Raw genomic sequence first — 1,153,433 nt, forward strand, 5'->3', positions numbered from 1 at the left:
GCCCAGGTTAAGCATGACTTCTGAAACAGCCCAGGATTTCATGGTCACTATAGTAACCATGGGATTATCTCAGTCCTCATTCACACTTTGGATTTAGTTTTGGGATTGGAATTGAAGGTGAGAAAGTTGTAAATTAGACACTTGTCATGGCCTTCTATTTAAGATAGACGATCACCTCTCCTGATGGGCCTCTAAATGGCATTTTTCTAGTTTAATTTCATAGGTCACCTTGGATTACAGATTAACTGTGACAAATAAATTGAGAGCAAAGACAGTTAGAACAACAGTAGAAGTCTCAGACCTAAATTGTCCAATTGATTATAAAGATTTTTAATGTCTTTTGCTGTGTCTCTGCAGTAAACAAAGAAGACAACTGCAAAGAGTGAGTTAATTTTTTTTTTATGGTGGGCAACACGTTTAATCCAGGTTTCCTCTGCTTAGCTATTGAGGTGAGTACATCCTGTTGTCAGGAATTTTATTCTTACTTTGCAGATAAAATTACTCAAAGTTAGTCATGGCTGTATGCCTCCATGGGAGCAGGGCAAATTTTCTAGGGGACAAATGCCAATCTTCTCTGCTTGAGTTATGGCCAGTGTCTCACTCTGGGGAAGTTGAGAGAACTTTATACAATAACTTGTGATTGGGATCCATATCATTCCTGTCTGGCCTGTGGGGAAGTGCTGGACCCACTGTTAGTAGAGATGGTTAATGCCTCCTTGCAGGAGAGCAGATAATCTGCTTCACTTAAAGAGGAGGCATCTGTGTGGCTTGCTCAAGAAATCTTCATTTCACATTGACATTCTAACCAATTATCACCATGTTCCATCTTCCATTTTTGGTTATGATTATTGAAAATGTTGTGGCAAGACAACTCTCACAGTATCTAGTATCAAATCTAGGCCTTTGTAAAACGAGATACTGATCTGGGTACAGAACAGGGACCCTGTTGGTTGCATTGGCAGATACTCTATTTCTGACAATGGATGATGATCAGGTGTCTATGCTGATATTTAATCTATCAGTTGCCTGTTGATTATGAGATGTTGACTCAACTGTGAGTCACAGAGGGGCTCGTGTGTCTTAGAGTAGCTCCATTTCTTCCTTGTGAAGCATTCTCAAAAGGTAATGGTGAGAAACTGTTCCTGCTCTGTGAGGGAGCTTGCTTGTGAAGTTGCATAGGGTTTTGTTTTATTCTCTTCATCAATTTTTACAAAAGGGAGCTGTTGGGAGGGTTTCTAAGAAGATATGGGCTGTAGTGTTTTCTCTAAACTGCTGATCCACAATTTTAGGTCACCATTTCATCTCACCCACTCAGCCAGAGCCTATGGCTACGCTACATGCCACTGGTGGCAGCATGTATCATACATATAGCTACATACTGCAGTGAAAAGCACTTATGTCTGAGGACACTGAGTCATGCCACTCACAGTTGGAATGCATTTATGTCTCTTCATTTAACAACTTGCAGGCCCACTTCTCCAGCCTCAGACTGGTCCCATTCTCGGACCACCACCTGATGGTGGTGATGACACCTGAGCAGCTGGGGCTGGCCTATGGAGGGAGGGCAAAAGGCATATCACGTGTTATGCATCCGCAGCCAGCTCCACACCTTCCACCGTTAGGCCCTGCAGAGACTCCTTTACATTGCACATAGTCCGACATGGAGCATACTGGTGTGCTTCTCCCTCCGATGCCTCCAATATGACTGGCGGCACTTTTATCATAACCCAAGAGGTCACCCTCAAGACTTCTCTGAGCCGTCAGTCTTTTACCAGGATGTCCTTAGGACCTGGAAGCTAGTTTCAGTAACTAAGTCTGTAGCCACTGAGGGGGACAATCTTCTCACAGAAGCCCTGCCACACAACCCTCACCTTTGTGTGCAGGTGGTGGAGTCCACTTTGGTGCATCAGAGGATGATCCTGGCTGGTGTCACCAGAATTGGAGATCTCCTGGACTACAATCATAGAGACTGGGTGGACCCCATGGTGCTCAGCCAGCGCATGGGACTGCCCACACTGTGTGTTCCCTGTTGCGTGCTCCGGAAGGTGAAGGCAGCCTTGCGTCCCGATTTTCTTGATCAGGTCATCTGGGAGGGTGCTCCCTGCCCACCCCTTAACCCTGGCCCCCTAAAACTCGTCAATGAGCTCCGTCCTGCAAGCCTCCCCCAACATGCCACCTGAGTCAGCTGAATGACATCCAGCCAGTCTGTCTTTGAGCCACGCCCAGAAAACATCTGTAGAAGCTGGTACTTCATATCATCCACTTCCTGGCCTTCATGTCCTGCCCCAACTGAGGAGGGTGGGGAACCCTGGTGGGCCAGTCTGTACTCCACTCTGGTGTTCCACAGCCTATTGGGGATATTAGTTGGCAGCTCCTCCATGGAGCTGTAAGCACAGGAGTGTACCTGGCACAGTTCACAAACTCCCGTTGTAAGGATTTTTAGGGAGCCTATCTGACCAGAAGACTTTGTGGAGCCTTACAGTATACCTCCAGCTGGATCCCCCCTTAAGCCCATCTATCGGAGCTGGAAAAAAAGAAAGCACCACATGGATATGAACTCACAACAACACTTTATTTACCAAAGGAGAAGGAAGGAAGGGGAGGGAAATGGATTAAGGACACTGGAGATTTGGAATATAAGCATACACATGCACACACACACGCTCAATAAAGCAAAGATGTTTTTCTACCTCATTCAGGTACTGATGGTGGCGAGGCTGCAGAATTCGGTCTGCTGAGATCTCCAACGGTGGATCACAGGTGCCGAAGCCAGGTAAGTAACCCTATCTCAGACCCACCCTATCCCTCTTTGCGTCGCCTATGGGTGAGTGTCAGATCTGACTAACTGGATCTAGTCTGAGAGTGCACGTCTGCTTCCCAAAAGAAAATAACTAATAAACCCCAAGATGAAAACTTCATTCAGTGAGTGGCTACTGCAGACCAGTAACCAATGTGGAAGGTGTACCACCCCACAGAGAGAGAGCTTTTGGACACCTGAGCACCAAAGATTCCAGCGCTCAAGAGCCCTTGACCCTGCCCTTCATTTGTTTATATAGAAACCAGTTACTTAGCAACAACTGATTCACGCTCTTTTCACTTTCACGCCTTTTGCCCAGATTAGGGGAACAAGAAACTGTCACAACATGGAGGTCACCTTGTTCTTATCCAGACCAAGATGGCCACCTAATAAACAATGCCCTAAAATCCAACTGGGTGTGTGCCTTCCCCAAGAATTTGGCAGATTTTTGGATGGGAGGCGCTGGGGGAAGGGAGGGGAGCGTGGTTGCGGGTGGGTGCTAAGCACCCACTAATTCTCCTGTCCCTGTTTATTTCATTTATTGTCCCCAGTACTGACTTGTGGCCTGGGTCCAATGACTCCTCCCTCTCAGCTGAGGGGTGGGCCTCTGGCTTTGGTCAGGCCTAGACCTGCCTGTCCCACTACACACAAATAGTACACACATCTCAATTCTGCAACAAATGAGGCAGGGGTTCTACAGACAACAGCCTCCTTATCTATACAACCACAGTTCATCCCCAGGTTGGATAGAAGGGAAACCTAGCAACTGGAGAGTCTATCAGCCTGCAGGTTCCTTTCAGCAGTACTGTTAACCTTGGAACAAGATCAAGCTTCCAGTGGAAGCCTGCCTATGTTTTGGCAAAAATTTTGTCAAATCTGCAATAGATTAGTTGAAGCATTTTACCCCAGTGAATTTGCATTTCTGAATAAACTAAGTGGAGATGGAAAATTTCCAACCAGTTCTAATTCATACCCACCATTCCAGATAAATTATACAGTACTGAATCCATTGCCTTTTGATAAGTCTCAGGAGCACTGAAAAATCAAAGGGGAACTTTACACAATGTGTAATAGCAATGGTGAGTAACAATTTATGAATTTAAGGCAGAAGGGACCATTACATCTTCTAGTCTAAGCTCCTGCACAATACCCAGGACATTAAAGGACCTATAGAATTTAACTGCAGAATAAGGCATCCCTGAGATCTGAATGGATTCAGGGAAGACTATTTGCCACAAATCTTTCCTAGCCTATAGTTTAATGTAATCTTTTGAGCCTTATGTGGCCTGGAGCATACTATTATTATTAAGCATAGGGTACAGGTGCTCTATACCCATAACTTTATTTACTTCTTATATCTACACCATCTATTTTTTTCAATCTACCTTTTGGCACTTGTTGTCTTTTTTTGCACTTCTTCATTAATTCCATCACTTAACATCTTATTCCATTCCTGGCTCACAGCTTCTATCATTGCATACAGAATATATCAAAGTCTTTGGGCTCCTGATATAAATTTGTCAGCTACTATAACCCTGTGATATCCAAAATCATCCAACTTGAACAAGGAGTCATAGTCCTGGACAAATCTATCAAATTGTTATCTTGAATTTAGTATTCGAGTCACCTATATCTGCACAGGAGTTTCCTCAGAGCTGTTTTTTCATTATAATAGGGCTTTGATGGTCCCTTCAATACAGTCATCCCACACACCATTTTCCAATGAAACTGTGATTTTATTGTAATGGTTTTCGTTGGCTAACATTTAGTGACAGGGAAGGTTGCATCAGAACACACCCCATTCACGCAAAACCTTAAAAGAACAGAAATAAGAGGAAAGATTTGTACATTCCTTTCCACCTTCGTGCTGCCTACACCACTGTAGAGAACTCACTCCAACGCTCCATAAGGTTTTCACTTACATCTCCAACAGATACCAAAAAACAATATGTATCCTAACTTCATCAAACTTGCATGCTAATGCAAAACCATAACAATGATCTCATATTCTTTTTTATTAACAGATCAGCATATCTGACTGCTGCCCATTTCATGTATTTGCAAAGATATTCTGTCTTAACACTACTAAGGAAACCGCAGCACTCTGCAAGTAAGGGAAGCAGAGAGCTGGGGGAGCCAGAGCTGGAGTCCAGCAGCAACAAGGGATCACCGAGAGCCAGAAGTGCAGGTTGGTAAGCTGGGCTAGCTATAGTACAATGCAGCAATTGAAGCCAGGGGAACCCAAAAGATGAGCTGCTGAAACTGGTTGCAAGCTCTCTCCCTCACTTTACTTGAAGCAATGAGATTCTGAGCCAGGCCACCTGGACTGCCAAGGCCTATGGATCCTAGAGAATCTACAGAGAAAACCTCTACTCAGAAATAATATTGCTGCATGGTAAATGTCATGTCAAATATTTTCAGCTATTGGCCACATTTTGTGCGTTTGGGGACAGCAAGGCTTTAAGGCGCTCTAAAGAAACATGGGGAGTGGTGGGTAAGGGAAGAGCTCCAGTGTATCCATTTTTATGCCATGGCTCTGCCCCCACTTGGAGTGACAGTGGCAGAGTGTCCTTTTCCACTCCCAGAGAGTCAGGGACAGTAACGGGGTCCTCTTCTTTTGCCAGTAACGGCAGCAGGGGCCTCCCAGTGCCACTTGTCCCAGTAGTCAGGGTGTGTCTGAGTGGGTGGGCAAAGCCTCTAGAGCTTTTCTTTTACAGAGTCCTCTGCTGGGGTGGTCTTGGCAAGTCCCCCACCTCTTGAGCAGGGAATCTTGCAATTAACACTCTGCCCTGCACATGGGGGTGTTTCACACATCAGCGCTGTTGTTCTAGGCTGTTCACAGACACAGGCAGATATCAGTCACATTTTTAAGCTTTCCTTTGCACCCATGAGAGTTAGAAAAATGTTTTAAAATGAAAGCTAAGATACTGATGTAATCACATGACTTCAGGAGCTGGGACCCTAGGCACAGGCCTACACTGCCTATGCCTTCATCCAGTGCTGTCTGGGGATGAAAGGGATGAGAATTAAAGTCAGGTCTACACTAAAAAGCTAAATTGGCCCAGCTACATCACTCAGGGGTGTGAGAAATGCACACCTCTGAGCAATGTAGTAAAACTGACCTAACCCCTAACCCTAGTGGTTTAGGCAGCACTAGGTTAATGGAAGGCCTACTGCCTCTCAGGAAAGTGGATTAACTAGTGAGTGGCTACACTGACATGTTAGTTATGCCATTGTAGCGGTAGAAGTGTAGACATAGCCTTAGGGTTTTTCATGGATACAAATGATTAGCATTGTTGTGAAATTTTAGGGGATCTTGTGAAATTTGGCCCTACTGTGCCATAGAATGAGTATTGCTAACCCTAAACATTCAAAAACCACTAAATGACATGGGTTTTTTCTTTTGCTTTGAGCCATTATGTAAGCGGGGGAATGGTCCCGCTATTGTGGGAAACAATTCCCAGGTGAAATGGGCTAGCAAAAGGATCTGAGTCCTCGCTCCCACTTCCTTTACCCAGAAGCCTGCCTGACCTCAAGGGCTCCCCGCCACTCTCCTGTGTGGCAGAGTCCTCATAACCCCAACAAGGCTGGGCCCAGGATTCCTGAGGGGCTCAACCCCTCAACCTTGTCGTGGTCACTTAGGGCAGGGGCTAGGGTGTCCCCCTCCGGAGTGCTCTCTCTGCACTGGATGCTTCCCTGACCCACTGATCATTATATGCAGTTAAAAGAAAATACGATTAAACAGCAATCAATTTTTTTTTAAAAAAAAGGAAAAAATGGGAAAGGTTAAAGGAAAACATGTAACCCCACTCAGTGGCACAGGGACATCACAACCAGCAGTCTCTGGAATGTAAGGGAAGTTCAGTCTGTTCCTCACAAGACCCAGACCTCCTTCTCAGGCCCTGGCTGTGCTGCAGGGATGCTGCAGGTTGGACACTTGCTCTGGGGATGGCCACATGCCCTCAGGCTTTAGGTGACAGGACCCTTCATCCTAGCATTGCCCCCACCCCATCGGGCCCCTCCAAGTCTGGCCTGCAAGGCCTCTTGGCTGAGGGAGTCTCCCTGTGCTGGGCCCGCTGCCCAGGGTCCCCCTCGCTCTCCCCAGCTGCTCACCGCACTCAGCTCCAGACTGCTCCAGCCCTAGCCCCAGCTCCACTCTGCCTCAGCACAGCTGCTGCTTTTCTGCCTCCAGCTCCCTGGGCTGCTTCTCTGGCCCCTCTGGCTCTCCTTGCTACAGCCCTCCTCCCAGTGCAGGTCTGCTCTCTGGGCTGCTTCTGTGACTCTCCTCCCAGCACTGACCTGCTTCCTGGGCTGATTTTCTGGCCCCTCTGGCTGGCAAGGCTTTCCTCCCCAGCTCAGCTCGGGCCCCTGCTCTCTCCTTAGCTCGACCCCACTCTGTCTGACCCAGGCAATTCCAGCTCAACATAGAGGACGAGACCTCCCTGGCCTCCTGACTCCCTGATTAGCCTGCCTGCCCTGTCAATCACTGGCCTTTCCCCATTGTTCCTGGGGACTGTCAGTCTCAGAGTCCCGATTTCCCATTGACCCTTCCCCTTGCTTCTGGTACTGGGAGCTAGCCGACCACCCACTCCCCGCCCCACTGAATTTTAGTAAGGGGCCAACAGTCCCCTTACATTTAGGGTCCACTTGGGTCACGCTTTCCAGGTTTTCTCTGCAATCAGAAGTGTTGGAAATAAAGAGGTTCTTAATCCCATGACTCCAAGTGCTAGGTTTTTAAGAAAAACACCAAATACCATGAAGCTCGCAATAAAACTATGCATCACTGAGTGCAATGCAGTTTTAACGATTAGTATTGTTAGGAGCTCTTCCTGTTACTATGAAACTCTGTCAAGGGCAGATGCTTCAGGCGTTGAGCTTCTTCCCGCCTGACATTTACACTTCTGGGGACGCTTTCCTGTCAATGAGCAGTGATGCGTTTGTGTTTGGGGAGAGGAGGCTTCTTCAGCCCTGGGTGCAGGAGCATGGCCAGGACCTCTGGAGCAGTCGGTACAAGCTGAGCAGGGCAGCAACACTCAGCTCCGCTTTGAAAGAGTTCAGGACGAGCTCTGAGCCTATTAAATGTAGGCTGCGGAGGCTGGGTTTCTTTTGCTGGGCTGAGGCTTCCCTTGGCTACTCCGTCCGGTTCTGCCCTCCAGGTCTTGCTGGCAGTGGGGCGGGGAGAAGGGAGGAGCCGCTGGCGGAGGATCCGGCCGGGTTTCCTGGAGGGGGAGCTTTAGCGCCCGCTCTCGGGTAGTTGTGTTGCTCTCAGGTTTGTGAAACTTTGCAAAGTTCCCAGGCCGCCCGCGGGCAGGAGCGCCCCCAGCGCGGTCATGCTGGGGCTGGCCGGCCGCGGCAAGTGGTGGGGCAGGCGGGGCCGGGCGCCGCGGGGAGCGGGGGCGCTGCTGGCCCTGGGGCTGCTGGCGACAGTGGGTTTCCTGGTGTGGCGGCGCGTCCCCCTGGAGAGCGATGCTGCGCGTCCTGCCCGCGGAGCCCCCCAGCCGCCACTGCCCGGAGACCCCGAGCGCCTGCGGAGACCCGTGTACGAGAAGCCGCCCCTGGAGCCTGGGGCGCTGGGCGAGTTGGGCCGGGCTGTGCGGCTGGAGCGGAGTCCGGCCGAGAAGAACCTCCAGGAGGAGAGTATCCGGCATCACCAGATCAACATCTACCTGAGCGACCGCATCTCCCTGCACCGCCGCCTGCCCGAGCGCTGGAACCCGCTGTGAGTACCCGGCGCCCCCGCTGCGCCCTGCCCGGCACTCGCTCCCCGCGCCCAGGTGCCACCTGCTTCCCCGCCGCCCTCAGGGGGCGGGTTCCCTCTGCCTGGGCGCGGCCGCGCTCCGCACGCGCAGGCTCCCAGGCGCCGCAGCCAGCCACTCCTGCTCCGCGCCCCCAGATCCCGCAGAAGTGCCGCTGAGCTCCCTGGGCCTGCCGGGGATCTTGGCCCCGCGAACTGTTTAGTCGCCTCATTCGCCCTTGGTGACTGACTGAACTGGGCATGACCTGCCCTTTTGTGGTTTAAAAGATGTACTGCCAACACAGACTTATAGAATCATAGAAAATTGGGACCTCAGGAGGTCCCTCAGGAGGTCATCTAGGCCAACCCTCTGCTCAAAGCAGGACCAACGCCAACTAAATCACCCCAGCCAGGGTTTTGGCAAGCCGGGCCTTAAAAACCTCTAAGGTTAGAGATCCCATCACCTCCCTAGGTAACGCGTTCCAGTGCTTCACCACGCTCCTAGTGAAATAATGTTTCTTAATATCCAACCTAGACCTCCCCCACTGCAACTTGAGACCATTACTCCTCATTCTGTCATCTGCTACCACTGAGAACAGTCTAGATCCATCCTCTTTGATAGCAGCCTTTGACCACTGGAAGGGGGGGTTCCAAATCCCCCCCTCACTCTTCTCTTCTGCTGACTAAACAAGCCCAGTTCCCTCAGCCTTTCCTCCTAAGTCATGTGTCCCCGATCACTTTTGTTGCCCTCCGCTGGACTCTCTCCAATTTGTCCACATCCTTTCTGTAGTGGGGAAGCCTAAAACTGTATCCAATATTCCAGATATGGCCTCACCAGTGCCAAATAGAGGGGAATAATCACTTCCCTTGATCTGCAGGCAATGCTTCTACTAATACAGCCAAAAATGCCGTTAGCCTTCTTGGCAACAAGGGCACACTGTTGACTCATATCCAGATTCTCATCCACTGTAATCCCCAGGTCCTTTTTTGCAGAACTGCTGCTTAACCAGTCGGTCCCCAACCTATAGCAGTGCATAGGATTCTTCCGTCCTAAGTGCAGGACTCTGCACTTGTCCTTGTTGAACCTCAGATTTCTTTTGGCCCAATCCTCCAATTTGTCTAGGTCACTCTGGACCAGGGGTTCCCATACTTGGTTCATGGCTTGTTCAGGGTAAGCTCCTGGTGGGCTGCCAGATGCTTCGTTTACCTGAGTGTACGCAGGTACAGCCGCTTGCAGCTCCCAGTGGCCGCGGTTCGTGGGCCAGGCCACCACTTCCCGCAACTCCCATTGGCCTGGGAGCCCCCAGCCCCACCCCCACCCCTGCTCTCCCCCTCCCCCACAGTCCAGCTCACCTCACAGCCAGCACTCTGGCCCGCTGCTCCTGTTGGGCAGTGTAGTGGCGTGGCTGGCTCCAGCCGGGCAGCAAGTGCCTGCTGCTCTGAGTGGCATGGTAAGGGGGCAGGGAAAATAGCAAATAGAATAGCTGATAGAAATAGCAAATAGAAGAAAGGGGAAGTGTATAGTAGTAAATATAAATCAGAACCTGGGAATTGTAGAAAAATTAGAAGGGAAGCAAAGAAACACAAAGAGAAATCTGTGGCCTGCAAAGTTAAGGACAGTAAGGATTTTTTAAAGTACATTAGGAACAAAATGAATCTTAATGGTAGTCATCCAATACTAGCTGGAAATGATAGAATTGTCAATAACACAGAAAAGTGAGAAGCCTTCAATAAATATTTCTCTTCTGTATTTGGGGAGAAATATATGATATAGTCTCATCATATTAAAATGATACTTTTTCCATACTATTAGGCTCTCTGGAGGATGTTAAACAAAAACTACTCGAAGTCAGCACATTAACTCAGCAAGTCCAGATAACTTTTATCCAAGAGTTTTAAAATAGCTGGCTGGACTGTTAATGTTGATTTCAATAAGCCTTGGAACTTCTGGAGAAAAACCTATAGTTGTGCAATATTTAAAAAGAGTAAATGGGATGACATGGGCAATTATAGGTCTGTCAGCCTGACATTGATTCCATGCAAGATAATGGAGTGGTTGATGTGGGACTCAGTTATTAAAGATAGTTAATGTAATGCCAATCAACATGTTTTTTTGGAAACTAACTTGATATCTTTTCTTGATGAGATTGAGTTTAACTGATAAAGATAATAGTGTTGATGTAATATATTTAAACTTCTATAAGGAGTTTTCCTTGGTACCACATATCATTCTATTTTTTTTTAAATCAAAATGTTATGAAATGAACATAGTACACATTAAATGGATTAAAAATTGGCTAGCTGATAGGTCTCAATGTAATTGTAAATGAGAAATAAGCATCAAGTATGTTTGTTTTTAGTGCAGTCCCACAGGGATTGGTTCTTGGCCTATACTATTTAATGGTTTTATCATTTACCTGGAATTATACATAAGATCACTGATAAAGTTTGCAGGTAACATACAAATTGGTGAAGTGGTAAATAATGGAGACTGGTCATTGATACAGAGTGATCTGGATTGCTTGGTAAACTGGGCACAAGCAAATACATGTTTTAATACTGATAAATGCAAAAAGTATATACACAAAGAATGTAGGCCATACTTCGAGGACAGGGAGCTCTGTGCTGGGAAGCCGGGATTCTGAAAAAGATTGGGGGTCATGATAGATTATCAGCAGAAAGTGAACTCCCAGTGCAGTGTTGTGGCCAAAAGGGCCATTGTGATCCTTGGATGCATAAACAGGTAATCTTGAGTGGGAGCAGAGAGAATATTTTACCTCTGTTTTTGGCACTGGTGCAACTGCTGCTGGAATATTGTGTTCAGTTCTGGTGTCCACAGTTCAAGGATGCTGATAAATTGGAGAGGGTTGAGAGAAGAGTCACAGGAATGATTAAAGGATTAGAAAATATGCCATATGGTGATAAATTAAATAGATTGAGCTCCTTGAGTCTAACAAAAAGAAGGTTAAGGGGTGTCTTGATTACAGTCTGTAACGGGGCGGGCAAACTTTTTGGCCTGAGGGCTGCATCGGGTTTCTGAAATTGTATGGAGGGCCGATTAGGGGAGGCTGTGCCTCCCCTAGCAGCCAGGCATGGCCTGGCCCCCTCCCCTTACCTGACCCCTGCCCTGCTTCTTACCCCACCAGCCCCCCCCCCCCCGAACTCCTGCTCCATCCAACCCCCCCTGTTCCCTGATGGCCCCTCAGGGACCCCTGCTCCATCTACCCCCCCGCTCTGTCCCCTGACCGCCTCCAGACCTCCCGCCCCTAACTGCCCCCTGCTGCCCCATCCAACCCCTCCTCTCCTTCCTGACTGTCCCTGTTCCCCCCCGCCCCCAACCCTTGCCCCCATTCAACCCCCCTGTTCCTCACCCTCTGCCCACCCCAACCCCTATCCACACCCCTGGGCCCTGACCACCCCCCAAACTCCACTGCCCTCTATCCAATCCCCCCTGCTCCCTGACTGCGCTGCCTGGAGCGCTGGTGATGCGGCTGCACCAGGACAGGCAGCCGTGCAGCACAGAGCACCGGGTCAGGCCACGGCTCTGCAGCGCCCAGGAGCTTGCAGCCCTGCTGCCCAGAGCGTTGCGCCGGCGGTGCAGTGAGCTGAGGCTGCAGGGGAGGGGGGAAAATAGCAGGGGAGGGGCCGGAGGTGAGCCTCCTGAGCCAGGAGCTCAGGGGCTGGGCAGGAGGGTCCCAGGGGGCAGATGTGGCCCACGGGCCGTAGTTTGCCTACCTCTGGTCTATAAATTCCTGCATGGGCTCTTCAGTCTAGCAGAGAAATATTTAACAAGGGGCACTTCAGTGTAGCAGAGAAGGGTAACATAACCCAAAGCTACACAGATTCAGACTAGAATTAATATGTAAATTTTTAGTAGTGAGGGTAATATTAGACCCAGGGTTGTGGTGAATTCTGTTTTCCTGGCAATTTTTAAAATCAAGATTGGATGTTTTGTCTAAAACAGAAGTTCTCAACTGGGGGTTTGCAGCCCTCTGGGGGGGGCACAAGCTGGTTTCAGGGGGTCTGTGAGCCCTGGTCCCCCATGGGGCAAAAGCCCGGAGCCCATGGGTGGAGTTGGGGGGGAGGAACATCAATCTTAATCAGAGTGGGGCAGTCCTGGGGGGCAGCTCCACACTCCCTGCACCACCTCCTCTTCTCCCCCCACCAAGGCCCTGGCCAGGTCAGAGACAGGAAGCCGGAGCTTGGCAGTGTGAGGTGCCTGCTGCTCTGACTGGTGCCATCCAGTGTACAACTGTGGTACTCCCACCTCCTTCTCCTGCTGTGGTGCCAGGGGCTGTGGCTGCTCTTCAGCTCCCACCCCCCTTTGAGTGCTGCATAACTGGTAAAAGCTGCCTGGGCATGGGGACCTGGCTCCAGGGCCAGCAGAGCCCTCAGGGAGCAGCAGGGGTTCCTCCTGGCACCCAGCCCCTAGCTACCTCTGCCTGCACCTGAGCTGTTTTCAAACTTTGAGCTGAGCCTCCCCCCTCCCTTTGGTTTGAGCTCTGCTGGGCCCTGCTGCCCCAAAATAAAAGTCAGACTATGCCTATGCCCAAGAACTGCCCCCACCCAGCGACCGAAGCCCAGAGCCCCAGCGCCCAATGGGGCAGAAGCCCAGGCGCCCCACAGGGCTAAAGCTCCAAAGCTCCCCCCATCCCAGCCCAGCAGCTGAAGCTCTGTAGCCTCTCCCCCACACAAGGCCATGGAGTTTTTAATAGCATGTTGCAGGAGGCGGAGGGACAATTGGGCTGAAGTAAGGCAATTGAGGGCCTCTACACCCCCTTACACATCTTGCCTTTAAAAGGATGTCACTCATTTTTAGTCCCAAGTTATCTACTTTGCACACAGTGTCCCTTTACTCTTGTTCAAAATTATTTACAAGAGAAATAAAAGTAATGTAGCTGAGGTTATAGAAAGTTATTTGCACTAAATGAAAGAATTTCCTGGTGTGTTTGAATATTTTTTTGTGTTCCTCATTGTGGATCTTTATCACACATTGTGTCCCAGATTTGACCCTTAGCTGGTTGAAAGGTATGCTTCCCACATGCAGCAGTCTTGTTCCTACTTGGGAGGATAGTGGCAGGGTACACTCATATTAGAGTGCGAAACAGTATTCTTTGGGCCTCTCTCCTGCCTAGGCCACCACTTTCTGGCTTCAGGCAGACTGGCTTCTAGTCAGGAGAAGGGAGGACTCAGCCTGCATTCACCTGAGCAAAGGACTCTGTTCTAGAGGGCTGGAGTTTCTACCATCACCTCAGAGAAGCAGTAGCATCCCTTATACCACTCAAGCTGTAGGCTCTGTAAGTGTTGGCCTCCCACCCCCACCACCATTCCAGCAGAACTCTGAAGGGCAGAAGCAAGGGGACAATTCTCACAGAGACCTTTGCTGGAGTAGTGTTGGCAGGGAGCCATCTATGTGTGGGAACCTCTGCTCAAAGGGGTCAGGCTACTCATGTTAATTTTAAATATATTCCTCTATGTGGACTGCTCAAGTATAAAACTCATGGTCTGAATTCTCTGCTGTTGTAAACTGGCTCAGCTCTACTGAGACAATGCACATTCATCACTGGAGAATTCAGCCCTGTGAACATAGTCTCTCCACTCTGACCTCCTTTTCCTCTCTCCCAACCCCCATTTTTATTACCTCTTTATTCATTCCCCATGCTTCCGCCTTTATTTCACAACTCATCTACATGAGAAAGTTGCACCAGCTGTGATTTTTAAATCTGTTTAGTTAAACCAGTGCAAACCCTTGTGTTGACACTTAATTCAGTTTGGGTGGCTTATTTAGGTTTACCTTTAAACCAGTTCCTAATTGACTGAAGTTAAACTGAAATAAGATACTTTAAAAAAAAAATGTATTCAGGGGTTTGCACCAGTTTAACTTAAGTCAGTTCAGGAAAGAAAAACAAAACAAAAATGCTATTCATGTAAATGCTGAGAAATGCGAGTAGGAATTCAGGCAGAACATGTTGGTCTGAGGAACATAAAGTGAGGGTCACCATTAAAAATCTGGACAAGACTGTAGAAAGACTTTGGCACGATGGACACATTACTACAGGTAGACAAGAAAATGATTCAGGGATATAAGAAAGGAGAGAGTACAGTGAGGTAAATGAATATTTGAAAGGGTAAGAGAAATAGACTGTTGCTCTAGCCCAACATCTGGTCTCTGCTCTGCCTGAGCAGTACTACACCCTCAGTCTGGACAACAGTCCATTTTAACTACTTCTATCCTTCTGTTCTCTCACAATCATAACTTTTCCCTAGAGATTCCACTTCTCAGCAAGTGGATGAAAAAGAAATAGCTTACCTTAAAAAGTTGCATTGGTATGTGAATATTAATATTTGCACTGCTTCTATACTTAGAGGGGCATGTAAGCTTGATTGTATGTATTAAAGTTTTTTTTTTTTTTAAAGCAAATGATCCACATATTTCTAGGATACTGATCTTACAGCATCAGTTCACTTCCCCAAAAAATACAATTTAGTTCCATAGTTACAATCCAGCCACCTGAAAAACAGAATATATTAATTACAGCATAACCCTCCACAACCTTCCTCATCACATTGTTTTCTCTATTCATGATTAATATAGAGACATTTTAATAACATAAGAACTAGGTGCATTATAGGATGTGAAGAGTCATGTTACTGCTCTGTATGATCGATGAAGGACATAACACAGTCAAAGAACTTCAGGCCTATATCAATACTATGCCACCTCTACAAATTATATGAGCATCTGTAGCAAAGCGACGACTCACCAGTGTGGCACCTCCTACTGGTCATCTGGGAATTAGCTCTTTCCAGCTCCAGAGTGCCCTCTGCAGGCCAGTGTCTCGCCTGCCACTGGCCCTGTGTCCCTCCCAGACTCGAATGCTCTTTACCCTGGGGTTCTGTGCCAGCACTTTCCCCACACTCTGGGTCTCCCCTCCCTGGGGAACCCTCAACCCTCTAAATCCACCTTGCCTCAGTGGCTACTGCCAGTCATCTAGCCCCCACTCACTGGGGCAGACTGCAGTCTGTCATGGCCACTCATCACAAGCAAGGAGGTAGGACCTGTTGCCTTTGCATATTCCCAGGCTGCCCCTCTGCAGCCCCAGTACCTCTGTAGGCCTTCCTCAAAGCCTGCAGCCTGTGAGTTTACCAGGCTGGAGCTCCCCAGCTCCCTTTGCCCTTCCCCAGCACTGCTCCACTTAAGGGCCCTCACTCTCAGGCAACTAGCCCTTCCCACTCCAGGGCTAGAGTGAGACTCTTTTACTTCTGGCCCACAGCCCTCTTATAAGGGCCAGCTGTGGCCCTGTTTGAGCTGGCCACAGCTGTGGCTGTTACTCCAATCAGCTTAGCTTGGCTGTTCTAACTCCCTTTTCCCCAGCTGCAGCTCTCTCCAGGGCTGCTTTAACCCCTTCAGAGCCGGAGCAGGATGACCACCCTGCTACAGCATCTCATCTTAAATTGCCTATCACCATTCATTGAAAAGCACCTGATCCCAGAGCAAACTGGATTCCACCCAGGCAAGTAATGCACTGGTCATGTGCTGAATATCACTCAATGCATTGAAGATGGTTTTGAAAAAGGTATGGTAGTAGATGTTTTGTTTGTTGACCTATCAGCAGCATATGACATAATGACTCACCAATGGCTCCTCACTAAAATATACAACATGATGAAAGATCATCACCTCATATGGCGGATATAATCTCTATTAGAGAACTGATGTTTTTATGTTGAACTATGCAAGAAGCGGAGCCAATGGCAGCACCAGAAAAACGGCCTAGCACAAGGGAGCATACTCTCCCCAATACTTTTCAGCATCTACACAAATGATTACCCGATCCGTCTCAGCACAAGAAATTTTATCAAAGCTGATGACCTACATGTCAGTGCCCAAGCCAAGGATTTTGCCTAGATTGAAGCTATGCTAACATCAGTGCTGTCTAGGCTTTCATTTTATTATACCAAGAACCATTTGCATGCCAGTCCAGACAAAATACAAGTGAATGTCTTCTTCTCTTCGTAACTGTGAGGCCAATAGACAACTCAACATCATCTGGAATGGGGTATCACTTCCCCACTGCTGGAATCCTGTCTAACTTAGAGTGACACTAGACCATGTTCTCTTCTTCAGTGAATGCATGGAGAAGATAAAAGGCAAAGTTAGCCGCAGAATAGCATACTCAAAAAGCTTGCAAATTCAAAATGGAGAGTCAACCCAGCAACACTAAGAGCCACTGCACTTGCACTTTGCTGTCCAGTGGCCTAATATGCGTATCCAGTGTGGGAAAGATCGTTTCATGTAGAAAAGTCGGATCATGTTCTGAATGCGGGGTGCTGCTATATCACAGAGTGTTAAACCCAACAAATGTGAACAACCTTTATGTGCTTGCTGGAATTGATCCACCAGATATCAGTAGATTGGTCAAAAGCAAAATGGAACGATTATGACAAGCCAAAGATACCAGACATCTGTTGGATGGCTGCATGCTGGCAGTGAGATGCCTGAAATTGTAGAAAAGGTTCCTCGCTGCAATGGAAACGCTTACAAAAAAATTACTGACGGCTGCCCAGCTGGAAATGTGATGCGAACGGCTAGAATTACTTGATGTGGACCTCACAATGCACATTGGCATTGCCGAATTCCTTCCTGCAGACACAGAAGAGGATTGGTCAACCTGGAGATGTTTAAATTGCCTCTGAACAAGAGTTTTCAGGTCAAAGTTCCATACAGGGAAGTGGGGCTATTCCAGTGACCCAGACACATGTGACTGCGGTGAAACACAGATGAAGGAACTTCTGTTGGTCTGCTGGCTTCTGGAGGAGTGATACACCATGAAAGACCTCACCAGAGCCACAGACTGGGCCCTATCATCTGCCTAACCCTGGAAAAACCTATGACTGCAATGGAAGGACAGGAGAAGAACTGTTTTGTATACAATTTTCAATCCCCAGTTTTGGAAGTGTGTGTACAGAATACTTCTAATCTGTGCCACGTACTTACCAGACAATTCATGCAGCCCTAGCTGCAACTGCTTGTCTGTCCAATATTGTGTAGGCTGAGGCCGGTTCAGTAGCTTCAGCACTGTTCATTGAAAACTTCACCTTGCTTTTCACAAACATTATACAAAATGGATTAGGATGATATGAACCTCCCACAATATCCACAAAGTCCTGCATCACCATTAAGTAGCAATACTTTTTCTTAATGTACTCTTGGGATGGAAGGGGACTATTATTCATCTTGAAGAAAAATATCATTGCTTGTACTAAAGGACTGCATTGTTGGTATTTGCATACGAATTCATGTAGTGGATCACACCATGCTGTATTCAATTCCATATCCTGTTTCTGACAGGAGCCAGCACTATATGCTTCAGAGGAATATGCAAGAAAGCTCTCGCTTTCTAGTAGTTAGGGACCAATTTCAGCCCTGAAACGTGAAGTTTAATATTTCTTCCAAAATTTGTTAGCATGAACTGTTATAACTGTGGATATTCTTGTTATCCTGTTCTTTAAGTTACCTTGTTCTTAAATATTCAATCCCATATTGAATATCGCTGTGTTTTTGTCCTCAATTGCATCTTATAGCAATGAGTTCCACAGTGTAATTACATGTTGTATTAAAAAAACTGAAGGACAACTTTGAGAACTTCCGGAAAGAAAAGCTCCTCAAAACAGCTGAATCACACAAGAGCCTCAGGACATGCAAGCAGGGATTGACACAGTATAGACTGAGTGTAACAGCATTGAAGAACAAGGATGGAGAGACAGTAATTGACAGAGCAGGGATTGAGGAGGTCTGCAAGGGCTTCTATACAGAATTGTTCAAATCAAGAATCAATGTCCCTCTCCCAACGCTCCAAGAGTCAGAAGAATGCGTCCCCCCAATAATCATCAGCAAAGTCCGAAGCGCACTGCACCAGATGAAGAAGGGAAAAGCTCCAGGCAAAGATGGAATTATGTCAGAAATGATTTCTGCAGGAGGCAAAAAACTTTGGAAGGCCCTCGCTTTAAGATTTAGTCGATATCTTGAACAAGGAAAAATACCATCAAGCTGGAAGGAGTCGAATACCATCTTGCTGCACAAGAAGGGCGATGGAGAAAATCTTAAGAATTACTGCCCTATATGCCTGCTCTCTCACATCTACAAGCTCTTTACAAAGGTGATAACGAACCGACACTCTCAGAGTCTGGATGAACAACAGCCAAGAGAACAGGCAGGGTTTCAAAGAAATTTCAGCACGATCGACCATATATTTACCCTTAGCCAGCTCCTAGAAAGAAATGCATTACTCACAGATGCTGCTATGAGAACTTAGCATCAACAATTCTTATTTGATCATCTGAGGAGACTCCATCCCATCCTGGCAGATGAGGACCTGGCATCAGTTATTTGCACCTTCAGTTCTCAGCTGGACTACAGCAATGCATTATACCTAGGCATGAAGTCTTTGGCACTTACAAAATTGCAGCTGGTACAGAATTCTGAAGTACATCTCTTCAGCCATACAGGCTACCATGAGTACATCAAACCTGCCCTTAACTCTCCCATAGAATATTGAATCAAGTTTAAGGTCTCAGTCCATGGCCTGGGTCCTGGATATTTAAAAGACTGCCTGAAGCTCTGGGATGCAGACCGTGGTTGACAACTACACTCCTTTGTCACAGTGGAATTCTGCAATAAAATAAATAAATGAAAATAAATAAACTCTGCAGTGTTTTGTGTAGGGAACAGACCTCCTTGGGAACTGGTCCACCATTGTGGATAGAACTTTCTGAGGAACTAAGGAACATCACAAACTTCACCACCATCTCCTCCAAGTGTGAGGTGCGTTACTTTGATTTTTGCCTTCTCTAACATAAAAACAAAGCAACATGTACTGTTAAAAAAAAACCAATCAAACCCACAACTTGCAAAAACAAGATACCATTGCACACATGTCCCTCCTCAGGGAGCAGATGAGAGAACAAATGCCATGACAGATGTGTAGTCATGTTGCTTAATGCACTACTGGAAGGCTCTCAGATACCACAGTGATGAGCATGGTATAAGAATCCATATAGAATGGAATACCCATTTAATTCATGTAGTTACCCCTACATGGATTGCTTAATATAGTAACACACTGAAATAAACTGTACTACTGTAAGCCTCATTTTACATCTATGCAATATATCTACATTAGGCATTTGTATCAGTGTAATTACAATCAATGTAGTTAGACCTTTGCAAGTTGCTCTGTCAAGTTGACAAGGCTTCAGACAGACTATGGAAAGAGCTGTAGTCCTACTTGAGTGAGCACTAATCCTTGCAGGTATGGGAACTTAAACTACGTTGTAACAAGTTTCCATACATGATCTTCTCCGTTTTTTGACGGTTCTGGGTAGATATTGCATCTCCTTTGCTGTTTTCTCCAAAAACTACAGAGTCTAGTGGACTTCACAAACAGCTTTGTTCTGTCCAGATAAAAGTAGAGCCCTCTTCACATCTAGAGTGTATAGATGGGTCTCCCAAGTGAGGGTGTGGATCTTGGGGTGGTAAGTCAGGAGCAGAGTGTGACATGCATGTAGAAATCTGTGATCACCTTAGGAATAAAGTTTAAGTGTGGTCTAAGAATCACTTTGTCCTTATGAACATTAGCGTAAGGCAGGTCAGCCATCAGGGCTTGTAGTTTCGGCTGAAGTGATGGCTGTTAAGATGATGTTTCAGATGAGAGGTGTGAAACAGCATTCTCCTAGGGGAAATGAGTGGTGCTTCTATCAACTTTGTTAGCACCAAATTAAAGTCCTAAAAAGTGGCAATTCTTTCAGAGAAGGAAAGGTGTGGTGGGGTCCTTCAGGAATTTTGAGATTATTCAATAGGAGTATACATTAACTCTCTGTATTAGCTTGTGATATGGCAATGAAATGGATCTGGATAGGTAGTAGAGACAGTCCTAGTTTCTTTAGATGTAACAGTCTAAGATGGAGGAGACTAATCACTTGGTAGCCTTTCTTCCTGGCCCATGTTGAAAATCTCTTCCAGTTTTGGGTGTAGAAGTTCAGAGTTGAAGGTTCCCAAGTCGGTAGCAGAATTGCTTGAACTTGAGAGAACCAGTTTCGGTCTGTGAAAGTCAAATGCCTAGAATCTGTGCTTTCCAGATGCAGAGACTCAGGATTGGGGTAGAGAACCCAACTGTCCTTCTGGGACTAGAGATCCTCAGACATAGGCAGATAGTCAGGATATTCGTAAGACAGCTCTAGAAGGTGAGTATCAGTGCTGCTTTGGTCATGCTGGAGGAATGACAGCCAAGAGTATTTTTTTCTGTCACAATGAATATTTTGAATTATCAGAAGGATTAGAGGAACTGGAGAAAAGGTGTATTGCAGGTTTTTGCTCCAGCCCAAGAAGAATGTCTGTCTCCTGTTTTGTCCTTGCCGACCTGAAGATTGTAAGGAGGCTCTTCACATTTGATCTGAGGCAAAGAGGTATATGTTTGGAAATGCCTATCTCCTTGATGAGACTTCACCAACAACAACTTCAAGAAACATTCTTGGGGGTCTCGAGTCTTTTTCTGCTGATATAAGCTGTCTGCATGTTTCTAAGCTGCAGAGACATTGGGTATATTGTGGGCCTCATATCAATTCCAAAGACCCACAGCTTTGTTGCAAAATGTTCAACAATGAGCTCTGCTCTGATTGTTTAATTAGTTCTTTGATATGGCAGTGTCTTTCAGTGGCTGAATAATCTACCTTGAAGAAATTGCTGAAATAACTTCAGGGCCCAGTGAATGGCTCTAAGATCTAGAATATTTATATGTATCTTCTTGCTTGTTACTGATACCTTGATCTTCTAGTTCTTTTAAGTGTGTTTCCCAATCCAGATGGAAGAATGAAAACAATGGCAAAGGGAACTAGTGGACTGCAATAAATTCCTTTTAGCATGCAGTCCCTGCATTCCCACCAACGGAGCTGTGTTAGGGTTTTTGTTGAACTGAAGAGAAGAAAGTCCAAACTGTCCATATAGGAGGGTGTAGTTTGGGGATGTTCAGTGTTATACAGACCCTACGTGTGACTGAGTATATGATGTTATGTATGTGAATGAAGTTCCATCAGTGTGAGAGAAAATTGTTGTCTGATGTGGTTTAGTCGTTAAGGTAGACAGGGCTTGTAGTGTGTTTAGATATGTGACCTGGCAGAAAGATTCTTCCTAACGCTGAATCCAGAACTGCACCTATGCAACATATCAGGGACAGGGAACAAGGATGGATTTTCCCCAGTTTATTTGCATACCAGAGTCTGAAAATCCACATCCATGTCTTTCTGTTTGTGCCTGGCTGGATCTTCCTCATATGATCTGGTGGTCTAGGTAGGAGAAGGTAGATGAATCCCCTGATGTCTCAGCTGTGCACCTGCCACAACTAGAACTCATGTCAAGTGTGATAGGACAATTAGGCAGGCCAAAAAAGAATTTGAAGAGCAAATAACAAAAAACACAAAAACTAACAGCAAAAACTTTTTAAAGTACATCGGAAGCAGGAAGCCTGCCAGACAAACAATGGGGCCACTGGATGATCGAGGTGCTAAAGGAGCACTCAAGGAAGACAGTGCTGTTGTAGAGAAGCAGTATACATTCTTTGCATTGGTCTTCACTGCAGAGGACATGAGGGAGATTCTCACATTTGAGTCATTCTTTTTAGATGACAAATCTGAGGAACTATCCCAGATTAAGGTGTCGGTAGAGGTAATTTTGGAACAAATTGATAAATTAAACAGTAATAAGTCACCAGGCTCAGCTCGTATTCACCCAAGAGTTCTGAAGGAACTCAAATATGAAATTGCAGAACTACTAACTGTGGTGTGTAACCTATCTCTTAAATCAGTCCCTGTACCAGATGACTGGAGGATAGCTAGCGTAACACCGATTTATTTTTAATGTCTCCATAGGCGATCCTGGCAATTACAGGCCGGTGAGCCTAACTTCGGTACCAGACAAATTGGTTGAAACTATAGTAAAGAACAGAATTCTCATACACACAAATTAACAAAATATGTTGGGGAAGAGTCAACATGGCTTTTGTAAAGGGAATTCATGCTTCACCAATCTATTAGAATTCTTTGAGGGGGTCAGCAAACGTGGACAAGGGTGATCCAATGGATATATAGTGTAATTGGACTTTCAGGAAGCCTTTGACAAAGTCCCTCACCAAAGGCTCTTAAGCAAAGTAAGCAGTCATAGGATAAGATGGAAAGTCCTCTCATGGATCAGTAACTAGTTAAAAGATAGGAAACAAAGGGTAGGAATAAATGGCTAGTTTTTACAGTGGAGGGGTGGGATCATTGTGAGTCATCTTGGATATTTCTCTGAAAATATCTGCTCAATGTGTACCAACAGTCAAAAAGCTAACAACAGCATGTTAGGAACTATTAGGAAAGGGACAGATAATAAGATAGAAAATATTATAATGCCATTATATAAATCTATGGTACACCCTCATCTTGAATACTGCATGCAGTTCTGTTTGCCCCAAAAGATATATTAGAATTGGAAAAAATACAGATAAGGGTAACAAAATGATTGAGGGTATGGAACAGCTTCCAGGTGGAGAGAGATTAAAAAGACTGGGACTGTTCAGTTTAGAAAAGAGATGATTAAAAGGAGATATGTAGAGGTCTATAAAATCTGAATGGTGTGGAAATGAATAACGCAGTGTTATTTATCCCTTCACATAACACAAGAACCAGGGATAACCCAAAGAATTGATTAGGCAAAACGTTTAAAACAAACATAAGGAAGTACTTCTTCACACAATGCATAGTCAACCTCTGTAACTCATTGCCAGGGAATGTTGTGAAGGCCAAAAGTATAACTGGGTTCAAAAAAGAATTAGATAAGTTCATGGAGGATAGGTCCATTAATAGCTAGTAGCCAAGATGGTCAGAGACACAATCCCATGCTCTGGGAGTCCCTAAGCCTCTGACTGCCAGAAGGTGGGTCTGTTCTATTCATTCCGTCTGGGTCTGTAACCAATCACTGTTGAAAGAAAGGATATTCAGCTAGATAGACCATTGGTCTGAGTCAGTATAGCCATTCTTATGTTCTTCATTTGGCGTATCCTTTCAGTGCCATAGATAGACTGAAAAGTAGCACTCCATAGTGATAGTGCTTCTTTTCCACACATAACCTCAGATATTTGTAATGTGTTTCTGGTGGCTATGAGGAAGTAGATGTATTTGGGACTGAGAACCACAAACCAATCGTATTAGGAGAGAGAAAAGATGATGATGATTCCCATAGTCATAAGCTTGAACATAAAAGCTGTGATGAATCTGTGTAGCCTTCTCAGAGCCATGCTAGGACCATGCATAACATGCATGTGCCTGTACCCCCTTCTTTACTTGATGGATGTGGTTCCTTTTCTGATGAGTCACATTCCTCCTAAAGTACTGTCTTGTGAGAAGGATGCTTGAAGGAGCGAGGGAAGGGGATGGTGGTTTTACAGGGAGTGTGATGTAAAACTGAATGGTGTATGAATTGTAGAGGATATCCAAAGCTCTGAAGTAAAATGTCATTTAAAAATGAAGAGAATTTCAGAAAGGAAGGGGTGCAGAAGTATCAGAATAGGTGTCACGTTCTGGGGGTGCAATTCAGACCAGTGAGGGGTTGTGTCACTGCCTGCCCTGTAACTCTAGGTGCCTCAAATGCCCTGTTGCGGTGGCTCACACACCAGGATGCCAGCAGACGTGCATCCAGGTCACGCCTTGAGTGTCTGTGTGCTGTACAGCCCTGGATCAGCAACTCTCACTCCAGCAGCCTGCCTACAGCACAAGAGCCCCATCCTGGCTTCCATTAGCCTTGGTTACTCTTGCAGGGTGACCCCCAGCACACCGCAAGTCCTGATGTTTCCCAAAACCATCTGCCCTGAAGTGTCCAGTCACCTCCTGGACCACTCAGAGAAATAATAAGGTTGGTCTGGTTAAAGAGACAAACCACATTAGAGCTTATTAATTTAACTGGGGTAAACTGGTTCCCTTCAAGCACAGCACGGAGTTTTTTTACAGTAAAAAATAAAACAAATTTATTAATAATAGGACCTAGTAAAAAGAATAAAGTTAGAAAGGGTTACAAACAAATAAAAGTGCAAACAGACATCTAAAAGCCTAACCCTTAATCTAGCAAGGTACAGGCTGAAGATGGTTCTCTCTCCAATTATTCTTCTTCCCAGCCGTGGCTGACTTTCCCTCGGTCAGGACCTTCTACAGAAGTACAAGATGCTGGCTTCCCTTGGCTTCTTAGGTGAAAAGTCTTAGCCTAAGCACATTTCTCACCTCAGTTCACAGAGACGTCAACCCCTCTCCCCCAACTGGTTGAAGGACCCTTCTTTCTCTGCTTTGCAAGAACTCTGGCCCCTTGTGTCTGTGTAGTGATAAATGCCAAAATGGCTTTCTGCCTCTGTTCCTTATATCTCTCAAAGTTCACTTACCTTGTTTCGAGAGGCAGGATGACATCATGCTGTTCTTCGCTTCCTGTGATCTTTGCAGCCTGTTGCTTATTGGAATGTAAATTGGGCATCCATTGGTTTTGGTCGCACCTTGCTTAATTTCATTGGAGACGGGTAGAGAGCTGTGATGTTCCCTCCTGTCTGGGAGAGACCTGTCTCTCCCTTTCTTTGGTCACAAACTGTAAAGCACGCTATTAATTAGTATCCATCATTCCTTATTTAGCATTAATACATACGATTCACAATTATATTAATCATCAGTGTGTCATAGGCTTTCATAAAACACTTTACTCATCATATGTTTATAATACAGAAGTACTGTACAATCAGTTGATTCAGTTGCTTATCACTTGAGGTTCAGACCCCCTGTCTTTATAGCCCAGATAAAGTTTCTCTTCCCAGCTGAGGTGTAGACCCCATGCTGTATCCTTCCCCACTTGTTAGCTTGATAGGGTTTTTTTATCTCATATGTAAATGTACCTTCATTCTCTCTGCCTGACGACCAGGCTAGTCAGAAAAATAAGCATATTCCTTTGTCTAGGGCAGGCTTGTTTGCCAACATACCTCACACAAGAATATTAATGATCAGTGAGTTATTAGTTTTCCAATGATTTCTTACATGCCACGTATTATATACAGATTAAGACATCAGTAAATTGGGGTACACTGAACTGGTCAGGCCAGCTGAAACTCATTACATGATACCAGTGAGCCCTTTGCCCCTGAAGAAATTCTTCTTCTAAAAATCATGGAATGAGTAGAGACACTGGATTTATGGCTTATTACAACACTCTATAACCCACTTAAGCCATCCCCCCAGCTTTTCCCCCCCCTATGACTAGAGAGGAGGCCACCTCATCTGGAAATATGTGTTAATTACTTATGTGCCCTTTGAAATATGTGTTAACTCCTTATGCTAAGCAATCTGTTTCATCTTATATTTATCTGTGACACCTCTGAGTACATTTCACAGACCTGAAGAAGAGCTCTGTGTAAGCTCAAAAGCTTGTCTTTCTCACCAACAGAAGTTGGTGCAATAAAAGATATTACCTCACCCACCTTCTCTTTTTCATAAATGTGTTGTGTTGTGTTGAATACCCCAGGGGTAGGTGAAATGGTTCAAACTAAAAACCTATTTAACAGAGTTAAATACAAAAAAAAAGAGAGAGAGAGAGCGCGAGAGAGAGGGGATGTAATGTTGTGGTAGTATAGTTAAATACACAAGTCAGGAAATGCAAAAAGGTGAGGTATAACTGCTAGCTTTTAAATTAGAGTAGTTCCCTGGGGGTTAGACTAGATGACCCATGTGATCCCTTCTAATCCTATGATTCTATATATGTTGTATTTTCTATTCATGTTTTTATGGTTAAATAGTAGAAGGCGCAAACATCAACATTTATACTTATGGTATACATTCCATTCTAAAGGGCTAGGAGGGTCTTAAGTTTGCAGTCTAGTCATCTGGTAGATTTGGAAGTTTCTTGAGACAGTGCTTCTACTGGTGTAGAAAAATAGCATTTTTGTAGTAAATCATTTTTGAGGATGGGTAAGCCACAGCAAATTCAATCTATTTGACATGGAACTGTTGCCAGGCAGCGGCATGGTATATTCTGCCCTCTATTTCTATATTGCAAGTAAAAATGCTGAAAAATATAAATTCTGTTCTCAGATTCCTTGATCTTACTCTCTGATCACAAAGCTGTAAAAACCTTATTGATCACCGTATGTTTGGAATTGTACAACTCTAGTCTTGGGTCTATTGTTGTAGATCAGCCCAGGAATTCTGTGTGAACTTTTTAATCAAGAGATACTAATATTTTTGGTGCCTGATGGCCATTTTTCAAAATATTTAGCAGGATTGTGAATTTGTTCTCCTTCTGCAAAGCCAATTATGTGTGTAGTTTTATGCCTTTCTCTGGTCTTGAGGTTTTTAGTATCATGTTCCAGCATTTTTATGGTCTTCTCAGAATTATGGCACTTTGTTGCACAAATTCCATTGTCTTTATCTGTCACTGAATTTTCTTTAAATATATTTTGGCTTTTTCTGTAGTAGCAATTTTGCTGTTGAGCACTTCCACTTTGTTCTCTAGCTTTGCAAAGTTAGCCTCCAGGACAAAAATTAAGTTATCGGTAACTTAGGTGAAAAATAATAGCAGATCTTAGTTGCTGCAGTTTCCTCATTGGGTGTGTCTTCCTGTGGTGAGCTGGAGGCTCCAGCATTTTCCCCATTATAGCATTCTTCTTTAATGTGAAGTCATCTTCTGATGGGACAAAGATTGCATGTGAATGAGCCAGAGACATCTTCCCTTGTCTTTTTAGATGTTTGGATATTTTCGAAATATAAATGTAAAACTGAAGAAGTTACACTCCCCCTGAATAATAGCTACCTCACTAAGCACATTACATGATCTCCCTCATTGTTCCTTTATATCTTTGATGTGTTCTTGCTAAAAAAAAAAATTAGTAAGCACTATATGCAGTCTTCATTTGAAAACTGTTTTCTGAAAATTTACAGATAATTTCACACTTTTACTAATTTGGGTCCCCTTATTTACAGGTGCAAAGAGAAGAAATACGATTATCATAACCTGCCAAAAACCTCAGTTGTAATAGCTTTTTATAACGAGGCTTGGTCAACACTTCTGCGAACAGTTCATAGTGTTCTTGAGACATCCCCAGATATTCTGCTGGAAGAAGTTATCCTGGTGGATGATTATAGTGACAAAGGTAGGTATTTCATTGTATAAATAACTGTACTCTTCTCAGACAGACAAGGTGGGTGAAGTAAAAGTCTGCAGGAGTAGAAAGTATACTGATATGGTAACGGCTCACTAACATTTTGCAGTTGTTATGTTTAGCCATGCTGTAGCTTGAAATCGCTTTTACTTTGCCATGCTGGTGGGACTGTCAGATTCAGTGTCTTGTTCAGCAAGTTGAGAGGAGGAACAGTCTAATGTCTATAGTGCTAACCTGAGACTTCAGAGATCTGGATTCAATTCCCTGGTCCACTGCAGGCTTCCTATGTGACTGTGGGCAAGTCCCTTTAATCTCTGTAGGCCTCAGTTCCCCATCTGTACCTAACAAAGTAGTTATGATGATAAAGACATTGAAGATTGTGAGGCACTCACATGCTACAGTAGTGGGGACCCAGGTAAGATAGATAGCAGCTAGAAATATGTGTCATAAAAATATTAGGTGTAGTTTTGTCTGCCACTCATAATGTAAGATCCTTATACTCTGGCTATTTGCAAATATTGTTATATGAAAGAAATGGCTTACTGGCCGGGGATATCTTTTTTTTTTTAATTGCTACTTATTTTTTAAAAGCTTTCAGGATTTTGAGAGATACTGCTTATATATATATAATGCATGTTTACAGTTCTTTCATTCTAAAATATCACTTCAAATGTATGTGGAAGAATTAGGTATATTTTTCATACTCCTGTGGAATAGTTTATTAAAAGTAAGGGTTGTATTTGTAGAGTACAAGGAAGATAGTGGATGGCAATACTTCTGTCCAAAGTCCACATGAGGGGGGAAGTATGGAAAATTCTGAAAAATTAATTATCAAGAACATTCTTCTACTAACATAACTTGTTCGAAATTCTTACTTTTCCCTTTTTTAAACCTCTACTTCATTTCCCTGCACTGTTAATTGATATGGCCTACAGTGAAGGATTGTAGAATGGATGTAAAATTTTATACACAAATGAGTGATGCATTTAAGCCACTGGTCTTTTCAGTTTCTACAAAGTTCTGCTCTTTTCTGCCACAACTTATTTCTGAATATTTTTCTATTATATTAGCGCATCTAGATTCAGAAGTATTACTCAACGATTTTTTTAATTGTGATGTACTTAATAAAAAAGGATATCTATCACAGTTTGTGTATCTTAAAACAACTCTTAAAAAACTACTTTAAATGTATATATTTTGAAATATACATTTTATGTTTCAACATATGCAATATAGTAAGCTATTGTCCACAACTTACTGGTATTTATTTTTGAATGTGTAATAAAAATACTGTAAATATCTTAAATGACCACACTAATGCAACATAAAGATTGGAAAATATAAATATGTACTTCAGGGAATGGTTCCCTGCATGATCAGTCACCGCACAGCTCCTAATCATAGGTGCTGGAACTAGGGGTTCTGGGGGTGCTGGCTTGAAGTGATTTCCATTATACACATGGTTTACAGTTTGGTTCAATGGCTCTTAGCACCGCAATATAAAAATTGTTCCAGAACCCCTGCTCCTAATTGCTGAACTGACTGTGATGGTCCATTCTCGTGGAGCATTTGAGCATACTCCATCCCAGGGATGCAGAGCCTGAGCAAGAATTCTCCTGCAATTGATCCTCCTAGCGGTCATGTGGCCAGGCAGTAGAAGTGAGAGCCAGGAGACTCTTTTCTGGACTCTCAGTGGGCTCCCCCAGCAGCCAGGCAATGTGGAAGAGGAGGAGGAAGAAGCTAACTGATTCAAATGTAAAGGAGAGGCAAAGAGGGGGACAGGAACAGGAGCTGTGTGAGAGGGACAGAGACAGGACATGGCAACAGGAGCAGAGGGGGAAAGGGACGGGGCAGAGGGGTGGAGATTTAAAATTAAGCCTATCTCACTGTTGGAGCAAAATGATTAAATCAATACAAACCTAATATTCTTTTTTAGGACAGTCTCCTTTTCACAGATAAATTGGTCTGCTTTTCAGCCCCTTCCTAAACTTTCACCAAAATGTTTACAGATAGAAGACTGATTACTGAAATATTGTACTATTATTCATGCAAATGGGACGATTTCTGCCATTGTACTTTTTTTAAAAGAAAAACATATCTCCAAGTCCAGTCACTTCCAGATTGCATTTTCAGCAGCTAAAATTATTTAAGGGACTGCTAAGAGTATGTACAGGAATTATGCCCTTTTAGTTGGGTTTTCCAAAATGCCTGCTCTGATTTTTGTTTGTCATCTCTCTAAAAAACCCAGAAAGTCCACTTTGAATATGTATGGAGCAGTAACCATTTGCTGGTTATAGTGTCCTGATGACACACAGGCATTGTACCTAGTCAGGCATATTGCACACAAACACTGGAATAAAAGTGTAATTGCATTTTTACAGTTTCAACTGATAATCTTGATATTGCAGTGGATTGCAACTTTCAACTCATTCCAAATGAACATCAGGGAGGGAGCCTGGATTTTTATGCATATTAGTCTGCCTGAAACGACTTTCAGCCTCTTGATCAAGACCTTCCAACACAACCCCATGAAGAATTGGAGAGCTCCGCTGTATACCACGTGAATTTTGTTTTCGCAGTTCAAAAACCTGCTATCAGAAGCAAGTCACTCAGAGTGCTCAGCAGCTCAGGATCACCCCGCGTAATTCTGAGTGTTTTCTACATTGAGTTCTGGTCTGTGCCTGCTTTAGTGTTTTATACAGAGCTCCTCTTTTACACTGCAAAAACAGCAGCCCCTGGGCACATTTAATTTACACCTGAGGGTTATAGTTGTAAAGACATTTCCAACCCTCAGCATTGCAGAGTAAAGATTTTTTAGTGCACACCCTCTTTCTTTTCTAAAATAATATCCTTTCTTGCCTCTCCAAATAAATGTTTTCGCCTTGCTCTTATAAGGCTACTTAAAATGAATTTACATTGTCTCAGAATTCTCTCAACATAAACTTTTAGGTGCAAATGAGATGTACATTCTCTGAGCATTTCTTTACAATAGTGCCTGGACGTCCCCCAGAGTATTGGGGCCTTATTGTGCTAGGCAAAATGTATACTCCATAAAAATACGTAGTCTGTGACCTGAAGAACTCAGTCTCACCTGGAGTAGATATGTTAGGTACCTTTTTTTAAATAGGCACTCTTCAGAGTAGAACCACACTTGAAAAGAGTGCATTTTTCAAAAAATGGTATATACCAACTACACACGTACACCTTTCAATTGGAAATACGGGGTCAGGATCTTTGGTCCTGTCAAAGTCCCCTTTGCGCCATGGGAGCAGTGCAACCAGCTCCCTCAAACTTGCAGCTGAGCCTTTCCCAAGACGTAGAGAAATCTTTGACTGGTGTAAAACTGGTACAGCTGCTTTAACACAAGATGGAACAATTTTAAATAATAATTTCAATCATTTGGTGGTTTTGGTTGGTTGGTTGGTTTTAAATAATTGATTTAGATCAAGTTGAGGCTTGTAAAAACCAAAAATATTGAAAATTAAGGCCCTCACCCTCCAAACGCTTCAATAGGTACTCATGTGAGTATTCCCCCTTGATTTCAGTCGGACAGCTTGTCCATAAGTTAAGCAAGTGCTAACTTCGCAGCATCAGGATCTAAATTGTATTTTATTAAAAAACATTACTATTAGTAGCATAAAATCTTTATCACTTCAAAAGAAAATTGTTTCAGAGTTAATAAAGAAAAGCTGTTTAAACTTTCAATACAAGAACATAGTTATTGTGAATTTTTTGTACACACAGGTCAAAATGTTCAAAATAGGATTAGGCTCCTAAAAAGTGGTATTTTAAGAGCACACATCCTGAGTTCAGACTGCAAACCCTAATGAAGGAGAACAGCACAGGGAAAGCATTTCAGTTTTCTTGACTTGTGGAAGTTCAATATGTTGGAAGGTGTTGGTTGCAAATATAATATGGGCTGTTTATTTATCAATTTTGTATTTGAGTTTGTGGTGGTCTCACAATAAGGATGTTACTGTATTGGGCCCATAACTTGTTTTTTATAGCATAAATGGCCATTTTAAGTGTGAAACTTCTTAGTAAAAAAATCTATATAAAATTGAAAATGCTGCTAACAATTAGAAAACTAATTTAAAGAAACAAGTATAAATCATCCAAGTCAGCAATTAAAGGCTGTTAGAAAGGAAGAAAGCTAAGAACTAGCAACATGTAATTTAAATAAAATCTATTTTTAACAAGATATCATGATTTTTGTCCACCCTAGTTTTATATCGCCGGTTCCCTTGCCCTGTCCAGGTATAGGGGACATGCCAGGATTGGGAGAAGGGCTACAGGCCAAATCGCACAGCACTGTTATCAGTGTATTACAACAGTGCTTTAAATACTATTTTTATAACCTACTATGTACAATAATTTTACAATGATCTGTTCAACTTCTTTGTAACAGACCATTTAAAGAAACCTTTGGAAAACTATGTGGCTGATTTACGCAAGGTGCGTCTTATTCGCGCAAATAAAAGAGAGGGACTGGTTCGAGCTCGACTTCTGGGAGCTTCTCTTGCGAAAGGAGATGTTTTGACATTTCTTGATTGCCACTGTGAGTGTCATGAAGGGTGGCTTGAACCATTACTGGAAAGGTAAAGTTATACCAAATGTGCGTGTTTTTTTATTATAAACTTGAGAAAAAAGAGTCATCTGTTAAATTCCTGTGTTTTGTAGAGGTATTGAAAATATCATCGTTAACCACATCATCGTTAACCATAGTTGCCACAATGTGATTTCTGAGAGAATTCAAGTATTTGCTATTTGAAGTGCAAGAGAATGGTAAATATTCAATTTATTTAACAGCAAATTTTGTTTCTCTCAAGAACAGATTAATAGCCTATTGGAATTAGAGATTCGAAGATCCAATTTCCTTCTTCCTAAAGGGATGAAGGATTGTTGCCAGGAAGAGGGAACAATGTTTTATGTGGAACCCCGAACTTTTCGCCTAATTTGGTGTCTGTGATTAGAACTGGGTAACGTTTTTTGGCCACAGCTTTTTTCACTGAAAAATGCATATTCGGGTTGGCCAAACATATTGCAAATTTGTGTCGATTTTGGCAGCTTATTTCTGTTGGGGAAAAAAAGGGATAAAATTCAGAAATGTCAAAATGGTGAGTTTCAATGTTTTCACAGTGAACAGTTTCAGTCTTTCCGGCTAGATTCACAAGGGGACTTGCATTCACAAATTGGAGGAGCTGGCAGTGGTGTTACCTCTTGCACACTATAGAGCAGTGGTGGGCAACCTGCGGCCGTGAGGCCGCACATGGCCTATCAGGGTAATCCACTGGCGGGTCAACAGACAGTTTGTTTACATTTGCATGGCCACCCGCAGCTCCCAGTGGCTGCGGTTCACCACTCCCAGCCAATGGGAGCTGCGGGAAGCGGCAGCCAGCATGCCCCTGTGCCCCGCGCTGCTTCCCTCAGCTCCCATTGGCCGGGACTAGCGAACCGCAGTCACTGGGAGCTGCAGGCGACTGTGCAAATGTAAACAAATTGTCTGGCGGCCCGCCAATGGATTACCTGACAGGCCGCAGGTTGCCCACCAGTGCTATAGACCAAGGATTAGGGCATTCACCTGGGAGGGACAGACTGGGCTCAAGTCCCTGCTCCAGATCAGGGAATCAAACCTTGGTCTCCCACATCCCAGGTGAGTGCCCTAACCACTAGGCTATGAAATATAGGAGGGGGCACTACCACTGTGACTTCTCCTCCTCCATTCTGTGAATGCTACTGGCATTGAAGTTGCCTGGTGAATCTAACCCTTTGCTATTAATAGAAAAGTCTAGAAGTGTCCAACCTGAAATGATTTTTTTTCCAATTGTTTGGACCTGCCAATGAATCAAAAAATCATTTATTTTCACAGCTCTGTTGGTGACCACATTGTCAGCCTGGTAAGGGACCAAGGAACAGTTCTAGAGATATTCAGTTCTAGACAGAGGTTCACTAATCTCAGTGCAAGATACACATAAGCAAGTTGGAAATAAGGGCAAAGAAGACCTTGCCTTCCTAGTTTTCAAGCAATCTATCCTTTCCATATACGTATGGAATAAAAAGGGCTGGGTCAGGCACTATGCAGAAGAGTTTCCAAAGGGACTGAATTAAGGTTGTGTGTACCCACACTATGATTTGAGTCCTGTATACTCAGTGATGCTTTGATTTACAGCTGTCATTTGACACATATGCCACTTCCATCACAGAATGATGCAGAATCCAAGCCTTCATTTAACAGAACAAATCACGGAATACGCATCTACATTACATTAAACCATTTGTAATACTATTGCAGCTGCATCCATACACTACACAATCTACCTTTTTTAATACATTTTTCCTAATGCGAATGGAGCCATAGATGTGCCCATAGCAGAGGTTAGCTTCTCTCAGGATCTGTAAACAATGCCATACCTTTTTTCTTTTTTCTGCTCTCAAAGCCACATCCAGACCCCTTCTAATGCCAGAGCTACACTTGCAAATATTTACAATGCCTACAACAGACTTTACGAAGATTGTATTGAAGATAGGAGACTATATTAAACCCTTCCCAAAGGCACCAGCTCTTGCTGAGGCTAAAGGACATGATCCTCACCCATTTAAAGTCACTAGAAAGACTCCCATTGAGTACAGTGGACTTTGAAGAAGGGGCCAAAAAGTACAACTTTACAAAAAACACAAGTGATATTTCCAAAACTGCCTTACCCGAAGGGGTGTGGGAGCATGCATCACATTGACTTTCAATGGAAACATGCTCCTAAATTCCTTAGGCATGTTTAACGGCTTCCCACAGACTCACTGATTTTTTTTTAATTGACCCGTTACAAACAACCTGTCTGATTTGTTTCCCCTAAATTTAACCTCTGGGACAGGACCACGTATGGTAAATTCCAGATATATTAGATTAATTGTACCAGATTAAATGGGAAACAGCAAGAAAAGGTGATTAAAAGAATCAGGATTTTAATACCAAGCAATTGAAGAAACAACCTGACCTAGGAAGAGGTATTCTGTAAGTAGTTTAGGTAGGCCAGAAGGTGGCAGTCTTAGGAAGGACTTTGGATGAATAGTCTGATTTTCTTTACTGAAAATGTAGTGAATTGCCTTCCATATAGCTCTATACAAATCAGCCTAATCAGGTGATCTCAGAATCTGGATCCCTTTTGTTGAGGATGGAACATAAATTAACTGTTTCTTACTTGTGTACTGAATATACTTTGGGTGATCTGGTTCAGTCTTAGTTTGCAGAAAAAGCAGATTTTTTTTATTTTTTGTTTGTTTGTTTGTTTATCTGCTTTCCTTTGTAATTACACCTGTGTGACAGGTACCTTTTTTTTTTTAAATATACAGCAAAATATTTCTATGATTGGATGGAAAAATGTTCAGTGTTTCTTCAAGTTATGTGTGGATCCCACTGTAAGTGCACATGCCCCTCATCATGTACATGAAAACAGAGCTGTTTTGATAAGCAGTGTCCATCAGGGCTGTGCATGCATCCTGTGCTTCCTCATATCCCATATGAGCATGTGTCCATATAAAGGGCTGGGTGGCTTCATCCCTCTGTTCTGCCTGCTAGTTCTTCACTCAGGCTAAACTTCAAAACTTTCTAAAGTTTTTGGAGCCACTTCTGATCTACTGTATTGGACCACCATGAACTGATGCAACCCATTAGGACTCAAGTCTATTATTCAGACTCTGCCTCCCATACATACATCTTTGTACAGGGCTCCTTTTCATGGCAGACTCAAAACCTTCAGGCTTCAAACCCTGTGCATCCAGCGATGGACTAATCCCTCTGAAGGATGGGCACAGTAGGTGTCTCTATTTGCCTGGGGGAATTGCACATTCAGAGAAGATGATTGGTGTGCTTGTCTTCCTCTGCTAGAATGCGTAAGTCACGAAACACAAGGCTTAATCACCATCTGCTGGAACAGTCCATGAAGGTCTCCTCAGACCCTAAGGAAATGAGCTCTGGAATCCTGCTGGTGGACAAGCCAGCATGATCCAGCACCACACTGAGCAAGCAGGTGATGCCTAAGACTAGCATGGAGAAGATGGTGCTGAGAAAAGATCCAGCAGGTGTCAATAGCAGCTGAAGTCAGGTACTGAGAGGGCCACTCCAAACATGGAGGCAGAAGCTCAAGAAGGAGTGCAGTGTCCTCCCATAAGGACAAACACTGCTAAGTCTCCGGAGAGGAATCCACCAAGCCATGCAGGGTGTCAAGGCCTGGGGAGAAGCAGCAACCTACAATGCAGCAACTCCTTCAGCACCAACCCCAGCTCTAGTGATGCACCCCTTAGATTTGACCCTGGCCTGAGGAAATGGGACACATCGAAAGACCAAGCTGTCTCACCTCAGAGAATAAAAATCTGCTATAATGGTCAGGCTCTCTCACTGAACGTCAAGGCACTCTCCTTCAGGGATGTGAACGGTGTTAGACTCGCTGGAGCCCAGGGCAGAAGCTAAGCAGTGGGCCCCCACCCTGTCTTCTTTATCTGCTCACACACTGAATTTCTGCAACGTTTCTGAAGCCCAAGCCCCGCTGCATGGAGCCCCCTGTGGTGTGCGGTGCTGGGCAATTGCCCTGCTTGCTGTACCCCTAATGCTGGCCCTTTGTACCATCTCTGAGATCTGCAAAGCAGCTAAGTGAAGCAACCCACTAACTTTTGGTAGACATTCTGCGCTTGACATGGCAGCCAGGTTGGATGCCAAATTCAGGAGAGCAGTGCTTCAGTCACTTGTTGACAGATACAGCTGAAATCCCTCACTTCCACAATTCAGGGAGGATACAGCTTGTCTGTCACCTACAGAGGGATTGTCCACACTGACACATATTCAAGGAAGCAACAGTTACCCTACAGTAACTATTTTTCTTGTGATGTTGTAGTCTGTGTGTGTCACACAGCACACCCTCCATTCCTGCTTTTAGGAATCTTCGGTGACATGGGCTTTGGGTTGTGAGGGAACTGAGGGAGGGTCACAGCCACCCCGCCTTTTATGCTCTCATATACATAGGGCCCTACCAGTTTCACAGCCGTGATAAACACATCATGGACCATGAAATAAGCCCTTTCCCATGAAATCTGATTCCCCTGCTGCGCTGCTCCAAGGAGTGCCCCAGCCAGGGGGCTCCTAGCTCCAGCTGGGCTGGGGAGGGACAGGACTTGTCCATACCCTGCACAGCCGTTCTTGGGCGTGGGGAGCTCAGACCCACCTCCGGGAACCTCCTGCAGCTGCTGGAAGCAGGAGTCCAGCTCTGAAGGCAGCACAGAAGTGAGGGTGGCAATCCTGTGGACCCCCTCCCACAACAGGTTTGCGACCCCGGACAATCCCCTTTTGGGTTGGGACCCCCACAGTTACAACACTGTGTGAAATTTACCAGTTTTCAAATCCTATAGCCATGAGATTGACCATAATGGACCCTGAATTTGGTAGGGCACTATATATAGAAGTACTAGGAGACACAGGGCCCAAGTGCAGCCCCGATGGACACGGTTAACAAAAAAACCTCTGGTCTTGTGTGCATGAGGCACAGGTGCACCTACAGTGGGATCCACACTGACTACAATATCTCAAAGAACCACACCTACGGTAAGTAACTGTTCATTACTTGTATCCCAATATATGTAAAATGGGAGTAAAAACTTTACTTTTGTATTAATAAACCCTTTCTTTAAACCTGCCATTTCTAGTTTCTGCTAGTATCAACAAAAATAACTTTTTTTCTTTCTAAAATAATTTAGAATTGGGGAAGATGAGTCAGCAGTTGTGTGTCCTGTGATTGATGTGATTGAATGGAATACATTCGAGTACTTGGGAAATGCTGGGGAACCACAGATTGGAGGGTTTGACTGGAGACTGGTCTTCACTTGGCATGTTATCCCAGAGAGGGAGCAAAAAAAAAGAAGATCCAAAACTGATGTAATCAGGTGAATATTATTTTGATGTATCTTCATTTTAAATGTCAAATTTTATAAAATTTACAAATTTTAACTTCAGCTGAAGGTAAATAAAATAATTTGTATAACTAAGCACTTAGCATTCAACACTGAAACTGAAAATATAGAGTTTTAAAAAATTTGTTCTTTCTTTTTTTAATGTAGTTCCAGTCACCATGCTTTTGGCAACATTTTGCTTTTAAAAAAGAAATCTGCATTACTTTTGCTATGTAAATTGTCATGAATGCTTTTACTCAGGAAGCCTTTCTTGCCATATAAAATAGGTTTAATGCTAAATCTAATGGAATAACAGAAGAACACTTGAAAAAGATAAGGAAAGGAGACTTGGAGAGAATAGCACGTGACGATTTATGCACACAAATAAGAAGCCTGGCAAACAGGCAAGAGGCAATAGTTAAAATGAAATCATAAGATTTGATAGTACTGAAACAGGCAGCCTTACTCATATATTAGCAGCTTATTGGCCTATTAAGAGAGCTGGAAAAATCCATTAATCAAGAGTGAGTAGGAATTTTTCCTGGGTGAGTGTCATCAGTTTGTTCAGAATCTCAGCTTTTGATGATATTTAAAATAAAATTAAAAAAAAATCCCAAATATGAAAAATGTAAACCAATGCAGTGTTGTCTTTCTGTGTTTTCAGAGACACAGCTCTGGAGGAGACAGAGCAAGAGGGTGCATGCTGCTTAGGGCACTGGTGTATTATGGCCTGACAAGCAGTCTTGGTCCTTGGGCTAGTAGGTTTCGTATACATTTTTTAGGCCTTGCCTATCAACACCGGTGGGTTTAGTCAGAGTAGCTACGACTCCACATGAGTGATGGTGGCAGAATCAGGGCCTACGGGCTGATGAGTGCAACTATTCATTAGTGAGTCCTTACTCCATCAAGTAGTCTCATTTAACTAAATGGGACATACTCACATAGGTATGCATAAGGGTTATAATAATGGGTCCTAAATAAGAAGCTAAAATGGGAAGGATACTGTCCTTAGGAGGAGACAGCAAAAGCAGTGAGGAGTAATGACACTGTGTATGAAATGTATCACAGGCAACGGAAGATGTAAGAGGAAGAGGTTATGATAATCTATTAAGTAAAGCTGGGGAGTGTTGGCAGAAATAAATGATTAATTGTACGTGGTTAGCATAGGCCTACAAACATTGAGCTACTGGAGAAGGCTTTTCTTGAGGAAAGCTACGTCAGCTCATATGGAAAGAAGTAATTCTGCAAGATCAGGCCATATCTACAGGTTCAAATCTAGATAGTGATGGTTCTCTCTTTATTCTCAAGCTAAATTGGACCAGATCCTCAGTTGATGTAAACTAGCATAGCTCCACGAACTTCAGTTAGCTACAGTGTTTTACACCAGCTGAGGATCTGGCCCATAGAATTCTGTATGGAAGTTTTAGATAAGACTTTAAACAAACATCCCACACAACAAACATATATTCAGTTTGAGCTCATGATGCATTTTTTGGAAGAGATAGGGTTTGCCCAGTATAATTGTACTGAATGGCTACTGATCCCTGCAGTTGTATAACATCCTGTGTGTTGCTGGGTGGATGCTGGCCTCCACCTTGGAGGCGTCTCCAGTTCAGCAGTGGATAGTATGCTCCAGGAACAGTATTTGTATTCTCATAATTTAATTAGTGGCCCCTGCCTTTATTTACAACCTATCCTCCAAAGCCTTCATCAAATACAGAATTATTCATTTCTTCATAGGCTTTTTAGGGCTCTTGTCACCAGAATATCTGAGTGACTCACAAACATTAAAGAATTTATCTCCTCTGAGAGATGAGACCATTATTGTTTAAAGATGGAGAAACTAAGACAGTAGTGCAGTACTTCTCAACGTATTTTGGCTCACAACCCCCCAAAATAGTTTAAACATACATATTCCACAGCTCACTAAGTCACAGGATCCTTTGGCCACAAAAGTTTGTAGGATTATTTTTTATTGTGGTAAAAAATGGGTAGTTTTGGGGTGCTGGGTAGGAAATGTTTGGGCTTGTGGGGCTGCTGCTAAGAGATAATACAAGGCTCTGGGGATTATGGATCTTGGATAAGGGTGTATATAGTTAGCTGAGGGAGCAATAGTGTTGGGTGGGGGAACTGGCTTCTGTTTGTGGGGGGACAAGTGCTGGAGTGAGGCAGGAGAGTTGGCTGCTGGTGGAGGTTCTTCTGTCTTTTCTGCCTCACCTTGCTCCACCGGAACAGCATGCAGCTACAGGGCAGAGAACGTGCTGCTGCAATGCGTTGCCTGTTCGACCTCATTTTGACTTAGTAATGTGAATTGATCACTCAGCTAAAAATGTAGTAGTAGCCTAGGTGTAGTGATCACAACCTAATTAAATTTGTTATGTGCAAGAAGAATATAGTCCTGACAGCAATATATGTATTTGCTGCTTTAAAAGGGCCCACTCTTCCCACAGCTGAAAACAATTTATAGACAAAATTATATACATTCTATGTAGATAGCATTGCTCCACTGGAAACGACAGACTTGGATTTCCCTGGCAGACTTCTTGACTCAGAATCTGTCAAAATGGCTATTTATGTCACATTTTGGCCTCTCCAATTACATTAGTTAGGCACTGTCAACAAATTTAAAAAAAAACACTTGAGAGCATATCCTTTCAAGGGTTATACCCACTTTAGGGGCTTAATCCATTGAAGTCTGAGAGTTTTGTCATTGACTTAAGTGAGAGCAAGATTAAGCCCTTATTTTGTTGAAGGCAAGAGGCATGTATTTTCATTCATTACAAAGCAACTGTGTCCTGTGGTGACACTAAAATATACCTTGCTTTATCTTAATGTTATATTTACTTTCCCAGAATTTTTTTTGCAAGTCCATTCTTAATGCTTAAGTATTATATCACTAGGATACTTACCTGATGTGTTGTCTATTGTTGCTTTGTAATTAGAGAACAATTAAGAAAATAGTAGATGTACGTGTAGATTCCTCCCCCTTCGCCACACCCAATCCAGAATGATTTTTCTCTTGCATAGGTCTCCAACCATGGCTGGTGGATTGTTTGCTGTCAGCAAGAAATATTTTGACTATCTTGGCTCTTATGACACAGGAATGGAAGTATGGGGAGGAGAAAACCTTGAATTCTCATTTAGGGTAAGTGACACAATCAGCAATTTTGTTGGAGGGTAAAAACTGGCTTTATCTTACACTTGCTTCTTTACATCTTCTGCACAGGGAGGTAGGCTTAACATAGAGCTCTGTAAACGTGGCAGTATTTGCACAGAGATTTCCAAGAGTTTGTTTACATCATTCTTATGCTCCAGAAATTATACTTACCCCCACAGTGGTCATTTTGGAAGCAAAATGTGCAGAAATGTACTTTTATTCAGAAAGTCAGTGTGAAATTTTGAGAAGTGGGATGATGGCCATCTTTGAAAATTGCCTTTGGTGGACTGTGAAGTAAGGAGAGAGGATGGGAGGAAAGAGAGAAGTTTATAGCTATATTGACCCATACCTGGAACTTCTGTAGTGGTTGGAGTGAGAGGGAAGGTGGGAGGAGAGAAAGATATAGCAGCTATTGATAGAGCAGAGGCCAGACCGTGCTCCTTCAAAGCTTTACCCAGTTTGACTTTAGGAATAGACTGGGGGCATGAACAGCAAACCCCTTGCGAAGATGGTGAAAAGGGATGATCTACATACCTCCATCGCAATAAATTGGGATCACTGCCAAGAGGGCTCTCTTAAAGAGCACCCACAAAGCAGTGTACTGTGCAACAGGATGATGGTTGTGCAGTTCAGAGGTGGGAGAACTGCCATGCATGAAGTAGTAGCATCTCACGGGTGAGTGGGTCTGGCTAGTCTCTCCAGGGATAGCATTCGGAGAACAATCGAGGTAGGTGGCTATGCTAGAGTGGGAAGGGTTCTTGGTACAGAAGGAGGGAGGAGATAGAGGCCAACACATTTTGATGGCAAAAGGGCTTCTTGTCCTCTACTTTTTCTGTGATTACTGGTACTGCTGCAGTTTTCCAAGTGAGTACTGGCTGTTCATGCTTTACCCCATGTGGTTCTCCTCTTGCTAGAGGTGCATTGTTAACTTGTAGTCCAACTTAAGGTCACATTATCAGCTTGTGTGGGCTTCAGAACTGGGTACTTGGGATTTTATTGTTTTTGCTCATCACCAGAAAAGACTTTTGGCAATATTGGTATCTCTGTGGTAAATTACTCTTTTTTGTTGCACAGCTTGTCTCAGAATTGATTACTCATGGGTTAATGCCCGCCGCCTGTGGAATCTGGAGGTGGTCCATTATTGTTGCTGGAGCCTCCAGGACTAAGCTCCACCCTTCAGTTTAGGCCACCAGATATTCTGCTTCTGGTGGTGGAACAAGTTGGTGGTGCAGTTTCTCCTATTTTCTTTGAAAACCTTTTTATTTTTATTCATTTTTGTGCAGTGGTGACTTAGTCTTCCTCTTCGGTTTCCTCCACCCCAGATTAGGTTTCAACCACCTGGATTCGTCACTGCAGCACCCTCCTGCCAGCCTCCTCTGGCCCCACTCAGGCATGGCTGAGCTGTCCTGCAAACACCTGGCTTAAATATAATGTGAGGCAGCACTTGCAGGCTCTGCCAGCGGTGAAATATGCCCTGCCTGTTCCCAGAGCCAGGGGCTCGGAGTCAGACTGGCATGCTAGGTCCCCACCCTGCCCTGTGAAGTCACGACTTCAAAGCACAAAAGCCCACTTGGGGTTTCTGAGCTTTGGGAAGAGAACCTAAGGACAAGGAGAAAGCTATCTGGCCAGCTTAGTGGGCAAGTCCTACAAAAGAGCTGGGCTGGAGGTGGAAAAACCCTGATCCAGATACTGAAGAGGGTCCTCCGCTCCTTGGGGAAAGTAGCAGGGCTCCTACCCAGCTCCCCTTCCTCCCACTACGAATTGGGGGAGTTTCATGACACTCAGGGTAAGTGCTGCAAACCCTGGAGATTCCCAAAAGGCAAAAGCAAGTGTGTCCTTCGCAAGGCAATAATAAATATTGTTGGGGTGTGTCAAGGTTCCTCCCCCACTCTGAACTCTAGGGTACAGATGTGGGGACCTGCATGAAAAACCTCCTAAGCTTATCTTTACCAGCTTAGGTCAAAAATTCCCCAAGGTACAAAATATTCCACCCTTTTGTCCTTGGATTGGCCGCTACCACCACCAAACAAATACTGGTTACTGGGGAAGAGCTGTTTGGACACGTCTTTCCCCCCAAAATACTTCCCCAAACCTTGCACCCCACTTCCTGGACAAGGTTTGGTAAAAAGCCTCACCAATTTGCCTAGGTGACTACAGACCCAGACCCTTGGATCTTAAGAACAATGAACAATCCTCCCAACACTTGCACCCCCCCTTTCCAGGGAAATCTTGGATAAAAAGCCTCACCAATTTGCATAGGTGACCACAGACCCAAACCCTTGGATCTGAGAACAATGAAAAAGCATTCAGTTTTCCTACAAAAAGACTTTTAATAGAAATAGAAGTAAATAGAAATAAAAAAAAATCCCCCCTGTAAAGTCAGGATGGTAGATACCTTACAGGGTAATTAGATTCAAAACATAGAGAACCCCTCTAGGCAAAAACCTTAAGTTACAAAAAAGATACACAGACAGAAATAGTTATTCTATTCAGCACAATTCTTTTCTCAGCCATTTAAAGAAATCATAATCTAACACGTACCTAGCTAGATTACTTACTAAAAGTTCTAAGGCTTCATTCCTGGTCTATCCCCGGCAAAGACAGAATATAGACAGACACACATACCCTTTGTTTCTCTCCCTCCTCCCAGCTTTTGAAAGTATCTTGTCTCCTCATTGGTCATTTTGGTCAGGTGCCAGCGAGGTTACCTTTAGCTTCTTAACCCTTTACAGGTGAGAGGAGATTTCCTCTGGCCAGGAGGGATTTTAAAGGGGTTTACCCTTCCCTTTATATTTATGACAGGGTGATAATCAGAAGTTTAACCCCTTCTCCTTTACCTTCTCCCACTGAGAGTGTGTTTGCTGGGGCTTTTCTCTTACACAGATGCCGTCTCACAAGGCTCTGTACCATGCTCACTGCTCCCCACCCCCTTGCAGCATGTCTGGGCATGTGAAGAAGCCTGTCCCCACTGTGCAGCCCTGCTTCAGGCTGCAGCCTACTGGGAATTGTGCCTGGCTGGCTCCCAGCCCAGGGACCCTCACTCTGCCGGGGACGGGGCTAAGAGTCAGGCAGCAGTGGAATGGGATTTGTGCCTTGTGATCATCAGCCAGCCCTCGCTCTGCCAGGGACAGGGGCCTCCCTTTCTCCACCTCTCCCCTGCTCCAAGGCTGGCTCTGCACACTGGCCTTATGAGCAGTAGGCAGTCTGTGCCCAGACCAGAGGTACTTGCCAATTCCACTCCCCACAAAGTTGCACCTTCATGGGATTACAGGGAGGCAAGTGAGAATTCCCTTCTCATGATCAGATGATCCTGACTGACTGAGGAAAGCCCTGAGTGGTACTAGGTTGCTCCTACAGCACTCACCGGGGTGCTAACCACCCTGGGGGAGCAGGCAGACAGCCTTTCAGCTCCCACGGACATTTTCACAACTGAGGTATGTGTATCAGCACCCTCCTCTGTTATGTGGTCCCCAGGCCATGGTGAACGTTGTACTACCGTCCTCCTGTAAACAGTCAGGAGAAGAAATACCACACATGCATCACAAAAAAACAAACATCTACTGGAATTTTCCAGCACAGTACACCAGTGTCTTTCAAGTAACTCATTAATATTAATAAAAGATCTTCCCTTTCAAGCTTTATTAGATACATGGTTTCCCATTGATGCCTCCTTTGAGGACATCATAAGATCCAAATGGGGACATCTGATTAAACCAAATGTTAAACTAACACATTTGTACATAAACAAAGAAATTTCATACATTTTGGGAGTCTAAAGGTGCGGCAGTAGCTGTACCAGTGAAAGACATAATCACACCATCTGAAGGGGACTTTCTTCCAAAAGACCTCATAGACTACAGTAGTGATGGCACACAGCACAGCAATTTCAAAACCTCAGCAATAGCCTTTCAAACCAAAGGTTTTTCATACATTTAGTAAGGAAAGCCTACTGTGCAGCAAATAAGTGGCTCATTGTCTAAAGGAATGATCCTTGCTTGGATTGGGACATCTTGGGTTCTGTCTTGGTGAAGATGTGATTTGTGACAAGCAATGGTTCTAACTTGGCGGTTGCAAGGAAGCCATGTTATACCCACAAATAGCCATTGTTCATCCTAAATGGATATCCTGTGCAAACTTGCAGGTGAGGAGCCATTGGGGGAAAATCAGAGAAATTAGTAGCTGGGCTTGCAAAGAGGCCTCAGCCCTCACGGTCGAAGCCAGCATATCAATCTATTGTTGGCTACAAACACCAGTGGTATCCAAGAAGGGACTATTACCCGCACAGAGAGAAAAATCTGGAGCAGAAGCTTGTAAAGCAACCTAGAAGAACTGTCTTCCAACCACCAAAATCCTCATTATGGAAAGACAAAGAGCATTTGCGTACAAGCGTTCACATTTCCTGTACAAGATTCTTCCTTCTGATCCACCCTCATAACCTAGAGCTTTAAGTGGCTGGTTGTAGTCACAGCAAGGCACAGGTTGCATGTTATGCACCTGTACCCATGCATGGACAACATGCCAATCAGTACTCTGTCCAGAGAAAAAGACCCATTCTGAAATGAACAGCTGCTGGAAAGGATTCATAGCCACCAGTTCTTCAAAATCCAGAGGAGCTTTTGATCACAATGCAGAGAATTGCTCATCCAGGGCTCAAAACAGACATGGCTCTGGCTGTAATTTTACCACAATGATAAAGATGTGCAAAGATCCAAAATTTCATCACATCAAACATTTCCTGAGGCTCCTCAGTAGCCAATTATCTCCAATGGTTGGGATTCCTAGTGCCATGCATCCGCTTTGGCCCCTGAGTGGATTTCTCAAAATACACCTGCAAAAATTATTTCTAAGGACATAGAATCATGCACTCGATGCAACGTAAAATTAGGAGTCATTCTCAGATCACAGCTGAATGCCTCTTTGTGGGGAGGTAAGGTAAGTACATACAACATGCTGAAAGCCAGCCCAACTTTCACTCTAGACCTTTGCATACTCTCTGTGGCAGCAAGCATACTTGGAAAACAAATTTCCAAAATCTCACAGTATATGTCCTTTTAGTTTATTTCAACACCTTTATCAGGGTGTGTCTTTAAAAACAAAAAGAAGAAAAACCCACAAACATATGGATCGGGTTCTGTCTGTGACAGTGACTAGTACCAGCTGCATCAGTAAAAGGTGCAAGAAACCATATAGTGAGCAATTATGGTAGTTGCAGAGGAAGTCTCCTCCTACTTCCTGGTTGAGATTGGCTTATGATTGGGCATGAGTGTTGATATCCTTTCTGAAACCAGGAAGTAAACATGCCATGCCAATGGAAATAATTCCTGGGTAAAGAAGAATCTGCTACTTTTCAAGACAGTTTACATAAAGGATACAGAAAAGAGGAAAAGGGAGAGTTGTGGTCCTCCTCCTAGTCCTCTACTGGCCCAGAAGGAACTTTGAACTTGCTAGATAGTCAAGGACTCCACATTGTACCTGTGGAAAACATAAGAGCTCTTGAAGCAGAGATTCCTTCATTCAGACTGTGAACACCTAGAGCTAACAGCCTGGGTATCAGAAGAGAAGTGTAGGTCAGCATGGATCTTCCATTCTCCCTTGGAAATTCTGGAGTAGGCTTCCAAGGCAGGGGTATGGAATCCCCGTTACTGGAGGCTTTTAAGAACAGATTGGGCAAACACCTGTTAGGGATGGTCTAAGTTTACATGGTCCTGCCTCAGGGCAGGGGGCTGGACTTGACAACCTCTTCAGGTCCTTCCAACTTTATATTTCTATGATTCTGTGGCTAACCTCTCATACAGTTTGGTATCCAGACAGAACTCAACCAGGATATTTCATTCCTTGATCTGGTCAAAATAACATTTCTAGTGTGAGGGGAAACAAAGCTCTTTGGGGGCAGCAGCTGCAGCTGTGTTTGTTTAATACCCAGCCTAATGGGGCCCTAACCTCTCATAGCTTATTGTAATACAAGTATTATAATAATCCCAAAGCTTTGGTGATCTCAGCTACACTAGTGTTTTTCCAGGCGGGTTGGTGTGCATCCTGTAACCAGGCACTGTAGAAACATAAGTACCAGCCATAGTGGCATTTTATAGCCAGGCACATCAGATCTTCCATTTGGGAATCAGATGCCAAGTTTAATCATAGTGACAAATTATACAAGTTTGTGGCTGGTCTTTCTAGTGCCCATTACCTCTGAAAGGCAAGTTTGAGAATTTGTTCCCACATCCCTACAAGAATCACACTGCCTTGAGGAAGGGGTTATCCTTATAGCTCCAGAAATCTTTCTCTTCAAAGTAAGTTCCTCTTTTTCACAATTCCTGGGAAACAGTTCTCCCATCACTGTGTTCTAACACCTGGAAGGTTGTGGCATAAATGGACTAGAGCTCTAAAGATATATTTCAAGCATATGGAGTACATATGCCAACTGCACCCTGTTCATCTCATTCTGTCCAAAATGCCAAGGCTGACGGCCTGCAGGTTGCTGCAGGCAAGACGTAAAAATTTTGCACCAGTTGGCATGCTAGGCATGTGGGAAACAATTCACAGCAGTCCCTTTAGGCACAGAGGGAAAAGAGTCTCCTCTGTGGAAGATTTGCAAAGTAAGTTTCCATTCCTCTGCAGAGGCATCCTTTGGTAAGAAGGGGCTACTGGGTTGGTTCCCACATAATTCCATAGTTTGTACTACTCTTGCTTTATATGGGGAGAACTTCCATTCCTGCCTGTTACTGTACAATAATAATTAAACTCTGCTTATCCTTTCCCTCCTATGTCTGGTATTTACTGATCGCTACATCCCCTGAGTAATGAATGAGGAGAGAAGCTGTGCAGCCAAATGAGAATTTTCATACCTGATAAGTTTATTTTATTTCTGTCAGCACCTTCTCTCCAAATTCAACCCAACCTGGTGGTCTGGTAAATGAACAGAATATAAATTGAAAATTTTCTCTAAAGGGAGGCTTAGACATATATTGGGTTAAGGTTAATTTAATACATTAGCGGTTTGGCAACTTGGTATAAGGTAAGGCTGGAGTGTTTCTACAACTGTGGAAGAGCTCTTCTCCTGGCCCAGTTTGAGGGTGGAGCTTAGTCCTGAAGGTGATATTGGATCACCTCCGAATTCCATAGCTGGTGGGGGCATTTACCCATTCGTAATGAATTCAGAGAGACGCTGCTAAGAGAAAGAAAAAGGATCAAGTACAAAATTTCTCATTTTTCCCCCTCTTACCCTGTGACAGTGGATTTAAGTAATAGACAGTTTTATGGTGACATCTACTGAAGCAAGGAGGCAGAGAGTTCCATTAGTCTCCTGAAGCCTGGAGTGTCTTTCTACAGTTTGCTTTTCCTCCTAACTTTGGAAAAAAGGAATCTTCACTACTGCTCTCTCCTGCCTGATTCTGTAGTGCAGGGACCAAGAAGACAGGATAAAAATGAAGAAGGGGGTTAAAAAGAAAAGGACAGAAGAAGTCTGATGGCTTTGTTTCAAATTGGACGGAGAGGATGAAAGGCAATCTTCCAAACCCTGAGGCCAAGTACCCCACCTTCTCAGTCAGGGCCAGCCATTGTCTGATGTCACAACTCCTTCCTCTGCATAAAGATGGAGTGAGGAAGGGGTCACCTGCAGGCAGAAATTGCATTTTTCACATGGGGAATACAAGAGTTGTCTAACTGGATGGTTAGAATTGCATGAAGGCAGGGAAACACCAGAGGGCCCTTTGCTAGGTTGTACCTCAAGGGAGCCCCTTTTGAATGAGGTTGGGTTCCTCTCTCATCCCCAGATATCTTTTCCTGGATATTGGTATCTCTGTAGAGCCAGTTTGGAGTTTGAGGTGTGGTCCTCTGGCTGTTTGTCTCAAGGAGGACGTCCTATTCTGGGGAGGCATAAAGCAGATCAAACAAAAATAGCCCTGCACCCCATAACATGGTCTAGGCTCACCCTGTGGTTTCCTGCAAGGCAAAATATAAGTAGTCTCTGCGAAGGGGGCCTGGACTCCTAATCCCATGTGTCCAAAGGACCCTGAAGTTCCTAAAAAGGAAAACAAAACAAAAATGGTCGCTCTACTCTTCAGCATCTTCCCTGACAAGCAGCCCCTGCTCTGTGGAGTCTGGGAGCCCTGTGTTCTAGCTCTGCTCATCTCAGATTGCCACCCTGGACTGGACTTGGATCCTCCCTTTTAAGGACCCACTGCTCTCCAGGTGCAACAGGCCTCACAGATGCACCAGGTTGAGGCTGATTGTGTCCGAAGAATGTCTTTAACATCTTCCTGACTGGAGTGCAGGAATCTGCCCACCACAGTCTCCAACAGGCTGAATCTAGAGCAGCAGAAATTCCTGCAGGACCTGAAAGAACAGGAGCAGAAGGGGGATCTCCCAGGGTGGAGCACAGAAGGCAGCTGGGGACAGAAGAAATACCCCTCAGAGAAGGATTTATCAGAATTGGGAGCAGAAGGAGACCTCCAGTTCTGGAACTCATGGCTCTACAGAGGCAGAGAAAGGTAAAGACATGGAGCAGGGCTGCAAGCTTGGATCCCTGCCCTCTTTTGTGATACGTCACATGGAGTTGGAGCCAGGGAACAGGGATGCTGCTTTACTCTGCTTTCCCTGCTGCTCAAGGTGCTGAGGAAGATCAGGCAGATAAAGCAATTGTGATTTTGCTGTTTCTGTGGCTGCTCCTAGGTTTTCAGGCCTGAAAATCTAGAAATGAGTCCTCCCATGGCTGGTCCCAAGATCATCTTGGGGATTGGTATTTTACATTGTTTCAGGCTGGCTGTGTATGAGTTCAGCAGATCAATTTCCTTAAAGAAGGTTTCTCCACTGAGTTGACAGACTGGTGAGCAGCAGAAAATTCTCTGCCTTTTGTACTTTTTTATATGGAAGATATTTGTGGCTTGATGTGGCACCCTAAGCATTACTCCTCTGTCTTGCTCATGGCAGAATGTCATGGACTTCTTTCTGTTGGGATTCAAAAAGGAACTCAAAGAACAGTTAAGATTTTCATCAAGTGATTCACCCATAGGACTTGACCCTCATTTTGCACATTCTGATGGGGGACCCCAGTCAAGCCTTAGGGAAGATTCCTTTGATTTCTTTCCTTTCAGAGGGCTGTCCTTATTGCAGTACCTTCAGCCAGATGAGTGAGTAAATTGAGTGCCCATCATCTCTTCACCGTATCTCCAACTGGTTTTGGAAAGAGTTTTTTCAGTGTTCTCTAGAATTCATGCCCATGATGAAAAGTGATTTCCACCTGAACAAACCCATTGTTCTTCTCATCTTGGTCCAAACCGAATATACCTCCTAGGTCAAGAAAATCTGCCTGTGTTGGATGTTAAGACTTGAGAACATGTCTGTCTGTCTGTCTGTCTCTTTTCTCGTGCTTTAATTTTCTAAACTGAAGAAAGTATTTCTTTGGTTTTGGGAGTTGCACCAAGGACAAGGGTCCAGCTAAAGACAACATTGCTAGACGGGACCGAAGCTGCATTGTGAGTGTAGAATCATAGAATATCAGGGTTGGAAGGGACCTCAGGAGGTCATCTAGTCCAACCCCCTGCTCAAAGCAGGACCAATCCCCAACTAAATCATCCCAGACAGGGCTTTGTCAAGCCTGACCTTAAAAACCTCTAAAGGAAGACGATTCCAGCACCTCCCTAGGTAACCCATTCCAGTGCTTCACCACCCTTCTGGTGAAAAAGTTTTTCCTAATATCCAACCTAAACCTCCCCCACTGCAACTTGAGACCATTGCTCCTTGTTCTGTCATCTGGTACCACTGAGAACAGTCTGGATCCATCCACTTTGAAACCCACTGTCAGATAGTTGAAAGCAGCTATCAAATCCCCCCCCCATTCTTCTCTTCTGCAGACTAAACAATCCCAGTTCCCTCAGCCTCTCCTCATAAGTCATGTGCTCCAGCCCCCTAATCATTTTTGTTGCCCTCCGCTGGACTCTTTCCAATTTTTCTGCATCCTTCTTGTAGTGCAGGGCCCAAAACTGGACACAGTACTCCAGATGAGGCCTCACCAATGTTGAATAGAGGGGAATGATCACGTCCCTTGATCTGCTGGCAATGTCCCTTGATCTGCTGGCAGATCGAGTTGATAAGTCTTGTGCAGAGCTTGACAGATGCCATTTGGCTAGAGGAATCTCCACTTCATAGTCAGTGAGCACTGAGGCATAAGTTTCCAAGGTGTGTAAGACAAGTGACCTGTTATCTCCTTACTCCTTTTACATGTCATTATCAACTGGACCTCTCCGCTCTCTGAAAGCCTCCTTTGGCAACAAGTCTTGCTAGTGGCACTAAAAAGTAAATTCACCTCCTGGTGTTAGTACTTGCTATATCCACTTTCTGTCCCTTAATGCACTGTCATAGGATGGGAGAAAAGAGAGATATTGGAGAAGGTAAAATTACTTATAGGTAATTTTATCATAGTCTCATTTTCTCCTCTCCTGAATTCCACCTTCCATCTTGCTGTGTGGTATGCCATTGTGAGCTTGTTTCATTATTTATCTAGTGTACTGCTTCTCCTGTTTCTCCCACTGGAGGGAAGAGTCTAGATGAGGCGTATATCATCCAGGACAAAGTTTCAGAATGCTTTGCCTCTCTGCTTCCCAATAGGTGGCATCATAACATTGCCTATCCCTTAATCCACTAATGAAAAATGGGAGAAGAGACAACAACAAACAGATTAGCCAGAAAGTGATTTTCCCCTCTCCTTTGTTTAATATATTTGATAGTTTCCCTCATTATATAAAAATCCATTTTTTAATGAAAAATGTTTACTGTATAGATGATTTTTTTACATATGGTCAAAGTGAAGGAAAAAAGTCTGTCATTCTAGTGTTTTTAGTGGAAAATTCCAGTGCTTTCTAACTGAAAGCCTTGTGCTAACCAGAACTAGAACAGACAGACAGACACATACATTCCATATTATAGTGAAATTTTTCAGCTGAAACTTTTTTTGGCAAAAAATGCACATTTGGCAATACCAAAATATTTCTCAAATTCATGTCAGTTTCACTGAATTGTACATGTCAAGGGAAAAAGCAAACAAAATTCTTGAAAGTTGAAGTGGTTTGTTTTGATCTGATTTTTTTATTCAAAATGACTTTTTGTTTTTTTAATAATTTCCTTCCTTTTTATTTAAAAAATCATAAAAATCAAAAATTACAGTTCAAGTCAAATGTAGCATTTTGTTTAACCAAAATATGTCTTTTTAAAATGTTTTGAAAGTGCCTACAAACCAAAAAATCAATGCGCACAGCTCTACATTAGCTACACATTATGTATTAAGTACTCTTATGTTCTGCTGGATGGATGTGGTTTGGTGGGAAAGGAGAACTTTCTCCAGTTCTACCCATTAATACCACATTTACCATTTAGTAGCTGGGTTTTTGTTATGCTGAATTCTTTACTTAGTTTTTACAGTTGTTCATTTTGTATCTCAGTTTATATAGAGATATATGTCTTCAGTATTAAAAAAATAAAAATCTGGCCTTGTAATGTAAGTGTAATCTCTTTAAAAGGGTGACCGATTTTGTACAATTATGCCTTAATGAAGAAGATAGAATTGAATGGTACTACTTAGTAACTTTAGGGTTTCTTTTTAGGGGCATTTAAAATTACAACTGTAGAGGGGATTTCTGTCATTTTAAAAGCTGTTATCATGGAATACTTTTCTCAGTGATTTTGAGGAGAGACTTTGCCGTCTTTTGAGGAGTGGGGGATGGCATTTAGGATCCAGTGGAATGGGACTTCCTCAGAGAAGGACAGAAGGACGTTCCACTCTCCTATGTACTTTATTTGATTCAGTAGAGTTTAGGGTCCATTGCTTGTAATCTTATTGTATAATATTTTAGTGGTACACATTAATACATAAAGGTAGGCAGTTGCAGGACTGAACCTTTAGAGGCCACTTTGTTTCATTTGTTGTCAACTTATCACAGTTAAACATGTACCCGACAGTACCCAGGTACCTGTCTATTAAAAAGTTTGGTCAAAACACAAATGATAACAAATACTACTTTCCTTAGTGAAATAGTGGAACAAGAATGTTTAAGTTTCTAATGAAAAGAAAAGGAGGAATTGGGGCACCTTAGAGACTAACACGGCTGCTACTCTGAAACCTAATTTCTAATATAAATATACTTGTTGAAAAAATGTCAATCAGACTCTGATTAAAAACAATATTGGACATAGAGAGTGCAGTAAATGTAATAACATACAGAGAATAATATTTCAAAATATTTACTCCATGGGGGAGAAGATGAAACTTAAACAGTTAAGCCAAAAGACTTTGGAGTGAAATTGGACAGCAAATTTGATGAGAATTTTCAGTGCAAAAGCTTTCTTTGCGTCAAGTGATAAAAAATTAAATATGTTTTTTTTAATCTGGAATTATGGCTGATTCCAAGTACTCTCCAAATATTGTCCAACATTTGTCTGTCCTTAATGAATGCAGTTTGATCTGGGTTTATATAAATGGAGGCAACGGACTCCAGTTGACTGGCTAGTATTTTTGCTAAAATATTTGTCATTTTTCAGTAGTGATATGGGTCTGTGAGAGCGGCATAAGGGAAGGTCTTTTCCAACTTTAGGGAAAACAACGTATAGGAAAAAGGAAAATAGAGCAAAACTAGAGAAATAGTTCAAAAAGATGGGAGTTTATTGTTACCGAAAATTAATTCACCAGTTACGTATCCAGAAAAATAGACAGAGAACAAATAAATACTTAGATATTTGGCTATTTGTTCAATAGTGAGAGAAAGTACATTGTCCTGCAAAAAAAAAGAGATACCTATCACACCTATCCAATATTTTTAATATTATTTTTTGATGGAAAAGCCTGGTTTGATAAATATGTGTAATCAGAAGTTTCACCCAGTTTGATAAAATCACCAGAAACAATATGTCCTGCATAGTATAAACAGACTCACTCTGGAATATGGTAACCCCCTGGTTAAATAGAGAGATCTGACAGCTTGTATTAATGTAGAACGTTTCTCTAAACGAAAGCTCAGTGTTGTAATGATTATAATTTTGTCTCTATTGTTTACATAGTGATGACTTGTAAACCTGTTAAAACTTCCTAAATAAAATTCAGTGTTCCTGGTAAGGTAGTTCGGAAGACAACTTATAACAGGAAGATGTTTTTCCACATAATATCCCCCATAGGATATTCTTATACTGAGCTTTCCAAAACTGAAAGCCCCACTTCCTGAAATAAAGAACAGGAGTACTTGTGGCACCTTAGAGACTAACAAATTTATTAGAGTATAAGCTTCCTGAAATGTAGTTACTAGCATTTGCCACCTTTAAATATAGTTTTAAAGCCCTCAATACATGAGAGAGCCTAATGGCTTGTGTGCACAGCCACATGCTGCCGACTACAGGGGTGTGAGTTGCAGTGTGCACTAAACTGGACTATGTTAATGCTGACTAACCCTTTAGTTTGTGCTAGGGCGGGTCTACACAGGACAGTTACAAAACAACTCTTTACTATGCGCTGGAACTCACACCCCCATAGCCCGCACCATGGGGCTGTGCAGACAAGCCCTGATATGGTGTGCCTTTACAGTGCAAATTTTTAGGCATCTTTCTCCCTTTTACTCACCAGTTGACATATACTGAGCCTTAGACCCTTCCCAATTATGCTTAAAAGAACACCAGCCATGCCTTCTCTATTACTCTATTAACCCTGTGGAAAATGAAGAACAAAAACAAATAGAATTAAAACCTGAGGACATGCTATCCCTAATTCTCCTTCTAGAACTGCATGAGTTATGTTTCTTTTCACTAAATTGTATTTGTAATTCCACAATCAATGAAAGACTAAATCATTCTTGTGAATTGTTTTCTCAGATGATGGATGCACAGAAGTTAAATAATTACAAATGGGTAGCAAGTGCTTTTTGAACAATTGCATCCTGTTCCCCAGTTATCAGGCTCCAGTTGTTCTACTTCACAGTCTGGTGCTGACAAAGCAGTTATCTTTTTCTGCTAAGTTAGTACTGCTGGGGAAGCCTGACTGAAAGGGACCTCTAGGTATCAGCAATGCTGGGAGGGGCTGGGTGGGTCTTTCAGTGTCTGATTTCTCTTTGATAGAGCAAAAGAGACTTCCTTAATCCCCAAGAGATTGCTGTGCTCTAGTCCATATTCCTGGACTAGCTCCTGCTACTGCTGAATACAGGTCAACTGTGGAAAAATGGGCCTGCTCTCCTCTCTAGTGCCTACCAGAACCATATTCTCATCCAAATGAACAAACATTTTCATTGCTTCCCTGCTACTTTCCCAACCACTATGTCCCCTTATACCGCTTTTAACAGTGGATTAAAAATATATTTGATATAATGGAGCTCACAGGACAACCCTACCTCACCTTTGAGCATATCCTAATAGCTTCCTCCTGCTCTCCATTCAAAGAGGGTTACCTGCTTGCATAATAACTAAAACAAAACAATAAATTGGCTCACTGTAGTATATTTTGCAAAAGGCATCTACAGATAGTCCAGGTTAACCGTTATTGAAAGCCTTAACTTGTTCCAGTGCACTGACAGAACTTTCCTGCCCTCCCCTCTGACTAACTTCAGAAACCTTTGTAAAAAAGAAAAGGAGTACTTGTGGCACCTTAGAGACTAACACATTTATTTGAGCATAGCTCACAAAAGCTTATGTTCAAATAAATTGGTTAGTCTCTAAGGTGCCACAAGTACTCCTTTTCTTTTTGCGGATACAGACTAACACGGCTGCTACTCAGAAACCTTTATGAGGCTGCAAAGAATGTCTGCCACATGGTACCTCTGCACAACACTGAATTCAGAAGCATGCAGTAATTTTTTCAGCAGTAATTCCCAACCACGATACCAAAATTTGTAGCCAGTGTCTTATGATTGGCATTCAGTAATGCAGTGGGTCTCCAGTTCTGAATATTTCTGAAGTCACCAGTAACAAGAGCACTCAGGGGACAGTATAAAGTGCACCAAAGTGCAAAAGCTTTAGGACTGCAGGCTGGGGAGGCAAGAGTTAACAAACACAGCTCAGAGATGGCTTGGGCTCATTAGCCTCAGTGAAAGCCAGCCAAGAGCATTTCTAAGTGAGAGAGCTGCAGCCAGAAAGGGACTGCTCAGACTAGGGAAATGAGTGTGTGGCCAGAGTGGGAAAGTTTTGTTCCTTACATGGGAAGTGATGCTAAGAGCTTGGCCAAAATTTCCCCAAGAGACGGACTATAATGATGAAGGTCTGCTCAATCTACTGAAAACAGTAGATTGTGAATGCCAGTAAAAATGAGGTAGGATTAGAGTCTAAAATAGGGAAAGAACAAGTCAAAAATTACTTAGACAGGTTAGATGTCTTCAAATCACCAGGGCCTGATGAAATGCATCCTAGAATACTCAAGGAGCTGACTGACAAGATATCTGAGCCATTAGCAATTATCTTTGAAAAGTCATGGAAGACTGGAAACCTCCCAGAAGACTGGAAAAGGGCAAATATAATTCCCATCTATAAAGAGGGAAATAAGGATAACCTGGGGAATTACAGACCAGTCAGCTTTTCTGTACACGGAAAGATAATGGAGTAAATAATTAAGCAATCAATTTGCAAACAGCTAGAGGATAATAAGGTGATAAGAAACAGTCAGCATGGATTTGTCAAGAACAAATTGTGTCAAACCAACCTGATAGCTTTCTTTGACAGTGTAACAAGCCTTGTGGATGGGGGGAAGTGGTAGATGTGGTACATCTTGACTTTAGTAAGGATTTTGATACTGTCTCACATGACCTTCTCATAAACAAACTAGGGAAATACAACCTAGATGGAGCTACCATAAGGTGGGTGCATAACTGGTTGGAAAATCGTTCCCAGAGAATAGTTATCAGTGGTTCACAGTCATGTTGGAAGGGCATAATGAGTGGGGTCCCACAGGGATAGGTTCTGGGTTCAGTTCTGTTCAATATCTTCATTAATGATTTAGATAATGGCATAGAGAGTACACTTAAAAAGTTTGTGGATGATACCAAGCTGGGAGGGGTTGCAAGTGCTTTGGAGGATAGGATTACAATTCAAAATGATCTGGACAAACTAGAGAAATGGTCTGAAGTAAATAGGATGAAATTCAATAAGGACAAATGCAAAGTACTCCACTTAGGAAGGAACAATCAGTTGCACAAATACAAAATGGGAAATGACTGCCTAGGAAGGAGTACTGTGGAAAGGGATGTGGGGGTCATAGTGGATTACAAGCTAAATATGAGTCAACAGTGTAACGCTGTTGCAAAAAAAGCAAACATCATTCTGGGATGTATTAGCGGGAGTATTGTAAGCAAGAGACGAGAAGTAATTCTTCCGCTCTACTACGCACTGATTAGGCCTCATCTGGAGTATTGTGTCCAGTGCTGGGCACCACACTGCAGGAAAGATGTGGACAAATTGGAGAAAGTCCAGAGAAGAGCAACAAAAATGATTAAAGGTCTAGAAAACATGACCTATTAGGGAAGATTGAAAAAATTGGGTTTGTTTAGTCTGGAGAAGAGAAGACTGAGAGGGGACATGATAACAGTTTTGAAGTATATAAAAGGTTGTTACAAGGAGGAAGGAGAAAAATTGTTCCTCTTAACCTCTGAGGATAGGACAAGAAGCAATGAGCTTAAATTGCAGCAAGCGTGATTTAGGTTGGACATTAGGAAAATCTTCGTAACTGTCAGCGTGGTTAAGCACTGGAATAAATTGTCTAGGGAGGTTGTGGAATCGCCATCATTGGGGATTTTTAAGAGCAGGTTAGACAAACACCTGTCAGGAATGGTCTAGATAATACTTAGTCCTGCCCTGAGTGTAGGGGACTGGACTAGATGACCTCTCGAGGTCCCTTCCAGTTCTATGATTCTTGGTTCCATGAGTGAGTGCCACTTTGAAGAATCCACACACCTGACCTGTGGAGCCAGAAAGTGGATGAGAGCAGAGCCCGGGGCAGCTGAGCCCTACCAATGGGAAACCAATCCTGCAGCGCCCAGCATGCCATACAAGTTCTCCCCATGAATAGCAGGTGAGGCTTGATCTGCTCTAGCGGTAGATGCAGAGTTTCATCTTCTCCCCATACAGGCCACCAAAATACAGTTAAAAGATTATTTTGATTTTACTTTGCACGCCACAGCCAGCACTACATCTTTGGGTGCTTTTTAACGGTCTTGGGTCCAATTTTCTGTTCTGATGGCATGTGGGGTGTAATTGCCATCAGCTTCAGGTTGAAGTTGTGGCTCCTTTTTTGTGGGGGCAGAGTCTCTGGTCCATCTGAGGTCAGGTTAGGAAGGCTGGACTGGAAGTGCAGTCCCACAGAATCTCCCCCTCCCCCACCCTAATGGCAGGAACCAGCAAAATCAAATTTAGGACTGCCAGTGGACCTAGGAAAAATCAGGAAGCATCATGGCCTGAAGTTCTAAAGGCTTCATACTAATTAATTGGGACAAAAAATAAACGTTTAGAATAAGACAGTAAAATATCGGCAGAAGCAAAGATAAAGACCAACCAAGTTGAGCAGAGACCCTTCACTCTGGATTTTATACTTGCTCTATGGAATAATGATAGATGGTTCACAGCATTTTGAATTGAATTTTCCCAGGAGCTCTTCTAACTTAAAGAGTCTCAGCTCATAAACAAGAAAAACATATCCATAAGATTCCAGTTGTTGAAACAAAGTTTAGACAAGGTTCCTGCATGCATTGTGTAGACCTTAGCATGACTTTGGCTAAATGGTTTTAGGTCTTTTACAAAGGTTGTTTTGATATTAATCTCTACCACTCTAACCTTAGATCTGTTAGTTTTTCCTGGAGATAGGCCACACCAGCTGTTCATCTTGGCCACTGTCAGAACAGGTGGCTTCCTCCCTGCTTCTAGCAGATGCTGCTTCTCCCTCTGCTGAAGGCTGTCTGCAGACTCTGGCAGACATCACTTCTTCACAACCAGGAGGGCTAGAAATATATTTAAATGAAAGTGTAGGTTCACATGTTTAAGAGCTAGGGCCGTAGGCACTTCCCTATTGTATATATTACTTACACCATGGGGGAGAGCTGGATTATCTGAACCCCAGAGAGGAGGAAGGAAGCCCGAGTTGCCCAGTGCAGCTCAGCATAGCACAAGTGATCATGCTTTAAACATCTGTAGTATCTCATCTTTGCCAACCAGAACTCCAGTGAAAGTACCACGGTGTCCCTGACTCCATCGTTATCTTAGTGATTCTCCCATTGACGTGCTTTGACACCTTTGTTTATTTACCTGTAAATTGAGGATCATATTTGCCTCCCTCCTGAGATTATGATATTTATAGTTTATAAGGTGCATTTGAGATTTTGGGAAAAGTGCTATAAATACGAAGTATTGTAAAGTATTATTATTCTGCATATCCTACTGTTTACGTGGTTTCAGATTGACAACGTATAACGTACATTCTTTGTTTAGATCTGGCAGTGCGGAGGAAGTCTTGAGATCCACCCATGTTCTCATGTAGGTCACGTTTTCCCCAAACAAGCTCCCTACTCACGCGCCAAGGCTCTGGCTAACAGTGTACGCGCAGCAGAAGTTTGGATGGATGAATACAAAGAGCTTTATTACCACCGAAATCCACATGCACGTATGGTGAGTTTGACATCTATTGCGTTTAGAACTAAACTTGTATTTCTTTTCAATTTAACAGAAAAATTATTTATGGTGGTTTTGTTTTTTGTTTATTTTTAGTAGCTAAATTCAGGTTTTTTGCAAATTAATGTCTTTCACTGACATAAAAATGAACATTATCGACAGGGTTAATTTTTAATATCTCTTGGAAAACTGGGGAAACTCCAGAGGACTGGAAGAAAGCAATAGTTGTGCCTGTATTTAAAAAGGATAAGCTGCATGACCCAGGTAATGACAGGCTGGTTAGCTTGGCATTGATGCATATTGGAATAATGCAACAGCTGATGCAGGACTCTGTCAGTACAGGATAGAAATACAATTAATGCTTCCAACTAGTTTAATGGAAGATAGGTCTTATCTAACCAACTTGGCAATGTTCTTCAACAAGATTACAAGTCTGGTTGATAAAGGTAGCTGTTCTATACAGTGTTTTTGTAGCTGTGTTGGTCCCAGGATATTAGAGAGACAAGGTGGGTGAGATAATATCTTTTATTGGACTGACTTCTGTTGGTGAGAGAGACAAGCTTTCGAGATACACAGCGCTGTCTCGCTCACCAACAGAAGCTGGTCCACTAAAAGATATTATCTTACCCACCTTTCTCTCTAAAAGTAGCTGTTGACATAATAGATTTGTTGTTTGTAAGTTTGGTATAGGGCTGTAGAACGTTCTGATTTTAAAATATTAATGTGATACAAAATTAATATGTTGCAAATTAATTTGATTAAAATACAGATCTGAAAACATAATTGTTAATGGAGAATTATAAATGAGAGAGAATGTTGCTGGTGGGGTGTTCCAGGGATTGGTATTTTTTTTTCCAAAACTTATTTGTAGGAATAATATGGAAAAAAGTATGAAATCATTCGTGCTAAAAGTTAGCAGGTAACACAAAGATTGGCAGGAGGGTTAATAATGAGGACAGGTCATTGATATAGAATGATCTGATCACCTGATAAGCTGGGCACAGGGCATTTTGATACAGCCAAATGAGAGGTCATACTCTAGGATATCCTTATAGGCTGGTATCTATCCTGGACAGCAATAATTCTGAAAGATCATTGTAGTGAGCTTCGAGAGTGATGCTATGGCAAAGAGTTAACATGCTCCTTGGATGTATAAACGAGAATATGAAGTAGGATTAGAGAGATTGTGTCACCTCTGCATATAGCACTAGTAAGACCATTGCATGAATATTGTGTCCATTTCTGATGGCCGCACTTTTTTTTAAAACAAAGTGATGGAAAAATTGGAGAGGGATGAGAGAATTGATAGAGAAATGATTCAGGGTCTGAAAAATATTCTTTACAATGAAAGATTTAAGGAGTCCAATTTATTTTGCTTGTCAAAGAGAAGGTTATATTATCACTATAAGTATCTACATAAACTGAAGATATCTAATATTGCAGGAATAGGGGGAAGGAGATTAATTTAGATGTCTTTCTAATAGGGCTGTCAATTAATCGCAGTTAACTCACGCGATTAACTCAAAATAATTAATTGTGATAAAAAAATTAATCATGATTAATAACAGATTTAATTGCACTGTTAAATAATAGAATACCAATTGAAATTTATTAAATATTTTGCATGTTTTTCTGCATTTTCATATATAATGTATTCTGTATTGTGATTGAAATCAGTGTATATTATTTTTGCTTACAAATATTTGCACTGTAATAATGATAAAATAAATAGTATTTTTCAATTCACCTCATACAGGTACTGTAGTGCATTCTCTTTGTTGTGAAAGTGCAACTTACAAATGTACATTTTTTTTTTTTTTGTTATATGACTGCACTCAACAACAAAACAATGTAAAACTTCAGCGCCTACAAGTCCACTCAATCCTATTTCTTGTTCAGTCAATCGCTAAGACAAACAAGTTAGTTTACATTTAAGGGGGATAATGCTGCTCTCTTCTTATTTACAATGTCACCAGAAAGTGAGAACAGGCATTTGCATGGCATTTTTGTAGCTGGCATTGCAACGTATTTATGTGCCAGATATGCTAAACATTCGTATTCCCCTTCATGCTTCGGCCACCATTCCAGAGGACACGCTTCCATGCTGAGGACGCTCATTAAAAAAATAAGCATTAATTAAATTTCTGACTGAACTCCTTGGGGCAGTATTGTATGTCCCCTGCTCTGTTTTACCCACATTCCTGTTATAGCAATCTTGGATGATGACCCAGCACATGTTGTTCATTTTAAGAACACTTTCATGCAGATTTGACAAAACGCAAAGGTACCAATTTGAGATTTCTAAAGGTAGCTACAGCACTGGAACCAAGGTTTAAGATCTGAAGTGCCTTCCAAAATCTGAGAGGGACGAGGTGTGGAGCTTGCTTTCAGAAGTCTTAAAAGAGCAACACTCCGATGCAGAAACTACAGAACCCAAACGACCAAAAAAGAAAATCAACCTTCTGATGAAAATCAACCATCTGACTCAGATGATGAAAATGAACATGCGTTGGTCCGCACTGCTTTGGATTGTTATTGAGCAGAACCCATCATCAGCATGGACACGTCTTCTGGAATGGTGGTTGAAGCATGAAGGGACATGTGAATCTTTAACACATCTGGCATGTAAATATCTTACTACAACAGTGGCACGAGAACACCTTTTCTCACTTTCAGGTGACATTGTAAACAAGAAGTGGGCAGCATTATCTCCTGCAAATGTAAACAAACTTGTTTGTCTGAATGATTAGCTGAACAAGAAGTAGGACTGAGTGGACTTGCAGGCTCTAAAGTTTTACATGTTTTATTTTTGAATGCAGGTTTTTTGTATATAATTCTACGTTTGTAAGTTCAATTTTCATGATAAAGAGATTGTACTACAGTACTTGTATTAGGTGAATTGAAAAATACTATTTCTTTTGTTTTTTTACAGTGTAAATACTTGTAATCAAAAATAAATATGAAGTGAGCACTGTACACTTTATATTCTGTGTTGTAACTGAAATCAATATATTTGAAAATGTAGAAAACATCCAAAAATATTTAAATAAATGGTATTCTATTATTGTTTAACAGTACAATTAATTGCATGACTAATCACGATTAATTTTTTTAATTGCTTGACAGCCCTACTTTCTAAACAAGATGCTTTAGCTCAACAACATGTCACTAGAGCTTCTCAATGAAATGGTTGTAAGAATTTTTTTAATATGGGAAAACAACATTTTCCCCTTATCTCTCTCTTGGAAGTGACTGAATCATTTTTACCTGATACTTTCCTAAAATTTTCAACATGAAGCAGACACCTGGCATGGAGAATTACAACCTGTATGGTTAATGTTTGGCAAAGTTATAAACCACTGAAAACAGGGCCTTATAATAGGAAAGTGTTAGGTAATCTTAACCACAGGGAGCAATACTTTTGCTTGGTTTTCAATGGTTGTCAGTGGTTTATGCTACTGTGCTACCTAAAATTATAATACTGAAATAGTGTGGTCTTGTGGCAGAGCTAGAAGTAGAACTCAAATCTTCCATCTAGAGCCCTATGTAGGATTATTTTTAACCCCGCTCCTGTGCTGTTCCCACTATTACGGCAGCAGGTCCTACAGGAACCTCAGGATCCTGGTCCAGCTGTAGGGCTCTACACTAGTCCTGTACAGGATTCTACTTCCATCTTCAAATCCCATGCTTTAGCAATGAGACCCGACCATCTCATATAGACCTTTATTTTAAAAATTTATCATGAAGTGGAAACAGATTGTTATAAATTATAGGAAGCAGAATCTCCATGAATTGATCCGATTGCTGGAGGGATTGAAATTTAATCTGTAGTGGAGTAATGGGATTTAAAAAAAAATCAGCCACTTACATATAGCTCATGAAAAAGTACAGAACACTTCAAACCTGTACTTATATGGATAAGCTGACATGACAGCTTGAAGCACACAGTAGACATATTTGCTGAGCCTGTCAACACAGCATATTCAGTCCTGTGTCCCGTTAGATTTCACAGGCTAAGCATGGCTAGACTGGGTCAGTAATTGAATGGGAGACATACAAGGAATATATAAACCGTACGTGCTGCAGGATGTGGTAGTGTTGATTCGCTAGTTAACACTCTTCTGTTTTAGCTGAAACTTAACCAGTGCACGTATACGGTTTCAGGCAATGTCTGTGCTACAGACTTCAACATAGCTATGCCGCTGGGTCAGGGGTGTGAAGAGATGTGATCCCTGACTGACACCGCTGTCCTGGCAAAAGTCCCTACGTAGACTCAGTTATACTGGCATAAAAGTGCTTTACTGGAATAGATGTTTTTCATTCATAGGGTGGGTGGAATCACCTATATCAGTAAAAACACAGTTTTGCTGGTATAACTACATCTAGTGCTGGAGCACTTTGCTGATACACTATACTAGTATTCCTATACTGGTAAAGGGCTCCTAGTGTACATGTCACCTTTGAGGATGGGGCAGTTTTGGCAAAGGTACCCTCTTTCAGAAGAGACATAACTTGGATATCCTTGACTGCTTGTGGTCGAAGACCTCACTGCACTTTTCATAAGAGTAGAGATATTAATGCCAGTAATGGCCAAACTCCATTCCATTCTCCATATTTATTGTACTGTATTAAAACAAAAAAAACCCATTAACTTCAACCCCATGCTCTCTTGTTTCACGATATTGGCACATCTGATTATCACAATCCACATATGTGTAGTGTTGTTCTACTTTAACATTACAGAAGTTATCCATTAAAGTTTTGTGTTAGAACACAAGTTTGATGAAACAGGGATGTGCATTGTTTTTCCGTATCTGTTGGAGATGGAATTGAATGCCATCCAGAGTGTGAGAATGTTATTGATGGCATCATGCATGATGGGAAGGTGGCAATAAATGCTGGGGAATTTTCCCTTTATTTTTTAATTCCATAATTTTAAGGTGCTGGGTAGCTGCGGGATGTTGTGCTGAATCTTTAACTGTCATTAAATAAAGTTTTTCTGTTAGTAGCCTAGATTTTTTTTTTTAGTTGAGTTGCTGTAGCTCAGTGTGTTTAGGCTGTGGGGTTTGCTTTTTGTTTTTCCAAAAATTGTGCTGACTGAATTGTGGTTCCCATAACAATGTGATGCAACACAGGGCTCCTGGGTCCTGATACAGTATATTCCTTACTCTGCCCGCCCTTGGTAGTTTGACAGCCTCCCTACGCGGCAGGGCTCTCTGTGGTAATGGGGTACAGAAGCATTCCTGAGGAAAGGGGGATCTCCAAGGAATCAATACTGAGATCATAAACCCAGTGGAGGACATAGTCATGCAGTAGGAAATAGTGGGCCTTGCTTGGGAGAGAAAGGGGGCATTGGGTGATGGGGCACCCTCGCTGTCCCCATCTACACGTGCTAGCCATTTGGAATTTGGGAACAGATACATCTAAGCTCATATTAGCCATGTTTTTTTCAACTTGGACATGAAAATTCAAACACTTCACAAAATACTATTGGCATTTTAAAGTTATCTTAATCAAAACAGTTTTGGTGAAAGTTGAACACTTCCACTGAAACTAAATCTTTGGGAGAATCTTAACTATGGATAGTGCTATGGCTCGACCGGTATTAACATCACATTGTTCTATCTGTTAGAGTCAGTCTGTCTGTATCTCGGGTCTTCCTCCCATTTAGCAGTGGGGACGAGAGGGTGGTTGTGACCCCTGACACCTGTTTGCTACCTTCCTGGGAGTCTCAGACTCTAGGATGACAACTCATATTGTGATCTGACCAGGGAGAAAAGTATTCAGAGTAAGCCATTGCTAATCAGTGAAGTATTCAGCAAGGGAAAAGTCACATGCAGCAAGTAAAATCCTTGCATCTTATCAGATCTCAGACAAGTGGTTCAGAACTTTTCCACATGAAACCAACAAACCTGAGTATGGAAGAGGGAGGAGCTGCCAATGTAGAGTGCCTATTTCTTCTCAGAAAATAGTGAAGAGATGTGCATTTGTGGGCTTACCTTTTAATAAAGTTCTCAACTTTTACAACCTTATCAAGTACATCCTGTTTGCTTTTTGTGTTTGTTTGTTTGATTTTTTTTCCCAGTCTGCTGGCACCTCGGCTTCCCAGTGAATTGAACGATGTGTCAGAATGGCTTGGAATGCAGTGGTGGTTCTTCAAGTGCTGGTCCCTAGGTGTAGTGCACTTCAGGTTTACGCATTTGCGCCATGCATCAAGGACTGCAGAAATTTTCCTAGCAGGGTCTATCTGGTCTGAGTATGTGCCCCTGCTCTTCTTGTGCTCTGCACCGAAGTTATAAATAAAGGGGGCTGCCAGACAGCTGCCATTTTAGTTCCTTCTTACCACTTGTGGTTTCAGATGGAGCTGCAGTGTTCACACTGGCTTCTTCAACTTTTTCCTGTAAATAATTTGTAATAGTTTAGCTATTTAGTATAGTTAGGATGGATATTTGGGGTTCTGTCCCTTAAGATTTGGGATCCTCCTCTGGGTCGGAGAGGGATTCCTGTATTTCCCCACCATACCCCCGTTCTTTGACAGTAGTGGGGAGAGTCCCCCAAGGAAGAATTCCTGGCTTCAAAAACTTTATCAACTGCCACAAACCCTTCCTGATCACAGACTACCACGATGCCAGTCTGTACTGCCTGGAGGAAACTCATGTCTCATCCAGGTGCAGTATCTGCAAGTCGTCTCCAAGAAGGACAAAACAGATGAGGAAGTTCCTGCTCCAAAGATACTTCATGGAGAGGTCCTTGAGACCAGGGAAAACTTCTGATTGTGAGGACCTGTATGTTGGCCTGAAGAAGGTAGGAGCAGCCCCTTGAGTTTGACTCTGTCAAGCTCCAAGGCCTCCACCCCACCCCCACTGGCTGCTGCTCTTCTCTGAAGAGGTGGTGACTCCAGCCATATCCTGATGATCCTAAGGCTTTCCAGAACTTGCTTAAAAGGGTGGCAGAGACACCACAGATTTCCCTGGAAGAAATCCAGGAAGCCCTGCACAGACTGCAGAACATCGTATGTAGCTCGAGTTCAAGAAGAGTTGAGCTTTCTATTAACAAGGCTATCCTTGAACCCACTAGGACACTTTGGCAGATGGTTCCACCAGTATCCAAGCAGGCTGAAAAGAGGTATTTCATATCTAAAAAAGGCACGGACTAACTATTCTCATATTGGCCTCCCAACTCTCTGGTATTATCAGCTGCCACTTAGCGTAGTAGGCAGAGATAAGCCAGGTTTGTGCCTCATGAAAAGGAAGTTTTTACCCCATCTCGCTTCCTGAAAGGCTTGGTTAGAGTCTTCCCTCCAAATCTTGTACCAGCTAAATCTTGAACCTGGTTTTATCAACTCAGACAAGGGCAGTATTTGAGCCTCTGGCATCTTGCTTTTTGATACACCTTTCCATAAAGGTAACCGTTCTAGTTTTAATCATGTCTGCAAGAAGAATAGGGGAGTTAGGAGGGTTCCTGGCTGACACCTCTCACCATACAGTTTTCCAGAAGGATAAAATATTCATGAGACTTCACCCAGTATTTATTCTTAAGGTACTGTCTTACTTTCACATCAATCAAGTATCCACTTAACTGTATTTCATGCATGAATAGGCAAGAGGTGATGTGGTAGTCCTTGGATGTGCGTAGGGCCCTTGCCTTTTGTCTGCAGAGGACAAAGTAATTTCATAAGCCTCCAAGACTCTGTCTTATTTGTGGAAATGATGGAACGAGAGGATAGAAACTTACTTTTGTTTTAATGAAAGGATAAGAAAGGGGCAGAGGAAAAGGAAGGTGGCCTCTGGGAAACCTGGGGATTGCAAATGAGTTTGTGACCACAGGTTGAGAACCCTTGGACTATGGAAGGAAGTGGATTTTGAAGACAGATTTGAAGAAATGATGTGCGCTCTATTTGAATCTGTAGCAAGTGAAAAGTTTGAGTGGTGCTTTCTTTAGCAGATTTAAGGTTCCATTTTTAAACTTAGTTTTCTTTTATTCAGTTTACTAATTCACAAGATATACATTCAAAGGCAACCTTAACTGAGACTTTCCAAACTTTTAAACACATTTAAGTTTAATGATGTCTTTAGAGAGGATTTTGCAAATGGATGGTGAGAATAATTTAGCACTCTTAACTTAAATTCATGCACTGTTATCAAGACATTCAAATATCCAGTCAAAGAGCCTTAACTGTGAATTTGCTAATATGTTCTCACTTTAAATAGATTTTTTTAAAAAAGAATTCAATTTGCACTGTGTTTGAAAGAACTGTTGTTGTTAAAATATTAATAAATTTAATAATAATGAAACCAAATCCAGGGCCCAGCAATGGGAGTTTTTTTTTCCTGGGAAAGCACTGCAGGATCAGTTTCCTAATAGTCTATATTGCTAATCTAACAGAAAGCACCTGTTCTTATTCTTCTGTTGTATTTTATTTTATTGTAGGAGCCCTATGGAGATGTGACAGAAAGGAGGCTGCTTCGAGAGAAGCTCAAATGTAAAGACTTTAAATGGTTCTTGGAGAATATTTACCCTGAACTTCATGTACCTGAAGACAGAGCTGGCTTCTTTGGAATGGTAAGCAACATGCTTCACTGGTCTCTGGAAAGTGTCTCCCTAAGTCACTCCCTCCTCTCTTTTATTAGTTAAATATGGAAGATAAAGATGTCCCTGATATTTTTATTCCAGAAAACATTGATTTTGGTAGAATTTAATTAGACTTGGTAGACACTAAAATTTGGGGGTATTAGAAATTTAATATAAAGTAAAATAGTATGGTTAAGACCAAAACCTGCCATAAATTGCAGCTCAAAATTAAGTCTTACGTGGGCTAATGGGGTTATTGAGTATGGCTTTCAACATTTCTTAAAAGATTACAGATAAGGAAAAAAAGCATTTGTTGGGGCTTGGGGCTATGTTTTTAGTTTTGAACTTGAAAAGAGGAATAAAGTGCTTTTAAACGTATATGAACACATAACAGATTAGACTAATAGTCAAGAAATAAAACTCTTCTTTTTCTATTAATGATTTTTTTTTAGAATTTTATTTTTATTTGTAGCAATAAAAAGCACCCACACCAATCAGCTGAGCATTTTGTTGATTATCAGTAATACACATCTCAGTTAGTATCACTCCTTCTACCAAGCAGCAATCCTTAATGTAAAAAATACTAATAATCCAGTATGCCAAATAGCAGCTCAATTTCTGAACTTCCCTCAAAAGGGCTCCAAAGCATGCCATTAAAGCTGACAAATCTGAACTGTTTTGGGCCAGTTTTAGGAAGATATTCCAGAGCCCTGGGGGCCTTATGGAGAATACTCAGCCAGCTGTCCCCTCTCTGTTATGTCGAGCATGAGCACCTCTAGTGATCACAACTGTAGTGCTCTGTCATGGGGAGCGGTGGGCAGTAGTCATCCTTCAGATATCTGGTCCCAGACCCTTTGGGACTTTATATGTCAAAACTAACACTTGAGCACAGGTGTCATGTGCTGTTTAAGACACTCAGGGGTACATCTACGCTGCAAAAAATCTGAAAGATAAGGCTGTACCCTTCTGGCCAGGCATGGACAAGTAAATGATCCTAAATGACACCTGGTCTTCTAAGTGGTAGCTGTGGTTACCCCAAGTTTATAATCTCGGGCCCTTCCTAGAGCAAGTTCTGACACTGCTGGTTTTTAATTTCAGGCAACCAACATCACCTAAGTCTTGTCCTGACTGAGCCAGACTGACCTAAAATGCTTTAATACTGCCAAGTGCTGGATTAGTCACTTAACTGCATCTACTGGATTTTTCTCAGTGGAGAAATAAAGCTGTGTGTTGTCAGTGTACTGAAAACACCATAGCCCAAGTCTCCTCATTCACTCCCCTAACAGACTGTGACATTCCCCTGGTGTTATCTGGACCGGTGATCTGCTAGGTCACTCCAATCCTCAGCTCTGGGAGCCAGCCTTACCCTGCTCTGCTGTGAGAACCCCCACTCCCAGGATGTTCACACACAGCCTCTGGCATGTAAGCTGCTCCCAGCTATGTGAGTGAGAACTTTTGGCCAGCCGCTGCTTGGGTTGTGCAACCGAATATCTCCGGTCCCAGCCACAACCCTAGGAATCTCCATCTTGCAGTGTCCAGTTATGCCCACTGGACGCTGCGAGCTTATATGAGTTCGTCAATTTAACAAACAAATTGATATGCACCAGGCTTGTTATCCCAAGGGGAGTCTGACACACTTCAAACCAAACGCACTGATTCAGGTAGAATAAACTAATTTATTAGCTACAAAAGATAGATTTTAAGTGATTATAAGTCAAACCACAACAAGTCAGATTTGGTCAAATGAAATAAAAGCAAAACGCATTCTAAACTGATCTTTACACTTTCAGTGCCCTTATAAACTTAGACGCTTTTCACCACAGGCTGGCTGGTTGCCCTTCAGCCAGGCTCTCCCCTTTGATCAGCGCTTCAGTCGCTTGGTGGTGATGTCTGTAGATGGAGGTGGGAGAGAGAGGAAGAGCATGGCAAACGTCTCTCCCTTTTATCATGTTCTTTCTTCCCTCTTGGCTATGCCCTCCCCTTCAGAGTCGGGTGAGCATTACCTCATTGTAGTCCCAAACTGACCACAGGAAGGGGGGTGATTCACTCGAGATTCCAACAGATCCTTTGTTGCTGCCTAGGCCAGCCTCCTTTGTTCCTGTGAGGCTGGGCAGGGTTTGTCCCATACATGCCCTGATGAGCTGTGAACTGCCCCTCTGTTCCTGGAGAGTTTTGCCTGGTCTTGTTTTAAGACATAAGGATACATTTTCAGCCTCATAACTATATACATGAAATTACAACCTATAACATTACTATAACAACAATGCTCAGTGCATCATGAGCCTTCCGAAGACACCCAACATGACAAACTTTGCATTGGATACAACACAATCATATTATAAGGATGAACATGGGGGTGCACGGTGTTCCCGTGTGATACAGAGTGTCACACAGACCCATTACATACTGAACAAAAGAGGTGATATGTTGGAACTTTACAGTACCCCATATGAAAGAGCACTTGGAGTTGATCAGCAATTGTCCAATACAATCCTTTGGGACCTCTGAACAAGGAAAGAATACAGCCAGTCCAAAGCAGTCTCATCCATTCCTTCTAGACTCATGCAGAACTACTGAGGAGCACAAGTTTGAGTTGCAGAACTGGAAAAAAATAGCTTTTTTTCTGGTAAAATGAGCATAGTTGATCAAAAGCATTGAGACAGTAACTGTTAAATCCTGCAACTCCAGTCCCTTTTCAAAACAGAACCTCACTTTCAGAGTCTGTACTATCTCTATTGCTATTATCCTCTTTCATACAAAACTCCCATTGACTTCAGAGTTCTGCAGGATCAAGACTGTAGACTGATGATAAAAATGTTAAAGAACAAATAACCACATATACAAAGATAATAAATTCTTTAAATATTTCAGAAGAAGAAAATCTTGTTCTGCTAGATTAGAAAAAAGTGAAAGGATCAGTCAAAGGTTAAAGAGCTTGCAAAGAAGCCAAATCATTTGTTTGCATTGATCTACATGACAGAAGATGTGCCAGTCTCTCTCATTAAAAGGTGAAGGTGAAACAAAATCAGAGAAAAAAGTATAACCAAAAACATAATAGGCAATTTGAAAAGGAAATTTTTATAATGAGATTGCATTCAGTAAAATTCTGATGGAACTAACGAATGAAGAAATTCAGCTGCTAACAAAAATGGTATTAATTATTGCGAACGGTTGCTACGTGCCTGACTCCAGTAAATGCTGTGTTTTAGGGTTCTTTTTAATGATCTCAGGCATAATTTTTCAGTAAATGTATGTGATGGTAACCTTCCCATGCTGTTAAACTAAGCATGCAGGAAAAACTGCAAGTTACAAAAATGAGCTTTGTTTTTTAATCATGTTTCTTACATGAGGTAAATGCTAGTAATCTTACAACCAAAGCTTTCTCAATTTATTTACAAGCAAAGTTTTCTCTGTTTACTGACAAAACTGACTGCTTTGTAAGGACAGTTTCCGCAAACAAATGTGTGCACACATATAAAATAGAAGATAGGAAAAGGAAAGGGGGAGGGGAGACTAGGAGCGTTCTTTTAAGGATAAGTTGATAGTAATTATTTTCAGTTTGAGACGAAAGTCATAATTCTTTCTGTAGTAAGCCTAGTTCCTGGTCCATCCAGAAAGACTGGAATGGAGGCTAGGTCCTGTTAGTGGATTAAGTCTCTTCCCTCACATCCCCCAATGACAGTAACTGGTATAAAAAGCATCAGATGAGCAGGCAAAACCAAACCTATGATTGGCTAGGGTTCCTGGTTGAAAACCAAGACTTTTTAACTTGGAATGGAAAATAAAACAAGACAAAGAAATCAAACCATACTAAATAAAAGAAACCTGACAAAAATGAAGAAAAGCACTAGTTTCTCTTTTTCCAGGTTTATCTGGGTTTTATACTGTAATTCATGGAAAATTTACAGACTGTATGTAGCAGTTCTTCCAGAGCGTTCCAGTTGGGTATATCATCCCAAACAATCTTAACTCAAAAGCAAGGCAATCTTGGTCAAATTCAAAACAGTCTAAATCAAATCCACGAAAGGTCAGTTTTCAAAATTAAGTTCAACAAGATTTCCAGCCAATGTCAGGCTTTGTTTAGCGTGACTTTGATTATATGATCTTCAGGATTTTGCTCAAAGTTCTATCTACAGTAATAATCCAGAGAATTTAAATTTGTCAGGTTTTCCTCCTCAAACCATATTCCTTGCTAGGAGAAGTCAGGGAACACATCGTACACACTAAGAGTTTGTTCTGTCAAGATAGTAACTAAGTGATTTTGTAAATCATCCAGATAATTCGTAGTTTGTGGTGACAGGCTTATAGAATGAGATCCTCTCCCAACGTGGAAATAAGTGAATTAAGATATATAATATTTTTGAATATGAGTTAGCAAGCACACAAGTCCTTGAAGGTCTCAGGGTGCCTTTTACAAGCCCCAAGTCTGCTTCTAAGGTACTGTGATTGTTCTCGAGGCACCCAGACTGAGAGTTACCTTGTTACCCCTTGCCTCCAGCAAGAGGGAGCCTTTCTTGTGGTAGCTGGGTGTTAGCTACCTGACACCATCAGCCTTTCAGCCGCTCAAGAACTCTTCCCAGGGCTATGCCAGCCCTGACTTTGCCTTGCAAGTTAACAATAAGTGCACCCCAATCTCCAAGTCCTTTTGAATCATTCCCTTGTGCTATCCAGCCCCTGAAACTGGCTACTCACATAAATTCAACATCTTTTCTGTACCCAAAGGTGCAGGATACCCCATTTTACCTTTTTTACTTTACATCACCACTCCAGGAAGTCACATCGCTTGTGAGCACTTATAAAACAAAAGTAGGTTTATTTAAGAAAAGATAAAGATCTAACTCAGGGCAGGGCAAACTACAGCCCACGTGCTGGATCCGGCTCGTCAGGGCTTTCAGTCCAGCCCACGGGATTGCCAGCCCCATGGCGCAGCAGGGCTAAAGCCAGCTCCTCGCCCCGCTCCCGGAAGTGGTCAGCACCACGTCCCTGTGGCCTCTGGGTGCGGGGGAGGGGGCAGAGGGCTCTGTGTGCTGCCCTCACCTGCAGGCACGACCCCTCGCAGCTCCCATTGACTGGGAATGGGGAACCATGGCCAATGGGAGCTTCAGGGGTGGTACCCACAGGTGAGGGCAGAGCACGGCGGAGCCGCCTGCCCCACCCCACCCCCAGGAGCCACTGCCAGACATGCTGGCCACTTCCGGAAGCGGAGCAGGGCCAGGACAATCAGGGAGCCTGCCTTAGCCCCACTGCCACCCCGGAGCTCCGGGCCAGGGCCTGCACCCTGAACCCGTCCTGCACCCCAACCCCCTGCCCTGAGCCCCCTCCAGCACCGCGCACCCTTCCCGCACCCAAGCCCTTTGCTCCGAGCCCCTTCCTGCACAACATACCCGCTCCCACACCCCACAACCCCTCCTGCACCCCAACCCCCTGCCCCAGCCCTACATACAATTTTCCAACCCAGATGTGGCCCTTGGGACAAAAAGTTTGCCCACCCCGATTTAAATGGAGAAAGTGATGGAAACAACTGGGCACAACACAAAACAAAATCATACAATGTGATATGGGTCTACACCTAAGTTCCCTGTCAGCTGCGCAGCCATGCAGCAGGCTCTTTAGGGATGCACAGGTCCCCTGGCCCGGCCCAGCGCCTCCAGAGCTGCCAGGGAGAGGAGCCCCTCCCTCGGCCCGGCCCAGGCACGCTGGAGCTGCCGTGGCTGGCGAGAGGCACCTCTCACCCGGCCCCGAGCTGCTGCGGCGAGAGAGGGCTGGGGGGAGTCCTCTCTCCCCGCTGCAGCCCCAGGGCAGCCTGCACCCCAGCCAGAGCCCTCAGACCCTCACACCCCAATCCTCTGTCCCAGCCCTGAACTCCCTCCCACACTCCGAACCCCTCGGCTCCACCCGCACCTCACATTACCTCCATATTGGTGCACATAACAAAATTCATTCTGCACATTGACATACAAAATTAAAGGGAACACTGGTCTACACTTAGCCTATTTGTTAGATAGAAAAGGTAACTATTGATTTCACCACAAAATTCATTTGTTTGCGGAGCCGTCTGGTTTCACAAGAACCAGAATACAAACGTTCATTAAAACCCCCCACTCCTTAAGGGGTTTCCTCAGTGAATGGACCCAGAGTACCTTTCTCTACATTCTGTTATACTGAAACAGTCTTTTGTCTTTCTTCATAGCCAGGATGATCTCCTGCCTGCTATAATGTCCCTTTTCGTGTCCAAATGGTTTCAGTGTTTGCTGTTGTCTTAGATGGTTTTCATTGCTTGCTCTGGGATATGGCAAGGGTAGACAACAGAACCTTGCCTTACCTCACCAGCTGACTAGGCAGGGGTGACAACTCCCTCTTGCTGGAGTGGGCCATCACTGAGACATATTGACTAATGGTGACTAATTTTTACTCCAAGTCCATAAAACATACTTTCAGTATAAATACATTATTTCTTAAATATTACTCATACACAACTCTCTCAATGATAATGAATCTTGACAAGTTACAAGCTTTCTGTAGATACTTCACATGTTGCCCTTTATGGATAAATATCCTGTAATATGTGTTTGGTGTAGTTAGTTTGTCAGATCTAAGGTGAGAGATGTTTGCAAAGAACAGGGGACCCTTTGCCCAGGGGTCTCTGTGTCACAGGTATGCCTTCAGAAAATCGCTATTGTAGAGATTTGCAGAGCCGATGCGTGGTGCTCAGTCCATACCTTAGCCCAGCATTACTGTTGATCTCACCTTGAGGTCTGATGTCCAGTTCAGGAAAGCAGACTTCCAGTCATTCTTTAGGTAAGAGAGCTGCGTCTGTCCTACCTCCTTGGTGTTTATCACTGCTTTTATCACTGTGGGGATCTGTAGTGATAATATCAAAAGGCAACAAACAGGTTATAGGTTGTTAATACAGATCCAGACAAGAGACCCCGCTCTCCATCCCTACTTCTTTGAAATCTGTTAGGCTTTGTGGAAGTTGAAGGGCACAAACACAGTTAGCCTATGATTTTCGGAGGGAGATTTTCAAAAGCAATAGGTGTCAGAAGTCTAACTCCTCTCCAAGTGACAGTGAGCCAATGTTGAGCACTTTTTGAAAATTCTGTCCTGTCTTTCTGTCAGAAATGGTCCCTAATATTTCAGAATATTTTAACAACTGCAGTTTATTACCTATCCCCAACCTCCAAAGGGAATGGTGACTGACTGTGGTTACAGAATACACAGCATGGAAGACAAAAAATTATGTAGGCAAAGAAACAATCAGAAATCCTGCATGGACAGAATTATTGACAACTTTTATGAGCTGAACTAAACACTTCATAAGGAGAACAAATATTTTCTTGTTTTTATTTTCTTTAATGCAGCATTCTACTAAAATATTAAGGTAAGTCACAGACAAATTTAAAATCCCATACTAAGTTTCTGTTTATACTCTTACTTTAACTCTTCTTGCATGATTCAAGCTTGTTTGATACGTGTTGGAAAAAAATATTACGAGAGATTACATGAATGAATGGATATTATTATGGTACTATTTTTGTCAGCACAAAGCAAACTGTCTTCTTCAGTTAATGGGAGAATATAGTGTTTTCACAAACCCTCTCTCATCTGTTCCAGCCTTGGAACAAGAGACTGGTGAATTCATGCATAAATGGTTTTTAAACTTTTATTTTTGTGTCTGCAGTTTATGGGTGCAAATATCTGCAGGTGCACCTTGCATCATTTAGGTGCTTAGCACCTGGTTGTACCCATATATCAGGTTCTTAGATCTCTAAAAGGCCTACTTTATGGCTGTAAAATGACATTAGAAAATTCCTGAGTTCACAAAATAAGAGATCCAGTTATAGTCAGGCTTAAGTACTGGCACTATATGTTAGAAGTTTGTCTGCACAACAAAAGTATGTGTGCAGGGGACACAAAGATGAGATGACACAACGATGGAGCATAAATACTACATAAAAAGTTGTTCTGAATTGAAATTTGAGGTAATTAGGCATCTTTTATACAGTGTTTTTTCTTTTGAGTTTGCAGTTTCAGAACCCTGTTTAAATTTTCCTCTCCTTTATGTCTATTTTGTCTACAGCATACAAAGAAGGAGTTGTATGTATGTGCAGTAATTTGGTTTGTAGTTAACTTATGCACACAGACACAAAATAGTGTTGTGCCTAAAAGTCAATAATATTGTAGAATACACATGGCTAACTTAAATTGGGAGATAATCATTGTGATGTTTAATGGAGTATAGGCAGGAGAATATTTATGCTGGTCTGATGCAGTCTTGGTGACGTCTTTGCTTGGAGCGGTCATCTGGGGAGTGACAGCTGGGGTGAATATTTGACTCAGTTATCTTCCCATTGGAATAAGTGGCCAGTGTGGCAACACAACTAGATTTCTGAGTAGTACCTCCAACTCTGAAGTCAGTTATTGAGGGCAAGAGAAACCCATTTATTATTTTAGTTTATGTAAGAAAATTATCATAATTTATAATTCAGCATAACTTCAATCTGATATTCTTTCATATCAGATATTATAAGTATTGGGTGCAAGTGTTGGTGGGAGGGTTGTAATTTTTATAGTTGTTTCAAGCTTTGCTCAATTTTACTTTTCTATTTTTGTATGTAGCCCTTTACTAGTGTTAAATGTAAATCAAAATTTCTCTTGATCAAACCATAATAATTTACAAAAGGGATAGAATAGGTTCTAATGCAACTGCCTTCAAACCAAGCCACTCTACAATAAAAAGGAAGCCAGGGAGACTTCCTTTAGCTCTGGAATGCACCACTAAACTGCAAGGTTTACAGCTGCTCATATAGAGATCTATCATAAATCAAAATCACACTTATTGTTTAGTCACATGTTGATTAATGGTGTTAATGCACTCACCAGAATGGTGAGAAACATCTGGAGAAGGGTGTGCAAGGAGTGTTCTTGTGGCTAAAAGTATTACAGTGCAAATGGATACAAAAAAAGTGGAAAGAGGAAATTGGTAGTAGGTAAAAGTGGAGGAAAACAAAAGTAAAGAAAAATATTTGTTGAATACCCTTTCACTTGTTTTACTTTGATTTGTCCTAATTTATTCATGTCTATTCATTCTCTGCACCGGAAACTATGGATATAATTATCACCTAGTACTTGAGAACAAGCAAAATTACACCTTCAGTAGTCATAGGGACACTAAACCTGCCTGTTTTATTCTTTTATATGCGACATAATAGGATTCAGGTAAAAGACATTTAGCTTTAATGTTTATTTACAGACGTTGTTTTGTTTCAACATTCGTTTCAGTGGGAAATATGTGACTGTGCAAAACGTATACATTTTAAAATTATTATTATGCCCTGGTTCAACTAATTTTCAAGTAACTTGATATTTTTATTAATTGGAAGTCCTTATTGATTTGCCTGTGGAATATTTTTTAATTAAAAAAACACATAATGTAATCTTTCTGCAAGTGTCAATAGCAGTAAGAAAGGCCGGGTTCAACACGATGACTAGTCATCCCTTTAAAAATAAATAAAACATTGGTTCAAGTCGCCATTGAAATTGTATCCACATGCAGATTTTAGGAACTTAAATCCTAAATACTAGTTGCCTTCACAGGGTTTTTCTCCATTCTGAAAGCACGTGAGAGTCCTTTTATTTTTTGAAAAATGAAATAAATCTCTGTTTAAAGAACCAAAAAAAAAAAATGAAATGACCAAAAAGAGAAAAAGAACTATGGAGGTATGGCAGACTTCCCGGGCTCAGTGGTTAATTGGCTAGTTTGCTGGGGGCAAAGGGGACACAGTCCCCACTTACCTAAACCTGACTCAGGAATCCAGTTAGTTTATGTGAGAATCCAAGTGAGTGCCTCCCATACACTTCTGCCAGGCATGGCCCAGTCCAATCAAGTCAGCAATAGCAGGTCTGCTCCAATCCAATCTGTCAAAGTTGCTGCCACCAGGTCTGCTGCTGCCAGGTTCTGGTTCAGCAAAGCCAGCTGCATGACGTCTACTCTGGTCCACTATTATCAGGTTCAGTTTTACAAAGTCACCTCTATCAGGTCTATTGTTGCCAGGCCCTGATTCAGTGAAGCCATCTCTACCAGGGTTCAGAACTGCAAGTGGGAAGCCTATAATACAACATGGGGTATGAAGTGACACAAATGTATCTACTTCAGGCTGATGCATTAATATGTTCTTTTGTCTCATTTAGCTGCAAAATAGAGGAATGGCAAATTACTGCTTTGATTATAACCCTCCAAATGAACATGAAGTAACAGGGCACAGAATCATATTATACCCATGCCATGGTATGGGACAAAATCAGGTAAGATTTGTTTTTTACTTTAGTTATGACGAATGTTATGATTAACTGTCTTAGGATGTAGGATACAAAGTAAAAATGCTCCACAGTATTTCTGAGGGGACGTGTGGCCACTGCAATGTGATCTTAGCCATTCCTCTCGGCTAAGCACCGTTCCTCTTTTTGGTTCCTCCATGAGATTCTGTTAACTTTCTTGTGTCCAACAGAAAACTGAAGTCAGGTTTTCACAGTTCTAAGTTACATTTGGAAGATAACTAGGCCATGTCAACCCATCTAAGTCTCTCCACATCTGTCAAGCAGTTGTACCTTTTAAAATGTGTTCTCATCTGAATACTTGTCTAACTTTAATATATACATATTAATTGCCCTCCTGGGTAAAGGTGTTTCTTCTAAACTCCCTGAGAACCTGATCCTTTCTCAGCTTTGGTTTTTGCTTTCTAGGTTTGAAGCCTGTTAGCCTCACCATACATCTCATAGTTTGAAATACCAAGTACAAAAATTGCTTTAGTTTTGTGTACAGTTTTGGTCTGTCTACATACAGTCATGAGACCTTAACCTTCTGAAAGTGTTGCAGGGCTCCAGGACTGCAATAACTTAAGATATTTGAGTAAGTAGTCTTTTAATGCTGGGGTTTCGCATAGCTCTAATGAGGACTGATTGGTGCCTCCACATGCCAGCACTCTTTCTGATGTATTGGTGTATCAGCCATCCTGGTATGTTTTCTGGTTCCTTCCAGGACTGAGGAGGTATGGCGTGCCCATTGTGGAAGGGGTGGTAAAATATCTAGGTGTATGATTGAGAGGTAGATGAGTGTAAGTGTATGGCAGGAGGGACTAGAAAACTTGGGCAGGTGGCTGGGTTTGGGGAGGTGAACAGGGACACATTATTCCAAGAAGGATAAATATTTTCAGAGGAGCACCAGAGTTGAGGAAGGTCATGCAGTTTACCAGTAACCTTTGTAAACTTCTGGAAACTGTCTGACTGTGAAGAAAATTAAAATATAAAGGAGTATGAGCAAAGCTATCTTCAAGGGGAAACTTTCAATACAGAATTCATTTTACCTTCGTTTGGGGGGGAGGAAGCATCCCAAACTTCCATTGAATTTAATTGAGAACAGAGTTATTCCTGCCATGATTTATCATGTGGCAGTAAGATTTATTACAAGTAGCTATATTATCAGTGTTAGTATTTAATAGTATTGGTTGTTTAGGCTGCAGCAGAGGCCAAAATGTGTGGGTACTTTCTAAAGACAGGAAACAGTCCCTGCCCTGAAGACAAAGACAGATGAAGGGTGGGGGTATAGTCATACATCATAAAGCCAAGGGATTTGGGTGAGGTTAGGCACATCTTAGATTTTAAGCACATTAAATATCATCCCTTTCCTTGTTCCACAACTCAATCTCCTCCTGCAACACACTGTCTCAAATGAGTCGTTCAGTGAGATGATTAATGAAATAGATAAACAGATAATTTAGTCAGCTAGTTTCTTGTTAGGAAGAAGTGACTACTTCCATGGATTGACATCAGAGATAATCACATCCATAGGAATGGATGAACTCCAAAAGGCACTCATCCAGTAATTTTATAGTCAGGGGTTTCTGTTCCTTTTTAGTATATTTTCATATTCTAGTGAAAGTTTTTCAACAAAAACATATTAATTTCAGCTTTGTTCCAATAGAAAAAAAATGCCAGTGTAAAAGGGCAAAACCAATAGAGAGAACTATTATTTTCATGCTTTTAAAAGGTTATTGTGACAGGATGACATTTTGCAATTATTCTTTTTCTTGATTAGAAATAAAAGAAAATTAACTCTCATTCTGTTGTGAAGGTATCACAATATAATGCCCCCTGCTGGCTCCCAGTCTTCCTATGCAGTCAACAGGAACTGTAAAAGGCACATCCCCAACAGACAGGCCAGCCCCTGCCAAATTTCAACTCCCTGCTCCAAAACATGGGGGCACTCACAGAAGAGGTCACCAGAATTTGTTAATGTTGCACAATGGGGTGGGACTCCCAAGTTCAAGTCCTTGCTCCAATGACTACTTAATTATTTATAAAAATGGAACAGCATTAACATAAGAGGTTAGGAGTCCTCTCCAGAATATCCCATAGACCTGTGTCTAGGATACTCTTCTGCAACATGGGAGTTCCAAGTTCAAATCTCTTTTCCACGCAGGCAGGAGGGGAAATTGAAACCAGATCTCCCACATCCCAGGTAATTACCCTAACCACTGGGCTAAAAGTTATAAGGAGGGTGGCATCAGTCTGAGTGGGGTATAGAATGAAGATATTTGGATTCATTGGGGAAAGGAGGTGAGGCTAGTGTTGACTGCAGTAGCTAATCCATTATTGTTTGGAGTTGTAGGAGCCAAATCTGCTTGGATGCAAGTCTGAAAGCATTCTGAACACCACTTCCAGTCTGGGAAGTTTTGTCACAGTGACGGGTTGTAGCTGGCCTTTGGGTTCGAACCCTCAAGAGTCCAGTGCCTTTCTCAGTATGGTTAAGAACCAGTGGTGAGAGATAGCACTGATTAGGCTCAGCTGGACATTACTGTTTCACAACTGATCAGTTTTAGACAAATGGGGAGTGGAAGGGTGGAATGTAAAAGCCTTCTGGTTTTGTGAGCAGATCCCTGAGAAGGGAACAGAAGGCAGCTTATATCGACCTAATTATGTCAGTGTACACACAACTGCCGTATCCCACCAGTGTAAGTGCCCTACTACACTGACATCATAACTCCACCTCCACGAGAGGCATATTGCTTATGTCAGTGTAGTTGGGGTGATGCAGTGTCAGTGTAGACAGCTGTGTTACTTACATCATCTGTTGACTGTCTTGTCAGTTTCACGGCTCCAGAAGCCATGAAATTGACAAGAAAGCCAGGTAGCTAGAGCCGGGATCCCCACTCCCAGCTGGGCTGCTGACAGGAGGCTCCCCGCTCAGGGAGTTGAGAAGCCCGGGTGGCTGACCCCCACTCCCGACTAGGAGCCGACAGCCAAGGGGACTGCTGGGCTCCTGGCAGGGAGCTGAGAGCCCTGGCTCTCAGCCCATGGAAGTGCTCCTGGTGAGGGTGCACACCACCGACAGAAGGAGGATAGTATGGACATCAGCCATCCCAGGAACTACCCCAGTAGTTCCACACTGATAGGGAGTGTTTGCTGAATGTTTCAGTAATGGAGGAGTGGAGGCTGGAAGTCTATGAGAAAGAAGTAGGGAAAGATATAAGTTAAGGACCAGCAGTCCACATCTCTATCTCACACACACACACACACACACACATCCCCAACTTTATTATATATCCAAGCCTAGTGAGCCCTGCCACATCCTAGAGAAAGCCTTTCCTTCTTTGCCCCCATCACCCAAACTAAAATACCTCATGTATTTCCCTTGCCTAATCGCCTAACTTGCACAACCCTCTTTCATTGTTCAGTTTCATAGAATCATAGAATCATAGAATATCAGAGTTGGAAGGGACCTCAGGAGGTCATCTAGTCCAACCCCCTGCTCAAAGCAGGACCAATCCCCAATTTTTGCCCCAGATCCCTAAATGGCCCCCTCAAGGATTGAATTCACAACCCTGAGTTTAGCAGGCCAATGCTCAAACCACTTCCTGTAACATGCTGTTGGGGGCACCCAGAGCTGTGAGCCACTGTGTTACCTCTGCCTCAGCAAGAGTGAACTTTGCTGGAGATTAGATTGTGTGTCAGCTCCTCTCCCCACTGGTCTGTCTTCTTCACCAGCAAACTCCTCAAGGCTCTGCCAGCCCAAACCGTGCCTGAACAATCAGTGAACTTCAGCCCCTGAGCTCCTCAGAGACGTCTCTCTGCAATGCACAGCCCCTACCACTGTACATTCATGGAAGATATTAAGTTAATTTCTCTTTTAAAGAGTCAGTGCATTACAGTTTATCAACTTAACTGGGGTAAACACACCCCTCCCTTGAAACATAGCACTGTGTTGGTTTACAGTAAAAAATAAAACAAGTTTCTTAACAGAAGGACATAGGGTAGGTGGTACCAAGTAGAAGGAATAAAGGATGAAATGGTTACAAACAAACAAAAGTAAAAATACGCTTTCTAATGGCTAAGACCTAACTTAAGCTACAGTCTTTGTTCTAGATAGTTTCCTCACCACTCTTCCTTTCCCAGCGATATCTGATTAAGGCTTTGTCTACACTGGCACTTTTGTCACTAAAACTTTTGTCACTCAGGGTGTGAAAAAACACCTCCCTGAATGACAAAAGTTTCAGTGACAAAAAGCACCAGTGTGGACAGCGCTTTGTCAGTGGGAGCCATGCTCTTGGCGACAAAGCTACCAACCCTCGTTGTGCGTGGTTAGAGGCCACACAGCGTACCTTAAAACCCGAAGTCTTTCTGTGTACTCTTATATCTCAAAATCTGCCTTTGTTTCCAGGTTCAAATTGATCTCCTGGGGTTCAGTGTCCTCAACATGAGGGAATAAAAAATAAAATCAAGAAATATAACTTGACTCTCCTGCATGGGAATGTGTGGTGTGCTAATCATGACTATTGATATTTCCATTATTCATATATTTGAGATGATTGGTACCTTCTTTAAAAAGTGGTGTAAACCATGTTGCAAGTAGAGCTGGCTGAAAATTTTTCAGTGGAACAGTTTAGCATCAGAAAATGCAGTTTTATAAAAATTCAGACATTTCATTGGAAAACATGTCAATTTCAACAAAGTGTTATGGGAGGGTGAGTCAAAATGTAGTTTCTACTTTCTCATTTCAATAATGTCAAAATGTTTTGTTTTAATATTATTGTTTCAATTCATCTTGTTTACATTAATTTTAAAATTATATATTTAATATTTTATATTATAATGTTTCAGCATTATCAAAATGAAATGTTTCTATTGTTTCAAATAAAAAGTTTTCATTCCATAAGAAAATTCGACATTTTGTTCCAATTCTTTTTTTTTTTTTTAGTCAGCATTTCCCACAGAACAGAAATTTCATTTTCCGGCAAGTTCTAGTTTTCAGTTACAAAGTGTTAGGCTCTTGCAATGTGGCTTCTGGAAGTTTATGTGATTGATAAAATGTGGTCCTCCAGCAGTTCTCTTCTGTGACTTTTTAAAAGTATTTTTAAATTACTTTCCCTGGGGCTTTCTACACTAGAATATTTTATACATATTAACACTGGGTGCTGTTTTCAATTGTTTCAGGTATGTTTGCTTCCATAAAGCCTCAGTCATACTTCCTAAAACTGTTTTGTAAATGGTTTTCTCTTCTATGCTGTCAGTTAAACTGTTTTTAACACTGGGGCAGCTGCACTGATAACAATGTGTATGATATTTTCTGGGGTGGATAAGTCTCTTATCTTACCATAGTAAGTATAACTTAGTCCCCCTAAAACAATTTAAACATCCCTCACATCCATGCACAATAGTGCTCAAGATGATTTACAAGCATGCTAAATACAAATAATTATTTAAACTTCCCCAGTCCCCTTTGATGAAGTCCAAATTTTGGCAAAAATCCGTGATAAATATCACTGTAGCTCCAGGAAAAGCAGGAAAAAAGTTTTTTGGTTTTTTTTTAGAATTCCTAGCAAATTTCTATTACCCCAATTATTACCATTACAGTGTTTTCAGCCTTATTGGCACAAGAAGTGAGTTGCTCAGGAATGCAATCAAAACTGGATTGTAGAGTATCATACAATAACCAACGCCACACAACTTCCTTAAAATCCTATTTATGTTTAAAAGAAACTGTACCTAATTTTGCTTAGAATATCATCCTGAAAATTGACGTGGTGAAATGCACTTCATCTTGGATACTGTAAACTGTAATTGGAAACAAGTTTTTGATCAAACTGAACATTTTAATGTTTCAATGAGCAACCAACTCTTTAATTAAAAATGGCATTATTTGTGACACTAAAATTATGGAGGCCTAATCTCAATCTATAAACTAGTCTCCATCCCACTGTAGTGATGATATAGGTTAAAAACTATTGCATTACAATCAAACTTTTAAATCAACCTGTAAGATTTGTAACTTTTGCAGTGTAGGGAACTCTGCTTTCCTTCATGTTTGTACAGCATTTAGCACATTGTGGGTGCAACCAGAAACAATATGTGGTGATAATACTGCTGCAGGATTGATTTCCCATAGAAAGTAAAGTAAGTACTAGTAGTCAAGACTCCTGGAATGAAAACTCTCAACAGAATTTCTCTCCAACTCTAAATGAACAGACAATTCTAAGTGACCTTTTTAGCACATTGATAGATGGAAATTGTTACCTTTACTGCATCCTTTTTTCTAATAAAATGCTTTTTGTTTGCACATGTAAAATTAATATCCTTTGTTTCCTCTCTGGGGTTGGCAGTTTTTCGAATATACATCTCATAATGAAATACGTTACAACACCCGGCAGCCTGAAGCCTGTGCAGCAGTTGATTCCGAGACTGACTATTTGACAATGTACTTGTGTCAAGACAGTGTTCAAAATATTCCTGAAAATCAGAAATTTGTTTTCAGAGAGGTAAGCGTGTCAGTTTTTTAACTTTGTGGTCATCATGCAAGCAGCACAAACCCAGTATATGGATTGGGGTATTACATCCAGAGCTCTTAGATAGAAACCATTCTGATGAATTGTCTATCAATCCAAAATTATGTTATTAATTGTTTGTAAAAGTAGCCTACCTCTTATGTGGTGCTAACATCTGGAAGTGAATCCATTTTCAAATCACAAAAATTCATAATTTTCTTACTATCTGAATACAAAACAGGTGAGACTCGGAAAAAAATTCTTAAATGGCCCATTTTTGGCTGAAGAGTCTTGGTATGGCCATGGGGGAGGGAGCAGGGTGAGTGATGATATGTTTGGGGGAAAGAGTCTTGGGAAAACGGGCTGTGGGATGAGCCCAGTCCCTCTGTGCCGATGGTGCCTGATTGCAGGGTCACTTGGCACCTCTGGCACTCTTGTCTTAGTACCTCCAACTGTATTATGTTGGCATTGTGACGCACCAGTTCTGGGAGAGTATTTCAGGTGCTTGTTCCACCTGACCCTCACTCATCTATCCCCCACATAGTCTTTTTGCTCCTATTCCCCCCAACACACAGCAGCTTGTCTCCACATACCCCTTGTCTCCCTGTCTTCCTTTCACCATACCACTGTCTCCCAACCCCATCGCCCACCACAGAAATTCCTCTGCCTCCACCCACATCACTGCCTGTTGCTGTTCCTGCCATTCTGTCCCTATCTTTCTGTGTCCCAAGACTTCCTTGCCAATTCCCTGCTCCCTGCTGCCTCCATAGACCTTATGCCTCACTCATTGAAGTCCCCACTATCCCTGCCCACTCACTTGCCCACCATTTTTCTCTGCCCTCCCCTGTCCAAAATCCCCTTCCCCTTACATTCAAATACATACGTCCCCCTATACATCACTTGTATTACCCTCTCTTTGCCCATATCGACAGCATCTCCTGCTGCCATACCTACTTCCTCCAACCTCTGGGTATCCCAAGGCTGCCCTGCCGCCCCATGGTCCCTGTTACCCCCGCAATCCTTTTATCCACCAATATATACCTCCCACATCCTGCTGTCCAGGAAGCATACCTGCTACCCCAGCCGTCACACATACCCCATAGCTCACAGTCCCTTGATTATCCTGCCCCCCCCCCAGCCCCCGATCTACAATGCCCCAGAACCTCCTTCTTCACCCAAGCCCTCAGCACCCTCCCCATACAGTCCCTGCTGCCTTCCCCACCACATCACATCAAAATGTGCCCTGCATCAAAATGTGCCTGTTCACCATCTTCACCTCTGGCAGTGTAATGTATGGAGTTTTTGACAAGTATTGGGAGTCCATCAAAATGGTGCCACCAGCCCACTTTTCACTTTCAGCCCAGAGGAGGGCACATTTTGATGTGCTGCTGTCCCCACTGCCAGAGCCTTTCCGTGCAGCGGGAAAAGACTCCCACCGGGACACTACATTGCTAAAAATCGTAATGTAGATGGGGAAGGGACTGCTTGGCCATATAGAGAGCTGTGTTGGGTACATACCCACAGGGTTCAGGTGTTTTTACTTATCTAAGCAATGCCTTACTGTCTACACTGCTATTTATACCCATGCTAGAGGTTTGTATAGTGTATGTACTCTATGTGCTGCCATAAGGAGTGTGCAGTGTAGACCTATCCTAAGATGACACATATTTAATGGATCCCAGACACTTCAGAAAAAGCAAGATTTGAAAAAAATGTGATTTGAAATACTTCCAAGTTCAGTGCATTCAGAAGCATTTATTTTTAAAACTAATGTATTAATTTTGAGCCAATAAAATCCTCTCCCATGGCTGTTGACTTCATCACATCATTCCCTTTGAATCCCTACCCTAGCTCCCCATCTTCTGTTGCATTACATTTAAGCTACCAGTCACCACCTTCAAGGCTTTCTTTGAATCTCTCCCTTCCTACCCAGGGGTGAAAGTAGGTCGAGTAACTTAACGGCATGCTGGGGCCAGCTCTGGCCCCTGGAAGGGGCAGGGCCTAGGGTGGAAGGGGCGGGGCTGAGGGGGTCAGAGCCAGCCCCAGCCCACCCTGTAAGGTAAGTGCCCCCCCCATCCCCCACCAAGGTAGCAGCAGCAGCCCAGGGCTCTGGGGGCTATTTAAAGGGCCTGGGGCTCCCCTGCTTCTACTGCCCCCATCCATTAATTAGCTGCCGGAGCCCTGGGGAAGCGGCAGGGCTCCAGCGGCTATTTAAAGGACTGGGGCAGCAGAGGCAGCTGGAGCCCTGGCCCTTTAAATAGCCCCCGGAGCCCTCGCTACCCCAGGGCTCTGGGGGCTATGTAAAGGGCCTGCAGCTCCCCTGCTTCTACCGCCCCGGTCCTTTAAATAGCCCCCAGAGCCCTGGAGTAGCGACACCAGGGCTCTGGCAGCTATTTAAAGGGCCAGGGCGGTAGAAGCAGGGGAGCCCTGGGCCCTTTAAATAGCCATTGGAGCCCTGCAGCCACTACCCCAGGGCTCCAGCAGCGGGGCTCTGGAGGAAATTTAAAGGGACTGGGGCTCCAACCACTGCTGGGAGCCCCAGGCCCTTTAAATTGCCCCCTGGGGAAGCCAGGCTGACCCAGTACGGTGCACTGACTCTTGCCAGTACGCCGTACCGGGGCATACCAGCTTACTTTCACCTCTGTCCCTACCTAACTTCCCTTTTTGAGCTTCAGGTGACCTCCTACCACAAATACTGATAATAAGACATTTGTACTGGGAATTGTTACTGAAAAAATAACTCAGCTGAATAATGTAGTGTGACAGGGCAGCAATGATGCTATAATTAAGGTTGGGTTCTTTTTTGCATTTAAAATAGGAGCTCAGACTCTTTTGTGGGGTCTGCAGTTAGCTGATGGAAAATATGATTTACATTGTTTCTTCCATTCTCCAGTGCAGCATGCACAAGCCTTTTTGAGCAGGTTAGGAGAGGAATTAGAACACTGCCATTTGTCATATGCCCCCATGTGATGTTTTGTGCATCCAAAACTGAGAATCTCCAGCTGTAGAATGGAAAGTTCTTACACTCTTTTAGGGGAAAAGGTAGGACAGAGGTAAAATTGGAGAATAGAATTGATATGAAACTGTAAAATTGCACTAATTTATCAGAGATTGATAACAAAGGTCATAGCCTGTCATTAAAAAGCATTTAGGAAAAGCTTATATAAAGAGGGGGGAAATGCATTTTGCTATGTAGAGGCATAATTATGGGAATCCTTAATGATGTGAATCAGAGTTTGAAGAATCATTCTCTAGAAAAATGAAAGGAACAGAATGAAGAAGAGATGAGGCTGCAGTCACTACAGGAGCAGAATTGGTTGTTTGTTGCATTTTTGTTTATGATGTTTGTTACATGTGTTGGCTAAAGATGATGCATTTCATAAGCGGCTGTGAAGTAGCAGTATTGTTTTTCAAAAGAACTTAAATGTTGTTTCCCTAGATATTTATGTTTGTGATGTTGGTTGTTCATCGTGAGAAACTTTAGCCATTAGACAACATAATGGTTTTGTGTGTGGATGTTATTAGGTTCAGTATTATGTTCTGACATGTATACTCTAGATGTTGGTAATAATGTACAATAATACCGTTAATATTGTGACATGTATTGAAAGCGATGGTAATTGCCTGATTTAAAGACATGAGGCCTGATCCAAAACTCATTGAAGTCAGTGGGAAGTTTTCCATGGACGCCGATGGATTTTAAATCAGGTCCTAAGTAAATAATGAATAAAAACTAAAAAAAGGACCTCTGGATTTGGCCCACAAATTTTATGCTGTCAATGATAATTACATTTTTCTTGTGCTAAAATTTATACAAGATGGTAATGTTTTACCAGAATTATTTCCAAATCAGAAAATTTTTGCATTTTGCAATAGACAACTGTTAATAGTTCATCCCTGGCCTTGTCTACATGGTGGGGTAACATACATTTACATGACAGTGATTTCTAAAGCGCACTAGCATGTTGTTCATTAAGTGCTCTGTGTAGATGCTGTTGGTGCATGCCAAGGTAATTTACTGCCGTTGAAACGGTACTACATTAAAGTGCAGTAGGGAACCTTTAATGCACACCAGCAGGGTCTATACAGAGCAAATCAGTGTTCAACATGTTTGTGTGCATTACCCCACTGTGTAGACAAGCCCTCTGTGAGACCTTGTTCATTATATGTATGAAAAATTCCACCGAGAACCCAATCTGCTTGCAGAAACTCTTACTGAAGTCAGTGGGAGCGCCAAACACAGGCTTGCAGGATCAGGCTGTTTGTAAGAGGAAACTAGGTAGTAATGGGAACAATTATATAGATTTTTTTTTCTTTAATTCCCTTTCTAAAGATATCTGTTTAAGGGGCATGTATTTTAAGTTGTATAATATATGCTGTAATGATATCTGATAAGTGGTGCATTATAAATTTGCTTTTTTTATTTTCAAAATAGTGTGATCTGTAATATAGGAAACAAAAGAGGCATCTTTCGACCGATTATTAGGAGAACTCCAATTTTATAGGCAGTAAATATTCTCACTTTCAAATCTCCCTGTTTTAGTTACGTCATAGCTAATGAAGAAAGTCTTGCCCAGATTCCAGCATATCCAAACAAGTGGATGTCTAACAACTGAAAACAGGCACAATTTCACTAACTCGATGGTGTAATGTCCCAACGTGTTTATCTGAAGGATTTGGTTGTATATATCTTGGCCAACTTTCAAGACACCTATGGGGAATGGTGAACATTTGGATGTGTTCTTTGGGGTACATGGAGTTGTGTCTCGGGGTCAGTAATCTCTTTGGGCTCTTATACCATGCTCATCTAAACCTAAATTCACAGCTGTTGAAATAAGTTTCTTTAAGACAAACTCGGCCTTCAAATTACACATAACTACCATGGAAATCCATGGTAGTTGTGCATGTGATCATAGTGCAGGATTTGGTCCATTCTTTTAATTGAACTAGCATACCTTAGAAAGGGGGTATTTACCAGTAATTATGGTTCTTTGAGGAATGCCTCTGCATGTTCACACTCATGAGATTGGAGGTGCCTGCTCTGCAGTCTTCCATGTACAAGCATCGCTTCAAGGCATCAGATGTTTGGGGACTTAAAGCTAGATAAGGGAAGTAAGTGTAAGTCTCAGTTCTTTTCTTCTGAACCCCAGAATCTAGAGATGTGTAAGAATTCTGAGGGAGGGGGGAGATAGATAGAGAGTATGAATATGCAGAAGCACCCCTTAAAGATACACAGTAACTCGTAAGTAACTTGTCTTCTTTTGAGGACCTCTTCGTATACTCATGAGAGACTAGCAAGCAGTGCAACCCAGACAGAAGATGGGCAGAAGAGTGGCATAAGTACTGTAAATCCTGTCTGCTCAACCTAACATCATAGAGGAACTCTGACACCACATTTGGGAGGAATTTAGGATAATCTTTTAGTACTGCTTTGTTTTTGTAAAACAGTAAGTGGTGGGTCAAGCCATCAAAGCATGCAATTCACTCACTTTGTGTTCTGAAATAATGGCCACTAGAAAGGCCATTATAGATAAGTGGCACAGTGAACACTCATACAAAAGTTCAAATGGCCTTCCCAGCAGCCTGATCCGAATGAAGTTTAAGTCCTGTGTTGGCACTGGGACTTAAACTAGTAGATATTGGTCAGCCCTTTCAGGAACCTGGATTCCATGGGCTGAAGATGGAAAAACCTTCAACAGGAGGGGGATGGGCCAACATTGCAGATTTGTTGACACTGATGGATGTCAGAATCCTTGATTTTTAAAATGTAACAAGTAGTCCACTACGGGTGGCAAAGAAGCAGAGCGCCAGCAAAAACCTGTTTTCCCCTCAGAACCAGTGCATCTGCACCAGCATCTGAGGTATTTGTTGCCTTTTGGAGCTAAGAGAGGTTGTGGCATAACCTGGAAACAGCTGGGTCCGTGTTAGCCGATGGCCAAGGATGTTTGGTGAGGTGCCAGCTATGCCCGTTTTATACCATCCGTGACTTTAACCACTAGGACGCACTGTCCCTTCGCGGCGGGCAGCCCGGGCTAGGCTGACGGATGCCCCAAGGTCCTAAACACCCGTGACTTTAACTGCTAGAGCTCAGAGCTCCTTCGCAGTGGGCAGTCAACACTGACTGACAGGTGCCCCAATGGCAGCACTAAGAGCCTCTCCACACCCGTGACTTTAACTGCTAGAGCTCAGAGCTCCTTCGCAGTGGGCAGTCAGGATTGACTGACAGGCGCCCCAAGAGTTTGCCCCGTGGAGGCGGCACAACTCAACGCTAGGCTCTTAGTACTCTCACCTAATGGCCAGGCTTTATAGCCAAAACGGCTGAGGTTCTTTAATTGTGTTGGCTGCTTTACAGTAAACCAGAGAAACAAGTCAGGCTTATGCACAAATGGTTACCAAAATTTATTAAACTAGATTCTAATCATGTGGTTACAAAATTGCTAGTGCCTACTTATTTAAATGTAGAGATGTTACACACACAAACAAGTTACAAAACTGAAGCCACAATCCCAAAGAAAGAAAACAAAGTATAGAGCTCTATTTCAAAATATGTGTACACTAAAGATAGGAGATCAGGTGTGGGTGCTTCTTACCCTCCTTGCATCTCTCGATTCCAGCGGTGCCAAGCCAGGATCGGTCACTCAATTCCGCGGAAAGACGAATAAGGGACAAAGCTTAGGGACCCTCTTAGCTGCAGAAGCCTTGGGAGGCTGTCACTTATCTGACCAGCAGATAGATAGTGAAAAGCACTCAAAAATCATGGTGCTGTAGGTCCCATACTTATACCTCTGTATTCCTTTATTCTCTTTCTCCTTTCTTATGCCAAATTGGGGCTGGTCTGTCTGGGCGACGCCAGCTCTTGCAAGAGTAGTTTACACTTGCAAGGGAGAGAAACAATAAGTTTCGACTACTGGACATTCCTTTTATTAGGGTAAATATTTTCCCACCTAGGATGTTGGGGTGTGTGCATCACGCTATTTAGTATGGGCTAAGAGCCATGTCTGTCACAGCTTCTCTATCTGCTGTGAGCCTAATCGTTGTATATGTTCCCAGAGGCACATTGTAGCAGCACACCTGTGCTTCTCACAGCTTCAAAGGCTGTGCTGGAATTTATGTTAAGTGCCCTGTTGTTGTGGCTCCCTTGTGTTCCCAGCAATGCTGGTCTGAGGGGGGCGGGGGGGGCTGGCTGTCTGGCTACAGTCTGGGAACCTCCTCCTGGACTGGGAAAGGGGACTTTGATTTCTCCACAGTTGGATATGTAGCTTCCTAGGAACCTAATTTCTTGGCAGGCATTGCTGATGGAGTTGAGGTTCGCTTGGATGAACTCGAGACTCCTGTAATCAGAAGGCCTTAAGCGTCAGCTTGAAGTTCCTTGGGGACTCTGTGTATGAAGAGTTGGCAGACCTTGCATCCATCCAAGGCTTGCATTACCCTGAAGCAAAATAGGCATCTAACTTCTCAAAGATTCTGGGCAAGAGACACACCTGGAATAGAGGTACAACTAGAAGTATGGCCACCTAAACAAGATGAGTAAATTACCTTAAAAATTATACAGAATTCCTAAAACTACCAACAGAAATAAAAACTATTTACAAAATAAACAAAAAGCTAAGGATTTTTGTCAAACAAGGTCATACGAGGCGGAAACCCATAGGTTCCTTTATCCACAGCTTGTGCCAGTAAGAAAGGAATTGAGGTTCTTGGGCCCCAGTGCTGCAAAGCAACATTCATGTAAATCCAAAAGACACAGTTTTTGACCTTGGCATCAGGCTCCTTGGATTCAATGCAGTGCTCTTAAGGAAAAGTATAAGTTTAGATATAGATGTTTCCTGTTACATTTAAAATATGGTAAAATTTAATTAATAACTCTAATTTTACGACTGTGCTGTAAATCATAATTTTCCATCATCTTTTGTAGGATGGTACTTTGTTCCATGTACAAACCCAGAAGTGCCTACAAGCCGAATCTAACTCTTACAATGGAAATCCAGCACCATTATTGCGACCATGTAGCAATTCAGAATACCAAAAATGGTTCTTCAAAGAAAGAAGTTGATCCAGATGTCATCAACTGTATGGCTGAATATGAAAATGTTAACTTTCTAGTCAGAGCTAGGAAATCTGTGGAAAAATTACATAGCTGATCTATTTTTGTATGAAAAGAGTTGTAACTTGTTTACAAGTTGTAAACCTTGTTTTCTGGAGCACTAAAAGGCATTAAGGGTTGAACTCTATTGAACGGGCACTGTGAATAAACTGTGCTGCAGAAATCTCCTCTTCCACTGTTCTCTTTACTTGGCAGCTATACTGTTTCTAAAATGTTTTATGCTTTTCCACACGTGACTATATTTTTTTAACCTACTGTGTGCAAGTAAGGAAGTGAAAGTAATTGCACTAATGCTATCTGCCAGTAACTTTAAAATGTTTATTTTTCTAAAACATTCTACAGTGGTGGCTTTTGAACAGATATTAGTTAAGGATTCTTCTTTTAAATTCCAAAAATGTAAATTTAGGTCAAATTCTGCCCTGAGATGTGAAAGTCGAGCAGAGATCTCATTGAAATCAACGTGGAGTTGCACGTCTACATCTCAAGCCAGACTAGGTCCTAATAATTTTGCACAAACACTCCAGATTGCACATATTTGACTGAATGTCATAACATTTTAAATGTTCATGGTACTTGACAGATTCCTAATAAAGCTGCTTAAGGTTATCTTTGGAGTAAAATTAGTGATTAATTACTGATCTTTCATTAGTCTAAGAAGTAAAGCACCAATATTAAAAATGACTTTTTGGGAAAAATTAAATTCATATGGGGCCCAGTTTTAGAAGTGTGTGCTATGTACTTTAAATGGAAGTTCTGCATGCACAAATCGTTCAAGATCAGACTCATAGTAATAATTACTCACACTAAAGCTTTAATTCAAAGTTCAGTTTTTAAGCAAATACATTTAAAAATGGATAACTTCAGTTTCATTGATACTGTTAATGCACTCCTTTTCTACAAAAATCATTAAAACAAATTATTTTGTAGTACATTTAAGTGATAATTTTTGTAATTGATGCTAATCTAAACATTTGTCTTTGTGATTGTAATTGTTTTCTAAGAATTTTGATTATGAATAACAAGCTGTTCAATTCATCATGTACATTCCTGCTGAAAGTCTGGATATTTAATTAGCATCTGTACAAGATGCTGTCTGCTTAGTGCATAGGAATTGCCATATTAAATCAGACAAGTTATCATAGTCCAGTAGTTTGTCTTTGACAGTGGTAAGGAACAGATGCTTCAGCCCATAAAGCAAGTTTCTTCCTTATCTCTGTCAGAGGTCCACTTATGTGCTAAAGCATGAGTGTTTATATCTCTTCCAAAATACTTAAATTTATTCTTTTATCCTTACTTTTGTAATTATGGATGTTCTTGTTATCCATATAAACATCCATACCTTTTCTGAATCCTGGTGAACTCATGTCATATTTGCATACTTATTTTATGATTGTTGGGGACTCTGTGCCTTTAGAGGATATGTATGTAGGTTCTTCCAAGATTGTAGCAAAACTAATGTTTTTATAAGCACCTTTACAATTCTGCCTCTATGGATTTGGATGATGAAACTGATATTGGATCTAATAAAATAGTTTGTGAATTAATAGTTTAGAAACTCTTTTGTAAGTAATTCTTTCTTGCGGTCTCAATACTTTTCTCTTAGAATTTCTCTGATCTTTTGGCCCTGATCCTTCCAACATTTAAGCACATAGGAAAAGACAACTGTTCTATCTTACACTCTTGTTAGTTCTTTTTTCCTTATAACCTCTCTCCTTGCTCTCCCTGTTTGTATACAAATTGCACTAGTTTTAGTCACCTGCTGGATCCCAAATTAGTGTAAATTACACTACTTTATACTAACCATTTACAACTGTTTCCTTACCCACTTACATTGCCATTAGGCTCACTATTGAATTTGTCCCTTGATACCTAAAAATCTACAAAGAAATAGGGTAGTGGCTTCAGTCCAGTATATATAGTACAGGAACAAATAAAGGAACTGACTGTGTTTGTGTGCGTGAGAGAGAAAGAGAGGAAGAGACAATAAAATAAAAGTGTGAGGTAGCATTGCAGTAGTTGTGAAGGGACTAAATAGAGGCTCAAACTCATTAGCACTTTTGTTCACTGGCTAGTAGCACCTGTGTTCAGTTTAAAAAAAAGCCATTCTGTTGGATCCACAAATAAAAAACAGATGTTGGCACAAGAGAGAGGTGTTAAAATTAAAGCAAGATTATCTGGTCACTTTTGTTTCCTTCTGGTACTTTTAAAAATTGTATGATATCAATCAGTTAAAGAGCGATATACTGTATTACAGTCCATACACGCACAGATCTCCCATTGAAGTCTTTGAGTTTTCATGGAGTCAGGACTTTAGGATTTCACCTGTAGGTGGTGATATGCAAAGATGAAGGAAAAACAGACTTCACAACAGAATTGTACAGGGAGAAATCCTACTGCCTCATCTGAACCATCTGTTAAGAAAAGCAGTGAGGTTTAGGTTTCCAGTAACATAAAATTGCATAAAACTTCTGTTTATTCACACAGTGCATCCTCTGGTTTGAGGAAACGACGAGGTAACTATATATAAATTCACCACAGAAGCAACCATGGGATAAAAATTTGATGCACTCCAGGCTCTTCACTTAGAAGTCGGGGCACTCTCACAGAACCAGTTTGCTGCTTCTATAGCTATGGCATGCAGTCTGCTCTCTGATGGGGATTTTCAACTGGTGACTCTAGGGTTTGTGTGTGCCAGGCCCCCTGCTGCTTCTCTTCTCCCTCTCTTACCCCAGTAGCCTAGTAATGTGCCTGGCTATAGGATCAGTACACAATCCAGCATCTGCCTGGACAGAGTGTGCCTTTAACCAAATGGTAAGATTCTGTTCCCTTTGAGGGAGATCATGGCTAGCTGGGAGTCAGTCCTTCAGTGGACTTCAGTCCTAAGTGGGATGGGTTGAGAACTCTTGGCTTCACCTCATTGGTGGAGAAACGATTGATGTGTCAAGGGGAGGGTGGAGCTACGACCAAGACTAACGCCAGCCAGGGAGCAAGGTGGGGCCTTGTGGTGCATGTGGCCAGATCATGGCCGAAGGAGATCCACTCTACGTGTGCAGTAGCTGTCGTGTAAGGAAGTAAATATGCCTACAGAAATCAAAGGTCATCCCCCATTTTGAAACACAGGGTTCTGGATAGCTGGGATCAGACCAGGCTTTGGCTGGCTGAAGCTTAGAGCAACTTCTCGTTGCTGTGCTTTGTAATATATAAATATATAGTTGTTTAAATAGAAGCTGTCCATGTATTGATAAGCACACCACAGCCTGCATGTGTACTGTGGCAGGGCCATTTAACATTTTACCCTTATCCTCTCACATATGGATATCACCCGGGTCATGCCACAGATTACTCCAGCCACCCTGGGACCTTCTTTCATGGGATGCTTGTCAATCATGAGACCTTTATGATCCTGAATAAAATGTTGCTTATTTGACCTCAACACTATCCATCCCTGGCCTTTGTTCCAATCATCCTGAATCTGGCTATGCCACACTAGCTTCTGTTAACTTCTGTGTCTGTTTGGCCTCATCAGAGAATTCTAGTCCCCCTGGGGTCTCATGTTTCCATGAGAGGCTGCTTTCATAGTCACAGTACAGTCTCTGGACTGTTCCTTAACAACTCTATGGTAAATACTTGGAGGGAGATTGCTGTCTCAGCTCTGCCTGCCACACTGGGGAACTTACAGAACAAGCCTGTGTCACAGTCATAAGGTTAACCTTTGAAGGGATTCCTTTAAAAAAACTTTCAAAGGGACCAAGACAACCTCTTCAAACAGAATAAAACAAATAAACTGACACACACACACCACGAGGTGTCCCGTTTCCTCCTGGGTTGGAGTGACCTCTTTTCTTCTACTGCCATGTAGCTTGTGAGAAGGACTTAGAACTTGCAACTCTGGATATATTGATAACATTATCCTGAAAGTGAACAGGGTGCTGGCAGTTCAAGAAGGGAAATCTCTGTGTTATTTTTCCTTTTCTAAGGCTTCCCTTAAGAACACACAAAACAAGAAAGATATTCTTTCCTGCTGTTTAATTTTTTTGGAATAGGCAGTGACTGCACGTTGCTCAGTAGAAGACTGGATATGTACTCGCAGGCCTATATTAATCTGCATAAAATCCTAAGGAAAAGCAGAAGAATAAATTTGGCTCTAAGGTAGGTTCTAATTCCCTTTACTGGGTCAATAGGACTATGTCTTCTGTGATTGCCACTTCCCTCAAAGACCTAATGGATAACAAAATTAGAGCTTTTCTTTAAGGGATTATCATAACACAACCAGAGCGGTTCTTTGTTCTGCTAGGTCCTTTACCTCCACTCCTAAAAAGTCTTGCTCTAGGCTCTACGCATGTAGCCATGATCTAGGCTTGCAAGGGTAAACCAGGAGGAGAATTTCTCAAAGCTGCATTTCTCAAATGCATGCAGTTTTTCCTGATTTTCCCTACCACTAAGTTTCCTTTTGCTGCTAAACATATCCTGCAACAGAAGTCTTAATGATGCCTTATGCAGAAGTAGCTAACCCTCAATTAAGTCCTTACCTATGCAGACAGACCCTTACTAAACTGAGCTCCATCAGTTTAATCATTCAAAGCCTCCACACCTTACCTGGAACATCACATCTCTAGGGTATTCGGCTCCAGTATTTGTTGCAATCTTACTTCCTGTTAGAGTCTGCATTAAAGAGAAGTTTTGCTGTAATTGAGATTTGTAAAAGTCAACACCCTAGACCACTCCTCATCTAAGCTAGCCAAGAGGAGATGCCAAATTGAGAAGTTTGTGCTATGTCCAATCCCTCTCTTAAAGATTGGCATCTAAATGCAGGCTACAGGGAGACACCTATTTCTTCTCAGGCATCTCAGCTGCAAACCTTTGCTGTTTTAGCAAGAAGCTGATGGGGAGGTTCTCCTGCAACTTTTAGCCCATGGATTAGGATACTCACCTGGGATGTGAGAGACCTCCTAGTTCAAGCCCTCCCTTTGCCTGAAGGGGAAAGAAGGCATCTGAACAGAGTCTTTCCACCTCTCACTCAAGTGCCCTAGCTACTGAGCTACGGCATATTCTGGTATGAAGGGCTCCCTCGGTCTCTCCTGCTAAAGCTGTTCCAGTGTGGACAATAAATAAAAAAGTGACTGAAGCAGGAGAATTGGATCCTGTGTCTCCCACATCCCAGGGCCATGCACTAAACCACAGGCTACTGAGTCATTATGAAGCTTTCTTTCTGGCCCAACGATTCTTTCATTATTTAGTCCAAAGTGCAGATACGGTACAAAGGATATTTTGGGGGTGGGAAATAAGATTACGGATTTCTAAAAATTCTTTAAAACTCAAGTCAATCTTTCCACAGAAGAATACTGTTCTTCAAATAAACTTATGAAGAGTTGCCCTCTTTCAAAATGGCCACCATCTCACATTGTTGTCACTGCTACTGAGGTTGCAGGTTGCCTTAGCAAAGATAACTACCATCACAATTCCTCGTCTCCTCCCAGTGTTCTGCTCTGACTCATGACAGCATAGGGGCCAGCATCTTTGCTATGGGCAGCTGAGTTTCACTCACTTTAGGAACAGTGGAAGGCAGATACTAGATTTGCTAAGGACAGCCTGTGGCATCAGCCCCATTGAGTAAAATGAGAGACAGCAGCCATTTTAAGAAGACCCACTAAACTGAGGGCAGCTTTTGACCTCAGTGGGACTGCCCTTCACCCAGAGCTCACAGGAAATCTACACAAAGCCAGCACCATCACGTGGAGGTTCTGTATCTGCATTTTGGCTCTGGGACCCCCTAAGCCTAATAACTTAGGAAGCACTTTTCAACTGGAGACACTTTTGTTTTGGTAGTTGCCTCCAGAACTCTTAAAGGAGGGTTCCCAGGTGCTGGGAGGCTGCGGAAGAGTTAATGAAAAAACTACATTACTGTAGCATTAAGGTTGAAAAGTGAAGCCCAGAAATCAGCATATAAAAAATTAATGTTTCCATAGCATGTTAACTTGATTATATTCCATGTACAGTACAGTGTATATAGTCCATAAAGCTGCACAGTTGAAGCAATAAAAATCTTATATATTGGTAATGTTGGCAAATGAACTTCAGTATGATAACCTTAACTTTGTATCAATATAGTTTCTGTATGCCTCCCAAGTTAACTTCGGGTAGCAGTAGAGGGAATGTTGTCAGAATCCACAGAGTAACAATATCTAAATCATAACAAACTAAAATGACTACAAACTGATTTTCGTTCGGACACTGATCTGGTAAGTCATTACTACTGGATGTAATGCTTACAAACATGAGTTGTCCAAATGAGTTCTATGAGACTATGCATGGTAGTCAGTAGCATACTAGCAACAAAATATTTCAGGACTGGACCCATTGTGTGGGAAGTAAACCATAATTAGATGTGGAAATGGAGAGACTACCAAAATTATGGACATCTCTATACTAATTCTTTATATTAGTACATATCCCTACATCAAGTACATCAGAAAACTTATAACTTAAAAAGTAGTGTATGCCAGAATGTTACTTTCAAACATTAATAATGGTTTTAAAATTTGAAGATAGTTGGTTTTGAATTATCAGTACATTTTCCTTTATGTTTTAGAATTCATCCATTTCTGAGTTGAGTGCGAAAGACAGCATACTTTTCTAAAGTAGAAAAAGTGTCTCCTTCTACCTGCCTGAACTCAGAAATGGCAGAACAGATTTTCCTCATGTTTTCAGGGGGAAAATGCCTTGGATTGATACAGGGCATGAGAATTTTCAGCTCAGCTTTGAGGAACATTTACAATCCAGTGAAAATAGAGGTTTTAGAATGGATAGGCCAGCCTCTGCTTTAATTACAGTCTCTGTTCTCTCTGTACACATAATGAAGAAAAGCATCTCTATAGTGAGGTAAGGTGGTTTACTCACACACACACCCCAGAAGACCCTGAATTTTTTCTGGTTGCTTTTATCCATGAGTGGAAAAATGTACTCTTGGGTGAGGAAAAGGGAGAAAGTCACCTTTTGAAGGATTTGTTTACTGCAACCAGTGGTTTTCAACCTTATTTTATTTTTCGACTCCTAAAAATTTTTGAATGAAGGTGCAGATCCCTTTGGATATCTTAGCCATAGTCTGCGGCTTCCAGGTTGAAAACCACTGTTCTATGGTAATAACTACTTTTTGCGGACCCCTTGCCATAGTCTGTGGACCCCCAGAGGTCTGCGGATCACATGTTGAAAACCACTGGCATAGATAATGAAAAGCTTCTAACAGAGGAGTGCCATTTAAAAAGAGGCAGAAGACAGCATCTGTCTTTACCACTTCCACTTAAGGTGATGAAGCGGGGGAGTAGCTGACTGTTAGGCAGGTGGGTTCCCTTCTCTGGGAGCTACTAATTAGAAATCCATAAGCAGGTAAGGGTTAATTGCTCAAGACCAGGATATACCTATGGATCCTGAGTCTGCTTATCCTACATTCTTGAAGTCATTGGCCAATTTATTTTATTCTATATTTTTCTATGTTCTCTTTCCTCTGTTTTCCCTGAACAGAAGCTAACCCATTATAGAGTTGTGGGCCTTGGATACACTGGGGCACGGGCTGGTTGGACTCTCTGTGCATCAAAAAATGGGAAATAATCCCATTATTAAAAACAAAACACGAGAAATGACTACTGTCTCCACACAAGCACCCTGAGCGACCCTCCATGGTGGAGGAATGTTGAATTTTCTATGAGAGCACTGGGACTACAAAAGGGTTTGTTGTACCTATATAGGTCAGCAATGAACTGGAAGCAATGTCTCCCACTTGCTGTGCTAACACAAAGATTGTGTAAACTGTTGGTTTTTACTGTTGTTTTTATATATATTGAGTAAATATTTCTGAAGAAGGGGAAATATATGTTGGTTTCCTAACAAAGACTGATGGAATTGTGTTCCTTTACTTTATTTTATTATGTAATTATTATTTTATTGTTTTGTGCAATCGTGCTTAAAAACAACTGATGCTATTAGCTTGGTAATTCAAATGCAAGTATGCACCTTTTAATTTTATTTTATTGTATTTGGATGCTCTAAAAACTTTTAAATTGGAGATTTTTTGTAGTTTAATTTGATTTATTTTGTTGTAATACACACAGTTTGGAAGGGGTGTGAAGAAATAAAGATACACTTATCAAGACGTCTAAGGAGAGATTTTTAAAGTTAGGAGCATGCAGTTGTATGCACACATTTATGAATACAATAGTATGGTACATACTGGCATGAATTACATGGCTCCACTGATACTTCACGGATTATTAAAAACCTCAGGGATTTCAAAAGGGAGCTGAAGGAGTAGAAAGTACAGGTTATCTTCTGAGAGATACTTCATATTTCACAAAGCAAGAACAGACAGCAGAAGGTACTGGAGGTGAATCATTGTCTTGGTAAGTTGTGTAACATAGGACTATTTCATTTTGCAGAGTATTGGGCCATCTCCCATTGTATGCTCAGACATATAATTCACGCTCAAGATATCATGAATGTAATAAAGGTGTCAAGAAATGTAAAGAGAATAAATTCTTTAACTGCCTGTATACCAGTGCCAGAAGACTAGGTAACAAATGAGAGAAATTGGAAATAATTTATCAGAAGATATTTGGCAAAATTGTTATTACTTTGAATCCGGGTGGGAGGATTCACATGACTAGAATGCTAAAATGCTAGATATACCCTCTTTAGGAAGGAAAGAGCAGGCAGCAGGGGTTGGGGGTAGCATTCTACATCAAAGATGCCATTACCTATTTTAGACTTATTGACAACTCAGAAGCATAGGACCTGCTGTGCTTATGAATCAATATGCTAACTAAGAAAGCATAAGAAGGAGGTACTGGTATAGACCTGTTGTTGACCACCACATAAGAAAACAGATGAGCCTAAGCACCTCCTTAAGCATCAACCAGTAATGTGTAGAAAGAAGACCTGTGTTATTCTGGGGAATTACATTCTGGGGGACATATGCTGCAGGTCTCATCCTGCTACTAGTAAAACATTCTTGTAGTTTCTAATAAAATAATAGATGATAATTTTCTAGCAAAAAAACTATTAATTCAATTTAAGGTAATTCTATATTAGACCTCATTTCTCATAGATATATATGAATTGATCACTGAACTATAAATTGATGGTTTTGTGTAACTGATTATGACCTGATTACATTAATTATGTGCACACAGAATATACCCTAGCAATTATATATATTTAAAATGAGCATTTTCCCAAGGCTAAAACAATTATGACCAAACTGATTGAGAGGGGAAAATTAAACAGAAAAATAAAAATAATTGTGACAGGTTTCAGAGTGGTAGCCGTGTTAGTCTGAATCAGCAAAAAGAACGAGGAGTACTTGTGGCACCTTAGAGACTAACAAATTTATTTGAGCATAAGCTTTCGTGGGCTAAAACCCACTTCATCAGATGCATGCAGTGGAAAATACAGTAGGAAGATATATATATATAGACATACACACACACAGAGAACATGAAAAAATGGGTGTTCCCATACACACTATAATGAGAGTGGTGAATTAAGGTGAGCTATTATCAGCAGGAGAAAAAGCCTTTTGTAGTGATAATCAGGATGGCCCATTTCCAACAGTTGACAAGAAGGTGAGAGTAACAGTAGAGGGGGGTGGGAAATAAGCATGGGGAAATAGTTTTACTTTGTGTAATGACCCACCCACTCCGAGTCTTTATTCAAGCCTAATTTAATGGTGTCCCATTTGCAAATTAATTCCAATTCAACAGTCTCTCGTTGGAGTCTGTTTCTGAAGTTTTTTTGTTGTAATATTGCGACTTTTAGGTCTGTAATCAAGTGACCAGAGAGATTGAAGTGTTCTCCGACTGGTTTTTGAATGTTATAATTCTTGATGTCTGATTTGTGTCCATTTATTCTTTTACGTAGAGACTGTCCGGTTTGGCCAATGTACATGGCAGAGGGGCATTGCTGGCACATGATGGCATATATCACATTGGTAGATGTGCAGGTGAATGAGCCTCTGATAGTGTGGCTGATGTGATTCAGTCCTGTGATGGTGTCCCCTGAATAGATATGTGGACAGAGTTGGCAGCGGGCCTGGACCGTCCACACAAGAGATCCACTTCCTGGACACTACAGTGCTAATAAGCGATGGTCACATAAACACCACCCTATACCGGAAACCTACTGACTGCTATACTTACCTACATGCCTCCAGCTTTCATCCAGACCACACCACATGATCCATTGTCAACAGCCAAGCTCTAAGATACAACCGCATTTGCTCCAACCCCTCAGACAAAGACAAACACCTACAAGATCTCTATCAAGCGTTCTTACAACTACAATACCCACCTGCTGAAGTGGAGAAACAGATTTTCAGAGCCAGAAGAGTACCCAGAAGTCACCTACTTCAGGACAGGCCCAACAAAGAAAGTAACAGAACGCCACTAGCTGTCACCTTCAGCCCCCAACTAAAACCTCTCCAGCACAAATCAAGGATTTACAACCTATCCTGAAGGACGATCCTTCACTCTCACAGATCTTGGGAGACAGGCCAGTCCTTGCTTACAGACAGCCTTCTAACCTGAAGCAAATACTCACCAGCAACCACACACCACGCAACAAAAACACTAACCTAGGAACCTATCCTTGCAACAAAGCCCGCTTGAATAAAGACTGGGAGTGGATGGGTCATTACACAAAGTAAAACTATTTCCCCATGTTTATTTCCCACCCCCCCTACTGTTACTCTCACCTTCTTGTCAACTGTTGGAAATGGGCCATCCTGATTATCACTACAAGAGGGTTTTTTTTCCTGCTAATAATAGCTCACCTTAATTGACCACTCTCATTATAGTGTGTATGGGAACACCCATTTTTTCATGTTCTCTGTGTGTGTGTATGTGTGTATATATATATCTTCCTACTGTATTTTCCACTGCATGCATCCGATGAAGTGGGTTTTAGCCCACGAAAGCTTATGCTCAAATAAATTAGTTAGTCTCTAAGGTGCCACAAGTACTCCTCGTTCTTTTTGAAAATAATTGTGTAAGACTATTTTACTAGAAGTCCAAAAATACAATTCTACAATCATAAAAGAAGGCTACTTTGGTTAAAAAAACATCCTGGTTAAGAAAGGAAGTGAAATCAGCAATATAGCAGACACTTGAAGTCAGATGAGTGCCCTCACCATCAGGCCCTCCTGGGGTCTCTCCTAGTGAAGCTGTTCCACTTTGAATAACTGATTAACTGTTCACCTAGAGAAGGGATTGGAAGCCTGGAGTCCCCTGTCCTAGGTAAATGCCTTAGTCATCAGGTTTTAGAGTCACTGAGCAGGGGATTGGACTAGATGCCTCCTGAGGTCTCTTCCAACCCTAACATTCTCTGATTCTTTCTCTGTGGCCCAATGAATATTTATTATTTCATCCAAAGCGGAACAGCTCAACAGCAGAGACTGAAAAAGACCTATCCCAGAATACCTGGATATTAGGGAATTTTCCTGGGATGTAGGAGACCCAGATTCAAATCCCTGCTCTAAAGTGGGGGGTTTGAATCTGGTCTCCCACATCCCAGGTGAATGCTCTTGGTGCCAGGCTTTTGGGATTAAGGGGTCAACAGCATCTCCTTTTCCTCTGGGGTTTATGTACACCTAGCCCAACATTTCAAAAAAGAACGTATTTAAGATTTCAAAGTAAAACACTCAAATGTTAGGAAATGCCAAGATTAAGGTTGCTTGTGCACTGAGGATGACTCTGTAGTCCAGTGGCTAGGACACCTACCTGGGACGTGGGAGACCCCAGGTCTAGTCCCCCTACTCTAACCACTCTTTCATTATGCATCCACAATGGAACAGCTTCAACAGGAGAGGCTAAGAAAGCCACTTATCAGAATATCCCATAGCTCAGGGGTGTGCTCACTTTCCTGACAGGTGGGAGATTTCTATTCAAATTCTTTCTCCCACTTTGGCAAAGAAGGCAGGGTGGGGGGAAAGTGAACCTTGGTTTACCAAATCCCAGGTGAGTGCTTGAAACACTGAGCTCTAAGGTGGGCACCTCCCCTACTTAGCTTTTTGCTAAAATGGTTGTAGGTGTCTAACTCCAGGAGAGCATTCACAGCTGAGAAACCCAAGCAGAGATTGATGCCTCCCCACAGCCTGGACTTATTGCCTAGCTCAGCAAGAGGAACAGGGCTTAGCATACATCCCCTCTGGTCAACATCACCGAATGGCTAGTTTAGGCAGTTCCCCGCCTAGAGCACTGGGTTTTTTGAATCACAGTCTGAGGTGCATATCTGTCACCATTCATTATATAAGGAGCCTAGGTGCCTAACTCAGGTTTTGTGAATCGCAACTTCTAGGCATCTACAAGTTAGGCCTTGTGACGCTCAGTGTCAAAACACCTAACATCTTTTTTTCATCCAGCTCAAAGAGTATAGGTCACACTTACAGGACAGGGAATTGCATTCTGGAAAGCAGTGACTCTGAATAGGATTTGGGAGTCATGGTGGATAATCTAGTGGTCATGAGATCCCAGGCAATACTGTGGCTAAGAGGGCTAAGACTATTCTTGAAGTACAGAGGGGAATATTAATTAGGAGTAGGAGGTGGTATTACCTCTGTAAACAGCACTGCAATATCCAGTTCTGGTGCCAACACTTCTAAAAGGATGTTGAAGAACTGGAAAGGTTTGACTCGGGGACCCATTGGTGCCATCTGGATCTGTCATATCTGCATAATAGTTCACCAAAGGGTGGCATATGGGGTTTTTACTGAAAGCCAGTAATCCACTGGTGTATTTGTTAAATAAACTGAAAATTATGCTCTTAAGTTCTTGGATTTGAGGCAGTTCAGCAAGAGGTGATGCATCTCAGAAATGGTCCTCTCAAGCAGAAGGTATCCCCCTGTCTGGTCATATATCTAATGTATATTGTATGCCTCACAATGCATGCCTATTTTCATACTGAGCCAGGTGTAACTTGAGCGAGAGTGAAATCCACAAGAGAGGAAATCTACAGGGTGAAACAAACATCAGGAGGGTGTCCTATTTATGAATAAAGAGAAAGGATTGGTCTGACATATCTTGGAGTGCAAAGGGACACACTGAGGCAAACTGACAATATACTTGCCTCATGCAAGAACGGTCACAGCCAGCCTGACTATAAAGCACTGCAAGGATTTTGAGTGAACAATACTCTAAGGGACATGAGACTATTTTGTTAATTACATCCAGGCTCTAGAATACATCATGATTTTATTTTGTATCTAGCCCAGGGGTCGGCAACCTTCGGCATGTGGCCCATCAGGGTAATCTGCTGGCAGGTTGCGAGACATTTTGTTTATGTTGACCATCCGCAGGCACGTCCCCCCGCAGCTCACAGTGGCCGTGGTTCATTGTTCCCAGACAATGGGAGCTGCAGGTAGCAGCGGCCAGCAAGTCCCTGCGGCCTGCGCTGCTTCTCACAGCTCCCATTGGCCGGGAATGGTGAACCGTGGCCACTGGGAGCTGCGGGCAGCCGTGCCTTCTGACGGTCAATGTAAACAAAATGTCTCGCAGCCCGCCAGCGGATTTCCCTGATGGGCTGCGTGCCGAAGGTTGCCGACCCCTGATCTAGCCATTTGTTTCAAACTTACTTCTTGCTACTTTACTTTGAATCTCAATGCTTCGTTAAATAAATGTATATTTGATTTCACTACAAACAAATATAAGTGCTGTGAGTTAAGTGGAGTGGTGATCAAGGTTCCCTCTAATTTTTGACAGGCCGTATGCACAAAAAATGTCTTCTGTGCAAATTTTTGTGCTTCTGTGCAAAATTTTGTGTCCGTGGTGTTTCGCCTTGTGTGCAGGGTTTAGGATCTGTGTGCGCACGCACACGCGCACAGCTTAGAGGGAACAGTGGTAGTGATATGAGGTGAAACTGGTAAACTGGGATGTGCTGCTTCTTTGGCAGCAGCAGACTGAATACTGAGAGTGTCCAGAGGGTCAGGGGCTGGACACTTGAGGGAGACACTCGGAGGGCTTGAGGTTTGGAGCGTGCTTCTCGCTAACCTCTACACTGACAGCTGGGCCTGCGAGGCCTAGAGAGGAGTGTTTGTATTGTCTGTGGTTGGTACAGTTGGGAAGCTCACCCACAGCAGGCATAGACAAGGCTTCCTCGTGCTAAGGGCAGGTAATAGCGAGGTGCCTCACAACCTTGGGTACCCCTAGGAAGCATCACAAGGGGTCCAGAAAAAGGCCTCCAAGAATGATTCAAAGTCAGAAAAACCTGCCTTACAGTGACATTCTCAAGAAGCTCAATCAATTTTGTTTATCAGACAGGTTACAAAGTGCATAATGATGTGATCAAGTATCTAGATGGGGAAGATTTCTGACAGCAAGAGCTCCTTTATTTAGCAGACAAAGGCAGTGACTGGAAACTGAAGCTAGAGAAATTCTAACTGAAAATAAGATGCACATTTTTAAACCACTGGAACAACTAATTAATAAACCACTGGAAAAACTTTCCAAGAGATGGGATGGAATCTCCATTATTTGAAGTCTTCAAATTAAGATCAGATATCTTTCTAAAAGATATACTTGTGCCACAAGTACTCCTCATTCTTTCTGCTGATACAGACTAACACGGCTACCACTCTGAAAAGATATACTGTTTCTCAACCAGAAGTTATAGGCTGGATGCAGGAATTACTGGGCAAAATTATACAGCCTGTGTTATGCAGGAGGTCAGGCTAGATGATTATAAGGCTCCCTTCGGCTTTAAAATTATTAATCTATCAATGTAATTTCCTGTTATTCGAATTTATCAGAACAATAGCACCAGTACATATGTGATATATGTAAGATTTATTGGCCAATGCTAACATCTTGCTTAAGAGAAATGATGTGGAACCTGTAATGAGATCCCTGGTGATTTTAGGAAAAGAATTAGTATTTATAAAAAGGGAGAAGTCTGAAGCATTTAGTTGTACATAGCTCCATGTTCTTTGATCACTCCCTGTGTGGTTAACCTCCAGTGCTAAAGAAACAAAGACAGACCTACATTGCTGCCTGGACTCTCTTTGTGGTTTGAGTTAAAGCCTCCCTGTTGAGGGACTTTGCAATATATAGTCAGGGGAGGAGACTGTGTACAGTGTCCCTCTGTTCCACAGGGGAAAATGTGCCTGTGTGAGAGTGGTATGGGATAGTGTGTACAGGTGTGATCAAGTGTGCAGTATGTGTGCAGGTGGGAGATATGTGGAGGTGAGTGTGGGCTGGGGAGTGTTTGCATGGTGTGAATGAATGTCTACAATATGTACAGGGCCCATATTCTCTGAGGCACAATGGGACCAAATTCTATGGCAACAACCTCTAAACTCCACCGAGACAACGCTAAATTCTGCTGAAACATTCATTTATTTAGTTGCAGCTGCAAGCAGGGAGACAAAAGGGAATTTGTAGGGCATCAGACTGCAGAAAAATGGTGAATTCCATGGCCTCTTGAAAAATACCAAATTCTACAGGGGCAGAATACATATGGCCCGGAGTATTGCGTGGGCGGGCACTCCAGGTGTTAGGCAGGGGGCTGGTTGCATATTTGTGTGGGATGGAGGGAACTCTGCGAGGTGGGGTGTGTTTGAGGCTGTGTGCTTAGTGTGTCTGTGGATTTTTTGTGGGCTAGTGTGTGTGGGGAGGGGTGTATGGGGTGGAGTATGCTGGTAGGATGGGCTTGCATAGTGACTGTAAGGGTGTGGAGAGTGTTTTGATCGTAGAATGGGGCAATGGGAAGGGTAGTTCTTGCCAGCTGATTACAAACATTTTTCCGTGGAGGGGGCTAATATATGCGGAGCTGTATTAATCACCCAGGCAGACAACATACCAGTCATGACATGTAATGACCTGTTTGTGCTTCCACAGATCTCCTTCTAATCCAAAAGTCGGACTGAAAATGGAGCCCTTCCATGGAAAAGCCTCGACACACCAAACACCCCCGCGTTTCCAGATGTCCCTCTATGGTCGCAGCGCAGCCTTCTACCTGAAGACATCTCGGATTCACAGGCACTGAGTACAGCTGCCAGGAGCGAGCCCCCCGCCCCCAAGCACTCGCTCGCTCGCTCTCTCTCCTATAGGCTGGTGGAGGTGCCCAAACCCGCATCTCCTGACTCCGCTGTCTCCTCCTCAGCAGCGATTCCGTGCGGCGGGAAGAAGCCCGGTGACAACAATCCCAAGCAGCGGCGGCGGCGGGCGGCGGCGTGGATGCAGCGGCGGGGCCGCCTGGCTGGGATTCCCGGAGGAAAGGGGGAGCCTGTCCCTTCCCGCCTCTCCCGTCCGGCGAGCCGCGGGGCGCGTGCCGCGGGGGGGCGAGCGGCTGCCGGCTGCTTCAGGGGAATGCGGCACTAGCGTCTCCCCCAGACCTCGCAGGCACAGCCGCGGCACCGCGTCCCTCCTCCGCCGCCCGGCCGCCGGAGGGGGCTTCTCTCCTCAGCCTTCCCTTTCGCCGTGCCTCGGCTCCGCTATGGTGGCTGCCGCCCCCCGCGCGCCGGAGCGGGGCTGCGCGGGCCGGCTGCGGCGCTGAGTGCAAGGGGAGGCAGGTCCCCTCTGGCCGCTGCGGGCGGGGGGGCTCTCTCCGCGCCTTGCCGCGGCCGGCTACGGCGGGCGGACCTGGGGAGGAGGAGGCGCCATTGCCAGGAGGATTATTGCCGGGGGTGCCGGTGCAGAGCGGGCAGCAGACCCCGGCGTCGCCCGCGCCCATCCCCGCCGCCCTTTGCCTGGCCGGGGGAAGCGGCCACCCAGCGATGCGCCCGGCGTGAGGGAGCCCGCGCCCTCGCCGCCGCCCGCAGCATGCCGCCCTCCCCGAAGAGACCCCGCGCGGCCGCGGCCGCCGCCTGCCCTGCTATGCTGCTGCTGCTCCTGTGCTTGGGCTGGGCGCGGGGACACTCCCGGGGGGCGGCCGGGCTGCCCCCCAACGCCACCACGCCGATCTCCATCATGGGCTTGATGCCGCTCAGCCAGTCGGAGGAGGACCAGAAGAGCAAGATCGGCCGGGGCGTGCTGCCCGCCGTGCAGCTGGCCATGGATCAGATCCGCAACGAGTCCCTGCTCAACCCCTACTCGCTGGACCTCCGGCTCTATGACACCGAGGTAGGGATGCTGTTCTCCGGCGGCAGCCTCTCAGTGCCAGCCCGCTGCCCCCTCCCCCGCGCCTGCCTGGGGTGTGCAGGGGAGGTGCCCCGGGAAGTCCGGGGGATGCGGCAGGCGCTGGGAGCGGGAAGGGCATTCCCCCTCCCCCACACCTCCCAGAGCCCCGGACCTTGGGGCATCCGGACAGGTTGATGCGCAGCTGATTGCTCTCCCCACTTGGCCTGACCCGCGAGCTCTGCTCCGGGCATCAGCCTTGTGTGTCAACATGGAGTGCAAACACCCGACAGATGCTGAGGGCTGCAAATGGTGTTTTGCCATGGAGCGAGACTCCGGCGAGATAGCCCAGGGTGCAGTGGTGGAGAGGCAGGCAGCAGGGCGGACGGGCCATATTGTGCTCTCAGTGACACCGGGGCACGGCCGGACTAGCTCAGCGGGCATCAATGGGCTTGCTCCGCGTTTTGTAGCGGTGTCGCTGAGAGCAGAATGCGGCCGATACCACCTCTGCTGGCTTGTTGGGGAAGACAGGGGGCACGGTGACTAGGTGGGAGCTGGGCCGGGCAGGTGTCTGGGTTGCTAGGTTGTCTGGTAGCTTGGGTTTGCTTCCCTTCTTCTTGACATAAGCTTGTAGAAGGATGAGTTTAGTTGATGATTTCTACGTTAAGAACCGCAGGCTGTATCTCTTTCCCAGCGCCGTTTCGATTTATTAAGCAACAGATGCACGTCAATGACCTTCTTTCTTTCTTTTCTCCCTCCCCCCCCTCCCCCAATGAGCCTGCCCTGCGATCCGGATTTATAAAATGCAGCATTTGGATTTGAGTGGCAATTGATGTAGCTGAAGGAAGCTCTGTGAGGAGGTGGGAAAAGGAGCTTGTGGGTTTTGTCACATTTCAGCTTTAGCTTCCATGGCCTGAGCAGGCAGGGACGTCCTTCCAGAGGTGTGTTTGGAGGGTGAATGCAAAGTAAGGATGTGAATACATCTTCGTCTTCTAGTTCTCGCAGATTTATTCAGCGTAAGCATTATCCTGTTTGATGTAGAGATCTATGTCTCCTTGTCCTCACTACCCCATTTGTTACGATTAATATGTTATGTAGTGGTATCAATTGCGTGTGGTGCGCGCTCTCACACACACACATACCACCGTTAAGGAATGCAGGCGAATTTCAGGGGTGACAGCATGAATACAGTGTTGTGAAATCAAAGCAGCGGATGTTCACAAAGAGTTAAATTTGCAGTTTCTCTGTGTTGTGTGTATGCCACATATAATTCCTGTAAAGCCCTATGTTTCAGATCTGTTTCTTTGAGGCTGGAGGAGGGCATTGGGCCGGAAACGATGTCAGATTTGGTACAAAGAAAAGGAGGACTTGTGGCACCTTAGAGACTAACAAATTTATTTGAGCATGTAGCTTATGCTCAAATAAATTTGTTAGTCTCTAAGGTGCCACAAGTCCTCCCTTTCTTTTTGCGGATACAGACTCACACGGCTGCTACTCTGAAACCTGAGATTTGGTACAGGAATTTCTCATTCTCTTTAATTGTATAGAGGGATATGGGGTTTGGAAAAGTATTTTTTGCTGAATTACACTTGCTTTTCGTCACAACTTTAATAAACGTGTGTTTGCAGTGAATAAATGCTGATTCAATGTTGAACCTTTCCTGAAGATGGCAGTCATTTCTTGTGTAATTCTAGTGTCTGATATCCATTTCCAAGACAAACCTGGTAAAGCAATTGACTATTGAACATCTTCCCTGTCCTAATTTGTTTTAAGAAAAAACCCTTCTTTTCTCCTACTCTGTCCCCAAAATCTGATGGAAATAAACCGAGATCATCAAGGAGAGGCTGTTTTCATTGTCATATGTCTATTTAGGGAATCTCTTATTCTGTAGCTCCTGCTTTTTATTTACATAAAACTATATTATCTTTAGCATAGTAATTTTTCAAATCTCTTCAAGGGGAAATGCATATAATTGAAGACACAAATGCTAAGCAAACATTCTAAGGCAGCATTTTTTGTATTAATGCAATATGTTGAAATAGAATACAGACATGATGAGCCAAAGGTAGTCATTAGTTGTCCTTAGAAAATGAATGCCAGTGAACTGTGAAATGATAATGAAAGGGATTATGTTTTTTTTTCTCAATGACAATACCTGATTTTATATAAGCACAGTATTTGTCAGAAATACTCACAATTTTACTAATTCATTCTTCTCTACATTATCCTATTTAAACTGATAACTCCTAAAGATGGGATTATTACAAAAAATGTGTAAAGAAAAGAAAATAGGCAAACTTGGACAAGATTTCCCCTTTACATATAAGGATCCAATAATATTCAATAAGCAGCTACACTTTTAATTAAACCTCAGAACATTTGTCTAGTATATGTATGTTATTTATTAGCACAGAATTTTCTTTCTGAACTAGAAAGCTAACACTGAAAGTATTTAGAAAACCGGTTCTATTTCTCAGTGGGTTGAATAACAGTCTTGTTAAAAAACTCCACTTTTACTATTTAACGCTCCAGAGAAATTAAGAAATAGGGTCCTGTCATAAACCTGGTATCTAGCTTTGAATTCCCCTTCATTGTTAATAGCAATGACCGGGGGAACTACTGGATATCAGCTAGCCCTCAATGATCATAGGATGTTAATTCATCTTAATGTATAGGAGAGTTCATACACAGTCCTCTAATGGCTACAGTATAAAAAAAGTGCAGATTTGATTTTGAGAATGGCTGTGCTTGTTTTAATTGATACACTTTTCTTAGGTCCTTCAATTAGTGAAGATAGAATGAGGTTATCTATAGAATTAATTGGGAATGTAATAAATTGACACATGTACCATGTGAACAGGTTAACATTATTTTCATTTTATTAAAATATAAATTGTCTTTTCCGTGTTTAGAAAATGCTTAGCATATTTTGATCAGTATTGTATGCTTAACAGTAACAATTAAATAACTTAGCACTTGTGAAAGGTACCAGAATGACAGCACCTGAAAAAAAGTTGTCGGTCTATCCTCTAAATTTTAGTTATGCCAATGCAGGCTTCTTGATACTACTCAGCTGCTGTCTTAACTCTAATGTGGAGAAAACGTGGGTAATAGAGTAGTTAAATTACCAGGCCCACTCAGTCTTTGCCCAACTGCTGAGATTGACAAAAATATGTGGCCTGTTGGTTAGAGCAGAAGACCTACATTCTATTCATGACATAATCACTGACCAGGGAGTGTGCATCTCTTTTAGGACATTACAGTTGCATTCTTACAGATACAGAGCCATCATCATCTCCTAAAGGGGAAACAGAACATTGAATTCAGGGCTTGATAGCAAGTGAAAGAATTTGTTTTTTTTTTAATATATTGAGATATACTATAAGTGCATTTATAATATTGAAGTCTACATATGGTAATGCTTTGGAATCTTAAACATTTTTTATTGTTTTTTTTACAAAATCCCCCTTGAGACAACTTTGTTTAAGTATCGAAATATATTGTATTTTTTTACAAAGTTGTAATGAAAAGCCCATGAAAAATAATTAAATTAATTCAAGTTGGATTGACTTATACAGTTTAAAGCATTTATATATTGAGATATTTTTATGGCAAATTAAATGAGTATTGTTAATTTACTGCTTGTGATTTCTGTAATATATAAGAATATATTTACTGTAAATCCAATTATTTATATTCAAGTCATTGCCAGGCACTTTCTCAATTAGGCCACAGTTCAGGAAAGCAGTGAGTAGTTTCATGTTTTAACTTTAGGCATATGATTAACCCCAATCCTCTTAAGCAAAGCACTTAAATATGTTAAAGGTAAGCATATGCGTAAGTCCTTTGCCGAATTGGGGCACAGGCTAGATGGGGCTGTGTACTATATTTTCTCAGGAAAATGTGATGAAGCAAATTTATGAAAATGCAAAGGTTGTTTCAAGGGAAATCAAAAGCCTGATCCTGCTCCAATTTAATGCTCCAATTCTGCAAACACTTATGCATGTGTTTAACTTTATGCACATGAGTACTACTACAACTGCTCATGTGAATAACATTAAGTACAAGTGTAAGTGTTTGTAGGATTGAGGATTAAGTCAGTGACCAAACTCTCATTGAGTTTTCAATACACTTTGAATAAGACCCTTCTTGACCATGCTAGATTTTGTTGTTTATGTTGTTTTAGAAATGTAGGACCAAGTAAAGTGAGCTACTGAGTATCTTCTGCTCTCTAGGAGCCTGTCTACTGATCCAAAGTCTACTGACTTTAAAGGGCTTTGGATCTGGTTTTAGGAGTTGAGGAAACTTGACAAGTCTCAGTATTGGACCAATAACTAAGGTGTATTTCTTCTTTTTTTCTCCCTTTGGTTGTACATTCATTCAGGTACTAGAGTAGAACTTAATTTTGTAGGAAATAAACAACCCTAACATAAAGGAACTGAGCAGTGTGACAGAGAATGTGGTATGTCACTAATATTTGTTCCATAGCAAGTGAAAGTTGGTAAGAGGGATTACAGGGAGAGATTTTTCAAAGTCACAGATGGGAGTCAGGCACCCAACTTCCACTGATTTTTCAATGGGAGTTGGGTGCCTACCTGCCCTTTGTGCTTTTGAACATAGCCCCTTAATGAGGAATATACTTTCTGTCTCTTGGAACCCAGTACACAAAATGGCACAGACAGACTGCAAGTTTATGAAGCCTCAACACCTATAGCCAAGAATAATGGAAGTACAAATCAGAATTCAATCATCTTGTCTTTTGAAGATCAAAATTACTTAAAACAGGATTTGGAGCCAAGAAGGTGGGGGATTGTTTCAGAACTAGGGGGGATTATTATCAGAAAGAGGGAACAATAACATTGTACAGAGGTCTGAGATAATTTCACTTTCTCCAGATACTACACTTAATCTACCAGTACTTTGTAGAACTTCTGATGTAACTCACCCTGTTATGATAGTGTTCTTTAACACGAATTGAATCACCAATCAAAGATTTGGAAAAGAGCTCTTGGCACAGCAGGCAGATCATTGCAACACAGAAAGGAGAATGTCTCATGCTGTTGGTCCAAGAGTATCTAAGAGAATAGCTGAATTTCTAAGAATATAATGCATTTTCCCTCTCTTATTCTGTAACTAAGCAGAGAGTACCTTATCTAAACTATTTTATGAACAATTAAAATCTAGATATTTTCTGCAAATATCTTTCTGTTTTATTAAAATTTTCTTTCTATTTTCAATACATTGTTTAATTTTAAGAAGCCTATATCAGTCATAGATTGGTTTTGGTAACTTCTCACAGGCCAGTCCAAACAGAGCAAATCCTTTTAACCTCAAAAGAGAGGTAGTTAAAAAGGAAAAGGTGTCTGGATCCTTATCTCCATTCAGGAGTCTCAATCAAAAGGGGACAGACAAAAGTGTTCTCTCCCATCATGTTTCATAAAGGGCTGCAGTCAGGAGAATACAAGGGAGAAGCCTAAGGACAAGAAAGGAGATGTGAGCTGAAGGTGAAATTGACAAGCATTTTTTCTATGTCCTCATACTAGCATAGATTACACTCAGCACTAAAGATGGGGTGTTATTGGGTACACATCACACCTAGGAGAGCACAACCATTACATTGTAATTGTTAAATAGCAGTTTACACTTTCTGATATAGGTATTTACTGCAGAGTCCTATATATTAAACTACAGTTACACTTAAGTTGCAGTGTGCATGAATAATTGTGAATAGCAGTGTTATTTTGGCAATAATTAGAGCACATTTTTGGCGCTTAGCAGTAATAATAAATATACTTTGATTTTGAAAAGTAGTCTGTGGCCTATTCGGCTATCTTTTGATGTCACTCCAATAGAGACATAATGCTAAGGCTTCTCCTAGCTACCACACTACCTCTGGGATGTCTCTCTCTGTCTTTCTCCCTCAGGATTTTCCAAACATAAGATCACTTAATAGTTAATTGGCTGCTCTAATTTTCTACTTGCTTTTCCACTGGTGTTCAGGTGAGGGAGAGGAAAGGAGAGAGATGGGCAGCACTCCTTATTTAGGTATAAATCCCTGACTTACAGAAGGTGCATCCCCAAGTTTCTCTGCCAACATGCACACAGACAGCATAACATTCTCTGGCACATGCCTGTTAGATTTCATATGAGCCTCAGAGCTCATCATTCCATGTAAGGTGACATCGCAGGCTTGTGCAGAGAACTCTGCTTCAAACTGTAAATTGACTTCTTCTGTAGTATAAAGTTATTCTATCTTATGAATACATCAAGAAAGGAGATTCAAATAATGATGAAGGGGGGAGGAATTGCTATTTCTGGGCTTGATAAACAAAAGCAGAATTCCTCCATGTGTGAACAAAAAAATGGGGTGAAATCCTGCGGATAACAGAATATTCACTATAAAAAGGGTAGGGTGGGGAGCTGCAATGGAAATATTTTATTAAATCTCCTAGGGCTTGTCTGCCTGCAGAAGTTGCACTGATACAACTTAAATTGATTTAAAGGAATAGACACAAACAGCATCACATTTCAAGACTTGTAACCACACAGCACCACCAATGATTTTAGCATGATGGAGAGTTTGGGAAGGTATTCCAGAGTCCCTTGCATTACTTCCAAGATCACTGCATTGTGGCCAATTTTTAGGGCATATTATGGAATTTCTATTGGCATTTGAGGGAATTCTGAGAGCATCCATCATTTGTTGGAATTCAGTCGGTGCCAATGCAATTCTGAACTGCAGAACTCCTCTTTATTACTATGGAGAAGCTGCAGCACTGTTTTTGAAGTGCTGACTACAGGAATCTGTAGGTGGAGGGAGTTGCCAGAGGAGAACCCATCCTTTGATACCACTTAGCCATTCCTGTTGAATTTATTCGTGGAGCAGCTGCACTCAGTAGAGTGGCATGTTTGGGGCCACCCAATAAGCACTTCATTATGGGACTGGATCTTTGTGAAACCTGGAATGACCAGCAGTGGCTTCTGAACTTCAGAATGTGGAATACCACATTCCTGGAGCTGTGTGTCAAGCTTACCTTAACCCGGCAGTGCCAGAACAACAGAATGAGAGGGCAAAATCTGATTTTTTTGAGTTTTTGGAATTTACTGCTACGTGCAATGAATACCTTTCATGTACTAAGAGTACTTGTGGCACCCTAGAGACTAACAAAGTACTCCTTTTCTTTTTGCAGGCTGCTACTCTGAAAACTTTCATGTACTAGTAATCCTACAAAATAGCAAAATATTCTGAAAATCTAAGAAGCCAGATATGCTGTGGGCCTGATTCTTGGACCCAGCAAAGCTGCACATAACTTGAGGTGAGGTTGATGTTTGCATCACCTTTGTGGTTCCTCAGTTCTGGGTCTGGCAGAGCACTAGATTGGCTCCTGGAGTAAGTTAGAGCAGCCTCAGGGTTGCTCTTATTTATGCCCCTCTGCCTGTGTCCCAAAGGGCTCTTCTGGCAATCTGGGATGTCTGGAATATAGCTTCAGTCATATTTCTGTGCTCCTTGCCATTTCCCCTATGTTGTCTGCAAGGGGGATGTTACAGAGCCTCTTTGCCACCCAGAGACTCCTTCCATGCAAAGGGAATTTCCAGTTGGTAAGATCTGCTGGGTTTGCAGCCCCTTTGCACCACTAGAGTAATGCAAAGGGACCACAGTGGAATGCAGAATTGGGCCCTGTGGGAGACTTGGTCTCCACCTTCAAGTGATGTAATAAGCGCCAATCCACAATCCCAAATCTGGGGTTGATAGGGAGGGGCTTCGGGCATATGAATATCTGTCATTTTGACTTTAAGATATTAGTTTTGGGCTGTTTTTAAGCTTTCCCATCTGTCAGGTTTGATTACTATTTGGTAAAGAACTATTACCAAATGCTAGAAATGAAATCTAACAAAATTTGAAGGTAATGTCCTCTCCCCCAGCCAAATGTAATTTTAACAAAAATCTTATGATGTCAGGGTTAGATCACATAGACTGTTAAAATTGTTGTCGGGCTGGTACTGCAAATTTTAGATTCTTCTGCAAAGACTCTGTACCATTCCTAACTTATTAATAGATTTTAAGGTCAGAAGGTATTATTATGATTATCTAACCAGATCTCGTGCACAACACAGGACATACATTTTACTCAGAGATTCCTGCACCTAGCCCTAAGTGTGAACTACACCAGCGGTTCTCAAACTTTAGCAACCCGAGAACCCCCATTTTGATTTAAAACTTTTTGCGGTTCCCCAAGCTGGCTTCCAATTTTCCCCAGGGGTGTCCTGCCCCCACTCCACCCCTTCCCTCAAGGCCCCACCCCACCTCTTTCCACCTGCACTTCTCTCCTGCCCCTCCTCTTCCCCACCTCTTTCTGCCCCCTCCCCCAAGCGCGCCCCATCCCCGCTCCTCCTCCTCCCTCCCAGCGCCTCCTGCCTGCTGCTGAACAGCTGTTCTGCAACATGCAGGAAGCACTGGGAGGGAGGGGGAGGAGTTGATCAGAGGGGCCGGCGGCCCCAGACATGACTCGCGGACCCCCTGGAGTACCCTCGTGGATCCCCAAGAACCTCGGACCCCAGTTGGAGAACTGCTGAACGAGACCACTGATTAATTATCACCACTGTTAAGAATTTGTATTTTATTTCCATTTTGAACTTCGCTGGCTTTAGCTTCTAGCCACTGGATCTTATAGTGACTTTATGTGGTAGATCAATGTTTGTCAACTTTTCCATACTGAGATCTCTCTAGAACTCCCTCCCATCTAGCTGGGATGTAGTTACCTCATTCCACCCAAGTATCATGTTACATCTTTTAGACACAGCGTCAAATTGAAAGCTCATGTTAACCCAGTTATCTACCATGATACCCCAACTCCTTTTCAGAATCTCTGCTTTCCAGAAGACAGTCCCTCCATCATGTAAATCTGGCCTCCATTCTTTGGGACGCTGCGTGGGGCTACCCTGAGAACTCCCCATCCCCCGTGTGGGGCTGGTCCAAGCCACTTGCCGGAGCCCAGCCCCCCACTCCCCGTGCAGGGCTGATGTCGCTTCTCACCTGAGCCCTGCCTGCCCCCCACTTGAGCCCTGCCTCCCCACCGCACAGGGCTGGCGTTGCCGCTCATCCACATTCCGCCGCACACCACCTTTTTTTTGGACAGAAGTGGGCATTTGTCCCATTTGCTCTTGCCAACTGATCAAGTTGGGAAGAGCAAACAGGACAAATGCCCACTTTTGCCAAAAAAGTCGAGATGGCCAGGACAGGGCTTAAAAAAGGGACTGTCTCGGTCAAAACAGGCGTACGGTTACCCTACCTTGCATTTGGCTGTATTAAAACATATTGTTGATTGTGCTGAGTTGACAAGCAATCCATATCACTCTGTATTAGTGAGCTATATCCATGTCCTTATTTACCACTTCACCAAGCTTTGCATCATCTGTCACTTTTATCAACAACAATTTTGTATTTTCTTAAAGATTATTGATAAAAATATTGAATAGTGTTGGGCCAAGAACCAGGACCGCACTAGAAACACCCCCACGCATAGTAGAGTCACCATTAACATTTCCAATATATCAATTAGCTACTTTTAATCAATTTAAAGTGTGTCATATTGATCTTGAATAGTGCCAGTTTTTCAGTCAGAATGCCATGTAGTACTAGATAGAATGTTTTACAAAAGCCCAAGTATATTATATCAGCACATTTATCCAGACTTGTGATATCAGGTTCACTTGAGAAGACCTATTTTTCATGAAACCATGTGGATTGTTGTTAATTAATAGACTCACTGCTTGCGGCAGTCCCCTGCATTTTTACCAGGTTGGCTAAAGCACCAGACACTGTGAGCCTAATTCATCATTGCCCTGCAGCACCTTTTTAATATCATAGCTTTACTTATCATACCATTTCCCTCACAAAATGGTATCCCTCCAGTATCTTTAGCCAGGGGATATTGGTCTGAGTCTTTTCTGTTTTCTCCCAAATCATTTCCCATTATAGTTCCTGTGTTGGTTACACAAGGCAGGTTCCAATTTCCTCTACAGTTTCACTGATCTACAAAATTCCTGTAAAGGAATGTATACACAATAAGCCTCTTTGAAACCAGGTTGCATCCTTCTCCCTCAGGGAAATGTAGTAAAAGGCTGCTTTTGGGATGTTAATTAACTTCCTTTCCAGTGTTTACTGTACCTGCCCTAGCAGACAATTTAGTGTTTGCCTAATAAAGAGCTAATACTCAGTAGATATTTTTCTTTACAATTTCAACTCTATATGAAATGTGACTCTTTGACAGATTAAAACTCAAGTTACACAACATGGAAGTAATTTGTATATTTTTCAAACATTATCAGTTTCAGGTATATTTACTCACATGTACTTTCAATGTTATCAGTGGAAAATGTATTAAATACACACAATAATATTACTACTCTGCACTCGTATATGGCCTTCCTCATAGGATCATACAATGCTTTAGAAACACTAATGATTTCAATCTCACAAGAGCTCTGTGAGTCTGGGGAAGTGTGGGTATCGTTACATACAGAAGGCAGAGGGCCCAACTCTCTCTCTTTCTCTTCCCCATCCAGAGAATTTTAAATGAGAATCAGTTGCATGGTCCAGAGGCAGGGGAGGGAGGGCCAAAGCTGACCCACAGAGGATAAGTACTTACCCCAAATCACACAGCAAGTCAATAGCACATCCAGGGATAATATTCAAAATGCCTGACTCCCAGTCCTGCGCTTTAACAACCACTATCATACATTCCTTCTCCACCACTTAGATGCTGCATTTTACTGCTTTACCAACAGAAATACCAGTAGAAATCAGGGAGTTAGCAAGAGACAGAAAGGACCTATGGAATATAGCAAAACATGCAGGATAGCGACTGATACAGGTCCAAACATCTAGTTTAGTCACTTCAGTCTGACTTGTTACATGATTTAGGGTTTGTGTACATGGGGAAATTGACCAGAATAGCTATTGCAGAATGAACTATTCCACAATAGCTATTTTAGAAAAGCTGCCATGTGGACATTGTTATTCTGCCTTTTTCTGATTTAGTTTACTCCACTTTGGAAGTCTCTTATAATAAACCAGAAAAAGAGGGAGTTATTCCAGAATGGCTATTGCACTTTGCATTCACACTCTACTGTGCCTTATTCCAGAGAATCTTTCTTGTGTAGACAATTCCTTAGGCTGCTAAATAAATGGTCAGATTTTCAAAAGTGCTAAGTAATATACAGCTCCTCTTGACATCAGTGGGAGCTGCTGGGTAATCAACATTTGTAAAAGTCAGTAAAGTTATTTAGGAGCAAGATGGCACTATGAGCAGGAGACAGAAATGCAATTTATAATTAAGAACAAATGCATTCACAGTTTCTTACCTTAAATTTTTAAATTGCTTGACTTAACTAAATCAGTATAGTATCTTTCTAAATCAAAGTCCTTCAAATAAAAAGTCCTTTGAAACTATTGTACATTATTTTACTTTCACAAGATACTAGATGCAGGGATCTTTATAGATCAGGCATACTTTAATTTCATAATTAACATATACGTTTTAGGCATAGTATTATTAGGTAATTATTTCCATAGCCTATGCTGATAGAAGTGACTTTTGTGACTGTAGCAAAAATATTGTTTTGTAAGAGTCTTATGTCCCTAGAGCCTTATTACTCAGTATACAAACCACAGGCCACTGGTGACTTGCAGTCATGTTTTCTGCAGCTTTCACTTTGATCCCGCTCTACTCCACTGATTGCATCCTAGAGATGAAAAAGTCTATGGCCAATCATTCATAGATTTTAGAACCAGAAGGGGCATCGAGTTTGACCTTCTGCGTAACACAGGATAAATGAAATAGATTGAGTTTCCTTAGTATCTCATTCTATGGCAGGTTTTCCAGACCTTGAATCATTCTTGTAGATCTTTTTGGAAGACTTTCTAGTTTGTCAACATCCTTTTCAAAGTGTGGATACCAGAACTGGATACACTATGTTAGTAATGGTCTCACTAATGCCATTTACAATGGTAATATCACCTTTCTACTTCAATCCTGTTGCTCAGCAGGGAGGAGATGAGATAGACCCTTGTGCCACCTGTTAGGAGGCAACAGAAGCTGTGTGTGCAGCAAAAACAGATTCTGCTGCTTTCTTCAGATGAAGCTCTCTTACTACAAGCAGGCCAAATTGCTCTGGGTAGTAGTGTGGAAAGTAAATCCTTCCAGGAGCATTGCACCAGCTGTCAGCTGCTTCTCAGTTGAACAGCTGGCTCCTGAAAAGCTGAGGCACACACAGAACAGAGCTGTGCAGGAGTGGTTTAATCTTGGTAGTGTCTCCTCTCCTGTCATGGGAGGAAGATGTATCTTGGTGTGACAATCGGAGTTACCATCAAAAATAAATCATATTAGAGTCAAATAGATAATAAGGGCTTCAAAGAACCTGTGAGTATGCCATACCCTGATTAAAATAAGCAATTAAACATGGAACTCAGAGATACAAAGGGGGTGAATGATAATCAGAGCAGAGTGAATAACTGATTTTTCGGTTTAGTGGCCAAACCGGAAAAACAAATAATTTCAGATCAACCCAAATGAACACTCTTTTGTTTTTTCTCACTGAAAGAAACAAAACATTGTTTCAGTTTGAAAGACTCATTTAATTTGATCCAAAATGGAATGTTTCATTTTGGTTTTGTGTGGGGTTTTTTTAACCTTTTTTGGGTATTTTTATTTTGGTTAAATCTAGCTAAATTACTAAATGAAATGTCTTGTGGAAGTGAAAAGTCCAAATGTTTTATTTAGAAAAATATTGAAACATTTTGACTTTTTTGGATTTTTCCCCCCATTTTTTCAGATGAAACTTTTTGCTGACTTTGACCCAAATTCCCAAACAATTTCAATTGATCGAAAACTGCAATTTTTGGCAAATAAATTATTTTCCAAAACATTTCTCCCAGTTTTAATGATAATCTGCTTTGAAAAAAGCCAGTGCATCAGTGTGGGATAGGAACATGCCTCTAAATGTTAATGGACTGTCCTCAAGAGGGGAGAAACTATTCTGTGGGAGGCATGAAATGACACATAGCTGCAGTTTAAGTATATAGTCAAACTTTAACATGAGCTAATAACTTCTAAACTGGACCGTGTCTCAGAAATACAGATGAAGGAGTCCGGAACTCAATTTAAAATGCTATAAATACAAGGGAACAATAAACGTATCTCCCTTTGCCTTTGGAATGCACCAAACAACAACAAATTACCAAAAAAACCTCCCCAAAGCCCCTCACAGAAGGTCTTTCTGTAAGTGCTTTATCCATCCCTTTTCTGAAAATGATCCTGTTCTGAGACTGAAGTAGGAAAAGAGGAATACATGTGTGCACGTGACATCACACACAAGAAATGCTAACAGTGACTAACATGGTCGTCCATTCTTCCTTAAGGCTGGAAATTAGCTTCAACAACAATTTATTGATTATCACTAAAGAAAAATAAGCAAATTGTTTGCTCAAAACAGCTAAAAAATTTGAGGAATATTGGTTCAAAACTGAATAGCCTAATTGGTCTTTAGTTTAAATTTCTTTGAAAATTAGCACAATTCAAAAAATTAACAAATTTAACTTTAAAATTGGAGAAGTAGATTTAGGAAGCACATACAGTGAATCATTTGTTGGATTTGGATTTGAGAGTTGCTCATGACTGTGGAAAAAAATTCTGTGTGTATAGCAAATTCAGTTGAGAAAATTCTCTTGAGAGATGTGACTAAGGTAAAACATATGCTTTACAGGTGTTTTATGTAGTATGAGCAAATTTCCCTTCTCCTGATGGGCAAATCTGTGTGTTCAACTACATGAATGGCACCTATGGCTAGTTAATTCAGCAAAGTGAAAAGTTGTGGACATCTGTTTTGATATACAGATAATAGGATTAATTTTAGCAGGAAAAATCTTTGAAGATCTGAAACAGGAAAGTAAATTCTGGTTAGGTGTCTAACTCTTCCTGGCAGGAAACAGATTTTATGGAAGTTGACAACTATGTCAAAATAAAACCAGTATAACCAGTCAATTCTGGAAAAGAAAAATAATTTAAGTTAAATTATGGCCAGAAAGGTGGCTATGTGACCATGATACCTCTGAATCCCCATATTTTCCCCCACTGCATATTCAGTCATATATACTTACTTTAATGAAAACAGAAATGTTACTACCTTTTATTCCTTTTAGCAACTGCAGAGATTAATTCTTTTCTGACTAATGCATTATCAACAGAATGTTAACTAAGATCCAATTGTAGAATCTTCATTCATGGTAATGATGAATGAGATGGAAAGAACATAGTTTGCAGGGCTGGGGTTGGGGGGAATACACCATCATCTTTTTCTTGCAAAATGATCAAATGTGATGTAGAGTAATGGAGAGACAGTAAATATGGGAATTCCATGATTCTATTTTTATAGGCACTTATCAGAGCAGAACTTCTCTTTAAGAAAAAAGGGGCAAGTGAAGGTGACCTCCCAGAGTGTTTATTGGATTTGTTTCAATACAGTGCTACTTGGTGGAAGTCTCAGTTACACTTGCTGAAACAGTTTTCAGTACCAGAACCCACTGCTGAAAACCATTTTCTGAAAAGGATTTCTGAGTGTTGATATATTTTTTAATGCAGAGCAACAAAGATTTGAAAAAAATAATTGTAAAGAATCATGATTTGTTCTCCCAGTTCAACAAAGCTATAGGTTGTAATACATAGGTACAACACAAGATTGACACCGGGCAATTTTAATCTATTAAACAGACACATCACCTGCTACAAATTTCAAATGTTATGTGCTGAAGTCAAAACAGCAGCACTTCTCTTTAAGCCCTAAATGTTTGGGAACAAGGTGCCTCCATGTCATTGTATATTTCTTTCTTAAACAGAACGTGTTTATTAAAGCAAACAACTAAGCCCACAGGCACAGACTTCCACACAGCTCAAATTCCAGCATTATCTTCCTTGTTTACCAGGCATCATACCACATCACTAGGACAAGAGTGTGAGTTTAGGTATAGCCCTGAGCAAGTTGTGGTGCATACAGTGCACCAAATGAGAAGTAGCCCTGAGAGGCATTGTGAGTCAGATACACAGATGAGTCACAATTTCTCTGTTGCTTTCCCCTTACTTATGGGGGTAGTAGTTTTTACTACTGGCTTATGCCGGAAGTAAATTGCTACCTATTTCACATTGTTGCAGTTATTCTGGTCAGCCAGTAGCTTCGTTTACTCCAAAATACTTGGACCTAAGATCTGAGTAGCCTATGTACAGATGGATGTGTGTGTGTGTGTGTGTTCTTACTGATTCTTACTTTCTTGCACAGGAGCATAATATGAGTTGCAATGTAGCTGTTCGAATGCTACTGTGGCAGTGCAGGAATATTCAGTTTTCTGCAAAATTTAGTGCTAATGAGCTGGTTCTTCTGAAATCAGGTCTGATATGTTGCAGAAAACAAGAGGTCATATTGGTGAATCATTTTGTCCCTCTTTCTGCCAATAGTGGTGTAGTAGGAAGAGAGCCTGAGACATAAGCCCTTGTATCAGAGGCCTGACATAGGTTTAAGAGCTGGAAAATACTGATTGCGTCATTATATCTTTTCCCCTGCTAATGCAGAATTGATCTATCCTTGCATACTCTGTAGTGTTCTGACCAGATAATGTTCTAAATTACTCAGTGAGGGGGTTCCAATAATTTTGTGCTGGATTTGGGCCTAGCTCTATGCAGTCTGGCAAGGACATAAACAGGAGTAAATCCCTTCTTCTCCCTGCCCTGCATGCTCCGCAATACTGCCTCACTGCATCAGGGCTGTAGACAAGCCTGGTGGGGAAGAGCGGGGGCTGAGCACTCAGCATTCTCCATTCACCCTGTGCTTGAGCCTGGGAGAGGGGAGAGAGGAATAAAAAATAGGTGGGCTCTGCTCTTCCCAGCACAGGTCAGGACTAGGGCTGCCAACTTTCTACTCGCAACTTTCTACTCTGAGGCCCCACCCATGCCCCGGCCCTCCTTTGAGGCCCCACCCCTGCTCACTTCATCCACACACCCCCCCCAGCCCCCCCCCCCCGTCGCTTGCTCTTTCCACCCTCACTCACTCGCTTATTTTCACCAGGCTGGCTCAGGGGGCTGGGGTGTGGGAGGGGGTGAGGGCTCCGGCTGGAGGTGCGGGCTCTGGAGTGGGGCCAGGGATGAGGGATGTGGGGTGCAGGAGGAGGCTCTGGGCTGGGGGCTGAGGGGTTTGGAGTGCTGGAGGGGGCTCTAGGCTGGGGCAGAGGGTTGTGGTGTTGGGGGAGTGTGAAGGCTCCGGCTGGGGGTGTGGGCTCCAGGGTGGGGATGGGATGAGGGGTTTGGGGTGCAGGAGGGTGCTCTGGGCTGGGATTGAGAGGTTCAGAGGATGGGAGGGGGATCAGGGCTAGGGCAGGGGGTTGGGGCACGGGGCGGGCGCTCAGGGGTGCAGGCTCCAGGCGGCGCTTACCTCAAAAAGCTCCCAGAAGCAGCCGGCATGTCCCCCCTTCAGCTCCTACAGGGAGGAGCGGCCAGGCAGCTCTGTGCACTGCCCTGTCTGCAGGCACCACGCCCACAAGGGGTGGTGCTTGGGGCGAGGGCAGCGCTCGGAGCCTCCTGGCTGCCCCTACATGTAGGAGGCGGAGCGGGGACGTGCTGGCTGCTTCATGGGAGCCATGTGGTGCAGAGGCTAGCAGGGAGCCTGCCAGTCCCACTGCATGGCGCCACCAACCGGATAGTCAATGGCCCGGTCAGCTGTACTGACCAGAGCTGCCAGGATCCCTTTTCGACTGGGTGTTCCTGTCGAAACCAGACACTAACCAGGACAAGAGAGTTGGTACAAGGGTCAGTATGAAGTAACTGGCTATTGGTCAGCTCCAGCAGTAGACTGAAACACAGTTCCTTCCCTGGGCTCCTCCTGGGTCAGTGCAGCTATGCCTTACCCCTTTACTCAGGGATAGCTGTTAAAATGCTATCTAGCCCTTTATCACTTCCAGCTGAGATATTTAGAAGTTTTAACATAATTTTATTTAAATCATATTCTGTACATTGGGTCATCCAATGTACAGAATGCAATTACCAAAAATTAGGAAGTTTACAATAAGAGATGGCTGGGAATTTTTTGATGAATGTTTTGTTTTGGGTTTTTTTTGGTCAAAAAATGCCAGTTCATTCAAACCAAAACTTTTTGTGGGAAAGGGCTGATTTAGAGAGATTTCTTGAAAAAAGTTTTGAAATTGTCAAAATGTTTTGTCTCAACATTTTCAAAACGAAAAATTCTGTTTTTCCATGCAAAATTACTTTTTGTTTAGAAATTGCATCTAATTATAGTAATTTTTTAACAATTAAAAATGGTTGAAATCAAAATTAAATGTTTTTGAAGTTATCCAAATGAAACATTTTGATTGAGCCAACCTGAATTTTTAAATTTTTTTTATTTTTGGTTCATGCACATTTTCAAGATTTAGATTTTTTTGTCTCAACTTGGAATGGGATTTTTTTTTTGCAATCTCCAAAAAATTTTGCAGGATGGCAAAAGTCTTTTCCTCACAGATCTATTTATAATTATAGTGATTGCCCTGAAAATCTGCCAAGTTTTTCTTTAGATAAATAGGTATGATTACGTCAGGGTTTATAACTTCTTTATACTTATTATGGGTGTTCCTTAAGACTACTGCAAATACTGAGGTAAAATTAATTAGATATCTAAGATATTATCCAAAGCAATCCTCACTATAGGAGAGAAGGTCAAACCTGCATTCCTTGTACGTGCAAAATTCCCATTGACTTTAATAGAAGTTTTGGGTGTGCAGGGAGAATAGAATTAGGTCCAAGGTGTGCAACTGTGATTGAGCTATTTTATTTCTTTCTGGAAGCATACAAGATATTATCAATGTACAACACTACGTATTCTCTGTTTGGTTCATATAATGTAATCTGAAACAACGATTGACAGCTAAATAATACAAAATAAGACAAACTGAAGCAATATTGCATATGTGAGAGCATGAAGAGGCACTGAAAATAATATTTCAATATACTAGCATTTTGATCAACTAATAGAATATCAGATTTTAAAAGAATGACTATACTTATTTGTTTATAGATTTGTCAACTTTGGATGATTATTTCTGCTAAAGAAATGTCTGAAATGACACATGTTTAAAATTAGACTTGGCAGAGCAATTTGCCTAGAGATTATTCTTGTGAAATATTGATTCACAGCACTGCTGTGAGCAGGATTACTATCCAAATTGGAAAAGCCAGCCTTGGAGAGCTCTTTATCCTTTAATAACAATTAGCTCCTTTCTCAGAGGGACATAACTGACCAAGGCAAAAGAAAGCTGCAAAATGTCTGGCAGAGAGAGAAGCTGAGTCCTGCTCTCTCTAGGGATTAATGCTCCAAAAGGAGACAGGAAGACAGAGAGAGACACTATGAAAGATGGTTTTCTGGAGATGGAGGAGGGAGATTCTGGTAATTTACGTGCTGCTAATAATCAGATGTTCTGAAGAACGGGATCGTACTCGCCTATCTATTCTTGGGCTTTTACCGGTCAGTTGCATAACAGGCCAGAGAAATCTAACAGCAGGAGTGTTACCTGCTATTCATTTAGCCTTGGAACATTTATACAGGCATTCATGGATTTTGAAGAACTATGAACTCCAGGTAACAGTAAAGGATACTCAGGTAAATGAAATGGATGTGGTAATGTTTACAGGCTTTTATGTTAAATAGTATGTGATCACACACTTTTAAGCTCTCCACTGCATTTTCAGTTGCCCATGTGTTGGGAATTCTCCCCTCATAGCAAGGCAGCTTCGGTCCTTGATAAATGTGTTTGTTGTGTTGTGTTTTGTTTTGATTTTCTTTTCTCCACTATCATTTGGCTCTCTGCCTGAGCTTGGCCTGTTGGATGGAGGCTTGAGGCTCTGCCTCTCCTCACAGGAACTAGCAGCATTACATTAGTGAGTTGGGGGAAGTCGTACATCCAGTGCTGCACTCAGTACTCTGGAGGCAACTTGGCGGCAGTACTTCTCCTATTTGCTATGGTACTTGGAGGGTGTTCCCTCCCCATATCAATCATTGAGCCTTGCCGAATAATTCTTTTTCTCTGGACTATCTGTGTATCTCTGTGCTTTTTCTTCCTGCTTCCTCTGGAGGTAGCTCCACAGATCAACTCTCTGTTGCCTGTGTGTTACCATAGGGAAAGTCATTGTTAGAAAAGGAAGAAGAGGAGGATGTGCTGGGTATCTGTCACAAGGGGAGGCAGTCAGTGCATGAGGCCTTGTTGGGTAAAGGCAGCTTGCTAGACCAAATGACCAGAGGTGGAGGGATGTACAAGAGCTGGAGGTTCTGAGGAGTTAGATGTAAAGACATTTGAAGAGACACTTGTAGTTGTAATACTTTAAAATTTTATTCATCCCAAATATTTGAATCTCCTCTCTCATTTGCAAGATCATGAAGGTGGCATGGGAGAGAGCCAACTAAGCAGACAAAAGTGAAATTAAAGCACTGATTTACATTGGAAGTAAAATATTACATTCCGATTCAAGAGAGAGCATTTTTAATCAAATGAAAGAAAGACTCTCTCACACTCTGTAGCCTGGTGGTTTAGGGCACTGTGGTGGGAGATCAGGTTCAAATCTCTGCTCTGCCTGATGCAGAGTACTATGGGATGAAAAACTCTGCTCCAAATCAGGGAAACAGGGACTTGAAATCGAATCGCCCACACCAGTGCCCTAGCCACACATATCCCTTTCCTGAATCAAAAAGCTCTACTTTCAATCTGAAAATGAACATTTTGACACAAGTCCGTTTTTGCAAAAATATTCAAAAGGTTTTGGTTTCATTCCAATGTAGCAGGAAACCAAATTTCTAATGTTGTTGCAAAACAGAATTATCATCATCTGACCAGCTCTACCTAACTCTAAGACCCACGTTCTGTGGTGCTGTGTGGCCATTTTGCACCACCCTGCCAAATGATTCTAGCTCTACAGCTCGTGTAGCCAGCCACAGGAGGATCATCCTACCTAGTGTAAAGGGATTCCTTCCATGGAACAGAGATAGTGCAGAATCTCTTACACCCCCATTTCTTCTCCCTCTCTTCCTGCTGCCCGCGAAGGGGGAGAGGATAGCTGGAAAAGGGAGGCTGATACAGTTTCTGTATTGCTTACTGATCCCCAGGTGCTGTACTGCTTCTGGGGTTTGTTGGCACTCAGCTGATCTAAGAGTAATTCTTGGGCTCTTCTGATTTATGCTGGTAGTCCAGACGGAGGACTGCCCCTCACACAGTCAGCCCAGGACTGGGGAAGTGCAAAGGTCACCTGAACTATGTTGTGTGATCCTGGGCTATAGCTGAGGATCTTGGTCTATATGTCAAGTTATTGTAGTATGTAAGGTACACAGCATTACATACAAATAAAAAATGTTAATTGATCAATCAAATATTTTCTATTTGTCAGCTTCTGTTTCTGTCCACACATATCAGCTTACACAGTGAAACAATAATAGTAGGAAAAAAACAGGAGTACTTGTGGCACCTTAGAGACTAACAAATTTATTTGAGCATAAGCTTTCGTGGGCTACAGCCCACTTCATCGGATGCATACAGTGAAAAATACAGTAGGATGATTTTATATACACAGAGAACATGAAACAATGGGTGTTACCATGCACACTATAATGAGAGTTCTCGTTATAGTGTGCATAGTAACACCCATTGTTTCATGTTCTCTGTGCATATAAAATCGTCCTACTGTATTTTCCACTGCATGCATCCGATGAAGTGGGCTGTAGCGCACGAAACCTTATGCTCAAATAAATTTGTTAGTCTCTAAGGTGCCACAAGTACTCCTGTTCTTTTTGCGGATACAGACTAACACGGCTGCTACTCTGAAACCTGTCAGTAGAAGAAAAATTCTTCATATTAGTCAAACCAGAACCTAGCAATGAAAGAGATGCTGAAAAGTTTTGAAGTTAACACTAAGGCCCTGAGCCTGAAAATGACTGCATGGGGGTGAATTGCTGTGCCTATGTGGAACCCCCATTAAGTCAGTTTAGCACCAGTTCAACAGTGCAAGCAGTGCAACAGTCCACTAATATGCAATCACTTTCCAAATTGGGACATAACTGATTTAATATTTTCTAACCTACCAGTCATAGGCTGAAAATGTAATAGAAACATGTTAAAGTATATTTTTACCCCTCAATATATTGTTTATTTTCTGAGAAGTCTACCAAATATCAAATCAAACAAATATTTGCTTATTTATAGCTTTCCATATATATATATATAGATAGATAGACAGGCAGAGCATGTCATACCAGTAATGATCATAGTGTACTTGTGATGAAAGGTATTCTGTTATCCTTTGTCAAGGTTCCAAAAGATTATTACTGAAAGAATTTCTCATGTAACAGCAACTGTCTATTTGATTCACCAGCACTGTAGTGTAATTTTCAAGTGCTTAATTTAAAACTAACATGAGTCCTTATACTAGAAAATTGCCTTATATTTTGGCTATGTGTTTAAATAGTAACAGAACTTTATCAATTCTGTACACAAAAATTTCCATTGCTAAAATTAAACAGGGCAAATGTATTTAACTGTGTTCTAGTTATTCATTTTCCTCAACCTTAACTGGAAATGAAATTGGCAGAATGTGACCTTGATAAACTAATATATTTTAGTATATTAGAGTAACAGGATGAGGATAGAATTTTTTAAGCTGGTGTCTGAATTAAGTATGTGAATTCAGTGCTGGTGACAGGCAATGGCATAAGAGCCCTGGTAAGTGAAGTCCTCTGTGTACCTGTAGGGCAGCAGGGAGGTAAGCTTTCCATATACACTGCCTCATCAGCAGGCTTCAACTCTAATCTGGAGGGGAGGAACTTCCTCTAGGAATAACAGGCACAGTTCAGCCTCCATGATCATGGAAATTCTTGGCCTCTCTAATGAGTCTGCCAAAGTGTGGTCATGAGTTTGTGATGTGGGAGTGGAACGGAAAGCCACCAAACACTTCTCATATAAGGCAAACTTAATTGTCATTCCTTGTGTTTGCATTATGTTAGTCTCTAATTTCATGAATTCATGCTATTTTTTCCCACATGGATGGTCAGCAGGTTTTGAATTGGGTAACTCCAGATCCACAGCATAGACCTCTACTATTTGAGTGAAAGGAGCAACTGGTAACACAGTTAGGCTGCTGTTCTCTAGGTGAATTAATCTCTAGAGGAGGACATAAAACACAGTGAGTTACATAATTAATTGTGAGGCAGCAGCGGAATGTGGGGCATCAGGATTTCTGGTTTCTATTCCTGTCTCTGTGAGTAGAGTATGGTCTAGTGGTTAGAGCAGTGGTTATCCACATGGTAGCTAGGCACATAGATTTGGTACAGTCTGAAAGACAGTATGATTGAGTGAATGAGAGTTGACTGTGTCATATTAGTGTTCTGGGCTCTGTTCCCAGCTCTGCCTGGAGAGACCTTGTGCAACCTGTCAGTTACTCAGCTACCTCTCTCCTGGGGTGGAGGTGTCAGACCTTGATCAGTCATTAGTACTGTGAGCTGCACAATTCACAGACTTCATCAGAAGAGGTGAGACCACAACCCATTATTTCTTGGTTCCCAGCCCAGCACATCTTTCTCTAGACCAAAGGGGTATTTTGGGGCAAAATGTCTCTTGAGATTTTAACTGAGAGGATGGCAGATGTAATCAGACTGTCAAATGTGTGAGTGTCTCTGGAGGCTTTCTTCTACATTAGTAGCGTTTGCAGGTTCTCTCACAAACCTTCTCTGAAGCTTTCAGAGTTAGTTGGTAGATAGATTCTTACATGCCTGGCCCCAAATCATTATATTCTACTGGTGGAAGGGAGATATTATTTCGGCTCCTCAAGTTCCTACTTTGTTCTCATCTAGGCTTCCATGATGGGAGTTAAAAACTATTATTCTTTGGACATAGACTGTGAACTCAATCACCTTGCGTCTTGTGTTATGCTTTGGTTAGCAGAGATATTGGCAGCAGACATTTATATGGTACAACTGGGAGGGTGGTTTAAACATACGGTATACTCAGTGTTATTGTTGGGTAGTTCCTATGCCATTCCAAGGTACCACTTTTTCCTTTGATTGTATAGGGATGTTTGAGTCTATCATTATGCATACATGCTCTGCCTGTGGCAAGTTGCTGCCCTAACACACAACCTCCTGGCTAGATGTGGCATTGCAGCACTAATGTCTCAGTTTCCTCCACAATGCTTTGGCCTAATCCAGCTGTAGGAGTGTCCTGGCCCTCCAACTAGACCACATGATAGAGTCCAGCCCCTTTTGGAACCACAGAGTCCTTTACCAAAATCCACTAGAACCACACACACACAAACTCTCAGCCCAGCTGGGTTCAGTAGGTTGCTTCTTCCTCACAGGTGTGCCTCAACTGCTATAGTCTTTTCCCCACACTTCTTCCCAGACTCCTGTGCCTCCCACAGCCCCACTGTCCAAGAACTGGCAGACTCCTGCCCTTACTTGTGGCTTCAAGCAGGCCGCAGCTCCTCAGGGTTCCCACCTCCCATCAGGCTTCAGCTCACCCTGGGAATAGCCTTGCTTGGGTTGCTTCCCAGGGAGAGGATATTTTTCTACTCTCCTCCCTCTCATTTGAATCTTCCTCCTTGACCTTCCTGGTCCCTCTACACTCTCACTCCAGAGGGTGACTGCAGAGTCTCTCCCTGCGTGCAGCCCTCTTCCGCTCTGGACATCCTCCATTCATAGTAACCACCCAGCTCCTTCCCCAACTGGGGTTTGTGTTCAGTTAAGCCTGACCCAAAACACAAAATGCAGCTAGATAGCTCATCTTAACCCATTTACACGGCCTCAGAAGCAAACCAAGATGCCCTGGTCTGGATTAGGTCTTCTTATCGGTCTGTTCTTTAGTAAAAAATAGTTTGCTTTGTAATAAGGGCATGACATCAAGAATCTAAAGGAATGCTATCTGTGTGTAACAGAGCTTGTCTAATGCATGATTTTGTATGCTTATACCTTTTAAGAAGGCACAATGAAACCGTCACATAAAGTGACACTGATAAGCAAATTATTTCCACAGTGAAAATTTCTAAAGTCCTCTTCTTCTTATACTACCTAAATAAGAAAGCTTTTCTGCTTGAGGCTTAAACTTCAGTAAACTGAATGGCTACATCAAGCTTGTTTAAATTATTTAACATTGGCTTCCTTTTCATGCAGGAGGACAGGTGTACAGGGATTTCTACTTAAAAGCAACTTAAACAAATTAGACAATTGGTATTGACTTTATCATGTAATTCTTATTTATTAATTAGAGTGGAATTTCATAAATTAGAAACTGCAAATTGTTGGATTTTCCTATGTGCAACTCTTAAGATAGAATTTGCAGCTCCATCTGCATAAATAAAATTGCATTTTTGACTTCTTTTGAAATGCTGTATGAAACCATCTGCCCAGAAAAGTACAGAAAACAAAAGGGTCTTGTGATTCAGAAAGCCTATGTTCCAAAACACTTAAAGTGTAGTTAGAAGTATTATTATCTTTGCACTGTGAAAAGCTTTGACAAGATGCTTTGGGGACTTATGTGAATTAGTACTCTCTGAAAGTTACTAAAAGACCATGAATTTGGAAAGTCAGTTCACACCTTCCAGCAATTGAGATGAGCAGAATATCAGACTTTACCTTTTAGAAGAACTGAATTATGCCATAGACATTTACACTGTGAACCACAAAGTACTTGTCAAATGCTAATTTTAGCCTTCCCAAACTGTCATATTACTGTCCCCATTATTAGAACTAACTAGAAATACCAAAGAAAAAATGCTCTGTTCTGTAACGAACATTACAGAAAATCTTTCTCTGCTGTGATTATTGGCAATTGTTCTTTTTATGAATTACACATTTTAAAAAAGTAGGACGATGGGGCCGGCCTCATTGCCTGTTGTCTAATGCTCTGTACTGCCACGGAAGGGCAGTTTTATTCCAAAATTTTATTCAGTTTTATTCCAAAATTTCACTCTTCAGTGCAGCAGAAGATGGGAGAGCTGTGGATGCACACAGTGTATGCAACCATTGCCCTGAGTAAGGAGGTATGGTAAGGGAGTTCTAGCTAGTTTTCTTAGAACACAAAGACTTTATTACATGTATGTCTTGTGGGGAAGCCCAAGATGTTTTCCTTCACTCACTGATATTATTCTGTTTCTTCAGCTCTATCTTTGCTGTGTCTCCCTTTATTTTCTCCCTCATTTTAGAATCTACAGGGGTGGGGGTTTTGTTTTTTTATTTTTGCTTTTTGGACTGTTGCTGCACATTAAGCCAAGATCTCCATTGAACTGTCCACAGTGATGTCCAATGTCTTTTTTCCTGATTTGGTTCCTCCTCCCCTTGTGTGACATCTTCCCCCAGTGTTAGTTCCCCTTCTTTAGCTTCAAGCTAAAGCATGGCCTCAAGCATCTCCAGTGTAGACCTGATGACTGGGTGGGGGTTGCTAGGAGCAGATATGTCAGCTTAGCAATTACCTCCAACTTTGGGTAAGGGCTACACAGGAGCAGCACAGTGACGCAGCAGAAGAAGTTGGGGCAAAGCACTGGTGCTTTCATCCTTTCTCCACCCAGTGAAAATGCTCTAGTTTGCCGCACTGGGATTGATGAACCACAGAATATTAGGAGGGTGGAAAAGGCAGGACAGTGTTAATGCTTCCTTTCCACCTCCCAGCTCCCCCTGCAAATCTGAGCTGCTCCTGAATAGGCCCTCCCCATTGGCCCCCTCTGCTTCTGGCAGCACCCTGCATGTGCCCTTCCTGGGCACTCCTGTGGAAGGAAGACATGTTCCTTGGCCCTTCCCTTCCCCCACATTGAGATGTATTTGTGGCAAGTCTCCTCATGTCAGAGTGCTCACTGTAGCCCATGACCCCCTTGACCCCACATTAGTAGGTTTCTTTGAGCTTCTTGAGGAGTGGGGTTGCATTGTGAAGGAACATGAGGAAGATGAGGGTGTTGGTTTGGGAAGAGCACGGTAGATTGAGAAGGCATGGGGTTGTAGGAACCCATGGGTGATATGTGGAGCTTTAGGGGGCATGGTGGTTATACGGGACTGTGGGGGCACAGGGAAATTTGGGCTGTGTGTAAGGGGATGGAGGAGAAGTGAGGATTGAACTGGGCATGGATCTGAGGGAGGGAATGCGTAGAAGAGAGGTGCTGTGCTCTAATGGACCACCTATGTCTTGATAGAGAGGAAGTCTGCTTTGATGATCCACCAATGATCTGTGAGATAAGAGCTGCACTCTGAGAAATCACAGTTGAAAAAGTTGAAGCCAAAACAAAATGTTTCAATTTTGTCTACATTAAAATTTGGGGGGGGGAGGGGGATTTTCTTTTGCAGAGAATTTAACTTTCATGTTTTGTCCCTAATAGGAACAAAATTGAATGTCAGAATCTTGAAAAGCCTCCATGAAATGGAGTTTCCCTTCTCCACACAGTTCTACTCTTGTCTTCTCACAAAAGTTTTTCCTATGGGATACTCCCCTTAGATGCTTTTTAATAGTGGAAGCTTTATGAATTGCCAGCCCTATAATTTGAGAATGAAAATGGACGGCGGAAACAATAATCAGATTCTGGGAAAGATTATCTTCAATTAATGCAACTGATAAGGTCCTAGTACTGCTGTTCATTTTTCTGTTTGAATGAATCCAAGCCTCTGGTGAGTGCTGTTACTCTTGGAGCAATTTACATTGTTGTGATTTGTGACTAGTGCAGAATTGTCAACTTCTACAATAAATACTACCCGTGATGTTTTCATTTTGCTGTCATTCCCAGACAAGTCTTGCATTGTTCTTTAGCTTCCACTCTAAAGAAGTGATAGAAAAAAATGCAGAACCTGGTTTTGCTGTACAAGGCAAGATCATTTTCCTTAAGTATAACAGCCTTCAGCTGAGAAAATGCACTGGCAAAACAATGGAGTCCTTGATAACTAATACAGTTTTTAGATGAGTTCTTTTGGATAAAGAAAATGTTAGAATTCAGGTCTATTTGTTTTCTGCAGGAGATCAAATAACAAAGAAAACAAAGACCACTGTGCATGGAAAGTTTTTGTCCTTTTCAAACTCCTTTTTTCTAGCTCGTTCTTGTCTCGCCTCAGATCCCTTTTCTTTCCGGCCCCCTTATTTTGATCCCAGGCAGGACCAGCTCTCATCCCACAGTATGTCCGTTTGTTTTTTTGAATTTGTTGCACTATATATCATTGACTATGAGGAATCCCAGATTGTGGGTCAGTGCATTGTCTCATACTGGCATGCACGTTGGTGCTGCTTAGCCATTTTTTTCGACAGTAGCCACCATCCAAGCTTCTCCACCATGCCAGTGTCACCTGCTTCAGGCTCTTCCCTGATCGGCACTTGTAGGAACAAGTCCATATTTCTAGATGGGGTCAACTTGTGAACTTGGCTGACCACTTATAGTACATAGTTTTGCCAGGGTTTCAGATATGTCCATTCAGTCTTACTATGGAGGTGCAGGTCACAGCTCCCTAGTTAAGGCTGTATTGTGCAGTACGCTTATAGCAATACTACACACTCTCAACTAGTTTAGATACTATTAGTTTTCACCCAAAATTGAGGCATAGTGTTCTTCTTAGGCTAAAATGTCTTTTCTAGATTTTTTGATCAGCCACTTATTTTTACACAAAATTTCTTAAATACACCTATTTTGAAATTCAGTATGTGTGGCAGCTGGCTTGAATGTCTTTATAAGTTTCAGTGATCTCAATAAATAAAAAATGCCGACAGTTCAGGTTTTGTATAATAATTAAAGCATGTCAAATGTACTGCATAGGCAGTTATTCAAAACTGAATTAGCTTTCATTATTAAATCATTTGCATTATCTATTATAACTATTGTATTTTGTGACAATGTGTGCCAACAAGTAACATTCTTGGTCGACATCAAGTGATTCCGACACAACATCTTCCCTTTTGGTAAAGAAAAGGAACAAAAGCACATCTCTCGGAGGCTGCGCCTGCCCAATTTTCCGACTGCTTCCAGATTCTCCAGAAGCCCTGTTCAGTCAGGGTCCCCAGCTCCGCTTTCTTCCTTCTCACTCTTAGGCTCTTATCCCGGCTCCCAACCATAGAAGCCACTGTACAAGCAGGTAAGTTCCCGTCCTACTCCTGCTCTTCTCCCAGTACACTCTCTCTGTAGGTGTGCTTATCTTATGCTGATGTCTCTCAAGTCTCTCAAATCTACTTCTCTCTAGTTGCCTAACTCCCTTCCTCCAATCTAGTATCTTGGCCTGTCTTTCTGACATCTTTGTGGATTCACTATGTTAACTCAGCATGGCCAAAACTGAGCTGTTGAGCTTCCCCCCAGTGCTCCCCTGTCCCCATTTCTGCATCACTGTGGAGAACACCACCACTGTCTCAGTCACTCAGGCCTGTAACCTGGATGTCAGCTTTGATTTGGCCCTCTTAGGCTATGCCTATGCTTTCAGCTGGGGATGTGATTCCCAGCTCAAAGAGACATACCTGTACTAGCTCTCATTGAGCTAGCACGCTAAAAGTAGAGTACGGGTGCCATGGCGTGAGCAACAGGAGAGGGTAGTCGTAGTTAGTGACTCAGATGGCATTGTATTTGGGGCAGCTAGCTCCTCCTACCGCTTGCACTCATGCGGCTACACTCTATTTTTACCATGCTAGCACGATTAGAGCTAGTGTGGGTACATTTCCTTGAGCTGGTAAGTACACAAAGCTCAAAGCTCAAACCCTTACTGTACCCACATTCAGGCCATTTCTAAATCTCAACACTTTTTCCTTACACAGTAACTGTAAATTCCAGCCTTTCCTCCGGGCACTGCCAAAGCACTCATCCAAGCCCTCATCATTTCATGTTTTGACTATTGTAACCTCCTCTGGTCTGACATTGACTATTGCAACCTTGATCCTCACTAGTCTATTCAAAATGTTGCTGCTAAAATAATGTTGGCTACTCACTCACATCATTTTCCCCATTGTCTTTCCCCCCTGGGTCCCCTTTTACCTGAGCATCAAATACAAGCCTCTTGTCTTTACCTCAAACCTTTTATACCTTAGTCCCACTGTAACTAGCTGACCTTATAACCTCTCATGATGTTGACCCCCAGCATCACTCTGCCAGGATTCACCGTCTTTAATACCCACCAGTCAGCCTCTCCCTTAAACACCTTCATGCTTTCTCTGCCATTTTTATAAATGAGAAAAGCTCCCTGAAAAAATCCAAAGTCATTACCTTGTCCTCCTTCAAATCTCTCCTTAAGACCTACCTCTGCAATGATTCCCGCAAAACCCTGCCTGATAATCATGGTTAGACAGGTGACAAGCTGAACTGTTGCTCTTCTGTTTCTTTCTTTTTTTTTCTGCTCCCTTTCTTCCTATCTCTAACCCCCTAATTTTAAAAAAATATAATACCTGTAACAAAGCTGGTCCAAATTAATTTGATTACTCGAGCGTTCATCTATTTGTGTCCTGGAATGCAAGCCCCTCAGGGCAGGGATTGTCTCTTTTCTGTTTGTACAATGCCCAACAAGTCCGAAGCAGGACACTATCAGAGCATAAAAACCTGTGACATTAATTTTATGATTCTTGTAACTTTTTTTTTAACCGCCTAAGGCTCAAACTATGGCTTTGATCCTCCCAAACTGATATCATCTGCTCAGGTTTGATCTCGGCAATGTCCACTGACCTTTGGGAAAGCAATATTTTAGAAGTTATTTAGGAAAAAAGTTGGATGTACAGTGTAAATCAAGCCCAGGTGACAAGCCAGAAAGACATTTGTGCATGTGCGGCAGGACTGGTGCTCTGTGTTGGCAGATAACCTGATGTCTGAATATATGGGTGGATCAAAGTGATGTATTGTGGTGATTGAACCTGCAGAGCACATATGTACTGCCAATTCAAGTCCTGATGTTGGCAGTGTTATGAGCATGTGTGTTGTGAATGTTCGTTATTTTTGGTTTACATTCTGCAGGAACTTCTTTGGGAAGCTTTGGCCTGAGAGCAAACCTTCTGTTTTAAGAGCTGATATTTAACACAGCGTTCTAAAATTCACATGCATACTCAGATTTTTACTTTAAAAATTATCAAAGAAGATAGCATGAATTAAATGGAGGGGAGAAGAAAGACTCTACTAAGCAGCAGTACTATGGTAGTGTATCCTGCTGTGTGCTCCTCACCCATTTCCTGAATAATGGAATTGAGTGTGAGCAAAGAAAAGCAAGTAGCTGTTACTCTCTTCAATGTCTGCATGCTCAAAGGGGTTGCTGAGTAGGGCTGGCTGAGAATTTTTCTTTGAAATGATTTTCTGATGGAAAATACAGATTCTGCCAAATCAAAATTTTCTATGGGAAAACCATTATTTTGCCATTATGAAAATCAAAATAAAATAGTTCATTACAGGTTGATTCAACCCAAATTGGAATATTTCATTCTATTCAACAGTCCTGTAATGTTTCATTTTGAGTCAATTCAATAAAACATAAACTGCATTTCCCTATCAGTGGATTGCCTGATGGGAGTTGTAGTTTGGCCTTCAATCTCTCCTAATGGCTGAGATCCCTGGAGGACTACAACTTTTGTAATGCAATGCACTGAGCAAGCTCTGTGTGGCACATCATAAGAGTCACATGTTTGGATGCATCATGGGAGAGGTAGTCTGCCCAGGAAACCTGGCCCATAGGAGCATAAGGTTTTTGAACTTCCATAAGGCAATATGCCACAGTAGGAAATGCTTTTAATATTGAAATGGCTTAAAATGAAGACATTTATTTCATTTCAACAAACTGAAACCAAACATTTCAATTTTTGGGATGTCAAAATGTTTCATTTTGATCAAAAATGCAAAAAGTGTTTTGACATTTCTAAATCAATTTTGTTTTGGAATTTCCATTCCAGGAAGAATTTTCAATATTTCAACTTTTCATCCTGACTGGGGACAAAAACAAATGCTGAAATATTGGAATTTCCTGCAAGATGGAAATTCAAATTTTGCTTATCTCTGTTGCTGGCCTTCAGGAAAAGCACCCATAGTAGAGAGCTCTGTACTAAAAACTGGCAGGAGATCCACATTAACTAATGCAGTACCCGGATAGTATCATCAGTTAAAACAATAAGTTATGTTTATCATGAAAAACAAACATAAAAAACAAATTTCAACTTTCTATTATAGTGCATCCAATCTACATAAGCAGAGACTCACACCTATTGGTTTTGCTCATTGGTACAAATTACATTATCTTTACATTTCTATTATAATATTGAAAAAAAGATAATTGGTCTAATTCTCATTTATACTAAAACTCTTTTACCAAATTCTGCAATGTAAAGGAGCGTTAAAGTGGATGCAGATTACGTGTGGACACTGCCACAGCTGGGTAAGAGAGCTTTAATATAAAAGAGAATGAAGCCATTCATGTTTTTCCATAGAACATATAAAACAGAGTATATAGTAAAGGTTAAACCAGTTAATCCATGGACTGGGTACAATCTGACTGATAAAATATATGGGTCAATTGCCCATTATTCTTAAATTTGGCCTGACACCAGCAGCAGTGGAAACAGTGCTCTAGTACAGAAGAGCTTTCAAGATCGCATAATCCCAAGCATTTATCATTGGGCACTCTGATTCATGTGTTAAGAGGTTGACAGAGAGAGGAACTGACTCTAAATTGCAGAAGTGCTTTGTACATGGAAAGGCTACAAGAGGGAAACTGATGGAATGCTGGAGAGCTTCCTTGTGCAGCCCATGCATCTAGTAAACACAATGGCTACTCCTGCAAAGACAGACAAACAAAAAACAAGAGGCAAAGGAAGGGAACCTCTAAAATAATGTAGTCTGACCTCCTATATAACACAGAGCTATAGATTTTACCCAGTTATTCCTGCATCTAGCCCATCAGCTTCCGGTTGAACGACAGCATATCTTTTAGAAAGATACGCAATTCTGATTTAAAAAGTTGAAGTAATGGAGAATTGGCCACATACCTTACAAAGGTGTTCCAATGATTAATTATTCTGATTGTTAAAAATGTGCTTCCTATTTCCAGTTGAACTTCATTTTCCAGTCACTGCATCTTGCCTTTATCTGCTAGATTAAAGATCCTTCTAATACCTGATATCTTCTCTCCATGCAGCTAATTGTAGACCTGTGATCAAATCACCACTTAACTTTCTCTTTGATAGACTAAAGTTTAGTCTCTCGCTGTAAAGTAGGTTTTCCAGGACTCAAATCCTTCTTATGGTTCTCTGAACAGAGCATGGCAGTATACCTCTACTTTATTTTTTCCCATTTGATCTCTGACTCACCTAGAAGCCTCAGCAGCATGGTTCCAAAGGGTACTTGGCCCTGTGACTTCTACCAATATGCTGAGATCTGAAAAACGATACAGATGAAAATATGACATAGTGAGGGAGTTATTGATGTTAAAAAAGATGTAGTGGAATGGAAGAGTGCCCATGGAAACTCTTAGATATGTCCATGAACTGTTGGTGTTCAGAATATATTTCTTCCAACTCTTTTGTAAATTCCTGGGTGAATAGTATGGACATACAGGTTATATTTATACAGTTGTAAAGGGGTTGAACTATTATAGTTTGTTTGAATATTCTGATAGCGTCTAGCTCAGTATGAGTTTTTTACCAGGAAAGAAAATCACAATCCATCTCCTTGACAACAAAAAATTGTTACTAGTGTGTAGAAGGTGGACTCTAATAATACAGTATGCAATTAACATATTGTTAAAATTCTGCAACAGAAAAGCTGCTGTTTGATTCTGAAATTAAAAATATTACTGAAAATGTTTTAAAATGTATTTGTTGAATATTGTGTCAAAGATTTTCATGATTGCATAATGATGGCACATAAATGTTCTATTGTAGTAGAGCAAGTACAAAAGCGTACTTTGTCCTCTACAGTTAAAATGAACCATACGCAGGGGCAGGCCCTTAGACATAGCTAAACAGGCAGCACATCAAAGGGGTAATGTAATAGTACGGGGCAATGCATGGGACAATGTAATAGCATATCAACAAGCAATACTGGTTTCTGACCTCTGGTTTCACTGTTCCTGAAGTCTTGTTCCGTCACAGATAGGGGAAAGAACAGACCATTAAGGTCATCTAATCCACCTTTCAACCTCTGCAAGATTATTCCCTTTAGTAAATTTTCTAGGCATTGCTCTGTCTAATTTGACATGTCTCAACTGAGAACTGAAGGAGCTTAATCCATCATTTCCCATGTTGCATGTTTTGTCTAATTTAGGCATTTCTATAACTGCTGTTATCATTTTATTTCAACAATGAGAGGGAGTTTCTTGATAGTCATCCTATATTTCTTCTCTCTTAATTTTAACCAATTATATTTTTAAATAGGTGCCCATCGACCTAGTTTCTGAGCACTAGACACAATGCTAGAAATGCAGTTGCGCCAGAAATATATAGAGAGGGATTACTACCTGTCTGCTCCATGATGTGATGCTTCTGCATGTATACCTTAAAATGTGTCATTTGTTGCCATATCACACTGCAAATTGTGCCTGATTTGCTATTCCCTATCAGCTATTACAGTCTCTTCTAGGTTTCAGAGTACCAGCCATGTTAGTCTGTATTCGCAAAAAGAAAAGGAGCACTTGTGGCACTCTAAGGTGCCACAAGTACTCCAGTCTCTTCTAGATTTGTTTAGGGTTGTCAACTTTCTACTTGCACAAAACCAAACACCCTTGCCCCATCCCCTGCCCTGCCCTGCCCCTCCTTCAAAGCCCCGCCAACACCCTGCCCCTTCTCCGAGGCCCCGCCCCTGCTCACTCCATCCCCCTTCCCTCTGTCACTCTCTCTCCCCACCCTAACTCACTCACTCATTATCACTGGGCTGGCTCAGGGGGATGGTGTGCAGGAGGGGATGAGGGCTCCATCTGGGGGTGTGGGCTTCAGAGTGGGCCCAGAAATGAGGGGTTTGGGGTGCAGGAGGCCTTGCCATGCCGAATGGAGAAACTCCTGAATACCTGTAAAAATCTGGGCCCAAGCATTCAGCAGGACTCACAAAAAGATGAGAATAAGAACATACAAAGTTACATTAGACAGGATTTTATAAAACATTTGGCAGGGAGAGAACACTTTATGCTTCAAGATATAAACAAATCTCTTACTGGGGATCTTAGGAAAAATCTTATGGCAGTTTATTCCATATTGCCCCTTTGGGATTTCTTGCATCTTCCTCTGAAGCATTTGGTATTGGCCACTCCCAGAGACAGATACCGGACTAGATAGACCTTAGGTCCGATCTGATATAGAAATTCCTATGTTCATTTCTGTTTTGGTATACTTGATAATTTTGTAATTTCTTTAAAGCACTGTGCTTTATGGATACCCTTCATGGATACCTTCACGGATACCAGCCCTAGTAAGAGACAGGGACTTCACAGGGAGAAGTAGCTTCTCATGAGCTCTCAAAGAGGCTCAGAAGAAGAGGAGAGTACCAATTGTCCAAATACATTCTCCAGTAGATAGATCAGAGTCCTTAATATGGAGATATTGCCTAAATATGATATCCTTATAAAGAAACCTCAAAAACCATCCCCACCAGCATCAAGGCTGCTATGGGCCCACAGAAAGTTAATGGTGTAGAGACAGTCATATATTGCTAGGAGGGGATCCAGAGGGAATGGAGGGATCTTCAAAATCAGGCACAGATGAACCATATGTCTGGCCCTATTAAAGGATCCCTGACACCAAATGGATGAAACACCATCCTTAGATGATACAAGAGGCCTGTGTGGGTGGCCATTAATGTAGAGACTCCCGCTTGCAAAATTTTGTATGAGTATTTCCCTATGCTATGAACTATAGGGCACAGCAAAGGGGAGCACAAAGGAGAGCCTCCAGATACCTTGTACAGTCTCTTCATGTGCAGCTGACACACTGCTAATGGGGATTCTCCACCACAATTTTTGTCAACCTGAGTAAAAGTGAGGGGGCCCTGGCACAGACTGAGGTCATGTGTAACAGGGCAGCCTCTTATTTGGAGAGGAGCCTGGCAGACAGGTGCTGGACATCATAGGACCCATCTGGACAGCAGCAAGTGATTGGGTCTGTGTCACAGGATCCACTCACCACAGCGGTGCCTCCTGCTGCCTGTCATGGGGATTAGCCCTGCCACGTGGTGCACCCTCTTCTGGTGGTGCCTCTCTTATCATCCTTTATGCCTGCAGACCCACCTCAGTCCAAGTACTGAAGCATCATGACTTGGCCCTCTGGCCGTGTCACCATCCATGTTGCCTCCTTCTGCGGGGGTTCGGTATCTTCATCAATAGGCCAACCATTTCCCCAGGGGTGAGTGGGGGTGGTGGAGACCAGGGCCCATCCAGTACTTCAGGTCCCAGCCCAGGGACTCTGTAGGTAGCAACCTCCTGCTGCCTTTCCTTAACTTCCCTACCAGTGCTGCTTCAGTTCCCTGGGCCACTTCCCCATGGCTCCAGCACCTTCTTTGCACTCTTCCCAGGGCCTCCAGCCCACAAGTCCCAGCAGCTAGCCAGGAGTTCCGTCCTGCTCCTTGCAAGCAACTGCTCTGTCCAAGGTGCTACCTTTCTGCAGCCTGCTAGGCACACAGTCCTCTCTTCTTGGGCTCCCTGGAGCAACACAACACACCTGCCCACCCTGCCCTACAGCCCCTTTTATGTGAGCTTGCTGGGCCCTGATTGGCTGGTCCGTACAGCCCCCCTGCCCCAGTTGGCTGCTTCCTGCACAGTGTCCCTAGGCTGCTTAGAGGACTCTCCTCCACTGCTCCTTTCTGGGATAGGGTGTGGCAGGCCCATGAGGCCTCCATTAATCCCTTCCACTCCAGTGTGGGGTGAACATCCCATCACAATCGGATTACCACTAAGGTATATGAGAACCCAACAGGACCAGGAGGTGTCTGGGAGGACACTTTCCTGCTATTACAGCAGAAGACTACAAGTAGTAGGCCCTGTGGACTATCCCCTAGCCTGGGTAAAGTCCTGACTATTAAGCTGTTGGAGGCCAGAGGACCCTACAGTCTAGGTTGGGAAAAGGCCTAGTATTTTTTGTTATCGAGCCACATTTTGTGCGTGTGTATGTGTGCTGGAGAATAAACAGAGCCCAGAGGTAAGGGTTAGAAGGTGAGCTGGGTGTGGCTAATTGTTTTCCCAGGTTGGTACTGGATCTGCCATCCTACACAATGCTTTTAGTCAGATCTATAAGCTGCTAGGGTCTTGTGCCAGGGCAGTCCTCCCCATATTTAGGATGACTTATAAATGGTGCGTGTGCACTTAGAACTAGTCAAATATCCTCCTGGGTATGGTTAGGTGCAGAGCTGGAAAAACAAACACATACAAACAAGGACACTTCTCCTCTCCCTCATAATTTCTTTTGTTGAATTTCAAAAAATTGATATTTGACATTTTTAATTGTAATTTTAAAATTCGAAAAATAAACTGGCTCCAGTTTAGGAACTTGGCATAAAAGGTGTTGCCTGTTCGCCTCAGAAAGGGCAGGATTGGTCTCCAGGTCCTGTTTTTCCGCCTCTCCCCCTGCCATCTGTGTGGTGCCAGGATGTTGCTCCCAAGGCACTGCATCTATTCTTCCACCTTCCCCTTCCCTCCTCTCCTAGTGCTGTGTCCTTTCCTCCTGGCTGGAGGCCTACAGAAATGCAAACTGATCCAATGAAATAACATGACCGGGTCTCCATATATTCCTTGGACACAGAACTTGCTTCCTACTACAAAACCGTGCTGTAGAATCTTGGCTCTTATTTTATGTAAAATTAAGCTTCTAGGTTTTATGGTTGCTGAAAAGAAGAATGGAGCATAAATTGATGTCAAATTGATGTCTGCAGAGTGCTTGGAACAATAGGTCTGAAGGCATGGGAGTAATTTCGGGGGGGCATTGCCCCCTAAACTGAGGCTTGGTTTGGGAAGGGCACATGGGGTCATGTGCCACTGCCCCTCCCCCATTTCTGTGAGTGCTGAGCTGCCCAGGGCTTGGTCTGCTCAGCCTGCTGGGGGGCTTTGTCATTTGCACGCTGCGCCTCCCCCGCCCACACGTTTCCAGCTTGCTCAGCCCCTCTCCCCGAAAGCCAGGCCTGGGTGGGGAGTGGAGGGGGTGTAATGAAGCAGCTTCTCTCCTGCAGGGTGAGGGAGGGTGTATGCTTCAGCTTTCTGCCTTTGCAGCTGGACACTGCCTCCTGGGTCCTAGTGCTGGTCGTTTTCTCCTTCTGTGTTTGCTGGGTGCTCTGCATGGCCACCATTCTGTTTCCTGTACAATAGTGAGTGTCCACGGGGTGGAGTGAGCAGAGCAAGGCAAGGGGTTCAGGGAATATGGGGGAAGGTGGGTGGGGTGGGGGAAGAGGCACTGGGGAAGGAAGGCGTTTAGGATAGGGAAGGGGGAAGAAAAGGGGATGGGGGAATTGGAGAGAGGGATGGAAGACTGGGGGCAGGGGGATAGGGGCAAGGGACAGTGGGAAGAGGAAAGGAGATGGGGTGGGGAGAGGAAGGGGGAGGAGATGGAGCAAGAAGCAGTGGAGAGGAGAAGGGGGATAGAATGGGGAAGAGAAGGGGATAGCAGAATGGGGTGGGGGAGCGGGACCCTGGCATGTGATGTCCCCTTGGCAGCAGCAGAAGCTGAGGCTCCCCCATTAAGCCGGCACTTTGCCCTGCCCCCCTCCCCCCACTGGCAGCCCAGGTACCACTCCAGACAGCGGGAGAGAGCCAGTGGAATTGGCTTCAGTGCACACATGCGTGCGTGCTGCCCCCCAAATATAGCAATCTAACTGCGCCTATGTCTGAAGGGTGCGACCAGTAATGGTCCTGTGCACTCTGCAGTTCTGTGGCTGTACAATCTGGCATTTTGCCAACTTGTCACAGAATTTAGCATTTTTGAAATGGAATTCACTATTTTGTCACAGCTGGGTACCTATTGAGTTTCTGGCTCAAGCCTAAGGGGAGAAGCCACTGGACCCAGGATCCAAGTGAATGTGGGGCACAACAATTGATAAAATAGGGATGGGAGTGAGTGTTACAGGGTCAAAATCAAGGAGCCAGAGGGGGACTCCAAGCAGAGAACCCCAGACAGCCCCCACTGCTCCTCAAAGGCATCCAGGGAGCCAGTGGACATGGCCCAGAGGAACTCTGCCAGGAGACATGACCTAAGAGAGAAACAGAAATAAACCCCACACTCACAGAGAACTCCCTGTCCAGCATCCTCCTCCTAGTATGGTGGATGGCCATCTTGGCCAGCGCCAGGAGGAGGTTGATGAGGAGGTCTCGCGATTTTCTGGGGCCATAGATGGGGTGTGTGAACATTAGGAGGGGGGGGGAGAGCAGCCAGGACTTGAGGAGAAGGTTCTGGAAGAGCTGGAAAAGGGGCTGCAACCTGGCACATTTGAGGTAGATGTGCCAGGGTCTCCCTCACACTGCAAGTGTCAAGGAGGAGGGTGAATTGTGCCAAGTGCTCACGGCTCTGTGAAGGAGCCCCCAACCAATATCCCCAGTGGGCTGGGGGACCAGGGTAGAACACAGACTGGCCCACGGAAGCTCACAGCTCTGTGAAGGAGGTCCTGCCACTTGGTGTTGGGGCAGGACATGAGGGTCAGGAAATGAAGGGTATGGAGCATGATACAGCTGGGTACCTGACATTTCTGAGATATCTCGTGTATTCTTTCTCTCCTACCCTGGTGGACCAGCCTCTAACTTTCCCCAGAAGTAACAATGTGATGGGGTAGGTACCCCATACAGGTAAAGAGAGAATTTATTGGAGACAGAGCAGTTAGTACACCTGGTTGCACCTGGAGGGTGGACCAGGCCCAATTAAAGATGAAGAGCATCTAGGGGAGGAACTGAATGGATAAGGAGGAGATTGCAGGAAGAATGGGGCAGAACTCTGGGTTCTTCTCTCTCTCTGCTGGAGAGCAGAGGACATGCCTGTAGAGATGCAAATGTACAAGTCCAGGGAAGGGCTGTGGAAAAACGTCTGAAAGAAGGTCAAGGTAAGAAGAAAGGGATGCAGTGAAGAATCTGAGGGAACAGACCATGGCTGCTTCCTATAGCGGCCCTGGACTGGAATCCAGAGGAGAAGAAGGGTCTGCGTTCCCTTTCTGGTCCACTGAAAAAGGGGGTGCAGAAACACCCTGAAACAAGGGGGTGAAGCACTACTGAGTTTGGAACTGGGCCTCTAGGGATAACACTCTGGGAGGAGTCACCCCACACCAGAGTGGGAGGAGAACCCTGCAGAGCCCAGGAAGGGATAAAGAGTCTGTGGAGGAGTAAACTTGAGTAGGGGTAAAGCGTTTTATGTTTGAGTTCAGTTTATTGGACTTTGTTTACCCAAAGGGGTTAGCAGTAAATGTTGCCTGGCTGGAGGGCTGAGTCATGATGAAAAAAGGGCCAGAGCAGCTGTCTGTAGGGGATGCAAGATGAGAACCTGCTATGCCATGCCCAGGCATGAAGGGGAGTGCTCATCTACAGGCAGGTAATTGAATTACAAGGCATGTTCTCCACACTGTTCCGTGGAGCCAGGTAGCAGGGACTCCCAGAGCCAGAAGGGCAGGAAAGTTAGATGACCTGACTGAAGTTTTGGGACGCCATCAGTATAATTTCTGCAGCCCTTAAGATGAATAGCAATTTAGTGGGCAGGTCAGTTACTTTGTTTGAACTGGTTTTTCTGTATATTACCCAAGGTGAGTAAAGATTGCAAGATTAGTCACTTTGTGTTAACTACTAAAATAACATTTTTTTGGAAGTGTTGGCATGATATTATACCCTGGTGCATAACTGTTGATAGAGTTCAAACTAATGAACTTCCAGTTAATAACTGGCAATCCTGGCTCATAAATGTGCAGCAAGAGACTCATGTTCAGAAAGCTATACAAATAGTAGCAGTTTTTGTGCTCCTGGGAAATTCTGACTTTGCACAGGTTTGTATTCACAGCTGTTGTGATTTGCTTTTATTTTATTTTGTAAGTTTTAGGCGCTCGAGAACTAAATTACAATGATTTTGTTGTAATCATAACTTCAGTGGTAACGATAAACTGCCCAACACTAGCTTTATAATTTATAAAAGGAAATGCAATATTAAGGGGCTTCTGTCATCTTAGAAATCACATATTAGATACAAGTGTTTTACCTGTTTTCCTAATAACCTTCTTAGATTATTAAAAAGGAAAGAATCATAGAATCATAGAAGATTAGGGTTGGAGGAGACCTCAGGAGGTCATCTAGTCCAACCCCCTCCTCAAAGCAGGACCAACCCCAACTAATGTTATAAATCCATTTCATTTAACACTTGTTTGCTTCCTTTTTTGGATTTTTTTCAAGAGGAACAATAAAAATCAAAGAATCAATTTAATTTTATTAGGATAAATTTCATATTCAGGTTCCCAGAGCTATGGACAAAGAATACCTAAATATGGACGTAATAGCCTAACTTTAGACATTATTTTTTAAAACCTTGGTTTTATTGTTTGGGTTTCAAACATTCAAAAAAAAATCTGTTTTAAGAACAGTGGTTTTAAATTTCAAGAAAAAATATCTTTTATTAAGGTGACTGTTTCTTTAACCAAGTCAATTTCTCAAAATGGTCTTCACTTTGACTTCCTGTTAAATGTAGAAGTCAGTTTTGAAACTTTGCATGTACTGCAGTATAGCCAGATCTTATAATTGATGTTTTTATTTAAAGTCCTACCTCCTGAAGACAAGTGATTACATGAGTATCTCAGTTTCATTTAAAAAAGCAAGTTTCTAGTTCTCATGATTTCAGAGAAAAGCTTGAAAACATGATCCCTGTGTACCATACAGGCTCAAACCAGCAGGCAAAGAACCCACAACTCATGTCATGATTTTTCGGGCCTGACATACGATTTATACAGCTAGGAATGGCAGTGATGATACTGATGGTTAAGAACAAGTGTAGCTGTTGTTGGGTCACAATGTATAGTATCAAGATAACTGTATGGCTGTAACTGAAAGCAGCATTTAGTCTATAGTAAACAGATTGGAATGGACTCATTTTTGTACGTAGTATTGCCCTTTTCATTAGGCTGCTCTGTACAGTCTGTACCCAAGCTTTTCCTGTAGCTCTGTACTTCCATACAATGGAAGTGTTTTTCAGATTCGCATACATATATATATATATATATATTTTTTTTTTTGAAATGTTAGGTACCCCCTGAAATCCCCTCTTCAGTACTGAGACCCTAATGACACTATATGAAATTCCCCCCTGTGCAGAGGGCCAGCTCAAAAGAGCTATGTCCAGTTTCAATGGCTTAAATGGTGCATAGGCCTTGTACTGAGCTGCAGCCCAGGGCATAGCTGCTGAATCTCTTTTGATCTGTATGACTCGCATATACCCATAAACGTAAGTTTATTGTTCACCTATGGCTCAGGGCGGGGTTTGCTATGGGCCTGTTACAAGAGTGGGTGGGGGAGGTTCTGTGGCCCGCGATGTACAGGTCAGACGATGATCATGATAATCCCTTCCGGTGTTAAGGTCTAGGAGTGCAAAGGTAGATTGGGGAGCAACATAAAGCTGGGTACCTGTAAGAATGCTAGAGGATGTCTGGGGGTGGGGAGCAGGGTAGCTGGGGTTGCTGGTACTGACAGGTGTTAGATGATGTGTAGGGTGCTGGGGGGAAGTGGGTGTTGGGGCTTCTTAAGGTTAGGGGCCTGGTAAGGAGCAGTGGATGCCGGGATTACTAGGGGCTAGTGGGCTCCTGTCCTGCAGCTCAGTTGAAGGTAGGAATACAGAGTTGCCAACTTTTACAGTTTTATAGCAAGCCTTGTGGTGGTTGATCTCTTACTCAAAGAACCAGTGCATCAAGACAGGTAGTTGTGTGAGCTTTTATTTTTAAAGTAAGCTTTTAGCCTTCATCGTTGCAGAGAAAATTTTGAAGATGTGACCTGAGTGCCCTCTAAAGGTTCAAAAAGCAAAGAAAAAACATCTTTAAATTAGAGTTATTAAACCAGTCTCCTCATTTTGGGGGCGCAACTTTTGAATGTCTGGGGTTGGCAGTACTAAAAATATAACAAGGCTGCCAAAAGTGATTGTCACATGAGATGGAGTATACTTTGTCATCCCTGTCGGTTGAACGTTACCCACCAAGTTTTTTACTGTCATATGTACAAAGTAAATATTTAGCCTCTAGTGTTCTATTTGACTTAGTGGAAATATGCCTTGTAAGCAAGCGTTCAACCTTGTCTAAGTAATAGTTTATATTCAACTCTTTCTTAGACCTCACCACCTTAATTTGAAAAGATAGCCTCTTAGAAAGATTAAATCGATCTTATTCAGCCTTGCTTGTAACAACTTACAGAATACCTACATTTGATTGTTTTAGCAGAAACAGTTAATATAATGCGCATGATAGAACTGATATCTCCTGCACCTGGTATGGAAATCTTTCAACAGATTTGGATTTACTATCCTTAAAAAGAACTCAAGTGATGCCTGATTTCTAGGCAATAAAAGAAAAGTCCACAAAGAAAATTATGCTGGATGGATAAGATTCCTAAGTGTTTCTAAAACCAGAAATGTAGGATAGTGAGCTCCATATTTACCTTCAGGTAGCCAACGTGGTGTATCTTTTATTATATAGGGTATTGGGATGTGGCTGAAAAGATCAGTTATCCCATCCTATTGGAATATAAAGGTTGGTGCTTGCTCAGACTAGAGTGCCCCAGGCTACAGCTAAGAGCAGGCATTGGTTTACATGGTGCTAAGTGTATACAAAGTGAGAATAAAACAGGTGATTTGATGAATACAAGGTCTTCTTGCTTTGAAAAGAAAACATGCCAATGTTGCCAACTCTCAACTTTATCACAAGGATAATTTATGATATTTGGTTTCTATCTTAGAGCCCCACATCCTGGCATCAGGAGATTAAAATGAAAGCTGAGATTCTCATGTAAAGTTTCTAGCCCTTGTAGTTGTAGAGAAGTTTTAAAACATGAAACCTAAAGGCTCTAACTAGAGAACAAATTAAAAAACCTTAATCTTATAATTTAAGCCAGTGTTACAATTTTGGGGGGCCTGACCCATGATCACCAAGATACTATGGTACCAGTAGTGGATGAATTTGAGAGCAGCCAATAAACATGAAGACCTTGAAATAATCACTGGAATTAAGGTTTAGGAGCAGTATGGAGAAGTCATGGAAGTATTTTTGTGCTGTGGACAACTGCAATAGATGGGCAATGAGTTTCGCTAGGAATGGTCTTATTACTAACTGTAGCTGATGCAAAGGCCCCTGGAGATATTTAGAAGCTTCCAGCACTCAACTGCTGGAGTGTTTGCTGAAAGGTTGGGCAGCAGATGGGAGAGGCTGTGCCTCCCCAAACAGCCAGCCTGGGGCAGGGGCCTGTGGCCACCGGGGCGGGGGGAGGGAGGGGGGGAGGTGCGGCTGGGGGCTAGCCTTCCCCAGCCAGTGGTTCACACGCCACCCACAACTGTTGAGAGAGAGTTCACACGCCACCTACAACTTCCAATTGTAGGTTTTAAGTAAGTCAAAAAACTTCTCACAGCAGGACATGAAGCATTTGTAGGAAAGGGAAACAAAGGAAAGAACACAAGGATGGGCACCAAAAACTTGTTCCTATACCGTCAAGACTTTCAGGTACAAGACTGAACATGGATATAGATACTGTCCAGCATTTAGGTAGAAGTAGAGTCTACCATAGGTATAGGTATTGTGCCAGCCAATGCAAGCAAGAGAACCATAAATACATAAGTACAGTGAAGAGGCATCATGCATTCATTGTATACATCAACAATTGCTAGCAGACAAACAAACACCAATGGCATGCAAATTACATAAAGGTAGACATGGGTGTGGTACTCAGTGTTACCTGCACTTCTATGATGAAACCTGGCAAACAGACCTCCATGATGAACAATATACTGTTTCAGCAGTAGGAAGACACTGTTTGACCTGGACACAACGAACAGATGTAATTCCTTTGCAACTCTTACAGGTTACTGGAGAACTATTTTAGGCCTTGAACCAAGCCAGCAATTGGGATTAATACACAATTTTCTTATTAATGTATAGAAGAACTGACTCAGATACAGACTTGTATAAAAGGATTAGTTAACCAGTAACATATAAAATAACCTTAAAAACCAATACATACATGCAGCCAGGGATTTTCCTGAGGATTTCAGGGACAAACTGCAGAAACACTTCATCTTAGTAGACTTTATAGAAAAATGGGTGTTTTTCCTGACTGTTGTGGGAATGAAAAAAAGTGAAACTATGAACTTGTGTTTATACCCCAAAGATGGAATGCCAGGATAAAGTGAGAGCACTATTGCATACTCAACAGCTGTGAAATCCTGGGGAAATGGCAGATGACAGATCTCTTCCACCATTTTGGATAAATCAAATGAGTATTGACAAATACCCTTTACCTGAGTTCAAAATTTTTCACATGCCTTTGTAGGCAGTGTTGAAAATGCCTGCCTTTTGGTGTTTTTGCACCAGCCAAAATATTCCAGAGCTAATCAGCATCTCCTGATGGTGTCAGGTACAAGCTAAATATAGAACAAGAATTTGATAACGGGCTTGTATGGGCTCTGTACATTACAAGGGACAATGGCCTAAAATTGAAAGGAAAGTGCTAATTAGGGAAATTCCCTCAGAAAATGAGGTGAGGCCAGATCCTGCAAAAAATAAACTGTCCTATGAATGCCCTAGCCCAGGGGGTCTCAAACTTCATTGTGCCACGCCACCCTTCTGACAAAAAAAATTACTACACAACCCCAGGAGTGGGGATGGAAGCCTGAGTCCACCCGAGTCTCACCACCCCAGGTGAGGGGCCAAAGCTGAAGCCCCAGGGCTTTGGTTTCATCCCTGGGCGGTGAGGCTTCAGCTTTGGCCCTAGGCCCCAGCAAGTTTAAGCCAGCCCTGGAGACCCCACAGTTTGAGAACTCCTGTGGCCTATCCAAAACAAATAAGGAACTTATAAAGAGTTTTAGGAATAGTGACTTTCTTGGGAAAATTCACACTTAATCTGGCCAAATACAGCATACAAGAACACCTCTGGTCCAGGCTGTGGAATGGAATTGGAATAGAGTGTACCCAGATGGCAATATTTTCTTCCCTAGTGCAGTTCAAACAAAAACACTTTGTCAAAACCAGTTAAGGCTAAGGGACAATAATACAAAAGCCCAAATCCCAGAAAATACATTACAGTATGAAGTAATTCCCCTGACTAAATCCTCTTATCACCCCCTGCCCTGAACCCCAGTCACTCATAGCACAAATATCTGGAGGTGACTAAACAAAATGAAGCTACATCAAAGCAAATTATCTTAAAACTGGTAAAAATAGATTCCAAGTGTTATCAGATTTTAGATAATGCACCTCAGGACCTTGGGGGGGGGGGGTCTCTGTTCTGGAGCTCTGCGCAATTGGAACCATGTTACCTTTTAAGTAGTGGTAGCTAGAAACAGTATGCTTGAAATCATACACTATCCCAAAAGTATGGAATTCAAAGCTGGCAAACTGGCCCACTATCTCTTTCCTCCGGAACTCTAAATGAAACAACTTTTAAGTGCAGAAAGTTTTGTCCTGATCTGAGATCTAAGCAGAAGGTCAGTAGGTGACTTGCAGTTTTCCATTGGTGTTGCCCTGTGGTATAGCAAAGCAATAATGAGATCTTCTAATGTACAGCCATCTAATAATTTCTTAATTTATTTTTCAAAAATAATGGAGAACAGAAAAAACCCACAAGGGGGGCAGGGAAGGGGAAAGGAATGCAATATCTGCTTCCATCCTCTAGGAATTAATCAAAGATTTGAATCCCTTCTCATACATTGATGCTGTACTGTGGGGCAATTGATTGTGGGAAATCCACAATAATCAGATAATGTGGAGAGAGTGGATGGATAAAGAAATAATTTGGGTCTCACTTGATATCAGAGGATCAGTTTCTGCCACTCCAACAATATAATCTACCTGGTCCAGCTGAATGGTGTTACCTTCAGGTTAAGCATCTCTTGAAGGACCTATTTTGTCATGATGCCCTTTGGTGCTCCCATGTGCATGTCTATACTGCATCCCCCAAAAAACCTGTGGCAGCAAGTATCAGAGTCCAGGTCAACTGACTTGGGCTCATACAATGGGGCTAAAATTAGCAGTGTAGACATTGCCACTTGTGCAGGAGCCTGGGCTCTGAGATCCTTAGTCTCCCCACAACAGCAACCTGTCTGGGGTAAAAATAAATAAGATTTAGCTAATAGAAAAAGTACAGATTCAAAGATAAAATGAGAGCAAATGTATACAAGTTTTATAGAAAATAAACAGATGCAAACTCAGGCTTTATACTTGCATATTAGATAAAAATCCATTTTCTAATGCAAGTTATCTATTGCCTCTGAACAGCTTCATTGCATACCCCCAGCTACAGAGGATCCAGCATTTATGGACAGCTTTCAGCCTAGATACTGTCCCTAAGTTTTTGGATGCCTTTCACTTCAAATCCCTTCCATTTGAAAAGGCCGGTTTTCCCCCCTACTATCACTATAGATATTCCAATTGTGGAAATCCCCAGTAGTCTCAATGTCTTGCCATTAACTCTAATGGACCATCTTTGTCTTTTCCTGGAGTTGTGCAATGGATTGTTAGATGTGGCCAGTTTTGTGAAAACAGCTGGCTTAGGAGGTGCCTCTCCCTGTGTGTTCACGCACAGACCTGCTATGAGGTGGAACAGAAGCTTTTGAGCACAGTTCTCTATATACATACATTCATAACCATAGCCTGTATATATCTCATGACAAAGTTCAGAATACTACAAGCTTTCATAAGATTTTACTCAACATTTGTATACAGTGCTGTGCTATAAAAATCAGTTGATTCAGCTGCTGATTCTGTGGGGTTAAAACTCTCCATGATGCCAGAGGGATGTCTAAGCCCTGAGTCACAGGCACTAAATCAAAGGCACATACAGTCACAGGGAAGTAGACTATTAACATTTTGGCCTAACTTTAGTTGTTGGGGTTAGTGTGCAGGTGCTGGGTGGCATTGGTTGCCTGCAACTTAGAATCATAGGGTTAGAAGTAGGGTGACCATATTTTCCCAAAGGGAAAACAGGACACCTGTGGGGCCAGTCCAAGCCCTCCCTGTCTCCCACCCGTGCAGGGTCAGCCTTCTTTTGAAAACCTCCTGTGAAGGAGCTTCCACAACCTCCCGAGGCAGTCTGTTCCATTGCCCTACTGTTCTTACAGTTAGGAAGTTTTTCCTGAGATTTAATCTAAATCTGCTATGCTGTAGTTTGAACCCATTGCCTCTTCTCCTGTCCTCTGTCGCAAGAGATAACAACTCTTCTCCATCTTTTTATGGTAGTGTAATAGCATGGCACCCACCTCTTATAAGCATCCCCTTCTGGTCAGGTGTGCCTGCAGCCTTTAAACAATCCCAGCCCTAGTATCAGGCCACACACCCAGGACTCCCTGGAAGCAATGGCTTTGTCCTCTCTCAGCCCTTCTGGGGGTTTATTGCCATCCAATTGTAGGCTATTTCCCTAGTGGTCTATGCAGGGGGGCAGGAATTCAGGTCCACCCACTAATGCAGGTCCCAGCTCAGCGACCCTAACAATAGCAGCCACATGGCACCATGTCTCTTTAACTAAACTGCTTTCAATTCCCTGAGCCACTTCCCCACAGCTCCAGCCTTTACCCATGCTTCACCCTTACCTCAGGTTCTTCCATGTTCAAGCCCAGCAGCCAGCCAGGAGCTCTTCCTCTCTCCCCAAGCCCCTGCCAGTACTGAGCTGTCTGTGGTGCTGCAGCTCCCTTTGGCCAGCCAGGAATACCACCTATAGCTCCAACAAAGACCTACCTGTCTGTGGTGCTGCAGCTTCTTCTTATATGGCCCTCCTGGGCCCTGATTGGCTGCTTCTTGCAGCCTCTCTGATTTGCTGCCTCCTGCACAGTCTCTCTGGGCCACTCAGAGGACTTAGATCCACTGCTCCTTTCTTGGGATGGGTGTGCAGGACCCTGTGCCCTCCAGCAGGGGGCCTCGGGGCATAGACCACCCCACCGCAGGCAACCTGTCAAGTATTTGAAGACCATTATCATGTCTCCCCTTAATCTCTTTTCCAAACTAATCATACCCAGTTCCTTCAGCCTTTGCTCATATGGTTTGCACTCCATCACTTTGATCATCTTTGTCCCTCACCTCTGGATCTTCTCCAGTTTCTCCACATTCTTTCTATATATTGGTGATCAAAATTGGCACAGTACTCCAGCTGAGGCCTACCCAGCACCGAGTAGAGCAGTACTATCACCTCCTGTGACTTGCATACTATGCCTCTGTTAAGGCAACCCAAAATTGCATTTGATTTTTTTGCTCCAGCTTCACATTGCTGACTCATGTTGAGGTTGTGCTCCACCATGTTAGGGGCTTTCCCTTCACCCCTCCCCTGGTTCTTGTCGCACAGACAGAAAGCAGAAGACCAGAAGTCCGAAGTGCACGCAATAAAATGTTTATTGGGGTTAATTCAAGCAAGCATATCCATAGCTCTGCATGCTGGTAGAGCCTTTTTCCCAGTGTGCTTGTTCCCCTCCCTTAGCAGGCATAATTATACCTGTAGTGCATGCCCTTGGTCCTTTATAACTTATGGTCATATTCCATTTTGGAGGGTCTTGGGTCTGGGGGCTTTGGTACCACCTCTTTTCTACCCCATGGGAGGGGTAAGGAGTGAGGTTGTATACTAGCCAAAGCCAGGCTTTTCTTTTGCTTTTAGTGTTTCTTATACTGTTCCCCCCACATCCCCGTCATCCCTCCTGACTGGTTGCTTGACCGTATCTCTAGAGAGGAGTTGAGGCAGGGCTAACCTTCAAGTGTATGCTTATATGTTACATTCCCAGTATACCCAGAAACACTTTAGGTCTATTCCTTATCTTTTCTCATTGTACTAAAAGCCCCATATGGTTGTGGGAAATACAAGACACAGTGTCTTTGTTCTTTGTTCACACATATTAGGATATAAGAGTATCAAAAGTCAAACCCAAAATTCTATCTCAGGCTAATAAACAGGCCTATATATTAACACACCACAACTCCCCGATCCTTTTCAGTAGTGCTGCTGCCAAGCCAGTTTTTCCCCATTCTGTATTTGTGCATTTGTTTCCCCTTAAGTGTAGCACCTTACATTTGTCTTTGTTGAATTTCATTTTGTTGTCTATAGTCCAGTTCTCCAATTTATCAAGAGCCTCTGAATTTTAGTTCTATCCTCCAAACTATTGGCTATCCCCCTTAGCTTTTGTGTCATCTGCAAACTTTATCAGTATGCTCTCTATACCTACATCCAGGTCATTAATAAAGATGTTAAACAACACTGGACCCAGAACAGATCCCAGTGGAACCCCACTTGAGACCTCTCTCCAATCCAACATCATTCCATTAATAGTTACTCTTTGTTTGCAGTTGTTTAGCAAATTATGTATCCACGTAATGGTAGTTCTGCCGAGCCAGCATTTCTCCAACTTACTTATCAGAATGTCATGTGGGACTATGTCAAAGGCCCTGCTGAAGTCCATGTATATTATGTCCATTGCATTTGCCCTACCCACCAAACCAGGTACCCTTTCAAAGAAGGAAATCAAGCTGATTTTGCATAATTTGTTCATGGTAAATCCATGCTAGCTGCTATGATTCACTCCTTCATCCTCCCGGCGTTCACAAATTGAATATTTTATACATTGCTCTAGAAGCTTCACAGGTATCTAAGTCAGGCTGACTGGTCTATAGTTTCCCAGCTCCTCCTTCCCCCCCTTTTTAAATATGGGCACTACATTAGCCCTTCTCCAGTTTTCCACGACCTCTCCTGTCATCCATCAGTTTGCAAATATGGCCAGTGGTGCCGAGATTTCTTCAGTTAATTCCTTCAGTACCCTCAGGTGACTAGCATGAGGCTCTGCTGATTTGAATGTATTCAAATTGGTCATAAGATCTCTGACGTGTTCTTTACTTTCCCCGATCCGCATCCCTATCCCTTTATTGTCTATGGTAACTTCGCCAGTCATCCAGTCACATGTTATTTTTTGTGAGAAACAAAGTAGGCATTGAGCAGCTCTGCCTTCCTATCATCTTCCGTTAACAGCTCACCACCTCCATTAAGCAACAGACCCACACCGTCCTTGGTCTTTCTTTTTTATTTGACACAGTTGAAGAGGCCAGAGTAGATGATCTGGTGGCCTCTTCTTGCCTTAAACTCTGACTCTGTGGATTGCTATGTCTCATCCTGAGCTACAGTGGCTTGTAACTTTTCCCACACATAATCACCCACTTGAAGTTTTCTAGCTTTTACAGTGTCAGAATGAGCCCCTAATGGTTTTTACCAATGGGGACTATAGCTGTAATGGCTACGAAAGCACTCTGACACAAGTTCCCACCCTGACTCTAACCATGCTGGGAACACAATGGACTAGAAACTCCTGCTGAGTCCAGTAGGGAGGCTTCTGCATGGGATAATCTGGACAAGCAGTTTGCTGAGCCGATGAGAAGCCAGGGCTACTCAGCCCCTCTGTGGGAGCGGACAGCCTAACAAAGACTAGTGTTAGTTTCCATTTTGAGCTTTGAGTTTTGGATGGGAGCTCCAAGAGAGAATGAAGCAGAGCAGCTCAGGGAGTCTTTGATTAACTCCCACTCCTCAGAAACGGAGTCTTTGAACTGCTGTGGGAAAGTTTCATGGGTCAGGCAGTCCCAGCCCTGCAGGGACCTGACCCAGGACTAGCTGCTGAGATCTCCACAGGACTCCAGATCAGGGAGCCTAGTAGGAGTCAGGAGATGGCCCTGAATCACCTAGGGGTGAAGACACAGTAAGGGGTCCCATTTTGTTTAAGCTGGCCAATGTTCACAGTATTGCAACACTTGTTTCTGGACTCATCCTATGCATACCATCTGCCTGAGAAGGTGCTCAGTGGAGAGTTGAGGTTGGGAAGAGGTTGAGTGTTGACAAGTGGGGGTGTATCATTCCTTGGCTGGGGTTTGTGTTGATGTACTTTGTTTCTTGTAAATTGGGTTTTAAACTCCTTGCATAGAATCATAGAATCATAGAATATCAGGGTTGGAAGGGACCTCAGGAGGTCATCTAGTCCAACCCCCTGCTCAAAGCAGGACCGATCCCCAATCAAATCATCCCAGCCAAGGCTTTGTCAAGCCTGACCTTAAAAACTTCCAAGGAAGGAGATTCTACCACCTCCCTAGGTAACGCATTCCAGTGTTTCACCACCCTCCTAGTGAAAAAGTTTTTCCTAATATCCAACCTAAACCTCCCCCACTGCAACTTGAGACCATTACTCCTTGTCCTGTCCTCTTCTACCACTGAGAATAGTCTAGAACCATCCTCTCTGGAACCACCTCTCAGGTAGTTGAAAGCAGCTATCAAATCCCCCCTCATTCTTCTCTTCCGCACACTAAACAATCCCAGTTCCCTCAGCCTCTCCTCATAAGTCATGTGTTCCAGACCCCTAATCATTTTTGTTGCCCTTTGCTGGACTCTCTCCAATTTATCCACATCCTTCTTGTAGTGTGGGGCCCAAAACTGGACACAGTACTCCAGATGAGGCCTCACCAATGTCAAATAGAGGGGAACGATCACGTCCCTCGATCTGCTCGCTATGCCCCTACTTATACATCCCAAAATGCCATTGGCCTTCTTGGCAACAAGGGCACACTGCTGACTCATATCCAGCTTCTTGTCCACTGTAACCCCTAGGTCCTTTTCCGCAGAACTGCTGCCTAGCCATTCGGTCCCTAGTCTGTAGCTGTGCATTGGGTTCTTCCGTCCTAAGTGCAGGACCCTGCACTTATCCTTATTGAACCTCATCAGGTTTCTTTTGGCCCAATCCTCCAATTTGTCTAGGTCCCTCTGTATCCTATCTCTGCCCTCCAGCGTATCTACCACTCCTCCCAGTTTAGTATCATCCGCAAATTTGCTGAGAGTGCAATCCACACCATCCTCCAGATCATTTATGAAGATATTGAACAAAACTGGCCCCAGGACCGACCCCTGGGGCACTCCACTTGACACCGGCTGCCAACTAGACATGGAGCCATTGATCACTACCCGTTGAGCCCGACAATCTAGCCAACTTTCTACCCACCTTATAGTGCATTCATCCAGCCCATACTTCTTTAACTTGCTGACAAGAATACTGTGGGAGACCGTGTCAAAAGCTTTGCTAAAGTCAAGAAACAATACATCCACTGCTTTCCCTTCATCCACAGAATCAGTAATCTCATCATAGAAGGCGATTAGATTAGTCAGGCATGACCTTCCCTTGGTGAATCCATGCTGACTGTTCCTGATCACTTTCCTCTCGTGTAAGTGCTTCAGGATTGATTCCTTGAGGACCTGCTCCGTGATTTTTCCGGGGACTGAGGTGAGGCTGACTGGCCTGTAGTTCCCAGGATCCTCCTTCTTCCCTTTTTTAAAGATTGGCACTACATTAGCCTTTTTCCAGTCATCCGGGACTTCCCCCGTTCGCCACGAGTTTTCAAAGATAATGGCCAATGGCTCTGCAATCACATCCGCCAATTCCTTTAGCACTCTCGGATGCAACTCGTCCGGCCCCATGGACTTGTGCACGTCCAGCTTTTCTAAATAGTCCCTAACCACCTCTTTCTCCACAGAGGGCTGGCCATCTACTCCCCATGTTGCGATGCCCAGCGCAGCAGTCTGGGAGCTGTCCTTGTTAGTGAAGACAGAGGCAAAAAAAGCATTGAGCACATTAGCTTTTTCCAGATCCTCTGTCACTAGGTTGCCTCCCTCATTCAGTAAGGGGCCCACACTTTCCTTGGCTTTCTTCTTGTTGCCAACATACCTGAAAAAACCCTTCTTGTTACTCTTGACATCTCTTGCTAGCTGCAGCTCCAGATGCGATTTGGCCCTCCTGATTTCATTCCTACATGCCCGAGCAATAGTTTTATACTCTTCCCTGGTCATATGTCCAACCTTCCACTTCTTGTAAGCATGTTAGTAGCATTATTCATTTTCCCAAGGGATGGTACCTGTTGTGTCAGACAGTGAGTGCTCCCCTTGGGTGGGGGCACCAGGAGTCAGGAAAAGAACTTGGGACCCAATCCATGTGAGGAGAGTGGAGAAGTCACTTCAAGTAGCAAGCATCAGTGAGGAAGCTTGAGCATCACCTTGAGGGGAGGCTACATACACACAAGATGACCTGGTACCTGAATACTTTCACATGTTGATGTGGGTATCAATGTCAGAATAATTTCTGGATCCTAGTCTTGATGCATCTTGTGCCAGGTTCTAGACAAAGTGTCACATACAACTAAATAACTTCCTGGAGTGAATGTAAGTGTGTTTATTTTCAGAATTATGAGGTAACAGGACATTTGTGCCCTTTCTGGTCTCTGAGTGCACCCCCTCAGGTGTTAGGCTTCTTGCCCTTACCTGGCTTAGGGTGGAATCTTGCTATTGTCCCACTCTTAGACCAGGACCTGTCAGGATAGAGCAGAGTTTGCCAGAATCATAGAATTGTAGGACTGGAAGAGACCTCAAGTCATTTAGTCCAGTCCCCTGCACTCACGGCATCTACCTGTACCCAGTGACTAGAGTATTGTTACACCAGTTAAGTTGGAAACTATACTGTCTGCTAGGAAAAGAATATTCCTGTCCCTCCTTACTACTTTAGTCCCCTTTAGATCTACTGAGATATGGGAAATGTTCATATTTTAAAAACATACATATGCTGTTACATATTTAAAGGAATAGTGTACATATCACCATAATGCCTAGAGCTAATACTAAGGGGCAGACTTCTGAAGTTGCAGCCCCAAACTACTGACATAAATCTTGTTACAATGAAATAGTCACCCAAATTGTTTTCTTTTTTTAAAAGAAACTAAACAATACCTTACCTTAAGGATCCTTGTGAATGAATTGAAATTTCTACAGCTCAGGGTTTTCTGCTGTTTTTAGACTGTCTTCTCCTTCCTGTGATTTGTACTCAGTAGAAATATGCTCCAGCAGGACTGTATGTATATTGTCCTTATGGGATCTTCATCAAATGTGGACTACATCGGAGCAAATTTTTAAATAAAACTAAATGCACTATACCAGAGCTACCATTACATCTGATCATTCCAAAGCCTCAGTGTGACAAACATCACCTTCAGTGCTAGTCTCTTGCTTCAGCCTTCATCTTCACCTGTGGTGTTCACCCACCACAGCCTAACAGCAACACAGTTTCCTGAGAGAGGACACCTTTGGCCTTTCTCACTTAATAGAGGCTAAGTGAGTGGGCGAGGCATGTACGTTCCAGAAATGTTTTACCCTTTAGTACCTCAGATATTATGGGGTTCTCCTCTCTTGGGATACCTCTATAGGAAATACTCCATACAACAGTAACCTTACTAAAACAAGACTTATTTTAAAGACAGATCAAATTGGATTAAAACAAACTGCTTAACGTATCTGGAATTATACTTTTTCAAAAGCTAAATTAGATAAGACATTGCTAGCTAATTAGAGAAACAAAGTGAGTAGTTTGCATCCCTTGAAAGCTATATTCTCTAATGGCTCTGGGCAGCCTGGCTGTCAGCATTGCTTGCTGTCTGGAGACCAACAACCCCTTGCCATGCCTAGAGATTTCTCTTATCAAGTAGCCCCTGATCCAGGGCTGCTACCCATACTTTCAAAACTAGTTTTCTTGTTATCTACTCACACAAAGTGAATCCAAACTCCAGACTTCTATAGGAAACGAACCAATGAAGATCCTTTTAACAATGACTAATACTATCTTCTAAAAGCTTTATGTGTTACCTCAATGCCACCTTTCAGAGTACTCTGGCTGTATAGTCTCAGGCATCTTGTTAATCACCTAAGCAAATATTACTTTAAATATGAATTATGGGTAGGTCATCAGGCCATCTATCATAGTCACTATTCCAAATGTGGTTAGCAAAAGTTCATTGGGGGCCCACATATTTGGCACCCTGCAGTGACTGCAGTATAACTTGAATCTCTTATTCAAACTGTATGAGGATATTACAGTTAGCTGGTGTGGTAGATGTTGAGTTTTTAATAATGCCCATTATAGCCCAGGAAAGTGGAAGAAATGAAGGGGGCGGAGGTTGGGGACAGCACAGCCAAAATGGAACAGTGTCATAGAACTGATCTTTGCAGCATTTGGGCTTTGCACGAGGGTTCTCTGCAGGAGCTAAAGGAGGACAGAATCTTCACCCACTGGATCACAAACACCACTTAGCAGCCTCTGCTCTGCCACGCCATAGTGGATTTGGGCTACTGGATCCATGCAGTCACAAATACACCTGTCACAACTCATCCCTAACTTCCCAAGCTCCTGCACAGTGGCACATAGAGAGAGCCTACATAGTAAAGCTGTGCAGCACCCATGGGAGAAGGTTGGAATTTCCACAGTTGGAACTCTCCTCTCCACACTGCCTCCCTATTAGAAGATTTTTGTGGAGTTGGGAGATTGAATTTTTTAAATATTAACAGTGTGGACTTCAGAGACACTGACAAACTAATTTGTGGGAAGTAAAAAAAAATAGAGAAATAGAAGTACTATTTCAGTATATAATTTACATTCTTGGATTTCTATAACTTCCATTTGTGAGTGCCTGCACTCATTCTTTACTGAGCTTTTATATCTTATATCATCTTCCATATCTAATTTCTTGCCATCTTTTCCTTCACATTGTTATCTTTCATCTTGCTTCTTAATTACCCACATTTATCATCCATTGTGCACAATATATCAGTGATACCAGAAAATCTTTTAGCTATTTGAATGATCCCACACACTCCAGCTGTAACAATCTTCTATGTAGGCTACTCCAAAAAACATTACTGGAAACACTGGTTGCTAGTGTATAAGTGATAAGCTCTAACTTACTTCATCTGCCCATACCAAAATGAAGGAGCATGGCATTCTTGTACACAGTATTCTCAAAACAGAAGATTTAAACAACCCCGATGTCTGTATGTGGCCCTCGCTTATGAATCGTGGGATCACTGCTCCATACAACCTAGTTGGGAGGCAGAAGTTGGACAGAAGGTGGTAGGGTGTCAGACTTGGTATCACAGAAATTAGAGATGGAAAAGAACTTTATGCCATCTGATTCAGTGCTATTTTTTTTTAAAGATTAATCAGTTGAGTATAATTACACAACAGTATTAACTAGTGCAACAAAACTGAATAATCATTTATCTGAATTTCTGTGGTGCTTTCCATCCAACTACCTGAAAACACTTTACAAACAGAATTTATTAATATTATCTCCCCCTGTGAAGCAGGTAGGTATTATGACCCTAATTTTACAGATGAGGAAACAATTTAAATGCCTTGCCTAAAGTCAAACAGGAAGCTTTTGTTACAGCCAGAAACAAGCACCAATTTTCTTACTCCCAACCTGTGTTTCTATTAATGCTACAGGAGTCTATCAGAATAGCATAATATAGAATATAAAGCTCTGCATCAGTTGAAATCGAAACATATTTAATACTTTGACATAAAAGTAGTCAGAGTTTATACAGAATGTAGTGTTCACCGCCACCAGTTTGTTTTAATTTGACAGGGCTTCATGGATTTGAGAGGCAGACCAATGATAGCAACAATCTGACCAACAAAATTCTCTCTTTTCAATTGTATCCCTATTATCAAATTTTTTAACTTGCTTTATGTTTACTGTGTTCCAGAAAGGCTGTCTGTCATAATAGACTACCTCTTCTTCACTGTGCTTCCAAACAGGAGAAGTTCCCCATGGTGTGTTACCTTTTTGGGCCTTCTGCAATGCTTTGCTGGGAATGGACTCTACTGTCCATACCCTTTAGACTGAGATGAGAGTAGGGTGTCTAGGTTTCAGAACTCTTACCCTATAGGCCCCTTTCAGCAAGGTTACCTGACTGCTTTTCTCTTCAGAGACAGGACTGAATGAAATTTACACATATGCAGCAGTTCTCTTAATAAAACAAGGCTTATTAAACAGAGGATTTAAAAGAGAGTAAGTGGTTTTCTTAACATACCTAGACTTACACTCGATAAAGGCAAAACTAGATAAGACATACTCAGATTAAGTTACAGAAAAGACACAACAGGTAAATTGCGTACATGTTCCAGGAAGCCAAACTTAGCTTGTCATCTCCTTGCCATCACTGCATATCCTCCTCTTCTCCTACAGTAGAGTATGTAGGCTAAACTTTTCTGCTGTCCAAGGGCCTAACATGTGTTAGTCTATTCATAGTCTCATAAATTACCTCTTTGTGCAGTCATACACTGAGAGATCATCTCCTTCTCTTCAAAACCAGTCTGTCCAGAGTCCTGGGCTATAAGTCTGCAACTTCACACATGTGTACCTGCCAAAATCTCCTCCATAGATACTAACTAAACAAAGTTGCAAGAATGTCCAAACACTGGCACATTGTTCATTTGTCTGACTTACACCTATGAAATGCACTCAGTAGTAACCTTGTAATTCTCATTCATCCAAGCCACTTTCACTCTACTCCCAATCTTTCCTCTCATACTTTCTGCACCTACCCTAGATCATTCTACACTGGGGGTTCCAAAACTTGGTTCACAGCTTGTTCAGGGTAAGCCCCTGGCAGGCCGCGAGATGCTTTGTTGACCTGAGTGTTTACCTGAGCGTCCACAGGTATGGCCACTTGCAGCTCCCAGTGGCCATGGTTTGGCGTTCCTGGCCAATGGGAGCTGCAGGAAGCAGCGGCCTGGTCCGCGCCGCTTCCCGTAGCTCCCATTGGCTAGGAATGGCGAACCATGGCCACTGGGAGCTGCAAGTGGCCATACCTGTGGACGCTCAGGTAAACAAAGCATCTCATGGCCTGCGAGGGGCTTACCTTGAACAAGCCACAAACCAAGTTTGGGAACCCCTGTTCTACACTTACCCACTCACTCATTCTGCATGCACACACCCCATTTTGAATACATATAGCCATTCATTCTGTACACCCATACCTGCACCTCACATCCACTCATTTCACATGCACCTCTACCCACTCCTAAAACTACCTTCTCTGTGGATTTTTTCCATAGACCATACACTTTCAGACCCTCATAGGGACTGTGGGGAAAATCTCTAGTCTACAGCAAAACTCTTACCTGAATGGCTGCTTCTCCCCCACCTTCTCATTCTCCTGCTAGCTGGGGAAGGGCAACCAATCAGAACTCTACACATGCCAGAAAGTCTGGTCTCTCAGTATGTGTAGCAGGCAGAACTCCCATCCCGCCACTTCCCAGCTGGTCCTGCCAGTGAAGGAAACCCCCTCCCCACTCTCCCCACTGTGGAGAGCTCTGGCTAGTCAAGTTCAGGCAAGGTGGGAGACAGTAGAGATGTCTGCCTACTGGCAGGGGCCCGGGGGGAGGTGTCCCTTCTCCTGAAGAACCCCTTGTACCTCTGAATTGGGGTGGAAGTGGTTGCTCGTGGCAGTCACCCTGATGATGGGGGAGGGACAACAGGCAAATCCCTGAAAACCAAACATGTCTATAGTAATGGAGGTGCTAAGACTTGGGACTGCTGGGGTCTGGGCTCAGGACAGAGGAAAGCTTACTGGGGGGGATGGACAGCAGCTCATAGGGTCGGGGCACAGGGGAGCAGGTGGAAACTGGGCTGCAGCCGCCTACATCAGGGGTTTGGGGTGGGGATATTGGGATCTTTATCCCCATGACCTGGACCTCACTAGCCACTACTAGAGTTCTGAGGAGGTGGGGAAAGAGCCAGCCCTCCCTGGCCTGCCTTTGCTGCCCTTCCTGGCCTGCAGGGGGGTGCGAAGGAGAGCTAGAGCCAGGGTGTGTCTGGGAACAGCAGGAACTGCTGAGCTAGCTGGGAGCAGCTGCTGTCCAGCTGGCTGGGAGACCACAGTACTGAGTGCACTGCCTCCCAGCAACTTGCTTATACAACTGGGAGGCTGGGGATGGTAGCTCTACCTGCTCCTTGTATTGAGGGACCAGGCTGTCACTCTGCATATAGAGCAGCTCTGACTGGTTGCTGTCCCTCAGGAGGCAGGGGAATGGAAATGGAGATGTAGCAGGGTCTGAAAACGCTGATATTGATTACAAACCCACGTGGAAACAGATCAATATTTAAAAAGTGAAGGTGGTAGGGAAGACAGAGCCATGACAAGGAAGAGGGGTAGAGGAGGAATGAGCTCTGGAGTGAGCTTGTGGGAGAGGTCAGGGTAGAGCAGAACTGTGTGGGAGGAGGCGCATGGGGTATTCTGGGTATGGAGGAGTAGAGTTTTAATGGAATCATGAAGGAGGAATATTGCTCTAAAAGAAACCAGAAGGGGAAACAGGATTGAGTGTGGGGATAGGGGAGTAGCATGGGAGACATGAGGGCTGCACAGGGGCCATAAGTGGAAAATACATATCAGTACTGTTAGCCTCCATCCGAATGCTCTATGAAGAGAGATCAGTGCTGTTACTTTCTTATTCAAAAACTGGGAAATACTCCCACAGACAATCTTGTTAACTTGGAGTTAAGGTTGCTATACTGCATATCCCACCAACTGAAATACTGGGGGTCTGCGTTCTTGTGAAACCTTGATTCATAGGTGCTGACTTCATGGGTGCTCCAGGGCTGAAGCACCCACGGAAAAAAAATCGGGCCCCGCTGATCAGCTCCTACCCCGCCCCCAGCGCTTCCTGCCTGCTGGTGATCAGCTGTTCAGCAGCGTGCAGGAGGTGCTGGGACGAAGAGGGGCAGGAAGAGGCAGGGAAGAGGTGGAGCGGGGGTGGGAAGAAGAAGAGTGCGGGTTTGGGGGAAGGAGTGGAGTGGTGGTGGGGTCTGGGGTGGAGCAGGAGGCGAGCACCCCCATGGAACTCAGGAAGTTGGTGCCTCTACCTTGATCAATAAGGATAGTGAATAGCACAGAAATGCTAGCGCCAGGCCTAGAAGAAGTGGCTCTAGAACTCATGATCTCCTAGGCTCCAATCCTCAAAGGCATGTAGGCACTGAACTCCCATGGTAGTTAGGTGCCCAAGTGCCTATATCTTTGAGGATCTGGGCTCTGGTTCTCAGTGTAATGCCAAAAGGTATTTTGATGGGGGGAGAGAGGAGCAGAAGCAGCAACAGGAGGAAGAGGAGGAGGAAAAGTGTCTGTCTCCCATCAGTAAGTTCTGCTCTGTGTGTGAACTGATGAAGTGAGATGTGGGCACAATGCATATGCAGTGCTAATGGAAGAGTGAGGTGTTTTGGCAGCAAGCCCAAAACAAGCTTTGCTGTTTGAAACATAGATGGGAAGTGGTAACATTCTGTAGTGCATGGATTTACATGAGGTTGGATTTACATGAGGCAAAGACCCAAGGACTATCTCCTGGTCAAATTTGTAAGACCTCCAATAAATCATGGAAGCACTAAGCTCTTCAAAAATAAGATTTTCTAAATAATGGAAAGTGTTAGCAACTGCTATGTTTATTAAGTTGCTTGCCTTTCCCCAAATAAATGCGTGCTGTTTTGAAGCTGTTCAGTTTTGGGATGTGAGAAGTAGTCCCAGTGAGATGGATTAGTGCGCTGAACACAAGTGAAGCAGTCCAACGTGCATGATGAATGCAATTTATGTGGAGGTCAGAGCCATGTGATATGTGAAACTGCAGAAGCACATGACAAACTAATTTATCACGCACTTTTGAATGCATTATCTGTTGTTTGCCCACCAAGATATAATAGTGTTATCAGTAATCCATCTTCCTGTGGTGACTTCACATATTCCAAATCTCTGAGATACATCAAGTAATTGTCTTCTATTTTAACAAAAGTCCTAGAGAAGCATTTCCATGTTCATCCTCAAAATTGGACAAAACACCTCTCTGAGGCCTGGGATAGGCAAAATTGAGTTCTGGACCAAGACCTTTATGCACATTCGAAGGCCAGTAATTCTCATCCCAGTAGGGCTCAAAACAGGAGCTTAATGTCACTAGAGGGAGGACTCCCGGCTTCCCAGTTGGACTGCAGAGGTACAACAGGATAAAACTGAAGTAGAAAAAATGGGAGGGCTCTCCAGCAATTAGCTAGTCATCAGAGGGAAAAGACTGTAGGCCAAAAACTATAGAATTATAAAAATCTGATGATCACATCTGACAGTGTCTGCTGCTGAAATTGCTTCTGCTGCATCATCTGCTTACTTGAGTCTGTGGCCCTGAGCTGGCCTTCTGTGGAGTTCTTCTCTCCTCCAGACACACATGGCTGGGGAAGAGTGATGGATGCCACATGAGGTCTTAGGCCCACCACTTGCACATTTCTGTCTTCAGTGGGGATAGAATCGGGGACTCAGCATGAAAAGTACCAACTGAGCAAAAGAGCAATTCTACCAGCAGGTAGCAGTGGTAGGCTTTTGAGCCAACTTGTGTGCCAGTGCAAATTCTTCCTGCAGAGAACTTGACAATTATCCTCTGTCAGTGGTGTCCAAACTGGGGTCCTCAAGGATCTTTAAGAAGAAAATATGTTTGAGAACTGAAAAGTGTTCCCTATGCTGTGTCATGTGGCTCTTTTATTTTTATTGAAGTGTTTTAAATCAGCCCTGTTTCTACAGGGAAGGGACATTGTGTATTACCTTCCCAACTTCCCTTGCAGTCCCAGAAGTAGCTTTGATGGGAGCCAAGATTGCTCTGAGTATATGCCGTCCCCTCACTGCTACAGTTACTCAGTAGTTTCCTACTGTCTGCTTGCTTCATCTCAAGGATAAGAGGATCTGATCCCAAGTCTAAACACTCAGGGATACTTGGATCTGGGGTATGTTTCAATCCACCTCTACCATTCCTCTCATCTTTCATACTTAACAGTACCTTAGTTCTTATGAATATCAGAGAAGGGACATCTCATTTATAAAGTAGAAGTTAAAATAAGTTATTACTTAGATCAAAGTTTTTTATGAAGAAAGAATGGTCCTGGTAGACTGATTGTAAGATAATGAAACTTTGCTTATTCATTACATTGTATGCTCTATTCTCAAGGCTATAAATTATGCAACAACAATAAAAAAATTACGATACTGATTTTAAAAATGAGCAACAACTGAGCCTTTGGTAAGAATTTCATAGTAGGTTAGTGGATTAGTGCATAATTATGTGATTGCACAGTCTATTAGAGTACATGTTCTCTTTTACTGACAAAATGGATGGTTTAAAATATTTTAAGTTTAAATTAGTTCTCTAGGGTGATGAGAAATGTAAAGTGCCATGGAATTTTTTGGATGATTAAGATTTTTTTTATATAATTAAATTATAACCACTTTAAGTGCAATAGGAAACCTGATGTTCCAAAACACATTATGTGCCTCTTACTGAAAGAGTGATGATCCTTGGTAGGAAGTTATACAACGATTCTATAGGATTTGCTCATCATAACGATTTTATTTTTCCCTTGGAAACCTTTTTAAGATGCAGATTTTAAAATTCATATTAACTTAAGAATTTTTTTAAAGTTCTCTTATCAGTAGCGTCCAATTTAACTCTTTTGTAATATAGCAGAATTTTATGCATAACCTTATTTCCTGAAAGCATCTTATTTATTAAGATGACAAAGACATATTTTTCCTGTTTCTTCAACATAATGGTGTGTATGTGCAAAGAGAATACTGAATAAAAGTAAGAGGATTGGATGTCATGGCATGCTGCTCCTCAAAGACTGCACTTGAATAAATAAAGAACTGCAGCAATTCTGATACATTTTTTTAAAGCACACAACTATCCAAAGCAGATTTTTCTGGCTGCTAGCGGCATGAATATATATTGTCACATTACAAGATTTATCATACAAACTGCCTGCGCAACTCTTGGGATGATATTCTTAAATTCTTCATTTATCCTTCACAGGAAAAAGATTTACATCAAATCTGTGTACACATATGTGCATCACAAACATCCTGCATACAAGGCAATAGAATTGACATTAAATGCCTTATTTGCTAGCCATAGACTGTGCAGAATAAATTCATTTCTTTAGGTCTCTTCATAAATGAATGAATAGGGAGCCAAACTTCCTTTTTTATTGGTCCAACTACTCTATATGTAGTTGACTGGTCACTTTATGATGGAAATTAATTTGCAACAGCAAAGCTAGCATAATACGGTTGGGCTCTTCTTTGGGCTATATTATATATCTACAACCTTAAACAAAGGACTGTTTATAAGGTATGCTGAAGGTCACAGATTTAGTCCAAGAGTGGCAAGAATAGAAGCCTAAAATTAGGTTCCTAAATCCATGTCCATTGTCCTCCCTGGAAACAGTTGTGTATTCAGCACTTTTGATTATCATTCTACTTACTATAGCTTTAGGAGTCTAACTTGAGGCTTCTGTTTTCTAAAATTTTGGTTTTAGGCTCTATTGTTGGTCTGAGCAACAGAGTACAACTGTCTAGATTTACTTTTATAAGAACTTCCTGAAAGATAAGGCTTAGGGTGTCCCAATGAGTTCCGATAGCAATGTCTTGGTGAGAAGCCCGCTACCCATCTCACCTAACTGCTGAGAAGAGAAGGTTTCTGGAATTCTACCAGGGTGCTGTCCCAAAACCCTGACTAAGGTCTCCTCTTTAAGACCAGTCTCTTAGGTGGTGCTGTTACACATAATCTTCCAAGTTTTGTTTCTTGGCCTTTGAACAAGTTTAGTCTTATATATTTGTTCGCTTTTAGTTGTATAATGTTCTGGGTAGAGGGAGTCCTTCAGGAGAGTTTGTCTATGCTTTGGTTTTTCAATTCATTCTTGAGGTAGAGATGCTCTCTTGCAAATAGGAATTTGGTCTTGGGCTGAGTTTCCTGAAACACCACGATTTCAATAGCTTCCACCCCACCATCAACCTCAGCCTGGACCAATCTACATGGGAGGTCCACTTCCTAGACACCACGGTGCAAATAAGTGACAGTCACATTAACACCACCCTATACCAAAAACCCACCGACCGCTATGCCTACCTTCATGCCTCCAGCTTCCATCCCGGACACACCACATGATCCATTGTCTACAGCCAAGCTCTGAGGTACAACCGCATTCACTCCAACCCCTCAGACAGAGACCAACACCTACAAGATCTTCACCAAGCATTCTCAAAACTACGATACCCAAACGAGGAAATAAGGAAACAGATCAACAGAGCCAGACATGTACCCAGAAGCCTCTTGCTGCAAGACAAGACCAAGAAAGAAACCAACAGAACTCCACTGGCCATCACATACAGTCCTCAGCTAAAACCTCTCCAATGCATCATCAGTGATCTACAACCCATCCTGGACAATGATCCCTCACTTTCGCTGGCCTTGGGAGGCAGGCCAGTCCTCACCCACAGACAACCCGCCAACCTGAAGCATATTCTCACCAGTAACTACACACCGCACCATAGTAACTCTAACTCAGGAACCAATCCATGCAATAAACCTCGATGCCAACTCTGCCCACATATCTACACCAGCGAGACCATCACAAGACCTAACCAGATGAGCCGCACCATCAGCGGTTCATTCACCTGCATGTCCACCAATGTAATATATGCCATCATGTGCCAGCAATGCCCCTGTGCTATGTACATCGGCCAAACTGGACAGTCCCTATGTAAAAGGATAAATGGACACAAATCAGATATTAGGAATGGCAATATACAAAAACCTGTAGGAGAACACTTCAACCTACCTGGACACACAATAGCAGATTTAAAGGTAGCCATCCTGCAGCAAAAAAAAAAAAAAAATTCAGGAGCAGACTTCAAAGAGAAACTGCTGAGCTTCAGTTCATTTGCAAATTTGACACCATCAGCTCAGGATTAAACAAAGACTGTAAATGGCTAGCCAACTACAAAAGCAGTTTCTCCTCCCTTGGTGTTCAAACTTCAACTGCTAGAAGAGGGCCTCATCCTCCCTGATTGAACTAACCTCATTATCCCTAGCCTGATTTTTGCTTGCATATTTATACCTGCCTCTGGAAATTTCCACTACATGCATCCGACGAAGTGGGTATTCACCCATGAAAGCTTAAGCTCCAATACGTCGGTTAATCTATAAGGTGCCAGAGGACTCTCTGCCACTGAAATAATGGATTCCCTGAATCTTGTTTCAAGACTAGTGTATGTGTGTAAATGAAATAAGTTACACTTAGATACACACACACACACAGACTCCATTTCACTGCTTTCTCCTCCATTGGGAAGCCAACTTGGGAAGACATCTGCTAGTGCTTGGCTGAGGGGCAATGCTGGTCTTGGAACAAGACACTGTTGTTCGAAGAAGGGCAGCACTAGTTTCAGTTGCTCCAAAATTACTTTGTCAAAAGGTTCAGTTACATGAATATATTTCAGAACCCTGACAATTAATTGAGTTTTCTCCTCTCTTTATAGAATATTGCACAGTTGCCATATGTAATGACTTGCTTCATTATTTATAGGATGATAGAGCTAGGATAATTTACAGCATTATTTTTCAAATCTATATTACAACTGTAAAGCAGACTAGCCTGGAAATAACCCAATTATGTTGAGATCAATATTTCACAATTTAAGAGTTACTTCAAATCTTCTGTTACACAGAAGAATGCATTTTTCTTTGTCCTTCAAAGTGTTACTTGTGTTAGAATGATTATGCATATATTAGTAAAGCTTACACTGATGTTTTTAATAAATATACTCATAGAATAAGATGTATACTTAATTCAGAAAGGTTGTTTCTTTTGCTCGTACAAAACTTTCATATTGTGTGTTACTCATGAGATTTGACATTCATGAAAAGAAACACTGCATCTCTCACCTGCAACTGTATGTCCCATATAGTATTGGAAGTGCAGCCATTTTATTTTAAAAATGAAGTGCTCACATAGTATAATGCAGAAGGTTAATGGTCTCAGTGCAGTATTCTGAAGCTGAAGTAACTGAAGTTAGTTAACAACTTTAATTAGTATATTTTACAATAAATAAGGTGCAGTGAAGGTGGATAAAGAGGTTGCTTTGGTTGAAGGAATTCTGCTTTCATTGAAGTCGTTTCTCAAACTCTGAGGTCTCTACATAAAAATAGGCTGAAATTGTGAAAAGAGATTGCAAAGGACTGTATGTGTACACACACACTACTCTTGCAGCTCAACCGTCTCCCCAGCACACATTTGCAAATGCACGAGCAGTTATATGTAGAACTACACTTTTTTTTCTTGCATGTTGCTACCTTGATAGCTTCTGCATGAGAGAGTCCTTCATAATGGGACACCTGATCTGCAATATGGCTTCAAAACTTTCCATGACTTCACCATCAACACTATAGAAGCCAGCACGGCTCAGTTATAGATCCAGTACTGGCCAAAATTAGCAGAAAAAAGCCCTGAATTTGGTTGCTTCTATGCCCATGGTAGTGACCCAGCCAGTACTGAAGGATGCTTCCATTCGACTTTCACTACTGACAAATAGCAGAGTTTTCAAGCATTTTGATATGCTCAGGATCAGCTTCATCCTAATAGTAGTTCTCTTGCACCATGTCTTTCTTCTACCCTGAAACAGTCAATGCAGTACAACTTCCTCAATGGCCATTTCCTACAGTACAATGGTGATGGATCTAGAAAGACTAAGAATGACCTGTAAAGAAAAAAAATGCCTGTCATGTCAGGCATCAGTTCAGCCTATGCTTGTGGATTTGACCTGTCTCATACTACTAAGTGGTGATCTTGGTAGATCTCATAAAATAAGCGGAAACTCTCCACCACAGTAGATTCCTGAGGAAAGCCCAGCTGCCGCTGGAAATGGGTTAGTCATGATTCAGCCTGTGTCACTGTTCCTTTTATCTCATTAACCTCAAACACTCCCAGAAGAATTATCCTTTTTTTCCTATGTGTATACATGAGAATTTAAATAAAAAGTACCTTTTCTCTGAGTTAGATCGAGATAAAAATCAGGGTTTTTAATGAAAACGATGTCACACAACTTTAACTGTGGGCCCCTCTTTTGAAAGGAAACTTGGAGTTGATCTGATTTAGTATAACCAGATAACGGAAACAAGATCATTTTATGGACTGGAACTTGGATTATCACAGTTGATTAGATATAATTATTGAAGTATTTCCATTATAAGACCCGGTTTTCAGTCATTCTTACTCTCTCAAAAAGTTCGCCTTTTTGGCTGAAATTTTCCAGGCTGCTTAAAGATGAGTAGATGTGGAAAAGCTAAACACAAGCAGTTCAGCCTTTTCTGAGTAGCAGGAGAATGAATACATATTTATTTCCCTTATTCAATTATTTTAACTTTTTTAAAAGTTGTAGTGCTGAAACACCTCACCTCAGTCCCTAGAAAAATCATGGAGTAGGTCCTCAAGGAAACCATTTTAAAGCACTTGGAGGAGAGGAAGGTGATCAGGAACAGTTAACGTGGATTCACCAAGGGCAAGTCATGGCTGCCCACCTGATTGCCTTCTATGATGAGATAATTGGCTCTGTGGATATGGGGAAAGCAGTAGATGTGATATATCTTGATTTAGCAAAGCTTTTGATACGGTCTCCCACAGCATTCTTGCCAACAAGTTAAAAAGGTATGATAAAAAAGTATGATGGATAGAGTAGTTCCCCAGGTTCTCCTTCTTTCCTTTTTTAAAGATGGGCACTATATTTGCCTCTTTCCAATCATCTGGGTCCTCCCCCGATCGCCACGAGTTTTCAAAGATAATGGCCAATGTCTCTGCAATCACATCAGCCAATTTTCTCAGCACCCTTGGATGCATTAGATCTGGACCCATGGACTGTGCATGCCCAGGACAGCAGTGTGGGAGCTGACCTTGTGTGTGAAGACCGAGGCAAAAAAAAGCATTGAGTACTTCAGCTTTTTCCACATCATCTGTCACTAGGTTGCCTCCCCTGACTTTTTTCTTGTCGCTAACATACCTGTAGAAACCCTTCTTGTTACCCTTCACATCCCTTGCTAACTGCAACTCCAATTGTGTTTTGGCCTTCCTAATTACACCCCTGCATGCTCAAGCAATATTTTTATACTCCTCCCTAGTCATCTGACCAAGTTTCCACTTCTTGTAAACTTCCTTTTTGTGTTTAAGATCACGGAAGGTTTCACTGTTAAGCCAAGCTGGTTGCCTGTCATATTTGCTATTCTTCCTGCACATTGGGATGGTTTGTTCCTGCACCCTCAATAAGGCTTCTTTAAAATGCAGCCAGCTTTCCTGGACTCCTTTCCCCCTCATATTAGGCTTCCAGGGGATCCTGCCCATCAGTTCCCTAAGGGAGTCAAAGTCTGCTTTTCTGAAGTCCAGGGTCCGTATTTTGCTACTCTCCTTTCTTCCTTTTGTGAGGATCCTGAACTCAACCATCTCATGGTCACTGCTGCCCAGGTTGCCACCCAGTTTTAATTCCCCTACCAATTCTTCCCTGTTTGTAAGCAGCAGGTCAAGAGGAGAATGGCCCCTGATTGATTCCTCCAGTAGTTGCACCAGGAAGTTGTTCTTCAATAACAGATTGACAGAGCCAGAAGAGTACCCAGAAGTCACCTACTACAGGACAGGCCCAACAAAGAAAATAACAGAACACCACTAGCCATCACCTTCAGCCCCCAACTAAAACCTCTCCAACGCATCATCAAGGATCTACAACCTATCCTGAATGATGACCCATCACTCTCCCAGATCTTGGGAGACAGGCCAGTCCTTGCTTACAGACAGCCCCCCAACCTGAAGCAAATATTCACCAGCAAGCGCACACCACACAACAGAACCACTAACCCAGGAACCTATCCTTGCAACAAAGCCCGTTGCCAACTGTGTCCACATATCTATTCAGGGGACACCATCATAGGGCCTAATCACATCAGCCACACTATCAGAGGCTCGTTCACCTGCACATCTACAAATGTGATATATGCCATCATGTGCCAGCAATGCCCCTTTGCCATGTACATAGGCCAAACCAGACAGTCTCTACGCAAAAGAATAAATGGACACAAATCAGACGTCAAGAATTATAACATTCAAAAACCAGTTGGAGAACACTTCAATCTCTTTGGTCACTCGATTACAGACCTAAATGTTGCAATTCTTCAACAAAAAAACTTCAAAAACAGACTCCAGTGAGAGACTGCTGAATTGGAATTAATTTGCATACTGGATACAATTAACTTAGGTTTGAATAAAGACTGGGAGTGGATGTGTCATTACACAAAGTAAAACTATTTCCCCATGTTTATTCCACCCTCCCCACCCCCCCCACTGTTCCTCAGACGTTCTTGTCAACTGCTGGAAATGGCCCACCTTGATTATCACTACAAAAGGTTCCCCCTCCCCCCGCTCTCCTGCTGGTAATAGCTCACCTTAAGTGATCACTCTTGTTACAGTGTGTATGGTAACACCCATTGTTTCATGTTCTCTATGTATATAAATCTCCCCACTGTATTTTCCACTGAATGCATCCGATGAAGTGAGCTGTAGCTCACAAAAGCTTATGCTCAAATAAATTTGTTAGTCTCTAAGGTGCCACAAGTACCCCTTGTCTTTTTGCTGGGGCAATGCCACCATTACTAAAATGTTAGATTGCCTACACTTGAATGATGTGTAGCTGATGCAAACTCAAATGAAACAAGACTAAAAGACTAAGATCAGAAGGGGAAAATGGATTAAAGAACTACTCAGGATGCTGTTCCCTCTTCCACTGACAGCATATAGACCCCATTTGTTAAAATGGTACAAAGCCTTGGGGTCCTGTTTAACTCCTCACTAAGTTTGGATAACCAGATAGTGTCAGTGTGTAAGCAGAGTCAGGATGAGCTCCACCCTGACATCTGGTGGTGAGTTGTGGAAAAGAACTTCAGGGGCTGATCTCATTTGCATAGGCACTTCTATGCAGTGGAACTGTACCTGGCCTTTTGTTATGATGGAGGGACTCACCATCTACTAAGTAGCACTCGCTAGGCAAGGGACATGGGTTCCAAAACTCAGTGAATTGAGAGAGACTGGGGATAGGTATTAATGCCTGGTGGTATGGGTCCCTGGTGAGGGCTCTACTTGCTGCTGCTGCTGCTCTCCACTGTGGAATATCAGAGCTAATATTCATTCCATTAGGAGTCTAGAGTAGCAGCTGTGTTAGTCTGTATTCGCAAAAAGAAAAGGAGGACTTGTGGCACCTTAGAGAGTAACAAATTTATTTGAGCATAAGCTTTCGTGAGCTACAGCTCACTTCATCGGATGCTGAGCTGTAGCTCATGAAAGCTTATGCTCAAATAAATTGGTTAGTCTCTAAGGTGCCACAAGTACTCCTTTTCTTTTTATTAGGAGTCTAGTTACAGGCTGCTGCGCTGAATTCACTTTGGGCCAATAGTGCACCAGCACTGAGGCTCCCCTACTACAAGCTGAAATCATGACAGAGCTAAAATTACTAAGAGCTGAAATCACTGAGTGTTGTGTTAAGTGGTGGGGGGGCTTGAAGATATATTGCAGAGCAGTTCGCGGGATGGCTGGAGCGGCTCATGGGACAGCTGGTAGAGTGGAGCAGAGCGGAGAGGTGGGGCAATCGGCTTTGGACCATGTAAGGTGCCCCTTAACCCTCCCATTTCCACCCAGGTTGGGAGGTAAAACTCTGCAGATAAACTTTCGAACTCTGCGGCTGCACCGACCAGGGACAGAGACTTTTGGGTTGTCAGACTTTTGGGACTTTGGGTGACTTTTGGGTTGCTGGACTCAAGAACCAAAGGGAAAGAACACAGCCCAATTTGCTTGGGATGGGTTTGTGTTATGAATCCTGTTGGTGGTGTTTCCCCAACATAATGCCACATTGTTTCTCTCTGTTATTAAAAGGCTTTTGCTACACTCAGACTCTGTGCTTGCGAGAGGGGAAGTATTGCCTCTTAGAGGCGCCCAGCAGGGGTGGTATATATTTGTCCCAGGTCACAGGGTGGGGGCTCGAGCCAGTTTTGCATTGTGTTATTGGAATGGAACCCCTAGATACTGAACCCAGCCCTTGTTGCTGCCAACTCTGACGGGCAGAAGGGTTACAAGTGTATAAAAATGTCTTAATTCACCTCCAACTTGACAGGAACCTTGCCCATTCATGCTGGAGGAGGACCTGGCCACAATGATCCAAACATTTGTCACATCAAGACAGAATATTTCATTGTATCTGAAGCTGACTGGGAAAATGATGCACAGGATCCAGCTGGTACAATATGTGGCTGTCCTCTTCCTCCATGGTTTATTCCATTGTGAACACATCAAGTCCATGCTCCAGTCCCTCCATTGGCTCCCAGTCAGCTTCCAATACCAGCTGAAGGCCTTGATCCTTATCTTCTAGTCTAAACAATGAACGGATCAAGCCTAAACTGCATGAAAGACTCCATTCTAAACTTAGGTAATTGTGCTTCTCTGTGCCAAAGCATGGCACTAAGCCCAAAGCTCATGAGAGATGGGCTCAAAGGATGTTTAGTTTAGAGGATGAGGCTATAGAACAAAGTTTCTAAGGAAATGTGTCAAATCCAGAGTCTGAACATCTTTAGGAAATGCTGCAAAACCTTCCACTTTGATAAAGCCTGTTCACCACATCAGGAATGACATGCACAACACTTAACCCCCTCACTTCGTCTTTCTCCTTTAAAAATAGAGCACACACAAACTGGAAACAAAGAGGTTTCTATATACTGAAAGAAGAGAAAATACATGAAGCTCACCAGGGACCTTCCTATTGCTAGTTTATTATACATAAAAGGTGCTCAGGTACCATGGTGTTGGGTGGCGGTATAAAACCCTTACATAGACTGTGGAAGAATAAACAGGGCAAATATCAAGGGGACAATGTCAGAATGCTTAGTGCCATAAAATAAATTACATAGCAAAACCATGCAAATAGATGCAGAAATGGCCATATAATGTATGCCAAGTGGGGAGTGACAATTCTGCAGAGGAGTTTGTCTTTATCACCACGCATGAGGTTAGGGCTGTGAAAAGCAAAGAGAAAAAGTGGTTTACACAACTAAAACTTCAAGCATCACCAGGGCAACCATCTCAGACATTCAAATGTCAAATTAACAGTGGCTCTATCTGCAACATAATGAGTTTAATTATTATTGCAAAATTGTATAAAATAAATAATCCAAGATGTTGGAAAGCAACTCCAGGCTAAAATTCCACAATAGCCCTTTAATGTACTCCCTGAGATACTGCACATTAAAATGTTCATAGATGGGCAAGTTCCACAAACTAGATTTTGAAATAATTGAAATGGCACCAATGATTCTGCTTTTAGAAGAAATGAGTTAAAAATTGAATGAGGGCTGCAAGTAATTGGTGACGTACTGATATGTAAAGCTATAGACAGTTCTCACACAACTTCCACCTTCCTGGGTCTGACCTCGGAGCATTCAGCATCCTCTGCTCCTCTGTGCACTTCCCACAGTGAGTCCACCCAGGCGGGCTCCTGGGGAAGCCAGAGGGTCCTGCACCCCAGCTTCAGATGTGACTCTCAGCCAGCCAGTAAAACAGAAGGTTTATTAGACAACAGGAACACGATCTAAAATAGAGCTTATAGGTGCAGAGAACAGGACCCCTCAGCTGGGTCCATTTTGGGGGGCAGTGAGCCAGACAACCACGTCTGCACTTCACTACATGTCCCCAGCCAGCCCCAAACTGAAACTCTCTCCAGCCCCTCCTCCTCTGGGCTTTGTCCCTTTCCTGGGCCAGGAGGTCACCTGATTCTTTTGTTCTCCAACTTAGGTCACATCCAGTTAGTGTCTATGTAAAATTCCAAGGCCATAGACTCCGTCAGCCAGATGGGTGGAGAAACCTATATAGATTAGCCAGAGAGCTTGGATGATTTCCTAGAGAATATCACTTGGAAATCAACCCTGAGGTGAAATCACTACCACGACCACCACCACACAAAGAAGCAGTTTCTTTGTAAAATGAACTAAAAAAAATTAATAACCTTGTGGAGATGGAAGACTTAAAAGAAAATCATACATCCAACAGACTGGATTGGCAATATGTCAATTATAATTAAAAACAGGCAAACACACACACACACATATATATATATAGAGAGAGAGAGAGAGACTTCTCACTCCTGAATGAAGCTCTAAAACGCTCCCATGATCCCTTACTAAAAACTGAAGAGATACTACTCAGAATCACAAAGGCAAAAGTATTTTCAGTTTTAGATGTCCAAAAGCAGTGGTACGTGGCTATCAATGACATTTGGCATTTTTCAGGTGCCAGAACAGTGCCAGTGACAGCAACATGATATTCTAGAAGGATTTGGGGGGAGGCTAATGATATCTTAGTGTTTAACTGTGGAGGTGTTTTCCAAGATATGAAAAATTATTGTGATTGTAATATCGTAGTACAATGAACAATAAGGCATCTCAAGTGATTCATGGAATCATAGACTTTAAGGTCAGAAGGGACCATTATGATTGTCTAGTCTGACCTCTTGCACAACGCAGGCCACAGAATCTCGCCCACCCACTCCTGTAACAAACCCCTAACCTATGTCTGAGCTATGGAAGTCCTCAAATCGTGGTTTAAAGTCTTCAAGGTGCAGAGAATCCTCCAACAAGTGACCTGTGCCCCACACTGCAGAGGAAGGCGAAAAACCCCCAAGGACCTCTGCCAATATGCCCTGGAGGAAAATTCCTTCCCAACCCCAAATATGGCGATCAGCTAGACCCTGAGCATGTGGGCAAGACTCACCAGCCAGACACCCAGGAAAGAATTCTCTGTAGTAACTCAGATCCCACCCCATCTAACATCCCATCAGGCCATTGGGCATATCTACCGCTAATAGTTGAAGATCAATGAATTGCCAAAATTAGGCTATCCCATCACATTATCCCTTCCATAAACTTATCAAGCTTAGGCTTGAAGCCAGATATGTCTTTTGCCCCCACTGCTTCCCTTGGAAGGCGGTTCCAGAACTTCACTCCTCTGATGGTTAGAAACCTTTGTCTAATATTGATCCCCATCTTTTCCAATTTAGCTAATAATTGCCCATGTGGAATCGTATCAAATGCCTTACTGAAATCAAGGTAAATTAGATCCACTGTGTGTCCTTTGTCTAAAAAATCTGTTACCTTCTCAAAGAAGGAGATCGGGTTGGTGTAACACGATCTACCTTTTGTAAAACCATGTTGTATTTTGTCCCAATTACCATTGATCTCAATATCCTTAACTACTTTCTCCTTCAAAATTTTTTCCAAGACTTTGCATACTACAGATGTCAAACTAACAGGCCTGTAGTTACCCAGATCATTTTTTTCCCTTTCTTAAAAATAGGAACTATGTTAGCAATTCTCCAGTCATAAGGTACAACCCCTGAGTTTACAGATTCATTAAATTTTTTTGCTAATGGGCTTGCAATTTCATGTGCCAGTTCCTTTAATATTCTTGGATGAAGATTATCTGGGCCCCCTGATTTAGTCCCATTAAGCTGTTCAAGTTTGGCTTCTACCTTGGATGTGGTAATATCTACCTCCATATCCTCATTCCCATCTGTCGTCCTACCATTATTCCTAAGCTCCTCATTAGCCTCATTAAAGACTGAGGCAAAGTATTTGTTTAGATATTGGGCCATGTCTAGATTATCCTTAACCTCTACTCCATCCTCAGTGTTTAGCGGTCCCACTTCTTCTTTCTTTGTTTTCTTCTTATTTATATGGTTATCGAACCTTTTACTATTGGTTTTAATTCTCTTTGCAAGCTCCAACTCTACATGGCTTTTGGCCTTTCTCACTTTATCCCTACATGTTCTGACCTCAATAAGGTAGCTTTCCTTGCTAATCCCTCCCATCTTCCACTCCTTGTAGGCTTTCTGTTTTTTCTTAATCACCTCTCCGAGATGCTTACTCATCCAGCTTGGTCTACAACTCCTGCCTATGAATTTTTTCCCCTTTCTTGGGATGCAAGATTCTGATAGTTTCTGCAACTTTGACTTGAAGTAATTCCAGTTCTCCTCCGCCTTTAGATCCACAAGTTCTTCAGTCCAATCCACTTCCCTAACTAATTTCCTTAATTTTTTAAAGTTAGCTCTTTTGAAATCAAAAACCCTAGTCACAGATATATTTTTGTTTATCCTTTCATTTAGTTTGAACTGAATTAGCTCATGATCGCTCGAACCAAGGTCATCCCCTACAACCATTTCTTCTATGAGGTCCTCACTACTCACCAAAACTAAATCTAAAATGGCATCCCCTCTTGTTGGTTCAGCAACTACTTGGTGAAGGAACCCATCAGCTATGGCAGCCAGGAAAATCTGAGCCCTATTATTATTAAAGCACTTGTCCTCCAGTCTATATCTGGGAAGTTAAAGTCTCCCATGATCACACAATTCCCATTAGTATGTACTTCATTAAAAACATTAAAGAGGTTTCTATCTATATCCAGATTGGGTTCCAGCGGTCTATAGCACACCCCAAGCACTATCCCAGGGGAGGCTCTAGTAGCTTTCTTCCCCAATGTGATTTTTGCCCAGACAGACTCTGTCTTATCCATTCCATCACTTCTTATTTCTTTACAGTCTACCTCATCATTGATATACAATGCTACTCCACCACCTTTGCCTTTATTTCTGTCTTTTCTAAACAGCACATATCCTTCAATACCTGTAGTCCAGTCATGACTACTATTCCACCATGTTTCTGTTATCCCTATAATATCTGGTTTAACTTCCTGCAGCAGTAGCTCTAGTTCCTCCATTTTGTTACCTAGGTTCCTCGCGTTACTGTACAAACATCTTAATTTTTGCTGTTTGGCCTCATTCACATTCTTTACCCAATTAGGCACAGACATTCTACCGCCAGTATCACCTATTAGACTGGTATGTTCTTAAATTGAATATATATGGGACTGTTCTGGGACCTGGATATATTGAGATATACATACATACATCTTGGACACTTTTTAATAGCAGAGGATTAAAACCAAAGGTTTGAGGAATTTTTGACATGCTCCATTGGAAAAATGTGCAAGATGTACAGTACTTTTTTAGGGATTGTTAATTATGTGCTCCTGCCTGATCTCTCCCCACTTGGTGAACCTTTTAGGAGATTGGCCAGTACAGATGCTTGAGGATGCTGAGACTCTCAGCTGCATGATACTTTCAAGCAGATCCAAAAGATAGTGAATAACCATCCACTCTTGAAATATTATTTTGTGAAGCAACTTATAGTGACTGTAGACTGAGATCAAGTGTTGTAATAAAATAGTCAGCTAGTAGTTCTGGAACACTATCTCAGAGTAAAGCTATGCTTACTGGAAGAAAGAATGCCTAGCTCTTGTTTTTGCATGCACCATTTGACCAGTATTATGTAGAACATGACCATGTCCATGTAGAACATAAACCTTTGGAATCAATCTTGAGTAAGTCTTTGTATCAGCTTCAAGGTATCTTCAAGAATGATAATGAAAATTCAAATTATTGTTTGGATATACAATACAAAAAGGGGCATCTGATGTTTATTTCAGACTTCTCCTTCAAAGCAGAGATGCAACAAAAGACAGTGACTACCAAGACCCTTGATCATAAAATCTTCAGCATAAATCTAGAAGACAAGTTTCATCAGGAACTTGAACACATCAGTTGAGCAGAATTTCTTTGTGTGATTATGTAAATAGTTTCTGCAGCTGTAGAGACATACTCAGAACAGACACTGTACTTCAAGCACTCAAAACAGTCATCAGGAAGGAAGTGATGCCACTCAGTATTTGTAAATACTGGAGATACTATACAGAGAACTGGCAATCCAAAATGGTGTTCTCTGGAAAGCAGTAGAGTCATAACACCTAAAGAAAGACACATGACCTCAAATACTAGCCTGTGTACGCTCTAGGCACATGGATTCTGAAGCATATCTATACATGACCTAAGATATTCTCTAGTTCAGTGGTTCTGAACCAGAGGTCCAGGGCCAGCTGCGGGACCGCGAGCAGACTTCAGGGGGTCCACTAAGCAGGGCCAGCATTAGACTCGCTGGGGCCCAGGACAGAAAGCCAAGCTCCATGGCATGGGGCTGACGTTGGGGGCCCTGAGCCCTGCCACCTGGGGCTAAAGCTGAAGCCCGAGTAATATAGCTTTGCGGGGGCCCCTGTGGAATGGGGCCCCAGGCAATTGCCCAGCTTGCTACCCCCTAACACCAGACCTGGCTTTTATATTCAGAAAACCAGTTATGGTGGCACAGCTGGGCTGTGGAGTTTTTATAGCATGCTTGGGGGTAGCCTCAGAAAGAAAAAGGTTGAGAACCCCTGCTCTAGTGGCCTAATCATTAGCAGTTATTTCAAAGACTTCACGTCAGTGCAGTATTTGCAATAAACTCATAGCAAATTAACAAAGGGAGCCACTCATGTTGCATGAAATACCCAATCAACAATGGAGCAAGCGAGGCATGGATGTCTGTACAATGGGAAATTGAGAATACTTTTTAATGATTGATTATTCAGAAATATATCCCTTATGCACAACACCAGAATCCTCTATCACTGAATGTTACAAATCTCAGTTTGTGCACCATCGAATTCAAGTCTGTTATTACACATAATGGACCTTGGCTTGCCTGTCGGCAGTTTGCACAATTTATAGCACCTGCAGAATTTAAACATATCATGTCTTCTGCACAGTGTAATGGCAAAGCAGAAGTACCTGTCAAGAAACTTAAAAAAAAGGACATTCCAGAATATTAAAGAACCAAAGAAAGCATTACTAGATTGGAGAAAAACACCAATAGTAGACAACACCAGCAGTCCAGTATAGCTCATGTCACACAGATTCTTCTGCTTACAGCAAATAAACATTAAAGCCAGCAGTACTTGTAAAAGTGACAGAACAAAGTAATCAGGAGAAACAGCAAGTCAAATGCTACTATGATATAAGTAATAAAGAGTTCATAGAAGTTCAGATAAGACAATTAGTAAGAATACAACCTGCATCTAATGACAAAGATAAGAGATGGAGGACAGGAAGTGGATATTTATGCAAAGAGTAGCACAACTGGTTCCTAATGGTACCAAGGAACTGCCTTAAGTGCAGATCCAAATGAGTCCTAACATGCAGCTACAGACACAGAAGCTTAATGTGAAAATGGTGACGACTGAAAAAATATTCTCTTACAGGTGATCAAGATAAAGTGATCTTTAAAGGAATGGGAGAATATCTATCAGCAAGGAAGTCTCCTTTTAATGAATATTATCAGAAATAAGAAACACATAATAAAGCCACATGAAGTGCAAGAGTAGTAAAATTGCGTAGTAATTTCAAAATTTTATGGCTTATTAAAATAATTTAATTGCATTATAAGGAGAGATAGTGAGAGCTCTGCTTTATGTGTGTTCTGTATGTAGATAGATAGTTAATATAACGAGCACAGTCTACTAGTATAAAATGTGTAATTGTTCATAAGTTTGTAGGCTTGGTAAAGTTGTTACATATATCTAGATATATATAAATAGTTGATACATAGAATGCCAGTAGATGGGACTCAAGATTATGTAGCATAACTCCTGAGTTTTTTTAGGACCAGTATAACTTCTTGTTTTGTACTGCAGATGGCTTTCCCTACCAGTTGTTTGCATCTTCTTTTAACATGTTGTGAGAAGTAAAATAGTTTTTACTGCTCTAATTCCTTGTTGGTGACCAGAGGCACTGACCAGCACCTAGGGACAGAGACAAGAGACATAGGGCAGGGACATATATATATGCAAGGATACCACCAAGGTCATACATGATAGAAATACAAGGACAGCTCTACCTCCCACAACTATCATTTCCTAAGAACAATAAAGTAGCAATTGTCCTCAAGCTATGACCCAAGTATGTCCCCTCACATGGATACCAATGGAGGGGGGAGTGGCAGTTACTATATGGGGAGTTCTCTTACTGGTAACCATCAGGAGTTGACAAAGGTGATGTGAGAAAATCTAGCCACAGATAAATCTCTTGAGGGCAAACTGTTTGTGAAGGAAGGGACTCAAAATAAAACTACATGAAACAGAAGAGATGTAAAGTTGCCTAGTAATTTCAAAAACTATATGCTTATGCTCAAATAAATTTGTTAGTCTCTAAGGTGCCACAAGTACTCCTGTTCTTTTTGCGAATACAGACTAACATGGCTGCTACTGTAAAAACTATATAGTTCATTGAAATTACTCAATTTCTATTACAGGAAGAAAGTGTGCACTCTCGTTCTCTTTGTCATTAATTGACAATTTGCCAGTAGATGGTACTCGAGAATATGTAGCATAATTCCTGGGTTTTGTAGGACCAATAATACTTCTTGTTGTCCAACGCAAATGACTTCCTTTGAGCAGCTCTTCACATCACCTTCTAACGGCAGGAGCTAAAGGAGATAATGCTCTTGCACTAATGGTAGCAACATTGTATGAAGGGACAGACAAGAAGCCAAAGGTAGATGAGTGGGGGGATGAGGGAGAGAGGATGGACAAAGCCTGTGAGGTAAGATGCAGGAAACCGACGGACAGCAGTTTTGAAGTGTTTAGTGAAATGAAGCATGTGTCAGTGGAGATTCTGAAGACTGGAGTGATGGGAATCTGCTTTTGTATGTGTTAGAAGGCAGGGAACATCATTCTGCGTGTATTACGTCTGGAGTAAGCTGTTTGGAAAGTGGAGCTTTTTCAGTAGAAATTTTTGACTTTTCATTGAAAAACCAAAAACTGAAAATTTTAAGACAAAACAGAATAAGTGGATGTAACAAAGAATTAGAAAGAACCAGGGAGAAAGGACAGGGAAAAAAGTGGCAGGAAGCACACAGTGGCACAGACTAGCCATGTGCATATTCTACATTCATCCTTTGTCAGTCTCTTTTCCATCTCTGGGTATGTCTACATAGCAAAGAAAAACTCACGGCTGGACTTGGGCTCGCGGAGCTTGGGCTGCAGGGCTGTTTCATTGCTATGTAGACATCTGGTCTCATCCTGGAGCCCGACTCTAGGACTCTGCTTGAGCCTGGAAGTCTACACAGCAATGAAACAGCCCTGTGAGCCCAAGCAGACTGGCACGGGCCAGCTGCTGGTTTTTCTTTACTGTGTAGACACATCCTCTGTTTTTATTCATCTTTCACTTTTTGTTTTACTGCTTTCTTTTTCCAATTTGCTCACCCCTGGACTGAAGCCTGATTGCTCCTTTTGGAGAGGATTCAGCAGCCAGACCCATTGGTGGAAAGGAGGGAAGAATTGTCAAAATTCAGACCATTTTCCCTTTTTCATTTGCATACAAAGTATGACGTCTGACACCAAGGAATTTGCCAAGGCGGATCAGCCATTGTTGTTAGCAGTGGAGCTGTAGAGTCTTCTCACAGTAAGGATGGGCATGGAAGGAACACAGGATGACTTTAAAATATAGCAAAAGGTTGGACTTTTACTGTAATTCTTTTACTGTGTGAAGGTAACTGGATACAACCACACAAAAAATATAAATGTCTGACCTTTAGAAATTGTAATTGATATCTGCAACATATACTGTGACTAAATGGGAAAGACCATGAAAGTTCTGGGCATGAGTGAAGAGAAGTGAGAGAGAGAGCAGAGAAGCAGAGGAATTGTGCAGAAGCATATCTGAGGTCAGAGTTTCAATGGACACCATATCAAGAATACAGAATTCAGAACCTAGTGTTGGTCCAGGGGGCATTATATAGAAAGGAACCGCAGGAGGGCAGCATGTGTTTTGTGTTAAAAAAAACCCCAAATTGAGGTTAGAACAAATTAAAGTTTTGTGTATTCATTCTGCTGCTGACTTGCATGCAGTCTGAATTTCAAGACATGCAATACAATTATCTGCTACAGATGTGTTTACATTTTTAGTCAATGTTATCTCGTGTTGGTTATCCCTAAGCACCCTCACAGCCTTAGTAATATTGACTTCAAAATAAAAAAAGGATAGCAGAAAAATACAAAAGAAATAGAAGCATTTTGAAAGTACTTTGAGAGTAGAAATCTAACTCTGCATGTGGTTGTTGCACTTGTCCTCAGATAAAAGACACAAACAACAGCCAAATGCAATTGGCAAACAAAGTAGTTGTTTTGAGCTGCATTATGCTTCCCATTATGGGCGTTGTAAGTGAATATTCTGCATTAAGCCACTGGCTGAAGCTTTGATTTTAAATATAGCATTCCCTTGTTTGATGGAATCTTAAAATTATATTGATTGAAATATCATTATTCAGTATTTGAGCCAAGTCCGGCTCACTTTATGGGTGGTAGCACTGCCTATTGTTTTGGTTGCCTAACTCTTCCCTTTATGAGACCCTGTTTTCCATTGTTTATAACTTTGCCAAACTTTAAGTGCTCAAACTGAAATTTTCCATGGTGGGTGCCTGTCTCAAGTTTCCCTTTTTTTAAAAAAAAATTTCAGCCAAAATATTTCCTTCAGTTCTGAGAAGGTGGCTAGGGAAAATACATTGTTTTGCCCATGTTAATAAATTCTGGCAGCCTTATCTTTGAAACTGAAATTTGGCAGAGAGGTAGCCTTTGTGTCAGGTGTGTGCCTTTTGCCAAACCTGTGAAAATTCACTAAATTTGGCCAAGTTAGAAGCCTTTGAAAAATCGTAATTCACCCATGCTTAGTAGAGACTTTTTAGATTTTAGCAGCTGAATTCCCTAAAGATTCTGCCCACACTGGGCATGCTTCCACCTGGGGTTGATCAGGACTTTCCTGGCAAGTGCAGCTTTGGGCTGTTGTGGGCTGTGCTGGGTACAGTCATCTGAACTAAGAGCAGGGAGCCTGTTTCTTCTGTGCCCTCAGTGACCCCTCTTAGGCCCAGACAACATGGAGGAGGAAGCTATCTGATTCAAATGCAGACAGGATAAGAGCCAGACCTACATGGAATAAGGAGAAATAGATTGGGACACAGAGCCAGGGAGATGGGGTGTGTGTGTGAAACTGGACTGGGAGCGTTTGGGCAAGGAGTCTGGCACTGGGAGCTAAGGAGGGAAATGTGGATGGGGAAAGATTAGGGTAAGGGGGTGGCAGAAGACTGAGATTGGACAAGGAGCCTGGATGGAGTTCAGAACTATCTGGACAAGGAGACTGAGACTAGGAGCCTGTGGGATGGGGGAAGAGAGATGAATGGAGAAGGGAGATTGGTGTCCCTAGCCTCTGTTTGCCAGGAGCTGGGAATGAGCGACAGGGGATGGATCACTTGATGATTACCTGTTCTGTTCATTCCCTCTGGGGCACCTGGCACTGACCACTGTCGAAAGACAGGATACTGGGCTAGATGGACCTTTGGTCTGACCCAGTAGGGCCATTCTTATGTTCTTATGATGAGGGTGCAGGGGAAGAATTAGGACTGACTGGGCAAAGAGATTGAGACAATGAGTTTGGGAGGACATTTAACAAATGGCATATACTGAGGCTGGGGAACATGGATCAGGAGTACTAGAGACTAGAGTGGGGGAGGGAGAGAGATTGGACAAGGACTGAAGAGAGGGGGATCTGGGACTGTCTGGGGCAAGGAACTAGGAAGTGAGAAGGGGGGAACTGGAAATGGCTGGACAAGGAGCTGGGGAGTGGGGTACACTGAGACTAGGATGGGGACCCTAGGAGTGAGACTAGGTTTTGTTGGGCAAGGAGACTGGGATTGGGATGAAAAGACTAAGGAGTGGAGACTGGGGTTGGCTGGGTGAGGAGTATGGAATTTGGGACTAGGAACCAGGGGTGAGAAGGAGATGGGAAAGGGACAGGTGTTCAGAAGGGGTCAGGCTTTGGGAGAATGAGCAAAAAGAGATTGTGCCCACTAGAGCACACTCCCTGTGGGAGCCTGGATTGGAACCCAAGACTCCTTGGTGTCTCACCATTCCTCTGCTGTCACCATATATCTGTGATGCCCACTAGCAAACTGTTTGTCTCTGTCCCCTCTGGTGCTGGTCCACATTGATGATGATAACCTACTATTGCTATAAGTTACTCCATTAGCTCAAGCAGAAGAAGTCTGTGTGGTGGATTTAAAGGTTCCAACCCTGCTGGTGACCCACATGGGTGTCAGTGTGATGCCACATGATGGATTTTCTGGGGGGGGTTCAGTTTGCTTTTTTAAAAACCTAGACAATTACACACAGAAATCTGTGTTAAAATAATGTTATTAAGGTTCCAAAGAAAAGCACTCAAAAGTTAGAAAATGCCAGAAGTAAGCTTATCTGTGCAATCTTAGTTCAGCCCCCTTGTGTGTATGCATTATGATATAGTCTTTAATTATATGATCACACAATACTGGCCCTTCCACATTTTTCATTCTTTGCATAGTCACATTTAAAACCTTTGTTAAATACAGAGGGTTCAGTTCTAGTCTCACTTACACCGCTGCAATGTTAGAAAACTAGAAAAGATTATCTTCAAGATCATTTGCACGATCAGGGCCTGAGAAACCAGCTTCGGGATTTGGCTATAATTTATAAATTTGACCAGTTGTATTATAGATGATGTAGCAGAGGACCCTCCATTTTCCATCAAAATCTTATTAGTTGGATACTATAGGGATTGGGATACATACTCAAAAGAGTCAAGAGTTCTGATGTAGCTGTTGTGGCAGGAAAGGTAACTAGGTAATTGAGAAGATTTTCTCTCATGGAAAATGACCTGGAAAAGAGAAGGGGTTTTTAAACTACACCTGACAAGTGATTAGTACTATAGTTAATTTCTGACTAGTAGATAAGTATGTAATAGTCCATATATTTTTTGTTGTCAGTTTGTGATTAGATGCTCCAAGGCAGTATTGTTATTATTGTTGTGTTAGCCTAGGCACTTAACTCACAAACACTTGTGTTGGTACCCAAACTTCAGACTCCAGACTGATTTTTACAGCCATCCCAAGTCTCCCTGCTGCAGCGACAGTGTTATCCCACTAATTAGATACACTGCCTTTGTTCACTATTCAACCAAATAATAGTATTCAGCCTGTGCTGAATGAAAATGCATGGATACTTCTGATACAGTAAGACAACAGGAAAGTGATATTTTAAAAACTGAATAATTTTGTACTATTACTGACTCTTCATATACTATACATCTCAAATATTGCAAAATTCTGCTCATGTTAAATCTGATAGAATACAATAGAGTTCAATAGAGGTGGAATAAATCAATATATTATCTGATACATAGCAGAAAATACAAAATGAGTCCTTGTGACAAATATAATGGATACAGACACATCTTGAGATTATTGTATCCACTTTATAAATGTTATCTGTATCTCTCTGAGCCACGGATTGTATGTTGGCTTGTTGAGGAGGATTACTGAGCTCTGTCCAGGAACTAAATCATTCTGGGCTAATTACTGAAGAGCCTGGGATTGGTAAGCAACTCCAGAAAAGTATCACCCCATCAGATTGCATATACTGATTCAGACAATGTTCAAGAAACCCAGGAGACAAAGAAATAACTTGTGCTATAAAGAGTCAGCCAGATCTGACTGGATGTCTATGTGGAATTTTGATCCAACAAACTGGCATGAAGCTTTAACCAGGAGGGCAAACCCTGCTGAAGGGTTTGAAGGACTGGAACCTGACAGGGCCTCCATAGAAAAGATGAGGGACTTCTGGTAAGTGTAAGTCAGGGCCGGCCCACAACATTTTGGCACCTGAAGCGGGGAGCTCAAATGACGCCCCCATGTCCACCACTTGGGCCAAAACTTTGAAAGGTCTCAATTCTGCCTTCTTCCTGTTCTACTCCTCTCCTGGTACTGCTCTGCTACCTACCCCAATAAAGGAGAACTAACAACTTAAATGCCTTGTTCAAAAGTTTTAAGTAACACTTAACTTTCAAACACCTGAACAGCAAATGTAACTTTTCTTGTCTGCATAGCAAACACTGGCATTTTTATCTGTTTGAATAATCAAAGTGGTGCTTTCCGTGCCTTCTTGGTTGCAAAGGTTTGAACTGCTTCCTGGAGGTCCACAGTCTGGGCCAGCTCATGCTCTGTTGAGATGGTTGCAAGGCCGACCAGCCTCTCCTGTGTCATTGTGGAGCATAGATGTGTTTTTATTAACTTCAGCTTGGAGAAGCTGTGTTCTCCACTGGCAACTGTTACAGGAAGTGTTAGAAGTACACCTCTACCCCGATATAATGCAACCCGATATAATGCGGGTTCGCATACAACGCGGTAAATCTCCGACACGCTGCTCTGAGCAGTGTGTTAAGGGTGCCGGGTGGGGGCTGAGGGGTTGGATAAGGGGCAGAGGGCCTCGGGGGCGGTCAGGGGCTCCCCCACCAGGGTCTGGGAGGCAGGAGCTGTGGGGGGGGCACTTTTGGGGCCCTGCAGTCCCAGAGTGGCCTGGGGGATTAGCGGGGGGGTCGGGAGCTTCCCTCGCCCCCAGCCATGTCGCTCGGAGGAGGGGGCTTGGGGGAAGGGATCTCCCTGCACTCAGCGGTGGAAGCGGAGCAGCCCGGCTCCAGCCCGCTCTACTCCGCCAGCTTCCAGCCACGGCGCTCCGCTTCCCGCTGTAGGTGAGTGCAGGACCTTTCCCCAACCCTCCCCCCCAGTGACACAGTTGGGGCTGGGGCAAGGAAAGCAGAGCGGGCTCGGGCCGCGTCACTCCATTTCCTGCCGCCGGTGAGTGCGAAGGGCGTCCTTTCCCCAACCTCCCCGCACTCACCGGCAGCGGGAAGCGGAGCGCCGCAGCTGGGAGCTGGCAGAGTGGAGTAGGCTGGGGCCGCATTGCTCCGCTTCCTGCCACTGCCTGTCAGGGGTCAGGGTGTGTGGATAGGGGTTGGAGCAGTCAGGGGACAGGGGCTTGGGTAGGGGGTGGTGTCCTTGGGGTGATTAGGGATGGGGGGTCTCTGGAGGGGGAACAAGGAATGGGGGGGCAAACCAAGTTCGATATAACGTGGTCTCACTTATAATGCAGTGAGATTTTTTGTCTCCCGAGGACTGCATTATATCGGGGTAGAGGTGTATGTGCAGAGCAAAAAAAGCATTTGGAAAGAGGATGGTCATCTTATTTGTGCACACATATTCCAGAAGAGCCTTTGGAGTTGATCCTGCTGAAATGTATCTTGAAAGGGCTTTCAGTTCATCACCTGAATCACTCGCATCAATATTGCGCATGTCATCATGTGCCTCTCTAGTGCCCTGCATTGCTGGTGTAGGTCTTCTTCTGTCTCTAGTGCCCTGCATTGCTGGTGTAGGTCTTCTTCAGGTATAGTGAGGAGTTTTGGAATATCATACAACATCCCAAATATACTCCTGTGTTCCTTGAGCTGCATGAAACATTCTTCAACTGACTGTATTGCACAATCTAGCACCCAGTTAAAGAATTCAACTTTGAATTGTTGTGTGGGGTCCCTTATGGGATTATCCTGTGCCTCGTAATCAAAATGTCTTCTTCTTCAGTGACTCTTGTATTCTTGAATGGGTGGGAAAATAGCTTCAGTGTGAAGTTCCTCTGCCAACTTCTGTGCACTCTTCAGAATGTTTTGAAATCCCTCATCTGACTGGTAAGACTGTAGGTATGACTTTGCTTTGTCCAGTTGTTCCATTGCTCCAGATATATCAAGGTCAACACCTTGGAGTCTCTTGCTTACAACATTTATTTCAAACAGTGTGTCATGCCACAACACTAAGCCACACAGATATTTGAAGTTATGTATGTTTCCAGTGATTCCATTTCCCTCTGCCACTGTTCTCCCATGAACAGTTTCTGTCATAGCATTATCCTCCATAATGGCAACTATGGCATCATCTATTTTACGAATTTGGTGTTTGATAGGCTTTATTGCCTCCACTCGACTTTCCCATCGTGTGGCACTCAGTGGTTTCAGTGTCAGGGAGGATGTTCCCAGATGTTGCTTCAAAATTTGCCATCAATGAGTTTATGCAGAGAAAAATACATAGATGCTTTGAATTACATTAAAAAATTCAGCAGCCTCACTAGAAGCTGATGTTGCATCACTGCCCGCCAAGTTCAATGAATGAGAACTGCATGGGACAAAAAAAGCTTGAGGATTTAACTCTCAAATCTGTGTCTCGACTCCTCTGTTCTTTCCTCTCATGTTGGCACCATTATCGTAGCCCTGACCTCTCATGTCAGCTATTGCAATTCCTGTATCTTCCAGCTTTTTAAGAAGCACATTTGTCATACCAGCTCCTGTAGTATCATCAATGTCAATTCTAGAAAATGCTCTCTGACAGTCACCATTGCAGGGACATTTTCACTAGGTTCTGTTGTTGTTACAAAACGCACCATTAAAGTCATTTGTTCCGTATGGCTGATGTTAGGTGTGCAGTCCAGAATAACAGAGTAATATCTTGCTGACTTGAGATCTGCCACAATCTTCTGTTTGACTTTTGTTGACAGTAACGGTATGATCTCATTTTGAATTGTTTTTCCAAGGAAGTGGTGTGTGTACATTTCTTGGGTGGTGATTCTTCTTAGATGTTCCTGGAGTTCAGCATCAAACTCAGCCATCAGCTCCACAATTTTAAGGAAGTTTCCATTGTTTGGCAAATACAGCTGATCTGAAGTGCCACACAGTGCTAGGTTTTGGGTCACAAGCATTCTCACAATGGTAGTGAGCCTTTTCAGAACATTTTGCCAGTAAAGAGACTCTGATGCAATCTTCTCTTGATGCTGATCATCTATGGTGGCCTTTAAGCTTAGTCTCATCTCAAGCTCTTTCCACCTATGGAATGCTCTCTGGTGATTTGCTGCCTTCTCATGGCATGCCAGATTTCTAGCCATATTTTTCCAGTTCTTTATTCCTGTAGAACCCAATGTGACTGGAACATTAAACTGGAAGAGTTGGCAACAAAACCAGTATGCAGCATTCTGGGTTTTTGAATACATAAGCCATGGCCTCTCCACTTTGTCACCATTGGGGATTTCATGCCAGTAATGCGTTGGATGGAAACTTCTATTTTCCTTGTCTTTGGGGAAGATGAAGTTTTTCATTTGCTGTGGCCCATGCAGTACAAGGAAGTCCCTCAGGCTACTGCTGAAGTGGGTCCACAGTCCTGGATCATCTAGACTTAAGGAACTAAACTCAGCAGCAGCTGTTTCTTGCACCTCCACCACACTCTTCTCTGATCTACACTTTTCTTCAGGAATGTGCATGGCTTACATCCATTTGAGATGGAGATATGGATGCTGCAGTAGCTGCCAGGTCACATGCACTCTGACTAACTGGAAGATCAGGCATCTCCTCACCACTCACATCCTCACTGGGGCCGGAAGGCTCACCATGAACATTTGTCTATGTATTTCAGGAGAGCTCCTTCCTGCTTGGATAGAAAAGCTTCCTTTGCTTTTTCTTTCTTTTCCTGAATGCTGCCCCAGAGGGGCATTTTCTTCTTTCACTCATGACTGCTGTTCTGTGCCAGCTATAGTGGCTCTCAACACTCAATTGAAGGGGACAAATAAGCAGGGCCTGAGTGAGGGAAGATATCAGCATCTTAAGGGCCTAAAAAAAGAACAGGAGTACTTGTGGCACCTTACAGACTAACAAATTTATTTGAGCATAAGCGTTTGTGGGTTAAAATCCACTTCATTGGATGTATGCAGTGGAAAATACAGTAGGAAGATATATATATATATATACACAGAGAACATGAAACAATGGTTGTTATCATACAGACTATAAGGAGAGTGATCAGTTAAGGTGAGCTATTACCAGCAGGAGAGAAAAAAAACCTTTTGTAGTGATAATCAAGATGGGCCATTTCCAGCAGTTGACAAGAACGTGTAGGAACAGTAGGGGGGAAAAATAAACATAGGGAAATAGTTTTACTTTGTGTAATGACCCATCCACTCCCAGTCTTTATTCAAGCCTAATTTAATGGTGTTCCGTTTGCAAATTAATTCCAATTCAGCAGTCTCTCGTTGGCGTCTGTTTTTGAAGTTTTTTTGTTGTAATATTGTGACTTTTAGCTCTGTAATCGAGTGATCAGGTAGGTTGAAGTGTTCTCCGACTGGTTTTTGAATGTTATAATTCTTGACGTCTGATTTGTGTCCATTTATTCTTTTGCGTAGAGACTGTCCAGTTTGGCCAATGTACATGACAGAAGGACATTGTTGGCACATGATGGCATATATCACATTGGTAGATATGCAGGTGAACGAACCTCTTATAGTGTGGCTGATGTGATTAGGCCCTATGATGGTGACCTCTGAATAGATATGTGGACACAGCTGGCAACGGGCTTTGTTGCAAGGCTAGGTTCCTGGGTTAGTGTTTTTGTTGTGTGGCGTGTGGTTGCTGGTGAGCATTTGCTTCAGGTTGGGGGGCTGTCTGTAAGCAAGGACTGGCCTGACTCCCAAGATCTGTGAGAGTGATGGATCGTCCTTCCGGATAGGTTGTAGATCCTTGATGATGCGCTGGAGAGGTTTTAGTTGGGGGCTGAAGGTGACGGCTAGTGGCGTTTTGTTACTTTCTTTGTTGGGCCTGTCCTGTAGTAGGTGACTTCTGGGTAGTCTTCTGGCTCTGTCAATCTGTTTCTTCACTTCAGCAGGTGGGTATTGTAGTTGTAAGAACACTTGATAGAGATCTTGTAGGTGTTTGTTTCTGTCTGCGGGTTTGGAGCAAATGCAGTTGTATGGCTCCTACTACTTTAGTTGACTACCTGTTCTCCTCAAGTGGGTTCAGGGAAGCAGCAGGAAACAGGAAGCTCCTTGAGAAGCTGGTGTTAATCAGTCTAGGCTCCTGGGGGTGCTAGAGAGGTACGTAAGAGGCTCCTCCTCCTCTCTCTCCCCGCAGTTCCTGCTGCTTTCTGTTATTCCCTCTCACCTTTTCTCCTGCCTGCCAGTTATGTCGCCTATGCCTTCCTTCCTCCAGCACAGCACTCCACCATCTCTGTGCATCTAGAGCAGAGAGAATACATATGCACCAGCAGCAGACACAATTTTCTACACTCTGGGGCCTAGTGGTGCCCCCCCCACAGTCTGGCACCTGAGGTTGCCGCCTCAGTTTACCTCATGGTGAGGCCTGCCCTGGCTTTTTAGTCTCTGGAGTGGAACACCCATAGGGACATCTCTCTCTAAGAAAAGGAGGTTACTCACCTGTGCAGTAACTGATGTTCTTCAAGATGAGTGACTCTGTGGGTGCTCCACTACCTGCCCTCCTCTGCTCTACTTTCCAGTTGGAGCGGGCTCCACTGTAAAGAAGGAACTGAGGAGCCCGGCTGTGCACGCACACTGTTGAGACACAGCGGGCATGCGAGGCAGGCACGGCACGTGTGTGACCTGTGAGGGTACTGCTGTAGAAGTCTCCGAGTGAAGGCGTAGGGGCACACCAACACCTGGACTGGAACACCCACAGGGACACTCATCTTGAAGACCATCAGTTGCTGCACAGGTGAGTAACCTCCTCTTCCTACCGGGGACTACATTGACTTAACTATATCAGTTTCTGAACCAGCATAGTTAAATCAGTAAAAGAACTTTGTGAAACTTATATCAAAAGGGGGTCCAGCTCTATTACCTCTGCTTAACTGGCAGTAAGTCACCAGACTGTGTGTTTAGCAGGTGCCAAGCCATCAAGAGGTTCATAAGTTAAAAACAACTTGAAACCCACCCAGCAGGAAGCCAGTGTGATCTTGAATCACTGTTCACTGTGCTCCCAATATGCAACTCTACTTAGCTCAGAATGCTATGGCCTATTAGCTTCAGCTTCTGAAATGGTTTAGCCCTATAGGTGTAGCCCAATACAATGCATTACAGCAATATAATCTTGAGATGACAGGCACTGATAACTGTTACAAGGTCAGTATTGGAAAGGTTCCACACTTCTTGGCTGATGCAAATGGAGGGTGGGGGGAAATGGCCATGACCAAGCATGCTTATTACCTAGCCATGTAGGACCAACATAAAATCTAAGAACCCCAGGCTACATGCCTATTTTACAAACTGTGGTCATGCTCCTTCAATTGGAGAGCGCACATAAATTCAACTTTTCTGGCTACTTTCCCTGCCCATTGTTATCTCTCTTCTCTGGATTAAATCATTGCCGGCTGGCTCGAATTCAAACCAATTGAAGTTAATGTAGACCCTGTTCTGCCTTGTCCTGGTCAGGTGCCATGGAAACATTCAGCTCGGTGTTGTCTATGAAAGCTGCACTCAGGAGGCTCTTTGCAGTACTTAACAACAATAGCTTTATCGAACCTGCACGTTGGTATGAGAAACTGTGTGGTAGGAGTCATTTGGATCTTCATTTGAGAATGATTGTTCCTTGATTATTCTTAGGAAATGAAAGTTGTCGCAATGCTTTTGTACTGTTACTGTGTCTTTAGTGCTACTGTTGCATACACTGGCCCCACCATCCCTTGTCTGTGTCATTAGTAGAGCTGGTCAGGAAATTTTCACCAAATTGTGGGGGGAGGGATTGGAGGGGTGAGGGGGGTTTGGTCAAAAATTGCTAGGTTGTCAAAACCAAAACTATTGAAAAAACCAGGTCAGGGTCGATGAATTTCCAGATTCAAAAAATATCAAAGAAAAGTTTCAAAATTACTGAAATCATAGAATCATAGAATATCAGGGTTGGAAGGGAGCTCAGGAGGTTATCTAGTCCAACCCCCTGCTCAAAGCAGGATCAATCCCCAACTAAATCATCCCAGCCAGGGCTTTGTCAAGCCTGACCTTAAAAACCTCTCAGGAAGGAGATTCCACCACCTCCCTAGGTAATGCATTCCAGTGCTTCACCACCCTCCTAGTGAAAAAGTTTTTCCTAATATCCAACCTAAATCTCCCCCACTGCAACTTGAGACCATTACTCCTTGTTCTGTCATCTGCTACCACTGAGAACAGTCTAGATCCATCCTCTTTGGAACCCCCTTTCAGGTAGTTGAAAGCAGCTATCAAATCACCCCTCATTCTTCTCTTCTGCAGACTAAACAATCCCAGTTCCCTCAGCCTCTCCTCATAAGTCATGTGTTCCAGTCCCCTAATCATTTTTGTTGCCCTCCGCTGGATGCTTTCCAATTTTTCCACATCCTTCTTGTAGTGTAGGGCCCAAAACTGGACATTGTACTCCAGATGAGGCCTCACCAATGTCGAATAGAGGGGAATGATCACGTCCCTCGATCTGCTGGCAATGCTCCAAAATGCCATTAGCCTTCTTGGCAACAAGGGCACACTGTTGACTCATATCCAGCTTCTTGTCCACTGTAACCCCAGGTCCTTTTCTGCAGAACTGCTGCCTAGCCATTCGGTCCCTAGTCTGTAGCGGTGCATGGGATTCTTCCTTCCTAAGTGCAGGACTCTGCACTTGTCCTTGTTGAACAGCATCAGATTTCTTTTTTGCCCAATCCTCTCATTTGTCTAGGTCCCTCTGTATCCTATCCCTACCCTCCAGCGTACCTAACACTCCTCCCAGTTTAGTGTCATCTGCACACTTGCTGAGGGTGCAGTCCACGCCATCCTCCAGATCATTAATGAAGATATTGAACAAAACCGGCCCCAGGACCGACCCTTGGGGCACTCCACTTGATACCAGCTGCCAACTAGACATGGAGCTATTGATCACTATCCTTTGAGCCCAGTGATCTAGCCAACTTTCTATCCACCTTATAGTCCATTCATCCAACCCATCCTACTTTAACTTGCTGGCAAGAATACTGTGGGAGACCGTGTCAAAAGCTTTGCTAAAGTCAAGGAATAACACATCCACTGCTTTCCCCTCATCCACAGAGCGAGTTATCTCGTCATAGAAGACAATTAAATTAGTCAGGCATGACTTGCCCTTGGTGAATCCTTGCTGACTGTTCCTGATCACTTTCCTCTCCTCTAAGTGCTTCAGAATTGATTCCTTGAGGACCTGCTCCATGATTTTTCCAGGGACTGAGGTGAGACTGACTGACCTGTAGTTCCCCGGATCCTCCTTCTTACCGTTTTTAAAGATGGGCACTACATTAGCCTTTTTTCAGTCATCCGGGACCTCCCCCGATCACCATGAGTTTTCAAAGATAATGGCCAATGGCTCTGCAATCACATCCACCAACTCCTTTAGCACTCGGATGCAGCGCATCCGGCCCCATGGACTTGTGCTCATCCAGCTTTTCTAAATAGTCCCGAAGCACTTCTTTCTCCACAGAGGGCTGGTCACCTCCTCCCCATGCTGTGCTGCCCAGTGCAGTAGTCTGGTAGCTGACCTTGTTCGTGAAGACAGACGCAAAAAAAGCATTGAGTACATTAGCTTTTTCCACATCCTCTGTCACTAGGTTGCCTTCCTGATTCAGTAAGGGGCCCACACTTTCCTTGACTTTCTTCTTGTTGCTAACATACCTGAAGAAACCCTTCTTGTTACTCTTAACATCTCTTGCTAGCTGTAACTCCAAGTGTGATTTGGCCTTCCTGATTTCACTCCTGCATGCCTGAGCAATATTTTTATACTCCTCCCTGGTCATTTGTCCAATCTTGCACTTCTTGTAGGCTTCTTTTTTTGTGTTTAAGATCAGCAAGGATTTCACTGTTAAGCTAAGCTGGTCGCCTGCCATATTTACTATTCTTTATACACATTGGGATGGTTTGTTCCTGTAACCTCAATAAGGATTCTTTAAAATACAGCCAGCTCTCCTGGACTCCTTTCTCCCTCATGTTATTCTCCCAGGACATCCTGCCCATCAGTTCCCTGAGGGAGTCAAAGTCTGCTTTTCTGAAGTCCAGGGTCCGTATTCTGCAGCTCTGCTTTCTTCCTTGTGTCAGGATCCTGAACTTAACCATCTCATGGTTACTGCCTCCCAGGTTCCCATCCACTTTTGCTTCCCCTACTAATTCTTCCCAGTTTGTGAGCAGCAGGTCAAAAAGAGCTCTTCCTCTAGTTGGTTCCATCAGCATTTGCACCAGGAAATTGTCCCCTACACTTCCCAAAAACTTCCTGGATTGTCTGTGCACCGCTATATTGCTGTCCCAGCATTTATCAGGGTGATTGAAGTCTCCCATGAAAACTGGGGCCTGCGATCTAGTAACTTCCATTAGTTGCCGGAAGAAAGCCTCGTCCACCTCATCCCCCTTGTCCGATGGTCTATAGCAGACTCCCACCATGACATCACCCTTGTTGCTCACACTTCTAAACTGAATCCAGAGATTCTCAGGTTTTTCTGCAGTTTCATACTGGAGCTCTGAGCAATCATACTGCTCTCTTACATACAGTGCAACTCCCCCACCTTTTCTGCCCTGCCTGTCCTTCCTGAACAGTTCATATCCAGCCATGACAGTACTCCAGTCATGTGAGTATCCCACCAAGTCTCTGTTATTCCAATCACATAATAATTCCTTGACTGTGCCAGGACTTCCAGTTCTCCCTGCTTGTTTCCCAGACTTGTTGCATTTGTGTATAGGCACTTAAGATAACTCGCTGATCGTCCTGCTTTCTCAGTATGACACAGGAGCCCTCCCCTCTTGCGCTCTCCTGCTCATGCTTCCTCCCGGTATCCCACTTCCCCCCAGACTTCCCCCACTTACCTCAGGGCTTTGGTCTCCTTCTCCCAGTGAACCTAGTTTAAAGCCCTCCTCACTAGGCAACCTGCTTGCGAAGATGCTGTTCCCTCTCTTCGTTAGCTCTTCCCTCCATCTCTGCCTAGCACTCCTCCTTCTTGGAACACCATCCCATGGTCAAAGAATACAAAGCTTTCTCTCCGACACCACCTGTGTAGCCATTCGTTGACTTCCACGATTCGACGGTCTCTACCCGGGCCTTTTCCTTCCACAGGGAGGATGGACGAGAACACCACTTGTGCCTCAAACTCCTTTATCCTTCTTCCCAGAGCCACATAGTCTGCAGTGATCTGCTCAAGGTCATTCTTGGCAGTATCATTGGTGCTCACATGGAGAAGCAGGAAGGGGTAGCGATCTGAGGGCTTGATGAGTCTCGGCAGTCTCTCCGTCACATTGTGAATCCTAGCTCCTGGCAAGCAGCAGATTTCTCGGTTTTCCCGGTCGGGGCGGTAGATAGATGATTCAGTCCCCCTGAGAAGGGAGTCCCCGACCACCACCACCTGCCTCCTTCTCTTGGGAGTGGTGGTCGTGGAACCCCCATCCCTAGGACAGTGCATCTTACGCCTTCCAATCGGCGGAGTCTCCTTCTGCTCTCTTCCCTCAGATGTATCATCTAGTCCACTCTCTGCATTAGTACTTGTGGAGAGAACATGAAAATGGTTGCTTACCTGTATCTGCTGGTACATGGACGCTGGTACATGGACGCTCCCCTTTCTTCTTCTGGAGGTCACATGTTGCCAGATTTCTTCACCGTCCTTCTGTCCCTGCTGTGCAGCCTGCTCTGAATCTTCAGAATGTTGTGCCCGTAGAAGCATATCCTGACGTCTGTCCAGGAAATCTTCAGTTTCTCTTATGCAACACAGGGTCGATACTTGTTTCTCCAGATCTCGAACCTTCTCTTCCAATATGGAGACCAGCTTGCATTTTGTACAAAGTCGCTTCTGTCCTGTGGAAGAAAGACAAACATGGCACATCCTGTGCTGAACGTTCACCATCCATATTACCTTCCTTCTAAGAGCTACCTCAGGTGTTGTAGTAACTACTCAGAGAAGCCTGCAAGATGAAAGCTTCAGTGGGCTCTCCCCAGGCGAACTCCCAGGCAAACTCCCTCTGTTCACCATTCAGCTGGTTCGCAGCTGACTGTCTTTTTATAACAGTCAGGCGCACTCAAGGCTCACCTGGAACAAAGCACTCCCAATTCACACTTTTCAAACAACCAAGCACACGGTCAAACTGACAAACTGTCCCTGCAACAATGTCTCATTTTGACATTTTTGAAACAAAAAATTCCAGTTTTCCAATTCAAAATGAATTTTCACTTTGAAATTTAAGCTAAATTGACTGAAAAAGGTTAAAAAATGTTAAAATCTAAATGAAACAATTCAAAATTATAAAAATGCAACATTTTGATTGACCCCCCCAAAATCAGGGTTTTGGTTTGAGAATGTTTTTTAGATTTCGAGTTTTTACCCTGTTTTGAGACAGGTAAATATTTCAAATTCTCAGAAATCTTCATTGGATAAAAAAACTGTTTTGTGCCTGGCTCTAGACTAGCATTTCTCAAATGCGGCCATCCTGGCCACATGCTGCCACCAGGGGCTTTTCTTGCGGCCACAGCCTCCTGAGCTGTGATGCACCTTCTTAGTGTTGGCTGCTGGTGCTGCAAGCAGGGGTTGGGACCTGCCCCCCCTCTGGAGACAGCTGGGCACAATGCTGGAGGAGCAGGCAGCTGGTGAGTTCCCCACCTTCCCAGGGGTGTTGGGGCTCATGCTTTGGGCTTCACCCCTGGGGTGGTGGGGCGGCAAGCTCTGGCTGCAGATCTTCTGGCTCCTGCAGCATGGCAGAGGGCACCAGGCTCTGACCATGCGGCGTCGGGCTCTGTCCCCATCCCCCAGCCACAGGGCTTCAGGCTCTGGCCCCCCACTGCCTCCCTCAGCCCCCACAATTCCATCGCCCCGGCCCCTGCTGCCTACCCGACCCCCCATCCAGGGCTTAATTTCTCCCTAGGCTTGCAGGGGCTGAGTAAATCTTGTATGTTTGTTTACTGCTAGCTAGTAAGTCTGCTGTGAAAAGTGATATTAACAAACATACAAGTATCACTTTTCACAGCAGACTTGCTAGCTAGCAATAAATAAATTATAATGATTTGGATGTGTAAATGTGCACATTTATTTGTTTTTCCTAAAACTAATTAAGTATTTTAGGGAAAAGTGTGAGAGCAGCCACCAGCAAGAGTTGTTGGCTGCACTCTGAGGCCACCAAAAATGTTGTCCCAAGATCCCCTACTCTAGACATTAGATGTTGGTTGTACTCTGACTGGCTGTCATATCTGGAGTTCAGGGAGTTCTTTAGTACCTCTGTCATAGTAGTATTTGGCATGCTTTTGCCAGTGTTTAATTTTTTCTATCACCTTTTCCATTACTGTGGGTTTAAAATTTGTATTTGCTGTACTCTGTGTGAGGTATGACATGGTGCTACACTGGACTGTTAACTGTGCCTTTTGTTGGTAGATTTCTCCAGTACAGTTCATTGAATCGCTGATCCCAGTTTGCCTTTGTAGTAGTTTCTTGACAGCTGCATATGCTTTATTAACATTAGACTGGCTGTAATGTGGGCAGGATGTAATATGTTCACTAGATGTGGGCAAAATTTTTCAGCCAAAACTTTTCTTCACTAGAAGAAAAAAAAATGCAGATTTGGGTCAACCAAAACATTTCAGTTTTTTGTTAAATTTACCAAATTGTTTTGGTTTAAAAAACATATCCAAAAAGTCAAAATGTTTCATCCCAGCATTTTTGAAATGAAACATTTTGATTTTTTGATTCAAAACAACTTTTCATTTCAAAATTTACTTCACTTTTATTTTTAAAAAATTTAAAAGGTGTAAAATACCTCAAAACCAAAACATTTCACCAGGAAAATCTGAAAAAAAATTGTTTCAGGGTGAACAAAACATTTTGTTCAACTCAAAACAATTTTTTCCTGACTTTGCTGAAACAAATTGATTTGGATCAACCTCAAACAAGTTTTAAAATATATATTTCAGAATGGCCAGCAAACTAAATTCACACAGTTCATAGAATATCAGGGTTGGAAGGGACCTCATGTAGTCCAACCCCCTGCTCAAAGCAGGACCAATCCCCAGTTTTTGCCCCAGATCCCTAAATGGCCCCCTCAAGGATTGAACTCATAAACCTAGGTTTAGCAGTGCAATGCTCAAACCACTGAGCTATCCCTCCCCCTGTTCTAATGTTTCCATTCTGCTGAAACTGGGCAAATTTCTAACAGGCAAACTGAGGGCCATTATCTGTAATGATAGTGCCTGAAATTCCATTCTTGGGAAATGGAACTCTGCAGTATTCAATGTTCTTGTTCGTTTAAGATCTATTTTCCGATTATTGAAATAGAGACAGTCCTAGTCCTATATACTATTTCCACCCTCTAAATATTGCTGTGTCACAAGACTGCGACAGCACAGTTGTCTCCCAGTATGGTTAAAGGATGGTTCCCTTTTGTAATGTAGGTGAAACTCTAGTTGAATCCTTGAACTCTGCTGAACCTTAATGGTTCCATAATGGGGTGTGTGTATGTATTTCTTAGAAATTAAGAGGGAAAAGCACAGCGGTGAGTCACCTGCTGTATTTACTGTCTTGTGAATAAGACAGGGAACAGACTGTTCAGTTCTTCATGGACAACCCTTTGAAATTAGATTGTGTCCTTACTCATAAAACAGGCTTTAATTACTTCTGTCCATCTGCTACTTAAAATATTTTAAATATGTGGTATGTAGCAGCGCCTCCTGCTGGTCATCCGGGAATTAGCTCTCTCAGCCCTGGAGCGCTCTCTATGGGCTAATGTCTCGCCCTCTGTTACCTATCCCTCTGCAGTCCCTTTATTCCCACTACGTATAGGTCCCACATCCCTCCCATACCACGGTGTCCCTTATCTTGGGGTGCTGCCCCTCACCCTAGGAACCCCACTCCCTTGAGCTCACCTTGCTTCAGTGACCCACTACCAGTCTTCATCTAGCCCTTTTACTCAGGGGCAAACTGCAGTCTGGAATGGCCACTCATCATTGGCTAGGGGGTTGGACCTGCTGCCTTTTCCTGCAGCCCCAATACCTCCTTGGGCCTTCCTGTCAGGCCTCAGCCTGGGAGGTCACCAGGCCTGAGCTCCCCAGCACTGCTCTATCGAAGGTGCCCTATGCTCCCTGGCAGCCAGGTCCTTCCCATCCCAAGGCTGGAGTGAGACTGCCTGCCTCCTAGCTCACAGCCCTTTTTATACCCGCCCTACTGGGCCTGGATTGGCTGCTACCTGTCTTCCCCTGATTGGCTCCTCAGGGCAGCCCTTTCCCAGAGCTGGTTTTAACCCCTTTCCCTCTGGAGTGGGGTGCTCACCCCGCTACAGGTATTTGAAAATTTGTCAGGTATATGTTTACTTCAAGCCTTGGAACTTATTTTCCTTTGTTGAACTTAGTACTCATACTGATTAAATTGCTGGGGATTTTGTTTGGTTTCAAAGCTTGAAAGAAAAGTCCTGTCTCAGTGTGCCCAAAAGCATCACTATATTCACACCCTACACACTATTGTAATAATCTTTGTACACAGTTTGCTTGTGAGGTATCATTTGAAAATGAATACCTCGCTGGTCAATAATGTCATGATGAAAAAGATCTAGTAACTTTTATGTAACGTTTATGAATTCCCCCTGTATTATGTTGTTAGCACATGTTCAAACCCACACAGCCATAGGCAAAAGTTGTTAAACAGGTCTTTCCTAAACAAAGGGAAGTGTGTTTTTATCTCAATTTACATATAAGTAGTAAACAGGGTCCTTGAGACAGCAAGAGGGGGAAATGGCAGGCGACAAAGAAAGTCTGCATTTCAGCAAATACAGGGGAGAAGAAAGATAATGGAGTCTTCTTCGCCAGACTTCATGTTACCTCCTTTACTGTTTGAATAAACTTTGATTTGAGGAGTAATCCTCAGAAGAATCCACTTCAAAGGGTGACTGGACTATAAAAAGAAAAAAGAAAAGGAGTACTTGTGGCACCTTAGAGACTAACCAGTTTATTTGAGCATGAGCTTTCGTGAGCTACAGCTCACTTCATCGGATGCATAGCATATCGTGGAAACTGCAGAAGACATTATATACACACAGAGACCATGAAACAAAACTTCCTCCCACCCCACTGTCCTGCTGCTAACAGCTTATCTAAAGTGATCATCAAGGAAGGCCATTTCCAGCACAAATCCAGGTTTTCTCACCCTTCTCCCCCCCCCCCACAGACACACATACAAACTCATTCTCCTGCTGGTAATAGCCCATCCCTCTTTGAAACCTCTCTTTATAATGACAGGTTTCAGAGTAACAGCCGTGTTAGTCTGTATTCGTAAAAAGAAAAAAGAAAAGGAGCACTTGTGGCACCCCAGAGACCAACCAGTCCACCTGAGCATGAGCCTTCGCGAGCCACAGCTCACCCCATCGGATGCTATGCATCCGATGAAGTGAGCTGTAGCCCACGAAAGCCCACGCTCAAACAAACTGGCCAGTCTCTAAGGTGCCACAAGCACTCCCTCTCTTTTTTCTCTTTATAATGCGCATGATAATCAAGGTGGGTCATTTCCAGCACTAATCCAGGTTTTCTCACCACCACCACCCCCCCCCCCACACACACCCCCCTCCGAAAACCACACACACAAACTCACTCTCCTGCTGGCAATAGCTCATCTTACAATGTGCACAGCAATAATCCAAGTTTAACCAGAACGTCTTGGGGGGGGGGGGTTTGTAGGAAAAAAACAAGGGGAGATAGGCTACCTTGCATAATGACTTAGCCACTCCCAGTCTCTATTCAAGCCCAAATTAATAGTATCCAATTTGCAAATGAATTCCAATTCAGCAGTTTCTCGCTGGAGTCTGGATTTGAAGTTTTTTTGCTTTAAGATAGCGACCCTCATGTCTGTGATTGCGTGACCAGAGAGATTGAAGTGTTCTCCGACTGGTTTATGAATGTTATAATTCTTAACATCTGATTTGTGTCCATTTATTCTTTTACGTAGAGACTGTCCAGTTTGACCAATGTACATGGCAGAGGGGCATTGCTGGCACATGATGGCATATATCACATTGGTGGATGTGCAGGTGAACGAGCCTCTGATAGTGTGGCTGATGTTGTTAGGCCCTGTGATGGTGTTCCCTGAATAGATATGTGGGCACAGTTGGCAACGGGCTTTGTTGCAAGGATAGGTTCCTGGGTTAGTGGTTCTGTTGTGTGGTATGTGGTTGTTGGTAAGTATTCGCTTCAGGTTGGGGGGCTGTCTGTAGGCAAGGACTGGCCTTTCTCCCAAGATTTGTGAGAGTGTTGGGTCATCCTTCAGGATAGGTTGTAGATCCTTAATAATGCGTTGGAGGGGTTTTAGTTGGGGGCTGAAGGTGACGGCTAGTGGCGTTCTGTTATTTTCTTTGTTAGGCCTGTCCTGTAGTAGGTGACTTCTGGGAACTCTTCTGGCTCTATCAATCTGTTTCTTCACTTCCGCAGGTGGGTATTGTAGTTGTAAGAATGCTTGATAGAGATCTTGTAGGTGTTTGTCTCTGTCTGAGGGGTTGGAGCAAATGCGGTTGTATCGCAGAGCTTGGCTGTAGACGATGGATCGTGTGGTGTGGTCAGGGTGAAAGCTGGAGGCATGTAGGTAGGAATAGCGGTCAGTAGGTTTCCGGTATAGGGTGGTGTTGATGTGACCATCGTTTATTAGCACTGTAGTGTCCAGGAAGTGGATCTCATGTGTGGACTGGACCAGGCTGAGGTTGATGGTGGGATGGAAATTGTTGAAATCATGGTGGAATTCCTCAAGGGCTTCTTTTCCATGGGTCCAGATGATGAAGATGTCATCAATATAGCGCAAGTAAAGTAGGGGCGTTAGGGGACGAGAGCTGAGGAAGCGTTGTTCTAAATCAGCCATAAAAATGTTGGCATACTGTGGGGCCATGCGGGTACCCATAGCAGTGCCGCTGATCTGAAGGTATACATTGTCCCCAAATGTAAAATAGTTATGGGTAAGGACAAAGTCTGTTACTCTGAAACCTGGACTATAAAAGTGAGGGGCAAAAACACCGCAAGGCCTCTGTCCCTTTCTCCGTTATACCTAAGAAGACAAAGGAACCAGCCCTTTGACTTTGTCGGGGGAGGGAGATCCTGACCTGCAAATTTGGATAGCGCTGTTGCTGGGAACATGTGGTAAGGATTTTATCTTGAACCAAGTCTGGATTGTTAAGTTTTAGCTATGAGAAAGTGTTTTAGCTTTATTTCTCTTGTAACCTTTTCTGACTTTAATACCTTATGCTTGTACTCACTTAAAATCTATACCTTGGTAGTTAAATAAACTTGTTTAATTTTTTAATCAAAACTAATCCAGTTCTGTCTTTAAACTGAACTATTTGGTAACTCTAGTTAAAGTTGCAAACTGGTGAATATTGATGCCATACAGGGGCAATGGACCGCTAATATCTGAACTGCCCAGGATAGGGCTGGACATTGCAGAACATACATTTTGGGGAAAACTTGGGACTGGGAGTGTGTTCGGGTCACCCTGCAAGTTGTAACTAAGGGTGGTGGAAGCCAGAGTGTGACTGGAGTGATGCTGGCAGGCTGCTGGGGTCGACCAGGGCTGTAGCTCTGCAGAGACACTCAGGGTGTTACTTGCATGCTGATAGGCTGGTTGTGAGTGGCTCGGGTTGGGACCTACAGCAGCAAAGCATTGTGAGGCACCCAGAGTTACAGGGCAGGTTGTGACGCAACCCCTCACTGGTCTGGATTGCTCACTGGAATGTGATACTCAGTAAATCAATACATATTAATAGTTTGTTATTGAGTGACAGTCAACATCATTAGTTCAGGCTAGCAATAGAAGGAATGCACTAGAAAACTATTTGTTAGCCTGTCTTTGAAATGGAAATATCTTGCAGGCATACCTTTATGCATGTAGGGGGCATATAATACAAACTAGTATCAGGAGTTTTTTTACAGTTTTGGTTTACGAGTATCTAGAAAATGTGCTAAAATTAGCTATTGACAGCTTTATTGAAGGACTTTAAAACTCATTCAACCACTTATGTGAGCAAAGAAAGAAGGAAAATAAAACAAAAACAAAAGCTGAAGATTTTTCTGTATGATTAATCTGATATATTGTGTGAGATTCTTCGATTGTTTCCAGCTAGCATGTAAAATTCCTTAGTATTCCAAATAAAATAATTAAAGTCATATGCAGACAGGAAATAATGCACTATATTTTTAGTTGTCTCTGCTGATCATAACAAACATCCTCAAAGGAATACTCTCTTATATTCAAATGAATGGCTGCATTTGCAGTATTTTTCCTTTGCTAACTGGGGAACAAGCACCTATTGCAACCATTAAAATATTCAGAGTCTTCCAAGGCACTCTTCTGAACTTGAAATGGACAGAGTGCAGGGGGTTAAGAGAAGCTTCCAAACATGCTTGTTCCTTCTAGCTTGTTAATGATAGAATGGTATGTCTGGCAGCCTCCCTGCTCATTGCTCTTTACCATTTTATATATCCTGTAAGGAGCAGACCAGAGCACTCTGAAGTTCATAGTTCTAGAGTATGCAGAGGTCTGGGGCGAATTGTACCCCCTTGACTTTCCTTGCAGATGGGTTTCTCCATGGATGTTGTTATCAAATTCTGTGCAAAATGGGACATACCTATCTCTGTAGCACCATCCTTTTCCTATGGACCCTGCAGAATGCTCCCCATGGTTCTGAAGTCTCCATGAGAAAAGGAGACAGGATGGGCTGGGGCAAGCATTATCCTCTCTCCTTTACTGATCCTGTAGAGCAGGGGTTCTCAAACTGTGGATTGGGACCCCAAAGTGGGTTGCAACCCCATTTTAATGGGGTTGCCGTGGCTGGTGTTGGCCCTCAGTCCCAGCAAGTCTGAAGGCCAAGCCCCTCTGCCCAGGGCTGAAGCCAAAGCCTAAGGTTACATGCCCCCCACCCAGGGTAGAAGCCCTTGGGCTTCAGCTTTCGCCCTCCTACCCGAGTTGGTGGGGCTCAAGCGGGCTTAGTCTTCGGTCCCCCCTCCTGGGGTCATGTAGTAATTTTTGTTGTCAGAAGGGGGTCATGGTGTAATGGAGTTTGAGAACCACTGCTGTAGAGAGTCCCTTGCAAAAGTAATAGATTCATCCTGATCCTCCTCTCCCCTCTGTAGTGGCAGGTGTGATCTGGCTCCCTGAATAGAACATGTGGGCCCAGAATGCATATCCAAGTGACATAGCTAAGGAACAAGAGAGTGAGGGTGGCTGGCCAGTATGTAGTGACAGTTCAGAATTTTCTCTACCAAATCTGTATTAACTAGTTCACATTGCAAACCAGAATTTCAAATAGAAACCAAAAAAGTGTCTGCAAACTTTATTCTTGGACTCACTGTCCAGTCTACACGAGGCTGCTGTGAGGACCGAGAAATAAAGGAACCTAAGTAGGAAATAACAAATGAGCATTCACCTTGAAACAACACACACTAATACATGTGGTGAAAAATAATCTGTGTAGCTAGTCTGACTGTTCAGAACAGAGGATACTTGGGAAGCAGCAATACCAAGAGACAGCAAGGGGTGCTAGCAGACATTTATGGAGGGGTAGGTTAAGTCAACACTATAATTTTGAGTAATCGGTAATGTTTAGCTGTGCCACCCCAGGAAGAGCCCTGAGAGAGTGGCTGTGTAGCTGATTTCTGTACAGTTCTTATGGGGAAATAATCTACAACAATCCATTATCAGGTACAGATTACTTCCCTCCCAATCCCCCATCTTGGCACAGCTCTGTTGACAAATGCATGAGGGAGCTAAGGCTCTGTTGCCACTGTTCCAGCTCTGTGCTAAGGAGAAAAGGGGAGTACTGTACCAGGTAGGCAGTCCCTGCATTGCCCCCTTCTGTCCAAGGCAAGTACAGAGGTCTGGGAGAGCTCTAATCTCCTTGTCTGGATGCGTTAGGGCCAGGCACGATCTGGCACCGTCCAGCCAAATGGTCCCAAATAATTTTACCAATTGATCATAATACTGCATTTGATTTATATTAGTGCAGGGAGAGTGGGGCTAGTAGGTAGAAATATAATTACTCAAATTGGAATTTAGACAGGATTTTTAAATCACTGAGTAAAGATCTTGGTGCATCAACACAATAGTGTATGCAACCCTGTAATCCACTTTTAATTCAATAATTGGATTAAATTGAGTAAAGGAAAATTTAGACTGAATTTCAGGGGAAACTTTTAACAGTGAGGTGTGTTAGACTGTGTAACAGTCTCCTAAGGGAAAATATGGATGCAGTCAGTTCACACTGTCACAGGCTGGCACTTTGTACCTATATTAGATTCAGTGGAAATACACCTGTGGAAGTGAGGAGACTCAAGCTTTGTCATTTGTTGTAGAAAAGTATTGTATCTTAGATTCTATGATGATGACCTCTATACAAAAGCTTAAAATAGCTGGATGTGACAGAGGAGAAATTCCTATTCACTTTCTTTTTTTAGATATTGCATAGGAAAGAATAAATTTAGTTGAGAAAACAAAAAATGTGATGTTTTCAGTGGATTGCTGCTTCCACTTTCTCTCTAATTGTCACTGTATGTGTGTTTTCGTGACATGGTATGTGGCGTGAAAGATCAAAGAGCAATTTCTGCCCAATATGGTTGGGGTGTTTTCACTTTTGCTTGTTGTTAGCACTCTCTACAGCTACAACTATAAAAGTATAGTTTAATTTCAATGTAGATGGGCACATGATCTTAATAACTAACTTGATAATTCAACCTAGATAGAAATTGTTAAAGATAGCAATCGAACCCGGAAAGTCCTGCTCAACTTTTGCTCAAGCAAATCTGCATTTGTACTTCATACTATTTTGCCTTCAGGAACTGGCGCATTATGATTAATTCCAGATGGGTTTTTTTTGTATTTTTCATAGAATGTCTTCAACTTGCTCTTCAAAACTTTCTCTCACATCTGGCTTCTGAATCCTGCATATTTTAAAGGACTAGTTGTGAACACATTCACCCTTTTTTCCTTTGAGGAGTCCGGTGGCACCTTAAAGACTAACAGATTTATTTGGACATAAGCTTTCGTGGATAAAAGTGGGTTTTATGCCCAAATAAATCTGTTAGTCCTTGAGGTGCCACTGGACTCCTCATTGCTTTTGTGGATACAGACTAACACGGCTACCCCTCTGATACTTTTTTCCTTCATTACAGAAAAATTAAATTGCCCTTATATAAAGATCTGGGTAAAATTTTCAAACTTGCTTAAGTATCTTGGGAATGTTGTCCCAATTTCAAAGGAGATTTAGACATTTAGGGCACTTCGGTGCTTTTGAAATTTTTTTTATCCCTGATCTTCCTCCTTCATCTTGTAATTTTAAGAGATCAAAGATTAAGGCATATCCCTGCATTATGAGGGAAGGGAGCTGCACCAGATTTTAGTTGACATCTAGGTGTCTCTCTAAAGGAGACTTCTGAAAGTGCTCAAAAATCTACATGCACAGTTAGAGCAGCCTGAAAATTGATATACAAGTAGATGGACCTAGGCAAAGTTAGGGCAAACTTGGAGCTCCACAATGCAATATTTGGCATGATAATCTTTCTCGTTGGATTTACAGAGTGGTGTGTAAGGTTGCTACAAGAATTTCCTGTCAGCACAGGGCTAGCAGCAGCTGCTAAGACAGGCTGCAACAGCACTTCTATTTAAAGGCAAACTTCCAAAGTCTCCTAAAACTAAGAGGAATAATTAGGTTCACTTGAAAACTGGCAGGTCAGCAGAGAGGCTGGGTTAGAGTTTGAGGTAGAAATTTGAGTTTACTTGGTCCAAGGGTTCCTCCTTCACCAAATGACTTGTGTTTACAATGTATAAAGCTAGTCATGCAGTGCAAGCACAGTGCTAGCTAGATGCACACCGCGCTGAAACAAGGCTGGGGAGCTGAAAATGTTTGGTGTACAGCACAGGCACACAATGCTAAGACCAGGGAATGAGTTAACAAAAGACACTACTCAATGTGGGCCTGGAAGGAGCTGTGAAGAATACACAGGCTCTCTGCATGCTACAGGCACTCAGCACTGAGTGAACTGGTGGCAGAAGATGAGCACACCTTGTTAAAATGAACAGGGGAGTTCACACCTCTAAACTTCCTGTGGTGTTCAGCTGCTACTCTCCTGAGATTTCCAAGCCATTGGGAGAGCATTCTGGAGTACCCTTTTCCCCTGCTTCTGGGGAGTAAAGGAGTCCTGAGCCCCTTCACCATCCACTTCTCCCTAGCCAAGGGAAAGAGTCTCTAGGATTCCAAGTGATTCTCTCTGGTTGCAAGGCATGTGTAGAGCTCCTTCTCCTGCTCCCAACACAAACCCACCAGTTTCACACACATTGCCTGTTCTTTGCCTCACCCTCTAGGGCACTGAATCAGTGTAGGTAGCATAACACAGTAGTCTAGGGTATGTGGATGCAACATGTATTATATAGTCATTCACATCTGTTCATAGTGAGTATAAAATACTTACATCCTAATTTGTTAGCATTTTGCACCCACTTTGCATAAGTGACTGCACAAGGTGCAAGAAAATGGTGAGTCAGGACAGTACTGTAGTGTGCAAATTTGTTAGGCCCAGAAATACACAGCAAATATGGCATTTGCTTACTGAAAGACACAATGTCACAGTAATTCCTCAGTGCTCCACTGGACATGAGATCCAGAGGCCAATTATTGCTAGCCATATAATTTGCATTGCAATAAATAACTGCAGCAGCTACTGTTTGCATCAAAATATTCACATTTGGTATCCAAAGTTAAGCACCTGAATATGACTTGATTTTCAGAGATATTCAGAGATATATTTTAAAGTGCCTTATTGGACTTGTAGTCTTTCCATTATTAGGGTATACTTTACTCCTGCTCTCTTTTGGTTTTCGGACTTAATTGTAGGTTTGGAGATAAGCACAGTCAGTTATGAAATGAGATACAGGTCTGTTATAGTACATTAAACACCAAATACATAAAGTGGTGGCAGCTATAGTCACATACATTGTGTCCCTGGTGCCAGTCTCCCAGTGTAGTCTACCTCAGTTCTTGTAGAGTGTCCCATCTGTCCACTCCTTCTATGGCTTTCCTATGAATGACCACTGTCCTTGTTGTCCTGCCATCCTCCTGACTCAGTGATAGTCCTCCATCCATTTCCTCCTGCTACAGCCTTGCAACCTTCTTGCTTTGATATTTGTGTGAGTCCCTGCCTGTTCGGTCACACTGGACTCTGACTCTTCCAACCTTCCCAAATGTAATGGCTCTGTTTCTGTTTGGTTCTGTTTCTCTTGAATCTAGATCCTGATTGCCATCACATAAAGAGCAACTATTTGGTATGTGGCAAATCCACAAATAGTGGCTGCATCTGCGCCCTACTTTTATTTACATTCTCCTGTAGGTGGAGACCGGATATGGTAAAAGAATTTTACAGTGGCAATATGTAACTGCATTGGTTCAGGTTAATTTTATTCAGTTATGACTACCTATGAAGTTTTGTAAAACAAAACTATTCTGACTGTGTTTTTGCATTAGAGCAGAAGGTTTACTGAGTAGCAGGAATATTTTGTACTGAAAACAATGTTGGCTTTAGCTGACGTTTTGAAATTCCTGTTCTGTAATTTGTAATATGAAAATGAAGTCACAGAACATCAACATTTAACACCAACTATTCCAATTGTCATGTATTGCATGTAGGGCATTATAGATTTACATCTTCTGCCAAAAAGACTTATTCTTCTGAGTATTTCCATGTTTGCAATAGATATACCATACAGTACCTACTGAAAGAGCCCAGAACTTACACGGAAAGAGGAGTGTAACCAAACATACAATACTCAGGGAGGGCAGCAGAATATTACCCAGCATATGTAGAAAGGATTAGATGGACAATCCTGAGGCTAGAAATGTTGGACATGAGGTGATATTTTCTGGTATATTTCCAATTAGCTATCAGCAATTTTGAAGGTTGAAATTAAACCATTGTGTTGGCAGATGTGAGCAAGACCATTCAAACCGCTTAGGTTTTACAGCACAGATGAGGAGACCTGCTAGGGACCTCCACATACCCTGCCTACTCTGTTTCTGTCAGTTTCAAGTCAGACAGTGTACATAGGAGATTTAGGACAGGTCATGGATCTATGACTATGCATAGACTTTTAAGGCCAGAAGAAATCATTTTGATCTTCTATAATCTGATCTCCTGCATAACACAGGCCATAGAATTTCAGCCAGAAATTCTTGTTGAACTAGAGCATATCTCTTAGAATGACATCCAGTCTTGTCTGAAACTGTTAGTATTGGAGAATCTATCACATCCCTAATTAAACTAGTCTGGTGATCAGTTCTCCTCACAGTTTAAAAAAAATTGGTACCTTATTTCCAGTCTGACTTTGGCTTTGTCTATACTATATCATTTTATCGACTTGTTTTGACTTGGTTTTGCATGTGTCCACACCTAAATGTGTCTCCCATTGGCATACCCCATTACATCAGCACAATAATATGACCTCTGAAAATGGAACCAAAGTCAACCTACTTCTGTCGATGCAGTGCTAGTGCAGACACTGTCACCTCTGTCGACCCTACCAGCCCTCCAGGAGCTGTCCCACAATGCCCATGTCCTGGCGACAGTCACAAGTTTGAATTCCATTGCCCAGGAGTCACAGATACCAGAAGCCTGCCCCAGTTACAAGTTCCAGCGTGATTTTTTAAACTGTCTTTTCCTAGTTGCCCACCCTTGTGAGCATCCAACCATTCCAGCTCAATGCAGACAGAGTTACACCTAGACCTTGTACTCCTCCCTGGAGCAGGACTGAAGTCCTGGATCTCCTTGTCCTGTGGGGAGAAGAGGCTGTGCAAGCCAAAGTAAGGAGCAACAAAAGGAATATAGATATCTACATGCAGATTGCACAGGGGATGCTAAGCCTGGGCCACAACAAGGATGAGCAGCAATGCTGGGTGAAAGCCAAAGAACTTTGGCAGGCATATCAGAAGGTGAGGGAGGACAACAAGAAATCTGGGTCTGCCCCACAGATCTGCCACTTCTACAATGAACTGCATGCTATACATGGCGGGGAGTCTACCACCATGCCCTAATGTGACTGGATACTTCGTGAGAGTCAGGTGCAGAAACCACTGCTGTGCACAGCAAGGAGGAAGAGAATGTGGGGGGATACAGAGTGGGACACAAACCATGCAGCAAGCCAGGAGCTCTTCAAAATTTTGGTGAAATCAAGCCAGTCTCATCAGGCGAGCACAGATGAGCCTAGTGATGAAGGAGAAGGGAGTTCAGGTAATTATTATTACTTAAGCATGTTTGTTTGCCTGTTTGATACCTGGAACTTCCCTTCCCTCCCTTGCCCTTCTTCCCTATTTAAAAATGGCACCCATCCCATCTACCTGTTTACAGAAAGAAGGAATCAACTTTGGATTCCTCATTTTTACTTTTAGGACTGCACTGAGAATAGAATACAAATTAATGCTTTAGAATGCACATATAGTTGTCAGTTCTGTCAAGTACTACATGTTATGATATGAGTTCAAACAGATTAGTATAGCAGTCTGAATTACACAATCCACAACTGATCACTGACCTGTGCTAGAAGAAAGAGGTAGCGGTGGAGTTCGCTTTTCCTTTCTTTGGCTCGTTGGGTTAGGCGGGAGGGGTAAAATTCTCAGATGGGCATATCCCCTTTATCCTCTTGAACAATCTTGGTGAAACTTTCATGGAGATACTGTGCAATCCCCTCCCAAGCATAACAGCGATGGCGGTCTTGTTTCTTCTCCCAGGATAGGAGATATTCCCACGCCCTTCTGTGAATGACTTCCACTGGCACCATTGCAGTAAATAGGCTAGCAGCATTTAGACCAGGGCAACTTTGGGACTCCAGTAGCAGCTGCATTCTCTGGGCCTTTGTCACTCTCATGAGTGAAATATCAGCCAAAATTACCACTGCCTGTGAAACTATTTACAGTATCCACTGCACTTTCCCTATACCCATATCCAGGGTTGTCTAGCATCTAATCACCCAATGTAACCATTCCACACCATGCTACTCAGCACTGATTATGACTTGAGCTGCAAAGTGATTCTGTAATAAGCTGTTCCAAAGCTATAGTGACAATTTTTATTTTTTACTAAAAGTCTTTTAGGGAATAATTAAGGGATTTTGGAGATTTATCTTTACCTTTCCACTCCAACTGTAAATTTAATGGTATATCTGTCTGTTTTTATCAGCAGCCTTTTAAGATGTCCCCCACCACACTTGCTGAATGCCTGACCTGAATCAGGCGAAGGAAGAAGCAGACCAAGCAGGATATGTACTATGAGATTGTGCAGTCCAGTGCTGCTGACTACAAACACAGCAGCTGGAGGGGCCATATGACTGAGAGCATGGCGAAGGACCAGGAATGGAGAGATTGCATGCTGGAAGAAGGGCAAAGGGACTCAGAGGTGCAGTGGGAAATGCACTAGCACATTATGGCTTTGGTTGGGTAACAAACACAGATGGTGCAGAACATCATTGAGCTAAATGCCCAAAGACACCTGACACAGCAGCCTTTCTAATCCATGTAAAATTCCATGGTCTCTGCTCCCTATGCCCCCAGCATAACATGTGGCAGCATGGCATGAACACTTCCCTACCACTCCATGTCAGGGGAAAACAAGGAGAACTACATCTACCCTGACCTGTGATATCTACAGGATCAGCCAGCAAGCACAGTGACTATTTGTTTTAACCCTGAATGAAACATATGTGTGTGTGTGTGTGTGTGTCTGTATGTGTATATACAGTATATGCATATGCATATGTTTGTTTTACTTGTTTTTTAAGTATGGGTCACCCCTTGAGTGTGCTGCTAACATGTTTTTAAATCATTTATTTACACTTCAGGTTTGTTGTTTATTCAGTTACACACAATAAAGCTTTAGTGTTTCAAAACTAGAGTATATTTTTATTAATGTGCAAAAAAAGACATGGCATGTACTAAACTATGGGCATGCCCAGTTAATAATGGGAGTCAATACCCCAACCATATGTAATGTGTAAATACATGAAATCACATAGGTGCAGAAAAGCATTACACAACACTACTGGCTGTTAAAATGATCTTTTAAGGCCTCCCTCAGTCTTATAGCTCTATGGTTGGCTCTTATAATACCCCTTTTGTCTGGCTGTTCAAATTCAGCAGAGAGCTGGTGGCACCTGACCCTTCCACTCTGCTGGTAGCCTTTCCCCCTTTGTTTTACAACTCTTATGTAATACACAAAATGCAGTAATAACAATGGGAAGGTTTGCCTTGCTGAGAACCAATCTAGTCATTAAACATTGCAAGCAAGTTTTGAGTCCACTAAGTACACATTCACCAGTCATTCTGCAGCTTGTCAGCTGGTAGTTGAATCTTTCCTTAGTTCTGTTGAGGTAGCGAGTGTACAGTTTAATGAGTATGGGGAACAAGGGTTAGACTGGGTCCCCCAGAATCACAATTGGTATTTTAACATCACCAATATGAATGCGCTGGTCAGGGGAAAATGTCCCTGCTTGTTGCTTTTGGAAGTCCTGTATTCTTAAAAATGTGAACTTCATGCACCTTCCCTGACAAGCCCATATTAATATCAGTGACACATTGCTGGTCACCCACTAGCACTTGCACAACCATGGAAAAGCACCCTTTTTGGTTTACACATTCACTGGCAAGGTGGGGTAGTGCCATAATAGGATATGTGTTCTGTCTACCAAACCACGGAAGTTTGGGAACCCCATTGCTGCAAATCCATTTAGTATTTCCTGCGCATTGCTGAGAGTCATACTCTTGTGCAGAAAGCAACACCTAATGGCCATGCACACTTGGATGATGACAGCCCCCACTGTGGATTTTCCAGCTCTCTGTTTATTGCTGACTGACCAATAGCAATCCGGTACTGCGAGCTTCCACAGTGTGATGGCACTCACTTTTCCACTGTCAGTGGAGACCTCCTTCTGGTGTCCCTGTGCTGGAGGACTGGGGCAGGCTTGGCACTCAGATCCAGGAATGTAGCCTTTGCATCCAAAAGTTTTGCATCCACTGCTCGTCACCCCAAATCTGCATTATAATGTGATCCCACCACTCAGTGCTTGTTTCTTTGGTCCAGGAGTGCTTATCCACCATGTGGAGTTGCTTCATGAATGCCAGCAACAACTTAATATTTTAATTTGTTGGGTCAATCATCCATCCCTCATCCTTGGGCATCTCATCTTCATCACCGCAACACCAGTTGTAGCAGTAATCATTGATAGGGCTCCATGTCTCTCACGGAGCTTGTGGAAGTCATGGATTCCATGACTTTCCATGACCTCTGTGACTTCTGCAGGGGCTGGTGTGGCTGACCCCTGGGCCACCCAAGTAGCTGGCTCTGGGGCCAGCTGCTCAGGTGGCCCCTGGGACATCCACACCAGCCACTGCTGGAGTGGCCTCGGGGATAGCCACAGCAGCTGCTGCTCCGGCGGCCCCCGGCAGCGGTCCTGGGGCAACCGGAGCAGTTGCGGTCCACTGGCCCCAGCAGCAATCCCCGGGCAGCTGGCCATAGCAGTTGTGGTCCACGGCCCCCAGCAGCAGTTCCCAGCCATGTGGCCGGAGCAGCTGTAGTCTGTGGCCCCGGGCAGTGGTCCCCAGCTGGTTGGCTGAAGCAGCCGCGGTCCGCTGGCCCTGGCAGCGGTCCCCGGGCAGCCAGCCAGAGCAGCCATGGTCCGCGGCCCCTGACAGCTGGTGCCCTTGGCCACAGGTGCCTCCCCCCAGCAGCAGTCCTCCCGGATGCCATGCAAGCAGCAGTCCCCAGCGCTCTCTCCCCCAAGATTTAATCACAGGTATTTTTAGTATAAGTCATGGACAGGTCACGGGCCGTGAATTTTTGTTTATTACCCGTGACCTGTCCACGACTTTTACTAAAAATATTCATGACTAAATTGTAGCCTTAGTCATTGAAATTCTTCAGATACAGGAGAGTCGTGCATCTTGTATTAGCAATGAACACGAGAATTGTGCTGAGCTCTGCGAGGTCTATGCTTCTGCCAGAGAAATGGTGGAGACAAAAATGCTGTATGTGAAATGGTGGGAATATTAAAAACAGGGTGAAAATTATGGGATGGAAAAGTCATTATGGGATGGAGAAAGTGGCACTGTGGGAACCTGACCTGTAGTCTCCAGAAATCCCTGGGAAAATTGCTGGTATCCCACAAAGCACTGTGAATATATCCACAAGGCATTGCGTCAGATGGTGGTGCAGGTCAAACTGGGATACCCAAGGTGCACTGCTTCTTCTGTTGATGCAACCACTCCTGGTGAGGACATGCATCACCAATGCATGCAGTTCAGTGTGCACACACTCAAGAGGCTGTAAGCTGACAAAAGTTGACCAAACTTTGCAGTGAGACACAGCCTCTGTCTAGCTTCAACTTTCAGCCACTGGATCTCATTATACCTTTGGCTGGTAGATTAAAGAGTCCTCAATAATTGGTTACTTTCCCCTTATAAACTGTGACCAAGTTATCTCTTTACCTCTAGATAAGTGAAATAGACGGAGCTCCTTAAACATGCAATGCACATCCACTGGCTGGAATCTCTAAGGGCTATAGCAGGGGTCTGCAACCTTTTAGAAGTGGTGTGCCGAGTCTTCATTTATTCACTTTAATTTAAGGTTTTGCGTGCCAATAATACATTTTAACGTTTTTTAGAAGGTCTCTCTCTATAAGTCTATATATTATATAACTAAACTATTGTTGTATGTAAACAAGGTTTTCAAAATGTTTAAGAAGCTTCATTTAAAATTAAATTAAAATGCTGATCTTACACCGCCAGCCTGCTCAGCCCGCTGCCCGCCTGGGGTTCCGTTCACCTAGGCCGGCAGCGGGCTGAGCGGGGCCTGCGGCCGGGACCCCGGCTGGAAAGGGGCCGGCAGCCAGAACCCCAGACCAGCAGTGGGCTGAGTGGGGCCGGCGGCCGGGAGCAACTCAGCCCGCTGCCACTCAGCTTGCTGCCAGTCTGGGGGTCCATCCGCCGGCTCCTGCCAGCCAGGGTCCTGGCTGCCGGCCCCGCTCAGCCCTGCTGCTGGTTTGGGGTCCCGGCCCTGTCCACATAGACTGGGTACCTTCCTTCTCCCTGGTTCTAGCCATTCTCTTCCTTTCTCTGCACTGAGATGAGGGTGGGAGAGTGCTGAGCACAGGGCTGGGGGTGAAGGAGCAGGCTGGGGGTTGGGGTGCAGGGTCTGGCCAAGAGCTAGAATGAGGGAGGGGGCTCAGGACGTTTGGGTGTGGAGCGCTTACCTGGGCAGCTCCCACTTGGTGCGAGGGGTGCAGGTGGAAATGTGGGTGTGGGTGTGTGCAGGAGCTCCCGTTTGGTGCTCAGGGTGGGGGTGGGGATGTGGGAGGGTGCAAGAGTCAGGGCATGGGGTATGGGGGGGCTGGGTATGTGGGGGGGGTGCAGGAGTCAGGGCTGGGATTGTGGGGGGATGCAGGGGTCAGGGCACGGGGCTGGGGTGTGTGGGGGGTGCAGGGGTCAGGGCAGAGGGCTGGGGGTGTGGGCTGGGGTCGTGGGGGTGCTCCCAGCCCCCTGCCATGAGCAGCTCACGACAGGGGGCTGGAGGGGATGTGCCGATTCCAACCCCTTCCCCAAGGTCCCCGGAGCAGAGAGCGCGAGCGCGCTGCGGCTCTGCTTTTCCCTCTCCTGCTCCGTAGCAAGAGCCGTCAGCTGATCGGCCGCATGGAGGGAGCGGAGGAGGGGCAGGAACCCAGCAAGGAGATTGCGGTGGGCGGGGGGCGGAGAAGAGCGGGCCGGGCTGGGCAGGATTTTTAATGGCACACTGCTGGCTGCCATCCCCGGCATATTTTCTAGCTGCCTGAAAGATCCCCCAACAGCATGTGCTCAATTGGCATCCCAGACCACAGAATTTACCTGAGGATATCAGCCATTCTGCTGACCCTTTCATTAAACAGTAAATCCTTGACTGGCCACTCCAACATCGATGATGCATACATCAATGTCAACCTTGGACATTGCCTTTTTTCTGTTGTCTCCTCTTGGGGTTATCTTACCCACAGCTAGAACAATACCCACAATCATCCCCATGGCAAGCTCTGTCAAGCACCTCGTGTCTGAGGCATGAACATGCATTATGGTGTGTGTTCAAGGATGCAGAGTGCCTATCTGACCTTTTCCAAATTCAATGCTCCATGCACAGATCTCATTAGCATATGCTAATAAGTATTGCACATATGCTAATAAACAAAGGCATGTGGATGAGGTAAGGCTTCACAAATTCCATGGTGGTGCCCACACTGAAAAGGAGAGAAGGAACCTTGTCACATTTGAGTGACCAAAGTACTGGCTTTCATCCCATCAATACAACAACGTGTGTGTAATCACCACTCATGCAGTGTAAGAACTGTAAATGTAGACAGACTGGTAAGTTAGAAAGTGCGCTTTACTGAACATAGCCTGTCAGTAAATGTGAGGGACTCCCAATGATGCCAATGATGTGAGGAACATAAATGAAGAATAGTGCAAAAAGTGCCCTCTATGGCAATGCAAACCTCTCTCAAGCCAGTCCATGGTTTCCATGGTGACCATGCCATCATACAGTTCCCTAGGTAACAGGCGGAGGAAGTGGAGTGCTCAGAGAGTGCCATAGTGTATAAAATAGCTTATCTCACTACAAAGAGAGATTGCTTTGTGCCAAACACCACTGAATCCATATAATGTCCAAAAAGCAAGTGGGTAAGTGTAGCTTGAGAGAACAGTCTCTGTGTCTGTGTAGTTCTGTCTGCTTCACAATATCTTTCCATTCCATAGCTGTCCATTGATGGGGGCGTCTCCTGTCAGGCAAGTCATATATGTGGAGGTCACCCTCTGAACAATCCCCATGACTTTACAAAGAATTAAAACAATATTCAATAGAAAACAATATAAAACAATAGTTTCTTGTATTCAAAATACAATAAACACTGCCCCCTCATGGGGTCCTGGAGCACTGTCATAGAATCATAGAATCATAGAATATCAGGGTTGGAAGGGACCCCAGAAGGTCATCTAGTCCAACCCCCTGCTCGAAGCAGGACCAATTCCCAGTTAAATCATCCCAGCCAGGGCTGTGTCAAGCCTGACCTTAAAAACCTCTAAGGAAGGAGATTCTACCACCTCCCTAGGTAACGCATTCCAGTGTTTCACCACCCTCTTAGTGAAAAAGTTTTTCCTAATATCCAATCTAAACCTCCCCCATTGCAACTTGAGACCATTACTCCTCGTTCTGTCATCTGCTACCATTGAGAACAGTCTAGAGCCATCCTCTTTGGAACCCCCTTTCAGGTAGTTGAAAGCAGCTATCAAATCCCCCCTCATTCTTCTCTTCTGCAGACTAAACAATCCCAGCTCCCTCAGCCTCTCTTCATAAGTCATGTGCTCTAGACCCCTAATCATTTTTGTTGCCCTTCGCTGGACTCTCTCCAATTTATCCACATCCTTCTTGTAGTGTGGGGCCCAAAACTGGACACAGTACTCCAGATGAGGCCTCACCAGTGTCGAATAGAGGGGAACGATCACATCCCTCGATCTGCTCGCTATGCCCCTACTTATACATCCCAAAATGCCATTGGCCTTCTTGGCAACAAGGGCACGCTGTTGACTCATATCCAGCTTCTCGTCCACTGTCACCCCTAGGTCCTTTTCCGCAGAACTGCTTCCTAGCCATTCGGTCCCTAGTCTGTAGCGGTGCATTGGGTTCTTCCGTCCTAAGTGCAGGACCCTGCACTTATCCTTATTGAACCTCATCAGATTTCTTTTGGCCCAATCCTCCAATTTGTCTAGGTCCTTCTGTATCCTATCCCTCCCCTCCAGCGTATCTACCACTCCTCCCAGTTTAGTATCATCTGCAAATTTGACAGTCATGACAGTCCTTGTCTTGATACTGCCCATGGTAGTGTGTCATCTATACACCAGGAAGGCAAGTGCCGTAGGCACTTCAGCTGCCAAGGGCCCTGACACCTGTTGATTCTTAATGCTCATTCCCAGTTGCCTTTAATCCCCATGTTTCTTAGGGTCCCAGACACCTTTCCTCTGTGACTCACTCCCCTCTACCATCCCCCTCACTGCCATGGAATCTCCTGCTGGTGGCCACTTATTTGCCCCCCTGAGCAGGAGGAAAAGACCACCAGCAGAATCACTCGTAGCAGATTAACCACATTGCCCCTTCTGAAAAGGACACATCATTGCATTTACACTTAACCCAGCTAAGGATCCCTGAGTCAGAGGCACAGAGTCCTGTGACAGTCAGGAAAAAGTCTGTTGTCTGCACATTACATAATGCAGAGTCTGAGTGTAAAACAATGATTGTTCCTAGTGCACCAACCACTTTACAAGGGTCACTGGCAGAGCAGGACTTGCTCCAGTTCTTGAAGGACTTGGGTCAGCCAGCCAGTGGTAGCTGCTATGGACTATCATCATGAGTTCTCCATTTTCTCTATGCTCTCTAGTTGTGTAGCACACTAGTGACTCCCATACCTACAACACCCCTGCATGTAATAGGCCTTGTCTTTATTTGTCCTTAGCCTCCCTACCACGAATCCTTGTTTTAAGGCTGGCTAAGGCCAGACATTGATGCATTGCTTTATCTTGAGGTCTTCTTGGTTTCCATGTTTGTATCATATTGATTTCCACAGTTTATAAATTAAAAAGCTGAGTGGTTTTGGTTTATTTTATTTTTTCTGATTGCTATCCCTGAAAAATCTACCTGGTACATCAAAGTCAAGGTGGTTTTTTTTTGTTTTGTTTTGTTTTTTTTCTGGCTGGTGTATCATGATTCAAGGATAACATGAGTAAAAAGTAGTAAGAATGTTATTTTGGTCAGTAATGATATGACTCCAATATGTTTCTGAATATACACAGAGTGGAAGGTTCCTATTTAAAGTAGCATTCACACTATTTTCTGTTGTACACTGCTGCTGAATTCTGAAGCAGACGTAGGTTTCCATAGCATGAAAATAATTATAGATGGGGAAAAGATTTTTTTTAACAGAAGTTGAGGGACTAGCTCTGACATTTCTAAGTTGTTCACAGAATATAAAAGCTGGATCAGTTGATCAACATCCATATAAAAGCTGGATCTGCTCTTCATCCATGCATTTATAGTCCTACACTATTGTGTAGTGTTATTACAATAACTGCTATAGAACTTGCATTACATAACATCCTGACAAACATTAGCAACCTAGAAATGGGGCACTTGTTTGAGAAGGCTAAATGCATTGATAAGATTGTAATGGATATAGAAAATGCTAGTATCTCTGTGGCTGGAATAGAAGATTTTACGTGAATCTTGCTTCAAAAATAATGCTAAAATTGTGATGCCATCCATGTGTGACTAGAGCGTGCCAAATGATTCATGTTAATTTGCATTTATTTACCAAAGAGAGATATACAAGGAAAACTGGTATTTACTTTTTAATTATTTCAAGTGAAACTATTTATTATAGCAGAAGCCTGCTATTACCCACAAAGGCTAGGGTTATAAAACAGTTTCTCTGTGCATTATGACCCTATTTTGACATACTCATAATCTTCTGCAACATTCACCCTTTATGCTGATATTTCTATAATTGGTTGCTACTTGATTTTTTGTTTTCAATTTAAGCAAAATCCCTTGCAACATTAATATTGTTCTAAAATAACTTTTTGCATTTTAGAATTTCTATTTTAGTTTCTGTTTTGGCTAAACATCCTAATGTGGAAGCTACTATAGAAGATACTTTGAAAAAGCTGGTTTTTTTGGACTACTAGTATCCATGCTGGCATAATGGCCTATCACATTTCCAGAACATTAGTGTGTACTCTGAGATATGGTGGCTCCTGAGAGTTACATGGCTCTAGGAGTGTTGGCTTTTTAATATAAAAATAAAAAATTTAGTGTGAGGTACCTGTACTTAGGAATCCCAGAAGGGTCTCACAGGGGGACTGTTCAGCTGATTAATGATTATATCATTGTAACAACATACAGTTAGTACCTGTAAAATAAATTAATGTATTATACCATGAAGCTTTTAAAATGGAGTTTATTTATTATTATTATGGATATAAAAGGAGATAGAACAATCTCTGATCAGTTTCAGTTGGCGGTCCAATATAAACTCCTCTCAGTGTTATTTCTTAATTGAAAAAATATTAGGAGTAAACCATTTTAGATGAACAATAAGTGAGCTAAATTTGTAGAATTAATATAGGTAACACTAGTATATAGTCCTTTAAAAAAATCACTTATCACTATTTCTTAATTTCAGCTGCATCCAGGAGCATTTCTGTAGCATGAATAGTCTTTCATATCCTATTTCCTTGTTTCTTATGTAACATTATAACTGTGTAGTACAGTGCCTTAGGTTTCAGAGTAGCAGCCGTGTTAGTTTGTATTCGCAAAAAGAAAAGGAGTACTTGTGGCACCTTAGAGACTAACAAATTTATTTGAGCATAAGCTTTCGTGAGCTACAGCTCACTTCATCAGATGCATTCAGTTGAAAATACAGTGGGGAGATTTATATACACAGAGAACATGTTTATTCCCCCCCCCCCGTTCCTTAGATGTTCTTGTCAACTGCTGGAAATGGCCCACCTTGATTATCACGACAAAAAGTTTTCTCCCCCCCCACCCCCCCGCTCTCCTGCTGGTATTAGCTCATCTTAAGTGATCACTCTCCTTACAGTGTGTATGATAACACCCGTTGTTTCATGTTCTCTGTGTATATAAATCTCCCCATTGTATTTTCCACTGAATGCATCCGATGAAGTGAGCTGTAGCTCATGAAAGCTTATGCTCAAATAAATTTGTTAGTCTCTAACGTGCCACAAGTACTCCTTTTCTTTTTACAGTGCCTTAGTTATTAATGCTTGTGCCACTTCACTAACATCACCTCAATGTGTTGTTGTGGCTGGACAGCAGTTTTTAAAATATGTTCCGTGAGCTTAGAAATAAAGGAGAGAAGGGAGTTAGCTGGAGATGCAAGGGGGGTTGGGTTTTTTATGGTAGGGGAGAAACCAAAGCTTGTATTGGGAGGGGAAGGAACCAGAAGAAAGCTAAGGAGAGGATGAGAGTAAGGGCAAGTGATATCACAAAGTAGAATGGGATGGGATTACTGGAGGATTTAGAAGAGCCCAAACTAAAAACTTGGTGTTGGTGATTGGGGTAGTTGGCTGGCATGGGGGAGAGGAGAAGGAGGGTGACAGAGGGAGGGTCTTATTGGGACTTGCCAAATTTTCCATCATTAAAAGTCAACGAGACCCAGAGCGGTGAGGGAGACAAAGGGAGTAGAAGAGGGTTCAAAGAGGGAGTCAAAGATAGTAAAACAGTAGAATGGGTTGCAGGTGTATGTTTGGATGGGAATTTCTGAAGTAGTGCTGCTTGACGAGGAGGTGGCAGAATTGTAGAAGGAGAGAGGGAATTTACAGGAGAAGTCTGCTTGGCAGTGCAAAAGCAGGAGTGCGGGAAGTGAGTGGTAGGGGTAAGCCAAGACTAGATTTTGAATAGGAGGACTTTATGAAAGGAAAGAGGCAAAGGAGTTAAAGCTGCATAGTGGAAAGAGTCAATGACTGAGTCATGGGACATTGATGAACTAGAAAATAATAGAAGGACTAAGAAATAGGAGGAAAGGAGGGTGCATCTTTTTGATCACCTTAATTAAAACAGAAGTTTGAGATTGGACAGGGCCTCTGTGTAAAGTGATGTTTGTTTGAGCAAAGGTTGATGGTAAGACCAAGACATATTCATTACCCAAAACTTCATTGATGCTGAGGTAAGGTTGCTTAGCAGTGCTGCATGTCCTTCCAGAATGCACAAGTTGGTAGTTGAAAACAGAAATCCTCTAAGAAGCAGGAAATATACCCAACAAAAATTCTCCACAATCAGTGGAGAGTCATTCAACTAGCTGAACAGGAGAGAGCAAGACAGGGATCTTCTCCCAGTTTCAGAGTTCAGTTCATTTGGGTTAATGAGACCTCAAATGCTGCAGCAAAGATATTGTGTGTTATACCATTAAAACAAACTGGACCTGGCTATTGATTCTGTTACACTAGTTTTACCCCAGAGTAACTCATAATGTAGTGGAGAATCAAGGCCACTGTCACAGGCTCATTAGTGATCTTGAGGGTAGGACACTCACCTAGGAACATCTGAGGGTTGATTGACCCTTTCTAGGTTTCATTTTCAGCCCAGCACAAAAGCAGAGTGTGTTAATGGAACCCAAAGCAGGTAAGAGAAGTGTGAAAAGCTTTACTAAACACATAGCGGTGGGGTAGGGGACAGATAGTACTAGAAAGAAAGTTAGACCCCATTAGTAAATGAAGAAGTGTTCATAATCTACAGTGACTTTAAAATAGCTGAACTACTTTTTGAAATGTGTCTTCAAGAAGAATAAGGAAAAGAGGTATAATCAACAAGTCAGGATAACTGTTGATAAAAAGCTGACAGTGTAGGGTAGTACACTTAGTCTTAGCATATGTGCAACATGCCTCAGGTGGCATGTAACCAGGATTCATCACCAAATTTGGTCCCCTGGTTGGATCATTAGCTTCCCGGGCCTGGGATGGGTACTGACGGGGAGTGCAATGTGAACACTGATTCATGCCCCCTCAGGGCAGTACTTAGAAAAACTGAATATGAAAACTGGTTCATCCAAATTATCTTACTAAAAATACATCATGCAGAACTAATATGTTGATGGAGCTGCAGGTGTTTTTACCAGGGCTGAATTTATTTAACATCATTTGATTTTTACAAGTGCACCGTGGCTGTGTTGTCTTTGTAGTAATCTTAACTTCTGAAATTTCTTACTTCTGCGTACTTATTTCATAACCGTAACATTACCATAATGTGCATTTTTGTGTTCAGTTTCCTGTGTTTGATTTTTAACAGAAAGAAAACAAGGGGTTAGAGTAAAGAACTACATATTTAAATGATAGCCTGTTTTTGATTTTTTAATGTTTTTTTTTTCAAAATGTGAATTCCCTAGACTATGTTTTAACTGCAGTAATATTTTTGCTTAACTGTCTAGGTTGGCAAAGTTGTAGCTATGTTGGTCCCAGGATATTAGAGAGACAAGGTAGGTGAGGTAATATAATTTATTGGACCAACTTCTGTTTTTGAAAGAGACAAGAAGACCTGAAGAAGAGCTTGAAAGCTTGTCTGTTTCATCAACACAAATTGGTCCAATAAAAGATATTACCCCACCCACATTATCTCTCTAGGCTGGCAAAAGCAATTTCAGAAGAATTAATTGCTCCAGGAATAAAAAGTTAATATTTGTGCACCAGGTAATACTGAATTTAAATCAGTATATGGGCCTGATTCTGCAAACACTTATGCACATGCGTAACTTTTCTTTAAAACTACATGCATAAAGTAACTTTACTGTACAACCACTCACATGCATAAGTGATTTTAGGATTAGATCAGTTGCGTGTCTAGCCTGGACCCTGTCTCTTATACTAGTAGGTGCTTCAGCCGTAAGTTCTAGAATTCATATAATAGGCAATTATGAAATAACCTACCAACAAGGAAGCGTCTTTCTATTTAGACATTTTAGTGTGCAGGATTTTGTGGAACATTCCTCAATGAAGTAGGAGAGATTCTCCACATGTGCTTAATTGCTTTGCTGAAGTGGGGCCTCTGTGAAAGTATCTAGGAGGCCTAACAGCCTTCTGGCACCTCACTGTATGCCTCCTTTTCCAGATAATTGATAAATATAATAAATCAATATATTAAACAATATCAGGCCACCACATATGAGGGAGAAAAATGTTCCACTTGGTTAAATAGAATGAAACTGTGCCATTGAAACTGATATTTCAGAAATTTGTTTTAACATTAACATTTAATAGACACAAGAAAAATGTTCCTAGAGAAGTTCTGGAAGCCCCAACACTTGAATAATTTAAAACTAAACTGCACAAAGCACTTTCTACTTAAGGAACAATCTTTCATAGCCAAGGGGATGAACTATAAGAACATAAGAATGGCCATACTGGGTCATATCAAAGGTCCATCCAGCCCAGTATCCTGTCTTCCAACAGTGGCCAATGCCAGGTGCCCCAGAGGAAGTGAACCTAACAGCTAATGAGCAAGTGATCTCTCTCCTACTATCCATCTCCCCCCTTTGACAAACAGAGGCTAGGGACACCATTCCTTACCCATCCTGGCTAATAGCCATTAATGGACTTAACCTCCATGAATTTATCCAGATCTCTTTTAAACCCTGTTATAGTCCTAGCCTTCACAACCTCCTCAGGCAAGGAATTCCACAGGTTGACTGTGCGCTGTGTGAAGAAGAACTTCCTTTTATTTGTTTTAAACCTGCTGCCCATTAATTTCATTTGGTGGCCCCTAGTTCTTATATTATGGGAACAAGTAAAGAACTTTTCCTTATTCACTTTCTCCACACCACTCATGATTTTATATACCTCTGTCATATCCCTCCTTAGTCTCCTCTTTTCCAAGCTGAAAAGTCCTAACCTCTTTAATCTCTCCTCATATGAAACCCATTCCAAACCCCTAATCATTTTAATTGCCCTTCTCTGAACCTTTTCCAATGCCAGTATATCTTTTTTGAGATGAGGGGACCACATCTGTACACAGTATTCAAGATGTGGGCGTACCATAGATTTATATAAGGGGAATAAGATATTCTCCCTCTTATTCTCTATCCCTTATTTAATGATTCCTAACATCCCGTTTGCTTTTTTGACTGCCGCTGCACACTGCGTGGACGTCTTCAGAAAACTATCCACAACGACTCCAAGATCTTCCTCCTGATTAGTTGTAGCTAAATTAGCCCCCATCATATTGTATGTATAGTTGGGGTTATTTTTTCCAATGTGCATTACTTTACATTTATCCACATTAAATTTCATTTGCCATTTTGTTGCCCAAACACTTAGTTTTGTGAGATCTTTTTGAAGTTCTTCACAGTCTGCTTTGGTCTTAACTATCTTGAGCAGTTTAGTATCATCTGCAAACTTTGCCACCTCACTGTTTATCCCTTCCTCCAGATCATTTATGAATAAGTTGAATAGGATTGGTCCCAGGACTGACCCTTGGGGAACACCACTAGTTACCCCTCTACATTCTGAAAATTTACCATTTATTCCTACCCTTTGATCCCTGTCTTTTAACCAGTTCTCAATCCGTGAAAGAATCTTCCCTCTTATCCCATGACAACTTAATTTACGTAAGAACCTTTGGTGAGGGACATTGTCAAAGGCTTTCTGGAAATCTAAGTACACTATGTCCACTGGATCCCCCTTGTCCACATGTTTGTTAACCCCCTCAAAGAACTCTAATAGATTAGTAAGACATGATCTCCCTTTACAGAAACCATGTTGACTTTTGCGCAACAATTTATGTTCTTCTATGTGTCTGACAATTTTATTCTTTACTATTGTTTCAACTAATTTGCCCGGTACTGACATTAGACTTACCGGTCTGCAATTGCCAGGATCACCTCTAGAGCCCTTTTTAAATATTGGTGTTACATTAACTATCTTCCAGTCATTGGGTACAGAAGCTGATTTAAAGGACAGGTTACAAACCATAGTTAATAGTTCCGCAATTTCACATTTGAGTTCTTTCAGAACTCTTGGGTGAATGCCATCTGGTCCCGGTGACTTGTTACTGTTAAGTTTATCAATTAATTCCAAAACCTCCTCTAATGACACTTCAATCTGTGACAATTCCTCAGATTTGTCACCTACAAAAGACAGCTCAGGTTTGGGAATCTCCCTAACATCCTCAGCCGTGAAGACTGAAGCAAAGAATTAATTTAGTTTCTCTACAATGACTTTATCATCTTTAAGTGCTCCTTTTGTATGTCGATCATCCAGGGGCCCCACTAGTTGTTTAGCAGGCTTCCTGCTTCTGATGTACTTAAAAATCATTTTGTTATTACCTTTTGAGTTTTTGGCTAGCTGTTCTTCAAACTCCTTTTTGGCTTTTCTTATTACATTTTTACATTTAATTTGGCAGTGTTTATGCTCCTTTCTATTTAGCTCACTAGGATTTGACTTCCACTTTTTAAAAGATGCCTCTTTATCTCTCACTGCTTCTTTTACATGGTTATTAAGCCACGGTGGCTCTTTTTTAGTTCTTTTACTGTGTTTTTTAATTTGGGGTATAAATTTAAGTTGAGCCTCTATTTTGGTGTCTTTGAAAAGTGTCCACGCAGCTTGCAGGGATTTCACTCTAGTCACTGTACCTTTTAATTTCTGTTTAACTAACCTCCTCATTTTTGCGTAGTTCCCCTTTCTGAAATTAAATGCCACAGTGTTGGGCTGTTGAGGTGTTTTTCCCACCACAGGAATGTTAAATGTCATTATATTATGGTCACTATTACCAAGCGGTCCTGTTATAGTTACCTCTTGGACCAGATCCTGTGCTCCACTCAGGACTAGATCGAAAGTTGCCTCTCCCCTTGTGGGTTCCTGTTCCAGCTGCTCCAAGAAGCAGTCATTTAAAGTATTGACAAAAAGAAAAGGTGTACTTGTGGCACCTTAGAGACTAATAAATTTATTTGAGTATAAACTTTCGTGAGCTACAGCTCACTTCATCGGATGCATGGTTAGTCTCTAAGGTGCCACAAGTACTCCTTTTCTTTTTGTGGATACAGACTAACATGGCTACTACTCTGAAGCCTGTCATTAAAGTATTGAGAAATTTTCTCTGCATTTCATCCTGAGGTGACATGTGCCCAGTCAATATGGGGATAATTGAAATCCCCCACTATTATTGAGTTTTTTATTTTGATATCCTCTCTAATCTCCCTTAGCATTTCATCGTCACTATCACTGTCCTGGTTAGGTGGTCGATAATAGATCCCTTCTGTTATATTCTTATTAGAGCATGGAATTACTATCGATAGAAATTCTATAGAACATGTGGATTCATTTAAGATTTTTATTTCATTTGATTCCAACTATAGGATATGGTAGATCTTTTCAACCTCTATTATCTAACATTCTGTGGTTGATTAATACGACCCCAGTACTGTTTATCAGACATTCTCCAGATGTAGAATATTATTGGCACAGAAAACAAGGGAACTATACGTTTTTCAATATATTAATTGGACAGTGATTATTTTCATGTATTGTGTACATTTAACGGAAACATTTCAATGACAATTGTAACAGGTGAAAAAATGAAATCTCTGGTAACTCCATTCATGTATACCTCATGTATATGATCTTCGCAAGAAAAATGTCAACAATTTCTCAGTGAAAAAAATGCCAATAAAGTTGGGTAGCAGTAGTCATGGCAGAAATGACTGTGAGTATACAGTGGAGTTTTCTGCTTAAACTACATCGTGTCTCTTCCCCAAGAGAACGTACTATTTTATTTATTTTTTTAAAGAAAAAGGCCCAAAATGATATACCTGAATTGATAAATGGCCAGAGAATGCCATAATTCTATTTGATTCCAAGGACCTTACTGTCATTCTGATCCTCTTTTTGTCTTCTTAAAGATACAGTGTATAGTGAATTAATTTTGTATGAATCACTGATGAAATGATTACCAGCCTAAATCATTTAATGCAGGGAGATAAATTTGCACTTCTTTTGGGGGTTCTCTGCCCCTACAGAGCACTATTAAGCTAAAACATGAGGCCACACTGCATTGCCTAAACCATATGTGGCTTTTGTTAAAAGGTGTTATAGTTGTACTTGATTTCACATGTTTCAAATTTAATTATACAAATCACTTAAGCATGTCTTTGTTGACTGATAGGCAGGATGTTCTGGTATTCAAGGGAACAAAAAATGCATCTCTTTGCAGTGGTAGCAAAGTTCCAGAACTCTTTCATTCGGGGTAGGAGTTGGCTGGTCCAAGAGCAAAGCATTTTAAATTGAGAATTCTTTATTGGGGGAAAGGAAGTTGCTATCAAACCTCTAGCTCCCTGATTCCACAGTCTGTGCCTGTGAACTGTATGAAAGTAATGAAAAGGAAATCAATCATGTATTGCAAAAATGTGCCCAAAGGCTGACTCATGAAAATAATCTCATTGAGGTGGATCAAACTACACAAGTAAAATGAGCAAAATATAGCCCATTATCTTCTGTAACATTGTTACATTTAACTGGCAAGTTTCTATTGTCAACAGAACAACCTCGGACAGTTTTGTTCTCTCTAATCGTAGGATTGATCAGAGACTTGTAGGTATCGTACTGAAACTACTGGTGTTACTACATCACTGTTTGGTGCCATCTCGAAAGATATAAATCTCAAAAGTTTACATATTTTAAGGCCATCTGTTCTGAATTCCTGAATAACACAGGCCATAGATTTCACTCAATGTTCTCTTTGACTGTTCTAATAATTTGTGGGAAGTTCCTTCCCCCTAGCACCAACTGTAGTTTTGGAATTTTAAAAGGAGCATGGTGAGGGAGCTGTAAAGATTTGATATCTGACTACCCATTCAATTAATTCCCCATTTACACTATGATCTGGGAACTCAGTTCCAGCTTAACCAATTTTAAACATGGCTTGGTTGGGCAGTGTCTTCTTTCAAAGACAGTATGTGTCATTTTAATTTCTGCTTGAATCTGAAAAGAAAAATCATAGCTAATCCTGTTTAACCAGGTTTAGAATGCCTACTTACTAGATTCAGCATATGTTGTAATGAGCCTACTCTTACCTTATGGAGTAAAGTGATTGCTCCAGATCCCAGCTGTTCAGCATGCTAACTTTGGCATAAAAGAAATTGTACCTATTTGGAAATATTACATTTGCAATTTCAGTGCTTGGTTCAGTGGTATAATATTTAAGAGGAGATTAACCTTATTTCCTTGTGGTAATGTGCAGAGCATTGTCTAAAATTTCTGTAACTCTTGACAGCTTATGTAGAAATTCAAAATAACCAATAATGTGATTAGAAGAAATAGGACTTTGAAGCATTAAAGCATAACATTTTCAAAGAAGCCCTCTACTTTTGAGTATCTCTGTTTTTGAGCTCCCAACCTAAGACATCAGGGCCCAGGCTTTTAAAGTATTCAGCAAACAAAAGAGCTCAGCTCCCACTTAGGCACCCAAATGTGGAGGGCAGATGTTCAAATGTGGTTGGCAACCCACAGCTCCCATGAAGAACAATAGTACTGAGCAGTGTTGGGAAATCTGGCCTCTTCATTTAGGTGTCAAAATAGTTGCTGAGCTCGTCTTAAAATCTGGCCCATGTGTCTCCAGGTTTGGCATCAACACACTCAAAAATTAGTGGGGTCTTTTGAGACTTTTGGCTTTAATATTCCAAATGGAATTCTGTAGTACAAAAAATAACTGCAAATGAATTGTCTCACCTAAATTTTTAATATTAAAAATATGAATGTAGATTTTCAGAAACTAAACACTGATTTCTATGTTGTATTTTCTGTTTGGCTAAGGTGTGTTCAATAAGATGAGCATGTGTAAAAATCAAATTTATTAGAGCATCAGTTTTATATTTTATTTGGTATTTTAGCATTGTAAATATTGAAAAATGGTATTTCAGTCTTCTCTCTCCTTCTTCATACTTCTATTTCACTCTATCTGTTCATGTCAGGGCTATGGTACGAGAAGCTCTCCTTGTCTTGGCATGATGGGACTGTTGCTTACACACACACTCATGCTTGCTTAATTACACACACACACACACACACATTTCCTTGGGCTCTATGTAAATTTTTCCCCTGGGCTGAAGATGAAGGGAGCAAACAGAGGTTACATGTTATACTTAAACATTCTTAATAGCAGGATTATATCCAAGAGTTTAAATTATGCCTAAAAATGCAAAAGGGAGACCCATTTTTATCAATGAAAGAAAGGGGCATGGAAGAAGATTGGGGGGAAAAGGTCAGTGAAGGGAGAAGAGCAAAAAACTCATGAAGTTCTCTTGGGAGCTTACTGTGCAAATCGAATTTGAGAGCTGGCTGAGAGTTTCTCAATTAAACATTTTTGGACAGAAAACGTGGTTTTGTCAAAACTGCAATTGTTTGCAGAAATGTATTGGGTCAATAAAGCCTTTAGCAGGAAGGTTTCTCAGCTCCAAGAGAGAAAGAGATGTAGGTTCAGGTCCCTACTTTGGCTGATTTGGAACAAAGACTTGAACTTGTGTTTCCTCGATCCCAGCGGAGTGCCCCCACAGTGTGCTATTGGTAAGTAGGGGGAAATGGAGGGGAAGGTCTCTCATGACAAATTTCAAAAAGTCTCATTATGATGTGGAACAAAAACAAATTCCAACGTCTCAAAAATGTTTGTGCATCAGAATTTTTGGTTTCTGATTTATTTAGAAAGTATACAGGAGTGTATGGAGGCAGCCCTCAGGACATACTTAGCTTGTCCTGAGTCTAAACTTGTTGTGTGCAATGTTGTAGCTGTGTCAGTCCCAGGATATTAGAGAGACAAGGCAGGTGAAGTCATATCTTTTCTTGAACCTTCTGTTGGTGAGAGAGACAAGCTTTTGAGTTTACCTCTCTCACCAACAGAAGTAGGTCCAATGAGAGATATCACATCACCCACCTTGTCTCTTAGAGTGTAAAGTGTCATTTAAAAAATGAAAGTGAGTATCTAGCCATCAGGTTTTCAAGGAACCTTTCAACTGTTAGCTGAGTGTAGTCAATGTAGTGAAGACTCTCTGAGTCTGCAGAGTAGACAGCTTCAAAAACACCTCAGATATGAACTCCCCTAGGACTCTGTGGAGAAGTGTACTACCTGTTTAAGGGAGAAGATGTATCATCGAAAGGACTTGTTTGCGAGTATAAGGCGTTTGCTCTAGCTATGTGGGTCAGGGTGGGTGGCAAATCACACCCCAGAGCAACATAGCTAAATCAGCAAAACTTTTAAGTGTAGACTATGCTATAGTCTTAGTTTCTCAACAGTATAAAAGCACCAGATGCAACTAAATTTATAAGCACCATTTAGCCACAATGCCTAATGAGGCCTCTTTTTATGACTATTTAGGTGGAGAGGTGCTAACAAACAAGAGAAATACTGTGGTTGGAAATATGGGAATCACATTTTATATGATTTTTTGTGTTGTCCAGAACAGAGATACAATGATCCCTTTCCAGTTTTGCCTTAGAGAAAAAGATATGGTTATCTTGGTATTTGTAGTTGTAGCTACATTTCCTGCATTATATGGGGTTGCCTAAAATATTGAAAATAGTGAGGTAAAAAATTATTCTGTTCTCTAAGGTAGCTGATAAGTTTTTAAAGGTGACAGCTGTAGATTACTGAGTCTGGCTCAAGATCAGCCAGAAGTCCACTATCACAGAAAAAGAATTTTTCTGTCCCCTTATTTAAGCCCTATTATCTAGAACAGATATAAATCTCTAGCACAAATCAGAATCTTTTGTGCATGAGAAAATGGATATTGTAGTACTGTGTCCTGCCAAGTTGAGGCTCCTATCCAAGATATGCTAATTTATATGTTCACTGGATGACAAGAAAACTTGAATTTCAGAATTTGATCATTTCTATCACTTATGCAATTCAAATACCACTGCAGGGACTGCCAGGTAGCTGCAGTAACCTCTCTGTCTTCCAATGCTTAACATAAAAGATACCATGGAAACTATAAACCAAAACTGGTTCACTCAGGACACTCTTCAACAATCTAGGTTTTGAATTTGCACCAGGAGAGCAGGCTGCTTAACTACAAGGCCAAGACACTGATACATCACTTGATATATACTATCATTGACATCTTGTCCCCAAGCCACCCACTCTCCCAACATCAACTGAGAAGGTCACCATGGTTCACAGATGAACTCTGGCTGACAAAGCACGTAGTAGATTAATAGCCAATGACATAAAAATGATCTGAACCATTCACCAACAAACACAAACTCTGACATAACTACACCAGCAGAATACAGAATGCAACACAATTATGGCCCTCAGAGCTATTCCATTTAGTAAATCAGATTGCATAATCCAGGCATTGGACCCAAGTACTGCTAGCTATAGAGAGAGCTGTCATAATAATTTGCTAGTGTGGGGGTGGGCAAACTTTTTGGCCTGAGGGCCACATCAGGGTTCTGAAACTGTATGGAGGGCTGGGTAGGGAAGGCTGTGCCTCCCCAAACAGCCTGGCCCCCGTCCTCACTGGTGGGACGTGGATGAGGCCCGCGGGCCATAGTTTGCCCACCTCTGTGCTAGTGAGATCAATTGGTTATGAATGAAACTGACAGAAATTATATTCCTGACCAGATCATGTTACCCAACCCCTTCCGATCCATTCCACTTCTCACCCTGCCTCTACCATTTTTGTCAAAGCTTAAAAATCACTGAAAGATATGAAAACAACCACCATGCACCTCCTGGAAGGTGAAAGCTAGCAAAGACCAGATATGCCTACTACTACTGGAAATGATCGGTGTCTTCTTCTGAGAAGTGAACCTGCCAACCATATTGGAAACTGTAACAGTCGAGTCTTCAAGAAGCTGTAATTTGACCTAGAAGACATTTCAAAGTACTGTCTCATCTCCACGGGTGCCACTTGAGGTCTCAAATGGTTGGGGGATAGTAGTGAAGTCTAAAAAAATTACCAAATGTTGCCTGAAATTTTATCAAGTAATACCAGACTTGCGAGCTAATTAATTCTGCAGCCTATGCAGAAGTGACAAAACAAGCAAATAATAATTACTTTAAATGTCTTGACTAACAAACTGCTAATCAAGGGAATTTTCCCACAATTTCACTGTGCTCCACTTTTCAGTTATTGTCTCAGTGTCTAGGGAGTCAACTATGTCCATTTCAAAAGCAAGAAGGCACAAAATATCCAACTGGTAATCACCCATGGTAGATCTCAGCACTAGTCTGATCAGTTTCATCTTGCTAAAGACTCATTCTTCTTTTGAAGTTACGGGGATTGTTTTTGCCAATTTAAAGACAGTCTGCAATTTTGGGAACCCCTTTTTGACTGCAGATAAAAGCCTGATTAATTAATCAAAACTAGTATCTAAACTTATACCAAAATACTTCTTGAGATCAGCTTTGAACAATATCATTCTATCACCAACTGTTCAGCTTGCACTTTGCAAACAGGAAATGCCTGATTAAAACATTCACATTTTGTTGTGCCAAGGTCTTTCAGGCATGTGATAACCAGAATGACCTTTTCTTTCATCTCCTTATAAGCCAGATCCATCTCCTGCACCATAACTGTGAGCATTTTCTGGACTTTGGATCTGTAGAACTCTTCAAATGATGGCTGTGTCACAAGTGTATTGGTAGTCTTGAAACCAAGGAGGGTCTATCTTGATCTATAGCTCATTTTGTACTCTTGCTCAGAATTATATCCCTCAGAACTGTCATCTTGCAAATAATCAAATATTTTATTTTCCAGTAACACTGCTGCCTTAATTTGGGAATCGATATCTGCATCAGTCATCTGGTTCAGATACTGCAATGTGGCATATCAGTTGAGAAGATGTAACAGTGTCCAAGTCTTCAGCTTGCAAAGATATGATTAAAGCATTTGATTTTTCAAGCAAAGTTGTGAAACTCAGAGTGAAAATAAAATGGAAGCAATGAATGGAAGCAAAGAGGCTTCCAGCTTTAGCTCTCATTTCTGAATTAAGCTGTGAATCTTGAGGAATATCACTGAGAAGCTTGACCACATCTGGTAGAATGCTCCAGTGGGCTTGCACTGATTCTTTCCTAGCACGGCAGCAAGTTTCTGAAAGTCTTTTAACATGAAGCTTCTCCTCTACCATTTCCAGTGCCTCTTCATAAAGGACATAATCCATTGTTCCTCTGGTAAAGAACTTAAAAGCTTTGTAGAGTCCCAAACATATTCCTTACTATGATGTTAGCTTCGCACACATGCTCTATTATATTATTTTCTTGATTGCCCAAGCATCAGAAATATGGAGTCTCCCAACCTATCATTGAGCCCACATGAGTTTGCATTCCTTCAAACTGTCTGGACATGTTGCATACAAAATCATATGATGGAAAGGCAATTTTGTTTATATCCAGTCTTAAGACATAGATACATTTCACAATTTCATCTGCTAAGTTTTTACCTTTCTTTGACTTTGCGTCAACAATGGATATCATCTTTCTTTTTCAATGCCTTCACCGGTGTATCTCACATCCCACAACTAACCTTTCTGATGGCTGACATCATGTGTTGTGTCATCAAAAATGCCAAGGAACTTGGATTTTGTTCAGGTCTTCACAAATTGTGTTCTTGGCACCATATGCAAGAACCTGACTAATTCATTTTGGGACGTCAGCTCATATATGTCACTTAATGAATGTGTCCATGACGATTTTCCAGCCATGTCCTGAGATCAAGATTGTACTTGGAGATCAGTTTGGCTGTTTGATGAAAATTCCCTTCCATCTCAACTTTGGAACACCAAAAAGCAAGTTGTTGTCAAGCTAGTACTTTTGTTATGTTGAGGAATATCAGTATTATTTTACATTTTTTCTCAGCCTCAACTTCTCTTGATATCAAAAGGTTCATGTCTTGGTGATTCAACAGCATCTCAACAGAAGAATTGACATTCATGAAGTTTAGGTGGTCCATGAGCACTGCCTTGGGTGATTCACTGTTAAAATGTTTTGCCAAATGTCCAGGCTTGTCTTTTTCCTGGCTTTTCATCCCATCCCATGATCTCAATCTTGTTACAAAAAGCATCACTGGCATTTGTTCTACATGGCTTGACAGGAAACAGTGAACACACCAAACAAAATGCAACATCTTTTGCTACACTATACTAGAGGTGGGGATACTCATCAGACCAACTCTTCACAGACTTGTAAAACTTCTTTGAAATCTGTGGGTCTGAGAGTAGTTTTGAAGTTAGGGCTGGCCCTAAACTTTGTAAGTATCTCTTCTGTTTCTCAGATTAATTTCTAGGCTGCCTGCCAGGATCATGTTCAACTCTAAACTTGTGAGGCAACAAAAGGGAAATTTCACTAGTTGATGTGATTTATGATGTGAATTTCTTTGTGCTGTTAAGAAACATAGGCCCTTTGTTACTAGTCTCTTTGGAGATATCGAGTATTTCATAAGATACAGATCTAGGATCCAAACTGCTTGCTTCTTTCACAGCAATGAAAATATGTTCACAAGCTTTCAAGATCTCTTTTAAATCAGAAAGGAATGCAAGCAGAGTGAAGATGGAAAGTGGCGCCTTGTTGAATTCCTCAGGGAATACTTCAGTATTGTTATTAGCCTGATTACTTTCAACAGGTAGAATATCGTCAACCAGAAGCTTGGTATCACTGCCATCCTGAATTAACAGCATCATCTCAGATTCATACTGGGTGTTGGTATCAGAAGCACCTGAAAAAGATGAAAATCTTGCAACACTTTTTCAATATTGATTAAGCTATTAGCTTCTCATTTTTATAGACAGTAAGAATTTTGAATATTTATAATTTCATATTAATAATTTGTCTTTATGAAATGCTATGAAACTTACTAACCTGCTTACACAAATGTTGTATCTACTTCCATTGTAATATCTGTTGAAAATCCACAAGGAGTTGGTGTATCCACAGGCAAAAGGGCCTCCTAAGAGGTCTGATCTGGACGTGACATTGCTGCTTTCAATATGTTCAGAAGCTTGACTTAACTTCTGTCTTTTCTCACTGGCTGCAGCTTTAGCTGCTGCAAATGGATTGGCAAACTGAGGATTGTCTTATAGAATCTGAAAATTTTGAGGCTCTTCGAGATCAGCGTATCATCGCCTCATATGCTCCTTAAAATAGTCTTTCGGAAAAGTATTCATTCACTTGGAACAACACACTAGCACTTGGAACAATGCAGTACCACAGCTCATTGTTCCCTCCTCAGAACCAGCTCCTTGGCATACCCCCTCCCCATGGCAGCCCCAGAGCCAGTTCCTGGGCATTCCCCCTCCCCCACACGCAGTGTGCAAGGAGCCCTGGAGAGGCAGTGCAGCCTCTGTCAGCTGGCAGCAGTAGCAGTCCAAGCTCCTCTACCACTGCCATTCTCTGTGGGCAGGAGGAGGAGACTCACCAGCTCAGCACCTCTCTGCCTCTGAGGCTGGAGCAGCACTACCAGCTGGGTGACAAAATTTTAATGAATGTGGCAGGTAGGAGACTTCGCTCCTTTCCCTCCCCCCACCCCCGCCCCGGCTCATCTCCAATTTCCCCTATCTGAGCAAAATTATCAAGGAAGTAGCCACTACCAAGCTATAGTATGTGATATCTGGGGCACCCTGCCTCATGATCAGGCTTAATGCCAGGAAACAGCACAGAGGCAACCTTGGCAACACTAAAAGATCACCTCTCATGGCCTGATACGGGTAATATCTCCATATCCATACTGTTGGATATCTCTACATATTTCAGCACAATAGACCACAAGGTACTGCTAAAACCTCATGTGTGACATAACTGGAATACATGCCACAATCCTATATTTGCTTGAGACTCAAAATTAATGTAATCTGGGGCTCTGGTCACACTGTGACATAAGGAGCCTCCCTCTGGCTATGTGCTTGGAGTCCTGCCTTCATGCTATGACTCCCACCCAAACCCCTTCTTGAAGTGATAGTGGAAGGGGTGGCCTTCACTCCAAGATCAGCAGGGGCAGCAGCTGGTCCTCCCTCCCCCACCCATGGGACAGCAGTAGGGTCCATTCTTCCCACTGGAGAAATAGTGGTGGAGGGAAGAGTCAGGAGGGCCCTTCAGCACTTTACACCAGTAGGTGTAGTTTATGTGCTTGGGTGGTAAACTAGGCCTTCTGCATTCTTCTCCTCCTGCTACACAGTGTCTGGGTTTGCAGATATAGTAAAGTGGCCATGATAGGGTAAATTGGGTTACCCAGAGTATTATGCTCTACTCTACCCTTATTTCTTGTTTTGTCAGTAGGAGTCTCCCCATAGCAGGGAGGTGTGGCCTCCCTCGGAGATTGACAGTGAGGGAGGGCTAGATGCCCTCTGCCCTCACGCCTACCATGCTGGAAGCAGAGGGGCGGGATAGGAACTGGAAGTATAAAAGGCAGACTGTAGCTCAGCTTGGGGGAAGCCACTGAGGGAGGCAGATGCTTTCACCCTGCTGATGGGGCCTGAGCCTGCTGAGGACTTCTGCTGCCCCAAGGATTCATCCGAACTGCCTGAGCTACCAGACATGCCCGATGCTGAGGGGAGGCTGGGATTACCACTTGCAGTGTACCCAGGGGAGATGGAGGACAACCCAGAGATCCAGTTACACCCTGAGGGAAGGGTAGGAAGTGGCCCAGGGACAGTCAGCTGCGGTCCGGCTGGGTTGCTGTCTGAATCCGGTTCAGCATGTTGCAGCTGGATCCCTGCTGACCCAGTGGCAGACCTCTCTGCCACTGTAGGGCCCTGGGCTGGGTTGCAATGGAGTCGGGTGGGCCTGTGTCCCCTTAGCCCCTGCCGTCCCACCCCGGGATGGCAGCCACCTCACCTTCAGCCAGGAGGCCTGTGGGAGTCTACCATCTGCCTGAGCCTCCTAGACTGCGTTGGGTGCTCACCCCTTGCCTGAGCCTCCTACACTGCATTGGGTGCTGCTCACCCCTGCTTGAGGGCTTGGGCCCCTGGACCACTTACGGCTCAACCCTGCCGGAGGGATTGATCCCTGAGACTGGTAACTTCCCTCTTGTCTAAAACTGTTATTCCAGGGGTGTGACAGCCAAAAGGCATATCCTCCCTCGGAGATTGACAGAGAGGGAGGGCCACACACACCTACATGTTTACACCCCCACACTCTCTGTTGTGGTGCAGTTAGATGAAGCAGCAACTTCCAAGCCTGCAGTCCTGTAAATAGACTTAATTTTGTTGCATTGAATAGTCTCCTTCACAAAAGTAGGGCTCACTGGAGCAAGTAAGGCCCATTGTGTCTTTGAATAGACATACCCTATAGAGATTAATGTGGCAGTTCATACATCTCAGACATCTCTTACTGCAAGCTTTCTGTGGACTCAGTTTGCATATTTTCAAGGTTTCTTTACAACTGTGAAGACTAGATGGTATGTTTGGCGACTGTAGGAGCAAGCCTCTAACACACTCAGCTCAGCTTGTCAAATGGTGATTTTCAGAGGCTAATAACTTGGCCCAGTCTGGCTAGATTTTTACAGGAACAGTGAAAAGCACCTCTCTAAGCCCACTAGCGTACTCCTGCCAGTTTTCAGGCCCCTGCTCAAAAGCATTGAGATGCTACAGCTCTTCTAAGAAACAACTGGACATTTTTTTTAACATTGGCAAAATTGCCTATTCTTCACTTGTCCTCATTTTAGAAATATTTGAACTGTTTTTAATAAAACTTTACAAAATATTCAGCCTGTTAGGGCAAGACAGCGTGGAAATTGGCACAGTTTATAAGCCACTAAAAACAAGGGTTTGTAATGCCAAGAATTAGGCAACCTTAATTGTGGGTATCACTGCCATTTCCACCTCTAATAAAACAATATTTATAAATATGTAAATTTTTAAGCCCTCACTATACCATGCAAGTACAGGCACCAAGGGATTTACACAAGGCAGCAGAAAGAAGGTGAGGTGTTGTATAGAAACAGTTAAATTCTAAGAGTTGGTCAATGGTTATGCTAGTGCTTATGCATACTGCAGGGGTATTAAGAAATAGTCTGGTTTCTTTCACCTTAGAGACTTTTGCATGGACTATTTTCTTTGTATTTTTTTTTAAGAAGATTCTTGGGGGAAAACTTCTTCCCTGAGAATTTTCCTTTTAAATCCATATAATGGCTCACTCAGATTCTCTGGCTATTTTGTGATATTAGTAAGAATTCTTATCAAATATTGAATTCCCAGAGACAAATACAACCCTGCTTCACCACTAACATCATTGGGCCAAAATCTCAATTAGTGTAACTTGGCATAGGCCCACTGAAGTCAATTGAGCTACACCAACTTTATTAGCTGAGAATCTGGCCCATTGAATTTCACCCTTAATCTTAATTTTTGTTATACCACTATATCTACTAATGGCAGTCTAACCACTAGTGTGAGTAGTATTTCACCTCCAGAAAATCCCTAACCCTCATAATAAACCTAGCTGTTTGATATACTTTACCAAACTATTTTTTAATAATTCACCAACGTCAGTGGCAAGCACATGACATTTCTCAGCACTACAAAGCCTCTGGGCCAAAAGTCTATGAGAGTGCAGAAATTTCAACTGTTTAAAAACAGACGCATACACTACATCCCCCTAAGCAGTACAATGAGCATTTCATGAAACTTTTGTTAGCATTATTTTGCTTGCTGCATTGGGGTGTTGCTCTCAGATGACAGTACTATCCTGAATGCTATATCCATCAGTACAGCAAATTCTTCTCTCAGTTACACCAGCAGAAAACTGAATTAAGAATCAGTTGAGCCTATTATTATTTATTTATACTGGAGAGCTACTGTGCCATTCAGGATTGGGGTCCCATTGTGCTAGGACCTGTTTGAATGCATATAGACACAGTGCCTGTCTTGAAGAGTTTACTAAGATAGGACCTGACAAAGGAGTACACACACAAGAAGAGGGAAAGGAGAGGGAGGATAAGATCAATGCCCATTATATTTTTTAAAAAGCAGCACTTTTTTCTAGTTGCAAACAAGTAATCCTCTAATACATATTAATTTACAGTGTTTGCACAATAAAAGAGATTCTGATAGACACTGGCAAGGAACTCCAAACTCCCAATGATATGGGTGTGTGGTGGGGGAGAAGAGAATACAACGCATTAATGCCATTATCCCTTTATCTGATAAATCAGTTATTTTTCACTGACTTTTAGTGATAACACAGAGAATACTCATACCTGACACCAATTTTATAGGCTTGGTTCTGGCCTTCTGTTAAAATATAACTTCAATATTACTTTCTGTGTGTAAACTCAAGAACTTTCTCTCTCAGCTTCAGTTTCATTAATCAAGATATTGTCATCCAAATGAGTAATGAGCTGTTCTGTATCTTACTGGGAAGAAATTTTAAAAAAATAAATTCTGAGCTGTTTCATTACTTTATCTTGTATCATAAAGTGAAGCATTAATAAAACAGTGACAGCTGGACCTAATTTTAGTTTAAATATTAATATCAATGGTTAGGATAATTTTTCAGTGGAAAGGTGCTTTAACACATCTAATTCCCTCTTTGCTCCCTCTATTATTGAGCATCCCAGGGCTGGTCCAGCTTCAGGGATGTGGCCAGCTGTCTATGGCCCCCAGGGTTGTTTCCCCACCTGCAAATAGCCAGAGCTTCTATTAATACCAAATTTATGACCCACGGGCCAAATTTAGATTGATTGATGTATTTATGTGGCCTGCAGGACCAATTAAGATTGACCAGCTTGCCAAGTCCACACTGTCATTTTAAAAGGAAAAGCAAGTTCCCAGCCGTCATGGGTGCAAAGAAAACCTTCCTACTGACCTTAGGGCTTGGCTACACTTACATTTTATAGCGCTCTAACTTGCTGGCTCAGCGGGGTGAAAAATCACCCCCGTGAGTGCAGCAAGTCAGAGAGCTTTAAAGCGCTAGTGTAAACAGGCTCCAAGCGTACTGGGAGCACTCGGAGCCAATCCCCTCGTGGAGGTGGATTATCAGGAGCGCTGGGAGAGCTTTCTCCCAGCGCTCACGCACGACCACACTCGCACTTCAAAGCGCTGCTGTGGGAGCACTCCCTCGACAGCGCTTTGAGGTTTCCAGTGTAGCCATGCCCTACACTGCCCTAGTGTAATCAGTTCAGGGATGTCTCTCTACATCTGAAGACAGAATTAGAATGACTTTGTGTCCATCAGTTATTACAAATAAGTCTTATTTTGACAGAAATAAGGGTTGTCACAAATATGCATATATGTGTGACATTTGGTGTTGATTCTATGAAGTTTCAATGAAAAGGACCTTTATTTCTCTATAGAGCTTGGCAAATCACTCTGTGCCAGAGTTTGACTTTGGTCTAAACCCTACTAAATGCACAGCCTCAAATTTTGTTTCCTTTCTTTCGATAAGGAGGGATAAGTAATGACCAAATAGCAAGACCATCTTGAAAGGTGAATGCAAAAGGGAAATTGAATACAATCCAATAGCAATTGAGTACAATCCAGTACAACTTCAGGACTAATTCTGCAAAGTTCTGAGTACCTCCTATTGACTTCAGCACTTTGCTGGACTGCTTAGTGTTGCAACATCTAACGTTTAGGTGCCCTGCTGCCTTGTGGAATTTACAGCCCTGAGTTAGGTGCTCAGGTTCCCTATACAATGCATGGGAAGAGTTGGGCACTTAAAAATGAGATTCACAAAAGACAGCATGTTGGGTAGGGATCTAGCCAATAGGATATGCTGAGGAGATGGGAGGCCTAAGCCTTGCCCCTCAAGGGAAGTTAGGTGCCTAACTCCAGGACAGAGGGAGGTGCCTCCCTCCATTTAGGATTCACAGCCATGAACCTTCTCCTGGAGTTGGTACCTAAACGCATGTTCTCTCAGAAAACAAGAAGGAGATCTCTTATAATCTTTACCGCAGAGGTTAGAGCATTCACTCAGGATGTGGGCAACCTAGACCAGGTTCACATCCCCACAATGTGTGACGTGGAGCAGGCACCTGAAGTTAAGTCTGCCCCCTTCCAGGAAATTGTCCTAACCACTGGTCTATCAGGTAAGTTTCTCTCTGTCTCTCCCATTGGAGCTGTACCACTTCATATAAATAATTAATCACTGGAGCATGGTGACTGGAATCTGGGTCTCCCACCTGCGTGCCCTAACCAGTGGACTATAGAGTCACTCTCACACTGTCTTTGGCTCCATGAATATTTTGTTATTTTTACACAATGGAACACTTGCAGTAGGAGAGATTTGAGCCCTGCCCGAGAATACCCTATAGCCCAGTGATTAGGGCACTGTCCTGGCAGGTAGAAGACAGAACTTCAAGTCCCTGCTCCATATCAGGCAATGTGTGGATTCAAATGTAGGGTCTCCCACATCCTGGCTGATGCTCTAACCACTGGCGGAATGCCTAGTTTCTGACTCCTGCTGGGGCTTAAGTAGTGTTCAGTGTTTTCAGTTTTTATTTGTAAAGAAAAAAATATCCAGGAATTTTTCAGTTTTTATTTTTCAGATATTAAAACTGTAATGAAATCAGGTTAAAAATTAAAAATTAGGAAAAATTTTGGGGAACCCCCCCCAAACATACACATAATATCTTTCATAGTATACACATTTTACTACAGTATAACTGAAACTTTTTTTTAATGTACAAAGGTATATTTTGTCTCTCTCAGAGCTAGTACTTTTCCCAGAAATCCTGGTTTGCATATGCACGCATAATTTTCTTGAAAGTATCCTCACTCTTTTTGAGCCTCTTGCTGTCTTGGAGGTAGTCCAACTTTGAAAATGTGCACTCTGCATCAACAGGTCCAGGGGGTACACTCAAAGCTCAACATGACATTTTGCTGAAGTTGGGAAGTGTGTCTTGATGACTGTTCCAAAAAGCCAGCACATCCAGTTTCACATTGTCAGGATTAGGCAAATTTGTGTAAGCAGTAAATTCCCCTTTCAGATTTGAAATTTCATCTTTAGTGGAAAATGGTTGAAACACTCTGGCATAATGGTCATAGTCTGCTGCAAAATTCACCTTAAGGAAGGGGTGAAACACCTGGATGACATTCCAAAAAGAATCTTTGGCACCAAATACTTTGGGGTTCAGATTATGGGCTAAGGTCTTCTCCCATTTCTCGCTGAGCATTTTGTTGAAGGTTCTGAATGCTTTTTAGATGTCAGAGTAACAGCTGTATTAGTCTGTATTCGCAAAAAGAAAAGGCGTACTTGTGGCACCTTAGAGACTAACCAATTTATTTGAGCATAAGCTTTCGTGAGCCACAGCTCACTTCATCGGATGCATTCAGTGGAAAATACAGTGAGGAGATTTATATACACACAGAACATGAAAAAATGGGTGTTATCATACACACTGTAAGGAGAGTGATCATGTAAGATGAGCTATTACCAGCAGCAGAGCGGAGGAGTTGGGGGGAAGAAAACCTTTTGTAGTGATAATCAAGGTGGGCCATTTCCAGCAGTTAACAGGAACATCTGAGGGAGTTTGGGTGCTGGCTCTGGGCTGGGGCAGGGAGTTGGGGTGTGGGAGGGGGTGAGGGGTGCAGGCTCTGGGAGGAGTTTTGGGTGTGGGGTGCCGGCTTTGACCTGGGGTAGGGAGTTGGGGTACGGGAGGGGGGCAGCGGGGCAGCGCTTACCTCAGGTGGCGCAGCTCCCAAAGCACACCCCCCCCGGCAGCAGCTCCCGGGGGGGGGGGGGGGTCAGGGGGTCTCCGCATGCTGCTGCGTCGGTGCTCGGGGCGGGGGCAGTGTGCGGAGACACACACACCCCCAGGGGCCACAGGGACATGCCGGCTGCCTCTGGGAGCGTGGCAGCGTGGAAGGAGGGCGGTAGAGTGGGCAGGGAGCCGCCTTAGCCCTGCTGCTGGCATGTCTCTGCGTGCCCCTTGTGGGGAGGGGGCAGCAAGTCTCCGTGCGCTGCCCGGGCAGGAGGCAGCATGTGGCGCCACCTCCCCCACCACCAGGGGCACGTGGAGACGTGCCAGCAGCCGTCCGCTTCTGGGAGCAGCGTGGGGCCACCGGCCACAGCATGCAGGCAGCCTGCCTGCCTGAGCCCTGCTGCGCCGCCGGATGGGACTCGGGGGCAGGTTGTCAGATCGGATTTGTTCTGCATTTTTGGCCCCCCCATCACTGTTTCATGGTAAATCCACTCCTGGTCATGGTGGATTCTCAGTCATTGAAAATTTTTAAATCAAGAGTGGATGGTTTTCTAAATGATATGCTCTAGGAATTATTTTGGGGAAGTTCTATGGCTTGTGTTATACAAGAAGCAAGCCTAGATGATCACAATGGTGCCTCCTGGCCTTGCAATCTTTGCATCTATGAAAAAGGTACTGACTTTTTTCATTGCATCTTTCTGTGTGTAAAGCCAGCCTCCAACTGTATAGCCTCTGAGGGAGACAAAGTTTAGCTATTACACAGAATCATAGAAAGGTAGGACACTCGATAGGCCATCTAATCCAGTCCCCAGCACTGAGTCAGGACTAAGTATTATCTAGACCATCCCTGACAGGTGTTTGTCTAACCTGTTCTTTAAAACCTCCAGTGACAGAAATTCCAGAACCTTCCTAGGTACCTAGTGCTTATGTATTTTTAGCACCCTTGTGGCCAAGATGGAGTCTGCTCTGCAGGCAGTTCTAGCCAAGAAAAGTGTATGTGAAGGAACGCAGCAGGGAAACCCCCTTCCACCTCCAAGGGCACTTGTTCTAACCCCCACCTGCCCCGAGTAAACAGACACACACAATGGAATATAGGAAATGGAGAAAAACAACAGGGGGGAACATAAGGGGAGCAGTAGAACAGGATTACATCCAACACAAGGCCCCAGTGGTACCACAGTATGAAAAGGCAGACATCGAGCAATGCGTCTACATTCAGAGTTCTGGAATCCGGGGCAGAGTTCCAGTCCGGTGGTGAATCTTGGATTCACCTGGCCGTTTTCAGCACCGATCAAATTTCTCCAACAAACCCTCTGATGCCCTCTTCTATCACTCTCTGCAAACCCACACAAAGCGACAACCTTCCTTCTTAACTCGCTACTTATTCCCAATGCAAGGTCACAAGCCCCAGTACTTATGGCCCCATACAGCTCTGGGTTTATGGTGATGCCGGGTTCAGCTCTGTTTTTTTCTTCTTGGGTGATTCCTCCCTGGCACGGTGCTCCTCCTGGCTCCTGTTCTGGGGCATTCCTTGTCGGCCACTCTGTCCCTCCCGTGGTTTGGGTAGGTTCTCGGCTGCTTCACTATATTGTTGCCTTCTTGCTGCAGGCTCTTGTCTAGAGCTGCATACACATACGGCCTGTCACTCTCCCTGTCTCCATGCCATTGGCACTTCCTCTTCCTGGAACAATCAGCATTGTCTTTGCCTCAGGACAAAGATTTAAAGGGGCCATATTGTCTAAAGCCCGAGGGGGTTACAGTTAACTACCTCTGCAGTTAGGAATACATGTTACAAACCAATCAAACTATTGTAATCAACACCACTGCAGGGTGTCACTGTGAATTCTGAAGTACACTGTTACTCTCTAGTTTCAGAGTAGCAGCTGTGTTAGTCTGTATCTGCAAAAAGAAAAGGAGTACTTGTGGCACCTTAGAGACTAACAAATTTATTTGAGCATAAACTTTCGTGAGCTACAGCTCACTTCATTGGATGCATGTGACCGGGCCAGTTTGTTTACCTGCAGCTTCTGCAGGTTCGGCCTATCATAGGTCCCACTGGCCACGGTTCGCCGCTCCAGGCCAATGGAGGCTGCGGGAAGCAGCAGCCAGCACATCCCTCAGCCCATGCCACTTCCCACAGCCCCCATTGGCCTGGAGCGGTGAACTGCGGCCAGTGGGAGCTGTGATCGGCCGAACCTGCGGATGCAGCAGGTAAACAAACTGGTCCGGCCAGGGGGCTTACCCTGTCGGGCCGCATGCCAAAGGTTGCTGATCCCTGGTCTATGTAGTGGGTCTGTCTGTCTGTCTACACACCCTATATATATTCCCAGGCAGAAAATTACATTAAGATAGAGTTAAGGTTGAGAGTACATCAGTAACTTAGGGATATAAAACATTACAAAAATGTTGTAATTATGAAAAAACCTGATCTAATTAAAATAATTTGACATAATAATATATCAAACTGCTTTTAAAGACATTTGTTTTTTCATAAATTTACCTTATGGTATGTTGATAGGATTCCAGTCTCTCTCTCATCAATGACTCATTAAGAGTCAGCCTCTGGCAAACTCCACAGCAAATCAGTCGTGGGACATGGTGATTTTTTCTCAGCTCCTAACGCAGCCCAATCTAAATAATTTTCATGGCGACAGCAGAAATGTGCCTCCCATACCGTGTCATATTTAGAAGTCTACTGCAACGCATGGAGATGTTAATGTTAAAAAAAAAGCCAGAATTTTTTTTATAATGGAAGGTGTTAAGCAATCTAAATATAGGCATTGTTACTGCTCTTCTTATAGTATGCATTTCTAAAGAGTCTAACATAAGTAACTAAGTGCTGTAACATAGAATAGTAATAATTCAAAACATGATCTGCGCAACTAGGACTGCCTGTCTGAATGTTCTAACATGCTGTGTCTGCTATCTGGATGCCAACAGTTGGTTCTTCATCCTACTCACTGATTTAATTGTTGTTTATGTGACTTTGTGGTCGACTGAGTAACATTAAATATGATTATCCCACAAGGCGCAGTCTTTACACTCATTTCATGGTTGTATGACATACAATGATTTCCTGAGCCCCTTTGTTTGCTTCTAGGATTATAAAATCCCTCTTCATGACATACATTATTGTGTTCTTCTCCATCATTTTGAGGGGGAAAATATTAATTTACTGGTTGATTTTGATGCTTGTGGTCAATGTGCACCAAATTTAGACCTGGCATAACAAGGTGTAATTGCCTGGGAAGTTGTATCCTCTTACACTAGGTCTTAATATGGTCCACTGTACCTACTCTCCAAATTATCGGAGGGAAAACAGATACCCTTTAATTTCTTGTAGTGTATTGTCTTCCCCCAGCAGTTAATTCAGAATGAAACTTCAATTAACTCCTCAGTACTGGGAAACACAGGCAGATGAATATGTGAGAAAGCATGAGAAAACTGTTATGGGCTGGGATGTAGGCCGTCCGGCCTAGTAGTCAGAGCAGAGTCAGGTCTAGTGGGCAGAGCAGGTGCCCAGGTTGGGGAATGAAGCCAAAGTCAGCACCCAAGCCAGGGGTCAAGCCAGAGTCAGAACCAGGAATCGAAGCTGAGGGTCAGATACCAAATGCCAGAGCCAAGGGTCAAGCCAGAGTCAGAAGTCAGAGACCAGGGTCGGAGCATGGTTGGAAGTGAGGCATAAGGTAAGGAAGTGGAGGAGAGGCAAGGATCAAGCATGGATCCATACAGGGTTGCCAGGTGTCCATTTTTTTACCAGAACATCTGGTTGGAAAGGGACACTGGTGGTTCCAGTCAGCATTGCTGACTGGGCCATTCAAAGTACAGTCGGTGGCGCAGCAGGACTGCTCGGCTCCGCGTGGCTTCTGGAAGCAGCGGCATGTCCTCCTCTGGCTCCTAGGCATAGGGGCAGCCGGGGGCACCGCATGCTGCCCCCGCCCCAGGCGCCAGCTCTGCAGCTCCCACTGGCTGGGTACTGCGGCCAATGGGAGCTGCAGGGATGGTGCCTGCAGACAGGGCAGCTCAAAGAGCCACCTGGCTGCACCTCCACATAGGAACCAGAGGAGGGACATGTCACTGCTTCTGGGAGCTTCTTGAGGTAAGCACTGCCTGCAGCCTGTACCCCTGAACCCCTCCTGCACCCCAGCCCCCTGCCCCAGCTCTGATCCCCCTCCCGCCCTCTAAACCCCTCGATCCCAGCCCAGAGCACCCTCCTGCACCCCAAACCCCTCATCCCCAGCCCCACCATAGAGCCCACACCCCCAGACAGAACCTTCACCCCCCCCACCATGCTCCAACCCCCTGCCCCAGCCCTGATCTCCTTTCTGCCCTCCAACCCCCTCCATCCCAGCCCGGAGCACCCTCCTGCACCCGAAACCCCTCATCCCCAGTCCCACCCGGAGTCTGAACCACCAGCCAGAGCCCTCACACCTCCTGCACCCCAACCCCCTGCCCCAGCCCTGATCTCCTTTCTGCCCTCCAACCTCCTCCATCCCAGCCCAGAGCCTCCTCCCACATCCCAAACCCATAATTTCTACGCCCAGCCTGGAACCCGCAGCCCCAGCCCTGAGCTCGTACCCCCTCCCACACCCCAACCCCCTCCCTGAGCCTGGAGCCTCCTCCCATACTCATCCCTCAGCTCCACTGCCCAGCCTGGAGCCCCCTCATGCACCCAAAACCCCTCATCCTTGACCCCACCCCAGAGCCTGCACTCCCAGCCAGAGCCCTCACCCCCTCATGCACCCCAGGGTGGGGTGAGTGAGCAACAGAGGGAGGGGGGATGGAGTGAGCGGGAGTGGGTTTCAGAGAAGGGGTGGGGCAGGGGCAGGGCCTTGGAAGAGGGGTGGGGCAGGGGGCGGGGCAAAGGTGTTTGGTTTTGTGCGAGTAGAAAGTTGGCAATCCTAGAGCCAGAGCACAGTGTCAACAGGTGCGAAGGCCAGGGTGAGGCAGAAGCCAAGCAGGAATCAGAAACGGGGTTGGGAACAGGAAGCTGGCACAAGCAGGAAATCCTAGTGCAGTAGGAACAGGAAATCACCTTGTTGGCTCAGACAAATTTCCTTTGCCTCCTTCTTACTTTAATAGCATGGTTGGATCATTAGTGGTGCCAGGTGATCCTAAAGTTAGGTGTGGTTATATGTTGATAGATGTTTGGCTGTGTGTGTGCGTGTGTTCCCTCTGTGTGCCGCCCCAGCGCTGTGCAGACAGCTGGCACAGCAGACCTCGAGCGAACCGCCCAATGATGACAAGATATGTTAAGAGATGAAGGCACCCAGCCAGGTTTATTATCAATGAAGCATGGTACTAGTATCCCGCAGTTTCTACCAGACCACCAATACAAGTATGCATGTAACAATGGACCAGCTCAGTGAACGGCGGGACTTTCCATTCCTTCCTAGATCAGACAAAGATACTCCCTTTGAGGTACATCTTTATAGCCCGATACAAACAAGTTAGTACTGTCCCTTTGACATAGTTCGTTACTGCTCCCTGACGTGGCTAGTTATCACCCATCACCTTTTACATGTTGGTTCGATCAAAACACATCTCTATTACGTACTGTTATCCTGACCTTATCTTTTAGGAGGGGTCAGTTTTTAAACCCACAACACAAAACTCTAGTACTTGAGCTAAACAAGTAACTGTTAGCAGTAGTAGACTGTTAAACTCCATGTGCGACAGCAACTCGAAGGGAATAAGAAATACACTTTGTCAGTAGGTTACACAGCTATTTCTTAAACAGTAAACACCTGTTGGGAATCACAGAAACTTGATTGTATTCCTGGGTCTGAAGGTGAATGTGGCCTAGTGGTTACAGATAGCTACACTGGGTCTAAGGATGTGCCAAATCTATATACTGTCTGTGCCAAGTAAATGAAACTTGAATCTACTTTATTAGAGACTCAGGGCTAGATTCTAGCCCCTGCTTTAGCTCCTTTATGTTGCTCTAGTGGAGTCCATGTGTTTTAAAGGGAGCAGAGCAGCTCCTGGGGTAATTCTCCCAGTGTAGGCATTGTAAAACTGGTGAAAAGACTCCTATACTGCTGCCTGCACAGCCAAAGGGTGTGAGAAGGTGTGAACAGGCTGGAGGGGGGTGTCCAGAGCAGCCCAAATTCTGGAAAACATAAAGATGGCTTAATGCCATCGTTGCTCCCCTCCCTAGCCTGTGCCCTCTGTGCTGCAGCTCCTGAGACAAACAGCACAAAATATTGCACCTAGGTTCTATTCCTAGTTCTGACAGTAGTGATTATATGCATCCTCTTCATTATCCTATATGTAAAATTGGGAAATGATACTTGTCTGCCACCTAAAATATCTGCGTGAGGCATTGCTCCAAAATAAAGAATGTCAAGTGCACAGAATTATTAACACCAGTCAGTGGGAGAACTGAGATAATTAATATGAATTAATATGCAAACTAGATACCATTAACTTGGGTTTGAATTGAGACTGGGAGTGGCTGGGTCATTACACATATTGAATCTATTTCCACATGTTAAGTATCCTCACACCTTCTTGTCAACTGTCTAAACGGGCCATCTTGATTATCACTACAAAAGTTTTTTTCTTCTGCTGATAATAGCGCATCTTAATTAATTAGCCTCTTACAGTTTGTATGGCAACTTCCACCTTCTCTGTATGTATATATATATCTTCTTACTATATGCTCCATTCTATGCATCCGATGAAGTGGGCTGTAGCCCACGAAAGCTTATGCTCTAATCAATTTGTTAGTCTCTAAGGTGCCACAAGTACTCCTGTTCTTTTTGCGGATGCAGACTAACACGGCTGCTACTCTAAACCTGAGATAAGAAGTAGTGATCTCTTTGGCTTTGTCGACGCTTATGGCAGCATGTAGAATACAGACACTGCATGCCCTCCCAGAATGGGTATAAATAGCAATGTAAATAGTGAGGCACTGCTTAGGTGAGCAGAGTAAAGACATGCCAGAACCTGAGGGTGTATACCCTACATAGCTCTCTACATGCCCGAACTGTACTTTCCCTCCTCTTCACTGCTATTTTTAGCAGTGTAGTGTCCTGGATGTGAGAGACTCAAGTTTAAATCCCTCCTCTGTTTGATGTGGTACACGGATCTGAACCCAGGTCTCTGCAGTGAGGCTTTTTGAAACTCTGCTATTGAAGAGGGTCCACCTTTTAATAAAATAATTAAGTAGTCATTGGGCCAAAAAGAGTTATGAGATGGTGGTTATGGCATTCACATGGCAGGGAGGAGACCTGGGTTCAAATCCCTGTTCTAATGATTATTTAATTATTTTATAAAAAATGGAACAGCCTCAGAAGCTGTAATTCAGAGAACCTCCCCCCAGCTCATTGGTTGTAAACACTCTCCTTGGCAGTAGGGGACCTGAGTTCAAATCCTTCCTCTGCTTCAGGCAGAGGATGGATTTGAATCTCGCTGTGCAAAATCCTGGGTGAGTTCTCTTACCAGTGGGTTATTGGGTAAAAAGGAGTGCCAGTCCTTCTCTTTGCAAGAAAGAACAGACTTGGCTTAATTGAGGAGAGGATTCACACCTGTAGATCCCAAGCAGAGGGAGGCACCTCATTCTGTTGGCAGGATGGTGCTTAGGCCACGCCCCTCTTCTCAATATTTCCTACTGGCTAGCTTAGGCAGCACTCTGCTTAGCATGCTGGTTTTTGTGAATCCCAATCTTAGGGACTTATTCTCCCCATGCATTTTATAGTGAGCCTGGGTACCTAACTCAGGGCTGTGGTTTCCACTGGACTGCGGGCCACTTACAAATTAGGTGCTGCAACACTGAATCTAAGGCCCCATTGTGTATTGAGCCCTCTTTTTCCCAGGCCACACACTGTATGCTACCCACGGGGAAGAGATATGGCATAAAAGCCTTTATGGCTGCTGTATGCCACTTGAGGATCCTCCTGCATTGAGTCCCTTATTTTGTGGCAGTCTCCATTGGCTGTAGGTCCACTTTGCACTAGCAGATTGACGCAAACAGCCAAGGTCAGGGTCACAGTGCTTAGTTCAATGTCAAAATAAATATAGCAAGGGATTCCACACTGTATTAGCTAGATCAATGGATCTGCATTACATTCAGGAGAGTATATCAATCCAGGTGTTATGACCTACCTAGGGACTCGCTGACCATTTTCTCATCCACTTCTTTTGAAAAAGGGATGGACTAGACAAATTAAAACGACCTAACATGGGTAGTGTTTGCCTTTTTTTATCTGCTTGTACTTATTATTTAAGAAGTATAATGAAATGCAGATATTTAAAGTGTACATGTTCCTTAATTGCTTTACAGTGTACTGCAGTGATTTCATGTCATTCAGACTCCAACAATTTGTTTAGTTGGTGGAGCTGAAAATGGCCATTTGTAAAGTACACTAGATAACAAAGCATCTAGGAACTAACGTCATCATCAATAAATAAATGGTGATTGCATATTAGATTCCCACAGAAAAAGTGTTAAGATTATTTTTATTTATATACAAGTAGTGCCCAAAAGTCCCCATCAGGATTGGGATCCCTGTTGAGTGCCAGTTGTTGTACATACACATTGTAAAAGACAATAGTCTTTCCATAAGTGCAAATTCAGATATTCCTTAATCTTACTCCTGATGCAATAGTTTGATTGATCAGCTGTTCTGAGCATAATTTATATCACACGTGGAGGTTCTCTTTGAGTTAAAAAAATCAACAACTTTGGTTCAGAACAGCAAGTACTGTAAAAGAACCCAACAACTATTTTCATTTAAAGCTGAAATTTGACAGTTACTATAGTGTTGATATACTACATAAAGAAAATAGGACCCTTTTTTTTTTAAATAAAGAGTTTGTGCTCACAGTTTGTACTGGCAAATAAGTGCATGTACAGGTTTTCAGGTGCAGTTATTTACAGTCACAAATGAGAAAACGTAGACATCTAATTAACTTATTGTACATGCAGATGAGGTGCTTAGACATCTACATGCCTTCATTTATACCAACCAACAGTTGCATCCCTATTTATTTGCAGACATAGAAATGGATGTGTGGGGTAGGAAGGGGTGTTTTAAGTTGGAGCCCCAAGTAATGGTATCCCCCAAGTTACTAAAAATTTGTAGTGCAGCAAAACAAGAAATGGTAGACCAAGGTTTAATAATTGCCCTTCTTACTGTGAATTCAGGGATGTGACTCCCACTTTTTAAGTTGCATTCGGGTCCTTTCCATGCCACAGGACACACAACCATTATAAGCAAAGTAGTCACCATTATTAACTATGACCTTTTAATAAAAAAAGAGTGGGGGAACCAAACAAAAAATAAACAATAAATTTCAGTTACAATCTCTTCCATATGTCTCTCTGTGGAGAGCTTTCAACAGATTATACTTTAAGAGTGGGTCTTCCCTGGTCAGGATGCTATTCTCTAGGTAAGTTAAGACCAAAGTATATTATTTCCAGAATCAGTAGTAATATCATCACTAGCATCACAGATAACTAAAACAGTTTATAAATGGGCAAAGGAATTTCATTTAAGGGTAGGAGAATCCTGTTTTATTGACCTGGGACAACCTAGACAGTATATAAATGGGAAAAGGTGAGTAATCTCAACTAAGTCCTGTGAAACTGAAGAAAGCTTAATTAAATTACTTAAAAGAAGCCATGTAAGGAATGGTCTTGAAGCAAGCAATTTATGAATATTAAAAAGTCCTAAATCCAAATACAATCCCACTATTTATCTTTGTTTACCAAGGTTAGCTGTTGTCTAAACAATCTTGTACTTGTCAGGAGAAGTTAATACCTTAAATTACTAAGCATTTTAAGATCCCATTTAATCATTAAGAGAAAAAAAATAAATCTAATCCATTGGCAGTTCTTTTGCAAACTCCATCTCACCAGTGATGTAGGAAAAAAGCTGCATGATCATGGGGGACTTCAATTTTAGTGATGTATGCTGGAGGTCTCCAGCTGCCAGAACTAAAACATCCTTGGAATTTCTGAACATAATAGATTACAGTTCTTAACTCAAAAAGTGTTGCAGCCAACATGGGCAAATTCTATATTAGAAAAAGAGGTACTGATCTCAGAAATAAAAATGAATGGCAGCTTAGGTTATAACAAATGGAAGGAAGGGGAAGTTGATAATGAGTATATAGAAGTTTGGAATTGTAGAAAATTGATAGGGGAAGCCAAGAGACACAAGAAGAAATCTACAGTCAGCAGAGTTAAGGACAATAAGAAGGAGTTTTTTTTAATGCACTAGGAAAAAAAGAATCCTGACAATGATATTGGTTCATTACTAGATGGAAATGGTAGAATTATCAATAACAATGCAGAAAAGTTAGAGGTGGCCAATAAATGTTTCTTCTGTATTTGGAAAAAAACAAATGATACAGTCTCATCATATAGTGATAATAGTCTTTCCATTCCCCTAGTATCTCTGGAGGATTTTAAAAAGAAGCTTTTAAAGTTAGACATTTTAAAATCAGCAGGTCCAGTTAACATGCAACGAAGGACTATAAAAGAGCTGGCTGATGAGCTTACTGTACCATTAATGTGCAACAAGTCTTGGAGCACTTGGGAAGTTACAGAAGGCTGGAAGAAAGCTAATATTGTGCCAAGTTTTAAAAAGGATAAATGGGATGACCTGAGTAATTATAGATCTATCAGCCTGACATCGATCCCAGACAAGATAATGGAGCAGCTAATATAGGACTTGATGAATAAAGAACTAAAGGAGGGAAATGTAATTAATGCAGATCAACAAGGATTTATGGAAAATAGATCCTGTCAAACTAACTTTATCTTTTTTGTTATAGGATTACAAGTTTGGTCAATAAAGGTGATAGTGTTGATGTAATATACTTATACTTCTGTAAGGCATTTGACTTGGTACTGCACAACATTTTGATTAAAAAACTAGAATTATGTATAAATAACATGGGACACATTAAAGGGATTAAAAACTGGCTAACTGACAGGTCTCAAAATGTAACTGTAAATGGGGAATTGTCATCGAGCAGGTGTGTTTCCAATGGGGTCCCACAGTAATCAATTTTTGACCCTATGCTATTTAACATTTTTATCAATGATGTGAAAGAAAACATAAAATCATCACTGATAAAGTTTGCAGATGACACAAAAATGGGGGAGTGGTAAATAATGAAGAGAACAGGTCACAGATTCGAAGCGATCTGGATCACTTGGTGAACTGGGTGCAAGAAAACAAAATGTGTTTTAATATGGCTAAATGTAAATCTACACATCTAGGAACAAAGAATGTACACCATACTTCGAGGGCTGGGGACTCTATCCTGGGAAGCAGTGACTCTTAAAAAAGATTTGGGGTCATGATGTATAATCAGCTGAACATCAGCTCCCAGTATTATTCTGTGGCCAAAACAGTTAATGTGATCTTGAAATCCATAAACAGGGCAATCTCGAGTAGGAGTAGAGAGGTTATTTTACCTCTGTGTTTGGCACTGGTGTGACCTCTGCTGGAATGCTGTGTCCAGTTCTGGTGTCCACAATTCAAGGAGGATGTTGGCAAATTGGAGAAGGTTCAGAAAAGAGCCACAAGAATGATGAGAGGATTAGAAAAAATGCCTTATAGTGATAGACTTAAGGAGCTCAGTCTATGTAATTTAACAAACAGAATGTTAAGGAGTGACTTGGTTACAGTCTATGAGTATCTACATGGGGAGCAAATATTTAATAATGGACTCTTCAGTCTATCAGACAAAGGTATAACACGATTCAGTGGATGGAAGTTGAAGCTAGACAAATTCAGACAGGAAATGAAACAAATTTTTAATGGTGAGAGGAATTAACCATTGGAACAATTTACTATGGGATCATGATGGATTCTCTATCACTGACCATTTTCAAATCAATATGGAATGTTTTTCTCAAAGCTATGCTCTAGGAATTATTTTGGGGGGTTCTGCGGCCTGTGTTATACCAAAGGTCAGACTAGATGATCATAATGTTCCCTTCTGGCCATAGTATCTGTGAATGTTACTAAGTCTTGGTGGTGTCGTCAGATTGGAGACTCAGTGCAGGGCTATACGTTGCTGCTTAATTCTGTAGTGTGTCTTCTTTCTTCTTCTTGGCTGTGTGTTGCAGCTTCTGTTTGCTTCTCGAGATGTCAGCTTGAACAGGCAAGCACGGGCATGGGTTGTAATGAGTGTGTTGCCATTACCTCTTTAAATTTAGAGAGATTGATTCCCTCCTCTTTCCATAATCTCATGGAAGGAGGAAGGCACACCTCTTTCAGGGGTTTTCTAGATTCAGACACTAGCCACTATCATCCTTTCACTGATTCAGAACCTTCATGGGATTGTCTTGGCTGCATATTCATGAACTGAAGATGTTTTCTGCTAATGCAGAATGATTATAATTGCCTTTCTCCTTTTGGTGTAAACTTTTAGAACGTCTCTAAAGTTAGAGTTATAACTCTTGTATTCAGTCCACTTTCTGAGAAATCTCTTTATCTCCATTAGAGTTTAACAGGAGTTGAAATTCTGTTTCAAATGAGTCCACATATTCTTATTTGCTATATAAAATTTGTTCACCTCTCAAAATAGTCTGTTTAGACTTTAAGATTAATTTAACCATCTTAAACCCTAGTAATCAAAGATGTTATTGTCCTATTATCTTACTAATCTTGGAGAGGTGACTCTTGTCTTTGAGTTCAGTAAGGAGTTGCTTAAGCATAGCCAAATAACTAACTAATTTCCCCAGTTAATATTTTTATGCTCAAATGGCTTCTTACGTTAGTAACCAGTTATAGCATCTAATGATTCCATAGGGGTATATAAAATATTTCACTGTTCACATACCAGTATGTATCAGGAAGTTATAACATTAGATCTTTGTATTTAGATACAGAGTTAGCTCCACAAAGTGATTTAGGTGCCTAACTCCCATTGACCTCAGGCACTAGGGCCCCTAATGAATGGGCTGAAGGGAGGCATCTATTGCTGCTCATGATTCTTAGCCATACATCCTTTCCTGGAGTTAGGCACTTAAGCCAAGTCAGTACTTTCTTGCAAAAAAGAAAACAAAATAAAATCCTACAACCAGACCCACTCCATTATAGCCAATATTTCAGTTGTTAGAGCACTCACATGGAATGTATGAATCCATCTCCCAGTAAGTGGTCTGACTAATTTGGAGTATGGGCTTGAACCCAGCTCTTGCATGTAAGTGGCCTGCTCACCAAGCTATTGGGTATTCAGTGGAGGAGAAGGAATCTTTCAATCTCCTGTTGGAACTGTTTCACTTTGTATAAAAATTAATAAAAAAATATTAATTTGCGTAGGGACTTGAACCTGACTCTGACATCCCTGCTGATGTCCCAGTGAACCACAGAACAACTAGGTATTCTGGGGACACAGCCAGCCAGCCACAAGCACTCCTGACCTGCTTGCCCTGGCTGTCTTTGGTGCATATTAGGCATCCTGTAGGCATGTCTTATGTATCAGGCCCTGCAGGCAAAATAGATGGGGGAACGCCAAGTTTGAGAATTGTGCTGGGGGTTAGCTGTGAGCGAGGGCTTCAAGCCGTTTGTTATGTTTGAGACTGCATCAAGACTTAGGTGGCATTGCACATGCTGACTAGGGTTGCCAGGCATCCGGTTTTTGACCAGAACGTCCGGTCGAAAAGGGGTCTCGGCGGCACTGGTCAGCACCACTGACTGGGACGCTAAAGTCTGGTAGGTGGTGCAGCGGGGCTAAGGCAGGCTCCGTGCCATCCCTGGCTTTGCGCAGCTCCCAGAAGCTGTGGCATGTCTCCCCTCTGGCTCCTAGGCTCAGGGGAAGCCAGGAAGTTCCATGCACTGCCCCACCCCAAGGGCTGGCTCCCCAGCTCCTATTGGTTGGGAATCGCGGCCAATGGGAGCTGAGGGGGCGGCGCCTGTGGATGTGGCAGTGCGTGGAGCTGCCTGGCTGCAACTCTGCCTAGCAGCTGCTGCTTCTGAGAGCTGCCTGAAATAAGCGCCACCTGGAGCCCACACCCCACACTCCTCCTGCACCCCAACCCCTTGCCCGAGCCCTGAGCCCCCTCCCACACTCCAAACCCCTCAGCCCCAGCCCGGAGCCCGCACCCCCAGCTGAAGCCCTCACCCCTTTCAGCATCTTAACCTCCTGCCTCACACTCCAAATCCCTTGGCCCCAGCCCAGAGCCCCCTCCTGCACCATAATTCCCTCATCCCTGGCCCCACCCCAGAGCCCACACCCCCAGCCAGAGTCCTAACCCCCTCTGGTACCCCAACCTTCTGCCCCAGCCTGGTGAAAATGAGCGAGTGAGCGAGGTTGGGGGAGAGCGAGCGAGGGACGGAGGGGGTATGAAGTGAGTGGGGTGGGACCTCAGAGAAAGGGCAGAGCAGAGGCGGGGCCTCGGGGAATGGGCAGGACAGGGGCTGGGCAAATGTGCTTAGTTTTCTGCAATGAGAAAGTTGGCAACTCGAATGCTGACTGGCAGAAACTTAGGTATCTACGACTTTAGGTGTCTACAGGGTCACGCAGCAACTGAGCGCTCATTTTAAGAACGTCAGTGTCTCCTAAATGGTGGCCTTATGTGCCTAAATCGTGGCCTTTGTGGCTCCAGCCCAAAATTTAAGGAATAAATATAGATTTTTATGTTTAAGTGGAAATATACATTAGAAGTAATTAATATCTTTTGAAAATGCTTCTCAACCATAAGTGTTTTCCTTAAAGTTTCAAGAATGAAGACTTTCAAGTGTTCATAAAATAAATTAATTTTAACAGGAACCATTCTAAAGTTTGCCCACCCCTGTCCTAGCCCCAGTCAGGCTTCTCTCATAGAGTGAGGGTTGGGGGTGTGCTCTACCTCCCAAATAACCTCTTTTAACTCCTCCCTCTGAGTCTTACATCCATTGCAGGGGTAGTGGGGTGGGGCTGATTGAGCCCACAACAGCTGATTAACTTTTTCCTGGCTAGTGTGGGGTTTGTCTACCCCATCCCAACCACCTACAGAGGTCAGATTTAAAAAAATTAAAATCATGCCCATAATGTCCAGAGTTCTTTAAATCAGTTGTCATCAATTCTGTTGCTTTTAAACAAGCTCAGGGTACTGAACTTTCATAAATTGTATATGAAGGCTTAACATAGTCACTGTGGCATGCCAGCCCCTTAAAATCTGATGAGCATGCTTCCTGATACAGACTATTTGAGGCTGGGCTGCATATAAAGCATGAGCAAGAGTTGCAGATGGAAGTAATTGGGGCAATAGTGCTGGAGGAACAAAGGGATGGTTTGGATATAGTTGCATGTTTTATATTTGGTGGGAGCATGAACCAAGAAAGAATCAAAAATGAATCCAGTCTCCTTTAAAGGGTTAGATTTTGAAGAGGAGATGAGCACTAACACTTTGATTGCTGAAAGTTAACCCCTATTTTCCCTACTTTGGGGTATAATATAAATGAACAGAACTTTAAAATTTCATATGGACCATTGACAGTTAAACATTAATAAGTAAAAACCCACACAACCCTAAAATACAGGCTTTAGAAATTATTACTCTCTGAATAAATTATTTCTGTTGTACAACCTTCCTAGATTCATCAGTTTTCTGTTATGACATGCTTACTTAGTTAACTTTATCTTTTAATCCGTTCTTAGTGTGTTTTATAGATTTGAACACACTTTGTTAAGTAGTTTCAGTAAATACACACAGGCAGTTAAAATAACATGTATAAAATAATGTAATGGTTGTGGACACAGATTTTTAATACCATTTTCTGATTAGCTAGGTAGGGGTCTTTGTTGCTGTACTTGTGTTTTAAATTTGCCCTGGGCAGTGCTCACATTTGGATGTATAGGTGTTTGTTATAACTCACTTCTGATTCCTGTTGAAAAATGATTTGAAAATTGAGTTTTTAAAAAGAAAAAGAGCATGGTTTTTTGTGGGCAACATATCACTTTTTTTCCAATTCATGCACTGACGTTTGGGCTGAAGTATAATAGAGCATCCAAGGCACACACTCATGCCCTCTGAAGAACACTGAGCTGTGTGTTCTGTGATTAATTAATACATACCTCTGCTTGTCTCTTTTTTTGTTCAAATAGCTGTCATGCAGTTTGTGTAGTTAATTTAAATTTGTACAAAATGGATATAAAATACTGTTATATCAGAATACTCTACTCATTCACACCAGTGGGAGCACTTTATACCCATTTTGTGTAAATGACTACATAAGGTCCAGGGCAGTAGGGAGTCAGGCCCAGTGCTTACTTTGTAATGAGAGAGGAGCAGGGCTCAAGCAATTAGGTGCTGGGGCTCAAGCAAATTTTTTTACTTTCATAACTGCCATGACAAGCCCAGAGGTGCCGGGGCTACGAACTGCCAAGCCTAGAGGTCCTGGGGCTCAACACTGGCAAGCCCTGGCACAAATAAAGCTCTGGTCAGGCCTATTAAGTTTTGTATAATTCAGGCATTTATGGATCCATTCCACTTAGGGCTTGGTTAAGGCAATCTAGTTTACCCCAAAAGGGGCAAGACCAAAGGTGACTTGGCTGGAAGGCCAAGTCACAAGGCAAACAGGGACCACCAGTGGACCAGGTTGGCAGGATTACAGGTGATGAAAGCATGCAAAACCACTCCTATCCACCAGGTGGCACACCAGATGGTGAGTCACTTTGCCACACCCAGTAAATATGTCCTAATAAGAGTGCTCTTTGACAATGACCTCCAAATGCTCAACTCTTCTTTTGGCCCCAAGGCATTCTACCCACCTCATCAATCAACTGTCCTTCCTGCTGGCCTATCACCTTCAGTGAAGAAGACAAAAGAGCAGCAGATTCACTACCACAAAAATAATGTAACACTGAATAAATGACTTCAGTAGCATAAGTACAATAGCGCTAGCCCCAAAACCACTTGGTCTCCTGTTCTATTTAACTGCAGAGCTTCTGCCTAGAAACTTTCCCTAACCCACCCTGCCTGACTCCCTGATACAGATTTAAGGGAATAGTACACATCACCACAATTGGTTCTGAAGTAGGGTCCTAGAGCAAAAAATGCACAAAAAAGAAGGAGGGGAAGAGAGGGAATAAGAGGTGAAAGACAAGGACAAAAAGAGGAAGGAGGCATCTGTGCTGTGTACAACATAAGAGGATACACGAGGATGTGGAGAGGTGCCCAGGTTTCATTGCCAGGTGGTGCGCCCAGCCAAAGAATCAGTAATCACGAGTTTACAGGGTAAGATAAATGTACTGCTCCTTTACTGTTCCAGGTGGACCTACAATCTTGTAAACAAGAGTGACAAGTTCTGTTTCCTGTATTGCTGTATGTGACTAGCTGGTGATGGAAGTATCTAACATTTATGTACGCTGTCATGTACTATAAGATTTTCCAGTCCTAGGTGTCTTGTACTGTCATAGGCTGGTAGTATGAATTAACTTAAACTAAATTAAAAAATACATGCAGAACTTAAATTTGCCTCTTAGAGGCTAACCTAAGTGGCAGCATCATCAAATCATCACATATTATTCTTTAAATATATTACCTTAGTAAAGTTTAATTCATTATGGTCAGAGCTCAACTGTTTTACATCCTAGAGGGATTTTAATTTAAAAATTTAATGTGTGATGGAGAAGGTGGGAGAAGTCCATGACAAAATTTCTTGACTTCTTAGGTTGCATTGTAAATTACAGTTTTTGGTTGGTTTTTTGACTGCTTTAAGATTTCCCCCTGCTCCAATATCATTTCATCTGTACTTAGAAGACCCTTTAATAATGCTTTAGGATGTTAGTTTAGGGCAGTGCATAATGGAGGCTAGGGGAGGCTAAGCCTCCCCAAATCTCACGCTGATGGGGAGCGGGGGGGTGGGAGTGGTGGATTACTGCATGGGGCCCTTTGGAAAAATCTCCCCCTGCCATGGCCCTGGGGCTGGAAGAGCTCTCGCTCCCTGCCACAAAACTTTTCTGGTCTCAGGGCAGCAGCGAGGATGGGGGCCAAAGGAGAGAGCAGGGGGCGGGCCCTCCGAGGGAACAGGTGGAATTGGGGCAGGGCCGGGGGGAGAAGGGGCAGCATGGGGCTGGGGCCATGGGAGGAACAGGACAGGGCCACAGGGAAAGGGGCCCGGGCTAAGAGCTCCAGCAAGGGCAGAAAGTTTGACCCTGGATGCGGCCAAGCTCTCAGCCCCCCACCTGTATGGCCCCAATCGAGCTGTCAGCCACCCCACCCTGGGGCCATGGGGTGGGGGGGGAAGAGGGCTGAGAGCAGCGAGTGGGAGCAGAGCCTCATCTGGAAGAGGCGAGGCCTCGACTAGAAGAGGCTGTGCAGGGGTTAGCCTCCCCAAGGGGAAGCATCTCCGATCGCCATACACAGCCCCAGGTTTGGCACCCAGGCTCTTTCTACAATGCATGGGGAGAGTTAGGTGCCTAAGAAAGGAATCCACAAAAGCCAACACACTGAGCAGGGAGTTGCCTAAGCTAGCCAATAAGAAATGGTGAATAGAGGAGTATAGCCTAAGCCCCATTGCTGAAAGGGAGTTAGGCTCCTAACTCCATGCCAGAGAGAGGCACCTTTCTTCACTTGGAATTCACAGCCATGAACTGTTTCCTGGAGTTAGGCACCTAAGTCAGCTCAACCCTTTCTTGTGAAAAACAGCCAGAGGAGGTGGTGGTGGTGCCCCCATATAACTTTTAGCCCAGTGGTTAAAGCTGTCACCTGGGAGGCCTGGGTTCAAGCCCCACCCTGCTGGAGGTGGAGCAGAGACTTGAGCACAGGGCTCCTTCATCCTACATGAGTGCCCTAACCACTGAGCTGTGGGATATTTTGGGGCATGGTTTTCCCAGTGTCTCCTGATGAAGATGTTCTGCTTTTTATAAAATACTTAAATAGTCAGTAGGGGTTGAGGGGAGACTGTATCCCAGTAGCTAGGGGCCTTCCCTAACATGAGAGTAACAAGCTCAAGTCCCCATCACACTCTCTGGAGTGGTTCAAGACCATGAGTGCTAGTCTCAGAGCATCAGAGGGGTAGCTGTGTTAGTCTGTATCTGTAAAAGCAGCAAAGAGTCCTGTGGCACCTTATAGACGAACAGACGTATTGCTGATGAAGTGGGTATTCACCCACGAAAGCGTATGTTCCAATACGTCTGTTCGTCTATAAGGTGCCACAGGACTCTGCCGCAGTCTCAGAGCAGACTGTTAAGAAGCAGGGAGACACCCCACACTGGTGGTATGTTCTATAATTAGATTTCACCAAGCCAGTAACAAATGTGAATTCGTGAAGCACTATAACAGTCCTACCACAGAGTCACAGACAGTCTGCTTGGGCACTCCAGTCTATCTTGCCACCCTCACAAGCTGGACTTAGTGACACTTACACTAAAGATCATGAAAAATTCAGGTTACTCCCAGTCCCAAGAGACCATTCACTTACCCCAGGTCAATTTAGACCTCAGATCTCACACCAAAGACAAAGCTGGTAGCCAATCCTATAGCAAACTAACTAAAGATTATTAACTAGGGAAAAAACGAGAGAGTTATTCACAGGTTAAAAGCAGGCAACATATGCACACAAATGAGTTACAGTCTATGGCTCCAAAGGTGACAGAGATGTAGTAATCTAACAGCATTGAACATATTTTAGGGCTAACCCGGGTTGATCCTGAGGATTTCTGCTTTTCTTTCCTAGCTCCAGCACTGTGGGAGTTCACTCAGCAAAGAGATGAAGAATTTTCATGTCAGTTAGCTTTATTTCTTTCTTCTAGAATTCACTTTGATAAGATGAACTTCCTTGCAGGTAGCATCTGCATGGGTGTGAGAGAGCCATTAGCCCAGTCTTTCTATTGTGATGTCTCACTATGGCCCACTTAGACTTGACAGTCCTTCTTGATGAGCAGGGGAATCACTTTTCCTGCCTGGGCTCACAAGTTCAGAGCAGGCATTTTTACAGTTTTCTAAAGCAAAACTTACATATTACTTTATAGCATGGGATACAGACATTACAAGTAAGATTAATGTTTTGTAACCCACACACCTTCTGGGTGTGGTGTTCTGTCCCATCTAATGGCACAGAGACCACTTAAAGAGAGAGCGTTAAATGAGTCTGCTCTACAGCCTTAGCTAACAGCCCGTTGGCTTTTAACTCATGCGGTAGAGACTAATGCACTAAGCTTCAGAAGACCCCAGTTTGATCCTGCCCACTGAGGTCTGTTGGTGTTACACATGCAGCAACTTATAAGCATCTTATATAGAGTCTAAACACTAAGCACTTCTTTACAAGTCTAACACTTACCTTGAACAATATTAACATACAGGTGAGCTGGTCTGTTTTCCACTTTGAAATAGTCAGTGCTCAGCTTACTCCTACAGCCTTTGGCAAGAGCTGGCACCAGGTCTACCAGCATCACACACCCCTACTCCAGTGAATAATTATTTATACAGTAGAATAGCTGCAACTGGAGAGATTGGGAAAGACCTGCCTTGTAACACCCCATTGCCTAGTGGCTAGGCCGCTCTCCTGGAATACAGAAGACTTGTATTCAAGTCCCTGCTCCAAATCAAAGTGGGGATTGAACCCAGTTCTCCAGCAAACTGAGTAAATGCTCTAACTACTGGGGTAAAAACTTATAAGGGGAAAAGCTGCTGCTGCCAGCACCATCAAACGCACACTCTGATCAGGCCTGCAGGTAAGATAGGCAAGGGACCAACTCATTTGAGGATCCCATTGGGCTTAGATGTGAGTTAAGTGCCAAGCAGCTCAGCAGCATCAGAAATTGTTAGCTGTGTCCATACCCGCCAACCCAAATTTTGATGCTGAGGGGACTTTACCAGTGAAAACATAGGCACCTAGCGAATTTAAGCATCTATAGGGTTAGGCAACGGTTTTGAAGAGGGTTTCTAAATTTTGGATTTGGGCACCTAAATCCCTTTGTGAATCTAGCATGGGCTCTTTCCACTGACTTCCATAGGAGCTTTTTTGCTCCCTGCAGCTGTGCCAAACCTCAGAGCTCTTGCTAGTTTTTATGAGGACCACGTGATCTTCAAGCTGTCACCTGATCCCTGACCTCACAGTCTCAGTTGGGAGGCAGCTGATTAGTCACATATGGGGGACCAGCCACCCTGTGACATATACTGTAGTCAATCATCCCAGGAATGTTACAAGACAGTACACTTTTACCTTTTTCAGTCTACAACTGTTGTCTGATTGTTGTTATTTATTAATTTAGATTTTCTGTTTTTTACATTCATCTTAATTCACTCCTTCCTTTTATTTACTGAACAGCTGTCTTGAGCATGTACTCAGATGGGTGTCAGTCTGTGCATCTCAATTTTAAATGTACTAAAAGAAGTAAGATTGAAATAGTGGTCAATAGAATTCAGCAATGACATTTCTGGCGTGCCTCAACTACAAAATTATCTGGAAGATATTACTTCTTTTATTAAAACTGAATGTGGAGAACATTAATGAATCAGATAGTACAACAATATAGCTTAGGTGTATAAAATATACATCATTCCAAAGCATCATTAAGGGCATGCATTTAACATACTAATATACATCCTTATTGGATTTAGTGACCCTCAGGTACTGGTCACAGTTCTCAACAATGGATCACCATCTTGTGCAGAGAGAAACAAACATTTACTAATCAATAACAGAATAAAAATGAAAATGAAAATAAAATAAAAATGAAAGAATAATTGTTATAATAAACCTTTAAAAATACAGTTCCACAAAATAATTCACTCATAAAGTTCAAGAATAAAAAAATTAAATACTTTAAAGTAATTCTGCATTAGGGAAAAATAATTTTGATTATGCATATATTATTTTTGAAAATTTAAAGATTAAAGTTTAAATGTATCACCTCCTATTTATGCAGTGTAGTTGTAGCTTGTCTCTCTCACCAACAGAAGTTGGTCCAATAAATTACGTTACCGTACCCACTTTGTCACCTCCTATATAGCAATCTCACTCTAGATGAAGAAAAGAAAAAGCAGCATATTAAATGAGCTAAAATATGAAAACCTCTCAGCTGAATTTGAAACTTCTTTTTGTGGCTTTTTGGCTAATATTCTAAAATGGTATCAATACAGGAATGAAGAAAGATAGATTTCATGTAGTCTGTAGGGGTTCATGCAACATGACAAGATCGGTTATGCTATTTGAAAGGAAGTGTTATTTATGGAAATTAAACATAAACAATGAGACTGAAGAGCATGAAAAGAAATATGAAAGCACTAGAAGAGCCACGTACCAAGCTGACACTAGTGATTGAGTTGAACCTGCCAAAATTATTTTCCTTCGCACCTCAATTTGTACTTGAGTCATAATAATCCAATACCCTGCAAGTCTACTACATTCTATCACTTTCTCTGAGAATGAAAGAAGCAGCAAAACAGTACCTCACCTGCATCATTTTATTTAAATGAAGGTGATCACGGTGTTCAAGTGTGTGAAACAATGCCTTTTGATGCTGATTAAATGCCAAAGCACAATTGATGTGCGGGAGGAATCTCAAAAGCCTTTATTACTAGTAAAGAATACCACAGATATTATCATTATCTTATTGAATAATAATGACTAATTCAATGTTTTATTAGAAATAAATTATTTCTAACAATTTCATGGTAGAAATGCTCTATTTATTTTAGCATAAGCATAATGGTTAATATGTACCTTGTACTCAGCTGGACGCTGTGAGCTGTCAGGTTGGAAGGCAAGGGCCTTCTTCTAAGAATAATCCCACCGAAGCAGGAAACAGCTGGAAGCAATCAACGAGAGCAGCTATGTAGGGAGAACCTGGGTTTAGTAAGAGTTTGTATTGTGATTTAAGGGAATGGTTTTGCTTTCATTCTAATGAAAATACACTGGTTGTTTGTCATTTTGGGGAACAGTTGAACCCTTTACTTGCTCAACATACTGAGGAAATGTGAAACTGCCTATTTTAATCCTTTTAAAAAGGTAACATGGGGTATGTCTACACTGCAATTAAAAACCCACAGCTGTTCCATGCCAGCTGACTCATGCTCCCAGAGCTCAGGCTAAGGGGCTGTTTAATTGTAGTGTCAAGCTTCAGGCTCTGGCTGGAGCCTGGATGCTCCGAGGTGGGAAAGTCCCAGTGTTTGTGAACATTTACACTGCAGTTAAACGGCCCCTTAACCCAAGCTCCGTGAGCCCAAGTCAGCTCGCACAGGTCAGCCACAGGTGTCTAATTGCAGGGTAGACATACCTATGGACTTTTAAAAAAGCTGAGTGTGGCTGGTGAGTGACTGTTTCTTTGGCTGTGGCTGCTTGTACTTGATGTAGCTTGAAACTTCCAGACAATAAACTATTCTGCTGAAAGCCCTATTTTTGTTTCTCTTTTAATCTTTGTAAATGGGGATATGGGGCACCTTTGGACTGTAATCAAGCAAGACATTTTAAGTTTAAAGAAATTCAGGCACTCTGTTTTCAGTAATAGGGCTTTGAAAAAATGAAATGTTTTCTTTGTTTTTTAAATAGCTCTGAGAGGGTTTTTGGTTCTGAAATATTTTCCTCTTTTAAAAATTCAACCTTGTCACATAAATAAACCTATTCTTCATGAGGTCTAGTGAACAGTGTAGCAACCTGGAAGAATTTGGAGGCGATACCAGGAAGTCCATCTTTGTGCAGATGGCTAGGAACGTTAATCTGCAATTAGAACAGCTCCATAAATAGTTCTTTTAATAAAAAGCCTATTTTTAGTTTAATAAGAATGGAGTCCTCTCATGGTGGCAGTGGTCAGTCTGAGATGTGTAAAAAAGAAGGGGGTGTGACTAGCATGAAGAAAAGGCAGCACCTATAAACGGATGAAACACATCGTATGGAGGTACTCAGGCCATGAGTAAAGTTGGAATACCAGACCAATAAAACAAAACCAAAAAACCTTGCACAGTCATGGAATCAGTAGAAGAAAGAAATTAGGCTGTATATAGAGCTGACCGGGGGATAAAGATGAGAAAATTAATTTAAAGTGGTTTTCTATTTAATTTGGGGAAAAGAGACGAGAAGAGAGTGAGACACTTTGCCATGGATAATACCTGAAATATTTGAACATCTGATAAAAAGCGTCTGAGTAGTGCGACCCCAAGAAGAGTAAGACAGTAGTGAGATTTTTTTTTTTACCTAAAATCAAGAAGCAGAAGAGAGAATAGATACTAGTGTTACTGAGCTGAGAACTCCGGCATCCACATGTAATTTTAAAAATATAAAATATTCCTTAATCAGAGGTAGGATTTTTTGTGGGACATATGATTTAAATCTAAAGGTGTGATTACTGAGAGAAATCAATCTAACTCTGGAGTAATGCCTCCAAATAGCATGGGCAGCTAAACTATCTGGGGAAAAGATCAAAACAATGTCAGCCACAATGTCAGTTTTGGGAGGGAGCTTAGAGAGGGAGCATGCGAGCCAGATACACATAACAAACATTTCCTAGACTTAGGCCAATTTAAAAAACCCTGAACAAAAACCACCACTACCACCACCACCAAAACAAACAAACAAACAAACAAACAAACCCTACAAGAGTAACAATAATGCAGGCAGATGTCTAGCAGCAGGGTGGGGGGATATCCAATTTATTGCACTAAATGCAGCATGTAGGATTACCTGCCTTGTGGGCATATGTGTGTATTCAGTGCAAGCAGCTCATGGCCATCAGAGACTGAGTATGGGCTCTTGAGACTAGAGTGGCTAAACTGGAGGAGCTAAGGGTGATAGAGAGGTACATAAATGAGACTTTCCAGGATATGATAGAGCAATCCCACCCCCAGTCTGACAGCCTCTGTGCTATTCAGGAGGACAAAAGTCTTCAGAAAGGAGAACATCAACCTGGAGCAGAGGGAAATGATCCCATCGTTAGGACCCTCCTTTCGGATGATGTCATGGTATAGTCCTGCACTGAGGATACTGCTCTGGAGGAGGGAACCCAGTTATTAGGAAGAGACAGGTAATAGTAATGAGGAGTGCAATTATTAGACATATAGATAGTTGAGTTTGTGATGACTGGGAGAACAGTATGGAGAACTGCCTGCTGGGTGTGAAGGCTGAAGACATCTTGAGACATCTAGACAGGCTTATATGCAGGGCTGGGAAGGAGCAAGTGGTTGTATCATGTAGGTACCAATGACATGGGGAAAGTAGGAGAAGTGTCCTGGAGGCCAAATTTAGGATGCTAGGTAAGAGATTAGAGTCCAGGACCTCCATGGTAGCATTCTCTAAAATGTTCTCAGTTCCATGTGAAAGGCCAGTTAGACAGGCAAAACTGTAGGGTCTCAATGCCTGGATGAGACGATGGTGCTCAGAGGAGGGATTTAGGTTTATTAGGAACTGGAGAACCTTTTGGGAAAGCAGGAGCCTATACAGGAAGGATGGGCTCCACCTACATCAAAATGAAACCAGGTTGCTGGCATGTAAAATTAAAAAAGTCATAGAGGAGTTTTTGAACTAAGGACTGGGGAAAAGCCAACAGGTGCAGAGGAGCACACGGTTTGGACAGACATATCCCTTAGGGGAGGAGGTAATAAAGGGGATACTCTATACCCTAGTAAAGAGACAAGGATAAAAGCTAATAAAGTACAGGTGGGAACTGAAGAGAAACAGTCAAATGAAAACAAGTCCCATTCAATTACATCCCATGCAGACAGACAACTAAATATTGACAAATTTTATAAGTTCTTGTATTCAAATTCAAGAAGTGTAAATACTCGGAAGAACTTGAATGCCTGGTATTAAATAAGGCTATTGATATAATAGGTATTGCAGGACCTTGGTGGAACAATGACAACCAATGGGACACGGTAATGCCAGAGTACAAAATATATAGGAATGACAGAGTTAGGTTGCACTGTGGTAGTGGAGGGGGCAGTATATTTGAAAGAAAACATAGAATGAAATACAGTAAAAATCTTAATGAATCAAGCAGCACCATAGACTATCTACGGATGGAAATTCCATGCTTGAATAATAAGAGTAAATCAGTAGGGATATAATACTGACCACCTGACCGGGACAGTGATGATGACTGTGAAATGCTCTGGGAGATTTGAGAGGTCACAAAAACAGAAAACCCAATAATAATGGGGGATTTCAGTTATCCCCATATTAACTAGCAACATGTCACCTCAGGATGGAACGCAGAAGTAAAATTTCTAGACATCATTAATGACTGCTTCTTGGAGCATCTAATCCTGGAATCCACAAGGGGAATGGCGATTCTTGATTTAGTCCTAAGTGGCTCACAGGATCTGGTCCAAGAGATGAATATAGTTTAACTGCTTGGTAATAGCAACCATAAAGTAACTAAATTGAACATCCTCATGCAGGGGGAAATACCAAAGAAACCCAGCATGCTAGCATTTACTTCAAAAAGGAGAACTACACAAAAATGCAGAGGCTAGTTAAATGGAAATTAAAAGGAGTGAAATGAGAGCAAGAGTGAAATGCCTGCAAACTGCATGGAAACTTTAAAAACACCATAATAGAGGCTCAAACTATATGTCCACCCAAATTAAAAATGAAAACGAAACAATACGAGGACCAAAAAAATGCTACCATGTGTAAAAAACAAAGTAAAAGAGGTAGTTAGAGCTAAAAAGCCATACTGTAAAAAAATGGAAGTCAAATTCTACTGAGCAAAATAGAAAATAATATAAACTCTGACAAATTAAGTATACAAATGTAATTAGGCAGAGCAACTAGCAAAAGATAAAAACTAATAGCAAAAAAGTTTTAAAGTACATCAGAAGCAGGAAACCTGCCGAACAGTCAGTGGGGCCACTGAACGATTATGGTGCTAAAGGAGCACTCAAGGAACACAAGGCCATTGCTGAGAAGCTAAATGAATTCTTTTGCATCAATCATCACTGCAGAGGATGTGAGGGAGATTCCCACACCTGAGCCATTCTTTTTAGATGACAAATCTGAGGAACTGTCTCATATTGAGGTGTCATTAGATTTGTTTTTGAACAAATTGATAAATTTGACATTAATAAATCTCCAGGACCAACTGGTATTCACCCAAGAGTTTTGACAGAACACAGATATGAAATTGCAGAACTACTAATTTTGGTAAGTAACCTATCGCTTAAATCAGCTTCAGTACCAGATGACTGGCAGAGAGCTAATGCAATGCCGATTTTCAAAAAAGGCACCAGTGGCAATTGCAGGCAGTTAGCCTAAGTTTAGTATCAGGCACATAGGTTAAAACTATAGTAAAGAATAGAATGATCAGACACATAGATGAACACAATAGGTTGGGGAAGAGTCAACACAGCTTTTGGGAAATCATGCCTCACCAGTATAGTAGAATTCTTTGAGGGTGTCAGCAAACATGGAGGGGGTGATCCAGTGGAGGTAATATACTTGGACTTTCAGAAAGCCTTTGACAATGTCCCTCACTAAAGGCTCTTAAACAAAGTAAGGAGTTATGGGATAAGAGAGAAAGTCCTTTGATGGATCAGTAACTGATTAAAAGATAGGAAACAAAGGGTAGGAATTAATGATCACTTTTCATTATGGAGAGAGGTAAATATTGGGGTCCCCTAAGGATCTCTAGTGGAACCAGTGCTGTTCAAGATATTGAAAAGTGATCTGGAAAAAGGGGCAAACAATGAGGTGGCAAAGTTTGTAGATAATACAAAATTATTTAAGATAGTTAAGTCCAAAGCAGACTATGACGAATTACAAAGGGAACACATAAAACTGGGTGACTAGGCAAGAAAATGGCAGATGAAATTCAGTGTTGATAAATGCAAAGTAATGCATATTACAAAACATAATCCCAACTATACATACAAAAGAATAAGATCTAAGTTAGCTGTTACCACTCAAGAAAGAGATCATTGTGGAATCATCATGTATAGTTTTCTGAAAACATCTGCTCAGTGTGCAGCAGCAGTAAAAAAAACCTCACAGAAGCTAAGATATCATTAGGAAAGGGATAGATAATAAGACAGAAAATATCATAATGTCATTATATATATCCATGGTATGTCCACACCTTGAATACTGCATGCAATTCTGGTTGCTCCATCTCAAAACGATATATTAGAATTGGAAAAAAATATAGAGAAGAGCAACAAAAATGATTAAGGGTATGGAACAGCTTCCATATGAGGAGAGATTAAAAAGACGGGGACTGTTCACATAGAAAAGTGATGGCTAAGAGGGGGTATGATAGAGGTCGATAAAACCACAAATGGTGTGGAGAAAGTGAATAAGGAAGAATTATTTATCCCTTCACATAACACAAGAACCCGGGGTCGCCCAGTGAAATTAATAGGCAGCAGGTTTAAAACAAACATAAGGAAATACTTGTTCACATCATGCATAGTCAACCTGTAGAACTCATTGACAGGGGTTGTTGTTAAGATCAAAAGTATGAGTGGGTTCAGAAAATAATAAGATAAGTTAATGGAAGATAGATCCATCAGTGATGGTCAGGGATGTAACCTCATGCTCTGGGTGTTTCAAAACCTCTGACTGACAGAAGCTGGGACTGGAAGACAGGAGATGGATCATTCAGTAAATTGCCATTAAGTTCATTCCCTCTGAAGCAATTGTCGGAAGACAGGACGCTGGCTTAGATGGACAGTTGGTCAGACCCACTACGTCCATTCTTATTTTATGGCCTTATGTCAACATTTCACAAATTCATGTCAATTTTGGTGAATTTCTTCTTGATCAAAGCAAAAAGAAATAATTTCAGAAATTTCTGTACAAATGATTGACATTATCAAAAGGCAACATTTTGATTTGTTTGGACTAGATTAACAAGGGGATATAGGGACCAGTTAGAAAACTGAGGTGGTGGTGCCCAACACCCAGTAGCCCAGTGGTAAGGGCTTTCACTTGTGACACCGGAAACCCAGGGACTAGAACATGTGACTTACTGCTTTTAGGTGAGTGACATAACCACTAGGCAAAAGGGTACTCTGTGGTAGGTCTCTCTCAGTTTCTTCTGTCAAAGCTGTTCCATTTTGTGTAAGTAATTACATATTAATTGGAGCATAAATTCAAGAGGATTGATTGAGAGAGACCCACCCTAGACCAGACAATAGCCTAGTGATTAGGTCACTCACTTGGAAAGGAGGAGTCTAGATATGACCCGAAACAAAATTGTTCAATTTTTTTTTATTTGCCAACAAATCCAGAAAATGTTTTTTGGTTCAACCTGAAACAATTTTTTAAAATTATTTTGTTTTATTGGGGGAGGGGGCAAGAGGCTCTTCATAGTTATTTGATTTCTATGGGAGCTAGGCACCCCACTAGGTGCCTAGCTACATCTTTAGGTGGATAAACACCTGTAAATATCATCCTCTAAGAGACTGAGATGCCTTGGTTCCATTTTCAAAAGTGACTTGAGTGTTTAGGAGCTTAAATATCACTGAGAGTCAATGGGTTTAGCAATGCTAAGTCAAATAACTCTAAATACCTCTAAAAATCTGGACTTCAGACAAGAAGTGACAAAAGTGATGAATCATGATAGCAATCTTCAGATCCAGGAGGAAGGATCCCAGTCAGATGCAGATGGGGGCGGGGTGGGGTCACTTTTACTCTTTGTTTAATCTAGTAGCAGTGGGAAATTAATCAGACTGAGGTGTGGTTATGGCTGAGCATCCCGTTAGGGAAACTGAAATAAGAAATGTTAAACAAAAAATTTTCCAGGACACAAGTTATTCTGTCCTTCTGTGAGAAGAAAGTGGAAACTTTATCTAACATGCTGAGTGGCCTCTAGTTCTGGATGCTAATGTGTTATAACCAGAAAGTGAAACTGATTAGAAACAAACTGTAAACAAATGTGATATTGACTTCTGTTTTCATCACCTGTACAGCGTGAGAGGGAAAAAAAGATAACAAAAAGTAAAAATGGTGGAAAAACATTTAAGTTTTAGAACTTCTTTCCATTTGTATAATCCACAGTTATTAACAATGCAAGATTATTTTATTCTATTTATTTATTTTGTAAAATGTATGAGGCTTGATTTCAAAGGTGCCAAGCATTGTCATTTAAGACTGATTAGAAAGGGAGCTTCAGATGATCAGTACCTCTGAAATTCATCAGTGTGAATTTTAACCTGATAATGTTCCATAATTTATTATTAATAAGGGCATCTTAGATACTTTATAAGCAGTAAAAATTGGGCCTGTTGTTGCTTAGTATCACACCTTCCCTTCCGGAGTAAGATTGTGGTGAGACTACTGTCACAATATCTAAATGCCTCTGATTTCCTTAACTCTTGTCTTACTGGATGTAGACCTGGCTTTGGCATTGAAACTACATTGGTTGTGTTGGTTGATGATCAGGCAATAGATGAGAATTATGTGTTCTTGCAGGTATTATTAGTCTGTCCCCTGCCTTTGATCACAAAGTGATGTTGACTTGTCTACAGGACCTGGCAGGAGTGGACAGACCTGCTTTTTCTTGGCTTTGTTCTTTTCTCTTGAAGAGATCTCACTGGTAGCTGTTCTTCTTTCCATAGAGCTCTCAAGTGCCAGGGGCATCATTCTGTCTCCTCTCCTGTGCGATGTGTATATGGGGCTGTTACGAGGGGGGGGACATGGAGTCTAGTGTTTTTAGTATGCTGATGACACCCAGCTTTGTGTCTCTCATATAACTCACATAGTCTCATTCAATGCCTCAGTCAATGTCTAGTTGCAGTATGGAGCTGGCTCAAGCTCAAACCAGCAATACTGAGATGGTGATGAGTGGTTGGGTGAGGTAACTAGAGGAGATAGAAGAAATAACATCAGTTCCTTTAATTGAGGAAGTGCTTCTGTCACTGGGCTTTGTAATTTAGATGTGATTCTGTCCCTCCAGCTGTTGTTGGATGATCATAACACAGAAGTAAACTAGTCAGTTTTCTGCTGTCTGTATCTAGCCTGGAGTTTGCAGCCTCCTTTGTGATATGTGGATCTTGCTACTAGTATCCAAACTGTTGGCAGCTCATGAATAGATTATTGTAATGTGCTCTACATTGGACCACTTATTATAATCAGGGCAACTGAAATGGTGCAGAAAGCACCAATTCACTTATTGACTGGGCATCTCGCTGGGTGGATGTACCATTAGTACTCTGGGATCTGCACTGGGTGCATATCGGTCTCCAAATGGAGCTTAAGTTGTTGGTTATGACTTGGAAAGCATTAAATAACCTGGGAAGTGACTACTGGGAGAGTACACTTCTCTCCCTGTGACATATTGCCCCAGGTGTGGACACTGGAGATGCTCAAATTAAATCTCCTTTCAGAGATGGAGCTGCTGGGAGTTCACATGGGAGTTCCAGGACTCACCAGTGCCACCACCATCTTGATCCAAAATATCCCATATTTGGGGAACCTCTAGAAATTCTGAAAGAGCCATCCATTTGATAGGGTTCTGGGAGAGGACTGGGTGAGAAGGAGCCTTTTGTAGTTTTTTGGCTAAGTGCTCAAGTAAAGTTGGTCCTCTGTGAATGTTTGTTTTTTAATGCTGCTGGGAATATTATATTGATAATTGAATTGTCAGGATGCCTAGATCTTTTGGGTAGGTTTATTTTTGTTTTTTTAAATATAAAAGTATAAAATAAATAAAACACAGTTCCTGCCATGAAGAACTTACAATATAAACTCCTGAACCTTCTAAAGGATCTCCCCACTTGGACCCTCAAGTCTGAGTGGAGTCCCATCCATTTTACTGAGGCTCTATGCGGGCGGATTCATTAGCAGGATCAGGCTGTAGATAGTTAATATTTAAGGAAAGGATGAGAAATAAGATGCAAGAAAATGTGAGGTAACTGAGTGGTGAACGTCAGCATGAGTCATGGTACTTTGAAGATTTTATTTTTAAACATGCCTGTAGATCTTACATTTGTGGAGTAAGGTTTTTTTGTTCCTCTGTTCCTTTTATATGTACTATATTTTATTGGCCACACCTCCCAAGTATTTATTTAAAATTGACTTTTCTCCTTCTTCCACATTCTGGTTCGCACTTTCCATAAACACCGTTATTCTGTGAAATACCAAATACCACTAAATATCCACAAAAATCAGCAGTTGCATCAAATAACTTGAAGTTGGTATCATGGGAAATGGATAATTGGACCTACAACCTGGACTGGTGAGGTATAAATCTTTCATGCCAAGAGTAGAGTACGTTGAAATATTTTAGAACTTGACCTAGTTGTAGAGTGTCATTGAAGTTCTGCTCAGGATAAACTGCTACTTCAATTTGGAGACATTCCTCAATCCAGTAATCGCATAGTTAACTCCTACATTGTTTGAGTTTATCAGCAGTCCATCAAATTGATAAGTCTGTGCCAAGCTGAACAAGTTTTATGGAAAACATCTGACATAATGGGGAGAGAGAAGAGTCCATTTGTACTGTATCATGCAATAAAAATGCATTAAGTGCAAAATTGTATCCTTTGATAAGAGTAAGAAGAATAATTCTGCCCCAAATGGAAATAGAACCATATTTTTCTTTTAAAATATGAAATCTGTAAGAAGATTAATATATGCTTGCAAACGTCTTAGTAGAAATCTGTTTTCTTTTAACAAAGAGCAACACAATACTCTATTTAAAATAGGATGACAGTAAATGTTATATCAACAATATATGAATACATGTGAACAAATGAATTGTTATAATTAAATATTGGAGGCTGTTGTACCATGGTTTTGTAAGGATTATATTTAAAGAGGACTTCCTAGGAAAAAAAGGGGAGAACTAGAAAAAAGAATCTGTTGGCCCCATTAGCCACCATATAGCCTGACAGAAATCTAATCTGTATCTGCTCCTATTAATGTCTGGAAACAGAATTCTTGATTTCAGGCATATGTTCTACTAACATTCTTCTACAACATGAAATATCAAGCTGCTACTATATGAGATATTATAGAGAAGTTGAGGCTGTTCCAGCATAAGTCTGATAGTCACATCCCTTGCAACTTCGACTAGAATTGTTCTTCAGACTTCATTTTTTGAGCTTACTTTCAAACTACAGTAGAGCTCTTTATAATTTAAAAGAAGGAAGTAATCCAATTGTTTATAGTCATAGGATTTTAAAATTACACTTTCTTGATGTTTTGACCAATTTGTGTCCCTGTTACTTAAAAGTATTGTTTTATTATATATTATATGTATATATGCATAAAATATAGAGGTTTTATATTTTTTTCATACAAAACAATGTTATTTGCATGCTTTGACATGGATGTAACTTTCACAACAGATGCCAGTGCATAAAATATATTCTTTGGCAAATCTGTCATGTCAAGTATTAACATACTAGAGAAAATCTAGCTATGAGTAGCAAAATGATTCTATTAACATTTTTAAACATCAGTACTTGTTCTTTGTCACTGCTGCTTCGTTCTCCATCACAGATGTTAATGGCTAATATTTTAGCTGTCGAAACTCTGGCAGAGTGGGCACAAGGGAGTTAAATGATGCATGAAGCTTCTTCCTATAAGCTTTTGCCTCCAGTACAGAGGCTGGGTACATTGAGAATCCTTGTGTTCAGGAAGTCCAAAGCTCAGGGTGCACAGCACTTTGCAAGTTTGGGTACTAAGAAATCAAACCCAGTCAATTCAATGTCTGAATATTTTGTCTGTTCAATAGTTTGTTGCTAAGTCAGTATTGTTATCTGTGATGGTCCATATTGTCAGCGATTTCTATTCAAGAAATAATTCTTTTTTTCCAGTGTGACAATGCAAAAGGACTCAAAGCCTTCTATGATGCAATAAAATATGGACCTAATCATCTGATGGTTTTTGGTGGAGTATGTGCAACAGTCACTTCTATCATTGCTGAATCCCTAAAAGGATGGAATTTAGTTCAGGTAAGTCATGACATATAATATATTTGACTACTGACTATCTTCAAATTCTTTAAAGAAATTTTTGGAAAATTAATACCTGTTAAAAGTTTTGATTAATGCTTTGCAAAATGTTAAATGTGAATAACTATACAATAACTTTGAAGATCAATGAGGTTATATATAAAAAGGACAATCATTTCAAATACTAATTTAAAACTTTAATTTAACACTTTCAGGGATTGGTATGTTGAGGCTTCAAAAATATATTAAAGCTGTTCAGAACATTTGTGATTAGAAATTAAAAGTATTTTGTTTACTTGGTTTGCCTTGGCAGATAGTTATTTACATTTTATGGGATATATGCCTGAAATTGTGAGATTAATGGAATACAGAGATCATTCAAGCAACCTGGTGTGCTAATCCAGTGCCTGATCTAAAAGCCCAATAAAGTGAATAGAAAGACTCCCTTTGACTTCAGCAGGCTTTGAATCAACATATCCTGATGTCTTCACTCAGTTTTTTTCATAGTCATTATTCAAGCAAACTCACACTGACTTCAAAAGAAATTGAAATTAATACCTTTTTAGTAAAAACTAAATAAGGACCTCAGTATTTGGCCCATACATCACGTCTATGCCCAGCTGTTCCCTTCTCTGTCATTCTCAAAGGTCCCACTTTGTGGGAATTTTCCCTCCCCTGAGGAATCATAGGATTTATTAATACTGATCTTTAAAACAGTCATCCAGATAAGACCAGTAAAGAGCAGCATGAGATGCCTCATGGCCCCAAGGCCTAATGAGGAAATCCTTGTCTTCTGGCTCAGAATCTCCATATTTACAGTGGACCATGCAAACTAGCCAACCAACCTGGGGATGTCATTTGGGATCCTCCCTGGCTTATCCCTCAAATGTGAATGATTTGGAACTGGTTGTAGGAAGGCTTCTGAGTTCTACATACCGCGTATATGACCAGTGTGTAACCAATAAGCTATCAGTGATGGGAGAAGCTCAAAGAGGTCATTTTCAAGTTTGGTTTGGAAGTGGATAAATGACTGAATAGTGATCGATAAAATATGCCTTTCATGCTATCCCAGGGCAAGTGTATAAAAATTGCATGTTATAAATGTATAACAATTACTTAAGTTCTGTAAGTAATTTTTTTTACACAGGAACCTTACCTAATTCAGTGCACAGGATGGAGACACAAGGGGCAGAATTAAGGTAGTGAAGGGGACATAGTGGGGGTGAAGGTGCAGAGAAGGGAGACTTAGCTTCATATTACTCAGCGTGAGGCAGCACTATGAAGATTCAAGGGCAAACTTTACACCAACTAAATGCACTCTGTTCCTTCCCTGTAACTCTTCAGAGTTGAAAGTTGTTTTTTCACTTGAGTTGTCCTACCAGTATTAGTCTAAAATTTTATCCCTCCCCACAAATCATTCAGTTTCTCTTTAAATGTCCCCTAAACAGTTTCATTTTCTCTGTATTTTAAGAGTGACTCTTTGCAAAGGATTTTCTGATACTTTTTACGAAGGATCTTTCACAGAACCCCCCAGAAGGTATGGTTGTCAAGAAAAGATTTTATTTTTATTCCTCCACTATACCTTGGCTGGAGTTGTGTTCTTCTAAGCTTAGGTAGCTTGTATGATGACGAAAATAGTAGGGTATCCTGGGGGAAGAGGGCATAGCAGTGGAAAATGTGACATTCCCAATGACTAAATGATGAAAGAACATAAATGAGAGCAGGGTTGGGTGGGGATTTCATGAAGTATAATGGGTGGTGTGGGAGTAATGAATACAAATTTAGATATGGCTTGCAAAAAAGTAATAATGTTTGCTAGACTGTACTGCCATACAGTGGGTATTATTGGTGAATAAGTCTGATGGGTGGATAAACGCAAATCCTTCTGTTCACAAGGTTGCAATTTGTTTAACTAGTATCCTTGATTTAAAACTTAACTTCAGCAGCAACAATTATACAGATCTTGTGGGGGAGGGATAGCTCAGTGGTTTGAGCATTGGCCGCTAAACACAGGGTTGTGAGCTCAATCCTTGAGGGGGCCATTTAGGGATCTGGGGCAAAAATTGGGGATTGGTCCTGCTTTGAGCAGGGGGTTGGACTAGATGACCTCCTGAGGTCCCTTCCAACCCTGATATTCTATTATATGAATAGCATACAGCATCACTGAAGACTCAAAACTACCATCCCAAAAAATGTCAGCGGTTTCACTTAAAGGTGTGACAATGGACACTAACAGAGAATCATAGAAAGTAATGTGGATGATGTAGTAGTAGTAATTTAGATGAAGCCAAGAAGAGGAAGAGGAGGGAAAACAATTTCTATACATATAACTACTGGCAGTAGGCAGACCTGGCATTACACTGCAAGGAAAAGAATCTGAATTTGGCTCCCTAACCCCCATCAGTCTTTTCCTGTGAAAGCCACAGAGGCAGCATATTTAGGCCACAGTACGTACTGATTTGATTTACACTGACCCCCTCTGGCTGGCTGAAGTGATGGCTTTTCTCCATAAAAGAGATGCTTTAGTGCAGGACACTCCTGAAGCAGTGGGTGGAGTAGAGAAGAAGAAAATAGAGATCAGAGAAGTAGAGTAGTTGCTTAAACATCCTTCCATTTGTTATCAAAGATAGGGATAGCTCTCCTACTCTCAGCTTGATATTTTCCCCAAAGCTTTCTAGACCAAGTGAAAAATACTTCTGCCACCATGCTTCCAAAGCTGTCCCTCTCTTCCCCTCCCGCCAAAACATCCTCCAAATCACCCACACCCATGAAATATAAGGGAATAAAACAGTCACACAATGTTTATTATTTATTGAGTTGCAGCATTATTAATGAACTTTCTAAATAATGAATTTTAAGAAAATGGATTGTACCCTGCCTTCCGTGAATTTATTATTAATTCTTTCCACATCCTGACTTCTTCACTCCACTCTTGCTTTCTTATTTTAGGTCATATTTTTCACACCGTTTTGAAACTGTTGTTGCATTTTTTCTTCTCAAGAAGGCAGACTTTAGCAAAGTCAGAGAGATGGTAGGTAAGATCCCTTGGGAAGCAATTCTAAGGGGAAAAACAGTTCAAGAGAGTTGGCAGTTTTTCAAAGAAACATTAAAGGCACAAGAGCAAACAATCCCACTGCTTAGGAAAGATAGGAAGTATGGCAAGAGACCACTCTGGCTTAACCAGGAGATCTCCAATGATCTGGAACTGAAATAAGAGTCCTACAAAAAGTGGAAACTAGGTCAAATTGCTCTCTTTAACCTTTGAGGATAGGACCAAAAGCAATGGGCTTCAATTGCAGCAAGGATGGTTTAGGCTGGACATTAGGAAAAACTTCCTAACTGTCAGGGTGGTTAAGCACTGGAATAAATTGCCTAGGGAGGTTGTGAAATCTCTGTCTCCAGAGATTTTTAAAAGCAAATGAGACAAATACCTATCAGGGACTGTCTAAATCAGAGGTGGGCAAACTACGGCCCGCAGGCCACATCCGGCCCACGGGACCGTCCTGCCTGGCCCTTGAGCTCCTGGCTGGGGAGGCTAGCCCCCGGCCACTCTCCTGCTGTCCCTCCTCCCTCACAGCGCTCTGGGAAGTGGGGCTGCGAGGTCCTGCCACGCAGCGTGGTGGCGTGTCTGGCTCCAGCCATGTGGCACGGCTGCTAGTCCTGCTGCTCTGAGCAGCATGGTAAGGGGGTCGGGAGTGGGGGGAAGTCAGGGGACAGGGAGCAGGGGGCAGTTGGATGGGACAGAGGTTCTGAGGGGGACGGTCAGGGGATGGGGAATGGGGGGTTGGATAGGAGTGGGAGTCCCAGGGGGCCTGTCAGGGTGGTGGTATGAATAGGGGTCGGGGCAGTGAGGAGACAAGGAGCGGGGGGGAGAGGGAGGTTGGATAGGAGGTGGGGTCCAGGAGGGGCAGTTAGGGGCAAGCGTTCCGGGAAGGGGCGGTCAAGGGACAAGGAGCTGGGGGGGGGGAGATTGGATGGGTTGGGAGTTGCGAGGGGGGCAGTCACGGGGCGGGAAGTGGGAGGGGGCGGATGGGGGCAGGGGCCAGGCTGTTTGGGGAGGCACCGCCTTCCCTACCCAGCCCTCCATACAGTTTTGGAACCCCTGTGTGGCCCTCAGGCCAAAAAGTTTGCCCACCCCGGTCCAGATAATGCATGGTCCTGCCTTGAGTTCAGGGGCCTGGACTAGAAGATGCTTGAGGTCCCTTCCAGTCCTACGATTCTATGATTCTCCCTCCCTCTGCCCCTTTATGTCCTTTTCTTTCTTACTGTTCTTCTTTTCCCCTTACTTGCTGGCTCTTCTCCTTCCCGTACCCATGATCTTTCTTTCTCTCTCTTACTATCTTTTTAAAAATTATCCCCAGAAACATCCAGTGACATATCCATTTTAGATAGTACCTTTTACAAATCTCAAAATAGGCTGCAGAATTACAAACTATATAATAATAATTTCACCCACCACCAAAATGCAGCCAAATCTTGGTAGAACATACTGCAAAAGGCATATATTTCATAGATAAATTGAGAGGTAAACAACAATAAAAATACATTGGAAAATATTATGTTGCATTTTATCAGTTGCATTTTATCCATTATTTAAAAGGACTTGAATTTTTGCACGACTGAAAATTCAAGTGTGCTCATTCCTGACCACTTAAAAAGAGACAACTTCCTGCGCTTCTGCCTCACAACTCATGCGGGTTTAAAGATGGCCTGCAACAACTGAAATGGGAGGGAAGACTGCTAGAGCCTTGGTAGATAAAGTGTCAGGATGATTGACTGAATATGTCTTAAAGCTATTTAATCACTCATATGCTGTAGCTGTGCAGACGAAAGAGGTTTTTTGCCTCTACCATAGCATCTGCCAAATCTTGATCAGTAGATTTATTTCTGGTCCTGTATTGGTTGGTGAATGGTCTGATTTGAATACCTCCTGTTACAAGCATATTGCTGGTTATCTTGTGGAGAAAATCACCCAGATTCAGACTAAGCTTTCGGGATCTGTGGAAACACTGTGTTGTCTAGAGGAGACAAATGCTACATTATCTCTATTTGAGTTTCAGCCAGTGATGCTCTCTAAGTGGTCGGGTGAACTTCATCATGCAGTCTGTGCTCTGGACACATGTTCTTCCTGATTGGTAAAGGTCATGAGTCTTTATTTTCCTTTGGGCTCACGATGTTTGAAAAGGTTTGCAGTCATATAACTTACAGTGTTTGGATGCCTGAGATTTTCTTAGTCTTTGTCAATCTAGGTAATGACTTGGATATGGCACAGAAACTGCTCTTGTGGCTCTGATCTTCTAATGATGAATGAAGAGAAAATATTCCTATTAGTAGTATGAGATCTATTAGTTGCCTTTGATACATTAGTCATGAAGTGTTAAAGATATACCTAAGTGCCTTCATTCTTATCTCTCTGAGAGGTTTAAGAGGGTAATGTTGGGCAAGTCTTCTCTACACTGGACAGCTTTTTCATTTATATATGATTGCAACCTTTTCCTTCCACTGTAGACTTTGCCATCATGATTTATGTCTTCTCAATGACTTTAGGAACCACCTTGAAATGGACCATTTCACTCTTATTTTTTGGACCCTAAATTTAGGACTGTGATATGCAGAATCCCCATAGTGCAAGCCACTGTAGTCAATATATATTGATCTATGTGAAAGCTTGCCTGCAAAATAGTAATTATTAGACACTGAACATAATAAAGATTTTACTGTTATGTTTGAATTTAATTTTGCAAAGAACTCAGCTTTTTGGTAAAAATAAGTTTGTCAGAATAACTTTTGTTCAAAATTATTATTTTGCAAAACAATTTGTCAACCATGGTTTAAACAAATAAATGTGGCATCAGGTTATTTGGAAAGATAACTCTGGTTCCAGCTGCTTTGTACATCAGAGGCCGCACAAAACAACTGACAACTTTCCCAGTACAAACAGCTGAGGATTCTCCTCTTATAGGGCCCTATGAAATCTGCCCCTGCTGTATAGGGGTGTAGGAGGAAGAGGAGTGGGTGTGATGAAGGAGAGTCAGAGTGCTGAATATTCTAGCCAATCCCTTGTCTTCTCCAAACTGTGTCAGAGCTGTTTTGGTCCCCAGTGTTCTGAGCATTGGAGGAGCTAAAACATGACTTCGTCTCTCTCTTACCCCAATGTCTCAACTTGTTCCCTTCATGAGCTCTGCCCAACATTATTTACTTACATCATGAATAACTCGCTTGCAGTCACTGGAGTTATACCACTGTAAAGCCAGTGTAATTGAGAGGAAAATCAAGCTCAGTACATCAGGGTATGGTATAAGACCAACTGACCCTTACATGTGTAGGGCAATTTCTATTCCTGACTATACTCCAGTTGTTCTAATTACAATATCATTATTGTGTCTGGAACTTGAAAAAGACTAACGTATTTCTACAGTTACATAGGCAACTCCCATTAATTTAGGGTAGCAACTAGCATGATCAAACTCTTAGACCTGAAAAGTTATTAATTGGATACCCACCCTTAAAATTCTTAAGTTTAGAGAGATGATCATACACAATAAAATCAATACATACAATACAGTAAAGTGAAGAGCATTCCAAAGAACAGTAAAATTAGGGTATAAGACAACGTTATCTAGCAGACAAAGGTATAACACAATCCAATGGCTGGAAATTGAAGCTTAAAGTGAGAGTAATTAACCAATTTACCAAGGGTTGTGATGGATTCTCCATCACTAATAATTTTTAACTCAAGACTGGATTTTTTTCCAAAAGATATGCTCTAGGAATTATTTTGGGGAAGTTCTACAGTCTGTGTTATAGAGGCGTTCAGTCTAGACGATTACGTTGTCTTTTCTGGCCTTGGAATATATGCATTGGTGAAAAAAGTTGAAAGGTCTTTTTTCAACAATAAAAGCACAGATCCTGATTCACCACTGCATTACTCCTGGTTTACCCCAGTATAAACTACAAATACACAAGCATTAATATCAGGGAGAATCAGACCATTATGTTTAAATTAGCTAGAATAATATTTATTCTAGGACCACTGTGCTTAAATTAGATAGAATAATGTTATCCCAAGACTCCAGGATGAAGTACAGTAAACATTATACATCCTACCCAGAGTATGAAGTGAAACATTTAGCCGAAGGGAGCTTTACTTTCCTTCCATCTTCCGCTCATATGTAGACAACTAATTTAGTTTAACAAGATGAGCTGGCTTAATCTGACTTCCTATCAGTTGAAGACTGGCTTCTATTCAGTTTTCATTTTATTTACGTATGATTATCTATTCCATTTCATCTCAACCAACTTGTATCTATGTTGTTGAAACAAACAATAAGCTAGCATCACCAATACAGCTTTTGTCTTTGATCTAATGTCAGCAAGTCCAATTCATTATAAACGGAGTAAAGAGGCTTATTTCAATCACTTCTTAAAATAAAGCACGATACCGTCATAAATTGGGTCAAAACTATCAAACACTAATGCTGAATCTGTGATCTATATAATCAAAAACAGAAAACATACCCTATAGAAGAATCCTTAATTAACTCATTTGTCCAAAACATTCATTCCTTTCTATTTAGTCTTTGATCAATATGGGGACTGAATGGAGGTCCAGATACCAGACAAATGATCTTCTGCAACTTAATGACAGAAGAATAAAAAAAGCTTCAGTTCAGTTCAAAGGCTACTTATAAGCATATTACCAAATAAATCCTTTTGTTTCCATTCAGATCCTCTGAGAAGCTGAGAATGTAAGATTTAAACTTTGGGCTACAGTCACACATTACTGGGGTTATTTTTCACATTACTCAGTCTAGCAAATTACATGCCAACATATTAATGGACGCAGTTTTTCATTTATCATGGTCCCGATTAAAACAGTATCAGGAACGTGACCAAAATAATTAACACATTTTTCGCTGACTTAAGTGGACTCTATCATGTGGTGTGCATCTAAGAGTTTGGCTCAATAATTTGTTTAATTCCCAGTCAGGTCTCAGGGCTTTATTTGCCTTTTGTGGGTTTTCCCCCTCAGTTCTGTTGTCTCCTCCAGAGGCATTTGCAGTGGCTGGTGTCCCTCAGAGAGAGAGAACGAGGCTAAGAAAGCCAAAGGCAAAAGGGAAAGGTCTATGTTCCCTGCTCCATCCCCCTTGCTGAGTTTTTCACTGGGGTGCTTGTGGGCAGAGTGCAGTTTCCCCACACACACAGAGCAGTCTTGGCATGGTTGCCTTCACACTGCTACTGTGGGCAGCAAGGGAGGAGCCAGTTTTGCTGTACACAGACTACCTCTGACCAAGTCACCTGTTAAACTTCCCTTGGATAAACTAAATAGATTAAACTTGACAAGATGGACGATGTGATATCTTTCATTGAAACAATTTCTGTTGGTAGAAGAGACAAACTTTGGAGCTCCCCAGAGCTCTTCTTCAAGTCTGGAAAAGGTAACCAGAGTGTCACAGCTAAATACATGGTGGGACAAATGTCTTAATGAATTGATAACAAATGTGTTAATTAATCCATCCTGCCAAGCATCCTGTGCAAATATGAACATGGGACAGATTGTTAAGCATAAGAGGTTAAGATGTTGCAAGAAACCACTTAAAATTAAATGGAAAATTAATATCTCTGCAGTAATGGGATAAATGAAGGTTAATAAGTTACCAATTGTTTTAATGAGTTGTAAAACCAGTGTCTCTGTTTAGACCATGATTTTTGGTGTCTAGCAGACTTGTGAATTTAAATTCCCATGCATGTCTTTTGAAGGTGTTGTGCAAGTTTTCTTTGAGGACAAGGACAGATGAGTCAGATAGAGAGTGATTGCTTTGTGAAAAGTGATAGAATATACTCTGAATACCACAAAACATGCTCTGAAGAGAAAGTCCTGGACACATGTTAACAGACTTAAAACTGCCTTCACCAAACAAGGACACTCCATCACAGAAATAGATTGTATTATGAAACAGATCACCCTGAGGGAACCTTCAGTACAGAAAAAAAAACCTCCACTGACCGCACACCCCAGGTTATTATCTACTACCCCACACCAGAACCCATATGGGATATCGTCAAACAGTTAGAACCCATACTTGATGGGTACCAAATCCTTAAAGAAATTTTTTCCAACCCCTCTTTTCTGGCCTTCAAACAACCCCTCCAACTTTACAATGTCATTATCAGAAACAACTTCCCCACAAACTCGGACGCACCAATTCAAAATGGCACCAGACCCTGCCAGAACAACAGATACAAAACCTGCAGAAATACCTCCACTGCTATGATGATCAATACTCCCATAACACACCTTTCAAGATCCATGGGTTTTACACATGCCTATCACAACATGTCATACCTCATCCAATGCATCAAATGCTCCAGCAATAATTATCTGGGTGAAACCAATCACTGCACTCTTGAATGAATGCACACAGAAAAGTGATAAAAGACAAAAACACCACATCACCTGTTGGTGAACACTTTCCACAAAACAATCACTTCAAATCTGTCCTCTCAGTCCTAATCCTCAAAGGAAACCTGCACAACAGCTTCAAAAGAAGAATTGGAACTTAAATTCATAACTCTGCTGGACACTAAAAATCATGGACTGAACAGAGACATGGCTTATTACTACAATCTGTAATTTACTAACTCTCCTTTGTACTATGACTCCAGAGGTGATAACTGCCCACTTCATTTTAAGTGGTTTCTTGCAACATCTTAACTTCTTATGCTTAAAAATCTGTCCCACCTTGTATTTAGCAGTAACACTCTGGTTACCTTTTCCAGACCTGAAGAAGAGCTCTGTGAAGCTTGAAAGCTTGTTTCTTCCTCCAACAGAAATTGGTCCAATAAAAGATATCACCTCATCCACCTTGTTTCTCTCACATCCTGGGATCAATACGGCTACAAAAACTCTGCAACAAACATTAGATTAAGCTTGTTTAGACTCTCTATAAGACAGATTTCCAGACCTTACATCATTCTTCTTGCACTTTTCTCAGCTATTTCCGTTTTTTCAATTTCCTTTTTTAAGTGTGTGTAGCAGCATGGTCTGCCCCTTTAAGGGCCGGAGGCCATTAGTCAGATGTAGATGAGGAGGGGACAAGTATGCCCTATAAAGACCCAGCCTTTCATTAAGGAGGGGGAAGCAGGAGCAGCAGAGAGGTCCTGGGTATGGATACTGTGGGAACCTGCTGGGGAAAAAGGGCCTCCAGGAAGAAAGCCCTGGGAGGTGGTGTTCAGGTAAACAAGCAAGAAAGAGCTCTGCAGAGCAGAGGAGCAGACGCAAATTATATGCAGAAGGGGTGCCCAGGGAGGGTGCCAAATGTATGTTTTCTTATGTTTTGTAAGGACATGATTTAGTTGGGGATTGGTCCTGCTTTGAGCAGGGGGTTGGACTAGATGAAGTCCTGAGGTCCCTTCCAACCCTGATATTCTATGACATGGTGAGACCATTGCTGAAGGTCAGCAGGAAAGAGGAGCTTTGGTGGTGGCCAAAGATTCTGTTTATGATTTCTAGTCTATTGGGCATTATCAGGTGTGGACTATGAAGATTTGTTTGTTTTTAATATGTGAGCACAAACAATGGTGTTGTAAAAGGGAGTTTGTGAAGCCATTATTTAAGAGCCTGAGGAGGAGAAAACAGAGGTTGAGCACCACAACATTGAGTTTTGCCACCAGGGGGCACTATGAGACACTGTTCATGACTGTGTGGAAACCAGACTTGACATGGTATTGACATAATGGTCTCACTAATGTATATAGAGGCAATAACCTTTCCTTTCTTCTACTCTGTATTCTCCCGATTAAGCATCCAAGGATTGTGTTTGCCCTGTAAGACTCAACATCACACTGGGAGCTCATGTTCAGCTGGCTATCTACCATCACCCCTAAATCCCTTTCAGAGTCTCTGCTTTCCAAAATATAGTTCCCCATTCTGTAAGTGTGACCTACATTCTTGTCAGCCAAACTTGTGCTTTCATCAAAAACCAATACCAAGTTTGTTTGACAAGATCTTCTATAAAACCACAATGATTGCTATTAATTATACTGTCATCATTTACGTGATTACATCCCATATTGGCCTTCCTGTGATTTTGCCCAGGATTGATATCAGGCTGGCAGGTTATCATGGTCATCTCATTTACTCTTTTTAAATACTGGTACAACATTGGCCTTTTCCCAGTCCTCTGAAACTTCTAAGATTTGTAAGACATCAACTTAAATGGCCTAGAGATCTCTGCAGGCAGTGCATCTACTGTTGAAAGAACAGCTGTTTTACCTTCTGCTGTGCACTGACGATATTTGGCTGATAACAAATGTGTTAATTAATCCATCCTGCCAAGCATCCTGTGCAAATTTGAACACCCATCATATTCAGCTTGATACATTATCTCCACAAATTCCAGATCTACTCTTCCCACTATTTACAGAGAGAAGTTATCTAGAAAAGAAGATATTATTACTAGGGTGTTGAATAGGTCTGAATTTAGTTTAGAAACCAAAATCCAGCATAAATTTCTATTTAGCTAAGGAGAAAGATGCTGGGAAGTTGTGTAAAGTCCCAAAGCTAAAGAGAAAAGGCTATTGTACCTGCCCTTTCACAGTGTGGTTTGTGAAGAAGGTACAAAATGACTTTTCTCCCATGCCTGCTCAGGTGAAGAAAGCTGAGACTCTGGAGAACAATTGAGTCCTCTGTGCCTCCCCTTATGGGCATACCTTACACTTTGGGAAACATTGCCCTCCGCAATATGGTGGAAGTAGCTTCTGTGAGAGACTGACAATATCTTGCAATAAACTGGACAAACCTGATGGAAGTAATATAAAGTTACTGAATTAAGTTAAACTTCATTGAACTAGGTTTAATATCTTTGGGATCTATCGTATTACAAATGCAATTGGGTATGTGTTATTGTGGCACTGTATGTACTTTCTCTAATGGGGAGATACTAATGTAACTCCTCTGTGATCAGCCTTTTCAAAGGAGAGGTTCGCGTATACTAGTTCAAACTGAATTCTCTGGGAACCAACAGGGTATTTTAGGTAAATAGCCTGGTTTTAAGCTGCCTCAGGGCCCTCTTCCTTATCCAGCAAACACACAGGACCCCAGTCCATGGAGGGCCCCAATCCTTAGAGATGGGTTGGAAGTACTGAGCCTACTGAGGCCCCATAAGACTTGTGTTAGTTCTGATCTGAGGCTGTTACGAACTTATAACCACAGAAGAGACCCCTTTGTGTGGTTTTGAAGGATTCACCTGCCAGAGTACATGTTAGAGTTGGGGTGTCTCTGGTAAGCTTATTAGCATGTGTGTAGGTTCTTCTGTTGTTTTTAATGTTTTCCCTGCAGTGCTTTTGCCTTAAGAATAAAATAGGCTTGCATAGAAAGATCTATGGTCTCTATAACTGTGGGAAGTCACACTGTTAATTGTCTCTGAAGAGAAAGCAGTCAGGTGTGCTTGGGCATCTTGTCTCTGCTAGGAATAACACAGTGAAGACAGTGCAGCCTGGAGCTACTCTGGTCAGGAGGGAACCTGAGTAGCTAGAAGCCTGAGAGTGGGTGCCCTTGTTGGATCACTGTGGGGAAATACAGGTGCATTTGCCCTGAGCTGTGACAGACCCTTGGCCCCAAACATCTCCACGGGTCTGGCCAGTTACTTGGACTACATTTGAGATTATGGGCCAATTTAAAGGTATGATTAAATTACTGAGGACCAAATACTGCCCTGACTTAAACACTGTGCAATCATATTGATTTGCCTGAGGTTCTGAATCCTTCTCCTGCTGTCAAACATCACTTGGGGCACAATAAAGGGTTCACCATCCCTGTCTATTTTGGGATGCTCTTACCAAGTCTTTTGTGTTGTTAAATCACATATGTTTCCCCTCTGTTCTGTTTGGGATTATTTTGGGTGGCCCCTTTTCACGTTCCTCCTGCTGCCCAAGGCGTGTCTACTATCGCAGATGCTCTGGCTTCATTCTTAGCACATCTACCAGATATTTCCATCTTCTTTTCTCGATAACTTTGGAGATAAGGAGTTGTTGAACTCTGTGATGAATCTCAGTATTAATTACAAATTAATTCTGTTACAAATTACAAATTAATTTCTAGTATTTTCCTGAGGCATTTTCTTTTGAAGGCATTTAGATGGCTGTCTGTCTGCTTTTAGAGGATTGCCATCATCAGCACCCTTATATTAAGGTGGAAATAACATTTGAGTTGAAAATTCATAATTTGGTCTAAAATGTAGATTGGTTTTGATCACCAAATCTTGTTTAAGATGTTAAATGCCAGTTTGTTACATAATTTCCTTCTGGATATTCCTAAAATCTTACCCATTACTGCCAAGATATGTATATTGACTCACCTTTTGTATTCCTTTACCTATATTAATGTAATGCTTGAGTTGGGAGCTGCTGGTATTCTCATTAGACTCACTTTTTAATTAACAAATTATTAAACCCATCTTTTGCAATGCTGGACAGTCTCTGCTTGCATGTTGGTTGAGCTGTCACACAGGAGAGCTATGTTCTCAGCAAAACCTAGCTATTCGAGTGTACTGTGGCTAAGCTGTGAGATTCCTGTGTTGTATCAGTCTACACTTTTTCTCGTGATTAAGTCAATGGCCATGCCAAAAAGGAGAAGTGAGAGATTGCACCTTGATTTAAAGCTTGGCTGATGTTAATTATTGTTATTGGCATCTATAATATTTCAAGATGTTCCAGAGCGAACCACAATGAAGGCTGACAAATACTTAAATGAAATATGTGAAGTTTATGATAAGTGCTCTTTGCCATTTGATGCTCTTCAATGATTATTCTTAGGGTGAAAAATCTTGTTGACATATGATCTTCCAAGTTGAAATGTAGTCTGCTCTTCCCTTATCTGCTTTCTTTATTTTGTTTAAAATACTGTGGAAGACTTTGCCTATCACTAAAAGGAGTATAATATCTTGTCAGTTATTGCAGCTGCTTAGGTCACTGTTATTTGGTATTTTGAGTATGTCATTTTCCCATTGTTATGGAAGTATTTTCTTGTCCCATACTTTATTGAAAGTTCAGTGACTTTATCGGTGGTCCCATCATCACAAGCTTTTAACATTTCCCCTGTGACTTGGTCTTCAACTGTAGCTATCCCAGATTTTAACTCTGTTATCATGCCTTTCATATCTTAGTTTGTGATGTCAGATGTTACAATATCTAGTTTAGAACAGTGAGAATCACTAATTTTTTGGTTTCCTAGCCAAACTAAATAAGAAATATATCATTTTGGATTGACCACATTAGAAAAACATTCTAATTTTTCAGAAAAGTGAAAAAGTTGGAAAAATTGTTTTGGGTTGAACAAAATGTTTTATTTCATTTGGGGAGGTTTTAAACCCTTTTAAAAATAAAATTAAAGTAAAATTTAAAACAAAAAATCTTCTTGATTTTTTTTCAACCAGAACAATTCAGCAAATTCTACACAAATTCACAAAGTGTTTTTGGTTGACCCAAATCTGCATTTTTCATTCCCCCCCCCCCCAAAAGTTTAATCCAAAAACACTTGCTCAGCTCTAGTCATTTAATTTCTTCATCAAAGTCAGTTTCTTCTGGTGTTGCTCTGCGTACCACCTCTTGAGAGTTCTCTGCCCATTGCGCTCTTTATTCTTGTTTTGTTGTCAAAGACTTTCCTTGACAGGCCCTCTGGCTGGTGTAAATTTCTCAGTTAGGAACTTACTGAGATGATAAAGTATTTTACTATCATCTCTTTCAGGAGATGCTTCAACTTCTTTGGCAATCTTATCCATGCCCTAGCCTCTGTTTGCCGGAAGTTGGGAATGGGTGACAGGGGATGGATCACTTGATGATTACCTGTTCTGTTCATTCCCTCTTGGGGCACGTGGCATTGGCCACTGTCGGAAGACAGGATACTGGGCTAGATGGACCTTTCGTCTGACCCATTTTGGCCATTCTTATGTCCTTATGCATTTCCCTTCTCTGTTCTCGAACTGCTTTTTACTGCTTTATCCTTGTTTCATACAGATTTTTTGCTGTTTCTTTTTTCTGGAGGTGTAATGTTTGCTTTGGGTTGTTTCCTTTCTTTGACACAGATCCACTTATCCTCATTTATCCAGACTATAGATTTGCTTGTCAGGAAACCAACTACAATTATTGTGACATCTATGATACTGTCATGCAGAAAGGAGCATTGCATGTCAATATTGACTTTTGTGGTGGATCTAAGTCTTATTGTGCCTGAAATCTGTTCTTCAGTTCAATTTGATATTGCTGCTGTAAGATCTTGCTTATTAGCCGTTTGTTGTCAGTTTTCTTGGTGGTTTTTGCAATTTTGTTTTTCTTCAGTTTCATTTTCGCCACACATAAGTTATGGTCATGCCTAATGTCAGTTCCTCTCTATGCTCTCATACCCTAAAGAGTTGATTTAAATTTCCTTCCAATACATACATGGTCAGTCTAGTTCCTGGTGACTCCACGTGGGGAATTCCAATATACTTTATGGATATTTTTGTATGAGAATAGTGTTCCAACAATTATGACCACTGATTCAGTCACAGTTCTACCTGTCTTTCACTAATCTGATTTTGGGAACTGAGGCCATACTGCTAAGTGCTTTGTCCACTCCATTGCTGTCATCCCAAACCTTGTCTTTAGTTCCCCATTACAAAGCAAATGTCACGCTTTGGAATATGTTCAGTCTGAATTTGTAGGCAATGACAGAACTGATCTTACACATCATTGTGCACAGAAATAATCCACAGTGCCATACGGAGGGGTAAGAAAGGGCTGGGATGCTCCTTGGGTTACTTTGGGGGCAAGCACTTATTTTACATTAATTCCATGTGGCTCAAGCTACTCTGTCTTGAGCACAGACCCAGCACAGGAGTCTTCTTTCCCAGCCCAAAGCAGCATATGGCCTTCCTCAAGACAGGATAGCCTCATGTTTGTGTAGCCCTTAACTTGAATCATAATTTGACTATTTTTCTACCACATTATTTCCAAGCTTGTATTATTAACCAAATTTATTTATCTGTGTGCTATCTTAATTTCCAGCCATGACTCAAATCAGAGAGAATTGATTCTCTAAGTTTTGGTATCATTCCTTTTTTTAATGAGTCTACAGTAGCTTGAAGTTTCAATACTATACTAAGCCATCACACATTCCAATGTTTCATTTTCAAGTCTCAACGTCATAGGAAGTGAAAGTATTCATTGTCATGAATTGAGTCGATATCCTCCCTAAGCTATTCTGTAAAGCCAATTAAACTGTATGTTATCCAATATGCAGCATATCATGTGCACTATTTAATAGGCTTAATGGAATAAATAGTATAACTATTATAGACTTCATATATTTTACCGCACAGCACTGATGTTAGGAAGTATTGTACAAGTGTGGTGCTAACTGTTTATATTCACATTAATGTGAGAGTACACTATATATCAAGGAGATGAATTAAATTATGTGGATTTGCTTCCTAAAATTGAAAGTGGAACTGACAAATCGTTCTTGAAAGACTCACTAGCTGTGATATAACTATTTATTTTAGAGAACAAGAAATATTTACCCAAATACCACAATATCCAAACCTGGATCTGATGTGTGTGTGTGTGTGTGTGTGTGTGTGTAAGTGGAAGAAGTCTCCAAACACACACTTTGAAGAGGGAAGTGCATTAAAAAGTATCCAACAAACCTTGTACTTTAGAAATAGAACATGAAGAATATCTTTGCTGTAACCATTTAGAAATCAAGAGTGCATATGAAAAGCAGAGATTGAGCCAGTCTGCAAAGTCCAAATAGAAATCTAGATACAGATTTTGACCCACGTACCTCATCTCTACCATTTGGATCCAGTGTTCTGGTTTGAGCCAATCTCTAGATATTTCAATGGCTCTGTCAAGAGTTTATTTTATTTTTTAAACAAAAGAAACCATTGAGCAGTTTGTTCTCCTCTTTTAACAGAATCATAGAAGATCAGGGTTGGAAGGGACCTTAGGAGGTCATCTAGTCCAACCCCCACTCAAAGCAGGACCAACCGCAACTAGTCTCTTGTTTAATTTTATTTAAACCACCAACCTGTAGACTTGTTTAGATGGACAGATTCTGATCTGAAGACCCTGACTCTATTGAGAAAAGGAGAATGATTGACCCAGTAATAAAGAAGGGGGAGTATTAATGTCTAGTTATTACATTATTATATTAATTGGATTACAAGAAAGTGAAAGGTGGGAGATCCAAGGGTAGTGCTTGTTTCCAGTGTTCAAGACTTGTAAACCATTTGGGTCATTCACTAGGTATGATATTTCAACATTTCAAATAATTTCAATATAAGTATTATTTTGTGGCATTAGTTGCTACTCAGTTAAATCAGAATTCTAGCTGACACTCCTGTACACCGTACTGCATAATGCATTTGGCTCTGGTTGAAAGCTTTCTCCTGCAGTTTGTTGCCCTCCAGGTTTTCTCCTTTGCCTTAACTGTATCATTGTACTCTGTTCATGCCACAAAGTAAAATATACCTGCTTATTGATTTTTTTCACTTTGTAATCCTTTGCTGTGAAACATAAAGAAAGGTGTGGATCAGAGACACAGATAGCTTAGCTGCAAAGTGACAGAAACATCCTTTGCATTCTTTGTGGAAATGAGCCTGGAAATTAACTTACAGCAATACCTCTGCAGAGGAAGTTCATCTATGAACGTGCATTAAAAAGATGCCATTTTAATTGGCAAGTTCCTTGTCCCTTTTCTCAACTATCCTGTTTCTCAATCATTAAAATTCAGTAGTTTTGGAGGTGCCAATCCTAATAGTGCTCAGTGACTTCATCATTCATGTGGATGACAAATCCTTAAAGTTGGCTGTGTTGCAAACTCCCATGAATTTGTCATAAGCAGTGCAATTTTGGTTTGTGCTGTAGGAGCTCATGTGAAAGTAAGATAATCTCCTACCTTCATATTATTTTGGATTGAGGATAGGGGACAAGAAGAGAGAAATCCCTATACTCTTGGAGAAAATGTATTAAAGTGCAACCAGGAGACCATGAATTCTAGCTTCAGTTCTTCCAGTGACTGCAGTTTTTTGTGGTCTTCACACACCTTATTATGAACCAAGACATTTAACTGCTACTTTTGGGGAAGTAGCCATTATTCAATCATTTTACAGAAAGGACAACTGAGATCTTGTGGAAGGTCACATCAAGCAGAGCTCATAATAGAGCTCAACTCTTCTCCACTGAGCCACAGTGCATTTCAGAAGGAACATGACAGATGTTTGTGACCCACACAAATTTGATGTGGCTCTGTCACTTTCTAGTGGTGAGAGCATATAAAGAGTTTTATGACTTTACTACTATCACCATGATAACAGACCTGATTCTCTAGTTAAGGAGTCATGCTCTTACATCCAGAGGTTCTGTGTTCAGCCACTTCAGATAATCCCTGCAGGGGGTGATATTATACTTGGCTAGGTTATCTGTAATCCCTAGCCAACACTCTGCTCCCTGTGCCAGGAATAGATATGAGGAACTCTGATATCTATTATTACACTGCTGTCTCACAAATAGTTGTGTAATCTCCTAGCAATGTGTGTGATGTGTCTTCATCCATGAGCTGGCCCATGTAGAAGACAACATGCTTGCCACTCATCATTCTGATCCCCTTCCCCCACAATAACTCCTGTCTGTGCTATGGCTCTCAAGATTGTGGGTTCCAGCTCTGCAGCTGAACTAGGGGAAAGAAATATAATATTTGTAAAATAAAAAGACCCTGTAGTAGTTGCTGGAATTATTTTATGTACCAAAAATAATATTTAGACGTGAATTTGGATGTCGTGTTATGTTTTTTTGTTGCACTTCTAGTGTTTGTGTTAACAAACCCCTTTAAGAACTGGATGGGTCACTTTATTGTAGAATGTGTTTTAACTGAAAGTAGTGTGTTGGAGTTCTTGCCTGCATATTCAGAGAGTGGAAAAGCCTTAACTTTGTAAGCTTCAAAAAAGTCAGAATTTGATTTAATAAATTTACCTTTCCAGAGAACAAGCCTCATTCTCAAACATGTATTATAGTGCTTTTAGAGGACTCGATACCTCAGCTCATTGCTAATGAGCTGTAGAGCCTTGTCGCCACAAGCCACAAGTTAGCTCAGTAGAGATTCCAATATAATGGATGTTTGGTAGCCCTTATACATGAGGAGTTTAGTGAGTTCATAGGAACGTAAGAATGGCCACACTGGGTCAGATCAAAGGTCCATCCAGCCCAGTATCCTGTCTACCGACAGTGGCCAATGCCAGGTGCCCCAGAGGAAGTGAACCTAACAGGTAATGATCAAGTGATCTCTCTCCTGCCATCCATCTCCACCCTCGGACAAACAGAGGCTAAGGACACCATTCCTTACCCATCCTGGTTAATATCCATTAATGGACTTAACCTCCATGAATTTATCCAGATCTCTTTTAAACCCTGTTATAGTCCTAGCCTTCACAATCTCCTCAGGCAAGGAATTCCACAGGTTGACTGTGTACTGAGTGAAGAAGAACTTCCTTTTATTTGTTTTAAACCTGCTGCCCATTAATTTCATTTGGTGGCCCCTAGTTCTTATATTATGGGAACAAGTAAAGAACTTTTCCTTATTCACTTTCTCCACACCACTCATGATTTTATATACCTCTATCATATCCCCCCCTTAGTGTCCTCTTTTCCAGGCTGAAAAGTCCTAACGTCTTTAATCTCTCCTCATATGGAACCCATTCCAAACCCCTAATCATTTTAGTTACCCTTCTCTGAACCTTTTCCAATGCCAGTATATCTTTTTTGAGATGAGGGGACCACATCTGTACGCAGTATTCAAGATGTGGGCGTACCATAGATTTATATAAGGGCAATAAGATATTCTCCCTCTTATTCTCTATCCCTTATTTAATTATTCCTAACATCCCGTTTGCTTTTTTGACTGCTGCTGCACACTGCATGGACGTCTTCAGGGAACTATCCACAACGACTCCAAGATCTTCCTCCTGATTAGTTGTAGCTAAATTAGCTCTCATCATACTGTATGTATAGTTGGGGTTATTTTTTCCAATGTGCATTACTTTACATTTATCCACATTAAATTTCATTTGCCATTTTGTTGCCCAAACACTTAGTTTTGTGAGATCTTCTTGAAGTTCTTCACAGTCTGCTTTGGTCTTAACTATCTTGAGCAGTTTAGTATCATCAGTACAAACAGATTTCAAGGGATATTTTATTCTGGGGGAGGGGAATGAAGATGAGAGAAAAAGGAGCAGCTGTGAAACTCTGCTCAAAACACTATGATGTGCACTTTACCACTAGTTCAGTATTACCAATCTCACACATTCAACAATCATAATTCAGCCTACAAAAAATCATGAGATTAAAAAAATCTAACAAGCCTACACTTCATTTTTAATCATCTGATTTCTAAGCTTTTGGAAGGAAGCTGCCTGCCTAAACTTGTGTGTGCTCACTTCAGGATCAAAATTCAACCGTAAATACAGACGAAAGTGGGCCTCTGGTGGCTATGCAAAGGTGGATTCTATTTACCATCTCCTAAATCTTGCCAATGGAGAGCTGCCATTATAATTTCTCTCCATCCATCTCCACTCTCAGATTACTAATATCCATGTTCAGAACTCTTCCCCCTCTTGGTGGTCCTCTCCACTTCCCCCTCCCCCACTACTATGATCAGAACCTCCTTTATATTTTTTTAGTGAGCAAACAAATTACAGTCCAGAACTCCCACCAAATAGATATTTATGTAGTCCTGTTTGTTGTTTGGTCTGGAAAAGCGGGAGCAGAGGCAGCAGGGATCAAGTGAATGTCATCTGTAACACCTATTAAGAATGATTCTTTTATTTGCTGCTCCATGCCATCTACACCCAGGCCCTCTCAGAGGTCCAGAGAGGCCCGGACCACTTCCAGCTTTTGAGGCCCCTAGCCATAATAAAAATAAAAAATGATGACACATGGTCTAATCTTGTGCTCTCAGAACCGATATATTTTTATTAATATTTATGAACATTTTTAACTCTTTAATATGACAATCTAGATCAGTTAACAAAAAAATTGTGTTTTTTACCAAATCACATCTCTTATTTGCTTAAATTTGCAGCTCTAAACTGAGAGTGTGTGTCACATTTTGGTACAATAGGGAAGCGCATAAAAACAAATGGCAAAACTTATCAAATGCCAAAAAATTAACAAGTGTCTAAATTTAAGGCCCTCTTTGAGCTTGAGGCCCAGGCCAAATGGCCTTCCTGACCCCCTCTCTGATTGGCCCTGACTACACCTGGAAGCATGAGGAAGGGTGGCTGCCCCAGGAGAGGACTGAGTCTTCTAAGCGTATGTGTAACCCATATCATGGATTTTCCACACCCCTGAGCGACACAGTTATACTGACATAAATTTGTAATGTAGACTAGCGCTTAGATTTTAATACCAGAAGCGACCATTATGATCGTCTGGTCTGATGTGTTGCCTAACACAGACCAAACTATTTCCCTCAGGAATTCCTGCACCAAGCCCAATAACTTCTGGTTGTGAAGGAGCATATCTTTTAAAAAGATGTCCAATTTTGATTGAAAGATTTCAATTCATAGTGAATCCACCATATCCCTAGGTCAGTTATTGCAATGATTGATTACCTTTACCATTCAATTTGCACTCCATTTCCAGTCTGAATTTACTAAGCTTCAATTTCCAGCCATTGGATATTGTCATACCCTTGTATACTGGATAAAAGGGACCCCTTCCATCAGAAATCTTCTTTTCAAGTAGGTACTTATAGACTGTGAATCTGGAGCTCTCAGGGGGAAAAGAAAATCTTAGCCCAATGTATGCCAATTGTGAAATCTCCAATGTCATTCTCCTTTTAAAAAAATTACCAAAATAAAAACAAAGTACTGCTTTGAAATGAACTCCTTCACAGTTCGTGAAGGATGAACGGGACAAAGAAAGAGAGGTACTCTGTCCCTCTATGTAGCTGTCTGCCATTATGTAAGCGGGGGCATAGTCCCGCTATTGTGGGGAACTTTCCTGGCTTCTGCACTACCCTGGTGAAGTGGGCTAGCAAAAGGATCTGAGTCCTCGCTCCCACTTCCTTTACCCAGTGGCCTCCCTGCCCTTGAGGACTCCCCTTCCACTCTCCTCTCTGGCAGAGTTCTTGTAACCCCAACATGGCTGGGCCCAGGATTCCTGGGGGGCTCGACCCCCAACCCTGCTATGGTCACCTAGGACAGGGGCTAGGGTGTCCCCACTCTGGGGTACTCTCTCTGCACTGGGAACTTCTCTGACCCACTGACCATTACATACAAGTTAAAGCAAATGCAAGTTATTTAATCAACAATTAATTTAAAAAAGAATAAGGAAAAATGGGGAAGGTTAAAGGAAACACACCACTCCGCTCTGTGGCAGGGAACATCACAAACAGCATCTCTGGAATGCCAGGGCAGTTCACAGTCTGTTCCTTTTAAGTCCCAGGCCGCCTTCTCAGGCCCTGGCTGTGCTGCAGGGATGCTGTGGGTTGGACACTTGCTCTGGTGGCAGCCACATGCTCTCAGGCTCTAAGTGGTAGGACCCTTCTTCCCAGTGTCTTCCCCACCCTGTCGGGGTTACGATCCAAGCCTGGCCTGCAGAGCCTCTTGGCTGAGGCGTCTCCCTATGCTGGGCCTGCTGCCCAGGGTCCCCCTCGCTCTCCCCAGCTGCTCACCGCACCCAGCTCCGGACTGCTCCAGCCCCAGCTCCACCACTCTGTCTCTGCTGCTCTGCCTCCAGCTCCCTGGGCTGCTTCTTTAGCCCCTCTGCCTCTGGTTGCTGCAGCTCTGCTCCCAGGACAGGTCTGCTCTGCAGGCTGCTTCTGTGACTCTTCTCCCAGCACTGACCTGCTTCGTGGGCTGCTTTTCTGGCCCCTCTGGCTCTGGTTGCTGCAGCTCTCCTCCCAGGGCAAGTCTGCTCTCTCTGGGCTGTGCCTCTGGCTTTGGGGCTGCAGCTCTGCTCCCAGGACAGGGTCTGCTCTCTCTCGATCTGGCACAGCTCTGCACCCCAGCTCAGCTTGGCCCCTGCTTTCTCCTTAGCTCCGCCCCATTCTGTCTGACCCAGACAATTCCAGCTCACAGGGGGGACGGGACGTCCCTGGCATCCTGACTCCCTGATTAGCCTGCCTGCCTGTCATTCAGACTGACCTGGAGCATTGGCCTCTCCCCCTTGTTCCTGGGGGCTGTCAGTCTCAGGGTGCTGATTCCCCATCGACCCTTCCCTCTTCTTAGTACTGGGAGCTAGCAACTAAAACACCCCCATTGAATGTTAGTAAGGGTGCAACAGTCCCCTTACATTGAGATCATGGCTAGAGTGGGAGAGAGTAACGGAGATTTAGGCAAGAAACCAGACTGAAAACAGCTCAGAACAGGAGTTTGTGCACTCATCACTGCTTACAGACGGATACCACATGGCTTTTTGTAAGTCAAGGCTTAGCAGCTGGCTGCTATGGTGGCTGCTGTTATCTTAGGTTTTTAGCTTTCAATATAATGAAAAAAAATTAATCTATTAAAGCCCTGGTTCAGCACAGCACTTAAGCATATACAGTACATGCACGTGCTTCTGTGCTTTGTTGAATTGAGGCCTAAAGCAGCCAACCACAGTGACACACTACAGAAATGTATTGTAACTATGCCTTGGTCTTGGACTACGGGTGTAGATGGCACACTTAGGTCATGTCTAAATTTACAAGCTTACAGCAGCACAGCTGCACTGCTGTAAAAGTGCTCATGCAGCCACTCTATGCTGACAGGAGAGAGCTCTCCCATCGACATAATAAAACCAGCTCAGTAAGTTGCAGTAGCTATGTCGGTGGGAGAGTGTCTCCCGCCAACATAGCGCTATGCACACAAGTGCTTATGCTGGTAAAACTTATGTCACTCAGGGGTCTGTTTTTTTTTTCTTACCCGTAAGCGACAAAAGTTTTGCTGACATAAGTGCTCGTGTAGACAAGGCCTTAGTCGGAACCATCTAGATTGCTTAGTAAACTGGACGCAAATAATGTGTTGGGTTTTTTCTCCTTTTTTATATGGCCAAATTAAAGTTTATACATCTAGGAACTGAGACTGGTCTAGTACAACCACAAGTTATTGGGCTTGACACAGGAATTAGTGAGTGAACTTCTATAGTCTGCAGGAGGACAGATGCATAGATGATAGAGTAAATGATTATAATGGTTTCTTCTGGCCTCCAACTCTATGAATATTTAGTAATATGTGCTTTAACATTTATCTGCTAGAGTGAACTCATGGGTAAACATGGCACTTCGGCATAAAACAGGTTCTTTTTCTCCCTGTAAGTGCAGCAACTCTTGCAGGGTGGGAGACCGCATTATTCCTTGTGCTTTCAGTTAATGAAGTTTTTTTAAAAAAAATCTAAATGATTATCCACTATACTTCTCTCACACACAGCTATATTATTTACATGAAGAAAATTAACCATCTAGGTCAGGTTGTCAAATTGTTGATAGTTGGGTGCTTCACAGTAGTGAATTATTTATTTTCCAAAGGTTTCTTTCTTTGTGTCAATGTCCCACACAAACTGTTCAGTACAGACAGGAAGTAATTACTATAGTAGCAGGGCCGCCCCTAGGATTTTTGCCACCCCAAGCAAAAAAATTTTTGGCCGCCCCTGCTTTTTTTTCATGCCCCCCACTGTCCCCAGCTCCGCCCCAAATCCCCAGCCCCGCCTCCTCCCCCAAGCATGCCGCATTCCCCCCCCATTGCTTCCTGCTGCTCCCCCCCCCCGCAACCTCCTGCCCTAGCTCACCTCCGCTCTGCCTGCTCCCCTGAACACGCCGCCGCTCCGCTTCTCCCCCCTCCCTCTCAGGCGAGGGAGAGGCAGCGTATTCAGGGGAGCAGGCAGAGCGGAGGTAAGCGAGGGTTGGGGGGAGCGCAGGAAGTAATGGGGGGGGGGTGTAGAGGAACCGCTCTCTGCCCCAGCTCACCTCCGCTCCACCACCGCCACCTCCCCGGCCCGCGCCGCTGCTCGGCTTCTCCTCCCTCCCAAGCTTGCCGCGCGAAGCCTGGGAGGGATGGGGGAGAAGCGGAGCCGTGGCGGCAAGCTCAGGGGAGCAGGCAGAGGCGGAGTGGGGGCGAGCTGGGGCACATTTCTAGGGCTGGTACGTGCCGGAATGCCAACCCTAGAAATGTGTCGCCCCAAGCACCTGCTTGTTTTGCTGGTGCCTAGAGCCGGCCCTGTATAGTAGTATCACTGAACAGTAAAAAAAAATTTCTGACTGGAGATTCACAGAAAAACAGCATCCCTTTCATCAGTATCTGTCTGTTAACAAAAATAAAACTGAGTAAAAGGAGGTAAATGCAGTTTCCTCGGAAATGTACTAGAAAAGATCAAAACTAAAGGCTCTGCTCAGTGAGTTATTCTTGTAGCCGTAAGTGCAAAATTCTGGAATTTGACATAGGTTTACATAATTAAGCTGTTTTATTGTTCTTGATCATCTTCTGCAAGCTAATTGCTGTACCAGCTGTAAGCAAATAAATTTAAACAAACCCAAATAAAGTTTATAACTGATGAAATTATTGTTTAATGTTTGTGCATGTCTTTGTTTTGAATTTAGTTTTTAATTATTTAATTAAACAAATCAGTTTCAAGTGTCCTGCTAATAGATACTCACTTTCTTCTTTAAGCCTCCCCCCAAGAAAATTCTCCCCCCAAAACTTGAAACTTAAGAGTTTTGTTTTTATATATCTATCACTGCAGGTTTAATGTCCTGTAGCATGGATTTCCCAAAGATATTCATTATCTTCCTCACCTGTTTTACCCTTCATTCTGGGAGGTTCTGTGTATTTGCTTTTTTTGAGGAGAACAAAGCAACATATATTTAAACATGTATATTGCTTATTTGCTTTGTTGATTTTTAGAATGGGTCTTGAGGAATAAAATATGTAACCAAAAAGCCATTTTGATGATTAGGTAGAGTGTATTTGAGTGACATTTTACTGTAAATTACCATTTCATCAAAGGATTCACTAAAAAAAGCTTTTCAGGAAATTCCACATACATCTGTAGGATATTTTAAAAACCTTTCATTGTTTCTTTATTGCAACAATTGACTGCGATGAGTTTCTTATGGATTTTTAATCTACTCTGCCTTTCTGGAGGTACTGTATAGAGATATAGCTCTGTGGCTCGTACTTCTTAAACATCTTTCTCGGAGAGTAGCTTGAAATATTTACTATTTGAATTCATTTTCCTCCCTTCAGTGTTGCCTCATAAGGGTCTTATTCAGCTCCCATGGAACTGAATGGTAAAACTCTCATTGACTTAAAGCAGGTAGGACTGAGCCCTAAATACATAAGAACCTATTTATGAGACGATCCTAATCAAAAAAGGAAATTATATTTGGCAGTTTAAATCATATAGTGTTTCCTTTACAGTGAATTCAGGAAAATAAAATATTATGCTTGTGATTACCTTTTACTTTAAAAGTGCTCAGCCTGTTCTGAAAGAGCTCACTCTATGTGCCTAGTAGGTTTAGTGTACTTTTTTAAAGATAAAGTGAGTATAAAGGTTACCTATAAAGAAGTCTTGGATTTAAATAACTGAGCGCCTTTAAATAAAATTGTGCTAATATAAAAACAAAAGTACAAAAGGGTTATTATCATGGAGATAAAGTGATGCTGATAGCCTTTGCCTAAGCCAAAGGCTGGAATTTAAACCTATTAGTTTTCTAAAAAATATCAAGCAAAGATACACTGTATTGCTAGAGAAACCTCTATATTTTCTACTGAGATGTTAACAAAATTAAATGCTGTTCCTTTTTTATTTAAAAATCTCATTTCTATAATCTATTTCATTATTTTCCCCCTTTGCTGATAGAAACCCAATTTTCCCCTCAGTAATGCACATTTTATCGTTTTTGTCAGATAGCTTGTTCCTGATAGGACATGTAGCCTATTCTAAAGACCGATTTGCTGTGAGTGCTATTGTTTCATATTTCAGATGTAAAGTTCCCATTTCGTATATCAAAAGCTGATATCCCTTGGACAGTCGACACTTTTCTTATGCACAGGATGAGCCTCTGCCTTTGCTGTTATTCATTCTGATAAGCTGCAAAACTTTCAAGTCAGGAATATTTTTAACTGAAACTCAGGCAAGGAATGTTCGATTTATCCTCACTTCTTGTAAATATATGGTTAGTGGCATGGGGCCAGTACACCCCATCACCCTGGGGTTGGGGCAAGGGCGTGATAGTCCCGCGGTGAAGCCAAGAGGCTTACGCCGAGACTCAGGGTTGCGTAACCCAATGACCAGAATCAATAGGGCTCCCTGTCTCTGCAGCGGAGCGCGGCCCAATGACCAGAGTCAATATAACCACCCTCAAATGCAGGGTAGCGTGGCCAATTGGCCAGTACTTTGGGGCCATCACCATGGGGGTGGCGTGGGGGACCCAGTCCCACCCAACTCCACTGGGCCCCGACGCAGGGCCCTAACAGCAGCAGAGTGGTCCGCCACTGGGTTAGCAGGGAGTCCCAGTGAAACATGCTGACCTCATGAGGGTGGAAGGTACCACTCCCTCACAGGGTCACTTCCTACTGGCTTTCCTGCAACAGCAGTCTATAGGGTATCAGGACCTCCAGGCTCCTCAACACAGGATGCTCCCTGGAGTTCTGATGGTGGCAGGACTCTTATCTGGGTCTCAGGCTCTTCAGCTCCCATAGGTAAGGGCTGTAACAGCTCCTAGGCTGGAGCCTCTACTAAGCATCCCTCTTCCTTGGCAGTCAGCCCACACTGAGCTATGCTGCTCCTTTTTATATTACAGCAACAGTTGGAGCATGCCCAGCAGGGTTGTGGGGGCATGGCTTCTGCTGCTAAGAGCGCTACCTTAACCCCTTCCGCTCCAGTGCGGGGCCAGTCCACCCCATCACAGTTAGCATTTGCTTTCAGAAATACTTTTTAATTTTCATTTCTGGATCATCCTTGTCACTTTTCTGTTCTTATATAGTGCCCATCACTCAGTGAGTGAGAATATAGGGATTTAAAACATGGCAAACCCAATATGAACCTCATAAAACACAGCATAATTGAAGAATGATTGCTACTTAATCATTCTGAAATACTTAACTATAGATAGCTGGTTGATTTATTACTTAGCCTGGTCCCTTTTTATTATGCACTGAACAGTTGTCTGTGGAATTAGCTATATATTGGATTATGTTGTGATTTCTAAATTCATTTTTATATTGACAACAGCATAATTAGCATTTATTTATATTACCATAACAATCAGGACCCCATTGTGCTTGGCACTGTACAATGAAGAAAAAGGTAATCTCAGCCCCAAGGAGTTATTTAAATCTAAGTACTGTTTTCACAATATAAGTATTAATTACTGTTTTCTAATCTATAGTGCATGTCTTCTCATTGCTTTCAGCATGGCAACTGATAGGGTAAGCTTTATTCAGTTGCTTTTGGATGGGATTATCAGTATTTGTTTTTGATTGCTTAGCCCCTCTGGAGAGGTCTTTCAGACTGAAAGATAAATCTTTATCATGCCTTTTCTGCCCTTCTGTCATTCTCTGGAGAGGTCCAAATTCTAACTTTAATTCTGGTCCATGGGTCAGTATATAGATGTAGTATTGTCTAGTCCCTTCAATTGCCAGTGAATTTAAAATGAAGGGAATAATAGGGCCTGTATTTACCAACTATACTTTTAGCTTACTTTGTTTTTCAATCTTTTTGGGCAGGTCTTCACTGCAAATAAAAACTGTATTCTGAACTTGGGTTAACTAACCGACATTAGCTAACAGGGGTTAGAAGTTAAACTGCCATTTCTTCACTGTTATTTTAACTCAGATTAGCATCTTGATTTTATCCCTAGGCTGTCCTATAGACTTTATTACATATGGTTACATCAAGCAGGCTTGGTGTTTGACACTTCTGCTGGAAGAGATGAATCCCCTCTCCTAAGGCTTTGGTTATGAGGAGACAGAGGGTGTGGGAGAAAAAAATCGCTGCCCCTCAAAAATCAGTTGAACATTCCATACTGCCTAGACCCATTGTCTCCACCAAAGTAGCCAGCCTTAATGTGCCCACGTTGTATCCATACACCCAGAACTTCTTAGAATGTTTTCTGACTTATAAAGAGGTTCTGAACAGAACATCACATCTGTGGTTGCCCTTACTTTGCATCACTAGAACAGTGTACCTGGAAAACTGGAATTACTGGAGGATTCCCCTTATCTAAGGGGAATCTTCAAATAATGGAGAACTAGTACAGAGAGCACATTCATGGCATGCAAAAGATCTTGGCCAAAGCATCACTGTACTCCTGTAACACCAGACTGTCAGAACTCCTTGGTGGCAGTTACAAAGGTGGGAACACCTTTATAGCCACCCTTGTGCTCAACTCCACAGTTCTGCCAGCGTGTGGGTGTGATGTCACAGGGGTCTTCATCTCCAGCATGCACCCACTGTAAGCCATCTGTCTCTGTGCACAATTCAGCTTTCCAGCTGAGAAGCCTCTAAGTCAGATCCCTTCTGGGGCAACAAATGCTCAAACTAATTTCCAAACTCTCACAACAGATCAGTCCTTCCTCTGGGCTCTGTCTTAAATCTCCTTTATCAGCAACTCCAACGTCTTCCCCTCAGCTCCTGCATTGAGCTCTGGTCCATGAGGCTGAGTTTTCCTGAGCTGTCTGTTCTCCTATGGGCTCAAGGCCCTTCACATGAGTCCCTCTGTTCCCTTTGATTCCTCCCTCATACTGAGCTCTCTCCCTTTTTATGATGCCTAGGTGTCCATTAAGTTATCACCTGATGCCTTAGTCCTATCCCTCTCACTAAGAAGTAACTCATTACTTAGTTACTTAGCACAGGTACAACAGATGTAAGTAACTGGCTCTTAATCCTTTCTATCCCAGGATGGGGTTCCACTGCATCACAGGCCCATTGTGTTCATATTGATGAAGCTGCCATACTATCTGCATTTTTGCATGACAAGGACCTTTGATTTTTGCTCAAGGAATGAAAGTTTTATATGAAAGATATTAGGAGTCTCACAGGCTTAATCATCCTAAGCTTCCAATCTCAATAAGTTTACATACTATTTAAGTCTTGCTGAAGAATAGTAACAATCATCACCCCTATACTGTGAAAGTTCAAAAATTCTTCCATAGCTGTGATCAGCCTCATGACGGATTAAGGATTCATGCCCAGTTTTTGAGTAACACCCAGGGGAACTCCCTGTGAGAGTCTTTCTACATTAGAATCCAACTACCATATGTTGACTTTTTCACTGATTAAAAGGAAGACATTGATCAAATCATAGCACACATATTATACAATAAGAACCGGTACAGAAAGGCACTGAATTTACATAAGCAAAGGAAGGTGGTTTTGAAGGCATTTAACAGATTACAGGCTGATAACATGACTTCCATAGTCTTAGTGGAAAACCTAGCAACCAACTGACTACCAACACCACGGTGAAATGACAAACAGACAAAAATAAAAAAAATGATTAAGTGAAGCTTAATGCCTTTCCTTATTTAGCCAATGTGACTGCCCAAATCAAAGTGATGTTGAGCCCAGAACTGGAAGAAGGGGCTGAAATGTGGCCATCAGAATGTTATCTTGATTAGGTTCCTTTTCTTCGATTATTAAAGTTTGAAGAACCAGATTCCTATGTTTCTGAAGGAGGTTATATCAGAATGGTGGAGGATAGTTTAGTGTGCCATATTATGGTCTTAAAAGATACATTTTATTTGAGAATTTTAATAAAAAGTTATATTACAGGAGTGCTGGTAAGGAAGTTAGTTTTTATTTCCTGGCCCATGTTTCATAATCTTAGTCTAGGTAATGAAGGTCAATTCTGCTGTCCCAGAACAGGGGTCAGTATCCACAGCCTCCTGTGGCTGTTACATCTTCCCTTTAACTGTTTTTGTTTTTAAATCAAATGAAAATAAGCCTCACTATCAGTCCCAAATAACCACAATCTAATCTGTCAATTAGTCTCTGAACCTAAATGACTTTCTGATCACATGGCCACTTCTTGTTCTCAGAAGATTTCCTTCTACAGTGGCCTGTTAAACTGCTGAAGTGAATGCTCCACCTAGACCTTGTATCTGTTGCTGGTGTGCATTTGAGGTTTTTTCCCCTCATTGAACAGGAGGGCATGTGTTACCCCTGTCAGCATAAGAGTACTGTTGTAGCATTCTGGAAGTCCTCAAGAAACACAGTCAGTGTATTAACTTGGTTTTGTTTAGATGTACTTTGTTCCTCCTATAGAGCTGAACCTCAGGGCTAGGTATGACATACTATATTAGTGCAGTTTGCTCCGTTGGCAGGTTGCCAACCATTTTGTTTGACATGTATTCTCTCCCACTTGCAATGGGAGGTTCTGACCGAGGAGAGCCTCTCAATGTCAATTGTCAGAGGGAACACCATACCGTAACTCTGATCAGGCATGGCACACTCATTGTCCCAACTCACTGTTGTAATCTGTATCTAAAAGGTGTCATGTAAGGTATTATATGCAAACCGGTAACATGCTGGTCATTAATATTATTGTGTGATGTACATATGGGCAATGTATAAAGAATTATATGTGTAGGCTGGAAATACATTCCTCAAATGCGTTTGGCGGGCAGTGTCCTAGACAAAGGAAAGTTGTTTTGCAGGCTTGACTGTGTCTCCAACATAACTTAAGCATGGTGCAACCTAAGACAATGAAAAGCATATTTACATGCGAGGTAAACAAAGCACTGGGTGAGCAAGTGCGGGAAGATGATCACTTATTCTTGATGGCGGACGGAAGCTGTACCCCCAGGAAGCCTTCTTGCCTTTTGAAACAGGGTCAATGAGTGTTGGGAAGATATAAGCAGAGGCAAAAAGCCATTTTGGGATCCATCACTGAGCAGATATTAAGATATAGCACCCTTCGAGCCTATGAAAGTTGGATCCCCTAGTCTGGAGGGTAGGGCTGCTGCTAACTTGATGTAAGTAAGGAAGCTGCTTAGGCAAAGATTGTACCTTTCTAGAATCAAATTTTAGTCACTAGAAAGTGTGTTTTGTTCGTTTTATTTGTAACCTTGCCTATCTCTTTCACCCTTATTTTAAAGCATGTAAACCTATGTTTTTTTGTTAATAAACTTATTCTTATTTTATTACAAAGCCATCTCAGTGCTGTGTATTAAACTCAAGTGTGACTCTTCAGCCAAACTAACAAGCTTGCTGAATGTGCTGTCTCTTGGAGGCAACAAACTTGACATCTTCTGTGAAGTAAGAGGGACTGGAGACTGCAGGGGACATGGTTTTGGCCAGGCTCAGGACTGGAAGGGCTGTTGGTGTCACCCTGCAAGGAGTAACCAGGCTGGTGGAAGTCAGGGTGAGGCCATTGCGCTGTGAGTAGGCTGCTGGTGTCAGGGCTCTGAGCCAAAGCAGCACAGCACAGAAGCACCCAGGGTTATAGGGCAGGTTGTGACACAACCCCTTACTGGTCTGGGTGAACCCCCAGAGCTTCACAGCAGTATGTGGTATTCTTATGGTACTTTTTCTGTTCTATTTTTCTGGCATACAGCTCCTAAGCAATTACTTCAGGGTGAACTTGTTTGGTTCAAGAAACTAGTTAGATATTGGCACCACTGTTTTTAATCTTCCTCCAATTAGTCTCTGAACTAGTTATCCTAACAAAGAATTGTGAAATGCATTGTGATATTTTATCAATGCTATATATGGTGTCCATGGTTCCTTTGCATTTTCTTTCCTATATTGATTGTAGATTTTAAACTTCAATATGCTATCTGTGATGGGAGCATTTATTTTGGGCTCTGTTCTTACACTTTTCTAAACCCAATTGGGCACTGAAGATTATCTTTAGCATTTCTGACTTCATGCTGTATTGTATTATGACATGACATCCCTTGTACAGAATCCCATTTATATATAGCAATTTCATCTCTGTAGTTCCAAGAGGGTTTTGTACTTGGACATGACTGGGTTTTTTCTGCTGGACAGCCGTTTAGAATTACTCACTGTTGTAAACTGTTGGGTCATTTTGGGTCAGTTACTTCAGACTTTGCTTCACACAGCTCCTTGCTTTCACGATTGACAGGTGTCCTGGAAAGTATGTTCACTATAAGAAGCTCTTTACTGAGCCTGTATGTCACATTTAATTAGTATTTTTTGCAATTTCATGCTATTTTCTGAAGTCTAGGCAGTGCTTTGCCCAATGTCTTCTGATGACTAATGATTTTTCTATTTCAACCAATTTATGACCATAGAATCATAGAATATCAGGGTTGGAAGACACCTCAGGAGGTCATTTAGTCCAACCCCCTGCTCAAAGCTGGACCTAATCCCCAACTAAATCATCCCAGCCAGGGCTTTGTCAAGCCTGACCTTAAAAACCTCTGAGGAAGGAGATTCCACCACCTCCCTAGGTAACCCATTCCAGTGCTTCACCACCCTCCTAGTGAAAAAGTTTTTCCAAATATCCAACCTAAACCTCCCCCAGTGCAACTTGAGACCAACTTGTTCTGTCATCTGGTACCACTGAGAACAGTCTAGTTCCATCCTCTTTGGATCCCCCTTTCAGGTAGTTGAAAGCAGTTATCAAATCCCCCCTAAAGTTGCCAATATTTCTTTTTTGGTCTGAGAATACTATGGTTGAGTTCTAGTCACAGCTTTGCAAAGTATGTCATTGGATAATCATCTTGAAAAAAGAAAAGATATTAGGTTCTTTGCTAATCTCAGAATAATTCAATACACAGAAACCCGGGACAACGTATTTTAATTCCCAAAAGTGTTTCTTTTGCCAATCATCCCCGTGCCATTCTGCACTGTCCACAAGGAGCATTCTTTGTGTAGCACTGAATTGTGACAAATTAAGGATGAATTTGCTTATCTGTGTTAACATGTCTGTGAATCTCTGTAAGAATCCCTTTGTGCTGGGGTCTTTCCATTTGTAGAATTGCTTCTGCTTTTTTGGTGTCCTTTCAAAATTCATTCTCGCTGAGGCGGCATCCTGCATAGCTTGCTACTCTCATTTAACCTAATAAGAAATTTGTTTCTGGAAAATTTAAGGTTCTTTGCTTTGCTTTGATAAATTGCCAAACACTGCATCATCTCTGAATATGTTTTGTTCATTTTAGGCTGAAAGCCTGCAAGGTGCTGAGCACTCTGGCCCTGAGCTAGCAAACACTTAAGCATATACAATTATTATTTACATTACAATGGCATCTAGAGATCCCACCTGAAATCAGGGCTCCATTGTGTTAGGTACTGTACAAACACATTGTAAGAGACAGTCCCTGCCCTGAAGAGTTTACAGTCTAATTAAAGGAGTGTGATGGACTGTGCTCATGGGGATCATTACCTAGTGGTCAGGGTTTAGGCCCTTCAACAGGCATATTGGGGTTTTGGTAGGGGAGCCCAGGTCCTCCCACTCCATGAGGCTCTGGTCCAGAGCCCTGGGAGGGCTACCAAAGGGTCTGACACCTAGGGGCATCTCAAGGTTGCACTCCCTGAGTCACTTCCTACCACCCCACTATTGTCCCTCCAGCCAAGTCAGTTCCAAGTCTCTCCCCTTTGGGGGTAGTCCATAAAAAACACAGGGAATCAACACAAATAAACTGGGTTCATAGGCATGAGGGGGAAATGCCTCTCTCTCTGGGATAACAGAAGCAGGTCCTCCCTTGCGTCAAGGAGGGGCCTTCAGGTAGCTGCTGAGGGAGAGATCCTGTGTTCCCTCAGCCCTTTCCTGAGGAGCAGAAAGTTAAAGATTTGTTCTCTTCCTCGTCTGCCCACAAGTGAGCTGTTCTGCTCACTTTTAACTCCTCCTCCTGTCTATGCATCTCTTGCAGGTGTGGTGGGATGGGGCTGGCTGAGCCCTTAGCAGCTCCTTAACCCCTTGCTGCCCAGTGTGGGGTTTGTATACCGCATCACAAGGAGACAGCCAAATGGAGGCCTCATCCATTCTCAAGGGATAGTTCTCAGCTGTGATGGTTTTATTCAAATCCTTTTGTTAAATCAAATAAGTTAAGGGTTTGTATAGATCCAGTGACCAAATTGTTATTCCAGTTAGTTGTTGTGTGTATGCACTCCATAACATCTAATTTCACCATCTGGTCAAGTTCAGTTTGTCTCTTATTTCTCAGTACTAATGGGACTTTGTGGTGCATGTACTTTCAATGATATAATTCATCACAGAGATCCCAGTATATCATTAATGCATCTCACCAAATTCTTTGCATCCTGGTCAAAAGAAAATGACGGTTATCTGCATTTAGCTTCAACTCAAGCAAATATGGGACTTACCATTCAGAGTTTGACTCAGTGGAATAGGATCTATGCTTTTAAAGGTGGTCTAATTTAACTTTGCCACATGGGTTCATTTTGTTCATTGAGCAGTCACTAATTGTTTTATAGGTTACCTCTTCTCATATTGCACTCAACTCCAGTAACTGTTAGAGAATCTTGTTTTCTAAATTTATTAAGAGACACACAAAAACTGTTTGGGTATGATCAATATCAGAGCTTTACTTGCCAGCTGTATGTTCATTAATTTATTTTGCTTTTGTATTTCTTTGCAATTTGTGCTTAGACACACACACTTGCAAAATAGTTGCATTTATTACAAGCATGACATTACACATCAGTTGGTGCTTGATGCATCTGTATTTTATTGCAATGGCTTGCACGTTCATTGAAAACAGACCTGACTTCTGCCATTTGTTTATACTTGCAGTCTGTCCTTATACCTTGGTGTGAAGAGGAAAATCATTTCTTGCCTGCTTGTTAACACTTTAGTTAGGGAAGCTGTTTTCATTTGAACTATAAACCTCCACTATTCTTTGCAAAATCAAGTCCGCTTTAAATTTTTTTTTGCTTTGTTCTGATTTATTTATATAAATACATTCTGTCTCCAATTAGTCCATGTTCACATGGTTTAGCTTTATTACATAGGTCTATAATGTATTTCAGTGGTCTCACAGTTCAGTTTGTTTGCGTAAAGAAAAGAGAGCCTTCCCGAAGTGATGTTCTTGTGAGTATCATAATATAATTGGAATTTCTAACGGACTTAGTCTATTGATTTTCAGTAGAAATGATTGGAAAAACTTTGACGGAATTATATTCTGTTGGAATATGCAGTTCCATTGACATCAACACACTTCAAAATTGGGTTGATTTCTCAAGAATTTCATTTTGGAAGAATCCTGGAAGTAGGTGTAGGTGGAGCCATGGCTCTAGTTCACTTATCTGCTAGCTAGCATACTTGATAGGCCATGATGGGGGAACCATGCATCACTCCTCAAAAGGATAAAACAGACTGTGGTTTCCCCAGTGCAAATGGAAAGCTGTTTGAGGCAGAATGCCTCAAAGGCTGCTTTTCTCTCCAAGATTCCTCCTGGGGAACTACTTCTTCTCTATTGGCTGTGGCTAAATGCCACAGTCTTGTCCATAAAATATTCACAGAATTTCTTAAAGTTTACATTTAAAAAGTAATTTCAAAACACTGAAGCAATAATTCAAAATATTTGTAACTGCTCCTGTTCTCTGGTCAGAAGCTGACACACGTACAACCTAAGACTAAAAGCCAACATTTTAAATTTCCTATCCTAAAGTGGATTTAGGTACCTAGCTTTAGGCAACCACATTTTGAAAATGTTGACCTAAATTCAGCTCTCAGATGTGTGACATGCACAGATTCACTGCATGAAAATTTTATGCCCATTACCTTCATATGGTTTGCAAAGCAACAAAATACCAGTATTTCACATACATACAGAAAACAAAGGGCATTTTCCATTACCCAATATATAAGAGCAAAAATTAACAAAATGAGCTAAAAGAGAAGTAGATATAAAGTTTACAGCATAGCTAAGATAAATGTCTGACTTACCTAGTAAGAGGAAACAGCAAACTGTACCAATGTGTCCTCAATTTTCTCTCTCTCTTTTTTTTAAATGGAATTAATAGGCGCGTGAGCACTGAATGTTGAAAAACCGAAGAGCACAGTTCACATGAGTCTCTGTAGCCCTCCTGGAGGCTGGGCGTTGGATACCTGACTAAAGTTGTGTGAATAGGTGATTGTTGACTCACTAGTCAAACAAAAAAATTAATTTCAGGTCAAACGAAGCATTTAATTCAACTCATAACAAAATGTTTAATTTAATTTTTGACTTTTTTTATCCTTTAAATTTTTTAAAAAATGAAACAAGTAAATTTCAAAACAAAAAGTCATTTAGATTAAAAAAAATCAAAACATTTGTTTTTTTCAGATTATTTTTCCCAGCTGAAGCAATTTGGCAAATTTGACACAAATTTGCAAAATGTTTTGGTCAACATTGATCTGCATTCTTCAGCAAAACAGAATGTAAATTGAAAAAATGTTGCCCAGTTCTATTCTTCACTATTCAGCGTCCTGGCTTGTATGAGAAACAGGCCTTCTCTCTTCTGTAATTTATAGGGTTTCTTGAAAAGAAAAATGTTATTCCAATTTGTTTTTTAAGTACATACCCCAGTCTGTTTCTTATTCTTAACCATTCAGGGAATTAATTTAATAGAGATTGGGAATTGGGAAGGAACAGCTGTTTTGTTATTTAAAACATCCCGCTGGCCAGTCTACGATTGTTCCCTTCGCTACAGGTATTCTTTTGTGTTTTGTCCAGTTTATTAATGTATCTTATCCTATATTGAAAACACATACTTAAAAACCAATATACCATAAATGTACTATTTCCTCACAATGCAATAGCTGTAGACTATACAGTTCCTAAAATATTTGCAAACTGTTGACAGCACTGTCTTTTATCTCTTCTGTTTTTAAGAGTTCATTTATGAGGAACTCTTTGTCACATCTGTCTGCAATGGAGTATAAATATTGATGGCAGAAGCCTGATGCAATAGGCATCTTCTCATCTTATTAAATCATTCATGGACACTACACTAGTTTTAGTCTCTTTACTCTGTCAAGTGACTTGATGTGTGTAAAAATAGAAATGGAGCTTTTGATGTCAGTGAGTTGCTAGACTTGTAGTTGATGCAAATCAAGAGCTCTTTTTAATACCTAAATTATACAGTCCTATCTTATTTTTACACTGGTTGGGTTTTGAACTAATTATTTTATTTTGCAAGTGTTTACTCTTTGTTTTTTGTTTTGTTTTCAAAATAACTTTTCTTTAATCCACTATGATTTTATATAAAGGATTAAATATTTTATTCACCATTTGGCAGGAATAATAATATTTTGGTCTCTGTACTGTAAAATAAATCTGAATTAGAGAGGATCTGAAATAAAAATTATAGTCACTTAAAAAAAACTATGAACTGTTTATAAAAGACTACTATTGTGCAACCTAGTGAAAAAACTGACTTAGGAATAATATCATCGGATACCTATCTGTAAGAACCTGTAAAGAATAAAAAAATAAGAGTTTTTCCATGCCCAGTTTTGGTACAAAAAGTGGCCTAAAATTAATATAAGGAAAGTTCAGAATATCAATTAGCAATAAGCACTAATAAGGAATAATAGAATATTTTACCAAAGTAATTAGCCTTTAGTGACCATAAGCACAACAACACTAAATAGAAAATTAGTGGAATTTAGTACAAATACAGGTGGTTTAAGAGTTGTATTGAATCATAAAAATGGAGATAAAGAAAAAGATTACTGTGTAGTTAAGATACACAGATTCACTGAACTAAAGAAACAGTGCAAAAAAGTTCAATTGAATTAGATTTGGCAGTCAAAATAATCCTATTTATGATTAAAGATGTTGCAGTTTACCTAGCAAAGAGGGAAGAAACAACTGAAACCACTATGATAGAGGTTGTAATGAATGCAGATTACAAGGAGATGATTCTGATTCCAGCTAGCGAGGGGTTGGAGAAGGAGACTTTGAAGCTAATAAAGAGGAAGTAGTGATCCTTCAAGACCTCAATCTGGCCAAACTTTGAAAGGAAATACAAGCCATTCTATCAAACAAGCCGTTCTGACAGATTCAAATCAAATAGTTCTCTTGGGTCCTGAAAGTTTCCAGGTCAAATAGGAAAACAAAGCCTTTGCTTTTTTGGGACTGAGGGCTTGTCTACATTAGAGGTTTCTGAAAACAAGGTAAGCCTCACAGAAGGCATCTGTACAAGGTAGTGGTATTAGTAAATCTATATCAGAATAACACCACCCATGCAAAATTCCCTAAGCCGCTAGATACTGCCTTGAAGTTATAAGACAAAATTTAAAAATGACATGGTAACTGATCAAAACCACAAAGAAAATCACTGAGGAATGAGAACAGTATCAAAAATTTAGTTTGAAATGAAGTGGCTATAGTTAGTTCTTGTGAAAATTATTTTGTCTTATTCTTCTAGTGAGCAGCCTATTTATCATGGCAATATTTGTATGAAAAACAGCATAAACTATCCTTTTCTTTTGTCAGGTATATATGATTTAGTTTAAAATTTGAGCCAATAGGTGACAATGCCAATAATGGTAAGTCAACCTGCCAAGAAATGGATCAGTTAAGCTTTATTTCAAGTCTGTTTCATTTTAACAATTCTATGGTAAATTCTATCCAAGGGCTAGATTGGAGAGGGCAGTTAAAATCTGACTTGTATAAGGGACAGCAAGTAGTTACACCACTTCAGGAGCAGCACAGGGAGAAAAAATTGTGGTACCCAGTCCGGTGCTTTCTTACCTAGGCCAAAGCATGAAGGGAAGAGTGATTAATTTTGCCATGTTCACTTTAGATATAAGTGTTTCCCTTCCATTTCACCTCGCATAACAGGGGGCCTGGAGGATTCATCAATAATGTTAGTCACTAATTTTTAAGTGAAACATCTTTTCATTAGAAAATGCTGGTTTGATGGAACTGAAACTTTTTGTGAGACTAATGAGTTTAACAAAACTTTCACTGGTAAAGGTGTCTCAGGGACAGAATGGAATTTGGAGGGGTGAGGGTCGGGGCGGGGCAAGAGAGAGATCTCTCCTAAAATAGGTTGGTGATTAGGGCACTCAGCTGGGCTGTAGGAGAACTGAGTTCTGGTCCCTGCTCCAAATCAGGCAGAGCCTTCATGAGAATTTGGAAACATGAAGCAAGTGAAACCATAAAGGCTAAAAAATCAGAAGGTCAATAGAAAGAACCCATTTAAAAAAATGAATCTCATTATTTGTGACCAATGATGCTTTTGGGGGCCTGACCTATGATTGTTGAACACCTGGCAATACTGTATTAGCAATAAATGAAGTGGCTGGTAGGTAAAGTTGTAGGAAAGATCTTTATTAAGTATGCTGAGTGGCCAGTGTTATATGCTGGTACTCTAGAGTTTGGAGACCTAGCAAAATGGATTTAGCTTGTATCCCTGAACCCACTTTCTTCAGTTCCACTTATCATGCTACACTCAGCTAAGAAGCAATGAGTGCCAGTAGTTTTCTTAGTGTACTGATTTGAAAATGGCCTGTGGGAACTGATATTCCAGGATGGTGTTCCAGAAACTAATCCCAAAATGTCTTCTCCTGTTCTTGTTTCTAAAAAGGATGAAATGGGCTAAGGCTGGCACTGAGGAATATCTCGATGTTTGTTTCATCTCAGTTCCTTTTATGTTTGAGGTATGAGTAAGTAAAAGAATTAAGAATTTTCAGATTGATCTTCCACTGGATTTTGAGGGGACTATAACTCCAGAACACTATTTGCTATGCATGAAGCTTGGTAGAAAAAAAAATGTATCTCTCGCCAAGAGCTACCTTGCCAATGCTCAGCTTGAGAGACCATTTTAGTGGATTTTTTAGTTGGAGGGTATGAAATACAGGGTTTAGACTGGGAATTGGGTTACATCCTTCCCTACTGAGGAGCTGCTTCATACTAATTTGTCTGCAGAGGTAAGAGAGAGATATTTTGAGGCTATTAAACATTAACATTACAAAAATAAAAACAGAAAACATTAACTTGAATATTGAATGTTGAGAGCATCTTTCACAGTAGAGGAAATGCTAACACTTAAACTATTTGTAAATTGCTTACTCTTTTTTGTCATTTGACAGTAACATTTTTCAATATTTTCCCCTCATTTGAAATTCTGTAAAGCATTAATGGTGTAACTTAAATCTTCTGGAAAGGGCATAAAGTCATAAATCTATCTATTTATTGTCTATAGGCCTGATACAAAGTCCATTTAAGTACATGGAAAGACTCCAATTGACTTCAGTGGGACAATAAATGGAAAAGTAGTTCCATGTTACAAAGTGCTCTTAAAATTAAATTTGGTAACCTTGTGGTTGTGTTGTGGTTGTAAGCTAAGTGCATCGCTACATTCTGGAAACTTCCCTCCTTCAGCATTGTTTGTTCTGCATTAAGAGGCTGTATTTTACATTTTTCATATTATGCCAGGTATATTGATGTCTATCTTGTATGACAAATTATTGTATTCCATTCATTTGGCTTGTAATGTTTGCTAAGTATGTACAGTGGATGTTTGCTAATGAAGCCTGTAATCTAACTTGTTTTTATTCCAGGGGAATGGCAGACAGGAAGGCTCCCACAAGCACTGTAAAAATGTTTACATTTAATGAATTCTGCACATTTGAAATGATCAGCTGTATAAATACACAGCAGAAGAATTGATCTTTGCATATGTGCATTTAGAGAACTATCGACTTTTTTTTTTACTCCTAATTGATTGAGACACTTTTGATAAATTGGGCTTTAATACCTCTGCACAGATAACTGATGAGCTTGAATATTATTCTGTGCTTTAATCGGGTTCACTGAGTTTCCTGAAGTTCTGTTTAATATCTATTAACTCTAACTATGGTCGATTAGAGTTGAGCAAAAAAAATCAAAATTTATTAAAAAGTTGTCCACATAAGAATTGATTTACATTGTAATATGGGCTTTCCTTAAGTGGATGAAATAAAATCTCTTATTTAGCCAGCAGACATTGTAAAAAGCCATTTTAAGATAGTCTGGGCCTTTTTGTGACATTACACTCAAGTCCTGCGTGGAACATAGATATGACATTACCACACTGCTCACAAAATTTTCTCATAACATAATTAAGAAGTAGCCTGGCCAATGAGCCACACAGTTAGATATGAGTAGCTCAGAAGTTCTGATCCTGACTCTGCCATCATAGTGATGCAGGAAGTGCCCAAGGTCCCGGCTGCCGGTAAAAAGTTTGGGGACTACTGCTTTACAGTTTCCTTAGATGGCTTTCAGCACCCCCACTACAACAAAAAGTGTTCCAGTGCCACTGTCCGCCATTGCCTCACTGTCCAACCTTTGAGTCATTCCACCTCCCTGCTGCCATTTCTATATCTGTAAAATGGGGTTGATATGCCCGTTATACTTCACACAGCTGTCAATAACATTGTAAATGTTTAGTACTTTGAATATCGTAAAGTGCAATGTAAGTGCTATATATAGGTACATAATAGGTACCAAGCCACTTATTGTGGAAGTGAGAAATAAAGGGAAGGAGAGTCTTAATTAGAGGGCTGCTTAGGCCTAATTTCTAGGCCTGAACCAGACTCCAGCCCACCTGACCGGAACCCAAAAAGACTGAGTTGTTTTTCCAACCTGACCCTTACCCCCTGCACCTGAGTCAGTGCCACTCCCTTCTGCCCATGGGGTTGGTAGGATGTTAGCTGCATGCCCTACTCCTGCTGTCTGCTTCCCCTCTGCTGTGCTGTGTTTTGAGAGATGCTATGACTCCTTGGTACACTCATTCTGCAGCATGACTCATACTGACTCCTGCTTTGCCCACTACGTCTGACTGCACATGTGCTTGTCATGACAGAGTCCCTTCAGGTTGGGTTGCAGGGCTCTAGTCTTAATGATATTTGAAAGAATGCTACGAGACTTAGCACTTAATGGTTGTTCACTTCCCCCTCATTTCCCTATCCATTAGACTTCTCTCCCTCCCCAACTTCTTTACTTAGCAGGTGGGTGGACATTTTCAAGTCTTGCAATAATTTAAGATGCTAAATTGGAAGTTTCTATATGTGATCCTTAACTGAAAGTAAAACATGAAAGTAGGCTAACAAATCCTGAAGCAATATTGCACACAACAGCCAGCCTGAAGGAAAAATATGACATTTCCCCACACTCTACAATAGTTCGCTGACAACTTAAACTTCAGTATAAAATAATGTGTTCTGGCCATCATGTTCAACAACAACTGCAAGGTATATGGGCTGTTTTCAAGGGAAGCTTATATTTAAAATACTGCAACCCCCACAGACTTGTTTGTAATTCTCTACATTGTATGAAAATCATGAGCTGGGGCTCAAGTGCAAGTTTTCAAATTGGAGCTGGGGAGGAGCACAGAGGGATTTCTTTTCCGCTCTGGCATTCTAGTATTGTACTCAGATGGGGCCAGAGATGATGAATCTGGAAAGACGCTCTGTTTGACAGATCAGCTGTGTGTTTGTGGTTTGAAACTACCAATGGGGATCCTAGAAATATGGTTGACACAGCCACTTTGCAGGAGTGGGTGAGGTTCTTCAGCCTGCAGCATGCAGGAGGTCAGAGTAAATGATTATGATGGTCCCTTCTGACCTTAAAGTCTGAGTGGCGATGAAAGGAAAGTTTGTGCACAAGCAACTATTTGTCACGTCCTCAACTCAGGTTCACAATTTACTTATTCAGACTAAATTGTATCTGAGTACTATTGTCTCTCATGAGCTTAGTTGCCAACTCTTGAGAGAGTTATACAAGGACAACATACTTTATCATCTACCTAAGCAAGGACAATAGAAATCAACAGTGACAATCTTCTCCAAATCATCATATTCTACACAAACTGTAAAGATAGATGAAGACTTTGAAGTTTATAACTTAGAAGAATATTAGAGTTGGAAGAATGCTCAGGTTGGTTGGTCATCTAGTCCAACTCCTGCTCAAAGCAGGACCAACCCCAACTAAATCATCCCAGCCAGGGCTTTGTCAATCTGGGCCTTAAATCCTCTAAGGATGGAGGTTCCGCCACCTCCCTAGGTAACCCATTCCAGTGCTTCACCACCCTCCTAGTGAAATAGTTTTTCCTAATAGCCAAGCTAGACCTCCCCTAGGGTAACTTGAGACCACTGCTCCATGTTCTGTCATCTACCACCACCGAGAACAGCAAAGCTCCATCCTCTTTGGAACCCCCCTTTAGGTAGTTGAAGGCTGCTATCAAATCCCCCCTCACTCTTCTCTTCTGCAGACTGAAAAGCCCAGCTCTCTCAGCCTCTCCTCGTAAGTCATGCGCCCCAGCCCCCTAATCATTTTTGTTGCCCTCCGCTGGACTCTCTCCAATTTGTTCACATCCTTTCTGTAGTGGGGCCCCCAAAACTGGATGCAGTACTCCTGATGTGGCCTCACCAGTGCTGAATAGAGGGCAATAACCACTTCTCTCAATCTGCTGGAAATGCTCCTAATAATGGAGCCCAATATGCCTTTAGTCTTGTTGGCAACAAGGGCACACTATTGACTTATATCCAGCTTCTCGTCCACTGTAATCCCCAGCTCCTTTTCTGCAGAACTGCCGCTTAGCCAGTCGGTCCCCAGCCTGTAGCAGTGCATGGGATTCTTTTGTCCTAAGTGCAGGACTCTGCACTTGTCCTTGATGAACCTCATCAGATTTCTTTTGGCGCAATCCTCCAATTTGTCTAGGTCACTCTGGACCCTATCCCTACCCTCCAGCATGTCTACCTCCCTCCAGCTTAGTGTCATCTGCAAACTTGCTGAGAGTGCAATCCATCCCATCATCCAGAACATTAATGAAGATGTTGAACAAAACTGGCCCCATGACTGATCCCTGGGGCACTCCGCTTGATACTGGCTGCAAACTAGATATCGACCCATTGATCACTACCTGTTGAGCCCGATAATCCAGCCAGCTTTCTATCACCGTATAGTCCATTCATCCAATCCATACCTCTTTAACTTGTTGGCAAGAATACTGTGGGAGACCATATCAAAAGCTTTGCTAAAGTCAAGGTATATCACATCCACCGCTTTCCCCATATTTACAGAGCCAGTTATCTCATCATAGAAGGCAATCAGGTTGGTCAGGCATGACTTGCCCTTGGTGAATCCATGCGGACTGTTTCTGATCACCTTCCTCTCCTCCAAGTGCTTCAAAATGGATTCCTTGCGGACCTGCTCCATGATTTTTCCAGGAACTGTAGTGAGGCTGACCAGTCTGTAGTTTCCCGGATTCTCCTTCTTCCCTTTTTTAAAGATGGGCACTATATTTGCCTTTTTCCAATTGTCTAGGACCTCCCCCGATTTCCATAAGTTTTCAAAGATAATGGCCAATGCCTCTGCCATCACATCAGCCAACTCCCTCAGCACCCTCGGGTGCATGAGATCCGACACCATGGACTTGTGCATATCCAGCTTTTGTAAATAGTCCTTAACCTGTTCTTTTACTACTGAGGGCTGCTCACCTCCTCCCCATACTGTGTTGCCCAGGACAGCATTGTGGTAGCTGACCTCGTCTGTGAAGACTGAGGCAAAAAAGGCATTGAGTACTTCAGCTTTTTCCACATCATCTATCACTAGGTTGCCTCCCCCATTCAGTAAATGTCCCACACTTTCCTTGACCTTCTTGTTGCTAACATACCTGTAGAAACCCTTTATGTTACCTTTCACATTCCTTGCTAGCTGCAACTAGGGTGCCCAGACAGCAAATGTGAAAAATCGGGATGGGGGTGGGGTGTAATAGGAGCCCTATATAAGAAAAACACCCAAAAATTGGGACTGTCCCGATAAAATCAGGACATCTGGTCACCCTAGCTGCAACTCCAATTGTGCTTTGGCCTTCCTGATTACACCCCTGCATGCTCGAGCAATATTTTTATATTCCTCCCTAGTCATCTGTCCAAGTTTCCACTTCTGGTAAGCTTCGTTTTTGTGTTTAAGATCACCGAAGATTGCTCTGTTAAGCCACACTGGTTGTCTGCTATATTTGCTATTCTTTCTGCACATTGGGATGGTTTGTTCCTGCTCCCTCAATAAGGCTTCTTTAAAATACAGCCAGTTCTCCTGGATTCCTTTCCCCCTCATATTAGCCTCCCAGGGGATCCTGCCCATCAGTTCCCTAAGGGAGTCAAAGTCTGCTTAATCAATATACAACTATTTTATATGCAGCATATACTGTGTTATATGAAATATAAAGTTAAATCAACCAGCGGCTCGCATGTATTTTCTAACTCTAATTTGTCATTGGGATAGGTAGGAAAAAATCAGAGTAATGTTAAAAAACAAAAACAAAAAACCACTAACATGACAACCCATTTCTGACACATTGTAATATAAAAGGCAGCTACTGTCACAGCTGTTTTCACATTTGCCGTTTCACCTCTGAAGACAGCATCTGAAAGCCATGTGTAACATTAAATATGAATGTTAATAACAACTGAGAAAGCAAAAGGTGTTTCAAGTGTAATTAGTGCATTTTCTTAAGTAATCATTGCACAGCTGTGAGGTGCAGACTTCCTATTTTCCCACAGTCAATTATAAGGAGATATAAGTGTCAGTGTAATACTAAGCAATTAAAGAGCAAACTTAAATCAATATAATTGAAATAGCTGTTGCAAAAACAGCCTAATTTAAGAATATCAAGGACAGATTTCTCAAGATCCTGTATTACAAAACTTACCAGTTTGGGTGGCTCAAAAGGAGTTATTTAGGCCTGTATAACAGTTTTGTAAAAGGAATGCAAGTGGCCACAAAGGGCACTTGGCTAGATTCACAAAAATACTTAGATGTTGCAATACCTAACTCCTAGGTGCCCTGCTATTTGGTGGAATTCCCAGCCCCCAAGTTAGTTGTCCAGTTAGTTGCATTGTATGGAGAGAGTTAAGCACACAAGGAGGCGTTTCTGAGAAGCCAGTAAGATGAGTGGGAAGCCATGTAAGAGTAGTATAAGGGCCCTACTGTCAATCAAACCCTAACCCCGCCCCTTGACCTCTTAAGCCCCATCCCTTGACCCCTGCCCCCTCTCACCGGAAGTCCCGCCCGATGGGGGTATTACTTCCGGGGTCAAGGCTGCCACATGACCGGAAGCAAGGTGTGTCATGTGACCCCTCGAACAACTCCTCCCACTTCCCTCTACCAATTAGGAGGGGTTTCACCCCTCTAGGACTGCCCCGAGAGGAGATTTGACCAATCGGGGCAAGTTCCGGGGCGGGGTGTCCTCTCCGGAAGTGGATTGTGTGACCCCTCTAACAACTCCTCCCCCCACCCTCTACTAATCAGGATGGGGTTCACTCCTGTAGGACCGCCCAGAGAGGAGATTTGACCAATCAGGGCGAGTTCTGGGGCGGTCTATCCTCTCCGGAAGTGGGTCATTTGACCCCTCTAACAACTCCTCCCCCCACCTCTACCAATCAGGATGGGTTTTGTCCTGATAGAACTGGCCCCAAGAGGTGATTTGACCAATCAGGGCGAGTTCTGGGGCAGGGTGACACATCCGGAAATGATTCGTGTGACCCCTCTAACAACTCCTCCCACCAACCTCTACCAATCAGGCTACCCCGATAGCAGATTTGACCAAAATAGGGCAGGTTCTGGGATGGGGTGAACCGCCCAGAAGAGGGGCATGTGACCCCTCTGCCAATCAGAGCGCAGCACCATCACCCCATAAGTCCCAGCATCGGGCAGAAGAGGCCATCTTTTATCAAGAGCGCGTGTTTTAGAAATCATGGAAACATGGACTCCTTCACCACCCCCATGAGAACTTCGGACTTTGTTTTAGCCCCAAGCACCTTTGGACTTGTGTGGAGAAAGCGCTATATCAGTGAGAGTTCCGAGGAGGACCCTTTGGCCCAACCGTTGGTGGATACGGCGGAAACCAACCCCGAAACCCAGCTGCTTGTGAGGCACCGCGATGAGCGTGATGGCCTCTTGTTGTCCACCCACCTACAGGTGGAAGGTGATCATGGCTTGGGGGAGTTACTGGCGGACAAGGTGAATGGAAAAGACGTGCCCTATTTTGGTCAAATCTGCTCTCGGGGCAGCCTGATTGGTAGAAGTTGGTGGGAGGAGTTGTTAGAGGGGTCACACGCATCATTTCCGGACAGGTCACCCTGCCCCAGAACTTGCCCTGATTGGTCAAATCTCCTCTCTGGGCGGCCCTACAGGGGCGAAACCCATCCTGATTGGTAGAGAGTGGTGGGTGGAGTTGTTAGAGGGGTCACACGACCCACTTCCAGAGAGGACACCCCTCCCCGGAACTTGCCCTGATTGGTCAAATCTCCTCTCAGGGCAGCCCTAGAGGGGTGAAACCCCTCCTGATTGGTAGAGGGAAGTGGGAGGAGTTGTTCAAGGGGTCACATGACACACCTTGCTTCCGGTCATGTGGCAGCCTTGACCCCGGAAGTAATACCCCCATGGGGCGGGACTTCTGGTGCAAGGGGGCAGGGGTCAAGGGATGGGGCTTAAGGGGTCAAGGGGCGGGATTAGGGTTTGATTGACAGTAGGGCCCTTATACTCCTTGTAAGGTAGCCAGAAATGAAATTAAAAGGAAAGGGGCAGAGCTTAGGACCTAGATTCAAAAAGTCATTTAAGCACCTGACTCTCATTGATCTGGGCCTTAGACACATATCTACCCGTGGGAATTGCAGCCAGGAACCCTCTCGTAGTGTTAGGCAGCTAAGCCAGGTTTTCCCTTTACCACGTAGAGAGAGAGATACCCCTTCCCCCTCAAAACCACTGGGCTATTGGCTATAGCATTCACCTGCAGTGTAGGGAGAGGCAGGTTCCAGTCCCTGCTCCTAATCAGGCAGAGTGCACATTCAAACCTTGGTTTCCTATGTCCCAGCTAAATGACCTGACCAGTGGGCTATTGACTAGTCTAGGGACACATGCTGTGTCTCTTGCTCAGAACATGCCAGGCTCCACTGGTGAGTTAGAGTCATAGATTCCAAGGCCAGAAGGGACCATTGTGGTCATCTTGTCTGACTTCCTGTATAACACATCTTGCCCTAAAAAATTACTTTTGAACTAGAGAATATCTTCCTTTAAAATATATCCAATCCTGATTTTAAAAGTCCCAGTGATGGAGAATGCACCATGATCCTTGGTAAGTTGTTCCAAGGTTAATTGCCCTCACTTTTAAAATTTTACACATTATTTCCAATCTGAGTTTGCTAGCTTCATCTTCCAGCCATTGGATTGTGTTATAGCTTTCTATAGACTGCTAGACTGAAGAGCCCATTATCTAATATTTGTTCCTCGGGGTACTTATAGACTTTATTCAAGTTACTGCCTTAATTTTCTCTTAGTTAAACTAAATACATAGACTCAAGGCACTCAATCAATGTAAGGTATGTTTTCTAATTCTTTCATCATTCTCGTGTCTCTTCTCTGAACCCTCTCTAATTTATCAACATACTTCTTGAATTGTGGGCACCAGAACTGGACACAGTATTCCAGCAGCAGTTTCACCAGTGCAAATACAGAGGTAAAATAACCTCTGCCCTTCCTCAAGATCTGCCTATTTATGCAGCCAAGGATAACATTGGCCAAAAAAATCTCAGAGCATTGCTATGGTAGCTCATGTTCAGCTGATTGTCCACCACTCTCGATTATTTTTCAGCATCAGTGCTTCCTAGGGAAGAATCCCCCCTCCTGTAGGTATGGTTGACATTTTTTGTTCCTAGATGTATGCATTTACATTTAGCCATATTAAAATGCACATTGTTTGCTTGTGCTCAGCTACCAAGCAATCTAGATAGCTCTGTATCAGTGACCTGTCTTCTTCATTATTTATCACTCCCCCAACCTTTGTGTCATCTGTGACATTTATCAATGATGGATTTTGTTTTCTTCCAGGTTATTGATAAAAATGTTAAATAGTGTAGGGCCAAGAACCAAACATTGAATCACAAGGGCTATTTCAAAAAAGGGATTTAAAATTGCTTAGATTTCTCAAACTGTAGTTAAGTATAGTATGAGAACCAACTGGAAATTTTGAGTATGTCAGCCTTGTTGAAACAGGAGAAGATTGTTTAAAGCAGGGTTTAATTAGCTTAACTTTAACTTTATTATTGATAGAAATTCATAGATTTTTATGGCTAGAAGAGACCATTATGATCATCTAGTCTGACTTCCTGTGTAATACAAGACATATAATTGCATCCAATAATTCCAGCATTAAACCCATAAATTCTGGAATATATATTTGGTACATATATTTCGAGAGACATTAATCTGGACTTAAAACTTCCAATGACAGGCAATGCACAACATCCTGTTAAATTGTTGTAATGGCCAATTACCCTCACTGTTAAAAATGTGTGCCTTATTTCTAGTCTAAACTAATCTAGCTTTGTGCTCCATCCACTGGATCTTATTTTGCCTTTGTCTGCGAGATGAATGAGCCCTCTGGTATCATAAACACCTCCCCATCTAACTACTTATAAACCATGATCAATTCACCTCTTAAGCCATGTCTTTGATAAGCTTCTTAAGTCCCACTGTCAGATAAGGTTTCCAGACCTCAATGCATTCTTGTAGCTCTTTTCTGAACCCTATACAAATTTTCAACATCCTATTTGAAGTTTGGACACCTTATGCTAGTAATGTATCACTAAGACTTTTAATGGACAATGCAAACTAAACATTTGGGTTGGTTGGGTGTCACCATAAAAGAGAATGGTGCATGGAAAAAGTAGACTCGACTCTCTTTTTTTCCATTTTTGATAATGCAAGAACAAAAGGACATCAAAAAAAGGTGAAAGATAACAGTTATAAAACTGATAAAATATATATATTTATTTTACACACAATGTGTATTCAGAGTGTGGAACTTATTGCCACAAAATATCACTGACATGAGCTGCTTAGCAGGGTTTGGAAGAGGATTAGATATTTATATAGAAGATACGGACATTCACACTTGCTTTAGAGAAATAATAAACGTAGAAGGGATATAAACCCTTATGCTTCAGGGCATAGGGTCATCACTAACTGATGGGGATTTGGAAGAAAATTCCCTAGAGACTAGTGATTTAATAATTGTCCATTAGGGGATTTGCCTACTAGGGCTCGGCAAATAACTGCTTATTTGGTTTACTGGCAATTCCCGTGCAGCCCCTCCACCACCTCCCTCCCCCCCCCCCCAAAAAAAAATCAGTTCAGGCCAAACTGAAACCTCCGTTTTTTTGAAATTTTCAGCAAACCGTAAAAGTAGAAGGGGAAATTCATTTGGGGTTGATTGAAAGACTTTTCATTTGCAGGCATTTTTATTCTTTGTTTAATGAAAGCAAAGAAAATGAAGGGCTAGGTCTGAAGAGGTGGTGGGAGTACCACACTATTTTCAAGTGGTTACAGCATTCACCTGGCATGGGGAAGATTTAACTTCACACGTCTCTGCTCTGAATGAGGAACTTAGAGCCGCCCCCTTCCCCCAGATAAGTGCCCTAACCACCACACTGTTGAATATTCTGGGGTGGATCTCTCTCACTCTCCTGTCTGAAGCTGTTCCACTTTGTATAACTAAATCTGTATTTGAGCAAGGACGGGGACTTGAATCTTCTGCATCCCAGAGGAGTGTCCTAACCATTCCCACGACCACCTCCTCTGTTTAGTTTGTGAATGGTGCCTAAGTTCCCTTTGGAACCTGGCCAAAAATTTGTTGACTTTGTGTCAAATTTGTGATTAGTTTTGGTCAACCTGAAACTGCATGTTTTCAGCAAATAAACTGTTCATCCAAATTTTTTTGCCCAGCTCTATTTTGTACGCCTTCCTCTGAAGCATCTGATGCTGGCCACTTTCAGAGAAAGGCATGCCAGGTTAGACAGACTACTGGTCTGCCCTGGCAAGGCAGTTCATATGTTTTTCTTTCTCCCTAGTACTAAAATGAATTCTCTATAGTATTTTGTTCAAAAACTATTCCAGGAGTGTGGTCCCTGGTAAGGAAAAATCTTACATTTAGTTAGTATCAGTTACCATGGTTAGAGGTCATCAGTGATTTCTGGAACTGCCTGTCTATAACTGTATCTAAGAATGTTGGATCTTGATCAAAAATATTAGAGGAAAAATAGATGAATTAGACAAAAGCAGGAATATGCAAATGAATATAGTAAATCAACAAGGAACTTTGGGTGCAAATTCATTTTTCTTAAACTGTTCAACATTATGGAAATAGATATATTAGACTCACTTTAAAGTGAATGCTATAATTATTAAAAGAACTATTACAAAGGAATAAAGTGTTGGAAGCATTGGATAAATTTAATAGAGTAAAATGCTAAACTAATGCAACCTTTTGAACCAGCCCTTATAAGATCTGTAAATGAGCATCTGTCTGAATAGTAGCAAAACGAATCAATCAATCAGTCAATCAATCAATGAATCATAGAAGAGATGGATTTGAAAGGTATTTTTCCTAATTCCTTATTTTGGATCCTTTGCCTTTATTTTAATTTAATTGTTAGTGGGTTCAGACCTCTCATGAATATAATGGCAATACACATTGAAAAGTTAGCCTTTCAAAAAAAGAAATCTTGTTCTCTGATAGAACTATTATGCTGTCCAATCTAATTCACATTAAGCCTGGTTACTGAAAGATTTGGGGGAGGGTAGCTTTTGAATATGTAGTAATATTTAAGGTTTGAAACAAATTTGTCAGTTCATATTTAAACTCAGTGTTATAAAGGAAAAAACTTGTTACATCAAATAGCTCTACCAATCAGGCAATATTGACAAGATTAGGCAGTGCACCTACTCTAGTGGAAATGTTCACAATGCAATCTAGCAACCTTTTTTTAGTTTGAGTATGTGATGGGGGGTGTCTACCCCACACAAGGTCTGAAGGGGTTAAGATGGCTAGGTGCACCAGTTAACTGCCCTGGCTGCACCTGGAGGAGGAGCCAGGGATCAAGGACCGGTGTCAAGTGGCGTGCCCCAGGGGTCGGTCCTGGGGCCGGTTTTGTTCAATATCTTCATAAATGATCTGGAGGATGGTGTGGATTGCACTCTCAGCAAATTTGCAGATGATACTAAACTGGGAGGAGTGGCAGATACGCTGGAGGGGAGGGATAGGATACAGAAGGAACTAGACAAATTGGAGGATTGGGCCAAAAGAAATCTGATGAGGTTCAATAAGGATAAGTGTAGGGTCCTGCACTTAGGATGGAAGAATCCAATGCACCGCTACAGACTAGGGACCGAATGGCTAGGAAGCAGTTCTGCGGAAAAGGACCTAGGGGTGACAGTGGACGAGAAGCTGGATATGAGTCAACAGTGTGCCCTTGTTGCCAAGAAGGCCAATGGCATTTTGGGATGTATAAGTAGGGGCATAGCGAGCAGATCGAGGGATGTGATCGTTCCCCTCTATTCGACACTGGTGAGGCCTCATCTGGAGTACTGTGTCCAGTTTTGGGCCCCACACTACAAGAAGGATGTGGATAAATTGGAGAGAGTCCAGCGAAGGGCAACAAAAATGATTAGGGGTCTAGAGCACATGACTTATGAAGAGAGGCTGAGGGAGCTGGGATTGTTTAGTCTGCAGAAGAGAAGAATGAGGGGGGATTTGATAGCTGCTTTCAACTACCTGAAAGGGGGTTCCAAAGAGGATGGCTCTAGACTGTTCTCAATGGTAGCAGATGACAGAACGAGGAGTAATGGTCTCAAGTTGCAATGGGGGAGGTTTAGATTGGATATTAGGAAAAACTTTTTCACTAAGAGGGTGGTGAAACACTGGAATGCGTTACCTAGGGAGGTGGTAGAATCTCCTTCCTTAGAGGTTTTTAAGGTCAGGCTTGACAAAGCCCTGGCTGGGATGATTTAACTGGGAATTGGTCCTGCTTCGAGCAGGGGGTTGGACTAGATGACCTTCTGGGGTCCCTTCCAACCCTGATATTCTATGATTCTATGATTCTATGACTAATTAAAGGTGAGGCTCAGCTGGATAGGCACAGGAGGGGCCTGTATTAAGACCAGGAGCTGAATGCAGAAAGGAGCTGCAGGGAACTAGTCTGCAGCCACTCTGTAGGTGAAGGGAGGTGTGTTTGGGATTAAGGAATGTCATCTACAGTTACTTCCCTGGGAGGAGGGAGTTTGGGCTTGCAAACCCAGAGAAAAGGGAGCCAGAAACATCGGAAACACTCAGGGGAAAAGCAGCAAGGTGTATGACAGTGCAGACCTTGGCTGCTGATCAGAGGGTCCCTGAGCTGGAACCTGATGTAGCGCATGGGTCTGAGTTCCCCTACCAACCACTGAGGAAGTGGCACAGATCAGGCAGTGGAGAGTGGACTGCCTGGGACAGTTTGTCCTGGAAGACTTTGATACCCTAGAAAGAGAGAATCATAGTGACCTGGCTGGAGGGCCAAGTCACAAAGAGGAAGCTGCAGCTCTTGGACTGAGATGGGCTGCAAAGTGAGAGAGGATGATGGGTAGAGAGAGAAACTGTCAGAGGAGGGTGCAGCGCCTGGAAGGCACTAATCCTCAGAGTGGCCAGGAGGAGGTACCCTTAGCCATGAGTAGACGCCATGATAGAGTAATTTTAAGGATAGCTTTTATTTAAAGCTAATGGACTGAGAGTAGATAAGCAGTTTATATTACAGTTTCTAGAAGTACCACATTACATGTTTAAATATCAAAATGTAAAAATACTGTTGCCCCTTTTTGACCTGAGTGGCTACTCTCAGTTTGCTGCCCATGGACCCTGGGTCTCAAAACAGGCTTCCCATCTTCCCCTTGCAGAAAAGCTTCCACAGCATATAGCTTTTATAATGGTTTCTGCCCTCAAAGACAGAACTGACCATTCACTGCAAACTCATTGCCTTCAAACCATATCTCTTAAAGGGGATTTCCTCAAACTGAATTTATCCACGTAATAATCCTTTCATAGCACTGATTACGCAGTTATTAGCCAAACTATCCACATAATAGTTCTTTTCATAGCATTGATTATACAGTTATTAGCCATACTCCCATTGTTGTTTAACTGCCCAGATCTAAACAAAAACTGTAGGGCTGTTCTTTGTACCTCCACCAAGCTTTGTCCCTTCAGCTTGGTGTGTCCCCCATTTCTTGAACTGGGAGAGAAGCTTTCAGTAGTCACCTGCAACAGTCTGTCTTTGCTTGCCTTAAATTTATTAGGGTCTTTTTGGTGGGGGGAGGCATTTTTGTCACAGTTCCAGCATTTAACTGAACTGTTTCCTTTAATTTTTTGCATTATTGCCGATTCCCCTTGTTTTACAAATAAAATTGATTAGTTTTTCTCAGTGTTCAATAAGGTCATGCACCAGAATAGAATCCCTTCTTGCATCATACAGCTGTACTTACAGGGGTCAGGGAGATAAGTTTCTATTTTCCCACTAGTGGCTGCTGTTGCTTTCTGGTATACTGCTGCACGATTCAAGTTCCACGGCAAATTGCACAGCTCTTCATAGTGTCTTTGGCCTCCTTTTGCTGATCTGGATCTGCATGTCCAAGTTCAGCTGATCTATAAAGTGGTCCATTGCCAGTCTATGCTAGAATGCCTTGGTGGTATATGGGTATGCAAGAACATAAGTCTCCACATGTCCTCTGCCAGTTCAGGTGGGGTTTCTTCTTAGCTGTGCCCTGGCCAGCTCCAAACCACATGTCAAGAGCTTGTATCAGGTCTGGATAACTCATTCCCTTTTCTGTGGGTAAATTTGCAGCACCATCAGTGCTGGGCTATCCAAGTTGGCTGCTAGTAGCTCTCCTTTTTGTCCCTCCTCTCAGCCATCCATGTGCGCTATAATGTGGAATTGAGCCAAATAAACCTCCCAGGGAGATTTTCCCTCAGATTGTGGGCTTTTGCATCATTTGAGCTGGGTCAACCCAACCTCTTCTCTCTGAGCCTCTGAGTTACAAACAGAGCAGAAAAGTGTTCTAAATGTCCAGTCTGACTCAGGTGCTCAGGCTGGCTCAATTCCTATTTCAGTTGATTGACTGCATTCCACTGTGGCCAGGGACTATTTTATTTCCTTCTGTTGATGAGCATTTATCTCTATATAAATCCTTGCTACTTGTCCACTCAGTTGGCAAGTTCCAGGTTAGCGTAGTCAAAGCAAGCTTTAGCCAGTGTGTGGAAAAACACCTGGTCTGTTGCAGTCAGATTGCTGGTCACCTCATCAATCCATTTTACCATTTCAGCCTGTATGTGCTTATGTGCTACAGCTGAGTTTCCCAATCTGTCCAGGTATGTTGTAGTTGCTGTTCCAAGAGGGGTCTCATTTGAGCCTGAAAGTCCTATCTGACCCCTTTCTGGGAAACCTCCAGGTCTTGTTTTAGACCTTGTTTTGTTTTAAACCCTTTTGTGAAGTCTGTTTCATATCTTGTTTTAAATGCCACTGGCCATTTTTATTTCTGCAAGTATTTTCATTATTCGTTGCATCTTGATTCAACAGGAATATTAACTCACAATCTCTCTCCTTGGAAACTGGATCCCACTCCTGACATCAGTCCTCCTTGATCCAAGCAGCTAGTCAAAGTTTGGGGGCCTGTGGGTGTTCCAGCTGGGAGTAGAAATTGGTGGTAGTCAAGCATTTCTTTGTAAATAAACAAAATTGCATCAAAGAACATACAAAGTCCTGTGTGTAAACGCAGAAGGACTCATATAGCAGTGATATATGATTTTAGCATCAAGAACACTCATTTGCGTTTGCTACTAGCAACAAGAACACTCATTTCAGACTGCAGCCTTGGCCCAAAAATCTCTCCTCAAGTTTCTTCCAGGGTCAGCCACATGATGATGCTTTAGCTGCTCCTGAAGGCTGTCTCTCTCATCCCATCTAATTTCATCTGACCTCAGTTCCTGTGAGATGACTCTTTCCACATACACAGACCAATACCCAAAACAGTACTCAGTCAAAAGCTTCTGGGTGGATTTATGGATGCCTTTTGTCTTAGGTGCTTACAGTATGTTAATTGAAGGGTAAGTTAACACCTACCAATATCAGTGGGGTTTTAAATCAACCCACAAGGTTTCATGCAGCTCAAAACAATGTTATATTAAGTGTTTGAAGACTTAAGTGATAATGCACTTCAGTTTATTCTCCCACTTGATTATAGGTGAAGATATCTGTGAGCTGAGAAGCTAATTCAGTCAGTGGAAGTCTTAGGTTGTGCAAAGACTACAGGATCAGGGCCTAAAAGTAACTAACTTGCCTTCTGTGGCCTGCCTGGGTTCCTCTTTATATGGATTGGATATGGGTGGGTAAATATTTCAAGAACAGTTTTTCAAAAAATGGATAGTTTGTTATCAAGCTTCTCTGTAGCTTGTATATCAAACTGCTTTGTATTAAAAGGTTTTAGAGTTTATCTACTAAAAGGAACTATCCATGGTCTAGGCACCTGTGCAAATATTAATGCAACCTAAAGAATAAGTATCCTTACCAACCAACCATTACCACCAAGACTGCTTTACAGTCTAGATTATGTAACAACGAGGTGGCTACTATATTCACCAACTAAGACCCCAGCATAAATACTCCACAACCAGCCACTTCAAGCTTCTCAACTCAACTCTCCCAGAAGACCTTTTGGAAAAAAGATGAATCTGAAGCATGCACAAAAAGTTACATAACCTGGACTTTGGATAAACAAAATGGGAAGTCCAGCATACAAAATTCCTCACAGAAATTACCTTTTCAGCAGTCCACTCCATTTTAGTGTTAATTCAGCCTCTCTGTTGATTGTAACTGCCAATATGTCACTCAGAGCTTTTCAGGTGGCGAGGACCCATACCATTTAGGGATTTATAGAGCAACAACCAAGACCTGAGTTCCTCTCATAACAATGGTGTAATGTGCTCTCTGCATGAAATGCTGCTCTTAGTAAGTGAGCAACTCCATTCTGAACCAATCTCAGGCCAGGTCTACACTACCACCACTGGTCGATATAAGCTGTGCAATTTGAGTTATGTTAGTAGCGTAACTCAAATCGATGTAGCTTAGATCTACTTACTGCGGGATCCACACTATGGTATGTCGACAGGAGATGCTCTCCCGCCGACATTGCTTCCGCTTCTCATTGAGGTGGAGTACAGAAATTGATGGGAGACCGCTGTCCCATTGATTGAGCCTGTCTTCACTAGACCTGCTAAATCGATGTTGCGATTTAGCTCTGTAGTGAAGACAAGCCCTTAAATTTCCAAATGATCTGAAAGGGTAGCTAATCTTGAGTTGACACAGGCATGGATAATTGCAGCACAGACTATGTCCAAAGAAAAGGTCAGGTTTGTGGATGCTCAGACATTAGCTTCCCTTGAGCAGAAATGGTTAAAGAAAAATTTGTAGATGAGATTAGCTAAATGAAGCATTGGAGACTGAATCAAGATTACCAGTCCATTTTTTAAAATGTCATCATAGAAACAATGCGTGGGGAGAGTTCAGTCATAGCTGCTTTGTCTGTACCTTTTATTATTTGTATCTGGACCATTCTGTAATATGCTGCTTGTGCTTTGTCTTCACACTTATGTGAAGGGTCCTTCTTCTGTATGACAGCAACATTCTATACTACCTGAGCCTCAGTCTCGTGCAAAGTCAATAATATCAACCATTCTCCTTTTACCCTACATTCCCTTTCCTCTCTCCTCTCCACACTTCCTATTAACTTTATCTACTCCTCTTCCCATTTCCAGCTTGATCTCACTCTTCCCGCATGCACACATCTTCTCCTTGCCTCCAGTGAAAGCTATTCTAACCCTGACTCTTTCTCCCACCACAGTCTCTGTCACCCGACCATGCTCATGCCACTCTTCCTAACCTCATACGCACTCCCCTTCTCTTACTGTCTCTGGAGCACCCACTCCATCTTTAAAAAGATCAGCCATCCACAGTCTATTCAGACTTGTTCCCTCCAGTTCCTGGCTCTCAGAAACCTGGAACTAGAGCTGGTCCAAGATTTTCTCACAAAACTGTTTTTTCAACAGAAAATGTTGATTTCTTGAAACAGACTTTTCACAGGAATGTATGCGTGTTCACAAGACCTTCAGGTCCAGAATGGAATTTCTGATTCAAAACAGGAGTGAGACCCACTCCTGAATAGCCAGTTGATTAAGGCACTTAGTGAGGACGTTGGAGGCCCAGGTTCAAGTCCCAGTGCTGATTCAGGCATAGAAGGAACTTGAACCTGGGTCATCCATATTCCAACAGCATGCTCTCAGCACTGGGATGCCCATCCCTACTGGAAGTCCTATGACCATATTGACTTCCTCCATCATAAATTCACTTTCTGCTTCATCTCTATCATCTTTCTGGTCAAGCAGCAGTACTTTCCCACTCTGACTCACATAGATCACAATCCCAGCCATCTGGTCACTTTTTTTTTTTTTTAGTCTGAGACCACCTTCCCTCCTATCTCATCCTCCCTTTCTATGTAGGATTTTGCCACCTTCAAAGAGAAAACCCAATCAACAAAATTCAACACTGACTTCCCCCGTCAACTCCCTCCATTCTCTCATTATCCCCCACCCCTCCCTACACCATTGTATCATTCTCTGTTCCTTCTCCCCTGTCACAAACAATTTCTCCACTTTTCTTCTCAAATACCTCTCCCTGCCCTAACAACCCCATCCAACTGGTCTCTTGACCTCCCTCACCTCTGCCCTCACTCTTCTCTGGTTCCTTCTGCTCACAATGCAGATATGCACTGGTCTCTCCCACCATTAAAATCTCCAGCTTTTACCCCACCTCTGCTTCTTCAAATCATTGCCCCATCTCCATTCTCTCATTCACTTCATTGCACGTGCTGTCTATTGGATTGTGAGCAGTGGAACTGGAGTCAGAAGGCCCATGTTCCCTTGAGGGACAGTTATTGACAGAACACCAGTGGAACAGGGAACATGGGGAGTTAGGCTGGAAGCAACTCATCCACATGGACAGAGCAGTCTGCAAGGTTTAAAGTTCCACTTGTGCATCTTCACTCTTTGCAAATGAAATATCTATAAGCACTGTCTTAAATTCCTCACCTCTAATATCATTCCATACCCCCTCAATCTGGCTTCTGGCCCCCCAGCTCTCCACTCCAGTGAAACAGCTCTCAGCAAAGTCTTCAATAACCTCCTCCTCTTGGCCAAACATCAGGGCCTGTATTTCTAGAAATGCTGGGCTTACATGACCCTTTGCCCCCACCAGGATAGACCCCACTCAGACCTATAATCTTATCCTAAAGTCAGCTCTTGCCTTCACTCCACCGATGATGCCATCCTTGATTGCTTGAGTCTCCACTTCTCAACATGCACCTTTGAGCTTTCTCCCCTGCTGCCCTTCACAAATGAGAGAAGGTCCCAGTCAAAATCAGTAGAGCTACCACATTTTCCTCTGTCAAGTCACTCCTCAAAACTCATCTCAGCCATAATGTATACAGCCTGATAAAGGCTAGACAGGTAGAGAGATGTTATCTCTGCTATTGAATGGCTAAGTATTGTTCACATTGCATTAGATTTGTTATTCTGCCCTGCACCCACACACAAGCCCCAGCCCACTTCTTTGTTTCCACCATTTGTTATGTCTTGTATTTTTAAACTGTAAGCTCCTTGCAGCAGGGACTGAGTTACAACTGGGGGCTAACCTGATTGTTCCTTTTATGTGCTACCTCAACATAAGTTAGGTTATGTTGAGGTAGCACATAAACTCACATTATTAGGTTTCAGAGTAGCAGCCATGTTAGTCTGTATCTGTAAAAAGAAAAGGAGTACTTGTGGCACCTTAGAGACTAACAAATTTATTGGAGCATAAGCTTTCGTGAGCTACAGCTCACTTCATCTGATGAAGTGAGCTGTAGCTCGCGAAAGCTTATGCTCTAATAAATTTGTTAGTCTCTAAGGTGCCACAAGTACTCCTTTTCTTTTCACATTATTAGACAAGTGCTCCACAGAGCTAATCCCCAAAATAAACTGGGTTTGAATTAGGGCTTGGCCTATTCTCATCACACCATCCAAGTGTTCATCATAGGCTACCCTCCCCCCCCCCCACACTCCATTCTAAGTATGCCCAAAATCCAACAGACACATGTTCAAGAAAAGATTCTCCCCAACCCTCCATGAGAAGCAAGGTAACTCTTCATCCAGGCAAAAAAATTTCCAGCCTAACAAAGTTAAAATGTTAATTAGAAATTAATTGTACCCTGGGTAATGTCACAATTACTATCTGCACTGCTGAATAGCTGTATCTCCTCAATTCTCCAATCTGGGTTGCCTTTTACACGGCTTTACTGGTGAATAGCTCTTCCTGGCCGGTTAACATGCAGCCTTCAGCATGTAACTTGCTCCCACCTGCACAGTATTAAGTGCTGCTAGCTAGCCACCCATGAATTACATGGCAGAAGAACACCAGCAGATTCCCTAGTCCAGACTTTCCCCCAGGAATGTGCATCTTGTATTGCCCAGCACCTTACTAAATAGCGCAAGCTCATACAAAGTCCATCATTTCATCAATGGAAAATGATATGCACCAGCTTTGTTATCCCAAATTACATTTCCCGCACATTTTAATTCAAACACACTGGTTAGATTAAACAATAAAACAAGTTTATTAACTACAGAAAGAAAAGAGATTTTAAGAGATGACAAGTAATGAGGCATAAAAATCAGGATTGGTTATAAAAGAAATAAAAAGATAAAATACAAGCTAAATGCCTAACTTAACAAGCTTAAGTTTTTTCTCACCATAAGCTTACAGCAGTCTGTACTGGCCAGGAACCTTCCTCCTGCCTCCCAAGGTCAGTTTTTTAAGAGTTGTTGATCTCATGAGCTGAGATGAAGGAGGAGAGTGAGATCAAGTGTTTTTCTCCCCTCTTTATAACTAAATTCCTTGTGCTAGAAACATTCTTGCTGAGTCATGGTGACAAACAGCTTCTTCTGCGCATTAGGTTTGAACTGTCCTTTTGATGAAATATAAATTTCTTGTTCACACCTTCCCCATCAGAAAATGGTCACTTAACTGATAGCCTACTTGACTTTGGTACGGTGTCTGGGGCATCTGTGGGTATTTGTCTCTGAAAAACTGGTTTGGACCTGCCTTTCTAACTCTGGAACACATTACAGCAATGTTATACAATAGAAAATTATAATTTTATGTACAAGGTTGATGCATATATTATACCAAGATCATAATGTTCAGCAGATTATGAGTTTTCAAAGGATACCTCACAAGGCCTACTTTGTACAAAATGTATTATAGTCTTATAAAAAAGATGAACATGGGGTACAGACTGTCACAGTAATATTTTTCACTAGCTTGCAATGGCACTCTGCTATAGCTTCCAGTATGGCAAAAATAAACAAGTCATAGGAAAAGGGCAATTACCGGTATTTATATTTATAAAAAAAGATTTCTGTTCTTATTGATAAATACTCATTCTAATGGGTCTAGAAATCTAGAAAATATTCATTTTAGGGTGTCAAGGGAATAACAAAGACTAATTGAAACATGATTGCATGAAATGTTATGAAGTACTTGGGTGGCATCAGAGTAATAGAAGAAAATAATTAATGTGAACCTCAATTGACTCCTGTATGCTCTGCTTATCTTTCTAAAAATATTCCTTGATATATGCAGAGATTAGGCTCCTAGAGGATTACCAAAATAAAACAGTGCACATCAGATTTTTGTAGTGATTTGCTATGGAGTATCAGAACAATATTTGTTCCATCTCATGGCTGTGGCATGTTGCTCTTGCTATTACGTAGTAATAACTGGCACTTCAATGCCATCATCATTCATGTTCAAAGCACTATGAAAATATTGGGTCAAATTTACCACTAGTATAAGAAGGTGCAGCTCCACTGACTTCAGTGACATTTCATCCACTTACACTAGCAATGAATTTGGCCAATTATTTCCACTTCAGAACATTTGACCTTTTTTTTTTTTTTAAAAAAAGTGTCTCTTCAGCCAAACTTCAATGGAAACTGCTGGTCGTGTGAATTAACCATCATGTACCTCACATATTATAGAGCTGTCCCAAATGATGATATTTTTGGCGGGGGGAGTGTGGAAAGGGTAAGCAATTTAAAATATTATCCATTAATTTGGTTTAATACATTTTCCATGAGGGTTCAGCTTCCATATCCTATTTAAGGAAGTACCAAAAGGTGAATATGCTGTGAAATTAGTGCATTTACTTTAAATGTAAACACTGAACCATCCAATAGAAAGTTGAAAGTCCTCTGTGATGCGGTGTACAAAGGGTTAAGGAACAGCTCTGGGCCCACGTGATCCCACCCAGACATACCTCCAAAGCCTGCACGAGCTAAAGGCAGGGCTTAAAAAAGGAAGCAGAGCAGCTTAGAGGCAGACAGGCAGTGGAAGGGAGCAGGTGGCTGCTTTGAGTGGGAAGCGCTGCCCAGGAGCTCATTGCCTGAGACCTGATGATGCAGACCTGCTCAAACCTGCAAAAGAGTGTGCAGGTCAGAGACTTGATTGAAGATATTTTTGAAGATATTTTAATTTACTTTGTGAAGCTAAAGGAGACTGGGGTAGGAAGTGGTCCAAGGGGGCAGCTGCGTAGCACCCTAAGGTCATCTTCAAGTTTTATTAAGGTTTACTTTCTTCCTTCTTCCAAACATTACTGAAGATGTTTAATCAGACTTAACATAGACATATCCATGCAACAATGCACTAGACACCCTTCCTATGACTTAATATGTCATTATTTATTTTTTGTTGTTTAGATACTAGTAAAAAGATGCCTCTACAAGAGCTTTAGAATCTTACAACTACGAAATACCCCCAGCAGCATTTAACACCCCTCCCCTCAAATTCAAACAGAAATAACTCCACTCTGCTAAGCCATCCATCCATCCATGAGAAAAAATCCCTTACACCTCACATTCTGGGGCTGTAGTCTCACCCTTCTCTAAAAACTCTACTGAATAGTGGCTTTGACATTTGTGCCTGGAGACTTACCAGATTTGGACTATTTTGGACAAAGGGGGAGAAGCAAATTCCATAGTCCTTCATAGAAAGCACCTTGCCAACTTCCCCCTCCTTAATAAGCAAGAGATTCAGCTCAAGTGCTGGCTACATATGTCACAGGAAGAGGTGGTCTCACATAGGCATTTGATTTACAAGTTGTAGCCAACAACTTAAATTCCAACTGGAGACAGTGTAGATCCAAGAGCACTAGTATCAATAAGCAAGCTGTTGCATTCTGGATCAGCTTCAGTCTCCAAATTTTTCTAATGAAGTAACCCTGTGTAGAGTACATTTCAATCGTCTAGTTCCACACTTGAGTTCTTTGGGAAGAGAAACAATTTCTCAAATACCTGTGGAGATGAGATTAAAGAATGAAGCAACTGAAGAGCAGGAATGTTCTTGCCTGTAAGTGAGTCAACACCTTATGATCAATTGAATAAAATGCAGAGACCTAATATTAACAGTATGGATACCTGATCTTCTTCCTTTATGGGAGGAGATTAGACCATCTCATCAGTTCATTCCCAGTAATATTTTCAGATCCATCTAGGTCCTATTTTCAGAAAGTGATTTTAGTTGGCAATATCAAAATAATGGCTTCTGAGCAAAGGCCTCACTGATGTTTTCTTCAGAGCAGTAGGCGGCGCACACTCTAAGAAGCACTGAATTTCCACTCTGAGAGGATCCAGTACTTTCCCACTCGTCTTCAGCCAGGAAGGACATAGAACAGAAACCCAGGTTGTGTAATGAAGTTCGTCCATCATCCTCAGTGGGCTGGAACTGTGGCAGAGAAAATAAGCCTCCTATTCCCTCAAGACTTTGCTCTGCCACCACAAAAGCAGACAGTTCACCCCTAAACTGATCAGTTTTGTCCACAATGAGACATTTGTGACAAAACAAATGTTGGAATGTCCTCTGGGATGGAAATTTCAAATTTTGTTCTGCTCTAATTTAAAAACGATGTCGATCTTAATCCTCTCCAGGGGCTTGCATACTAGAGGAACACCATTAGACCCAACTTTAGGAAGGGAGATGTTCTATGCTTTGGGCTTGATATGCCTTCACAGTGATCTTACCCGTGGTTCATGATACACTAATAGCTAATTTGTGATAACTGTGCCAGAACTGGCCTGGTAATATTCTCCAACCAGACTTTGATAATACACAAAGTCAAGGAGTCTTATCTTTTATTAAATCATGGATAATTGATTTAGTCACCACTGATACTATTAATCATCTTCAAGAACTGAAGGCCAGGATCCTTAACACGGCCTCCTCAAACATAAGTGGAGAAACAAATGGAACTGAGTAAAGCATCTTTTTCTTGGTTTACATGTCTCCGTACAAATTTCTTGTTGTAGCCTTGTTTTTCCCAGCCAACTACCACAGGATAAAGGAATCAAGCTCCTGTGGCAAGGGACAGATCTATTGCTCTTGAATCCCCTACCAAAACCCAAAAGATACCAGTTAGTTTGTGTTGGTAGTTTAGTGTAGTTTCTTCAGCATTTAAGGTGTTATTCCTCACAAAAGCATCCCCTAACACTCCACGATAAACACTGTATTTCCTCCCGCTGTAGTCACACTGCCACTGTGACAAGAGGAAGAGGGATATCAGCCAGCAAACTCCCATAGTCTCAGATAACATTCTGATCCTATCAGTCCCATAGCCCTGGAAGTAGCAGAGGAATTAAAGATCGTCTTCTTCTTTCCCCAAGGGCCTTTCACACCTATGATCAAACCATTTCAGTCCCCCCATCTCCCACATTCCATAAATCAAGGCACTGCCCTTAATAAAACACAGAGAGAAAAGGCTGTATTCAATGCCACAAATTGAGTACAGTCCTGCAAAGGGCTGAGCATTCTGACATGATCCAGGAAAGCCCATAAGCACGCATGTCGTCCTTTTGAACACATAAAATGGTCAAGCAAATTTCCAAGTATTTTGATTATTGGTCCCTAAGTGTGCCAACTATATACAAATATTTTTTCAGGCATTTATTATGCTGCTGCAGTAGCTATTGATAGCACACTCTTAAGGCTTGGACTTCCATCACTAATAAATACTGAAGAGCAATATATACATCAACTGCATCCAACTTGCACTCCTACACAAAATCTTAACTGATCTTGAAGTGTTAAGGCAGAATAACTTCCCAAATGCATTAAATGTGTGACAATCAGATAAGCGGATTTGTTGATATAATTTAAATTAAGGTATATCTAGACTTTACAGAATTAGTTTTTTATATAATTTTGATCATTTTAATATTTATTTTAAAGAATTATTATTTTTAACTTATTTTTAAGTTCTCTGCAGTTCCAAAAAAAAAATCAAAGAAAAATTGTTTTGGGTCAAACCAATGCTGAAGTTTTTCAGAATTTTTGGTGAATCAAAAAGTCAGAAATAGATTTTGGCTCAAACAAAAGGTTTTGTTCCACCTGAAATGAAATGCTTTGTTTTGATTTTGGGCATCTTTACCTTTTTTTTTTTAATTTTAAAAAAATGAAATGAAGGACTAGATTCACCAAACCACAAAGAGGATAGTGGTACTACCCGTTTTGCCCTGCAATTAGGGCAACCACCTGCAAGAACCAGATTTAAATTACCATTTAGTCAGAGGGTCTTGAATCAGCATCTCCTTTATTCTAAGTGACTGCCCTAACCATTAGGCTATAAAATCCGTGTTCCTCTTAGGTTCTTTTTCTCCCTTTGAATTTTTAATAACTGGATACAGAGTAGAACAGCTTCTGTAGGAGAGATGGAAACAATCTCGTCCTAGAATACCCAGTAGCCAGGTAGTTAGGGCCCTCATCCAGGCTATAGGGGAGCTGAGTTCAAATATCTGCTCTAAAGGGTTAAACCTGGGTCTCCCATATCTCAGGTGAGTGCCTAACCAGTGGGCTATTTGGTATAAGGGGCACTGACACCACCACCTCCTCCATTTTGTGAATGGTGTCTGAGTCCCCTTATGAACCTAGCTCCCTCAAAATGAAAACATATGATGATGAAACAGTTCATTTTGACACTTCCCAATTTTTTTACCAAAATACTTTTCATGAATGTGTCAATTGCAGCTAAGTTTGACATGAATCTGCATTTTTATTTATTTATTTATATTTGGGAAAAAAAGTTTAATCTGAAACATTTCAGCTTGCTCTAATTGATGGCTCTATAGGCAGTATGAAGGGAGAAAGGAATGCAAAAGTCTTCTCTGAAAAGAATGGAAATAAGGTTTTGGGTGGAACTGAGTGTGTCCTGCCTCAGCTTCACTGCCACTAAACAGATTTTGTTTGCTAATTTTAGTGTGAATGAATTTGTAAAAAAAAAAAAAAAGTAACTTTGTAGAAAGGCAGCCCTACTGCTGGCAATTATAAAACTGTAACACAACAGTTCATTCTTGAATCATTTTGTTTTTTATTTTTGCAGTTTTTCATTGAAATCTTTGTTCCATTTACTCTTGGCCTCGGTTGACATTAAATCCTATGCAGCCCTTATGGCAACTCAGTGGGATATTACAGATACTGTAATGTAGCAAATGCCAACCTCTAGCTGCAGGCACATAGAGTAAACTATGCATGTTAATTCTAAATCATTTGAAATTTCCCTTACACAAAAATAAAATTTAAAGAAAAAACACTTTGTAGTATTTTCAGAAACTTATTGTGTATGCCCAGTTATGTAAGGTAATTTCTTCTGTAAATAAGCAGAAACTTGGTTGTTTTGATGAAAAAACCTGAGCAGGCTTGCTGTGACTACATAAAAGCATTACTAAAATATTGATATGAATATTTCTTGTTTCTTTGATTAAAAAGAAACTAGGGCAGGAAAACTGAAGCTAACCAAAAAAACACCAACAAAAAAGCCTCCGCAGAACTTTGACATAACAATTCCTTTTTCAATATCTCCATTATTTATGTTCACTTAAAAAGGAAAAATCATTTATTAGTCATTAGGGACCCTTGAACTGAAGAGTTAGCATCTGCTCACAGCACTGTCCTCGTATGCTGCTCCAAATGGGGTATACAGACTGTCTTTTTTCAATTTTTAAATCTACAAACATTACTTTGCTGATCTGCTGCTGACCAAACTAAGGCTTTTCTACATTACCACTTTTGCTGGTAACATTTTTGTTGTTCAGGAGTGTGAAAAAAACCCGCTGCCAGGCGTAAGTTTTACCGGAAAAAGTGCTGGTGTGGACAGCTAACACCGCTTGTTGAGGGTTGGTTTAATTATACCAATGGGAGAGCTCTCTCCTGTTGGCAAAGAGCAGCTGCACGGGAGACCTTAAAGCAGCACAGCGGTAGCAATACAGCAGTGCTGCTGTAAGATCCATAGTACAGACATAGCCTAAGAGAGATGCCCTTGCCTTGCTAAAATACAAAAGTGCCTTCTAATTAATCATATAATATCAGTCTGTCATCGGAATAACTTTGTGACATTGTGTATCACAACAGTTTTTCAGCCAGTGTTTTTACGATGATGTGGCTTAGTGTCTAAGCCTCTTATGTTCAGCATGCTTCTTTGTATATGTTTTATCAATGGCTAAAAAGGCTATTCTTTTACAAGTAGCTTGAAATATTCAATTACACAGGAAGAAAAAATAGATACTGAAGAGTTCAATTGTTGAATGCCTGGGAAAGGCAATAAATGTATATAGACAAATTAAAGCTACCACATAAATATTCTAGCCCCTGTATGTACCCAGTGTAGAACTCCAGATTTGAAGAAAAAAATTCATAGAAGCCAAAAGATTCTATAAATCTTCCTTCACACAGAAATGAAAGAACTAAGGTCATAGTGGCAACTATAAACTCTGTTTCCTGACATTGGTGTCATTTAAATCTCAAAACTTAACATTTGGCAAGTTATTTGCGTATTTCTTATTTTGAAAAAGGAAAAATTCAAATTTTTAAGTACAAGAAATGTATAAAGTGGAAAAGGAATTGTAAAAAGAGCAAGGAGGACAATGGAAAATATTCTTAAACTTTCATATAGCATCAATTACAGAATGCAGTTATTTGACAAAACTTAAGTATTCACTTAGTGTATTGTCCAGTTTTATCCGGCAGTTACATTTGTCTTTACATAGTTTATTTTAATTTAACCATTACACATTAATAAAGACAGTAAGAAGTTTTCTCCTCACATACACAAAGACAGGTAACTAGAGTTAATGTCTAGCATTAAGGAGGGGTTGGAGTGGGGGCTGGAACACAGTTCATAGGTTGCAATAGCAATCACCCTTCACTTTCTTCCTGAATGTTAGGGCTGGCCACTGGATCCATTAGTCATGGAAAATAGAATTTCTTTCAATGTTTCAGCGCTTATATTTGTGGCTGACTGTTACAACAATCTTTAAAAAACTTTACCAAGCTTTTAGACCTAAGAGTAGTTTGATGTTTAGTTTGAGATAAAACACTTGTATAACAGCCAAACTTTCTCTACAAGATCAACCAGTTCACTGAACCTGAGCAAGACCATATAAAAACTGTAAAATCTGTGTGGAAGATACAGAGGAGATTAAGCAAATCAAAATCATATGATGACCAGTCTTGTTAATGAGGGGGTTTCAGTTCATCTTTATGCCATACATCTTAAAATTTAAGATTGTATTAGTTGTATAGTGGTTCAGCAGTGCCACTATAGTTAAGATTATGTCACAACTTCTATTTAAAGGTTGACCTTTTAAAATTCTCTAAAATTGATGTGCTTAATCAGATTTCTTTTGAAATTAGTCAGGAGGGTGCAGGATTTGGTTAGTGACACAAACTTGGGGTCATTTGAGCTAGTGGTTGTGGAGATATAAGCCCTGGAAAAAATAGCAATTTTTCAAAAAGTTGGTTGGTTGTTCAAACAAACAAACAAACCAGAGCTAGAGCTCAAACTATTGATGTGATGCAATGCCAAAATAGTCTCAATTTGTTGAGCTTTATCAAAGCTAATGTGTGGCACCCTGATAAACTTTGGGGGGTAAAAATATGTTCACTTCTTTGCTTGTGTAGCTGTGTAGTCTGAAAGGACTACAGCGCATATGCAGCAGTAATGAAAAAAAATGAGAGGGCTTCTGAGCAATCACTTTATGCTTGCCTGGGTTGTCTGAGCGAATGTGCCAACACCACGGCCACTGAGTACCCGCCTGATGAGGTTTCTAGTCCAAACCTTTGGACTAAAAATAGCAGTGCAGATGTGGGAGGGACTGCATGGGTGTTTAGAGAGCCCAGGTAGGGTATGTACCCTGAGGTTATGGTTTGTCTCTACTCCAGTCACCTAAGCAGTGTCTCACTATCTACACTGCTATTTATACCTATGCCAGGCATGTGTGTAGTGTATATACTCTACATGCCACCATAAATGGAGGCATAACCTTAACCAACTCTCCTGAAAGAATACCATATACAATTTAATAACCCACTTCACAATCTTTTACAATTCCCTTATACTTATTCACAGGATACCATCTTAACCTATAGTGTCACTTAACCATAACAATCCTCTCATATGCCACTTCATTGCTGACAATATCCTTTGTAATACATACTCTATGCCCTGCACCTGACAGAACTTAGACGATTTTGTATAGAAATGATGCAACTGCAGTCTTAAGGTACACACGCACGTCTTCCCTTCCCTCACCCATGAGGATGGAAAACATAATGTCGTCCTATTACAATCATAGCTCGCATCATGCAACAGGCCACCCAAATACCCCGAGAGAACCTGCTTCAGTATAGAAATAAAATCCCCTCCAACCGCACACCTCTAGTTGTCACCCACCACCCCACACGGGAACCCGTACCACAACCCATACTCGATGGGACCCCATCCTGAAAGAAATCTTTCCTGAATCCCGTGTTCCGGCCTTCAAACAAATCCTCCCTCCCCACACCTCTGCAAGCTCAGCATCAGAAGCAAGCTCCCCACAGACTAGGACACAGCAACTCAAAGCAACACCAAACCCTGCCAGAACAACAGAAGCAAAATCTGCAGACATACCTCCACTTCTATAATGATCAACACCCCCCCACAACACAACTTTCAAGATCCATGGATCCTACACATGCCTATCACAACATGTGTTGTACCTCATCCAGTGCACTATGTGGGTGAAACCAGACAATCACTATGCTCTCGAACAAACTCACAAATGATAAAGACAAAAACGCCCTATCACCTGTGGGTGAACACTTTTCACAAATGATCACTCTATACCTGACCTATCAGTCCTCATCCTCAAAGGAAACCTGCACAACACTTTCAAAAGATGAGCCTGGGAACTTAAATTCATAACTTTGCTGGACACTAACAATCATAGACTGAATGGAGACACTGGATTTATGGCTTATTACAACAATCTGTACCCCACTAACAACCCACCTAACTGCCTTTACCCCTCTCTTCCCTTCCCCCTTATGAGTGGAGAGGTGTTAACAGGCCACTTCACCTTAAATGGTCCCTTGAAATGTGTTAACTACTTATGCTAAACATTGTGTTTCACCCTTTTTTTTAGCTGTGATACTCTAAATACATTTCCCAGACCTGAAGAAGAGCTCTCCGTAGCTCAAGATCTTGTATCTCTCTCCAACAGAAGTTTGTCCAATAAAGATATTATTATCACACACCTTGTCTCTCCAGTTCCTTGGGACCAACACAGCTACAACAACACTGCATAGTCAAAGCTTTGTCACAAACCTCTACCAAGCAGAGCTAACTACTGTCTCCACCATTTTATTCAGCTACATGTGACACTGACCACACCAGGCTAGCTCTTAACCAGACTGTTGTCTAGTTTCCCTGGGCTTCTTCCTACTCTCGCCCTTGGGGTACCTGCAATCAGAGGTCATTTTCAGTCTCCCCAGGATACATGGCCAAGGGTAGTGGTAGCAGCTCCTCAGCATCAGTAGTTGCAGGGCTTTCTGGAGGCTTGTTCAGGCCCTTCAGGGCAGTCGCTGTTCTCCTTGGCATCCTGCTCCAGCAGCAGGGAAGATGCATCTCTCTCAGTAGCTCCCTCCCAACTGAGCTGCTGGACTGGCCTTTTATACTTCCCCTTCCTGTCCTGCCCTTTTGCTTCTGGCATGCAGGGCGTGGTCCTCCTGGCTCCGCCCACCAGACAGCTTGCGGCATTCCCTCTGCGTCCGCCTATGAGGGAGGCCACGCTTCCTTGCTACAACCATCCTTTGTTATATCAGCCCCTGAGTACATTGTGAGGAATCAAACCTGGGCCCTCAGGATCTTAGAGCATAAGCCTCTATGCCTGAGCTGAAAGGATAATCTAGTAACAACCTCTTTAACCTCTATATGTGGTGCATTTACCGCTAGAGGGGGACAGAGCACTACATCAAATGTGTGTGGGCTATACAGATAGCTTGAAATAGCTCTCAAAGGTGGAAACTGCCCTATTTATAGTGGCAAGCACTCATCTGCTGAGTGATGATGATATAGGGTGTGGTGACAGAGTCAAAGAAGAGATGCACAAATTTTATGTTTAATGACCCAGCTACAGGAGTCATACAATTATACAAGACTCTCGTCTTTCATTACAAAAATTAAGTTTCTAGCTCTTACGGTTGAAGAGAACAACTTACAAATATGAACCCTAAATGCTAAAAAATGGAAGGCAAGCAAAAGGAACCCCAAATATGTTTTTACAAATCTTCATATTTTGGAGGGAAGTGTAGTCATGATTTCTGAATGCTTAAAGTTGGCAATACTGTAAACAGTGGTGAGGTTGTTTTTTTTTTTTTGCCAGTATCACCACCAGACTCCTTTGCTGGATTGAAAGCTAATTATGCTTACTATAGGCAAGATTTCTGATGTTGCTCTCTCTGGGTCCTGCTAAATGTCCAGTCTTTCAATACCAATCAGTCTTCACTCCAGGTGTTTTGGTTCAAAGGAAGCATTTTGCAGAAGCCATGCTGAGATTTTGATCTGCCTTCAAAACATAGTTCTCTTACTGAGTGTCCTTTTGAGCTGTAATCTGAGATGATTCAGTGGCATTTCCTCAGTTCCAGTGTCACATCCCATTAACCCAATGAGAAGGAGCACATTGACATGATAGGTTTCAGAGTAGCAGCCATGTTAGTCTGTATCCACAAAAAGAACAGGAGTACTTGTGTCACCTTAGAGACTAACAAATTTATTTGAGCATAAGCTTTCATGGGCTAAAACCCACTTCATCGGATGCATGCAGTGGAAAATGCAGTAGGACGATATATATGTATACATAGAGAACATGAAACAATGGGTGTTTTCATACATACTAGAATGAGAATGATCAGATAAGGTGAGCTATTACCAGCAGGAGAGGAAAAAAAAAACTTTTGTAGTGATAATCAAGGTGGGCCATTTCCAGCAGTTGCCAAGAAAGTGTGAGGAACAGTAGGGGGGAAAATAAACATGGGAAAATAGTTTTACTTTGTGTAATGACACATCCACTCCCAGTCTTTATTCAAGCCTAATTTAATGGTGTCCAGTTTGAAAATTAATTCCAATTCAGCAGTCTCTCATTGGAGTCTGTTTTTGAAGTCTTTTTGTTGTAATATTGCGACTTTTAGGTCTGTAATCAAGTGACCAGGGAGACTGAAGTGTTCTCCGAGTGGTTTCTGAATGTTATAATTCTTGACGTCTGATTTGTGTCCATTTATTCTGTCCCGTTTGGCCAATGTATATGGAAGCGGGACATTGTTGGCACATGATGGCTTATATGACGTTGGTAGATGTGCAGGTGAATGAGCCTCTGATAGTGTGGCTGAGGTGATTAGGTCCTATGATGGCGTCTCTTGAATAGATATGTGGACACAGTTGGCAATGGGCTTTGTTGCAAGGATAAGTTCCTGGATTAGTGTTTTTGTTCTGTGGTGTGTGGTTGCTGGTGAGTATTTGCTTCAGGTTGGGGGGCTGTCTGTAAGCAAGGACTGGCCTGTCTCCCAAGATCTGTGAGAGTGATGGGTCGCCCTTCAGGATAGGTTGTAGATCCTTGATGATGAACTGGAGAGGTTTTAGTTGGGGGCTGAAGGTGATGGCTAGTGGCTTTCTGTTACTTTCTTTGTTGGGCCTGTCCTGTAGTAGGTGACTTCTGGGTACTCTTCTGGCTCTGTCAATCTGTTTCTTCACTTCAGCAGATGGGTATTGTACTTGTAAGAACGCTTGATAGAGATCTTGTAGGTGTTTGTCTCTGTCTGAGGGGTTGGAGGAAATGCGGTTGTATCTTAGAGCTTGGCTGTAGACAAATGGATCGTGTGGTGCGGTCTAGATGAAAGCTGAAGGCATGTAGGTAAGTATAGCGGTCAGTGGGTTTCCCGTATAAGGTGGTGTTTATGTGACCATCGCTTATTAGCACTGTAGTGTCCAGGAAGTGGATCTGTTGTGTGGACTGGTCCAGGTTGAGGTTGATGGTGGGATGGAAATTGTTGAAATCCTGGTGAAATTCCTCAAGGGCTTCTTTACCATGGGTCCAGATGATGAAGTTGTCATCAATGTAGCGCAAGTAGAGTAGGGGTGTTAGGGGACGAGAGCTGAGGAAGCGTTGTTCTAAGTCAACCATAAAAATGTTGGCATACTGTGGGGGCATGCGGGTACCCATAGCAGTGCCGCTGATTTGAATAGGTATACATTGTCCCCAAATGTGAAATAGTTATGGGTGAGGCTAATCTGCTTCTGAAACTGCAGTCAGTTTTTGTCCAGATCCCCCAAATAGCATCTAAAATAAGAGTAATCACATGTTCCTTTTTTAGAAGAGTCTTAGTAGCAGGCTTGGTTATATTTCCTCCAATGGTAGGGATCTCAGTAATTCACATATGGCCCTTTGGTTCAGAGAACACCAAACCTCTGCTGTAAAAGCTAATTTAAAATGTAGTTTTAAGATTTATATTACCTATAAAACTAGATTGTGATAAAGTTACTGACTGCAAGATATTTCAGATAACCTCAGAACAGCTTAAGTTATTCTAACATTATTTTCCTGTAATACATGTATCAGGTGTGGGTACTATTATCTTTAAATATAGCACCACTCGCTTCTCTGATTAGTATTATTCCTATTCCTATTTTGCATTGCCTTTGTGTTCCCTATCACTGTATTATCTAAGTACCCCTCTGGTATTTAAAAATAGGATCATTAGCCATCTTCCTTCCTTCTCAGCCTTTTATTTTACAACTACAATAGCAGCTGAATCTGCTGTTATTAAGCTACTGATTGCTTCTTAGTTGCACTTAAAAGGCAATTTGAAAAACTTGGGGCATATCTTGCCTTTCGCTTCAGTGGGATGTATACAGAATGCTAACAGATTGTAGCCTAAGGCCTTGTGCTGTTCTTTCCTTCATGAGAGTAACTCTTGTATTTTACACATAGACCATTTGATTTGGTCCGACAAAAAAAATAATCAAATAACTGGGTCCTCTAATTGGGTATTGTAATTTATTAGCATTAAAGTCCTTAATTTTTTGCTCATAATTTCTGCTGTCTTCACTGACCACTATTGAAATATACAAGGAAGCCATTAAGAGTCACACTTAAATTTGAGTATTGCAATTAAAACTGAATATTTGGATGACTTGGGGAAAGTATAACCACTTGGGGGGCGGGGTTGGCTTTTGTTTTGTTTTGTCAGACCTAGTCAAAGTAGCTTTCTTAGCATAATTGTAAAGCAAGTATTGACAAAACTAGGATATAGTATTTATTATTTATTTAGATTTACATAAAAATAAGAAGGGGACACCTATCCATGGCTCTGGGTGCCCCTGGTGTAAGTTACAAAAACAAACAGCTCACAGAACACAAAACTACCCTTCACCCAACAAATCTTACTTCCTGCCCTGAAGGTCAATAGACTTGTACTGTTTTGGACCTGGAGAGGAGCTTGTTCTGGAGCTGAAGGCCTCTCACAACAAACACTACTGCCAGCCCCCTAATCCCACCCCGTTTCAAATCAATGAGGATCCAGCAATCGGTTGTTGATCACAATAATGGCAGCATGAATTGGGCGAAGAGGAGGATTTTCTGGTAGGAAGGTCCCAGTTCACTGAGGGCTTAAAGACCAAAACCAACACTTTAAATTCAATATATAAACCCATAGGCAGCCAGTACAGATCAGTACAGAACTCCAGCTTAAATTTTTGGGTTGATCTTGTGTACAGCACATTGTCACCTCATTACTGGATTGCTGCAAAGGCATGGATCATGGTAGCAAGATCTGCACCTGAAACATTTTAATCATGACTAAACCGCTTTTTTGAGAGAAAACTATTCAATTTTCGACCAGCCATAGTTAAGGCTGAGTTTTGCATTTAAAGCAGGGAGTCACCCTTTTTGTTATGTATGAAAAATACAGTGTATCCTATCCCAATATTACAGTACTTACTCTTTGAGTACAAAGATGGCAAGTTACAGATCCACATGAGGGGCTCCATATTTAGGATTCAGAGTGGTAGCCATGTTAGTCTGTATCAGCAAAAAAACCGAGGAGTACTTGTGGCACCTTCGAGACTAACACATTTATTTGGGCATAAGCTTTCATGGGCTAAAACCCACTTCATCGGATGTATGCCCAAATAAATGTGTTAGTCTCTAAGGTGCCACAAGTACTCCTCGGGTTTTTTTATAATTACGGTAGCTACTCTGTTTTCATTATAAGTCTGATTTTGAGCTTCACCCCACCCTATCTTCTTTACTTTAACAATAAAAAGGTTTAAGACTTATTTCCCATGAGTACTCTCAAGGCAGAATTTTGTTTTTGAAAGTTTGGAACAAATCTGACATTGTTTTATTAATTTTAGGTATTAGAAAATTAGCGGTGTGTAACGACGCTGCCCGTGGGAGCCAGCTGAGGGTACTCAATCAGGGTGAACTGCAAACAAAACAAGGCAGACAAACCCCAAAAGCTGATGGATATTCTAATACTTAGATTTACCAAGCCAGCACAAAACAGCTTCTATATTACCTCACTGGTTACTCAGAAGTCCAAATAATGCAGTTCCCTTAAAGTGCCAAGCCTCAGGCCTCCAATCCCAAAGGATCAGCCACATACCCAGGTCCTATTATAACTTAGATCTTACCCCCAATCCACACTTAGAGTCAATTCTTGTTAACTAAACTAAAATTTATTAAAAAAGAAAAGAGATAGAGAGTTGGTTAAAAGATCAATATACATACAGACGTGGGGTTCAGATACATAGCAGAGATGAGTTTGTAGTTGTCAAAAGTCCTTTTAGAAATCCTTTTAGAAATCCTTTTAGAAATAGTCCACAGGTTATAGTCCAATGTCCATCTTCAGGGTGACTTCAGTCAGTGACTAGGGATCTCAATTCTTATGGATTAGGGTTTTCCCTTCTTGAAACCCAAAGCAGATCTGAGATGAAGAAGGATCCTGTCCCAGGGTTTTTATACATTTCAAGCAGCCTCTTGGCCTGAGAAAACAATAGGCTTAACTTTCCATCTCCCAAACATCATGGCAATTAGCATAGGGTAATTTATCCATTAAACAGTTCAGATATAGGCTACCACAACCTTCAAAAGAGACGTATAGGCAATAATACCATTTCACTCAAGTGTCTTTCTAAATGTTAATACTCCTTTTTTGATCTTTGAATCAAAGCCATAATAATAGACAAGACTTGTTTGCTTCAATCACAAGACCTGAGCAAACATCTACACTTCTGTCTCTAACAATGCAGGCTTGCATTTCGAAGCTCTATTCATTTACTTATCTTCCTAACAAGTCTTTAAAGTTCGGCCATGGGTCATGTCAGTCTGTGAGTTAATTAACTCTTTCTGGGCCTGTGTCACCTTTCAATGAGATATTATATTACATGCATCCGATGAAGTAAGCTGTAGCTCATGGAAGCTTATGCTCAAATAAATTTGTTAGTCTCTAAGGTGCCACAAGTACTCCTTTTCTTTTTGCGGATACAGACTAACACGGCTGCTACTCTGCAACTTCACACAGTGTTTCACTTTTTTTAAAGGTTCAAAAATATTTGTTAACTCATAATTCAAAAAACTTAATCAATCATTTTCAAAATACAGTCATCTTATTAGCAGAATCTTAAAGAGAGTTTGTGCATATAAATAGTTTTATTTATTTGGGTTTACACTAAATGATTACAAAGTCAATCAGAGACCAATTCTTTAATGACAGGTTTCAGAGTAGCAGCCGTGTTAGTCTGTATTCGCAAAAAGAAAAGGAGGACTTGTGGCACCTTAGAGACTAACAAATTTATTTGAGCATAAGCTTTCGTGAGCTACAGCTCACTTCTTCGGATGCAACAATTCTTTAATGTTCTCTAATGTCTTCAGACATTAGAAGTGTCACTTATCAGACTTTATAAACATAATTGATATAGAGGCAGTGTTTCTAAGCATTGACTAATGTTTTAACAGCTGCAGGAATTATCAGGCACCTGACTATTATTATGAATCTTACCAGCATATCAGCAATGTTTGCACGCACTGTTATCATAGTCAAAGGTACTCTCTGTTGTTAGGCACCACAGATAGCTTCGGGTTACTAAGTGTCATGAATCCCTCCTTGACTTCCAGATGACTGTAAACAACAGAACCATTGGCAAAAGGATCCTTGATAATGATAAGCAATGCACATATGCCAGCATTTGTTTCTAAGTGGAATAAATTGTTACCAGCTCCATCAACTTGCTATCACATTTTATAACATCTGTGAACCCCAAAGTCTGTGATTAATGTCAGTTAGGAGCATGGTCTGCTGACTGACAGAGCTGTAACAGCCCTGAGCCCTGAACCAAAGGACTTGTCTGCAAGCATTAATGGCTTTCTAGCAATGTATGTAACAGCTGTAAACCCTGAAATACATGATTCATGACATCTTCTCTTTTGTGTGAGAATGTCTGTGGTTGGTTTTTGGAGAAATCCAATTTACTGAGATAAATGCTTAACTTGAGGAATTTTTGGTTGTAACACAGCTAATATTTTCCATCCTGTAACAAAAGGCTTAACACAATTTTTGTAACTTACAATTTCTCCTGTACTTTAAAGTAAATAAAGAAAGGTCTGGACTCACATTTGCCTCTAGTTTCCACTTGATGCTGTGGAATATAAGCCTGTAAGGGAGTTACTTACAATATTCTGATTCTGGCACCAGTTCTGTATTGGCCTGCACCTCAGCATAGATTAAGGTTGCCTGAGGAGTATGGGATGAACCGACAAGAGTGCAGCAGGTTCCAGCTATGGCCTTTTCCCACCCCTAGCATGCCCTATGCTGGGAACTGCAGGGCAGAATGGAGGAGTTGGCTGTCAACTCTGTATCCTCAGGGAGATGTGGCCTATTTCTGGCAGTGTAAAGGGGATAGCACAGGCCAGAGAATGTGACCCAAAATATTTAATATCAGGTGTTGTTATTAAAGGGTTAAGCTTGAAACCATGCTAAAATGCAGAAATTTTTAGTACTAACTCTGGATTGCACTAAACAACAACTGATTAATCCATATACTGTTACAGACCCCAGCCTCAAAACAACACCCATCCTCCCACATCTTTCTTACCAGTAATAGCTACAGAACTCCCAAAACAGTATACACTGTCCTAGAGGATGATGAGCAACCACATACAAGAAACACTCAGATCAGTACCCATCCATCCTCCTTATAAAAACCAAATAAGAACATATATGGGTCAGATAAACCACTCTCCTGTCTTCTGTTTAGGCCAGTGGTCCACAAACTGTGGGGCACCGCCCCCCCCCCCAGAGGGCCCGGACGAATGTTCAGGGGCATGAACAGTGGGAGGGATGCCACACAGTTCCACTCTACCCCCAGCTGCGGCTCCACTCTGCCCCCTGCTTTGCCCCCAGCCCAGCTCTGCCCCTAGCTGCAGCTTTGCTCTACCCCCTGCTCAGCTCTGCCCCCATCTCAGCTTTGCCCTCATTCCCTCTCCCCCACCAGGCCTGTTCCACCTGTAGCCCTCGCTCCTCTCCCATCCCCAGTTCTGCCCCCAGCTCCACTTTCAGCCCAAGCTCCTCTGCTGAGGAAGCCTTGGCTGTGCAGTAATGGAGGGGGGACATGGACAGATTCCATTACTGGTAATGGGGGCGCAACAGGAAAAGTTTGGGCTCCACTGGTCTAGGAGTTTATACCACGCTCAGCATGAAATCAGGCTAACATTTAGTGTCCCAGGAAATATCCAGTACAGAACTTCATCCCTTGACTTTTGTTCCTCATTTAAACAAGATACAAACCTTCACCCCTTTGGCAGCACTGTCTCTGGACAACCTGAAACAATAGTTTTGAAAGCAGCGTGAATTTCTCCCACTCATCTCACTAGAGTGTCAACCCTGAAGCCTAACCAAGATAACTCAAATGACGACCAATTCCATCATTGATCATTTCAGCTGAAATCGAAAGTTATTGTGCTTATCTATTTGGATGTTACTTCCTCCTAACACATCGGGCTCCCAATTTTCAAAAAAAAAAAAAAAGTGACTGTATTTGTGTGGACATGTACTAAAATTGTGTGTGAATCAGGTACTTTTCCATTAAAGAAAACCCAAAATGAATAGCTATCTAAATAACAACATCTAATTGGCTGTTTGATCATGCAAATACAATAAAGTAATTGCAAAAGCTAATTAAGTTTTGGAAGGTAAACCTGCCCACTCTCTTTGGAGATTAAGATCTCTGTCAAGCATTCTTACAAATACATACCCGCCTGCTGAAGTGAAGAAACAGATTGACAGAGCCAGAAGAGTACCCAGAAGTCACCTACTACAGGACAGGCCCAACAAAGAAAATAACAGAAAGCCACTAGCCATCCCCTTCAGCCCCCAACTAAAACCTCTCCAGCGCATCATCAAGGATCTACAACCTATCCTGAAGGACGACCCATCACTCTCACAGATCTTGAGAGACAGGCCAGTCCTTGCCTACAGACAGCCCCCCAACCTGAAGCAAATACTCAGCGCAACCACACACCACACAACAGAACCACTAACCCAGGAACCTATCCTTGCAACAAAGCCCGTTGCCAACTGTGTCCACATATCTATTCAGGGGACACCATCATAGGGCCTAATCACATCAGCCACACCATCAGAGGCTCGTTCACCTGCACATCTACCAATGTGATATGTGCCAGCAATGCCCCTCTGCCATGTACATTGGCCAAACTGGGCAGTCTCTACGTAAAAGAATAAATGGACACAAATCAGACGTCAGGAATTATAACATTCAAAAATCAGTCGGAGAACACTTCAATCTCTCTGGTCACTCAATTACAGACCTAAAAGTTGCAATTCTTCGACAAAAAAACTTCAAAAACAGACTCCAATGAGAGACTGCTGAATTGAATTAATTTGCAAACTGGATACAATTAACTTAGGCTTGAATAAAGACTGGGAGTGGATGTGTCATTATACAAAGTAAAACTATTTCCTCATGTTTATTTTCCCCCTCTAGTGTTCCTCACATGTTTTTGTCAACTGCTGGAAATGGCCCACCTTGATTATCAATACAAAAGGTTTTTCTTTTTTCTCTCCTGCTGGTAATAGCTCACCTTACCTGATCACTCTCGTTACAGTGTGTATGGTAACACCCATTGTTTCATGTTTTCTGTGTATATAAAATCATCCTACTGTATTTTCCACTGCATGCATCCGATGAAGTGAGCTGTAGCTCATGAAAGCTTATGCTCAAATAAATTGGTTAGTCTCTAAGGTGCCACAAGTACTCCTTTTCTTTTTGGGGATACAGACTAACACGGCTGCTACTCTGATACTCATCCAGAAACTTGTTTTTATGGGGCCAGAGTTTGATGTGATAATGAATTGCTCTGTGCCCTATTCATTCAGTCAAGAAGCAGAACAGAATGAATTAAGGATATGTATTACTCTGTATTTTTAGCCTTAAGTCTGATTATTTTAATATATTTACAAGTGACCTTTACTGGGGTTTTTTTAGGTGTAACTTTCTCTTAATCCCTCCTAGAAAATGGCAAACATATAATTTAAATACATATTCAGGGCATTAAAAAGATAAGCAATTAATTGATAGACTGCTTTCTTCTTTGGAGATGTCACAGTGTATTGTATAAGTATGTATTACTTAGTACAGGGGTGGGCAAACTTCGGCCCGCAAGCCGGATCCAGCCCTTCAGGGCTTTGGATCCGGCCCATGGATTTGCCACCCCCGCACCTGCAGCCCAACCCCCTGCCCTGAGCCCCCTGCCTCACCGACACCCCTTCTGCAACCCAACCCCCTGCCCTGAGCCCCCTCCTGCACTCTGCACACCTCCCTGCACCACTGCCCTGAACCCCCTCCTGCACCCTAACCCCCTTCCCTGAGCCCCCTGGTACACCCTGCACCGCTCCTGTCCCCCACCCCTTGCCCTAGCCCCTTCCTGCACACCGCACCCCCCCACACACCCTGCACTCCCTCCCGCACCCCAACCCCCTATCCCAGCCCTACATTCATGGCCCTGCAAGCAATTTCCCCACCCACATGTGGCCCTTGGGCCAAAAAGTTTGCCCACTCCTGACTTAGTAACAGAGAATAAGAGTTGGTTCAGAGATTTTTTTTCAAACTATCATCTAAAAAGATATAAAGACAGTATATGATTCCCAGAAGATGTAACTTCAGAAACGTGCACAAATCATGCGCTCACCACAGGCTGTATCTATACATACAAATCAGGTAATTGCATGTGCAGATGGTTATTTATGGACACAATTAAGCTAAAAGCATATGCAAATGTGGGAATTTGTTGGGGCACTAGGTGCAAGACCTAGGCATTGAAAATGTAGCCCATATATATTTACAGCTTATATGTACTCAGATGGTAAATACAATAAGTAATTACAGAAAGCTGTCACAATATCCAAATTGATATGTACTCTTTGCGAACGTGGAAAAATACTGTTCATGAGTAATTAGGCAATTATAATTTTATGAAGACCAAATTGGCTGTTCAATATTTTGGACTAACTAATTGTGTCCTGAAAATGTACATTAAAAAGATCAAGACATTAGAGTTACAGCAAAAATAAAAGTACAGGTATGTGTAGAGTTTAAATGACCCACCACTTCCACCCTCTTCTGGCCAAAATGGATATGGAGGGTGCAATATCACCTAGTACTCCTTTTCGTGGACCCAAGCAGGGTAGTGAGGGGCAGAGGAAAGAATTATTTGTTTTGTAGATCCTGGCACCTCCAGTACTCCTCCCCCATATACCTTGAGTTATCTTCCAGTGAAAATGGCTACGTAGCTTTTTACCTGCCTCTATACTCCTCTGCCTCTTTACCTAGCTGCCTCTGGGCTGTTCTAAATTATGTCCAGCTGCCAAAAACCAAAGGGACCATTATGGAAGTTGGGGTTAGCTGAGTGTCACAGTATACTGTCAATAGCCTCTATTCCTCAACTATGGCACCTGCACCACCTCTAGGCCAACCAAAGGATGCTCAGTATGCCACATCTGTAGGATTTCTGGCTGCTTTGTACTGGCAAAGAAGCCTAAAACAGCCAGAAGGGGGTTGGAGATGTAGCCCCTTGCCTTTATTTTAGATACCTTAGGACTGGGCAAAGCGAAGCATCTGGGATGCCAAATTCTGTGAATTTTGAGCACTTACTTGCAGCATACCTCCTTTTCATTCTATTACCCGTGCCCATCTTTGGTGAGCTTCTATGTTGTATCAAGTCTTCTCTCCTTAAGGCTACATGGAGGTGTGTTAACACAACCTGGAAATTGAACTGCACAACAAAAAGCGTCAAAGTATATGGTCGTACCCTGAGTGTTCTCTGAGGCTACCCTGGACTGCTGGCTACAGAATTGAAGGGAAAAAACATCATATAATAGGAAACTTTAAAATTATGTAAAATAACAGTTGGAGCGCTACTATACTAAAATTTAAATAAAAATCTTGAAAAGTATGAAATAAATATTCACAATTAAGGTAACTCAGATGACCTTAACTATGCCCCTGTGTAACACTAGTGTCAACTCCATAATGTGTACTTTCTGTCTGGTAGATGTCTCTGATGGGTATTAGTCTTATACCTACTGTGGTTGATTGATATCTTCAAATATTGGTGCTGGTACAGCCACAAACTCTGTTGTTTTGGCTATGGACTCTAAATATCCTAAACACCATGGGCCAGATTTGCTGGTACAATCCGGCTGCTTTGCACCAAACTCATGAAGCAAAGCAACCATAAAGCTGGCATAGCTGAGTAGTTAGCTGGATTATGGCATTGCACATAGCAACCAAACTGTACTGGTAAGTGTGGTCTGGTAAATTTACTCTAATTGTGAGCTCAACTGTAGAAAGTATATGAAAATTCCAAAGATGTCACAATAACATTAATAACAAATATTGATGGGAAAGGTATGAAAAGAGAGAAGGGGGAGATTTGAATCCAGGGTCTCCCACATTTTTGGTCAGTCCTCTTGGCTACTGAGTATAAAGTGTGCATGTTTGTGGGGCAGGGGACCATCACCTCTGCCCTTTCCCTGCCCTTTGTGTGGGTTAGGTGTGCTCTGAACACACACACTGACCAGATTGAGCCCCAAAGGCAAGATAGGTGGGAAAATGCCGAGTTTGTGAATCCTGCCAGAGCTTCAACACGAGCTTAAGCAAAATAAAACTTGCCAAAAAGGTATTTTAACCAAAGAAATCTCACCAAATTAAGAGTTCCAGACTCATTTCTTTACAATATTGTTACTGCTAATATATTGAGTTACAGAGCCAGTCCAACCTGTCATTCATGGTTTACCTCCTCTTCTCTCACCAAGTGGCCAGATAAATCAGGAGTCACAAATTTTAAGATGTATGCTCCTTTTACCAACAACACTTTGTATAAATAAAATACCCCATTCTATTTTCTCTTTTAGTCAGTACACTAAATAATGTAATTTCAAAGGATCTCATTGAATAAACTTCTGATTATCAAACAGACAATGACTCTCATTAATCACATTACATTTGTCACACAGATCCATAATATTTGTCATACAGATCCAATGAGCATAACAACTAGGGGTTTGATGGTGACACCACTGTAATCATACATTGTAATTTGACACACACAACCATTTGATGACATCTTCATCATCTAGACCCATGGGAAGGAAGCCCTTGAGGAATTCCACCAGGATTTCAACAATGTCCACCCCACCATCAACCTTAGTCTGGGCCAGTCCACACAAGAGACCCACTTCCTGGACATTACAGTGCAAATAAGCGATGGTCACATAAACACCACCCAATATCGGAAACCTATTGACCGCTATACTTACCTACATGCCTCCAGTTTTCATCCAAACCACATCACATGATCCATTGTCTACAGCCAAGCTCTAAGATACAACCGCATTTCCTCCAATCCCTCAAACAGAGACAAACACCTACAGGATCTCTATCGAGTGTTCTTAAAACTACAATACCCACCTGGTGAAGTGAAGAAACAGATTGACAGAGCCAGAAGAGTACCTAGAAGTCACCTACTACAGGACAGGCCCAACAAAGAAAGTAACAGAACGCCACTAGCCATCACCTTCAGCCCCAAACTAAAACCTCTCCAACGCATCATCAAGGATCTACAACCTATGCTGAAGGACAATCCCTCACTCTCACAGATCTTGGGAGACAGGCCAGTCCTTGCTTACAGACATCCCCCCAACCTGAAGCAAATACTCACCAGCAACTACAGACCACACAACAAAAACACTAACCCAGGAAACAATCCCTGCAACAAACTCCGTTGCCAACTCTGTCTGCATATCTATTCAAGGGACACCATCATAGGATCTAACCACATCAGCTACATCATCAGGGGCTCATTCACCTGCACATCTGCCAATGTGATATATGCCATCATGTGCCAGCAGTGCCCCTCTGCCATGTACATTGGCCAAATCGGACAGTTTCTACGCAAAAGAATAAATGGACACAAATCAGACATCAAGAATTGTAACATTCAAAAACCAGTAGGAGAGCACTTTAGTCTCCCTGGACACTCAATAACATACTTAAAAGTGCCAATTCTTCAACAAAAAAACTTCAAAAACAGACTTCAATGAGAAACTGCAGAACTGGAATTAATTTGCAAACTGGACACCTTCAAATTAGGCCTGAATAAAGACTGGGAGTAGCTGGGTCACTACAAAAAGTAATTTTCCCTCTGTTGATACTCAGACCTTCTTGTCAACTGTTGGGAATGGGCGACGTCCAGCTTGATTGAATTGGCCTCATTAGTACTGACCCCCAGCTTGGTAAGGCAACTCCCATCTTTTCATGTGCTGTAATATATATACTGCTTACTGTATTTTTCACTCCAGGCATCTGATGAAGTGGGTTTTAACCCACAAAAGCTAATGCCCAAATAAATGTGTTAGTCTTTAAGGTGCCACAAGGACTCCTCATTGTTTTTACAACCATTTAAGGGGGTATCCCTCCATTGATTTATGGGATTTGTGCCAACAGAAATGGAAGCAAAAATGTGAGCAGTCTTTGGGGCATAACTGACATATCCACACTTCACTCCAATTTCCACAATATTGGGTATACATAATATGCTCAGGCATGAGTAAAATGTTGACAGGCAGTTGGGACACCAGTGCCTTTTTTTTTGGTCATACCTCTGATCAGAGAGCAGATGGACCAACTGCTCTGAGTGGTAGAAACCAAGATAATGGCTGAAGTGCATAAACTGTCAGTACAAAAGATGAAACAGTATTGTAATGAAATCTCTATTGTCCATACTCTAGGTTTGGAAGATGTAAGTTAAAAACTTGGAGAGAATATTTCAGTAAGAATTATAGTATAAAAATAAAGGACAGTTCATAAAAGCTTTTGGGTCAGACAAGGAGGAAGATGGAGAAAGGGCAAGTGATTTCAGCTGGTAACCACTTTAGAGAAAAGTTACACATGGGATTGAATTGGAAAAGATTGTGTTTGAAAATAACCTTGCAAAAGTAATTGGCCATACTAACCTCTTATACATGTTCTTAATTTTAAGCATGTGAGTAATTCCTTTCAAGTCAATGTAACTCTCATGTGCTTAAAGTTAAGCATATGCTGAAGCACTTTCCTTTATCAGCACCAAGGAGTAAGGACTAATACACACACTGTACATAACAGAACAAACTACAGTTATGTTATTACATATGAAAACAGTGTTCCAATTCAATGTTTAACCTAAATTCAGTTTCAAATTTTAGAAAATATGATGCATACCTGCTCAAAACTATTGGCCAGATCAGCAGATGAACAGGGAATGTTTAGAGTACAGACATGATCAGGGTGAACAGTATTGTGAATTTAGTGACAAATTAAAAAGGTAACAGGGTCTGGAGTCAGCATATATCAGCCCTTAGGAAGCAGGATGATGGCAACAACTGGAAACAATGGTTGAGAGATCTAATTGAAGTGTACATAATCTTAAATGGTGTAAAGAATATCAATGCAAGTTAATGCTTTCTACCCAACATGCATTCAAAGACCAGGGGCAAATATTGTACTTAAAATAAAATACAGACATAAAGGAACACTTATTCGTTTAATAGTAACCTCTGAAATGACCTTCCAGGCATGCATATTGAGCAAAACACACTGAGAGTTACTCAGGCAACAATTAGCTACTGTCCTGGGGGAAAATGACACAGTGAGAAACAGCATAAGCTGTATTCTGCCTTGTCAATCACATTAGAGAGTTTGTATTTTTAAGATGTACGGTTATTTCCCATTTTATAATTTTTTTTGCTGGATGAGATTTTCTATACCACTTCAAATCTGTGAATTATAAACCATATAGTTTACTTACAATATTTTGACACTTGATAAATAACTTTGTTTTGGATCTTCTGAACATACCTGTCTGATCCATAACTGTTACTAGTTATTTTAATAGGAGTATAAAATAAGTGTAGTTTTCTTGCTTGTGTATTTTGTTAACGCTACAGTCTCCAACACAGATGAAAGCAAAACCAAGTTGTGCTAGTTCTGGGTATTTCTGCTGCATCACAATATCATAGCAGAAATGTTTGTAATGATGATAGTCACTGGCATATCTGCTGAAGATTTTTAGTGGCAATTTAACCTAGACAAACCTTGCTTTTAGGCATTGGTATAGTACTTTTCCTTCCCCAAATTCGTATACCTTTATTTTTTAATTCCTGAGTAAATATTGTATTTAATTGCCCACAAGTAGCCTGTTGCTTTATATCAGGCCAGCTCAGCACACATAAAATCACCTCTGACCATCCATTCTCAATAATCATTCAGAAAAGGATATATATATTTTTTTTAGTAGATGCAGCCATGTATTCCACTTGGGTATTCGAGCGCCCAGCACACTGGAGTCAGATCATTTTACCTAGCAGTACCCGTAGAGGGGCGGCACTCATGCCTCTTATCCATAGCCCCTCCCCTGACTATATATGGCAGCACCATCCCAACCAGCCTTAGTTCCTTCTTTACTGCCTGTAGCTGGAGTCGGAACTCTGTGTAGTCTTAACCTCAGAACCTCTCACTAGTTTAGTGTCTTTTTTCTAGTTGTATATAGTTAATAGTATCCTTAGTGATAGTTAGATTAGTAAAAAGAAAAGGAGTACTAGTGGCACCTTAGAGACTAACCAATTTATTTGAGCATATGCTTTCGTGAGCTACAGCTCACTTCATCGGATGCATTCAGTGGAAAATACAGTGAGGAGATTTATATACACACAGAACATGAAAAAATGGGTGTTATCATACACACTGTAAGGAGAGTGATCACGTAAGATGAGCTATTACCAGCAGCAGAGCGGGGGAGGGTTGGGGGGAAGAAAACCTTTTGTAGTGATAATCAAGGTGGGCCATTTCCAGCAGTTAACAGGAACATCTGAGGAACAGTGGGGGGGGGAAGGGACTGAACATGGGGAAATATTTTTACTTTGTGTAATGACACATCCACTCCCAGTCTCTATTCAAACCTAAGTTAATTGTATCCAGTTTGCAAATTAATTCCAATTCAGCAGTCTCTCATTGGAGTCTGTTTTTAAGTCTTTTTGTTGTAATATTGCGACCTTTAGGTCTGTAATCGAGTGACCAGAGAGATTGAAGTGTTCTCCGACTGGTTTCTGAATGTTATAATTCTTGACATCTGATTTGTGTCCATTTACTCTTTTACGTAGAGACTGTCCAGTTTGACCAATGTACATGGAAGAGGGGCATTGCTGCATACATCACATTGGTAGATGTGCAGGTGAACGAGCCTCTGATGGTGTGGCTGATGTGATTAGGCCCTATGATGGTGTCCCCTGAATAGATATGTGGACACAGTTGGCAACGAGCTTTGTTGCAAGGATTGATTCCTGGGTTAGTGGTTCTGTTGTGTGGTGTGTGCTTGCTGGTGAGTATTTGCTTCAGGTTAGGGGGATGTCTGTAGGCAAGGACTGACCTGTCTCCCAAGATTTGTGAGAGTGGTGGGTCGTCCTTCAGGATAGGTTGTAGATCCTTGATGATGCGTTGGAGAGGTTTTAGTTGGGGGCTGAAGGTGATGGGTAGTGGCGTTCTGTTATTATTTCTGTTGGGCCTGTCGTGTAGCAGGTGACTTCTAGATACTCTTCTGGCTCTGTCAATTTGTTTCTTAACTTCAGCAGGTGGGTATTGTAGTTGTAAGAATGCTTGATAGAGATCTTGTAGGTGTTTGTCTCTGTCTGAGGGGTTGGAGCAAATGCGGTTGTATTGTAGAGCTTGGCTGTAGACGATAGACCATCGCTTATTAGCACCGTAGTGTCCAGGAAGTGGATCTCTTGTGTGGACTGGACCAGGCTGAGGTTGATGGTGGGATGGAAATTGTTGAAATCATGGTGGAATTCCTCAAGGGCTTCTTTTCCATGGGTCCAGATGATGAAGATGTCATCAGTGTAGCACAAGTAGAGTAGGTGCATTAGGGGACGAGAGCTGAGGAAGCGTTGTTCAGAGTCAGCCAGAAAAATGTTGGCATACTGTGGGGCCATGCGGGTACCCATAGCAGTGCCGCTGATTTGAAGGTATACATTCTCCCCAAATGTGAAATAGTTATGGGTGAGGACAAAGTCACAAAGTTCAGCCACCAGCTTTGCCGTGACATTATCGGGGATACTGTTCCTGATGGCTTGTAGTCCATCTTTGTGTGGAATGTTGGTGTAGAGGGCTTCTACAGCCATAGTGGCCAGGATGGTGTTTTCAGGAAGATCACCGATGGATTGTAGCTTCCTCAGGAAGTCAGTGGTATCTCGAAGATAGCTGGGAGTGCTGGTAGCGTAGGGCCTGAGGAGGGAGTCTATATAGGGAGATAATCCTGCTGTCAGGGTGCCAATGCCTGAGATGATGGGGCATCCAGGATTTCCAGGTTTATGGATCTTGGGTAGCAGATAGAATACCCCTGGTCGGGGTTCCAGGGGTGTGTCTGTGCGGATTTGTTCTTATGCTTTTTCAGGGAGTTTCTTGAGCAAATGCTGTAGTTTCTTTTGGTAACTCTCAGTGGGATCAGAGGGTAATGGCTTGTAGAAAGTGGTATTGGAGAGCTGCCTAGCAGCCTCTTGTTCATATTCTGACTTATTCATGATGACGACAGCACCTTCTTTGTCAGCCTTTTTGATTATGATGTCAGAGTTGTTTCTGAGGCTGTGGATGGCATTGTGTTCTACACGGCTGAGGTTATGGGGCAAGTGATGCTGCTTTTCCACAATTTCAGCCTGTGCACGTTGGCGGAAGCACTCTATGTAGAAGTCCAGTCTGTTGTTTCGACCTTCAGGAGGAGTCCACTTAAATCCTTCTTTTTGTAGTGTTGGTAGGAAGGTCTCTGTGGGTTAGTATGTTGTTCAGAGGTGTGTTGGAAATATTCCTTGAGTCGGAGACATCGAAAATAGGATTCTAGGTCACCACAGAACTGTATCATGTTCGTAGGGGTGGAGGGGCAGAAGGAGAGGCCCCGAGATAGGACAGATTCTTCTGCTGGGCTAAGAGTATAGTTGGATAGATTGACAATATTGCTGGGTGGGTTAAGGGAACCATTGCTGTGGCCTCTTGTGGCATGTAGTAGTTTAGATAGTTTAGTGTCCTTACAAAAATAATAACAGAACGCCACTAGCCATCACCTTCAGCCCCCAACTAAAACCTCTCCAACGCATCATCAAGGATCTACAACCTATCCTGAAGGACGACCCATCACTCTCACAGATCTTGAGAGACAGGCCAGTCCTTGCCTACAGACAGCCCCCCAACCTGAAGCAAATACTCATCAGCAAGCACACACCACACAACAGAACCACTAACCCAGGAACCTATCCTTGCAACAAAGCTCGTTGCCAACTGTGTCCACATATCTATTCAGGGGACACCATCATAGGGCCTAATCACATCAGCCACACTATCAGAGGCTCGTTCACCTGCACATCTACCAATGTGATATATGCCATCATGTGCCAGCAATGCCCCTCTTCCATGTACATTGGTCAAACTGGACAGTCTCTACGTAAAAGAATAAATGGACACAAATCAGATGTCAAGAATTATAACATTCAGAAACCAGTCGGAGAACACTTCAATCTCTCTGGTCACTCGATTACAGACCTAAAGGTCGCAATATTACAACAAAAAGACTTAAAAACAGACTCCAATGAGAGACTGCTGAATTGGAATTAATTTGCAAACTGCATACAATTAACTTAGGTTTGAATAGAGACTGGGAGTGGATGTGTCATTACACAAAGTAAAACTATTTCCCCATGTTTATGTCCCCCCTCTCCACTGTTCCTCAGACGTTCCTGTTAACTGCTGGAAATGGCCCACCTTGATTATCACTACAAAAGGTTTTCTTCCCCCCAACCCCCCCGCTCTGCTGCTGGTAATAGCTCATCTTAAGTGATCACTCTCCTTACAGTATGTATGATAACTCCCATTTTTTCATGTTCTGTGTGTATATAAATCTCCTCGCTGTATTTTCCACTGAATGCATCCGATGAAGTGAGCTGTAGCTCACGAAAGCTTATGCTCAAATAAATTGGTTAGTCTCTAAGGTGCCACTAGTACTTTTCTTTTTGTGAATACAGACTAACACGGCTGCTACTCTGAAACCAGTTAGATTAGTGTTAGTTGTTGTTAGTTAAGTATTCCCCTGTGATGCCCTCACTGGAGTTTAACCATCATCCATCGTGTGGGGGAGGGTTCTCCACAAGCACTGCTTGCTGTGCTTGGGTGAGGCCCATATCAAGGAGTGGTATTCAGTGTGTAGATCGTTCATGAAACAGACACAGGTGGCTAGGTACCTTTACCTAAAGCAGCACTTGTTTGAACAGGCCATGTGGCCTGCTTTGGCACCAAGGCACTCATTGGATCAGAGGTCGCCCTCGGGTTCCAAGAGTGTTGTTGCTTCACACTCTGGAGCAGACGCCTCTCTGAAGAGATAGAGGAGCCTTAGCTTGTTGAGTGCGCCAAGGAAAAGATTGCATAAGACTAATTGAGACCACTCCAGGTCTTGTGAGGACTAGCCCAGAAAGAGCATGGACTGGCACAGCGTTAGTGTTGGGCCACAGGATAGTGTAAGTACCTCTAACTGCTTCCTGGTACAGAATAGGGACCCTGTACAGTTGACTCCAGTTGTGGCCCTGGGGTATCCATTGAGTGCGATGGTGATGAGGGAAATGCTGGCACCAACTATTTCCATGTTGCAGCTACAGACCTCCTCTGTCTTTCTATCTCAGTGTCTCCCTTGAACCATGACTTTGCCAGCGCTGTGTTGTTTATAGTCCCATTGGCAGGATGGGCAGCTGAAGCCTTGGGGCTGTTGGCACTGCACCCCAATGTTCCCTTTCCATAGTCTGTGGAAGCAGGGCTGGTATTGGGCTCAGTGCAAGGGACCTCCTTGGCACTGGGAAACTTCTTGGCACCATTCCATTCAGCACCAATGATGTTACTATGGAGGCTCTCACTGCCCTCCACTTTGGCACCATCAGCTGCTTTGGTACTGCCACTGACTTCAGGGTCGACACTGCTTCCACAACCAATGTACTCAGTGCCAGCGGTACCACTTTCATCATCAGCGCCTGTCTCTGCCTCATTCTGGGCGATGTCTGAGTCACACCAGTTACTCGCTCCCTCAGCGCTGACTCCACCTTTATTGCTGGAATCCCCAAGTTCCTCGACATCGAGGTTGGAATCTTCCTCCTCCCACTCTCTATTGCCTGACCCACATCAAGGACTGTTTATGGAGCACTCCGGGCACCAGGATTGGCATTCATCCCACAGTTGGGACGGGGACTCATGGCCCGACACCTACTGGCCACAGATGCCCTATCCTTATCAGTGGCCTCCATGGAATCTGTGGGATGCTCCTTGGTCACAGAGGTTGCATTCCTCAGCTCACTCTAAGGCAATGTCACGGGACAGATTGGTGGTGGGAACTGTGGATCTAGTGAGCCTTTACTTGTGCGGAGCCCATGGAGCTGCTCCTTCCACCTTCACCAGTCCTGGAAAAAAAAAGCCAGCCTTGGCGTAGTTAACTGTCTCTTCTTCTTCCCCGGACGATTTAGCAGTGCTTGGCTCTTCCTCTCCTCCCATACCAGAGGATTTCAAGGCCTATTAGGACCTTTTACAGTGCATGGCTGCTTCCCTGGGCATTCAGGCAGAGTCCATGCAGGAGAACACCCATAAGTCAGTGGCTATCTTGCAACCACCTGCTCCTGGGAGAGTAGCTCTCAATATCATCAATGCACTTCTAGAGGCTGCAGAGGTTCTTTGGAGCTTGCTAGCTTCAGTACCAACTATGGCAAAGTGTAATTTTGTCCCAGTGCAGGGATTTGGGGGTTTTTACTCCAATCTGGCCCCAGATTCCCTAGGTGTAACTGCAGTGAATGATGAGCCTGGAAGAGCTGGGTGAAGTCCACTCCTAAGGACTGAAGAGGGCTCCAGGGACTGGCTCTGAAGGACATGGGGTGGGGAGGCCAGAAAGCCAGGGTGGGTTCCGGGTGCTGCTCAGGAACAGGGGGCACGAGGGCAGGGAGGCCTCCAGGGACCTCTCAGAGGCACGGGGCTGGAGGCTGGGGTGGGAGGGGGCTCTGAAGACTGCTAGAGGGCAGAGGGCATGAGGCCGGGGGGGGTTCTAATTAGGACATATGCTCCACAAGAACACAAGAGCATAGGGAGTCTCATACTGGATTGGACTAGTGGTTTATTGTGATGCTTCCCAGGGTACACAGGGTTGTAAGACACCTTGCAACCACCTGCCTTTAGCATGAGGAAGCCTTGTCTGTGTCTGGTGTGCATCAGCTCCCCACCCCCAACAGCCACATGCAATGCATACACTCCCCTCTCGGCCTATTTAGGCCCTGCAGTCACTCTGCAGGTTAGCCATTGGTGCACCTCAACCCTCAAGCCCTCCAAACATCTCCCTGGAGTTCCCAGCCCTTGGTCCACTGGACACTCGCCGTATTCACAGATTACACCCAATTTACCAGTTCCACCTCAGATCACCACTCTGCTTGACACACAGCACTTACATATGTTTATAGTGATATCATGTGTAAGTTCATTTAACAAACCATAGGGGACAATTTCCTGGTGCAAGTGCTGGAGGAACCAACTAGGGGGTGGAGCTCTTCTTGACCTGCTGCTCACAAATGGGGAAGAATTAATAAGGGAAGCAAAAGTGGATGGGGACCTGGGAGGCAGTGACCATGAGATGGTCGAGTTCAGGATCCTGACACAAGGAAGAAAGGAAAGCAGCAGAATACGGACCCTGGACTTCAGAAAAGCAGACTTTGACTCCCTCAGGGAACTGATGGGCAGGATGTCCTAGGAGAATAACATGAGGGGGAAAGGAGTCCAGGAGAGCTGGCTGTATTTTAAAGAATCCTTATTGAGGTTACAGGGACAAACCATCCCGATGTGTAGAAAGAATAGTAAATATGGCAGGCGACCAGCTTGGCTTAACAGTGAAATCCTTGCTGATCTTAAACACAAAAAAGAGGCTTACAAGAAGTGGAAGATTGGACAAATGACCAGGGATGAGTATATAAATATTGCTCGGGCATGTAGGAATGGAATCAGGAAGGCTAAATCACACCTGGAGTTGCAGCTAGCGAGGGATGTTAAGAGTAACAAGAAGGGTTTCTTCAGGTATGCTGGCAATAGGAAGAAAGCCAAGGAAAGTGTGGGCCCCTTACTAAATGAGGGAGGCAACCTAGTGACAGAGGATGTGGAAAAAGCTAACGTACTCAATGCCTTTTTTGCCTCTGTCTTCACGAACAAGGTCAGCTCCCAGACTACTGCACTGGGAGGAGGTGGCCAGCCCTCTGTGAAGGAAGAAGTGGTTCGGGACTATTTAGAAAAACTAGACGTGCACAAGTCCATGGGGCCGGATGCGTTGCATCCGAGAGCGCTAAAGGAATTGGCGGATGTGATTGCAGAGCCATTGGCCATTATCTTTGAAAACTCATGGCGATCGGGGGAAGTCCCGGAAGATTGGAAAAAGGCTAATGTAGTGCCCATCTTTAAAAAAGGGAAGAAGGATGATCCTGGGAACTACAGGCTGGTCAGCCTCATCTCAGTCCCCGGAAAAATCATTCCTCAAGGAATCAATTCTGAAGCACTTAGAGTAGAGGAAAGTGATCAGGAACAGTCAGCATGGATTCACCAAGGGAAAGTCATGCCTGACTAATCTAATTGCCTTCTATGATGAGATAACTGGTTCTGTGGATGAAGGGAAAGCAGTGGACATGTTATTCCTCGACTTTAGCAAAGCTTTTGACACGGTCTCCCACAGTATTCTTGTCAGCAAGTTAAAGAAGTATGGGCTGGATGGATGCACTACAAGGTGGGTAGAAAGTTGGCTAGATTGTCGGGCTCAACGGGTAGTGATCAATGGCTCCATGTCTAGTTGGCAGCCAGTATCTAGCGGAGTGCCCCAAGGGTCGGTCCTGGGGCCGGTTTTGTTCAATATCTTCATAAATGATCTGGAGGATGGTGTGGATTGCACCCTCAGCAAGTTTGTGGATGACACTAAACTGGGAGGAGTGGTAGATATGCTGGAGGGTAGGGATAGGATACAGAGGGACCTAGACAAATTGGAGAATTGGGCCAAAAGAAATCTGATGAGGTTCAACAAGGACAAGTGCAGAGTCCTGCACTTAGGACGGAAGAATCCAATGCACCGCTACAGACTAGGGACCGAATGGCTAGGCAGCAGTTCTGCAGAAAAGGACCTAAGGGTGACAGTGGACGAGAAGCTGGATATGAGTCAACAGTGTGCCCTTGTTGCCAAGAAGGCCAATGGCATTTTGGGCTGTATAAGTAGGGGCATTGCCAGCAGATCGAGGGACGTGATCGTTCCCCTCTATTCGACACTGGTGAGGCCTCATCTGGAGTACTGTGTCCAGTTTTTGGGCCCCATACTACAAGAAGGATGTGGAGAAATTGGAGAGAGTCCAGCGAAGGGCAACAAAAATGATTAGGGGTCTGGAACACATGAGTTATGAGGAGAGGCTGAGGGAACTGGGATTGTTTAGTCTACGGAAGAGAAGAATGAGGAGGGATTTGATAGCTGCTTTTAACTACCTGAAAGGTGGATCCAAAGAGGATGGATCTAGACTATTCTCAGTGATAGCAGATGACAGGACAAGGAATAATGGTCTCAAGTTGCAGTGGGGGAGGTTTAGGTTGGATATTAGGAAAAACTTTTTCACTAGGAGGGTGGTGAAACACTGGAATACGTTACCTAGGGAGGTGGTGGAATCCCCTTCCTTAGAAATTTTTAAGGTCAGGCTTGACAAAGCCCTGGCTGGGATGATTTAGTTGGGATTGGTCCTGCTCTGGGCAGGGGGTTGGACTAGATGGCCTCCAGAGGTCCCTTCCAACTCTGTTATTCTACGATTCTATGATTCTATGAAATTCAAGTAGTAAGAAGTAGAAGTTCTGGAAACCAATGGTTACATATACAGTAAATCATAATATGCATTCTAAAGCCTAGACTTAATTAACAAGATAGTCTCATGTCCAGTAGAGTATTGTTCATCCAAAATCCTTGCAGCGCTGTACAGCCATGATGGCTGTGACCCTTCTTTCATGACACAAGTAGGGTGTCTATTTGCCTGCTTCATGAAAGATTTAGCGGGTCCCTTCTTACTCCAAGATATACCAGAAACATCTTTTGTCTTTATTCATAATCAGGACACCTTCCTGCTGTTTGCTCCTTTCTGTAGATTTTGTAGTCTCTGGAGTGGCACCTGGCTCAGTATGCAAATTGACATACATTGTGAGGCATGCAATACATAACACCCAAATGGCCAGATGGGGAGATAGGTGTCTGCTACCTCCTGCCTGAAAGGAACATTTCCGAGGTACATCATCTCCCGTTGAGCTGCCTTAATGCCAAGATCTTAAGAACATAATTTTCAGTATAAATACATAATTCCTTAATTATCATCCGTACACACATTTCACAATGATTAGAATGACCAGTAGGCTACTGGCACTCCATAGAATCCTGACATGCCACTCTTCAGTGAACTATTATGCATATAACAGACCCAGGGGATCCCTATACAATCCCATGAGCCCATCTGCCGATTGACCCCAAAGGGTCCCTGGGTCACATTTATCTCGTTTAGCATCCTGCCTCTGACAATGGCCAGTAACAAAGGAAGTGCAAGAAATCCTGTAGTGCACAATTATGAAACAACCTGCCAATTGGGAGACATTTCTTTCTAGCCCTCATCAGTCAGAAGGGGCTTATCCACACTAAGAAAAATGCTGTGTGCTTTTTTTCTTTTAAATGTGCGAGCTAACACAGCAAGGCACAGCAAGCTGTAGTTTTAACATGTGTTAGCTGGATGAGCGGTGCTGAACGAGCCGTGCTAATGGAATGCTGACAGATTTTGACAGTAAGCCAGGAACAATCTGTAGTAAGTGGAGTTGGTCAGAACATTTCTGTTGAAATTTCATTGCAGCAACATTATGCTGTTTCATTGAAATTGAAACATTTTGCTGATATGTAGCTGTTTCCATGCAACTTTCAGCAGGAAGGCTTTGGATCAGTCAGTGAGACAGGCTGGGTGGCATGGGTACTGGCCTATGACGGGGGGACTCACATTCAAGTCCTTACCCTACCTAATAAGGGTAGAAAAACTCTGGTCTGAATCAGGTAGAGCAGGGACTTAAATTGGCTTACCTACATGCGGGGGAGGGGGAGCCCAGAATAGCTCCTCATATGAACACTGATATTTTGCTGTAGACAGCCTTCTTGTAGTTTAGGTTAATTTTCACTTTAGCTTAATCCACTTCCAAAATGGAATAATTGTTGCACTTTAAAGTTGCACCTAGCTATTTCTCACTGAATTCCCCAGATAGCCATGCTCTGGGTCTCCTACGTCTCAGCCCAATAACCTAACCATGAAGCTATGGGGTGTGTCAGACACAGATATACAAAACCTCTCTCCCCTGAGACAATTCAGTTTTCACAAAAACATAAGAAAGGTTTTATTTTCATTCCAATGTGGAACAACAGCAAATTTGAAAGTTCCTCTTCTTTTGCTTTCACAGTTAAGGTACCTGAACTCACTTCATAGGTGACAGGTCATTTTTACATGCTGAGACCTTCAGCTTTATTTTGTTCCATCCCTGGATTTTACCTAGTCCCATGAAAGCCTCTGAATATATTTTCTTGAAATATGGTTGAGTTTCCATAATTAATTTGACTTGTTTCAGTATAACAAGAGCACTTACAGCTGGCAGAAAGAACAGCAGTTTTATTAATCCTGGAAACACATTTATTTTATTTTCTTATATTTATCGAGTCCTACAAGTCTTTTGTCACAGTGGCACCAGTGATCTGCTGTGCATTTCTTTTTGGGCTTTTATGTGGAACCTTTTAACATCTAAATTTGCTTCTTCGGGTTCCCCTTTGACATTTTCCTGGGATAGATGTTGCTGCTTTCTTATATTTCATGCTGACATACTCATGTAATCATTTTAGCAAGGTCAGGTTCTAAAAGTAGACATTTCCAGAAGTGATTGTCTTCCACAGTTCTCTCCCTTACTGTTTCTTCTGAGAGTGTTCTGCTTGTACAATGCTTTGCCAGTCTATGAACATCTGTTCAGAAGCTATCTGAAATTTCACCTGGTTCTTGGAAGCATTTATTACATTTTGCATGTTCATAAAAAACATTATGTTCCTCAACAAAATGTACCTCAAACCTTTTTTTCTACCTATCCATATTCCTTTTTCTGGCCAGGGGAAAGGGTAATTACTGTGAGGGAATTTACTTAGTACTTCTCACTCTTGTTAACAAGCACTGATGTCAGAGGTATAGCCCCAGGCTGAAGGGGAAGTAAATGCGGGTTAAAAAAAATACCTGTCAACTCTACAGATTTTCTTCAGACAAGGGGTTTTCAAATGGTCTGCAGGAAAAACCCCAGTCTATAGAGCAATCCCATCTGATTGGATGATGTTGCCCATTCCTTTGCCTCCTGGAGAAGTGCAGTCACTCAGAGCTGCTCCACTTGGTGAGGGACAGCTTGGTCTCCAAATATGTGGAGCAGGCATATTTTGGGAAGCCACTCCAGTGTTGAGGGTGAAGGAAAAGAAACCCCCACCCACTCTAGAGGAGTTTCACTTATTCTGGATGTTTTTACACTTTTCCTTTGTTTTCTCCTCCTGCTGGAGGCAAGATCCATACAGTTGGGACACCATATTTTCTTGTGGGCCGGCAAGAGCAGTTGCAAGAGAGAGAAGTGCTTTATTAGTGGTAACTTGGAAGTGATACAGTAAAGTGTGGGGACTGATTGTTGTCTTATGCAGAGTCTCGTGTTATGCAATCCTGAACATCCAGTGTTGGAGCTCTAAGTGAAGCAGACCTCTGTCAGACTTCTTGGCTTGAGTGATTACTAAACACCACAGAGAGCAGTCAGCACTGTATTCAGATCTAGTGTGACCCACAATATTAACTCTTCAGTGCCTTCCACACAACCATAACATTTTGTTTGCTTTTTAAAAACACTGCTGTTGTGCGTAAGTAGAACAGACACTTAGATCAAAGGACCAGTTGTTTTATCCTAATTGTTCAACGTGTGGCCCGAGGCATTATTTATTGCACACTATACAAACCCTGCTCTAAAGACAGAATTATTAATTTTCCCAACGGCTTTTCTATACTGCTCATCAGTAGAGTATCTGAGTGTCTCAAAAATTAATTTATTTTCAAAAAACCCTAATGAGGTGAGGGGGTGGTTTTGTCTTCATTTTGCAGGCATCGAAAGGTTACAATCAGGAGGATTTGTTAAATTTTGATGCCCAGCTGGTGACGGCTGGGACTTCTTTTATTAGAGTACTTACTTAGCATTATATAACACTTTACAGGTTCCTACAGGCAGTGTGCAGGCAGTCCCGGAGAGGCAGCACCATTGACATTAGGTGCTGCCATTGACTTCAGGTACAGCTGTGAGTATTCAAGACTTCTGCAAATCAGACCTCAGAGTCTTAAGTCAGGCTGCCAGAAAATGAGAAACACAGTTAGTGACCACCTGTGAAATGTTTGGTTTAAGTGACTTGACTAGCATCATACAGGATCTCTGTGGTACCGACAAGGATAGAATCTGGTTCTCCAGGGCATCATTTAACTGCCTTAACCATGAGACCCTCCTTTCTCTTCCTGCAGTCCCCAGCCTCCAACACATCTTCCAACTTCTGCAACAAATGAGACATAGGTTCTGCAGACAAGACTTCTTCCCTCCACAACCCTGATTCAGGGTCCAGGTTTATCCTGTGCACTGAATGGGGCAGGGTTCCTGTGGACAAAATAATATGTGACCATGTAATTAAAGACTATCATAATGCACAGGAAACCTCAGTTCTGTCATTTCCTAACTTTTGAGGGTTTGACGAAAGATATCTCTTTGGTTCAAATAAACTCTGGAGCTTCCTGTTTAACCATACTTTGCCCCATTGCCTATGTGCTTCCTGTTTTGTTGAGGGATATGACTCTTATGGTGTGTTCAAGTTAATGCTGCATTTTAATGTAAGCATTTTAAGTTCCTTAGTTTTGACTTCCGGATCTTTAGGATTAAGTTCCTTAGGTTTTTTTTTAATTCTTTTTTCTAAAGGTTAGTGTCATACTGCTAGTTTTTGCTCCCATCCCACACTCATGCCAGTGCACATTTTTCTTTTCTACTCTTCCTTGTTGCTACATTCTTTCATCTTATTGTATCTAGGGTTGAAATTTTTCCATCAAAACTCTTTTTTGACAGAAAATTGGGTTTTAAACAATTTTTTGATAGAAATGTATGCTTTCTGCTGAACACTTCAATCTTTTGATCAAACTTTGAGGCCAAAAAATCCACCAATTCTAACTGCATCCACATGTATATCCATCCCAACTGTAGTCTCAATCTGTCTTGTTCTCATACTCTCTCACTTTGTTACGATTGATTTTACTTCTCTGGTTTCTCTCAGTGGGTCAAAGTCTGCTGTTGCTTACACAATGTAAGTCCCTAGTGACACCACTGCCTTCAGTGGAATAACATTGGATTAACACTATTTATTCACACGAGGTTCACAAATTGTAACTTTGTATTTCTTCACACTGGAGTGCTCCAGATCCTTCAGAATCCATTCTGCTTCACCCTTTCTTTTTTTATTTAATTTTTTCCTTCACGTGATGTTTCTTGACTTGTTGGATCCTGTCTGTTCTTCTTCCTCTTTGAATTCAGTCTGGAACTTCTGTTTGTTACTCACTTCCAGTTCCTGGGGCAAGATGAAACTCTTAAAACTTGCCTCAGTTTTACCCCCTTATTATTAGCAATGAGGCACAACTGTTCAGCTGCTCATTGGAACCAGGTCCTCGCATAGCTTCCAAACAAAGGAAGTTGCATTAGTGAAAAGCTGTTGCAATGTCTAACTCCTAGGTGCTCTGCTGCCAAGTGAAACTGACAGACCCAAATTAGGCACTCAAGCTTCCCAGGCATCCTATGGAGAGAGGTAGGCAAAAATGGATTCTCAGAAGCCAGCAAGCTAAGTGGGGAGCTGCCTAAACTAAGAAGAGTGAAATGCTGAGGAGAAGAGTGAGACTCAGGGCCCAGCGCCACAAAGGGACTTAGGTATCTAACCTGATTGGGCCATAGGCACTTGACTGACAGACCAGAGAAAGGCACCGATCTTCACACAGGATTCTTAGCCATAAGCCCTCTCCTGGTGTTAGGCCCTTAAGCCAGGCCAGTCCTTTCTTGTGATAAATGAGAGAGGGACCCGCACTCCCCATGATAGCCAAATGGTTAGGCAGTCACCTGGGAGGTGGGAGACATGTTCTCACCTCCCTGCTCTGCTGAGGTTGGGGCGTGGACTTGAACACAGTCTCCCACAGCCCAGGTGAGCAGCAACCACTTGGGTTCTCAACCAGGAGGGGTGAGGTCTAAAAACCATACCAAATGTTTCCCAAAATTTTACTGAATAGTATCAACTCTGATGGCAGAGATCAGGCTCCTGTGGGACACAGGCTGCACAGTAGAACAGGCCTGGCAGCAGCAGTGCCTTTCCCCAGGCCACCACCGCCCCCTCCCCTGTGGCACCCCCAGAGCCAGCTCCTTGGCATGCCACCACAAGGCACACCCAGAACCAGATCTGACTCATCGGCATCCCCACTTTCTACCAGCCAGCAGCAGTAGCAGGTTGAGTGCCTCCTCTGCTCCTGTTCTCAATGGGCTGGGAGAGGAGACCCATCAACGCCGCACCACACTGCCTCTGAGGCTGCAACACAGCACCACTATCAGCCGGGGGACAAAATCCTACTGATGCAAGAAACATGACAGGTCCAAGCTTCTTTGTACTCTACTCCTTCTAGGCAAGCACATCTCACTGGGTATGAAACCTGCCTCAGCTCCTCGCCTCATTTGTGTTGCTGTAAAATCTCAACAACTTTTATTTCTGAAACAACCACCATATTATTTTCTTTGATCCAAAGTTAGTTTTTTATATTGCATTAATTTCCAAATTAAGTCTTTTCCAGTCACCAGGCTTTGTACAGCATAGCTGTCAGCTGCCTTTTCATGCTGGACTGTTTACTTGAAGAGCTTTTCTCTCTCAACTTGATGTAGAGGTCTTCGTTTACAGCTATAGCACTCTTTTGTACAGTACCTTAAAGAGAGTTCAACTTTACTTGGCAAACCAGAGAAGCTGGACACTTCTTTTCACAGGCTTTCCTTTCTTTGCTCTCTGAATTAATTACTTGCAGACACATGGCAGAATATAAAATTTTATGAATTAACAAGTAAGCCAATCAATGCCATGAAAGAAAATCAAGGCTACGTGATCATAAAATGTACTTTGCTCATAAATTCTGATAAGTGAAGCTTTGCTTTAATTAGAATATTGTGCAGTGCAGTGTTAAATGGATAGTAGTGTAGGGCTTGAAAAATCCAATCAGCTGCTGGCCAGTGAGCAGCAGGAAACTTTCCTTGATGAGCCATGGAGGGTAAACCAACCATTTCTGCAAACATTAACCTTGGTTTTTTTTTTTAAAATAGTTTGTAGCCCTTCTGTTTGTGAAAAAAATCTCCCAAATATGACCAAATTCAAACCAATGCACCATTATTTTCCTGAGTTTAGGATCAGGCTCCTATCTCTTCCAAGCTACATCCAACCTTTGTCAACATGCAGGAGTATTTAGATCTGATGTTTTGGTTTAGACCCATCTCTTTTTTGAATATCAATATAATGTTTCTTGAATGAATTTAAAGAATGCATGGTCAGAAAAATGCAAATATACTTAATAGTGCGCTTGGATACATTTATATACTGCACCTGTGCTCTATCACTCTTCTACTGAGCCTGAAAGATCAGTTTTATTATGCTCTCATTAGACAACTTCTGTTGCTTTTTTCAGCATCAACCAAAAATCCTTCTGGCATAAGAACAGTGAATTTTGTATGGATTCTTCTGCAAATAAATCACTGTGAGCCATATGTTCCCTTCTGTTATATGATATGGAGAGCACCAATTTTTTATCAAATTGTTACAATAAAGAGATTCAAAAGCCATGCATGGGTGGCAGCAGCCTGAGAGGCATGTTCTTGGCAGAAGATTTGGAGTATTAAACTTGTCGCAGAAAATAACCACAAGTATCCCATGGATGTCAGAAATGGGGGCATTTTCAGGAAGTAGGTGGGAAGGCCCGGGGCAAACACAGGTACCACATATGCTACCGCCTAAGCAGCTGCATATGGATTGTCTGAAAGTCATTCACGAAACTGCTGCCTTTCAGCACCAGTAGTTTTGTACATCCGACAATTCAGCAGGGTTCTTTTGACTTTCTCAGTTCTGCTGTTTCCAGATGCATGGAGGTAGAAACTGGCATCCTTAAATGTGTACCTGAGTGCGCTGCCCCCACAACAGTGCCAATGTGCAGTAAGTGGCTCGGGATTGGTTTGAGGGTTGATAGAGACATCAAGGGGACAGAGGAAAAACCCCTTAAGTGAGGAAGGAAAAGAAAGAGAAAGTTGGAATATTAGGTTGAAAGTTGAGCAGAAGAAAAGCAGATAGAATGTAACTTGTGGGAGAGATAGAAAGGACGTTAGGGGCACTAAGGAGTCCCAGGGAAGGAGGAGAGTAATTAGAATCCAGGGATATGGTGATGCAGGAGGAGGATTGGGGAGGTACAGGGAAAGGTAGAGGAGGACTGAGAAAAAGAAATGAGGGCATCATAGGTATTGATGGATAAGGCACCCAATTGGATATCCACAAATGTAGCACACAAATATGAATGGTTGGGAGGCAAGGGGCATTTGGACAACCCTGCAGAGGGTAAATGAAGTCTCTGTATGTGGAATAACCCGAACCTTTTATAGGTGCAAGAGGAAGCTAAGAGGCCTTCTTAATCCAGGATGCCTGTTCAGTTCTTAAGATGGGTATATAATGTGTCACTCTTGAAGTAATATACAGTCAGAAAGGTCGCCTTTCATTTCTTTCCTCCTTCTCCTCCTCCTCTTTTTTTTTACCCCTGTCATCCCTGATGAGAGTTGGTGGATCAATGGGCTACTTCAGCACTCAGATGGTAAGGAGCTGGCCTGTACAGGTCTGAAGTAATTGGAAGGCTTGTTTGAACTTGTCTCCTCTCACTTCTGACATGCTGATATGTGGACATTTTTATTTTAAATTTCCCACTGTATCGAACAGAAGTTTAACTGCATTTAGAGTACACTTCTAAAGTTTGCAGATGATACCAACCTGGGAGGGGTTGCAAGTGCTTTGGAGGATAGGATTAAAATTCAAAATGATCTGGCCAAGCTGCAGAAATGATCTGAAGAAAATAGGATGAAATTCAATAAAGACAAATGCAAAGTACTCCACTTAGGAAGGAACAATCAGTTGCACACGTACAAAATCGGAAATGACTGCCTAGGAAGGAGTACTGCGGAAAAGGATCTGGGGGCCATAGCGGACCTCAAGCTAAATATGAGTCAACAGTGTAACACTGTTCCAAAAAAAGCAAACATCATTCTGGGATGTATTAGCAGAAGTGCTGTAAGCAAGACATGAGAAGTAATTCTTCCACTATACTCCACTCCGATTAGGCCTCAACTGGAGTGTTCTGTCCAGTTCTGGGTAACACATTTCAGGAAGGATGTGGACAAATTGGAGAGAGTCCAGAGAACAGCAACAAAAATGATTAAAGGTCTAGAAAACATGGTCTCTGAGGGAAGATTGAAAAAATTGTCCTTGTTTAGTCTGGAGAAGAGAAGACTGGGAGGGGACATGACAACAGTTTTCAAGTACATAAAAGGTTGTTACAAGGAGGAGGGAGAAAAATTGTTCTCTTTAATCTCTGAGGGGTAGAACAAGAAGCAATAGGCTTAAATTGCAGCAAGGGTGGTTTAGGTTGAACGTTAGGAAAAATTTCCTAACTGTCAGGGTGGTTAAGCACTGGAATAAATTGCCTAGGAAGGTTGTTGAGTCTCCATCATTGCAGATTTTTAAGAACAGGTTAGACAAACACCTGTCAGGGATGGTCTAGATAATATTTAGTCCTGCCATGAGTTCAGGGGACTGGACTAGAAGACTCTCGAGGTCCCTTCCAGTCCTACAGTACTATGATTGGTGTTGACAACGTTGGAAACGTAGACTCCAACTGCCATTTTCAGCACTGTCAGTTAGAATTGCTCTGAGCCACTGCCTTAGTTTTCAAAGCACTTTAAAAAACATTTACTCATTACTGCTCAAAAACCCCACTGAAATGTGAGTCTGTATCAGCTCCAATTTACAGAGGAGAAACTTAGTCAGAGAGGTAGTCAACGTTTCCAGACATGTATACCGGGTGTTAGTCATCTAACTCCACATTTAGGCACCCAAGAGGCCTAATTTTAAAAGTTGTGCAAGAGTCAGGGACAATCTGTCCCTGTCCTAATACAACAGTCCAGAGAGAGCCATTGTCTAACTAACACACTTGGAGAATCGGAGCCAGGGACTTCTGAGTGCTTATCTTGGCTGCCTTCTGATTTCTTCCATGGCTTTAGACACCTGAATTCACATAGAGACAAGTAAATGGCTCTATTTTTAAATGTTCTGCACACCCACATCTTCCACTGAAGCCACAAAGTGGTGTCCAGGATTGGCAGTGGGCTCTGGACCCTTTCTTGTGGAGGGAAGTTGGAGGGATTTCCACAGGGGATTCTTCAGAGGTTTTCTCCCCAAAAGCTTCTTGCCCCTGGTTTTTAATATGGATGGGGTTAATCTGACCCAGGGAATTTTGTAGTGCTACCCTCTCAAAACTTTAATGAATCATGTACTTAAATTTGTAGCAGATGGGCTATAATGTTGTGAGGTTTAATAGGATATATGGTGTTGTTGTTTAAAAGATAGATAAGGTTGAAAAGGTTTATTTCTGAAAAGTAAAAGACTGTAGCAAGATTTCAAATAGGTTTGTTATTTCTTTAACGTAAGATAGTCAAAAACTCTCCAAATGTCCATAATTCATCACCTCATGTACTTTACCTTGCATTGAGTAGGGTAAGCTTCTTATGGGGCCAGCAATTTGATTTCACTCATTGAGATTTCCATTTCTTTGTTTTTCAGCTTTCATTTGCAGCAACAACCCCAGAGTTGGCTGATAAGAAAAAATATCCTTATTTCTTCCGGACAGTGCCATCTGATAATGCAGTGAATCCTGCGATTTTGAAGTTACTCAAATATTATCAATGGAAGAGGGTGGGAACTCTAACCCAGGATGTACAAAGATTCTCTGAGGTAAGAGCTGCTTAACTATTAGTATAAGAAGGTGATTTCTAATTTTTAATGCTAAGGGACCTACTTCCATCATTAATGGGAAAAAATGCATCCATTGTTTAAATCTCATTGGTTTTTATTGCCAGATGGCATTTACTGCACTTAAAGCCTGCTTCTGTTAGGGATTTTGGTATTTGTATAACTATGCTGATACAGTGTAGATGTGATGCACTGTTGTAAAGTGAGGCTCAGACCGGTTCAAGTTATTCTACTTTGCACAGGTGCAGCATATCTCTGCTGGGGATTTGTACTCTGTTGTAACAACACTCTTGCAAAAAAAAAAAACTTTATGTAGACAAGCCATCAGTGTTTGGAAACCTTAACTAATCTTTTCAATGTGGATCCCACAGCTCCTGCAGAACCCGCTGCCATAATAGTGGGATTAAAGAATAGTCCTGCACGGGGCTCTACCCAACGTCTAGTGTTCTACCTTTCAAGATATTAGGCTATTTCTTCACTGCAAGAAAGGTGTATTTTGTACTTCAAGGTAAAATCACCTGGGGTTTACCTCTTAACTAGCTACATGAGGTAAAGACTACCTAGAATTTTACATCAATATAGCTCTCTTGTACTACAAACTACACCTTTTTGCAATAAAAAATGCCTTAGAGTTCTAATTACATCCTCCTTTGCATCTTTTGATTTGTAAAATATATATACTTTTGAAGGAATTTTATCATTATGTAAGCGGGGGAATAGTCCCGCTATTGTGGGGAACTTTCCTGGCTTCTGCACTACCCCGATGAAGTGGGCTAGTGAAAGGATCTGAGTCCTCGCTCCCACTTCCTTTACCCAGTGGCCTCCCTGCCCTTGAGGACTTCCCTTCCACTCTCCTCTCTGGCAGAGTCCTCGTAACTCCAACAAGGCTGGGCCCAGGATTCCTGGGGGGCTCGACCCCCAACCGTGCTGTGGTCACCTAGGACAGGGGCTAGGGTGTCCCCACTCCGGGGTACTCTCTCTGCACTGGGCACTTCTCTGACCCACTGACCATTACATACAAGTTAAAGCAAATGCAATTTATTTAATCAACAATTAATTTTAAAAAGAATAAGGAAAAATGGGAAAGGTTAAAGGAAACACATCCACCGCTCTGTGGCAGGGAACATCACAAACAGCGTCTCTGGAATGCCAGGGCAGTTCACAGTCTGTTACTTGTAAGTCCCAGGCCGCCTTCTCAGGCCCTGGCTTTGCTGCAGGGATGCTGTGGGTTGGACACTTGCTCTGGTGGTGGCCACATGCTCTCAGGCTCTAAGTGGTAGGACCCTTCTTCCCAGTGTCTTCCCCACCCTGTCGGGGTTACGATCCAAGCCTGGCCTGCAGAGCCTCTTGGCTGAGATGTCTCCCTGTGCTGGGCCCGCTGCCCAGGGTGCCCCTCACTCTCCCCAGCTGCTCACCGCACCCAGCTCCGGACTGCTCCAGCCCCAGCTCCACCACTCGGTCTCTGCACTACTGCTGCTCTGCCTCCAGCTCCCTGGGCTGCTTCTTTGGCCCCTCTGGCTCTGGTTGCTACAGCTCTGCTCCCAGGACAGCTCTGCTCTGCAGGCTGCTTCTGTGACTCTTCTCCCAGCACTGACCTGCTTCATGGGCTGCTTTTCTGGCCCCTCTGGCTCTGGTTGCTGCAGCTCTGCTCCCAGGGCAAGTCTGCTCTCTCTGGGCTGTGCCTCTGGCTTTGGGGCTGCAGCTCTGCTCCCAGGACAGGGTCTGCTCTCTCTGGATCTGGCCCAGCTCTGCTTCCCAACTTAGCTCGGGCCCCTGCTTTCTCCTTAGCTGGGCCTCACTCTGTCTGACCCAGGCAAATCCAGCTCACACGGGGGACGGGACCTCCCTGACCTCCTGACTCCCTGATTAGTCTGCCCGCTCTGTCATGCAGGCTGACCTGGAGCATTGGCCTCTCCCCCTTGTTCCTGGGGGCTGTCAGTCTCAGGGTCCTGATTCCCCGTCGACCCTTCCCCTTTTTAGTACTGGGAGCTAGCAACTAAAACACCCCCACTGAATGTTAGTAAGGAGGCAACAGTCCCCTTACATTTGTTTGGTTATTGGTTTAGCTAGTACACAGGCCAAATCTAGGCTCAGCCTGTTCCTACATTTAAGCCTCTAGCATCAGTTTGCGCACTTGCAAATCTAGTGTCCAAACCTGCTTTTGTGCTAAGTGTATGCTTGAGAAGCTGTGGTCTAGGGGAATGAGGAGGTAGAACTAGTTGCACCCTCTTATTTTCACTCCCCTTATTTATACTTCACTTCTTATGATCCTGGAGTGAGTTAACCCTCTGCCCTGTCTTTCTCTCTCTCTGCTCTTGTCATCATTATGAAAAAAAGTGCTAGCTAACACATGTTAAAATTCTAGTGTAGGCAAAGAAAGTGTTGGTTTTAACACATTATCTGGTTCAGATAAACTGTCACCCTCCACATCTGCCTTTTCTATGCTAGGATTTTAACATGTATTAGGTAGCACATGACAAAACCACCCTTTTTTCCTAGTGTACACATGCTGTTTCTCCCTCTTCCTCTGCTGAGATCATATGCAAAAGGAATGTTATACATAACTGAATTAAATAAATGTTCATTCTTCTTGAGAGTTAAGTGTCACCCTTCTGTGTGCAGATGGCCAATTTAATTGCCGAACACTATATGAAACTTGAGGTAGTGAAAGATCCTGTCAACACCTCACTTGCATCCAAGTGGCTTATGTATAACACACTGAGCCATGATTCCTTGGGACCATTAAAACTTAACCCTTTTCTCTTACAGTTTAACATGGAGCTTCCCCCTTTTGTTCCAATTTCATGCAAATAATAAAATTATAGCATATAGAAAAACCCAGAAATGTCTATTATGTCCATTTGGAACATCTTTCCTCTGGAGGCACACCAAGTAATTCTGATGCTTCTTGTGTAATTCCAGTTTATTTAAATAAACCGCTGGATTTTTTTTAAAGTGAAAAGAATATTTAGTCAAAGTATATTTTAAACTTACAATCTCTGTGTAAAACTCTGATACACACAGGTTGTAAATCTGTTTCTTCTAAGGAATGTCCATGAAAATGCCAGATGACAGGAAATGACAGCTATATTATCTCAGTGTGGGCAGCCACGAGTATTGGAGAAGTGGTGAAGAAATAAGATTAGGAGTGCATCTGAATATGGTTTTGAAGTAGGCTACTAGATACCAGTATATATATCACACATCAATCCCTCCACGACTCTAATTGTTTTTGCTGGAGCTTCCTGCATTTCCTCCAATTGACCTATATATACACCTTTGTGGCTTCAGAATACTTAGAACTGAAAGCTGAGTACTAAGCGTACTCTAAGATGAGCACTTAGAACTGAGGCAGGTTCGGGGCCCTAGGCTGCTGGGCTTCTTCTCACCTCTGTCTACTTTAAGGAAGGTGGGGGCCCCCCTAATTTTCATAGTAGACAGGGCCCCAAAATTCTTTAATCCAACCAGGTCACAGAGGCCAAGAGACTCTGGGATAAGAGGGGAAGTACAGAGAGAAAATGCTACTTCTCCTTTCCAGCAGTTAGAGGGGTCTAGAGAGCTTCAAATTTATCAGACACCAATTGACACAAAGCTCATATACTTGATAGAGGCCCCAAACAGCACCCAGGGACTGCATCCTGATAGGAGTCCCCACCCCTTCTCCAGCAGGCGGGCAGAAGTATGAGTAGAAAGATAGGCAGAATGTAGTGGAGGAGAGGCAGAGAACAGTGTAGAAAGGGGTGGAGGGAGAAAGAAAGAAAATAATTAAGAAACACCGAAGGTGACTATCGATCATCAACCATTATCATAACATCTTTTACATTTTTTTAACTCCTCAGTTCCATATATATCCTGTCTGTTTTTCTCGCTTGTATTTCTCACTCCCATTTTCTGTTCCCTTCTCTTTTCCATTCATTCTTCCTCCAAAACCTTTCAAATCCCCTTTTTCTATGTGTGTTAATATTTCCAATTCTCCAGAAAAGCACTTTGTAAGGCTGGTTGAACTTTTTTGCAAAAGTATTAATAATAATCATTTTTGTTTATTCGTTTCAATAAAAAAATTCAAAATAAAAGTTTTGGAAAAAAGCTTCTCTTTCTCTTAGTTTTTATTTCCCTCCCCAAATAAAAGTAAGAGAAAGAAAAAAAATTCACACCAGAAAAGTATCCAAAAAAAGAGGATTTTTTAAAAGTTAAAAATGAAAGTAAAACTCTCTCTTACTTTTTTTACTTTTTGCCTTTTTTCTTGAAACAAAAACTGTTCATTTTATTGGGAAAATTTTCACCAAAAAATTGCCAGACCTTTAATTCAGTTTTCCACTATCTCCCCAAACAAGACCCATGCTTGCTTTCCCCCACCTATTGCATCGCCTCTCCCAAAGACACACTTCCAAAGGTAGCATTGAAAAGGGGCGGGGAGAAGGCCCTGTGCTGCCTTTTGTTTCTTTTTTATGGGTTTCAGAGTAACAGCCGTGTTAGTTTGTATTCGCAAAAAGAAAAGGAGTACTTGTGGCACCTTAGAGACTAACCAATTTATTTGAGCATAAGCTTTCGTGAGCTACAGCTCACTTCATCGGATGCATCCGATGAAGTGAGCTGTAGCTCACGAAAGCTTATGCTCAAATAAATTGGTTAGTCTCTAAGGTGCCACAAGTACTCCTTTTCTTTTTTCTTTTTTATGTGTATGTTGTAGTAGGAAGAGAGCCTGAAATATAAGCCCTTGTAGTAGAGGCCTGGTATGAGGCCTGAGCTAAAGTAGTGGGCAAGCCTTGCTAATATAAAGCAAAGTTAGCAAGAGTCAGGCTGTGAGCAAACATTAGGCTCTGCCTGCTTGCAAGTTCACAGAACCTGGCTCAAGAGCAGGTCTGATATTGCAGAAACACACATTCCTAAAAAGGGCTAGGCACAGAGCACTCAAGCAAACACATTTCAGAAGAGTGGTACCAGAACATCCCCATATCAAGGACGGTACAAAAACATTTCCCCAAAATAACAGAAACACACTGACCCCTCCTAAAAGATAAGGTCAGGATGACAGTACGTAATAGAGATGTTTTGATCAAACCAACATGTACAAGGTGATGGGTGATAACTAGCCATGTCAGGGGGCAGTAACTAACTATGTCAGAAGGGCAGTATGTAACTTGTTTGTATCAGGGTATAAAGAGGTATTTCAAAAGGAAGTATCTTTGGCCAGCCGAGGGGGGAATGACAAATTCCGCCATTCACTGAGCTGCATCCGTTGTCATGGGCATACATGTCTTAGTATCCTTGTAGAGTCTGGCAGGTGCTATTACCATGCTTTGTTGATGATAAACCTGGCCTGGTGCCTTTGTACCTTAATGGATCTTATGGTTGTTGGGTGGGTTGCTCGAGGTCTGCTGTGCCAGCTGTCTGCGCAGAGCTGGGGCAGCACCCAGGGAGAACACACACACACACAGCCGAACATCTAACAACACTGGTGACCCCCGACTACTGATCTGGTAAGTAAGCGAGCTGTCCTATGTAGGAATCGCAATCTAACATGACAGAAAACCATGAGCTAAGGAATCCCCTTAGCCCCTCTCTGCAAATCCCCACAGAGTGTAATACAGTATGGACTTGCTGGGTTGCTAGCAAAAAAGGTCCATATGAATTTTAAAAATATAGTGGGAAAGGAACATGGAATGCAATCTATAAGGCTAGGGCAAAAACTGTAGCCTTAAAATGTAGAATATTGCAAACTATAACCATGGCTATTAAAAGGTTAAAACAACACACCACAAAATTGGCAGGGCAAGTAACGAAAACTCATTCTTCAGGCCTTCTTATACAAACACTTTTTTTTTTGCTTTGTGGGGTCATCTTAAACGCCTCACCTCAGAAAGCCTTCTACTCTCTCTCTTCCCCTTCCTGAACCCCATCTCCCCCAAAACTTTACTCTCTCATGACTCTCCCCTTATCAGAAACTGTCCAGTTTAAATTTTGTCTCACTTTCCTTTCCTCTCTCCATGCTGTCACCTCATTCTCTTCCTCTCCCACACAAATCCTTACTCTTCCCTTTCTCCAAAAGTATCCCATCCTTTGCTTTTTCCTCTGCCACAAAAAGCATCACTCTCCCTCCTCTCTGAAAGCCTCTCTCCCATCCCTTTTCCCTAAAAAAAGCATATCACTCGTTCATCCCTTTCACACCTTTCCCCCCACCTTTCACATTTTTGCTTCTCTGTCCCCTCAACTCATCCCAAACAATGAATTGCATGTTTCATCCGAATCTTTTTTGGTGAAAAAGCAGACTCGGCAACCCCAAAATGGTTTGTGCCAGTGTCACCCAATCATTTCAAGAATTTCAGTTTAATCAAAATGTTAATTTTGAAAAAAAAATTCTGAAAAATTTTAAATGTTTTGTTTTTACATTCTGTAAATTAAATATTTTGATTTTTTTGGTTTGAAATTACTTTTAGTTTCTTTTAGATTTTCTTTAATTTTATTTTTAAATAAAAATGTTTTAAAATGGTCAAAATCTAAACATTTCATTTCAATTGTGTTGGAACAAAATGTTTCATTTGACCCCAAACAAATATTTTTCACCTTTTTAAAACTACCATGAACCGAAAAATCTGTTATTCTCCCAGCTTTACTCACCACATATGCCTCTGGTTCCATTTTGTTCCTGCAGTTCTCTAGTCTCTGCCCTCCCCTTTTGTCCTCTGTCCTTTCCTATGACTGCCCAACACACTCTCACTAAACTTTGTGTCCTCTGGATCCCTTCCAAGAACTACAGCCCCACCATACATGCCACAAGAGACAGTTTCTTACATGCAGAAGGCTTTAAGCCTCCAGATTACTCTAGTCTCTGCCAGAAGACTTTCTCAATCTTCAGTTGCCCCTCCGAAGAACCTCAGCCTTCCCAAGATATTCCCCCTTCAGCCTCAGTCCTCTCACCAAATCGTCTGTTCCACACAGAAACTTCCTGTAATCCATAGTCCCCTCCACAGACATCCCCCAGGTGGCAGTCCCTATCCATGACAGTCATTGCAAGGCCTCAGCCCCTCCATAGTACCAGTTCCCAATAAGAATTCCATGCCCTGCATATGCCTCCCAAAAGCCACAGTTTCTCCATATAGCCCCAGAAACCCTTGTAGCTTAAGCAGGGAGTGGAGAAACCAGTCTGTTTTTCCTTCACTCTCTCCTGCCAGTGCCTTTAGAGTGATGTATCTGGCATTTCTCCTCATTTTACCTGCAAAGATTGTAGGGCACTAGTTTTATGTGCTCATGATGAGATACCCTTCTTTGCAAGTGAAAAGCTGCATTCTCTCGCCAGCTTCAGTTTCTAACTGGATTTGAGCTGTAGAGTGCATTGCAGTAGTCTAGTCGTGAAGAGACCGAGACATGGAATATAATAAGAGTATTCACATCCAAAAGAAAGAAGATTGTGGTGAGACCATTCTAGAGGCCTCTGATCTCAATATTTGGCAGTCTGTGTATGGACTTGGCTTTGGCACAGAGGATAAAATGTTCAAAATCACCAAAGTGCCAGAATTTTTAAAGGTATTTTGGCACCTAAAGATGCACATTGGCCCATAGGGCTAGATTCACAAAGGCACTTAGGCACTGCAGGTTTCATAATCAGTGGAGCTGGAGTCAGTGGGCCCATGATTCCTGGAGGGACTGTTATTCTAGTGACAACAATAGAATTAGTGGAGGGTTGGCAACCCTAGTAGGCAATCTCTCGTTAGACAGATGCTAAGACATGCAGAATGTGGCAAAAGATTCAAGAGAAAGGATGAAAGCCCTTGGGGGCACAACACCCTCAGAAGTACATGTAGTGTACCTGTAGACAACAGCAAAGCAGAGCAGGTGGCCAGGTTCCATACTCAGGGTAAGATTCCTTTACCGTGGGAGACAGCATGACCAGGTGTGATGGGGTATATAAACCCCGCACTAGCATGAAGAGGGTTAAGAAGCTGCTTTAGGCTGAAATGGCCCTGTCCTGCCACACCTGCCAATCATGCCAGGACTGGAGGAGGAGTTAAAAAGAGGGAACTCCACTCAGCTGGGGGGCAACCTTGGGAAGGGAACAGACTGAGTTTCTCCAGCCCCGAAGAGAGGACATCTGGTCTCAAGAGCCCCTGCCCTCACAGAAGGAGGGTGCAGAACCCCCGAGTTGAATAGGAAAAAGGATTGAGACTTACGCTGGAGCCCCAGTGGATTCTGAAGCAGGCATGGATTATCCCAAGGCCCTTCTGAAGCAAGAGAGGCCCATATTTTAGAGGGAGCTGCTTACAGATTTTTCCTTACCTTTTTTTGTTTAACCCTGTTTGCTGACTGCGAGCGGTTTTGTGGTTTGACCTGGGATCCTGAGAGGGGACCAGAGAGTCGAGAGGCCTTGGCAGGAGGGTTGAGAGCCAGCCCACTAGAACAACACACAGCAATATCTGCTGAGTTGAGGGAATAATTGGACTCATCTGCACACACTTCCCACATAGCCTATAGGGGGCGATGTGACTTGAACAGATTTGTGACAGCAGGTAAAGGAGAAATGCTCATAACTAGGACAGCAGTGCAGGAACGTGGCAAATGGAACCATTTTAGTAGTGTGTGTGAGAGCAGAGGAAAATCTCAAAGATTTAGTCAGAGTTGTACAAGAGGGGATGGCACATCAGACAGCAGCAATGATATCATGACTCTCTCTTTGAGTCTGAAAGCATAGGTTCATGCTGTCAGGAAAGCAACAAGGGACAATTACAACCTCCATGCATGCCACAATATTAATGTATGATATATGATTTCAGCTGGCTAGTAAGGTCTTCTGCTGTGAGATTTTTTTCAGGGTGATTTGGATTCAAACTCTTTGCCATTGCAAAGAGCAGGCACCATCTAATAATGTACTATGGGAGCATAATGCAGCCCATAGGAAAATGTAACCTCATAGTAATTAACCCAAAAAATAACAGATGGTTCCAACTGAAGTTTGTGATGGTGGATAGTAAGGACTGCAGACCCTTCTTGGGGAATACAGTCATAAAAGCCATAGATCTGATCATGATGCAGCATCAAAACTTTATAGCTGTAGTTGAAGAAGAAGAAGGGGACAATGGAGAGAATTTTAAAAACATATGGGGATGTTTTCAAAGGCAGCGGGTGCCTCAAAGGAAAGCAGCAACTGGTAGTAGATTCCACAGTGGGACCTGTCTGCTTATCATGAAGGAAAATTGCAGTGGCATTGTGTAAATCTAGTATGCAAGGAACTGGAACATCTGCAGAGCAGGAGTATCCTAGCTAGGCTTGGCTTTGGAGGATTTGACTTTAATTGATGAAGGTTGGGAAAAGTGATTTCACCTGACATGCTGAAATTGATGGGGGAAAAAATCAATAATTGGCGTAAGTGCAGCCTCTCCCCTTCCACAACCTTGCACCTGCTGGGGCTGGGTGTCATTGTCATGGACCTGCTCTCTCACTCACCAGCTGGGAGTGCCAGAGGTCTCTGCCCCACGAGGACTTTCTCACTCATTCCTGTGACAGTGGAGAGCTGCAGAGGGCTCCCTGCACAGCAGACAGGGCAGCTGACACCTGATCCCTGCAGATGCAAGGTGCAGGAGGGAGGGCTGGTGGGGCAGAAACCCTCAGCCAGGACTGCAAGAAGGAGGAGGAGGAGCTCCCCAGCAGGAGCCATTAAGCAGCAAGGTGGCCTGCCCCCACTATTGGGAGCTCGTCCAGGCTGCTGACACTCTGCAGAAACGTAAATAAAAACAGATAAAAATTTAGGAAAAAAAATAATTAAAAACCAAAATTGATTTTTCCACTGAAATTTTAAAAAATATTGAATTCTGCCAAGTGTAGTTGTAGCACATGCAGAGGCCTGTATAGTCTGGGTAAGCAGCATGGTGGTGGTAGAGAAGCCATCAGACAAATTACACATCTGCATAGATCCAAAGCCACTGATCTGGACAATGTAAAGATGCCACTGTCTACAGCCCACCATTGATGGCATATTGCCAGAACTTTCCAAAGCCAGAATCCTTGCAGTCTGGTGTGAGGAGCGAGTTTTGGTGCATAAACCTAGATTAAGAGTCCAGTAGGCTGATAACCTTTGCAACTCCATTGAGTCATTATAGATGGCTGCACATGCTGTTGGGCATAAGCCAAGCACCCGAGTCGTTCCAGAGAAGCCTCACGTAAAGCACTGGAAGGACTGCCTGGGGGTGGGGGAAGAGAGAAGGGAATAATTGCAGATAGCATCCTCATTATAGGTGAAGGCAGCAATGAGAGAAAGGTGGACGAGACCATGACAGAAAATGACAAGCTTTTCTACAGCAATGCAGGGACAAGAACTCAATCCAAAATTTTTTGACTCAAACAGATTGAGGTGACTTACATTGACCATCTGCTCACAGCAGAGAGATTGAAAGCAGATCCCACCAAGATCAAAGCAGTCAGAGACATGCCAGATCCAGTGGATGCTTCATAGGAATGATACATTTTATGTCCAAGTTCTACCTACACCTTGCTTCAGTAGCAGAACCCCTATGTCATGTCACAAGGCCAGATGTTGAGTGGGACTGGACAGGTCCCAGACAGGAAGCATTTGATCTGCTGAAATAAATTATAATGGGTGCCCCAGTCTCGAAGTACTACCAGACAGCCACAGACATTGCGTCACAGAAGGGACTGGGTGTATCTCTTTTGCAGGAGCAGCCAATCACTTATGCTAGCAGAGCTCTGCCCAAATAGAAACACAGCTTCTGGCTGTGGCATAGAGCGATTCCATCAGCACACCTGCGGCCACCCAGTGATAGTGCAATCAGACAGTCATCGTAGACCCTTCTTAGTGCTCCAGAGAGCGGCATATGTTGATGTGCCTCTAGCACTACTAGATAGAGATTAGACATTGTCCAGGACGATTATTGGTGTTAGCTGACACCCTGAGCAGGGCATATATCTCCAGCATCAGTGAGTTGAGGGAAGGGGATCAGGAAACTGAATCCATTAATATGCTGCACTGTCATCCAATTTCAACAGCAAAGCTGATGGAAATCAGAGGCTACAGAAAAGGACATTGAACTACACACAGTCCAGAGAGTGATATTAGCAGGGTGTCCAGGAGACAAAAGCCAAGTGCTGGTGGTAGCAGAACTATATTTTCAAATGAAAGATGAGCTGAGTGTGCAGGATGGTACTAACTCCCATTGCTCTCAGCTCCTACTAATTTCAATAGGACTTAGGCACCTAACCTGTTTAGGCCCTTTGAAAATCCCACAAGGCACTTACCTGCATCTTTAGATGCTTAAATGCTCTGAAAATCTGGCCCATGGTGACCAAAAACTATCCATCAGTTTACTAACTACAAAAGCTAATACTGCTTTGTGAAATAAATCAGTTTTGAATGCAAAACATGTTTTGATACATTTTTCTTATGTATCAAGCACATCTGAGGTAGTTTTATTTTGCTAATACACAAAACCAGTTTTTTTATTATTTGTAATTGAATTACTGTTCCCATTCAAATGCAGTTCAAGATAAATCATGAGTAAAACACGGTCATCTAATAAATAAGAAATGCATTATTTCTAACAAAACAAAAATGTAAAAATTAAGAATCTGAATTTTTTTGAGCTATATTGTGACGCACTCTGTATGATTTTATAAAAATATGTTAATGAGTGTGAATATATTGTAACTGGAATATGCTTCATACAGAAGGTGTCTTGTAAGGTATCATTACAAAGCTTATAATCTACTGAATGTGGTCATCCTATTTGTATAAATGTATCACTCTTGTATCTGAAACTAGAAATATAAAATATAACTCTGAGGGCCTATTGTAATTATGCAAAGTGTGGGCCATTAATGGTGGTTTGGAATCTTGATGGTTCCCTTTAACCAGGACAATTGCCTGTAGATGGCTCTGTTTCACTTGTAAGTCTTCCTGTATAGTGTGTGATGGCAAGTGGGTAATGAATCATGTCACCTGAACTGGAATCCATCTTTAACCTGGTGCTTTCCATTGAGAAGGAGGGGGTGGGAATGCAGAGAGGGGCAAAGGATTCCTGCCTTATGCAAAAGATATATAAGTGGGTGGAACAGAACAAAGTGAGGCAGCCATCATGAGAAATCCCCTAGCTACCACCTGAGCTGGAACAAGGGCTGTACCAGGGGAAAGGATTGTGCCCAGACAAGAAGGGTGTCTGGTCTGTGAAAGAAACTTATTGAAACATCTTGAAGGGTGAGATTTTATCTGTATTCAGTTTTTATTACTGTACTAGACTTAGACTTGCACGTTTTATTTTTTTTTCCTTGGTAATTCACTTTGTTCTGTCTGTTACTACTTGGAACCACTTAAATCCTACTTTCTGTATTTAATAAAATCACGTTTTACTTATTAATTAACCCAGAGTATGCATTAATACCAGGGCGGGGGGACACCTGTGCATACCTCTCTATCAGTGTTATAGAGGGCGAACAATTTATGAGTTTACCCTGTATAAACTTTATAAAGGGTAAAATTGATTTATTTAGGGTTTGGACCCCATTGGGAGTTGGGCATCTGAGTGTTAAAGACAGGAACACTCCTGTAAGCTGCTTTCAGTTAAGCCTACAGCTTTTAGGGGATGTGGTTCAGACCTGGGTCTGGGTTTGCAGCAGGCTAGCGGGTCTGGCTCAAACCAGGCAAGGTACTGAAGTCCTAAGCTGACAGGGCAGGAAAGCAGGAGCAGAAGTAGTCTTGGCACATCAGGTGGCAATCCCAAGGGGATTTCTGTGATCCAACCCGTCACATATATAATTGCTTAATAAATGGTGTATAGATATAACATATCCTTCTGAGTAGCAAAAAGAAGTACCAAATTTAGTATAAAGGCTATATTTAGTTGCAAATCAACATGTTTTATTGGTTATATGAACCAATGAGAATGAACCTTTCTTTAGAAAGATAACTTAGAATTATAAATGCAAAAGAAGATTCAAATTATTTAAATCAAGGTTTCCTGCTTGCTGATTTAAATCATAATTAAAATCTGTGATTTAAATCACTTTGATTTAAATCAATCCATCATGCCCTTCACAGATAGATTCTGAGCAGTTTGCACTGCCCCAAAGATGCAAAAGGAAAACTCTGATTGAGAATCTGGTGCAGTATCTGTTCTAGGAATAAATGAAGGACTTTAATAAAAAGTCTAGAACAAAAAAGTGTATAAATCTACAACTTTACAATAAAGTGTTAAGCACTCAGAATCTCAACAGCAACTTCATTTAAGAAAGAGTGGACACAAACTACTTTCAATTAAGATGTGTTTTTGATATTTATTACACTGTATAGCTTACAACCATTCTGTTGTTTTCCCATCGTTTCCTTCACTCTCGTTTTATTTGGTTAATTTTAGTTTGTATGATGCCCTGATGTGGTATCAAACGAACACTAATTTGCCTGCAGCTTAGCAAAGTCTCATCTTTCCACCTCTGTCAGGTCTAATGAGTTCCAAAAAAGTGTTTGCTCTGGTACTGGTAGATCAGAAGAGCGATCTGTGTTATCCTTGTCAGTCTTCCTTGATCAGTCCGGAAGCTAGCCTCCAAACCATTTTGGCCTTTTTTGTCCTGCATAGTATAATGGAAAAATAGAAGTCTTTGTTAGCTAGTTTCCTCCAGTGAATTCCATCACCCTTGATTTTTTATTTTGTTTGGTTTTGTTCTCCCAACACTTCAGGACAAATGCCTGTCACAAGGGAATAAACAGTCAAATGCAGTCATCTCAGCCCCAGGTAAATAGTGAGGAGGCTAAGGTGGGACTGATTTTCTGAAAGGAGAGGGATTGGGTTTGAGAATGTTTGCCCTCTCACTTGAAAACTAGTGACTTTTATCTCCCTGTTCTCTAATACAGTAACACCTTTTGGGATTACCTCTTTCCACCACTTTGTAACACACACACACACACACAGACACACACACACACACAGAGACACACACACACACACACACACAGAGACAGTGCTGGTTTTGTTTTTTTGGAGTTGAATCTTAAATTGAAAACAGAACGTGGGGATATCTGTTCATACTTTTGTTTTGTTAGTTCAGAGAAACCCATTCTTTACCAACACTAAATGACTCAATTATGGAGGCACCTGGTAATGACTAAATAGTTGTGCAAAATTGGGCCTTAAATGGGGTGTAAATTCCTGTGTTTTTCTAAAAGTGGATGGCCAATCAGCAAGGAACTTTACCCAGGGTTCATTTTTATGCCCTTTGAGTTCTCTGAGGCTTGTGGTGGTTTTTCCGCATAATACTTTAATGGGAAGTATTTTAAATTTAGCTCTGGCTGAAACCTTTCCTTGGCAGCCCTCCTGCCTACTGTTGACCAATATCTCTGTAAAAACAAACAAAACAAAGAAACTGATAGGGTCTATCAGAGAGACAAAGTGGATGAGGTACTATCTTTTATTAGCCCAACTTCAGAAGTTGGTCCAATAAATGAATACCTTGCCCACATTCTCCCTAATATTCTGGGACCAATCTGGGTTCAACAACACTGCAGACAGAGTGTATCAGGCATTTTCTGCCCTCTGCTGGAGGCAATGGCTTAAAAAAACGCCGTTCAAAAAGACCTGGTCCTCTAGAGGCCTAGAAGGGCCAGGAGGAGACAATATTCAATCAGGAACCAGCCAGCCAGTTAAGATCGCTTGCCTGCTGGTTCTCTGGGGCAGAGCTGGGTGAGGCTGGGACAGGAGAAGTGCTCCTCAGTTATAGCCCAGAACCTCAGGGCTGGGTCAGGGTCTTACAGTGCTTAATTTAGGCCAGAACTTAGCAGGGTGAGCCCTGGCACCTCTAGGTTTGGCAGTTCATAACCCTGGCACCTCTTGGGCTTGCTGCATCAGTTATGAATGTGCAAAATTATTTGAGCCCTGGCACCCAGTTGCATGAGCCTTGGCACCTCTTTTGTTACAAATTAAGCACTGGGGCCTTAGCCACAAGTGCTGTGATCAAGCAGTTACCTTTTATGTTTATTTGCTAGATAGTGTCTCAGAATGAGTGTGCAAAATATCTGTCTTGGGGTTATCTCCTTAGGTCTACACTACTTAGCTAACTCCCAGTGTTCAGCATAACTACTCCCACAAAGCCTCATACTAATACCACAGACCTTTAATCATAGCAAGCATAATAAGCAATTTATTTATGTTTACCTATTTGCACCCCCCCATGCATGTTCCAAATAATAACCAATACACCCTGTCAATCTTATGGTCTATAATGTCATTCTGCCTTTAGCAAGCATAAAATCACTAATGAGGTATGATGCATGGTCACAGTCAGTTCAGGAGTCAACAGAAAATATCACTGTACCCCATTTTATTCACACGGGAACTGAAGCACAAGGAGGCAATTGGAATAAGGAAGCACAAGGAGGGGAACTGGAATAAGGGAAGCTCAGCTGCAGCCTTAACTATGGAAAATGCACCATAATTCCAAGATCATAAGATAGGTCTATTCCAGGGTATTTTAAGGAAAAAGTTATGGGAGCTGGGACATAGATGTCACTGGATTTTTTCTGAATATATTTAGACTTTAGGTCAGAAAGGACCATTATGATCATCTAGTCTGACCTCCTGAATAGCACAGGGCAGAGGCCAGAAAATTTCATCCATTAATTTCTGCATCTAGATCAATAGCTTCTAGTTCAACTACAGTATGTGTTTTAAAAAGACATCTAATTTTGACTTGATGTCTCCAAGTGATGGGGAATTTACCACATCCCTTGGTTATTTGTTCTAATGGCTAAAAAATTTCTTATTTCCAGTTCAAACTTTGGCTTCAACTTCCATAAGAACATAAGAATGGTCCTACTGGGTCAGACCAAAAGTCCATCTAGCCCAGTATCCTGTCTTCCAACAGTGGCCAGTGCCAGGTGCCCCAGAAGGAATGAACAGAACAGGTAATCATCAAGTGATCCATCCCCAGTCACTCATTCCCAGCTTCTGGCACCCAGAGGCTAGGGACACCATTCCTGCCCATCCTGGCTAATAGCCCTTAGTGGACCTATCTTCCATGAATGTATCTAGTTCTTTTTTGAACCCTGTTATTGTCTTGGCCTTCACAACATCCTCTGGCAATGAGTTCCACAGGTTGACTGTGCGTTGTGTGAAGAAATGCTTCCTTTTATTTGTTTTAAACCTGCTGCCTATTAAGTTCATTTGGTGACCCCTAGTTCTTGTGTTATGAGAAGTAGTAAACAACACTTCCTTATCTACTTTCTCTACACCAGTCATGAATTTATAGACATCAATCATATCTCCCCTTAGCTGTTTCTTTTCCAAGCTGAAAAGTCCCAGTCTTATTAATCTCTCCTCAGACGCAAGCCGTTCCATACCCCTAATCATTTTTGTTGCCCTTTTGTGAACCTTTTCCAATTCCAATATATCTTTTTTGAGATGGGGCGACCACATCTGCACACAGTATTCAAGATGTGGGTGTACCATGGATTTATATAGAGGCAACATGATATTTTCTGTCCTATTATCTATCCCTTTCTTAATGATTCCCAGCATTCTGTTCGCTTTTTTGACTGCCGCTGCACATTGAGTGGATGTTTTCAGAGAACTATCCACAGTGACTCCAAGATCTCTTTCTTGAGTGGTAACAGCTAATTTAGACCCCATCATTTTATATGTATAGTTGGGATTATGTTTTCCAATGTGCATTACTTTGCATTTATCAACATTAAATTTCATCTGCCATTTTGTTACCCAGTCACCTAGTTTTGAGAGATCCTTTTGTAGCCCTTTGCAGTCTGCCTGGGTCTTAACTATCTTTAGTAATTTTGTATCATCTGCAAATTTTGCCGCCTCACTGTTTACCCCTTTTCCCAGATCATTTATGAATATGTTGAATAGGACTGGTCCCAGAACAGACCCCTGGGGGACACCACTATTTACCTTTCTCCATTCTGAAAACTGACCATTTATACCTACCCTTTGTTTCCTATCTTTTAACCAGTTACCAATCCATGAGAGCACCTTCCCTCTTATCCCATGGCAGCTTATTTTGCGTAAGAGCCTTTGCTGAAGGATCTTGTCAAAGGCTTTCTGAAAATCTAAGTACACTATATCCACTGAATCCCCTTTAATCATATCTGGTTATATCTTTGTCTGTTAGATTAAAGAACCATGATCTAACAAGTCATCTCCCTGTGTAGGTATTTATAAACCATGATTAAATCCCCCCATAACTCTTCTTCAAGCTACTTTTAGATGTAAGGTGTATTTTCCAGACTACAAGTCATTGCTGTGGCTTTTCTCTATATCCTACAATTTTTTCAGTATCCTTTTTAGCATGGAAACCAGAATTAGACCCAGTGGGCTTGATTCATAGGAGTTCTCCACGGAAAAGCCTCCAGCTGCTTTAGTCATGTAGTAAACCAGAGAATCCAGCACAGTATTCCAGTAGTGTTCTTCCAATGCTATATATTTTGGTTATAATCTCCTTACTCCTGCTCAATGTTCCCCTGTTAATAAATCCAAGAATTATTAGCCCTTTTTTGAGACATTTGCACTGAGTCCTCATGTTCAGTTGATTATCCACAATACTTCTGAACACCTTTCTGAATCACTGTTTTCCAAAACACAGTCCCTTATCCTGTAAGTAAGATTTACATTCTTTATTCTTAGATGATTGTGCGTATGGCTGCATTAAAACTGAGATTGTTTGTTTGTTTGTTTGTTTGTACCCAATTTTCCAAGTGGTCCAGATTGCTCCTGTCCTCATTGTTATCTACTGCCCCACTAATCTGTGTGTCATATGCAAACTTTATCAGAAATGCTTTTATATTTTCTTCCACATCATTCATTAAAAATATCGAATAGCATTGGGCTGAGAATCAAATCTCTGCAGGGCCCCCAATAGAAAAGCTCCTTTTAGTTGATATTTGCCCACTAACTATGTTTTGAGATCTATCCAATAGCCAGATTTTAAGACAGTTAACATGTGCTGTACAGATTTTGTACAGTGATTGATCTACCAAAAAACCTAGACCAAATACCCACCACGGCCACCACAACTCTTTGGTACCTAGTCAAATGTCTTACACAGTATACTAAGTATATATTACATGAAAACTTCACTTAACTTTTATCAACTAAAATTTTCATCCTGCCAATGAATAACATTAAGTATATTTGAGAAGACTTATCTTCCATGAAACCATGTGTATTGCTATTAATTGTATTACATTCCTATAGCTTTAATGATAAAGTCCTGTATCAGCAGTTAAATTTTTTTTCCTGGGATCAATATCAGGCTAACCAGCTTACAGTTACCCAGGTCATTCAGTTTACACTTTGTAAATTTTGGTATGTCATTGGATTTATGAAAACAAACTTCTCCAAAGATTATCCACAAATCTCTGGGTGCAAAAGTTTGGATACTCAAATTAATGTAGATACAAAACCCACATTAACAAATAATTATTTAGGTTGCAAAGTCAAGCACTGGAAAATTAGGAAATGGTTGGATTTATGGCTTGCCATTTACCCTTCATTGTGTCCCTGGATGTTCATCCTGTTCATTGAATGAGATAAGAGTCCTGCGAGGAATGGGGGAGGGGGAAAAGAAGGAAGTATGTGATGATGTAATTAAAGACTGTATTGTAATATATGCGCACAAGGGGGCTGAATTAAAGTTGCAAGGACAACTATATATCTGAGATTTCCTAACTTTTGAGTACTTGACTTTGAAGCCTTAATGATGGTTTTAAAAAAAATGTGTTTTGTAGATTTTTTTTAAGAGAAGGGTAAAAATAAATTCTCTTACATGCAACAGCCCCCATCATGTGCTAACAGCAGTGTTTGAACCCTGAATCTTTAGCACTGTAATACAGACAGCTACCACTTGAGCTATAGGACTGAATTAGCTAGCAATAGGGGAAGTCTTGTCTCCCAGAAGAAGAAAGGGCAGCTAGGGCTAGGGATTTAGTCAGAGGGAAGCCCTCACCGGGCCTGCTCTGGTACACTCTCTTCTTCTAACCTCAGGGAGTTGGGAGTTATAGCCCATGAGGTGTCCCCAGAGCTCTGGCAGCTCCCAAGTATTGCCAGTAGAGTGATTGCTGCTGTTTTGGCATGACCTTAGAATATTTGTGTTTCAGTTATTTTTGCTTGCTGCCAAAATTTTCTTGTGGATTATAAGCAAGAGAAAGGAAATAGTAGTTTTTAAACAGTTATATCTCAGCAAAAGCTCAACAGAATGTAATGGGACAAAGCAAAGGTGCTTCTCTAGGCTGCGGGAATTCCCATCCCCACTGGATATCAACAGTCTGCTGCAAACAATAGAGGTGTTAGAGCTTCTCAAAGAAAAAGTTATTGTAGTGGTGTGGAGTGGTTCCTCCCCCTCTATGTCAGAGAGAGGCCACTCCACCTCACTACAGTTACAATGGAAATGAAAAATGTTAGGCAACTTAAATATGAAGGCCACTATCAGTAGCCGATTTTATATGGGCAGAAACACCTGGGATACTAATCGATCTCCCCTACTGATCTGAAAAGAATCTATATACACAGTATTTAGTTCTGTGTAACCCCTTTCTTTGGTTTGGTTTTATTCTGAACACATTTTTTTAAAGTGAGCTTTCTGCCCAAGGTTGACTGTTCCTAAAGTTTCTCTCCATCATAGATCACAGGTCCCTGAGCTGAGAGGCAGAGTGGAATTAACAAGCAACACTGGTCACACTGAGACAGCAGAATTCTCTTAATATCGCCCAGTAGGGGGTCTAATACTGGCTACTTATGTGGGTCAAAGGAAGAACCTCCATCTTGTTTTATACCTCTTAGCAGTTGGCTGCTCACCAGCCAAAACTGGTGAATTGATGAGGTAGGGATCAAGATCGCAAGAGATGCAGAGGAGAAGGCTCTTGCACCCATGCTGGTGAGATGCTTTGTATTTGTGAGACAGTAGCCAGCAACCTTCTGCAAATGTTGAAGCTGTGAGAGTTGGGATTTGGAGAGGCCATAGGGAAGAGAACTGCAATAGTCAAAACAAGAGGTGATGAAGGCATGGATGAATGTTTCAGCATTCAGAGAATGGAGGCAGTGGTGTGTATGGGTAATGTTGCTGAGGTTGTGATGGCAGACACAAGAAATGTGTGAAGAGAATGAAAGGAAGTTCTGGGGTAAGGGTGAATGATGACAAGTCTGCAGGCAATCTGAATCAAGGTATCTAAGAAGATAGCTGGTACCATGGTGGAAAGCACAGAGAAATCATACTTTTACACACAATGGCAATGTGAAATTCAAACAAAGATACTGTTATGAAGCTCTAAGGCAATGGAGGAAGACATGATAACATTTTTAACAGGGTTTTCTGTATGTTTAAGTTTACAAAGTCAGGTATTGAAAAGTTAGGAAGTGCCAGAAATATGGCCTTTGTTCGCTTTGGATGTATGCATTGTTGGACTTATCCAGTATCAGAAGACAACTATGGCTGAGCCAGGATGAGTAGGCACTCCTGGACCTTAACCAGAAGTGCTTTAAAGACAAGAGAATATTTTTCATCTTACAAGCCTCTGCCTCATTTACTGTCCATTCAGTGCACTGAATGAGCCAGGGCTGCTCTGGAACAAGTGATATATGGTCATATAATTAGATTGTACTATCATGCATACACATAATGGAGACAAATTTTGGATTTGCTAGCAACCTGAATTCTAGTAGTTCATAATCTTCCAATGTTTGACTTTCTAACTGTAACATTTAAAATTGATTTTATATATAATTTGCTAGGTTTCTTAAAGAAATCTGGGGATTTCCTTCTTCCCCCTCCAGAAATTCTGTCATGTAGAAACATACTTAAATTTCTATGGGGTACCAGCAGGGTTGGAATGGAAAACTTTAGTTCCATGCTATAGACCTCTACAGCTTGAGCTAAAGGATCATGTGGTAGCAGGAGTTGGCTGTTATCCTCTATGTCAGTGATGGGCAACCTGCAGCCAACTACTAATTTGAAATTTTTACCCCAAAATCTTCAAAGCACCTGTCTTTCCAATGTATTGAGGTATCTGAAGAAACAGATAGGCTTTAGATGCCTAGGAGATTTTGAAAATCCCAGGAGACAGCTATCTGCTTCTTTAGGTACCTAAGGTGCCTAAATTACTTAGGCACTTCTAAAAAATGAATCCCTGATGCTTTGTTGGACTGCCAGTAACCAGTACAACTAACAGGGCTGTGACTCTCCTGTATTGGTTTGTACTGCTTGCTTTGTTGACTTCCTATACGGGCCAATTTTGTTTTCTCTTGGGTGTGGGCAGTGGTGAGCTGCCAAAATCTTAACAACCGGTTCCCTATAAAAAGTTCTGATTTAAGGGATGTGCCCCATTATGTATTTTTTGTACCAACAGGATTACCATACATCCATATTTTCCCGGGAGGAATTTTTAAAATTTAAAAATTCCTCCCGGACAGAGATTTAAGAACCAAAAAGCCTGACCTGTCTGGAAAAATATGGATGTATGTTAACCCTGCCTAAAGTTCTTTTTTAAAAAGATGGGCCTGAACTAGAAATGAGCTCCGTTTCATATGTGTGGGTCCCCGCCACTCCCTGGGGGTGTGCTAGGGTGACCAGATGTCCCGATTTTATAGGGACAGTCCCGATTTTGGGGTCTTTTTCTTATATAGGCTCCTATTATCCTCCACCCCCTGTCCAGATTTTTCACACTTGCTGTCTGGTCACCCTAGGGTGTGCACACGTGTGGGTCCCAGCTGCTCCCTGTCCCCCTCATTGAAGCAGGTGTGAAGGGTTACTGCCCTGGGAACTGCAGGGCACCAGTGGACGTGGGGCCAGCTGCAGACAGGGGCGTGGGGCAGGGCTAGCTGGAGGCAGGGAGTGCAGGGCTGGCTGCGGGCAGGGCAGGGGGTGCGGAGCTGGCTGGAGACAGGAGGGTGCGGGGTTGGCTGGAGGCAAGGGGGTGTGGGGCTGGCTGGAGACAGGGCAGGGGCTGACTGGAGGTAGGGGCTGACTGCAGGCAGGGCAGAGGGATGCAGGGCTGGCTGGAGACGGGTTGGCTGCGGGCAGGGCAGGGGGTGCGGCAGGGGCTGGCTGCAGGCAGGGCAGGATGTGCGGGGGTGGCTGGAGACAGGGGCTGGCTGTGGGCAGGGCAAGGGGTGCGTGCTGCAGCGGTTGGCTGGATACAGGGCAGGGGGTGCGGCAGGGGCTGGCTGCAGGCGGGGGTGCAGGGCTGGCTGGAGACAGGGCAGGAGGTGCGAGCGGCAGGGGCTGGCTGCGGGCAGGGCAAGGGGTGCAGGGGTGGCTGGAGACAGGGGCTGGCTGCAGGCAGGGGGTGCGGCAGGGGCTGGCTGCAGGCAGGGGGTGCGGGGGTGGCTGGAGACAGGGGCTGGCTGCAGGCAGGGAGTGCGGGGGTGGCTGGAGGCAGGGCAGGGGGTGCGGCAGGGGCTGGCTGTGGGCAGGGGGTATGGGGGTGGCTGGAGGCAGAGGCTGGCTGCGGGCAGGGTGGGGGGTACTCACGGGGAGAGCAGCAGGACACAGCCCGGGCCCAGCAGAGCAGCCGGGGACCCACCAGGCAGCACTGGGAGCCCCAGGGCCAGGGGAGCAGCAGCAGCAACAGGGCTCGTGCCCAGGGCCAGGCGGCAGCCCACATGGCTCCCGCAGCGCAGCGCCCCCAGCGGCCGGAGGAGGAATTACATCACTTCCCAGCCGAAGCCCATCAAAGCCTCAGCACCCCCTGCAGGGAAGCGGGTTAACGACCGGTTCTAAAACTGCTTCAAAATTTAACAACCGGTTCGCGCGAAGCAGTGCGAACCGGCTCCAGCTCACCCACGGGGTGTGGGTGTACTAAGTTAGAGCAAAGACACCACTGACAATGTTACCAAATAATCCCTGCGTACCATAGGGACTCAGAATGTGGCTTGTTAAGAACCTCCATCACAAAGTAGAGTTTCCATAATACTACCCTGTGGGGTTTTTTTGTTTTAAGTTTTAATTACTGAGCCTGGGAATTACTCGAATGAGATTTGTTCACCTCTATTATATATGAAATTGCTAAAGCATCTTTGCAAAGAATGTTTGCTTTTTAAATAAGTGATCATCTATTTTGTAAATAATTGAGAACCTGAAATTTTGGCTCATGTGGGCATGATTACCTTAGACTGGCACCTAAATCAAATTTATTCCAAATCCTGGAATACTCTGAAACATTCCTGTCTAATTCACTTTCTAGGAATAACATTTCCAGTCTAGTTTATCTGAGCATAAGCTTTCGTGAGCTACAGCTCACTTCATTGGATGCAGCCGATGAAGTGAGCTGTAGCACACGAAAGCTTATGCTCAAATAAATGTGTTAGTCTCTAAGGTGCCACAAGTACTCCTTTTCTTTTTGCGGATACAGACTAACACGGCTGCTACTCTGAAACATTTCCAATCTAATTCAGGGAGGCCTAATTTTCCTGGTTTTGGATATATGTTGAAATAGTACATCCTTCCATGGCGGAAAATGAATAGGTAGATATGATGATTGTTCCAGCAGGTCTAAAATCTAGGACCAGGATATAATCACTAGTATCACTGATGTATTCTCTTGTCTCATGTGTCTTGGGGTTCTAGATACTAGCAGAAAAGTAATAAAGTCATACAGATGTCCAGTTGTCCAGGGTTAAAACAGTACATCTTTTCCCCCTTGATTACTGTGTTTGGAGAAGAAAGAGTGTCTTGCTATTCTGTTTGGTTGTAAAGAGCTCCCCCATCAGCATTCCAATTTTCCATGTCAGTTAATGGATTATAGACTAAAGGAAACCCAATTCTCCATGGTTCCCCAATTGGCTGCTCAACAAGTCTTACTCTGTATTGAGCTTGTCTTTGATATTATTATGATTTTTATTTGTATTACCATAACCTAGGAGCCCTATTCATGGACCAGGACCTCATTGTGCTAGACACAGACAAACAAAAGACAGTACCGGCTCCAAAGAGCTTACCGTCTAAATATTATAAGAGACAGATTGAATACAGACAGAAAGATGAGGGGGTACGAGGAAACAATAAGTACTATATTGGTAACCATGGCAGGCAGTCCTATCAGCACACCAGTAGTTTAACCTCTGTCAAATTTACTATAGGCAAAGGAGAGTTTTAAGGAGGGATTTGAAGGAGGATAATGAGGTAGGTGTTTACAGGTAGCTTCTCACAAGTGAGCGGGGCAGCATGGGAGACAGTAGGAAGGCGCTTGTTTGAAAATTTAACAAGTGGACAATGGAGGCTGACATGATCTGCAGGGGGCCTGCCTGCGGATGGTCAAGTCAGCAAAATGTCTCATGGCCCGCAATCAGATTAATCGCACTGTTAAACAATATTTGAATACCATTTATTTAAATATTTTTTGATGTTTTCTACATTTGCAAATAGATTAATTTCAATTACAATACAAAATACAGTGTACAGTGATCACTATATTTATTTTTGATAACCAATATTTGTGCTGTAAAAATGATAAACGAAAGAAATAGTATTTTTCAATTCACCTAATACAAGTACTATAATGCAACCTCTTTATCATGACAGTTGAACTTACAAATGTAGAATTATGTACAAAAAATTACTGCATTCAAAAATAAAACAATGTAAAACTTTAGAGCCTACAAGTCAACTCAGTCCTACTTCTTGTTCAGCCAATTGCTCAGACAAAAAAGTTTTTTTTACATTTGCAGGAGATAATGCTGCCCGCTTCTTGTTTACAATGTCACCTGCAAGTGAGAACAGATGTTCGCATGTCACTGTTGTAGCTGGTATTGCACGATATTTACGTGCCAGATGCGCTAAAGATTCATAAGTCCCTTCATCTTCAACCACCATTCCAGGGGACATGCATCCATGCTGATGATGGGTTCTGCTCGATAACGATCCAAAGCAGTGCAGCCTGACGCTTGTTCACTTTCACCATCTGAGTCAGATGCCACCAGCAGAAGGTTGATTTTCTTTTTTGATGGTTCAGGTGCGGTAGTTTCCACATCGGAGTGTTGCTCTTTTCATGCTCCACACCTCATCCCTCTCAGATTTTGAAAGTCACTTCAGATTCTTAAACCTCGAGTCGAGTGCTGTAGCTGTCTTTAGAAATTTCACATTGGTACCTTCTTTGCGTTTTGTGAAATCTACAGTGAAAGTGTTCTTAAAACGAACAACATGTGCTGGGTCATCATTCGAGACTGCTATAACATGAAATGCATGGCAGAATGTGGGTAAAACAGAGCAGGAGACATACTATTTTCCCCAAAGGAGTTCAGCCAAAATTTAAGTAACGCATTATTTTTTAAACTAGAGTCATCAGCATGGAAGCATCTCCTCTGGAATGGTGGCCGAAGGGGCATATGAATGTTTAGCATATCTGGCATATAAATACCTTGCAATGCCAGCTACAAAAATGCCATGCGAACGCCTGTTCTCACTTTCAGGTGACATTGTAAATAAGAAGCCGGCAGCATTATCTCCTGTAAATGTAAACAAACTTGTTTCTCTTAGCGATTCGTTGAACAAGAAGTAGGACTAAGTTGACATGTAGGCTCTAAAGTTTTACATGTTTTGTTTTTTGATTACAGTTATATCACAAAAAAAATCTACATTTGTAAGGTGCACTTTCACGATAAAGAGATTGCACTACAGTACTTGTATGAGGTGAATTGAAAAATACTATTTCTTTCGTTTATCATTTTTACAGTGCCAATATTTGTAATAAAAAATAATATAAAGTAAGCACTGTACACTTGGTATTCTGTGTTGCAATAGAAATCAATATATTTGAAAATGTAGAAAAACATCCAGAAATATTTAATAAATTTCAATTGGTATTCTATTGTTTAACAGTGTGATTAAAACTGCGATTAATTGTGATTCATTTTTTTAATAGCGATTAATTTTTGAGTTAATAGCATGAGTTAACTGTGATTAATTGACAGCCCTAGTTTCTGCACCACCCTTTTTTACACAACAATAGCAGCTGCCCCATGAGACTTGCTGCAGATACCAAAATTGTGTTACTCATGACAAAGAGCTGGCAGGACTGCACATGGTTCATAGAATCATAGAATCATAGAATCATAGAATATCAGGGTTGGAAGGGACCCCAGAAGGTCATCTAGTCCAACCCCCTGCTCGAAGCAGGACCAATTCCCAGTTAAATCATGTTCTATTATAAAAGATTTTATATTCAAAATATAGGTTACAACAGAAAATCCCCTTTAGTTTAACCCACAGTTTACTTCTCCACACACTCCATAACATAGGCAGCAAAGATTGCAGCTCACCCATTCTAACACACACCAAGTTCAAAAGTAGGTCCGAACCCACCCCCACCCCACTAATAGCATTTCTCTTTCTCACTTAGAATCCTCTCAGCAGCCTCATTCTCAGACCCAACACTAGATGTGGAGAAGTGGAAGATAATTGCTTAAGCTTTCCTGAAAGCCACAGTCTCCATTTTACCTCATGGAAGAACATATGACTACATAAAAAAAGATTTATAATTAACGTAACAGTGGCTTTGTTGGTGATTATACAATGACTCATGGATTTGACATGTTGTCTAGAAATTTTGATCCAGTTTTTAATTTGTCTAGTTTCCTTTTTGATCCATTTCCTAGAGGCAATGGGTGGAACTATCCTTGATAATTGTATTTTAGATATTATTCAGGTTGGACACATTATCCAGTTCCACTCCATGCCATTACCCAACCTGTTTCAGTGATCCTCTTAATCTTTACCCTCTGAAAGTTGAATAATAACATCAGGAAGTTTATGGTCCCAGGGCCAGTGGTATGTGTAGGTCTCATATGTGGCTGCCTAGGTCAATGAATTTTTAGGCACATAAATTTACATAGAACCGCTCTCTCAATTTGACATCTAGATCTAAGAGCATGTCGACACTGCCCTGGAGTTTGTAGGAGATGTGAATAGCAGTGTGCACCAAAGTGCTGTGCTGTAACTCCTCCATGTGGGCACTGCAGGCATGAACTTAAACAGCCTGAGTTTGTGTAGTGCAAACTTGGGATCTTTAAGTTCACACCCACAGCATCCACACGAGGGAGTTACTTTGGTACGCTCTGCTATTCACACCCCCTTAGTCCAAACTGTGGGACAGCATAGACATGCCCTAATACTTGCTTTCAGAGGGCAATCTTGTAATCTATGTTCAGTGAGAACTCCTCAGCTCACTTATCTGGGTGTTGTACTGCTTGTTAAACTCCCACAAGTGCAGTTCATGAAGGTGGAGGAAAGTTTACTCATTAGGAATTATAGTTCTTAGGGTGTATTTTTTCTCCACGTTTGCACTGGTTGCCATCTTCCCCTCTCCCTTGGATTATTACCTCTCTAGGAGTGCAAACTTTAGAGCAAAGAGATTATATACCTCCTGGTAGGTTAATTGTCAAGGTAAGAAGGGCAACTGCATAAGCAAACTCAAGTTCTTAACCTCCGTTGGTCCTTGATATGTTTCTGCAGTAATTACAGGAATAGTGGGTTTTATTTCCAGGAACCATCTTGGAGCAGGGGCTTTACATTGAGGTATGTTTCCCCTTAAATCTCAGAAAGCCAATGCTCCCCCATCACAAATACCGTATAATCTGATAGTCAAATTGGCACAGATTCTCTAAGCGAATACTGTCTTTAAGAGTAGGGATACTAACAGGTTATAAATATTTTCACAGGAGGAATTCTTTCTTAAAATTTAGAAGCTGGCTCAACCACATCACAAAATGTTTTTACTTTTAATGTTTCTTAATGACATCAGACCTTCAGGACAGGAGCCTTTCAATAAGACACAGAAAACCGGTTCTATCCACATGCATACCACAGGAGGGTGTGTGAATATTCATGAAGATTGTATTCTGAAATGACTGTTTCTTAGTAGTTATTGCACTGAATAATATCCTGGGTAGCTCGAATATGCCTGAATGGCCATTTGAGCATTTTTACAACATCAGTGACAAGAAAACTGAACTTATAAAGTGCCCTTATCGGAAATATCTCAGAGCACTGAACAAAGTGACAATATAAAACCTCAGTTCTTAACAGCTAAATGAAGCAGCAAATATTTGGGTTTTTTTCCTACTTTTCATTACTAATACCAGCTGGGCATATAGATAGTATAAGGAAACGTATTCTACAGATGGTCATAGAGAGGAAAAAGCCATTACTCCCACTTTCTCAAGGTAATACTCAAACGAAATATCCTGGTAACTTGGAATATACTACTATTAATATTTATTTTTTGTACTGCAATAGCACCTAGAAGACCCAGTCAGAGATTTTGGGGCCCCACTATGCTAGCCACTGTACAGTTGAGTAAAACAAAGACTGTCTGTGGCTCATGGAGCCCATAATGTAGATTATAACAAGAAGCAACATGTGGATGAACAGACAAACAATAGTTGGGTGGTATACTGTAGTAAATATGGATGCTTAGTTGTCTTGGAAATCACAGTAATGAATAGCTGGGAATATAGGAAAAAAGAAGGCCTGTCAGTATGCTAGAGCTGCTCCCATAAGGACCTAAAAAGTAATTAAAAGAATTTTTAAATCAGTATGAAACTTAACACAAATTAAATGTAAAAAATGAACAATCAAATTACTGTACTGTGATCCGAGTATGGTCATAAGAATATGTGATCCTGCATTCTAAATATAACACAATCTTCAATTTAATGGAACTGCAAATATTACATCTATAGCATCCTCACAAATGTTGGGTAAGGCAGACTGTACGTATACATATTAGACATGCTAGTGTTGCTGCAACAAGAACAATGTAGTCTGTAGAAAAAAAATTGCCCTCGGTGCAAAGTTTATGTATAAAGTAGATACAAAAATCATTACAAGTACCATATCAGCTGAAGTTTCTAGAACACAAACTAGTGCTCTCTGAATGTGACCAATTTTATTCTTACTATTGATGGTGATCTGCAAAGAAAACAAATGGGGCTTATGCACTTTTTTGTTTCTTTATTACATATAAAGACAGCCAGAAGGTAGAGGTGGTCAGAAAAATTCCGAGTAACCTTTTTTGTGTGGCAATTTGCCAATTAACTGAAATTAAAACATTTCACGGAAGTGGGTTTTAGCCCACGAAAGCTTATGCCCAAATAAATTTGTTAGTCTCTAAAGTGCCACAAGGACTCCTCGTTATTATTAGTTATGGAGACTATTTGATCATGACCAAGTTCTGCCTAGTTTTCTGCAAGCTCACCTGCCTGACAGATGGACTAATTTGGAGTTGTCGACAGTGCTTTCATGTTCTGTGGCTCTGAGGCAGCTCACCAGGCAGATCGTCTCAGAGGTGGCAACCCCAGGGATTCTAGGATTTGCAGCTCTGCGACAGCCCACCAGGCAGACTGCCTTGGAACTGGGGCACCATTTCCTTTCATGACGAACTTAAGAAATTTTTTATTTTCATTCCAAATAGAAACAAAACCAAATTTCAAAATATCAAAATCCTCAATTACCTTTCTCCGCCCAGCTCTACCCAAAAGGTTTTTATTTTGGAAAAAAAATCGTATTGTTTTTACATTAGAAATGTAGTCTCTGTCTAGGCCAGAAGACTTATGGCCTTGTGTGCAATGAGGAAATTTACAAAAATATTCTCACCAATTCTAACAGTTTAACTTATCGTCTAGATCCACTTCCTTCCATTTTCCCAACATTGTTCATTATGCAATGCTCAACTCAGAAATCAACGTTAGATGTCACTGTCCCTGTATGTGCTAGGGTAGTCATTAACTGGTAACATGTTACAGGAAACCTTTCATTTCTGTGCTGCCAGTTCAAATCTAAGCCAGACTGATAGTGACCAAAAGGTTTTACCATCTCTTGGGTGTCCAGTTATCTATGTGACATGAGTTGGTGATCACAGTCATTTTCCAGTACAGCAGTATCACAATGACCCGCACTACGATCTGGCACAAATTGGTACTTTTGTTGACTGACCTATCAAAAAGGACTGAGACTGGGCAGGATGCAGGCTAAACTACCCTCTAATTCAGCGGAGAATAGCTTTCCAGTTCAAACTTGAAGCACAGTGGTGGGGTAGTAGGCTATTGTAAGGATCTGGGGACTAGAACCTGGCTCTGCAGAATCTGCAACAGCCAATATTCCCACATTACCACCAGGAGGCCATTCAGAGGCACAACCAGGGAGTATTATGGGGAATAGGTGCAGTAGGAAGTACCACCCGAGAGAGACCCAGAGTGATGTTACTCTGTGTCCCTCTGATTGGCCAAGCGCCCTGTTTAGCCTGAGTTGCCCCAAGAAGTTGTCTTGGCAACCACACAGACTTTGGCATGCTGCAATGCCAGGCTTTGCTTGTTGTCCTGTCCAACTCAAGCATGAATCTGACCCGGATTGTTGCTTATTACAGGACCTGGCTCCTTCGATTCCTTTAACTCCTGCTCAGCAACTACTGTCCCTGGTAGGCAGATCTCAGCTCCGCTGTGACTGCTAGCCCAGACCACCTATGACCCAGTCCCTTACAGGCATTTGCACTGCTATTGCCCAGGCTATACCAGGTGAAACAGCTACTAGTTTGGCTATAAGAATCTCCCTGGTAAACCTGCTGTCTGCAGATCACAAGAGAAGCATTTTGAGTCTCAGCTATGGTTATGTACAGGAAAATTTGGGTACACCCAAATGTTTTGCCATCCCTCCCTCCCTCCACTAAAGAAGTGTCTCCACTAATGGGTTATTCTAATTTTAACACCTGGCTACCAGCTGACAGTTACAACAAAGTTATTGCTGAATTATTTCTCTATCAGCGTGAAGCTTACTAGTCACATGCTCACATACAATCGTGTTCATTCTTACACTGGGTAACTGCGGAAACTGTTATAACATTTTGGAGGGAAACTCCTAAGGTATCTTATTCTCAATAACATTTAGTAAACATTGTTGCTTTTCATCTACTGTGGTTCAAAGATCAGAAGGCACCCAAACCAAGAAGTACCTGACAGTAGGTTAATTAGTTTTCAGGCCTTTTAGGAAAAGATCAAAAAAGTGACTAGAAATAAGCGTGAAGGGGGTATTTAAGGACGTTCTCCAAACTAACATATGTAACAGACCACCTTTCTCACCAAAGCATCCCCCTATGTACTGTCTGAGCGGTGGACTGTTCCTTCACTGCAAATCTGGCCATATTTCTCACATGCCCACTACGGGTAAGTAGTGAACAAGCATCTGGTATTTGTTAATATTCCTGGTTCAGATGGCCTCTTCAAGGTGATGCATGCTGTAGTCCATGTCACTGATATGAAGAGGCACTGTCTGGGATGATATATACCTCACCTCAGACCAAGTTTTCTCTTTTAGGTCTCTTAAGTGCGGGGAGAGAGATGCACTTGACGTTTACTATAACACCATCTGTGCTTCTGTATCAGTAAATTCACAATTGCCTTCTCTCTGCATACATTCAGCTCATGATTCCCACTTCATGCTTCTTTTTTTCCCTCAGAGCCCTAACTTGCAACCACTTAAATCCTATACTTTATTTATTCATTGAGATAGAGAGCAAAATGATGCCCATCTCATACTCTGAACGCTCCTTGAAGTTATTTTAAAATACAATCAATTTAAACAAAAAATCATCAGCAGCTCCACAAAACATAACAAGTAAATAAATAAATCTTGCAGTACAGATAAAATTCCTAGCCCACCCTAAACATCACACCTCAGTCAATATCTCTTCACCAAAAGCTCCCTTAAAAATTAGCCTTGTAGAGCTCATTGAGATTCATCAGATTTCAGACAAAAGAGACCTTCACAAGGAACATCCTGCCAGCCGCCCCTTCTCTTTTATACCAAGAGGGGCTCCAGCTCAAGGGACTTCACTGATTTTTACCATGCTCTACCAGTATGGCACCACAAGAGATGCATTATCTCACATAGGCAGGTTCAAGGCCATTTAAAGCTTTACAGTTCAATGCCAACACCTTAAACTCTTCCTGGAAACCCACATGAAGTCAGTGCAGATTATGAAGCAGTGGTGTAACATGCTTTCAGGTGTAACATGCTTTCAGTGGGGTACTCATAATAAGAGGGATGTCACATTCTATACTAGTTTTATTTCCAAACAGAGTTAAGGTGCAGCCCCTAGTATAGTACAGTACAAAAACTTAGGCTTGAGGTAACAAAGAAATGATTGTGATAGCAAGGTCTGCCTCAGAAAGAAGAGGTCTAGATTAATACTAGACAAATGCAAATGAAATAAGCTGTTTTAGGCCCTGAACACATTTTACACACAGAAAAAGTGACAGACAGAGAGAGAGAGAGATTTTTCCTATATCTTCTGATTGCTTTCCCTAGTGCACCAACATCACCTTTCTTTTTATCTGCCTTGAACCTCAGTGAGCCAGTCTCCTCCAGAAAGGTGCTCAACTATACTATCTGGATGGGAAAAGATGAAAACTATATCTGCATGTCATCAACACACTGAGATAGGAACAAAACCACTAAAAATGTCAGGGAACTCCCACTGAGGTCTACTGTAGTACAACAATACCTCCACTCTGGGAAGATTTCCAGTGCAGCAGGAGCAGTCTCTGTATCATCCCTTGGTGGGTACCCAAATTGAAAAGAGTCATGGAAGTATTTGGTGTTTAGGTACTGTGAGAATTGTCTCATCAAAAACTCTTGGTCATAGAGAGAAGCTTCCACACAGGTTGACAGTTGATCATATTATCAATAAAATAATGGTTACTTGAGCTTACGCTATACCAAAGCTTTCCATCTTTAATAGTCTTCATTGGCATTTGATCTCAGAATCTCCCCACGGGCCTTCTCCATCCAGAAAAGATTGTGGGACAAAGATTTCATTGATAGTTATAGTATTATTGGATACTGCAGGCTATGCACCTCACCTCTTGCCCATGATGAGCATTTGGGGATTGTACAAATGATACAGTGATGCCAGGACATTGTGTGTAGCCCAAGAAAAGAAGGGAGAAAATTATCAATTAAGACATTTCTCAATCTTCCTGGTAGCAGCTTCTCTCTAAATTCATTGCTAACGGGTTAATGGCCCCACCTATGGAATACAGAGGTGTTGTGGGATGCTCCAGGACTAAGCTCCACCCTTCAGCTCAGGCCAGCAAAAGAATGGGAGGAGTTTAAGTTACTATAAAAAGTTTTTTCCCAGGTGTCTGGCTAGTAGGTCTTGCCCAAACGCTCAGGGTCCAACTGACCACCATTTTTGGGACATGAAGGAATTTTCCCGCAGGTCAAATTGGCAGGGACCCTGGGATTTTTTTGCCTTCCTCTGCAACCTGAGGCACAGGGCACTTGCAGGTTAAAACTACATAAATGGTACATTCTCTGTAACTTGAAGTCTTTAAATCATGATTTGAGTGTCTCTGGAATGCGCGGGCAGTTCACAGTCTGTTCCTTGTAAGTCCCAGGCCTTCTTCTCAGGCCCTGGCTGTGCTGCAGGGATGCTGTGGGTTGGACACTTGCTCTGGTGGTGGCCACACGCTCTCAGGCTCTAAGTGGTAGGACCCTTCTTCCCAGTGTCGCCCCCACCCTGTCGGGGTTACGATCCATGCCTGGCCTGCAGAGCCTCTTGGCTGAGGCGTCTCCCTGTGCTGGGCCCGCTGCCCAGGGTCCCCCTCGCTCTCCCCAGCTGCTCACCGCACCCAGCTCCGGACTGCTCCAGCCCCAGCTCCACCACTCTGTCTCTGCTGCTCTGCCTCCAGCTCCCTGGGCTGCTTCTTTGGCCCCTCTGGCTCTGGTTGCTACAGCTCTGCTCCCAGGACAGGTCTGCTCTGCAGGCTGCTTCTGTGACTCTTCTCCCAGCACTGACCTGCTTCGTGGGCTGCTTTTCTGGCCCCTCTGGCTCTGGTTGCTGCAGCTCTCCTCCCAGGGCAAGTCTGCTCTCTCTGGGCTGTGCCTCTGGCTTTGGGGCTGCAGCTCTGCTCCCAGGACAGGGTCTGCTCTCTCTGGATCTGGCCCAGCTCTGGCTCCCCAACTTAGCTCGGGCCCCTGCTTTCTCCTTAGCTCCGCCCCACTCTGTCTGACCCAGGCAAATCCAGCTCACACCGGGGACGGGACCTCCCTGGCCTCCTGACTCTCTGATTAGCCTGCCTGCCTGTCATTCAGGCTGACCTGGAGCATTGGCCTCTCCCCCTTGTTCCTGGGGGCTATCAGTCTCAGGGTCCTGATTCCCCATCGACCGTTCCTCCTTTTTAGTACTGGGAGCTAGCAACTAAAACACCCCCACTGAATGTTAGTAAGGGGGCAACAGTCCCCTTACACCTGGCTATGGCTCTGCATGCCCTGCTGGGGGCAATGTGGGATGTCAACCATCCCAGGCTCTGCAGAAGTGAGTTATAATCTCATGAATCATTGTCCCTAATTGATTTCTGGTTCCCCTTACACTGCCAGGTACAAAGTTAGAGTCAGGCAGGCACATCGGGTCCACTCCCCGTGTGTGTGGGGGGGGTGAGATGGGTCCTGCCACCAGTGAGTGGAGGTTGCAGAGTGAACTTGCCCTGCACTCACTCCACATGGGTGGCTCCGGTCCTACAGGGCTGAGTCCGATTCCTTGCTCTGAGAGTTGTGACTTGACTCACAGGTTGCAGCATTCATCAGGTTTGGCTCAGCCGCCCCCATCATGATGATGGAGGGGCAGCTGGGCCAAATTTAAGTGTGTGGCACTGGCACCCAGCATCCCAGGTTGTCTCCCTGACATGATGGAGGAATGTCTGAGTCAAGCAGCACTGTGACCCTATGTAACAGTCATAATGCCTCCCACTCAAATTTGGCCAAACTGCCCCCCGTCTTCCTCCTCCCCCTGTCATGATGGAGGGGTGGCTGGGCCAAACCTGAGCAGAGCTGTGACTCTGTGCACTATGTTACAATGCCCAGAGTGGGGAGCTGGGCCCAGTCCGGTGTAAAGGAGCCACTTCTGGGGGGTGAGTTTTTCATTTAATCGTTTAATAAAAATCCAATTCTGTTCTTTAAAAAAGGTAAATTTAATTAATAAAAAAGAGAAAGAAAATACATCTGGGAACTCAGGCTATTGCTAGATTTTAAAAGAGCAACTACAAGAATTAAGCACCAAGAATAGCTTTCTTGAGGTCAGGCTTAAAGGTTACAAGCAAAACAAAACCACCCGGGATTAGCACAGAGGAATCCACAAGCCATAACGAAATAAGAGTGATAAACCTAATTGCATCTTTCTAGATGTTTCCTGATCTACTTACATATCTGGGGTTTTAAATGAGTAGTTTCTAGGTATGATACTGATGATTTTTCATACCTGGCCCAAGCTTCTTACAGCATAGCTCTGCCCTGTCCGCCTCTCCCCGAGAGAACAACAACAGACAGACAAAAGGGAAATCTTTTTTTCAATTTTAAAAAGTTCTAGCCTTCCCATTGGCTCTTTTAGCCAGGTGCCCATTCACTTCCTTTTACCTGTGCATATTAGGGAAACTTTTTAACCCTTTACAGGTAGAGCAATTAGAGAACAGCTACTAAGAGGGATTTTATAGCTACTGGCTGGCTGGGTGTTCATAAAAGGGAGTTATTCCCCCCCCCCTTCATTTATCACAGCATGTTATAGAAAAGTGCATCTCAGGGACACAGGCAGGTCATTTCTCTTCTTCCATTCTACCGCAAGAAGAAAACAGACTTCAATATTTATTGATGCAGTTTTTGAAACACTCATTTCTATACAGCTGGTCAAAACAAAACCACTTGGAACTGCATATATAGCCACGTGGAAAGTAAATCAATGACAGTTTCAGTGTTATTGAGCTGTCTTCAAAGTTTAAATTAAAAAGAGCAAGCAGTATACATAAATCAGGATGTACAGTCACTGGACAATATTGCTAAATTTGTAAAGTTTAGTAATGATGAACCATCTGCAGTTGGGAAATCTAAGAAGTTTGGACTGTGATCTGGGAGGAGGGCTGATATATTAAGAATTTTAGATTACTTTTGAATGCTCTCAGGTGTGTGTTCTGTAATCTGCCCCTTCATCAAAATATCACTTAATTTTTCTATAAAATAAACACTTAATTTCTCCAATTTCCCACAGAGATTTGTATTCATAGTTTTCAGCTTCTAATCACTGTCTCCTGGATACACAGAGGTTTTCATAAATATTAGTGCAGTCCCCTGAGTCTGTTGCAATTAAACCATTAGGCTTCTATCAAAAGTGTTAATAGCCAACTTCACTTTCCTATGTTACAGTACAGCAACATGCCTTAATAAACAGTTTGACAGTGTGAAACCAGACATTAGGGAGGTAGAAAAAACAATGTTTGGGGAGTGGGAAGCGGGTTTGCTATATATACATTTAAGATTCATTTTAGTTTTAAGCACTTAGGGCAGAATCCTGTAAAGTAATCCTGGGAGGTACTGATTCCCTTCACTCCCAGAAGGATTCAGCTTCATGCAGGATCGGGCCCTTAATATTCAGACAGTACAGACACTGGCTGAAGAGTCTTTTACTGCTTTTTGCAAGGAGTAGAACAGAACATTCCATTATAATTAACACACATGTCTATTAAAGGTTTTCAAACTTAATACAAACTCTATTACTAGTAATACATTAAACAAAGTTACAAACAGGTATTTAAACATTGCACAATACAAACAGAATAAGACAGTACCTAACAACTTGAAATACATTTTCCCCTCTCCCTCACTTCAATGAAGACCTGAATTAGACACTTCTTTTATGTGTATTCTTTCATAAATATAGCAAATTAACTTATGACAAAACTATGAATAATTTAACAGCCTCTTTAACATTAATTCTTTCTACCAGGTGCTCTTAGAAATCAACTTCAGCAATTTCTGTAAATCAATCTTAAACAACCAGATAATAAATCTGTTACTGCATGCAACCACAATGACCACTTATCTGAAGATTTTAGTTGTGAGAAATTATTTAACAATAATGAATATGTTAAGAATGGTAATTGTAATTCCACATCTAAGCATGATCCTGCTCCTGCTGAAGTATTTTGATTGGGCCTTTTATTTAATTAACTTGGGCTAAACTCTGTTAATTCTCAAACATGGTAGGGCAAGGATGAGTCTGGGGGCTTTTTGGCTTGCAGTTAATGGTGCCTTTAAGAGGGATCTTTTTCAGGGCCACCCCTTTCTTTGTTACAGATGATTCATAACATGTGAGGGGGCTGTCTTCTGGCTGACTTTACACGGGGAGCCCCAGTCGACTAGGTTTGTGGGAATTAGGGTTGCCACCTGTCCATTTTTTACCCGAACAGTCTGTTTTTTGGCTTCTGTGTCTGAGTGCCATTTAGTGTTGCCAGGTGCCTGGTTTTTGGGGATCTGGCAACCCTAAATGGCACCCGAATCAAAAGTCTGGTTACTGCAAGGCAGGGGAAGGTGCGGGTCATTAACCTGCACAAGCCCCTGCTCAGTTGGGGCCACCTTCTACCTGCAGACTGGGTCCTTGAGACAATCCAGTGAGTGATGGGGCGGTCGGGGGCAAAGGAGCTAGAAATGGGGGCAGGGCCTTGGGGGGAAGAGGCAGATAAGTGGGTGGAGCCTGGGGGAAGATGTGGGGAAGGGGGTAGGGCCTCGGGGGTCTGGTGACCAGGAATTAGAAAGGTGGCAGTCCTAGTAGGAACACCCTGATGTTACTGAATTTGCACTGGCTGGTACTCTGACAGCACTCCTTAAGCTCATTTGAGATGGGGAGATCCTGTGGCAGAAGTGGGCACTAGTGGTGGAGGGTATTGCCTCACATGATTTACTGTGACATGGGCATGGAGTGATTTTATTATTTCCCACTGATTAAAATATCACCATGCAGAGTGTCACAGAGAAAGAGAGAGAGTGATTGTTTTGTGCTCCTGTCTGAAGTGACTGGGTGGTGGAATTACAGACATGTATTGACTTCATTAGAATTGTTGTTACATTTAACTTTGTTATTAGTTTTTCAGGGGTTGGATGGGTACTAATGATCCTCTCCTCCACCATAAAAAGGTGGGGGGTGCTCCAAAAACCACAGATTGCCTTAATTCAGCCTGGTCTCATATGCTGAGGCTGGACTTTGTCTCTGGTGTTCCAGATGTCAATTGATGTTCTTGCTACAGTCCCACAACAAGGTTTTCCTGCTGTCTAAATCAGTTGATACGCTTGTAGATCATATTGCTTATTTCCTACTATCCTTGTATCTTTAAATAGATAATTAATACATACGTAGGGACAGTTATGTTTTATGTTTTGAATCTTTAGGTACAGAGGAATCAGTCACTGTTGCTACTTATTTTGTATTTCATTTCACATGCCGTTACTCCCCAGAAAATAGGTAAATTTTTCAAACAGGAATTTCTTTCTTTCTTTTCTCCTGATTAAATAAAATTTTGAGGAGATTGTCTTCTTTTGATGTACATAGTGTGACATGTTGCTTTTCCTGTGGAAGGACTGATATGAGTAACAGAGGTTTACTGAGAAAATAACAACTGAGGCCCAGACAGTCTTTTCAGGAATTTTATAGCTGGTGTGGATGTGGTGTTCAGTCACCACAAATCTCTGTAAATGAATATTTCCTCACTGATGCCGCTGCAGAGTTCACGGAAGGAGATCATCCCTATATATACATATATATAAAAACAGTTGAGCTGATATTTTGGATCCCATCCAAGTGTGTTTTCCCACGAGGGTATGTGATTTTATTCTGAGACACATCATGGAATAAAGATAGGGACACATATGTTTTATGAAATTTTACCAGAATTAAATAAGACAAAATACAGATTTTTAAAACAAATTCCTTATATTTACACCAATGTAAACCAGTGACATTGATAAAGTTCCATGTTGCACTTATGCAAAATAGTCGAGTAGAGTTGAAATCTTTATTGCCTGCATGACCCTTCTGCTGGAGGGGGACAGACAGCCCAGTTTTCTTCACAAAGTTTCCTAATAACCATGCACACAGGAGGAGACCTGACCCCTGAGGAGTTTTCAGCACAAGACCTCCCAAATATAGAAATTCCCAGAGCTTGTGGGAAAGTAGCCTCCCTTCCCCCTAGTCAATCTACCATTAGTTGGGTCCCTCGGAAGCTGCTCAAACACAAAAGCTTTGGATATACCATGTGCACTGTAGATCAACCCCTAAATGAGTAGTTCAGCAATGCATAACAGGTTTCCCACTCATATATTTGTAATCATATTTTTCTTCATTAACGACCAATATCTCTGGCAAAAGTCCTCACCCTCTTTGCAATGTGTTCCTTTGTGTCTCATGGATAAATTATTTTTCTGAGTAATTGTCATGTTTCTATTGTTATTCATGGAACAATATAGAATCCCTTCTCTGAATAATTTAAAACCTATATATATCAAATCTTTAGTATAATTATAACTAAGTAATGAAACTGAATATCAGGTGAACCAATTCTGGAACCTAATGCTTGGCCCAGGTTTACTAAAAGGTTTGCCCAGTTTGACAAACCTAAGCTGCGTTTTGCTGTAACCTCCTTCACAGGCCAAAAGACTACACTCTCTCCTTCAGTGTTCGTGTAGGGTGGGGAAGGGTGGAGCAAGTAACCTACTTCTCTTCCTTTTTCTAAGGAAGATCTTGTCGAGGTAGAAGGCCTGCGTTATCCAAAAGTGTTACTGTTGCTCTACCACCAGCTACTCCATTTTGAGATATCACCCCGAATGCACCAGGGAATAACAGTCTTCTTCTCAATCATGTTCTCATATTTACAAACCCAGAAATTCTTCCCTTATTTGTCACTTAATTCTTTTCGTGTTTAATTTTCAAAGTAGATAGTAATGATATCTGACATAAAAGTAGGCAAAGAGGAGATAATGGGTAGGATTTTCAAAAACACGAAAGTGACTTAAGAACACAAGTCCTAATGACTTTCAATGACTTTTGAACCTTTGTAGGAACTTACAGACCATGATCAAGTCACCTCTTATCCTTCTCTTGGATAAACTAAATAGATTGATCTTCCTCAATATCTCCCTGTAAGGCAGCTTTTCCAAACTTGGAATATTCTTGTAGCTCTTTTCTGAACCTTTTCCAATTTGTCAACATCCTTTTTGAAGTATGGACACCAGAACCAGACACAGTAGTCCACTAATGGTTTCAATGATGCAATGGTCTCATTGTATACAGGAGACAATAATACCTCCCTACTTCTGTTTGATATTCGCCAGTTGATACATCCAAGGATCACATTTGCTTTCTTAGCTAGCACATTGCACATATATATCCATTGACACCTTGTTCTTTTACATTTATGATAACAGATGTCTGAGTTATATGTCTGTTTATTGTGATTGTGTTTACTCTCTTTCCCTTCCTCTTTTGTTGCTAGTTTAATGCTCTCCTGCCTAAACTCACAAGTCTATCATCCAGAATACTGGTTCCCCTTCTAATGAGATGGAGGTTGTCCAGACCATACAGTCTCCTCTCCTGTTAAAAGATGGCCCAATCTTCCATGAAACCAAAACCTTCCACTTTATACCACTTACCTAGGCAATAGTTCACCTCTAGTATCTTCTGTCTTCTCTTGCTCATGAGACAAGAATACTAGAGATCACTACTTGTATTTTCCTCCTTTTCAGCTTTTCTTTAAAGTTCTTGAAATCTTCAATGATCTGTGAGGTATCAGCCAAAGCACTGACGTTCATGTTGATATGTATTATATGGAGTGAATCCTTGCCTGCCCTCTTCAGGATCCCATCCAATCTTGCAGTGACATATCTCCACACCAGGAAGACAAGCACACCATTCTGCTGTCTTTTTTGTTCCTTACAGAATAGTCTGTCAACTCTTCTTAGCATCCACTCCCCAGCGAGGATAGACTGTTTTCTTTGGACAGTAAGAGACCTTCTGTTGGGCATATTTGACATCCTTGTGGATTAGGTTGAACATCCATCCTCAGCGTGTTCCTTTCCTCCAATTGCATTTTCATTCAACCCTGACATTCCCAGCAGGTACTTGATAGCTGCTAGGTACTTGATAGCAATTGGGTACAAGTAGATCAGAAGAATTTTTCTTGTTTTTTTTTCTGGTGGTCACAGAATGACCATCTTCTGCTTCTAGCTATGTACAGTACCTCCTGGTTCTCTTACAAGTAACACCTTGGATTATTTTCACCAAAACAGATTAGAGAAAAAAATTCTCCATTTTTTCAGTATGTTTACTTTGTAGGAGCAGGGATAAAATTCTGTCAAGATACTTAAAGACTTACATGCATGAATTATATTCAGTGGAACAACTCATGTGCGTAAAGTTAAGCATGTGTAAGTCTTTGAAGGATTGGGGCCTTTTGTGTAATTGTATTCACCCCGCTGTTTTTGTGGTTCTTCCACATAGCAAGGAGGGAAGAAAAAGCATGTTAAAAACAGGAAACTGTGATTATAAAACCACAACAATTGCCAAGGGTGACAAGCACATTCCCTGGAATTATTTTTAACTCTTGTTTGAAACTAACTGGATTTCAATTTCCTGGTCTTCAAACACACATATGTATTTCCTGTAAGATAACCCCCCACTCCTCCAAAACCCACACACACATTAAAATCTTCATATCACAGGCTGGCTGGCCCTTGAAGGGGAATCAGGCTGAGTCTCACCTGTGATTTAGCAGTTATCCCCAGTTGATCCTGATCTGGTGACCTAATTACAACTAGTGATCCCAGCTGTGAAAGGGTCAGAAAGAACTACACAGGGAGAGAGAACTAAGCTTGGGGCAAGTGTCTCCTGCTGGAGAGAACCTACAGGGAGATAGTTAGGATCCTGTGGGAGGCCCTGAGATAAGGTCTGTAAGAAATGGGGAGGCCCCTGGGAGAAGCTGGGAGTCTCTGGGGGAGGAGAAGCAGTGGGAATCAAAGTGAAGAAAATGGCTAATACATGCAGTACTAAACAGAATCTTTTTTCCAGTAGTTTTTAAAAATCAGTTGCATTTAATTCACTTGAGCCTATAAATATGAGTGAGTAATGTATCCGGTTTACTGGAATGGAAATACGGATGATTGCATTTGATTGCTACAGTTTTAACTTTAAAGCAACCTGTGTGCTGAGGTTCCTCTATCTTTAATAATCCCAGAAGCTGTAATCCCTCCCTCGCAATACCCCATGATGCATATTTTCTCATGTACCAAAGCAGTTCTTTTACAATTTATTTCTTTTATTCAAGTTTGATAATTTTTTGTTTATTTCCTTGTCTTTATGTTTACCCTGGAAATCTAATAGAACAAAAGTTAAAAAAAATACAATATAAATCTCTGCAGCAGGAAATCTCTGTAAAATATTTGGTTGTATAAACCATCTGCTCTGACCAGTTCTCATTCATTAGGAGTCTCTTATGATCAACATCTGGTGGGATTAGAAATTTCCCTGAACAACAAAGGATTTATCCTCCAGTATGTACATAGAACTTTAGTACACACACACACAAATGGAAATATTTGTTAAAAGCTAAGTGGTATTATTAATCTAGAAGTTGTGTTTTTAGTTTATAGCTAGGAAATTTAGGATTGGGTGTTGAGCAAACTGTACACTTTTACTTGTTACAGGAATGCCGAACTATTAGTCAAAATACATTGGCAGGTGAACCCAGGATTTACACTCCTTATATTTATGTGTTTTCATCGGAAAAGAAGAGAGATTCTTTTTCCTGAAGAAAAAGGGATCAAATCAGGCTGATAAAGGAGAGGTATCACTGTACCCTGGGTCAGATGGTGACTCCCTTACTCACATTGGTGAGTGGCTACACACATGAATACATCAGTAGAATCTGTGCACCTCAAAAAAAAAAAATCAATCGATTTGTCCTCACAATAACCCAGTGAGATAGGGAAATACGATATCCACACTTTACAAATAAGGACCTGAGGCACAGAGATCAGAGAGGAAGTCTGTGGCAGACCGACAACTGTGGCCTGATCTGCTGTGTTTTTGTCCAGTACCATAACCACAAGGACACCCTTCCACCTAGAGATCACTAGACTGGAGAAGGGCAGACCTGGCCCTTACCCCAGCTTGCTTTTTCCACAGCCCCTTGGTCACTCTGGCCCCTGCTTGCCCAACCCTACAGAGCAGAGATGCAGCGGCCCTATACTTATCCCTACCCAAAGGCCCTGTTTCTGTGCTCCCACTATTACCTGACCCCCCAACACAGCTCTAGCTCTTCCACACCTCTCCCATCACTGAACATTCTGCCCCCACAATATCTTACCATTTCTCCCTTCACAGCTCCAGGTTTTGGTTTTTGCTTCCCAAATATTATGGAATTTACACTCAACACCTCTGTGAAGTGGGGAAGCAGTATTATCCCCATTTTATAGAGGGGGAAATCAAGACCCAGAGATTAAGGCCACCTCCAAAAATTATGGTTTAAATTACTTGTGGGAAGTGACAAAGGATGTCTGGCAGAGCCAGGGATAAAAACCAAGTTCTTCTGGGTCTTTGTCTATTATCTTAACCCCAGGACCATACTTTCCTTCTTTCAGCTCCCTTCCTCATTCATGACACAGAAACTTCATAATGTGCAAGTATTTGCTAGGCAAATTAATTTGTATGTCACCCACTGCTTTAGAGTTGAGCATGCAGGAAAAGCCCCAGACAGACAGCATACTCTAATGCACCAATTTAGTCTAATTGTTCTGAAAGGCAATTAATAAGACTTGGTTCTGCTATGTGTGTGGGACAAGATTTTATGCTTTATTATGGCTCTTCCAGTATTCACTTTGTGGAACTTTTTTCCAGTCAACCAATGTTCGTGTTGATCTGGCTTTTTTGTTGTAGTAGTACTTAGAGAGGATGCAAAATTTGGTTTTAAACAAATGTATAGCTACCTTTTCATCACATGGAACCAAAATCCTTTTCCTGCATCCCATGTGTCAGCAGCAGGGTTTGACCATCAAAGCATCAGAGCCCTACCAAAGCTCTGTTCTTCCAGAACTAATGCACTTTGAAATCCATTTCTAGAAAGCAGCTGAATGTTGGGGTTCCAGAGTGTGTCTTAGAGTGGAATATACATGTGAAATCACTCAAGGTGTGAGCATGTCCTGCATACAGTGACTGGCAATTTTTCCCTCAGTGGTACCCATCAGGGCAGCTCGAGCACCCTCTGCTATTGCATGCTGTTTGCACCAGTATAAAGCACCAAGCTGAGCCAAAACCCCTCAGTTCCTTCTTACTGCCTGGGATGGCTGTTGGAACTGCCCTCCTTGCATTCACAAGTTCTCAGTGGACTTTCTCTGTTTATTGTACATAGTTATTCTTAGTCAAATTTAGTAAGTTAGTTATCGTACTTATTAGGGTTTTGTCCCAACCCCGGTGCATAGGGATGCCTCAGTCACCAGGCTTCAGGCTTCAAGCCCTGCGCCTCCTGCAACAAGGCTGTGCCCCTGAGGAACCCACACTCAAGCTGCTTGAAGTGCCTGGGGAAAGCTCATATTGGGGACTGTTGCCAGATCTGCAAGGACCGTAAGCCCTGACATGAAGGACGATCAGGAGGCCAGGCTGATGTTCCTGCTCATGCTGGCAGCACTGACACCTCCATCTGAGCCAGGCCATCAGACTCATACCGAGTGCCTCGACGTTGGTAAGGAGTGCTCCTCCGACCGTACCAGAGTCCTTTCAGTGTTCAATACCGTGCCCTTCGGTACTGTCAAAAGGGAAACATGCAATACTTGCTACGGTGCGGACCTCTCCACCATGTCATCAATCTCCAGAACCGTTAGGAACAGCACCCCCGTGATCACCGCAGAGAGACTTGTCCTCTTTGGAATCAGAGATTGGGTCTTACTCTTTCCATCCTAGAAACTACTCTCGCTGTTCCTCCAGGCACTTCCACCTTTCCATGGGTCCAGAGACAGGAATACCATTAAATGGTTGGCCAAGAGGTCCTTGGGGACCTACACTAGTCCTGTGGCCCTTTTGGAATCTGGGGGGTTTCCTCCAGTTTCCAGGCGCTCCTGTTCGATGGCCTCGGAAAGACATGTGGTACCTTCCCACCAGGCGGCACCCAGTCTGGACTCCAGTACCAAGCCCAGTACCAAATTCCAAGAGCCAGCACAGTGGGGTCCTGCTGATGCAGAAAGGGAGGAAGAGTAGCCACAGCCTGTGCTGGCCTCCTCTTCCTCCTCCCCTAATGAGGCAGTCTCAGGAGGGAGAATGTCGCCTCCTCTGGATGTCTACAAGGCATACAAGAGTTGTTAAAAAGAGTGGCCTTAAATGTGGATGTACAGATGGAGGTAGTGAAAGAGTCCTCCCATAGTCTGGTTGGCATTTTAGCCACTGTGGGTCCTTCAAAAGTGACCCTGTCTCTCAGTGAGGCCATTATGAACCCAGTTAAAATTCTGTGGCAGACCCTTGCATCCCTTCCTTCCACTTCAAAATGGGCTGAACGGAAATATTATGTTCTCACTCAAGATTATGAGTTCCTTTACACCCATTCTCCCCTGAGATCCCTTTTGGTAGGAAAATTTACTCTACCAGGGGGCTACAACTCAGAACTGCAAACGAGCAGGTGCTGCCGGGCAGGTATGATTTTAACATTTGGGACTCCATGCAAAAATTCAATGGCTTGCTCCCACAAGAGGCCAGGCAAGAGTTCTTCTCACTGGTGGACGAGGGAAAATCAGTGGTGCGGGCCTCTTTACAAGTTGCTCTGGATGTGGTGGCTTGGGTGTCAGGTCCAGGGTTTCAGCAGTGACAATGCACAGGAGTTCATGGCTACAGTCCTCTGGGCTCCCTCAGGAGGTCCAACAGACTGTTCAGGACCTGCCTTTTGAAGGAGCTTTGCTCTTTTTGGAGCAGACAGACACAAAGCTTCATGGACTAAAAGACTCGAGAGCGACCCTCAAGACCCTTGGGTTGTACACCTCAGCTCCCTCAAGGAAGTACTACAAGCCTTAACAGCCCCTTTAGTAATCTGCCCCAAATGCCCGTCAGGACCAGCAAAGGAAGAGAAATAGGGGTTACAGGTGCAGGCCACCACCCCCTTCTACCTTGACTTCAACACCTGCCCCACCTAAACATCCAGGGGGTTCTAAGCAGGCATATTGATGGGACACTCAAGGACGCCATATCAGGTCCTGTGATCCGAGACTTTGTTTCTCCTTTATTTGTGAACTGCCTTTCCCACTTCCTCAGAGCTTTGACCGTGGGGTGCTGAGCACTGTTAAAGTGTGATACACCCGCCAGTTTATTTCTACCCCTCCTTTCCACCCTTCCTCTCCATTGCTCTTCAGGGACCCCTCTCATGAAGAACTTCTGATCCAGGATGTTCAATCTCTCCTTCGAGTGAAAGCCGTGGAAGACGTTCTGCAGAATTTAAGAGGGAAGGGGTTCTACTCCTGTTATTTTCTAATCTCAAAAGCCAAGGGAGGTCTCAGACCTATTTTAGACCTGCGTTAATTCAACAATTACCTTAAAAAGATAAAGTTCCACCTGGTCACCTTGGCATCCATTGTTCCTTCTCTGGATCCCAGAGACTGGTACTCCGCTCTCAATTTAAGTTATTTTTCATGTATCAATATACCATGTGTCAATATACCAAGGACACAGAAGATTCCTCATATTCGTAGTGAATGACTCACGCTACCAATTCATGGTACTCCCATTCAGCCTATCTGCACCTCCGTGGGTGTTCACAGAATGTATGGCTGTAGTGACTGCTTTCCTGAGGAGGTTACCCAAGCACACAGATTTGATATAGATTTCAAAAGGCAGGTTTTTTACATTATTGTAACACCTAGGAGCCTGAGTCATGCCAGAGCCCCATTGTGCTAGGCGCTGCACAAACAGAACAAAAAGACAGTTCTGTGCTTTGGGTTTTTATATTAGCTCCGCCAGTAGTGACCTTGTGCAACCTTTCAAGTATCTTATCTGCAAAATAGGAGAATGACAATTGCCTCCCCCTAAGATAAAAATATGGGGACTTAATTATGATGGTTGTGAGGTATACAGAGATACTAACAGCAGTCAGTGGAAGAGGAGACTTGAACTCATGTTCCTTCAGGTTACTACTCACTGCACCTTCTGCTGCAAAAGATATTTACCCCACATCTGCCCCTCCCTCCTCTCCAGTAGGGAAGCTTCTCAGCAGTACTGGTAAATACAAGAACAACAAATACAGCTAAACATTTTATACTAATTAGGTTTCAGAGCTTGTTTTTGTTGCTGGGCTCTACATCTCAGCAGAAACATTCAGACAGTCATTATTTCTGCACAAGCATAAGAATATGGACATCTTAAAAACAGATCATTTGAAGGAGTGGGACTGTATCTCATGAACCTCTTGACCAAATAAACTCAAATGTGCACCCCAGTCTCTGAACTAGCATACCAATTCTCAAGTTGATCTGACTACTTGTGGGATTTTGAGAAGATGCAAAATTCAGCTTAACTATGGTCCATCTATCACTGCCCCATAATTAAGTGGGTAGCTTTGTAGAGAACTGGCCTGCAAGCCAAAAGAAGAGCAGTTTTAGTAAAGAGACACAGATTCCCTTAAAATAGAAAAAGAGGAGGACATCTTCACAGGAGCACCAAGAGAAAAACAATCTGCTTTAAAGCTAGGGAAACAGCAGGATGAAGTTAGATTCCTGTGCAGTGAGAATTGAGGGCTTGACTTCCTCACCCTCAGGAACTGCAGTAACTCCCAGATCAGGCATTCCAGGGGGAGACAGAGCAGCCAAAGCTCCAAGAAGGGCTGTGAGGGCAGGAAAAGTCTCAGAGTGAAAGAGAGAGAGAGTGTAAAGCAGGCAGGGCTAGAAAATAAAATGTAAACAAAAGTGTAATCTGCAGAGAAACGGCTGCAGGCTAAAAACAGAGCAACTACAGCAAGGAGGCCCAGACTCCATTGAAACAAAGAGCAAGGGGGCCATCGCCACATAAGCAGGGAGAGAGAAAACAAAATAAGCTGCCTAAATGGTACAGAAACAGAAATTAAAGGAAAGAGTTTGCCCAGGTTTTAACTCTCTGTACAAGGTGGTGGTGGCTAAGGAGGCTATTGCTGATGAGTTTGGAGGGGAGGCTGGCTGTGGTGTTCCTCTCTAGAACTGGGAGAATAACTAATTTTCTGGTTCAGTAGCTGAACTAAAAATTTGAAAAAAAAATAATCATTTTGGTGAATCCAAAGTGAAAATTTTGCAATTTTTTTTGGCAAAATGAAAAAGTGAAAAAAAATGTAGTTTCAGGTCAATTAAACATTTTGTTTAACCCAGAACAAAACATAAGGAGCCTGCCTTAGCCCCGCTGCACCAGCGCCTGGGAGCCACCCGAGATAAGTGCCCCCTGCCTGCACCTGAACCCCCAGCCCTGAGCCCCCTCCCAGAGTCAGCATCCCAAACCCCTTCCCCATCCCTGATACCCCTCCTGGAGCCAGCACCCCATATCCCCTCCTGCACCCCAACACTCTGCACAGAGCCCCCTCCTGCACCCAAATTCCCTCTGTCCCAGGCTTAGCCCCATCCCACCGCCCACATCCCCTCCCAAACCCCAATCCCCTGCCCCAGTCTGGTGAAAGTGAGTGAGGGTGGGGGAGAGCGACCGACGGAGGGAGGGGGATGAAGTGAGCGGGGTGGGGTTTGGGGGAAGGGCCGGGGTAGATCCTGGGTTGCATTTAAATTCAAAAAGTGATCTTGTGAGTAAAAAGGTTGAAGACTACTGATGTACATGCTCATATAAGTGTGGGCTATTGCTATAGTATTAAGTGTGTGTTTTACGTATATCTGGTTGGAATGCTGGAGTTCTTTTATTCCCTGCTCAGACTCTTTAAGGTTTATACTGCGCTGAGAGGTCAGTAGCATGAAGTTCTGATAAGCAGGCTGTGTTCACGGCAGTGGTTTGGGCTTCCTTGAGCTACATAAACCATGTTTTTGAATTATCACACAAGTTGTAATAAAAATGCACATTTTAACATTGCCCTGGTGTAACATTTGGTGAGCCAGCAAGGAGAAACTGAGCTGTGATGATTTTACCGCTCAAAAGATTAACCCATTACAGAAGTTGTGTTAAATGAGAGAGGAAGGGCAATATGGGATAGAAGTGAATGACCACAGGGCATGCTGAATGCCACCAGTACATAACTTCAGAAAGCTGAGTAGTATTAGCAAGGGAAAATTTTATTCTTTGCAAGCACTATGGCTAGTAGAAGAAAGTTAAAGAATCTTCTCATGAAGGTGGAAGGAATTTTATATCAGTTAAAGGATGATCAAGAGAGCTCTATGATTGTCTGGGCATCACCATGGTGCACCCCAGAAAAACTGTAGCCCAAAGCAAATTTTCTTTAATCAAGTATACAAAGAATCACTTAATTAGTGATGAACAGGAAGAGTCAGAAGACCAGGCAACATCTATGTTGCTAGAGCTAAAAGATCATATTGTACATCTCACCAGTACATCAAAAAAGAAGCCAATTGAATCAAGTAAAGAGACTAAATTATCTTTATACAGAATTCAGAAAAAGTATGCTAAAAAACTAACGTTACTTCAATTACCACTTCAAAAAAGGATGAAGGAAATTAAAAGTCAAAGCCCAGTGAAAAAACATGTCAACCAGACCCCATAAAAGAGAACTAGTTTTGAATAAAGACTTTAAAATAACAGGTGAGATTGAAAGTCCTTACAAAAAGGACAGGTTAAACTTTAGCTGTTTGGCTCATCAAATTGAAAGTAGGATTAGAAAAGGATACAATGAGGCAGAGGTCATGAAAGCAGTAATCAGTGGAAGAGGCCCAGGACTGATCCTCATGAGATACTTCACGGGGAAAACTGATAAGCCTGCCAAAACCCAACCAACAGGGAAATGGGACAGGGGACCAGGTATGACCAGTGGAACTTCACATGTTGCAAAGACAGAATTCCCCTCCAGGAACAAGTCATGCAATTGTTGCATATGTGGATTGGGATTATACAGAACCTCCATATCATGCAGGAATGTCACAAAAATGCAAAGACAAAAATGAGAGCACTGTGTTTCATTCAATAGGACCAACATGTATTTGTCATCTGCCACCCAAGCAGCATGCCAGAATAGCTATCTTTGTTGGAAAGAATAAAATAAAAACTCAAGCTTTATGGGACATATGACCGCAGGTGTGATGGTCTCAGGTCAATGATTGGTGGATCATCTCTCTGAGACACATTTTAAAAAGCTTATTAAAAGCTTTGGTTATTGAAAATAGAAGTTTGTCTTGAATTTAAAGTTGCTAACAGGACTCAAATTCATTACAAAAGATGAACTGAAGTCCCGTTTCAGTTAACTGAAGAGATAATATCTTCATTCTTCCTATACTGGTCAGTCCACATGAATTAGAAATTTAGATAATAGGCTACAGTGTTGCTGAGGAGACAGTCAAACACCACTGACACAATTAATGCAGTGGGGAACCAGTACCTAGTCCTCATAACAACGTGGAGTGTACATTTCCTCATGTTGGAATGACAAAAGTGAAGGTTCTTTTGAACTTCATCAGAAATAACTAATCAGATGATTTGTGCATGCTTGAAGTATGAAAATGGGATGCAGTTATCCCCAAAGGGAAAACCACTAATGTAATATGTTGGGCCTATGCAGGTCTTGATACTGAAAGTTTAACAGCAGTGCTTGAGCCAAGATGCTGCTCCTCAGGGCTTAAGAACTTGGATATCAAAGAGACATTATTCAAAATACCCAGAGGATTATCTTGCTGTATAAATATCCCTGTCAGTCATCCATCAAAACATATTATTTTGAAGGGATGAACTGTGCGGGAAATCGTACAGCAGACCAAATCTGAAATTGTATTGGACGTTCAGCAGATAAGACCTTTGTAGGTGGAAGCAGCGTTACAAGAAAGAGATGGTAGTACCAAAGTTCATGGGCTAAGCCAACAAAGAAAGAACAGCCTCTAAGCAGAGGTGATGATCAAGATTCGTTTGAACTAGCAGTTAATCTGAGTCATTTATCGGAGGCACAGAGGCAAGTTGCTCAACAAATGCTGAAAAAATCCAAAGTTTTTTTCCAGAGGTGATGGAAACAAGGAACAGATCCCTGATCTAGAGATACATATCCAGTTATGCAGTTAGCAAACCATTCAGAAGACTTTTATCTGGGTGCCACATCCACTACGTAACAAGATAAAGGAATACCTGCAAAATCTCCTAAAAAAAATTAAATTCATCCTATTCCCCACCATTGGTATGTATACAGAAAAGAGAAGGTAGTTTAAGACTTTGCATAGATTACAGAGTTGAGCAGAAAAACATATGATGCACACAACCCCACCCTAATCCAAAATATTGTAAAGGAGCTTGGAGGTAAATCCTGTTTCTGTCTTAGATCAAGGGGACACATATCAATAATATGTCACAGCTTGTGATGGAGTTCACTCACAAAAGCAAGCAGCACCTCCTGCTGGCTGTTTCGGGGATTAGCTCTTTCAGCCCACACATACTCTCCTGATGGTGCCTCTCCCATTGCCTTCTCCTCCTGCAGACTTACTTCAGTCCAGGAACCACAGTGTCCTCTTCATGACTCTGCCCTCTGGCCTTGTCACCATCTGTGTTTGCCCCTTCTGGGGAGGGAGTATCTGCCAGTTCTATAGTCCAACCACTTCCCCAGTAGTGACTGGGGGGAACCTGGGCCTGTCCACTACTCCAGGTTGCAACCCAGGGACCCTGTCAATAGCAGCCTCCTCCTGCCTCTTCTTAACGTCTCCACCAGAGCTGCTTCAATTCCCTGGGCCACTTCCCTGTGCCCTCAGCATATTCTTCATCCTCCTGTCAGGGCCTCCAGCCAGCACATCCCAGCAGCCAGCCAGGAGCTCCCTCTTACTCCCCTCATCCCTGCCAGCAACCACTCTGTCCAAGGTGATACCTTCAGCCTGCTAGGAACACAGTCCTCTCTCCTTGGGCTTCCTGCAGCAACTGACCCTGCTCTGCCCTGGAGCCCTTTTATGTGAGACCATTGGGCCCTGATTGGCTGCTCTTTGCACTCTCTCTCTGACTGGCTGCTCCCTGCACTGCCTCCCCAGGTCTGATTTTAACCCCTTCCTTTCTGGTGTGGGGCAAACACCCCATCACATGGCTAAACAAAGTTATTACCTCACAGCCTTCATTAGACCTTAAAGTCTGTATGAACTGGTAGCATTCCGGTTGGCTTAACAAAACTATCTGCTGACTTCCAGAGGTGTAGGAAAGAGAACCTTACCAAGATTAGGACTGTCAAGGTTCCTTCCCCACTCTGAACTCTAGGGTACAGATGTGGGGACCTGCATGAAAACCTCCTAAGTTTACTTTTACCAGCTTAGGTTAAAACTTCCCTAAGGTACAAACTATTTTACCCTTTGCCCTTGGACTTCCACTGCCACCACCAAACGTTTTATCCGGGTTTATTTTATTAGGAAAGAGCCCATTTGGAAACGTCTTCCCCCGCAAAGTCCTCCCAACCCTTGCACCCCACTTCCTGGGGAAGGTTTGGTAAAAATCCTCACCAATTTGCATAGGTGACCACAGACCCAAACCCTTGGATCTTAAGAACAATGAAAAAAGCATTCAGTTCTTGAAAAGAAGAATTTTAATAGAAGTAACAATAAAAAGAATCACCTCTGTAAAATCAGGATGGTAAATACCTTACAGGGTAATTAGATTCAAAACATAGAGAATCCCTCTAGGCAAAACGTTAAGTTACAAAAAGACACACAGACAGGAATATCCATTCTATTCAGCACAACTTATTTTCTCAACCATTTAAAGAAATCATAATCTAACGCATATCTAGTTAGATTACTTACCAAGTTCTAAGACTCCATTCCTGTTCTGTCCGTGGCAAAAGCATCACACAGACAGACACAGGTCCTTTGTTTTTCTCCCTCCTCCCAGCTATTGAAAGTATCTTGTCTCCTCATTGGTCATTTTGGTCAGGTGCCAGCGAGGTTATCCTAGCTTCTTAACCCTTTACAGGTGAAAGGATTTTTCCTCTGGCCAGGGGGGATTTTAAAGGTGTTTACCCTTCCCTTTATATTTATTACAAGGGGTGCGGCGCGTATTTCGTATCTGAAGAATATCCTTGTCTGCAGTGGCACATTTGAAAAACAGGAAAAATGTACAGAGCACAATGGTTACAAAACCATGGAATGAAGCTGAAGGCTTCTAAATCTAACCTCTTTAAGAGTAAGGTACATTATATGGGAATGGTGGTGTACACTGAAAGTTATAAGATGGATTCAATGGACAAAGTAGTTGTACATGCCGTACCATAGGGGAACTTCCTAAGCATCTGTGGTTTTGTACCTACTATCAGAGGTATATTCAAGACATTTCTAGAACAAACCCAGTGTATGACTTTTTGTCTGTTCCATTGGGATCTGACAAAAAGCACCCTGAAAAGTGTACACATAAGCAGAAGAAGAAGACAAAAAGGAAAAGGAAAGGTGTCTGGACAAATACCCTCCAACTATCTGATTAAATGGACTGAGCAACATTAAATATTTTAAACCAGCTGATTGGCTGCCTGGTACAGCAATCAATAATAGCATACCCTGATTTTACCTTACCCTTTGACTCCTGTGGATGCTTCCAATAAGGACATAGGTGCAGTCCTATACCAATATCAAGAAAATAAACTATGAGTCATTGGATATGTGTCAAGAACATTACAGCCAAGAAGAATTATCACCTTCACTCACAGAACCTGGAGCTTCTAGTTATGAAACAGTCGGAAACCAACATATTTTGTGACTACTGAAGGTTTATAGTAATAACCTGTAAACCAATGTTTTTACCTCTTCAAGATTCAATACTACAGCAGACCAATGTGTTGCAAAATTAGCTAACTTGAACTCCAGAGTTACATATTGTCTGGAAAACTCTAACATGCAGGTAAATGCTTTGACCAGAATGTCACTTGATATGAAAAGATATATAACTAAATACACTGAAGAGACCATCAAAGATGTTATAAATGCTTAAACAAAGTCAACAAAGATCTTGTCTGCCACAGTCTTGCTTGATTTGGTAGTGGTAGGATAGATGTAGACAAACGTAGCAAAGTGACCCACTATGACAGTATTACTGCTCTCTTTTTGCTTGTTTCCAGATGCAAGAACTCAACTAATACTAGTTCAGCTGGTTCTGTTTGACTACATTAGTTAGGTTAGTGAGATTTGTTTTGCTTTACATTCATTCAGTCTTTGGTGACATGGTGTTTAATATCCCTTTTCATTTATGGTCAATATAAATGATCTCTCACAAAATTCAGTATTTGTTCTGCTCCTAGATGTTCCATCTATTCTTGATATTCTTGCATTTTTCAGGTGATGCCAGTAGTTTTGTTTTTGTTTTTTTCTTGACTTTTCAATAAAGTATTCCATCTTTACCTAAATGGAAGCAATGCCGTTCAACCATGAGGGCTGATTTCTTACCACATCCTCCTGGTTTTGCTCTTTTATTAGGCTTCAGCCCCAAGAACTTATAATGTAAAAAGGTTAATAAGAGGTGGATCTTCCTTCTGGGCTGCTAAAACATCTTCTAATAAAATAGGCTTTATGGTGGATTTAATGCCCAGGGAGAAGAAGTCTACTGCCGAAGGGTTGTTACTAATTCCCACTAACCAGAATGTGTTGCCAGCTCTTTTTAGACCCAGTTTTTTGTTTGTTCACAGTTTGTTGTCTGCTTTTCTTTTCAAGAAGTGAAGTTAATTAAAAAGAAAATTAAACATTTTAATTAACTGTAATAAGTATGCAGAAAATGCTAATATAAGATACAGATTTGTAACACTGTTAAGTGAGGTACAATATACATTTATTTCTGATCTGTCACAGCTTGAGTGTGAGAGACTTCTGATAGGTGACCATGCGTATAAGATTTGTCACTTATAACAATGAATTGTTCCTACTATTTCTGACACATTGTTGCAAGTGAATGAAGACAGACAGTCATCAGGGCAATGATTTTATCACAGTTTTATTAAAGTAAAATCATGGGTGAGTCACAATTTACTTCAGACTGCAACCATATTATGTCCAGCTAGATTCTTCAGTGTGTTCCATAAATTGTAACTTGAAGCACCATTCTTTGCAATGGGCTGGCAAGAGGTGAAAAAACAAAAACAAGCACTCTCAGAGTAGTTATTTTGGTAGAAAAGAATCCTAAATGTTATGGGCCAGATTCTCAGTTGTGATCCAGACCCTTTGCACTCCTTAGGCAGCACAAAGGGGCCAGAATCTGTCCATAACTGGACAGCAGAGAGTTCTCCTGATCAGAGAACTCTCAACTGGTAGGTGTAAAGCTGGTAGACCCAGCTTCTGTGCTAACCACTTCATCTTCTTTCCCAGCATAGGAGGTATACTGCAGGACACCCGGTCCCTTTCGTGCCCTGCAGAACTCCAGTATGCTATGCCTATCCTCCACTAGCATAAATTAGGGTGCTTTAACTCATGCTGGGGCTGAGGCTAGTGTAGACCAACTCTTAGAGTCAAGGAGCCATAACTCGTTCGCTGATGTTACTGCCACTCACCACTCTCTGGCATCAAGTGAATCTTTGGCTGCAGGAGACGATGTAGCCCTATGAATTCTTGTTGAATTTCACTGCTGTTAATAATCAGTCAGCTATCGTTATGCAAAGTAGGAAGTTGACCATGATTATTTTATTGCTCAAAATAAAGCTATGGATCTGCAGTGCATAGACAGACAGACAGATAGATAGTCATGGTGAAGGAACAGTCCTTTGGTCACTGTGACAGATATGGCAATTTCCTGTAACAGCCTGGACAAACCTCATTGAATTAAATTAAACCTTATTGAATTATGTTTCAGCATTTTAGGAGTTCACTGTATTAAAATGCAAATTTTTATGCATTATTGTGGGGTTGTATGAAATGTCACTAGGGAGGAGACAAGGCTAATGTAAATGCTGGGAAGTTTTCTGAGCTTCAAAAGACTCTTTTAAACAATGTCCAGATAAGAACGAACTTTTAGTTGACTGGGTTTCCCAGGAAATACTTGAGAGGAGGGGATGGGAACTTCTCACCTTCCGAACCAACCTTTGTAGCTACATTCTGAGGAGAAACCCATTGTCTGCTGATCACCTGTTATAAGAGGACAAGATCCAAGGCCCAAACTAGAGAATGGAGTGGCTCACAAATTCATGGGGGTGCTTGTTCTGAATGAAAGCTCTTTTGAACTTGTGATCACAGAAAAACCTCTTGGTGGGGTTTGAAGGACTGATCTCCTGCCAGAGCCCTTCCTGGGGTTGAGGTGATCTCTGGTAAGTTTTTAGTGTAAGTATAGGTTCTTGTATTGTTTCTGATATGCTTTCTGTGCAATGCTTTCACCTTAAGAATAAATGTGCTTGCTTAGAAAAAGCTGTGTGCTACCTTCATTGTGGCAATGACATGGTTTATAGTCTTTGAGGAGAAGATAAAGCAGTCCTGTTTAGAAAGTCTGTCTTGCTGGGGAATTCACAGTGTAGGCTGGCATCTGTGCAGTATGGACAAGCCCCATTCAGGAGGGAAAGAGGCACAGGTGTCTGCCAATACAGGTGATGGCAGGGAATCTAGAGGCCTGAGAGTGGGTGCCCTTGCTGGACTATGATGAGGGAAATAACAGGTGCAGTTGCCCTGAACTATGTCAGTCTCATTCTAGAGGGAAAAAGAAAATTGGTACATATATCATCCTTTATGTGTTTGAATCTTCTTATGGTTATTCAAGAGAGTCCATCTGCTTCCTCCTCTGGGGGTTCCTTTATTCCTTTTACCTTTTTCTCATTCTGTGACAGGTGAGGAATGATCTAACCGGTGTTCTGTATGGTGAAGACATCGAGATTTCAGATACTGAGAGTTTCTCCAATGATCCCTGCACCAATGTCAAAAAGCTCAAGGTATGTGCAATCGCTGTAATATAGACCGAGTAATCAGGAAGAAGAATGAAAAGGTATCAGCAATGCATCTGTCATCACATTTGATTGGTTTATTTAAATTTTTTTCCTTCAAGAAAACTGATAAAGCAGGATTCATTTAAAAGTTATATTTGCCAAAAGACCTAAGAGTACTAACAAGTGGCATTTTGAGGCCTAGTCATGCTCCCAGTCAGTGAAGTCTGTTACATACTTAATGTTCATGTTGTGCCTAATTTAAACACAGAAATAAGTAAGTAGGCTTATAGAAGTTGCTGCCTATTAAACCATGCAAATATATCCTTTAATACTAAATATTTACACTGGGAACCTAAATCTAGATGAGGTATATATACCTGTACCCAATAGTGGTTTATTTTAAAAGGACTCTATGTCCAAATCATTCAGTGAATATAGTCTAAACGTTTCTATTCATTTCAGTCTTGGTTTTGGATTGAGTTCTTTGTTAGTAATTATCTTTTCTGTTTCCTAGAAGGCAAATTATTCAAGGATAAATTTGATATTGAAATTATTTATCATTCTGATTTATTTTATTACAATGATTTCTTAGATACAGGGTAACTGAGTGTCAATAAATAATTAAAAGCCAGCAGAGTATTACCATGAATATGTAATAGAAACTGTTTTGCTTGTTTTTACTTCCCTTTACATTTTGTTACAAAATTAAAAGACAATCACATAAATGCAGAGCCAACAATGATAAACACCCATTTTTTCCACTGTGCCCACATATCTATTGAGGGGACACCATCACAGGGCCTAATAACATCAGCCACACTATCAGAGGGTCGTTCACCTGCACATCCACCAATGTGATATATGCCATCATATGCAAGCAATGCCCCTCTGCCATGTACATTGGTCAAACTGGACAGTCTCTACGTAAAAGAATAAATGGACACAAATCAGATGTCAAGAATTATAACATTCATAAACCAGTCGGAGAACACTTCAGTCTCTCTGGTCATGCGATTACAGACATGAAAGTTGCGATATTACAACAGAAAAACTTCAAAACCAGACTCCAGCAAGAGACTGCTGAATTGGAATTCATTTGCAAATTGGATACAATTAACTTAGGCTTGAATAGAGACTGGGAGTGGCTAAGTCATTATGCAAGGTAACCTATTTCCCCTTGTTTTTTCCTACCCCCTTTCCCCCCCTGTTCCTCAGACGTTCTTGTTAAACCCTGGATTTGTGCTGGAAATGGCCCTCCTTGATTATCATACACATTGTAAGGAGAGTGATCACTTTAGATAACCCCACAGCAGGAGAGTGGGGTGGGGGGAGAAAACCTTTTGAAGTGATAAACACCCATTTTTTCATGGTCTGTGTGTATAAAAACATCCTCACTGCATTTTCCACTTTTATGCATCCGATGAAGTGAGCTGTAGCTCACAAAAGCTTATGCTCAAATAAATTGGTTAGTCTCTAAGGTGCCACAAGTACTCCTTTTCTTTTTGCGAATACAGACTAACACAGCTGCTACTCTGAAACCTAACAATACCATAGTCATAGAAAACACAAATACCCAAGAACAAGGACTGCAAGGAGCTATTCCCTCCTCTCCCGCCGCTTACACTTATCTGCTACTGTTAAATAGCATGGATTAAGCTGTAATTCATGCCAAACACATATGCTTCAGGAAATGGAAATCCAGGCCTAGGGTCCAGTCTTGCAAACACTTAAACACATCCTTTTTAGCATATAAGTAGTCCCAACAAACTCAACAAGACTGTTCATGTGCTTAAAGTTAAGTATATATGCAAGTCTTTGCAGGAATGAGGCCTGCTGAAGCCAATAGAAAAGGGGCTAGGGAGGACCAAGAGGTAAGACTCAGTCCCACTCCCATTTAAGTCTGTCGAAGAACCCCCATTGATTTCATTGGTGCAGGATCAAGCCCTTAAACAGCAAATAGCCAAAGATCATATAATTAAAGGCTTTACTGTAAGATAGGCATGAGGGGGCAGAGGTTTTCTGGGTTTTTTTTGCAACCCTAACTTTGTCATTTGTTGACTTTTGAGTGCATAACTATACAATGTCAGTGTTCTCTTGACATCTTGTTTTTATCCCATTAACAAACAATATTTAATTATACATATATTTACTGATGAAAATGGTTTATCTGTATTTAAAATCTCATAGAATTAGACTGTCAGGAGATTTCTGGTTCTGTCTGCTTCCAGGTGGATCCAAAAGGTCCTAACAACTATTTTACTAGTGCTTTGATGCTTGGATTAGTTAAACTGCATAAACTCCCTCGTGGATGCTCATGGAATTTAAGTGGTCTTAATTAGGGTTAGTTTAATTCATTTTAATGTGGTTAAACTAATCCACTTCAAATTCTCACTTTTAGTTAATTCGGATTAATTTCCCTAGATGTCTCCATGTAGACAAACCGTGAGATCAGAATTAAGTTTGTGATTTAAAAAAAAAAAAAAAGTTACGTAAAGCACTGCAGGTGTTGTGCACATTGCTGTTTATGAAATCCACCATGATTGTAGATTTAAACACATAAAATAATGTGCTCTCTAGTGCACGTGAACAGGCCAAGTTTGAACACACAGCACATGCACATGCAGGGTCAGCATCCAAACCTTATCTTTTTTCAGGGGTTTTCCTTTATTCTTAGCAACAAAACATAAATCACGAAGCGCTAAGCTTCCTCCTGAATTTAGCTGTTCCTATGGATCTCCAAGATAGCTTTCTATGTCTTTGTCTTGAATTTCATCTCCCTCGGATAGAGTCCAGCCCCTTTTAAATTCCTTTTTTGGAGCTAAGATGACTGGCTAGGGACCGTTGTCAAAATAGGTCTGCATTTCTAGACAGGGTTCTAGTACCTGACACTGTGGGTCTGTCTACACAGCAAGCCTTCAAGCCTGGCTTCAGAGCCTGAGTTCCAGCCCCAGCCACAACATCTGTGCAGCTACTTTTAGTGCAGGAGTGCAAGTCCCATATGCTTTATGCTGTTAACCTGGGTACTGAGACTTGCTGCCATGGGCTGCCTCACTTTGCGTAGAAGTATCCTGATTATGACGATCCAGCTGCAGGAGTTCCAAAAGGAAATACTACAGCAGATAGTACTGGCCCTATGCCTGCAGGGAGGAATGGAGTGGGGTCATGATTCCACTTAAGGGGGCCGTCTGCCTGTACCAGTGAAGCTCACCAAGATGGGATCGGAAGATGACCCTAAAGCCTTTTTAGTCACATTTGAGAGGGTAGCACTGACACCCCAGTCACTCCCAGAACAATGGGCTCTTATCCTAACCCCATACCTGATGGGTCAGGCACAGGCTGCCTACCATAATCTGGACACAGAGCAGGCAAGGGATTACAAACAAGTGAAAAGTCCACTATCTTGACCTATTTGGATACTTTGGAAGAGACCCACCACCAATGATTTAGGGCCAAGAGATACCCCATTGGGGGATGACCCTCAATGTTACCACTTTGATGGGTTGGACCCCTTGGGAAACCACCTGATGTGCTGAGATACCACTAAGTCTACCTGTTCTGCCAGCATGGCCCCCCTTTAACCTGTCTTGCTGAGCCAGGCTCTTAAAGCCTCCTCTAACACACACACACAGGCAGGGCAACACCCGGCTGCAGATCAGCTCTGGGAAGACTCAGCTTTGGGGACTTGCTCTAGCACTCAGATGTCCACCTCCCTTGGAGTGCAGACCCAAAGATATATTATGAAATTCGCCCCCTCCCTCAATGTGGAGAGAGGTGTGCACACTTCATGCCCCCCCAGTTAGAAATTCCAGAACGTGTGTTCAATGATAAACAAAACTATGAAAGGCAGATTTTAAGTGGTAAAAGGGGTAATAAACAGAAGAAGGCAGATTACTAAGCAAATTAAATCAAACATGCAAACTAAGCTAGTTTCACTAAAGAAATTGGTTACAAATAGTATTTCTCACCCTAGATACTGTTGCAGGCAGTTTTCAAAGTTTCTGTGGTTTAGAGTTCCAGTTATATTCCTTTTCAAGCTGGACCCCATCTTAGTCTGGACTCCCCTCTTGACTTTCCTTTTGCAGTCTTTCTTCTTGGGCAGACAGGCCATGGAGAGGAGGAGTCCTGTTTGCCTTCCTCCCCACCCTTAAATAGGGTTTACATAAGGTGGGAATCCTTTGTTTTCCAAACGTGACACCCCCCCCCGCATTCACTTACAGTGGAAACTTACAAGAAGTCCCAGGTAATGTTTTAGTATCAGGTGACAAGACTACCTGACTCTGTAGGATCATAGTGTCCATGAGTCAGTGGTAGTATGGAGCATCCACAGGAAGGCCAATCTTTTCACAATCCATTGTCCTCGCTGATGGGCCATCCACCCTGTCTGGCTTTTCTATTCTTGTACCTGAAGTATTAGTAGTGGGCATCACCCAAAGTATCATAACTGAAATCCAGATACATAGTCAATATTCCTAACTTCAGATACAGAAATGATACAGGCATACAAATTGGATAATCAAATTCAGTAAATCATAACCTTTCCAATGATATCTCACATGAGTCATCTTGCATAAAGTACATCTCAGTTATGCCATATTCATATCATAAGCATATTTTCATAAAGAATATGGAATGACACGTCACAACCATAATGACTGAAAGAACTCAAGTGGCCGAGGCAGGGAGTGGGTACTATGGCATTGCCCTGGGATGCTATGAGAAGCAGTCAAGTTAATGGAGAATTATGTAGAAGCTGAAGGGTCATTAAAGGCAGAATCACCCCGGTCATCAGCAGGGCAAGGGACACCGGGGTGGGGGGGGTGAGCCAAATCAATAGCAGTCTCTTCGAGGGGGTCAGCCATTCCTCAGATCCAAGGCAGCCCTAGGGGGACAAGGATGCTGAGCATCAATGCAACACCACCACTGGGACCACCAGGCACCCCAGACAACTGAAGTGGGGCTCACAGTCCAAGGTCTGGCCAGCAGCCCACAGACAGGTTTCCCCCAACCGAAGACAGAGGCCATCAGCCCCAGCCCATTAACATGCTATTCTTGTGGGGAGACAGGGCACATAAAGAGGGAGGCCCACTGATGGAATATGAGCACACCCAGGGCTGGATGTCAGAAACCTGGGTACGACCTCCCCCCCCCCCCCAAGTTGATGGCACTGGTGATGGTCCACGGGAACCTGGTTCAAGGACTCTTGGACTCCGGCTGCAGCCAGATGGTGGTCCAGCCCTCCATGGTGGGAAATGACACCACTCCCAAAATTCTACCTTCAGTTTATCCATAGTGATGTCAAGACTTATCCCAGCCAGAGGTTACAACTGACGGTGGGAGCCCATACAGAAAAGTTGGCCTACCTTGTGATCATAGGCTGGGACTGGCCTTTTTTTTGGTGAGTCATTAATATTCAGGCTCAGGCCGCAAGTGAGAACAGGGGCCAAGTGGTGACACCAACTCCCGAGAGCTTGGTAAGCCTTGAGAAAGCCAACCACTCCAGGGAAGGACATCCCATTCAACCCACCGTAGATCCATACAGAGGAAGAAGAGGCAGACTGTCAGGACCTGGAAGCCCTCCTATGGGGAGGGAATTTCATGCTAGGAGAGAAGAATGACCCTTTGTTAAGCTATGCATCTGAGCAACTGGCCCCCATAGATGGAGAAGTAACAGAGTCTCAGGGAGGCAAATGGTACCTGCACTTTGAACTCAGGGATGAGTGCTTATAACAGATTGAGAAGAATCAGCAAGCTGCAGTGGTGATGGCCCAGCTGCTGATACCATGCCAATACTGCTAGGCTGTATTGCAGCTGGTGCATGATATCCCAGGTGTGGGACACCTGGGGAGAGAAAAGACATTGGCTCAGTTATTAGCCCGATTCTGTTGGTCAGGCGTACACCATGAAGTGAGAGAACAGTTCCTCCTGCCCAGAATGTCAACTAGCCAGTGCCCTTGGTCCCTCTGCCCTTGATTGAGACCCCCTGTGACAAAGTGCAGGGTGTGAACAGGTGAGCCTGCACTCTGATCACTCAGATTTTAATTAGTTCCCCTTGAGAAAGCTGATGGAAGTAATCAGACAATCAGGCTGGCTGGTTGGATGGAATAAGAAGCCAATTAGCCCATCAGCCCAAGGCGGATAAAAAGGCAGGAAGGAAGTCCCAAGGAGGAGGGAGAGGGGACCATGCTAGTTGAGCCCAGTTACATGGAGGCCTCAAGGGGTGGAGATCTCTGTGCCCCTCAGGTCCTGGGGAGAGGGCCAAAAGGCACTGTTGGTGCTGTAAATAGACTGCTGAATGGGGTTTGTTGTAGAAATGGTGGAGGGAACTTAAAATAAAAGGAAAAGGTGAAGGCACAACCACAGGAGTCCATGCAGCTTCTTCAGGGATAAGGGGGAGAGAAGCCACGCCCTGTGACACTCCATTTGAAAGGATGGGGTGGACATGGTGGGACACCTAGAAAAGACTGCAGTGGGGCATCAGTACATGCGAGTGATTATTGACTATGCAACCAGGTATCCATAGGCTGTTCCTCTTTGCTCCCTGAAAGTGACAGCTATAGCTCCAGAGCTCTTGAAGCTCTTCTCGTGCATAGGGTTTCCCTGCAAAATATTAACAGACCAAGGTAATAACTTCGCTTCCCAACTGACATGGGAATTATGCTTCCTTTTGAAGGTCAAGTCCCTAAAGACCTCAGTGTAGCACCCACAGACCGACAGTCTGTCAGAGAGGTTTAATAAGACCCTGAAGGGGATGTTGAAGCGCTTTGTCAGTGACAACCCCAAGCAGTGGGACTGGCTATTTCCACTACTCCTATTTGCTATAAGGGAGGTCCCACAAGCCTCTACAGGGTTCTCTTCATTTGAGTTTCTCTTTGGTCACCAACCGCAGGGCATCCTGGACTTGCTACGAGAAGGGTGGAAAGAACAAGATGTCAGGTTCTTAAGCATGACTCAGTATATCTTACAGTTTAAGGGAGCAACTCAAAAACATAGGAGTGTTCATTAGGGAGAATTTGAGGAAGGCCCAACACACCCAGGAACAAAATTATGATAAAGGGACATGACTACAGACTGTTCAGCCAAGTGACAGTGTTCTTCTACTACTGCCTTCACCTGATGGCAGGATCTCTTCAAAGTGGTGTCAGGCAGGTAGGGCCTGTGGACTATGAGATAAGGCTACCCAGGAAGAGAAAGGAAACTGAAGTCTAACATGTGAACTTTCTCAAACCTTGGATGGTGCGGGAAGCCCTGCTGATAACTCCTTTTCCAGCAGAACCAGAATTGGGGTCCCAGTTCCCCAGCAGCAGAGCTCCAGCAACCATACTGGGGCGGGGAAGGACTCTCCTCTGCACAAAGGAATCAACTCCTCCAACTAATTGGGGACTTTGCAGTGGTGTTTTCCAACTGCTCAGGGAGAGGTCCAACATCATCTGGAGACTACCCTAAATCAGGTAGTCTGAGAGAACCCTAGACCATTGCCACAAAGGATGTGGGATATGGTCCGAGAGGAAGTACGAGCAATACTGGAGATGGGGGTGATTATGGAATCCAAAAGTGAATGGAGGAGCCCATAGTTCTTATTCCCAAACCAGATGGTATGGTTCGGTTCTCCATTGACTTCAGAAAAGTCAATGTCATCACAAAATTGACATCTACCCAATGACAAGGGTGGACGAGTTACTAGAACAGGTAGGACTGATGAAGCATTTAAGCACAGTAGATCTGAAAAAGGTTATTGGCAGATCCCCTTATCCCCTTCCTCGCAAGAGAAAACTGCTTTCTCCACCCCTTTTGGGCACTTCCAATTTAAGACCATGCCTTTTGGCCTCCAGGGGGCTGCCACTACCTTCCAATGGCTTATGAATACGCTCCTCAACCCCCATCATCAATACGCACCAGCCTACACTGATGACATCATCATCTACAGTCCCACCTGGGAGGACCACCTGCAGCATTTAAGGGTGGTGTTAAAAGCCCTACAGGTGGCAGGACTTAAGGCCAACCTGGAGAAATGTTAGTTGGCTGTGGGTGAAGTAACTTATTTGGGGTACTCTGTAGGAGATAGCTTTATGAAGCTGGTGGTCGACAAGATGCAGGCCCTCCCGGGTGCCCCATCCCCCCGATGAAGAAGCAAGTGAGACTTTTTCTTGAACTGTCAGGATATTACTGGAGGTTTATCCACAGCTTCACTTCAGTCAAGGCCCCCCCTTACAAATTTCATAGAAGTCAACAACCCTAAGAAGATCTATTGGGATGGAAAGCGTGAGGAAGCATTCAGAAACTGAAAACACAACTATGCCTGGTACCTGTGCCATTCTGCTCTGATTTCTTGGGAATTCACACTACACATAGATGCCTTGGATGTCAGTCTCAGCGCTGTCCTCTCACAAAAATTCAGAGGAGAACAACACTTGGTCGTATACCTAAGTAGGTAGGTATTCCCTAGGGAAAACTCATACTCAGTTATTGAAAAGGAGGCATTAACTATCAAATAGACACCCTCAGGTATTACCTGTTGTGTAGCCCCTTCTCGCCTATCACCGATCACACACCCTTACACTGGATCCAGACCATGGGGGATACGAACCCCCAGATAAGATGGTATCTTGCACTACAAGTAGTTACCGAGTACAACCCGGGGCGGGAAAGGACCATGCTAATTTCTTTTCATGAGAGATCAGGAATGGAGACAACCCAACCTGAATGGCCTTCCCATCTTAAGGGGTGGGGTATGTGAAGGGACATGCCCTCACACTGGTATGGAAGAGACTAATGAACTCTTCTGTGTTCCAATGAGGAACACTTGCAAGGCTTGTTCACCCTGGAGAAGCAGCAGCTTAAAAGAGGAAACTTACCACAGGAAGGGAGGTGAACGGGAAGAAGGCTGCTCCACCCAGAGACTGCTGGTAACAGAGGTAGGCCAGCCAAGGAGGAGACAGCCAAGAGATGTACCACTCCTGAAGTCACCCTGACTGACAGCAAAGCAATACACCAAAGGAATTGGGGTAGAAGTTAAACCCACTGAAGGGGCAATAGACTTTGAGAGACTAAGCCCATAAAGCTGAATATCCAGTGGCTGTCTTGTTCCAGCCAGATCTTCCTTCCTTGCAAGGGGAAGGGAAGAGGAGGAGCTGGAGCTTTATCTGTGGGTGGTTGCCTCACAATGGACAGTGGGACCTGGGAGGAGGTCCCCACCCTCTTACACATGGGCCAGCCATGGGTTTTTAACTGCAGTGTAGATATACCCTTAGAAAATCAGCAGAAGAACTCTGCATCTCCATAGGGTCCTAACACCTGATTATCTCCAGCTGCTTATGACCAAATGAGGCCTTCCTCACTTTATCAACCTATGCTTTGTTTTGCGCTCTCACTAACTAATCTATTGTTAGAATGGACACATGTATTCCAAGGAAGTGATTCCCGTAGCAATTTCAACTATGAGACAGGTCCTCCACTAATATGAATTGTAAAGTTGGGATGAGAAGTATATTAGTCGATGTGTTTGCTGTGGATACTATACGTATGTCATTTATTAACTGGCAGATCAAAATGATTAAACAGTTCTTTAATGTTAACAACAGAATCCACATCTGTCCTTATTTCACCTTCTGTCCTTCCTCCTCCTATTTCTGCTTCTCTTGTTCACATTGCAAAAAAATGATGAAAAAGTAAAAAGTTCAAAACTAGGGGCCTCCAGTACTGGCCCTTCAAAATTCCTCCTGTGTTGCAGAAGATATCCTGCCTTCCATGGTGAATTCCACTGAATAACATTGAGATCTCCCTTCTGGGAGAACCGGAAGAATTTTAGAGGGTCAGGACTTTACATGCTAATTACAGATATTCACCTGTTAATTGCACAAAACCCATGTTTACATCTACTTGAATAAATGGGTGCTTGTCAAGGCAATCATCTATTCTGCATGTGGGGAATATAAGGTTTTCATGCACTTCTGGTGCATGCATATATTTTGTGTGTGCCACTTAAGCATTGACTTCTGAAAATAGAAATCTTTTCTTCAATGAGGTGTAATTGTAGTATAGGTAAATTGGCACCCAGTTACTATCAAACTGTCTGTAACGGCAATCAGAATAGAAAGTAAAAACCTCTTTCTTTGTAACAGACATGTTAATGTATGCTCTGAAAGAACATCATTTAAATTTACAATTATGGGATATGCAGAGGAAGATAAAATACTTATTAAGGTTTACAGAAATACAATGTGATCTATGGATTCCTTGAAACACCAGCAAGTTTTGTTATGTTATATGAATTGCCTGTGAGTTGGCATCTTAAAATAGCTCATTTGCGAGCTGTTGTTTAGGAGACAGCAGTTGAGTTTGAGAGAGAGGAGTCTGTGAGATTTTAAATTTTTTTCCTACCCCCAAAACCACAGCTGTCCTGTGCCTCCTTTCCAGGGTCTCTTACACAGCCAGACCTCTAGCTCTTCACAGAGCATGGATTCCCAGGAGTGGAGTCCTCTTTCGTTCCAATTTTACTCTAGAGTCCTTCTCTATTTAGGTCCTGTGACAAAGTTCCTCCTCTGCCTTGGTGGGTCCTGCGCTTATTGGCAGATTTGCTTGCCTCAGAGGTTCACGGCAGCCCTCAGTTTGGCCACTTCTGCTAGAGGCTCAAACCTGCCGTTCACTCAGCTAACCTCATCATTGGCCAGCATGGGGGAAATGGAGACCAATCCCCACAGTCTCTCTGTCCCACCTCATAGGTCAGGGACAGGCCAGATCCCTTTCCAAATTAGACCTTCCCTTCTTGTGTTTCTCACAGACCAGGTCAACTCCTCCTGTGTCCAATAAGGAGTTGGGGGGATGGGGAGAACCCAGGCCCACCCTCTACACCGGGTTCCAGCCCAGGACCCTGTGGATAGCAGCTGTCTACAATGTCCCCTGTATCAGCTGCATGACAGCTACAACTCCCTGGGGTACTTCCCCATGGCCTCCCCCCAGCACCTTCTTTATCATCACTGCAGGATCTTCCTCCTGAAGCCTGATCACGCTTGTACTCTTCAGTCATCCAGCAGCATGCCTTCTCACTCCTTGCACACCCCTCCCACTAACTGATGGGAGGTCCTTTTTAAACCAGCTGTCCTGAATAGCTTGCCTGCCATAATTGATTCTAGTAAGTTCTTAATTGGCTCCAGGTGTCTTAATTAGCTTGCCTGTCTTAATTGGTTCTAGCAGGTTCCTGATTGCTCTAGCGCAGACCCTGCTCTGGTCACTCAGGGAACAGAAAACTATTCATCCGGTGGCCAGTATATTTGCCTTCCACCAGACTCCTGTAGCGTCCACCGACTCCCTTGACGCCTTTGAGGAGCGGTGGGCGCTGTTCGGGGTCCTCTGCTCGGTGTCCCCGTCCGGTTCCCTTCTTTTGACCCTTTGACCGCACTCCCGTCCCTGTTCTTCATTAGTTGTCCCCCGTAATTACTTGGTTTCCAGGTCTTGTGGATCTCCCCCTTAGGCTGCGGGGGGGATCCTTTAGCAGTGGGTGAGCTTTGCCCGCCCACTTCCTGGATCCCAATAGACCAGACTCCTGTAGCGTCCACCGACTCCCTTGACGCCTTTGAGGAGCAGTGGGCGCTGTTCGGGGTCCTCTGCTCGGTGTCCCCGTCCGGTTCCCTTCTTTTGACCCTTTGACCGCACTCCCGTCCCTGTTCTTCATTAGTTGTCCCCCGTAATTACTTGGTTTCCAGGTCTTGTGGATCTCCCCCTTAGGCTGCGGAGGGGATCCTTTAGCAGTGGGTGAGCTTTGCCCGCCCACTTCCTGGATCCCAATAGACCAGACTCCTGTAGCGTCCACCGACTCCCTTGACGCCTTTGAGGAGCGGTGGGCGCTGTTCGGGGTCCTCTGCTCGGTGTCCCCGTCCGGTTCCCTTCTTTTGACCCTTTGACCGCACTCCCGTCCCTGTTCTTCATTAGTTGTCCCCCGTAATTACTTGGTTTCCAGGTCTTGTGGATCTCCCCCTTAGGCTGCGGAGGGGATCCTTTAGCAGTGGGTGAGTTTTGCCCGCCCACTTCCTGGATCCCAATAGACCAGACTCCTGTACCCCACTGGTCTGGGTCTGTCACAGTCCCTGCAGGTTGCTCTTATCCCCTCACCCCATTAGATGTTGTTTAAACACATGCTCACCATCACATGACTTATCTCATTTCCTCCACCTATAGAGGTGGGCTTAGTCTGGTACAGCTGCAGTTGAGCCCCAGATTTCTTAAAGGACCAGCTCACTCTGGGACAGAGAAGTGGTTCCTTTTCTGTCAAATGCTTACATCTGGAATGGTCTCCCCCTAAAAATAGAGTATACCACAGCACAACATACTTCTGGCATTTAGGCAAAGCTCAGTAATGTTTTATTTCTATTTTAGTTTCATTGTTTCAAGTTTTATGTTTTATATGTTAATGAATAGGATGTAGAAGAGATTATTTACTAGCTCGGGTATTGCATTTTTGATAGCTTTGTTGTCTTAATGATATGATTTTGGCTTTACTTATTTTTTGTAAAGTGTCCAGAGGACTTCAATGACAGTGTCAAATTCAAATGCATTTTTAGTTATAATTACCATTTTTATATTTCTAGTCGAGTCTTGGGACACTAAGACCCCTCAATCTTGCAAACACTTATACACATGCTTAAATTTACACACAGGAATAAACCCACTTAACTCAAAAAAGCATGTACATAATCATTTGCAGTATCAGAGCCTAAAAGGGCTTTTCAGCCCAGTCATTCATTTGATTGAATTGCCAGTGTTCTGAATTTTTAGGTACACTTTTCTGTGGATTTCAGTAAATAGGATTTCACAGAATTGTGAATTATATATAACTAAAATATAGTATCCCTTGTGGAACAACTTGTAGTTGAATAGTAATTCCTAGCATTTTTTAGAATGTGAAGACTATAATTTCATGACAAGTATAGGCTGCTGAAGTGGGAATAGTCTACTTTTCTACTGATATCTAGACTACTACTAGTGCATGGAATACATATCTGTCACTAGCAGCTCACTGACTTTCATTTAGTTGTGAATAAATTATGTCTTCTCCAGATTACTGCAGAAAGCAACAGCAAAAATACATTGCATTAGAAGAGGGTGAACATAGAACCAAAACCATTCTGGCCAACGTAAATAACATGCCAAATAAGTGGATGTATGTCAAAAATCTGCAAGATGACTTTTACACACTTTGTAGCTCACATTATATGTGTCATAATGAATGGTAGCTATAGTATGTACACATACATGGCTTACATTCTCAGCTGCTCCTAGTTTCCCCTTGATACAGCTAAAAAGGGAAGCAGCAAGAGATCTGCCTGTGGCTCCCCTAATTGTGGGGTAGGTTCAATGGAGGCCCTGATTCTAGCATATTTTAGACAAGCCTGCACAGCCCTGTAAAGCATACCAGTTTCTGACAAGCTGTCCATAAGCCCAGGATTACTAGAATGCAATAGTTCTTCAGCCATGCACAGTCTTGCCTCTAACACATTCCCATTGCCAAACGCTGATGGGGTGGAAGGCATACGAGCCAATTTGTGGCTCTGCCATAGTAGAGGAATCCCTAGTTGTAGAGAGCTGGCTGATTTCTAGGTCCTTTTGGACCAATCAACATCGTTGTAAAAAGGCATACAGATTTAGTCAGTCAATAAGAGCAACTGAACTTCTGAAACACACTAAACAAAAGGTTATTCTAGATCAAAATTTGTTGGTACTCTATTTTTTACATGTTAGGGATCTGGTTACACCACTTAAGGAGAAGGAGGCATTGCTTGCTATGCAATCTGAGTATGAAATCCTGGGATTGATGTTACAGATGGAACAGAGACTAGCAGAAAGTCATGGGAATACCCTGAGGCAATTCGATCAAGTTAGTAGAGAGCTATCTTACATAGTAGAACAGCTTGTCTTCACCAGCTTATATCCACAGTTTCCATTTTATTAATTAATGGACAGCTTCCAGCAAATGGAAGAGAACCTAAAAGAAATATCTTCTGTATCTTAGTGTCTGAGGAAGACATAAGATTTATCTCATCTGCCAAGATCAGAAACCTAGTTTGGCCTTATTGCTGAAAAAAATGGCAGCTTAAAGTAGAGCTGGACAGTGTTTTGTTCCTGTTTGCCTAGTACATGGCAGCAGTCTAGTGGTCTTCACAAAGACCTGCAAGTCAGGAGATCCTGAGTTATAAATTCCAGCTATGCCACTGTTTTGCTATGATCCCACAAGGCACTGATCATCCTCAATTCCTACTGAAATCCACTCCTTCCAGGCTCTTGCCCTCTATCTGTGATTGATTTCCAAAACTGACAATCAATCATGTAAAAGGCTTTATAAAGACTACAATTTATGCATGGGACACCATTACTACAATGTTGTTAAAGGCCTTGAAGCCTAGTGGCTGATTGGATCAGCCATTTTGAGCAGGCTTCAAAAATAAATGGCTGGGATTAGATCAACGAGCTGGATTTCAGGGTCTGCTACTCTAAGGTAAACCTCAGGAGCTGACTGAAGGATTTATACATGAAATCAAAGAAGACTATGTCTATCAAGGCAGCTCTACAGCAATCCCTGGACTGAACCATAGATCCTGAGTGGAACCAGCAGCCTTCAGCAACTGGAGACAAGAAAAATGCAGATTGTGTACTGGTAACTGGAGTTCTTTAAGGTGAGCCCCTGCATATTCCTGCTTGTGTAATCAAGGTGCCTGTGCTGGGAGCCACTGAAATCTTCTGTTCAGCAGCATCTGCTGGAACTGCTTGTCCATCCTACCTCCCCTCTCTGCCTGAGAACTCCAAGGGTATAAAAGTGAGGATGGCCTCAACCACCTTTCATTTCACTTCACTAATTTGGGAAGTCTTAAGATTCCAAAAAAGTGTGGAAGGTGGGCAGGGTGTGTGAATATGCAGATGCTCATTTCAAATAACTCAGTTATTGGTAAGTAACTTTCTTCTTCTTCGTCATCAGTTCTCCTTTGCATATTTCCACCTGTTTAGTGAGCAGTACAACCCAGTGGTGCTGTAACTAGGGGGGCTGAAGTAGTTCTTTCTTGAAGTAGTAATAACAAACACCAAACAAATGGTTTCCATCATCAACACCCCCACTATAAAAATTGTTCCAGCACCCCTGGTACAGCCCTCAGGAAGCTAGGCTGAGGAGTTCTAGGTGAATAAGGTCAGAAGAACTGCCAAAATGAGCATTAATTCTATATGCTTTGTCCAGAGTGTATTAGAAGTGACTGCACCTCTTGCTCTCCTGAGTCACTGAGCAAAAGTGTTACTGAAGTCACATCTAGAGATTAAATAGAACCATTCAGCATTCTAAGAAGAAGAAAGTGTGAAAGCTTGCCATGGAAACTATATCAGGCTTAATTGAGAGCACTTTGACATCTCCAGGTGGCTGAACACCTACAAATTCACAACAATCATGCAACAGTCTGATTCATTCTGACAACTGTACAGCTGTGATGGACTGACTCCTAATTTTAGCCTCATAGGTTTCAAAGGTCTGGAAAACTTGTGGATAGGTTTGTCTCATGCAGAGACATTGTGGTCATCTAAAACATGGTGCCTACTTCAGTAGATGTGAATGAGTCTTGTGGAAATACAGACGAGCAAGTGCTCTGAAAGAGATGGAAATCTGACACCTCTTTAAACAGGGTGTAGGATGAAGATTCAGATGGGAGGCCAAACTTAGGCTACTAGCTAAGAGATTAAAGTCCAGGACCTCCATCATATTATTCTCTGAAATACTTCCAGTTCCACATGCAGGGTCAGGTAGACAGGCAGAACTGCAAGGTCTCTATGTGTGGATGAGACGATGGTGTAGGGAGGAGTGTTTTAGATTTATTAGGAACTGGGGAACCTTTTGGAAAAGGAGGAGCCTATACAGGAAGGATGGGCTCCACCTAAACGAAAACAGAATGGAACGGAACTGGTATGTAACATTGAAAATGTCATAGATGATTTTTTAAACTAAGAGCTGGGGGAAAGTCAACAGGTGCAGAGAAGCACATGGTTTGAACAGTGGTATCCCTTTGTGGAGGATCTACTAACAGGAATTCTCTATATCCTAGTAAAGAGGAAAGGATAGACATTGATAAAGTACAGGTAGGAGCTGAAAAGACACAGTCAAAGGAAAGTCCCATTCAATTACAACACAGGAAGGTAGACAACTACGTGCTGACAAATTTTATAATTGCTTGTATACAAATGCAGTAAGTCTAAATACTAAGATGGATGAACTTGAGTGCCTGGTATTAAATAAGGATATTGATATAATAGGCATGAAAGAAACTTGGTGGAATAAGGATAATCAATGGGACATGGTAATACCAGGGTATAAAATATATAGGAATGACAGAGGTAGGTCAGGCTGGTGGGGGAATGGCACTATATGTGAACGAAAGCATAGAGTTAAATATAGTAAAAATCTTAAATGAATCAAACTGTACTATATAATCTCTATGGATAGAAATTCCATTCTTGAATAATAAGAGTATAGTGGTAGGAGTATGCTACTGACCACCTGACCAGGATAGTGATGGTGATTATGAAATGCTCTGGGAGATTAGAGAGGCTATACAAATAGAAAACTCAACAATAATGGGAGATTTCAATTATCCCCTTATTGACTGGCAACACGTCCTCTCAGGATGGAATACAGAGATAAAATTTCTAGACTCCATTAATGGCTTGGAGCAGCTAGTCCTGGAACCCACAAGGGGAGAGGCAATTCTTGATTTAGACCTAGCTGGCACACAGGATCTGGTCCAAGAGGAGAATATAGCTGAACTGCTCAGTAATAGCGACCATAATGTAATTAAATTGAACATCCTCGTGCAGGGGAAAATACCAAAGAAGCCCACCAGAGAAGCATTTCACTTCAGAAAGGGGAACTATACAAAAATGAGGAAGCTAGTTAAACAGAAATTAAAAGGAACAGTTACAAGAGTGAAATGCCAGCAAGCTCCATGAAAACTTTTTAAAAACACCTTTTTAAAAACACCCTAGAGGCTCAAATTAAATGTATACCCCAAATACAAAAAATAGTGAGAGAACCAAAAAATGCCACCATGGCTAACAGTGCCATTGCTAGCCCATTGGAGGCACTAAGCAGAAGTATTTTCCCCCACCCCTGCACACAACACATACTAATAATTAATAAGGGGGCCCCTTGAGCTGCTCAGGGTCCTAAGCAATTGCTTAGTCTGCTTATGCCTATCACCAGCTCTGATGGCTAAACAACAAAGTAAGAGATTGTTTGAGGCAAAAAGGCATCCTTTAAAAATTGGAAGTCAAATCCTCAAAAGGAAAATAGAAAGGAGAATAAACTCTGGCAAGTGAAATGTAAAAGTATAATTAGGCAGGCTAAAACAGAATTTGAAGAGCAACTAGCAAAAGACACAAAACTAACAGCAAGGAACACAAGACCATTGCGGAGAAGCTAAATTAATTCTTTATATCAATCTTCACTCCAGAGGATGTGAGGGAGATTCCCCCACCTGAGCCATTCTTTTTAGATGACAAATCTGAGGAACTGTCCCAGACTAAGGTGTCGATAAAGGAGGTTTTGGAACAAATTGATAAATTACACAATAATAAGTCACCAAAACCAGCTGGTATTCACCCAAGATTTCTGAAGGAACTCAAACATGAAACTGCAGAACTACTAACTGTGTTATGTAACCTATCACTTAAATCAGCCTCTGTACTAGATGACTGGAGGATAGCTAAAGTAATGCCATTTTTTTAAAAAAAGGCTCCAGAGGCAATGATGGCAATTACTGGCTGGTAAAGCCTAACTTCAGTACCAGGCAAATCGGTTGAAACTACAGTAAAGGATGGAATTATCAAACACATAGATGAACGTGATTTGCTGGGAAAGAGTCATCATGGCTTTTGTAAAGGGAAATGATGCCTCACCAATCTATTAGAATTCTTTGAGGGGGTCAACAAACCAGGGGCACTATTTCAGATTTTGGTAGGGAGGTCAACCTTAGCTGTGATTCCAGGAGCTATTTAGGCACTCGAAAACTCTAGTTTTTTGGCACATGACTTAGTAATTAGCTGACAGGAGCATTGTATCCAATTCCTATATAAAAGAAAGAAAATTAAATAAATATTAGACCCACTCAGCTCTAATAATAACATGTTCTGACATCTTGTGGCAAGTCACTTAAGGGACACTGGTTAGGTTTCAAATTTTAATGTATATTCTTACTTTGTTATTAACTCTGCAGAGAGAGAAGAGACCCTATGAGGACTCCTGGGTTCTATCTCAGCTCTGGGAGGTGCAGGGGGTCTAGTGCTTTACAGTGGGGGACAGATACATCTGGGTTATATATAAGAACATCAGAATGGCCATACTGGGTAAGACCGATGGTCCATCTAGCCCACTATCCTGTCTTGCAACAGTGGCCAATACCAGATGCTTCAGAGGAAATTAACAGAACAGACAATCATCAGGTGATCCATCCTCCATCACCCACTCCCAGTTTCTGGCAGACAGTGGACTAGGGATTCACAGAACATGGTGTTCCATCCGTGCCCATCTTGGCTAATAGCCATTGATGGACCTATCCTCCATGAACTTATCAAGTTTTTTTTTTTGAACCATGTTATAGTTTTGGCCTTCACAATATCCCCTGGCAAAGAGTTCCACAGGTTGACTGTGGGAAAAAAGACCTTTTGTTTGTTTTAAATCTGCTTGCTGCCTATTAATTTCATTGGGTGACCCCTAGTTCTTGTGTTATGTGGAGGAGTAAATAACATTTCCCTATTCAATTTTTCTACACCATTCATTATTTTTTAGACCTCTGTCATGTTCCCCCACTTAGTCATCTCTTTTCCAAGCTGAAAAGTCCTAGTCTTTTTAATCTCTCCTCATACAGAAGCTGTTCCATATCCATAATCATTTCTGTTGCTGTTCTCTGTACCTTTTCCAAATCCAATATATCTTTTTTGAGATGGGGTAACCAGATCGGCACACAATATTCAATATGTTTGTGTACCATGGATTAATATAGAGGCAATATATATATATATTGCTGTTGTTTTCAAAGAACTATCCACAATGACTCAAAAATCTCTTTCTTGACAGGTAGCAGCTAATTTAGATCCCATCGTTTTGTATGTATAGTTGGGATTGTATTTTGCCATGTGCATTACTCTGCATTTATCAACATTGAATTTCATCTGCCATTTTGTTGCCCAGTCACCCAGTTCTGTGAGATCCCTTTTGTAACTCTTTGCAGTCAGCTTTGGACTTAATTACCTTGAGTAGTCTTGTATTGTCTGCAAATTTTGCCACCTCATTCTTTATCCCTCTTTCCAGATCATTTATGAATATGCTGAATAGCACTAGTCCGAATACAGACCCCTGGGGGACACCACTATTTACCCCTCTCCATTCTGAAAACTGACCATTTATTCCTATCCTTTGTTTTGTATCTGTTCACTAGAGTGCCTGGCAATGCTTTCAGGACCATCTAACAATCCTTAATTTAATTTAATGACAAGCCTTTTGCTATCTTAATCACCCTGCTTTCCTCTATAAACAAACTCCCTGCCCCAAGCTCGGAAGCTGGGAGCAGCACAGAATTCATCACATATCACACTCAAGCTACGGTGTAGTTAAGAGCTCTGTCTGGGGCTATGGCATGTGCTGTGAGCAGACCTCTGGTATGAAACTCGAGGAGAGGGTAAGAGCCCCTCCTTACCCTCGTTAAATGGTGCCCCTGCAACAAACACTTGAACAACGATGATCCAGTGCATATAATATATTTGGGACTTTCAGAAAGCCTTTGATGAGGTCCCTTGCCAAAGGCTCTTAAGCAAAGTAAGAGGTCATGGAATAAGAGGGAAGGTCTTCTCATGCATCAGTAACTGGTTAAAAGATAGGAAACAAAGGGTAGGAATAAATGGTCAGTTTTCAGAATAGAGGGAGGTAAATACAGGCGTGAAAGTAACTTAAATAACTTACTTTTACGCAGGGCGGCCAGGGTCCTGGGCAAGGTCAGGGGGGTGGCTCTGGATCCCCGGAAGGGGCAGGGCCTCAGGCAGAAGGGTCGGGGCTGAGGCCAGACTCCCCCAGCCCCAGGGTAGCTGCGGCCACTGCTGGGAGTCCCGGGCCCTTTTAAATTGCCAGGCCCTGGGGCAGCTGCCCCCCACCCCGCATCAGCGGCCCTGCCGAACCGGCTTACTTTCACCTCTGGGTAAATAGTGGTGCCCCCCAGGGGTCTGTACTGGGCCCACTCCTATTTAACATATTCATAAATGATCTGGGAAAAGGGGAAAACAGTGAGGTGGCAAAATTTGCAGATGATACAAAACTACTCAAGATAGTTAAGTCCCAGGCAGATTGGGAAGAGCTACAAAAGGATCTCTCAAAACTGGGTGACTGGGCAACAGCATGGCAGATGAAATTCAATGTTGATAAATGCAAAGTAATGCACATTGGAAAACATAATCCCAACTATACATATAAAATGATGGGGTCTAAATTAGCTGTTACCACTCATGAAAGAGATCTTGGAGTCATTGTGGATACTCTCTGAAAGCACCTGCTCAATGTGTTGAGGCAGTCAAAAAAGCGAACAGAATGTCAGAAACTATTAGGAAAGGGATAAATAATACGACAGAAAATATAATGCCACTATATAAAGCCATGGTACACCCACACCTTGAATACTGTGTGTAGTTGTGGTTGCCCCATCTCAAAAAAGATATAGCAAAACTAGAAAAGGGACAGAGAAGGGGGAAAAATTATCAGGGGTACGGAACAGCTTCCATATGAGGAGAGACTAAAAAGGCCGGGACTGTTCAGTTTAGAAAAGAGGTGACAAAAGAAGTGACAAAAAGAGGGGGTACGATAGAGGTGTATAAAATCATGACTGGTGTGGAGAAAGCGAATAGGGAAGTGTTATCTATCCCTTCACACAACACAAAAACCAGGGGTCACCCAATGAAATTAATAGGGAGGCGGTTTAAAACAAACAGAAGGAATTACTTCTTCACACAACGCACAGTCAACCTGTGGAACTCGTTGCTGGGGATGTTGTGAAGGTCAAAAGTATAATTGGGTTCAAAAAAGAATTTGATAACTTCAGGGAAAATAGGTCCATCAATGGCTATTAGCCAAGGTGGTCAGTGATGCCACCCCATGCTCTGGGTGTCCCTAAGCCTCTGACTGCCAGATGCTGAGATTGGATGACAGGGGATGGATCACTCAATAATTGCCCTGCTCTGTTCATTCCTTCTGAAGTATCTGGCTCTGCCACTGTTGGAAGACAAGATACTGGGCTAAATGCACCATTGGTCTGATCCTGTATGGCCATTCTTATGTTCTTATGACCACATTTTATTGTATTGAATATGGTGTTGGGAGGATTCGCCATAGGCCCGTATCTCGCTTACTATCAGGGCTGAAGTTATGACTGTAATGAATATCATCTTCACAGAGATATAGAGCAGAAAGCAATCTAATCAGTTTTTGTCCAGAGGCATAGTCAGTTTCATGGAGACAAGATTATAATCCCAGGGCAGAGGAGATTTACTCACCAAAGGAATATTCCCTGTGTCCGCAGAACCTGCCCTGTTATAATAACCATAGCACACTCCATGCATTGCAATGGAGAATCCAGTCTCTTTTTTTCCCATTGCTATCATAGCACAGCAACTACCCAAGCAGCCCTAAAGCAATTATTTTAAAAACTTTGCAACTGCAAGGTAAGCAAAGACTGTCATCCTGTGCATCAGAGGATGAAAATTTGCAACCAAACGCACCCTGACAGAACACAAAGACAGTTTTACCTGTTCCAAGTATAATAAATAGTCCAAGTTTAAAGCAAAGGAAGACCCTCTTGTTTACTCCTGTGAAGCTTCCAATGGTGGTACAAGAGCACGAGTACCAACCTCAGGGTGGACTGTAAAAAACCAAGGCACAAATCCTAAATTGGTTGTGAGTTGTAAACTTAGTTTTCACCAACCAACTGCACCAAGTTCAAACTACACAGGCACTTTGACAGCCTTAACACAGAGTCACAGACAGTCTCCACGGGGTACTCTGGTTTGTCTTGCTGCCCAGCTGAGCATATCTTTGTGATAGATGGCCCCTTATACCAAGAATCATGGCAATATTCAGGTTACTGCTAAACCCGAAGTACCAATCACTTACCCCAAGTCAAGTATGCTTTGGTCTCACACCAAACACAACACATGTAGCCAATACTGTAGTAAACTATATGAAGATTTATTAAACAGGAAAAGGAAATTAGTGTTATTTTCAAGGTTAAAGCAAGCAAGAGAAATGTTCAAATATTACATTGCAATATGTAACACAGATATTATAAATAAGGCTAAGATTGTGTTGTGGAAGTCATGGAATCCATGACTTCCAGTGACCTCCATGACATTGGGCGCCCCAGCAGCTGACCAGCTGTGGCCAGCAGCGGGGGCCCTGCAGCAGCCCAGCCTCCACTGACTGACCAGCTGCCTCCATCGATGGTGACCCCTGAGCTGCCCAGCTGCCGCCGCCGGCAGGCGTCCCCCCTGCAATGGCTCAGCGGCCAGAAGCAGCCAGTGCCCAACTTCAGCTCCCAGTCACCAGCAGCGGCGACAGAGGGACCCCGGAGTTGCTCAGCGGCCACGGATCACCTTTTTTCCCCCTTTCTTAAACATATATTTGCATTTCTCCGATCATAGGGCATGACCCCCAAGTTTACATATTCTTTAAAAATCCTTGCTATTAGGTTTACAATGTCATGTGCCAGTTCCTTTAACATTCTTGGATGGAGATTATCCTGGCCCCATGATTTGGTCCCAATAAGCTGTTTGAGTATGGCTTCTACCTCAGATGTGGTCATTTCTATTTCCATATCCTTGTTCCCATTAGCCACCCTGCCACTGCCCACAAGCTCCTCTTCACTCTTATTAAAAATTGAAGTGTTGGGCCATATCTAGATTATCTTTAATCTCTACCCTGTCCTCAGTGTTTAGTGGTCCCACTTCTTCTTTCCTGTTTTCTTTTTATTTATATGGCTATAGAACCAATTACAATTGGTTTTAAATTCCTTTGTAAGGTTCAACTCTGCTTGGTTCTCACTTTTCCCCTACACTTTCTGACCTCTAAAAAGGTAGATTTCCTTGCTGATCCATCACATCTTCAATTCTGCATATGCTTTCTGCTTCCCTTAATAACCTCTTTGAGATGCTTGTTCATTCATTTTGGTCTGCAACCCTTCCCTAAGAATTTTTTCCACTTGCTTAGGATGCAGATTTCAGATAGTTCTGCAATTTTGATTTAAAGTAATTGCAAGCCTCCTCCACATTCAGATCCTGAAGTTCTTTAAACCAGTCAACTTCCCTAACTAATTTCCTTATTTTTTTTTAAGTTTGCCCTTTTGAAATCAAGACCCCTAGTTGCAGGACTTGTTTTGTTTATCCTTCCATTTAGTTTAAACTGAATTAACTCAAATCAAGGTTATCCTCTACAACCATTTCTTTCTCAATACTTACCAGTACTAAATCTAAAATGACATTACCTCTTGTTGGTTCAGTGACTATTCTGTGAAGAAATCTGTCATCTATCACATCCAGGAATATCTGGGCCATACCATTATTATTACCACAATGTCTTAGGTGTTCCTAGTGTTCAGATGATGGTGGTATATCTAAAAGCAATCCCACAGAAGTTTCACATGTAGCCTATAACAGGTATCACCCAGCTGAATGAGTCCTTTGGCAGGAAAGTCTTGCAGTTTTGAGGACTCCAGTGACTTCCGCTCTTGTGTGGGGATGAAAATAAACCATTCCTTGTTTACACAAAGTTCCTAGGATAACAACAATATGCACACTTTACTGATGGCCAGAGTTTTAATACAGACATAGATGATCTGACCTCTGAGAAAAATAGTTATCACAGCCAACCATTTGGTGAAAATCTTTGGTGCTATAAAAAGGAGAGAGTGCAGAATGTGTTATTTGATAGATGTCTCTCTCTACACAAACCAAGGATGTATTCAATTAGACCACAGATCAGTATATGAAAGTATGTGAAGGCCATCCTGTCAAGTAGGCTGCTTTTTAGCTCAGTGTAACAGTGAGCTGTTCTCACAGGGAGATGGAATATTCCTGCCTGTTGGAAATCAGCAAGAGTTGTTCTAGATCCCATGGGGAGTGCTATAAATTTTGTATCAACCCCCTGAAAGACCACTAGTGCCAGGGCAATAGTGAGGTCTCTGCAAGGAAATCATATTGCCAACGGTGGTTGATAGCTGGCAGTTTTTACTTTGAGTGTAGCCAAGGAATAAACCTTGCACATCGATTATCCCAGGTGATTGGTGTCTTTATCCTTAGAATCCATGGGTTCTAGCCTAATGCTTTTTCCTACTAGCAGATGTTACTATCCCTGAGCCTTTGTTTTGGCTGAGTTTAAAAATACTCAGCTGTAGGAAACAGACTGTCTACCACCTCCAAGATGGCAGGGATTAAAGCTGCAGTTGTTGAGGGCCCCTCAACGGCCAAGCCTGACTGCAGGTTTTCCCTATTCTCTTCCTCAGAAACATCTCAATAGTTTTGGCTGAAATTCCCTCCTCCTTTCCTCGCCTTCCAAAACAACAACAACAATATTAATAATACCTACCGTAGACACCTGGCCCAAATGATTAAAGTCTGGCAAAGTTGTAAGCAACTGAAAACAGGGCCTAAAACGTGAGGCAATCTTAATAACAGGCATTACTACTAGCCCTGCCTATAACAAAAATAATAACCTACGTCTTATACAGCACTTTTCATCTAGACATCTCAAAATGCTTTACGAAAGAGGTCAGTTTCATTTTCCCCATATTTCAGATGGGGAAACAGAAGCACAGAGAGGTGAAGTGACTTGCTCAAGCAAGGTCAGCCAGCAGCAGGTCACAATGAGTGGATTAAAGTGGAAGAGCATGAATGAAGAATGTGGATGGGGCACCTACTTATCCCATGTAGGTAGGAAAGGGATAGAGATAGAAAGAATGGCAGTTCCCAGGGAACACCAAATTGATGAACTTGACTTTACTCTCATGTATCTCACACTGCTTTTGACATCACCACTGGATTTGGCCCTCTGTTTTCTATAGCACTGTGACATGGGGATTTTCCCATCTCCTGATCTGATATTTCAGTGAACTGCCTCAGTAAATGAAAAGGAGAGTGATTGCCTTGGCTTGATTTGAAAATGTGTTTCTCACAATGGTTAATAAATGATTCACAAGCTATGTTGCTGGGGTAACAGTAATATAAAGCAAGTTTGCAAAGCTGGGCAACTGCCAGTTTACTCATGAAAGTCGCATTTTCTCTGGAGATTTATACATAATTAAGGTTGAAAGCATTAAAAAATACAGTATTCTGGGTGAGCCTAGTTCCTGAATAATAGAGATATGTATTGTTCTAATTTGTGGGACCAGTCATCCATTTCTTCAGGAATGGGGACTACTGTTAAATTAGTATGTTATGTTCATCCTTTGCAGGGATCAAATGCCTTGTGTCACACACTGATGATTCCTCTGGTTGATTTAAAGCAGAATTTTCTGGCTCTGAAGTTAGTTCTGTCTTAATCTTTGAGTCCAAAAGGAGGGGCTGTGAGAGCGGTGCGGGGTAAAGGGAAGATTAAGGGGATTATCCTTAAGGCTAGAACCCAAGGCAAAAATTAAGTTTGCCGTTCTGGGAAATCAGTCATATAAACATTATGTGGGCATTATATTATTTTTATTGCATCAGTATTTTTTACATGCAGTAATTGCCTTTGAGCACTGGGAGGTAATTAATCTTGGACCAGATCTTTGGCTATGTCAAAATGGCAGAGTGCAAGGCAGAGGTTTACAGCTCACATTTGCACTCCAGTGTTTCTGCTGCAGGCCGTAATGGCCACGGGGGAACAAAAATGCCCCATCCCCTTTTCTACAGCTATGCCCCTTTTTCCCGGCCACACCAGCAACAGGCAGAGTGTGTGACATAAGAGCCCTGCATTGGCTCTATCCCACGGGATGGTCATCCTTACTCTGGGGTGATCCTTCTTCAGATTGTCAAAGAACTAGAAGAACTAGATAAGTTCATGGAGGATAGGTCCATCAATGGCTATTAGCCAGGATGAGCAGGAATAGTGTGCCTAGCCTCTGTTTGCCAGAAACTGAGAATGGGCGACAAGGGATGGATCACTTGATGATTACCTGTTCTGTTCATTCCCTCTGGGGCACCTGGCGTTGGCCACTGTCAGAAGACAGGATACTGGGCTAGATGGACCTTTGGTCTGACCCAGTATGGCCGTTCTTAAGTTCTTGTGTTCTTATTTTACAGCAAGATTATGGAGGCTGTGCAGTGTGAATTGGCTGCACAGCACCAAAAGATCTGTCTGTCTCTCTTTCTCTCCTCTTTTTTCCTCTATGTAGATTACATCCAAAAATCCTACATTAAAAGAATGTTCAGGTCGCAAAGTCAAGCCCTTCAAAGTTAGGAAATGCTGGAATTAAGGTTACCCATGCAACTTTAATTCAGCCTCCTTATGATACAGTCTTTAATGACATGATAACATCCTATTTTTCCCTCACAGGATTCCTGACTCATTTATGAATAGGCAATTATTTTATATTTCTTTTTATTTTCCTCATTCAATGTGTGTCCCTAGATCTTATTAATTACCATCCGAACTTGCACTGTATACAAAATTATTAATTTCCTCCTGGACATTTCTGCTGTCATCATGGCATCTGAGTGCTTCCCAAACACTAATGAGAGAGAAACACTAATGCACAACACCCCTGTGAGAACAGATGGTATTATTATCATAGAATCATAGAATCATAGAATATCAGGGTTAGAAGGGACCTCAGGAGGTCATCTAGTCCAACCCCCTGCTCAAAGCAGGACCAATCCCCAATCAAATCATCCCAGCCAAGGCTTTGTCAAACCTGACCTTAAAAACTTCCAAGGAAGGAGATTCTACCACCTCCCTAGGTAACGCATTCCAGTGTTTCACCACCCTCCTAGTGAAAAAGTTTTTCCTAATATCCAACCTAAACCTCCCCCACTGCAACTTGAGACCATTACTCCTTGTCCTGTCCTCTTCTACCACTGAGAATAGTCTAGAACCATCCTCTCTGGAACCACCTCTCAGGTAGTTGAAAGCAGCTATCAAATCCCCCCTCATTCTTCTCTTCTGCAGACTAAACAATCCCAGTTCCCTCAGCCTCTCCTCATAAGTCATGTGTTCCAGACCCCTAATCATTTTTGTTGCCCTTTGCTGGACTCTCTCCAATTTCTCCACATCCTTCTTGTAGTGTGGGGCCCAAAACTGGACACAGTACTCCAGATGAGGCCTCACCAATGTCGAATAGAGGGGAACGATCACGTCCCTCGATCTGCTCGCTATGCCCCTACTTATACTTATCCTCCTTTTACAACTGGGGAACTGAGGCACAGAGAGATTAATACCAGAATTGTCTACTAATGTTAGGTGCCCCCTTTTGGCCTGATTTTTCAGAGTACTTAGTATTTTAAAGCACTTCAGTATTTTCAAAGCACAGCTCTAATTGACTTGGCAGCTGTGAGTGCTCAGAACTTAAATTAAATTCATGCTTCTTGTCCTTAGACATCCTCCCTAGCCCTGCCCCTCTCTATTTATGTACTCTTGTATGTTCAGTAGCTTCTCTCCCTGATTCTGGTTTGCTGGTGGTACCATCCATTTCTCCACTTCTCCTGCAAGTGCTTTAGTGCCTTCTTCTTTGCTGTCTCTTATGCTAGCAACACCTTCCTCATAAAGCCTCTTCTGCTTTAAATCCCTTAGGCAACCATATGGAACCAAAGCTCCCACAACAGTTGTTCAAGGGAGGGGTAGAAAGTGAGAGAACATAACCCCACAACCATCCCACAGAGATAACACATAGCCCCAGTAGCTTATTCCCCAACCCTCTCTGAGAGCACGACATGAAACAGGAGCTTCCCTAACTCTGGAGGGAGGCAGGAGAAGAGACAGCTGGGCTCACCTCTGGACACCACACTTGATTCCTAAATGGGAGCTGTGCTCTTTTGAAAAATCATGTCACTTTTTTTAGGTGCCTAAATAACAGCGGTTGGATGCTGAGCTATTTTAAGAATCTGGCCTCATTTCATAAACATTTAATAAAGGAATTTCTTGAATGTTTGTTTCTTTCCTTGCAAAAACAGCAAACATAGAACACACACTCGTGTTCAAAGTAGAAAGATTTCAGGCTATATGTTGTTTGCCAAACTAATTACACAGTGATATCAGTATAATGAGAACCCCTGTAGGCAACGAGGATATTTAGAAAGGACAAGGGTATTACTGAAGAGGACATAATGTGCATTGCAATTTGCATAATATTTTGCAATAAAATAATTATAGAGTCACTATGGTAAAGAATAAGATTCTCAAACTTGTCTTCTCAGTGACTAACAACTTAATATTTGGGGCTGAAATTTCCTATGATTGTTCTCAGTCCAAAGGTGATATATATATATATATAAAAAGATATTGACTCAAATACTTTCTGTTTTATGAAACAACAAGAAAACACATTTTAAAAATGTGTTCTTGTTGCTGTGGGAACTATAATGTAATTACTGTATTTTTATGGGTCTAAAATTTCAACTTTAACAGGTTTTGTTTCATTTTTTGTTTTCAGCAAATTTTTTTATTGATTTTATTTTAGTTCAGTTTAGTTTTTAGATACTATAATGTTTAAGCTGAGATTTTATGTGCACAGAAGTCTGACAATTCAGTTAAGGGTCTCAAAACAATCAGGATAGTTTTATAATTTTTTTAAAGTACAGAACTTGGTTGAGGTGTGTGTTTGTTTCATTGTCATATATATTTTTTCCCTTTTGTCTTTAACAAACATTTTTGGGCTCATATGAATAAGACTCCTTTTAATAAAAATAACTTACTTTTCTTGATTTTATGTGAGCTAATTGGATTTAGATTTTAAATGTATCTGTTTCAGATACAGTATTTTATTACTGTGTGACTAAGTAAACAAAATAAATAAGCTTAGTGAAACTGCACAGGTTAAGAATATCCAAAGAAAATCATGTACTGTAAAACTTGCAAATGTTAAAAACTATTTAGCTTCAGATAATTTTAAGAGTAAAATAGTTCTTTACAGACCATACCTCTTGATGAGATATATTATCTATAAAATCTATAAAAAGCTAAATAATTTCCACCATTTAAACTCAAATTGATATTTTGTTTCACAAAAAAAAGTGGCACTAGCAAGCTAACAAACCATTTTGTACTACCCATAAAAAAAAAAAGCAAGTTGTTCAAACCCTGTCTGATCACCCATCTGTTGTGTGAAAATAATTGCAGTATTAAGTTACAGAGAGTTGTAATGGACTGCTCTGTGTTTAATGTTTATCTGTACTATTTTTTCACACATGAACAGAAAGTTAGCTCCAGTTTCTGAAGTCATCTGAAAATTTCATTAACATATTCTGGGCATGAAGGCAAAATGGCCTTCATTGACTATTTACTTCAATTGTGGATTCCCAAAGAAATCCCCCCCCCCCCCCCAGGCACTGATGTGTTCTACCGTCTATGGAAAGAGTAGCAATATGAATAAAACTTCTAGGAGCTATCGAAGTTGGTGAATGTGTATTCTCATTTACAAGTGTCCATTGTCTATGTTGACTGATAAGGTGAAATCATTGACTGTGTACTGTAAAATATATATCCATAGATATTTGCAATTGCTTTTTAAGTGCAAAATTAAGACAAAGCAAATCATCCTTTTGATCTGTGCTGTTTCTTAGTATTATTGAATAGTAATATGTAGCTATACAAAATAAGTTACTATTCTCTTCTCAATGTTGTTATTTCTCAATTATTTGTTTGAAATGCAGTTCTGCCACCTTTATTCATAATGAGCGAGATCTTCAGCTGGTGTAAATTAGCATAGCTCCAAAATGGCTTTTACCAGCAGCTGAGGATCTTACCTGTTATGTTCTACCTTACTCTGCAAGTTGTCACAGTGATTTCAAAGGGCCTACTCAAAAATACAATATTCCTCAGTCTGAGTAAGTGTGGCAAACTTGGGCGCTTAGAAGAAGTAATTCTGAATATAGTTTATTCCAGGCCTGTGACTGCATTAAACTTAGATACGTTATTTTGTCCACAGGGTAATGATGTTCGGATAATCCTTGGCCAGTTTGATGAGCAAATGGCAGCAAAAGTGTTCTGTTGTGTAAGTAAAGATGTTTAATTGCATATTTGGGGAAAGAATGAATTACCTTTCAATAAACGTACATCTGAAAACTCGAATTGCTATCCTGTGGGCCACCCCTGCAAACCTATAAGGCCTCACTTCCAGGAAGCTCTTCAGCACATGTTTAAATCCATCCCTATTCAGAAAAACATGTAAGCACTTGATTTCAGTGGGACTTAAGTATGGATTTATAGTTAGGGCCCTACCAAATTCATGGTGCATTTTGGTCAATTTCACTGCCATAGGATTTTAAAAATAATAAATTTAACGATTTCAGATATTTCCTATTTCCTTTTCCTTTATGCCGCTTTTCCTAGTGAGGGTCATGGCAGCAAGGAGAGTAGGGAGGACCAGACCTCCTTGTCCTCCGCAACAGGTTCCAGTTCCTCCTGGGGGATTCCCCATTGTTCCCAGGCCAGTCGGGAGATATAATCCCTCCAGCATGTCCTGGGTCAGCCTGAGGGCCTCCTCCCAGTGGGATGTGCCCAGTATAGTTCCAATGGAGGCCTCCCAGGGGGCATCCTTATCAGATGCCCAACCCACCTCAGCTGGCACCTCTCGATCTGGAGGAGTAGCAGCTGTACTCCAGTGCTCTCCCAAATAGCCAAGCTCCTCACCCTGTCTCAAAGAGCAAGCCCAGCCACCCTGTGGAGAAACCTCATTTCCACCACTTGTACCCGCAATCTCATCCTTTTGGTCATTACCCAAAGTTCATGACCGTAAGTGAGGATGGGGACATAGTATGACCTGTAAACCAAGAGCTTCGTCCAAGAACTCAGCTCCCACTTCACCATCACGGATCAGTACAGCGCCCGCATCACTGCCACTACCACACCAAATCCACTGATTGATCTCACACTCCCACTTGCCATCACTCATGAACAAGATCCCTAGATACTTGAACTCATCCACTTAGGGCAGCTGCTCCCCCCTCACCTGCAGAGAGCAGTCCACTTTCTTCTCGGAGAGGACCATGACCTCCAAACTGGAGGTGCCAATTCTCATCCCAGCCACTTCACACTCCGCAGCGAAATGTTCGAGTGTGCACCAGAGATCACAGTCTGAAGAAGCAAGGGCAACATAATCTGCAAACAGCATAGATGTCACCTCCGAGTCCCTGTACCAGATGCACTGATGTCCATGAAAACCATAAACAGGAGTGTGGACAAGACGCATCCTTGGCAGAGTCCTACGTCCATCTTGAATGAACTCAACTTAATGCCAAGAATGTGAATGCAACTCTCACTCCAAAAATAGAGGGACCAAATAGCATGAAAAAGTGGTACAGGCACCTCATAGTCCACAGCACTTCCCTCAAGACATCTCGGGGAACACGGTCATATGCCTTCTCTAGGTCTACAAAGCAAAGGTAGACCAGATTAGCAAACTCCCATGAGCCCTTGAGTATCTGTGAGAGAACAAAGAGCTGGTTCATTGTTCCACTGCCAGGAAGGAATCCTCATTGTTCCTCTTGAATCTGAGGTTCAACTTATGGGTGCAACCTCCTTTCCAGCACCCTGGCATAGGTTTTGCCGGGGAGGCTGAGGAGTATGATCCCCCCCCCATAGTTGGAACACATTCTCTGGTCTCCTTTCTTAAAGACTGGGACCACCATCTCGGTTTACCAGGCCAGAGGTACTGCACCTGTCTTCCATGCAACACTGAAGAGGCACATTAACCATGACCCCCCAGCATTGTCCAGTGCTTTCAACATCTCCGGGGCAAATCTCGCCCACCACTGCTGCATTACCACTACGAAGGCACTTTACCGCCGTATCGACCTCAGCATCAGAAATAGATCCGATCTCACTGGAGGTTTCTGGTGCTGCCTCCTGGAAGGGGGGCGTGTACATTGGGTTGATTTGTTCCTCAAAGTGCTCCTTCCACCTCTCTATGATCTTCTTACTCAAGGTCAGTGTTTCACCACCCTTGCCGAGTACAGCCTGGACAACATCTTGCTGACCCCTCCTAAGGTAATGAATGGTTTGCCAGAACACCTTTGAGGCCATCTGGAAGTCATTCTTCATGGTCTCTCCAAATTCCTCCCAAGCCTGGGCTTCAACAACTGCCACAGCTGCAGCCAGTACCTCTCAACTGTATCAGGAGTCCATTCCATGAGCATTTCTCTGAAGGCTTCCTTCTTTGACTTGACAGCTTCCCTCACCACTGGAGTCCACCAGTGGGTCGTAGGGTGCCACCATGACAGATACTAACTGCCTTCAGGTCACAGCTTTTCGTGGCTGCCTCAATAGTCCACTCAGACTCAATGTCCAAGACCTCACCCAGAATGCAGGAGAAGTTCTTCCGGAGGAGGGAATTGAAGTCTTTCTGCACAGGGTCCTCCATGAGGCATTCCTAGCTAATGTGCACTGATCATATGGGCCTCCTGTGTCTATCCGGTCAGCATCTCATGCATCAGATCCAACTCACCACCAAGTGGTGATCAGTTGCCAGCTCTGCCCCTCTCTTCACCAGAGTGTTCAGAACATATGGCTTTAGGTCTGACAAAACGACTGTAAAGCTGATCATCGATCTTCAGCCCAAGGTGTTCTGGTACCAAGTACATTTACAAATAACCTTGTGTTTGAACATGGTATTCATTATGGACAATCCATGACTAGCACAGAAGTCCAATAAAAATTCACCTATTCACAATTCAGATATTTTAAATCTGAAATTTCATGGTGTAGGGGTCCTGACCCAAAACGGGGTTGTGGAAGGGTCACAAAGTTATTGTAAGGGTTACAATAACAAAGTTATTGTAAGTTATTGTATTGCAGTATTCTGCACTGCTGCTGGTGGCAGCACTGCCTTCAGAGCTGGGTGGCCGGAGAGTGGCGGCTCCTGGCCAGAAGCCCAGCTCTGAAGGCAGAGCTGCCACCAGCAGCAATGCAGAAATAAGGATGGCATGATATGGTATTTCCACCCTTACTTCTGTGCTATTGCCTTCAGAGCTGGGCCCTCAGCCAGCAGCCACCACTCTCCGGCCGCCCAGCTCTGAAGGCAGCAGCACAGAAATAAGGGTGGCATAGTATGGTATTGATCCAATCCCTCAAACAGAGACAAACACCTACAAGATCTCTATCAAGCATTCTTAAAACTACAATACCCACCTGGGGAAGTGAGGAAACAGATTGACAGAGTGATATGGGTACCCAGAAATCACCTACTACAGGACAGGCCCAACAAGGAAAATAACAGAACATCACTGGCCATCATGTACAGCCCCAGCTAAAACCTCTCCAGCACATTATCAACCTATCCTGGAAAACAATCCCTCACTCTCACAGACCTTGGGAGGCAGGCCAGTCCTCGCTTACAGACGGCCCCGCAACCTGAAGCAAATACTCACCAGCAACTACACACCACACCACAGAAACACTAACCCAGGAACTAATCCCTGTAGCAAACCTCATTTCCTACTCTGTCCCCATATCTACTCTAGCGACACCATCAGAGGACCCAGTCACATCAGCCACACCATCAGAGGCTCATTCACCTGCACGTCTACTAATGTTATATATACTATCATGTATATGGTATATATAACAGCAATGCCCCTCTGCCATGTACATTGGCCAAACCGGACAGTCCCTACATAAAAGAATAAATGGACACAAATTGGACATCAGGAATGGTAACATACAAAAGCCAGTAGGAGAACACATCAATCTTCCTGAACATTATATAACAGACTTAAAAGTAGCTATACTTGAACAAAAAAACTTCAGAAACAGACTTCAAAGAGAAACAGCAGAACTAAAATTCATTTGTAAATTTAACACCATTAATTTGGGCTTGAATAGAATCATAGAACCATAGAATATCAGGGTTGTAAGGGACCTCAGGAGGTCATCTTGTCCAACTCCCTGCTCAAAGCAGGACCAATCCCCAACTAAATCATCCCAGCCAAGGCTTTGTCAAGCCTGACCTTAAAAACCTCAAAGGAAGGAGATTCCACCTCCCTAGGTAATGCATTCCAGTGCTTCACCAGCCTCCTTGTGAAAAAGTTTTTCCTAATATCCAACCTAAATCTCCCCCACTGCAATTTGAGGCCATTACTCCTTGTTCTGTCATCTGCTACCACTGAGAACAGTCTAGATCCATCCTCTTTGGAACCCCCTTTCAGGTAGCTGAAAGCAGCTATTAAATCCCCCCTCATTCTTCTCTTCTGCAGACTAAACAATCCCAGTTCCCTCAACCTCTCCTGATAAGTCATGTGTTCCAGTCCCCTAATCATCTTTGTTGTCCTCTTCTGGATGCTTTCCAATTTTCCACATCACTCCTGTAGTGTGGGGCCCAAAACCGGACATAGTACTCCGGATGAGGCCTCACCAATGTCGAATAGAGGGGAATGATCACGTCCCTCGATCTGCTGGCAATGACCCTACTTATACAGCCCAAAATGCCATTAGCCTTCTTGGCAACAAAGGCACACTGTTGACTCCTATCCAGCTTCTTGTCCACTGTAACCCCTCGGTCCTTTTCTGCAGAACTCAATCCCTAGTCTGTGGCGGTGCATGGAATTCTTCCGTCCTAAGTGCAGGACTCTGCACTTGTCCTTGTTGAACCTCATCAGATTTCTTTTGGCCCCAATCCTCATGCTGGACCTTATTTCTACCCTCCAGCGTGTCTACCTCTCCCCACATCTTAGTGTCATCCATGAACTTGCTGAAGGTGCAATCTATCCCATCATCCAGATCATTAATAAAGATATTGAACAAAACCGGCCCCACGACTGACCCCTGGGGCACTCTGCTTGATACTGGCTGCCAACTAGACATCGAGCTGTCGATCACCACCCATTGAGCCCAACAATTTAGCCAGCTTTCTGTCCTCCTTATTGTCCATTCATCCAATCCATTCTTTTTTAACTTGCTGGCAAGCATACTGTGGCAGACCGTATCGAAAGCTTTGCTAAAGTCAAGGAATAACATGTCCACTGCTTTCCCCTCATCCACAGAGCCAGTTATCTCATCATAGAAGGCAATTAGATTAGTCAGGCATGACTTGCCCTTGGTGAATCCATGCTGACTGTTACCGCTCACTTTCTTCTCCTCTAAGTGCTTCAGAATTGATTCCTTGAGGACCTGCTCCATGATTTTTCCAGGGAGTGAGGTGAGGCTGACTGGTGTGTAGTTCCCCAGATCCTCCTTCTGCCCTTTTTAAAAGATGGGCAGTACATTAGCCTTTTTCCAGTCATCCGGGACTTCCCCCGGTCGCCATGAGTTTTCAAAGGTAATGGCCAATGGCTCTGCAATCACATCCGCCAACTCCTTTAGCACTCTCGGATGCAGCGCATGCGGCCCCATGGACTAGTGCTTGTCCAGATTTTCTAAATAGTCCTGAAGCACTTCTTTCTCCACAGAGGGCTGGTCGCCTCCTCCCCATGCTGTGCTGCCCAGTGCAGCAGTCTGGGAGCTGACCTTGTTCATGAAGACAGAGGCAAAAAAAATCATTGAGTACATTAGCTTTTTCCACATCCTCTGTCACTAGGTTGCCTCCCTCATTCAGTAAGGGGTCCACACTTTCCTTGACTTTCTTCTTGTTGCTAACATACCTGAAGAAACCCTTCTTGTTACTCTTAACATCTCTTGCTAGCTGCAACTGCAAGTGTGATTTGGCCTTCCTGATTTCACTCCTGCATGCCTGAGCAATATTTTTATACTTCTCCCTGGTCATCTGTCCAATCTTCCACTTCTTGTAGGCTTCTTTTTTATGTTTAAGATCAGCAAGGATTTCACTTAAGCCATGCTGGTCGCCTGCCATATTTACTATTCTTTATACACATCGGGATGGTTTGTTCCTGTAACCTCAATAAAATAAATAATATAGGGACTGGGAGTGGCTGGCTCATTACGAAAGCAGCTTTGCCTCTCCTGGAATTGACACTTCCTCACCTGTTACTGGGAGTGGACTACATCCACCCTGATCGAATTGGCCCTGTCAACACTGGTTCTCCACTTGTGAGGTAACTCCCTTCCCTTCATGTGTCATTATATAATGCCTGCATCTGTAATTTTCACTCCATGCATCTGAAGAAGTGGTGTTTTATCCATGAAAGCTTATGCCCAAATAAATCTGTTAGTCTTTAAGGTGCCACCCCTACTTCTGTGCTGCTGCTGGCGGGGCATTGCCTTCAGAGCTGGGCATTGCCTTCAGAGCAGCTGCTGCTCTCCTGCCACCAAGATCTGAAGGCAGTGCAGAAGTAAAGGTGGCAATACTGTGACCCCCCACTTCAATAACTTTGTGATGTCTCCACAACCCCCTTTTGGGTTGGGAGCCCCAGTTTGAGAAACACTGGTCTCCCCCGTGAAATCTGTATAGTATAGGATAAAAGTACACAAAAGTTTTCACAAGGGAGACCAGATTTCACAGTTTGTGATGCATTTTTCACGGCCGTGAATTTGGTAGGGCCATATTTATAGTTAAGGATCTACTCAAGTGCTTTCCTGAATTGGGGCCTAAGCAAGTAGCCCTTAGTCATGTGAATAGTACCATTGAAATGGGTATTTTTACTAAAAAGAGTAAGGGCTTGCTGTATCTGGCTGTGATCCAGGAATTCTTCTGTGGTGCCAGAGTATGTTTTTTGCTGTTGGGTTTTTTTTTTCCCCTTTTCCAAAGAATAAGAAATCTGTGGCCAAAAATAAGAGAGAATTCCAGTATTACTAACTACAGAAGCTATCCTCATTACATTTACTTCTCAAAATGGTGCTATTCATATAATTAAAACTGAAGAGTCAAAACAATCTCTTCTTCTGAATATTGTAGTTGTATGACACATTCATAACAAAACCAAGTATTAATATGTAAAATCAAAGATTTCTGAAATTAAGAGAAGTATGTATAAATTAAAGACTGGTACAAAATCATCATGTAATTAAATCATTTACCGCAAATTTACACTTTATATCCATATTCAGAGCATACACACATGATCCTGTTGAAATTACAAGGAACAGGATTTGGACCTTTATTAATATCTGACTGAAATGAATAAACTAAATTTTAAGGGCCCAAAATTTGTATTCATATTGAATTAATCTAAAGAAATCTAAGTGAATCAGAGTTGGTCCTATGTGAATGCTGCAAATAAAAAATGCAGGCAAAACAAAAATGGCAAAATCTGACTTTAGACTCTTTTTATAAAAAAGCAAAAATTGTTTTTTCCTCCCAAGGCAGTCTTGCAGTGCTTGCATAGAGAAACAGAAATGTATACATCACAGCAAAAGGAATAAAAACCTAAAGTTCAAAATTAGATTGCTATATGTCACTTGGAAATATTTTGACTCTTACTCAGCAGCTGTCACTGTTGCAATAGTGGTAAGACAGGGATGTATCATGGTACTTTTTAGGGAAGCAGAAGAAAAGTCTGTTTGCCTCCTAATGTCAATGAAAGAGGTTTCATCTTTCTCTCTTCTCATATCTGATTGTACAGGTGGTAGCATTATCTCTGAGACACTCCCTGCAGTGCTCTGTGTTGCCCATATTCCACATCAAGAAAAATGTGTGCTTTTCTTAAACTAGGAATGAAAAAAAAAACCATCACAAATACTATTCTTTCCCTGTTCATTTGTGTGTTATGGGACTGTCCTCTGTGGCCTACCCTACTACTCCCTACATGCTCTTCAACATAATCCACAGTAACTTCAAACTGTCTTTACATGCAAGGCACTTTGTTCTAGCATTTAAATCACAGAGAGATGTTTAGAATCTCCCCTGTTTTGTGTCTGCTTGGCTCAAGGGAGGGCATTTGGGAGCTGGTAATGGTTTCCTGACCTCAGCACTGACATAAGTTGGAGTAGCCTAGGGACTGCTCTAACTTATGTAACTGTCCTTAGGGTTCCTAGGCTAATGGAGGCTCAGTGGAGAGGAGCTCAGCCATGTTCCCTGCCTGTACCTCTCTAAAATCCCTCTCACCCCCATCCCTGTAGGTGAGGTAAAGGGAGGGGCATTTGCAGCTGCAACAGAGGGATTTACACCAGGAGAGAGAAAATATATAGCCACATTTAAAAAAGAATTATGAGACCTGTGGAAAGATGTATGTGTTGTATCTGTGATTGTTCTGTTCTCAAAACACAGACTAGTTTCCTAACAGCTTTCAATAATGGACAAATAGTCGCATCCAAGAATACAGAAACACAAGCAATCAATTCTACACATGAATTACCTGCTTTCCTAAACATAAGGATGTTTTCTCTGCTCACTGCTGCAGTGAGCATACTCTGGCATAGAACATAGTAGCTCTACGAGTTGGGGTATAGAGTGTCAAGTCCCTAGCTCATTAGGTGTTCATCACATACTGACTTATCAGTAAATAAGTTCAGTATCATGGCTGATGTTTAATAACTAGTAAATAGTTATTGATAACAGATAAAGGTTTTTGGGTTAATACTCGTTTATTTATGTATCATGCTTATTACAGTAGTGCCTAAGGGCTAGCCAAGAACAGGGCCACATAGCACTAGTTACTGTACAAACAGAATAAGAGACAGTCCCTGCTTAGAGTCTAAATAGACAGGACAGAGACAGGGTGGGGGGAAATGGATAGAACAAATAGGCAGAGTGAACAATGCGATGGCTACAAAAATCATGTTAGTACCATGAGTTTTGCTTTTGTTTTGTTTAAATTCTTCTACTGACTTTAGGTCAGAAAGGCATAGCTAGAGGGAAAGCCAATGGACTGAAGGGGTGTATAGGACTTAAAGCACATAGGCACTCAGCAATGGGGATGGACTGCTGAGCAAAAACCAGTTGATTACTAGAGCTGGCCAGAATGTGGGATTTATGGTTTGCTGGAAATTTTGCCGTTTTGAAAATTGATTTTGTTCTGAATTGGAATGAACCCAGTTATTTATTTAAATTTCCCAAAAACTGGAAATTCTGGATCTAGAAGATGCTGGTCTAGAAGGCTCCTGTCTCATGACTGCGGACTCTGGCTCTGACTACTAGGTCTGGCTGCCCATGACTCGGCTGTGACATATTTAGGGTGACAGAAGGGGGCAGTTCTGAGTGGATCATTTATATAAAAATGAGTGTCAATATGTCATGTAGGCTCATTGTTAATCATGAAATATATTCTTGATTCAAGTTCTCCAACAACTTATGCTGAGGTATTTTGACTGGGAGTGCAATTATGTAATTAGCAAAATAAAGGTATGCTGCCAGATATTTGATTTCCTAGGTGTACCTTCAGGTAGGTGCACTAGAGGGTAGTACTGATCTCTTCCAGAGATGTAATTTGGGATTATAAAAGTAAGATGCTATTGTATTAGGACAGATTTTCATACTGGAAGTTATAACTTGAATGCTTGGTGGATAAGCCAGAAATATACCAAAAGGCAACCTCAGGATCTGCATAATTGTCTGTGTACGGGTACAAAGCACATTAGTCCTACTCTACACCACCCCAAGATTGGAACAGAAGTCACCTGAACATTGGCTAGCATCCTGGAAAACATTTAAACAAATTAAAGGGCTGATTCAACCCCCAGTGAAGCCAGTCAGAGTTTCCACAGTGACTTCATTGAGCTTTGCATCAGGCCCTGTCTGCTGAGGAGAACATAAGAAGGTATACGTTGCACCAATTTCAGTTCACAGTCTTTAATGGCCCTTTATATAAACTTCTATTAAATAATCAGAGCAAGATTTATGCGGCACTCTTGATACCATACCACAAATTCCCAGGACTTGATTTGCTCCTTTTTAAATCAATGTGAGTTTTGTATTGACTCCATTGGCAGTAGAATCCAGTCCTTAATCTCTTCTTTTATTTTCCCATTTTCTCTTTCACTTTTCCTTTTGGGGCTATACAACAGCATTGACTTTTAATGGAAAATGTTTTTACTAGAGTAGCATACATACTAAAATGCCTCCGCAATGCAGTATGTGTAAACATTTCCAAAACACCTTCTTGCTAGTGCCATGGAGCGTTGCTAGTGCTGCAAAGTTGTTACTGCTGCTAGAACTGTTGTTCTTGGAGCTCAGACGTTGGCTGCACTAGCAGAGAATGCATTGTTGCACTCTGCACTAGCAGAGAGTGTGTTGATTCAGCAGACCTCAATGTTATTCATAAAGAAAGACCATAGGCTCAGTTTAGTGGTGAAGGCATTTGGCCAATTTTGTTGTCAGCAAAGCAAGGTACTAGCGCTCTGTCCAACAGGTCATAGGGACGCTAACCCATGTATGCCTGTGATAAGGTAGAGGCTCAGTCAACATAACAAGATGGTGTCCCCTAGGCCAGTGGCTCTCAACGTTTCCAGACTACTGTACCCCTTTCAGGAGTCTGATTTCTCTTGCATGTCCTTAAGTTTCACCTCACTTAAAAACTATTTGTTTACAAAATCAGACGTAAAAATACAAAAGTGTCACAGCACACTATTACTGAAAAATTGTTTACTTTTCTCATATTTACCATCTAATTATAAAATAAATCAATTGGAATATAAATATTGTACTTACATTTCAATGTATAGTATATAGAGCAGTATAAACAAGTCATTGTATGAAATTTTAGTTTGTACTGAATTTTCTAGTGCTTTTTATGTAGCCTGTTGTAAAACTAGGCAAATATCTAGATGAGTTGATGTACACGCTGGAAGACCTCTGCGTATCACCAGGGGTACATATACCCCTGGTTGAGAACCACTGCCCTGTGCCAATACAAAGATGCCCTTCCTATGACTTCTCCATTTATACGTTGATACAAGCAAGTTACATATTACACTCCAGATGTTATTAGTTACCACCCTTGCACCTTGTACCTGCTAGTTTGAACAAAACCTCCTCATCCATTATCCTGTCATCCCATCCTTATCTTTAGGAGGGGTCAGTGTGTTCTTGTACCATCTCGTATTAATGTGTTTATGTAGTCACTTGAGAGATTTGTATTTTTGTACCATCCTCTCCAGTCAGGAATGTGCTTACATGGTTAGCTGATACTTAGTGTGTTACTATTGTGCAAAGGCCAACTCTGGATCATAGTCTTAGTTATGCCCAGGGCTCAGCAAGGCCTATATACCTAAGTCCACTTTCAAAAGTTATGTAAGCACTTAAAAACCTACATTTTATGGGAAGTCAATGGGACTTAGGCTCCAAAGTCACTTATTGGTCCCTATATGTATTTTAATTACCTTTTGAGGTTGTTTTAAGTTTGCTTAGTCCGGATGAGGTGATTCAGTTCATTATTGCTTTTACACTCCCCAGTGCTCAAATCTGTTTTTCTGAAAGCAGTACACTCTGTGACTGGTAACAGGCAGTCTCTTGTTGGCTTGCATTTCCCTTTCATTCTTCCATGGTGTCTCAGTTTCTTCTGCTGTTTTCATAGTGTGCTGTATGGTTGTTGTAAAGGAGCCATTAAAGTGAATGTTGTTTGTGGACTGTGCGGTATATTCTCATTCTGCCTTGGTTAAACCATCAAGGACAACTGAAATAAGGCAGTATGCAAAATGAAGCTTTCAGACAAAGTCCTAGTGGTATTTGATATAGTTGTCCCTGTCACTAGCTTCTGGTATGGTCTTTTGAGTGGTCTGACTGGCCCTCCTTAATTTGCCCACAGTCAGGGCAATTCTTGGACCCTCGTCTCTAATTAAGTCTAGCAGTCTGTTTCAGCCTCTTGGCTGTGTTCATAGAGGCAGCATGGTGCAGGGGTGTTGCCTGTTTACTCTCCTAGACCCTTGTGCTTCCCTGTCTTTGTCTGTTCTCTTCTATATAACAGGCCTTGTTTCCTCTCTTGGCTGCAGCTGTGGGTACCTGCCTCCATGACTGGCAGCTCTGGCAGCTGTATGGGGGTGTGGTCAAGCTGCTAGCCTATAAACAGGAGAGGATCTCCTTCCCCTTCTGTCTATGTTCACTATGAGATTTGTAGACCCCATTACAGCCCCATTATCTGAGGCAACAAACCCAAGAGAACAAAGGTAAATCAGATGACAGTTTTATCATGCAGCAACTAGTGGCATTCGAACATTTTGTATAGTGGGGATACTGAAAGCCATTGAAGAAAAGTGTAAACCCCAGAACCCCTAGTTCCAGAACCCCTGGCAGCAATTTAACAATGCTCCCCCTCATGCAAAGTAAGATTTTTTTTTGTTATATCTGGAACACACTTTCATTGGATGGATGAAGATGGATACAGGATTATCAGTGCAAATGTGACCTTAACTTTATGGGTTTTATGGATTTATATTTTCATTGTTTTGACTAATTATTAAACACATTACACAAACAAGAGAAAACAAGGTAAACTTCAAAACACACATTATATTTCCGTAGTTAAGGTTGAGGTTCCATTTTGCATTTAGAGCATAGATTCAAGCTCTTTGTAATGTAAGAAAAATATAACATTTTCTCCCCAAACATGCCACACTTGCTCTATGACTATCTAATACATTTTCTGAGAATTTACAAGTAAATCTCCTAATAGGTTTGAGTTAAAATTAATTAAAAGCTGGTCCTTTTAAGAAATTTAATATCTGTGTCTGTCATTCCTGTGTCCCAATGATCCTAATAATGGAATAACCAACTCTTCAAACTTTCCCTATAGTTAAAATTAATCCAAAAGTTATGCATACCCTATATTGCAGTGGTTCCCAAACTTGTTCCACCGCTTGTGCAGGGAAAGCCCCTGGTGGGCCAGGCCAGTTTGTTTACCTGCCACATCCGCAGGTTCAGCCGATCGCGGCTCCCTGTGGCCGGGGTTCGCTGCTCCAAGCCAATGGAAGCTGCTGGAAGCGGCGCAGGCAGAAGGACGTACTGGCTGCCGCTTCCAGCAGTTCCCATTGGCCTGGAGCAGCGAACCGTGGCCACTGGGAGCCACGATCGGCCGAACCTGCAGAAGTGGCAGGTAAACAAACCGGCCCGGCCCAGCAGGGGCTTTCCCTGCACAAGCGGCGGAATAAGTTTGAGAACCACTGCTATATTGGAAGAAATTAGTAATTATGCCAAGACATTAAAAACTATTGTATCTAATTGTTATGAGGCAAAATTGTTATATAGACTCTAGACAGGGCCAGTTCAATGGCCATTACAATATCAGAGTGAACTCAACCAGTCATTCCCCTTCTTCTGTAGCCAATTTGTATGCAATGATTCTGTTGGTTAAAATGAGTCTGCAGTGTGAGGGAGCCTGACTGGAATATGTGTCAAGAGTAGAGCTGTGTGGAAACCAGCATTTCCATCCCATGGAAAATTTTATATTTCAAAAAAAAAAATCATTCCACAAGTGAAATTTTTCACAGAATCAACATTTTTGAAAAATTCTGATTTGGAAGAACTGAAACAGAATTTTTCAAAATTTTCATGCTGTGTCTCTGGCTCCTAGCCAGTTGCCCAGGAGCCCACCAACTTCCCCACTAGGTGAGTAGCCTGGGAGCTGGCCAACTGGGAACTTGGTCAGCCCAGAGAGCTGGCCAGATAGGAAGATTCATGATTACACACTGGCTCCTTTGTATTGCTCTGGTGATGCAAAGCAGCAGTAAACTTACTTTATCTGAGCAGTGCACTCTGTTAAGTGCTACTCTAGTGTACTGATGGAAGAAAAACCCCTAGATCTGCCCTTCTCCAAGTCTTGGAGGGCTGCGGTCAAGAGCTCTTGGAGCTGCCTCTGTCACAGGTTTGGGGAGAGGACGATGAACCTCTTCAGCTGTGGGAGGAGCAGAGGTGTGCAGTGGAGCAAGGTGCATATGTGTGGTGGAGGGGCAGAATTTCTGTTGGGCTGGGGGCACAAAATTAATTGCAGTGGGGCTGGGGAAGCATAGAATTGATGTGGGACTGTGGGGGTGCACAATTTAATTAAGATATAGCTGTGGGGCACACTCAGGTAATTAATCGGTATTTTGGCGTTCTGGGAGAAGCTGAAGGCCCTCCACTCCATCAAGCAGCACATTATATACATAATTTGTGTAACTTGATCTCAACTGAGTTCCTGCAGCTGGGGCAAACAAAATTGCCTTGCTCGCTGTAAATTTGTGAGAGTTGGCTGCAGTGTAATAGTCCAGGCAGGCATAAAACCCAACTCTAACATTCCTCCTACACCTGGTCATTAACCTCATTTGGGAGTTGTCCATGTTTCTATTTCTTGCTTTAACATTTCCATCTCATCTTCAAGTATCCCCAGGGCCTTCCTCAGATCCTCTTAGGAGTATTTTTCACAAGGATTGTATTCTGAGTAAGCAGTATGTCTCATATTCATATCCTGGCTAATTCTCTCTTCTGCTCCTAGTCTGTTCTCTATAAGGCTGATGCAGATGAAAAAATGAATATTTGTAAGAGTCTCTTCCTTTTTCAGATTTTATGAAAGTCTGTTACATTTAAGGGTTTTAGGGTTCTATCATATACTTCTAAAAGACTTGGGCATCTGTTTTAGCTCCATTACATGCCTTGCATCTCTAATATCCCACATATTTGTGAAGAAGCAAAGAAACATGAAAATTATTATTTGAAAGAAACTGAAATGTCTACAGGAAGACATCCAGCAGCGACAAGGAGAGAGGACCTTCAGGAAAGATTTGCAGATTTTATGCTAGATAAAAGAGACTTTCCTTCACAATACAAAAGTTCAGGATTCCTTTATCATCCCTAATAAATTCCTCTTCTGCATGGAGAACACATTTTTATGCATGTTACCATATATGTCTGAAAAATAAAGTATTGTGAATACATCTGTTCTGTGTGTTTTGTGTAGTTAAAGTAAGACTTCCTGTCTCTGTGGGTTTAATGGGCTGTGCTCAATGTTTTGAAAAGTAGATTTCAATATTAAATAGTTTATTATTTAAAAGAGAAATTCTGCAAAATTTGTTTGCTATGCCACAAACTTTACCATTGCTTCATGCTTCTCAAAAAACAAATATCTAGTTAATGTTTCTCTTCTACTTATTTTATCAGATCACAACATGAACATTTGAAACATTGCGAATTTTTGTCTTTTGGGTTACAGGCTGATGATTTTCTGATTATATTCTTTCCCTAATTTTTGTTTCAATTTTGGATGATTCTTTATCAGTTGATAAGACTTTAATGTCAATGTTGCAGCAGAAGATTACATTCTGCTCTGATACTATGTCATTAATTGAAATCAAGTGTGCTTTACCTAAAGAAAAATAATATAATGATGGTGTTTAATGTGGCTGTTTCACACTAACAATGCATGTTTGTGCATATGCACACATACTCATCTATTTCCACTCTTCTCAGACTGAGGTTGAAAGCCACCTTATAGAGGATTTCTTATGGAATTGCTCTACTTCCCTCAATCGTGTTTACTCCCCCCCCCTTTAGATACCAAGTACTTTTTTGTTCTTCTACTTCTAATTAAACTGGTTTTGAACAGCTTTTGAGTTATTATTTTGTAAAATGCTGTCTTCATGTACATAAATTTGGAAACAAAAAAGAAATCTGCACTGTTAGAAAATAAGTTATTTAAAATATTTTTGCATTCTTTAATTATGCAGTAAATTCATTATGTAAAAACTTAAACAGGAGAGCTTTTATTTCTGATGTTTGCTGTAAGTGTTTTGACCAGTAAACTACTCATTGTCTACTGATTTTTTTATTATTATTTTTGTAGGCTTATGATGAGGAGATGTATGGCAGTAAATATCAGTGGATCATTCCTGGGTGGTATGAAAGTTCATGGTGGGAATCTTGGATTAATTCTTCACACTGTCTCAGCAAAAACCTTCTTACTGCTATGGAAGGTTACATTGGAGTGGATTTTGAACCTCTCAGTTCAAAAGTGATAAAGACCATATCAGGACGGGTTAGTATCTTTCTTTCAACTAGTTTTTAACATTCAAAAATATTCCCCTAATGTACATATTACTTCACCTGTCAATTTTTAAAAATTTGATAACTACGGAAAGAGACATTGTAGGGTAGCTTTTGAAATATTTTGTGTCTCTGGGTGAATTTAGTGATCAGGAAAGAGAGGGACTAATAACTACCAGCAGAAATAGTCATAGTACAGCAAGCATTAAGCAGTCCCTCATCTCTCACCCTAGAGTCTCCACAACAATCCTCTATTTCTGCCATGTTTTTATGTAACCCTCATTCTCTTTTCTCCTCCTGCCCTCATTTTATCTCCCTCTGTCTATGAGTGGATCCCTAAACACTGTCTCTTTTCCCTCAAGCCCCCAGCCCTTTCCTCATCATCTTGCAGACCTTTCCTAAGGGCCTGCTGCTTCATTTCCCTTGGAAAAGACTCTAAACAGCGCTGGGAACTTTGGAGCAGGCCCACCCCTCCAGCCCCACAATGTTGGGGATGAATGTCTAGGAAGCACAGGGATCCTCAGGGCTCTTAGAACCAATCTCTGGGTGCTCCACATCCTTCCCTAGGTTTCCCCAAGTTTCACCTACTATTCCCAGTCTCCTTTGTCACCAATTTATGTCCATCTCTCTGCCTCCCTCCTCTGATCCACTTCCTCCTACGTTATCCTCTCACTTTCCTGCCCCTTTCCCAGGTCTCTCTCTACCTCTTCCATGACTCATTTCGTTTCCACCTCCCCACTCCCCATCTTCTGGCCAAAGATTTTATAGGGCCCCAAATGAGGAGGAAATCGCTGCTGCTGCTGCTAGCACAGCTAAGAGGCAGGTAGCCTGCCTCAGAAGAGAAGTGCTGCTATTGAGTAGCCGTCCTCAGAAGGCGATGCTGAGCGTAGAGCACAGCATTATTACTACAGGCAACTGCAAGGCACAGAGAGCAACCAGATCCTATGTTTTTGGTGCCCCTTACAATGGGGTGCCCTAGGAAGAACCTATTATTAGACCTAGAACTAAGGCTGCCATTGCAATTGACAAGGGATTTCCAAACAATTTTTTAATCAGAGGTGCTCATGTTTTTCCATGAGTCACTTTTTGACATCAATGCTTACTGGAAAAATGTTAAGTACATTAACATTCTGATCAAACAATGTCAGTTCATTTCTTTTTAATTATCATCCTTATTATTTACTTATTTGTACTTGTATAGCAGCTAATATGATTATCCTCCCCCTCCAGTATGCTATTTTAAAACACATAAGATATCATTTCTTCTCTTCTGCAGGGTGATATACAGATAAAATCCCTTTCCCTGTTGTCTTTGTTCTTGGATTTTCCCTGCAGTCAGTTACACATACATGCCCTTAAGGCAGTAATGCACAAGCCTTATACAAAATCCCCAAATTACAATCCACAGTACTAGATACTATGCGGGGCAGACAGATCATTAGAAACCTTTTTTTGCTATCTACTTCCTTAGCTGTATACATTATTTATACTCGGTAAAGCCTGATCCTGCAAATTGTTAACCTCACTAGCTCTCTGTGACTCACAGGATTGGATATGCTCCAGATTTTAGATAGATAAATATGCAGCATGCCAGCTTATCATATAACCACGTGTATGATTTCTGAAGGTTCTTTGTCTTTTTGAGATGTTCTTTTTAACACTTTGAATGTGTTGTGTGTATTTGTTCCTGTATAAAATATAATGCATAAAGTCCCAGCCCATGAAAAAATGGCCTGATTCTCCACTGCTTTGCCCTCATATAGTCATTCACACCTGTGCAGATTGAGTGCAAAATGCTACCATTCTGGAACTCATTGCAACAAGCCATTACTGAGGTCAAGAGCTTTGCAAGATTCTGAAACAAAACAATAACAACAACAAAACCTAGACAAGTTTGTGATTTTTTTTAAAAAATCACTTACATAGGAAAAAATTATAAGGTTTTAAAACCTCACTTCAGGGCAAACCCAAACCTCTGTGACAGAGATCTGGAAAAATCTTCCCCTTTGGTAATTCTATGGCTCACCAGTTTGCAACCCAAGATGCTGGATGCATTGGAATGGAAGACTGATGGATGAAAGTAAAATTACTTAAAATGGGTGCTTATTACATACACAGTCTGTGCAATACATATTCATCTCTTTCCAGGCTCTTTTTCTCCATCTCCCACCATCACTCTTGAAATTAATAAGACTGCATGATCTCATGGGATTTTAACTCTTTCCTAGCCCTTTCTTTAAAAATCTTTTCTATATCAGTGGGACACTTCTAATGAAGATTCAGGACCCCAAATCTGTGAAGTCCTGAGCTATGTCATGAAGTTTTATTTCCTTCTCCACAGACTCCACAGCAGTATGAAAAGGAGTATAATGACAAACGGGGAGATGGACAGTCCAGTAAATTTCATGGTTATGCCTACGATGGAATATGGGTGATTGCCAAAACACTGCAGCGGGCAATGAAATATCTCAACACTACAAACAAACACCAAAAAATCGAGGATTTTAACTACACAAACCACAAACTTGGCAAAATATTTCTGGATGCTATGAATGAAACCAACTTCTTTGGTGTAACGGTAAGGCCCAACCTGCTCTTATTCACTATATTTTTAAATCAGTATCTAAAGTATTCAGATTATATTTTTTAAATAGTTTGAAAAATAAAGGGAGGTGTGTATATGCAATTCCTGTGTTTTGGGAGGTTTCTGTCCTCCTTACTTGCTGAATGGTACATGGGCCAGATCTTCTTTGTACAACTTCAGCAGAGCACGGAAGCAATGTGCTTAGCTGAATTGGGCTCCTGGTGCACTGTGGCAGCTTTGTGCTGCACTGCTGTCAGATAGAGGCTGTAGAGTTAGCACTCTGGCCCCAGGAGGACTGCTCCAAAGAAAGATGAAGCATCTGGCACTGCGAATCTGATCCATGATGCATTATCTATGTTTGATATGTAACTAGATAAGCATTTAAGTGCTTCTGGTTTTGTGCCAATTTCTTCTGATAGAAAATATGGTGTTGTGTCTTAGAGTGGTACAGAGTGTGATTCATATATGATACCTCTGTTTCCCTTCCTAGTCAAAGGTGAAATAGGTGTTGATAAAGAGCAGATATATCAATGTTTTGGAAAATTCAAACATATACACATCAGTATGTTAGGATATGCATCATGAGGTATTAAGGGAAGTAGCAAAGAACTTAGGCCCAAGTCCAGCAAGCTGCTTCATTTGTGAATAGTGGTACCCTGGCACTGAGTAGTTTGTAGCTTATGGACTTAATTGATCTGTTGACCATATTGGAAACCTAATGAAAACCAGGGAGCTTGTGGAAGATTAGAGAAAAGAACATGTAGTGTCGATCTTGGTGGGGGAAATGGGAAAGCAGCAAGAGAAGTACTCGAGTTGCATCTCTGCGTCTGTGCGCAGTGTTACTACCAAAAGCTAACTTTCATGTCTTGTCTTATAATGAAACAACTATTAAGAGAAAGATTCCTAAATTTCTAGGGGATAACAAAAGCATTAATCTGTAAAATCAGTCCCACACAAATATTATATATTTGTTTTAGAATTACAGAATTAGTGAGTGTAACGAGCAAAATGCTCAATACTAGCCATTTGATGTTAGATGATTCCACCTTATGGCTCCTTGATCCTTGGGCTGCTAGACACCAATATAGTCTTGAGGAACAACTCAGAGTGTCCCCAAGGGTGTGTAAATTGTACACGCTGTAATAGACCCTAGATGGCCATTTTAGCAGCTAGAGATTGATGAAATTCTGGGGTGTTCTTGTAACACTTTCTTTTCCCCACTACATGCTTTACAGTGGATAGTTGAGAGGTAGGGGTAAGGGGCAGGAGACAGTGGTGTGGTGCTAGCTACACCAATCCTTCACCACCCAGGAGTTTCCCCAGCTAGCCATTTCAACCAGCTTTAAGGCTGCTTTACATTACTGGAGCAGCACAAAAGCATCTTTGGTGGGACCAAGGATCTAGCCCAATATATCTACAGCCGAATTCTGTTCTCAGTTATTCCCCTTTAAATCTGTAGTAACTCTTTTGATTTCATTGAAGTGGCTTCAGGCTTTTAGGAGTGTAAATCAAATCAGAATATGGACTTTACATTTTGAGAAGTCATTTGATAGCGTGTCTTGCAAACTGTCGGATGTACATTAAAAGTACAGCTCCGTTTAGAGTTGATACAGAGCTGTACTGTCCAGGGGGATCTCTGGGAGATACTCTGATTCAGGATGAATGCCTTCCAGAGCTCCGCAACATGCATGGGGAGAGAGCCTGCCACTACACTCGCCTGGGCAAGCAGCATGCTTGCTGCTTAGCACCTGGAACGCTAAGTGAGTAGATATGGAATGGGGACTTTTAGGACAATATGGGTTGCTGGTGTGGCATGGAGGTAGCAGTCCCTGCTCTTATCTGAACACAGGGACTTCAAGTTTCACGTGGCTTTGAGTAGAGCACATAGAAGCTGGGAAGGCTCCTTGGCTGGTCCCTGGTTACCTGGAAAACTGCGTAACAACCTGTCACAGCCTGGGCACAAGTTCATTTTGATCACCTTAGATATTAACCTGTCACTTGAATTCAAAACATGTTGAAGTAAAGTAAACCAAGGGTAATTACATACGGCAAAAAATGATGTTGGGGGAAGTGTCTAGTTGCCCACACCAGCAATCAGTGGCAGGACTGGTTTTATTTAATATCATCATTAAGTATTGTAGCATTACCATTTTGGAAATACTTATGTTACAATAAAACTGTTAAAGGAATATTGTTTAGGCTGCAGTATAAAAGAAAAATACTCATGTTAGGATATGATACAATTTACAATTGCCCATGCAAATTTAATTCTGACGCTTACGCATTCTTGTTCACTGAGTGAGGCAGGGGTCTGATGGAAAAAAATTTGTGATAATTTAATTAAAGATTGTATCATAATACATGTGCAGAAAAGGGCTGAGTTAATGTTGTACAGAAAACTGTAAACTGGATTTCTTAACTTTCCAGTATTTGATTTTGAAATGTAAATAGTGCTTTTTAACAAAGGTTTTTGTACATAATTCCTTACTTTAAAAAAAAATTCTTTGATATTCAACTGTAACTATCACTAGCAGGGTTTGAATGCTGCACCTCTTGTATTGTAACACTTAAGCTGTAGAACTAGGAATGGTAAGTGATAGTAGGAGAAAGCTGCTAATCCAGCAAAGCGATTGACCACAAGGTACAAGTACTGCTTCCAGGGGGTATCTGGAGGAGAGCCTAGATCTCTCTTCCCCCACTTAGCCCGGAGTTGGGGAAGCTGCTGTTTCACTCCCTGAAAGATGAAAGGCTCCTGGGGCCATGTGTTGCCATTGGGAGGTGGTTGTGGGGTCATGTTGTCTCACTTCCTGTCCCTCCCCTGCAAAAGTGTTGTGGGAGCTCTGGCTCTGTTTGGTTGCATGACAGATTTAAAGCAAAAGAGGGTAATGGCTTCATGGATTAGTTTGGGGAAATGTTGCAAGCATAAGAGTCAGCAAGGAAGATGGCACAAGAGCACTGATGGGGGAGATAAATAGAGAGGGGCAGACTAGGGACCATCCTTAAAGATGAGGACAAGAAGCTTGAATTTAATGTGGTGAATTCAAGGCATCCAAAGAGGAAGTTGATTTAATTGGTCCAGGAAGGTGATCATAGCAGCTGTATTTTTAATAGACAATGTGGGTCAGGAAGGCCATAGAAGAGAATATTGCAGGAGCCTAGACAAGAAATCACGAGAGCCTAGATGGGAATTTTAGTTGATAGAAAAGGCCAGATCTCAGAGTTGTTACAACGGAAAAAAGCAGCAAGATGTGGACATGGCTTAGATGTGTGGCACACATTGTTGTTTACTCTTGTGATTTTATCGTCCAGACCCAGCATCTGGCTGTCAGAGGCTCAGGGACACCCAGAATATGGGGTTGCTTCTCTGACCAGCTTGGCCAATAGCCATTGATGGATCTATCCTCCATGAACTTATCCAATCCTTTTTTGAACCCAGTTATAATTTTAAATTATCTCAATTTTTGTTTAAAATGTAGGTACGTTTCTAGCACTCATAGAGAAAAACTTGTAAACATCATCACTAAAAAGCTCAAAAGCCAGAAAATGAATGCAAAGAACCCAACGTTTATTATATGTTAAAATCTCATGATTTTAAGTCAATCTCATGATATTTTAGAGGCCAGGCATAATTTTTGAATGCTTGGGGTTGGCAATACTGAGTCCAGAAGTGAAGTGAGAGTCAAAGGCAACAGCCAGGTGTTGGGGTGCAATCATGATGGTGATGATAAAGACATCTGGGAGGATATGTCAGAGAGACAGATCAACATGTGGGATGCACAGAGATGTCTCAATTCTATGAACCTATGACACAAATATAAAAGTTCTCTTAACTGAGCATTTTCTCAATACCTCAGGAGCAGATCAGGACCCATCCTGTCACCAGCACAAGGGAGTAGACTTCAACTCTGCATAACTGATGCTCGATAGCCCTCCCCTTTGAGTGGGTGGAGCTCTATCTCCCCCCAAAACACCTGGTGGCATACCTACGCTGTCGTGTCAGGGGTCCTGCAATGTAGCCCTGTTTCACCTGGTCACCCTGCACCTCTCCAGAGCAGCAAGGTGACCGGGAGTGAGACTGTGGTTCCCTGAGTTGCATTTTCCCTCCTGGGATGCTCCTAGGGCAGTGCGCCTTACTAAGGGTTAGATCACAAAGCAAATATCAGGTCCTTTGTTTTTTCTTTCCCTCTTTTCTATGTCCACCTCTCGTTTAATCTTGACAGCCCATCATGGTAAAAATGATAGATTTTATTACCACAGTCTTGGCTGTGAAGGGAAAGTATTTAATCTGAGATGAAGAAGCATGACATTTTAATTTTTAAACTATTCTCAGAGGAGACATGAGAAAGTGAAAACTCATCTATGAACTACGTTTCTTTGAGAGGGGAAAGGAACAATGTTTCATCATCAGCCAGGTTGAGTATTTATGTGATTTTTGTATTAATTATGTCTTATCCCCCTATGATTAATATTGTTGTTTTATAATGTTTTTGTAGTATATTACATTATTGTTCAATGTGATGAGTACCTTGGTCAGGGCAATTTGTATAGTATAATTAAGTTATTATTTTTATCAAAACAGCACCTATTCCCTAAGGCAATACCAACTAAAACTATCAGTTAGAGGCCAAGGTACTTTTTAGTCTGATATTTTGATCAACAACCTTAATGTTATCTTTTGTTACATATAAAATGTACATTTTTTTTAATCCAGGTTTTTATCAGTAGTATATCAAACTGCCATAGAAAAAGATTCCAATATAGCAATAATCGTGGGATTCTAGATCTTGAAATGGAAGAAAATAACTTGATCTATCCCTTAAATAGAGTGCTAACGATATCCCATTATACTAACTGACCAATGTTAAGCTTTTGTCGGTCAGTGATGTGAAAAAGACACCCCTGAGTGACATAAAGTTTCACCTACAAAAGCGGTGATGTGGACAGCGCTATGTCAGTTGAAGACATTCTCCTGCCAGCATAGCTACTGCTGCTCATTGGGGGTGGTTTACACAGAGCAGCTACACAGGAGACCTTACAGCAATGCAGCTGCATTGGTACCGCTGGGCCACTGTAAGGTCCGCAGTGTAGACATAGCCTTAGGTCATGAGTGACAGCGAAAGAGGGACATGGTAGAAGGGGTCTTGCAAAAAGAGCAAAACCAAGAACTATGATGCTTGTTTCCTCTCTGAAATATAAACTCTGAGTTTAACATGTCCTTCCCACAGGTGATCTGGTTCTCAATACATTGGAAGAAGAAGACCCTGTTAGCAGTTTGTGGATCTTTGGGGCAGATTCTTTGCTTCATTGAATTTATACTAGGTGATGCAAAGTGGGAAACCATCAGGGAAATAGTTACAACTCTCTTCATCTCTGCCTGGCTCAGCCCGAGCATAGGTTAGAGTATGTCTAGGGGCTTCTCTAAGCTGAGTCAGCTGTTCATGGCGCCCAAAGCACCATTCACCTGCTGAGCAAAGCCACAGCATAGCATACTTTGGCCACTCCTCCTCTCTATCATTTCTAAAGCTGGTTGAAAAACTTTTGATAGCTCCTGGGGGCCCCCCTTGAAAAATTGCTGTTTCTTCAGGAAGGTTTCTTGTGTGGTGTGGGTATGTGTGAGAGAGAGATCCCTGCTGACCCCAGAATAGCCATTACCCAGGGGTTAGGGCACTCACCTGGGATGTGGGTGACCCAACTGAGTGCCCTAACCACCAAGCTATAGAGTCTCTCTTTCTCTCTCTCTCTCTGTCTAGCCCAATGAATATTTGTTTATTTATACATGGCAGAACAGCTCCCTCAGGAGAGATTGAGGGAATCCCACCTCTTGCAGCTATTTCACTTTGTATAAATAAATATTCTGAGAGACAAAGAGACTGACTCTTTAGCCTGGTGGTGAGGGCACTAGTCTCACCTTGGAGATGGGACACCCAGCTTCAGATTCCTACTCTGTCTGATTTGGAGAACAGATGTAAACCTGTGTCTTCCATTTCCCAACTTCATGCCCTTACCACTGGGCTATTCTTCTCTTAAGGGTTTTGTGAACATTTTTTGAAAGGTCTCAATTTTGTTCTGATGCAGAATGAAAACAAATTCTGAAATCTCAAACTTTTTCACTAAACAGAATTGTTGTTTTCCAGCCAGCTCTGATCCAGAGTTGGCCTGCACTTTGGAGGAGGCTGGCGGGGGAGTGGGGGAGGGTGAAGGACCTAGCAATGGTAGTTCTGTGCCTGCTGAGGACTTCTCTGTAGTTGTGTCTTTTGTTCTTTACACAACAGTCATAATATGAAAGAACTACATGGGCATAGTAGGGTCAAAAAATCTGTGTTTTCTAACTAATATACAAAATGTGAGACTGAGTTAGGTATATACATTGCTGCTCTGGCAGGGTACTGGGGATTTTTGAAACACAGGACAGTGAGCACCATCAGAGGCTCACAAAGTATTTAAAGGGATGCTACCCAATTCATATACACTACACATGTGTCCCATACAAAGGCAGTGAAGTTAGTCTTCTGATGAAGCATCAGGTATGACAAGAATGCCATGCTACATGGAACAAAGGATTGCATTTGGTATTTGAAAAGCCTGTGTTCCTTCTGCAAATGTAAAGTAGTAATATGAGGACATAACAGTATGAATGTCTACTAGTAAATTTTGTAATGATAAACCTTTGCATCGCTAACTTGCACTGGGGCTTGGCAGTTTTGGAGTAGGGAGCTGCTACTGGCTCTCTACAGTCCAACTTTCCCACTCTGTCTGAGCTGAGTGGAAAATTGATACCTGAGAGTTTACATCTTTTCTATGTAAGGAGACTACTCTGTTCTATTCAGGCTCTTATGTAGTGTTGATCTCTATAGTATCTGAATGTCCTCCAGTAGTGCATTAAGCAACATGACTAACATCTGCTTGTTCTTTCTTCCTCTCCCCAGGGGAAAATTATGTAGGGAATTATTTTAATACAATATATGGTATGAACAATGATGTGTGTTTACATAGCAAAAAATAAAAATGATTGAAGAAGTGCACACTACACTTGGAACAGAAGGTGGTGGGGTCTATGGTGGTTTTTCATTTTCATACCAAAATCTTTTCCTGGCCCCTGCAAAAACTTTGTCACCTCCACAGACAAGCCTTACCTTTGCAGTGGACAGTTCCATTTTGCCAGAAGAGCAGAGCTGTCAGATGCAGTTCTCATCTTTCACCTTCAGGTGTCCTGGAGGAAGACCATTAAGTGTCTTGTAGATAAGGAACAAGACCTCGAATCTGACACATTATTCTAATGGGCATCTTATTGAATATGTCCAGAGCTCTGCCAGTCAATTTTGCTGCCAATGTGGTCATTTTGTGATCATTAGGAATTGCATGGAGTGTGCACAATCTTTTAAAGGTGAGGAAATATTGAGCAATATCACTGGATTTATCATACTGTGGACATAGTCGCTCCCATTTGTGGATTTTTGGGGAAATGGAGCCAGCAGCTGAAAGATTTTGTCTTTTTAACTTCATAACAGCCAGTTCATGCTTTTGGTCCTCCATAGCTGCTTTTTTGTGGGCAGCTTTCTTTGCCTTCACAGCTCTCTTGTGGGCAGATTTTTGGTGTTTTCTTTTAGCAGCTTTTTTTTCGAGTTGTTTTAATTTGATCAGTTTCTTATGTTCCTTTTCTTTCTCTTGTGCTCTCAGTTTGGCTAAATCCAGGTTTTTTTGGATGCCACTTTGTCATCCTAGCCTTTTAGTGTTTAACCTAGCTCTACCTGAGAGTTAGAAATTAAAAAAACAACCCAGCTTGTGAATTCCTTTGCAACTATAACTTGACCCCTCTGCCTTCAGGCGGAGAAAAAAAAACCCTTTAACTGCTCTCAGCAAAAACCTGTTTCCAAACAGCCAAAAGGAAAGAAAAATTTGTCCCTTTAAAATCCTGCTGTGCTTTTGGTTCAAAAATGACCCCACCACTCTGCCACCATGTCAGGGTTCCCTCCCCACTCTGAACTCTAGGGTACAGACATGGGGACCTGCATGAAAGACCCCCTAAGCTTATTTCTACCAGCTTAGGTTAAAAACTCCCCAGGCACAAATTTTCCCTTGTACCTTGGGTTTAAGTAATGCTGCCACCACCAAGTAATTTAACAAAGAACCAGGGAAAAGGACCACTTGGAGTTCCTCTTCCCCCAGAATCCCCCCGAAACCCTTACACCCCCTTTCCTGGGGAGGCTTGTGAATAATATCCTAACCAATTGGTTACAAAATGATCAAAGACCCAAACGCCTGGGTTTTGGAACAATGGAAAAATCAGTCAGGTTCTTAAAAGAAGGATTTTATCTAAAGAAAAGGTAAAAGAATCACCTCTGTAAAATCAGGATGGTAATACTTTACAGGGTATTTAGATTCAAAACACAGAGGATTTCCCTCTGGGCAAAACCTTAAAGTTACAGAAAACAGGAATAAACCTCCCTCTTAGCACAGGGAAAATTCAAGTTACAGAAAACAGGAATAAACCTCCCTTTTAGCACAGGGAAAATTCACAAGCAAAACAAAAGAAACTAATCTGCCTTGCCTGGCTTACTTATTCTGGTTGCAATATTGGAGACGTGGATTAGGATGGGTTGGAGAAGATGGATTTTTGTCTGGCCCCTCTCAGTCCCAAGAGAGAACATACACACAAACAAAGAGCACAAAAAACCACCCCCCCTCCCCACAAGATTTGAAAGTATCTTCTTTCCCCATTGGTCCTGTTGGTCAGGTGCTAACCCGGTTATCTGAGCTTCTTAACCCCTTACAGGTAAGGAGGAATTCTAGGCTACCCTTAGCTGTATGTTTATAACAGGGAGCTATTATGTTTCTATGTAAATTAAAGATATACTTTATTCTCTTGAAAGAGCTTTAGCACTGTTTTCCTGTATTTCCCAAGTAGATATTTCTCTTCCAACTTCTTTGACATTGTAACTGTCCTGTTGTGTCAGGATAGCTGGCCCCTGTAAATGAAGCCAGTCCAGGTCCCCTGTGCCAGAACAGGTGCTCCCATGTGGCCAGTTAAGAGGGCAGGACAGCACCTGTGAGCTATAAAGGACCAGGGAGAACCTATGTAGAGTCTCAGTAGGAGAGAGAGACGGACCAAGTTATTGGGAGCTATGAAGGACTCGGGAGAATCTCTGGGGAGACACTTTAGTGAGATACAGATAGAGCCAGTAAGTAGATCAGTGGAGACTAGAGTGACAGGGAGTCTGAGTGAGTCAGAGCAGATTGGTTCAGTCAGGAAGGGAGGGTAAATTAGAGGTGATAGAGACCAGGGGACTGGAGGAGTCCCAGAAAGAAGCAGAACCAGTGATTCCTGGGAGAAAGCAGGAGAGCAGCAAGAGAGAGGTTTGCTGGCTGGTGTCAACAGGACAGTGAGACAGAGGGCTGAATGCAGGAGGAGCAGCAGCAGGGAGAGCTGTCCCCTGGCTCTAAACCAGAGAGCCAGAGCAAAGGGCTGGAGAGGTCTGGAGGCAGGGGAGCAGTGGTGGAGCTTACCAGCTGATATCTTCAGGGCCAGACACCTGGATCCAGAGAAAACATGAGTGGGCTGGGGAAGTGAGGGATGCTCCCTTGGCAGGGATGCTCCCAGCAGAGAGGCCGTGAAGTTTCTTGCTGGGATGAGTGGCATTACACTTCACCTGGAAGGGTTGGGGTAGCAGTCCTCATACAAGGAGAGGAGAGGACTGACAGAGTCCCAATGCAGTTGAAAGCACTGGAGTGTGTGAGATATATGGAGCATTAAGGGACAATATGTCTTGAATTTTAATGACAGCTTGCACTGCAGTAAACAATGGACTACATGTGTGAGATTTTTGTTATGGACTATTTTGAACTATGTTCTGGTAATGCATCCTGTTGATGGACTAGAGGATAAACTCGCATGGAGTTATGGGGATTCCGAAAGGGAAAACTGAGGCAGCAGTGATTGTTATGCTGCGGCCTGCCATCTGAGGGCAGCAGGTGGGATTGCCCTATGATATCTGGATTAATAGATCCCTAGATTTTAATGCCAGAAGGGATCATTATGATCATCTAATCTGACAGCCTGTATAACACAGGCCACAGAACTTGCCCCAAATAATTCCTAGACCATTCTTTTAAAAAAACATCCATTCTTTATTTAAAAATTGGCAGTGATGGAGAATCCACCACAATGCTTGGTAAATTATTCCAATTATAGACTACTCTCTCCATTAAAAATGTACGCTTATCTCCAGCCAGAATTTATATAGCTTAAACTTCTAGCCATTGGATTGTGTTATACCTTTCAATGACAGATTGAAGAGCCCATTGTTACTTATTTGTTCCCCCTGTAGGTACCTACAGACTGTAATCAAGTCACCCCTTAACCTTCTCTTTGTCAGGATAAATAGACTGAACTCCTTGAGTTATTTACTATAAGGCAAGTTTTCTAATCCTTTGATTGTTCTCATGTTTCTTCTATGAATCCTCCCCAATGTATCAACATCCTTCTTGAACTGTGGGCCACAGAACTGGACAGATTATTTCAGCAGAGGTCACACCAATGCCAAATAGAGGTAAAATAACCTCTCCTACTCAAAATTTCCCTGTTTATGCATCCCAGGATCGTATTAGCTCTTTTTGCCACATCATCATCCTGGGAGCTCATGTCAGCTGATTATCCACCATGATGCTCAAATCTTTTTCAGAGTCATTGTTTCCCAGGATAGAGCCTCTCATCCTCTAAGTACAGCCTACCTTCTTTCTTCCTAGAAGTATACATTTAGCCTTATTAAAACTCCTATTGTTTGCTTGACCCCAGTTTACCAAGCAACCCAGCTCTCTCTGAATCAGTGAGCAGTCTTCTTCATTATTTACCACTCCCCAATTTTTGGGTCATCTGAAAATGTTATAAGTGATAATTGTTTTCTTCCAGGTCATTAATAAAAATGTTAACTAGCATAGGGCCAAGACCCTCTGCAGGGCCCCACTTGGAAACAATTAGGATTCCCTGTTTACAGTTACACTTTGAGACCCATCAGTTAACCAGTTAATCAGTTTTTAATCTGTTTAATGTGTGCCATGTTAATTTCATATCATCCGAGTTTAAGCAAAATGTCGTATAATATCGTGTCAGATGCCCTACAGAAGTTACAAGTACATTACGTCAACACTAATCTCATTTTAAAAAAATATTTTTAAAACAGATATCAAGTTAGTTGACAGGATCTATTTTCCACAAAGCCATGTTTATTTGCATAACATTACCCTCCTTTAGTTCTTGATCAATCAAGTCCCGTATCAGCCACTCAATTATCTTGCTTGAGGTAGATGTCAGGCTGACAGGCCTATAATTACCTTGGTCATTCTGTGTACTCTTAAAAAAATGGCACAATATTAGTTTTCTTCTGGAGTTTCCTCAGTGCTCTAAGATTTATTGAAAATCAGCATGAACAGTCCAGTGATCTCCTCAGCCAGGCCTTTTAAAATGCTTGGATGCAAGCAAACTGAACCTGCTGACTTAAAAATGTCCACCTTTCGTGGGTTCAGCTTAACATTTTCCAGAGATAGTACTAGCATGGAAAGAGTATTGTAACCATATGATGAGGCTGTATCATCTGTTTTTTTCCTAAATACAGGATGGAAATATTTATTGAACACATCTGCCTTTTATACATTATTATTGATAATTCTACCATTTCCATCTTGTAATGGACTAATACCAGTGTCGGGATTCTTTTTTTCCTAAATATATATTTTTTTAAAATGCTTTATTGTCCTTAACTCCTCTGGCCATAGAATTCTCCTGGTGTCTCTTGGCTTCCCAGATCAATTTCCTATAATTCATTACTATCAATTTTCTCTTTCTTCCATTAGTTATATATTTTATTTTTTACAGCTGCCTTCACTTCCCTCTGAACCAAGTCAGTTTTTTTTTTTTTAACCACTACAGCCTTCTTCCTCAATTGTGGGACTGTGGCTTTTGGGGCTTCTGCTAAGGTGTTCTTAATTGATTCCAAATTATCATTCACACTTTTCTAATTAAATTCTTCCTTCCAGCTGATTTAGCTCATAATTGTTTTCAGCTTTGTGAAATTGGCCCTATTACAGTACCATGTCTATATATTACTGGTCTTGATTTTATTCTGCTTGCACATTATAAATGTGCTCAAGTAATGATCACTTGTACCTAAGCTACCATCTATTTTTAGTTCTGTGATCAGTTCCTCTTTATCTGTTGGGACAAGGTCTAATATAAAATTCTCCCTCGTTGGTTGCAACTATTTTTGAGTTAGGAAATTGTCCTCTATGATGTTTAGAAATTCCAAGAATGTTTTAGGAGTGGCAGCATGAGACCTCCAGGATGCGTCACCCATGATCACCAGCTTTTTTCCTACACATTGTAGAAGTGTAAGGAAGCACTCATCTTGTTCCCTAGTGGTGTTTAGTGGTCTGTGGCAGACACCAATTAATACCCCATTTTGAGCTGTATGTGTTAGGATCCATAAGCATTTAGAATCATTGCCTTCTGAGTAATCAATGACTCAGAAACAGGTAATGCCACTTTTGACATAAAGTGCCACTACCCTCCCCTTTTGCCCACCAATCCTTCCTAAATAGGTTACCATTGATTTTAACATTCCAGTCATGCAAGTCATCCCACCAGGTTTCAGTAATACCAACTAAATTCAATTTACATTCTTAAATGAGCAATTTCAGTTCCTCTTGTTTATTACCCAGGCTCCTAGGATTGGTGTCTAGGCAATCCAAGAATTTCTTCCTCTGGATCCTTGACTAATTTTTTTCTCAAATCTCAATGTTGTGCTAATTGAATACTCATTTTCCCTCTCTTCACACTCCCTTTTTGCTATTAGTTTAACCCCCTCCTGACTACTCTAGCAGCCTGTCCCTGAGGCGATTGGTCCCTCTTCTACTGAATGGAAGCCATCCAAACTATACAGCCCCCACTCCACATAGAAGGTGGAACAATGTTCCACAATACCAAGCCCTCCACTCTACATCACTTACCTAGCCAGCAATTCACTCCAGAATCTTCTGTCTTCTTTTGCTTGAGGGACAGGAAGAATCTCAGAGAAGATGGTTTGGACATTCTTTTTCTTCAGCACACTTCAGAGTTCCCCGAAGTCAGCTACTATGTTGTGTCATTTGTATTGGTATGAACCATCACCAATGGATCCTCGCCTGTCTACTTCAGAAGCCTGTCCAATCTTAGAGTGACATCTCATGTCTTGGCTCTGGAAAGGCAGCGCACCATTCTGCTGTCTGCCTGTTCCTTGTAGGATGTTCTTCTGAGTATTGAATCTCCAACAGGGACTGTGTCTTCCTGGGATGGTTGGAGAACTCTTTGCAGGTAAGCCTGATTTTCTTACAGGTTGGGCCGAGCTGCCATCTAGACAGGTCCCGTAATCTCTCAATTCCCTTGGACCTGCTGGATCTTGAGGGAGATCTTCCATAGTTTCCATGTTGAGGACCTGGTATCTATTTGAAACTTCTAGCTGTGTGAATTCTTCCTGCTTCTCTTTTCTCTGGTGGCCACAGACTGCCTATTCTCATCTGTCTCCAGCTATGTAGAATGCCACTGTGACCTCTTGTGTCTGGTGGTTATGAACTGCCAAGCTTCCTTTCTAATTTCCTCTCTCATGATTCTTTTATCGTTGGCTCCATTCTTCCTTGAACCTGGGATACTGGTGTTTCCCAAACCTGGTTGTCTGGGAACTCCTTAGCTTCTCTAATTCTTAGTAGGGTCTCAATTTACTCCTCCTATCCAAGAATCTCTTCCTCCAGCACAGCCACCAACTTGAGCTTCATGTACAATAATTGACACAATAAGAGCCTTCTAATTCTCTTAAATCAAGACAGCAGAATCATGGCCAGCAGAACCATTCTGCTTAGTGAACTGGCATATTAAGTGAGCCTGCAGAGCCCAGACAACGGACCCAGACATCAGTTGCTGGGAAGAGCTGTCAGTACTTTGCTGATAAGTTTAGCCAAATACCTATGGAACAAAAAGAAAAAAAAAACTTAATTCCTGACCAAATCATATAATCCACTCTACCACCCCTGAGTTAATTTGCCCAGTCACACTTACCACAGCTCAAGAAGCCCTGAACAATATTGAAGTCTCAGCCTGTGAAACAGATGTACTAGCAGGTTAATGCCAAAGAAGAACATCTATTCCCACTACTAAATGAAACTGGCAAATATCTTCTTTAGAGAAGCACACTTGCCTAACTCCTTGAAAAATTCAATAGTTTATCCCAAACCTTATCACTAAATCCTGAAGACCTATTCAAAAAGGGACCCTAGCTATTGACTTTTGGGCTGCAAAATTTCCATGTGTTCTTATACAGTCTAAAATTTACCTCTTATCAGTCATAAGCCCCTGGTGGCATTTCTTGGCCAAAGTCAGGCATGCATATATATAGATTAGCTGTATGTTCGGGCATTGATCATGCTACTTATACTATAACATTCTGTGGTTATTATTCAGTATGTTATATATGAAATACCAGGAATCATTAGATCTTGCTGACGACAAGAATTTATTGAGACTACTATGTGGAGACTGGGACAATTTTATTTTGTACACGTAGTCCTCTAAAGATATTGCAGAGAGAATTTAAGACTCTGTCTTCACCAATGTAGCAGCAGATATGCAATAAACCCCTGGACAGATTTTGGGGTGAGGTAGCTTTTCAATCCTTTGCAGAGAAAAAAAAGATCATTTCTCAACTGAATAAGGTTTCCTACTGCAAGGAGTACAGGAAATATCATGAAACTGAGTTAATAGCAGTTAGGGGATCTGTTTGGAAATATATCTAGATCCTTATTATTAGGAGCAATTTTGGGGCCCTAATGATAATGCAATGGAGAACAAAATACAAGGCAATGGAAACTGCATGATGGTTAAGAATATGCCACCCCAACAGCATTTCTTTCACATATCCATGGAAGTTGCACTGGATGAATTCTACTGGAGCAAAAATTATTTATATCCAAGGGAATTTAAATAAAATTGCTAACTGTACTCTCACACATGCTGAAAATAGCATATAATTGTTCCAAAATATAACACTGGAAACCTGATAATTATGAATGCCTTCTATAAAGCAGCTGTAATTCTCAGTGGGCTGAGTCACATTTTATGTGCATTAAATGAACAGCCTTCTAGTGAATGAGAGGTGTGACAAGATGGCCAACATTAGTATGGTGGGTCCTGTGCTTTTCTTGGCAGGGAGGCTTAGATGCCACTCCTTGCCCCTGCTCTTGGGCCACTGAGGTCCCCACTAGTGGCCCAGGAAGGTGGTAGGGGAGGGAAACAGGGGAGGGGTCTGGGTTTGCTCCTTACTCTGAGCACCAGCCCCTCTCAATCTTCCCCTCTTCCCCCTTGGGTGGGGTACCTTTGGTCCTTAGATGCTGGAGAAGGGAGTCTCCTTCTCCTGTTAGGGCAGGGTCTCCCTTACTTTGGTTCTCTGATCTTTCAAGTCCCACAGCACATCTCCAAACTTCAGTCCTCTCTCTCCTTCCCCCTGACTGACTGAAGCAAGGGGTTTTATTAGGTTCCTGACAGGGCCTTAATTGACTGCAGGTGCTCCAATTAACCTGTAGCCACTTTCCCTAGTCTACAGGGAACCACACCTTAATTAGCCTTGGGCTTATATATTTCCCCTCTAGCACTCTACTACTGTTCTTTAGCCTTTCTGTATCACAGAGGTTACATACATGTCCTTTTTAAAAAGGACAATTATGCCTCTAGAAGACTGGAAGGTTATATTTCAGCCTAAGCAATACACAAATGGCTTTACAGGGTAGCACATGAATATTTATTTTACTGAGAAAGATACCCAATGTTAGAAATGGTCAATTTTTTTTTTCCCAACAGAACACTATTCCACCCAAAAATTCAGTTTAGTCAAAATTAAAAAGTTGTATGGGAATATATTGATATTGACAAAAGTTTTTGAGGGGAAAAACTTGTAATGTTCTATTTTGACTATCATATGAATGCATTTAAATTTGTATAACAAAAATTAACATTTTAGACAAATATAATGTATATTAATATAAATTCTATTAATATTTTGCTACAAATGTCTAAAGGAAACATTTTGATACTGCTGAAACAAAACGTTTTTGATGATCCTGAATTGGAATTTTTCTTTTGTGGGAAATTTTTAACTTTTTTGTTCTGATTTAATTTTTTTTTAATGTCAGGATTTCCATGGAACAAAAATTCCAGTTCCTGATCAGCTGTACTCAGTTTTTGACAGTGTTCAATAGCAACGCCAAGCAGTATATTATATTTACTAAGCAATGCTCAATCAGGGACCTGTTAGTGCTACACATTGCAGCCTATAGATGCAGTTGGCAAATGAAGGAGCAGTGTTGGAGCAGGACCCTACTTCAGGGCTATAGCAGAGTTTTTGGGGCTCTGGCATCTTTTCCAATAAACTGGGAGGTATTTGAGGATGTGGAGGCCGCAGTGTGATCTTTCTTGCTTTCCTGCAATTCCAAATGCAGTTTCCATGACTTCGTGTATTGGTGGTGAGCAGGAAATGGGGCAGTCTCTTCTGCTTCCCTCTTGATCTGCTATTAAAGGTCATAAATGTTTGAAACATTCTCTAGATGCCACTGAAATGGTACTACTTGTGGTGTAGGTGATAATGAGAGGGTTGGGTTACCACCTTTCTAATTGCTGGTAACTAGACCCCAAGGCCCTGCACCTGCCCTGCCTCTTCCCCAAAGGCCTGACACCATCTCTCACTCCTCTCAAGTCTCAAGGAGCCTGCCTGCATGTAGGAGGCAACCCTGGCTGAGCTGGGCCTGGAGTGGATTAATGCTCCAGCGCCTCTCCCCACCACACAGTAACTGAACATTTTGTTCGGGTGCCACTTAGGGTTGCCAGGACTTTCAGCCGGACTTTTCCGTTGAAAACTGGGTACATGGCAACCCTATGGCACTTGGACACAGAAGCAAAAAAATGGAGTGTCCAGGTAAAACCAGGATGGGTGGAAACCCTAGAGGATCACCTAGCTTTGAGAAACTGTTTGGTAACAAAGTCCTGCCCTCAGGATCAATGATCTGCCATTGACTATTCTGAAGGTGTAATGCTTGTATACTTTGTGTCAGTGTCATTCAATACCCTGCTGTAGAAGACTTCATCTTGTGCTTGAGTAGTTTCAAATAGCTTTGTCCTGGTTGTATTGTTAGACTGAGCTGCTGAATGAAATAGCTATCATCCTTATTTGCCTCTGGAGGCCATAAGTGCAATTCTGCTCTGAAAGTGACGATACAGTTGTCATGATGGGGCCCAATGTTTATGGCTCAATAATTTCCATAATAAATATGCTAAATGTACAAGTAAAATAATGCTTTTTCTAACTGCCATCTCTGCAAACTCCTCCTTGGTCTGAAACGTAAGCTGGGTCCTTTCCTTCTCACCCAACATCACCAGTAAAAAAAGATTTTCTGGGGAAAGTGATGCCCTCAATTACACCTGTGTCCTTCAGTACTCAGTGATAATGTAAGTGCATACTTTGAAGACGCGAGCATTTCACAGATTTAAATGAGTGCTTAATGTGGCCCTGCAGAATCTGTGTTACTTATGCTGATACTTAAGAACAAAGGACCCAGCCTGACTTTCAGAACTCAGGCTGAGGTTGCAGGGATTGGCCCATTTGAGAAGAGTTTGTAAACTGAGCAAATCTAATCTGAAGTCACTGATATACAAACTCACAATGCGAATTTTACACATCCCTTCAGTGTATTAATTTTATGTATAACACAATTCAGGGCATTGGACAGTTCTGTGCACTTCCAAACCATGCGTGTATGCAGTACAGATAAAATTCTTTTTGCTCAGCACAGGCTGAAAAGACTTCGCATTCCCAGTTTCTGCTTGCTATTTCCAATGCCATTTTATTTGTGTTGGTCTTCCTCAGAAGTGAATTCAGCTGTATATGTAGATGATGGAAAATATCATATCGCAAGATGAATAGAAAACCCATATTTGAAAAGACATAGAGGTTGAAGTCCATATGGGAATGCACAATGTGAATGTACGTTATATGGGTGGGCATTCATCCCCAGCTATTTAATAATGTGATTCTAGGAGTGTGACACTGTTGATGCGGAGACCATTTGCCAAGGCCAAATGATCTCTAGGGAAACTGTCCTTTGGAAACTGAAGCATCTGAATTTCAGTTTTCTGCTTTCTTGGCAAGAGGCTCACTACTGAGAAACATGATGGATTCTCTAAAGGAATCTGTACAATTACACAATTATTTGAGATACCTGTAAAAAGATATTTATTTGTAAACCAACTTCAATGGAAAAATTGAAATGTCATGTGTATACGAGAAGACACAAGATTTATTAATACAACCAAATAACTGTTTTCCTTTATGAAAAGATGGGCACTGAGCATGCACACAATGGATCAGTGGTGGGAGAAAAGAAAACTGAGCAAATGAAGTGACTGGAGTAAAAGAGATTTGGTGGGGTAGCTCACATGACTGGAGCACTGTCATGGATGGGTATAAACTGTTCAGCAAGGACAAGCGAGGGAGGAAAGGTGGGTGAGTTGCACTGTATGTAAGAGAGCAGTATGATTGCTCAGAGCTCCAGTATGAAACTGGAGAAAAACCTGTTTAGAAGCGAGAGCAACAAGGGTGATGTCATGGTGGGCATGTGCTATAGACCACCAGACCAGGAGGATGAGATAGATGAGGCTTTCTTCGGACAATTAACTGACATTTCCAGAACACAGGCCCTGGTTCTAATGCGGGACTTCAATCACCCTGACATCTGCTGGGAGAGCAGTGCACAGGCAATCCAGGAAGTTTTTGGAGCATGTTGGGACAACTTCCTGGTGCAGCTACTGGAGGAACCAACCAAGAGCCGTTCTCCTCTTGACCTGCTGCTTACAAACAGGGAAGAATTGGAAGGGGAAGTAGAAGTGGGTGGCAACCTGGGCAGCAGTGACCATGAGATGGTTGAGTTCAGGATCCTCACAAAAGGAAGAAAGGAGAGTAGCAAAATACGAACCCTGGATTTCAGAAAAACAGACTTTGACTCCCTTAGGGAACTGATGGGCAGGATTCCCTGGGAGGCTAATATGAAGGTGAAAGGAGTCCAGGCTGTATTTTAAAGAAGCCTTATTGAGGGTGCAGGAACAAACCATCCCGATGTGCAGAAAGAATAGCAAATATGGCAGGTGACCAGCTTGCTTTAACAATGAAATCTTCGGTGAGCTTAAACACAAAAAGGAAACTTACAAGAAGTGGAAACTTGGTCAGATATCTAGGGAGCAGTATAAAATTATTGCTCGAGCATGCAAGGATGTAATCAGGAAGGCCAAAACAAAACTGGAGTTGCAGCTAGCAAGGGATATGAAGGCTAACAAGAAGGGTTTCTACAGGTATGTTAGCAACAAGAAAAAGGTCAGGGAAAGTGTGGGACCGTTACTGAATGGGGGAGGCAACCTAGTGACAGATGATGTGGAAAAAGCTGAAGTACTCAATGCTTTTTTTGCCTCGGTCTTCACAGACAAGGTCAGCTCCCACACTGCTGTCCTGGGCAACACAGTATGGGGAGGAGGCGAGTAGCTCTCAGTGGTGAAAGAACAGGTTAAGGACTATTTAGAAAAGCTGGACATGCACAAGTCCATGGGTCCAGATCTAATGTATCCGAGGGTGCTGAGGGAATTGGCTGATGTGATTGTAGAGCCATTGGCCATTATCTTTGAAAACTCATGGTGATCGGGGGAGGTCCCAGACGACTGGAAAAAGGCAAATATAGTGCCCATCTTTTAAAAAGGAAAGAAGGAGAACCCAGGGAACTACAGACCCGTCAGCTTCACTTCAGTCCCTGGAAAAATCATGAAGCAGGTCCTCAAGGAAACCATTTTGAAGCACTTGGAGGAGAGGAAGGTGATCAGGAACAGTCAACATAGATTCACCAAGAGTAAGTCATGCCTGACCAACCTGATTGCCTTATATGATGAGATAACTGACTCTGTGGATATCGGGAAAGCGGTGGACATGATATAACTTGACTTTAGCAAAGCTTTTGATACAGTCTCCCACAGTATTCTTGCCAGCAAGTTAAAAAAGTATGGATTGGATGAATGGACAAAAAGGTGGATAGAAAGCTGGCTAGATTATCAGGCTCAATGGGTAGTGATCAACAGCTTGATGTCTAGTTGGCAGCCAGTATCAACCAGAGTGCCCCAGGAGTCAGTCGTGGGGCCCGTTTTGTTCAACATCTTTATTAATGATCTGGATGATGGGATAGATTGCACCTTCAGCAAGTTCACAGATGACACTAAGATGTGGGGAGAGGTAGACATGCTGGAGGGTAGGAATAAGGTCCAGAGTGACCTAGACAAATTGGAGGATTGGGCCGAAAGATATCTGATGAGGTTCAACAAGGACAAGTGCAGAGTCCTGCACTTAGGACGGAAGAATCCCATGCACTGCTACAGACTCGGGACCGAAGGGCTAGGCAGCAGTTCTGCAGAAATGGACCTGGGATTACAGTGGATGATAAAATGGATATGAGTCAGCAGTGTGCCCTTGTTGCCAATAAGGCTAACAGCATACTGGGCTGCATTAGTAGGAGCATTGCCAAGAGATCGAGGAAAGTGATCATTCCCCTCCATTCCACACTGGTGAGGCCACATCTGGAGTATTGTGTCCAGTTTTGAGCCCCGACTACAGAAAGGATGTGGACAAATTGGAGAGAGTCCAGCAAAGGGAAACAAAAATGATCAGGGGGCTGGGGCACATGACTTATAAGTAGAGGCTGAGGGAAGTGGGCTTGTTTAGTCTGCAGAAGAGAAGAGTGAGGGGGATTTGATAGCAGCCTTCAATTTCCTGAAGGGAGGTCCCAAAGAGGATGGAGCTCAGCTGTTTTCAGTGATGGCAGATGACAGAACAAGGAGCAATGGTCTCAATTTGCAGTGGGGGAGGTCTAGGTTGGATATTAGGAAACACTGTTTCATTAGGAGGATGGTGAAGCACTGGAATGGGCTACCTAGGGAAGTGGTGGAATCTCCATCCTTAGAGGTTTTGAAGGCCCGGCTTGACAAAGCCCTGGCTGGGATGACTTAGTTGGTGTTGGTACTGCTTTGAACAGGGTGTTGGACTAGATAACCTCCTAAGGTCTCTTCCAACCCTAATCTTCTATGATTCTATGATTCTATAATTGAGGCTGACAATCCAATTTACACTTCATAAAACAATGGAAGGTAGAATTTCATGGGTACAAGTATGTTCAGAATTAAACAAACCAAAATGCATAGTGCACCATTCATATACTCATTAAAAGAAAAAAACCTGAAAATGTAGAAATATTAATGTCAAGCAAAATGTAGCAAGAAGTATAATCAGAGATTGAATGCATCCTGCCAATTAACTAATAAGATCTGCCTTTCTCACCCCCCCAAAACAGGTAGTATTAACAGTTCAAACACCAAGTAAAAGGAAGAAAAACAGCAGAATAGTGTGTTTAAAATATTCTAAATGGTTTTCAGTTAATTTATAAAGATTAAAAGACTGCAGTAATACCGCTACCATTCCCTGAAAATAAAATAATCCATGGCTGAATAATTAACTTTTTTCTGAGAGACAGCATGGGTGAAATAATATTTTTTAATGGACCAACTTCTGTTGGTGAGAGATACAAGCTTTTGAGCTCACACAGAACTCTTCTCTAGGTCTCTGGAGACCTAGAGAAGAGTTCTGTGCAGCTTGAAAGCTTGTATCTCTCACCAACATAAGTCGGTCCATTAAAAGATATTGCTTCACCTACCCTGTCTCTCTCATATCCTGAGACAGACATGGATACAACAATGCTGCAAATAACCTTTTTTCTAGTAAATTCATAGATTTTTTTTTCCAGGCCTAAAGGGACCATTATGATCATCTAGTCTGACCTCTTGTATTACACAGGCCATAGAATTTTACATAGTAATTCCTGAATCAAGACCTACAGCTTCTGAATTAACTAGTGTATACTTTTTAGAAATATATCGTCTTGATTTAAATGATGAAGAATCTACCCATATCACTCGATAAGCTCTTCTATTGCTTAATTAGATTTACTGTTACAATTTGTGCCTTATATCCAGTTTGAATTTATCTAGCTGAAAAAACAGCCAAAGGGTATAATGCCCACTTTCCCATCCAGCCCAGATGACCATTGAATCTCCAGTGTCTTCGAATTATGCACTTAAATTATTACTGAGGCCTAATTGAGAGACACAGATGTAACTAGGAGAGTAATATAATCCTGAAAAATCTTTATTACTGGTGATGTAGTGTGAGAAGGAAAGGACACAACTTCTGTTTCAGGCCCAGTGGGAGTTTGCAGCTCCAAGGTGATCAGGCTGGAAGGGAAAAGTCGCAGTTTTGCAATGCTCCTATTCCCAGGAGCTCATCCACTCCAGGAAGCAGTTGGCCACCCTCTAGCCACTTTCAGCTATCCCTTTCTTGTCTAAAAACTCTAAATTGAGATCTATTTAATATTAACAATTTAGGGTTCAATCGTGCATTTAAGGCACAGCCTTACACTGGGAAAGTGCAGAGATGCACTATCATAGACAAAGCTCAAGGAGTCAATGAGCCAGTCCTATGTCACCTCTGCCTCTTTCACTTGTGTCCTTTCCAGCCAAATACCATCAAAAGAACAGCACAGGGACAGTAAGGTAAGCCAAACTAAATAATTGTGGCAGGTATCATGTGTAATGGTGGGGGAAGAAGGAGTAGCAGCAAAATCAGTTTAAGTGACAATTCATATGCTGAATCGCAAGAATTTATTCTAGACCATGAATTTGGCTTGAAGAATTGGAGGAGAGCATCAGAAAAGAGATGTTACTAAGCTACTTAAAGAATCAAAATGAAGAACCCAAAATATAATCAGTGAATTTAAGATTTTGGTTGTTTTCTGTCAGGCTTCCGTCAACTCGGAGCTGAGGTGCACATCCAGTTTCACTGCATTGGATGGGAGGTATGAAATAGAATTCTCAAAGGTTGTTTTTTGAGCAAACTGATTTGGATCTCTCTATATGCAAGGTATTTTAAATAATCAAGATAAACCTCCATTAAGGAATTATACCTGAAAACAGAGAGATTAGGGCAATGTGTGTTCTTATATATATCCATGCAACCCTACTACAGTCAATAGGGTTACATGGGTCAATTGTGTTCCTAATATGTATTGAAGGAAGAGAATTTGAACTCCCTCTACAATTTGTTATGACACATTGTATCAGTGGAAAAGTCATTTCTGAAACACCCAATATGATAGCTATCTACTGTCTATTCAGCCATTTAAATGTGGAGTGCACAGTTATAAGTTTACTAAATGTGGAATGTGGCTAATTTTAGTCTAATTTTGAGTCTGTGTATTGTAGTCCATTAACATGTTTAGAAGAAGAATGAATGTAGACTTGAAATACATTGTGACTTATCCTACCAGGCTGAGAATTAATTTTGGCAGCTTGGAGAGTGTCTGTCTTGGTTCCATGAAGAAGCCAGACTATCCAAATGGTGGAATTAATGCCGACTCTGTAGGGGATAAGTATCTTTTCGCATGACAGTTCTAACTTGTTCATTTTAAAAAATGTTTCTAAAGTTTCTTACTATTTTGTTTATTTATCTGGTTTACGTGATACTGTAAATGTTCTCACTCTGGCCATGTTCTGTCCTTAATCCATGTCTGGAACACTTATGGACAGTAGGAGGGAGGGCACTGTGCAATCCTAAATATTGTAATTATCTTGATTATAATCCTACTCATGCTGCAAAGATGTGAGTGTTTATTTCTGGTGGGTACGTCTTTATTTTTTTTACTGTAATGCAAGTTGACAAAGAATTATAGTTGAGAGGCGAGAAAATGAGAGATCTGGCGTTTCTTTTTTTATGTCAGGCAGAGAGCAAGGCGCTGACTATTCTGCAGCACAATGGTACCTAATTCCACCATATTAGCTCCTAAATTCTGCACCATCATTAATTTAAACCATTGCCATGAAATAGCCTTTACTCCCCCCTCTCTCCAGCCTGCTCACAAACTCACACAACTGGGGTTTGTAACTGAAAATACTTGTTGACATAAAATTCACTGATTACTTCATTCACTGATTATTCAACACAGAAATATTATTATTTCTGAAGATAGGTTTTGACTAGGCTCTCCTGGCAACCCTGTTTATTTCCCAGGCTCCAGATCCCATGATGCTATCCAAAACCAAAATTTCTTCTGCCTGATGCAGCAAAACCACAAATGGTGTGAGACAAATGCTGAATTCCACAGCATCTTGAAATATACAGTATTATTCATCTGTAGAATTACAGAATACATAAGACCCTAGCACAGTAGCAGATGGAAGTAATTAGGTCTGAGGTGATGTGAAGAACTTAAGCTGATGATGCTGGCTACTAAGTATTATTTTATGAGTGACAGCAACCACTACAGGTAAGGTTGTATGAGCAATTCTATTCTCAGCCCCTGTTTTCAGTCACTCAGTTCTTTCCCAGATTTTCTCTTTTGGCCTGAAATTTTTGAGGTGTGTTCTCTGTCTAAATGTTGTTTGATTTATTGGAAAGTTTTTTACAAAAGGGGCTCAGTTTTTTACATGCTACAACAATTGTTAAAATAAGTTGTTAAAAAAAATCATTTGGCATTTTTTTGGCAACAGTGAAAATGGCTAGTTGTATAAAACTAGCCCTTAGTGAGAAGTACTTTTGAGTGTTCTGGTGAATTTGATTTTGATTTGGTCCATTTAATTTAATTAGATTTTTAATTTGGGGCATATGAAAATTGGCATTTGAACATATGGTGCTTGTTATGCAGGTTTTGGTGATTTTGAGGGGTTTTTTTTGGTAAATTTGCAAAGTGCACTGCTGTGGACAGCTTCACTGTACATCCGTGCATCACTAACGTAGCCGTACAGTTGTACTAAAGATCCAGATGAACTGAGGAGAAGGCAAAGTTATTGAAGGAGGGAAAGGAGTCTCTGGGGACCTTGTCTCTGGGGACCTTGTAACGTAAGTAACATAAGTGATGAGGGAGTGATGCTGTTCTTAATTTCTCATGTAATATTCCCAGGCAAAAACTAGGTGTTAATGTTAATTTAGGGATGTTACAATTACCCCCCAACCAAACATTATTGACCCTGGAAAATAAAAGTAAAGATTAAACTAAAAAGAAGTCTAAACATCTTAAGGTTTGGAAATGTATAATTAGGACACGCACACAATCATGACTGTGCCCTATAGTGATGCTATGAAATAACCATATGGTTATAATTAGGGCCCTACCAAATTCACGGCCATGAAAAACGCATCACAGACTGTGAAATCTGTTGTTTTGTGTGCTTTTACCCTATAATATACAGATTTCACAGGGGAGACCGACCACCTTTTCTCAAATTGGGGGTCCTGACCCAAAAGGGAGTTACAGGGAGTCACAAGGTTATTTTAGGGGGATTGTAGTCTTGCCACTCTCACTTCTGCGCTGCCTTCAGAGCTGGGTGGCCAGAGAGCAGCAACTGTTGGCCAGGCATCCAGCTCTGAAGGTAGTGCCCTGCCAGCAGCAGTGCAGAAGTAAGGGTGGCAATACCATACCATGCCACCCTTACTTCTGCACTGCTGCCTTCAGAGCTAGGTGCCTGGAGAGTGGTGGCTGCTGACTGGGAGCCCAGCTCTGCATGCAGCAGCGCAGAAGGGTGGCAATACCATACCATGCCATCCTTCCTTCAGAGCTGAGCACAAACCCAGGAGATGCCACTCTCTAGCTCTAAAGGCAGCGCCACCGCCAACAGCAGCCCAGAAGTAAGGGTAGCAGTACCACAACGCTCCCTACAATAACCTTGTGACCCCTCCCCACCCCACACCTCCTTTTTGGGTCAGGACCTCTACAGTTACAACACCATGAAATTTTAGATTTAAATAGCTGAAATCATGACATTTATTATTTTGTAAATCCTATGACCGTGAAATTGAAAAAAATAGACCATGAATTTGGTAGGGCCCTAATTTCAGTGCTAGTTTCATTTAATCCCCATTCACTGTGCCACCATCTTCCACTCTTTCCAGTGAGGATGAAGCCAGCAACTCTTTGTTAAAAACAGATTGCGACTGTCATGCATGCCCTTGACAACAATGGGGGAATACATGTTTTCTCAAAATGCCCACCCGACTGTGGGTAAGGTATGACTTCAGTCCCATTAGGAACAATGGGTGATGCAGCCCTCTTGAAAGAGGGCAGTTGAACATGGAATTCTATATAGTTGAATGTTATTTGTCAGCCCCTGCTGAAGGAGAAATTTTTGATGTTCTTCATAACAAGATATTATTAAATATTTTTAAAAACCCAATATCTTCAAATGTAGTAAATAAGCAAGATTTTCTTGAGTTTTAATTATCTGGGAAGTTTGAAACATCTGTGTTTTTCTGTTATGGAGATAATAGAGGACAAAGAAATGGTCTGATACCAACAGTTAAAAATCTTAAAGATCCCATTTTTTAAGTTAATTTTAACTTAAACTAATTAACAAATGTACTGGTAAATTCTGAGAAACCCCATTCTATACTCAAATAGTAGGTGCCATAATTTTGAGGGAAAGATGCACTGTATTTTCATATGTGACCATGTGAATGAAACCCTGCTTTAAGTGCAAAATGCAGCTCAGTGTTACCTATGGAACAACAAATGGCATTTCCATAATACAGATGTTTGTATAATGAACAGTTTTTCTACAACCTTAGAGACACATGTACAATTTGCAGTGCTGCACTACGATGGGTATGGCACACACAATCCATGAAAGTCACTTAAATTAAAAGCAGTAAGCTGTATTTGTACGGAATGTTACAAGTTAAGTAGAGGATGTAGAGAAGCAGTGACTATGTGCTGGCATATAGACACCATTTAAGTTCACAGTTCAGTTAGCTTTGTAGTGAAATATCTCAGCCCCTAAATTGCATTTAAGTAAGGCTCTGCTGCTAGCAGAACATTTTTGGTTGTACATAGCTACAGGCTAAGTTATTACAAATCAGACCTTAGAGAAAAGATAACTGGAATATAAAGATTGTAGGCCGGATCCTTGGCCCCTGCTGCTGCTAACAGAATAACTGCGATTCCCTTTCCCTTAGTGAGAACACTTGGGGCGGAGGGGGCAGGGGCAGCTATAGCATCATTCATAGAATCATAGAAGATTAGGGTTGGAAGAGACCTCAGGAGGTCATCTAGTCCAACCACCTGCTCAAAGCAGGACCAACCCCAACTAAATCATCCCAGCCAGGGCTTTGTCAAGCCTGACCTTAAAAACCTTTAAGGATGGAGCTCCCACCAGCACCCTAGGTAATCCATTCCAGTGTTTCATCACCCTCCTAGTGAAATAGTGTTTCCTAATATCCAACCTAGACCTCCCCCACTGCAATTTGAGACCATTGCTCCTTGTTCTGTCATCTGCCACCACTGAGAATAGCCTAGCTCCATCCTCTTTGGGACCCCCCTTCAGGTAGTTGAAGGCTGCTATCAAATCCCCTCTCACTCTTCTCTTCTCTTCTCTTCTCATTCACTTTAGCTGTCCTGGGCTGGTGAATGGCCTATAGGGTTGTGTTGCAGCTGATGTTTGTCTGTGCAGCCCTGAATCTGCCCCAGGACAGGGAAAGTGAAAAGGTGGGTTTAAGCCATATCTTCCCTCTCCTTGGGTCCTGCAGGACCTCAGGAACTGAGTCAATATCACTAAAGATATATTGGACTAAAACAACAGTGAAATGCAATGTAAAAAGAATGAATAAACCCTACAACTATATATAAAGTTATAGAATTTCTTTTGCTATTGTTTTATTTCTAAAGTAGTATGTAAAAGTTTAATTGAATAGTGTATCACAGTGCAAACACAAAAGGGAGCAGAGTTCAGGTGGCATGTGTTTGTTTTTTTTTTTTTAATTTGTGAATGCTTACCACTATGACCTTAATTTTCTCTCAACATATTTCTGTATGGAATTTCATAGGAAGATAGATAACAATGGCTTTAATACAATTAAACTGCCAGGACAATTTTCTTAAAGAAATATCAGTTAATGTCCTTGAAGAGATTCTCCTTTCAGAAAGCTGCTATTCTTCAGTTCATAGTGCTGCCCAAGAACACAAGAAAACAATTTTCCAGAGGAAAATATCACTCATTTGTAATATCATTCTTTTCTTTATAAATTATTATACTGCTCCTCATCATCAGTGTCTCTGAATGCCTTTTGTTAGTGTATTTAGTGACATGACTAACATCTATCACTTGTGACTTGTTCTCTCTTTCACTCACCCTCTCCCCAGGGGGAGAATTGTCTGTGAATGGGAGTGTTTTGGTTTGACAGGGTATTTTTATTTTTTTCATGTACATGCTACTAGGTATTTATTAGAGAATACCAGTCAAAGAAGTGCTCCTTGAACTTGAAGCTGAAGGTGGTGTGGTTTATTATGGTCTTTGCTTCCTGTGCGAGTTTGTTTCACAGTCTCGGAACAGCCCCTGAGAAAGCTCTGTCTTCTGCACAGTCAAGCTTATCCATGTAGTAGAAAGTTCCTTGTGCCTGAAGAGCAGAGTTGTCAACCACTGTCTTCATTCTGCAGCTTTAGGTAATCATCTAGAGATGCTGGGCCCAGGACATTGAATGCGAAGTGAAGGACATAGAATTTGACTCAATCTCACTAACCCTTTTACAGTTACCTGCCGTTGAAATGCCCTATCCTCATGGGTATTTTAAAACTCTTCTTTCTACTACTCAAGTTATTTGTTTTCTAGATAAACTTTTGGTTAATCTGGATTCATTAAATTGATGTTCCTCTAACGCCAGTGACCAATAATTGGTGGTGGTTACTTTCTTTACAATTTTGTAGCACTACAAATTCATTCAGTATCCGTCTAAACCACAGTGGAGTCAATATGACTTTTAATAGCTTTGACTTTTTTAAACTGGTTCTCACTATTATAATAGTATCTCTCACATAATGCGATCACGAAGAAAAATATCTTGGGCTAGACTGTGTGAAAGACTCCTTACATCCCTGCACAGTCCTTGTGTGGCCTTCCTAAACCTCGGTACGAGGCAGAAAAAATGTGCTGTGGGTCTGCTACTTATCTTCCCTCTCCAAGCAGGTGAGTGGAACCTTTGCTTTGCCTCCCACAATGCACCAGCTAGCCCAGGTGCCCCACTGGGAGTGATGGGGTGGGACAGTAATTTGCTATGCTAGAGCTTACACTATTGCTATTACTGGTGCAGCTCCACCCTTCCCTAAAAATGGTAACAAATTTACAAGTGTAAGCACACCCACTGGCAAGGCCATTACATTGCTTCACACTCAGCTCATATTCTGGAGCTTTTCTTCCCAGCCACATAAGCTGGAAATGTTTGTAATAAAATAAATAAAAGACTGTCTTAAAATCAATCCAGATACCAGTAGGCAGCCAGTACAGCTTGTAGAACATAGGTTTGATTATGCTCACAAAAAGAAACAGGCCACTGAATTCTGAATTTAAGCTCTAGCTCCATGTATACCATATTGCAGTAGTTAAATTCAGGGCAACAAAGGCACTGATGGTAGTTGCAAGGTCCACATCTGAAAGAAACAGATGCACCCCTTAGTCATTAGTAGACGGAAAAAGCAGATTTGTCGGTGGCTGCTACCTGATCTTCTAGTAGCAGCTGGGAGTCCAACCAGATTTTAGGGTATGTCTACACTACAAAATTAGGTCCATTTTATAGAAGTCGATTTTTAGAAATCAATTTTATACAGTCGATTGTGTATGTCCCCACAAAGTGCATTAAGTCAGCGGAGTGCGCCTCACTACCATGGCTAGCATTGACTTACAGAGCGGTGCACTGTGGGTAGCTATCCCACAGTTCCCGCAGTCTCTGCTGCCATTGAAATTCTGGGTTAAGCACCCAATGCCTGTTGGAGCAAAAACATTGTCGCAGGTGGTTTTGGGTACATGTCGTCAGTCGCCCCTCCCTCCATGAAAGCAACGGCAGACAATTATTTTGCACCTGTTTTCCTGGGTTACCCGTGCAGACGCCATACCACCGCAAGCATGGAGCCCGCTCAGCTCACCATCACCGCTGCTGTTGTGAGCATTGTAAACACCTCGCGCATTACCCTGGAGTATATGCAGAACTGGGCTAAGAGATGCCAGCACAAGGAGAATTTTGATGAGGACATGGACACAGATGTTCCTGAAAGCATGGGCGGTGGCAATTGGGACATCATGGTGGCAGTGGGGCTGGTTGATACAGTGGAACACCAATTCTGAGCCAGGCAAACAAGCACAGACTGGTGGAACTGCATAGTGTTGCAGGTATGGGATGATTCACAGTGGCTGCAAAACTTTCGCATGCGTAAGGCCACTTTCCTGGAACTCTGTGAGTTGCTTTCCCCCATCCTGAAGTGCAGGAATACCAAGATGAGAGCTGCTCTGATAGTTGAGAAGCGAGTGGTGATAGCCCTGTGGAAGCTTGCAATGCCTGACTGCTACCGGTCAGTTGGGAATCAATTTGGAGTGGGTAAGTCTACTGTGGGGGTTGCTGTGATCCAAGTAGCCAATGCAATCATTGACTTTCTGTTGTCAAGGGTAGTGAGTCTGGGAAATGTGCAGGTCATAGTGGATGACTTTGCTGCAATGGGGTTCCCTAACTGTGGTGGGGTGATAGATGGAATGCATATCCCCAACTTGGGCACTGGACCACGTTGCCAACCAGTACATAAATCACAAGGGGTACTTCTTAATGGTGCTGCAAGCACTGGTGGATCACAAGGGACGTTTCACCGACATCAACGTGGGATGGCCGGGAAAGGTGCATGACGCTTGCATATTTAGGAACTCTGGGCTGTTCGAACAGCTGCAAGAAGGGACTTACTGCCCAGACCAGAAAATTACCGTTGGGGATGTTGAAATGCCAATAGTTATCCTTGGGGACCCAGCCTACCCCTATCTCCTATGGTTCATGAAGCTGGACACAGGCAGCCTGGACAGTAGTAAGGAGCAGTTCAACTATAGGCTGAGCAAGTGCAGAATGGTGGTAGAATGTGCCTTTGGAAGTTTGAAAGCTCGCTGGTGCTGTTTTCTGACTAGGTCAGACCTCAGCGCAACCAACATTCCCATTGTTATTGCTGCTTGCTGTGTGCTCCATAATATCTTTGAGAGTAAGGGGGAGATGTTTATGGCAGGGTGGGAAGTTGAGGCAAATCACCTGGTGTCCGATTTTGAGCAGCCAGACACCAGGGCGATTAGAAGAGAACAGCTAGGCACGCTGTGCATCAGAGAGGCTTTGAAAAACAGTTTCATGACTGGCCAGGCTACAGTGTGACAGTTGTATGTGTTTCTCCTTGATGCAAGCCTGCCCCCTTTGTTGATTTTAATTTCCTGTAAGCCAACCACCCTCCCCCCTTCGAAATAAAGTAACTATTGTTTTGAAACCATATGTTCTTTCTTTATTAATTTAAAAAAAAAGAGAGATAACGGACAAGGTAGCCCAGGTGGGGTGGGGGAGGAGGGAAGGACAAGACCACATTGTTTATTGTAGTCACACTACCAATCAAACTGTTTGAATGACAGCCTTCTGTTGCTTGGGCCATCCTCTGGAGTGGAGTGGCTGGGTGCCCGGAGCCTCCCCCCGGCGTTCTTGGACGTCTGGGTGAGGCGGATATGGAACTTGGGGAGGGGGGCATGTGGTTATACAGTGGATGCAGTGGGGGTCTGTGCTCTTGTTGGCTTTCCTGCAGCTCCAACAGGTGCTTCACCATGTCCGTTTGCTCCCCCATTAGCCTCAGCATCGCGTCCTGCCTTCGCTCTTTGCGCTCACTTAATTCTTTCCTGGCCTCTGCCACTGAATGCCTCCATGCATTAAGCTGTGCCCTATCAGTGCAGGAGGACTGCATGAGCTTGGCAAACATGTCATCACGAGTGCTTTTTTTTCGCCTTCTAATCTGCAATAACCTCAGGGACGGAGATGATGGGGGAGCATAGAAACATTTGCACCTGGGGGGGAGATAAAAAGGGAGAGTAAAATTTAAGATGATACATTTCTGAGAACAAAAGGAAGACTCTTTCACAGTGAATCAAGCAATTCACAGCAGACAGCACATGTGCTTTAGGTACAAGGTCGCATCTTGCCTTTTATATTGAGCGCCTGCAGGTATGGTGATACATCACACACACATGGCTGGGCAACAGAATTCAGTTTCCAGGCAGCCATGGTAAGCCTTTTGGTACGTGGGGTTGGCTTCTTACGCCTTCATAACATGTGGGAAAGTTTTCAAACTGCAGTGCCATCCTTTCCCATAGCAAGCAATGGGTTGGGTTTCACATTTAAAAGGAGGGGCTGCAGTTTTCAGATGGATGTGCAGCACACACCTCCGCCCCCACCTTCCCCCCCGCCACATGGCTATTCTCTGGGATGATCCCTTCTCCCCTCCCCCTGCCATGTGGCTATTCTCCAGGATGATCCCTTCACACACCCCCCACCACGTGGCTATTCTCCGGGATGGTCCCTTTTAGCCAAGTACAAACAGCCCAGGATGAACAGGGTCCTTTTACTGTTCCCTTACAAAAATTCCTGTATTTCAACCAGGTGACCATGAATGATATCACTCTACTGAGGCTAACGCAGAAAGATATAGACTGAATGTTGCTTGAATGCAACCAAAACCCAGGACCATTCGCTGCCATGCTTTGTGCTGCAATGATTCCAGACTACTTGCTACTGGCTTGGAGTGGTAAAGTGTCCTACCGTGGAGAACGAAATAAGGCAGCCCTCCCCAGAAACCCTCTGCAAAGGCTTTCAGGGTACCTCCAGGAGAGCTTCATGGAGATGTCCCTGGAGAATTCCCGCTCCATCCCCAGACATGTGAACAGACTTTTCCAGTAGCTGTACTGGCCACGAATGCATCCCAATTTTTCAGGGCAAATCAAACATTAAACACTATTTCTTTTAAACCCTGTACTGTAGTTACAAATGTGCATTCATCAGAGGTGCCTTCTCTGGCTTCAGGGTCGGGGATCCTGCCTAGGGAGGGTATTGGCTCCAGGATGATGAAAAGATCCTGGCTGCCGGGGAGAACGGATTCACTGCTTGCCTGCTGCACATTCTCCTCCTCCTCTTCTTCCTCATCCACAAAATCCTCCTCCCTGTTGCATGAGACTCCCCCCTTGCAGGTGTCCATGGACAGTGGTGGGGTAGTGGTAGGGTCCCCCCCCCCAGAATGCCATGCAGCTGATCATAGAAGTGGCATGTATGGGGCTCTGACCCAGAGCGACCGTTTGCTTCTTTTGTCTTTTGGTAGGCTTGCCTGAGCTCCTTAACTTTCACGCGGCCCTGCTGTGTGTCCCTGTTGTAGCCTCTGTCCACCATGCCCTGTGCGTTTTTGGCATATATATTAGCATTTCTTCTTTTTGATCAGAGTTTGGTCTGCACAGATGCTTCTCCCCATACAGTAGTCAGATCCAATGTCTCCCTTTTGGTCCATGCTGGAGCTCGTTTGCGATTCTGGGGGGACTGCATGGTCACCTGTGCTGCTGAGTGCTGCTGAGTTCGACACGCTGATCAAACAGGAAATGAAATTCAAAAGTTCCCAGGGCTTTTCCTGTGTACCTGCTATTGCATCGGAGTTCAAAGTGCTGTCCTGAGCGGTCACAATGGAGTACTGTGGGATAGCTTCCGGAGGCCAATACCGTTGATTTGCGTCCACACTACCCCAAATTTGACCCAGCAAGGTCGATTTTAGCGCTACTCCCCTCATCGGGGAGGAGTACAGAAGTTGATTTTAAGATCCCTTTAGGTCAACAGAAAGGGGTTGGTTGTGTGGACGCAGTCATTTTTAAGTCGACCTAACGTGGCTAAATTCAACCTAACCCCGTAGCGTAGACCAGGGATTAAATTGCAAATGAAGTCAACAAAAGATGGATGTGCGCACACCTAGATCAATGGAGCAGAAATTACCCATGCTAACACTAACAATTGCTCCTCCCAGCCAAGCGAACACCTTTGGCTTATCTGGATTGAGTTTTAGTCAACTAGCCATTACCCATGCCCCAGTCTCCCCTACACACTGAGTAATACAATTGACAGCTCCTGCTGGCTCAATTGAGAAGGAGATGTTTGATGTTTGTGATGAAATACCATTTTTTGGCAAATTGCCTGAAATCTGCACTGGAAAATTGCCTCTCATTATTGTGATTGACTTTCATCTGAAATTCTATGTTTGGAAAAGATTCCCTTCATGCTATCTATCACTGACTTACTATTAGTACTGTGCAGTGTGCAGATTTCTGGATACAGAGAAAAATAATCTGTGACTATTAAATAATCATTTGATTTCCAGGTAAGTAAACCAGTGCTGACCTTCTCAAATAGCCTTTGTGGAACTGGGTGAGGTCTCAGCAGATCTGCCTGTTGGCAAAGCTTGTATTTCAAGCATGAAAAGCAGTTTCCTACTGTCTTAGTAATGTCATGATTAATCTGCAGCTGATACATCACCTCTTGTACTTGCTGTTTGCTCTTCTCAATTCCTAAATGACCCTCATGGATCTCCTGTAGCATTTCTTTTCTTAGGCTCATTAGTATTGCAACATTGCTGCCCCTGAAAATCACCCCATCTATCACAGTAAGTTCATGTCTGCAGTTCCAATAGTGTCTTATACTTGGACAGTAACTGCTTATTTCTTCAGGCCAACCTTTAATTACCACTTCTTTAAGGATCCCCAATGATTCATCTTTTTCCGTTCCCCCTCTTATTTGTTGCAGTTTCTTGCTAGCTACAGGAATTGACTTTCCAATCAGATCTACATAGGCTTGCATCTCTATCTCTAAGGTCTTCTCTGGTTTCATAGTGGGAGTCACCATTCTGTAAAGTGCATCTGTAGTAAATATGAATTTACTGGGTGTGTAGGTTACAACCAAATCATACTTTTGAAGCTTTATCATCATGCTTTAAATCCTTAAGGTACAATCATTTAGCACTTTGCTATCAGGCTTGTGGTCCATTTCAACATGCACTGTCAGGCCATAAATATATGGATTGAATCTGTCATAGGCAACCCGTATTCCTAATAGCTCCTTCTCAATCTTTGCATATCTGGTTTCTGCATCAGTCATTGAATCTGATGCGTATGCTGCTGCTTGCCAACAATCCTCATGTTTTTTATGAAATCACCGCACCTAACCCCATGATATTTGCTGAAATTTTAATAGGCCTGTCTGGTGCCTAGAACTTCAATACTAGCTGTTGTAACAGTTGGTTCAAACCTTCCCATGACTCCTCCTGTTCTGCACCCCAACACCACTCATTTTTATTTCCTAGGAGTTTCCTCAAAGCCATTACTTTTGTAGATAGATTAGGTATGGATTTTCCAAGATAATTAGCCATTCCCAGGAACCGTTAGACATCTTTCTTTGACTGGGGATGTGGTGTCATTTCAGTGACTGAAACCTTCCTCTTGTCAGGTTTTACACCTTCACTGGAAATACCAGCTGCAACAAAAGTCAGTTCTGTAACCCCTAAAACACATTTCTCCACCCTGATCTACACTACCCAATTAGGTCAACATAAGGCAGCTTATGTCGACCTAACTATGTACATACTACAGCCTTGCTACCACCAATGTAAGTGCCTTACTACACCAACATAATATCTGCACTTCCACCAGGTGTCTGTGCAGTTAGGGTGATGTAATGTCCATGTAGACACTACATTACTTACATTGGCTGTTGGCTGTCATTTTTGTCAGTTTCATGGCACTGGGTCCTCCCAGCCAAGCTGCTGCCCACTGCCTGGGCACCCTGCTCAGAGCCAGGCTTCCCCTGGCTCTCCGCTCCCACCTGCGCTCCTGCCCAGGCTCTCCGCTCAGAGTCGGGCTGCTCCTGGGGTCCCAGCTCCCTGCTTGGAACTGGGCTGTACTCACCTGGCTCCATGCTCCCTGCTGGAACCCAGACAGCTGCTCCACTCCCAGCGGTGAGTAGGGAGCCAATCTCCCAGCAGGGAACAGGGAGGTGAGAGCCTGGGCAGCTGCCTTGCTCCCATTGGGGAGCGGAGTGGGGAGTGCAGAGCTAGGAGCCCGGGGTAGCTGGGCTCCTGGTGGGGAGCTGCAAGGAGCTGAGAGCCCAGGCTCTCAGCCTCCCACGCTGCCCATCTTAAGTCAATGGAAGTGCTCCTGGTCAGGATGCACACCACTGACAGAAGGAGGGCAGTGTGGACATGAACCACCACAGTAATTACAGTGGTGGTCGTAAGTTGACCTAACATAGGTCTATTTAAGCTTGTAGTGTAAATATGCCTTCCCTATTTAGTTTCAAGTTTGCAACTCTAGTCATATCCAGGTCTTCCTGAAGTCTCCAATCATGCTCCTTTTTAGCTGAGCCTCAGATGAGGTGTCAACACCATTAATATATTAATAGATCATATGTATGGTTTGTGGTACACTTCTGGTGATGGAGCTATGCCGAAGTGTAGGTGTAAGAATCTGTATCTTCCAAATGGAGTATTAAATAAGCATAGTTTTGGGCTTTCTTCAGATAATTTTAGCTGCCAAAATTCTGAGGATGTATCCAATTTACTGAAATATTGAGCATTTGCACATTGAGCCATCATGTCTTCTCTGGTTGGCAGTTTGAAATGTTCTCTTTCTATAACCTTGTTGAGGTTTCTCTGATCTAAGCATATTTGTAGTTGTCTGTTATTTTTCTCCAAAGGAGACTAAGGAGCTCAGCTAGTCTGTTGGCTCCTAAATTTTTTGTATTACTTCCATCCTTGCAAGCTCAGTCTTGAGTTTATCACGGAGTGCAAATGGCATATTTTTACGTGGGTGGACAATGGAGGGACCTGTTTGTTTATCTGGATTGTACATTCATTCTGCAAGCAACTCAGCCCTTGAAACAGATCATGATATTCCCAAATGAGTACCTCATAGCCAGGTTCAGTATGATCTTGTAGTGAGATCACCTGTCTTACCTAATTGAGTTTTTCTCACAGGTGGCCAGGCCTACATGTGTCTCACCTTCTTTGGCATTCCAACAAACAGGAGTCTGTTGTGGTGTTTTTATAGTTGATGCTAGCAATGCACCTCCCCTTCATTGTTTACATTTGTTCCAGAATACTCAGTTACTTTTACTTTTGTTGGTCTCAGTTTTGGTTTTATTTTCGGGCTGTCATAGTCTTGTTCAGACAAAATAGTAACCTGATCTCCTGTGTCCCGTTTGAGGGGAATAATTGTTTCATCCACTTTCTCAGGCATTATCCAGTCCCTCTTATCAGGCTTGCTTGATCTCAACATGTCTGTATAAAACTCCTCAACCAGATTGTCTTGAACTGAATGCACTTGACTTTTCTGCATGTGGGATCTGCAGCATTTTGCAAACTGATTATTTTTCCCACATTTATGACAGAATTTCCCAAAGGCAAAACACTGGTTGGGGCCATGTTGTGATCCATAGCTTCCACATGACTGTCTGAACTCAGTCTCCCCCTGGAAGTGCTTTTCATAGCAAGTGGTTCCACTTTTAGACTAGACCTTTTTTGGCTATATTCTTTTGTATTTAGTATGTGAATAACCCCTTCTGGTGACTTCAGCTGTGTGACTTGTGCTTTCACAGTTTCTGCTGCCTTGCATATCTGGAGAGCTATTTCTAAAGCTAAATCTCCTTCACGGAGCAGTCTCTCTCTTTACACATTGTCTTTAATACCACAAATTATTCTGTCTCTGACCAGAGCCTCTTTCAACTCACCAAAGTCACAGGATTTATGGCGTCTCCTTAATTCTGTGACATATTGCTCTCTGGTGTCATCAGTTTTTTGCATGCATGTAAAAATGTGTCTCTCTCAAAGGTCTTATTCCTTTTTGGCATGCAATGTTCCTCTAATTTAGTCAATATTTTACTTAACTTCATGCTTTCCTCTTCTTCAAATTTCAAATTGTTATAGATATCCAATGCTTCCCCCCCAACAATATGCAAAAAGATTGACAATTTCACTTTACAATTTCTCTCCTCTGCCCATACGGCTGCTAAATACAATTCAAATCTCTGTCAGAATTGTTTCCAGTTCTCTGCAACATTGCGTGTCAATTGCCAACTGGGTGGTGGTTGCAACAGATCCATGTTTGGCTTTCTTTCCTTCTTAAGCTAGTCTAGCTATTATTGTGCTCATTAAATACACACAAAAGCCTTTGTTCTTCTCTGATTGCTACTCCACATGCTCCCCTTTCCTCTGCTTTCAGTTTCAAATACAGGATTTAACATCACAATGACTGCAGTCTCCTTCTCAGCAATTCTGACACCACGTAATAATCTTGGGGTTCATTAAACAAACCAGTGAATGAGAAAGGAATAAATCTTTCTGTGGTGAACTGTTGTACACAGCTACACTGTGTTCTGCATCCCTGCTTCCAGGGCATATTTCAAAATTCCTATATACATAATACTGTCCCTTATGAGGGAGCCTCTCTAAATTATAATCTGGCACAAACATATCTCTTCAATACCAAAGTTGTATCTGAGAGCACTAGATACCATGAGAGTTGTCTCACCGCAAACTTTTCCATAATTGTACCCCAAAATGGAAGATTTGATACAGGGTGAAGTTGTCAAGGATTGTCAGCATCAAATGATTTCTTGAGTACAGAACATACATGTTTTAAGTGAAGCAGGCAGCCTCTTTTCCCTCAAGGAGGCCTTGATGCTGGCTGACCAAGTCATGTTAGAGTGTATTCAGGTCTGTTCACTTGTGTATTAGATCAAAGAGATTGTAAATGGATAATTATTTTGGGTGTTCGAACTTCATAAAACTAATGGAAACTTACTTGTATTGTTTTCGCTTATCTATTCCTGTCATAATGTTATAGCAAACATTTACATGGTATATACCCTTGCAGTTAAATCACTCATCAAAGAAATCTTGTGAAATGCTAATGAAAGACTTTAACAGAAAATGCTAATTTCAAAGCAAGAGGCTATTATGTATATTGTAGGAGGTCAAAAGTCTAAGTACATTCCTCACTCTCTGTCATCAAAAGAAAAGCCCATGTGGTTAGAGAGACTGTCAGCTTGTCTTCTGTGAGAAGATATAAATAGGGATTAAAAGAGAGATCCTGTATCTCTGGACTGTTTGGACTAACATGGTAGAATGACTAAACAAGAAGACGGGAATCCTCAGAGTCATTCTGGGTAGCCCTGAAAGACTTTTGAGAAACTGGCAGTTTGTTACATCATAGCCACAATTTGGAGTTACAAACTGTGATTTATCAGTTGTTATATTTCACCTGCTTTAACCTCCCAATAACTTCCATTCTTTGTTCTTAGCTAATAAACCTTTAGTTAGTTTACTACAGAATTGGCTGCCAGCATTGTCTTTGGTGTAAGATCTGGAGCACCAATTGATTTTGTGCAAGGGACTGATCTCTTGGGATTAGTATAAACTTGATGTGGTATGATTTTAGATTTAAGTAACTTTTTATCACAAAGTTCAGTTTGTCTGGGTGACAAGATAGACTGAAAAGGCTAAGAGGACTGTCTGTGACTCCATAGTAAGGCTGGTATAGTGATCCAGGAGTTCACATTCATTACTGGCTCGGTGAAATCTAATTAAGGAATATACCACCAGTTTGGGTTGTCTGCCATTGTTTTCTGACAGTCTGCCCTGAAGTAGGCACTCATTGTCCTAAACCACTCCAGACAGCATGACAATTGGTGTAGTTGGTAGGATTCACATGCCACAGATCAGTTGGGTTTAAAAATCATATCCCAACAGTATTAAAAGCTTAAATTTGATATTGAGAGTTTTAAGAGTTAAAGATTAATCACAATGGGTGAATCACCGTCATATGCGGGTCTTCACAGAAAAGACCTTTAGCATTTATGCTTGGAAGAGGGGTTATCCTTTAAGAAGAAAATCCCAGATCAGGAACTGAGAGCTTTGCTCATAAGCCATGACCAAGCATCCAAGGATCCTACTGCTACAGCAGAACTGGTTCGGCTGAGACTCCTAGAAGTTGAGAAAGCATATGAGCATGAAAAAATTATGGTGGAACCCAACTCTCTCTGAGACCAACTGTGGCCATAGTCACAGAAAGCTCTGACCTCTGAACAGCAGAGCCGGTGGAATAGTGTACTCTCACACAGTCATTCCTTAACTGGATCTTCACTTCACCTCAGAGATTATGGTTTCATATCAGGTCTTGGTTCCATGGTCCAAGGTGCAGTGTTTGCCTCTGCAGTAAATTCCTGTTAGTTTGAGATGTACACAACAAGAACCTGGAAGCATCATCACCTTAATTCACAGAAATACCCTGAATTGCAACTGCATCTGTATGAAATACAGTCCACATGGAGGAGACATGGTTGAAGGAAACTGTTACACTTCTAAGAAGTGTCTTCTTATAAATCTCCTGCATTGGTGGTATGTTTCACATTGATGAACTTGAATGAATGTTGCAGTTAGCACCATATTCCCTTCTCAGCCTACAAAACCTTGATAGTGGTTGATTCTACAGTCCCATGAGGTTAGGGAACTCACCCATGACCAGGGATACCCAGATTCCAGTCTCTGGGTCTCTCACATGCCAGCTGAGTGCCCTAGCCCCTGTGCTGCTGGATATAAAGGGGGCAACTCCATCAGTTTTGTGAATGGCACCTGAGTCCCCCTGTGAATCTAACCCTTTGTTTCCTTTGCATTTATTAAAAAAACAAAAGTTAAATCCAGACCAGTGAGAAGTTGTGTCACCGCTGGCCTCATAGCCCTGGGTGCCTTACAATGCCTTGCTGTTGTAGCTCCCAAGCGGGGCTGCTCACAACCAGCCTACAGCATGCAGGTCATACCGAGTGTCTGTCTATAGCTACAGCCCTGGCCCAGCAGCTCAGATCCCAGCAGCCTGTCAGCAGCACTCGAATCACAGTTTGGCTTCCAGCCTTGGTTACTACTTAGGTGGCCCCATTACACTCCCAGTCCTGAATTTACCCTCCCACCTCCCCCCTCCCCCCCCCACCGCAAGTGTTTCTGAACTGTCCAGCCCACTCCTGGGCAGTTCAGATATTAAAGGTCTGTTGCCCCTGTAAAGGGTCAATATTCAACAATTTTTCAAAAATTTGCTACTTTAACTGGAGTTACTAAACTGTTCAGTTTAAACACAAACACTGAATTGGTTTAGATTAAAAATTTAAACAAGTTTATTTAACTACAAAGAGAAAGATTTTAAGTGAGTACAAGTATCAGATATTAAAGTCAGAAACGATTACAAGAAAAATAAATATAAAATACTTTCTAGTAGCTAAAACTTAACAAGCTAGACTTAGTTCAAAGTAAAATCCTTACCACATGTTCCCAACAACAGGGATATCCAAATTTGCAGGTCAGGATCCCCCTCAAAATCAAAGGGCTGGTTCCCTTGTTGTCTTAGGTAAAGAGAGGTTACCTGGAGTGATTTTGCCCCTCACTTTTATAGTCCAGTCACCCTTTGAAATGCATTTTCCTGAGGGTTACCCCTAGATAAAGTTCATTCCAGCTGTGAGGATGGAGACAGAGGGTTTAATGGTGACAGTGATTCCATGTTTTTGTTTGCTAAAATGCAGATCAATCTGTTCCTGCCCCTCTTCATTGTCAAAGAATGGCCTCTTAACCGGTGATTTGTCAATCTGCTTGAGGACACCTGGCTAGGGGCATCAGCTTGTCTTTTGTCTTTGAGAAACCAGTTTGTCTCCTTCCCAGACTTGTCTGATAAACAGGTTTTAGTCATAATTTCAGCTTATGTTCATAACTCTTAATACACATTTGTACATACATTGCACAATAATATTATTGATTAGTGTGTTATTGTTTTTAAATTATACCTCACAAAGCATATTTTGCACAAAGATTATTACAATAATGTGTAGGGTGTGCTTTCAGTCAAAATGTTCAAAATCAAAATGAAACTTTGTTGACAAAAAAAAAAAAATCTGACTTTTTGATTTGCCGAATATTTTGATTTGGGGTTGGACCTGAATTTATTTTTAAATTTTTCAGAACAGCCAGTGAACTGAAATCATCTGTTCACATAGCTCTACCTGAGAGCAGACTAGGTAGGCAGGATACAGCCAAGAGAGTGTTAGGTACCTGAAGATTTTCTCCCTGACCATGGCTTTCTTAGAACTATTTGTTGTTGTTGTTGTTGTTGGATGTTGTCCTGGGCAAACAGATCACCAGGAAAATACATGGGTTCAGAAGCAGGTGCAGTGTTTAGGGGAAGATGGCCATAATCATAGTTACTATATCCAGGGTGTTCCAGACCATGTCAGGTGTGTCAAAAATCATTCTGTTGAAAGAGCTAAATTATTATTTGTATTAGGGTAGCGTCCAGGGGCCACAATCAATATCGGCCCCTATTGTGCATAGTGTAAGAGACATTCCTGGCTTTAAAGACTTTACGTGGAAGAGTTATAATTATGTGCTACCAATGATTCATAGTGGATTTACTGCTGATCAGTATGAAAGTGGCACAAAGTAAATGGTAAAGTATGGTCCTTTAGTAGTAACTAGACTTTTCATGAGTAAAGTTACTATTGCTCTCGGTAAAATTCAATGGGAAAACTATGTGGCAATTTTAGGATCGTTGTATTTCCACCCTCTGTTGTACCATTTGCATTTGTAATTGCAATGAAGACATTTTTCCAGGGATGCCTTCTAGGTTTGGGGGTGACCCAAAGGAAAGGTAATACAACCCCAGCCTGTTTGATATTTTCCAGATAAGTTCCACAGGTGGTTGCAGGAACACTAGTGGCTGACCTGACCCCACTCCTGTCCTGCCCTCTTCTCCCAAGAGGTCCAGCTCTGATCTGGACCCCAGACCCTGCAGAGAAGTGGGCTGTAGAAGAGAGTACTGCAAAAGCACATTAGGCTCCGTCCATGCAGCTGGTTTCAAATCTGCATGTGGAAGTTTCCCTTTATGGCATATGATCTGGTCCATGCAGCCACTATTATTTTAGAGATGCCGTACTCAGAAGAGATATACAACTGGCATGCTGAGGTCTTAAGGGTATTACGGTTCTATTTAACTTTTCACTAGAATAGATGTTAGCCCTTCTGCCTTAGGTTTATTCCAATTCTGGTAATTATATTCGGTATACCTAAAATTCTCTTTGTGATTTCAGTTGGATAAGGTACTTATTCATTTGCTTTTCGTTAAGATTTTTCTGGGATGAAAAGTGCTATATTGATGTAAAATATTTTATTGTTATTGTGATTAATTTATTTTATTAGGTATTATATTATCACTTTTTGGCCCTACAGTTAATATGTAATAGTAAGATATTACAAATCTTATCCTGCCCCCATTATATTCAATGGAAAATCTCCCAATGACTTCACTGAACTAGAAGTAGACCTTATGACAGTAAAATGCTTTAATAAATAAGTTGTGAATGTAAGATAAAATGTTACTCCTAAAATCCTCACATAGAAATAAAAAAAATCATTTGTGAAATGATTTTCAGAATATCAGTAAGAGTGCTTATCAGATTTAGTGCTGTAGTTAGTGATGAATGATTAGACACAAAAGCTTGATCAAGCAGTTTGGAGAATGCCTGTAGATACTATACTGTACTGTACAGAATGAAATGCCTCAGATGTCAAATACATTTGAGAGACTGCAATGTGGTTGAGTTAAAGTACTACTCATGCCTATAAAAGGTTGCAACTTCCAATGTAGATTTTGTAAATCACAAAAAATACAGAGCAATCTATTTTTGAAATTGTCCACAGTTTACATACTCTTTTGAAGGAGCACAGTGGTGGACTTCTTAACTGGGCACCACAATATTCTGAAATACTGTACGTGAAATTTGTATTCAGAAGAATGATACAAAAGAAAAATACAGAAGGAGGCTTCAAGGGGACACAAGATAGTGTTGTAAATGGTGAAAAGGATAAATGGACTATTCATAAATCACTTTTTAGAGACCTGTTATTGTAAATCCTTAAAGAATAGCTACTTATTTTTTCTGTGAAGAGCTGCCACTATACTTCTCTAAATAACAGCTCAACATCTATTTAGTTTTGTAGCAGGTAGTATACAGAGTTTAGAGAACAGTCAATGCAGATAACTGACTTTTGACTATGTTCAAATCATAACTGTTTGAGTAAACAGTTTTCAATTTCAATAACTTTATTGGCATGACAAGTTCTGACCTATTTTACTGAATTATGGTTGGTTTGTTTTTTACATCACTAACAGCATTGAATTGGGTGCTCTATAAATACAAATAAGCAAAATAAAATCAATCATAAAATGTATTTGGTGTCATGAATGCAAAGTATTTATCAATTTACAGTGTAGGAGATTTTCATGCATGTGTCTGAGGGCAAAACTGATCCCATGGACAATATATGTAAATCCCTGTGGTACTGTCCTTTTTTTTTTTGCTAGCTAAAACCTCATCTAATTGTGTATCTTAGTTCTCTGCTCATGCAGAAAATCTTCAGATATTTTGGCTTCAGTTAGTAATGTACTCTCCACTGTTGTTAATCTCAGAGAGTTCTAGACAACAATATTCTATATGTTAAAATGTAATGTTTCACTGAGTGTAAATCTACCTGTAATATTAAAAACGCTGCTGTTAGCTGGCTTAGCCTGGAGATGCTCTGAGGTTGTCAGGTCTGATGTTCAGTGGATTATATTTTCATACATCACTGCTCCTCTCTTTTGGCAGACATGATTTCTGTGATGAACTAGTTTTCTTCCTCGGAGAGGTGCTCTAGTTGCAAATAGGGTTCTGGGATCCTGGAAGCATTTTAGTGAAATGCAAGAAAATTAAAGTGCCATAATAGCATGTATAATGTAGTATTTTTTCTAGAATTTACAAAATATATTTTAAAATAACTTTCTAATGCATTTGAATTTATTTTGAATCTGTCAATTTTTTATTTCTCTTGGTTTCTGTTCTTTCTCCCACCTTCTTAATATTGCTGCCTGCAGTCTCACCTACACTACAAGGTAGTAAAGATGGTTTGGATTAGGTCTTCATTAAAGCTCACAGGATACTTGTTGGGATTAGAGCTGTGTAAATAATTGATTTTTTGATTAGTTGGCAGTTCACTCCTCCCCTCCCCCTCAAAAAAAGAAGAAGAAAAAATGGTTTCAGGCCTACCCAAAACTGAAATCTCTTTGAGTTTCCAGCCAATTGAAAAGTCATAATTTTGTTCTGGATTGAACAAAGTATTTTTGTTCAACAGGTTAAAGCCATGTTAAACATGTTCAAACCTCCTTAACCTTTTTTATTAAAACACAGGAAATTTGGGAACAAAGGGCTAGATTCATAAGGAGACGTAAGTGCTATTCACAAAATAGAGGAGAAGGTGGAGCTGGTGCCCCCCCTTATAACCAGTAGCTAGGGCTCTCATTTGAAGTGTAGGAGACCTAGGGACTGGAACCAGAGTGTCCCTCCTCCTGGGTGAGTGTAGTCCACCAGACTATTTTGTGATGGGTCTCTATCAGTCTCTCCTACTGATGCTGTTCCACTTTCTATACCTAATTAAATCTATATTTGGCCAGAGCAGAGAATGAGTGATTCCAGGACCTGGTGATTAGCCATGCACCTGGGCCAGGAAACACCTGGGCTCAAGTCAGAAATGTTGAAATGGTTCATTTTCATATTGCTGATTTTTTTTTTTTTTTTACCAAAACAACTTTCCGAATTGAAATCTATTCTCAGAGTGTTACAGTTGGCTTGAATCTCCAATTTTTTTTTAGAAAATTTTGCAGATTTGTTTTTACCCTAGCTCTAGTTAGGGTGACTAACTACCTTCAATGGAGGTTCAAATTTAGATGAGTAGTTTATTTGCCAAAGCATGCAATTTTAGGGTGACCAAAATTATCTGCAAATTCAGGTAAACTTTATTTTAAAGAGTCAAAATGTTTTGTTTCAACATTTTCAAAATTAAACATCTCAGCTTTCCATTTTGAAGACATTTTGTTTCAAAGTTTAGCTACGTGTATTTTTTAAAAGGTAAAGGTAAAGACCCAAAAATAAATTTTAAAAAATTAAATATTTTGTTCAGCCCAAAATAAAGGTTTTTCATTTCAGCAAGAAAATATGAAAAAAATTCTGGTTTGGGTTGATCTGCCACAAACTTTTTTCTTGTTCAGCCATCAAACCACAAAAAAAAAAATTACTCATACAGCTCTCTACATAAAGAGTTCCGTATTAGAAACTGACCAAGCCAAATTAATACTGCTGGAATTTGGTTAACCTGACCTATGGGGAAAGCTTAAAAATTAGATATATTTAGTCTTGAGAAAAGAAGACTGAGGGGAGACCTGATAATAGTCTTCAAATACATTAAGGGCTGTTATAAAGAAAATGGTGATCAATTGTTCTCCATATCCATTAATCTGCAGCAAGGGAGATTTAGGGTAGATATGAAGAAAAACTTTCTAACTATAAGGGTAGTTACGTTCTGGAATAGGCTTCCAAGGGAGGTTGAGGAATCCCTATTTATGGTCAGGCAGAGTCAATCAAGTGCCTGTCCCGCTCTCCCTCAGGTTCCCACAGTCTGACAGGTGAGCAAGGAATAGAACAAACCAGTGCTATTCTGGTCTCTTGCACCTGTGATGCAACCTGTGGTCAGTGAGGGAAGGGCAGCAGCTGCTTAAAGTACTTGTAGTTGATTTCAGAGCTGCTCAGGGGGCTGCCAGGAAGGTTGTGGGAAGCAGTTGCAATGGCCTGACTGACATGCTCCAGTTTAAGATTTGCAGTGAACAGCTTGTGATACATTGGCATTCATAACCAAATACACTTTTTCTACTTAAAAACAGTTGCCCTGATGGCAACAAATTTAGAACATTGAGGGCCATAAGTGGCATCCAACCCACTAGTTGGACACTGCTCATCTAGAAAATATTTTACAAGATCATTTCTATGGCCATTACTCTAAAATAGGAGTTACAAAAAGGAAGCAAGGGGAAAAAATTGTAAACACCCTTCTTTCCTCCCCCATTTTTTGAATCCACTTTCTGTAATAAGAATAGGGATTCCTAAGTTTTAGTGGTGCATCAGTGGGAGTAAGGGCCAGACTTTTAAAAGTATTTAGGTACCTAACAATGAAGATTAGGTGCTTTTGAAAATGCCATTAGGCATGTACTGGTGCCTAAATACCTTTAAAAATCTGGCTTTAGGTGCATTGCTGTGACATCACTAAACAGTCAATCTGACCATTGCTTTGGACAATAGATATCCACTACATACTCCATCAGAATATTTCCATCTCTAAATTTCATGAGGTAACAGTGTTAACTCCAGGGGTATAAAAATATGACTACTCTGAAATCTTTATGGTTTTCCAAAATGTATATGTTTTGTAACAAATGTTAAATGTATTGTACTGTATCTCTGACTTCAATACTTTTCTTATGGAAAATGAGAACACAATGTGTTCTACTTCACTAGGATGCACTTAAATCGGGACAGCTACTTCATTTATTAAGGGTCTTTGAACTAGCCAGTTTGGCCTAGTGATAGTAAGTGGAAATGACTGCTACTAACTCAGGATAATATTAGCAAAAATTCCACTTATAAATCAAAATAAAATCAAAGTCTCCATCCATTACCCATTTGCAAAAGTTAAAACACACACTTCTCTGGTGTTAAAGTAATAAGCATTTGATCAAATGTTAAATAAGCGTGAAATTCCAATTCTTTGCCTCTTAAGTTAAAAAAGAAAAAATAAAGTGGAAATGTGTATTTTCATTCAGTCCAATGTTATTTATTTCTCCTGGACTTTTCAGACTGTTTATAATAGTCTCTTCTCTTAGGCACCAATTCAGCAAAGCCCTTAAGTACATGCTTAACATTAATCAAATGAGTGGTCCAGCTGAAGTCAATAGAGGAGGAAAGTGCTTTGCTGAATCAGTCTTGGTCAGGAAAGCTGCTCACCGGTAAGATATACCATCCAGTGTGGTGTCCCAATTAAGAAAATTCCTCTGGATGTACAGTTAGCTTTGAACAGTCTCTTTTTATAGAGCAGTTTCACGATGCCATGTACAATAGGAGAGAACACAAGAGGAAAAACTGCCTGTACAAAATGAGAGAGGATTGTAAAATTGTTAATAAGCATCTCAGTGAAATGAAAGGCATGTCACACTTGGGTTTTTCAACTGAAACATGCCACAGCCTAGGGGGCTTGCCACAGCTGAAAATCCAGCTTGTGATATGCCTTTCACTTCACTGAGAGACATGTGATTAAATGCTGCAATCTTAATTGTACTATATAGATATAGTATGTTATACTTCTGTGGGCTATATTTATTTTGTAATTTTAACAGTCACAAATAAAATTGTAAAATGGGGGAAAAATTATAACAAGTTTGGATTTATATTGACTATCCTGCTGAGACCCGAAGTGTTTCAAACTACACACATCACAGGCTGGAATCACGGTGTTTGTTTGCCCTTTCTGAGGTGTAGCACAATCCCAATACAATGCAATATACTTCATTTTATTTAGCATCTTTCATACGCTGTTTTACATAGGGTTAAATGCCAGTTACAAATTTAAAATAGTAGCAAAGAGACAGGGATATTAAGCTCATTGAAGTCAGTGGTAAGACTTCATTAGGCATTGGATCAGGCACATTAAGGGGAACAGGCATAGGAGGAGTCTGTGACACAGACAGTTGTGAATTTATTTGATGGGAAGAGAGAAGACCAGATCACATTTTAAAACATAGATTTGTCATCCTCTGTTGCTATGTGACTTAAGTAGGGCTATGCACGGAGCAAAGTACTACACGAGTGAGGGTGACAAAAATCTGTCACTTTGGTTGCTGTTTTCTGAATTGTCTTTCATTTATATCTTTCTGGAATTATGATGCCCAGAAGCGATCACACTGTACTAGCTGCAGTAGTTCCAAAGGTGTATAGACAGGCATAATCCTTCTCCTCTTTTCTTCAATGCCTCTTGAGTATGCACTGGCGTTTTTGGCCTACCTTATTTCATTGTAAACACCTGTATGGTTTACTGTTTACAATTACTCTGCTTGGAGCATTACTGTTTTGCTAGTGCCATCCTCCCATTACATAGAATCATAGAAGATCAGGGTTGGAAGGGACCTCAGGAGGTCATCTAGTCCAACCCCCTGCTCAAAGCAGGATCAATCCCAACATAGATGAAGCCAGAATGTACTTTAGGTCTCACTCCCCCTGCACAGGTGCTTTGAGGGGGTGAGGCTCCCACCCACATATCCAGACTCCCCAGCACTGTCATTTAGGGCTTGTGCAGGTCTACAGTCTGGTTAGGGGAGCATGCAAGAATGATCCGCAGGGCACTACTCCTTGTACGAGCAAATGGGTGCAGAAAGGAGAGGAGGAATAGAGAGTTGATAGAGCCATGACTGTCCTCCGCTGTGTGCCCTCAGTGAGAACTGGCTGAACCAGAGGAAGGGAATATGCTATGTTCAGAAATGGGCATGATGCAGCATACTCTGGACCACTGCGCACACACCTTGTGCAGTACAGCAGCTCGGGGGAGTTGTGACTCACAGGGATGATTTTGAGTCACAATTTGGTTTTGGATCTCAGCCTGGGGTGGCGCATATACATAGAGTCCCAAACTCAGGGCTACAAGAAAAATCTTGATCTAGTCCCTGTAAAGTAGCTGAAAAAAACTGAAGAAAATGTACTGTGATATATAATTTGTAAAACTACTTTGTTAGGAAATTCTATATAGTTGATCCAGCTATCCTAATTGGGACATTACAAATTTTAGACCAGTCCACCCCATGATGGACAATATTTTTTCATTCAATAGCTGTCTTATGTTGACAAAAAAAAAAAATCTGATCTGCTACTATAGGCAGTGCATACCCAGTGAGTAATCTGAATTTTGACACTGGATGTGTCATGTGTTTTATACTGGACTTTATAAATGTGCAGTAAAATATTGCATATCTGTACTTAGTGTCTGCAAAGTTACAGTATGCAACCATTTAAAAATACTCAGCTTTTTTTCCTACCCTTGGAAAGGTTCATAGTCTGGGAAGAAAACAATGAAAAGACTACAAAAACAATGAGGAGTCCAGTGGCACCTTAAAGTCTAACAGATTTATTTGGGCATAAGCTTTCGTGGGGAAAAAACCCACTTCTTCAGATGCATCAATGAAAAGACTGACATTTTTATGCTGCTTAATATTTTTTTTTTCCTGTGGAAAAAGTATACAGTAGTGACTGATAAAAAGTCAACATTGCCAAGAGTTACCCTGGAGTAAAATATGAAATATGGCAGATATTTCCCGTTAAAGGTACAGGGGAAAACTGGTATATCAGATACCAGTCAGTGATAGCTGTTGGCAAAAGCGTTTTTAAAAAACAAATTCCTATCTCAGAAAACTTGAACGGATTCCACTTCCACCTCTCCTCCCGCCACGCAGTTTTTTTTTTTTTAACTCAGATCAAGCATGGTAAATTTTAACTCAAAATATTTTTTCATAATCCATCATAGCCATCATTCCACAGCAGCTAGTCATTATGAAGGGCAATTACACACGTACTAAACTGCCACTATTATTTGATAACTCATAGAAGCAAGAAAACTCATAATACTGAGAAGAGTAAAATAGGTAGACAATCATATTTGGAAGACTGTCAGTAATGTTGACTTAATTGAAAGACAGCAAAATTCCCACTGATTAATGGTGAAGGACTGGGCCCTAAATGGTAGACTGCCTCTTTCTTCTCTAAAATGAAATGTAAGTGTCCATAACTTACTTATTTAGGCCAGCTCCTTCCCTCTTCTCCCTTGCTTCCCTCCTCCTTTTGTGATACAAGCAGTCACCTTACACAGCTGGAAGATATCCAGGAATTTGCACCAAATTATAAACGGGGAAGCTGAATATAACTGCTACCCTTTTAAAAGAGGCTTTCTCGCATGAATTAAAAGACAGTTTTAAAAAAAAAAAAAAAAAAAGGAAAAGCAGATTCCATCACATCCACCCATAAAGTACTGCTACAAGGGTCATTAAAAGGGTTTGAGCCCCAGACTTTGAAATCTCCAGCCACACTTGTACTTGAGTATTTTTGATCCTTTGTGGTTCAGCTGTTAATGGGGAACTTAGCACACATGGTGCAGAGGGGTAACATAACTATTTTCTAGACAGCAGTAGAATGTTAGATATAAGGAACCGTAGATTCTTGTCCTTGTCTCTGGGCAGGGAATGTGATAAAGTTAGAAATAGGAGAACCAGAACACCCATATTTGGCACACTTTTTCTACAAGGCAATATACAGTAGCTGAATGGGAAATTGCATCTACTCAGAGATCGGGGTTCTATTCTTAACTCCGCTTGAAGTAACCTTGTACAACAGCTCTGTTAGCACCTTGTCATTTTACAAATAAGTTAATAATTTACTGGCTTTTGAGGTCCTTGTCAGTAATAAGTCCTGGTCAGTAATAAGCGCTATGAACAGGTTTCAGAATGGTAGCCATGTTAGTCTGTATCAACAAAAAGAACGAGGAGTACTTGTGGCACCTTAGAGACTAACAAATTTATTTGAACATAAGCTTTCATGGGCTAAAACCCACTTCAGCAGATGCATGCAGCGGAAAATACAGTAGGTATATTTTATATATATATATATATATATATATATATAATACACACACACACACACACAGAGAACATGAAACATTCCACACAAAGATGGACTACAAGCCGTCAGGAACATTACCCCTGATAATGTCACGGCAAACCTGGTGGCTGAACTTTGTGACTTTGTCTTCACCCACAACTGTTTCACATTTGGGGACAATATATACCTTCAAGTCAGCGGCACTGCTATGGGTATCCACATGGCCCCACAGTATGCCAACATTTTTATGGCTGACTTGGAAAAATGCTTCCTCAGCTCTCGTCCCCTAACGCCCCTACTCTACTTGTGCTACATTGATGACATCTTCATCATCTGGACCCATGGAAAAGAAGCCCTTGAGGAATTCCACCAGGATTTCAACAGTTTCCATCCCACCATCAACCTCAGCCTGGACCAGTCCACACAAGAGATCCACTTCCTGGACACTACAGTGCTAATAAGCAATGGTCACATAAACACCACCCTATACCAGAAACCTACTGACTGCTATACTTACCTACATGCCTCCAGTTTTCATCCAAACCACATCACACGATCCATTGTCTACAGCCAAGCTCTAAGATACAACCGCATTTGCTCCAATTTCGCAGACAGAGGCAAACACCTACAAGATCTCTATCAAGCGTTCTTAAAACTACAATACCCACCTGCTGAAGTGAAGAAACAGATTGACAGAGCCAGAAGAGTATCCAGAAGTCACCTACTACAGGACAGCCCCAACAAAGAAAGTAACAGAATGCCACTAGCAGTCACCTTCAGCCCCCAACTAAAACCTCTCCAGCGCATAATCAAGGATCTACAACCTATCCTGAAGGATAGTTCCTCACTCTCACAGATCTTGGGAGACAGGCCAGTCCTCGCTTACAGACAGCCCCCCAACCTGAAGCAAATACTCACCACACAACAAAAGCACTAATCCAGGAACCTATCCTTGCAACAAAGCCCACTGCCAACTGTGTCCACGTATCTATTCAAGGGACACCATCATAGGGCCTAATCACATCAACCACACTATCAGAGGTTCGTTCACGGGCACATCTACCAGTGTGATATATGCCATCATGTGCCCCTCTGCCATGTACATTGGCCAAACCAGACGATCTCTACACAAAATAATAAATGGACACAAATCAGATGTCAAGAACTATAACATTCAAAAACTAGTCGGAGAACACTTCAACCTCCCTGGACACTCAATTACAGACCTAAAAGTTGTAATTCAACAAAAAACTTCAAAAACAGACTCCAATGAGAAACTGCAGAACTGGAATTAATTTGCAAACTGGACCCCATTAAATTAGGCTTTAATAAAGACTGAGAGTGGATGAGTCATTACACAAACTAAAAACTATTTCCCCATGCTAATTTTCCCCCTACTGTTACTCACACCTTCTTGTCAACTGTTTGAAATGGGCCATCCCGATTATCACTACAAAAGTTTTTTTTCTCCTGCTAATAATAGCCCACCTTAATTGATTAGTCTCATTAGAGTTGGTATGGCAACCCCCATTTTTTCATGGTGTGTGTGTGTGTGTGTGTGTCTTCCTACTGTATTTTCCACTGCATGCATCTGATAAAGTGGGTTTTAGCCCATGAAAGCTTATGCCCAAGCACTATGTAGTGCATGAAACATAATCAGTAGTCAACAGAAGTTAGATTTGCATGCATGGTTTCCTAGCTGAATGCACTTCCCCTAGAATACCAGATGGATGTCGATGGAGTCTCCCTGTGCACAAAACACTGCACCTTTGCCCATTCTGTTCTACTGCACCCTAATTTGACAAAATGTCAAATATCCTGAAAAATTCAGTACATATGAGAGGGCTGCAGTGGATAGACAGGCAACTAAAACAGGTGTCATGGAGTGGAGAAACAGGCCCAAAGTGTTAGCATTACATTCAGGGTAATCCTACAATGTTGTTTTACAGGAGCTATTACAGTTTGCTAAATAATTCATATTTTTCAATTTGTATTATGAAGTTTGTTATGCATAATTATGTTAATGAAGTAACAGTGAAGAGACAATACACTAAGGATTCATAAAAGCCTCATGCAAATTTACAGTAACATTACAAAAAGTGTCCTAAAGATGTTCAACAATGGTGATCAACTGCAATTCAAGAAACAGCACATTTTAATTATTGACCATGCATGATGGTCAGTGGATCCCAGTTTTTCCTAACACTTACAGAGATATACAGTACTGTGTAATCTGACTAAAAGAAATATGCTTGCCACCCCTTAAAATGGGCCCTACCCTTGTGATCCTCCTAAACCTGTCCCGTGAACCCCCTGGGGGCTGCAATCCTCAGGTTAAGAAAGACTAATCTAGATGAGTTGAGTACCCCTTGGAAGACGTCTGCATACCTCTGGTTAAGAGCCACTGATCTAGCAGATCTCACAATTAAAAAATACTAAGGTGAAGTGGTCCTTACTTCTAGTCATACTAATAATTCAGCCTTCTGCATTGTATTTACACCCTTCAGGAGTCTGAAGATGGATCTACAGTGTAGGTTGCCAGTTAGCCAGGCTGTATCTGTTTAGGGATTTTTTTTTCTTCCTCTTTATAAAGGAATCCTTCCAGCCCTCTTTGAATTCTCTCCTAATTTAACATGTTTGGTCTCAAGATAAACAGAAGTGTGTGTGTTGTACTCGAGGTGCAGTCCCACCAGTACTATACAGGGATGGGCCACCACCTCTATATCTATGACACAATGCTTCTGTTTACACAATTTCATATCATATTGAACCAAATTCTGCTCTGTTACACCAGTGTAGTTTTATTAACTTCGATAGAGTTACTCCACATTTACATGTAACTAAGGGCAGAATTTGGCCCCTTGAGTATTTCTGCTGCCATATATCTCATCTGTTTTTTTTATCCCTATTCACCTTAAGCTTTGTTTTCATATTACCACTTCCTAAGTATCTCTTTCTCATTGAAATCACATTGCAAAACCTTTGGGCATAGTAGCAGACTAAAATACAAGGCATTTACAAATTTCTCCTAGAATCTAATAGTATATACACATTTTAAAAAAAGAGAGTGATTTATGAGTTATTTCACAGGGACACACAAGAAAGTTAATCTGACTGAACTAAATGTGTACATTTAAAGTGAATTAGTTAAAACGCTTTAAATCCCTGTATGTATGCTCTTCCCAAAAGAATTAATTTTGAGTAAGAGTGTTCACATAGGTTTAATGAGGTTTAACTAATCTACTTTAAAAAATCATTTGGATTAATTTTCCTGAGTGCCCCAATGTATGCATGCCCTTATTTCTTACCAACTAACCTTGGGCAAAAGGCCTGAGTAAACAAAATAAAAATAGAGTAAACAAATGCGGTTTTCTCCAAGCTTTAAGAGTCTCTACACTTGGGCGCTGTTAGACCATAAGGATGATCATACTCCAGATGTGACTGCTCTCAACATCAGTTTCTATCAGGCTGCAGAAGTTGATACACTGGGAGAGAGTCTGCCATTTAGGCAGCCAGGATCCAAACTACATAAGGTTGAGTAGATTAAAATCAACGCAATGGATTGCACCCAAAAGCAAATAAGAGGCCATTACAATACACAGGCCACAGGTATAAGTTGTGCTATATGCCTTAACTACCAAATGAACATTGAGCAGCACTTGTAGCTTCCAAGTATTTGTTTGTTTGTTTGTTTATTTTTATTTCAAACATTTCTGGACACTCCTGAAAGTATTTAAGTTTTCCAGAGCATGGATGAAATTCAAAATGGGAATGTGCTCACCAATCCAAACTCTAAATATATAAGTTACCCAACCAGTGAAAACCTTCCATCATCCTTCCAACACAAACTCTCAGGTTTTGGTTGAGGATTAGGCCAAGAGAAAAAATGAGCCTATTTTGTGCTTAGAAGTTCAACAGATGTGGGTTCTGATGGACCAAAGTCAGAAGTGAGGATCATGAGTTGAGGATGCCTTATATACAAATGCTTGACACCTGCCCCTTCCCATTTAAACTCGATCTTAGGTACTGGTTCTGATTGCAACTACAGTGGCATCACAACAAGGAAAGAATCAATTTCTCAGGTCCTCAGGTAGACAGTACAGAGTACTTGTGTAATGTGTGAGAGGAGTGAAGCACTCTATAATAAGCTGGCAGTTGGATTCTGCCCTAACTTAAGTTACTAAATGATCTTAAGGTGTAGCCCCATGTAGCCTTCATTATGTCTTTGTCACCTTCAAGTTAAAGATAATTGTAGTGAGCTCCGCACCCAAATCTGAGGTTTCGTTCGTCTCACTAAGCATAGATAAAAAGCATTCTTGTTCCCAGCTACTCACTGAGACCTAGATTATTTCACCTATTGTCTTCACTGGGACTGCTCACATGAGCAAGAGATCTGAGATGAGTAAGGGTTTCACAGTCTGGCTTTTAGAATCCAAGAATTCTAAGAATCTAACATAACCTCCAAATTGTGACCCCAAGTAACAAGTAATAGATGTACTCTGTACAATATCCACTATTTAGAATGATTTTACTGTACGAGATTTCAGGAATGCTGTGGCAGAACAGAAACATGTCTTATTTATGCTACCACAGCCACAGCAAAGGGTCTCAGATATTCACTGTACTGCAATTGATCAAATACAGACCAGGTTCACTCCAGTATCTTCCCGCAATCATTTCCTCTATCAAAGTACCATGATGATCTGTGGGGATGATACATAGGGAGAGTTACATCCAGGAACAATTTTATCACTTTCTTCATGGATAAAATGTAATCTTGGTGTTTTGTAAGTCTATTGAACTGGTCCATCTTTTTTACCCAGAGAATTCTGGAAGTCTCTTGAGTCCATCACTCTCTGTGAGCAAACCAGTGAATATCAGCAAGAATCATCCTTGACTTCAGCATGAAGGAGCTAATGATCTGACCATGGCAAGAGTTTGAGGACCACATCTCATGTTGAGTTCAGAGTATGTCCACCTTCAACATGAGTCAAAGAACACTTGAGATAGTTTCAGTTCTCAGATCAACCCTCAGGAGCTACTGTAAGTGTGTACAGGGGGTACTCCTCTCTCCACAACTACTTGTACCAAGAGTCACAAAAAGTCACATCCACATCAATAAATGTCTTACCTATGCTGTTCACATTTAGTCACTCTTGACTCTGATGCCAGGCTGGTGACCTACATGGCATGGGGAGGAAATCTATTGAGGAAGAAGAAAGACTCAAAGACAGAGCCCTTCCCTCCATGCATATCAGTACACATCAACAAAGGGTTAAAAATGGAAAGGGTTAAAACTGCCAAAATTCCTACTTATAACAACATTTCTAGCCATACCCAGAACTTAACTGAAATGCCTCCCATCCCATGAACTCTTCAATCATTTTCCACGATCTCCCATCCTAGAGACAGTTTGTAAAGGTTGTGCAGCAGTCCACGGGGTAAGGAGCAGTATCTACAGTTCACCAGATAATTGTTGTTTCTGTTGCTAGCAACCCTAGTGCTGGGGCTCCCAGCATAGTTCACTTAGTGTATTGGCTTTTGAAGAACGATCTCTGATCTAAAGATATCTTCCCTAAATGATTATTCTCCACCTGTGAAAATAAGATCATGTATATGCTAATAAGGTTTTCATTATTGCATTATTTCTTTTTGTCCACTTAATTCAATACATTTTGATTAGTCAGCTTTAATATTGCACACAAAATAACTTTTCAAAAATGTTAAACAGACAAATTCACTGTATTAGTGTTTTTGAAGACATTCTTTAGCGGGGAACAAGTGATTCCTTTGGCCAGTTTAGAAAATGGAGATATAATGTGTTCTAAATGAGATGCAATTATTTGTATTAGATGTTTTGCAATTATGAATTCCTTTTGTGAGTGGCTGAAGGAAAAAACAGAATCCCTTTGAAAGTCTGGTATCCTCATTCTATCTGGAATTTAACATTGTCAGATCACTGCTGCATAATGAAGACCATAAATATTCATGGCATATTGGTGACGGAGAAGAAAATACTTTTGTTTCTAACAGCACTTTCACTTGAGACCGATAAAGCAAATAAAAGGCATCTTATTAGTTATACTGAAAAATCTAATTGCTGATTGGCTTTGATGACTGCTATACAAATAAAAGCATTTGATTTAAGGGCATTAGTGAATAAAGAGGTTGCTGATGTACAGAATACTGCAGCTTATCAAATAACTTACAAACGTATCTACAAATTGAATTTCATTTTCTTCAATATGAATGGTGTTGATTAAGATAAGGAAAGGATAGGACACCAAAGATACCCTGAGGAAAATAATGGAATCTGTTACTCGCCGTTCTTCAAAAAGTGTTTCATTATTATTGCTGTCAACCTCGATGTGGTCCTTCTGTAAGAAACTAAGAATCTGATACATGAACACTATAATTAGAACAGTGCAAGCTTGATACAGTCCACCTGAAGTTAAACTCAAGATGTTTTTATAGAACCTGAAGTGTTTGAGTGTTTTCTAGGAAAAAACAAAAATACAGTCGCTAAAAAGATCATCTCAGTTTTCTTTTTTCTGTGTAGATCATCTTGCTAAACAAAATAAGTTTGGTCTGCATAACACACACAGGATATAATCCTTCAAATATTACTCAGGTGAGTAGTCCCATTGATTTCAGTGGGAGGACTTGCATGAGTAAGGTTTGTAGGATCCAGTTCATGAACATGTATGCCTATTATTTGACCATAAATATCTGTGTTATTAAATAAAATGCAGCAGTTTTGTTTGCCATAGTTCACATACATAATGGAAAATGTCAGGCAGCCACAATAAATTTTAGTGTTGAATATTGGCATGAATTCAAAAAATTAGACTTTCTGGCTTTGTAATCACTATATCTCTTTCTTGTTTCAAATCACTATACATCAAGATTTTGGCAATTTGTAAATGAAATTATAAATTTTAGCTCGGCGAGGAAGCTGGACAGGCAGTGAGGTTTGAAAATTCATTGCGCCACTGTGGGAGTTTTGAAAAGAAGCTGCCTAGACAGACTATAGATAGATATAATACCTGGAAAAAACTGAGGAACCACAGAAACATGAATAAATGTTTCCCAGGGATTACACTCTTTAGTTTCAAATTTTGTAATAGAATCATGAATTTATCTTACTTAATACTTAGAACAAAGAAATTTGATTCCTTTATTCCAGAAGCAAGAAGCTTGGTTTAAAAACTCGTCAAGCTGGCTAAATAACAAGAGTGTGCATACCTAACAGTTATAAACCTAAGAATTTAAAAGCCATTACATCCTTAATTTTAAACTGCGCATATAAACAAACATTATTTTTATCAAATATAAAAAATGGGTGAAAAGAACCATATTTATTTTGGGTTAGAGATAAGTTTTGTCTTATGACAATCTATATATTTTCTTTATACTTCATAGGAATGTGTTTATGTGGTCAGCATAAGATTTATAATAGTCTTAGCTGCTTGTTTCCCTTTTAAAATTCTTAGGTCCGGTGAATGCTGTTTTAGGTAAGTATGTTGTTGTCACCAAGGAATTTTTAAGACCCCTTTGAAACAGTTTTTTTGAGTTTTGCTATGTGTTTGTTTTTACATATTTCATTTTTCCTTTTGGGTCACTAAATAAAAACATAGGGCTTGAACGTTAAACGTAGGGGATGGAAAGGTCACTTGATTATTACATTGAAGGAATGAATTGTTTGGCTGAATTATTAGTGCCCCAGCTCACTCAAAGGGCAATTGACAAGATATGAATGTTCACGACATAGCTAAGTTTGCCATGCACCATTCAGACTGTGTTTACACTAAATATTAGTAAAAAAAATGATAACACTCCAAGTCTGTGGGCTCTGTCTAATACATTAGGCTACCTCCCACCCAAGTTACTGACCCTCTCTGCCTTAAGTACCCAATCTAAAAAATCTGGTTAATAATAAATCTTTGAGCTTATATAGTGGTAACTTAGAAAATTTCTTCTATTTTTATAGTTATTGCCAATTCCAGTGGTATTCTGTATTTTAAGAATAGAGAATCTCTCTCAAACTGGTATTCATTTCTTCATTTGGATTTTTACGGACAATAATACCAGTGCCCATGTAATGCTCTGTGTGTACTTGACAATCTTTTAAAATGCACTAAGATAATCAGACCCATCAGTTTCCCCAGATCAAATAATTCAGTAACATAAAATAAATTAATTGACCTCATGCCCAATTGTTAGAGTCCGACATCACCACGACCAACCTGATCCACTCACCTTCTACTGGTGAAGAAGGGAGAAAATGTGGGCCGTGCAACATTCCCCAAGTGATAAAAACTTGCCTTGTTATGGATCTGGAGAATTCCCAGTGAATTCTGAAGTGAATTCCAAAGGCTGAGGGCCCTAATGAACAATGCCCTGCCAGTTGTCCCCCCCCCTCGCCCTCCACACCCTCCATACTGATGTGGTTTTAATTCAGCCACCTTCACTGACTACAAATATGGTAGTATGAAGTGCAGCCATAGGTACCCATGAAGTGAAAGAATAGTTCATATTTCCTCCAAGCATTCTGCTGCCTAGACAGACTTGTATACACTATCCAAAAAATGCTATGCCCAATGAATATGCTGCTTTGGACACACACTGCTCACCAAGAACTTATGCAGGATGAACAGGAGAAACAACTGATGAAATGGAGTAGTCTGTCAGACTCATCAACTGTGTTAGGAACTTCTGCTGGACAAGTGGAGTGTGCAATGGCTGCCCAATCATACATTATAATTTCTCAGATCATCTGCAGGAGAAATGTAAATGTGGAATGCAATGCACATAGCCTACAGTGGCATTTTTTCTGCAAATATTGATACAGAATAAGTAAAACATGTAAGAAATAACTTCAGATCTTTAATGTTGAACCTGTGTCCTTAAACATACAGCACCCTCAGGCACAAAACTTGCGAAGGCAACATGGTAAGTTGCTCTCCCGAGTCATTAACGAGCATGTAGAAAGGAAAAGGGGGAGTGATGAGGTAAGGAAAAGCTGAAATATCCAAACTCTATACAGGCACACAGATCAAAACTGAAACAAGTGGGGAACTGATCCCCAACAGGACAATTCTGAACTCCACCCCAGCAGTGCAGATTTACTCTGACATCTGCTGAAAATGTCTTGATTCTATTCCAAACAATGCTGCTATGGAGGAGCATATAGAATTTCAGATTCAGCAAAGACAGAGGCAGGCTTCCTCTATCACCACTCCAAAAAGACATCTTATTAGGCTGGTTATATCAATATTTGTGTGTCTAGAAGAGATGGAGCCAAGATTAAAAGAAGAATTAGCAAGGATTTGAACTCTTCAAATGATCCAAAAGAAAGCTCAGGAGGAGTGTGACTGTGCTGTCCCTCAGTATCAGTGCCAGCACTCAGCAATTGCACCACATTTTAGGGGTGATTATTACAGTGCCTGTCACGTTGCTTTTAATTTATTTTTAAAAAGTTCTAGTCAAAGATGCATCTTTTTTATTTACTTACTCATAAATGAGTAAAACTATTAACAATATCAGTGACTGTCCACGATAACAGAAAAAGGAAAGCACTAAAGACGTCACATATTCACATAAGCACCAGAACAGATGGCTCACACAGCAGTAGGGTTCTTTTACTGGATAAATCTAAGGAATGACAGTTATTGGAGACTCTGAATTTTTCTTATAGTTAAGATCAGCTGAATGCATGCTGGGATGCACAAGAATCACATTACAGTAAGAAGCGAGGAGGGGGAGTGGTGTTAGGTTTCCTTTCATTCTTCACCACTAATGACTGACAAATGTAATGCCATTATTTTTGGTTTCTTAAATTTAACTCCCCCCTCCCTTCCCCACTTCCACCAGCTGAGACTCTCAGCTCTTTGTTCATGGCTGCAATAATTATCTCTTGTAAGAATAATTCAGTCTCAGACTTGCTGCTGTGTGTAGCAGTGCTCAGGAGTTTGCTAATAGTATTTTTGCTTGCCATGCTCTAGAATAAAACGATACCACTGCCTCCTTGCTGCAGAGCTGTTTACAAATGTATGTGGATCATTGAATAGTTATTCCAGCAGTCCTTAGAGAGTGGCTCAGTTTGGGTTTATCTGGTGCTGGCAACAGTGCTGGTTTTATGCAGGGCAAATTAATGACAAAGGGCAGAGCTGAGACAAAGGGGAAATAACTCCTCCACACCCATCCCTCAAAAAAAAAGAAAAAAAGCCAGGGGGAGGGTAACTTCTCAGATGCTGAGGTAGATAAAATTGTACCAGCATACAATATTTTTCTGGAGAAAGACCTTATGAACAATTGTTCTGCTGTAACAGATGGATAAGGTCTTCTGCTTAACATATACTGGAGTCAAAAAATCCCAAATACAGCAAAATGTTAGCAACGACATGGAATGAGATGCAGAATATGTTGAAAATATTATAGTGTCATTATATAAATCAATGCAGCACCCTCCCTAGGACTACCATGTTCATTTATGGTTACTATATCTGAAAAAGAATTCAGGAGAATTAGAGGGTGTTCAGAAATGGGTGACCAGAATTATTGGAGATGATTGTCTGGAAAAACTCTCATATGAAGAGACTGAAAAGACAGTGTGTTGGTATACGCAGTAGTGAAAGGCTTTGTCGTGGGGGGAGGCAGCAGGGAAATGCTCCGAGCAGAGGGGAGCTCCTGGAGCCTTTCCCCGGTACCTCCCTGCTGCCAGAACCTTTCCCTGCTGCCAGTCTTTCACTACAGTGGGGAAAGGCTCTGGGACACTATACTGCTAAAAACAGCAATGTAGACATGGAAGACACTGTGTGGGTGCGTAGCGAGCCGTGTAGCGTAAATACCCTACAGTTCAAGCATGTAGAGTACTCTACTCACCTCAGCTGTGCCTGCACTGCTATTTATACCCATGCTAGCTGCGTGTGCAATGTCTGTACTGTACACATTGCCACAAGAATAGACATACCTTTAGGTTGCAGCAAGGGAAATTCAGGTTAGATGTAAGGGAGGACTTTTTAAATATGGATAGTTAAGCACTGGAACAGGTTACTTATGGAGGCTATGGAATCCCCATCATTATCAAATCCATTCTTTAAAACCTCCAAACACCTGTCAGGGATAGTTTAGATATACTTGCTCCTACTTCAGCATGGGGGGGTGTACTAGAAGAACTCTCGAAGTCCCATCTAGCCCTACATATCTATGATTGTATGGCTGGGACTCTGTCTTAGAAAGGAGATGAGTAAGAGGGAGCATGATAAAAGTAAACAAAATAAAGGGTGTAGAGAAGATAAATGGACAACTTCTATTCTCCCTGTCCCATAATGCAAGAACAAGGGTACATTTTAGAAAATTGAAAGGTAGAAAATTTGAAACCAATTAAAGGAAATAAATTTTTCACACAGTGCACATTTAGCCAGTGGAACCCATTGTCATGATATACCAATGAGGCCAAGAGCTAAGCAGGATTCCAAAAAGTACATAAGAGAACTAGAACATCCAGTGTTGGAAGACTCAATAGTGGAAACTAAAGATTTGGACAGGATAGAAAACCTCGTGCTTCAGGGTATAAGCCAACCTCTAGCTCTTGAAGGTTGGGAGGAAAGTTTCTCTGGAAACAAGTTATCCTCCAGCTACCAATTTTCTCACACCTTATTTGAACTATCTGGTGTTGTCCACTGTTGGTGACAGTATAACTGACTCAGTGGACAAATTATTTGTTCCAGTCTGGCTATGTCTCTATGTGGACTGACATTTTACACAATTGTTGTTGGAGATTCAAGCAAAGAGCATAATATATGGAGAAAGAATGGGATAACATGACAATCTAGGCAAACAGAAATGTTGTGAGTGTCTGGCAAAACAGGGGACTGAAAGCTAAAGGGCAGCTGCACCAGAATTAACTCCTCAGAATTTGGCAATCCTCCAGCATGTCGCTATGGTCAGTAACAGAGGGATAGGAGATCTTGACATCCTTACCATGTCTGATGCTAGTGCTAACCAGTATTATCTTTTCCCACATACTACAGTTATCCGACACTAGCATAGGCATGCAGAGTAAGGAAGGCTGAGTTTGCCACTAGCTGTAACTAGTGTTGCCTGCCACACAATGTGGAAGGCTTATTTCCTCCAGAGTTTCAGTTAATTAGCCCTCCCGGAACAGTTGTCCAGAATTTGCGTGCACTGGTCTATACATGCTTGTTGCTTAGATAGTAATGTCAATCTGCTTAGCCCACCACAGTGTAAAGCTGCTGCTCAGTTGGTACAGAAGGGATGAGTGTTCATCTCTTCAGACTTGTCTTAAATCCTGCATTTGAAAGATACATCCACTGGCAAATCTGTCACCATTGTGACTGATGCTGATTTTTTCAGCACAAGGGTTCTTTTCAAGGTCAGACAGTTAGACTACCATGACACCCTCTCACACTGAGCAATACTAGAGTAACTGGTGAGGAAGAGACTTATCTTGAGGAGTTTACAGAGTCACAGGGAAAATGAAGGGAGCGTTACTTGGATTTAAGAACACTGAGGAAGTCTTCCAGGAAGATTCTGCAAAATGGTTTCATGGATATGTTGACATTACTGAAAGAAAACTGTATTGCTTAATTGTACAGCCAATTGGTTGATTACCCAATATTAAAAATGTTCGAAACCAAATAACCAAGCTCATCTGACTTCCTCTCTAAAGACAAAAGTAGTACAGTACGGAAAAGAGTCAATACATTGCCTGTCCTTCTGGGAAGCAGGTCTCACAGGGTGTTCACTGCACCTACATAGAGGTGTTCTCCCTCCCCGCGACCCATCACCCTCCCCAAAACTACTTTTATTTATAGTGTTTTTTTTAAACCATCCAAACCCTCTATACATCATTTAAGATTCCACCCACCAGTTTCAATTTGTTTTCCTGGTACCATGTTACCTATTGTTTTTGAACCCAGAATTCCAAACTAGTTGAGCAAAGAACATACTCCCTGTACCCAAGTAGAATACTTCTGCATCTCGTTTTTGACAGTTTCCCTATCTGCGGGCGCCAAATGCTGAGTTGTACTCGTACAAGGTATTGTGGGATACTTAGCATAGAAGAACAAGAGTAAGCATAATTCAATTTAGCATAATTACCGAACATATAGTTAATATACCAATTACGACCATGAGTATAATACATGTTATCATGCTGTATACTACACCTAACCTGTGTACTGGCTAGCAACTGGATGTGTCACATGTAGGCCAAACTAGAAGGAACAGGATGCAAAAGCGGACACTGATCCTTCATAGTGAGATGACAGCAGGTCGTAGCTGATTATACAGCAACTTCGGTAACTACTGCTACCCAACAATCGTAACCCCTCCACCACTTGTGAGACAACATGTAGCACTCCCATCACCTTCTCAGCCTTCCTCACCCTGTGTTCTGTCAGGGGACACCAGAACAGGGCCTCCCCACATTTGTTCAGGCACCCCTTTCCCATCAGCAGTGTCACAAGCTGCCAGGCAGACCCTGTGCAAATGACATCTCAACATACTGTAGTTTGCCTCCTGTGTGTGTGACCCACTGATGTTAGCCACTGTATCTGAGTGAAATGTAGTATTTCCATCCTACTGAAATTTCCAAAATTTCAACATTTATTTTTGTCCCAAATTGGGACAATAGGATGAAATTCTGAATCATTTTGTGGAATGGAAATTCTGAAAAAATTTCAATTTGGAAATGTTGAAAGCTTTTATTTTAACTAAAGCTGGACATTGAAAAAAGAATCAGCAGATACAGAAAATTTACATCCAGATCATTGATAAAAGATACTGCATTGTATTGGGCCAAGATCAGATCCTAGTGAGGCCCACAAGGACTCACCCCAACTGGAGGATGATTCCCCATTCACAATGACTTTTTCTTATCAGTTGACCAGTTTTAAAAACATTTAATATGTGCTGCTTTGATTTGATAAAGTATTAATTCTTTAGTCAGAATATACCACATCAAATGTGTTACAAAGTCTAAGGGCTTGTCTACATGAGGATAAAGCCTGGAATGATTTGCTGTTGTGCTGTTTAGCTTAATCTACTTTGGTAGCTTGAGTAAGCTAAACTGCAAAAAGTTATATTTTAGGGGGAATGAGAGTATTCACAGGGAATGATGGAATAGGTATTGTGCTTTAAATTCACACCCTAGCTTTAGTCAAAGCCAAGTTATTGGACTCAAAACATGGGTAACTGCATGAGTCTTGGTTCTCAGCATGGCAATACTTTATTTAAAAATCTGTCTGTACAACTGATGACATATCAAACCACCAAAGACTGCTACTAATGTATCTAAATATTACATTTATTTAGTTATTTGTCTTGAGATTCTACAGAGTACCATTTGTTGATATAACTAGTCATAGGTGGTACATATATTGAACAAGTTCTAGATCTTACATAGGGGCCTTAAACCCAAGTGTTGCCCTATTGACTTTTATGGGTCTCTTTGCATTTGTATGGGTCTGCACTGGCATATGCTATTGAAAGCTCAGGGCCTAATGCATGCATTAGACATATCCATTATTTAAACATTCCATTCACTTAGACAAAGAAAAATATTGTTAGTAATTTATGAGTCTGGAATATATGGAAGACAATCCTCTTGATAAATCTTGAGATTTGCTACCTTGACCTCAAAAAAGTAATGAGTTGATTGGGGCCAAAGAACATACGTGTTAAATCATTATAAGTAATCTGTCATCTACAAATGTCATCTCTTGTACAATAACAGCAAAAATCAATACTTTATTCACATAAATCATAGGCATTAAACATTGATAAGCTTATTTATAAATTCCATTTCTCAGTTTATGAAATAAAGGTACTAATACATTTTTTAGATTATTACCTTTTTGTTAAACCAAAAAGTGGGATTCTCTCTCATGTTTAGATAAAATAGCCAAAGTTTGAGTTAGTAGATTTTTTCCCCCACTAGCTACCTTATTATAGTTTCCTGTTACCGCTTTAAGTTACAATATATGTAAAAATTAAATATTAATGACTCGGTATGCATGCATGCACGAATGAATGAATGTCCTCTTAAAAGAGAGAAAGACAGAAAGAAAGACGATAAACCTGCCTGAGACCAGGGTAGTCAGTATGAAATCCTGGAACAGTAGAAGCATTTCTGCTGTTGGTTATAGCATTTCCACTGTTGATTTTCTTGTTTCCTAACATTTGTGTGGATGGGTTTACTTATAGGGTGGGTAGGAAGGTTACATTTCTCTGATGGAGTTTTTTGCTTTATGTATCTATGTATAATAAGTTTCTCAAACTAAACTCATGAGTTTGGAACAATAATTTAATCAAATATTAGAGCTGATAACATTTGATTTCATTATTACTATTTTTGCATTGTCCAGCATGCCTTATTGCAGGTAAAATACTGTATTTTGAATATACACAAAAAAAAATCATGCTACCCTGATAAAATGCTGGAGAAAACATACATTGAATAAATTTGGCAATTTCTTTGTATATTGCTTAAATTATAACAATTCAGCAATTCTTAATGGAGAATTCAAAATAAAAGCTTTAAAAATGTACAGATGTTATTCCTAATACATAATTTATCTGCAAGTTTATGTATAGTCAGATGAATCAGAGCCGATCCATACCAGTGGATAATTTCATAGTATATAAGTGAGGATGGCTTTTCCTTTAATCAGCAGATGAGTAGTGTAAATGCTTTCATCTTATGGATTTGTCAAAATATTGCTGATATTACAAAGAATAGTAAAGGCATAGGCGCAGTTTGACTTCTATATTTGTGGGGCAGCTCCAGTCAAGCCAACAGGGACGTGTGTTCCTGAGGCTTGCAGTTTGGGGGAGACAATGACCTCCCTACTCCCCCCAAAATAAATTAATGAGTAAAGATACGCAAGTTATTTTTTGTAGAATTTGGAAAACTGCATTAACTCAGAGCTTCTGACAATATTTAAAGACAAACTACCACAAGAAATCAATTATCTGTGAATAATATGAGCTCATATAATAACTTAGAATTTTGTTCTCCCTCTCTCATGTGAGAAGAACAAGGGGACATTCAAGTAATTAAGAGGTGGCAAATGTAAAACTGACAAAAGGAACTACTTTTTACTCACAATGCATAATTAGACTGTGGAACTCACTGCCACATGAAATCATTGAGGGCAATAATTTAACAAGACTCAACAAGGGACTGCATATCTATATGGATAATATGGTAAGAATACCATATTGTGCTTTCCATCTTGAAGCATTTTATAAAAAAAAGAGGTCAGTATCATTTATTCCCCTTCTACAGATGGGGAAATGGAAGTATAGAGAGGTGAAGAGACTTGCCAAAGGGTACCCAGAAGGCCAGTGGCAGAGAGAAGAAGAGATCTCCTGAATAGGATATCAATGCTCTATCCACTAGACCACACTACCTTCCCAAATATTCAGAGTTATCATCATTAATGGCAACAAAGATGTTGGAAGTCATATTAAACCTCGCGCTTCAGGGTTTAAGCCAATCTCTGACTGTTAGAGACAGATGATGGGGCCAGATGCATGGGGGCAGGTTATCCCACACTGCCTACTAAGGGGCCTTCCTGTAAAACATGTGCTGCTGGCCACTGACAGAGTCCACAGATGAATCAACCTTGGGCAATACAGTATGGCAATTCCTATGATCCTGTGTTTTTTTTAGAATTTTCATTAGCATTACACCAGAAGGATAGCATCATTTGTCTATATCAGTTTGAAACAATTTATAAGCCATAAATGTGGAGGTTTATTTCTGCATTTTTCCATGAATAGAATATGGATTTCTGCCAGCTCCAACTATGTTTCCACAGCCATATTGGCAAGAAGGGGGTCATCAAAAGGGGGAATGGATTGTTTAGAAAAAGAGTATTTATGCTTAAACAGCCACCATTCAGATGTTCTTATCCAGATACTTACTGAAGCAAAGGCTAATTCAGACAGATTCAGGAAGATTACCTGATGCTCAGCAGCCTCCTCAAAAATGCAGTCACCAGGAAGATTTTGGATAAGTACATCTGTTCTGTGTGTCCCCCAACATGAACATTGGAATTTAAGAATTAATGTGGGTTTGGATTAATACACAGAAGATTTTAGTTCTATTGAAAACAGTTAGTTGGGAGAGACTTGTATGATACCCTTCCTACGTATGATGCCACTCAAAGGGAAATTCCATCCATGCTGCTCATGACAGCATGCTGAAATTTCTAAAGATTAAAAATTCTTCTTAGCATAAGTAAAGTCTGAAAATTCAGCTGAAATAACAGGATTCTGAGATGATTTTTTTTAGTACAGTCTTTTTTTTTTAAACTGTTGAAGTAACGATAGAAATTGTTTACAAAAGTTATGTGAGGGGTTTCTGCATTTTGTGACAAGTATGGGGAGTGGGAGGTGCTGATGGGGGCTGCTGGTGGGTGCTAAGCACTCACCGTTTTTTTCCCATGGGTGCTCCAGGGCCAGAGCAAGCTCCACATCAGAAACAAGCTCCCCACAGACCAGGACACACCAACTCAAAGTGGCATCAGACTCTGCTGGAACAACAGATGCAAAACCTGCAGACCTATCTCCACTGCTACAATGATCAGTACCCCCCCACCACACACCTTTCAGAATCCATGAGTCCTACACATGCCTATCAAAACACAGGATGTACTTCATCCAGGGCACTAAATGCCCCAATAGCAACTAAGTGGGTGAAACCAGACAATCACTACGCTCTCAAATGAACTCACACAAGAAAATGATAAAAGACAAAAACACCATATCACAAAGTGATCACTCTATACACAGGCACCAACTTTCCAAAGTGCCATGGGGTGCTCGACCCCCAGCTCTGCCCCAGGCTCTGCCCCCCCTCCACCCCTTCCCTCCAGGCTCCACCCCACCTCTTCCTGCCCCCACTCCACCTCTGCCCTGCCTCTTCCCACCCAGTTCCGCCACCTCCTCAGTGTGCCGCATCCTCGTTCCTCCCTCCCAAACTCCTGCACACTGCGAAACAGCTGTGAGGGAGGGGGATGCACTGATCCATAGGGCCTGCCGGCACTGAGGGGGTGGGGGAGCTAATAAGGGGCTGCTGGCAAGTGCTCAGCATCCACCATTTTTCCCCCATGGGTGATCCAGCCCCAGAGCACCCACAGAGTCGGCACCTATGGCTCTATACCTGACCTATCAGTGCTCATCCACAAAGGAAACCTGCACAACGCTTTCAGAAGATGAGCCTGGGAGCTTAAGTTCACAATTTTACTAGACACTACCCAGTCCATGATTGTTAGAGACACTGGATTTATGGCTCATTACAAACAAACAATCTATAACCCACTAACAATGCCCCCACCCCCAGCTTTCTTTTCTCCACCTCATTTCCTTTCTCTCCTATGACTTGTGGGGTGTTAAAGGCCACTACACCTTGAATGGTCCCTTGAAATGCGTTAACTAATTATGCTAAACAATCTGTTCCATCTTGTATTTAGCTGTGACACTCTGAGTAGGTTTCCCAGACATGAAGCAGAGCTCTGTATAAGCTCATAATAACAGAACGCCACTAGCCGTCACCTTCAGCCCCCAACTAAAACCCCTCCAACGCATTATTAAGGATGTACAACCTATCCTGAAGGATGACCCAACACTCTCACAAATCTTGGGAGACAGGCCAGTCCTTGCCTACAGACAGCCCCCCAACCTGAAGCAAATACTCACCAGCAACCACACACCACACAACAGAACCACTAACCCAGGAACCTATCCTTGCAACAAAGCCCGTTGTCAACTGTGCCCACATATCTATTCAGGGGACACCATCACAGGGCCTAATAAGATCAGCCACACTATCAGAGGGTCGTTCACCTGCACATCCACCAATGTGATATATGCCGTCATGTGCCAGCAATGCCCCTCTGCCATGTACATTGGTCAAACTGGACAGTCTCTACGTAAAAGAGTAAATGGACACAAATCAGATGTCAAGAATTATAACATTCATAAACCAGTCGGAGAACACTTCAATCTCTCTGGTCACGCGATTACAGACATGAAAGTCGCTATTTTACAACAAAAAAAACTTCAAATCCAGACTCCAGCGAGAAACTGCTGAATTGGAATTCATTTGCAAATTGGATACAATTAACTTAGGCTTGAATAGAGACTGGGAGTGGCTTAGTCATTATGCAAGGTAGCCTATTTCCATTTGTTTTTTCCTACCCCCCCCCCAGACGTTCTTGTTAAACCCTGGATTTGTGCTGGAAATGGCCCACCTTGATTATCATACACAATGTAAGGAGAGTGGTCACTTTGGATAAGCTATTACCAGCAGGAGAGTGAGTTTGTGTGTGTGTGTGTGTGGGGGGGTGATAAAACCTGGATTTGTGTTGGAAATGGCCCACCTTGATTATCATACACATTGTAAGGAGAGTGGTCACTTTAGATAAGCTATTACCAGCAGGAGAGTGGGGTGGGAGGAGGATTTCTTCATGCTTTGTGTGTATATAATAAGATCTTCTACACTTTCCACAGTATGCATCCGATGAAGTGAGCTGTAGCTCACGAAAGCTTATGCTCAAATAAATTGGTTAGTCTCTAAGGTGCCACAAGTACTCCTTTTCTTTTTGCAGATACAGACTAACACGGCTGTTACTCTGAAACCCCTCATAAGCTTGTCTCTCACCAACAGAAGTGGATCCAATAAAAGATATTACCTCACTCACCTTGTGTCTCTAATATCCTGGGACCGACATGGCTACAACAACACTGCATACATTGGAACTAGCAAGATACACACCTAACATAACCTCAAACAGCTTGGTCTTGATTGTGCCTCAGTGCTCCACTGTGCTTCTGAGGGCAATCCAAAGCTACAATATTCTCACAGAGAGATAGAATACTTTGCAGAGCTCTGTGATCTGCAGCAGGAGCATATATGCCCCTACTCTCTTTTAAGGTGTGCAGCAAACACATCTCCAGGGCCAACCCTAGGTGTTTCACTGTTTTGGCGACCCAGGGCAGAGAATATTTTTGATTTCCACTCTGCTCTCACCAGCCAGCTAAGCAAAAACAAAAAAGAGACCCAAAGCCAGTGATTGAGTGGTGTGGCACCCCCAGAAGACAGCACCCCAAGGCAACTGCACTGCTCACCCACCCCTAAGGCTGGCCCTGCACATCTCCCCAGTCCTTTTAGAGCATCTTTCATGCCCGGAGGAGTAGTTAGGAAGCAATCACTGTGCTTCCCTTCCATGAGTGCAGGGTCTGCAGTTCTGTCTAGCCTTACAAAGGGAGAGAAGGCTCATGGCTCTGATGATGCCTTTGTTGGTATGCCTTCCCACATCCTTTATCTGGCTTGGCTATTTAGGGCCCAATTCTAACACCCTTACTTAAGTTGATTAGTCTGCAAATAGTCCAATTGAGGTCAATTGGACTATTCACATAGTAAGGTATTACTGGACTTGAGTAAGGGTACTTTTTATTTTAAGCTCTTCCAGGCAGCGAACACGTCTTCTCTGTGGTCTGAGACATCTGGCACACTTTTGGGTGCAGGATAAATAAACAACAACCACCCTGCCAGCGCCTCTAGATCTTGAACTACCAAACTCATTCTATTTGTGACTTAAGTCAGGTTTTACACCTAGATCTACAGTGGTGGAGGCCAGGCAAATGATTTAAACCACTGTACCTCCTAGCCCTAGGCATATGTTAATTGTTAACTTCATTCTGCATCTCCATCTCAACTATCTTTAAGACCCACATTGGTGGGAACTGTATATTTGATGTGGCTGAAAAACTCTTTAGAAATTTTAGTCCAGGTGTTTAGGGCAGCATGGTGACACCTGGATACAACAGATCTTGAATGAGACTGTGCTTAGCCCCTGGAGAGAAGGAAAGACAATGCTGGACGTGCAGTTGTTGCAGAGCGTCTTTCCTGATCACACACTGGAATGGTGGCCAACAGCTCATTCAGGAGGCTATCTGTACCTGAAAGTGAAAATAGCTGAAGTGAAACGTGGCGGGACTTACAAGTGTAAAGAGGCTATGAAGACTGGAATAATTTAGCATGGACAGAAGAGAAAGGAGTGTCTTAATTTATAAACTCTAACTAATGAAGGTCATAAGGCCTCTGTTAGATGCTCCTTCTTGCTCTTGTTTTATGGAATAGAGCAAAGGGATGCAGAAGTATTAAATTTAAAACTAATAAAAAGAGATACTTGTTTATGAAGCATATAGTCAGCATGTGAAATTTGTTGCCTCAAAGTTCATGAGATAAATTTAATAGAATATTTTAAAGTACCATATACTTGCATAAGATTTGATAACACTTACTGTAATCCTAGATAAAAAACAATGATATAATGGATATAAAACCTCAATTTTCCACGCGTTTTCTTATGACCAAGTCAACTACAGGATGTTGGGAATGAATTCCTCACAAACAGAGTTCCACAAATGTCCTGGTGTACTGTGGGGATATTCATTTTTCTTTGAAGCATCTGTCATAGGCCACTTCCAGAATCAGATTACTGGATTTGATGGACCAACAGCTTATGTGTGTCTCTTTTACATTCAAAGACACACAGACTGATTCTCCTCTCTTTTACACTGGTATTACATTGGTGGGAGTCCCCAGACTTCAAAAGGAGTAAGTGCTGATTTGCACTGATATGAGAAGATAATTAGGCTCCCACAGTGTTTAATGGCAATCACAAGGGTTAGATTACTTCTCTATACATCCTGTGCAAGGCAAGGTGGGCGGAGCAGGAGAAGGTCCTTACTCCCTTCCCCCACATCCACTATGCACTGTCATGAGGGCTAGGTAGTCTCTAGTCCAAATCAATACAATAAGTAAACTTCTATGGAGGTATCTCTGGCAGCCAGAGTTACCTAGTGCAGGTCCTTTGTCAGTTAGGGTCCAATTCTACAACAGTGACTCACATTAAAGTAATATCTTAATATAGAAGTAGTTCCACTGATCTCAGCGGAACTGATCATGTATTAAGTCATTGCCCAAGATGAGTAAGGGTAGCAGAATTGCACCCTTAATACTCTGAACACATGGTCCTCAAGCCCCTAAAATTATCCTTAAGAGCACTAGTCTGGGAATGAAGAGACCTGAGTTTAAAATTCCCAGCTCTGCCACTGCTTTGCTAGATGATCATAACTTTCCTGTGTCTCAGTTTCCCAAGCTGTAAAATGGGGGTAATGATACTGACCTCCTTTGTAAAGCACTTTGAGATCTATGGATGAAAAGTTCTATATAAGGGCTAGTTATTGATTTATTTGAATACCAGCTGTTTGATCTTTGAGTAATAAAAGTCCATATTAGATGTTTTAACTGTGAACTGGAATGAATTGTAGTTTGAGTTCAAATCAATTATAAATTTATAAAAACTTAAGGTATTTTATTTACTTTATTTAGGGTCAAGTTGTGTTCAGAAATGGAGAGAGAATGGGAACCATCAAATTTACACAGTTTCAAGGTAGGCTATGGATGTTTATTGCCTTTAATTTACATTATGATCATGTCTGATACTGCAAACTTGTGTGACTCAGAGTTGTATTTGCCTCAGAGTAGCCTGAAGACATACAACCATTTGAAAACAAACTACAAGAAATATGAAGTAACAAGGTGCCCCAAAATAATGGACTTCTCTCTTTTTGAGAAAAATTGTATTGTTATACTCTGCTTGCACTAAGCATCTAATATTCATCAACCAGAGATTTAAAACAAGCAAAGAGCTATTGAAAAGCTATGCTAAAAAGCAGAAATATTGAGTGTTAAATGCAGTCCTGTCTGAAAAATAAGACAGGTTTAGAACTTAGAAAGATGGAACAGTTGTTCTCACCAGTTTTTTTAGTGCAGTTTGTTGTAGCTGTGTTGGTTCTAGGATATTAGAGAGACAAGCTGAATGAGGTAATAATTTGTATTGGACCAACTTTCATCATTTGTCTCTCTCACCAACAGAAGTTGGCCAAGTAAAAAATATTATCTCACTCACCTTGTATCTCAGCTCTTAACTCAGTGCTGGCATTCTCTACAGGCTAACCAGTGAGATTTAGCTACAGCCCTGCACTGGGAGGCCACTTCAGGAGACAATCTCCCCCAGGGAGGCAGAACACTTGTTGGAGATTCTCAGGGACAGATTCACAAAAGAACTTGGGCACCTAGCTGCCACTTTAGGCACCTAAATCCTAGAATCAGGTCCCACTAGGATTCACAAAAATCCCACTTAGCTGCCCCTGTAGGCACCTACAATTGCTCAGCTTCAGCCCCTGAATTTTTGCATAAAAGCTTTTTGTTATAGATTCCAAGGCCAGAAGGGACCATTATGATCATCTAGTTTGAGTTCCTGTATAACACGGGACATAGAACTTCCCCAAAATAATTCCTAAAGCATGTCTTTTTAAAAAAAATCCAAACTTGATTTAAAATTTGTCGGTGATAGAGAATCCACCACGACCCTAGGTAAATTGTTCCAATGGATTCCAAAAGTTCCCTAGACACCTACATTCCTGCCTCTGAGCATGCAAACTGCAGCCCCACGCCAGGGCTCTGGACACCAAAGCCTAAGAGCAGTGCACAAACCAGGGGAACATAGGCATTCCTCTGCCAAACTTACCTGCAGAACCCAATCCAGTAAGTGTGTTTACACCTCATTTACCAGAGCAGGCCCCTATAGTTGAATTCACAAAAAAACAGCCTGAGGAGGTCCTTCTAATTTCTAGCCCAAGGGTTAGGATACTCACCTGGGATATGGGAGCCCGCCGCCCGCACCTGAGGGGGAAAAGGGGGTTTGAAGTGGGACCTGCAACTTCTTAGGTGAGTGCCCTATGCACTGGGCTATGAGATAGCCTTGTATGTTGCTTCCTTGCTCTCTCCTGTTGAAGCTGTTTCATTGTGGATAATAAATAAAACAAAGTCATTGGAGCAGGGATCCTGGCTCTCCCACATCCTATGCCACAATCACCAGGCTACAGTGTAATTCTCATCTTTGCTCTGTTTCTCTCTGGCCCAGTGATTCCTTCGTTATTTATCCACAGTGAAACAGCTTCACCAGGAGAGACTGAGGGAGCCACATATCAAAATATCCCTAACTCTGTGGTTAGGACACTCACCTGAGAGGTGTTAGATTCTCAGCTCAAATTCCTTATTTTCCTCAGGTGGCAGAGGGATTTGACCAGGGTGTCTCCCACATCCCTGAATGATGAGCTAAAAGTTATGAGGGAACCTAGTCATTCTCCGGCTCCTTATCCACCCCCCAGCTGCTTCTTGCTAAAACAGCACAGGTGCTTATGTAACCCACATACCTTCTGGGTGTGGTGTTCTGTCCCATCTAGTGGCACCGAGACCACTTAGAGAAAAAAAGATAAAATGAATCTGCTGTACAGCCTTAGCTAACAGTGAGGTGGCTTTTAGCTCATGTGGTAGAGGTTCATGCTTGAACCTCCAAAGGTCCCCGGTTTAATCCCGCCTGTCACCGACTAGGGTCTGTCGGTGTTACACTTAACTGCAAGAAGGGATTTGAAGCTGAGAATCCAAGCAGAGTTAGGTGCCTGTCTCTGAGAGGAGTGGGACTTAGTTAGTATACACCTGTCAGCTTGGCATCTCCCATTGTCTATTTTAGCCAAAGCATTGTTTAGCAGCCTGGCTTTTGTGATTGCTGTTCTCCACATTCATTGTTCAGGGAGCCTAGGCACTGAACTCGAGTGATTTTCTAGGCACCTAAAAGTTATGCACGACAACGCTGCTCATCATCATACCCAAGTTCCTTTGTGAATCTAACCCTCAGTGTACAGGCATACATGCTGCTATATGTGAGGCAATGAGTCATTGCTGTGCTGGGCTCCAGCCAATCCCCAAGCCAGGAGCTGGTCTCATGACTCTCCGAACCGGTATATATGTCTCACAGGTGAAACAGCAACTGAGTCTGTCTAATGTCACTTCATGGCTTGGACCCCTCCCCTGCCTGATAGGGGTGACCCACTCCTTAGTCTTGTTTCCAACCCTGCCTTGCCTTAGCCTGCTCCTGCCTTGCTCCCACTCTAGTCTTGTTTCCAGCCCTACTCTTGGTTTGAGAACCTGCTGTTGATTCCACTGCTGATCTTTGGTTCTAGCTCTTGGCCGGGCTGCTACCACACTGACCACTAGACCCAACTGCGACTGCTCCAACCACCAGATCTGATCCTCCACATCTCATTTTCTGACATGATACCCTTCATGGAGTGCAGCATATTCCCCAATGTGACTGGCCAATTCTGCTGTCTCCTTTCAAGCTGAGGGCCTCATGGGGAGAAGTATCTCAGTAGCATAGGGGCTGCAAAACTAGCTCCACCCTCACTCCCTCCTCCCCACCCCATGAGTGCAAAGCTGTGTAAGGGGACTAGCTATGATATGGCACTATATCATCATAGTAGAGCTAGCTGCAACACTGTCTATGTATAAATAACATGTCATACTTTTGATCTATGGTATATAGTGCAATGAATATTCTGATACACCTAGTTTATAGTGAGATTGAGGCTCAGGTTGGCCATGACTGCATAAGATGGTTTTCTGAGGTTCGTGGTGAGATGATATCTGGCAAATCCCTTTCAAGTAATGCTTAGGAAAGAGAGTGACAGCCTCACCACATTTAGCAGACTATTCCAAATGTAATTCTGCTGGTCAAAGTGGCAAAGGCTTGTGTCAAGGTTCCTTCCTCACTCTGAACTCTAGGGTACAGATTTTGGGACCTGCATGAAAGACCCCCTAAGCTTATTCTTACCCAGCTTAGGTTAAAAACTTCAAAGTACAAACTTTGCCTTCTCCTTGAACCCTATGCTGCCACCACCACCAAAGCGTGTTAAACAAAGAACAGGGAAAGAGCCCACTTGGAAACGTCTTCCCCCCAAGACACCCCCTTTCCTGGGGAAGGCTTGATAAAAATCTTCACCAATTTGTACAGGTGAACACAGACCCAAACCCTTGGATCTTAAGAACAATGAAAAAGCAATCAAGTTCTTAAAAGAAGAATTTTAATTAAAGAAAAAGTAAAAGAATCACCTCTGTAAAATCAGGATGGTAAATACCTTACAGGGTAATCAGATTCAAAACAGAGAATCCCTCTAGGCGAAACCTTAAGTTACAAAAATATACATTCCATTCAGCACAGCCTATTTTACCAGCCATTTAACAAAAGGAAATCCAACGCATTTCTAGCTAGATTACTTACTAACTTTTTACAGGAGTTCTGATCTGTTCCCAGCAAAACCATCACACAGACAGACAGACGGACCCTTTGCCCCCCACCCCCCTTCCAGCTTTGTCTCCTCATTGGTCATTTTGGTCAGGTGCTAGTGAGTGCTAGCTTCTTAAGGTGCTAGCTTCTTAACCCTTTACAGGTGAAAGGGTTTTGCCTCTGGCCAGGAGGGATTTAAAGGTGGTTACCCTTTCCTTTATATTTATGACAGCTTGTCCTTCAAGCAGTAGGTCTATGCAATATAGGCATTAACTCTCATTTCTACCTTTGAATGGGTCTGTTACCCATAATAACCATTAGCACCTTTGCATCAGGGCAACCATTTTTTCAGACTGGTCATGCCATCACACTTTGGACTGACACTGTTAGCTAAACTTACCTCCTCACAAACATTTCCACCATGTTAAAACCTGCCAACAAGGATCACCCCCCAGTGACATGACAAAGTTTTTTCCTCAGCATTAATGATAAAGAAATGCTGTTTTTTTTCCCTCTTGATTTCTGGGTTGACAGTCAAGAGAAAAATTAATATGAAAGAAATGCCAATGGGTTTTGATTAGAGTTGGTTAATCATCAGAAGCTTGAAGGGTTCTGTATGAATTATGCTTGGAGGCAGCTGAGCCCCAACCTCATGCAGGAAAGAAGGATATGTGAAGGATCCTCTCCGTATGGGAACCTTAAGAGTATGAAGTCCAAGGAGAAGGAAACGGGTATTTCTTCAGAACTGGTTTAGACAAGCTGGTGAAGTTCTGGAGATATATATTTATTTTAATAAAACTGTTTTATCTTAAGAATTCCTGGATTTTTAAAGGCTTCAGAGTAGCAGCCGTGTTAGTTGGTATCTGCAAAAATAACAGGAGTACTTGTGGCACCTTAGAGACTAACGTTTATTAGAGCATAAGCTTTCATGGGCTACAGCTCACTTCATCGGATGCATAGAATGGAACATTTTATATATGTTCCATCCTGTGCATCCAATGAAGTGGGCTGTAGCCCATGAAAGCTTATGCTCTAATAAATGTGTTAGTCTCTAAGGTGCCATAAGTACTCCTGTTCTTTTTGTGGATTTTTAAAGGTAAACTTAAGCAACTTCCTTCCTTTTTCACCATCAATATATTTAATATGCAACGGTTCTGTAGTATACTCAGATGCTCTGTATTCAAATTCTCTGTAGCCAGTCAGGACCCAGGAGTCAAAGGTGACCATTTTACAATTCTTGGCAAGCACTAGATTTCTGTCTCAGAGATCATTCAAATCTACGTCCTTGGGTGGTCATTAACCAATTTTATAGCACACCTCATTTCACTGTAACATAAGCCCATGCAGATATGCAGTTTGTTTACTGCTTTAGGGAAAAAAGGCTAGATTAAATTAAACACAAATGCTATTTATTTAGCACATTTATATTCAATTCTCAATTGCTTGTGTCCCTTCCTTAGTAACTTTGCAAATGGAGTGCAGGAGGCAGTGTAGAGAATTTAAATAAAGAAAAAATGTGTTATTTTAACTGAGAAGAGGCTGGCTAGCTTGCTATAAATGATCCCAAAATCAGCAGCAAACATATTTGTTTCTCTTTATTATACACTAATTACAGTGTAATATCAATACAAATCTACAGGATTAGATATCTTCTACTAACGGTATTAAAAAGTTGGTAAAGAAGCTCTCTGAAACATTGATTCTAATTTTTAAACAGATCTTGGAATACTAGGGAAGTTCCAGAGGACTGAAAGGAGGTTAATTTTAGTGCCAGTGTTTAAAAATGGTAAATGGGTTATCCTGGGTAATTATACACCTGTTAACTTGACACAGATCCTGGGCAAAATAAAATTGATCCACTGAGACTCAATCATTAGAGAATTAAATTTTGTGAATGTAATTAATGCCAATCACCATGACTGTGTGGAAAATTGATCTAACTGAATATTTTTTTAAAATGGGATTACAAATTTGGTTGATAAATTCAATTTTGATGTTATATACTTGAACTTCTGTAGGGCATTGGGCTCGGTACCACAGAACATTCATATTAAAATTAGCACCATACAAACTCAATATAGCACATATTAATGGATTAGTAGCTAGCTAACTTATAGATCACAAAACATAGTTAGAGTGGAATCATCAGTTAATTGATACACTTTCATGTGATGCCACATGGATTGTTTCTTGGGCTCTGCTTTTTATTAGTGACCTGGGAGAAAATACAGAGTGTTTGCAGGTGTAGTTTGTAGAAGACACAAAGACTTGTGGAGCAGTAAGGGCAGGTCGCTTATACCCACTGGTCGATCTGGGTCACTTGATGTATGGGACTGTTGGGGGCACACTTACTGTTATAGCACTCTCTTGCATCAGTGCATGATATTGCCATTATTCTCAGCTCCCATGCCTATTGTGGGCCATCTACCAAGTCACATACATGCTTAAATCCCTTCAGGGGTATCCCGAAAGTCCAACTGAAAATTCACAAAACAACCCACACCCCTGTATTAAGCAGCTAAATGTGAAGCTTCAGACATGCTGCTGTTTCTCAAGGCTGCTCCCTACTTCTGTGCCCCCTTATACTGCTTTTCCACAACCTTTGCTTAGTACAGCCTCCATTTGTTTCTCAGCCTCTGGCTTCTCTTTTTTCTAGTGGACTAATTCATCTTCCACCCCTCTTGGACTCCACTGAAATGCTTTTAATAACCCTACCTCAAAGTCTCCCCCCAGGAGCCTAACCTGCTGCTGCAAAGTACTTCCTCTATTGCTTCTGGTCTTCACAGGTTTTCCCTCACTGCCTCCTTGCCCTAGGAACTCTTGACAGCTTCCTCAGGGATCTCTCTGCTTCTTGTCAGCTCTAGTTCAGGCTTCTGTTGGGAAGCCCTGTGATGCTCCTTGTGTGTCCTCCTACCCTATCTTTGGGCTTCCACCATCTCCCTATATTTCTCTCTGTAGGAGAGTCCTGTCTTCTCTAGACTCTTCCTAGGGAGATGGAACTCTCCTACTCCAATCTTCTCCTCTTGGGAGAGTTTCCTCATAAAGTCCAAGTGCCTAATGAGTCCTTAGCTAGCTCCACCCCTACTCCTCTAGGAGGTAATTAGTTATCACCCTAAGGGGCAGAGCATGACTGGAATTTTTTTCTGCTTTTAGCAGGTGATGGGAGTCACTGCATCATAGGAACACATTCAGACAACATATGTTTTAGAATAGCAAATACAAGGTAATACATCTAGGAACCAAGAATGTAGGCTATGCTTCCAAGATGCAGTAACTCTTAAAGGGTCTTAGGGGGCCTGGTAGATAGACTGAACATAAGTTCCTAGTGCAATGCAGTGGCTAAGAGGGATAAATGTGATCCCTGATGTATATAAAGAGAAATAAGAAAGAAGAGAGAGGCTGTACTACCTTTGTAAATGGCTCAACCAGAAGTTGTGGACTTGATGCAAGAATTACTGTGTGAAATTCTATGGCCTGTGTTATCAGGCTAGATGATCCTAATGGTTCCTTCTGGCGTTAAAATCTATGAAAGCATACAAGTTAAAATTACTATTATAACTTATAAAATATTTATACGGCACTTGTCACAGTGGTATCTAGGTATATTCTAGATCAGATAAAAAGTACACATCACCACAAGAATGGGGAGCACATATCACACAACCCTTTTCCAGCAACCAGCTCTTCATTCTGAGGAGACATAAGATCATGAATAGCATCCAGAAGATATAAAATAGCAGCAGAAGCAAGTGTGCTGTTATTGCAAAGCCTCAACAAAGAGATACATCTTACCCTCATCTTTGGGGCTCAAATGGATTTCCTATGGGATCAAATTCCAGAAATGAGGGTCCTTGACCAACATTGCTCTTCTCTCAACTCCCTTGTGTTTAAACCTAAGGGCTATTTATCCAGATAGTTCTGTGATGGAGTATATAAACCCCACACTGGACCAAGGGAGGAAGTGATTATTGGTCTGCACTAGAGTCAGAGACTGAAATTCTTTGTTACCCATTAATATTTGCCAGAATATGCCCTCCACCTATAGAAAGGAGGAAGATAGCAGAATATGAAGGGAAGAAGGTAGACAATGAGAAGGAGGACTGTCCATCTAAGGTAAAGAGTTTTCCAATATCAGAGAGAACTGCCTTTCCAGGCCTAAGAAGTGAAGCCAACTGGGGAGAGGAGACATTTTTCTGGAGAAAGGAATGCTTATTTTACAAACTGCCTTTAACATTTGGTAATTAGAAAAGAGTCTCCAGATCTCCTTAGGGTCAATTTAATGTTTTTTCAATAAATCAGCCTACAAAACTGTTTGACCACTGGGTGCAAAGCTAATCACGTCACCCTGAGGAAAGAGAAGGGCTAAGTATGAGCAAGGTGGTTTCAGGGACTAACCACAGCCCATCTCTGACTTGTAACAATGAACAATAGTTAAACTGGTTTAATTTTGAATTTAATCAAAGTAGTATTATTTTTCCCAAACTCATCCTGGAGTCATCTCCATCTTCAGCTGCAGCTTGTTTGGTCTTCTGCCAATTCCCTCCAACCTTAGCTGCTGCAGTGAAAAAAGAAGGAGGTGTAGTCAGCCATAGCTGGGACCCAAATGTAGTGCTTTTGCAGATCGTGGAAAACATCTTGAATTCTCATCCAGAAATTTGGTATATAAATGGACAATATGAAGTACCTGTTGTGACATTCTATACCTTGGGGTTGCGTAGTGTAACCCCCATATTCCTCATTTTCATATAATTGTGATCTTACATATAAAGTATGCCTTGTAAGGTATCATCAGGGGAAAGGTTATGGTCTGCTGAAAGTCATTTCTCTATCCATATATGTGTATCATTAATGCATATGAAGTTATGAGAATTGTGTTGTATGGTGGTCACTAAAATATGCTGTAAGTTGTGGAATCAGCCAGATATTAGCTCCCCAGAGGCAATAGCAAGGAAAGTAACCAACACCCGGGCGGGGTGTCAAACAACCAATCAATAGCCATTGTCCAGCAAGGGAGCTACAATGCAATGACTCACCTGCATGAGGCCACACCAGGGGAATTGCTCAACCTTGCTTGGAGAGACTCAGCAATGCCCCCCAGACATGCCTGGACTTGTGCTCCCCAAGCATATGGACTGAGGGTATAAAACAGACAGAGTGGACACATACTGGGAAGACAACAAGCAACTAAGACACTGATAAGACAACAAGACTCCAACAGAGGAGATCGTTCCTTAAACCTGGGCCAAACCTGTATATTAAGGTCTGCAATATCCAGTGGGGTGAGAAAAACTGCTTAATGTAGATGCTGCCCTGTCTAATAGGGCTGAGAGTTTAAACTGCATGCTTATATTTTTTTTGGTAGCCACTCTGACTTTTTGCTTATCACTTAAAATGTACCTTTTATAGTCAATAAATTTGTTTAATTTTTTATCTTTACTAGTGAGTTTGTATGAAGTGTGGGGCAAATCTGCTCAGGTTGGCAAAGGTTGCCATATGTCCACTTCCCATTGTTGAGGTGGTGAACCAATTAATAAATTTGCACTGCCTATCTTGAGCAGTGCAAGACAGTATATTCCTGGGGTACGGTGCTGGGAAATGGAGGGATTTGGCTGGTGCCTCCTGTGATTTATGAGTGGCTCTGGGAGCATTCATGCAATCTAGCTAGGTGTGTGGCTCCACATGCAGTTGTGCTGAGTTATCACAGCTCCTGGAGGGGTTGCTGCTGGTCACTAGCAAGGCATTGTGAGAGACAGCCCAGGCTGGGGAGAGTTCAGGGGGCACAGTCCCAGGCTGCATTCCAGTCCCTGGCTGCACCCCCGGGGGGGATCCTGTCACACCTGTGTAATATGCTCTTGTTGGCCTACTTTCCAATAGGGTAGGCCAACAAGAGCATATTACACAGGTGCTTCATGTTGTCCATTATATACCAAACAACCTATTGGAAAGCATGTTGCTCTAGCTTGAATTTCCGAGTGGCATTTGAAGTTAGTCCCAGTTAATACAATATTGCAATAGTTCAGCCTCAGGGTGACTAAGGAGGGATTGCCTTGGTCAGGTCTGCAGCTGAGGTGAATGGTTGAAGACTTCTGGCCAGCCAGAGATGAAAATGGTATTCCTGGCAACTACTGCTACGTGGACGTCAAGGAGTAGTCAAGCTTGCAATAACACTTAGAAGTTGCAGATCACTTTAACACAGCAGACTGTGGGAGAAGATATCTGCTAGTCTTCTGTCCACCAGCGTCACTACTATCTTATCTAGATGAAGCCTCAGCCATCTTACTTTCATGCAGCTTCCTATTTCTGCCAGGCACCAGACAAGCAGGGAAACTGCCGTGCTAAGGTAGGTTGAAAAGGAGATGTAAAACTGAATGTTATCAGAATATTGTTGAAATTGTAGGCCACATCTCCTACAGGCAAGAGCAGAGCCTTGTGGGATTCCACAGCTGAGTGCCTTTGAGGAGAATGAGCCATTGGCCATATGTGATCTCTATGAGAACAAAGAGTAGAGCCACTTAAATGACTCCATCTACCTCAGCTTGGTCCCATAGTCATGTAAATACCTTGAGTTTGATATTGAAGGTTACTGTAAAGGTTAAGCAAGGATCAGAACAAGACTTGTTGATAAGTTTCCAGCATCTTGGCCTCCCACAGAAAGGCATTCATGACTTTGATCACTAAGAATATGGCTACACTGCAATAAAACACCTGCAGCTGGAGTCTGTCATCAGAATTAGTGTGTATCTGTCTTCCCATGCTGTGTGATCGAATTCAAGTTCATGAGGCTCTAAAATTTCAATGTACCTGGGCTCTAGGTACAAACTCAGCTGACCTGGGCCAGTGGTGGGTGTTTTGTTGCACTGTAGACATACCCTAAAAGGCCCAAATAAACAATCTCTCTGGATTCAACCAGCCAAAAAGGGGAGGATCTATCTCACTGTTAATTGCATGCACATTTGAATCCTAGGACTGTGAAACTAGATTAAATAGAGTCAAGACAGGACACCTGTTTCCTCCTGGACTGGTATTGCTGCTGTGCATCCCATAAAATTTCTACAAATCCAACTGGTCATCTCCATGATGTAGAAAGAGAATTCCTCAGAGCTGGAGACATTTACTACAGGTGTTTTGAGAAGACAGACTGTTAATCAAGTGGCCCATTACATTCAACAATTCTGATAATTGAGACATTAGGATTCTATAACGGAGGAAACAAGATTCCACCTCAGGTGCAAGGCCCTAATTCCTTTCCCCTATGGCTTTGTCTACACTATGCACCTTTTAGCAATACAGCTGTGCCTCTACAACCATGCTGCTAAAAGGCGCAGAGTAGCTGCTGTTTGTTGGCAGGAGAGAGCTCTCCTGGTGACAAAAAATTTCCATCCCCAATGAGCAGCAGCAGCTTTGTTGGCAGGAGAGCGCTCCTCCTGACAAAGCAACTGTTCATGCCAGCACTTTTCATCAGTAAAACTTTTATTGTTCGTGTGTGTGTGTTTTTTAACACCCCTGAACAACAAAAGTTTTGCCGATAAAGTTCCAATGTAGACAAAGCCTATGAGTACTAGGTGATGGGGCTGTTCTTGTACCACATACAGAAATCCATATGGGGATTAGACCATATGCAGGTAGTGTACACTGACCATGAAATCAGATGCTCTGATCTCATTGCCTTGACTCTTCTGGGTGGGATGTGATTATCCCCCAGACCAACTGGTTTTCTCTGAGGAAGAGGAGGTGCCTGTTCCCTCCACCCATCCCAGCTTCTGGTATCTACAGGGGGATGAGAGTTATGGATTTCTGTCCTTCCGCCATTACTCCTGGGTTCTGAGGGTTTGGCGTACTTTATCCCACCTCTACCATAGCAGAATTGCTCAAAGAACTTCTGGTGCTTCTCCCCTGACTTTCTGGCTGGTTATAGCCTGGTTGATTCCTGTTCCCTGTCCCCTGTTGTTTCCATGAGGGAGGCCTGGGCTGTTCTTAAGTCACCAGCAGATGGGAGAGCTTGGGATATCTGTTCAGGGACTATACAAAAAACAGGTTTCAGAGTAACAGCTGTGTTAGTCTGTATTCGCAAAAAGAAAAGGAGTACTTGTGGCACCTTAGAGACTAACCAATTTATTTGAGCGTAAGCTTTCGTGAGCTACAGCTCATCCGATGAAGTGAGCTGTAGCTCACGAAAGCTTATGCTCAAATAAATTGGTTAGTCTCTAAGGTGCCACAAGTACTCCTTTTTCTTTATACAAAAAAACATTTTTAGGAGAGCTTTATTTTAAATTAGCCACATATTGGGCTCTAATTATGCCTGACCTTCATATTTGTACAAGGGTCACAATAAATGATGCCAGTCAACTTTAAATAAGTGAGAAATGTTTTTCTAGGTATCCAGTATTTAATGTATAATTAATTTTTCCTTCTCATGAACATATAGAGTGTATATCAAACAAATGGTGTCTCTTTACAGTTCTCTTGCTGTGCAGTTTTTTCATAAGCCTTACCTACCCCGAGGAAAGGAGGTGTGTTTAGTAAATGTGTTAACCAACACATGGTAATTAATGTGTTTTAAAACAGCACAAGCACCTGTGGAAGACAAAACCGGGAATGTTTAAAAATATGTTCACTCTTCATTGTCTATGTCTACACATAGGTGGTAAGTTGTATTTAAAAACATGTTAATTAACATTTGTTTAGCTAACACATTTCCTAAACATACTTCATTTTCTCAGTGCAGGCAGGTTCCTATTGCTTTGTTCTTGCCCTTAGGCTCCACTTTGATCAGTGACAGGCATAGCTACCACAGTCACTAAGCTATTAGCGCTTCTAAAATCAGGAACGTAAAATATTTTTGATCCTCTGAGCTGCCACTTAGCCAAGTTGATCTCCACTGTAACTTTACCAGCATAGTTGAATCTATGGTGCACCTGCTGTTATCATTCAACAATTCTATTTCAGACTTCAGAATCATATGATACAGGCTCTACGGTCACTAAGAACAGGTCCATAGCCATTTGAATATAGTGAAACCTGTAAGACATCACCCTTAATGGGCTTAATTGTCTGGTCTTAAGACAACATCTTGCCTAGTTATATATTTGTAGTAGTCGTGTGAAGATATTAATTAATATTTGTGAAGCACTCAGATACCATAGTTATGAACACCATACAAAAGCCTATGAGGAAATTAAAAATGGTCTTTAAAACATAGTTTGAATAGTGTGAAGTAAATAAGGCATTTAACAATGAGGTTAAAATAAAATATTGAATAGCTGTTCATTAAGGATCATCCATACTGTGCACTGAATGAGGTAGGATTCCTGTGGGAAAAAAAGATTATGTGCATACGCGCAAGAGGGCTGAAATAAAGTTGTAGAGGCCACCTTATTTCTGTCATTTCCCAGCTTTCAGTACTTGACATTGCAGCCTTGATAAAGTTATTTTAATGTAGTTTGTGTGTGACATATGCAATTTATCAGAACTCCATTCTGGTTAAACATGTAATTAGTTTGTGATCACTGGCACCTAGGCAAATAATTTTTAGTTTAGCAAATAATTCATCTGTATTTGTAAGAATAAGGTCCTATATAGAATTAGCCCAAGTGTAATACTTTGTGTTAGGAAATCTATACCTTTTAGAAATTCAAAGTAAGTGTTATTAGTGGTAGCATGTGACCTCCAGCATATATCCCCCAGATTGAAATCCCTTTTGATAACAATTTTTCCTTTCTCCATATTATAGACAAATGTTTAGGGAGCTGTTCATTCTAATCTCCAGTCTGGTTTGGTGGGTGTACAAAACCTTCAGTAACACCCCATCTTTCTGTTTATCACTTAGAACAGTGATTTTCAAGCTATGGTCTACAGATTTCTGGGGGTCAGCAGACTATTTTTAAAATTTCCAAAGGCACCTCCATTCTAAAATTTTTAGAGGTCTGCAAACGAAAAAAAGGTTGAAAACTAATTTAGAACATTCTAGGGCCTGCTTTTCTGAAATGTCAATTACTCTATGCAGACCATGCTTTCCTTCCTAAATAGGTTGTATCCTCTGATTTTAATATTCAAATTATGTGACTCATTCTATCATGTTTCAATAATACCAATTTTGGCAAATTTCTTTAATATGTGACCATTTTTAATTCCAATGCTTTTGTCACCTCTAGACAGCCTTTGAAATTTGCTTGACATGGGGGTACACCTACAATTCCTTGAGGTAAACTGTTTCCATATGGTTTAGGAGTAAACTGATTTGCTTTTGTCCACATCACAGTTAATAGCACAAAGAAATTGGATATATTATATATGCCCCCTTCGCTACCTCTGGAAGCTGTCAACTTGGTGGCTTTGTTTTCAAATCCACCAAGATTTTCTTTTAAGAAATGTACATCATTTAAACGTAAGTTTACTATACGCTGTGTCTGCTAGCAACAATATTCTTCCCTCAGTCTGTTGTTCCTGTTGTAATCTGCTCCACTGGAATTATGTATTGGTGTATTTATTGATAATTCTTTATGCACACATGGACTATTGTATTCAGATATGAGCACTAAGCAGTTAAAAAACCTGACAAATTGAAGGAAATGCAGAGATGAGAGCCAAAAATGCTTAGGAATCCATCAGAATTTCTTTATGTAGAAAGATTAGTAGGATTAAAAATGGATCATTTGCCAAAGTTATGACCAAATTTTAACATGAGGCATTTTAAGGATATAAACCCTGATGACAGAGAGGAATTATTCAGTGGTACTAAGCAATATACAGTAACTAGGAGGAATGGGATGAGAGGGGTGTGTAGGGAAAGGAAAGAATGGTGTGTAGGGAGCAGGAGGGGAGCTACCTGTGTGCAAAGTAGGGGAGACCTGTTTATGTGCATGTGAGAATTTTTATAGAGGAAGAAAACCTGTGTGAATTTAGGATTGTTTGGGTTGTGCAAAAATCCCTAATGTAGCAAGCACAGACATGAAAGAAATTGCTGATTTACAGTATCTAAGGCAGACTCTAAAAAACATTCCTCGCTACCTTTTCAAGACTCACTTTTGTTCACCGTAAATTCTAAGGTGCTAAGCTTTATAGAAACCAATTTCACCCTTTTGCACTGAAATTATATACTTTACTAAAGGATTTTTTTAAATACAAAGGCAAAGAAATCAAGTAAAAAGTTAAAGGCAATAATAAAGGAAACATGGAAAATGATTAATAGGAATTCCACAAAAGCTACTGTCCAACAAGATTGGTAAGTATTCAGTTCCAAATAATTAACAATTTATTTTCCCCACTAATCAAATGTACAAGAAACATCTGAAAAGAACTTTGTCTGTGTGACTTGGAAACTGCCTGTTTTTGAGAAATAGTGGATGCACATTTTCTATACTTTCACTCAAAATTTTCCCTATTTCAGAATTAGTTATTTTAAGGGATGCTTCCTCTTACATGGTGCCTAATGCTGCCATATTTTCACACAACAGCCAGATACAACTCAGTCCCTATTTGTTTGGTTTCTTTTCGTTGTTGTTGTTAGGAGAGAGGCAGTGTAAAGGAAAGCACAAGGGCTACAGAATCTCTCTACTCTGTCTCTCCGTAACCTGCTCCTTCCATGAACAGTGCCATGGCAATTCCATGCCTTTAGAATTTAGGACGGGAGCATTTGGCCTATATTTAGTAATGTGGTATGGAGGAAATTGTCACTAGTAAAATTATGAGGGTGGGTAAAAAAAATGCTCATGACAAGTATATTATTTCTCCAGTTATATGGTCATGGAAAGATATATACTTGTTTTATGTAATTAAATATTAAGATAATCTATTGTAATGATGCTAGGCTTAATTTTTAGTTAAAATAAAACTAAAAATAACTGAAACTCGTTTAAGAAAAGAAGGGGAGAAGTAGTTTTATAGAGAGAGAAACTTTCTAGTTCCCTGGAGGGCTGTGGATTTATTTTTTTGGAGATACAGCACTTTGACCCAGTAAATGTAGAGGACAGCTCAATAAAAAATGCTAGCATGTAAACCTCTTTGTATAGTTGGGAGCGGAGATGCTAAGGAGGGGTTAGGATGGGAACATGCTTCTCAGCCTGGGAAGATAGATACACACTAATTCGGCTCGGCTACCATGCAGAAAAATAGTGACGCCAATGGTGGCCTGGGCGGTGGTTGGGGCTACCATCCAAGTACGTAGTTGGGGGGTATTGATGGTTTGTACTCAGGCAGCCAGCCTGTGCCTGCCTGTGCTCCCAGCTGCAGTATAGACATACTGTTAGAGAACCACTCTGAAGACCTAACGGAATGGAGTCTTACAAGGAGGTGATCGATAACATTTCTTTCCTTTATCGTCCTAGTCAGTTGTGGGATAATAGCTGACACTACAAGCATACAGGAACACACAATGAGGGTGGTGTTTCAGTACCTCTGTGTTGTAAGAGGGAGGCCTATTACACGCAAAAGGACTGATGGTAAAACTGAAGACAAATGTGGTAAAGATGTATTGTTCACTGCTCAAGAAATCTAAGACGGTTCACTAAAATGCTGTTTTGTACTGTAAGGATCCATGCGGGTACTAATCCTGGAATTCTGGAAACACTTTTCGTTTATGGTGACAGGTTTCAGCGTGGTAGCTGTGTATCAGTAAAAACAACAAGGAGTACTTGTGGCACCTTAAAAACTAACATTTATTTGGGCATAAGCTTTCGTGGGCTAAAACCCACCTCATCGAATGCACTGCTTCAGTGCACTGTTTCCACTGTAGCAGCAAAGATACTGTTATTGTAGGGATGGATTACTTATAAAGTGCATGAGCAGACTCAATTGCTCTCCAGTTTTACCGCTCCTTATTTTTGCCACCATGTCACAGTTTGCATTTGTTCTGTCATTGTAAAATGCAAATCTCACTTCGAGCTAACCACACAGTCAGTAGCGTATTGGCACCTCATTCACTAAGATGACATTTTAGTTCCCATAAAAACAATCTGTTTGAGTACATCACCACTAAAGTCTTGTACAGAAGTTACAGAAGATTGAGTCTGTAAACATGTTTGGTGGAAAATGAGCGTATGTAATAACTAACCATGTTAGAAGCAAGAAAAAAAAAGTTTTGTTTCTCAAATTAAGTTGCTGATTTTTTAGCCCTAAGTAATTCTCCTAGATGTCAATGTATGACTTACAATTATCTTAAGCTGTGTGATGTAACAGGCTGGCAGTGTTACCTGAAACACCCCACCCTGGTCACAAGTGTTAATCTTAAAGGGGGAAGAATTAAATGGGTTTGCTGACTCAGTAACATAGAGGATTCCTTACCCCACTTGGACTGGGGTTGGTGGGAGGACTTAGGATTGACTCTCTAAGGCAGAAGGGCTCTAAGTGTCTGAAGGAAATCTGAGGAGAAAACTTAAACTCTTTAACTGATTTGTTGACTATTGATTAATAAAGCCAAATTGCAGGAGAGGAGTTTGGACTTCACACAGTACATGGGCTGTTTTTAGAGCTGATTAGGAAAGATGTTTGTTTACAATATTGTCAGTCTTAATACAAGGGAATTTTTTTTAAGTGATACAAGTTAGTACCTCTATCGCCAGAGAACTGATTTGACCAAAGCACATTTAGTGTTAAAATTATTGCCAAAAAGAAGAATGCACCAAATAAATATTGCATTTATTTAGTGTATTACAGCTGTCAGAGATAGGGTCAGACATAGGAATAGCAGGTCACAGGAAGTACACAGAGACAAAACTCCTGGCACAAAGGTTTGTTGTTTTGGGGTTCAGTTTTTTTTGAAGGGTGGGCAAGCTATTAGCTCTTTGTGCAGTGAGTTAGCCTTCTCCTGGATAGGTAAACTTTCTGCAAATCCATGACACATGAGTCCTCCAGGTCTTAGTTGACTCAAAGGGTGTTGTATAGTTTTGTCTGGATAAGCCTGGATTTAGGAGCATATGTGATTTATAATGTTAATGTCTTTATATTGGGGCAGATTGGGGCTGGATATGCACAACTGTGCTGGGTTATAAATCCTTCCTACAACACCAGACACTTGAACAGCCTCCCTGCATCTCCAGTGAAAATAGGGGGAAATAGGTGGGGCCTTAATTGCTCCCCCAGTGCACCAGCCAGCATGGGACATGAAGGTAGAAATCTGCTACTGCTATGGATTAGTAGTTGACTACCATCCCTGGGAGCAGAAAGGGAATTGTACCCTTCCCTAGGGTGCTCTTGAGACAGCATAGCCGCACACCACCTCTTACACAGGGAAGACTGGGTAATCTATCCCTTAGAACTATATTTTACCACCTATCACCAAGGCACCTGAGTGTTTTGCATGAAGCAGCAATTGTAAATCAGAGTGTAATAGCTGCCTATTTATTAACAAAAGTCCTTGCTATTTAAAAAGGTCAGTAAGCCTGGTGAAACAATCATGCAGTCTGCCATGTAGCTTGTTAAAGTGGAAACCTGAGATAGCCAAAGGGAGGAGATTACGGAGCACATACAATGCAGCCTATTTTATCGGCATATTTTTAAAAGAACTGGAAGCGTTAGCCACATGAAAGACCAAATTCAGGAGTCCTTATTCAGGTGAGTAACTCCATTAGCTTCAGGGGCTGCTTCTGCAACCTTTGCTTGTATGATCAGGCCCTAAGTGAACTAGCTCTGTTGGGACAATGTCTCAGTCACAAATATTGATCATTCTAATAGGCTCCTGAACATGAGGCCTGTGCGTCTTTTCTTCATAAGAATAAATAGAGGCTCCCTGCACAGAGCACTAGACACTAAGCCTTTCCTGTCATTCTGGCCCTTCAAAAGGTCAGTGTAAAAAATGTTATAATACAAAGTGATTTTAACCTGACTTTGCTAATGTGACATTTGGAGCATGGTTTTAACAGTGTGATATGACAGCAGGCAAACATTGCGATTTATTGGCAAATGGCATGGGGTCTGACTGTAAGGAGGAAGTTGTTCACTGATTTATCATTTCATGCTTTGCCATGCAAATGTCAAAGGAAATAAAAAGCCCACAAAGTATGAATTACAAACTGCTATAAGTGTATCAAAATGCATTAACTGCACATAATTTTTCTGAGTTTCTAGGAGGGATCAAGAATACACTAGAAGCTTTGAAACTGGCAGGATACCCACATACAAAAAAATGTTGAGGTCCATTAAGGTTGCAGATACATCAAATCCCTGATGACCTAACTGTGGATTACCATAAATAGTTGAACCACTATTGGTTTGTTGTGCAGGTTCAATGAATGCAGCTGACCACTATGTGAAGCTTGTGGAAACCAATGTGTTAGTGTTAGCTCATAATGCATTTGAGTGCCAACCCAAGTGAGGATTATGACTTGCAGAACAAAGATTGTATTGGTGCATAGTTGTAATGGGCCTGTGGTGCTGCAAAATAAGAACATTTAACTCTCAGGAAGCCGATCAAGGCTCAAGTTGCTTTAAGCCTGTTGGGAGGGTTTTGTGATGGTAATGACTGGCCTGTGCTCCCCAAACTATGGGCCTGGTCCAAAGTCCATTGAAGTCTTTGAAAGATTCCCATTGAATTCAGTGGGTTTTGGATTAGGCCTTATTTGCAAGGCTGTGAGCCCATGTATACAAAGCGCTCTATAGTGTCCTGCAAAATTCAGCATTTGTGCATAACATCCAGTCTCCGTTTGTGAGTATAATATTCTGCTGGCCATGTGATAGCTCACATTCCCTGGCAACCATACCTTTCTTAATCATATTTAATAGCTCCTGAAATCAAAGTTTAATCAACTACATTTCTATTTTGGGCACAAAATTTCAGATAGTTAGTAAAGTAGCTTTTATCACTCTGTTCTTCTAATTATTTGTTTTACGAGGAAAGTAGACCTTTGGAACTGTTAAACACCTATTTTTAGAGTGTTATAATTCTGGAACACATTGTCCAGATCACCTCCAGTTTTGTAGAAATATTTTGTAAAAAATATTTTACCTAGCACCCAGAAGTAATCTGGCAATTTTGAGGTCAATATTATAAAGGGAGGCCAAAATTACCTGCCAACGCAAATTCGTTTGCAGCCTTAATTATGGAGTGACTTTCACTCCACCCACAGTTTGTAAATTATAGATATTATATGCTGGAGCATTATCATAGTAACAACTGCTACAGTTGTTAAAGGTGTATAATTGTGCAATGTATAATGTCTAGTTCCACAAGAAAATCAAGTCTTCAACTATTGAAATTCATGCATGTTGAAATATAGTACATAAGGTCTCAGCTCATCCTTGTTCTCTTGCACTTGACACCACATGGCCCCCTCTCCCAGCTCTTGGACAGCAGCAGCGAGAACCCTGGTGTGTGCCCTCCCCGCCAATGGAGCAGGCACTCTGCAAAAAGACAGAGGAGCGCCAATCCGTGTGAATTGTTAGGGTGACTTAAAGATAGATATTGATTTTTTTTTGTAAAGAATTAATAGTGCTAGGTAGCAGGTTGGTTGGTGATAGCATATACATGGAAGGGGGAAAATAAAGAGTAGCAACCCCTGAATCACTTATTTTAACTTGGAGGCAAATGTCAAAGGAGTATGAGCAATTAAGGTTTTTACAGAAATTTTTAAATTATGATTTTAAATATATATATTATATATGATTTGCACAGATATCCTGTGTAATCATGTGGTCTTATCACTGTCTCCTTTCTTCTCACCCTTTTACTGCTGTCAGACACACATTACACCTTATGTTACATTAGGTTATAAACTTTTGAAGGCACAACCACGACTACATGTGTTTGTGCAGCACTTACCAAAATAGGGCCCCAATCCTGATTGGGGGCCACTGAACATTACTGCTGTATTAATAATAATTCTTCAAACACCTTCAGAATTTTTTCTATATCTATTGTGTCTGTCTGTTACCTGGGTTTTACTTCTTTGAAATACCTGTCATTTGTCTACAATGTGTTTGGGAAAAGTCCTATAGAAAACAATAGTGTAGAATTTGCAAAAGAGCCTATGTGAGTCAATGATGCTTCTTCCCTTAAGTCAGTTAAATGCTTTTGAAAATTCTACCTCCCCACCTCCCAAAATCAGATGGCTTAGAATGGAGCAAACCCAAACTCCTGGCTCTTCTGTGGGGCTGAACTAGCCAGAATTGGGCAGCCCACCTGGGTCTTGTGGCTGCAATGTGCAAACACATGTCTCTAGGCATTACTGTTTTCCAATTTTCTCCTTCCCTTGGACATTATGATCTGCTAGGGGGATCTTGTTACCAGGATTACAGTATGATTTTTCAAGCTATATAATCACTTACGGGAAAGATTTAGTCTGGGGGACAGCCCTGTGAGGCTAGAAGTTCCCCAACGCTATCTCACAGAATTTTGTCCGGGAGTATAAGTGTCCAACTGGACTATATATCTGAAATGGTCTGCAAGATTGAATTTATCCATGAGAACTGGCCTGGGGCCCTCACAGCAAGCAAAAATTTGGTGGCCTTGCTTGGATGTAGGAAGAGGGCTGAAAAAACTCCTTCCTGCCACCCACAAAGCACCCATCCAGCACAGTTCCACTAGTGTGCCTGGCAGCACTTCACATCCATGAGGGCATGGACAGTTATATTGGAAGAATAACTTGGAAAGAATGGGGGCCCCCATGTGCACTTGCTAGTGTCTGTCAGAAGTGCATCCACCTCCTTTCAAAGTAGGCATGGGTGCTCTATACAGCACATTTCCCTCATCCAGCACTCCCAGAGACAGACTGTCTGCATCTGCAGCTCTTGCTTTCAGAATATCTCAGCCACCTTTAGACATCACAAGAAGAGGAGACAGTTTTCCCAGCACACTGGAAAAAGGCAGGCTACTCTTTTCGGCCTATTAGATTTTAATTTTTTTTTTTTAGATATACTGTGTTGTCTTGAGTTTATCTATGTTGACTCATGAACGTTCTACCACCAGGCACGAGTGGAGCCAGCGCACCAACTGAAGGAGTCTCTTCCATCCTAATGGCGTGTCCCAAGTGTGCACCCTTGCTGGGCACAGAGCTGCACTTGGAGAGATTGTGCCTGTCTGAATCACAATCTTCTCGATGCTCCTCTTGAGGAAAGGCATATCCACACTACACATTACAAACACAATCTAGCCTTCAGTGGCATCTGTTATTTTATCCCCTCTGCCATGATAGTAATGAAGTTTATTAAAAAAACAGATTTAAAACTGATTCTTTGTGGCACCCTACAACTTGATATTGCTCATTGCATCATTATCTTTGATTTAGTTATTCAGACAGCTTTCAATCCATGTGGCATTGTTTATCATAGAATATCAGGGTTGGAAGGGACCTCAGGAGGACAACTAGTCCAATCCCCTGCTCAAAGCAGGACCAATCCCCAATTTTTGTCCCAAATCCCTAAATGGCCCCCCTCAAGGATTGAGCTCACAACCCTGCTCAAACTACTGAGCTATCCCTCCCCCCCAAGCCAAGCCAATTTGAATGAATTTGCAGAGTAAGATAGTGAGACATTGTGTCAACTGCTTTACTAAAATCCAGCTATATTCCATCTACTGCCTTCCTTTCATCCCTTGGTTTTGTAATTGTCACTAAAAAAAGCAATCACAATCGTTCGTCAGGTGTTCTTTGTAAACCCATCTTCCTTTTTGCTCATAGTTCCATTATATTTTATATTCATGCCAAACGCTGGTGTTAATGCAACCTTCAAGCACTCAAAAGTCATTAAAATAGGGCTAAAGTTAAGAACTCCACATTAATTCTGCCCTCCTGTGCTTACATCATGGCCCCTTTTATAGCATTATATATTCCTTGTCAAATTATATGATATAGAATGCATAAATTGGAATTTCATACCCATTCTTGCATGCAGAGAGCTACAGCACATACAGTTCTCAGATTTGTGTTTTTTTTTAAATCCTACTATGGTCTTCAGAACAAGTGAAGTTTGAAGAAATCTAGATCAGTAGTTTTGAAGTTATGAACATCTGAAATCAGCAAATGCATCTTTAATTAACTTAGCTAGTTAGGTGTCCTCTAACACTGTTGTCTTGTGTTTTAGTTTCAACTAAATAAAAAAAAATTTGGTCACATAGTGGCTTTTAGTCAGCTGCTTGTTATGATAAAACCTGGAGAGTGAAATCTTGGCCTCATTTTACCACTGAGTCCAATGGGGCCAAGATTTCACCCCGAGTCTGTGCAGAAAGAGAGAAACACAAATTTGCTAGGTTTCATAATTTAATTAGCATTACCCTACGTTAGTCAAACCGTTTACAATAATTTTTGGGACTAAGATAGAAACAGACAGACTAATGTGGAAAAAAGGAGGGGAGGAAATAAGCAGAAATTAAGTAGATGAGTTTTATCTCTGTAATTCCAATTCCTTCTTCCTGTATCTTTTGGGATATATCTAAAGAGCAGCTCTCATAGGAGTGGACAGAAATAGAGAATTCAATTAACTCTTCAGGTCCATTAATATTATTGCTGAATAAAGTCAATGTCCATTGACATTGACTTTCTTTAGCAATGATGCCAGGCAGAAAATATCTGTAGTTCTTTAGTTGATGTTCATGGAACATTTAGTTAACTTAATAAATCCACCCTTCAGTGTAAATCCAACATAAACACCCAGTTTGGTGCTAAATTATCCCAATGTTGGGCAGGGGAGGGCACAAAGAGACTCCTCTCCCACATCCATAAAAGGGCCAAAAACAATCACACTCCCTGCAAAACTGGCAAATACAGCTGTGCTTTTGTTAAAGCATTTCTTCAGGTAACCCCTTTGTTTTAGATCAGTGGTTCTCAGCCAGGGTATGTGTACCCCTGGGGGTACGCAAAGGTCTTCCAGGGGATACATCAACTCATCTAGATATTTGCCTAGTTTTACAACAGGCTACATAAAAAGCACTAGCAAAGTCAGTACAAACTAAAATTTCATACAGACAATGACTTGTTTGTACTGTTCTACATAAGTCACTGAAATGTAAGTACAATATTTATATTCCAATTGATTTATTTTATTATAAATGGTAAAAATGAGGAAGCAAGCAATTCTTCAGTAATAGTGTGCTTTAACATTTTGTATTTTTGATATCTGATTTTTGTAAGCAAGTAGTTTAAGTGAGGTGAAACTTGTGGTATGCAAGACCAATCAGACTCCTGAAAGGGGTCCAGTAGCCTGGAAAGGTTGAGAGCAACTGCTTTAGATGATATGACTGTGTAGTGGGGATCGTTCTCATCGGAGATTTCTGAACTACTGTTATTGGAGACTGATAGGAAAGCAGAGACACTCCAAAAATGAGGAGCATATCCCACACAGTTCTGAAATTGAAGGGGGGGTGGCTCTTGGACCATACTTGTGGTAGGTTTCTCTTCCTGTACCACAGCTTAACTCCTACTCTCAAGGATAGGATTTTTTGCCTCAGTCTACAGTTATATAAGGACAGCAAGAAGTAAAATATTTATGCTAAGTATCAGCATAAATTATACAACTATATAGTATAGTCAGGCAATAGAACAAGCTGCCAAAGAAGATTGTACAGTCCCTGTCACTGGAGATATTTAAGAATTGGCTAGCTAGCTACCCACCCACCTATCAAGACAGTGGGTATTTCTTTCATCCCCAGGCACCAAAGAAGTAGATCTCTTTCAATGCAAATGATTGTATGAAAAGTAATCTTCCATTGAAAAAATCAATAGCTGATCTGTTAGATGGATAAAAATCTATCAGCGGATATACTATCAATGGTACTAAAAGAAAGAATCACAGTAAATTGAGTCAAATTGAGTCAGAAGCGGGTCAACCATCTGAGAATACAGCTCTGACATTCATTTTAATGAGTACACAAGGTTTTAAAACCAGTAAGCTGGTTTTAATCGGTGACAGCTTGTGGTATGATGAATTACAGAAGTGTACATGAAAATTGTCATTAGGCTATTTAATAGTGAGTTTTACCATTCTACTCTATGAGCCTAATCCAGAGAAGTGCTGAGCAGATCCCAAAAGACTGATTTGAATGGGAGCTGAAGACATTCAGGACATGTAGGATCAATCCTGTAACCTGACTGATAATATGAAAGACCTGCTTTTGTACATATTTTAAATGTCACCACACCAAAGGTATTAATTTCTCTTGTTCTTTTGGTACAGATCCAAAGCCCACTGAAATTAAAGGTTTCAGAGTAGCAGCCGTGTTAGTCTGTATCCGCAAAAAGAAAAGGAGGACTTGTGGCTGTAGCTCACGAAAGCTTATGTTCAAATAAATTTGTTAGTATCTAAGGTGTCACAAGTCCTCCTTTTCTTTTTGTGAAATTAAAGGGTGTCTTTCCATTAACTTTGGGAGGCTCTGGATCACACTTATATTGCATACATACACCATACAGTCAAAGATTTTATGAAGCATTTTTTAAGAAAAATGTTTGTTATACTAGAAAAGGCACTTTTGAACAAGCACTGCTTTCAGGTATACAAAGTACAAATTCTGATTTATATGCACAAATACTGTACATATGTATTTGCAAATCATGTTTGTGAATGCATGTTGAAATTTGTGTGCTCACAGCAAGGCACATGCAAAAGCACGTGCAATTTAATATATACAAAATGCTTGTACAATTTAGCATGTGCAGTTTTAAAAATCAGGCTGTCTGATTCATTTTTAATCATATGACTGCGCTTGCAAAGATTTTTATGTCTTAAGTTCAAATAAAAAAATCTTATTCAATCTGATTTTTGCAGTGCGCATCATAGGAAATATTTCAATTGTTGTACCTTCCTCACTAAGAAGTTGTGAAAATTAGATATATGTTTTGAGAGCCTCAAATGGAAAAGGCTGTAGAAGTGCAAATAGTTAGTGTGCTTGTAAAATACTGAGAAAATGAAAACTGCTATAGAAGTGCTAAATATTTCTAGTAGAAGTGACATTTGTGCTTTATGATTCTGTCTTTTTTAAAAAAGAAAACATCCTGTGGCAGCATAATCTGTAGTGTCAGAATGCCAATAAAACACTCCACTTCAAATAAAAGATTAATATGTGCTGATGTAAAAATTACTTGGTGATTTCCTTGGCCTGTATTATGCAAGGGTCAAACTTAAGAATCACAATGGTCCTTTCTGGCCTATGAATCTATGAAAGTACTGGCCTGTGAAACAATGAACCTATGATAAACAAATGTTTCACAGACATTTCAAATTCCTGCATGTTTCAGTTTGGTCATAGTAAGTAGTATGAACCATAACACACTGGTATGGCTTGCCCATTAGAAGTAATTGATTTATAAATTTAGACTGAATCTCCCCATAAAAACAGTGAAGACCCTCTGTGGTAACTGCACCTAGAGAGTTAAAGGTATAATGTGGGTTAGACCACTCTCCTGTGTCTGGAAGATGAAGCTCTGAGGTTCCTCGGTGTTGCAGAGTAGTTGCACAAAAGGAGGGCAGGTGCCCACCAGGTCAGCCCAGGAGGTCTCAGTCAGCCACCTTGACTGAGTGTTTCCCAGGTGTAAAACCAAGGGCCTGGGGCAGAAAGAAGTTGTGTTAAATGGTGAGAGCCTGAATAGAATTAAAGGCAAGACAGTGGCTCCTGGGGACAGGGCAATGGTATCTTACCAGATGTGTTTGCATGAAGGAGTTGCCTGAGTACCATTTGTTACCACCTTTGCCCAGAGGAACAGGACTTACTTACATTTTGTAAACAAACAATTTATGCTGAGAAAATACCTGACACAGTATCACCAATTTCAGATCCAAATGGAAACTGACCTAAAAAAACCCTGGAAGTCTGCTACCAGTAGATAGAGGTATAGCAGGACAACAAAATGATATTCTATGTATGTAATGGAAGCATAACAAATTCCATAGTTAAGTTTGTGTTAATATTTGCATGTAAAGCAAACTCAGCTTTATGAAACAATACGACTATCTGCCCCAAATTTACAGCACAATCTCAGTAAAGCATGATTATGAAGATTTACAACTGTTAATTTGTTTGAGTTAAAAATCATTCAAAGTTAGCCCTTGAAGTTTTTGTTGAGACCATAACCTTCTTGGAGCCCCTGTCGCTAAAAGTATCATAGTTCACTGGAGAACTAGAAAATTCAGAAAAAATCTGTATCATCACTACCACTAACTTTTTTTAAAATTAGGTTTTAACTAAGCAGTTAGTTGCTCGTATCTAATTGTTATGATCGTACTCAAGGCCAGAGCAATATGCGAGGTCATTCTTAAAGAGTGTCATTGCATATCAGAGGTAACTCAATCCTCAATATTCTTCAACTAATATGCATGCTGCAATTCTCTGGGTTGCAGAGCTTCATGGGAACAAGGGGGAGTGTGGTGGAGGGAATGTCAGAGGAAAATGGAGTTACATAATGTAACAAAATAATGAGAAGCCTTTCATAATAATTGTTTTACAACAAAGATCTGTTATTAAAATAAAAACAAATCCAGGACCTGGAAACTGTCTTTGCACTTTAGATATTACAGATTGCATAGCTGTGATTACACACAATTTGGCCACAAATCATGCCAGTTATCCCAATTACTACCTTGAGAGTGGTGAAATTTGACCCTCTAACAAAAACCACTTATATTTTATGTTTACCAGAAATCTTTAACTGAGATTTCATTCTCTCTCCCCTTCATTATAGCTCCTAGTGCTTTGAATAATGCATAAACATGTAAAGGTAAAGACATAACCACTGCAAAGAAACTCAGTCAGTTTTGCATCATGAGCAGGATCAATCACAGGTGACAGTTCCAGTGATAAATGATGGTGCAGTATTTAGCTTCTGAGAGAGCTGCACATAAACACTGGTGTTTAAAACAGAAAGTAGAGCTAAACAGAGTAACTGCACAGACTACACAAAACATGTCTAAATTAAGCTTTATTCTTTGCTTGATGCATCAGTGAACTTCTGTTAGAAAATTAAGACTGGTTGGTGGTTCATGATAACTGTGTAGAACATGTAAAGAGCACAAAGTCTCATTTTAAAAAGATGGCTACAAAATGCACAACAGAACAGAAAAAGTATATATTCAAGAATAAAGTGCCTGAACTGCTAAGGAAAATGTGTAGTTATTAAAACCGGCTACTGCCCTGGATTTGAAAGCTCATTGGGACAGCATCACTAGACTTATCTCAATGTTAGTAAAGGCAACATGCTCCAGTGAATAGGGTGCTGGGCCAACACCAACGAGGCCTGGTTTCTAGTCCCAACTCTGCCACTTACCTTCAGTGTCACATTAGGCAAGTCACTTTATGTTTTTGTCCTCTATTTCTCCTCCCACCCCTTCTCTGTCTCATCTACATAGAGTATAAACTCTGGGGAAGCAACAGTTGCTCAATATGTATTTGTGTAGCATCTAGCACAACAGGCCTGATCATGGCTGGGGCTTCTAGGTACTATGGTGAAACAAAAAAAACACAACAAGAATCAGTGGGATTGCCAGAACTAGACTTGAATTTGCAAAATGGTGGACTGTACTGTCTAGAACAAGCTTATTTGGTCTCTTTCACTGAGATTTTATTTGATTAGTTAAATCACTGGTTGAACTGTTGTTTAAAAGTCAGAGGTTCAACTGGAGGATCTCCACATTTAGGTGGAGTCTTTGATAGCACAGAGCCAGCATAAGAGTTCATAGGCCATCTCCCTCCCTCATGCAGCCACCATAAGGTCAAAGCTGAGGAAAAAGAGGTGTGATTGGGGCTTCCAAATGCCCCAGCAATCTCCAGCTGCTATAATATCTGCTCAAGGCCACTGACTGTCATCACAAGTCAGAAAATCCCACAGTGTGTACTAATTTACTCTGGGGTCTGGCCCAGTACACAGCTGGGCCAGCATCAGTGGTGCGCAAAAGATGGCTTAAATCAACCTTTGAATCCCTGGGATGCACACTTCAGCAAAGCTGTATGGAGAATGGAATTTCCATCCTGCTGAAGGTTTCAAGATTTGTTTTCATTCCAATTAGGAATGAACCTGAAAATATATAATTTCCCTGTGAAAGAAAATTCTGAAAGTTTCTATTTGATTGAAATGCTTCATTTGGACAAAATTTAAGTATTTCAGTTCAGTTTCAATTTTTTAAATAAATTACATTATAATATAATACAAAAAGTCAAAGTCAATTTTGAAAGGAAAAATTGAAATGTTTTGTTCCCCAAAAATGGAAATGGAATATTTTGACACTGTCATAACTTTACCACATTTTTTCCCCTGAAATGAAATTTAAGTGAAATTCACATAATTATGTGAAGTTTTTCAATTTTGATTGAACTGCATGCTGTGATGGAAAATGGTTTTGCTTAAGCTTTTCCTATCGGTTGTACTTTTCAGCTACAATTGAGGATCAGGGCCTGTAACATGGTTCACTTACCACTCTGGGACGCCCTCTGCCTGTCCTGGGAATTAGCTCTGTGGTTGAGTGCACCCCATTTGGGTGATATATTGCTGCCATGACTCCCAGTCTTGGGCCCACATCTCTCTAAGAGCCACAGTGTCTTCTTCAGCGACACAGCCCTCCAGCCGTGCCCCACTCTGGGCTCCCTCCCCCCGCCACACCCACACCATTTCAGGGGGACCTGCTGTCTGCTGTTCAGCCACCTCCCCTCAGTAGCAAACTGCCATTTACAGTCTAGCCACTTCCCAAGTGTCTCTGGCAACCCTCCTTACCCTTATATCAGGGCCTCCATCTGCAACCCCCACCCTTGTATCAGGTCCTCTGTTTGCAGCACTGCTCTGTCCAGGGTGCTGGCGGTTCTCTCAGCCCATCAGGAACACCCACCGTCCGTCCGTCCGTCCGTCCGTCCGTCCGTCCGTCCGTCCGTCCGTCCTGGACTCCCAGCAGAGAACTGCCCTCCTCTGCCTTGCAGCTCCCGTTTTTATATGGGCCTACTTGGCCCTGATTGGCTGCTCCTCTCAGCCCTCCTCTGATTGGCTACCTCTGGTGCAGCCTCCCTAGGGCTGCTTTTAACCCCTATTTTTTGCAAGTGAGGGGCAGCTGTCCCATCACAGGACCCTAAAATACTGATATAGCAATACAAATTCCTGCACCATTACTTACTGTAAAGCTAACAAGCCTTGCTATAATATATAATATTGATGTTCAAAGGGCGTGCTCAGATATTAGAAGTGTATTCTTTTTTCTTTTCTTGTTATTATTTTAAAAAATTAAAGTCCAGCTTGAACACTGTCTTCCATTTTGCATCCATAGGTGAGTCTTTCAGTCAAGAGTTAAAACATAAAGAAGACTCCACTGAAGCAAGCTTAGTTTAAATCACTGATATTTGACAGAGAGACAATGGAGACCATTGAGTTGATAACGGTAGAGAATCAGGGCTAAATTCTACTCATAGTTTTACTCATGTACTCAGCTGGAGATGTACAAGTATAACTGACAGCAGAAACTGGCCTGTTGTTCTGAGAACATGTGCAAGTGAGGATACTGTTGTTGGTTTTCTTATTAATTCATAACACTGTTCAAAGCTATATTAGCAGGAATAGTAAATTTGTAAATAAAGGGGACTAATTTATTATACCTGTGTTTCTGACCATTCATCTTTCTCTCCTAAAACAAATTACACCCACCTCAGGAGATGAAAACTATCACACCCCTGAGATCCAGTCGAATGTACTATAGCTCACATTTTAAAAAAGTCAGTATATTTTAGGTACAAAAGCAAACAACAACGAAAAGCAAAACTAAAAGGTCCTCAGCATTTCCAAGTCCTCTGAGGAAAGTGTTTTCACCATTTGGATACAGGCTATCTTCTTCCAGAGATATGCCATGGAATTTTTGAAGGATTTTGGACCAAATACTGATTTGCTTTACAACCCATGGACCGCGCTGAAGTTAATGAAATTGTACAGCATGTAAATGAAACAATTTGGCCTCTCGTACTGTATGTTTGAAGTCTGTCTGAGAAGTCACTATACTCAGGTTTAAACAACTCAGAGTACATACCCATATTTTACATTATTGCTTTAGCAATCACAAATATATTCTGTTGCTGAAGGAGAGATATCTGTAATCCAAATAAATAAGGTTCTGGAACTTTCCAAAATAAATATCCTAACTGAGAAAAAAACAGAAAAGAAAAATTGTTAGTAGTGGGGATATGCCAACTGGTGTTCAGTCGAGATGATCTTAGAGACCCAAGGAGTCTGGAGTAAACCAGGATTAGAGGATTGGTCTCTTAAAGCATTCCTTTCAGTAACGCTTCCCACAATTTACATCCACTTTTTAACTAAAAGACAAACCTTGATACCTGGTAAGACTCGGTTGACATTCTCAAAGCTTGATACCTGGTTAGACATCCTGGGATGGCTGACATTCCCACAGTGTTACCGGGAGGCCATCGGTGCTATAGCTGGAGACTACTGTGTAGAGTAGACACTGCAGGAAGTATCACCCAAAAGGGATTTTATGGAGAACTTATTTTATTTTGGAGTTACTACAGTACAGGTGATGCAAACTCCTCCCAGTACTCATCCTTAGATCTCTGTGTTCAATCTCCATTGACTTCAGATGAAGTTCTCTGGATGTACTCCACAATGACTGAATGCAGAATTTGGCTGACACCTTTGTACGATACTCTAAAAATCCAAACTTTTGAATATCCTGGCTTTTAATTTCTCAATCATAAAGTCATTTTAGCATTTGTTTTAATCTAATATCTTAAAAGAAAACAAGAAAGATATATTTATGCTGCATGCTGAGCTCTCCATGTTGACAAGGAAGATTTTGCTTTGTCACACTCTTACATAAGTATCAGTACTGAAGAGGTAAAGTGAAAAATTCAATCAGCTGTGTATGCCAGACACTCTATGGTCGTCTTAGCATATGTACAGTAAACACACTATATCAGCACTTAGTCGTGAACTGAGTTCTGTTCATGAGAACTGTGCATGTGCAAATAAATAATTGTAAAGCTTTAACTTTTAGAATGATTCACACCACCTCCCCCCCTGCTCCCCCGCAGTTTAGGAAGGATTCCTCAATGTGGAATACAAACATTTGGATTCCTCATTCCTCAATGTGGAATACAAACATTTGGAACTTTTATATTCTACTATGTGTTTTGTTTGATAGATAAAGTTGCAAGATTTTTTTAATAAGCAGAGAAATGTGTATTTCATTCACAATTCCTTAATTCAAAAATGGCTAAACTGATGTCACTTAAGCTTTGGCTGACATGAAAATGCATTGGTGGTATAGTGGTGAGCATAGCTGCCTTCCAAGCAGTTGACCTGGGTTTGATTCCCAGTCAATGCAATAATGGATTTTCTCCTTTGTTGGGGGGAGGGATAGCTCAGTGGTTTGAGCGTTGGCCTACTAAATCCAGGGTTATGCATTCAATCCTTGAGTGGGCCATTTAGGGATCTGGGGCAAAAATTCAGGATTGGTCCTGCTTTCAGTAGCGGGTTGGACTAGATGATCTTCTGAGGTCCCTTCCAACCCTGATATTCTATGAAAAGTTTGAAGCTTCAGTCCAAAAACAAACATTTTGAGAAAGTTATGATTGAATGGGCTTAAACCAATATGGCCTTCTCAACTTTAAGTATAGTTTTTATCAGTGAATGCTATAAATTCTGTAATAATATAATGTAAGCATGATGTGCTCTCAGCAGCAATGAGTTGTGGTAGTACTATGTAACATGATCTTCACAGGATTTCTGCTCTTTCTGCTGTAGAACTGAATTAATAAAACATGGATCCCTCTAAAAAAACCTTTCTTGCAAGAAGCACAGAAATTCAAGATTCTTCAAACGGGATTTTCACTAAATTACTTGCATAATTCTCTGTGGCTTATTAAATTACGTTTGTGCTAAGTCAAGATATAGAATAAATTATTAACATTAGTTTGAAGTAAGTGAGAATTCGAGACGTAAGAAGCATGTTATTGGGCTTCAGATAGCAGGTAATTTTTGTGTTTTAACTCAAAGAAAGAGCTGCGTGGGGAGTGTAAGAAAAGTCTTCTATTAAGAAAGGAGAGGCAGCAAATTGAGCCACTTCAGAACAGAGCTATTACATTTCTTTCACAGAATTGATGGATAAAGTTTCACAAAAGCAGCATTCGGTACTGAGAGTAGTATAGAACATATAGGCTGGATCATATGCTACATTTTTTATGGGTGTTCAGCTGAATACAGCCAGTGTACATAAAAGCTATCAAAGGTTCTTTTGTGAAGACTCATTGAAGTCAGCAGTAATTTAGGGGTGAATTTATCATGTGGGTGAATCAGACCTCAAGTTTGGAGGAAAACATGTGAATAAACCCTGTAGCCTTCTATATATTATGAATAAATTCAATATAATTTAATATTGTCTTTATTTCTGTTTGCAAGTCTGTGGCTGTTAATTTTCCTTTGCAAAATTTAGAAACTCTCTTCAGTTAACATGACAAGTTAATGAGGCAACCACAAATTGTGTTGGCATGTCTTCTTTATGCAATTGGTGAATTATTGTCTTTGAACTGGACACAATCAAGTAGGGCCTCTAAGTCTCTGAACTCTTTCAGAAAGGTGGTGCACTCTAAACAGTTGCTTAGATGCTGATAACTTCTACAGATTTGAGCGGATTAAGAATTTGGTGATAGAAAAAGCCCTGAAAATAATATTTCATCTCATCAAGAACAGAGATTACAGATCTGCATAGCTGCTTCATAAGGCCCTGGGGGGTCTCTGTAGTTAGCTACTGTGTCCTTTGCCTCATCAGTGATGTATGATTTTATAAATAGAAAAATACTATGTTTATTATTATTTATTCTTTTGCTTTGCTACTATGTATTATCATTGAGGAAATGCAGGCCTGGAGTAAAATCAGCTGGTTACTTCGGCAGCATTTCAAGAGGCCCCTTTGCTCCTCATTCCATCCCCACTAGCTGGACCTTTATCAGGTAGCCTGACACTTGGACTCTCCTCCTCCCCCAAGATACTCTTCAAGCCTGGCACAATATATAGAATCATGGAAATGTAAAGCTGCAAAGGACCTTGAGAGGTCAACAAGTCCCGGACCTTGCACTGGGGCAGGGCTAAGTAAACCTAGACCATCCCTGACTGGTATGAGTTCAACCTGGTCTTAAAAACCTCCAGTGATGGGGATTGCACAACCTCCCTTAGAAGTCCATTGCTTCTCCCACCCCCTATTTACCTTTATATAACCCCTCATGGTGCTTCCCCCAGGAACAGACCACTGTGTCCTGTGCAGGCCCTTTTCCTGCCAGCTTCTCAGCAGTCCATTCCCTCACTCTTTGCCAGCTGTCCCCCTCTCTCACAATAATAATCCAATAGAAGTAGCTAAATGCTTAGCACTTTTGAAAATCATGCCACTTACTCAGGATTTAGCTGCCTATATTAGGCACCCATTTTTAAAAATCTTGGCTCCTAATAACAATCTTTAGCACTTATATATTGCTTTTCATCCCTGGATCTCAGCCAGATCAGCACTGCTGGCAGCAATGAAAATATTTAACCATCAATTTCAGAGGAGATTTGGGAAATGCCAGAGGGGGAGCCAAAGGGCAGGATCAGTAGGAGACACCAGATACAGAACTAAATACATGAGAAGCCACATAAGAGAGGAATGATACTTGAATACATCCAAAGTTTGGAAAGATTTTCATTCCTACAATGAATGCAGCACCTCGCTATTAATTTAACCATTAAGCTTTTATGGATGAGCCAGAGGTTATGTGGCTGTCGGTGACACAGATATCCCACTAACCCAAATTATCCATTTACTCAAAGCTACTTCCAATGTAGCTGAAAATTCATCATTCACAAGCCATTTCCATCCCACTGAGAGGTAGCGCCGCTATGCAGAAACATAGCCATGGCACTGGGAAAGGGGGAGACCCAACTTGGGCATGTCAGGACATGCCTGGGTCCTTGGATTGCCTTAACCCAGCTCAGCTCCTGATTAAATTCATTTTTAAATAATCCTCTCCTTCCTTGGCATTTACACCCTTCAGTTACTTATTAACTGTTTTCTTGTGCATCCTAATTCATTGTTAGGTCATGATACATGTATTTAGTTCTTTTAGAACCAAATCATCAGCCAGTGAGGGGATTTAGGGAGGGCTAAATCCTCTCTGCGACTGGTGGTGGGCCCATGCCTAAGAGGGTTGGGGAAGAAGTAACTGGGGAGAAGTCTGGTTGAACAGTATCAGTACGGAGCCTGAGCTGATAGTCACAAACATTAGGAGAATCCAAGAACCCACTCTAAATTTGTATGGGTTCTATGAAGACTGTTGTTTGTACAGCTCTGCTTTAACCAGTCCTGCTTTTGTGCTGAATGAAATGATATTTGTGTATGATTTATATATCCGTTTAATGCCTGATTCTGAGCTCTGTCCTTCAGAATGAAAGGCACTATATACATGTAAAATGATCATATTATTACTAGTCAGGAGTCTCAGGAGTAAGTGTTTTAATTCTAATGGCTGATAATGTTTCTCCAAACTTGTGTCAGTGACAATGACACCTTGTCCTTGAGGCTCAGCTCTGCTCCCCCATCCTTAGAATCATAGAATCTTTTGTGCTGCTTACTTTTTCATCTGTTTACTAAAATAAATACACTGAACTACAAAAGCCATTTTAAATACCTTACTTTAACTCAGTAATGTAATCTAAGAGTTATAGAAACTAATTTAGTACAAAATAACCACAGAGACAGTTTTTTGTTGTGGCATCTCACAGAAGCTTGTAGCACATCAACATTATCCTCATTTACAATGCACTATTGTTCTGATAGACCAGGAAGCTTTTCAGTTGTCCTCACCACAAATCAACAATTAAGTCTATGTCCCACATTTCTAGCTCAGAGAAGTCACGACTGCAAGCTTATAAATAACGAGTCAGTGAGCCTTTCTTTATGTATTTCTATCCACTTTTAAACAGTTCCAACAGTTTCTTTGTTTAAAGACAATAGTGTTGAGATTAAGAATTGCGGTTCAAATGAGGAGTAAAATGTCATGTTGGGTAAACAATTATTCTTCACAGTAGCTGTCAGGAAGGAAGAGAAGACAAGGAGACAGGAGGAGAAAAAGGAGAGGGAGAAAAGTGCCTGTGTGAGAGAGAGCCAGAGTGCAAAGGAAGGATTTGAATTACTGTAGTGTTGTGTATTCATTATAATTAGAGGTGACAAACTAGTTTTGCTAGTATAAGAGCATCCCCGACCCTTCGTCCACAAGTTAAACTGAACGTTTTTGACATGCAAGAGAGACTGGATACATTTTCACCCCCCCCCCACCAATTTTTCATTTTCATATACGTCTGCAATTCTTGATTCTTGCTCAGACGAAATGCAGAAGGGTCATAATAATAAAACTTAGCACTTTACGTTATCAAAGCACTGTATATAAAATTTACTGATAATTAATCCTCATAGCACCTTCCCTATGCATTATTATTCCATTTTAAAGATGAGGAAAAAAAGGCAGAAAGGTTAAGTGCTAAAGGCCAAAGAATGTGCATTTATGGCAGAGTCAGGATGAGAATTCAGAAGTCCTTGACTTCGAACTCTGTGCTCATTCTACTGTACTATTAATGGCATTTAGCCTGACAGGAAGTAGTAAGTAAGTATAACAAGGAGTCCGGTGGCACCTTAAAGACTAACAGATTTATTTGAGCATAAGCTTTTGAGGGTAAAAACCCCACTTCGCATCTGAAGAAGTGGGGTTTTCACCCACAAAAGCTTATGGTCAAATAAATCTGTTAGTCTTTAAGGTGCCACCGGACTCCTTGTTGTTTTTGTGGATACAGACTAACACGGCTATCCCCTGGTAAGTATGTGACATGTCACAAGAAAAACTGATCTAACGAAATTTCCAGTCCAGTTTCACAAATTCAAAAGATTCACATAATATGGTAAGTGTGTTCATTTCTGGATGTTTCCTATTTTAGCCATTATACTTCCTCTCAGTGTGTACAGAAATCTGTTTCATACAAATATAAGGCACTAGAGCCTTGCAACCCAACCAGAACCCAATGACACCTGATTACAAGCACTGGGTTCTGGTTGGGTCTGAAAACAACCAATTTTCTTGGGCTCAGGTTGTGTCAGGTAGTATCTGATCACCTCTTCCTGCATGCAGTTGGCACAGTAGTGGCTGTGCGCCCCACTCTTGCCAGCCATTGCTATCTCACTGTGCTATGTGTGCTGATGAGTCGCAGCACCTCTCAGTTAGCTGCACACACAGCGCAGCGATGGAGGAGCACAGCCACTCCATTGGCAGGAGGCAGCCAGAGATTGATTGCGGGCATGATTTAGTTGGGGTTGGTCCTGCTTTGAGCAGGGGGTTGGACTAGATGACCTCCTGAGGTCTCTTCCAACCCTGATATTCTATGATTCTAAGGGTGGGGAGCGGAGCTGAGCCTCAAGGACAAGGTGTCATTGTCACTGACACAAGTTTGGAGAAACAATATCAGCCATTAGAATTAAAACACTTAATCCTGAGACTCCTGACTAGTAATAATATGATCATTTTACATGTGTATAGTGCCTTTCATTCTGAAGGACAGAGCTCAGAATCAGGCATTAAACTGATATATAAATCATACACAAATATCATTTCATTCAGCACTCAGAAGTATCCACCTATTGCATACTTTAATGAAAGATGAATGAAGGATTTGAATGTTCCATGAATACTTCTAAATCTTGTTCCTAATTTCTTAGCTCATTTAATCAAGTCCTTAGTATCTTAAAATGAAGCTCGGTATGGGATTATAAATTTTATCCCTGATTTTCTGAAGAACATAGTATATCACAGAATGTTAATTGATAATCACAATTAAAATGTGTAACCACTAAAAGATCAGCTATTAATTTGAACTACATTCAACTCAATTAAGGTAGTAATGGGATTAGAAATTATATTGAAGGATTGGTCATGGTGTAATTATATTATAAAATATACGTGTGTGTAATATGTGGCATTATGCTGCAATCTCAGTTTGATTAAGCCATTTCCATTCTGTTGTATTCACTCACATATAATTTGGTAAACTCTTTAATTGAAAACTCTGCTGGTTTTGTTTACTCTGAAATCTTGAAATATTCAAAAATCAAGTTAGTTTTAGTATGGACATTATTTCTGAGTTTATACATTGTAAAATGTATTTATCATTTTTAATATTGATATAGGTCTAAAGACACCATAACAATCTGGATTTAACTCCTAACTGTCAAAATGTTTTTCTTCATTTACTGCATTGAACGAAAATCCTCCTGGTAAAGTCCCAAATCAATATGCTGTTTCTCAGTTGTAAAATGCACTTTGGAACCTATATATTAAGCAGATATTAAGCACTGTGTGTAAAACAATAGAGATCCAGTCCGTTTTCCAGCTACAGCTCATGAGAACACGAGATGTTGTTCAACAACAGTACAACATTAGACCCCCATCCCGCAAATTTTTGCTGTATGTGCTTAAATATCTTTATTCATGTTTGTAAAAAGAACAGGAGGACTTGTGACACCTTAGAGACTAACGAATTTATTAGAGCATAAGCTTTCGTGGGCTACAGCCCACTTCATTGGATGCATAGAATGGAACATATAGTAAGAAGTCCAATGGTCAAATTACTCCCATACACAGGCTTGGACTGATCTCCAGGGAAGTATCCCAGGAGGCCCTAGTGTTTGCAGATTCTAGAAGCCCATGCAAGCAGTAGCAGGTTTGAACACAGATGCCATTGCTCTGAGGATGTGAGTCATGGTTGGCAGAGAGCCTACGGCCCAGTAGCTTAGATCAACAGATTCATCTGTTGGAGTCCCTCTGCTAGTTAAAATTGAAGCCAGGATGTTCAGGAGGTGCTGGTGGCAGAGGAGCAGCCCCTGGATGCCTTCTGTTGCCCCTTGAGTTTGATTTTTGTGTGCTCTGGTATTATACACTGAGGCATGATCTAAGAAATGCCATAATACCGTACTAAATTCAAACAGAAGAGGCAACAAATTTCCAGGAGGGCAGCATATGCATCATGTCAACCAATGAGGCAGCTAGGCCTACAGAGAATATCAACATGAAACAATAGCAGTGGTGTTTGCAACCCTCTTATCTGAAGGAACAAAATACCATCACCGTCTCCCAGAACCCTAGTGGCAGCAGTAATGGGTATTCATAACATGAACTTCCACAGCCAAGACCTCTCTTGGAAGCTGGTTCTCTCACCTCCATGGAGGCCCTTTCTTTTCCAATACAACACTGCACATACATAACTGTTTACAGAAGCTGGCACCTAGTTTGTATGACAGCTTTCTTACAAACTGTATCCCTAAACACTTTATAGAGTGAAGAGGGCATTGGTTAGTATTTAGAGTAGAGGAGTACAGCATGCCTGGCTACCGAGGGAAACGGAAAATCTGAGATTTTCATCTTGGCTTATTCCCACATGACAAAAGAGAGCGCATGAGTGAGAGAGAAAAAAATAGCATAAAATAAATACTATAAGGAAAATTATATATTTCCTGACCGTTAGTGAGTCTGGATAATAAATGGGTCTCAAGAGTTTAAGAATTGTTTTCTTGGCAGCCCAAATAAGCAGAACTCATCTCTCTATTGTTCCTGTATGCCTTTCAATATCACTTCCACGGGGGCAGTAGCTGATGGCCTGAGTCCCAGGCCAAAGGCTTCCTTAAAGCACATTTACGTGCCTAAACAAAATACTTTTCAAAGCTGCTGCTGTGTGTGTCAAGTTTTTTCTTCTGTAAAACTGCAATAATACTTACCTGCTATTAGCAAAGGAATTTCTTAACCACAGTCACTTTTACTCTTGAAAGCACAAGAGAGCTATACATCTTTGATACATCAGCCCCCTTAGTCTGATCTCAACCCTTTCATGAGCCCTTGATTTGGTTAGCATCCTCAGGCTAGGCAACCCTTCCTGCCTTCTTTCTCCTTATCCTGGTCTTCTTGTATGTTGTGGAGGTCTGACCTCCCTTCCCAGAGAGCATTCCCCCTTAGATGTAGTCTCTGATCCCTTTGGCTATGTGTCCAGGCTGAGGAACTCCAGTCCCTTTCCCCAGCCAGGCTTCTGTGTAGAGTTCCCTGTTCTTTCGGATGAGCCAGTAGTTGAGAGACAGTTGATATTTCATAGATATAAGGTGACCTATGTAGCCACATATTTTTATTATTACACTTGTGTCCCGCTCCACCCTATTGTCTGTTTGTTATATCTCATTGTTACACTCATTTCAGATTAGACTGAACATTCTTATGGAAGTCTTACCCATAGGGCTGACCCTGAGGTATCTTATGTTGGAGGCTCAGGGCCAAACATAGTCAAAATTCTGCCTTTCGGTTTCACCTAAAAAGTAAAGACAACACCCAGAGAGACTCCACAGCCCCATGTATGCTACAGATAAAATTATGGTGACCCTTCACAACAGAACATGTAAAGGGCAAAAGTGGGTGTGCAGGGACATGGCCTACATGGTAATTCCACACATAGGGGTCAAAATAGGCATAGGAGGAAAGCAAGGGAATGTATTTGCTATTTCCCTACATATCTAGCAACAGCTGGACATGAGCCAGCCATGTAGATACCCTGGGTGAGTGGTTTCTTCTCCTTTGTTCTTCCCCTGGCTCCCTCAGAGTTTCATATACAGAGAGTCCTTTTGTTCAAGTCTTGCTTGCTTACTTCCTCAGGTCCCTTGTTACACTCTGTGTCTCATCTCTTCAAAAATGTCGTCTTCTTAAACCTTAACTGAAAATGTTTTGTTTCTCCCATTCCTATAGCATTTACTGTATACTACTACTAGTAGTAATAGTAGTAAAAAGAAAAGGAGGACTTGTGGCACCTGAGAGACTAACCAATTTATTTGAGCATAAGCTTTCGTGAGCTACAGCTCACTTCATCAGATGCATTCAGTGGAAAATACAGTGGGGAGATTTATATACATAGAGAACATGAAACAGTGGGTGTTACCATACACACTGTAACCAGAGTGATCACTTAATGTGAGTTGCTACGAGCGGGGGGGCGGGGGGGGCAGAACCTTTTGTAGTGGTAATCAAGGTGGGCCATTTCCAGCAGTTGACAAGAACATCTGAGGAACAGTGGGGGGTGGGAGGTCTACAACCTATCCTGAAGGACGACCCATCACTCTCACAGATCTTGGGAGACAGGCCAGTCCTTGCTTACAGTCAGCCCCCCAATCTGAAGCAAATACTCACCAGCAACCACACACCACACAACAGAACCACTAACCCAGGAACCTATCCTTGCAACAAAGTCTGTTGCCAACTGTGTCCACATATCTATTCAGGGGACACCATCGTAGGGCCTATTCACATCAGCCACGCCATCAGAGGCTCGTTCACCTGCACATCTACCAATGTGATATAAGCCATCATGTGCCAACAATGTCCCTCTTCCATGTACATTGGCCAAACTGGACAGAATAGAATAAATGGACACAAATCAGACGTCAAGAATTATAACATTCAAAAACCAGTTGGAGAACATTTCAATCTCTCTGGTCACTCGATTACAGACCTAAAAGTGGCAATACTTCAACAAAAAACTTCAAAAACAGACTCCAGCGAGAGATTGCTGAATTGGAATTAATTTGCAAATTGGATACAATTAACTTAGGCTTGAATAGAGACTGGGAGTGGATGGGTCATTACACAAAGTAAAACTATTTCCCCATGTTTATTCCCCCTCACCCCCCACTGTTCCTCAGACGTTCTTGTCAACTGCTGGAAATGGCCCACCTTGATTACTTGATTATCACTACAAAAGGTTCCCCCGCCGCCCACCCGCTCTCCTGCTGGTAATAGCTCACCTTAAGTGATCACTCTCGTTACAGTGTGTATGGTAACACCCATTGTTTCATGTTCTCTATGTATATAAATCTCCCCACTGTATTTTCCACTGAATGCATCCGATGAAGTGAGCTGTAGCTCACAAAAGCTTATGCTCAAATAAATTTGTTAGTCTCTAACGTGCCCAAGTACTCCTTTTCTTTTTGCAAATATAGACTAACATGGCTGCTACTCTGAAACCTGTCATCATACAAGGCACTGAATTTAGCCGTATGGAGTGGAAATCTATCAACTTCATGAAAAAACTCGTACAGATACAGACAGACATCATCTTCCATTCCAAATGCAAACAGATGGACATCATACCAAAAGGACTGAAGGTAAAAAATCCATTACAATCTACATACCACACAGACTATGCTGACAGCTTGTGCCACACACTCTCAAAGAAACTGCGGAACCACCTGATCAACATCCTCTACAGCAAACAGGGAATGATTAAGAATGAGCTCTCAAAACTGGATACTCTCAGAAAAAACCAACCTTCCACACAACCTTCCTCCTGGCTGGACTTTACAAAAACTAGACAAGCCATTTACAAGACACACTTTGCTTCTCTACAAAAGAGAAAGGACACTAAACTATCTAAACTACTACATGCCACAAGGGGCCACAAAAGTGGTTCCCTCAACCCACCCAGCAATATTGTCAATCTATCCAACTATACCCTTAGCCCAGCAGAAGAATCTGTCATATCTCGGGGCCTCTCCTTATGCCCCTCCACCCCCACGAACATGATACAGTTCTGTGGTGACCTAGAATCCTATTTTCGACGTCTCCAACTCAAGGAATATTTCCAACACACCTCTGAACAACATACTAACCCACAGAGACCTTCCTACCAAGACTACAAAAAGAAGGATTCTGGGTGGACTCCTCCTGAAGGTTGAAACAACAGACTGGCCTTCTACATAGAGTGCTTCCGCCGACGTGCACGGGCTGAAATTGTGGAAAAGCAGCATCACTTGCCCCATAACCTCAGCCGTGTAGAACACAATGCCATCCACAGCCTCAGAAACAGCTCTGACATCATAATCAAAAAGGCTGACAAAGAAGATGCTGTCGTCATCATGAATAGGTTGGAATATGAACAAGAGGCTGCTCAGCAGCTCTCCAACACCACTTTCTACAAGCCATTACCCTCTGATCCCACTGAGGGTTAGCAAAAGAAACTACAGCATTTGCTCAAGAAACTCCCTGAAAAAGCACAAGAACAAATCCGCACAGACACACCCCTGGAATCCTGACCTGGGGTATTCTATCTGCTACCCAAGATCCATAAACCTGGAAATCCTGGATGCCCCATCATCTCAGGCATTGGCACCCTGACAGCAGGATTGTCTGGCTATGTAGACTCCCTCCTCAGGCCCTATGCTACCAGCACTCCCAGCTGTCTTTGAGGCACCACTGACTTCCTGAGGAAACTACAATCCATCGGTGATCTTTCTGAAAACACCATCCTGGCCACTATGGATGTAGAAGCCCTCTACACTAACATTCCACACAAAGATGGACTACAAGCCATCAGGAACAGTATCCCCGATAATGTCACGGCAAAGCTGGTGGCTGAACTTTGTGACTTTGTCCTCACCCATAACTATTTCACATTTGGGGAGAATGTATACCTTCAAATCAGTGGCACTGCTATGGGTACCCGCATGGCCCCACAGTATGCCAACATTTTTATGGCTGACTTAGAACAACGCTTCCTCAGCTCTTGTCCCCTAATGCCTCTACTCTACTTGCGCTACATTGATGACATCTTCATCATCTGGACCCATGGAAAAGAAGCCCTTGAGGAATTCCACCAGGATTTCAACAATTTCCATCCCACCATCAACCTCAGCCTGGTCCAGTCCACACAAGAGATCCACTTCCTGCACACTACGGTGCTAATAAGCGATGGTCACATAAACACCACCCTATACCAGAAACCTACTGACCGCTATTCCTACCTACATGCCTCCAGCTTTCATCCAGACCACACCACATGATCCATTGTCTATAGCCAAGCTCTACGATACAACTGCATTTGCTCCAACCCCTCAGACAGAGACAAACACCTACAAGATCTCTATCAAGCATTCTTACAACTACAATACGCACCTGCTGAAGTGAAGAAACAGATTGACAGAGCCAGAAGAGTACCCAGAAGTCACCCACTACAGGACAGGCCCAACAAAGAAAATAACAGAAAGCCACTAGCCATCACCTTCAGCCCCCAACTAAAACCTCTCCAACGCATCATCGAGGGTCTACAACCTATCCTGAAGGACGACCCATCACTCTCACAGATCTTGGGAGACAGGCCAGTCCTTGCTTACAGACATCCCCCCAACATGAAGCAAATACTCACCAGCAACCACACACCACACAACAGAACCACTAACCCAGGAACCTATCCTTGCAACAAAGCCCGTTGCCAACTGTGTCCACATATCTATTCAGGGGACACCATCATAGGACCTAATCACATCAGCCACGCCATCAGAGGCTCGTTCACCTGCACATCTACCAATGTGATATATGCCATCATGTGCCAGCAATGCCCCTCTGCCATGTACATTGGTCAAACTGGACAGAATAGAATAAATGGACACAAATCAGACGTCAAGAATTATAACATTCAAAAACCAGTTGGAGAACACTTCAATCTCTCTGGTCACTCGATTACAGACCTAAAAGTGGCAATACTTCAACAAAAAAATCCTTCAAAAACAGACTCCAGCAAGAGATTGCTGAATTGGAATTAATTTGCAAATTGGATACAATTAACTAGGCTTGAATAGAGACTGGGAGTGGATGGGTCATTACACAAAGTAAAACTATTTCCCCATGTTTATCCCCCCCCTCCCCCGCCCCACTGTTCCTCAGACGTTCTTGTCAACTGCTGGAAATGGCCCACCTTGATTATCACTACAAAAGCCCCCCTCCCCCCACCCGCTGGTAATAGCTCACCTTAAGTGATCACTCTGGTTACAGTGTGTATGGTAATACCCATTGTTTCATGTTCTCTATGTATATAAATCTCCCCACTGTATTTTCCACTGAATGCATCCGATGAATTGAGCTGTAGCTCACGAAAGCTTATGCTCAAATAAATTTGTTAGTCTCTAACGTGCCACAAGTACTCCTTTTCTTTTTGCTAACTCTGTGTTCTTTGCATGCCTGCCACTTTGTCCTGAAAGGGGTTAATCAAGAAGATTAGAGCACCCAGGCTAGGTGGATCTCTGAGGAAGCATGTATAAGAAACTGGGAGCTCAGGGGGATGAAGGCACCGATTTCAAAGCTTAAGGCCATGGGGCTGTGGAGTCCCATGTCCCAAGGAAGGGGAGCAGACATGAGGTCTGCACCTGAAAGTGTGTTTTAGAAACTCAGAGCTAGGAATAGTGATCCGACTCTACTCTGCTTAGAAGCATGTGGGATCCACTGGTTAGGTACACTGACAACAAACTGGTGTTCAAACAGAGGGGATTGAGTAAGCTTGTGACAATGAGCATTTGGATTTTTTGGCATATAACCCAGTCCCAGGTATAATATTTCACCCCACAATAATTTCTACTTAAGATGCTTTTGGGGGGTAAGCAAGTGAGAATCAGTGTTAGAATGTGCCCAAACATTTTCATAAGTGTTAAAGTAAAGTCACTACAATCAGAATTTAACATATAATGATTTAAGATTTTCCTGTTATGACTGCTATTTGGTTTCCTACATTCAATATGACTTTTAAAGAAAAGCTTTATATTTACGAGATGGCAGCTTTGTTTGTTCCACAGTACTTCTCACAACTACTAACTAAAATATATGCATTCTAATGGTTCTAAAGCTACTATAAGGAACTAGGAGCATATTTTCAAAGGCAACTTCAATCAGGAAACCCTTTGCTTATAAAAGAAAGATCTAAGTTGCTTTGTATTTGTTAGGAATGAGAGCTATTCCAACTAGAACCTGCTGAAAAACAAGGTCACCATGAAAAAAACTCTATTTTCCAGCCATTTTCCAGTGAATCTCCTCTTGCTTTAACTCCTGCTTCTGGCAGTCTCTTTAGTGAATTATTAATTTAAACATAACTGCAAGGAGAAAAAAGAACAAGCTGTAGTCTCTTTCCCGTATTAATTAGGAACAATATATGTTGTTCTATGGCACAGGAGAATGTTGTGGTTTATGTTATAAATAGTTATGTTTTGAAATGACACTCCCTATCCTTTATTTCCAAAGACTTTTCAAGCATTTTTCTGGGACTCTGTAAGCTACATACTTTTAATTTTGAATAGCATATATTTTTTTATTTCTTCTTACGAGACAGAACAACTAGAAAAACACAGGTGCATTTAAAGTAAAATTATCTTACAGAAAGCTACAACTATTAAATTACAATTGCTCTAAATAACAAAGGATTTTATAATGAGTGTAAATCAATTACAGAGTGTAACTGTCTAACTCACGTGCATAAAGTCAAGCATGCATGTAAGAGAGTTTGCAGCATTGAGGCCTATATTTTTAGCACTGAAAGGAAATATATAATGTAAGGCAGAGAATCTTTGAAAACCTGATTCAAATTTGAAAAGCAGAAGCGTGCATTTCATCATGCATATCACTATCATGCATTAAATGAAAGTGAGGTGCAGTAGAGATTTTATAATCAGCTGGGTATAAAAAATGAGAACGAGTATAGTAGAACCTCAGAGTTACAAACACCTCGGGAATGGAAGTTGTTCATAACACTGAAATGTTTGTAACTCTGGACAAAATGTTATGGTTGGTCTTTCAAAAGTTTACAACTGAACATTGAAACTTTACTATGCAGAAGAAAAATGCTGCTTTCGCTTTATTTTTTAGTAGTTTATGTTTAACACAGTACTGTATTGTATTTGCCTTTTCTTCTTTTTTTGGTCTCTGCTGCTGCCTGAATGCGTACTTCCAGTTCCAAATGAGGTGTGTGGTCGACTGGTCAGTTCGTAACTCTAGTGTTCATAACCCTGAGGTTCTATTGGAAACCTATATAGCTGTGCAAGACTGAAAAAGATAAAATTTTGGAGATGGCATATAAAAAATAATCTCAGTATAATTCCACTGTAACTAGAATTGTATAACAGCACATTACAATGTTCTGAAACCATGTGTGACTTCTGCCCCCCTTTAGTATCGGCAGAGTTTTACTGTAACCAAGTTTATTGTCAGCATTCTACTGCTGAACCTTTATTCAAATGTAAAAATCATTAATGCCAGATTCTCACACCTGTAATAGCAACAAGATTCTTAATTATATCCAGTTATGGAATAAGGAGCTATTAAATGTGACTAAAGGTATCAGAATCAGTCCCTTACTGAATGCCAGTAATTTGTTGTCAAGGTATATTCAATTAGTTGAGAAGAGGCAGTTTTTCCTACACAGAGATACCATGTGATATGATACCACTCGAAAGCATAAAAACATTCCCCACACAAATCTTAGTTAACCTAGAGTTAAGGGTGCAAATCATAGAATCATAGAATATCAGGGTTGGAAGGGACCCCAAAAGGTCATCTAGTCCAACCCCCTGCTCGAAGCAGGACCAATTCCCAGTTAAATCATCCCAGCCAGGGCTTTGTCAAGCCTGACCTTAAAAACCTCTAAGGAAGGAGATTCTACCACCTCCCTAGGTAACGCATTCCAGTGTTTCACCACCCTCTTAGTGAAAAAGTTTTTCCTAATATCCAATCTAAACCTCCCCCATTGCAACTTGAGACCATTACTCCTCGTTCTGTCATCTGCTACCATTGAGAACAGTCTAGAGCCATCCTCTTTGGAACCCCCTTTCAGGTAGTTGAAAGCAGCTATCAAATCCCCCCTCATTCTTCTCTTCTGCAGACTAAACAATCCCAGCTCCCTCAGCCTCTCTTCATAAGTCATGTGCTCTAGACCCCTAATCATTTTTGTTGCCCTTCGCTGGACTCTCTCCAATTTATCCACATCCTTCTTGTAGTGTGGGGCCCAAAACTGGACACAGTACTCCAGATGAGGCCTCACCAGTGTCGAATAGAGGGGAACGATCACATCCCTCGATCTGCTCGCTATGCCCCTACTTATACATCCCAAAATGCCATTGGCCTTCTTGGCAACAAGGGCACACTGTTGACTCATATCCAGCTTCTCATCCACTGTCACCCCTAGGTCCTTTTCCGCAGAACTGCTGCCTAGCCATTCGGTCCCTAGTCTGTAGCGGTGCATTGGATTCTTCCATCCTAAGTGCAGGACCCTGCACTTATCCTTATTGAACCTCATCAGATTTCTTTTGGCCCAATCCTCCAATTTGTCTAGGTCCTTCTGTATCCTATCCCTCCCCTCCAGCGTATCTACCACTCCTCCCAGTTTAGTATCATCTGCAAATTTGCTGAGAGTGCAATCCACACCATCCTCCAGATCATTTATGAAGATATTGAACAAAACCGGCCCCAGGACCGACCCCTGGGGCACTCCACTTGACACCGGCTGCCAACTAGACATGGAGCCATTTATCACTACCCGTTGAGCCCGACAATCTAGCCAGCTTTCTACCCACCTTATAGTGCATTCATCTAGCCCATACTTCCTTAACTTGCTGACAAGAATACTGTGGGAGACCGTGTCAAAAGCTTTGCTAAAGTCAAGAAACAATACATCCACTGCTTTCCCTTCATCCACAGAACCAGTAATCTCATCATAAAAGGCGATTAGATTAGTCAGGCATGACCTTCCCTTGGTGAATCCATGCTGACTGTTCCTGATCACTTTCCTCTCATGTAAGTGCTTCAGGATTGATTCTTTGAGGACCTGCTCCATGATTTTTCCAGGGACTGAGGTGAGGCTGACTGGCCTGTAGTTCCCAGGATCCTCCTTCTTCCCTTTTTTAAAGATTGGCACTACATTAGCCTTTTTCCAGTCATCCGGGACTTCCCCCGTTCGCCACGAGTTTTCAAAAATAATGGCCAAGGGCTCTGCAATCACAGCCGCCAATTCCTTCAGCACTCTCGGATGTAACTCGTCCGGCCCCATGGACTTGTGCACGTCCAGCTTTTCTAAATAGTCCCTAACCACCTCTATCTCCACAGAGGGCTGGCCATCTCTTCCCCATTCTGTGATGCCCAGCGCAGCAGTCTGGGAGCTGACCTTGTTAGTGAAAACAGAGGCAAAAAAAGCATTGAGTACATTAGCTTTTTCCACATCCTCTGTCACTAGGTTGCCTCCCTCATTCAGTAAGGGGCCCACACTTTCCTTGGCTTTCTTCTTGTTGCCAACATACCTGAAGAAACCCTTCTTGTTACTCTTGACATCTCTTGCTAGCTGCAGCTCCAGGTGCGATTTGGCCCTCCTGATATCTTTCCTACATGCCCGAGCAATATTTTTATACTCTTCCCTGGTCATATGTCCAACATTCCACTTCTTGTAAGCTTCTTTTTTATGTTTAAGATCCGCTAGGATTTCACCATTAAACCAAGCTGGTCGCTTGCCATGTTTACTATTCTTTCGACTCATCGGGATGGTTTGTCCCTGTAACCTCAACAGGGATTCCTTGAAATACAGCCAGCTCTCCTGGACTCCCTTCCCCTTCATGTTAGTCCCCCAGGGGATCCTGGCCATCTGTTCCCTGAGGGAGTTGAAGTCTGCTTTCCTGAAGTCCAGGGTCCGTATCCTGCTGCTTACCTTTCTTCCCTGCGTCAGGATCCTGAACTCAACCAACTCATGGTCACTGCCTCCCAGATTCCCATCCACTTTTGCTTCCCCCACTAATTCTACCCGGTTTGTGAGCAGCAGGTCAAGAAAAGCGCCCCCCCTAGTTGGCTCCCCTAGCACTTGCGCCAGGAAATTGTCCCCTACGCTTTCCAAAAACTTCCTGGATTGTCTATGCACCGCTGTATTGCTCTCCCAGCAGATATCAGGAAAATTAAAGTCACCCATGAGAATCAGGGCATGCGATCTAGTAGCTTCCGTGAGTTGCCGGAAGAAAGCCTCATCCACCTCATCCCCCTGGTCCGGTGGTCTATAGCAGACTCCCACCACTACATCACTCTTGTTGCACACACTTCTAAACTTAATCCAGAGACACTCAGGTTTTACCACAGTTTCGTACCGGAGCTCTGAGCAGTCATACTGCTCCCTTACATACAGTGCTACTCCCCCACCTTTTCTGCCCTGCCTGTCCTTCCTGAACAGTTTATAACCATCCATGACTGTACTCCAGTCATGTGAGTTATCCCACCAAGTCTCTGTTATTCCAATCACGTCATAGTTCCTTGACATCACCAGGACCTCCAGTTCTCCCTGCTTGTTTCCAAGGCTTTGTGCATTTGTATATAAGCACTTGAGATAACCTGTTGATCGCCTCTCATTCCCAGTATGAGGCAGGAGCCCTCCCCTCACAGACATTCCTGCCTGTGCTTCCTCCCGGTATCCCGCTTTCCCACTTACCTCAGGGCTTTGGTCTCCTTCCCCCGGTGAACCTAGTTTAAAGCCCTCCTCACTAGGTTAGCCAGCCTGCTGGCAAAGATGCTCTTCCCTCTCTTCGTAAGATGGAGCCCGTCTCTGCCCAGCACTCCTCCTTCATGGAACACCATCCCATGGTCAAAGAATCCAAAGCCTTCTCTCCGACACCACCTGCGTAGCCATTCGTTGACTTCCACGATTCGACGGTCCCTACCCAGGCCTTTTCCTTCCACGGGGAGGATGGACGAGAACACCACTTGCGCCTCAAACTCCTTTATCCTTCTTCCCAGAGCCACGTAGTCCGCAGTGATCCGCTCAAGGTCATTCTTGGCAGTATCATTGGTGCCCACGTGGAGAAGCAGGAAGGGGTAGCGATCCGAGGGCTTGATGAGTCTCGGCAGTCTCTCCGTCACATCGCGAATCTTAGCCCCTGGCAAGCAGCAGACTTCTCGGTTTTCCCGGTCAGGGCGGCAGATAGATGACTCAGTCCCCCGGAGGAGAGAGTCCCCGACCACCACCACCCGCCTTCTCCTCTTGGGAGTGGTGGTCGTGGAACCCCCAACCTCAGGACATCGCCTCTCATGCCTTCCAACCAGCGGAGTCTCCTTCTGCTTTCTCCCCCCATCACACCAGGACTACAGCTGGGAAGGGTGAAGGCCTTATGGCTTATGGAGGCATCAAAGGGGACAGCATGGAAGTGGGATCCTGGATGGTGGGAGTCTGAGGGCAGTATACCCATACAGTGGAACTTCTTGCTCCACCCACAAATCCCCAGTTTTCCTTCTCCCTGGCAAATCTATGTCTTAATCCGCTAGCTCTCCTCTCCCCACTAAGTTATTGGCTCTGTCCCTCTAACCCTTGTCTTTCCACAGCACTGGTGCTTGTGCAGCAGATCATTGGTATTTCCAGATTTGCCCATGGCACTGTTGCCTTAAGTTCTGCAGTAGACGTATTCAGGATGACCCCATGCCCTGGCTACCCTGGCATACCAGGCAAAAGCACTGGGGCAGAGATGCATACAAAGCACTAGACTGAGCAATTATTGCATTGGTGAGCACTTGCTTCCACAAATATTCCTACTGAAGTCAGGGGGACTACTCCTGTAAGTAAGTGCTCACCAGTGTAAGAGTTACTTACACAGGGGTTCCCCCCACACTAGCACCTTTTCCCCCCACTCCAGCCTCCACTTACCTTCATTATTCAAATCCCTTTTCTCCCTCAACCCTACACACATTTCCTCCTACCTATCCCTCCTCTGTGCTCCCTCAGAGCCTTCCCATACCCAGTGCTGGCAAGCTGGCCTCAGCAGGGACTTTGTGCTGAGCAAAGGAGCTAGTTGACAGAATTTGACAGTTACTCCAGATAATCTCGGAAAAACTCAGTTAAATTATTCTGAATCAGAGGAATAACTTAGTGTTTAATTTAAATGCTCGGAAGTTTCATTATGTTCAAGATAATGTCATAATATGCATATGTTTGAGGGAGAGGGAAGTCTGGAATTTGTGGGGATTGTGAGAGCTAGAGGAACCAATGGGGAGGAAAACAGGATGTATATTTTTAAAGGAACATTGTTAAATGTTTCCTCTGCAAAAGTTAATAACGTTTTACTATAAAACTACATGGAAAATTCAATTATCCTATAAAGAATTGTGTCAAATCTGGAAAATAAATGCAGCCATTAAACTATGAAACAGGGATTTCAATGTTCCTTTCTGTGCAAATCTCAATGCATCTTCATCTATGCAATTGGCACTGTCACTTCCATAAGTAAAATATTCAACAGAAAGTTAAATTAAGGAAGACTGATAGAAAAAGATTAAACTGAGGAAAATAAAATCCTAAACTACTTATTTTATTAATTTGTCTCTGCTGTCATTATTTAGAAAAATAATTATTACAAGTTTTTGGCCATATAATCTTCAGGACTAAATGCCAAAGAAAATTCTGCTACAAGTTTGGCCATAAAAAAAGAAGCATAAGGTTATAAGAACAGCCATACTGGGCCAGTGCCATATGCTTCATAGGGAATAAATACAAGAGGGTAGTTTCAAGTGATCCCTCTGCAGTCATCCTATCCAAGCTTCAGGCAGCTGGAGATTTAGGGACACCTGGAGCATGTGGTTGCACCCTTCACCATCTTGGTTGAAAGCCATTGATAGACCTATCCTCCATGAACTTATCTAATTCTTTTTTGAACCCTGTTATACTTTTGGCCTTCACAACATCCCCTGGCAATGAGTTCAAAAGGTTGACTGTGTGTGTGTGAAGAACTACTTCCTTATATTTGTTTTTAACTTGCTGCCTATTAATTTCATGGGCTGACCCTTAGTTCTTGTGTTATGTGAATGGGGAAATAACATTTCCCTATTCAGTTTCTCCATTCCATTCATGATTGTATTGACTTTTGTCATATTTCCCCTTATTCATCTCTTTTATAGGATGAACAGTCCCAATTTTTTTAATCTCTCTTCATATGGAAGCTGTTCTATACCCCTAATTATTTTGGTTGCCCTTCTCTTTACCTTTTCCAATTCTAATACATGTTTTTGAGATGGGTGACCAGAACTGCTAGTATCAGAGAGGTATCATGGGGGAGCTGTGTTAGTCTGTATTCACAGAAACAATGAGGAGTCCAGTGGCACCTTAAAGACGAACAGATTTATTTGGGCATAAGCTTTTGTGGGGAAAAACCCACTTCTTCAGATGCAGGGAGTGAAAATTACAGATGCAGGCATTATTATACTGACATATGAAGAGAAGGGAGTTACCATACAAGTGGAGAACCAGTGCTCACGAGACCAATTCAATCAGGGTGGATGTGGTCCACTCCCAATAATTGATGAGAAGGTGTCAATATCAAGAGAGGGAAAGTTGCTTTTGTAGTGAGCCAGCCAATCCCAGTCCCTATTCAAGCCCAAATTAATGGTGTTAAATTTGCAAATGAATTTTAGTTCTGCAGTTTCTCTTTGAAGTCTGTTTTTGAAGTTTTTTTGTTGTAGTATGGCTACTTTAAGTCTGTTATAGAATGTCCAGGGACATTGAAGTGTTCTCCTACTGGCTTTTTTATGTTACCATTCCTGATGTCTGATCTGTGTCCATTTATTCTTTTACGTAGAGGCTAGCTGGTTAGAACTGCTAGTGTTATTCAAGCTGTGGGCAAACCCAACATTTATACAGTGGCATTATGATATTTTCTGTATTATTATCTAAACTTTTCCTAATAGTTCTGAACATTCCGTTAGCTTTTTTGACTGCCACTCCACATGGAGCAGATGTTTTCAGAGAACTATCCATGATGACGCCAAGATTTCTTTCCTCTGTAGCAACAGCTAATTCAGACCCCATCATTTTGTATGTATAGTTGGGATTATGTTTTCCAATGTGCATTACTTTGCATTTATAAACACTGAATTTCATCTGCCATTTTGTTGCCCAGTCACCCAGTTTTGTGAGATCCCTTTGTAACTCTTCGCAGTCTGCTTTGGACTTAACTATCTTGAGTAGTTTTGTATTATCTGCAAATTTTTCCACCTCACAGTTTACCCCTTTTTCTAGACCATTTATGAAAATGTTGAACAGCACTGGTCTCAGTGCAGATCCGTGGGGAACCCCACTATTTACTTCTCTTCATTGTGAAAAGTGACCATTTATTCCTACCCTTTGTTTCCTGTCTTTTACCAGTTACTGATCCCTGAGAGGATCTTCCTTCTTATCCCATGACAGCTTACTTTGCTTAAGAATCTTTGGTGAGGGCCTTGTCAAAGGCTTTCTGAAAGTCCAAGTACAGTATATAGATTGGATATGCCTTGTCCACATGCTTGTTGACTCCCTCAGAGAATTCTGACAGATTGGTGAGGCATGATCTCCCTTTACATATTTCTTCCCCAACAAATCACGTTCATCAATGTGTCTGATAATTCTGTTTTTTTTACTGTAGTTTCAAACAATTTATACTGAAGTTAGGTTTACTAGCCTGTAATTGCCAGAATTGCCCTTGGGGCCCTTTTAAAAAAAAGCAACGTTACATTAGTTACCCTCTAGTCATCTGGTACAGAGGTTGATCCAAGCAATAGGTTACATACCAGTTAGTAGTTCTGCAATTTCACATTTGAGTTCCTTCAGAAATCTTGGGTGACTACCAGCTGGTTCTGGTGACTTATTATTGTGTAATTTATCAATTTGTTCCAAAACCTCTTTTATAGACACCTCCGTCTGGGACAGTTCCTCAGATTTGTTATCTAAAAAGAATGGCTCAGGTGGGGGAATCTCCCTCACATCCTCTGAAGTGAAGATTGATATAAAGAATTCCTTTAGCTTCTCCGCAATGGCCTTGACTTTCTTGAGTGCTCCTTTAACACCTTGATCCATCCAGTGACCCCAATGATTGTCTGGCAGGCTTCCTGCTTCTGATGTACTTAAAAAAAAATTGCTGTTAGCTTTTTGTCTTTTGCTAGTTGCTCTTCAAATTCTTTTTTAGCCTGCCTAATTATACTTTTACATTTGACTTGCCAGAGTTTATACTCCCTTCTATTGTCCTCACTAGGATCTGACTTCTAATTTTTCACGGGTGCTTTTTTACTTCTAGCTGCCTTTTTTACTCTGCTGTTTAGCCTTGGTGGCATTTTTTTGGCCCTCTTACTGTTCTTTTTTATTTGGTGTATAAATTTAGTTTGAGCCACTACTGTGGTGTTTGAAAATAATCTCCATACAGTTTGCAGGGATTTAACACTTGTGACTGATCCTTTTAATTTCCATTTAACTAGCTTCATCATTTTTGAAGTTAAATGCTACTCTTGTGGGTTTCTTTGCCATTTTTCCCCCCACAGGTGTGTTAAATTTAATTATATTATGGTCACCCTTAACAAGAAGTTCAGGTATATTCACCTCTTGAACCAGATCTTGTGTTCCACTTAGGACTAAATCAAGAATTGCCTCTCTCCTTGTGGGTACCAGGACACACTGCTCCAAGAAGCAGTTATTCATGGTATCTAGAAATTTTATCTCTGCATCCCCTGAGGGGACAAATACCCAGTGAATATGAGGATAGTTGAAATTCCCCATTATTATTGTGTTTTCTGCTTTTATAGCTCTCTAATCCCTCTGAGCATCAGACACCATGTCATCACATGTCATGCCAGTCAGCCACTTCGCAGTCATCAACACCATGCCAGTCAGGTGATCAGTAGTACATTCCTACTGCTATACTCTTATTGTTCAAGCATGGAGTTTCTATCTATAGAGATTCTATGGTACTGTTTGATTCATTTAAGGTTTTTACTTTATTTGATTCTATGCTTTCACATATAGTGCCACTTCTCCACCAGAGCTACCTACTCTGTCATTCCTATACATTTTGTATCCTGGTATTACTGTGCCCCATTGAATATCCTCATTCCACCAATTTTCCATGATGTCTGTTATAGAAATATACTCATTCAATGCTAGACACTCTAATTCACCCATCTAAGTATTTAGACTTCTAGTATTTATATATAATCACGTGTACATTTTATCAATGTTCAGTTGCTTGCCTTCATGTGTTACATTTAAATGGAACTCTTTTATATTTGACTACCTGTACTTTATCAACTGTACTTTACCGACTTCTTTCCTATCCATTTTACTAGGATATAGAGTTTCCCCTTTAATAAATTCATCCCTAAGGGATGTCTCTGCCTGAACCATGTGCTCCTTCATACCTGTCAGCTCTCCTCCAGTCCTCAGTTTTAAGAAAAAACAAACCTCTACAACCTTTTTAATTTTACATGCCAGCAGGCTGGTTCCATTTTGGTTTAGGTGGAGCCCATCCTTCCTGTACAGGCTTCTGCTTTGCCAGAAACTTCCCCAGTTCCTAATAAAACCCAAACCCTCCTCCCTATACCATCATTTTATCCACTCATTGAGACCCTTCCTGTCTGCCAGTTTGGCTGGCACTGCGTATAGAACTGGAAGCATTTCAGAGAATGCTACCCAGGGAGGTTCAGGACCTTAATCTCTTACTTAGTAGTCTAAATTTGGCCTCCAGAAATTTCTCCTACCTTTTCCTATGTCACTGGTACCTACATATACCATGACCATCAGCCCCTCTCCAGCACTGCACATAAGGCTGTCTAGATGTCTCAAGAGGTCCACAACCTTCACAGCCAACAGGTAATTTACCATACAGTTTTCCCAGTCATCACAAATGCAGCTATCTATTTTTCTAATAATGGAATCATCCGCCTGCTATTAGCTGGCTCCTTCTGTTAACTGGGGTTCCCTCCCCAGGAGGGCATCCTCAGTGTGAGAGGATACCGTGATGTCATCCAGAAAGAGGTTCCGAATTATGGAGATTGTTTCCCTTTTCTCCAGCTTGATGTTCTCCTTCCTGAACAATTTCATCCTCCTTAACAGCATAGAGACTGTCAGACTGGACTTGGGACATCTCTATGTACCTCGCTGTCTCCCTTAACTCCTCCAGTTCTGTAACTCTGGCCTCAGGAGCTTGCACTGTGTCTCTGAAGGCCATGAACTTCTTGCACTGCATGCATACATGTCAGTTGCTCACAAAGCAGGTAATAGTACATGCTGCATTCAGGGCAACAATCTGGGTAGCCCTCAGTCTTCTGCTGGACTTCCATCTGCATTATTTTTACTCTTGCAGGGGTTTTTTTTTTTCATATTTCACAATGTGAGGAACTACAATAGCAAAAGGCATATGAATACAGTGTTATCCTGCACATTTAGTAAAGAGTCGATGAGAGATCAAAGGATGAAATTTACACCTGTGCAGAGATCCAGCATGATGCCCTACACCTAACAGCCACCACAATGACAATCCTTGATAACAGGATTCTCAGTGGATGGCTTTTAACTTAATAAATGCATCAGAGTCTGTTTAATAAGACCCACATTAAATTGGTTGGATTTTGATCTGCCCATAGAAAGGAAACATAGCTGAAAACTCTAAAGAAGAAAAGTTAATACAGATCTGAGCTGGAGATAATCAAACAAACTGCTTACACAGCATGCAAAAACTTCGCATTAGGTCAGTCAACCCCAGGCATACACCTTAAATATATTCATCTGGTCAACTCCTTCAAGACCAAAAGGACTTGAATCTGATAACTAATAATGAAGGGATGACATCTGCTTGAGTCTGAGCCATATAATAGTGGAGAATGATAAAACATCAATGAAAGATTTAGCAATGGATGCACTCCCAGAAATTTAAATTTGTGATTTAATTGTAAAATCATCTATAAGGACAGAAGAACATGACATAAGAATGGCCATACTAGATCAGACCAAAGGTTCGTCTAGCCCAGTATCCTGTCTTCTGACAGTGGCCAATACCGGGTGCCTCAGAAGGAATAAACAGAGTAGGTAATCATCAAGATGATCCATCCCTGGTCACCCACTCCCAGCTTCTGGCAAACAGAGGCTAGGGACAACATTGCTGCCCACCCTGGCTAATAGTCATTGATGGACCTATCCTCCATGAATTTATCTAGTTCTTTCCTTATTTAAAACACTTCCTTATTTACTTTCTACATACTCCGTCATGATTTTATAGTCCTCTATCATATCCACCCTTAGTCATCTCTTTTGCAAGCTGAAAAGTCCCAATCTTATTTATCTGTCCTCATATAGAAGCCATTCCATACCCCTAATCATTTTTGTTGCCCTTTTCTGAACCTTTTCCAATTCCTCATCTTTTTTGAGATGAGGCAACCACATCCACATGCAGTATTCAAGATGTGGGTGTACCATGGATTTATAGAGAGGCAATATGATATTTTCTGTCTTATTATCTAACCTTTCCCTAATGGTTCCTAACATTCCGTTAGCTTTTTTGACTGCCACTGCACATTGAGCAGATGTTTTCAGAGAACTAGTCATGATGACTCCAAGATTTATTTTGTGAGTGGTAACAGCTAATTCAGATCCCATCATTTTATATGTGTAGTTGGGGTTATGTTTTCCAATATGTATTACTTTGTGTTTATCAACATTGAAGTTCATCTGCCATTTTTTGCCCAGTCACCCAGTTTTGTGAGATCCCTTTGTAGCTTTTCGCAGTCTGCTTTGGACTTAACTATCTTGAATAGTTTTGTATCATCTGCAAATTTTGCCACCTCTCTGTTTACCTCTTTTTCCAGATCATTTATGAATATGTTGAATAGTATTGATCCCACTCCAGACCCATGGGACACACCACTATTTACTTCTCTCCATTCTGAAAAATTAACCATTTATTCCTACCCTTAGTTTCCCATCTTTTAACAAGTTACCGATCCATGAGAGGACCTTCCCTCTTATCCCATGACAGCTTACTTTGCTTGAGAGCCTGTGGTGAGGCTAGAGTGGTCTGAGTAGAGTAAACTGAGTCGAGTAAACTACAGTAGTCTGATAAAAGAAAGAAATCTGTTTTCATGGGTATTTTTCATTTGCAAGAAGTAGAGATGAGAATAACATACTCCTTTTATTCAGTCAATTAACTCGATAAATCAATTTTGGAATTCTGTTGGAGTTCAATTAACCATTAAGTTAATAAACTATTTCCATGCCAATGTCATGTTAGGGAAAATATACCAATTATACCACAAGCATACCAGTTATATAGCAATATACCTCAGCTATATGCAATGGCAAAAATCCCAATTTACATTATACAAGGATGTGGCAATGTATCCTGTTTATACGGTAAGGAGCACCAAGAGGCATACTACCTGCAAAAGCCTGTCATGAAGTGAATTTCAGCATTGAGAAAAATGCACTATATCCCACAATAATCCCAGAGATACCTCAGTCTGATTGCAGTAGACATGTCTAAAGGTTACTCTAGATATAGCAAAATAGAAACTTATTGCAATATAGCAGCCTAGCATCGTTATAGCAACATCATTAATGGCAGAGAACTCTATGAGCATCTTGAAACTCCTTTGGGACTTCTACAAGTGAAGCTTCTCCTTAGTGCATTGGCTAATTGCTTATCCATAATTTTGAGATAAAGCATGCTGCTTTCTTAAACCCATTTACTGCAGCATGCAATGGCTGCAGACAAATGATTTTATGGCAGTGTCTGTGTTCTGGGGCACATCTTGCTCCAGGCTTTTCAATGTACAGCAATCAGAAAAGCTTTTTAAACCTGAGCCATTCTTTTTTGGTGACAAATCTGAGGAACTGCCCCAGATTGATGTGTCCTTAGAGGAGGTTTTGGAACAAATTGATAAATTAAACAGTAATAAGTCACCATGACCAGATGGTCTTTACCCAAGAGTTCTGAAGGAACTCAAATGTGAAATTACAAAACTACTAACTGTGGTATGTAACCTACCATTTAAATCAGCTTATGTACCAGATGACTGTAGGATAGCAAATGTGATGCCAATTTTTAAAAAAGGCTCCACTGGTGATCCTGGCAAATACAGGCTGATGCACCTGACTTCAGTACCGGGAAAACTGATTGAAACTATGGTAAAGAACAGAATTATCAGACACATAGATGAACACAATTTATTGGAGGAAAAGTCAACATGGTTTTTGAAAAGTGATATTATGCTTCACCAATCTACTAGAATTCTTTAAGGGGGGTCAAAAAGCATGTGGACAAAGGGGATCCAGTGGATATAGTGTACTTGGACTTTCAGAAAGCCTTTCACAAGGACCCACGCCAAAGTCTCTTAAGCAAATTAAGCTATCGTGGGATAAGAGGGAAGGTCCTCCCATGGATCGGTAACCGGTAAAAAGATAGGAAACAAAGGTCTATACTGGGACCAATCCTATTCAACATATTCATAAATGATCTGGAAAAAGGGGTAAACAGTTACCAAGGGATCTCACAAAACTGGGTGACTGGGCAACAAAATGGCAGATGAAATTCAGTGTTTATAAATGCAAAATAGTGCACATTGGAAAACACAATCCTAACTATACATACAAAACGATGGGGTTTAAATTAGCTGTTGCTACTCAGGAAAGAGATCTTGGAGTCATTGTGGAAGGGGCAGGGCTGGCAGGCTAGCCTCCACAAAAGGGGGGAATTAGCTTCCGCCCATGAGGAAAAGTATAGATAGTAAGACCGAAAATAAAATATTGCCTCTATATAAATCCATGGTACACCCACATCTTGAATACTGCAGGCAGATCTGGTCGCCCCATCCCAAAAAAGATATATTGGAATTGGAAAAGTTTCAGAAAAGGGCAACAAAAATTATTAGGGGTATGGAACGGCTTCCATATGAGGAGAAATTCATAAGACCGGGACTTTAAAGCTTGGAAAAGAGACGACTAAAGGAGGATATGGTAGAGGTCTATAAAATCATGACCGGGTATGGAGAAAGTAAATAAGGAAGTGTTATTTACTTCTTGTCATAACACAAGAACTAGGGGTCACCAAATGAAATTAATAGGCTGCAGGTTTAAAACAAACAAAAGGAAGTATTTCTTCACACAATGCACAGTCAACCTGTGGAACTCTTTGCCAGAGGATGTTGTGAAGGCCAAGACTATAACAGGGTTCAGAAAAGAACTAGATAAGTTCATGGAGGATAGGTCCATCAATGGCTATTAGCCTGGTTGGGCAAGGATACAAAACCATGCTCTGAAGTGTCCCTAGCCTTTGTTTGCCAGAAGCTGGTTATGGGCGACAGGGGATGGATCACTTGATGATTACTTGTTCTGTTCATTCCCTCTGAAGCACTTGGTATTGGCCACTGTCAGAAGACAAAAAGAAAAGGAGGACTTGTGGCACCTTAGAGACGAACAAATTTATTGGAGCATAAGCTTTTGTGAGCTACAGCTAAGTGAGCTGTAGCTCACGAAAGCTTATGCTTAAATAAATTTGTTCGTCTCTAAGGTGCCACAAGTCCTCCTTTTCTTTTTGCGGATACAGACTAACACGGCTACTACTCTGAAACCTGTCAGAAGACAGGATACTGGGCTAGATGGACCATTGTTCTGACCCAATGTAGCTGTTCTTATGCAGATGTACGACATGTCAAATGGCTTCTCAAACCTTTCTATATGGAAATAAATGATTTATCTGAAATCTCCTTGCTTCACCAATGAATTGCCTCAAGGCCAGCATGGAGCTGAGCAAAGTACCATATAGGCAATAGCAGTGTCAAGTTGATGGAAACACCTGGGGCTGGATTCACTCTGGAACTTAGGCAGTGCAATTCTCAGTATTGTAACACTGAACTTGTAGGCACTTAGCCACTCAGTGGAATTGACAGCTGGGAGTTAGGGGCCTTGGCTCCCTGTAAAATCCACGGGAAGTGTTACATGCCAAAGAATGAGATCCACAAAGTCAACATGCTTTTTAGGGAGCCCCCTAAGCTATCCAATAGAGAGTGTCCCAGCCACTGGGCTATAGGGTATTCTGGGGCAGGTTTTTCCTCAGCCTCTCCTGGGGTTGAAACCATTCAACTTTTTATAAATAATCACTAGAGCAGGAACACTGGAACTTGGGTCTCTCACCTGTGAGCGGAGTGCCTTTAACCACTAGGCTAGAACAGTCTCTCTCTGGACCAATGCATATTTAATTATTTATATGCAACAGAACAGCTTCAACAGGAGAGACTGAGAGAGCCCTCCTCAGAATACCCCATAGCCCAGTGGTTAGGGCCCTCTCTTAGGAAGTGGGAGAGGAAAGTTGAAATTCTCTCTCTACTCCTGGAGGAATTCTGCACCCCTACAGGGGTGCAGAATTCATACCTTCTGCAGATTTCTTGGCTCTCCTGCAGAAAAATGGGGGAGCAAAGAAATCTGTGGGGAACACATGCCCCTTCCCCACGTCTGCTGGGAGCAGCTGGCAGCAGAGAGCAGATCACTGCGGGGGGAAGGAGGGAGGCTGGGCGGGCGTCCATGGAGAGACATTAAGGGGGTGGGGTTGGGCGCATGTCTGCGTGTGAAGGAGTGAGAGAGACTCCTTCCCTCCCTCTGGCTCGCTGGTGCTGCATCCCGCACTGGGAGGCGTAGGGCTGCGTGAAGCAGGCGCTGTCCCTGAGGCAGAGCAGGAATGTAACAACTAAGCAGGCCGGCTGCTAATGTTCCCATTGTTAGTTAACTGTTCCCATTCTAAGTCAATTAAGGCTCCTTTACTTTGCCAGAATGGTGTAAAGGAGCCTTATTGTAGATGACAGGACAGGACTCCTCAGCTAGGAAGGTCTGTCTGCTGTCTCGCTTTTTTCCTGTGCCCAAGAGGCACATTGGGGTTAGATTACAGCTCAGGATCTATTTTACTTATCCATTTTAAAAATGTTTGACTTTCATGTGTGAAAGTCTGAGCAATTTAAAGCAACATTCTACTTTACGGAACACCAAAATAAAAGTAATGTAATTTAAGTGAAAATCCATGATTATAACTGGAATGCAGGGTCTTGGTTACCAAGTATTTGTAACTTAACTTCGATGTGTTTAGGAAATGCTGAACAGTTATTGTGATTTTTTTTTCTGTATGGTAGTTTAAATCAATTACTAAAATAAGTGAAACTGGTATGATTATATTGAATTATTTTGACAAAATATGCAGAATTTTGGATTTTTTGGTGCAGAATTCCCCAGGAGCATCTCTCCACATCAAGCAGAGAGAGGAATTGAACCTAGGGCTCTCACATCCTGCATGAAGTGCCCTAATGACTGGGCTAAAAGTTATAATGGGGAAGGGGACTCACCGCTTCTTTTTACTCCAGCCATTTTGGGTAGGCTTAGGTATGCTCTGAGACCACCTACCGGATTGCACCTAGTTTGAGAAGAAGCAGGAGGATTATTTATTATTAATAGCCAAGATTATTACAGTAGTGCTCAAGGGTCAACCAAGAATAGGGCCTAATTGTGCTATGCACTGTATAAACATAAAGTAGAGGATGGTCTGTGCCCCAAAGAACTTACAATCTAAATGAACACAACAGACACAGGGTAGGGCCAGACAAACAAGCCGAGTGAGCAATGTGATGGTAGCAAATAGCATGTTTGTTCCGCTTTGGGCTGGGGGAGTTTACTTAGTAGCGGATCAGCTAAATGGGTAAATGGAAAGAAAAGGCAAGGAGGGGCAAAGGGGACAGGATCGGGGGGAATAGGCTGAGAAGCACAGGTGTGGAGTGACACTAAGGCAAAGAAATTGTAAGAGAAGAGTAGGGTTGGAGCCAACAGCCAAATCAGCACAGGGCAGAGAAAGTCAGAGAACTTTCTACAGTTTTGACTAGAATGTCCTAAGGTGAAAAGGGGGACTTAGGTTTGAGATAGGTGCCCGTGCTGAGGCAGCTGTGCCCATACCCAACAACACAAACTTAGGTGCCTAGGGAACTTTAATGGTGGAAATTTAAGCATGTAGGGACTTTAGGTGCCTAAAGAGTAAGGCAGCAGCTGAGAAGGGTTTTTGAGGATCTCAGTGGAGCTTATATGTTGGATTTATATGTAGGAACCTAAAGTGACATCTAGACATCTAAGTCCTTTTGGGCCTCTGTCCCCAGATACCTTTGTGGATGACATAAAGGTGTCTAAGAATGGGACAACTCTTCAGACTTTGTGGAATTGCTCCAGAACATGCTTATAAATATTTAAAATGATGTGTTCTCTGTTCCCAAAGAGAGTGCTGGCTCTTCAGGACATCCCAAGACTGGGAAAATGCTTTAAGCAAAGACAGCAAACAAACTAAAAAATAACCCAGGTTCCTGGTCAGCTGTCTGATGTAGTCTGGGTTGCCTCACGCTAGTAGTGCACCCCCAAGTGCAAGCAGTGCACCAGATAATTTAGAAGAAAGAGAGCCCTTCTGTCACCCCAACCTGAAGAGCCTGATGGCAGGAGTTAGACCAGCCAGCTGTTCCTCAAAGGAAAGGCAAGAGGGCCAGCTAGATGGTCCCCAAAGACACCACCAAGTAAATAGGAAGGAGAACCTGGGGGATGTTGGGAAGAGAAGGGTCTCTGGAAAAGAGAAAAAGGTGAGAAATCTCTGAGATGGGAGGGAGCTAAATAGGTTGATATTTAAAATCACAGGATATTAGGATTCCAATATCTGAATGTGATTTTATTAGCCTATATGCCTGTGACATTGCTTCAGAGATGACAAGTAGCAGACCATAGATATGTGGAGCAGGTGGCTGCATATCTCAAAATATTTGCAATTGTACATGTCTGTCCAGTCATATTAGCAAGTCTTCTCAAGCACCTAAAATTCAGATCTGGCACTAAATCTTTTCTTTGTTCTCCCAGCATAAAGGCAGAAAGGGGGTGTTGAGGATGGAGTTCACACTCTTATCTTCAAGGAGCCTAGAAGTCCACAGTGAAGCCTCTATGTAACTGTTATCCTAGCCTCTCTGCACCTTCTACATGGAGATTCCCAACCACTGGATCCTGATAAGTCAAGATTCAGTAACCTTTTTCCAGTCCATCCTAGTGGTTCCTATTGGACAAGGCCCTTCAAAGTCAGCACAGAACCTCCCTTCAGTGCACAGGATTCCCAGATGTCCCATCTTTGCAGCCATTTTACCTGCATCCATCCCCCTGCAGAGATGTGTTCTGTACTATAAATGCCATTAATCCCTTGAAATCATGGTAAAATAAAGAATAGTGAAGAAAGACAAGAGTGGGGTTTTCATGACAAGTTATAATGAGTAGCTGGTTTTTGTTTTTAGAATTATAATGAATAAAGACAATCCTATTTATTATTTAAATCCTTCTTAATTATAAATGAGCAGTCCTAGTGATAATTACCATGTTGTGCTTTGGTCAGGTTTCTGTTTTCTTTATTTTTAACCATTTTATAACATTTTTAAATTTTTAAACGTTCAGTGAATTTTCTTCTGTGATAGGTTACTGGCCTAGCGGATGGTGGGGAGGGGAGAGCATCAGGTGTAATGTATCAATTTTAGTAAGTCTTTTGACACAGACCCACATGATATTCTCATAAGCAAACTAGGAAAATGTAGTCTAGATGAAATTTCTATAAGGTGGGTCCACAACTGGTTGAAAGACTGTGCTCAAAAACTGGTTATCAAGGGCTTGCTGTCTAACGGGGAGGGACTAACTAGTGGGGTACCACAGGGGTCAGTCCCGGGTCCAGTACTATTGAATATCTTCATTAATGACTTGGATAATGGAGTGGAGAGTATGCTTATAAAATTTGCAGATGACACCAAGCTGGGAAGGGTTACAAGCAATTTGAAGGACAGGATTATAAATTTAAAATGACCTTGACAATTTGCAAAAAGGGTCTGAAATCAGCAAGATGAAATTCAATAAAGACAAGTACAAAATACTTCACTTAGGAAGGTAAAATCAAATACACAACTATGAAATGGGGAATAACTGGCTAGATGGTCGTACTGCTGAAAAGGACCTGATAATTGTAGTGAATCACACATTGAACATGAGTCAACAATGTGATGCATTTGCAAAAAATTCTGGGTGTGTTAATAGGAGTGTTGCATGTAAGACATGGGAGATAATTGTCCTGTCTGCTCAGCACTGGTGAGGCCTCAGCTGGAGTATTTTGTCCAATTCTGGGCACCACACTTTAGGAAAGATGAGGCCAAATTGGAGGGAGTCCAGAGGAGAGAAACAAAAAGTATAAAAGGTGTAGAAAACCTGATCTATGAGGAAGGATTAAAAAAAATTGACATGTTTAGTCTTGAGAGACAATAACAGAGGGGGAGGGGAGGAACCTGTTAACAGTTTTCAAATAGGTTAAGGGCTGTTATAAAGAGGATGGTGATCAGTTCTCCATGTCCACTGAAAATAGAATAAGAAGTAATAAGCTTAATCTGCAGCAAGGGAAATTTAGGTTAGATATAAGGAAAACATTTCTAATTCTAAGGGTAATTAAGATCTGGATTAGGCTTCCAAAGGAGGCTGTGGAATCTTCCAAGGGAGGTTTATAAGACCACGTGGATGAACACCTGTCAGGGATGGCCTAGGTTTATTTGGTCCTGCCTCAGTACGTCAGCCTGGACTGGATGACATCTTGACGTCCCTTTAAAAATTATTTGAAAATAGGGCAATTTCTATGGTGTGGAAAGGGACTTTGCTGTCATACTGCTTCAGCTGGCTTTCCAGTAACTCCACTAAAAAATGCTTCCACACACTCATGGTCAGGAACAGTTTCCTGATGAATAAAACTTAAAGAGCTTAATGTGGTAAAATTGGGGATGATGGGATAATTTCCATCCCAGAATACTGAAAGAGCTGGCACATGAGACTGCTGGTCCGGTAGCAAGGATTTTTAATAAATCTATCTGTTTTGGGGTAATACCATATGACTGAAGAATAGCTAACGTCATCCTATATTTAAAAAGGGGAAAAAATGATCCGGGCAATTACAGACCTATTATTCTGCCCTCAATAACACGCAAGGCTTTAGAAGAAATTGGTAAGGAAAGAATAATTAAATTAATAGAAGAAAACATTATGTAGTGCAATATGGGTTTACCAAAGGTAGATCATGCCAGACTAACCTATTTTCCTTCTTTGAGAAAATAACTGATATTTATTTAAGGGAGGTGCAGTAGATCTAACATATTTGAACTTCAGTAAAGCGTTTGATGCGATAACACATGGAAAATTATTAGTTACATTAGAAAAGATGGGGATTAGTACAAGAATTGTGAAGTGGATAAGAAACTGGGAGAATAACATGAGGGGGAAAGCAGTCCAGGAGAGCTGGTTGTATTTTAAAGAATCCTTAGAGGTTATAGGGACAAACCATCCCGATGTGTAGAAAGAATGGTAAATATGGCAGGTGACCAGCTTGGCTTAACAGTGAAATCCTTGCTGATCTTAAACACAAAAAAGAAGCTTACAAGAAGTGGAAGATTGGACAGATGACAGGGAGGAGTATAAAAATATTGCTCAGGCATGCAGGAGTGAAATCAGGAAGGCCAAATCACACTTGGAGTTGCAGCTAGCAAGAGATGTTAAGCGTAACAAAAAGGGTTTCTTCAGGTATGTTAGCAACAAGAAGAAAGTCAAGGAAAGTGTGAGCCCCTTACTGAATAAGGGAGGCAACCTAGTGACAGAGGATGTGGAAAAAGCTAATGTACTCCATGCTTTTTTTGCCTCCGTTCTCATGAACAAGATCAGCTCCCAGACTGCTGCACTGGGCAGCACAGCATGGGGAGGAGGCGACCAGCCCTCTATGGGGAAAGAAGTGCTTCGGGACTATTTAGAAAAGCTGGATGAGCACTAGTCCATGGGGCCGGACGAGTTGCATCCGAGAGTGCTAAAGGAGTTGGCGGATGTGATTGCAGAGCCATTGGCCATTATCTTTGAAAATTCATGGCGATCGGGGGAGGTCCCGGATGACTGGAAAAAGGCTAATGTAGTGCCCATCTTTAAAAAAGGGCAAAAGGAGGATCTGGGGAACTACAGGCCAGTCAGTCTCACCTCAATCCCTGGAAAAATCATGGAGCAGGTCCCCAGGGAATCAATTCTGAAGCACTTAGAGGAGAGGAAAGTGATCAGGAACAGTCAGCATGGATTCATCAAGGGCAAGTCATGCCTGACTAATGTAATTGCCTTCTATGACGAGATAACTGCCTCTGTGGATGAGGGGAAAGCAGTGGACATGTTATTCCTTGACTTTAACAAAACTTTTGATACGGTCTCCCACAGTATTCTTGCAGCAAGTTAAAGAAGTATGGGCTAGATGAATGGACTATAAGGTGGATAGAAAGCTGGCTAGATCATTGGGCTCAATGGGTAGTGATCAATGGCTCCATGTCTAGTTGGCATCTGGTATCAAGCGGAATGCCCCAAGGGTAGGTCCTGGGGCTGGTTTTGTTCAGTATCTTCATTAATGATCTGCAGGATGGCGTGAACTGCACCCTCAGCAAGTTTGCAGATGATACTGAACTAGGAGGAGTGATAGATACGCTGGAGGGTAGGGATAGGATACAGAGGGACCTAGACAAATTGGAGGATTGTGCCAAAAGAAATCTGATGAGGTTCAACAAGGATAAGTTCAGAGTCCTGCACTTAGGATGGAAGACTCCCATGCACTGCTACAGACTAGGGACTGAATGGCTAGGCAGCAGTTCTGCAGAAAAGGACGTAGGGGTTACTATGGACGAGAAGCTGGATATGAGTCGACAGTGTGCCCTTGTTGCCAAGAAGGCTAACGGCATTTTGGGCTGTATAAGTAGGGGCACTGCCAGCAGATCGAGGGTCGGGATTGTTCCCCTCTATTCGACACTGGTGAGGCCGCATCTGGAGTACTGGGCCCCACACTACAAGAAGGATGTGGAAAAAGTGGAGGGCAACAAAAATAGTTAGGGGACTGGAACACATGACTTATGAGGAGAGGCTGAGGGAACTGGGATTGTTTAGTCTGTAGAAGAGAAGAATGAGGGGGGATTTGTTAGCTACTTTCAACTACCTGAAAGGGGGTTCCAAAGAGGATGGATCTAGACTATTCTCAGTGGTAGCGGATGACAGGACAAGGAGTAATGGTCTCAAGTTGCAGTGGGGGAGGTTTAGGTTGGATATTAGGAAAAACTTTTTCACTAGTAGGGTGGTGAAGCACTGGAATGGGTTACCTAGGGAGGTGGTGGAGTCTCCTTCCTTTGAGGTTTTTAAGGTCAGGCTTGTCAAAGCTCTGGCTGGGATGATTTAGTTGGGGATCAGTCCTGCTTTGAGCAGGGGGTTGGACTAGATGATCTCCTGAGGTCCCTTCCAACCCTGATATTCTATGATTCTATCAATTCTGAGGAGGCTCATGATATTATACAGAAAGATCTGGTTTATCATGAAGACTGGAGTAACAGAAATGCAATGAAATTCAATAGTACAAAGTACAGCGTCATGCAGTTACAGTCTAATAATGAAAAATTTCTGCTACAAGCTGGGGGCTTGTCAGTAGGAATTGACAGAGGAAGAGAGAGACTTGGGTGTATGGGTCGATCACAGGATGACTATGAACCACTAGTGTGATGCAGGTGTGAAAAAAGCAAATGCAATCCTAGGATGTTTTAGGCAAGACATTTCCAGTAGAGATAGAGAAATATTAATGCCATTGTACAAGGCAATAGTAAGACCTCATTTGAAATACTGTGAACAATTCTGGTCACTCATGTTCAAGAAGGATATTAATTTAAGTTGGAACAGGTGCAGAGAAGAGCGACGAGTATGATCAGGGGTATAGAGGACCTATTTTATAAGAGGAGACTGGAAGAGCTTGGCTTGTTTAGCCTACCAAAACGAAGGTTGAGAGGGATATGATTGCTCTCTATAAATACAATAAAAACAACTAGCTATGGCGCTATATGATCACAGCTCTTTCAAACATTCCTATCCACAGCTGCAATATAAGAAGGAATCCTTTTCCAACATCTGTACCTGTGCCACTTCTTCCATAGAAGGTTGAGGAGTGGATGATTTATTTTTAATGTAAATATATGGCTAATGGACTGGCTACCGGGAAAAATGTGTCTCTTAAATAATTTCAGAGGGAAGAGGCCACTTTCCCACTCCAGGCTACAGTGGCCTTGATGGACTTGAGTGAGATAATATATTCTTACAATAATCACCCGGTGTGGAACGCCAGGCAATACCATGCTCAGGGAGTATTGTATCATAAATAGAACGCTTACAACAGGTCGAAGATTCCAGACAGCTGTTACATTGCCATGCCACAGCAATTAGCCGCCTGAAATCTCAGAAAAGCTGCCATGCAGGGAAACCATGTGAAAAATCACCGATGGCTACACGACTGGAAATGTGGTGCACATAGCTTGAAATACTTGATGAGGACACCAAATTGCACGTTCACATTGCCGAACACCTTCCAGCAGGCACAAAGGAGCATTGTTCGACCTGAAGATGTTTAAATTGCCACCACACAAGAGTTGGCAGGTTAAAAGTCAATATGCAGAAGTGCGACTATTCCAATGACCCAAGTACATTTGACTGCAGTGAAATACAAACTATGGAACGTCTGTTGATCTAACAGCTCCTGAAGAAGCTATGCACCATGGAAAATCTTGCCAGGGCTATAGACCAGGACATATCATGTATCCAACATGGGTAAAAACTACGATTCTGGTTCAAGGACATGAGAAGAAGGGTGACTCTCGTCAATCATGTATAGGATCAACATGAGTATTTAGTTTGAGTAACTCAGGGATCAAGTGCTCAAAACAGTGTAGGGTACAATTTTTGTGGTACAGCTAATTGTTTTCTTTTAGTTTCTAATAGTTTTATTTGTTTTCTTAGTAGTGTGCAAAGGTAAGTTTTTTTACCATGGATAATTTTTGCTTGTGTTCTTACAGACTGTAGGAAAATGTAGAAACAACTCACTCAAATTCTCCTAGTTTCTGTGCCACCTTTTGCACCTTTGATGTTAATAGATCAGTCTTGCTATTCTATGATGTGCTGCTTTCATTGATGCTCTTAATTTTGTCATTCATTTCCTGCTATAAAGAGAAAACCTTTGAATCTTGTTAGTTTTTGATTGAGTCTTAAGTCAGACGCAGGAGTTAATAAAGAAGGCAAGCCTAGAATCTCAACTGAGTGATGCTGACCACTATATGATAAGGTCTAATATTAAAAAAATAGGAAAATGGATAACCACAAGTTGTAGGGAAAAGTAAGAATTTTTAAAACCATATACTCTGCCTCAAGGCTATTTGAGAATTCTGTATTTCAGATACTGATGGTTTGAATGCCTATGATCAAAAAGTAAAAGGAAGAGAGTAAAATGGTAAGTTTAAGTGGAGAAGTGCACAAGTTTATTAATAGCAAGAAAGCTTATGTCAAATAGAAAATTCCTGTCAAACACTAACAGTAGACTGAAACAAACATACACCATATAAGGTACAAGTTCAAAATACTGTGGCAATAGGGATGATATGAAGAATAGATAGCCAGAGATATTAAGGTACTGTATCAAATTATTTATGTGAGAAACAATAGGTCTGTGTATGTAATTGTAAACCCAGGTTACCTATCGAAAGGTGGGACCCAAATATTCTAGCTCCTATAGAATTTGGCAATAAATTCATGGGTTATGTGAGTTGTTAATTCACAATAAGATTTGGATGTCAAATTCCCAGTTGCTCTTTTAACTACTCTGCTCATCAAGGGTGTGAATCTGCCATCCTTACTCCCTCTGAGAAATACCTCATTCAGCAAGCAATCCTATTTGTTTAAATGGACTACTTGAGCAGAAGGGTACTATTCAGCATGAGTAAAGGTGGTAATTTGACTCCAAACCAGTATTTAATTTTACCAATCTGGGATTAGAAAAGGTGTTCATTCTAAAGTAGAATAGTTTGCTACTTATGAAAATTAGTATTGAATGATGACTTAATAGACACATTGTCCAATGTGACTTTGTATTTCTCTAAAAGTTCAAAAATATTTCTTTTTATACGACTATAGATCAAATCTGGCACTCTGCTTTAATAATTCATACTCCTTACGTGTATTTATTTTCTTTGAATGATTTTCTGTGGTATCTTGAATATAAATATAGCAACAACAAGAAAGGGAAACAGTTACATTATTGAGAAGATGTGAACTGACATAAACAACCCTACTTGTTTGTTTCTCTGCAGATAGAAAGGAAGTGAAGGTGGGAGAGTATAATGCTGTAGCTGATACACTGGAAATAATCAACAACACCATCAGGTTCCAAGGTAGGACAGGAAATGGAAAAAATGCACAACAGTTATATGGATTTCTATATAGTTCAGACTTCATGCTTTATACAGACACGTTTTATTATTCTGTTACTGAAAAAAATGGTTATAAAATCATATTCTGAGGGGATTAGGGCCAGTCTATCATGCTTGATATTTTATTATGTCACGCAAGCTCTTAAAAGCTACAAAAGGAGAGTTCTAAAAAGAAAGTAGCAACATTCTGAATGATTATATTGTGTTAGTATTTCTCATTTCGACATCTTGTGCTAATCATAAATGATCTGTGAAAATGGATATTCTTCATTATTTCAGTGGGTTTCAGAATATGTTTTCTCTTTCATGTTCACAAATCCAAAATGCTTTAATTTCATTCCTATGTCACCTCCAACAATCAGTCTCACTAACATGATGTGTGAATATAGAAAGAGGTTGTTACATTTCTCTTAAGTCTTTGTAACTTCATGAAGATGCCAGTTGTCATTTTATTGTCTTCAGTAAACTTACAGAAATGAATAAGGGGTCTCTTTTTCCCCACAGATAATAGTTGTGTGCATGCATAACTAGGTACAGATACAACAAGTAGTCCGGTGGCACCTTAAAGACTAAGGTGCCACTGGACTCCTTGTTGTTTTTGTGGATACAGACTAACACGGCTACCCCCTGATAGGTACAGATAAAGGGCCAGATCTTGGGCCCTGCTAAAATTTCTTTATGCTGGTCTGGCAGCACAAAGCAGCATTAAACTCGTTTTAAAGGATCCATTAAAGATTCCCCCAGCATGAGGGATTGCTTGGGTGATACAGAACTGCCACACCCTTCTTTTCCCAGCACCCCAGCAGAAGCTGTGTGGCCAAGGTGTCCCTATATCCGTGCAATCCCTGGCTACTGGAAGGGCCCTTTATGGCTTTTGGGAAGCTGGTGCTACTTCCTGTCTCAGAAAATCAGGAGTACAGGATCTGGCCCAAAGCTTTTGTATAGAATGCATACAGTATAACCAATCATAAAGTTAACAGCTATTAAATTGCATTTCCATTCTGCAAATGTGAAAAATAAATCTTATAGGACCATTGGTTGTTTCAGTTTAATACTGATACAAATACCCAATGTGCTCTATGCAGTCATTTAGTTACTGTAGATTTTGAGGATGGTGTCCTTTAATGTAAGCCTCTCTCATTCAGATATGTTCTTTATTGTATTTTTGTCTTATTGCCTGCTTAGTTTTGTGAAGAACATCGCCCTTCGGGTAAATATATAACTCCTGAATTAAAGTTCTGCAAAAGATTTGCAGTCTGAGGGGGGAATTCTCAGGTGTGTTGCTCCAGCACAGCTAGTGTAAAATGGCTGCAAAGTAGTCATAAGGCCCCTACAGGGCATATCCCCAGTATAGGGTCTCAGAGGTAGTGCAGAGCAGGCATAGACCTTTGCAGCAGTTGCCCGCACAGGTGTGTTCCAGGGGTGAGTTGGCAAGAGAGAGAGCATGAACTGATCATTACTGTGCCCCAGGTATTCCACAATGGTGCAGCAGCCTACTGGGGCCATTTCACATAGGACACAAGTTAGGGTAACCTTCAGGGCTGTTCTCACCTGAGTTGAGGTGGGATCCTAGAAGCCCTGGGAAAGGGGAGACTCGAGCTGCCCCCCTTCAGCTCCTGAGCCAGGCTCAGCACTGGTGCAAGGATGATTCTGCCAAGGGAGTGCTCCCAGGATCCACTCCCTGATGGGTTAGGCATAGCATCACAGGATACAAGACCAACCAGCTGCTTCTATGAAAGCTCTCATATAATATCTACACCACTTGATCAGCTCAATACTGGTGGCCTATTGGGAAATGTATTCAGTGTTTTAAAATATTTTTCCAAGTTAATTTTCTTATGAAATCATAGAAATATATCTGTATGCTTCATGCTTGTTTTTTTAACTGTCTTGGAACGGTTTAGGGAGTAATGATGGTTTATCCTGTAAGAAATGATGGGATGTGCCAACTGTGTCTTTTGGGGGGGGGGTTCAACCCCCTCCCCCCTTATGCCCTTCTTTTTTAAGTCAGCAGTTAGAAGTGTGGTTATGGTAGAATAGTGTGTTAATCCATCTACTAAATGAAAACAACCACGTTTCACAAAAGTTGACAAACTCAGTTGTGGCTAAACAGGATTAAGAGTTTGCTGCACCCAGCGTGGGCAGGTTTCAACTACTGAGACTGTTTTAAAAGATGAAGGCCTATGGGAGGAAGAATAGTCTTGTGACTGGGACTCAGGAAAGTTGGGTTCAACTCTTGGTTGTGCTTTGGAGTTGTGGTGTGATATTAGATAGGGTGACCAGATGTCCCAATTTTATAGGGACAGTCCCAATATTTGGGGCTTTTTCTTATATAGGCTCCTATTACCCCACACTCCCTGTCCCGATTTTTCTTACTTGCTATCTGGTCAGCCTAGATATTAGACAAGGAGCTCAGTGTATCTGAATCTCATTTCCCCATCTGTAAAATAAGAGTATTAAAATTCATTTTGCCCATCCTTCCTCTGTCTTGACTATTTAGATCATAAGTATGTAGGGCAGGGATTGTCCCTGACATTGTGTTTATATGTAAGGCTATGTTTTAGTCATAGGTATTTTTAGTAAAAATCATGGACAGGTCACAGGCAGTAAACACAAATTCAGGGTCTGTGACCTGTCCATGACTTTTACTATACCCCTGGCTAAATCTTGGGCCAGGGGGCTGCAGGTGCTCTGGGGGGGTGTGGTCTGGGGGTGCCATGGGTGCTGGCCCGGAACCCCTGCTGGTGCTGGGGGCGAGGGGAGGCGGCAGTGTGCGGCCTGGGACCCCTGCTAGTGCGGGGGGGTGGGGGTGGCGGGGCTTTCAGGCTCCCTACCCAGCTCCACATGTCCCTGCAGCTCCTAGGGGGAGGGAAAGCCAGGGTGGCTCCGTGCACTGCCTCCGCCTCGAGCTCCAGCTCCGCAGCTCCCGTTAGCTGGGAACCGCAGCCAATGGGAGGTCAGGAGTTGCACGGTCACGCCGGCCACTTCCTGGGTAAGCACCGCTCTGCACCCCAACCCCCGACTCAGCCCTGAGGCCCCTCCCACACCCAAACTGCTGCTGACCATGTGGCTGCTTGAGTGTTTGGACAGCCCCTGAGCCAGCAGCACTGGCCACTGCAATGGTCACAGAAAGTCACGGAATCCGTGACTTCCGTGACAGACACACAGCCTTACTTACATGCAATGGGCTTTTTCACATTTTTTATTGTTTTTTTCCCAAATACAAATATACAGGATTCATCATAATACACAAAGAAAGAAAGAAAAGGTTAAGATAAAGGGAAGGAAGTGAAGCAACATATCTATCTTCAGGGGCTGCATTAATCAATGGGCTTTAAAAAGTCAGCCCAAATTGCTTTGAATTTTTTGGGCATTCCCCTTCTGTGGAATGCCAGTCATCCATTAGCTGCAAGGTCAGCCACATCACTGAGCCAGGCATCAATATTTGGTGGGGATCAACCATTTTCATTTTTGCAGGAAGAATTTTTTAGTGACCAAAGCTGCATGTTGGAACCATGCCACCTTGTTACCAATTCACCTCCAGGTATCAGGAACATATCCAAGAACGAAACTTACTATCACAATCCCCACAAGGACAGAGCAGGGGCAAACTTGAGGCTAAGAGTAGCTGAGGAATTCATAGTCAGGTCCAGGCCAGGGCTGATACCAAGGGTCAGAGTCCAGATTAGGTTTCAGGGTCTGAGTCAGGAGGCAAAGTCAAGTCAACCTTTCACACTGCCCTCTATGGAATTGACATGGAAACCTTTTCCATTGTGAAGAGATAATCAGGCACGGAACCCCTTCTGTGTGGCTTAAGTAATGTGGAGAGCCTTTCACAACCCCTCTGCACACAGGTGAATATCAGCTGAAGTGGAAATATAGAGAACTGTTACAGTCTCAAAATTACTCTTTTTCTTAAGCCAGGTAGCCCCCAAATGGCATGGAAGCTGGCTGGGGTTGGGTGTAATGACTTTGACTGACAACCCAATCATATGTTCTAAAACATGGATTTGAATTTGTTTGCAGTAGAGTTAACACACATAAGGCCATATTCTTCCCCAAACATATGGTAGCACAAAGGAGCTGTAACAGCTTGCTGCTGTTTTTGCTCTTTGGTGAATCCTTGCTTGATGACAAAATATTGGGCCAAATTTTGAAGTTCTCACTTGGTTTTAACTTGGGCAAATTGCTAGTGATTTCAGTTGAATAAGGACTTACTGGAACCCTAATAAGGATTTTAGGGTTTGACTAGCTGTAAATAAAAGTAGACTAGGAAAGAATATTCTTAGCCTGTGACTACTTGCGTCATCTCCAATTCAGAAAAGCATTTAAGCATGTGTGTTGCAGTGCTTATTTGTTTTCCTGAATAAGGATGGACTTAAGCACATGCTTAAAGCTTTCCTGAATTGGGACTTTCTCCTTCCAACAGGGTATTATATCATTTCAGAAGTCCAAACTTTTCTTCACTATCTGGTATATCTCCGTTGAAGTAAATGGCTTTACCTCAGGGATGAATATGGCCCACTGTCTTTAGATCTTCTGGGGGGTAATAGAAGGGATATATTTTTTCCACAAGAATTCAGTCTTTATGTGGGCTTTAGCCAATTTTTATTCTTGAAATTTTAGGATTGGAGCCTCCCAAGGACAAAACGATTATACAAGAACAGCTGCGCAAGATCTCCTTGCCTCTCTACAGTATTCTTTCAGCACTTACTATCCTAGGAATGATCATGGCCAGTGCTTTTTTGTTCTTTAACATCAAAAACAGAAATCAGAAGTAAGAAATGTACATTATCTTTTTCCTTTTTTTTTTTTTTTCATATTTAAGTATCACATTTGTGGACACTAAAATCATGTGAAGAGAACATCACATCGGGAAGACCATATTTTAAAAATGTTACTTGTTTTAATTGAAGTTACTATACAACAGCTTTGTATTGAAAGATGTTAACTATCCATTCGATCAAATCCTTTTATTCTGTTTGAAAAATTAATCTTTTCCACTGTGTTATTAGCATAAACCCTAGCTAATTAACCAATGTGTAAATTAGGGAGTAGCTTTAGCAGAGAAGATCAAAACCCTTAACAATCAATATGCTTATCCAGACTTTTTTAGAAAGCACAATTAATTTGCATGTTTCTAGATTTCCAGTGGAATTCCACAAGTGGGGTCGGCCATCTGTTTAATTAATTTTATAGGAAACTGTTCATTATGCTTTGAGTCATCTAACTGTTGTCTTTTTCTATTTAATGCACCGTCTGCGTCTGTCTGTAGGCTAATAAAGATGTCCAGTCCCTACATGAACAACCTTATTATCCTTGGGGGGATGCTTTCCTATGCCTCTATTTTTCTTTTTGGCCTTGATGGATCCTTTGTCTCTGAAAAGACATTTGAGACACTTTGCACAGTAAGTAACTTCAAATTCTCTAGCTTAAGAAGCTCTTGCAAACAGGTTTATGTTTTGTGCAAAAGGGATCATTTTTAGCACGTTATATGTATGTTCTCTGTGAATTATTCTGTACATTTTAACACTGATTCTTTTACTTCTTTTGCCAGGATTTTCACAAATCTGGGTCCAAATTCTGAGCAGTCCAGAGCACCTGCATCTGCTGTTGAAGCCAGTGGAACTTGCAGGTGCTCAGAACCTCTCAGGGTTTGGTCCATGGTTCCAGACTTAAGTGTAACTGCACTTCTAAATTTCGAAATTATATATTTGTTAGTTAATGAAAGCTGCCTGTGTAGAGCAGCATCTAATCAGAACTGTGGTCTATTATGATTTTCTGAGCATACATGTTTTGTTTGTCATCAATTAAACATTATTATACATTTCCTGATTGTAGCCTACTACAGAACTTTCTTCCAGTCCTCTCTAGACCCAAAAGAAGTTCATTTTACGCAAGTATTCTAGAACTATTTTCAAGCTTGGTTGTAAACTATCGCAGGCACCAATCCAGCAAATACTGTCACACATGTTTAACTTTACACAAGTAATAGTCCATTGATTTCAGTGGAAAGATGATCTCTAAGATAGCTAGTCCACTTTAGAGTAGGACTAGGATTTTAAACTGAGGACTTGTCTTTATGCAGAGTTTCACAAGTTAACTAAGGTGTGATTTTAAATTGATCTAGTTAAACCACTGCAAAAGGCCATGTGGACACTCATTTTGGTTTACTTATAGTCAGGTAGGAACAGGTTTTAGTTAAGCCAAAGTTAGCCACTCTAAAACCAAAATAAAATCATCCACACAGGGGTTTGTATCCAATTAACTAATCTAATTTAATTAAACTGATGGAAGTCCATGTATAGACCAGGCTTGAGTCTACAATTAAACAGGGAACCAATGGAGCTTATTGGTCAGTATTGCCAAGAAAGAGGTCTACTGCATGCTGCAAAATTATGGAGTTTCCAAGTAAGTTACTTTGTCAGCCCCAGGTAGAATGAGTTGCATAATGTAAGAACATATGTACACTTATGGCAACCACGATTACAGTGCGACATTTTGATTATAGCTTGTCATGACCTATACGGTAGAAATATTATTTTAACAACTGACCGTAAACCTTTATTTAAAATACAAGGAACAAAACTGAGGTACTTTCTTTTGCAGCTGCTATACTGCTGTGATGATACTTTATATTGGTCAGATATCTTTATGACATTCAATATTAATCCTCTTTAGAACATGGGAGGGCAGATGATCTTTCCAGTTTTCCTGTAGAAACGGAGGCACCCCAAGCAAAATTCAGAAAATGTCCTTTCTTCAGGAATAAGCTGTACGCTTCAAAGAAGATAGGGCAGGAGATAAGAGGAACATACTTACAAGAAAGGATAAAGGACATTCTTGCCAAAAATAACACAAATGATACTTAAATTATACAAAATCATTGTCATTGAACAAAACCATAAGATTGTACTCAGCCACCGGTGCCTGAGAATATTACATCTAATGTTTGAATTGAGATGCTTCCAGATAAATCTATAGAAGAAATGAAATATTATGTGACTTTATTTTTCATTGTTCTTTGGTTAGTGAACATTTGCAGAGTATTAGGAAGGTGTTTAGTGTATGTAATATTCACAGAAAGGCTTATCACCTCTTAGAAATTTCTGAACAAGTCCTGCCCTAAAGTGCACTGATCATCTACTGAGTTTGTTCTGATGGTGTAATGCTGGCAACTTAATAGCCTTAAACCAGGAGCTCTGTTAAAATAGGTGGAATCAGTCTGTTTAGTTTAAAATTTCAAGGCAAAAAACGATGTTAAAATGGAGTTATGGATGCCTTAACTTTAATTTAAGATTAAAAGGTTAAAAAAAAAATATGACAGTGATGGTGCAATTATCTCCAGACCAAGCATTATAAACCCAGAAAATTCAGAGTTAAGTTTACATTAAAAATAAATGTGAACATGTTAAGTTAAAAAATGCACATTTAAGGCATTCAGACAACTATTGCTTGTTGGAAAAACAGAGACTGAAATTGAAATACTTCACTAATCAAGTTAATTTCACTGAAATTTTGTTTCAAAAAGGGGAAAAAAAAAAGTTCCAGTAATGTGAAAACATCCTATTTTGACCTTTTTGGAACAAAATAGTTTGATTTTTTGGCTTTGAAACAACTTTTCAATTTGATTTTTTAAAATTTTATATTGTATATTCCAGTGCAAAATAAAAAATAAAAACCAATAGTGAAACATTTCAATGTTGTCGAAACTCAATGTTTCAGTAGATCGCAAAACAATTTTTTTCAGCATTTTCCATTGCAGAGAACTTCAAAGTATTCAGGTTTTTTTTCTCCAGTTCAAAATGAAGCCAAAATCTCAAAATCTTTTGTGAAATGGAATTTCTATCCTTTGTCCAGTCCTACAGACAATCTTTATTGTGGCCAGTAGTGACAGTGACGCCATGCAATAATCATCTGATTATAATTAAGGCATTTTAGCATCCACGGTCCCAGATTAGATTGAACTGTTTCAAGACACTTTCAGTTTTTTTTCATATTTTTTCCTCTTGTGGTATCACTGACCTGTAAAGTTAAAACTGTGGGCTTAATTTATAGGCTTGATGCAGGAGTCGTTGAGTAAAAATTCTGTGCCCTGTGTTGTGCAGGAGGTCAGACTAGATCATCATAATCTAGCCTTAAGATCGGTGAAGATGAATTAATAAATACTCCACTTGTTAAAGAGCATATTTTTAATTAATTTAATTGTAAGCTAATAAATGGATTTATTTGTAAAATCTCAGAAAATATATTCAGTACTCAAAGTGCTGTAAATTTGGAGAGAACATCCTCTATTTTTTCCTACAGCAAACAAAGAGGTTCAATCCCTGTGTTCTTTGTAAAACAGAACTGAGTTTTAACAATGGAGTCACAACTCTCATGTGCGCAATGGAACTGCCACCAGTGCCTCAATGCTAAAATATTTCAGTTGCCTAATATCCTTGTGTAATTGCTCTACTTCCTGTTTTTCAAATTCCTGGCCGGACTTTACACTATTATTCTAAACATAGCAGGAAATTAGTTGCAGTTTACTGCACTGGTGACTCATTAGCAGCTTTAATATTTTTAATTTTCAAAGATATTACTGTGTCTGTTATACACGATCTTAACTGAAGACAGTTTTCATTTATAAGACAAAATGACAAGCAAAACTGATGTATTACATATGGAAAAAAGATCTGTAGAGATTACCAAAGAAAATATTTAAGTAGTTTAAATATCTTATTTCACTGAATAATAAAAGGAGAAGAAAAAAATCTTCAAGCCAGACCATAAATAAAAGGCCTCAACTGAAGTTATGCTCATTGGATATAGTCCACATTTATCCCCTTCTTGGGGTTTGGCTTTATTGTTTTCTTACACATTCACAATATATAAAGATCAGCTTACCATTTTCCCCAAAACATGACTGTTTCTAGGGGTTTCCAAAACCACACAGAAGCATTGGAATTGCCCTGCTGGATCAGCCAGGTGGTCCATTGTCACAGACTGCCAGGCTCTTTAAGGGGAGTCAGGCTCAGCCTGGCCTGTGACCTAGCAGTCAACCCCCAGGTAATTCTGATTTGGTGACTCAGTTACAATTAGTGATCCCAGCTGGGAAATGGTCCAGGAGACCCACACAGATTGGGAAGAGAACTCAGTGAGAGAGGAGACCCAAGAAAGCAGAGCAAGGCAAGTTCCCACTCTCTGGGCTGGGGCAGGTGAAGGCGGGCTGGAGAAAACCACAGGGATTAAGTTAGGCTCCTGTGGGATGCCCCGAGACCCACCCTCCTCCTCAGGTTTCAGACCTGGAGCTCCAGCCTAAGCAGGAACATCCACATGGCTATTTTTAGCACCATAGCGTAAGCCTTGCAAATCCAACTGTGTGTGTTGCAGAAGTCACCAGAATCCTGCCAGACCAGCAGTGTCTATCTGTAGCTAGGACTCACATGTTATATGCAATCAGTAAACATTTTTTGCACCCCACTGTGTCCATGTAGTTCCTTCATATTATGTTTGTGTAAAGAAAAGAAAATACAACATTATCACAATGTGTAAATATTTGCACTCTCTATGGAAATGCCACAATACCTTGAAAGTGGAACACCATATAAGAATAGATTATTTAAAAAAGAAACTAAAGAACAGACATTTAAAGCATTTCAAGCTTTTGTGGAGCCAAAAGATGTGACTTGGGGATAATGCAATGGAAGGTGCTGAAATTTGTGAAAAACTACATAAAAACTAGTATAGAAACTAATTCTGTAGCATTCTCCTAAAAAAAAATCAATTTCAAAGCATTATAATGCAGAGATGTGGCTAAAAATTAACTTGTACAGAGCCTAACCACTAGTTCTTTTCTTGGGGCAGATGGGAAAGCGGTGTATGCTGGGATATACAAGCACACAGCAGAAGCTTTTGAACTTCTTGCATTGATGATGAGTCCTTGCCAGTTAGGTAGGGATGGTCCTTGTGTGCTCCTAAAGCTGCTCACAAAGTTCAGGTGATTTGGCTCCCTAGTGCAAATTATTCCTGTTTAGGGCAATCCTAAGGTGCAGTGTTTCTCTGTGGTACAGATTTTATTGTTTTCAGAGGGTGCTGTGCTTGATGGATTTGCTGAATTCTTCTACCACCTGCCCATAACCTACATCTTCATTTATTCTGTTTACAGATATGTGGCAAATGTAGAATCCTGTAATTGTTTTTGGAGGTGGGTGGTTGTGACGTGGTATGACATCGTACCAAATAAACTTTTGCTAGCACTGAATGTTTTCAGGCAATTTTTGGATTCATTACAATACCATTTTTATTCTGCAATGTGCTTGTCACAGGAGGATATGGTATATTGCATTTGCTATGTTGAAATTCAAAACTGAACATTAACAAGCGCCCCAGTTCAGCAAAGCACTTAAAGTGTATGATCAACTACTTTGCTGAATAGGGATGCAATTATACATGAGTTTACGGTGAGTATATGATCAAGTGCTTTCATGAATTAGGACCAGTGTTCCTAAACTCAGTTACTGCTTCCATCTTGCTATTTCCTCTTTTCTATGCAAAGTTAATTAAGTACATTCACTATATACTGTACTCAATTTCTGTGTATTTACAATAGGTGGCAAACTGCATTCCATAATGTCAGCTGCCATGTGATTTAATGTCCTATCTAGAATAGAACAGGCCAAATGTCCTGCAATAAATGTCCAATATGCATGGACTGAAAATTAGCTGAAGGCCAAGCAAAGGGAAATCATAAATAGCACTGAGTACTGAATTGTGAGGAGGTGTCCAGGGCAGTACTGCATAGATTTATAGCATCTTTATTAAGGATAATCTGGAAAATAGCAAAACACTACTTCAGTTAAATTTGCAGATACAATCAACTAGGAAGTGTTCCAGAGGATAAGGAAAAATACTTCAAAGAGGCTACCTTTTATTTTTAATCTTACAGTCACCATGGTATCTGAGCACAAGAGAAGCTGGAAATATGGACTAAAATCAAATGTAATGCAAACTGAAAAAATGCAAGCCAGTGGAAAAATAATTGAGAAAACAGCTATCAAATGGTCAAGAGAGTTTTGGAAAGCAGAAATGCCATGAAAGTGTGTGGTGCCTAGATACTAAACTAATGCGCACATTGGAAATAATTAAGATAGAATACTAAATCTAATAATATATGGACTTTTGTACCACCTTCAATTGGAGGATATTTCAAAGTGCCTTACAAACAATTAGTTAAGCTTAGCAATGCCCTGTGAGCTTGGTACTGGGCTCATTGTGAGCTGAGAAGGCTAATGTGTCCCTAAGGGTGGGACTGATCCCAGCTTCCCTCAAAATGAGCAGCTGTTTGTCCCTCAACCTGTGCGATAGATACACAACCGCCATTAATATCATCTGGGAACATATGAATGGGGAGGGGACTATAAAGGAGCCAGTTGTGACTGTCTGATCTAGCCATTCTATACCAGCCTTGGCATAGTTTGCAGCAGTTTTGGGGCTGCTCTAAAGTAGGCCTGCTCTCTTTTCAAACTGATGGGATAAGACCTTCTGCATGTAGCCTGTGTAGGAGCAATTAGCAAAGACTTTATCATGATTCTTCACAATGGCCCACTTAGTCTTGATAGTCCTCCTTGATAGGCAGGGAGAACAAGTTTAGAGCAGGCCTTTTTTACAATTATAAGCAAAACTTACATATTACCTTTGTAGCATGGGATCCAGATGTTACAAGTAGGATTAATACATGCAGCAACTTGTAAGTCTTTTATAGAGTCTAAACACTAAACACATCCTTACAACTTTAACACCTCTCTTGAACAATACTAACCTACAGGGGAACTGGTCTGGTTTCCAGATATGAATTTGTCAGTACTCGGCTAATGCCTACAGCGTTGGCAACAGCTGGCACCAGGTCTGCCAGTGACACATCGAGCACTTCTGAAAATCAGGCCCTGTATTCCTTGGATTCAGCTCAGTTATTACAGGGGACAATAAAGGTCAGCTAGCCTCCATATGAGGAAGTTTTTTTGAGTGAAATACTCCAGTCAGAGAGAAACGAATGTGCTATACTTTACAAGATAGCTATGTCTAAGATATAATTTACATTTTTCTTTACAAAATCTAATGTGTCATCATGTACTCTGGCACAAAGAAACCTAGATATAGGCTATTAAAATTTGGAAAATGTGCCAAGTAAAAAAATTAAATATAAGTACTGCAGCATCTGAACCAGTTGTACATTTTATTGGCTCTTGACATTACCTGCTGAACAATCCGTCCCACATTCAAAACCATTGGGACGTAAGAGCACACATACCTCTGTCTGGTTACTGTATTTCTTATGCTCTCTCCTCTTACGCTTTCCAGTTATTTCTTTATTCTTTCAACTTTTATATGTGGTTCATTTTCTTTCCCTCAAGTTTAGTTATTTTGATGGGGATTTTCAGTAGAGCCAAAGACTGTATGGCATTGTCAGAGTGACTGGCCCCTGTGAATGAAGTAGGTCCAGTACCCCTGTGCCAGGACAGATGTGCACATTTGGCCAATTAAGAGAGTGGGGCTCCAATTGGGGGCTATCAGGAGCTGGGAGAGACTCAGTGAGTTGGCAGAGACTTGGTGAATCAGAGCTGCCTGAGTAGGAGTCATGGATAGGGGAGAGCTTCTAGAGACTATATGTTTGGAACGTGGGAGAAGGCTGAAGGCAGGAGAGCGGTATGAGAAGTTTTCTGGCTGGTGTCCCCAGGCCAAAGAGCCAGGGCTGAAGAACTGGAAATAGAAGAACCATTAGATGGCTAGGGGGAGTAAGGCATGCTCCTTTGGTAAAAAGATTTCCCAGCAGAGAGTCTGGTGGGGTTCCTGCTGGCAAGACTAGGCTTATACGCCAATAGGAAGAACTGGGGTGGCTGTACTGCTACAGGCACAAGGGAGGACTGCCAGAGACTCTGGGTGAGGTCAAAGGTGCTGGTGTGTTATATGTGGGGTGTTGTGGGCTGAGTGATCTTAACACTGTTTCCAGTGGCATGACACATTATAGGTGCTTGGGACTCAGTTGTGGACAACTTGCACAATATTTTATAAGGAGGGTAGTATTGTGTCAAGAGGGCTAGATGGAGTTACTGGGAACTCTGAAAAAGGAAACGAAGGCAGGTGTGCCTGTCATGCCATGGCAGGCCACTGCAGTTGGGGAGGCCCTATAACATGTACCAAATTCCCACTGAATTTCAGTGGCATTTGGGCATCTAGTTTTCTTAGGCTCCTTTTTAAAAATGACAGCTGGGGTTTTCAGCCAGCCTTCCTGTGTTTTGCTTGCTCTCTTGTTTTTCTTTTCTACATTTGAATTTTAATCTATGTGTTTTGTGTAACCATTTCCATGACCACCACAATCTGTGCTGCTCGCTCAGAGCCTCATCTTGCTCCTGTTAAAGTCAGAGAGTGTTCTCCAATTGACTGTAATGAGAGTAGGTTCAGCTTCTATCTTGATAAGTCAAATTTCCTTCAAACAAATTATAGGGACAAAAGTTTTAAAGCTAAATGGATGGTCCACATGCTGAACCAAGTACACATTGGGTTACCAGAGAATGTAAGGCAGTAATTTGCGATTCAAATTTATTAATGAAATATTTAGTACATTTTACCTCTCCTTCAGTAGCAGAATGTCTAGATGTTAAAGCCACTTGTAGAATCATGAACAATTAGTATATAATCTCACATTATTACTGGGGCAATTGAAAATGGCCTAAAGTTTATTACAAAGGTCAAGAGGGAAGTCTACAGTATGTGAGAGAGAGTGAGAGCACAATAGTTGATTTGTGTGGAAACAGTAGTTTTGAATTTTCTAACATTATTCCTGCACACTTTTTGACAGTACTGTGCAGATACCACAAACTCTAAGGAATGCATTGAAAGACTTAGGTATGTCATAAAAGAGCTGGATTTTTTTTAAAAAAGTATGTTGAAATGTAAGTGCACATGCTCAAATGTTCGTGGCCTGCGTTTTCTTCTCCTCCCACTGGAATCTATGGGAGTTTTCCTGTTGACTTCAGTGGCAGCAGGATCAAACCCAAGGTGAACAGATGTTTCTCGAAATGTGTACATTTCTATTCATTCTAATGTTTCTTGTAATGATACCAGTCCCACAAAGCACTTATACAGGTGCTTAACTTTAAGCATATGAGTAACCCTACTGAAATCAGTGGGATTGCTCACCTGTTTAAATACCTGTGTTAGTGCTTTGCTGGATCCAGCTTTAGAGGGGGATTGCAACAGTAATAACACTTACACTGCTGTATTTTTCCTGAGAATAGCTCAAATAAATGGAAATGTTATTGTCAGCGAGGGAAACTCCTTATTTTCAAAGAATTCTATATTGTGATTTTTCTCCAGGTCTGGAGAAACAAAAGTACTGGCTTTGATGGGAGTCCTGTATGCTAGCAGAGGGCAGAATCTGGCACACTGTTGTCTTTGGTGAACCAATTTCACTGTTCACGTCATGGCATCTTTCTACCCTCTCCACTGTAAATCAAAGCAATATCTTAACTATATTAAGCAAAAATAATTGAGAAACAGGATCATGAGTCATTATTAGTTTTGTCAGGTTCTTTTGGCTTTGTATCTAGATCCAACACAAACGATGATCATTTCTCTAAAAATCAGATAAGATAGAAACTGATCACGATGTTACTGTACTCAATGTACAGTAAATACCTTGTTTTACTCTATGTTTTATGAATGATGGCAGAAAAATGGAAGGTTATTTCTTTTAAATTAAAACCTATTTTCATTTTAAAATCATCCTCACATGCTTGGCTGCAGAGATCTCATTCTGAGAAAATTATTTTTAACTAGTAGGGTTTCCACTACAGCCAATAGGCTATATTATTATAATATAAATTAATCCAAATCATAACCTTTTTGTACTGAGCATAGTAAAAATAACATTTTTTCTGAATTATGAACATAATTGAATTTATTAGTATCCCCAAGGATAATTGCTACTTGAGTAAGGACAAAAGAGCTTTACTAGAGATATTAAAATATCAAGTATCTGTCTGCCAAAATATCACTATTGTGTACTCAAAAGTATTGAATATTTATTAACACATTTGAACATCACATACAATTATCACACTGTAAAGGGGGTAGGCCGGGGCTCAACCCTCTCCGGGGCGGCAGGGAGCCACACCGGCTCGCTACACACAGTTAACTTTGGGGGAATTTGTCCAGCCACCGGAGTCTCCCTCGGCAGCCCTTGCGCTAACTGGAATGAGCACCGTAGGCCTGGGCCCTGAGTCAGGGCGGGGCACCAAATAGTCAGTAGCTCAGGCAGGGGCTGAGCAACACAGCATGTGTGAATTAGCCCAGGCCTCCAAGGACCTGGAAGAGGGGGAGACTGGAGAGACGCAGGCCCACCCACTCCACTGCGTCCCAACCCGGGGCCCTAGCAGCAGCAAACGACCTGCTGCTGGGTCAGTGGGGATCCTGACCGCAACACACTGACATGGATTCTGGCAGAGTTACAGCCAGACGAGGGTCGGCTGCCCCCGGGCTACTTCCTAAGTCCCCTCCTTCCGGTACCTGGGTCACGGCGGTGTTCCCTGGGGGGGTCCAGCACCATGGGCTCCTCGGGGCAGTGGACCAGCGGCAGGTCCAGCCACTCCCCTGGGTAGCTGGCGCAGAGCAGGTCCTGCCAGTCTTGGCGTGGACCTGGGGCCATGGGGTTTTCCCAGTTGTGGACTAGGCTGGCTACATCTGGCCTCCCCAGCGGCTGGTTCTCTAGTGAGCTCTGAGGGCCCGCCTTTCTACTTCTGGGTCGCTGCCTGTCCCTCTGAGGGGTGGGCTCAGAGCTTCCTGGCTCCGCCCACTGTGGTGTCTGGAGGGGCTCGACCCTCTCCGGGGCAGCAGGGAGCCACACCACCTCGCTACACACACATTTTGGGAAAAGAACCCATTGCATGCTGACTAGAAGAGAAATCACAAACCAGTAGCCTGAAAACTGTGGTATAACGTGGATTTTCGAAACCAATTGGAGTTGACTTAACTCTGCTATATTGAGGTGAATAGCAAAAATGCCATCTATAAGATACACCTAAAGATTTCACATTCTTTGTAAACTTTGATTTTTTAATTTTTTTTTTTTTTTTTGCCATCCTGGATACCTTTCTCCAATGATTTCTACTCTGTGTCTCATTCACCTTATACATTTTGGTCTCTGCCTGGTCATATGTGTACAAAGAGAAAAGGAGTACTTGTGGCACCTTAGAGACTAACCAATTTATTTGAGCATAAGTTTGCGTGAGCTACAGCTCACTTCATCGGATGCATACTGTGGAAAGTATAGAAGATCTTTTTATACACACAAAGCATGAAAAAATGGGTGTTTACCACTACAAAAGGTTTTCTCTCCCCCCACCCCACTCTCCTGCTGGTAATAGCTTATCTAAAGTGATCACTCTCCTTACAATGTGTATGATAATCAAGGTGGGCCATTTCCAGCACAAATCCAGGTTCTCTCCCCCCCACACAAACCACTCTCCTGTTGGTAATAGCTTATCTAAAGTGATCACTCTCCTTACAATGTGTATGATAATCAAGGTGGGCCATTTCCAGCACAAATCCAGGTTCTCTCCCCCCCCCACACAAACCACTCTCCTGCTGGTAATAGCTTATCTAAAGTGATCACTCTCCTTACAATGTGTATGATAATCAAGGTGGGCCATTTCCAGCACAAATCCAGGTTCTCTCCCCCCCACACAAACCACTCTCCTGTTGGTAATAGCTTATCTAAAGTGATCATTCTCCTTACAATGTGTATGATAATCAAGGTGGGCCATTTCCAGCACAAATCCAGGTTCTCTCCCCCCCCCACACAAACCACTCTCCTGCTGGTAATAGCTTATCTAAAGTGATCACTCTCCTTACAATGTGTATGATAATCAAGGTGGGCCATTTCCAGCACAAATCCAGGGTTTCACAAGAACATCTGGGGGAGAGGGGGGAGGAAAAAACAAGGGGAAATAGGTTACCTTGCATAATGACTTAGCCACTCCCAGTCTCTATTCAAGCCTAAGTTAATTGTATCCAATCTGCAAATGAATTCCAATTCAACAGTCTCTCGCTGGAGTCTGGTTTTGAAGTTTTTTTGTTGTAATATCACAACTTTCATGTCTGTAATCGCGTGACCAGAGAGATTGAAGTGTTCTCTGACTGGTTTATGAATGTTATAATTCTTGACATCTGATTTGTGTCCATTTATTCTTTGACGTAGAGACTGTCCAGTTTGACCAATGTACATGGCAGAGGGGCATTGCTGGCACATGATGGCATATATCACATTGGTGGCTGTGTAGGTGAACGAGCCTCTGATAGTGTGGCTGATGTTATTAGGCCCTGTGATGGTGTCCCCTGAATAGATATGTGGGCACAGTTGACAACGGGCTTTGTTGCAAGGATAGGTTCCTGGGTTAGTGGTTCTGTTGTGTGGTATGTAGTTGCTGGTGAGTATTTGCTTCAGGTTGGGGGGCTGTCTGTAGGCAAGGACTGGCCTGTCTCCCAAGATTTGTGAGAGTGTTGGGTCATCCTTCAGGATAGGTTGTAGATCCTTAATAATGCGTTGGAGGGGTTTTAGTTGGGGGCTGAAGGTGACGGCTAGTGGCGTTCTGTTATTTTCTTTGTTAGGCCTGTCCTGTAGTAGGTGACTTCTGGGAACTCTTCTGGCTCTATCAATCTGATTCTTCACTTCCGCAGGTGGGTATTGTAGTTGTAAGAATGCTTGATAGAGATCTTGTAAGTGTTTGTCTCTGTCTGAGGGGTTGGAGCAAATGCGGTTGTATCGCAGAGCTTGGCTGTAAACAATGGATCGTGTGGTGTGGTCAGGGTGAAAGCTGGAGGCATGTAGGTAGGAATAGTGGTCAGTAGGTTTCTGGTATAGGGTGGTGTTTATGTGACCATCGTTTATTAGCACTGTAGTGTCCAGGAAGTGGATCTCTTGTGTGGACTGGACCAGGCTGAGGTTGATGGTGGGATGGAAATGGTTGAAATCCTGGTGGAATTCCTCAAGGGCTTCTTTTCCATGGGTCCAGATGATGAAGATGTCATCAATATAGTGCAAGTAGAGTAGGGGCGTTAGAACAACGCTTCCTCAGCTCTCGTCCCCTAAGTCAGCCATAAAAATGTTGGCATACTGTGGGGCCATGCGGGTACCCATAGGAGTGCCGCTGATTTGAAGGTATACGTTGTCCCCAAATGTAAAATAGTTATGGGTAAGGACAAAGTCACAAAGTTCAGCCACCAGGTTAGCCGTGACATTATTGGGGATAGTGTTCTTGACGGCTTGTAGTCCATCTTTGTGTGGAATGTTGGTGTAGAGGGCTTCTACATCCATAGTGGCCAGGATGGTGTTATCAGGAAGATCATCGATGGATTGTAGTTTCCTCAGGAAGTCAGTGGTGTCTCGAAGGTAGCTGGGAGTGCTGGTAGCGTAGGGCCTGAGGAGGGAGTCTATATAGCCAGACAATCCTGCTGTCAGGGTGCCAATGCCTGAGATGATGGGGCGCCCAGGATTTCCAGGTTTATGGATCTTGGGTAGTAGATAGAATATCCCAGGTTGGAGTTCCAGGGGTGTGTCTGTGCAGATTTGTTCTTGTGCTTTTTCAGGGAGTTTCTTGAGCAAATGCTGTAGTTTCTTTTGGTAACCCTCAGTGGAATCAGAGGGTAATGGCTTGTAGAAAGTGTTGGAGAGCTGCTGAGCAGCCTCTTGTTCATGTTCTGACCTATTCATGATGACAACAGCACCTCCTTTGTCAGCCTTTTTGATTATGATGTCAGAGTTATTTCTGAGGCTGTGGATGGCATTGTGTTCCGCTCGGCTGAGGTTGCAGGGCAAGTGATGCTGCTTTTCCACAATTTCAGCCCGTGCACGTCGGCGGAAGCACTCTATGTAGAAGTCCAGTCTGCTGTCTCGACATTCAGGAGGAGTCCACCTAGAATCCTTCTTTTTGTAGTGTTGGTAGGGAGGTCTCTGTGGATTAGTATGTTGTTCAGAGGTGTGTTGGAAATATTCCTTGAGTCGGAGACGTCGAAAATAGGATTCTAGGTCACCACAGAACTGTATCATGTTCGTGGGGGTGGAGGGACAGAAGGAGAGGCCCCGAGATAGGACGGCTGCTTCTACTGGGCTAAGAATATAGTTGGATAGGTTAACAATATTGCTGGGTGGGTTGAGGGAACCATTGCTGTGGCCCCTTGTGGCATGTAGTAGTTTCGAAAGTTTAGTGTCCTTTTTCTTTTGTAGAGAAGCAAAGTGTGTGTTGTAAATGGCCTGTCTAGTTTTAGTAAAGTCCAGCCAGGAGGAAGGTTGTGTGGAAGGTTGGTTTTTTCTGAGAGTATCCATTTTTGAGAGCTCATTCTTTATCTTTCCCTGTTTGCTGTAGAGGATGTTGATCAGGTGGTTCCGCAGTTTCTTTGAGAGTGTGTGGCACAAGCTGTCAGCATAGTCTCCTTCACTCTCACAAATCTTGGGAGACAGGCCAGTCCTTGCCTACAGACAGCCCCCCAACCTGAAGCAAATACTCACCAGCAACCACATACCACACAACAGAACCACTAACCCAGGAACCTATCTTTGCAACAAAGCCCGTTGCCAACTGTGCCCACATATCTATTCAGGGGACACCATCACAGGGCCTAATAACATCAGCCACACTATCAGAGGCTCATTCACCTGCACATCCATCAATGTGATATATGCCAGCAATGCCCCTCTGCCATGTACATTGGTCAAACTGGACAGTCTCTACGTCAAAGACTAAATGGACACAAATCAGATGTCAAGAATTATAACATTCATAAATCAGTCAGAGAACACGTCAATCTCTCTGGTCACGCGATTACAGACATGAAAGTTGCGATATTACAACAAAAAAACTTCAAAACCAGACTCCAGCGAGAGACTGTTGAATTGGAATTCATTTGCAAATTGGATACAATTAATTTAGGCTTGAATAGAGACTGGGAGTGGCTAAGTCATTATGCAAGGTAACTTATTTCCCCTTGTTTTTTTCCTACCCCCCCCCCAGATGTTCTTGTGAAACCCTGGATTTGTGCTGGAAATGGCCCACCTTGATTATCATACACATTGTAAGGAGTGTGATCACTTTAGATAAGCTATTACCAGCAGGAGAGTGGGGTGGGGGGAGAGAAAACCTTTTGTAGTGGTAAACACCCATTTTTTTCATGCTTTGTGTGTATAAAAAGGTCTTCTATACTTTCCACAGTATGCCTCCGATGAAGTGAGCTGTAGCTCACGCAAACTTATGCTCAAATAAATTGGTTAGTCTCTAAGGTGCCACAAGTACTCCTTTTCTTTTTGCGAATACAGACTAACATGGCTGTTACTCTGAAACCTGTCATATGTGTACAGTAATTCTTTCTCCATGGAAATCTGTAGGAAGCCATTATCTACAATAACATTAGTACATTTGTTTGTTAGCTGCTTTCAGAGGGCTGTACTCCATCCACATCCTCCTTGACTTCTCAGTGGTCTTTGATGTCATTGATGACTTCCTACTTAAAATCCTGCCTCCATTGCTTTTGAGGCATTGTTCTATCCTGGTTCTCGTTCTAAGCTTCCTCTTTCCTCTATTTTCCCATTACTGTTTATAAGACCACTATCTTCTCAATCACTCAAGGCCACAATCTAGGTGATATCTGTGTTTCGGTCCTCTCTCTCTAAGACCTATACATTCAGGCCATGTCCATGTCTCCCAACTTTTATCTATATGATATTTTTTTAAGATCAAATCTTTTCTGTTTTTCCAGACTACCCAGGCTCTTGTTCAGTCCCTCATTATCTCACATCTTGACTAGTGTAATCTCCTCCTATCTAACTTTGATGCTATCCACATTGGTCCCTTAAGTCCATTCAAAAGGTTGCTGTTAGGATCATCTTTCTGGTTGTTGCTCCAATCATATCTCCTCCTCCTTTGTGTCCCTCCTTCACTGCACCAAACACACTTTTCTTGGCATAAAGGTCCTTCACCATTTAGTTCCACGCTATCTATCAAATTTACTAACTTGTTGAGCTATTGGCTGCTTCTATAGCTCTCCCAAAGATGCAGGCCTTGATAGCCCTCTTGTTTGTTTCTTCCTCAAGCAGAGTTACAGACCAGCAGAGTCACACTTTCATTTCTCCTTTTGCTATTCTGTAGGTTTTCCAAAGTTGAAGACATTATGAAAATTTAGAGTAGAAAAGCGGGAAAACTGCAAAGGAAAAAGTGGAGGGGAGAAAGAATTCAGTCTTCATTTTATTGCATTCAATGGGAAAAAGAAAGAAAGGAGGGAACAAATTAGAAATTTTGAAAATTAAAAAAATCCAATAAAATATTCTGTAAAAAATTGAAGACAACTGTGCCATTACCCTGAGAAACATAATTTAAAATTTTCAAAAAAAAATGCTAAACTGTTTTACTATCTCTAGATACAATAGGTATTTTAGACTATTTTGAGAAATTTAAGACATTAAAATTACCTGTGAAAAACTAAAAGGCTGTGTCTTTGATTATATCTTAGGTCCGGACATGGATTCTTACAGTGGGCTATACAACTGCATTTGGAGCAATGTTTGCAAAAACCTGGAGAGTTCATGCAATTTTCAAAAATGTAAAAATGAAGAAAAAGGTGAGGAAACAACTGTTCCTATCACAGATATGATGAAGCTGTTATCTGCTATTGTTATACCCCCTGAATACCCATACTTCCACTGATGCTGTGGAACACTGTCCTCTCTTTCAGAAAAATATCATATTGAAATACACTGAATAGTCAACATTTGTGTCCCTTTTTTTTATATATCCCCTTCATAGCCTCTATATCAGAGGTTCTCAAATAGTGATCTACAGAGCCCTCCGTGGTGTTCAATGGAATGAACTGTTTTGACAGTCAAGCTATGGGCTTTGAAAGGATCCATGAGTCCAAGAGAGGGACATATATCTACAAACTGGTTCACAAAATGCAAAGGCTGGGGAAACCCTGCTCCTCACTGGTTTATATCCTATAGTTTATGAAGTTCCTCCAGCATCTATAAATCTCCAGGGAGCAGATCATCCACTGGTGTCCCTAAGTCTCTGACTGCCAGATGTTGGGACTGGATGACGGGATGGATCATTTGATGATTACTTGTTCTGTTCATTCCCTTGGAAGCATCTGGCTTTGGCCACTATCGGAAGATGGGATATTGGGCTAGATGGACCTTTGGTCTGACCCAGTATGACCATTCTTATGGTCATATTAAGTCAGTTTGCATCACCTGGCATATAAGTGTTACAAACAAAAGTTTCTCATAGCTTGCTAAGAGGGGACGAGATAGAGTACTTGTAGGATTTTGTTCTTCTAGTCTTGATTGGAAAGGCAGGCAGTGACCAAGATCAATCAGAATTGAGCCACAGTAGTGGTTAGAGCCAGATTAGAAAAAGTAATATTGTAACCATCTTTTTGATCCAAAACATTTTGTAGATATAGAAAAGCCAGGCTAGAATTACAGTAGTTCAGACCTTTATCTAGTATGTGGTATCTCATGTTTGGATTGATATATTGTTGTTTTTTCTAATATGGTTTCTTTACACATATAAAATGTTAGATGGTTTTCTTTAAAAACAGAAGACTAGGGACACTAGCTAGGGAGGGCTCTGAGGTACTACAGAGAATTCTTTTCCATGTGTCTGGCTGCTGGGAGTTGTCCATATGCTCAGAGTCCAACTGACCGACATATCTGGGGCTGGGAAGGAATTTTCTCCTAAGTCAGACTGTCAGAGACCTGGGATGTATTTTTACTTCCTCTGTAGCATGGGGCATGGGTCACTTGCAGGTTTAAACTAGTGTAAATGGTGGATTTTCTGTAACTTTAAGTCTTTAAATCATAATTTGAGGACTTCAGTAACTCAGCCAGAGGTTAGGAGTCGATTACAGGAGTGGGTGGTGAGGTTCTGTGGCCTGCAATGTGCAGGAGGTCAGACTAGATGATCGTGATGGTCCCTTCTGGCCTTACAGTCTATGAGACTCTATTAAGTTACTCATTTTGTTGGGAAAGTATGAATGGAAATCAGAATGAAAAAACAAAGCTGACAAACTATTGGCGATTGTAGAGCTAAAATCAGCAACCATACGCAATTCTATAAATGCAATTGTAATATTTTTGCTAACAAAGGAAAAAATAGAGCCACATAAACCTGAGAAAGGGGAAAGTTATGCTGGAAAATGCACAGGTTCACCTTAAAGATTTTCCTCTGCATGCCCTTTTCAAAGTCCTGCATTTTAAGAGTTAATAAAATACCTTGTTATTTGTACTATAGGAGCACCTGGTGGTCCAATTGTGCTACGTATTCTAAACATAGCTAGTAAGAGTCTGACTGTACTCCAAAGAGCTTGCAATCTAGATAGGCAGAGGGACAGTTATCTTCATTTTACAAATGGGGAAACCAAGGCACAAAAAGATGAAGTGACTTCTCTTAGGTACACAGGAAGTCTGTTGACTTGGCCAGGAATTGAATCCAGAACTCCTGAAATCCAGTCTGGTGCCTTAACCACAAAAACACTTTGTTACTTCTTATATTTTGGTTCTTAACCAGAGTTGTCTATATGTATTTTTATTCAGTGCAGAATATTTTGAATGACGAAAACAATTAAGAGCCAAATTATAGGTGCACTGGCTGGGATGAGAGCCCCTTCCCTCCTTAACACTTCCATGCAGAGGGCCACCATAATGTGGACGCTTATTCTAGCTGAGTCCAAGGATCCACTTTCCCAGAATCAAACTCTTGCTGCACAAAACAATGTTTCTCCAACATCTGAACAACTGTTCTGCCCACTGAATTCCACTGCTCCAGGTTCTGCTGGTATAACTGGAAACAGAATTTGGTTTATCATTTTTATTTCTAATATTGTGTTTATATTGTAGATTTTATCATTTGCACCAAAATATGTCATTTCAAAAGGTCTTTAACAGGAATGAATAATTCAGTCTACTGGGCTTTCATTAAGAATTCACTTTGCACTCTGACATGCCATTTGCCTTTAGACAGTCAAATGGCTCCTTACCTCTGACATTCAGTGACTCTTGTCTGTTAGTTATTAAATGCTGCATTCTGCAGCCCTTACTCACCCACTAACTAGTATCTTTTTCCTCAGCTAGTCCCATCAGCTTCAGTGGGAGTATTTACACAGCAAGGCACCACTCAGGGACAGGGCCGGCTCCAGGCACCAGCGTTCCAAGCAGGTGCTTGGGGCGGCAGTGTTTCTGCGGCAGCAGCAATTCGGCGGCAGCCCCTCTGTCCCGCCGGCCTTGGCGGCAAATCGGCGGCAGCTTCTCCCTTTTGCCGTCCGCGGCAGCAGTTTTTTTCACTGCTTGGGGCAGCAAAAACTGTAGAGCCGGCCCTGCTCAGAGAGCGTAAGGGTGGCAGGATCTGACCTGAAGTGAATAACTTGGTTAATCCAGTCATTTATTGACAATTGTGCATTAAACATTTAAGTTGGTTTTTTTTTTATAAAAGCACAGTAGTCGGTGTTGGATAATGTCTTCAAATACCTAAATGCTGCCCAATAAACTGCTTTATCTTGAGAGATGCTGGAAATATTAAGGGCATCTCAGTCAAAACATTGGATTGCAACATAATTTACCTGCCCTATGAATTGAAATGACGTCTGTTTCACTATATTAATCACTTCAATTCCCTTCCCTTGTCCTTTCTTATTTTGGTTTTCCATTTCAGTGTTTGAGAAGTATAATCCTTAAAAAGAGGACTATTAACTGACAAGAAAATGCAAATTAGCTAATTAGTTGTCAACACAAAATGTTTAATTGTACTGTGGTTTCCATGTTTGGTTTACCAAGATCGATAAGCTCTATTTAAGACAGGAGAGATGACTCAGAAACATGAAGTTCTTTTCTTGTACCACATGTTTTCCAGCAGGGACAGTACAATGACCGGCATTGTAATTCTACTTCAGATTTGAGAGTGGGAGTTGTCCCCAAAATAGAGTAACAGTAGCAGTAACCACTGAACTGACAGAAAATACACTATTGCCATTTTCGATCAGGTTTAGTTTACAGACAGTAGATTTAAAAAAAAATTATCCAATCCTAGGTCATACACATTATAGCAAACCAAACAAATTGAAACTGTAATATTTTTAACTTGACAAATAACGGATATATCTGAAGAATGGTTTAACATTTTTGTTGTTGTTATGCCATGTTAGATATGATCAATCAAGGAGCACAAAATTTTAAATGATTTAAATACCCTTTTGTTTAATACTTCATGGATAGTTCTGGGTCTATCTATTCATAAATGTCCAGCTTCAAAAAAATGTTGCTTTTAGGTACATTACCTTGTCAGTCGTCATGGATAATTTAGGCTGAATATCAGGACAATATTATTAACAGTGAAATCTATTAGATTGTGAAATAGGCTCTGCATAGTTCTAGAACTCATCACTTGATTCATTTAAAGGAAGACTGAATAAAACAGCAGAAAAGAGAATATAATGAAAGGAATCATTTTGCATTAGTAAGGAGGACAAGTTTACCTAATAATTTTATTTCTACCTTTAATATATATGGTGCAGTCTATAAATAACTTTTTGATCTGTTTATATATTGACAGATTTCTTTCTCCTTCTAAAAAACTGTATAGAATATGAACTCGTATACTCAAATATACCTCTTATAGTAATGACACTTTTTGTCCTGCTGGTTTGGAAGTTATGTGGGGTACCACCATAACGTATTGTATGACAAAACCAGCTTGCACACAATGGTCCCTTCTGGTCATTGAATCTAACAACCAATAGCTAAACCGTAGGGGCAGCATTCAACAGCAGAACATATTTTAACTTATATTTTTAAAATTCTTTCATTTTTATGAAATTCTAAGGCACTTTCTGATTTGCTAAAGACATTCCTTTGATCTGAGAAGCAGATGAGAACCAGATGCTCCCTGCTTACTCTGCAGCTCCATACCTGCTTTCTGACACCTCCTGCCCACCTCAGGCCAGGGAAGGGTAAAGATGCTGGCCCTGCCCCCTTCTTCAGAGCCCTGAGATAGATGGTGTGGCCCTTGGAATCTCCTATCCCTTGATGTGGCTGCTGTCTGGGACCCACCCAATTCCTAACCTAACTCCATGGGTTCAGATAATCCTCTTGCAGCAGGATTGGTGTGGTTTCACTTCCTGATGGTTTTTTACCCTGTGGGAGCTTATAGCAGAGTGGACACCTGCTCAGGCCCAGAGGGGTTTAAATTAGCCCTGGGAGAGGTCTGGGGTAACGGAAAAGCTGGGCTGATTGGCAGAGCAGCTGCAGCTGGGGGCCACGCCCCAAACAGACCCAGCGGGCCTTATAAAAGCCAGGGAAGCAAGGTGCAGAAGAACACTCTCTTTGTTGCTCTGAGAGGGAGGGACCTGGCTGCAGAGACCTAAATAGAGGCTCTAGTTTGGAGCAGGGTTGTGGAAAGGCCAAGGGAGCTGGGGAGCTCTGGCCTGGGAAGGCCTATTAGGTACGGGGGTTTCAGGGGCAGCCACGGGTAGGCAGAGGCAGCAGGTCCAAACCCAACCTTGCCTGTAATGAGTGGTTCATACTGCAGCCCGCCCCAGGGAGTGGGGGCTAGCTGGCGACTGGCAGGAGCTCACGACTGAGGTGAGGTAGGGATAGCGGGTGGGAGGTTCCCCTGGGAGGGGGAGACCCAGAACTGTGGGGGTACTGCCAGGGGGCAGCACCCAGTTAAAGGGGCACTGGGCTCCTGGGAGGGACATGGGAGCTAGCAGCAAGGTGAGACACCGGCTGACAGAGGGCGCTCCAGAGGCTGGAATGCTAATTCCCTGAGATGACTAGCAGGCAGTGCTGCCGGTGAGTCCGTGCCCAGCTACAGGGCTCTGTGTATGACTGAGAAGAGGGGACAGAGATGGAGTGGGGTGCTTTGCCAAAGGACTGTCTGGTTTTCCTCCACCACTTTCATGTAGTGCTAGAGCAATACAATAGCTTCCACACTGTGGCTGAACTCTCTGTAGCTGGTGAGGCTAGTGGAATTTGTCCCTGCCTACAACATTCAGCTATCCTCTGTACCCAGTCATAGTAATCCAGTAATTGTCTCAATTAAAGAATTGATATGTTTTAGTTTTCATTGAGAAGTATTTTGGGTGGGGGGGGAAATGCTTGTTTTTGTTGGTTGGGTGAAGAAGTTTAAAAAACTGGAGTGAAGATCCTGTTCAAACAGAAGTTTTTTCATTTAAAATTGAAATGTACAACTCAAGTCCAGTCCAGTGGAGATAAAAACAAATATTTGAAGACACTATAAACTTGGCTGAGAATATGATTTGTAATATTGGTTTAAACAATGCTCCACATTCAATTTTGTTTTACTTTAATCCTCTACTTCTTTGCTGCAATTGTTCTTGTTTTTAAAATGACCAACAAAAGCCAGAAAGAGCTTCTCCTGCTGCCAAGCCATTAACTGTCAAATGATACGGTATTCCCAGAGCACTGCTAACATCTTTGATCAATCTAGTGCTAAAAAGAAGTAATTTAAAAGAATCACATTAATTTCAGCTACATTAGAAACACAGAAGTACAGGGGAATCAGTTTTTGTCAAATGAAAAAGGACAAAGTCAGTAGGGAAAAGTTTTAAAAGAGCTCATTAGAGATAATGAAAGTAGACTAGAATTAATATTTACCAGAAAACCACTTTTAATTGGGGCTCAATCCTGCCTTGGTAAATCCCCTCTGTTCTGCTCCAGGCAGCTGAGGATTCTGCCCAGTGGGAGGAGGGGGAAGTTGCCCACTTCCTGCACTGACAGAGAATGTGCTGGTAGTGAAGAGTAGGAGGAAGAGGCCTGCTAATGGCAGGAAGTCATTGTGTGTTCTGGCATAGCCTCAGCAGGCAGAACTGCTAAAGGAAGCCAGTCCTGCCGGCATAAATTAGAACAGTAGTGAAGCTGCTCTATTATACGCTGGGTCCTGAATATCCCCTCTGCTCCCTCCCCCGTCAGATGCATTAAACACAGCTCGGGCACCCTGAGGATTGAGCCTGAAGGCTAACACATTTTAAACAATAATTTCTTAGAGTTTCCATAATCAGTATTTGCCCTGTTCCAGTAAAATTTTGTCCATTGGCAGACAAATAAAATGAAGCATTGGCAATCGCCATCTCTGGACCAGAATACTGTTTGTTGCCATCCACACTCAAAGCACAGTGTTGCTGGTGCTATGATATCCTTGACTCAACTTCATTCAAAACTTCCTAGCTTTGTCCATTGGTATCTGTACTTGCACCTGACATCTGGGTAGGGATTTCTTATGTGTAAATGATAGTACATCTTTTATTGATATTGTTGAGTATCTAATTGCTCACCATCACCATCCTAGACTTCTGCTAGCCTTGTTTTATCTTGATGTCAAAATGTTACATGGTAAAGGCAACGTGAATGAAGGCAGTGGAAATGAAAAGTATTATCTTCAAAGACTGGCATTTATGCTGTTTTGCTATCATTATTCCACTCTGTAATGCCACTACATCAGAGTCCCTGTGTATTTGCAATCATACTGCAAACCTGAAGTCCTCACTCATATATGGGGAAAGAGTAAAAACTAAACCTGTATTGTATAACCAAATGATGATTGGAGAAGGGATATGAAAATCACTTCTAAGTAAATAAAAGCTGTAAACATCAAGGAGCGAGAAGAATTCTTTACAGAGGTCCAAGCTGGTATAGCTATGTGTAGTACTATGAAATATAGCAAAGTAGTACTCTATTCAAGTTGAATATAAGGACATTAAAAAGATGTGAAAGTAAAGTTAATCAAACATTCAAAAGCTAGAAAAAATGCTAGTGTCAAGTTTGTCTTAATTTGGCCCCACTGAGCATTTTGGCCCACATCCCGTAGAAAATCTGTGGCAGAGCCAAGGATAGAAACCAGCTCTCCTGAGTCCCAGTCCAGTGCTTTAACACATGATAACATCCTTTTATCTCTTAGAACCCTTTGCCTCATTCATTCTCCATCCTGTGTGCTGAATGAGGCAGGGGTCCTTTGTAACAAATAGCTTGTAATCATTATAGGTGGGGCAGGCAGCGCTACCTATTAAGGTTACCCAACACTTTTCATTATAAGGTCTGTTTTCAGTTGCTTATAACTTTGCCAAACTTTCACTGCTTGAATTTATACAGGCCTCTACCTCAGGCTGAATGTATCTGGAAAATTTCAGCCAAAACAGTTCAGCTGCTTCTAATAATAAAGCTGTGCAACAGTCCATTATTTTGCCCAGGTTAAAACAGTATGGGGACCTTCTCTTGCAACAACTCTATGGCTGCAGCATCTTTCCCCTAACCAGAGCTGTACCTCTGATTCTGTCATATTTCAACTTCCTGCTACAAAACCTGGAAATGCTAGAGCTCTTCAAATAGCTGGTTGGGGTAAAAAACATCCACTATTAAAAATACCTGTTTTTCCTTGACCTCATTCTCAGAACAGCTGAGCCATGTCTCCTCGTCCTGCATCACATTTGGAATAGCAGGGTGGAGGGCCCACTCCTCTCTCAGAGGCAGAAAATGGCAGGAAACCTTTCTCTTCCACCTCCCATGGAGCAGGAACTCTCCTCCCCTCCCCTCAGAAAAAATATGGGACTTTTCTCCCTCCAGAGAGGCAGGGTGACAGCACAGGTCCTTGCAGTACTTACCCCATCAGTTAGGGTGTGCATCTGTTTGGATAGATGAGCCTGGTCCACTGCCTTCATTTCTTAAACCATACCCCACAGCAGAGGACTCTGTGATGTTGGTGGATGCCCCAGAATAATGGCTTTTAGAATTGGCACCGTTCATAGCTATTATTCCAGAGTATTTGCAGGCATGTGCTGTTTTGGGTACTCTCTGGTCACATTTTCAAACTTCTTTTCACAACTATGAGATCCAGAAATTTACTATTTTGTTCAATGAAAGCTCAGAGTATGATGTAAACACTTGATTCCAGTAGGCAAAGCCCTAGGCACAAACCTATCATACCTGTGTCATAATTTGACCCTGCCACCCTCACACAGTTACCAGCTCAATGGGCATATTCACGCGGAGCAGGGAAGGGAAGAAGCCCGGGCAGAACACACAGCATTCAAGCTATCCTCAGATGGCAAACTGTCCTTTGGGGAGCATTGCCAGCTGATGCATGTTAAAGCAGCCCACAGACTGCTCTTATCTGTGCCTATGACTAAGCAAAGAACCAGGAAGCCATTCTTGTTGAACCCCGCTCTGCTGTGCCAGCACAAACAGTATGACCCTTAAGAATATTATAAATACATCTCTATACATTGGTAGAATTTATTAGAGAAATATATCCTTTCTATCAATTTTTTTTAACCATCCCAGAGAGTTTATAGCTGGGATATAATTTCTGTTAAATACTGTGGTTGGTTTAAAAAACCCATAGAAAGGTTATAATTTTCCACACTTTTCCCATACAAGTCTTAAAGCGATGCAACGGCTGTCTCATTATTTCAGTTATCTAAAACTAGACTGAACAATGCACTAACAATGTATTAACAATGTATTAACAGATGGTTCAGTAAATTCCACTAAGCACCTATCTTAAGTGCCTACATACCTTTGTAAATCTGGTCCTTTCTGCATTAGCATAATATTAGACTAGATGACCTAATTAGTTCTCTCCATATCTAATTTCTATTAAGATACTTGTTCAGTAGGTAATTTTTAAATATTTACACCTTTTCAAAACATTTTTGTAATACAAATTTAGCTAGAGCTTTTTGTACTTACAGTAAAAAACTGTAATGGATTTCCCAGGGGGTGTCTCTGTGTTTGACTAAGTAAATCTGAAAGTTCATAAAGTTCATAAATCTTGGGGGAGAAAGCATAAGACCCAGATTATTATTTTAGCTAATCAGATTCGCACCACTAAAATGCAATATTAGAGACCATCTGTTCTAAAGAACCAACATATGGAGACTTAAAATTTTAATGTTTTCAGTCTTATTGCTAAATTCTTTAAAATAGGAAATAAGATTTTTTTCCCCATGATATACATAAAGATTCAGTCCAAAGCCTCCAAAATAGCAGCCTAAAGTGAGGCTCCTAAATCCATATTTAGGACCTTAAGTAAGTGGTGTAATTTTTTCCAAAATGCTGAGCACCCAAGAGCTCAAATGATGGTGACTGGGAGCTGCTAAAGACTCAGCACTTCTGAAAAACCAGTTCACTTATTTAATTGCCTAAATATGAATTTAGACTCCTATTTTTGAAAATCTTGACATAAAAGTTACAGATATCAATAAATGAAACCCTTGCTGTAATCCCTTTGGTGACACTTGGAATGTAGTAAGTATTGTCATAGTTAGATAGACCCTCTTGTATTTCATGCTTGGTAATACCAAACTTAGAAAGGGACCTTTATTTCAAAGCTAATAACCCACATTGCATTTTGAGCAAAAATATTCCATATATGGCACTTTTTCAAACATTATGAGGGCCTAGCCTGATTTAAAGTAGAATATCTCACTCCCTAGAAGTTTCCGATTTTGGGAAAAAAATACCCAATTTTAGTTGAACTGATAATTTGTATAAACAAGTTTCAGTCTGATGTGATTTGATAAGACTAAACCTCCATAGCTGTGGAAAACAATGACATTTCTTTTGGAGTCTTAACTGCCCACAAATGGTGCCACAACCATAATCTCCATGCATTATGAGAATAATGGGTGACAGAACAAAGAACACGTTGCTCTACAGTATGAGACAATTCATTTCTGAATAGCTTGGAACAGGATCATAAATGTAATCAAGTGCATTGATGTCCCCAGCTATTTAGTAATGATGCGTCATACTTTGCTACAGAATTGTTCATTAAAGAAAATATAGACTAGATATTTGAATCTCATTTCAAACAAAATCAGAACATTTCTTCCAACCCATTCAAGCCCTTTGAAGTGTTCTTTCCAAAGATTGGGATCCCTTTTAGCACAGGCAATGACAATTACACATTTCTTGCAGAAAATCCTCCACACATAGGACCCAGTTTAGCCCTAGGCTAAGCAGGTGTGCTAATCTGAAGTATGATTTTGGCCTACAGTGTTGGAGAGACGGTGAGCTTTCCAAAGAAGGAACTGTGTGCATATCATACTATAGTCACACTACTTGTCTACTATATGATGCATGATACATGTGAAAGGGTTGATTTGTAATATTCAGCTTGGAAAAGTTGCTAAGCAACAATGTTCTGCCTATGGTCACTGATCAACCAATGAGTAGGTTATTTTAATGATGTAACTCTAATATACTTGCAAGAGTTATGTGAGTGTAGTTATTTTATAGCTGAACTACCGCTTCTCCATTGTGTCTGGTCATGAGTAATAACTGTTAATAAAGAAGTCATCTTTTTAGTTTCCCTCTGAACTTTTAACTGTTACTGAGCTCTAGCCCTGGATATACAGGTGCCCTAAGTGAAGTTTTATTGCACCATGTCCAACAAAATCAATGGAGTGAGTCCCTACCTATTTCCCTTTCCTAGCTGCCACCAACTGTCTTTTCCTCTCCAGCCTCCCTGAGTAACTCTACTGGGAGCAGCCCACCTTCATGGCTGAATGAAGTCAGCAGTTGACTCTTAGACTAGTGTTAGCATACCACACCTGAGGTCATTGGTGGCAGAAGTTCTCTGCCTACAGACCCAGTACCAGAGGGGCTTACGTGCTGGACCATAATTCCTAAGTTTTAAGCAGTGCCCTTCATCTGAGGCTATAAGGCCTCTCAACAAGAGCCATACAAGCTGCTTATTCTGCCTCTGTAAGGGGTGTGTTCTGCACTGGTGTGAGCACTGCCAGTCATTCTCTAAGTGGACCCAGCACTCCAGGGAGTCCCGCCTGAGGGCTTTCCTGTTAGAGCAGTCCATTTGTCCGGACTTAGACCCATGGCTCCAGACTTCCAGATCTTTGAGGGACCAAAGGTTATCAAAGCCCAAGCTGGTGGTATTTTCAAAACCTTTTGAGGTGCACTGTAGCAGCAGGATCAGTCAGACACTGAGTGCAAGTCCTTGTGTGAGGAGAGGCATAAAATACTGTCTCAAGGCTCAGACTCTACACTGCATAAGACTACAAGGCTGTCTGACATCAAGGATGCATCAAAACTTAGAACAAGTTCCCTGAGCACCACTGCTGGCATTAGCTGTGTGGAGCTGGATATGCCACAGGTTTTGAGGTTTTTGCCAGCACCTGCTGAGCCATACTCACTTTGTCGGTACCAAGAGAGACAGAACACCTGCTGGTACCAGCCCCAGCATTGCCTCCTTGTGCAGTGCCAGCATCAACAGTGGTACAGGCAGCTTTAATGGCTCAGCCCTTCCACACAACAGTGATCTTGGGACCAGTATTCCCCCCCCCCCCCCCCCAGGAGCTCAAACATGGAATCTCTTGACCAAAGACTTACCTGAAAGTCTTATACTGCTGATGCTGCTGTCCAGGTTCTTGGACCTGATATTGCCTGCAGGACTGCCACGATACCCCTGAGGGCCAATAACATCAGGCCTGCTGATAGCAGGGAGGGCATCCCTGCTCCTGGAAGAGACTTGGAGTGGAGCTTACCCCTATCCCCAGCCAGATCCCATACTTGGTGATCTTATCTTCCCCTGCATGGGGAAGAGAAACCTAGTCTCAGCCGAGGCACAAGCTTGGTACCAACCCTTAGCAGGACTGCTCGTACTAACCTGGGTGGCCATGTGGGCCCTGTGGACACTGCAGAACATCTGACCTCCCCCATACACTCCAAACACAGGTTGGCTTCTCTGTGCCTGGGGGTGAGGGGTCACCTGTACTCAGGACAGCAAGCTGCAGCAGCAGCCTCCAGAGCTGGACCATCCAAAGCCAGTACTGGAAAACACCTCCTCCCCATCACCAGACAAGGCTCTGGCATTGGATAAGGCATCAGACACTCTGTATAATCATAAAATCTTCTAGGATCTCATGAGATGGGTAGCAGCAATCCCATAGATCCCGACTGAAGAGGTGTGGGGATATGCTGTACAAGGTACTCAGTGTATTACACTTATCGGTTCTGGTCTGTGTAGTCATTCCTATAAATGAGGGGCTGCTGGGGCCAATGAATCGCCTGTGGCAGACGCCTGCTTCCATAGCACTGGCTTCAAAGTGGAACAATTGGTGGTACTGGGTACTGGCCACGGGTGACAAGCAGTTCTCCTCACTCCTGATGCTAGGGGTCACTGGTAGTGATGGTGGTGAATAAAAGAATGCACCAACACCTTTAGAAATTGACACCGAAAGATAAGGAGCAGGAGCGCATAGACATGCTTGGTAGGAAGTCATTGTCTACCTCAAGCCTCCAAATGAGGATATCAAGCAATCCTGGTGAAGTATAACCATGTCAAGTGGTGTGTCATTCTGTGCTTCAACTGAAAGTTCCGACCGGAATTCAGGGGTGAATTCTAGACTGTCATGTCAGAAGAACAGCTGGTTGCTAAGCAATACCTCCAGGAAGCATTGGATGCCATGGACCCAGCCTCCAGAACAATGGCAACAGCAGTAACAATGCACCGCTCTTCATGGCTGTTCTTGTCAAGAATTCTTAAGGAGCTACAAACCACAATTGTAGGTCCTTCTTTTGAAGGATGCTCCTTGTTCCACAACAAGATCTAAGCAGCCGTGGGGTCACTTTAGGGCCATGCTCAGGTCCTTGCGGGTCTACACTCCAACCTTCAAGTGACAGCATTTCAGGCCTTAGACATACCACAGGCAGCTCCTTTTCTATCAATACAGAGCACCCGTGCCTTCTAGGAAGGGGCAGAGGGTTTCAAAGAGGAAGCCCTCAGGAGGAGTCACCAGTTCCTCACACCACCCTTCCCTCTCTGCAACAGGGCAGCAGATTTAACTCCATGCCCAAGGACAGCATATCACTTTTTTTTTCCCCCAGCCCTAGATATCTCTCCCCTTTTGGCAACCCAAAAATAAACCCAGGGTCTCTGCCAGTCTGACCTGGGGGAAAAATTCCATCCCAACCCCAAATATGGCAATCACTTAGTTAGAGATCACCAGTCTCACTCCTTGAAAACAATTCTCTATGCTAACGCGGAGTCTTCCCCATCTAGTGTCCCATCTCTGGCCATTGAAGGCATTTGCTAAAGCAGATGGGCCACATGCTATTGTCAGCAATCTCATCATACCATCCCCTCCATAAATGGATCAAGCTCAGTCTTGAAAGAAGTTAGGTTCTCCCTGCCCGCCCCCACCCACTATTCCCCTTGGAAGGCTGTTCCAGAACTTCTGTGCTCTGATGGTTAGAAAGCTTCTTCTAATTTCAAGCTTAAATTTGTTCATGACTAGTTTATATCCATTTGTACTTGTGCCAGCCTTGGTCCTTAAATAACTCCTCTCCCTCCCTGGTGTTTATCCCTCTGCTCTATTTATAGAGAGCAATCATATTTCCTCGCAGCCTTCATTTTGTTAGGCTAAACAAGCTAATCTCCTTAAGTCTCCTCTCATATGGCAGGTTCTCCATTCCTCTGATTATCCTAGTAGCTCTTCTCTATATCTGCTCCAGTTTGAATTCATCTTTCTTAAATATGGGCATCCAGAATTGCACACAGTATTCCAGATGAGGTCTCATCAGTACTTTGTGTAATGGTACTAACTTTTCCCTGTCTCTACTGGAAATACCTCACCTCATGCATTAGCTTTTTTCATGGCCATATCACATTGGCAGCTCAGTCATCCTGTGATTCACCAGTACACCCATATATTTCTCCTCCTCTGAAATGCTACATCCCCAGTTTATAGCAAAATTTTGTTGTTAGTCCCTAAGTGCATGACCTTGCACTTTGCACTATTAAATTTAATCCCATTTTATTACTCTAGTTTTCAAGGTCTTCCAAATCTTGTATGATATTCCTGTCCTCCTCTGTACCGGGAATACCTCCAAACTTTGTCATTTGCAGTTTTTGCTTACCTATGCGGTAATTGATGTTTGAGATGTGAATCCATATACATATTCCACCCTTCTTCCCCACTACTTTGGAGTCCCACAAACCATGGAAAAGGAGCTGGGTGTAGTGGGGCAATGCTGCTCTTTCTACCCTTTCTGAAGCAGAAAAGGGAGTGAAGGGCGCATGTAGCACCCTTGCGGATCCTGCTGACTAGGAAGTTCTGACATATGCATTGAACATGCAATCACCAGCTGTGGCATATATATAAGTTCTCTCAAAGAACATCAGTTATTGTACAGGTAAGTAACCCCCTCTTATTTTGAGTTGCAAACTTAATAAAGGAGCTAGAAACATATTTTATCCTTTATATGGACCAGCCCCTAGGGCAAGAGTATTACCCACATTGCCAGTGGCTTTAACTACTTGCTAGATAAAGGAATGTTGTTAATCTGTCTTCCTGGGTTCTATTCCTGGCTGTAGGGGAAGTATGGTCAAAAGGTTGTGCTGTCTGTAACCAATCACATAGATATGGCATGGTCATTTTGAAAGACAATGTGGATAAGACTTGACTCTGCGATATTAGAAATCTAGGTTCTGTTTCCAGTTCTGTTTGAAGTAACTTTGTACACCTCTTAATTACTCATCCATAAAATGGAGTGAATATGAATTCTTCCTCAATAATAAGGTTCATGAAGTGCAGAGAATTAGTAACAGTAGTCAGTGGGTGAGCTGGGACTAGAACTCAGGGTCCTCCTGCCCACTGTCCCTTAGACCGGTGAAGAAGTGGTGGCTACTTGCCTGGTTCATGAATAGAACACTAGCTCTGAGTCTTCCAAGCAGGAAGCTCTGTGAGGCCTGGGAGCATGGTCAGTGCAGTTGACATGTAGAAAGCTCTGTGGGCTTTCTATTCTAGTCCATTCTATCTAGGTTCTTATAGCATCACCATAATATCTGAGCACCTTCCAGTAATGCATTCAATGGCATGACTAACATCTGTCATGTGATGTTTGTTCTTTCTCTCATCTTCTCCGGGGGAGAATTGAAGTACAGTATAGTGGTTTATTTGGTAAGATTTTTTTTTTGTTGGTGGTGGTGGGGTTTGTTTATTTGTTTACACACTGCTACATGTTTATATGAGAGAATACAAGAGAGAAGTCATGTGCCTTGTCCTTTGTGTGGAATGGTGAGGTTGTGATAGCCCTATATTTTTGGGGGAGTTCAGTCCCAGACTGGCCTCTGAGAAAGTTCTGTGTCCCACACCGGTGAGCTTTACCTTTGTTGTACAACGTTCTATTGTGCCTGAGGAAAAGTGTAATTGACCAGTCTTCATACCAGAGTTTTTTGGTGATCTTTTAGCTGAGGCCATTGAGTGTCTTTAAGATATAGACCAAAATCTTGAACTTGACTTGATTTCTATGGGAAGCCAGGGTAGACAGCAGAGGACAGGTTTGATGTGCTCGCGGTAGCCCATGTTACTGAGGAGATGCACTGCCATTTTCTGTGCTAGTTGAAGTTTCCTAAGGACTGATGGCTCCATGCTCAGGTATGTGGCATTGCTGCCTTCCATACTGGAGATGATGAAAGTGTGTATAATGGGGCAGGTCATTGGTCTGTCAGGATGGAAGTTAGTCTCCTAGTCAATGGGAAAATGTAGAGATGCTGATATACGAGTGGTTAGCATCAGGGAAGAATCCAGGAGCACTCCTACACTAAGGACTGCATTGACTGATTGTGGGTATGTAGAGTCAACCAACAGAGACTGCACAATTGCTGCAGATGCCTCAAAGTGCTTTCCTCTACCCACCAGTATAATCTCCATCTTGCTTAGGTTCTTCACCTATGAGCTGATCTTGTCCAAGTACTAGGCTGTGTTTTGTGAAGGATCGATAGACCTGTGTCACCTGCATATTGCTGATATTTGAGTCCATGTCATCTTACCAGGTGACCTTGTGGCATAATAGCACCGGAGAGAATCCCTCCCTGTCTTTTGGCTAGCTTTTCTGTGAGCTTTCTTGGGAACTCAAGGATTGATTCAGGACAATAGTTGGCTAAAACTGATGTCTCCTAGGTGGTTTGCTTCAGTGTTAGTCAGACTATTGCATGATTCCTTTCCTAAATGAGGCACTGGCTATTTTGGTCATGAGTGGTACCAGTTGCCAGGAAGGGCATGGATCAGATTTACGGGTCTTCAGTCAGCCTCTTTCAGAGTATCCAGTACTTCTTGAGGAGTGAATGTGCTGACATCTGAGAATGTAGGTGGGCTGTTCTTTATGGCTGTGGGGGGCGGGGGAGGGGGAAAATAGATATCAGCAAGCCTCTAACAAGCTCTGTTGATCATGTACAAATGGCATTTTTCAGAGGCTAAAAATTCAGCCAACTCTGAATGGATTTTCATGAGGACATAAGGCAAATCACTGTCCACAGAATTATCGTCCTGCCAAATGTCAAGTTCCTACTCCAAAATATAGCGATTCTAAGTCTCTGCAAAAAAGGGGGGAAATGTTAACATTAGTAAACCTGTGGCTTTTCCCCCAACTTTGGTCTGTGACACAGCTGAACCATTTAAAAAAAATCTTGCAAAACAATTCAGCATGAGGCAGAGAACAAGCATGAGAAATCTCAGCCTCAATAGATAGTTTGGCAAAATTATACAGAACTGAAAACAGAGGGCTTATAATGGGAAGTAAAAAGAAAAGGAGTACTTGTGGCACTTTGGAGACTAACAAATTTATTTGAGCATAAGCTTTTGTGAGCTACAGCTCACTTCATCGGATGCATGCAGTAGGAGGAAAAAAAATTGAAAGTGTAAGGCAACCTTAATCACATTCATTGCTACCAATTCTAATCATAAGAAGATGCATAAAATGTTGGTATTAACAATATGATTATGTCAGATGCAAGGGATGTAGATATTAATTAAGGGCAGAACCAAGTGGTTCATCAAAGTCTTAACTATAGTACTTTTGCCCTCAGGGTAGTTTGACCCATGTTGCAGTTTTGAGAGAGAAATCAGGTCAGTATACTTTTATTAAAAGAATGAGAAAGCAAACATAAAACTAATCAAGCATGTTGCTGACAAGCTAACTTCCATAAACTAATAAAACATAAAACAATACAATGATCAAATCAAGATCACAAATGAAATCAATGGATCGATGGTTCCATTTTTCAAATGAATACACAGGCAGTCAAATCAAATTATGAGGTTGACATGAGGAAGAGTTACTCTATTAACCCTGCATGGGAGATTCAAGAAGGAACCAGTTCGCCTTCGATCTAAGACCACAACCAGTGATCAGGACATAATCCTGTACTTCATTTAAAGAAAGTACAGCTATTAGAACTATGTCTTTGTAATTCCCCTTAACTCTTCTTTCTTAATGCTCATTAAGGTTACAGGCTATTGTTTCCCTACTCTATTTCCTCCCTCTTCAGATAACAACATATAATCTTTCTACAGGATTTAACACAGAGGTGATTATTCAAGAAGCTGCTAGTGTGTATGATTTAACAATGCCCCTTTCTAACCCAGGAGAATCTCTGACTAGGTAACGTATCAGGGATTTAATATTCGCTTCTGGGGAACTATTGAGGGCGCGTGCGCACTCTCTCTCTTACCCCCCCCCCCCCCCCCCCGCCGATGCAGCATTGAGTCATCCCCTCATGCCAAATAAAAACAAGGACATATTCTCTCTTCTGCCTTGTTTCTTGGGATCTTTGATTCATGTGACTGTTAACTGGAACCAGTCAATGGAACAGGTGGCCAGAGCTCATAAAGTAGCTTAATGTGACACATTCAGGATCTCTCAGTTAGTTTCAGATTGATCAGGCTTTCATAGCTATTGACCTGAATCTTTTACCTCTTCTCCCTCTGGCTGGCAAGTCCAGGGAAGAAAGGGGTGCCAAGCTTCAGATGATGGTGATGTGAAGAGAAAACGGTTCTCTTCAGCCTGGTCTTAACTTTTATGCAGGTTATTTTCTCCATTATTCCACTTCTTGGGCTACCTTTGTTTTTTCAAAGGCCAATTAGATGGTCCCTGCATGCCTGATATGGTTAATGTGGCCCAATCCTTTTGCAATGGACTGTCTTTAGGCCTTTGGTCATTATGGCAAATCACAATAAGGAATGACCATTATCTTGCAAGATTTGCTGTGGTAACTGCAGACAAATGCTCTTTCAAAAATTCAAAAACAGGACTATTAGGAGGCTTCCCTCTAGGCTAATGAACACACTTCAACTCATTAAAAATAATCAGTAACTTGTGTCTCAGTTCAAGGTAATTCCACCTGTATTTCCCTCTCAGGCTTCTAGCTCCCCAGCCATCACCTCTCTTGGGTGCAGCCCCACATCTTTCTTCTGACAGGGATATCTCCCAGCTGAACAGTTCCCTGCCTTCTATGTGTTGTTCCCAGGAAAAAAAAGGTAGAGTGCCTAAGCAGACCTGCTTGCTTTCTCTTGGGAGCCTAACATTGTAACTTCCCACAGGTAAGCTAAGTAAGCATATTTTATTCTTAAGGTAATAGCACTACAGAGAAAATATATTAAAAACAAAAGAACCTACACACCTGCTAATAAGCTTAACAGAGATCACCCCCTCCAACAGGAGCAGTCCTTCAGAATCCCACGCAGGGGATTTCCCATGGTTTCAAGTTCACCACACTCTTTGCTCAGAATGAGAGAAACCCATGACTCAACCTGTGATAATGAGTCACTCATTGAACCGCTTTGGTGCTTTGAAGAGACCTGGAATAGGTAATCAGCCAGACAATGGGTCTCCGCTCAAAGTGCTGTTTCAAAGGAATGGATTTGAGATGGAATATTTGTATTTCCCTAGGAAAACCAGTTCACAAATATTGCCCAAAAAGTCCTTTGAACTTCCTAGTATCTTCCAGAGATTATATTAATAATGTCCTTCCTCCTAAAGAAGTTCCATACAATCCCACAATAGTACATAAAATTTTTGCATTTTCAATACAATGGACTCCCCAGATACTCAAACTTAATACAGTAGTTTCACTTAATTCCATAAGGTTTGTCCAGGATATTGCAAGGTATTGTCATATCTGTCAAATCTCCCCCTTCAAGAAGTGGAAGTAACTAGAATGCTGACCTGCCCTCAAGGGAAACCAATTAATTTCCTGGTTAGAGCATCAGCAACTAAATGGGCATTCCCTTTAACATGTATCACTTCCATATCCTAAGCTTGGAGCACCACACTCCATTTTAGCAACTTGGCATTAGGCTCTTCATTTGATATATTCAGGTGAGTGGTCTGTGTACACTGTGAAATGTTACTCAAAACATAAACTAGATTGCTGAGGACTTGCATCTCAATGGTCTTTCCCTATGGTTGTATATTTTTTTCCTCTTGGGGAAGCAGTTCCTTACTCAGGTATACTATGGGTCGTGTCTCCCCTAATTCCTCAGTTTGCGTCAGCACGGCCCCAAGTCTTGTGTGAGAGGCATCTGTGAACACTATAAAAGGTTTGTCAAAGTCAGGACTTACCAGAACTGGGTATGTGCACAGGGCTTCCTTCAGTTTCAAGAAGGCCTGTTGATCTTGTTTGGACCAGACAACCTTGTCTGGCTTACCTGTTACATTGATCAGTAATGTAGGCAGTCCGAGTACTAAAGTGAGGGACAAACCTCCAGTAATAGTCTGCCATTCCAATAAAGGATTGTACATGGTTTCCTTGTCTGGGCAGTGGGCCAGTTCTAACTTGTCAGCCATTCTCTCTTACACGTGCTCATTAACTTATGACTGTTACTAAATAAGAAATTAAGGAAGTTTCTTTGCGGGGGGGGGGGCAGCCTAGATATAAATTCATAGCTTACCTTACTGCTCTTTAACCTTTAAACTGCTTTTACATTTCTATCAAACTACTTTTCATTTACTATTGAAAAAATTAGTTTTTAAAGGCCCAAATCAAATATGGGCCTGTATACTTCACACAAACCATGTGTCTGTGTAGCCTATTGTACAAATAAAAGTTAGGAAAAGGAAAGCATTGGATGTTAAACAATACTTTATTATAGAATGTACAGATAGGCACAAAACTTTACAAATATTCTTGTATGTACAAAATTGGATGATTTTGGAGTCAGGCTACCTCTATAGGAAGTATTCAGATTTGTAATTTGAGGGTGATGGCTTGATATGGTTCACAATTTACAGGAAAAAAAGGATACATAGAATTACTTTCCATAAACAATGCAGATGGGAACCTCTTCCTAAGAGTACAGGAAGCCAAAAGAAATATAGGGAATGTATACATTCCATCAGTGAACTTAATATGCTATTGGGTAAAAAAACCAGTAGCAAATAAAACAAAGTGTGGGCTTGTCTTCAAGCTGGGGTATAACTCTACCCTGACCCTAACTTGCCGTGCACTGTTCATATGAACCCCACTGCCATGCATCAAAAGTTCCCTAGAGTGCTTTGATCTACTCCACTTTGAAATGGGACTAAGTCAAAGCACACTAGTGAACTTCTTTTGTGCAGCAGCAGAATCCACATGAACACTTAATGTGCAGCAGGCTAGTGAAGGGTAGATTCACATGCCAGCTTGCTGTGGACTTAACTGTTCATGTAAACAAGCCCTAAAAGAACAATTTATGAAAACCACAACAAACTGGCTTATCTCCAAAGAAGGAGAGATCATGAGAAAGCAATTTTGTCTAATAAAAACTGAAAAAGATACAATAAGTGATCCTAGATCTATTAAGTCTGCCTTTCTGGATTTCTACACATCACAATATAAAAATCCTTCAGAGCAGATAAAACAGCATTTTTAGAAAATGAAACTGCCAATTCTAACAGAAGATGCTATTTAGAAGAATCAATATCTCAAGTGGAGACTTAAAAAGGCTATTAACAGTTTAAAGCTTGGAAAAAGCCCAAGACCATATGGCTCTCTAGTCAAATTCTTTAAAACTTGTAGACAAAAAATTATTCCTTTATTAGGTATCATTTTTGCTGCAATTCCAGAATAGGATAGCCTGCATCCTTTCCATTGATATAAAAGGAGGTCTAAACCACAGATGACCACTGAACCTGTTGACCAATTTCTGTTTTAAAAGTAGACATTAAAAATTATGCTAAATATTGGCAAATTGAATGCAGGCTGTAATCATACAATTGATACATACAATCATGCAAGATTTATTACTGTAAGGCAATCTCCAAATCTGTGAAGAAAATTGAATTGTATTGTCTTTGTCTCAATGAAGAAGAAAGGAAATTTGCTATAATTTGATGCTGGCAAGTCATCTGATTGGGTTGAGTGTCTGTGGATTTGACCTTATGTTTAGAAAATAAGTGAATGCTTTCTACTTAATCTCAAGAGCTAGCATTCTGATAAATGGCTGCCTTGCTAAGAGCTAGATTGTGTTATCTGTGCAAAGTCAGAGGCAGAATGGAGCCACATCCTCAGGTGGGAGTACTGGGAAAGATTGTCTCAGAAAGCATAATTTTTCCTGGGCTGCTTGATATTATACAGAGGGTTTGTGCTCCATTCCTTCTGCTGACTGGCACAGATTACTTCCTTCAGTGCTACATGATCCTCCCTCCTCCTTGCCTCTTTTATAGCTATTTGCTCTTTGAAAGACTCATGGGGCACTCAGAGTAACAGCCGTGTCAGTCTGTATTTGCAAAAAGAAAAGGAGTACTTGTGGCACCTTAGAGACTAACCAATTTATTTGAGCATAAGCTTTCGTGAGCTACAGCTCACTTCATCGGATGCATACTGTGGAAACTGCAGAAGACATTATATACACAGAGGCACATGGGGCACTATTATCTGCCCATAGTGACAGCTCTTGTGATGCACCTCTCCTCCCCTACCCAGACAAAGGTTGATCGAAATCTTGTCCTGAAGAAATTCTTCTTAAAAGAAGGTCTGTGGTCACCACTTTAACTTGCTTTAGCAACGGAGCTGCTAGCCAGAGCAGCAAGAACTAAAATGAAAATCATAGGAACCAAAACTAAACTAAAATGTAAATTACCAAAACCACAGAGCAAACATGCATCTATTTAGATAAGACAACATATCTATTGCAACCTGATAATCTTCAAGTAGTGTTCCTATGGATGCTCCTCTCTAGGTGCACTGGCACCCCCTGTGCCTTCAATCAGAGATTTTTCATAGCAGTGTCCATTCAGCCCATGCATGCATGTTATTCCACCTTGTGCTCCATGCCATTGCTATTTAGCACTCTGTGGGCTGACCGTCCTCTGTTCCTTCTCAACCGTCCCAGCTTGAGACCGAGCCTTAGCGAGTTGTCCAAGTGGTGAGCAGCACATACTCCGGTTGCATCCATTGTTTTGGGGAATCTCAAATTTCCCAGAAGTGAAACTTCTGTCTGGCATTAAGCTCTAGAGCCAGAAAGATTCAAAGTTTTCTCTGTCTGCTCTTTATGATAGAGAGTTCACTGCATCCGGCTGCTGTCTGAGGTCAGGAGCTCCCCATATGAGGGTCTCTGAGTATGTCATCTGTCTCTTCTAGCTGAGTGGCATTCTATGGGGGCATCTGAGAAGACCTAAGATTCCACTTATAAGTCTTTCAAAGACCATGCCCCAAGTTCTCCATGTGGAGAATCTACCTCAAAGAAGTTGAAATCTTTAGCTCCCTTGGATCCCATCAGTCTCTGACATGATACCCATGAGGCTGCTGATTCCTCACGTACTGAGAGCTCTGCCAAGCCTAGAGACTCTAAGGTATTGGGCTTCAAGAAGCCATCAGCACCAACAGCAGGCTGTGGCGGCAAGAAGAGCTCTACCATGGTACTGAAAAAAAGCTCTGGCTCCGTCCAGATTTCCCCCCAGAGAGTTCAGAACTCACAGTATCACCCACTCCTTTGATACCATTACTTCAGCTCAAGCCAGGGACATGGTACTAACAACATTCTTGGTACCACAAGAATTCCAGTTTCCCCAAATTCCCTTAAAGTGTCAGACTCCTGAATCACTCTTGATTGTTTCCAATCTCTTCTTGGTACTGAAAACATCTAGATCTCTGGACATCCAGTACCGATGGCAGTACTTCACACTTCCTTGGTACCGAGAGCATTCAGCTCCCCAGATACCCAACCAGTGCCAATGGTGGTATCTCAAGCTCCTTCTGCTGTCCCACCATTACTGAGTGACTTAAAGGAGGAGGATTCTGATGAACACTCTGCCTCAGTCTCCCAAATATCTGTGCAAGGCTCTTCACTCTGCTACATGAAGGCTGTTTTGCTGAGATCCCTGAGCTGCCTGAGGTCACCTGTGATAAACATCCACAGCTACCATACTACTGGGGTGAACACCCATGGATTCCACCACCTATGTCATATGCACCAGCCCCTTGGCCATACCTGGGCAGCTTATCACTATAAATTCTCTAGGGCCTCAAACTCTGCCCTTCATAGAGACCGGCAACAATCCTCACCTTCCCTTTCCAGGAACCTCCTGCTACCACCATCCCTGGCTCATAATTTTAAGCCGTTTCATGATCTCATCAGAAGTGTGGTTGATTCTTTACAGATCCCCCTCGAGCAGATTGAGGAGCTGCATCATAAACTGCTCAACATCCTCTCTACTGCCTTCTCTGTCCACATTGCCCTGCCAGTCAATGAGGCATTCCTGGATCCTGCCATACATCAGCCTCAATTCTTCCCATGTGCAAGAGGGCAAACCAAAAATATTACATTGCTTCTAAGGAGTTAGAATTTTTATTTTTCTCACCCATCTCTCAACTCCTTGGTGGTTGAGGCAGTTAATAAATGAGGAAGGCAGCACCACATTAAATCTATGCCCTAAGATAAAAATCTTAAGTGCCTCCATCTCCGTGGTAGAAAATCTTATTTTCAGCTACTTTACAGTTTAGAATCGCCAATTACCAGGCCTTAATGGCAAAGTATAACCACAAACTATGCTAAGCTGAACTCCTTTATTGAACGTCTGCTGGCAGAGCACAGAGAGCAGTTCCTGGCAATTGTTGCAGAAGGCCAACTTCTCTCCAGGGCACCTCTGCAGGATTCTCTCAACTCTGTTGATACTGCTGCCTGTTCACTTTTCCATGATCGTAGTTATGAGGATGGCCTCCTGGCTTCAGCTCTCTGGAATATCAAAGGAGGACCAGAATACTATAGAAGACCTTCCTTTTGACAGCATAAAGTTGTTTGACAACACAGACAGATCTCTGCACATATTAAGATTCCAGGGCCACTTTATGATCTTTGGGGATCTACACACCAGAAGAGGAAAATTTAGTAGGTCCCAGACAGCACAGAGGTTTCATCCCACCCTGTTCCCAAGCTTACAGAGGCCATATGAACTTCACTGTAAAAGGTAGAGGTTCCAGAGGAGAAAACCACCCACCTCCCAGCCTTCAACTTCACAACTTTCCACCTTGAAACATCAATTTTGATCAGAAGATCAAGGCCCTGAGTTCCCATCCCCTTACATACCAGCTACAACATTTCACCACTTTCCTCCCTTTGGCAACTGCCTTTACTGCTTCTGGCAGGCGTGGGAATCCATCACTATGGGCAAGTGGGTTTTGGAGAACATTTCTACAGGGTACTCCATCCACTTCAGTTCAGTTCCACCCACCAACTCCCCTTCTCCATCCCTCTTCCGGGTCCTCTTCCACAAGAACCTGCTATGGCAGGAGATAGACTCTCCTACACCTGAGTGCTATCAAATCAGTTCCCACACAGTACAGAAGGAAGGGGTTTTACTCCAGGTATTTCCTGATGCCCCAAAAAGTGGTTGGGGACCCATCCTAGATTTAAGACTACTTTGTGAAGGCACAAAAATTGAGAATGGTGACACCTGTAGCTATAATCTTGTCACTGGATCAAGGGGATTGGTTCTCGGCCCTTGACCTTGAACGCATATTTCCACATTGCGATCCACTCATTCCACAAACGATCCCTACACTTTATTGTAGTAACTTTTTGGCCTATCATCCATCCTGAGGGTCTTTTCAAAGTTTCATGTTGGTAGTAGTGGCACATCTCCACAGGAATGCTATTTTGGTATTCCCTTACCTAGATGATTGGCTTCTGAAAGGACACTGCTTGTGAAGTCACTTCCAGGTAATGTACAAGGTCATACTGGCCCTGCAACTGAACATTCAGAAGTCCACCTTGATCCCTGTGCAAAAACTGGCATTCATAGGGGCTCATCTCAACTCAGCAGTAGTGGGAGCCTTCCTGCCAATGCACAGATTGAAGTCCCTATCCAACTTAGTCAGTATGATTCCGATCAGTCCTCGAACCCCAGTCAGGAACTGTCTCCAACTACTGGGACATATGGCAGCCAGCACTTGCATTTATAGATCATGCACAACTGCACATGCAAAGACTTCAAGGGTGGCTCAGGACAATTTCTTCACGGAGCGGACAGTCTAAACATACTGCTTTCCACACCCACTTTTGTAAAGAAAACTCTCAGTTGTTAGACACTCACAATGTGTGTGAGGGAGTCCCCTTCACCTGCCCTCTCCCAATGACTGTCATAATAACAGATGTTTCCCTATTGTACAGCTCTGGGCAGGAGGATTCCCCAAGAAACCACTCTGCACGTCAACCTCCCAGCACTCAGAGCATTCAGATACATCTGTCTCCAGTGTCTGCCACTGATCAGAGGCAAAAACATAAAGGTCATAACAGACATGTCATGCATGTTTTATATAAACTGGCAAGGGGGAGCAAGATCACCCTTCCCTCTGTGCTGAAGCTGTAAAGCTTTGGAATTGGAGTATATGCAATCAGATTGTTATCGCAGCAGCTTACCTTCCAGAAATGACCAGGGACAGACTCAGCAGGCACTTCTGTCAAGACCACGAGTGGGAGATAGATTCCACCATACTTCCCTATGTATTCCAGCAATGGGGCACTCCTCAGACCTTTTTGCCACAACAATAATCAGGAAATGTGCTCAGTTTTGCTCCAGAGCTGGTCTGTGTCACCAGTCCCTTAGGAATGCCTTTCACCTCTAATAGACACCGGGTCTTCGGTATGCATTCCCCCTGACGTCTGATAACTAAAGTCCTACTCAAAATAAGAAAGGACAAGGCCAGAATTATTGTGATTGTTCTGATATGGCCCAGACAAACATGGTTTCCTTACCTGATATAGCTGGCAGTGTTCTCCCTGATCACTCCTCGTGCTGCCCCTTATCTGCTCTCTCAGGAGAATGGGAAGATTCTTTACCCCATCTCAGAATCCTTCACCCCAGAGTACGCCTGATTGACGGCTCATGGGCATAGAAATGGCCTGTTCACAGCAAGTAAAAAGGATGTTACTGTACAACAGAAAACAGTCTACATGCTGCACTTAATTACTAAAATTATCACTATTTGCCCATTGGTGCAATCTCAAACACATTGCAACAACCTTGTTGCTGCCAGACATACAGACCCTGGGGTTATCGCTGAGCTCGCTTTTTCATCTGGCTGCCATCATGGCCTTCCATTTTTCCAATAGAGGGTTACTCTGTATTTGCCCACCCAGTGACAACAAGATTCCTTAAAGGCCTGGGCAACCTTTTTCCACCAGTTAAACGCCTTACTCTGCTTTTGGACCTTAACTTGGTTCTCAAATCCCTTACATGACCACGGTTTGAACCTGTGGCTGCCTGCTCACTCCTCCTTTTATCAATGAAAATGGCATTTCTGGTTGCCATCTCATTGGCTTGACAAGTGGGGGAAATATGGTCTCCTATGGCATACTAACTGTTCCAAATATTTTTCAGAGACAAGGTTATGTTACGACCACCCCCCATATTTTTGCCAAAAGTACCTTCTCATTTTCATATTAATCAGCCCATAATCCTCACCAGGATAAGGGGGAGGCCTTGGTCTGCATGGCTGATGTCAGAGCCATGGCCTTCTACCTTGATAAGACTAAACCTTTCAGGAAGATTTCCAGATTCTTCTCGATTTGCAGAAAGAACAAAAGGAACTCCAATCTCTAAACGGAGGCTCTCTAGGTGGAAAACTGACTCTATTGGCAACTGCTGCCCATCTTGTAATCTCAAAGCACCTGCTGACATATGAGCTCACTCTCTGAGATATATTTCCACCTCCACAGCCTTTTCTTAAGAACGTTCCTATCATCTGAAATATGTAAAGCCACAATTTGGGCTTCTCTGCATACATTTGCCGAGCACTGTGCAATAATTCATAACTCTACTTCTGACAGTGTGTGTTTGGCTCAGCTATGCTTTCTTCCATACTGCAGTAGACTCCAATGCCCCGGCCTCCTTAAAGGGGAACTGCTTGGGAGTCCCCTAGAGTGAAGCACCCATATGGACACTACTCAAAGAAGATGTGGTTACTCATCCTATGCAGTAATTGCAGTTCTTTGAGATGTGTTCTACTATGGGTGCTCCACTACCCTCCCTTTCCCTCTTCTTCGGAGTTTCCGGTCATGAGGTTTCACAATAGAGAAGGAACTGAGGACGGTTAGCCCACACAGTGCTATATAGCAATGACATAGGGCATGAGGTGAAGTAACATGCATGCACAGGCTGAACAGACATGTCTATGAAAATCTCCTATTGAAGGTGCAGGGGGCATAAGTGCAGGAGCTCCCATAGGGAGATGCATCTTAAAGAACTGCAGTTACTGTCTTTTTCTTCTTCAAGAGACTGTTGTAGCAGTTTTTGCCCTGTCTGTTATAAAAATTGTTTTAAAAAGTTAGCCTGGAGAAAATGCCAAGGTGAAGGGGTGTGGCCTAAGCTTCACCCCAAGTCAGGATGTAGGCACCTAAGACCAGTGCCTCCTGCTGGCCCAATAGCCACTTGGGAGTCTCAGCTGTGAACCATCTCCTGGAGTGAGGCGCCTAAGCCATTTTTTGTTGAGCAATAACTGAGGAGGAGGAAGTTTCTAGTTACTATTTTAAAAAAGTGACAACTTGTGGAGCAACTGATAATTTTATTCCTGATATCTGAAAGTTTCCATAGTTTGAATGCAATTAAAAATATATATACTATAAGGATAAGTAGGGGAAAGCTTTTAATTTCCAAATGGAAGAAAAAAATGAAGTGAAATAATATGCACCTCTTCCTGCAAGTTTATAGAAACTCAATATAAAATACCATTATAGGTGGGGCTGGCAGGTTGCTTAACGCTTCCCATTATAAGACCCTGGTTTCAATTGTCTATAGCTTTGCCCTTAACTTTTATCCCAATGGTTAGAGCACCCACCTGGCATGTGAGAGACCCAAGTTCAATTTTCCGCTCCGCCTGATGTGAAGGATTCAAACTTGGGTCTCCACCTCACAGGAGAGTGCCCTAACCCCTGGACTTTGGTGCATTCTAGGAGTTCTCTCAGTCTCTCGTGTTAGGTCAGGAAGAGTGTTAGAGTGACCCTGCATGTGGTTAGGGTACTCCACTGAGAGGTAGGGTACCCAAATTCAAATACGATCTCCATATCAGGTTAATTGAACCTGGTAGTTATGAGGGGGGTCCATCACCTCCTCCTCCTAGCCATTTTGCATCTGTTTAGGTTTGCTCAGAGAAAACCTACTGGATCATGCCCCACAGGCGAGATGGGTGAGGGAACACCTAGTTGGAGGATCCCACTGGGGGTTAGGGGTGTGATAGGTGCCTGAACTGAGGTATGTGTGCACATGCTCACTGGCAGAAACTTTGGCACCTAGGGAACTTTAATACTGGAAGTGTAGGTGCCTACAGAATTAGGTGACACCAGACCAGGGGTTTTGAGGATCTCAGTGGTGCCTAACTGTTGGACTTAAGTCCTTTTATGTATCTCTAGCCCTTACTGACTATTTTTATCCCTCCCTATTAGCTCAATGTGAAATTCACCCTTGTGCCCAGGGACAGCACAAGAACAGCATTACTTATTTACCTAAGCCCTCCTTTGAGGCCTTAAGTGGGACTTAAGTGATGCATAGGCTTTGGGCTGTCCCTGTACACAGGGTAAACTTCCCCCTGACACAACATCCCTTAGGGTTAGAGTGTAATCTTACAGCTGGTCACGAGTAAAGGGCAGGGTGTAATTGTGCTATGCCAAGAGTAGAGCAGGAACCAAACTGGGACTGAGAGTCACAGTTGAGTGCCTGTTTCCTTTTCAGTCTGCAGGGGAAGTACGCAGTGCTAGCTCTTTTCCTGATTCAACTTCCCTTCTCTTCCACCCACTCCTTGCCCAGCTGTGCAGAAGAGAGAGTAGCAACACGGCGACAGCAGCTGCTTTCACCCCTACCCCCACCCTGCAGTGCCAGCCACGCTATCTTACTACCTGCTTACTCAGGGGAGCAAGGGTCATACTCTAGCCCTTAATTATGACAATATTAGATATATGGACTTTAGTAAGGAAGAAAATGGTTGCTGAACTTAGTATTTTTACTCCAAATAGTTTAAATAATTGGGGAAGCAGCTTAGTAGAGAATGGCATACAATATTGCAGTAGCTTCTCTGAGAATGGAGAGTTTACGCTAAATAATCAGGAAGGACTTTCATGTGTTTCCTTCATACTTATATTTTTAGTTATAATTGTCACATTTTTTAATTAGTAACTTGTGGAGTAACTGATTTAGAGATCATTTTATGCCTAAAATTTCAGTGGAAAGGACACGATCTGAAAGTTTACATAGTTTAAATAAAATTAAAAATATATGCTATAAGGGTAAGTAGGGGAAAGCTTTTAATTTTCAAATGGAAGAAAAAAATGAAGTGATACAATACATACCCCTTCCTGCAACTTTATAGAAACTCAATATAAAATAGAGACAGGGCTGGTAGGTTGCCTCACTCTTCCCATTATAAGACTGTGGTTTCAATTGCTTATGACTTTGCCAAAATGTAATCATTTGGGCTGAAATTTTCCATGCTAGGTGTCCCTCTCAGGTTGAATTTGTTTTAAAAAAATCACTAAAACAATTCACCCATTTCCGTGAATGAGACTAGGGGAAAAGGCATTGTTTTGCCCATTCTGGTGGCCTTTGCATTGAACACTGAAACGGGGGCCCTGTACAAAAAATGCTCTGTGGTTGTGTAATTAAAGGCACTATCAGCATGCATATGCACAAAGGGGCTGAATTAAGAGTCAACCTTAATTGTGGCATTTCTTAACTTTGAAGTGTTTGACTTTACATTAAAAGAACATTAAAGGTGAAGGTTTTTCTATGTAATAGCAGCATCTATATATCATTTCTTTACCCCTGTAAGGCTGTAAGTGTAGGATTTATTTTAACTAGTAAAGCAACTATTCCCTATTGAAATCTGGGCATATGCAAAATATTAAAGGTAACTGTTCTGAGTTACATGTGCAAAAAACCTCTTTTTTTCCTGTAAAAAAAGGAAATATATATTCCCCTTACTAGAAAACAGGATTTCAAACAAACTTGAATTGAAAATGTATCTCTAGCTTTTGCTATGGTGAGAGCTGTAATAATTAATGGACTTCTATATGCATATACATAGCAATTGATCTTTGAGATTGAATCTTCTCGATTTTTCCAGAATTCTGAATTTGTTAATAAGTATTTACCAGTCCTCACTAATCTCCTTTTGAGATGTTTTATATAATCGTTAGACACTGACATTAAACAGGAGACAAAACTACAGTATCTTTCTTTCACCCTAGACTAACAAATTTATTTGAGCATAAGGTGCCACAAGTCCTTTTCTTTTTGCGGATACAGACTAACACAGCTGCTACTCTGAAACCTTTCTTTCACCTGCTATTTCTGAAATAATTCTCTATATATTATTAAAAAGCCTGTTTAGCAACAATGCATGTTTATTCACTGCATGTGAGGAAGGCTCCACAGGAATCTGACTCATGGGAATGCCCTCCTCTGCTCTTTGTCCTTCCAGATTATTAAGGACCAGAAGCTGATGGTGATAGTTGGAGGGATGCTGCTGATTGATCTTTGCATCTTGATTTGCTGGCAGGTTGTGGACCCCTTGAGAAGGACTGTGGAAAAGTACAACATGGAGGTATGTCACGAAGACTAAGTATCAATATCTATAGTACCATGTCTGCTTCTGTAGCTTTCATTGAGCCTAGGTAAGGATACATGATGATATATTAAAACAGGCCAAGTAGAGGTTTTTTGTTTTTGTTAAAGTAAAAATGAAACTACAGAGGAAATCCTAGCTGCGTTCTAAATAAGGTGCTGCATCTGTCACTTTTAAAGATTTTTAGATGCAATAATGTTGTAAACACAGGAGAGTTCTCTAATAAGAATCTATAACAGATACTCTTGCAATAAATAATAGATTACAGAATCCATTAGTCAATTTCAGTAAACACATTCAAGACATCTGCGGCGAGGTCATTGCTTCGACTGCATTATTATTGTAGATGTTCAGGAATTATATTACCATTTCTATTTTTCTCACTTGTAAGACCACCGCCCCCATACACACCCATGCTCATTGCTCCTATTTTGATGCCATTCCTGGAAAGGTCATGTTGAAGATTTGTGATTGTCTGGAGATAACCGCATAATACCACTTTGTGATATTGTTCCTAGAATTAGAACATTTTGAAAGTAAAAGGAATGATCACAAAGTTAATGAAATATCCTATCTATATGCACATCAGCCCTGTACCTTCACATGGCATACTACGTACTTCCAACATGGAGATTGGAGATGTCAGTTAATCCAGACTTGATTTTTATGGTCATCAGTGAGGAAAAACAATTTTATCACCAGTGCTGCTTAGTATCTTCAAAAAGTCTGTCATTCTATTCTATACTATAACCTTTTATTCCATGATTTCTATATTGCACCAGCATTTTTGGAAAAGGATTTGGGATTATTTTGGGAATGATTTATTTGAGTTGGGTTTTTTTAGGCAAAGACATTTTCAAAACATATGTCATAGCAGTGTCTCCTAAACAGTGAAATGTGCCTTCCAAGAGACACTCCAGAGGGTGCAAAATTGTTCAGTGTTTTGAGGTTTGTTTTTTCAAAGTTAGTCTCCAGCTGTTATGGTTGTGGAGAAGAACTTGAAAGTGTGATTGAAATTAACTGATGTGGCGATATCTGCCTGAATTTGAAGAGAGCCTGAAACAATATGTCAGTGTCACTGTTGAGTAATATTGTAAAAATGAAAAGTAATGTTTAGGTCAGTTTTAAATAATAACTTGTATTTGAGCGATACTTAACATCCAAGTGTGTGTGTGTGTGTGTATAAAATAAAAAATCAGTTCATAAAGTATAAATTTAGGGACATGTTTTTTGAAATATAATTTCATTTCATTTAATTAAAATCCTAACATGAGTTGGCCTTTAACAATACAAGCTGGAACTGAAATGGGTCCTAATTGGTTTAATAATTTCTGAAGGAGGTCTCGGCTTTCAAATGTTTGGAAAATGCTGTGCTAAAGGAAATATAAATAACACTTATTGCTTTCTGCAGTGGAGTCTTCCTTAGATTGTGAGCTTTTGGGGGATAGGGATCGCCCTTTATTAAGTGTTTGAAAAGTGCCCATGTTGTAGTGGCTACTTCTGGAAATGCATATTTCCATTCAGCAATAGTTTCACCTTGTGGTATAGCATAACTTTACTGAAAAATGCTCACAAACAATTAACATGTACTCAAGCTTTTCACTGTCTTGCTTATTTCACAAAATATAGTTTTAGTAGGATTTTCTCCCCCAGAAAGTAGGCTCAGAATAAGTAAATGTCACTTTAGCCAAAGAAAAGGGTATTGGTGTGGGTCAGTCAGTCCACCTGTAAGTGCTGGTATAACTACCAAGGTTTCATACATCATTCAGTTCCACGTGTACAAAGTCTTTGTATCACATAAATACATACTTTATTATGAAATGAGAATAACTGATGTCCTTTCAGTGGGTATTTGTGCCTTTTGACCTCTGCTGACTTCATGTCCTAGCATAGCAGGCAGTAACGGATTAGGTGTGCAGACTAATAACTCACAGACATCAGTGATGTTAGAGAGTTTTCCTCCCTCTAGGGAAAAGATTAGTAAATCATCTGCAACCCGGTCTGTGTAATTCAGTCCCAGTTAACGTAAGCAGGTGGTGGCTCTTGAGCACGAACACCTGCAGCCTCTCTCACTCTTTCTCTTGCCTGAAAGAAGCAGAGTACAGGAAAATATCAGAAAAGTGACTGACCCATAATTACTTTTTTCAAGCATAAAGCTGGGAATGGGCAACAGGGGACGGATCATTTGATTACATGTTCTGTTCATTCCCTCTGGGGCACCTGGCATTGGGCACTGTCAGAAGACTGGATACTGGGCTAGATGGACCATTGGTCTGACCCAGTATCCTGTTCTTCTGTTGTATCACCTTCAATTAATCAAATTCTGTTTGATCACTTATTGTTTCCATGATTTGTTCCTATTTCCTAAAGCATTTGTGGGCCAGCCTTTTGAAAAATGCATATTTAAAAATAGGGGTGTGTGTGTGTGTTAGGTCATGGATGTGTACTCAAACACAGAGGCATATCCCTAATTGTTTACAGACCAACGTTGACATTGATTAACTGTGGTACCTTACTGTTGCTCTTTAGTATGTTCTCTCCATGTTTGTTCGATATTTTAAGATACTAAAATGTAATAACTTAAGTAGATTATATAGAAAATAATTAATGAGAACCTGACTTTTGGGCGGTCATACAGAAATTCTTTTTTTTTTTTTTAGTGCATCTGTTATCAGTCATTCTGCTCAGTATTTTTAGTTCCCCATGGAGCTTTAATATTAAATAGAAGTGGCTAGAGTTAGTGTAATTTTAAGGCTGTGAAATCAATCACTTAGAGATCAGGAAGTCTAAACATTCTTTTCCACATTAACTCACACATTGCATATCCTATATATTTCATTATATGCATTAATATAAGAAATAATACTGTAAACTGTTTGTAGGTTCCTTATTCTAGAGCTAAAGAGCTTGTGGATGTACAAAGGTGGTGCAAGCTCCTACAAGAAATTGAGGGTCTTCTAAACAAAGCTTAAAAAAAGAACGCCTGCCCTTTTTGGAGGCAAAACTAGCAAACCCACTTAAAGGTGACCTCATATTGTGTAGCTCAAATGAAGCCTCTGGGGGTTGTCAGAGCACTGTCATCAAAGCAACTTGCAAGATCATGACTGGTATTTTCCTAATAGTAATCCCATTTCTAACACACTGAGAATCTTTTACCCTTTCTCTGGGAAAGACATTTTTTAAAGAAATTCCTGGATAGATGTGGCATATCCAGAGCAGCATAGAGTACCAGGATCTCCATTGTGCATTTAATTTGCCTTAAAATCATCAGAACAGCCATATGAATAGCCTTGTATGCAGAGCAGTACTATTGAAAGAGCCAAAGATGAGTATTTGGAACTGGCCTTTATATTACTTTCCCTAGGATATGTAGGGCCAATTGTGGCCAATTGTGTATCTGATGTTATCCAGACCTCAGCTCAGGTGATGGTTGAATTAACTATAACTAAAAGATTGCTGTGGCTTAAATAATGGTTAGCTGACCAAACACCCAGGGCAAGCCTCTGGACTTTTCCAGTGAACGGGATTCTCTTCTTCAGCTGGGAACCACAGAAGAGATAGCCAGCTTTCATGGAAAAGAGAGCACTGCCCTCTCCAAGTCTGAGACATGTGGGTTGCACCTCTCATTTGGCAAATGCCAGAGACAGCTTAGTCTTGTCCATCAGACTCCCTGGCCTTCCACTTTCATTCTAGAGTCAGTGATTAGGCAAACAGAGTAATAATAATTTGGGCTCCCTCAGGAATATTTCCCTGCATTTGACCTCCAGTTACATATTGGATGACAATTGGTGGTCCAGGGGTCAAAGCCTTCCTTTGTGAGCTGAGTCCCACAGAAGAGCACCATCCAGAACGATGGGTCAGTTTCCAGATCAGGACAAAAGAGAACCAAAAAATCCTCAAAGGGCAGATAATGTAAGAAAAAAGCCAGGAAACACTCCAAAGGCTCATCCTCTTCCACTAGCTCTAGCTCCTTCTGTGAGGAAGGGGAACTCTTAAGTTTGAACCATGGTAGTCTCAAGCCAGAGAAGCAGGAGAAATGCTTTCTCTCAGAGATGTGACACCATTGGGAGCAAGGTGGTGGTCACCTTTGCAATCCTGCAGAAAAGAGAGGATGAGTGAGTAAATTCCAAGGGCAAATATCTCACTTCCAAGGCTGTGAGAATTTACCATTCCCGTGCCAACTTTCCCAGAGACCTTGCAGAAAGTAAAACAGAGGTCACCCGTAGGAGGGGACTGAAAGTTTGTCAGCAGAGCTCACAGCTTTTCTGGCAGTAACAGTTTTCACCCGGGACACCATATCCAAATGCAATGATTTAGACTAGATCCTCTGAATCATAATTTTACTCTGGTGCTAAAGAAAATATCTGCCTACTGTTTTCATGGTAGAGAGACATGGATTTCATGAGACTGGCCATGAGACTCATGACAGCAAGCTCTGTGGCTTAAACTCTGGACTGTGGATAGTTACTCGAAACAAATCCTCTTTCCTCAAAATTCTCATGTGAAAGCCTGTTTGGGGAAAAGCTTGATAGTGGCGGCTGACAATTCAGATTACTCTTTTCCAGTCCAAGCCACTGATTGGACAGCAATCGTGCCTGACTCCACCCAGAAATAGGCCTGGGGCCAAAATATCCCAGTTCTCAGATACATGGTTCCAGTTGACCTCTGACAAATAGGTAACAGAGATTGTGTGATATGATACTTTCTAGAACTTCAGGCACCACCACATCCTCTCTTTATTCTCTCTCTGGCCTTGATGGATGATGAGAAATATCAAATTCTCCTGAAGGAGATCTTGTAACTACCAGAACTAGGGCTAATTTTTTTCCCCAGAAGAAAGGTGCTCAGTGTTCTAATGCTTCTCCACAGTAAGAAAAATATCAGGAGTCAAGTTCTCCTTTACCTCAAAAGTCTGAGCAGTTTAATGAAGAAGATAAACTGGTCATGGAGATTTTAGCTTCTGCTGTCACTACAATATCTCCAGACCTCCTTCTGTGGGCTTGACAGAATATTATATGCACATAGCCATCAGACTCTGTCATTGACAATTTCTCTGGCTTACTTGTGGAAAATTACGACTTCGTATAATGTTACCTTTCAGATGATCCTTCAGCAGCAGCATCTTCACAAAGGTGCTGATAGTGATAAAGGTGAGGCTGAGGAGTCTAGGAACTCATCTGGGTAACATTCTTATCAGAGCACCATCCCAAGGAAGCTTGCAGGAAGCAACCCAAAGGAGTCTTTCCTTGCTTCAGATACATGGGTTTATAGTAAACTTAAAGAAATGTTCCTTCCTCCTTTCCCAAATGAACATTCACCCCGGAGTCAAGAGAGACAAAGAGGGCCAGAATTTTCACTATGCAAGAGAAGTTTGACCAGGTGCAGGCTCTGATCCCTGAAGTATCAAAACAAAGTGTTTTTCATCCACCGTTGCCTATGGCTTCTGAGTCTTCAGGTTTCATGAGCAAGGCAGCATATAAAATGACCAAGGAATACCTCCTACAGGCCTAGAACAAGTAAGCCATCCCCACAGAGGCAAAGGAAAGTGAGGATGTCATCGAAAGTTATTGAGACTCTCTGTTGGTGGAAATAAGAAGTCCATCTTATGCTACATGCATCCCTTTACAGTCTGGACCCCAAAATCTTGACCACAGATGCTAGCCTTTCTGTATGGGTAACACACACAGGGCCTACAGTGCCCATGGAACATGTTGTGGTTCAGAGACAGAATCCTGAACATTAGCCTCCCCTAAAGGTAAGGGGTGTTATGTTGGTGGTCTTTGATTTCTAGGATAACTTGAAAAAGGAGATTCAGTTATGTAACAGTGATTGTGGTATATATAAATAGACAACAGGGCTCAAGAAATACAAGTCTCAGTGTTAAAATGATGCAAATATGATCATGGGGGAGGGGGAAATTCACCTAATCTCCATCAATGTAACTCACAGTGAACACAAAGGCAGACTGACTAAGCCATCAGTAAATAGACAATTTAAATCAATGTTTTCCTGATATCAGGAGGTTAACCCACCCCCAAATGAACCTGGTTTTATCCACTCTAAATACAAAGGAAAAGTGTTTCTTCACCAGAGAAGCAGGCCAAGGGCTATTGCAAACTGACACTAGCTCACTGGTGGCCTAAAAGGATGCTTTGTGCTTTAGGCCCCAATTTCACTTTGAGAAAGTGTGATCCAGAAGATAAAGGAGGAAATAATGATAATTCTCATTACCCCAAAGTGGTCAAGAAGGTGTAAACACAAGTATGAACAAAGACACAAAATTCAGCCTAAAAATTCTAGGTTTTCAGCTCTTTTGCCTTTTTTTTTTTTTTATGGGATCGCCTAGATTTAGGCTTAAGTTTTTCTACCATTACATCTCATTTTTACTTTGTAAAACTGTCACAAAAAGGCTTTATCTTATTTTAAATGTAGGGGTATCTGTTAGCATGAAAGTGCACCAAGCAGTGGTCTGAAAATGTTAGTTAATTTTAAATAAATACAAATATTTTTCTTTTGTCCTACTTATTGATCCATCCCTACTAACTGTCTTTACCTCTCAGCAAGACTTTCAAGATGTAATGATCCAGAATGAAAAACTTGATGATTTCCTCTCTAGGGCTGACTTCATACAAGTCTTTTGGGTCCTTATTAGAGCTGGTCATAAAAATTCTGACACCGTAGCTTTTCATCAGCATGTGCCAAGTTGTCAAAATCAAAATGTTCCATTTAGACAATTTCCTGTCAGCTAACTCTCCCAGCTCCTCAGCAACCCACTTGGTGGGCTACAGGAGACCCCTGGTTTCCCAGCTTTCCAGGTAGAGATTTCAAAATCAGGGGTACCAGGGCTTCCAGGATCCACAGGTCTGGGGTAGCCCACTGACAGAGTGCCCTGAAGCCAGGGATTCATCCCCTTTCACAGAGAATTTTTTTTCATTCCAAATCCGAACAAAACCAAATTTGAGATAACTATATCCTCTGCAAAACAGAATGACCTTCTTCAGAATTCAAGTATATAGTTAATATAGTTCAGTAAGTCATTACATATATATATATATACATACACACACACGTGCAATATATATTTAAAAGAATTTAGGGTTTCAAGACAGCTTTAGAACTACAATTTGGAGTAAAAGGGCCAAGCCCTGGAGTCATATAGATAATGTCTGACCAGACTTCAGAATATGCCACTTTCACTATTATATTCCTTAAATACTTTTGCACCATCCCAATCTCCACATCTACAGTTTTTCTTTACTTCTTTCTAGGGTTTCTCTTTTCATCCTACTTCTAATTAGCATGGTAGCTCTTCTACCTCTGCTTGGCCAATATACCTGTTTGGTTTATTATAGTTTCCAGGATCTGTTTAGACACCAGAAATTATTGGTTTATTTTTCTTACAATATGCCTTTTTGAAAAGTAGGTGATATTATGATTATGAGCATGAGCTCCCCGCTCACTTTTGATCCATGAATATCCTGTCTTTCTCAATTTAAAGTGCTAAGTAACAAATCTGGATGACTGAAAACCACATACAACCAGTCGCTTTAAACTATTGTTCATTTTTTCATTTCTCTCTTTTCTTTTCTGTTCACACTTTTCAGTATCTATAAATTTTTTGTGGATGACTAATCTCACATGCCCAATTACAGAAAATGGTTTATTCCAAGAGGAAATATTATTTGATGTTGGTATTCATTAACAATTCACACAATTCAAGTAAATAAAAGAACAATTTCTTGTACTACAGCTCAATAAAGCTACAACTACAGTAAGCAGTTCCTCACCTTTTAATTCACTGTCTGTAAAGTTTTGGAAACCACTCTATTTATAACTAATCTTTTTTCCCCAACTGTTCACTGTAACAAAAAAGGTAGTTCTGTTAAATCCCTCTTCCAGGTCACTGCCACCTCACCGTGCATGTCTACTCTGCTACATATAGGATGGATGCCATTAAATATTTATTGCCAGGTATTATTATTATCTGGTTTATCGTACAGTGGTAGCTAAAATACAACAGATGCTTCTCTCTGCTTGGAATAAGTAATGTGTATCTCAGAAACAATTATATATTACCTGTGAATAAACTGACTTTTTAATGGTAATTGCTGCAGTCTTAGGACTAGCTTTTAGTTACATCTGTGCAATCGCTTTGAGCCAAATTGTGCACTGATTTACAATGTTTGCAGTGCCACTGAAATCATATTGGTCAGTAACTGAGATCAGAATTTGGCCCTAAGTGTGTGCAAGTAGCAACACATGCTGGATCAAAAAAGCAAGATTTTGTTGAGCATCAGAAATCTTGGATCAAATTATACAGAGTTCACCTGCTGTTTCACTGATGGCAGTTGGCAGGCATGGGGATATATGTTTCAGCAGAAAATTAGACCTTGTACTTCCATGACTATTTCCTATGTGTGGAGGTACATTTACAACACCACCTTTGAAGTGGCAGTGGTTTGAGCTTTTCAGAACTTGCATGGGTCAAGTTTTGGAGAGCCCTGAAAGCTTTGGGGAGCAGCAGGGGATAGTTAAAGGGGGCCATTATGATCATCTAGTCTGACTTCATTAAAAGGCAGAAGGCAAGTGTGGAGAGCTACTCTGTTTCAAATCTGTGAATAATTCATTAATTAAAAAAATTCCTTCTACCTGGGCTTCACCACCACCACCATGCACTGCCATAAGAAATAGTAATAATCTGACACAGATTAATGCAGACGAAAAAAATAAATTGAAAAATTTGAGAGTATTTTAGGTGAAGCAGTTTTCTAATTCTGTTATGTGTGTTCAGGTGCAAAGGATTATGCAGATTCAAAACGTTCTTCAGACAATCAGATCACATTCATCTCTCTCTCTGTCTGTGTGTGTGTGTGTGTCTATATATATATATATATATATATATTCTTTAAATTATGCTTGTTGGGCTATTCAATCAGCTAACAGCTGGATTACAGAGAACTAGTTCAAAGGTACATTATGAAATGAAGCATGTAATTGGCTGAAGTAGATTCTGGGGGTGTTCAGCCTACAACAGGTCAGGGCTTGTTAGTCAATTTGTTCTCTAAATATCATTACACCCATCTGTTTCCCCTGCTATTTTTTAAATAAATTTAATTTCTTTCCTTCCAATTTGAAATATTACAGACTGTGGGAGCCAAATGTCTCCTAAAATCTGTAGCTTGCTTTCAAAACCAGCCATTGTAGATCTCAGCAGGCAGTCAGCCAGCCAGCAGGTGAAACTGAGAACTCTTACTCTCAGCTGCTACTGCCTGCTGGCTACTGGCAGCCCTTCCAACAAGGGTGAAAATAAAGAGCCCAAGCCTTCTTCCATTAAAGTCAATTGCAAACCTCTCATTAGCTTCAGTGGGAACTGGACCAGGCCCAAAGTAAAAGTAAGTATTAAATGAGAGAATATGTTTTTAAAAAGAAACTTTTTTACCTTATTTTTGCTGATTTGACATCAGTTTCCAGGGAAACAGAAGACATGAGATCTGGAAGCCAGCAGCTGAAATTGACTCAGCTGGTGGCTAGTTCTGTTTCTGTTTCCATGGGAACTGATATGAAATTGGCAAATATAAAAAAAAAAACAGGGCAGCGTCGGTTCCAAGATGGCAGTAGGAACGGCTCCTTTCTCAGTTACTCAGTTAAAATGAGGGTTTTGCTGGTGTTTATTGCTTTGAGGAGCATTCCTTTTTTGGTTCTGGCTCCATTGTTCATTTCAGCTGCTTGACTCTACTTTCTAAATCATAGGAACTGCTATACTGCATCAGACCCATAGTCTCCAATAGTGGCCAGCACCAGATGTCTTCCAAGGAAGTTGCAAGTTACTCTGCCATGGATAGCTATGAGATAATCTGCCCACTGTGAAAATTCCATCTCTAATAATTAGAGATTGGCTTAAATCCTGAAACGAGGTTTTATATCCCTTCAAAACTCTTTTTTTAAAGCATTAACTTTTATAACTCTGAATATTCTTGTTATCCTTGTACATATCCAGTGCATCTTTGAATCTTGCTGTCTGCTTGGCTTCTGTGATATCCTGTGGCAATGAATTCTACAGGTGAATAAGGCATTATGTGAAAAGGTATTTCTTTTTATCAGTTTTGAATTTGCTACCTTTTAGTTTCATTGAGTGTGCCCTTGTTCTTGTGTTATGACACAAGGAAAACAGAAGGTCCCAAGCAAACCTTCTCTGTACTATTCATTATTTAGCACACTTTTGCCATGGCTCCCTCTTTTTTGTCTCCTTTCTAAGGTAAACAATCCCAATCTTTTAAATATCTTTTCACATGAGATTTCCCCCCATGCTTCTAATCATTCTTGTTGCCTTTCTCTGAACCTTCTCAAATTTTTCAATATCCTTTTTGAGATGGGGTGACACAGTATCCTAGATGAGGGCAAACCATTGATCTGTATAATGGCATTCTATATTGGCAGGCTATATTGCAGGGTAAGAGAACCTTCCTATCAGCCTCTTTTGAAGCTGCCAAATTCTGCCCCAAGAAGCTATCCACAGTGATAAACCACTTAATCAATTCTGAGTGTCGGCATCTTGCATCAGAACCGAGCACATAAGCACTGTGAAGAACCATCCTCCTACTCCCCCAACATGATTGTGCATATTCAGGAAAGCTCCAAACAGCCTGGATCAACTGTACCTATTCCCACCAACCAATATTTCACCTGAATTCCCAGAGTTCAGTGCGTTCATTTACTAAGAAGTTCTGGACACCATAAAGGCGTCTCAACCCAAGGTTTGTGAATCCTTCCTGACAGGTGAATGAAAGTCATGAGCAACTGGTGCCACTGATGACCAAAGTAGCCAATTTCTCATTCTAGGAAGGAATCATCCCTTCCCACTATGAAACACCCAGTAGTTTTACCAACTCTGAATAAACCCACCCTAAATACATTCTTTTAGCCAACTACTGCCTAGTATCAAACTTAAAGTCACAAGATGGGTGAAGTAATATCTTTTATTAGACCAACTTCTGTTTGTGAAAGAGACAAGCTTTCAAGCTCCACAGAGCTCTTCTTCAAGTCTGGGAAAGTTTCCATTCCTGAGCATGCTCATAGAGAAGCTAACCAAGGGCCAATATCAAGCTTACCTAATTGAAGCTAAAGTACGAGGCCCAGCACAATCTAGATTCAAACCAAGACGTGGAACTAAAACTGCTTTAGCAGCACTGGCGGATCATCTCCTGCCATCAATGGATAGAGGACAGACATCCGTTGTCATCCTCCCTGACCTTTCTGCAGCATTCAACACATTGACCATAAGATACTGCTAGTCTCACCAGAGAGAGGTAGCATGGGTCCAGAGTAATACACTAAATAGTTTGAGTCCTTCCTGGAGGTTCACACCCTAGGAGTAGTAATGGGGAAACTTCACCTCACCTACCAGACCTCTCATTTGTCAAGTCCCATAATTCTCTCTCTGGTCCTATTCAACATATACATGCAGCCACTAGGTGAATGGTTAGATGACATGGACTCAGACACAAACAATATGCAGATAACACACAGCTTTACGTAACCTTCAGCCCTTCATATGACCACAACACTACCACCAAGGTAGCCTCTACTTAGACAAAATCTGCTCTTTGATGAACAGCAGCTGGTTGAAGTTGAACCAGCAAGACAGATTATGCTAGTGGTCAGAGGAAGCCATTCTGAAGAGTTTGTAGCCATGGTGCCATCTCTTTGGTTGAAGGTGCACATCCACATTCTGTCAGTTCCAGAGGCAACACGTGGGGGCAGGCACATAGGGTCAGAAGCCTCCCCCCGCTCCCCTCCCTGATTTCTGCCAGGGTTTATATGCCCTGCCCTGAACCCCACTGCATACCACCAGCACCTTTACATCGTAAACCCCTCCTCTCCCCCCCGCGCGCGCGCACACACACTATTAACAGTTAAGCGTTGTCTGTGGTCAAGTCAGTCCTTAGTTTAGGCGTGCTCTTTGAGTCCCTTCCTGGCATCAGTAACCTTTCAGCTGGACTACAGCAATGCAATATACCTGGGCATGAAGACTTCAGCACTTAGGAAACTCCAGCTACTGCAGAATGCTGCAGAACAGTGCATCTCCTCAGCAACATATACTTGTCCTCCACACTCTGGCTTTCCATAGAATACTGAATCGTGTTCAAGGTTTTTGTCCTTCTCTTCAAGGTGCTCAATGGCCTGCGTTCATGGTATCTGGAAGATCACCTAAAGCTCTGGGATGAAGACCATTGTTGACAACTTTACTCTTCTGTCATGATGGAACTCTCTCTATAATAACAGTAAAGCTCATCTGTGCAGGAGACAGAAGTTTCTCAGAGCTGGTCCGAGATCAGAATTAACTCCCCCAGGAACTGAAGACCATCATAAACCTCGTCGCCTTCCACGTATTGCAACTGCAAGGCTTATTTCTTTGACTTTATTTTCCCTGGCATAAACACAGGGGTATGTGTTTGTTTATTATATAAAACTAAAAAAAAAACCCCACTCCATTGCACACACTTCCTTCCCTCGGGAGAGGATGAGAGAATAAAGACATGACAGATGTTAGCCACATTGCTTAATGCACTACTGGAAGGTGCTCAGATACTGTGGTGATGAATGCAGCATAAGAATCTATATAGGACAGAAATCCAAAATAGAAGTCATACTGCTGTAAGTCCTGGATCACCCTTGTAGCCTTTTTAAAATATAGCACACGTTTCCAACCCTTCGATTCTCTGCTTAGTAGCTGTTTTTCATGAGAGATTGTACATATTTGAAAGTAGCTCAGCCACTTCTTTCTTTAGCTTCTTCAGAACTCCTGGATGATACATGTGGCCCTGGTGATTTATTGCTTTTTAATTTGGAAGTTTATTCCAGGACTACTTATTCACACCTTAATCGCTGTATAGTACCTCATTTTTGTTACCAGAAAAGAGTGGATCTGGGGGAGATATCTCCCCAACATCCTCTGTGGTAAAGATTTCAAAGTGATCATTTGGTTTCTCAGCAATTTCTCCTTTTAGCCTAGGTAATCCACTTGATCCACTGATTCTTTTATGATATACTTAAAGAAATTCTTCTTGTGTTTCATATCTTCAGCTATTTGCTCTTTTAGTCCTCCCAATTTCCCTTTTATACATTGCCTGCTGTAATTTAAATAACCTTTTTTATTAGTTTCGCCATGGTTAGGGTTATGGGATTTCAGTTTGGCTCAAATAACCTCTTGAACTTTGCCATTTAGCCTTAGGAGATTACTTCTTTCTTTCCTAGTTCCTTCTTGGTTCAGCAGTACCCAGGCTTCTGAGAAAATGCCATTGCTTCTGTAAGTAGCGTTCATGACACAGCTATAGATTTTACGTCTCTTACTTTTGTCTTTGGGGCCTATTTGACTAGCATCCTCATTTTATTAAAATCTTCCTTTTTACATTTTTAGTGTGAATTGTATCTGTTTTTGGTATCATTCCTGCTTCTTGAATCAACTCATGCCTATTACTTAAGGCTAAATTGAGAACAGCCTCTTCTCTTGCATGCTAGAACTAGCTTTTCTATTGCTTCTCCAAACTTTCATTGCTTCTCTATGACCAGTTTGTATACATAGTTTACATAGTTGAAGACCCCCATTATTATCATTTTGTTAGACTCTACTGTTCCTTTGGTCTCTGATACCAAAGAATTCTGATGCTTTGCTGCTGGGCTCGGTAACTGTAATTACAATTAAGGGAGTCCTTTTATTTCCTTTTCATTGAACTTTTTCTGAATTTTATTTTATGTACACTTCTCCAGGAGGAAACAGAGAAAATGCACTGGAAATGGCTCTCCGATTTTCTGACTGGCTACAGTGTAGATTACAGCAGGGATTGTCTACCAGATGAGTATAGCTGGAGCATGCCTGGGGATGTGAAGTGAGTGGCCTAGGAGCTGTCTACCTGCTGAACACACTCCCATGGCAGGAGAATCTTGAGCTAAGGAGATGTTGTTACACCTTGCCCCCTTTGTGCCATCTGAGTGGTACAAATAAAAGTAAAGCAGAGACCCTGTCCCATAGAGTCTTAGTGTATAAATAGGAAATGGTTTACTAGCTGAATTTTCTATCCTCTGTAAGACCAGTGCATTATCACCTAACTTCATGAGGTAGATGGAAGAGAGAAGAATTTCTAGCTACCATGCTTGCCAGAACTGAGCCCCGGAACATCTGGACTTGCCACGTCAGTTATGAAAGTTTAAAAAAATTGCTTGAGTCCCGGCACCTCTTTCATTACAAATTAAGCACTGGTGATCTCACATGTTTAGCCTACTTGGAGGTGCTTTCTCTTCAGCTCTTGCTCTGTTGGCTGTAGGTATGTCTCTTCATTGCCTTCGGACCCTTATTTATCTCTCAAGTGTGTCAAAAAACTCAATTCATTAAAATTTGGTAAAGTCCTTTGGGAGTGCAAAGTGTTGTTTGTTCCTGTCAAGTGTATTAGTATGGAAAAACAGAGAGCCTATTAAGAGCACTGCAGAGACACCTTCAGGATGAGTACCAACAAAGGACAGCAGAATGAACAAACCCACAGGAAGATCACTTCCTTGCAGAAGGAAGATCGGGGTGGGCATCTAGTCCAACCCCCTGCTCAAAGCAGGACTGATCCCCAACTAAATCATCCCAGCCAGGGCTTTGTCAAGCCTGACCTTAAAAATATCTAAGGAAGGAGATTCCACCACCTCCCTCGGTAACCCATTCCAGTGTTTCACCACCCTCCTAGTGAAAAAGTTTTTCCTAATATCCAACCTAAACGTCCCCCACTGTAACTTGAGACCATTACTCCTTGTTCTGTCATCAGCTACCACTGAGAACAGTCTAGATCCATCCTCTTTGGAACCCCCTTTCAGGTAGTTGAAAGCAGCTATCAGATCCCCCCCTCATTCTGCTCTTCCGCAGACTAAACAATCCCAGTTCCCTCAGCCTCTCCTCATAAATCATGTGTTCCAGTCTCCTAATCATTTTTGTTACCCTCCGCTGGACTCTTTCCAATTTTTCCACATCCTTCTTGTAGTGTGGGGCCCAAAACTGGACACAGTACTCCAGATGAGGCCTCACCAATGTCGAATAGAGGGGAACAATCACGTCCCTCGATCTGCTGGTAATGCCCCTCCATATACATCCCAAAATGCCATTGGCCTTCTTGGCAACAAGGGCACACTGTTGACTCATATCCAGCTTCTCGTCCACTGTAACCCCTAGGTCCTTTTCTGCAGAACTGCTGCCGAGCCATTTGGTCCCTAGTCTGTAGCGGTGCATGGGATTCTTCCGTCCTAAGTGCAGGCCTCTGCATTTGTCCTTGTTGAACCTCATCAGATTTCTTTTGGCCCAATCCTCTAATTTGTCTAGGGCCCTCTGTATCCTATCCCTACCCTCCAGCGTATCTACCTCTCCTCCCAGTTTAGTGTCATCTGCAAACTTGCTGAGGGTGCAATCCACACCATCTTCCAGATCATTAAGGAAGATATTGAACAAAACCGGCCTGAGGACCAACCTTTAGGACACTCCACTTGATACCGGCTGCCAACTAGACATGGAGCCATTGATCACTAGCCATTGAGCCCGACAATCTAGCCAACTTTCTATCCACCTTATAGTCCATTCATCCAGCCCATACTTCTTTAACTTGCTGGCAAGAATACTGTGGGAGACCGTGTCAAAAGCTTTGCTAAAGTCAAGGAACAACACGTCCACTGCTTTCCCTTCATCCACAGAGCCAGTTATCTCATCATAGAAGGCAATTAGATTCGTCAGGCATGGCTTGTCCTTGGTGAATCCCTGCTGACTGTTCCTGATCACTTTCCTCTCCTCTAAGTGCTTCAGAATTTATTCCTTGAGGACCTGCTCCATGATTTTTCCAGGGACCGAGGTGAGGCTGACTGGCCTGTAGTTCCCAGGATCTTCCTCCTTCCCTTTTTCAAAGATGGGCACTACATTAGCCTTTTTCCAGTCGTCCGGGACTTCCCCTGATCGCCATGAGTTCTCAAAGATAATGGCCAATGGCTCTGCAATCACATCCGCCAACTCCTTTAGCACTCTCGGATGCAGCGCATCCGGGCCCATGGACTTGTGCTCGTCCAGCTTTTCTAAATAGTCCTGAAGCACTTCTTTCTCCATAGAGGGCTGGTCGCCTCCTCCCCATGCTGTGCTGCCCAGTGCAGTAGTCTGGGAGCTGACCTTGTTTGTGAAGACAGAGGCAAAAAAAGCATTGAGTACATTTAGCTTTTTCCACATCCTCTGTCACTAGGTTGCCTCCCCCATTCAGTAAGGGGCCCACACTTTCCTTGACTTCCAAAGACTTTGTATTCCAAATATACAAATAAGTTTTCATTGTTACCCTGTCTCATCACCCTTTCAATAGGTCAGAGTTTGTGACCTTATAGAATTGGAACGGGATGAGACTACTCAGCTCATAGTCCCACAGGACATACAACTTCAAACTCAGTGGATTCCCCTCTTTGCAACATATTTGCATGCTTTCCCCCAGCATTGTTACTGACCCTTGAGCCATGCTATCTTTGGCTTCACCACCACAGCTGCAAATAATGACCCTCTTCTATGGAAGTTAGTACTGCAGCAGGGAAGCTAAAGCTGCATGTGCTGGCATTAAGTGTAGTGCTATTTGCCAGAGTTCTACTCCTCGTGTATGAGCAGTATACTACCTGTGCTAGTGAAGATTTGGTTCTTCCTTCTCCCTGCTTCAGCATGCTGTCCTACAGAAGGCCTTCCATGGCCTATATAGACCATGCTGCAAATCCACTGCTCTCTCCATTTCCTGGCATACTGCATCCGTTCTACCTACTTTTCTTCTTCTTCTTCTTCACGTACACAGAAGGGGATATTCAATGCCATTTTTAGACTGACTTCATTCCTTTCTATTTCTTCTCATTTTCATGTTTCTGCAGGATCGAGGAGTTGCTTTTTCATACTCTGATGGCAGGTCTGAATGCTGCAGAGCAAGTAACTAAGAGACATTTTTCAGTAGTCACTTTTGGCACCACTTGACCTGCAATTTTTTCCCCAAGTACTTTGTGTTACTTGATTTTCTATAGGCACCACCAAGCCTGTTTCAAAGAGTGGTTTTCTTGTGGATACTGTGATAAGGCAAGTTCATTTAAGTTTCTTTAGTACAGTGGTTCTGAAACTGGGGGTCAGGACCCCTCGGGGTCACGAGGTTATTACATGGGGGGGGGGGTCCGTGAACTGTCAGCCTCCACCCCAAACCCCGCTTCACCTCCAGCATTTATAATAGTGCTAAATCTTTTAAAAAGTGTTTTTTTAATTTATAAGGGGGGTTGCACTCAGAGGGTTGCTGTGTGAAAGGGGTCACCAATACAAAAGTTTGAGAACCACTGCTCTAGTAGTAGGTAGATGGGTCCAGTGTTAGCCATGTTTATTTAGCACTATAATGACTCCTGGGAAAAGAGAACTCACTAAAGGGCAGGATTTGAAATACATCTCTTTCAAAGGTAAAATATATCTATTTAAAAATAAATAAGTGAGCCATAGCCTATGCTCCTGATTCCTACAGATACTTGAAAAAGTATTAGATGCCCAAAGTCAAAAATATTCAGTGTATACAGTGGGCATCATAGCTTCTTTATACAACAGGGCAGCTGACCCACTGTGCACTGACAAAAGTGTTTTTAAGGAGAGGCCAAGAAACATTTTTATTTATTATTTTAAAAATCTAGATTAAAAATATAAAAAGTATTTTTGTTTATAAACCTTGAATAAATGATGCTTTACGGACTGTGCCTACGTTCTTTTCAGCAGCCCATGCAAAGTGATAGAATGCCTGTCATTTCCCACTGAAATGCCTAGCTAGCATTATCTGAACTGTGGTGTCTTTCGGCCACAAATGGCTAACACAGAAAAGAGAGTGCCACCGCTATCACTGCATCTTTTTAAAAACAGTTCATTTGCCTCAAGCTTTAGGATTTAGCAGTAATGAAGATGAAAGATTGATGACTGACTGCTGACCTACTTTGAAGAAATGAAAGAGCAGGTGGCTTATTGCTGACTATTCAAGTAAAGGACTGTACTAAATACAGAGAAATAAAAGCATGGTTAAGTAAAGCCTCTCTTAGATAAGTCAGTTTTCCGTATATCAGCACAGAATAAGTCACAGGTGGGAATCTCAAAATATCTTTCATTTTTGTCTGCTTAAAATAGTTAGCCATATTTAATGTAGGAAAGTTCATGTTGTCATAAAGGTTTTCACCCTCATAATATGCCAGCCCATCAGACCTCATTGTAGATGTAGTAGGAGAAACCAGAAATACTGAACTGCAGAAGTAGATTATTTAAATTATGAAAGTGTTGTGTAAATACTTTCAAAAATACATTTGGCTGAGATTTGTTTTAGTTTTTGATACATGAGATCTGTGTTGTTAAAGCCATTCCAGCCCTGCCTCCCTATCTTTCCTCCTGAGGAACTAAAATATTCCATATTCACCACTTTTTGGAAGAATTTTGTCAAGAAGTAGCTGATTTATTTTTACTGTTTAATTATGAAGTACGCAAGATACAATTAGAAAATTTTAGCTTCCTGGATGTTTTACATTGATTTTATACAGAGACACAGTATAGATAATTAAGGACATGAGGATTTCTTACTGAGGACTTAAATAATTTCATAAAGATTTAATTTAAGAACATCATAACTGACATGCTGGAATAGACCCACATTCCATCTAATACAGTATACTATCCCTGACACCAGCCAATGCTGGCTGCTTCAGAAAATGCATACAACATCTTTAAATAACAGTGCTTAGTTGCCAGTAATAAATGATGATTCTCCAAAGTGTTGCGTCTTCAGTTTAATGATACCCACCAGAATCAGTGGAAACTAACCCCTGCCATTTGCCAAGGGTGAGGTCACCCAGATATGGATCATATGATTGGGGCCAGCAAATCAATTCTAGCTTCTTGCTAGCATTCTTGTGTCTGAGACCCAACTAGTACATTATAATTATTTACAAATCCAGAGAATTCCATAGATTATATTGCTGCAGATTCCAATAGGCAGCAGTTCCAACTCTCTTGAATGTATAGCAAGCAAAATGATCTTGAACCTACTTCAGGAGTTCTCATTAAAACACAATTAGCTCCTGCTTTCACACAGTTTTGGAGGCAATAGAGGGAGAAAAAAGTCCCCTACATACATTGCCCTGTAATTTAAAGGGAAATTACAAGACGGAGACTGAGTTCTAATCCCCCCCTCCTCCAATAACTGTTTATATTTCTGCGTCTTTCACAACCCTTATTATAATTAACCAAGCCCTCAGACTGCTACCTTAAAAGAAGTATCGGTCAGTCACCCATTTGACAGATAAAATAACTGAGAAATTGCCTAAGGTCATTTCAAGGAGAGCTGGAACTGAACTCTAACTCATAATAGCTCCAATTCTCATGCACTTTGCCATAACACCTTTTGGAAGAAGGAAAAAAAGCCAAATGTTGCTTTGTATCCCACTCTAACTCAGTATGGCTCTTTGTCTCTCCACAGTGGCTAGACCACATATGTGGATTTATGAGTCTGTTACTGGCTAGCTGTTTTAGCACAAATGACTCATGCTTTTACATCTAGAACTTCTGGATTCAGACCTGCCGATGATTCAGATGGGTGATATAACACTTGGCTATACTGTCAGTAGCCACTTAACAACACTCTGTTTCCTGGCCCAGTAATGGAAACCAATAATCTTGATGTCCAATTTTCAACTGCTGTCTCAGAAAGAGCTGAGTGACCCTCTAGTGAAGTGTCTGTTGTGTCTTCCTTTATTGGCTGGTCCATAGAGAGTAACGTATAGGTGAAATAATGAAATGTATGCGGTGACTCTGAAGGTTGCATATTCAAACCTTATTAATTATCCATGGGTGGGGGAAATGGGATGTATGTGAGTTTAAGGACCTTGGAGTAATCATTGGAATGTTTATAAATCATTGCATTTAGAAGCACATTTGGATTTATTTTGGAATTTGTATTACTGTTCTACTTTAGTGTTCAGATTTTTGTTACTAGGAGCCGACCCTTTAAGAATAGTACAGGGCACTTTTTTTAAGAGTGTGTTTGGTTTCAGAGCAGTGTGTAGGAGATTCTGTCTTTGCATCAAGAAGATGGAAAATCCTCTCTGTGTAAGCTCCAAAATGATTAAAACTTGACTAAATCAACTTATCTTTCTAGTTAATAAGCCTGTTCTTTAAGGTGTTTTAGGGGAGTGGATGCTTCAGGGTGTTGCTAATGCACTACCAAGCTTTCACTTATAGGCCACCAGTTTGAAACCAGCCATCTATATGAGATGAATTTGGTGGGTTGCGGTTCGATGCCACAGGCTCACCATCATGCTTTGCAATGTCTGGACTAGGGCCCAGGCCCAGGTATTTAGGCACCTAACTCCCATTGAAATCAAGCAGCTGGTGACCATCTTATCCTGAGAAACATTGTTATTATTGAATAACCTAAGTAAGTTTTATCCTACCTAGTATAACTGCATCAGTAGCTATTATTCATGTAAATATCTGCTTAAAATCTCCTGAGGTGCTTTTTGCAGTGCTGTTGTAGTCATGTTGGTCCCAGGATATTAGAGAGACAAAGTGGGTGAGGTAATATCTTTTATTGGACCAATTTCTGTTGGTGAGAGACAAACTTGATCTACCCAGAAAGCTGCACCAATTTAACTAAATATGTGTTTTTAAACTGATTTACTCAAACCTGTGCAACTTTGTGTGCTGGCACTCTTAGATTAGTTTTAATTTGTCTTATAGCAATTTAGCTTGCCTGAGTAATCTTACAGGTGAAAACTAAACTGATATAACTAGTTTTAAATTTATGTAAGTGTGTCTACATGGGATCACTCCAGTTTAACTGAACAGGTTTTTTAATTTATTTAAATTAAACCAATAGAGCTTCTCTTCTAGACAAGCTTAGAAGCACCAACCTTGCAAGTTGTTTGGCACCAGTGGGTCACCCGTTCCACGGGGAACAATTTGCAGGATTGGAGCCTAATGCTGTAAATATTACCCAGCCCTAAGTCTAGAGAAATTAGACGTTTGAACAGTTGGATTATGTGCTAGTGCTGGGGGGAGGGCGAGGAAGAGTTTGGGGAAATAATTTTATTTTGACTGAGTTTCATTTCTTCTACATATGCTCAACTGAATTATTCCCAATAGACAATCTGTGGGATATGTAAGTGAGAGTCCATAATAGATATACTGAAGCTGTTAAACTCTGTTTATACCAGCAATGGCCTATGTTTTGCCTGTTTGACTAACGCTTTCAATGAACAGAAACTGTAGCTTCTCTCTTTGATGTGAATCTCTTTTTGATTAGGATATCATCAATTATTTAGATTGTTTCAAACCCTCACAACCCAATACTTTGAGCATAGCAGCATAAATAAAGCAGTTTGATGATCACTGTTTAAAATAGTTATGGTTTTCAAAAAGCCAATATTGTCAAATGGTTGAAATCTGGGAAATCCTCAACAATTAGTCATTAGTATTTGTTAACATAAAAACAGGAACTTGTTTTGATAATAGTAGCCATATTATTTTTCTTCATTTATATAAGTTATCTTGTACGTGTGTGATCCTGGTGAATTAGTAAGAGTATCTGCTATAACCCAAGACTAATGATTGTTAGATGATTTTACCTGAGAAAAGACGGTATTTGCCTACATTCTCTTTAACTCCCTTCTTTTTACTTACATTCTGAAAATTTAATAAATAATTAATAATACATATTTTGCACTTCTAAAGCACCTTTCATCTGACGAGCTCAGATCCTTTTAGAAACAGCTAAATAAGACTTCAAAACATGGTAAGTGGTTTTATACCCATTTTACTAGAGAACCTATAAGAAGGCAAACTGAGACAAAAGTTAAATGACTTGCTTAAGGTCCCACTTAGTCAGTGCCAGAGCTGAGCCTATCACCCAAGAGTTCTGACTCTTAGTCCTCTTTAACCACTAAACCCACACTTTCCTTTTAAGCAAGTAGTGTTGTCTTATGGATACAGGGACATTTCAGCAGCCATCATCCTAGCTACAAATCTCAGCTGAGTCCTCCACCCACGTAACACTTCTGCCAAGTCACTTGACTTCATTGTACTTTTGTCAAACTGGCTACTGTGCTTGTACTGAGTTACCCTGAGTAAGATCGCAACTACAGTGAAACCTCTTCTAAGTAATTTCTCGATGTTTAACAGTTAGTTTTCTAAGGGAGCAAAATTGTACTTAGCCCAGATAGTAACCCAATAGTACTATCTCTTCAGACAGGTTCCTAATAAAATGGTCTTTTATGCAGGTTTCACTTCACTTCATTACTCTACCCTCAGCTAGCTTTTTCCATTCCTATTAGATCTTTTTGATTTGACTCAAAATATTATACTTCACTTGTGACCTAGATCATCCAGTACAATGACTCAGCAATAGAAATCCTACAACATTATGGAATTGAATCTCAACACAAAAGGAAATTATAATTCATTCTAAGTATATGAGTGATACTTCTACCCTGACAGTCCATTTGGTAATAACTTACTAACTTCAGCCTCATATGTAAAAAAGGCTGGATATTATACTATCTTTGGTTTATCAATATAGATGTATCATTTTATTACTAAAATTTATTTTACATCTACAACGTATCACCAAGCTCCATTGTTCAGCAATAGAATTTGGGATTACTGGTGAAAGCTTTTTTCGAAAAGTGGGATTACTATAATTATTTATTTTCATTAAGCTCCTTTTCACATCAAATACAACATGCAGTTCATGCAAAATTCATCAGTGCACACACTTACAGTCATGAGCATACTCTTTCTGTTTTAAAATATTTGTACTGGCTTCCTGTAAAGTTTCACACAAATTTCAGACTTTCTCTGTGCATTCAAGGCTACAAATGGGTTTGGTCCATCTTTTCTCCCTCTCTCCTTCTCTGTTCATTCATTGTGATCTGAATTGGCAGATCATTTGGTTTGTCCCAGTTAGTGTCCATGGGAGCTAGTATATTTTGTAGCTATATTTATTCAACAACTGTGACTTTCCTTTGGTCTCAATATTTAAGGCAAGGATGAAGCAACCTATGTACAGTGTAACTTTTAACTATTCCAAAGAACTGACCGTTTCTTTGCCTTTAATTGTACCATTCATGTCCTAGGATATTTTTGTGGAGGATGCTATATGCAGCAATTTGTTATGGCAATGATTGAAGGGTTTCAGAAATGTTGTTGTGGATCGGCATTGGAAGATGTATGAGGTGGACAGAAACTCCTGAAAAGGCCAGACCGAACATTCTGGCCTGATGCTCGGGAGAGATGATCAAGAGAAGATGTGGGGCCAACTACTGCTGAATTATTTTTCCAGTCAGGGAACATGCCCAACAATAACCTAATCCTGTAGTTCTTTTCAGGGAAAAGATTTCCATGGAAGTTTTTCCTAAAAAGGAGTGTGGTGGGATCTGGACTAGGCATGCAACAAGATACATTCTGTTGGGAGACAGGTTTCAGAGTGGTAGCCATATTAGTCTAGATCAGCAAAAACAACGAGGAGTCCTCGTGGCACCTTAGAGACTAACACATTTTTTTGGGCATAAGCTTTCGTGGGGTAAAACCCACTTCATCAGATGCATGGAGTGAAAAATACAATAAGCAGTATATATATATATAGTGCTTACTGTATTTTTCACTCCATGCATCTGATGAAGTAGGTTTTAGCCTACGAAAGCTTGTGCCCGAATAAATTTGTTAGTTTCTAAGGTGCCACAAGGACTCCTCGTTGTTTCTGTTGGGAGAGTTAATTGCACCTCTGGTGCACAGGGCTGACTCAAGACCTTCCACACCACTTAACCCTTGTCCAGGAGTTGGGCGCTTGTGCATGCCCTGTGCTGTGGAAATGGTCTCTACACCACTTTATGCAGGGCTGATGTGAAAGGTCTTTTTTGGGGTAAGAGTGGGGTGGTCCAGTGATGCATGTATATGCGTCTACTGCCCTGTACAACTGACATGGAGAGGCTGCAGCTGCGATTCCAGGCCATGGGAAGCCACAGGGTGGCTTTGCAGCAGCCCAACATCCTGGTCCTGGAATGGGGGAGTGTATTTCACCTTCCTGCACTCCACCTTTATAGATCCTAAATACTCATCATCTGTGTGGGTGGACTGAATTTCACCTGAAATGACTGGGCATGTGTTCAATATATGACATAACTATAAGAGCTATGAGATAGCTGTATGTGTGCACAAGAACCTTCCTTTTACCACTAGTAATGTTAGGTCAGACCTAGGGCAGATTTGTTTTAGTGATTCATAAATACAAGATAATCCATATTGAAAGGTACAATCCAAGGTACAATCCAAACTATGAAAGGTACAATCCAATGTACAATGTACAATCCTATGAAAGGTACAATCCAAACTATTCATATGTGCTGAATTATGAATTAGTTTTTTCAGTATACTAGGGTCCCTGATTATATCAAAATGCTTTTACCAATTACTAGCCGAAAGCTGTTGCGTCTGCTACTGTGAGAGCTTTGGTTGCCATCCAAGCACTGTAGAGTTAGAGAATGATTGGACTGTTACTTACCAGCATATCAGAAAGTTTTGCTCCAAATAACAAATCATAATGCATAAGTGATTATTTCATCAAGCCACACATTCAGTTTAACATCCTCGCCTGTAAATAAAAAGGTGAATTTCCCAAGATTCTAGCTCTGTGCTGCTCAGAATTTCCTCTCTGATGCTAATTTTACTTTGGTTGCTATGGCACAATTGGCAGAGAAGCAGGAAACAAAATAAAGTAAAGAAGCCTACAAGTAGTTCCTTGAGGGAGTGATGAGCTGAATAAGGTAAATGGATAATAAACCAAGCATGGATTTTTGCTGACTTCACTGAGGGGAGAAAAAGAATGACAGGCATGTAATAGAGAGAAAGAGAACACATAATTGTATCTGGGTTGATATTTCATAGCATTGTCTTTTTAATATTTTGTAGTCTTTCTCCAAAGTATCTTTATATATCATATCTAATGCTTTCAAAGTGAAATTCACATCTATGCATAGAGTCAATACAAAGCCTATCCATTACTTAAGTCCTGGTTTTGTGGTGGCCCTCTGCACAGAGATAAATTTCACATTCAATTTTTACTTAGGTTTTTAAAAAGAATATCCAAAGTTTACAAGCAATCTTACTGGAGACCAGGAAGAAAAATAATATTAAAACTAAATAGATTTTCAGCAGGATCAGAAAGTTATTCTAAAATTTACTGCATGTATTGGTTTGTGTTTGGGGGGGAAGTGGGGAGGAATCGGTACTGGCAAGACATTTTGGCATTCTGAATGCTATACACTGGTTATACATACCGGTTATATATATTCTGTAGCCTACATTTAATAAAACAAATAATTCCTAGCACACTTTTATAGGTTTTTTTTTTGTAATTGCTTGTTTAGCCCTTGTTCCAGCAAGCCATTCTGCACAAGCACAGGGGTCTGCTCACATGGAGTAACTCTCAGAAATGGCCATAATAATATGTTCCCAAAGGCTGAATTTCTGTTTTCCTGGACACATCAGTTCTTGCAATAACCTCTTTGGCAATAGGCTATGTTAAAAAATTCTACATGCCCAAAGGATGCTTCCTATGTTTTTGTCATTCTTGTTGACCCTTGTCCAGCAAAAGGAATAGATATTTGCACACTGGATTCATTTGAGACAATGCACGTGAGAGAGTGGAGCACTTAGGATGCAGAAATACTTCCACTGAATGCATCCGATGAAGTGAGCTGTAGCTCACGAAAGCTTCTGCTCAAATAAATTTGTTAGTCTCTAAGGTGCCACTAGTACTCCTTTTCTTTTTGCGGATACAGACTAATACGGCTGCGACTCTGAAACCTCCCACGGGATAGAAACCCTAAGGTGATAAGTTGCAAGTCAGTACCTATTGGGCAAAACTTTAATGAGAGGTTGTTTACTAGGAATCTTAACATTATGAAGAGAAATACCAGGAAATTGTCAGATACGCTGAAATCCTTTTAGTTTGATATTCCTTTTTCCTTAAATACACTTCTATTGAACAGAAGTCATTCCTGAGCACAAAATCTCAAAACATACTGCTAAATGCTAAATGTCCTTTTATATGAATGATCAAAATACAAATTATAGACCTCAAATGGGTCTTATCCTGGTACTATATGAAAGACCCAGGTAAACAAAATTAAGTGCATGGGAAATACAAGTGATCCTTCCAGCAAATCAGAGTGCAGTCATATTAGTAAAAAGAAAAGGAGGACTTGTGGCACCTTAGAGACTAACCAATTTATTTGAGCATAAGCTTTCGTGAGCTACAGCTCACTTCATCGGATGCATACTGTGAAGTGAGCTGTAGCTCACGAAAGCTTATGCTCAAATAAATTGGTTAGTCTCTAAGGTGCCACAAGTCCTCCTTTTCTTTTTGCGAATACAGACTAACACGGCTGCTACTCTGAAACCAGTCATATTAGTGCAGCCCCTACACAGATGCTACTGTAGCCTTGGGGCTACAATATAGCTGTTGCCTGCTACATGACTAATTCATGTATTTTGGCCAAAGGAATTGAATAACTACATAGCCATTAACTGTTCTCCTTCCCCATTGGCACTGCAGAATACATATCCAGAGTGTGCAGGGGGTCACTGTTTTTTAGGCAGCCATGGGCCAGAGGATTTTGACTGAATAAAGACCACAGGAACAGGCCCAATAATTTGCTTAAAGAGCAAGCTGCAAATACAGAACTAGGACAAGACAAGCAGTGTTTAAACAGTCGGCAAACCCATCTTTTGTTCTTCCTGCTTGTCACTGTAACATAATAGATGACTGTTATCAGGCTGTGCTCCCCACATCTGACACTAGAGAAAACAATCAAAGCCATTTAAAATAATTAAGACATTGTAAAACTAAAAACATTTAAAGCATCTTTGTTTTTGGCTGTAAGAATTATGTGATTTTTTTTTCTTCTATCATTATAACAACATCCATGTCTAGGCCACTTAATTTTCAGATTACCCCTCACTTCACTATAGAGGACAAATTTTTCCTGCCACATCTTTTTACGGGTTTGATTTCGTGCAGGTGATCTGCTATCATACAGAAAGGTTTCTTTCTACTGGTTTTCACTTGCCTATTTCATTCTGCATGGTGGGAGGGAGGGGAAGGGTGTGTGTGTGTGTTTTATGTACTATATTTAGGGGTCCTATGACCAGTGTTCCCTCTAATTTTTCCCACCCATGTGAGGGATGTGTGACATATCACCTCTATAGTGGTGCACATAACAAAATTCATGTGGTGAGTGTGGGAGGGGGCTCAGGGCTGGGGCAGAGGATTAGGGTATGGAGAGTGAGGGCTCTGGCTGGGGGTGCGGGTTCTGGGGTGGGGCCGGGCATAAGGGGTTTGAGGTGCAGGCTGCCCCGGGACTGCAACAGGGAAATCAGACTCCCCCCAGCTCTCTCTCCCTGCAGCAGCATCTGGGCTGGGGGGAGGGTGGGAGGGGTGCCTCTCCCCAATGCGGCAGCTCTGGAGTTGGGGCCGCGGGAAGAGGCGCCTCTCCCACAGCCACGGCAGGACCAGGCTGGGGTTGCGATAGGGCCAGGGGAGGGGCGCCTGCCTCTTCCACGGCCATGGCAGCCCCAGACCAGGTTGGGTTGGGGCTGGGGAAGGGGCGCATCTCCCCCGGCCATGGCAGGTCCATGCTGGGGCTGGGTTGGGGCTGAGGGAGGGGCGCATTTCCTCTGGCCATGGCAGGTCTGGGCCAGGCTGGGTTGGGTTGGGAGCTGGGGGAGGGCACCTCTGCCCGCCACAGCCGTGACCCCCTGCGCAGCACTTAATAGGCTGCTGCACGGCCATGTGGCTGCACAGCTTAGAAGGAACTTAGCCTACGACTATGTGTATTACTCATCTGGGGTTTGGAGTTAACAGCAAGCAGGCCAAGTCAGGAAGCCCCACAGTCTGGGCTAGGACACTGTGTTGGGAGCCAGAAGTTAGTGAACAGGGACCAGGGGTAGCTGGAGTCCATTAGCCTTCCAGGAAATCATCCTGGAGCATACAGAAGGAGGAAGATGTTGGTTGCTTGGAATGCCAAGCAGCAATGTTGAGAAATCAGAAAATGTATTTGTGCTTATCTGAAAATTTCCTTTCTTCAAGAAATAAAGTCCACAAATCCATTACAATGACTACTTCAGCCTGTTTGCAGCTTACGGTAGACCATTCAGTCACTGCCAGCAGGGGGATGCCCCTTCCCCTGACATTCCCTCCAGTTCAGACAACTTCTACAACCAGGATAATTTAGTTCTACTTTCCTAAATTATCCTACAGCAGAGCCTGGAAAATTATCTCTAAAGAAACAAACGCAAACCTTTGGATGTTAATTTCCATCTCTATTCTGCATGATCCATTCATCTCCTGGTGCACTGGATCTGTGGGGCTTATTTCATGAATTGAGTAAATTTTGAGGTAAATGTAGGTAAATTTTCCTAGTTCTCATTGTGCTAAGGTCCACAGATTCATTGCAATAGGATTTTCATAACAATATTCTTCAAGGCTGGGAAGCAGGATTATCCTTTAAATATGGACATGGAAATGAGGCATTTTCAATATTCTCTGTGATGGGCTGGACCCCCTGGGATGTCACCTGGTGTGCTGGGACGCCACTGAGTCAGACTATTCTGCCAGCCTGGGCCCCCTTTTACCTGGTCTTGCTGGGCTAGGCTCCCCAGCCTTTTCCAGCCAAGCACATAGGAAGGGCCACACCCAGCTTCACAGAGAGACAGAAATCCACTCCGGGAAGGTTCAGCTTAAGGGGCTTGCCACAGCACCCACGTGTCCACCCCCACTTGGAGTACAAACCCAAAATTATGTGAAATAAATTTATTAACTATAATAGGTGTATTTTAAGTAGTTAAGGATGTAGCAGACAGAATAATGCAGATTACTAAGAAAATAAAACAGAGCACGCAAACTAAGCTTAATATACTAAAGAAACTGGTTACATGTAAGTTCTCACCCGAAATGTGGTTCTAAGAATCTTCTTCACAGGCCAGACACCAGGGCTGGCCTTACCATGAGGCGAACTGAGGTGGCCGCCTCAGGTGCCACACAGTGGGGGCGTGCCACTAGGACGCAGAGTGTAGAAAATTGTGTCTGCTGCTGGTGCATATGTATTCTCTCTGCTCTAGATGCAGAGAGATGGTGGAGTGCTGTGCTGGAGGAAGGAGGGCACAAGAGACATAATGGGCAGGCAGGAGAAAAGGTGACAGGGAATAACAGAAAGCAGCAGGAGCTGCAGGGAAGGAGAGGAGGAGGAGCCTCTTATGTACCTCTCTAGCAACCCCAGGAGCCTGGACTGATTAACACCAGCTTTTCAGGGAGCTTCCTGTTTCCTGCTGCTTCCCTGAACCCACTTGAGAACAGGCAGTCAACTGAAGTAGTAGGAGCCAGTTAGGCCCTTAAGACGCTGATATCTTCCCTCACTCAGGCCCTGCTACCAGCCTGCTTATTTGTCCCCTTCAACTGAGTGTTGAGAGCCACTATAGCTGGCACAGAACAGCAGTCATGAGTGAAAGAAGAAAACACCTCTCTGGGGCAGCATTCAGAAAAAGCAAGCAAACAAAGGAAGCTTTTCTATCTAAGCAGGAAGGCGCTCTCCTGAGATACATAGACCCAAATGTTCACGGTGAGCCTTCTGGCCCCAGTGAGGATGTGAGTGGTGAGGAGATGCCTGATCTTCCAGTTAGTCAGAGTGGAGGTGACCTGGCAGCTACTGCAGCATTCATATCTCCATCTCAAATAGATGTAACCATGCACATTCCTGAAGAAAAGTGTGGTGGAGGCGAAAGAATCAGCTGCTGCTGAGTTTAGTTCCTTAAGTCTAGATGATTCAGGACTGTGGACCCACTTGAGCAGTAGCCTGAGGGATTTCCTTGTACTGCATGGGCCACAGCAAGTGAAAAACTTCATGTTCCCCAAAGACAACGAAAATAGAAGTTTCCATCCAACACATTACTAGTGTGAAATCCCCAATGATGACAAAGTGGAGAGGCCATGGCTTATGTACTCAAAAACCCAGAATGCTGCATACTGGTTTTGTTGCAAACTCTTCCAGTCTAATGTTCCAGTCACATTGGGTTCTACAGGAACAGAGGAATGGAAAAATCTGGCTAGAAATCTGGCATGCCATGAGAAGGCAGCAAATCACCAGAGAGCATTCCATAGGTGGAAAGAGCTTGAGATGAGACTAAGCTTAGAGGCAACCATAGATGATTAGCATCAAGAGAAGATTGCATCAGAGTCTCTTTACTGGCAAAATGTTCTGAAAAGGCTCATTGCCATTGTGAGAGTGCTTGCTACCCAAAACCTAGCACTGTGTGGCACTTCAGATCAGCTGTATGTGCCAAACAATGGAAACTTCCTTAAAATTGTGGAGCTGATGGCTGAGTTTGATGCTGTACCCTAGGAGCATCTAAGAAGAGTCACCACCCAAGAAATGTACACATACCACTACCTTGGAAAAACAATTCAAAATGAGATCATACCGTTACTGTCAACAAAAGTCAATCAGAAGATTGTGGCAGATGTCAAGTCAGCAAGATATTACTCTGTTATTCTGGACTGCACACCTGACATCAGCCATATGGAACAAATGACTTTAATGGTACGTTTTGTAACAAAAACAGAACCTAGTGAAAATGTCCCTGCAATAGTGACTGTCAGAGAGCATTTTCTAGAATTAATTGGCACTGATGATAATGAGCTGGTATGACAAATGTGCTTCTTAAAAAGCTGGAAGATATGGGAATTGCGACAGCTGACATGAGAGGTCAGGGCTACGATAATGGTGCCAACGTGAGAGGAAAGAACAGAGGAGTGCAGACACGGATCCGAGAGTTAAACTCTCAAGCTTTTTTTGTCCCATGCAGTTCTCATTCTTGAACTTGGTGGTCAGTGATGCAGCATCAGCTTCTACTGAGGTTACTGAATGTTTTAATGTAATTCAAAGCATCTATGTATTTTTCTCTGCATCAACTCATCAATGGCAAATTTTGAAACAACATCTGGTAACATCCTCCCCGACACTGAAACCATTAAGTGCCACATGATGGAAAAGTCAAGTGGAGGTGATAAAGCCCATCAAACACCAAATTGGGAAGATAGATGATGCCATAGTTGCCATTATGGAGGATAATGCTCTGACAGGAACTGTTCGTGGGAGAACAGTGGCAGAGGGAAATGGAATCACCGGAAACTTACATAACTTCACATTTCTGTGTGGCTTAGTGTTGTGGGATGACATCCTGTTTGAAATAAATGTTGTAAGCAAGAGACTCCATGGTGTTGACCTTGATATATCTGGAGCAATGGAACAACTGGACAAAGCAAAGTCATACCTACAGTCTTACCGGTCAGATGAGGGATTTCAAAACGTTCTGAAGAGTGCACAGAAGTTGGCAGAGGAACTTCACACTGAAGCTATTTTCCTACCAATTCAAGAATACAAGAGTCACCGAAGAAGATTACAAGATTACAAGGCCACGGGATAATCCCATAAGAGACCCCACACAACAATTCAAAGTTGAATTCTTTAACTGGGTGCTAGATTGTGCAATACAGTCAGTTGAAGAACGTTTCATGCAGCTCAAGGAACACAGCAGTATATTTGGGATGTTGTGTGATATTCCAAAACTCCTCACTATACCTGAAGAAGACCTACACCAGCAATGCAGGGCACTAGAGACAGTATTGACACATAATGACATGCGCGATATTGATGCGAGTGATTTAGGTGATGAACTGAAAACCCCTTCTAGATACATTTCAGCAGGATCAACTCCAAAGGCTGTTCTGGAATATATGTGCACAAATAAGATGACCACCCTCTTTGCAAATGCTTTTGGTGCTCTGCGCATACATCTAACACTTCCTGTAACAGTTGCCAGTGGAGAACACAGCTTCTCCAACCTGAAATTAATGAAAACACATCTACATTCCCCACAATGACACAGGAGAGGCTGGTTGGCCTTACAACCATCTCAAAAGAGCATGAGCTGACCCAGACTGTGGACCTTCAGGAGGCAGTTCAAATCTTTGCAAACAAGAAGGCACGGAAAGCACCACTTTGATTATTCAAACAGATAAAAATGCCAGTGTTTACTATGCAGACAAGAAAAGTTACATTTGCTGTTCAGGCGTTTGAAAGTTAAGTGTTACTTAAAATTTTTGAAAAAGGCATTTTAAGTTATTAGTTCTCCTTTATTGGGGTAGGTAGCAGAGCAGTATCATGAGAGGAGTAGAACAGGAAGAAGGCAAAATTGAGACCTTTCAAAGTTTTGGCCCAAGAGAGGAGGCATGGGGGCGTCATTTGAACTCCCCGCCTCAGGTGCCAAAATGTTGTGGGCCAGCCCTGCCAGACACCCTTCCAGCCTGGGTCCAGTTCTTCCCCCACAGTTCAGTCTTAGTTGTTTCCAGCAGTCATCTTGGGTGGGGCAGCAGGGGAGAACTGACAACCTGGCAAACCTCACTCCCCACCCTTAAATAGGATTTGCATAAGAAAAGAGTCCTTTGTTTCCTCCCCCCAGCTTCTCATGGAAAAGTACAGAATTCAAGATGGATTCCAGTATCCGGTGACATGGTCACATGCCTCTGTAGGGCCCCAGTAGCCATTCTTCACAGGCTGACCCACACATTCATAGGAAGACTAAGCTCTTTTACCGTCCATTGTCTCTTGCTGATGGGCCATCAGCATTGTCAGGCTTTTTCATTATTGTCCCTGAAGTGATAGCAGGGGGCGTTACCCAAAGTAACATAGTTGAAATGCAGATACATAGTCAATATTCCTAATTTCAGAAACAGAAATTATACATGCAGACAAATAGGATAATCATATTCAGTAAATTATAACCTTTCCAATGATACCTTACAAGAGTTATCTTGCATGAAGCATATCTTAGTTATGTCATATTCTTACCACAAGCATATTTTCATAAAGAATATGGAGTATAATGTCACATTCTCCATCTTCCCCTGAACACTGAGGCCTGGAGGAGACTTCTGCCAGAAGAAGGCATTTGCTAAAGCCTGAATGGCCAATATATAAAATGTTGGTGACTGTATGTATAGATGGCCATGTGGCTGCCTAGCAGATCTCAGCACAGAGGACATGACTTCTCTGCCCTGAGTGAGCCCTCCTAAGTACCGGACTTTGATGCATAACAGAAGGAAGAATATTTCTTGAATTTACTTTGGGATGGACTGCTATGACAACTGGGCTGAGGAAATATTTTTTATTGAACCAATAAAAGAGAGACAAGCTTTTGAGCTACACAGAGCTATTCAGGTCTGGGAAAAGTACTCAAGAGTGTCCCAGCTAAATACAAGATAGCACAGATAATTTAGCATAAGTAATTAGTACATATTCTATGGGCTCATTCAAGGTGAAGTGGCCCATTAACACTGCTGTAGTCTGAGGATAAAAAGGGGGGTTAGTGGGTTACAAATTGTTGTAATTAGCTGTGAATCCAATGTCTTTATTAAAACCATGATTTTCTGGCAGAGTTATGAATTTAAGCTCCAGGCTCTGCTTTTGAAGGTGTTGTGCAGGCTTCCTTTGAGGACAAGGAATGAAAGGTCATATATGGAGTGATTGTTTTGTCAAAAGTGTTAGCCCATGAGTGATAGGGTGTTTTTGTCTTTTATCACTTTTCTGTGTGAGTTCATGCAAGAGCGTAGTGATTGTCTAGTTTCACCCACATAGTTACGGTTGGAGCGCTTGATGCACTGGATGAGATAGACATGTGTAGGACCAATGGATCTTAAAAGGCTGTGGGAGGTATTGATCATCATAGCAGTGGTGATATGACTGCAGGTTTTGCATCTATTGTTGTGGGAGGGTTTGGTACTGCTTTTACTTGGTGTGTCCTGATCTGTGAGGAGCTTTGTTTCTGATGATACCTGAGTGGGAGTTGGGGTGGCTGAACTGATGGGAGTGGGGGGCTGAACTTAATGAAGTGGCGGCTGGGGGGGCTGTATTGAAGGGGATGGGAACAAGTGGGTTGGGGGGACTGAACTTATAGGGAAGGGGCTAATGGGACTGAGACGGCTGGGTGGGGAACAATGGGAGGGCTGGGTGACGACAGAACTGATGACAGGAAGGGAGCAGGATTAATTGCTGGGTAGGGGATGGGCAGATGTGGAAGTGAGAGCTCCTGCAGCGGGGTGGAAATCACCTAACCCAGTACATTTGGGAGAGTGAGGAACATTAATTGTCACACACACAGCACTGGGATTGGGCAGGTAGAGTTCAAAAATCAATGACAGACTTCAAAACCACAGTATAATCTGTCTTAAAAATCACATTATTTTGGGGCCAGTCTGATGATTTTTAATCTCTTGGGATTGGCAATAATGAGTTCGTTGCCTCTCAGTTCAGCCCTCCTCCTCCCTGTGTCTCTGGAGGTTTCTCATCCCCCTCTTCCAGGCCTGGGAGAGCTGCAGCAGGCTCCCCTCTCCCCATTCCAGGGTGGGGGGCAGCTCCAGGGGCTTTTCACACCCCCTCTGCCCCTTGCCAGGCCAGGTGCTGCAAGGTGGGAAGGGGAAGAGGAAGGAACTGCCCTGTCCCCTTTGCTCAGAAGAGAAGGGAGCAGAGCTTCCCTGACCTACGGAGCTCTTTGGCTCTCTCTTCCCCCACCCCCTCTTGTGAGAATGGCTTCAGATTGCCCTGGCGAGGGGAAGGGGAAGTGGGGGAGAGAGAGCTGTGCTGCAACAGCTCTGATGGGTTGTTCAGGAGCGGGTGGCAAGTGGAGCTGGCACCCAGTCAGAGGGCTCAAATTTTCTAGAGGGCTGGAGCTTCTCAACCCATTGCCAAACGAGCTGTAGTCCCAACCACAATCATGTCATTGGCAAAGCAAAAAAATATATATATATTATGAGTTGCCAACACTGTCTTTCCCTATGGGGCACAGAAGCCCAGTGTCCCTGCACATCTTGCAGCCACAACCAGCTCCTCCAAACTCCATTCCTCCTGCACAGCCACATCCTCTGGTGTTTCCTGATTTACAAAATTAAACAACTAGGAACACTTTGTATAATATTTTAGCAGCCAGTTTTTTAAAGGGAAATACAATTGGCCTGAGACAATTCCCATTCAAGTCAAGTCAGCCCCTCTGTATCCAATGTATTTCTTCTTCCCCTTTTCTCTTTGTTTCTTCATTTTTCTCTTTTTCTGTACATGTATCTTTATATCAACATTTTCTGCATCATTGCCATCTGTTTAATTTATTTAATATTTTAAGAATATTCTTCATTTCTCCTTCCTCTTCAAAACATTTTTTTCTTTTGTAATTTTTTCTCTCTCTCTTAAGCTCACTATTTCTCCCTCAGTCAGCATTTTTTTCTTTCCTGTTTGCTATTCTGATTTCCTTCTGTCAAGGCTGATTTCCCACTCTTGCACTTGAAGTGCAGAAGATGGGGGCCCACAAGGATTCTAAAAATTAATACTGGCCACTCCACGCTGGTATTAAACTTCCAAAGTCACAGTTTCTCTCTGACCTTGGATGGGTAGATGCTGCCACCACCCAAGTGCAAAAAAGCCACCCTTGGGACCCAGGAAGGCTCACTTGGGAATTCCTTCCTGTGGGGTACCCTCAAGCCCTTTCATGCCTGCTCCGGGAAAGAGCTGAGAAAGAAAACAAAGGAAATCAGCTGTTGCTACCAGCTAATTAAACAACATGTGCACAAACCTCTTAGGACACAAAAATCCAATTCTGTTCTTTTAAGAGGTAAATTTTATTAAACCCAAAAAGAAAGGAAATACATTTGGAACTTAGGCTTTTTGCTAGATCTTAAAAGAAACAATTACAAAAATTAAGCATAAAGATAGCTCTCTTAAGGTTCAACTTAAAGGTTACAAGCAAAACAAAAGCATCTGGGGTTAGCAGTGACGAGTCCACAAACCAATAAAAGAAATAACCCTAATTATGTCTTCCTAGACATTCCCTAATTTACTTACATTTCTGGAGTTTTAGATAAGCAATCTTTAGGTATGATCTAATGGTTTTTCATATCTGGCTTAAAGTGTCTCACAGCATAACTGCTCCCTGTTCCCCTCTTTCCCAGAGAACCACAACACACAGACAAAGGGAAGTTTTTTTTCCCCCATTTTAAAAAGTTCTAGCTTTCCCATTGGTTCTTTTGGTCAGGTGCCCACTCCTTTCCTTTTACTTGTGGGCTTGTTAACCCTTTACAGGTAAAGCAAGTAGAGAACAGCTGCTAAGAGGAATTTTATAGCTAACTGGCTGGCTGGGTGTCCATAAAAGGGAGCTACCCCAATCCCCCCTTCATTTATCACACCTTCTCTCTTACCTATGTCAAAATTCTCTCTCCTTTGTAGACTCTCCTTCCAGGCTCCTCTTTCACCTTCCTTTCTTCCTTCCCATTTTCTCTTTCACTCACCATATTCTCTCTAATTCCCCTCTACATTCCCATAATTTCTGTGGCCCGTTTCCTCTACTTCACTCTTCTAGTCTCCCTCTTCCCAGATTGCTCTCTTTCCTCCTTTCTGATCTTTCTCTCCCCCTTCCTCATTCACCCTCACACTTCTTTGTCCCTTATAGCAGAGAGATGAGGGGGAGGGAGCTTCCATTTTCTCCTCCTTTTGGATGAGATTCCTGTCTTTCTCCCCTCTGTAGAGGGGGTAGGAGCCCTGCAGGGTGGGGGCTTCCAGAAGTGAACTCCGTGTTTGGGCCATTAGGGTTCTCTCTCTCTTATGCCCACACTGAGAAAGCAGGCAGGGCAGGAAGCACCATACGCCACACCTTGTAGGAAGGGCGTATGCCTGGGGAGTGCCCTGCTGAATCTGCAGCAGTGAAGTGCAGTATGCTACTCTCCCCTGGTAGAAACATCAGTGCCACTGCTGCAGTCAGCTATGTGTCAGTAGTCAGCCTTGCTACTGCTCACTTATTGCTGCAGTTTGTAAGGTGCGAAGCAGCTGCAGAATATATTGGAAAGTGGGCCCTTCTGGACTCTGCAGATTTCATTTTTACCTGACTCTGGATCCCCTCCTAGCACTGGGTCCAAGTCTGTTTTTTGAAGGATCTGCCTTTAATCCATCTTTGTCTTAATATAGTGGTTTATATTAGTCATTGGTAGAACTCCATTATATATACACATACTTACAGACATCCAAGAGTATATAAATGTGTTTCTATGAATGTGATCATAACAACACAGCACTAACCTTAATGTAAAAAGAGCCATATACAAAGGTCAGTTAGACATATTGACAATACAGCAAACAACTTGCTTGTTTTTTCAAATACATGTACTCATTATATTAGCGCATTCAAACTTGCCTGTTGGATTTGGTGTCCCTAAAGCGTTTTGCATAAAGCTTGTTGATATCATTCACAGTCATCTGACTCCATCGGCGCCTGTATTTTCACCGAAACTTAATCCCTTTCCTACATTTTTTTATTCATGTTTTAGCCTTCAAAAATGACTTCTTGTGATGAAGAAATATACAAACTACTTCATTTATTTTCAAATGAGAACCCCAAGATAAATGAAAGAACAGAATAAACAGCAGAAATAAACCCTTCAGATGACAGCCTGTCTCCTATAGAAAACAGTGATGAAGTGCACAGACAGATGGCTTCTGCAGACGGAGCCTATTCCCGATGTGCTGTAAATCAGATTTTTTTCACAAATATTCTTGTCAGGTTTTTTTTCAGAATCACTGTTTTAAAGATTGTTATTGACACTGAGCAATAGAGCAGTGATTTCACCCTCATTGCTGACTTGGAGGGCATCATAATTCACTTGAGGCTCTGCCTCTCGTTAGAGCCCTTCCCTCAGCAGTGAGGATAAGACTGTTCCGCCAGTGCTGAACAATATGCAACATTTCTGGAGCTGATATCCATGTGATCAACTGCAGATTAACCAAACTTTGACCATTCACCTGCACTCTGCCCATTAATCTGCTCTACCTGTATTCATTCTAACATTCCAACCCCCCTGAGCAGCTTCACAAAGATGATCATTTAAAAATTTGCTGTCCCACAAATATGGAATTTTTGCCATTTGCTGTCCTCAGTCCTTCCCACCCATAGTGGAACTAGTGCCAGTTCTGGACTAGTGACACATTTAAGACATGATAGATTGTGACACTGTTACCTTCTCCCCGTAATTCAGTTCTTCTCCCTGGCCCTTGGGCATTTCCCATGAATATGCCTGCCCCCAGCCTTGACTGCACCACACCTTCTGAGAGAAAATCCCACACCTCCCCTCTGAGGTGTGTTTCCTCTCTTTGGGATGGTCTGTGTGAAATTTTGCAAAACTACAGTCTAATTAAATGGTCTAATTAAAAAATCCTAAAAATAGAGAACATTTTAAAACAAAAGTTGGTTTTGCGTAACATCTTATCTTCTGAAAAGTTGAGCTAACTACATACACTAGGCTTAGTAACTGTGAATATAAGAGACTTCATATTTTCCTAGAGGGAGCTTTCTTTTCTCTTCCATTCTGTCCCCATTCATTTGCCAAGCAGCATTTCCTAATCCCACCCTCTAGGATCTGTATCCCAGGACCTGGTGAACTCTGTCTCATTCCCTCAGGTCATATTCTTTATAACTCCTTTCACACTGTAATTAGAATAGGGTGTATAATTATTTTTTTGGTGTGATACCAGTTCTGAAACCTCGAAAACAAACTTTTGTTTGGGTCAAACTGAAACTGAATTTTTTTTTTTTTTTTTTTGGAATTCAAAAGATCTGGATTGGGTCTGCTCCAGAGCAGAGATTTAAGCCTGGATCCCCCACATCCCAAGTGAGTTCCCTAGCTCCTGGGCTAACGGTATGAAGGGGATGGTGGGGAGGAGTGGTGAAGGGGTCACGGTAGCACACCACCATCACCACCTTTTTCCTCCTTTTCTTTTTCAGTCTGTTCTGTAAATGGCCAGAACTATTTGTGTCAAGTTCTCAAATCAACCAAAATATTTTGTGTTGAATGAATTATTTGTCTGAAAAATTTTTCCCACCTCTAATTGTAATTGACCTTGAAAGAGAGATAACTCTCAGTCCAGCTAGTGGTCAGTTGCTACAGCTTTGTGGACTTGTCAAAGATGGATGGTCTGATGGACTGCTGAGACCCTTCCCTTCAGCCAGTCAGATCCCATTGGTGGTAGAACTGGAGACAGGAACCATCTTTGGAGATGTGAAAGTGAGGGAGCATCTTTCTTGAAGGCAATTCTCACTGCCGGGGATTTCCAGCCCCCCTTTGCAAGCTTCCCCCTTCATGGTCAGTTGTTGGGAAGAAGCCCTTTTGAGATGCTAATTACCTTGTGGAGTGATTAGGTGAGGCAGGTGTGACGTTATTGACTTGAACTGGGACCGTATAGAACATTGTTGCAACCAAGGTCCTGTAGTGGCACCAAATCTTGTATAAAGGGGGTCAAATAAGGTGTCTAAGAGGAGGTTATGGTTTGCTGGTTAGGATTATGCTATCTGTTTGCATGTATCATTTTTGTATTTAAAGATATAAGTCTTGGCTCTACACTGTCTATATTCCAAACTTATGCTATGCTTCTGGGTAACACCCCAGACAAGTTGGTGTCAGCTCTGCCTAGCCTGCTTGATGGCCCATTAAGGACCATCAGCTATACAAGTGACCCACTGAGAGAAGGCAGACACGCCTTGTGACTCAGCAAGGTATGCAGCGACATGCCTATGGACAGAACTCTGAGGTTTTTCCAGGCCATGTGGTGGACAGCTTGTCTTTGGAACAAAGAAAGAAAAAAAGAAACCACATGGCAAGAGACTATAAAAAGCTGCTGCAGCTCCTCCATCTTGTCTTCAATCCTGCTTCTTACCTCTGGAGGAACTTTGCTACACTGAAGGTTTGAACAAAGGACTGATGACCCATCCCAGCTGTGGACGTACTCCAGAGACTTGATTTGAACCCGCAGATTCTGTAGGGTCCCTCCCAGGTTCCTTGCAGGTGCTGGAAAACATACAATGAATGAGGCAGGGGATTGTAGGAAGAGAAAGGGGGTCTTATGGTTAAAACAATTAACTGCTGCCCTGGAGAATTGGATAATATCCCTGTGTCTGCCACAGTGTTAGCCCAACACTGTGGCATTTAATTTCAGAAAGGAGAACTATACAAAAATGAGGAGGTTAGTTAAACAGAAATTAAAAGGTACAGTGACTAGAGTGAAATCCCTGCAAGCTGCATGGACACTTTTCAAAGACTCATAATAGAGGCCCAACTTAAATGTATACCCCAAATTAAAAAACACAGTAAAAGAACTAAAAAAGAGCCACCATGGCTTAATGACCATGTAAAAGAGGCACAAAAAGGCATCTTTTAAAAAGTGGAAGTCAAATCCTAGTGAGGTAAATAGAAAAGAGCATAAACACTGCCAAATTAAGTGTAAAAATGTAATAAGAAAAGCCAAAAAGGAGTTTGAAGAACAGCTAGCCAAAAACTCAAAAGGTAATAACAAAATGTTTTGTAAGTACATCAGAAGCAGGAAGCCTGCTAAACAACCAGTGGGGCCGCTGGACGATCGAGATACAAAAGGAGCACTTAAAGAAGACAAAGTCATTGAGAAATTCTTTGCTTCAGTCTCCATGGCTGAAGATGTTAGGGAGATTCCCAAACCTGAGCCATCCTTTGTAGGTGACAAATTTGAGGAATTGTCACAGACTGAAGTGTCATTAGAGGAGGTTTTGGAATTAATTGATAAACTTAACAGCAACAAGTCACCGGGACCAGATGGCATTCACCCAAGAGTTCTGAAAGAACTCAAATGTGAAATTGCGGAACTATTAACTATGATTTGTAACCTGTCCTTTAAATCAGCTTCTGTACCTAATGACTGGAAGATAGTTAATGTAACACCAATATTTAAAAAGGGCTCTAGAGGTGATCCCGGCAATTACAGACCGGTAAGTCTAACGTCAGTACCGGGCAAATTAGTTGAAACAATAGTAAAGAGTAAAATTGTCAGACACGTAGAAGAAGATAAATTGTTGTGCAAAAGTCAACATGGTTTTTGTAAAGGGAGATCATGTCTATTAGAGTTCTTTGAGGGGGTTAACAAACATGTGGACAAGGGGGATCCAGTGGACATAGTGTACTTAGATTTCCAGAAAGCCTTTGACAATGTCCCTCACCAAAGGTTCTTATGTAAATTAAGTTGTCATGGGATAAGAGGGAAGATTCTTTCACGGATTGAGAACTGGTTAAAAGACAGGGAACAAAGGGTAGGAATAAATGGTAAATTTTCAGAATGTAGAGGGGTAACTAGTGGTGTTCCCCAAGGGTCAGTCCTGGGACCAATCCTATTTAACTTATTCATAAACGATCTGGAGAAAGGGGTAAACAGTGAGGTGGCAAAGTTTGCAGATGATACTAAACTGCTCAAGATAGTTAAGACCAAAGCAGACTGTGAAGAACTTCAAAAAGATCTCACAAAACTAAGTGATTGGGCAACAATATGTCAAATGAAATTTAATGTGGATAAATGTAAAGTAATGCACATTGGAAAAATATAACCCCAACTATACATACAACATGATGGGGGCTAATTTAGCTACAACTAATCAGGAGGAAGATCTTGGAGTCGTTGTGGATAGTTTTCTGAAGACGTCCACGCAGTGTGCAGCGGCAGTCAAAAAAGCGAGCAGGATGTTAGGAATCATTAAAAAAGGGATAGAGAATAAGATGGAGAATATCTTATTGCCCTTATATAAATCCATGGAGCGCCCACATCTTGAATACTACATACGGATGTGGTCCCTCATCTCAAAAAAGATATACTGGCATTGGAAAAGGTTCAGAGAAGGGCAATTAAAATGATTAGGGGTTTGGAATGGGTTCCATATGAGGAGAGATTAAAGAGCTTAGGACTTTTCAGCTTGGAAAAGAGGAGACTAAGGGGGGATATGACAGAGGTATATAAAATCATGAGTGGTGTGGAGAAAGTGAATAAGGAAAAGTTTCTTTACTTGTTCCCATAATATAAGAACGAGGGGCCACCAAATGAAATTAATGGGCAGCAGGTTTAAAACAAATGAAAGGAAGTAGTTCTTCACACAGCGCACAGTCAACCTGTGGAATTCCTTGCCTGAGGAGGTTGTGAAGGCTAGGACTTTAACAGGGTTTAAAAGAGAACTGGATAAATTCATGGAGGTTAAGTCCATAAATGGCTGTTAGCCAGGATGGGTAAGGAATGGTGTCCCTAGCCTCTGTTTGTCCGAGGGTGGAGATGGATGGCAGGAGAGAGATCACTTGCTCATTAGCTGTTAGGTTCACTTCCTCTGGGGCACCTGGCATTGGCCACTGTTGGAAGACAGGATACTGGGCTGGATGGACCTTTGGTCTGACCCAGTATGGCCATTCTTATGTTCACAGAAGTCCTATGTGATGCTGGTCAAATCCTTTAAATCAAACATTTTCAAATCCAGTCAATAATTGTGTGTTCCTCATTTTCTGAATGCCTGACTTGAGACCCTGGGGCCTGATTTTCAGAAGTGCTGAGTCTTCACAGCTGTAATTGAAGTCAATGGGAGCTGTGCTTGACTATGTGAAGTGCAATATAATGCTAAAGACTTTGAAAAATCTGGTCCTAGATGTCTCAATTGGGCATCCAAAATTAGTGGATACTTTTGACCTTAATCTCTCTGTGCTTCAGCTCCCCATCTGTAAAATGGGGATACTGCCACCCTCACTGCACAGGGGTTTTGTGATGATAAATTGTTTGTGAAACACTTGGATACCATAATAATAAGTCTCATAGTATTATTAATATCCTGAGAGACTTTTCTGTCTTCATAGCAGGGTTTGAATATTGTTCAGGAAATAAGGCCTATGGTCCGACATTGAACAATAAGGATATTACAAAATATTGAATAGCTGCCCATTAAATGAACATTACCCTTCCAGTGCACTGAATGAGGAAGAGGCTCCATTAAAAAATGGTATGTGATCATGTAATTAAAGCCTGTATCATGCATATGCACAAGGGGGCTGTATTAAAGTTACTCATGCAACCTTAATACTGACATTTCCTAACTTTTGAGTGCTTGACTTTGCAACCTTAATAATGTTCTCTTAACATTTGTTTTGTGTGTAATGTATGCATAGTGTAGTGTGTACACATCCTAAAACAGGGTGTATATCAAACACCACTCATCACTTTACTTGTATATTGAGTCCTTTTCTTCTGTGTGTGTTGGGCTATTTGAGACATGGATTGTGTCTTCCCATTTGTTTGTACAACACCTAGTACATATTGGATGCTACTATAATATAAATTAATAGTAATGTCTACAATTCAAGGGAATCTGTTACTAAGATAGGTGAACCATTTGGCCTCAGTTCCTTCTGCCATAGGAGGGAATGAGACAATGTATGGCAGATCAGTCAAAGAACCCAGAATTCTCTCACTAGCAAATGTTTCTTCTCCCTGCTTAAACATTCTGAAATTCTGCTGTTACTACAAGAGTGCCACAGAGGCCCCAAAGCTTGCTCCCATGACCTAAATCTGACTGTTCCCAATATCTTCACTTTCACAAGCACCTAGAGCAGAGCTTGACACAAAGTACCCGAATCCCCTTATAAAGATTGCTTCTGCTGTGAGGGAAAACAGCACTCTGGAGCCTGCCACCAACAAGTAACCTAACATAGGGGCTACCTTTCCCCCTTCCATGAGGGGTGATCATAAATCCTTCCCCCAACCCCAGCAGGGAGAGAAGCAGCCAGGAGCAGGCCTTCAGACACTTTGGTTTTATTTTTCTCCACCCAGACTGAGGCTGAGGAAGTACATTCAGGGAGGGTACTTTGGGTGAATAAAGCAATGCAGATTGACAGGTGGTGGAATGGGGGATTGTAACTTGCAAGTTCTGGTACTTTTGGTTTAGGACTTATTTGTTGTTTGCTTGTTTTAAATTTTAATCTCTTTGCAAAGCAAGATTGTCTCTTACTCTATTTTTTATTTAAATTCTCTGTCCAATCTCATTTAAAATGCCGCAAGTAATCAATTCTCTTACGAGCTTGTTCCAGAGACTAACAGATCTCACTTCTCAGGAAACTTTTCGTATTTGCCTACATTTTTCTTCACTTACATTCATTGCATAACTTTTATAGTTACACTGCTTATCCTCATCTAAGCAACTCATTTCCTTTCTTGGTTTTATTCCTTTCAAATATTAGTAGGTGTGTATCATAGCCACATGTATTCATCATGTAACAATGCTATTATTATTTCCTTCTAATTTAAATTTATAAGCCATGTCAACCTCTTGATCACTGTTCTTGCTGTTATCTGAATTCCTTCTAATTTTTCAATATCCTTCTGGTACTGAAGTGCAAGAACTATATAGTGTGAGCTCATGAGGACTATGTTGAGATGCTATACTATATATCTGGCCTGTGAAGGGATGCCTTTCAATAAGCTGTTTTAAATTGCAGAATGGTAGAGATTATGCCATATTTCATTGTGGATGCATATGTTGTTTGTTCACTTTCTCCACAAGTTCTTTTTCAGTATTATGGGTTTCCTATGTATCTCCTTCCTATTAATATCTATATTTCAGATGTCCTGATTGTCATGGTGTCTGGAGTGGCTCATGATCATGAGTGCCTACTTCAAGGCAGACTGTTAAGAAGCAGGGCAGGCTTCATCCCAAACTGATACTATGTTCTATAATTAGATTTCACCAACCCAGTATTAAATGTGGACTTCCAAATATTATATTAGTCTTACAGTGGAGTCACAGAAAGTCCCCTTAGACATCACTGTCTATCTTGCCACCTAGGCTATGGACTATGTGATAAATGGTCACTTACACCACAAATATTCCAGGTTATTCCTAGTCCCAAGAGACCAGTCACTCACCCAGGTCAAGTTGCATCCTAGATCTCACACCAAAGACAACGCTGGTAGCCAATTCTATAGTAACCTAACTAAAGGTTTATTAGCTAAGAAAAAGAAAGGAGAAATACTGAGAGGTTAAAGTAGGTAAAATATATGTACAGGTGAGTCACAGTCTGTAATTCAAAATGGTAGTAGAGGTGCATTAATCTGCCAGTTTCCCACAAGTCTCTCAGGGCACTGTCTTCACATTCAGTTTTTCTGCCCTGTTAGAATCCAAACAGTCCAGAGATGCAAAATCTTTCTATTCTAATCTATACTTACAGCTTTTTCTTATAGAAAACAAGCTCACAGGATCACCACCGAAGTGGGCTCTTTCTTTGATTAGCAGAGGGAGAGGACCACATTTAGAGTCTTTGATCTCTGATCATCAACACAATGACCGCTTGCTTTGAAATTAGTGCTTTCCTCTCAAAGATCTTCATTTGCATTGCATAAGTCGTCTTTTTCTTTTGATGGGTTATTTAGTTACAGGGGTATATACAGAATAAATGTTTGCCATTACGTTACAACAGGATAAGTGAAAAGAATGCATGTAACATCCCATTAGTTTTCTATGAAGTTTAAACACCAAATACATTTTCATAATCACTTTCATCTTTACTAATACACAAGTGAATTGGCCTCGGACTTTGCCATGAGTTGGCACCTGGTCTGCCAGTGTCATATTGACGTGAGCTCACATTTCCTTCCCATATTTCTATCCTAAATTTCTTTGAATTATTTCTCCGTCTTCTCTGAGATTAGAAACACCTCACAATGTGTCATCTGCATATTTAATTAATGTGTGGTTTAATTCTTCGTCCAGATAAATAATAAAGATATTAGGAACATAGGAGTATTTCATCCATCCCAGTTTCCTGTCTCAGACAGTACCAGATGGTTCAGAGGAAGGTGTAAAACCCAATTTAAAAAATTAGGCAGTAACATGCCTATAAGGGAAGTTTCTTCCGAACACATAGCAGTTTATGGTTGGCTCATGGCCTGAAGAATGGCCTATATTCCTTATGGATGGAATTTTAAAAAGGTCCTAAGGGAAGTAATTACCCAGATCCCATTGAAGGTTAATGGTAGTTAGATGCCTAACTTCCTTAGGCAATTTGAAAATCCTAGTCTACAAGTGTTTGGTTTATGGAACTGATATTCTTAGTATTTATAGAGCATGAAACTCACCCTTTAAGAGCAGGGCCAGCCCAAGGCCTGTGCATCACACACAGTCCATTTAGGCACTGTTTTGAGAATTGAAATGGGATTTATGTTGTGCAGAAGCCTTGTGCTGGCCCTGTGCAAAAGGGTGAATTTCACCCTTAATTCTCTTAAATAAAACTGATCCTAACATTGATCCAAGTAGATACCTCTCCCTAATTTGATATATCACACTTTAGCATCACCATCTGCCTATTGTCGTTTGGTCAGTTTTTAGTCCATGAACCTAGCCTATTTTGTAAGGTGCTATCCTTAATTCATACATATCTCTTTGTCATTTTAAGCATGGAAATTAATTTATGAATTTAAATACATGGCCATGGCCCTGGACTGCCCAGTTATCTTTGTCGTCCCATTTATTCATGCAACAGATTTTGCCATGCTAGTGTCATTCATTTAAACTGTGTGCATAATGACCCCTTTTGCATATGCACAGTCATGCACAGATTTCAATAATATTTTGAAAATGTTGTTCTTAGGTTTTGAACCAGGATACTAGCATGTATTCTTCAAAACTTGTTTACATTACTCCCCTGGAGAAAAATACCAAGGACATATTCACAATACAGTAGTAGTAGCAGCACACAGTATTTATACAAATTAAAACATTACCCCATACATCCTCTAAGCTGTATCTCATTATTTAAAAATAACTCTCTCTCAAAAAAAAGGCAGAAATATCAACTAATGGCTAGTTTAATCCAGAAATGACTAGCCAAAAAGCTCAAGTGTTTTTTGACTTTAAACAGCATTACCTGATGGAAGAATTAGTTTAATCATTACCCTGATTTGCACGAACAACTAGAAGTTGTCCTTAAGGGACAGTTTTCCAGATATGATCTACAAATCCCATGAAGGCAATTATAACAGATGCTATTCTCTTCTGATTTGCTATTATGTGTTTCACTAAAAATGAAACCGGCTGCTTTAGAATAAAGAACATATGCTTGGGTTATTTTGAATATTAAATCTCTCATCATAAAGAGGAATAATCATATTAATCGGTCTGGAAATGTTTTTAGGAGTCAGGCATTATATAATTCTCCAAAGAATCTCCATTCTAGTTTTAATTTTCATAGATGAAAATTTAATACTCTCATTAACAATATGGAACAATAGCCATTGGTTCTTAAAAGCTGATACCATTTCTAAAACTTCCATACACAGGTATACTTCATATGTGTGATTGTGTTGGTTAGTTGCATTAAAATTTTGAGAATTGGAATGAAAAAATAAAATTCCAAATATTTTAACACTGAAAAGCTATTCCAGACTTCATACTTATAAGAAAAGCCTAAGAAGTAGAATCTCAAATGAACTTGATCATTGAAATGTGTTTACTAGCAAGATGCTATCTGAGCTAACAGATAAAGAAGCTTCCTTAGAAGAAATAGATCTAATAGGACTTTAAAGGACATGAAACTAAATTTGTATAATGTTTATGTTATGAGGATAAGATGTCTTTGGGAGAAACAACACATGACAATAAAAACAATTTATATAGATTGAGAACAGCAGGATGGAGGTGGCCAACTGGTGCAATAGAGAGAGAGTGCTGCTCTGCATGGTATTTCAATGCTGGGTTCATTTAATGCCTGACTAATACGTTGCTTTCTATATGGATCAGATCACCTCTTGCTGGCTACAAATACTACAGTAGTTGCTAGTCTTAGACAGGTTTAATAGGAATTATGCACATCCAGCCAATAGTGGCTATTCTAATAAGTAAGTTTGAGCTCTATGCTCAGATTTTCAGAAAGAAATATCAACAAGTATACAAATAGGATAAAGGTTTCAGAGCGGTAGCCTTGTTAGTCTGTATCAGCAAAAACAATGAGGAGTACTTGTGGCACCTTAGAGACTAACACATTTATTTGGACATAAGCTTTCATGGGCTAAAACGCACTTCATCAGATGCAAGGAGTATAAAATACAGTAGGCAGCTATATATACTGTGACAAAGTTCCTCCTCTACCTTGGTGGATCCTGCACTTATTGGCGGATATGCTCACCTCAGAGATTCATGGCAGCCCTCAGTTTGGCCACTTTTGTGGCTCAAATCTGCTGTTTTACTCAGATAACCTCATCACTGACCAGCATAGGGAAAAGGAAGGAGAACAATCCTGATGCTGATCCACCGTCTGGGTTGGGCAACAGCCCAGAGATCTTCCCCTCTGGTGGAACCCACAATCCAGGTCAACTCCTCCCGTGTCTGATCAGGAGCTGGGAGGTTTGGGGGGAACCTGGGCCCGCCCTCTACTCCGGGTTCCAGCCCAGGGCCCTGTGGACTGTAGCTGTCTAGAGTGCCTCCTGGAACAGCTGCGTGACCGCTACAACTCCCTGGGTACTTCCCCATGGCCTCCTCCCAACACCTTCTTTATCCTCACCACAGGACCTTTCTCCTGGTGTCTGATAATGCTTGTACACTTCAGTCCTCCAGCAGTATACCTTTTCACTCTCCACTCCTAGTGCCTCTTGCTCCCAGCTCCTCACATGCACACCACAAACTGAAGTGAGCTCCTTTTTAAACTAAGGCTGATTAGCCAGCCTGTCCTAATTGATTCTAGCAGTTTCTTCTTAATTGGTTCCAGGTGTCCTACTTAGCCTGCCTGCCTTAATTGGTTCCAGCAAGTTCCTGCTTGTTCTGGAACTGCCCCTGTTTTACATTCACGCATCCGGGCGGAGTTCCTCTGGGCGGCGTCCACCGACTCCCTTGACACCTTCGAGGAACGGTGGGCGCTGTCCGGGGTTCTCTGCTCGGTGACCCCGTCCGGTTCCCTCCGTCTGACCCTCTGATTGAGGGACAGAGCGAGAGACGCCAGCCACAGCCGTTAGCTGCTGTGAATGCCATCATTATTGTTGTTTAGGAGGGGTCCTATAATACATGGATGTGCCCCCCTCCCTCCCAGCCACCCACCCCGCAGCCGTGCCCATCTTGTCGGGCACTCTCAGGAGAGGGAGGGTCGGTGACCCTGGGCGCGGCACTAGGTAACTCGAGGGGGTGGAAGACCACGAGTGTCGAGGAAGCCCCCCGCTCTAGGCCACCAGGTAACTCAGGAGGGTGGAAGACCACGAGTGTCGAGGAAGCCCCCCCGCTCTGGGCCTGGGCTAGCCTGAACACCTCTCCCTCCTGAAAGCTGTTGTGTTATACCTTCTGATTGCGTTGTTTTGTTGCTAAGTTATTCTTTATCTTTTTGTAATCTCTGTAACTGTTACAAATAAATTTCTTTTCTGTTTCAAAAAAAAAAAAAAAAAAAAAAAAAAAACTGCCCCTGTTTTACATTCACGCATCCGGGCGGAGTTCCTCTGGGCGGCGTCCACCGACTCCCTTGACACCTTCGAGGAACGGTGGGCGCTGTCCGGGGTTCTCTGCTCGGTGACCCCGTCCGGTTCCCTCCGTCTGACCCTCTGATTGAGGGACAGAGCGAGAGACGCCAGCCACAGCCGTTAGCTGCTGTGAATACCATCATTATTGTTCTTTAGGAGGGGTCTTATAATACATGGGTGTGCCCCCCTCCCTCCCAACCACCCACCCTGCAGCCGTGCCCATCTTGTCGGGCACTCTCAGGAGAGGGAGGGTCGGTGACCCTGGGCGCGGCACTAGGTACCTCGAGGGGGTGGAAGACCACGAGTGTCGAGGAAGCCCCCCCGCTCTAGGCCACCAGGTAACTCAGGAGGGTGGAAGACCACGAGTGTCGAGGAAGCCCCCCCGCTCTGGGCCTGGGCTAGCCTGAACACCTCTCCCTCCTGAAAGCTGTTGTGTTATACCTTCTGATTGCGTTGTTTTGTTGCTAAGTTTTTCTTTATCTTTTTGTAATCTTTGTAACTGTTACAAATAAATTTCTTTTCTGTTTCAAAAAAAAAAAAAAAAAAAAAAAAAAAACCTTCCCTGTTACCTTACCCAGGGAAAAGGGACCTGCTTAGCCTGGGGCTAATATATCTGCCTTCTATTATTCTCCTATAGCCATTTGGCCCGACCCTGTCACAGTATATAAAATAGTGTCACCCCTGATAGGTTTAATTCCCTCTTCTAGTTTTATTTAATGAATTATCACACCACAATGTAAGTGCTAATTTCCTTTTTGGAAGGTGCAATATGTTAATCTTTAATTCTGGTCTCATTTGGTAACATACTAACCTGCAGTTCCTTCACTCTGCTGTTTTATTTATATTTATTTTAAAGTTCAGTTATAAAAATTTCACAGTTAGCCAATTAATTAATTATTTTCTGTCTATTTCTCTCGAGAATATCCTCAGCTGTAGCTTCACTGAATTCTAATTTTGTTTTTATTACCATTTAGACTAAATTAGGCCCTGATTCTGTAATGTACAATGTGCAGATGGGCCTATGGGTCCGTGCAAAGCCCCAATGACTTCATTTGGGCTCTACCTGTATGTTGTAACTAGCATGACTGGGCCTTAGATTGTAAATTCTTGGGGCATTGATATGTATTTCTGTTTGTACAGCAGTATCCAGTACACTTCTGGACGTTGTAAAATTAATAAAAAATAATGATACACAGTTAAAAAAAAAAACAAAAACTGCCCCTGTTTTACATTCACGCATCCGGGCGGAGTTCCTCTGGGCGGCGTCCACCGACTCCCTTGACACCTTCGAGGAACGGTGGGCGCTGTCCGGGGTTCTCTGCTCGGTGACCCCGTCCGGTTCCCTCCGTCTGACCCTCTGATTGAGGGACAGAGCGAGAGATGCCAGCCACAGCCGTTAGCTGCTGTGAATACCATCATTATTGTTCTTTAGGAGGGGTCTTATAATACATGGGTGTGCCTCCCTCCCTCCCAACCACCCACCCCGCAGCCGTGCCCATCTTGTCGGGCACTCTCAGGAGAGGGAGGGTCGGTGACCCTGGGCGCGGCACTAGGTAACTCGAGGGGGTGGAAGACCACGAGTGTCGAGGAAGCCCCCCCGCTCTAGGCCACCAGGTAACTCAGGAGGGTGGAAGACCACGAGTGTCGAGGAAGCCCCCCCGCTCTGGGCCTGGGCTAGCCTGAACACCTCTCCCTCCTGAAAGCTGTTGTGTTATACCTTCTGATTGCGTTGTTTTGTTGCTAAGTTTTTCTTTATCTTTTTGTAATCTCTGTAACTGTTACAAATAAACTTCTTTTCTGTTTCAAAAAAAAAAAAAAAAAACTGCCCCTGTTTCCTTTCCCAGGCAAAAGGGATCTACTTAATCTGGGACTAATATATCTTTCTTCTAACACTCTCCTGTAGCCATCTGGCCTGACCCTGTCACAATACACAGTACATGAAAAGATGGGAGTTGTCTTACCAAGTGGGGGGTCAGTGCTAACGAGACAATTCAATTAAAGTGGAAGTGGGCTATTCTCAACAGTAGAATACCAAGGGAGGAAAAATCACTTTGTAGTGGTAATGAGGCCAATGTAATCAGGGTGGCCCATTTCAAACAGCTGACAAGAAGGTGTGAGTAACAGTAGGGGGAAATTAGTTTTTGTAGTGACCCATCCACTCCCAGTCTTTATTCAGGCCTAATTTGATGGTGTCCAGTTAGCAAATTAATTCCAGTTCTTCAGTTTCTCGTTGAGTCTGGTTTTGAAGTTTTTTTGTTGAGGAATTGCCCCTTTTAAGTCTGTTATTGAGTGTCGAAGCGTTCTCCGACTGGTTTTTGAATGTTATCATTCTTGACATCTGATTTGTGTCCATTTATTCTTTTGCATAGAGACTGTCTGGTTTGGCCAATGTACGTGGAAGAGGGGCATTGCTGGCACATGATGGCATATATCACATTGGTAGATGTGCAGGTGAACGAGCCCCTGATGGTGTGGCTGATGTGGTTAGGTCCTATGATGGTGTCCCTTGAACAGATTTGGCAATAGGGTTTGTTGCAGGGATAGGTTCTGTCTGTAAGCGAGGACTGGTCTGTCTCCCAACGTCTGTGAGAGTGAGGGATCACCCTTCAGGATAGGTTGTAGATCCTTGATGATGTGCTAGAGATGTTTTAGTTGGGGGCTGAAGGTGACGGCTAGTGGCGTTCTGTTACTTTCTTTGTTGGGCCTGTCCTGTAGTAGGTGACTTCTGGGTACCCTTCTGGCTCTGTCAATCTGTTTCTTCACTTCACCAGCGGGGTATTGTAGTTTTAAGAACACTCGATAGAGATCCTGTAGGTGTTTGTCTCTGTCTGAGGGATTGGAGCAAATGCGGTTGTATCTTAGATCTTGGCTGTAGACAATGGATCGTGGGATGTGGTCTGCCTGAAAGCTGGAGCATGTAGGTCCTGAAGGACGATCCCTCATTCTCACAGACCTTGGGAGACAGGCCAGTCCTCGCTGGGAGACAGGCCAGTCCTCGCTTACAGACAGTCCCCCAACCTGAAGGAAATACTCACCAGCAACCACACAACAAAAACACTAACCCAGGAACTTATCCCTGCAACAAACCCCGCTAGCAACTCTGTCCGCAGTAGTAATAATAATAATAATAATAATAATAATAATATTCCTAGAAAAATAATTTTGTTAATAAACAGTTAACATTACCACACTGTGCACGTTGGTCTATGACCAGTATCACATTTTAATCCGATATATCTTTATGGTTTGGCCCAATATCCTGGCAGTGGGAGACCTCTTAAATACTGTCATTTCAGCTGTAGCTGCAGACATCTTATACCATGTTTGTTGTGCTCTACCTAGTAGAGTATATTTAGTCTAACCACAAGAGTGTATGGGAGTTTAGATATCCACAGAGAGAAGTAACCACAGGAAAATGTGGTAGGGGAAATCGGGAGAATTCTAGCAAGCCAGAACTGGCCTTGAGCAAATTTCTGTCCCTCACCCCACAACACATTTTGTCCTGTCCTTGTTTATTTGTTTTACCATTTTAACAATGACATTTTCTATTAAGTACAAACTTTTTAAAAATTGCTTTGTCTGCCTTTCCATTTGTTCTTTTCACTTCCTTTATGCTATTTCTTTTCCATTACTATTTATCTTATCTTTTCCTTTGTCTTTTTCAATCCATTTTTTTTCAGTATGTTTTTTCTTTGGGCTTGCCTAGCTGAACAGTTAGTACACAGCAAACTGAGGTGTAAATCTACAGCACACTAGCAAGCCATGCATGTCTGTGTGGGCCATGCCGCCACACACTAAAAGTGTCCTAGTGCACTTTAATCTACTCCTGTTTCAAAGTGGAGTAGTCAAAGCTCAGAAGGAAACGTTCAGTGCGCGGTAGCAGAGTCCACATTGCCAGTAGGTATGCAGCACTTTAATGTGATGTAGCTTCACACTCCAGCCTGCCATGCATTAACAATTCAGCTAGACAAGCCGTACATGATGTAGTAATTGTTTCTCCTTTCCCTCTTGTCTTTTTCCCTTTTACCCCTCAACCTTGACAAGATCCAAACATGGGACACCATGTGTGATAAAGATACAAAATGGGGGGGAAAATATTATCCATGCAGGAAACCTAAAACTTAGCAAGTTATTTACACAAAAGAATGAGTCTACATTTTGTTACTTCAGTTTCACAGTTATTTCTGATGTTTATATTCTTAATAATAATAATAGTGAAGGGATACCAAATTTGTGTGGAATGTAAATAATCTGGGGACTAAAATGAGATGTCTGTTGAAATGAAGGACATCTATCACTGTTCTGATATGCCTTCATCACTGTAGTATCTGGGGTGTCTGTTAGTCATTGATGCCTTTGTGAATTGGAGAGAAGTGCCTCCAACCCCATCATCTTTCTTTTCCTGTATTGTGTTGAAATAAAAAATTCCATTTGAATTTAAAAGAAACAGCCATTTTTGTTTCACTTCATTTGGAAATTACCTGTCAAAAATACAAAAAAGTGTAACCAAAGATGACACTTTCCAACAACAACAACAAAACATTTTCTGTGAAACTCCATTCCTGGTGGGAAATTTTGTCAGTGGGAAAAATTCCTACTAGCTCTAATCGTAAGGAACAGCCGTAACCAGTAAGGGAGGCACTGGCTGATGGGAAAAGAGGCTGCTCACTTCAATCGTAGCAGTTTCCAAAGTTCTGTATGCTGCTGCTGGGAGTGGCTGCCCCTCAGAGGCACCTGTCAGATTTATGGGTGTGGATGGGAAGTGCCTTGGCCCCCTGAGAGAGATCAAAGCTGGCTACAGTGGAAAGGAGCACTGCAGAGTGTGCCGGGCCCTGCTTATATATCAAGTTAGAATCTGGAAACAATGTTTTACACCAAAATATAAACCTCTGAAAGTAAGGATTTAAAATAAAATTGATAATAGGACCTTAACCATTTTAGAACTCAAAGACATTTCTATAATAATACCAAGTGGGGACACATTTTTTTCCTTTGCAATACAGTGGAATGCATGTAGTGAGTCATTTCTTTGAAGTGTAAATGCACCTGAAGAGGGATGTTAAATATTTCAAGTAATTGGTATGAACATGAAATCTCTCATTAGTGTCTGCTAGCCTGCTGCAAAATGCAGATAAGAAAGTGCATGTGCTGGTACAAGAAAATATTCAAAAAATCTTGAGGGAATCTATTCCTGCCTAGAATTGCCCCTGTTTTTCTTGCCATTTCTCTCCATGTAGCCTATATCTACTGCAAGAACACTAGTTAAGTGGAAAATTAAAGAACTGTATGCATGTTAACCTCCCTGCCACAAGGCTTTTCCTTATACTTGTAAGCGGGGGAATAGTCCGGCTATTGTGGGGAACTTTCCTGGCTTCTGCACTACCCCGGTGAAGTGGGCTAGCGAAAGGATCTGAGTCCTCGCTCCCACTTCCTTTACCCAGTGGCCTCCCTGCCCTTGAGGACTCCCCTTCCACTCTCCTCTCTGGCAGAGTCCTCGTAACCCCAACAAGGCTGGGCCCAGGATTCCTGGGGGGCTCGACCCCCAACCGTGCTGTGGTCACCTAGGACAGGGGCTAGGGTGTCCCCCTCCGGGGTACTCTCTCTGCACTGGGCACTTCTCTGACCCACTGACCATTACATACAAGTTAAAGCAAATGCAAGTTATTTAATCAACAATTAATTTTAAAAAGAATAAGGAAAAATGGGAAAGGTTAAAGGAAACATATCACCCCGCTCTGTGGCAGGGAACATCACAAACAGTGTCTCTGGAATGCCAGGGCAGTTCACAGTCTGTTACTTGTAAGTCCCAGGCCGCCTTCTCAGGCCCTGGGTGTGCTGCAGGGATGCTGTGGGTTGGACACTTGCTCTGGTGGCAGCCACATGCTCTCAGGCTCTAAGTGGTAGGACCCTTCTTCCCAGTGTCGCCCCCACCCTGTCGGGGTTACGATCCAAGCCTGGCCTGCAGAGCCTCTTGGCTGAGGCGTCTCCCTGTGCTGGGCCCGCTGCCCAGGGTCCCCCTCGCTCTCCCCAGCTGCTCACCGCACCCAGCTCCGGACTGCTCCAGCCCCAGCTGCACCACTCTGTCTCTGCTGCTCTGCCTCCAGCTCCCTGGGCTGCTTCTTTAGCCCCTCTGCCTCTGGTTGCTGCAGCTCTGCTCCTAGGACAGCTCTGCTCTGCAGGCTCCTGCTGTGACTCTGCTCCCAGCACTGACCTGCTTCCTGGGCTGCTTTTCTGGCCCCTCTGGCTCTGGTTGCTGCAGCTCTCCTCCCAGGGCAAGTCTGCTCTCTCTGGGCTGTGCCTCTGGCTTTGGGGCTGCAGCTCTGCTCCCAGGACAGGGTCTGCTCTCTCTGGATCTGGCCCAGCTCTGCTCCCCAACTTAGGTCGGGCCCCTGCTTTCTCCTTAGCTGGGCCCCACTCTGTCTGACCCAGGCAAATCCAGCTCACACCGGGGACGGGACCTCCCTGGCCTCCTGACTCCCTGATTAGCCTGCCCGCCCTGTCATTCAGGCTGACCTGGAGCATTGGCCTCTCCCCATTGTTCCTGGGGGCTGTCAGTCTCAGGGTGCTGATTCCCCATCGACCCTTCCCCCTTTTTAGTACTGGGAGCTAGCAACTAAAACATCCTCACTGAATGTTAGTAAGGGGGCAACAGTCCCCTTACATACTGACATGACATACAGGATCCAAGCTGCAAACCAAAGTTATTCTTCTACCTTCTTCAAAGACAGACTTTGAATGTTGCTTATTTTGAAAGGCTTTTGCTTATGTCATGTGTTTGATTTTGAAATGCATTTTAAGTAACATTCATTGATGTTCATTCTGAAATTGATTTGGCTGTCTAAAATGAAATGACAACAGTAATTAATATCCCATTTCATGGTTAATTTAAATCAATCACATGTTAAAAACACAAACATTAGATCGTAAAACTAATTATTTAAGCCTAGATTGTGTCATCTGGGCATTGCCCACAATAATGGGGCAGTGTGGCGCGGTATTGCATCCCAGAGCTACCAGGAACCTAAAATCTTCATGCTCACTGCTACCCCCCATTTTTGGTGAAAGACCTGGAATTAGAACTCATGGGTTCCTAGATTGTAGTGTTTTCCGTCTTCAAGCCTTTACAGATTTTAAAGAATTTATCATTGTTAAATGTTCATTACATTAATAAAGTCAAACCCATGGTAGAGGGGTACTCTTCACTATGCAGTGTGTGGACTCTGTTTCTGAGAAGGTTGGGAAGGAAACTTGCTTACACCACACCTTCATGTTGCTTGACTGCTTCAGAACAACCTAAATTCTCATAATATAATAGTATAATATAATTTGTTTTTATCTTTATTCTTTAAAAACCTAGGAAATTATATTTTAAAAAAATATGTTAAAAGAACATTATTTAGGTCACAAAGTCAAGCATGCAAAAGTTAGGAAATGCCAAATTTACTGTTGCCTGCACAATTTTAATTCAGTCCCTTTCCTCATGTTCATTATGATACATCTTTAATTACATGATTTTGTATTATTTTTCTGCAGGACGCCTGCCTCATTCACGGTGAACATACAAGGCATAAGAATTAATGTTGCAACTCTAAATCTGGCATTTCCTAACTTTTGAGCACTTGACTTTGCAACCTAAATAACATTCTTTTAATGTCGGGGGTTTTGTATGCAATTAACTGTTAAATCTGTTTCCTCCCTGTACCACTACCTCTCCTCCTTTTGTCAGCAAAAAATAGTCCTATAATGAGTCTTTAATTCAGAGAGAATTATTTATTGACTAAAGGCAAAGAGTGATAAGCATGAAATTATAAATAGCTCTGAGGCATTCAAACCACAGAAGATGCTGTCGTTAGGTTCAGTCATCACTTTGCATTATCTAGCATTGAGTAGTCCCCTAGATGTCATTCCTAAACATCTAAATCTTAATATTTTGTAATCTTCCCCCACTATCATCTATTCTACTGTCTTGATATTATTTGCTGTTCCCCACTATCTTGATATCATCTAAAAATTTTCACACTGCAAAGCTTACCCTCTTTCAAGTCACTAAAGGAAGGGCAAATCCTGTTTTCCACTATGAGCAGAATCCAGGAAAGCACTTAAAAACATGCTTAATCTACAGCACGTGACTAGTCCTCTTGAACTCAGTAGGGCTACTTTATGCTTAAAAATAAACATGTGCTTAAGTTTTATGCTGGATTGAGGTTTAGGAGCACACTGGAAGGCCTCAAACATGACAGAACTACTGTTATTCCACTGTCTAGGAGAGCAGGCCACACAGCGTGACTCCACATTCCCTGGGTGCCGGAGCACAACTTACGGGAGCTGCATCTGTGGGTACATCTACATTTCAAGTGGAGGTGTAATTGCCGGTTCAGGTCGATGTATGGGTGCTAGATTTGATCAACCTATAGTGCTAAAAATAACAGTGTCGCCACAGTGGTATGGATGGCAGGACAGGCTACCTGCCCGAGTAAGGGTCCTGAGCGGGGCCAAGTGGCTTTTCCCTTCCACTCAACCATTCTAGCCATTCCCTCTGTACAAAGTTCCTTCCTCATCACTCAGCCTGATGAGAGCCTGCCTGGTTTTGAGCTGCCACACTATCTCTGGTGCAAGCTCACCATTTCAGATGCACAGGTGTGTGGCAAAGGACCACACCTGGGGACTCAGGATCAACCCTCTGTGTGTAGCTGCTGTACAGTTGAAGATTCAGCACATCTGTTAAATGGCTGCTCATGTGGTGCTGGGCTATCAGAATAACTTTCCAGACTTCACACTGCTGACCCCCAGGCTATTTGCTGAATGGCTAAAATGAATGATGCCGGCCTAAGTTCTTCTGACATATTTGACATTTTAATTTTTTTTTACTTCTACATCTCTGGTTTATCTCTCTATTGTGTTTTGAACTTTTTTCCATCTTTATTGTACCACTTGTGCATTTGCTATTAATAATTCTATGTGTTATCTCTGAGGAATAGAGTCACATGAACTGACACTCCCTGGACTCTTACACCATCCTGTTTCCCTTGAGGAACCAGACAAAAGTTTTGTTTTTCTGAGGGTGGATGCTCAGGTCCTACCTTCTAAATCAACCTTTCACACTGAGACTATGAGGTCTCCCACAGATAAGCAGGTGGGCTTGGCCCTGCATAGAGCTTATGAGGTTTGTATTGTTTGTATTATGAGGGGTGGGCATAGTGGCGTAGATATATTTGGCTTAAGGGATGGAATGCAGCTATGGGACTAGATTCTTCCTGCTCTTTCCCTGTTTTCCCAAAGCAGCCCTACTGAAATCAAGCTACCGCCCAGGAATATTATCCCCTCACTGGGGGATGCGGCCTGCTGATGTTTGCAAGAGTGTGGGCTACCACCTCCTCAGATACCTGGGTGAAGGAGGTGATTTCTCAGGGGTACTCAATGGAGTGCAGCTCAGGACCCTGACTCTCCTGGTTCAGTTTAACTCCCTGGCCTTTGGAAAAGGATAGGTCCCTGGCTCTTCTCTCAGAGATCCAGAATCTGCTCTGCAACAGGGCTATTCTTCCTGTTCCTCCTGAAAAACCCAGACAGAGTTTCTCTTTTCAGTACTGTCTTATGCACAAAAAGATGGAAGGCTTCAAGCCCATTCTCAAGCTTCGTACATTGAAAAGGTGTCTGCACAAGAGAAGGTGCAGGATCAAAACCACCAGATCCGACCTTTTTTTTCCTGCTCTAGGGCTTCTCTCTCTCTGGTACAGACCTGAAAGATGTCTGTTTATGTATCACAGTTCTACCAGAGCACTGGTGCTTTCTGTTTCACCGTTGGCAACAACTGGTATCAGCTTATTACCCCACACTTTGGTCTGTCTTTTGCCTCCCAGTGTCTTTACCAAGATCCTGATTGCTGATCATTTTTGGAAGGGATTCACCTTACCTTAATGATCCTTTATCTTCCTTCAGTGCTTTGCCTCCTCTGGTGTCAAGGAGTCTTGCAACAAAGATATTTCTTACCTTATACATAGGGCTCTACCAAATTCATGGCCATGAAAAATGTGTCACGGACCGTGAAATCTGGTCTCCCCGGTGAAATATGGCTATGGTTGGTGGGGGGGGTCACAAGATTGCCACCCTGACTTCTGCTCTGGCTTCAGAGTTGGGCAGCCGGAGAGCGGCGGCTGCTGGCCAGGCACCCAGCTCTGAAGGCAGCACCACCGCCAGAAGCAGTACAGAAGTGAGGGTGGCACGGTGTGTGTGGGGGTTATCACTGTTTTGGTCGGGGGGGGGAGGGCCAGTCTTACAGGTGGGTGATGTGGACCACTTTCCAGGGTGCTGTGGTCAGGGGAGCACCATGGTCACCCTCCCCTCACACCCAGAGCCAGCCCAAGGCTCCTTTAGCCCCCAAGTGCTGGGCCTGGAACCAGGGAGGGGCAGGGCTGGGGGCACCCCAGCTGGGGGCTCCTACCTAGCTGCTATTCTCGGCTGGGCTGGGGAGGGATGGGACTTCCTCTTCCCCTGCGCAAGCCACTCCTGGGGCCGGATCAGACCCACCTCCAGGAACCTCCCCTGGCTGCAGGAAGCTCTGGGGCTGCTGGCTGGGAGCCCAGCTCTAGAGGAAGTGTTGTCACCAGCAGCAGCGCAGAAGAGAGGGTGGCATGGCATGGTATTGCCATCGTTACTTCTGTGCTGCTTCTGGTGGTGGCTCTGCCTTCAGAGCAATGTTCCCTCTAATTTTTGACAGGCCGTGTGCGCAAAAAATTTCTTTTGTGCAAATTGTTGTGCTTCTTTGCAAATTTTTGTGCGCGCGATGTTTCGCAGTGTGTGCGGGGTTTGGGATCTGTGTGCGCGCACACACGCGCACAGCTTAGAGGGAACAGTGCTTCAGAGCTGGGTGCCCAGCCAGCAGCTGCTGCTCTCTGGTGGCCCAGCTCTGAAGGCAGCACCACCGCCAGCAGCAGCAGCAGCACAGAAGTAATAGTGGCAATACCATGTCCCCCGCTACACTAGCCTTCTGACCGCCCCTCTCCCCCCCCCCCCACCAGCCCTCTTTTGAGTCAGGACCCCCAGGGTTACAGCACCATGAAATTTCAGATTTAAATTATCTGAAACCATGAAAGTTAAGATTTTTAAAATTCTATTGATCCTGCAATTTACCAAAATGAACCATGAATTTGGTAGGGTCCTAGTTACATGGAAGAGGAGGGAAGACATATGACAAAGGAACATTACAAACCTGGTCATTCTTTTTGTCATAACCTCCTCTTCTCGCATCTTATATATCACCTTTGTCTCCTCTTGGTGATATGCTGGTGATATCTATATATTGTCCTCTCCTAAGTTTGACACAATCTTTTATTCAGCTGGGGGAGGATTATATGTCTATGGGCAAGGTCTCACAGTTTTTTACCTCCCTGCTTCCAGTTGATGGCATCATAATACTATCTGTCCCTGTTTTCCATATGGTAGGATAGGAGAAAAGGAAACTATGAGAAACAGAATTACCAGGTACATAATTTCCCCTTGTAAATCAGTGGGATTACTTGTATGAGAAAGATGAGCAGGATTCAGCCCCAAGCATTTGTTTACGCTTTCTGTAATTCTTTCATTGTCACATGAATAGATATTTTGTTTAATCTTTTATTGGTCCTAATTCTTTGTTACACCACCTGTTCTTCATACTGCAATTAGAAAATTATGCATTTGAGAACTGCAGTGTTGCCTGAGAATCAAGTTCTCTTTGCCAACAGGCCTGATTAAAGCATAACATGGTACATGTGAAAACCAGAATGTGAGTGACAGCATAACAACAACGTTTACCTAAGACAGTTTTATTCTTGATACTTTTCGCCAGTGAAACCCTACATTTCCAGTGTTTTACTAAACAGCAAACTCAAATGGCCAAATTTTTTGCTGGTAAAAGTAGGCACAACTGCACTGTCATCACAGGCATTGTGCCTCCATATGCATGTGGTGAATTTAGTCCCGCTGTGGGCAAGATTATGGTCAGCTCTTACCCAGCTTCAGTGAGTAGGGTGTAATAACCTTCCCTTTCCCTCTTTTGTCCCCACCTTTTATAGTCCTCAGGGATGGCCAGAATGGTAGTCCCTGTGCTTGTGGAAGCACAAGGACTGCTACCCAGTTGGTCCCTAGGTATGGAGGGGAGGAGTGACTGGAGAGAGGCTATGCTGCGCTCCTCAAAGGAGTGTCAGATTGCTCTCTCCTCAGTGTAGCTATGGCCTGCCAAGAGGCATTGTGCGTGGCTCTGAAGCAGAAGGCCACCTGCTCCAGTTGTACAGCTCTGCACTGCCCTCGGTGCAGGGACATGGCAAACTGCCACAAGCTAGTCCAATGTTAATTATTAGCCCTAATGCATTTAAAACAATTTTTAATTCTAAAGCTCTCAAAAAACAGGATTTTTTAAGTAGATTGAGATTCTTTTTAATTCTAGGAGCATAGGAATTGCGATACTGCATAGACCCCAGGTCCATCTAGTCCACTATCTTGTGTCTGACAGTGGCATTAGTAGGTGCTTCAGAGGATGCTGTAAAAACCCCACATTAGGTAGATGTGGGATAATCTGCCCCCAAAGTGGGATCTCATCATTATCTCTAATAGATTGTTGTAAATGCTAAAGTACGAGGTTTAGTATCCTTTCCAACATTTTTGTTGTCATTACTTATGATAACTCTGGATACTGAATACCCGTATAAATGTCCACTCCCTTTTTAAAATCTTGTTAAGTTCTTAGCCTCAACAACTTCCTATGCCATCAATTCAACAGTTTAATCACGTCTGAAAAAGCATTTCCTTTTAACGATTGTGAATTTGCCACATTTTAATTTAATTTAATGTTCTCTTGTTCTTGTGATATAAAACAGAGAGAACAAAAGTGCCCAATCTACCTTATTTATACAGTTCAGTATTTTATATACTTTTATCATGCCTCCTATTTGTCTCCTTTCTCTGAACCTCCTCTAATTCTACAATATGCATTTTGAGATAGGGTGACCAATACTGCACACAGTATTCCAGATGAGGCCACACCATTGCGTTGTATAAAGGCATTATAATATTCTCTATCCCATTCCATATGCATCCAAATCTCTTGTTACCTTCTTTGATCACAGCTGCTCATTGAGCAGAAGTCTTCTCCAGTTGTCTACAGTGGTGCCTAGATCCCTTTCCTCGGTTGATACTGTTAATTTAGAACCCAATTTGGTGCATGAATAGTTTAAATTTTCCCTCAGATGTGCATTACTTTGCTTGCACAATGAATTTCATTTGCCATCATGTTGCCTGTTGCTCTAGCTTCTTTAGGTCTCTTGGAACTTTCTCAGTCTTCTCTGGTCGTGACTAACCTAAATTACTCTTTGTCATCTGCAAATTTTACTGCCTCACTATTCCCCTCCCTTTCCAGATCACGAATGAATGTATTAAACAACGCGTGATCTATTATGGAATCTTGAGGCACCCTGTTATTAACCATGATGAAAACTGACTATTTAATCCTACTCTTTGCCTTCTATCTCCTGGCTAGCTTTTGAACTATGACAATACTTTGCCTCTCACCCCATGACTACATAGCTTTTATAGTAGTCTTTTGTATGGGACCTTCTGAAAGGCTTTTTGGAAGTTTAAATGAATTATGTCCACCTGTTCTCCTTTATCCACTACTTTATTGACATTGGGCGAGCAATGACTCTGTAGCCCAGCAGTTAGCGAACTTGCTTGGGAGACTTGAGGATTCCAACAGGCTTAGGCATGAGCTAGGTGCTGGGCATCAGGACTGGGGCAGCTTTGTGCATACCCAACAGTGGAAACCTAGGTTATATCTACATGACAAAAACAATCCGCAACAGAGTCTCAGAGTCTGGGTCAACATACTCAGGTTTCTGCTACAGTGCTAAAAATAGCTGTGTAGACATTCTGGCTTCATCTGGAGCTTAGGTTCTGAAACCCGCCCCTCTCTCTGGCTTTCAGAGCCCAAGCGGGAATGTCTCTATGGCTATTTTTAGTGCCATAGCATGAGATCTACAAGCCCGAGTCTGTAAACTCAGGCTTTGAGATTTGCTGCCATTGGTTTTGTTTGCTTGCTTGCTTGCTTTTGTGCTATGTAAACATACCCCTAGGTGCACAGATAATTTTGGCACTTACAGGCAGCAACTGAGCAGGGGTTTTGAGAATCTAAATTTTGGATTAAGGTGAGTAAAATAGCAATTAGATGCCTAAATTCCTTTATACGCATACCCTAAGGACCTAATTTAAATAAAGTGAATTCAGAACTTAGGCCAGTAGTTTGCCTTTAGCTAAGGTACTCGTATAACATGGCAGTGAACACAGGAAAAAACCTAGACAGAATTCAAGTAGCCGTTAGGAGGTATTACAGTATACATGGGACCTGATTCTCCTTTCACATCAATGTTAAGTATTGTACTAGCTAGTGTAATGCAACTGACTTTACTGAAAGTACTCCTCCCTTAGGCTAGTATGAAAAGAGTGTCAGGCCCATTGACTTCATGGAGCTGCATGGGTGTATCTGAAATCAGAAAGATGGCCATGATATATAAAATTATGCAGTTGTTATGGTACTCTTACAATAACTAAGTGTAACAGACTAGGTTAAGGACTAAGGCAAATTGTGCTGTCATTGAAACATGTAAAGTCTCATTGGTTTCAATGAAGTTGCATGCATGCAACTGCCAAGTTTGCCTACATGACATCCTGCTTCTGTGGGTTTAGAACCTTTGCCAGATGCAAACACCTTAATGTTTTAACTGTTTTATGATCATTTAATTCAGCAAATTCTGAGGTGTTTACTCGTTTGATTTCAATAGGAGTTTGCCCAACTATAAAAAATGAATAAGAAATCCAGAATTCAGCCAACACAGTGTAAGCCATGGCCACAGCGGCTCTTATTATAAGGGTTATTTATTAATATGATGCCAATTGTAAATCGTGTTTTGTTGTAGATGGATTTCTGAACTATAGAAGTGTAAAATACATAGAGTCAAATCATGAGGATATGTATGCAAATAAAACACATACGGAATATACTGCACATTAATAATTTTATAACTTATTCATATATACAGTAAATGGAGAAACCATGAAAATATTTTGATTTAAATCTTTTGAATGTGCAATATAAAAATGGTGTCCTGCTTCATTATCAGCAATAAAGCAGAATGATATCAGCAAGCCCTACAGCATGTTTAGACTGATCTATTCTGATTAGAGAGGATGAGAGAAAGAGACAAATCATGTGGGGCTATTTTTCTCACCAGAAGATTTACTCTCATCCTCTGTCTGAAATTGGTTGTTGGCCATTATGACAACTATTCCCAATGATGCAATTGGTATACATCTGGATATATGCAGGCCCCAGCTTTTTTTCCTGACCTTTTTGTCTATTTAAGTCTATGAGGGAACTAGGATTTATTTTTGCCAGCCTGTTTTCGGTCTCATTTCACTGCATATGTTCTGAAATCCAGCTTTCTAGGCAAGCGGACTACGTCCGTCCCTTTCATCATTCTACCATCTGTGAACTAATTAACTCTTTTAACTTATGGAAAAAAGCAGAAATAATTATAATTGCTGTGTTTGTTTCATAGTGCCCCTGAAAGAAAAGAAGTTAAATATTGTTACTTTTCAAGCCAGTGACATATATGAACAATCAAAATCAGGGAGAAACTTACTTACAGCCTATTTTATAGCAGCCGTTTTGATGTCATCAGTAGCTCAAATTCTACTCTCACTTGCACTATTGCAGCCCCACCGAGCACAATGTTTCTGCACCCACGTAAATGAGTGCAGAATGTGCCCTGCTATTTAATGTGGTGTTTGTAGGTATTATAGCTCATGGCATGGGTGAAATGGTTTAGGAAAGGTAACATCCTCCTCTGCCAAACCTGCACACTTCTAGAAGCAAAGAGCATTTGAGTTGCTGAATGTTCAGTTTAACTTTAATAGGTTTAAAGACGACTTCAATGGGTTTAAACACTTCTTGTCTGTAATATATGTTTATGGAAGGTTTGAATTTCTGTGTCAATGTGAGTGGTAAAACAAAACACTACTGACTACCTCTCAGAACAGTCTGGGCAAGTCAAAAAGTTGATAGGGCCAGGCCGGGCCGGGAGTGGGCAGGGCTAGGCCAGTGAAGAGATGTGCTAATTCAGTGCCTATCTATACTCTAGATATCAGAAGCCTGGGGAGAGGAAGCAGCAGTACCACTGCCTGCCCTCCTTTAGGATTCATCTCCTCTTTTTTGCAGTATAATTGCCCCTATTGACACAAAGGTATGCAAACTGCACCGCTCTGCACCCATAATGTAGAATCTAGCCCATCCTAGCAACACCATACAAGAAAAATCTCTCTCTCTCTCTCTCTCTCTCTCTCTCTCTCTCAGATGTGAGCTGACCATGACAATAATTCAGGTTAAATGACATTGACTGTAAAGATTTAATAAACAAAGCTACTCTGGCCTTTGCTTTATATGTATGTTCAAAGCCATATTAATATCAGGAAAGCCCCAAAATAGAAAAACTAATCACAATAGCTAGTCAAGGAGATGTGTGAACATATGACTCCTATCAAACCATCACCAGGATCCAGAGCACCCCCACAGTCTGAAGCCTGACATTCTAAAATGGTGCCAGTGCCAGATTTTTCAAGTGGTTCTTCTCAGTCTGAACAGAGCAAAACATCTAAGTGCCTCCCATGACTGAAGCACAGAGTGTGGATGCAGAGGTGGAAGTATCCTGCTCTCCTGTATGATCATGCACAAAGGATCCTAACTTGGCAGCTAGTACAAGAAAACCCAGAGGGAGGAGAATGAAAATAGGGACAGATTCAAGGTCTGTTTTTAAAAATGGTGATGTGTCTAGCAGTTACTGCATCCAGAGATGGGCCTCATTTTTCAGCTGTGGCAGAGAGAGTAGCGGAGCATTCTGTAAGTTCCCAGAAATCATCCAATGGCAGCACCTCCAGGACAACATCTGTGGTACTGCAATTACGCTATTACAGTTTCATTTGTAATATTCAGTCAACTCACAGCAAGATTTTCCAGAACTTGCTGTTGTATAAATTTGGTCAGTCAGTAACACTGCCCTCCTCCACCTTAGGTACATAGACGTTCTTCCAGCATTTTCACCATCCAAATATTATTAAATATTAATCCTGCCTTTCAAAAATGCACCAGCCATATTCAGGATGTTCTATCTTTAAATATGAGCCACCTTTTCTGCAGTTAAGGGCTATGATTTTTCAGTCCTCAAATACACAGATGCATTTTGAACATCTACTGAATCCTGGATCCAGATCTGAAAAATCAGATTAGAATCAGAGTTTGCTAGTGTTCCTAGTCTGTTGTTTGTAGTTTGGGTATTCTGGTGTAAGAAAAGGTTCTCCCTCCTCATTTTCTAGCAAAATATCAGGTCATCCCTTTTAATAGAGAAGCTCATAAACAGAAGCAAAAGAGCAGAATTGAGGTAAAATTATGTTAGCGAAGGAGAAAAACACGAGGAATTTTTCGGACCACATGAGCTGCAGAGGAGACGATTTACACATCCTCAGTGACAAACCTGTATGAAGGGCAACAAGGAGGCTGATGTTAAATGGAGCAGAGCACATAATGGGCCTGATCCAAAGTTGACTGAAGTCAATGGAAAGACTGCCATTGACTTCAGTGGGCTTTGGAGCAGCTCCACTTTATGTGTTTTGTCCATCAACAGATAGTCTGTCTTCCATTTTTAAATACTCATTTTCTATCTAACTGAACTTCCATCCCAGATGCCTCTGAAATCTGTCTACATCAGGCATATACTGTATTATTATTTTTGACATCCTATTCTACAGTTAAGGGTTGCCATTTTTAAACTAGTTACACAGGTATGACTTGTGGTATTTCATGTATTTGGAATCAGTTGCACAACCAAAAATACTCCAAAGTTTCCTCCTCACAGTTTCCTTCCTCAATTTCAGACCCCATTAGCGTATGAGAAGAGTAGGCTGTTTTTGCCAGTGTGCTTAACCTTACACCTGTACACTATCTAGAGTTATGTTTTTTTGTAGACTAAGCATAGGGCTGACTGCGAGGATGAAATTCAGCACTGGCATAAGCAGATACAACTTCCTGATTCCTCTGACCAAAATCCCATTTCTCACTCTGATTCACTGTGTGGCCCTGAGCAAGCCACATCACTTGTCTGTCTTGAGTTTCCCATCTGTATGTTGGGAATAATTACTTACATGCCTCTCCTTCCTTATCCCCCAGGTGTTCTGTGGTTTCAGGTAATGTTAGCACAGTGCTTTAAAATGTAAGTGTGTATTATCTGTACCATCTGGTGTGGTTTTGCTGATATTTAATAGACCAAATTCATGTTGATTTTACCCCTTCAGATTATATGTCTCAGTATTTACTAGCCTACCCTTCACTAGATTCTCAGTGAGTTTTTCTGGTTCTAAAATGAGGTTCACTCCTGCAATTCCCGATATCTTCTTAAATAGGCCCTACATAAGCAGCTTTACTATGTTTAGGAACACCTGAAGTTTTTAAGGCTATCTTCATGAACAGTATGTTAAATACATATTGCATTAGATTAGGCAAAGTAGTTTCCGGTGCTGCAATAGAGTAGTTGAAAAGTGGGGGAGGGGGAAGGAATTGTGAGTATTTTCTAAACACTCGGCCTTGGGTTTCATTTAACCTTCAGTATTTGTGAATTCATGAAGCTTCAACACTGTCAGTATATTCTGGCTGAAAACATATATGCCTTCAAAGTAAAAATTCTATGAATTCTACCCACTAGAATAGTTAGGTGACCAGTTTTGAAGCTTGAATACCAATATCAATATTTCACATACTCTATAGACTACCATTTTTAGCCAGTGGTATTCTTTCAATATTTTCTAATCAAAATTCCCTGAATTTTGTAGTCAGCAAATACTATTCTGTCACATACGGGGGGGGGGGAAAGAGGGGGCATAGTTTAGATGTTGTTTTAAATTTGAATTCTGTATTGGATTGTAAGGATCACGCCTCATCCGGTCAAACCATTATTTTCTCCAAGGTGCTGTAATGAGGTAGAAACACTGGGGTCCCTCCTCCTCCCCCACAGAGGTTAATGAACTGTCAGTGTTGCAAATTGTCCTAAGAGATAATTCTGTGCAGTCAGTGACCCACTCCATTACTGGCCCAGTAGGACAGTGATTCTTTTGACCTCAGTCATCACTAGAGTGGCTGCTAAAATGTCCTCGTCCTAAACTTCATCCTCACAGATCACCCAGGTATACAGATGAGCTGTGACACACAAAATATATGGGAAGACATTTGGAGGGGGGCAGTAGGCATTTCTCAAATGGGTCTGTTTTTTTTTTAAAGCATTAACATTTGTGCTGGCAGCCAAAGTTTTCTCCATCATAGCATACATGAAGTCCCCACCAGCAGGTCTGTACTAAGTGCTGGACAGCCAGGTGAACCTCTGCTGCCTTTTCTTGGAAACAGAATAAAATATTTCTTCCTAGCAGGAGTTCTATATCTAGTTCACTGATACGATTGATCCAGTTTGAACCAGATGGACCACTGCCATGCTAGCATATCCATTTTAGGAAAGTACAAATGCAATATTATCTCTTACTGAATTTCAAACCATTTTGCTTTGTGAGGTTGTGGTGGGACTGGAGAAATTCTGCTAACAGTCAACGCATTTGATCTCTTGGGCACAGCGTTCTCAGTGGAGAGCTGTGGCTCTGAAGCTCGCTTTGCCTACCAGAGCCCAAGTCTGAACTTCAAGGTCATTCCTTTTCTCAGGCTTTTGTCTGAAGAGGATGATTTTTGGGGAATAGATTGAGCTGTACTATGGGTCAGGGGTCACTGAGTGGACAACTGTCAATGAACAGTGTTGTGCTGTAAATTTTACTGAGGGAATGTTTGGGGAGTCTAATTTTTAATGAATTTCAGAATAAATAAAATGTCCTCATCAGTTTCTACACTCTGTAACAGTTTATTCCTTTTGAATCCTTGAATGAAGTACCATCTGGTCCTGATGACTTACTGTAATTGAGTTTCTAATTGCCCTACAACTTCCTCCTTAGACTTCAATTTCTGTGAAAGCCACACTCTGATTTATCATTAACAGTGCCTTTGGAATAGCAATTCAATTGTCACATATGGGGCTCGCGCCCTTCTCCGTAAGGCTGTGTCCAGATTGGGTGGAAATATAGTTGCTGCAATAAAGTAGTGGTTTTCAGGCCTGTCAGAAGTTCTGCTATGGTTAAGTAGAGCTTTCCTTGTTGAATAACTCATTAGTTGGTGTCCAAATCAGATGGATAGACTAAGGACATGGAATGGCAAATCCCCAACCCACAGAAGGTTCTGACACAGTAAAAGCTCTATTCCCCTCTGCACTTTGTGCCACAGCAAGATTCCACCTCATAGTCATATCTACCATGCAATGCTCTCTTATGTATCAGGTCTCTCTACCTGTGTCTCAGGCTATCATAGCTGCAGTTTGTGGCCACAAACCACTGTATCCAATTGATCTGATTTCCCACTACATCTCTGAAATACCAGTTGCTCTTTAAGTATTGTCTACTTGGGTCCCACGCCTTGTCCTTGTGTGCACAAGCTCAGAACCTTTTGGCCAGCAGTGTCTGTTGGTTCTGCGCATGTGCCCTACAAGCCCTTGTGTCCCCTACCCGAGGGCCCACAAAGCTGTGTGACCCAACTGCCACACTGTTTCCAGGACAGAGAGTTTGAACTCAGTGCTGTCCACCCTGCTACCCCATAGTGGATTTAGTTTAAACAATTCTACCTCTCTTTTTCAATTTCTGTTCCCTAAATAGTGTAGGATTAGATTTTAGAGTTTTAAAAGTGGTTCTGCCCAGTTGGCGGTTATAACTAACTTTGATTTGTCAGTTGACTGGATCAGCACTGGGACTCTTTCTACCACCTCACGGCCAAACAAAATCTCCAGTTGCCTCATGTTTTCCAGATTGTCACGCTCCTTGCCTATTCTGTTTTAGAGGTGCATCTCTCCAGTAAATGTTGAGTCTGTCAAGACTTTCCATACAGGACTTGATGCAAAAGGGACAGCCAGCTCATGCTTCACTGGTTGGAACTGTCCTTGGAAGTAGTTTCCAACTCAGAGTTCCTCAAGGCATGTCCAGACTGGCACCAGAGCACCTAAATTCTTAGGTGCAATGACAAATACAGATTTGTCATTGCAAAATTTTGATTCCAAATCTACAGTACAGGGATGGAATCAGCTCCATGTCTTCAGGACCAAGCACTGTGGCTACAACTAAGCCCTGCTTCCCCTTCTGGCATCACCTCAGATCCCAGGAATAGCAAGGAGCTCTGCTCCTTTAAGTATGACTGGCACTGATCTTCCCTCTCTGAGCCAGGGAGGAAGAAAAAGAAGAAAAAGAGTCAAATCCTGTGCCTCCCCTCAGCACCAAAACTCTGGAACCAGAAAAGTAAAGTAGTGCCCTACTGAGATTCCAGCAACCTCAGTATCTGCACCAGCTGCCTTGACACCAGGGTCTTCAGCACTGATTCCACCCGTAGTGTTACACATACTAACCACATCCCTGAAGTACCGAGATCTCAACCCAGATTACCTCTGTGCTGCAAGTTCTAATGTCACATTTCAAATCCCTTGATCAGGGTTCAGTGCTGGATGATATCTGCTTGATGCTGGACAAATATTTTGCCTCACATTTGGGACTTGCCCAATTCATTTCTCTCCTCATTCTTTGGTGTTTTTAGAGCCACAAGAACTGCCCCTATCTCCTTCCTACTTATAATTCCTTCAGAGTGTTGGGGCAAATCTCTTCATGTCCTTTATCTGGAGTGGGAACCAGAGACCAACCCAGTGTACCCATAACTAATCCCCAACCTGCCCCCTCAAACATGGCTGTGGCCCCTGGACTCTTTCCAGTTGGGCACCTCCTTCTCACCCATACCTCTGTGGGATGGCACCCTGACCCTACTGGGAAATGTCTACCTTCCTTGACAGAGGAAAATCAAGAACCTGATTCCCAAAGACAAGATCTTCATTTCCTCTGGATGCTTCTGTGAGACAAGAAGACAACCAGACAACTGAGGTTGAGGAAACTATGAAGATTCTCCTCACCAGAAACCTCCTTCTGCCCCTCACCATTTATTCTCTTCATCGGCTGATGAGGCTGTTATTCCTAATGCAGTGTCTGCATCAGGACTTACTGGGAAGAAAAATCTATTCCTCTACAACTTTACGTATGAGTATTGCTAACTATCAGGCCCTACTCTTCAAGTATGATTTCCTCACTTGGGACAAAATGTCAAATTTCCTTGACATGCTTCCTCCAGGCTCCAGAGCAGAGCTAAAGGAAATCATAACAGAGGGGCAGCTCATGGCAAACTACTCCCTTCAAGCAACACTTGATGTTCAGGCAGAACTACTAGATGAATAGCCAGAGAAGTGACAATGCACCATGCCTCATGGCTACAATCTTCAGGCATCCCTAAAGAGTTCCAGTCAGTGATTGAGGACTACCATTTGAAGGTCCAGACCTCTTCAAAGTGAAAACCAGTGAAGCCTTTTATTCACTGAAAGACTCCAATGCAATACTCTAGTCATAGGGGCTATACACACTATCTGCTAAAAGGAAGCTCTTCCTACCCTAGAGTCTTATCAGATACAGCAGCTCAAGTCTTTCCAACAGCCTACCCCCCCAAAAAAAAAAATCTAAGAAAAAGACAAAATTCTCTCACAAGAAAGGCTCACCTTCATCCTCCTCCTCTGTCCAATCTGCACCTGAGAAAAAGCAGCAAGTGCACAGAACTGGCAAGAGCTCTGGACTGTTCCTGATGAGAGAGCTCCGCCCCTTGTTCTCACCATTTTTCAGTGCCATTCCCTCTTCTCTCCAGGCCTGGACTGGAATCACCTTGGACTGCTGGATCCCAGGCATAGTTGTCAGAGGTTATTCTAATCAATTTCAGGCCCTGAGGAGAGAAAATATTCTCCCTCCATCTGGTAGCTATGGAAGTAGTACCTCCAAAATTTTCAAGGTTAATTTCTATTCCCCTTTCTTCCTCAAGAGAAAAGAGGTTATGTGACCAATCTTGGACTTGAGATAGCCAGATTTGTCAGATGCCTCAAATTCAGGATGGTAACACTAGCCCCCTTCGCCCTCTTTCTGTGCAGACTTTCACATAGAAAAACATCTAACCCACAAAGAATCTCCATATGGACTCTCCCTCCTCTGGTGCTATCATCAGCTGAATGGCAAACCCAAAGACGGTATGCTAAGGAGTGTCACACTTCCCATCCCTTAATCGATGTTTCCACTCTGATGGGTGGGTGACTGCCTCTATTCCCTGAACACTTGGACTTTGAAGAGTCTACTCTTCATGTTCATATATGGAAACTCAGGATAATCTGTCTTGCCTGCAATATCTTTCTTTCCCTAATAAAGGGGGTTCCTCTCCAGATCCTGACAGATGACACCACTGACTTGTATCATACCAACAGGCAGGACACAAATTTGGATCTGGCATATTCAGTATGAAATAACACCCATAACACTGCACTTATCAGATGTGAACACCTGGTGGAATACCGCAGCAGAGAATGCTCACCACAATACATGTGGGCTCTAAATGACTCTGTCTTCAGATGGGACATCCCCAATAAAAGACTTATTTGCCCAATTTTGTTCCAGAGGTCGGTAGCACTTTAGGTTGTCTCCCAGACCTCTGCTCAATGTGCAGCTGCAATCAAAACTAAATAAGATATTAGGCTGTATAAAAAATGGGATAGAAAATAATATGTAAATTGTAAATTATACAACTCAATGGTTTGACCTCATCTGCAATATTGTGTACAGGACTGGTCACTGTGTCTCAAAAAGGATATTGCAGAATAAGAGGAGATTCAGAGAAGGGCGACGAGAATGATCACGGGTTTGGGAAATCTCTCCCAGGAAGAGAGATTGAAAAGGATGGGATTTTTTTATCTTTAAAAGAAGATAAATAAGAGAGGGCATGATAAGTATATCAAATAACAAATGATAAAGAGGAAGTAGATTTGGGATTTCTGTTCTCTCTGTCTTATAACACGAGAACATGGGGAGATGCAATTAAATTAAAAGATGGCAAATTGACAACTGAGAAAAAGAAATACCTTTTCACACAACATATAATTAGACTGGAACTTGTTGCCACAGAAAGGCACTGAGGCAAAGAAAAGATTTAAAATGGAATTGGACATTTAGATGGGTAGCAAAAATATCCAGAGCTATCATAACAAATATCAATTTTGGAAGGGATATTAAACTTCATGCTTCAGGATTGAAGCCAATCTCTAGCTATTAGAGATTGGATAAGACTTAATGTGGAGGCAGATTGTCCCACATCTTCCTTCTGCAGAGTTCTTCCAACTGCCTCTAAAGAATCTCGTACTGGCTTGTCAGAAACAGGATACTGAACTAGATAGAATCTTGCATTTGAGTATGGCAACTACTATGTTCCTATTCCTAAAATTCTACACAATAGTCTAGCAAAGAGAGGACTCTCTGTCAGTTCAGAGCGAGTCCACTTGGCTGCTGTTTTTGCCAGTCATCATCCCCATCCAGAACTCCACAGTATTCTCTCACTCAGCAATTATCAAATTCCTCAAGGGCCTAAACTATATTTACCCACTAATCCAACAACCCCCTTCATATGTTAATGTAGTTTTAACTAGCCCAATGTGACATCTCTTCAAACCTATATGAGTAAACTGTTCACTCTTCCCAATCTCAGTTAAGACTGCCTGTTTCATTTTCATCATCTCAGCTAGGAGAGCCCATAAAATTCAACTTCTGATGGTGGGCTCACTCTGTATTAGAGTTGCCAACCCTCCAGGATTGGCCAGGAGTCGCCAGGAATTAAAGATTAATTTTTAATTAAATATTATGTCATGTGATTAAATCTCCAGGAATATGTCCAACCAAAATGGGCAACCCTACTCTATACAGTACTTCACTGGAGTAACCAGTACTTAGTTCTTACCCAAATACCTTTATCAAGTGGTTTCTCATTTTCATTTAAACTGGTCTTTTAACCTTCCATTTTTCCCCCAAACCCCATTCTAATCCAGGGGAAACTAGGCTACATATTTTAGAGGTCATAAGAGATGTTTGTTACTATTTACAGAGAAAAATTACTTAAGAATATCACCCCATCCATTTGTAGCACATGTGGATAATTCCAGGGCCCAAAATTTTATTCATTGGATCTGGCACCTAGAACTGATGCCAAGTTTGGCAGAGCAATTCTGCAATTTTTGTTTCGCGAGAACTCCTCAGACCCACCACAATCTGACTGGACACTGCTTGTTACTCACCATGAGTTGCATCCACATGGACAATACTCGAAGAAAAGCAGGTTATTTACTTTATAGAAACTGTGCTTCTTCAAGCTGCTTTGTATACGTGGACCGTATGACCTGACCTCCTTCCTCTCTAATTCAGAGTTCCCCTGTGCTCTGAGGATTCAGGATTATGAAGGAACTAAGTAGCAGTTGTGACTACATGGCCTAGATGCCCTCGGGTTTGAGTGCCAGGACATTCAGGGAGCATGTGCAGCCCCAGACACAGTTAGCCAAAAAGTTCTGAACCTGTGCACATGAGGGATCCATGCAAATATTTTGAAGAACCACAGTTGTGAAGTAAGCAACCAGTTCTTATGTCAAACCCCATTTGCCAGTCTAACGATTCCAACTCCCCCATTTGGGATTTTAAACAGAGAGACAATCAAACAACAACCATGGCACCAAATTCCTCTGTACCCTGCAAACTCTGGGAAAGTGCAGTTTTGGATCTCACCTTTATAATTTTGGGTCCATTTCCAGTTTTAAGCATTTAGCATTGCTGTACAGCAGCAGTTCTCAAACTGTGGGTCGGGACCCCAAAATGGGTCACAACCCCGTTTTAACACAGGCCTTGCATTAGACTTTCTGAGGCCTGGAGCTGAAGCCTGAGCCCCACAACCCGGGGCCAAAGCCCACAGGCTTCAGCCCTGGGCGGCGGGGCTCGGGCTTCGGCTTCAGCCCTGGGCGAGTTTGAAGCCCTTGGGTTTTGGCTTTGGCCCCCTTGCCCAGGGAGGTGGGTCACAGGGAGGGATCAGACTTTGCTCCCCCCTTCTGGGGTCATGTAGTAATTTTTTTCGTCAGAAGGGGGTGTCACAGTACAGTGATGTTTGAGAACCCCTGCTCTAAAAACAGTTATACTCTTAACCAGGAATCTCAAACTCGAATCACCAGGAGGGCCACATGAGGACTAGTACATTGGCCCAAGGGCCTCCATCACTGACACCCTCCGCCCCCCCAGCCCCGCCCCCACTCCATCCCTTCCATGAGGCCTCACCCCTATCCTGCCTCTTCCCACCCCCTCCCTGCCCCTATTCCAACCCCTTCCCCAAATCCCTGCCCCACCTCTTCTCCGCCTCCTCCCCTGAGCACATGGCTCCCTGCTCCTCCCCCATCCCTCCTGGAAAGCGCTAAGCGCCTGGAGGTAGGCAGAGTAATGGGGACGTGGCACACTGTGGGGAGGGAGAGCGGGGGCGCAGGAAATAACCCTGCGGACCACATGTTTGAGACCCCTGCTCTTAACAATGTAGTAGTTACTGGCAGAATTGATTGGATAGTGAACTGTTTCACAAATATTTTCTTGAATAGAAGCACGGGTTCATTTTTCTTTGATTTGTGACATCATTTTTTGTTCATTAGTAACACCCAGCAGAAATGTTCACAAATCTAAAAGCCTTCTGAGGGTTAGTACATGTTATTTGTCTGCAGATTTCTTTTGGAACTGTTATTTGTTGTTCACCATTGGTTCTCCTGTTAGAAATGTTTTAATTATCCAGTCAGGGGGCACAAACAATACCATATAACAAATGACAAACCACATAAATGGGATTTCTTGATGAAAGGGTTGCTATTTATTTGTTTTCAGTTTTTGTTGGTATGAATGAATGGTATTAGCATTTAGCTGGATTTGTTCAGCAAGCATTAGAGTGGAATATTTTACATTAAAGTGCTAGGCAATGTGACAGATTGAAACCTATAAAATATATAAATAATTCATATTTAATAGAGAGCAGAATTAATGTTAGGATAAATCTAAGAATTATGAGCCTCTTCTCTGAAGGCACAGAGGCAAGGCAGACAATGATCTGTCTTCAACCAGGGATAATTGAGATGTCATCCAGATTCCATGCTCCTTGACCTCTTCATGCTGACTAAGGTGTAGGCAGGATGAGAGGTGCATTTGAAATACTAAGTTTTGAGGAAATTAAGAAATATTTCCAGAGCTAGATGGCAACGTTAGCAGAAATGAGAGACAACAGCTACTGCATGAAAAACAGAGGCTCTCCTACTATTGTAAATATCTAACAGAAAAGTATACTGTTCTGGTTGTCTATGAAGTATGATGTGGTCAAAATTATGCCAGTTGTATAAAATACTTAAATTCTTCTTCTTCAGAGGCTCTTTTGAAATTTCAGAAGCTGATCTGAAAGGAGGACAAGGAAAGCTAAATCCTAGACAGCTAGACCTGCTCTATACCGGCTGTCAGTTGGGTCTAGTTCAGACTGCTCCTTTGGCCTCTATCCCTTAGCCCACTCGGGGCCTCCATGTGGACATGCACTGAACCTGCTCCATGGACCTATATTCAATCATGAACCCTGGCTGTGGCCATGCAATCAGAACACATGATCCTACCTGCAGTCCACCCTGTGCAATCTTCTTCCAGCTTCAGCTGTCTCTTTTCAGTGGTACCTGGACCAGTTAATTGTTTACTCATCACCTACCAGTTACCCATCCCCACTTGGGCAGGGCTGAGCTCTTCCTTTGCAGTGGCAGTTCCATCCTCCAAGGGGAAGTTGATGTAGCACTGATAAGGGAATGTCATGGTTAGATTTATCTGCACCATGTCTGTTTAAGGTTGTGCTCTGTCCTTTTAAGGGTTTGGAGCTGTGCTGAAGAGTTCAAAGGGAACACAGTGGGGAAGGATGAAGTAGTCCCAGGAGATTGGTGTTGTGTGGTGGGACTGAGCTAGTGTGGGGCTTGTGCAAGCTGCCTGTGGGGTGTTTTTGTTTTGTTTTGTTTGGATATTAACTTTAATAAAACCCCAGTGTGAAAACCATCTGGGAGTGTAACACAGGCTGGCAGTCATGGGTGGTAGATATAAGCTAGGAGAGTCTAAGCCTCCACAAACCCAGGCCGTAGCCCTGCCCACACTCTGCACTGAGGCCCCGCCTCAGTCTTCGCTCAGCCTCTCCCCCGAAGACAGTAGGGTCTCAGCTCAGGCCAGCCAGCTGCTAGGGGTGGCTCGGGCTGGCTGGCGGTTCAGGCCCCAGTGGGGTCTCAGGGCTACTCTGGATCCAGCGGGTGAGGGGGGGCAGGGCAGGGGTGGGGCTGGAGGTGGGATAGGAACAGGGCCTCAGGCGGGGGCGGGGCAGGGGTGAGCCTCCCTGAACGGGGCATTTACCCATGACCCATGTTCACATTTCCTCCCAGCTCTCTAATGAATCAGAGCCCTCGGGGCAGAAAAGCCAGTTCCTTCTGCCGACCCCCTTATCAACCTTCACAGCACTGCTGCTAACATGCAGATTAAGGTCTCCAGATTCCTCATGCTCTGTCTGTTCATTGCTTTATAAGCCCAAACTTTTCTCCAGAGTCTCTCAGAGCCTTGTAAAGGTCCAAATTCATCCTTGACTAACTCCATTGACCTGAATGGAACTATAGTAGGAATGGTTTGGCCATATTTGAGTTTCTGTGACACTCTGGAAAGAAGTTTGGGCCCATAACACAATGTTACTGAGTATTATGTTTTGCCCTGAAATTGCAGATCTGAGATACAATATAGGAAATGGAGGTTAAAAGACTGATCTTATTGCTGTCAGGACAGAAGCATATTAACTTTCTAAAAAACATGTATACTTTTACATTCTTTCTTATCTAATAGGTGGTGACTTAAAGAGTCTAGCCTAGAAAGTTACATTTATTGTGGCATTAGTCTAGCTATGTTTGTAGTATGCTTAAGTTTTAATTTGATTCTCTGTCTTTCTAATAAATCTCATTTTAATTAAGACAACTGAAAATGGATTATGGTGACTGTTAGTGGAAGCTCTTTGCTGGATTCTCCAGAGATAAAAGAAGCTGATTTGTGCCCTCAAGGGAGGCAGAAACATCACAAGGGACTAAGCACTGACAGGCACCAGGACTGCAGAGTTCATCCTCAAAGGGTATTGTAGGGAAGCTGACATAGACAAGTGCAGATGGGAGGAAAAAGCGTAAAGAACCGAAGGATCGGCTCCTGCTAGGTGCAGTTATATCATTAGTCAATTTAGTATTTTCTGCAAAGCCTATCATTGTAGTATCTAATCTCTTCTGAGATTGTTTGGATGTACATAGCATAAAGAGTACTAATTTTCACAGATCCACTGTGCAGATTTGACGGTATTTCCTCACCACAATGCCAATGCCTTTCAGTATTTACTTACAACAGTCCTGCTACTCCAGTCAGTTACACCAAACTGTATAAACAGCACTCAACTCTGCTTTCAGGTTTGCATTCGCAGTTTGCATTGGCTTAAATGAGATTTGTACAGATATACTTGAAGGCAGAACTGAGCACATGATTCTCATTGACAGATTAACTGCATGACCAGCTGTAACCCTGTGCAGGATTAGGATGTGTGATAAAAGGGAAGTCCTTTCACAAACTAGCTGGGATGACTATCCAGAACTATACTACAATACCCTAAATTCAGAAGAAAATGGTCTGTTCAGTGCAAACTTAGAAGATGGTTGACTACATTTTAATTTAAATATGCCAGCAGATATTTCTAGACATAAAATGAGATATGTTTTTAAAAGAAATGCATACTTTAACCATTGAAACACACACATCCTTTTATTAAAAAAAAATCCATTGACTATATTACTCAATTGTAGAATGTACTAAATATTATAAATTGTTGTGTAGCAGAGCTAAAGCTTTCCAACTGTATGGCCAGTGTCCTTCTAGATTTTAGTTTAGCCAAAGAACCAAAAATCTGGTAATATGCATAAAAGTTTTTGCAAGCAATAGCATTGACAGTAGGATTTTAAAACAGTAAAAGCAGCAGATACTGGTTACATTATAGGTTGATGCCATCCAGTGGTTCAATAGAACATTGTAAATCATGTATTGTAGGCAATTTGGAACTGTCTAATATTTACAGGGTCAGATTAGGATATATAGCTGCTTTCCTTTGAGATTAACATTACTATTTAATTGTACAAGTCCAGTTGGTGATTTGTTTATTCATATTCCTACATATCACATTATAACTTGCTAGTAGTTAAGTCTCTATATATAGGGACATGTTGGAGCACTACGCTATTAAACTAGGACCCCAGGTTTCATTATGGTAAACCAGGTTGAAAGTATGCATTATTTCACAGAGATGGATTGATTTTATATTTAAGAACTTATTAAAATAACAACCTTGGTTTCTCATCAGGTGACTTTCAAGAGAATGAAATAAAAATAAGCATGCTCCAATCCAGATGCATGCAGTTCTAAATTACCCATCTACTACATAATAATTCTGGATTTGAGGTCTTTCAGCATTGCGCTAGACACCTGTAAAATATTTAGGCTGCCCAGGATTGCATATGAGTAGATTTTTCTGGAGTTCAGAGATAGAAAGCCCCAATTAAGTGTTTTACACCTTTAGAAATTCATTGAAAAGTTGTAAACTCATTTAAAATGGTGCATACAAAGACCCACCTATATTATCGCAATGGGGCAGCTTAGTAGTCAGAGCGCTATTTTACCAAAAAAATGGACATAACTAGGATTTAAGAATTCCTGTGATATTGCAAACAGATGTATGCAATGCACAACCAGCTGCATGAAAGCTGTCTGAGGACATTGAGTTTACAGTGGTCTAAAGAGGACTGTTTAAAATTCCAGCACAGCTATGCAAAATTATAACAAACTTACTAGTCCAGGCAGAAAATCTACTTGCCCAAGTTTTAGTATGTATGATGATGATAAAAAGGCACATCTTATTCACCCTTCAAAAATATTAGTCACTATGGACAATTAGAAATTTGCAATCCCAGGCTAGAAGTTTTGCTGGATCACCTAAATGAATGTAATGACTATTACAACACAATACAACTCAAGAGTAGTGACAAGTCCCTTCAAAAAGTCACTGATGATTAACTATCAACATTGAAGGTGGCATGTTGTAATGCATCTAAGGGGGAGTCAGGAGACTTGAGTTATATTTTGAATCTGCCATTGACTCACTGTGAACCCCATTCCCCCAAGCAGCCATGCAGGGAGAATGCCAATCATACCCATAATGGTCTCACAGGGTTCAATATGGAAAATAATATTAAAAAAAAAAAAAACAAAACCCATTGCTGCCTATACAAACTAAAAGATAAACCCACATGCAGGCCACCCTCACCACCCCAGAAAACCCTTTCATTACTGTGTCTGTCTACATGGTCCTGCCTCAGCCAGAAGAGCAGATCCATTCATTCACAGTACTGGAGTAGGGAACACGGAACAGGTACCTCAGTGAGGACACACAACATGCCCCTTCAGAAACTTTCCCAAAGTAACTTTACATCCCCTTCTTCTATCAACAGCCACTGGCCTCGCTGCCCCCAACCTCCATCACTCGGCCCTCCTTCCAAGAAATTATACAGCCCGTGGGTCTCTATTTAAAGCAAAGGGAGAAGAGGCAAAGCCATGAGGCTCTATTCAGGGCTCCGTGGCCTCGCCTGCCAATGAAACACAACTCTGGTCATGCCCCAGAGTGGCACTTAGAGGGGACCACCAAGGGAGGGAGTCATTAGATTAGTAACAATACACAACATTGAAAGGTAACATAGAAACCAGGGTAACAAACAGCGCTATTTTTTTTTTAAATGACGGTGTTTTGGGTCTAACCTGCTTGAGCACCACCAACGAAAAGCGCTTGTCACTCCCAGACACCATAGCTAGAGGTAAAAAGGCTCGATGGGGGAAATACTCAATTCTCTTTGGCATGCCCTCTTCTCTGAGGATGGAGGAGGGAAGGGCAGGGGAGAGCCAGGGTCCCTCACGGCTTAGGTACGATTCCTCTTGTAGGAGTGGGCCATTCATGGCAAATGGTGGGAGAAACCAAAACCACAAATGTATGTATCATACAGACCCTTGGTGATAGGCAACTAGAGCAGGAGCAGAGCAGGGTAGTGATGGGAAGGGGCACTAAGCCACAGAAAGTGCCCCAGTATCCAAGAGTGGGATGCTAGGTGTGTAAAGAAGCAGTAGAGGGTGTGGTATAATGTGGAAAAAGGGGTGCAGGAGGATACACCTCAGCAAGGGGCAATACTATTCTGAAGCAAACTCAACACCCATCTGACATCCCCTCTGGCAATGGCTGTGTGTGTACTGCTCCAAGTTGTCATTGGATATGCATCCAGAAGATACCCTTTGCTGTTCGTGCCCTCAGATGCTAATGAATGATTTTCACCTGCTAATAAAATGGATCTGGGTCACTTGTATAACTTATTTTCAAAATTTCCCCTCTCCATCATAATCCTATCATAGGTGTCGTCTCTTGAAAGAGGCTGCAGCCTGTCCATGCCAGCTGCCTCCTTCTTTGCTCCTGGCCTACATGTTCCTGTGCCCTGATTTTCCAGTCTCTAAAATGGGGTTAATAATGCTCACTCACCCTTTTTAAATTGGCTTGCGACCTACAGATGAAAAACACTACAGACGTGTTACCCAGCGTGATTTTACAATGGTAAAATTAAACATAGTGACTCAAATCATCCTGGCAAATTTTTGCCTTATGCTAACAATGAGCACTATATGTAAGTTAATAATAACTTATTTAGGAAGCCCCAGAAGGATTGAGAATTGTTATTTTTTTTGAGAGCGAGACAGAGATTGAGAGAGAGAGAGAGGCCCAATATATGATGGGGTGACCAACCAGAATCAAATGACACCCCTTTTCTACACAGAAACAACTTCACTGATGCCCTATATAAGAAAGTCTACTGCTCCTTTTGGAATGACAAGTAGTGCATCTGTTCACTGATATCATTAGCACATGGTAAACACATTTTCAAGTGCATTAGAGATATTACTAGATGATATTGTCCTCCATGGGCATAGCATATTTTTCATAATCACACTGATTGTGTTGTCTGTGAAAAATGATGAGCAGTAACATATGATCAGCATAGTCCCTTTTCTGGTTCTGAACATAATAGCTGTAGAGGGGGGATGCATCTGACTGAAGAAGGCAAAACCAGAAGACTGACAAAGAGAATTAGCCCACTTTCATTCTGACAGGAATGCAAACAGTATTGAAAATGAGCCACTTGCATGACAGTCCGCTTTGCAGGGATTCCTATCTACTAACAATAATGATTACAACAGCAATTGAATCATTACATTCCAGTTACAAAAAAGACTTTTGAACACTTAATTGTTGTAGCTCCAGGCATTTCTGTCCCCCTGAGTGTTGAGCAATGAACAATGAATTTAATGTGAGCTTTCCCAACTTGCCAGGTCTGTAGGGTTTCAATTACAGACAAGTTTGTGTGCATGTGTGCTAAGAGGGCCTTCTATCATTTTGTAATTACTTTTGCTTCTAGTCTCAGCTACTGAGGTTCAAAATGAACTGACTTCAACCATCTTATGACAGCTAATCTGCTGCTCTATCACTAGTCTGTGATTTAAAGGCACCAAAACAAGCCAGGGGAAATGTTGCTGCTATTGAGGTAATTTAGGTATTTTAAATGAAAAATCCATTTTCATATTTGTTTGGTCTCACTGGCTACCTGTGGGGTTTGGATTTCAGGTTACTGATATCAATTTCATCTCTGGTGAGATGGGATGCCATAGACTAGGTGGATTTGGCCCATTGTCTTTATTTATTTAATTAGATTTGTAAAAATATTTATAGGTGCCCATCCTATGCTCTGGGCACCTATCATATAAATTATAATTTATAATACAATATACAAGATGGCCCATACCTAAATAAATATTCCCCAACCCTTCCAGCTTTTGGCTTGCTTCCTTCCCACAAACCTGAGAAAAATACTGGGTTTTGCAGCATACCCAGAAGGTTAACAAATGCCAGCTGGGTGGACAAAGGAGAAAAACAAGATCTAAAGCTGAGGACCCTTCATGGCAAATACCAACTCGCTGTCATTCAATTTGGAAGCACTTAGGCTGGAGCCTTCTCAGTGATCTCAATTGTGTGGCAGTATGGCATGGCGAGAGAGGCAGTCCTTCTGGTAATAAGACTCCAAACCATTTAGGTTTTTATAAGTTTAAAACTAACACCTTGTATTCTACCCAGAAGCTTTTTGGAAGCCAGTGCAGATCTCAATGGAACATGGCATTTGCACCAACTCAGTCTCCATGTGATCCCAAGATATACTCCCTGGAGAGTGTATTATAGCAGTCTAAATGTGGCATGACCTGCACTGGAGAGAAAGCATCACAGTCTTCTCACTGAGCTCAGATGTGAAAAATTGCTCTTAGCAATAGAGTGCAGAAGTGACTTAGGCAACCAGAAGCAGCCCTGTATCTAACAACACTCACAGATTATGCACGTGTATTACAAAAGGCAGTCATGCTCCTTCAATCATGTGCTAATATAAATTCTACCAATACTTTCTCTGCCTTTGCCAGCTACCTGTCATCCAAGCACCAAGCTCATCTAAACGTTGGATAGTTCATTCAATTTTTCCACTTAGTAGAACTTGATGAAGTTGTAGAGGTGGGTATCATCAGCAAACTGAAAGCATCTCAACTTGGGTCTCCTCATTCATCTGCCCGTAACCCTCACATACATGTACAACAGGAGAAATCACTGCATAGCCCCCTGTGTTATCTCAGAGGAGAGAGAAGCAATTGTCGTAGGGCAGAGGAGCAATTGCCCACCACTACCCTTTGGGTTATCTCAGAAAGATAGGAACAGAGCTAGTCAAGAACAGATCAATTCACTCCACAGAGGTCTGCAAGTGAGTCAACGACCTTTTAATTGACAGTATCAAATTCTGCTGAAATGCACTGTTTTTTCCTATTGTGAGCATCTGAAAATACGATTTTCTAATGAGAGTCATGGTGTAACATTTGTACCCTGTATGGTAAATATTTGTGCCAAAATTTTCACGTGGACAAAGGGAGAATTTTAGTAAGGCTCTTACTTTTTTTTTTTTTTTGGTTCCTGTCACCGTCTTTTCTTTCTTTAATTATTTGTTTAAAATAAATGCAAAATAAGCTGGATAGGGGAGGGATAGCTCAGTGGTATGAGCATTGGCCTGCTAAACCCAGGGTTGTGAGTTCAATCATTAAGGTGGCTATTTAGGGATCTGGGGAAAAAACTGGGGATTGGTCCTGCTTTGAGCAGGGGGTTGGACTAGATGGCCTCCTGAGGTCCCTTCCAACCCTGATATTCTATGTCTCACAGTGACCTTAAGAGACTATAGGCAATTTAGTTGAGAGTGCTTTTGGAACTAAACTTTCTGCATTTATCAGAATAGTTTTGCTGATCATCCAACTGAGTCAGTGTTCATCTTTGCTTGAGCTGTGCCAGGTACAAAAAATACCACCTGCCCTGTCTCTGATTTGCTTGAAGGAAATGGAGGGGAAGGATTGCTGCCACAGTGCTCCCGATTTTCCCCTTTCCAACTGCTAATGCATTCAAATGAAATGAGGAAGTCTGACTCCTCCCTGTAAATCACTGCCTCCTTCCCTTCAACCCACAGCTTGTGCATATGGCACTGCTCCCTATCCTGCTGTCACCAGCAGAATTTGCCATCATAGGCAGTGTACCTATTCGTCTCACAAATGTTGGAAGGATGGAAAATAGTACTGAAAATATTATAATAGCCTCATATAAATCAAGTACACCCTCACCTGCAATACTGAATTCCACTCTGGGCATCCCATCTCAAAAAAATCTTGCAGAAAGAGGGAGGTTCCACATGGGCAACTATCTAATTAGAAGCCTGGAAAAAATTCTATATGAAGGGAGTTTGCAAAGATTAGTGCTGTTTACTTTAGAAAGCAGTTGAATTAAAGGACATGATACAGGCAAAGAAGTGTACAAGCATATGGAGAAGATTGATTGGGAACAACTACTCACCCTTTCTTATAATACCAGAACTAAAGGGCATTCAATGAAAGGCAGCAAATTTAAAAATAATAGGAAGAAATACTTTTCATGCAAGGCACAGTTAGCCTGTGGAACATATTCTTGAGATCAAGACTTTTGCAGGATTAAAAAAGGATTACATGTTTATACGAATAATGTAAACATTTAGTGATCTAAGTCCAAAAAGTTCTTGGTATGTATTGGGGACAACTTTTTATTTCAGAAAATGGAGGAAGTAACCCAGGGGACAGCCATTTTAGACTAGATTCTGACCAACAGGGAGGAATTGGTTGCTAATTGAAGGTGGAAGGCAGTTTGGGTGAAAGTGATCATGAAATGATAGATTTCATGATTCTAAGGAAAGAAAGGAGTGAGAGCAGCAGAACAAGGACAATGGACTTTAACAACTGGTAGGTGAGCTCCCATGTGAAGAGATAAAGGAGTTCAGGAGACCTGGTAGTTTCTGGATGAGAAAATATTGAATACACAACTGCCAATAACCTCAGTGCAAAGGAAAAACAGGAAGAATAGTAAGAAACCAATATGGCTCCATCAGGAGCTATTTAATGACCCTGAAAATAAAAAAGGAATCCTACAAATAGAGGAAACATAGACAAATTGCTAAGGAGGAGTACAAAAAAATAGCACAAGTATGTGGGGATAAAATCAGAATACGTTACATCTAGCAAGGGACATAAAAGATAATAAGAAGTGGTTCTTTAAATACATTAGGAGCAAGAGAAAGTGTAGGTCTTCTATTTAGCAGGGAAGGAGAGCTAATAACTAATGACATTAAGAGGTCTGAGATATTTAATGCCTGTTTTGTTTCAGTCTTCACTAAAAAGATAATGGTGACCAGGTACTCAGTACAATTAATATTAACAAGGGGAAAGGAACCCAAGCCAAAATAGGGAAACGATAAAGAATATTTACATAAGTAGGATGTATTAAAGTTGGCAGGGGCTGATGAAATTTGTCCTCGGTTACTTAATGAACTAGCTGAAGCAATCTGAGAACTGTTAGCAGTCATCTCCGAGAACTCCTAGAGGATGGGTGATATCCCAGAGAGCTGAAGAAGAGCAAACATAGTCCCTATCTTTAAAAAGGGGAACAAAGAATATCCAGGGAATTATAGAACTTTGATACCTGGAAAGACACAGAACAAACTATTAAACAATCATGTTGTAAGCATCTAGAGGATAATAGGGTTATAAGGAATAGCAGCATGGATGATCAAGAATAAATCATGCTGAACCAACCTATTTTACTTCTTTGACAAATCAAATGTCCTAGTGGCTGGGGGAAGCAGTAGATGTGATGTATCTTGATATAAGTAAGGCTTTTGACATGGTTCTGCATAACATTCTCATAAGGACCCTTGGGAAATGTGGTCTAGATTAAATTACTAAAATGTGGGTGCACAACTGGTTGAAAGACCATACTTAAAGAGTAGTTAACAATAGTTCTCTGTCAGACTGGGAGGGTGTATATAGTGGGTTCCCATAAGAGTCAGTTCTGGGCCTGGTACTGTTCAATATTTTCATTAATGACTTGGATAATAATAGTGGACACTATTACATTTGTAGATGACACCAAGCTGTAAGGGGTTGCAAGCACTTTGGAAGACAGGGTTAGAATTAAAAATGACTTTACAAATTAGGGAATTGATCTGAAATCAACAATATAAAGTTCAATAAAGACAAGTGCAAAGTACTTAGGAAGAAAAAAATCAAATGCATAACTACAAAATGGGGAATAACTGGCTAGGTGATAGGGAGAGAAATCTGGCGGTTCTAGTGGATCACAGATTGAATATGAGTCAACAGTGTGATGAAGTTGCAAAAAAGGCTACTATTGTTTTGGGGTGTATTAACAGGAGTGTTGTGTGTAAGACACGGGAGGTAATCATCTCATTCTACGCAGCACTGAGGCGGCCTCAGCTGGAGTAGTGTGTCCAATTCTCGGCACCACATTTTACAAAATATGTGGATAAATTGGAGAGAATCCAGAGAACAGCAACAAAAATGATAAAAGGATTAGAAATCCTGACCTACAAGGAAAGGTTAAAAAAACTGGGTATGTTTAGTCTTGAAAAAGGAAGACTGAGGGAGGACCTGAAAATTGTGTTAAAATATGTTAAGGGCTGTTATAAAGAGGATGGTGATCAATTGGTTACATTAGGAAGATGCTTTCTGTACGTCCATTATCCTAGATGGACAAATGATCTAATCTGATATGGCAATTCCTATCTGGAGGAGCAGGGCTCATTTCCTACAGACTTCACACCATCCACTAAGAAGATGGACTGGGTGACCTCTTGTGTTGCTTTTGATGAGCTAAATTCCAAAGCTGATATAATAACTTTTAAAATTAGATTTTAATCAGTTAAATTTTGGTCTTGTGCACTAGAGTGCAGCTAGGCGAAGCCCAGTAATCCCGGTTTTCTTTCTCTTCTTTCTTTGTATATGGTAGTAAGGAACTGGATGCATAACTTAACTGTTAACTTTCTTAATTTTGAAATGTTTGATTTTGTTTTGTTAAGCTGTAGAATTTTTGTAAAGAAAACATACCATGTTTTTATGTGTTAACTGGACTCCACAGAAGTACACATCAACCTTCACTCTCTTATACTGACATTTTGTGACTGGGTTGAAACAAAACTCAACTGTACTAAAGAGTCGTTAGCATACTAGGGATACAGTAGGGAACAGTCTTGCATCGGAAAGGAGGTAAACTTTTCCATCTTTATCCAGTATGATTAATTATTGAATCAGAAGTAACATTAACAGATTTTTCCAATTGAGCCTGATTTCGGAAGATGCTGAGTTGCAAAGAGTTGGTGACCCTCTGCCACCTCCCATTAGCATGAATGTGAGCTGGGAGTTATAAGCATCTTGTTAGGATGAAGCTCTGCATTTCAAAGCATGCATATGCAAAACTCCTGAAGGTCAGTAAAAGATTTGTATATTCAAGGAATGCATTTTATGGCCGTATATATAGGGACCCTACAAACAAGATTCATTTATAGTGTTTATCTTGCCTTTCCTGCACCTCTACAAAAAGCATTTTTATTGTGTCCATTAGTTAGTCTATCAGTTCAGTTATAAGCATCCTTTATTTGATTGGGGTTTTTTTTTAATTTGTTGCTGTTTTGGTTCACAGCATGTAGAACATCTTCAAAGCAGACCAGGGCATTTTATACACTTTCATTTTGTGTTTAACAATCTAAAAGTTTGCAATAAAACAAGCTTGAAAACAACAATTTACCAGTGTGTCCTCATATCTATAGGCAGTTCTTACAATCATAGATGAAAATGAAAAGATTATTCCAAGGACAATTCAGTTACAAAGGATACCATTTCAAGGCTAAAGCGCTGATTTTCTAGTATATCTTTTCTCAAAAGTATTTGAAAAGCCCATTGGAAACAGCATTTGAGTACTGGCAAGTACTGTGCTGTGAGTTAAATATAAGTATTTGTCTTTTGGAAATCCTATATTTCTTACATACCTTTCTTTAGCTGTGTCAGACATTGAGTACATTTCAAATAGAAATTGGATTTATTGAGTCTTTTATGTAAAGCACTCCCTTCCCAGAGAACTCCCAGTCTGAGATGACAAGTCACAAATGAAGGATAAAATGTACAATCAGTGTTTTTGGGTTTTGTTTTAATAGTAATAATAATGCTAATGATTAGCTATCTCCAGCAGGCCCTCTACTAAGCTACTGTTTATCTAATTCTGTGTAAGCATCACAGGAGAAGATGGTCTTGAGGAGGATTTTAAAGGAGGAGAGAGTAGGGGGCTTGTGGACTAGTTCAGAAGGGGATTCAAACTGCCTTTGTACATTCTTCAGTGCTGTTCCTTACACATAGCAGAAGCAGACAGGTGGGTTTGAGGCTCAGATCATTGTCATAGCAGAAGGGATGTGGGGAGGGTGACATGAGCAAATTAGAAAGCAAGGGCAGAAATATGAAAGTTCTTGAGAGTGAGCACAAGATTTGTAATCCGGTTTGTTCTTTAAAACCTCCATTGCATTGCAAATTGTTGTCATTGAGACTTTTTTCATAGAAAAATCTCATTGACTACAGTTGGAATCTTCTGGGTTATTTTTAAAAATATTGACAAATCACAAAATACAAATTGCTTACTACAATAAGTACTTGAAATTAATAGTTATGTGAATTTCATTGCTTCAAACCAAAAAAAGATCCTTAAACCACTTTTATTTACCCTGTGTACTTTCTTTCAATTCAGAGTATTTCTTCTACTATTTCTACATGAAAAGACCAATTCCTCTATTTTGAATTATAATTTAAACAGCATAATATAGGCTTACCCGTCAGTTAGCCTATAGATTTTTCCCAGCCCCTAGATTTTTTCCCATCCCTTTTATTGCTTCCAAGTGGTGTCCCCGACTGCCAGACACCTTTAACTTCCTGATTCAACATTTTAAGCTAATCATTTGGAAGCAGCATCAGCAGGAGCCTGGAGGCTGGCAGCAGGCAGCAGTTTTACCGTTGAAATCCATTCCTGGCTGCCAGGCTTTAGCAGTGCTTCTCTGCTGGCTGGAACACTTTTATTTTTCATTTTCCATTTAATATCTGAATTAAGAATGCAGCGTGCTTTCTTCAGAAATCAAGTTAAAAATAGCTCAGCTTAATGTGCTACTTGAAGCAGTCAGATCTCACAATCTAATGAAGTTGGGCCTGGTCAGTACTTGTCTAAAAGATCTCCGAGGAAAATCCAAGTGCTGTGAGCTAAGTAGAGCCCTGCGCGGATACAAATTGATATCTGCAGATGCGGATATCCGTGGATATGAATTGGTATCCGCAGAACTGCAGGGCTCTCCTGGGAACCACAGAGGTGAAAGGAGCAGAACGTGGGGCCACCGCTCCCAGGAGCCGGGGCCCCGTGCCAGCAGCTCCTCCAGTGCAGCTGTAGAGCCTGCAGTCCCACCCCCAGCCCTTCCCCTATCCCTTCCACGCAGCTGTCTGCATCTCCTGTCTAGGGGCGTGCATGCCACTTGAACACAAGAGTGTGACATGGGATAGCTGCTGTTGAGCCTGGTGCCTGCCCCAGTGGGCGGGGCTAGGGGCAGTACATAGAATCATAGAATCATAGAATATCAGGGTTGGAAGGGACCCCAGAAGGTCATCTAGTCCAACCCCCTGCTTGAAGCAGGACCAATTCCCAGTTAAATCATCCCAGCCAGGGCTTTGTCAAGCCTGACCTTAAAAACCTCTAAGGAAGGAGATTCTACCACCTCCCTAGGTAACGCATTCCAGTGTTTCACCACCCTCTTAGTGAAAAAGTTTTTCCTAATATCCAATCTAAACCTCCCCCATTGCAACTTGAGACCATTACTCCTCGTTCTGTCATCTGCTACCATTGAGAACAGTCTAGAGCCATCCTCTTTCGAACCCCCTTTCAGGTAGTTGAAAGCAGCTATCAAATCCCCCCTCATTCTTCTCTTCTGCAGACTAAACAATCCCAGCTCCCTCAGCCTCTCTTCATAAGTCATGTGCTCTAGACCCCTAATCATTTTTGTTGCCCTTCGCTGGACTCTCTCCAATTTATCCACATCCTTCTTGTAGTGTGGGGCCCAAAACTGGACACAGTACTCCAGATGAGGTCTCACCAGTGTCGAATAGAGGGGAATGATCACGTCCCTCGATCTGCTCGCTATGCCCCTACTTATACATCCCAAAATGCCATTGGCCTTCTTGGCAACAAGGGCACACTGTTGACTCATATCCAGCTTCTCGTCCACTGTCACCCCTAGGTCCTTTTCCGCAGAACTGCTGCCTAGCCATTCGGTCCCTAGTCTGTAGCGGTGCATTGGATTCTTCCATCCTAAGTGCAGGACCCTGCACTTATCCTTATTGAACCTCATCAGATTTCTTTTGGCCCAATCCTCCAATTTGTCTAGGTCCTTCTGTATCCTATCCCTCCCCTCCAGCGTATCTACCACTCCTCCCAGTTTAGTATCATCTGCAAATTTGCTGAGAGTGCAATCCACACCATCCTCCAGATCATTTATGAAGATACAGCTACACCGGAGGAGCTGCCAGCATGGGGCCCTGGCTCCTGGGCGCGGCAGCCCCACCTTCTGCTCCTTTCACCACTGTGGTTCCCGGGAAATCCCTGTGGTTCTACAGATAACGATTTATATCTGCAGATATTTGCATTCGCAGATATAGATTTGTATCTGCACAAAGCTCTAGAGATAAGGTGCTGATAGTTTTGTAAGAGGCACTCTTTAATGTGTGTTGGTATTGAACCTGTGCATTAGCAAGTTGCTGAAAGAACTGTGTTACTGGAGGTGCCAACTTTCAGAAGAAATGTAAAATCCAGATACTATTCAAATGAAGCTATTGCCATTTGCAATAGGATGAATGTTAACTCCAAAGTCCAAGTCAAATTCCAGACTGGGTAATTGCATTTTATCTACAGTTGTTTCCACTGTATGAGTTATTCTGCTTTTTTTTTAACAGGAAAAATTCTGCAGAGCACATTTATCTTTTAGACCAGTGTTTCTCAATGACTGGTCCATGGACTGGCGCTGGACCCTGAGATCTCCCTGACAGTTTAGGAAGGCAGCAAGCTGGTCCCTGGTATCAAAAAGGTTAAGAAACACAGGTTTAGATCTATCTTTTTTACTTCATTTCTCTCCTATAAGGTTCTAAAACAAGTCAGATAGGACAGGATTTAATTGTTTGCCCTCTTTCAATTAATATAGCTGATTGGGTGATGGAACCTCCACTTAATTAGTACTATCAAGGTGATGAAAAAGGATCCGATCTTTTAGGAAACCTATGTCTGTTCATCTTCTCAGCTTGGTTATTGAGAGTACCTTGATTAAGACAGGAGGAATAATGATATTTACACTCTGTCACAGTCTACCGGCTCGTCATCATACAAAGTATAGTAGTTTTGGCTGATATTTTAACATAATGTTGGGCTAGAGCCATTTTGCATGTATATATCAAAATACTAGCAGCTGCTGTTCTGCACAGTGCTCACAGAAGTATTTGGCTCCTGATAAAAAGTATTTGGCTCAGAATAGAATCCTGAAGCAGAATTCAGGATTTCTTGAAGGAGATTAACCTTTGCTTATATTGTGCAAGGCACTTTCTGTGAATTACCCAGCCACCTAAATACAGATACTAAATATTATCTGTTATTTGTATTATGGCACTGCCAACATCTAAAGGGATTCTGTTTCCTATGAAGCTTAAGGTTCATTGAATTCAGTGACCTTGATAATAGTGCAAGTCACTTAACCTTGCTGTACCTTGGTAACCTGACTATAAATCCTACCTCTCAAGGACGTTGTGAGGTTTATCGAAATTAATCATTTTCATTATTACAGCATTTTAAATCCTCAGATTGAAGTACTGTGGCTCAAGATTTCAAAAGTGTCCATTTATTTTGAGCACATCCATTTTTCGGTGCACATCTTAATACCTAGGTTTCTTAAATTGGGCATACAAAAATGGAGACATCCAGAAGTAGCTGACACTTTTGAAAATATTTGCCTATATTTGTGTAAATTTAATATAATCCCACAAACAACTTAATGTAAAAGACTATAATATTAGTTAAGTATGGCATCCTCCCACCAATGTTCCCTCTAATTTTTAACAGGCCGTGTGCGCAAAAAATTTCTTCTGTGCCGCCGCCTGGTGTCTGGTTGTTAGGTCTGGCTGAAATGCTCAGTGTCCAACTAACCACCATATTTGGGGTTGCGAAGGAATTTTCCCTCAGGTCAGATGGGCAGGCGGGGGGGAGGTTGCCTTCCTCTGCAGCATGGAGCACAGGTCACATGCAAGTTTAAACTAGTGGAAATGTTGGATTCTCTGTAACTTGAAGTCTTTAAATCATGATTTGAGGAATTCAGAAACTCAGACAAAGGCTAGAGGTCTATTAGAGGAGTCGGTGGGCAGGGTTCTGTGGCCTGCAGTGTGCAGGAGGTCAGACTAGATCAGTGGTTCCCAAACTTGTTCCGCCGCTTGTGCAGGGAAATCACCTGGCGGGTCGGGCCGGTTTGTTTACCTGCCACGTCCGCAGGTTTGGTCGATCGCAGCTCCCAGTAGCCACAGTTCGCTGCTCCAGGCCAATAGGAGCTGCTGGAAGCAGCGCGGACCAAGGGACTGGCCCGGCCCGGCAGGGGCTTTCCCTGCACAAGTGGCAGAACAAGTTTGGGAACCACTGGTCTAGATGTTCATGATGGTCCCTTCTGCCCTGAAAGTCTATGAGTACAAAAGAGACAAGATAGGTGAGATAATATCTTTTATTAGACCAACTTCTATTGGTGGAAGGGACAAGCTTTTGATCTTCTTGAATCTCTTCCTCAGGAAGATCAAAAGCTTGTCCCTTCCATCATAGGAAGTTGGTTCAATAAAAGATATTACCCTCATGTACCTTGTCTCTCTCCAGGGTGGATTGATTTAAATCAGCTATTTAAATCATGATTAAAATCATCAAATGGAGAGCCTTGATTTAAATAATTGATTTTAATCAACTTTTTCATTTGTACTTCAGTTATTTTCTAAAGAAAGGTGCAGTCTTAGTGGCTGATATAATCATTAAAACTAGGGTGTCGATTAATCGCAATTAACTTACTCGATTCACTCAAAAAAATTAATCGCAATTAAAAAAATCAGTCGCAATTAATCGTAGTTTTAATCGCACTGTTAAACAGTAGAATACCAATTCAAATTTATTAAATATTTTGGATGCTTTTCTACTCTTTCAGATATATTGTATTCTGTGTAGTAACTGAAGTCAAAGTGTATATTATTTTTCATTATAAATATTTGCACTTGTAAAAATGATAAACGAAATATTTTTCAGTTCACCTCATACAAGTACTGTAGTGCATTCTCTTTGTTGTGAAAGTGCAACTTACAAAAGTAGATTTTTTGTTACATAACTGCACTCAAAAATAAAACAATGTAAAACTTCAGAGCCTACAAGTCCACTTAGTCCTACTTCTTGTTCAGCCAATCACTAAGACAAACAATTTTACATTTCCAGGAGATACTGCTGCCCTCTTCTTGCTTACAATGTCACCAGAAAGTGAGAAAAGGCATTTGCATAGTACTTCTGTAGCTGGCATTGCAAGGTATTTATGTGCCAGATATGCTAAACATTCGTATGTTCCGTCATGCTTCGGCCGCCATTCCAGAGGACATGTTTCCATGCTGAAGAGGCTCGTTAAAAAAAATCGTGTGTTAATTAAATTTGTGACTGAACTCCTTGAGGCAGTATTGTATGTCCCCTGATCTGTTTTACTTGCATTCTGACATATATTTCATGTAATAGCAGTCTTGGAGGATGACCCAGCACATGTTGTTCATTTTAAGAACACTTTCTCTGCAGATTTGACAAAATGCAAAGAAGGTACCAATGTGAGATTTCTGAAGATATCTACAGCACTCGACCCAAGGTTTAAAAATCTGAAGTACATTCCAAAATCTGAGAGGGATGAGGTGTGGAGCGTGTTTTCAGAAGTCTTAAAAGACCAACACTCCAATACAGAACACCAAAAAAGAAAATCAACCTTCTGCTGGTGGCATCTGACTCAGATAATGAAAATGAACATGTGTTGGTCCGCACTGCTATGGGTTGTTATCAAAGAGAACCCGTCATCAGCATGGACACGTCCCCTGGAATGGTGGTTGAAGCATGAAAGGACATATTAATCTTGAGCACATCTCGCATGTAATTATCTTGTGATGCCGGCTACAACAGTGCCATGCAAATGCCTGTTCTCGCTTTCAGGTGACATTGTAAGCAAGAAGCGGGCAGCATTGTCTCCTGAAAATGTAAACAAACTTGTTTGTCTTAGCGATTCGTTGAACAAGAAGTAGGACTGAGTGGACTTGCAGGCTCTAAAATTTTACATTGTTTTATATTTGAATGCAGTTTTTTTGTACATAATTCTACATTTGTAAGTTCATCTTTCATGATAAAGAGATTGCACTACAGTACTTGTATTAGGTGAATTGAAAAATACTATTTCTTTTGTTTTTTTAACGTGCAAATACCTGTAATCAAAAATAAATATAAAGTGAGCACTGTACACTTTTTATTTTGTGTTGTAATTGGAATCAATATACTTGAAAATGTAGAAAACATCCAAAAATATTTAAATAAATGGTATTCTATTATTGTTTAACAGTGCGATTAATTGAGCGATTAATCTTGCTTAATTTTTTTATTCGCACGATTAGTTGCGATTATTTTTTTAATCGCTTGACAGCCCTAATTAAAACATGTTGATGTACAACTGAATAGAGCTTTTACACTAGATTTGGTACATCATTTTGCTACCTGGAAGGGTACACTATAACTATATACATTTATTTAAGCAATTATATTGCTGAATATTTTCTGAGTCTTATTAGTTGTATAGTTTTAATATGTTAGAACATGGGGAATTATAAATTGCTTATTTACTAGATAATTAGCTTTTTGCTTCTGATTTGTGTCACGCTCCATTAGGATGGTAACTGGAATTTAATTAAATACACAACAGCATATACAATTATTTTTATCAAACAAAACATCCTTAAATGTTTTGTAAAAAGAAAAAACAAAAGGAGTACTTGTGGCACCTTAGAGACTAACCAGTTTATTTGAGCATGAGCTTTCGTGAGCTACAGCTCACTTCATCGGATGCATAGCCTTTCACAAAGTTCAGCCACCAGGTTAGCCGTGACATTATCGGGGATAGTGTTCTTGATGGCTTGTAGTCCATCTTTGTGTGGAATGTTGGTGTAGAGGGCTTCTACATCCATAGTGGCCAGGATGGTGTTATCAGGAAGATCACCAATGGATTGTAGTTTCCTCAGGAAGTCAGTGGTGTCTCGAAGGTAGCTGGGAGTGCTGGTAGCGTAGGGCCTGAGGAGTGAGTCTACATAGCCGGACAATCCTGCTGTCAGGGTGCCAATGCCTGAGATGATGGGGCGCCCAGGATTTCCAGGTTTATGGATCTTGGGTAGTAGATAGAATATCCCAGGTCGGGGTTCCAGGGGTGTGTCTGTGCGGATTTGATCTTGTGCTTTTTCAGGAAGTTTCTTGAGCAAATGCTGTAGATGCTTTTGGTAACTCTCAGTGGGATCAGAGGGTAATGGCTTGTAGAAAGTGGTGTTGGAGAGCTGCCGAGCAGCCTCTTGTTCATATTCCGACCTATTCATGATGACAACAGCACCTTCTTTGTCAGCCTTTTTGATTATGATGTCAGAGTTGTTTCTGAGGCTGTGGATGGCATTGTGTTCTGCACGGCTGAGGTTATGGGGCAAGTGATGCTGCTTTTCCACAATTTCAGCCTGTGCACGTCGGCGGAAGCACTCTATGTAGAAGTCCAGTCTGCTGTTTCGACCTTCAGGAGGAGTCCACCTAGAATCCTTCTTTTTGTAATGTTGGCAGGCAGGCCTCTGTGGATCATTATGTTGTTCAGAGGTATTTTGGAAATATTCCTTGAGTTGGAGACGTCGAAAATAGGATTCTAGGTCACCATTGAACTGTATCATGTTCGAGGGGGTGGAGGGGCAGAAGGAGAGACCCCGAGATAGGACAGCTGCTTCTGCTGGGCTGAGAGTATAGTTGGATAGGTTAACAATATTGCTGGGTGGGTTGAGGGAACCATTGCTGTGGCCTCTTGTAGCCTGTAGTAGTTTAGAAAGTTTAGTGTCCTTTTTCTTTTGTAGAGAAGTAAAGTGTGCGTTGTAAATGGCTTGTCTAGTTTTGGTAAAATCCAGCCACGAGGAAGTTTGTGTGGAAGGTTGTTTTTTTATGAGAGTATCCATTTTTGAGAGCTCATTCTTAATCTTTCCCTGTTTGCTGTAGAGGATGTTGATCAGGTGATTCCGCAGTTTCTTTGAGAGCGTGTGGCACAAGCTGTCAGCATAGTCTGTGTGGTATGTAGATTGTAATGGATTTTTTACCTTCAGTCCTTTTGGTACGATGTCCATCTGTTTGCATTTGGAAAGGAAGATGATGTCTGTCTGTATCTGTACAAGTTTTTTCATGCAGTTGATAGATTTCCACTCCATGCGGCTAAATGCAGTGCCTTGCATAATGACAGGTTTCAGAGTGCATCCGATGAAGTGAGCTGTAGCTCACGAAAGCTCATGCTCAAATAAACTGGTTAGTCTCTAAGGTGCCACAAGTACTCCTTTTCTTTTTTCTTTTTACGAATACAGACTAACACGGCTGTTACTCTGAAACCTGTCATTAAATGTTTTGGATACATAAACTTCTCTTATCAAAACATGTATCATATTTACAACTATATGATTTAGTAAAGGAACAGAGGGATCAACTGTAATCAACTGATTATTTTGTGTCAACCTGGGAATATTTTCAAATATTCCTAAATTATAGTGACTGGAGCCTAAATTCCTACTCACCTAAGTCCCTTGAAAATGAGACAAGTCTCCTAAGTTACTTAGGCAGACCTTCAGACTTTTAAAACTAGTAGATCTCATCCCTGCTCTCCTCATTTTCATTCATAGACTGGAAGAGAAGAACCAGTTTTCCTGCTTTTTCAACTCCCAATCATTTTCTCAATTTTGAATGAATTAGTGCAAATGAAGAAAATATGCTCTCTCTATGCCCGCAACAGAAGCTATTGCTGTCAAAAGCTGGTTTAGCAGATCAACAAACTCTGGTCCCAGGTGCTTAGCTAGTGACTTTCACCAGTTCAGTGGTATGACTTTAAACATCATCAGCAAACATGTACTGCTAGAATGGTTCACTTCCAGCCCTGAAATTTATTGTGGTTGGCATGATGGATGGGTGGTTATCAGATGCCTATACCATAGCAGCATCTTCTTCAGCAGTTAGGCATCTACTCTCATACTTTGGGTTGAGAATATTTGGCAAGAAAGTGAGGTGGAATACATGCTTGCTCCATCTGCTTCTTTACTACCTGCCATTTTACTTTATTGTTGAGTATTACTTTCTTCAATATCTATTGAGTTCTTTGCAAATTTCAGCAGCATCAGCAATACAGCAGCAAACTTTCTGCAGTTGGTACAGTGCTAGGGAAATAGATTTCGGTATATTCAGATCTTCTCCATTTCTCTTTAGTCTGATGTTGACTACTTTGGCTATGATAGTTCCATCTATTTTGTCATGATTTTCTTCACAAATTTTCTTCAGAATAGGTCAGTTCTTAATAAATTGCTCAAAACAGTCAACCACAGAATTCCATTGCACATCTTGGAGGCTGGGATTCCCCTGCTCTTGTCAGTGAAGCTTAAGCACAATGGTTGTTATGAAATTATTTTGCAATTTCAACAACATTTTCCTTTATTCCTGGAGTTGTACTTAAGTCTTTGACTAAAAGATGCATCTAATGAGTACTGCACCCATATAAGTTTCAGGTTCCCTTTGTTATCTTCTTCTAGATTTCTTCTCATCTTTGCTACATTTGCAGTATTGTCTGTGACAAAGCTACTTACTTAACATTTGAATTTTTGTTCACAGTTTGTAATAGTACTGCCACATCTTTTAAGTATTCTGCTGTATGGGCATTTCCTGATGTAACAATTGTTTCTGTAAAATAGACATCTCCTGTTGTCACACAAGCATACATTGCTGGATCATTGTGTACACTGTGTACATTGCTCCAGCCATTAAGACTCGGATTAATGAATTTCCCATCAATGTTTTTTGCACACTGTTCAATTTCTTTCTTGTATACTGTATCCAGCAACCTCCCAGCACTGTCTGCTCTGTCAGGTGGAGAGTAGCCTAGTTGTAAGGATTGAACTATGTCAATTAAATATTTGTTCTGAACAAGACAAAAGGGAGAATTTGTTGCATAAATGAACTGAGCAATCTTTTCATCTATGGAGTCTTGCTGGAATTCGCTGGTTCTGGTTATGAACTCCTCCACAGATTTACTGGATGGTGAAAAAAATCTTTGCTTATACGGCTAATTTACCAGCTGATGTATGTTTAGTTTCAGCACAGGTGGTGGTATCAGCAGATGACTCGGAAATTGTAGACATTGCAGAAGATGGTCGTTCATAATCCCCCTTATGTCTAAGCTGGACCCTGAAACAAACTGGTAAAAAAAAAAAAAAAAAAGGTCACTCTCACTCACTGAGTATTATTCAGCTTTAAAAAAATGAGATTGAAAAAGTAAGAGTCTTCCTGCTACAGCTGTTTGTAGCACAGGTTATGTGATATTATTTATTGTAAACCCAGTTTTATTGGAAAACTAATTAATAAATCACAAGGATGATCTAAATATATCCTTAAGCCCTTAAACTTCAAACCCTTTTCTGTAGTAATATACAAAACAGCTTGATAAAAACATTTTAAAATGTTAAAATTCATAAATGTCTATTAAAACTTTACTTTTAAACAGGAAATCTTCATCTAGGATGTTTGATTATACTGAGCAAAAAAAAAATCATTTCAGAAATGCAGTAGTAACAGTAACAATGTAATTGAAAAGTACTCCCGTGATACATTAACATACCAAAAAGAAAAGGAGTACTTGTGGCACCTCAGAGACTAAGCAATTTATTTGAGCATAAGCTTTCGTGAGCTACAGCTCACTTCATCGGCTGCAATGCAATGCATCCGATGAGGCTCACGAAAGCTTATGCTCAAATAAATTGGTTAGTCTCTTTTTGCGAATACAGACTAACACGGCTGCTACTCTGAAATTAACATACCAGTTGTATTTCGAGCACAAACATTTTGAAATTCATAAGTAAGTAATCCACCAAAACACAAATTTATGACAATAATCTAATTTATCCTTTACCAGCAAAGTAAGACATGGTAGGCATTCCTTAAGAATGGTGCAAAAGTAAGTTTCCTGATTGTTCAAACATGTCTACGTCATCATCTTTGAAGTCATTGCCTTCTGAGGGGCATTTTTGTAAATGTTGTTTCATTCTGATAACAGGTCTTGCATCTTTTTGTTGCACCGTTTACATTTGGCACGTGTTCCTTTTTTACCCACAGGTATAAGAATTTCTTGAAAATATTCCCAAATAGGATCTTTTTTACAATCTGCAGCCATGGCAGGTTTTTTCCAGCAGTTCCCATGTATTGAGGCCACTAGAGGCTGCACTCTGAAAAATGTGGTCCCTTTTTCCACAATATCCTGCTTTAACATCAGTGTTGCTCTTTTCTTGTTGCACACACTGCTCCTTCTCCCTTGTTACAGACCTCCCCTACCCTCCGCACCCACCCCCAGAAAAACAAAAGAACTAACAACCGTCCAAGACTTCTGCTCCTGTAACCCACATGCCTTTGCACAGCCGTGCTTGTTTGTTTAGCAATAAAGGGAAGCAACTGAGAAATGAATAGATTTTTGTTTGTTTGTATCTCTGTGTACCACACGTGGAGACAGGGCAAAGCCATTTACTGAAAGTGCCCAGAATGATCCAAAATCAAGGGCTGGTAGTTACTGGGCAGGTCAGTGTTTTTTCATGATCTGGAGAGTAAGTTCCATGGTGGGTGGAGTCATCAATACTTATAATTTGAGAGCTGAGCCAATCACAGCTCAGGCAGGGAGAAGCTATAAAATAGGGGTATGAGACCATTCAAGTGGTCTCCGTGGATGATCCTGATGATACCGTGTATCCTGGAGTCAGAAGCTCGGTCCCAATGCCTGTGATGACTTTGCCACTCTCTTGCACCTAATAGTACAGCCCCTGAGTCCCACTCCACACCAAGACCTTAATACAGTATATGACCTATTGTGCCATTTTTAAAAAGCATGACCTGAAAAGTTAGATATTTTCCCCCTTGTTCTTTCTTTATATAGCAAAGCAGCTCTTGACACAAAGTTTTTGATGGAGGCTCATGGATTCAGCATATTTCTTTTTTATTTAAATGTTTTCAGAGATTATAATAAGTTTAGGCCTTAACATATTTTGTATTAAATTCAGATTAAATTTTACTTTTAAAAAGGTTTATTTTAAAAAAAATGTTATTGTAATTTAAATAACAAAATAAATCTTCTTATTTTTATTGTTATCTACCTTGTTCCCCTCATATCCTTAGACCAATGTGGCTACAACAACGCCAAAAACAACAACAGGTAGTACTGGTCATTTCTAGTAGAGCAGGAACCCAGGACTCTTACATGGCAGATGCCATTCCCTTCCCAGAGCTAGTGGTAGAATACAGAAGTCCTGGTTTCCAATATTCTACTGCTGTTTAGCAAATCATTGTGTAACTCCCTGGGAATTTGTGTGTTTTGCTTCCTGCTCTAATGGCTCTACCACAGAGGCCTATTCTAAAGTAGAAAAACAGGTGGTGTGTTTGTGAACACATTGAAAAACATTTCAATTAACACTTTTTAAGCACCACTTTCATAGATAGGGGAAATGTGTTATGTTGTCATGATCAACCGCCTAAAGTCCAGAGTTCAAATGCTGCTGAAGATCCTTGTAGGCGGTTCTTATGATTGCACATGATAGAATTCCTGTTTTGTGTGTCATCTTTAAAAAATAATTAAATAGTTTGTTTAATGCACAGAGTGAGAAGATTTACAGTGGGCATGAACAGCTTCAACCCCACTGGTCAGCTTCAGTCCAACTGTAAATTAGGAGAAATAGCTGCCATTTTGAGTAAGTGAAAATTGTGAATATAATGGAAAAACAAAAACAAAAAGTTGCTAATAATTGTGCTTAATTACAACCTAATTTTTTCAAATGTACGTTCAAAGGTAGCTGACAGTCAGTTTTCAGAATATTGAAAATGTTAACAACAGATCAGCTATTCATTATTAGCAAAAGGATTATGGAAAAGAGTCACACTGGAGAACATTTTCTTAAAGTTCCTATATTTAAATTATTTTTAACTTATAAATGATGTAAGAATTAGTTGAAAATCACCCAAAAATTCATTCTTACCCACAGGTTATGTGTTGTTTCTTAGGGGAAGATAAAGTGGACAACTGGAACACAATCTTATTAGCAGATATACTACCATGCCCCTGTGTTAGGGATGAGCAAAAGGCGGAATTTCCATCATGCAGGAAATTCAGATATTTCAATGTTTGTTTTTATCCCAAATCAGAATAAAAAAGTTAAAAATCAAATTTTTTCCCATTATGAAAGGTTCTGAAATTTTTCAATTTGGAAATATCAGAAATGTTTTGTTTCCACACTTTCAATCGAAATGAAACATTTTGACATCCCTGAATTGAAACTTTTTCAGTGTGTTGAACTTTTAAGTCAGTTTGATATTAAATTGCATCTGCCGATGGTGCCACAATGTCTCATTGGACATGCTGATTGATCTCATTTTCCCCAATGCATCAGGTTGCCTGACCAGACTACATCTCCCATGATGCACCCATAGGCATGTGAGGTCCCTATGATTCACCGCTCAACGCTGTCAGAATTGAGGCCGTGGTGTATTGTGGGAGATGTAGTCTGGCCAAGGATCCTGATTTATCAGGGACAATAGGGGCTTTAGATGCGTGAACTACAACTTCCATGAGGCATTACAGCACTCTAGGCAGATGAGGTTTAATGTTGAACAGTCTCAAAACTAAATTTGCGGGTTCCGTTTCACAAACTGAAATGTTTCTGTTTTGGTTGAATAGACTTGAAGCAAAATATTTAATTTCAGTTTTTCCCCCAAAATTGAAGTGTCTGGGGAAAATCTAAATTTTCCCATGGAACATATAATTTTGAAGATACTGTGTAACACTGACAGATGCTGGTTGTCAGGGGGCAGGATTGAACCTGGGACCTCTGGAGCTAAGTACATGAACCTCTACTGCATGAGCTAAAAGCCACATGGCTCTTAGCTAAGGCTGTAGCAGACTCATTAATCTCTAATTGGTCTCAGAGCCACTACCGGGGCAGAGCATCACACACAGGAGGTGTGTGGGTTACAACTGCTTTCCTGTTAAAAAATCATTTAGATGAAAAAATTCGCAACCAGGTCTACTCTATATTAAAACTAAAATTATACAATGTTTGTAGTTAAATTGTACAGTATTATGTCTATACATTAAATTAAATACAAATCTCCATTATAAAACTATTTTCCCTTGCTCATAATTTTCTGAAAACGTGTCCATTCAGGCTAAAATTTTCCATTTTTCCTCTCACCACAAAAGTTATATTAGAGGAATTTTTACTTTTTGAAAGCTTGAGGAAATTTTTCCACCTGTTACTGAGTGGAAAAATACATAAATCCAGATGCTCTGCCATGACTGAGATCCGCTCAATTCCCTGATTCTCTTTCTGGTTCCGCATTGGCCATAGCCTTAATGGTTAATGGACTGTGTCAAGGAGACAGTTTGCAAGCTAGGGATAGCCTGAGCACAGCACACTTTAGCCACACTCCCGCCCCACCACATTCCCTTTGCTGTGGCTAGGGGACTCCCTTGCACCAAAGGAATCCATAGCTGGTGAGATGCAGCCAATTTCCACTTCTTTTCTGCTTCCTGAGCAAGGCAATGAGTAGAGTGCCTCTTTTACAAAGTAAATGCTAAGGATAAATATTTGCATTCTCACATCCTGAAGAAAATTCTTGTGGGAGGGGAAAGTGGTCCATTAATGATGTTAAATAGCTTCCTTTCAAATGTTTGACTTCCTGGCTCAGCTTGTCTACTAGTAGAGCTCCATTCCACATATCTTGTTTGGGATTTAAAAAGTAATTTATACACATCTGTAACTCAGTTTTTCCTATAATTTTGCTTAGTTGTTATTTGCTAAGAATTTAGTTGCCTAACAAAGCCCTGACCTTTACATGACATCATATACTTTGTGCCTGACCTGAGGACATCTACTGTTAGGCTGCTGCTGGGACAATTTGCATTAAGGATGTTGCAAATGTCTCACTGAAACACACACAGAATCCAAAAACAAAAAACCCCACATCCCTGTCATCCTCAAGGACAGAAGAAAATCACAGGCATGCAAGAGCTGCCATTCCTGCTGTTCTAGGATCTCTAAGTGATCTGCATAATTTTCTGCAAACTGTAAGCTTTTATTTTTAAAAAATCTGTCCTTTTCTGTTGAAATGATTTGGCTGTCACAGTATGAACCTGTGTGCTGCTACCCTGTTAACCTAGCCCTGAAGAAAATGGTCTCCTTGCAAATAAATAAAATAAAAAGCCACAGCAAAGGTCTGAACATGACCCCCATCTAAAGTTATTTGTGAACTTCAAACTTCTGAGCCTTCATGGGCTGTTTAATTGCTTATATTTATTACTCAAGCAGTAATTTTGTTGGTTTGTTTTTTGTTTTGTTTTTCTTTAAAAAGAAAACATACAAGAAAAGTGAATATTAATACATTAAGGTCACAATTTTAAATGCACTAAAGCCAGAAAATGGAAAAAAGTATTATATCAAAATTAACTACACTGCACATTGTATATATTTAGGTAGGTATATATCAGTCTGCAGCCTGAAATATGTGCTAAGTGGCAGAGTTAATGTTACTACTAGGAGATTTTAATGCTCTCATTTCATCATTTCCTAACTTTTTTGCATTTAAATTTTTAACCTTACTTTACAATGATATTTTATTTTGGTAATGTGTGTATATATATAAATATTTTTCTCTGTGTGTGTTTCAAATCTATCAAGGCACACATCCTGATCCCTCACTTCAGTTCCTTCCTTCCATACTCCACATCCCTTTTTCTTTTCATGGAGTAAGGAAATGATTAACTTACTTTAAAAGAGAGACTTTGAAGAGTATGTAGAACCTGTAATCACTGGCTAGACAGCTCTGCCTCTATCAAAAATCTCACATAGGAAGATTTCTGATTTTGAGGTTGTGGGTTTTAGTCAGTACCTTACAGCTCTCACAATAGGATCATGAATTTCACAACTTCAGATCTTTTAAAAGCGTTTCTCATGATTTTTTGTTGTCCAGCAGCACTCAGTTAAGGTGTCTGCCATTTCCCTCCCTCCCTCAACTTCCTGCGCTACCCAGTTGATCACACAGTAACTCCCCATTACATATTTTACAAAGAGTGGGGAGACTGCTTTGTTAATCATAACAATAATAGTACTTAGGTCTTATACACCACCTCTCATCCAAAGATTTAAAATTATTTTAAAACATTAATTCATTAAACTTCAATACCTGTCAGATATGTATTATAGCCATTTTATAGTTGTGTAACCTGAGGGACAAAGAGGTTAAATTCTACATTTTGCCTTGGCCAGTGCTGCAAGGTAGAACAAAAACACTGGGAGATAATTCTGTGTTCCATGAATCCTACCAGCCAGGATTTCATGGAGTGAGCTGGGGTATGTGTGGTGGAGCACACTTGCTGCTGACAGAGTGTGTTGCCAATTAGGGTATGCTGCCATCTGGAACATATGCGCTGCATAGATTCATAGACTTGAAGGTCAGAAGGAACAATTAGCTCATCTAGTCTGAACTCCTGTTTATCACAGGCCCTTAAATGTCACCCCTTCATTGAGCCCAGTAACTTTTGTTTGACTATCATGTCAAACCAACCTGATAGCTTTCTTTGACAGGGTAACAAGCCTTGTGGATTAGGGGGAAGCAGTAGCCCTGGTAAATCTTGACTTTAGTAAGGCTTTTGATACTGTCTTGCATGACCATCTCATAAATAAACTAGGGAAATACAACCTAGATACAGCTACTATAAGGTGGGTGCATAGCTAGTTGGAAAAACATTCCCAGAGAGTCGTTATCAGTGGTTCACAGTCAAGGTGGAAGGGCATAACGAGTGAGGTCCCGCAGGGATTGGGTCCGGTTCTGTTCAATATCTTCAATGATTTAGATAATGGCGTAGTGAGTACATTTATAAAGTTTGTGGATGATACCAAGCTGGGAGGGGTTGCAAGTACTTTGTGGGATAGGAATAAAATTCAAAATGATTTGGACAAACTGGAGAAATGGTCTGAAGTAAATAGGATGAAATTCAATAAGGACAAATGCAAAGTCCTCCACTTAGGAATGAACAATCAGTTGCACACATACAAAATGGGAAATGACTGCATAGGAAGGAGTGCTGCAGAAACTGATCTGGGGGGCATAGTGGATCACAAGCTAAATATGAATCAATAGTGTAACACTGTTGAAAAAAAAGAAAACATCATTCTGGTATGTATTAGTAGGAGTGTTGTAAGCAAGACACAAGAAGTAATTCCTCCACTCTACACTGATTAGGCCTCAACTGGAGAATTGTGTCCAGTTCTGGGCTCTACATTTCAGCAAAGATGTGGACAAATTGGAGAAAGTCCACAGAACAGCAACAAAAATGATTAAAGGTCTAGAAGACATGACCTACGAGGGAAGATTGAAAAAAATGGGTTTGTTTAGTCTGGAGAAGAGAAGACTGAGAGGGGACATGATAACAGTTTTCAAGTACATAAAAGGTTGTTACAAGGAGGAGGGAGAAAAATTGTTCTCTTTAACCTCTGAGGATAGGACAAGAAGCAATGGGCTTAAATTATAGGAAAGGGCAGTTTAGGTTGGATATTAGGAAAAACTTCCTGTCAGCACTGGAATAAATTGCCTAGGGAGGTTGTGGAATCTCCATCATTAGAGATTTTTAAGAGCAGGTTAGACAAACACTTGTGAGGGCTGGTCTAGATAATACTTAGTCCTGCCTTGAGTGCAGAGGACTGGACTAGAAGACCTCTCAAGGTCCCTTCCAGTCCTACCATTCTATGATTCTATGAAAGTGTATCTTCCAGAAAAGTATTCAGTCTTGATCTGAAGACTTCAAGAAATGGAAAATCCACCATTTCCCTTGGTAGTTTGTTTCAATGGTTCATCACCCTCACTGTTAAAAATTTGTGCCTTATTTCCAGTATGAATTTGTCTGGTTTTGGGTTCCAGCCATTGATTCTTGTTATGCCTTTTACCACTACATTAAAGAGCCCCTTAGTACCCAGAATTTTTCTCCCTATGGAGGTACTTATACCCTGACAAAATATTTGCTTTTGTCTCCTGGGTAGCAGGCTACACTCCTTTATGGTTGCCACAGTGAGGTTCTCCCTTCTAACTTCCTTGAATAGTAAAGAAAAACTCTGCCATGTTGCTTATTTAGGAGGTTTTCTGTGTCTTCTTTCTTGTGCAACACAGCTAAGGCTGGTATTCTAATCTCAATCACTTGCCCAGTAAAACATAGCAAGCTGGTGGGAGATTTAGGGGTAGAACCTAGCAGACCCTGCTCCTGGTCTCCAATTAACAACTAGGTTACACTCCCTATTCAAACACTAGAATTTTGTGGGTTATTATTAATAAAATTATAATTAAAAACAATTTGCACATAGAGAATAGTTTACTTCTTAGTAGAGATGGTCCTCAGCTATAAAGTTTGGGTTCAAAGTGAGAGAAGGTCGCTGTGCCTGGGGATTTAGTTAAGGAACCTTCTCTTCATTTGAGGCTCTCAAGCACTTCCATTATTTTACAGTGATCCTGTGATATCAGTAAATATCCCTTCTTCCATAAAAATAACTTGTTTCTCAGTAAATTAAACCTCTTCTTCTTCATCACTCTCTTTGGCAATAACATTTCATGTTGCAAGCAGCTGGCCTGAAAAGATAGATACAAGAGGAGAAAGTGATAACCTAACAAAGAAACTATGCCACACTGTGAAGTGCTCTTTCATTGTCAGAGTGCGAGCATTATGAAGACTCAATACAAAGGAAAAAGCAAGATTAAGACAAAAAGCAACAAAAATTTATTTCTATTGCTCTTATTCTCAAACAAGGCTTGAGCTTTTCAGCAACCACCTCTTAAAAAGAATCCTTGCTAAAACACATGAGCACAGCAGCACATAGGGACTACATTACAAAGCAACACACTCCTAGCCGAACCCACACAGGTCAGCCTCCTCACAGGCAGGCTCACGTTCCCCTAGGTCAAGTGCACAATAATTAAAGTCAGTGATGATTACTTTAAAACACAGCATTTGTGGCATTTGTCTTCCCTTAAGGATAAAAGAAGAAAGCTGATAGATTCAGATTCTGTTAATAAACTATTCAACCAAAATAAAATAGAAATTCACTAGTTAATTTATTGTGAAACAGGTAGAAGAAACAGAAATGAAGTAGCACTCGGAAGTACACAAAAATGAAGTACTAGGGATTTAAGAAAGAGTTTGTTCTTGTAAGATGAGCCTGGAGGAAGGAGAAGATGAAGCTAATCAAAGTTGCTGAAACATGAGCATTTATCTTCATTAACTCAACAGACATCCAGGCTTCTAATGGTTGGTCCTCAGCTCAGCGGGTGTAAATCGATTTAGCACCACCAAAGTCAGTGGAGCTGTGCCAATTTATGCTACATTTAGCATTTACATTGACATTTAGCTGAGGATCTGGCTCTGTATTTGGACGAGGGGCAAATGAGAGAAGATCCTACTTCAGTATGATATCATTTGTGCGGTCTACAAAAGTCTCTGTGCCTTTTTTTCCAGTACACACTGCTCCAAATGATATTGTATAGCAAAAGTGGACATTTCCGGGGAAAAGTAATCTGGACCTGAAGTCATAGTTATAGTGGTGTGCATTCTGAAAGGGCAATAGTTCTGAAAGGGATTGCTCCTATTACCTAAATAAGCAACAAAACACTTTTTCCATTTGTCAGCACAGAGAACTTCAGACTTTGTGTACACTAGGATTTCCCTCCCTAAAATGTTTTACCACAGCTCTTTGTCAGTGAGCTTTGTGTTTTTGCAAGTGTACATGGATGAACCTGCATCTTAAACACTGTGTTACGTAGTTCTCAGTTGTGTTAGATGACACTGTGCTCAAAACACTAGGGGCTGCCTAGAGCGCTCTCTACACATGTGTTTCCCTCACTTCTCCCACAAGTGGAGCCATACAAGAAGTAGCGGTGGTGGGAAATTTTAGAGAAAAAAGGTTAGCACAAACACAAAGCTTACTGACAAGGAGCTGTCTACAGCCTTCTGCACAAGTTTTGAGGAATCTGGTACAGCTTTAACTGCCATTGTCTTTAATGAGTATACATGTCAGGCAGAAATGCAGCTGGGTGTAGCAATTAAAAAAGACCAAACTAATCAGAAACCAAGAATCCTTCCAAGCAGTGGTGTTGGAACAGGTTTTATAGTGGGGGTGCTGAAAGCCATTGAACAAAACTGTAAACCCTATATAGGATGGAAACCACTTCAAGCCAGGGGGTGCTACCACACCCCTAGCACCCCTAGTCCCAGCACCCCTGCTTTCCAAGAGTCCTAAAGGAATAATAATAATATTATTTATCACGGTAGTTTCTAAGGATCAACTGGGATTGGGCCCACTGTGCTAGGCACTGTACAAACTCAGAGTAGTAGATGGTCCCTGCCTTGAAGGCTTCACAATCTAAATGAAAAAGACAGATGCAGGATGGGGGAAAGGTCTAACAAACAAACAGAGTGAACAGTGTGATGGCAGGTTGTGTTCGTGCTCTTGTTTTTTATGTTTCGTGGGGTGTAGTGGGGGGAGCAAACTAAACAGAAAGCAAAGGGAATGGAGAGGGCACACTGAAGGGAAGGGAGGCGAGGGGCACAGGGCAGGGGAGAAAGGGGCAAAGGGGGCAGGTATGGAGTGAGGCTGAAGCAAAGAGACTGTGAGGGAGGGAGAAGGTTGGAGCAAGCAGCCAATCAGCACAGGGCTGACAAAAGTCCAGTCAAAACTGTAGAAAATTCTCTGCCATCATAGAAGCCTGTAGGTCTCTGCTTTGGCTGTTGCTGCAGCTTCTCCTACAGGCAGGAGTTTCTACTTGCCTTGCCGGTGTTTTCCCTTGATTCCATATGGTTGCGGGGGGGGGGAGGGGAGGAGATGCCGCATGGATCCTAGTGCCACAGGAGCGGGTCTCCTCTGCATAGTTATAGGTCTGGAGTGTTTAACAAAGGAGGGGTGGAGCTCGCTGGACCCCATCTGTGCCAATGATTCTTTTGCCAAGGAAGCCTGATCGTTCCCACTGGAGTCAGTGGGAGTTTTGCTATTGACTTGAATAAAAGCAGGATCGGCTGCAAGTGAGGATGGAGAAATTTCCTCCCCTGAGTCCTCCTCAGACTCTTATCCAGTACAGAAAGGTTATTTCAGAAAGATAACTTTGTCTTCTAATGCTATCCAGGTATAAAAAGAAAAAGAGAAAACCCAGAAAGCACAATATATTGGAGGTACTTCTGACGTTCCATATCAAAGGAAGAGGGTCTTTGCTGCAGATCAATCAAGGGAACAATGTAGGCAGTCATGGGGAAAGACTGAAAGACTATTAAGGGAAATGTAACTGTTTCGACCAGCAAACAAAAACACAGCTCAGTGATTTGCTGGCACTTTCATTTATTTGCAACATCGCATGTGCACAGGCCCATAACCCTTTTATTACAGAGAACTGCCCAGCAGCCTGTGATATATGTTTCCATTGGCGGCGGGTTGACCTCCCCTTTGGGGAGGCCAGCCCCCTGGCCCTGCCCCTTCTGCACGAGGTCCCACCCCCACGGCCAGAGCCCTGAGCCCCACATCTCCCCCCAACTCCTCCCTCCTGTGGCTGGAGCAACCCCAACCCAGCTGCGGCCAGGGAAGACAGAGCCTTCCGCTGTCCATGCATATTTCATTTCAATGAGGAACAGAGCACTAAATAAACACCAGGGCACTCCTCTTCAGAATGGGAAGCAGTCATAGAGCCTTTTGTAAAGAACCACCTCAAACTGAACAGGAAAAGATATATGCATGAGGCTTTCAAACTGGTTTCTAGGCTGCGTGTCTGCTCAGTAGCTGTGTGCGCGGGGGAGGGGGGTGTTTAGATCCAGAGAAAATCCAAGTAGCTCTGGTTATGCACAAGCCATTTGTTCTTAGAAAAAAGGGAATTTTACAAGTTTACAACATTCCAGTGTTGGGAGCCATCTGGTGGCCATTATGGGCCGTGCTTGCTTATGTTAGTGCACAAGGCTCAAAAGGCTGCTGTTGCAGTTATTCTAGGATGTATTTTTCTCGAGATCTCTATTTGCAAAGTCTTCATTATGTTCAAATTTCTCATACTTTTTATTATTTTGTGGTTTACAGAGATTTTTTCCAAAGCGTGCGGTTTTATTTAATTTTTGCACACACATTAACAACCAGAAAGGAAAAGAGGCCTATAATTACAAGAATAGATGTTATATTAAGTATTACTAATCCCATTGACATATAAAACAAGAGAGTTAATCAGTTGCTTTAGTGATATTGTGTGTGCGATTTCAAAGAAGAGGTTCTGCAAATCTAAGCAGATAACCAGTCTTCTCTCACAATTTCTACTTTCCTGCAGTGTGTGAAAATATATAGGAAACATTCTCTTTCCAGGAGCAATGGCCAGTCTATGTTTATTATTCTCAGTTTTTCTTTACAATTTTTTAAAGCTTTCCAACTTATGAAATAAATGAATTGTATATGACAGAGGTAAACTTGGGAGGTTTTTTTTTTGTTTGTTTTTTAAGAAAAACTGTTCCATAGCTTAGCCATTTAGGATAATAATCATTCCACAGTTTAATCTTCCCCCCTCACTGTTTTATATTGCCAGGTAGTTGTCTATTTTTTCTTTTCTTTTTAAAATAAATTAGGAGAGAGAGAGTGTGTGTGTGTGTCCGTCCGTCCAGAAAGGACGGTTATGAGCATCTGGTCTGATCTCCTGCATAACACAATGCCATAGAATTTCACCCAGTAATTCCTGGCCCAATAACTACTGGTTTGGCTACAATGTATCTTTTAGAAAGACATCCAATCTTGATTTTAAAACTTCAAGTGATGTAAAAGCCACCACATCTCTTGGTCATTTTTCCCAATAACTAATTACTCTTACTGCTCAAAATTTGTAACTTACATCCAATCTGACTTCTAGTTTCACCTTCTAGCTGTTGGATCTCATTATGCTTTTTTCTTCTGGAGTGAAGAGACTTTTGTTATCAGAAATCTTATTGCAGCATAGGTATTTATAATCCATGATCTAGTAACCTCTTAACCATCTCTTTGATAAGCTAAATAAACCTCAAATCACTCTTATGGCCCCTTTCTGAACCATTTTAATATTTTCAAACACATCAAAAATTGAGTTAAATTGATAAAACTTACAGTTGCTAAGTTAAAGTAGCTCAGTCTGCATGTTGGATACACATTTTATTTCAATCCTGTCCTCAGATAAAGTGGGGACTGCAGAAAAGTGAAATATTCCTTCAGCAGGAATGCAAATATGGCACGAATTTATTTGAAGTAAACCTTCATTGCAATTTGTTGTCTTCTGTAGGAATGTTTTGTACTTTTCAGCTGACTTAGTTGTCATGGCAGGGCTTCATTGAGTGTTTTGTAAAATCAGCTACTGGCCATGAATGTGCAAATATATTAGTTGATTTTACAAGCTGTGCAACAACACAGATCCATCTGTCAAGAGCAGGATTCCCACTAAACTGAGATGATAAAATTAATATTCATGTGTGAGCTAGGCCAGACTTGATCTGAAGTCTCCTGAAAAGAAAAACTAGGGAAGAACCCACTTTTAATCGAGCCCTAAAATTCCTTCTGTTAATTCATATACTCTGAAGGTCTGTGACTCCCATTTCAATTGACCTACCATCATTTCAATACACAGAAGTCATAGATTCAACAAAAGGCAGTTTTTTTTGGAGTAATGTTTCATGGTCTTGTAGTAAGGGTATAGAGACAAATAAAGGGATATTACAGTCCAGTGCAATATCTACTGCACATACTGCCACTGAAAAATATTCTGAAAATTACAATTTTACACTGAAACATTCAGCATTGATCTGAGGAGGGCCTAGCGATTAGAAGTTGTATTGGAACAGTGAGGATTAGGTTTAATACTCTAAAATGAGATTTGGGAGTTCTCCAAGAATCTTACCGTAGGAGAGGTTTGCTGTATTGGAAAAGTTAGGCAATCGATCCCAGATATACAGGCTAACACAGAAGGAGGATGCTTGTTTCCTTTCTATGGGATGCACATGCGAGGGACTATACAAATTAGTCATGGGATTTTGCTCTGGGAAGCACTGAAAGCCAGCCCTGGAAAGCTCTGAGTATTAGCAGAGAAGTTCTGGGCTGAGAAGCTGTGAGGACTCGCAATGTTATATCAAGTATATATACTGGAATAAATCATCTCTGCTTGTACCATTTTCTTTAAAATCCCTGTTTATACTCTTGCTAAGCCTGTTTAAGGTTCATATCATGTTTCTAGAAGATTCTCTTATTCCTTGTTTGGATATTAAAATTTTATTCATGTTTTAAGCTCCAAGTTGAGCAAAAGTTATTAGACAAGCTCAGAATGAAAATCTTCAGGGAAAAAACAAAATAAACCAAAAAAAAAAAAACAGTCTGATCATTCCTCAGCTGCCACAGAAGTTCAGTATGCAGCCTGGAAAGGTGAAATCCAGCCACCCAGAAATGCAGTGAATCTTACAGAAGGCTGGAGTAGCAATGAGAGCACCTCAGTTGTTTGGGGTGCTGGACCCCTTGCATCCAACTACATGTAGCTCCCATAGCCACTTCTCTGCCCCATCTATATCACTGCCTTCTACAAAGACCTATGCAAAGGCTCCAGTGCAGAGCCACTGCACTGCTCTCTCCTACCCCCATGCAGCCCTAATGGGATTTGTTTCAAACTGATGTTTATTTATTTTGCTTTCTTTACTTACAGGAAGTTAGGAGGGGGTTGTTTCTCCAATAATTTACACAGTACTAATGACAAGGAAAGACCGACAGTTAAACTTGGAACTGCTTCTTTGTCTTCTTCCTTTTTGTATTCCCTTAAATTCTATCTACAGCTGTGTCAAGGTTCCTTCCCCACTCTGAACTCTAGGGTACAGATGTGGGGTCCTGCATGAAAACCACCTAAGCTTACTTTTACCAGCTTAGGTTAAAACTTCCCCAAGGTTCAAACTATTTTACCTTTTGCCTTGGACTTCCACTGCCACCACCAAACATCTGACCGGGTTTATTTTTGAGAAAGCGTTGTTTGGAAATGTCTTTCCCCCCAAAATCCTCCCAACCTTGCACCCCACTTCCTGGGGAAGGTTTGGTAAAAATCCTCACCAATTTGCATAGGTGACCACAGACCCAAACCCTTGGATCTTAAGAACAATGAAAAAAGCATTCAGTGTCCTTACAAGAAGAATTTTAATAGAAGAAACAGTAAAAAAGAATCACCTCTGTAAAATCAGGATGGTAAATACCTTACAGGGTAATTAGATTCAAAACATAGAGAATCCCTCTAGGCAAAACCTTAAGTTACAAAAAAGACACAAAGACAGGAATATCCATTGTATTCAGCACAGTTTATTTTCTCAGCCATTTAAAGAAATCATAATCTAATGCATATCTAGCTAGATTACTTACTAAGCTCTAAGACTCTATTCCTGTTCTGTCCCCGGCAAAAGCATCACACAGACAGACTCTTTGTTTCTCCCTCCCTCCAGCTTTTGAAAGTATCTTGTCTCCTCATTGGTCATTTTGGTCAGGTGCCAGCGAGGTTATCCTAGCTTCTTAACCCTTTACAGGTGAAAGGGTTTTTCCTCTGGCCAGGAGGGATTTAAAGGTGTTTACCCTTCCCTTTATATTTATGACAAGCTGTCATCCTAAACTCTTTTTAAAACAGAAGGATGAAATGGAGATTTGCTGTGGCCACCACTTACATGCCCTAATCACTGGGCTAAATGCTACAAGAGAGACCCTCTCTTTCCTGTTGGAATCAGCCTTTTCTGATTTGATGAGAAATTCCAAACATTTTTAAATCCAAACCAAATATTTTCACTTTTTTTTAATTTTTGGTTTGCTCACTGAACAAAAAAATCAATTATTCCTCTGGCTCTAATCATTATATTTAAAGTACAGCTCATCTGTAATTTACCTCTAAATGAGAAGACAAAATCTGAATGTATACTTTTCCTGTATTCTTTTATGCCTCATGGTGACACTAATTTCAACAGATGACTTGATAAAGTCTTTATTTTTCTATTTTTGGAGCCAAATTCAGTACTGTAAGTGAGTTCAATCTCTGCTTATACCAAGGTTGAATTTGGTCTTTTGTTTCCTATTTCATTAATTTAACAGCTATGGTTCAACCAAAGAGTACAATCAAATTGAAATAGAACACGGGCGTGCACTGTTTTTGCCAAGATTTATGTCCTCTTCAGGCATCATTTTGTTAAGTGCAGTCTAAAAGTACATGAACCTTTTAATTCTTTCAAAAATATGGGGGACATTCACAAAAATGTGAGTCATGACATCTAGTGGTCAAAAAGGAATAAAAAATATCTTGGATACTGTAAGTGCTTGGTTTCTTCTAGGCATTTTAAGGAACAGGGAAAATAAATTGCTGTCATTTTTGTGTTTATCTGGTGCATGAACCAATCAAATGTGTCACACAATCTCCTTTCCTTTCAGGATATCCCAGAATCATAACAAAAATATGCCTGTACTTCACCTTTTCCTGACATAGCTGTATACATATTTTTTAAATTGGCAAAATATATCTTTCCCAAGAAGGAGAAAAGCATATCACAGCAAAGTATGAACTTATACCCATTTTGAATAATTGACTATGTTGAAGTTTAGAACATGAATAAAGATCACATATCTCTCTGAGATACAATTTTTTTCTGATAGCGTCACTTGAAACAGATCACAATACATTGCAAGTAAATAAGAATACTGGTCAAATGATCCTGGAAAGATTTATGTTTCTGTTTTATCAGTATGGTTTAACCGTAGCTTGCAGATCAGAAAATGATAACTTCATACTGCTGTGAATTCAGAATAAATTGTAAATTTTCAACATGGAATCAGTGGCATTGGACCAAATTTTAGAGTGGGGGTGCTGAAAGCTGTAGAACCAAACTGTAAACCCTGTATATGATGGAAATCACTTCAAGCCAGGGGGTTCTGTAGGACCCCCAGCACTCCTAGTTCCACACGCCTGCATGAACTTAGTGTGTCAGTGAAGTGCCCCAAAGATCTGTATGAAGACCAATGTTGTTTAACATATTTATTAATTGTTCATATCTCCTTTCAGATAATCTGATAGCAAAATTTGCTGACAAACTTATTTAGGTTAGTTAAGGCTAAAGTTAGTTAAACTTATTTAGGTTAGTTCCTCCTTAGTGTGAGGAACTTCAAACAGACTTAACAAAGATAAGCATTGGAAAACACAATGGGACAGTCTGACTTTGAAACAGCAATTTTAAATACTCATACACAGTAATGGCTTCTGAATTTACTGTAACCACTCAGGACAAAGCCTTGGTGTTATTTTGGACAGTTCAGTCAAAATATCTGCTCAATTTGCATCAGCTTTCAAAAATGTGTTCGACTCTATTGAGAAAGGAACAGAAAATAATGCTGGCAATTTTACAATGCTGTTATAAACATCATTTTTATGTCCCCGCCTGAATACTATGTACAGGTTTGGAAACCCTGTTTCAGCAAAGCATAGGCAAGAAATCAAAAAGATCCCAAGAAGGACAACAAAAATGATGAGACATAGAAAGTCTTCAATTTAGTTTAGAGAAGAGACAAGAGTAGACATGGAAGAGGTGTATAAAACAATTAATGGCACAGTAAAGGTGAGTGACATGATGTGTATTTACCCTTTCTCATACAAGGCACAGTAAAAATAACAGTGATATGGAAATAATGAAAAAAAAATAAATGTATACAAATAATAGGAATTAATCATGCTTCAGGGAACAACCCAGCTACTAACTGCTTGGGGTAGGAAGAAATTTCCTTCATACATGTTATAATCAATTAAAGGGATTTTCGACATTCCTTTGAATGTGAAACATATTAGTCACTTTTGGAAACAGGATACTGGACTAGATGGACTGCTGGGCTGATCCAGGATGACAATTCTTTGATTGCTATGATGCAATGCAGACACATCAGCTACACAAAACAAACAAAGAGGTGACTTCTTCACACAGATTTCCACCTTCCTGTTTCTGCAAGTGGAGCAATATTTCAAAACTGCAGCAGCATTCAAAAAGGCTAGAGTATTTCTGCAATGTCCTATTTAAAGTCCACTTAAATCAAAGGAGATACATTTCACTGGCTCTCATACAAATGGCTCTACGTGTAAATAAGGAACTGCTGCTTCCAAAGCGGAAGTCAAGGCGGCTTGCATATAGTTGCTGCACCTCTACTATGCAATTCTTGTTCTTTCTTTAAAGAAATACTTTATAAATTAAGAAGAGAAGTGCCAAGTTCAATTCCCACTGCTCTGGTCTCAGGACATATTGGGTAAACAGTTGCCAATTGTACTGTGAATAAGAGGTTAGTGGGTCCAATATATGTGTTCAAGGTTCATATGGAGCCTTGTGTTCATTATTGTAAACATAATCAGAGGTATTGTTCATTGGGGTAGTGAAGAGGAAGGATGGTCTTGTAGTTAAGGCACTGGAAAAGGACTCAAGAAATATGAGTTTAATTCCACACTCTGCCACAGACTTCCTGTGTGACCTTGGACAATCGCTTAATCTCTCTGTTTCTAAGTTACCTTGTTTCAAAGTGGGAATGATCATTTCTTACATCACAGATGCATTTTGATGTGATCAGATACTATGACTGGGCAGAGAGGCTATTTCAGTAACTAGATAAAGATATTCATTTTTATAAAGAAACAATTTTTTAAAATACCATTTCTTTACTTTCCAAGAGGATTAAAGAAGAAATACTGTAAAATTGTTTTCCTTACATTGTACTAAGGAAGATTAACAACAAAATGTCTTCATATTAATTTTTGGCATCCTTATAAAATTCTTATTTAAAAAACATTTCGCACGGGGCTTCCCTTACTTCCCCTCCCACAGATTGGGAATGAAGCAATGACACAGATAATTGAGCAGTTTCATATTCTACCATATGTAGCCTACTTCTAATCAACAGTGTTGCCCACGTATGAGGGAGATTAGAATATTAAGTATTTAAAGTCAAGATTAGTTATAGACGCTTTCTTCATCCTGTGGGAACACATTAAAGGGACTGGCCGTTGATTGAACAAAAGGCTTCAAAAGCTACAATATAGAGTACATTTGCATAGGTATATTCTTTTCTTTAAATTGTCACATCATTCAAACCAAGTGTCTTTTGTATGAATATAGCATTTCAGGTGCATTGGAGCCATACTAAAATCATTCCTGTTTAGGAAGAGTGATTTGTTCACTAGACAAAAACAAGTCCTGGAGACCATTTTATTAAACTATTTGAAGATGCACCCTTTGATTGTATTTCAAAGCGATGATGACCATAGTGCATTTTTATTATTTTGTTGGTCATTGGAGACATACTGTGGCACATGAGAGATTTAATTTTATGTCTACTTTCTCTCTTACACACTTTGAGCTAGTTGTGTTCTGCTGTCAGCTCGTTTTAGTTCCCTAAAGCAAGCAAAACAGCTGGCAAGACAGATGTGCCACACACATCATAAAATGTTAGAACAAAATTAGAAGAGGATTAGAGGCACTTACTAGCCAGTGATTATTGGTATTACAGAACACTAAATCAAAATTTCCCTCCTTCCTTCCTGATGGCCACTTCCCAACCCCAGCCAATCAACCTACTTCCTTTCTCCTTTCCCTACAACTATTCCAGAATACTAAGGGACAAATTTTCTGTTATTCATGAGAGCAAGGAGCTCACCTTTGCATTTTTGGGTTGTCCAGCAAACACCTCCTCTCAAAACATAATTGATACCTATCCTCCATTATACAGGATCAGCCTTCGGGTTTTGTAGATGGTTAATGGGTTTTGTAGATGGTCAGTAATAATTTGAGGCAATCCCAAGTTAACTGACTATTTTAATATAAAAATGGTGCTAAGGACTCAGAGGAGTCATTTCCAGCTTCCCACTGATTTTCCAGCCCATTAAACTAGTTTACACCTGTGTAGTATAAAAGTGAAGTAACATAGTAAATTAGAGCCTTAGTATATCTGTAATGTCCTTATCTTCCTTAATTGTTGTTATTTATATTATTGTAGCATCTAGAAGTCCCAGTCTCATGGACCAGGACCCCATTGTGCTCAGCTCAGTACAAACACAGAACAAAAAAGATGCTGCTTGCCCAATGTAATTATTTTCTTCACTCTTTTATGTCCTAGGGACACACTGGTTCTCTCATAAGCTGCTTATATCTGATATATTTAAAGAATTGTTTGCTCTCTTTTTTTAAAAAAAATTAGTAGATCTTCACCTCTAACATTTTATATTTGATCTGTCATAGTTTGTGCTCCCTTTTTCTTGGCTTTACTTGGGGTGGATTTCTGTTTTTCTGAAGGATCTCTCAAGGGGTTATTCAAGCCCACCAGTCTTGCCTTCCGGCCATACTGGTTTTTTTCTTGCCTTCTTGCTTCTGCATTCTGTAGGGATAAGCATGCCGTCTTCTACTCTGTTAAAGCTGTTTAAATAGTCTCAGTGACATGGGTAAGGATTTTAATTTCTTCCATTTTGATTTTGGTCATTTTGACTAGCTTTTTCATATATTATATTTTTAAATGCTTAAGTTTTGTATCACATTTCTTGGTTCTGTCACATTCCCTTCTCTCTTGATATCATTCTTAATTATTTTTCAGTCTCTATTGCTTTATGGATCACCTATAGTTACTTCTTGAACCAACTCCTGTGTGTTACTTTAGGACTAAGTTCAGGTCTACGTGCTGATCTACATCTACAGGCATCTCATTTTGATTTTCAACTTTTCATGCTTAAAGAATACCGATTTAACTAGTCCCACGTAGTACTGAAATGTTACCTTGTCTAGAGCAAGTCTCAACATGTCCAGGTCATCATTGCTGGTTCTCAGCATGTCCCATTCTTGTTATGTGTTCTGAGCCACCTGACAATTCTCTTCTCAGCTCAACCACTGTGCTGAGCGTTGATTTTGGAGGATTGGGATGGGCAGCACTATTGTTCAGATCCACAAAAGCGCTTAGGTAACTAACTCCAGATATAGGTGCCTAAATCCCAAATTTAGATTCCACTGCAATGCACAAAACTCCCATTTGGCTACCATCTAAGTCTATAGGCACCTAAACTCACTTAGCTCCTAAATTTTTGAAGTAAAAGTTTCCCAGATGCCTAAAGTTCTGCCTCTGGGCATGCCTGCTCCTGCCTTACTCTAGACACCTGGACATCTAAGCCCCAGAGTGATCCACAAACCAGGAAAGAGAGGCCTTCCTGTGCTTTTCTTGCCTGCAGCACCCAATCCAGTAGGTATGCTCAGAGGCCGGGCTGCCTACTGGACAGGTCCCATTCAAAATCTGGCCAGAGGAGGAGTGATGGTGGTACTGCAGCCCACCTTATAACTTTTAGCCCAGTGGTGAGAGCACTTTTCTGCAATGTGGTAGATCTCAGTTCAGTTCCCCCACATTCTACCTGCAGGGCAGAAAGGATTTGAAGAGGGGTCTCCCAAAGAGTCATTGGGCCAAAGAGAGAGAGAGAATGATTCTGTAGCCTGGTGGCTAGGGCACCAACCTCAGAGTGGGTGACTCAGGGTCCAGTCCTCTGCTCCCATCACTCTTTCATTATTTATCCACAGTGGAACAGATTTAACAGGGAAGAAGAAGAAGAAGAAGCTCTGCATCAGACTGTCCCATAGCTCAGGGGTTATAGTACTCTGAGAAGAGGTGGGGAGATGTCTTTTCAAATCCTTCCTTCCCCAAGTAGATGAAGAAATTAAACCTGGGTCTCCTATATCCCAGGTGAGTGCTTTAATCACTGGGCTATTTTGTGTAGAGTGAGGCAGGTGCCTAACACATTCTCACAAGAAACAATTTAGGCTCCTCAGCCACCTGACTTGAGGAGAGGGCTTCCCAAGTGAGGGTCACAAGCAGAGACAGGCTCCTCTCTGCACTCCAGACTTAGGCACCTATCTCCATGAGAGGGGAGGGGTTTAGCACACAGCCCTCTGCCATTGGCCAGCATAGGTGCTGTCTTTTGTGGATCATATTCTCAGATGCCTATCTCCTCCCAGGTATAGGGAGCCTATGCACTTAACTTAGGCTTTGTGGATCTCAGTGTTGTTCCTGTGATTTTCTAAGCACCTAAAAGTTAGGCTTGTAGTGCTCAGTATCACAATACCCAAATCCTTTTTTGGATCCAACCCTCTGTGTCTACAAGTGTCAGGATGACAACTGGTGGGGCAGGTACCAGGGAGGGAATGACAGAGCAGGAGACAGTTCTGGAGAGAGACTTGTCTTATTATCTAAGAAGTGCTGGGAACTCATGTCTTGGGAAGAGAAGTGTGGATAGCGGGAAGGGGATAGGAGTGTTTGTTGAGAAAAAACAGGAGAGATGAGATAGTGATAGAAAGTGTGTTCACTGTAAATACATTCATCATTGTTTTCTAACCATTACAGTGTCAGGGATTGCAGGTCTCAAACCCCTGTCTCCAAGGAGCCAGTAAATTCTGACTTATCAACCAGTGACTTACTAACAGTTGCCAGAACTAGAAGCTCAACTTTGACAGAGGACTCCAGTCCTGGGTTCTATTTGGCAGAACTCTGGGGGTCTTGATTGGTTCCCTGCTTCTATTTAAACCAAGCAGAGGAAGTTGTCCATGCAAGTGGGTTTCTCCTGCTTAAGACTGCTTCCCTGGTGCTACCTGCTCCTACTGCCTGATTTCCTGGCAACCTGACGGGCCTGCCTGCCCCCTGACACCTGACTCTAGTTTTGCCCTCTGGCATACCTCAGACTCTGAACTCCTGGTAACTGACCCAGCCTGGTTCTTGACTCCTCTCTGATGACTAGATCAGGCCACCCATGCCATGTCCCAGTCATGACAGTTTGCGTGGGCTACCAAACCCTGCAGGCCTGGGTGACGCAGTTGACCTTGGAGAACCAGCTATTGCAGAACCAAGTCAGGCAATTGCATGCAGAAAACACCACACTCCAGATAGGGCTCACAGAACCATGTTCCCCAACACATCTGCCAGAATGGTTTAATAGTAGTCACCAGTGATTCCAGGGTTTCATAAACCAGTACCACCTGCTTTTCACAATCCATGCACAGCCCTACACTACTGATGGTGCAAAGGTGAGCCTAGTTATCAACCTGTTGTCAGGGGAAGCATTAGACTGGGCCTCCCCGTTCTTGGAATGTGACAGCCTGGTACTGACAAACTGGGAGGTCTTCCTCCAAGCTGGATCAGTGCTATTTGATGCTTGAGTGGTGGAGGTTGCCCTAAGAAAGCTCTGAGAGGTGCAGGGCACTGTAGCCTCCTATACCATGCAATTCCACCACCTCATGGCCAGTACAGATTGGAACAAGGTGTGAACTGTATTAGTTCCGGTGGGCCTGAGAGAAGAAATTAAAGATGAGTTCACGTGGGTGGAGACACCCATGAGTCTGGATGCCCTCATGGATCTCACCATTAATATAGATAATTGGTTATGGGAATGAAGGGAGGAAAAAAAAAGGGTCTTGCATCTCTCCTATCCATGTACATAACTCTTCATTACTGCTTCCCACCGAGCTGTCGACGGGGGCTGTTGATGGCTTGCCACTGTAGAAAAGGAATGCTGCTGCCAGCACCATCTCTGCTTCTACTGCGATGAATCAGGTCATTCCATTTCTGTCTGTCCTGTATGAACTCAAAAAAAAAAAATCAGGGAAAAGAGATCCCTTATGCCTTGGTCTTAACTGAAACACACTCTGGACTCTGCCCAAGGGCTCCCCATTTGCAGGTGCTGGTCCAGTTGCACATACCTGGGAAGCTCCTATGAACTCCCATCCTACTGGCTCTCATTGACTCGGTGTAGCTGACTGCTTCATAAAGGCAGTGGCAGTCCAGATCCTGCAGACTCCCCGGCAATGCAAAGCCACTCTCAACCTTATAGATGGTTCCCCTTTGTCTTCTGGTCCAGTAACAGGAAACAACTCCCTTGGATGCTATGATTCAGGGTAATCAAGATATGTTACAAATTGGTGTGATCCATTCTCCACACTTTCTTCTGATCCTTGGGATCTCCTTACTGAGCCTCCACAATCCACTTGTTTGGTGGCAATTATAGGAAGTCTGTTTTCCATTGCTGTTTTGTTGCCAGCACTGTTTGGGACTGGTGGATCCTGTCCCAATGTCTAGAGGCTCAGGTTGGGGTGGCCATCCAGGCAGAACCTTCTGTTGAAGCTACATTGGAACTCCTCTTACAACAGCAAGACTACACCAATGTTTTTGAAAAGAGGAATCATGCTTTCATGCTGGGACTGGGACTGCCCAATGGAGCTGCAGCCAGGAATAAAAATACCATTAGGATGAATTTATGCCATGTCAGAACCTGGTCTGACAGCACTCCAAGCATAGCCCCTGTAAAACCTGGCCCAAGAGTAGTTGGCAGTTTTGTTGGATGGTGCACTTCTTTTCATCAAGAAGAAAGATGGCAGTCTCTGACTCTGTGTCGACCATGCATTGAGTGAGATAACTTTCAGGAATTGTTACCTATTACCCCTGTTTCTGAGTTGCTGGATCGTTTAGGGGCTGTCCATATATTCACTAAGTTGGACCTCTGGGGGGTGTACAACCGTGTACGAATCAGGGGAGGGAATGAGTGAAAGACCACTTTCTGAACCCAATATAGCCACTATGAATATCTTGTAATGCCCTTCGGGCTGACCAAAGTCCTGGCCATCTTTCTACATTTTATAAATAATGTATTCCAAGACATATTGAACCAGAACTTAGTATTTACCTTGATGACACATTGGCCTTCTCTGAGTACCCTGAACAAAATACCACTTGTGTCTGAAGTCTTTGAATGCTTATGGCAGCATGGCCTTTACACCAAGGTCGAGAAGTGTGCTTTCAATCAGGCCTCCACAGAGTTCTTGGGCTTCATCTTAACCCTAGAAGAGCTCCAGATGGAGCCATGCAAGGTCCAAGCCATTCAAGACTGGCTGATTCCCCTCATGGTACATGATCGGCAAAGCTTCCTGGAGTTCACTGATTTTTATCATCAATTCATCCCAAATTTTTCAAAAACAAATCGAGCCCCTCACCGCTCGCCTCTGGAAGAATGCCCAATTCCATTGGTCTCCCAAGTCCAGCATACATTCAATCTGCTGAAACTTGCCTTCACTACTGCACCCTTATTGACTCATCCAGATGTCATGCAAGCCTTCTTTATAGAAGCTGACAGTTCCAGTGATCATGGCTGTCCTCTCTCAATGACTTGGTCCTGAGAAAGTATTACACCAGTTTGTTTACTACTTAAGGAAGCTCTGGAGACCTACACTCTGAAATACTGGATAAGGACACCGTGACGATAAAAACTGCCTTTGTAGAGTGGCAGCACTACTTGGAAGGAGCTCGCCACCTAATTTAGATCTTCACTGATCATAAAAATCTGGAGTACCTACTGTGACAGTTTGTACCATTATGTTTACCCCTTTTACAGGACTATGATAAATTTTGTACAAAGTATGCCTTGTGAGGCATCATTAGAAAACTCATAATTTGCTAAACATTATTGTCCTGGTAAAATATATATGGCAACATTGTATGTAATGTTATAAGATTCTACTGTATGATATTACTAAGACATGTTCTAAGCCTGGGGAGCAGTCAGAACCAGTTCCCCAGAGACAAGAAGCTAGCCGATGCCTCAGCCAGGTATCAACAAAATCAAATGGACCATCACCTGGTTAAGTAGCCATTCTTTGTCAGGAAAGAAGATGTGGGTGAAAACAAATCTACATCTTGACAAAGAAACAGCTTGGGGTTCTCATCCACACAGACTTTCTGCCTCCTGAACCACAGCTAGAGATGATTCTCGAAGAAGAGAAGGAACTATAAGAAGGGAGAGTAGACACCCCAAATTATTTCTCCCTGTCTCCCTACCCCTGGCACTGACAACACTTGAAGAACAAAGGAACTGGGGGAGGGTTCCTGACTGAAAGAAATTCAGCCAGGAACTGCTGAAACATGTGGTAAGAGAGACATTCCTTTGAATTCACTTAGCTTGTTAAGTTAGGCATTCGTTGTCATTTACTTTTCTTTACTTGTAGTCACTTAAAATCTCTCTTTTGTAATTAATAAATTTGTTTTTTTTTTATCTGAACTAGTGTGTTTAATTTGAAGTGTTTGAGAAACTATTTGAGATAACAGGATTTGTGTATGTCATTTTCTACTAATAAAATTTTGGACTTTATATGAGCTTGCATTGTCCAGCAGAGAGTTGGGCAGTACAAGAAGTACATTTCTGGGAAAAGTCTGGGACTGGGAGTTTGCTGGTGTTGCTCTGCAGTGCCTGGCTGCAGCATTCATATACCATAACTGGGAGTATCTTTCATGCTGGAGATTGGGTGCGAGCAAACGCAGAGTGCATGAGCAGCAGATATAATAGGCCAGGGGAGGCTCAGCCTCCCCTGGCACTGGCACTGCTGCTGGACCCATGGTTGCAGGGTTTGCAGAGGAAGTTTTTGCTTTATTATGCCCCATGCAGGTTCTGGGGTGGCTGAGGAGGCGGAATGTGCTATTCAGCTTTCCAGGTTCATCAGTAATCTCCCTGGACTCCAGAGAGATTAGTGATTAACCCAGGAAGCTGAGTAGCAAATACCACATCCTCAGCCACCCTGGAACCTGCATAGGGCATATCAAAAGCTTCTTCCAAATGAGAGTGAGACTCTTTTCCCTTGGGGTGGCTTGGAGTCTGCAGCTGGCCCAGAGCTCCTCCGGGCAGGTGTGGAGGGGGGCTCTGGCTGGCTCAAGGCTCCTCCAGCCGGGGGGGGGGAGGGGCGCGGGCGCGGGCGCGCTCTGGCCAGACTGGGGCTCCTCTGGCCAAGGGTGGGTACTTGGGGCTCCTCTGCATGGAGGAGGTCTCTGGGCTCAGGCCATCAAGGGTGGGTGCAGGCAGAAGGGGTGGAGCCGGGGACTAGCCTCCCCAAAGCACGGTTCCACCCACCGCCCATGGAGGAGTGGTTGCTCTCACAGCAAAGCAGTGTAAAAGGCACCCCAGTTTGGAGAACTGAGATAACACAACTGTTAATCAGTCCAGATTATATCCTGGGTAATGTGTCATATACATAAAGTGAAAGCATTAGACCAATGGCAGTTTTGGTGGGCCCTATTTTTCTCATAATTTGATTCTGTTCCCACATATCACTCTGAAAACAAAAAAGGCAAGACTGACACCATGTCCTGTAGATACAGTACCAATCCACGAGCCTCAGCCAGGAACCAACCTCATTTTCAAATCCTGTAACTTTCTCATCAGAGATATTCACCAGGACATACTCATAGATACACTCTGCCTTTAACTCTGCCTCAGGAATTCCACCTGATGAACAAGCCATCATCAACAAGCAACTGCAAGGCACCTGGGAAGGGATTACATACATAAGGGACCAATTCATGTGTTCCCCCAGGATCCACAAGAATGGTGCTCCTGCAACTATGCCACAACTTTCCCCTAGCATGACACTTGGAGCACTTTAAGTCCCAACAATTAATTTCCCACTCTTTTTGGTGGCCCCAGATGCATCTCACAGTAGTAATTTATTGACTTCTATGATGTCTGTGCTCACACCAAGACACCATGCCACAAGCCCTACGGTCTCCTCCAGCCCTTGGACACCTCATCTCAACCATGGGTGACTACTGACAGAATTTTTTATAGACTTACAGGAGTCCACCAAATCTACAAGAGTCTTGACAGCAGTGGATCACTTTACCAAAATGGCCCACTAAATTCCCTGCACAGGCCTCCCCCTCCGTGAAGAGACAGCCCAGCTATGGATTAGCCATGTAGTCTATCTCCATGACCCTCTGGAGCACATCACCTCCAGTCAAGAGTCTGAGTCCTCAGCCTGGTTCTGGAACAAGGCCCTGTGCTTGCTTGGGGTCCCACATGTCTTTCCTCCATTTAGCATCCCAAGCCCAATGGCCAAATAGAAAGTGCCAACCAAATCCTCAAGCAGTATCTGTGACGTTACATCAAACATCACTAGGGTGATTGGTCCTCACTTCTCCCTTAATGCAGTGTATTCATACAAGAATGCAGACCATGCATCTACAGGTCAAAGTCCCTCTTTTACCTACTATGGGTATCACTCTGATTCCACCTGCAATTACCTGCATCCTTTCCCAAAATGGCTGCTTCAGACCTAGTTCAGCATATTTATCAGACCCAGGAAGAAGTGAAAGGGCACCTGGAAAAAGCCAGAGCAGACTATAAATGGATATGAACCAGAAAGGCCCCAACTACTCAGTGGGACAAAAGATATGGCTCTCCATAGAGCATCTCCACACAGACAGACCTGCTCACAAGCTTGTTTTTTTGTTCCTTGGCCCTTTAGGATCCTGCGCCATGTTAATCCAGTCACTTTTGAACTTCAACTACCCTGCTCTCTGAAGATTCACCCAGTGTTTCATGCATCACTTTTGAAACCTTAAACGGAAAACTCTGTCCCTCACTGGCCCCTGCCACCTCCTCCACTAGTTCTGGGCAACAAGGAATATGTGGTTCACAAGATCCTGGATTCTAAATGTAAATGTGGCAGGCTCTGGTATTTTACTGACTGGGAGGGGTTTGGTCCTGAGGAGCACATCTAGGAGCCAGTAGAATAGGTATAGGCACCTGCATTCCATAGGAACCACCCTGAAAAGCCCAGTCTAATGTCACCCAGAGGGCACCCCGTTGACCATGGGTCTCCAACCCTCATCTGCAGGGCACTTTGGAGCCAGTAAATTCCAGCCTGCCACCTAGTGACCTGCTAAGACTTACCAGAATTAGAAGCTCAACTCTGACACAGGCCTCCAGTGCTGGGATCTGATTGGCAGAACTCAGGGGATTCTGATTGGTGCCCTGTTTCTATTTAAACCAAGCACAGGAACAGGAAACTCTCCATGCAACTGCGTAGAACAGCTTCCCTTGTTCTATTTGCTCCTACTGCCTGACCCTGCCTGCCTCCTGATACTCGGTCTGCCCTCTGGTATAGCTCAGACTCTGATGTCCAGGTATGTGACCTGGTATGATTCCTGCTCTGACCACTAGCTCGGACTGCCCACATCCTGGTCATGACATACAGTACATTAGAAATATAGAATTAATACTTATCATTACAGTAGATTTTTATTTATTTCTTATTTGGTTAGTGCCAGCAAAGAGCATGGTGCTGCACAGGGTACAAAGAAAAATAGTCCCTGCTACAAGGGCTTTGCAGTCTAAAATACAGGCACAGATCAGAGAAATGCACAGGAAAATGAGAGGGATTGGCTTCAAATTTTGTTTTGTTTATTACAGAAATCTCTCTTCAATTGACTAAACATATGTACAGTGCCACTGAAATACTCTTCACAGATTTCACTACTGATTAATCATGACGGTGGGGGTTATTTTTTGAAGATTTTTTTGTGTGTGTGCGCGCTAGATATCATAGCCTTAGAAACATGCTTTTATGTCAGTAAATGAAGTGAGTACACAGCTGGCTGCTGCGTTGTCAGGCCAAATGCTACTCTCAGTCACACTTGTGTAAAAGTGTAGTAACTACTGAAGTTACACCAGTGAAAAATCAGAGTAACTGAGAACAGAACCTGGCCTGTCTTTTTTAGAGCAGTGTAAACATATTAGGAGAACTGGTTGATCTTATAACTTAATACAGCAAGTTAACATCACTCTTCATTTAAAGATGATAATTGCATTAGAGGTAAATGAACTGATTGATTGGATGACTACAATGGAGGCTGTTAGGATCACGACAGCACCTCTGATGCTGCTGCCCATTATGCTTCCCAGAGTGAAACTGATGTGACTGAAAGGGATGTACAAGTAGCAAAGACAGAAAAGCCAGCTATTATTTATTATTGTTATTTATAGAGCACCATTAAGTTTGCATGGTAAGTCAGACAGATAAGAAGACAGATTCTTGCCTAACAAAATCAAATCAAGCCTGATTCTTCACTGGCTTGAAACTTGTGAAGTGGCTTACACCTGTGCAAAGTCAGGGTAAATTGGGTGTAAAATGTCATCAAAACTGGATTTTCTATCCCTTACACCAAGATTAGTGTTTTGCACTTACTTTGCACAGCTGGAAATTGCAATACTAGATGCCAGGGAGTGGAGAATTAGGCCCATATTTAGGCACTGGAGCCTAAATAGACAATATACAGACAAGAGAGGAGGGGAAGGGCACAACAGAGAGCTCTTTCTTTCATAACCCGTTCCTATTTTCCTTTTGTCTGTGTGTGTTTTTTCCCCACTCTTGCCTTCAGTTTTTAACCCTAGTTGGTTTTCTCTTTCTTTCTTTGTTTAAACAGCAGAACACGGCCAAAGCCTCTAGAGTAACAAGTATTTTAAGAGAAGAGTATTGACTTGCAACGGCTTGGTGCCCTGTATCCTCATATTCAGACTCTGAAGCCCCTTTTTAAAAGTTTTGGGTTTTGTTTTTTTTTAAGATTTGATCATGTAGTCTCTTTTATCCAGCTTGATGGTATTTTTCAAGACTGGGTTGCATACAGGGCTTCTCACAATTTTGTGTTCCACTTAGACTCTGCTTTCATGTACATTTTACTTCTAGAAGATCACTCCTGACATGCATGATAAATTTGTCTCAGTAGGTCCCCTGTGGGGTCTGTAGATCTATTGCAGTAGATATCAGATTAATTCTGCATACCAAGAGCCACCTAATATTAAATAAAATAGCAATGATTTGGTGGAGGGGAAGGAAGTATTTACTTGTTCACTATACAGGACCTTTCTCCGCTGTAGTGATCACAGAGGCTAGGTGTAACGGGGCAAGACTCACCCCTGCAGCGCCTCCTGTCAGTCGTCCTGGAAATTAGCTCTTTTTGACCCAGAGAGCCCTCTGCAGGCTGGTGCCTTGCTGCTGCTGGCCCCTGTGTCCCTCCCGGACCCAGTGCCCCTTGTCCTCGGGCACTGCCCCCTGGCAGTACACCCACTCTCTGAGTCTCCCTACCCAGGGGAACCCCCACCCACTATCCCCACCTCACCTCACCGGCTACTGCCAGTCACCATCTAGTCCCCTTTCACTGGGGCCAACTGCAGTCTGTATAAGCCAATCATCACAGGCAAGGGGTGTTTGGACTGGCTGCCTCTGCCTACCCTGGGCTGCACCGTTGCACCTTTCTGGTCTTTGACAAGGCCACAGCCTGGGGCTTTTCTGGGCAAAAGCTCCCCAGCTCTGCTCCCCTCAGGTACTCTGTTCAGTTTCCCAGCAGCCAGGCCCTTCTCCCTCTAGAGACCAAGACTGTCTGCTTGTGGCCCACTGCCCTCTTATAAGGGCCAGCTGGGCCCTGATTGGGGCGTAGCCACAGCTGAGGCTGCTTCTCCATTCAGCCTTCCCCAGCCACAGCCCTCCCCCGGGGCTGCTTTTAACCCCTCCGGGCAGAAGTGGGATGACCACCCCTCTACACTAGGCCACAAATATTTACAGGTAAGAGTGATCCCAAAAAATGTCACTAACAGATGCCACATACATTGTATGATCTCACTAATTCCACAGCTGTCCCTGGAACTGCATTTTAATTCCTTCCTCAAATTTCATCTCCTCACCATGCCATCCTTATACAAACATTATTTTAGCACAGTTTAGGATGGAAGGAGAAGTTACAGGGGAAAGGATTTCATTGGAATCAGTCAATTTGTTAAAAATCGTCCTTCAGGGGGACAATGTATTAATTTTCATGGAAAACGCTGAATTGTAGAAAGTTGGATGAATGTGGCTAAACACAGTCTGGTATATTGCTTTGAGAATGTGTTTGGTATCCTGGAGACAGTGTTAAGCATCATGAGATCTAGCAGTTGCTATGGCAACATCTCTATTGAATGGCAAATTAGGTAGCCACGTAAAGCATTGCATAAATGTTCAACATGCCCACTAATACCAGCACCTAGGGAAATAGTGTGAGTGAAAAGCTGTGAAATATACCTGAGGACTAAACAGAAGATACTGTAAAAGGGATTTAAAACTTTTTTTCTTTTTCCACCTTTAACAAATACTTACAACAATTATTCTAAATACTCTTAATAAGTTTCCTTTTTGTCTAGAAATTATACAGAATTCTTTACCAAAACAGACAGTATCATTGTATGCCATTAGAACAAAAGTCATTCAGTCAGGCTTGGCATTGCATGTAATTAATACACTGGGATTTTTTTTTTGTTGAGCTTTTGACTTTCCCAGACCTGAAAAAAAAAGGGTCTGTGAAGCTCAATTGCTTGTCGCTTTCACCAAGAAAAGTTGGTCCAATAAAAGACATTATCTCATCCACCTGGACTGTTTTTAGTCATATCTGTACTTAAGAATTGGTATTTTGTTTATAAATCCATTTACAGAGAATTCTTTGTGAATCAAGATTTGTTAGATATGTGCTTTGCACATGTATTACTCCAAAAGTAAAGAGATAATATCACATGGGCTAAGATGGAGTCTTTTAATTGCAATAAAAAGTGATACATTGTGGCCTCTGATATTCTAGTCTGAAGTGCCATTGAGATTTTTGTTGTTATTATCAACTATCTGTATTATGGTAGCATGTGGAGTCCCTACTCACGACTCAGGGCTCCGTTTTGCTATATACAACACAGACGTACCAAAGATGGTCCCTAACCAAAAGATATGTAAGTGGCAATCCAAGACATAGAACAATAGGTGAATACATCACCAATGGGGCGAACGCAGCAGACACAGCCCACCAGCTGCCAAAGTAGTATCGGGATTTTGTAGGCATCATGGCAGGGAGAGTTTTTAGGTGGCCTTTGAAGGAGCACAATGAGATGGTTTTACAGATGTTTACAGGGAGCTTCTCCCATAAATAAGGGGGAGAGTGCAAAGACACTCATTTGAAAATGTTACAAGTGGATGAAAGGCTGGCAGAGTGGATGCAGGATTTGATCTCTCACTACTGTGTCAGAGATAAGTAGGGTGGGGATAAGCTGTGAAGGGCCTTAAAAGCAAAGACAAGTAGTTTGTGTTTGATGCAGTGAAGAAGGTGGAGTCAGTGGACAGATGCAAACAGAGGGATGATGTGGTTGAAGCTATGAGCATGAAAATGGTCTTTGCAGCAGCATTCTGAATAGATATAAGTGTGGAAAGATGGGATTTGTCAAGGCCAGATATGTGGAGATTGCAGTAATTGATGATGGATGATGAAGATCTAATAAGAGTTTTAGCTGTGTGAATGGAAAGGTTGGGTCTTAGAGATGTTATGCTGGAAGCATCTGCAAGGTTTAGACTTGACCTGGTTCTAGAGAGAGGGCTAAGTCAGAAAACACAAAGATGACTGCCCTGAGCGACAGGTGTTGTCCACAGTGAGCACTTAATTAGTCTGGAGACCGAACTGTACAGAAGCCCTGTGAATGTTTGCACATGTAAAGGACAGCTTTAGGAAGCTGGTGAGACTAGGGTTCACTCTACACCATTTAAAAGTTCAGTCAGCATAGCTACCTCGGTCATGGGTGTGAAAAAAAACCACACTCCTGACTGACATGGCTATGTCAACCTAATCCCCAGTGTACATGCAGCTCTATCAATGGAAGAATGCTTCCATCAGCAGAGCAGAGTTTGAGGAGATGACATTCCTACACTGATGGAAAAACCCTTTCCATCAGTGGAGGCTGCATCTACACTACGAGATTATGCCAGCATAGCTGCGCCAACATAACTATGTCACTATAGTCTCTGTAGTGTAGACACAGCCTTACTCTTCTGATTTAGAATCATGTTGTTAAATGACAGTTCAGCATTTTATGAAGTAAATAGAAAGGGGCACATTGTGATTCTTCTATACACAATTTGTAGATTCTAAATTTTCTCTTTTAAAGAAAAGCCATAAAGAAGAAATGGCAATACAAAAATTACATACCGATATGGTGCTGGTAATGCAAAGTATCTGATGAACCTTGAGGTCTTGATTTACTGTATGAATCAGCTCACTCCCCAGGCAACTTCCACCCATTTCATTCCCGTGGAGAACAACTGCATTTTTAAGCTGTCTGCCCAGGTGGAATATGTGGGGCAGGGAGGTAGTGTGAAAACTGGATGGCAAGTTCCATTTATCTGCATCACAGAGATGAATCAAACCTACAGTAAACACTTTAAAAATCAGGTACGTTTACAAGAATTATTACTGTAACTTTGAATGTCATGGACTCTCCCCCATGTGACACTTCCCACATACTCCTGGTCCTAGAACACCACCAGATGGAACATACTGACCCAGGTTCATAAAATAGGTTTCATTACCAACACTGCATCTGTGTATATCTGCTCTTTTCTATGGTTGATGCTAGAAAAATAGTTGGATTTAATCATGGCAGTGTAACACAGTTAAGTGTGTCTCATTATTCAACATAGATACAGCTGTACCTATTGTACCAAGGATGTGAGCTTGAATAGAGAGTATGGGGGAAATCTTGGCTCTATTGAAGTAAATGGCAAAATCCCATTGACATCAGTGGGGCCAGGATTTCACTTCAGGTACAGGCAGTTTTCCTATCCTCAAGGTTAGATGACACAATGAACAACTGTGACAGTGCTGAAAAATGGGTAACACTTTTCATAGTGTAGACAAGACCTCTGTGGCCAAACCATGTTGTACTATGAATTATTCTTGCCTGTATGTACAGAAAAAAATGTATAGCCATGTTACAGAAGTCCAGCTAACCCGAGTAGATGCCTACATTAAAACACTGTTTTTAACATGGGTATAACATGTTTTTCTGTCTAGGTGGGCAAGAGTAATTCATATAACAACGTGGGTTTGACCACAGTTATGTTTCACAACCATGTTTAAATGTGTTTTTTTTATTTTAGATGGGACCTTATCAGCTGGCAGATGGTATGCTGATGGGGAAGCACTCAGTCATGTCCCCAAACAAGATATTTATCGTTGCTATCTTTTCTTATTTTTAGTTTAAATGATATCACAATAATAAGAGTCAAAATCACCATAGAATCATGCAGATGCTAGGATACTATGGTAAACATTGTCATATATGACAATGTCTATAAATAAAAGTGAAAGTATCATGATCATAGAATCATAGAATATCAGGGGTGGAAGGGACCTCAGGAGGTCATCTAGTCCAACCCCCTGATGATGTCTGTATCCATTTTACCCCTCTACCAGGGAAGGTGCACAGCGAGCAATCCAGAAGCAGCAAGCAGCATCTGTTGGATTTGATTTCAGTCTGTAATATTTAAGCAACATTGTTATGTCTCTCTATCTAGTGGCATGATCAAATGCATTTAGCAGGAAAGTTGAAATATGACTGAATCCTTTTGAGACTATGTTGATAAACAGGAAGGGCACAGGGCTTGACACATACAGACGCAGAAATCACAGGATGGTATATGAGAGTGTATCGTGGATAGGAATTCAACTATATCATGTGTATTAGGGAATACATTTTCCAATTTTAAAAAAATCAGATGCATTTTGCATTGTCAGCAGGGCCAGCCCACAACATTTTGGTACCTGAGACGGGGAGCTCAAATGACACCCCCATGCTCCCTCACTTGGGCCAAAACTTTGAAACTCTGGGTCCTAGTCTGGGTCGGGCACCTGAGGCGGCTGCCTCAGTTCGCCTCATGGTAAGGCCAGCCCTGATAGTCAGCAAGGATATGATCATATTGGAGAAATCTACTCTTGCCAGTGACAAGAGATGCTGATTCCCAAATTTGATTTGATTTGTACATAAATCCATTCATACAGAAAGTGTTTAGCTTCACTGACTTGATTCAATCAAAACTGAATAATGAATACTGTACTTGGTACAGTCATTAAAAGCAGTCTATTTATGTACATCAAATTACAAATTCAAATCAAATTATAAATTAAATTAAATCCCTTTAATTAAATATAATTAAGGCAAACCCTAATTAAGGCACAAAAGGCTATAATTCTTCTGAAAACAAAGAATCCAAAGAACCATAAGAAGCCAAATGGCTTTATAGGAAATTTAGGCTATGGCTATGTCTACACTGCAGAGTTTAAAGTCACCAAAAGTTATGCCACTTTAATTAAAGCGCCTTAATTAAACCACTGTTGCATGTCCACACTATGCTTCTTGTGTTGATGGAGTAGCTATGCCACTGTGCAAGTGACCTCAGGGTGTTTTGGGAAGGGTGTGCAATGCGTCATGGGACAGGTACAGCATCACATGATTCAGGTTTCTCAATCCCATTGTTCCAGGGGCATCCTAGTAGATAAATGCTTTTCAACTGAAGTGCATGGGCAGGGAGGTGGGCACAGTTGCCAACTTTCATGCGGTAAATTAGCACCCCGGCTTTCACAGTAAGTCAAAAATCAAGCTAATCCCATTTCAAAACAAGGCCAAAACAAGACAATCCCTAAGAACCCCAACACTCTGTGACTAGATTCCCCCTGGCGTGCAGTCTGGGTCTGTGGTGGGCCCGCTGTGCACCCCTGACTCTCTCCCGCCCTTGCCCTTGCTTGCCGGGAGCCAATCAAAAAAAAGAATCAATAAACTACAATAAGCTACAAACCAAACAAGCTACAAGCCAAAAACTAGCCAACAAGCAACCCACATGCCAATTAAGCCAAAAACAAGCCCAATTTCTGCATTTTTTTTCATGGGTTTGGCATGTCTGGAGGTGGGATAGAATGTGATGGGGAGTGTGTGTGGTGGGGAGGGGCATGAGTGTGTCCTCATGCTGTCTCATAAATTCAGACAGCCACTGGAAGCAACCAGTGCTGAGGCAGGGGGAGGGGAACCCCCAACATCAGCCCCTGCCTCCCTCCCTGGCACAGCAGTCTCTCTCTCTCTCTCTCACACACTCACACACACACACACACACACACACACACACACACACACCACTCTGCCTGTCTGCCTCTGTGTGCCTAGTGTGGGAGAGAGCAGGAGCATTCCACATCAATGATTTGCTCTTTGTTGTCCACAGCAGAGTCTACACTGACACTTTGTCACTTTAACTTTGCCGCATAAAGCTTTATGCCTCTCGTCAAGGTGGTTCTATTTTGTTGTTGAAACTGGCAAGTTTTGTTGCCAAAAGTGGCATTGCAGTGTGTACACCTCCACTGTTTTGTCGCCAAAAGCTGCCTATGTCTGAATAAAGCACTCCCCTGAGTGATATAAATTACACCAACATAAGCGCCAGTGTGGACAGCCCTATGTCGATGGGAGAGCTTCTCTTGCGGAGGTGGTTTTATTATGCTGACAGGAGAGCTCTCTTCTGTTGATATAGAGTGTCTTCACCCGACATGCTGGAGTGGCACAGCTGAGCCACTGCGGCGCTGTATGTGTAGACAAGCATGTAAGACCAAAGTGTGATTGATACCTTTACTCACATGGCCAGAGTAAGGTACTATTACACGTGAATAAAGGACCATACAAATTGGCTGATGTGGACTATATGCTTCCTAAGGGCCAGATTCTAATATCTTTATTCATGTCAGGTAACCCTTCATTGTTTTTTTTCCACAGATAGCTCCACTGACTTCAGTGGGACTCTTTGTGGAGTAACGTGCTACTCAGCATGCAGAAGGGCATCACAGTCGTCTTTAAGGGATTAGTAATAGCACCATGAACATGGTTTACAACTGACAATCATTTGAGCAATGTTTGAAAATTATAGAGTACCAGAAGTCTGGAGAAAAGCAAATAACTTACTTATTTGGAAAACAGTAATAAGAGTGATTTTTAACCCTCTCTTCTGTTCACAAATTATGCATAAACATGCATTGATTCTTGAGGGCATGTGTGTTCAAAATTGTTAGAAGAACATTTGATGTGAAAAAATTCTAGTCTCTGGATTGTAGACAAAATAATCACTTGAGTTATTCACTATTTGTAATACATTATTCTTGGAGAGTAATAGGTTATGTAATTTACAGCATATTCAGGTTCTTCCATCTTTTCATCACTGTGGTATCTGAGCACTGTTCAGAGAGAAATAAATAAGTGACTAATTGTCACATGTGTTTCTTCTCCCTGTGAGGAACATTGTCTGGGATTTATAATTTTTAAAAAGACCAAAAAAAACCAACTGATGTACTATTATTTGTGAAGGCAAGGTCAAAGGAAGTGCACTTTGCATTTGGACCATATAGAAGTGAGGTTTGAATAGGGTGACCAAGCGTCCAGTTTTTGACTGGAACACCCTGTCGAAAAGGAATCCTGGCAGCTCCAGTCAGCAACGCTGACCAGGCCATTGACTGTCCAGTTGGCAGCGCCGCACAGTGGGGCTGGCAGGCTCACTGTACCCTCTGTGCCATGCAGCTCCCAGGAAGCAGTGGCATATCCCCCCCTCCAGCACCTACACATAGGGGCAGCCAGGGAGCTCCCCCCACTACCCCCACACCAAGCACCACCCCGGGAGTTCCAATTGGCTGGGAACTGCGGCCAATGAGAGCTGCAGGGGCAGTGCCTCTGGACGGGGCAGCGGCGGCACACAGAGCCACCTGGCCACACCCCCACATAGGAGCTGGAGGGGGGACATGCTGCTGCTTCCGAGAGCTGCTTAAGGTAAGCGCCACCCAGAATCTGCACCCCTGACCCCCTCCTGGGCCCCAAACTCCTGCTCCTGAGCCCCAGCTCCACCCCACACTCTGCACCCCCAGCCAGAGCCCTCCCGCAACCCCGCACTCCAACCCCCTCCCACACCATGAACCCCTCATTTCTGGACCCACCCCAGAACCTGCACCCACAGCCCACACCTCCTCCCATACCCCAATACCCTGCCTCAGCCTAGAGCCCCCTCCCATACTCTGAATCCCTCAGCTCCACCCCGCAGCTGAGAGCCCCTTCCTGCACCTCAAACTCCTCATCCCTGGCTTCACACCACCAGCTGGAGCTCTCATCCCCTCTTGCATCCCAACCCACTGCCTCAGCCTGGAGCCCCCTCCCACACTCTGAACTCCTCATTTCTGGCCCCACCCCAGAGCCCACACCCTCAGTTGGAGCCCTCACCCCCTCCCGCACCCGAGACCCCTGAGCTAGCCCGGTGAAACTGAGTGAGTGAGTCAGGGTGGGGAGAGCAAGTGACAGAGGGAGGAGCGATGGAGTGAGCAGTGGGTGGGGACTCCGAGAAGGGGTAGGACATGGGCAGGGTCTCAGAGGAGGGGCAGGGCAGGGGCAGAGCAAGGGTGTTCGGTTTTGTGCAAGTAGAAAGTTGGCAACCCTAGGTTTGAAGCTGTTCTTAATTCCTGCAGGAGTGAACTCCATTGCCTTGGGCAGTGTCCAAGAAAGTGCGTTCTCAGTGCAAACAAGCTTCATACTTAAGTGTTGTTTCTCTTCCTGTCTGAATGACTGAAACATTTATAAACAGGAGAAAGGAAATCAAAAAAATTTCAAAGTGGCTTTGAGAACACTTACGGCACAAACCATCATGCAAACATGTATTTGAACAAGACTTTTGCTTTCTGCAAACATTCTGCAAGCAGAAATCGCTCGTATGAATGTTCCTGAAAATCTAACATAAAGATTTGTAAATCAAACCACAGTCATGGTTTCTATACAGGAAAAGTATTGAGTTGGAAAGGAGTACAGTGGGGTTGCCCACCCAGCTGTGTTAGGTCTGTTCTTACTAAATATCATTATTAAAACTCTAGAAGAGGGACTAAATTGCAAAGTAATGAAAATTACCAATAGTAATAAATTGAAAGATAGTGTGAACACAAATGAAGACAGGGAAACAATACAAGATACCTAGAAAGATAAGAATCATAAGCTGAACATAATAGAATAAGATTCAATTAGGAAAAATTCAAACAACAATCTGGAGAATCTGGGCAACCTTTTTTGTCTGTAGACCCTCACATCCAGGCAGTTTCCAAATCTTTCCATGTTTCCCTCCTAGAATCTTGAAGACTTGGCCTTTTCTTTGTCCAGACTGCCATATCATAGAATCATAGAACTGGAAGGGACCTCGAGAGGTCATCTAGTCCAATCCCCTGCACTCAAAGCAGGACTAATTATTATCTAGACCAGCGGTGTCCAATAGAAATTCGATGCTAGCCACACTTGTGGTTTTGAATTTTTCTTATTAGCCACAGTATAAAAAAGCTACATTAAGCCACATTATTAAAAAGCCACATGCATTAGCCACAATTCAATAGCCTATTAGACACATGTCGCTAGTGGCAAGCGTATTGGACACCGCTGATCTAGACCATCCCTGACAGGTGTTTGTCCAAACTGCTCTTAAAAATCCCCAATGATGGAGATTCCACAATCTCCCTAAGCAATTTATTCCAGTGCTTAACCACTCTGACAGCTAGGAAGTTTTTCCTAATGTCCAACCTAAACTGCCCTTGCTGCAATTTAAGCACATTGCTTCTTGTCCTGTCCTCAGAGGTTAAGAAGAACAATTTTTCTCCCTCCTCCTTGTAACAACGTTTTATGTACTTGAAAACTGTTATCATGTCCCTTCTCAGTCTTCTCTTCTCCAGACTAAACAAACCCAATTTTTTCAATCTTCCCTCATAGGTCATGTTTTCTAGACCTTTAATCATTTTTGTTGCTCTTCTCTGGACTTTCTCCAATTTGTCCACATCTTTCCTGAAATGTGGCACTCAGAACTGGACACAATACTCTAGTTGAGGCCTAATCAGCGCGGAGTAGAGCAGAAGAATTACTTCTCGTGTCTTGCTTACAATACTCATAATATATCCCAGAATGATGTTTGCTTTTTTTGGAACAGCGTTACACTGTTGACTCATATTTAGCTTGTGATCCCCTAGGACCCCCAGATCCCTTTCCACAGTACTCCTTCCTAGGCAGTCATTTCCCATTTTGTATGTGTGCAACTGATTGTTCCTTCCTAAGTGGAGTACTTTGCATTTGTCCTTATTGAATTTCATCCTATTTACTTCAGACCATTTATCCAGTTTGTCCAGATCATTTTGAATTTTAATCCTATCCTCCAAAACACTTGCAGCCCCTCCCAGCTTGGTATCGTCTGCAAACTTTACATCTGTACTCTCTATGTCATTATCTAAATCACTGATGAAGATATTGAACAGAACTGGCCCCAGAACCGATCCCTGCAGGACCCCACTTGTTATGCCCTTCAAGAATGACTGTGAACCACTGATAACTACTCTCTGGGAACAATTTTCCAACCCACCTTATAGTAGCTCCATCTAGGTTGTATTTCCCTAGTTTGTTTATGAGAAGGTCATGTGAGACAGTATCAAAAGACTTACTAAAGTCAAGATATACCACATCTACCACTTCCCGTCTATCCACAAGGCTTTTTACCCTGTCAAAGAAAGCTATCAGGTTGGTTTGACATGATTTGTTCTTGACAAATTCATGCTGACTGTTGCTTATCACCTCATTATCTTCTAGGTGTTTGCAAAATGATTTCTTAATTATTTGCTCCATTATCTTTCTGGGTACAGAAGTTAAGCTGACTGGTCTGTAATTCCCCAGGTTGTCCTTATTTCCCTTTTGATAGATGAGCATTACATTTGCCCTTTTCCAGTCTTCTGGAATGTCTCCCGTCTTCCATGACTTTTCAAATATAATTGCTAATGGCTCAGATATCTCCTCAGTCAGCTCCTTGAGTATTCTAGGATGCATTTCATCAGGCCCTGGTGATGTGAAGACATCTAACTTGTCTAAGTAATTTTTGACTTGTTCTTTCCCTATTTTAGACTCTGATCCTACCTCATTTTCACGGGCATTCACTATGTTAGATGTCTAATCGCCATCAACCTTCTTGGTGAAAATCGAAACAAAGAAGTCATTAAGCACCTCTGCCATTTCCACATTTCTTGTTATTGTCTTTCCCCCCTCATTGAGTAACGGGCCTACTCTGTCCTTGGTCATCTTCTTGCTTCTAATGTATTTGTGAAATGTTTTCTTCTTACCCTTTATGTCCCTAGCTAGTTTGATCTCGTTTTGTGCCTTGGCCTTTCCAATTTTGTCCCTATATACTTGTGTTATTTGTTTATATTCATCCTTTGTAATTTGAGCAAATTTCCACTTTTTGTAGGACTCTTTTTTGAGTTTTAGATCACCTGGCTAAGCCAGGGTGGTCTCTTGCCATAATTCCTATCTTTCCTACGCAGTGGAATAGTTTGCTCTTGTGCCCTTAATAATGTCTCTTTGAAAAACTGCCAGCTGTCTTCAATTGTTTTTCCCCTTAGACTTGCTTCCTATGGGATTTTAACTACCAACTCCCTGAGTTTGCTAAAGTCTGCCTTCTTGAAATCCATTGTCTTTATTGTGCTGTTCTCCCTCCTTCCATTCTTTAGAATCATGAACTCTACTATTTCATGATCACCTTCACCCATGTTGCCTTCCACTTTCAAATTCTCAACCAGTTCCTCCCTATTTGTCAAAATCAAATCTAGAAGAGCCTCCCCCTAGTAGCTTTCTCCACCGTCGGAAATAAAAAATTGTCTCCAATACATTCCAAGAACTTGTTGGATAATCTGTGCCCTACTGTGTTATTTTCCCAACAGATGTCTAGGTAGTTGAAGTTCCCCATCACCACCAAGTCCTGTGCTTTGGATGATTTTGTTAGTAGTTTAAAAAAAGCCTCATCCACCTCTTCTTCCTGGTTTGATGGTCTGTAGTAGACCCCTACTGTGACATCTCCCTTGTTTTCTACCCCTTTTATCCTTACCCAGAGACTTTCACCAAGTCTGTCTCTTATTTCTATCTCAATCCCAGTCCAAGTGTATACATTTTTAATATATAAGGCAACACCTCCTCTCTTTTTCCTCTGCCTGTCCTTCATGAGAAAGCTGTACCCTTCTATACCAATATTCCAGTCGTGCGTATTATCCCACCAAGTCTCCGTGATGCCAACTATGTCACAGTTGTGTTTATTTACTAGCATTTCAAGTTCTTCCTGCTTATTCCCCATACTACTCGCAGACATCTAAGATACTGATTTGATTTCCCTCCCCGCCCCCCCAGTTCTGTCTTGTCTCTCCTTTATCCCTGCTTTTACAGCCCATGCTCCCCCCAGATTCTGACCCTTCTCCCAGGTCTCCATGTTTTTGACTTACATGTGGGCTTTGGTCACCTGCCCCCCATCAAACCTAGTTTAAAGCTCTCCTCACTAGGTTAGCCAGTCTGTAGCCAAATATGCTCTTCCCCTTCCTCAATAGGTAGACCCAATCTCTGTTTAGCAGTCCTTATTCCTGGAACATCATCCCATGGTCAAGGAAGCCGAAGCCCTCCTGGTGACACCATCCTCGCAGCCAGGCATTCACCTCCAGGATGCATCTGTCTCTGCCGAGGCCCCCTGCCCTTGACTGGAAGGACTGAAGAGAACCGCCTGCGCTCCCAACTCCCTCACCTTTACTCCCAGAGCCCTCTAGTCACTTCTGATCTGCTGAGTGTCCTCCCTGTACCAGAGCCATATCTTTCATCCAGACTTTTATCTTGTGTCTCAGCTACTGTAACGTTTTCTCCTCTGGACTTGGCAACTCCAGCCTTGCTCCCCTCAATTTCATTCAGTACTCTCAATCAAAATCATCTTCCTTGCTTGTTACTTTAATCATGTCTTCTCACTTTATTAAGCCCTGCTGATGGATCCCTTTTCACCACCACATCAAAAATGCATAGAAAGACTCACCCCTGCCTTATCTATTGGCTTATTGCACCAATGATCCCCATTTTTACTCAGCCAACATTTCTGTCTTTTGTCCCTTGTCAGGCCACTTTTTCCTTAAGTCTTGATTGCTGTAACCTATGCCAAATTTCTTGCCAGCACAAACTGCTAAACTACCCCGTTAATTCACTATCTTATCCTTTTTCAAGTCCCTCCTTAAGGCTTCTGCTATGATGCCTACAGAACACTGCCGGTTAATAATCCCTGGAATGTAGATGAGCTCCATTGTGCACACAGCCATTGATCTCACCCACCCCCACCCATTTGGAAGTTACTTAAGCATGTCGTAACAGCGTCAGAGAAGGCATGCCTACCCCCTAAAAAAGAAATGAAATGGGAAAACTGGGCAGAGGGGAATCATTTGATTATGTGGAACAGCTCATGAAGTTTTTGAGCCAAATATATTATTATTTTTTAGACAATTATAAATAGGTATCCTTCAGAAAATTTCCCCATGGAAGTGTGATGTTCAAGTTGACACTGTCCCCTTAAAAAGGTATTGCATATATTTTAAAACCTTTTCCTCGGAAGCATCATATTCCCTGACCTTTCTTATATGACTGGTATGTATTGTAAAAATAAATATGTCACAAACCAGGCTTACAACAGTATCTTATTCTTTTATACCTACAATTTATCTACATAAATTAAATCTTCTGTAATGTAGCAGGCATGTGAGAGGACACATCCTTCAGTGCATAAGCAAAGAATGAGTGATAAATGTATTGAGCCTAATATCCAACTATACATTATCTGAATCCACCTTTCATCCATTAAATGCAAGTCCTAGACTTTTTCTTGTCACAAAATGTTAATTTTTGACATGGATAAAACAAATATTAAAAAATTCAGTGACGAATAGTGTTGCTTATTATACTATCTGTGATTCAAGGAGAACTATTGTATAAGTACCCTGTGGTAAATCAGGTGCTGTACTCTCTACTCCAGGTTTTATTTAATTATTTTGGAAAGCACTAAATGTATCTTTTTTGGATGCATGAAATACAGCTGCTACCGCACCCATAGGTTTGCCTCAGGCTGGCTGACATCCTCCTGCTGTCCACTCCACCTCTGTAATTTACTTCTAGCGTCTATATTTTGTTACTCCTTTGTCTTCATTGTTTTTCAACTCCTCTGCCCCTGAGTTCCTTTTAAACTTTTTACTCTGAAGGTGGGATGTGTGAATATTCTAAATTGTATATGAAAAGCCACAGGCTGAAGTAATGTTATTCAATATTGTTCCCTTCCAACGGAATTTTTCTGAAGTGAGAGACCCTGGAAAGCACTGTTAAAAGCATACCTCTCAAGTGTAGTAGATTTTATAGTATGGTCCACATTTTGCCTCAATCAGGCTCCCTGTCCCACCCATACTGTAGCTCAGGCAAAGATCCACAGACATGCAAGAGAGGGCAAGTCCTTCTAAATACCCTGTAGCCTAGGGGAACGTGTACAGCAGGAAGAGCCAGGGAATATGAGTTCAACTCTTGCCTCTTCTGACTGCTATACACTTCACAGCCACCATTATTAAGCAAGGCCTCATACCCCAACTCTAGAAGAAGTCAAATATTCATCTCTGCTGCTGCCTGGGCCTGCTACTCCTGCAGTTTTATAAATAAACTAACAGAGGTTTCACAAGGTCACTTCAAGGAGAGCTGGGAGTAGAATTCAGCTCACTAAGATGTAGAACTGTCTAAAAGAATAGAAAGAATAAATAGGGCAGAGGGTAGTGGCGCTACATGTCAAACACACACCTTCCTGAAGTGTCCAAGGTCAGTCAAGGCTAACCTTAGCACCGCTGCCAGAGCTGGACCCAGGGAGACTACATTGCTTCAAATGGACTCCCCGCATACCTATACCACACAGAGATTTCTGTGGGCAAGAAACGCCTATGGCTATCTAAATAATTGAAAGTCCAGATGGGCCTAAAATGCAGAGGAAAAGCATACAGATACAGACCTACACTTAATCACCAAATAAAATATATGAAAATGTGACAGAAAATGGTATATGGATCATCCCCTGTATGATATGTTAGTTTCCAAAATTAATCCTTATTTGAAAATAAGCCATATAGCCTTGCCCAGGTCATTCACTATTATAAGTCACTGAGGCATGATTGTATAAATAAATAGATTTTGAACAGTGAGCTATTTAAGAATATATAGGAACTATGTTACCTAACATAGAGGTAACAGTAGGTTCAGAATTGCCCATTTGTACCATATATGCATTAAACATACACTGTTGCATAGGCAAATGCAGATTTCAGTCATATGGAGCATGGTAACATAACAAAGAACAGGTCCAAGGAATATATAAAAGGGCACCTGATTATTGTTTTGAACTGTTACCAAATTAACCACTTTTCTGTTCTATACCAGCAACATGAAAAAGTATTTGGTAGAATTGTGTTAAATGGAATCTGGTTTGACAGCTGCTGAAAGAAGATAAATTATTTAAGGGAAATGTTGCATAAAAGCTTTACTGAATTCAGACAAGAACACTTTCTCATGGCTACCTGGTTTGCTCTCAATAATGTCACAGAAGTGGCAACGCTGCTTGAGTATCTATTTATTGAAGAAAGAAGAATAAGAAATCATTTCCCTGCCACTGTAGGGACCTTGGGCACTGGTGCACCTTGGTCCCTCCTATAACAGTCTAGTCTCCTGTGAGCTATAAAACTTTGGTCTAGTGTCAGTTGTTGGGTTTAGAGTCTGAGCACTGGGTAGTGTGGAGATCCTATGATATACAGGAGGCTAGACTAGATGCCCTGGTGGTCCCTTTTGGCCTTAAACTCTATGACTCTAAAAATCTCCATAACTTTCATACTTTTATCTCCTGGGGAGGCATATAATTTACTATATAAACATAAAAAACAGCAGTCCTTACTCATGTCAACAATCTCAGTGAAATCAATGAGACTACCCATCTGACTAAGGATTGAGTCCTTTCTTCTATGCTCTGTAAGTTTTTATATTAAATGAACCTTCCCTTGTTCTTTCAATAACTTTCTATTCTGTAAAATCTAAAATAACTTTGATATATGAGTATATATACACACACAATAAAATGTCTCGATATATATTTTCTTCTTGAGATTGTAGCCCTGGTTATTTGTCTTCTCAATGTAATGAGAAGTGAACTGAAATAAGTTACAAAAACATTCTCCTAGCAACTTCATAACACTATATCTCCCAACTAATGTAACAAATGAACAAAAAACAGAGTTAGCCTTTGCCTAGTTGAACCAAAATCTTTCCAGGCTGGTTCTAGGCTCTGCCACACTAAACTCAATCTTTCAAGGCTGGAACAGGCCTCTATCAAAGCCAAACTCCAACCATAATGTTAATCCCAGGCTAACTAAATCTTCCAAAGATGAAGCAGGCCTCTGCCTAACCTAAAATCCCAAGCTAGACTGACTCTTGCAAGTCTGGGGCAGGCTTCATAGCACCTAGTACACTCTAGCCATAGCCCTCTCTGTCTGACTGAAAATTGAGTCTCCCAGCTAGCAGCAATGCTGAGCCTCCCTCAATTCTAGGAGAATTTTATCACTGGTTCCATTTTACCAAGGTACATAGGTGCTGGAACTAGGGGTGCTGCCGCACCCCCTGGCTTGAAATGGTTTCCATTATATACAGGGTTTACAGTTTGGTTCAATGGCTCTCAGCAGCCCCACTATAAAAATTCTTCCAGAACGCCTGCTAAGCAGTAAGGGGAAAATCCTAATCCTTGCACCCAGCCTGAGTAGCTAGGCTGGGTTCAGGACAGGTTCATAGGGAGAGAGGAAGAATCCTTCACCCGATTTATAGAAGGTCTGTGGAGAACACCACAGCAGCTACTGAAGCCAAATGAGTAGTTTATGGAGTTCTAGAGGAGCTGCATAGTAACAAAGCTTCTGGCCCCATTCTCTCCTGACATTACTGTGTCTCACCAATGGCACAGCCATAGCCCTTAAATCCTGGCCTCTTGCCTCACGTCACAAAGTAATCACTCCTGTCCCAGTGCTGAGGACACTCTACTATATCTTGTAGTATTTGTCCAAGTGGCTGCAAGCACATATTTAGGCAGGTTTCAGTCTCTATTCCTCAGACATATATCAGGACAGGACAGGACTAGAATTCAAAATGATGTTGACAAATTGGAGAATTGGTCAGAAATCCACAAGATGAAATTCAATAAAGACAAGTGCAAAGAACTACACTTAGGAAGGACAAAATCAGATGCACAAATACAAAATGGGGAATATCTGGCTAGGTGATAACACTGCTTGAAATGGATCTGGGGATTATAATGGATCTCAAATTGTCTATGAGTCAACAGTATGATGCAGTTGCAAAAAAGACTAATATCATTCTGGGGTGTATTATCGTGTGCAAGATATGTGAGGTAATTGTCACACTCTGCTTGGCATTGGTGATTGCTCAGCTGGAGTACTGTATCCAATTCTGGATGCCTGTGGCGTGGTGCCTCCCCCGCCCCCGTCATGCATTGAAGGGCTTAAAAGAGCCCTGGGAGAGGGCTGACAGGGAAAAAGCTGGGCTGTTTGGGAAAACAGCCACAGGTGTAGCCTGTGTAATTAGGGCCCAGCGGGCCCTTATAAAAGGGCAGTGGGCTAGAAGGAGGGAGACACTCTCTCTAGCTACATGGAGAGAGAAGGAGCTGGCTGCCTGGGAAGCTGAGGAGGGTACCTAGGGCAGGGTGGGGAAGGGCAGAGGGAGCTGGGGAGTGCCAGCTTAGCAGAGCTTCAGGCTGAGGTAAAGGCCCACAAAAAGGTACTAAGGCTGCAGAGGAGCAGCCCAGACCTAGACAGAGGCAGCTGGTCCAACCCTCTTGCCGATGATGAGTGGTACAGACTGCAGTCTGCCCCAGAGAGCAGGGGCTAGATGATGACTGACAGTAGCCACTGAGGCAAGGGAGGGATAGTGGGTTGGGGGTTCCCCTGGCAAGGGGAGTCCCAGACTGAGGGGGTACTGCCAGGGGGCAGAACCCTAAGCTAAAAGGGGCACCGGGGTCTGGGAGGGCTACGGGACCAGTGGCAAGTGAGATACCGACTGGCAGAGGGTGCTTCTGGCTGAAAAAAACTAATTCCCTGGATAACCAGCAGGAGGCGCTGTAGTGGTGAGTCATCGCCCCGCAACAGTACCACACTCTAAGAAAGCTATGAACAAATTGGAGAGTCCAGAGGAGAGCAACAAAACTGTTAAAAGATTTATCAAACCTGATCTATCAGGAAAGGTTAAAAAATGGGGCATGTTTAATCTTCAGAAAAGACTGAGAGGCAACCTGACAAAAGTAATCAAATATGTTCAGGGCTCTTCTAAAGAGGACAGTGATCTCTTGTTCTCCATGTCCACTGAAGGTAGGACAAGAAGTAATGGGCTTAATCTAAAACAAGGAAGATTTAAGTCTGATATTTGGAAAAACTTTCTAACTGTAAGAGTACTTAAGCTCTGGAATAGGTTTCCAAGGGAGCTTGTGGAATCCCCATCACCGGAGGTTTTTAAGAGCAGGTTAAACAAACACCTGTCTGGGATGGTCTAGGAATACTTGGTCCTGCCCCAGCAAAGGAGCTGGATTTGATGATGCCTCAAGGTCCCTTCCACCCCTACACTTCTATGATTCTGTGATCAAAGGAAGATAAGAAGGGAAGTCCAAGATAATATACTTGGTCAGCAATCCTATCTGTATTAGAGTTCCTTAAGGAAATAATATAAAACAAAACTCCCACTGACTGCATCAGGATCGGGACTGGACCTTTAAGTGCATTTATATATTAAGGAAACTAATTGTGTTTCAGAGAACTCTTGACATTAATATACCAGAATATTCCTTTCTCTCAGTGCTTGTAATTCCATATTTGGTTGCAATTCTTTTTTTTCTTCTTTTTTAAGTTAATGCCATCTAGCTAAAAACAATTAGATCAATAGATAAAAATTAAAATGGAGCTATCTGGATTAGGCTGTGGAATAAACAAGTCACTCCTCTCCAGGAAACATGTGGCTCTCAAAAATCAGTTTATTTAAAATACACAAATCAACCCACACTGGATAAAATGATAAATTATGAATTCATGCCATTTGCAAGTAAAAATATGAGAGCATTCACAATAGATGAGCCTATGAATAGATCTAAGAGTATTTTCTCATCTCTAAATCCCAGTAAACTACAGTATGTATGATTACTATTTTATGGAATTATTTGTATAGAGACAGATGGAGAGCAAGAAAGCAGATTTATTTCAAAGATAATAATGTGTGAACATCTCTGAGGCTGAATCACCAGTGCTCTTTTTATTGTGGTAGAAGAAATTTCAGTGGTTATCTATGATGTGGCATTTTTTTCTTTCTTTTTTTCCCCCTTTAATCATAACCCCAGTTTGTTTTATCCCATCTGTCTTCGTAGCATGTTCTATGATATTAAATAGCTACATTAGGCTACCTGAAATCCATGAAAGATGCAGGTGCCTTTTTACTTTAGTAATGTTGTTGTGATGAGACACTACACTTTTCTATATCTTACAAGAATTCACATAAAAATAAAATTATATAGTTCTAAAATGTGGCATTAATATCAATTTAGCTATATATGCTGGCATTCTAACAGACATCACTGCATGGTGATCTCAGCTAGCTGAGCATTACAGTATTACTGTCATATATGTGTGCTAGAATCTAAAGATACTTCTAGCAATGAGGATTTGGAAATTGTGAAGTGTATGGGAGTTCCATTGAATTGTCCGTTTCCCAAAGAGCTTAATTTTTTAAGGCTCCATTGAAGCGAGATAACTTGGAAGCCAAAAGTTCATGTCTTGGCAAGCTGAATTTCAGTATAACGGAAGGAAAAAACAAAGTCGTTCGGGAAAATTAACTATGGAAAAGTGACTGCTGCCTTCCAGCCCACTGGATAAGGTGGTGGCTCTAAAGTCCAATCATGTCAGGAGTGAGCATTGGCTCCCTGGCATGCTGCAACTCCAGGGACATCTCTTGCAGGCTTCATTGACTGGGAGGAGTTAAGGTTGGGCAAGGAAGCACCACCCCATCTCAGTCTCATGAGGAGATTGGAGTGTATGATAATACTGACTTTGCAGACATTATGTGATGCTGCTTCATGGACTCCAAGGCCAGAGGGAACCATCATGATCCTCTAGTCTGACCTCCTGCACATTGGAGGCCACAGAACCTCACCACCCACTCCTGTAATAAACGCCTAACCTCTGGCTGAGTTACTGAAGTCCTCAAATCATGATTTAAAGACTTCAAGTTACAGAGAATCCACTATTTACACTAGTTAACACCTTCAAGCCCCATGCTGCAGAGGAAGGTGAAAAACCCCCAGAGTCTGAGTGTCCAACACTGCCATCCATCAGTCTCTTTTGGGAAATGTTTGTAAGTTTCCATGTGGAGTTATTATTGCTGTAGTTAGAAGTAGCAAAGTTAGTGTTAAGCTCTTTTGCCAATTTTTTGCCCATTGGTCATTTTGGATGTACTTTGGGTTCTGAGTGTTGTGAACCTCTTTAGCCATAGCTAAGTAAAATCCAGTGTTCACAATATGCCTCTCCTGGATTGGCACAGTGTCCATTACAGACTCTCATATTTGGCGCCTGTTCTGCCTCAGGGAGGGGCCCCACCAAATTTCAAAATCCTGCTGCAAACATTGCAGGCAATAGGTCTAAAGTCTGGAGGACGTTTATAATGAGCAGTGTTAGGTATCCTAAAGATAGGGGTTGTTGCTGCTCCCCTATTAATAGTAATGCATACATCCAAGAGGGTTATGATGATTTTACAGATAAATTGTTTATTGGTGTCGGAAAGCCCTTCTCTATACTCAGCAGTTTTGGCGTAGAGTAAGCATTTTATAGGGGACGATGTGCAATTCTAATGTGAAGTTAATAAAATAAACTGTTTATGTTGAGCTGCTGAAAGCATTGCAAAAACTGAGGCAGTATAAGAAACCTTATTAGGTTTCAAAGGAAGTAGGAAAGCTTCAGCCTAATCACAGACAGGAGGTCTTCAGGCTTTTGCTGATGACATCTGAAGGCCATTTCAATTGCTTTCTATAAAAGGAAAGGGCAGAATTCCAGTACATATACAATCCTTGGTAGGTTTTAAGCTGTCATCTTCTCTACAGCCAAGCTCTCTGGCAATAGCAAAGTGCACAAATGGTGTTGGATTAGTGAAGTGATGCGTTCTGTTATAATTATGGATTTTTAAAACCTTGTTTGGACATCAGAAAAGACCATATTTTATTTATCTAGCGCTTAGCCAGGATCAGTAAATTCATGCAAAATGAATACTTTAACCAAAAAACAAATAGAAACAGTGAAGCAGGAATATCATTCCACAGTACTGAAAAATAAAACACAAAAATCCACATACAGCAAAATACTTCCTACCTATTTAGGAACACACACAACTCATAATTTATGAGAAATCAACAAAATGTCATTAAAATATTAAGACTTTATGGATCTGAAGCCTGGTTTAAAAAAGTGCTGTCAAATACAGAAGCTTTCCGAATTTTGGTACTGATATCGGGACCGATCATGCAAGGTGCTGAGTATCCTCTGCTCCCATTGAAACACCTCACAGGATTGGCCCTTCTTGTTTTCATTGGGAGCTTTGCCTATTCTTGAAGGATCAAGCTCAGAATCCCAGAAAAGCCCAAATTTATTTCTGAGTACATAATGTCCATTACAGACTCGTCCTAATGTAATTCTGGTACATCATTTCCTTAATGGGAACAGTATCTACTACTCTGGTAGAATTTTTAAAATATTTTGGTACTTTTTTATATACCATCATTTTTTGCCCTTTTTTTCCTCTTTTGACTACTGAGCTCATGCATTCTCTCTAGCCCTAATAACAGAACAGAACTTGCATTTCAAATACATTTGAATTATGGCTGTCAAGCGATTAAAAAAATGCAATAAATCATACAATTAAAAAAATTGATTAATCACTTAATCATACTGTTAAACAATAGAATATCTTAAATATTTTTGGATGTTTTCTACATTTTCAAATATATTTTCAATTACAACACAGAATAAAAAGTGTACGGTGCTCACTATTTTTGATTAAAAGTATTTGCACTGTAAAAAAACAAAAGAAATAGTATTTTTCAATTCACCTCATACAAGTACTGTAGTGCATTCTCTTTATCATGAAAGTTTAACTCACAAATGTAGAATTATCTACAAAAACACTGCATTCAGAAATAAAACAATGTAAAATTTTAGAGCTTGCAAGTCCACTCAGTCCTACTTCTTGTTAAGCCAATCGCTAAGACAAACAAATTTGTTTACATTTGTGGGAGATAATGCTGCCCACTTCTTGTTTACAATGTCCCCTGAAAGTGAGAACAGGTGTTCACATGGCACTGCTGTAGCCGAGGTCGTAAGATATTTACGTACCAGATGTGCTTAAGATTCATGTCCCTTCATACTTCAATCACCATTCCAGGGGACATGCATCCATGCTGAACACAGGTTCTGCTCAATAACAATCCAAGGCAGTGCGGACTGACACATGTTCATTTTCTTCATCTGAGTCAGATGCCACTAGCAGAAGGTTGATTTTTCTTTTTTGATGGTTCAAGTGCTGTAGTTTCCACATCTTTTAAGACTTCTGAAAGCATGCTCCACACCTCATCCCTCTCAGATTTTGGAAAACACTTCAGGTACCTAAACCTTGGGTCGAGTGCTGTAACTATCTTTAGAAATCTCACATTGGTACCTTCTTTGCATTTTGTCAGATCTGGAGTGAAAGTGTTCTTAAAATGAACAACATGTGCTGGGTCATCATCCGAGACTGTTATAACATGAAATATATGGCAGAATGTGGGTAAAACAGCAGGGCACATACAATTCTCACCCAAGGAGTTCAGTCACAAATTTAATTTACACATTTTTGTAATGAGAGTCATCAGCGTGGAAGCATGTCCTCCGGAATTATGGCCAAAGCATGAAGGGCCATACGATTGTTTAGCATATCTGGCACATAAATACCTTGCAACGCCGGCTACAAATGTGCCTGTTCTCACTTTCTGGTGACATTGTAAAAAAGAAGAGGGCAGCATTATCTCCTATTAATGTAAACAAACTTGTTTGTCTTAGTGATTGGCTGAACAAGAAGTAGAACTGAATGGAGTTGTAGGCTCTGAAGTTATTTGTTACATAATTGTACTAAAAAAAAACAAAACAATCTACGTTTGTAAATTGTACTTTCACGACAAAGATTGCACTACAGAACTTGTATGAGGTGAATTGAAAAATACTGTTTCTTTTGTTCATTTTTACAGTGCAAATATTTGTAATAAAAAATATACACTTAGATTTCAGTTACAGAATACAATATATAAAAATGTAGAAAAACATCCAAAATTAATTTCAATTGGTATTGTTTAACTGCGGTTAATTAAAATCAAAATTATAATTATAAATTATATATAAATATAAAAAAATTATAATTAAAAACTGCAAGTTTTAATTGCAATTTTTTTAGTTAATCACGTGAGTTAACTGCAATTAATAGACAGCCCTAATTTGAACATAACTACATTCTTTTAGGAGAGAAATACCTTAGTGAAATGCTCACTCTGTTTTTCACTGCCTATGGCTGCATAGTACAGCAGGCCTTCAGTGACTCTTTGTGCGTACATGTCAAAATATTGGATAGCACCTTGACCCTGTAAATCATTATGTGCTCAGCAAACAGCACAAGGCTGAGCTTCTGTGCAGGCACAAGTATGGTGAAGCATCAGGTGTTCACTGAGTGCACGTCCCAAACCCACTCCACGAATGTGAGGTAAAAAGGAGAACGGGTGTGGGCAGAGGATGGACGTAGCTGAAAAGACATAAGCAAAGATCCTGAGTGGGTGTAAACTGGTGTAGCTCCCCACTGCTGAAAAGTAAACATTTTTGGGAATACGGTAGATCTGGAATGGAACTGAAATAATTATCTCACAACTCAAAAAAGGATGCAATTAATGGCACGCCAGAACTAAAAGATGTAGGGGAGATCAGTCCTGTATTTATTAAAAAAACAAACAAACAAAAAAAAAAACTCTTTGGCCTTGTAATGAGCTAAGACAAAGTTTAGAAACTTAGAGAAAATGTATCTTTAGGACAGTCCTGTTCATGTGAAAATGTTGACACTACTGAATTTAAGATAGCAACTCTCACCTGAACTTTTTTCCATTTCAATCATAAATGACAGAAAATCCAGAAAGCTTTATCCTCAGTTTAGAATGTCAAATTACATTAGTACATAAAGAGTTTGGTATTATGAGACCTGATCAGGGAGAAGGAGACATTTTTAAGGATCCCAAACACACATTAGTAGCATTGTAATATATTTTTCTGCCACCTGGCAGCCTTACCCTGAGAGGTGATGAGCACCCTGTAGCTCATTTTGATGGTAATGGGAGTTGCAGGTGCTCAGAGGCCGTCAGAGTGGGGCCATACACTACTTATGAAAAGGTAAAATCCTTCTCTGGGTCCTCTCTGATTTGAGAGATTTTTAGGATTTAGATTATCCTATTCAGGGTTACTACTGGGAAGGGGTGAACGTAACTGTCATTCTGTTGCCAAGGGTGCAAGGAAATAACTATGGATTGTGAGAAACTTGCCCCACAATCCTCTTTCCTTTTCTTATTTTTTATTCTTTGTTGCTATCTGAGGTCAGTGGTAGCCAGGCAATCATGCTTTACATATGGAAGGGCTGATGAGGGAAATGGAGTAGGGGCTTGATTCTGCACTTATTGAAATCTATGGCAAAATGACCACTGACACTAATGGGAGCAAGACTGAACCCTAGAATAATGGTCAGTTTTTCTCTGAAATCCTTCTATGAAAAAATCACTTCTATATTTGAGTCAAAGAAAATCTGATTTTTTTCCCTAGCTCTGATAAATCCATATTCTTCTGCCTCAAAGATTTTATATATATAGCCAGGTACAAAAGGAACTGGCTGTAGTGACTTCCACTGGTACCGCATATGTGCATAAAGTGAAGCACATGGTGATTCACATCAGCTGAAGATCTGGACCATCAGTTTAAATTGGAAATAGTGAGTTGCTTTGAACATTTGTGCCCCTATTTCAGGTTCTTCTCAAAAGGAAAACAAGATAAGAGTTCACAACAACTTTGGATAGAGTGGCACAATAGAACATTCCTATCAAAGTAACACATCAAATCCGTTAATCACTAGTCTAATTTGCAAAAGAACAGGTGTTATGTCCAGGTACAAAGGGCAGGCATTGCTGCACTAGCCTCTTTTCTCAGGGTGAGTGGAAGCTACGAGGGTTCTAGCAGCATTGATTTGTACAGAGAGTTTCACTTGGTCTCAAGGGGAGCTTGCTGCAGAAATTTTGGGATGAGTTATATTCTATACTGAGCTTTTGCTGCAGTTTCTATAGTGCAATCGCAATAGCATAATCCAAGCACTTGGTTTGTCTCAGGGCAATAAAACAAAACAAAAAATAGTCTGGAACATACCACAATGTGTCTCATTGCATACTCTGCCCTTGATCAGTGACACAAAACGTAGGGTGAAGTGAAGAGTGATTTTAACTATATATATTTTCATGGCTGCATGTTTGAGCTATATCCATTTGCTTTTTTTTTTTTTTTTTTTTTTTTTTACTATTTTTACCAAATTAGCTGTCCACATTAAAAAGATACAAGTTGTTTCCTTTCCCTTCAGTTACACAGAATGCCTTCCAGCATATTTTTTCATGGTAGTTATGTATTTGTTTAAACTATAACAGATTAATGTGATTGACAGTATTAAAGAAAGGGAGTTATTGAGCATATGACAAACATTCCTTCTTGCTTTCTATTTTGCTGTAGCAGGGTAAGCATGAATCCACCTGTCTCCTTCCATTCTCTAATGGATTTGTGCTGGAAATGGCCCAACTTGATGATCACTTTAGATAAGCTATTACCAGCAGGAGAGTGGGGTGGGAGGAGGTATTGTTTCATGGTGTCTGTGTATATAATGTCTTCTGCAATTTCCACAGTATGCATCCGATGAAGTGAGCTGTAGCTCACGAAAGCTCATGCTCAAATAAATTGGTTAGTCTCTAAGGTGCCACAAGTCCTCCTTTTCTTTATTCTTTACTAAGCTCCTTTGCAGCCTTATGGAACAACACCATCAACAGTCTTACTAAAGTTGGCTTTTCTTTTATACACAGATACATGTATCCCCAACCTATTGGGAACAGAATGAAATGGCTTCTGAGGCATAAGTACACGTCAAATATTTTACTCTTTACTTTTTCTTCCCTTTGTAGCCGGACCCTGCAGGCAGAGATATTTCCATTCGTCCAATTTTAGAGCACTGTGAAAACACTCACATGACCATTTGGCTTGGCATTGTCTATGCCTACAAAGGGCTGCTCATGGTAAGTATTGCGTGGTTTACGTAGCAGTGCTGTCTAGTTGCTCCTCTTTGGTTAAAAACTGCTTTCCTGATGGATAAACGTAAGTTAAAAAATCCTTGAATAAATCTTTTTAAAGCAGATATGACAGTATGTTAAGTAACAAGGGCATTATATACAACACTAAAGCTTACCCTAATAGATATAATGCAAACAAAAGAATTTGGCAATCAAAGAATGGGAATATGAGTGAGAATCTGAATAGTCTTTAAATCTCTTGTGGAACTCAGGCTAAGGAACTGTTTAATTGCAGTGAAGACATTCAGGCTCAGGGTGGAGCTCAGGCTCTAGTACCCTGTCAGATGGGAGGGTCTCAGAGCTCTGCTGCAACCAAAGCCGGAGCCTCTACACCACAATTAAACAGTCCCACAGCCTGAGCCCTGTGAGCCTGTCAGCTGGCATGGGCCAGCCACGGGTGTCTAATTGCAGTGTAGACATATCCTTAGGGGCCTCAATCCAATTGAAAGTCACTCCTAAATCACTGAGGCACTTCTTGAAAATTCTACCAATACTGTTTTGGTTCTTTCTGAATTTCATAATGCTAATGACTAATTCTATGTGACTAGTAAACGTTCTGTTAAACCAAACCTACCTAAGATCTAGCTAATGGGGGAAAGCAAATTACTTCTGAAAAATTAGAAAGGATTTTAGGAGACACACACTGTATTTTTTTCAGTCAATAAATATGGGACACATTCTGCCTTCAGATACATGCAGACAATTCCCATTTAAAATCAGTGCATACCTGTAACTAGAAAGAGCACTAAGTTCATGTCTTTAGTACTCAATTGCTGACAAGTCATTAACTTTATCATAATACATATATTCTGTACAATGTAAAGGCTGCATGATGGTTTATACATACAGTGTTGTAGTCATGTTAGTCCCAGGATATTTGAGAGTTAGGTGAGTGAGGTAACATTTTATTGGATCAGCTTCTGTTGGTGAGAGAGACAAGTGTAAGCTTGAAAAGCTTGTCTCTCTCATGAACAGAACTTGGCCCAGTAAAAGATATTACCTCACCCACCTTGATGGTTGGTTCGTCATTTGTATTAATGAATGATGGGTTTCTTTGATTTTTTTTTTGTAATCATTTTCAGTTATATCTACTGTGTCTTCCCAATTTGTCACTGCTAGCAGGAAACTCTCATTCTTGAATTGTAACCTGATTTTACACTTTTTGCATGTTTAGTTTTGTAATACAGTTTCATAGTGTGGTAGGTCAAAAGGAGCATAATTGGTATGCAAGGACAGCACTGGCCAAACCTCAAGTGCCAAAATCAGCTTATGAAATTGTAAAATGTTCACTCTGCATTTTCATAGGCATTGGTGTTTGCTACATTTTTCTCTGTAATTCTGCTCATAAGAGTTAATATGTCAAAAGTTTTTTGTCTGGTTCATCTATAATAGAGCTGGTCAAAAATTAAATTAAAATTCTGAAGTGTTCAAAGTTAACTGATTGTTCTTTTAAAAAAATTGCAGAAATAATTATTCAAGAATATTTCCAATACAATTTTCTATTTTATTTTTAAAAATTCCAAGAAAATATTCACACGGTACTTCAAAAAAAAAAAAGTCAACAAGTTTTGTTAAATTTCATTTTGGATAAAACCATTTTTCAACTAAACATTTTCTTTGAAACGTTTTGGCCATCAGTGTAACATGTAGGACAACATGAAAGTATTTATTTTTTGTGCTCTAGATTCTAATGGTGTCTTTGTAAGGAAGATGCTCTCTTACATATTTGAGTTCAGCTAAATAGTAGGTGCTGCTTTGATCATTGCTCCTTTGTCCTAATATAGGTTTTTGCATAGCCCGGTGAGAAATTCATTACTATTTAAATAAAAATAATGTAAGAATCATAGAATATCAGGGTTGGAAGAGACCTCAGGAGATCATCTAGCCCAACCCCCTGCTCAAAGCAGGACCAATCCCCAACTAAATCATCCCAGCCAGGGCTTTGTCAAGCCTGACCTTAAAAACCTCTAAGGAAGGAGATTCCACCACCTCTCTAGGTAATGCATTCCAGTGCTTCACCACCCTCCTAGTGGAAAACGTTTTTCCTAATATCCAGTGATGAGCTGCCAAAATCTTAACCAGGTTCCCTCCTCACCCCACAAGGGGGTCGTTGCCCGCCCCCCCCCCGGACTCCTGCCCCATCCAACCCCCCCCACGTTCCTTGATGCCCCATCCACCCCCCTCCCCTGTCCCTTGACTGCCCCCAGAACCGGGCAGAAAGGTCTCGTGGGCCACCGTAGTGGGTGCCCACCCCACCCCTAAGAGCCAGCAGGACCTGCCGGGGGGCGAGGTGGGGAGTCCCAGCGGTGCTTACCTGGGGCAGCTCCCAGGAAGCATCCGGCAGGTCCCTCTGGCCCCTAGGGACGGGGGAGCGTAGCTGGAGGGAGCAGGGAGAGCGGCCGCTCCCCCACTGATCACATGAAAAGTGGCACCTTAGGCGCCGACTCCCTGGGAGCTCCGGGGCTGGAGCACCCACGGGGAAAATTTGGTGGGTGCCCACCGGCTGCTCCCCACCCTGTGCCCAGCTCACCTCACCTCCACTCCGCCTCCTCCGCTGAACACACCGCCCCGCTCTGCTTCTCCGCGCCCCCCCCCCCGCTTCCCGTGAATCAGCTGTTTGGCAGGAAGCCTGGGAGGGCTGAGAAGCAGGTGGCGGCTTCACAATCAGGCCGAGGGTGGCGGAGGTGAGCTGAGGCGAGGAGCGGTTCCCTTGCGCCCCCCCCCCCGCCCCGGGGTTACCTGCTGCAGCGTTGGTCAGCCCTCCTTGCGCCCCCCCCCCGCCCCAGCTCACCTCCACTCCGCCTCCCTGAGCCTGAGCCTGAGCGGGAAGCTGCGGCCTGTTTCTCAGCCTGCCCCAGCTTCCTGCATGAACAGCTGATTTGTGGGAAGCCTGGGGGGGGCGGAGAAGCAGAGCAGGGTGGTGCCTTCAGGGGAGGAGGCGGAGCAGAGGTGAGCTAGGGCTGGGGATGGGGCGGGGAGCTGCCGGTGGGTGCTCTGCACCCACCAAATTTTCCCCTTGGGTGCTCCAGGGCTAATATCCAACCTAAATCTCCCCCACTGCAACTTGAGACCATTACTCCTCGTTCTGTCATCTGCTACCACTGAGAACAGTCTAGAGCCATCCTCTTTGGAACCCCCTTTCAGGTAGTTGAAAGCAGCTATCAAATCCCCCCTCATTCTTCTCTTCCACAGACTAAACAATCCCAGTTCCCTCAGCCTCTCCTCATAAGTCATGTTTTCCAGTCCCCTAATCATTTTTGTTGCCCTCCACTGGACGTTTTCCAATTTTTCCACATCCTTCTTGTAGTGTGGGTCCCAAAACTGGACACAGTACTCCAGATGAGGCCTCACCAATGTCGAATAGAGGGGAACGATCACGTCCCTCCATCTGCTGGCAGTGCCCCTACTTATACATCCCAAAATGCCATTGGCCTTCTTGGCAACAAGAAGCGTAAGCGTAAACTAAAAATTACAGATTAGCGTGAACTTGATGATTTGGCTACTGAGAATATTGCTAAATCTTTTCTTGCCTATCACAAACACTACCGTGGATGCTGAGCAAAATTCCATACGGGTTACATGTGGACGACTGAACACCACGAATACATTCATCCACAAATAACTTGTGGGAGAGACCATTAAAGCAACTAACACTAAATTGCCAATCTGCTTTTATACTTAATTACAAACATATACAACTTCAACAGTAGCATATGGTTTAAATATATGTTCTGGGTTGTTGCAGATAAATTATGCAAATACCATTTAGGTCTCCACCGATTTAGGCCCCAATCCAGCAAAGATTTACACAGGTGGTTAGCTTTGCACAGTGTGAATAGTCCCATGCACATCAAAGGGACTACTCACTATGTGTAAAGAGGAGTATGTGTGTTAATTGTTCCAGGAGCAAGGCCTTAGGGTAGGTCTCGGCTGCAACTGGAGGTGTAATTTCCCTCTGGAACGGAAGCACCCCTGCTAGCTTTGATCGAGCTAGCGCGCTAACAATAGCAGCGTGGCTGTGACAATGTGGGTGGCAGCGCAGGCAATCCACGCATGTACAACCTAGCCCGAGACCCCGCTAGGTACCCGGGCGGCTCGCTAAAGCCGCCACCTGGACTGCGATAGCTGCACTGCTATTTGTAGCCCACTAGCTTGAGCAGAACTAAGGCATGTAAACCTACCCAACCTGGAAATTGCACTTCCACTTACAGTAGAGACATACTCTGAGATAGCACCAAGCCTGATGAACGTTGTGTAACCTTCTGTGCTTACTGTCGTAATTTGTAGTAGTAAAAGCAAACTAGAGCATATGTATCATTAGCTACTCATTATTATGGTCAATTAGACACTCTGGGTCAGGTGCATGTTGTCCCTCATTTACTGGCAGCCATATTACATGGCTTTCAAAAGGATGTGACTAACTTTTTTAAGTTTGCGTAGGCTGTTCTGCTTTACTAATTAGTTACTTCAGGTATACTGTGTTCCATAGCCATTAGCCAAATACACACCTTTTAACTATTTTGATGCCTTACCATCACACATCTGCTATTGAAAAAAAAGAAGATGCTCTTACTAATCAGGCTACTTTTGTCATCATTGCACCTTTGTCCTATTATACGGGTTTTGGTTTTGTTTTTTGCATAGCCAGATGTTTGAGCACCTTAGGCAATTACATTTTTCATCTCACATACAGAAGTTTAATATTTCTGTATGCAAGATGGATACTTTTCCAGTAGTTACAGAAAATAGAAGCCAATTATATCATTATGAAAAATATTGGAAGGGTTTGAGATACAAAACTCAACAATCTATAACAAGACAAACATTCATTTCAGTTATTTCACATAATTCGCTAAGGGATAGATACACAAAAGGAATTTAGGGACCCAACTGCCACTTTAGGTGCACACGTCCAAAATTTAGATTCACAAAACTTCTACTCAGCTGCCACCTAACTCTGTAGTCTAAAGTCCATAATACCTACATTTCTGCTCTCAAAGTCCCTTAAGTGGTTTTATTTCTGCTAGTGGACATGCACAAAGTCACAAGTCCTGACACCCTGCTCCTAACTCATGTCTAAGCCCCAGCTGGTTTCGCAAGCTAGGTGTTCTCCCACCTATCTCACCAGGTCCTATATAAAACACATATGAGGAGGAGGTGGTGCCTAAGCCCCTCCCTTCTCCTCAGCATTTCCTACTGGCTAGCTTAGAAGGCTCCCCACTCATCTCGATGGCTTTTGCAAATCCCATTCTTAGGCACCCAACTCGGCCCACCATTGTACACGGAACCTGGTCTGTTCATTCCACTAGGCAAAAGGGCACCTAAACATTAGGTATTGCAACACTGAGTCTGAGTCCCCATTGTGGATCTAGCTTTAAGCAGCTGACATGATTATGTACCCATCAATAAAATATTGGGGCAGGGGGCACTATATGATGTGGCTTATTCATTTACTTGAGCAAAAATTATTTAAAGTGTCTCTGGTGTCTCAACTGAGAATACAAAAATTGAGGTTCCCAAAATCAGAAGTCACACCTGAAAATGTAATGGACACACAGCTATCAGCATCTACCATCCCTTGCTATATGTAAAGTGAACCATATCATCACCACCAGGAATCCAAGGCTAGATGTGGAAGTGAAGGTTACCTGGCAAACACAGAAAGGCACAACATCAGGAATTAGTCTACTCAACTTCTGTGGTTGAGACATTTACGAAGGGATGGCAGAATACCATACTCAAGAGCAGTCTTAGAGAGCAGTGATGTAAATATGCAGCATGGCAAACAAATGTGGTCACATAGAAAATTAATCTGGGACAGTGGTCATTTAACAAATACAAAATCCATGTTAGCAATACAGAAACATTGCAGTGAATAATGAGTGGACACAAAGCAGGCATAAATCTATGTGGAGCCATGTTTCAAAAACTGATATATTATAAGTACAATCTATTGCATGCACAACCATCTCTGAAAAATCATACCAGCATAGGCTTGAAGAATTAGGCCCATGAGAGTTAGCCGGCTAAAAACTGGTGAGGATCTATATCTTGGTACCTAGAATTCAGGCAAAGCTGCCCCATATTATCCCCATGTTACATATGGGGAAACTGAAAAACATTGGTGAAATTACTTTGGCCATGGTCATCCAGAAGGACAATGTCAGAGCCAGGAATAGATCTCAGGTTTTGTAAGTCCCAGTCTGGTGTTCTATTATGGTCATCTAGTCTGACCCATTGCATAAGTGGCCACAGAATTTGACCCTGTAATTCCTGCATGAAGTCCAATAACTTGTGGTTATAGGAAGACCTCTAACCTTGATTTAAAGATTTCAAGTAATGGAGAATATACCACATCCCTTAAAGTCCCAGTAATTGATTACCCTCACTGTTAAAAATTTGCCCCTTATTTCCAGTTTGAACTTGTTTCTCTTTGACTGCCACCCATAGGATCTTGTTTGGTATAGGTATATAGATATATAATATCCTCCTTTAAACTACAGCACGGCACACTGTCTTCTCTCCTAGATGTACCTTTTTGATTTGGCCATATTAAAGCACTGTTTTTAATCAAACCCACATTCCTATGTGACCCAGATCACTCTGTAATAAGTTACCTGTCCTCTTCATTACAACTCCATCAATCTTTGTGTCATCTGCTAACTTTACAAGCAATAATGTTGTTCTTTCTTTCAGATCATTGATACAAATATTAAATAGCATTGGGTCAAAAACTGACCCCTTTGTGCCCTTCCCCCCCCCCCCCCGACCCTTTTCCTGATTGTTCTCCATTAGGAATTACATTTTTTGAGATCAACTAGATTGTAATTTATTTCGTGTGTGTGTGTGTGTGTGTGTGTGTGTGTGTGAGATAAGGGGTGTGGTGGGCCAGGTGTCCAAGTGGTTAACACACCTGTCCTCCAGCCATTTATCTCTGTTGGGTGTGGTGCCTGGTTCCTTCCCCTAGGCTAGAAGTGTCTTGGTCTCATCCTGCATCTGGGCCTTTACCCTTAAATGGGGCTTGGGAGGGGGACCTGGGCCCTCCCTCTTCACCAGGTCCTAGCCCAGGGCCCTATGAGAAATAACAACAGGTTCCTTCTTGCAGGGTGTCTAAATCTGCCACACTGTGCTACTTTCTATCTATGTGCTTCTTCAGTTTGGGGAGTGGCTACTACAGTCCAAACAGTCAGTAGCATAATTTAAAAAAAAAAAGAGTCCAAATGAGCAGAGTCCTACCAGACCTGCTTGTTCTCCTAGGGGGTGGTGGTTGGAGAAGGCACTGCCTATGGGCTTTACCCGCTCATTGGTTTGTCTCAGGCTCCGCCTTCTGCATGGATTCCCAGAGAAGAATTGTCCCTCCTGCAGCCTGTCCACCACATTTTACCTGGGCTTCTGAGCTCCTTTTTAAACTGCTCCTCCAGCCAGCGCATACTTGGCAGGCCCGGAGGGGCAGGGCTACCTACGCCCAGTATTGCTCTTTAAACCCTTCAGGTCTAGCGTGAGGTTTGTCTATCCGGTCGGGGCTTTCCCTAGGCTCCAGAGTGGGGGCCAGAAATGAGAGGTTCAGGATGCACGCTGGTGCCAGGAGTTGGGGTGGAAGGGCAGGGTCTGGGAGGGAGTTAGGGTGCAGGAGGGCATTCTGACCTGGGGCAGGGGGTTTAGGGTGCAGACTCCAGCCGTGCGACGCTTACCTCAGGTGGCTCCTGGTTGGTGGCACAGCGGGACTAAGGCAGGTTCTCCACCTGCCAGGGTCCGCACTGCTCCAAGAAGCAGCCGCCATGTCCTGCCCCCAGGCAGAGGGGCCAGGGGGCTCTGTGAGGTTCATGTTGCTTGTGCCCACAGGTTCCCGGCCAAAGGGAGCTGCAGAGCAGCACTGGGGGTGGGAGCAGAGCACGGAGCTTCCCTGGTCACCCCTGCTCCTAGGGGCCGCAGGGATATGCTGGTCACTTCTGGGGGCTGTGTGGAGCCAACCAGACTTCTGGCAACCCGTCGAGTCAGCGCTTGCGGCTCCAGCACCATGGGCCACCATGGAAGCAGTGGGCCAGATCTGGTCTGTGATCCGTAGGTTCCCCACCCCTGTGTTACATCATTACTGCCAAATGCACCGTCTCCATTTGGTAATGTCCCATTGCTAGGATTCCTTTTGTTCCTGATATATTTTTCAAGATTCTTTTGTATTGTCCTTAACACTGCTGTCCATAGAATTTTTACTGATATCCTTAGCTTCCCTTATCAACACTCTGTATTTCATAACTTCTCATTTATAATCATTGCTATTAACTGCCCCCTTTTTTTCCATTTGTCATATATTGTCTTTATTTCATTTATTTATAGTTGTTTAAAATTCCCTCTGAACCAGGACCACTTTTTAACCAATGTAGCCATATTATGTGATTGTACAATTTGGGGCAGTTAATAAAGTGTTCTCAAGCAGCTTTCAATTATTGTTCACAAACACGCCTCCACTAAGACTCCTTTTTATGCATTAGTAGTTAGTAAATTGATCCATAAGAATTGCAGATCCTGTGCTTCTGAGCTGTGAATAACTCTACAACAGAATCTTCAATGTAGAGTGCCACCCCAACTTCCCATTCCGTCCACTCTGCCCTTCTTAAATAGTGTGCATCCAGTGATTTTAACATTCCAATGACATGAATCCTCCCACAGATGTCAGTAATACCAACTAGGTCAAACTTCTTCTCATGAATGATCATTTCCAGTTTCTTGTGTTTATTACTCAATGTACAGGCAACTAAAAAAATTACTCTTTACATCTCTTGACACCTTGATTTATTATATTCATGAACACTTGTGTGAATTAAATGCCTGAGTACTTATGCAGTGTGTTTACCTGCTTAACAACCTCGCTTTTTGTTGCTAGGTTAACACCCATGTGCTTAGTCTAGTTAACCTGCCACCCAGAAGACAGATACAGAGATAGGGGCCATCCAGGCCACACAGCTTCCTCTCACCATAGAAGATGGCCTAATGTTCCACAAAGCCAATCACTCTCTTCATGTCGCTTGCTTCCAAAATATTGTGTTGCCTTGCTCATGAGACAGGAAAATATCTGAAAAGACCAGCTGGACTGGTGCCAATCTGTGTGATCAGTAGTGCAGTTTTGCCTGATACCATCAGAATCCCATGCAGTTTTGCAGTCCCATCTTGTCTTAGCTCCAGGAAGACAGCACGGCATCCTGCTGTTCTTATTTCCCTTGCAGAATATTCTCAACATGGATCTTAGTGAAGACAGTTTGCTATCTTTGGACAGTTGGAGAGCTCTTGTGCATACCTTACATCCTTGTGAGTTGGGCTGAGGAACCATCTTCAGGTATGCCCGCCCACCCCTGAAGTTCTCTGTACCATTCCCCCTGTAAAATCTTCCGAAGCATTCTCTTCAGCTGCCATGCTCAATACCAACATTGACTGGGTAGCATTCCTGCTGGTTATCTTCCATCTGGAGGCTCATAGATTGTCCATATTCTTCTGCTTCAAGCCATGTAAAATTCCTCCTTTTTTTCCTCTAGTGACAAGCTGCCAATCTTTTCTTTAATTTCTGTGCTTTCTAGTTCCTTTATTGCTAGGTCCTTTCTCTGTGGGCTCTGCAATGATGCTGCCCAAATCCGTTTGGCCAAGAACTCTTCACCATCTCTGATGCTATGCAGGCTTGATAGCTCTTACTTCAGGTCCACAAATCTTTTCTTCCACTACAGGCACCAGCTTGCATTTCATAACAGGAAGTCCCTTCTGTGTTCAGGTAGTTTGGAAACATGACACATCCCCTGCAGGCCATAATAACTGTTCCATCACTGGCCATCATCATTACTAATATAGCAGTGCTCCAAGAGAGAAAGTACAGTGTTCAAACTCCCTCCAGAATTCCCCATTAGCATGATCCTGTTTCCCAAGTCAAAGGTTCAATTTGCAGCTGGCTTGTAGACCTAGCCTAGATGGTCACCACCTTTATTAACAGGGAGGGCTCAAACACACAAGTCAAAGGGCCTAACGCCAGTCACATAGACCTCACAAAGACCCACCAAACAAACAGTCAGCCTGGATATGCACATATCAACTGTTATATTCCTCTGCTTACAACCAGATGGTTTTCAAAAGGATATGTGACTGAATTTGTTGAGGATTGCAAATGCTGCTCTTCATTACTAATTACACTTACTTCAGGTACATTGTGCTCAGAGCGATTGACCAAATATGCACCTTTTATTATTTTGATGTCTTTCCAACAGACAAATTTTTGCTGCTGAAAAAGGAAGATTCTCTCTTACTAAACAGTCATCAGGTTGCTTTGGTAATCATGTGAAAGTCTTCTGACCTTGGCCTGTTTCATATTTATGATCTGTTGGTTGGGGGGCAAATATGATTTTTAGTTCTATGAACCCTGAATTATCCTGTTTGTGTCTATGTGGGAGTCCTATGCTTCTGGCACTCACTTCAAAGTCTAACAGAGTGCAGCTTTATCCTGTCTGTATGCACTAGTGATGCAACCTTTTGCAACATTTGCATAGCTGAAGCAATGCTGCTGTAAATACTTCAGACGTTTTTATGAAAATCACATCTCATTTTGGGGATGTGTTGTAAGAATCAAACACCAATTAAGAGTCAGGCTTCTACGTCACCCACTTGATATCCATCCCTGTTCTCAAAGGTTCTGGACCCATGTTGTTTACTAAAATGTGACTCAGTATCTGTTTTTAGCATTTACTTAAAACACTAAACATAAAAATCAAGAAAGTGTATCCCCAAAGCTAAGCTACTATTAATAAAATTAAACTAGAGTAAGAATAAAGCAATACAGCTCTCAACTGTATAAAATCAAAGCAAAATCAACAAGTTAGTCTCAATATTGGAATGGAATTAAATCAAAATTAGTTAAATCATTAAATTAATACAAAAAATAGTCCTCAAAAATTCAGAAAAGATTCTTACAGGGTGCCTGTCTGTTAGTTATAATTCCCATGTAAATAATTTTATTGAAGTCAATAAAAATTATAATTTACAGTTGGTTAAATATTAGGGCGATTAAAAAATTAAATTGTGATTAATTGTGTGATAAAAAAATGATGATTAATTGCTCCATTAATTGCACAGGTAAAGAATAGAATACTATTTAAATATTTTTGGATGTTTTCTACATGTTCAAATATATTTATTTCAATTATAACAGAATACAAAGTGTACAGTGCTCACTTATTAATTTATTACAAGTATTTGCACTATAAAAAAACAACAAACAGTAGTTTTCAATTCACCTAATACAAGTACTGTAGTGCAATCTCTATCATGAAAGTTGAACTTACAAATGTAGAATTATCTACAAAATAATTCCATTCAATAATAAAACAATATAAAATTTTGAGCCTGCAAGTCCACTCAGTCCTACTTCCTGTTAAGCCAATTGCTCAGACAAACAAGTTTGTTTACATTTGCAGGAGATAATACTGCCCCGTTCTTGATTGCAATGTCACTTGACAGTGCGAACAGGCATTTTCATGGCACTGTTGTAGCCAGAATCGCAAGAAATTTACATGCCAGATGCACTAAAGATTCATATGTCCCTTCATGCTTCAACCACCATTCCAGGGGATGTGTGTCCATGCTGATTACCGGTTCTGCTTGATAAGAATCCAAAGCGGTTTGGACCGACATGTTCATTTTCATTATCTGAATCAGATGCCACGAAGTTGATTTTTTTCTTTTGGTGGTTCGGGTTCTGTAGCTTCCGCATTGAAGTGTTGCTCTTTTAAGATGTCTGAAAGCATGCTGCACACCTCATCCCTCTCAGATTTTGGAAGGCACTTCAGATTCTTAAACCTCGAGTCGAGTGCCATAGCTGTCTTTAGAAATCTCACATTGGTACCTTCTTTGCGTTTTGTGAAATCTGCAGCGAAAGTGTTCTTAAAATGAACAAGATGTGCTGGGTCATCATTCAACACTGCTATAACATGAAATATATGGCAGAATGTGGGTAAAACAGAGCAGGGCACATACAATTCTCCCCCAAGGAGTTCAGTCACAAATTTAATTTATGCATTATTTTTTAACGAGCATCATCAGCATGGAAGCATGTCCTTTGGAATGGTGGCTGAAGTATGAAAGGGCATACGAATGTTTAGCATATCTGGCACGTAAATACCTTGCAACACCAGCTACAGAAGTGCCATGGAAACAAACAAGCTTGTTTGTCTTCACGATTAGCTGAACAAGAAGTAGGACTGAGTGGACTTGTAGACTCTGAAGCTTTACATTGTTTTGTTTTTGAGTGCAGTTATGTAACAAAAAAACTCTACATTTGTAAATTGCACTTTCACAACAAAGAGATTGCACTACAGGACTTGTATGAGGGGAATTGAAAAATACTATTTCTTTTGTCATTTTTACAGTGCAAATATTTGTAATCAAAAATAAATATACACTTTGATTTCAATTACAACACAGAATCCAATATATATGAAAATGTAGAAAAACATCCAAAATATTTAATTTCAATTGGTATTAACAGTGCAATTAAAACTGTGATTAATTGTGATTAATTTTTTTTAGTCATGATTAATTTGAGTTAATCGCATGAGTTAACTGTGATCAATCAACAGTCCTATTATATATCTTAATACTGAAACCAAATTATTATCTAATATTTGAACTACAACCTCAGAGCAAAAATATAAAGCTTCCTCCTTAGAATTCAGTTGCTGTTTGATATCTAACCTTTTCCTCCTCCCCAAACAGATATTATAAAACCTTTTAATACCTAATTAAAAAGATTAAACTCTTATAGCAAAATTTACACAAGATAACTTCAAGACTCATAGGAATTTTAGACGTAGAACAGAGAACACACTCTTATGAATAATTTCATTAGACAACCTAGGGAAACTTTTCCTTCTGGTACCTTTCCTATCTGGACTTTATGGATGCTCACACACAAATGTGTGCATACAGCCACATTTTCACTTCCACACCCTGATAACAAAGGGGCTGGGATGCCTCTGACCAAATAAAAACAAAATAGAAAAAAATAACATCCTTTAGATAATGGTGGCAGGGGGATGCAAACTCCTCAGCTCTTACAGTCTTCTGGACTGTCAGAGGGTAGGAGCAGGAACTGCAGTCAAAGAGCCAGATGGCGATGTTCTGCTGGCACAGCTCTTCTCGCTAGCAGGCCTCCTTTGGGTGGACAGAGAAATTGCGCAGAGACTGGAGTGGCCTGGTTGTGGTTGTCATGATTGCCTCTTCCCAAGGTGATTAGTCTTTGGAATTTTGGAATGTTAGTCTTCCCTCAATTGGCCAGTTGACCCAAAAGGTGAGGCTTCTTGGCCTTGATTGGTATGGCTTTCAAATATTGTTTACACTGCCTTGTGGCACCTTTCACTAGGGCCTCTGGACAAATCAAGTATGAGGGCTACGTTGGAGCCAGGCAACTTAATCCACTCGTACTTTGGTCATGCTTATCTAGCATCAGTTTGGAAGCAGGGCTGTCCTTAGGCATACGCAGCATATGCAGCTGCGTAGGGCACCCAAAAATTTGGGGCACCCCTGGGTCTTAATGTCCACCCTTCCGCCTCTTCCTATCCCTGTTCTAACCCTTCCTGCAGGCTCCCACAGCTAGCTGCAGTCTCCTTAGGCAGGGGCCGTATTCACAGAGCCAAAGCCACCACGCATTCTGTGTGAGGGAGAGGGTACAGGGCTCTCTGCGGGGAACTGTGACTCTCCACCGCAGTGAGGCAGGCTGGGCGGCTCAGTATCCTTTGCTGCCTTTTGCCTCCCTGCCCCCCCAGGCTGCCCTTGGGAATAGGGGCACCAGTTTAATAATACTGCATAGGGCCCCATAAGTCCTAAGGACAGCCCTGTTTGGAAGACTGCATTTAAATCAGCAAATTTAGAAATATTCAGATTTTTGCATACCAAAGAGATCTGTGACCCGCAAAGTATCAAAAATCCAAAGCATGATACCACTTTTGTAAAAGTTGCCATGGTCTTATCTGGATGAAAAGGTCACAAAGTTTGACACAAAAATCCTCTAAAAATAGCTGATTGGAAAAACACTAGCAACAAAACTAGTCACTCAACATTCAGTCATCAACAACATTAACAATAAATTCATGACCCGTGCTGCTTATTCTTGGAGATTACAGTAACCTGTCTATTTTGGAATTATGCTGTAAATCAACAGCTTGTATTCTGGAATCTATATCTTGATAGAAAAAAAGTTACTTTAAAACCTATCCAGATGAAACCCATTTTAGAAATAAAAGGTTTAAAGTTTATATAAGATCTGTATCCCCATACACACTATTTTTCTCACAGCCAGCATGCCTCCCTGATATAGCCACATAAATTTCCCTGTGCAGACTGCACTGGCTGAGAATGTGTCCGATATACATGCCCATTGCATAGCTCTCTACCACTGCTTTTGCACATGTGGTCTGCTTTCCTACCCCTGCAGTACTGTTCAGAATCTGGCCCATTCATTTTTACTCTTAATACTTAATTCATAAATGAGTAATCTGGATACTTTTGATTAACCTGTACATTGAGGAATCAATTTGTACTGTAAAAGAATAAGGTAAACAACCTGAGTCCTAGTTAACCTTTCTTAATACCTGTGATTTTGAATGGATTTGCTTTCCTTATTTCCCCAGTGCTTCAGTAGCCAAAGAAAATACCCACAAGAGGAAAATGGCTTATTTATCCTTTACACTATTTAAACTTGTGCATGTAGTGAATACAGCACCATCCTGGATGTTCCACTTTACAACTTTTTTTTTTTTTAATTTTGCTTTTTATGGATTGTGGGATTTTTACATCAACTGGTACCAGATCTACATATTTCTTTAATAGTATAAAAATGATGGTATTTTAGGATGTGAAAAAATACATTAGGGTATATGGATTTGTAGGATAAATCCCCTACAACCTGAACCACAGGAAAACTGTCAAAACAAATTTGGGAAGCTGCAGAAGGTTGTAATAGGGTCTCACATATTTGTTTTCCATTGTGGCATTAATTTCATTTAGCAAAAATATATAATCTATTACAATACAATAAACTATATATTTGTTGTTAACATTTTAAACTGATAGTATGTGTGTGGCAGAAGTGCTTTAAAGATCACTTTAAAAATCTTGTAATCTAACCTTTGGAAACCATACTAGAAATAATGTGAAGTTGTAGGAGGTAGCTGTTGTCTAAAGGGTGTTTGCTTGCCACAGGTTTAGTTCAGTTGTTATAAAGCTGTTAGGGAAGAGCAGTTAGGATCTAGGGATGAAAGACCCAGTCTGCATAGAAACAAGGAAGGAAAAGCTGTTACAATCTATACGGGCTGGAAGTCTAGGGTATGAAGTGGGAAGTTTTATTTAAATAACTTTCAGTGTTAATGTAGCCTCCTGTCCACAGGCCTATGCAGCTGCTCTACCAGCACCCCCTATGCAAGACAGTAGTGGGAGTTTTGGGCTTTATGTGCGGGCCTCCCCCAGTGGGTGAATTTCACCTCCATTGTGTATTCCAACTCATATTTGGCTACATGCCTGCAAGAACTAAGCAATACTTTGGTTTAGAACTGAACATAAACACAAATCTGGGAGAGTGAGCTGGATACATTTCTGGCTCAGACATCAGCAACAGAAGAGTTAACAAAGTTCTGACTACAGAATCTATTATTTGTGATGATGCGAAGCCTGAAAGAACACAGCTTGTCTTTCAATTTCATGACTGAGTTTGAGGTGCTGGTATTTAGAAAAACCATCTTTTATAGATCTGGTTGAAAACTGCAAATTGTTTTTCACAGGAAATTTATTTGTTTTTTCCTAATTCTCCAATGAAAATGTTTTTCTTTTTTCAATGAAAAACTGAAAACAAACCCTTTTGATTTTCCAAAAAATATTTTATTTCAAAGAATGAAAATTTCAAACAAAATAAAAAAATTTCAATTTTTTTTGTTTTGCTCAAAACACTATTTTTGTTGAAAAAATAATTAGTGAAAAAATTTCAACCAGTTCTTTAGTGTTATTTGTAAAGTAATTTTTAATTTTGAGTCACCAAGAGACAATAAATGTGGAATACTACAGTTCCATTTTACAGTGACTTAAGACTGTGAAATGTCCGCAGGTCAAAAACTGCCAGTGTCTTGATTTTAGGAAAGAAAAAACTAACCAAGCATCCCAGCCCAAGGAAAAGAGCCTTAGGGTCTTCGAGGTAGAGACCAACTTTTTGCTCTGTGTCTCTAAATAGCACAATAGGGCCCTGAGCCCTGAGAGTGGCCCCCAGGGTCTATTACAATACAAATTGTAAACAGCTAGTGAAATCTGCAAAGCGGCGGCCTGGTCTAATATGCAGAGTTTCCAAAGCTGTGACAACACAGACCTCCAATTATTGACAGGCCTGACTTTTGGCAGGATAGTAGCCAGCTTTTCTGTTGTTTTTCTATGCTTCTATCTGATATCCTCATTGTGACCTTCCTTTGTTATATTTTTTCCTCACTCCTACTCATATCCCTTGTGCAGAGGATAAGCAGACATGCCTCTCAAAGGAAACATGTGGGACAATCAAACGGGTATTTAAGCAAAGAATTGTTCAGATCATACTCAGGGATCCATTCAGGAAAAAAAATTCCTATGTGCACATAGTACCTATGTTCATTATAAGTGTTATTACATTATTAAATATAATGGCTATGGAAGAATTCTTGCTGCTGGAAGTAGGTCAGCAGGCCCCACAGCCCAGGGCTCACTGTGATTAACAGTTTCAGCTCCCTCCAACAAATCAGTGAGAGGGTAATAGATCTGCATGGACTTATTAGCGACACTGATTTTATGGCTCATTACAACAGTTAAGAACACCCCTGCCTGCCAACCTTTAATTGCCCACTTCAGTTTAAGAGGTCTCCTACAACATGTACGAACTCCTTATGCTTAGCAACCTGTCCCACCTCATGTTGAGCTCAGACACTCTGGTTACCTTCTCCAGACCTGAAGAAGAACTCTGCAAAGCTCAAAAGCTTGTCCCTTCCCCCAACACAACTTGGTCCAATAAAAGGTATTATCTCACCTGCCTTGTCTCTCTTATATCCTGAGACTAACATGGCTACGTAATAGCTCTGCAGGCATTCCGTTCTTCAGGAAAAGAAACGGACAGATAAGACTGAAGTTCTCTACTTCCTCTTCAAGATCACTGTTGTTAAATAAGATGTTATGTTAAATAAGTCTGTACCTAACACTAGTTCTTGCAGTACCCCAGCAGATGCCCTTTACAATTCAGTACATTAACATTTATCACAACACACTGTGGATTCTGTGCGACAGTACTTGTGATAAGGTAATTGGAAATGATTTTGCAAGTGTAGGTTTGAGAGGCAGCATTAAATGCTTTGCTACACTGAAGCTATAGTGCCTCTACTGCATCTCTGTCATCCACAAATTTTGTAATTCTATAAAAAAAATCAAGTTTGTCAGTTAAACCTTATAAATCCATGTTGTATATTGCTCAGTCCTGTTATTCTCCAGCAGTTTACAGTGAATTTCTGTTAATGGCCCAGATTCTCCTTTCAGGTATAGTGGTGTAACCATTTACTTCAGAGGAGGTTTTTTTTTATTTTATTTTCCAATTTGTACAGTCACAGTTTCTCTAAGTACACTGACACTATAATTTAAAAACACAGATAAAGATAATAGCCCAAATCAATATAATGTCAAAAAGAGGAATTGCAGAACTTTCCAACCCACAAACCAAGAAGGGAAAACCAGCCTTTTACACCCCACCCACATCATCAGAGAAGATCCAAAATAGACCAACATGTTCTGAAGATCAACAAGCTCTGGACCTATTGAACCAAAAAGAGGGGAAGGGGCAGATTTTTAAAGGTTTTTAGGTGCCTAACTATGCAGATAAGCATTAAGAGGGATTTTCAAAAGTGGCTAGGCACATAATTTTCATGGGAATTGTCAGTAAATTGCAGACTTTATCTTTCACTAGCAGCTCGTGATCCCAATCTTAAGTTCAAAAATGGCATTTTAGAGTGTGGCAGGCTTCCCACAGTCTTTACTACCCTTCCCCAATTTGGCTTCTTCACTTGGGAAGGAAGGAGGCAGCATGGTGAGGGCAAATGGGAAAAAAGAAGAGCAATGTGTTCTCACCAGATCACCAGTTCGGTAGCCTGGGTGTAGAACCCGGTAGATTCTTTGCTGGACTCAGTACAGTCACTCTTATTGGCAAACAAGAACCGTTGCAACAACCATTACTGTCCTCTCAGCAGGCCAAAGGCAACTCTCTTTGCTTTGCCCGTTTCAATACCGCCCTGACCATAATTAGTTGTGGTTCTTTTAAAAACAAGGATTTCTCCCAGAGAGAAGTATTTTGTCATAAATGCCAATGAGAAGTAGGAATAAACTCCCCAAATTATAGCATACAGTTATGAAAGAAACACATTTGCACCCAAACCTTTTCCCTTTCTTCGGTTTTCATAGAAATTAAGTATTTTCCTATTGAGCTAGAGGATATTTAACTGCTTTACATGCTGTGCTCAGTTGTAAGTGAGGATGGGTCAAACCACAACTCCCACAACCCTATTCAAATCAATTTTTCAGAGATAATTGATGTTTTTGATTTCTTTATAACTGCCTTTGTAGTAAATGCTGGCATCATTTTTGTTTGTTGGCTGTATTCCCAGACTAATGCTTTTTAGAAAGGAATCTTTTCATATTTCAATAAAAATTCTAAATATGTAATTAGTAATGATTGGAGCAGGAGATGTTAGAAATCCTGACGTGTCACAGGTTGCAAAGCATGTACTGTCCACTAACTGTGTTCATTAAAGTTACAGGATTCTGGCTTGGAACTAATATAGTAACTCCGTATTGTAATTGTATTCGTGTAGTAACAGTAATAGTGGTATTGAACATTGTCGTCGTAACAATACCAACTCTCTCTGATTATGAACATGCAGGTGTTTAGTATTCTATTTTTAAATACAAACAAGAACAGTGTTAAAAGGACATAATTAGGGATGCAAAATTAAGCACTCAAAAGTTAGGAAATGTCAGTTTCTTCTTGGCGTGTCCTCTGAATATTCCCATTCTTGGATATGCACCAACCAGTGCCATTGAACGGTGCAGCCTTCTACTAGTAGTGCTTAGTCAATCACTTGTATCCTCCTCTTTGCCCCCACCCTCAACCTCTGAGCACATTCTGAGGGTGTGACTATAAGAGGGGGCACAGCAGTGGTTACCACCTCAGTTGCTTCCACTGCTAACACAGTCATGAGCCTTCTACAAATCAAGTTTCTTTAGACAGATAGTTACAGTGCCTTGGTGGTTGTTTTATAGATAATATATGTTTGTTGTTAGTATTAGTATTAGTTTTCGTTGTTCTTGTGGTGGACGTGAAGAGCAGGAAGCATGGATTTAAGAGATGTGTCTGGCAGTTTACCTAGATGTGGACTCCCACGCTTGCTGCCTGAAGTGCTTAGCAGAAGGACATTCTCCTTCCTGTTGTTCAATCTGCAGCACTTTCACACTGCAAGCCAGAAAGGAGAAGCAGAAGAGACTCCAAGCCTTCCTTCTACAAGAAGTCTTGTCAGCAAGAACCTCCAGATCTTTAGTTCCTAAGGCTCTGGAAGATAAAAACATGAGGCCTGGGTGAGCTCTGAGCCCTTCTGTTTCCAGGAAGAATTTTGAACGTAAGCCATCCTTCTCAGCAACAAACTCCAGTTGTAAAGAAACTGAACACTTGGTAACAAAGTCATCTGACCACACACTCCCTCCCCCCCATACCAAAGAAGGTACCAGTATCAAGGAAATCAGACATGGAAGGTAAACAGTTGATGCCAAGAACTTCCATGGAGCCAGAGCCCTCGGTTCCAAGGAAGAAAAAAGCAAAGACTAAACACCTGTCTGGAGACTCATCAGATCAAATGCAGCAGACATACAAGTGTCTGCAGAACCACACTAATCAGTTCCAGTGGATTCTACGATAACAACAGTGAAAAGAAGATTGGACAGGAATTCATCCCCACACTCTCACAAGAAAAAGAAATCAGATGTCCCATAGATGATGTTACCTCCACCCCCAAGACACCTTCGGACTCTCCTCAGAGGATTTCTCCAATGTCCATGTTAAGAATACTGCTCTCAGTAGTCCCCCCACCCAAATCATTTTGTTGTCAGATCTGGGCTCAGATCCACATTCAGACGAACAACTGGATCCAATGGATAATCCGGAACCACAATCTCAGAGACCTCCATTGGACACAGACTACTACAAACCCAGGTGTCCCCCTGGTTCTGCCATGATACCAAACTTTCGAAACTGGCAGGACTGGCAAGTGCCTCCATGAATTCCTTGACCTCACTGGTCAGCTCCAGACCTTCCATATCAACTTCCATCCAGGGCCAGGCCTTCTGTTCACCATCAATCTGGTGAGGTCTTTCTGCATCTGTGACATCCAGATCCAAGTTATATGGATTGGACACATCCACTCGAGCACATTCAGATCCAAGACATTTGGATCCTACACTAATGGATCCAGTAATGGGATACAAGTCCCCTACTCTAATTAATGATGAATGATATGACGAAGAGGAGAAAAGGTAGAGGTTTCTCTACAGACATCTTTCCCATGACCAGGAACCTATGGGTGAATCCTCTCCAGACAAAAATGTGGGAGTAGCCTCAACTCCTTCTCCTTCAGAGGATGCCATTCATTCCCAGGAATTAATCAGCAGAATGGTTTCTACATTGAAATAACCTTCATTTTCACTAAAAGAAACCGCCTCCCATTTTTGATATATCTGGAAACACTTCTACAAATAAAGTTTCTCTGCCACTGTTGGAGAGAGTATGGCAACCAGCAAAATTAATATGGAATACCCATTGTCTTGACAGCCAATTGCAAACAAGATAGATAAACTTTACCAGATTCCATATGTAGAATTTTTTTTTTCATGGACATCCTTCACCAAATTCTCTAGTAGTGGTGGCAACAATGCAAAGATCAAGATCAGGAGGTACATTCTACTCCTAGCAATAGAGAAGGGAAAAGACTAGATTCTCTAGGAAGAAAGCTAATCTCTTCTTCCTCTCTAAACATCTGAATAGCTAACTACCTACCTTCTTCTTATTTCAACAAAGGTAGACATCACTACCAACAACAACAGCAATAACTGCTACGTCTCAGTCATATAAGAGATTACCATTTAAAGCCAGAATGAAGCAGAAGACTTTGTCCACAACCATTTCTTTGCCTGCTGATGCAGATTTGGAGTGGTATTCAGGGCAGCAAACCAATCTTGGCTTCTATTTCCCTTACAATTGGAGACTGTTTAAGCCAATGTTAGAGCAACTGGCTAAAGATCATCACAGAAAGATGGGTTCTTACATTATAAAGAACAGTTTCTCCATCCAGTTCAACACACTCACCCCAAACCAACTTCCCACACCCTCCTTTTTCGGGTACCCTTCTCATGACTCAGTGTTAAGATAGGAAATCAATTCTCTGTAAACAAAGGGAGCAATAGAGGAGGTTCCAATAAATTTCAGGAATCAAGGGTTCTATTCCTGTTGTTTCCCATTTCCAAAGAAAAATGGAGGACTTCATCCCATCTTGGATCTAAGGAAACTAAACAAGTATTTTTGATGGATGCATTTCAGAATGTTGACTCTAGTTTCCATTATTCCTTCCCTGTCTTATCTAGATTGGTTTACTGCTCTCCATCTCAAAGAAGCTTCTTTTCAGATTTCAATAAGACCATCACACCGGAAGTACCTTCATTTTGCCATAGGGCAGGACCATTTCCAGTTCAGCGTTCTCCCCTTTTGGCCTTTCCTCAGGATCCCATCTCTTTACCAAATGTCTGTCCATAGTAGCAACGTTTCTCAGGAGACAAGTTAAAATGGAAAAGATTTTTGCTGTGGCTATCTGATAGGGATATAAATCCTGTGCCAGCCCCTATTCAAACTGTATTAGAGAAATTGTTATATTTAAAGCATTTAAAAGTATGTGTAGCTGCAACAGCATATTGAATATTCTCATATTCAAAGCAATATTTTCACATGATGATGTTAAAAGTTTTTTAAAGGATTACTAAATTTGTACTCCCAGTAAGAGGTTCTATTGCACCATTGGACTTAATACAATCACAGCTTATGTCTCCATCCTTCGAGGCCTTTTCTTCATGTTCCTTATTTTGTCTATTAATTAAGGCTGCTTTTATTATAGAAATAATATCGGGTTGGAAGATTAGTAAACTTCATGCCTTAATGGCTGGCACTCTATTTATGACCTTCATCCATATCCTAGATTCATACCAAAAAAAAAAATCACTTGAGTTCCACGTCAGTCAGTCCGTTAGTCTACCAGTGTTTCTTCCCAGACCTCATTTGAGTAAAAGCAAATCAAAGCTGCATTGTTTAGATGCAAAAAGAGTTTTATCATTCTGTTTCAATAGGAACAAGGACTTTAGGTCTTTGCATAAATTGCTTGTTTCGTATGCTGGTAACTATAGAGGAAATCTTGCATCAGCACAAACATAATCAAGATGGGTCAGACAGGGTATAATAGAAAGTTATGAGAGTGCATCATGATCTCCCACTCTTCAGCTGTAAGCACACTCCACTCGGGTGATGGCAGCATTGGTGGGGTGTTTGAGACATGTTCTACTACTAGAAATCTGTACAGAAGCCATGTGGAGTCAAAACACATCTTCATTAAACATTATTTGTTATATATGGTCAGATGCACAGTTGGCAGATCTGTGCTTCAGTCCTTGTTTAGTTAGGGCTCCATACCCACCATCTTATTTAAAATGCGTACTATGGACTAAACTATACAAGGAGAGGGACTATGCAGAGGACAGTCAAAGAAGAAATTAACGTTACTTACCAGTAGCTGAGATTCTTTGAGATGGATTCAGCATATTCACATGCCCTGCCCTCCTTCCTCTGTTTTGTGGGGTCCTGTTTTCTACTGGCTCAGCATTAGTAGTGGAAGGAACTGAGGTGGTAACCGCTGCCTCCCTCCCTTTGATAGCCTCGTCCTCAGAATAATGCTCGGTGGCTGAGGGTAGGGACAGAAAGGGGCATGCGAGTGTTTGACTAGGCACTGCTAGTGGAAGATTGCACCATTCAGTGACACCAGTCAGCACATATTCAAGAGTATGAATATTCAGAGTCCATTTTGAAGAACTGGATACAGGTAATCAACCTTCATATTAAGGTTTTCTCTGCAACCTTCATTCAGCCCCCTTATGCATATGCATTATAAGACACTTTTTAATTACATGGTCAGAACTGTAACTGCAAGCCTCCACCCTCCACAACCCATCATCATCATCAAGGACATTGCAGCACAGACTGCTACTACTTGAGCTACCAGATTAGCTACGTTAACTAGCAACAGGGGAAGGCTGCAGTCCTGGGGGGAATGATCCACTGGTACTCTCTCTCTTCCCTCCCTTCCCCATGTGGTGCCCCCAAAGGGAAGGAGGCATACTGATCAACATTTTCAAATTAGTTTCAGGAAACATCCCACCCCTTTAGACCCCAGCCTCCAACACCCCTGCTGCCCTCCCAACACCCCCACTGCTAACCTCACTGCCCTGCCTCCAGCCCCACAACACCTCCACTGCTAGCCCTACTAACACACCACCACTGCCATCCCCTTGCCCACTCACTAATACTCCCATCCAGTCCATAGGTGCCAACTTTCCCAGGCACCAGTGGGAGCTCACGCCCCCCCCCCCCCGCCCCTGTCCCTGTCCCTGTCCCTGTCCCTGTCCCTACTCCATCCTTGACCTTATTGGTCAGCTCCCACCCTGCCCCTGCCCCCATTCCAACCCCTTCCCCAAAGTCCCCGCCCCAACTCCCCCCCTCCCTGCCCCTATTGGACCCCTTCCCCAAATCCCCGCCCTGGCCCCACCTCTTCCCCCAGTGCACCGCATTCCCCCTCCTCCCTCCCAGCGCTTGCCACCGCGAAAAAGCTGTTTCATGGCACAAGCACTGGGAGCTAGGGGGGAAAAAAATCGGGCACACAGTATGTTCAGGGGAGGAGGCAGAGCAGAGGCGAGCTGGGGCGGGGGGGGGGGGGGTGAGGTGGGGGGGGAGCTGCTTTTTCCCCATGGGTGCTCCAGCCCCAGAGCACCCATGGAATCAGTGCCTATGATTCAGTCTCCTTGTCCCTTTCCCAGCACATCCGATGCCTGCACCCTGTAGGACACACAACAAAGCAAGCAGTGTTGCAGCCCCACCCCCAGTGGGGGCTATTCCAAGCTCAGCTGTAGGCTACGTTCTGGGAGGCAGGGCTGCATTTACACCCAATGAAGTGAAGACAAGACAGTCACTCTTGGCCTGGTGCTTGCAGCAGAATAGAACTGTACAGGTCTACCCCTTCCTGACTGCACCAAGTCCCAAAAGAGGAGGGGATATTACTCCCTTCCTGGTAGCCCTCTTGCTGCACTCGAAGGCCTGAGGAGAAAGGAGCATGAACCCCTCCCCCCCACCTCCCGCTGTGTTGAGTCCCAGAGTGAGTGGGGCTGTGTCCCCCTCCCTGAACTCCCTATCTATCTACTCCCTGCAGTGGTCAGGGCCTGGGGGAGAATTGGGCATGACCTCCCCTTCGCTGACATACTGCCACCGCCCCCATACCCGACTCCACTTCACACTGTCAGGGCTCCACACCACCACTGCAGCCCTGTTCTTCAAAGCTTCCACTCCACTGTGCCATTGGCCACCAAGCCCATCCAACTCTGCCCCTCCTGAACTCCCATTGGTTGAACCAAAAGGAGAGCAAATGTCAGCTACATTACCCAGCATGTTGTGCATCTGCCATATGTCAGGGCCATCCCTAGCGGGGTGCAGAGCCTGGGGCAGAAGAGATGGATTCGTCTCTTCCGGGACTGACTGTGCTGAGCAATCACACCAGCCCGTGAGGACCCCCAAGTCATGGGGCCCAGAGCGGCGGGGCCTGGTGCAGAAGTGACGGATTTGTCTTTTCTGGGACCGACTGCGCCAGCTAATCGCACTGGCCTGCATGGCCCCCCAAAGCCTGGAGCGGTCACCCCGATTCGTACTACCCAAGGGACAGCTCTGGCCAGAGTTTCTCCAAACAATGGCTGATGTGCATGTGTGGCTGCCACGTATTCCAGGCAATGTTATTTTTATACAGGAAATAACATTAAATTGGGAATGAGGAGATTTTGGTTGCAAACAGGAGTCTCCCTGCTGTATTGGGAGACTTGGTCTGTCTGGGGTGGGCTGGAACATGGGGGGCCATTTGCCATGGGGAGTCTGACCCAGTTTCCCCAGTCCCAGAAAGGCTGTCTGGTCCACTGAGTTCCTCCTCCTCCTGCTGCTGCTGCTGAGGCAATAATGTTCAGTTATTGTTCTGGCAGGTTGCCAAAATTTTCCTGAGGACTGTAAATGAGAGGAGAGAAGTTTATATCTCAGCCAAACCTTAATGGAATTTCAAAGAAAAGGTGCTTCTCTAACCAAGTGGTTCTCAACCGGAGGAACACGTACCCCTGGTGGAATGGAGAGATCTTCCAGGGGGTACATCAGCTCATCTAGATATTTGCCTAGTTTTACAACAGGCTACATAAAACGCACTAGCGAAGTCAGTACAGACTAAAATGTCATACGGACAAAAAGAGAAAAGTAAGCAATTTTTCAGTAATAGGTTGCTGTGACACTTTTGTATTTTTATGTCTGAATTTGTACGCAAGTAGTTTTTAAGTGAGGTGAAACTTGGGGTAGACAGGACAAATCAGACCCCTGAAAAGGGTCCAGTAGTCTGGAAAGGTTGAGAACCACTGCTGAAGCCTAAAGGCATGCCCTCTACTGAATTTCAAAGGCCTGTTGTAAACAATGGCGGTGTTAGAGCTTGTCAAAAAAGGTCACAAGAATCTTTTATACTAGGTGTTAGGCCACCTAAATATAATGGTCACAATCAACACCTCCTGCAATAAAATAAATCACATTTGTTGTCCTAGCAGCTGGTGTGCTGCTTTCTGTGGGTGTTTCTATCTGGACAGGTCTGAATGGTGTCACAGGATGTTTCTCAGCACCGCTGTTTACTAATGGAGGTGATAATCAGTGAATGACTGACTAGGACTCTCAGTCATTGCTGAAAAAAAACCTAAATGAATTCTGCATCCCATATTTGGGTTTTAATGAAATCCTTGAATGAAAGCAGTAATGATATTTCTTTACTGATGGCTAAAGATGGGCCTAGATTCAAACTACCCTGAACTTTGGGGAAGTTCAGTCCCATCTCTTCTGATTGCTAATATAGTTTTCACATTTATCTCTTGAGAGTTGGATTAGCAGTATAAATCTAATTTTTGTAGTTACTGATAGAAGTTAGTGTATTTTGAATTAGATATCGTGTACTGTGCACATTCGTATCTCTGGTTCCTAATGCTGTATTGATCTGTCAACAATCCATAAACTGCTCATAGAGAAATACCATACCCAAATATATAACAGTTTGTAATAAAAACTACTTTTTTGATTCATGTAAACTAGTGGTATTGTGTTATAACAGTGACCTTTTTTCCTTTTCTTTTTGCCATTTCAGTTATTTGGTTGTTTTTTAGCATGGGAGACTCGAAATGTCAGCATTCCTGCTTTGAATGACAGCAAATACATCGGGATGAGTGTATACAACGTGGGGATCATGTGTATTATTGGAGCTGCAGTTTCATTCCTCACTCGGGACCAACCCAATGTTCAATTCTGCATTGTTGCTTTAGTCATTATATTCTGCAGTACCATTACACTCTGCCTTGTTTTTGTACCTAAGGTAAGTGAATTCATTTATGCTAGTACTTACATTGTTACTTGATGTTTGTATGATAATTCTATATTAATTTCATTTCTCCAACAAGCGAGAGGAATATGAGATTTCTAAATCAAGCCAATCTGAGCCCTAGTGGGAGAGGGAGTGAACTTCCATGAGATTTTGGAGAGAGATGAATGCATAAAGCAAAATGTACAAGAACTTGAATACATACATTTCTAATGCATACACTTTCACTATCTCACTAAGTCTGTGGGAAATAATGATTCGCATCTGTAATTTGAATAGGTCTCTGGTTCCTTCTTTTAAGGAATGTAAGAGGGGAAGGGTGCTATTCAGAGGCTTAGGAGACCTGGGTTCAATTTTCCGCTGTGCCTCAGACATGCTATGTGACCTAAGGCAAGTTACTCGATCTCTCTAGATATGTCTACACAGCCCACAGCAGCTTGGGTCAACAGACTCAGCCTCACGGGGTTTGTGCTGCCATTTTAAACAGATGTGTAGACAGTGCTTTGAAGTTCCAGCTCAGGCTGCAGCTTGGGCTGTGGAGTCCACTGCTCTCCTTAGGCTCCCAGAGCCTGAGCCACACCACCTACACAGCTACTTTTAGTGCTATAGCATGAGCCCTTCAAGCCCAAATCTGTCAACCCAGCCTGGGAGGCTCACTGCCACGAGCTGTGTAGACATACCCTCTATGCCTCAGTTCCTTATCGGTAAAACAGCCATAAGAGTGTTGGTCTACATCTCAGGGGCACTGTGAGGATAAATATGTTAAGGACTGTGAGGCACTCAGACACAGAAGGAATGGTTGCCACATAACAGGTTTCAGAGGAGCAGCTGTGTTAGTCTGTATCTGCAAAAAAACAAATTTATTAGAGCATAAGCTTTCGGGGGCTACAGCCCACTTCATCAGATGCATAGAATGGAACATATAGTAAGAAGATATGTATATACATACAGATAAGTTGGAAGTTGCCATACAAAGTATGTATATGTATATATCTTCTTACTATATGTTCCATTCTATGCATCTGATGAAGTGAGCTGTAGCCCACGAAAGCTTATGCTCTAATACATTTGTTAGTCTTTAAGGTGCCACAAGTACTCCTGTTCTTTTTGCCACATAATAGACTCTCATAGGAACACAGGATTTGTAATATAAAAACAGACTATTGGTCCATCAAGTCTGGGATGCTGCCTACGTTAGTGGCCAACATCTGATGTGTCCAAGGAGGGCCCTCCCAAAAAAGCCTAATGCATCTCACCAACTGTGCAATTTGATGATAGAAGGAGAGAGGAATTCTTTCCTGACCCATGTCGATGTGCCCTGAAACACAAGATTTAAGTGCCTTTTATTATCTTTGAGATCTTCTGGTATATTTATTATGCACTGGTGGAATGAATCAGAATGTATTCACAAAGAGCCAGAGTCTTATGTCACTCCACAAATAGTCCCATTCACTTGTGGGGTACTTGTGAAGTGAGGTGCTAGTCAAGGTGAGTCCAACAGAATCTGAGTCAAAGGGAAATTGATTCCTGTGGGAGTTTGACTTAGTAAAGACCTCAAGTTTTGGAAATCTACTTGATATTTTGAAGTAAAACAAACATAAATGAAATGTGTATCCTGGATGCCTTTCATATTGTTAGTTGGAGACTGGATGCCTCAGAAATTGGGAGCCTTTCTAGGGCACCAGGTCCAATCCAACTAAGGTTAATAATGACCAAATGTCAACGATTCTTTAGTGGCTTATGTAAAGTAAGTTTGTGGCATCTGTTCCTAGCCAGAAGAAAAACCAGTTCTTAGTGAACAGGTGTCCAAACCACAAAACTGCTAACAAATCTGGCAGTGATTGGTATTTTCAGCAGATAAACCAAGTACAAATGGGAGCAGGAACTGAACTACTAATTCTCCTCTAAAAGTGGTCCCAGTAGGTGAGGGTTGAGACCCGTGGGTGGAATGTCACATTAGCTTACCAGTAGTGCTTTATGCGTTCTGCGGTTAGAGTAGTTCAGTCGCTAGGGCTGTATAATCTGACTTTTTTTATACTGGATCCTACAGAAGAATTACTGACAACATAGCCATAAAATTAAGAGAGTCTATTCATAAACACAGCCATGAAGCAAGAGATTTAGGAGTGCTGGTGAATGACAAATTGAATATGAATGTATATCTCCCCATAGAATCTTCTTGATTTCTTCAAAGGAAAACAACTTGACAAAATCTGACGAAACCATCCCTATCACACCACTCCGTCACACGCTCCTCCCTCTCCCCTATCACAGACACTGAGACAGCTTCCCTGCTTTCTTCTAACCCCTCCACCTGCCCCTGCCCTCCCATCCTTTCCCATCTCTTAGGCTGACTCACCCCTTCTCTCCTCCTTCTCCTCAGCTTCTCACTCTCCTCAGGTTCCTTCCACTCACAATGCAAACATGCAGTGATGTCTCAGAGCATAAAAAAAATCTCAACCCCACCCCATCAATCTATTATCTTATTGCCAAGCTCCCAGGGAAAATCCATAAAGCCACCAAATTGTCCTTTTTCACATCCCTCCTCAGAACTCTCTGCCATAATATATACAGAATACTGAAGCCCAATCGTGGCTAGTGAGGGAGAGTGCTGTGATCACTGCTCCTGAAGGGCTAAAAACTGTGCATACCATCTTAGGTTTGTTGTCCTGCTTCCCCTTCCCTCCATCCTGGCCCACTTGTTTGTCTCTGCCCCCTGTTATGTCTTGTCTTTTAGATGCTAAGCTCTTTGGGGGCAAGGACTATTGTTTACAGTGTTTGCACTGTGCCTAACAAAATGGGGCCCAACCTGGTAGTGGCCTTTTTGTGCTACCCTAAAATTAAATAATAATAATAAATAAATCTGTCAAATCAGTTCTAGAATATCATTACAGGCTAGCTAATTGTAAGACTAGAGAGGCTGTATTGATACTGCATGCTGCATTGGCAAGTTGTGGCACCTATAGATGGGGGTATCACAACCTTTCTTAACTGAGCATTAATTAAAGGGACATCGATCACATGACTTTTTTAATGACTTTTTAAAATTCCAGCTTTATGGCATACCAGCTAAAGATGGTCTCCCTGAAAGTGGCTTTTTAATTTATTTATTTTTGAAAAAATAATTCTTATTTTAAAAAAAGTCATTATGTTGATATCTGTAAGAGTGATTTCTGGAAGGGAGTAACTGACTGCCCAGGAGAAACAGTGACTACGCAGATGACTGTCAAATACACAAAGTAAATGACTGAACAAAGAGAAAAACCATTTTCTCTTTACTTTCAGTTCAACTATCTTAGCTTGGGATATAGGACATAGCAATTGCCATACTAGCCCAGCGGTCCATCTAGTCAAGTAACTTGTTGCCAGCACTAGATGCTTCAGAAGAAAGTGCAAGAAAGCTCATAATGGAATAACTAGATCAGAGGGAAGTTTAGTCCTAACTTTTCTTCACCTACAGGTTGCCTTATACCCCAAAGTACGCAGATTCATATCCAATATATTGTTGCCAACCTAACTTTGGAAGATCTTATCCATATAAAAGTCCAATCATTCTTAATAGTATTACATTGTTAGCCCTATTAATATCTCATGGAAATGAGCTTCATAGGTTAAATATAATTGGGTCAAAAATTGTTCCTATTACAAGTTTTAAATCTGCTGCCTTTAAAGTCCCTTTTTTCTTGCTATGTATACCTTTAACATGTCCCCACTTACTCATCTCCTTTCTAAAGTAAACAGTCCTAATAGTTTTAATCTCTCTTCATATAGAAATCTTCCCATGCCTGTCTATTTTTATCAGGCATTTCTGAACCCCTCTTCTGCTATATCCTTTCTGAGATAGGGTGACCAGAAATGAGCCTAGCATTCTGTATGACAGCATAGCATTGATTGATATAATGGTAATAAAACATTTTCCGTGGTATTTTTAATCCGATTTCTTATGCATCCTAATATTTTACACCAGTACAAAGTGAGTACAAAGTTGATGTAAAACTCTATCTTTCTAATTCAGTAGCATCTGACACCCACTTTGGATGGCTGAAAATGACTGTACAGAGCAACAGAGGATTGGTTAAATTTTATGGCTGGAAGGGACCATTGTGATACTTTAGTCTGGCATCTTGTATAACACTGGCCATAGATTTCACCTTCTGATTTTTGTATTTAATCTAACATATGGATGAAGTGGAACACATCTTTGTAGCAAGACATCCAAATCTTGAATTAAAGACTCCCAAGTGATGCAGAATTCACCACATTCCTTGGTCAGCTCTTCTGATAATTAATTACTCTTCTGTATTATTTCCAATTTGAATTTAGTTCACTTCAAACTTTGTGATTTTTTTCTGCTTCATGAAAAAGTTACTCAGGCTCTACTTTAACTCCATCTTAATGCAGTTTGTGTGTCTGGGAATAGAACTATAAAAACTGGATACAATAGTCATTAATAGCTTAACTTAATTACAGCCTGCTGTCTTCAAATGTAGCCTATTACCATAGCCTGTCTACATCTCTCATTTATAACCCCATCTTCTGGAATGATCACTTCCGTGCCTAATCAGCCTCTTCCACCTGTATCAGAAGTGGAGTCCCAAAGAGGGGCGTTTTTCCCTCCAGTCCTTTGGCTCATGAAACCAACTTCCCTAACTGCAGGATGAGGGGAGCCAGCTCTGAGGTGGGACAGCACTACCATGTCCTTATATGCTGTCTTTTCAACTAATTCGCTATCTGTGTAGGCCCCACCGGTTCGTCAGCTTTGTCCTTAATAGGCTATACTGTGCTTGAGGGCCGCAAGAGGCTTGAAGTGGGTTTATACATGTGTCACTTGGTAAATAGTCATAGGTTTGCACTCTCTGAAGTAAACTGGGTAGCCCCCACCCTTGTTAAACTGCTGCTGACCTTCTACCTTCGTATTTAAAGTGGGGGGTTTTCTCTCTGTCACTGGCTGCTAGGGTTTATCTTTAAGTTTGAGATTAACCTTTTTTAAAAAATGTGGTGTATTTAATTTATTTGAATGGCTATTCATTTTTTTAGTCTACTAATGGCTAATTAAGCAGCCTACTCCTCCTCCCCTGCTGCTGAACTCCCACCCCGTCTAAATTCCTTGTGCTCACTCTGTCGGTACCTCTCTCTCTCATTCTGTCTGGGACTTCTCTCTGCTCACCACATTCCTTGGAACTATAGGGTATAAGAAATTTTCAGACAGAAGTGTGATTTTTAGGTTGAATGTTTCCCTTTGAAGGATGAAAATATTAATGAAAGGAAAGAACTAACAAGGGATGATGCAGTAAAGTTTAAAAATAATATATTTAACTGGAACTTAAAGAAACATTTCCCAATAATTGGAAAAAATGGAACAGTTCATCTTGCAAGGTTATTATTGCTCAACAAATAGTCTGCATGGTCAGAGAAATTGTACTCCATGTGGAAAGTAAAGTGTACCTTCTATTATTTTTATTTGGGGGCCCAGAAGAAACTGATATAAAAATAAAATCCTCTGCAGAATTTCTCACAGCTTTTAAACCTTTCAGTTAATCACACTGAGGACAAATCCTGATGCGGCCACTCAGAACAGACGTTTCCAATTCACTCAAAATCAAAAGAAAGAAGACTCAAAAACATCAACATCAGTCACCAGTGTCAATCAAGCCAGTACATCTCGGCTAGAAGGACTGCAGTCAGAAAACCACCGCTTGAGAATGAAAATCACAGAGGTATCACTTATTGTATATACTAAACCAGATAAATCTGTCCTGTGGATGAAATACTTTATTTGCATAGCCATAAAGCCATACAAAGCTTAACCTTACTCATTTTTTTCAACTAAAACCTCATAATTTTATCCTGTGTTTCTAAAGAAAGATGGTTAACAAGTGGGGAAAAAATTAAGATCATAAGTATTGTCATACTTAAACTATGATAGATGAGACACTTCATATCACAGATGACACCTGTATCAGCTTTACATGCAACTTCCCCCATTTCTGAGAATTCACAACAGGTACATTAACTCCTATGCTACCTGTAGACAGACTGAACACCTCTAGTCGTGCAGATGTAGTTGTAAGAGTGCAAACCTTATATCATGACCACCATGGGACTCAAAGAGTAGGTATGGTATATTGACATTTTTTATTGTCCCTTGCAGCATCCCAATAATAGTTCCACTTTTACTGAGTTGGTTCAATACCCCAATTTTGAGGTAGCAGAGGCAGGGTGGTCTAGTGGATACTATGCTGTGGATCAGGACATCTGGATTCTGTTCCCATTTCTGCTGCTTAAATGTTTATGACCTTGGGCATGTCACTTCATCTCTGTGCCTCTGTGTCTGTACAGTGCCTAGCAAAATGTGACTCTGATCTTGGTTGCCACTTCCATACTATAAAATTCCTATTAGCATGGCCTAATACTTATGCAGTGTTCTAGTCTCTGAATGCAAATATCAAAATTCAACAGGTGTGGGTCTCCCTTCTGACTTGGAGACATGTTAAGGGAAACAGCAGCTTTGTCTTCAGAGAGCTGGCAAGGGGACCTGCCGCCACCTAAGGTCCTTGGTAAGGTTTTTAGGGCAGTGGGTTGCCTGCCCCACCTCCCCATTCAGCAAGAGGGTATAAAAGTCCTTGCTCCCATTGTCACCCTTCTGCAGCTGATCCTGGAGCCTGATTCAACCCAGATGGCACAGTGTGCACTCACTAGGGAAAGCCAAGGTTCTCCTCTATCTGGTTGCCTTAGACAATCCACATTGTAGGAATTAACCACTGAGCCTCCTGAGTCCCTGACCCACTTTAAAGCAATTAGTCAGTGGTGATAGTTCCAGGCATTCTGCTCCCTGTTATAAAAGGTGTGCAGTGTCAGCTGCCCTCACATCTTCTCTTCCCACCTTCCTACAGAACCATTTTCACCACCATCTCTCAACGCTGTGTCAATGTTTATTTAGAAGAATAAACGGCTTTTACATTTGTTAGTTAAGCTAATTCCATAGCTAGTACTACAAATTATTCACAGAAGTTTAAGGCCAGGAGCAGGGTCAGATTAAAGAATTTTGGGACTGTGCACTATGGTAATTGGAGGGCCCCTCCTTCCTAAAGTGTCCCGCCCCACACAGACACCAGAATTCTCCTTCCACCCACGTATGCCCCAACAATCCTTCACCAGTCCTTGCTTGTTGTGACAGGCCCTACACACATCCCAGCAGCCCTGATATATACCCCACTCACCACAACTCCAACCCCTCAGCCCCACTGACCACACTTCCCAACATCCCCCATTCCCCCACAACTCACCCCATTTCCCCCCAGCACCCCCACTTATCCCCAATATCTCACCCTGCACCCCTCCCCAACACCTCCCACTCATCTCATAGCCCACAACTCTCCCTGAGCCCCTCACCCCCAGGACCATCCTGGTCACTCACTGACACCTCCCCAGCTCAGAGCTCCACTCCCTGCCCAGCCTAGGGCAGTTCCTCCTAATCCCGGCCACCCAACTCTGCTTTCTCCCATCACTCACCTGCTCCATCCCTTTCATCTTAGAATTCTTGCCATTTTTAATGAAGATTGGCTTGTCTACTGCATGATTAAATTACACCTGGTGGTGGTTTCTGCTTACCACTCATGTGACATTGACATCTGTTTTACTCACCCTCGTGTGAAACATTTTCTTAAAAGGGTTATTGCATTTGTACCTACCAATTCATAACCCTCCTAATGCAGTTAGGTCAATGAGAGAGGGAAAGAAATTCTCCTGTTACATTTTTTCACAAAGACAAATCTTCATCCCAAATTGTTGCCCAAGATGGTGTCAGAATTCCATCTGAATTATAGCATCGAGCTCCTAGTCTGCCAATCAGAGCCTTCGAGTATATCTAGTGAGGCCAGACTATGTAAATTGGATGTAAAAAGAACTTAGCTATTACCAGAATAGGAACAAACCATGTTGGAAATCATACTGGTTCTTCATAGCATTTGCAGAGGTGTCCAAGAGTAGAAGTTCTTTCTGTTCAGACTTTATCTATATGGATTAAACTAGATACCAAAACCTGCTAAGAGCAATCAAGAGTTCCAGTGTCAGAAGAACTGAGGGCTCATTCTATTAAAGCCTGTGACTACCTCTACATCTTACCTTCATCATGTTCCGGATCTGAGATTTATAAAGAAGCAATGTAAAGTTAAATGCACACCTTAATTCATTATTACAGTCTCAGTTCTAGAGCCAGATCAAATTCTGGGGACAGATAGTCCCTAAAATTGTATAAAGAGAGTGGTACAAGGAGTCCCTTGTAAGTATCAGGAGTAATCACAATCCAGACCCTGCTCTACTCCCTACTCAGGACTGTACCTACTAGCACAGTCTAGCCCTCGGGGAGGTCATTCTTTGTTTCTATACATTCCTTTATGGTGCAAGTGCAGCAGGCCAGTGTTCTCTCTCTTGATCTTCCAGGCATGTTGCTGGGGAGAGGTCTTTGCTTCTCTCTTCCTACAGTCTGAAGGATGCTTTCAAAGAGTTCAGGATGTTTTTCCCCTTACCTGGAGGCTGGTACCAAGGGCAATGCCAACCAAAAACAGCCACTGAATGACCACCAGCTGACTGGCAGGTTGGTCAGTTTGAGTTATGAAGGATGTAAAAAGTTAGAAAATAATTTTCAAATCACAGAAAGCATGGAACTTTCTCAACTCTGTCATTCTGAAATGATGAGCTTGATTTTCTTCAAACCTTCCAAAAATGCCACCTCTGAGCTGAATTACAGAAAAACATCCTCATAAAAGGAGTTTCTCTGAGAAGGTTAAAAGGGAGTGAAGATAGCATTTAAAAGAATGTAGTTTGTCCCAGGATATTAGAGAAGCAAGGTGGGTGAGGTAATATCTTTTATTGAACCAACTTCTTTGTGAAAGAGACAAGCATTTGAGCATACACAGAGCTCTTCTTCAGATCCTGCGTAAGCTCAAAAGCTGGTCTTTCACCAACAGATGTTGGTCCAATAAGAGATATTATCTCGCCCATCTTGTCTCATTTAAAAGAATGAAATGCTTCCTGTAGTCTTGACTTTATAGTCACATCCATGATGCAACAGTTTGGATAAGTTCCTTTTTTAATTGCCAAAACTAAACGAATGAGTTACTTATGTCCGTGCTACTTTATTATTATAAGAAAATGTTTTCATAGGGTGAGTGTGAGAGACATGACTCCAGGAGGCGCAGGACACAAAAGCAGCTCAGGGAGAAAAGGGTCACATTTGCACTCTCAGGATTCTGGCTGGTTACGGGCAAGTGTTGTAATTCCAGCACAACTTAAAATAGGCCAGGGCTGACCTAAGCTCTGGCATTTCCTGCCTGGGCTGTGCACCCCGCAGTGTCCATAACCGGTATAGCAATGTACACTATGGAGATCACTCAGCTTCTTCTAACATGCCTCATTCCACCCCAACACACATCTTGTGCATAGACCCTACACTGGGGAATTCTCTCCGAGCTCCTTGTGGTGCCTTTAGGGTCTCATACGCTGGCTCAGTGTCATACAGGGTCAGGAGCAGCACAGAGAATCCCTCCCATAAATATGAAAGCCAGATGCACCATTATGATCTCTAGTCTTAACTCCTGTACAACATGATTATATCATTCTCTTGTTTAAATGCTTTCTCTTTACATATTTTGATATTTCATATATTATTTGATTACTGAATCTGCTAAATGAATATTTGTGCATTGCTGCTGCACTGACTCAGACAAGGTCAAATGTAAAAATAACTGAGAATTCCTACAAAGGGCTGCGTTCAGCTTGCTGTAGAAATCAATGTAGTAGCCACCTATAGTACATCTGTAATGCATGTGCAGTGAATGAAATTAAGAGGTTTCCATACAAGGCATGCCAGTGTCCAAGGGACTCACTCTCTTATTCAGCAAGACGACAATGTCATGTGAAGTAAAATTTGCTTAACTAAAATGAAAAATACTAAATGACACAGCAGCTTGTTCTTTTCATGTGTATGTTATCTCTAGCAAATAACCTTAATTATTGGCTATTTAGAGTCCTGTCTGAACAGCTTTCCACTTTAACTCATTTTGGTACCTTTAGCATGACTTTTGGAGGTACTATAGGCGTGCTATTAAAACTCACTATTTGACACACTGCAGTAATTGCAATGCCAAGCTGTCTGCTATTCTAATTATAGAAAGCTATGCATTTACTGCAGATACTGGAAGCAGTGACTTGAGTTTTTAATGGCTCCCACTAGGGCTGTTGATTAACAGTTAACTCATGTTATGAACTCATTCAATTAAAAAACTTAATTGCAATTAATTGCATTTTAATCGCACTGTTAAACAATAGAATACCAATTAAAATTTATTAAATATTTTTGGATGTTTTTTCTACATTTTCAAATATATTGATTTCAATTACAACACAGAATACAAAGTATACACTGCTAACTTTACATTATTATTTTTGATTACAAATATTTGTATTGTAAAACTGAACAAAAACAAACAGTATTTTTCTATTCACCTCATACAAGTACTGTAATGCAACCTCTTTATCATGAAAGTGTAAGTTACAAATGTAGATTTTTTTTGTTACATAATTGCACTTAAAAACAAAACAATGCAAAAAACTTTAGAGCCTACAAGTCCTACTTCTCATTCAGCTAATCGCTAAGACAAACAAGTTTGTTTACATTTACAGGGAGATAATGGTGCCCTCTTCTTATTTACAATGTCATCAGAAAGTGAGAACAGGCGTTCACATAATATATTTCATGTTATAAGAATCTCAAATGACTCAGCATATGTTCATTTTAAGAACACTTTCACTGCAGATTTGACAAAACGCAAAGAAGGTACCAATGTGAGATTTCTAAAGATAGCTACAGCAGTCAGCCCAAGATTTAAGAATCTGAAGTGCCTTCTAAAATCTGAGACAGATGAGGTGTTGAGCATGCTTTCAAAAGCCTTCAAAGAGCAACGCTCCGATGCAGAAACTACAGAACCCAAGTCACCAAAAAAGAAAATCAACCTTCTGCTGGTGAAATCTGACTCAGATGATGAAAATGAACATGCGTCAGTCCACACTGCTTTGGATTGTTATCGAGCAGAACCAGTCATCAGCCTGGACTACCTTTGGAATGGTGGTTGAAGCATGAAGGGACATATGAATCTTTAGCGCATCTGGCATGTAAATATCTTGCCAAACCAGCTACAATAGTGCTATTCGAACACCTGTTATCACTTTCAGGTGACATTGCGAACAAGAAGTGGACAACATTATCTCCAGCAAATGTAGACAAGCTTGTTTATCTGAGCGATTGGCTGAACAAGAAATAGGACTGAGACTTGCAGGCTCTAAAGTTTTAGATTGTTTTATTTTTGAATGCAGTTTTTTTGTACATAATTCTACATTTGTAAGTTCAACTTTCATGATAAAGAGATTGCACTACAGTACTTGTATTAGGTGAAATGAAAATGCTATCTTTTTTGGTTTTTACTGTGCAAATATTGGTAATCAAAAATATATATAAAGTGAGCACTGTACACTTATTCTGTGTTGTAATTGAAATCAATACATTTCAAAATGTAGAAAACATCAAAAAAATTTAAATGGTATTCTATTATTGTTTAACTCTGCGATTAATTGCACAATCAATCATGATTAATTTTTTTAATTGTGCGATTAATCGTGATTATTTTATTTTTTTAATCACTTGACAGCCCTAGTTCCCACTCATTAGATTTCTTGTACTGTGTTTTTGTTTTACAGCTGGACAAAGATTTAGAAGAGGTTACTATGCAGCTCCAGGACACACCTGAGAAGACAACATACATTAAGCAGAACCACTATCAGGATCTTAATGACATCCTCAGTATACGGAACTTTACAGACAGCAAAGGTAAGAATCAGTGATGCCTGCTAAGGGCTTGGTCCTGCAAGGTGTTAAGCAGTCTGGCCCCAGTGGACTGGCTCCAGAGGGCTCAGCATTTTACAGGATTGAGTGTTAAATTATAAGGTTTCATTTTGCAAATATGCAGAATCAAATACTAAGCTATACTGTGTTCACTGCTTAGTTACCTCACTATATAAAATGGCCTTCTCCTATTGTGCCCTCTAAGAGCATATCATATACAGAAAAATATCAGAGAAAGACATTTTAAAAGATGTTCAGAATCAAGGATTTTCTATGTTGCAAGCAGGATTAGAGAGTCATAGAGGGATGATTAAAAAGGCTTGTTTTATTTTGGATGTTGTGACAAACTGTCAGTATTAAACATGACCTGACCTGAAGAAGAGTTCCATGTAAGCTCAAAAGCTTGTCTCTCTCACCAACAGAAGCTGGTCCAATAAAAGACATTACCTCATCCATGTTGTCAGTATTAAATGTGGGAAACCCAGTTTTCCAACATGATGGTCTTATTAGGGTGTCCAAATTTTGCTTTTGGCCAAAAGCCAAAAAAATGTATTTGCTTATATACTAAGTGCTGTTTTGAGCTTCCAAATGTCAGATTGGAGACATTTGTGTTTGAAACCTTTTACCTAGAAATAGGCTGTGCTAAAAAGGAATTTTCATTACTACTATAGCTACCCTGCAGCTGCTTTCACCATGTGTTTTGCATCACTCCCCAAAGAAATACAGGCAAAACAGTTACTTCCATTAAAGATGTTCCTCTATTGAGAAGGAGCATGATCCACTTGAGTCATAGTCAGGACACCTTCGTTCTATTTCTGACTCTGACATTGATCTGCTTTGTGACTAAAATGGGGATAATGATGTGACAAATCAGGAAAATGGCTTATTAATCTTATGTGTGACCCTGTTTCCCGGTTCGATTTTGTATTGTTACCTGCCTGAATGCATAATCAAATCAAAGGGGGCTGTAAAAGTAAAATCAAGGAAGGGTAAACAACAACACGTACTAGACAGCCTCTAAGGTACCCACTTCAGAGAAGTTAAGAACAAGAGCTGGGCCACCAGCTGGGGGAAGAAACTACTTTGCTAGAACCACCCAGACTAAGGCGTTTATCTCTTCCCAAGGCAAGGGCTGAGATCAAAATATCCTGAGGAGTTAAAAAGATGCCCCTGGCAGAAAATGGGGTACGAGTGGGAGTGGTCTGCTCAGCTGGAAGCTGACAGTAACAGAGTCAGCCTGTAGGAAGGCGGACACACAGCGTGACTGGGGAGTTACAGTCTGCAGCAAGTGAACTGTAACTTGGTGCCCAGAGAGCACAGGGACACCAAGTCAAGTCCACAAAGGGGATAGGAGAATGCCAGGCATAAGTAAAATAGTATAGGTCTCTTCATACTCTTATGTACCAATTGGACAAAATAAATCATACTTTCTTTTGGAGAATCTGCTTCTGTGTTATTGCATGTTATTACTGATCACAGGAGGAGGGCCCCAAGCTCTGTTGGGCTGGTAGGCAACACAGCTGGCACCCATGGAGGTGTGTGGTTGGGTTACAGGATCCCGTCCCAACGAGAAGTAGAGGCACAGTCCTCCGACTCAAGAGGGGTGCACTCAGGAGTCTGTAAAAGGGTCTCAAAAGGGGCAGCCTGACTAGGGAGTATGACAATAATGATACATATTATCCATTGTAAATCTAGAAATGAAAATCTCTATGCAAGAGTTAAGTATTATATATGTCAAGCTGCCCTCCAGTGGCTCAAAAGCAGGAATACCAATTTCAGGGCAGGCTGTCAGGAAACAGCATATAGCCCAAACTGGTTGAGAGTTCTATACGTACATTTCACTAACCGAGTATAAACTCCTCAGGCACTAAAACAGGAGTCAGACGTTGCCTGTGGGTACTCCAATCTATTCTGCCACCTAAGCAAGCTTACCTTTGTGATAGATGGTCCCGGACACCAAAAATCACAGTGATATTCAGGTTACTCCCAATCCCAAAGGGCAGATCACTTACCCCAGGTCAATTGCATTCTAGTTCTTATACCAAAGACAATGCTTGTAGCCAATCCTATAATAAACAAACAATGTAAAGATTTAACTAAGAAAAAAAAATGAGTTATTTACAAGGTTAAAGCAGACAAATATACACTGTGACAAAATGGCCAATGTTAGTATGGTGGGTCCTGCACTTTTCTTGGCCAGTGGCCTGGGAAGGTGGTAAAGGAGGGAAGCGGGAGAGCGGTCTGGGTTTGCTCCTCACTCTGAGCCCCTAGCCCCTCTCAACTCCTGCAGGTTCTTACCCTCTTTCCCCCTTGGGTGAGGTACCATCAGTCCTTAGACACTGGGGTAGAGTCTCCCTTACTGCAGTTCTCTGATCTTTCAAATCTCACAGCATGCCTCCAAGCTCTAGTCCTCTCTCCTTCCTCCTTTTTTCTGTCTGCCTGAAGCAGGGGCTTTTATTAGGTTCCTGACAGGGCCTTAATTGACTGCAGGTGCTCCAATTAACCTGTAGCAACCCTCTCTAGTCTACAGGGAACCACACCTTAATTAGCCTAGGGTTTATATATTTCCCCTCTACCACTGCTCCCTGGCCCTCCTGTATCACAGCACTCATGAATGAGTTACAGTTTTAGGTTCCAAAGGTGATAGAAGCTGCTGTAATATTCAGGTTCTATATCTCCTTTAGGGCTAACCCAGGCTAGGCAGTTGGGGATCCCTTGTTTATGCTTAGAAATCTTTCTGTCCCAAAATCCAAGCAGCAAAGAGATACAATTTCTTCTTGTGAGGGATTTTTCAGAGTTCAGGGTGATGGGATGAGTTCCTGCAATGCCTCCTCTTCCTGAGGGGAAGAAGGGGAGGAATGCAATTAACTAAGTCTTTGTTCTTTGATGTTTCACAATGGCTCATTTGGTTTCAATGGACTGTCTTGATGGGCAGGAACTAACACCTTCTGTAGGAAACCAGCATTTTACATTAATTAATGCTTCTTTCCTGTTTGGTGACTTCCACAAATGCAGAGGATTACAAGGCAAACATTTAATACCACTTTATATCATGGAGTACAGATGTTGTAAGTGAGATTAATACATGCAGTATCCTACAAGCATTTCATAAAGTCTAACAACTAAACACATTCTTATAACTCTAATACCTATTTTAACAATATTTACACACAGGTGAGCCCGACTGGTTTCAGCTATTTATTTGTTAGTGTTCAGTTGAGGCCTACATGCCTTGGCATGAGCTGGCACCTGGTCTGCCAGAGTCACAATATATATTATTATTGGAAAAACTACTTGCTGTTCATTGGGATGTCACAGTGAGACATCACAGAATTGCTCAATAGATTCCCAGGTCAGAAGGGACCATGATGATCATCTGGTCTGATCTCCTATATAACACATACTGTAGAATTTCCCCAAAATAATTCTTAGAGCGTATCTTCCAAAAAACATCCAGTCTTGATATATAAATTGTCAGTGATGCAGAATCCACCACAGTTTAAGTTGTTCCAGTGGTTAATTGCTCTCACCTATGGCTGTCAATTAATCGCAGTTAACTCAGTGATTAACTCAAAACAAATTAATTGTGATTTAAAAAAAGTAATTGTGATTAATGGCAGTTTTGATTGCACCGTTAGTACTAATTATTGTTACCTTTTCTTGAATATTCCATTCTTTCGCAACATCTAAGAAATGCTCTACACATTTTTCAGCATAATATCTCTCTTCAGTAGGCATTACTGCTAAAGCAAATGACTGCAGTGTCCATGCAGCATCAATCAGATGTGCTGTGACTCCAAGATAGTTGTGATTGCCCAAAGATGTCCAAGGATCACCAGTCAAAGCAAGCACTGCATTTTTCAGGAGCTCCGACTTTGTAGTCTTCTCATTGTGATATAGGTCATGTATTCATGATGCAATGGTTCCTCGGGTGGTGTGACTGATTGGAAAATGCAATTTGAATAACCTCTCTTGGTTCTCTGTCATTTACAATGTTGAGTGGTCTGCAGTCCATAGCTATTCACTTTGCAATAACATTAGTTAAGCTGTTGTACTTTCTTTGATCCATCGGCTTGTAGTGATCCTGAAACTCTGTAAGGTTACTCTGTCATGGCTGGCGGGATTCATTTGCTGTCGGTGGGTTATCTGTAGCACAAGAACTGGAGGCGAAAGCATGTTTAGCGTGTAGGTGGTACTGCAGACTTGAAGTACTTCGATGGTATTGGAACTTAGCCTTGCAAAAGCTACAGGTAACTGTCTTTTTATGCAGTGCGATCAAAACTATGATTAATCGCGACTAATTTTTTTAATCTCTTGATAGTCCTACTTATCAAGCTCAGTCTTGAAACAAGTTAGTTTATTTTCCCACACTGCTCCCCTTGGAAGGCTGCGCCAGAACTTAAACTTTCATCTAACTTCAAGCCTAAATTTGTTGATGGGCAGTTTATATCCATTTGTTCTTGTACTACCCCTGGCCCTTAACTTAAATAGCACCTCTCTCTCCCTGATGCTTATCCCTCTGATGTATTTATTGAGAGCGATCATACCTCCCCTCACCCTTTGTTTTGTTAGGCTAAAACAAGCCAAGATCCTTAAGTCTCCTCTTGTAAGGTAGTTTCTCCATTCCTCTGATCCTCCTAGCAGCCCTTCTCTGAACCTGTTGCAGTTTGAAATCACCTTTGTTAAACACAGGAGATCAGAATTGCATCCAATATTCCAGATGAGGTCTCACCAGTACTTTATAATAGTACAAGTGGTAATAACACTTCCCTATCTCTGCAGAAAATACCTTGCCTGATGCATCCTAGGATTGAATTAACCTTTTTCACAGCTGCATCACGTTGGCAGCTCATAGTCATCAATCAATACACCCAGGTCTTATTCCTTCTCTGTCACTTCCAACTGATAAGTCCTCATGGCCTTTCGCTTTGCACTAGGGCTGTCAATTAAGGATTAATTCACAGCACAAGTAATGTGTTAATTCACGGGGGCTGAAGGCCAGAACCCCACACCCCAAGGGGGGCTAAAGGTAGGGGATCATAATTTTTTCTAGTGGGGGGTCACAATTTTTTTTAAGTCTAAATGGGGTCACCAGCACAAAAAGTTTGAGATACACTGCTCTAAAGTTTTACATTGTTTTATTTTTGAGTGCAGTTATGTAAAAAAAAAATCTACATTTCTAAATTGCACTTTCACGATAAAGAGACTATACCATGGTACTTGCAAAAAGAAAAGGAGGACTTGTGGCACCTTAGAGACTAACAAATTTATTTGAGCATAAGCTTTCGTGAGCGACAGCTCACTTCATTGGATGCATGGTACTTGTATGAGGTGAATTTCTTTTTTTTTTTAAATCTTTTTTCCATTGCAAATATTTGTAATAAAAAATAATATAAAGTGAGCACTGTATATAAATAATATAAAGTGAGTATTCTGTATTGTAATTGTAATCAATATATTTAAAATCTAGAAAACATCCAAAAATTTAAATAAATGGTATTCTGTTATTAACAGCATGATTAAAACTGCAATTAATCATGATTATTTTTTTTAATCTCGCGATTAATGACAAATTTTTTAAATTGCTTGACAACCCTACTCTCACCATTGAAAATGTATGCCTTATTTCCAGTCTGAATTTGTCTAGCTTCAATTTCCAGCCATTGGATCATGTTATACCTTTCTCTGCTAGATTGAAGAGACCATTATTAAATATTTCATAGAATCATAGAATATCAGGGTTGGAAGGGACCTCAGGAGGTCATCTAGTCCAACCCCCTGCTCAAAGCAGGACCAATCCCCAATTAAATCATCCCAGCCAGGGCTTTGTCAAGCCTGACCTTAAAAACTTCTAAGGAAAGAGATTCTACCACCTCCCTAAGTAACGCATTCCAGTGTTTCACCACCCTCCTAGTGAAAAAGTTTTTCCTAATATCCAACCTAAATCTCCCCCACTGCAACTTGAGACCATTACTCCTTGTCCTGTCCTCTTCTACCACTGAGAATAGTCTAGAACCATCCTCTTTGGAACCACCTCTCAGGTAGTTGAAAGCAGCTATCAAATCCCCCCTCATTCTTCTCTTCTGTAGACTAAACAATCCCAGTTCCCTCAGCATCTCCTCATAAGTCATGTGTTCCAGACCCCTAATCATTTTTGTTGCCCTTCGCTGGACTCTCTCCAATTTATCCACATCCTTCTTGTAGTGTGGGGCCCAAAACTGGACACAGTACTCCAGATGAGGCCTCACCAATGTCGAATAGAGGGGAACGATCACATCCCTCGATCTGCTGGCTATGCCCCTACTTATACATCCCAAAATGCCATTGGCCTTCTTGGCAACTGTTGACTCATATCCAGCTTCTCATCCACTGTCACCCCTAGGTCCTTTTCCGCAGAACTGCTGCCTAGCCATTCGGTCCCTAGTCTGTAGCAGTGCATTGGGTTCTTCTGTCCTAAGTGCAGGACTCTGCACTTGTCCTGGTTGAACCTCATCAGATTTCTTTTGGCCCAATCCTCCAATTTGTCTAGGTCCCTCTGTATCCTATCCCTGTCCTCCAGCGTATCTACCACTCCTCCTAGTTTAGTATCATCCGCAAATTTGCTGAGAGTGCAATCCACACCATCCTCCAGATCATTTATGAAGATATTGAACAAAACCAGCCCCAGGACCAACCCTTGGGGCACTCCACTTGATACCGGCTGCCAACTAGACATGGAGCCATTGATCACTACCCGTTGAGCCCGACAATCTAGCCAACTTTCTACCCACCTTATAGTGCATTCATCCAGCCCATACTTCTTTAACTTGCTGGCAAGAATACTGTAGGAGACCGTATCAAAAGCTTTGCTAAAGTCAAGAAACAATACATCCACTGCTTTCCCTTCATCCACAGAACCAGTAATCTCATCATAGAAGGCGATTAGATTAGTCAGGCATGACCTTCCTTTGGTGAATCCATGCTGACTCTTCCTGATCACTCTCCTCTCATGTAAATGCTTCAGGATTGATTCCTTGAGGACCTGCTCCATGATTTTTCCGGGGACTGAGGTGAGGCTGACTGGCCTGTAGTTCCCAGGATCCTCCTCCTTCCCTTTTTTGTTATTTGTTCTTCTTTGAGTAGTGTCCCTCTGGGTGCTCCACTCTAGGTGCTCTGGCACCCCCTGCGCCTTTGATCAGAGATTTTTCATAGCAATGTCCATTTGGCCCGTGCACATGTGTTATTCCACCTCATGCTCCATGCCGTTGCTGTATAGCACTACGTGAGCTAACCTTCCTCAGTTCCTTCTCAACTGCCCAAGCTTGAGACGGAGCCTCAGCTAGTTGTCGAAGTTGAGTTTTTTGCCTCAACTGTGTTCTTTTAGCTTTTGTACTTAGTGTATTACAGTAGTTAGTACTTAGTAATAGTTTAGTTATAGTCATATTTTTTATAAAAATATATCTAAAAAATATATATAGCTTTTAGATAGTTCCCCCATTCCACCCCCGGGGAGTTTTTCACCCTTTCCATGGCATGTTCTCCTGGCTTCAAGTGTTGCTTGTCATGTCAAGAGGGAATCCTGGGGAGCGACGGACACTCCTGCTGCATCCATTGCTTTGGGGAATCTCTCATATTTCCCAAAATTGAAACTTCTGTCTGGTGTTAAAATCAAGAGCCAGAACAACCTGGAGATAAAACTTCAACTCCTTATAATGGAGATCTTGCTGCATCCAGCCTCTGACCCAGGTCAGGAGCCCCCTCATATGATGGTTTCTAAGTCAGCTGCCTCTTCTATCTCAGCAATGCACTCCTCAAGGACATGTGAGAGGAAGACCCTAGATTCCTCTCGTAAATATTCCAAAGACCATGCCCCAAGTTCTCTAGATAGAGAATCTACCTCAAAGAAGTCAAAGGCATTAGCTCCCCCAGATCCCATTGGTCTCCAACATGGTATCCACAAGTCTGATGGTTCTTCGGGTACTGAGAGCTCCACCAAGCCTAGACACTCTAATGTATCAGGCTCTGAGAGGCCATTGGTAGTGACAAGAGACTACGGTGGCAAGAAGAGCTCTACCGCAGTACAGAAAAAGAGTGCTTGGACTCCATCTGGATTTCCCTGGGAGTTTTCAAAACTCATGCTACCCTCTACTCCTTCAGCTACCATTACTTCAGCTTAAGCCATGGCCACAGTACAACAACAGTCTTGGTACGGCCAGAATTCCAATTTCCCCAAGACCTCAGAGTGTCAGAGACTCCTGATTCACTATTGCTCAGCTCTGATCTTTCCTGATACCGAGAACTTCCAGATCTCCAAATGCCTACCAGGTACCGATGGTGGTATCTCACAGTTCCTCAGTACCAAGAGCTCCAGATCCCCATACACCCGTCCAATGTTAATGGTTGTACCTCAAGTTCCTTCTGCTGCCACACCATTACCAAGTGACTCAGAGAAAGGGGATTCTGATGAACACTCTTCCTCAGTCTCCCAAATATCTGTGCAAAGCTCTTCACTCCGCCCCCATGAAGGCTGTTTTGCTGAGATCCCTGAGGAGCCTGAGCTCACTCATGAGTCCACAGCTACCATCCCACTGGGGTGAGCACCTGCGGAATCCGCCACCCGTGCCATATGCACCACCCATGGGCCATACTGGAACCCCTGGGTGGCTTATTGCCATGAGTTCTCTAGGGCTCAAGCTCTGTCCTTCGTAGAGACAGACAACCCTCCTCATCCTCCCTTTCCAGGAGACTAGAGCCTCAGGAAGAGACTTTTGAGGAACAGGAGGCCAGGGTTGACAAGCAGATTTTTCCAACTCTGAACATCTCTTCTTTATCCCCAGATGAAGCTGTCAATGCCACCTCACCATCCCTGGCTGACCATTTTAAGCAGTTTCAGGATCTCATCAGGAGTGTCACAGATTCTTTACAGATCCCTGTCAAGGAGATGGAAGAACTGCATCATAAGCTGTTTGACAGCCTCCCTACTGCCTCCTCTGCCCACATTGCCCTGCCAGTAAATGATCCTGCAAATGTCATCTGCCGTACATCAGCCTCAATTCCTCCCATGTACAAGAGGGCAAACAAAAAATATTGTGTTGCTTCTCAGGAGTTAGAATTTTTATTTTCTCACCCATTTCCTTACTCCTTGGGGGTCGAGGCGGTTAACGAATGTGGAAGACAGCACCACGCTAAAGCTATGCCCTATGATAAAAATCTGAAATGTCTCAACTGCCTTGGTACCTCCCTTTTGACGGCATTAAGGTGTTCACTGGCAACATGGATGAATCTCTGCACACATTAAAAGATCCCAGGGCCACTCTATATCATCTGTGGAGCTACAGGCCTGCCCAGAAGAGAACATTTAGTAGGTCTGTAATGGGGTCTACAAACCCTAAACTGAGCATAGACAGAAAAGCGAGGAGAGCCTCTCCTGTTTACAAGCAAGCAGATTGACCACACTCCCACACAGCTGCCAGAGCATGGAGATAGGCACCCACAGCTGCAGCAGCCAGTAGGGGAAACAAGGCCTGCTATAAAGGGGAGAGTACAGAGAAGCAAAGGGGGATAGAAAGGTCTGGGGCAGCAAAAGGGAAACACCCCTGCACCAGGCTACCTCCATGAACAGAGACTGAAGCAGACTGCTAGACTTATTTAGAGATGAGGGTCCAAAAATTGCCCTATCCATGTTCCTTGAGTCTGTCACGATAAGACAGTGTGTATTCCTTAAATGTTAACAAACAGATGGGCACAGGTACCGTATTTCTGCGGCGGCACAAACTCAGGTTAAGCTAGACAGAAGCCACTTCAATTAAAATATTTGTTACAGTCTTTCAATCATTAAAATGTTGTACTATTGTTGCAGTAGGTCAAAATAGTTTGCTTTTGAGCATATTAAGTTTTGGCTTGGATCAGAGCAGCCTTTTTCCCCTCCTGTCAGAAAATATCCATATTTTCAACTGTGGCTGTACTCATAGTTACTACTTCTGGCTCCAGAAAGTTTCCACTGCCCTAAAAAAGCATATATAGCTGCTGGAGTCATGCAATTACTGGGCTGAGATCAGCAACAAGAACTCACCCCAGGGAGTGGAATTAAGCACTTTTATAATGTATTCGAAAGGAACATGGAATATTTCACCAGTGACAGGCACTCCAGAAAAAAATAGCAAAACACAAACAATAGTTCATGCAAAAAAGAGCCATTAAATTGTGCCAAATGGATGCTTGAATATGTGGCTTGAATAAATATGATTCCCTCGGTAAAGAGTATTTGACCTCGCTCTTATTCCTAACAGTTTATTAGAATAATTTTCAATGTATCTCATATTCTGTTTGTGCTCAATTATCTTTTCCACAGCATGCTGAAGGTATTCAAATTTTAAATATCAGTGTCCCAGACTGTTGACTCATATCCAGCTTCTCGTTCACTGTAACCTTTAGGTCCTTTTCTGCAGAACTGCTGCCTAGCCATTCGGTCCCTAGTCTGTAGCAGTGCATGGGAGTCTTCCATCCTAAGTGCAGGACTTTGCTAGGGGCTGGCAGATTGTAGCATTCTCAGTGCAGTACCAGCGAAGGCAGTTCAGGAAGGAAGGGACTGGTGAGTCTCCAACTCCTAAGAGTGCTCCTCCCACCATTAAAGTATAGAACAGAATTGAGCGCTCCATAACTTCATTGACTGGTTTTTGAGGCAGAATCGAGGTAATCCCAGAGTCTGAGTGCAGAGCTCCACCCCACATCAGGAGCAGCCCAGCAACCTAATGGGGGAAACTGGGGCAGAAGGAGAGAGGAGCTTGGCAAATCAATGGCTTCTAGGAGCAGCCTGCAACTGAGGAGGAAAGGGGGAGCATAGGTGTCTGTGAATCAGTAAGAAGGGTGAAATGGGGAGCCTGTAACCTGGTGAATGGAGCTGGGGTAGGGAAACAGCAGCGGGAGGCACAGCAGAGGAGCTATTGAGGGAGGGGACCGGATTTATGTATTGGTGGAAGGGGAAGAGCCCCCAGATATTTCAGTTGTTCTTTTTTCTAATTTGGGAGACAAAAAATGGTTGTTGGCGGGGGGAGGTTGAGGGGAAGGAGACCAGGTATGTAATTGCTCTCCCCAGTTCCAACACTTATTTTGAGCACCAGCCAGCCATGAGCACTAGTAAAAACCTTCCTGGCACTGAGCTCTGTTCAATTGTGGAAGAGTTTCCCACAGGAAATGGTGGGACCTCATCTGGGACATTTAAAACCAGACTGGACAATCGGCTAGAAAATGTAATATAGGTAACAATAATGCTCTAGAAAAGGAGTGGACTGAATAAACCAGAGGTCTGTTCAATCCCTAATTTCTAAGATTTGCCAAATGTAATTTTGTTTCTTAATTTAATTGGTCTGTATTGTAAAATCGGTGTGTTACACTGTCACCTTAATCAGCTCTGCATCAAACCTTGTTTTAATCTCTGAAAGACAAAAGCATTCCTGTCTAATGCCTCTGCTTATAGACACACAAGGCTTTTATGCAAATGCCAAGAACAATATACATGAAAATGTGATGTATAGAAAATAAAAGCTGAACCCACATGACAGTAGCTGCCGCAGCAAACACAGCACACTTCAGCTGTCTTTGCTCCCTACCCCACCCTCGCCACTGTCCAAAATGTTAAACTTCTTATGTAAACTGGTGTCAGATTTGACTCCTTTTTGTTCTTCTCCCCTCACATCCAGGCCATCAAATCCCATCATTTCTTTCTTTATAACATCTCTAAATTTTGTCCTTCCCTCTCCATTCCTGCAACTGTTGTGTGGTCATTTCTTGCCTCAGCTAAAGTAACTCCTCTACTCTAGCCTCCTCCTTCCTTCTCACCAAGTTCACTACCAGTCCATCCAATATACTGCACTGAAAATCTTTGCTCCTACCCCTTTGGACCATAGCATTCCCCTACACTACTCACTTCTGCATCCTCTCCTATGTTAATCCTATTTTTCCTTCAAATCACTCCTTAAGACTCGCTTGTGCTGTAATGACTACAGAATAACACATGGAGAATAGCTAGTTTGCACAAAAACACTCATAATACTGTTTCCCCATTTTCCTTCCCTGACACCCAACCCACTGCCTTGTTTCACCATCTGTTTTGTCTCATTATTAATCTTGATTGTAAGCTCTTTGGGGATATTTTTACAGGTATTACAGAACCTAACACAAAAGGGCCTCTGATTGAGGTTTCCATATGCTAGGTGCTACTGCAGTAGAAATAATACATAAAAACCAAGGGTCAACCTTTGTAAAGCTTTTTGCAGCTCTGTTGCTGCTTTTCTCTGGTGTTGTCTTTTCTCTAGTGTATTGCTACTCATCATCTCATTCCCTTCACGCTGTCCTAGCCTCCTCCCTAACTTCACCCTTTGTGTCCTTCTCCCATTTTCACCTTCATGCCTTTTTCCATGTTGCCTTTATGCTTGCAACAGTCACACTTTTCATATGTAGCAAACAACTACCTTGATGGATTTGGAACTGCTCTGTAATGATTTATTAATACTGTCTATTGACCTGGTTGAGATGTTCTCTGTGTGACTGTATTGGCTTAACACAAGAGGAGATTGTGTGTCTAAAAAACAGTCAGGAAGGGAAAGAATGGAATAAGGAATAAGCCACCTCCTTGCAAACACTTGAGGATTGTAAAAAGGGACAATGTCAGGACTATTAGCTTTGAAGATTTTGCTTCCTATCCAACTGTTCAGGGAAACCAGACTAAGACACACTACAGTGGGGGCATCTAAAGGAGTTGGGCCTGCCTAGTTATCCTCACGGAATGATAAGACAGACATGCAGTAGACTGTTTGTTTTTAATGCTTTTTGTCTAAAATTCTTTGTTTCTATTGTTTAAAATAAACAATACTTTGTTTTTAAGAAGGCTGTCTGAACAATGTATACACCGTTGATCACAGGTTTCAGAGTAACAGCCGTGTTAGTCTGTATTTGCATGAAGTGAGCTGTAGCTCACGAAAGCTCATGCTCAAATAAATTGGTTAGTCTCTAAGGCACCGTTGATCACAGACTCCCAGAGGGAAGAACCACAGGGTACTCTAACACCAGGCCCATCTGATAGTGGGAGAATTTTGGAATTCCACACCAGAAGCGGTAAAAGCTTGTAGCCTGGCACCTGAGGGGGTGCCTCAGAGACCAGAAAGGGGACAGAAGCAGCTACATATGTAACTGTGACACTGACCTCTCCTTGTTCAGTTCCCTCATGAAAATACAATTCTACTAAAATATCCCTTTCCAAGAGGGAATGGTCACAAAGGATTTGGAACACATTAGTAATGCAGAAGCTCTATAAATGTAGAGAGAACAGATACATTGGGCCATATTCTGCTCTGCTACACCAGTCTAATCCCAAGAGTGTCTTCACTGACTCTGGGATTACAATGGATTTACATTGGCATAACTAAGCAGAATTTGGTCCATTTGACTATCTAGCCACATTGGTCTCTCTTCATAAGTATGCCAGTTAGCTAAAATGCAAGAATGGGCATTGTCTGTTAATTTTAAGAGCTCTATTGAGAAACAGGCTGACATTCTGTCATGTACATTTTAAAACATGACACTGGACATGAAGTCTAATCCAACCTCCACTCATTTTTCAGGAAGAGAGATAATATTTTTAGACTCATCATCATAGTCCATCACATGTCATTATAATCTTTCTGTGTGACTTTGTGGTATTCAGCATACAGCCATTTTGCCTTAACTAGCATGATTGCAAAGCGCATCAACTATTCTGCTCTAGAGAACACTGATTATGCTTCCAGGGTATTAGAAACAAATACCTTTAATAGATTTATACATATTCTATTACAACCTTTCAGTCCCAGTTTTTGTTTTTGTTTTTGATCATCTCTCAGTTTCCACACTAATAGGGCAATCACTGGTCTTGAAGTTATCTTGAGACTAAGAAGATCCAATAAGGTTCAGAAAGCATAGACACAAAGCTCCCTTACGTTTGCACTGTCTGACTGTAGATGTTTTAAAGACTCCACCTGCAAATTGCATTTCCAGTGTCTGTTGGTGTGGCTGAAGGAAAATCATGTTAGTAATGTTTGGATCCGATAATTTCTGGGAATTTTATAACTAGTCAATTTAAAATTTCAGTACTCTGGATTTTTTTAAATGTCCCTTCACAAATGTTGTTCCAATCTACAAGTTCTTGCGCCCAGTGAATATGAGTCTTAAAAGTAAAATAGTGTCTCATACATATAGCAATGATCAGTCCCTTATTTCCAGATTTCCAAGGAATTAAATTTCTACCACCATCTTCAAAAAATAGATTTAAAGACTCCATAGGAAGCTGCAAGCCACAGCAAAAATCTGTTTTATTTAGGCTAATCTTAAACCTAATTGATGCAAAAGATCCTCAGCTGGTATAACTAAAGTAGCTGTACTATAGTCAGTGGAGCTAGGCCATTTGACACTATGTCTTAAAGGTCACCAAATGTGTGGATGCTTTTGTCCATTCCAAAAGGCCTTACAAAACTGGTACACTTCCATAAGAGTGAGATATAGAGCACGGGCCACTTATATAAACCAATTCCATTATAAAAATCCACAATAAAGGCACTCAAACACGCTTACTTCTGCCCTGTAACCCCCAACACAATAACCTGGCAATTATGATTGATATATATCAGTGCTTGTGTTCCCAAATTAGCTTAAAGACAAATTAGAATTTGTCACATTTTTTTCCCTTATGGCTCTACTACAGGTATAGTTATTTGCATGTCTTGCCTGTTAAGATTTTTGGATTCTTTCAAGTTTATTCTTGACTGAATTTCTTGGGTTTATAATGCTTGTTTCTGAGATCCCCAAAATATGTTTTATCCTCAATTACTGATGTATACTCTCAACGTGAACTCCATCTTAGTGAAGTTTTTTGTCTGGGAATTTCCTTTTTCAATTTTTAAACTTCTCATATATTAACAGTAAACGAGGAACTGAAAGAGAATGTAACCATGTGATATTTCTAAAGATTTGAAGAAACATATATCAACCTTACATTTTATTTTAAATTTTTGGGTCAGGTTCACTGGTATGCTGTGGCTCCTTTACACTGCTCTGGAGCACAAAATAGCCCAAGCAAACTTGTTAAACTACATTTACAGCTCCTTTGTATTGTCAGAGCAGCACAAACCAGCTAGAGTCTACACCCCAGTGACCCCATCCTGCCTGCCCTCCACATTCCTCTGTCCATACACCCCAAATTTCTGACCTCCACATTCTCACGTACACACATGCCAAATTTCCTTCCTTCCACGGTCCCTGAGTACACATGTATGTACACATTCCAGTTTCCCCTTTCTCCTTCTTTGTTGAGTAGATCTGGCACAAGTAGGTTTTTTTTAAAGAAATTTTTAGGATTAAGGGTAATTTTTTGCCATTGCTCTTCATGACTGTAAATTTCTCCTTCAACAGTGGCTGGCACATAAAATCTTCTCCTTCAAAGAAATTCATCAAGAACTGTCCTCTTTCAAAACGGCATTGTTCTCAGTGGGACTGAAGTCACAAACAACCCACTGTTAAGACAACTGTCTCAAAATAACTGTCATCTCCCCTTATTCTCAGTGGAACTTAGATGCATGCTGCCCTTAGCAAAGATGGCCACTCTCTCCCAAAGATTCCAAAGGGCGTGAAGCCACGTTGCCCTCAAAGATGGCAGCCTGCAAGAAGTAAGTGACGAGTCAGTGGCCATCTTTGCTAAGGGCAGTATGCGGTCTAAGTGCTATGTGATAACAGCTACACATTAATACTTTCAAAGGCCCGTTAATTCCAAATTATACCAAATAGATAAGTCTCCTATATATTTTTAAAATTTCTTATGCAAGTGACCTCTGGGGGTCAGGGTGAGTAGGAGTACTGGGGTCCCACTTATTAGGCTATGACTACTGCCCCAAATTGCCTTAATCCAGCCCTGGAAATGCTGCATACTTATTCCACTGGAGAATTACCACTGATAGGCTTCACTGAATATTTTAAGGAAAGATTTAACTGAGGAGAGGGCAGCTTTTTGCATGTAAAAATAGAGAGGTCTAAGTGTAGGGCAATATGGTGGTGAAACCACATTGAAAGAAATAAAGTCTGGGACCAGGAGTGAGCATACGTTCCTCCTGCAACTGCATGTAGATGGACAACAAGACAGTAAACAAAATTGAGAGGAATATGTTCCCTCTCAGTCTCTTCCAGGTGTCATCTATCAAGGGCTACATGGAAAGATGCACAGAAACAATAAAAGGGAAAGGAAATAAAAAGGTGATTAATTGGGTGGCTTGGGAAAAGCATAGAAAGGAGGGAAAAGATTGAGAGAATGAAAGGTATTGCCAGATTGCGTCAACTTTTTTTTGCCGAATTTGGCAAGTGTTGGAGGAGGGGCATGGAAACTGGAGATGGAGTTTCTATGGGTTACTGGCACATTAGTAAGTAAGCATGGTATTTGTCAAGGCCTGTGGCCGATCTGAAAGACGAGAGACTGAGGGAAGTCAATATAGTCCTTAATTTTCTCCAAAGATGCTCAGAGCCATTGAGAGCAGGGGATGAAAGAGAAAGATGTGAGGATTAAGCCAGCGTTGGAATTGGTGAGTCAGACATAACAAAGGGAGAAAGTACTGAAGGAATCAAGTGTGGAAGAGAGGGTGAAGTTGGAGGTGGGCACCAACCAATGGAGGTGAGGGAAAGAAGAAAAAGACTGAGAGTTGCAGTGAAATTAGAGATATTGTAGGGCTGGAGAGCATGGAAGGGTCACTTCATGCCTCTAAGAACATATTGAACATTTTAAAAGTAAATTGTTTTAAAAAATACATTTTCATTTCATCATAGTAAATACAATTTAAACATTTGGGGGAGGGATAGCTCAGTGGTTTGAGCATTGGCCTGCTAAACGCAGGGTTGTGAGTTCAATCCCTGAGGGGGCCATTTAGGGATCAGGGGCAAAAATTGGGGATTGGTCCTGCTTTGAGCAGGGGGTTGGACTAGATGACCTCCTCAGGTCCCTTCCAACCCTGATATTCTATGTTTCTATTTTCCCCCATCCAGATGGTGAGAAAGCTGTTTTGAAAAATCACCTTGATCAAAATCCACAAGCACAGTGGAGCACAACAGAGCCCTCCAGAACAAGCAAAGATCCTATAGAAGACATCAACTCTCCAGAACAGTAAGTAGCATATTGCTGAGAACAGGCTAATGGTAAATGCAGAGAGGAACTGAGAACATTTTTTTAACCGGAGAGTTAAATTTTGGCCATGTTTTACCATGTTGATCTATATACAAATTACACAAAAATTGTTAAACATTATTTAGAGCACACAAAAATGAGAAAATGACAGTTTTTGAGTTTGCCTGTGCAACCTTAATGTAGGCCAATTGTTTATATGGATTTTGATACTCTTTAATGTCAATCACTTACACATTTAATGTCAATATTTGCAGAACTTTCCACTAATTTGGGGTGCCTCAGTGATTGTGCCCAACTTGGGACACCTAGGGCCTGATTTTTAAGAACACTCCATATGTTCAAAGCACTTTATAAGCAGTAACTAACCCGCACAACCCCTGCTCCCCACAACTAAATTTCCCTCAAATACTACCTTTCCACTAAACATTTCCGTTTTGACAAAATGGCATTTTTCAATGGAAAAAAGTTTTGTAGAAAATATTTTTACAAGCATTATCATCAATTATGCAGACAGCCGAACTAGTAGTTAAAAAAGATGTGAACTACTGCATTCATCCCAAACCACTGTTAACACTGAATCCTAATAATGTCTGCTTAGATTTCAGTATTGGTAGCTATTTCACTGCTGATGACTTAAGCAGAAATATCCACCTAATGTGACTATCCTGCATTCCTCAACCATTGCCCATGCCTTGTGTCATGCCAGAATTCCCCCAAATCTTCTGCCTAGCTGCCCAAATCTCCAGCTTTCATCTTTTTACAGAAAGGTTGTGTGGGTTCTTTGCCTTGTTCCAGTAGCCAGGGTTGGCAGTGCAGACCCACAGAGCATTGGCATACCTTATACAAACTGGCTGGTCAGGCCTAATGTTCTTGGTTTGGAATCAGAGTTTTCCTTCTCCTAGGTGCACTGCCTACTACAGCTGACAAGCTCCACCTGCCTGGTAGAGGCAAAGAGAGGTTAAGTGACTTGCCCAAGGTCACCTAGCAGCCTCATGGCAGAGTCAGGGATAGAACCCAGGTCTCATTGCTGTACCCTGCGCACTGGACCACATTGGCTCCCTTAAGGCTGTATGTTGCTTATACAAAAAACTGGATCATATTGAAAATTGTAAGGGCAGAGTAAAATATGTTTAATATAAAATAAATTGAATCTAGTATCAACATAAATAAAACAACAGATTTTGAGCTGATCATAATATTTGTTTTAACGTGCAATTAAATGGCCTCCTTTTTTAAAAAAAAAATTTACCTGAAGCTGCTGCAGAGTTTCCAGTCTGTCATGCTGGAGTCATTCAGAAACCAGGGGACTCTGTCATAGAGTTTAGGTCTAGATTTCTACAGAGATCACAGGTCTTTGACAGGTGGGCAGATCCTTGCCCTTTTGTAAATCCCCTTTGCACTGCTGCAATGGAGATGCAAAATTTACTTAAGGAAGCAGATGAGGTTTCCATGTGATAGGGTGTGGACCTGGCCAGCAGAATGGTTCCTTGGGAGCCTCTATCCACCAGCATAAGTTAGAGCAGCCCAGTTCAGCCTCCAGTAGCCCCCAAGATTGGGAGCTAAGGGGGACAGAAAGGTAGCAGCAAGACACCACTATGCCCCACAGTTATGCCAGGCATTTGTCTGGCTCACTACAGGATCTGACGTAGCATATATAGTTTCTGTTGTCAAAAGTGCACGTGCATTGGTGTATAAAGTTGTTGGAGAGATTTGTGGATCAGACTGTGCATCTAGCAATATTTTATGTAACTTATGTTATATGATGCCAGCTATGACTGAATCCACAGAAACATGGATTTTACTATACCTGTAGTGCCCTGATGCAGGAAAATCCACAGGGACTGAATTGCCAATGCATTTTGTTGTTGGAAAAATATACCAAGAAAATATTTGGTCAATTCACAAAAGCAAGGCCCACATTAAAAGAGGATGCACACACAGTTTGGTGAGATCGAGCAGTCTCCTTAATGTATGGATATTAGGTGCCTTTTCCATTTCAACCCCATTTACAAGACATGCTGTAGTGTGCATAGATTAATACACAACCGATTAACGCAGTACTGTTATATTAAAGATAGAGTTATAGCATGAAAAGATATCCAAACACAAATACTCCAGCACTCCTAATGCATATTAAGCACAAAAGAAATCACCATTTTGTTGGATACAACAGCCTTCCTTCAGGCTAACGATAGGTGAGGGGAAAATGAGGTTCCACGAAGGTAATGGTCTTGAATCTTCATTGCCTTGCATTTTATACAGTCATTTATACCTATACAAAGCACTTTATTAAGTGCTTCTAAATCAAAATGGTAGCATTCTACATGTACTTTGCACAGATATAAAAAGCTCCACCCTTTGCTTGCAGCTGCTGTCACCCTACAAACCATGTGTGTCAAGTGGTGAAGGCACATGCTACACTTGTGAGTTAGGCAACACCATGGCTGATACTACAGACCTCCAGAGGTGAAAAGGAGTCTCTCTAGCTTAAGTTAAAGAGCAGGCTCTGAAGCTGAGCTGTAGCAGACACAGATCCTCTGCAGATCATACACGGAGGGCTACATGTAACACACACTGACCAGCCACATCCCTTTTCCACATGCTGGGGAATGCACAGATGGGGTGGCACAGAGCCTTGAGCTCTTTGCCATGTGGGAATTTCCCTGTGCAAATTCACTGGTTTCCAGAAGCTTTGGGGCACTACAGCAGCTAGAATGGAGGCAAGGAACTGGTCTAAAATTTCTCTCTGTTTTCCCTTTCCAAACTCAGGCACTGTGCTGTCTGAAGGGTCTTTTATTTTCATTTTTAAATAAATGTTTGTGTTAGTGATTCTGTATCACTATATTGCACCTATTTTAGGGAGATGCTATTATTTATTTGTACTTGTAAAACAGGTTTTGCTAACTAGGTTTCATACCACTGAATGTGTACCTATAGGGAGAACGAGGACACTTTTTAGCCTCTGGGATTAGGAATTTACAATTTTTTATTTACCTTTTAAGAAGAGACCATTTCTTACCTAACCTTTGTGCTCTCCACAAATAGAATTGCACTTCTAATGTGTCCATGCTCACTTTTCCAGCGTGAGTTGTGGAGTATGTGTCTTTAAGGTTGTTAACACTCGGTAATTTGGTCAAAAGGAATTGAAGGTTGAAATAGTTAGGGTTGCTCTGAACCACTTGTTGGTGAAGCAGTTTAATAATTCAGAGCTCTAGCAGCACCCAGTAAAGTTCAGCAAATAGACCTCAGGAATGTGTGCCTAGAATAATTAACTCCAGAGAACTATATTTCCTCTTCACGCAAATATAAGAGACAGTATGACCATTTACTTTGGAAAATGTCAACTCATTCTTTCTGTACTAACCAAAAATCAATTCACTTCCTTTTATTATCAGCATACAACACTTACAGTTCTTCAAGTTCTGAAGCTCTGCAATGTAAAAAGAGGAGTTTTAGTTTAAAAATTGCCTCTCAGCATTACCAATATATTTGAATAATTAAAAATCTGACCCTTCGTCATAAAGCTGAATACTAACTGAAGGTACTAATCAAATACAAGTTGTAGGCATGTATGAAACTGATCACTGCAGAAAGTTCTTCCACTTCAAACTCATGAGTGCTGTTTAGATTAGGTCACTTTCAATCAGAATGTTCAAATTGTATTTTTCATGAGTTACTAGGAGTTAAGTCAGTGTTTCTAGAGGAAAGCTGATCTCTATGAACACTGCTTTAGATCATTGATCTGACTAGTCGTTCATTTACATGGACTGGAAGGGCATAGGCCAGACTCCAGTCCCCTGCAGTCACAGGCAACCATGTCATATAATCCTGTTCATAAATGTATCAAGTTCCATCTTAAAGCTACTTAGGTTGTTTGTCCCCATAAGTCCTACCAAAGGAGATATCAGGCTAACCAGCCTGTAGTTACCTGGGTCCATCCCATTTTAATTCCCTTTTTAAATATTGGCACAGCTTTTGCATTTTTCCCCAGTCCCCTGGAACTTCCCCAGGGTCCCAAGAACCAACATTAATGGTTCAGAGAGCACCTCATCCAGTTCTTTTAATAATCTTGGGTGCAAGTTAAACATTTTAAAATCTGCTGGACTGGGGAACAGTTGTTGATTAACACCCACTCACTCTAGTTACTGATGGAAAAGTATTTCATCATCGTTGTAAGATGTGAATACCTCATCCTTTCAAATACAGAACAGAAATATTTATTGAAGTAGTAACTGAAAGCAGTGCTGTCACACCAATTTAATTCATAAAGTCATGGGGGATGGGAGAAGCCACAAATGACTAAGAACTTAATCTGTTGCTAACAAACCATGAGTCCTAGTGATGTTTGAACCTGGTGATACTCTAAACAAAAAAAGCTCCAAACCATGCTTGTAGCTCTGTCCACCGCTTCACATTGACTTCAGTATTCTAGTCTTCAGAGTGATGTTTGGAGTTATTAGTATGTGTGTGCTGGTTGTGTTGATTTGTGTTGGAGTGAGGGAAGGTTTGTGCTGGGAGATTTGTGTTAATTTGTGCAGTTGATGAGGGTTGTGTGATGCTGTGAGATGCTATGTGCATTTGGGGTTATTGTGTGTGTGCGTTGTGTGGTGTGGATGGCAAATGAAGGATGTGTGCTGCCGTAAGGGGTTCTGGGAGTTTGGGGTTATGGCGGCTGGTGGGGGGGAAGTTGTGCTGTTTTGTGCATGGTTTTGAAGAACAGTGGCAATTGGTCACACAGGTGGGGCAGTTCAGCCAAGTAATCCCCCATCTGTGCAGTCTCCTTTACACAACTTATGAGACTGTTGCATGCAAATTACCTGTGGAGCAAGGGAGATGATTGGCTGAGTTACCTCCGATATCACAATGGTTTGGTGGACTCTTGGCATGTCACAGTTAGATGTCGTACTGTAGCTATTCAGGGGACACCATCATAGGGCCTAATCACATCAGCCACAGTATCAGAGGCTCGTTCACCTGCACATCTACCAATGTGATATATGCCATCATGTGCCAGCAATGCCCCTCTGCCATGTACATTGGCCAAACCGGTCAGTCTCTACTTAAAAGAATAAATGGACACAAATCAGACGTCAAGAATTATAACATTCAAAAACCAGTCAGAGAACACTTCAATCTCTTTGGTCACTCAATTACAGACCTCAAAGTGGCAATTCTTCAACAAAAAAACCTCAAAAACAGACTCCGAGAGACTGCTGAATTGGAATTAATTTGCAACCTGGATACAATTAACTTAGGCTTGAATAAAGACTGGGAGTGGATGGGTCATTACACAAAGTAAAACTATTTCCCCATGTTTATTTCCCCACACACACACACACACACACACTGTTCCTCACACGTTCTTGTCAACTGCTGGAAATAGCCCACCTTGATTATCACTACAAAAGACCCGTGGCCCCCCCCCCCCCGCCCCGCTCTCCTGCTGGTAATAGCTCACCTTACTTGATCACTCTCGTTACAGTGTGTATGGTAACACCCATTGTTTCATGTTCTCTGTGTATAAAATCTCCCCACTGTATTTTCCACTGCATGCATCCGATGAAGTGAGCTGTAGGTCACGAAAGCTTATGCTCAAATAAATTTGTTAGTCTCTAAGGTGCCACAAGTACTCCTGTTCTTTCTACTCTGTACTATAATTCTTAAAGTCAAAATAGCTGAGAACTTAAAAATTGGATGGGAACAGACTGTGAAACCCACTGGTGATTCAACCTGGTGATAGTATGAACATACAGAGATCTCAGCCATGCTTGTAGCTGTTTCCATTGGTTCACACTGACTCAGACATTCTAGGTTTCAGAGTGACACACAGAATAAGAATCCTGGAATATTTTTATATAGATGCTTTTCCTTCCCCCCATCATGATTGATAGTTTTACCATCCTTATCTAGTATTGGACCTACACTAGTGCTAAGATTTCACTTGTTCCTGATAAATTTAAACAATCTATTTCCATACAGAAGTGAAAAACCATCGATGTTCCATTCCCCGTACCAGGGGCGCCTGAACAGGGAGGCTGGGGGGGCCAGAGCTATGTCCTCCCACTTTTTACTGGCCATAAGGGCAAGCAACGGGGGAGGGGGCAGAGAGGAGTGATTGGGGGGGCAGGGTCTTGGGGGGAAGAGGTGGTGTGGGAGCGGGAGTGCGGGGGCAGGGCCCCGGGGTATGGTGTGGCGCAGGGGGCAGGGCCACTGTTCGGGCACCTGTGGGCCCCCCACACAAACTTTTAGGGTGCTTCCATCACTCCTGCCCGGTACAGTGCCCTGACCTGTAGCTGCTCTGTTTGCCAAACTCCGGTTGACTTCAGTTTGAATTGTACTCCTGAAGCAGCTTACATTATCGTCCATCTTGGCTATCTTTAGCAATGACAGGGATTTGCAATATAATCTATAGATAATAAAATACTAAACTCTCCTACACCAATACCTGGTTAGCCATACGTTTTCAGAATGTCCACTAATTTTGGAATCTCAATTTTTATGTAGCCATCTTGAGACACCTCATGAGCAGTCGTCATTTAAGGCTATGGCCACAAGATGTAGGTAGGGAAAAGCAATGCATGTTGAATACAATTCCATACAGATTAACTAACTGTAGAAGTTAAACTTTCACCTTCTCTTTAGACATTTTACCCCCTGCCCTTGCAAACTATGAGCTAGATATTTTTTTAAGACAGAGTTTTTGCATAAACTGTTATGTTTATTCCAATCCTCTTACCAGAGGCTACCCCTCTGGAAACAAAGTTTTCAAGTTAAAGTAAATTTTAAGTACAGTTAAAGCAAAATAGCCACCCACTGCAACCAACCTTGATGGAGTCAGCATGCTTTGTCTATGGCATGGCTGACATTTAAATGGGTGAAAAATCCCATTCAGTCTATTATGCAACTGAATTCTCTTGGAGTAGCTTCAAATAGCTCTTTAAAGAACAGTTTGTAATCGTCAAAGTAAGCAGTTTCACTGGTGGGAAAATAAGCTTTGGCAATTCTCTGTTTGACCCTGGCACCATAAACACAATTAAAAAGTACAACATCAAACTAATAAGGATTCAGCACGTGGAAGCAGCAAACACGCCACCTCTGCAAACGGGCATGATTCAATTGATACCACCAAAATAGTGTGACAGAGTAGCAGAGTAACAATAAGCGGATTTAATTTAATCCACTAGATGTAATGCCGTCAGTAGCATGATAAACAGTGTTAGTGTGTATTTAAAACATTTAAAGGAAATCTGCAGAGCCCTGAAATGGAAAGTTGAGTCTGTCTGTCCATGATGTTGCAGTTTGCAATCACTTACACCCCCTATGTTTGTCTGATGTATTGCAGCATAGTAATGCAGAATCTGAATAAAGCCAACAATTTTAAGTTCTCCATAGTAACTAATTTTTGGTTCATGAGCAGAGCAATGGGTGACTAGTAATCTATCTCCATTTGAGAGCATAATGTACAAACAATAAATGCACATCTATTAGAATAAGAAAGATCATCAACAAGCAAGCATTCAGGCATACATTTTTTTCTAACGACTTGTCCACTTGGGAAGGCTATAGGGCGCGAATGAGAAGTGCTATACTGTACTGTTATAATCCCCCATGTAGACACTCATATTCTGGTATAACGGTGCTTTTTTCCAGTTTAGTTTATGTCGCTTTGCAATCGGTTTAAGCTAAAGCAAAAAAAGAGCACTCTTAGTTTGGACCAAGAATGTCCACATGGGACTTATACCAGTATAACTATAACAGTTTAGCAATACCAGAATAATTATACCCGTATAAGTGGGAAAATCTCCCATGTAAACAAGCCCTAATTAAATTGTGGTTCTTGTGAAAGGTGCTAAATTGACAGCCCTGGAAACTGAAGACCTCAGTTTATCCACAGTACAGAAAGAGCACAGGCAGAGACATGGGAGGTGACTGAAACTTCACCCGGGGGAGGCGAGCTCCTTGTCCTGCCTCTTCCGCCCACAGCCCTGCCCACACTCCACCCCTGCTCTGCCCCAGGCCCCGCCCCCACCCATAGCTGACTCGCCAGTCACCTCTTCACTCCCCAGAGACCGCCCCCCCCCCCCCGGTCACCTCCTTACCCCCCACCCCCGACCAGACCCTTTCCCCACCTGCCACTAGACCCCCTTCTGCAGCTGGTTCACCGCTTACCTCCTCACCTTGCTGCTGCCCCCCCCACGCCCGGTGACACACTCTCCCCATTTCACCTTAAAGCACAGATAATGTTCCCCAAGGGAACTGAACAAGCAACAGGTATTGCTCAGTTACCAGATAGATTCTTCTCTGCGTGGTAGGGAATTCAGTGTATGCTGTATAGAGAAAGATGAAAAGCCAGGCTACCTGCACCAACCTGAAGCGCAATCTCTCCTTTTGAAAAAGTGCTTGTCATTGACAGCCTGCATGAAGGCAGTAGTTTAATCACCTTTCTTACACAGAATTCCCTGCCAGACTCATTTACTTAAATTGGGTTTGAATAAAATGACTAGATCAAAAAAATAAACTCACTGGCTATGTCAGCTCCTCCTTGAGCCAGGTTAGCAGTTACTTCTTCTGGGTACAGAGAATAACTGAAGGCTCCTCAATCGGAAATGGTTTTTAACCCCAATAACACATTTTCCTACAATATAAAAGCCAGCTGAATGGGGCCAAAAGCTTCCTGGGCATTGGCAAATGCCTGTTACATGGCTTCATTACCACTTTAATGGCTCTTTAACAGTTTCAGTGATCTGCTACTAGGTCTCTGGAAGGCTTTTTCATTTGTGTAAAGTTACTCAGGGATCCCCTCCTCATGCCTCCTGTCTGCCACTGACTCCCCGCCCGCATTCACACACACACACACCCATGCCCCACGGGGAGCGGGGGGGTGAGGAGAGACACAGCCAGCAACTGCCGGGCCCTCCGAGGGTGGAAGGAGATGAGATAGAGGAGAGGAGGAAGATTCACCCCAGGAAGCAGCAGCAAGCAAGTGGGAGCCTTGGGAAAGAGGTGGGAGTGGGGCACCACCGCCCAGGTGTCAGGTGGCAGAGACGGTTGTGCTAGAGGAGGCAACGCCTCCCCTTGCCTATTATATCCACCAGCCATGCACAGAGATAATAGAGGTTTCCACAAAGCAGTCTGCTGGTATGCCTCGACTCTGTTCTGGAAGGACCTCCTCCTTCCGGGAGGAGAGATTCGTTCAAACTCCATGTCCTCACTCTTCAGCATCTCTCTTAAGACTACCACTTATGATGGTGGGATCTTGTGATGTGAAAACCAGCCCACTAGGAAAACTGAGTGCCTAAAGTTAAGCTCCAAATAGACATTTAGGCATAAGTGATTTTTTTTTCATGAGGGCTGAGCCGCCACAGCTCCCATTGACTTCACTGGGCTTTGAGGGATGCTCAGCCTGTCCCTCAATTGGACCCAAACTGCAAAGGTAGACAAACTCTACAAAAAGATGCAGAGTTACCCATGGGTTCCTTCCACACCTCCATACGCACTTATTTGCTTTAGATGGATTTGCAAAACTGACTTCTTTAATTCTAATGTTTTTGAGCTAAAAATACACATAGATTGGAACTCATTCATTCAGTTTCTGTTCTGTCTAGTTATCCAGCGCTCAGAATGGTTGTAAATCAGCCTGTGAGTGTGCTCTGTTAGCTAGTTCATCCTCATTGCAAGCTAAAGGTTTTTTCCAAACATCAGCAGTCTAACATTTAATCTCAAAATAGCTGGGAATTTTAGAAAGTTGTGGTGTACTTGAAACAAGCCATTAGATTCTCTTGTCTTGTCTAGTCTAGTCTGTCAAAAAAAACTCCCAAAAGGGAAGTTGGTAACAGCCGTGGTATATCTCAACAGCAGCAAATGTAATGGTCTTGGCATTAACTCTCTCTGTAATAGCACAAGTCAGAGAAAACATTCTCACAGAAACCTGCAGAGACATCAAGCATTTGATATATTCAATTTTCCTCTTCTGCTAACATCTCTTTTCCCCTCTCTCTACAGTATACAACGCCGATTGTCTTTACAACTGCCCATTCTTCACCATGCCTACTTGCCATCCATAGGCGGGGTTGACGCTAGCTGTGCCAGTCCGTGTGTAAGCCCCAGTGCCAGTCCTCGGCACAGGCATGTGCCGCCATCTTTTCGCGTGATGGTTTCTGGCCTGTAGAAATGGGAGATCAGAGCTTCCTGAACTGCTTTTAAGTACTCAGTGACTGGACTGAACATCAGACGTAGAACTCTGCTATAAACATACTATTTGCTCTTACCACACGGAGGAACTAGTGCTAAGGCCATCATCATGGGAGTACCAGTGTAACTCACGTGGAAAGGCGAGAGCAAGAGATACCTGGAGTTTGATCTGTAGCCTTATTCATGGATCTTTTATTTCTTCACAAAGAAGTCATTGAAAATATTTCTTCCCAAATTTCTACTAGCAACAAGGAGGCTGGGAAATACGAATCTTGCAAAAAATGAGACAATTAAAAAAAAACCCACTCCACTGTCACTGTTACATGGCTGCTGAAAACATGGAACTATATGCTGTCCATGTAAGAAAAATAAAATGATAGAGCTATAACATTTATTGAAATAGATACACTTCATTTTACAAAAGTTGTGTTAAATTGTTGGAAGCATTCTGCACTGGTTAGTCTTGCTTGTTTTCATTTCAGAGAGGATTTTCAGTGGGAAAGGGGGATTTTGAGAAATGATTCCTGAAGTGTGATTGAGACTCTGTGTTGGTAATAGCAGGGTCCCCCTGTAACTAAAAACTCTACATAGGGCAGAAGCAGAGGTTGTAGCAACAGCCCTGAGGCATTACCAGCTACAGAGCTGCTGTTCCAAGTCAGAGCTCTTTACAGTTCTCGAGGGATTAGATGTGGTGATTGCCAGGTTCCCATGCTGACCATAAGGGACTTATTTTGACAGAGTTTCTGCCTCTCTTTCAAAATAAACACAACCAACCGTAATATACAAAGCCGGCAGAAAAAGTCCTCGGGCTGCTAACTCAATAAGCTGAGGATGAATGGGTAGTAAAGTCTTAATGTCACAGGATGGATTGATTTTCACAGTTTGTTTGAATTATGCCACACATAATTACAATCATACTAATTTAGTAGACAGGGGGTGGGTGGGGGGAACAGGGCACAGCACCTTGCGGCTGCAGGCAATTTCTGCAGGGTACATAGACAATAATATACACTACCTTTGCTTGGTACCTGTATGTGTGACAGTTGTAACTGGTAATAGGTGGTATAAACCAAGTTTGACCATAGAATATTTGGTTTGACTATGATAAATAAAGGTGTGGAAAAAGCATGAATTTTAATCTCTCTGTTGATCGGGGCTGATCGCGTTTCATATTTGAGCTCATACCTTAGCTCTACTCCCCTAAGCAAAGTTATTCTAAGGTTGTTGTAAGAGGTTCTAGCTGAACCAATCTTAGCGACATTCTCACGAACTGTAAGGGAGGCCTGATCCCAGTCTATCCTCCAGTATATCGGCAGTGTGATGTATCACGGCCTTGTCAGTTGTTAAGACCCGTGATTTTCTTAAACCAAATAAAAATATTGTCTTGCTAAAAATAGCAGTGGTGCCCCAGAATGCACTTGGTGTCTTTAACCAATGCCTGCCCACCTCACACATTCTGAAGTGACTATTCCACAGACACTCCCAGATCAGCGATGACTTTAACGAGCTGCTTTCAGTAGCTGCACAGTGGAGGAGGCTTATTAACAGAGGGACTTAATTGCAGCTTTGACAAACAAGCAAAAATCTTCACCACGTAGCCAAAAATAACCATAAATATAAATCTTCCAATGGGAGCATCACAAAATATTTCACTTGGCACATACAGTAAGAGAGATTATGGAGGTACCTGTAGCTTTTAGAACAAAAACATGTAAGTATAACACAGGTAAAATAGAATTCATTACTCTGTTTAAGCATTGATGTTGTCACTCAATGTGTGTTGACAGTATTCTCTTGCTTTATTGATTTAATCAGGGCCTGGTTTATTTTAAAAGGAATCTGTTAATTTGTAAAAGAGAAAAGGACAAAATTGTATATAATGTATACACAAACATTGCTGTAGAAATATTAATCCAACATAGCAGGAAAAACTCAAAAGTATTGGCCTGATGGAGGTGAGTGTGTGTGTGTCTGTAACTTTGTGAATACTGACTGTGTGCCGTTTATTAGGTTTAAACCATGCAGTACATTCTTTGTCTCAATGATACTGTAGTTTCTCCCATGACATTTTTTTAATTTCCTGCAGCATAACAAGACCCACCAAGTGAATATAGCTATTTAATGTTTCTGTTCTTTTATACTGCAGCAAAACAGTACTGTAAATTTATGAAGAGGCTGTGCCCCAATGGCATTTTCCAATGATGTTAGTGCACAAATGCTTTAAACTAGACTGGAACTGCCAGAAGAAAATGTAAATGAAAAATTTCTTGTATACCCTTATACTGCATGAGATCAATTTTTAAAAAATTGTTGCAAATCTGTTTTTATGAATAAAATATAGAAAATCTAACTTTGTGTAGCTCGATGAGTCCATCGCGCAAGGAGCAGCAAACCAAACTCTGGAGAAGGAGGGATCACAACACAATACATCTTTGTAATAACACAGAAAAGTAAAAATGCACGCTAATAGTCTGACTGAGTGCACATGTACCAAGATACAGTAGACCTGCTTGCTTTAGCCCTGGTTATGACTATGCATGAATTTTAGAACCTTGCCAATACCCCTCTCACAAACCTTTCTTTGGAATAGCCACCAAAGAGACTAGAGACTGTGAGGCACCAATTTAGACGTTATAACATTTACCTCTGTAACCCCCAAGGAGTTTATCTGGGTTCCTGGGGCTCGGTATGCATGAAACGCAAGGGGAAGCACTGTCCCTGGGAGGAAGGGGGACCAAGGACAGACTCAGAGTCTGCTAGGCAGCAGACTCTGGCAACCAAGGCCAAGGAGAGAGGAGAGTCACTGTTAGAGGCAAGGAGGCTGGCAGGGCACCTGCTCAGAAGAGGGGCCATGGCTGAGAGAAAGAAGGGGGTAGAGTCAAATGACTGACAAGGGAAAGCCTAGAAAGAAGAGCTAACCTGACTAACACTAAGTGAGATGCCATCCCCTGGGAGCCCTGGAGGGGGGGAAAGCCATTTTGGAGCAGTCTGGAGCCAGCCACAGAAAGGGCAGGACTGACTGTGGGGAGCTGGTGAGTCCCAGGCCGGCATGCAGGGTCCCCCTGAGAATTGGCCTCTGGGAACCTGGAAGCAGGATCCCTCAGCTTGGCCCTTTCCCTCTTCAAAGTGACTAGGGATGCCAACTGCCTAATTTCTGAAAACCAGACACTACAGTAGAAGCGCTGGAACCTCCCCACACCCTGGCTTCACCTCTTCCCCCCAAGGCCCCAGCCCTGCTTCACCTTTTCCTACAACTAGAAGGTAAGCAAACCTACCTATGTAATAAAATTGTGGCGATTTCTGCTTCAGTGAACAAGCTGGTTTTAAGCAGAATCTATCATGGTTTCATGAAAGCATGTGCTAAACCTCTCTGCCCCCTCTTGCACAGGCAATAGGCTTCATGTTCGAAATTGGGTTCTTCTGTTGGCTGGACTACCCCATGTGTTTTCAGGGAGTATAGTAAGCCAGGTCAGAGGGTGGGGGGGCGGGGAGTAACCAAGAGAGCATATTTATATGGAAATGGGGAGACTCTTCAAGCCAGTGCACTGAGTGATTTATAAACCAAGATGATAGGAGCCTGAGATCAGCACAAAAAAAAAAGGTTTCCCAGCAAATACCATTCTGATTGAACTTGGGTCCTTTAGACCAAATGGTAAAAAAAGAACGAGCACAGAAAGGGGTAAAGCATTCTGGTTAAGTGGGAACTCCGTGTAGAATACAGCCAAAGCACTGCTGCTATGAGAAACTCCGGCAGGTAATACTTCAAATCTCATACAAAAATTTACTGCACAATCCAGATTTAATTAGGAAGCAGAATGTGGGAAACCTATGTCTTTGCGTTCACTACTGAAAAAAAACATTGATCTGACGGGGGGTTACCATATTTCTGGTTCCCAAATAGAGGACACTGCCGAAGGGTGAAGGAGTGGGGGGGAGGAACAGTTGTGGCTGTAGGAGGGGGTACCTGTGGTGGGGATAGTCACTGGAGGTGGTGGGGGCAGTGTCATGATAGGAGGGCAGCTGGCCAAGGCCAGGACTCAGTGACAGCCGTCAGTCAACGCCTCCCTGGGCTGGGAGCTGGGGCCTGGATAGGAGCTGTGGCTTGCAGGGGAATGGACCAATCAGCTGCAGATGCGGGGGTGGGGGGGCAATCTGTACTCTTTCTGAGCTCCAGCTTGTCTGCTCTGCAAAAAACCCAGTCATTTCCTGTTATTTAAAGAATCTGCCCAGACAGAGAAAGGAAGCTTGAAAAAGAGGCTATGGCTGGGATAACCCAGATGTAAGGTAACCCTACCAGAGGGGAGATGCAGCAAAACCTATAGAGCTGTAGTTTACTGAGGTTTGTTAACATGTATTCACAGCTGCTGCATAAAATAGTTCCAGTAAAGTGGACACCATTCCAAATTTGGCACTGAGTTCATAGACATTTGATAAAAAAACCGGCATTTCTTGCAAAATGTTCAACAATATGCTCAAAGTTGGGAAAGAGATTTCCCGCCCACACACACATACACCCCTTCACTTTTACATTTAAAAGATAGTGTCCCCATTTCCCAGTATTTTATAATCAAAGCAGCTTGGGAATCAACTGTGATTATTCTGTGCCATGTAATGTTATATGTAGCATTTGTTCATCACAGTAAAACATATTTTGTCCTAACAATCAATCACCTCCCGCAGGTGTTTGACTATTAGGCTTTTTATACCAAGCTAGCTCTTGTCCTGCAGGCAGACACCCCCTCCCCGCACACACACATACTTAACCTCTACAAATCTTCATCAGCGTCAGTGGGATTTCCTGCAGGAGTTGGGGCTTGCACACATGGATCAAACTGCAGGATGGGGGCTTTAGTTTTTTTATTCTGTAACTGAGACCTGACGACCCCTGACTTGTTTAATCGCTCATTACCTGAGAAAACTGACAAATTCATTCTTTAGTTTAAATGTCGTGATTTGAACTCAGTTCAGTTCAGTTCAGCTTCTTCTATTTACTGACTGCCTTTTCCATCTGTTGAGGTTCTAAATACTCATATTTATTATTTCGTTACCATCATATAAAGTGCACATGGCCTCCTAAGAATATCAGAATTCTGCTGTGGCGCCAATAGACTTTGAAAACTAAGAGTGTTGAGAGCAACAGAAGAGGGCAGGGCTACATTGATAAAAGAAAAAGATCCCTCTTAGCCAGGGGCCGAAGGGTTGCAGCACAATTGCCTCGGCTTTGACAGCTTAACAACTAGTCAGTCCCACTTGCAGAGCCCAGAGAAATGCTGCCCCCCAAAAACAGGATTAATAGTTTAGACAGAAAGAGGCTTGGCAGCTCAGTGTCCACACAGGATGAAGTTGTTGCTGATGATGTAAAATTTGAAGTATGCCGTTCAGCTGCGTCAGTTCATCTTGAAATGGATGGGCATGCAGCTGCAGAGCCCAGGAGCAATAATGGCAGGGATAGGAAGCAGCAGAAGGGCACGCGCAGGACAAGCGACCCAGGATAGTGGCCTGGAAGACACTACAGGGATGAAGGATCAATTCCTGTGTGTTGCATCAGCACCAGTTCCCCATTTGTGATTCTGTAAGGAAACTAATACTGAGTCAAATTTACTCAAAGGCAAGGGGCACAGCTGAGTCTACAGTCCATGCTGCAAGGTGGCAGTTCCCAATAGAGTCCGCCAATAGAGTCCCCAGAGGGGGCACCACCGGCTGGGGTGTGAGATGAGACAGGGAGCTAGGCATGCAATGATTCAGCACACCCAAACAGCTTCCAGGTCCAGGACTCACATGGCGTGACTGCCAGAATATGACACTGCCTCCTTGTGGCCAGTGGTGGCTGGTGCCCAAAATCCACCCTGCAGTGAGGCTGCAGGTAGCACGCTGCTGCACCCCGGCACCTTCTGGCAAATTACATTTTCAAACTGGGAAACTAGGCAAGGTGCCGCTTGGAACTGTATTGGTGGGAATAAGACATGTTGGAGAGGAAGCAGGAGGAACAAGAGCTGCCTTCTCCCACCCCTTTTCTGACTGAAAGACAGGGACACTATATAGTGAAGGCCAGGCCAGGAGCAAACTGATAATCCCTGTTTGCCCTTCACTGTTCACCCCCCAGGCCCAACCTCCTCACCCCCCAACATACACATCACCAGTTCACCTATAGCCTCATTCACCATTTGACACCATTCTCTCCTGTACGAAATCCAACCCCTCTCCCTCAACCTCCCCAAGGCCTCTGAGCACCCATCAATCCCACTTGCTCATAAACTGCCCCTCTCCTCCCCTCCCCCCCCCACGCACACACGCACAAGCCCTGAGCCGCAGGCTGAGAACCCTGTCTCTTCCTACTTAGCCTGTGCACACAGCTCAGAGCCACTCTGGAGCTCTAGACACCTTTCCCATCCAAAGCCAATATCAGCCTCCCCTCCCCACAGAGCGAACGAGAGCGCTCAGAGAGCCCATCCCCAGGCTCAGAAAACGTCCTCCTCCTTCCTCACTCCCACCCCCGCCAAGCTCAGCACCCTCCCTTAACCCTCAGGACAAAAATCTCTACTAATTGTTGTTGGATCTAGAGAAACAGAAGGGAAAGACTGCGGGTGCAAGGAGCAGGAACTGTGCACGTGTCTGTCGGCTGCTGAGCTGAATTAATGCTGCAGAAACATGTATGTCCCAGGCAGTGCCTCCTCCCTCAGAAGGCCCACAGTCTATGTGCTGGAGGCTAGGAAACCCTCAGTGACAGCAGTTGGTACCACACCCTGCAGCACATTTAGCCACACTCCACAGTATTTACAGCCCTTCTGACATTACTGTTGGGAACTAGACCCGTTAGTCCCTCATAATAAGTAGCCTCCGGTATAATGTTGGTATTTGAACTTCATTTACTTAAATTGTAGCACAGGGCATCACAGCACACACTGGAGACAGGAACCATCTGTTCTAAGATGGGGAGTGAGTCTTTCCTCCTTCCCAGGTAAATTAGTTGACATACTACTTAGGCCATGTTTACACTACCACTTATGCCAGCAAAATGTATGTCACTCAGGGGTGTGAAAAAACACCCTCCCTCCCCCCCCGAGTGACATAAATTTTGCTAGCACAAGTGGTAGTGTGCACAGTGCTATGTTGGTGTGAGAGTTTCTCCTGCCGACATAGCTACTGCCACTCATTGAGGTGATTTTACTATGTGGACGGGAGAGGTCTCTCCCATCGGCATAGAACGACTACCTGAGCTATCTTACAGCAGCGCAGCTGCATCGGTACAGCTGTGCCACTGTCAGCTCACTAGCATAGACCTGGCTTTAGTTTAAGACGATTAAATGAACACGAACTGCTAGGAGGAACCCAGCACAGCTTCTGTAAAAGGAAAGTGGGCCTTTCCAAACTATTACCTGTCTTGTGAGACCTACTGTTCCTGTTACTTATAACATGACTGTACAGGAGAAAAGCTCTTCCTGCCAAAGAGGTGAAAACTGCTCCTTCAGCCTGAGAAATCCTTTAGTTTGCCCCCAAAACAGATTCTGTAGCTCATCAAATAATATGTCATCCAGCAGGAGCAGCAGCCAGGCAGAGCTGCCAGCAGTCTCTCCAGCAACTCTGAAAATGGATGAAAGCAGGGAACAGCAAAAACAACTTGGCAACTGCCTCTTCACTTTGCAGAAATGCACTTAGTGTCTCTGGCTGAGCAAGCAGTACTCCTTCAAACCAAACAGCTCCTGCATTAGACAATACTTCTCTTCAAGCAAAAACCAGCAAGGGAGCTGACAGTGATCGAAACGACAGTGGGTATGTCTTCACTACTAACGCTAAAGTGCTGCCACATGTAAGCACCAGCACTGGGCGAGAGCTCTCCCAGCACTGTAAAAAAACCCACCCCCTCGAGGGGAGTAGCTACTAGCACTGGGAGCATGGCTCCCAGCGCTGTAGCACTATCTACATTGCCACTTTACAGAGCAGAAACTTGCGTCACTCAGGGGGCTGTTTTTTCACACCCCTGAGCGAGAAAGTTTCAGCGCTGTAAAGTGGCAGTGTAGACAAGATCAGTGTCTTATCTTAAAGACACAGTCACATCTCCTAAAAACATCATCTTTTGTCTTAAAGGGTTGGTCATGTCTTTTAAACCCTGAATAGGAGAGGCAGACCTATATGCAGGGGAGGATAAGTGTATAGTTGCGGTCAAAGCCATCACATTCCTGATCTGTAGAGAAAAGGAGCGATGAAAAAAATGTGATGATCCAGAAAACAGAACTTATAGCCTCTCTGAAAAAGAGCAAAATCACACACCGGGTTTTAAAAACACTATGCTTAAGAACAAACAAACAAACTGTCCTTACAAATCTCTGCACATAGAAAGAGTTCACAAGCACTCACCCAGAAACTTGATAACAGCCTCGATCCAGCGATCCACTGTATTAAAAATTGTTTGACTTTGAAGGAAGAGAAAAGAAACGCTCCAGATAGCATGGACAAAAGGCCAGATATTTCACTATGGTCAGAGAATTTCTATGGCTCATGATTACAACTTTTAGTTCGAAAGCTCTCAGAAGGCAGTTAGCCCTAATATGGACACAGAAAAGAGTGGGGTGAAAGGGATCAAGTTAAGTATGCCCTGCCCTCCAAGACTTTCTGGCTACAGGTACAATATCCTTAATTTATGGTTGGCTATGCCCATAGTGAGAAGACTGGGAATTACTATTTCACCAAAGAAAAAGACTCTAATGGAAAATGAACTACAGTCACGTGGCTGGCTGGAGACCCAATGCACATGGCATCAGACAGAATTAATCTCAGTAAAACAAATGTTCCATTGTCAGCATCAAGTGGAAGCACACCTAACACAGAGCATCCACTGAAACCAGAGTACTTGGGCAACCCCAAAAGCCAATTTCACAATGTTAAAATTTTAATCTGGCCACTTCATTAAAAGCCTCAGCATCCATCATACTTAAGCTTCCCTACTTGAAACACTGTCCCTCTAGTCAAGCAGCTCCTGAGTTTGACATTTAGTCTGGTGCTTTAAGACTCCAAAGCCATCCATCAGACTTTTGTTAGTGTTGGATGAATCCATGTGCAGCAAGTCACAACTCTTTGTGAAAACGTTTATTGAAACAGGAATATGCACAGAAATATTTTTTTTAAACTGAAATATCCTGGGAGGCCTTTTTTGTTTTGTTTTTCCAAGAAAGCAAATAATATAGACCATTTCCTGCTCATCAGACACCTTTTAGTTTTAGTATTTTAAGTTTAGAGGAATTTTGCAGTTCAGCTACAAACCCTCATAACTTGTGGTTTTTAATGGAAAGGCTGACACTCTAATCTAGATATGCAGAATATTGTAGTAAACAATGCCCGAGAGTCTTAGCTTTAGGTATCATTTTTCAGAAGCTGATGTTTCTGATTTATTATTCTCTATGGGTGTAAAATCCAACAAGTTGTTTGTCTAAGAATCAAAACATACAATTGAACTGGAGAGACAGGCACTTTTTGATCAGACCGAAATGCAGCACAGTGGGAAATGTTGTTCATTGTTCCCAGCATCATCTAGTTATACAAACAAGAGAAGCATTTTCTAACACTTAAATTTATGACATTCTCAGATCAACCACTAGGAATTTACTGGGACATCAGGGAAACCATCAAGTTCAAAAAGAAAGAAATCTAGCTGTTGTATCATAAAATCGTGTGTGGTAGCTTCTTTACATGTTTACAGGGTTTATTCAGGCAACATGCATATATATGTCTGCAGTGGTTCTCCAGGCCTCCCACTTCCAGCAATTGCCGACAAGAAACCAACCAACATTAGACAGGCACACATTTCCTTGTTCAACTATCTGCCCTCCCTGGACCCCTGCAGGGGCTGGTTCATAAGACTCATTCATAACATTGTGTCCCTCCCTACCCCTTTTAAGTATTTACTATACTACTTATAAAACCAATAATAATCATTAGTAATGCATTTCAAATGGCAAATAATAATAAAGAAATAGGCACTCAATCACTATTACACTGTATAATATTTCCAGTATGTAGATGGACATTTCTCATGTATAGAATGCCTCAATTCAAGCCATGAAAAAGGTAATTCCACGATCATTGCTGCATTTTCAGGATCAGCTTTTGGTTCAAATCTGCCACTCTGTGATGGGGACTTGCACAGTCTGTCCATGAGGGCTGTCTGTAGCAGCTGATCTTGTTGCAGGCTGATGCCCCTTCAGACTTCCAGAAACTGATACGGTACCTAACTGGGCATTTTCTAGAGGCAATTCCATTCTTGCCGTACTAACATCTCCAGAGTTTACCACAATCCCTTTTCTAGGCTGATCCATATGTTGGTGCACAACTCTGCTATCCCTAGAATTACCATGTAGGAGACTGGTCCTGTAATATATTGGATGACAGCTGGCATCCAACTGAGACCAGGACCAGAGTTTTTAGTATTGAACTTTGCCAACAGTAAAACTACATTCTCGAGCATGTTTCAGAGTGGTAGCCGTGTTAGTCTGTATCAGCAAAAACAATGAGGAGTCCTTGTGCCATCTTAGAGACTAACAACTTTATTTGGGCATAAGCTTTCGTGGGCTAGAACCCACTCCATCAGATGCATGGAGTGGAAAATACAGTAGCAGGTGTATATACATAGTACATGAAAAGATGGGAGTTGTCTTACGAAGTTGGGGATCAGACTAACGACACAATTTAATTAACAGTAGAATACCAAGGGAGGAAAAATCACTTTTGTAGTGATAATGAGGGTGGCCAATTTCAAACAGTTGACAAGAAGATCTGAGTAACAGTAGGGGGAAATTAGTATGGGGAAATTAGTTTTTGTAATGACCCATCCACTCCCAGTCTTTACTCAGGCCTAATTTGATGGTGTCCAGTTTGCAAATTAATTCCAATTCTGCAGTTTCACATTGGAGACTGTTTTTGTAGTTTTTTTGTTGAAGAATTGCCACTTTTAAGTCTGTTATTGAGTGACCAGGAAGATTGTTCTCCTACTGGTTTTTGAATGTTATAATTCCTGATGTCACATTTAAACTAATTTCCCCATACTAATTTTCCCCTACTGTTACTAAGTGCCACAAGGACTCCTCGTTATTCTTTAGCATGTTTGTCATGTTGTTGCTTTTGCTTCCATTGTTTCTTGTGTATTTTTCCCATTAAGTATGTATGCATAAGGTCTATCCTTCACCTTCATTTCCTTCCCATTAACATCGCTGCTGGGGATAGGCATGTGGTTGACTGCAGTGTTACCTGACAATTAAACAGGTAACTTTTGTTTTCTTTTAATACCCTCTTTAAGTGAGTGCCTACACACACACACCTTCCTCCTTCCTGGTAGGGTTGCCAGGCCAGTGTGGAAGGAACATTCTAAGCACAAGGGAATCCCCCATTTACTTGGGAGGTAGTTGGAGACATCCAAGAAATAACAAACATATACAATATACGCAACACAGTAATTATATTAAGCAGGAAGTAAATGTAACCCATTTGATGATGGATGGTAAGATGCTGATGTAACAGGTTGAATGGTGTTTTGAGTCATAAATCTTTGGAACTCAGTGCTAGTAAAAGAACTTCCAATATCTGATACAAACATTTCAGGTAAAACACAGATTCTAAAATTGGTCCTTAGTTTTTCTATGGTGGCTTCTCTAATGGATGTATTCATAGGGTAGATGTCTACCCATTTGGAATGTGCATCCACAAGTATTAAAAAACATTTTCCCCAGAAATGGTCCAGCATAATCAATATGTACTCTCCTCCCAGGCTTATCTGGCCACTACCAAGGATGGAGTGGTGCCACAGTAGGAGCTTTTTGACTTTCTTGACAAGAAGAATAGGATTGTTTTCATTATCAGTATCCATCTTTGCCACCACATGCAACTCCAGGCTAACCCTTTCATTTAGTGTTACCTGGGTGTGTCTTATGGAGTTCACCCACTATTACTTCACATCCTGGTTTTGGAATGATGAGTCAGGCTCCTATAGTATACGTCCATCTTACACACTAAATTCACTGCATCGTCTGAGCTCCTGATCAGCTTTGGCCATGCCCTTAGCACAAGTTCTCTAACTTTGGTGAGTACTAAATCTTTACAGTCCATGATCTTACCGGGAACCCTGTCACTAGAGATGTATTGAGATAGTCCATTAATAATACTCTCTGTTCACTTTTGTCTTTTTCATGTATCTCCGGTAAAAGCAGCCCACTTGTTTCTCAACTTCTTACCAGCTTTGTATACAATGGAATAGTCACAGGCTCTTAATGTCACTGCCCATCTCTGGATCCTGGGTGATGTTATCTCTGGCATGGCTTTCATCTCATTAAACAATGAGATATGGGGTTTATGATGAGTACAAATTGTAAACCTATACATATTTGTAAACTTCTGAACCCCAAAGCTAATCCTTCTCAATCTAGCTGTGAATAATTATGGTCAGCACAAAACAGAGTCTTGGATAGAAATCCAGTTGGTTTCTCTGACTCATCTTCCATTTGGTGAGCTAAAGCGGCTCCAAATGCATAAGGCGATCCATCACAAGTCAGTATTAGTTCTTTGTCAGCAGTTTTACCAATAGTTTAGAATCCTGCAGCATTTGTTCCTGATCTGCTTTTCAGTACTATTTAACCCCCTTTAAAAGTAACATATACAGAGTCATTAGAAACATTGATAAGTTTGGCAAAACTTTTACAGTAGTAATTAAGCAAGCCTAAGTAAGTCTTCAGCTCTGAAATATTCCTAAGTGCTGGGGCATCCACAATTGCTTTTACTCTATCTCTCACTCACATCCTCACTGAGTATCCACTTTTTAGCTCAAGGATATCACTTAATGCTCCAGGAAGGAACACATTCCTTTTTAGGTACAAACCTGCTTCCTTTAGCCTGTTTAACACATCTGCTAAATTTTGTAAATGTTCTGTGTCAGTGGTACCTGTGATTAGTACATCATCCAGATATACAGTAGAATCTCAGCGTTACGAACACCAGAGTTATGAACTGACCAGTCAACCACACACCTCATTTGGAACCGAAAGTATGCCATCAGGCAGCAGCAGAAACACCCCAACCCCCTCCCCATAAAAAGCTAATACAGTACTGTACTGTGTTAAATGTAAACTACTAAAAAAAATAAAGAGAAAGTAGCATTTTTCTTCTGCATAGTAAAGTTTCAAAGCTGAATTAAGTCAGCGTTCAGTTGTAAACTTTTGAAAGACCAACCACAACGTTTTGTTCAGCGTTGTGAATATTTCCGAGTTACGAACAACCCCCATTCCCGAGGTGTTTGTAACTCTGAGGTTCTACTGTACTGCCACATGTGCAATTCTTTGCATTACTCTCTCTGTGGCGCTTTGGAGAGTAACAGGGGCCGAGGACACACCAAAAGGTAACTGATTATATTTAGGCAATCCTTTGTGAGTATTTACAGTGACGTATTGCTTGGAATCATCTTCCAGCATGATCTGTTGGTAGGTATGGCTCATGTCTAAATTTGCAAACAATTGCCCTGCTGCTAAAACTACAAACTGATCCTCAGTTTTCGGAATTGAATACTATTCTAATCCTATTTACGGTCAGCTTATAATAACCACATATGCATACAAAGTTATCCAGCTTCAACACTGGAACTGTTGGTGCAGCCCATTCAGAAACTTCACAGGTTCAATAATACCAGTTGTCTGTAGTCTTTTTAACTCAAATTTGTTCCATGGCAAAGAGTACAGATCTGAGTTTGAAATAACAAGACATGACATTTGGGTTTACATAGATGTTAGCAGGAGTGCCTTTTAAAGTGCTCATCTTTAAATACTCCCCTATGTGTATTTAAAACAGTTTCTAGAACTAGATTATTTCTAGATTATCTTCCAATTTCAAGTTATGTCCTTTTCCTATCCAGTCCAGTGAAAGGTCAACCGATCACCATCTACCAAGCAAGTTAGGACCAGTGCCTGCAAACCCGAGCAACAATAGCTGTCTTACTTGGCTCTGGTGGCAAGCCTTCACATCGGTGGCTCCCAGTATCTTTACTCAGTGCTTAATTTGTGCTGGAGCTTGCCAGAGCTCAGCCCCGGCAACTCTAGCCTTGGCAATTCATGGCCCTGGCACCTCTGGGCTTCCGGTCAACAGCTGCCACTCTGCAGTCATCCAGCTCTGAAGGTAGCGCTGTCACCAGCTGCAGCGCAGAAACAAGGGTGGTAACACCAGACCATGCCACCCATACTTCTGCGCTGCTGCTGGTGGCTGTGCTGCCTTCAGCGCTGAGTGTCTGGCCAGCAGCTGCCACACTCCGGCCACCCAGCCAGTGCTTAATTTGTGCCAGGCCTTGCTGGGGCCGAGCCTTGGCACCTCTTTCATTACAAATGAAGCACCGTCTTTACTGCTTCTTCAGTGTATGTTTTTAATTTTAATCCTACATTTGTGCAACGGAGGAGGTTCACTATCTTTCCACAAGGTCTCATACACTTCTTGGCTCATAATAGTAACTCTATATTCTGTGTCATGCTCAAATTGTATATTTTTTTTATTGATAGGGAGCCCAATATAATGGGACCCATTAGCAAGAATTTTTAATGAATCTGTAAACTCAGGGGTTGTACCGTATGACTGGAGAATTGCTAACATAGTTCCTATTTTTAAGAAAGGGAGAAAAAGTGATCCGGGTAACTACAGGCCTGTTAGTTTGACATCTGTAGTATGCAAGGTCTTGGAAAAAATTTTGAAGGAGGAAGTAGTTAAGGACATTGAGGTCAATGGTAAATGGGACAAAATACAACATAGTTTTACAAAAGGTAGATCGTGCCAAACCAACCTGATCTCCTTCTTTGAGAAAGTAACAGATTTTTTAGACAAAGGAAACGCAGTGGATCTAATTTACCTAGATTTCAGTAAGGCATTTGATACCGTGCCACATGGGGAATTGTTAAATTGGAAAAGATGGGGATCAATATGAAAATTGAAAGGTGGAAAAGGAATTGGTTAAAAGGGAGACTACAGCGGGTCATACTGAAAGGTGAACTGTCAGACTGGAGGGAGGTTACCAATGGAGTTCCTCAGGGATCGGTTTTGGGACCAGTCTTATTTAATCTTTTTATTACTGACCTCGGCACAAAAAGTGGGAGTGTGCTAATACATTTTGCCGATGATATAAAGCTGGGAGGTATTGCCAATTCAGAGAAGGACTGGGATATCATACAGGAGGATCTGGATGACCTTGTAAACTGGAGTAATAGCAATAGGATGAAATTTAATAATGAGAAGTGTAAGGTCATGCATTTAGAGATTAATAACAAGAATTTTAGTTATAAACTGGGGACGCATCAGTTAGAAGTAACAGAGGAGAAGAAGGACCTTGGAGTACTGGTTGACCACAGGATGACTATGAGCCACCAATGTGATATCACTGTGAAAAAAAGCTAATGCGGTCTTGGGATGCATCAGGCGAGGTATTTCCAGTAAAGATAAGGAGGTGTTAGTACCGTTATACAAGGTGCTGGTGAGACCTCATCTGGAATACTGTGTGCAGTTCTGGTCTCTCATGTTTAAGAAGGATGAATTCAAACTGGAACAGGTACAGAGACGGGCTACTAGGATGATCCAAGGAATGGAAAACCTGTCTTCTGAAAGGAGACTCAAGGAGCTTGGCTTGTTTAGAGCCTAACCAAAAGAAGGTTGAGGGGAGATATGATTGCTCTCTATAAATATATCAGAGGGATAAATACCAGGGAGGGAAAGGAATTATTTAAGTTCAGTACCAATGTGGACACAAGAACAAATGGATATAAACTGGTTATCAGGAAGTTTAGACTTGAAATTAGATGAAGGTTTCTAACCATCAGAGGAGTGAAGTTCTGGAATAGCCTTCCAAGGGAAGCAATGGGGGCAAAAGACCTATCTGGCTTCAAGATTAAACTCGATAAGTTTATGGAGGAGATGGTATGATGGGATAACATGATTTTTGCAATTAATTGATCTTTAACTATTCATGGTAAATAGGCCCAATGGCCTGTGATGGGATGTTAGATGGGGTGGGATCTGAGTTACTACAGAGAATTCTTTCCTGGGTATCTGACTGGTGAATCTTGTCCATATGCTCAGGGTTCAGCTGATCACCATATTTGGGGTCAGGAAGGAATTTTCCTCCAGGGCAGATTGGAAGAGGCCCTCGGGGTTTTTCACCTTCCTCTGTAGCATGGGGCACGGGTCACTTGCTGGAGGATTCTCTGCACCTTGAAGTCTTTAAACCATGATTTGAGGACTTCAATAGCTCAGACATAAGTAAGAGGTTTATTGCAGGAGTGGGTGGGTGAGATTCTGTGGCCTGCATTGTGCAGGAGGTCAGACTAGATGATCATAATTGTCCCTTCTGACCTTAATATCGATGAGTCTATGAGACCTACACTTTAGGAATATTTGTTTCAGTTATACTATAGATAATATCTACCACCTCATCTTCTTTTTCACTACTTTCCTCCTAAAATACATGAAAAGTACCATGGATATGAGGCTGCTTTTTATCATGGCTTTGTGTGTCAGCTTTCCTGGTTCAGTTTTGTGCCTTGTCAACCCACAAATATGACGTATCTCATTTTTTCAATCTGAAGTCCATTGAGTTGTGTTTGCCACCACAAAGATAAGAATCTCTGCTAGCTGATTGGATGTGTTTCCCAAGTTGCCTTGCAATTTTGTGCACTGTACCTTGTGTTTTCTGTATGCTATTTCCATCTCCCCAGGTCCTGTGTCTTGCATTCATAAATCCTGTACAATTTTATTTGCAGATTCCATTCCTGAGCCAATTTCAGAGCTGTTTCAAATGCTACGTGTGGTTCAGAGAGTAATCTCCTTGAATTTTGTCATCGTTAATGTCACAACTAATCTGTCAGCACTTGTGTCAGGGTCACACAATAATCACAATCATGAGTGAGCTTCCTCAGTTCTGCCACAAATTCCCCTTGTCTCCCCTGCTTTCCTTGACCAAGAGTTACATTTGCCATTCTGCAATTTCACTGGCTGTTCAGTTTTTAAAAACAGATTTACTAGCTCATCAAAAGTTTTATCATCAGGCTATTCAAGGGTTAACAGGTGGCTCATTAAACTGTAAGTATTGGCCCCTACACTACTGAGTAGGATATGTTTCTTCTTATCTTTTTTCTGTACTATCATTAGCAGTGAAAAAAATTAGATAACATTTCACAGTATTCTTCTCAAATTTAGTATTGCAGATTAAATGGTGAAATAATCTCAAAGTCCCACAGTCATTTTGCTTGTGTTTGTAGGCTTTACTTACAGACGACTTCCCAGGAGAAGACACAGCAGCCTCCCAGGATGATTACAGGGCATATCAGGAGCTCCTCAGAAGAATGGCCCAAAACCTGGGGATGCAGGTAGAGGAGATAAGGAGTCCTCCCAAGCCCCTGTGGACATTTTACCTGCATCAGGCCTCTCAAGAGTAGCTCTGCCCTTAAATTAGGCTATAATGGACCCCATCAAGGCCTTATGGCAGACCTCAGTGTCCATTCAACCGATAGCAAAAAAGATGAAGTACTTTGTTCCGACTTAAGGGTTCTAATTCCTGTATACCCATCCACCAACAAGTTTGTTGGTAGTGTCAGCAGCCAACAAGCAGGAGTGACAGGGTCAGCAAGGTCCAACCCCCAAAGCCAAAAATGCCTCAAAACTCAAGGCCTCTAGTCGCCAGAAGAGCTCTTGCTACACATCGATGTCAGAGAGCTCAGGGCAGTTCATCTGGCTTGCCAGGCATCCCAACCCCATGTGGTGGGCAAGTAAGTGTCAGTCTTTACAGACAACACAACAGTGTGCCCTGGGAGAGGTGTGCAGTCTGGGGTAGAAAATTGGAAGGTGGATAGATTGAAACAGAGAGGCCAACTTGGGGAGAAATTTAGGGTGGAGTCACAGGGAGACTTTGTCGTTGTAGAAGACAGTAAAGGGCAGGTCAGCTATCATAGCCACCCACTCGCTTACCCACCTCACCAAGGTGATGGCTACAAGAAGAATACCTTCACAGAAAGGTAGGCAAGAAAGTAGATCACAAGGGGCTCAAAGGGCGGCTTTGTGAGGGCAGAGAGGATGAGGTTCAGGTCCAAGACAGGGTAGGCTTCAGTATTGATGGGAAGGCTTTGAGGAGGCCGTGAAGGAAGTGGATGATGGTTCGGTGACTAAAGGCAGAGAAACCATCTACAGGAGAGAGGAAGGCACTAAGGGCCACCAGATGGATGCAGACAGAGGAATGGGCAAGGCTCGAGAACCTAAGGTGGAGAAAGTAGTAGAAGAGGGCAGGAATGGAGATAAGGGATAGTGATGGTGATTTGCCCAAGTGGTGAAGTGTCACCATTTTGCCCGGTAGCAGACCCTGGTAGACGGTTGCCTGCTGTTCGTAAGGATGTCATGCACTGGTGTGGAGCATGCCCAGTCTACACACGAGTCCCATCCAGATACCAGGCCATGAGGTGAAATGGGCTTGGGTTGGGGTGCTGGAGATGACCATGCGCTTGTGTGAGGAGATCCAGGAGTGGGGGAGGTGGATTGGGGGGCAGGTGAAAAAGTGAAGGAAGTCGGTGAACCAGTATTGGTGGGGCCAAAAAGGGGCTAGGAGGATAATAGTCGCTCGGTCCCACTGCACCTGGTGGATGACTTGTGGGAGTAGCAGGATGCATGGGAAAGCATAGCGGAGTTCGGTGGTCCAGGGTAGGAGAAGCGCTTCGCCCTGAGAGCCTGGCCCAAGGGCTCCTCTGGAGCAGAAGAGGGGGAGTTTTTGAGGCAGTCGCGAAAAGGTTCCAATGTGGAGTGCCCCGCTGGTGAAAGACCAAGCTGCACATGGGGTTCTGCAGCTCCCATTTGTGATTGGCATAGAAGGAGTGGCTGAGCGTGTTCACTAGGGAGTTGCTGGTGCCTAGGAGGTGCACAGCATGGATGGTTACTCAGGGCACTAGTTCCAGAGGTGAATGGCCTCCTCGCAGAGGGAGGGGACCTGGTGCTGCCTTGTTTGTTTATATATACACAAACTGCCATCGTATTGTCAGAGAGCAGTTGGATGTATCGGACTCTGATAAGGGGCAGGAACGCCTGGCAAACAAGGTGGGCATCCTGCAGTTCCAGGATGTTGATCTGCATCCGTGCTTTTCTGGGAGACCAGAGGCCCTGAGCAGTGTGGGCCTACAAATGGGCATCCCACCCCATGAGCGAGGTGTCTGTGGTCAAAGTGGTGGGAGTGAACGGGGTGCCAGCCAGGACCTTGGACGTGAGGGAAGTCATGACAGAGGCGGGGCGCTTGTCCACGTGGGCCGACTGCTGACTGTAGGCTGACCGGAGCCACAGCTGGAGGCAGTGCGTATGCAGCCAGGCACACCGTGGGGCCAAGACACAGGCTGCCACGTGGCCACGGAGGAAGAGGCACTGCCGAATATGCGTACGCAGATGGCGATGTAGTTGCCTGATGAGCAAGGTGAGGGTGGCAAATCGCTATGCGCTTGCATCATGAGAGTCCAGGCATGCCTCTATGAAGGTGAGCATGTGGGTAGGGATGAGAACCAACTTGTTGTCATTGATGCAGATCCACAGGCGGGCGAGGAGGTCACAGAGATCTGGGTAGTAGTGAGGAGAGAGTCGCAAGATGGTGCAACAAGCCAGTTATCTAGGCAGGGGAATAGGGAGTGGCCTAGATTGCACATGGAGGCTGCAACGACCACAAAGACCTCTGTGAAGACACAGGGAGTGGTGGCAATCCCAAAGGGGAGCACCTGGAACTGGTAGTGGGAGTGTCCCACTGTGAACTGGAGGAACTTGCGCTGAGCAGGGTGGATGTCTATATGAAAAAATGCATCCTTCATATCGAGAGCTGCGAACCAGACTCCTTGAGGGGAGAGACGGGATGATGAGGGGGAGTGTGACCATCCAGAAGCAGAACTTGCATATGAATTTGTTCAGCAACCAGAGATCCAGAATGGGGTGGCAGCCACCCCACTTCTTTGGCACAAGGAAATAAGGGGAGTAGAAACCTCGGCCCTGGTAGCACTGTGGGACACATTCTATGGCACCCTTCTTGAGGAGGTGTCCGCTTCCTCTCGGAGGAGATTGCATTGGGGAGGATCCCCAGGGTCACCACAGGGCGGATGACATGGAGGGAATGAGAGGAACCCTATCAGGTACCCCTGGTGAGCAACATCCAGCACCCAGCCTCTGATGGTGCTCTTGCCCCAATTGTGGAAAACAGGGCAAGATGGCCCCTGAAAATGATCTGAGGCTGTGGGCGGCGCGTATAATAGGCATGGGGAGGCTGTGTCCCCCCTAGTACAGCCGTCCGTGCAGCCCAACACCTGGGCCATGGTGCCCCCTCCACCCACCCACCCGACGCCTTTTCCCCTCCCTGCTCTGACCTTCACCGAGGCTCCCACGGCCTGCTGCTGTGTGCTGCCTGGTGAGTCTTCCTCCTCTCTTCCCCTCCACTCAATCCCCCTCCCCCTTCAGAGGTCCTCGCAGCTGCCAGCCGCATCCCTCCTCCTCACCACCACCACCCCGCACCCGGGACATGGGACGTGTGTGTGAGAGAATGCGAGCAGCAAGCCAGCAGCAGTCGGGGGAGTTTGGAGGCGAGTGGAGGGGATCCCTGAGTAACTTTACACAAGTGAAAAAGCCTTCCAGAGACCTAGTAGCAGATCACTGAAACTGTTAAAGGGCCATTAAAGTGGTAATGAAGCCATGTAACAGGCATTTGCTAATGCCCAGGAAGCCTTTGGCAGCATTCAGCTGGTTTTTATATTGTAGGAAAATGTGTTATTTGGGTTAAAAACCGTTTGCAAATGACCCGTCAGTTATTCTCTGTATCCAGCAAAAGTATTTTTGACTAACCTTGCTCAAGGAGGAGCTGACATAGCCAGTGAGTTTATTTTTTAATCTAGTCTGAATGCAAGTAACAACACTTAACAGGATTTCTCATCTCATACTTTCTTATTCTTTCCCAGCTCCATTTAGCAAACAATGAGAGTTTTGGCAAAAACTCACAATTTCAAAATGAAACATTTCTGAAAGAAAAAAACCCCAACATTTTAAAATTTCAGAGGTTTTCCCAAACTTTGCCTTTTTGAAAAATATCAAACAATGACATTTTCACATGCAAATGCTTTCAATCAAATCCTGTTTTCCGATAAAAGCTTTTTGTCAGAAAATTGTCAACCAGCTCTACTGATATTATGTTAAATTAATTCTAGCATAAGTCCATAGGTTGGTTTTCACACTGTAGAAAAATCCATCCCTTCCAAATACTGAACAAAGGAGCAATGCAGTATTAGAGACTGTAAAATAGGAAACAGTCCTATATCTGCAGTTAAATAAAGCCCATATTCATGAGCCAATATAAGAAACATTACATAAAGATTATACTGATTGATCATATAAGGAATTTTTGACAGGCTGTTCTGGGGCTCATACATTTTTTATAAACTCTTGCTATTTTAGTGAAGCATAGATGTAGGGTGATTAATGTCAGCATTTATTCACTGCTGTGTTGCTGCTGTGCAGCATGCTGAAAACGGTGGTTAACGTCATCAAGAGTTTTCATTGTCTTGTCTTTATACGCTGCTTTGCGTATTCTCCTTCTTCTATTTTTAATTATTTTTAATGGTTAAATTCCATTTGAGGTTTATGGGCCTGATTCTCATCTGACTTCAAACAATACAAATCAGAAATAGCGCCACTGAAGTCAAGCGGATTACACCACTTTAAAGTCAGGGTGAGAGGAGAATTAGGTCATTTCTTAATATTTTCTTTATGCATTATGATTTATAGTAGTGTAATTGTGCAGTCCAGTTTATAGTGCATAGATTCCTGAGTTCTATAAATATGATACTGCAATGTAATTTTGCTAGCTATGATCCTCAGAAGTTTTGATTAGCTCCAACTCTTGTTAACTTCAGTAGGAACTGTGGGTGTGCAGCCTCTCGAAGGAACAGGCCCTTTTCAAATTGTTTTATCAGTGTTGATTCTATACCACTGAAGGCAAGTGGCATTTTGTTATTGACTTGTCAGATTCTAAAGTTTAGGAGGGAAATTGCTTAGGCCCCGATCTTGTTCCTAAGGATGTGAATACTCGTCCCCAGGCAATTTCCTGAGGGATGGGATCCAAATAATTTCAACTCTAATTTCATTCCTCCTTTTCTACCCCAACAACAGGATCCCAGTTTTCCTAACTAGTCCTGTTCCCTCAGTCACCTCAGCCAACTGAGCCCCCTATCAACTGCACAGCCGTCCTCTAGCCTCCTTCCCCACAACACACACAGCTCAAGGAGATATCCTACCATCTGAATAGAAAAGCATCACATGCTCTGCACCTACCTATTCGCTGCTGCCACCTGTATTTGGGTTCTTCCTTCCCCTTCCATCTCCATTGTGACACAAGCACACACTGGTTTCTAACCTCAGGGAGGGGCCAGAAAACAACAGCAAGTAGGATGGTGCACATCAGGAGCACAGGCCAAAGGAGGGGAGCTCCCAAAAGAGAGCAGTGATGTAGGGCATGTTGAGCTCTTCCAAAGAATCCTGACTTGTCCCACCTGGAAGAACCAAAAACCCTTCCTCGTCCAGGGTACAAGATGCTCCCCCAATGAACACCAAACCCTCTGCAACTTGACCAATCTCCAGAGCATCAGCTCACTTCCTAATACTGCAGTAAATATCAATTGGTTTTAAAAGAAGAAAGTCTCGTGCTGGTTTTGGATCTCACTTGGTGCCTATGTTCTTACTAGAGGCACGTTAAAAAACAATTTATTGTGGAATAAACATCCAGATGTCTCCTGTAGTTATCACTAGCTTCACTGTTCCCAGCAGTAAATCTTTTGAGTCCAGCAAATAAAGGGTGAGAATGTCTCAGCTGCCTTTCTGTCTCAAACATTCATTTTCTACAAAAGCCAACATTTTTAACAGCACATTCTTACGTGGTCATCAAATAAGAGAAGAAAACAGATGTTGGATATATGTATATATAGTACTGATATAGAATAGTATAAAGAAAAATAAATTATAACACCTCTTCGTAATAACCCCTTGGATAATATGGGTGTTGTGGGGCCAGATGAAACTACTTGTTTCAGCTGCAGTTTCCACATATACTTGGAGGTGAGAAAAACGGGAGTACACAAGAGGTCTATATTCTGGGCTGAATGCCAGATTGAATTAGATGTGATGGCCTCCATGCTATTCTGGATTGTACAAAACAGGCTAACTGGGTAATGGAAGCTGAATAGTTTGTTTAAATAGTTCTTCCCAAATTTTCAGTCATGTTAATTGAGGCATATTTGAGTCCAGATGCTTTCCCCCAACATATTTCAAGGCCCTGATCTCACTTAATAATGACTTGTATGACCATGTATACAGCAATTTATATATTCTAAAGCCAACTGCTCAGTGAGGAACACAAAATTAACTAGCTAGTTTGTTAGTGATGAGACACACTGATAGAACTATTGAGAAAGAGACACATAATGAAAGACAGAACCAGGTATTGATGAACCCTAGCACTGGCAAAGCACTCTTCATTTTCAAAGGATTTCCCAATAATCTAGTTCTCACTCAGTCAAGAGTTTCACCTAGCAGAAGAGACTGATACCTACCATGCTAATATAAGAGGGGGGAGAGTATTAAGTTAGCTAGAAAAAGTGATCTAATTCGTAGAAGACAAAAGGTCAGGTATCTGATGGGGAAGTAGGTCAAAGAGTCTAACTAACAAGAAAGAAGTATCAGAGGGGTAGCCGTGTTAGTCTGGATCTGTAAAAGCGGTAAAGAGTCCTGTGGCACCTTATAGACAGACGTATTGGAGCATAAGCTTTTGTGGGTGAATACTCACTTTGTCGGATGCATATAGTGGAAATTTCCAGAGGGAGGTATAAATATGCAATTCTTGCTTGAATATTTATACCTCCTCTGGAAATTTCCACTACATGCATCCGACGAAGTGAGTATTCACCCACGAAAGCTTATGCTCCAATACGTCTGTTAGTCAAGAAAGAAGTAGTATATGTAGAAAGTGCATTTATCTAGCTAGTTTTCTTCTTTGGAGAATGAGCTATCAGTATATACAGAGGAGTGTCACCTCACTCCCCAAGCCCAAGGCAGGCTGGAGAGGGTGGTGACCTGAGGAGTTACCCTGCCCAGCCAGCAGGCAGGGTGATGACACTGGGCGATCGACTGGCTGTGAAAACAAGAGTCTGTCTTATTGCCAAGGGACGGAGAAACTCAGCCAGCAGCAGGGGGTGCAGAACACTGCCCTAGTGTGGGGGTGACAGTGCCTCCCAGCTCCTGACATCCCGGCACTTTACACACCTTCATGAAACCTCCTACCCCCCTGGGCTGGAGGGACGGGACCCCAACCCTACCGATGGGAAATGGACCTGGGGAGGGGAAGCTACCGGCTCAGGGTCACACCAGGTGTGAGAGCCATGGATGGGACCCAGCAGTCCTTATTTCCAGGCCCCTTCACTAACCACTGCTGCAATTACAACCAGGTCCTCATGTCCAGTCCCCCTGCCACTGTCAGAAGACAGGATACTGAGCTCGATGGACCATTGGTCTGACCCAGTATGGTCATTCTGATGTTCTTATATATAACCCAGATGTATCTGTTCCCCACAGTAACCCACTAGACCCCACTCCCCTCCCAGAGCTGGGCTAGAACCCAGGAGTCCTGATGGAGTCTCTCTCTCCGCAGAGTTAGTAACAAAGTAAGAATATATATTAAAATTTTAACCAGTGTCCCTTAAGTGACTTGTCACAAGATGTCAGAACACATTAGTATTAGAGCTGAATGGATCTAATATTTAATTTTCTTTCTTTTATATAGGAATTAGATACAGTGCTCTTGTCAGCTAATTGCTAAGTTATCAGCCAAAAAAATAGAGTTTTCAGGTGACTAAGTAGCCCCTGGAATCATGAATAAATTGCCACCATCCCCCTACCAAAATCTGAAATGGCACCCCTGAGTCCACAGTACCCTGTTTTAGAGTAACAGCCATGTTAGTCTGTATTCGCAAAAAGAAAAGGAGTACTTGTGGCACCATAGAGACTAACCAATTTATTTGAGCATAAGCTTTCGTGAGCTACAGCTCACTTCATCGGATGCATACTGTGGAAAGTGTAGAAGATCTTTTTATACACACACAAAGCATGAAAAAATACCTCCTCCCACCCCACTCTTCTGCTGGTAATAGCTTATCTAAAGTGATCACTCTCCTTACAATGTGTATGATAATCAAGTTGGGCCATTTCCAGCACAAATCCAGGTTTTCTCAACCCCCCCCCCACACACACACACACACACACACACACAAACCCACTCTCCTGCTGATAATAGCTTATCTAAAGTGACCACTCTCCTTACAATGTGTATGATAATCTAGGTGGGCCATTTCCAGCACAAATCCAGGGTTTAACAAGAATGTCTGGGGTCGTGGGGGGGTGGGGGTAGGAAAAAACAAGGGGAAATAGGTTACCTTGCATAATGACTTAGCCACTCCCAGTCTCTATTCAAGCCTAAGTTAATTGTATCCAATTTGCAAATGAATTCCAATTCAACAGTTTCTCGCTGGAGTCTGGATTTGAAGTTTTTTTGTGGTAATATAGCAACTTTCATGTCTGTAATCGCGTGACCAGAGAGATTGAAGTGTTCTCCAACTGGTTTATGAATGTTATAATTCTTAACATCTGATTTGTGTCCATTTATTCTTTTACGTAGAGACTGTCCAGTTTGACCAATGTACATGGCAGAGGGGCATTGCTGGCACATGATGGCATATATCACGTTGGTGGATGTGCAGGTGAACGAGCCTCTGATAGTGTGGCTGATGTTATTAGGCCCTGTGATGGTGTCCCCTGAATAGCTATGTGGGCACAGTTGGCAACGGGCTTTGTTGCAAGGATGGTTTCCTGGGTTAGTGGTTCTGTTGTGTGGTATGTGGTTGCTGGTGAGTATTTGCTTCAGGTTGGGGGGCTGTCTGTAGGCAAGGACTGGCCTGTCTCCCAAGATTTGTGAGAGTGTTGGGTCATCCTTCAGGATAGGTTGTAGATCCTTAATAATGCGTTGGAGGGGTTTTAGTTGGGGGCTGAAGGTGACGGCTAGTGGCGTTCTGTTATTTTCTTTGTTAGGCCTGTCCTGTAGTAGGTGACTTCTGGGAACTCTTCTGGCTCTATCAATCTGTTTCTTCACTTCCGCAGGTGGGTATTGTAGTTGTAAGAATGCTTGATAGAGATCTTGTAGGTGTTTGTCTCTGTCTGAGGGGTTGGAGCAAATGCGGTTGTATTGCAGAGCTTGGCTGTAGACGATGGATCGTGTGGTGTGGTCAGGGTGAAAGCTGGAGGCATGTAGGTAGGAATAGCGGTCACTAGGTTTCTGGTATAGGGTGATGTTTATGTGACCATTGTTTATTAGCACTGTAGTGTCCAGGAAGTGGATCTCTTGTGTGGACTGGACCAGGCTGAGGTTGATGGTGGGATGGAAATTGTTGAAATCATGGTGGAATTCCTCAAGGGCTTCTTTTCCATGGGTCCAGATGATGAAGATGTCATCAATATAGCGCAAGTAGAGTAGGGGCGTTAGGGGACGAGAGCTGAGGAAGCGTTGTTCTAAGTCAGCCATAAAAATGTTGGCATACTGTGGGGCCATGTGGGTACCCATAGCAGTGCCGCTGATCTGAAGGTATACATTGTCCCCAAATGTAAAATAGTTATGGGTAAGGACAAAGTCACAAAGTTCAGCCACCAGGTTTGCCGTAACATTATCGGGGATAGTGTTCTTGACGGCTTGTAGTCCATCTTTGTGTGGAATGTTGGTGTAGAGGGCTTCTATATCCATAGTGGCCAGGATGGTGTTATCAGGAAGATCACCGATGGATTGTAGTTTCCTCAGGAAGTCAGTGGTGTCTCGAAGGTAGCTAGGAGTGCTGGTAGTGTAGGGCCTGAGGAGGGAGTCTACATAGCCAGACAATCCTGCTGTCAGGGTGCCAATGCCTGAGATGATGGGGCGCCCAGGATTTCCAGGTTTATGGATCTTGGGTAGATAGAATATCCCAGGTCGGGGTTCCAGGGCTGTGTCCGTGCGCATTTGATCTTGTGCTTTTTCAGGGAGTTTCTTGAGCAAGTGCTGTAGTTTCTTTTGGTAACTCTCAGTGGGATCAGAGGGTAATGGCTTGTAGAAAGTGGTGTTGGAGAGCTGCCTAGCAGCCTCTTGTTCATATTCCGACCTATTCATGATGATGACAGCACCTCCTTTGTCAGCCTTTTTGATTATGATGTCAGAGTTGTTTCTGAGGCTGTGGATGGCATTGTGTTCCGCACGGCTGAGGTTATGGGGCAAGTGATGCTGCTTTTCCACAATTTCAGCCCGTGCACGTCGGCAGAAGCACTCTATGTAGAAGTCCTGTCTGTTGTTTCGACCTTCAGGAGGAGTCCACCCAGAATCCTTCTTTTTGTAGTCTTGGTAGGAAAGTCTCTGTGGGTTAGTATGTTGTTCGGAGCTGTGTTGGAAATATTCCTTGAGTCGGAGACGTTGAAATTAGGATTCTAGGTCACCACAGAACTGTATCATGTTCGTGGGGGTGGAGGGGCAGAAGGAGAGGCCCCGAGATAGGACAGATTCTTCTGCTGGGCTAAGAGTATAGTTGGATAGATTAACAATATTGCTGAGTCTCCTCCCTGTCAATAGCCCCCTGCTCAGCAAATCAGGGTAGAGACTGAGGGGCGGGAGGCTGAGCGTTCTCACCAAAGAGCCCAAAGGATGGCCCAGGTCCCCACCACAGGGGTTAACTGTAGATGTAAATATTCCAGCCCCACATTTTTGGGTGAGCCTCCCAGAATGAGAGCTGCAGTGCACTCCCCCAGCCCAGCAAGAAAAGAAGAAAAAGGAGGGAGGGACAAAGGAAAAGGGAAACCAAAACGGATAAACCCAATGTCCCCAGTGATTCTAAGGGACAAAGTCCTAGGTGGGGAATAAAATTCTGCCACCTTAATCTCGTGTTCTTCATGCCTAGAGTTCAGTCAGCACCAGGTGGATAAGACCATACAGGTTCCAAACCTCTCGGAGGCTCTTACCTTCTCAACACGGACGTCTGTTTTCTTGTAAAAGGAAAGGAGAAAACTCAAAAGCGGGTCCTCCTCACGCTTACATACGTGAACCAGAATACTCTCTCAGTCCTCTAGGAGAGACCTCGAGAAGGAGACTTGCTGAGGTAAAGCCACAGGGGTCTCCGAGGTTGTCCTGGCCCTGCACCCCTGTCCTGCCTGGCTGATGTCAGCATCTTTCTGTGAGGTCACCATCTCCCCACCACCTTCGACCAATAGGCTGAGGTCCTGCCAAAGGCCCTTGTGATGTCACTGCCACACCCATCCCCTCCTCTGCAGGGCTAATGTCCTGCCCCTGGCCAGCTCCTTTGGATGTTTGATCTAACCAAGGGGTGGCCAACCTGAATCTGACAAGGAGCCAGAATTTACCAGTGTACATTGCCAAAGAGCCACAGTAATAAATCAGCAGCCCCCCAGCAGCTCCCACCACCTGCTCCCAGCATCTCCCACTCACCAGCAGCCCCGCCAATCAGCGCCTCCCCCTCCAAAAATGAGCACTCTCCAGCACATTGGAAAGTTGGCGCCTGTAGCTACAGCCCCGGAGTCGGTGCCTATACAAGGAGCCGCATATTAACTTCTCAAGAGCCACATGTGGCTTCGGAGCCACAGGTTGGCCACCCCTGATCTAACCCCTGTGGATCACCCCACTCAATGAGTGTTCATTCTAGGAAGCAAGCCATCTACAAAGTAAAAAATCCGAGGCTGCTCCTCATGCCACATTCAGGTTTTCATAAATTAGTAGACTTCCGGGTCAGAAGGGACCATTAGAGCATCTAATCTGACCCGCTGCATGTCACACGCCTCCTGTACAGCACAATAGCAGTTTTTGACCAAACACATTTCAGAAAGGCATCTAGTCTTCATTCAAAGACATCAAGAAATGAAGAATCCACCACTTCTCTTGGTAGTTTGTTCCTGTGGTGAATCATCCTCGCTGTTGAATATTTGTGCCTTATTTGTAATATGAATTTGTCTCTTTTCACCTTCCAGGCATTGGGTCTTGTTATGCCTTCCCCTGCTAGATTAAAGAGCCCTTTAATACCCAATATTTTCTCTTCATTAAGGCACTTCAACACTTCAGTGAAGTCACCTTTCAATCTTCTTTTGATAAGCTAAACAGGTTGAGTTCTTTCAATAGCTCACAGGAAGGCATTTTTCTCCAGCCCTCAGAACATTTTGTGGCTCTTTGCTGCCCCAGCTCCAATTTCTCAACATCTTTTTCAAAGGTGAACACCTAAACTGGATGCACTATTCCAATATCAGTCTCACTGGTGCTGTGTCACCTCCCTATCCTACTCACAGCTCCGCTCATACGTCTAATGATGGCTTTAGCCCTGTTCACCACAGCATCACACTGGGAGCTCATGTTGAATGGCTTGCCCAGTATGGCCCCTAAATCCTTTTCAGAGTCACTGCTTTCGTGGATACAGTTCTCAATTCTGTAGGTGTGGCGGGCAGGCTTTGTTGCTAGGTATAGGACCCTGCATTTGGCTCGGTTCCAACTTGTTTTGTTTGAATGGGTCCAGCTTACCAAGGGATTTGGATCGCTCTGTATTACTGCCCCGTGCTCATCATTACTTACCACTCTGCCAGTATTTTGTCACCCACCAATCTGATCAGCAGTGATTTTATATTGGCTTCCAGTTCATTGATAATAATTATTCTTAAACTAGCTACTGTGCTTTCAAGAATTAGTCCTTGAGAGCCTCTTCAGATCCCTAGTGCCCAGTACCTGCTCCCCGCAGCACAGCAAGAACAGGCCATCCAGTCCAGCTGATCCATAGGGGCTAAGCGCTGAACAAACACATGCTTAGGAGTTGTGTTGTTCGTAGGCTCTGAACAACATGTGGGAGTCAGCAGCTTACAAAAGGGCTACAGACCTAGAGTTGAGATGGGCCCCAACTGTGTCTGTCTCCCACCCTGTAAAATGGGAATAATAAAGGAAACCTTGATTAGTTCTATTTTATAGTTGGGGAAACTGAGGCACGCAGCAGCAAAGAGATTCACTCATGGTCAAAAAGCCAAGATTAGAAAATGGCAGGTCTGCTGATAGCCAGTCCTGGGCCCTAGCCCTGATTATCTTGGCCTCTCTGCTCCAATTTCAGTCACAGCCCGAGAAGAGGTTTTCTTCTTCTCCATGTCCTTTAACTTCATGTCACTGCAGAAGAAGGATTTTCTGTCAGCCAGCTGGCTCTAATGCATGTGGATGTCTTGCCAAAAGACATGCTCTGGTTCAGTCACACGTCATGGGTTAACTGAAGGAACCACTCGGTGACATTCTAGGGCTTGAGTTACAAAGCAGGTCAGACTAGATGGACAGAATGGTCTTTTCTCACCTTAGAATCTATGAATCTGTGCATTTTTCTGCTGCTAGGCAGATAAGTCTGGACATGTTTTCTCTCATTCACTTTCAGTTGGAATAATTTAAATCCTGTCCAAAGGATTTCCTCTTCCATTGCGTCTTCAGCACCTTTCATAGCAAACAGTTACTGTTAGCTCACAGGTTTCCAGTTTCAGCCTGTCCCAGGGTGAGATGGCCAGGAAAGGGGTTGGAGCTCAACTGCACCTAGCCCAGGTTTTGCAATTCCCCAGGTGAAGGGAATAAGTGCAGGGGTCACGTGACAAGGAGCAGCATGTGACTAGGAACCAGGCCTGTTGGGAGATTTAAAGGCAGCCTGTGCTCAGCCAGGAGAGAAACCCCAAGGGGAGCAGGCCTGGGAGGGGCTTGGATAGTCCTTTAAAGGTCAGGGACAAGCCAGGAAGGGGCCAGGTTGAGCACATAGGACAAGGCCCTAGGAGAGAAAGACAGGACAGTTTAGGTGCACAGCAGGGTATGGAACAGCCAAGCTGCGAGGGATGGGAGCTGGGCTTCCTGGTAGAGTCCAGGAACCAAAGCACAGGATGAGGAAAGTAAGGACTGTGCACGGAGGGACAACATAATGTCCCCTGGAGGGAAAAGGCTCTCCCTGTCATTTCTTAACCTCATGGGCTGTTCCCAGGCTCTGCCAACCCCAGCATATCTCAGCAGCTCCAGCTGCCTGAAAGAGCAGGTACCAGAGGCCATCTTGCACCTGGAACAGAGATCGAAGTTGATGATCTACCTGAACGTGGTGCAGGACAGCACTCAGCTCCAGATTCAGAGGCAGCTTCTGTTTGCTGGCAAGAGACTGTGTACGAGCCCTTGCAGGTTGTGGGGTGAGACAGGGCATGGAAGTTTGGGGAACAGGGCAGAGGCCAGGGTTGGGCAAGGAGGACAAGGACTTGGAAAGCAGGAGCAGAGGATCAAACACTTTCTGAATGTGGGTCAGGATTCTCCCCACTTCAGAGAGGGGGAAAGTGAGGCACCACGTGGGAGCAGGACCTGGCCGATTTGGCTGAGGGTCTGAATAATTGCTACAGCGAAAATATACAAACTATTAAGTGCCAGAAGAACATTCATCAGGGAATTGGAGAGTTCAGGGCTGACCAGAAAAGGTGCAGTGTATGGCATAAACCAGTATGTGCTCTGCCACCTCACTGGTTTTGGAGTCAGGGCACATCTCTTGGTCAGGGGTTAGAGGATCTTTCTCTCAGACACACAACTGTCAATAGTTTGGAACACAAACGCCATCTGTAATTTTGCTCACTGGCCCTTCCACAAACTCCAGCCTTCAAGCATTGTGAACCAGGACCAGGAACACCATTCCACTGTCATGTCTACATGGACCTGCGCATCTGCAGACATTGCAGCTGGCACATGCAGTGGCGCTGGCGCTGTGACGTGAGCTGGATGAACCACCCTGCTGGCCCCCATATCCAGCATTCTCTCCTTAAGCAATCGGTCCTGCTCCCTGCCCCTGCTCTCTTCATCCAGGAACCCCTGGAGCACTCTCTCCTCATGGACCATGTCCCCTCCCTGGCAATTTTGAAATCAAGGTGCTTTTTGCTCCTCCTTGCCCCTGTATGATCCTCCTCCTTCTAGCCCACTGCTGGCCACCTGTAGCACCCGCAGTCCGGGGCAGCAGGCTTAGCGCAGCAGGTGTGGAAGTGTCTTCCAATGGAATGAAACAGAAGCTATATTCATTCTATTACCGGGGTGAGGAGGCGGGGGGAGAAAGAGTCTCTCACTTTGCTTTCTGTCTATCCACAAGGCCATGATTTGCAACATTGTGGAATGCTTCTATATCTCTTTCATAAATTCTCATGTACATTCCATCTCACTTCTGCCCTTGGAAGATTCACACATGTACAAGCCCACCCTATGCAGGTGTGTGAGTAACATTGATTTTACATAAGAATGTCCATTCTGGGTCAGACCAAAGGTCCATCCAGCCCAGTATCCTGTCTTCTGACAGTGGCCAATGCCAGGTGCCCCATAGAATGAACAGATCATCAAGTGATCCATCATCTGTGGCCCATTCCCAGCTTCTGGCAAACAGAGGCTAGAGACACCATCCCTGCCATGCTGGCTAATAGCCATTGATGGACCTATCCTTCATGAATTTATCAAGTTCTTTTTTTAACCCGGTTATAGTCTTGGCTTTCACAACAGCCTCTGGCAAAGAGTTCCATAGACTGACTGTGTGTCAACTTGTTGATTTTACTTTAAATCAATACAAAAAACAAAGAAGCTGGATCTGGCTGATGCAGAGTAGGCTGAAGTCATGTTTTGGGGATATTTACCAAAACCGGCTCTGATGTTGTTTCTGGCAGGGGAAGCACTTAATATTTTAGAAATATTGGAAAACCTAGTAATTTTCCAGGCAAGTGGTGGGATCCCATCAAAGTATGCAGAGGAGCTATTCAGGGAAATGGTGTGTGAACAGCATATCAATGAGTGCAATGGTTTAGTAAGCTACCGGGTACAGGATGAGAGTGGTCTACAAAAGTTCTCTCTACACAGAAATCTGAAAAAGTCATCTAGAATTCTTGCTCCATGAAAACTTCCAAACATCACTGTTAGGATATAGATATGCAGGCCTGTCTGTAAAGGCCTATACTCTAAGAATTTAGGTGTATTCTTATCACTTAGCTAGTTATAGAGGTATAAAAGAAAGAATCAAAATCACTGTCTGCTGGTGTAAGGGCCTTCTCTTACTGCGACCGTCTGAGGCCCTGTTCTTAGGCTAAGGCCTTTGGCTAAGCAGCAGAGGCAGTCATAAGCTAGGAAGCGACCGGTCACATCCTCACATTCCAAACTAGTCACATTGAAAGAAGGTACTATTGGGCTGTTAGGAATACACTCCTGTCCTGATAATGCCTGTCACCTCCAGAGAAACGGAAGTGCCTAGAAAATATAAAAGGAAACTTAGTTTGATAGCATCCTGTCTGGCAAGAACACACTTACCAATAGCTGGGATGTGAAATCCTCATTTGTTTGTTGTTCTATCACTGTAGTCCCCATTTCCCTATTGTTTGTCTGTATAATCTCTGTCTGATTCTGTGATTGTTTCTGTCTGGTGTATAATTAATTTTGCTGGGTGTAAACTAATTAAGGTGGTGGGATATAATTGGTTAAATAATCATGTTACAATATGTTAGGACTGATTAGTTAAATTTCAGTAAAATGATTGGTTAAGGTATAGCTAAGCAGAACTCAAGTTTTATTTTATAGTCTGCAGTCAATCAGGAAGTAAGGGGGGAAATGGGAACAGGGAATGGGGGTGGGGGAATTGGAATCAGGTTTGGCTAAGGGCAGGAATGGGAACAGGGACACAGGTAAGGCTCTGTGATGTCAGAGCTGGGAAGGGGGACCCTAAGGAAGGAAACTGGAATCATGCTTGCTGGAAGTTCACCCCAATAAACATCGAATTGTTTGCACCTTTGGACTTCAAGTATTGTTGCTCTCTCTTCATGCGAGAAGGACCAGGGAAGTGAGTGGGTGAAGGAATAAGCCCCTAACAATCACCTTCCAGGAACAGAAGGAAATCAGGACCCAAATTAACAAACTTTTGGATTAGCATGCAGCCTTCTGCAGGCGGCAGAGTGGATTCTCACCAACCCTCCTCCCAAATCCAGCATCAGAAAAGCCAGGACCACACAGGGCAAAAGAATGCCCGCTGCACAAAGCATCATCTAAAGTCACCTTCCAAGGAGTTAAGGAGAAGCCAGGATAAAAAAGGATTCAAAATTCATATTTTCACTGCTGGATGGGATAAGAATTTGCTACCTAAAATATGCATCTGTAGCATTAGATGGGCGTACCCAAGATAACGATAAGCTCCCCTTGCAAAATAGGCCCTCAGGCCTGCTAGACCCGTTAGCCATTAACAGTATGGAAATCTGTATCTTCAAGGTTTTTTCCCTTCTGTTTGGACTTGTGATGGGGAATACAAACCCCACACTGGGGAACAAGGGGTTAAGGAGCTGCTCTGGCCTCAGCCAGCCCAGCTACACCACACCTGCAGGGGATGCACAGACTGGATGAGGACTTGTGTGCAGACCAGGCAAGAGGAAGGACCTCTACCTTGCAGGTCCTGAGGGAAGGCAGGATCTCTCCCTTAACAACTGCCTGAAGTTCCCTCTCTGACAGAAGGGGGAACCTGCTTCTGTTATACCCAGAGAGGGAGGCATTTCCCCTTCAAGCCTACTAACCAGTTTTTTGGTGTTGATTCCCTGGCTTTTGTTTCTGGACTACCCCGGAAGGGGAGAAGCTTGGAATTGGCCTGGCTGGAGGGCCAAGTCATGAGAGGAGGCAGCTGCCACCCCAAGAGGGACAGAGCTGCTTTGGAAATTTAGCCCTTTCAATGCACCAAATGTAAATATGGCTGGTTGAGACTGTCCTCTATTGGTCCTTACTAATTATAGTCAAGTCATGATCACTGGCCCCAGGACAACTAATATGCAGTCCAGTAATTTGTTCATCCTTCTCCACCACACTGAGACCCACAAGAGAGTAACCCCTAGTTGGGTCCAAAGCTTTGTGTTAGAAAAGTATCTATAATTTTTTTAAATCTCCAGGGATGATTTACTACTGGCTACGTGAGACCTCCCCCATCTGTCTCCCAATAGGAGGTCCCCCATGAGAACCCAGTTGTCTTCCCACAAGTCACAGATAGGTGCTAAAGGAGAAACTGAACCTTGTTCTTTGGTTTGGATTCAGTGAACTGTACCAGCCCCATGCTGGTTCCCCTGCTGGGGTGTGTTAGTTAGCAGATTGATCCCTGTCCATTTGAGGGCCTGGGATTCTCAATAACCAAGAACTTTAAACAGGTAATGATGTGTCTAATGTCAAGTGCCACTGAGCCCACAACTTTGATCCTCTCTCCCCTTCCTATACTGGTTGTCACCAGTGACACTAACATTCCAGTCAGACACATCGTCCCTCCAGGTTTCCCAGTTCTACCCACTTTCCCCTCCTCAATGAGAATTTCCAACTCCTCTTCCTTATTGCCCAGACTCCAGTGTTGCTACCCTTCACAAGTGATATCTTGCAGGGCACATACACTGTAGCACAGCATTCCCCTGAGTACACACTTGTGTTTTCGCAGGAGGGTTATCTGCAGAGGTGATGCGTGGGGAAGGGAGCATGTGGGCTCATGTGTCCCCCCTCCCCCGCAAGAGTTGCTGCTTGGCTTGTACTCAGCATGCTCAGTAACACTGCTGAAGCCAGCAGCCCTCACTCTGACCCCCTCCTTCCCCCCACTATTGGCAGGCATGGTCATCTCTGGTTATTTGCAAGCCAGGGAGAGACTCCAACGCACATGTCATGTTCTTCCCTCCACTGGAAGGTGCCATGAGAGAAAGATAATGTGTCCCAGTGGCCACGGCAGCATGGGATTGCTGGCGTTGCAGCATGCTCTCCAGAAACCCTCAGGCCTTCTGTATCAGCTCTGCAGCATCAGAACAGCAGAGCCTGGATTGGAGCAAGGGAAACACCTGTTTTCCCCAGAATCCTTCCCTCAGGGCCAGAGCATTTAGAGCAGAAATCCCTGTCGGAGTTAAAGTTGCTCTAAACAGAGCTGCCAAGGGGTGTGCAGCTTCTTGACACACCATGGAAAGTTATCAGTTTCTAGAGAGGCATAAAGCCCTACGCTGATTGCTCCGAGAGTATCCCCCCGAGCAGTTGGGGGAGGCAGGACCTTATTCCTTACCTCTCATGACAGGGCTGTGTGAGAGCTTGTAGAGAGTTTGTAGACAGCCAGAGGCAGCTTTCTAAATGGTTGATTGAGAAATTCCCATGGAACCTAGGGGCGGCGGCCTACAGCAGGAAGGAGCTAGATGGTTGTTGGAGTGACTCTTGGAGGAATGCTATGGGATGGCTCTCTGATCACCTCTTCACTCTGCTTCTTCCCACACCCACCTTAGAGGTAAGTCCATCACCTCCTCCTTAGCCCTTGGCTGCTGCGTGTGGGCTGGTAAACAGATAGGGCAGTACAGAAGTTGCCCACTCAGCTCATGCACAGGAGGATCCATTGCAGCTCAAGTCCTCCTGCTTCTCACAGCCCAAAGGAATGCATGACACCCAGACTGTGGCTGCATTAGTCTCCCACATGTGAGTGTGAGTGTGGCAGGAGAGGACACATGCCACATCTGCAAACACCTTCTTCTGGACTGCTGAGGTGGCGGGGGAGAGGCCAGATACCATCTAGCTCCTTAGGAGCTCTGAGGAAGCTCTGGGATCTGGAGAGAAGTCTCTGGATCCTTAGGATGTGCAAGTTTGGAGACATGTGGCTCTTGCCTAGTCCACAGTACCCTGCTGTCCTCCCTCACAAGAAACACATTAACAGACAATTGTGCAAGTGACCCCCATGTCTCTCTATTTCCTTGGCCACATGTATTGTGCCCTTTTTCTGGTGGCTAGTCCAGAAATAGAGGACAAGAGCTCACTACTACCGCCACCTGAGGGATTTGTTGGGTTGAGATCAGCTGGTAGAAGCATGCAATTGCGACAGACTCTGGGACTTCAGGCCCCTAGAGTGACCTCTTACCTTTATAGACCTGCCCTTTCATCGTACACAGATATTTTAAAGTTTAGTGTGATAGTAAAGAGACCCATTTTCAACCCTTCACCACACAAAACAAAGCCCGCAGTATTCATCATTAACTATTTATTTCTATTGTCCTGGCTCCCAGATTGCTTTTCCTCCCTACTGCCACCAGCCACCTTCGAGTTCTCACTCTTCTCTCCCCAGCTGTGGAGGTTTGGCCCATGGGGACTCCAGACACTGCAGCTGCTGCCACCTATATCGTGAATCCTCCACCCCATCATCAAATGACTCTTCCACATTCTGCAAGCTGGCCTCCCTGGCTGACAATCTAGGAGAACAGAAACCCTTTGTTAGAGCAGGGGAGTCTCTTCAATGCTGCACTCTTTGCATGGCTCCCAGAGGGTCACAATGAAACACGACTGGGCTGCCCCTAGGAGTCGCTCCAGGAGTTCCCTGCTCAGTCGCTTGGCCCCCACTAGCAATGGTCTCGGACAGTGGCATTGCAGAGGGGGGCTCAGCACACGGTCCCTTCTATGGATTCCTGAAAGGGAGGGAGTTAGTTCTGGTCATTTCAGGACCGGTTGTCAGAGTCAGGGCTCCTGGGTTCTCTGACTTTGGAAGTGGGTGTGGTCTTGTGGTTGGAGTTGGAGTGGTATCAGTACCGTGCTTCAGTCCTGCCTCTGTCAGTGATGTTCTGGGTGACGTTGCAGCCAGTTGCTTTCCATCCCTGTGCCCCAGCAAACAGGGATGATACTGACCCACCTCAGAGGGGCTGGCAGGGGTCACCTCTGTCATGGCTCAAGTTGGAGTGAGTTGTGCTGTGTGTCCAGGGTGTCTGTATGTGGCCATGATTGTAGTCATCTAGCATTACAGGCTGTTTAGCCCATTCCTGGCCATGTGTGGTGCATCTGCTCCTGGCCCTCTCTGGCACACAGCTCCATCACACACCAGGACATGGCCCACCAAGGACAATCTATCAGCCTGCTGGAGGGAGCAGAGTTGGAGAGCAGAAAAGGGCATTGGAGAAATTGTACAAAAGTCAGTGTCAAGGCCAGGTCAGGGGCAGCCATAGCTAGGGTTCAGAGCCAGAGTCCACACTTACAAGACAGGAGTGGAGAGTCAGCTGGATCAGGATACTGGAAGATCAGAAGCAAAAGACAAACTTGTGATCAGAATCACAAATGAGATCCCACGAGTCTCACGGAGTCCAGATGCCAGGAAATCAAGCCGGGGGAGCAGGAGCAGGAACAGGTAGCACACGGTCCAGAAGAGGGAGGAGCTCAGGTGTTCAGACAGCTTCCTGTCCATGCTGCTGGCTTAAGGAGGGTCCGGGGGCAATTAACTGCTCTGGGACTCTGCCAATAGACCTCAGGGGTGGAGCCTCAAAGAGGGACTGGACTTCATGGGTCCTAGGTAAGCAGTTGTGTGCAGACTTCTAGGTGGAGGGCTGGAGTGTGGCTGCTCCCATGAACCCAGCAGACCCAGGTTAAAACCTGTGAGTTATGACAGTGAGTGATCTCTCCCCGCTCAAACCTCCTGCAGGAAACCATCTCCAGGATCCCAGATACATCCTCTAAGAATAAAATAATGATGTCATGACGACAAATAGGTCTCTGTACAGGGCTGGGATCCAGGGATGCGGAAAGCTCCCAACAAGGCTATGGAGCAGAAGCAGGAGCCCCCTCTTTGTTGCAAAAGCCCCAAGTGCCCAGAAAAGTGAACGGTCCTTACCTCCAGGAGATGCACGGGATCTTCCATCTAAGCCTCAATGAGATCCATGTTGCTTGGTTTGACAGAATAAGATCACCTGTCCCCACTGCTCCCTGAGCTGGGCTGGCTGCAGGATACGTCTGTGTGAGAGGCTGGGACAGAACCTGGAAGACAAATGTGACAATCAGGTTACAGGTACCCCGGGGGAGAACAGAGGGTCTGAAACCAAAAGACTAAGCAATTAAATCAACTGATTCGATAGAGAATTATTGTACCATATGGGGACATCAAATAAAGTCTGTTAGGAAAGCTGATAACACACTGGTCAAGAATATCCTTGTGTGATGTAGGTCCGGGTAGGGTATAATGAGTTGTGTACTTATGCTGGAAATAGGTTCTTAAACTGTGTTTTGGGGTCAGAATTGATAAACAAGTTTGGCTTAGAGACAGGAACGTGGATTCATCTGTCTGGGTCAAGCTTTATAAGCCATAGGCAATGAAAGTACATTGACATTGAAGGTAAACAAAGCAACCAAGCTAAGAAGTGGCAGCTTAGGGAGCACACCATGGGACGGAGTCTGCACCCCAGGAAGCTTTCCTGGCTCTGGAAGCACCAACAATGGACTTTGGGTATCAGAAGGGGAGCAAAAGACATTTGAGTTCTCCATCACGTATGGAACAGAGGGAACAATACCCTTTGATTGCAGGAACATTGGGTTCCTTGGCCCAGATGGCTGGAGATGCTGGTAACTTGATGTTAGTCTGGAAACTCCTGAGGCAAAGATTGTGACTTGTTATCAGTTTTAGTCACTACAAAGCGTGTTTTGTTTTGTTTGTAACCAAACTTGTCTCTTTCTCTTGCTTAGTATCACTTAAATCTGTTTGTTGTTACTAAGCTTCCCAAACCACCTCAGTGCTGTGTGTTCAAGTGAAGTGTGAGTCTCCAGCCTACCTAACAGGCTGAGGTGTGCCCTGTCCCTTTGGAGGCAGGAAACCTAATAATTTCTCTGAGTGTCCAGTACGGGGACTGGACACTACAGGGTGATGTCTCTGGGGAACTGGGATTCACTGTTTGTTGCCTGCAAGGCAAGTTTCAGTCTGGCAGAGTCTTGAAGAGTTTGCTGGCAAGGCAGAGAGGCTGGCGTGTCTGGCAGCTGACACAGCTTGGCAGCAGCAAAGCTCTCACCTGCTGAGGCAGCAGGGTAACAGTGGCTGACGGTTCTGGGCGTCCTGAGCAGAACCTCAAAGATGGAGAAGTTCCTGTTTGTTTCATGTTCATTGATCCATAGCAAAATAGCCAAGTGGGCGGGGGGAGAAGAGAGTGTACCTGGGGAAGTGCTGGGGTGGGACCAAGTTCAGTTCCCAGCTCTCTCCCAGGTTTGTGGGTGAGACCTAGGACAGGTCTCTGTTGGACAAAGGACAACCTCCTGCTCCTTACAGTCATCTGTGCCCATGGGAGAGAAAAGCTAACTTCCTCCTTGTGAATCTCAGCAGCTCCCTAGAAAGGAACCAGGGCTCTTCTCTGAGGACCGTCTCCTGGGCCTCACAGGGGTCTAATGCTCTCACTCCCCAAGCTGGCCTGGGGCTTGGAGTTAGTGCTCAACAGAACCAGGCAGAGCCCTGTCATCGAGCGCCAGCACCTTCCCTCTGTCCCTGAAAGAGGAAGGGCCCCAACACTGCACTGCACTGCACTGACTGCCCTCACCAAGGCTGGCCCAATGGGCTCTCAGGTAGCAGGACACAATGGAAACGTGGATCATCCAGTCTCTCATTTCCAGGCCTCCCCAGGGTTAAGGTAAAATTCCTGCTGCCCTCCCCATTGTGCTTACCTCCAAGATGTGCTGGAGTTTGTGCTGGGAGTTGCTGTCAGCAGGCTCTTCAGCATGGCATCCATGTCTCTGTGCAAGCCTTGTTCAGAGCCTGCCAGCAGAGGGAGCCCATGGGCAGGGTGCTCTGGGCCTGGTGCGGCCCCGACCCAGCACCCCAGCCGGATCGGGGCTGAGCCACGTGGTGCAGCCCTGACCCAGCACCCCGGACGGAGTGCAAAATTGCCTCCTCAGTGCAAAATTGCCACAGATTGATCACCTCTAGGCAGAGCAACCTAGAGTGTGCTCCCTTTTGTTTGTTCTCACGGTACTTCACAGTGGTATTGTCAGTGAGTATGTGGACCACGGAGCGTCTGATATCTTCTGGGACCGTATGGCAAGCATTGTGGATGTCCCAAAGCTCTAGCATATTGATATGGAGCAAGGTCTCTGGCTCTGACCAGAGTTCCTGTACCTTCAGCAAGCCCAAGTGCACCCCACACACACCCAGCACTGCAGTGTTGGTAACAACTGACTTGGTTGATGAAGGGAACTTCCAGACAAACAATCTGTGGGTAAATCTACCACTGCAAGGATTCTAGGACTAGTGAGGAAGATGGCCCAGTCCAACCACCAAATGAACGGTGGGGTGATAGACCGTCTTGAGCCACATTTGAAGGGGGCAGAGGTGTAGCCTCACAAATTTGACCACCTGCATGCAAGCAGACATGTGGCCCAAGAGGCTCAGACACACCTTGTCTGTCATGGAGGACTGGGATTGCAGACTGGGACAGAGATGTTGAATTGCCTGAAAGTGGCTGTTCAATAGGAATGCTTTTGACCTCATGCAATCTAACAGGGCCACAATGAACTTGATATTTTGAAAAAGGAGTACTTGTGGCACCTTAGAGACTAACCAATTTATTTGAGCATAAGCTTTCGTGAGCTTTTCTTTTTGCGAATACAGACTAACACGGCTGTTACTCTGAAACTTGATATTTTGAGTGTGAGCCAAGGTTGACTTTACGGTGTTCAAAATGAGGCCAAGCAAGTGCAATGTGGTGCTGATGGGATGAGAACCTCCTCGCAGGATCTGCCCCTCAGTAACCAGTCATTGAGGTACAGGAAGATGTTGAGTCCCTGTCTCCTGACATATGCAGTAACAACAACCATGTACAGGGTGAAGACTTGGGGAGAGGAAGAGAGGCCGAATGGCAATACCATATACAGAAAATGGTGTTCTCTTACAACGAAGCAAAGGAACTTCCTGGGGCTCAGCAGAATCGCTACATCAAAGAAAAGGAGTACTTGTGGCACCTTAGAGACTAACCAATTTATATGAGCATAAGCTTTCGTGAGCTACAGCTCACTTCATCGGATGCATCCGATGAAGTGAGCTGTAGCTCACGAAAGCTTATGCTCATATAAATTGGTTAGTCTCTAAGGTGCCACAAGTACTCCTTTTCTTTTTGCGAATACAGACTAACACGGCTGTTACTCTGAAACCTACATCAAAGAAGGCATCCTGGAGGTCCAGAGCAGTGCACCAGTTGTTCTGAAATAACACAGGGAGGCTAGTCAAAGAGAACCTCATATATCTGATATGTTTGAGGCTGTGAAGGTCAAGGATGGGTCTCATCCCACCCTTGGATTTGGATATCAGGAAATGCCTGGAGTAGAAGTTTAACCCAATGGAGTTCCAGTGGAACTTCCTTCACTGCTCCCAGGGCCAGCAAGGAACTAAGCTGCTCAATGAGCAGACTCATATGAGAAGGGTCCCTGAAAAGGGACAGGGAGGGAAGATGGGGAGATGAACAGGGTGGCAAAGCGGGAAGATGATGACCTTGATTCAGATGGAGAGGAGTCTTGGGACCCTGCTGACAAGAATGGAGTGAGACCAGAGGGAGCAAATAGGTGATCCAATTCATCCATCACCCAGAACGAGGCAGAAAACAGTGCCTCAGATGGAGGCAGTACCATTGGTACCGAAAATATCAATGCAAAGGCGCTGTCAGTCCCGATGTGAATAGTGGCACACCGATTGTATTGGTGCTGTGGGGTGGTGAGAGCTGCCAGGGAAGCACGCGTACTGATTCTGATACCAGCCCCACCACAATTACTGGAAGCGGAGCACTGGGATGCAGTGCAGACAGACACAAGGGCTCAGCATCTCGCTCCATCAGAGTGGCCTGGCAAAGTCCTGAACCAACAGTGAGGTTGGGACCGAAAGGCAGAGGTGGTCTGCAGCTGCCTGGTACGCCAATGCCGTGGACAGTCAATACCAGCAGCTCTCTCAGTGGTAATGGACTCCACAGATGCCCAGAGTCTGGAACCATAGTCAATGATGCAGCGTTTCTGACCATCCCACTTGTTACCAGGGAAGGATCAGCAGTACCCACACTGTCCTGCCTGCCAGCACCAGCTTCGTGCCTGTCCAGGCTCTTCCTGGAGAGTCACCCCGAGACCTGGAGTGGTCTCAATTGGTCTTATGTGATGTTTTTTTGGCACAGTCAATGCAGAAAGGCTCCTCTGCCTGTTCAGAGAAGCACCTGCTCCTGAGCATAAAGCAGCCATACTCTCAGAGCCCAAGGGTGATCGTCGGCCTGATGAAGGCCTCGGTACCAGATCAGACCACATGGCTTGTTCGACCAGGTGCTGGTGAGGCAAAGGTCTTGGGCCACCCGAGTCCTTTTCTTGAACAATCTGCCGACAGAACAACGCTCTTTGATCTTGCCAAGACATAGCAGGCACCGCGTGTGAGGAACACTATTAGGGATCGCTCCCCCAGATGAGAGCAGCACCAGGGACAAAACTACTAGAGCTAACCTAACACTAAATACTAACTATATACCCTAAGACTGATTGTGAGTTTGTGAGGTTACAACCACCCAGAACTCCGACTCCAGCCATGGGCGGGCAGAAGAAACTAGGGGAGCAGGGGAGGCAGCATCACCTCATATATCCAGGGGAGGGGCCACAGCCATGAGCGCCACGCCTCTATGGGTACAGCTAGGCAAATGTCTCCAGCAGCGGCGCGCTAGATAAGCACACACCTATGTGGAATATGTGTCTAGCTAGATCTAGTTGAAGAATCAAATTTTCCGTCAACCAAACTAGCTGTGAAAATGAAATCTCACTGGAGACCCAAATAAAATTTAACTATTAATCTTCTCATTCCTTCACTACTAAGTAACAACTGCCACCAGCACAGATCCCTGCCAATGAATTACGGGGGCTAGCTTCCTGGGGTACTTCAGCTATTTTTGTTAACAGCAGCCACAGCTGGTATGGTGTACAGGGGCTTAGCTATTTGTGTGAGCTTGTCTAGAAAAGCTTATAATACACATTTCTAAAATCATGTAGAAAAAATGTGTGCTTTATCCTAGGTGGCTGTAAAACCACTGGTTAGATCATAACTTGGTGCAATTTTACATTGCTTTTAATGTTATTTAAGTGCTTCAGAAAAAAGAACAGAGCAGCAAGATTTTTAAAATGTTAAATAGCATCTAGTAAATCGAAAGCAGTTCAGGAGAACCCAGAGGAAACTAGCAAATGTCATGTGTAATGGCACACGCAATTTTATGCCCTGAAAAAGGGTGGTGTTCCAGTCATCCAGCCTCTGGAAGCAAAGCAAATAGACGCAGAGTGCATGTTTGTGATTGATTACTTGCTGCTGAATATTATAGGTAGGAATGCACAATAGTAATACCCTTGTCCCCCAAGGTTTAGTTGTGGTTAAGCATAGAGTGGAAATCAATCTGTCATCCAGCAATCATCATCATCTACTCCATAGGAAATTACTTAAATTCACACAGAGCAAAACTGTGTTCAGTAACGCTTTTATTTAGGAAACAACATAAGCTGCAATTACCACACTTGGACATAATCTTGTCAAGACCACTAGGTCAGAGTCTACACTACGAAATTAGGTCAAATTTATAGAAGTAGATTTTTCAGAAAGTGATTTTATACAGTCAATTGTGTGTGTCCCCACTTAAGACCATTCAGACCATTAAGTCGGTTGAGTGCGTCCACAGTACTGAGGCTAGTGTCGACAGCCGGAGCGTTGCACTGTGGGTAGCTATCCCACAGTTCCCGCAGTCTCTGCCGCCCATTGGGTTGAGATCCCAATGCCTGATGGGGCAAAAAACATTGTCGCGGGTGGTTCTGGGTACATGTCATCAGGCCCCCACTCCCTCCCTCCCTCCATGAAAGCAATGGCAGACAATTGTTTTGCGCTTTTTTTCCTGGGTTACCCGTGCAGATGCCATACCACGGCAAGCATGGAGCCCTCTCAGCTCACCGTCACTGTACGTCTCCTGGGTGCTGACAGACATGGGACTGCATTGCTACACAGCAGCAGCTCATTGCCTTGTGGCAGCAGCTGGTGCATTACAACTGGTAGCTGTCCTCGTCATCTCCTGAGTGCTCTTGGCCGGCCTCGGTGAGATCGGTCTGGGCACCTGGGCAGACATGGGTGCTCCTGGCAGATCTCGGTGAGGTCTCTCAGGGGCGCCTGGACATAAATGGGAGTGACTCAGGTCATTCTCTTCTTTAAGTTTTGTCTAATGGAGATTCAGTCCTGCCTGGAATATTGGCAGAGGGATAGCTCAGTGGTTTGAGCATGGGCCTGCTAAACCCAGGGTTGTGAGCTCAATCCTTGAGGGGGCCATTCTGCCTAAGGCTGCTCTCCCAACCAGCAGCGCCATGAGCACCCAGGAGACAATGACAGATAGCAGTCGTACTGCACTGTCTGCTACCAGCCTACCCCTTTCTCCCCCTCCCTCCATGAAAGCAACAGCAGACAATTGTTTTGCACCTTTTTCCGTGCAGCCGCCATATTGCTGTCAGCAGCATCATCCACAAGCCGCTTCTGCTGCCACTCTGCTCTCCTGCTGACACCATACCACAGCAAGCATGGAGCCTGCTCAGATCACCGCGGCAATTGTGACCATTCTAAACACCATACGCATTATCCAGCAGTATATGCAGAACCAGAACAAGAACCTGCAAAAGCAGGCGAGTAGGTGACGCAGTGAGAAGAGTGATGAGGACATGGACACAGACTTCTCTCAAAGCACGGGCCCCAGCAATTTGGCCATCCTGGTGGCAATGAGGCAGGTTCATGACATGGAATGCTGATTCTGGGCCCGGGAAACAAGCACAGACTGGTGGGACCGCATAGTGTTGCGGGTCTGAGACAATTCCCAATGGCTGCGAAACTTTCGCATGCGTAAGGGCACTTTCATGGAACTTTGTGACTTGCTTTCCCCTGCCCTGAAGTGCAAGAATACCAAGATGAGAGCAGCCCTACAGTTCACAAGCGAGTGGCGATAGCCCTCTGGAAGCTTGCAACACAGACAGCTACCGGTTAGTCGGGAATCAATTTGGAGTGGGCAAATCTACTGTGGGGGCTGCTGTGATCCAAGTAGCCAGCGCGATCACTGAGCTGCTGCTATCAAGGGTAGTGACTCTGGGAAATGTGCAGGTCACAGTGGATGGCTTTGCTGCAATGGAATTCTCTAACTATGGTGGGGTGATAGATGGAACACATATCCCTATCTTGGGACTGGACCACCAAGGCAGCCAGTACATAAAACGAAAGGAGTATTTTTCAATGGTGCTGCAAGCTCTGGTGGAGCACAAGGAACGTTTCACCAACATCAATGTGGGATGGCCGGGAAAGGTTCATGACACTTGCATCTTTAGGAACTCTGGTCTGTGGGAACGGCTGAAGCAAGGGACTTATTTTCTGGTCTGGAAAATAACCATTGGGGATGTTGAAATGCCTATAGTTATCCTTGGGGACCCAGCCTACCCCTTAATGCCATGGCTCATGAAGCCATACACAGGCACCCTGGACAGTAGTCAGGAGCTGTTCAACTATAGGCTGAGCAAGTGCAGAATGGTGGTAGAATGTGCATTTGGATGTTTAAAAGTGCGCTGGCGCAGTTTACTGATTCGGTTAGACCTCAGCGAAACCAATATTCCCATTGTTATTACTGCTTGCTGTTGCTCCACAATATCTGTGAGAGTAAGGAGGAGACATTTATGGCGGGGTGGGAGGTTGAGACAAATTGCCTGGCCACTGATTACGCACAGCCAGACACCAGGGCGATTAGAAGAGCACAGCAGGGTGCACTGCGCATCAGAGAAGCTTTGAAAACCAGTTTCATGGCTGACCAGGCTACAGTGTGACAGTTCTGTTTGTTTCTCCTTGATGAAAATCGGCCCCCTTGGTTCACTCTACTTCCCTGTAAGCCAACTGCCCTCCCCTCCCCCTTTCGATCACCGCTTGCAGAGGCAATAAAGTCATTGTTGTTTCAAATTCATGCATTCTTTATTAATTCATCACACAAATGGGGGGATAACTGCCAAGGTAGCCTGGGAGGGGTGGGGTGGTGGAGGAGGGGAGGACGGAAGGACAAGGCCACACTTCACTTCAAAACTTATTGAATGCCAGCCTTCTGCTGCTTGGGCAGTCCTCTGGGGTGGAGTGGTTGGGTGCCCAGAGGTCCCCCCACCTCATTCTTGGGTGTCTGGGTGAGGAGGCTATGGAACTTGGGGAGGAGGGTGGTTGGTTACACAGGGGCTGCAGTGGCGGTCTGTGCTCCTGCTGCCTTTTCTGTACCTCAACCATACGCCAGAACATATCAGTTTGATCCTCCAGTATCCTCAGCATTGCATCCTGCCTCCTCTCATCACGCTGATGCCACCTCTCCTCTCGCTCATCCCTCCTCCTCTCGCATTCATTTTGTGCTTTCCTGGACTCTGACATTGTCTCCTTCAACACATTGTGCTGGGCTCTTTCAGCGTGGGAGGCCTGCATGAGCTCAGAGAACATTTCATTGCGAGTGTGGTTTTTTTGGCTTCTAATCTTGGATAGCCTCTGGGACGGAGATGATACGTGGGGCGATGAAACATTTGCAGCTGTTGGAGGGAAAAAAGGGAGATTAGTCTTTAAAAAGAGACATTTTAGAGAACAATGGGCAGACTCTTTCACAGTGAACCAAGCTGTTAACATTACATAGCACATGTGCTTTCTTTACAAGGTCGCATTTTGCCTCTTATATTGAGGGCCTGCCAGTATGGTGTGAGAGATCACACACACAGGGCCGGCGGGCAACAGAATTCAGCTTTCAGGTAAGCCACAGTCTTTGGGCTTCTTTAATCTTCCTAACATGTGGGAATGGTTTCAAACAGCAGAGCCTTCATTTCACATACCAAGCACGTGTTGGGTTGGCCCTTTAAAATGGTTTGGCCATTTAAGAAGAGGGGCTGTGGTTTTCGGGGTAACGTGCAGCACAAACCCAACTAACCATCCCTCCCCCACACACACACCCAATTCTCTGGGATGATCGCTTCACCCCTCCCCCCACTGCGTGGCTAACAGCGGGGATGATTTCTGTTCAGCCACAGGCAAACAGCCCAGCAGGAACAGTCACCTCTGAATGTCCCCTTAATAAAATTCCCCTATTTTAACCTGGTGACCATGAATGATATCACTCTCCTGAGGATGACAACAAAGAGATAAAGAACGGATGTTGCTTGAATGCCAGCAAACACTAGGACCATACGCTGCCATGCTATCTTATGCAATGATTCCAGACTACGTGCTGCTGGCCTGCCATTGTAAAGTGTCCTACCATCGAGGACGGAATAAGGCTGCCCTCCCCAGAAACCTTTTGCAAAGGCTTTGGGAGTACCTCCAGGACAGCTTCATTGAGATATCCCAGGAGGATTCCCGCTCCATCCCCAGACATGTTAACAGACTTTTCCAGTAGCTGTACTGGCCGCGAATGCATCCCAAGTCTTCAGGGCAAATTAATCATTAAACGTGCTTGCTTTTAAACCGTGTATTATATTTACAAAGGTACGCTCACCAGAGGTCCATTCTCCGCCTTCTAGGTCCGGGAACCCACCTTTGGTGGGTTGGGACAGTACTAGATCCAAGGTGAAAAACAGTTCCTGGCTGTCGGGGAAAACAGTTTCTCCGCTTGCTTGCTGTGCTTCAACCTCCTCCTCATCATCATATTTCTCGTCCCCAAAATCCGCATCCCTGTTGCATGAGACTCCATTGACGGAGTCCACGCACAGGGCTGGGGTAGTTGTAGGGGCACCCCCTAGAATTGCATGCAGCTCATCATAGAAGCGGCATGTCTGGGGCTCTGACCAGGGTGGCCATTTGCCTCTCTGGTTCTTTGATAGGCTTGCCTGAGCTCCTTAATTTTCACATGGCACTGCTGGGGGTCCCTGTTATAGCCTCTGTCCTTCATGCCCTTGGAGATTTTTTCAAATATTTTTGCATTTCGTCTTTTGGAACGGAGTTCTGATAGCACGGATTAATCTCCCCATACAGCGATCAGATCCAGTACCTCCCGTTTAGTCCATGCTGGAGCTCTTTTGCAATTCTGGGACTCCATGGTCACCTGTGCTGGTGAGCTCTGCATGGTCACCTGTGCTGATCAGCTCACCACACTGACCAAAGAGGAAATGAAATTCAAAAGTTCATGGGGCTTTTCCTGTCTACCTGGCCAGTGCATCTGAGTTGAGAGTGCTGTCCAGAGCGGTCACAATGGAGCACTCTGGGATAGCTCCCAGAGGCCAATACCATCAAATTGCGTCCACACTGCCCCAAATTGGACCCAGCAAGGTTGATTTCAGCTCTAATCCCCCCGTCGGGGAGGAGTACAGAAACCGGTTTTAAGAGCCCTTAAAGTCGGAAAAAATGGCTTCATAGTGTAGACGGGTGCAGGGCTAAACCAATCTAACGCCGCTAAATCCGACCTAAACTCATAGTGTAGACCAGGGCTAAAAGTGAAGTGTTTTGTTTAGCGCTGAAGTGGTGCTACCGGCTTCATGTTCAGAGGTTTTATTGCCACTATTTTAGACTTCACTGGAAGTGTTTTATATCAGGTCCAATAGTGCAGATAGTGTCAGACAAAAGCTACTGGATCAGCACCTGCCAACAGCAGCCTCTAGGCGAAAAGTTTCTATGTTTACCTTTAAGAATGTTACTTGTTTCACATTCTCAGTATTTAGACTTGCTCATCAGTTAGTAACAACACTTCCAGCTGCTCTTAAAGGCCTGCTGAAGAAGTGTTCGAAGGCGAACAATTTAGATACTTGACAGTAGTTATAATCAAGGCACACCATAATTTTAATTGAAAGACCAGTATGATAGTGGATCCTCCCATATGACTAAACTTTCCCTGTTATATAAGCAAGACTCTTCCATATGAAAACTAAAAGTGCCAAGGGAAAGGCATTTGGGTTGCATCGAAGTGAAGAAAGGAACAGCCTGTACTGCTTGACTCCAAAATACAGTTGTTTTAGAGGAGCTGGTAGAAGCAAAGTGACCACGGGTTCTGGTTGCTTTCTCTTTTCACTTGCTCACTTTAGTCTTTCCCAGTATCTGGTCTCTCTTGATGTAATAGCCTTCTCATTTCCAGCTCCTACCATCTACAGTAACCTTCCTTTCTGTTTCGTGACTCCATCTCTTTTCAAATCTCATCTGAAACCCTATTTTTGCCCTCCCTCACCAATATCTTATACATACACTCACAGCTGTTTCTTATTTAACTTTGGAGCTGTATTATTTAATTCTGTCAAACATTTTGTAAGAAAGATGCTTTAAAAAATAAAAGATTCAATGTGTTGTTTTGAAAACTGTTTCCTGAGCATCACAATAGCTACCTCTATCTTCATTGTGTATATTCTTCTAAAGTAGGAAGGAATCTGAAAAATTAATCTTAATCCCAACTCAAGTAAAGAAACTAAATTGTAATATGCAGTATAATCGTAGCCACGTTGATGCTGACCTCTGCGTGGCTCAAAAGCTTGTCTCTCTCACCAACAGGAGTTGGTCCAATCCATCTTGTTTCTTTAATGTATTTTGAAAATTCATGTGCCATTGTAAAATTTGCTGCCTAAATTTGTCTGAATTCAGAGCCCAGACTCCTGTTCAAAATCCTGTTTTGAAGTTTCCACCAAATTTCTGAGCTGTATGATAATTATTGCTTGAATGATCGTTTTCAGACATCAAGTATCTTCATTCAGTGCTTAAAATATTCTACATCTTCCATAACCCTGCTATTCTTAGAAATTCTAGCAGCATTTCATCCTGTGCTTGTTGCATAGTCCTAACAGAGAGAGAGAGAGATGGCTTTTTGCTGCCTTCTGACACCATTACCTAGATGTCCTATGTTATCTAGCAGTGACAGTTTCTAGATTCCTCCTATAAATGCAATACTCCACTGAGCCACTTTGACTTCAGGTACTAGAACCCTGCAAGAAACTGCAGGATATTTACAGCTGAGCTGGAGTAGCAGATGCAGTTCATTAACTCTAACCAAAACACAGAGGGATTGGAGTCTCTCGCGGAAGTAGAGGGAAATGGGACTGGGAAACAAAAGGCCTGTGGGGAAACCACTATGAACAGCCAGGCAGCGGGAGGAAGCTTAGGCCAAAATCTGTGTTTTGTTGCTGTTACTTGTGTTACCAGCAACACCAAACCTGAGAAAGGGTGTAAATTGGACACATGCAGTGTGGGTAGTGGTCAGAGCAGGGTGCAAGCTACATCTGCTTCCTCTGTTAACATTTGTGCTTGGAAAGTATTTGCTTAATTTGTAAACACTCCCCCCACCCCCCAAGGTATTTTCTTTTTTAAGCTAATCACTGCAATCTCTTTGATCTTTTAATGAATGTTTACCGTGGGGCAGGGGTGCACTTTGTAAATAAAGGTGAGTCTGATTGCAAAACCAGTACTGATGAGGACCCATCAATTAAAACTTTTGTATGAACTTAATAAATCAGTGCGGAAAGCACTTTGAAAATTGTAGCCCAGTCAGTCTTCACAATGACCCTGTGAGGTAGGTTTTATGCTTATTTTACTGGGTATAACATCATGGAAAATGAGGCACTGAGGTGAAATGACATGCCTAAAATCAGAGAGGAGCCAGTGGCAGAGCTAGAATTAGATCTCAGCCTATACACCAGTGCTCCCCAAACTTTTGAGGGTGGTGCCCCCCAATCCCTGTCCATGTCCCCCCCGAGCTGGGGCCAGGAACAGGGCTGCGGCTCAGGGGGAGGGAGGGGACCGCAGACAGGGGTAAGGGGGCCAAAGCTGGGGCCACAGCGAGGGGAGGGTCTGGGGCTGTGAGCTGGGCCAGGGCCATGGCCAGTGGCCAAGGCTGGGGGGCAGAGTCGCAGCTGGGACATGGTGGGGGACAGCAGCCAAGCCCCTGGCTGGGTGTGGAGCCACACCAAGGCTGGGGATCGGGACCATGGCTGGTGGCAGGGCCAGAGCAGAGCTGGGGGCAGGGTGGGGGCTGGGTGGTGCCCCCTGTCCCCACCCCTGAATTGGGCGCGCCCCACAGTTTGGCGCTATACAGACTTGCAGTCATGCATGTTATCAACTAGTTCCCTATTAATTATCATACATTTCACACTGAGTTTCCACACTCAGTGTCACCACTAATGTCACCTGTCACCAACTTGATTGCCACCCACAAAAGGCTCAGAAATGCCAATTTTAATTAAGCTTTCATTTTACATTCCATTCACAGCTAATTAATAGTGAAAAGTGCTTCTTACCAATTGAACTTTCAGACTGAGGAGCAGAACAAAAGAAATATCCTTTAATGATGTGCAAGTATTAAAATACCTGACAGTCAGTAAAAGTAAAATGCCAACTATGATGCCAAATCGCGGCAGGTCACCAAACATTGCAGGTATAGCTGTGGGTAGATGCGACTAGTAGCTATCTCATCATACCTCCATTTCCACAGATACACACACACATACTCCCCCTCAGCCTTTTATGTCTCTCACAGCACAAATATTTCACATTTCTCTGGCAGACCCGTCTGAAAAATATTTGCTGTATAAAGATCAAAGAGTCGTACCAATTAGAACTGGATGACAGGGACACAGTAAAGAAAGAGGGGAAACGGTACAGGAGATTTAGAGCTAGAAATGCACAGGCAAATCATTTTGCCAGACTGGAATGTGTTTCTGACGTGCGGCTTCATGTGACCCAAACCAGAGGGATATTTTCAAAAGACCTAACCTAAATGAAGTGCATGAGAGAAATGCACCAAATTTGAGCAGATACAGCTAAATCACTAACTCAGACTGAGAGCTTGAAGCAAAGAGGAGGGCATGCTGGGCACTGTCCCCCACTTTGTCCCTTCCAATCCCACGCTTCCCCACCCATGCCCCAGTCAGTGCTACGCTATTACCAACAGTTGGCTAACTCTTGCTCCTGCACTGGACTGGCTAGCACAGCGGACTCCTTATCACCTGGCTTACCCAGAACCTCAGCAGCTGCAGGGCAGTGCAGCACAGAGCCTGTGAAGGGAAGCGAATGAATGCTGAACTGGCAGCTTAGCACGGTAGTCAGAGCTGACAGTGATTTAATGTCACTTGCCTTTCTCCCACAGGCTGTCTGCTGTTGCCACCACCAAGACTCTCAGGCCCCTGAGGCAGAGGTCACGGCCGGGGGGAAGGGGAGGGGAGAAAAAGAAGGAGAATTTCTGCTGGCTGGCCTTCATAATACCCCTGTGTTGCTGCTGAAATACACAGGGAAGGAAGAAGGCATGCTTCCTCGTCACCGCTTTTCTCCCTTATTTTCCCCAAACCCAATCTTAATATTTCCAATTTCTGTGTACCAGTGTCTACACAATAATGCATCTAAACAATTTAGGTCACATCCTTATAAAATAAACATGGGAAGGAGACTGATAGATTCAAGGTAATCAAGAAGCACAAGATACTGCGTTTGCTGTATAGGGATTGCAGCACCCCAAATTATAAAGGAAAAGACTGATTAGAGAGCATGGGATATGTCTTTCTTTCGAATAATTTTATATCATAGAACGAAAAGGAGTAATAGTGGCACCTTAGAGACTAATCACAGAACATCTATAAAAAACAACCCCAAAGAGGAACTAAGAATGGTTTTAAAATAAATTATGAAGGCGTTTAGATGCTGGAAGTTAGACTGAAAGCCAGAATAACAAGACTGTTTCGAAACTTGACCACTGATTCAAAAGACTGAGTGTATTCTAGCCAGAAAACAGGACAGACCGAGCAGTTAAATTGCTCTGGGATGAAAGTTGGTTAATATTTTAATGTTCCTAACATGATGCAGAGTGCATGAAAAAGTATAAGCCTTGGAGGATCTTGGTTAATTTATGTGCTGGAATCACTACCATGAAGAAAAACTGCACTTCTGTCTTTCTAATGGGAGACTGAATAGTCTGGCTGGTGCACTGCTGGTCACTAAAATTCCTGCCACTTTTTTTAAAAATAAAATTTGCTTTTTAAACATGAGAAATGTTTTGGGTCAGATTTATTTTATAACAATCAAAACAGCTCAGCCACAGAAAGGTGTTGGGCCTAAATCTGTAATCAGTTAAACCCATTCAACCCCGCTGAAGCATTGAGGGTTGGGCAGGTGTAAATGAAGGCAGACTTTGGCATTAGGTCTATGAAAACAGTAGTGCTGGTGTTGGAATAGTTGCATGCATTGTTAGAAATTGGATTAAGAGCACGTCCAATGTTTTATACACTTTAAACCTAACTCCTGCTCATGTAAAATTAAAATCTTTGGAATAAATATAACTTAGGCAAATGTTTTCCTGTGAAAAGCAGCACTGACCGTCTTGAATGCATGAAATAAGCCACAACAAGGAGAACGTTAGTAAAATATTGGTGAAGACCTTGACTGTGTGACTAACACAGTGTGATAGATGCTGGCTGCCCCAGCAGAGGGCGGGGGCAGATAGGGCTGGAGTGAAGAGGCCACCTGAAGCCCTTCTCTGCTCCTTGTGCACACACACCAGGAGCAACCAAAATGTCATTTCTCCTACTCCATGAGCAAAGCTGTCAGGCTAGTGGCACCTCCATACAGGCCATGGCAGGCAGGGGCTTGACCCAGAAAGCCCTCCCCCTCACTCCATGGAACCAGCTGTTGGTTGAAGCCTGGCAGGAGGTGAAGAGCACCTTGCACCTCTTACAGAAAACAGAAGTGTGAGAGCTGCCAGGTATGGGTGGAAATCACAGAAATCTGTCAAGTTTAGACTGAATATCTGTCTTAAAAAAATATGCTCCGGATCAGTGGTTTTCAAACTTTTTGTATTGGTGACCCTTTCACACAGCAAGCCGCTTTGTGTGACCCCCCCCTTATAAATTAAAAACAAGCGGGTTAATTAATTTAAAGGGGGCTTGGGGCTATCAGCCCCTTTTAGCTGACAGCTCACAACCTCCATGTAACCACCTTACGATCCCTTGCGGGGTCACAACCCCCAGTTTGAGAAAAGACAGTTTCCTTTTCCGTAACTGGTGTTCTTCGAGATGTGTTCCTCATGTCCATTCAACTTAGGTATGTGTGCTCGCCACATGCACCAGTGCCGGAAGTTTTTCCCTCAGCAGTATTCGTAGGGGACTGGCTCTGGCACCCCCTGGAGTGGCCTGCACATGCTGCAGTATATAGGGCGCTGCCAGTTCCCCACTCCCCCACCTCAGTTCCTTCTTGCCGGAAATTCCGACAGTGGGAAGGACCGGGGGGTTGTGGAATAGACATGAGCAATTCATCTTGAAGAACACCAGTTATAGAAAAGGTAACTGTCTTTTCTTCTTCGAGTTCTTGCTCATGTCCATTCAACTTAGGTGACTCCCAAGCAGTACCCCTTGGAGGTGGGTAGGAGTTCACGGATGGGTAGATTGCAACACAGCTCTGCCGAACCCAGCGTTGTCCCTGGCCTGCTGAGTGATGGCATAGTGGGCCATGAATGTGTGCACCGAGGACCTCGTCACAGCTCAACAGATGTCCTGAATTGGAAAGGGTGCCAGGAAGGCTGCCGAAGGTGCTTGTGCTCTGGTCAAGTGGGCTCTGATGATCAGCGGCTGAGGGACTCCTGCCAACTCATAGCAGGTCTCAATGTAAGAGGTGATCCAATTAGAAATCTTCTGCGTGGACACCAAAAGGCCCTTCATCCTATCAGCTGTAGAGTTGACTTATGGAAAGGCTTTGTCTGATCTAGGTAGAAAGCCAGGACCCTTCTTATGTCCAAAGCATGAAGGCACCTCCCTTCCCTAGTCTCATGGGGCTTAGGGCAGAAGACCGGAAGGAAGATGTCTTGGCTTATGTGGAAAATAGACACCACTTTGGGAAGGAAGGTCAGGTGGGGCCAGAGCTGGACCTTGTCCTTATAGATGACCATGTACTGAGGTCAGGGCTCACAGCTCGGAGACTCGCCTCTCTAACGTCACTGCCGCCAGGAAAGCTACCTTCCATGACAGTTGAGACAGGGAGCATGAGGCCAAAGGCTCAAAGGGTGGGCCCGTGAGCCTGGACAGAACCAAGTTGAGATCCCACTGAGGGGCTGGGGACCGAACTTGAGGAAAAAGTCTCTCGAGGCCTCTGAGGAACCTGACTGTCATGTCATGGGAGAACACCATCTGCCCCTGGATGGGCAGATGAAAGGCAGAAATGGCCACCAGTTGCACCCTGGTAGAGGAGTGTGCCAGGGCCCAGTTCCTCAAATGAAGCAGGTAGTCTAAGATCGACTGCACCAAAGAATGCGAAAGGGAGATGCCCCGTTCAGCTACCCAGCGGGAGAACCTCGTCCACTTTGCCAGATAGGTCTGTCTAGTTGAGGGCTTTCTAATTTCAAGAAGGACCTTCTGGACCCCTTCCAAACACACCCGTTCCTCAGGGTTCAGCCACACAACATCCGTGCCATGAGGTGGAGGGATGCAAGGTTGGGGTGCAAGAGTCAACTGTGATCCTGTGGCAGCAGGTCTGGTCAGTTTGGCAGGGGCCATGGAGGGATCACTGACAAGCTTGACAGCATCCCGAATCAGTGCTGGCGAGGCCACGCTGGGGCGATCATGAGAACTTGAGCCTTGTCTCTCTTGATTTTCGCTAGGACCTTGCTGATGAGTGGAATCGGAGGGAATGCGTACATCAGGCTTCCCGCCCACGGCAAGAGGAAGGCATCGGAGAAGGAGCCCTTGCCAAGACCCCATCTGGATCTAAACCTGTGGCACCTCCTGTTCTGCCTGGTGGAGAACAAATCCACTTGGGGAGTTCCCCACCTCTGGAAGATCATGCTGGCTATCTCCAGGTGGAGCACCCACTCGTGGTGAGAGGAGAAGTCCCTGCTGAGGTGATCTCCTAGCGTGTTCCTGGCACCCGGAAGGTGATATGCTTCTAGATGGATTCCGTGGCCGAAGCAGAAGTCCCAGAAACAGAGTGCCTCTTGGCAGAGGGCCAAGGATCGCACTCCCCCTTGTCTGTCAATGTAGAACATCGAGGCTGTGTCATCCATCAAAACTCTGACCACACTGCACGACAGGTGAGGTAGGAAGACTGCACACCACCCTTAGCTCTTTGACATTTATGTGTAGCGTCGTTTCCTGTGGAGACCACATACCTTGTGTCTGGAGGGTGCTGAGGTGCACGCCGCCAGCCAAGGTCTGAGGTGTCCAAAATCAACTCGACTGAGTGAGGAGTACTGACAAAGGGTACTCCATCCAGGACTTTCTCGGGGTCGGTCCAACATCGCAGCGAGGTAAGTACAGTCACAGGGATGGTAATGACCTTTTCCAGGTGGTCCCTGGACTGGGAGTAGACCGTCACCAGCCATTGCTGCAGGGGTCGCATCTGGAGCCTGGCATGACACACCACATACGTACACGCCGCCATATGACCTAGTATGCGTCAGTGCCCTGAATCTCTCCAGCGGCAGGAACACCCTGGCGCAGGTAGAGTCAAGCGCCGCTTCAATGAACTCTATCCTCTGTATTGGAACTAATGTTGATTTTTTGTCGTTTATCAACAGGCAGAGGCAACAGCAGGTAGCTAACAGCCTCGCAACATCCCTTTGGACCTGGGACCTGGAGCTGCCCTTGACTAGCCAGTCATTGAGGTACACGTAGATCTGGACACCCCAACATCTGAGGTAAGCAGCCACCACCAACATGCACTTGGTAAATAGTCGCTAGGCCAAACAGGAGGACCACAAATTGATAGTGGTTGGGACCTACCATAAACCTGAGGAAGCATCTGTGTCCCTTGAAGATGATGATGTGAAAGTACGCACCTTTCAGATCGAGGGCAGTGTACCAGTCTCCCGGATCCAGGGAGGGGATGATGGAGGCCAGGGTGACCACGCGGAACTTCAGCTTCGCTAAGAAGCAGTTCAGGTCTCGCAGGTCCAGGATAGGTCGCAGATTGCCGTTGGCCTTTGGGATTAAAGAGTAGTGGGAATAGAATCCCTTATCATAGGATTGGAATGGACCTCAGGAGGTCATCTAGTCCAACCCCCTGCTCAAAGCAGGACCTAATCCCCAACTAAATCATCCTGTACTCTGAGGGAAAGACCGCCACCGCACCTAGCTTCAGTAACCCCTCTACCTCCTGCGCAAGCAGACTCTCATGAGAAGGGTCCCTGAAGAGGGACAGAGAGGGGGGTGGGAAGGAGGAGTAGAAAGTAACTGATGGGTGTAGCCCCGCACCACCATACTGAGGCCCCATTGGTCCGATGTAATAGGTGCCCACGAAGGGAGGAAAGGACAAAAGTGGTTGGCAAGAATAGGGGAGGGAGGATCCTGGGAACAGTCGGGTAGGTCAACCTGGGGCATACCCTCAAAATGAGAGCTTGCATGCTTGCTTACTGTGGGTTGAGCTCGACTGAGAGGCCTGCAAGGGCTGTTGGCTAGGACACCTCTTGTAGTCTCTGGATTTCTTATGGGGAGGCTCCTGGCGAGGGTGGCTCCCCTGGCCCTGAGGCTGCTGCATCTTAAACTGCTCACGGGCAGGGCCAGGAACATACAGGCCCAGCATTTTCAGGATCGTGCAGGAGTCCTTTAGGCCATGGAGCTTATTGTCCATCTGTTCTGGAAACGGGGCTTGCCCACTGAAGGGAAGGTCTTGCATTGACTACTGAGCCTCCGTGGACAAGCCAGAGAGGAGCAGTCAGGATACCTGGCGCATGGCAACAGCTGAGGCCTTGCTTCCGGTGGCAGTGTCTGCCGCATCCGACTCCACTTGAAGCATCGCCCTGGCCGCAGTTGTCCCCTCCTCCATAATAGCCTGGAACTCCTTCCTGGAAGCCTCAGGAAGAGAGCTCTTAAACTTGGCCATGGCTTGGCACATGTTAAAATCATAGCGTCCCAGAAGGGTTTGATGGTTGGCCATCCTCAACTGGAGACTAGAGGACAAATAAACCTTACGCCCAAACAAGTCTAGTCTCTTGGAGTCCTTGTTCTTAGAGGTAGCGGTTAACAGCCCTATCCTGAGGCAAAGTCCTGTTGGGGACCGATGAAGTCTCTAACTATAGCTAGGGGATTTATAAACACCAACAGAAAATTATATACACTATAACACAAGCCATAACTTGTTTGCATGAATGAGCTGCAACAGCACTAGCTGAAGCAGCAACAGTTCCAGCACGGTCAGTGGCGGCAAGAAGGAACTGAGGGTGTGGGGAACCAGCAGTGCCCTATATACCGTGGCACGTACGTGTCACTCCCAGGAGTGCCGGAGCCAGTCCCCGACGGATACTGCTGAGGGAAAAACTTCTGGCACTGGTGCATGTGGTGAGCACACACCTCTAAGTTGAATGGACATGAGCAAGCATTTGAAGAATCCCAACTCTGATCAACTATGAGTAGGGCCCTAGCAAATTCATGGCTGTGAAAAACACATCATGAACCGTGAAATCTGATCTCCCACGTGAAATCTGGCTATCATAGGGGAGGAGCAGGGCTGGGGGCACCCAAGACAGGGGCTCCTACCATGGTCCTGGCTCCAGCTGCTAGTCCTGCCCAGAACCACCTCTGGCAACCACCCACAACTGCAGGAAGCTCTCTGGCTGCTGGATGGGACAGCCCCTGACCTGCATGAGGAGGCTGCAGCCTGAGCTGTTAGCCCCTGACTGGGGCGGTAGGCTGAGTCTTCAGCCATAGGCGCCAACTTCTGCTGGCGCCAGTGAGTGCTCGATTCCCCTCTCCATGGGTGCTCCAGCCCCGGAGCACCCATGGAGTCGGCACCTATGGCTTCAGGTGTCAGTCTCCCACACAGAGAGGCTGTGGCTCCAGCTGTCAGCCCCCGACTTGGGGGAGGCTGACTGGAAAACCTGGACATATAGTAACACCCCCCGCCCCAGGCCCTGCAACTCTTACTTCTGTGCTGATGCTGGCGGTGGTGCTGGTGTCATAAATATAAAGGGAAGGGTAAACCCCTTTAAAATCCCTCCTGGCCAGAGGAAATCTCCTCTCTCCTGTAAAGGGTTAAGAAGCTAAAGGTAACCTCGCTGGCACCTGACCAAAATGACCAATGAGGAGACAAGATACTTTCAAAAGCTGGGAGGAGGGAGAGAAACAAAGGGTATGTGTGTCTGTCTATATTCTGTCTTTGCCGGAGATAGACCAGGAATGAAGCCTTAGAACTTTTAGTAAGTAATCTAGCTAGGTACGTGTTAGATTATGATTTCTTTAAATGGCTGAGAAAAGAATTGTGCTGAATAGAATAACTATTTCTGTCTGTGTATCTTTTTTGTAACTTAAGGTTTTTGCCTAGAGGGGTTCTCTATGTTTTGAATCTAATTACCCTGTAAGGTATCTACCATCCTGACTTTACAGGGGGGATTTTTTTTTTATTTCTATTTACTTCTATTTCTATTAAAAGTCTTTTTGTAAGAAAACTGAATGCTTTTTCATTGTTCTCAGATCCAAGGGTTTGGGTCTGTGGTCACCTATGCAAATTAGTGAGGCTTTTTATCCAAGATTTCCCTGGAAAGGGGGGGTGCAAGTGTTGGGAGGATTGTTCATTGTTCTTAAGATCCAAGGGTCTGGGTCTGTAGTCACCTAGGCAAATTGGTGAGGCTTTTTACCAAACCTTGCCCAGGAAGTGGGGTGCAAGGTTTTGGGAAGTATTTTGGGGGGAAAGACGTGTCCAAACAGCTCTTCCCCAGTAACCAGTATTTGTTTGGTGGTGGTAGCGGCCAATCCAAGGACAAAAGGGTGGAATATTTTGTACCTTGGGGAAGTTTTGACCTAAGCTGGTAAAGATAAGCTTAGGAGGTTTTTCATGCAGGTCCCCACATCTGTACCCTAGAGTTCAGAGTGGGGGAGGAACCTTGACAGCTGGTTTTAGAGCTTGGCACCCGGCTAGCAGCTGCTGCTCTCCAGCTGCCCAGCTCTGAAGGCAGCACCCCTGGCAGCGGCAGCAGCACTGAAGTAAGGGTGGCAAACCCACAATCTCCCTACAATAGCCTTGCAACCCCACCCCCTATAATCCCCTTTTGGGTCAGGGCACCCACAGTTACACTATGAAATTTCAGATGTAAACATCTGAAACTATGAAATTGACTATTTTAAAAATCCTATGACCATGAAATTGACCAAAATGGACCATGAATTTGGTAGGGCCCTAATCATGAGTTATTTGGCTCAATAATGTTCAATTGCATAAGAGGGAAGAATTCCTTCTACAGCCTATGTTATGCAGGAAGACACAGCACAGAGGGTCCTTTTGGCCTTAAATCCATTCTGGTTTTGTTTTCTTTTAAATTCTGGAAACTCCTTTCCTTGGTGCCAGCTTGCTCCACTGTGGAGAAATACTTCAATAGTCATTCATTAGGTCAGAGAAAATGAGTGAGAATGATGCTGTAGCCTGGTAGTCAGGGAAAGCACCTGGGAAGGGGAGACCCAGGGTTCAGTTCCCATCACTATTTATCCACAGTGGAATAGCTTCACCAGGAGAGACAGAGGGAGCCCCACATCAGGCTGCCCCATAGCCCAGGGGTTACAGGCCTCTCTGAAAAGGTGGAAGACCCCTTTGCAAAGCCTTTCTCCCCCTCTAGCAGAAAGGGGAATTGAATATGGGCCTCCCACACCTCAGGCAAGTACTCTACCCCCGGGGCTGGGGCACCCCTAGCACCTCCTGCTGCTGCTTTGTGTGGAGTGAGACAGATGCCTCACCCATTCCTGCAGGAAAGGACTTCAGCACCTAAGCCACCTGATTCCAGGTGGTGGGTTCCCATTCGTGGACTGTGAACAGACACAGGCTTCTCTCTACAGCCTGGACTTAGAAACCTATCTCTGGGAGAGGGACAGAGCTTAGGACACACCCCATTGTCAGAATCTTCCATTGGCTAGTTTAGGCAGCTTCCCACCTAGCAGGCTGGCTTTTGTGGATTGCGTTCTACGGCGCCTCTCCCGCCCCACCCCATCCATTGCATAGGGAGCCTAGGTGCCTAACTTGGCTTTGTGGGTCACAGGAATCCTGTTTTTCTCTAGGCACCACAATGCTGAGCATTGCAATGCCTAAGTCCTTTTGTGGACCAAGGCCTCTGGCCTCTCTTTCCTCCACTGAGGCAATAAATGTACTTTTCCACACTGTTCTTTGATCGATCCCTGAATTTGCAAGAAGACTGCCAGCACAGGCTAGAACAGAGGTGGGCAAACTATGGCCTGTGGGCCACATCTGGCCCACGGGACCCTCCTGCCTGGCCCCTGAGCTCCTGGCCCGGGAGGCTAGCCCCTGTCCCGCAGCCTCAGCACACCGAGCGGCTGGCGCAATGCTCTGGGCGGCCAGGCAGCGCAGTTGCAGAGCTGCGGCCTGATCCGGTGCTCTGGGTGACGCAGCTGTAGGGCCGCCAGCCACTGGTGCTCCAGACAGCACGGTAAGGGGGCAGGGAGCCGGGGGGGGGGGCGGGGGGGATGTTGGATAGAGGGCAGGGGAGTTGGGGGTGGTGGTCGGGGGCAGAGTGTGGATAGGGGTCAGGGCGGTCAGAGGGTGGGGAAGGGGCAGGGGTCCTGGGAGGGCCAGTCAGGAAGGAGAGGGGGGGTTGGATGGGGCAGCAGGGGGCAGTCAGGGGTGGGAGGCCTGGGGACAGGGAGCAGGCGGTGGTGGATGGGGCAGGAGTCCTGGGGGAGCCGTCAGGGGGTGAGAAGCGGGGGCTGGGCCACGCGTGGCTGTTTGGGGAGAGACAGCTTCCTCTAACTGGCCCTCCATACAATTTTGGAAACCTGATGTGGCCCTCAGGCCAAAACGTTTGCCCACCCCTGGGCTAGAATAAGGCATGTTATCAGCTGGGAAGCAAGCACACTGCCATCACCTCAGCCTACAATTAAACTACTAACCTCACTAGCAGAAAATGCTGATCATCCCAAACTGTGTGGTGATTGAGATGCTGATAAGTATCCATTACAGACTAGACTAATAACAGCAAAATCATTATAGTTGTTTCTTAAATTACAGTAGATTACAGCAGTCCAGAGGCAATGGGAAACTGCTCTGTCTCGTTGTGTATAGTCCTGGAAGGTTATTTTAAATTCAGTTAAGGTGGTTTAGCTGGTTAAAAAAAGGAAGATTTAACTTGTTTCAAAATGGAAGAGTGATTTGTAAATGTCTTAAATAAGCAGTTCTATTTACTATGCAATCCAAATCCCAATTTAAATAAACGAAAGGAATCAGCTATTGTAATAAATACTGTTGATCTTTTTATAGGCATACTGTGGTGCTGAGCAACTGCAAATCCCACAGGCTTCCAGAGCGTGCACAATACCTCACAGCTGTAAACCCTTCTTACGACACCTGCATGGTTATACCAGGCTCCACAAGATAAAACACAAACTCTAACAGGATTTCATAAAAATGCAGAAAACTCCCACTCTTTCAAAGCTTTTTGGTAAAATAATTTGGATTTTTCTTGCTTTAGATGGAATTTAAAAATTATATTGTGATCTTCAACTTGTAGTTTGGGGGTGAGGGTTATGGAAGGCAGAACATGATGCAGTCCGATTTGAAGATCGTTCTCCATTTTCTGAAGTCAGATTCAACCCACCCCAACAAACAGAGAATGAACATTTTATTCCTGGAAGGTGCTTATCAGAAGGATTTATTTAAACAACCTCAGTCTATAACAAATATTTTCCTTTGAATGACACGATAATTTTGTTTTTTCATTTATATAAATCACAGAGATTCTGTGGTCCTTTCCTTATCCTTTTTCTTATACTGACATCTGGTGGTCTGCAGAGAAAGAAGCAAAATGAGCAGTTTTTCAGTTCAACGATCACTGAAATATTATGCATTTAGAATTTCATCCCTGTGAAATAAAAGTACATGGAATTCTTCTTCATTTAACATATTAACTCATGTGCAAGACTGACTTTTTACCATTGCACCGTTTCTCGTCTATAATCCAGAGAAACCTGTTTTAGGCCTCAATCTTGCACACCCTTGCGCATGTGTTTAACTCTACTACCATGAGCAGTCCCATGACTTCAGTGTGACTGCTCCAGGTAAGCTAGAGGGACAACGTGGGTGAGCTAATATCTTTTATTGGACCAACTTCTGGTGGTGAGAGACACGCTTTTGAGCTCTTCTTCTGATTTGGGAAACAAAGGGTGGGTCTACGCTTAAAACACTGCATCAGCGCAGCTGTAGTGCTTGAAGGAAGATGCGCTACGCCGACGGGAGAGATCTCTCCAACTGGTAGAGATAATCCACCTCCCCAGGAGGTGGTCTCTATGTCAGTGGAAGAAGTTCTCCGGCCAACATAGAGCTGTTTACACTGGAGGGTAGGTCGGTATAACGACATCACTCGGGGGAGTAGATTTTTCAGCGTCCCTGCTAAATACACTTGAAGTTTGAAGAGAACTTTGCTAAACAAACGTATATTTCAAGGGACCATTCAAAGTGAAGCAGCCTGTTAACACCCCTCCAGTCTTAGGGAGGGAAGGAGGGGGAAAACTAGCTGTGGCGGAGGAGGGGGTTGTTAGCGGGTTACAGAGTGTTGTAATAAGCCATAAATTCAGTGTCTCTATTCAGTGCATGATTTTTGGGTGTTAACGGATCACTTCACCTGAACGGTCCCTTGAAATATATGTTAACTACTTAAGCTAAACCATCTGTTCAAACTTTGCATTTAGCAGTGACACTGAGTTAGCCCTGGTCTACACTACCGATTTACTTCGGTATAACTACGTCTCTCGGAGTGTGAATAATCCACATCCCTGAGCGACACAGTTATACTGACCTAAGTGCGGGTGTAGACAGTGCTATGTCAGTGGGAGAGCTTCTCCTGTCAACGTAGCTACCACTGCTCACGGAGGTCGAGTTATTAGCCGAGGGCAGAGCTCTATCTCGTCAGCTTAAAGCAGGGGTGGGCAAACTTTTTGGCCTGAGGGCTGCGTCGGGTTTCCGAAATTGTATGGAGGGCCAGTTAGGGGAGGCTATGCCTCCCCAAACAGCCAGATGTGGCCCGCCCCCAGCTTCTTGCCCCCTGATGACCCCCCTCACAGGACGCCTGCCGCATCCAACCACCCCTTCTCCCTGTCCCCGACCATCCCCTCCAACCCCCCTCCTTCTTGACTGTCCCCCCCCAGAACCCCTGCTCCCATTCAACCCCCCCGTTCCCCGCCCTCTGACCGCCCCGACCCCTATCCACACCCCTACCCCCTGACCACCACCCCCAAACTCCCCTGCCCTCTATCCAACCTCACCCCCCCTTACCGCACTGCCTGGAGCACGACAGCCGCGCCGCCCGGCTGGAGCCAGCCATGCCACCGGGCAGCTCAGAGCACAGGGTCAGGCCGGGCTCTGCAGCTGCGCTGCCCCAGGAGCTCGCAGCCCTGCTGCCCAGAGCATTGCGCTGGCGGTGCAGTGAGCTGAGGCTGCGGGGGGGGGGGGAAACACCAGGGGAGGGGCCGGGCAGGAGGGTCCCGCGGGCTGGATGTGGCCCATGGGCCATAGTTTGCCCACCTCTGGCTTAGAGCATCTTCACCAGGAGCGCTACAGCGGCACAATTGTATCAGTGCAGCTGCGCTGATGTAAGTTGTAGTGTAGACCTGGCCTTAGTTTCCCAGGCCTGAAGAAGAGCTGTGTATAAGCTCAGAAACTTATCTCTCACCAACGAAAGTTGGTCCAATAAGAGACACTACCTCACCCACCTTGTCTCTCTAATATCCTGGGACCAACATGGCTACAACAACACTGCACATCTGTAAGCATTTGCAGGATCACGGCCTTACACAGCTGCACAAGGCATTGACAAAAATGATTAACTGAGGTAGTCTTATAATAAAGGAAAAGTAAAATTGTAAATTTGGATTAGGAACAGTCTCTTGAGAGGAAATTGCTTAATAAGGAGGGTGTCTTGTACTGGTTTCATTAGCTGCAACCTGTCCTTAATTCACCTAACTGAAATATGAAATACTATATGCTGTATAATACACTTCAACAATAGTGACCAGCGGGAAAGGTATCTCCTGGCAGTTATTGAACGCATAGAGGAGTTGAACTCCCAGGCATAACTATTATTTTAAAGCTATGAAAATATTTTTATAGTAGTTTAAAAATAAAAAAGTCAGATATTTCCCTTTCTATGTGTTGAAAAGCTAAAAGGTCAAATGCTTGCCGTCTAGAAGCATAGAAATCAATAAGTAGCATTTCATTCTACCTTTTTCATTAGCTTTATACGATTATCCCATTTGTCATCTCAAGCCAGCAGACTTCTTGTAAAGACACACAATTCACACCCTACATTTATACAGCAGCTTAGAATCATAGAATCATAGAATATCAGGGTTGGAAGGGACCTCAGGAGATCATCTAGTCTAACCCCCTGCCCAGAGCAGGACCAATCCCCAACTAAATCATCCCAGCCAGGGCTTTGTCAAGCCTGACCTTAAAAACTTCTAAGGAAGGGGATTCCACCACCTCCCTAGGTAATCCATTCCAGTGTTTCACCACCCTCCTAGTGAAAAAGTTTTTCCTAATATCCAACCTAAATCTCCCCCACTGCAACTTGAGACCATTATTCCTTGTCCTGTCATCTGCTATCACTGAGAATAGTCTAGATCCATCCTCTTTGGACCCACCTTTCAGGTAGTTAAAAGCAGCTATCAAATCCCCCCTCATTCTTCTCTTCATCAGACTAAACAATCCCAGTTCCCTCAGCCTCTCCTCATAAGTCATGTGTTCCAGACCCCTAATCATTTTTGTTGCCCTTTGCTGGACTCTCTCCAATTTTTCCACATCCTTCTTGTAGTGTGGGGCCCAAAACTGGACACAGTACTCCAGATGAGGCCTCACCAATTTTGAATAGAGGGGAACGATCACGTCCCTCGATCTGCTGGCAATGTCCCTACTTATACACCCCAAAATGCCATTGGCCTTCTTGGCAACAAGGGCACACTGTTGACTCATATCCAGCTTCTCGTCCACTGTCACCCCTAAGTCCTTTTCTGCAGAACTACTGACTAACCATTCGGTCCCTCGTCTGTAGCGGTGCATGGGATTCTTCTGTCCTAAGTGCAGGACTCTGCACTTGTCCTTGTTGAACCTCATCAGATTTCTTTTGGCCCAATCCTCAAATTTGTCTAGGTCCCTCTATATCCTATCCCTACCCTCCAGCGTATCTACCACTCCTCCCAGTTTAGTGTCATCCGCAAACTTGCTGAGGGTGCAATCCACACCATCCTCCAGATCATTAATGAAAATATTGAACAAAACCGGCCCCAGGACCAACCCTTGGGGCACTCCACTGGATACCGGCTGCCAGCTAGACATGGATCTATTGATCACTACCCGTTGCGCCCGACAATCTAGCCAACTTTCTACCCACCTTGTAGTGCATCCATCCAGCCCATACTTCTTTAACTTGCTGACAAGAATACTGTGGGAGACCGTGTCAAAAGCTTTGCTAAAGTCAAGGAATAACACATCCACTACTTTCCCGTCATCCACAGAACCAGTTATCTCATCATAGAAGGCAATTAGATTAGTCAGGCATGACTTGCCCTTGGTGAATCCATGCTGACTGTTCCTTATCACTTTCCTCTCCTCTAAGTGCTTCAGAATTGATTCCTTGAGGACCTACTCCATGATTTTTCCGGGGACTGAGGTGAGGCTGACTGGCCTGTAGTTCCCAGGATCCTCCTTCTTCCCTTTTTTAAAGATTGGCACTACATTAGCCTTTTTCCAGTCTTCCGGGACTTCTCCTGATCGCCATGAGTTTTCAAAGATAATGGCCAATGGCTCTGCAATCACATCTGCCAATTCCTTTAGCGCTCTCGGATGCAGCGCATCTGGCCCCATGGACTTGTGCCCGTCCAACTTTTCTAAATAGTCCCGAACCACTTCTTTCTCCACAGAGGGCTGGTCGCCTCCTCCCCATGATGTGCTGCCCAGTGCAGTAGTCTGGGAGCTGACCTTGTTCGTGAAGACAGAGGTAAAAAAAGCATTGAGTACATTAGCTTTCCTCCTGACGGATGCCAGTGGGCTCAGCAAACTACAGCGGTTACTGAAATACAGCAACCTGAGAGGTACGGGGAGGCAGCCCACACATCAGTGGTGGAAGGGGAAATTTGACCAAGCAAGCTGCGGTAAATTCATACATTCGTGAGAGTGCCCTAGGATTTTTCAGTGTCCATACAGAGTAGGTAGGACCTAAGTTAAGGTCTTCCCCTAAAGACATACATGCGGCAAACTACAGAGAGCTCAGGTACTTCAAGATGGTTGCAGCTGTGTCACTCTTCCCTGTCAGATTAGTTGGGAAATAGAAAACCCCTTCTGGTGAGAGAAAGAAAGCATGCGACACAACTGAATCTTCTCCTCAGAAACTGCTGAGATCTACAACACATTTTACCAATGCCTCTAGGTTCTTGTATATACACATCAGACCTTTCAAAAACTTAAAAGGCCACATCATGGGATGGGATGAACATTAAGCACCAATACTCTTAAAACTTAGGAAGGCCATTCTGTCATTTTTTCCACTTGAAGGACAGACATCACACCAACAGGAAAGAAGAGTTGAAGGAAAGACAAAGGAACAGGGCTTTGTCAGAACAGGAATCCTCCATTAGATATAATGTACCTACACATTGGCCTCAGGAAACAGCATTTATGACAGAGAAAAACCATTTGAATTTAATTAAATATTAACTTTTCTGCAAAGACTGATGCATGTTTTGACATTCATGAGAATTCCGACGGTCAAGGAAGCAAGGGCCTGACGCTGGCCCAGGAGAGGAAAGACTGCTGGTGGGGGAAGTTTCTTAGGCCTAGGCTACACCTAAAACTCAGGTAGACCTACCTACATTACTCAGGGGTGTCAAACATTTTATACCCTGTGCAACATAAATCAACCTAACTCCCACTGCAGATGCAGGTAGGTTGACGGAAGAATTCTTCCATCGCTGTAGTAAATGTCTACCTTACAACAGTCTAACTGCAGCAGTTGCATCGTAAACATACCCTTACTGTCTTTACAAATGGAACACAATGAGAGAGGTCCTCACCTGGTGCAAACTGGCCCATCTACACCAGCTGAGGATCTGACCCAGTGTTGTAACACACATGCACAAAGTTAAGGCTGCATATTTAACCTTGTCCTCTTTTTTTTGAGAAAGAGAGTTCTTAACCAGGCAACTTGAGTGCTGACAGCAAAATGGATGTTTATGCATTTAATACAGATACAGTAACTCCTCACTTAAGGTCATCCCAGTTAATGTTGTTTCGTGGCTGATCTATTAGAGAACATGCTCATTTAAACTTGTGCAATGCTCCCTGTGACGGGGTTGGGACTCACCACCACGGCACCTCCCACTGGTGACTCCGGGAATTAGCTCAGTCCATGTGGAGCGCCCTCCGCCGGTGGTGTCCAGTCCATTTCTCGCCCTCCATTGGTCTCTGGACCCATGTTGCTCCCCGCTCGGCGGCGTCCTCTTCAGGACACTGCCCCCCAGACCCTTAGTCCATGCTCACCCCCTTCCGGGGGGATTTAACAACAGTCTCCTGGTTTACCCCTGCCGCAGTGGCCAACCATACCCCAAAGTCTAACCCCTTCCCTCAGGGGTCTGGTGCAGTCCGTTATGGCCACTTCCCATGGCCAGGTGGAAGATAAGGGTGGGGGGACCCAGGCCCACCCACTACTCTGGGTTCCAAACCAGGGACCCTCTAGCGACAGCCTCCCTACCCTTCTTCTCTCTCCGGGTCACTTCCCCTCTGACCCCTTTGCACCCTCTAGGCCCTTCTGGTCAGAGCCCGCAGCCTTGCAGGTAACTGGCTGGAGCTCTCCTATGCTCCCCTGAGTCTGCCCAGCACTGCACATCCAGGTGCTGGTCTCCTTGGTCAGGAGACTGACCGCTCCTCTCATGGGCAGCCTTTATATAGGGCTGAGCCCAGCCCTGACTGGCCACCTCTTGCCCAACCCTGATTGGCTCTCTAACAGGCCCTCCCTGATTGGCTGCCACTTTGTGCAGCCTCTCTGGCCTGTCTTTGACCCCTCTCACAGGGGGGTGGGCACTCGCCCCACCACACTCCCTCATAACATTGTTTGGCAGCCGCCTGCTTTGTCCACTGCTTGCAGGAAGAGCAGCCCGTTGGAGCCAGCTGGTGGGGGCTTGGAACCAGGGTGGGCCAGCAGCCCCCCATCAGCTTCCCCACAGCGTTCCCTGTGCACCAGCCGCCCAGCAATTGCCGGGCAGTTCAGGTGTCCCTCCCCCCACTGCCGTGTGCTGCTTCTGGGAGGCTCCTACTTGCTGTGCAGGGGGGAGGGGAGAAGAAGGGTGCTGATTTCAGGGTGTCTCCCCCCCTGTTCCTCTACCCCATCTCCACAGAGCAGGGGTGGGGACACAACAGGGCTCAGGATGGAGGGATCCTGCTGGCAGCATCTGCTGTCTCATCTTTTTCATCTACTTAAAAAGGCAGTGTACTTAGAGTGGGGTCAGCATACTTAAAGGGGCAATGCACATCTCTCTCTCTCACACACACATATGCACCCCCCAGCACTTTGGAAAGTGGAGGGAATGCTGCGCGCCAGTGAGATAGCATGGGTTCATCATCACGTTCAGTTTCCGCAGGGAATGTTTGCAGCCACTGCCATGCGTTTATTGTGTTTCCTCCCTCCATTTGTGCTGCCTTGTTGCATAGGCGCTGACTCCGTGTGTGCTAGGGCTGGAGCACCCAGGGGGAAAAATTAGTGGGTGCTCTGCACCCACAGACAGCCAAGCTCCCCTTCCTCCCTGCCCCATCTCCCCCGCTTCCCCCGCCCCCGAGCACGCCACGTCACCGCTCCTCCACCTAGCATTTCCCGCCCAGCCACCACCAAACGGCTGTTTGGCAGCATTAGCATGCTCCGGGAGAGAGGGAGAGGAGCGGGAACGCAGCACACTCAGGGGAGGAGGTGGGGAAGAGGCGGGGCTGGGGCGGGGATTTGGGGAAGGAGTTTTAATATTGGCAGGGAGGGGGCGGAGTTGGGGAAGGGGTTGGAATGGGGGCGGGGGTGGGGGCTTGGCCTCATGGAAGGGGTGGAGTGGGGGTGGGGACAGAGGGCAAGTCAAGCATCCACGAGAAAGAGGGGAAGTTGGAGCCTATGCCTTGTAGAGTGTGAGGCTACATTAACATGTTAACCCTCGAGGGCTCAGCTGAGTGTTAGTTAATCATTTAGAAGCAAGGCATTCCCTGGGAAATATCCCACCCTCTTCCACCCTCTGACTCCACCACCTCAACCAAGCTCCACAATTATCATTGCTGTGTTCAGTATTCAATTCTTTAAAACTTATACTCTGTGGGGGGGGGAGGTGTATGTATATGTATATATATTTATTTATTTCCCTGGAACCTAACCCCCACTATTTACACTAATTCTTATGGAGAAATTGGATTCACTTAACATCGTTTTGCTTACAGTAGCATTTTTCAGAAACATAACTATAAGTGAGGAGTTACTGTAATAAGCTTGAAATGTTTTGATACTTCATTTGAAGCCCAAACACAAACAGTTCCTTCCCTCTCAACTGGAGGACAGAGGTACCATTTTCTCTGCTTATCCAGCTCCATGCAGAGTGGAGAAACATTGTCTCTTTTCCACCATTTCTATATAAAGTGGAACCCCCCGATCTATTTCACACACTCTCCAAAATATTTACTAGCTGGAACACCCAATGTATTTGAAACTTCCTAATACTGCTGGATAAGATAATTATTTAACACTTCAAGACACTACAATGTGCTATTATTCAAGGTACTTTAATAAATTAGATCAATGCACTTGTCAGACATTCCTGTTTTCACAACAGAAAATGGAGTTTAAAAAACAAAAGGTTAAACAAACTGAAATACAGATTCATTTGGCTCAGCTGGGTCTGCTGCCTTAGCTAAAGAGCACACCTGTTAACATTTAGTATCTTTACACAGTGATCAGCTCCACAACTTGCAAGCTGCAACCATTCACTGTTGTCTTCGTCGTTATGTCCAGCTCTGCCCACCCGGTTTCTCCAGCACAGCCGTTTGACAGCAAGAGTGTGACTTTGGCTGCAACAAAGACAGAAGACATTGAAAAAAAGAATGCATACACCAACTTCAAAATGTCAAACTCAGCTGGACTTCTCAGCTAAACATCATCATTTTATCTAATTAGTGCACTCCCTTTCAGTGCTATCAGCTGAGAAATATTGACTTGTCACGACCTGAATTTATTAAACACTCCAGAATTTCTAGGGTTATTAACAACACTAATGACATTTTATCCTCTCACTTGTCAATAATTAAAACTGCTATCAATTTCAAGTTTCACCACATTAGTTTCAGGTTAGGCATCTCACTTGCTCAGAAATGACACTGCTGACTAAATGCTAGAAACAGTGTTTGATGCGTCTTTCAAACTGACTAAGTATACATGAGCCAAAGTCACAACGTTCAGCTGCAGATCCAAATGTGAATCCCAATTTCCTCAATGTATGGTGGTGGTGGAGGGTGATTCTAGTGCACTGCTCTGGTTGGAGTTCATCTATAATTTTTAGTTACAAAATCAGAGAAACACTGTAGCTTCCCTTACTGTAATGTACTCTAAAATACTGATGTCATTTACCGAAGATATCAGTCTAAGGTTTCTGACTGATGATCACGTCCAGGCAGCCAAGATAAAGAGTAGGGTATAATCCTAGTATATTGAGTAATTTTCTTCTTACTTCTTAAAACAAGATGCAATGCATAAGCTAGTGCTTAGGAGCATAATGACTTAGAGCTGGCAGGAGGATGTTTTCACTGCCACTTTTGTGGTATCAAAATTTTCCATTCCATATTGGAATGGAAACCAAACCTTTTGAAACATTTTCACACAAAACTGACGTGTTTCTCTCCAGCCAGGTGGTCAGGATATCAGTCTGGGCCAGGGGTCAGTAACCTTTCAGAAGTGGTGTGCCGAGTTTTCATTTATTCACTCTAATTTAAGGTTTCGCGTGCCAGTAATACATTTTAACGTTTTTAGAAGGTCTCTTTCTATACGTCTATAATATCTAACTAAACTATTGGTGTATGTAAAGTAAACAAGGTTTTTAAAATGTTCAAGAAGCTTCATTTAAAATTAAATTAAAATGCAGCATCCCCCGGACCGGTGGCCAGGACCCGGGCAGTGCGAGTGCCACTGAAAATCAGCTCGCGTGCCGCCTTTGGCATGCCTGCCATAGGTTGCCTACCCCTGGTCTGGGCTGTGGAAGATCTAGGTTCAAGTCCCTGCTCTGCCAGATTCACAGCAGTTTTACATCCCAGGTCACTCCAAATCAGGCAGAGCAGGGTGCTTTAACCTGGGTCTCCGACATCCCAAGCCAATCCTCTACCCACCCAGTTACAGAATCTCTCTGAACAAACGTTTTGTGGAAATGGATGTCTCTGTGAAATGTTTTGGTTCAATGAAATGTTCCTGGCCAGCGTTACAATGATTCTTGTATGTGCCCTCCAAGTCATTGCAGTACCAGTATGTATAGCTTATGTTCTAATCCTTTTGGGTTTGCTTTCTGTATGGAAGGTACTATATAAAACTGCTTGTTCTATCTACAATGCTTTCTGAGCAACAGTGATGATTAGGAGGTTGAATTTAAACTAAAGTTATTTAGGCCAAATGAAACGAACTGAAGAATTGGTGTTAAAGTATGACTATGACTTGGGAACAACTATTAGAAAGTCATATCCTGACTGAGGATATGTGAACCAGCTGAGCGGCGAACAGCAGAGAGGCTAAAAGAGGGAGTTTGCCTGGGATCTGTCTGAGAGGAGGTACGCTAAGGGCTGCATTAGGGAAGCTGTGTTGGTGAGTATCTGAGTGTCTGTTGTGGGGACAGTTTGACTGTGTGCTTGATTGGTTGTTTGAAAAGTGTGAATTGGGAGTGCTTTGTTCCAGGTGAGCCTTGAGGGGGCCTGACTGTTATAAAAAGCCAGTCAGCTGTGAACCAGCTGAGCAGCGAACAGCAGAGAGACTAACAGAGGGAGTTTGCCTGGGGAGAGCCCACTGAGGCTTACATCTTGCCGGCTTCTCTGAGTAGTTACTACAACTCCTAAGGAAGCTCGTAGAAGGAAGGTAATATGGATGGTGAACGTTCAGCTGTTGTGACCTGCACTGGATGTGCCATGTTTGTCTTTTTTCCACAGGACAGAAACGACTTTGTACAAAGTGCAAGCTGGTCTCCATATTGGAAGAGAAGGTTCAAGGTCTGGAGAAACAAGTATTTACCCTGCGTTGCATAAGAGAACTGAAGATTTCCTGGACAGACGTCAGGATATACTTCTACGGGCACAATGTTCTGAAAATTCAGAGCAGGCTGCGCAGCGGGGACAGGAGGATGGTGAAGAAATTTGGCAGCATGTGACCTCCAGAAGAAGAAAGGGGAGCGTCCATGTACCAGCAGCGCAGATACAGGTAAGCAACCATTTTCATGTTCTCTCCACAGGTACTAATGCGGAGAGTGGACTAGATGATACATCTGAGGGAAGGGAACAGAAGGAGACTCCGCCGATTGGAAGGCATGAGATGCACTGTCCCAGGGATGGAGGTTCCATGACCACCGCTCCCAAGAGGAGGACGCAGGCGGTGGTGCTCGGGGATTCTCTCCTCAGAAGGACTGAGTCATTTATCTGCTGCCCCGACCGGGAAAACCGAGAAGTCTGCTGCTTGCCAGGAGCTAGGATTCACGATGTGATGGAGAGACTGCCGAGACTTATCAGGCCCTTGGATCGCTACCCCTTCCTGCTTCTCCATGTGGGCACCAATGATACTGCCAAGAATGACCTTGAGCAGATCACTGCGGACTACGTGGCTCTGGGAAGAAGGATAAAGGAGTTTGAGGCGCAAGTGGTGTTCTCGTCCATCCTCCCCATGGAAGGAAAAGGCCTGGGTAGAGACCGTCGAATCGTGGAAGTCAACGAATAGATACACAGGTGGTCTCGGAGAGAAGGCTGTGGATTCTTTGACCATGGGATGGTGTTCCAAGAAGGAGTGCTAGGCAGAGACGGGCTCCACCTAACGAAGAGAGGGAAGAGCATCTTCGCAAGCAGGCTGGCTAACCTAGTGAGGAGGGCTTTAAACTAGGTTCACCGGGGGGAAGGAGACCAAAGCCCTGAGATAAGTGGGGATGTGGGATACTGGGAGGAAGCACGAGCAGGAGAGCACGAAAGGGAAGGGCTCCTGCCTCATACTAAGAAAGCAGGACAAACAGCAAGTTATCTCAAGTGCCTATACACAAATGCAAGAAGCCTGGGAAACAAGCAGGGAGAACTGGAAGTCCTGGCACAGTCAAGGAATTATGATGTGATTGGAATAACAGAGACTTGGTGGGATACTCACATGACTGGAGTACTGTCATGGATGGATATAAACTGTTCAGGAAGGACAGGAAGGGCAGAAAAGGTGGGGGAGTTGCATTGTATGTAAGAGAGCAGTATGATTGCTCAGAGCTCCGGTATGAAACTGCAGAAAAACCTGAGTGTCTCTGGATTAAGTTTAGAAGCGTGAGCAACAAGGATGTCGTCGTGGTGGGAGTCTGCTATAGACCACCGGATCAGGGGGATGAGGCTTTCTTCCAGTAACTAATGGAAGTTACTAAATCGCAGGCCCTGGTTCTTATGGGAGACTTCAATCACCCTGATATCTGCTGGGAGAGCAATACAGCGGTGCACAGACAATCCAGGAAGTTTTTGGAAAGTGTAGGGGACAATTTCCTGGTGCAAGTGCTGGAGGAACCAACTAGGGGCAGAGCTCTTCTTGACCTGCTGCTCACAAACCGGGAAGAATTAGTAGGGGAAGCAAAAGTGGATGGGAACCTGGGAGGCAGTGACCATGAGATGGTCGAGTTCAGGATCCTGACACAGGGAAGAAAGGAGAGCAGCAGAATACGGACCCTGGACTTCAGAAAAGCAGACTTTGACAACTTCAAGGAACTGATGGCAGGATCCCCTGGGAGAATAACATGAGGGGGAAAGAAGTCCAGGAGAGCTGGCTGTATTTTAAAGAATCCTTATTGAGGTTACAGGGACAAACCATCCCGATGTGTAGAAAGAATAGTAAATATGGCAGGCAACTGGCTTTGCTTAACAGTGAAATCCTTGCTGATCTTAAACACAAAAAAGAAGTTTACAAGAAGTGGAAGATTCGACAAATGACCAGGGAAGAGTATAAAAATACTGCTTGGGCATGCAGAAGTGAAATCAGGAAGGCCAAATCACACCTGGAGTTGCAGTTAGCAAGAGATGTTAAGAGTAACAAGAAGGGTTTCTTCGGGTATGTGAGCAACAAGAAGAAAGTCAAGAAAAGCGTGGGCCCCTTACTGAATGAGGGAGGCAACCTAGTGACAGAGGATGTGGAAAAAGCTAATGTACTCAATGCTTTTTTTGCCTCTGTCTTCACGAACAAGGTCAGCTACCAGACTACTGCACTGGGCAGCACAGCATGGGGAGGAAGTGGCCAGCCTTCTGTGGAGAAAGAAGTGGTTCGGGACTATTTAGAAAAGCTGGACGAGCACAAGTCCATGGGCCCGGATGCGCTGCATCCGAGAGTGCTAAAGGAGTTGGCAGATGTGATTGCAGAGCCATTGGCCATTATCTTTGAAAACTCATGGCGATTGGGGGAGGTCCCTGACGACTGGAAAAAGGCTAATGTAGTGCCCATCATTTAAAAAGGGAAGGAGGATGATCCTGGAAACTACAGGCCAGTCAGCCTCACCTCAGTCCCTGGAAAAATCATGGAGCAGGTCCTCAAGGAATCAATTCTGAAGCACTTAGACGAGAGGAAAGTGATCAGGAACAGTCAGCATGGATTCACCAAGGGCAAGTCATGCCTGACTAATGTAATTGCCTTCTATGACGAGATAACTGGCTCTGTGGATGACGGGAAAGCAGTGGACGTGTTGTTCCTTGACTTTAGCAAAGCTTTTGACACAATCTCCCACTGCATTCTTGCCAGTAAGTTAAAGCAGTGTGGGCTGGATGAATGGACTATAAGGCGGGTAGAAAATTGGCTAGATTGTCGGGCTCAACGGGTAGTGATCAATGGCTCCATGTCTAGTTGACAGCCGGTATCAAGTGGAGTGCCCCAAGGGTTGGTCCTGGGGCCGGTTTTGTTCAATATCTTCCTTAATGATCTGGAGGATGGTGTGGATTGCACCCTCAGCAAGTTTGCAGATGACACTAAACTGGGAGGAGAGCTAGATACGCTGGGATACGATACAGAGGACCCTAGACAAATTAGAGGATTGGGCCAAAAGAAATCTCATGGAGGTTCAACAAGGACAAGTGCAGAGTCCTGCACTTAGGATGGAAGAATCCCATGCACCGCTACAGACTAGGGACCGAATGGTTAGGCAGTAGTTCCGCAGAAAAGGACCTAGGGGTTACAGTGGACGAGAAGCTGGATATGAGTCAACAGTGTGCCACTGTTGCCAAGAAGGTCAATGGCATTTTGGGATGTATAAGTAGGGGCATTGCCAGCAGATCGAGGGACGTGATCGTTTCCCTCTATTCGACATTGGTGAGGCCTCATCTGGAGTACTGTGTCCAGTTTTGGGCCCCACACTACAAGAAGGATGTGGAAAAATTGGAAAACGTCCAGCGGAGAGCAACAAAAATGATTAGGGGACTGGAACACATGACTTATGAGGAGAGGCTGAGGGAACTGGGATTGTTTAGTCTGATGAAGAGAAGAATGAGGGGAGATTTGATAGCTGCTTTCAACTACCTAAAAGGGGGTTCCAAAGAGGATGGATCTAGACTGTTCTCAGTGGTAGCTGATGACAGAACGAGGAGTAATGGTCTCAAGTTGCAGTGGGGGAGGTTTAGGTTGGATATTAGGAAAAACTTTTTCACTAGGAGAGTGGTGAAACACTGGAATGCGTTACCTAGGGAGGTGGTGGAATCTCCTTCCCTAGAAGTTTTTAAGGTCAGGCTTGACAAAGCCCTGGTTGGGATGATTTAGTTGGGGATTGGTCCTGCTTTGAGCAGGGGGTTGGGCTAGATGACCTCCTGAGGTCCCTTCCAACCCTGATATTCTATGATTCTATGGGTCCTTCTGGCACGGCTATAGCCCTGCACCAACACCCAATGAATACAGAGCTGGGATCCCATAGTTGATGGCATAGATCAGTAGAATCACCATGCCTTCTCTCACTTCCTACTCCTCGCCACATTTTAACAGTGATTTTTTAAAAACATTTTTAAAAGCTTCAATCCTATTTTACCCTTAAAGGTCACATCAAAGGATTTCTTAAAGACTGGGTTTATGCCCTTTTTTGTCTTTCTCTGATATCTAATGGCAGCCTGAAATAATATTTTTGTTTTTAAAAAGCTTCTCTCTCTTTTGGAAATATCAGGAAGGCTGATGCTGGTTTTTCCCAGGTTTTGCTGGAGGGTTTCTTGGGGTTACAGCAGTTGCATATTGTCTTTTTCTGAAAAAAAACTTTCAGAGCTTTTGATACACCTCTTTTTTTTGTTGCTGTTTTTATGGTGTGTCTGAATAAGTTTAATTCAGAATTCCCATACTGCCCAGATCTCAAAAGGAAGCTCTTTCCTTGCATATGACCTGGACGACAGGATCGGTCTGGAGAACTGCTCATGAGACCCTTGACCCAAAAAAGATACCTGTTGTCAGTCTCGACACATTTGGTCCAATCAGTCAACACTGGTCTCTGCTCACTCTGCTTCCATGTGTACAGGTTCATCTTCCCGCACTCTAACCCTACGGCGACTATGTAGCTGTTGAGAAGGAACAACTATGTTATTTCTAAAAAGGATGAATCAACAATCTTCAAAAAAAGACAACCAATGCCCAAGTCACACACATTTTCTGTTGAAACCTGCTCTTCAAATCAATATTTTATCATCAAAAGAACATGCAAATGAAAACAAAAAGGTAATGTTAAAAAAACCAAGAAGAGAGCAAGCAACAGATCTAGAAAAGGCTTGCACTGACTAAAGTGGAAAACAAATATCACTTTCAAGTAAAAAGAAAAAACCCACCAAAAATGAATTCTAGAATGCCGAGGTAACAATACCTTTCATCGGGAGCAAGCACATGGCTGATACTGACTGCAGTGACAGAATCCCCAACATCCAGTATTGAAGAACAAGGCTCGATTGCACCTAGCCCATTGCTTTCAGTGGCTCCAGCTGAGCCACAGTCACCCCAGATAATGACCTATTAGAAATAAGAGCAGCAACTGTTCCCTTTGATCTTTTATGTACCTGTGCTTAGGAACTAAGAACATGTCAGGAATAGCAGTAATTTTGTATTGTGGCGTGGAGGTAGATAGACCAAAACTCCTTTTTTCCCCTGAAATAAACAACAGCTTCTATTTATAGGAATTCAAATCTTTCTTAAAAAACAGAGTTTTGAGTGGTATTATTAAAGATATTGGCAACAATATCTGGTAAACAGAAGTCTACTTGTAAGAGCTGAACGAATCAAGTTACAGAATCCTTGATTAAAAAACACATACACAAAATGACATGCAGCATGTTCTCCTTTTGTTGCTATACACAATAAAAAAGAAGCAAAATCACTGGCTATAATCTTGCACATGCTTACGCACCCAAGTAGCCCCAATGACTTCCATGTCACTATTCGTACATATGATACAGTTGCTAAATCCAAAAACATTTATTTCAAATCAATGCTTACTTTATACTGTTCTTTTTGTTAGTTCCTTTTGTATTAGTTACCTTTTTGTCCCGACTTCCGGTAATGAAATATTTGCTGTCTGGGGTCCAATCACAAGACCAAATGATCCGGCTATGCACAGCTGTGTTTTTGTCTGTGTATGCAAAGAGGCTGAAAACAGGATCTGGAATAAAGCAAGTAAACAGAAGAAAAATCCTTGTAATTATCTTTTTTAAAAAAAAATACCTGCTCTTATTTTGCTTTGAAAGCAGTACAGGGAGGGGACCAAGGCTACAGAAATAATCCTGTACAATCCCACCATCAGCTCCGAGTAACTTTAGTGGGAACTGGGGTAGTTAGCACTTTGCAGGACGGATCAAGCCATATGCCTGTCATATTTATTATATATGAACAGCGACCAATATAAATATAACTAGTCAGCCTAATTACAATATAATACTGTTAGCTGTAATGCCAGATGATAGCAAAAACAATTTTATCTTCTGCATGCATTTCTCTCACTCTGAAAACGTATCCATGTCTATAAGAATACTCTTTCATATTCTATTTGGCCTAATTCTATGATATTCTGTTTATTTTTGATAGTATCTTAATAAGTACATTTTAGTGACTTTGAAAAGTATTACCAATGTAACTTTCATTTTATCATGATGTGTGCAGAAGTCACTGACCCAATAACAGTTCTTCATTCTTTACTACAAAAGACTCCAGTGATATTGCAAATTTTCAGAATCATGCAGTCTTGAGTAACGATTTTTTGTTTTAGCAACAGAAAAGCACTCTCATTTACTGCAATGGAAAAAGCAGTAATATTAAATTTTAATAAGCTTTTAAATTTCTTGGGATGGCAGTAAATGTAATTTTACTTTAAACTGACTTGGTGATGTGTACTTTGTAGACAGATGGGTTCTGGATTTGTACATAAAAAGAGAATCTCTTCCGTCCACCTCCCACAGAGTGCTCATGATCCTTAACTTGGAACAGTGTGTGCTTTTTGGAGTTTAAACTAAATGTGCCAATCTTATTCCTACTGCTTTATTAAAGTAACACAAACTAACAAAAGAAGTTTCTCCAGTGAGAGGAGTACTGTAAACAAGCTAGCAAGATTAGCGATAGATTGGACTGGCATACTTAAACATCAGAAACACATCCTTTCAGAAGTTAAATGAGCAAAAAATCTTGGGGAAGTGAGAAGTACAGCAGATTTTCTTCTCATTCATATCTTAGACCTCATCTACAAAGTAAAACACCAAAACATTTTTCCTTCCTTTCACACAAAACTTTAAAATAGATGCTGAAACTTAACTGAAAACAACATTCAAAGCTGACTGCTTTTCTGACTGAAATCAGTGGAAAAGACTCGACCTCAATTAACAGAGCTTCCTGCCTGTTTCACAGGAAAATGGCAGTCTCTGTGGAATAAGCTCAGAGCCTTCCACAGCCACAAAATGTTGAATTTTTTACTTATTTCTTTAATTTATTTGCAACTTGCATTTACATTTTTGTAATCCCCCCAAATCTCTCTGAAATGTTTTAAAAAACCTCACCCCCCAAAAAACAACAACAACAACTGAACAAAAAAAACAACCAGTCCACCAACCACTGGAGTTTCCTTTTAGCAGATTATTTATGGGAGATAACATCAAACATCAAAATCTGGGGATATTTAACTTATTTAGAAGAATCAACACAGCCAATTTTCATATTTGACAAAACCAATGGAAATTTAAGTTTTAATAATCTAATCTACTATCAGGTAAGAAACTTTGTTTTTAAATGTGATTTTTAATGTAATAGTGCTGCTTTAGGCCTTGTCTACACTATATAGTTTTGTCGACAAAAGTCGACTTTTGTCTGCAAAACAGTGGAGATACACACACTAAAATGCTCCTCCTGCTGCTGCAACTCCCCTGCTACGCCAACATAAAAAAACCCACCTCAACAAGTGCTAGAGCTTTTTGCGACCCCGTTAGAGTGACGCAGCATCAGTACAAACAATGTGCATGATTGTGTCGCCCTCATTGGCCTCCAGGAGGTGTCTCCCAATGCCCATCATGACCGCTCTGGTCAGCAGTTTGACCTCTGCTGCTCTGAAGATACATCGGTATGTGCCTCTCCCACATCTAAAGGCCCAGGAAGTTTGAAATTTCTCTTCCGGTTTGCTCGGCGTGCACAGTTCATACAGCATCTTCCCAGCTGACCATGCCAGCTTTCCGCAGGAGACACGCTCCTGCGTGGAGCACACCAGAGCTGTTGGATCTACGGAGTCTATGGGGAGAGGAGGCTGTGCAGTCGCAGCTTTGCTCCAGCCATCGGAACTCTGATACTGACGGTTGATTGCTGGTGGCATGCAGGAGAAGGGGCACGAGAGGGACAGGCAGCAGTGCTGTGCTAAGATCAAGGAGCTGAGGCAGGCGTACCAGAAGGCCAGGGAGGCCAACCGTTGCTCTAGTATGGCGCCGAAAACATGCTGCTTCTAGAAGGAGCTGCACGCCATCCTCGACAGAGATCCCACCTCCTCCTCCTCCAAGTGCCTGCGGATACTTCAGGGGAACTAGAGGCACCAGCCAGCGGACTCACCCCGATGACGAAGTGGTGGACGAGGAAGTGGAGCTGGAGGACGATGTGGAGCGCCCAGCAGGGTTGTCCAGTGGTGCGGTGAGTCAGGACCTCTTTTCCACTCTGGAGGCGTCTAGCCAGTCCCTGCACTCTGGCTCTGGCATGCAGGATGTAGGAGAGGGGAGTGCTGATAAGTGCTCATTTTGCTTTGATACTGCACAGCGAGAGGAGATTGAGCTGTCATGTACGTTGTTATATGGTAGAGAAGGGATAAGGGGCAGAAATTAACAATAGAGCCTGTCCATATATGCAGTGGGGCCATGGTGGAAAAGTTTGTTAATGTACATAGGGATGTCTTGGGAATCCTCCACAGAGATCTCTAGGAAACTTTCCTGCATGTATTCGGCAATCCTCTGCTGAAGGTTCCTTGGCAGAGCCTCCTGGTTTCTCCCCTGGCTGTCGGAAACTTTGCCATCCCACTGTGCAACTTGTCACCCTCTGCTGCTGGAGCTCTGGGAATGGATTGTGGTGCATCACGGGGACGTGCTCGCTGTCTCATGATGCAGTTCTTTCCATCCCATCATTCCTTGAGCTTCCTACTTCATTTCATGCCATTTTTCAACAGTCCTTATAAACTGTGCACCTGCCATCTCTGCCTGACAGTATGGATCTTGCGCTATTGACCAGTCTGGTGATCAGCGTTATGAACACCACCAGTTATTTCATGAGCTGCAAAACAGAGAGTGAATCGGCTGCCATGGAAACAAATAATTCAAGATTGCTGCTGCCACTGTAGGGCATTGGTACTGGGCTCAGGAAACAAGCTCTGAGTGGTGGGATGACATCGTGATGCAGGTCTGGGCTGACGAGCAGTGGCTGCAGAACTTTCGGATGCACAAATCCACCCTCCCGGAACAGTGCGTGGAGCTCACGCCAGCACTGCGGCACAAGGACACCAGAATGAGAGCTGCCCTCACTGTGGGAAAGCAAGTGGCAATCGTTGTGTGGAAGCTGGCAACTCCAGACTGCTACTGGTCAGTCGCAAATCAGTTCTGAATGAGAAAGTCCACCTTGGGGGTGGCGGTGATGCAAGTGTGCAGGGTCATTAATCACCTCCTGCTATGAAGTACTGTAACTCTCGGTAATGCGCAGGAAATAACTGATGGCTTTGAGGCAATGGGATTCCCTAACTGCAGCAGGGTGCTAGATGGAACACATCCGAATTTTGGCCCCCCAACCAACTTGCAACAGAGTACATCAACCGAAAGGGCTACAACCGAAAGGGCCTTGCAGGTGCTAGTGAATCACCAGGGCCGTTTCACTGACATCAATGCAGCACAGTCAGGGAAGGTGCTTCATGCACGCATCTTTCAGAACACTGGACTGTACAGAAAGCTGCACACTGGGACTTTCTTTCCAGACCAGAAGATTCCAATGAGGAATGTACTTGCCTCCTGCATTCAGCAAGAAGTCATTATTCCTACTGTCAGTGAATGTAACTCCCTCATTTTACTGTGCTGTTAATACTGCTGTACTCCCTACCTTTCCCGTTGTTCCTAGCCCTGCTACTATCCTTTCCTACAAAGCACCGGGGCTGAGGGGTTGTTACCGCCTCAAATAAGGAAAAGGTTGTATTAAGTCTGGACACAAAAGGATTAAGGTTATTGTTAAATAAGATGCATCTAGATATGGGGAATAAATGTGTGTGTATGTAAATAGGTGTGTATAAATAAATAAAAGGGGGGTTAGTCAAAAAGCCCACCCTCCTGGCTAAATTGGTAGTGAAACAATGCCTGTGCCCATGGAAAGAAATAATGCAACAACAACAAAAGAATCGGGCCCAGACAAGCGGGCAAACACAGTAGAGGAAGTCAAAAGAAAGAAAGTGAGAGGTTAGCTCTGTAGTTACTGGAGGAAATTAAGCAGTGAAATTTTGTACAAACGTTAAAAGAAGGTGTTATGAAAAGAAAATTCTTGGTTTCTTTGCAGCCATTCCTTTGGAGAAAGGGCACATTTCTCTGGAGGAATTTCTGTAAATAATCCAGGCAAAAGGTTATTTAAGTGAAATCATTTAACTATGAACAAGGTAGTCAAATTTGCTAAAAAACACTCCTGGTGTGCACAATCTTTCTTTTATAAGTTTAAGATGAATTGGTGTTGTTTTAAAATTGTAAAACAGAAAAATACTTTTGCCAAACAAAAGAAACTAGTGTTGTTTAATTTTGGTATTTAGCATTTAATCCTTAAGGTGACTTAATGCTTTACAAGATTTCAAATGTTTTTAAATAAAGACCAAAGTTGTGGCTGCAGCAGGGCAGTCAAAGCCAGAAAAATGGAAAAGATTTTAAATCTGTTTTGGTAACAAATAGCAGATAAAAGCTGTAGTCAGTGCCCCACACTAAGTCTTAAGGTGGCTCTGTATAATCAACAGTCACTTTGCCAAAGGAAAGCCAAACTGGGTTGTGTTTTCCTTTTCAAATCAATGTGTGTTTAAAAGCAGAAGTTAAAAGTTAGAAGTTAATTGTGTCCTTTTGAGACAAAGTCTCTAATGGGCTGATACCTTTGAATCCAAAAGCAAGCCAAGAATGTCTGTGTTAATGCAAATCACCTAATTAATAAAAATAGAAGCCATTGAAACCTGACCTGCCTATAAAATAAATACAGAAAAATATGGGAGTAATTCCTCAGGTTTGCCTGCAAACAGCAAGGGTATTTCTAAAGAAAGGAATATTTTAAGCAATACTGCCAACAGTGTGTAATCTGCCAGCAACATAGTGTTGGTAAAGCTGTCAAGGTTAGGCAGGCAGCACATCCCCCTTCCTGGGCATCTTTTGTAAATGTTCAGATTGATTCAAATGTTTAAATGTTGTAATTGGAAGTATGTGTTAGTTTTAGTAATGTATTTCCCTGTAAAAAGGCAGATGCCAAAACTGTTGTAAAACTTTGTTTAAGAACTTTGTACCACGATTTGCCATACCTGTGAGTAGCAACAATAAGAGTGTACCTAATGTTATTGGACAAATTATAAGAAGTTATGTGCAGCTTTACAGATCCAACACAATCTCCACTGCCCCCCACCACCTGCAGTCTGCCGGGACAGTAAAACGTCAAAATGGGATTTTTAAAAATAAAACTGACCAAGATCTGTGCTAAAACAAATTTAAAGTGGCCAAATGCTCTCCCCTTAGCATTAATGAATATGAGGGCCACTCCCAATTGAAAGACTGGACTCAGCCCTCATGAAATTCTAACAGGGCACCCAATGCGACTACCAGCGGCGCCTCACTGGCCCTGGCTCAGACGGACAGTCATTTAATGAGTAACACAGTGCTTAATTCTTGTCAGACACTAACGAAATGTGTTAGGTCTTTTTATATATAGCAGCCCTGCCACCCACTGAAACCAGGAGACTGGATCTTCACAGAGATCCATCAGCGAGGAACCGTCCTAGCCCCATGCTGAAAGACCCTTATCAACTCCTGTTACTGATCAACACCACTGTGAAGTGCCGAGAATCAACTACCTGCCCATGTTTCTCACTGTAATGGCTCTCCGACTGATGATCAGTCTATCTTTCCTTCTGGCGTTGTTGCTCCTTCTGGACAGCAGGAGTGAAGGACAACGTGAAAAGCCGGTAACCTCTCCTTTGTCTGCTGACAGACCCACCGTGCCTTTGAAGGCACAACCTCTCCACCTGAGGACATAATAAAGCCTCCCACCAAGCAAGGTGATTGTGCTAGTAACCTCTCCCTTGCTGCCTCATTGCCGGACAGCTAAGTGAATTAAGACTACGAAATCTTGAAGAATAGCTTGCGGAAGCTAGCCAAAACTACCTGAAGATAAAACTTTTAATATTCCTCAGCCTCTCCTTCTTAACAAACTTAGGGTGGAGACGGGAAAGTAATATTTTTCTAGATCTTGACCAATCAGTAGCCTCACTAGTAAATAATCAAACGTATACCCAAAAAGTTTGTTCTGCCACCGGAAATTTTGCCTGTACTGAAATTATCCCAGTAACGGATAATTTAACCTGTCCCGTATTGTAATATGCCCCTTCTTATGCCATTGGCGCTGATGCCTCTCACCTTTTTGTGAAGGTGTCGAGCCAACAGATGTGGTCTAATACTTCACAAGGGAGAGATGTGTTAGTGCGTTGGGACACCGATGGACTGTAATTAATGCCACATTAGGGACCATTAAATTCACATTGCCCTTATCCAGTTTTTAAATTACCTCTACATATCCAAATTGCTCTAAAGGGGCTGCCATCAGGTTAGCACAGCAAAGGGCCTGGGTTTCCCCTGGAAAGAAAAGGGACTTGGCTGGACACCTATGGGATGGCGCAAATAGCGTAGCGGCAATCTGGAGTATCCATAAGAGTCAAGAACATGAGGAAAAAATTGGGACACTTAGAAAAAGCCACAGGCCTTATTACTGGAGCACAACTGACCCAGACACAAGCAGGAGTAGGTGAATTAGGTATTATTTCCACCCTCAGTGTAATGACCCAGAAGCTTGTAACAGATACGGTGCTTAGTATTGCTGGGGCTGGAAAGGCATTGCAGTGGGATCAAGCTTGTTCAGAGGTTCAGGATTTCCTGAATGACCGGCTCACGGCCATTCGGAGGGATCTTGAACATCAGGCGTGGCTCTCTGCCCTTACAGCCACCTCGGGAGTACCATCTGATCTGTGACCAGGGAGACGTACTTGCAGATTCTCTGGGTGGAAATGCAGATGTTCGCAGCACTCCTTCCAAGCATATGGGCCAGTCAGAGGGGTATGGACTCCCACCTACAGAATCCTGCTGGGTCCGTGGGTAGGATGCATGTGGGGTTGGATAATTCACCGAGACATTTGGGAACTTGAACTACCTGGTATGCCCAACCGATCTGTAGTCAGTGCTCCTGGAATAACGCCCGTCATTTGGGTAGGGATTGGAAGCCAATGGACACTCTGGCCGTTAGAACCCCCTCAACTTCAGTGTGTACGTAAACTAAAACCAGGAGAGGTTGTCACTGTTCATGACAACGTTTGTTGGGAGGGTATGGAACATGGGACTACCCTGACAGGACATCTACTTTTCCAAGCTAATAATAGCTGTGTGCATGTTAAGAACACTACCTTGAATGATGTACATTTTAACCTCACCCTGGCTGCAGGCAATCATACCATTCATTGGCCTGCGGATAAAATTCTACAATTAGCCCTTAGATTCCAAATACCCTTTAACTGGACTACCCTAGTGCCTGACCGATTCCAACGTTTGCTTTCAATTCTACCAGAGGTTCAGAAAATTTCCAAGCTACAGGGACAGATTCACATTCTCCAAAATATATATCAAGTTGAAAAGAATGCCTTTCATACAGCCTATAGGGAGTCTACCTTATGTACTAAGTATGATGCTTTGTGTTTTGTGATTAAGACTATTCAGCAATCTCAACCCCATCGTTTTATCGCCATAGAAATTTTGCTGTTTTTATTACCGTTTGGTATGGGGTTATGTTATTGCTGTTGTAGTAGATGTGTTTATCGTTGCCTGTCTGGTCGCAGACCTTTTAAGCTCAATGTAAAGGAACAAGTGGCACTAATGATTGTCAATAAACTCTATGATAACAGGAGGCAAGAGTCAGCAATGAATGTTTATGAGGACATGCAGGTAGTACATGAGGGAGAGAGAGAGGAAATTAATAAATTAACGTCCATGGAGTTATGATAGAATAAAGTGAGGCCTCAAAGTGGGGAACTGTGAGGGAAAATTAACAGGACATAAAACTCAGGTCAAGGCCCTGACTTTGGTCAACCTTGCCTGCAGGCCGTAAACTGAGATCCTGCTTGCTTATGTGTGTCAAGGGGTAGGAGAAGTCACAGTGGAAAGTCCCCAAAACAACAATGGTTTTCTGTGCATAAGGGACACCAAGGGGCAGGATGGAAAAGTCCCCAGACAGAACAGATTTGCAATAGTCAAGCTCATGAAATATATAACCGCAACAATTGTGTTAGAAAGGTCGCTGACCGCAAAAGAACAGACAGCGAATAACAGGAAGGGCCTAGTGGGGGGTGATGCTTCTTTTTGCTTTTGACCAGTGTTAATTTTGCAATGTATTCCAAATAAGGTAATTAATACGGAAGTATGTGTAATTTGTCTGTGGTTTTAAGCTTTAAAAAGCTGTGTGTGCTTTGCAGCAGGGGGCAGCTACCTAGAGCTGTTACCCCCCTGCACTTGTAATCAATGAAGGAGCCTCAGGCTTGTTCTGATCCAAACACAATGCATGGTTATTTTTCCACGATACGCGCATGGATCCCAAATCTCGCGTTCTAGCGAGGGTCCGGTGTATTTATTTTACTAATATGTTTATGGCTAGCTTTCTACATTTTAATCTACTTTGTGACTGCTCCATACAACAATAAATGTACAGTATTTAAAAAGAGCCCTGTGAACAATTCTCTGTTTCCTAAAGAGTGAAAAAATAAAAGTATAACAAGATGTCACAGTGAGATATAACAGAATCTTATTAATTTATTGTTAAAATTGTTTTAAAAGCTAAACTTGTTTACTAGTTTCAACACCTCTTTTTGAATGGACACACCAATGCCATGTAGCTTACCTGATTGCAATGGTTTTTTATCTTGATTTTTCCACAGTGACCAATTCCTATCTCTGGAAACTGCTAATAAGAATTTGTCATCAGGAGAAAATGCCATCTGAGTAACAGTCAGATTGTGAAAAGACAAGCTTTGCAGCTGCTTCCAAGAAGTGGTGCTCCACAAAATAATTGCTGCGTGTTCTTTTTTGGAGGCCTGCAAGTACAGGGACAAAACCACTGAAAATGAAGGAAAGGAAACAAAAAACAAAATGACACCACCCTAAAATATTAGCATGATTTTTTACATGCTTGCGACTGAGTTAGACTGAATTTTCCTCTAGCTAGTTCCAAGTTTTATTTTCACTCCCATGTTACTATGATAGTAAGGATGTTTCCCGCTTAAACTTTCTACTAAACCCTGGAAGATGACAACAGTGTATGTATGAATTCTGACAATTCACTTTCTTCTTAATTTGTTCAACACCAAAAATACCACAAATCATTTATTATTACTAATTTTTGTACATTCATTTGCACATGTCCGTAAGGCCAAATATACCCATTTTATGGATGGACAAACTGCAGTACAGAAAAGTTAAGTGGCTTGCCCCAAGTCACTGGGAGTCAAGTAGCAGAACGTAGACCACAATTTAGAATCCTGTCTCCCAATCCTGTGATCTAACTTTTAGACCACAATCCCTGTCAATCTGATAGCATATAACCCTTTTCAATAAATGGTGCTAAAATCTCTCTTTTCTTACCTTACATGCTGAGGCAATTATAGTTTTTGAATTGTTACAAGCAACACAAAATATTTCATAGCCATGTCCGTATCTGAAACAGAAAATAAAATTTGTTATACAGATTACACAATCTTGGTGATACATTTCAAGATTTATATAGGTTTTTTTTAAAACACCACTAATGTATAAATTATGAAGCAATCTCAAAAACAACAACATGAGTATGTAATCTCCTGCATTTTGTTCAGACCTCTAGATCAAATCAATAAAGGCAGCAGTATTTAAAAAGGAATTCAAACCCTTCACGAACAGAATAAAAATGCGTTTGCCATTTAGTTTACTATTGTTAAATATCTATATTAAAATAGCAGCTGGAGGACCCAATCAGAATCAGGGACCCATCATGCTACGTGCCATACAAACATATAAAGACGAAGTCCCTTACCCAAAGAGTTTACAATCTAAAAACGACAAATGACACGAGTCTTTTTTCAGGGGTGGGGAGGTACACAATTATATATTAATACATGAACTCCCCCAACACAATATATGCACATCAACACAAATCAGCCAGTCTTTCCCCAATACCTTTTTTGCACAGTTCTAGAAAATCACATTCACTCACGTCTAGGGAACAGGGTGCTTGAAGGTTAGCATCCACTCTGAAGCACAGCCGCAATGCAGTATATTGTCTGAGGTGTATCACTGTTGTGCTAGTAGCAAAGGGTGAGTGAGATTCTGGGTAGAAGACTAGAGGGTACACACTACTGGATGCCTTAAGTTAGTCTTTTTTGTGTTAGGTGTGTTATGTACAGACTAACCTGAAGTGACACACCACATAGTGGCGTTATGTATTAAATTTCCCAGATGTGGGGGGATGGGTTGGTTGGTTTTTTAAGATTTTGGAAGGGAGCTGCGATGAGAAGAACAGGATCTTTGTTAAGCTGTCTGATTGTCTTGGAACTTCACTTTCACGAAAGAGCACTTTTATGAAGGTTTTTTTCTTCATGAAAGTAATCAATGCTATGCTGAAAACCTTCCTGTACAAAACAACAAGAATGATGTTGGACTAGAGAGACTACCAACCCCATCCTCTTGAGCTGGCTGAATCATTTCACAAAGAATAGGATTCTCAACCCAGCAGCTGTTGCTTTGTCAAAGACCTTGTTGTCTGTGCAATTGTTCTCAGCTGGTTGAAGAGCAAAGCACTGTTTTTCCCCCAGAAAGAGAGGATGAGATCCCAATCTAAGGGCAAAATAGAACTCGAAAGAACTTAGTATAAGGCCTTTCTACACTACACACTTTTGTCGACAAAACAATGGATGTGTACACACTGAAATGCTCCTCCCACCGAAGTAACTCCCCTGCTCAGTTTTTCAGCATTCTTCTTGAATTGTGGACAGTCACACCAGTGCAAACTACAGAAGTAAAATATCCTCTCCACTCTTTCTCGATATTCCCTGGTTTATACATACAAGCATTACGTTAGCACTTTTCACCACAGGGTTGCACTGGGAGCTCATGTTCAGCTGATTATACATCATGACTCCCATGTTCTTTTACGAGCCACTGCTTCACAAGATAGTGTCTTCCTGCATTCTGTTATGGATGGGTTACATTCTTTGTTCACAGGGTTCTGCTCTCATCTACATTTCTTTATTACTGATAATCTTGTTAGCGCACATATCATTCTAATCCTTTCTTTCTAAAGGATATTTTTTATTATTTGTATTATACTAGTGATAAGCGGCCTCAGTGAGGATGTAAGCATAAGCTGCCTAATTAGCAGCAGCTGTTGTCCTCAAAGCAAAATTCAGATGGTCAACAAAATGTTTGTTAAAGATGAAGCCTCGTTTGATAAAAATACAAATTAAAAAGAGAAAAAAGCTGGGAACTTTGTCCTTCTATAGAAAGGGCATATAAAGTGTAGCATGCACAGCCCCAAAATGTCACCCTTGTCTTTCTAGCATTAATACGATTGTGTTCCATGCAATATGAGATATCCCTAAATCTCCTGTTATTCTGGACACTTAGATGTTTAATAACGTGTTTTGCATTCTTCTCCTCTGAAGAAAAACAATTATTATATTTTAGCACTTTTCCTGGCAAATGAGTGATTGTTTTCCTAAAGCTGTACAAATTTTGAGCACCGGGCTCTTTCAATGGCATTTCTTATAAAATAATGTTGCTACCTGACTTTAAAGATTTTTTAAAATGCTCATAAGGCATGATTAAGTTGGCAAATGTATATGGCAAGCAGGTGCAGCCACTAACTCTCTGGGAAGTTGTTGGTGCAGTTCTTGGTTTTGAAAAGCTAGGGAAACCCTGCTCTACAGACTCTTAGCTGGAAGGATTCAATTGAGAGTGGTGGGAGATGAGGGTGAATGTACCCAAGTATGGCATTCTTGCTTCTCTTCAAGATGCCGTTTTGTGCTCCACAATCTAAGCTTTCTTTTAAAGCAAGTGTCTAATTGTCATGGTTGCAAATAAAATCCTGTAAATTTGAACCGAGTGTAACACTGAACCATAGAAGATTAGGGTTGGAAGAGACCTCAGGAGGTCATCTAGTCCAACCCCCTGCTCAAAACAGGACCAACCCCAACTAAATCAGCCCAGCCAGCTTTGTCAAGCTGGGCCTTAAAAACTAAGGATGGAGATTCCACCACCTCCCTAGGTAACCCATTCCAGTGTTTCGCCATCCTCCTAGTGAAATAGTTTTTCCTAATATCCAACCTAGACTTCCCCCACTGCAAATTGAGACCATTGCTCCTTGTTCTGTGATCTGCCACCACTGAAAACAGCCTAGTTCCATCCTCTTTGGAACCCCCCTTCAGGTATTTGAAGGCTGCTATCAAATCCCCCCTCACTCTTCTCTTCTTCAGACTAAATAAGCAAAGTTCCCTCAGCCTCTCCACGTAAGTCATGTGCCCTAGCCCCCTGATCAATTTGTCCACATCCCTTCTGTGGGGGGGGGAACCAAAACTGGACGCAGTACTCCAGATGTGGCCTCACCAGTGCTGAATAGAGGGGAATAATCACGTCCCTCGATCTACTGGCAATGCTCCTACTAATGCAGCCCAATATGCCATTAGCCTTCTTGGCATCAAGAGCACATTATTGACTCATATCCAGCTTCTCGTCCACTGTAATCCCCAGGTCTTTTTCTGCAGAACTGCCACTTAGCCAGTCGGTCTCCAGCCTGTAGAAATAAGAATTAAACTAGATACTATATCCAGGAAAAATGGTTGATTGAAAAACTTTTTAAAATTCCAGGGTATATTGCCTTTAGGCAAAACTCAAAACTAGGTACAGGAGGAGGTGTTTGTACTTTCATTAGGGAAAGATTAAACTACATAGGAATAAGTCTTGAATATAATGCTGTTGAGATACCAATGCAGAAGAGAAATATTTCTTTAAGGATTTATAATATTTATAACCTGCGTGGGGAAATTAGAAAGCTCAGAATCACAAGAAACAGTGAAGAATGCTAAAAGACCATATATTATATGAGGTGATCTAAATAGTCATAATAAGTTATGGGAAGTAGGACAACTGATCGTAATGGCACAGACCTAGAAAGATTTAATAGACAAAAACTATCTACAGGTTTTAACTGATGGCACCCCAACTAGATTTAATGCACCAGATGGTAGGTTTTCTTGCTTAGACCTGGGAATAACAACATCAGTTATTGCAAGCAAATGCAACTGGGAAATATATATGGAAGGAGAAATGGGGAATGATCATTTCCCTTTACTTTTCAAGGACAAAGTAAGGCTGAAGATAATGGAAAATTACCCACCTAGAATTTTCAGAAAGCTAACTGGGAGCTATTCACAAGTAAAATATACTGAATTTGTGAATGATCACTGTGTGAGTGTTGACACAGAGAATTTCAATGACAACATAATAAAGAGGATAATAGCAGCAGCTACTGTAGCCATACCTAAGATGTTAAAATACCCCAAAACTAAAACGCACTTCCATGGTGGAATGAGGAGTGCGAAATGTCAGTTAAAGAATAAAGCTTACAAGAAAGCAAAAATTTACAATGAATAGTGAAGATTTAATGAAGTATAAAGAAGTAAGGCAATGCCACAAAGCACCGTAACAAAATCAAAGAAAGTTGGAGGAAGTATTGTGAAAGGTTAAATAAAGATATCAAAGCATCAGAAATATACCAGAAAATCAGAATGAATGAATGGAATTCAGAATAAGAGAAGTTACATCCCAGGTTTTATTGGAACTGACAACATAGTTAGAAGTTCTTATAATGAGAAAGCAGAAGTTTTAGAAGAGACTTTGAAGAGTGAGTAATGATGAAAATCGAAGTGCAGTTTGCCACCAGATTAAAAGAATTCACTGAAAATCTATAATGTAGCTGGGGAAATCATGATGCTACTATATTGAATAAAAGTTTTTATAATATACAGGCACTACAGAAAGCTATTGATATAAGCAAAACTATGTACCTAAGCAAAGATAAAATAAGCAATATACCAAACGCAGGGAGAGAAAGTCTACAGTCAGTATTCCAGGCACTAAATGGTATACATATCTCGGAGGCACAGGACTGGAACAAGTATCTGTGGCTGACGCAACACAAGGTCTAGGAATTATTTGTTGGACTTGTTTGTTGAACTCTGTAACCGTGAAAGGGGTAGGGGCTAACTGGTGACCTGGCCAGAGGGCCAAGTTACCAGAAGAAAGACTATCGCAGAGCAAGCAATGACCGGCACCCAATGCAGTGAGATTTATATTCCCCAACCAAGATGTAAGAAGACGCACTAGTGGTGAGTGGGCAACCCTCTTATAGTTGGCCTTAGTTTGTGGAAAGAGCTTGGAAGTGTAAAGATTACCCAGACCTTATTTTTCCACAATTTGATTCCTGCTTGGTGTAAAGAAAAAACCTCTCCCAAACCTCACTGTATGAGGAGGAAAAAAACAGTGGACTACATTCACAGCTCACTGAATTAAAGGAAGAATAAGGAGCTACATTTTCAGCAGAATATGCACACAACTCATTTTGCCCTGGCAATGTGTAATAAGCAAAACTTTAGTGCACAGGTAAAATTGTGTGACTTTTGAAGTTTGCAGTAATCACTCTGATGAAATTAGTTCACGTACTGCTGAAGTAAGCAATCAAGAACTTACAAATATATGATATAGGATATCCATATACACAGTTCTGAAAACATTTTTGTGTCAATCGCAAAAGTGCTCCAGGGTGCAATGGTTCAAACACACAGTATTTACACAAACCTGCTGCACACTAATTCTATATTGCGATTTTCCAAAAAGATTAGTGTAAATTTTAAATTGTATCATCTCTCAGAATTTGTCACATACTTTACATGGCAGTTAGGTTATGCAAACACTTCAGCTGATTTTTTTATAGTAACATTATCTAATCAATTAAATATTTATGAAAATTCAACATTATTTTTTTCAAATTCTGCTGATGGAGTTAAAACTTGAATATTTAGCACAGAAATGCAGATGCCAAGCAAGCTATTTTTAGCAAACCAGTTCCTAACACGGTTTTCTAGCTGCTACGGTCACATGCAATCTACATTATGTGATTTCACGTTGCTTTTAAGATTAATGCTGTGCAATAAAATTGAAACCCAAGAATACTTTACATCCCACTGCCTATTTATCAAAAAAGATTCTCTTAAAAAAGATGGAAATCAATTAGATTAAATAAGCCACCCACAACCCCGCCCCTAAAATGTAATATAATTATGATTTTAAGTAATGTGAATCAAAAAATGTCAAGGTTGCATTACTGCATAAGAATCCAAAATAGTGGATATACTGAAATGCAGCTAGACTTCTCCCCCACACTTTTAACTGGTTCTCCCTGAGGCAGGGGAGAATAAATTGTTAATCTTGAACTTTAACTTTTTAAAATAAGAAAAAATATGAATACTTTCATCTTGGACACAGAAAGGCGGCAGATCAATACAAGCAGAATCCCAAGGACATTTTGATGTGAATTATGGGCCATTCGTAGGATTGGCAAGAGAGCGTGGGAAGACCATGGCATGATGATGGGATTCCCCCCTCTGTTGGAGACTATCAATCACTTTGAAAAAGAATCTTGTGTGGGTCTGTTCTATAGTAAATTAGTCACTAAAGCTCGAAGCATAGTCTATGAGCTGAAGTCACTACCACCAGGAAAAATGACCTTCCTTGTATCAGATTGTGACCCTCAGAGCATCCTAGTGCCAGAAGATAAAAGGCTCCCTGGTATCTAGCAGTGAGTTTCAGCTGACCTGACCAGCCCAGTATATCCCAACTCGTTGTCATAATCTGTATCTATAAGGTGTAATGTAAGGTATCATATACAAACCGGTAACACAATGTTCCTGAACATCACTGTGCGGTGAACACATACAGGGTATATACAACGAATTATGTGTTGGAATTACGCTCTTAAAATGCGTTTGGCTAGCAATGCGTAAGCTCAGTCTGCCCTAGACAAAGGTATGTGTATTTGTTTGCCTGATCAGCCGGGTTCTCAAGCAGAGACAATGAAGGTACATTTGCATACAAGATAAACAAAGCTATCAGCTAACAATCGGGAGGAGAAGGCAGCATGAAAGAGAGACTTTGTCTGGGCTTACTTTTCAAAGAATACATTTCAAAAGTTTACTGGACTACAAAAAGGAGGGAAGAGAACCCCTGTTTTAACCTTCACCTGAGGTGACAAAGAAACTAAACACTTTGAACTCTCTGAAGGGTCCAAGTTAAAAAACTGGTCAGCCATCCTGGAAGAAAGACTGGAAAGAAAAATGCCTTTGAACCAAAGACTAGTTTATTGAATTTTAGTCTTAGACGCATATTTTTATTTTTGTTTCTTTGTAAACATTTCTATCCTTATTTCTTATATTTGGTTTCACTTACTTATGTCCTTTTGTTAATAAACTTGTTTTACTTTTAACATAAACCAACTTAGTGCTATGATTGAAGTAGAGGATGTGTCTCTTTATAGGATCAGCAGGCTCGGTAAATTTTGTGGATGCTACAGTAAGAGGAGCTGAGCACTGTAGAGAAAGATATCTCTGGGGAACTCAGGAACTGGGGTTCACTGATTGTTACCTGCTAGACAAGATTTGGACTGGCAGAGCATCTTGAAGAGTTTTCTGGTAAGGCAGACATGCTGCTGTGTCAGCTTAGCAGCAAAGCTCCTACTTGCTGAGGCTAAGAGGGTAAAGTGGCTCACAGTTCTGGGAATCCCAGCTGACTGTCACACAGATGCATACAGATCTATGCAGCAGGGGTATTTATCTGAAACAACTGCTTGATTCCAGTTTCCTTACAAACTGGACTGAGTTTGGTGGTGTTCTTGTTCAGACTTGCTCTATGACAAGGTTTACTCTTATCAGAATGAAGCCCAATAGATAGAGTGTTATGGTCCCACTGGATTCACCCATTCTCCCAGGATTGGGTTTTTAAGCCAGTGAAACTTTTTCAGTCATTTTATGACATTTCAACACACCATTAATACCAAGAACACATATTTTTGGCATTTAGGAACAACAAATTCCAATATATGCTTTATTTATTTTTTTATTTATTGTGTGTATTACTTTTACCCAAATGGTTTATATTAGTTGGCATGACTATATTATGTGAAAACACTTCTCAGGATTTATGTTTATTGCAAATGCTGTGTTCTCTGTTTCCATATAATCCTGGAGAAAAAAGCTTCAATGGATCAGAAAGATCCGTGTTTGCATAAGTGCATTTATGGCTGGGAATATAGTACAGCTTCAGAACACTGCTTTTGGCTATCATTATAGGCTGCTGATATAAGCCCTTTAGTCTTAATGTGTCTTAATATCAATGTTTTAATAGGATGCAGGTCACAGGGGGCTTTTTAATAAGAGGTTTCAAAAGTGTTAAGCCCTACATGAAGCTGACAAGGAGCTATACTTGACTGCTATGCTACAGACATACCACCTTGAGAGACATGGAAATAGCTTATTTAAAAGTATATCAGTTCCTATCTATCCAGTGCAAACTTGTATACTGACCCAGATTAAAAAGTTTCTTACAATCTACATACTGAACATGCACAACATTAAAACAACTAGCAAAAGAATGAATAAGAGCACTGGATATTAAGAACATAACATATTACTGCAATGGATGCCTTATAAACATGTATTATAATACTGTGTACAAGACTACATGAATCAGTTACAACAAGAGCTTCTAAGACATTTTGTAACATTTCCATATTTATATAAAACAAAATAACTTACAGCTTTTGAACTTCAGGCCATAATGTATTCTGCAACAAATGATCTTCTGTGGGAGGTTCTACAAGACATATGCATACATTTTATTCAAATTTAGTATAGTGTTTTTCTTTATCAGTTTATCTCTCTGTCCCAAAGGGTAACACCCAAAAAACCTCATTCTAGTAATGAAAGCAACTACTAATTCATATAAAATACCCTTTTTATGTTGCATACCTGTAAGGATGAGGGGTTGAAAGTAAATCTGATTATACTGATTCGAAACACTATTAAACTTTTCTTCCTCATCAGCTGGTTGAGCTGCCATATCTCCTGTTCAAAATAAATATTTAATTCAGCCACAGAGAAAATACTTGACATGAAAATTTGGTTACATATAAGTAAAGAGATCCTATTAGTTTTACCACAGAAATTATCTAGATGAGATGTGTCTATTTCAGTAATATCCTACTATGCAAATTAGGAATTAGTTATTTAATATAAATTCAAGTATCTAATGTACATCTAGGGAAGCAGGGGGAAAAAGCCTTTGTCAGACAAATATATAGTATGAAATGGAAAACTTCTTACTTGATTATTTTCTTTCTGGGACTGACCTCTCCCTGGATTAGAGGCACTTGGTCTGTCTCTCTCTTACAGAGACTCTAAGGGAGTTCAGACTCATCCACAAACCTCCAGGAGTTGGCCATGTGCTTCTCCCCGTGCACCAGAGGAGTATTTTCAAAGATGTGTGGAAACACTACAGCCAAGATTTTAAAAACAGGTGCCTAAAGTTAGCCTTGTAAATCTATATTTAAGCACCTAAATAAGGGGTTAATTTTCAAAGGTGCGAACTCTGCACTTCCCATGAACTTAAATGTGAGCTGCTGGCTGCTCAGCACTTAAATACAGTAGGTGCCTAAAGTTAAAGTAAATTAGTAAATTAAAATTCAACTGTTAATCTGACCCTAAAGAGGCCACTGAAAAGTTACCAAAAGAACTTATCAGGTGGGGCAGACTCAGGGAGAGGTCAGTCTCAGAAAGGATGCTATCAAGTAATAAATTTTCAATTCTGGATGATGACTTCTCCAGAGAAGATATCTGGCATACAGAAAGCACTAAGAAAAAATATAAGCAGGGAGGAAAAATGAGGCAGAACAGAAGAGAAAATATGTCAGTGGACAGAACACTTGTTCTACCTAGTGCAAATAGGAATTGGCTGCTCTCAGGCCCAGACATCTAAGGTAGAAGGGAATATATAAAGATCTTTTCCTGAACTGATAAGTTCCACAAATATATACAGTGTCTATTTTAACTGTTTTTAAAGTCACATCAATCATGTGCTCCACTCGCTTTCATTTCCTGAGCCTTTGGGGTATGGGGGGGAAAAAAAGAGAATCTTGGTTAGGAGTTATTTTGGCCTAAAAATTAAAAACAGTTACCTACCTTTCATAACTGTTGTTCTTTGAGATGTGTTGCTCATGTCCATTCCAAGTTGGTATGTGTGCGCCACATGCACAATCGTCGGAAGGTTTTTCCCTAGCGGTACCCATTGGGTGGACTGTGGAGCCCCTTGGAGTGGAGCCTTCATGGCCGTGTATATAGGTCCCTGCCGACCCGCCACCTCTTCAGTTCCTTCTTGCTGGATACTCTGACAGAGAGGAGGCAGGTGGGTCTTGGAATGGACATAAGCAACACATCTTGAAGAACAACAGTTATGAAAGGCAGGTAACCATTTTTTCTTCTTTGAGTGATTGCTCGTGTTGATTCCAAGTAGGTGACTCCCAAGCAGTGCCCTGGAGGAGGGGTCGGAGTTCACCGAGTTGCAGACTGAAGCACTGCTCTACCCAACGCGGCACTGTCTCTAGCCTGCTGTGTGATGGCATAGTGCAACATAAAGGTATGAATAGATAACCAGGTCGCCGCCCTGCAGATGTCCTCAATGGAGACCTGCGCCAGGAGCGCTGCAGATGAAGCTTGCGCTCTCATGGAGTGCGCCGTCAATGCTGGGGTTGGTGTCTTTGTCAGGTCGTTGCACGTCCTGATACAGGCCGTGATCCAAGAAGAAATTCATTGGGATGAGACCAGAAACCCTTTCATTCTCTGAACAATGGCGCTGAAGAGTTGCGTCAACTTCTTAAATGGCTTTGTCCGCTCAATGTAAAAAGCCAGCACCCGTCTGACTTCTAGGGAATGGAGCCTGCGTTCTCTGTCATTAGCATGTGGCTTTGGGAAGAACATTGGTAAAAAGATGTCCTGATTTGCGTGAAATTGTGAAACAACCTCAGGGAGAAAAGCCGGGTGTGGCCGCAACTGTACCTTGCCCTAATAAGACACTGTATAAGGGGGCTCAGACAATAAAGTTTTGAGTCACGTTATTGCCACGAGAAATGCCACTTTCCAAGAGAGGTAAAGCAGAGAACAAGTTCTAAGAGGTTTGAAACGGGCCCCATGAGCCTTGAGAGGACCAGGTTAAGGTCCCATTGGGGGACCAGTTGTCACACCTGGGGGTACAGTCTGTCTAGCCCTTTAAGGAAGCATCCAAGCATGGGGTTAGCAAATACCGACCGCCCGGCTGCACCCGGGTGGAAAGCGGAAATAGCTGCCAGGTGCACCTTGATTGACGAGACTGCCAGCCCTTGCTGCATTATGTAGAGTAAGTAGTCCAGTACAAAGGGGATTGAGGACTGCAGTGGAGGGGTGTCATTCTGTGCAGACCAAACAGAGAACCTTTTTCACTTGGCTAGATAAGTGGCAAGAGTGGAAGGTTTTCTACAGCCAAGGAGAACCTTCCAAACCGAACTGGAGCACTGAAGCGCTAACGCGGGTTTAACCATGGATTTTCCATGTGGTGAGGTGCAAAGACTCTAGGTTGGGGTGCTGAAGGAAGCCACAGTGCTGCGTGATGAGATCTGGAATCATTGGCAAGGTCATGGGCATGTCCACCCAGAGGCTCAACAGCATGGAGAACCAGTGTTGGCGGGCCATGCCGGCACTATGAGAATCAGTGAAGCCTTATCCTGCTGGACCTTGAGGAGGACCTTGTGGATGAGACGGAACGGCGGGAATGCATACAACAGGCGCCCCACCCACGAGAGGAGAAAAGCATCCACCATTGAGCCAGGGCTGTGATTCAGGAAGGAGCAGAACTGCTAGCACTTCCTGTTGCCTTGTGCTGCGAACATGTTGTGATGTTGCATTCTATATGATTTTATGAAAATATGCTAATGAGTGTGAATATAATGTAACTGGAATATGCTTCATTCAAAAGATCCCTTGTAAGGTATCATTACAAAGCTTATAATCTACTGAGTGTGGCCATCCTATTTGTATAAATGTATCACTCTTGTATCTGAAACTAGAAATATGAAATATAACTTTGAGGGGTTTCAGAGTAGCAGCTGTGTTAGTCTGTATTGGCAAAAAGAAAAGGAGTACTTGTGGCACCTTAGAGACTAACAAATTTATTTGAGCATAAGCTTTCGTGAGCTATAGCTCACTTCATCGGATGCATTCAGTGGAAAATACAGTGGGCTTATTGTAATTATGCGAAGTGTGGGCCATTAATGGTCATTTGGAATCTTGATGGCTCCCATTAACTAGAACAATTGACTGTAGATGGCTCTGTTTACTTGTAAGTCTTCCTGTATACCTGTGTGCTGGAAAGTGAGTAATGAAGTCTTACAGTGACATGTGATTATGTCACCTGAACTGGAATCCATCTTTAACCTGGTGCTTTTCCATTTAGAAGGAGGGGTAGGAACCCAGAAAGGGACAAAGGATTCCCACCTTGTGCAAAAGATATATAACGGGGTGGAACAAAACAAACGGGAAGCAGTCATGAGGAATCCCCTAGCTAGCACCTGAGCTGAAACAAAGACTGTACGGGGAAAGGACTGTGCCCAGACTAGGAAGGCGTCCAGTCTGTGATAAAAGCTTATTGAAACATTTCTGAGGGTGAGATTTTATCTGTATTCAGTTTTCTTATTGTATTAGGCTTAGACTTGCATGTTTTGTTTTATTTTGCTTGGTAATTCACTTTGTGCTGTCTGTTATTACTTGGAACCACTTAAATCCTACTTTTTGTGTTTAATAAAATCATTTTTTACTTATTAATTAACCCACAGTATGCATTAATAGTGAAAGGGGGGGCAAACAGCTTTGCATCTCTCTCTATCAGTGTTACAGAGGGCAAACAATTTATGAGTTTACCTTGTATAAGCTTTATACAGGGTAAAATGGATTTACTTGGGGGTCTGGACTCCATTGGGAGCTGCCTACCTCAGTGTTGGAGACAGGAGCACTTCTTAAGCTGTTTTCAGTTAAGTCTGCAGCGTGTGGGGGACATTGTTCAGACCTGGGTCTGTGTTTATAGCAGGCTCAAACCAGGCAAGGCACTGAAGTCCCAAGCTACCAGGAAAAACAGGCTCAGAGGTAGTCTCAGCACATCAGTTAGCAGTCTCAAGGGGCTTTCTGTGATCCAACCTGTCACACAAGTCTCCCTGGGGAGATCCCCACCTCAGGAAGATATTGCTGACGACATCCAGTTGGAGAAACCATTTGTGGCCGTGGAAAGATCTGCTGAGGTGATCAGCCAGTTTGTTTTGTACACCTGACAGATACAATGCCTCCAACAGTACCGAGTGGGCAATGCAAGTCCCACAACCTGAGGGCTTCCTGGCACAGAGGAGAGGTGCGAGCACCCCCTGTTTGTTCATATAGAACATCGCTGTGGTGTTGTGTGTCCACACATATACACATTTGCCCCTGAAGATGGCCTGAAATGTCTGGCAAGCTAGATGCCACACCCATATCTCCCTGACATTGATGTGTAGCTATGGTTCCACTTGGGACCATAGGCCTTGAGTTCTGAGATTCCTCAGGTGCGCTCCCCACCCTAGCACTGATGCATCTGTGACTAGCGACAGTGACTGCTGTGGTTTGGAAAAAGGTACTCCCACACAGACTGTCTGTGGATCGAGCCACCACCAGAGGGACTTGAGAGCCCGAGGAGAAAGCATGACTAGACTGTCCAAGTGGTCCCAATTTGGTCTGTTCGCTTGGGCCAGCCACGCCTGGAGGGGATGGAGGCACAGCCTTCCATACTGCACCACATAAGTGCATGCTGCCATATGCCAGAGTAATTTTTGGCAGTTTCTGGCTGTCATGGTGGGGAACCAGTGGAGAGCTCGTATGATGGCGCTCATGGCTAGAAAACGAGACTTGGGCAGGAACACCTTGGCCTGGGTGTCCAGGAGGGCCCTGATGAATTCTATTCTTGGAGTGGGAGCCAGAGTTGACTTCACCACGTTAAGGATGAGACCGAGACTGAGGAACGTCATCTGTACCAGGTTCACGTGTTCCTCCACCTGGGCTCAGGACCGGCTCTGGATGAGCCAGTCATCTAGGTATGGGAAGATTTGCACCTGACACTTTCAAAGAAAGGCCGCCTCGACTGCCATACACTTGGAGAACGCCCGAGGCACCGCCGATAGGCCGAAGGGGAGGACCGTGAACTGATAATGTGTACTGCGAACCACAAACCACAGAAACCGTCTGTGGGAAGGGATTATAGAGATGTGGAAGTATACATCCTTCAAGTCGAGGGCAGCATACCAGTCCCCCAGATCCAGAAAGGAAATAGAGGCGGCCAGGGAGACCATACGGAACTTCAATTTCTTCATGAATTTGTTGAGGTTTTGCAGGTCTAAAAAGGGCCTGAGCCGCCTTTGGCCTTGGGGATTAAGAAGTAAGGGAAGTAGAATCCCCTGCCCCTGAACTCCAGAGGAACCTCCTCTACCGCCCGCAGCTGTAGGAACGTTTGCATCTCCACTAGAATTTGCTTGTGAGAAGGGTCCCTTAAGAGGGATTTGGGGGATGGGGGGAAGGGAACAGAATTGGAGAGAATACCCAACTCTACCAACAGCCTGAGGTTATTTGAGCCCAGGCATGGTAAAAATAGGATAGACAGTTCACAAAGGGAGGGGAAGGATCTGGGTATCAAACTGGTGCTCCATCCTCAGGTGCACCTTCAAAAGTTTGGCTTTCAGCCCGTGGGCTACTTAGCTGAGCCCTGCCCTTGGCTGGAGGAGGACTGAGATGTGCACCGCCTATTACTTCTGCCCAGCTTCCTACTGCACTCCTGTCTAGGAAGGGCAGGGCAGAATTGTTGGGTGGCCTGGGGCTTAAATGCATTACTTTTCAGGGCTGGTGTGTGCAGCCCCAAAGACTTGAGGGTCGCCTGCGAGTCCTTAAGGCTATGCAGCCTTGAGTCTGTCTGTTCAGCAAAGAGGGCGGAGCACTCGAAGGGCAGGTCCTGAATTGTGTTCTGGACCTCATGTGGGAGCCATGAGACCTGTAGCCAAGAGCTGAGTCTCATAGCTATGGCAGGGCACATAGCGAAGTGGCTGAGTCAGCTGAGTCCAGGGCGGCCTGAAAAGAGGGCACACACATACCTACTTGGAATGGACATGAGCAACACATCTCAAAGAACAACAGTTATGAAAGGTAGGTAACTGTTTTTAATTTTTAGACAAAAATAACTCCCAACCAAGATTAACTCTTTTTTTCCCCCCCATACCCCAAAGGCTCAGCAAATGAAAGCGAGTGGAGCACATGATTGATGTGACTTTAAAAACAGTTAAAATATACGCTGTACACATTTGTGGAACTTATCAGTTCAGGAAAAGATCTTTATATATTCCCTTCTACCTTAGATGTCCTGGCAACCACCTTTCCCTCCTCCAGAACCACTCCAAACTCTGAGCAGGAGTCAGCTGGGAGCAATTCCTGGAATTTGGCCAGAGAGCTCCAGGAATTATAAGCATAGCGGCTCAGGACCACTTGCTGATTCCCTATGCGAAGCTGGCGCTCCCCCAGTGGAGTAAAAACTTTCTGACTGAAGAGGTCCAGCTTCTTAGCGTCCTTGGATTTGGGGGTGGGTGAAGAGGTGCTCGTACCCCTTAGAAGGCACCAAGTATTTGCACTCTACTCCCTTGGCTATCAGCAGGATAGAGGCGGGCATGTGCCACAGTGCCTAGGTGGCATTCTGTATGGTTTTGATGAGAGGCAGAGCCACCCTTGAGGGACCAGAATATCCACCATGGGATCGGTATTCTCAGAGACCTCCTTTGCCTGCAAGTTCAGGTTCTGGGCCACCCTTCTGAGCAGGTCTTGATAGGCCCTGGTGTCCATGGCGGGCAGAGTGGTGAAGGTGCCTGCTACTGCCTCATCCAGGGAGGACGAGGATGATGCCCTCGGAGGCATGGGGTCCTCTTGCCCCTCCGGCTCGCGGAGGTCCCCTACGCCACTTCAGAGGTGCAGGAAATGGCAGTAGCACCCGGTACCACGGCTGCTTCGGTGCCGGTGCTGACGTTCTCATCAGCCTGGGCTTGTGCATCCCTACCCCAGAGAGGCTCCTGGGCTACAGACATGGCCGATGGAGGGATTCATGCCTTCACCACCACTGACAGGGACCTGGAACCCAGACTCTGGACTTGGTGGTAGGCCCATGGTGTCCAGAAAGGCCACTGAGTTGGTCCCAGCCACAGAGGAGACCAGGCACCTGCTGCCCTTTGTCTTGCCTAGGGCAGTGTGAAGAGCGGTGCCGACTCCACCTAGAAGCATAGGAATCAGTCTCCGAGAAGTCCGAATCTGACCAGGGCAGTGCAGATCGAGACGGTGCCGGGGATCAGTGCCACATCATAATGGGCTTGCCCCTATGCTGGATCAGTGTCAGTGCCGATGATGATGCTCGTGCTGGAGCCTGAGCCAGCGCCGGTGCATCTGCTGGTGGAACAGGGAACTACGCCATCATGGCAATCAACTCTTTGGCTACCTCAAATGTGTCTGGTGTGGAGGGAGCATCCAAGTCGTCCTCCTCCAAATCTTCCCGCACCGGGGAGACCACTGTGGCCAGACTCAACAGACCTCCCTGAGAGGCCGGAGTAGATGGCACCGGTCTAGGCGGCCCCAAGACTGGGTGTCCCAACGTGGGACACACCCCACTGGTGCCCGCCTGCTCTGCTGCACGAGCAGGGGAGTGCCCTGTCAGCTCTCTTTTTCTTGTGCCACACCAGCGACTGCAAGCAGTGCCTCGTACTACAGCTGGTCCTCAGTGCTGGGGAATGGTGGTGCCGTGGTGCACCGAAGCACTCAGCCAGATGCTACCGGGAGCGGTTGGGGTTGAAGAGCTGACTCCATTAGAAAGAGCTTTAAGTGAAAGTCCTGCTCCTTCTTAGTTCTGGGCTTAAAACCCCTGCAGATTTTACACCTGTAGGACTGGTGTCCTTCTCTGAGACACTTTAGATAGCAATCGTGTGGGTCTCCCTTTGGCACGGGCTTCAGGCAGGACCTGCACGGCTTGAAGCCCTGAGACTGGGCATGCCCCAGTCCCCAGGGGGGGTGGGAAGAACCTCCAACTAAAAGTTAACTAACTACTACACTTATCACTAACTGTAACTGTCAAATTATTTGAGAGGAGCTGCTCGAATGACCGTCACTGGAAGTAAGAAGGAATTGAAGAGGCAGCGGGTCGGCAGGACCTATAGACACGGCCATGAAGGCACCACTCCAGGAAGCTCCACAGCCAACCCAACGGGTACCACTAAGGAAAACCCCTGCGATGACTGGGCATGCAGCGCACACACACCTACTTGGAATCGACATAAGCAATCACATGAAGAATTACTTTGCCCTCATGTCTTACAAGATCAGAAATTTTAGAGAAAACTCTTGATGAGGTGATTGTGACCAGGAAACAAGTCTTAAGAGCAGATTCCACCTAGGAAAAACAGGCCTAACTGTGATCTATCAGAGTTGGATAAGCCTGTAGTGGATCAATGATGTTTAACACAGGTGTGAGATGTGATGACAGGAGGTATTAGGCCCAATTCGAGGCTGCTTTATGAGAAACAGGGTTGGTTGGTTTGGCTGGAAGTCTCCTGGAGGCTACTGAAGCCAATCCGGGAGATTTTAGGCCTCTAAAAGTCCTGTGTCACAGCGGGGCTAAGGCAGGTTCCCTACCTGCCCTGGCTCCATGCCACTCCTGGAAGCAGCAACATGTCTGGCAGCAGCGCAGCCAGGGGGTCTGCCCCTGCCCCGACTCCACAGTTCCCATTGACTGGGAATGGGGAACCACGGCCAATGGGAGCTGCGGGAATGGTGCCTGCAGGCAGGGGCAGAGCACAGAGCGGCCTGGTTGCCCCTGAGCATAGGGGCCGCTGCCAGACATGTTGCTGCTTCCGGGAGCTGCCTGAGGTAAGCACCGCCCAGCCAGAGCCTGCACCCCGAGCCCCTTCCTGCATCCCAACCCCCTGTCCCAGCCCCCTCCCACACCCAAACTTCCTCCCAGAGCCCACACACTGAACCTCCTCCCACACCTCAACCCTCTACCCCAGCCCCCACCTGCACCCAAACTCCCTCCCAGAGTTCACATTCCCTCCTGCACCCCAACGCCCTGCCACAGGCTTAGCCTGGAGCCCCCTCCCAGACTCCAAACCCCTCAACCCCACGCCCCAGCCCAGAGCCCACACCCCCTCCCGCACCCCAACCCCCTGCCCCAGCCCGGTGAAAGTGAGTGAGGGTGGGAGAGAGTGAGTGGGGCGGGGCCTCAGAGAAGGGGCGGAGCAGGGGTGGGACCTTGGGGCAGGGCAAGGGTGTTTGGGTTTGTGCGATTAGACAGTTGGTAACCTTAATGAGAAATCCAGAAGAGCTGGAATGCCTAGATTCTTTGGACTGATATTTTTACATTGACATCCCTAGATGAATTTTGTCCAAACTCTTGTGTAGGCTGAGAGATTAGAAGGCCAGTGTGAGGCTAACAGTTTTACTGTAAAGTACCACCCTATCTGATTTAATCCGTGCTGCTCAATAGCCTAGCTGTAAGATTCAGTTAACCTGGATTGGTATGTAGGAGCAGCCTCTGAGAGAGAGAGATCTCTAGCCCACTGGAGAGAGATAACAAAAGCCTCTGATAGCTCCACTAGGTCACGGTACTATAGCAGTCTTGACCAACTTGGAGCGAAAAGAATGACCACTTCCTTTCTAAGTCTTTTTAGCCCCACTTCCTTTGGGAGATGCCTAGACCTTTGTTAGGTAGAGAATCTACAGATCCCTGATCTGCTTCCCTGATGAAGGGCTTCACCTTAGTGTTTTGACTGAAGGGAATTTGATACACTTGGGGGTGGCCTAACTTGGATATCAGCTGGAAATCTTCTTGATTCAGGAATCATTCTGTATTTTATACACTGATAGCTTCAACATATAGTTTTTTGGTTTTGTTTTTCAGTGCCACCTTTAGTTAGATCACCCTCATGGAGAATAGGTGAGCCTCTTCTTCCAAGAGGCCCTGGTGACAATGCCCTTATAATTATGTCATCTACGAACATCTTTAGACTTCTCAGCCAGACTGTTATTATCAATACCCTCATAAACATCTAAAGCGCAGACAGCTAACCAAATTGTGGTGTTCTGCATTATCAATAATCTCCACAGGTGAAATAGAAAACTGAAAATTGCTTGGAGTGATTGGAAAATGCAAATAAGTTTCTGCAATGATCCAACGTTAAGAGGTCTTTTACAGAAACTGTGGCTCTGGTGGGAACTAAAATGTCTGTCCTGCATTTCATGTTTTCCAACCTGAAAATTTTGCGGCCAGGCACCAACTCTGGCTTAAGCTTTGGACAATGGATAATAACTAGGGCTGTCAAGCAATTAAAAAAATTAATCATGCAATTAATCACACTGTCAACCAATAATAGAATACCATTTATTTAAATATTTTTGGATATTTTCTACATTTTCAAATATATTGATTTCAATTACAACACAGAATACAAAGTGTAAAGTGCTCACTTTATTTTTATTACAAATATTTGCATTGTAAAAAACAAGAGAAATAGTATATTTCAATTTGCCTAATACACGTACTGTAGTGCAATCTATTTATAATGAAAGTTGAACTTACAAAGGTAGACTTATGTACAAAAAATAACTGCATTCAAAAATCAAACTATGTAAAACTTTAGAATCTCCAAGTCCACTCAGTCCTACTTCAGCCAATCACTCAGACAAACAAGTTTGGTTACAATTTGCAGGAGATAAGGCTGCTCACGTCTTGTTTACAATGTCACCTGAAAGCAAGAAGAGGCGTTCACTTGGCACTGTTGTAGCTGGCATTGCAAGATATTTATGTGCCAAATGTGCTAAAGATTCGTATGTTCCTTCATGCTTCAACCACCATTCCAGAATACACGCATCCATGCTGATGATGGGTTCTGCTCGATAACGATCCAAAGCAGAGCGAACTGACGCATGTTCATTTTCATCATCTGAGTCAGATGCCACCAGCAGAAGGTTGATTTTCTTTTTTGGTGGTTTGGGTTCTGTAGTTTCTGCATTGATCGGAGTGTTGCTCTTTTAAGACATCTGAAAGGATTCTCAACACCTTGTCCCTCTCAGATTTTGGAAGGCACTTCAGATTCTTAAAACTTGGGTGGAGTGCTGTATCTATTCCTTAGAAATCTCACATTGGTACCTTCTTTGCGTTTTGTCAAATCTGCTGTGAAAGTGTTTTTAAAACAAACGTGCTGGGTCATCATCCGAGACTACTATAACATGAAATATATGGCAGAATGCAGGTAAAAGAGAACAGGAGACATACAATTCTCCCCCGAGGAGTTCAGTCACAAATTTAATTAACGCATTATTTTTTTAACAAGCGTCATCAGCATGGAAGCATGTCCTCTGGAATGGTTGCTGAAGCATGAAGGGGCATATGAATGTTTAGTACATCTGGCACATAAATAACTTGCAACGCCAGCTACAAAAGTGCCATGCAAATGCCTGTTCTCACTTCCAGGTGACATTGTAAATAAGCAGCAGTCAGCAGTATCTCCCGTAAATGTAAACAAACTTGTTTGTCTTAGCAATTGGCTGAACAAGAAGTAAGACTGAGTAGACTTGTAAGCATTAAATTTTACATTGTTTTGTTTTTGAGTGCAGTTATGTATCAACAACAAAAATCTACATTTGTAAGTTACACTTTCAAGATAAAGAGATTGCACTATAGTACTTGTATGAGGTGAATTGAAAAATACTATTTATTTTGTTTATCATTTTTACACTGCAAATATTTGTAATAAAAAATAATAATGTAAAGTGAGCACTGTACACTTTATATTCTGTGTTGTAATTGAAATTAATATATTTTAAAATGTAGAAAAACATCCAAAAATATTTAATAAATTTCAATTGGTTACTGTTTAACAGTGCGATTAATCACGATTAATTTTTTTAATCACAGTTAATTTGTTTTTATTTAATTGCATGAGTTAACTGCAATTAATCTACAGCCCTAATAATAACTGGAATCAAATCCTGTGTATTTCAAATTTCTTAGGCGGAATCTTTTCAGAGAGAAACTTGATTAAGATAGTGGCTAACAACATAGGTAAACTAAAGCAGTCCTAGGATTTTGCTGGATTGTGAAGTGAATGCAAGTCCTCTTATGAGGGCAGAAGCTCCTGTTCTTCCTGCCCACAACAGAAGTACCACTCGAGGGATGACTCCTTTCAGTCAGGGATAAGACCCAGCCTGGAATATCAGAAAGCAGCACAGATCAGGAAAGGGTCAAAGCCCTACTTGCAGTCCAAACAGCTGGCATGACTACAACTCGGCCTGCTCCAATAAGAAATATGGGGGAGGCAGAAATGGCAGGATCTCTCATTCTCAAACACTTGGTTCCAATTAACCTAAGGCAGGTGAGTACAGGAGAGTGCAGCATGGATCCTATCTGGAACTTTTACTCTCTTCATCCCTCTTCCAAACTCAGGAGACAAGGACCATTCTGAAAAGGATCTCACACCTCAGAACTATGGCCAATAGAATCTGTCCCTCAAGACTTGATTATAGCTCTACTCTATATTCTCCATAGTAAGGAAAGGATCAGGAGGCATCTAGGCCTTTCTAGACCTAAAAAGAGGCAGAGTATTTGGTTTGAGGGGAGAACGAGGATGGCCAAGTCCATGAGCTACCTCAAGAGTTTGCAGGAAGATAGGCACAAAAGGTCTCAGACTGCATGAGAGGCCAGGGTCCAGAATGAAGTACCTCCTCTTTATTTTTATTTTAACAATGATCTGTTTAAGGAGCTCATCACCATATTATCAGTGTGCCTTACAAATGTCACTCACTACTCCTGACAATTCCCCCTTAGGAAAGAAAGTATGATTATCTTGGTTTATTACACATGGGGAGCTGGGCCACCAATATATTAAGTGGCCTGCAAAAAGGTCACACAGGAAGTGTGGATACCACACGCAGGAACAGAATAGTTTTCTTAAGACGCAATTCAGTGCTTTAGCCACAAGGCCAGTTCCATCTCCTGCTTGCCAGAATACTGAACACGCTCCTACCAGACTCAAATTTGGCCTCAAAGTTCCACATTTTCATAACACCCAGACTAAGCTTCTGCAATTCTCTATATCTACAAATGAAGCCCATGCCATGAGAAAGATCCAGCTTGTTAAAAAAAAAAATCCCACAAACTCTGCAACACGAGTCACTAGACACACACCACCCTGTTATGTTACCCTCTGCAGTGGCTCTCCATTAAGCACAGACTGCAGATATAGGTCTCAGTCCTGATTTTCAAAGTCCTTCATGGAATTGGTCCTAGTCACTTGAGACTCCCTCCACCATTATAACAATTATTTACTGCAATAATGAACTAGCTGGTCACAGACGGAGATTAGTGATTGCAGAAGATAAACATTCCTAGGAGCTGTATCAGGACTACAGAGCTCACTTGCCAGATGAAATAAGAATGGCCACTAATCCCACCATATTCAGAGCTAAATGCAAACCCCATCTCTTTGCCCAAGCATTCCCATATCAGCACCTTCATTCTCATACATCAGTATTAAAAATTCCTAAGCCTGTCTTTGATGGCAGGGAAAGGAGAGATTATTGTTGTCATTTTTATATTCGGGAGGGCACTCAAATAGCGTGGGCACCAATAAAGAAGCCTACATAGATAGGTAAATGCTCAGCACCTAACAATAGTTCCAGGTGATCTTAAATGTTAATCAGTTGTATGGTAGCAGACTTAGTCAAATCATCAAACATACACTTTTAAGACAAGTAATGATGTAAATTTACAATCAACTCTGGAGTGCCTTCACCACTAACCACAATAGTCTTACCCTGAAAGACAGCTTTATTGGACAAACCCAAAGCAGGTACAGTCGCGCCTTCTGGAAGGTCAACAGCATCCTGGGTAAAAAAAAGTAAACATATTTTCATGCAGAAGTTAGTATACTTTATGGGTACTTTAAAATCAAGGGCCAGATGTCACTAGAGGGAAGTAAAGATGTGTCACATTGTAGAAGAAGCCTCTGAATCATCCAGAATTCCTCAGGGAAGTGTATGCTTGAGCAGTTGCACTGCCAGGCTTTGAAAGCCATGCCATGCTTCAGCCCCTCCTCTGAAACTACATATGGTGAACTTTGCTCAGTTCTCTAGATTTGATGTGAAGCATGCATCTTTAATCATTTTAGTACAGGTATTCTGAGGTAACTTCACTTATTCAATTAGAGAGAGAGAGAGAGAGCGCGAGCGAGCGAGCACTTTTATAAAGTGAATACTTAACTCAAAGAATACAGTTTCCAGGAAGACAAGACGTGGGAACTAGGTGTTTTGAGGTCTGGGTACAAGGAAGGATTTTTCGGGGGGAAAAGGAGGTGAGAGTATATATCTGGGATTTTCAAGACGACTTTGGGTGCCTAAGGGGCAGCTTTGCTTTGGGCACATGGCAGGACAGGGAGAGAAACGGTCCTGTTAGCCGAGTGGCAGTTTGCATCAGCTATATTTCAAAGGAAGAGAAGTCCTGGGAGAAAGCCAAAGCTAGGAGTGGGAAGTCAGGCTGGAGGACTTTTCGGGGGGTGGGAGGACAGGGACATGAGAGATCAGTACCTACTGGTGCGTATATTCATACTCAGCACCTCTGTGCAAATTCACTGATACAAAAGTATTTTCCAGGATTGGGTTAACAGATTTGGTGGAAACACCTTACCTGATAAATAATATTTAATTATATCATAAAACCACATCAGAAACCCAGAATACAAATAACAGTCTCTAAGGTCTTGTTTAAAGTTTTTTCAGTAAAAAGTATGAATTTAAAGCAATACAATTGTTCCGGGTATAACCCCAGGTGGACACTTATTTTGGTATAAAAGTGCCTTATGTCACAAGGATGGGGTTTAAGCTAAATCAAAAAAGCCAGTTTTATACCAGAATAACTGTGTCCAAACAGAGGGTTATTCTGATAAAACTATATCATAGATGTATTGTACATAGTTACAATCTAACTGGTAAAACTTTCCTGTGCAGACAAGGCCTGTAAAGAGTTCTGGACTATTATAGGCCACAAACAGAGTACAAAGGGAGAACGGTATGGAAAATCAAACAGAGCATGTGTCTGCATCATATAGTACAATATATTATTTTGTATAGCTTCATTAACACAAATTATCACAAATGCTATTTAGCATTAAAGACATAAATAGTGAGAAATAATATGAGTAGCCATGGGAGAACATTTTTTTTCAGCTGATATTTAATATATGAAAACGCTAAAATGTTTGGACACAAGAAGATTGTTCCAGCTGGTGGTAGCTGCAGCAGAGAGAGCTCATGAGCCTGCAGTGCAGAGAATGTGTTATGGCACGGAAAGGCAGCCAATGTGAGATGAGCAGGTAGAGAGCAGGAAGGATTGAACCTGAGAGACAAGGTCTTTTAAGATTAAGCAAGTTAGTAAGAGAAGAGAATGGATTTGATTTGGATCACAGGGAAGCCCGTGAAGCTATTTTAGGATGGAAATGCTGTGGTCATGTCTCTTTCTGTGGATAAGGAAGCAAAGCTATAGCCTGGAAAACTGGGACATAAAGACCTCAGAAGACAGTTTGAAGACAAGACAAGACAAGGTAAGACAAAAGAGACATTGATGAGTATGTATATAACATTTATATACAGTATCTAATGCAGTAGCTTCTGGGAGCCTTGGATTGTTTCAAAACATACCATTGAAGAACAAATAATACCACACAACAGTAACTACATCTAGATAATGCTATTATGCCCTTACATTCTTGAGAACCTATTCACAGGATTTGTTCTTAATTGTTTAAGAGTAGCTCACACGTGCTGACCTTTAGTACATACCCACACACTTCAGAACCCTCAGCAACCTTCCTTCTATCCAGCCAATTTGATAAAACGATAGAGAAGGTACATGTGATCTAAGTACACACAAACCTGACTGAATAGACTGGAAAGAAAGAAATATCTAAGGGCTGTGGTTTCAGGATTTTTTTAATAATTTTGACATTTTATAAATTTTAATCTCAATAGTTATGCCATAGTGATGATTCTCTTTGTCTCCTAAAGGAGCCATTTTATCAAACACTTGTTTGTTTGTTTCAATACTTACACTGGAACACAGTTTCTCCATTGAAATACCACTGATGTTACTGAAGTTTTCCACAAAATTCTTGGGGGCAGTAAAGACTCGAAGCACCTTTTCATCTGCTCCAGAAACAAACTGAAATCGGCCAGTCATTGCTAGACAATGCATGTCATATCCATGTACTTGAGGCCTTGCAATTTCATGCCAAGTTACCTAAGTAAAAAGCAACCACAGTTGTCAAATTATCAGTTGTCTAAATTCAACAACAGATAACTTAAATTACCGTCTTCATATTAAGCTATTTCAAATACTGCTTTAAGGTTAAGTTAATCTTCTGCTGATACTCTTTAAAAAAAACCCACTATCAGTTCACCATGCAAGGGCTAAAATACTTAAGATTACCATTCTTCAGCTGAACAACTCCCCCAAACCCAGACCATTAGGGCCCCAATCCTGCAAAAACTCATGCACAAGCTTAACTTCACTATTGTGAGTAGGACTACTCACGGTAGTAAAGTTGCAGGGTCAGGCCTAGGTTAGTTAGGAGAGGTGAGAGGAGGATCATGTGTTACATTATCCCTCTCAAAGCATTAAGCTTTGAAAAAAGATTCAAGACAATGGGGAAAAAAGTTTAATTTAGGTAAGCATACATAAAATTAAGGTGAATTAGCTATACCGTAGAACCTCAGAGTTATAAACACTTCGGCAATGGAGATTATTCGTAACTCTGAAACATTCCTAAACCTGAACAAAACACTGTGGTGGTTCTTTCAAAAGTTTACAACTGAACATTGACTTAATACAGCTTTGAACCTTTATTATGCAGAAGAAAAATGCTGCTTTTAACCATCTTAATTTAAATAAAACAAGCACAGAAACAATTTCCTTACCTTGTCCAAACCTTTTTTTTATACTTTCCATTTATATTTTTAGTAGTTTATGTTTAACACACTACTGTACTGTATCTGCTTTTTTTTTTTCCCTCTTGGGTCTCTGCTGCTGCCTGATTATGAACTTCTGGTTCCAAATGAGGTGTGAGGTTGACCGGTCAATTCGTAACTGGTGTTCATAACTCTGAGGTTCTACTTTATGTAATATTTAACAGGATATAGTTTATTTGTGCTGTTTATCTTTGTACCTCACTTTTTAAAAATTTACCCTTATTTAATTTAAAAAAGGGAAAGAGTACCTCAAACAGGTTGTGACACACATCTCCTTGGCAAAAGATCCCCTGTTCTTTGCAAACAACTCTTACCTCAGACCTGACAAACTCACTACACCAAACAAATTGAGAAGTCAAAAAAAAAACAACATGTTTGGCTTGAACAACAACAAGAAGTTACTAACCTTTCATTACTGCTGTTTTTTGACACACGTTGTACATGTGCATTCTGCTCTTGGTTTGCATGCATAGAGACCGGAAATGTTTCCCTCAGCCAATTCTGAGCCCCTCTCAGTTCTTTCTTTCCGGAAACTCTGATGTAGAAGAGTAGGAAGGCGGCTCGTGGAATGGACATGTGCACCACATCTTGAGAAACAACAGTTATGGAAGTTTAGTGTTTTTTTGTTCTTCAAGTGATTGCACATGTGCGTTCCACTCCTGGCAACTCCCAAGCAGTAAAACAGGTGGAGGGATCAGAGTTCACATACACACTGACTGTAGCACAGTTCGACCAAATTTGGCATCAACTCTAGAATAACAGGTGATGGCATAATAGGAGGAGAAAGTGTGCACTCATGACCAGGTTGCTGCTTCACAAATGTCCGGTACAGGGATCTGCGCTAGTAATTCCATTGAGGACGCATGCAATCTTGTGGAGTGAGAAGTCAGCTTCTCAGGTAGTCTGCCAGGTCATAACAAGCATGGATAAAAGAAGTTATCCAAAATAAAATTCTCTGTGAAAAGACTGGATGACCTTTCATTCTATCCACTCTAGCCAAGAACAGTTGGGTGGACAGCTAAAATGGTTTGGTCCCACCTATGTAGAATGCCAGTGCTTGTCTAACAAGCATAACCGTTGCTAAAGAGAATGTTGCTAAAGGCTCAAATGGTGGTCTCATAAGTTTAGTCAAAACCAAGTTCAAGTCCTAAGGGGGAACTGGTCCCTTATTGGAGGGTAAGATCTTTCCAGACCTTTAAGGAATCTACTTGTCATGTCATTAGAAACAACAGAACAGTTATCCACACAAGGATGGAAAGCTGATAATCCTGTGTAAGGAGGTTTGGGTGTCTCTCCCCTTCTGACAGGGTGAGAGGCCACACCCCCTCTCCGCTTCTCAAGCAGGCACGGCTCACAGCTAGTGAGTCCACCTAGTGATTAGTCCAATTAGCAGTTAGTCCTTCTGCCAAATCCCTCAGTCAGGGCAGTGAGCACTTAGCAGACCTGGCCGACAATCAGCCCAGGCCTTAATTAGTCTTTCCACCCCAGCCCCTCAATCAGGGCAGTTCACAGTTTATACCTCAGGCTGAGTCCGTGCCATACAGCCGAGCAGTTCAGGGTGGGGAATTAGCTCCCAACCAATTCAGGCCTCCTGGCCTATTAGTGGGGAGGTGGCCCCCCTTCACAGGTGGGGTGCCCGGGGTAGGGGGACACAGGCCCTCCCACTCCACTGTGTCCCAGCCCAGCGCCCTATTAGTGGCGGGGTATTGCGCCACTAGGTCAGCGAGGATCTGCCCGCAACACGCTGGCCAGTTCACAATAACTCCACAGCCGAACCCTATTCGGCGTCCCTGGGCTTCTTCCTACCCTCCCCAGTTTGGGGTACCTGAGTTCTGGGGTCATCCTCGGTCTCCCCCAGGTAAACAGCCAATGGCAGTCCCGGCAGTTTGTCGGCGTTGCTGGTCTCTGGCAATTCAGGTAACTCCTCTGGACATGGTAAATCTGGCACTTCTTCCACCGCTCCGGCTGGTGTATCTCATAGTTGACAGGCCCAACTTGGCGAAGAACTTCATAGGGGCCTTGCCACCAGGCTAATAGCTTGGACTCCTCTGCGGGGAGTAATACCAGGACCCAATCCCCAGGTTCGAAGGTTCAGTCTCAGGCTCCTCGGTTGTAGGCTTGGGCTTGGGCTCCCTGGGCAGCCTGCAGGTTCTCCTTGGCTAGGTTACTGACCTGTCTCAGGTTCTCGTGCAATAGAATCACGTATTTCAGGAGTCCCTGGGTTGGCAAGGGGCTCTGTTCCCAGGTCTCCCTTATGAGGTCCAGCAGCCCCTGCAGCTGGTGTCCATACAGTAACTCGAACGGGGAGAATTGCGTGGAAGCTTGTGGTACCTCTCGAATTGCCAGTAGCAATGGTGGAAGGAGTTGGTCCCATTGACACAAGTCTTCCGGGGGAAATTTTCGCATCATCCCCTTTAGTGTCCAATTGAATCGTTCCATGAGGCCATCGGTTTGAGGATGGTAAATTGAGGTTTGCAACTTCTGGATCCCTAAAAGGAGACAAACTTCACGGAGCAGCCGAGAAGTGAAGTTCGTTCCCTGATCAGTTAGTATTTACTTTGGTAAGCCTACCCGAGCAAAGATTTTCAGAAGTTCTGCCGCGATAATCCGGGCAGTGATGGACCTCATGGGGATGGCCTCGGGGAAGCGAGTGGCATAGTCTATGACGACTAGGATGTACCGAAATCCTGCAGTGCTCCTTAAACAATTGGATCCACAGCAATCCTTTCAGAAGGGGTCCCCACCACCGGCATGGGCACCAGGGGTGCTTTCGGGACTCTGGACGATGCAGCCTGCTGGCACTCGGGGCAGGATGCATGAAGTTCTTGGCATCCTGGTGTACTCCAGGCCAGTAAAATCTGAGTAGTATTTGAGCCAGGGTTTTCTCTTGGCCCAGATGGCCTACGGCGGGGATATCATGGGCCATCCTCAACACGCTCTGGCGGTGACAGTGTGGTACCACCAATTGGGAGCGGGGTTCACGAGTATGAGGGTCCTGGTAAACCCGGTAGAGAAGCTCGCCCTCAAGTTCAAACCGAGGCCACTGAGTCGCACGCTGAGGGTCTGTAGTGACACCATCGACACGTGCCACCTAGTCATAAGTCCGGCTTAAGGTGAGGTCCTCTTTCTGGTCTCGACAGAAGTCCCCCTATGCCCTAGAGGGGTCCCTTGCCCTCGGGTGCCACTCAGGGTTCATCTGAAGGGTTGGTCGGCCCTTCCTCTGGTGGGTCTAGAGGGTCCCCAGGGGGTTGCCCTTCCTCGTCATCCTCGAGCAGGTCTCCCTCCAACCCCAGCTTCTCCAGCCCAGTCTGGAGGGATGCTGTCTGCAGGACCTGGCTGAACTCCGGCCATTCTCTCCCGAGGATGACGGGATAGGGGAGGTTCGGTGCAACTTCGACTGTCATTTGTCGGGTTACTCCCTCAATTGTGAGGATGAGTTGAGCACTGGGGTACACCTTCACATCCCTGTGTACACAGCGGACTGATCAGCTGGGAAGAGGCTTTCCCGCTCCATTGTTAGGCTGCACCCCGAATCCAGAAGGGCCTCCACCTGCCTTCCCCCCAGGCTAGCTGGGACGATCACTTTGAGGCTGGAATATTGGCAGGCCTGGGCATCCCTGGCATCGACCTCGCCAAAAGAACAGTCCATGACGGGACACTGCCTCTGGAGGTGCCCTAACTGGCCACACCTGAAGCAGGGGCCAATCGCAGCGGGATCCAGTCGGTCCTCCGACTTCACCAGATGATCCGGGCTCTCTATCGGAGGAGTCCTTCACCCGCTGTCATGGCTCATCAGAGGGCGGGGGGGCCTTGGAGCCAAACCCAAGGTGCCTCCACCACGTCGGCTGTTTTTGCGGCCTGGGGCAGGCGAGATATCGCCAGAGACCCGGAGTTCTTTCCCCCATTCGGAAGGGGGGTCCGCCCCAGGCCCAGTGGACCAGGGTTCACCGGGGTCTCGGCCACTAAGAAGTCCTCCGTGAGCCCAACTGCAGCCTTCAGGGTGGGAGGCTGGTGCCACAGGGCCCACGCCCTCCCTCAGGGTGGGAGGATGTGGGTAAATTGTTCCACTATCACCTGTTCAGCCAGTTCGAGGGTCGTGTGTCACTCCGATTGGAATCAGCACCAGCAGGCATCCTTAAGCTCCTAGGTGACGACGCAGGGTCATGCCCCCAGCGGATAAGTCTTCCCCCGAAATTTACGCCAAAAGATTTCGGGTGTTACATCCAGAGTGTCCAAGATAGCAGTCTTCACTGCCTGGTAGTCTCAGGCCTCCTCATTAGGAAGGCCATGGTAGGCGGCCTGGGCAGCCCCCATCACATATGGGGCTAGGAGCGTGGCCCATTGTTCTGGCACAGTTGGTACTAGGACAGTGTCAGTATCGTGTGCTGCTGCAGAGGTGGAAGAAGCTCCTTCTGGCTCCAGACTCCATGGCACCTTCCCAGATGCCAGAGTCAACGGTTCCATCTTCTGCAGAGGAGTGCTTAGACTTGGACCACACACTCCTCTTAAGCCCTTGCCTAGCAGACATGGGTGCCTGGGACCTTCCTCTTTTGGCTGTCTGCTTCTTATGCCTCTTTTAGGCATTGAGGATGGTGAATGGTGCTGAGACTCAGGCACAGAGTGAGGTGCAATCCTTACCGATGCCAATGCACTCAATGTCGAGTCCACTAACCTGGTTCAGATTGAGGTCTCAAGGCAGCCTCCATGAGTAAAAACTTTAGCCTGGCTTCATAATCTTTCTTTGTGAGAGGCTTAAAGTGCCTGAAAATTTGGCAAGGCTCCCCAGTATGAGCCTCCCCAAGGCACTTTAAGCAACTTGAGTGCAAGTTGCTCATGGGCATAGCTTTATTGCAGGAAACACAGGACCTGAAGCCTGGTGAGAGAGGCATCCCTTGGCACCGGGAATCGACCAAAATCTTCAGGTGGAGTAAACACCTAATTAACTACAATAAACTCTAATAACCTTAATTAAACTATTTACAATAAAATACAAGCGAACACAGTCCACTGGGAGTATTTGCAAAAGCATGAAGGGCAGTTCCAGCAACCATCACAGGCAGTGAGGAGGAGCTGAGGGGGCTTGGGGTCGTATATGTTGGGGAGGGGGGGGGTTTCAAAACCCTGGGGTTGACAGAAATGTTTTCATTAAAAACATTTTTTTAATTAAAAATTCTCTTGCACAATACTGTAATACTTGGAGTGCAAATGCAAATACTGCAAGTGCAAGAGAAATAGAAAGTGACAGTGAAAACTTACTAGACTTAAATGAAACTGACTAGTCCAGTTTTATTGGTCACATGAAATAAAAGGCAAAAAGGTACACTGATAATACAAATATTGAAAAGTACGCTAGATTTTGAAAAAGTATTTCAATTTAAATAATTTGTTTAACACAGTAAAGGAATTTTTTTCTTAAAATGAAAAAAAGTTTTTTAACCAAATTCCCTTTCATAGAAGTCATTTGTTCCACAGCTTTCATCCTTTGCCACTGCACATATCTGACACCTTACTTTGCAGAACATATAGCGTTCTTTGGGTTATTGACTACCAGGATCCTATTTTTATTATTTGTTACTATTAATATTATGGTAACGCCCAGAAGTCACAATCAGGATGAGGCTCCTATCTAGACGCTATACCAACATATACAAAGACATGGTACCTATCCTGAAGAGCTTACAAGGTGGGAAAAATCTGCATAAGTTTCATGTATCCTAAGAGTTTTCCATTACAAACAAATGGGAAGTTTGAAAGAGCTTGCTAAATCCCAAGATCTCTTTTCAGTGAAAATAGATAGTTTTTTGAACTCTTATAAAAAGAGGATATGACATAAAAAGTTATATTTAAGTCCTTCCCCACTCCTTACTAACTTATCTTTTCATTTGTTTTCATCTACACTATTCTGTACTAATTTTGCAATGATTTGTTCGATAATTTCTTCCAAAAATACAGTGCAAGTCTGGATGACAAATTATAACTGATGATTAATTTTGTATTGCATTCACAGGTCAGAAGATAAATAAAGGTAAACAGAGATTATTGAAAAGGTGACCAAGGATCTTACTGAAATGGAGGATTAAAGAGTTAATAAAACAGAGGTTCATAGTAAAAGCAACTAACAGCTGTGATTAAAAAACATTTGGATGCCAATTTTTCCGTGGACATCTGAACAATACCAGTTTTATTTTTTGTATTTTGCTCAACTGTTAATTCACCAACAGATGTCACTATCCTATATATTACATATCCTATACTAAGTTATGTATGGTAAATTGAAAATATTTAAGCAGCTTGAGAGCCTCTATATTAAAAATACAGTAAAATATACTTGTGGCTTTAAATTCTTGAGGTATAATTTATTTACTATACAAAGTATACATAGTGCTATACTATAGTTTGTATAGTAAATAAATGATACCTCAATAAATTAAAGCCACAAGTACCCCTAATATGTTCCCGACAGATAGTTTTTTGAAGATTGTCAACTTACAGTACATCCACTATACATACCATACCTGGTATCTAAATTTAGTCCACATTATACCATTTCCTGAAAAGAAACAGCTATTCCTTAATTTTATGCTATTAACATGTTGACAATTAACATACAAAAAATTAGGAAGTTCAAAGCAGAAGCTCCCTCAGCAATCTTAACTCAGTCTCATAACACATAAGTAGTACTTTGTATTACTTTTTATTTAAGCACTACAATGTTTTTTTGGCATAGCTATATCAGCCAGAGGTGTGGGAAAAAACCCCACACAGTCTCTAGCCAATGTAGCAGTGTCAACAAACCTGCCAGTGTAAACACAGCAATGCTGACAGAAGACTGTTTCTGTTGGCATACACTGTGTCTACACTAGGGATTCTGTCAGCGTAGATATATCGGCAAAGCATTTGCAGTGTAGATCAGGCCTAAGCCTAATAGGTATTACTGAATAATTGCACATGTAGAAAACGCCTAACTCAATCCACGCTAGGGGCTAAACCAGTATAGATATTTTGGTAAAATAATCATATACCCCTCACCAAAATAGTACAGTATCAGTACAAAAACTGTATGTAGAACAGGCCTGAGAAAAGAGAGGAAAAGTATCAGTATGAAGAACTATTCCAACAATGACCAAAGTGGCGGGGACATGAAGGACTAAACAGAGGGGTGCAAAGTGAGGTTACAGGGAAGCATGATTGATTTAATTTTCCTGAAGGAGGTGGGGGAGTTTGGGAAACATTGGTTGAAGCTATTGAAGGTGGGACTATAGTAGTATAAACAATGACAAAGATACTACATGGTATGCGAGTTAAAATTGCAAGAATTGTATTAGCCTGCTTTTCTACTTTTTTCCCTTTTTTGAGAGAGAGATAATAAGAGTGTTCTCAATGTCAAACACAGGTATATTTCAATTCCTCCACAAAACAATTCCTTAATCAGCATAACACCACAAACATTTTTCATTTCCAAGTCATTGTCCAGTATTAACACTACCCAATTGAACAGTACACATCCTCTCATTGGTATTTCTATTTTTAAGGCCAGGTCTACCCTAAAAAATTAGGTTAATCCAGCTACCTTGTTTAGGAGTGTGAAAAAGCCACACACCTGAGTGATGTAATTAAGCGAACCTAACCCTCCCCCTCTCTCCCACACAGACAGTGCTAGGTTGATGGAAGAATTCTTCTGTCGACCGAGCTCCCACCACTCGGGGAAAGTGGAAACTATAGCAATGGGAGAAACCCTTCCATCGCTGTAGTGAGCGTCCACACTAAAGTGACAGCTGCAGCATCGTTTCTAGTAAAGACAGCCTCAGAAAAGCCAGAAGTTTGTCATTTTAGAATATCTGCTTGTCAGTGCAGCAGTACAAAACCTCCAAAAACAAACAAAAAACACACAAAGGAGAGAGGTGTTTGTGTGGCTTGAGAAGGAAGCAGATGCCTAATTGAACATGACACTATCTCCACTATATCTTTAAAAAAAAAAAAAATGGTTAGGGACCTCATTATTTTTCATCCACCTGGATATGCCTATTCCATTATATCCAAGGCAAAAAGTCTACAAAAGAACTGATGGGTCTAGTGGATCAGCAGCAATTTAAGAAAACAATGAGGAAGATAAGGACCTTGCAAGAAAGCTCAAGTGATTTCTTTGCATCAGCCTTCACCATAGGATGTTGGGGAGATACCTAATTAAGTATATGAGGAGGGGAGGTCCGGGTAAGGTACTCTCATATCAGAAACTGAGGAGTCAACAAAAGAGGTACTGGAACAAAACTGGTAATTTAAGAACAAGTCACCAAAACCAAGAATTCTGATGTAATTTACAAGTGATGCTACACAAATAACAAAATAAATAAAAACCTGGATGGAAATCCAGTGAGAAGATTATTAGGTTTTAATTTTCAAATACCTCCTAGTTTTTGAAGAGTTGGAAATGTTATTATTTATAATTGATATTACAGTAGCACCTACAGACCCCAAATCAGGGATCAGGGCACCATAAAAGCCTGTAGCAAATACTGCCAGAATTCCTTTCTCTTACAATATTTTTGGATTTCAGTTTCTTGTCCTTACAAACACTGAAAACAGGAAATGTTGAAGGACAAAATTAAAAATGTAAACACAATGGGTCCCAGTTTAGCATAGCTTAAGCAATAAGCATTGTTCAGGTTGGCTCTAATCTTGCGCCAAACTGCTTTATCCATCCTGAGTTCTAACATCCCTTTGCAAAAACTTCCAAAGACTTACCTCTGTCTGGTGTTTTCTTTTCCATGGAGCAAAAAGTCTAGTAGTTTGATCAGAACCAACAGTGATAATAAATTCGCCTTCTGGATCCCACTTTACATCTTGTACACTGTTAAAATGTCCTGAAATCACAACTTCTGGAGTCCATTCTTTCTATTAAAAAAACAGAAACCATAAATTACACACATGCATGAGAGAACATGCATAAAAAGGAGCAATAGATATATTTCTGTGTACCTTTTTACATAAAAAATACACAGAACTGAATTCAGAAGTCCTCTACCAGACCTGACTGTGAGGAAGACAAAAACAGGATACCTGAAAAAGCAAAAGGTTAGATCAAGGTGAAGTGCCAGAGCATGGGCTGAAGAGGCTCAAGTCCTGGTGGGAGCTGCTCAGTGATTCTTGACTATCAGCAAACGTGAACATTCAGAGGAGGCAGCTGGACCACAGCCCAGACCCAAATGGAAGTTAGCTCATTCCCCAAGCCACTATCATTGCCCTTAGGGCATGTCTACACTTACCGGTAGACCAGCACTGCTGCAATCGATGCAGCGAGTGTCAATTTAGCAGGTCTAGTGAAGACATGCTAAATCGATGGGAGAGTACTCTCCCATCGATTTGTGTATCCCACCTCCCCGAGAAGCATAATGGAAGTGCACCTCCTGTTGACACAGCGCAGTGTAGCCACTGCGGTAAATGGATCTAACTACATTGACTTCACTTACGTTATTCACATAACTGAAGTTGCGTAAGTTAGATCAATTTACCGCAGTAGTGTAGACCAGCCCTTAGAAACGAAAAGGCTAAAAGTTTGAGGAGCCCAACATGCCTTCTTCTCAAGGTCCAGAACTGAGAATCCTGCAGAATGATATCTTTAGACAAAGAATGGTTCTGTCATTTAAAGTAAGTTAAACGGCACTCGGTCCACATACATTTATCATGATTTTTCTACCCAACAGTAAAAACAATAAAATGGTTTTACCTTGTTAGCTGGAGTCTGTCTCCAAAGATGCAGTGCTCCATGGAAAGCATGAGCAAGAATCATTGAACCATCTGGGCTAAACTGACAGTCAAAAAATCCAAGCGTGTTACCACCCACTTCTCCTACACGGACCTGAATGAACAATTGAAAGTGAAATATTTATTGCTCAGTAACTAGTCTTTCATTAGTTGTACTCCTACTCCAAGATCAGCCACATAGCACAATCTATATCTTGCATGCAAAGAATACATTAAAAGAGCATTATTCCTCCTGGGGGAATTCTGTGACACTGCATGTGCAGAATTCACAGATTTCTTTGCTTCCTCGCAGAAAAATGACTTTCTGATGGTGAGGCAAAGGGAAGCCGCAAGAGTGGTCACATGCCCTTCCCCAGTAGTGTGGGCGTGTGGTTTCAAGCACCTAGAGCAGTCAGTGCAGAGGTAAATCACTGGGGGGAGAGGGTGTCTGGGGATGCCCCGGCTGGTGCCCAACCCCCATGCATCTGAAGCCCCCCCATATCCAAACCACCTGCCATCTAGCCTCACCCTCCCCCCGACCCAGAACACTCCCATCAAGCCCCCCGCACCCACCCCTGCCCAGCCCCAGCCGGTGGCTGCTACCCTGCGCCGGGCTCAGCTGCTAGTGCCGGCTGGGTCGGGAGTGGGGGAGGAGCACCTTTCCCCTACACACAGTGGCTGGGGTGGGTCAGACCCACTGCCAGAAACCTTCCCCAGCGCTGCATCCCTCCATTCCTGCCCCCACTGCTCCTCAGCTAGGGGGGAGGGGTCATTATATGGGGAGCTACTCCCATCTGCCCAACTCCCATGCATCCTGACGCCCCCATACCCAGACCCCCTTTACCGAGCCCCACCCCCTGCACCCAAACCACCCCCACTGAGCCACCCGCACTTGGACCCCCACCCCAACAAGCCCCGTCCCCTTTGCACTTGGACCACCCCAATGAGCTCCCCACACCCAGACCCCCACCCCACTGAGCCCCAACCAGCTACACATGGACCCCCACCCTGCGCTGCCCCACTCCCACAGAACCCAGACCCCTCTGCTGAGCCCCGACACTCAGACCTCCCCTGCCAAGCCCCATTCCTCCACACGTAGGCCACCCCCCTGCTGAGCCCTAACTACCTTCACCTGGACCCCACTGCAGAGTCCCATTGCCCCTGCACCCAGATGCCCTCCAACAAGCCCCTGTGTATCCGGATCCCACCTGGACCCAGATCCCCACCAGAGCCACCTGCACCCAGATTGCCCCACACAGAACCCTCTCACCCAACACCTGGATCTCCCAATACTGAACCCTCCACACTTTGATCCTGCTGGACTGAGCCTGCCTGCCCACATTTGGTGCACCTAGCAGGGAGTGGCAGGGACCCGGAGTGTTTCCGGAGCAGGCTTAGCCCTTGCACTGTGTCGGGGTCAGGTGCAGCCTCTCCACCAAGTCCACGTCCGGCTTGGGGGGGGGGAGGGGCACAGGTGGGGCTGCAGGGTGATCTCCCACCTCCGTGGAGCCAGTCACCTGTGCTCCCCACTGCCACATTTATTTATTAACAAATAAAATTTGCAGAATTTTAATATACCGTATGCAGAATTTTGTTTTTTGGCACAGCATTCCCTCAGGAGTACATTATGGTTGCAAAATCAAGGACACAAAAGTTAAGAGGTGTCAAAATAAAGGTTACTCATGAAATTTTTATGTGGCCTTCTTGCATACATATATCAGGGATCTTTCTCCAAATCCGTAAGTCTGTGGTAGAGCCAGGTATAGAACCCAGCTCTCCTGCTCAGTCCAGCTCTTTAAACACAAGAGAACTTCTTGCAATCTTCTGCCTCATTCACCATCCATCTTTGAACTGAATGAGAAATGGGACTTGTAGAACAAATCGTGTGTGACCAAAGACTATTGTATTATATACATGTAAGGGGACTGTATTAAGGTTGCACAGTCAAACTTAATTTTCGTATTTTCTAGATTTTAAATTCTTGTCTTTGCAACTTTAGGCCATTTAATGTAAGTTTGTTAGTCTAATTTCCTAGGTTTAGTTAGAAGGAAAGAAAACAAATTCCGTCATATGAAACCCTACATGGGTCATTTGTAGGGTTTGAAAAAATTAAAACATATGTTCATTTAAAAATTTCAAATTTTCTAAGTTTTTTCATGTCTAAGTGTTCAAAAGGACCCATTTTTAATTTTTTGTGAAAATTTTCAATGTCAAAAATTTTTCATGAAAATTTTTATTTTTGATAAAAGGCTATTTTTTTAAATGAAAAATCTTTTTGTTCAAAATTTTCACCAGCTCTTATTAAGACCTTTAAATCCACAGCACAGACCTCTCGCTCATGAACTCAAGGAGTAACTGATGGCAATAGAAGCCTGTTATCCTCTTCCAATTAGCCACATACTTTGCCAGTGGTTTACATAACTATTTGCTAGATAGCAATGGAATGTTGGGAGATAGGATTCGTAGGTTCTCTGTTTGGCTGTAAAAGGGATTGTGGACCAGTGGATATAGACTGCGTAGCCAGATACACAGCTAGGATACGCTCATGCTGAAAAGCAGTGTGGTTGTGGATTAGACTTTCCTCTACCATATTAGAGAAAGGATTCTATTCCCAACTCTGTCTGAAGTGATTTGGTGCAGCCTCCCCATTACCCACATTAAAATGGGGAAGGGCAAGAGTGGAAATAATACTTACCTGGCATCTTTGACGTATGAGTGCAGAGAATTATTAAACACCAATAACTGAAAGAGCAGAAACTAGATCTCCTCCATTTGGGCTTCCAGCCCTGCACTTTTTCTCCTAGGCCAAAAGAGTTGCTGTGGCTTATATCTAACATATGGAGCTCAAGATCTGTGTGCTTAGAGAACATATTCAATGCAAACGGAATGTTCGGAGATTTAGCAGTAAACCTCTCGCAAGTTCTGTTGAATACAGTAGAACCTCAGAGTTACGAACACCAGAGTTACAAACTGACCAATCAACCACACACCACATTTGGAACTGCAAGTACGCATTCAGGCAGTAGCAGAGACAAAAAAAGCAAATACAGTACAGTACTGTGTTAAACGTAAACTATTAAAAAAAACAAAGGGAAAGCAGCACTTTTCGTCTGCATAGTAAAGTTTCAAAGCTGTATTAAGTCAATGGCTAGGTATAAACTTTTGAAAGACCAACCATACCATTTTGTTCAGAGCTACGAACATTTCAGAGTTACGAACAACCTCCATTCCCGAGGTGTTCAGAATTCTGAGTTTCTACTGTATATGCAACTAATGATTTTCAGAGACATTATTTGGCCAGATGTGTGTGGACTTTCATGGTGAGAGCAAAAGGAATTTCTCTGACCTGATTAGCATCACCAAGCCAATTTCAAATTCCTACTCCCAAGCACTATATAACTCTTCAAAGAAATAATAACATTTAACATTAAGAACACAACCTATTTTCTAAAAACTCATTCTCAAAAATGGTTGAAACTTTTTGCTGATATCTATAACTATATCCAAAAATTGACTTTAAGCAAAGACGAAGCATAGAAAATTTCAGCCCAAACACGTAAAGTCTGGCAAAGTTATAAGTAACTGAAAACAGGGACTTAGAAAGCGTAAAGGAACCCTAAATATAGGTATTGTAACCATATCTACCTATATTAAAACACCATTACTAATAACTGTAGTGGTATGCACTACTAATAAAGAAACTTATTGTGGCTTGCCACACGTTGCAAATAAGTAAGGAAATACATACAGCAGAAAAATTAAAACTATTACATCACAAAGTATACTTTGTTCTTTCTGAGAAATGTAGTTTTATTTATGTCATAGAGTATATCAGTTGAGTGAACAAAGGAGAGAGTGTTTTAACAGTTTATGTAAAAACACGAAAGAATTCACTTTGCAATCAAGACCAGTTCTTGCAAATTTCAGCCCCAAAAGTGGAAAATTAGAATGTTATTCACAACACAGTAACTGTGTTTAAAATGACAACCTTAACCAAGGATAACACTAGCACTTCAGCTATAACTCAGTTTTGTCAGGTACTACATCTTTTGTTCAGCTGTTGCCCTTAAACTACACAACTGTTTCTGCATTATCTTTTCTATATTTTGCATATGGTTCTTATTCCACTGAACATACATATGACTTAGGAAACATTTTCAAAGCAATATATTCTACTTGAAATTTGTCACAATAAATTAAAAAAACAAAACACAAAAAACTAAAGTCACAGAGAAACTCAAGACAAACCCAATATATGTTAGGTTGCACAGGTATGCTTAGAAAAACTGACCCTTACCTGTTCTAACCATACCCCAGATTCTTCATCTGGAGCCCACAGAATCATAGTTTTGTCCATTGATGCAGACAGTAGTCTCATCGGTTGTTGTATTATGCCATCTACAGTACAAAAAAGAAATTATTCTGCTACTACAAATCAGAATGCTTTAACAGAATATGGCAATACTGAAACCTAAATATGCTGAAAATTCAACTGCTATATTGCAAAACTTGTGCTGTAAACAATGAATAAACACCAGCCTTAACAAGATCAGGTCCTTGATGAATGCAATCTCTGATAAGGGTATGTTAAAATATTGTTCCAAATATTTGTTTGTACCAGGGCTATGCTAAAGGAAAGTATAAGAATAAGCAATTTATACTGTTTCTTTCACATTAGGATTTTCAAAGTTTTGATTTAGAGGAAACAAAAGCTAGCACACACTAAAGACCCCAAGGTTATGAATCACAATTCCAGACTCTTTATTTGTAAAGGTAGTCTATTCTGTTGGACATATATCATTAGATTATTATTGCTCGAAAGTGGGGAAAAAATTCTATGCTATTCATTGTTCTACAAACTAAAGAATTAACTGTTCTTTCACGTATTTAGAAGAAATACTTTATTCCTTTATTTTTTTTAAATCCCTGATTCTATAGTGGGCTGGGGATAGAGAATTGCAGAGGCAGTAAAGAAGAATGTTTTCAATTAACTTTGACTAATTAGATATTAATGCATAGTTTTAAATAATTTATATCTGAAAAACAGACAAATTCAAGGGATTTCTCTGAAGACTTCTACTAATGCATGTAAGGTTGAAATAAAGAAATTTCAGAATGCCAATATTTTATTACCCTACCATTTTTCTATATTAAGAAAAACAAGGAAGGGCATCTGAGTTAATATTGATCTTCTGGAGAGATTATTAAAAACAAATCTTCATCTTTAAAATTTATTTTTAGTTTGTGTTGAACAAACAGAGGTGAAATACCACAAGCTGTATAAATCACAAATCAAACAAAGCCAGTATTACATGTAAAACATTCATATACTATATTCATATAGTCTTTTATCAAGGCAACATCGATAAAAGACAAAGCATCAGATGGTGTACAACAGCAAATAAAACAGGAACACCATACAGCAGGACCTTATGATGCATGCAAAAACGTTCTGATTGCAAAATTACAGAGAATATTCCAATAGCCTCTCTGTGGAAACTCTTGCCCACAAAAAGGTATATAATGTACAGTAGCACCATGTTTATACATTATCTGGTAAGCTATGTACTTTACATACTTTCTTCCTACCTTTCAAAAAAGAACGCTGCCAGTGAACTGCAAATACCCAATTTTCATGACCAGCTAACACGGACTCCAGAATAACTGCATACGTTGTCTCAGTATCTACCATAGAACAGAGGGAATCAGACTGCTTATTCTTCAATGGCATTTTGATAAGAACAAAGATCTTTCACATTTTCACAAATACAGAGACAGCTGCTATAGTGATACAATTCAATGAGAAGTCTTAAAAACAAGCAAAGTGAACTGCAGTATGGTACCCTGCACTGCTGGGTGGCTCACACCCAATGTGGGCACTGCAATGCACAGGCCAATCCTATTGCCCTCTCTGGAAATGGTACCAAAATTAAAGGTAATTTGTAGCCTTACTCTACTCTCCATGATGTTGGAAATTAGCAAATTAAGGCTGCCCTGCATAAATTGAAATACTCATAACTATAGAATAGTCAGTCTAACTCACTGCAATGCACTTAATTATAAAAATATTTCTGACCTCAAACCATAGCTCAAGTCTTATACAAGGTCGCGTGTTAGGTATTTATAACAGTTTGTGTAATATATTATATTTTAATATGATCTTTAAGTACTATATTTAAAGAGAAAAAGAGACTTTGAAATAATATGTTAATAATTAAAAAAGAATAATTTGGCCTCTGAGACTTGAGATTCTCTGAACTACTATATATATTTTAGAAATTTCTATAGAAAATTACTCAGCATCCTATGTAAAGGAAATCATAACGAACCTCTCTCCAGCACAGGGGCAGATCTCTGGGATTTTTTCAAATGTTTTTATACTTCTCCCCTTATAAACCTCTGTGTAAGAAGACTAATGAATTTTGGCTATAATCTCCATAAACATGATGTTTCCAATGCTCATAAGTCTAACTCCTACAAAATGTTAAGTATGTGCAAACATGTGTATACCATAATTCACTCTCTCCCTCTCTCGTTATATGAAGAGCTCTGTACGAGTTAGTTAGGACTAGTAAGGAAGTAGGACTGAGTAGACTTGTAGTCTCTAAAGTTTTGCTTTGTTTTTTTTTAGTGCAGTTATGTAACCAAAAAAAAAAAAAAAATCTACATTTGTAAGTTGTACTTTCAGGATAAAGAAATTGCACTTCAGTACTTGTGTGAGGTGAACTGAAAACTGTTTCTTTTATCACTTTCACAGTGCAAATATTTGTAATAAAAAATAATAATATAAAGTGAGTAGCGTACACTTTGTATTCTGTGTTGTAACTGAAATCAATATATTTGAAAATGTAGAAAAACATCCAAAAATATTTAATAAATTTCCATTGGTATTCTATTGTTTAACTGTGTGATGAAAACTGTGATTAATTGCAATTAATTTTTTAAACAGCAATTAATTTTGTTGAGTTAATCGTGTGAGTTAACTGCGATTAATCGACAGTCCTATTACAAAGTAAAAGATAATCAAATTTTTCACTCAAACAAGTACTGTAGTGAAATCTCTTTACTGTGAAAGCACAACTTATAAATGCAGATAAGTGAAAACAGGTGTTTGCCTGGCACTGTTGTAGCTGGCATTGGAAGGTATTTACATCCAGATATGCTAAACATTTGTACGCCCTTTCATGCTTCAACTTGTAGATTGCACTACCTTTTTAATCTTTTTTACAGTGCAAATATTTGTAATAAAAATTAATAATTACGGCTGTCAATTAATCACAGTTAATGCATGCGATTAACTCAAAACAGATTAACACTTTTTTTTTTTTTAAAGGAGTGTTAATTGCACACCAGGGTGCCGTGCTCATTGGGCCCTTCTGCATGCCTCGAGGGCCAGGGTGCCCCTTCTCCCGCCACGCTGCTCCACTGCTGCTCGTCTCCCCTCCCACCCACGGAGCCATCCCTGGTCAAGCTACTCCGGACCAGGAGCCTGCCTCCTGTCTGTTGTGCAGAGCTGGGGAGCTGATGTTGGGGTGTCCCCTTCCCCCACTCCCATGTACCTTGTCGCCACTGAGCTGGGGTTGGGGAACAGGGGAAGCCTGTCTACTGCTGGCTCAGGAGTGAGTGTTGCTGACAGCAGTTGCTGCTGCCTGGAAAAGTGTACAAGCTCCTGAGTGCTCTGCTTAAAGAGAGTGCTCCCCACACACACAGTTCCCCCCCACACACAACACCAAACATATTTAAATAAATGGTATTCCATTATTATTTAACAGTTCTATTAAAACTGCAATTAATCGTGATTATTTTTAATGTAATAATTAATCACAATTTTTTTAATAGTTTGATGGCCCTAAAATTAGGACATTTCCCACTTTCGTTACACACACTAACAAGAAGGGCTTGAAAAGCAAAGCCAGTTACTTTCCACCTCTTCTACGTACTTTCTTTCAATAAATATTTAACAGCTACATTTTCCACATTACGGTTAGCAGTAGATTGATTACCTTTCTATTTAAGCAACATGGTTGATCATTTATGGGAGCATACAAGGGAACTTATACAGTTTCCTGACATTTAATGCCACATTTATTGCTTATCTTTGTTCCACCTTTAGATAAAGGCATCAGCATAGAAAAAGCAGAGACAGGTGTGTAAACCATCTTAAAGTCAAAAGGGGACGTGTTCCCCTCTGCTGTCAGTACAGAGGGTAGCCTAAGTGAGGTGCATGGGCCTCATGCTAGAGCCCTGTTTCTCAAACTTCTGAAAGCTGAGGCCCATTACAGGAAGCAAAGCCAAATGACTCCCCTCCTATGTAACCTCACCATGTCTAGGTGAAGACCTATACACCTTAATTTATACATCTTGTGTGCGCCCCCTCTCCCTATGCACATATAGCTCAGTACTTCTCAAAGTGCATGTTCATAATATATTACTTTTCCTTTCTGTCATGCTTTGTTAAGCCATAAAATAATTAACAATGTTGACATTTAAGGAATCATCACTGGCATATGAGTTATCACCTACTGAAAATAACAGGGCAGCACACACATCAGAACTCTACTCAGGATCTCTGGACACTCAAGATGAGATCACTGCAGTGGTTACATTCACGTTATGTTTTGGAGATTATATTCATAACCATAAAAGTAGGCTTGGAAGGATAACTTTTTTTTAAAATCAGGTAATGTTGATTTCACCATACACAAAATGACAAAATATTGACATCAATAATAATTGAAATTGAAATAGGCAAAGTAAGAAAAATTATCTTGAGAACTAAAGGATATTTAATTGTACAATTTATTTTTCAATGGTTATAACGCTTTAACTTTTTGAATTTTAATGTCTACTGTTAAATGACTATTGTCTGACACCCCCCCACCCCATAATTTCCCATGACTGAAAATTTAAATAAATAAAAATCTTAAAAATACTTAAAAATCATTGATATTATCCAGTGAAATACTAGTAAAAAAAGACCAAATTTGGTCAAGTCTAAGAGCCATAGACTTTTTTTTTTTTCCCCAAATGAAAGCACAGACTCTGGAAAACAGTTGAGAGTTCTGTCCATGTCCCCTTGGCTACTCTTTGCCATGAGGAACAATCCATACTTTGGGAAACACTGCACCAGGGAAAGCAAGCTACACTACAGCTTCCTCTCCATGAGGTAGCTTTCTTTATCCTCTCTGAGGCTGCTCTGTAAGAGCTGAGCTCCACACAGCTCAGCTGTATATATGGTTGAATAAAAAGTCTGAGAAATAACTAAGTGCAGAACAGGAGGAACAGCAGCAATGCTACCATTGGTGTGGGAGATCCTAGGGATCACAAGCAGGCCAAAACCTGCAAGGGGGAGGTCTCCATTATTCCTGTGGATCTCAGCTAACCATGAGGATAAACGGTATCACCTCCCAGCACGTCCCTTTGGGATGCAGAACTAGAGACAAAGCAGAATTATACAGATGAACAGGGGCCCACAGAAAGCCACATATCTGTAGAAGCTGTGGTTCTTTTCTGTGATACTGTAAGTGTGAAGAATAGCTTCTGATCTCATATGATTAAGGTTAAAATTTTGTCAGGGTTATTTTTAGTAAAAGTCACAGACCGGTTGCAGGCAATAAACAAATTCATGGAAGCTCGTGACTTGTCTGGAGTGTTCTGCATTTTCAGTTTTTATTTGTTTAAAAAAATGAAAATCAGGTTAAAAATAAAAAACTTGAAAAACAGAGGGGAAAAAAGAAAAAAAAGAAAAAACCTTTGTAATATACACATTTCACTACAGTATAATTGAAACTTTTTAATGTCCAAAGATATATTTGGTCTCTCTCAGAGCTAGAAGTTTTTCCAGAAATCCTGATTTGCGTACGCACACATAATTTTCTTCAAAGTATCCTCACTCATGTTGAGCCTCTTGCTGTCTTGGAGGTAGGCCAACTTTGAAAATATGTACTCTGCATCAATAGATCCAAGGGGTACATTCAAAGCTCGCCATATCACTTTGCTGAAGTTGGTAAGTGTGTTTTGATAACTGTTCCAAAAAGGCGGCATATCCAGTTTCGCATTATCAGTGTGAGGAAAGTTCAAGAAGTAAATTCCTCTTTCGGATTTGAAATTTCTTCTTTAGTGGCAAATGGTCGAAATGCTCTGGCATAATGGTCATAGTCTGCTGCAAAATTCACCTTGAGGAAGGGGTGCAACACCTGGATCACATTCCAAAAAGAATCTTCGGCACCAACACTTCGGGGTTCAGATTACGGGTCATTTCTCACCTAGCACTGTGTTGAAGGTTTTTTGGCTCTCTCATGTTCCAGAGTAGGAAGGATTTCCAGAATCAGTTGGGTTTTCTCGCCGTATGTTTCTCCTGCAGCTTTTGTGCTCAATTCAGCTGAGATTTCGGTTGTCAGGATCCAGTAAATGTCAGTACTGGCAAACATGTTGACAGTAGTCAGAGAAAACTCCAGTGTTTTCTGTGTGTCATGCAATGATTCCAAGTTTTCAACAATAAACATTACCTTGGTGCGCAAAATCTGGTGGTCATTCTGGATTCAGAGTTTCTGCTTTATAACCAACAAACTGAGGGGGATCTTGGAGACACATTAGCAAAGTCCACACATTATTTACATGACAGGCAGCAAAATACAAGCTCTTCCACTGATGTGGCACAACAGGGGTAGGTAACTGACAGCTCACACTGCAGTTGTCTCACAACATGTAAAACAAAGCCATCAAGTTGTTCATATGCTTGAAAACGGCCCTAAACCCAAAGATGGAAGATTTCACATCTTTCATTTTTCTGTAGCAGTAGATGCTGATAGTGAAACACTGATCAGATGAGCAGAACAGGTAACATAGCAGCTCCAGTTTCTGATTGAGTTAAATTTCCCAGGCAAACTCAGCCATGTAGGAAGCAGAATCTGTGTTAGTTATAGCTACATTCCCCAAGTTAGCCGGTACATCTCAAATATGTCAGTTATTGCTGCATCGACAAACTGGGTGTCAGCAGAGGGGATGAATGTCACATCAACACAAAACAATGCAGGTTTATACGCTTTGAAATCAAAAAGAAAAACAGAAGACCAAGAATCAGATGGTCCAAAGCATTAGGAGACTTGTCAAAAGTCAGACTAAGTGCCACATTTCCATCAGTTTAGATATTAAAGCATTGTCATTTTCTTTCAGTTACTTATGAGTGAGGTTGTCTGCATTAGGAAGGGTTTGGCTGCTGGACAGTATTGTTGCACAAAGTCACCAACAGGCCCCTTTGCAATTAATAGCAGTTGTCCAGAGAAACAAAGAGCACACACGAATTCATTGACACAATTATGCTGTGTCCTCTCTTTCATTAAAGCCCAGTGAAAGCTCCTGATATTGACTGTTCATCCCAAAGTTCACTTTCTTCTTTAAGCTTCTTGTGTCGCTTACTTTCAACATGTTCCTTTGTTCTGTCAGCATGAGCACTAACCTCAATGCTGCAGTACTCGCAGCACAATGCATCCTCTTCACTCCCACCTTTAGTTTTCTTGAAAATTTTTAAGCACTGATTTTCTTGTTGGTATTCAGGCATAGATCTGCATCTTCCCTCCACGTTTACCTTTTTACCTTATCTATCTGTAAGCCCCAACAAGCTTACCTAGGTTCCTGGGGCTCAGCATGCTGGTAGTTCAGAGAGAGACACACTGCCCCTGGTAGGAAGAGGGAGCCAAGGGCAGACTCAATCTGCTAAGCAACCCAGAGGGAGAGAGGAGAGACATTATGTAGAACAACAGGGGGCCTTGTTGGTTTGGGGAAGGATTGCAGACATTCCTGCTCAGAGGAAGGGGAAGAGTCAAACGGTTGACAAGAAGAAGCCTGGGAAGAAGAGCTAGCCTGTCAATAGTGAGATACTCTCCCCTGGGAGCCCTGGAGGGGGAGAAGAAATTTTGGGGGTAGTCTGGAGCCACCTATAGAAAGGGCAGGACTGGCTGTGTGGGGATCCATCCAATCCTGTAAGGCGTTTGGCACTAAAGGAGGTAACTGGGTGGACATATATCTTTATGGAGAATTGATTGTTTAAATTCAGCACCACACTAAACAGACACAAAGAAATAGGCAGGCAGCATCTCTTTGTGAGCCAATCATAGTGCAATATTAACAGTTTGATCTTCCGACCTCCACCGTGTGTGCGTTCTGTGTTTTACACTGTGGAACTGCTTCAATTTCAGAGCTGCAGGACACAACAATCGCGTAAAGCTTTAATGTTTAACAAAAATAAGTCCCCGAAAAAGTACTCAGTGGATTGATAAATGCGTGTAAATCTGTAAAAACTGACCTCCTTTAATAAAAAAAACTGGTAATTTATCAGTAAAAACTGAAAACACAGAAGGCTACCTGTCTGTGCCTTTTACAAAAAACGATGGGGGGGGAGGGGACACACTCCCTCCACACAAGGCAGCTCGGAGCTGCAGGGCCAGTGGCTGGGAGCTGTGGCTGAGAGCTTCCTTGCATGACCTCTGTGACATAATTTATCTTTACATATAACAGCCTGTTAAATTATCCAAAAAACATTGAAGTAATAAATACATACAATTCTCTCTTTTCACCTTTAAAGGCACATGGGTAATTAAATCTTATTAATATGAAAGACTTATTAATCTTATTAATTTAAAAAAAACTTTAAGACGCACATTCGTCTGATAACTGGAGAGAAACTGTGTAACCAACAGTTTACTACAGGTGGAACAAATACATGCCTTAAAACCATAGGCTATGGTTCGAATATTTATAGTTTAACAGAAGGCCTCTATTGAGATTTTTTTTGCTGATGTACTATTTCTGCAATAAACCAGACACTGTACACAGTCAATGCTTCTAAAACACAAACACATTTACTATATTTTTTGCTGCTGAGGAGCAAGCGTTATTGTAACTGAATTCATCAAATTCCTCTAGCATAGGAATAAAACTATAACAGACAGAATTCCTATTATCCCTACTGAAAGCAATAACTGCTACACTGGCTGGAAGAAGGAATAGCTACAGAGAGAGAATTTCAGTTGTTACTCACTTTTATTTTTCATAGTAAAAATGTTCTCCTTCAGCCTTATAGAGTCATCATCTTTGACTTCCACAGATGGTGTTGATTTTGCCTGCACTTTCCAGATTCTTATCAGACAATCTTGGGCACAGCTTGCTAAGAAAAGATCCCCACCTGTTTAAAAAAATAACACAGTAAAAATAAAAATGTAAGTCACATATCTTTTCGTTCTGACTTATCAAGATTAACTTATTTCATTCTTATCACCCTTCATCACACCATACATATTTTATTTTTCTCTCTGCAAACAGTATTATGAACACAATTGTTCCTTTTATTCCAGTGTCAACTCATTCTAACATTTTAATACAACCAAGCAAATCAGAACACACTAATGGATCCTGCCTCACTTACATGGTAACAGCCATATCCTGGGATTTACAGTATTAAAACTTCAGCCTCACAGTTCAACAGTCCAGGATACATTGGTTATTGACTTAGGGAGAAAACCCACAAGTTACTCTTCTGAGATGTGCTTCTCACTCCTACACCCTTGACCTTTTCACCCTCCATGTTGCTTAGGAAGGATAAGTCCCCACTCTTGAATATCTTTTTAAATTAATACATTTTAAGAACTCCCTTCCTCCTGTTGCCTCTCTCCTACATTTTCTACAAAGTGAGTAACGTTTGTAATCAGTTATTCAAAGGCTGAATATGAGGAGTAGTGGAGTCTCCCACCAATTTGCGCTATTCTTACAAGGGGAGAAAGAGGAGGCAGGGAAGTTCCTAAAATTAATTTAATTTTTAAAAATAAAGTGGGGCTGACTCATCATTCTCACCAGGTGATGGATGCAGGGAAAACAATGGTTATAAAGAGATTTGTATACTGGGTGGTTGAGAAATATACAAATGCAAACCAATCCCACTGCAATCAGAGTGCAGGAAATAACCACACCATTGTGGTATTAGCATAAAGACCTGCAAGGCATCCCTGTATTCTGGCTACCTGAGACAATTCAATTTCTGTATTACTTTGCATTATACTTTATTTAGTCTGAGGAATGTTGTTCTGTAAAGTGACCCACATAGATCATAATCAGAGGTGCCATCTAAAAAAAGATCTACAGCAAATATACAGAAGTATCAGAGAATATAAATATATCGAGAATAGCTAATACTGGAGTAAAATGGCAGTGCTATGCTAAAATATTTCTCCACCTAACGTCTAATCCATGCAATGACATCAACCTTCCATTGGACCAGGAACTGCGATCTAACAAATGAATGGGATTAAAAATGGAGATCAGATGGTTGGTTTTTCTCTTCTAATCTTCAACTCTCTGCCTCATTAAATATTTTATTGGACTTTCATACTGACCACAGACTACCCATTCAATGCCTCTTATCCAATCTTCATGGCCATAGAGTATTAGTGTTTTCTGAAACTAAAAAGAAATCATCATTACACCACAGAAGTCAGAACTTCAATGTCCATTAGTCTTACATACCATACATATGCCTTTGGACAATTAACTCCTGCTCTTCAGATGTGCTGACCACCTGCAACTCCTATTAACTGGATGATCAGTACCTGAAGAACAAGGCCTTATTGTTCAATACCATGTTCTTGCATGGGCCCTTCTGATAAGGCCATAGCCAAGGAGTAACTCTAGCAGATCAGCTCATCTCAGTTATTGTCCCACTATCTAAACAAGAAGGGTGGGTGAAAAATAGGTGGGGTTTTCTCCCTACAAACTTTTTCTTTTTAAAATATTTTGGAAAAAAAATTGCAAATACTGTAATCTCTGTCAATCCTACACTTACGAGACTTCAACAGGAGTTCTGTCTGAGTGAAACAGCAGCAGGGACATTAACCATAATTGTTTATATTTATTATGTTGATATGTACGCATACCCAATAAAAGGGATGACTATCTACATAGTCTTTGACATTCCTGTAATCGTCTTCACCCACTAATCAACATTTCTTTGCTTTTCTGTTTTTACAATTCACAGCCTTAACATTACATAGATGTCTAGATAAAAAGCATTAAGTCACTGAAAAGACTTTTGAAAACACTCCAAATTGGAAAATTTTGTTCTTAACTATAAATTTGTCTATTCATAACAGGGAATCCAACAATCTGACTACTCAGTTGGGGTATTTATACCCACCAGCACTCACAGAGGCAACTTTTTGGTTAGATTTTTTTTAACACCTAAATGATTACTCTACTACAGGGCAGTAACTATAGCACAAGCCCAGGAGGTAACTTCCAACACAGAAGAGAACCTATAAAATACTTGTCAGTGTTACAGAGCTTGTTGCATCTCTGTCCCCTTTCTGTGCCCCCTAAGGTCTCAGGCCACCACTACCTCTTCTGGGGTGGAATTCTGCAATTCTCCCACTCTTAGCCCATGCTCCTGGACTACAGTACCCAGCGTTATCAACTGCATTTCCCAGCATGTTCAACTGGGTTCACCACCTGCAGTTCTTACCTTTGAGAGTCTGTGATCAGTGGTGAACATAGTGAGCAGACAGCCTTCTTAAAATTAATGTATTGCTTACTGACCAGTGGGAACAAAGCATTTCAAGAAAAAGGATTTTTAAAACAGCTAACATGCCGTTCTGTCTTCCCTAAAGCCCCTACCATCCTGTGGTGGTAACCTGGGCAGACCTAGCTTCCTCAGGCACCCCAGATATTATATATTATATCCTTCTCATGACAATGTTGGCACACAGAGCGGAAACTAGTTTCTTCCATCCCTCTTTATCATTAGCTGCTGTTTCCATCTGCTCTATGGTGCTGAGTTTGACTGTTCTGTCCTCCCAGCTAACGGTTCTTCTTAAGGTTTCCCTTGGAGTGAGGAAATGAGACCACCCAATTGGTTACCACTTGACAGCTTCATGTGGGAGTCTGCGTATTGGCAACCAGAGTACACGCCCCAAATATGTCCAACACTTACTCCTAATGCTAGTGGAGACAAGCTGCAGGTTGGTACTTTCTCCGATATCTCTGTTGGTAATAAAGTCTCTCCATCTAATGCCCAGAAACTTTTATAGCACTTATTTTAAAAAGACATCTAATTTTCTATATGTTGTATTGGAAGCTTTTCAGCTGACACAGCCATATGTTAGCACTGAGATTTACATTTGAGCTGAAATTTTTTAGGTTTCGTCTGGTACGGTCTCTCTCTGATTTCCAAATGTTATTGAGTTTAGTGAATGTTGTGGATGCCCTTCCTATCTTTGATGTCACTTCTTTCTTGACATCTCCATTGGCTAGTATAGTGCTTGTGATTGGACATCTGCCCCACACTGGTAGAGATGGGGTTAATAGAGACCTGGGGAGGCTACACAGGAACAGGCACACAGATGAACATAATTTGTTGGGAAATAGTCAACATGGTTTTTGTAAAGGGAAATCATGCCTCACCAATCTACTAGAATTCTTTGAGGGGGTCAACAAGCACGCAGACAAAGGAGATCCAGTGGATATAGTGTATTTAGATTTTCAGAAAGCCATTACTTGGCCCAAGAAAGCCATTACTCCAAACTGGCAGAAGGAATGCCTGCTGAGTCCCTGTGAGAAATCAAATTTACAAGAAAAAATTTTCCTAGTCAGATTTTCAAAAGTTTTCAGTGACTTAATACATTTAATGTTAAACCATAATAGCTTGAGCCTGAGCATGGTTTTCACATTCAACATCAAGTTCAGTGAGTTATAGTTATCCAGACCAGAGATGTCAAATGCATGAATCACTGTGGCCAGATCCTTGTCTAGAAGGAAAGGAAAATTTTCCTGGCAAATTGGAGGTGAAAGAAAGCATTTTTAAACACTGATACTTCGTGTTGGACTTTGAGGCTTCACATCACGTTGACGAATGAATGCCTTCAGTGGAAAGCGGAGGCAACATCTACATCAGTTTTTTACGGCATTTCCCCTTTCCAACCATCACCATCTTGCTTGGATTTAGCTTGAGCCAGTTGCTTTTCATCCAAGCGCTGATTGCTTGTAGGCATTATCACAGTTTTGTAGTGGTGGTAATTGCATCAGTTCAGGATGAGATATACAAGTGAGTTATTGTGTTGTTGGCAGCAAAACCTGATGGTGTCTCACTATCTCTTCAGTGGTCTCATGTAGATATAGAAGAAGTGAGGGTTTTTAGAGAGGACAACTCATCATTCTCTTAGCTCTGCTGGAAAGATATTATCACAGCAATCTACTCCTGTTACGTCACGTAGGCAGGTTAACAGTATCTTGTGGCCTACTATGTAAAAAGCTGCAAAGAGGTCCAACAGCACAAGTATGGAGATTTTGCCTGTGTTCATGGCTATAAGAAAGTAGCCTTTTAGCATCATTAGAGCTGTCTCTGTGCTGTGCCCTGGTCTGAACCTTGATTGTGAGGCATCTAGGATGTTGTCTGCCATCACATGTAGTTAGACTTTCATGATTATTACTTCTGATGTTTCCAAAAGCCTTGAAGATCTTACCAGTAGGAAAAATGCTCTTGAAATACAGAGAACTTGCTAAGATCCAAAGCTTTTTAGAAAGCTGTATCTAACTTCTGACCACCAAATGAGGTATGATCAGGTGTGTTCTAGAGAGGTCATCCTTATCCCAGGACTACAAGATGTGCTTTCTGGCCACTGTGGATCATATAAAAGACTATGAAGTGAATCCAGTGATATTACAAGAAAACATGTTATACAAAAAATAAAATAAAAATGTAGGAACATAGGAATTGCCATACTGGAGCAGAACCATGGTCCATCCAGACTAGCACCCTGTCTCATAGAGTGGCCAGAACCAGATGCTTCAGAGGATTGCTTAAGAACCCCGCAGTAGGCAGATGTGGAATAATCTGTCCCTCATATAGGTCTCACCCTGATCTCTAATAGTTAGAGATTGGCTTAAGCTCAAAAGCTCAAGGTTTAATGGCATTTCCAAAATTTGTACTGTCACTGATTATGACAAATCTGGATATTCTTAATATCTGTATAAATATCCATTCACTTTTTGAATGTCATTATGTTCTTGGTCTCAATGACTTCCTGTGGCAATGAGTTCTAGTTTAATTACATACTGTGGAGGAAAATTTTTCACTCTGTTTTTAATTTGCCAACTTCTGATTTCACTGAATTTTGCCTTGTTACAGCTTTATAAGACAGGGAGAACAGAAGTTCCAATCTATCTTCTCTGTAATTTTATATATTTTTATTGTGTTCCCTCTTATATGTCTCCAGATTGGGATTATTTCTCTTCACATTGGAATTTAACAAGCTTTTGATCATTCTTATCATTCTTCACTGAATTCCCTTCAGTTCCTTAATACTCTTTTTGAAATGGAGTGTCCAGTACTTCACACAGTATTCTAAGTGAGATTATGCCACTGAATTATATAAAGGAATTAGTGTTTTCATTATTATTCTTCATCCTGTTCCTAATGTCTTGTTAGTTTTTTTTGACTGCAGTTGCACACTGAGCGGAGATTTTCATTGAACTGTCTACAGTGATGATCCTGGTCCCTTTCTTGGGTTGATACAGTTAATTTGGAATCCTGTTATGTGCATGAGTAGTTATAATTTTCCCTCCAATGTACATTACTTTGCATTTCACGACACTGAATATTATTTATCATGTTGCCCATTCACCCAAATTGTTTACGTCTCTCTGAAGATCCTCATGGTCTTCTCTGGTCCTGAATAACACAAATAACTGTGTCTCATATGCAAATTTTGCTACCTATTAACGACCCTTTCCAGATAACTGGTTTTAATATATTAAACACAGGACATAATATGGAACCTTGAGGCACCCTGATGTTAAATTTTTTGCCATGATTAAAGTTGACTTACTCCTGTTCTTTGCTTTGTCTCCTGTCCAGTTTTTGATAAAAAAACAAAAACAGTACTTTGCCTCTCACCCATACCTACTACTAACTTTTTAAGTAGCCTCTTCCTATGGACCTTATCAAAGGCCTTTTGGAGGACTAAATAAATTAAGCCAACTGGTTCTCTTTTATTCACTACTTTACTGACACACTCAGAGAATTCTAAGAGACTAGTGAAACAATTTTTCTTTGTTGAATCCAAGCTCATTAAATATCTGGAAGATCATGATCTTCCAGATGTTTTGTTATTGTTTTTAAACTACCAATTCAACTGATTTGCCTGGTACAGACAGACAGCAAGGCTTACAGATTTCTCATTTTCCTTATCATCTATCGAGACTCTTTTAAACATGAATAAAACATTTGCTACTTTCCAATACTCTGGAAGAGTAACTGTTTAATGAAAAATTACCAATTTGTGTTACCAACTCAGTTACTTCATACTTAAGCTCCTTCAAATCTCTTGGATGTACACCACCTGGGCCTGATGATTTACTGCATTTTACATTATCAGCATGCTCCAACTCCTCTTCTCCTGTCACCTCAGAGAGTACCTCATTTTTGTTACCAGGAAAATTAGGTCTGGGGTAGGAATTTCACCAATTTTCTCACTAATGAAGACTGATGGAAAGAAATCATTTAGCTGCTCAGCAATGGTTTTATCTTCTTGAATTGCTCAGTTTAACCCTTGAGGATCTAGTGGAACCACCAATTCATTTGCAGGCTTCCTGCTTCCAATATACTTAAAGAATCTCATGTTTGTTTTTACACCTTTAGCAATTTACTTTTTGAATTTCATTTTGGCCCTTCTAACTTTCCTCTTCTTTAATAACTGCTGTAATTTATACTTCTGTTCATTGGCTAAGCTAGGGGAAGAATTCCAAATTTTGAAGGATTTCAATTTGCACAAATAGCCTTTTGACTAACCTCATTTTATTTAAATATTTTTTTCTAAAGATTAGTGTCACTTTTTAGTACTCTACCTGCTGTTTGAATGTTAAACCTAATCATACTATTGTCACTATTTCAGCATAGTTTAGCTACCATCACTTCTTGAATTAGGTCTTGTGTGCTAATTAATAGCTTATGCCCTAGAACTAGTTGTGGAAAGAGGCAATCATTTGAAGTGTCAAGAAATGGTTTCTCTAAACTCTGTCCTGTTATGCCATTTGGCCAGTTTCTATATGGGTAGTTAAAGTTCCACTTTATTGTTTTGTTGGATTTTACTGCCTGACTGATCTCTCTCAGTACTGAGTGCTCAGTTTCCTTTGCTTGATATGGAAGCTGGAAGTAACACCTACTAATATATTTATATTTTTACAGTTTGGGATTTGTATCAATATAGATTCACTTGTGTAGTAGTCTCCATTCAGGATTTTTAAGCTCATTAAATTCTATGGAATCACAAATATATAGATAGCACTACTCCTCAACATCTCTGGCCTATTCTCTATTTTCTGTATAGTTACAATAGAGGGCTGTTTTTGATCACTCTGCCACATTTCTGTGATACCTAATTTTGCTTTTAAAATTCTTGCCTTGGCACACAGCCACTTCTCGCTTTTATTCTTGCCTACATGTCTGTTTTTATGTAACTCCTTGATCCAACACCAAGCTAATTTTGTGGAATGTACCTCTGTGTTCTTATCCTGTCTCTGCTCTAGTGTAGTGGTATTTTCACTCTACCCTTTATTGAATACACAGATACCATTGTACTACCCATATCTTTAACAAATGTCTCTTTCCAACTGTGTGCATTTCAGCTCCTGCTGGCTTTCCCCCCAGCTTTTAGTTGAGCCATTTCTCCAAACTCATTTATTTTACATGCCAACAATCTGGTTCCATTTTGACTAAAAAGAACTTTATGCAAATTTTGAAATTTTTTAGATACTGTTGCGCAAATAAATTTGTTAGTCTCTAAGGTGCCACAAGAACTCCTCATTGTTTTTGTTTTCCTTAAGTTTCTCTTGAGAGGCCTTGTAAGAATGCTGATGCAGGAAGAGATATATAACTTTTCTTCCCTGGGAGCAACAATTCTGAATCAACATTATCTTTCAAAGGCTCTCAAAAAAAGAAACAGTAGTTTCCCCTATACTCTTTCATCCTACAAGAGATTTCTTGGTACAAGAGTCTTCAAGGATTTCACATCTGACCCTTCACACTCAAAAACCTAATTGACTTTAGGAATAAGTATATTCAGATTGCTCTCAGCATGAATTTTATTACTTGAAGCTGAAGAGATTTCACCTTGCTCAAGAGTATGACAACAATCCCCTTTTAGGATTTACCTGAACTTTCCTTTATCAACCTGTCCTCCACCCTCCCACACACAAAACTTTTTTTTCTTATGATGATAATCTGTGGGGGATGGTTCAACACCAAAGAGTCACTGTTGACTGGGAAGGGTGAAGGATCTTTACTGGCTAGGGGAGGAGGCAGTGTCTGTAAACTCAATCTTCCACACCAAATTAACTTGAAAGGAGACAGGATGAGGTGTAACATTTTATTCAAATAAATATGAAATGAATTGAAAGATAAAACATAGGAGTGAAGGGGAAACTATCTGCAGAGCTGGCAGTAGGTCAAGGAACAGAAATAGAGAGGAGAGAGCGAGAGATGCTTTTAAAATACAGATCAAAAAGATGTTTGTTTTTTTAAATAAAGTATGTGAATTTAGGTCCAGACGACCATTCTTAAAATTAATTTGTGTTCACTATCGAAATGGGGACCACCCTCACTTTGTATAAAATGTTAATCTCTTGAAACACAAAACAAAGAAAGGAAAGAGGAGGAACTGACCAGTAAATACAAGTTTAAATGTCGCCTAATGTACTGAATTAGGTTTCTTCTAATGTACAGTGCTTAACACTAGGCCTGGTGGGCAGGAATTGATGACTGGACTACACCTGGATGAAAAGGAAGCTGAAGGTAACAGTGGGTCTTAATGGAATGAAGGAGTGAGGAAAAAGGACAAGCTATTGGTAGAAAACCTTTAAAAATATTAAATTTACATTGAGTTTTAGAAAAAAAATGACAAAATGTTACTCTGAAAAAAATTGTATTTGATTGCATCTCATTAATTACCTAAAGTTACAAATACTTTTAAGAAGGAACATACAGGTTCAACTGGGTGTTCGTAGATTCTCGTGCTTTTTGGATGGAGGAGGGGCATGCGGCGGGGGGACGGGACGACACTTATTCTGAACCCTGCAACTTTAAACTTAAACAAATGCAAGAAAATTGGTGATGCTTCAAGTAACTTTGAAACTGTGTTTTAGTAATAATGGCCACTCTATGAGGGCCCAAAGACAGAAACAGTGGATATCGCCCAGAATGTAATCCTACATTCACAAGTATATTCTGAACCTTTTCTTTACTGCCTCAGCCATGTCATTTCATGACTGGAAAGAGTGTAGAATGGCTTATTACCAAGGGTGTCAATTTGGATAGGGTATGAGCCAAGTTTTTGAACTTTAGTTGCAATGGACCTCTTTAGCCCTTATGCTGAGCAGCTAACCCAACCAGCATACAACACACCCCAAAATTTTCAAGCAGATATTGCTTCAGGATTTTATCACTTGAGATCTGAAACCAGGGATCCTCCCCCAAGCTCCAGAAGAACTGAGTTTAAAGTATCTTCAAATCCAGACTCTGAAGATGTAAATGACTTAGAAGAGGCTTGATTTTCAAAGAATAGTTGATCAGCACTTTCTGAAAATCAAGTACCTTTAAGATATCTTAAGTTAGGCACCCAAAAATTGAGGTACAAAATAAAATCACTTTTGAAATTCTTGGCCACAATGCAGCAGCATCACCAACAAAAAATTAGCATTTTAGCCACAGCTTTCCCAAATCTTTCATTCTGTGTGTATATACACACTAGCAAATTCAGACCCAGAATTCACCCCAGTAGAGCTGCCCAAAGGGTGAATTATAGGTCTGAATTTATTGTAAACAAGGCCTTGGACTGTAAGTTGTGCATATCAGAGAAACTTTTTTTATTTAGTCTCTAATGCTTATCACAACAGATAGATAAAAAAAATCATCACCACATGTTTGGGGGACCTTGCCAGAATGACTTGTCAATGGAAGAAATTAAAAAAAAGTTCCCAAAAGCCAGAGGGACACAAACATTTTTAAGTTTTGATAGGAGCTAAAAATTCAGATACATAATTAGAGCTCCATCCCATATCCTCATTTGAATACTTTTGATAGTTAACTATATGAAAAATTAAAAGTTTCCATGTTCCAAATGACACACAGTACTTTTCACACATACTGAACATGGGTCACAACTTGCTGGATATCAAGTGCTTCAAAGGTTCTTTTGAACTTTCAGAAGCACTCAGCAAAGAAGGCAATTTTAATAGGAAATGCCAAATTCCAAAAAAAAAGAGTAATAATGCAATTCTAATCAGACTACGATATTTACATTTTCAATTGAGGAAGTTATTTTTCAAATGATATACTAAATGCATGGATGCTCCTTAAGGAAAGAGATGCATAATTACTTTATTTCAATGGTTGGTCTGAGGTAGGTTTTCTTTTCATAAAGAGAAATGTTTAAAAAAACCCTGAGATTTCCATGTGTGAAACTGACATGTCTGTATTTCATGATTACCCAAGAAATCATAGAAATGTAGGGCTGGAAGGGACCTCAAGAGATCATCTTAGTCCATCCCTCCCTGTGCAAAGGCAGGACCTTAGACTATCTTTGAGAGGTGTTTGTCCAGCCTGTCCTTAAAAACCTCCAATTATAAGGTTTCCAACAACCTACCTTGGTAACCCATTCCAGTGCTTAATTATCCTTATAGTAAGAAACTTTTTCCTAATATCTAATCTAAAACTCCTTTGCTCTCTATATTAAGCCCATTACACTTCTTCTCCAAGTCCACTGAAGGTAGGACAACTGATCTCCATGCTCTTTATAACAGCCCTCAACATATTTGAAGAGTGTTATCAGGTCCTCCCTCAGTCTCTTCTCAAGATTAAACATGCCCATTTTTTGTTAACCTTTACTCGTAAGTCAGGCTTTCTAAGTCTTTTATCATTTTTGATGGTCACCTCTGGACTCTCTTGACTTTGTCCACATCCTTCCTTAAAGCATGGCACCCAGAACTGGCCACAATACTCCAACTGAGACCTCACCACTGCTAAGTAAAGTGAAACAATTACCTTCTGTGTCTTACATATGACATTCCTGTTAACAGAACAGAAGTACTTGTGGCACTTTACAGACTAACAAATTTATTAGAGCATAAGCCTTTGTGGGCTACAGCCCCCTTCATCGGATGCATAGAATGGAACATATAGTAAGATGATATATATATACATACAGAGAAGGTGGAAGTTGCCATACAAACTGTAAGAGGCTAATTAATTAAGATGAGCTATTATCAGCAGGAGAAAAAAACTTTTGTAGTGATAATCAAGATGGCCCATTTAGACAGTTGACAAGAAGGTTTGAGGATTCTTGACTAATAAAGCCCAGAATGACAGCAGCTTTTTTTGCAACTGCACCACACTTTTGGCTCATGTTCAGTTTCTCATCCACTATAATCCTCAGATGCTTTTCAGCAGTACTACCCAACTAGCCAGTTATTCTACATTTTTAGTTGTATGTTGGATTTTTAAGTGTAGTACTTCGCAATTGTCTTTATTGAATTTCATCTTGTTGATTTCAGACCATTCTGAAATTTACCAAAGTCCTTCTGAATTCTAATCCTGTTCTCCAAAAATGCATGCAACCTCTCCCAGCTTGGTGCCATCTGCAAATTTTGTAAGTATACCCTCCACTCCATTTTTCAAGTCATTAATGAAAATATTGACTAGCATCAGACCAAGGACAGACCCCTGCAGGACCCCACTAAGTCCTCCCACTTTCACAGAGAACCATTAATAAAACTTTTTATTTAGCATGGTTTTCCAACCAGTTGTGCCCCCACCTTACAGTAAGTTCCCCTAGACCACATTTCCCTAGTTTGTTTATGAGAATGTCATATTGGACTGTGTTAAAAGCTTCACTAAAATCAAAATAGCACATCTACCATTTCCCTCCTTTCCACTAGGGCAGTAACCTGTCAAAGAAGGAAATTAGGTTGGTATGGCATGATTTGTTCCCGAAAAATCCATGTTGTCTATTCCTTATCACCCTGTTATCCTCTAGGTGCTTACAAACTGTCTAATAATTTGTTCCACTGTCTTTCCAAGCATCTAAATTAGGCTCACACCTATACATTTCCAGGTTATCTCTGTTCCCCTTTTTAAAGATAGGTGCTATGTTTGTCCTTCTCCCATCCTCTGGGACCTCACCCATTATTGAAGATAATTGTTAACAGTTCTGAGAATTGTTCCAACTAGTTCGTTAAGTACCCTAGGGTGAATTTCATCAAGCCTTACACTTTTCCCCCCTATTCTGGACTGTGTTACTTGCCACTTGCTGTTAGTATTAAGTGTGCTAAGCATCTGATCACAACTAACTGTTTTAGTTAAGACAGAACCAAAATAGGCATTAAACACCTCAGCCTTCTTGGTGTCATCCGTTATTAGCTATGCAGGAAAACTAAGTATCTGAAACAGAATTTAAATAAAGCTGTTATTATGTGATGGCTATCTAGGGAGAGATAGCAGTTATAGAAGAAGCCAAAAAGAATAGCAGTGCACATCAAAAGAAATGAAGCAGAAAAGAATGAGTATTTTACTTCAAGACAGGATATGAAGCAATAATTACCTGCCCATTCTGTTGAATATACAAATTAATTCTGCAGTCATCGCCACCACAAGCTAATATTGGTACTGCAAAAAGAGAAAAAAAATTAAGTGTTTGTTATTAAATCTTGTAACTTTAGCATTCTGTGATCTTTAGTAAAAGAAAAAATGGGCACAAGATGAAACCATAAATATAACTGAATAATATAATGGATATTATGTCACTTTGTGATCTTTATGCAAGATGAGTAAGAACTTCAAAGTAGTAAAAGATTTAAAAGCATCTAAAATTGAAGTTATTGTACATATATAGTATCTGCTACAAATATTGGGAGGCTCAAGTATCTCTAATTTAGGTCTCCAATGTACCTCTATTAAGTCCAGTTGTGACAGATATGGCAATTTCCTGCAATATCTTTGGGAGATCTTACACACAATAAGTAATGGCCATACTGGGTCAGACCAATGGTCCATTTAGTCCAGTATGCTATCTTCTGACAGTGCCCAGTACCAGATGCTTCAGAAGGAGTGAACAGGACACTTTTATGGAGAGATCCACCCTGTCATCCAGTTCCAGCTTCTAGCAGTCAGAAGTTTACAAACGTGCCAAGCATGGATCTGCGTCCCTGACAATCTTGGCTAACAGCCATTGTCGGACCTATCCTCCATGAACTTATCTAATTCTTTTTTGAACCCAGTCATGCTTAACATATTAAGTTTACATATCATTATAGACTAGAGATTGTATTGGTTTCAGAATAGCAGCCGTGTTAGCCTGTATCCGCAAAAAGAAAAGGAGTACTTGTGGCACCTTAGAGACTAACAAATTTATTTGAGCATAAGCTTTCATGAGCTACAGCCGATGAAGTGAGCTGTAGCTCATGAAAGCTTATGCTCAAATAAATGTGTTAGTCTCTAAGGTGCCACAAGTACTCCTTTTCTTTTTTTAGAGATTGTATGTAATTCCATAAGGGAGGGGACCAGAGTCATCCAAGAACTAAGAGCAGTAAGGGGTGATTCGGCAAATGCACTCAAGTTGTAACACCTCCAGAGAGGTACAACCACCTGAAGAGTGGCATATTGCTTCGAACTGGATTCTCCAGAGACCAAAAGACAAGCAAAGAAATTGCATGAGCTGACTCAGAAACTACTTTCTGATCCAGAAAACAGACAGGCCCTTCTGTCAAAAGGGGGCCTCAATCCTTAGGAAAGACCTGGAAGGACTAACACCAGCACCAGACCCCAAGGTCGGAGGTAGGGTGACCAACTGGTCATTTCAGCATGTGTGTAAGTTCTTACTGTTTTTAATACATTTCCTCTGTAATGCTTTCACCAAATGTGCTTATTTAGAAATGAGCTGTGTGGTAACTTATAACTGTGGGTAATTATGCTGTTTATAGCCTCTGAGGAGAACGCAAAGCACAGATGCTGGCCTGTCTAGGCCAATATTGCAGCCACAGTGGCCACATTTGAGTATGTGGCCACCAGGAGGTTTTCGTGCAGCCACTACAGCCTCCTGGGAGGTGATGGGGGGAAATAAGCCCCCCCTCACTCCCTCCTTGTCGCTCCCACTCCCTCCTTGTTGCTCCTGGCCAACTGCAGGGCAGTGGGTACTGACCTCCTCCCCCCACTATGGTCACGAGGCCTTGGCCTCCAGCTGCAGGGCTTCAGCCTCTGGCCCCTGGTTCCAGCTGTGTGGTAGCAGGTGCTGGCCCCCTGCTCCAGTCCCAAGCTCCGGTCATGCGGCCCCAGCCCCTGGCACAGATCCTCTGCCCCAGCTGCATGGCAGCAAGCACCAACCCACAGCTCTGTTCCCAGGCTCCAGCCACACGGTGGTGGGAGCTGGCCCTGGGTGCCAACCCCTGGCCTTGGCTGCGCAGCAACAAGTGCTGGCTCCAGTCACACAGTGGTGGGCGCTTATTCCTGGCTCCAGCCATGCAGCCCTGGGCTCTGGCTCCCAGCACTGTGCAAGTAACATGTTACTAAATTTTGTACCACACCCAGTAAACTGACTGAAATAATTAAAAACAGAATTATAACACAGATGATAATATAAGGACAAACCACTAGATGCCTCTCTAATGCATTAGGATTCTTTGAACACAGCAGAATAGTGGATAAAAAAGGTGGGAAAAAATTGGGACTTTCAGAAATTCCTTGGCAAAGAGTCAAGAGATTTTGTTTTAATGGAAAATACACAGTTATGAATTAAGAAACTAATTACTACAATGGATGACAATCTGGCTACAAAACAGAAAATGGGCATTGGAATAAGTGGTCAGTTTTCATCATGACAATAGGTTAAATATAAGCTTTTTAAAGTTTGTTCATTTTTTCAGCTTGAGATTCAAGATCATGAAGAGCCACTTCTAATTTATTTGTCAGAACCCAAGTTACTAGGATTGGTGAACCAACAGCTTGATCCATTATGGCAGTTCTTATATTAGTAAGGGGTGATTAGGCTGCATGGCAAAAGGACTTGCCAAGATCTGTAAGCACTTGAGGGGAGTTGTTCTGCAGTCTTAGGGATCCACAGGATAACAACTCTCCCACAAATTCTCAAGGTCCAGGAGACCAGCTCAGAGCAACTCTTTGCTCATAGGTCAACCAGTGAAGCACTGAATCATATAATTTGCTCTTCTGTAACAGTTTTTTTTAATTAAGAGTTTTCTGTTGTCTTCTCATAGATGACTTACCCGGCAGAGAATGTTCCAGTATCAATTCTCCAACAAAGCAACTGATGCAAAATTAGTTATGGTTATGAAAAAGTTCATAAAAAATTAACATCAAGAAACATTCAAAATTCCAAAATCTATATAAATCAGTTTTAACTGTCACATGCCAGATGATTTCTTTGCTGGAAAGTTCAAAGAAATTATACTCAACAAAAGAATTCAAGAGTAATTTTTAAATGCCTCTAACTCAAGTTAGCTAGCTGATTACTTGTAATTTTTCAGAAATGTCATTCTGCATGCAAAGAGTAAGTACTATAAAATTTGGGCAAGATGCAGATGTCAGCACAGCTTTGTCATGGAGGCACCATAATGGCTCCATAGATTTATCAAAGACATCTTGTCCTCTAAAGTTTTAAATTCTTAGTCATCTCAGTCTGTCACATTAACTGACTGGTTCTGGCAAAAAGATCAGCAGTGAGCCTTAAGGATGACATTTAAGTTACCTGTAGGTTTCTGAGTTAACCTTCACATAAAAAGGGGCAATCCAAGCCTCTGTGGTATTGTTTCAGATTCAAGCAGACAACACAACTAACTGCACCAGTTTATACTCTATTCAAGTTTTCAAGGTTTCCTCAACCACCAACATAGTGAGAATTTTTTTTTAAGATGACTTTGGATCATAATGATAGATTTTGAACATCAATCATTGCAGCACAGACCTACCCATTTATAACTAGTATTCAAAAATTAATAAATTAATAATTTTTCATCATCGTATGCCTGAGCTTTTGATACAGTCTAGAGCAGTGGTTCTCAAAGCCGGTCTGCCGCTTGTTCAGGGAAAGCCCCTGGCGGGCCGGACCGATTTGTTTACCTGCCGCGTCCGCAGGTTCGGCCGATCACAGCTCCCACTGGCCGCGGTTCGCTGCTCCAGGCCAGTGGGGGCTGCGGGAAGCGGTGCAGGTCAAGGGAAGCGCTGGCCGCCCTTCCCGCAGCCCCCATTGGCCTGGAGTGGTGAACCGCGGCCAGTGGGAGCCGCGATCGGCCAAACCTGCGGACACGGCAGGTAAACAAACCGGTCCGGCCCGCCAGGGGCTTTCCCTGAACAAGCAGCAGACCGGCTTGGAGAACCACTGGTCTAGAGGCAAGTCAGTTTTCACGCGCCTATACCCACAAAAAAACAAAAACAAAAAAAACCCAAAGCATTTCTTTATCCATTGGTTTTAAAAACAATAGACTTGTCCCCTTTTTAGAATTTTTGGGATATTTTAAAATGCTTATACCTCAATTAACAGATTTATATGAAAATTCATTCTTTACCTTTTGAGGAAGTTCTTTAAGCTGTGGAAGATATGCTATATCATTTCCACATAAAAACGATGTTTCCCTGCTTTAAATACAAACAAACTCAGCCTTAACTATGGAAACAAAAGCGTACCTTTATAATAAAGCCAAATGTTTAATATCCAGTTATTTACATTTCAAGGTTAAGCCTTACATGGAATATCACCTTTAGAAAGGGCTGATATTAAGACTGAGCACAGTAAATTCTGAGTTTCATTTTTAAACTACTATTATAGGTTTGCAAGTTTTATTTTAAATCTTGAAGTGTGAATCATTACTTCTCATTTATAAACACAGTGCTATACTGATATATTCCTCTAGGGTACTATAAAGAGAATTTCTAATATGTACGTCACCATAATAAACAAAGAACTAACCTATTGCTTCACAGCATGAATTTTAAGACAGCATTATCCTGACTAATATGCAGCACAGCCCCTTTATTATTTCTGACAGTAATTCAGACTACAGGTCACGAATTTATTGTAATTTTCCAGCCTTGTAAACTTAATGTCAACAACCATCTACTCACACATCTAAGGAAAGAGTGTCTATTGAGTTAATATTATTCAGAATGAAAATGGAAATATTGCATTTCTTATTGCACTGCCTTCAGGGTATGACAGCATTTTCAAACTACACGATGTATTTTTGTATATAGTTCTAGAAGATTTGAAAACTTCATAAACCAAACAAATTGACTTGTCTGCTCTGAAGGCATTACAGTAAAAAAAAAACTGTCAGAGTTAAATAACACATAACTAGACAGCTATGAATATGCCTATACTTGTCTCATTAAATGCGTCATACATAGGACCCTACCAATTTCACAGCTGTAAAAAAATGTGTCATAGATCATGAAATAAGCCCTGCTCCGTGAAATCTGATCTCCCCAAAATCAGCCAAGCTGGGGAGGGACAGGACTTGTCCTTCCCCTGCATGGCTGTTATGGGGAGAGGTCAGACCCACCTCCACAGACAGCGCAGAAGAAGGTGGTACACCCTCATTTATGTGCTGCAGAAGCTCCAGAACTGGGCCCCAGACTGTGGCCCCCCCCCCTCCTGCCTGGGCTCAGGGCCTCCAAGCTCTGGGGCTTCCGCTCCCTCTCCCCCATGGCTCCTGCCCAGGCTGCTGCTCTCCCTCCCTCCACGGGTCGTGCCCAGGCGCCAGCTGGGACTCAGGGCTTCCACCCCCTGCAGCTCCTGCTTGGGTTCAGGGACCTGGGCTGGGGGCTGCCACCGCCCACAGCTCCTGCCCAGCTCAGGGCTGCCCCCCGCGGCGCTTGCCCGGGCTCAGGACACCCAAGTTCCGGGAATGCTGCTCCCACACCCCGTAGTTCCTGCCACCCACACCTCCCCACCCCTACCCAGTCGCCAGCCAGGACTCAGGGCTTCCACCCTCAGTGGCTCCTGCCCAGGGTCAGGGCTGCCACCTCCCCGCCCCCCCACAGCTCCTGCCCGAGCTCGGGACACCCAAGTTCTAGGACTGCTGCTCCCTTCTCTCCCCCCACATCCCCCATGGCTCCTGCCAGGGCTAGGAGCACCCAGGCTTCAGCCAGGACTCGGGGATGCCAACCCCCCCGCAGCTCCTGCCCGGGCTTGGGGAGGCCACCCACACCTCCCTACCCCAGGACTCCAGCTAGGGCTCGGTGTGCACAGGCTCAGGGCTGCAGTCCCCAAGGGCTCCTGCCTGGACTCTGGGCCGCCCAAGTTCGGGGCTTCCGCCCCCCTTCCCCCCTCCTCTGGCTCCTGCTGGTGCTCGGGGCTTCCACCCTGTGGCTCCTGCCAGGGCTAGGGCACCCATTTTTCAAACTGTCCGGGGCCCCTGGGCACAGGTGCCATGAGCCCATGTGTTAATCCACCACTGGCCCTGACTAGCAGCTAGGAGCCTCCCAGTTGGGGCACTCCCAGCAACACTGGGGAGATTGGACGTACCTTGGGGGCGGGGGGAGGAAGGGATAGCTCAGTGGTTTGAGCATTGGCCTGCTAAACCCAGGGTTGTGAGTTCAATCCTTGAGGGGGCTATTTAGGGATCTGGGGTAAAAATTGGAGATTGGTCCTGCTTTGAGCAGGGGGTTGGACTAGATGACCTCCTGAGGTCCCTTCCAACCCTGATAGTCTATGATTCTACCTCCGGGAGCCCCCTCCAGCTGCAGGAAACGCTGCAGAAGTGAGCATGACAGTCCTGCAACCCCCGTACAACAGCTTTAGGACTACCCCTGCCCCACAATACCCTTTTGGATCACGACTCCCATGGTTACAACACCGTGAAATTTAAGATGTAAACATCTGAAATCATTAAATTGACCAATTTTAAGACCCTGTGGCCATGAAATTAACCAAAGTGAACCATGAATTTGGTAGGGACTTATTCATACATGTTCTGTGCTATACTAGGCACTGTTGGATTGCTGTCTTCATGCAACAGTTATACAGCGTATGCCTAACCATGCCCTGATGCAGTCCCTTACATGCATGGACAGAAGGTAGTTTATACCTTATTCACCTGAGGAAAGAATATCGGCTGGCAGCTTCTTCTCACAATGCAAAATGGCTAACATTTTAATTATCTTATCAAAGAATCTCTTCCCCACTGAACATTCAGGGCAATTTTGGGAGAGCCTCTCTCTCTGGATTATTTTCCTAGTATTTCAGAAACACCTGCATTCACACTAACAACACATTCACTACTTCTATTAAATACTGGGAGGTGCTCAGATACTTTATATGGTCCCCATTACTGTAATATGGTCATTTACCTTGTCTAGTAACTGGAGCTCTTCAAGATGCATGGTTCCTATGTGTATTCCACTCAAGGTGCACATGTGCTCCTTGAACCTTAGACAGGAAGATTTCTGCTACCGGTGTCCCTTGGACTATGCCGGGGCGGGCAAACTACAGCCTGCAGGCTGGATCCGGCCTACGAGCCATTTTAAGCCGGTCCAAAAGTTATGGCTGGGAAGTGGAATCTGGGGCTTGCCCCGCTCCGGCTCTCCGGCCGGGGCGTTGCGTCGGGGGCCGCACCACGCGGCTCGGCTCAGCCCTGCTCTAGTGCTCCAGCCGGAGCACTGGGTCGGGGGCCGCACCACGCGGCTCCCGGAAGCCACAGCACGGCCCCGTGGCTCCTAAGCGCTCCAGTGGGAGCTACAGGGGTGGTGCCTGCCGATGGGGCAGCGTGCAGAGCTGCCTGGTCGCGCCTCCAGGTAGGAGCCGGAGAAGGAACATACCACTGCTTCCGGGAGCCACTTGAGGTCAGCGCTGCTCAGAGCCTGTACCCCTGAGCCTCTCCCCATGCTCCAAACCCCTGCTCCAGTCCTGATCCCCCTCTTGCTCGCCAAACCCCTCAATCCCAGCCCGGAGCACACTCCTACACCCCAAACCTCTCATCCCCAGCCCCACGCCAGAGCCCGCACCCCCAGCCGGAACCTGCACCCCTTCCCACACCCATGCCCCAGCCCCAGCCCTGATCCCCCTCCCACCCTCCAAACCCCTTGGTCCCAGCCAAGATCACCCTCCCACACCCCAAACTCCTCATCCCTAGCCCCACCCGAGGGCCCACACCCCCAACCAGAGCCCTCACCCCCTCCAGCACCCCAACACCAATTATGTGAGCATTCATGGCCTGCTCTATCACAGCCTTTGGAAGGACCTGCAACAGAAGGGAAGCAGGGCAGGTAGTGGAATACAGATAGGAACCACACAGCTCAAAGAATTCCAGTTACTCCACAAGACAACCATATTTCACACTCCATAAGTATTCCACTCAAGGTGATTCAGAAGCAATATTCATCGAGAAGGAGGGTACAAGGAACTATGCTGTGCCACAGATTGTAGGACTATTCCACTGAAAGATATATTTGCTACAGAAGCTTGTATCAGGGCATAATGCCTAGTAAACGTGTACACAGAGCCCCAGATTGCTGCTTTATAGATTTCTAGGAGAGGGACATCTCAAAGCAAAGCTAGCAGTCTGGATTCTGGTCAAGTGGGCCCTTATACCTTGCAAGAGGGGGGCTGCTATCAACTCCTACTAAAGCGGGATGCAGAGCAAAATCCATTAGGAAAGCCTCTGACAGGATATTGCTGAAGGGAAACAAAGGAGACAAATAGTTTAGGGGATTTCCAGAAGGGTTTTGTCCTCTGCAGGTAAATGCCACGGCTTGATGGACATCCAAGAAGTGTGTAGCTTCCCATCCTCTCTGGTGGCATGGCACTTCAGATAAAAAAAAAAAAAGACAGGTCAACGGATGACCTGCTTCACATGGAATTCCAACATCATTCGAGAGATTAATTTAGGATGTAACCTCTCAAGGAAACCCTGTCCTTATGAAAAACCTTGTAGGACAGGCGTGCCATAAAAGGCCTCCAGCTTAGCTGCCTTTCTGGCTGAGGTTCTTGCAACCAGAAAGGCAACCTTCATAGACAGATGAACAAAGGAACATGAGAATAAAGGTTCAAATGGAGCTTTCATTAATGCTGACAGGACTAGATTGAGATTCCATATCAGGGTAGGTTTCAGTACCAGAAAAAAGGTTCTGACAAGTGCCTTGAGAAACCATGCTGTAGCAGGATGCGCAAAGAACAAATGGCTGTCCACTGTCTTCTTTCCCTCACCAGTATCAAGAATGGTGCCATCCATTTGGCTGTGGATGGCTTTGTGACGTTTGTGGTTCTCAGTGTCAAGAAACCAGAACTATGCCTCTTGTGAGCTCCTGACCCACGTGGACCAGGGAGTGGAGTCTCAGCCAACTTTGAGGGTGTCAAAGAGGAAGTCCTGTACTTGAAGACTTGGAGGGAGATTTTTCACATTTTTTGTGAACGTTTGCTCCTGCCACCTAATGTCTGCTGTGTTTGGAAGAGTCTGCTGAGCAGTCCCTGAGCCTGAGACCGGGTGCATCTGTGCAATGCACAGGGAGGTCTGATGGGTGAGGATTGGACTGCAGTCTCATAGACTCATAGACATTAAGGTCAGAAGGGACCATTATGATCATCTGCACAATGCCGGCCAAAGAATCTCACCCACCCACTCCTGCGATAAACCTTTCACCTATGTCTGAGCTATTGAAGTTCTCAAATCATGGTTTAAAGACTTCAAGGTGCAGAGAATTCTCCAGAAAGTGACCCGTGCCCCATGCTACAGAGGAAGGTGAAAAAGCCCCAGAGCCTCTTCCAAACTGCCCTGGAGGAAAATTCCTTCCCGACCCCAAATATGGCAATCAGCTGAACCCTGAGCACGTGGTCAAGATTCACCAGCCAGATACCCAGGAAAGAATTCTCTGTAGTAACTCAGATCCCACCCCATCTAACATCCCATCACAGGCCATTGGGCCTATTTACCAAGAATAGTTAAAGATCAATTAATTGCCAAAATCATGTTATCCCATCATACCATCTCCTTCATAAACTTATCGATGTTAACCTTGAAGCCAGATAGGTCTTTTGACCCCACTGCTTCTCTTGGAAGGCTGCTCCAGAACTTCACTCCTCTGATGGTTAGAAACTTTCACCCAATTTCAAGTCTAAACTTCCTGATAGCCAGTTTATAACCATTTGTTCTTGTGTCCACATTGGTGCTGAGCTTAAATAATTCCTCTCCCTCCCTGGTATTTATCCCTCTGATATATTTATAGAGAGCAATCATATCTCCCCTCAGCTTTCTTTTGGTTAGGCTAAACAAGCCAAGCTCCTTGAGTCTCCTTTCAGAAGACAGGTTTTCCATTCCTCGGATCATCCTAGTAGCCCTTCTCTGTACCTGTTCCAGTCTGAATTCATCCTTCTTAAACATGAGAGACGAGAACTGCACACAGAATTCCAGATGAGGTCTCACTAGTGCCTTGTATAATGCTACTAACACCTCCTTATCTCTACTGGAAATACCTCGCCTGATGCATCCCAAGACCGCATTAGCTTTTTTCACAGCGATATCACATTGGTGGCCCATAGTCATCCTGTGGTCAACCAGTACTCCAAGGTCCTTCTCCTCCTCTGTTACTTCCAATTGATGCGTCCCCAGTTTATAACTAAAATTCTTGTTATTAATCTCTAAATGCATGACCTTACACTTCTCACTATTAAATTTCATCCTATTACTATTACTCCAGTTTACAAGGTCATCCAGATCTTCCTGTATGATATCCCGGTCCTTCTCTGAATTGGCAATACCTCCCAGCTTCATGTCATCCGCAAACTTTATTAGCACACTCCCACTTTTCGTGCCACGGTCAGATATAAAAAGATTAAATAAGATTGGTCCCAAAACCGAACTCCACTGGTAACCTCCCTCCAGCCTGACAGTTCACCTTTCAGTATGACCCGCTGTAGTCTCCCCTTTAACCAATTCCTTATCCACCTTTCAATTTTCATATTGATCCCCATCTTTTCCAGTTTAACTAATAATTCCCCATGTGGCACGGTATCAAACACCTTAGTAAAATCTAGGTAAATTAGATCCACTGAGTTTCCTTTGTCTAAAAAAATCTGTTACTTTCTCAAAGAAGGAGATCAGGTTGGTTTGGCACGATCTACCTTTTGTAAAACCATGTTGTATTCTGTCCCATTTACCATTGACCTCAATGTCCTTAACTACTTTCTCCTTCAAAATTTTTTCCAAGACCTTGCATACTACAGATGTCAAACTAACAGGCCTGCAGTTACCCGGATCACTTTTTTTCCCTTTCTTAAAAATAGGAACTGTGTTAGCAATTCTCTAGTCATACGGTACAACCCCTGAGTTTACAGATTCATTAAAAATTCTTGCTAATGGGCTTGCAATTTCATGTGCCAATTCCTTTAATATTCTTGGATGAAGATTATCTGGGGCCCCTGATTCAGTCCCCATTAAGCTGTTCGAGTTTCGTTTCTACTTCGGAACTGGTAATATCTACCTCCATATCCTCATTCCCATTTGCCCTGCTACCATTATCCCTAAGATCCTCATTAGCCTCATTAAAGACTGAGGCAAAGTATTTGTTTAGATATTGGGCCATGCCTAGATTATCCTTAACCTCCACTCCATCCTCACTGTTTAGTGGTCCCATTTCTTCTTTCTTTGTTTTCGTTTTATTTATAAGGCTATAGAACCTCTTACTATTGGTTTTAATTCCCCTTGCAAGGTCCAACTCTACTTGACTTTTAGCCTTTCTCACTTTATCCCTACATGTTCTGACCTCAATAAGGTAGCCTTCCTTGCTGATCCCTCCCATCTTCCACTCCCTGTATGCTTTCTGCTTTTTCTTAATCACCTCTCTGAAATGCTTGCTCATCCAGCTTGGTATACAACTCCTGTCTATGAATTTTTTCCCATTTCTTGGGATGCAGGCTTCCAATAGCTTCTGCCGCTTTGACCTGAAGTAATCCCAGGCCTGCTCTGCTTTTAGATCCACAAATTCTTCAGTCCAATCCACTTCCCTAACTAATTTCCTTAATTTTTGAAAGTCAGCCCTTTTGAAATCAAAAACCCTAGTCGCAGATTTATTTTTGTTTATCCTTCCATTCAGCTTGAACTGAATTAGTTCATGATCACTTGAACCAAGGTTGTCCCCTACAACCATTTCTTCTATGAGGTCCTCGCTACTCACCAAAACCAAATCTAAAATGGTATCCCCTCTTGTTGGTTCAGCAACTACTTGATGAAGGAATTCATCAGCTATCACATCTAGGAAAATCTGAGCCCTATTATTATTACTAGCACTCGTCCTCCAGTCTATATCTGGAAAGTTAAAGTCTCCAATGATCACGCAGTTTCCATTAGTATTTACTTCATTAAAAACATTAAAGAGGGCTCTTTCCATATCCAAATTAGATCCCGGCGGTCTATAGCACACCCCAAGCACTATCACAGGGGATAGTTTTCTTCCCCAATGTGATTTTTGCCCAGACGGACTCTGTCTTATCCATTCCATCATTTCCTATTTCTTTACACTCTACCTCATCATTGATATACAATGCTACTCCACCACCTTTACCTTTATTTCTGTCTTTCCTAAACAGCACATACTCTTCAATACCCATACTCCAGTCATGACTACTATTCCACCATGTTTCTGTTATCCCTATAATATCTGGTTTCACTTCCTGCATCAGTAGCTCTAGTTCCTCCATTTTGTTCCCTAGGCTTCTCACATTGGCGTACAAACATCTTAATTTTTGCTACTTGGCTTCGCTCACATTCTTTACCCGATTAGGCACGGACATTCTACCACCAGTATGACCTATTAGACTGGTATCCACACTGCCCTTCCTCCTTACGTCCATTCTCCTACCCACGGCTGTATCCTTTCTTACTTTGTTTTCTTCCCTCTCAATGTTAAAATCCAGCTTGGAGACTACCTGGACATCTCCCAACCATCTCCCCCAAATTCCTAGTTTAAAACTCTCTCAATCAGTTGTGCCAACCTCCATCCTAGAAGTCTATTTCCTTCCCTACTCAGATGAAGTCCATCAGGAATCTTCTAAGTCTGAAGTCACAGGCTTGACAAGTTTGCCAAGAAAAGAACCATCAGATATTATACTTAGTAGGCAGATAGAGATGTGTGTCGTGGAAGTCGACGACCAGGAAGGCAGGCTATGCAGATCTCAAAGTTTGAGGTCTTGGGTACGCTAGGCAACCCTGTACAGGGGACGCTGGGGTAGGTCAGGTTCTTCTCCAGGCCCCTGTACTACTGGAACTACACTATCTAAACTGAAAACTATTAATATCGAACTTTTTAAACAGGAATTCCAGCTAAAGCTGTGAACGCTGAGGAAGCGCTCTTCTTTTCGGAAGGTGGGATGAGGAGATGCAGTTAAATTGACTGAAATACAGATTACCAAATTCTGCATACCAATCTAAATGCCAGATCTAAGGAATAATGTTTTGTGAAAGTATGAGTTGAGCTCCAGGGACTACAGGCAGCAGAAAGGAACTGGGGAAGTGGGCATCTGCCCCATTTGCCCTCAGTTCAGGGCACAAGAAGGGCACAGACATGGATCCACGCACACGGCTAGGAAAAAATCTTCCAATCCCAGGTGCATGGATCACGTGCACACCTTGACTGGAATACACATAGAGGCCGCCAGTTGAAGAACATTCATATCTCTAACCTCAAGTTTTCAAAAATCATGAGTCAGGCCCTAAAAAACTATGAGATTGGCTTAATAAACAAGAATTTTTAAAAAATAAAACTGAGGGTTTTTTATGTGGTTTCTGGGTTGTTGTTGTTGTTGTTGTTGTTTTAAAGTCTTTAGGGTACAATACTCAAGTTTTCATGCTCTCCTCCACAATCTTGAGGGCCTGAAATTTCCTTTAAAAAAAAAAATACATATATAGGTGATTCACTGTAATTTGAGTTCTTCAAGATGAACTCGGTCTATTCTCTCTCAGGTTATGCCAGGTGTACAGCTTGGATCAGCTGAACATACTAGCAGCAGTGCCCACTGGAGCACTTTTGTGCTCCCCTTAGTATGTGTCCCCATACTAAGGGCGGGATTATGGGCGGGGGGTGGGGGTGAGGTTTTGCCAGCTGCCTTAATTCCTCAAGTCTGAAGCTGAAATTAGGACTCTGAGGATAAAAGGAAAGGTGGGCGAGGAGTGTGAAAGTGCAGAATCATCTCAATGAAAACCCTGTATGGCTGAGTAACCTTTATTTCTTCAAGTAGCCTTTGCAAATTCCAATTCTTGAATACTGACAAGTAGCACTCTTCTTTTTGGAAGGTGGGATGAGGAGATGCAGTTAAATTGATTGCAATACAGATTACCAAATTGTATACTCCAATCTAAATGCCAGATCTAAGGAATAATGTTTTGTGAAAGTATGAGTTGAGCTCCAAGTAGCAACTCTACAAATTTCTAATATTGGATTACATCAAAGATAAACCATAGAAGCAACTTTGGCCCTAGTCAAGTAAGCCCTTCTGGAAGAGGAACAGAGGTGTGTGTTATAAAACTTTTCAATACACAGTCTAAACCACTTAGGTGTGGGAATGTGAGTACCTAACCTTTCCTCTTTTCCCCATAAGGGACAAACAGTCCAGATGATTTCCTGTGTTACTTAGTCCTATACAAACAAAAGGCTAATGCTCTCTTAGCATCCAATGTGTGTAGTTCACGTCACTTGAGCGACAGCGTGGCCTCAGAAAAAATACTGGCAAGTTTATGGACTGGTTAAGATGGAATTCCATTATCATTTTGGGGAGAAAATTTGGGAGTATATGAAAGATCACTTTCTTTGTGAAAAACTATAGGAGAATGGCCAGTTATGAGAGGTTCCCTGGTCCATTTTCTGGGAGGGCAATGACAAGGAGAGGTATCAGGCCAGTAGTAGCCTGATTCCAGATCAATGTCAATCTAAGGCAGTTTCCAAGGCAACAAGAACAACCTGGTTAAGCAAAAAGCTCAAAACTGTGTGACACATTTCCAAAGCGAACGAGTAGTGGGTTCTACGGGGAGGTTCTCATATCTCCAGAGAGGACTGCGTACGTAAGAAAATGGTTTAGACTTACATTTTTCTTTTTCTTTTCTGGAGGAGGGGAAGAAGGAAGAGGAACCAGACCCACCACATTATACTTCTTTCCTTTACCCTAAATCACCAAAGATAACTTATCTGGTGTTGCATGAGGGTAACTAAATGACAGCGTTCCAAGTGTTTACCAGGAACCTAAGCCACCACTGTAATCATTGATCCAATAGGAACCAATGGCTCTAAGAAAGCATCAGGTGTCTTATCAGGCTTCTGATGAGTTCTCAAGCCTGGAACCAATTCAGGGAAGGATGACACTGGCCCTTAATACCCCTTTTGCTGTTGCTCTGACTTTTAAGCGCAGACTCTTAATAGGAATGCTTTTGCACTTGAGTGTGCAAAATCAGAAGTACTGGATCCCTGAAATTTGCTCTTTCAGTAGAGGCATATGCCTGTGAGGCCAAAAGTTTATGCTTGGTCGGATTCATAGTGAACACCACCTTCAGTTTGGCTCTAATTAAGGAAGGGGATGAGTGAGCTGGAAGTTGGCTAGCCTTTTTAGTCTCCTTAGGAGTTGGAACTAAGGCCAGTCTCCCTGCATTTGTAGATTCTGATGCTCCTTTCTGGCCCTCAGAGTAACAGGGCTGTACATAAAGCAACAACATGAATGATCTTCCTCAAACAAACCAAAACAATACATATCTCCAGTAGAAGCAAGAAAATTAGCAGGGTAAGAGGCACAACTCTTAAACTGCAGTTTCTTTGCCTTTGGTTCCAACATATAAGAAGAAAGGAACCGAATCAAGAACATTAGATTTCAATCAGTTCTTTTAACTATCAAAACTAAGGCAGCATCACCTTTGGGAATGCAATGTGCTGACAAATCCAGGTTAGAGGAACCAGTGAGCTTCCTGGTCCATCTGCTACTGCAGTTGAAAGTAACTGAGGCAGTCAGTGCCAGCCTACGCATGACCAAGACGTTATACGCCAGGACAACCCCCCAAGTCCTGACTGAGATATGCCCTCAGCCACACAGGTCCTCGCCACACCTTCAAGGTATGATTACAACTATGCATTCTGGGCAAGATCTGACAGATATCCCCACAGTGGGCCCTTATAATTCAGGTGCTGCCAATTACTTTAAAGATGACATTATAGCTCGAGCCCTACGAACACCGATACAGGCAAACTGCACCCTTCACCTCATTAATACAAAGAAGTGTTCCTCCTGTCCTCAGACCCAGTGGTGAAAGAGACCACATCTTTGGAAGCCATCATCGAAGGACACAGAGAGATGCTGCATTTGGCAAGATCACCTCCCCACTGATTCTTGATATAATGTTGTTGGCTCTCCACAATCCTCACACCCTATCATGGGAATAACAATAAAAAAAATCAGCTTCCCCTCTGAATTCTGCCAATGTGTCTGCCTGCAGATGGCTAGCAACAAGTCTTCAGACCTAGGCAGACCAACCTAGCATGGACGTTTGAGAACATGGACACCCTGCCTCCACGCCGGAACTACAACTGCCCCACAAATCTGCAGCCTGGGGTGAAGGCTCCATATAGTCAAATCCATACAATATTCAAGCCTGAATTTGCCATCCTGTGCACATACCTCCAAGGGAACCTGGTCAAGGGCTTATGCGCCGATCTCCTACTGGGTCTCTGATCCTGTGGACTATTGGTCCTTGAACCAAGTGGAGATCAGGAACCAATATTCCTTACCTTTAATACTTGAACTGTTAGACTGCATTAGATCTGCTCGGCTATTTACTAAACTAGTATGTATTTGGGCAGGGGATGAATGGAAAACTGCATTCCGTACCCACTACAGTGACTTTGAGCATTTAGCGATGCCGTTTGAACTGAAGAATGCCCTGCAACCTCCCGGTATTTTGTTAAAGACAACATACTGGTCCAAGATATCCCAGAAATATCTATCTCAATGAGATACTCATCTCCTCAGAAAATCCCAAGAAGCACACTCACCACGTTAGAGCCGACCTAAAAGAAAAGTCAACACAGTCTTATGCAAAATCGGAAAAATGTGTTTTCGATCAACCCTCCATGGAGTTCCTAGGGTTTATTCTATCCCCAGAAGGTATCAGGAAGGATCAAAAAAAGGTGGAGACCATTTGCAGTTGGCCAAGGCCTCAGTAAACCTGCTTCTTAGGCTTCACTATTAGTGTTTCATCACAGACTTTTCAGGGCAATTAGCACCTGTGACCACCCTCATTTATAAAAATACCAGATTTATTTGGTCCTCCAAAACCCCAGCAAGCATTCAAATGACAAACTCATCTTCACCACTCCTCCTGTCCTGGTACACCCAGACCCCACACAAGCCTTTATCATGGAAGCTGATGCATCCAATGTGACAATCAGGGCAGTGCTCTGTCACACATATCATCTCAAAGAGTCATTACATCTGTATACCTACTTGTCCTGGAAACTCACCACCAATGAGCAAAATTATGAGATCTTGGACAAGGAACTCCTGGCAATCTAAGCCACTTTTGAGGAGTGGCATCACTACCTCCAAGGAATGCAACATCTAGTACAGGTCTATACGGACCTCATAAACCTTGAATATCTACACAAAACCAGAGCACTGAACCAGAGGCAACTCAGATGACTTGTATTCTTCTCCCACTTCAACTTCACCATCACCTACCGCCCAGGGGCCATAAATAGTAAGGTCAATTAACTATTCCAAAAGGGGGAATTATTATGTAGCCCCAGAAATACCTAGCCAGAAGCTGCCTTCCATTCTCAAGCCTCATAATTTACTGAATGCTGCCATTCACCAAGATCTAAGCCTAATCCATTCGGCTTCAAGGAAAGTGATCTTTCCCAAAGAGCTAAGGACAAGGGACATCATGACACGTGGGATGGGATAATATATGTGACTGGACACACATGTCCCTCTAGAGCTTCCCACAACAGAGGTGATACATTTGGGACACCAACACTCCCCTAGCAGGGTATTTCAGTTACCTTATAACTTATCACTAACCCTCCTGTTTCTTCTGGTAATGCCGAACGCAAGCAGTGATACAGGCTTAAGTCAAGTCCTGTGACTTGTATGCAAGTATCAACATACCAGGGTACAAACTCTTGAGCATTCTCCTGCCCAGGCCCTGGGTAGTCATCACCCTGGATTTTATTGTGCAACTCCCTGAGTCCAGTGGCCACACGGTAATCACAACTGTTGTGGACCAATTTACCAAGATGACACATTTCATCCTCTACATTCACCTACCTTTCTCCAAAGAAACAGCTCAGCTCCTAGTGAAATATATCGTCTACCTCCAGGGGCTCTTGGACTAGGTTATTTCAGATTGAGTCCCACAGTTCATATCACACTCCCAGCGCAAGGCCCTCCAGCTACTTGGAGCCCACACTTACATCTCTTTAGTGTACCACCCATAGACAGATAGCCAATCAGAGAGGGTAAACCAAATATTAGTACACTACCCACAATGCTTTGTCAATTATCACCAGAGCTACAGGTCCACACTCCTGTCCTATGCGGAATTTGGATATACAACATGTTTTCACCCTCGGATCCACCCACCATTACTACAGCTTCCCCAAACCCAACAGTCACTGACTGGATTCAACAGATTCACCAGGTCCAAGAAGTGGTAAGAGGCTACCTTGAGGAAGCAAAGAAAGCCCACAGTGATATCGGATTGTCAGTGGCCAACTTTTTCAGTATGCCAAGAGGTGCACCTTTCCACAGAACAACTCTGTGCAGACAGGCCATCCTACAAACTCGACCACCAGTTCCTCAGGCCATACCAAATCAGTTAACAAATCAACACAGTTACCTTCAAACTCTGCCTGTCTAGATCCCTCGAGTTACACCCTGTCTTCCACGTGTCGCTCCTGAAACCCTACATGGAGATCCATTCTCCCACTAAACCTAACCTCCTCCCTCACCGGTACATGTCCCGGACTACAAAGAGTATGTAGTCCATGAAGTGCTTGGCTCCAAGACAAATTGGAGCAAACTATGGTATCTCATTGACTGGAAAGACTATGGCCCTCAAAAATGGTCCTGGGAACCACCTGACCTCCATGCACCTCACCTTTCATAAAAACACCCTGGTCCAGCAATGCCATATGTGCACCCCAGAAGGGGGTGCGATGTGAGGTTCTGCAGGGATAGGACTGGAACCCAGGTCTGCGGGATGGCTAATGCCTCCATGCTGTTACCTGGCAGCTATAGTAGGGTGTCATGCATTACCACACAAATCCTGTGGAGATAAATACCACAGGAAGTACCACCTCGGAAGGCCAGGCTGACAGTTTCCCTCATGGCTAGACCATGCACTGTATTTCAGCCCAGGAGGAGTTCCAGGAAGCATCTGTCCAACAAAACGGATCCCTGCCAGACGTAGCAATAGAAAATGCATCTCAGCTTCCTCCAACTCCTGACTCCCAACTCTGGCTCTGATCCCTGGCTTGTCTGACTCCTGACTCTGTCTTGTCTCCTGACTTCAGTTCTGACCCTTGGCTTGACTCCTGTCTCCAACCATTAAGCCTGATTCCTGGTTCTACTTGCTAGGCCAGACCACCCATGTCCTGTGTTAAGGAAAAGTTAGCATATGTGACTCCATTTTGGTTTGGGGCCCACCATTGTTTAAATGCCAGCACAGCATACACCAGGAGGAGTAATCCTTAGATACTGAATCCCTGTGAAAATCCTCCTCCTTGTCTCCAGCCTGCCTTGATTCCCAGTATCTGGTTTTTGTCAGTCTCTAACTCCCTGTCTCTTGGCCTTGATGTGAGGCCTCCCATCCTGATAATAAAAGTTACTGATGCATGGCTTTAGAACCATGCTGTGTAATTAACATACTGGTATAGCACGAGGAATGCACCAAGCAGGGATAGGTGGTAGATAAGACAAGGGTTTGTTTATTGGCTAAGGTTTCCGATGCACGAGGGCAACATGCTTTGCTAAAAAGTATATAACCTTTGTATAATCTCTATTCAGGGTCCCCTCCTGGCTAGCAGGAGGGCACCACGCTCGAGCGTAATAAACTTAGTGTCTTTTGGGAACTCTGCAGTTGTGGACTTTATTTCTGTGCCTCAGCCTAGATTCGAACTGTGCGTGACCTATCAGGTATAATTCGCAGCATTGGTGTGCGTGTCCTATCTGGTATAATTCGCAGCACTTGTGTGCGTGTCCTACCAGGTGTAATTCGTAGCACTTGTGTGCGTGTCCTACCAGGTGTAATTCGCAGCAGTTGTGTGCGTGTCCTACAAGGTGTAATTCGTAGCACTTGCGTGCGTGTCCTACACGGTGTAATTCGTAACACCTGCTCACAACATATTCTGCCCCCAATATCACTGGGCATACAACTATGCTCGGGGAAAAACCTACTCCACAAACACTAGGCTCCATTCAGCCTCCTCCCTCCCCCCATTCACCAGATCTTGGGATAGACAAACTCATGAAAGGACCCACCAAGAGACTCAGCCAGCAGAGGCAGAGTCAAGCAGCTGCAGCAGGGACCATCAGACACCGATGATGTTGTCAGTGCTACTTCCTACACCTGCCTCCCACAATTTTTACTCTGGACACTCTCTCTTTTGCATTAATTTGGCAGTTTAATTCAATTCCCTCCCTCCCACCCTCTTCATCTCACTGCACCCCACACTCTCATAGCTCTGCTCTTGTCCCACTTCTCCCTTACGCTACCCCTTGCCCGCCTCATCTTCCTTTCTGATTGCCTTACCCCACTTCCTGCAACATCCCTTATCCCTTCCTATGTCTGTTTAGCTATTCTAATCACAACAAAACCCATCCCCCCAAAAAAATCATGAACTCACATGATATTTGCAGACAATCACACTGTTCACTGTTTGTGTTATATCTCTGCCACACAATCTTTTTCTGTCTTGTCTACTTAGATTGTAAACTTTGAGGCCAAGATTGTCTCAGACTCTGTATACAGTGCCTAGCACAATGGAACTCCTAGAAGCTACTATAACACAAATATCAGATAATAGTTAATAATAATAATAGAACATGACACAAAGTATTGGGTGATGTTCTATGGCCTGTGTTAGGCAGGAGGTTAAATGATTTAAATGGTCATTTTGGTCTTTAAAAAAAAATTTATGAAATGTATACAATTGCTTCAAGGTGCTACAGGTACTGTTCCTCCCTTCCAAAGGAGCTTAACTTCATCCTACCATTGCTGGGGTGCTTATATCTTGACCTAACTTTATGAATCTATAACTGACTTCTGCCTCACATTGCAACTAAATTGACATATAATACATGCTCTATCAAGACTGTTTTGGAAGCACTACAACTAAGCAACTTTGTTCTTACTACTAACGTCCAAATTAAATCTATTCAGACGTGAAGCTCAGGGTGGTTACTTGTTAATTTCGATATGATTATTCATATATTATGTGTATCCGAAATTAGCTAAATGAAAACACTGTTTTTCAAGGCACATCAACCACTGTTTTAAAAAAATCTGTCATTTCTCCAGGACTAAGCGTTCAGAATATGTGGCTGTACTTACCATCACTGCCAGGTAAGAAGGATAAGCTGACATCCATAACAAATCCATTTCCAAATTCCAGGGTCTGAAGGCAGTTAGCTGAAAATTGAGAGTAAAGAATGCTGAACTCACTCTACCAAATTAATGCTGTAGGGGGAGAGGGCAGCACACTTATGTTTTGGTTGCTTAACACTTTCCATTACAAAAAAAATCATGCACCCCACTTTGAAGCTGTTACCTCCATTGGTTGCAGGAAACATTTGATCTTTGGCAGGGGACCTCCATGGAATCAGGGAGGTGCCTTTTGCTGGCCCCAGTAAAATCCATTGAGATCTGAGTTATAAGCTATTAAAAGTTATTTCCCACAGCATCTTATATTGTACAGTTTAATTTTAGCAGCACAACAATAGCAATGCATGTTCTAAATCCCTCTCTGGATGGGCCCCATCACTGCAGCATGCATTCACTGCACTGGGGCAGAAATTTAGCCTGTCTTCTACCAGAGCAGCTGCAGTGGCAGGAGGGAGAGAGAGATGAGCCGCAGTTCCCCACCACTCCCCTACAGACTCAGCAGTGGTCCGAATGGCTCAGCACCCTAAACTAAAGGCAACACTAAGGGAAGAGCTCCCCCATATATCAGGGGCAGGATTAGGAACAGATGCTCAGCCCTGCTGCTGCTAGAGTGTGGCAATGCGGGGAAAGACATGTAGAGAATTTAGAATGTTTGCGCAGGAAGATGGGGGGGTTGTTTTCTGGGGTGGGGAGTTCTGCTTAGGCAGTTCCCTGCTCATTTAGTCTAGGGAAGAAGTTATTTCTCTGAGGTGGTCAGGTTAAAGGGAGATCTCTTTCAATGAGAAATAGTGGTGCAGGTTGCCTGGGGCGGATGTACATGGGGCACGGAGAAGGTGACTAGTTTGAGAAAACTAGAAACCACCACCAAATAACCATCAAGTTTTGTACCTCAACATTTTGCTTGTATGTTATCTATTATTATTTGATTAGCTTGTCTATTAAGACTAAGTTCTTAGGGCAGAGATTGACTTTTTGTTCTGTGTGCACACAGTGCTTATTACAATGGGGCCCTGATCTCCGATTGGGACCTCTAGGCTCTACATTACAAAACAAAAGAAAAATCCACAACTGGGAATCAGGAAATTACAAGTTCTAGACTCACTCTTCTACCGATTGCTGCTAACAATTCTGTACCCTTCACAATCATTATTATTAAGCAAGGTGTCACTGAAAGGCTACATAAGCTGGGAATAGAAGATAGATCTCTAATATGGAAAACCAAAATCTCAGACATTTAGCTACACTAGTCTGCTACGCTGTCTGTAAAATCAGGCTACTCACCCTAAGGTAAGCAACCCATCATTCCCAATGCAGAGGAGAGGGCAGCCAACCAATCAAGCAGCTCAATGCAGACCTTGTCTTCGAGCTGGCCCAGAATGCTACCTTCCTCCTTCTGAAGGCTTGGGAGGACAGAACAAACACCTAGCTTTCCCTGTGCCTCCTGGTCATTCTCTGCTGTGTCCAAGGAGATTCTGCACCTGAGGCCTTCTGGTCCATGTGGCCCCAGCTGCAGTATGGAGAAGCAGAAAGGTGCTTCTTGCTCCCCTCAGGCATTGCCTAGGTGCAAGATATCCCCCGTTGGTAAGAAGCAGTTCATGAACAGATGACTCCTAGAATCCCTGGAGCCCAGGAATCTCTGTTTGTTTGAGGGGGGAATGGAGGGTTGCTTGTTTTGTTTCATTTCAAGTCAGGAAAATTGCTTTTACCTCATTTTTCTTTTGAGGCTTGAAAAGAATCCCCAAAGCCCTGCCACAAGCAGAGATCCTTGGTCTGCCCCCTGCATGGACTCAAAGGCAAAGAACACTGGAGAACCCCCAAAAAGGTGCAGTCCTAGCCCCTGCATGCTGCCAAAATTATTAGTGTGCCTTCATACAACATGGAAAAGCGGATGCCAAACACTTCACACTGCAGGATATGAGAAAGGTGTTTTTTCTAACTGCCATCCTTGCAAATTCAGCCTAGACCCAGGGTGGGTTCTATTTTACATCAATGCCAATAGTTCTGCAGAGCAAATAAGATCTTCAGTTACAACAGTGCAATCCCTTGGCTTTCAATGAATTTGTAGAGGTCTGACTGAATGACTGCTCTGAAGAAACAGAATCCAGCTCACACCCAGTCTTTAGCAGAGATTCTTCGGAGACTTTAGTGTAATAGAGGCACTTGAACACATATACATTCATCCATTTTTAGAGTTGGTCTTTAAGCCATCCCATCGTGTCTACAGTATTAACAGTAAGGAAAGTTACCTTCTGAACCTCGTTTGGACCAGATTCTGACAGTAGAGTCAGAAGCGGCAGAAGCTATTAGAAGATTTAACTCTGTTTTTGACTCATCTGTCTGGTAGACGACATCCACAGCACAAACAGCTTCTGTATGGCCTTCAAGATGAATGCATTTCACAAGCTGAACATGACAGAAAGTTACACAAGATTAAACAAAGAATAAAGATAAAACATTTAACAGAAAACATGAAACTTTCAGGCATGTAGACATTTAAATTCTTGGAAATGTTTAGAAGAGCACCGTAACAGTTAAATATGAAAACTAACAACTTATGTGGGCTAGCTTGCCGAGGTAAGTACATTCAGCCTTGAAAAAAATGACAGAGGTAACTTGATTACAGTATATGTTCATGTATTTCTTAAAAGGAAATTTTACAGCTTACAGATGTCATAACTAAGGCGACAATTTAGTCACGGGTATTTTTAGTAAAAGCCATGGACAGGTCACGGGCAATAAACAAAAATTCATGGGCCATGACCTGTCCATGGCTTTTTCTAAAAATACCTGTGACTAAATCGGGGGGGTGTCACCTACACTGGCCCCTGAAAAGTCACAGTGGTCACTGAAAGTCATGGAATCTGTGACTTCCGCGACCTCTGTGACAGACACGGAGCCCATGTCATAATGAGATCATTAGAAAAAGCTATTTAATGATAACTGCAGAACTTATCAAGGAAGTTTCTTTTCCAAAAGGCTTATAAGAATGTGGAGTACATTACTGAAGTAGACTTGGAACAACGAGTATAGCTGAGGACATATCTACACTACCGCTTAAGTCCATCTAACTTATGTCACTCAAGGGTTCTGAAAAAGCTCCCACACACACACCCCCAAACAACGCAAGTTTCGCACTGTCCATACTAGCGCTATGTTGGTGGGAGACACTCTCCCACCAACATAGCTTCCGCTTCTCGCTGAGGTGGAGTAATTATGCCGACTGGAGAGTGCTCTCCCGTAGGCACAGTGCATCTTCACCAGATGCACAGCATCAGTGCAGCTGCATTGATGTAGCACTGCAGTGTAGACTTGCCCTGAGTGCGTATTTAGTGTCCAACGACTTCTTAATACAGGCATGCTGCAATTTTCTGCAACTCAAACTGTTTCCCCCCCAAAAAAATTTAAAAGCCATAAAGAATTTATGAAATTAAACACAAACATACCGTGACTGATACATTTCATAATCACATGATACCCACAGACCGAAAAAAAAAGCTTGCAATCCTGTAACTAGTTAGGCCTAGCATTTGTTATCCACCCACAGAAACACCTGGCACCTTATCTTAATCTAGCCTATTACACAGTTTCATGAAAACCAATTCAAACATATTAAAAATGCTTGATTGACAGTGGTCTGGCAAAACATAGTGTAGGTCTTTTGAAAATTGACTAAGTTCTGAATTCAATTATTACACCTTCTATAACTTAGTCCTCCTGTTTTCCACCACTGTGATGCAAACAACCCCGACAACCTCCTTGACACACGTTCTTTGGGACAGAAATCTCTAAATGCTAGAAGATCAGGAACACACTCTGGCTTAAGGTCCATCAGTCACATTTCAGCCTCTCCTTTATGTTCGGAGCTCAACCATTTACATTTGTATTTGTGATCAGTCACGTTATTTAAGTAAGAGAAAGGTTCTATAACATCTCTGTCTTTTTGGATTATTATTATTACTTCACCCTTCTATGGTTCTCATTTCAGGTTTTGGTTAATTAGCTAAACTGAGACTTCCACCGAGAATGGAAAAGTCTGCAATCTGTCAAACTCCTTCAAAACCTTCCTTCAATTGCTTTTGTAAATTTAGTGCCTCTCTGTACTCTTGTGCAAAATACATGCTACATTTTGATCATAGCCCTCCTCATACTGGGTGCAAATTTCTTTTTTCAAATCCTCTTTTTTCAACCAAGTGGGAGACTGATTCTGACTAAAATCAAATTTTTGAATTTCCATAATGCACTTCAGGACTGTGTTAGGTATAATTTCGTATTCAACAAGCTTTAAACCCTTGCAGCCTTCAAACCATCTTTTCCACACTCCTCACAATTTGTCTAGTCCTCTGGTAATAAAAGTCCCATTAAATAAATGCTGTATTCCAGTTGTGGATTCACTATATCCAACTAGAGAAGAGTGAAGAGAGATACAGGAATGCTGTGCCAAACAAACAGAACTACACCTCTACCCCGATACAACGCGGTCCTCGGGAGCCAAAAAAAATCCTACCACGTTCAAGGTGAAACTGCGTTGTATCGAACTTGCTATTGAGGGCCGGGTAGGGAAGGCTGTGACTCCCCAAACAGCCTGGTCCTGTCCCCGATCCGACCCCCACCTACTTCCCACTCCCTGACTGACCCCTCAGAACCCCCGACCCATCCAACCCCCCCCCACTCCCTGTCCCCTGACTGTCCCCCGAGACCCTCTGCCCCTTATCCAACCCTCGTGCCCCGCCCCCTTAACACGCCGCTCAGAGCAGCATGTCAGAGCCAGACATGCTGTCGCCATAGGCGCTGACTCTGGGACTGGAGCACCCACGGAGAAAAATTGGTGAGTGCAGAGCACCAACCGGCATCTCCCTGCCCTGTGCCCCCCGCCCCAGCTCAGCTCCACTCAGCCTCCTCCCCTGAGCGCGCCCCCCCACTCCGCTTCTCCCCGTCCCTCCCAGGCTTGCCGCAAATCAGCTGTTTGGCACAGCAAGCCTGGGAGGGAGGGGGGAGAAGCGGAGTGGCAGTGCACTGGGGAGGAGGCGGAGTGGAGGTGAGCTGGGGCGGGGGGCGCAGGGCAGGGAGATGCCGGTTGGTTACTTGCTTGCACAAGCCTGGGGGGGGGGGGGGGAGGGAAATGCTTTACCGCGTTATATCCAAATTCGTGTTATATCGGATCGCATTATATCAGGGTAGAGGTGAATAGAAAAATAGGTCTCACACTAAGAGTGATGAGATTATGGGAAAGAAGTATACTACGTGATGTTAGAGAGTGAAGCAGGGAGAGATAAAAGTCTTTGAAACAATCTAGATAAGTCTATGAATTTTTTTTTAATGAATCACGAAAACAATTGCAGCAGAGATATTTAGAAATAGGATTAAATGTAATCATGTGACAGAGGATAGCAACATTATGCTGATGCGAGAGTTCAGAGAGAGACTTGGAAGAGGCATATAAGAGTTTCAGTAATCTAGGTGAGATGAAAAGGCATTATAAAGAGTTCAGAAATGCAGACAGAACTAATTTAATTTACTAAATATTTCGTGGGTACTGTGCTTGAAAATAAAAATTGATGAAGTGATAGTTCAAAAAGACAATATGAATATTTCTGCTTACCTGGTTATTCTGTGTTTCCCATACAATGAGCTGTTTATCAGATCCTCCAGAAATTAATTCTGTCTCAGCAGCTAAAAAAATATTTTTTTAATTATGTGAACACCTACTTTTAATGGCTACTATAAAGTAAGAATTATTTCAGTCATGGAACAAACAAAGCTACTCGATGTGTATTACAGAAAATAAAATTTCCCTAACAACGTAAGAGTTGTGATAGCTATGAAGGCTAAGCGCGGTTCAAGACTAGGCAGACCATTGAACATATCTGTAAAGAAAAAAAATCCCACAAACGCTAATACTTGTGAAGTTTTATATGAATACAGTCAAGGGCATGCCAATTTTAAAATTCACTCAAGTAACTTAAGTGTGTCTTAATTAAGTTTTTTTGGTTGGGAATAGAGCTGTCTATTAATCGCCGTAAACTCACACGATTAACTCAAAAAAATTAATCGTGATTAATCACACTGTTAATAGAATACCATTTGAAATGTATTAAGTAATTTTGGATGTTTTTCTACATTTTCAAATATATTGATTTTAATTACAACACAAAATACAAAGTGTACAGTGCTCAGTTTATATTATTTTATTACAAATATTTGCACTGTAAAAATGACAAAAGAAAATAGTACTTTTCAGTTCAGCTCATCCAATACCGTAAGGCAATCTCTTTATCGTGAAAGTAAAACTTACAAAGTAGATTTTTTTTTTGTTACATACCACCACTCAAAAACCAAACAATGTAAAACTTTAGAGCCTACAAGTCCACTCAGTCATACTTCTTGTTCAGCCAATCGCTAAGACAAACAAGTTTGTTAACATTTACGAAGAGAACGCGGCCGGCTTCTTATTTACTGTACAATGTCACCTGAAAGTGAGAACAGGCGTTCATATGGCACTTCTGTAGCCGGCATTGTAAGGTATTTACGTGCTAGATATGCTAAACATTCATATGCCCCTTCATGCTTCGGCGACCATTCCAGAGGACATGCTTCCATGCTAATGATGCTCGTTAAAAAAATAATGCTCTAATTAAATTTGTGACTGAACTTCTGGAGGAGAATAGTATGTCTCCTGCTCTGTTTTACCCACATTCTGCCATATATTTCATGTTATAGCTGTCTCCAATGATGACCCAGCACATGTTGTTTGTTTTAAGAACACTTTCACTGCAGATTTGACAAAATGCAAAGAAGGTACCAATGTGAGATTTCTAAAGATGGCTACAGCACTCGACCCAAAGTTTAAGAATCTGAAGTGCCTTCCAAAATCTGAGAGGGACAAGGTGTGGAGCATGCTTTCAGAAGTCTTAAAAGAACAACACTTCAATGTGGAAACTACAAGAATCCGAATCACCAAAAAAGAAAATCAACCTTCTCCTGGTGGCATCTGACTCAGATAATGAAAATTAACATGAGTCAGTTTGCACTGCTTTGGATTGTTATTGAGCAGAACCCGTCATCAGCATGGACGCATGTCCTTTTGGAATGCTGGCTGAAGCATGAACGGACATATGAATCTGTAACACATCTAGCATGTAAATATCTTGCAAAGCTGGCTACAACAGTGCCACGTGAACACCTGTTCTCACTTTCAGGTGACACTGTAAATAAGAAGTGGGCAGCATTATCTCCTGAAAATGTAAACAAACTTTTTGAGTGACTAACTGAACAAGACATAGGAATGAGTAAGCTTTTAGGCTCAAAAGTTTTACATTGTTTTATTTTTGAATGCAGTTATTTTTTGTACATAATTCGACATTTGTAAGATAAAAGACGTATTACAGTACTTGTATGACGTAAATTGACAAATACTATTTCTTTTGGTTTTTATAGCACAAATACTTGTAATCAAAAATAAATATGACGTGAACACTGTACACTTTGTATTCTGTGTTGTAATTGAAATCAACGTTTCAAAATGTACAAAACATGCAAAAAATATTTAAATAGTATTCTATTATTTTTTAACAGTGTGATTAATCGTGCTATTAATCGCGATTAATTTTTTTAATCGTGCAATTAAGCACGATTTTTTTTTAAATTGCTTGACAGCCCTAGTTTGGAGTCTTTTTTTTTTTTTTTTAGCATACTGATTTATACAAATCATAGAACTGTAGGGCTGGAAGCAACGTGAAGAAGTCATCAAGTCCAGCCCCATGCATTGTGGCAGGACCAAGTAAACCTATGCCATCCCTAACGGTATTTGTCCAACTTGTTTTTAAAAGCTTCCAATGATGGGGACTCCATGATCACCCCTGGAAGCCTATTCCATAGCTTAACTACCCTTATAGTTCGAAAGTTTTTCTTACTATCTAACCTAAATCTCCCTTGCTGCAGATTAATCCCATTACTTCTTGTCTTGTCTTCAATGGACATGGAGAGCAATTGATCACTGTTCTCTTTATAACAGCCCTTAACATATTGGAAGACAGTTGTCAGGTTGCCCCTCAGTCTTCGTTTCTCAAAACTAAACATGCCCAGTTTTTTCAACCTTTCCTCATACGTCAGGTTTTTTGTTGCTCTACTCTGGACTCTTCCCAATTTCACCATATTGTTCCTAAATTGTGGTGCCCAGAACTGGACACAGTATTCAAGATGGGACCCCACCAGTGCCAAGCAGAGCAGGACAATTACCTCCTGTGTCTTACATGCAACACTCCTGTTAATCATATTCAATCATATTCAACCAGAATCATATTAGCCTGTTTTGCAGCTGCATCACACTGACGACTCATATTCAGTTTGTGGTCCACTATTTCCCCCTGGTCCTTTTCAGCTGTACTACCTACAAAGTTATTCCCTATTTTGTAGTTGTGCATTTGATTTTTCCTGCTTAAGTGAAATACTTTGCTCTTGTATTTATTGAATTTCAGTCTTGTTGAATTCAGACCAATTCTCCAATTTGTCAAGGTCATTTTGAATTTTAAATCTATCCTCCAAAATGTTTGTAACCCAGCCAGCTTGGTGTCATCTGCAAATTTTATAAGCATACTCTCTACTCCATTATCCAAGTCATTAATGAAAATATTGACTAGCAATATTGAACCAAGGACTGACTCTGGGCAACCCCCCTTGATACGCTCTCCCAATGTTACAGCAAACCATTAATAACTACTCTTTGAGTACGGTCTTTCAATCAGCTATGCACCCACCTTATAGTAAATTCACCTAGACCACATTTTCCCAGTTTGCTTATGACAATGTCACATGGAACTGTGTCAAAAACAGTACTGAAAATCAAGGTATATCATGTCTACTGATCCCGCCTATCCACTTGTTCGGTAATCCTATCAAAGAAAGAAATTTACGTTGGTTTGGCATGATTTGTTCTTTACAAAACCATGCTGACTATTTCTTATAACCTGATTATCCTCCAGGTGCTTACAAATTGATAAAAAATTTGCTCCAGTATTATTCCAGGTATTGAAGTCAGACTAACAGATCTATAATTCCCTGAGTCAGTCTTGTTACCCTTTTTAAATAAAGATACCATGTTTGTCCTTCACCAGTCTTCCAGGACCTCTCCAATCCTCAGGAGTTTTCAAAGATAACTGTTAATGGCTCCGAGGATTGCTTCAGTTAGTTCCTTAAGTACCCTAGGATGTATCAAGAACGGCCATATAGGGTCAGAACAACGGTCCAACTAGTTCAGCATCCTGTCCTCCAACAGTGGCCAATGCCAGGTACTTCAGATGGAATGAAAAGACAGGCAATCACTGAGTGATCCATCCTGTCATCCACTCCCAGCTTCTGGCAATCAGAGGCTAAGGACACCCTGAGCATGGGGTTGCATCCCCAACTATCTTGGCTAATAGCCATTTATGGACCTATCCTCCATGAACTTATCTAATCCTTTTAAAGAAACCATTATATTTTAGCCTTCACAACATCCCCTGGCAATGAGTTCCACAGATTCACTGTGAACTGTGTGAAGTACTTCCTTTTGTTTGTTTTAAATCTGCTGCCTATTAATTTCATTGGGTGACCCCTGGTTTTTGTGTTATGTGAAATAATAAACAACACTTCTATATTCACTTTCTCCACAACATTCACAATTTTATAGACCTGTATCAGATATACATACCCCTTAGTTTTCTCTTTTCCAAGCTGAAAAGTCACATTATTTTTAATCTCTCCTCATACAGAAGCTGTTCCATATCCCTAGTCATTTTTGTTGTCTTTCTCTGTACCTTTTCTAATTCTATCTGTTTTGAGATGGGGTGAGCAGAACTGTATTCAGTGTTTAAGATGTGGAAGTACCAAGGATTTATAGAGTAGCATTATATTTTCTATCTTATTATCTTTCCCTTTCCTAATGATTCCTAACATTGTTAGCTTTTTTGACGGTTGCTGCACATTGAGCAGATATTTTCAGAGAGTTATTCTTGAGTCCAAGATCTCTTTCTTGAATAGTAACAGCTAATTTACACGCCATCATTTTGTATGTATAGTTGGGATTATGTTTTCCATTGTGCATTACGTTGCATCAATACTGAATTTCATCTGCCATTTTGTTGCCCAGTCATCCAGTTTTGTGAGATCCCTTTTGTGACTCTTTGCAGTCTGCTTTGGACTTTATCTGAATAGTTTTGTATTGCCTGCAAATTTTGCCACCTCGCTATTTAAACCTTTTTACAGATCATTCATGAGTACGTTGAATGGCACTGGTCCCACTACAGATCCTTGGAGGATACCACTATTTACCTGTCTCCATTCAGAAAACTGACCATTTATTCCTAGCCTTTGTTTCCAGACTTTTAACCAGTTACTGACGCATGAGAGGACTGTCCCTTTTATTCCATGATTGCATACTTTGTTTAAAAGCCTGTCAAATGCTTTCTAAAAGTCCAAGTATGATGTATCAGTGGCCCCCAAACTGTGGGGCAATCCCCCGTAGGGAGGCGCAGAGGAACGTTCAGGGGAGCGCACGGCACGGTCCAGACGGGAGGTGGGGAAGGAGCACCACCAAACCCCGCTCCACTCCCAGCCACAGCTCCACTCTGCCCTCATTCCCTCTCCGCCCTCTAGCACCAGCCCCTCATCCATCTCCAGTTCTACTTTCAGCCTAAGATCCTCTACTGAGCCAACTGTACAGCAATGGAGGGGGGGCACAGACAAATTCCAATACTGGTAAGGGGGGTCATGACAGGAAAAGTTTGGTCACCACTGTGCTATATCCCCTGGATCACTCTTGTCCACGTTTGTTCTCCCTCAAAAGAATTCTAATAGATTGAAGAGGCATGATTTCCCTATAAAAAGGCATGTTGACTCTTCCCCAAAAATCTTCATCTATGTGTCTGATAATTCTTTTCTTTATTACAGGTTCAACCCATTTGCCTGGTACCGAAGTTAGGGTTACTAGTCTGTAATTGCTAGGATCGCCTCCAGAGCTTTTTTTAAAAATTGGTGTCACATTAGCTATCCTCCAGTCAGCTAGTATAGAAACTGATTTAAACGATAGGTTACGTAACACAGTTAGCAGCTCTACAATTTCATATTTGAGTTCCCTCAGATCTCTTAGGTGAATATCCTCTGGTTTGGTAACTTACTCCTGTTTAATTTAGCAATTTGTTCCAAAACCTCCTCTAATGACTACGGCTGCGAGTTTGTCATGGAGGTCACAGAAATAACGGATTCCGTAACTTTCTGTGACCTCCGTGACTTCTACAGCGGTCAGTGCAGCTGGCCCTCGGGCCACCTGAGCAGTTCGGGCAGCCCTTGGGCCAGCCACAGCGGCTGCTGCTAGGGCAGTCTCGGGCCACCGCCCACCCCCACTCCTCCCAGCAGCAGACATTTGGGTCAGGGGCTCAGGGGTTAGAGCATGGCAGGGGGTGAGGGCTCTGGGTAGCGCTTACCTCGGTGAGAGCGCCCCAAAAACCGCGACATCCTTCAGCTCGTAGGGAGAGGTGCAGCCAGGGGGCTCGGCGCACTGCCTTCACCTTCAGGCACCGCCCCCATAGCTCCCATTGGCTGCAGTTCCCAGCCAATGGGAGGTGTGAAGCCAGCGCTCAGGGTGGGAGGCAGCGCATAGAGCTGCATGGCCACGCCTCCACCTCCGCCTAGGAGCTGACAGATGTCGCTGCTTCCAGAGAACACCCCCTCCCGCAGCACCAGCAGGGTCCCGGGCCACGTGCCACTGCTCACCTACCCCCCAAGCACCCAAACAACTACTTAATTCAAATTTTTAAACTGACGAGATTGCAAGTTGACAGCATCCAGGATTCAACAGTCCTCAGATGAGCACATGAAAAATAAGAATCCTGTTCTAGCACAGAACAAAAGTGGGTATTTGCAAACACAGCTTGCTTAGTTCTTACAGCAGAGGTGAGCAAACTATAGCCCGCGGGACCGTCCTGTCCAGCCCCTGACCTCCTGGCCCGGGAGGCTAGCCCCTGGCCTCTCCCCTGCTGTTCTCCCTCCCCTGCAGCCTCAGCTCACTGCGTCACCGGCGCAACGCTCTGGGCGACGAGCTCTTGCCGGGCAGCACATCTGCAGAGCCGCGGCCTGACCCGGTGCTCTGTGCTGCGCGGTGGCATGGCTGGCTCTAGCTGGGCAGCGCGGCTGCCTGTCCTGGTGCTCTGGGCGGTGCGGCTGTAGCGCCACCAGCGCTCCAGGCAGCACGGTAAGGGGGCAGGGAGCGGAGGGGATTGGATAGAGGGCAGGGAGTTCAGGATGGTGGTCAGGGGTGTGGATAGGGGTCGGGGCGGTCACAGAGCAGGGAACAGGGGGGTTGAATGGAGACAGGAGACCAGGGGGGGTTGGATGGGGTGGCGGGGGGCAGTCAGGGGACAGGGAGGGATGGATGGGGCCGTCAGGGGGTGCGAAGCAGGAAAGGTCGGATAGGGGCCGGGGCCGTGCCATGCCTTGGTGTTTGGGGAGGCACAGCCTCCCCTAACTGGCCCTCCATACGATTTCGGAAACCCGATGTGGCCCTAAGGCCAAAAAGTTTGCCCACCCCTGACTTACAGCCATCTTGGTTGTGAATCCACTGCACACAATTAACTCTACCAGTGTGACCATTCAGTGTAGCAACTACTCTTCTTTTCTGAGAAAAGAAAGAAAATGTTTAGTTGCCCAACTGTTTTTGAGGAAATTTATGTTTTATAAAAATGAGGACAGGTGAGCCACACTGCCAAAGCTTTAAGAAGGGTCATTTATCTAACAACTTCCCGATGTCCTGGAGAGCTTGCTCAAGAAGGAACAAGTTATAGAAAAAAAGATCAAACACCTTCTTGATGTTAGCGTTTTAATGGCAGGCGGGTCCTTCAACCACTCGGGGCAGCCATGCGGCTGGCAGCCTGGGCACCAGAAGCAAAGCGGAGAACAGGAAGCTGAAGGGAGAAGCACAAAGATGCCCAGCCAGAGGGAGGCTGAGCAAAGAAAAACTGCTCTCTGTCTTAATTTGCTGCTTATGGTGTACTACACGAGCTGAGCATACTCAATAACATCTGCTGAAGCCACAGCCCTTCACCCTGCCTTTACTTGGCATCAGATTCTGCGGACTGCTTTTTACAGGACGTTAAAAAGAGGCAAAGGGAGCAAACTGAAGGAGGGTGGTGAGCAGGAGACAGAAACTGACTGGCCGGGGGGTTCAAGCAGATGGAGGCAGGGTTAGGATATGGGCTGAAGGACAAAACCAGGTATGGGGGATAGGAGCTGTGGTTAAGCCCAGGGGTGAAGTGCTGCCAGAGGGTAGCAGGGGGCAAAACCCTAGCACAGGCAGGGGTAGAGAGGGTAACAGTTACCCCAGTGGACTGAGACACCAGTGTTTGCAAAAATAGGGTGCGGGGGCAAAGGGGCTTTTGAATTTGGTCAGAGGGGCTTTTTCATTTCCCCTCTCACAAGACAGTAGATCTCAGCATGGGCTTTCTGCTGGGTTCTTAAAGGCACAGGCATCCCAATGCCTAGTCACCGCAGCTCCTCTCTGTCTGATGTGACTTACTGAGTGCTGCAGGAGATTTGATTCAGTGAAATATTTTACATATACCCCTTCACAAACAAAGAATCCCTTATGAGTTTATAAAAGTGCACAAAGTATCTTAGGTTTCAGAGTAGCAGCCGAGTTAGTCTGTATCCGCAAAGAGAAAAAGGAGTACTTGTGGCACCTTAGAGACGAACAAATTTATTTGAGCATAAGCTTCCGTGAGCTACAGCTCACCCACGAAAGCTTATACTCAAATAAATTTGTTCGTCTCTAAGGTGCCACAAGTACTCCTTTTCTTTTTTAAAGTATCTTAGCAGTTCACAAACTTGTCTTATTTGCTGCTGGGACTTCCTGAATCACTCTTAGCACTTCATCATTTGTTATTGTGCAGATGTGTCACTGTGCTATTTAATTTATATGTTAATAACAAATACTCATTGAAAATATGTATAAGTAGTTATAGTTTTAGCAAAGACATCTGTGTTTCTAGTATTGCATTTGCTATGTTGTGTTTGCACAGTAAATGCAGCTGCAAAATAAATGACGTTTAAATGCCCTCAGTCAATTAAGAAGTAATTAATACACACATACCCCAGGCAGGGTTCTTTGGAAGCTGAAGACTTTATGCTTCCATCCCACACCACTGTCAAGTTTTAGCAAATTAGGACAAGTTAGCAAATAAGAACAACTTTACATATCAGTAACTGATACTGATTACAATTTACTTCTGCTGTTACAGTAGCAGAGCAGGTCAGATAGCAGTTTAATATCAGTAACGGCTACTGGTAGCAAATTTAAGACAGAGAGCAGTTTTCACACTACACCCGCTACTCTCAGGGGGCAGTCGCTGAGGGCAGCCCCAGGACGCCCTGCCCCTGGGGGCCAGGCCATCTGCACGCACAGAGAGCTGGCCTCGTTATAACATGGGTTTCCATGCAGGGTAAGTGCTGCCAGCCCGGCGCGAGCCCATGGACTCGGTTCCCCACTACGCACACAGCTGAGGCGGCTCGCGGCCAGCGCATGCAGCAGAAGGGCCGCCGGGAGCTGATAACCAAGTCGCTGTGGGGCGGGGCTGCAATGGGGAGGCCCAGCACGGCGCGTGCCCACCGGTGGGGGTTGAGCAGCCGGGTGCCTAGCCCGGCCAGGCTGCGAGGCGGCAGCGGAGGCACGGGCAGTGGAACTCCTGAGGCCAGCGGGCCCAGCAGCAGCGCTACCTGGGGGACAAACGAGATAGCTGTCCCGCCCCCAGGAGGGCCTGAGAGCTGAGCGGGGGGGCGGGGCCTCAACCAGAAGAGGTGGGGCCATTAAACCCCTGGCCCAAAGGGCCTGGGGCTGCAGCGGCTGGGAGCCCCGGGCCCTTTAAACCACCGCGGGAACTACAGCTGTGGAGGCAGCCGGGAGCCCCAGGACTCGAGCGGCGATTTAAAGTGCCCGGCCCTTTAAATTACCCACGGATCCACGGGGGGCTCCCGACCACCGCCGCTACCCCGGGGCTCCAGCAACGGGGCTCCGGCCCCTACCGGGAACCCCAGGCCCTTTAAATCGCCGGCCTCGAGAAGCCGGTCTGGTCTACCTTCACCTCTGCCCGCCCCCCTCACCTCGGGGTCGTAGAGCGCCACAGAGCGGCAGGTGCCGAAGGCCAGGAGCCCGCCCCGCCCCCACGACACGGCCCCGCCGCCCGCCCGATTCGCGCAACAGGCAACGTGACCGATTCCCAGCGGCGCCGCCATTTCCCTCGCGCGCCGCCGCCTTTGACCTCACGCAGCTTCCGTCGTGCGACGCCACGCGAGGCGGGTACGGCGTCCGGGAGGCACCGCCGGCAGGGCCACCGCGAGAGGGCGGGGCTGTGAACTGCAGCCGGGCTCTGAGGTCCCTCAGCCTCACTCTCACCCACGAGTCACAGGCCTCTCCCTAGCCGTACGCAGCTGCGTAGGGCACCACGTGGTGCCCTGCCCCGCCTCTTCTCGTGGCCCCAGGCCCCGCTCCGCTCCAGCCCCGCCTTTTCCCGCCTCCAACTGCGCCCGGACCACAGGAGAGCAGCCGCGCAGCCGGGGCAGAAACCTGGGCTCTCCGACAGCAGCGGCAGCAGCCGCCGCCGAGTCCGTTGGCGCCAAGCACGTGCTCAGCGTGGCGCTGGCTCGTCCGTGTGGAGATCGTAGCCCGGGTTGGCTCCCGCCTCTCCGCCTCCGAGACCCGCTGCTGGTGCTCGCTGGGCCGTTTGCCTCCCCCGGCTTGCGGGCGTAGCGGCTGCGGGACCGGGTGGCCGGGGGAGACGCCGCTCGGAGCCCGCCCCGCGCGTGGGGAAGGTGTCTGTTCGACTCGTGTTCAATACCCCGCCTCACTTGGTCGCCCTGTTCTGTCCTGGACCCGTGGCAGTGGCTGTATCGCCCTAATTTTCTTACATATGTATTAAGATTTTCAAAAGGAACCAAGTCCCAGGAACATTAAATCGGAGTTTTCTCATCGTAGACCTGTCGGTGGAATAGAAAAATATTTATGGATTAAAAATGGAGTGACAGATCTGCTTCGTGTTCCCAAAGATGTTGATCACACGGTGTTGTAGGTGTGTTTTGTACACCTTGTAAATGTGTACTTTTAACTACACCCACACACACAAAAATGTTAAAAGCTGTTCACGTTGCATAGTCAAGTACTCAGAAGTTAGAAAATGTCAGAATTAATCATAGACTATCAGGGTTGGACAGGACCTCAGGAGGTCATCTAGTCGAACCCCCTGCAGGGCCAATCCCCAATTTTTGCCCCAGATCCCTAAATGGCCCTCTCAAGGATTAAACTCACAACCCTGGGTTTAGCAGGCCAATGCTCAAACCACTGAGCTATCTGTTGCTGCTACAGTCTTAGTTCTGCCCTTTTGCGCATATGCGTTGTGATACAATCTTTAATTAAATTGTCACATTTTTATCCTTGGGACCTCTGCCTCATTCAGTGCACAGGATAAAAGGTACTTGGTGAATGAGGGAGCTATTCAGTATTTTTATTTATCATCATTCAGTGTGTGGCTCCTATGCCTAATGTGCTGTACACAAACCAAACCCAGCCCAGAATCATTCATTTTCTTTTCTAGGGTACCCATCACCATAATGCCTCACAAAAATAAATGAATGTCTTCACAAGACCCATGTGGAGGGTGAGTGGTATTACTATCCCCATTTTATAGATAGGGAACTGAAGAACAGAGCAAATAAGGCCAAAATTCACCTATGTCTATTAATTTTGAGTGCCTCACTACCTAGGTACCCAACTTGAAAAATCTAGGATGCCATTTTTCAGAGTTGCTGAGCACCCACAGCTCCTGTTTACATCAAATACAGTTGTAAGTGCTCAACGCTTCTGAAAATTAGATTCTAGAAGTAGGAAACCTGTTGGTTTCAATAGGATCCTCAAAACAAGACAAAACTATTGATTTTAGTGGAGTCACAATTTCGCTCTAGGAGTCCCAAGTGTGGCACTCAGAAAATAAGGAACATAATTATGAACATTTTGGTGTGAGTGACTTACAGACTCCTTATCTAAAGCTGGGTAACACAGCCAAGAATAGAACTCAGTTCTCTTGGGTCACAATCATGTTAACCACAAGAACATCTTTTCCCTTTCTTCCAGGTTTGGGATATGGCCCTGTGGTCATTTCCACGATTGGGGAAATTCCACATCTCTAGCACAATAATAATCTCTTGCAGAAACTTCTACCCTCTGAACCCACCCCTGTAGGATTTACCACAGAAGGGGATGATCCAGGGTGAGGAATTATTCCCTGTGAGAATGTTTATAGACTGTATCTACATGATCTTAGATGGGAAAACACTGTTTTCTTTTACCAGCCAGATTTACTTACCCTACATTTTTAAAAAATGTAACTTGCCACAATAATTTGACTCGACAGTATATTCCACAAACACAATGAAATCATTTTGTAAGATAAGAAAGCAGACATCAAACACAAGTTTTTACACTACATCTAAAATATTTAGATTAAACATTTTAAATTGAAAGTTGAATAGTGCTTGTGAAAGGTGCTGGATTTAATTTAATAAATATTAATTGCATCTCTGTTCGATATTTATTGAAGGGACTAAATTTTAAATATTTTACAAATGGCTTTCACTGCCAAATGCATAGATGTGCCTCACATAATAGAGAATGTATTTCTGAATAATTTTACCAAACAGAAATTGCTGTGTCAAAATTTAAATGTCCAAACAATGAATGTAATTTGCTTGCTGAAAGACACATTAGAAAATCTCCTTGAATTCTTTTGTTAAACAGGGAAGTCTCATGCAATCATGACCTAGAAAATTGCTTGAAAAAGTAGAAGGGGATGAAACAGCTTGTCACGTAATCAAACTGATTAGAGCTTCTGCTTCAAAAACATAATGCAGAAACAGATGTGGTAGTAGTCATGCATTCCAGAGCACATAAAAATGTGGAAAGAGGTATTTTTCCATTGCAAAAAGACAACACTCAGAAGTGCAATCTCAAACAGTTAACATGATATTCTGTTTACAAACCCCATATTAGCAGAGGTTATTGTGTGGATTGTGGATAATATTGCAATACACTAGTATCTTATTAAAACAAAAAAGGCATTATGTATTGTTTGCCTGACATTCACACCCATCTGTGGTTATTTTCAAATAATATTGCTTTGTATGAAGAGCAGTAGCAGAGCCTTTATGCTTATATATTATTTTAACTATATGTACAGATGCCAAGAGTTTTTACATGAATTACACTTTGAAATGTAAAATCTACTGATAAACATAACACCGTATGAACATATCTAAAAGAGATAAGGCTCATATAGGTCCTGATCCAAAACTCAGAAGTCAGTGGAAAGACTCATTAGGATCAGGCCCATGTTTACTGTCATTATATCTTTGCTTGCAGCATTCTTTTCTGCATCATAGTTTTGCTATCAGTACCTTCTGTCACTTTTACACATACACTAACTTAGTAAACAAGATATTCAAAAGTAGCAAGCATCCAGCCATCTGATCTGGAGCTTTCTCAGGTCTCAGTTAAGAGCAAACACAAAATGCATTACTATGGAAAATCCAAGTTCCTTATGCCAAGGGCACAAACAGCTTAGGTGCCTGGGATTTATAGTGCAAACACGTATGCAGTAACTGTACAGACCACTCTCATAAAATGTATTTCTTTTATTATGAACAACCTTATTTCCTGAAAAGTATTGTTAAGAATCTATCTCAATTCCCATTAAAACCCACATTTCAAGTGTTTATATTTGAGTTATAAAAATTCTTTCTGGTCTGAAAATTGTGAATATTTGTATGCATGGTCTCAGTACTATTCAATAATTTGTCCTTTTTAGAGGATTAACTACTTTTCCTCCAAACATAACAATTGAGAAGGTTGTGTGGAAGTGATCGACTCTGTCCTGAAACACTGGGATCTAAAATGGTTGTTTGTGAGGTGGCATTAACAGGAAGAAAAGTCAAATGCATGCTGAAGAACAAGAACAATTAGAAACATCAGGTGAAGGCTAAGGATATTTATTACTGTATGATAATCCCTGAACAACTTGGACTGGATGTAGTGATCCGTATTGTTTTATGGAAGAGTGAATAAGCCTCCAGAGACCTCTGAAATTTCACTTTATTGTGTGAGTGAACATTTAGGATTCTTGAGACACTATGCAGATAGCGTGACTGAATCAACTCTGAAAGCAATAACAGATGGCAACTATATCTTTATGTTTCAAAAATATTTTAAAATATATCAGCACATACTTACTAAAAGAAATATGTGCACAAACCTTAGTGACCTAGGAACACCCACCAAAAGATTTAACAGATCTTCTGCCTAGTGAGGTCAGTGAGCAGGCACAAGATAGTGGGTGCTACCAAATCGTTTGCTCTGGGGGGGTGTTCTGTGCATTACTTTTCTTTTTGTATTTTTTACTTCCTTGTATTTTTCAGCCTTTAATATTATTCTAATTTTACTTTGCAGGAACCTCTGGCATTGGTGGTGCCTTGGTCTCTATTTTCTGCAACATTTTAGCATCCAGAGGAATATAATGTTTTAGTATAACTGAAGTCATTGTAGGCTCAATGTAGGGTATTTGCATGAAATTCAATGGCTTGTGATATCCAGGAGGTCAGATTATTTGATCTAATGGTGCTTTCTGACCTTAAATTCTATGAAGCTTAAGGAAATGCATAGTTAAGGCACCCAATCTTAACTCAGCCCCATAGTAATACCATAAAAAATAGACCAATAACAGAAAAAACAAACAAAAATAACCCAACCACTAGCAGAGTTTCTTTGCCTCAAAAAATGAAGAAGACCTAAAGACTCCACATAGTCTCCTGGAGACCTCAGAGTTGAAGACCATAAGGGACCACTAATCTGATCATCTAGTCTGACCTCCTACACACCACAGGCCCACAACATACACACCACAGGCCCACAACACCACTCACACACCAAATCCAACGATCCAAAATTGGACCAAAGGAGACTAGACTATTAGGTGCTGCAGGCAGAGAGTAGGAGGGACCAAGATGCACTAGTACCCGAGGCCCCTGCAATAGCAGGGAATTGATTAAGATATACCCTTATAACACTGGCAAGTGACCCAAACGCTGTGCTTCAGAGGAAAGTGAAAAACTTCTAATGGTCTCTGCCAATCTGACCTGGGGAGAAATTCCTTCCCAATCCCATATATGGCAACCAATTAGACTGTGAACATGTGAGCTATTGCTAATCTATTTTAAGTTGAAGGCACTCAGATTCTGTCAAAAACCCAAGATAGATAAGGAATTGGGAATCCATTTATCTTTCTTTTAGTTTATATTGTTGATCTAATTTCTTGATTGTACATCTGAAATATGCAACTCCTTGACCTTCCCTTTGCTATAGAACCTCGGTCAAAGCTCTAGCTATATATTATGCCTAAATTACTGTGATTCTCATTTGACTGGAATCCTTTCTTCTTGTAACTACAGTCTTCATTCCATTCAAAGTTATGCAACTAAATTAATACTTCACTGCCCTCCTATTCTCAAGTGTCCCCTTTACTCATTCGGCTTCATTGGTTGTTGATGCATTTAAGGATTTATTTAAGGATTAAATTAAAATAGTTTGTGTTTTAAGTTTCTTCCCATCATTGTATCATCTTATGCAACAGAAACTGATCAGGTAGCATCAAAGTAGGGGCCAGATCCTCAGATCCCTTTGAGTAGTGTGTTTCGTTCTGGGCCTCTCAATACCAGAAAAATGTTAACAAAATGGATAAAATTTAGAGAAGAACAAGAAAAATAATTAAAGAGCTGGAATGTGAAAGTTTTTAATTCTTCACCCCATATCCAAGGGGCTATTGTGATGCCATGGCCCTTTAAGAGCACAGTCTCCAAGCTTTCTGGGTCTCTGAGGACTACTCCAAGACCTGACTAAATGTGGGCCTCCAGATGTCCAGCTTTCTCCTTCCCACCTTGTAGAGTACGACCTGTGGGTCTGTTCCATGGGTAGCTTCTTGCCAGGACTCATGGAACCTCCTTGAGATCATCACTAGCCTTAGCAGCCTCCCCACTGTCTGAGAATGCAGCCTTTTATCCAGCTGTTACTAGTCAGCCACTTGGTCACAGCTGGGGAAGTCACTGTTCTGGCCATTAACCCCTTCACGGTTCCTGCAGTGTGGGGTTTATGCACTTTATCACATACACTTATTAGGAAACCTTAATAGAATTATATCTGTATAGTTTGGCTAAGTGATATCTGAGGAGTGAATACAAGGCTGTGAAAGGTGTAAGAATTAAGTTGTTTATCTTAATCCAGAGATGACAGATATAAGTATTTAGTTAAGATTTGTGGGATGATATAGAACAAAAAATTAGCTGGAGTATCAAAACAATGTCCTCAAAATGAGATCTATGAGAGATTATCAACAGTGTCCGATGGAAGTGGTGGAAGCCCTCATTTGAACTATTTAAAACTAAATCGGACACAGAACATCAAACAAAATAACCCGAGTTTGTATTTTCAGGCACATGACTTATAAATCTCACATGCTAAATGTGCATTGAGGCATGTTATTTTTGTGTCATTTTTCTTTCAATCACAAAAATAACCACTGCAGTATTTTTTTTTAAAAAATATGCCAAGAGCGAGATGTCTAGAAAATGAGGGCAAAGTCACTCTAGTGTGCTAGCAATACCTGTAGGGTATTGTGTACATGAGAATGTTTGAAAGACCCAAGCAAAAAAGGCAGATACCTCTAGAAATCAGCATCTACATTGGAAAGAAAATGGGATAAATATATGCTTTCTCACAGACAAAAATGTGAATGCTTTGGAAGGAAATGTTTAGCTTTTACGCTATGCTTGACTTTTGCCCTTGCTATACATTAATATTTAATGATTAACATAATGTAACCTGAACTATGCTAGAAAGGTATCTTTTTCCATTATTTTGAATATATAAAAAGGCAGTCGAGTGGGAAATGTACTCTAGCCAAACTGCAAAGCATGGAAAATAGAACCCTAAAACTTTTGCTTTTCCCATCCTTTTTTTTAAAACCTGTAGGCTAGTTTCATGAGCTACATGATCAGGGGTGCTAAATTTGTCATCTTGTTTCATATAAGCTTTGTATCCCTTGGGGTTTGAGTTCGTTTAGTTGTGTCAAAACCAAAACAGGAACAAAACATTAACTCAACAAATCTGGGTTTTCAAAACTTCCCTGTGAGTTTTTGAAGTGAAATGTCATTTTCAAAAATCTGTTCAACCAAAATCTTCAACATTTGCCTTTTTGGGTTGGTTTGGTGTAGAGAGAGAAGACAGGAATAGAGTCCTTTCTCTAATATTAGAGAGCCACGGGTCGCAGCTCCATAGTTAAGATTGTATTATAAAACATGCTTAAAATTAACACACAAACTTTCATTAACATGGAGTTAAGGTTGCAAGCATTCACTACTGCCCTGTGCCCTTCCAGAATGTGAGAGTTGTTGTCATAAATATAAAGGAAGGATAAACACCTTTAAATCCCTCCTGGCCAGAGGAAAAACCCTTTCACCTGTAAAGGGTTAAGAAGCTAAGACAACCTCGCTGGCACCTGACCAAAATGACCAATGAGGAAACAAGATACTTTCAAATGGGGGGAACAAAGGGTTCTCTCTGTCTGTCTTTTGCTGGGACCAGAGCAGGAATGCAGGTCAGAACTCCTGTAAAGGGTTAGTAAGCAATCTAGTTAGATATGCATTAGATTTGGTATTGTTTAAATGGCTGATAAAATAAGTTGTATATTCCTGTTTATGTGTCTTTTTGTAACTTAAGGTTTTGCCTAGAGGGATTCTCTATATTTTGAATCTAATTACCCTGTAAGGTATTTACCATCCTGATTTTACAGAGGTGATTCTTTTACTTTAATTAAAATTCTTCTTTTAAGAACCTGATTGCTTTTTCTTTGTTCTTAAGATCCAAGGGTTTGGGTCTGTACTCACCTATGCAAATTGGTGAGGATTTTTATCAAGCCTTCCCCAGGAAAGGGGGTGTAGGGCTTGGGGGGGATTTGGAGGGGAAAGATGTTTCCAAGTGGTCTTTCCCTGTTATATTTGTTAGATGCTTGATGGTGGCAGCAATAAGGTCCAGGGACAAAAGGTAAAATAATTTGTACCTTGGGGAAGTTTTAACCTAAGCTGATAAAAATAAGCTTAGGGGGTTTTTCGTGCAGGTCCCCACATCTGTACCCTAGAGTTCAGAGTGGGGAAGGAACCTTGACAGTTGTATTCTTAGCAATGTCAGAAAAACAAGGAAATGCACAGCTCTCAACAGAGCTACACAATCTTAACTTTGGGAACATTATAGCAGGGGCAGTGAGTTGTATGGTGCCTGTGCTCCAGCAATATTCAGGGCCCGGGGGCCTGGCTCCACCAATGTTTGGGGCTGGGTCTCTTGCCCAGCCCTGTCTGCTGCCCCTGTGCGCCTCCCCCGGGTCCCTGCCTCTCCCCTACAGCTCCACGCTGACTCAGCTCTGCTGGCTCCCTGCATGAACTGCCACCGCAGGATCCTAGTGCCCCCATTCAGCCTGCCCTGTCCTGACCCTGCACTTCTGCCTCGGACCCTTCCTTTTTCCGGCGGGACCCTCCACCAGCACAGGGTGCCCCCCTGCCCACAGTCACTGCTCCTGCCCCACACTGGGCAAGGGGCAGCCCCATCCCCCACCCCCAGTGAGGGGCAGCAGCAGGGGAGGAGGTGCACATGTGATGGCAGCGCCACCCCTGCAACCACCATAGGGGAGGCAAGGGGGCTTCCTGGGCCTGAGAGGGGCCCTGGGAGCACGTGCAGTGACAATGGCGCAGGGTGAGTGTGCTGCTGGGGGGGGGCCTCCCGCAGAGCTCACTGTTGCCAGTGGGGACAGGGCTGAGGGGAGTCCTCCTCTTTGGTCCCAGCCCTGGAGAAGCCTGCCTGCACCCCAAACTCATCCCCAGCCAGAGCCCTCACCCCACACCCTGCATCATGAACCCCTCATCCCCAGCCTCACCCCACAACCCTCACCCCTGTATCCCCTCCCTCTGCACCCCCTCCCATCCCCAAACTCCATCCCAGAGTCTGCACCCCTCACCCCTTCCTGCACCCCCACCCGCTGTCCCAACCCAGAGCCTGCACCCAGCAACCAAACTCCATCCCAGAGCCTGCACCCCAGACCCCCTCCCCTACCCAAACTCCCTCCCAGAGCCTGTACCCTGCACCCCAATCCCCTCCCCCAGCCCAGAGCCTGCACCCTGCACCCCAATCCCCTCCCAGAGCCTTAGGCGGGGTGGGGGGGGGAAGCGGGTTCTGGGTACCACCAAAATTTCTACAAACCTGCCACCCCTGCATTATAGTACCTGACCCTCCCTCATCCCACCATTGGGGTTAATCACTTCCACGGCAGACCAACTGCTACTGCCACCTTTCCAGCCCCTGCAAAGTACAGGGCAGGCACAGGGACCTGGAGAGCATAAATCTGCAAGTTCTTCATCTCCCTTATTGTCAACACACTGTCCTCCACTAGTGAAAACAAATTAGCAATTGCCTCAGGAGCCCTCTCCAGCTGTGTCTGACTGAACTTGCCTGCCATTTATCTGGCCGCTTAGGTGTACTTAATACTTTATCATCCCTTTAAGCAATTCATTTGCTGTATATTGATTTGTCAGCTGATCGCTTACATTTTCCATAGAATGTATTATTTCAAGCCCCATTTGTTTTCTGCTTAATTAAATGTCTTTCCTCTGTATAGATTTAATGATTAGTTCTTTGCTCAATTCATTTTCTGTGTATTCAGTTAATTCATAGCTCTAATTTTTGTCCTTCATTAATTGTTTCCCTGTTCAAGTGATTTATCCTTTCTCCAAATACTGTGAGTCACTGTGGATTTTATTTTTTTCACTTCTAACTATCATGACTATTGAAGTAATCTTCTGCTGGCTGCCTGATCTCCATCCCTTCTCCCTTTCTCCTTCTATTCTCCCCCCCCCCCCCCCCGCCCCTCTCACCAGCTCTTACTTACTCTTACCAGCAAATGACATCTGCCCCAGCCCTGTCTCTGTCCTCTCTTCTCAGTCTGCAACTCCTATCCTTGGTGAGTTCAATTTCCATATCAGTGCCCCATTTGATGTATTTGCCAACTACTCCTTGGATTAACTCTCCCACTCATCAAAAAAGCCATTCATTTGACCTTATATTCACTAAAACACTGTCCTCTAATCTCGCTCTGGCTCTGGCTACCACCTAAGCTCATTCAGCATTGTCTATGACACTGCCCAGCCCCGCCCTTCCACCTGATCTTCCCCACCTCCAGTCTTCTGAAGCCTACTCCCTCCCTGCTGTCTCATCCTTCACTTCAGTAGACTCAGACGTTCACTCCTAGTCTGATCTCTCCCCCACCCTTGACTCCCATGCGTTCCCCTCTCCTCCCGCCCATGGGCTAGATCACATGCATTCAATTATCTAGGATCATACATATGCGACCAAGGAGGCTGAACCAAAGGAATCAGAAGGTGAGGATTGGTTTGTTCACCCATGGCCTCCTTACAAAAGTTTGGAAAAACCGTGGCATCTTGAAATGTAGAAAGGTTCAACTGGTAAAAAGAATACTTTTTTCCAGTGCAACTTATGGATGTGAATCATGGGCAAGGAGAAAATTGAAACCTTTCAGATGTGGTGTTGGTAGAGACTCTTGCGTATCTCATAGGTTTTTTCTTTTTTTCTGTTCATGTTAGAAATGTTTATTGTAGAGAAGTCAACAGGAGCAAACTTATGTACTTTGGTCACATCAGGCATAAAAATGGAAATAACCTCAACAAAGTTATAATGGAAGAATTGGTGTGTATTAGGAAGAGAGCCTGAGACATAACCCCTTCTATCAGAGGCCTGGTGTGAGGCCTGAACTAAAGTAGTGGTCAAGCCTTGCTAATATAAAGCAAAGTTAGCAAGAGAGAGAAGTCAGACTCTGCCTGCATGCAGGCTCACAGAACCTGGCAAGAGCAGGGCTGATATTGCAAAAACACACACATTCCTGAGACAGGCTAGGTACAGGACACTCACGCAAACATGTTCCAGAAGGGTGGTACGAGACTACCCCATACCAAGTTTGATAGAAACACACTCCCCGAAGATAACGAGAACACAATGACCCCTCCTAAAGATGAGGTCAGGATGACAGTGTGAAGGAGATGTTATGATCAAACCAACGTGTACAAGGTAATGGGTGGTAACAACCCACATCGGGGTGGGTAACTATGTCAGAGGGGCAATATGTAACTTGTTTTTTATTGGGGTATAAAATGAAGTTTCAGAGGGAGTGTCTTTGGCCGGCCTGAGGGCTAATGGAAAGTCCCATCATCAACTGAGCTAGTCCGTTCCATGTGTTGGTGTACCTGTAACCATTGAGCCATGGCATTAAGACCGTACTTCGTTGGCAATAAACGTGACCAAGTGCCTTCACTACGAACAGGTCTGTGGTTATTGGGCAGTTTGACAGAGGTCTGCTGTGTCAAGTATCTGCACAGAGCTGGGACAGCATACAGAGAGAACACACGCGCGCCGCTGAACAACTGACGACGTGGTGGGTCATCATTGTAGAGCTGGAGAAGACCAGTAAGGAGATGATTAGATAGTGTGCAGCAGATCACTGGGAGGGCAGCTGCTGAGTGCTCAAAACTACTGATAAATAGAGAAGGCTTCCAAAAATTCTGTTATGATGTCACCAATATTCAGACATGAATAAATGGATTTTACTTATACACACAAGCTACCCAAATACGTAGATAATTTCCTGTAAGAGTTTACACACAAATTTGCACTGGTTTAGTTAAACTAATGCAAATGCCTAAATGGCCCCACTTATAGTGGTTTTACGAGAGTTATATTGATTTAGTTTGCCTCTGTACATTTAAGCTAATAAAAAGCCAGCTTTAAATCACTGGAAGAGTGTCCTCATGAAAAGTTGCACTAATTTAACTAAAAATTAGTTTAAAAATCACACCTTTCATTTAATTGGTGCAACTGTGTATGTGGACCATGTGTAAGGGTATGTCTTAAAAGCAATTAAGCACCTGTGACTGGCCCATGCCAGTTAACGGGTTCACAAGGCTGTGGGGCTATAAAATTGCAGTGCAGACATTCAGGCTCAGGCTGAAGCCTGTGCTCTGGGACACTCCTGAGCCCCATGAGCCTGAGTCAGCTGACATGGGCCAGTTGTGGGTGTTTAATTGCTGTGTACACATATCCCATGTGACCTGGGATGCCTGGGGAAGCCCTCACTGAAAATGCCACAGTCAGGGCATGCTGCTAAAAGGAGAGCCAATTCTCCCAAAACTGGTGGCTAACACTGAAGTTAAACTCACCCACCAGTCACAAACTGTGCTTCTGATCCCCCACACTGGTTATCGAGAAGCTAAAAAAAAAAAAAAATCACACAGCCCCCTTTATTGCATTCCAGTTCTCTGGCTGCCAGTCAAAACCTAGGTACAGTAGCACCAGTACAGTAAGAAGTTATTTAAAAACTCTGCTCACATATACAAAATGACTAAAGGGTCAGCCATGTTACCAGGTCAATACTAGTTTGGATCTTACCCAAAATACCATGCTGCCAGCCAATCCTTTAATGTCTAAAACTAAAGGTTTATTATAGGGAAAAAAGAAAGCACAGGAAGAGAGTTGTTAAATTATAAAGCAATCAGATACATACAGAGACTTCAAAGTTCATATATCAGGTTTTTAGCAGTACCGGTGAGTTTACTGGCTTGAAAGTCCCTCTGGAACACATCCACAACTTGGATGGGTCGTTCAGTCCCTTGTTCAGAGCTTCAGGAGGTAAGAAGCAGGAAAGACGACAAAATGGAGACGATGCAGCTGCCTTTTATATTCCTTTTGCCATGTGGCTTGTACTTCCTGTGTCCCAAACACAAGCTTGACCACACAGGGCATGGGAAAGCCTGAGAGTTCTGTCCATAGGCATGCCCCTCCATGCCTTGCTGACTCATAAGCTTCACAGCACATGGCATGGGAAAGCCTGAGAGTACTGTCCATAGGTATGCCCCTCCATACCTTGCTGACTCATAAGGTGTAGTCCCAGGCTTTTTCAATGAGTTCATTGTACAGCTGATGAGCCGTCAAACAGGCTAGGCAATGCTGATGCCAATCTGTCTGGGGGCGTCACCCAGAAACACAGCACAAGTTTTGAAATACAGATATACCCTACGTATCCTGGCATATCTGGTCAGATTACTTGCAATTTTATAATATTGATATTAATATTATAAAGTATTTCCGTATTCCATACAGTGTCACACCCTACATGTCACATTTGAACAGATTCCAGAAGGAGAAAAAACCCCAATTACATGAACGCACTTTTCACTAGCTCCCTCCCAATTTATTCATACACCTCCCTCTTATTAAAAGACATTCAAGGGTAAATTGTACCATTGGGAGATTCTCATTGTCTGCAGAACTCTTTACTTGCCTGTGACTTAGCTGTCCTTGTGCAGTCCCGGCTGTGGATGGGGTTTTCAGATCTTCACTGCTCAAAACTCATGGGTAGTGTTCAGTCAATAGTTATTTGCATTATTTGGGACTAAATTACATCATGTGTTTTTGGCTCAATATGCGTTCTTCAAATTACCAAACCTACCTTTCCTCCCCCAAATCTGATGATCAGTATGAACCAGAGCATGTGAGCAGGACACACAAGCAAGGCGTCTAGAAAGGGAATTCTCTGTACCACCACACAGTACTTGTCTACCCTGGCTCATATCCTGTCTCCAGCTGTAACCAATCTCTGATGCTCCAGAGGAAGATAGATTAAAAAACATAGAATACATCAAGCCAATTATGAATCGGAGCAAAATTCCTTCCTGATCCCGGCAGGTGACTAGCTGATGCCCTGAAGCATAGGATTTGATAATCATTATCTTAATGCAGAGCAGCAAGTGTCTATGTATGCAATGCATGTATTGTATGCCCCAGAGTTAAAATGTGGTCCAACTGGTTGGTCACAGGCCAGATGATTCCATCTGCTCCACAAAGGTGCACAGAGGATGCCTTTTGTAGAACAAAATGGCATCCTCCACACAACACGACCTCATAGACTCAGGCTCAAAGACTTTAAGGTCCGAAGGGAACATCGTGATCATCTAGTCTGACCTCCTACACATGGCGGAACAGAACCTCACCCACTCCTGAAATAAACTCCTAACCTCTGGCTGAGTTACTGAAGTCCTCAAACTATGGTTTAAAGACTTCAAGTTACAGACAATTCACCATTTATACTAGTTTAAACCTGCAAGTGCCCTGTGACCCATGCTGCAGAGGAAGGCAAAAAAACCCCAGGGTAATCTGACCTGGGGGAAAATTCCTTCCCAAACCCAAATATGGCAATCAGTTAGACCCTGAGCATGTGGGCAAGATCCACCAGCCAGATACCTGGGAAAGAATTCTCTGTAGTAACTCAGAGCTTTCCCCGTTTAGTGTCCCATCTCCAGCAGTTGGGGATTTTTGCTACTGGCAGTTACCAATGGGCCACATGCCATCATAGGCAGTCCCATCATACCACCCCCTCCATAAACTTATCAAGACCATATGTGCAAGGTCATGCCACATGAAGGATGCCATTTTGTGGAACGTCACTAAAAAGGCATGCAAGTGTAGTATTGAATACACAGGGTTTTAATTGGGACTTGCCATTAAGTAAGTAAAGAAGGAAATATCTCTCTTCACATGACTCAAAGTTTTATTAAAAAGAAAAAAGAAAAGGAGTACTTGTGGCACCTTAGAGACTAACCAGTTTATTTGAGCATGAGCTTTCGTGAGCTACAGCTCACTTCATCGGATGCATTGCTATGCATCCGATGAAGTGAAGTGAGCTGTAGCTCACGAAAGCTCATGCTCAAATAAACTGGTTAGTCTCTAAGGTGCCACAAGTACTCCTTTTCTTTTTTCTTTTTACGAATACAGACTAACACGGCTGTTACTCTGAAAGTTTTATTAATTATTAATGAGACGACATGCCTTTGTACATTTCTGGCAGATGGTTGGATTAAGTGGATGACAGATTTTTAACACAGCTTTTGAAATTTGCCTTCTGATACCACGCATCTACTAAAACTTCACATGATGGGACAGAGCTAGCAACGGAAACTCTTCATCAGGATGGAAAGTTTAGTGCAAAATTTGTTCATTATTTCATTTAGTGCAAGGGACTGTGCAATAAGGTTAGGTAATCACACATTTGTATATTCTAATCTTTCATTATAGTGATTACTAGTATTTTCTATAACAAATCTATTTGGTTTATTGATTGCTATGCGTACATTAGAAAAAAAATCTTTTTATCTGCCATCTAAAAAGTTGTTGCGTATTTTATTAAAAATGTCACTGCACACCACTTGTTCTGAGCATGTTGAGGAGAACAGGGCTATCTGCCCCTCTGTCCTCTTTCTGGTCTCTGAGTGCACCTCCTCAGGTTTTAGGCCTCATGCTTCCATCTGCCTTGGGGTAGAATTTCCCATTCTCCCACTCTTAGACCGGGACCAGGGCTACAGTACCCTCTGTGCCAACTGTTTATTACCTTAAAGCACCAACTGCGTTTGATTGCCTGCGGGTCTTCCCCTCAGGAGTCTGTGATATAGAACGTCAGGAATCAAGGCCTGAAGCAGAGCCTGTCTCCAGGCCACCTAAGGAGTGCAGCTGGCCTGTAGCGGGCTGCCTGATTGGCTACACGGCCTGATTGGTGGGAGGAGTCAGCAGACTGACTTTTAAGCAGTAGCAGCACTTTGGTGGCTTCTCACAGCGTTTGCCCATGGCTATGTCAGCCCCTGTCTCTCACCCATCACTCCAAGTAACCTGCTCTGATCCTTGGTTCTGATTCCTGCCTTCTGACATTGGTTCTGACCTTTGGCTCTGGCATCTGGCTTTACTCCAGTTCTGACTCTCTGCTCCAATCCCTGACGACTAACTCCTGCTCTAACCACTAGGCATGACTGCCCACCTCCCAGTCTCTGATATATAGTGCCTGTCACACTGTCAGGATTGGTTCTTGACAATGAGTACCAACCTCAGGGCAGACACCCCAAAATGGATGTGTGTTCTAGAAATAGATTTCACCAACCCAGTAACAAGTGTGAACTCCTAGAGCACTATAACAATCTTACCATGGAGTCAGAGACAGTTCTCTTGGGCACTCCAGTCTATCTTGCCATCCAGAGGCAAGCTGGACTTTGTGATAGTTGGTTGTTACACACCAAAGATCATGAAAGATTCAAGTTGCTTCCAGTCCCAAGAGATCTAATGAATCTGTGTTGTGGGAGGAGTGCTCTTGAGTAGAGTCGAGATCGACCCCTATGAATTCTAGTCTGTATCAGGGTTAATGTTTGTAAGGACACTGAAAGTGTTAAGAGCAGCTTAGAATGCGTTTTGTTTTTATTTCATTTGACCAGATCTGACTTATGCTTTGACTTATAATCACTTCAAATCTATCTTTGTAGTTAATAAATTTGTTTGTTTATTCTACCTGAAACAGCACATTTGGTTTAAAATGTGTCAGACGCTCCCCTTGGGATAACAAGCCTGGTGCATATCAATTTCTTTGTTAAACTGACAAACTCATATAAGCTTGTAGTGTCCAGCAGGCATAACTGGACACTGCAAGATGAAGGTTCCTAGGGTTGTGTCTGGGACCGGAGATATTGGCTAGTGTCATTCGGTTGCACAATCCAAGGAGCAGCTTACATGCCAGAGGCTGTGCGTGAACAGCCCAGGACTGGGGGTTCTCACAGCAGAGCAGGGTAAGGCTGGCTCCCAGAGTCAAGGATTGGAATGACCTAGGAGATCACCAGTCCAGATAACCCCAGAGAGGAACACTACAGGGGGGTAACCTCTTCCTCAATATTGGCCTCTTGTTCCTCCCTCATCTGTTCAGGAGGCTCAGACATTCTAGATGCAGTAGCCGAAGAAGGGCATCTCGTTGGCTCCTGATAAGCCATGCTAGAACTCCGAGAGGCACAATGCCTATATGCCTGCCAAGGATCCCAGTAAGGCCACTGGTATGGTGGGAAGGGTCCCAGTGGTTGGTACCATGGCTGCTCATACCAGGGAGGTTGAGGGTCAGGGAGACGGTCGGTTGAGGTCCGTATTGGTAAGGGGTGCCACAGGATGCATGAGAGGAGCAACAGGAGACTATGTCCTCCTGTTCACTCTCTGACTCCCCACTAAAGAATGGGGGTGCATGACACAATCCCAAAGGGGAATCTGGAGCTCGAGGTGGACTTAGTACCGGAGCCCCAGTACCGAGTAGAGGCAAGTCCGGTGCGTCAGACACAGAAAAGTCTCTCAAGTACCGGAAGTCTGGCAGCGGTGCCGTATGCCTCGCTACTGGTAGTTGTTCACAGTGCTGGGATGTCTGTGTCAATGGAGTTGGAGATCCTGGCTGAACGGTCCACCAGTGTCTGGCATACCAAAGATGGTAGCGACACTACTGTCCATACAAAAGAAGCCTTCCCCAGGGTGGAGTCTCAATCTTTCTCTTGTCCTGTCGGTACTGATGTTTCCTAGCCTGCACCCATTGGGTCCTTAGGCAGCCCAACATGCTCTGTTGGGACAGTACCAGGAGAGCTCTGGGTATCAAGTTTAAATAGCCTCAGTGCCGGCAGTACTGATGATACTGAACGAGCCCATGCTCTTTTTCGGCTTGGTTGGAGCTCGCTGTGGGGACTCATGGCTCTCTTCTTAGAAGCCTTGTGTGAGTGGCTCATGGTTGTCTTCTTAGGCTCACCTCCCTTAGATGTAGAGGGTTGTGGTGAGGATTCCCACCATCCTGAGTCTTGGCATGGGTCTAAAGGTGATCGGAGAGCTGCTTCCATTAGAAGTTGGAGTCTCAGCTCTCTATCCTTTCTGGACCCCGGTTTCAATTGTTGTCATAAATAACACTTCTGGGGAATGTGGTTTTCTCCAAGGCAATAAACACACTGGCCATGTCTGTCTGTCACCTGGATAGACTTTTTACAGCTGAGACACTTCCTGAAGCCCAGTGAACCTGGGGAGCAGGTGTAATAGGCCAGGGGAGGCGCTGCCGTGGCCGCCAGACCCCTGGTTGTAGGATTTGGAGGGGAAGTTTTTGCTTTATTATGCCCCATGCAGGTTCCAGGATTGCTAGGGAAGTGGTATGTGCTATTCAGCTTACTGATGAAGCCAGGAAGCTGAGTAGTACATGCCACCTCCTCAGCCGCTCCGGACCCTGCATGGGGCATATCAAATGTGTCAGGAAGAGATGCTTTTCCCCAGGGCGACTTGGGTCTGGGGATGGGAGTGGAGGGGAGGCACGGCTAGCCCAGGGCTTCTCCAGGCAGGTGGGGAAGGGGCTCGGGGCTGTGGCCAACCCGGGGTTCCTCTGGCCGAGGCCGGGGGGGTGGGGAGTGAGGGCACTCAGGGCTTCTCTGGGCAGGGGGGCTTGTGGCTCCGGCTGTGGGGGGAAAGGGGTCTCGGGCTTCTGGCCGCTGTGGGGGGAGGGGCATGGGCAGAAGGGGCAGAGCAGGGGCTAGCCTCACCAAAGGGGGGCTCCACCCACCGCCCGTGCCAGTGAACAGGACATAACCTGTCCGGGGGTCCCCAGATGAGGGGAGGAGTTGAACAAAAAACAAAGTTTAAATTAAAGATATTTTTGAGCAACAGGATAAAAGAAGGGAAATGTAGAGGAAAGTCTAAGACGTTGTTAAGAAAAGGAAACGATTAGTAAGTCTTTTGAAGGTTAACAATCTGCTAACAGACAGCTATAGCTCCATCTCTAGCCAAGGGCTGTTGAGAAGGAACTGAAGAAGGTTCTCCTGCACAACACTGGTTATCCTCATGGCAGAGCACAGGGAGTGGGGGGACAGTGAGGGAGTAGGAGACAGTGCATGTGCGGGCTGAACGGACACTGCTACCAAAATTCTCCAGTCAGCAGCACACGGATGCAAACACACCTTCAGTGGAGCACTCATAGGGACACTACTGGAAGAAGAACTTAAATATTATCTTATAGCATGTGATAAAGAAATTATAAGTAGGATTAATGCATGCAGCAACTTGCAAGCATTGTAAAGACCAAACACATTGTTATAAGTTCAATATACATCTTAACCATACTAACAAACAGGGGGAACAGATTGGTTTCCAGCAATGAATTTGTCAGTGGTTGGCTAAGGCCTAAAGCCTTGGCAAGAGTTGGCACCCAGTTTGCCAGTTTCACAGTGACCCATATCCTTCTTAAAACAAACATTGTTTACTTAGCAGTAGGAACAAAGCTTTGGAGAGAAAGGCTTTTAAAACAACAAACAGTCTACACACATATCTATCTTACCTAAAGTCCTACCAGCCCATCATGGTGACCTAGGCAAGCCTCAATTCTCCAGACATCCCCAACCATTTCCTGGATCTGGTTTTAGTCTGGTTCTCCCATTTACAGTCCTAAAGGGATGTTCCTTTTAAACTCTGCCTGTGTTTGCAGGACCTCAGTCATTCCTGGTTAAACCAGTTTCAGAGGATGTCCAGAGAAAGAGGATAAGTCTTAGCTGCAGAGTTAATGCAGGGTTTTATGCAGTGTTGCTCCTAACCCTCCTCCCATCAAATTCCTTCTCACCCAAGTTTAGTGGAGGTTTCCACCCAGGGCAGCTGCTCATCTGGGGCTGTAGGCTAAAATTCCAGTGAGGCTTTCACTCAATTAGTAGCCCACCCATTTCGCAGAGAGGATATAGGCTAAACCACTTGAGTGCTGTAAGTGCAAATACTCCTTTGCACCCAGAAGGGTAGACAAGTTCTCCCACAATTAACCGAGACAGAATCACAGAGTGACACTGCTTACTGCAGCACAAAGAACCATGGACTATATCCCCAAAAGTCCTAGCAATACAGATGGGTGAATACAGCACCAGTGAGGGGACAGTAACTCGGATAAGGCTGTGCAGTATGGAGGCACACCCCTGGGCAAGGCTGACCCAGCTGCTGATTTACTGGAGTTAACTCTGCAGTCAAGACATTCCCTTTGAGAGAGTAATCAAAGCTAACCGGTCTGGCACTGTCTCTTAACAATTCTTAAATGTTTGCTCAGAGGTAGCTATTTTGAGCTATTCTTCTCCTTGCTATCTGACTTCCAGACAGACCCCTACTGAGCTGAACTAGTATATTCATACAGGGCATGTCCACAATGCAGCTGGGAACATGTCTGGGTAGACAGACACATGCTAAAAATAGCAGTGTGGATGTTGCAGCATGGGTGATGGCATGGGTACAAATCCACCCAACCTCCTGGGTCCATATCCAGATAGCTAGCCTAAGCTGCTGATTGTGCTCTTACCTCCACTTGCCCTGGGCTGGGTGAGGAGCCTAGGGGGCAGGGACAAGGGCTGGGGGCTGCTGTCAGCCCCCCACCCCCTGCACCGCAGGTAGGGGGAGGGTCTCCCACAATTGTCCGGGCTTTCCTCCATGGCCGGGCTCCACAGTGGCCTGGCTGGGCGGTGGGGCCTCAAGGGGAAAGAGGAGGGGAAGGGGGTGGGGTCCACCCCAGTGAAAAGTGGGAGGGCCATGGTCCCCTGGCTCCCTGGGTTCCGACGTCCCTGGGAGGAGGTAGAAGAAGAGAAGTACCCAGGCATGGCAGTCTCAAACTGGCTGATGTTGCTCATTACACACGGTATAGCTGCTGCTGCTGTAGACTGGCGCTTCTGGTGCAGGCCACAAGCACAGGCTGGTGGGGACCGCATCGTCATGCAGCCCTTGGATGACCAGCAGTTAGTTAGAACTTTTGCATGAAGAAAGCCACATTTCTGGACCTTTGTCAGCAGCTTGTCCTGGCCCTCCAGCATAAAGACACATGCGTAAGGACACCCTTGCATGTCCAGAAGTGGGTTGCAATAGCCACCTGGAAGCTGTCTGCCCCAAACTGCTACAGGTCTGTTGCCAACCAGTTTGGTGTTGGGGACTCTACTGTGGGTAAAGTGATGGCTGAGGTTTCTGAGCCAATCAGATGTGTAGTTTACCCTAAGGTGATGGCCATATAAAAGATATTCCTGAGGTAATTGCTGGCTTTAAGAGAATGGGGTTTCCAAACTGCACTGGGGCCACTGATGGGAATTATGTCTGTAGTTTGCCCTTCTCACAGAGCACTTGAGTACATAAGCTACGAAGGGTACTACTCCATTGCAGGCCCTCACAGACCACAGAGGGCGTTTTATGAATGTCAGTGTGGGCTGCCCTCAGAAAGTTCATGATGCCAGGGTTTTTCCCTGGTCAGGGGTCTACATTCAGGGACAGGCTGGACTTATAAATGACATAACCACTTATGAAATGGGGAGGTGGAGGATGATTCTAAGTATGGATTCATATTAGGAAGTGATTGAAGTGTGGATTGAAGTACTTAACTGTATAGAGGAATAATGTTTGCTTACTAATTTCTAATGGTCCCTGATACTGTGTTTACCTTTATTATTTTTAATACAGACTGTATGATGAGATGCAGTGATAGCAAGAAACTTTCTGGATGACATAAAAAGCTTTATTTATAAATGTGTATTATAAAAGTACAACATTCACCCATTGCCAGGCAGGCCAGCTGCCATTATCACATCAAAACAGTACAGTAGAACCTCAGTTATGAAAAGCAGCGTTACCAACTGACAGTCAACTACACACCTCATCTGGAACTGGTAGTACACAATCAGGCAGCAGCAGAGACCAAAAAAAAGTACAGTACTGTGTTAAACATAAACCACTAAAAAAATAAAGGGAAAGCAGCATTTTTCTTCTGCATAGTAAAGTTTCAAAGCTGTATTAAGTCAATGTTCAGTTGTAAACTTTTGAAAAAACTATAATGTTTTGCTCAGAGTTATAAACATTTCAGAGTGATGAAAAACCTCCATTCCTGAGGTGTTTATAACTCTGAGGTTCTACTGTAGTAACTAGAGAACCTTTCAAAAACAAGAACCAAAAAGTGAATGAACAAGTGCAAACACTGAAACGATGTACAAGACAGAAACCCCCTACCATTGTATGTCCCCTGGCCCTCAGTTCTCCTTTCCCCATATCCCAAGTCTGGAACAGGCAAACATTTCCTGTCACTGTCATGAAGTCCATTAGACAATGGACACACTTAATTTAAAAATGTAAGATTATATGCAGACAGTAAGCAAATCCTGCATTGTATCTCTGATCTGATTACTATGAATAGGCTACGGGATAATGATTTTTAAATATTCAAGGTGTTGTGTCAATAAAAGACACTGACAGAACTGATTACAAAAGCTTCCCAGTTTCGGGAAAAGTTGACAATAGCCTATCACTAGAACAGGCTGACAGAGCTACCATATTTCATTTCAGGAGAATCAGATCAGTTGAGGGCATGTTTTAAAATAAGGCAGACAGCTTGGCATGGGAGTTCCATGCTCTCGTTTTGTAAAACTATTAGTAGAAATGTTATAATATTTCTGTGTTGGTTCCATTAAAGATCTTAGACCATTTCTCAGTTGCTACTTTTGGATAACCATTGATATCAATAAGAACCCCCCGACAGCAGTTAGGTTCTGGAGGGCATGAAAGTCTTAGAGCCACCCAGCCAGCAGCGACGGAGGAGGTATGCCGTCAGACTTGAGACACTTTTTGTGATAGGAGAGTCTGCATTCTGGACTTTGACAATTTCTTGTGCTATTTGATCCAGGCCTCCTAAGCCTTCCCTCCACACTTCTCCTTCCCTAGCTTCCTCCTTGTCTCACACAGTGTCTACATTCTGAAAATCACAAAAGAAAGACAAAGTGGGGGGGAGACTAGAGAAATAGAACAGAGGTTTTAAAAATAAGCGAGAGAAACAGGCTGAAGTTTAAAACTAAAATTACAAAAATACTGTAGATCCAAGGTGGGCAGTTGTTGGACCATACAACCTTGATGCAATTTTATTCTTGTTGCTACTCTTGTGCATAAAGCTATTCACATGCGTCAGTGATTGGAGGACAGAGGCCTGTATGTACAACATCTAGCACAATGGGATTCCTAATCCTGACTGGGACCACTAGGTATCATTTATTGTTAAGGCTACGTTTTAGTCACAGGTATTTTTTAGGAAAAGTCATGGACAGGTCACAGGCAGTAAACAAAAATTCACGGCCCGTGACCTGTCCATGACTTGTACTATATACCCCTGACTAAATCTTGGGTGCTCTGGGGCAAGGGGTGGCCCAGGGGCGCCACATAGCCCGGGACCCCTGCTGCTGTTGGGGCGGGGAGGTAGCAGCCCCAGACCTCTACTGCTGCTGGGGGCATGGCAGCCCAAGACTGCCCTAGCAGCGGCTGGTGCAGCTGGCCCCAGGGCTGCCCCAAAACACACGCAGCACCCGAGGCCAGCCACACCAACCACTGCAGAAGTCACGGAGGTCCCGGAAAGTCACGGAATCCATGACCTCTGTGACAGACTCGCAGCCTTATTTATTGTCATACAAATACTAGTTCCCCTCTTGCAGTGGTCCCTCTAAACTGCGCGCCTACGCAGCCGTCCAAGAATCAATCAAGTGCCACGCACTTGATTAGCAGAGCCGCACACATCCAGCGACTTGTGTTTAGGTGCCCCTCCCCCTGCTGCTCTGCAGCTGCATTGCTCCTGCCCTCTGCCTTGGAGCCCCTGGCCAGATGCTGCCGGGATGAGACCCTTCTGCCCACTGTGCAGAGCGGGGGGTGGAAGGGAAGGTCACTGATGTCAGGCTGCCCCTTTCCCCTCCTCATCTCCACAGAGCAGAGGAGGGGGAATAGGTCTCAGGAGTTAGACATGGCTGCTGCGGTCTGTACGAGCCTTCAGACTGGTAAGTGCCTCTCTGCTTAAAGAGACAGTGCACGGTCTCTCATACACTACCCCAGCAGTCAGCACATACACATTCTGTCTCTCTCATACACACACACACATACACTGTCTCTGTGTATGTGTGTGCATCTCTCTCACACACACACACAAACTTTGCTCTCACACAGTCTCTGTCTCTCTCCTCACACACACGCACACTGTCTCTTTCACACTCACCTCCCAACACATACTTGTGTTATTGTAGTTGTTGTTGTTACTTCTTGGTACCTCCTGCAATGCACATATATTCTCTGTAATTTTATTCTTTCAAAGTGCTGTTTTTTAGTTTTTTGATTGGTCTATGCATTTCATAATTTTATTGCTCTCTTATGCTTAAATTTAATTGTTCGAGTAGTGGGTTCTAAAATGCCTAACCTGTTCTCGCTGGAGTAATTATCCCTATGGTAACTTTTTAAAAATATATATTATATCCAGGTGTTTTGTTTCTACTGGTGGCACACATCCGCACATTACCTCGATATTGTTGCACATAACAAAATTAATTCCACACATGGATGGAAAAAATTAGAAGGAATATTGCTTTCTCAAATGGTTTTCTCATATGGTTTTCTCAAAAGGAGAACAGGAACTTTTAAAATAGAAAAATAGGCTGATTATTTTGGGGAGATTTAAATTCAATATTTTTTTTTTATATAAAATCCTTTCTAAATCCTTTCTAAATTCTATTACAAGTTGGCCTGCCATCTCCATGGTGTTATCCCATAGACTAGAGGTTTTCAGTGAAAACCCAGCAATCTACTGGAAGCTCTGTTCTGATTGGCTGTCTTCCCTTTTCTACCGTCCTTATGAAAATACAGCAAATCGGAATTTTCCACATATGCTGCAAAGTACAGCAGCCAGGAAACTTTGGCTGTCTCAGCACACAAGTAGATATCAGACCTCCACCCCTTCCTAATAAGGGGCCAGTTGAAGGCAATGGTAGATGGGTAGCTGGATACCATTGTATCTCCTGAAAACAAGCTTAGAGGACAGGAGCCCTGACTCCCCATCAGTCCCATTTGGGGTTCTGGCTGAGCCAGAAACCTCAAAGAAAAAAACAGCCTTGGGCAGAGAATATATAGCCTTCTGCTCCACTGGTTCCTACAGGTAACACCTAGCCCCTTTTCCCATCTGACCTCCAGGACTCCCATTTGCCAGCCCCCAACAAAGACAAAAGCTACACGCTTCCTTGCTTACAACATCCTCTACCACCCAGTCTGCTGCCTACTCTTTTCAACCCCTGTTCTTTCACACCAAGCACTCTCACCACCTACCCCTAGCTTCCTCTCTCCATCCCTCAATTCCCAACCCACTGGCCAAGGCCCTGGAGCCCTGTTCCAGTGCAGATAAACCTGCTGGTAACCTCTATTCATCAGCTGTCTCCCAGACCTATCTACCACCTCCAGCCTCCTTGGCCACACTATGCAGGAACAAACAGATACTAGAATTTCCTTCATTTGTAATGCTTGTGGTTTTTTCCCTCAATATTTCTCTTGTAGCATAAAGGTACAATACATTCTTTATAAAACTTTTCTGGCACTGTCCATACTGCCTACATAGTCATAATTTTTGCTATTCTTGGCTTAATACAAAGTGGTAGTTGCAAAGAAAAACAATACACACACGCACAACAGGATCACATCCAGTTCTCACTGTCTCCCTTCTCGAAAAGGGAAATGTTATGTCTCCATGTCATGTGGCCATTGTAGCACAAGGTACATGGCTTATAGATTCATAGGAGTCAGTGAAAAGAGGAAGAGCAGAAAAAAATTAGACATCTATTGTAGGCACAAAAATAGGTTGTTATTTAATGTAAGCCAGTCGTCTGAATGAGCTCTTTTCTGCCATCTATTGATGAAGTGGAGGAAAAGACCTCAGGAGCAGACCGTATTTCCATAAACACACACGTTTTGCCAAACTGATCAATTTTCATAGAATCATAGAAATGTAAGGCTGGTGAGGACCTTGAGAGTTCATCTAGTCCAATCCACTGCACCAAGGCAGGACCAAGTAAACCTAGATCATCCCCCATAGGTGTTTGTCCATCCTATTCTTAAAATTCTCCGGTTTGTTGTTTTAGGTTAAAATTCACTTACATCTTAGATGAAGGGGTAATGAAATTCTCATTCTATGTCTAAAGGTCAGTAGAACTGTACTTAATATGCCCTAATTGAGGGAGTCACCCTAACTTTAGCCTCACTTGCTAAGTTTGGGTAGTGAAGTAAATTCAAATGTGAGACTGAAGGGGTAGGGATAGGTGTTCTTACCTGGTGGCTAGGATTCTGTTTAAAGGGTCTTTGATACCATTTGGCTCTCCCACTCCAATGTTCAAAGGCAGAGCCTATTAGATTCATTTGACAGTCCTTGTCTTTTCTTGCTGACCACTAGAACTGAAATCCCTGCTAAGCTGGTCTGGGAGACTGAGCCTTAGAACTGGTATGGGGAGTGTGTTCTGGTGAAAGACAACCCGGAGGAGGCAGTGGTGATGTTCCCCACTACCAGTGAAATCACTAAGAACTCAACTAGGCGGTGGTTCTTCGGAACAAGGCATTGCAGATAAAGGCACCATAGTGAGACATAGAGCAGCAGCAAATCCTAGAGCTGTGATTACTAATAGCTGAGCTAGGTGATCATGGTACTGTAGGACCAGACCAGATTGGACCAAGGACACAGTGGAGAAGAAGAGGTGGTGGCAGCATAGCATCATCATCATCTCACCACTCCATCAGTCCTGCCTCCCCAGGGCTGGAGGCGAGCCCACCTGAATACATGCCTAGGCTATGGGATTTCGCTTACCTCAGATACAAATTATGAGTAGTGTGCAACAGAGTAGAAGGGAGAATGGCACGTTAAAGGGACATTCATCCCATGGACAATCACATCACAGCGTTGGGCACTTAGTCAAAGGACTTCTGCCCAAGAACTGTGGGTGTTTATCCATTTGAGTATTATGGAAACAAAGTTGTGGTGGTCTCCCAAAATTAATGCTGTGTTCCCTCTCCCATTTAAAAAAAAAGGTATTATTATTATTATTATACACAAAGTCAGTTTTTGGGTTGGGGGGGAGGGGCATGCCCCTCTTAGAAACACTCAGAGATGGTGTTTAGTTTTCTGAGATTTCTGGGTGGGGGCTTGCGCTGGTTCTGTTTTGCAAAGTTAAGAGGAACACCTAGATACTTAACCTGGCCCTGTTGCTGCTGACACCACTTGGGAGAACGGTTACATTACATACCCTCCCAAGTAAATTAATTTAGCTCACAACATTCCAGTAACAAAATTCAGGTGGTATCTTTATGAGGAATCACCCTTCCGTAAGGCCCAACTTTACCATGCAAGGGAGCGTCTGGATGATTTCTGATTTGACGTCTTCTTACTATGGATTCCTGATTGTGACTGACTTTATAATCCCATGGTTTCTCCTTCATTTTGCTTCAGCCAGTGAGTTCCTTCCCTGTTTCCAAGCTCCATTCTAGCACCAGATAGTGCTATGTGAGGGTATTACTAATGTACTCACACACCCTCGTATGTGATTTAAAATGAAATCCAAGGCCAACTGACTTCACCGAGCTCTGAGGTAAAAAGATGCCCCTTACAGTAAGAATGTCCAGGACTCTACTTTTTGTTCTCCAGCATGGAAAGAAGGAAGGAACCAACTCTGTAGTGTGCCCCCTGTAGCTGGGTTTTCCTTCTCCATTTCTTTTATGACTTCACATATAATTTCCATTAAAGGTTTCAATAAAATTAAGATAGCTTTTGTATTTACCCTTTAGCAGAACCCACTGGATTCTCTCATCCCAGCAGTGACTTGCTCTGTCACTCCAGATCAAAAGAACCCAGTCATGACTTTTTAATGAACTATAACAATTTCTTGCTGTTTTTCTCATCCAGTTAAGTGAATCAAGTTAGCCTAGTTAGAAGGTAAAGGCTAAAAGCCTACTTCCAACCTAATACAAGATTACATATGGTGCTGTCAGAAACTAATATCCCAATTCAGGGGTAGAAACCCCCAACAACCAGTTGCTCCAGCAACGATTGTGTGAGAATACTACCAAACACACATTCTTTCTGGGTGCTCAACTATGGGTTTCTCTCCTCCCCCTGTTGATGGTATTCAATAAAAATTGAAGTGCTGTGTCTGTTTTTTAGATTTCCATTGTGCCTCAAGAATAGCATGCCTCTCCAGTGGGGTGCTATCTGCAGGCTATGTAGATGCTAGCATATCCATTTTTAAAAATTCTATCATAGTTACAAAAATAGGCCTTTGTTTTGTTTCTTCTGTAATTTACTGCACTAAAATGAATTGTGAACAATAAGAAACATAGCAGATGATGCTTCTCACCCTTTCGCTACAAGCCATCTTAGCCATTGTAGCATTTGATGATGTAAAACTGGCTTCCCCAACTTCCTCGCCCAAAGGGAATACCATCAAGGATAAAGCAAAACAGTTCCTTCTCCCCATGTTAGTCTGTAGTGCTGTGATTCTGAGTATCTGTTTTTACTAGCCACAAAGTAATTTTACCATTGACTTTAATGGAAGAAGAAGGAGTGGGTCCATTATCTACCCCTTCACTTGGGGTCAGCTAAGGGATGCTGTCAGCTTAGAAGTCATATTACAAAACCTACTTTTCTTGTTATTCAGTATTAACAATGAAAATAGACTCGTCCCCTGGTGGCTTTCATGCCCTACTGTAAGCTTGCAACATTTGGTTTGCAAATCGTGCAGGGGAATATTGACATCCAAACAAAAAAACTTTTTTCATTGAGGGTTATTTTTGTGATGTTTCACGCCATATTCTTTATGAAAATATGCTTATGATATGAATATGACATAATTGAGATGTACGTTATGCAAGATGGGTCATGTAAGATATCATTGGAAAGGTTATGATTTACTGAATGTGATTATCCAATGTGTATACCTGTATCATTTCTGTATCTGAAGCTAAGAATATTGACTATGTATCTGACTATGGTCTGGTCACCTGATACTAAACATTACCTTGGACTTCTTGTAACCTTCCACTGGAAGGGAAGGGGTGGGCGCTCAAGTTTGGGAAACAAAGGATTCCCGCCTTATGTAAATCCTATTTAAGGGTGGGGAGGAAGGCAAACGGGACTCCTCCTCTCCATGGCCTGTCTGCCCAAGAAGAAAGACTGCTAAAGCCACCTGAAGGGAAGGCAAGATGGGAGTCCAGACTGAGACAGGGGTCCAGTCTGAAAAGGAATATACCTGGAACTCTGAACCACAGAAACTTTGCAACCTGCCTAAAATAACATTTAGGGTGAGAATTTACATTTTGTAACCTGTTTCTTACATTTATTGAGCTTAGCTTGGGTACTTTGTTTTATTTGTTCAGTAATCTGCCTTGTTCTGTCTGTTATCTCTTATGTTCACTTAAAATTCACCTTTCATAGTTAATAAATGTATTTCTTGTTTATAATATAACCTCATTTATGTAATTTCTAATGGGGGGGGCAAGAAGTTGTGCATATCTCTCTCCACATTGAGGGAGGGAGAGAATTTCATACAACCTTTGGGTTTGTACCACTTAGAGGAAATGGGCACCAGAGCAGATCTCTGTCTCTCTGTGCAGCTAGGTGTGGCCCTGCGAGTGTGCTTGACTGGAAGAGGCTTGTGAGCCTAGCCCAGCAAGGCCAGGTAAAAAGGACCCAGGCTGGCAGAATAAGCTGACTCAGTGGCACCTAAGCGCAACATGTGACACTCTAAAGTGCCCAATCCCATCACAATTTTTTTTATGGAAACATTTTTATTGATCCAGAACACTTTACAGAATCTTGGGGGAGATTCTGTTCTGAGTTCGAGTAATGTAAATTCACAGTAACTCCTTATTAGAAAAGTTTCGGTAAAATCAAAACCTTTTATTGAGCTCAGTGGAATTACTTTGGATTTACTCTCTCATAAGTGAGTGCAGAATTTAACTCTTGCACTAGCCAAGGATCTCGGCCCTTGTATTTACTTGAGGAATGATCCCTGATGAAGTATTCTTAGCAGGACACTTTGTCACCATTTGTGCCCATAGCCTCTTCAGGACATCTCCAGGAAGTTCATGCTCAAAATCCAGTTGTGACAGAAATTAAGTTGCCATGCAATAAAACCATACTGCCAGAACTATATTTGCACATTGTAGCGGGGTGATCACACCACTCCAGCCCTGAAGGGGTTAAAACAGCCCTGGGAGAGGGCTGCCCTGGGGAGAACAGCTGGAGCAAGCTGAGTGAGTAGCTGACCACAGCTGTGGCCAGCTCAGTCAGGGCCCAGCTGGCCTTTATAAGAGGGCTGTGAGCCAGGAGCAGAAGAAGAGTCTCATTCTAGCCTTGGAGTGGGAAGGACTAGCTGCCTGAGAGCAAAGTACCTGAGCAGAGCAATGCTGGGGAAGGGCAAAGGGAGCTCCAACCTGGTAAAGCCCCAGGCAAAGGCCCAGAAAGGTACTGGGGCTGCAAAGGGGCAGCCTGGGGATAGGCAAAGGTGATAGGTCCTAACCCCTTGCCAATGATGAGTGGCCATTACAGACTGCAGTCTGCCCCAGGGAGCAGGGGTTAGATTATGACTGGCAGTAGCCACGGAGGCAAGGTGGATTTAGAGGGTTGGGGGCTCCCTGGAGAGGGGCAACCCAGAGCGGCTGGGTTACTGCTTGGGGCAAAACCCTAAGGAAAAGGGGCACCGGGGTCCAGGAGGGACACGGGGCCAGTGGCAGCCAAGACACCAGCCAGCAGAGGGTGCTCTGAAGGCTAGAAAGAGCTAATTCCTGAAATGACCAGCAGGAGGTGCTGTGCCAGCGAGTCTCGCCTCACTACAATATCTATTATTACATTTCACAATATATTTTAAGGAAACTGGTCACAGCACCAGCCTCCACTACTCCTGCTTATGGACTAAAGTGGTGGAGCAGATGTACAGTACAGATGCTCTTCAGCTTGGCTGAGGGAGAGCCATGTCAATAACCCCTGTGCATGGTTTACTCAAGCTTTGCAAAGGGGTCCTTAATATGTCACAGCTAATGTCTAATAAAAGGCCTCTAAAATGGAGTCTTCCATTCAAAGCCAAGTAATAACGAACACTGATAGAGTTATAGCAGAGATTGTTTATAAAATTCTGCTACAATTCTTTTTCAGGTTTTCCCCCCTCCCCCCCACTAAGTGATGCCTGTTAGATATCTCTCTCTCTCAAAAAAGATCCTAATCTACATCCCTGTAAAAACAGATGGGCCTAAACCATGAAGTACAGCTTATGATCTACTCTGAACTTGCCCAAATCTTAAGAGTTTCACATCCTTTTGGGGGGGGTCAAACGAATCTTAGATTAAAAATCCTCCATGCCTAAAAGTAATGAGCTGGTCTATATGTAAGTTTTTGTACTACTAATATTGTTATAGTATCATTTATTATTTGTATTATCATAGCTTCTAGAAGCCCCAGTCACAGACCAGGACTGTCGTGTGCTGTATAAACACAGAACAAAAAGACAGTCTCTGCCAGAAAGCTTACAAACGAACTATAAGACAAGACAACAGATGGATACAAATAGACAGATGGGGGAAGCACAGAGACAATATTGTCTAAATAGATAGGACAGACGTAGGGGTGAGGGAAGAGGTATACCATGCAAGCAGAGTGAAGAATGTGATTGTGGAAAATGTAATTAAAGCAATGACACTCCAAGCATGGATGCAGTAATACTGGTATAAATGTGCTAACATTGATATAGCTTATTCCTAAATTTGGAATTTTTGGAAACTTGGAAGTTTCTAAATCAATATAATGGTAGTAGTATAAAACCCGTGTGCAGATCAACTCTAAATTGATCTCATCAATACCTCTTTACATACTGTAGCTCACTTAAAACCTGATCCAAGTCAGTTGATTCCCTTCAGCTTGTGTCAGTGACAGTCACTTAGGACACTAGAGTGAACAGAGGAACATCTTTTCTTTTCAATTTTTGCATTAAAAAAATCATGATTTGTCAGTGACTAACAATTGGGCCACCCATGATAAGTTTACAACAATTCATTATAAGCATATTTTAAACATTTTAAACTAGTTAAATCCTGTTACATTGCAACCAAAGAAAAGTATTATCATTCATAATTATACAATTTGCCTACCTACAGAATGATGAGTTTCAGAGTAACAGCCGTGTTAGTCTGTATTCGCAAAAAGAAGGGGAGTACTTGTGGCACCTTAGAGACTAACCAATTTATTTGAGCATGAGCCATCCGATGAAGTGAGCTGTAGCTCACGAAAGCTCATGCTCAAATAAATTGGTTAGTCTCTAAGGTGCCACAAGTACTCCTTTTCAGAATGATGAGTGTGTCTACTGTGAATTGAAAGGAAACTAACTCTTAGCTGCCTTACTTTAGTTTCATGCTGCATCACGGCAAAAAACCTGAAATCATAGCCAGAGCACCAGGCACTCTGCGCCTAGTACCAAAATTCCAAAAGCAGGTCCTAAATTCCATAGCAGCAACCCCTACAATCTGAGGCAACATTTATTCTATTGACATAAAATAACCTTTACTTCCATCCCCACCTCAGCTGTGGTTATAACTGAAAATACTCAGGGATATAAACTAGGTTGGTGATTATTTTCAATCACAGATCTTTTTCCCCCCCACTCTGCTTTCCAAACAGCCCAGCTTTACTAACCAGGCCTCAGCTCCCATGATACTCATAACATCCTTCCTGCTTTGTGTGTGCCAGGGAAGCAGGGAGTTTGTAGCTAACTTCAGCAGCTCAGAGATTCTCTCCCTGGGCCTCAGCTGCTGTGGTTTTTATCCAGTCTTCCCAGCTCACTGGTCTATAGTGCTGCCTGGCTCCATGGAACAGTGCAGAGAGAATAAATTGTAAAACTCTGTCTCTTGGGAGGAAGCGTGGAAAACAAGATGCATCTATAAACAGGTCCTGGGAGGTCAGGAAGATGGAAAAGGAAATGTTGGGTGCCTTGTGCTGTAAAATGTTGAATTCTGTGGCACCTTGGAAAAATTCCAGAATCCTTGACCACAGAAGCATGAAGTCTCTAAAGCCCTGACAAATGAACAGGGCAGATTGCACCCTTTAAAGCTGTAGATGCAGCCTCTCTGCAGGCTCAGGCAGATGACCCTGCTTTGGTTTACATTTGATTCATCCAGGTTAGCATTGTGACCATAAGGGCTACATGCATTTTTTTTAAAATGATAGCTGAGATTCTGGAGCACAATTCTGCATCACGGAAAAGACTTCTATGGTAAACTCTCTGACAGTGGAATATATGGACCCTGGTGAATGCTGAATGTAATATGAACAAGCGCTGGTAGTTTGAGAAAGTCGTGCTAAAGTATTTTCCCATATAGCAACACACAGTGTTCAGATTACCTTCAGAGTGACAGATGGCAGAGTCTGGCTCAGCATTTCTGTAGTCATTTTAGGCTAGTTAAAATCTTTCCTTGTGCTAATGTAGGTAGCATCAGAAACTTAAAGCAGCGTGTTTGTATTTTCAGATGTTACCTGAATTTGACAATGTAATGTAGCTTAAGACAATATAAATCTTATTTAAAAATGGGGAGTAGCTAGTCTATATTTAACATGTACCTGCTGACAACAATGTAAGCTTGATCCAGAGTCACTGAGGGTATGTCTTCTAGACCAGTGCTACTCAAAGTGGTGGTCCGCGGACCGGTGCCAGTCTGCGAGCCATCGGCAGCCGGTCTGCACGCACATTGGAAAAAAGAATTGTCTATCCCCCACATCGGATAGCTTGAGAAGCACTGGTCTAGGCTGCAATTTAAAACTTGCTGCTGGTCCAGGCTCAGGGGCTGTTTAATTGCAGTGTGGACATTCAAGCCCGAGCTCTGGTACCCTTGCTGCTTGCAATATCCTAGAGCCTAGGCTCCAGCCCAAGCCTAAATGTCTACACTGCAATTAAACAGTGCCTAAGCCCAAGCCCCCTGAGCCCAAGGAATGGGCCAACTGCGGGTGTCAGATTGCATTGTAGACATATCACCAAAAAGGAACTTAGGGTAACACCAGATCTTGAAAAGATGCAACCTGCTAGTTTATAAATCTTGGATCCAATTTATTTGGCTCTTTGTTCCTAGTGATTGGTAATGTGTCTAAAAATCCAGCTATGTAATTAAAAGAAAAAAAACAGCAAGAAGCTGCATTCAGGAGCAGACAAACAGTGAAATGGACAAGCAGAGCCGAGTTTGCCGTTGGGCCTATGAAAGAACTGGTTTGCTCATTTTACTTCACATTTCTTCTTGGCGGCAGTGTTATTGGACGAGGCTTCTTTATTTAGATAAAGAGTGACTAAAAAGGAGTGATTTATTCACATTAACAGAGAGTCACTACTAATGACTCATTAGCGTATGATCAGAGAGAGGATTTGTAACCCAAGGGCCTGTGAACAGATTAACAGAAGGAGACAAAGATGAATTTGCCTTGGAGAATCAGTTTGTAGGGAAGTAAGCCAAATAAGAAGGTTTAATAAATAGTTATTAGGAATCTAGAATTACTAGTGGGTATTCCTATTCAAGCAATGAGCATATTAAAGAATGTTCACATTATTGTGTCCTTGAGGTCATATTCCATGTCTGAGACTGTATTGCAAATTATGGGACAAGGACCATCCACATGGCACAACCTTCAGCTCTGACTAGCCAAGAGGCTCCAGCCTGGTCATTCATACATTAAAAATGCACAAATTAGAAGTGGCTGCTGACTTCCACCTGGCCTTGCACATTGTTTCTCTTTCATCTCTGCCACCCTCTAGCAGCACAAGAAAGTTCATTCTAGAGTTGTCCATTCTGTAACTAATGAAGGGTGTCCATCTGAGTGCTGGGAAGTTCTTCATGCCCAGCTTTCAGTAGCTGCTTTGGTTCAGGTTAATGGCAGCATCAAGAAGCTGCATTATATTCAGATTTCATAGCACCTGACTTAAACTGCCAGAGTCTGAATCTCCATTCCAGCTGAGCAATGATGAGCCCAGAAAATGGGCTTGCCCTCAAACATGGCTAAGATGGCTTTGGGACATTTTATGCTAACTGTATTCAGTGGCTGACCTGATTGTGTGCATTCCCCAGTGTAACTTAAGACAGATAAAGGTTTTCCTAACTTGCATCTGGCTGCCTACAGCCTCAAGGGGCTGTTCCAGAAACCAGGAACAGTTAATTCATAAGGGCACACCACCATACCCTCTTTTTTCCAGGAATGATCTGTACACCAGGGGAAACAGATGCTCTGCCTGCCACATGTGGCTTTTCCCCTATTCAGGAAAATGTTCCCTGAGGCTTGTTCATCTGGGTTTATGGCCCCTTTGTAGCAGTGGAACAGCACAAAGGAGCCATAGCAGAATGGAGAAGTGGATCTTAGATGCCAAACAAAACTAAATCTATTTCCATACCAACTTTAAAATCAGTTATTTACTTAAAACTTGCTATGCGAGTCCAGCTATTAACAATACCACCACCACTCAAAAGGCAGGTTTTGTAACAGGCCTGGAGGTTTAAACCTGGATTTTGGTGGCCAAGAAGGGAAAGAGTTCCATGGTTGAGGTCCCGGATTGACAGTGTTCTGCCAGCAGCTCCCTCTTAAATCAAAGGGTGTCCAGCTCAAACCCCTCTGTCTTTTAAAGATGATCATTAAATGTCTTTAAAATCAAAACATCCATTTCACTGATCTATCCCCAATATCGGTCTGAAAGTGCATGCACATAGAATTTGCAGGTTGGGCAGCACACGCCATGGAGGCTGCACTTATATAAAAATAGGGCTGTCAACTGATTGCAGTTTTTTTAATCATGTGAATAATTGCACTGTTAAAACAATAGAATACCATTTAAATATTTGGGGATGTTTTCTACACTTTCAAATATATTTCAGTTACAACACAGAATACAAAGTGAGTAGTGCTCATTTTAGATTTACTTTATTACAAATTTGCACTCTAAAAAATATAGTATTTTTCAATTCACCTAATACAAGTACTGTAGTGCAATCTCTGTCATGAATGTTGACCTTACAAATGTAGAATTATCTACAAAAAACCCTACATTTAAAAATATAACAATGTAAAACTTTAGAGCCTACAAGTCCACTCAGTCCTATTTCTTGTTCAGCCAATTACTCAGGCAAATAACTTTGTTTACATTTGCAGGAGATAATACTGTCTGCTTCTTGTTCACAATGTCACCTGAAAGTGAGAACAGGCCTTCGCATGGCACTGTTATAGATATTTACATACCAGATGCACTAAAGATTCATATGTCGCTTCATGCTTCAGTCACCATTCCAGGGGACATGATGGGTTCTACTTGATAACAATCAAAAGCAGTACCGACCAACACATGTTCATTTTCATCATTTGACTCAGATGCCACCAGCAGAAGGCTGATTTTCTTTTTTGGTGGTTTGGGTTCTGTAGTTTCTGCATCAGAATGGTGCTCTTAAGACTTCTGAAAGCATGCTCCACACCTTGTCCCTCAGATTTTGGAAGGCACTTCAGATTCTTAAACCTTGGGTCAAGTGCTTTAGCTGTCTTTAGAAATCTCACATTGGCACCTTCTTTGCATTTTGTCAAATCTCCAGCAAAAGTGTTCTTAAAATGAAGAACATGTGCTGAGTCATCATCCAAGACTGCTGTAACGTGAAATATATGGCAGAATGTGGGTAAAACAGCTGGAGACATACATTTCTCCCCCAAGTAGTTTGGTCACAAATTTAATGCATTTTTTTTTAAACAATCATCATCATGGAAGCATGTCCTCTGGAATGGTGGCTGAAGCATGAAGGGACATATGGTTGGTTAGCATATCTGTCACATAAATACCTTGAAATGCCGGCTACAAAAGTGCCATGCAAATGCCTGTTCTCAATTTCAGGTGACATTGTGAACAGTGAGCGACAGCATTATCTCCTGCTAATGTAAAACACGCTTGTTTGTCTTAGCGATTGGTTGAACAAGAAGTAGGACTGAGTGGACTTGTAGGCTCTAAAGTTTTGCATTGTTTTGTTTTTTAGAGCAGTTATGTAACCAAGAAAATCTACATCTGTAAGTTGCACTTTTACAATAAAGAGATTGCACTACAGTACCTGTATGAGGTGAATTGAAAAATACTATTTTCTTTTGTTACATTTTTACAGTGCAAATATTTGTAATCAAAAATATAAAGTGAGCAGCATAAGCTTTGTATTGTGTTATAACTGAAATATATTTGAAAGTATGTATTTTTGGATGTTCTACATTTCAATTGGTATTCTATTGTTTAAACAGTGTGATTAAAGGTTTCAGAGTAGCAGCTGTGTTAGTGCATCCGATGAAGTGAGCTGTAGCTCACGAAAGCTTAGACTAACAAATTTATTTGAGCATAAAGTGCCACAAGTACTCCTTTTCTTAGTGTGATCAGTTAATTCATGTGATTAACTCAAAAATTAATTGTGATTTAAAAAATTAATTGCAATCAGTTTTAATTGATGCCCTAATAAAAACCTATCTTAAGTGAAACAGCTTGTCTGGCTGGCTGGCCGGACCTAAATTGCTGCAAGTCCCACTGCCCCCTCAGTCCAAAGTTCATTAGATCTCCCATTTGCTTTCACTTATGTTATACAAAATGCAGCCTGCAGTTATTATTGCTATCTGATCATTGAACGTCATGGTAGGCCAAAAGACATTTCCATCCTGCCTTCTATGTGCCAAAAGCACACTCCTCCACCAGCCTGTGCCTTTTGAATGTCTCAGTGAAATTGCATCTCTTGTTCTGGGTAATCTGGAATGACTTTATGAGCCATGGAAAATGTGGGTATATGCAGGATCATCTAAAGTCAAAGAGGTGATAAAGACACTACAAATACTTGGTGGGAAGAGAAACTCCCTTTGCCTGTTCTTGAGAAGTCTAAAGTTCTCAAAATTCTTCTGTCACATGCTTTGCCTGGCCACTATAGATACATATCCAAGAATAGCTTGATGATCTACTGAGCTAGCCTACATCACCACAAAGTAATACTGCCTTTCTGTAACTATCCTTCTGGGTTTGTTGGGTTAGAGAGGGACAGAGAATGGACATATGGGTTCCATCAATAGCTCAGGCATAGGTCAGAAGTCCCAATTGTTTCAATCCCTCAATTACTGGCACACTGACCTTGATTGCACACCCCTGCAATACATTATGTTTACAAAGCAAACTTCCACAACAGCATCTACCATAGGCTTTTCGATCCCAAATTGATGCCTACATGATCCTTATTTATCTAATGTACCTAGTTTCCACAAGGAAATGGCCAAACTTTGACAGAAATCAGAGCTTTCATTCTGGTGGATGTACTTCTCAGAACTAGCTCAGCACAGAGGAACAGAAATGTCTTTCATTCTGGAATTACAAAGGTGCAGCTGCTCATCTCAATTCTCAAACAACTCAACCCACCAGTCTGTGATTAGCACTCAAAAGTAGTGTTCTGCTCAGTGAACATTACTCAGCTACTACAGAGATCAAAGCAACTCCAAGGATAGAATGCAGGATTGTTGCAGCAAATACTCCATCAGCTGCTGGTCTCAGCATCTAACTCTCCACAGATACTGCTAGAGCATCCATCACCACCACCTCACAACAGCTGCTTTAAAAGCTTTGTGACAGCTTTCCAAAACCTCCAGCAGAGAGATTTGCAGAGCAGGAAGTGAAAGATGAAATTTCATCCTGACCTCCATTTTCAAAAGAAGAAAACACCACCAGTTCCTGGGGATTTATGGGAGGCTCCCATGGATGTGGGAGTTTGATCTATTCTCCCACAATTCCTGTAGATGCTAAGAAGCCCTTTTGAAATCTCCCAGAATACACTGCTCCAAGAAGCTGTTCCAAGAACTGTGAGATAAGTGCCTAAAGGGCAGCGCAACTGCAATGGTGTCATACAGTACTAGTGTGGACATGGGGCAAAACTGCAGATGAAATTGCTTGGCTAGTGCACTTCACCTTTGCTACTTGAATTGGTGGTATCCCTTCTGGCAGCTATCATTTATGCCAAAGACTAGTCTGGTCCCAGGACCTAGGTGCCACAAAACCATCTTTACTCCATATCTGATCTTGCACTGAGTTGGTGGCAGCCCAACCAGAGAATCAGGGACAAATTCTTTACTAATAATGTCACTTTCATATAAGCAATTGCTGTAGTTACACAGGATATTATGCAATTGCAAATGGGAAGGAATGTGATCCACAAGACATGATACACATTGAGAAAAGTTGAGAGAGTCTCAAAAAGTTGAACTATTCACATTATCTTGTTAAAATACTTTCTTAAAGAGAGTCTTGCTTCATATAGGTTTCAGATTAGCAGCCGTGTTAGTCTGTATCCACAAAAAGAACAGGAGTACTTGTGGCAACTTAGAGACTAACAAATTTATTAGAGCATAAGCTTTTGTGGGCTACAGCCCACTTCATTGGATACATAGAATGGAACATATAGTAAGAAGAGATTGTGTGTAGTGTATGTATATATATACACACAGAAAGTGGAAGTTGCCATACAAACTGTAAGAGGCTAATTAATTAAGATGAGCTATTATCAGGAGAAAAAACTTTTGTAGTGATAATCAAGATGGCCCATTTAGATTGTCAATTGACAAACACCCATTTTTTCATGGTCTGTGTGTCTAAAACATCTTCTGTATTTTCCACAGTATGCATCCGATGAAGTGAGCTGTAGCTCACGAAAGCTTATGCTCAAACTGGTTAGTCTCTAAGGTGCCATAAGTACTCCTTTTCTTTTTGCGAATACAGACTAACATGGCTGTTACTCTGAAACCTGTGTACAAGAGAGTACTTAGACAATTACAGTGTCCACAATAGCAGAAATTGCCCATCCCAAAGCAAGCGCGCACAACTCAGGAGCCCCAAAATGGTGAGTAAGCACAGGGTCAAGGGGGACTGATGGTTTCACGGCTGTACTGTCCTCTGGGGTTCTGTACCTTGGGGAGAGCTAACAGCTTCAGGGGGCCCCCTATACTGAACACTATCCCCACATTTTCCACAGGAGTGTGTCCTGGAAGATATGTCACTGCTGAGGGTGACCTGGGAAGCAAGGGAGGGTCTTCTACTGCAATGCGGCTTCCGCCCTGACCCATATGCAGCTTGCCTGTGTGCAGCGATGGCCCCCCCCCACCCCTCACGGCACAGTGGTGTGGACATGTTAGCCTGACTGGGACAAGGAGCACAGCCAAGGAACCTGCACAAGTGGATTGCCCATCTTCTGCATGAGACCTTTGAAGAGATCACTGAGGCAGATTACTGCGATGTGAGAGAGCACATAAACACCCTATTCTGTATCTAGGCATGCATGCAGCCCTAAGCCTCCTTGCCCCAAGAGCCCTCACCGAACAACTTCCTTCCTAAAATAAAAAGCTGCTTACTGGGCACCTCCTCTGCTGTTTGTTCTTCCCCAAGCACCGTCCACTGTGACTGGCTACCTTCCTCCTAGCTTGAAAACAGCTTCTGGCTGCATGGATCTAGGGATACCGGGCTTTCCCCTCCTCCTCAGCACCCTCACTCCCGCTTTCCTCCTCCTGCCTTGTTGAACTGGGCTCTGAAGTGTCCATGGTCCACCACCAAGTATTGTGTCCAGCTCTTTGTAGAAATGGCAGGTCATGGGGGCAGCACCGGAGCAGCAGTTTGCTCATGGGCTTTGTGGTAGGCATTCCGCAGCTCCTTCACTTTAACCCTGCACTGCAGTTCATCCCAGTCATGGCCCCTTTCCATCATGTCCCTTGATATCTCCCCGAAGGTATCATAATTCCTATGGCTGGAGCGCAGCTGAGACTGGACAGCTTCCTCCCCACAAACACTGATGAGGTCGAGCACCTCGCCATTGCTCCATACTGGGGATCGCCTGACACATGGAGGCATGGTCACCTGGAAAGATTTGCTGAGAGCACTCCACTCCTGGCTGAGCAAACAGGAAGGGGATTTTCAAAATTCCCAGAGAATTTAAAGGGTAGGTCTGATGCTTGGTTACCTGAGGGCAGGGCAGTAGAGTTCAAAGTGATGACCAGAGTGGCTAGAACAGGCATTTAGGGACACTTCTGGAGGCCAATCAGCCAGCAGTTAGGTTTTTTGCCCCCACTGCTCCACTTAGAGGAGTGAGAATCCGGAACTGCCTTCCAATGGCTAGAACCCTTCACCTAATTTCAAGCCTAAACTTGTTGGCCAGTTTATATCCATTTGTTCTTGTGTCAGCATTGGCACTTCATTTAAGTAACTCTTCTCCCTCCCTAGTATTCATCCTTCTTATGCATTTATAGAGAGCAATCATATCTCCCCTCAACCTTCTTTTGGTTAGACTAAACAAGCCAAGCTTGTGCTGGGCCCAGGTGGGGAGCACAGGGGGTGTGGCAAGCTGCTACCCCAGCCAGACTCTCTCTCAGGAAGCTGCTGGGCTTCACAGAGCAGCAACCCAGAGAACCTGGGATGAGAAGTGGCTGGTCCTGCCCCTTCTGCTCCCTGCCTGGGCCCAGCTGCCAGGGACAGGGGACAGGCATATCCCCTGACACAGCACTAATAATTAGGCTATTTGAGAAACTTATTCCAATGACGTCTTCAGGATGCGAGTGACCTCTGCAGTTGGAAGACTGGATGTTTTCATCCTGAATTGGAGAAAAAAGTCAAACAGACCATTTCAAAAAAGTGTCAATTCATTCAGAATTTTGAAGATTCAAAATATTTCATTTTGACTTGGCTTAATATTAATAGGTTTCAGAGTAACAGCCATGTTAGTCTGTATTCGCAAAAAGAAAAGGAGTACTTGTGGCACCTTAGAGACTAACCAATTTATTTGAGCATGAGCTTTCGTGAGCTACAGCTCACTTCATCGGATGCATACTGTGGAAACTGCAGAAGACATTATATACACAGAGACCATGAAACCATACCTCCTCCCACCCCACTCTCCTGCTGGTAATAGCTTATCTAAAGTGACAACTTGATGATCACTTTAGATAAGCTATTACCAGCAGGAGAGTGGGGTGGGAGGAGGTATTGTTTCATGGTCTCTGTGTATATAATGTCTTCTGCAGTTTCCACAGTATGCATCCGATGAAGTGAGCTGTAGCTCACGAAAGCTTATGCTCAAATAAATTGGTTAGTCTCTAAGGTGCCACAAGTACTCCTTTTCTTAATATTAAGGTGTCCCCCTGAGCTGCCACAGAGCCACATAGGATTTGTAGTTCAAGTACCTAATGCCTCCATTCTCCTCTATGGGCTAGGCTTTCTAGATGGACTACATTTCCTCGGATTCCTATGAAGCACCATAGTCGCATGGCTCACGTTGCACCATGTTGGTTCAACTGTTCAATTCAGTTCAACAAATCAAAAGGGTTCAATTCAGGTTGACCTGACCAAAACAAAAACTTCCCCACAGAAAATTGAAAAGATTCTACATAACTATTTTCCATTAAAAAACATTTTGATGGAAAATTTCTGACTGGTTCTAGTTTTCAGTCCCCATTCTCCACTGGCAAAGCGACTCTCAAGTGTCACCAGCTCTAATTTCTATTGTCATAACAGTAGTAATTTGCAATGGACTTCTGTTAAATTTCCTTTAATTTACTAATGCCTCTACCAAAAGAGACAATGGCATGATAATTTTATACTATAACAGAGGAATTCTAACTAACTACTTACATCTTCTTTACAGAAGGAATCCATTTGCAAACTTGGCTGATTTTGTACAAGTATGGTATTAGTTTATACTCATATCCACTACCTATTCATTTTTCTGTTAGTTATTCTTTCATAAATCTTACACAGTGCAGCAGCCAACAGCTCTTTCAATTTATAGTGTGCTTAACTTTCATCATGAGGTTTTTCTTTTTATGTTTAAATGAAATTATAAAGCATTTTACATTGACAATTTACAACGAGAGAAAAATGTACAAGGCGTTTTTATGGCCTTTGTCCAAAACTTTCCAAGATTGCATTCTGGGATGCATAGACTGAAATCATTTGCTAGGTATATTTTAGTGATCAAACATATTATAAATGATGGAGTCAATAGGGTAAAAGACAGTTCATGATTAAAACAACAAGTTTCACTGCTGAAAAGAGGATGTTCCCCTCCAAGAAGAGGCAGAAATAGAGTTCTGAGATTTGAAATCACTGTAAGGGTAACAGGAGTGAAATATTATTCAAGGAATTAATTGTTTGTTTCTTTGCATTTATAAGAATAGACAAAAAAGGTACCCCTCCCAGGATCTAGGTGCCCTTAATATAATGAGATTTACCAAGCTGGCTGTCAAATTCTGTACCAGCTTCAGTTTCTGAGTATATGAGAAAAGCAGTTCCAAGTACAGCATTGCAGTAATGTAGTTTTGAGGTTCATAGATGTACAAGACCAGAGAGGACCACTATGATCATCTACTCTGGCTCCCTGTTTCACACAAGTCCTAGAATTTCACCCATTAGTTCCTGCAGTGGAAGGAATTATTCTTCCTACTGTGTAAGCGAGCACTATCAAGTCAAATAACCTAGAGCATATCTTTTAGGCATCCAATCTCTATTTAAAAAAGACTCAGTGATGATGAATCTACCACTACTTTTGAGAATTTATTCCAGTGGTTAATTACCCCTGACTCAAAAATTTGCATTTTTTCCCCTCAGTCTGAATACATCTAATTTCAGTTTTCAGCCACGGCATCTTGTAATTCTTGTTTCCTACATTAAAAAGGTTCAGATCCTAGAGAAAAGGTTGCAACAAAGCCAGATACAACTAGTGGATGGGAGGTGCAAGGGGAAGAACATTCTAGCTACTGCTGAATCTAGATTACTGGGAATCAAACTAGACTTTCAAATAACTGACCTAAACCATGTGGCCTGAAGCCCAAATTGTTGGGAGCTCACTATTGACATCTGTTGGTGAAATGGGAGAAGAGCAGTCCAGAGCTGCTGTTGGTGAGCAAGGGGGAATGATTCAATGGCCCAAGCTTTATTTGCATTTTAGTTCTATGACAGTTTGGGGCATGTGGTTAAAATACAGTTAAGTTTTGAGGGAAATAAAATACTATTGACCCTACTGAGAAATTGAGACAAGAGATCAACACCAGATGTGCCAGAGGTCACCCTATTACTTCAGTCAGGCACAGTTGGGCAAGTAAGCCGGGACAGGTCAAAAAATAGAGGATTGTATTTTGCACTAAGTGCTTTTCTGGTGGTAACGATTCTGTTAAGGATTCTAGATAACCCTGATCTACCTTTGAAAAGCTGAGTTAAGTCAGGTACAAAAAGCAGATGGTACAGAGCTGAGGTGATGCTGACACACGTGAGAGCCATGAGAACTTGGGCTGAAGCTGCAGGGAACAACAGTACCTGAGGGAGGCTTCCCTACTTGGCCATCAGAACTGGTATCTGCTCAGGTGATAGAGTTCTAGGATAGCCTAGGCAGCACTGACCTGTCAGAATCATTGGTCTGGACAACAAACCAGCCCAGGACAACAAACTGAGTAAAGAGCTGGGGAGGACAGAAGTGGCTTGCATGCATTAGACACTCATAATTGGAAGAGGAGGACTGAGGTTGGGATTGTTAAAATTCCCTGAGGGCCTTACCTAATAGATATTTATTAATTGCTGGCTTTCCCAAGTTCATTCTGCTGTCATTTCCCTCCACCTGCCCCCTCCCTCTTTAATAATGTTCTCCTTGTTTTAAACCCCTGGACTCACTGTTTGTGAATGGGGAAGTATTATCCATCAAGGGTAGAGCATGGCAGCCCTGGATCAAAGGAAGCATGTATTTATGTACATACAGAGAGAGAGATGGATTCATTCCCCTCTGGGTGAGGGCTTGAGCCAGTGGTATTTCAGTTTTTTAGAAGGAACCCCTAGAAAATTGAACCTGGTCCTTTTGGCAGACAACACCTAGCAGAAGTGTTACATGTACAAGAGTAACACATTGTAGACAAAGATACTCAGAGGGGAGTAGATTTAAACTTCAGCACATCTCCTAGCTGCTTTCCCCAATATCATTTCTGTTTTACCTGGATGAAGTTACAGCCAACCTGCTCTCATCCATGCTCCACTCAGCCAAATGCTGGGACAGAGCTCCTCTGCACTGTGTATGAGACAAAAAAGGTAGAAACAAAGCTGGAGGTCACTTTTGTACTGAAGACACCAAAACTCAGGCTGTCTCCCTAGCACTCCCATATATACTGAACAAGAGGATAAGATGAATCCCAACAGAACTCCTCATAAAAGCACCTTTGGGGAACAGGACCAATTGTTCAACACTACCTTCTTGGATCTTTTAGAGAGAAAAAAAAATATTTGAGAGCAATCCCACCCACTCCTTTCACCCACAAGCAAGTCAACCACCTTTTGTACTGAAGGCAGATAAATATAATATCTTCATAGATAATTAGTCCTCTAATTGCAAGAACAAGATTGTCAACCTGTGAAGACTAGGTACCACACAAGTAGTTTCACTGACTTGAGGGCTATTTGCATGGATTTAGGCAAGCATGACTTAGCCCTCCAAAAGGCCATTGCAAAGGATTAAACAAGAGAGTCACAAGGGGCTCTAAAAGCACCAAGGACTGTTACAAACCACAGCAGAATTAAAGACTCTTTACTTCACATTTAACATTAAGGTATGTTAAAGAAAAATGCCTGTGCCCTTTGATTTCTCTTTCCTCAAGGATTTGTTAATGCTCTAGGAACAGATGTCTCATAAGACTAAAACTGAGGGATGAACTACCAGAGCCTTGCTGGGGAGGAGAGAGAAGGATGCTGGTGGGTTGGTACTCCCCTGCCTGAGTAGGTGGCTGAGGAATGGGAAGAACCTGGGCTTCACCATCCAACATAGTGGCCTGCATCTAAGAGGTGGCATAAAGGAGGAAGTAAGCTGTGCCAGCGAAAAGGGTGGTGTGACTTATTTCCCCTCTGGAGCAAAGGGAAACACGAGATTAATGACTGAGATTTCCCAGCGTAGTGCAGCTACATATTTCCCCTTTATTCAGACTGAATGGTAAGGTGAAATGCCAGTACTTTGTTCATCTGAGACAAAGCTTTATACTAATTTGTTAAATTTATCTGATCTGGGTTTTGTTTGGCTCCATGTACCAAAGTTGATACATTTTTATGCAAGAATCTCTCCCTTGAGGGACTCATCAAGACCCGTGTTTGGAAGGGCAGTTTTCCATTCAGCCTTCAAAGCACCACACTAGAAACAAGATAAAGGGTTATAGCTGTCAAAGCAATTTTAAGGATAACTAATAAATGTACTTGCCATTCTATTCAGCCTCTGTACTCTCACTTTCTTCCCTGTTATTGTTATCTATCTCTACTGTGATCTTTGTATTCTGTATTTATGAATCTTTATTAAATCTCTAGACATGGATGCTTTTTTTGTGTGAAGTATAACAGAAAAGTTATAGCTTCTCACTTCACTAATGGCAATAACAGTCATTTTAAATGTACAGGCACCCCTTGCTGAAGGCTCTTTGATCCTTAAACTTATTACAGTAATGCCAACATGTGCAGCTAGGCACTCTATAGACAGACACACTATCCTTAGCTGCCCTTTTACCCAGCTATTATTCAGTGGCTAATTTCTTGTAGACACCACAGTACAAGTGTGCCATAAGGAGGGATTAGAATGAGGAGAGGGTAGTGTGGATCAGCTCAAAAAGGGCTT

General features: G+C 42.5%; 3 protein-coding genes, 2 long non-coding RNA genes, 1 other non-coding gene and 1 pseudogene across 6 annotated transcripts; 4 read left to right on the forward strand and 3 right to left on the reverse strand.

Annotated features, from left to right (window-relative positions):
• Nucleotides 1-401: 401 nt before the first annotated feature.
• On the forward strand, nucleotides 402-5,091 carry LOC141981571 (uncharacterized). The gene is made up of 3 exons (XR_012637834.1): nucleotides 402-449; nucleotides 2,700-2,773; nucleotides 4,822-5,091. It is a non-coding gene; the product is annotated as an uncharacterized LOC141981571 (long non-coding RNA).
• A 3,036-nt stretch (nucleotides 5,092-8,127) lies between these two features.
• GALNT12 (polypeptide N-acetylgalactosaminyltransferase 12) lies at nucleotides 8,128-94,424 on the forward strand. The gene is made up of 10 exons (XM_074945101.1): nucleotides 8,128-8,516; nucleotides 27,567-27,736; nucleotides 32,154-32,343; nucleotides 37,487-37,672; nucleotides 40,706-40,823; nucleotides 59,271-59,447; nucleotides 67,881-68,012; nucleotides 78,213-78,326; nucleotides 84,677-84,832; nucleotides 92,754-94,424. The coding sequence occupies exons 1-10, from the start codon at nucleotides 8,128-8,130 to the stop codon at nucleotides 92,889-92,891; spliced, it is 1,770 nt and encodes a 589-aa protein (XP_074801202.1). The 3' UTR covers nucleotides 92,892-94,424.
• A 15,317-nt stretch (nucleotides 94,425-109,741) lies between these two features.
• GABBR2 (gamma-aminobutyric acid type B receptor subunit 2) lies at nucleotides 109,742-922,747 on the forward strand. Its single transcript, XM_074945100.1, has 19 exons — nucleotides 109,742-110,041; nucleotides 286,414-286,551; nucleotides 393,460-393,630; nucleotides 450,345-450,446; nucleotides 480,608-480,673; nucleotides 496,257-496,448; nucleotides 498,798-499,034; nucleotides 573,108-573,168; nucleotides 644,660-644,740; nucleotides 649,406-649,556; nucleotides 650,055-650,187; nucleotides 666,320-666,427; nucleotides 697,558-697,680; nucleotides 854,202-854,312; nucleotides 880,946-881,170; nucleotides 886,711-886,893; nucleotides 892,931-893,060; nucleotides 910,110-910,227; nucleotides 920,251-922,747. Exons 1-19 carry the CDS (start codon nucleotides 109,742-109,744, stop codon nucleotides 920,414-920,416), a joined length of 2,796 nt encoding a protein of 931 aa, XP_074801201.1. The 3' UTR covers nucleotides 920,417-922,747.
• TRNAG-UCC (transfer RNA glycine (anticodon UCC)) lies at nucleotides 605,053-605,124 on the forward strand. The gene has a single exon. It is a non-coding gene; the product is annotated as a tRNA-Gly (tRNA).
• On the reverse strand, nucleotides 690,228-692,889 carry LOC141982767 (uncharacterized). Its single transcript, XR_012638220.1, has 3 exons — nucleotides 692,843-692,889; nucleotides 692,507-692,619; nucleotides 690,228-690,823 (listed from the first exon to the last, which is right to left on the reverse strand). It is a non-coding gene; the product is annotated as an uncharacterized LOC141982767 (long non-coding RNA).
• Nucleotides 865,761-866,401, reverse strand: LOC141983483 (uncharacterized; annotated as a pseudogene).
• Nucleotides 922,748-991,985: 69,238 nt separating the features above from the next.
• ELP2 (elongator acetyltransferase complex subunit 2) lies at nucleotides 991,986-1,107,142 on the reverse strand. The gene is made up of 22 exons (XM_074945103.1): nucleotides 1,107,011-1,107,142; nucleotides 1,104,455-1,104,533; nucleotides 1,097,487-1,097,557; nucleotides 1,094,134-1,094,290; nucleotides 1,091,837-1,091,914; nucleotides 1,070,854-1,070,918; nucleotides 1,059,607-1,059,673; nucleotides 1,058,259-1,058,402; nucleotides 1,050,809-1,050,904; nucleotides 1,049,517-1,049,617; nucleotides 1,045,203-1,045,334; nucleotides 1,044,221-1,044,370; nucleotides 1,034,562-1,034,750; nucleotides 1,032,274-1,032,343; nucleotides 1,018,310-1,018,405; nucleotides 1,018,097-1,018,154; nucleotides 1,009,842-1,009,914; nucleotides 1,009,102-1,009,294; nucleotides 999,978-1,000,099; nucleotides 999,311-999,453; nucleotides 998,898-999,011; nucleotides 991,986-992,309 (listed from the first exon to the last, which is right to left on the reverse strand). Exons 1-22 carry the CDS (start codon nucleotides 1,107,140-1,107,142, stop codon nucleotides 992,153-992,155), a joined length of 2,487 nt encoding a protein of 828 aa, XP_074801204.1. The 3' UTR covers nucleotides 991,986-992,152.
• Between the last annotated feature and the right edge of the window lie 46,291 nt (nucleotides 1,107,143-1,153,433).

This window comes from Natator depressus, chromosome 2 (assembly GCF_965152275.1).
Source record: "Natator depressus isolate rNatDep1 chromosome 2, rNatDep2.hap1, whole genome shotgun sequence".
NCBI classification, from domain to species: Eukaryota; Metazoa; Chordata; order Testudines; family Cheloniidae; genus Natator; species Natator depressus.

Bases quoted from the DNA above. Each gene is read 5' to 3' on its own strand.
- GALNT12 (XM_074945101.1), top strand. From the start codon at position 8,128: ATGCTGGGGCTGGCCGGCCGCGGCAAGTGGTGGGGCAGGCGGGGCCGG. The intron at 68,013-78,212 runs GTAAGCAACATG...TGTCTCATTTAG, and splicing joins GAGCTGGCTTCTTTGGAATG to CTGCAAAATAGAGGAATGGC. The intron at 78,327-84,676 runs GTAAGATTTGTT...TGGGGTTGGCAG, and splicing joins ATGGTATGGGACAAAATCAG to TTTTTCGAATATACATCTCA.
- ELP2 (XM_074945103.1), bottom strand. From the start codon at position 1,107,142: ATGGCGGCGCCGCTGGGAATCGGTCACGTTGCCTGTTGCGCGAATCGG. The intron at 1,018,155-1,018,309 runs GTATGCAACATA...TATGTCTTGTAG, and splicing joins TCAACCCCTCATCCTTACAG to AACCTCCCACAGAAGATCAT. The intron at 1,009,915-1,018,096 runs GTAAGTTATTTT...TTTCTGTTTCAG, and splicing joins TGGCCTGAAGTTCAAAAGCT to ATACGGACATGGCTATGAAA.
- GABBR2 (XM_074945100.1), top strand. From the start codon at position 109,742: ATGCCGCCCTCCCCGAAGAGACCCCGCGCGGCCGCGGCCGCCGCCTGC. The intron at 499,035-573,107 runs GTAAGGCCCAAC...TACTTTATTTAG, and splicing joins CCAACTTCTTTGGTGTAACG to GGTCAAGTTGTGTTCAGAAA. The intron at 649,557-650,054 runs GTAAGAAATGTA...GTCTGTCTGTAG, and splicing joins ATCAAAAACAGAAATCAGAA to GCTAATAAAGATGTCCAGTC.